Source organism: Vanrija albida (assembly GCF_041260175.1).
Source record: "Vanrija albida strain AlHP1 chromosome Unknown contig_7, whole genome shotgun sequence".
Classification (NCBI taxonomy): domain Eukaryota; kingdom Fungi; phylum Basidiomycota; class Tremellomycetes; order Trichosporonales; family Trichosporonaceae; genus Vanrija; species Vanrija albida.
In genome coordinates, this window is record NW_027191426.1 from 1 (window position 1) to 960,949 (window position 960,949).

Below are 960,949 nucleotides of genomic sequence, written 5' to 3' on the forward strand. Positions count from 1 at the left end.
GTGCTGGCGAGGGCTTCGGTTCGTTACGTATTGCTCCGTGGGGGTACTTGGCCGGTGTGTTGTTGGGAACCTTGTTGCGCCAGTTGATGCTAGCTTCCGCCTTGCTGGCAGAGAGATGTGGGTACTGATGGCTGTAGGCTGCCTTTGACTCAATGGAGTTGATGTTGCTCGGGATTTGGACACTGTACACAGTCTTGGTGTTGGGGTCAACGAGCTGGAGAGGAGAGTAAGGGAACCCCGGGACGCCGAGCCCATCCTGGGGAAGCTGCCACATGGCACCGCTCGCCGAGTGGATGGCGTAGTCAGGTGACGGCATCACTGGGACCTGTTGGATGTAGTCATGAGCATAGGGATACCCGACTCCAAGGTGGGAGTGAAGGTCGAGGTGCTGCATAGTTTGCTGGTTGTGGGCCTGGGGGGGATACGTTAGAACGAAGGAGTAGAGACCGAGGTGACTCACGTCATGAGGAAGAAACGAGGACGGAATCTCGCCACTGTTGACCTGTGCCACAAGGCGAGGGGCACCTTCCTTCTTGATCCCAATGATTTGGTGATAGTCACGGATGATGAGCGGGCGCCTCGTGGCCCCGGCGGCGATGCTGCTGTCGCTCATCATGCCTGAGGAGACAGAGTGGTAGCTAGAAGACGACACGTTGCGCGAGCCAGAAGGGTTGGGTTCGCGCAGGTGCTTCGACAACTTCTTCTCGGGCTTCTCGTCGGCCGATTCCACCGCACGGACACCGAAGACGTTCGCCATGTAGGCATTCTGGTCTGACACAGTTGCATCGACGCCACTGGAGAAGATGTTAGCAAGGTGGCACGACTGGAGAGGTACTTACCTCGGGTTCCTCGCGTACGGGAGCGAAAGAGGCCCGTGAACCTAACCCCCTAACCCCCTAACCCCCTAACCCCCTAACCCCCTAACCCCCCTAACCCCCTAACCCCCTAACCCCCCTAACCCCCTAACCCCCTAACCCCCTAACCTGCATCTTGCCCAGCTGCCTAACGAGCAGCTTTTCAGCCCTGTATTTAGGTAGGGCGTCGCCCGCACACGTCTCTAGGAGAGAGAGCAGAGGGAGTCGTTGGATTGTTGGCATATGAGCGAAAGAGAAGTATGAACCAACCTATGTGGCTTATATACTGTGGTGCCGCCGGCATCGCCGTCGTCGTCCTCAGGGCTGTATGCGACAGCCCCATGGGCGACGGTGCCGCCCCGCTGAGCCATAGTGATCCGATGCAGAGCAACTCACCATGAAGATAGTACCCTCCGATTGCTTTGGGTCGTCGTGGATGACAGGTTGGGCGATGAGTTGGATGACATTGTGGTGGGTGGCGACCACGGTGTACAAGTACCCGAGACAGTTCTGAGGGAACCATTCGCTAGAGTGATGATGCAATGCGTTTCGATGATGATTCATGAGAGCGCGAGAGGGTAGAAACCCAACGGGCTGTCTAGCCCGGGGCGGGTGGCTCAGTCGGTAGTTGATGCTTCGATTGTTTCAATCAGGTCCGGGGCCATAGGTCGACTGTTCGAGTCGTCGCTATGGCCTGTCAGCCCACCGAGGGGGCTCAGGAGAGGCGAATTATCTATTTTATTCCTTTTGGCTGTCAATCATCCCAGTGGAGGTTGTCCACTCGATGTCACAGTAACGTCTGAGTCTGCGGCGTCAGTGTCACATCATGTTTCACTCGTCGCATGCAAGTGTGGAGAATACCAGCAGCAGATGTATGACTAACCGTCTCCGCAGCTCGACCGTCATCGCACGTTGAACAACAATTCGAACGACGCTCTGCAACGTTTTGTGAACTGGGCACAAACTTGTCATAAGAGCGCAGCAAGCAGTACGGTCACACGAGCCAGATCTATGGACACACAACAATGAACACGCAGTGACAGGTGACGGCAGCCCTGAGCGGATCAGTGTGACCTTCGCCGTCAGCACACTCTGGTCGTCTGTACTCACGATGTTGGGATGCGGGGGAAATTCACAATCGACGGGTGTCACAATAGAGGTTTCTGAAATGAGGGTCGAGCTGTACAGTCAGAATACGCTGGACTGGTGTACTCACAAATGATGAGGTACAGACAACGCAACTTTGGGAAACGGGACCTCTGCTCCTGCTATGCAACTGTTCACACGCAGTGCTCCTTCGGCGTGGCTTCGTTCTCCGCGACTTCTTGCTGACCGACTTCGGCCTCGTGACCATCCGTGATCGTGGGCAGGGCGTCGCTGGCCTGCCCCCCGATCGTCGTCTCGCCGTGATCGGCGTCGCCTTCCACGTCGACGGCTGCCGCAGCGTAAACGTCGGCCGGCCGCCTGTGGGAGGCACCTACCTGTGGGCTGGCTACTGGGGGCGACAAAGTTGAGGTACGGCGAGGACTCCCACGTCAAGGCTACCGTCAGCGACGATACCGCGCCATGACCTACCACCAGAGCGTGACTGCGTTCCGGCGCAAGAGGAGCCCACTGGGTCGAAGCCTGTCTCACAGTCGTTGCCGGCGAGAGTGCGAAACGGGTCGGCAAGCTGCCGCTTTGTCGGACCGAGGGTTGCATTGATACCCTGGTCATCAGTTGAACTCGCCCCCGGTCCTGGGGCAAAGCTGGCGGCCGGTGGTGGTGCCGAAGCGGGTTGCGGGGTAGCGGGGCCCGGGTGGTGTTGCGACGGGCCTAGTCGTCAAACATGATCGCAGCACCCACCACTCACCCGCCTCTTGCTGAGCCGCTTCACGAGCCGCTTTTTCAGCCCTGTACTTGAGCAAGGCCTCGGCGGCAGCCTCCCTCAGTTCTTCTTCGGTTGGCTCGAGGTGCGACGTGTCGACGAGCGCGTCCCAGTCGACGGCCGCTTCGAGTTCCTCGATGTCGGCCGTGTAATCGGGCGCGCCGAGAAGATGCTCAGTCCTCAAGTCTTCGAGGGTAAGGTACGCGAGCCGCACATACGCGTCGTAGTTGTCGTTCTGCTCCATCGTCGCTGTCGGTGGTGGTCGTGGTGGTAAGTGAATGGGGCGAGTTGAGGTAGGCTGAAAAACGCGGGACGTGAGATGTTACGAGAATCTGATGCCCCAAATGCATCACAACACACAGACATGAATGTACAACACTATGCCTACTCTAACCGCGATCTTCACGCCTGCTTCTCCGCCACCGTCTTCACCAGGTGCTCACTGCACTCCATGGCGAACGGCATGATGAGCGCCATCAGTTCGTCGTAATACCTCCTGATGAGCACTGGCGAGTTGGCCACCCGCCCAATCTTTCCGAACATCTCGAGAGCTGGAGCGTTGGGGTCCCGGGGTCGCTCTGGAGGCAGTTGCCAACCACGTAGCTTCCCCATGCGACTAAGCTTTGAGCCAAAGCGGCCGCCGCCCCCACCATGTTGGTCGCGATCGCGCCGGGCTCCGCACCCCAGCGCCCATCCCGCGCGTCCTTCAATGCGGCGTTTATACCTGCAGAGAACTCGTCGCTGAACTCGGGCATGGTCAGCGGACTGGCAACGCCCAACACCTGCAACTGCGCCCGCATCTCGTGCACCACGGCTGCCCGCTCCAGCTTTCCCATGTCCCCGTCACGGCCGCGCACCTCGTCCTCGAGCCACGCAACGCGGCGCCGAGAGGCTCCACGCTCCGCCTCGAGCTCCTGGTCTTGCTCCTCGAGGGCCGTCTTCTCGTCCTCGACATCCTTGAGTCTGATGTCAGCTGACAATAACGCGGCGCACTCACTTAGCCTGCAAAAGCGCGGTGGAGCGCTTGTGCCGCTCCTCGGCCAGCACGGCGTTGTTCTTGGCCGTGTCCCTCTCGAGGGTGAGCTCGCCCACCTCTGATGCTGACGCCCCTGAGGTTCCGGCCCTTGTTCTGGATCTCAAGGCGCAAACCGACAAGCTCCTTGGTGTGCTGTTTCTCTCTCGAGAGGCGAGCCTGCTCGAGTGCGGCCAAAAGGGTATAAATTAAGTGTCCAAAGCAATGGACTGACGATCACGCCCACGCCCAACGGGATCTTCCCTCCAACATGCTTCCACTCGGCATTTTCCTAGGCCTGTTTGCCAGCCTTGGTGGCTTTCTGTGAGACCTCGGTGTGACTTGCGCTGATGGAAGATTTGGGTACGACACCGGCTACATCTCCGGACTCAAGGAGATGCCCTACTTTACTTCAGTGTTCGGTACCGACTTCGCAGACGGCACTCGAAAGCTCTCAACCAGTACCGACTCGCTCATCACGTCCATTCTTTCGGCTGGCACGTTCTTTGGAGCCCTTCTGGGCTCTACTATTGGCGACCGCTTCGGGCGCCGAGGTGGAATCATGATCTATGTGCTCATTTTCTCGGTCGGGGCCGCTCTTCAAACCGGAACGAAAAACCTTGCTGGGTTCGCAGTCGGACGTGTCCTGGCCGGCCTCGGCGTCGGCGGAACATCCTGTCTTATCCCCGTCTACCAGAGCGAGTGTGCACCCCGCCACTTGCGAGGATCCATCGTTGCGGCATACCAGCTGTGCCTCAACATCGGCATGCTGATTGCCGCCGTTGCCGTCAACGCGACCAAAGACCGGCCGGACGCATCATCCTACCAAATCCCAGTGGCCATGCAGTTTATTTGGGCCGCCATCATCATGGTCGGTCTCGTCTTCCTACCCGAGTCTCCACGATGGCTCCTCCTGAAGGGGCGCAAGGACGACTGCCGCACCTGTCTGTCAAAGCTCCTTTCAGAGCCTCTCGACGGCCCCAACGTGACCGAACTGTTCAACGAGATTCAAGCCAACCTCGAGCACGAGCTTGAACAGGGTGGCGCCTCTTGGGCCGATTGTTTCCGCAATGGAGACAACAAGACCTTCAAACGAGTCGTCACTGGATGCGTGCTCCTGATGTTGCAGCAACTTTCCGGCATCAACTTCATGTGGGTGGTGGCATAGATGGGTTAATGCTCATTACGCCAGCATGTACTTTGGGACAACCTTCTTTACAAACTCGGGCATCAAGAACCCATTCATCATTACGATCGCCACAAACTGTGTCAACGCCGGAATGACCGTACCAGGCATGTGGGCGGTTGAACGAATCGGCCGTCGCCCTCTCTTGATCTACGGCGCAGCAGGGATGGCCGTCTGTCAGCTTATTGTTGCCGCAGTTGGCGTCGCCACCCCTCTCACCAATGTCGTCAGCCAGAAAGTCCTCGTGGCCTTTGTCTGCATCTTCATTGGGCACTTCGCGAGCACCTGGGGTCTACTTGGCTGGGTGCTCGCCGCCGAACTCCCGCCATACGCCATCCGTACCAAGAGCATGAGTCTTTCTGTTGCCACCCAGTGGCTGTTCAACTTTGCGCTGGGGTTTGCGACACCCTATCTCGTGAACGATGGACCTGGCAACGCTGGTAAGGACAATGAGGGGGGACGCTGCTCACGGCATAGGCTTGAAGCACAACGTATTCTGGATCTGGGGCTCTTGCTGCGTTATCGGCAGCGTCTTTGCATACTATGTGAGCTTCACCCCCAAAAAGATACACACTTACGCCCCCCAGATGATCCCGGAAACCAAGGGCCTGTCGCTTGAACAGATTGACATCTTGTACCGCAACTCGAATGCGCGTCAATCGGCCGCCTACCGTCGTTACATCCTCGAGACGGACACTCGCGATGGCAGTTCCGAAACCGCAGTCGACGCTCAGAAGATGGAGGTGAAGCACACGGAGCAGGCGTAGAGCCCGTGATGATGGCCCAGGAGTGGTGGGGTTGGAACAGCCGGCCACGCGAAGCGGGGCACCCAATGTGCTTATCTTTTGTGGGCGTTGATCACATCTACCGCCACATGTTCGCTGGAAAATGAAATGTAGTTGAAGAGATGAAGAGGGTCAAGACGAAGGAAGGCCTGAATGCGTTGATGGAGGGATTAGCGCCACGCAGTGTCCAGCACCTTTGGTTCGTTGGCATGCCGTTACCCATCAATCGCTAGTCGACCGGCTCTCCTTGTCCTAGCCAAGGTCGGAGTCTCACCTGCTGCATACCGCCTCGCCGGCAGCACACCGCCAGCACAGAATGTCGATGCGGTGCAGCGCCAAGAGCCAAGCCGCGGCACATGACGCTGGCGTCGTACGCGGCGACCTCCTCGGCGCGGCACGCTGCTGGTTTCATCATCCCCGTGTCAACCAACTTTAACCGCCCCTTCTAGGCATCAACATTCGCTGTGGTCAAAGACAGCGAGAGCGACGAGATGATAGCCAAGTCCCACGAGCGAACGCGAGATGGGCACGGCGGGAGGTCAGCTACCCGAGTCTCCCATCGCGCCAAGACTCACATGCCCGCCTAACACTTGCCGCCCAACAACACACCGCGGACTATAAATGCATGCATGCAGAGTGCCTGGTATTTGCCACCCAAACAATGTCAAGCAACACAATCCCAAGGAAAGGCAGCCTCGCGCCACCGACAGCAGCCCGAGCGACCACCGCGCCGCGCCGAGCCTCGGCCCCAGTCGACCCAGTTAGCCTCGCAACGCACGCCAAAGCAGGCTGGTACCGGCGCACAGTACACAACGAGGCCGACGCCGACCTGGACCTCCTCGCGCTGCTCGTGGGCGAAGGTCACGACGCGTCCGACGCAGGGCGCATGCTCCGGCTCAACGACAACGACGAGCACCTCACGCGCCTGGCACTCGAGCACGTGGCACATGTCCGCAAGGGCGACAAGTTTAAGCCCCTGTACTGTGCCGTGTGTGACGGGCGCGAGGTCGAGGCTGCGGCGTGAGTGCCGTGATCAGGCAGCGCTGACGTCCAGGATGAGCCGGAAGACGTCACGGGTATTGGGCAACACGGCTGTGGGAGGGGTGGTAGTCGCTGGGGTCATGTAGAAGTAAGGATGCATAGAGAATGGTGCGGCGTCAGGTTGTTGAGCAGCACTGCCTGAAGCCGAAGGCGGAGATGGCACTCGATATCCGCTGGCCCCGATCAAAGCCCACTGCGGTGGTGATTTCGGCGACGGCGATGCACTTTGCATGCTGCCAGGCCGATCGGGACGGAGCGGAATGTCGCTGTCCACTCATTACGAACGTGATGCATTTGGTACGAAGACAAAGCATTTGGCATGAGCATTTGGCATGAGGGTGCACCATGACGTTGGGGACACGATCGACACCGCCACGGCCACCGCAATGATGCCAAGGCTGATCACAACACCACTCTCGAGCAAGCATAAATAGCGATCTGCAGCGCGTCCAAGTCGGCACCCACAACCACAATGACAACCAACACAACACCATCCGCGCCCTCGCGCGCACACGACCTCGCGACCATCGCCCAGCCCAGCTGGTGGCGCCACATCCGGGGCGAGCGCCCCGCCGACGTCGAGCACCTCGCCACACTGGTGACCGAGGGCGACGAACCCGTCAACGCCGCGCACATGCTCCGCCTCAACAACAACGACGTCAGGCTCGCGCGTCAGGCGCTCGAGCACCGCGCGCACGAGATCCGCGGCGACAAGTTCCGCCCTACGACGTGCCCTGTCTGCGCCGCGCGTGAGAAGGAGGCGGTGGTGTGAGTGGGGGGCTTTGGGGGAGCCTTGAGCTGACAGAACCGCAGCAGCACCTCTGGCATCGGTACCGTCCTTCGCGGGGGCGGCGTCGCTGCCGGCGTCTCGTCCCTCGTCATGTCCGTGTCCCACTACTAGTTTACAATGCTCCCGACCATAGATCATGTATGCAACGTCTCCTTAATCGCTGCAGATTATTCGCATTCATAGAGCGAGGATAATATCTAGTTGAACCACACTCCACGCTTACGCAACCTCCTTGGTACGCGCCTGCTTCTTCTTCTTGCCGCCGCCGCAGCAGCACTCGAAGAGGACGATGAACTGGGCGAGGAAGAGGAGGATGGTGGCGGCGAGGACGAGCCAGATGGAGGCGGCCCAGTTTGCGGAACCGCCCTGGACGTTGTTGTTGATGTGGCGGCGGACGTAGGCAAAAACGGCAAAGTCGACGGCCATGCAGATGAGCGAGAGGACGAACGCGACGAAAGTGATGAGGGACGAGAAGATGAGGCCGAAGCGGTCCGAGAAGAAGGCGATGAGAAAGCCGATGAACGAGACTCCGCACGCGACGGGGTGGAGCACGAACGCCCGGGTGGCATTGCTCATGCCGTTGGAGAAGTCAAAGTTGCCAATGACATAGTTGAGGTTGTAGCCGACGCTGCGGGCCGTGCACTGGTTGGAGATGCCCTCGCCGGTCCGGCAGGCGCCAAAGATACCGAGGCGGACGACGGTACCGGCGCTGTGGTAGTTGAGGAAGCCGAGCTTGGCGACCGTAGGTGGGGAGAGGGACGCCACCAGGAGGAGGATGGTCGCCGCGAAGAGGAAGAACGAGCCGATAGTGAAGCCGAGCATTGCGAGGGAGTTGGGTGTGGAGAGGTGGATGCATACCCCGCCACCTCTTATACCATGCACCGGCGTCGCTACCCAACCTCGCCTCGTCGTGAGCAAAGCGCTGCCAAGAACGCTGCGAGTGTTGGAGCCACTGTCGATGATGTCATTTGCCACCAACCCGCCGGTCGCGACTCCACCACCGCGCGCGGTCGGCGACCAACCCCTATGATGTATTGCCGTGCATCGCGCAGGCGCGCAGCGGCATGGGGTGCATTGGGGGTTGAGCGGCGGGGCGTGTGGTGGGTGGCGCGCGCGTGGCCGTGGCCGTGACCGTGGTCGGGTTTCGGGCCAGCTACCCCGCAGCCGTCAGCTCCACCGCTCCAGACCGCCGAGGCATGCTTGGCCATGTTTGGCCGCGCTGCGCGTCTGCGCGTCTTGCACCCCCCACAGCCGAGGCATTTGTTCGGCACACGCCGCAGCGGTATGACGACAGCGAGATCTGCGCTGCATGACGTCGAGCTTGGCCGCAGTGGTGGCGAGGGGAGGTGGGGTGGGTGGACCGTGTCACGGACGCGTCTTGGCCGGGATGTTGGCGTCGGCAGCAGTGGCCTGCATGCAAAGTCATCGACGGTGACTCACTCGACAAGTGTCGTCGACGCAGCGCGCTGAGATCGCTGCAGATCATACTCAGCGGTCCCGAGGGCCATCACAAACGCCTAACCTCGCCGCGACATGTACATACTCGACGTCGACTTCAAGCAAGCGCGTCTCCACGCTTAACCTCGCCTATTCGCGCAAGCATCCACATGCACCGGCCTCTAACATGCAAACATCGATGAAAACGTGGCCAACGTGGTCGCCACGATTCCAGATATGTTGCAGGGTGACCATGTGACCAGGGTAGTAGTGGTCGCCGGAGCTGTGCCGAGCCAGTCGCCGTTCTCTGCTCCCACGCCTCGTCGCTATATGTTGGGCCGTCCACGCTGTATCTTTACCACCCCGTGACCCCGACGACTGACCCCATTCGCCCGCCGCGCTGCCGCCGCGCTGCTGCGCCTGACTACCGACCCCGCGCATGACGTCAACGGGGTCACACTGCAGCTGCACTCCCTCTGCTGCAGTCCATCGCCGTGCCTCTGACCCTAGACTGACCTCTCACACTCGGTGTCCATCGTCGTGCAAGATGCTTTACGAGGCCCTACCCCCCTGGCCTAACCTCGCGACGAAACGCACGCGGCGTGGGTTCTCGTCGCTGCCGAGGTAACCGCGCGCCGCTGGGGCCACTGCTATTCGTGTCGTGCCGAGCCAGCCCCCAGCAATATCAACTCCCACACGCCAGCGCCATGTTGCATCCTCCTACTCACCATGACCGACAGCACAAGTTACAGCGACAAGGCGGCGCCGTCGCCCGACATTGCGTCGCCCGACCTCGCCAAGGTCGAGGCCGCCGACGCCGGGCCGCCGCACCTCGGCCCCGGCCCCCCGAGCATCCTGACCGACGACGAGGCGACGCTCTTTGCCTCGCCGCTGCCCATCACGGGCGAGCGCAAGACGACGACGAGGAAGGAGCTCTGGGTGGGTGCGGCGTGGTCACTATGCTAAGCCCCAGTCGTGGTACATCTACTACGTCGGCAACTCGGGTCTCGGTGAGTAGCAGCGTCCCTGAGCCAAGCCAACCAACCCCAGGCCCGTTCAACTTTGCCATCAGCGCGTGGCAGAACCTGCTGTACCAGGCTGGTTGGGATCCGGCGCTCGCACGCGGCGCGGCGCCGTGCGGGTCCGACACGGGCTGCGTGCTCGAGGCCTACGGGCACGTGCGCGACATCAACTCGATCGTGTACATCACCAACGGGCTGTCGTTTGCGTTCCAGGCCGTGCTCTTCCTCGTCATCGGCAGCTTTGCAGACTACGGCACCTGGCGCCCGCACATTACCACAGCGTTCACTGTGCTGGCATGGGGCGTGAGCTTTGGCTGGCTCGGGGTCACGACGCCGGACAAGTGGCGCATCGGCACCGCGCTCTACATCCTGGGGCTCATCGGGTACCAGGGCGCGCTGACGTTCTGGACCGCCGCGTTCCCTGGGCTGGCACGCGACCTGCCCGAGATGCAGGAGAGCGAGCACGAGCTGGCCGCGGGCCAGATTAGCCAGGACACGTTTGAGCAGCGCGACATGCTGCAGCGCAACCGCCTGGCCAACGTGTCGTTCTTCGTGTGCTCTGTCGGCGAGCTGTTCGTGCTCGCCATCCTGGCTGGCATCCTCGTGGCCGTCATCACCGACGCGCCGGACAGCAATACCAAGGCGCTGAGCTACGTGTGCGCGTACAGCGCGGGCGTGTGGAGTGAGTAGGCCGTATCGACGACGCTGACTCGCCAGTCCTCTGCGCCATCCCGTGGCTCTGCTTCGAGCAGTACCGCCCGGGCAACCGGCTGCCCCCCAACACGACGTACGTGACCGCTGGCATCAAGCAAATCTACCACGCGTTCCGCCTCTGCCTGCGCCTCAAGCAGACGTTCATCTACCTCGCCGCGTACTTTATGCTCGGTGACTGCCTCAACACGCTCGTGACTGTCATTGCGACGCTGCAGAACGAGGTCGTGTCGTACGACACGAAAATGCTCAACTAGTGCGTGTGTCGTGGTTGCAATCCTGACGCCAGCCTACTCATCGATGGCATCGGCGCCCAGGCCATCGGCATCGGACTCTTCTGGCTCATCCAGAAAAAGTTTGTCATCCGCACAAAGACCATGCTGCTGGTCAACGCCCTGTTCATCAACCTGCTCGCCGTGTGGGGCTGCATCGGCATCACGCAGAAGGGCTTTGGCTTCCACAACGTCTGGGAGTTTTGGTTCTACCAGGCGTACTACGGCGTGTTCGTGTGCCCGTGGTACGCCATCTCGCAGGCCATGATCAGTGAAGTGGTGCCGCGGGGTAAAGAGGTAAGCTTGACCTACGACCCCGCTAACCCCAGTTCCTCTTCTTCGCCCTCTTCAGCATCATCGGCAAGACGTCGTCGTTCATCGGCCCGTTCGTGTCCTCGGCCATCCAGGACCGTTCGGGCAACGGCAACATGCCCTTCACCTTCCTGCTCGCCCTCGGTGTCGTGTCCGCCGGCATCCTCGTCTGCGTCGACGTACAAAAGTCGCACAAGGAGTGCAGGCAGTACCTCGACGACGAGGCCGTGCGCATCTACAAGCTCGGCGGCAGTGCGAGCAGCTCGGGCGAGGTGGTGCCGGCCGAGGCCAAGGGCAAGCTGTAGTCGGTCGTAGGGGCCGATGCTATCCCGCGGCACTGGTTGCCGCGGCGTGTTGTCCGTCTCCACTGTGAGACTAACGCCGCACTCACGCCCGTTCACCGCCACTCCTGTCAGTGACGAGCGCTGGGCCATTGGTGTGATGCCTACTAGCGGCATGATTGTTGGCGTACAGGGCGTGATCATGGGCCGCCACAGCAGCATCGACGTCAAGAAGGTATCGAAGCCAGCAGCTGGACGATCAACTACCACATCCTCGATGAGGCCGCCTGCGAACACGGAAGGCCGCCGTAGTTGTCGAACCTGATGAGGCTGAGGTATCGGCCATGGCCCTACAAGCCGCACACCAAGGCGGGCCGTCCACTACTGCAGCCACCCGGCTGGCCCCGAGAAACCAGTCAAAGCACCCGTGAATGCGACACTTGTGACACGAGGAACAACACAAAGCAGCCCAGTCCAGTGATGAATCCAACTACTAATGGCACTCCTCGGTCACCGCCTTACCCTCATAGTAGTCCACTGCCTGGTCAGTCGACTGCAGCGAGCAGTGCTCCATGCCGACGTGGCAATGCGAAAGGTTTGGTGTGCATCCAACCCTCACAGCGCACATGATTGCACCCGACTGCAGCAAGCCGCCGGTCTAGCCGACAGGGGGGCGACCGTGCCGACGCCAGACTGCTGCCGCGGTTCTGTCAGCTCACTCTATTCATCTCGTGCTTCTACAGCCTCGACCAGTGCCCGCGGCCGCGGCGCTCGAGCCACCACGCCACGCGCGGCTCGACGCTCTCGAGACACCGCTCGAGCCAGTCGCGCGTCTCGGCGGGGTCGATGACCGTGTCGATCTCCGTCTTCTGCGCCATGTTGATGGCCCGGCCGCGCGTGTACAGGTCGTCGACAAACTTCTTCTCGAGGGCCGCGCGCGCCTTGGGGTCAGCCACCGCCGCGAGCTCCTTGCTCATGCCGAGCTTGACGGCGCCCTCGATGCCCATGCCGCCAAACTCGCCAGTGGGCCATGCGGCCGAGTGGAATGGGACGAGCGTCGAGCCGCCCAGCAGCGCCTGCACGCCCAGGCCGTACGCCTTGCGCACCGTCAGGCCGAAGAAGCGCCCGCCCGAGTCTGTGAACGCGGCACACGCCGCAAAGAAGGCCGGGAAATCGCGCAGCCCGCCCTCCTTCTCTGCCGCGGTGCCGACCATGAAGCCGGGCGTGTCGCACAGGGTGATGACGTGCGCCGCCCGCGTCTTGGTCAGGATGTTGAGGAAGCGCGAGCCCTTGCGGGCGCTCGGCGCGTCGACGGCGCCGCCGAGCGGCGACAGCACATTCGAAGCCAGCACGCCCACGGCCACGCCCTTGACCCGCACAAAGCCCGTGATCAGCGACTGGCCCCAGTGCTTGCCGACTTCCAGGAACGGCGTGCCGTCGTCGCTGAGCAGGTCGAGCGCGGCGTGGATGTCGTACGCGCGCTTGCGGTCGATCGGGACGACGTGTCGGAACAGGCGCGTGTCGCGCGAGTACCACGCCGTGCGGCCCTGGCCCGGGGCACGAAGCGGCGGCTGGAAGATGGCCACGAGGGTTTTGGCGAGGTCGGTGGCTTCCGCCTCGTCCTTGACGAGAATGTCGACGTTGCCGTTGGCCAGGTGCGTCGTGCGCACCGGGCCGACCTCCTCGGGCTTGAGGACGCCGAGGCCGCCACCCTCGATCATGGCCGGGCCGCCCATGCCGATGGACGTCCCCGGGTCGTCGGTGGCCACGATGAAGTCCGCACAGCCAAGCAGCGCGGCATTGCCCGCAAACAAGTTGCCGTTGGCAATGCCGACGATGGGGATGCCGCGCGCGTTGACATGCGCCAGCAGCGTAAAGCTCGGCGTGTTGAGCCCGGCAACGTGATTGTGCACGACGTCGACGTCGCCGGGGCGGCCGCCGCCGCCCTCGGCATACAGCACGAGCGGGGCGGGGTTGTCCAGCACGCTCTTGAAGATGCGGTCGAGTTTGAGGTGGTGGAAGTGGCCCTGGGTGCCGGCGAGGACCGCGTAGTCGTAGATGCACGCGGCCGTGCGCCAGCCGTTGACCTTGCCCCAGCCGACGATGACGCCGTCGTTGCGCGTGGCGGCAAGGTTGGCGGGCGAGAGGCGCGTCGCCTGCGCAGCTTGCGCCAGGTCGCCGTACTCTGTAAACGAGCCAAAGTCGACGAGGTGGTCTAGGTTCTCCCGCGCGGTGCGGTAACCCCGCGCGCGGCGCCGTCCCGTACCCTTCTGCCGCACGGCGTGATCGTCGTCGTACTCTGCCCGCACGGCCTCGAGCTCGAGCAGCGTCGGGGGCTTGAAGTCGAGGTCGACGGCTTCCTCCTTGCCCGCGCCGTCGTCGTCGTCGCTCGCGTTCTCGTCAACCGTGATGAGCGCCAGCGCCGCGCCATCGTCCAGGCTGTCGCCCTCGGACACGACGGCCTTGACAACCGTGCCGGACACCTCTGACCGCACGGTGTGCTCCATCTTCATGCTCTCGAGGATGGCCACGGCATCGCCCTTGCGCACCGCGGCCCCCTCCTTCAGCGTGAGGCTGACGAGCCGGCCCGGGAGGTGCGTCTTGATGTACGCCTGGCCCGCAGCCGCTGGGGGCAGGTCCGCCTCGCTCCATCCCGGCTCGACCGCGTCCTTGCCTGCACCCTCGGCCGCGGCCTGCGCGGCCCACTGCTTCTCGAGCTCGACCATGCGCCTGTGCAGGGCGTCAAAGTTCTGCTCGACGAACCGCGTCGACACCCCGTTGTTCCTGATCACACTGTCCGACTCGGTGAGCGCGACCAGCAGCGCGCGGTTCGTCCCGACGCCGCCGATGCGCACGTGCTCGAGCACGCGGCGGGCTTTGGCGACCGTCGCGGGGTAGTCGGCGGCGACGACCGTGATCTTGGCGAGGAGCGAGTCGAACGCCAGGCCCTGTTTGTACGCGCCAATCTCGCCGCCGAGTGGGGGGTGCGCGGCTGTGTCGAGTCTGACGCCCGGGCCAGACGGGATGACGAACGACGTGAGCGTGCCGGTGGTGCCCACGGCGTTGGCGTCGGGAAGGAAGCGTTCCGCGTTGACGCGGAGCTGGAGGGCGGCATGCGGGGGTGTGGGTGGGATGGGAGGGAGCACCGCGTCGAGCGGCTCGCCCAGCGCCGTCCGGATCTGCGCTGCCGCGAGGTCGATCCCGCCGTACGCCTCCTCGGTCACCGTGTGCTCCACCTGGATGCGCGGGTTGCACTCGAGAAAGTAGAAATGGCCCGGGGAGTCTGGGTTCGGGGCAAGGACGAGGAATTCGAACGTCGCGAGAGACAGGAACTTGCCCTTTGCGGCGAGCCTGCGGGCGGCGTTGATGATGGCGGCGCGGAACGCCGGCTGGCTCACCAGCGTGGGCGACGGGCACAGCTCAATGACCTTTTGGTGTCGGCGTTGCAGGCTGCGTTGTAAGCCCTGGCCATCCCATCGGCCTCTACCCACCTGCACTCGCGCTCGCCGACGTCGCGCACGCCGCCCTTGCCGTCGCCGACAATCTGCACCTCGATGTGCCGTGCGCCGACCAAGAACGGCTCGGCAAACACCTTGTCGCTGCCGAAACTCGCCATGGCCTCGCGCTTGCAGCTGTCGTACGCCTCGGGGATGTCGGCGTGGGTCTGGGCGATGCGGATGCCGCGGCCGCCGCCGCCTTCGAGCGCCTTGAGCAGGACCTTTGTACCGGCAGGCAAGCCGCTGGCAAACGCCCGGATCTCGGCGAGCGACGCGTCCGAGCTCGTGCTGGGGAGCACGGGCACGCCGGCGTCCTCTGCAAACTTCTTACTCGCGTACTTGTCGCCGTAGAGCGCGAGCGTGTCGGGCCGCGGGCCGATCCACACCATGCCGGCGGCCTCGACGGCGCGCGCAAACTCGGGCGACTCGGACAGGAAGCCGTAGCCGGGCATGACGGCGTCGGCCTTGGCCTCTGTCGCGACGGCGATGAGCGCGGCGATGTCGAGATAGGCGCGTGCGCCGTCACCTGGGATCAGGAGCCGCTGCGCGCGGTCGAGGTGCAGCAGGTGCGGCGCGTGGGCCGTCTCATGGGCCGTGTAGATGCCGAGCGGGACGTGGCCGAGCGCGAGGATCGAGGCCTGGAGCCGCAGCGAAATCTCGCCGCGGTTCGCGACGAGGATGCGGAGGGGGCGCGGGGGCGACGGTATTGTCCTCGCCATGGCCGTGTTGTGGTTGACAAGACGCGAAGGCGCGGTGGAGAGTGGGATTATATGTGGGGCATGTGGGGAGGTGGAGTTGCCGCTTAGCCGGCTAACAGGCGGGGGCCGAGGGCGGGGCCGGCGGGAGACAGTTATCAGCAACCACCCACCAGCCTGCGTCGTTGGTCTCTATTGCATTCCTTGTCACCCCAGCGCTCGACCACGGCTACTAGATGATTACAACAGCATTGGATGCATTGGAGAGGTTTCACGCAGGCGTTGAGAGAGCAGCTACTCGGCGTTGGCTGACGTGTCGGCCAAATCCGACTCCACCAAACGCACCCCAGCACCCCAGCGATCGCCAGCGACAAACACCCGTCTTTGTCAACGTGCTGACCTTGCAACGGCGTCGACGACGACCTCGATGCTCGTTGCCGCCTCGGCGCCAGCCATAACCCTCGGAATCGCACTCTGCCCCGTGGAATCTTCGGCGGCGCAGCACTTCCACGGAATCACGGGGGCCCAATCTCGGCGCCACCGATGCGGGGCCCGTCGATAATGACGAGGCCACGCCGAGGCCGTCGACAATCGCGAGACGCGTACCTGCTATCGTGCTATCGATAAGTGACTGCTGCATCCACCACTCTACTATGTATTTGTACAACGCGAGCAAGCAAGCGATACTTTTCTCCTGCCTCTGCTGTCGGGGATGGCTTCGGCACCACACCATCATACCCTCCGCCGTCGTGTCATTGCCCGGCTGCGGCGACGACTGGTCGTACTCGTCTCCCGCACTGTCCGTCGAGCCTTGCCCCGCCTAGTCGTCCTTGGGCGACAGGTCGATGGGCGAGATACGCACCCACGGGTACGTCGTGTCTGGTGTCCAGAAGCCGGCCATGGCCGCCCACACGCCCATTGTCGCTGCAATCATGCAGAAGGCGTACCCAGCCTTGCCGACGGCCACGTTGCCGGTCATGGAGCCGACGCCAACAAGCAGGAAGGCCATGAACGCCCCGACGAGCACGGCGAGGATGGCGACGGACGCGCGGAGCGAGGCGAGGATGAACAAGAAGACAATGCTGCCGGCGTCAGCTGACACTCCTCACCGCCACACGCCGACTTACCCTGCCCAGACGACCAGGTACATGCCAAGGGCCTGGGCGAACTGGTCGGTGAACTGGCCGTTGGCGTCCGAGTAGCCTGCGATGACGCCAAACGACGGGATGAACATGCACGCGAGGCCGAAGCAGAAGCCGCCAAACGAGATGAACTGGGCGTGAGTGTGGCTCGGACAAGGCCGACTCACCATGGTGCCAGAGTACGTGTTGCCGATGAACATTTCAAACCAGCCGACCATGGACTGGCCGACGCCGCCGAAGAGGGTTAGGAGGGGCACGAGGCCGTTGACGCCGCCGACGCCGCGCAGGCCGAGGCCGTAGCAGCCAAAGAGGTAAAAGTTTGCGGCAAAGGCCAGCAGGCCAACGGGCACGGGGTTGCCGTACTTGCGGTGCTGGGCGGGGATACCGGGCTGCGAGTAGTCGATGGGGTGGCCGCCGGGCGTGATCATGCGCTCGATCTGGCGGTCGACGCCCTTCTCGAGGTCGTTGCCGTAGTAGCCCGTCGGCTGGGGGCTCGAGTCGTTGGTGGTGGACATGGTGGGGTGGGAGTGGAGCGGGGCGGGGGTAGTGGCAGGTGACAGCTCCGTTTGCTTGGACGACTTTGCGCCCTCTTGGCTGCCCATGCCCTCTTATATCTCTCGACACGGCCACAAGGTGTCCACTTGTTTGCTACCCCCGTTCGTGGCCCGCGAGGCGCGCCCGCCGGTCAGTATCCGCAACACGCACCTTCCGAGCGACACGGCAACCAACAACCCCACGAGCTCGCCCAGCCCCGTTCGGCTAACCGCATAACCAGAGTAGTGAGCTTGCTATCGCGGCGGCAGGTGGGTACTGCCCGCCCGCCAGCCGCCGCGCAGCAGACCCACCCGACCCGACGATATCGATCACTCCACCTCGTCGTCCCCGCACCGATTTCCTGAGCCCCCGCGCGAACGCGGCCGCCCCACCCCGCACCCGACTGTTCTAATTCCTGACACGCATCGGCCAGCTGCAAGTAACCGGTGGCAGTTGGCAAGGTCGAGGAGCAGCTGACGCCGTGGGGAGGCAGGGGCAGTCGCCGCGCCGCGCCACGCTTGCGTCACGTCTTTGCCCTTGCGCCAGCTCGTGTTGCCTCTCTGGCTCTTCCCCGCCTCCATTCTCACGTGTTTCCCCGACTCTTTGTGTGCGCCGGGGGTGCCGAGTGATTGACCCAGAGTTAATTCCCCATCCGCGTGTGCCGCGAGCGTGCCGCGCTCCCTGGCCGGCACACGCCGGCACGGTTGCAAGCCTGCCTACACCACGCCGCCCGCCCGCCCGCCGCTCGTGCTGCGAGCGCACCGAGTACCTCTCTTGCGCCGAGGTACAGGCCCTCCCATCTCCTCGGCTGTCCAAGTGTGACAGGCGCGCGGCCTCCCACAAGCACATCGGGGCCACGGCCGTATCGTCCTCGCCCCGCTTGCACTCGACACATACCCCGCCACACATACCTGCTGGGAAGAGCTAGAGCTACGAGCATCACCTGACACCGCAGCCGACCCCACAGAACGACAAGACCGACTCTGCGACCTGCTGAAGATCATGCCGTGGCTGGCTTGGCGCAGTCATCGGGAGGGTGCAGGCCCAGCCGAGCCCAAGCCGCACTCGGAGACGCCGCACGGCCCAGTGTTGCCGGCGGGGTCTCGGGTCGCGCAGCTGCGCTGATTGGCGGGGTGTCGGTTCTGACCGGCTTGGCTGGCGCCACCACTCGGCTAGGATGCCGTCACATTCGGCAGGTTGCACGGTTGGGCGTGATAACCGGGTGGTGGGGAGAGTTTGTGGGGAGGTGTGCCTGGGGCCAGTTAGCACAGGCACGTATTGCAACTTGCTCCGAGCAATACAATGTACGGAAGTTGGACGGCTCGCTGGAATTGCTGGCATCGGGGGGGGGGTCGGTGATGGGTGCGGGGGTGCCGAGGGGGGGCGGGGGCGAGATAGGGGCAAGGTTGGTCCATCCTGGTCGTGGTTTATCCGGGTGGAGGGGGTGGGGGGAGGTCGGGGGTGTGGCGGCGTCGGCGACGGTGCGGCGAGTGTGCGCCAGGCGTGGGCGTGAGTGCGTGCTGCTGCCAGAGGTGTGCAGGTAGCGACTGGCGGCCTCGACAGCGTGCGACCGCGTGGAGCCACCCCTTGCGCCTGGCCTTGACCCGGGGCAGCTTGGCGCCCGTCTTGTGCCACGTTGCGTGCTCGTTTGCGAGCCCACCTGCCACCCACATGCCCAGCATGTGCACGGCGTGGACAGCATGTGCCAGCTGCCCCAGAGAGGAATGCAAACTTTGCCCAGCCCGAGATGCTGGATCCGGCACGGTGGTTAGTCGCGCGTGACGGCGCGTTTTGTTGACATTTGCTCTCTTTGCTCGCCAGTGTCTGCCTCGAGGGGGGCTACGGGGCTCAAGTATGCACTATTCGCAGCACAAAATGCTTCTGTGCGTTCGCAACTACGTTCTGCAAGGAAACAGTGCCACGACTAGCAGCCCACCTCCCGTAGCGAAGGCCAGCGATGTGGGGAACAAGAGCGCCAGCACGACCCCATTGGGGGAGCCTAGGAGGCCACCGAGCGACGACATGCGCGTATCTTCGGTGGAGAGGCGCCGCGGCGAATCAGGACGACGAGGACGAGGACGGGAGTGTGAATACTGAGCTCGAACGCGCCCTCGTGGTGGGAGGAGGTGATTCCGATATCCGGCGGCCGAGACGGCCCTCCGCCGCGCGTTCTCCGCCCTCCGCGCTCCTCTTCACGCTCCGCACTCGGGATAAAGTAGCGGGCGCGACGACTAGGCGGTAGCGTTGGGCGTGACGGTCGAGCTGAGGTCGGGGCGCTGTGTTCGGTCGGGAGCGGGTGCGGAGGCGCATTGAGCAGAGCGGGGCTGAAGTATCTGCGACTCGGCAGCGCCGACGACCTGCAGAAGGGTGTTCACCCTCCCGGCTTGTTCTCAACAGCCTGGGTCGCGCGAGGTGCGGGCTAACCCCCGACACCGACTCGTTGAGCCCCAGGCCGCCACTCACAGTCGCACAGGACGGACACGGAGCCTCGGGAGGCCAGCGCGACGTCGAGGCTTGCACGAGCCAGTACGGGCCGCGATACCCGAGTGCCCCAGGATGAGCCCCGCACTGTCGTCGGTCGGCTTGGCGCCACGAGTCTGTCGGCGGACTGGGGGGCGGTTCGGGGCCGGTTCGTCCCCCCTCGGCCACTCGCAGAAGCTCGATGCCTCGATCGGGTGCTCCGATGCCGACGTCCGCGCCGAGCGCCGAGCCGCCGCCGGCCACAACGTGGTTCTCGCGCGACTTTACTCCCGCACCTCGCGTGGCGATTTACTCCCGCTCAACCGGCCCGTTGTTCGGCCTAACGGCGACCCCGTTTCGCCCAAGTCGCCGTCGTTTGTGCCGACTTGCCTTTTACAGCCTCGTTACTCGCCGACAACCCCGCCAGCCACCTCTGGCTACCGCCATTTGGATCTACAGGGTCCCGATCAGGGGGAGGGGGGCCTGCTCATGTACGATGAAGCTTGCAGCGATGCATGTATCCAAGTCAGCTGGACGATGTTATCGTCGCTGGCACGCTGGATGCGCTGCGCTGCGCTGCGCTGCGCGTTGTTTTCGCCGTGGAGCTTGCTGGAAACATGAAACAGCGCAGGCATACCCGCGCTCGTGTTGACGGCAGCGCTGTTTTTAAACACGGCGGGTGCGGCGGGTACGGCTGCACGCGGGTCGAGGGCAGCAGGCAGGAGGAGCGGACCCCGCTAGCTCCATTGTTGTGAGCCGAGCCGCGGCCAGGCAGGTGGCGCGGCCCCTCTTTTGTCGACCAAAACAGCTCGTCTAGTCTTAGACAAGAGCTCGTGGCCAGGCTTTACAGCGGCGCTGTTAGCGCTGTAGCAGTGCGGCTCTCCTGCTCATGTCCCCCCTCCCGCACCCATTGCGTCACTCCATGTCGCCGCACTGCTTGTGCTTAGGAACCGTTGTGCAGTTAATTGGTCGCCGTGCCAGCCTCACCCCCTTGAGCCCGTCCAATGGGTCATGTTTGGTGCGTGCGTGGATGCAGCAAAGGTTATTTGCTATTTGACGTCAGCGTGAATGTAGAGGGCAAAAGTCATTAGGACGAAGCGGGCAACCGAGCCAGTCAGGCAATAGACACCGACCCACCCCGTGGCGTGGAGGGCGCAGCGCTGGCGCAGGGCGACACACACGGCCCATGCGTCGCGACTGGCGCCGAAGTGTCACGCCGCGTCGCGACAGCTTGGCCACGAGCAGACTGCCACGCGCGATGCATGCCGCAGACCACCTTGTCGTGTGCACCACGCCGTAACCTCGCCGCCAAGTCGCCCGCCCCGCACCCCGTTTATTCTCGACTGCCCAAGCCCGCCCGATTCGAGGGTTGTTGTCGCGCGATGCCCGCCCAGCCCGCTGCTGCCAAAAAAAAAGCGGCCTGCCCAAACAAGCAACCGCGCTAACGAGCCAAGGGGGTCTGTGCGTGTGGTAGTGCCCTGAATGGCCTCAGGGACCGGTTGGGTGTTTCAGGGCAAACGAGACGCGGCGCGCGCAGTATTGGCGCGTCAACAACAACAGGGCGGGCGGGGGGCGCAGAAGGGCGCAGAGGGCGCAGCGGGGCGTAACAACGAGTCAAGGGGGCGCAGCGCATGGGCCTCCTTGCTGGGCTGGCTCCCTCGTCCCCCCCTGCTCCGTTCCCCCCGGCACCACCCCCGTTCCACTTGCACCTTTTGCCAGTCTTGTGCTCGACCCCAACAACACCTTTGTCACTCTTTCCTGTCCTTTTCGACGCTCAGACGCTCTCTCTCTCTCACCCCCACGCTCATTCTCTCGCCTGGCTCGCGACGACGACACGACGACAACGCAGACCGCTGCACCGACACTCACTCGCTAGGCCACTCGCTCGTCAAAACACCCCGTCGCCTGTCCCCCGACCTCGCTCGCCTCCCCCCCCCCACACCCATCACCATCACAACTACACTCGCCCTACACCCTCGTTTCTCTCCATCACCCTCACCCTCACCCCCCTCCCCGTCCTTTCGACAAGCACTCGACTCAAAGTTGACAGCCCGCCGACTGGACACTCGCCACTAAACACCAAACCCCACGTCTAGACTACACACCCACGCCCACACCAACCCCCCCACAATGCTCATCGCTCCTCTCCTCTCGGCCGCTACCCTGGCCTCTGTCGTGGCCGCTGGCAGCCACCTCGCCGGCCGCGGCAAGCACATTCGCCGCAACGAGGTCGCCCTCGCCGGTCAGAAGCGTGGCTCGGGTCTCCCCGCGTCCGTCTCAAACTCCAAGGCCACCTGGTACTCGCTCACCCCCGAAGAGGGAGGCACCATTGTCGCCTGCGACGGCCACTCTCCGTAAGTCGGCCTTGTTAGCCAGCCCTAATGCCCCAGCGACATGAACACGTTCTTTGTCGCCATGAACACGCAAATGTTCAACATGGACCAGTGCTACCAGTGGATCACCATCACGGCCAACGGCAAGACGGCCTCGGCCCAGATTCTCGACTCGTGCCCCACCTGCCCCACCTACGGCCAGCTCGACATGTCGCCCGGCCTCATGGAGTTCTTTGACCCCGGAAAGCACTCTGGTGTCATTTCCATCTCGTGGACGTCGGGCGGCGGCGGCGGGGGCCAGCAGCCCGAGCCCGAGACGACGACCAAGAAGCCCGAGCCCACGCCCGAGTCGACCTGGTCGCCCCCTCCTCCCCCTCCCACGTCGACCTGGTCGCCCGAGCCGACGACGACGACGTCGACCGAGTCGTCGACCACCACGACCTCGTCGTCCACCACGACCACCTCGACCGTCACCTCGTCGTCCTTCTCGTCGAGCGCGAGCGCCAACTCGACCACCATCTCGTCGACCGTCTCGCTCAACGCGACGTCGACGCTGCTCAACGCGACCACCATTGCCAACGTTACCGGCACAACGTTCCAGCTCGCCAACGCCACGGCCACGCTCGGCCACGACGCAGTCGTCACTGACATTCCCTCGGCCCCTGCCAACGGCAACCTGGCCCAGGTCGGCAACCTCGTTGCCAACATTGGCCGCATCATTGTCCTCGGCGCTTCGGTCTAAGCGTGCGACGCGACTCGCTGAATACATCTCTACACCGCATTCACGACACCTTGACGGACTCTGATGGGCGGTTGGGCCAATGCCGGCTCGACCAATTCGCACCTCTTTTGCTTTTCTTCTTTTCGCTCTGCACTTTTGTCCCGGTCCGCGAGCTCCAGGAGGGCTCGTCGGCCGGGACGTGGCGTCGACGGCGGCTTCGGCGTCACACACAACCTATTCCCCCCCCTCCACACACCCGACACCCTACAACCAGTTCTATTGTACCTGTCACTGACCTAGTACCCGGCTTGGTCTGGCGGGGCGTGCTTGCGCGCTCTCCAGGCGAGTAATGATGCTCGTGCATTATGCATTGGGTAGATAAACGAGGCGCAGAGGGCTTGGCGGTGCATGGGCCGTGTATAGATCGGGCCAAGAGCCAAGGAGAGGGCCATAGAGCGAGCCAAGAGCCAGCCAAGACGACAAAGGCCCGAGCAGTAATGACAGGGCTTAATGACTCGTGCCAGATTCATCCACCCTGCAGCAATGTCGTCGCACTCGATGTCGCGAGGCACTGCGACGCGACAGGCTGCGGGCGGCGTGAGATGCGGCGTCGTTGACGACGGGGCGACGGCTGGAACGCTGGCCCCTTGGAGTAGGCACGACGGGGCGGGGGATGAACAGGCACAGCGCCCGTGACGTGCAGTTATGCGGTCACAGTCGCAGTCATGGATGAGAGAACAGCGTCCTCGCTGTACGATGCAGCGACGTCGACGCACCGAGCGTCAGCATGGATCTGTTGTTGACACCTGGAAGTTTTGGCGTTCGGGATGCAGGCTGTTTGGGCGATGGAGCGGAGATCGACAAGTGTCCGCTCGTGGCGAACAGCAGGTTGAGCGACGCCTCGGCGCACGCGCGGCACGTTGTCCACCCTCTTCCTGGCATCAAACCGCGTCAGGCGAGATGAGAGACGGTGGGGCTTCGCCCGGGTGATGCGCTGCGGCGATGTGGCGTGATGCAAGGCCGTGGGGGGTGTGCATTGTGCTTAAGAGTCCCGGGGTCGGGCGGTCGTCCGAGCTGTGAGGATGGGCGAGCGGCCGAGGCGCTGGTGAGGCCCCGGTCTTGGTCTGGGGGGCCTGGTATCGACATGGGAGGTGCAGTGGGATCGTCTGGGCTTCTGGGAGCTGGGAGCGGGACGCTCGCGGGTCCGTGTCGCACAGTATTGCCACCCTCCGCCGCCATCCATCCCGATAGCATCAACTCACTTTCCGCACACATGTTCTTACCGTCCTTGCTATCACTGTCGGTCGTGACTCTCGTCATCGCTCATACCGCTTGCCAAGCTCATCCCCGCTCTTCTTTGTCCTCCACCATGTTCCACTGGGGCCCATTGCGCCCCACGCGATCGACGCAGAGCCCGAGCGCAAGTGCAATGTCAGTCGCGAGTGTCATCTACCACACCATCTTCTCGCTACCTTCGTTGAAAGCGGTTCTCAGCTGCTGCTGTCCCCGCAAAGACATCCTGTCAGGCCTTTTCCTGCGTGGCTCGAGTGCCCGACGCTCCTCAACGCCCCTTAACGTTTGTGAGGCTGGAGTTGTTTGTCAGGCTGGAGATGGGGCTCGATAACTCCAGGCTCTTACCCTCGAACTCCTACTCCTACGTCTCCTGCGTCATCTGTATGTCGGCGCCGTCCCCTCGCTGACACCAGACTCTGCTACGGGCTCACGGCGCTCCAAGCCAGCTGCAGAGCAACCCGCTGCAGCGCAACCTGCAACCAGCGACCCCGAGCGCAGCGGCCACCGACCTCCGGCAGGTCGCCATGAACCCCTGCCGCGTCCCCAACTCGCTGCAGGCGACATCGCCGCGACCCAACTCACTCCCCGGGGCCCGGGGTACACTTCAACTGCGGCGCGGTCGCGCGCATCCTCGTGAGTGCGGCGTACTAACCTGCACCAGGGCATCGGGCAGCGCGGGCTCTCCCCGCGGCGACCTCGGCTCGCGTCGTCCGCTTGTCATCGCCCCGGCCCCACGACAGACCCCGACGTCTGGATGATGACCGTCGGCGGCGAGTGGAGCGGCGCGGACGACGCCTGCCCTACCGGCGACGCGAGTGAGCGGCTTCTACCTCGCCCTCGACGCGTCGTGTAGCGCCGTGCCTCGACGCACGCTTGCCTACGCCAGCGGAGCGCTGTCGGCCGCGCAAGCTCGAGCGGGTCGCATGTGGTGCACGCCGCCAATGACGACGGATGCGGCATGCGGCGCGTGGGCCGGGGCTAGTGCACGCTCGCTCGATCTCTTATCGGTCTGTCCCGCGCATTAGCCCTGCCAAAGTGCGACATTGAAACTCTAATGCGCGTCGCGTGCTATTCCAGTCCGGCGTCGCGTGCCTCGATCCAAACAACTCTCTCCAGCGACAAGCTTGTCCGCGTTTGTCTTGTTCCAAACACGCTGGCAATCCTCGCTTGCGTGGGTGGAGCGCCCTGATCCAACGCAGCTTGCTTGCGCGATCTGCTACGCCCTGGCCATGGCTCGGTGCTATCTGCGGCTCGACGCGCGTGCCCAGCGTCGTCTTCGACCTACTCCCCCGCCTAGGTTGAGTTCGATGGCACTATTGCCTGCACCATGCGGTTCACCATCGGCGAGCACGGCGGGGTCGCGGCGGCCGTGTTGACACCGGGTCACTGGCCCCCGTCTGGCTATCTCGCGCACCTCGCCGCGTATAAGATGGAGCCCGGCGACCTATCCACCCCCCCACGGCCACCATGATCAAGTCCCTCCTCCTATCCGCGCTCCTCGGCGCCATCGGCGCCCACGCCCTCGTCGACCCCGACATCTCGCGCCAGCTCATCGGCTCGAGCGCCGGCGGCTCGCGCGGCGCCAACATCAAGATCTGGCAGGGCGTCAACGACGGCGAGTTGTAGGTGCAGCGCGGGGCGAGCACTCACGCCCAGAAAGTACAACGCGACCGTGCCGCTGGGCTTTGGCGGCGGCCTCCAGATCCCCAAACGCGACGCCGAGCACCAGCTCGAGCGCCGCGCCAAGCTCGAGTGGAACACGACGCTCGCGCCCGGCACGCTGACCGACCACCCGCCGTCGCTCAACGAGGACTACCCCAACGTCCACTGCTTCCCGCAGCCTGTCTCGCACCTCGACCCGTCGGCGCCCAAGCGCCAGTTCTGCCAGCGATACTGGGTCAACGCAGACTACTACAAGCCCGGCGGGCCCATCTACCTCTTTGACCCGGGAGAGCAGGCCGCCGACTTCCTGTGAGCGACATCCCCGAGCGTGCGCTGACCCCAGCGTCGGCTACGGCTACTTCCAGAACCCCGGTCTCTGGGCGCAGCAGTACAACGGCATTGCCATCGTGCTCGAGCACCGCTACTACGGCTGGTCGGTCCCCGTGCCCGACTTTACGACCGACAACATGCGCTGGCTCACGGTCAAGGAGTCGCTCGAGGACACGGCAAACTTTATCCGCACCTGGGTCCCTCCCGCGGGCATCTTCAACACCCCCGTCGACCGCAGCATCCTCGACCCAAAGGCCTCGCCGTGGATCCTCACAGGCTGCTCGTACCCCGGCGGCCGCGTCGCGTGGCAGCGCACGCAGTACCCCGAGCTCGTGTACGCCGCCATCTCGAGCTCTGGCGTAACCGTCGCCAAGGACCACTTTTCCGAGTACTTCCACGCCATCCAGGCGTACGGGCCCCAGCCGTGCATCCAGTATGTGCAGAACGCCATGGAGTGGGTCGACGGGCTGCTGGACCAGGGCGGCGAGGCGGCGCAGGCCATCAAGGACTACTTTGGCGCCGGGGTGCTCACCGACCTCGGCGACTTTGGCAGCGTCCTCGCTAGCCCCGTGTGTGAGTGCGCTTGTTGGGCCCGTCTGACGCGACAGGGAAGTGGCAGGGCCAGTCGTGGAGGGACAAGCTGCAGTCGGTCCGCGACATCTTCTGCCCTGCCATCATCAAGCCCCGCGACCCGACCTCGCCCACCACGCTCACGTTTGGCGGCAAGAACATCACTCTGTGAGCCGGAGCGCCCGGCGGCAACGCTGACCGCAGCCCCGACAACGTCGTCAACTATGCCGACTACATCAAGAAGGTGTCGATCCCCGCCTGCAACGGCACCGTCACGCGGTGCTACGACTCGACCGACAAGGCGAGCTACCTCCGCTCCGACCTGTCTCAAGACTGGCGTATCTGGACGTGGCAGAGTGAGTGCGCCGTCCCCAGCCCCGCTGACCCCCAGCCTGCCTCGAGTTTGGCTACGTGCAGTACTCGTCCGAGACGGGCCCGCGCATCACGTCAAAGTACATTTCGTACGAGTACCAGTCGTCCGTCTGCAAGTACGCCTTCCCCCCGGGCAAGCACTTCCAGCTGCCGCCGTCGCCCAACGTCGACTCGATCAACGCGTGGGGCGGGTACGACATTGCGTACGACCGGCTCGCCATTGTCAACGGCCAGGCCGACCCGTGGCGCTACGTGACGCCGTCTGCCGACTTTTTGCCCCAGCGCGCCAACACGGTCGACCGCCCGTTCTGGGTCATTCCCAACGCGACGCACTGCTGGAACTCGGTCCAGCGCGACGGCGAGCCGCAGATCATCTGGGACGTCAACGACTTCCAGAACAAGACGATGGCGCGGTGGTTGACGGCTTGGAATGAGGCCAAGGCGGCGGGCGCTGCGGCGGGTGCTGGCGGCGACGGAGGCGCGGGCGGCGCGGGCGGTGACGGTGTGAATGGCGGCAAGGGCGGGGCTGGCGGCGACGGGGGCAAGGGCGGGAGCGGCACCGGTGGGGGCAAGGGCGGAGATGGGGGAGATGGCGGCGCCGGCGGCACGGCCGGTACCGCTGGCACGGCCGGTACTGCCGGAACGGCTGGCACAGCTGGTGCGGGCGGCGCTGGAGGCCCCGGAGGCGCGGGCGGTGCTGGCGGTGACGGTGGTGCTGCCGGCCCCGGCGGCATCGGCGGCATCGGCGGGGCTGGCGGTGCCGGTGGCGCTGGAGGCAACGGCACGGTCGGCGGCGCTGGTGGAGCCGGTGGCCACGGCGGTGCTGGTGGCAACGGCACGACCGCCGGAGCTGGGGGCGCTGGCGGCAAGGGCGGCGCCGGCGGCCACGGCAAGTAAGCTCCGCTCGGACGCCTCGGACATTGATAGCTCGCCCCGTGATACCAAAGCCCATGCATACCCACGAGTACCCTTCTACAACTTGGAATCCCCGTCGAGCCGCGTAAACTCCGAGTACTCGAACCGCCCGTCGACGCGGTCCGGGCGGCTCTTGTACCCAAAGATGTCGCGGTACTGCTGCGGCATCGTGCCCTGGATGCCCTGCTCGATGAGGCCGCCGATGACGGGGAGGAATTCTGCGGTCAGCGAAGCTGGTGTGTACACTCACTGAAGGCGTGGCCCGACCCGCCAGCACCAATAAACAGCGTGCCGTTGTACTCCGGGTGGTAGTCGAGCAGGAAGTCGCCGCTCTGGCGGTCAGAGTACCAGCAGAGCCTGGACGCCGAGAACGGCTTCTTCGCGAGCTCGGGGTAGACCGCCGCGAGGTTGCGCAGCAGCTTGGCGTGCCCGTGCGCCGGGATGCTCTGCATCTCGTACCCACGCGACAGGTGGGTGCGCGGCAGCGAGGGGTAGCCCGCCTGGGGGTTGAGGTACCCGAGTTCGTGGATGGCAAACTTGACGAGGCCGGTGGCGGTTGGCTGGAGTCAGCGGTGCAAAGGCAGCGGACGTACTGGGAAGATGTAGAACCCGTTCAGCGCCGTCATGGTGACGGGCACGTCCTTGTACCGCTCGTGCTCCTCGGGTGTGAGCTGCACGAACCCGACGACCTGGCCCGTGGGCAGCAGGTTCTCCTTGAGATCCGGCACCAGCGTCGGCGTCCACGACCCGCAGCAGAGGACGACGAGGTCGGCAGTGTACGCGTCGGCGTTCTCCTCGGTCACGACGCCGGTGACGCGCCCGCCGTTGACGACGAGCTTCTTCGCCGTGCCGCAGCGGAACGTGACGCCGGCGGCGCGGGCCTTGGCGACCGCCGCCTCGGTGGCCCGCGCAGCCTCGGCCCAGCCGCCGCACTCGTTGTGGTACGCGTAGCAGTCTGCAAAGTCGCCGAGCGGCACCCCGGCGCCGTACTGCGCCTGGACGTCGGCCTTGCCGCTGAGCTTGCGCGCGCACTTGCCCGGCGTCTCCATCCCAGGCAGGAAGTTGACGGCGTAGCTCTTCTCGGCGGTGGCCACGCCCGCCGGCCGCGCAGTCATGATGACGCCGGTTTCGTGGAAGAACTCCTTCCACTCGCCGCGCCACCCGATCATGGCCTCGCGCGCGAGGTTGGCATACAGCGGGTCGGTGTACTCCTGCCGCACGATCTTGTTGTAGTCGTACGACGCCGCGTCGGTCGCCGGAGGGGTAGGCGAGCGGTCGAGGACGGTGATGAGGTGCTCGTGGCCCTTGTACGCGCCGCGGGCGAGCGCGAGCGCCGTCGTCGAGCCAAACTCGCCGGCGCCGACGATGAGAACGCGCTGGGGGGGTGCGAAGCGGGGCATGGTGATGGATGCAAAGGAGGAGGGGGGCAGCGCTGGGCCTAAATAGCCAGAGCAGTCATGTGGGCTTCCAACCGCGCGGCATCCCTCGGCCTTTTGCCGACGCAGCCCGCGAGCAGCCGACAGGGGCCGACTCGGCGTCGGAGGGCTCGGCATCGGCGCGAAGTCTTCCAGCGGGCGGGGCGGGCTATGCTTGCTGCGCTGCTGCGCTCCTTATCGCCCGGCCGTTGCGACAGGCGATAGTCGAGAGCGAGGGGGGCTGGGAGAGGGGGGCTGGGCAGGGGTCATGACGCCGACGCCGGCGCCGTCGCTCGGCTCCACTCCGATAATTGCCGCCGACAACAACTCGCCCTTCGCCGTCCTCCATCTCACCCATCTCGCCAACCATGCCGCCGTCCCCTCTCGCCGCCGACGCAGACGCTGCCCAGCCCGACTCCAAGCGCCAGAAACGCACCTACCGAGCATGCTACCCATGCCGAGCGGTGCGTGCCCCCCCTCGCCCACGCTCTAACCGCAGCGCAAACTAAAATGCAACTTTGGCGACCCCGACAACCCGTCGAGCGGGCCCTGCGCGCGGTGCATCCGCGAGTCGCGCGAGTGCGTGCGGTCGATGCCCGCGGTCGTGCGGTACGCCGTCCCGAGCAACGCGGTCGAGTTGGAGCCCGCCGCGCCGTCGTACCGCCGCGCCGCGCACCACAGCCCGCCGCCGGCGTCGCCGTACCGCCCGTCCGACATTGAGCGCGGCTACTCGCGCGCCGCGTCCCCCACCTCGCTGTACTTTCGCCCCAGGGAAGCCCCACCGTCACCGGCGCCGGCAGCGCCCGACGACGACGACTTTCACGCGGATACCGATACGGCGCTGGTCTCGTCGCACCTCCAGAACCCCAACGACGCGCTGCGGCTGCTCGCCAGCGCCTCCTCGCTGCGGTATACTGCCCCTGCGGTCGTCGAGCCGTCGCCGAACCCCAGCCCCGACGCATGGGCCCCGGCTGCGTCCTCCGCGGCGTCCCCGTGGATGCAGTGGGAGCCGGTGCTCGACGGCGCGTTGACAGAGCACGAGGCGAGGGCCCTGCTCAACTTGTGAGTGCTGCCGCGGCCCCGCTGACCCCAGCTTCGTCCTCCGCATGTCGCCGCTGTACCCGCTGGTCCACCCGCACGTGTTCGGCTCGTCGTACCTCGACACGCTCGTCCAGGACGAGGGCCTGCTGCTCGGCTCGATCATCGCCATCGCGTCGCGGTACTCGGACGTGCTGACAAAGGGCCGGGCCCACCGCATCCACGCCGACGTGTCGCAGTGGGTCCGGAGCGAGATTTCGCGCTTGATGGACGGGGATCTGTCGCTCAGGACAGTCAGCACGGTGGAGGCCCTGCTGCTGCTGTCCGAGTGGCCCATGTTGACCGACTTTTCGCGCCGGCGCAAGGCGGCGGCCGAGCCGGATTCCGAGGAGGCGCGGCTGCTCCAACCTAGCCAGCAGTATGACGCGTACTGCTGGACGAGCATCGGTGCGTGTGGGGGCTTGGGTGCGGCTGACTCTAGGCTCTGCGGTGAGACTGGCGCAGGAGCTCGATCTCAAAGCCGCCGTGTTCACGTCGGACAAGCGGGGTGCCGAGGACTGGCGGCAGGACCGGGTCATCAAGACGTGGATCTGTGAGTGGGCTGCTAGGCTGCGCTGACGCCAGACTGCCTCAACGCCGAGCAGCACATTGCGAGCAGACTGGGCCGCAGCGCCGTGATGCAGCCGAGTGAGTGGGGATTCGGGACGCGCTGACCCCAGGCATGACGTCGCGCTGGTGGGAATCCCTCGCCGTGCGTTTCGAGTCGGTCGTTCCGACCGACCGCTGGGGATCCGAGGTGTTTGCGTTCGGCAACAACGCACATGTGGGTGGGCGTGACGCCGCGGCGCTGACTCCAGATCATGGGCGCGATCCAGCAGCACTTGTGTACGTCCTTCTGGTGATGCCGCTGACACACAGACTGGAGCAAGGAGATCACCAACACACTGCTACAGACGGGCGACTGGGAGGCGTTCCTGCGCAGTCTGCACCTTGACATGCGCTACATCCGGGACCGCTGCACCCATATCCTCAGTGCGTAGGGCTGTGTGCCGCGCTGACGCCCAGAAATGCAGACGATCGCGTCCGACGTCCTCAGCCTCGAGTTCCACTACATTGTGCTGTACTCGAACTCGCTCGCGCTGCGGTCGTACCAGCAGCGTCGGCGGCGAGCGCTTGCGGTGAGTATGCTGCACACCGCCGTGCTGATGGCCAGCGCAAAGACCCTGCCTGGGAAACGCCGTTCCTCCTCAACGCCGTCGAGGGCCCGTGGGTGTACGAAGCCGTCTCCGCCGCGCGCCAGATCCTCGACATCACGCTCGACGTGCTGGAAAAGGAGGGCAAGCTGCGCACCTGCCCGTCGCGCATCTTCCAGCACATCCTGTTCGCCACGACGTTTCTGTACAAGGCGCTCGCCGTTGGCGTGGTGCAGCACGGCATGTCGACGGTGATTAGCCTGCTCGGGCGGACCGTGTCGGCGCTGCAGCGCGCCGCGATCGACGACCAGCACTTTATCAGAGGCTTTGCGGTGCTGCTGAGCCGGCTCGGCAAGCGGTGGAAGCTGCCCCGGACGGACTTGGACACGGAGCGCGGCTCGGGCGGCAGCGACGCCGTCGAGGAACCGGCCGCCCCGCCTCCTCCGCCACCGGTGCCAGATCCCGAGCCCGCACCCTTCGCCAACCCCGGCTTCAGCCCGAGCGACTTCGCCCCGCGACAGCCGTGGGACCTGCCGGCCGCGGACCACCTGTTTGTCGACGCCGAGCAGCAGGACGTGCTGTTCCAGCCGATCTGGGACGCCCAGGCGGCGACGACTGTGTCGACGACTTCGGGCCTGTACGCCACCCTCCTCGGCGATATTCTCAACCTCGAGGGGCCGTAGCGCCTGCATCGGCTACAAGCCCACACCTATGTCTTGACACACGCCAGCTGCCCGTTGAAATTGCCGACGCAGTTGTCTGGGGTCAGCGCGCCGAGTCGCGCACTCACTGAGGTTGACGATCGACTGTGGGCCGCGCGGGGGGCCTGCCGGAGCCCCCTGGCTGAAGTAGCAGCTGAGCTGGATGATGGCGGTGTTGACAAAGAGGAAGCAGAACACGGCGTTGCCTGCGAACGGGAAGGAAACGGCGGGGTTGCTGCGCCCCGGGCACTGCATGCTCAACGTGACGCGGTCGAACGAGCTGGTGTCAGCGGCGCGGCACAGCACTCACAGGCACGCGCCGAGGTTGATGCTCGCGGCCAGCGGAGCGCTGAGCTGGTTGTTGCACGTGGCAGAGAGGACGTGGTTGCTCTGGTCGGGCGGCGTGGTCAACTGTATGCTGGGGAGGAGACACGACGCGGCGAAGAGCGTCGGCGCGTTGGGGTTGGGTCTGGGTCAGCGGTGCGCGTCGGGCAGCTTACATGACCGTGTTGCTCGGCCCTGGGCCCTGGCGTGCGAGCCTCTGACGCTCCCACTCGGCGCGGGGGTCGCAGCCGTCGTCGATGCCTTGTATCAGCTTGGCCCGGGAGCTGGCGCACAGCGAGGGGGGATGGCACGCGGCCGGGGGAGGGGCACGCCGCGCCGCAGCGCCTCGGCGTTGGTGAGGTTGGCCGGGTCTGGCAGGTGCGCCGCGGCGAGGGGAATCAGCACAACTGCGAGGTGGATGCGCATGGCAATGGTCAGGATGGTCAGTCGGAGTCGACACAAGCTCGAGGTGAGCTCGATGAGCCTGGTGTCCTCGTCCATCGTGTCTCAGATATGAATGGGATCTGAGACACATCGGTGCGGTTCGCCGCCACTCGACGTTGCCAGAGGTCTGCACAACGACGAGCACTGGAGTCGACGCGCTCGCCGATGCAACGAGTGGCGAGGGGATGTTGACACGCGTTGGAGACAGACTCAACTCACAACACCGGCGTCATCTTCCGCGGGGACCCCAACGGCCGCCGCCCCTATTGCCGATTTCGCAACCACTCGCGCACGCCCGCCGCACGCCATCCGCCGAGACGACCGGCGTCTTGTGAACCGCACCGCATGGTCGCGGTATCATGTGGTGTAGTGTGCTAATCTCGGACCAGACGGCCGCGGGGAGGTCGCCTGGGGCTAGTGGTGGAGCTGCGGGGACACAGGGCGGGGGGAGCGTGGGGGGAGCACGTGCTGGCACCGACGTACGCGCGACGGGCTGAATGGACGACGTTAGGCACCACACTACGGTGCTAGGCCGATTCAAGGTGTCACCAGTGTCGCTGTCACCATCGGCGCTGTTTACGCGTGAGTATTCCGATGCGCCGGACATTCCGAAAGTTTGGACGCGCAGGTCGGTGACAGCAGCGTCGACGCCACGGATCGTCGTCAGCTGGGGCGGCGATGGCGGGGGCAATGGTGATGCGCCGGCGGCAATGACGTGCTGGCGGGGGAGGGCGTCGGTCGTCGGCACCAGTTGCGCTGACTTGAGCCAGCGAGCGAGCACGCCTCTATCGGATCACCGAGGCTGGCCTCGTCGGCTCTGTCGCCAGGAATGTGCCCTGACTACTTTGTGGGGCCGGCGGCGAGCAGCATCAGCACGACGAAAAAAAGTGGCAATTCGCGTCGTCAAAATCATCTGAAAAGATAAGAAATGGCGTGATAACTCGCCTGGATGACATTGGATGGTGACAATGACGACATGGGACGCGCGCGGCGCGTGCCACGCCTCCTTGGTCACGGCCAGCACCATTTGTCGCGCAGAGCACGGCATCGGAGCGACAAGGCTCGGCGGGGGACGAGCCGCGGCAGACGCCCCGCCCCGCCCTTGGGTGCTGCGGCGGCACCGGCCAGCGGCCCCCGGCGTCGTCGTCGCGCTTGTCCGAGCACTCTGCGCTATTCCAAACCCAATCGTCCGCGGCCAGCACCGACGCCGCCGCATGGCTCTGGCTCGAGCTCGACCACCACGCCGCCCGCCGCGAGTATTCCTCAACGCGTCGAGCCGTGCTTGTTCAGTGTTCTTCTTCTCCATTGTTGTTGTACCCACCACGTCCCCTCGGCTGGGCGAGCGCGACGACGACGACGCGACCACACGCCATTGCGACTCCCGCGCCCATCGGTGCCACCGAACAGTTTGCAAGCACACCATGAGTGCAACGACAACGACATCTACGGCCGCCGTGGCGGCAGCTGCTCCCCCTCCCCCCGCTCCCGTTTCCGACGCCGACGCCACTGGCGCTGCCGCCGGCGCAGCACCCAGCTCCCCGACAAAGTCGCTTCCTGCATCCATTCCATCCGTCTCCCCTCCTCTCCCAGCGATGCTCGCGCCGCCCTCACCCGACGCGGGCAGCAGCAGGTCGAGTAACAGCCTCACTCCCGTCGCAGTCACGCCCGCGACACCAGTTCCAGCCTCAGCCTCTGCCTCGAGCTCATCCACATCCCCTCCCCCTCCCGCCGCTCCCACCCCCGCCGACCTCAACCCCGCCGACGTGCGCTGGAAGATGGCCGTCGCGTGCGACGTGTGCCGCCGGCGCAAGGTGCGCTGTGACGGCGAGCGGCCGTGTTCCCGATGCGCGCGGGCCGACATCACCTGTTCTTTTTCGCTGCCAAAACACATGGCGCGGAGGGTCGAGGCGGCCGCGGGGAGTGCAGGACTCACACCAGCGCCGACACCGCCCGCCCCGCCGCCTGCGGTCGAGGACGCCCGCCCAGCGTCGAGCGGGAGCAGCCGCAGCGCCGCGAGCAAGGACGGCGACCTCGAAGTCGCGCGGCCGCGCAAACGCTCCCTCTCGCCCACCGGCCGCTCGCCAGCGCGCGAGGTCAAGCCCAAGATTGCGAGCGTCGAGTCGCTGCTCACCGTGCCCGCGCCATCGCCGCGCCCGCGCGCCCTGTCAGCATCCGACCTGCCCGCACGGGCGACCAAGCCACTGCCCGCGCCGTCTGCGCCGCCAGCCCGTCGGCCGTCGACCGAGGCCGCGCCCGCCGGCCCAGCCCACCTCTTGCTCGTTGACGCCGACGACCAGCTCGTGCACGCCGGCCCGTCGTCCTCCCTGCCGCTGTTTGCGCGCCTCGGCCTCGTGTCCACCATCCAGGTGTCGGAGCACGGCGAGGACGGCGCGGCCGAGGCCGACGGCGACTTTTTCACCTGGCACGCCAACAGGAGTGTCCCGCTGGTCGCGCCGCTGGACGACAAGGTCGACTACCTCGACCTGCTTCTCGATGTGTGCGACAGCGAGCGCATGTACGCGTTGATTGCGCTGCACCTCAACTCCCGTGCGTCGCTGCCCCAATGGATGGTTACTCACGTCCCCAGCAATCTTCTTCCCCCTGCTCCATGGCCCGTCGTTCCTCGCCGAGTTCGCAGCCGTCACCCGCCGCCGCCTGCTATGCACGCCGCAGTACGGCGCGTTCCTCATGTCCATCCTCGCCGCGACGGCCCGCCTGGTGCCAGCAGCAAAAGACCTGCTGCCGGCCGAGGAGCGCGGCGACCCCGGACGCCAGTACTACGAGTTTGCCCTCTACCTCATGCGGATAAGCGGGTCCAAGCTGGACATTCGGTACATCCTGGCGCTGTATCGTAAGTGAGCTGTTGCCCACGGCGCTGATACCAGACCTCGCACTCTATACCCAAGGCCGCGAGCTGTCAGCCGGCGTCGCGTCGAGCTACGTCGGCGAGGCCATCAGCCTCGCCTACGCCGCCGGCCTGCACAAGTCGTACGAGGGCTTCGACCTCGACTCGATCACGACCCAGATCCGCATCAGACTCTTCTGGGGTCTGTACATCCTCGACACGTCGCTGGCGTACGCGCACGGCCGCCCGAGCCTGATCAAGCTGTCAGACTGCACCATCGACCTGCCGGCCGTCGAGGCGGTGAAGCGCACCGAGGTCGTCGACCAGCAGGAGCGCGAGCGCGCTGTCTCGCTCGCCGCCAACATCAAAATGCTCGACGTCGTCATCGTCCTCGGCCAGGTCCTCCCCATGATCAACAGCGTCAAGCAGCCCAAGCGGAGCTACCACGACGACGGGTCGGCGCCACTCTCGCGCTCCGAGCTATTCGGGCGCACCGCCCACCGACTCGACAAGATCGAGGCCGGCCTCCCCGCTTTCCTCAAGATCGAAAAGGACAAGGAGCCGATCGGGCCAAAGTTTCTCGTGCTCCAGGGCCTGCGGGTCAACGCGGCAATCACGTTTGCGCGCGTGCTTATCGCCCGCGAGGCGCTCGTAGCCGAGCTCGACGCGCCGGCCCCGCCGACACCAGATGTGCAGGTGCACCTCGAGCCGCCGCCCGTCATCTCGCCGACGCATGCGCAGCCCCGCACACCCGGCAAGTCGCTTGCCACGCGCGCGGCCGTGAGACTGTCCCTGTCGCTGCTGCAGATCTACACGCACTACCGGCGGCAGGGGCTGCTCCAGCACGCAGACTACACGGCGGTGACGCACCTCACGGCCGCGGCCCACACGCTGCTTAGCGGCATGGTGCGGTCCGCCGACGTGCTGCACGACCACCGCGCGGACCTCGTGTCGATTGTCGAGCTGCTCGGCGCGCTGAGTGCGCGTTTCCCCGTCGCGGAAGCCGAGGCGCGGCTCATCGCCGAGGTCGGGCGGCGGCTCGACTCGGGCGGCAAGGAGGTGCGCGGGCTCGCGTTGAGAATGCTCGCGCGCACCGACACGGCCAAGGTGGCACCCCCCGCCGTCACCGTGTCCAAGCCGCCCGGCGCGACGGTGCCGCTCCCGCCGCTCGAGGCGCACCCCGAGTTTACACGGCGCGAGAGCGGCGAGAGCAACGCGAGCAACGAGAGCGTGCTGAGTTTTGCGAGTGCCACGAGCGACGGCAGGCGCGACGAGCGGGGCCGGCGCGACTCGCACAGCGCGCCACGGCGCGAATTCCCGCGCGCACACTCGCACGAACGCACGCCGTCGCACGAGTACCGCGACGAGCGGGGCCACGCGCGTACCGCGTCTCGCGACGACCACGGCCACGGGCACACCCGCCACACATCCCGCGAAGCCTTATTCATCGGCGGGCTCCCAGTCCCCCGCGTGCAGGTCTCGCCCACAAAACAGACACACGAGTACTACGACGACGAGCGGCGCGACGCCGCGTACCAGGAGAGCCATGAGCGCGGCGGGGCGCACTGGCCGCGCCGGCCGCCGCAGCCGCTCGAGCAGCGCGCACTGTAGATTGGTTGTACAATAGCTATGCAGGGTTTGCGCAGCGGCGCACAGACAAGCGACCGGGGGCTGCGGCGGCGTTGCGTGAGTCGCCTCAGTCGCGCGAGTCACCCGCCAGCCTGAATCAGATTGCCACTTTGGAAACGCTCGGTGCGGCGTCGGAACTGGCCGACAATGTCGGGGTCGTCTCGGTCGCCGCGGACATGGCCGGCGGCGTCGGTGCGCCACCGGGCATCATGCACCCTCCGACTCTTGGCACGCGAGTCGGTCACCCGCGTTCGGTTATTCCAGGCGGCGACCGCACGCCCTGATGCCGTGCTCGTGGCTTGAGATGGGCAGGTGTCGGTATCAGTCATAGGCCCTCGGTCATCAAAAGCACATCATACAAGGATACAAGGAATACAGATGCCGGCGGTTGGCGATTGCGGCTACGACCTCGAGTCGCCGCGGTCCGTCGCCTGTGAGAGGCCCAGCAGCGCCTGGATCTCTGGCGCGTGCTCTGATAGGCCGTACTCGCCCGTGTGCTCGCCGTCGACGCCGCTCGAGCTCGCACCGACGCCGTCATCCTGCTGACTCCCCTCGCGCCCAAAGTCGGCGTACGGGCCAAAGATGTTTGACCCGTCGGCATCGGTCGCGAGGCCGACAAAGTCAAACGACGAGGTGAGGAGCGGCATGGCGAGGGGGTTGGAGAGCGGCAGGTGGTTCATCCCTGGGGTGTGAGTTGGACACGACATGATCAACTCACATCGGTCAGACTGGGAGCGTGGGGGACGGCGGACGTGGCCCGGGAGCCGCACCTCGCCTTCTAGCGTAATATCCACGTCGAGGCGGCGCGCGGCGGCGTCGATAATGTCCATGCTGCGGGCGGAAGCGGGGAACCGCATGCCGAGGTCGCCGAGGAGCTTGACGGCGAGGCTCAGTGCCGTGCGGAACGCCTCGGGGTGCTGCCCCAGCGGCTCCTGCTGCTCCGGCGTCATGTGCTTGGAGAGGTAGAGCACGGGGATGAGGCCGCGGCCGACCTGCGAGATCTGGTACGAGCAAATGGCGCCGCAGTCTGGGGTTAGCAATGTCCTCGACCGCACCCACCAGTGAGACTCCCGCGCTGGAGAATCTTGCGCTGCGATGCGAGCAGATCCTGCGACCAGTGCAGCAGCTCCTTGGCGTACTTGCGGCTCGGGTACTCGATTCCGACGTCCGTGTTGTGCACGGCGAACAGGTGGCGGTAGATGAAGACCTTGACCCAGGCGGCGAGTGTACGCAGGCGCTCGATGTGGCAGTGGAAGATGTTGTCGTCTTCCATGTCCTGTGAGGAGGGCGGGAGGTCCTGCGAGCGGTACGTGTTGATCACTGGGGTCAGCGTGGTCGACGGCGTGGCTCACTCTTCAGCTCGTCGTCAAAGTCGAGCGCTTGGTGGTTGCACGCGCAGCCCTCGGGGTGGACGGCCGTTTCGCGTATCCTCCGCGATCCCTGAGAGATCTGGTTGATCACGCTGGAGGCCGTGCACGCCGGGATGTTGATTTTCTCAATGACACGCTCGAGGACCATGTACAGGCGGACGCAGGCGCGCTGGTACGGCAGGTAGGTCGGGCCGCCGAGGGTGAGCCGCTCGGTCGTCGAGTTGACGTCGAGCGGGATCTCGTCAATGTCGATTTCTGTGGTCAGCGGGGGTGCGGGGAGCCACTCACCACACAGCCGGAGCATCGGCGGGCGACCATACGCCATCTGGATTCTGACGTCAGCTCAACTGGACGAACCCGAGCTCACTTGTCGACACAGAAGACGGCCCACAGCGTCCGCGCGCGGACAGCGACTTCGTGGCGGGCAAAGGTTTGGCTGTACACCTCGACGCTGGTGGGTTAGACGGACAGCGGTAAACCACCCACCTTCGATGCAGGCCAATGTCCAGAGCCCGCGACACGGCCTCGTTGGCCAGTGTGTGGCCCATGACCACGCCGTTGGGGCCCGAGCCGCCGTAGCAGTACATGGCGAGGTAGAACACCGACTGGATGGACGTGAGGGTCGACCAGTCGGCGGTCGGGTAGCGGCGTCGGACCTGCCAGTCTGGGTGTGAGCGGGGGCCTCGGTGCCAACTTACACAAGTCGAACAGCGCCTCGCTCGGGTCCTCCTTTGTTGTCCGCCCCGCGCCGCTCTCGCGACACGCCAGCGCGCAGATACTCAGCAAGAGACAAATGAAATCCGGCTTGCAGCGCTCCCTTGGGTCCTGTGACAGCTCGACAAACTCGCGAAGCAGGAACGTCGGCCAGAACAGGTACGACGTTTCGAGGAACTGGCGGACGAGGGTCCAGATCTGGGGTCAGCTGCATGAAGCCCTGCTACTCACAATCGTCAAGCCGACCTGCTCGCTGAGCTGCGTCCAGAGGGCCTCATCTACCACGTCCTGTCCCTTGCTGCCCCCCGCGTCGCGCTCCTCGGGGGGAACGGTGAGGAGTGGCGGCAGGAGCGGGTTCGCGGGCATGTCGAGGAGGAAGCTCAGCGGGTCCTCCATCCCGGCGCCAGGCTCGGGGTTGACGAGCTTGTGGTGTTCGTGGAGGTACTGCAAGAGTCCCAGACCCGAGCTGAACGAGAAACACGTGTGACTGCCCCGCTCCGTGCGATAGATGGTGTCGTAGGGGAACGCGAGGCGGAGGAAGCGGCCGTCGCGGGGCACAAGCGGCCAGTCGTTTGTAACGGCGTGTCGTTGGCGCGGCGGTGCTGTCGCCGGCGCCGACGGGACGTACACGCCGTCCGACTCATGCTTTATCGGCGTCGATCCACCTGGCCGCCAGTCCTCGCACGTCACGCCGGCCGAGATGCACGGCTCGCAGGGTCGCAGGTCTCCGCACTGTGGAGTGTGAGTGGGCGGCTTCCTCCGACGTCTCCGGGATGGCCGGGGGGTGGACTCCGGCGCAGAAAAGCACCGTCTCCCATGCCGAATCCCCCCCCCCTACTCACCTTGGACTTGCGTGCACGACACCGGTCGCACGCCTGGCGGATGCGGGAGCGCTTGAACGGGCGGTGGGAGTCTGGGTCTGTGCCCGACGTGACGGCGGCGACTGCCGCCGCGGTCGTCGACGGCGACGCTTCCTGGTGGCTGTCGTGGTCCATGGGCGGGGTAGTGTGTGGAGGTGTTCGGGGCCGCGCTGGGGCCGTCGTTGTCGACGTCGAGAGGCAGTCAGACGAGTGGATGGACGAGTTGATGCGGAAGAGGAGATGTGCGATGTCGACGCGGATGTTTCCTGCTCCAGGCGGGTTGATTCAAACGGCACATGGTTGGATCGGAGATGTCCGGTGACGCCGTGGTCATAAGCCCGGCGCGGGGGTGGGGGGCGGCTCTTGACGGCCTCATCCCCCCCATCCTCGACAACAGCAGCGCGACTCGCACGAGATGGGCGAGACGACGACGACCGAAGAGCCTACGGGCCTCCGAGCAGGTGAGTTGAGCGAGGCAGGCGCCCCGCTCACCCCCAGGCCTCACAAACTATGGCGACAACGACTTTGCCCTGTTCCTCCGCAAGGCGTTCATCAAGGGCGCGGGGTACAGCGACGACGCGCTGGACCGCAAGATCATCGGCGTGATAGACACGGGGGTGGGGACTGCCGCGTGTATCCGCGCTGACCCCAGTCGGGCTACAACCCATGCCACGCCAACATGCCGCAGCTCATCGAGGCCGTCAAGCGCGGCGTCATGCTGCAGGGCGCGCTCCCCGTCACCTTCCCGACCATCTCGCTGCACGAGTCGTTCGCGTACCCGACGTCCATGTTCCTGCGCAACCTCATGTCGATGGACACGGAGGAGATGATCCGCGCGGCGCCGATGGACGCCGTGGTCCTCATCGGCGGGTGCGACAAGACGGTGCCGGCGCAGCTCATGGGCGCGATCAGTGCCAACGTGCCTGCCATCCAGCTGGTAGTCGGGCCGATGGTGACGGGGTCACACCGCGGCGTGCGCGTCGGCGCGTGCACCGACTGCCGCGGGTACTGGGCCAAGTACCGCGCCGGCGAGATTGACATTGAGGAGATTGCGCAGGTCGGGAATGAGCTCGTGCCGAGCGCGGGCACCTGCGGGGTCATGGGCACGGCGTCGACCATGGCCATCATCTCCGAGGCGCTGGGGATTGCGCCGCTGGGTAGCGCCTGTCCACCGGCGAACGGTGGCCAGAGGCTGCGCGTCGCCGAGCTCACGGGCAAGCTGGCCACGGGGTGCTTGAGGCCGCCTAGCGAGGTGCTGACGCGCAAGAGGTGGGTCCTGGCTCGCGTACACCGCTGACAGCAGCTTTGAAAACGCCATCACCATCCTCCAAGCAATCGGCGGCAGCACCAACGCCGTCGTGCACCTCCTCGCCATCGCCGGGCGCGTCGAGGGCCTCGACCTGACGCTGGATGGTAGGTGCGGCAGGAGACGAACCTGACCCCAGACTTTGACCGCATCGGCCGCCGTGTCCCGCTGCTCGTCGACCTCAAGCCCAGCGGCAACAACTACATGGAGGACTTCTACAAGGCCGGCGGCGTGCCGACGCTGCTGCGCGAGCTCGGCGACCTGCTCCACCTCGACGCCATGACCATCACGGGCAAGACGCTCGGCGCCGAGCTGGAAGCGTACCCCTCCTCCTTCCCGCAGGACATTGTGCGCCCGCGGTCCAACCCGCTCGCGCCGTCGGCGTCGCTCGTGGTCCTTCGCGGCAACCTCGCGCCCCTCGGCGCCGTGCTGAAGCAGAGCGCCATGTCCCCCGCACTCAAGAAGCACCGCGGCCGCGCCGTCGTCTTCAGAGACGCCGACGACCTCATGGCGCGCATCGACGACCCGGACCTCGATGTGGCCGCCGACTCGGTGCTTGTTCTGCAGAACATTGGGCCGGTTGGGCACCCTGGCATGCCAGAGGCGGGCTACATCCCCATCCCCAAGAAGCTCGCGCGCACAGGCGTCAAGGACATGGTGCGGATCTCGGACGGCAGGATGAGCGGTACGGCGAGCGGCGCCGTCGTGCTGCATGTTGCGCCCGAGGCGGCGGTCGGCGGGCCACTCGCTGTGGTCGCCGACGGCGACTGGATCGAGCTCGACGTCGAGGCGCGGAGCATCACACTCGACCTGCCCGAGGACGAGCTCCACGCTAGGCTGGACAAGTGGAAGGTCGAGGGGAGGGGGAAGAAGCGCCCGGCGCGGGGCTACGCCCGGCTGTACCACGACAAGGTCGTGCAGGCGGACCAGGGCGCGGATTTCGACTTTCTGCGCGCCGATGCGGCGTGAGTGGCACGTACCCAATGTCCATGCATGGTTGTATCTACACTGCGGGGCACTCGGCCTCCGGCTCAAAGCTCCAGGCCCGGATGGCAAAGTACGGGCGCTTCGTGGCGTCGGCGTCCCACTCGGGCAGCCACCGCATGCCGCCGTTGGTGGCGCCGCGGAGTCCACGCAGCGGCACGGTCTGATATATCCCGCGGCCGTCGAGCGTCGCGCGCGCCTGGACAGGCAGGGGGCGGTGGTCGTTCTGGTTTGGCGTCGCGAGGAGGATGAGCGGGAGCGCGGGCGCGCCGAGGTCCCGCGTGTCGACGCACGCGGTGGCGTGTGGCGCGACGACCAGGACGCGGGGCCCGTAGATGTGCACCGCGACGCGGTCGAGCTCGTCGCCGTACCCCGGCCTGAGGAGGGTGGTGCGGGCGGCGAGGAGCGCGTCGTCGCCGCAGGCTGCCGCGTGGAAAGCCTCCTTGTACCCGCGGATCAGTATAATGTCGCCCTGCGTCCCGCGGAGGAGCAGCACGCCGCCGTCCATGACGAGCACCTCGGCGATACCCCCGAGCCTAGGGCGGGGGGCGTGCGCGAACGCGTGCTCGTCGGCGCGGGCGGCGCGGGCAGGGACAGAGGCTCGCACGGGCGCGCAGCCCCCCGTGACAGCACGCAGGCCGAGGTCATACACCGCGGCGAAGGGCGCAGCGTCAAAGTCGACGGACGTGAGGAAAGCCGCCGAGGCCCGGTCGAAGACCGCGAGGCTCGTGCCGGCGTACAGGAGCAGCAGCTCGGCGTCGGGGCACAGGCGCTGGCGTCAGCCCGGCCTCGGGGGGCACTCACCGCATGGGGCATGGGGAACGGGAGCTCGAGCGCGATCTTAGCCGTGCCGCCCACCCCGCTCTCAACTACGCGGAACACGCGATCGCGGTTCGACCCAACGACGTACCGGAAGACGCTGTAGCCTTCTCCCGCGCAGTGCGCGTCGTTGGTCGCCTCGCTACGCGGGTCGAAGGGCAGGTCGAGGGCCGGCCTGAACAGCGCGCGCGGGCGGCCGCTGCCCCGGGTGACCCAGACCTCGCCCTCGCGCAGGAAGCCCACGCCGGCGCCGCGCACGTCCTGCGCGTCCTCCGTGTCGAGGGGGATGGGGAACGGCGCGGTCGCGAGCGAGGTCGTGTCGAGCGCAAAGCTCGTGAACCCGGCGTCCGCCGCCCCGCCCGCGACGTAGATGATCGAGCCGTTGTACACGTCGTGAAAGGTCGGCGATAGGTAGTCGACGCAGTGGGACGGCGCGGTGACCCACGCCTCGCGCGCACGGCACGCGGCCCAGCGCGCGTCGGTGACGGCGGAGAGGATGGCTAGGGGTCAGCGGGCACGGGATAGGACCTACCCAGCTTGCGCCAGTCGACGGCGCCGCCGCCCGCCTCGAGGTCGAGGTAGAACGCCTTTCGGTCCACTGCAACGGGCTGGCGCAGGAACTCGCGCTTCCACCCGCTGGCCAGCGAGCGCCGCCACGCGCAGCTCACGTTCGTATCGCGGACCCCATCGACATGCTCTTCTTCCCCTACGACACTAGCCCGCCTCCTCCCCCGCCAGTTACTGGTACTGAGGCGCCTCGCTACGTGCCAACTTGGCAGCGCGGGCCGCCTGTTGGCCCCAACGAGCCGCTTCCTCCTCCGCACCATTTTCACTTGATCAATGCCATGCCGGTGTACAAGGGAGCCAGCTTTGAAGAGCTTCGCTGGTTAGACTACCAGAGAAACCTCTACGGCATTCGTCCACCTCCGCCTCCTCCATCGACGGGCACGCGGGCGTCTCCTTACAAGCCAACCTGGCAGCGCGACGGGCCTCTTGGCCGGAACTCGCCCCTTCCTCCCCCGCACCATTTTCACTTGATCAGCGCCATGGGAGAGTACAAAGGCGCCAGCTTTGATGAGCTTCGCTGGATGGACTACCAGAACGATTTGAAGAAGCCGCCGTCACGGCCAGAGGCGCCTGCCGCGGAAGGGGATGGCGAGGCACCTGCCAGGGACACCAAGTTCACCTTCGGTGCGCCTGCCAGCAACGCAACATCCAGCCTTGACGCCCCTTCCACTACGGCCAGTACCGCCACGTTCAGCTTCGGCGCGTCCGGCAACGACGCCGGGTTCAGCCTCGGCGCGTCATCCCCCCCACCCAAGGCGACAGCCGCTCATCGCTCCCCAAAGGCCCGCCGGCCGCTCAAACCCGCGTACTCTCCCAAGCCCCAGTCCTCACCCAAGCCCCAGTCCTCACCCAAGCCCGAGTCCCCACCCAAGCCCGAGTCCTCACCCACGGCTGCGCTCTCCCCCAAGTCCACCGCGGACCGCTCACCCACGCCCGAGGCCGCCATCGACTACACCATCCCGCCCGTGACATTCGAAGATGTCGCCGAGCTAGCCGACGGCGCGCCGGTCTACACTTTCCAACCGGCCTCGGGGAAGCCGCTGTTCTTTTACAGGATGGCCGATTATTACACCGCCCGCCAGGGAAAGAGTAGCGGGGGCGAGGGCAGGTCTTCTCGGTCAGAGCAAGACCCTGGGCCAGACATGGAGCGCACCCCCGAACCCGCTCCCAAGCCCGCCCACAACGTGCCCGCCCTGTCGAGCGACACTACGTTCAGCTTTGAGTCGCCGCGACCTGCGCCGGTCCAGGGGTACGTCGTCCCCGACACGGCTGGGGGAGCCTCGCCCAGCCCGAACGCACCGCCGGGCCCAGCCAACGAGTCGACACCCGCGCCGGCGGTCTCCTCGGCCACGGCAAGCGCGGTGCCAAGGGCGGGCGTGAGCAGGTTCACAAAGAGGGCGCCAGACGGGTCTCTCCTTTTTGAACAGATCATTGACCACGCGACTGGGAAAAGAACCACGACCACGACGAGCTCGGCGACGGTCGCCCCGACCACCGTCCCGCCCACTAGCCAGCCTGTATCGATGCCTGCGGCAGCTGCAACGGCGTCAACGTCTGGAGCCACGCCAGCCGCCACACCGGAGCCCGCGGATGTGCAGAGCAGGACCCGCGGGGGAAACGGCGGCGACGGCAGCGACGGCGGCGACGGTGAGAACAAGCACCACGAGGGATTGCTCAACCATCGTCTCCTTTCCGACTCGATCTCCAAGCTGTCCTTGGACCAGCTACTGCAGGCAGGCTCCACGCCCGTCATGGACGAAATCTTGTCCAAGTCTGGGGCGTACAAGAATGCGTACTGGAACGCGCCTGGTGTCGGTACGCAGGACAAACTGGCGCACTGGTGGTACGAACATTCCAATGCGTGGCGCGCCAAGCCGCCAAATGAATCGCGCAGGCTGTGTACGTAGCGCTGTGGAATGAGCTGACATGCAGGTGAGGAGCACCTCGCGTTGCTCCAGGCGTGGGCCAAGGGCCAGCCGAAGGCCCGCTGGCTGCGACACGTATTCGAGTTCGACTACCGCTTCGAATCGGTCGACGGGAACACGGTGACCATGAGGACCAATGGTATTGGCGCACCCGGGCCAGTCGTGTCGTTTGACCGCCGCACACTGCGCGTCGGCACACCCGTCCGATACCCTCACAACCTCATGTGGCGGAAAAAGTGGGACACACCAATTGGGCCCGTCATCCTGGTCAGCAATCGCTCCGGCCGCCCCTCAACCAACGCGGACAAGTGGTGGGAGATCTGGGTCTCCAACAGCGCATGGAGCACATTTGGGCAACATGCTCCCGTGACCTTTGGTGACTACGAAATTGAGGGTGGCCCAGGCTCCAGCTCCAATGTCGTTCTCGCCGAGGCCCCTGATGGCTACAAGCCTTACCGCCCGCCAAACACTGGACCACCTGGCTTCACGCGGCTCGTTGAAATGCGCCGCCCGAACGGCTGGGGAACGTATGATGTCCACGTCACTGGCGATCTAGACGGCAGCTTGGAAAATCAGCAGGTGGAAATCCATGTGGTTGAAGCGTTTAACCAAGGGGCTTCGACGGTGGCGCGCACCCGACGGGTCGCCACAAACGTTGCAAGCAGGACGGGCGAAACCGACGAGAAGATTATCGAGTACGGGAGGAATAGTTTGAGCCTGTATGACGGGGTGAGTGGTGGTGTAGGGATGTGCTGACAACCCAGAGCTTGAGGCTTGGAGACGAGCTGTTCATTCGCGCATTCCAAGACGAGATCGACGTGTACGAGCGGGCTTCGGGCACACGTGTGATGAGGACGAGCTCGTTAGAGATGCTCCAGGGCTTGGCGTCGGGGGTCTATCAGGTTGATCTGGGCCATGGCGATGTGTCGATCCGCAATGACAACATTACTTTCCAGTTGGCTGCCAAGGCGAGGGCGGTCGGGGGAGTCGTCGATTTTGAAGCCAGAGGCTGGACGCTAGATGGGACAAGACACGAGCATGTTAGGGCGTCGCTGATCGAGAGAGAGAGGTTCACCAGGCACAACGTTCACGACAACCTGTGAGTCGGTCGATGGCCTCGCTGACGCCAGGTGCCAAATCGTCGGCGACTGCCTAGTCATGTTCCGCCCGTCGGGCGTGCTCCTCGTCGTACTCGGCTACAAGTCGACGTTCTTGGGCCACGTGGGCCGCTGGGGCAAGACGGACGCGGACAAGCGGCGCGCATTGGGTCAGCGGACCATCATTCTTGGCCTGGCGACGGCGAAAGACCCACCGTCCCCCGCGTTCAGGTTTGCGTCGTTCCGGCATCGCTTTGCCGTTGCATCTGTGAGCCGGGGGTGTGGACATTGCTGACAGCAGCGCGACCGCATCTTGGTGTTCGACACGACGCGGTTTCCAAAGCCTGACGCCGACATTACGCGGATCCCGTTCCGCGCGATCATCGACATGCCGTTCAGCGGGCCCCGACGCCCCGCACCCGACATTCTCATGGACGACGCGGCCGTCTACGTCCGCTGCGTGCTGTCGGCCGAGCACCGCGCGCCGTACGAGAGCGCGCGGGCCAACGACCCGGAGATGGTCCCGTGGAAGGACCAGTGGGCGTGGAGGCCCGAAGATCAGAGGGTCGTTGGCGTGAAGGTGTATCAGTTTGGGCCGGATGAGTAGAGCCGACGTGTCGTGGCCCATGGCGAGGTCGATGTATGGCATGAACAGCGAGATTGGATCCGGGGCCCCGCCTCCACCACGAGACCCATGTTCCGAGCACGCGACGCGTTTTCACGCGTCGACCGCATCTCTCACATCATCTCCAACGCTCTCCATCCCCATCCCACACACCATGCCCTCGACCGACCCCGTCGCCGCGTTCGACGACTACCTCCTGCTCGAGATCTTTGGGCAGCTCGCGCCGCAAGACGTCGTGCGCGCGGGCTACAACGTGTCGCGCGCCTGGCGACACGCCATCACGCGGCTCAAGCTCTGCAAGCGCATCTTCTTCGCGCTGCCGAATGTCGGCACGGCGGATCCGTACGTGCTCGAGCGGCGCGCTCTCGGCGACAAGCGATTCGGCGACGACGACATTGACTGGCGCGCGCACTGCGTCGCGAACATCATCCAGGAGGACGCGTGGGCCGACGGCAGGGGCGTCCTCCGCTGGTCGCCCGACATCATCGACACGGGCATCTGGTATGGCCGCACCTACAGCGTCGAACTCGTCTCGCTCGACCGACAGCGCAACACGCTCCTGTTCATCATGCAAACCTCCAGTCGAATCCCCGTTTCCCAGCCAGGCTACATCCACGAAGACACGAAGCAGCTTCACCTCATCGATGCCAAGACCCTCACACCTGTCTGGGACCCCCGAGTCCTGCCATCTGGCGAGTACAAGCGCGCATTTGTTCTCGACGTCCTTGGCCACGTGCTGTGCCGCCACCTGACCGGCGAACACGGCCAAGACGGCGAGGACGGCCAACCCGACGAGGTCCAAGTCTGGGTCACCCGTGAGGCGATGGCCTACTTTGGCACCGTCCCAGAGGTCACAGATGAAGACGAGGAGTGTGAGATTCCCGGATTCCGGCACCTCGTCTCGTTCTCTCTCCCGTATGCCACCGACACGCTCGTCACCTACGAACTGAGTGTCGAGTCGGACGCGGGGGCCGTTGACCTGCTGCTCCTCAAGGACAGTGACGACGGCGAGCGCATGGTGGTCAGCCGCATCGCCTCGACTGTTGTCGACGAGTCTAGGCTCCAGGAGAAACTGCAGGAGATCGACCTTGCACCGATGCCCGGCCTCGCGGTGGGAGAGGAAGTAGACTTTGTGAGTGCGAGGTTTGACATGGCTGACGTCCAGGGCGTGGGCATGGGCATGGACAAGCACTTTGTCATGCGCACGGCCGATGCCGTCCAGGTGTACTCGCGGGCGACGAACCGCTTCGTCATGTCCATCCCAGCTGGTCTGCCCGGCGAGCGGACAATGTTCCCTGCCGCCGTCGCGTATGACCTCGCCGAGGCAGTCCGCAGTGCCAGTGTGTCTGTCAGACGTGCGAGGACGTACGCGCTCCCTCCCACCGGCAAACCGCTCATCGTTCAAGGCAGCATGCGCGGCTTGCTGCCCGGTAGCGTGTTCGAATCCCCGCGGATGTATCACAAAGTGACCTCTCCGATCATTGACGAGGGAGAGGACGACAATCAGGTCGACCCCAGCCCGTGAGTCGTGTTGCTACCTCGCTGACAACCAGACCGTACATTGCCGGCAATGACATGGTCATCGTGTACGACTGGTTTGGTGTTCAAGTCATCAAGGAGTACCAGGCCGTGTTCCTCCGCGCCGAGGCCATGGAGGCGGACGAGCGGGAGGCGTTTGTTGCCCGCAACTCGATCTTTATCGGGTACTGCGCTCCCGCGGCGCTCGAGTGCTTCGACGTTGCTTGCAGCGGCACGCGGGTGGTCATTTCGAGGGTGGGTGTGGTGTCTCGCGGGGGCTGACACGGTGCAGGAGCGAGAAACTGTCGTGCTCGACACGGCGACCATGACCCTCGCCGCCGCCCCGATCACCGCGACCTTCATCTACGACCTCGCGCGTGAAGAACTCGGGCCAACCTCCAACCCGTGTTGCACGGCGCTGTCCCCTACCGCATTCTACGAAATCGTCCCCCTCAACCAGGTGCAGGAGCGCCAGTACCGCGCCGCGGCCAGACGCGACACGACCATGACCATGACCCCTTGGCATACCTCGTGGACCGCGACGCACTGTCCAAACTTTGTCCAGGTCAACAAGCCGGAGCAGCCGTCCTGTGAGTGCGCGTAAGGATGATGCTGACGCTGGAGACGGGCTGCGAGTCGTCGAGTTTGGCGCACAGAGACACGTCGTGACCGCGGAGGAGAGGAGGGCGTGGCTGTATCGGCGGGCGAGCAGGGTGCTGGAGGTGCCGTCGTTCCTCAGGCCGTTTATTGAAGGGACCGCGGACGATTCGGCCGTGCCCCCGCTCCTCAGGCCGTTGGTCGAAAGGGCAAAGGCGGTGTCGGTTGTTGTCTAGTGGTTGGCGAGGAGTGTGCGCTATGTATTCGCACGTAATGTATACCATGTGCGAAGGGGTGGAGGGCGCGGGAGACTGAAGTGTCGGGCAAGGGTGTGGGCAATGGGACGACGCACCGAATCATGGGGTCGGGTGTACACTGGCTTGGCCAATGGACTCGGCGAAGCTCGTGGTGGGTGAAGTGGTGGTTGAAGCAGGAGAAGACAAAGTTGGGGACGAGGAAAAGGGAAGGTTGGCAGTACAGTACGGGGTTGGGTGGCGATTTGGCGTGCAGACTCGCATCACTCAACGCGTGCCACACTCACTTGTGACTCTGCCTTCCTCGCCTTCCTCGCCCAGTCTTCTCTCTCTCTCGTTCAACCGCCGCATGTCCCTTCCCCATTCATCCGTCTGCGCACTCTCCCTTGTGCCTCGGCAGCATCACACCTCGCGTCGCCTATTGATCCCCCGCCATTGACTCGCCCCGCTCGCTCCGCCGCCCCCTCGCCCCGCTCCCACACCCCACCCCACCCCTTCCCTCGATGCCGCCGAAAAAGCCCAAGCAGCCCCCCGCCCGTACCGCATCCGCCCGTGCCACCCGCGAGCGCAGCGCCAGTTTCGCCCCCGCATCCGACGACGACTCCGGCGACGACTCTGCCGGCACCGCCGAGTACAGGAAGCCGAATCTGAGGCCGAGGAAGGGCAACCGCGTCTACAATGACGAGGAGCGCTTCCACATGATGGAGGTGAAAGCCCAGGCCAGCGGCCACGCGGAGGATCAAGCTCGTGACGACAAGCGCCGTGGCAAAGTCGGCAAACGCCAGGCCCGCGCCGTTTCGCGTATGGTCGATGCCACCACCCAGACCGAGGCGCCGAGGTGTTGCCTCCACGGGGATGTCGCGGCGGTGAGCACGCTGGCCAACGCGCTCCCCAACGCCGCGCCCCCCGACGCGCCCCCCGACGCGCAGTCTTCTGTGCGTCCTCCAGACAGCCTTCCTCCGCTCGCCGGGTCGAGCGACACTGCCCCCGAGGTCAGCAACGCGCAATCGACCGGCGGCGGCCCCGATTGCCCCCATGACGACGGCGGCTGGTTCCAGCTCGTCCCAGACGAGGACGCCTCGACCCGGCAGCTCCAGATCAACGAACGTGACCAAGTGAGCGTCTGTTCGACCTCAGGGCTCGAGTCTGCGACCACCACAGACAAGGCGCGCATCGCCGAGCTCGATGCCGCTGACACCAAGCACGGCCAACGCATCGCCGAGCTCGAGGCAGCTGTCAAGGCTGCCGAGATGCGCGACGCCGAGCACCTGGCCGCTCTCGACAAGGCCAAGGAGCGTTTCGCCGAGCTCGAGGGGGATGTCATCAGGGAAAAGAAGCGCATCGCCCAGCTCGAAGCCGAGTTTGCCCAAGCTCGAGACGAGACGATTGTCAAGGGAGTCGACACGAACGAGCTGGTCAAACAGGAGGTCCTGGTTGGGCTGGGCAATGGACCCGAGGTTGAGGTGCTCGAGACGGACGTGCTTGACAAGCAGGAAACGGAGGGGCTACAGGACGAGGCAGAGGTAGACGATCTCGTGGCTGAAGAGTTTGACGTTGCCCAGGAGCTCAACCCTGCCGAGGGCGTCAACACAGTGCCCAACGGCGACGAGGTGGCCAACGGCGGCATCGAGGGGCTGGACGACATCTCCGACGACTCGGATGACGAGGTGTTTTACGACGCCCTCGAGGAGCTCCCCGACGAGGAAGTCGACAACACAACGCCTTCGATCTCCCCTGCGTCTCCCGGGGTGGCCAAGCGTCGCGCTTCATCTGCCCCTCCCGGCCTCCGCGCAGCCAAGGCCATGTTTCGCGCGGCCAAGTAGTTGTGGGTGTCGTCGTGTTGCTTGTGTTGACGCCAGCGCCAGGTGTGGCCGGCAGTGTCGAGATCGCCGAGCACTTGTGCATAGTAGTCGGGCGGGAAGTGGACGCCGGGGGTTGTGCGTAGAGTTGACTCTGTACATTATGTCCTGCTGTATGCAGAGAGTGCAGTACTGGCGCGTGTCAGATGTTGTGAGAGTGTAGCAGACGCGCAGTTTGGCCGGGGTGGACTGGGTCGCCGTTGCCACGAGGCAATCGCGTCGGTCGAGGCGCGAGCATCGGCGTGCCTTGCCTCCCGCTCACCGGGCTGAGCCTGCTGCTGGGGCCGTGGCTTGTGTGTGGTAAAGGGCCGTGTTATGATCGCTGCAGCGTGTGGACAACGACATCCGCCTCACTCATGCATTCGTAAGCTACAGTCGATATACACAGTGCGCCGCCGTGCGCGGATTAGTCGGGGCGTGTATCGCGCAAGAGTTCACAGCAGTCTACTTGACCTCGGGCAAGAGCTCGGGCTTGAGCTCGGCGTCGCCCGCACGCGACTCGTCGTCTGTCCGCGTCGCGTGCAGGACGTGGCCGTCCTCCGTGTCCTTTACGCCGTGCTCCTTGAGCGGGGCCTCGGTGATGGTCGTGCGCCACGAGATGTTGAGCGCGAGCGCGCTGGGGTGAGCTGGGCCTGCGGCTTGGACCTACGCAGTGAACTCGGGCAGCACGGCGAGGCAGTACTCGAGGGCCGTGAAGCGGCCGGTCATGCCGTGCGAGTTGTAGTTCTCGGGGTTGTAGTACGATAGCTGGGGTGAGCGTGCACCAGCGCCGCACTCACGCTGTAGATGCCGGCCTGGAGCACGCCGAACAGCCCGCGCACGAGCATCATGAGGGCGACGAAGACGAAGATGAGGATGGTCCACGTGATGCCGCCGTGGCGCTGGCCCCGGCGCAGCGTGTGCAGGATGAAGACGCCGAAGACGACGGTGAGCGCGAGGAAGACGGCCTGCCCGGTGGTCCGTAGGGCCTTGGAGATGAACAGCGTGTCGTCCATCTTCTTCTGGATCTCCTCGGGCGACATGCCGTCGTACCGGCTGCTCTTGGGGTCCATGCCGCCGGCCATGATCGAGCCTCCGGCGATGATGATTGCGCTGGCGAGCGTGAGCGGGGCAGTGGCTGGTGAGGCAAGCGCGACTCACTTGGCGGGAATGAGCCACGAGTCGACAATCGCCATGAGGTCGTTGTGCCAAAACTTCCACGGCATGACGACCGGCACCATGCCGATGAGCATGAGGACGCGCGTGCGCCGCTGGGCCTTGGGCATCGTCTCGAGGTCGAACGGGATGAGCCGCGACGAGCCAAAGTGCTTGAGCAGGTAGTGGTGCAGGAAGTAGTAGGACGCGATGGTGAGCGAGAAGTAGCCCTCGGCGCCGAGGATGAGGTAGGCGACAAAGACGTCGACGTTGGACCACGCGAGGATGCCGAAGGCGACGCCGCAGGCCTGGGGTGGGGGTGAGCGGGTGTCCTGGTGTGTTGCGAGGGCGGGGTAGATGGCCGCGGTCGCGGTGGGCGTGTCTGTCCGCGCTCGCTGCACCAAAGATAGGGCCAACACTCCCCTCTCACATCGCCCACCGACCTACGCCCACTCACCTGAGAAGCCACGCGCAACGTCGCGTGGAAGAACAGCACCGACCAGCGCGAGTTCCACCTGTACTGCTTGGTGGCGTACATGTAGGCCATGTAGAGCCACATGATGAGGTATACGATGCCGAAGACGAGGGCGGCCGCGGCCTCGTTTGTGAACTTTGCCATGGCGGGGGCGTGGGGTGGGGGTTGTGCGTGTCAAGAGGTGCCCTCTGCGTCTTTATACGTGGCCGGGGGAGTAGCTCGAGGCGAGAAGAGAAGTGAGACGTCAAGAAAGTCGTAGCGGCGAGATTGTGACGAGAACTGCGAGCTGCGAGATAGTCACGGGACGCCAAGCGTTTGTTTATGTACCCTCCCCGCCCTGGCGCGCCGGGGCCGAGCGCCAAGTCGAGTCGCGCCGCAGCTCCTCCGCGGCATGCGGCATGCATGCATGACGCTCAGCACTCCGCGCCGGACTGTATGCATGCGGCCTGCCCCTGTGTCCGCGTGACAAGTCCGAACAAGCCCCACCCGCGCCGGGGAGGGGCAGTGCCGAGGCGATGAAATCTAGCCGACTGATCCGAGCAGGTCAGATCTGCCCACCAGCGCCGACGGCGGCAGCGGCGGCGGCGACGGGCAGCGCGGCGGCGCGTGGAGGGTCCTCGGCACCACGTGACCCACGGCCACGGCGCGCGGCGTGCCAAGCCGCGCCGCGGCGCTCACCAGAAGCGAGCTCGCACGTTGCATCGCCCTCGCTCGGCGCCAGAGCGCCAGCGCCGCCGTGTCGTCATACTCAGGGCTCGGCGCCGGCTCTCCTCGCTTCCGCCGTCGGTCGCGAGCCCAGTAGCGCGGTACAGTGCCGCCGCGACCGCCGCGCCGACTCCGAGCGGCCTTGGCGGCGAGCGCGGCACGTGGTGCATGGTGTGCACCGCTGCCCGCTCAGAATAGATAAGACCGGCGTTGCGCGCCGCACTACCTCGGCTCTTCGCGGCCACGATGAGATCAAGTCGCCTGTCGCGCGTTGTCCGATGGGGCGAGCCATTAGGCCACGCCGACTCCGAGGCAGCAGCTATACCTGGAGAGGCGGCTTCGGCGACGACGACGAGCCCGGTGTCGGCGGTTCGGCCGCGGCGAGCGCGTTGCAGAGCATGCAGAAAGAGTCGAAGAAAATAGCGGCGGCCATTGTTGATCCGACCACGCGAGTGGTTTCGGCGCTGCACCCTGGGCGCCTGGGCCGGGCAAGGCCGAACACACCATGTTTACCTCTGTCTCGTCTGACCATTCAGTTAATCGCACGCAATGGCATTGGAGCAGGCGACAATAGGTGGGTCGCCGAGCCTTCCGTACCTCGCTGACCCGCAGGATCAGGCCCCGAGGCCGCGCTCGACGCGCCCGCCCCGCCCGCCCCGCCCGCCCCGCCCGCCCCGCTCGACGCCGACGCCTTCCCGCACATCCTCGAAGCTGTCCTCGCGTACGCGCCGTACGAGTCCCTCGTCGCCCTCCGGGGAACCTGCCGCGCGCTCCGAGACGCCGCCGACACCCTCCTCGCGGCGCACGTGCTCCTCTCCGACGCCGACGACGAGGCCGACGTCGCCCCGCGCGGGATCTACACCGTGCTCACGCCGTACGGCGCGTCGGCTTCCCTCGGCGGCGGCGCCTCGGCCCCCTTCACGCCCCGCTGGCACCGTCCTATCGCGCTCGACCCCGCCGACTCGCTCCTGCGCCACACGCGCGTGCTCGACGTCTCGGCGCCCGTCGCGCTCCCAGACGAGGAGGTGCTCGCCCTCCACCTCGCCCACGCCCACACCGCGCGCCTCCACGCCAGCGTGTTCGAGCACCGGCTCCCTCTCGACCTGCTGTACGCGGCCAAGATCCCGACCGTCGTCCAGTTCGCGCGTCTCGAGCAGCTGTCCGACGTGGCGCGCGCGTGGGTGTCCGACCTCAGCGACCACGTCCGCACGCTCGTCCTCAACCTCGAGTTCGACCTCGGCGCACTCGACAGCGCCAGGCTCGAGGCGAGCTTCGCCAGCGACCGGCTCCACCTCTTCCGCCTGCCCGCTACGCTCGGCGAGTTTGTGCTCGTCTGCCGCGTGACCAGCGCGGGTAGCTTCGCGCCGGCGCAGCTCCAGCGGCTGAGCGTCCAGCTCGCCCGCGCCGTCGGCTTCGAAATCGCCGTGAGCTTGGACCAGCGGAGCGACCGCCACGGGCCGCGGTACACGCTCGTCGGGCTCGACGCCGTCGACGCACTCGCTGGCCACCCGGAGGGCTACGTGCGCGAGCGCGTCGACGAGATTGTGCGCGGGCAGGTAGACTCGCTCCTGGGGCGCGGGGACCACGACGCGTTTGCGCGCCGAGTCATGGGCCGCATGTCGTTTCCGAGTGTTGCGGAGTACGAGGCGTCGCTTGGCGCCGAGGCGTTTGCATTGCGCACGAGGGTATAGGGCGGGGGCGTGGGGGGTGGCGCAGCGGCTGTTGGGCCGGCGGTACGGAGCGTGCCCGGGCGTGCACCGCGGGGCGAGGCGACGACGTCGATGGTCACTGCATGGCCACTGCATACACTGCAGGCGCATGCTACACTGAACACACTGCACACACTGCACATGCATCGCAGGCACGGCGACGACGCGCGCGATGCGTCGTGCCAGTAATGTCGCTGTGGTGCCTCGAGAGCCGTCGCAGTCTCTTTCTCAGGGGCTCTTTGTTTATAGCCGAGGGAGGGAGCAGGCAGCATGTGGGTCACGGGGAGAGTCGAGTCGCGGGTCGCCAGAACCGGCATTTGCAAGCATGCATATGTACAGCACATGCGCAGCAGCGCCGCGGCAAGCCGAGCGAGCGAGCGACGAGCAGAGCAGAGCAGAGCGGCAGCGCATGCAGCGCATAGCAGAACGTGCAGAGCAAAGCAGAGCAGAAGCCGGCCGGCGCCCACCACGGCCAACACCGCAACCGCAACCGCGCGGCGCCCCCCTCGTCCCCAAACAAGATATTTAACGACCTCTCCCCTCTCCATCCTCTTGCTCCATCACACCCTCACCACAATGCACCCCGCCCCTCTCTTCGGCCTGCTCGCGGCCCTCGCGACCCCCGCCCTCGCCATCAGCAGGGAGCAAGCCCAGGCCGAGTGGCTCGAGAATGTCCAGGCTGCCCACCAGCCCGCGCGCCGCGACCTCGTCGAGCGCCAGGATGCGCCGGCGCCCGCCCCCCAGTCGGCCGGCACGGGCCAGTACGCGCCGTATGTGGTCGCCTGTCCTGAGAACGTGACGTGGGTGCGGCCTGCAAAGGTGAGTCTGGTCGCAGCGCAGCGAGAGGCTGGGCGGGGGAGCGTTGGGGACGCCTTGGCGCTCGGCGCCGAGGAAAACGGAGATGGCGGCGGGGGCCGGCGACGAGCAGCAACGCCGCGGCGACAGAGTCGTCTCTCCGCGCTGCACACAGCACACGGCCAACCCCAGCCGCGCGCTCGTCTGACCGCGCCGCGACCCACCCCGCCGCATTCCCCGGCCCGCCCACCTGGCGTCGCTAGCCCCGTTCCAGCGACCCAGCCTCTACCACTGTCCCAACGTACTCACCCCCCCAGGGCATCAGCGACGGCGAAAAGGCCTACCTTGCCGCGCGCGGCGACAGGATCGACGCCGCGGTCAAGGCGCTCACGACCTCGCACAACATCACGACGCCGGCCAGGCGGCCCGTCATCGGCCTCGCCATCTCGGGCGGCGGCCTGCGTGCGATGCAGTGAGTCGGGCCGTGGCCTGCTCGAGCCCGCTGACGCTCGCGCTTAGGAACGGCCTCGGCGTCACCCAGGCCCTCATCAACGACACGTCCAACAAGCACGGCACCGCCGGCGTCCTCGACGCCGTGTCCTACTTCACCGGCCTCTCTGGCGGCGCGTGGGGCGTGTCGACGTTCTACGCCAACGGCGGCCAGCTCCCCACCGAGCTCGCCAAGAACGTGTGGAACCTGAGCGACAGCTACATCTCCCCCTCGGCCAACACGGCCCAGTTCTTCGCCAACGTGTCGGCCGAGACGCAGGCAAAGCACGACGCCGGCTTCCCCACCGCCCTCGTCGACCCCTGGGGCCTGGCGCTCGCGAACCACCTCAACCCGAAGGAGTACCGCCTCGACACGAGCCCCAACCTCACGGTCTCGGGCCTGCTGACGGCCGTGCCGGCGCTCGCCAACTCGAGCCTGCCGTTCCCGATCTTGGTCGCTGTTGGGTGAGTGAGCGCATGGGAAGGCGTGTGTTGTCCTTGTCAACACGTGTGTCGGCGCCGTGCGACGGCGCCGTGCGAAGACGGCGCCGCGTGCCGCGGGCTTCGCACGCCGCCCACACTGCTCGCAGTACTCGCAGTGCTAACACCCCCAGCCTCACCGACAGCAACCACTCCAACGTCCCCACCGACGCCGACGTCTGGGAGTTCAACCCCTACGAGTTCGGCTCGTGGTCGCTGTCCCAGGGCAAGAACACGGGCGTCTTCACTCCCATCGAGTACCTCGGCTCGCCCGTCAACGGCGGCCAGTCCAACGGCACCTGCTACAAGGGCTACGACCAGCTTGCCTTTGCGTTCGGCACGTCGTCCAACCTGTTCAACACGCTCGGCTCGATTGGCCAGCCAACGACCCTGTTCCCCGCCATCGGCAACTCGTCGGCGCTCCAGGGCCCCGACAACATTGTCGTCAGCGTGCGCAACACGTTCCAGGGCTCTGACGCGATCGCTTCGGACCCGATTGCTGGCCAGGACAACCTGATCCTCGTCGACGGCGGCCTCAACGACCAGAACGTGCCGTTCGCTCCCCTCGTCACCCCCGAGCGCCATGTCGACGCCATCATTGCCGTCGACTCCTCGGCCGACACGGACAACCACTGGCCCGACGGCACGGCCCTCTACACCACCTACAACGTGCTCAAGAACGAGTCGGTGGCCAACAACTCGACGCTCCGCTTCCCCGCCGTGCCCTCGGTCAACGGCTTTGTCAACGGCGGCCTCAACACGCGCCCCGTCTTCTTTGGCTGCAACGACACGGACGCGCCGCTCGTCGTCTACATCCCCAACTACCCGTACTCGGCCAACTCGAACTCGTCGTCGTTCACGTTTGCGTACAAGGACGACGTGGTCGCGGCCAACCTGGCGAGCTCGGAGCAGATGATCACGCTCAACGGGACCATCGCCGCGTGGCCCACCTGCCTGACGTGTGCGCTGACTGACCGCGCCAACGGCTACACTGCCGCCAACCGCTCCAGCGCCTGCGCCGCGTGCTTCAGCGCGTTCTGCTGGGACGGCAAGGACAACGCGACCAAGCCCGAGACGTACGCCCCGGCTATCGGCGTGCCCGCGTTCGTCAAGGCGCACGCCAACCTGAGCACGGCGGGCGCGACCAGCCCCGAGAAGCCCAAGAGCGCGGCGGTGGGTGTGCAAGCCGGCCACGCCGTGCTCGCGGCCGCTGTCCTCGCCGGCGCTGCCGCCACCCTCTTCTAATCTGTAGCTGCATGTGAATAATACAAGTGGGAGCGGCGCGGGGCAGAGCTAGAAGGACAGCACGACGATGCCGAGGGTCTGGGGGTCGGTCAGCGCGGCCAGCGCCAGCGGGCCAGGGCAGCACTCACCGTGCCGAGATACACGGCGGCATCGTCGAGCTCGACCCAGTCGACGTCGACGTCGTCGGCGCCCCAGTCGATGTGGGCGCGGACCCACGCCGACCGGCACGAGTATCGGCTCGCGTAAGCGCGCAGCGGGTCGCCATTGTCGGGGAGGGGCACGAGGCCTTGGGCCGAGGGGCCGACCTTGAACCCCGGCAGCGCGCCGAGCACGAGGGGCACGGGCGGGGGCGGCGCGGCATCGGCGCCCGCCCCTGGCCCATAGTCGCCGACGTAGAGCGTGTGCCCGGCCTCGTCGGAGCAGCACACTGCGACGCGGGGCGCGCTCACGCCCGCGGCGCCAGCGCAGCCGGGGAGCGAGACCCACTCCACGCCAGGGACGTCGTCGAGCGTCGCTGGCTCGTGTTGGCTCGGGATCGAGGCGAGGGGGAGCACGCCGACGTGGTGCGTGACCCCCATGTTTCCCTCGAGCACGAGCATGCCGCCCGAGACGTGGGGCGCGAGGCGGAAGTCCGGCTGGTCGTCGAAGAGCGTCACGCGGAGCTGCTGCTGCGCGTTGAGGTCGGGGTAGGATAGCCAGCCGGGCCGCTCGGGGACGTGGAGAGAGAGCACGGCGACGGCGTCGATCACGAGTTCCAGCTCGTCGGCGCACGCGGCCGCGTACCCTTCGCCGGTGCCGTCGTGCGCGGGCTGGAAGGTCGCGACGAAGGACGTGGCGGAGAGCGGGCGCACGGCTGCAGGGGTGGGGCGGTACACTCCGGCGGCGTCGAAGCCCCCCGCGGCGAGGCCGGGGGTGCTGAGCAAGCCGGGCCGCCAAGCCCACAGCGGGGACGCGAGGCCGGTCTCGGAGGCGGAGATGTGCGCCTGTACGGCGCCCTGGGCGTGGTGAAGCGTGTACTCTAGGCCCTCGGCGTCGGGCACGCGCACCCGCGCCTCCAGCACCGGTGCCGCCGCGGCGGGGTGCGCCGCGCCCGCCAAGTCGAGGAGGTGCACGCGCACCGCCACCTCGCTCCCCCCCACAGCCTCGAGCACGGCGAGCAGCCCGTCGGCGCGGGACGCGGCGAGCGCGCGCACCCCCGCGGCTGGGATACTTGTGCGCACGTCGCGATGTGTGCCGGCGCCGGCGCCCACGTCGTACACGCGCACCGTGAGCGTCGGGGCCGTGAGGGGGAGAGGGGTGAACACCAGCCCGGAGGTGATGGCGCTCCGGGGCGCGGTCGGCGTCGCGAGCAGGTCGGCGCGCTGTGGGCGGAGGTGGGCCCAGCGCGCTGCCGTGTCGGCCGGCATTGGGCGTGTTGGAGAGTAAGTTTGCGAGCTGGCGATGGGCGCGATGGATCGACGCGCGACGCGACGAAGGTGGCAGGCATCACGTGGCGAACGCTCGAGTCGGCCAGAGCCGGCAGAGCCGAGGCAGTTGGTCGACGCTGCAAGCGTGCAGGTCTCGGTGCCCTCCTCGTGTCCTCGACGGCTTCCCGGCACAACGTTGTGGTCTGGCTGGCCACCCGGGTCGGCGGCCACCGCAGAGTCAACGCCGCAACCCCAGCTCCCCTCCAGACTCCAAGCGACGCTGTGTCCGTCCACTCGTTCGGCCCGTACAGCTGTCCCCGGTGCCTACGGCGTTCAGTGCCCGTCAACCTAGTCACAAGACACGCCCGACGACACCCCCGCAATGACGTCGCGCCCATGTGCCCGCTGTTAATAAACAACCGCCCTGAGGCCAAGGTTGCCGCTTGTTGCCGTTCTAAACACGGCACATGTGACCTTGTGCTCGAGCTTGTGTCCTCGCGTCTTGGATACGAGACCGATGCTCCAGCCCTTGTGCTGGAGCTATACCCAATCACTGAGGGGAGAAAGTGCGGGTCCTGCTAGCTAGCTCGCTGCTCACCGCTCGGCCGAGCGCGTCGGGAGGCGCTCTCCACATGATCGTGTCAACAAACCTAGCCGTCGCGGGTGTGCCGATCGTGCGGCGACTAACACGCCCGGCTGACTCGAGCTGGCCTTAAGAGCCGGGCTGGGCCTATGCCAACCCCAGCGACCCCCCCACCCCCCCCCCGCCCCTCGCAATGCTCAAAGGCCGCCCCCTGCTCTACACCATGACGGCGCTCAACGCGCTGTCGTTCCTGCTCTTTGGCTACGACCAAGGCGTCATCGGCGGCGTGGACAACAGCCGCGGCTTCCTCTCCACCTTCGGCCTCGACCTCAGCAAGGCCGGCGACAACACGCGCCTGGGCACCATCGTGTCCATGTACAACATTGGCGCGTTTGTCGGCTCGGTGCTGTGTTCACTCGTCGGCGAGCGCATTGGGCGCCGCTACTCGCTGCTCGTGGGCACGGTCATCATGCTCATCGGGACGGCGTGGCAGGCGGCCTCGTCCAGCGCGGGCGTCATGATCGGCGCGCGTATCTGGTCGGGCATTGGCATTGTGAGTCCCGCCCCGGCCCAGCTGACACGCAGGGCTTTATCGCGTCCACCGCGCCCGTGCTGCAGGCCGAGATCTCGCCGGCGAAGCAGCGCGGGCGGTTCATCTGCGTCCAGCTCACGGTGCTCAACCTCGGCATCATGGTGGCGTATTGGGCCGGCTACGGCGCGAGCAAGAACACGGCCCAGCACACCTGGCGCATCCCTGTCGCGTGCCAGGCGTGCTTCCAGGTCCCTATCCTCGTGCTCATCTTCATCGTGCCCGAGTCGCCCCGCTGGCTCGCGAGCCACGGCCGGGTCGACGACGCGCTCAAGGTGGGTTCGGGGGTGTACACGCCTGACGCTAGGTCGTCGCCCGCCTCAAGGGCCTCGCGCTGGATTCACCCGAGGTCAAGGCGATGCACGACGAGATCGTAGCCACCGTCGAGTACGACCGGCAGCAGGGCGGCGGCGGGTGGAAGGACCTGTTGAGGAACGACAAGATCAAGTCACGCCGCAGGTTCCTCATCGCGTGCAGCATCCAGTTCTTCCAACAGCTCGGCGGGCAGAACGCGCTGACGTACTACGTGGGTGCTCCTGCAGGTTCCACTGACCCCCCAGTCGACGACCATCATGGGCGCCGCCGGTCTCAGCCCGGACATGACGAGCCTCATCTCCGGCGTCCTCTTCACGTGGTTTTTCGTCGCCTCCTTCATCCCCTGGTTCCTCATCGACCGCGTCGGGCGCCGCAAGCTCCTGCTCAGCTGCATCTTCGGCATGGTCGTCATGTTTGCGTGTGAGGCCGGGGTCGTCTCCCTCGTCGAGAAGAACGGCAACAAGGCCGCCGGGAGCGCGGCCATCGCCTTTTTGTTCATCTACATGGGCCTATTTACCATCGGCTTCCAGGCGGTCGTGTGGGCGTACCCCTCGGAAATCCTCCCGCTCGCCCTCCGCCAGAAGGGGTCCGCCATATCGACCGCGTGCAACGTGAGTAGCGACATCGCCTCCCCCGCTGACCCCGCAGTGGATATTCAACTACATGGTCGTGCAAATCACCCCCATCGGCATCAAGAACATCAGGTACAAGTTCTACATCGTCTTCGCCGTCATCAACGCGTGCTTCCTCCCGCCAATCTACTTTTTCTACCCCGAGACGGCGGGGCTGTCGCTCGAGAGCGTCGACAAGCTGTTCACGAGCGGGAACGGGCACGGGCGTGGGCGGCTGGTGGACGAGCCGAGTGATGAGGCGAGGCCAGAGCTCAAGCAGACCGATAGCGACGTCAAGGGCGAGGAGGTGACCAAGGAGCACGCGTCGGTGTAGGCAGCGGCATTGGACCTGGAGTGTAGTGCATGTGATAGATGCATTGTGTCCGCAGCATGCTGTCGGCGGCACGTACTGTGTCGGCGCAGACGCGTCGTACCACGGCGTCGTAAGTCGAGCGTCGCACGGCGTTGGAGTCGAGTGCCACTTCCGTTGTTGTGCCATTGTACCACACGTCTCGCCCAGGCGCCCAGTGTTCATCATTCCACTCTCACCATGCGATGCAGACGGCCCGTGCAAAGCCTGCCCCGCCGCAACTGATCAATTCCACTCCTCGCATCAACTCCTCTTCAATCCCCCACATTCACTCGCCACTCGCCACTCTTCCACACATCTCCCCACCCCGATCGAGCCTGCCCCGCACTCGCTGCACACAGCCCACCTCATTGCCCAAGCACAGACCGACCCATGAATCACCATGGACAACCGGTTTTGCAATGAGGGATGATACAGCCGCTCAACACCATGATCGACCACCTAACCACATGGACGTCTGCTGTTACGCTCTTAAGGAAGTCAACTTTGAAATTTCCACAAGCTCAGCGAAAGCCCACACCAATAGTCTAGTGGTTAGGATGCTTCTCTTCCATTCCTGGTAGTCAAGAAGCGGCCGGTGTTCGAATCACCGTTGGTGTAAAATTATTCTCTTTTGCTGGCTCCCCTTCCCTGTTCCCTCACGTGACCTGACAATCGACACGTGGAAATACCCCCGCCACCTACGTCATTAATCCCGCAATCCGCTCCGGAAAGCTCGGCGACCCACTTTGTCGCACCCACTTTTTGCTTTTGCTCTTCACTCCATCGACCAACTGGATGTCCTCCGCACACCCCTTAGACGGCTTGGACGCGCCGATGGCATAAGCAGGCCGACAGCTGACACTGACGGAATGCTAACCTCAAGCTCAGCACCGATCTACCACCCCACACGCCTGCCGCTCACGGTTCCAGTCCAAGGCGCATTCCCCAGACTTGGCCAGGGCGTCGTCGACTCTGGGAATCTGGCATCTGGATCGGGCCCGTCCCGCTGATTGGGGGCCAGGCAGGCAATCAACAATCTTCGCCACCAGGCGGGCCACTGGCCACCAGGCGCGACCACCCCGGGCCACACCAGTTACACACCGGCCCGTGTCAATGCTCTCTACTCACCCACTGCACCGCCGGGCACAAGCCCAAGCCCCAAGCCCAGGCCGTGCTCTGCGCGCCCAGCCACTGCTGATTATCGAACCGGCTGCTCGCGCCACTGCTATTGCCAGACTTTTCACGCTTGGGTTACCCGACGTCATGGTCGGTGCTGGGCCGCCAGTGGACTGATAACCCCACTAACACCCCCGTCCACCTCACGCCCATCACCTCTGCTCATTCTCTTGACGCCCTTCGACCGCCTGCTTCGTCATCCGAGGACGGTCGCCGTGCTCGCTACCACACGCTACTCCGCTCGCCACCTCTTGACCGTGCGGACCAGTTCCACCTCGCCGCCGCCATCATGTATTTAACGCGACGACCTGTCGACACAGACATGGCCAACCCAACCTCCCTTCGCTACTCAACCCACTCGCACTACCACCCGCGCTCTGCCGTTCATCGACGAGACTACTTTGGTTTCACAGACTGCACTCCACCAGAACCCTTCAAGCCTAAACTAGCCTTCAACCCTCCGCCCAAGAAAGCTTTTCCTCCGCCACCGCAGAAGAAAGCAGCCAAGCCACCCCTCACCCAATCTTTCAAGCCCCCGCCCAAGCCCTCTAGCCCTCGCCCCAACCGGGACCCAGCCACCCTGTTATCTCGACGCAGCGTCCTCGCGCGTCTTTCGAACCGAGCCCAGTCCTCGCGCCCTATCCCCAAGCTCCCCGAGCCGCTTAGACACCCCATCCGCAGCTTCCAAGCCACGGCCAACTCGTCCCTTCCCAACCACTACCTCCCCAACCACCTCCACAGAATGTCTTCCATCACCAACACCAAGGCCGTTGTCCTCGACCACCTCGTCGACGGTGAGGTCTCGACCCGCCACTTCCGCCTCGAGAACAAGCCCATCAGCGACATCAAGGACGGCCAGGTCCTTGTCCAGATTGTGGCGTTCTCGCATGAGCCCGCCCAGCGCCAGTGGATCGACGCTAACACCGACGAGCGCCGCCTGTACACGACCCTCATCAAGCCCGGAGAGACTGTCCGCGCGCCGATCGTCGGCCGCGTGATCGCGTCCAAGCTCCCCAAGTACCCCGTCGGCACCACCCTCGCCGGCTTCCACGGTTGGGCCGAGTACGCCGTGCTGAACGAGGGCGAGATCTTCGCCGCTGTGCCTCCTACCGCCGACGGCAAGGTCGACCTCCACGCCCTCGACGTCTTTGGCCTCGCCGGCAACACGGCTTACGTCGCGTCGGCCAAGTACGGCAAGATTGAGCCGGGTAGCACCGTCGTCGTGTCTGGTGCCGCTGGAGCTATCGGCTCGCTCCTCGTCCAGCTCGCCAAGAAGGTCTACGGCGCCGGCCGCGTTGTCGGTATCGCCGGCGGCAAGGCCAAGTGCGACTGGGTCAAGACCCTCGGCGCCGACGAGTGCGTCGACTACAAGTCGCCCGACTGGGAGGAGCAGCTCCGCGCCGCCGTCCCCGACTACGCCGATGTCTACTTTGACAACGTTGGTGGCCCGATGCTCGACGTCATGCTCCAGCTCGTCCGCCCCAACGGCACCATCGTTGTTGTCGGCGCCATCTCGACGTACAACGGCGAGGCGCTCAAGCTCGCCAACTGGCCCCAGGTCATCTACAACCGCCTCACGATCCGCGGCTTTATCAACCTCGACCACCCCGAGCTCATCACCAAGGGCCAGGCCGAGTTTGCCAAGTGGATCGCCGAGGGCAAGATCGACGTGAGCGACATCCAGACGGTCGTGCAGGACAAGATCGAGGATGTGCCCAAGACCTGGCTCCGTCTCTTTGACGGCTCGGGCAAGGGCAAGATTATTTCGCAGATCGCGGCCTAAGCAGCGTGACCTAGATGTTTTTAGACTTTGACGCGGATTGTGCGTCACAAAAGCGGCAGCGGCATGCAGCCGGGTTTGATCAAGGTGCTTGGGCAGCGTCACTGACTTGGAGGTCGATGTTCGAAGGATCGGCCGTTGCGGCCCACTGTGGCCTCCGCACAGTGAGACTTACATTGACTTGATGCAGAAGCGCTAGCGGATGCGCCTGTAGGAGGTGGACAGTGTCTGCTGAAGATGAAATCGTCGTGAGGAATGAGAACGAAGGGGAAATGGAAATTGTGTTGCACCGTGTCATATCCTCTCGCAACGGAGGCCGCGCTATCCACCTCGCAGACCTCCCCACCGAGCCGAGTGCCGCGATATGGCCGATTACGCCACAGTGGGTTGTGCGAGCGGCTCGCCGGTGGTCCGAGGCAAGAAACAGTATCGCGAGGCGCGTGCGTATCGGGCTTATCGGCCAATGCGCGCCTCGTCGCGCGATAGCTGTCGCCGGCATGACTGGCTCCGAGGCCGCACGAAGCACGAATACAGCGATAGCTCGAGGGAGGAATGCGGACTCGCGACAAGATACACTTCCCGGCTCCGCAATGCGCCGACGGACTTGGCACGACGCCGAGCGACCCACCCGCCCATGCGGCGACGGACTTGCCACGACACTGACCGAGGTGCAGGACCGACCCACCCCACCGAGAGTGGGTCGGGGGCGCTGGCAATCAGGACGCCGCCGGCGACGCAGGGCCAGAGTGGGACGAGCAGCTCGTTCGGGTGGGCCTTGCAGCTCGCTCGGGTGGGCCTTCGGCGTACCACAATCGCGATGGCCGCAGCACCGACCCACCCCTAGTGGGTCCAAGTGCGGGCCGATGCCGGGTTGATCACGGCCAGCGTATTCTGGGGCGGCGGTGCGACGTGCCGACGAGCGCTGCCGCGTGCCAAGTAGCGAGTGGCCCAAAACAGCACGGCCGTGGCCTGCTGCCTGCTGGCATTGGGGTGTGCGGTATGCGGATACAGGGCGCGCAACCCCGATAGCCGCGTTTCCGAAGTGCAACTCGCGCGGCCGGCCCCAGCTGGATATCGTGCGTGCATCAAGCTTTCTACCAGTGCCTTGCATGCCTTGCCACGCACCACGCGCTCGTCGCTTGCCGCTCAAGCGCGCACTCGCCCAACCGATGCCAGGGGAAATCGCGGGTCACCTGATAGTGACATTTTCCAACCATGCCCATTGGCTATGGGGCTGAATGTCCAATGCACGGCGGCAGCGAGCCCACTCTTGCTGCAGAGCAGGCCGCTCGCTATCGGCGCGACAGCCGTGATTGCGGCGAGCGGGGGGATTCAGGCATCGTACCGGCCTCCGTCTAGGCACTCGACCCACTCCCCCGCATGCTCACCTGATGCATGCCCCAAACAGCACCTGAGCAAACGAGCCAGGCGACGGCCAGCAGGCGGGGGGAAGTGCAGCCGAGCACCAGGCGCTAAACAGGTATCGCAGTCTATCATGGGGTGCTTGGCGACGGCGTGCCCGTTCCATTCTCAGCCTCTTGGCGAGCTCCCCAAGGTCCCCGCCTACTTAACCAGCACGCTGAGACGCTCTTCCCCCCCAAGCACACCTCGCGACCAGTCCCACCGCAGCAATGTCGCACACCACCCCCCCAGAGGACAGCCCGTATCTGTACGATGACAAGAAGAACCACGAGGGCGGCGTCGCCATCGTCGAGATCGGCCACCCCGACGACGACCTCGCCACGACCCATTTCGGCGAGCACGGCATCAGGCGTGACCTGGTGAGTAGCGGGGAGCGGTGGTAGCGACGGCGACGGCGCCGGTCGTCCGCGACAAACGTTGCCGGATGTTTGCCTAGCGCCGGATTGCCGGATGGCCGAGTGGCTGCGCGCGGCTGCGCACCCGCGCACGATCGGCGCTGACCGACACCCACCCAGCCCCCCCGCGTCGTGTCCATGATTGCCATCGCCGGCACCATCGGCACGGGTCTCTTCCTCGGCTCGGGCGGCGCGCTCGTCAAGGGCGGGCCCGTCGGCATGTGGCTCGGATACACGATGATGGGCGCCGCCGTCGGCATGATGATGACCACGCTGGGCGAGATGTGAGTGGCGCCGCGCGCGTGGCGACTGACCCCAGGTCGTGCTTCAACCCCAACGTCGGTGGCTTTATCGAGATGACGACAAAGTACTTTGACCCGGCGCTCGGCTTCATGTGCGGCGTGAACTACATCCTCCAGGCCGGCTTTGGCATCCCGACCGAGCTCGCGGCCATCGCCATCCTCTTCTCGTACTGGGACACGAACAGCAAGCACGCTGCCATCTACATCATCGTCTTCCTCATCCTCACCGTCGCCGTCAACATCATCGGCGTAAAGTGGTACGGCGAGATCGAGTTTGTCTTTGCGTGCCTCAAGGTGGCCATGCTCGTGGGGCTCATGCTCTTCGGTCTGATTGCCGACCTTGGCGGCATCCCGCCCAAGCACGAGTTCATCGGAGGGAGGTACTGGCGCGAGGAGCCGTTCAACGACAACTTCCGCGGCGTCAAGCCCGTCGAGCTCAGCCGCTTCCTCGGCTTCTGGGGCGTCTTCACCCAGGCCGCGTTCTCGTACTCTGCCATCGAGTCGGTCGCGTCGCGTGAGTAGTGGTTGCATGTGATCAGTCCTGACCCCCAGTCGCCGGAGAAGCCCACAACCCCCGCAAGACCCTCCGCATGGCCATCCGCACCGTCTTCTACCGCATCGCCGGCATCTACGTCCTCGCCACGCTCATCATTGGCCTCGTCGTCTCGCAGAACTCGCCCGACCTCAAGTCGGCCATGGCCAACGGCCACGGCACGGCCGGCGCGTCCCCCTTCGTCGTCGTCGCCAAGCAGATGCAGGTCAAGGTCCTCCCGCACATTGTCAACGCCGTCGTCATCACCTCGGCCCTGTCCTCGGGCAACGAGCAGACCTACGCCTTTGCCCGCTCCCTCATGGCCATGGCGCGTAACGGCCAGGCGCCAAAGATCTTCCTCTCCACTTCCAAGCTCGGCATCCCGTGGGCCGGCGTCGCCCTCTCAGCCGTGTTTGCCTGCCTCGGCTTCCTCTCGGCCGGCTCGAGCGGCGCCGCCCAGGCCTTTACCTGGCTCCAGAACCTCTCGGCTCTTTCCTGCCTCGTCTCGTGGGCGTCCATCTGCCTCGCCTACACGCGCTTCATGAAGGCGTGCAAGCTCCAGGGCGTCGACCGCAAGAAGTTTGTCTTCCGCGGCTACGGCCAGCCGTACATGGCCTGGTTCTGCTTCGTCTTCTTCACAATCGTTCTCGTCTTCAACGGCTTTGCCGCCTTCATCCCCACGTTCAACGTGTCCGACTTCTTCGCCTCGTACGTCACCGTCCCCGTCGTCCTCATCTCGTTTGTCGGCTGGAAGATTGCCAAGAAGACAAAGATGCCCCGCCTCGAGGACATTGACCTGTCTGCCGGCCCCAAGGAGGCCCTCGTCGGCACCCGCTACGACCCCAACTCGCCCGAGTACGACGGCCGGTACGCCTGAGCGGTTTATAATTGTAGTATACGAGCAGTCGCAAAAGTTGTGATGTAAACGTTAGCTGATGCTGATTGGGCTGCCGGAGGCTTTCGGGGGCTGTCGTCTCCATGGGGCGCCGCTGCTCGGGCCTGCCGGCCTCTGAAGAGATCGGCCACACACCACGATGATCGCGGCAGGCGATCGAGTCAACCCCGACGCCGTTCGGCGCCGACGAGCTGTGCACGTGATCCCTCTCCATCCCCCGTTTCATCCCCCGTTTCAGTGCCTTGCTTCTCCCCACTTTGGATGACGATCGCTGTCGCATCCGCATCACTCATGCCAACGCCAACCGCAGTGTCTACAGTCCTCCAGGACGGCGGGTACGACCACATCACCGAGTACATCCTCTTGCATCTTGGTGATGACTGGCGGAGCGTCCTCGCCGCCAGCGCGGTATGTACCAGCCGCTGGTATCACACTGACGCCAGACCTGCCGGCACCTCAACGCCCTCGTCGTCGGGAGCGCTGCGCTGCAGCTGATTCTCCGGTGCGCTTACTACGGCAGGCTCGGGCAGGTCCCGGCCCAGGCCGCGGGTGGGCGCGCTCGCCTGATCGACGTGGAGCGCCGGTGGGCAGCGTTGGCGCCGAGGCGCATCGATACAGTCGACCTCGATCAACGCTTCGCACTGCACGATGGGACGAGTATGGCGGTGAGCGACGGGCTCGTCGTGATCGGAACACTACCGGATACAGCATCCTACGATGGGTCACCATTCAGTTCCCCGGAGGTCGGCATGGACAGCTGGACAGTGCACGACTTTACCAATCACCGGGACGGCGGCCACGTCCCCAAGGTCCGCGTCCATTGTGGGCTGCCCTTCGCGGGGGTTGCGATATCCCGATCGGACGGTCTCATCGCCGTGTTCAGCATTCACAAGGCAGTCTCGGAACCAGTCCTCTCACCGACTGGCCGCCCTTCCTATCGCAATTCTGTGGACGCAGCGGTGCATCTGTTCCAGCTCAGTGAGCCGGGAGAGGCGACCCGGCCTCTGGATACCGATTTCCTCGACGCGACGCCGCACCCCGACTCCCCGGGCCTCATCCACCTGCACGCTGAGACCGTAAAGTACTTCAGCTTCAACCAGCGCCCGCCATACTCCTTGTCCACAAATCTGTCCATTGTCGGAGATACCATTTTGGTGTCGTCGATGGCATTGGACTCTCGGGACCGCCTGTTCAACTGGCGAACTGGACAAGAGATCAATGTGAGTGGGGTGTGTGGCTCAATCCTGACCCGTCAACACAGAGGGGCAAGGGTGACTGGCAGGGATCATCGTGCAAAATCGTCGCAGGGAGACATGTTGACTTGGACTCACTCGAAGGTGTGATCGACTGGCGACGATACAAGAGCAAAAACAGCGACCGGAGTGACGGAGACCTGTTGTTGGCCGGAACCCGTGAAGATTTCATCTCTGGCCGCCGCATCATAGACGTGTTCGAGTTCGATTCTGAGCCGTCGCAGAGTCATGCGGCCACGATTCGCCTCGCCAACTATGGTCCCGACATCCACCTGTCACCCTTCGGCGCGGCACGCGTTGCCGATGCCAACGACGGCGCCGAGCTCCCGGAACTGCACGAAATCGCATGGCCCGCTATGCAATGGCGACAGGCAGCGCGGCCCGAGATCGGCGAGCACGGCGAGGACACTTTCAGCGAGGACTCTTCCAGCGAAGATTCTTTCAGCGAGACGCATCGCCACTCGCCTCCGTTCACCCTCCCGCCTCAAGTGTGCGAGCGAGATCTGACGATGTACGGACGGGTCCAGACCCTCCACGCCGATGCTGAGCACCTGTACTTGACTGTGTATGATGACAGCGGCAGCGAGCCAGGTGTGAAGCAGCTGGTCATCCTGTCGTTCTAGAGCGTTTCCGAGACCGCCCGGCGCCGCCACACGAGCTGTAGCAAGCATCCACGTCGTATCATTTCCTCCATGTCACTCTCGCCATGTCTCCTACAGCAGATGGATCGAGTCGATGCCGTTCGGCACCGACACATGCACCGCCCCGGCTCCCGGCGTTTCGGTTCAGTGCCTGGAACTGTCGGTCTCGACATAAAAACGACCTCCACAACGACTCTCCAGTTGCCGCGCCCACATCACCCATGCCAACCGCAGTGGCTTGGGTTCTCCAGCACAGCGGGCAGGATGCCGTCGCCGTGTGCATCCTCTTGCATCTTGGCAACGACTCGCGAAGCATCCTCGCTGCCAGCGCGGTACGTCCACACGGGCGGGCCACCCCACTAACGCCAGACGTGCCGACACCTCAATGACGTCGTCGTCGAGAGCGCCGCCCTGCAGCTCGTCCTCCGGTCCGCGTACTACCGCCGGCTGAGTCCACCGTCGGCGTGCAACTCCTCGGACGGGCACGCTCGCCTGATCGACGTCGAGCGCCGGTGGGCGGCCATAGCGCCGAAGCGCATCGACACGCTCACCTTTGGAGTCCACTTCTTCCCCGCATATCGCGTCAGCGACGGGCTCGTCGCTATCGGCGAGGCCTCGGCTAGAGTAGCCCGACTGGGTACGCGAATGGACGGTTGGACTCTCTACGACTTCTCCAATAGCCGGGACAAGGACGGTACTATGTCCAAGGTCCGTTTCCGTTGCAGTGTGGACTTTTTGCAGTTTGCCATCTCGCGACCGGGCAACGTCCTCGCCGCGCTCAACGTTGGCGAGGTTGTCACCACCCCGGTCTTGGACAGAGACAACGCCCCCGACCGCGGGTCGACGGCGAGTTCTCGGTGTCGCCATTCCATGGACGCAACGATACATCTGTTCGAGCTCGTTGTCTCGTCGAAAGGGATGCGGGAGAGGGTCGCTCGGCCGCACCCCGACTCGCCCAGTGCCATCACCTTCCATACGGAAGTAATCAACGGCTACCGTATTAACGACGATGGGGGGGATAGCATAGAAATGTCAATCGCCCAGGACAACATACTGATAGACAGGCACTTGAACTATTGTGCCCCACGCCTGTTCAACTGGCGCACCGGAAAAGAGATCACTGTGGGTGTCTCGGATGTAGCTGTACTCATGCTCGCAGATCGCCGATGGGTTTGGCATGGACGACTGGAATGAAGGCAGACCGTCTCTTATCCCTGTGGGCAACGACAGCGTCCTTACATGTGACGATGGGTATCTTGTCCCCAAAGCGAACGATGGGGATCCGGACGACAGCAGCTCAACACAATCGTGTTTGGGAACCGCCGTCGTGACCTTTGGCGGTTATCCCAAAGGCAAGGACAGTCTGCCCACTGACCGGTTCGAGGTGTTCGACGTCGACGCTCTCGCCCTCGAACAGTACATTGCCAGGCCAAGCGACTGTGAAGAGGACGAGGACGAGGACGAGGACGCGCCTGAAAACCAAAAGATCATTGAGTCTGTCGCGGCGTACGACGACGCCAAACGCAACGGCCCTTGGCACCTCGGCCCACTCTATTCGCTGTACGGGCTACACGCCAACGAAGACGCCACCTTTGTGACCATCAACGTTTTCCTTCGCGCAGTATCCCATAACCGTGATTTGTTTTACGGCCGGCTCGCTATAAAGCCAGGGCCCATTACCCATCGGCTCCCCGCCGGAGGCGGAGGCGGCACTAGTTTGGCGTCACTCGAGGGCCTCGTCGACTGGCGGCGATCCCGCAGCATACCGAGGTGGCATAGAGGTGCGTCTGGAAGCCGGGTGGGCGACTGTGTGTCTGGATTCCGAATTGTTGAGGTGTGGCAGTACTATCTCGTGAGCCAGGACGAGAATTTGGCCACAATCCGCGTCACCAACTACGTCCCGGACATTCACCTGTCACCCTTTGGTGCCCGCGTTGCCCGGGTGGACGATGACTCTGAGCTCTCCGACCTTTCCGAGGGCTCATGGCACGTTATAGAGTGGCGACAGGCGGCACGGCAGGAGGTCGACGACCCCGACGCGCAGTGGCCATTCAGCGCCACACATGTGCACCGCCATTCTCCCCCGCTCACTCTCCCCTGCCAAGTGTGCGAGCGCGACCTGCTCATTCACAGGCGCATTGCCAAAACCTTCGCCGATGCTGAGCACTTGTACCTCAGCACGATGGGTTGGTGCAGCGATGGCAAGGTGCAGGATGTGCAGCTCGTCATCCTCTCGTTCTAGACCAATGCATTGCCGTCAAACTAGAAGGACAGCACGATGAACCGGCTCAAACCGTGGTTGGGAAGAGACTGCTCATCTTTCAGGCGGACGTACATGTGTTCCGAGTCCGACTTGACGTCCTTGACGGGCAGTGCAAAGTCGACATCGCGTACGCTCTCGGAGCGATGGCGACCAGCGGCTGCGCCGATCTGATCGGCGCGGACATCGAGCACATTTACCTTGACCTGGTGGGTAGCACTCGTCACGAAGGCTGTCGTTGACCATGTGCAGGGCGAAACGACGGTTGCCGTCATGACCTTCTAGTTGAAAATGCGTCAGCAGCGCATGCTGGACGACGCCACGGGGTTGCCGTTGCCTTTGCGCGACCGGATGTCAAGCAAACGCGCTTTACACTCCGAAGGGTGCATTCTGATACAGAGATGATATGACTATGTAATGAGAGCCGTGGTCCTCTTTTACTCTTACTCTGCGTTCAACAACCTAGTTTTATTCACATACTGACGAGCCCACTACACAGTCCTCTTGCCGCGACTCTCGAACGGCAGGGCGAGACTGGTGAAGATAAGGGCGCCATAGAGGCCGGCGCAGACCCAGAGCGGGGTGACCGTGGTGACGTTGGCGTACGAGCCCACGATGACGCCGATGATACCGCCGATGCGGTTGACAATGACACAGAGGGCGTAGCCGGTTCCGCGGTTGGCAGCGGGGAGAATCTCGGGGGTGTAGGCGTACAACACGCCGTAGTAAATGTTGGACACGATTGAGATGGCGCACGAGATGCCGAGGTTTTGGGACGGGGTCGTAATCTGGGTGTAGCCGATCTGCAAGGCGGTGGTGGCGGCAGCGCTGACAGCGAGGGTGCCACGACGACCAAGCCACTTGTACTCGACGAGGAAAGCGGCCAAGCACGGGCCGATAAAGCCCATGACCTGGTTAATGGCGTAGTCGCGCCAGGTGTAGTAGTTGTTGTTGCCGCCGAGGTCTGCGTTGCGTGAGGAGAGGTAGTAGGGCAGGAAGACGCCGTACAGCGGCGAGACGGTGCCGATGAAGAACCAGTTGAGCATGATCATGACGGTCGAGTAGGCGAGCTTGAGGGTGCGGAAGAGGTCGACAAAGTGGTGCTTGATCCTGGTGAGCGACCAGCGCGACTTTTGGGCATTCTTGATCTCTCCGAGGCCGCGAAGCTGCTCGAGCGTGAGGGTGAAGGGACGGTTGTACTTGAGCGCCTGGGCCTGGAGATCCTCAAACACCTCCTCGTCGCGGTTGTTGCTGATGAGGTACTTGGGCGTGTGGGGCATCTTGATGGCAAAGACGCGGATGAGGGCGAGGACGGTGCAGATGGCGCCGGCGGTGAAGTGGAGATAGCGCCAGCCCATGTTGTCCTTCCTGTGGCACTCTGCGGCCTTGGGCTGGCAGCTGTAGTCGCTCATGTACCACCAGGCGAAGAAGCCGGTGATGATGTAGCCTATGCCCCACCACGCGGCGAGGAGGGTGACGAGGAACGAATGGGACACGGGGAGGAACTCGATAAAGTTTGTCGCGTCGAGGATGTAGTTGCCACCCGCGCCGGCCGAGTAGATGGCGATGAAGGCGCAGAACGAGATGTAGTTTGGCATGGCACCGGTGAGGAGGACAAAGATGGCGCAGACGAACAGGGACGAGTTGAAGGCGAGGCGGCGGCCGATAATGTCGGCGGAGAAGCCCCAGAGGGCGGCTCCAGCGAGCAGGCCGATCTGCGACGCGAGCGACACGCCCTGGAGCGGGGGGTTGGGGTTGCCAAACTCCTGGATAACGCTGCGCTGCGTGATGTACTGGCAACTGACGAGGAGCTGGGGGTGAGCGGGTGCCAAGGGGCACAACCTACCGAGTCGGCTGCATAGCCAAAGCCGTTAAGGCTGGAACAGAGTCAGCACCAGGATACTCGTCGACGCGACGGCCCAACTCACGCAAACAACTTCCAGTGGAGCGGGGTCATTCCAATCTCGTCGATCGTCTTGTTAATCAGAGCCATCTTCTTGGTGAGGACAATGTCGATCTTGGACGTGTCGATGAGCTCCTGGCCGAGGTCGATACTGCTGCCGGTGTCGGGCGCTGCGACGTCTACAGCCGACTTTTCCGACCCATCGCGAGCGCCAGTGCCCTGTATGTTCTTCTCGTCGGCGCGCCACGCATCGTCGTGTCCCAGAGTCGCTGTAGCCATCGTGTCGTGTGGGGTGTGCTCCTCGCCATGACTTGGCCGGCTCATGATATACCCCGCGGCGCGGCACTCGCGTCCACCACAGCCGTAGCGACGCCGACATTCCTCGCCGCAGATGGCGACATGGTGACATGTGTCGAGTTTGAAAGGCGCCATATGGTCCGCGGCATGCTGTAGCGCCGAGGGAGGGAGGCTACCCCGCCGGCCAGCGGAGGCAGCGAGCAACGCCAACGCCCCGCACCGGCCCAACGACGAGCAGCCTGTAAAAAGAGGCCCAAAACCACGTCGCATCACGACATGATGGCAAAAGCCTGATAACGACGTGCCTCGCGTGCGCAGGCCGCTCCTGGCTGCGGCAGCCAATTTTAGTCTACCTCGTTAGACCATCCGCAACGCAAATGGTGCAATCTGCACCAGCAGCACCCCGGGTACCTACCTCGTGTGCTGGAGATGCCGAGGGCTAGCATCGGGAACTCGGATCCAGCCGTGGTCGTGGTCGGCAATGAACGTCGACGGCGACACGTCAGTCGTTGTCGATGACGGGTGATTGATATCCTTGCCAACTGGCCAGAAATCCGAAGACCCGCGGCGCGATAGGCTCGACGAATGGCGACGACGAGCGTGGATCCGGCCTGGCTGGGTCAGCGACCGACGGCTACGTGGATTCGCCGGGCGGGCGGTCGTCGGCGCCGCAAGATCGAGGCAGCGAGGACCCGGCGCCCAAGTTGCCGCCGAGGGCAGGCTCGCACGGGGTTGCGCTGCGGGGGCGCCGTGCGCTGGCATCGAGCACGCATCAAGCACACGCATGTGCCTCGGCCGCCGTGCACCGCAGCCCACACGTGCCGGCTGTCGAGTCCCGTATCTCGTCGCGCTCGTCGCATCGTCTCGACGATGGGGACGCTGAATGGTGGGGCGCAAGCCACTGATCACGACGGCCTCGATCATCGCTCCGCAGAAAGCGGCGTCGGAAACGCAGCGGCCGCCGCCGCGACCCAGACCCCCACAGCACCGTCGTGACTGACTTTGCGTGCGCCATGCCGCAAAGCATTATCATATGCGCTTGACGAAGAGTTGACTGTGCCAGTGTTGTGACATGACGATACCGGGGTAGGCCGAAGGCCACCTGTCATCATTGGCCGGCTTGCCGTCGTGTCGTTGACGCCGCTGACGTCCGGAGGGGCCCCAGCGTCTCCGCCCTGAGGGCCGCGCCGGCCGCGCCGGCGACGGCGGCCAGGCAAGCGACGAGGCGGCGGCTGGAGCGACAAACCAAACCCAATACATGTGCGGAACCCTAATACCAAGAACATGATGCGGCGCTGATGACAGCACCTCCGTGTATGCTATGTCTCACAATCTACTAGTCACCCCGTCCCCACTCGCCCCTCTCGGCCCGGTCCACAGCGAGATGCACGGCCTTGATGAGCCGCGGGAGCCGGTACGGCTTGACGATAACCTCGTCCATGCCGGCCGCGAGCGCGGCGTCGATCTGCGCCTGCCGCCCGCTGTTGGTGAGCGCCAGGACCAGCTGGCGGTCGCAGCCCATGCCGTCCTCGTGCGCGCGCAGGTGGCGCACGGCCGTGATGCCGTCCATGATGGGCATCTCGAGGTCCATGAGCACGACGTCGTACCGGCGCACGCTATGCTCTGACGCCGCGGCGCTCGGGAGCGACGGCGTGTTCTCCGAGCTGCTGCCCGTGTCGAAGCTCGGCGGCGGGCTCGGGACCAGGCTGCTGGCCGACGTAAGCCCCGGCGACGACTGGCCCGACTTGCGCCGCCGGTACAGGCTCGAGTGGGGCCACGACAGGCGGCGGTGGCTGCGCAGCGGGAAGCGGATCGACCCCGCCGACGACGACGGCGGCGATGGGCTCGAATCCGCGCTCACGTTGATGCCGAGCGCGTCGAGCGCCTCGACACCGTTGTTGGCAATGTCGCACACGAAGCCCGCCTTGGCCATCTGCCGCTTGAGAATCGTCTGGCTGATCAGGCTGTCCTCGACGATGAGGACGTGCAGCGGCGTCGCGGCGGTCGCCACGGCTGGCGAGGCCGAGCGCGACGTCGCGGGACTGGAAGGGTGCGTGCCGAAGGGGTTTGTCGGGTCGGCCGCGCGCGCCTCGATGAAGAAGCGCGTCTCCGACCCCACCGACGTCGTCTCGACCTCCATCCGCCCTCCAAGAAGCTCTGTAACCTCTACGCTGTCAGCGACGCCGCGGCTCCCGACTCACTCTTGGAAATGTACAGGCTCATCCCGGTCTCTGCGCGCACCGTCGCCGTCGCCTCTGCTTATCAGCCACGCCACGCCCGACGCCGCGACTCACCGCTCGACCTCCGCGCCATCGGATCCACCCCGTCCACTCCGACTTCAAAGCTGTCTCGAAGGCTAAAGTAGATGTACACGCCCGTGTCCTCGATCATGGGCGTGATCAGCGGCACAACCGCCTGGCCCTCGACCCGTTCGTCGTAGTTGCTCACCGCGGCGAGTGCTGCCCGTGGCAGCGCGCACGACTCGGGCGTCTCGGGCGGGTCGAGCGCCGCGTCCACCATGAGCGTGACGACCTTGGTCTGCGTCTCGGGGCCGCGGAGCACATTCGCGATGATGTTGCTCACCACCTGCGACACGCGCACGGGGTCTGTCTTGACGACGGCGAGCGCCATCGCGTCGAGCGTCGGCCCAAACACCACCTGGATGTCGATGTTCTTGGCCTGTGCCTCGGCCGAGAAGACGTTGACCGCGCGCTGCACGACGTCGCGCACGCTGACCGGGACAAACTGCAGGGCAAGGTCGTCAAGGCGGGTTTGCGCGAGCGACTGCACGTCCCCAGCGACACGCTCCTGCACCAACCCGCACTGGTAGATGCTCTCTATCGCCGCGACGTTGTTGTTGAGCTGCTGGACAATGTGCGGTGGGATCCCTTGCGCCTCGAGGTCCTGCCTCAGCGACACCAGGTTGTCCTTGATCAGCGAAGAGTGCTGTAGGATCGCGTTGATGGGTGTGCGAATCTCGTGGCTGATGCACCCGGCGAGCATCTCGTGCTGCCGCCTCGCCTCGTCGAGCGCCAGGCTCATCGACGTGTCGAGCGTGCTCTCGGCCATGCGGCGCTCCAAGCCGGGCCGCTTGCTCGGCGGCGCCCGCTGCTGCGACTGCGACCGCCGCGAGTGGCTCGACGCGCGCGACGCAATGCTCGACGACTCGTCCGTCAGGCTCACAGTCTCCGAGCCGCGCGCGGCCTCGACCACCTCGGCAGCCGCCTGGCGCGTGTAGGCTCCAAACGGCGCTGGACTGCCCTGCGGCGTGATGTCGCTGTCGTCCTCTGCTCCACCGAGCGGTAGGCGGATGTTGTAGCTCGCACTATCGAGGCTCTGCTTGGTGCCCGACTTGGCAGTAATAGCGCCGCCGTGGAGCCCGATAATCTCCTTGGCGAGGCTGAGCGCCAGGCCCGTGTGGGTACTCGGCCCCGTGTTGCCGTGGCCTGCGGCGCCATCAATCGCGTCGATCGGGATGCCGACCTCGGGGTCGATGATGGCGACGTGGGCCCAGCCCTCGCCGGGGTCCCGAACCTCGTAGTCGACGCTGATGGCGAGGAAGCGGCTGTTGCTCTGCTTGAGCGTGCTGGCGATGAGGTTAGAGACGACGACTTCGAGCAGCACGGGGTCGAACACGACCGCCGAGGACGGCTCCTCGGTGCGCACAGTAAGCTTGATGCCCATCTGGTCCACGGCTGGCACGAAGAGGTCGACAATGTCGGTGACAAACTGGCCGAGGTCGCCCGGGATAAACTCGCCAGTCATGCGACCGGTCTCGATATGGTTGTAGTCGAGCAGCATGGCGACAATGTTTTCCAGCCGCTGGACATTGCCCTGCACGATCTGCAGCGACCTGCGCTGGTGTTTGGAGATGCTGGCGCTGTTGAGCACGCGCTCGAGTGGCGGGGTGATGATGGTCAGCGGCTCGAGCAGCTCGGCGGCAGCGCCGCGGATCCAGGTCGACTTTGCGCGCTCGCGCTCCATCTGCTCGCTCTCGAGACGCTGGAGAACCGCGGCCTCAAACGTGTTGATCGATGTCAGCGCGCTTGCAAGGTACCCGCGCATCGTGTGCACCCAGTTGAGATATGTGTCGTCCAGCTGGCTGTGGCGGTTCAGCCCGAGGATGAGCACGGCCGGCGGGACGGCGTTGGACGTGTCGCCGATGATGGGGATGACGATGGCCTGGTCGGGGAGCTCGTCCCACTGTCGCACCGGCAGGCCCTTCACCAGCTCGGCGCAGTTGTCGACAATCACGCACTGGCGGCTGGAGAGCGCTCGGGCGATCGGCCACTCGCGCCGCTCGTAGCTGACGGCAATCTCCGCCGCGGTGCTATGCCGAGGCGGCTCGACGGTCGGCGACGACTGGCCAGAGTGCGGATCGTTGGCGTACTGGTCGGCGGATGGACGCCGGCGCCAACGGGGCAGCTCGACGGTCATCTGCTCGGGTGCACAGCGGTGCGCGTGCGGGACGCCGACAGTCGACTTGAGCGACAAGCCGACAAGGTGCGCGCGGTCAGTCTGCCCCTGCTCGTCGACCTGGTAGCAGATGGCGAAGGGCGCGTCGAGCGGGTTGGCGCCCAGCACGTCGGCCACAGCGTCGTAGTAGATGCCCTTTGCGCGCGCAAACGCCAGCTCGTCGGTCAGCGTCCGGATGGTGAGTGACCGGCGTTCGGCCAGCACCTCGTGCGTCGTGTCGAGGCACATCGAGTAGCCGCCGACAATCGTGTCCCTGTCCACGATGGGGATCATGGACCAGGTGTGGTACTGCTCGATGAAGCGCCCGCGGTCGTTGAGGCGGTAGAAGATGAGGTCGTTCTTGTGGTACGTCGGCTTGCCGTCGCGCATGCACTGCTGGACCATGGGCTCGAGCTCCTTCCAGAGCGTCGCCCACACCTTGTTGGCTGGCTTGCCAAAGTCGGTCGGGTGGTTGACGAGGGCACGGTACGCCGCGTTGCTGTCGTCAGTGGTGGACACACTGCTACTCACTAGAAGATGTGGATGTTGTCAATCGGACCCCACCATATTGAGTCGAGCGTCGGGCTCGACAGCATGATGCGCAGCGCCGTCTTGATGCCCTGCGGCCAGCTGTCGTGTGGGCCGAGCGGCGTGTCGTCCCATGCACTCGACTGCAACAGCGCGAGGAGCTTCTCTGCCTCGGCCGTCATCAGGCCGGCGAGATCACCCTCGGCAGGGACGTCGTGGTTGGTAAAGTTTGTACTAAGGCTGTGGTGCTTCGGGAGGGTGCGCTCGAGAGGGCCACGGATGTAGGCCGAGGCGGGGATGTTGCCCTGGCCGTTTGCCGGTGTCATCACATCCCGGAGCGGTGATGGCGGCGAGCCCTGGTGTCGTTCCGGCGGCGAGGTGCTCGAGACACGCGAACTCGAGGTGCGGGAGGAGGAGAGTTGCGGGGGGGATGGGAAGCGGCGCTGGGCGGGCGAGATGGTGCCGTCCGGCAGGAGAATGGACACGGGCGAGGGGAGGGGCAGCGACGACGACGACGAGGCCGAGTCGCCGCTGATCTCCCACTCGCTCGAGTGGCTGAGCGACGGCACTGGCTGGCCGTGTGTCGACGACTGGTCGGCCGACGACGACAAGTGGTCGTTTGACGACTGGATCGACGCCTGGTCCGACACGGGGGTCGTCGAGCGGCTCAGGCGCGGACACACCTGCTCGTGGTCCCACCCGGGCTGGCAGGTCACTATTGTCGCGACGGCCGTTGTCGTTTTGACGAGGTTGAGCACGAACGAGGCCGCGCCCTGCCGCATCGGGAGGGGGTATATCCCCTCGCCCGAGCGCATCCACGCCGCGAGCGCCGCATACTCGGCCGCGGTGGTGCACTCGTCGAGGGGTGCCGAGCCGCTCACGTCGAGCCAGCGCTCATTCCCCCACAGCAGCTCGATTCCCAGCTCCTTGCCGCTGTCGTTGAGGCCCTCGTCGACGACAAAGGCCGGGAACGGGTACGCCTGGGGGTCAGCTTGCCCACTGCTACACTTACCTCGAGAAAGTGCAGGGGAATGTGGTCGAGGACATAGAGGTCGTCGTCGTCGTCGCCGTCGTGACCGTACGCCCGGTCGTCGCCGTCAGTCGCCCTGCTCATGGGTCGTGCAAGTCATCCAGAATGACTCGAACCTTTGGGGAAAGAGTCAAGAGTTGCATCGAGTTGGTGAGCGGCGCAGTGATAACTGGGTGGCCAGAGTGAATAGTGAGCGGCAAAGCGGCAACTGCCGCTGCAGGGGGGCGGCGAGGCCATGCTAGAAGAGAGGAGGCCAGCGACGCACGCTCGCTCCTCGCTCCCCCAAGAGGGCGGGTGAGGGTCAGTTTGAGTGCGGCGGAGGCGGAGGTGGCGGCGGCGGCGGCGTGATGGCTGGGCAGGGTTCGGCGACATGCGTCGCCTCGTCGCTCCGGCCGGCTGCTATTAGCATCCTGGGCGCGCAGCGTTCAAGGTCAGCGCGTGAGTTTTACCAGATGAATGGGCAACGAGTGGATGAACTGCGGAGTGTAGATGAGTGCCGAGCGGGGTTCGGCGAGCGAGGCGACGGCGATCGCCATCCCGTGCCACCGCCGTCATGCCTCTGTCTCCGTGCCTGCTCGCTTCTCCGTGCATGCTCGCTTGCTCGCCTCGCTTCCCTCTGTCGCCATTGCCATTCTGCACAGACTGTCTCACTCGCATCCCACTTCAAGGCCACTATCGGGTGCGGAGATCGACTGTGCGCGGCGCACGCCCACGTCTAAGGATCAATCTTTAGACTTGGCGCAGCTTGGCCCGGAGCAGATGGTCGGGTGCAGATGCATCCGGGGTGAGCGCCTATCTCGCCCCAGCACATGTGGGGGGTCGTGCTCTCGCAGCGTGCTCCCAGCGTGCTTTCGCAGCCCCAATCCGTCCGCTGCAGCTGGTCGTCGTGTCTGCCACAAGGCGCTGTCGATTGCTGCAGACCCCTGTGGAATGTCCAATGTCGATTCCCTCGAGGCGCCACGGCGCCGCTGGCTGGGGCCAGAACATGCGAGCAAGCATAAACCCGCAGAGGCCAGAGCCCAGGGCCCAGTGGCTGACACAAAGCCGTCGCTGGTGGCTGGCTGAGCGCATCACGGTGGCGTCCGAGGCGTCGGAGCCAGGGCGAGGACAAAATGTATTCTGGATGAATCTGATGATGTGGAAGAACGTTGCACGGTGGGGTGGAGCGGGGCGGGGCGGAGGCGGGGCTGCAGGCAGCCAGGTGCACGTCTACGAGTGCACGTCTACTGCGAGACGTGCGCAGAGCGCGGTGCGTCGAGGTCAGTGAGCGAGCCGGCAGGCAGGCAGGCAACGAGGCCCTCCACCCAGACGTAGCACAACGCCAATGGTACACGCCATACATCAAACTTGCTCAAACTTGCCACAGTCACAGCCGTCGCCACTCCCACCGCCTGACTCAGGTCGGGGGGAATAGCAAACTCGACGCACCCTTGGCCGACGCCGCCGAGCCGCGGGAGTCGTGCCGCCTTTAGAACGCGGGGCGCACCTCGACGACCTTTCCAGGAGCGAGGCCCAGGGCGTGGCGGCGGCTGGCGCCCACGCCGGGCGCGACGGGAACCGGCCGCTCGGCGAGGGACGACACGCGCGTGCCGTGCCGCGGCGCGGCGTGCGTGTCATCGCCGTAGTCGTGCACCGCCGAGTGGATGGCTGCGGGAGGACGTCAGATTGTGGCGTCCATGCCGCCGGGCACGCTGGCGGCAAGCTGGCGCACTCACTAACGCGGTTGTCCCACAGCGCGGAAGTTCCCGGCGTCCACCGGAAGCGGATCTGCGCGTCGCGCGACGTCTCGTACACGTCAAACAGCTGTGTGTGAGCGCGCACGCAACCAGTTTGATGTACGAGGCGGCGCCGGGGGCTGAGACCGCCAAGGATCGGGCGGAGCCAAGGATGCTCCGGGGGCGATAGAACGGTGGCGCGGCGAAATGCGCGCCGGCCGGGGTATCGTCGTATCGCATGCCCCACTACACGGGGCGGGGGATGGGGGGTGGGGCTCGGAAACTGGGCAAGCGGCAGTGGTCTGCGATGCGATCCGGACTATCTCGCTATCTCGGCACGCGAGCTGCCCCACGAGAAGGGTCCAGGTGGGGCTACGACCCACCCCTCCGTCTATCATCATCCCCTCGAGCCCGGTCCGAGCCCAGCCGGCCACGCCCCACTCACATGGTTCAAAAGTGCCTGGCCGTCCTGGTGCTTGAACCCCTTGATCCCGATGGTGAACCGCCGGTCGATGAACAGGGCTTTCCACCCGGTGGCCGGGTGCACGCGCACGAGCGGGTGCGCCGTGATGACTGGGACCTTGGGGCCCGTGGGGCTGGCCGGGTCCTCGTACTCGTGCAGGCTGCGGTGGAGCGCCTCGAGCCCATCGATGAACGCCTGGAGTGGGGGCGAGAGTTTGTCGTAGGCCGTGTAGCCTGATGCCCACTGGGGTCAGCTGGCACGCTACTCGCACGCACGTAGGTGTCCCCTCCCGTCTCCGGCACCGCGTCGAGGTGCAGGTGCGTGATGCCCGGCGGCTGCTCCTCGTACCCGATGCTTGCTGTCAGCCTCGCCAACCTGCGACCCACTCAATGTGCCAGTGATACGATCCGAGGGGGGTGCGGAAGTCTGTCTCGCCCGGGTTGGTGCGCGCAAACTCGTCCGTGATGACCGACACGCCCTTGAGCCCCGGGACGTACGAGCCCACGGGGTGGATGTCGGGTTTGCCAAAGTACGCGCCGAGGGCGAGCTGGGCCTGCGGAGACAGCTGTTGGTCGCGGAAGAAGACGACGCCGCGCTCGGCGACGAGGAGCGCGAGCTCGTCCTTCTGCGTGTCGGTGAGCGCGGCGAGCTGGAGCCCGACGATCCTGGCGGTGAGCGTCAGCCAGCTGTGCCACAGCAACCCCTCCAACCCACTCTGTCCCGATATTCGGGCTCAGTGTGATGACCTCGGCCGCGGCACCGAGCAACGCGCGCTTCTCCTTGTCCGCATGAGCGCCGCGCTCGTCGTGCTCCCACCCCGGGCCGTTCCACGCCCGCGCGGCCTCGAGGCCCTCGACCCGCCCGTGGTCGTTGGCGGGGTATCCGCCCGAGAGGTCGATCCCGGCCGCGAGGAGGCGGGCTGGCGTGAGCGTGGCGGTGGGGCACACGTACCCTTCGTGCTGGCCGCGATGCGGAACGGCTTGCCCCACGACGTCTTGTTCGTCGTGTCGGTTTGAATGTCAGAGAGTGTCATTGTGTGTGCGTGAGTACCCCGTAGCATCGCCCTCAGTCGCGTTATGTACAGCGTCGACACGGCGTTGGCCGTGATGAATCATCGGCACGACGCGTCGAGCCATTATGGATGTTGCCATCGTGCTTGCTGAAGGCGTCTGCTGGTCTGCGAGCAACCACAGATCCAAGGAATGCCAAGATGCCCGAGACAGAGCGGGCAGAGGCCCGCTTCGTCAGCTGGATATCGTGCTTTGGTCGATCTAAGAGTGGATGCGTATCTGGTCTCCGTGCTGGGATCCGGAGGCGGCTCCTAGCAGGGTGCTTACAACATGGGGTTCCCCGCTCCCCCGGACCCCCTACCCCCGCACCATGGCGTAAAACTCGCTGCCCACGCGCCCGACGTAATCCTCCAGACGCGGATACTCGATGGTGCGCGTCCTCGCCGCCGCCTCAGCCGGCGTGAGCCCGTAGTTCCTCGTCAACTCGGTCTGGATTGTCGTGGCGAGCTTGAACACGCGTGGGCGGGTCACGAACGGCGGGGAAGCCATCGCGCCGTGAACATACCACGTCGGCTCCCAGGCCTCGACGTCGACGAGGCTCACGCGTGGCAGGCTCTCGGGCCGCGAGCGGGCGAGGAAGCTCGCGATGAGCCAGCACACCTGGTCGATGAGCAGCGCGCCGCCGCCGCGCCACGCCGGTCGGCCCTTGCGCGGGTCGGGCTGCGGCGCCGCGCCCGGTCGCGGCGTAAAGAGCACGTTCAACACGCGCACGCTAGGCGCGAACCGCACGTTCAGCCGCGAGAACTTGACGAGGTTGGCGTACACCGGGTCCCAGCCGAGGTTGAGCGTCACCTCGCGCGCGTGCACGGTCGGGAGGTAGGCCTCTGGCGGGGTCGCCTGCATCGGCGTCTCGGGGAGCATGTCGACGCGCGCGACGGCGTGCGGGAAGATACGCAGCGCCTCGAGCGTCACCATGTCGGCGCACTGGTAGTTGACGAAGCGGACCGTCTCGGGGTGCAGCGAGCGGAGGAGGCGCTTGAGCGCGGCGACGTCGTGCATCGCGCGCTCGCAGCCCGCGTCGCCGTCGTCGAACCCGTCGTCGCCGCACGTCGTGGCCCGGGACGTCGTCGTGCTCGGGTTGTGGATCGAGAGCGTGGAGATCCGCGCCGCGAGCTCGGGCGTCGTGGTCCAGTCCTGCTTGGGGATACGGGCCGCGACGCCGTCCCGGATCGCGACGGTGTGCCCGTCCACGATGGCGATGTGCGGCGTGATGAGCAGGTCGTCGACCTGGTCGCGCACGGCCCGCGCGGTGCACCGGAAGGTGAGGAGCACGGGCACGGCCGCGGCGGCGAGGACGGCCTCGAAGACGTGCGGGAGGGCGAGGTAGTCGAGCTGGGTGTGGTCGTCGTCGCTCTGTGCTGGCGGCGACATGCTGGCGCGGGCTATGCACGCTGCATGGCCTGTGGATGAGTGAGCAAGAGTGAGATGGAGATGTCGAGACGCGGCGGTCCGTCGCCCCCGAAGGTTGTCGGTCGCATGACGTCGTCGCTTCCGAACTTCGGCAATGTGGCGATCCGACACCCGGCGGGCGACCCGACAGCGACTCGACCTCTTGGCACATACGATCCATACAACGAGCTACTCTGGCTAATACAACGACTCTCTCTCCCTACACCTCGCAGCGGCCGTACTTGTCGATAATCGGGGCGAGCAGCTGCGCCGCGCGCGCCCCGTTGATCACGACGCTCGGGTCGACCTGCTCAATCTTCTTGGTGATCGGGTCCTCGTAGACGTGCTCGCCGATGAGCCGCCCGTCGTCCTCGTAGTGCCAGACGAACGCGAGCGTCCGGCGCACGAGGTACCAGCCCTCGGGGTCAAACTTGCTCGACGCGGCCGGCGCGGCGGTCGGGTCGTTGCCGATGCTGCCGAACACGTCGTCGCCCAGCATCTTGCCGGGGACGAACTGGGAGAACTCGGCCTCGCCCGCAAAGCCCCAGTCGTGCACCGCCATCTTCTGGCGCCCGGTCCACATGACGAGCATGTCGAGCGCGGCGAGCGTCTCGTAGAATCCCCGCACGGCCTTCATCCCGTCGAGAACGACCGTCTTGCCGCCCTCGATGACACGGTACCGCGGCTCCTCGATCGTCATGTTGGGCTTGAGCAGCTCGTCGTAGAGCCCGGACACCTCGAGCAGCCCGTGCCGCCGGTAATTTACGAGGATCTTGCGGTGCTTGTCGCTGAGCTCGCCGTCGATCAGCACGTCGACGTCGTCCATCATGGCGACGAACTCGCGCTCGTACGAGTTGAGCGGCTTGGAGGCGGCGGGGGCGGGTGTGTGTGTTCCGTCAGGCATTGTGGTGCTGGGTTGTTTGTTGTGCTGTTGTTGCCTGTCGACGCGGTATAAGTACTCCGACAGGAGGAGACGACGAGACTCGAACGTGGGCAGCGCCAAGGCCTGGGTAAACCAAGCTCGCGACGTCGCGAGGACTATCTAACCGGTGCGGGCAGCGATAGACGCGCGCAGAAGGGTACAACCCCGAGGCCACAACCCCGATCCGAACGCACAATCGCTGCGGAGAACGCTGTGGGGATCGTGGAGGCCCCCGGGCCGAACAAACGTGAAGGATGCCATTGGTCAGCGATTGCGGGTGTGCCATTGTCCACGAGCGCGGCCAAGTCGCCCGCGGGCATCACCTGACCGTGTCGCCGTGGTATCGGTTTACACGACGACGCGCGGTTTAACCGCATGCATGGGACTGCTGCGCAAGGCTCGATGCGTCGTGATGAGCCAGAGTCTGGTCGTTGCGGAGGAGTGGAACGGGGAGATGGTTGGGGGGACGCGTCGCGGCGTTGGTCGCTTATCGGCGACCGGCTAGCCGTGGGTCTTGCCACTTGCCCCGCTCTTACGCCGGCGACACCCATCGGGGCCCATCAGGGCGGCGTCGTTCCGCCAGCTGCCCGCCGGCTTGTCCTAGGCAGGCAAGAGGCGGGGCAGTGACCGGCAACGCGCCGATTCTGCGGCTCGAGCAAGGCCCGTCGCCACGTGGCGCCTGTGGCGGGAGCTCGTCAAGGCACTGCCAGACCTCTTCCATTGCATGCGAGCAGACTCCACAAGCGGCAGACTGGAGCGCCGGCTATTTTTGGCCCAAGCAAGACGGCAACGAGCACACCGACCTCTTGGTGGATGGGATGTGCTCTTGCATATGGCCGCCCCGACGCGCTCCGTCAAGCCTGCGGCCCGCTCGAAGCAGCAGCCCCGCCCGCCCCCTCAGCAGGCGGCACCGCGAGCCCATATTCCCCATGCAGCTCGCTCCAATCCGTGCGCCCCCGCTCGTTCAACATCCGCAGGACGAGCGCCTCCCTCTGCTCCGGGGTGAGCGCGTCGACCGTCGCCCTCTGGTGCGCCTCGATGCCCGCGAGGTCGGGGCGGGCGGCGAGCTGTGCCTCCCGCTCTGCGGCCCATCGCCCTGCCAAGGCCGGTTCGAGAGCCCATTACTCGCCCGAGCTGCCGTCCACGAGCACGCGGGTGCCGTCCTCCCGCGTGAACGTCGCCCAGTTGCGCCGCCGCTCGGCTTGGAGCGCGTCGAACTGCGCCGTGGTGAGACTGCCCCGGTCTGTGATGAGGTAGTCTTGCGCTCTGGTGCTGCGGATGCCGTGGTTCATGGTGGTGGGAGAGTGGTGGATAGGAGGGGAGGTTGGGCGCGCCTGACGTCACGGTTTTGACGAGCTGTGGAGGACTTTGCAGGTGCGCGCTCGACTTGCTCCAGGAGCGGACGGGTCTGAAACCGGCGCCTGCTGCCGAGGCTGTTAGCGGTGTCCATCCCGAACTCAATCCTCCGCGATCATCCGCCTCCAGGAGCTCGAGCATCTTCGTCGTGCGCACTCCCGAGGACTTGTCGCACTCTCCGCGGCGCACATCTGATTCCAGTGGTCGCCTGCCTGCTCCGACCTCTGTTTTGGAACCGTCCACTGCCCACCTCCATGCCACGGGGCGCGCGTGCGTGGCAAACGCGTGGTCACTCGGCCTCCCGAGCACGACTGCCGCTCGAATCGTCGCCCGTCTGACCGGCGGAGGTGCCGCGGCTTCGCTGCCATAGCCCCCCCCCCCCCCGAGCCGTAGCCCTCCGCGTCCGTTGGGACGCGCTGTGGCTCGATGACACGCCGGGATATTCTTGGACCGGCGCGGACCCACCGCGTATTCGGGGAGCAGCGACGTCGCCGGTGTCAGAAGGGCTGGCAGCGGCATGGCACGGGGGCTTGGCTTGGGGTGACAATGTCCCGGAGCCGATTCAGATCCACAATGCACGAGGCATACTCGCCTGCCTCGGCTGGCCGAAGGTTTGTCCTCCGGCCTCCTCTTGGTCTTGGCACGGCCGCCGGGCGGCGTGCAGGCCGCGGGAGATCGAGTCGACGCTCCTCGCCGCCGGGCACCTCCTCGCCCGACATTGTCCGTCGCGATCGCTGGCCCCCTCGTGGCGACAGGCCTGGATGCGATCGCCACCGCTCCTGATGACGCCGGCCAGCTATTCCTGCATTCCTCGCCCGCCCCGTCGTCTATCACACCGCCTCCCCCACGCTCCCGATGACGCTCATGCTCATCCGCAGGCCTGCATGCACGTGGTGGACGCGCGCGTGTGCGGCTCCGCCTGTCCACGATGCGGCAGTGGACGCGCGGCCGAGAGCGTCGGCGCATACGTAGGCCGTAGGGTGGCGATTGTGGCCACCCTGCGGCTCGCTGCCCACCCTGTGCCTGCTTGATAAGACGACGTGGGCTAGTTGCCGCATCAACAACAACAAATTTACTGCGGCGGCGGCGGCGGCGACTCTAGCTCGACTCGATCGGCTCGCTATGCTCGGTGTGAGATGATACATGTGGTAGTGATGGATTAGGTACTATAGGAAACAGTAGTGTAGTCTATGGGGCGCGGGTGGTCGTGTCGTCACTGTCGATGCACACTCAGTGACGCTGACGTGCCCACTCCTTTTCGACGTCGGCCTTGCGGCGCTCGCTCAGGTCCCAGCGTGTGCCGAGCAGCGTGTCGCAGATGCCGGGGGAACCAAAGCCGTCCGAGAAGGAGACGTAGCCGCGGCGGTGGTGCTCGAGGTGCGAGCGGTTGTCGAGAAAGTCGGCGAGGAAGTTGGTAACCGCCTTGAGCACCATGCCCTTCTCCTCCTCGTGCTCGGTCGGTTCGGTGACCGCGGGCTTGTCCTCTGGCGCGGGGTCGGCCTTGCGGAAGTAGAGAGAAAAGTCGAAGCCAGAGTGCTCGTACAGCCCGCCGATGGCGCCGGTGCCGGCGACGAGGAAGTGGAAGAAGGTGCCAGAGCCGCCGCCGCCGACGAGGGCCAGTGGCAACAGGTAGGGGCAGACAATCTCGATGAAGAAGTCGATCGACGACATGTAGCACGCGCTGATGGCCGAGTTTGCCTTGGTCGAGTGGTGGACCGAGTGGCGGAACGTCTTCATCATCCAGACCGAGGGGAAGTGGAGGATGTACCGGTGGCCAATGTACTGGATGATGTCGTGTCCGATGGCCATGGCGGGGAGCGACGCGATGAAGCGGAAGAGCGAGAGCTGCTTGGGGCCGGTGAAGCACAAGCCGAGGTACTCAGACAGGTACATCATGGGGAGGAGCACCAGGATCTGGTTGCGGAGGACGTTTGGCAGGAGCTTGAGGTAGCCCGACTGCTTGAGCTTGCGGACCTTGACGTGCTCGAGCTGCTTGTGCTGGTCGGCGTACTCGAATATCAGGCCGACGACGTGGAAGACGACCTCTTGCACGAGCCATGCCTGCACCGACACGGGCCAGTTGGTAAAGTTGAGGCTGGAGGCGTCGAGGTGCTCCCATGGTCTTGTTGCCATCAGTGGCGTCAGACCTTGCGGCAAGGAGAAGAGGGGTTGTGATGATGACGATGCCATGGCGAGTGAGCTTGCTGTGGCAAAAGTGTGGATAAGAGTATATGACTGACGGGGTCTCGTCGGTTCAGCAACTCATGTAGCTGTATAAATCGTAGGGGGGACACTCGGGGGGGCACGGGCGGTCCCGGGCCAGCACGTCGCTGCGATGGCGCAGACGGCCGGCCGGCCGGTGGGTTGGCATGGTTTGCAGTGGCTGACTGATTGAGTAGGTCGCCAGTGGAAATTTACCGCAACATGGCCACTCATCTCTGTCCTCGTGCCTCGTGCCGCTGCCGTCCCTGCGCTGGGCTGCGCTCCCCTCCCCTCGTCATCGGCAAGGATACGTCACCAGTTGGGCCGTTCCTCCGTCTGCCGTCCGGCTGGGCTGCTGGGCTGGCGCTGGCGCGCTGGGCGGAACCGCCAGCGAGCGGAGATGAAAGCATGCACCCTAGGGTCCGTCTGGTGCTCTGGTGCTCGTTGGATGCATCCAGAATGTCCGGACGGACGAGAGGTCGGCAGATGACAAATTACGGAAACTGTGGCTATGGGCAGGCAAGGGCGAGGGCGACAGGCGCAGCAGCATGCATAGAGCTACCTGCAAGCTACCTGCAGGTAGCCTGCACGCTGCAGACCTCCCCTCTGCCGCTGCCTCAACCCACGGCAGCGTGGCGAGCAGATTTTCTTATCTGGGTCGAGCAAGACAAGGACGGCCGGGGAGGTGCCTGCAGTTTGCCACCCACAACCGGCTCTGCGTTCCTGCAACCAACCTTGATGCTGCCGCTGCTGCTTGAATCGTCGCGGAACAGAGCTGAGCCGCAGTGGACATTGTCCGCGGGCCTACTTCTTGGCCACATGCATGCTCGTGCTTGCCGACTGGCGCCAAGAATCGGCGCTACAGTGCAAATGTCCACGTCGCTCCCCATCGGCCACCTTCCGCCGTGCCGTTCCGATCACTCGGCCCGCTCGCGTTCCATCGGCGGCCGAGGGGGTGGACGGGGGTGAGCGCTGGCCATCTCGAGTCGACTGGCGCGAGCGGGCTCTACACAACCAAACAATGCTACTAACCGCCTCTGTCAGGACCAAAAGCCCCACAGCGACCCGCTCATATCCCAACCTCCCCGCCCCCCAACTACTCTCCGACCAGTTCACAGCATGAAACGAGAAACCCATCGAGCGTGCGGAATGGCCAAGTGCCTAGACTCGAGATCGCTGCTTGAGGCATGCTGCGAGGCATTGGACAGGTGCGCATCGCTTCGCCCGGGATCGCGAAACATTTCCCATGGTATCCCAGTTCTACTGGAGAATGCGGAAGCGCGGGTGTAGTGAGCCTGCTCAGCATGGGTTGGGCGCGAGGATACCGAGATTGTAAACAGAACACAAACGGCCGAGAGGCGGGCAGTGGCGAGCGGGCGGGACAGTGGCCGCCTTCTACCGCCATGTGGAATGCCGGCATCGGCTTTGCCCATTCTGCTCGCCCCTGTCGCCGCCATGTTGAGCTTCTAGACGTAAGCAGGTGCTTGAGCAATATTCGGGGGCTGAGGTCGCCAAGGAGCCCTCGGGGCGCACACGACGATGTGCATCCATCCTTCCTGTCGGCCGATCAGATCAGCATCCCATCCCATCGCTACCTCGCTCGTCGCCATTACCGACGCCGTCGACACCAGCGGCGTTGCTGGCTGCAGCCTCGGAGCTGTCCGGCGAGTCGGCCGACCGGCCGGCCGGCCGGCCGTTGGGTGTCGCCACCGCCGGATGGCGTATTTCCGTGTGCTCTCTGACTAACTAAACAAAGTGCGACAGCGTTAACCTTTGCTTACTCTGCATTGACACGGCGAGCGCGACGCTTCCAACAGCAGCAAAAGGACGCATCGGGGTGGATCGGACTGCGCGCAGGCCTGCTCGTGCGATAAGACATCCATCTGCCATCCGCCATCCGCCAGATGGCATCACCAGCCCCCACCACAATGGACGCCGGCTCGCTCTCCACCGCCGCCGAGTCACCCGCCGACGAGCCCAAGGCCGCCCCACCCCCTCCCCCGCCATCGTTCTGGAACGCAGAGCTGACGTTCGAGCGGCGCACCTACATCCCCGTGCTCCTCTCCCTCTCCATCGCGGCAGGCAGTGAGTGCCCCCCTCCACGCACGCTCACACCAGGCATCGACGTCTTCTCGGTCCCCGCGCTCGGCGTCTTCGTCGCAAACAACACCGGCAACCTCGTCTTCCTCGCCCTCGCTGCGTCCCAGATGAAAAAGTACGACCCGGAAGTGTACCCCGTCGCGGCGGTCGTCGCGCTCGTCGGCTCGTGGTTCGGCAGCTTCTACTCTGGCCACCTGGGCCGCTACTTTGGCAAGCGGCGCCGCGGCTACGTCGTCGCGGATATGACGGTGCAGGCTGCGCTCATCTTCCTCGTCGCGGGCCTGTACTACGGGCGCAAGATCCACATCCGCGACGGCCGGACAGAGTACGCCTCGATCTTCCTCATGGTGAGTGCAGCCCCCGGGCAGAGCTGACGCCAGGCCGTTTCCATGGGCAGCCAGAACGTCACCGTCAAGGGGCTCGGCGGGCCGCCGACCATGCCGACGCAGGTGGCCACCGGCGCCATGTCCGACTTCTTCGCCGACCCCAACCTGTTTGTCGGGCTCACAAAAAACCCGCAGCGCAACGAGCGCTTCGTGTTCGTGTGTGTGTTTGTGCTGGGCGGTATTATTGGCGGGTTCGCCTACCGCTACTCGTCTCCACAGCTCGCCCTCATCATCACGGGGGTAACCAAGCTCCTCGCGACGGTGTTCCTCCTCGTCTTGTCCAAGCCTGCACCGCCAAAGGCCGCTCCGCCAAAGGCATAGCGCGCGGCGTCGCGTCCCCATCTGTTGTTACCATAGCATCTGCATTCGCATTGCATCTGTCGTTGATACTGACTGCCTAACGCTTGCCGTTGCGCGTTGCCTTGAGGCATTGACAGCCCGAGCTCCCGGTCCAGCCCCACGCCTAGGCATCTAGCAACAACGGGGCAGCGGCCCGACGGCCCTCCTGCTGGAGAGGATGCGCCGCGCCAAGGCCGTCGCCGCGTGCCCCGCGAGGTCCTCAGCATCCGTATGCGCGGCGACTTGGTCGAGAGCGATACGGGCCAAGACGGCCGACGGCCACTGCCGACGCAGACTGCCTGGGCTGAAGGAGGCGTGCTCAGCCTCCTCAAGGAGCAACTCTGCCAAGGTGTGCGCTACGCCTTGGAGGCGGAAGCACCCGTGTCGAGCTCAATCGTCGGACATTTGAGATCAAGCCGCTGCGCGTTTACCTCGTAGCAGAGTAGTAGTCGCCGCATCGTTTATTACATGCACTAGACGGACAAGACACATGCCGTCAGTGGCGAGAGCTTGCGGAGGTGGCTTGTGTCTGCCCCTTCGGTCGGCGCGGAGCTCCGGTGGGACGAGCCGGCGGGACGGGACGGCGGTGAGCTCGATCCAAGTGCCCGCGGAGACGGTGACACCCCCAGACCCAACCTGGCTCGAACCAAACTCGCCAAGATGGGTTGGGCGGTGCCTCGAGCGGCGCTGGTACTGATTGGTCTCGGTGAGTGAGTCGCCTGTCGCGTCGGATGCGGCTCTCCCGTGAGGCACGCGCACGAGGCACACCCGCCGACATGATCGAAGGCGGGCTCGACATGTTGTGCTATCTGAGACAGCCCCGGGGGGGGGGGGGGCGCCGGAGGGGGGGATTGGTGAGGGGCCCGCCACTAGCGTTGTGCGCGAGTTTGTCTGTCCCGAGCGTCTCGTCGGTCCAAGGAGGCGACGGTGGCTGCGCTGCGCTGCTCGGAGCAAAGGCAAAGCCCATCCCGAGAGTAGAGACGAGCCACAGCCACGACGCATCCATTCTGGGGAGCCCGAGTGGTAGACGCCGCACCGAGTCTGACGCACGGTCGAGGCCAGCCCGCCCAAACATAAGACACGAGGGGGCGACCATTCCACGAGAAGGAATGGGCGTGTCGAATCTCGTGGCGCTCGTGGCATGGGCAGCGCGCGGCTTATGCCACGGGATCGACCGCGTGCCGGGTTCCTGGCACGCAGAGGAGATCCAGGAGGTATTAAGCTCGAGGCAGCTCTTGATGAGCGCGGCTGTCGCTGCCCAGACAAGTAGCTCTGTGGTTCCAGTGGCTGAGTGCGTGATCCGAAACACGCACCTCTTGTCCTTGTTTATCTCTTCACCACGATTAGAGTTTACGCTCGAGCTTGTTGCCGTCGTGCCGCGTCTCGCCCGCGCGCTCGCCCACCACGTCGTCGTCAAGCAGGCAGACGATATGCCGCGTCCATCATGGACTGGCCTTGGCGAGACGCGTCCTTGGCAGCCTCGACGAGGCAAAATGCCTCGCTACACCCCGCAGAACACCTCGACCGTGCCGTCACCTCGTCTGCCGACTGGAACACCCAGCATCCAGCACGGCGCACACCCACCCTTGCCTCGACGAGCGCGCCGGGGCTGGTCAGGACAGCGTGCAGCGTGCAGCGTGCAGCGCCGCGCTGAAACGGCGCCTCCCTGAGGGTTGATTGTGCGACAGGCAGGCGGCGGTCGCGGTCTTCTCCTTCTCGAGCACGAACGCGAACCGGACAGCATTCCTCTCGTAATGACATGCTCGTCCCAAACTATCACACTGCACGCCCCAGCCGATGGAGTTGGTGACCCCCATGAGGCCTGTCCACCTCGTCAACATATAAGCTGGCCCCCCGGCCCCCCCTTGACCCCCTGACAGACAACTACTAACCCCCCCACACTCGTTACCCCCCCCCCCCCCCTCCTTGGGCTCTCCGTCACGATGAAGCTCCAGCACGCCCTCACCGTGCTCTTCGCCCTCTCCTCGCCGGCCTTTGCCGCCGTCATCAACCCACGGCAGCAGGGCTCGGCAGGGTACGCCCCGGACAACATCGGCGGCGGCTCGGCCAGCGGCAGCGATAGCAACAACCAGGGTGCCGGTGCCGGCGACGGCGCCGGCGCCGGCGGCAGCGCGCCCGATGGCGGCCCTGCCTCTGGCCCCGACTCGGCCTCGTCCGTGACCGGTGCCCCAGGCGCCGCCGGCACCGCCGACGCCTCGCCCTCGCCCTCCTCCGAGCAGCAGGGCGGCAGCGACCCGGGCCAGGCCGCGGCTGCCCCCAACCCCGGCCCCAACCCCAACGCCATCGGCCCCGCCGGCACTGCTGCCGCGCCGGGCAAGGGATCCCCTCCCCCCGCGTCGCTCATCCCCTCGCCGGCGGTCACCCAGCCGTTCCCAACCACGGCCGGCCCGCTGCCCAACCCCGAGCACCTGCCCGTGCCGGGCAAGGCGCAGAACCCGATCCCGAGCGCGCCCCCTCCTCCCGAGCCTACCGTGTCGCAGAACCCCGCGCCGGCCGACGTCGTGGCCAGCGCCGGCGCCAATGGCCCGGCTGTCGCCGCCTCGCTCGCTTCCTCGGCCAACGCCGTCCTCGAGACTGGTGGCAGCCCGGGCATTGTCGGAGGTGGCCCGGCCGCCGCGCCGCCCGTCGGAGGCACCTCGTCCCAGTACCTCTATGTCTGGGCCGGCGCCGAGGGCCGCGTCAACGCCGACCGCATCGTCACGCTCGACTTTGACCCCGCCTCGCCCAACTATGGCCGCGCGATCTCGCAGACGCTCGTGACGTCCGGCAACGAGCCGCACCACTGTGGCCTGAGCGCCAACGGCCGCACCATGGTCTGCGGCGGCTTCCTGTCCCAGTTCAGGGGGCAGAACGAGCTCTTCATCTTCGACGTCGCCGAGAACCCGGCCCAGCCCCGCTTCGTCGCCAACAACCGCGGAGGCTTCGGCAACGTCCCCGACGAGGTCTTCCCCCTCTCGGACGGCACCTTCTTCCTCACCGAGATGGGCAACAACTGGGGCGGCGGATACCCCGGCCGCCTCGCCCACCTCGACCAGAACGGCAACCTCATCGCAGAGTACCCGCCCAACCCGCCGCCCGACTTCCTCCCGCACGGCATCGACGTGCGCCAGGACCTCAACCTGCTCGTCACGTCGGATTTCCTCAACCTCGCGTCGGCCTTCAACTCGGTCCCGGGCGACCCGGTGACCCAGGCCTCGGTCCGCGTCTGGAACCTCGCCACCATGCAGATGTCGCCGTGGAAGATCCCTCTGCCGAAGGGTACTGCCTCGATGGAGCTCCGCCTGCTCAAGCACGACCCCCGCGGCCGCGGTTACGTCGGCGGCACCGGCACCGGCAAGGTCTACATCTTTGACCCCTTCTATCGCACCGCGCGCCAGGTCATCGACGTCAACGACCAGCTGTCGTGGCTCCAGAAGGTCCTCTCGCCCAAGATTACCGCCCAGATGAAGCAGGTGTCCGAGGACGACCGCTTCCTGTACCTGCTCTACGCGTCCGACTATGACAAGTGGACCAAGCGTTCGGGCTTCTACTCTGGTGTCGCCGTCTTCGACATCCAGAACCCCGAGGTGCCCGTCCTCATCCAGGACTTCAAGCTGCCCGCGTATGCCGGCCCGCATCTCATCAAGATCTACGGCAACCGCCTCGCCATCACCGACTACTTCCTCAACCTCGACAACTTTGGCAAGATCCACGCTGATGGTGACCGCCACGTCCGCGTCTTCATCATCGGCCCCGACGGCCGCATCACCCCCGACCCCCGCTTCCAGGTGCCCTTCTCCAACCTCATCCCCGGCGTGCCCCTCCGCCCCCACGGCCTCGCCGCCAAGGTCATCCGCTAGTGTAGACACAAGTGTAGACAGACATTTTGATATGAACGCTTTCGGTTGTGCCGGCTGTGCGGCTGTTCCAGGTGCAGAGTGAGGTACAGCTCAACAGTGCTCTGCAGGAGAGCATTGCAGGCTCCTTTGCAGCCTGCCATATGTACAGGTCGTGGCAGCGGGGTGGCCACTCGGCGCCGTCGGCGTCGGTCTCGGCGCCGGTTTCGGCGTGAATCACGTGACCCCAACAACAACAGTGATCGACCATCTGCGTCGACCTCGACATTGCACTCCAACCCATCTTCAGCACGATGCGCGCAGCGTGCGACGCGTGCCGGCTACGCAAGGTCAAGTGCGTCGAGCTCGACGCGCGGTGTGCGTTCTGCACGTCGATCGACATTGCGTGCACGACGACGGCGCGCCCGCGCAAGCGAAGAGCCGCGGCGTCGCCTGGTCCCAGTGCCTCCTCGGCCGGCGTGCCCCCCGCTGCGCCTACACGACCTTCTCCAGTCGGCGCAGCAGCCCCGGCCTCCCTCCCAGCCTCCGCCGCCTCCGCACCCCACGCGCGCCTCCTCGGCGTCCCGGGCCTCACGCGCGCCGCGCTCGACGCCTGCCTCGAGTCCTTCTTCGCGACCGTCGGGCGCGTGTTCCGCCTCTCGCTCCCGCGCGACGAGTTCCTCGCGCGCGCCCGCGTCGCGCTGTACCACGCCGCTGGGCTCCCCGTCCCCGCCGAGCTCGACACGCCGCCCGCGAGCAAGCTGCTCGTGCTCGCCGTGGCGTGCTGCGGCGCGCCCTTCTCCCACACCCACACGGCGCTCGCGGACCCGCTGTACGCCCACTGCCGGCACATCTTGGCCCAGCCCGACCTCCTCTCGGATGCCGGCGCGCTCGACGCCATCGACGCCGTCCTCCTCCTCTCTGAGCTGTACGTGCGCTCGCGGCACGCTGCGGGCCGTACCCGCGCGAGCCCGACCACCCTCGACCCGCTCGGCAAGGGAACCGTCGTCGACCTCATGTTCTACCACAAACTGCATATCCCGATGCCTGAGTCGCCCGACCATGCGCGCCGGCAGACCCTCTTCTGGACAGTGTTCATCCACGACGCGATCCGCTCGGCGAGCGCGAACACGTGTTATCGGATAGCCGACGACGACTACGGCTGGCCCAAGGCCTCCGCGGTGGAAGGATCCCCGTACGCCGTGCTGACGGTCGCGACGCGGCGTATCTGCGAGGCGCATCTGAGCCCAAAGGCCAAGTGCGCTGGATTTGGCGACGACGAGGTCCAGGCGACGCTCGCTGTCCTCGCCGACCTCGGCCCAAAGCTCCGCCTCGACGTCGCGACACTGGAGGAAGCGTGCGCCTCCAACAACCCGTCGCCTGGACTCCCCGGCAAACCTCACACCAGGCTCACGCCCGTCGAGCAGCTCTTCATGCTCAGCATGAGCCAGTGGCTCCACGTCGTGCTGTGGGTCGCTGTGCAGGAGAATGAGGAGCGGCTGCCTGGCCAGACATCCGCCGCCGCCGTCGCATCCGTCGAGGCGGCGACCATGGCCGCGTGTGAGGTCATGGCCCGGCTCGCCGAGCTCTGCACCCAGCACAGCCTGCACGTACACGCGCCGAAGAGTATCCGCAACCACATGGCTGCGTTCACCCTGTTCCTTGTGCGCGCCTTCAAGGCGATCGACAAGCCGAGCGTCGCCCAGTCGTCGCAGTACTTTGCGCTTGCCGAGACGCTCAACCGCGGGATCCGCGGCGCCAGCCTGTACCCCGACTCTGTCGCACTGGCCGACACGCTTCGCATGGCACTGTACCACGCGTCCCGGGTACAGACGACCGACGCGGCGCGGGTCGCAGAGCGCGGGCTGCTGGCGCTCAAGGGCGTGAGCCACCCGGCGGAGATTGCGCCGACGCCGGCGCCCGCTGTCGTCGTCGCGGATGCGCCGCCAGACATGTTCCCACACCTTGCGCTGCCAGAGCAACCGGCCGCAGTGCTCGGCGCGGCGATCGCATCAGCCCCGCTCAGTGCCTTGTTCTCGACCACGTCCCCCGCGTCCATCAGCCCGGCCGCGTGGGCGGCCTTCTCAGACGTGCCTTATGACTCTTCGGTGGGGCTTGGCGGCGATCAACTCGACTGGCCCGACCTCGTCTCTACGCTCAAGGAGTGCGGGTTCGGGCTGCCATTTGCGCTGGCCTAGCTGCTGTATTGAGTCTGCTCTGGGCTGTTTCAACAGACTTGGAAGGACAGCGATGTCTTGGACGATTGCGGCACGAGTGTTTGGGGCTGCTCGCTTGTGTCGGCAACTATTTGCGGCAACGCCGTTTCGCGCGTTCCATCGCGCTCTCCATCGCATCACACTCACTCTGACCATCAACAACACGCTCCTCCCCCATCCCTGCTCGCCGACATCAACCCGGAGACATGCCGAGATAGCCCATGCCTGTGCGCCTCCGCCATGCCGCCAAAGCGCAAGGATGCGGCCGCTGAGGGCCTCCCCCGCCCGCCCGGCGCGCACAAGCGCGGCAAGCGCATCATGACGCTGCTGCAGCAGCACCACGCGACCGAGGACGAGCCTCTCTCCACACCGGAGCGTACGCCTCCGCCACCCCCGCATCGGCCGCAGCTGGCGGGTCCAGCACTCACCGCGTCCACCGCGCTCTTCGCCGCCGCCTTTGCGTCCCCCGCGCCAGCGCCGCCCTCGCCCCACGCCTGCCTCCTCTCCGTGCCCGGCCTGACCCGCCCCGCACTCGACGACGCCATCGGCACATTCTTCGCCTCCATCGGCCAGACATACCAGCTCTCCCAGAGCGAGCGTGTCTTTAGCCAGCGCGTCAGCGCGCTCCTGTACGACGTCGCCGGTCTCCCGCCCCCGCCAGAGCTCGCCGGCGTGCCCGCCGTGTCCGAGCTGCTCGCGCTCGCCGTCGCAGCACTCGGCGCGCCGCTGTCCGCGAACCCCCACCTCGCCCCAAGCCTCTACGCACGCTGCCTCGAGCTCACGGCAGACGAGGATGCGCTCGCGCGCGGCGGCATCGACGCCGTCGAGGCCGTCAACCTGCTCGCAGAGCGCGTCACCAAACCGCGACACGCCGCCCACCCCCTCCGCCTCGACCCGCTCGGCAAGGGGTTCGCCGTCGACCTCGCGCTCTACCACAACCTCCACATACCGCCGGCGCCCACCCACCCAGAATACACCCGCCGGCAGACACTGTTCTGGACGGTGTGGAAGTTTGACGCGATCCGCTCGTCGTCGGCGAGCACGTCGTTCCGCCTCGCCGAAGCCAACGTCGGCTGGCCGCTGCCGCCCGGCGCGGACAGTGACGTCCAGTTCGGCATCGCCCGCGTCGCGCGGAAGATTTGCGCCAAGCTACTCTCGGCGCGCGCAAAGACCGAGGGGCTCCAGGCCGCCGACGTGGACACGGCGCTAGCCGACCTCGAAGACCTCGGCCTCGGCGTGGGCGTGGGACTTGACATTAGCGCGATCCTCGACGCAGCAGCCCACGGTACGCCTCAGCACGCGGCATACCTCGTGTCGACGTACAACTGGATGTACCTCGTCGTCTGGATCGCTGTGAGGGACGGCGCGGGCGCGCTTCCGTCGGCGACGGTCGCCGCCGTCAACGACGCGGCGATGCGCGCGACCGAACGCATGGCCGAGCTCGCACGCACCGTCGCCGCACGCCAGCTGCTCATGCTCGCTCCCCGCGCGGTGCGCGACCAGCTCGCGGCGTTTGTCCTCTCCCTCGTCCGGCTCATGGTCGAAGGCGCTGTGTCGTCGGCCAGTGTCGCGGCGCAGTACATGGCGCTCGCCGAGACGATGATCGCGGCGGTGCGCAGCGCGTCGGCGTATCCCGAGACGGCGATGCTGGCCAACGTGCTCAACGACGCCGTGCACCGCGCGGTCGCCACGTTGCGACTGGACGCGTCGCCGGGGCCCGCTCCCGCTCCGCACGCTCCCTCCGGCCCCAGCTACGAGCAAGGCTGGAGCACGGTTGCAGTGCCATCGCCCACTGCCCACCGCGACGCGTTAGTGCCTCTGCCCCCTCTGCCGCCGGTCGAGCAGGCCCCGGAGGCCCAGGCCGACGACCCGGCAGCTGACGCGGACGCGTTCACGCTGGATCAGGAGCTGCTCGACTTTCTTTCCGGGTGCGGCATTGAGATTCCCTTCTTCACGTAGATCGCCATGCATAGAGCGTAGAGTGGCATCATATACCGCGCGGATGATGCACGGCGCTACCCGAGAGTGGGTCACGGGCCCCAGAGAGGCCTTGTCGCCTGCGCGTGTGGGCCTGGGAACGAGTTCGCGTCGGTCGGCGGGAAGAGCGGGTGGGACGAGTGTGGGTGGGACAATTGTGAGGGTGCAACCTTGACCCGCTGCACGTGCGGCGGCGAGCGACGCGAGCGACGTGGTGAGCTAGGGGATGCATGGGGTCGATGGGAGCTGCGGCCGCCGAAGCAGCTGAGCTGACGGCGTGCATGCAATGCCAGCGCTGCCTCGAGCTCGAGGCCGCGGCATATCCGCCGGCCCAAGTCCGCCATCGCCGAGCGCCTCGAGCGCGACTTTATGGCGGCCGTAGCTGGCAGCGACAGATGCACATACCCAGCCACTGAGTGATGAGCACGCCGCGGCCACGCACGAGGCGTGAATGCTCCGGGCTCCGGGCTCCGCTCGGCCGCTGCCCCGCAGCCGTGCCGCAAATGACGCGTAGAGTCGTCGCCTCGTCGCCCAAACCCACCGACAGGTGCGGCGACGCAGGCCAGGACCAGGTCGGATCACTCAGGTCAAGCCGGCCGGCGCCGCTTCCGCCACCTGCACGTCCTGCCTGCTGTGCTGGGCATAGTGGTCCCATGGTCCCCCTCGAGCTGCCTCCCGCACCATGGCTGTGAGAGACAGCATCGTCGTCTTCATTGCGCGTGCTCGCATTGGCTGGGCGACGCGACATGGTTGGGGAAGTGGCCCGCTGCGCTGTGTGCATGCCGCAGTCGGAGATGCTTGTATGCCTGGCCAGGCCTTGCTCGACGCTGCGCTTCTCGGCGCCCGGCGAGCTCAAAGTCGCGCGGCCGTGGATGGCGACGAGCGTGGCGTGGCGAGGGGAGCCGGGCGTCGGCGCGCCCTCGCTCGATATTCTGCCCACTACCTCGCGATAAGACATCCATCCTACGGCATGCAGGCCGAGTGACGGCCCGGCTCGTCACTCCTGCCTTGCTTGCTCGTTGCCAAGACGCACGCGCGCCGCGTCATGAGCGCTGACAGACTGACCGACACAAGGTTCCATTCCAGCAGCACCCTGCCGGGACCTCATTCCAGCGACTCACTCGCCTCCACTCAGTGCCGGGTTGCCCTTCTCACGCGCCGCGCCGTCGTCATTGACTCGGTCTCCCCCTGTTCTTTCTTGGTCACACCGACCACTCAATCCCCTGGTACTGACCGACGTGTCCGCGCCGACCCCGTCACCGGTTCACACAAACAAGGCCATGGCGCGCGGGTGGGCGGGGGCAGCAAACCCCCGCGGCGATCACTGTGGCTTGCACAAGGGCGACGTGCTGCGACCTGCTGCCCCTCCAGCCGCCAGCTAACCCCCCGACGCGCCCGCCGGCCAGGCAAGCCAAGGCATGTAAGCAGCGTGCTCTAACCTGCGACCCGCCGAGGCTGCGACGGCTCCACAGCGACGTGGGCTGGCTGCCTGCTCTGGCAGCACCGAGCCCTCTCTTAAGACCGCCGTGTCGTGCCCATCCCCCCTTCTCCGCATAACCCATTGCCCACCGCAGCAACACTCCACCACCATGTCTGCTGCCGAGTATGAGGCGGACGCCTTGGCGGTACGAGAGGAGGACATCCAGGCCGACGAGTCGGCCAACCTCGCGGCCGGTCAGGAGGCCTCGATCCACACCCAAGACACTGAGAACGAAGAGGACGAGTTCAACCTTGAGAGGATTATTCTGGTGCGTGGGGGTGTGGGGAGGCAAGGCGAGACACCCCAGCTTACTGGTACCAGGAGGGCGTCGCTGGACAGCGCGAGCGTGGCCTGCCAGCAGGCCAGGGCATCTCGCTCAACTGGAAGAACCTGTCTGTTCGTGGCGCCGGAGGACCGGGCGACATCCACTTCAAGGTCGACTGCGGCACGCTCCTGTTCCCATGGACCTACTTCCTCGCCAAGCGACGAGTGCACAAGATGGCGCGTGAGCTCATCGCAAACGAGCCCCAGCGCCAAAAGGAGATGCACTGGAGCCCCGGAGACCCCAACCCCAAGATGGGCCAGCCCGGCCTGCGCAAGGGGCAGCGCTACCTCATCCACGACTTTACCGGCTCTCTCAACCCCGGCGAGATGATGCTCGTCGTCGGCCGCCCCGGCTCGGGATGTACGACCTTCCTGAGGGCCCTGGCCGGCCAGTTTGGCGCCTACGCCGGCGTCGACGGCGAGGTGCACTACGGTGCGCTCAAGGCCGGCACGCGCCAGTTCAGGCCCTGGGCATCCGACGTCATGTTCAACAGCGAGGAGGACACGCACGACGCACACCTGTCGGTCGGGCGCACCATGGACTTTGCGCTGCGCATGGAGGTCCCCGCCGCGCGCGCTCGCCGCCTCGACCCCTCGACCGGCAAGCCCATCACCAAGCAGCAGTGGATCACGGGCATGAAGGACCGTATCCTCAAGGCGCTCGGCATTTCCCACACGGTCAAGACCCGCGTCGGCAACCAGTACGTGCGCGGTGTCTCGGGCGGTGAACGCAAGCGCGTGTCCATCGGCGAGGCAATGACGACCAACGCGTCCATCTGCATGTGGGACAATGCCACCCGCGGTCTCGACGCGTCCTCGGCCCTCAACTTCAACCGCGTCCTCCGCCAGCTCAGCGACCACGCAAAGAAGATCAACATCCTCACCCTGTACCAGGCCGGTAACGGCATCTACGACCTGTTCGACAAGGTCACGGTCATTGCAGAGGGCCACGTCATCTACTACGGCCCCCGCGCGCTCGCCCGCCCCTACTTTGAGGACATGGGCTTCGAGTACATGGAGGGCGCCAACACGGCCGACTACCTCACCGCTGTGACTGCGCTCTCCGAGCGTACCGTCAAGAAGGGCTTCGAGGGCCGCGTGCCCAACGTCGCGTCAGAGTTTGCCATCCGCTACCGCCAGTCGCAGATCTACGCCGACATGTGCGCCGAGGCCGACGCCCACATTTCCGACACGGCCGCGCGCCAGGCCGAGACAGACGCGCAGAAGGAGCTCATCCACGCCGAGAAGTCGCCGTCTGCCTTCCGCATGTTCGCGCCCCGCGCCTCGCTCTGGACCCAGCTCTGGGCCCTCATGATCAAGGAGGTGCAGGCCCGCTGGGGCGACAAGCCCCATCTCTGGGCTCGCCAGGGTACCACGTTCATCTTTGCCTTCATTTGCGGTTCCGTCTTCTACAACATGCCCGACACGACTTCCGGCCTCTTCCTCCGCGGTGGTGCCGTCTTCCTGATCATCTTCTGTGAGTCGTGCTGGCTGTGAGCCCGCTGACCCCAGTCCCGTCCATTCTGTCCTTCTCCGATGTCCAGGGTGCCTTCGTCGGCCGTGGCATCATCGCAAAGCAACAACAATATTCAATGTATTTCCCCGGTATGATCATCCTCGCCCAGACAATCGTCGACATTCCCATGTACGTGTTCCAGATCGTCATCTGGACCATCGTCATGTACTTCCTGTCGGAGAGGCACTACAGCGCGACAAACTACTTTGTCCTGTTCTGCTTCTCGTTCCTCGTCACAGCCACCAACGGTGCCCTCTTCCGCACCATTGGTTTCTGCTTCAAGAACTACAACGACGCGTCAAAGGTTGCTGGTACCATTTTCATGATCTTCGTTCTCTACTGTGGTTACATTATCGTGAGTGCCACTGTCGTGGGACAGCCCGCTCACCCGCCCAGTACGAGCCCGCCATGAAGCCGTGGTTCGGCTGGACGCGTTTCGTCAACCCGACCTACTACGGTATCGAGGCTGGCTGCGCGTACATGTTCCGCGGCCGCGAGTTCCTCTGTGTCGCCCCCGACCTTGCCCCCTACGGCCCCGGCTACGAGGACGGCCCCAAGGGCTGCTCGGTCACCGGATCTACCCCCGGCTCGATCTATGTCAGCGGCGAGAAGTACATTCGCGATGCGCTCGGCTTCAAGATGAGCGTGAGTGGCATGTCCCCGGGCTTGACTGACAACCCCAGCACTCGTGGCGTAACCTCGGTATCATCATCGGCTTCTGGATCCACTCGGCTTGGCTCGGCATGCTCGCCCTCACGTACCTTACCGGCGGCGGCAGCCAGCAGCAGATTACTCTCTTCAAGAACGGTGGTGGCCAGCAGTACCTGCGCCGCCAGATCGAGGGCTCGGCCGGTTCGGCCCCCCGAGACGAGGAGGACGGCGGCATTGTCACCGAGCAGATGACTCGCTACCCCACTGGCTCGCCGCAGGGCCAGGGTGAGGGTCTCCGCCGCTGGGGCACGACCCACAGCGAGGTCGCACCCCGCCAGTGGCCTCCCCTCGAGCGTCTCAGCACCACCCTGTCCGCCCACAGCGGCACGGCCATCGAGTACAGCAACCGCCTGCAGCGCCGCGCGACCGAGCACAGCGAGCTCAGCCGCGAGCGCAGCCGTCTGCACGAGAAGAACGCACGCATCGAGGAGGGCGACGAGAACTCGCAGCACAGTGGCGAGGCGACGCTCGCCGACCACTCGAACGAGAAGGGCATCCGCGGCTCCATGGCTGAGAAGGACGCGCGTGGCGAGAAGGGCATCCGCACTGCCTCGCCCGCTCGCATCGAGGTCCAGGGCACAACGTTTACCTGGGAGAACCTCGACTACACTGTCAAGGAGGCCGGCAAGGACAAGCAGCTCCTGCGCAAGGTCTCGGGCTACTGCAAGGCTGGAACTGTTACCGCTCTCATGGGCTCCTCGGGTGCCGGCAAGACGACGCTCATGGACGTGCTCGCCGCGCGCAAGGACGAGGGCGAGATCTCGGGCCACGTCCTGCTCAACGGCCGCAAGCTCCCCATGTCGTTCCAGCGTACCACCGGCTACTGTGAGCAGGTCGACGTCCACCTTCCCGAGTCGACTGTCCGCGAGGCGCTCGAGTTCTCTGCCCTCCTCCGCCAGCCCCGTCGCTTCTCGCGTGCCGAGAAGCTTGCTTACGTCGACGAGATTATCGACCTGCTCGAGCTCTCGGACATTGAGGACGCCATCATCGGTGTGCCCGGTGAGGGTCTTGGTGTCGAGCAGCGCAAGCGTGTCACGATCGGTGTCGAGCTCGTCTCGCGTCCCACTCTTCTCTTCCTCGACGAGCCTACCTCGGGTCTCGACGGCCAGAGCTCGTACATGATTGTCGGATTCCTCCAGAAGCTCGCGGCCTCGGGCCAGTCGATCATGTGCACGATCCACCAGCCCTCGGCTGCCCTCTTCGCCGGCTTCGACATGCTTCTCCTCCTCCAGGCCGGTGGCCGCACCGTCTACATGGGCCCCGTCGAGGACGTCCCCAACTACTTTATCGACAAGGGCATCGACTGGCCCAAGGCCTGCAACCCGGCCGAGTACATGATTGACATTGTCTCGGGCGTCGTCAAGACGGACAAGGACTGGCACGAGACTTGGAACAACTCGGAGCAGCGCCAGGAGATGCTGCGCGAGCTCGAGAACCTCAAGCCCCACGGAGACGCGCACCAGGCCCCCGAGGCCGAGCACGACCCCGAGGACGAGCACGAGTTTGCCGCGCCCCTCTACGACCAGCTGTGGCTCGTCTACGTTCGCGCCAACGTCCAGCTGTGGCGCAACGTCATGTACGTCGCCAACAAGCTCATGCTCCACATCATCACGGCTCTCATCCTCGGCTTCTCGTTCTGGAAGATCAAGCACGGCCTCGGCGACCTCAAGAACAGAGTCTTCACCCTCTTCCAGTTCGCCTTTGTCGCCCCGTCCGTCATTGTCCAGACCCAGCCCAAGGTGAGCTGCCCATGCGCGACCACACTAACGTTTTAGTTTATCGCCAACCGCGACGTGTTCGAGGCACGCGAGAAGAAGGCCAAGTTCTACTCGTGGCAGGTCTTCTGCTTCGGCGAGATCACGGCAGAGTTCCCCTACCTCGTTGTCTGCGCCGCCCTCTTCTGGTGCTGCTGGTACCCCGCTACTGGTCTCCAGCGCCACCCCAACGTGGCTGGCCCCGTCTTCCTCTGCATGGTCTTCTACGAGTTCATGTACACCGGTCTCGGCCAGTTCATTGGTGAGCACACCCCCCACAGCAGCCCCGCTGACCCCCGCAGCCGCGTACGCGCCCAACGCCGTCTTCGCCGCGCTCGTCGTTCCGCTCATCCTCATGATCCTCACCATCTTCTGCGGCATCATCGTGCCATACTACCAGCTCAACGTCTTCTGGCGCTACTGGAGTGAGTGTCACACGATCTGGCACGGATCTGGCGTGCCTGGTTAGAATGAATACTAACGCACCCAGTGTACTGGCTCGACCCCTTCACGTACCTCATGAAGGGCCTCATCACGTTCCCGCTCTGGCGAGTGCCTGTCATCTGCAAGGAGAACGAGCTCGGCTACTTCAACCCGCCCGCAGGCCAGACTTGCGGCCAGTACATGGCCGACTTCCTCAGCCGCGGCCACCCGGGCTACCTTGCCAACCCCGACGCGACCGAGAACTGCGGCTACTGCGCGTACCGCTGGGGCCGCGAGTACCTGTACGGCCTCAACATCAAGCACCATGTCGTCGGCTGGGAGGGCATCTTCCTCACTGCGTGAGTTGGGCTTGGGGTGGTGTGCCTGGTGTAAGTTTGCTGACAACCGTGCCAGCCTCTTTGCCGTTTCGTCGTACGCGCTCGTCTTTGTCCTCCTCAAGCTCCGCTCCAAGGCGTCCAAGACTGCGTCGTAAAGCGTCGAGCACAATCATTATTCAGAGCAGCCTTTGCTTGCTGTGATGAACACTTAGATACCATTAATGACCCGTTTCTGAATGCATCGTGTCTGGATACAAACAAAGGCCCGATGGAACAACGGGACTCGGACCTCGGAGGATTACATACTTAGGGTTTGAGGGCTTGGGAGCCTGCCGGCCGGGCGGCGCGGCCAGCCAGGGCAAGGGCAAGGGCCATCCTTGGCCGGCTACCAGTTTCAGGTGGTTGGTTGTTGGGGTGGGATCGGTCGGGAGGATCTGGTCGGGGTGGACAAGCAAGGCAAGTGGCACGAAGGCTGGCTGGATGGTGCGACCGGCGATCCCCTTGGTGTGGCCGGGGGTCCGGGAGAGACTTGTGGGCCACGCTACAGCACCCCATCCGCAAGCTACAGCGCCGCCTAAAGCCAACAAGCTGCTCCCGAACTGGCCCGGACTCTGGCCTGACCCACCCGGAGGAGTGGACGCCGCTGATGTACAGGGCATGCCCCTTGTGTGCCTTTTGACTCCAGGGACCGACTCCCGTGACGACACTGGTGTCCATCCCTAGAGCTGCCTCGACGACGCCTCTGCTCACATCTCTGCCCGTATGCCGCCACATGCTCATTCAGCCCCTGCGCCAGTGCCAACCGTGCCAGGTAGTCACTCGGATGCTCGAGGCGTAGCGTCGAGATGAGGCACCGCCGATGACGGTAGCAAGCCGTTGGCGGGAGGGGGTGGGCGTCAAATGGCACCCATAGTGTGTGCGTGAGGCTTATCCCTGGCCGTCTCCGTCTCCTCTCAAACCACAAGCTCGATCTGGCAAGCAAGCAACACACAATGGGCTCTTAAAAGCGAGCGAGGGGGGCAGCAGATGCCAGCAGCCCCATCCCCAACCGACGATGCGTGCGACCACCCACCGCAGCTTTGGCGCGAGCGCCACGCTCGTGCTCCTCACGCTCGTGCTCTCGGCCAACGCGCTCGTCGTAAACCTCCTGCCCGGCTTCCCCGCGGGCCAGTCTGCCCAGCCGCAGCAGTTTGAGAACTGGTCGACCGAGATCAACACGAATGTGTTCCAGACGACGCCCAAGACGGTCGACGAGCTCGTCGCCGCTGTCAACTGGGCCGCTGCAAAGGGCTGGCGCGTCCGGCCCCGCGGACACACGCACGGCTGGGCGCCGACGGCGCTCGACAACTCGGTCAACATGCTGTCCAGGGTGCTCGTGGTCGACATGAAGAGCTTGAACAAGGTGTGCGCCCACCCCGAGGACCGCAGCATCGAGCTCGATGCCGGCGCCAGCGTCGACAGCATGCACGACGCGCTCAAGGCTGCCGGGCTCGCGCTTGGCTCGGCCCCCGCCCTCGGTGACATCACAATTGGTGGCGCCCTCGCCATCGGCGCCCACGGAACCGGTGTGCTCGCTTCGGGCGAGGAGAGGGCGCCGGGAACGACGCTCGCCTCGCTGTCCAACCTGGTTATCGAGCTCGACGCGGTCGTCTGGGACGGCAAGTGCTACGCCGTCAAGACGTTCAAGCGCACCGACCCCGAAATCGGCCCCTTCCTGTGCCACCTTGGCCGTGCGCTCATCACGCGCGTCGTGCTGCGCGCCGGCGAGAGCTACGACATGCGCGTCGAGAGCATCACCAACATCTCCATGGACGAGCTCTCGGCCGCGCCCGGGACCCAGGGCAAGACGGTCGAGAGCCTGCTCAACTCTGCCGGCCGGATGGAGATCATCCAGTTCCCCCTCACGCCTAACCCGTGGCTCAAGGTCTGGAGCCTCGCGCCGACCAAGCCCGAGTCGTCGCGCGCCGTCGACGGGCCGTACAACTACCCGTTCTCGGACAGCATCAACAAGTCCATGTCGGCGACCATCAACCTCGGCAACACGCTCGCGCCTGGCGGCATTGTCGTCTCGGCCCCGATTGTGTGGGACTCGGTCATCAAGGGGCTCGCGGCGACGCACTCGGCCGACATCTGGGGCCAGGCGGGCGACGTCCTGCGCTACGTGCGTGAGAGCACCCTCCGCGTCACGGCCAACGGCATTGTCGTGCACTGCAAGCGTGCCGACGTCCAGAAGGTCATCCACGAGTTCCACGTCAAGCACCAGAAGCTCACAAAGGAGTACGCTGCCAAGCTCCTCTTCCCCATCAACGGCCCGCTCGAGATCCGCGTCACCGACGTCGACTGCCCCGGAGACGTCGGCATCGAGGGCGCCGTCATGCCAAACCTCACGCCGTCGCGCCCGTACGACGACCACCCAGAGTGGGACGCCGTCGTGTGGTTCGACGTGCTCACCACGCCCACCACCCCCTTCGCACCGTGGTACATGAAGGACATTGAGCAGTGGGCCCTCAAGAACTACGCGCCCTACGCCGGCGTCCGCTCAGAGTGGTCAAAGGGCTGGGCGTACACCGTCTGGGGCGGATGGAAGGACACCGAGATCATCAAGAACGTCATCCCCAAGTCGTACGGCCCGCACTGGAAGGCCGCCGTCGAGACGTTCAAGAAGTACGACCCCAAGCGCCTGTACACATCGGCGCTGCTCGACGCCATGGGCCTGTAAGAAGAGTTAGTCTGGGGTTAGAGGACAATGAGGACAATTGGACAATGGTAGGGATGCAGATACATCCACGCGGCCTCGACTCGAGCCGCGGTTAGCATGTCACATGCATGTATGTCTGAGACATGTCGCGTGCAGCGACGGTGTAACTGAGACATGCCACTGAGTCGGCGGCCAACCGCTGGTAGTAGACCTTGTCTGCATCTCACCTCGTCACTCTTCTCCACTCAGCTCACAATGTTTATCATCCTCGCCCTCCTCTTCAAACTCATATGGACCTCGTGTGCGTTCCTCTTCCAGCCAGTCAAGGTCCTCGTCGTCGTGCTCTGTCAGCCGTTCTGGGCTATGGCTATACAGGTCGGTCGTCAACATCGGCTCGGCAGCGCGTCTTCAGCTCAACTCCCTCCTAGGCAATCCTGTTCTGCGTGCCAAGCGCCCGCCGGCAGCCCGTCAAGCTGCTCATCCATGACCACACCGACGGGCTCCTGAAGGAGATTCAGCCAGGCGATGCAGACTGGGTGGGGCCCGCTGTCAACCTGATTGAGCGCGTTCGACGTCACCTCGTGAGGGAGGGCTCGGAAACCACATGCGTCATGGCCGAGATCGCGTACGACATCTTCCAGAATGCCAAGTCTGCCACTCGCATCTATCGCGAGCCACCAACCGAGGACGAGATTCGGCTCCATGTCTTGCACAAGTTCCCTCGACTCATCATGCGGGGGCAAGTGAGTCGACATTGGCGCAAACATGTTGACCAGAGTAGCCGCCGGCATCGACGTGGGCTTGCGTCAGTATCCAAGGCACGACCCATGTTGAGATCTGGGCGCAGCCCTTCTCTCGTCTGGTATGTGCAGCAGTCTGGTCATCTTCTGACGAGTCCAGTACTCGTCTGGCCTGACTGGCCTGAACGGCGAGCCAGTGCGCCAAGAACACATCGCGGCGCTCTGTGCGGCCCTGATCATCCACGAGCTGATGCGCGCGATCGTGCACACCTTCGTAACGTCCGCGACGGCGCCTTCCTGTCGCCCATTCCCCGGCCAAGACGCCGAGTTAGGATTCATACTCGAGCGTCGCGTCTTCGGCGGCATCTTGGAAGTGTATTGGCAGCAGCCGTGGAACATGGGCGCCATCGAGGCGATGGCGGTGCGGACCGAGCCGAGCAAGCGCTACCTTGCCAGTGAGTAGTGCCCCAAGTGGCCCAGCTAACCTCGAAGCGGGTATCGAGTCGACATGGTGCAGTGACCTCGTTGCCAGCCTCGATCGTCGCAGGCTGGCCCGCTTCACGCCGGGCGACCAGAAGCCATTCGTCGCCGACCAACGCCTTGTGCGCTCTCGCTGTGAGCCATCGGGGGAGCCGCTCACCCCCTTCTACCACGTGCCGCTCCCCGCCGACAGTACCGACTTCATCGCCATCGGTGAGAGATGCGGTACCCGCAAGAAGGCGCAGCAGTAGTACTTGCACCTCTCGATGCGATCCTTGATAAGGCTTGCCTTGTCGAGTCGTCTCGCTCCCTGAGCTACGTGATCGATGCCACCACAATGGCGCGTTGGCCTCCACTGGCTCGGTGTTCTCGTCCTGTCCGTAGATTAGATGGGTTTGAGCAAATCAATGAGGTACTCATCAGTCCACTTGCAGGAGATGCATTCCGTTGAGGGAGGACCTGGTTCCTACGCGCCAGGGCCCGGTCCGTACCTACTTGCCGAGGGCCCGGTACCAGTCCAACAGGCGCTCGGCACCCTCCTCCCACTGCACGTCGTTTTGGAGGTGGTGACCGGCGCCCGAGACGAACTCTGTTGTCACCTCGGCGCCCGCCAGAGCGTAGTAGGCCGCCGTCTCACGCGTGATCTCGGGGGTCATGAGCGCGTCCTCGTCTCCCGCGAGCACGAGGATGCGCCTGCGTTGGACATGCTTGACAACGTCCTGCGCGCGCGCGAACGGCCCGACCATGCTGAACGGCCACCGCAGCGACTCGTACCGCGCCAGCTTCGCCTGGAACGGGTAGACCGTTTGCAACGGGAACTGGCGGCCGAAGAAGGCGCGCAGCGTGAGCAACGGGTGCGAGAGCGCCGAGTTGGGGTGGCCAAAGTGGCAGAAGAGGAGGCGGAAGACGAACCACCTGTCGAGGGCCATCCAGTTTTCGTTGATCTTTTTGCTCGTCGTCAGCCAGAGGCAGTGCGGCGGCCAACTCACGACCCGTAGCCCGGGATGGCGTCGACGAGTGCCAGAGCCGTAACGTCGACCCGACCCTGCGCGAGCACGGCCTGCGAGAGGCCGCCGCCGGCAGAGTGCCCGACGAGCACAGGCACCACCCCCGCCTCGGCCCGCACGTAATCGACCCCGGCGGCAAGGTCGTCCTCGAAGGCGGAGGGAGGGGTGAGGTACACCATGCGGAGGTAGCCCGGATACCAGGAATCGCCGTGGCCGCGCAGGCTGAGGGCGTAGCTGCGCACGCCGCGCGCAGCGAGGAAGAGCATAAACTCGGTCCAGACCCATGCCCCTCCCATCCCCCCGTGGATGAACAAGACCGGTGGGGCGGAACTTGGGGGAGAGGGGGAGGGGGAGGTAAACAGGAGCTCGAGGTCACCAGAGGGGGTTGGTAGCCAGTGCCTGTGGATCCCTTCAGGGAGGGGGTGCGGCGCCGCCGCCGTGGCTGGCCGTGTCCAGAAAAGATACTTGTAGCTGAGGCAGAGACCGGCCATTGTGAGGGGGAGGAGGGGAAGGGGGAGGGGTATGGGGATGGTGGGATGGGAAAAGTCCAGTCTGCGTACGAGAGGTCGACGTAGGACTCGGTAGGCCTCTGGCTCTCGAATGCTGCCAGATCTCCTGAGCCGAGGCTTGGCGGCGGAAAAGCCGTGCCGTTGTTATCGACGGCGTCGGAAGAGGCACAATGCCAGTTCGTTCTCCAAACGACCCGCCTAGGACCTTGTGCCTGCACATACGTATCGTCTGGAACGTATTGAGCGTAGCTGCGAGCGAGCCGCCCTGGCCGGCGAGCCCTTCAGGTCACTAATTCTCGGTCTGGGTTACGAGGGATCTGCCATGGCTGCGATATACAGCCCGGGGGTGGTTGTACGCATTCACACGTGAGGTCCCGCCCATCACGACATGGCCAGTTGAAACACGCCTTGCCGTAATCGCTCGTGGCTGTTTTCCTCTGTCTGTCCGCGCTCGCCGCACCCCTCAGCCAGCCTCTCGGGCAGTCGTTTTACGACAGAACTGCTACCGAGGTGAGTTTAAAACCAGGAATGTCGTAAGGGCGAGTCCGCACCTCACGACGTCGGCGGCGGCGCCATGCGGGTAGCACGGGTGGCGCCGCTGACCACTGGTGGGTATGCTTGTTGGCACATGTGGGAGATGCTACGCGACTAGCTGCAAAGTGTACGAGAACGTCGACAACAGACAAACACCCGTATAAGAACCTGGGAAGGGCCATGCATGCCACCCCCTTCTCTCCCCCGTGCACCCCCCGACCACCCAATGTCCCTCCTCGCAGCGCAGCTGACGCTGCCGACCAACGTCTCGTCGACGTTTTCGACGTACGAGCCGCTGTTCTCGGCTTCCTACGACGTGCTCAACAGCCGCGTGGGAGTTGTGGCACTCTGCCTGCTAGCCGTCTTCCTCTCGGCCTGGCTCCTCGTCCCAAAATCGCACTACGCCTCGTTTGACAACCTGCCCGGCCCCAAGCCGGCCCACATCCTCTGGGGCAACAGCCTCGAGGTCATCAAGGGCGTCATTGGCGGCAAGCCGACCGAGTGGTTTGAAAAGTACGGCAAGAATGTCCGCTACACGGCGTTCGGGACGACGCAGGCGCTTCTCACGAGCGATCTCACGACGATAAACTACATCCTCAAGAACGGCTACGACTTTGCAAAGCCGCCCATCCCGGCGCGCGTCTTCAAGAACATGCTCGGCGCAGGCCTCATCACGGCCGAGGGCATGGTCCACCGCCGCCAGCGCAAGGTGCTCAACCCGGCCTTCGGGACGGCCCAGGTGCGCAACCTCATGCCCGAGTTCTGGAATAAGGCGTACCTCCTCTCCGACCTGTGGGGGGGCCTCATCGCGTCGGGCGGCGACCCCGTCGCGGCCGGGCTCGCAGCGACCGACGGCGCGGGCGCGACGCCGCCCAACGCGGTCGACAAGCTCGCGCAGGGCACGGACGGGCTCAAGATCGAGACGCTGGGCTGGCTCAACCGCTTCGCGCTCGACGTCCTCGGCCTGGCGGGGATGAACGTCGAGATCAACAGCCTGAGGGACGTCCACAACGAGCTGAGCACGGCGTACAAGTCGATCTCGGGGCAGGACTCGCAGATCACGCCGTGGATCATGATGGAGATGATCTTCCCCATCCTGCGGTGGATCCCGAGCAAGCGCCAGAAGATTATGCGCGCCAGCATGGACGCGGCCAAGGCCAACAGCGCGCGGCTGCTGCGCGAGAAGAAGGCCGCGATTGCAAAGGAGGCGGAGAGCGGCCTCGTCGACCCCGAGCGCGAGCGCGACGTCCTCTCCCTCCTCGTCCGCGCCAACATGTCCCCCGACGTCCCGGCCGACCAGCGCCTCAGCGACGCCGAGGTGCTCGCGCAGGTCGGCACCTTCCTGGCCGCAGGACACGAGACAACGTCGACAACGCTGGCGTTCCTCCTCGAGCGGCTAGCGCAGAACCCCGACGTGCAGGAGAAGCTGCACGCCGAGCTCGCGGCCGTGCCCGACGACCGGCCAACGTACGACCAGATCTCAGCGCTGCCATACCTCGAAAACTGTATCCGCGAGGTGCTCCGCCTCGACCCACCAGCCATCGTCATCTCGCGGGTGAGCGTCGACGACACGACGCTGCCGGTCGGCACGCCGATGCCCGGGCGCGACGGCAGCCTCGTCGACAGCATCCAGCTGCGGAAGGGCTCGCAGATCTTCATGGCCATCTCGCACGTCAACACGAGCGCCGAGCTGTGGGGCGAGGACGCGCACGAGTTCCGGCCAGAACGCCACGACGCCGGCCCGACAGACAAGGTGCCGGGCGTGTACGGCAACATCCTGTCCTTCTACGGCGGCGTGCGCAACTGTATCGGATACCGCTTCGCCGTCATGGAGATGAAGACGGCCATGTTCGTCCTCCTGCGGCACTACCGCTTCGAGACGCTGCCCAGCCAGCCCAAGATCAGCCGCAGGTGGCTGTTTGTGCAGCGCCCCGCCGTCGAGGGCGAGGAGAACCTCGGGCCGCAGATGCCGCTGATGGTGCGGCAGCGCCACGACTAGACAGGTGCCAGGAGGCACAAAGGACACTCACTTCCCCGGTGTTACCCCATAGAGTATATTCACGGCTGGTGCCACCCCTAGAGTACATGAATCCTGTATCTATAGAACCCAAGTGGCCTCGGACAGGAGGCTCATCGACGCCGTCTTGCGCACCTGGTTGAGGCAGATGCAGACGGCGGCGATGCACGCGAGGTCGACACCAGGCGCCACGGTGACCGTGTAGCTCGCCTCGCGGCTCGTCTGGAACTTGTTCGCCTCGTCGACGAGCCGCTTCGCCCCGCTCCCCGGTGAATCGGTAGGGTTCCAGCGACTCCAGCGGCACCGCCCTGGCCTGGCCACCGCCGTCGGCGCCGAGCTCGTCAACTGCCGCGGCTGTGCATGTCTTGCTCATGTATGTCGCGCAGCGCAGGCCGAAAATAGGCCCACCCCGCGGGCTCCGAGAATGGCATGGGGCGATTCTCGGCGGTTCCTTGGCCACTCTGCGATTCTCGGCGCTTGCGTTTGTAATTAGCAGCCAGGAACAGTATACGTCGAGCGCGACGGCCGCCGTAATCCTAATGCAGCCGTTGGAACTGTGGATCCATTCTCGGCGATGGCCTGATAGCGACGGTAGCGGCGGTAGCGGCCATGTCTTTGCTGCTGCATGCATGGCGTGCATCTGTGGACCCAGGTATAAAGCGCCGAAGGATGGGCTGCAGATCAGATCATCCCCCGCACCTTTGATGGACGAGTCGTGTGCACAGGTGAGTAACCCGTCCGAGCTCGGCTGACGGCAGACCAACAACCATGACCACCACGTACTACGACAGCAAGGACGAGCTCCGCCGGCACCACCATGACCAGTACAACCCCCCCAGGCAGTCGTACGCACCCGACCTGCCGCCGGCTTACGCCCCGCCCCGCCCTGCCTCGTCGTACGCCCCGCCCCAACCCCCACGACCAGTACCCGACGCAGGCTCTGCCCACGCGCAAGCCAAGGCGGCGTACGACAACCCGCTGGCTTCCAACGACGCCTGGGCCCCCACAGCCGCCGACTACGCCCTGCGCGCGCTGCCCAAGCTCGACTTTATGCTGCGTGTCAAGTCGCGCCTCAGCCGCACAGCAGGGCAGCCGTTCGCGACCGAGCCGCGCAGCTGGCGGCGCGCCCCGCCGCAGCACAGCAACCCGCCGTTCGACCCGCTCATCCTCCACCCAGAAGGGAGGGACGGGCTCATCGGCGCCGGCTTCGAGCCGGCCTACTTTGGCCCCGTGCTCGCCGCGCACGACGTCAGCGCCGCCGACATGTCGCGCTTCCTCGAGGACATCTTCACCGCGGGCAAAGTGTCGGCCGGGGGGCAGGTGCTCGCCAACGTCGCGCCCGTGACCATGCACATGGGGATCACGGGCTACTTTGTCACGAAAGCGATCGTGCGCGGCATGGCGCGGCGCAACGAGCCGCTCGTGGTCGAGACGATCGAGGCGTGGCAGGCGCGCTTCTTCGGCCCGCGCGGGCTGGATGTGTTCGTCGTGCAGGGGGGTGAGAGGGCGACGGCGCGGGACGTGGGACTGCCTCCGGGGCCTGTGGGGCCCGAGGTTGCGCGGCTGACTGGGGAGCGGGGCGAGGACCGGCGCCGCTCGCGCTCCAACTCGTCGAGCTCGAGCTCGTCCGACTCGGAGCCCGAGCGCCGCGGCAACATGTCCAAGAAGGAGGCTAGGCTGCAGCGCGAGATCGACAAGGAGCGGCGCAAGCGCGAGAAGAAGGAGCGCAAGGAGGAGAAGAAGCGGCGGCACGACGAGGAGAAGCGGGATAGGAAGGGGCGGGACAAGGGCAAGAAGGCCAAGGGGCCGTGGTTGGTCATTGCGCCGTTGGCGGCTGGGCCGGGGTACGGCGCGCAGGGGTATGGCGGGGTGTACGGGCGTGTATAGAGTTCAGCTGTAGCATATGGATCGGTCTGGATCGCATGAGCGTGGCGGCGGGGCAGGCGTCCTGGATGCGTCGCGTCGCTGCCAAGACTCGCCCCTTCTATCGATAATGAAGAAGCTGGGGACCCCGAAGCACAGGGCGAGGCGCGTCGATGGCGGCGTGGCGGCGTGGTGCGCATGCACGACGCACGCTCGACGCACTGCTCGCAGACGAGCATGCACAATAACAGGCGACAGCAGCAGCGCGCGCCGCACCCGCCGTTCCGCACACCCGCGGCAAAGGTTTCACCACGGCGGGCGAAACAGCCCGCCGATGCCAAGACATGCCCGCGGTCAACTCAATATCGATATCTGCGACGCGAACCGTCGTCCTCTCCATCTCATCGCCAGGACAATGAGCTACGACTACGAGCAGCACTACGGGCAGCAGTACGCTCAGCAGCACCCCCAGCACTACGGCCACCCTCCAGCCGAGGCCTACACCCCCGCGCCATACCCGCTCGGCCCAGCCCCTCCCCCGCGCCCAGAGGACGCGCTGGCGACCCAGCTCTCGGCGCTGACCGTGTCCCCCCCACCGCGGCACCACGCCGCGCAGGCCCGCGCCGCGGCACACCAGCAGGCGCTTGTGCGCCCGCCGCCCCCGCCCCCGCCGCGGCACCACGCCGCGCTGCAGCCCCCGGCGCCCGCGCAGCAACAGCAGTGGCAGCAGCCCCAGTCGGCGTACGCTCCCCCCGCGTCGCAGTTCACCGCGACCCCGCCGGCGGGCTACGCTCAGCTGGGGAGTGGTACACCTGTGGCGTATGCGCCCGCGGTGAGCCCGCCGGCGCAGTACGTCGCCCCGGTGCAGCCGTTCGCGGCCTCGCCGCCCGCTCAACAGTTCACGGCCCCGCCTCAGCAGTTCGCTGCCGCGTCACCGGCCCCGCAGGCGCAGTTCGGCGCGGCGCCCCCCGCGCAGCAGCAGTTCGTGTCGTCGGCAGCACAAGTCCCGCCACAGCCTGCGGCGTACCCCCCGGCCCCGGCTCAGCAGCTCGCGACCCCCTCACCGGCGCAGCAGTTCGCCGCGGCGCCTCCGGCTCAGTTCACGGCGTCGCCGCCAGCACAAGCACCGGCCCAGAGCGCATACGCACCAGCACCGCAGTTCGTGGCCCCACCCACCGCCCAGCAGTTCAGCGCCAGTCCCCCGCCCGTCGCGGCTCGCGCTGCTGCCTCGCCTCCGTTGCCGCCTGGGCGGCCGTACACCGCAACACCGGCGCCGTACGTGGCAGCACCGGTATCGTACACCGCGTCTCCATCGCCCCACAGAGCGGCCACATCGGCTCCCTACGCGACCTCACCACCTCCAGCAGCCGGCGCCGCCCCTGCGCCGTACGCCGCGGCACCAGCAGCAGCAGCACCACCGCCAGCGCCCTACCCCGCCCATTCGGCCCCGCCGCCCGCGGCTTACACGCCAGCACCGGCCCCAGCACCCTCCTACATCCCCACGCCAGCCCCTGGGCCTCCTGCCGCTCCCCACGCCGCTCCCCACGCCGCTCCCCACGCCGCTCCCCACGCCGCCCACCGAGCCCCAACCCACACCCGCTCCGGGCGCCCGAGCCTCGTCTCCCCGCCGGCGGGCTGCCCCGGCCCGGTGGCGGACGCCGGGTCGCCGCCCGCCGTTCTCCCCTACTGCCCGGCGCTGCGCGAGGTCGAGCCCGAGACGACGTGGTGGCACCTCCCCTCTGCGCCCGACGCGGTGCTGTGTACCCGCTGTCACCTGCAGCACGTGGCCGGCAAGCCTCTGGTCGCGGCGTTCGTCGCCACGCGCAGGGCGGGCGGGAGCTGTGTGTTCAACACGACGCGACTGCAGCAGGTCCTCCTGCCCTCTGGCGACGCTGCGGCGATCGCGGCGCACGTCGCGCTGCGCGCCACGCTGCCCGACTGCTCTGGCACCACCGTACGCACCGGTGGCCGCGCGTACACCACGCCCGAGCTGCCCGACTGGGCCGTGTGCGAGGCCTGCATGGAGGACGAGATGGGCGCGACGCAGTGGCGTGACCGGTTTGTCTGTGCCGAGGTGCAGGGCGGGTGGACGTGCGACATGTGCTTCATCCCGTCCATGCGTGCCATGTGCAAGTTTGCCGACGACGACGACTGGGCTGGGTTCGTCGGCGCCGTCAAGCGCCTGCTCGCGCTCGACAAGTGCGAGGGCAAGCCTGTGCCGGCTGGCTCGACGCGCTGGTACACCCCGCGCCGGTCGATTGACGGGCTGCTCATCTGCGAGACGTGCTTGATCATGCACGTCGCCAACGGACGGTTCGAGGGCGAGTTTGTCCCGCAGCAGGTCCCCCCCGACGCTGTGGCCACGCAGTGGGCGTGCGATTTGGAGAAGACGCCGCTGAGGCTCGCGCTCGGTATGGCGACCAGCACGACGGGTGATTTCGCGACGTTCTGGGACGCGGCGCGCGCGTACGCGACCGACAATGAGAAGAAGGCGCGCGGCGAGCACCCAACGTTCCACACGCTTGCTGGGGCACCGGCCAACTTTGACGTCTGCGGCGCGTGCTACACCGGCTGGTTTGCCGCGCTCGGCCTCGGCGGCCGCTTCGTCGTGCAGCCGCGCAACTCGTCCTGTGACATGTGTCCCGAGCAGCCGCGCGCGCTGTGGTACCGCATCCGCGTGCTCGAGATGCTAGACCGTGGCTCGTGGGCGTGGTTCGACGGCTTTGCGCGCGAGGTCTCGAACGAGGAGCTGTGTCCCGGCCGCACGCGGCGCAAGGGCAAGTGGTGGAGCGTCGGGCCCATGGCCAACGTGTGTGGCCAGTGTTGGGTCACGTTTGGTCGCGACACGCCGCTCGGGAGGACGGCCGGCTTCCAGCTCGTCGACGTGGGCGACAACGAGCGGATCTGCTGTCTCACGTCGAAGCGCATGCGCGACCTCTGGAACAAGGGCGACCTCAAGGCGTTTACCGACTTTGCAGCGCACCGCGAGGGCATCTACGCCACCACCATCATGCGGATCGAGACGGAGAACACGATCCAGATCATCAACGGCATGTCGGCCATGACGACGCAGCTGTCCGGCTCGATCATGAAGCTCGCAGGGGGCGACCCGTGGTCCGCCACCAAGCACGGGAACAGCAGCCTCGGCTGGTATGACAACGCGACGCAGGCGCATGGCGCAAAGATGGTCGAGAACAGCACAACGATGTGGGCAAACGTGACCGCGGACATTACCCGGACCTCCTTGCAGCATCCGCAGCTGTACGCCATGTGGGATATGGTCGAGTAGGCGGGGGGCGGGGGAGGTGGCGTGTGGTGCGGGAAGACCTCAAGTGTTCACGGTAGGACGTAGTCGATGTATTCAGTGTATGTGTCGCGGGCTGGCGTTCGGCCGACGAGCACTCGCCGAGACGACGTAGCGAGGAATGGCGCTGGCTCGGCGAGCTCACTCCGGCGCTACGGGCCCAAGATACACCTCGCTCCGAGCGCGGGACATCCTCAGGCGCCGCCGCGCTCCCTTCCGGCGCGCCCTGGCCTCCGACGAGACGACGGCTGGGCGGCGAAAAGGGTGGAAAAAAGACGCTCGGGCCGGGGTTTGGGCCACGCGTCGGAGCGAGCGGACATCGGCCCAACTCCACGGTACCGGCCGAAGCGTGCGCGATATTGGCGGTGTAGGCGTGATGAGATGTGAGTGGTCAGGTGGGTCAGTCGGGCATGCTTTGGAAATGAAAGGGGAGCGCGCATGGGCCGAGAGAGGGCAGGGAGAGGTAGAATGAGCGAGTGGAAGGTACCAAAGTCGCCGGACGCGCGCGACTACTTAAGTAGGACGAGCCGTGACCGTTCGGGTCCTCGTCCAAAGTCGCCACCCAGCCTGCCACCGGCCACGCGACAATGACGCCAAACGAGCACGCGGCGGCGGCGACTGAACATGCTGCTCATCGACACGGCGACAGCGAGCACGGCGAGCACAAAGACGGCCAAGGACATCACCACCACCACAACCACCACGGCGACCCACACGGTCACCACGAGCACGAGCACGGCCACGACCACGCGCACCCCCACCCCCACCCCCATCCCCATCCCCACCCCCACGACCACGTCCTCCCAGGCGAGAACCCGACCGACGCACACTGCCTAGACCACACGTGCGCCGCGTCCCCGGAAGAAATTGAGAGCGACTGCGAGACCATGGTGGACGAGTGTTGCGGCTCCACTGCGGGCAAGAAGGAGGACGCCTGCTGCGGTATGTGCGGTTGCTGGGGGCATATCTGATAAGATTAGCGACCTCGCCTCCCGGCGGCGGGTGCGGTGCGAACAAGGGCACCAAGGCGGGCGACTCGTGCGCTGCCAACAAGAAGGATAGCTGCTGCGGGCCCGCTGAGGTGACTCTGCCCAAGGACACGCCCAAGGACGACTGCGGTGACTTGTGCTGCGACGACAAGGATGCCTCGGACAAGGACAGCTGCTGCGACGAGGCTGGCGCTTGCACCAAGTCTGCCGACGCCGCCTCCGAGGCCGGCACCTGCTGCGACGACTGCGGCGACGACAAGGAGGAGGAGACCTCTGACGAGGACGATTGCTGCGACGACTCTGGCAACTGTACCAAGGATGCTCAGGTCGATGCCGTCACGAAGGTGGACGACTGCTGCGACGCGACTGGCAAGTGCACGCTTCCAGTCGTCACCAAGACCGACGTCAAGGACGACAGCTGCGACGAGTCGGGCAAGTGCACCAAGCCCGCCGTGCCCACCCCGCCCAAGTCCTGCGGCGCCACCTCCGACAGCGACTCGGAAGCGGACACGATCGACGACCCGCTGCGCGAGCGCCCGTCCGCGTCCTCGTGCCGCCGCCGCCGGCCGCGCCGCGCCTCGCCCGACCCGATCAAGACCCACAAGCACACACCCTGCCGCGTCGCCGACTGCAGCACGCGCAAGAAGCGGCGGTCCGACCGCACGATGTGCGGGTGCTGCGTGCAGACGATGATGCGGCAGCCGAGCGCGCAGGTCGCGCGCTCCCTGCTCGAGGCCGCCGCTCAGGTACAGTCGGCGGCGCGGCGCTGCTGTATCGCCTTTGCCAACTACTGCTGCCCCGCGCTCGACGCGTGCGCCGCCGCGCCCTGCTGCGACGAGGACGAGGTCGAGGCGCTGCTCGCCGCGGCGGCCCTCCCCTCCCCCAAGGTCGAGATCGCGGCCGGCGCCCAGACCGAGGCCTTCGCCCTCGAAGTCGGCGGCATGGACTGCCCCGACTGCCTGAGCAAGGTGCGCCGCGTGTTCGACGCTCTGCCTGGCACCAAGATCACGCGCATGGACTATGTGCGCGCGCTGGTCGAGGCCGAGCGCGAGGTGAGCGCCGCTGAGCCCGAAGTCATCGGGCGCTTCGTCACCCGCGCCACTGGGTTCCCCATCCGCGTGGTCTACGGGTCCGCAAAGGGTGGTGGCACGGTCGTGCCGCTCCGCTTTGAGGCTCTCCCGCCGGCCTCCGTGCTCGCGGCCTACGAGACGGCGGATGTGCGCCCGCACAAGGCCGGGGGCGAGGTCGATTTCGTGTTCGCCGAGGGCGGCGTGCCGCCGCGCGAGGTGCTCTCCCGGCTCGAGGACTACGGCGCGGTGCTGGCCCCGCCCTCGCTCTCGCGGCAGGAGGCGCGGATCAACGCCGACGTGCGGGCCCTCGCGGCGCGTACAGCCCTCTGCGTGCTCCTCACCATCCCGATCCTGGTCCTCGTCTGGGCGCCGATACGCGACAAGGGCTCGCTGGCGCACCGCGCCGCGGAATTCGCGCTCGCCACGGGCGTCCTGGCCGCCGGATACCCCATCTACGCGGGGTCCCTCCGCACGCTGTGGTACCTCCGCCGCGCGGACCTCGGCGTGCTGACGAGCGTGAGCACGCTCACGACGTACGCCTTCTCGGTCGTGGCCTTCGGGTTCCAGGCGGCCGGGCACCCGATCGCCGAGCCGTTCTTCGAGACGCTCGGCCTGCTCGTGTCCCTCATCTACCTCGGGCGCACGATCCAAGCGTCGACGCGCAAGGCGGCGCTGGGCGCGATCTCCTCGCTCGCAAAGCTGCAGCCGACGACGGCCGACGTCGTGACCCCCGACGGTGTGGACACCGTCGACGTCCGCCTGCTGTTCTACAACGACGTGATCCGCGTCAGCGCGCCCGCCGTCGTCCCGACCGACGGCGTCATCTTCGCCGGGCAGGCCGACATCGACGAGAGCGCCATCACGGGCGAGTCGGTGCCCGTCCTCCGCGGGCACGGGCAGGCCGTGCACGCCGGCACGACGCTGATTGAAGGCAGCGTCGACGTGGCCGTCGCGCGCCTCGTCGGCGAGAACTCGCTCGCGAGTGTCATCCAAGCGGTGATGGACGCGCAGAGCTCGGCGAGCCGCTTCGGCGACTTTGCGGACCGCATGGCGGCGTGGCTACTCCCCCTCGCCTCTGCGGCGGCCGTCATCTCCTTCCTCACCTGGGTTTTTGTGGGCCACTACGTCCGCCGCCACCCCTGGGGCCGCAGCGTCATCGACGCCGTCACCTACGCCATCGCCATCATGGCCGTCTCGTGCCCGTGCGCGCTGACCCTCGCCGTGCCGACCATCTCGGCGACGTGCATGGCCATGAGTGTCAGGGACGGCGTCGTCTTCCGCAGCTCGGACGCGCTCCTGTCCCTCAGCACGATCCGCCGCATCGCCTTCGACAAGACAGGCACGCTGTCGCTCGGCACGCTCTCCGTCGTGCAAGCGTACACGGGCGACGCGCTCGCCGCCGAGCTCGTGTCCTCCATGACCGCCGCGAGCAGGCACCCCGTCTCCGTCGCAGTCAACCAGTACCTCGCCTCCAACGCCACCCCGGGCGCCGACTTTGTCGACCGGGCCGACCCCGGCCTCGCGATCGAGTACACTGTCGTTCCCGGCGGCGGCGTCGCCGGCGCCTTCTACGACTACCCCGTGCTCGGGGGCAGCGCCGTGTTCACCGGCACGGCGTCGCACCCGACCGTCAAGGGCTACCTCGACGCCGGGCTCACCGTGTTCGTCGTCACGGTCGGCGGGCACGTGGTCGCGGCCTACGGGCTGGCGGACAAGGCGCGCGGCGGCGCGTCCGAGCTCGTGGCTGAGCTGAGCGCCGCCAACGTCGCCGTCTCCGTCCTTTCGGGCGACCACCAGGCGGCCGTCGCCGCCTTCGCCGCGCGGATCGGCCTCGACGGCGGCGATGCGCACGGCGGCCTCAGCCCCGAGGGCAAGGCGGACGCGATCGCCGCGCTGCAGACCTCGGGCCCCGTCGCGTTCGTAGGCGACGGCGTCAACGACTCGATCGCCCTCTCCCTCGCCGACGTCGGGATCGGCATGGGCAGCGGCACGGACGCGGCCGTGCTCGCGTCCGACGTCGTCCTCCTCGGCACTGACATCAGGCGCATGCTCGCGGCCGCGCGCGGCGTCGCGCACATCGGCCGCGTGGTGGCGCTCGCCGCGATCGCGTGGTGCGGCGTGTACTTCACCGCGGCTATCGTGCTGGCGTCGGGCGCCGCGGTTGACTTTCGCATCCCGCCGCAGTACGCTGGGCTGGGCGAGCTCGTCAGCGTGCTGCCTGTGTTGCTGCTGGCTGTGGTGGCCAAGGGCTGGGGCTGGGTTGCCGCGCGCCGCCGTGTCGGGCGTGCCTAGACTGGGTTGACTGAGAGCATCGGCTGTTCAACCAGCCGCGTGGCGTGCGCATGGTGCTGCAAGCAGCGCCAGCGCGACTCCGCATACATGCATCTCCCGCTACATAGACGCATGCAGCTGTCTAGCACGTAGCACTGGCGCCATTCTAACCTCGGGACAGGGAGTGCTATTCGCGGAGCGGGCCAGCGGCGGATAGTGGCACCACGCGGTACCCCACCCTCCGCTCGTGATGTCCGCGGGGTCGCGGCGTAGCGGCGTAGATCAGTTCCTGTGCCTCGGACTAGTGCAGCTAATGCAGCCCAATCGTCTAGTCCGCGATGGCGAGCACGAGGCCGCGGGGTTTAAGTAGCTCGTCGCTCGTGAGCCCCACCTCGCCACCAGACGTGAGCCCACCTCCCCCCACCACACCATGCCCCTCATCGAGTCTACGTGAGTACGCGCCGGAGCGCCACTGACAGCAGCGTCGAGACCCTCCGCGCCGACATCGCGGCCGGCCCGAGCCCCCTCTTCGTCGTCTTCAGCTCCAAGCCGGGCGCGGACGGCAAGCCGTGGTGCGGGTACTGTGTCAAGGCTGAGCCGGACATTGAGCGCGTCTTCGCGGGGGAGCCGTATGGTTTGATTGTGCGGTACGGGCCAGAGGAGTGAGTGGCGTCGCCTCCTCTTCCCCCCTCCCCATTCCACCTCCCCACCTCCTCCACCCGACTCCCCCCTTCCCCGATGACGGACGGCTGACGCCGTGCCCAGCATCACAACCGACGCCAACTGGGTGTTCGACGCCTGGCGCCTGCCCGGCGTGCCGGCCATCTACCGCGTCGTGGACGGCGAGCCGGCGCTGCACACGACCTACGAGGAGCCGTTCGGCCCCGAGCTCGACGCGTACGTCGACAGCCCGGACGCGTGGGAGGCGTACCTCCGCAGCAAGGAGGGGGACAAGTACCAGCCCGCCGAGGCCAGGGCCGCCGCGCACGCCGCCGAGTTTGAGAAGATCAAGGTGCTGATCGCGGAGTACAAGGCCAAGGAGGCGGCTAGGAAGACGGCCGAGGAGGGCAAGGCGCCAGCCGCGGCGGCAGTTTGTACCGGCGACGTGTGTGTCGTGCCGTCGTAGCCTGATGTACAGTGCCCAGCAGTAGCAGCCATGCTCCGGCCGGGCTGAGCGCCGCACCTAGACCCGGGACTCGCCGCCGGTCCGATGAGATAGGGCGAGGATGACGGGGATGACGAGGTTGACGGCGGATACTTATGCATACTTGGCTGGGCTGGCCGGCGGTGGCGGTGGAGCCAGCCAGCCTGCACTGCCGCACTGCACTGCAGCGGGCTCGGCGGGGTGCCTGCTCCGCTCTAAGTCGAAGTCCGTCTTGACGGATGCGCCTCTGCTCCGGGCGAGTCGGGGATGCGTGGGCGTGCATGGCTCGTTCGTGAGCATGCATGGCCAGCTTGTGGTGCTTGCACGTCGATGTCGTGCTGGTGGTGTCTCGGCGCTCTCCGACCATGCCACTGCCCCGCCGCTCAACTCCGTGTGCATCCCCGCTGCGGATCGACCGCCCCGACGGCACAGCGACGAGCTGGATCGACGAAGAGTGCGTCCGAGTCGAGCAGGATCGACGCCGGTGCTGCATTGCGCAACCTCTCGTCACGCCGTTGCTCACCTCGCCCGACTGTCTCGGCGCGGGCATTGAATACTCACTTCTAATGCTTGGCTGACGCTCTCCGTGCTTATCGTCTAGTCGCGATTGGTGAGTCGAGCGCAGCACCGCATATACTCAACTCCCAGCCCTCGTCCCCGCGGCGACCCGGTAATCCCCCCGGTATTCCCCCAAACCCGGGCCATCCGCCCTCCTGCCCTCCCTCCCCCTCCCCACCCACCACAGCCCACTCTTGCTGGCCGTTCCTTACGGCTGCTGCCGCTGCCGCACTCCCTGCCTCGCCGCGGCTTGGCTTGGCGCAACTCTATACTGACCGCCCAAGCCGGGGCCGGCACTGACACTGACACTGGCATGCCTCCCCCTCCCTCCCCCTCCAGACTCATGTGACCGCTCTCGGCCGTCCGTTGGCGTCTCGCTCCTCACGGCCCGCCCAACCCAGTCACTCACCTCACCTCTGTGCGTGCGAGCTCCAGCGCACGCTCACGCTCAAGCCCACCCACACCTACTTACAGTTTCTGCATTGGCCACTACTCGTCCATTATCCACACCTCAACACACTCCCATGGCCGCACCAGGGGTGCCTCCTACCCCAGCGGGCGGCGGCGGCCTCTTCTCCTCGCTCAGAGGCAAGCGGCAGAACAGCGTCGCCGAAGAGCAGCCCATGCCGCCCGTCTTCATCACCCCCTTCCCCAACGGCGGCCCCGACAGCACCCTCTCGCCGCCCATCAAGCCCATCCGCACAAACAGCAGCCTCATCACCAACACGTCCGACACGCCGTCCCAGTTCCGGCAGACGCCGCTCGAGCGCCTCGTCGCCATGGGGTTTGTCAAGTCGGATGCAGCGTTCAACCTGCGCGCCGCCAACGGCAACTTCCAGGAGGCCTACGACCTCCTTTACCACGATGCGCACCAGCCAAAGATGTTCCGCAAGGACAAGACGGGCACAAAGGCGTGGTTCAAGGACGATTGCGCCATATGCATTCGCAACAAGGTCGGTGGCCACAAGCTCGAGCGGACAGACAGCCGGCGTACAGACGACCGCGCTAGCATCCGTAGCAGGAGAGACAGCATGGCCGAGCCCCAGCGGCGCTTCCAGAGCGGCGGCGCGGCGTCGCCCGCGTCCGAGACGAGACCACCACCACAGCACGGGCATGATCTCCCCCTCCCGGACGCCTTCGCCTCGCGGCAGCAGGTGGCCGACAACATGTCGTTCCGGCAGCCGTCGTTCGACATGTCCGCCGTCCGCCAGGTGCCTTCGTCCGACACGGCGTCCGTGCGACAGGCGTCGGTCGGCACGTCGTCGCCCGCGCCGACGTCCAACCCGGCAATGAGCACGTTCTCTGGCGAGTACGCCACTGCGCCCGCGCCCAGCCAGCCCCAGGCGAGTGGGTACACCAAGGGGAGCCCGTACGTCGAGGAGCGGGCGCCGAGCCCTCCGCCGCAGTACCAGCTGTCGCCGGCGGCCACCTCGTCGTCCGACGCCCGCCAGGAGTACAACTTCCCCTCGCCACCGAGCCAGGTTCCCGCACTTGGCCCCAGCATGCCCACAAAGGCAGCGTCGCCCCCACCCGAGCAGCAGCAGCCACCGGCGCCGATCGCGACCCGCCAACCTTCCCACCCCAGCCCTGTTCCCCCACTCGTCGCCTACACCAAGGCGCAGCCACCAGCAGTGCCTCCCGGAGCGGAGGCGCCGCATACCTCCAGCCACGCACGGCAGACGTCGCAGGCGCCATCGCCCCGCCCGGACCCTCGCATTGCGGAGCTGACGGAAAAGCTGCGAAGCAAGGAGCGCGAGCTGGACGTGACGACGGGCCAGCGCGACGCCCTCCACTCGCTCCTGTCGGCCCAGATGCGCGGCGAGGACCTCCCAGACATTGTCACGGCCATTGCGCAGATGCGCGCGTCGCAGCGTTCGACCGACACGCTGCGCACCGAGCTGCAACAGGCGATCCGGGATCTCGAGACGGCGCAGCTGCGGCACAGCGACATGGAGCGCAACCTCGCTGAGGCGCGCGACGCCAACAACGTCGACCGCGAGTCGCGGCAATCCCTCACCCGCGAACGGCAGGAGCTCCTCGAGCAGCGCGACCGCGCCGTGTCCGACCTGCGCAAGTCGCAGGGCAAGCACAAGGCCGAGAAGCAGAGGGTCTCAGACCTCGAGGAGCAGCTCTCGCGCATCCGCGGCGAGCTCGACTCGCGGCACTCGCAAACCTCCGAGCTGACGTCCCGGCTCATGGCCAACGCCGAGACCGTGACGCGCGTGCTCGGCGAGCTCGACAACGCGATCGCCCGCGAGACGCGGTACAAGCACGAGCTGGCGAGCGAGAAGGAGGCGCGCGGGCGCGTCGAGACGGAGCGCGACGGCATGGTGCAGCAATTCGTGAGCACCGAGCAGAAGCTGGCGCGCGAGACCGAGCTGCGCCGCGAGGCCGACATCAGCCGCGATATCTGGGGGCGCGAGGTCGATACACTCCACAAGCGCGTGCACGAGCTCGAGGCGGCGGCCAGGCGCGGCGGGACCAGCGTCATCGGCCCAGAGTGCATCGTGTGTAATGAGGAGACGGCGTCCCACGCCATTGTCAAGTGCGGCCACCTGTGCCTCTGCCAAGGTGGGTTTCGGTGCCGGGATGAGCTGACGCCCAGGCTGCTCGACAAAGGTGCTCGCCCAGGGCAAGCGCTGCCCCATGTGCCGCGAGCCAGTGAACCAGCAGTGAGTGTGGTCGTGGGGGCCGAGCTGACGCGCCAGGTCGGACCTGCTGCGTATCTACGTGACGTGAGCGCGGCGACGGCGACGGCGACATGGGCTTGGCCAGGGTGGGTCAGCGGCGACGACGCGACGACTATAATCCTCAAGATGGGGCTAGAGGCTACGGCTACGTTGACGGCATAGACGACGACAGACGACATCTTGTGTGTGTACAGAAGCTTGTGGGTTATGCAGATTGTTGTATCTTCAGAAGCAGTGGTCGGGGTGGGGCTACCTCCGAACGGGAGACCGGGACATCCTTGCTTCCTCGCAGCACATCGAGTCGCCAACGCAGAGCCACTCTCATTCCGAGCTCGCACAGGTGGCGAGCCCGCATTCTACCAAGATAACCCCCCTTACCAAGATCGATTCTACCAAACCCAGCCAGAACTTTGACGGCTCGGCCACCTCCCCCACATCCCCCCTAGATGCGCTTCTTGACGCCAGTCTTCTCGGCCTGGGTGACATACGCCTTCATCCTGCGAGGCGGGATGCCCTTCTCGTACATCTCGTCGAGCTCGGCGTACGTGCGGCCCTTGAGCTGGGGGTCAGCGGGGCCTTTCGGACAAACTCACCTCGGGCAGCATAAAGTAGTTGATGACGAGGCCGATGGCGCCGAGGCACGCAAACAGGTACATTGTCTTGACGCCCCAGTTGCGGCTCGCCTTGCCCTTGTTGGAGAGCATGAGGGGGACCGTGTACCCGAACAGGAGGGAGAAGAGCGTGCTCATATTCACGACGACGGCGGTGGTGCGCGCGCGGAGGCGGGGCGTCGCGATCTCGCTCGACAGGCCCCAGCACACGCCGCCGAGGCAGGACGCGTAGATGACGACCCAGACGCAGATGACGCCGAGCGTGGCGTTGAGCACGGCCGGCGTGTGCTTGACGACGCCGAGCGTGCCGAGGATGATGTTGCAGATGAAGCAGCCGATGCCGCCGGTGAAGAGGAGCGTGCGGCGCCCGAAGCGGTCGGTGCAGTAGAAGGACACGGAGAGGGTCGCCACGAGGAGGGTGAAGACGATGCAGCTGCCCTGGAACGGGTCGGCGATGCCGACCTGCTGGAGGAAGTAGGTCGCGTAGCTGAACACGACGGATGCGCCGCTCCACTGGATCATGATGAGCCCGAAGAAGCTGGGGAGCGTGCGGAGCAGGTTGGTGCCCATAAAGATCTCCTTGTAGACCGAGTCGTTCTCGTTCTGCCTGAGCGAGCGCTCGTGCTCGATCTCGGCGCGGATCACGGCGTACTCGTGCTCGATGTCGTAGCCATCAATCTTGCCGTACAGGCGCTTGAGCGCCTTCTTGGCGTCTTCGTGCCGCTCGAGCCGGGCGTAGAAGACTGGCGACTCGCCGATGAACGGGAGCAGGAGGAGGAAGATGCCGACGAGCACGTAGCCAGAGTAGATGGCCCGCTGCCAGTGGTGCGGGGTCGTGCGGTTCACAACCAGGAGCGCGATGGCCGACGCGAGCTGGCCAAGGGCCACGAAGAGCGCGTAGCAGCAGAGCAGCGCGCCGCGCAGCTGCACCGGCGCCACCTCGGGGATGTAGGTGAGCGCGACGACCTGGCCCATGCCCCAGCCCAGGCCAGTGACCATCTTGCCGCCGAGCCAGCCAGCCATGGTGGTGACGAACTGCTCGGTCAAAATACCGGCGATGGCGGTGAGCGCGGCGAGGAGGAAGGCGATGCGGCGGCCCCACCGGTCGGCGATAAACGAGTTGAGCTGGTGCCCGAAGATGGCGAACACGCTCCCGGTCCCGCCCCAGGCCGAGACGTAGCTCGCATCGAGCGCCTTCTTGCCGGTCACCGGGTCGGCCGTGCCAAACTGCTCGATGAAGCCGATGTTGCTCACGATCGAGCCGGCCGTGCTCGACTGGTAGCCCTCCATGAGGACGCAGACGCCGGCGAAGAAGCAGCACATGGTCGCGTACCAGAACGTGCGGACCGCCTGCCCGCGGGTCAGGTTGACGAACGCGCTCTGGATCGGCGGGGCCGAGGGCGTGTCGATGTCCTCGGGGTCGCTGAGGGACTTGAGGTCGAGGTCGCGCGGCGAGGCGGGGGACGCGGGCGCCTCGGCGGTGAGGTGGGGCGCGGTGCTGGCCATTGTGTCGCTGTCGTGTCGTGGTTGCTGGGACTTGCTCGTGACGAGGCAGCTGCTTATATCCTCGGCGCGACGTTCACGAGCTGAGCGGGACACACACACGTTCGGCCAGTCCCGAGATCATGATCGTGCGTCGAGGAGGAGGAGGTGGTGTCGGGAATTTCGCGCTCTATCTGCTGGGTTGTGGTGTGGAGAATGGCGGGGCCTTGGCGAGGAATGGGGGGGCCATTATAGCTGCTGACACGCGCAAGCGATGGCCAGGCGGAGAAGAGCACAAAACCTGAGCTGCTGCCTGAAGATCTCGGCTGCTTTGGCTGTTTTGCTCGGTGTCTGATCCGAGCTGCATGGTGCAGCGAGTGGCGGAGATTGGCGGGCGATTGGCGCACAATTTACTTGGCACGTTCATTTGGCGGAGGAACGGCGGGGAAATGGCGCTTACACGACTCTGGCCACGCAGCCGGCATCTCTGCACTCAGCTCGGCGAGTCCGACGCGCACGAGGAGCCCGGCGGGGTATGCGTGCACTCCTTGTCTGTACATAAACAAATGTGGCCGCACCTTGACGGCCCAGCAACGCAGCAACGTCGCCCCAGCAAACACGTGCAATGTCCGCCTACCCCGCCTACGACGTCCGCAAGATCATCCACGCGGCGCGCAACCCGACGCATGACCTGGTCATGGTGTACGCGCACCGCGGGGCGCGCGCGCTGGGCCGGAGCACGGAAAACAGCTTTGCGTCGGTCGCGGCCGCCGCGCGCGCCGGCTACGAGGGCATCGAGATCGACCTCCGGCTCACGCGCGACAAGCAGGTCGTCGTGTGGCACGACCAGGGGCTCGGGCGCAACTCTGACGTCGCGGTGCCGGCCGGCGAGAAGCAGTACAACCCGTTCACGGGGGAGGGGTGGTCCCCGCTCGTCAAGGACACGACGTGGGCCGAGATGGAAAAGCTGCACCTGCGCGACGAGAGCGGCTTTGTGACGTGGGTGCCAGGGCTGAGGGCTCGCTGACGCCAGCGACGAGCGCCCGATCCTCCTCGGCGAGCTGCTCGACTTCATGCGCGACGAGGGCATCACGATGCTCGTCCACCTCGACGTCAAGGAGGCCGAGCTCATGCCCTACGCGTATGACGTCATCTCCAAGGCGACCAACAAGGCCGGCGTGCCGGCGATGGGTGAGTCGCGCTGCTGCTCTTTCGCTCACACCCAGAGTGGTGCGTCTGGGTGCCAAAGGGAAAGCTGTACCCGACCCCCGAGGTGTGGGAGGCGCAGGAGTGGGTCCAGAGGGCCCTGGCCGCGGGCGACGGCATGGCGTTCACGCTGCTCCTCGAGGAGCCGGCCGCCAACACGATGGACAGCGTCAAGGCGTGGGCCGAGTGCCCGTACCTCATCACGTTTGAGATCCATGTGCCCACCCCAGGGGGCGACTTCCAGCCCGAGCTCGACTACGTGCTCGGGAAGGGCTTCGGCGTCGGAAGCTGGTACAAGGGCGGCGACGTCGCGCGGCAGTACTACGGCGAAGAGTGGGCGATGGGCTACGACGACTCGGCGTTCCGCAACGGCATCCGCAAGTCGGGGCCCGAGGTCAAGGTCATGCTGTACGAGTGGTCTGGGATCCAGATGCACGGCGGGGTTCTGGGTGAGCCGCCGGCCGGAGTTGTCGACTCGCGCACCGACCTCGACACGCTGCTCGACACGCTGCGCTTCACGTATGTCGTGGCTGACCCGTTCACCGACCTCGGGGACCGGCTCGCGGCGATTGGCCGGCGCAATGTGTCGCGGATGCTGGCGTAGGGCTTTTACATAGACGTATGCATTGGGATTCCTAGTGCCATCCCTTGAGAGATGTCTGGCTGCCATCAGCAGAACAGGACGTCCTCATTGCCGTTTCCCTCTTGCTACTCGCCTACACACTCACACTGAGCCAGTAGCTCCAGCTGCATTTGCAGCCTCAACTCGCCTCTGAACTGCTTCAGCCAAATATGTACGCTGCTCGGAGACCAAGTCACAAATCCGAAACGTTGCATCGCTAGTACACTACAGCTCAATGTGCTCGGTCGTGTCGTAAAACTCCCTGGCCAGCCTCCGCTGAGTCTGGAGCGCGTCCTCGCCCTCAACAAGCGCAACGGCGCGCACGAAGAGGAACCTGCGCCCGACGAGCAGCGCGGCGTCCTCCACGCCGCTGAGGTCCGAGCCCTTCCCGCCAAAAGTAACCCCGCCCGCCTCAGAGATGATGCACATCCCGGCCTGGCGTCAGCTCGTCCCTACGCAGGACCCACGCAGACGTCCCACGGCCAGCCGCCAATCTCCCAGTGCATGTCCTGCCCCCCGCTCGCCACGAGGCAGAGGTTGACCGACGTGCACCCGACGCTGCGGAGCGAGTGGACCATCTTGCCGCCGTCCCCCGGCCGGCCCGAGAGGGTCTTGAACGTGTCCAAGCGCGAGATGAGCTCGGGCTCGGCGCGCGAGTTTCCGATGTCGACGGAGATGAGCGCGCTCGCGAGGTCGAGGGCGCGCGGCTTGCCGCTGATGGGGAGGCGGGTCGTGCCGTTCAAGAACGCCCCGCGGCCTCGCGCGGCCGAGTACATCTGGTCCAGGAAGGGGTTGTAGATTACGCCCAGGACCGGGACCCCGTTCACCGCGAGCCCGATGGACGTGGCCACGAGCGGGTACCCGTGGATCTGGGTCAGCGGCACCCCCGGAGCCAGCTCACAAAGTTGGTAGTCCCGTCGATGGGGTCGACTGCCGTCAGCCAAGCCCAGCACTGCACGCACCGATCCAGGTCGGCTCGTTGGTGATCGCCTCTCCTTCGTACGTCTCCTCCCCCACGAACCGGTGGGACGGGTACGCGGCGGTGATTCGCGCGAGGATGAACGCCTCGACGGCCTTGTCGACCTCGGTGACGAGCTGGCGTCAGCCAGCGACACGGGACGGGGCACTCACGTCGACCTCGTTCGCCTTGGTCGCGGCGACGGCGGACGTCGCGAAGCGCTTCGCCTGCCCCTTGAGGATCATGTCCCCCGCCTCGCGGGCGAGGGCGACCGCAAACGCGAGGATCTCGTCGAGGTCAAACTGCGGGGCTACCATTGTGCTATGGTGCGTGGAGAGCGCGCAGGTCGCGTGAGCTTTATCACTCCTGGCCCGTTCGCCACCGAGCACGTTCGTCTGCCACTTTTCCGCTATAAGCGCCAGTTGCCGCCATTTGCCCGCCGTATCCCCGCCGTCATTTCCGCGACTCGCCCGCCATCCATCCTCGACTTGTCCACATCTCAATCTTCTCCACACGACTCTGCGCATCCCCACATGCACCCAGTAGCATGGATACGGCGACCCGCCCCCGCTCGCGCCAGGCGTCGGTGAACCGCCAGCTTCGCCCTCCGAAACAGTCCTGCGACCAGTGCCAGGCGCGCCGGAAGAAGGTGTGTATCCCGCCGCACGCCTCGCTGACTCCAGTGCGACCGCGGCCTGCCGTGCAGCCTATGTGTCCGCTCCGAGCTGCGCTGCACGTACGCCAACAAGCTCAAGAAGCGCGGGCCCAAGGGCAAGGTCGTGGAGCGGCTCAAGCGGCAGCAGGAGGCGGCCGAGGCCGCTGCAGAGGCCGAGACTGAAGCCGAGACGACGGAGACGGCGGTGAGGTGGCCCCGGGAGGAAGTTGACTGACGCCAGATCGTTCCCCACAGCTCGCCTGGGATGCTTGCCGCTCTTCAGGCCTTCCGTCTGCCGCACCTGGCCGCAGGGTACCCCCTCGGGCCGTCCTCCTCCTCGTCCTTCGCCTCGTCGTCGTCCTTCGCCTCATCCTCGTCCTCGGCCCTCCCCCTCGGGCCCGTCTCACCCCTCGCCCTCTCCCCCGCGACGGCAACCTGGACCTTCTCTGCCGTGCTGTCCCAGGACGACGTCTATGCCCTCGTCGCGACCTACTTCGCCCACATCCACCCCTGCTACCCCTTCATGGACAAGGCGTGGTTCCTCGCGCGGGTGCGCTCCGGCGAACCGTTCCGCGAGCCGAGCGGCGTCTTCGGCATCATGCTCCTCGCGCTGTGTGCCCTCACCATGGCGTTCATCTCCGACGTCATCTGCAGCGACAAGAGTGAGCGCTTCCGCGCGCGCCGCGACAAGGTCGTGGCCGAGGTCATTGCACGGCACTACACCCGCCCGCTGGGCAAGAACTCGGCCCTTGAGCAGGTCATCACGACGTACTGCCTCGCCCTGTTCTTCTCGATACTCTACGGCGAGGAGGCCGGCCACTTTCGCATCGCCGAGGCGGCGCAGCTCGCGCGCTCGATGGGGCTGCATCGCAAGAGCACGTACGTCGACATGGGAGGCGAGGAGCGCACGCGCACCATCGCAATCTACTGCTTCATCCTCGTGCGCAATATGTAAGTGAGGTGTGCCGGGGTCGTACTAACCCCCAGCGTCTGTGAACTCCGCCTAGGCCACAGTGAGGTGGTGTACTGGGGCCAGGCGCCGCTGCTCCCCAGCATCGCCGACCTAGTCGAGTCGCCCGAGCGCGTGTCGATCGGCGACCCGCGCACCGACGAGCTCTGGCACCTCGCCGTCCTGACCAACATCTACCACATTGTGACGCCGGATTTCTGTCGGTGCGCGCGCGACGAGTGCGTCGCGACCGACTGCCACCTCTCGCCGTCTGACATTGTGCGGTACGCGCACAAGCTCGAGGGGGCGACGGCGGCCGTCTGCCCCAAGACGTTTGCCGAGATCCGGCCGGCGCTGAGCCTGTTCGACGAGTCGCGCTGGATCGAGATCCTCGTCGCGCACCAGTGGGTCGCGGCACACATCTGTCACATGGCGGCCCGGCACGGCATCGACGTGACCAAGCTCGATGGGGGCAGGTTGCGGCGCTGGCCGCTCGAGATCCTCGACAACGCGGCCCAGGTGGTCGCGACGGCGACGGTGCGCGCGCTGCACATACAGGGCACGGGGCTGGCCCACCGGCTGAGCTACATCAACTCGTGCGGCTCGGCCTACCTCCAGACGACGAGCGTCGACGCCGCGGACCTCGAGCAGGCGCTGGCCAACCTGCAGAGGATATCGGACACGGTGGTGGCGTGGGATCCGCGGTGCTGGACGCGGTGTGTGTTGTAGTTGTGTATGTATAGTGGTCGGTGAGGGAGGATGCCGAGTGAACGCCGTGGAGAGGCGGGCAAGAGCGTCGGTCGAGCGAGCTCGGGGCTGTTCCGCGCGCGGGAGCCCGGCAAGCATCGACCACGCCGACGATGCAAGACGCTGTGTACGACGGCATCCTCATGCATGCCCCGTCCCGTGCATACCGCTGTTGGTCAGCAAGTCGAGTTCCTGCAGCCACAATCCGCGGTTGACGGTGTTGTTGCTCGGCTCGGCAATGACGTCGCGTTGCTTTCAAACTGACCCGGATCGCTTCGGCTCATATATCACTCCAGCCGCATCCTCTTCTCCATCCCACACCACAATGCCCATTCCCACCGCCGCCGCCATCGCCGCCCGCCGCGCGACCTTCCGCGAGCTGCACGCCTCGGGCTGCTTCCTCCTCCCGAACGCGTGGGACGCCGGCTCGGCGCGGTACCTCGAGTCGCAGGGCTTCGCGGCCGTCGCGTCGACTTCGTCGGGGTACGCGTGGACCCAGGCGACGGAGGACAGCGCGCTGTCCCTCGACGAGACGCTCGCGCACCTCCGCTCCCTCGTCGCCGCCACTAGCCTCCCGGTCAACGCGGACTTTGTCGACGGCTTCGGCTCCACGCCTGGCGAGGTGCACTCTGCCGTCACGCGCTGCCTCGACACGGGCGTGGCGGGCATCTCGATCGAGGACGCGTATTCGTCGCCTTCAGACGCGGCGGCGCACACCGAGCCCCTCCGTAGTATCGAGGAGGCGGCGCAGCGCGTCGCAGCGGCGCGCGCGGCGATCGACGCGGCCGGCGCCGACGTGCTCCTCGTCGGGCGGGCCGAGAACTTCATCGTCGGCCGCCCTGACATCGACGACGCGATCGCCCGTCTGAGGGCGTACAGCGCGGCCGGCGCAGACTGCCTCTACGCGCCGGGCATCTCGAACCCCGAGCACATCCGCGCCGTCGTGGCCGCGGTCGCGCCAAAGCCCGTCAACCTGCTCATTGGGGGCGCGTCCGCCCTCTCCCTTAAAGACGTCGAGGCGCTCGGCGTGCGCCGCGTCAGCGTGGGCGGCGCGCTGGCCCGTGTGGCGTGGGGTGCGACGATGCGCGCGGCCCAGCTGCTGAAGGAGGGCAACTTTGCCGCGTTGGCCGAGGCCGCAAGCGGCAACGAGCTGAACAAGATCATGCGGGGTTAGGGGGTGTAGTAAAGTTGTACGTATGCAAGCTTATGATCAACGTGCATGCCTCGTCTACCTGCGGCCCTCGCCTACTTCATGCGGTCCTCGCCCTGGGGCATGCGCCAGCCGTCGCCGACGCGCACCGGCCCCGAGCCGAACACCCAGCGCCCGTCGGCGCCCTTGCCGCGGTCGTGCGCGAGCGTCCACGCGACGTCCGTGTCAATCTCGGCGAGGAAGTCGGCCAGCCCATGTGTCGGCTTCCAGCCGATCGCGCGCGAGCGCACGCCCCGGGCGCGTGAGTTGCCGCCGAGGTACTTGCTCCCGCCGGCGTACTTGTCGAGCTCGGCGTCGGAGAGCGTCTTGGCCCCAGGCGCGTCGGCCAGGCCGCGCTTGTACAGCGCGGCGCCGATCGCGTCGCCCACCTGCTTGAGGCTGTGCTCGCCGCTCTCGGCGAAGAAGTAGCCCCCGGCGCCATGCTCGCCGCCGGCCACGGCGTGCCCGTAAACCAGCGCAAAGAGGTCGCCCACGTCGTCGACGTGCACATTCGGCCAGAGGTTGTCCCCGCGCCCGACGACGGCGCCGGCGCGCCGGTCGATGCTCCATCGCGTGAGGTGGGGCACCTGCTGGCTCTGGGGGTTGGAGAGGCCGGCCTGCGCGAACTGGTGGTCCGCGATGCCGTAGATGGTCGACGGGAGGACGATGTACGTGCGCGCGTGGCCCACGGCGTCGGCCGCCTCGATCTCGAGGTCGACGTCGCGGTGCAGCGCCTCGTGGGGGAGGCTCGCGATCGGGAGCCAGGGCGGGAGCTTGGCGCTGTCCGCCGAGGCATCGGTGTAGATCTTGTCGCCGGCGTACTCGCCCTGCGCGTCGTCGCTGAGCACCCCGGTGCCGGAGGTATGAATGAAGACGGGCGCCGTGCCGGAGGCAGCGCGGCGCTCGAGGCCGCGGAGGAGCGCGCGGATCGCGTTGATGCTGTCGGCGTCGGCGGCGTTGATGACCACGTCGTGTGTGGCCGCGAGGGCCGTCAGCTTGTCGTGCTCCTCCAGGCTGCCCTGCACGCCCTTGAAGCGGGGGGATAGGGCTTCAAAACCCGCGAGCACCTTGGCGTTGCGCGCGTAGATTGTGAACGTGGCGCTGGGGTCGGCTTTGGCGATGCGGTCGAGCGCCGTGCTGCCAATGTAGCCCGTCGCGCCGAGGAAGAGGATGGAGCGGACTTGGGTCATGGTGGGGGGTGGGGGTGAGGAGGTGGGAGAGGTGGTGGAATGGGGAGCCGTGTTCGAGCCCCCCTCGTCTCTTATACGCGCTGATGGGTCGCGATGGGCGGCGAACGACGAGGTCAGCCGCCACTTCTTGTCGACCGAGGCCGAGCTGCGCCGGCGATAAAGGCCAAGTTCGGTGTTATGTCCGGTCGTGCTTGTCAGCAGCGGCTGTAGTGGGGATAATGGTCAGCAACTGCATCAGCAACAGCATCAGCAGCCCGCGACATGTCAGTCAGCATGCTGTCAGTCAGTTGGAGTTTGCGGAAGAGACCGTGTTGCGCGTCGATGCAGAGTACAGCGTGTTGATCGACGATCAACAGCCGAGATAACAAGCCTGGGGCCCCGACCGATATGCCGAGCACCCCGCACCTCTGCTCACAGCCACGAATGCATGCACTACCGCACAACTACAGACTGCCCCCCACCCTACCCCAGCGCCGAGCCCACCACTACCAGCTTCTTAACCACATACTCGTCCGTCCCGTCCCGCCCGCCCTCCTTACCATACCCGCTCTCCTTGACCCCGCCGAACGGCACCATGGCGTTCGATATCGCGCCGGTATTCGCGCCGACCATGCCGACCTCCAGCGCCTCCGCGACGCGCCAGATGCGATCAGCGTCGCACGAAAAGAAGTACCCCGCGAGCCCGACCTCGCTCCTGTTCGCGAGGGCGACGACCTCCTCCTCGGTCGAGAAGCGGATCAGGGCCGCGAGCGGGCCGAACGTCTCCTCCGTGCTCAGGAGGCAGTCGGGCTCGACGTCGACGAGCACGGTCGGCTGGATGAGCGTGTCGCTCAGCCTCTTGCCCCCTGCGACCACCCTTGCGCCGTGCGCCACAGCATCGGCGAGGTGCTGCATCACCTTGTCGGCGGCCGCCTTGTGGATCAGCGGGCCGTGCGTCACGCCGTCTTCGAAGCCCGCGCCGGGGACAAACTTGGCCACTTCGGCGGCGAGGGCGGCCGAGAACTGCTCATACACGTCGTCGTGGACGTAGATCCTGTTCGCGCACACACACGTCTGGCCCGAGCCACGGAACTTGCTCGCCAGCGTGCCCGCCACCGCGGTGGGGAGGTGTGCGTCGGCAAAGACGATGAGCGGGGCGTTTCCCCCCAGCTCGAGGGAGAGCTTCTTGAGCGTGCTGGCGGCTTGCGCGGCGAGGATCTTCCCGACGCGTGTCGAGCCGGTGAAGGACACCTTCGCGATCTTGGGGTTGGTCGTGAGCTCAGCGCCAACAGCCACGAGGTGCGCGTGCGTCGTGACAACGTTCACCACGCCCGGCGGCACGCCGGCGCGGTGCACGAGCTCCACGAACGCGAGGTTCGTGTACGGCGTCTCGGCCGGCACCTTGACCACGGCGGTGCACCCGGTCGCGAGCACGGGTGCGACCTTGCGCGCGATCATGCCAATGGGAAAGTTCCACGGTAGGAGGAGCGCGCAGACCCCCACCGGGGCCCTGAGGACAAAGTTGCGGTTCACCCCAGAGGGGGGCAGCACCTCGCCGTTCTGGCGCACGGCCTCGCCCGCAAACCAGAGGACGTAGCTCGCGGCGTAGGCGACCTCCGCGACTGCGTCTCCCCAGGCCTTGCCGTTCTCCCAAACGATGAGGCGCGCGAGGTCGTCCGCGTGCGTGAGGAGGAGGGCGTGCAGCTTGAGGAGGTGGGCCTGCCGCTCGAGGGCGGGGGTGTGCTTGAAGCTCTGGAACGCGGCGTGCGCGGCGTCGATTGCGCCCCGGGCTTCGTCGATGCCGAGGTCGGGGCAGGTGCCGATCTGCTCGCCGGTCGCGGGGTTGTCGACGGCGAACGTGGTCTCCGAGGCCACGTGCGCCCCGTTCACGATGGCGCACTGGATGAAGAGCGACGGGTCGTCGAGGCCGAGCTAGGGTGAGTGGTGGGCTGGGGGCGCGACGTACTGGGTTCTCTGGCGTGAGGGTCTGGAGTCGCATTGTGGGTGTGTGAGGCGAGCGAGGGGGCCGGTTGTGCAAGACATGTATATCACCCCGTCTGCGGCTTCGCCGTCTTTGGAGAGCCACCGCCACAGTCGCCGCATCGGGTAGACACTCCGCCCAGGTTTATGTCCGATCTTATGTCCGCTCGGTGTGGAAGCACCTTGACATCAACATAAACCCGCCTGAAACGAGTCTGGGATGGTCGTGTGAGCGACTCCTAACCCCTATCAATCCCCGGGAGCTAGGCAGCACGACGCTACCAGTGTTATCTTCAGCCCATCAATCTCCGACCGCTCTCGTCGGCCTCGGTATGAGGCATCATTGGTTGCGTTGGTGCCACTCCGTGTACAGCGTAGCGCAAACGAGAGCACCAGCGTCTACAATCAGGTCACTGGGGGCCCGCTCATGACGGTTGCGAGCCATTAATCCTGTTCACGACCCTCTGAGCAGTACGTGAAGACGCGAGTGACGCGCCAGAATCCGTCGCGCCCATCCCAGCAACACCACGATCGTGCCACTAACACTTCATCCTCCGATCATTGATTCATTCACTCGCTCTTTGCTTCAACTGCTTCACTCCGCAACCCCTACACACTCCCCTTCTTCAGATCCACCTCCTCGGTATGCACCACACCCCCGCCCTTCTCCTCCTCGCTCCCCACGCTGCGCGGGTGCGGCCCCTCGAGGAGCGCGCCCCAGCCGTGCTTAGCCACCTGGATCGACGTCTTGACCACGTCGGGCTTGAGGAAGAGCCAGTCGATCTCCTCGAGGCTGAGGCGCGTCGTCTCGGGGTAGTACACGTAGATGATGGGGATGAAGCAGATGGACGTGAGGCCGAAGAGGATGAACGCCTTCCAGGTCAGCGCCTCGAGGATGGTCGGGGACACCATGACGACGAAAAAGTTCCACAGGAAGTTGCCCGAGATGCAGAGCGCCGTGCCCTTTGCGCGGATGTGCAGGGGCAGGATTTCGGGGATGTACGCGAACGCGACGCCGTTCCACGTCGCGCCGTGCGAGAACATGAACTGGGGCGTGAGTGGTGGGAATGGGGTGGGGGCGACTCACGGTGAAGAAGAAGGCGATGCTCGCCGTGCTGGTCACCTTCTTGCCAAAGCTGAGGAGGACGGCGATGAGCAGCATGGAGACGCCGCAGCCTGCACTGCCGACGAGCATCGGCTTGCGGCGGCCCATCTGGTCGAGGAAGAGGGTGGGGATGAGGCATCCGACGGTGAAAACGATGTTGACGGCGCCGCCGAGGATGAGCGAGAGGTTGCGGTCGAGCCCGACACTCGTCTCGAGCACCGTGGTGAGGTAGACGCTGGCATAAGCTTCGCCCGTTGTACTTCCTCCACTCCACACTCACACGCAGTTGTTGACCCACGTGAGCTGCTGGAAGAACATGCTAAAGTACGCGAGAACGAGCCGGCGGCTCGTCTGCACGTCGTCTCGCTTGAACAGCTGCGACCACTGGTACTCGCCGTGCTCGCGCTCGAGCGCGATCGCGTCGAGGATCTCACCCTGCTCCTTGACGATGGCCGGGTCATCGGGGCGGGCGTCGTTGATATCACACAGTACCTGGAGCGCCTCGTCGTTCCGGCCATGCACGTACAGGTAGCGCGGGGACTCGGGCAGGCCGAAGACGAGGAACACGACGATGACGGCCCACACCATCTGGAAGCCGATGGGCAGGCGCCACGACAGCCCGCCGGGGACGTGGGCCATGCCGTAGTCGAACCAGAAGGCGATGACGATGCCGATACCGATGAAGAGCGGCGCGCTGGAGACGAGCCGGCCGCGCTTGTGCGGCGGGCAAATTTCCGACAGGTACGGCGGGACGGTGCTCGCCTCGATGCCCGTCCCGATGCCGGTGATGAAGCGGCCGACCATCATGAGGGGCACGTTGGAGGCCACCGTCTGCATGGTGGCGCCGACGACGATGAAGACCATGGCGAACCACATACACTTGCGCCGGCCCAACAGCTCGCAGATGAAGAAGGTGAGGATGCAGCCGAAGAAGCAGCCCAGGTTGAAGATGGACACGATGATGCCCGTGAGCCCGGCGTTCGGGTGGTTGAAGGTGCGCAGGTAGTCCTCGTTGCCGATGATGCCGCTGAAGACGCCTGGGGTCAGCTCTGAGTACACACTCGCACCCACCCTGGTCGTAGCCGAAGAGCACAAAGGCCATCTGGCACGCAAAGGTGACTGCCGCGCGCAGCGGCCGGCCGCGCCGGAAGATGTTGAACTGGGTCTTCATGGTTGTTGCGGGGGGTCAGGCGGAGCACACGCGTCGTTTTATGCCTCTCGGCCCCGCGGTTCCCCAGGCGCCACGAAGCCCATGGGGTTGGGCGATGCAACGAGTTGCGGAGATGTGGCAAAGGACATTGAGGTTGCAGATGTTGAGCAGAGGTCAGACGACAGTCGTCGTAGCCGATGCCAAGGCCGCGTGTCGGAGATTGGGCGCGGGGCACATTCCGCGAACCCGAGTCAAGTCTTTATCGCCGTGATCCGTGTAATGTCCGGCGTGTCGAGGAGGCTCATGTCCGGTCGTGGCACTTATCTCCGAGGGAGACATCGAGCCCCACATGCCGCTTCACTGCTCGTCAGTACACGACAGACTAAATACCTCGATGCGCACGCAGCGCCGTATCCCACCCTCCCATACACCATGTCCCCCATCGCCCTCGAGAAGCCCACCACCCCGGCGCCAGTGAAGCCTACGCGCGAGCCGCTGCCCGTCCACCCGGACCCCATCGCGCCCGACTTCAACTACAAGTTCAAGTACAACCACGCACTGCCGACACACGGCGGCGAGGCGCTCGAGATCCCCGCGGATGCCGACGCGGCCGCGGTCGCGGGCGACGTCGTGGCGGCGCTCGGCGGCGCGCTCGTCGCGCAGGACGCCGTCGCGTTCGCCAACCTCTTCCTCGAGCATGGTGAGCTGAACAAGAGGTCCCGCTGACGGCCAGGCGCGTGGCGCGACCGCGCTGCCTTCACGTGGGACTACCGCACGTTCAACTTCCGGCCGCAGATCCTCAAGGCGGCGTCCGACCTGCTCCCTGCCACGCGCGTGCGCTCTGTCTCGCTCGCCGCGCCCGCCCCCCTCATCAAGCGCCCGTACCCCGACCTGTCGTACGTCCAGGCCCATGTCGACATCGCGACAGACGATATCGGCGCCTCGGCCCTCCTCACCCTCGTGCTCACCCCCGAGGGGTACAAGATCTGGACGCTCAACACCGTGATCGAGCGGCTGAACGCCTTCCCCGAGCTGCCCGACCGAGACGGGCACATGACTGGGCCTAACTCGTGGGCGGTGCAGCGCGCGCTCGACACCGACCTCACCGACACCGAGCCAGACGTGCTCATCGTCGGCGGTGGGCAGAACGGCCTTATGACCGCCGCGAGGCTCAAAGCACTTGGGGTGTCGAGCCTCGTCGTTGAGCGCAACCCCCGCCTCGGGGACAACTGGCGCGGCCGGTACGAGGCCCTCTCGCTCCACTTCCCCTACTGGGCCGACCACTTCCCGTACATGCCGTTCCCGAAGCACTGGCCGACGTACACGCCATCGGCCAAGCTCGCCGACTGGTTCGAGTGGTATGCTTCCGCGCTCGAGCTCACCGTGTGGACTGGCGCGCGGGTGAGCGGCTGTAGCCAGTCGGCGGACGGCGCGTGGACGGTCGAGGTCGAACGAGGGGGCAAGGGCACGCGCATCTTCCACCCGAAGCACGTCGTCATGGCCACCTCGTTGGCGGGCGTCGCCAAGATGCCTACCGTCCCTGGCGCCGAGCAGTTCAAGGGCACGATCAAGCACTCGACCGAGCACGACACCAGCCGCGGGTGGGAGGGCAGGCGCGTGCTTGTAGTCGGCACGTCGTCGTCAGGTTTCGACACAGCATACGACTTTGCCCGACGTGGCATCGACGTTACACTCCTCCAGCGCTCGGCGACGTACGTCATGTCGCTGCCCAACGCCGTGTCGCGCATGCTCGCGGACTACGCCCCGCTCGAGGATGGCACACAGCCAGACCACGAGGTTGCGGACCGCGTGTTCTTTGGCCTGCCTGCAGGACAGACGGAGGAGGTCATGCGTCGCGTCGTGTCCGAACTCACCGAGCTCGATCACGACCTCATCCTCGGGATCGAAAAGAGGGGATTCAAGACATGGCGTGGCCAGCGCGGCACGGGCAAGGTCACGCTTAACGACACACGCCACGGCGGGTTCTACTTCGAAGCCGGGGCGTGCGAGGAGATCATCAAGGGCAACATCCGGGTCGAGCAGGGGTCGATTGAGTGTTTCACTGAGGACGGCGTCGTGCTGGACGGACACAGGGCACAGCAGTACGACCTCGTCATCTTCGCCACGGGCTTCTCGAACGCCGTCGACAGCATCCGCCTCGCGCTTGGTGACGACGTGGCAAACCGCACCAAGCAGATCTGGGGGGTGGACGAGGAAGGCGAGATCAATGCCGCGTGGCGCGATTGTGGCGTGCCCAACATGTGGATCATGGTCGGTGCGCTGCAGCAGGCGAGATACCACTCGCACAAGGTCGCTCTCCGCATCAAGGCGAGGTTGGAGGGTGTCAGGGGTGCCGACACGCCGTACCTCGCAGCTGTGTGAGGAGCGTCAATCATGAGTATTAGCACAACGTGTTCGCGCGGTAGAAGGATGCAAGGGTTCGATACCAGATACTATTCGACCACTTGAGCTTCACTCGGTTGCTCCGCCGCGCCTGCTTCCTCTTGGGCGCCTTCGCCTTCCGGTTCGTCATCATGATCGATGTAGACCATAGGTCGGTGATTGGTGTGGTGAAACCTAATGGCGCGGAGTGCAGCTACACCGAACGTGTCAGCACTGCTCGAGCGGATCCGGAAGCAACTCACTCCACGTCCGTGGGTCAGTCTTCTGGATCTGCACAGCCCAACTTCGGTGCCACGGAGAGTTGAGGACACTGCGTTTCTCTTCCTCTCTCCACTCGTGGCTGGTGGTTCCAGTGAGGCGAGCCATTTCGTAGATCCCGCTTGGGCCCATGGCTAGGCGCCTGATGCTCCTGTCGTCAAACCGGTTCGCAAAATCGTGTCTCGGGTAATGGATCGCAAGGTACTCCACCCTGGGGTCGGCGTCGTCAGCCGACGGTATAGTCATGCGTGACACGTCGAAGACGAGCATGAAGTGTTCCTGCATGTGAGCCTTTGAGCTCAGAACGCACGAAGGCAATCATGAGATTGCGACCAGAAGTTTGGACCGCTTGGGAAATACCAAGGTAGTCATACTCATCATGTTCGTAGCCCAGCATGATTGTGTTTGCCGCAACCAGGTTGGCACGCTCGGCCGGAGGTCGTGCTGCTGCCGCGGCGAAGACTGCGCGGTAGTCTTTGATGATTTGGATATGGGTCGCGTCGGACACGAGAACTAGGTCTTTACCGGCGAGTAGAGTCCTGTTGGACCATCAGCATGATACCAGGTTCCAGTTACTCACTTTTCCATGTCAACGCACCACCTATCGAGCGTGGTGAAATCCTGGCAAAACCACTCATGTCGTGCCGTCTCCTCTGGGTCTCTGCCATAGCGAAGGCCTCTCCTCGTCTTAAAGCGCTTGATACCGTGACCAGTGGGAAAGGAGCCACAGTTGGACAAGGCGCTCTCATCGGGCCGGCGGAAAGCCTGTGCGACGACGTCTACCAGGCGACCGATGTCATAGCCGATTGCGATCGGCTGTGGCGCGATACTCGGGACCGTCAGGACCCACTCAGAGCTAGCTCTAGAGTATACCTGCACTCGGGGACCATCATGCCGGAGGACAAAATCTGAATCAACCAATAGGCCCTGTTGGGTTAGCCTGGTACAGCGAAAGTCCAAACGGGGCTTACGGCGGGACCGTGCTCCCCCTCCATCAGCCCGTCCTCGGAAGTAGGGATGGCCTGTGTAGGCTGAAGTGCAGGCACCACCGCGGTGCCCACAGCCTCACTGACATCCGAAGACTTCATGGTAGCCAGACGCGACACCGAGATGCTGCCGACACCCTTCAGCTGCAAATCGTCGACCGCGACGATAAGCGCGTGGATGCGCGGGGAAACTTCCTCGACACCCAGTGTCCACCCATTCTGAAAGATGGAAAAATTTGCCAGAGTGAATGTTGCCAGATACTGGAAGCCAGTCATGTCGGGAGGGCGAGGTGACCATGCCGCAGCAAGCTCATCGGGGAGGAGCTTCCGCGCTCTTTCGGTGACCCATAGATGGACCAGAATCTCGCCAGTCGGGGTTTCTTGTCGGCCATATAGCACGGCGCCAAAGATGTCGACACAGCGAGCCATGTAATCTTCAGCCCCCAGCCATAGCTCGACTTTGCTGTGGATCGGCATAAGACTCTTCTCGTCGATGATGTCCATGTAAGCATCATCGCTAAAGCGCAGGATGGTCCCCTCTCCTGGATCAACGTCGCTGATGTAGCAGAGCCGGCGGAATCTCCCGGTCAACACCTCTGGTGACCATTGAACTGATATGTCGCCGTTCTTCCATGCGAGGTGGTCCTTGTAGCTTCCCAGGCCTGGGTTGTCAGCGGGGCTCTGCCTTCGCGTCTCACAGTGCGCCCTCCAGTCGGCAAAGTCGTCTGCATTCTTGCCATCGATCGTGATGCGGTGCTTGATTACCTGCTCGTCTACTGCGTACACCGATGCTTCGAGACTTCGTTTGCAGACCTTAATACGCTCGCACCATGATCGCCAGCGCTTCGAGACGTTGCAGGCCGACAGGATGATGTCATGGAAGTCGAGGTGGGAGAAGATCTCGAGGAGGGCATAGTCGTCAAACACGGCCAGTGGGTCTCTGAGCGTGGAGAGGTCAAGTCCTGGGGGCATCCTCGAGGCCTCGAGGCCGTCTTGTCGTGACGACGAGGAAGATAATGACAAGGCAAAGAAAGACAGGCAGGTCAAAGCTGGGGCGAGAACGTCATATCGAGTGCATCGAGTATCGAGCTATCGAGTGCATCACATGATGAAAACACGTGCATCGCACGCGAGTTCCACGTTCAAGAACCAAACAGCACCCAATATGACGTCATTGTCTGATGCACCACGACGTGCACTTGACACCGAGCCGACCTTACGATTGCTACATCGCTCGAGGCTACGTGAGTCCTAAACTAGTGTCCTGGAACAAGGTAGACGGGTCACCCCACGCCTGCTGAGACCACCAGTTGTTCTGACAATGTCAGCACGCACCAGCTCTGTACTTACTTCCAAGTCGCTGGACTCGACAGTACTCCCAAGCGATCCCCACAGCTGCTCGAGCCAGCCGTCATCGGGGAGGTTGACGGGCGGTGGTAGCTCCGCGCACACCCCAGTCTGTGGTATTGTCGCCCCCGCTGCTCCAATGGCTCCTGGTAGAGTCTGGAGGGAAGTTGCGCGCAGCCGGGCAGACTGGAGGTTGTGCCCTTGCCGTTCGATGAGCCGCGTTGTCCAGCCCAAGAGCTCAACGTCGTCGTCCTGGCCGTCGCTGTCGCGGCCAGCGGCGTCGGTTGAAGTGCCATTAGCCGTGATCTGAGCCACCTTGACCCCCATCCTCTTGCGCAACGTTTGCAAGAACGCGAGATTCTTGACCATCATCGGGGAGTTGCGGTGTGCAACTACTGCAGTGTACAGGTAAATCACCGTGTCCACGAGGTTGCGGGCGAAGGGAACAAGCGGGTTCCGGGGGCTCTTGATGACAAGGGTCACCATGCACACTGCCGCACTGAAGGCATGGTACTGGTTGTCAGCTGCACATACGTCTGTGCACTCACCCAGAACCACCAGTGGCGTGCAGCGGGTTGCGGGAATAGGTCGTAGATGGACGCGGCGATGACCACGATGGCCTGGGGTCAGCGTCCTTGCACTGCAGCACTCACATTGCACCGCTCAACCACGGTGAGGTACGATGGAGCAAACTTTGACCGTGTGGGGTCTGACGGGTTCTCGGAGAGGGCCTTCCAGTAGTAGGGCCGGTGCAGGTCGATCAAGCACTCGCTCAGCTTGATTCCGACAGTAAACACCTAAGAAGTCAGCCACATCACCAAGGGTGCGCTCATACCTGAAATGACTTTTGAAGATTGCGCCTGTCTATTGGGGGCGAGGCAAGTGCTGCAGAATCTGGGTCTGGAAAGAGTGACGGGAGGGCGGCCATGTATGGGCGGCAGCGCATCTCGAAGGGCAGGTTGCTTTCGTACTCGGAACTGAGATCAGATATGAGACTGTGTGCGGTACTCACATGCGCCTGCTGATCTCCTGCACACTGCTGTAGGGCGGTGTGCGGACCCGCATCGAATGGTCCATCACGCTGTAGTGTCAGCGTGGACACAGCGCCCCCACTCACGCCCAGAACAGTGGTGTCAGCTCGTACTTGATGCGGTAGAAGGCGTTATCATCTTGGACTGGAGATGGGTATGCAGTGTCGGTGTAATCGGGGTTGAATGCGCCGCTGGGGCGTCAGGCCAGGACGTTCTCGTTGCACTCACGGTCGGGCATACTTGTTGGAGAAAATGGTGTCGAGTGAGTAGCCCTCCCAGAATACACGTCTGGGGTCAGTTGATGAAGTGCAGAGGGTGCTTACCTGCGCTCGTCTGCGCTCTCCTCCTCCAGACCAAACCGCGTCCCGTCGCGATGCAGACCCATTGCTTGAACGATCCGCAGCATGAGTCCGTACATTGGCCAAGCGTTGTCGCCGTTCCGCCCGGTATCCAGGCCACTGGACGTCAGTGGGTGGACATCAACGAGTGACTTACAGCATGAGACTGGCCATGATGTGCTGGGGAGTCAGCTTACTCGAGTCGTCGGGGACTCACAAGGGTTTGGACACCAGCAAGCGTGTGCTTCGTGATGAAGTCTGCCTTTGCAAGGCAGCATTGTGAGAGCTTGAGGTAGTCGTCCACACCGGGATCGTCGGGGGGCAACTCGAGGTTAAAATATGTCCCCATGGCGAAGACAATGTAGAGGAGGGCCAGCTGGTCGGCGGGCACCCACACCCGGTCTTGATCTCGGCGGAGGCCATACGCACGGTCCAGGATACCCCACAGTCGTGCTTCAGACACGATGTGATAGCTGTGGTGTTGGTGGAGCTCCCCCTCTTCACTCACTGCCACGCAAAGTGCCGCAGGTACGCGTTGACGAGTGTGCGTCCATCGCTGAGAGGCGGGAGCTGGGACAGCAGAGCGGACGTCGACAAGGTCCTGGTCGCCGTGTTGAAGGGGAACGCGGTCCGAACAGTGTCAAGAGGACTAGCTCCTGTAGTCGATGGCCACCCAGCTGATCCCGGATCGGGTGCTGGTGATGGTGCACGGCTATCTGATGGTGGAGACTCGGCCTCATCGACGTCGTGCTGGCGTCAGCGGAGGAATGCCGTCCCGACATACCTGTTGCAGCCATTCGCTCGCTGCTGTGCGGCCGAGAAACTTGGACCGGCCGGACGGGAACATGACCAGCGTGCCGATGTCCTGCGTCTCACCAGGCCCTGGTGACTGGCGCTGATGGGTAGACGGGCCGGGCTCGTCTCCCCCCATGTCCGCGACATCGAACCCAGTGTCGGCGGCATCGAACCCTGAATCGGCTTCGATGGCTGGCTCCACCAGCGCCATCGGCTGCCTATCGACGAGATCGGTAGCCGCCGCCAGTGCCGTGATGCCGTGCAAGCCGGAACTGTGGGTGTAGTCCGCGAACACGTCCTGGTCGGCGGAGGAGGGGACGACCAGCGGCGAGGAGTGCTGCAAGTCCGCCTGCCTGGTCGTGGCTGGCGTCACGAGGAGACCCGCCGTGGGCGGGGCCGGGCTGCCTCCGAGCTGTTGTTGCTGAACGAGACTCTCAAGGTGGGCCAGTCGGTCAGCGAGGCTCAAACTGGTGTCCGGGTCGGCCGGGGTGCTACAGTCAGCGCAGCATTGCTGTATCACATACCCCACAGAAGGTCGGGCCCCCGGACCACCACGATGGCAGTCTGCCGCACAATCGCGGCGGATACAGTTGGCGCACGGGACTGGGGACGTCAGGAGGGACCACACGACCGTGCATACATTGCCTGTCGCACTTCATCTTGAGACGCCGACATTCTGAGGTCAGCAGATACAACAGCCAACGGACTTACCTGTGCAGCTGAGGTGGGGCCGCTGTCGGCGACGCTTTGCCGGGCGTGGACCGTCGCGATCCGGTGTATCGCTCATGTCGGACATGGGATGGGAGGTGACAGGAGATGGATATGGCGTGAGGTGGACTTGAGGAGCGACAAGAGATGCGATGGAGCGACGTGTTGGGTGGACCGGATTTAAGCCGGATCTCACTTTGTCATCCACGGGCTTATGTCCGGTCCCACCCCACAACCCCGCCTCGACCTCGACTTCGAGCCGTCTATTGCCATCATCAACTCGAACAACCTTGCATATAAGTCGGCACACCAGCGCACAATGGATAGCTCAAGCATAATCCCCCACCATGGCCCCCATCGCAACGACCCAGATCATCCCCGTGGATGACAAGCCCGTCAAGCCCGCTTCGGCCGGGTACTCCCCCGATGAGCGTGAGCAGACCGTGCTCAACACGATGCGCCTTCTCGCGGCCGACCTCTGCCAGCAGTACGGCAGCGGACACCCCGGTACGGCAATGGGCGCCGCGTCCATCGCCATCGCGCTGTACCGGTACCAGTTGCGGTACAACCCGGCCAACACCGAGTGGTTTGCTCGTGACCGTACGTCGTGGAGCCGTGACTACGCTGACATCAGGCTTCGTGCTGTCGGCGGGACATGCCTCACTCCTGCAGTACATCATCCTCCATCTCACTGGACACGCGTTCTGGTCCCTCGACGTCATCAAGAACTACCACGGGCCGGTGCTCCACGGCCCGGCCGCGGGCCACCCCGAGATCGAGTTCCCCGGCATCGAGGTGACCACGGGCCCGCTGGGTCAGGGCATCGCGAATGCCGTCGGCCTCGCCATGGCTGGAAAGCAGCTTGGCGCGCTGTACAACCGCGAAGGGTTCCCCATCGTCGACGGCAAGGTGTGGTGCTTCACCGGTGACGGCTGCATCCAGGAGGGCGTGGGCATGGAGGGTGAGTCGGCGGTGGACGGCAGTGGCTGTTTGTCGTCACCTATGCGTCGTAATGTCGGTGACTAACGTTGCAGCCATCTCTCTTGCCGGCCACTGGGGCCTCGACAACCTCATCATGATCTACGACCAGAACAACGTCACGGTCGACGGCACCATCGACGCGTGCTTCACCGACGACACACCCGCCAAGCTCGCCGCGCAGGGGTGGCACGTCATCTCCGTTGGCGAGGTGACCAACGACGTGGGCAAGATTGTCGCTGCGCTCGACGAGGCCCGGACCGTCCGGGGCAAGCCGATCCTCGTCCACGTCCAGACAAGCATCGGGTACGGGTCGTCCAAGGCCAACACCCACCTCGTCCACGGTTCTCCCCTCGGCGCGGACAACCTCGCCGAGACAAAGCAGAACCTGGGGTTTGACCCCTCCGCCAAGTTTGTCGTCCCACCAGAGGTGTACGAGTACTTTGCGCCAGTTGGACCGCGCGGCGCCAAGGCGGAGGCCGAGTGGACCGCCTTGTTCGATCGCTACGCCGCGGCTCACCCCACAGCGTACGCCGAGCTCACCCGCCGCCTGGAAGGCAAGCTGCGCGAGGGGTGGGAGGCCGACCTACCCTCGAAGGAGTCACTCCCCGCCGACATCGCGACCCGAACGGCGTCGAGTCTCGCAATTCAGGCCCTCGCGCCGAAAGACGTCAGCTGGATCACGGGCTCTGGCGACCTCGCGTCGTCGTGCCTCGTCAACTACCCCGGCCAGGTCGAGTTCCAGAACCCGACCACGGCGCTGGGCGACTACACCGGCCGCAGCGTGCGCTGGGGTGTGCGTGAGCACGCCATGGCGGCAGTCGGGAACGGCCTCGCGGCGTACCACAGGGGCGCGTTCCTCCCCGTTATCTCGACGTTCCTCATGTTCTTCCTCTACTCGTCGCCAGCGAACCGCATGGCCGCGCTCCAACGCCTGCGGGTCATCGGCGTCGCGACGCACGACGGGATCGGCGTCGGCGCCCTCGGCCCCACGCACCAGCCCATTGCCGTCGCTGCCCTCTTCCGCGCCATCCCGGGCATGACGTTCCTCCGCCCCGCCGACGCCGAGGAGGTGATGGGCGCGTACCTCGTCGCCGCGGGCGAGACGCACGCCAACCGCCCGTCGATCATCTCGCTATCGCGCCAGAACCTGCCACTGCTCCCGGGTACCGACCGCAACAAGGTCAAGCTCGGCGCGTACGTCGTCCACGGCGACGACAAGGCGGCAATCACGCTCGTCGCGACCGGCTCCGAGGTCTCGCTCGCCGTCCAGGTCGCCGACAAGCTCGCAGCGCAAGGCCTCGCGGCCCGCGTCGTGTCCATGCCCTCGCAGGTCCACTTCGACGCCCAGCCCGAGGCGTACCGACGGGCCATGCTCCCGACGCGCGAGTCCCTCGTCGTCTCGATCGAGGCGTACGTCTCCACGGGGTGGGCCAAGTACGCGCACGCTGGCGCACACATGGTCGGCTTTGGTCATGCCGCACCAGCTGACATGCTGTACGAGTACTACGGCTTCGGGGTCGACAACCTCACGCGGAGGATCGGGGAGTTTTACCACGAGCATGCGGGGAACCTGCCCGCCGCGGGCGAGTATGTCGAGTTGCTCGAGGGCCGGGTGCCGAACGAGTGGGCACTGGAAGTGTAGGCGGGTCTGTACTGTGATATGCAACTGTTGGACGCGGTGCGGGCATGGCATGGCGAGGAGAGACTGGGTGTAGGAGTGACTGGATATGCAGGATGTATCTCGTTGAACTGTGGACGCTGCTGCAGGCGACCGAGCATACCAGGCTCGCGCGATGGCCTCCCTGGCGAGGCATGTGGGTGTGAGCTCCCTCCTCGACGGGGCACACTCCCTCCCCCCGCATCTACAAGTCCCAGCCACTCCAGCGCAGCCGGCTATCGGCTACGACCCCCTCACCCTAGCACCGGACATAAGCCGCCCCACGGAGTCCCCCGGAGATAACGCAGGCAACACTCTTCACAATCTCCACCGCGACGCAGCCTCATAACCCGCCTCCCCCGGCGCAATGGGTCCCCAAGCACCATGCCAGAACCCAAAGTAGCCATCGTCACCGGCGCCGCGCAGGGCATCGGGCGGGCGATCGCGCTCCGGCTCGCGCGCGAAGGCTTCGTACTCGCGCTCGCCGACGTCCCGGGCGCGCGGGACAAGCTGGACGGCGCCGTGGCCGAGGTGGGGGGGCGCGCCATCGCGGTGGAGTGCGACGTGCGGCACAAGGCCGAGGTCGACGCGCTCGTCGCTGCCGCCGTCGACGCTTTTGGCCGGCTCGACGGTGGGTCGGAAGTATGGGGGAGGCTGACGCTAGTCATGGTCGCCAACGCGGGCATCGCGCCGACCGACACGTTCCTCGACCTCACTGTTGACGCTTATGACACGCTGTACGCCATCAACCAGCGCGGCGTGCTGCTCTGCTACCAGGCTGCGGCGCGGCAGTTCATCGCGCAGGGGGGAGGGGGCAAGCTCATCGGTGAGGTCGCCGCAAGGCTACGCTGACGGCAGCCGCGTGCTCCGTGTCGGGCTTCGACACGCAGCTCCACCAGACGGGCTACTGCAGCACCAAGTTTGCGGTGCGCTCGCTCAACCAGGGCGCGGCGCGGGAGCTGGGCAGGTACGGGATCACGGCGAACGTGTATTGCCCTGGCACGGTGAACACGCCCATGTGGCAGAAGATGGACGAGGCGTTCGTCGGGGAGGACGGCGCGCGCGCGCCCGGCGTTCTCACGCAGCGCAAGATCGACGCCACGCCGCTCGGGCGCATCGCTGAGACCGAGGACGTGGCGGACCTCGTGGCCTTCCTCGCTGGGCCGGGGAGCAACTTCGTGTCTGGGCAGGCGATCCAAGTCTGCGTGAGTGTGTGTACGGACCTAGCTGACTCCAGGGCGGCGAGTATGTCACATAGTCGGGGTCACAGGTAGCCTCGATGCAGCCACTTCGGCGGGATGGGTGCCATGACGGTTGGTGAGCAGAGGAGTGGCACTTTGGAAACTGGCCGATGTTGTGGCGGAGCCCATTCATCCAGCATCTGTGTGCACACGACTATGATGTTTCAAACCTCTACAACTGATGGGTCCATGTCTGGCGCGATTGGCCTAAGCCGCGGTCCCTGACGTCCCGGAACCACCCTGGTCGTCTCCGTCCCCGTCGGCGCCGTTCTGACCGTCGTCGTTGTCGCGGTCCCCGGAGCCACTCCCACCGTCGTTGTCCTCGAGCTCACGAGACATCTGACAGGTCAGTGGATGGCAGGATGCTAACCACGAATGGACTCACCTTTTTTGTGATACCGCGAAGAACCTCGACAGATTTGCAGAGCTCGTCTTCGACTTCGACGGTGCAGTATTTGACCTTGGCGTCGTTGGCATCGTCGGGCTTCTTCGGAGTCAGGCGGTCGGCTATAGGCTCGAGTTCTGCGATGATTGCTGGAAGAAGCGAATCCTTGACGTGCTTGAAGTGCTGGTCTTCGGTTGCGCGGACAGTCTGCTCGAACAGGAGGTCCAACTTCTGGCCGATCGCGTCTATAACCATTCCGACGATCCACTTCCCCCGTCGGTGCCCGGCCCGGTCGATGATATCTTCCAACTGCCACAAAGTCAGAGTTGGCCTTGTGGCGGGAAGGGACAATCGTAAGCCGAGGCCCTCAGAAAGTGAACGCAGGAAACCCCGCGAGGGGAGCCACTTGGATCTGCTTCCCGTTGCAGGGTTGTTCTTGCTGGTTCGGTCCATCAGGATGACGAGGAGGCCCAGGATATCCAGACCGGCCTCGCCCTCAATCTCGGGGCCAAAGATGGCACCGGCTGGCTCCTCCCCGGGGGCTGCGGCGTGAGAGGGAGTGGTGGCGCCGTGTTCTGGAGCGACGTCGGGGTGAACTGGGGCGACAGGATGAACAACGGACGGGTCGGTACCACCAGTGGCGGCAGAGTGCTCCGCCTTGTCGTCGGTGAGGCTGGACATGTTCTGGGGATATCAGCACTATTCCCTCAATCAGCATAAATACAGGTGCTGAACTTGGGAGGTCGGTCAGCGGAAGGCGTGGAGGCCAAGAGGACGGGTGGCGAGACGAGTTTCGGGGGCTCGGTTGTGTGGAGGCGTGTGTCGACGGTGCTGAGAGTCGACGGGGCGGGTGGTCACTAGACCAGAGGTTTAGTTCAGTGGGAGTCGTGCAGTGGAAACGGCTTGTACTGATTGTAAAGTGGAATGGAGAATGGAGACAAGAATGTCGAGTGAAAACAAAGTGGGAAGCCCTCGCGCTTTGGATTGGGGGGCCAAAGCGGCATCCATGTCCATCAGTCTCGACCTACAAACAACATTCAAGCGCGCGGCCGTCGATCAATCTGCTCCACCGGCGACTGCAGTCCCAAACATGCTCGCCCAGTCGTCATCGCCGCCGCCGTCGCCCGTCGTCGTCGTTGCCCTCGTCCTCGCTCCCTCAAAATGTGAATGACCGGATACCACCTAAAAGACGTGGTAAGCACCGTCCCCGCGTCCCGCACACACAACCCACGAATATGCTCGTACTCCCCCTTGATCCGACGCGGCTTGCTTGCACCGACACCAACTGCCCCCCCGCCGTCCGTGCCCTTCTCCGCCGCTTTCGTCCGCCTGCGGACCTCGTCTGAGCTAGTAGGGTTGGTGAACATGATCAGCCCGTTAGGCAGGAGCTGCACCGGCGTTTGGCGGTGGGTGAAGACGAAGTGAACGACCGGAATGTCGTGTGCCGGGCCGTCTTGCGTTGGGAGAAACATGTCCGCCGTGTCGAACACGCTCATGACCTCGATAAAGGCCTTGCTCCCTTTCTGCCACAACTCAGCGCGGGTACACCGCCCAACTTACGGTGGTGACGGGCACTTTGGTGCCCTCTGCGTCCCCAAGGCTGGCGTACTTGACACGACCCTGGGCGCAGGAAAACAAAATAGTGTTTTCGGACACTATGCGCTGTTGGTCGTCCTCGGGCAGTCCCTCGACTTTGCGGAACACTGAGGCGTACCCCTTGATCACCGCAAAGGTGCTGTTGGAGAACATGACGACGAGATCACGACCAGCGAGGCGAAGCCTTGCGACGAGGCAACTTACGGCCATCAGCTCGGCCTGTCTCATTAAGATTGCGCTCACCTGGACACGGGACTCCCCGAAAGCCGAGTCGCAATGGCGTCGTATCTCGCGTTCTCCCTCTTGTTCGTCGCATCACATCGGATACCGACTGCAGTGGATCTGTCAGGCTTGAATCGTCCCGTTGGCAGGTCGTCTTGGTCCCCCCTGCCTTGCATGGCTCGTCTGAGAGAGGGTTTCCAGTCGTAGGCGATTATAGGACGGCTAAACGTGGTTGCCGACAGTGTCATCACATATGCAGACGAGTGGCGAGAGTAGATTTCGACTCCAGCCCTCTGCAGGAAGATGTAGTTGCTGTCCATGTGCTGCGGCTGGAACATCAGCTGGAGCCGGCAGCCGAACACTCACAGCCGACGCATACTCCGCTTCTTCCAGTGTCGGGATGGTCTGTACTACTGGTCCGGGCGTCGCCGGAGCCGAGCTGGACCCACGCCGCCACGGCCAGCTGACCGTCTGGACCGCGATGTCCCCGGTCGGTAGTGTGTCGGCAGCCGAAAGAGAACAGACGCCCGCCGCACCATCATACTCTGCGTGGAAGCAGGGAAATCTCATATAGCGCATCTCATGGTCTTGCGGAATCGAGAATGTCGCCAGGAGTCGAAACGTGTCCGACTCGACCGTCTGCTTTGCCGCCTCGAGTTTGCGGCCGAGCCGCCGGGCGACCGTCGCGCTACCCAGACCTCCAAGTCCCCGGTTGGAAGATTGTCTGGGCCAGTCGCGTAGCAGCATAGCGCCAGACCAAATATGCCAACAGTTCGCACGTCGATGAAGGTACCAGCTGCTATGGGGACGGTTTGACGGACCTCGAGTTCGGCGGCGCCCAAGACAGTCACTTTATGTACTCTCGGTCCGCGGTTGGGCGCCTCTTCGATGAGCAGAATCGTTCCATCATTCCTGTCGTACATCGCAGGGTAGGTCCTCAGGTAAGAACTGTAAAGCGACATGACGGTGTGGGACACCGACTTGACGGTCGTTGAACCGCACTCCCAGGCCCGTCGCAGCCGGACACTCTCGAAGCCTGTCGCGTTAGCACGTCGCCCAGCGAGGATTCGTACATAGTGCTCGCCAGTCTACGTTCTCAGGGGTATCGGTATGAGCCATCTCGACCTTGTCAATCTCGTTGACGTCCGGGAGCGCGAGGTAGACGGGGCGGCACACGCGCGCGCGTTGGTAGAACGCGCGCCATCGCTTCGAGACATTGTACCCCGCCAATACGACGTCCTCGGCGGGTACAAAGGACAAGATGTGGCCGAGGATGAAGTCGTCGAACAGGACCACCGGGTCTGAGGATGGCATTGTTGCTGGGCGGTGGGTCGTGCGCGGATGGAGGTCATGACAAGTGCACGTTTAGACGCGTCGGGATGCCAAGCAAGGCTCGGCAATCGACATCGTCAACTGGCCGTCATCCACTCCGGGAACAAACTGAAACGCGCACCTCCCGCGTTTGCAAACCTTCGTCCCCAGCGCCAATGGCCTCCTCATGTACATGACGCCGCTTGTCCATCACAATGCAGGCGAGGGAGCTACGGCGTGACCAGCCTGGCCATCGCCAGTCTCACTCGAGCTCAAACGTGGTTCTGGCGAGCACGGCTGCAGGTGTCAGCGACGCCAACGGCGCGGCACCCACACGCCGGAAGCTCGTCGACCAGGTAGCCTGCGCTGTCTGTTTCATACCACCACTGGTCCCATTCGGGCATGGCTCGGCCACTCTCCCGGGCATGCTTTTGTGCGTTGCAGTACAGCTGCTCGTTGCGGAGGTCGAGCTGAATTATTTCGACCATACCGTGTGGAGTAATGCACGACTGGTACTGATTATGTCTTCCGTGGTACCAGAAGGCCACGGGCATCTTCGGAGGGCTGTCAGGCGGCTTGTCTGGTGACGGCAAGGCCATGGTGGATGTGTCGAAGATGAACGAGTGCTGATTCTGGTGGCCCGGTTAACGACTGCGTTCCGATGTATGTGTCATACCCTACGCAACACGAATCGTTCTCCCAGGCTGCAAGTGATGTGGTTGTGAATGGTAAGGGGAAGAGACGAGGAGGCGACCAAAATCGAGTTCTTCTCGACCAGGGAGAGCCTCTCGCCAGCTGGAAGGTCGGCCGCCATCCGCAGGACCGCATCATAGTTCTTGACAATAACCACCATGGCCCCACCACAGTCCAAGACCAAGTCATTGCCAGCTACTCGGTGGCTTAAAAAGTATTCAGCCGAGCCGATGAGTATGTAGACCGTGAGTCACTCACCTCGAAGAGGGACGGTTGTCATCGTCGTCCAAGTCTTCCATGAATGCAGCATAGGCATCAGCATCACCGGTGTGCGTCGAGCTGCGAAGAATTCCTCGCAGCTTATGGCGACGCATTGCAGGTGGTACGGTTGGGACAGGAGGCGGCATTTCTGATGTGGTGTCCAGTTCATCCTGGAGTGCCTCGTCGAGATCGTAGACGACGGCGGGGCGGAAAGGCTCACCCTCCTCGAGCGACACGACCACCTCAGATGTGGCCCGCGAGTATACCCTCAGGCGTACTGTACGTATGTAGACTCTGCAAGGATGAAGTTGCAGCTTATCGTCAAGCCCTAGAAGAAAGTATCAGCGAGGGTCGTACACCCCGGGTACAAACAGTGACAAGGCTCAAGTACCGCGGTTCTGGCCCTTGCTCCGGATGCTTAAATTGGACGGTCTGAACGTGTTGGGGTTGGAGCCGGGCAGGATCCGACTCGAACTCAACTTGCAAGGGGCCGATAACACCGTCTTGCGTCGTCGCGATGCGTTCAACGTCCAGAAGGGTGTCCTGGCGTGATTTTACCACCACGAGGGAGATGGCGTCCGCCACTGTCCGCTCCGAAATCAAGGTCATGGGCCCCTCGCGAAAGCGTTGGGATCGCGGGGCATTGAACTGGGTGAGGCAGTGAAACCCGTCGACGGCAGGGTCGGCGGTGGCCTGCATCTGCTGTTCAGCAACACCAAACATCAGTGCTGCTTTGGTCGGGACCCAGACCTCGACCAGTTCGGAATCATCGTCGTGCGGCGGGTTCGACAGACACAGCACATGCCCAATGAAGTCGAGGGTGAACATGCGAATGAGCGGAATGCGGCGAGCGAAGCGGATGCTCTTCAGCGGCTGAAGCTCCCGGTCGAAGAGAGTGAGATCCCACCTCTCGTCGCAAGACATGGCAGCGATGGCTCCCCCCTCCGGGCCAGCTGGACTCAGCCTGGCGTCAAGTCGTACGTCCCGAAGTTTCTTGGTAGTGTCGTACTGGAGGATATGGGTCGACCAGATGACGCTGCAAGTGCCCGACGCCCACGCTTTGTCTGTCTTGACGTGGTCGAGGCCTGCTGTGAGGTTAGTGTCGTTATCCCAAGACAGGCTGCTTACAGGCGCTCCTCCAGTCTACATCCTTTGGGCCAACCCCGATCATCTCCGTCTCGTTGAGAGATGGATGCTGCCGCTCCATCGCATCGTAGATTGGCCGACAGATCCGCGACCGTTGGTAGAACTGCCTCCAGCCCTTGGAGACATTGTAAAGGGAGGTTACGACCTGCCGGGGAGGGAGGTTGGCAAAGATCCCGACGAGGACAAAGTCGTCGAACACTGCTGCTGGGTCTCTGGCGGCCATGGTTGGGCTGGGGGCCGACAAGGAAGTATTGAATGATGCAGAGTGGAGTCGAGTGACGACTGGGAAGAAGGAAGTCAGGCACGTCAGATGTCGCCGGCCGGCGGCCCCCTCGACGCCAACCCAACACGTCTCCGTCTCGGTCAACCTCTCCTACATATGTAGGTAGCTGCATCTCTTCTCCTATCATATCTATCATATCTAGTCGGCACAAGTCAAGTCGGTACATACCGGCGAGCGTCTGCTGATCTCCTACAGAGCAATAAATCAATCCCAGTTGGGCCGGCGGCGGTCGATGATGACCGCTGCCCGCGCGTGATGTCACGAGTCGGCACACCCGAATACATAACGACTCGTCGCGGGGATAAGTCGCCGGTGACCGCTTCCCCACGCCACCCACTTCTCCCCATCGCGACCCCTATAACAGCATACACAACTGCCGCAAATGCTCGGAGACCCCAGCATCCCCCACACTTACCATGACCAGAGACCCAGTTGACGTCTTTGACGACTTTGTCCTCCATGACATCCTGTCGCGCCTCACGACGGAGGATGTCATGTCGGCCTGGAACGTCTCGAGCCGCTGGCGCGCTTTTCTAGCCACGACAGACTGGTACACCCGCCTGGCCGGTACCATCCCGAACCTGGACACGGGGCTGCTGCACGACATCGAGTCGCGGGGGCCCAAGGACCGGGCCTACAACGCGCGGGACATTTGTGGGTCGCTGCCCGAGCGCGCTGACAGCAGGCTACCGCGCCATGCGTGCCGAGGCCTGCTGGGCCCGCGGCGTGCGCGTGCGTTTCAGCCCCGCCGTGTTCTCCGACCCGGTCATCCCGCGCAGGGACCCGTCGCTCGACGTCATTGTCGTGCTCGACAACGACCCGGACGAGTGGGACCTGTGGACCATGGTGCTGTTTGACGCGAACCTCGACGCGCCGGACCCCCACCCGCTCCCCCCGGCCGACGACTACAAGACCGAGTACGTCGACGTGCTCGGGCTGGTACTGTACCAGGTCACCGAGCTGGACGGCAGGCCGGGGTACGAGGTGCGCGTGTGGGTCACGAAGCGGGCGCGCGCCCTCTTTCCGCGTGCCGACGGTGACGGTGTCGACCATGGCGGGGATGGCGAGGGCGACAAGCCGAGATCCAGTATCCCTCATTTCGAGTACCTCGCGAGCTTTGAGACCGCCGAGCCCACCGTCTGGGAAGAGGCCTACTCGTTCACCGTTTGCGTCGACAAGGATGCTGAGACAGGTGTGCTGTCGCTAATCGCAGTTCACGATACGACCAAGGGGCAACTGCGCGTCCAGCACCTGGCGAGCAGCGGCCCCGAAGAGCCTCTCCGGGAGGACCAGGTATTTGACGTCGAGCACCCTGGCTCCAACGATACGACAGTAAGGCTCGGCGCGTCCACGCCGCTGACGCCAGATCCTGCTCGCCGATGAGGACTACATCTTCCGCTACGTGTACCTCTACTCGACCGTCGTTGAGGTCTACTCGCGCCGCTCGGGCAAGCACCTGCTCACCTTGCCGAGCGGCATGCCGGCGGCAGTCTACCGCTTTGCAAGCGTCACAGACCTCCTCGCCCACGAAGACGAGATCGACGACTGGGGCGATCGCTATCACCCGCCTCGCGCAAGAGATCCTGTGGCGTTCCGCCTATCCGTCCCTGGTACACGCGGGGGTTGTGGACAGTTCGAGATAGACAAGTACTTCGCCAGACGGTATCACTTCAAGCAGGTGTAAGTCGCCCCCGCGTCCCTCGCTCACGAGCAGCCTTGCCATCTGTGGCGCCGACCTCATCGTCACCTTCCGCGACGACACATTCCTCATCGTGAAGGACTACGCTGCGGTCCTGGCGCATGCCGAGGGGCTCCCTGAGGCCGAGCGCGCCCAGCACGTAGCCCGCAACTCGATCCTCTTGGCTCAACGGGCCCCCAGCGAAGCCTGGGATCCCACCGCGGCCTTTGCTTCAGCGGGAACGCGCTTCGCCGTCGTACATGTAAGTCTGGTGGCGATAGCCACTCACACGTTACAGACCCACGACACCCTCATCTTCGATGCCCGCGACCTTGCACTTCCCGCGAGCGGCGAAACGCCGGCCCCTGTCCCCGTCACTGTCATTGCCGGCCCTCGGCGCTCGAAGAGACATGCCATGATCACCATGTCGGATGACGCAATCTTCGAGATTGTCCTTCTCACCAGCGGCCAGAGGCCCGACTACACCGCAGCTTTGGCGAATGATTCTAGGATGAGGCCCTGGGAGCCGGACTGGAGCAAGTTTAACGAGCGACCACCCAGTGAGTTGTCGGCGCAAGCGGGACTGATGACCAGGTGTCGTCAGGGTGTACGACTGGAACGGCGACCCCAGTACCAACAAGTATAACTACAGAAGCAGCGACAGCGAGGATAGCGATAATAGCGAAGACGATACAGGCAGTGCCGAGGACGACGACGACGAGAGCAGTGATGGTGACGGAAGCGGGAACGATGATGACAGCAGCGACGGGAGCAGGAGAGACGTCTGACGTCGCGGTAGATACACGTCGGCTCCATGAACCGTGGTCACCGTAACTCTAGTGCAATGCAGACCGAGAGAAACACAGGCGGTGTAGGTGTACCGCCGCAGAAACCCAGACGCCAGGGCTGCATCCGACGTCGGGGGCCGTTGCCGGCCGTCTGCCGGCCGTCCTCCGGCTTACTGGCTATTCCACTCCTCGTCGCTACCCACCGTCACCTTTGTCGTAACAAGGGACTGCATTCATTCTAGTCATCGTCGTCACCACCATCCTCATCGCAATCTACGTCTGAGCCGTCGCGGTGTCGGCATCGTCCTCCTCTTCGTCGGCACCATCGTCCTCACAGCCCTCCTCACCATGTTCCTTCCGGCCACATTTGCACATACCCATCCGGTGTCACCTGGCCCTCTTCCTCCTTCTTGCAATGGTAGGCTTCTCCGGCCTCTCCCGCTCACACTCGGCTTCGGTCATCGGGTCCTTCAGGAGACCCGCCGCGCGGAGGAACACATTCCCGCCGTCGTTCTCCACTCCAACGTCGATCTGAAAGTCATCGCCGCTGGGCAGGAGTGTAGGTTCGGGCAACATCACGGCGCCGGGGTCGGCCCTCACAGTGGCGCACAGGGCACCAAGCGTTTCGCCGCATTCAAAGTGGACGTGAAACACCTCGTCGTATTCGTTGAAGCTGTGGAGCTCCAGGAGGTTGGAGAGCCCAAGCTCGCGGGTAGTCACCGGACCGGCATCAGAGACCGAGCGGAGTACACTATCCCACAGCGGCTTGAGAGGTTTTGGGCCTGGGTTGTCGTCACGCTCAGTGGTCGTCCCGTCATAGAGAGCGATGGAGCCGAGGTAGACCTCCTCTGGCACCTGCCATTGCGAAAGGAGCTTGGCGAGGAGAATTGGCGAGAAGGCGAAGTCGTGCATTCGGAGCACTGCGAGGTCAGGCAATGGTCGTGCTGGTGTCTCCAATAGCCTCAAGACCGCGTCTGAGTACTTGATCTGTCTTCGGAACCCGCCGATGGACCCTTGTTCACTGTGCAAGGTGGACATACAGCTTAGCCCGAGCTCGACGAGGCCGGTGCATAGACGGATGAAGACGTTGAACGCTTGATAGTCCTCGACTCCGTTTTCCATGAACGACCCGAGCTCGACGTGGAGGGTCTTGAGTTGGCCGAGAAGTGGGGCCACGAGTTGGTATTCAGCTGTGCTGAGTGAGAACGCCAAGTCGTTGACCCCCGTCCCGTCGCGGGAGCCACCACGGACTTTGAGCGTTGTCACAGGGATGCCTTTGGCATGCGCGCGTGCCAGGGCGAAGAGGACCGCGCGGAATTTTGCCGTTGCCGTGCGTACATCGAGCCCATTGCCGTGCCGATATGATCCCCCCCGCCAGCTGTGCGGATTCGATGTCTCCGGCCAGGTTCCGACAGAGTCCCTCCACGTCGATTCTCGGGAATCGAATTGGTTGTAAGGAAGGGGGACGAAGCCGTCTCCAGACGCGATGCTTGCCCCCTCAAGCGCAGGCAGCCTGCAGAAGGCCACAGCGAGCTGGCGCGCAAGCGGCGTGTCGAGGCCAGCCGGTGCGTCGTCCTCACCGGCCGAGGTGGGGTACAGCCCCAGGAGGTCCATCGCTTCCGGAAGCGGGGGGTCACCTTCAGTCTGGGAGAAGATATCGAGGGTGACGTGCCGGACGTGCCGAGCGCCCGAGGACGCAGCCAGGCCGGAGAGGAACGCAAGACCGGCGGGGTTGGCACGGATCGACACGCTGTGGAAGGCGCTGCGCCTCGTGTCGACCAAGGCGTCGTTGAACGACTTGCAGCACAGGCGGAGGTGGCCGATCGAGGACCGGGGCAGCTGCTGGCTGATCTCCACGAGGAGCTCGGCTGGGAGGCTCCAGAGGCCGACCCGCGTGGGCGGCGTCGGTGGCGGGGAAACGGGGGCCATGGCGAGGGTACTGTATGGAGGTTCCGTATGTTGATCAGTGGGGAAAACACAAGTGGGATGTGAAGGTGAGATGGACTGTAGTACCCGCTCGACAGCGGGCACTGTGACCCGCCATGAAACCGCACCCGAGATTGTGCACCGCAAAGTGCCTTGGGATGGGGAAACAGCTACAAACAGTAAACAACCCGCGCATCCACTCAAACAGGCACGACGTCATGTCGCGGGGCTCCAAAACCCCGTCTCCAGTACTGCTTGGGGTTAAGGCTAACCCGGCTGCTTGCGGTGATTGCTGTGCGTGTCTGTGGCATCAGGATGTCGGTAGAGGTCTTGGGCCCGCAGGACGGCTTCGCGGCTCGTGGCACTGCCAGATGGGGCGAGGATGTGCAGCGACGCCACGTCACTTGCCACACCCGAGGTGTTGAGGCGACCAGGGTTGATGGCGATGCATGAACAAGTAGGCAAAGTATCTGAGCGGCGGCGGAGGGGATACAGAGCCTGAAGCACTCATGGTCACCTAGATGTTGGACCACGGGATGCCGAGCAGTACGCTCCCACCCACATCCCCCTCGTGCCACCACTGGCCTCCTCTCAGGCGTCGCCGTCGTCACCGCCGCCGCCGTCGGCACTCGGGTCGTCCAGGTCGTCATCGCCATCCCACTCATCACCATCATCGTCGTCCCATCCATCCTCGGCATCCATGTCGTCCCACACCTCCGAATCGGAGTCCCCCGCGTCGAACACTGAAAACGCGGGATCCTTGAGGACGCTGACGGCGCGGAGGAATACGTCCCCCTCGCCCCCTTCGGTTGACAAGTCTTTCCCAAAGCCTACTACACGAGGGTAGGTTACGGTGCGGCTGGCAGCGGTGATTATGCCCGCTGACACCTCGCCGACATTCCCGCACTCGAAGTAGACGAAGGCGTACCTCGGGCCCGGCTCGTCGATACCTTCGTCATCGGCATTGTTGTGGTCGTCATGAAGCTGCACGAGGCCATCGAGTTGAAGCCTTTGGGCAGTCGTCTTGCCCCCCTGCGACGCAGCACGCAGCACCGCATCCCACAGCATCGGGAGGCCGGTCGAGGTCTTGCCGCAAACCAGTGTCGCGTCCTCGCCAAGCTCGATGCCGGCCAAGTTGACCTCGCGCAGTCGCCACTGAGTAAGGACCTTGATCAACACGGCCGGAGACAACATGTAGCCTGAAATCTTGAGTACCTCGAGCTGTGGGAGCGGGGGTGGGTTGGCGACGAGCCTTACGATGGCGTTTTCGGCGCCGCGGAACATCTGCACACCCTCCACGCTGAGGTCGACGAGGCTCGTGCACAGGCGCAAAAACGCGTGGAGTGCATCGTATCGCTCGATCCACAGCACCTCGTGGGTGTACGGCATGAGGCGAAGGAGCAGCGTCTTGAGGCTGCCGAGGAATGGCACTGCAAGCCCCTGCTCATCCGGAGTGAGCGAGAATGCCTTGTCGTCAAGCCCGACAGGATTGCTCCTAGGCAGGGACATCCCGTGCTTGTACTCGTCGATGGTGAGCGCCGTCGCCGTGGCACCTCGTTCGGCATAGGCGTGCGCGAGGGCGAAGAGCAAGCCGCGGAAGATGCCGTTGATGACGTGCTCCTTGCCATCATGCTCGACGTCGCCGCCCTCATTGAGGTCGATCGGATCCTCTGGCCGATCCCCCTCCACATCGGCCCGCAGCTGTCGGAATCCATACGGCATTCTGTACGTCATCATGGGCTCCACGGTACGGTGGCGCGAAACCCAGTGGTCGGCCAGCCGCGGTTTCGGGACGTCTCCCGGCCCGACGCTGGCCCTCTCGAGCGCCGGCAGCGCAGCGAGCACTGCGCCCAGATGGCGGGCGAAGGGCGTGTCCGCTCCAGGCGGGGGGATGTCGCCGCGCTCAAAGGGCGCGTGGAATCCGAGGGTACCGAAGCGCGCGAGCGACGACGCGGCCGAGGGGTCCATGCCGAGGAGGACGAACTGCGCCGCGCGGGCGGGGCGGACCACGCCGCGCCTGCCGAGCTGGACGATGTGACACGCCACCACGACGTGGCGCACGTACGGCGCGACGGGGGAGCGCGCGATGGCGGCGAGCGTGTCTAGCCCCGTCTGGCTGACGACAAGAGAGACGGCCCTGAACGCGCTGCGCCGCGCCGCGTCCGCCAGCGCTGCATCAATTGCTTTGCAGGTTAGGCGGAGGTACCCAATCTCATATGAGCGCAGCTCGTCTGAGACGAGGATGAGGAGCTCGGCCGGGAGGCTGGTGAGTGTCGCTGGCTGCCGTGTTGACATTGTGGGTGATGGAGGAACGAGACGTGTGTGAGAACGCGTTTGTGTTTTTGACGCGACGCGTGCGCCGACTTGGCACATACCGGCATTCCGGCATTCCACGGCGGCATGCCTCAGCTCGTGCATCACATTCGTGGCGCTTGCTATGGATTTGGTTGCCCGGTCAAGGCTGTGGACCAGCGGGGTGGGCTCAATCGTTGCATGAGCCTAAACGGTGCACCCCTCATACGTTCTCGCCCATCTGTGCTTGCGCCACTGTGGCGGCCATCGCCGTCACCATCCTTGACCTACTCCCTCCTGACATGGTCGTCCTCGTCGTCCTCGTCGTCCTCGTCGTCCTCGTCGTCCTCGTCGTCCTCGTCGTCATCGTCGTCATCGTCGTCCTCGTTGCCACGAGGCTTCATCAAGCTCATGAAGCCCGCGGCGCGGAGGAACACGTCCCCCTCATCACCTTCAGCCGAGACTTCGTCCTCGACGCCGTGAACGTCGTCGAACACGACGGTGCGCGTGTCCGCTTTAATGGTGGCGGACAAGGCTTCCCAAGCCATGTCTTCGCCCTCGAACTCGATGACCCACAGCTTTGCGTCTTCGTCGAAGGGTTCGTCGAAGGTTACGTTGAAGGATCCCCCACCGCCGCCGCTGTTGTCGCTGTCGCTGTCGCTGTCGCTGTCGTTGGCGTTGTCGTCGCCGTATTCATGGCCCAAGCCTTCGGCGGCGTGAAACTCTCCAATGCCCTTGAGGCGAAGCAGCTGGACTGTCCCTGGCCCTTGCGTTGAGGCAGCACGCATCACCGCGTCCCACGTCATTGGCATACCGGTCGCGCTCTTGTTACATTGGATCCCCTTGGGCGGATCGAGGACCAAGCTGTTGAGGAAAACCTCGCGGAGGGGCCATTGCGTGAGGAGCCGGATAAGCACCGACGGCGGGAGCTCACCGCCTTTGAGATGGATCCGCTCGAGGTTGGGGAACGGAGGCAAGTGGTCGGCGAGCCTCGCGACTGAATTCGTGTCTCCGGGATAGTTTCGGCGCACGATGGTAAGGTCAACGAGGCCGGTGCACCGGCGGGCAAAGGCGTGGAAGGCGTCGAAACGCTCCACCCTCGGCGCCCAGTGGGCGTGTGGTCTGTACGGCGTGAAAGAGACGATGAGGTTCTTGAGGGAACGGAGGAACGGGCCGACCAGCATCTCCTCGTCAAAATCAAGTGCAAAAGCCGCGTCGTCCACCCCGTTGTCCTCCAACGCGGATTCGAGTTCGAGCGCTGTTACCTTGCATCCTCGAGCATGGGCGTCACTGAGAGCGAAGATGACGCCGCGGAAGATCGAGTTCATGACTTGATCGTCGTGGGCGTCACTGACATAGTAGCCGAGTAATCGGTTGCTGTCCTCTGGGAGTCCCGGCAGATAGGGGTGCAGGTCGCGAAACCCAAAGGGCACGTACAGCGGGAAGTGTACCCAATCCCCGAAGAGGAAGCGTGGCTTGTACTCGGCCTTGTCGGCACTCCTCGTCAAGGGGATGAACCCGAACCCGACGCTCACCTTCTCGAGGGCCGGCAGGGACGAGAGCGCCATGCCGAGAAGCCGCGTAAACCTCGTGTCCCTGCCCGTGGGGGGCGGCACGTTCTCGCGTTCACTCGGGACGGCGCCAAGCAACATATTTCCCTCTAATCGGAGGCCATAGGGGTACTGCGACGTGCCGGAAGGGTTGAGGCCGAGGAGGGTGAACTGATCGGCGCGCTCGCGTCTCACTTCGGCCCTCGGGCCCAGCTCGGCAAACTGCCGGCCGATGATCACCTCGTGGACGTACGCGCCGGCCGGGGACTTGGCAAGGGCGCGGAGAGTGTCGAGGGCCTTGGTGCTGGCGACGATGGACACGGTGCGAAACGTGCGCCGCGCGGTATCCGCCAGCGCCGTGTCGATTGCCTTGCACGACAGTCGGAGCCGCCCAACGTCGCGCGTGGACAGCAGGTCCGAGATGGCGATGACGAGTTCGGCCGGGGCGCCGGCGAGTGTCGCCTCTGGGCGGGGCATTGTGAGTGAGCTTGTGGTAGGGCGGTGGGGAGTCGGGGGGGTGGGTGGGGGGGGGGAGTGCGAGTGAGTCGGCGGAGACGGTTAGTTATGAAACGAGTGAGCGAGTCGGACAAAGCGGTCAGCGGGGTTGTTTATGTACGACGCGGGCGGTGTACTTGTGAGCGGCCTCGATGGCCGCTGCCTGCCGTCAAGTCTTGGCACACTTGACGTCATGCTCGGATGCATTCGATGCATGCCGTTACAACTCCGCCCGCCCGACCCACTTCTGGCGCCGATGTTACTGCTCTACTCATCCTCGTCATCCTCGTCGTGGAAGTCAAGGTGCTCGTGGTAGACGACAAGATCCTCGTCGCCAAGATCACTGTCGTCGAAGTCTAAATATTCTTCGTCGTCCCAGTCAGAGCTGCTGTCGGAGTTACTGGACACCAGGACAGCTGGCTCTTTGAGGAGGCTCGCGGCGCGGAGGAACACGTCTCCCTTGACGCCGTCGGCGACCACCACGTCCTCCCAGTCGTCTCCAGAACCGGGGAACACTACGGTGCGCGTGCTGGCGAAGACAATGGCCGTGGGAGCGCCGTCGGGCATATCTGCGCACTCAAACTTGACGGTGTACCGGGTTGGGCCGTCACTGTCGCTGTCGCCGTTGTTCCCGATGCTGTGAACCTGGGCCAGTTTATCGAGTCGCAGCCACTCCATCGTACCCGCGGCGCCGTGCTGTGAGACCGCACGCAGCACGGCGTCCCAAGCCATCGGGATGCCTGTCGAGCTCTTGTCGCACGCGAGCGATGTCTCTTGACGGAGGGTGATCCCCCTGAGGTCGACCTCGTGAAGGTTCCATTGTGAGAGGAGCTTGATGAGTACCTCGGGAGAGACGTTGGAGTAGTTGCCAAGCAGGAGCACCTTGAGGTGGGGGAGCGGGGGCGGGTCGGCGGTGAGTCTTTGCAACGGGTTTGTGCCCGAAGAATCCCCACAGTGCCACAGACTGAGCTCAACGAGAGATCCGCACAGCTCCAGGAAAGAGTCGAGAGAGGGAGAGTCCCAAGGACCCTCCGGCTCGTACCAGAAGTTCCCCCTCAGAGAGAGGTACATATGCTTAAGCGTTGTCAGGAACGGGGCCACGAGCTCCTTCTCGGCCACGGTTAACGCGAACGTCGTGTCATCGAGCCCGGCGTGCTCGTAAAGGATCGTCGCGGTGGTAGTTCCCGCAGCATGTGCGTGTGCTAGGGCGAATACAAGGTCCCGGAACACAGCGTTGACTATCTGGGGGTCGTACACGTCGCTTACGTACCCGCCCCCGCGGGCCTGGCGCTCCCGGTTGGACAGCAGCTCCCGGAGACCAAAGGGAAACCACACCGGCGCCGTTCGGTTGAGGAGTGGCCTGAAGTGCATTCTGTCGGCAAACCGAGTCATTTGCAGGTATCCCAAGCCGACACTCGCCTCCTGGAGACAAGGCAGCGCCGTGAGTGCCGCGCCTAGCTGCCGCGCAAACGGGGTGTCAGCCCCCGGCAAGGGGAACACCTCGGAGATGCTGCTCTTAGGGTGCCGGTGTGGACCTCGGGGGTCACGGAGCCCGAGGAGGTTGAACTGCTCGGCGCGTGCTGGCGAAACTCCACGGGTGCCTACAAAGATCAACTGACGCCCCACGACAACCTGCTTGACGTATGGGGCGACGGGCGACGCAGCGATGGCGGCGAGCGTGTCGAGTCCCGCTTGGGTCGCCACGAGGGACACGGTGCCAAAGGTGAGGCGCGTGGTGTGCGCGAGTGCCGTGTCGACGGCTGTGCAGGTGAGCCGAAGGCGGCCGACGTCGCGGGAGGGGAGTGAATCGGAGATGTGGATGAGGAGCTCGGCGGGGAGGTCGAGCAGGCGTGGCATCCTGGGCGTGGGGGCGTGTGCGATTTTGTACTAGAGAGGGGAGGGGTGGAAAGAGAGGTTGAGTGAAAGAGGCCGAGTGTTGCCGCTCGCTTTATGTACTCGGTGGAACTGGCGTTTGACGGGGCGAGTGCGAATCCACACAGGTCCATCGACGCTGCGGATGATGTGGATGGCCGCACACTCTGCGCGCCCGTGCACATTGTCATTCTTGGTCTGGGATGTGTGGCTGTGCGCTCGCTTCCTGTGAACTTTGTGTTGCGGTCTGGTGTGGCGCAGCGCTAGCCATCTGCCACGATGGACGGCCTACCTCGCCACCTCGCCCCTCTGTCCCACAATGCATCCCACAAAACCACCACAATGCATACACGAGACAATGCGTACCCGCGCCAAAACTCAGACACAACACGCATTGGGGGCAGACAATACATGCCTGTGCTGTTGGGTCGAATTGCTGACGATGCCAGGACTGCTGGAAGGGTGCGCTGCTCCGGGGCGCTCGACGGCGGCGACGGCGCGGTGCCACACCGCCACTCGAGTATACAAGGTGTCGCCGTCGTTGTTTGATCTCCATGTTACTCTATTCACGTCTTAAACAGCAAGCACTTCCTGATCTCAGCCGTAATCACTGAGTGCTATGAACTTCGGCTCCTCGAGGACGCTCGCAGCACGCAGGAACACGTCGCCCTCGGCCCCTTCAACGGTGAATCCGCGATGCCAGCTCGCGACGGAGCGAGAATCGGCCGTGACGATCACCTCGGTCATAGTTCGGCCATCCCCGCGGATGGAGACGTGCCATGCATCGCCCGGCCTGTGGTCGTAGTCGTCGTCGTCGTCGTCGTCGTCGTGAATCTCACATAGGTGCGCGAGTACCAGCCTCTGCGTCGTCCCCGCGCCATGCTTCGACGCGGCACGGAGAACCGCATCCCACAACATCGGCGCCCCGGCCGAGCTCATGCGACAGGCGAGTTCCGGGTCCTCAGTGAGACAGACCTCCCACAGCACGACCTTGCGCAGGGGCCACTGGGTGAGGAGCTTGACCAGCACCGTTGGAGGGAGCTTGAAGCACTGGATGTCGAGCACTTCGAGGTCGGGGAACGGCGGCGGATCGTCCGCGAGGCGGATTACCGCGCTGGCGTCGTAGTCAAACGTCGTCGAACGTGGAAGACGCAGGCGTAGATTCACGAGGCTGGGGCACAAGTGCAGAAAGGCGTGCAGGGCGTTGTGGTGCTCATCCAGCTCTCGTGAGGGGCGACACGGCCGCAGGCAGAGCTCCAGCGCCGTCAGCGTCGCGAGCAGGGGCGCCGTGAACTCGGTCTCGGCGGGGGTAAGCGAAAACGCAGCGTCGCAGAGGGCCATGCCTTTCCCCTTGGCGCTGAGCGTCGTTGCCAAGACGTTACCGACGCCACGGGCGTGCGCGAGGGCGAAGAGTGCCCCGCGGAAGATGGCGTCGACCATCCGCTCATCGCGGTCCTCTTGGACACGGCAGCCGACCTTGGCCTCTCCGACTTGGCGGTAACCACCTGCGTCCGAGGCCTGGACGACCTCAGCGCACAGCTTACGAAGCCCAAAGGGCAACCATTGGCCCACAGCCGGGTCTTCCCACCCGGCCCGCTCTTCCCAATAGTCATAATCAAAGTGCACCGGGCGGTATCCCTCCCCCACGTACGCGGCCCGCTCCGCCTCCTTCGCCCGCCACTGATCAGCAACGCGAGGCGGGCGGACGAATCCCTCCCCCACGCCAACGCTAGTGAGGTTGGGCAAGGACGCGATCGCCTCGCACAGCTGGCGCGCGAGGGGAGTGTCCGGCCCAGCCGAGGTAGGCAGGGGGAAATGGCCACGCGCGTGCAGGGGGAGGGTGCCATACAGTCCGAGCGAGGCAGCCGGCGCTGGGTCCACGCCGAGGAGGGCGAACTGCGCCGCACGCGCGGGGTGAACCGCACCGCGAGAGCCGAGTTGCACAATGTGCCGTGAGAGAACAATGTCCTTGACGTATGCGCCGACCGGGGAAGCGGCGATGGCTCGCACGGTGTCCAGGCCGGCCTGGCTGACGACAAGCGACAAGGTGGCGAAAGTATGTCGCACCGTGTCGGCGAGCGCCGCGTCGACGGCCTTGCAGGTCAGGCGGAGGCGTCCAAGGTCACGCAGGGGTAGGTGGTACGAGGTGAAGATGAGGAGCTCGGGCGGGAGGTCGGCAAGTGTAACGCGTGGAGGCGGCAGTGCGGCAAGACGGACCTCTTCCATCCTGATGAGAGCATCGAAGAAGTCATCCATCCTGGAGAGAGAAAGGAGAGGCGAGGAGTTCGAGTGTGATGAGTGAGACGAGGAAGGAGACAAGGTGAGTGAGAGAGTTAAGTGGCGAGCGAGACAAGTGATCAAGTGACCTCGTTGAATTACATAACTTCCAACAGAGTGCAAGTGCACTGTATCGCCCGTCGCCACCATCCCAAAGCACATCGACATGCGTCGCTGACGGCAAGAAAGATGCGAACGTGGCAAAACTACATTTGGTCAACAGATTGTTACAAGTGTTGCAGTGGCAGCGCCTCGACTGAGTGAGCGAGGTCCGTGCGAGGTCTCGATCCGACAGCGGCGCGCCGACTCGCCGTCGGCCGAGGGCTCGAGCGAGTGCATGAGTCTCTCGATTTGTTTACATAACGACTCGTTGCCTCGATCGAGGCGACGTTCTTCATGCAACGAGTCTTTCAACAACAAGATTGTTAGGTGTGGACTAGTGGACGTACTCACCCAACGTGGCGGAGCAACAAGTCGTCGCCCACCACACCATGGCACATTGTACACGACTATGCATCCCAATACCCCGACGAAGCTACTCACTCAACCCAACGCCGCCCCACACCCTAGTGCTCGCAAAAGTTCCACGACAGGAGCTCAAAGTTCTCCTTGATATCGCTGTCGATGGCCTTGCGCTCACCCATGAGCTCTGCGCGAATCTGCTTGGCCTCGTCGAGCGAGTAGGGGCACCCGAGGTCGGCGTAGATCTGGTGCTGGAGCTCGGCGGGGAGCCTGGAGTCGAGCTCGCGGATGCTGCCCCAGCTCGCCTGCTGCGGCGGGACGTGGGCGGTCGACACGACGGGCGTCTGCGGGTCCACCAGGAAGAGGGCGACAATCTTGCGGTGGCCGGGCTTGGTCTTGTCGACGAGCTCGAAGCTGCTGACGCAGTGCTGGAGGACGTTGGGGAAGGCGAGGAGGCGGCCCTGGGGCGTGGCCACGTCGCCGACGGGCACGACCGTGCTGTCGCCGTCCATGTCGGCGTTGACGCCGTAGTATGCCTCGAAGGGCGAGTGGTCGCCCTGCTCGTACTCGAACCCGCCCTCGGTGAAGCCCTCGGCGTCGGCCGGCGTGCGGAACGCAAGGCGCGACGGCGTAATGTTCTCGTTGTCGTAGTAGTAGAGCGCAGTGCCGCAGATCCGCTCGTTGAGCTGGCCCTCAATGTGCCAGCTGCCGCCGTTGTACTTGGGCTTCTCGGGCGTGAGCTCGATGTTGGCGAGCTTGACAATGACCTGCAGGCGCCTGGCGCCGAGCTTGACGCCCGTGACGCCGGGGAGCGCGAACAGCGGCTCGCCGCCCTTGTTGAACGACGTCGGGCCGACGAACTTGTACTCGGCCGGCTCGGGCTGCTGGGGCGGGTGCGTGTGCTCGTGCCACTTGGTGTTCTTCTCGTACTCGTCGTCGCCCGTGTCGTACCCAAAATCGTAGCCGGCGGGGAAGAGGACCTCGTAGGGTGGTGCGGCCGCAGCGTCACGCTCGTACTTGGCCTTGCGCTCTTCCTGCTTGCGCTCATACTCTGCCTGGCGAGCGTCGTTGGCGGCGATACGCTCGGCCTTCTCCTCGGCCGTAAGGCCCGCGTAGGGGTCGTACTCGGACGATTCTGCGTCAGAATCATCGTCGTCGTCGTCGTCATCGTCGTCGCCGTCATCGTCCCCGTCGTTATCCTCGTCCACAGCGATCGCCTCTACGACCGTGTCGAGCTCGTCTGCCGGCGCGGGGGCCTCGGCAGCAGGGTTGGCACCGCTGCCCCCAACGGCCTCGTCCACTGCGATCTCCTCGGCAGTTGTCTCGACTGGACCGCCGTCGGCGTCGGCGCCCTGGGTGTTGTCATCGTCGGCCTCATCCTCGTCGTCATCGTCATCGTCGTTGTCTTGTTCGTCGCCCGACGACTCGCGGTCAGGGCGGTTGTACTCGGAGCACCATCCGTCCTTGACGCAGATGGCAGGTGTCAGACACTTGCGGTTACTGTCGGTGCACACGATACGCGACGCGTACACCGAGGGGTCGAACGGCGGCGTCGTCTTTGCTCCCGCGGCGTGGTTGGTCAACGCGTTCCAGTTCATGACACGACCGTATGCCGCGTCGAGGAGCGGCAGCGAGGCCGTCACCAGGTCCTCGAGCACGCCGTACAGCTCCTTGTGCTCGACGGGGTGCAGGTTGTTGATGTAGCTCGCGAACGTCGCCTTGCCGTCGGCGCTCACGTCGACCTCGGACGGAAGCCACTGGAAGCGGCTGCTCCACAGGCGCGCGCGCTTGGCCTTCTCCTCTTCGGCGCGGCGCGCCTGCCAGCGCTCGTAGTTGAAGCTCCCGGTGGACGCGGCGTCCGAGTCAGCGTCGGCGTCGGCGTTGGCCTCGGCCTCGGCCTCAGCCGCGGCCGGCGCCCCCTCGCCCGCCTCGGCAGCCTTGGCCTTGTTGTCCTTTGCCGTAAACTGCTTGAACCACTTCTCGCGGCGCTTGACGTCGGCGTCCGTCTCGAGCGCAGGCACGACCTCGCCCGAGCCCCACGCCTGGAGCGCGTCGGCGGCCTTGATCTCCCGGTCGGCGAGGTACCGCGTCTTGCCGTAGACGAGGGGGAAGAGGCTTGGGTGGACAATGTCGCGCACCAGCCCGTTCGAGCCAGGGTGCCAGTCGACCTCGTCGTTGGGCACGTTCTCGAGCGGGCGGACCGCGTCGATCAGGCGCGTGCGCAGGGCCTCGGGCACGCCGGCCTCGCCGTCGGCCTTGATGACGCTCGCGGCCAGGTCGAGCACCGAGACGTACCCGCTCTCCTTGTAGATCTTTGCCTTGTCCCGCAGCTCGTTGAGCGCAAAGTCGAACATGTCGCCGCTAAAGCCCTTGTGGTAGGGCTCGGCCTTGGCCTCGACGGCGGCGTTGATCTCGGCGCGCCATTTGGCCGTGATGTCGTCGTTGTCAATCTTGGTCCACCACTCTGGCTTGTCGGTGATCGAGTCGACAAAGGCGAGGATGGCGCGCTCGCGCACCGTCGGCGTGTTGCTCTTCCAGCTCTCCTCGAGCACGGCCGACGGGAAGCCGTTGTTCTTGTTGTCGCGCCCGCTGTGCGCGAGGTGCGTGTTGTGGTCGAGCGGGAGGCCGAGACCTGGGCGCTGGAGTGTCATGGTGGAAAGGATGGGTGGATGAGAGGGGGGGGGGATGCGGGCGGGGCGGGTATTTATCGTCGCGGCTGAGTGTCGTGTCGCCCACTTGGGCGTGTCTTGCAAGTCTGGCCCACCCACGGCGCTTGCGGGTTAGTCGAGATGAGTGTGTGCGGTGCGTGCGCGGTGCGCGGATGGTGACGAGGAGCGTGCATGCATCGCGGGCAGGCGGGCGGCTCGTCGGCTCGTCGCGTCCTGCGTCTCCCGCGGTTGCGCGTCTGCCAAGCGAACTTTGGCGGAACGCCACTTGAAATGACGGCAGGGACGACTCAAATCAACGGAAAGTGGGCGGCTCGGCTCGTGCTCCCTCGACTCCTCCCGCCCTCTTCGGGCTCGATGCCCGCCCTCTGCCAGCTCCTGGAGCAGGCAGTGCAACTCCTATGCATACACGAAACCCGATCAGAGCACAGCACCGCAGCGACGCGTCGCGCGTGTCGGATGCGATGACTGCTGCTCCTACTCTGCCTTTTCCAGCACCCATACCCTGTACTCGGACGTCGGCGCCTTCCACGACTGCACGACCCGCAGCCCGGCGCGCGTGAAGAGCTCGACGGCCTCGTCGTGGGCCCACTGCGCGGGTCAGCCTCAGCCTCGTGTCACTGGTGCGAGCGAGTTCTGCGCATGAAACGCTCAGGGAGGGCAAGGCGGCGCGAGGAGGCGCTGCAGGCGCTGCACTGCGGCGCCGGGGCGATGCGGCGCAGCGCGGCGTCGGCTTCGGCTTCCGCCCAGGGTGAGAGCGCCGGAAGCAGCGCCGGGAGCAGCGCCGAGCATGACGCCGCGGCTCCGTGGTCCGACCTCGTCCAGTCACCCGCACCCGGGCGCCGTCTCCCCCGTCACCCACATCACCACCCACCTTGATGCTCCACTCGACGTGCAGCAGCTCGCCCTTGGCGAGATGCACGTCCACGCCGCGGTTGGGCAGGTGCAGCGTCTGCTCCTCCTTGACGCGGTAGTAGCACTCGTGCCGGCCTGGCCCATCAGCTCTGCCCGCGCGCACCACCCACCCAGCGGCTCGTTGTACCGGTTCGCCCACTCGATCGACGTGTCGGGCGCGAGGCCGAGCTCGCGGCGGACCACGACCCAGCCGTGCTCCTCGAACGCGCGGCCCTTGCCCGCGGGGTCGTTGTACGCCGTCTCGACCTTGCGCCGGCCCGCCTCTCCGGGCTCGGGGCGGCCGTCGAGCCCGAGCACAAGCTTGTCGACACCAGCGCGGAGGGGGATGCTCGCGAGGAACTTGCCGGCGTCTTCCCGCGAGAAGTTGCCCAACGACGTGCCGATAAACGCAAAGTGGTGGGGCCGCGCCGCGTCCCCACCGCTCAGAGCGGCCAGCTTGCCTTCAGCAGCGAGCTTGAGCCCGGCGTCATAGTCGGCGTGCAGGCCCACGCGCGAGACCCGCGCCAGCGCCGCGCCGTACCCTGCGTCCAGGTCGCCCAGGACGCGCTCAAGCTCAGGCTTGGACAGGTCGAGCGCGTAGTAGCTTAGCGGGGTGGGGTTGGGGGACGGGGGCAGCGCGTCGGCGAACGCTTGGAGGAGGTACGCCGTCTTGCGGAGCGCGCCGGCGCCGAGCTCGACGACGTCGAAGCCCCGCGCGACGGCGTCGGGCGAGGCAGAGCTGAAGCCGACGGCCGCGGCGATCTCGGCGCCGTGCGCCTTGAAGATACCGAGCTCGTCGTGGAACGGGTAGTAGGACGGGTTGTCGACCGTGATCTGGTCGAAGAGCCTGGCGTCAGCTTGGGGAGCGGGGGTAGCCTACTTGAGCCCATCCGCGTCGTAGTGGATCAGAGGGGAGACTGTGCGCGTGTACGCCCACGCCTCGTCCTCGTCGCGCTCGCCCGGTACGGTGCGCGGCCCGCCGACGAGGCCAGCCTCGATGATGTCGCGCAGCGACTCGCCCGCGCCATCCGTGTCGGTCGAGCCGGGGAGCGTGTGGATCGTCACTGTGTTGGTCATGCTGTGTGTGTGATGGTGAGCTGGTGCATGCGCCGCGGCCGTCTTAAGCGATCCGACGCGGTGATAGGAAATGGAAGTGCTGGTGCTGGTGATTGCCCGACATGTCGTGCTCGTCGCCGCTGTCGTCATGGCGCCCGGCCCGGCTCCCTCCCGACGGCACGGCTTGGCATCCGGCGGGGCCCATCACGACCGCCGTCTCAAGCATACATCACGCTCCGTACGCGATGCCTACGCTACACGCTACGCGGGGTTCATGCATCCCGGGCAAACACCTGCCCGACGGCCTCGGCCACCCGGAGCAGCTGCGCGTCCTCGTACCTCCGCCCGACGAGTGAGATACCCACCGGCAGCCCGTCCTCCGTCAGGCCCGGCACGTTGACGACAGGCACGTGCAGCACGGTCCAGAGGGTACAGAACACCGAGTTGCCCGTGTGACGCGTCTCGTCGAGCAGGGGGGCATACCCCGTCGTGCTGGGCGTGATGACGGCGTCGTACCCCGCCGTGAGGGCGCCAAAGCGCGCCCGGAGGCGCGCGTACGTGTCGAGCGCGGCGAGGTGCGCCTCATCACCACGGCGTAGCCCGTCCTCGATCTGCTCCACCACGTCGCTCTCTAGCCTCTGCCCTCGCTCCGCCGCCCGCTCACCCTCCGGGAACGTATAGTAGTCTGGCCAGAAGGCGCGCGCCCCCTCCGGGTGGATGACGGCGCGGTACCGCTCCGTATCGTGCCACTGCGTGTTCTCGTCCCCCGCGGCCTCGGCCAGCGCCTCGAGCTCCACCTCCTCGACCGTCACGCCAGCCTTGGTAAGCAGCGCGATGGCGCGCGAGAGCGCGGCCTCCGTCGCGGGCGTGGCGTGCTCCCACGCCGCCGTGCGCACCGCCGCGAGCCGGAGTGTGCTGGGCGCCGGCGGCTCCCCGGGCTCGGACAGCCCAAAGACACCAGCAGCGAGCGCGACGTCCGCGGCGCTGCGGGCAAACACGCCGACCGTGTCGCACGTGAGCGAGTCTGGCGTCAGTTCGGAGATGGCCGATGAGCTTACAGATCTTGACGCCGTCGCGCGAGATGGCGTTCCACGTCGGTTTGAGCCCCCACACGCCGTTGAACGACGCCGGGCGGATGATGCTCCCGCCCGTCTGGGTGCCGAGCGCGAGGGGGACATGCAGCGCAGCGACGGCGGCGGCAGAGCCCGACGAGCTGCCGCCCGGCGTGCGGGCGCTGTCCGCCGCGTTGACGGTAGCCGGGCCATGCGTCGAGCTGGGGTCAGCGTCCTCCCGCCCCAAGGACTCACGCAGCAAACTGCGTGCTCGTTGTCTTGCCGACGATGAGCGCGCCGGCGCCCCGCAGCACCGCAACGGCTGTCGCATCAATCCCCGGCGGCGCCGTGTGCCCGGGGAAGGCGGACCCGTAGGCGGTGGGATAGTCGCGCGTGAGGAAGATGTCCTTGACTGCGACGGCGACGCCGTGCAGAGGACCTCGGCGCGCGGGTGGGAGCTGGTCGAGCGCACGCGCCTCGGCGAGGACGCGCTGCGGGTCGTACACTACCCACGCGCGGAGTGCTGGCTCGGTCGCGTCGATGTGGGCGAGGAGGGCGCGGGCACTGCCTGTCAGCGGCATCCCAGGCCCACGCACTAGTCCTCGACACGGAGCGTGCCGGCCTTTGTGCGCGCCACGATCTCTGTCGCTGTGAGCTCGTGCAGGTTGTTGTTGTTGTCGCGCATGGTGGTTTGGGCAATGTTGAAGCAACATGACGTCGTTGCCAAGAGCTGGTCCAGTTTCGGGGCAGCCGTCGTCAAGCTCGATCCTCATCATTGCCATCTCCTTCTTGCTCGATGTTGCCTCTGCTCTCTCTCTACACCAAACCAGCAGCAGCAATGCCCGAGTCCGCGCACCCACCCCCCCAGGCCACCCTCGCCCGTCTTCCCCCCGAGATCCTCTTCCTCATCACCGCCGAGCTGCGCCGCACAGGCGCGACGCGCTCCGTCTCCGCCCTCCGGGCGTGCAGCAAGGCCCTATACGCCGTGCTCGCCACCGCGCCCGAGGCTCGCTTCGCCTTCCATACCGTATCGATCACGCTCAACGCCGCCGGTCTGGGCTTCCTGGCCGGCCTCACCGCCCCGGCCGCAGCGCACGTCCGCGAGGTCGTCGTCTCGCGCACGCTGCCTGGGCCGAGACCCCCGGTGGGGGAGGTAGACGCGCATGAGGTGGAGCAGCTGGCACTCCTGGGGCTGCAGACCTCTGGCATGCCCCCCTTGCCCGATATAGCCCCCGGGCCCGGCGCGGACGCAGCCCTGCCGGGCCTCGAGTCGCCGTTCGCCCGCCAGCTCGCCACGGCACTGTGCGCGCTGCCCGCGCTCGAGGGGGTCACGATTGGGCGGGGACACTTGCAGCGGTGGGCTAACTGCCCCGTCACTGGGTACCTGTCCCGCAAGACGTGTGAGCCTTTCGGACTCAAGGCCAGGCCGCAAGTGGCCAAGCCACAAGGACATGGCGTGCGAGAGAAGCCACAGAGGCATACCGCCGACAAGGACGCAATGGTGCGCGTCCAGCGCTTCCGCGGCGTCCTCTTCGCCCTCGCGCATGCACATGCTGCAGGAGTAGCCGTTGCGACGCTCAAGCTAGAGTTTGACTGGCGGAGGGGCGGGCCGCTGATTGACGCGGCCTTCTCGTTCACCGTGGCTGAGCGCCAGGTCGTTGCCCCATTCCTCGCCCAGCTCAAGACCCTTCATGTTGACCTCAGGCGTGAACCGGAGCACGGCATGGAGAACTATGCCGAGTTCAACGACTTCATCCGTCTCTGCACCGGCCTCATCGAGCTCCGCCTCCAGTGCCACACACAGGCCGCCCTCAGGCTCGTCGAAGCGCCGCTGCCACTCCCACGCCTCGAAGTGCTCAGCTTGTCAGGGTATGACCTCACTCTCGACCCAGGCATGTTGATCAAGCTCCTTTGCCAATGGGGCCTGCGGGACGTCTGCCTAACCAGGGTGGGCCTCCACAGCGACACGTCCCTTCCGGAAGAAGAGCACCGGTTCGTCTACCCCAAACTGTGGGACACGGTGCTGCGGGCCGTTGCGGCCCACAGCTCGGGGGCGACGCGCCGATTGGACCTGGACGCCCTCACCGAGTCCTACGGTCCGGGCACGTGCGACGGAGGGCATGGCAGGCGATTCAGCAGCGTCACATTTGAGACTGGTACCAGATGGGATGCGGCAAAGATCACTGTGACCGCTGGCATGCCTTGCATCGAATTCCGCTGTGGTGGCCGCAAGGCTGACATCGAATCCGAGCCCGACCAAGACGTGTTCCTCCGAGCGGCGGGGGTTCTATGCGATCCTGCTTTTCACTGGCACGAGTATTTCGGCCAGTATAGGCGGGACTGGGAGGATGGGTCTCCCGTTGGCGGTATCCCCCCCGGAGAACCTTGGCGGCAAGAGTATGAGGATTGGGAGTTGGAGTACCTTGTATGACCCCTACGGCCAGCTTCAAGCTTCAATAGTGAACCAACTTGGGCGGTGATAAGATATAGAGATAAGATGGCTTGCTGACACCGTATTCATGTCCCTGCTCACAACGAAGGCCTGCAATAGGGAACGAACCCTAGGGCAAGCCGCACCTGACGTCGCTGCCAAGAGTTGGGTGCAGCTTCGGGGCAGCGGCCATGAAAGGTGACTCGACTTGCATCTCACCATCACTGCTGCTTGTTCGTCGACGTTTGACACTACCACGTCCACACCCTCACCATGCACACCCGGACGCCGCCGCCACGGGCCACGCTGGCGGCCCTGGCGGTCGAGCTCGTCGAGCGCATCTCCTACTCTCTCCAAATGCCAGCCATATCGTTGGGGGCGACGCTTCACAGAGTTGTAGCGGCGTCGAGCGTCTCGGGTGCCCCGACAAGTGACTGGTCCCAAAATGACGTCGTACCAAGATGCTGTGTTTCGGGCAGCGGTCATGAAGCCCGCCGTCCCGTCGTTGCTGCTGACTGGACTGGCATCGTGTTTCATCCCTCTTTCTCTACATGTACCACTGCTTGGTCAACTCTTGACAATCCATCATCTCAACCACATTGCCATGGGTGCTGGTGCCGCGCTCAATGCGCCGCCCACACTCGCCAGCCTCCCGGCCAACGTCCTGGTCGGCATCTCTCAGCACCTCAGGCTGCCGACGATCTTTGCGCTCCGCCTGTGCTGCAAAGCCCTCGACACAGCGCTCGCCGACACCACGCACAGGTACTTGAGCGCCATCGCCGTCGTCTGCTCTCCCCAGGGGGTCGCAGCGCTCGCCGATCTCGCCGCGTCCCCCGCCGGCCAATACGTCGAGCACGTCGTCATCTCGCGCCAGGTCATCGGGCTAGAGCCAGACCGCAGCGTCTCCGCCGAGCGCGCCGCGCAGTTTGCATTCATCGGGCTCGACCCCGCCCACAAGGCCATGATAACACCCAACATCGCGAAACGCAGGGGGGTGCGGCCCGAATCCTTGCCCACCCCGGGGCCGGACACGCCGCTCGCACGCCACCTCGGCGCCGCGCTCGCCCTCCTCCCTGCGCTCGAGGCAGTGACCGTGCGCCGGCACGGATACCTGACCAACTCGCGGCATCCTTTGTCTGACCCAAAAGGCTCCGACAAGGTCAGGCTTCCTCTCGGACTGAGGCAGATGCACCTAGACCTAGGCCGGGAGGGAACCGAGGTCGGAGTGAGCACGGACATGCGCATCATCAACGCCGTCTTCCGCGGTGTGTTGTTCGCCCTCGTGCACGCACATGCTGTCGGAGTAACTGTCGCGACCCTCAAGGTCGTCGATTGGGACGATTCCTGGATCGGGGCGCGCAAAGGTTTCCAGACCGCGGGCCTCGACGAGACTGCCTTTTATCTCAGCGCTTCGGAGAGGCAAGGCGCGACCAAGTTTCTCCGCGCACTCGGCACCCTACACCTGCATTTGAAGCAGTACTACAATGACATGGTGCGCTCCGACCCTTTCCAATCCTTCATTCATCTGTGCACCGGCGTGGTGGATCTCAGCCTGACGGACTTCGGCCTTGACCATCACCCCGTCAATGGCTTCAGGTTGGAGCAGGCGCTCCTACCGCTTCGCCGTCTTTCCTCGCTCGAGCTGTCCCTCTTCGGCCTCGACCCCGCAGTGCTGATCAGGCTCCTCTCACAACGGCGCGTGCGCCAAGTGCGTCTGTCAGCCGTTTCCCTTCGCGCCGACACAAAGATGGCGTGGGATCGGGTGCTGCGCGCAGTCTCGGATCGCGAGACGCGCACAGCTCGGCTGGAGATCGACGATGCCGTGACAATTTACCGTGGCAAGTGGTACAGCGCCTACTTCAGATCCGGGGCACTGCGCGGGATAAAACGTGCCATCGTGACACCTCGCCGGGTCGTGTTCGGGTTAGCCCAAGGAGCCGAAGGCAACCGGCAAGACACTGTGTGTCTCTACGACGATGATGAGGACGTGTTCCTCCGCGCGGCAGGCCTCTTGCAACGGCCACCTCCGCTCTGGCTACCAGCCGAGGAAAAACACCAAGGTGTCAAAAGTGGCGATGGAGGCAAGGCCCCATCTGGGCCGGCTCGACCCCTACAGGCCCCACACGTACCGGCCCAGCCCCCACTCGCCTCGCAATCACAGTCGCAAGACCAGCCCCGACTCCCCCAGTCCCGAGCGCCGCCAGCCCCACCCCAACAGACCCGATACCCACAGGCCCGACCACCGCAACCCTCGCAGGCATGGTCGGACGCGCGAACCGGCCCATGGAGCCTCCCGGCCGAGCTCCTTTCCATCATCTGCGACGATCTGTCCGTCCGGGACATCGGACGTCTCCGACTCTCTTGCCGGGCAGTCAACGCCGCGCTGGCGGATACCGCGCGGCGCATCAGCTTCTACACCGTGTTCATTGCAGTCAGCAAAGCCGGACTGGACACACTCTCCGCGATCGCCTCCTCGCCCGCCGCCCCGCATGTTAGGAAAGTCATTGTCTCCAAGGCGATTGTGAAGCTCTGCCATGACCCCGCCCTACCTGTGCCGCCCGAACGCGTAGCTCAGTTCCGCCTTATGGACATGGACCCCTCCCCCGATGCATCCATGGATCGGTACTTCGGGCCACGCGCCCCGGCACCGCCAGCGCGCCACGAACTGCCGTCCTTACCTGGCCCATTCGCAGAGCTTGCCCTCATGCTGGGCATCACTTTCTCAAAGCTGCCGGGCCTCGAGACTGTGAGCCTTGGGGAGGGATGCATTCCGTTGGAACGACCGGCCGACGTTGCAGAATGGCGGGTAATCCACGATGCGACCGGTTCCAGCGTCAACAGCACGTCCGCCAACCCGTCAAGACGACCACTAGGGCATCTGCGCCCAAGGGTCGGTTGGGTAGGCACTGGCGGCAATGAAGGCATGGTCAACGCCATCTTCCGCTGCGTGCTGTTCGCCCTCGCGTTGGCCCATAATGCTGGCACAACCGTGACGAGAGTCTACTTCGATGGCTGCATTACCGGCCTCGACGACACGGCCTTCTCGCTCACGGCAAGCGAAGAGGAGCTTGTCAAGCCATTCCTCGGAAACCTGAATGTTTTCAAAGTTCGCCTGAGAGCGTACCCCAACAAGACCGAGTGGGTCGAGCACTACGAGAGCCTCCACACCTTCCTCGGCCTGTGTCCGGCTCTCACGAACCTCGGCCTAAAGGGTTGGTGGCAGGGCTTCAACGGGGACGCGAACGCCGTTCTCAGGCTTGCCGGGGACGACGGGCCCCAGCTTCCCCGTCTCAAGGTGCTCCAGCTCGAGCGCTACATCCTCTCACCTGGACAGCTGCTCAAGATCCTCACGCGCAGGCGCCCTCGCAAGGTGTTCCTGCACTACATCACGCTGGATGAGGACACGGCACTCGTGCTTGACATCAGCCCGAGAGGGGAACGGATGGTATGGGATGCGGTTCTGCGTGCGGCCTCCCAGCACGGCGGGGGGAGGCCCGACATGCTCTTCCTCCTGCAGCTGCGTGAGGTCGACGATCGCCACCATGCGAACCAACAGCCGCGCATCATCAAGTTCAAATCCGATCATGGGGCTCGCGAGGTGTCTACGGGTATCTTCGTCACCAAGAGGGACAGTGGAGGTGACAGTCGCGACGTGTACCTCCGCGCCGCTAGCAGCATCTTTGTGGAGCCTCCTTAGCCAGTGCCATCCGACACGAGTGACGAGGATGAGGACGAGGATGAGGACGAGGATGGGGAAGAAGACGAGGACGATAATGAGGATGGGGATGGGGACGGGGACGGGGACGGGGACGGGGACGGGGACGAGGGTGGGGACGAGGTCGAGGCTGGGAACGAAGATGGGGACGTGGATGGGGACGAAGATGGCGACGAGGATGGGGATGAGGACGAGGATGAGGACGAAGAAATACCACTACGATTGCGACGAGGATGGGGACGAGGACTCTAGCATAGTAGACATTCATACACTATCGGCCAAAGATGTCATTAGCTGCCAGTTGCCCTGAGGAGAAGAGGAACTGAAAGCCTGCCGGGACATGGTGGGAGACGCGCGGGGGGACAAAGTTGAACAAGAGGGCAGCTCGCTCGAAAATATTGTCCGAGTTGTGCAGGTACCGCCGCCCGTCGTATGGCAACCTCCCGCGCCAGTCGAAGTGGACGTGGTCGTCGGCAGCGTACACTGTGACCTTGTCGGTTCTTTCGCCCGTCGTCAAGCTGTCGACGAACCACACGGCGTCCTTCCGATTCGCGCCCAAGGTCAGTTCATCGAGATACTCGACAAGCAGTTCGGCGAGGGGGAGTGGTGACTTCTTGTGCTCTTCCGACAGGTAAGCCAAGAGCGAGTACCACACGGCGCCGAGCCATTTGTCGTCGTCGTCGTCTGTCGCGATCGAATCGTCTTCCATGAGACAAAACTGGGTGAAGGCCATCTTCTCCAAGCGGCGGCACTTGGTGAGGAGACGAAAGACCACGTCGATGTGCACCATCGTGTCCGTGAGGTGGAGGCTGACGAGGTTCGGGAAGACCGCTGGCGTTTCGCTGTCGGACATCCAGTTCAGCGGGCACGTCAGGCCGCTCGGGAAGCAGTGCGGTACGCTCGAGAGCACGAGCGTCGTGACGTTTCCGCACAGCTTGAGGAACTCGACGGCATCGTTGTTCGGCTCGGCGGCGGGGGCGAGCACGAGGTGGAGGCGTTCGATGCGGGCGAGCGCCGGTTCGAGCCGCGCGCGCAGATCCGCGCCGAGCTCGAACACGCCGTTGCCGAGCCCCGTCAGCGAGCAGTAGTGCAGCTCGCGGATGGGGGCGTATCCGGCCTCCGCGCGGGCGGCGTGCGCGTCCCCCAGCGCGAAGAGGAGGGCCCGAAACGCGCCCGTCACGATGTGCTCGGCCTGGGGGCCGCGCTGCAGCGCAAAGCACTGCTCCAAGCCTAGCGGCGCGCTGCTCGCGGACGGGCGGATGGCGTCCGCGTCTCGCGGCTGGGTCCAATGTACGCCGTGCACGACGAGTCGCTCGACGCGCGGCAGTCGGGCCAGCACGGCGCCGAGGGCTGGGCCGAGGCCCGCGTCGGCCGTGCCGAGGGGGTCGTCCTGCGCCGGCTGTTGCCCGGGGTCGTGGGCGAGGTGGGCGGTGAGCCCGATCTCGCGCACGTACTTTGCGAGCTCGGGCCGCGCGGCGATCTCCGCGAGCGCCGCGACGCCTGCTTCCGTGGCCGTGGCGTCGAGGTAGGCGTAGTGCACGGAGCGATACCAGTCAGTCAGGGCCGCGTTGGTGGCCTTGCATGCCAGCCGGAGGTCGCCGGCGTCGGCGGTGTCGAGGTGCTTTGCGATTGGGACGAGGAGCTCGGCCGGGAGACGGGCTAGCGACGACATGGGGCTTGTCGGTAGAGGGGGAGTGGGTGGAGGTGGGGAGGGGAGAGCAAGCGAGATGCTATGTACGTCAGCCGGACGGCGGGCAGCGGCGACATCAAGCCGCGAACTGAAACGCAGAGGAGCGTCATCGCCACTGCTCGTCTTGGCACCTCGGGCCACCGCCTTTCACGTTCCGGAGCCCCGATGTGCCTGTCGCCAGGTGCGCTGCGGTCATGTTGATCACAATCCCGGGTTAGAGGCGCCGTGGTGCCCCTTACGACACGCCCATTGTTGATCCCTCCACACAATGATCTACATTCTGTGTAGCCGACCGCATGGTGATGGGCCGCCACCACAGCTCCCACCTTACGTGCCAGCCACCTGCCGGCCTCTGGGCGGGGCAGCAGCGGCACACACCGCCTCCTCCTCACCCATCCACATCCTTCCCCGGATCACAATACGCTGCGCGGTGCCCCTCTTCAGTCTGACGGCTGCGAGCGCACGGACGACAGGGGATGGCGGGAGCCGCTTGCCCTCGCTGCCGGCGCTACTCTCGGGGTCGCTGTCGTCCACGGAGGCAGCCTCGCGGCGAGTCGGGGTTAATGGGATGAACGTCTCGGGTCGCGTTATGCGACCGCTTCAGAAAAGAGGCCCGGTGCCGGTGCTTCCAAAGGCCGCAGCCTCGAAAGGACAGCAATAAATGCAGCCCTGGGGGCCATGCAAGCTGCCCGTCCGCCTCAGCGGCATGCATGCTCTGTGCCAGATCACTACCAATCATCATCACTCTCACTGCCGTCCACCTCACTATCAGTGCCCTCCACCCTCCTGCGATACTCGTCCGCCTCCCTGAGATACTCGTAGAGGGATTACTCGTCCTCCACCAACTCTGGGTCGCATCCTGGGTGCTTTATGGCCTCGGATAACCAATCGAGCTCTTCCTGGAGACGCTGGCGAAGCGGGTCCAGCACGTATGAAGGTTCGGGCACGTAGGACGGGTCCTTGATGGCCTTGGACAAGCGGTCGAACATGTCATCAGCCTCGATTTCTCGATGGTCCTGAACCAAGGGCACCTGCTCAACGTTGGGGAAGCGGACGCACTCGTCAACATCCGACACGATCGCGACGTTCTGATGCACCAGGCCGTCGTTGACGAATGGGATGTATAGGTCACGCACCTCGAGCGCCAGCGGCTCATGGACGTGAGACAGGCACAGCGCGCGGATTGGCAACGGTGCCTCCTGGTGATGGCGCGAGAGGGTGCGCAGAAGGTGGCGCACAAGGTAACCGGGCCACCGGCAAGACTCATCGATCATCAACTCGCCCGGCACAAGGTCGATGCAGATGAGCTCGGCACGCCATAGTTTGGGAAACTGCACGAGAATCTTGGACAGCAGAGTCACCGGCACCTGAGGGCCACCGAAGATCACGAGGTGCTCGAGCTTTGGGAACGGAGGCCCGTCGTTGTTCCCAGCCAACCAGTTCAGAATGTGGAGCGGCCCCTGTTCGTTCGCGGATGGTCGCACAAGACTGTAACCGCCGGACCCCAGAGAGAATGTCTGGACATTGTGGCAGAGCCGCATGAAGTTGATGGTGGCGGAGTAATCGTCGCGGTTGACGAGGTTGAGATGCAGATCGGAGAGGTCCGCGAGTGCAGGCGCAAGTAGGGGGCCGATGGCATCGCCCAGATCGAACACCTCATCGTCGACTCGAGATGACTGGCGTATTTCTAGGTTCTTGACCCCACGGTACCCTGCCTTGGCACGATCAGTGTGCGAGAGCGCGAGGGCGAGCAGAAGAGCACGGAACATGGAGTTGATGGTCCGGGTGTCCCGCCTGACTTCGGTGCCCGGGCTAAGCGCGCTGCAGCCTAGGGGCTTGAGCACAGCGCCCCCCTCGCGGTGGGCTGCGCGGAACACGTCGATGTCCGCGGGTCGTCCAATCGAATGGGAATAAAAGGCGCCAACGATCAGGCAGTCGATGCTCGGCAGCGTGCGGAGAACGTCGGCGAGTTCGTAGGCGAGGGACAGAGTAGCGGGGCATGGCCAGGGCGGCGGCGGGCTCGAGTTGGTCTCTTTACGGCCATCCCTCCGGACGTGGTCGAGCAGTCCGAGCAGCGCGTACTGCTCCTCGCCTGCAGCGCCATCCGCGATGTCCGGCGTGAGCGCGATTTCCTTGACGTTGCACGCGAGCTCCGGACGCGCCGCAATGCCTGCCAGAGCAGCGAGGCCCGCAAGCGAGACTAATGCCTGGAGTCGAGTGAAGTGATCCTTGCGGTACGTTTGGGCCAGCGCAGCGTCGGTGGCGCGGCAGGCGAGGCGGAGCGCGCCGACCGAGGGGGTGGGTAGCTCATGGGAGATGGCGAGGAGCAACTCGGCGGGCAGTGTTTGGAGGTATGCGCGGGGGTCCCGGGTCGTGCGGGGCGTCGTTGGCGGTTCCATTAAGCAAGAGGTGGGTGGGTGGGGGCGATGCGAGTGCGGGAGAGAGAGAGAGTGGGAGGAGAGACGAGTCGATGCTCAATGTCAGCTGTGGTTGCTTGCCGTCACCATCGGGGCCCCCCCACCAGACTCACCTCGGGCCCCTCCCCGCCCCCTCGTCCCTTCCCGGACGCACGCCTGTTCCATTCTCCCCTCTCTCTCGTTCTCCCTCTTCCCCATGGTCGTCATGTCACAATCCAACCCACACACCGGTCCCACTACTTCCCGAGCGTCTCTCGGTCGCCTCCCCGCCGAGCTCATCAGCGCTATCGCCGCTGAGCTCACCACCTCGGACGTCGGCGCGCTCCGGCGGACGTGCAAACATGTGGACGCGGTTCTGGCGGACACATTCACGCGGGATACCTTCACCGACGTCTTCATCCTCTCCACCCCTGCCGGTCTAGCTGCGCTGCACGGTATCAGTACCGGGAGACTCGGTCCCGCCGTCCGCACTCTGGCAGTGAGCACACGCACTGTCGCCCTCGAGGACGGCACGTCCGAGGACACGACGGGGGCGTGCTGGGCGGAGCGCGCGGCACAGTTTGCCTTGCTGTCCCTTGACCCACGGGAGAGGCTGGCACGGAGCAAGATGGACCGGTCCGCGCCGTGGGCTGATACCCGCTGCACCGGCCCGACCGAGGACGCTCCGCTCACTACTGCGCTCGCCGACGCCATCGCCGCGCTACCCCACCTCGAGAGCGTCAACATCTCCAACCAGCTTGGGCTCACCCGTGAAGCTGATCGAGCGGCGTGGCGCAGAATCCCTGGCAACATGTACAAGACCCCTATTGCCGCGCCGACTGGCACGGCGGCGCTGAAGCGGCTCAATATCCACACGGATGACGATCCGGACGACGATGTAATTGACACATTGTTCCGTGCCGTCTTGTTCGCCCTCGGGCGGGCACACGCCCACCGCCTGGGGGCAGGCTATGGACCGGTCAAGGGGATCAAAGTCAACTCGCGGCGCAGCGACGATCGCTGGTTCTTCGGAGTGGACGATGGAGCCTTCACCCTCACGCACGATCAAAAAGCCTTTGTCGCTCCGGCCCTTGATGTGCTGGAAACGCTACACCTCGAACTCGGATCACACATGGCATACACTGATCGCGTAGAGACTATAAACATGCTGGCGTTGGCTGGCATGTGTCCAAGTATCCGCCATCTCCGCCTACGCGCGTCCAACGAAATCGGCATGGAGGACGCACTCAGCCTCCTCGTCCCGAATCGCAACCTCGACGGGCAGTCTGGCGGCGACAAGAACGTGGCGTCGGCACTTCCAGCCCTGGAAACACTCGACCTCGAGGGGTTCATGCGGCTCACGGCGTCAGACGTGTTCGAGCTTATAGTCCAGCAAGCGAAGCTCCGCCATCTCCAACTCGACAACATCACCTTGGCGGGGCCGGGCAAGATCAAGTGCGAGTTCACAGTCGCGGCCGTCCCCGCGGTCCTAAAGCTGTGGGAGGGGCTATTCGCAGCGCTGTCGGCGCACTATGAGGCCCGGGGCGGAGCGCCTACGTCCCTTCAAATCGGGTCGTTGGTGGAACTGCATGACGACGTCTGGCACATGGTGCCCATCAAGGGCCGAGACAAGTTTGCTACATTCGTCGCCCGGTACAACTTTTCCAAGGGCTCGGCGAGGGCAGTCATCTGGCCCATGGGCAAGCCCGACATGGACATGGAGCAGTCGATGCCAGTCGAGGGCGACGATGTCTTCCTCCAAGCAGCGGGCTGTCTCGATGAGCCTTGCCGCGAAGGCAGCACGGATGACGAGGACGACGAGGACGATGAGGATGATGAGGACGACGATGACGACGAGGACGACAATGACGACGAGGACGACGAGGATGGGCCAGGCAACAGCTAGCGACGAGCAATGCATGACATGCACCCTGCGGTCGATGCAGAGCGCGGGTTGTTTGTAGACTCGACTCGAATGCGGCCATTCGGAAACGCCATGGCCGGCCGGTGCCATGACGGCCGTATGACTTGGCGCAGCCGACATCGATCACATCCTCGCCATCGTCCTGTCGTCTCTGCAGCTCTATACCAATACCCAAGGCCATAGCACCTCGCGTCCACGCGCAGGCATGCCGACGCCCAGCGCGTCCCCCGCCCGTCTCCCGCCCGACCTCCACCTCACCATCGCCGACGAGCTCGACTGGGATAACCTCTGGTCCCTCCGCCTCACCTGCAAGCACCTCAACGCCGCCAGCCTCGAACGCCTCCGATCCGTCTACTTCAGCACCGTCTCGCTGCTGTGCACGCTGCCCGGCCTGGCCGCCGCGCGGAGGGTCATCGCCGACCCGGCACTCGCGCCGTACGTCCACCTCGAGCTCGGGACGAACAGTGCTGGGGCGCTGAGGCGGCCGTGGAGCTATTTGATTCGGTACGACTGCTCGGACGCCGAATGGCCGTCGGAAAGCGAGTGGGGATCTGCCGACGAGGCTGAAGATGCAGACGGGGACGGAGCTGGCGAGGATGGTGCGTCGGGGGACGAAGGCGAGGTTCGGCTTTCCTGCCCACTCCCGACCAATGTAGCCGCGTGGAGCGGGGGCTGAATATGAGGGAGGGATGGAAAGTTGTGCAGTGGGACACGTTATGCAGTGCAGTCGAGAGCCGCGGTTGATGAGGTGATGCGCGACGCGTCGTGTTGCCGCTGACGATGCCGAACCCCGGCCATGTTCGGCGACGGGTCTACTGCCAGCCGACATTTTGAAGCCGCGGCCATCAACGCCGGATAACAAGACAAACAAATATCCGGCAAGGCAATCGCGTCGTTGTCGACTCCGCTCCACTTCTCGTCCGTCTCACCTCCCGCCTCGACCAGCATGACAGAGCAGCGCAAGTACAAGGACATCCGCGTGCCCGTGCACCCGACCGTCTTCCAGACCATCGGCGGGGTGTCGTCGTACCCCCGACCATCGGAGGTCGACCTCGACCAGCTCCTCGAGATCCGGCCGCTGCTTGGGCTCCTCCCGCCGCCCGACGAGCCTGCGCCCCGAGAACCGACGCGCCTGCCCCTCCGTCCCCCGCCCACAGGCTGGGTCAGCAGCTACCACGCCGCGCCGGCGGCGTACCCGCGCCTGATGCGCGAGCAGCACGGCACGCTCACGCGCGAGTCGTTCACCCCGCCCGCGGATGAGAGCGCCGAGGCGAGAGCCCTCCGGATCGAGCAGGAGGCGATCGCATCCGTGAGGGACCGTTACGACGCCAAGCTGTGGGACTTGGAGGAGGCGGCCGCGGTCGCGCCGCCAAAGCAGTGGCTTAGCGTCGAGCGCTGGCGCCGGATAAAGCCGGTGGGCGGGTACACGCTTGTGTGCGCCCACGCTGGCGGGCTGCAGAAAGAGGTGAGTGGGGGTGTGGGCCAAGCTGACAGTAGCACTGGCACGAGGTTGTTCGTGGAGCGATTGAGGGCGCCGGCCCGTCGCGCGCGGCGTTCGGCGGCGGCTCGCTCACCCGCCCGGCCAACGCCCAGATCGACGAGGTCTGGCTCCTCGACGACCTGGTGCACAACGAGTCGAACACGCTCAACGCTGGGCGGATGGCGCACCTCCAGTCATGGGAGGACACGGGGCGCGACGTGCTCAACCTGATCCAGCACGTCATCGCCGGGGTTCCGGTCGGCGCCGACGCGCCGTGGGACCTGCCGTGGGTCGCGGCCGCCGAGCCGCGGCGGCACCTCGTCGGCGTGGGCCATTCGTTTGGCGGGTGCGCCGTCGTGCATGCCGCGCATGAGCGACCAGACCTCTTCGACGGGCTCTTCCTCGTCGACCCGGTCCCCATCCCGCACTTCCTCGCCCGGGAAGCGGGGTACGAAGACCCACTCACCATGCACCCCCTCACGGCGCTCATAATGTCCCGGCGCTACCTTTGGCCGTCGCTCGCCGAGGCGCGCGGGATAATGCGCAAGTCGGCGTTCTTTGCGCGCTTCTCCGACGCCCAGCTCGAGGTGTACCTCCGGCGCGGACTCGTGCCCGTCGACCCGGCGCGGCCTGACGGGCCCGTGACGCTCGCGACGCCGGTGTGGGCCGAGGCCGCAACGTTCACCGAGATTGACGCCGGCGCGAGAGGATACGACAAGCTACCGCACCTCGCCGTCCCCGTCGGCTGGGTCATGGCCGGCAACTCGGGCACGACGCGCGGCGACGAGATGACGCAGCACATGGTGTGGAGACCGCCCCGTGCGCGCAACGAGCGGCACTTGAAGTCGGGCCATCTGGTGGGTCAGCAAAGAAGGAAGATGTACTAACGCCGCAGTTGACGCAGGAAGACCCTCACCTGGTTGCGCAGAGCCTCGCCCGCTACCTCACCACCCTGGCGTCGGGAGAGTGGGATACGCCGGCGGCGACGGCGAGGTTGTAGACCATCAAGGGGATAGACGAACGAGAGTGGTAGATGCCGTGAGTGATGGATCGTTGCAGGCATCGGGTGGTTGCTGGGCGTGTGCGGTATCTGGGCTATCAGTGCTGCCATGCACTACCGCCTCGTACTTACGATGGTCGACTCCTCTGACCCCAGGCTGGCTCCTGGCAATGTGCCGTGGCGATGTCGATGGCGGTATTGATGGCGGCCGAGGCATTTTTGGTCGTGACGGCGAATTCGGTGGTCGTGACGGCGGCGGCGGCGGCGGCGGCGGCGGCGGCGGCGGCGGCATGGAGGAAGGTGGAGGTGGAGGTGGGTGAATCAACCGGCCGGCGCCCAGCCAGTCGCGCCCTCCACAGCCACCCACACCGTCGCACCGTCCCGCGTCGCGCCCATTCTACTCATCTTCCTTTTGCACTCAACTCATCCACTTTCCACTTCACCCACTCACTCTCACTCTCTCTCTCTCTCTCTCACTCTTTCCCCCCTCCTCACCTCCCACAATGCGCCAGTCGCGGCTCACCGACTACTGGGCGCTCCGTCGGGTTGTCAGACGCCCGACCAAGTGGGAGCCGCCGACCATACATTTACTCCCCGCCGAAGTCCTCGCGGCCTGCTTCTCCTTCGTCCCCATCTCCGACCTCGTCGCCGCACACAATGTCTGCCACGCCTGGCGCTACCGCATCAATGGCCTCCAGCTGTGGAGGTCTGCCTTCCTCCGCGAAGCCGATTACGAGCATGCCGATCTCCGCCGCGTGCGTCACCTCGAGACCATGGCCGATGACTTCGAGGAGGCGCTGGAGAGGGCGCGTGAGAGAGGCTATGAGCAGCGTCGGGAGGAACATGACCAGTGCGATCTTCATGAGGACGACTCGGACAGCATCTGCTCTGGCTGGTTCGAGTCACCTCCTTCGCCGGAATGGTCGGATTACTACCCAGAGGTCGACGGCGATGAAGTAACCACCGAATGGCGTCGTCTGTGTGAGTAAGGGACACTGGCAACGGGGCTTGACCACAGGGCTGACCCCCTCCCAGGCCTCATTCATCTAAAGCGTAGCGTCGTCCGCTCTGAGGGACATATCAACGTCCGCTGGGCATTCGAAACTCTCGATCCCGACATGGTTCTGTGCGGCATCGACTCGGTTGAGAACAAGATCTACGTGGTTCAGGCCCCGAACGGAACTCTTCCGCCAGCAGAACGCGAACTGTTACTGGTGATCTTGGATCGCCAAACCCTAAAAACCGTCACCATGGCGGATCTTCCCCCAGCCGTTTGCTACCGGATGGAGAAAGACATGAACGTCGACAGTATCCTCCATCGATTCCGTCGCACAGAGGCCACTGCGCAGTCGCCAGCTATCGAATGGGTGGAGGTGTGGGTGCCTTATCATTATTGCTCCAAGATGAAGGCGCTACCGAAGGAGGTCGGTGCCATTCCACCCGGAACACTTCGCACGTCGGAGCTTGTCGACTATGTTCCCGGCTTCGCTCCCATCGCGGCAATCAACATTGACGAGGCTCGTGGAGGCACTTCCACCGTCCATGCCTTCTCGACCAGGCCCAGTCCCACGGAAGACACCCTGAAGTTGTGGATTCGCATCGGTGCCAAGACTCTTCTTCTGTGCGGAGAGCCGCAGGAAGTGTCGCCAAGGACGGTAACCGTAAGTTGCTGTGCACAGGTGTTTGTCGGCTCTGCTCATGCAATTCAGATCTGCAGGTTCGCTCAACGGGGTTCCAAAATCGAGATAACACCTCAGGGAGGCGGCCGTCTCCTCTTCACTTTCCCCCAAGATGCGACAGCTGGCCCTCCAGTCGCAGTGCTTTATCGGTTCGAGCTTTCCAGCGTGGTAAACGCTGGGTACCAAGAGCTGGATCTGGACTCCGGAACTCTCAAGATGATGGGGAAGTCTGTCAACCCGTTAAGATACTATCAATCCACGGCCTATCAATACCTGGCGAAGGCCTTCGTTTCTGGCGATAAGGATTTCGACAAAACCATTAACACCACTACTGGAATCAAATCCTGGGATGTTCAGAGGTTGGTTGAACCCTTCGTTCCTTCACCACTGCAGCTGACATTCCTACCAGTTTCAAGTATCTTGAGGAGGCCGATTGTTTGATCGTGTTCTTGGCCGACGATCATCTTCTTCTGATTCCCGCTTGGACCAACGTCTACACACAACAGCAGCAACTGGATCCTAGCCAGCGCGATCGATACTTCCGAGATCAGTCGGTTCTGCTCCAGCTAGAACTTGGGCTGAAGTCGAGAGCCGGCCACGACCGCCGCCGCATTGGATTCCGTGGGGCCTTTTTGCACATCTACTCTGTAAGAACAAACCTGATTGATGACTTGGCTTACTGACAGGGGCGTTCAGTGGTACGCTACCCTCATTATCAATTGCAGTACCATCGTCACAAGTCCTCAGACGACTGGTCCTGGTGTGGAAACCGCCTCGCAGACTTAAAACCATCCTCATTTCAAACACACCACGGCGCCTGACCTTCGGCAACGACATTCTTGAAGATGTTGATTCCATCTACGACCTGGTTCCAATTGACCATCTCGACGTGGAAGAGTCGTACAAGGAGGCCCAAGCTCGTAACTTCGAAATGTTGCCGACTTATGCGTTCTACGGAGACACCGGGCCTGGTCGTGAGTTCCTCGAGGTGGTGTCGCTAATCCATCTTAGGTGCCCTTCGTGTGATAACGTTTGCCAAGGAGGATTTCACGACGTCGCTCGAGGCACATTCCGTTTGAGCATGCCCCCGCCGACTGAGGTGACCTTGTGGATACCCAAAGGAGTCGGAAGTCATTACTGGATGCAAACATGGTCGTCCACGTTAGCTTTGCAAAGAGGACTGCAAGAGCACAATGCAGTTTTCATGGCATATCCTGTGTTCTCTTCGGCCATGCCCGCCAAGATCTTAAGCCCAGCACAGGTCGGATGGCCCGGGCCAGATTGAGTGCTTCTGCCAGATTGAGTGCTTCTGCGAGGTCAATGCGACACCGCGATGCAGTGTTGGGCTGCTATGAACTCGGTCTACCTTGGGTTTCCGTTGCACCTCTTGATGGCCCAGCTACTGATTCAGTGAGTGACGACTGACTGCCGTCGTCGTCGCTGTCGCCCCGCTGGTCATCGTCGTCGTGGTCGTGGTGGAGGTGGAATGCGCCAAATAAATGTGGTGGACCACCTCCACTTTTCAGGCACCACCACCCAGGCAGGCTGGCCAGTGCAGTGGGTGCGAGCTGGTCGAAGCAGGTCGCAGGCCTCATCGACCGCCATCGTCGTCCCATCCACTTTCAACGTTGCTCAACTCACCTTTATACAACTCACAAGACACACCCACACACGCACGCTCTCTCTCTCTCTCTCTCTTTCTCATACACCACCGTCACATCCATCCGACACCAGTATGCCCGATCCAGTCGCGGTGTTGGACACCTATGTCCTCGACATCATACTCTCCCAGCTCCCGCTCGACACACTGCGCTTGGGCGTGCACAAAGTGTCATCCGAGTGGCGAGCCGCCCTCAACACAGGAACGACTATGCGGGATGTGTACCTCCCTACTGCTCACGTTGACTACCACAAACATGAGAGGATTCGGCGCAAGGCTCTCAAGTTCAATGCAGATGAGCCCCCGGTTGACTGGAACAAAAGGGGTGAGCGTGGCCATACAGCCAGTAAGCTGACCACTCAGCCTTGAGCTACCTTGCTCTTCAGCGCTCGTGGAGTCAAGGTCGTGTCGTCACCCGCACCCAGACGCTTCCTCTAGATACACGCCACCATCCCACAGAGTTCCAGTTGGACAACGCTGGCTCCATTCTGCTTCTTGTTGGTCGGCAGATCCCGGAGGACGAGATGTCGGCCGACCAGGTGCCGGAGGACCTGATGCTTCTTGCCTCTTGGACACTCGTCACCTTCGACCCCAAGACTCTGCTGCCCGTTAGGGAAGCTCCCCTTCCCCCTGCACTCTACTACTCCTTCGAGGGCGATGACAGTTCTGGCCTTCTGCTCATTCAAATCACATTAGACCCACTGCAACGTCCGCACCAGCATACCGACACACTCATTGGTCAAGTCTGGGCGCAAGTGGACAATGAGGACTCGCTCGCTTGGACACCTCGAAGTGGGCAGGAGCTGGTCAAAGTGGACCGGATCGAGGGGTTCATTCCTGTCGCCGCTGTTGGCCTCGGTGCGGAATTCGTCCTTCCGCGATACGAGGTCGGGAAGGGTAGCAACGGTTGGCCACGCTTGCGGTCAATCGTCGAGGTAAATGCACCACACGGCAACGCAAGGATGAATGCGCTGGCAGACAAGGTAGTGAAAGGAACTCCGGCACTCGAAGCTGAAATTGAATTCTGGACACTTCCGGTCGCCGAAGGGTGTGAGATGGCGAGTAAACATACAAACAAAAAGTCACAATCTAATATTCTAGTCGTTGCGGACTATCGATGACTTCGTGTTTAGCATCGGCTCTTCAGTGGACATTATCAGCCAACAAGGACAACGCTTGGCCACCTTTCCTGGCCCAGACTTCAGGCCAGCTGTGGCGTACGTCTTCACTGGGAGCAAAGAAACTGGGACGCCAACTAGGCATGGCGGCTGTCCCTGTCATTCAGCTCGCGGAGTATCGGGGGTGCCTGTGGCCAACAAGTTCAAGTTAGAACCTCGGCGAAAGGGCCTCGAGTACGAGGCAATGATTGAGCGATCTAAGAGTCGTTATCACAACCCTTGGAAGGCTGTACGGTGAGTTCGCTTCCAAACCGGACAGTTTTTGACGGCAAGGCTGGATTACAGTGATCGCTGGTTCTGGATCATCTGCCGCAACGGCACCGTGATCGTCATCCAAAACCCACGGCGTGTGTTCGAAGAGGCACGTACACTAGAAGTGTCTCAACGGTCAAACTACCTTGCCCAGCATTCCCTGCTGCTTGACATCGGAGTTGGCATAAGGGACGCAGACGACAAGGACGGGAGGCTGGTGATGCTGGCGGTGAGTCGAAGTATACCATTCGCCAAGCTAACGGCAGCCCGATGTCATGATCGTTTTAGACTTGAACCGACTTCCTTCTCTTCCTGCCGAGTCGACTTCAGCCTTTCCGATACTCGTCATTGCCGCTCCTTGGTGGCGGCACAATTGGAAGCGGGCAAGCGGGCGAACTGGCGCCATTCTGAGCCCTTATGGGTTGTTGGTGCTGATTCATGAGTGCGACCTGAAGGTCACCGAACAGGTGAGTCACCGGGATTGCATTCAGATTGCGGGCGATGGAAAATTGCACAGTAACTGACAATGCAATGCAGCCTGACAGTGCCCGCCAAGAGGATTCGGCGGAGGATGATGACGACGATGCAGAGGAGGACTCCGACATTGACGACGACGACGAATTGGGAAGGGGTGCGTCCTATTCGTATCCTCAGCGCTGACACGCAGTGGTGCTTGTCTCCTACGATTTCACTCCACCACCGATGCACGAGGACTGAGAGAACAAGGTGTCGCGAGCGACCGACAATGAACAAACGCCAATGGATGAAGGACCGACCATGAACATAACCGACCACAAATATGACGACTCTGTTGAAACTTTGGAATTCTCAAGGCACATATGGAGGAGATAGGATGCGCGTTCCATGTCTGTATGCATCCTAGCTTTGCTTTTGTGACTGGCATCCGGCGCTGAAGCACTCGCTGATGGCCCCTCAGTCAGAATGCTCCACCGGGGCCCCACACCTCCACCACGCGAACTGCCCTGCTCCCAAGTCTCACTTGGGCGGCCGAAGACAAGTCCCCCCCACCCATCCTCTTCTCGCCTTGCATCTGCTCACCTCGCACTCCTCATCACGGCATGCTGGACCCCTGTACGACGTTTGACGAATACGTCCTGGGGCAGATCTTCACCCGTCTCCCGCTCGATACGCTCCGCCTGAGCGCGTACAACGTCTCGCGCGGCTGGCGGGCGGCGCTCGACGCGTCCAAGGCCGTGCGCGCCGCGCTCCTCGCCGAACCCAATCTCAACCGGCACGTCCAGGACCACCTGCGTGCGCTAGACAGGGATAGTGGCGCGACCGTAGACTGGAACGAGCGAGGTACGTTGGATACCGAGGCCGGAGCTCGGCGGAACACCGTGCGAGCCCCGCGCACCTACCTGAGCAGTCTCGACAAAGCTGACCGCCAGCGCTATCGTTCCTCGCGCAAGAGTCTGCCTGGCGCGGGGGCCGCGGCAAGCTGCGGTACGGCCGCAGCGTGCTAAGCTGCCGCGACCCGTCACTCTCGTCGTACGACTGTATCGGGCGCAGGCTGCTCGTTCTCGAGACCCCTTGGCCGGAAGAGAGCGGCGACCCCAGCCCGGATTGGGCGCTGCAGATTGTCGACTTGGACACGCTCGACATCACGGCGAGGGTCGTGCTCCCGCCGGCAAACGACTACATGCTTTTCTGCGAAGATCACCTCGGGCACATCCTCGGGCAGACTCTCACGAGCCCCGGCGAGCCGGGGAAACCAGACCTCGTCACGGTCAATGTCTGGGTCCAGGATCGGGACGAGGGCGGCTACGAGTGGATCACGCGGACTGGATGCGAGGCCGACTGCGACGACACGCTCGAGGGGTTCAAGCTCCTGGCTGCGTTTCCTGTTGGCAACATCTCGTCCTTCCCTGGTGTCGACTACCATGTCGACGAGAAGGCGGGGGGCATGACCCTCACAGCGGTCACTGAGACGCAGATGGGCCGCGTTCGAATCCACCACTTGGCCGACAGGCTGCCCATCGGCTCGGCTGGCCTGCCTGGCCACATTGACCGCGTCAGGCTGCCAGGCCCAGATAGGATGACTGGGTATCAAGAGCCACCTGTAAGTTCTCTCGGCTGGCCGAGCTGACTCTCAAAGGCGACAACCGTAGACGACAACTGGATATTCCATATGGACCAGCGGCTCCGAATCTACTCGCGCAGCGGCAACCATCTTCTCACTATCCAAGCTACAAAAGCTCCAGTTGCTGCAGCTGGTGCCGACTTTGTCCCCGCTGTTGGGTTCGCTCTTCATCCCATCACAGACTACATTGATTACATACCAGAGGAGGATGGAAGCGGGGACCCCTCCTCGCGCGAACCGACGAAGCTGCGCAGGTGGCGACCACAGCCTGGTGTTCATCCTCGCGGGTTGTCGGTGCATCGCCTGAGCCTACCCCCCCAGCGCGAAGGTGACAAATATGAAGCCTGCCTCGGTGCTGTTCGTTCTCCCAGCTGGCATTACGATCCGGACAGCAACGAGGTTCAACCCTTCCCAGGGGCAATCACGGAGTGAGCTCGTTGCGGCTGCCCAACACTGACGCTCCAGGTACCAGTTTGTGGACAAGGCTCTCATCCTGACGTACGTCAGTGGTGGCATCGTTGTGATTCCACACTACGACGACGTGTTCAAGGCTGCGGCTAGCCTCGAGGCAACACAGCGAGAGCCGTACGTGGCGAGCAAGAGCTTCATGATCGACACGGGATTCTACATGTCAGGCTCCACCGCGCTGGGCTGGCAGGGCCACTTCCAGTATGACGCGTATGGCACGCGCATGATGGTGGCTGTTGTGAGTTGGACGGTGTCGCGCCGCTGACGGGCAGGACGACGTTATCCTCATCATCGATACTGCCGGCTTGTCTCACGACACACTTGGTGCCCCACTGCCCGTGCTCGCGCTCACGGGCCAGACATCTACCTACGAGGGCGGAATCCAAGAGGAGCGCTTGTACCTGACCTCGTGGGGACTGTATCACTGCCTGAACCTGCAGTCTGTGGGAGACGATGAGATGGAGGCGGTCAGGGAGGCGCAGGGGTTGGGTGAGGGCGAGCATCCATTCGACAAGGAGCTGGAAGACTGGCAGGACGGGGAGAAGTGTAAGCCGCCCGCTCCGATGCACGCTGACACCCAGTCGTGTTCAAGGTGTTCGACTTTACCCCGCCGCCGCTCGTGCCATAACGCCTACATGCGATAATATACAATGCCACAGTCTACTCGGGCTTGGGCACCGAGTTGGAGTTGTCGGCGCACGTCCACGGGCCTGCGCCCGCCGCGGTCGAAGCCATGATGTCCATGACGGCCGAGTACGTGCCCGCGCCGGTGATGAAGATGCCGACGGCGACGATGATGAGGTTGACGACGAACGCGAGCTGGCGCTTGGGCTCGCGGCGCTCGTCGCTCGTCCTGAAGCGCCAGTTGTCGTGCCACCACATGAGGGGGTACGGGATGATAGCGGCGGACGGCACGATAAGCGCGCCGATAAGCGAGATGATGCTGCCGAAATTGGGGACGGCCGAGGCGATAACGTACGCGATGAGCGACGAGCCGACGAGCGTCGCGCACCACGTCAGCCAGTGGGTCCACGAGTTGGACACGAGGTGGCGCTGGCGGCTGGGCGACGAGAGGATGCGCACAAAGACGTGCTTGGATTGGATCTGCCCGTCAGCTGGGCCAACGGGCGGCACTTACGTGGGTGACAATCGTGAGCGAGGCGAAGAGCGCCGGGAGCGCGATGCCATAGCACACCTTCTTCATGAGGGGCCCAGCGGACCCAAGCGACGGCGACGAGACGTACTGCCCCGTGAAGTGGTAGACGACGTTGCCGATGACGAGGTACACGACAGTCATGAGGCCGATCGACGACGCCATGGCCGTGGTGTACCCGCGGGGGTCGCGCATCTCGGAGATGATGTTGAAGTAGGTCGGCGTCGCGCCGTACGAGAACATGACGGCGTTGACGGCGCCCATCGCGGCCGCAAAGTTGGGCTTGGCGACGACCTTGATGTCCTTGTCCCACGCGCCGGTGGGCGGCGCGGCCGCCGGCCGGTCCTGCACGCCCACCGCGACGGTGAGCGTCAAGACGGACGCGATGAGGAACGCGAGGCCGACCCAGCCGAACCACGTGATCTTGTTGAGCGTGCGGAAGGAGCCCATGAAGCACCCGGCCACGGCGGCGACGGCGACGAAGATGGCCGTGCAGGCGCCGTGGACTGAGATGGCGTTGAGCGCGACGCTGATGGACACGATGGCGGAGGAGATGATCATGATGAGGTCTGGGGGTCAGCGCGGGGGCTCGGGCCTTGGCCTCGCTTGCGGGCGGGTCTTGCGACGGCCAACGAGGCGGACCAGGCGGCAGAGGCACTCGCGACTCACTGACGCTGAACACGCCGTACAGGTACTCCTTTGCCCAGACCCCGCCGAACACGTAGCCCGCGTCGGCGAGGCCGTACACCTCTGGGTGGTTGCGCTTGAACGGCCCGATCGCGGCCGCGCAGTACCCGATCATGGTTTGCACGACGAGGATGACGATCACGCCGGGCACGATGCCGAGCGTCATGAAGACGAAGGGGATGGAGAGGACGCCGAGGCCGAGGTTGGCCTTGGTGATGAGCACGAAGGCGCCGAGGGTTCCGACCTGGCGCGGGTCAGCAAGCGCCGGGGAGGTTGAAGCGCGGGCTGCGAGCTGCAGCCCCTCACCACTCACGGCACGATAGTTGGGCCCCTTGTCCGAGATCTCGCCGAACACGGCGTCGAAGAGGGGCTCGTCGTCCTGCCCGCCCTCGCCCCGCCCGACGCCTTTCGCGGGCCCGACCTCGGCGTCGTCGTACGGCGCATTCTTCGCGCTGCTCGCCTTGTGCGACACGGCGTGGTGCGACGAGCGCGCAGAGGGCGGGTACTCGTCGAGCCTGATGCCGCGGGCCGACGTCGAGGTCGTGTAGATCGGCGGTGTGGTCATGGTGAGTTGGGAGACGACGAGAGATGCGGCCGCGGCGCTTTACCGGTGTCCCGGAGTGAGCAGTGAGTCAGTCAGGCCACGACCTGCTCGCCCCCGCACGCGCTTGGCATGCTAAGCGAGTCTGTCAGCCCGCCTCCCCAGAGTCAGTCATCCCTTGTCGAGAAAAGTTGCAGGCACGCTGCCGCCTTACCGCCGGCCCTTGGACTGCGGGCGAGGGCCGGTTCGGCAAATTTCGGTCAGGTCGCTCACGTGAGAAACGCCATGTTCCGGCCGCGCGGGGGTCCGCCGAGTGCGGGGTGGGGGTTGTGCATCGAGCAGCTGGACGTTGCACTTGTCATCTTATCAGGTTGGTTGCGTCCATAAGATGAGTGCAGAGTGAGTGCATCCAAGAGGGGTGAGTGCATCAGAGGCGGGTGAACAAGCGAAAGCTCCACTGCCGGCTTGGGCATGATAAAACCTGCGACTGCCCCCTATTGCCCGACCCACTCCACCCCCACCTCACCATGCATGCCGCGCCTGAAACGCGCCGCCCAAAGGCATACGCAAACGCGTCGCCTATTGTCGGACGCGCCATGGCCCGATCGCGCGTCGGTTTTCTCCGAGCCATGGATGGCAGATCTCGGCGGCGTGGGTGGGTCGGGCGAGTGGAGTGGGTACGTCCAGCGCGCCGCAGGCAACATGCACGCCGGCGATGCTTCTGCCGCTGGCTCGTGTCGTCGAGTGCAGGGGGTAGACAGTGACGGTGCAGTCGGCGTCGAAACCGACGAAAAGGACGAAATCAAAGTCGAGCTGCACGAAACAAGCCACCATCACCCCCTCAACCCACACAATGACTCTACGGCCGAGAGCACATCGCCGCCAGCGCGCGCCCGCGTCTCACGCCGCCGCCACGCGCAATTGTCGCAAACGGTGATCGCGTGGGCGGGCCCAGGACGCGGGCGGGCGCTGTGGCGCGCAGAGGCGCCGCCACACTGTTGATCCGTGCTCTGCGCCGCGCGCCGCACGCCACTGCAATACGGATCGGGTTGTTTGCTCCTCTCACCAGCGGCCGTGTTGAAAACTCACTTCTACTGATGTCTGCCTACGCGTCCATGGGCGACAGTCTCGGAGACAGAGTGGTACGACGGGCACGCATCTAGCCCTCCTCGAGCGCGAGGCAGACGGCCTCGCGCGGCCAGAACACACTTGTGACCTCGACTTGAGCCACCGCACAGTCTCCACCCAAGGGACAGGGAAAGGTAACTACGCACTGATCGCCAACAGCATCTCCCTCACGCGTCGCCTGCTCCCTCCCACCTCGCGCTCCGCTGCTCTCCTCTGCAGACGACCGGCTCGTGCACGCAGGCCCAGGGCCGCCGGCCGTCCCACCAGTCTCTTAAAAGACTCTCCAGGAGGGGGAAGAGAACGTGCCATCCCACCCCCGTACGCTCTCTCATAACCCCACCTCACTGTAACAACCACGCTGCACCCGAAACTACCGTCTCAATGTTGAGAGACATTATCGAAGCCATCGACGAGAAGGGCGACTTTGTGCACGATGCCGAGCACCGCGCCGCCGCCCGTCACCAGGTCCGCACGCGCGAGCGTGTGCCCGACTTTATCATCGACCCGGAGCGCGAAAAGGCGCTGGTGCGCAAGATGGACTTGCACATGATGCCCATGTTGTGGATCATGCTGCTGTGAGTGTGGTGTGGGGGCGTGGTGGGGCCATGGCTGACTCTGCAGAATGAACTACATCGCTCGGTGAGCACGAGAACGGGGTGCTCCAGCTCCCTCCCTTCGACCACACCCCGCTGACCCACCTCCCCCCAGTACCAACATCGGTAATGCCAAGATCGGTGGTATGTACGCCGACCTCAACATGTCCTCCAACGGTTATTCCCTCGTTTTGTCCATTTTCTACGCGGGCTACCTCATTTTCGAGGTGCCCTCCAACATGCTCCTGTCCCGATCTCAGCCCCGTGTCTATCTCCCGCTCCTCATGGTCATCTGGGTGGGTGGCGTTGTTTGTTCTTTGCTCACACGCAGGGTGGCTTCCAGTGGTGCGCAAAGGGCATCACCTCGGTCGCGGGCATGGCCGTGTTCCGTTTCGTCCTCGGCCTCGCCGAGGCAGGCTTCTACCCTGGTGTCATGTTCCTCATGTCGTGTTGGTACAAGGTGGGTTGGTGCGGTGGCGGCGGCGCCAACGCCAGCGCCAGCCAGCGCCTGCGCCACGAAACCCTGCTGACCTCCTCAGCCCCACGAGGGCGCCGTCCGCATGTCCATCTTCTACTCGGCCACCCTCGTCGCCGGTGCGTTCGGTAGTCTGCTCGCTGGTGGTATCATCGACAGCATGGACGGCCTGGCCGGCACGCACGGCTGGCAGTGGCTCTTCATCATCGAGGGCTGTGTGTCGGTCGTGCTCGGTGGCGTCGCCTACTTTGTCCTTCCCAGTAAGCTTGCGCTCGCGGGCCCCGCTGACACCAGACTACCCCGCCACGACGCCGTGGCTCACCGAGCACGAGAAGCAGCTGGCCACCCGTCGTATCCTGTACGCGCAGGCGCAGGAGGAGGGTCCCTCGATGGCTCTGTCCCAGGCGTTCAAGGAGGCCCTCAAGGACCCCAAGACCTGGTGCTTCCTCCTCGCCTACAACTTCATCAACCCCCCCTGCACCATCACCTACTTCATCCCGACGCTCGTCGAGTCGATGGGCTACTCGGACCAGATGGCCCAGTTCATGGCCGTGCCCGTCTACCTCGTCTCGCTCGTCTTCTCCATCCTCGGCGGTATCGTCGCCGACCGGACACGCCAGAAGGCGGCCGTCATCGCCGCGGCCGGCATCCTCTCCACGTTCATGTTCGTCTTCTGCGCCATTGTGCAGAACGCAAAGATCAAGTACGTCTTCCTGTGTTTCGGCGGCGCCGGCATCTGGACGGCCCTGCCCGTCTTCCTGTCCTGGGTCGTCATCATGTTCGACGGCCGTGAGAAGCGCGCCATTGCTATTGCGTGGATCAACGGTTTCGGCCAGCTCTCGTCCATCTACGGTGCCTTCTTCTGGCCCGAGAAGGACGCACCGCGTTACGCCACGGGCTTCACCATCACCTGTTCCTTCACCGGCTTCATGGTCGTCATGATCATCTTCACCCGCTGGGCCTTTGGCGACAAGGGTGTGTGGCGCACGTCGTAGGCGTGTGGCCGTGGCGAGAGCAAGGAGGACGACGGCGGCGACGAGAGTAGTGCAACGATCACAGACACGATCACTTCTTCCCTTGATATTACTTCTTGGTTTTGGTTTTGGATTTTGGAGGACACGTTATACCCCCCCGACCTGTGCATATTCGAGACTGCGATAGGGCCTCCGTACCATTACTCAGACTACAGGAAGATGCTACTACTATGTCACTTGGCCGAGGTGTGGAGGGGCGAGGAGGCTTGGAGGAGCGCGTCCTCAGGTCATTCGTGTCAGTTCATCACCTTGCAATTTGACAACATGACAATGCATCGAGAACGAGCACAGAAACAGGACAACACGGACCTCGCCCACACCGGCGCAGTTCGCTTACACCCAACCACCACCACATGCACGGGATACTCACCTCGCCGCGTACGGCGTCCTCTCTCTCTCCCAACCATTGACACCGCAACTGAACCCAGCCACAACCGTCAGTACCAGCCGCGCCCAAGCTTACTATCCAGCCCTAACCATATCACTAGTCTCAAGCCCGAACCGACGCAAACCTTGGCACGCGCGAACAGACTGCCTTAGCAGATACCACGACGCACCTATCCCGAGAAGCCAGACACACCGAGACGAGAACGGAAGACGCGCAGGGTCAAGTGAGCAGCAACACAGGCCGCGGGAGACAGGTTTGTTACAATACCGACAGGATCCAGCCAAGAAGCCCACACGAACTGGGTGAGCACTCAGCGGGATACATCACGTTGCACTCGGCGCGCGGCGGAAGCGCAATTACAAAGCGGTCTTGCCGCGGGTTTCGACGGGAAGGAGGAGCATGATCAGGCCGGTCCTGTGGGGGTCAGTGGGGCTCTGTGCAAGGCGACTCACGCGACGAAGATGCCGGCCGACGCGTAGACGGGGCCGTTGGGCGTCTTGCCAGCGTCCGACCACATGTGGATCACGGGGGCAAAGATACCCGTGATACGCATGGCGGCGGCGCAGAGGGCATCGCCGGTACCGCGCGAGGGCGTGGGGAAGAGCTCGGGCGCGTAGCCGAAGATGACACCGTCTGGGCGTGTAAGCGACGCACGGAATTGTGTACGCAGGACGACTTACAGAAGGCATTGTTGAAAAACGAAGCGATGGAAGTGAGAGCGTCGATCTGCATCTGGTTCTTGGCTTGTGTGAGGGCGAAGAGGAAGATACCAGCGCCGACGGTGAAGACGGACATGGCGACCTTGCGACCAGCGCGGGGGACCTGGACGAACAGGCAGGCAACGATCGAGCCGGGGATACCACATGCGGCCTGGTAGGTGTAGGACGCGTAGGTCGAGTTGATGGTGGTCGCACCCATCTCGGCGCCACGCGCCTCGAGGTAGAGACCGAGGAACTGCATGTAGAGCGGGTAGGCGAGACCGAGGGCGGCGTAACAGAAGATGATGAGTGACGACGAGTAGGCGAGGCGGCGGTTGCAGAAGAGGGTCGAGACCTTCTCCCATCCAACCTCGTGCATCGAGTTCTTGAGCAGCTCCATGGTGGTGAAGGGCTTCTCCTGGACGGTGGCGGCCTCCTTCTCCTCGGCGGTGAGGTAGGGCTCGGCGGCCTGCTTGAGGTCCTCGACGGTGAGGTGGACCTCGACCTTGTTACGCTTGGCAATCTTGTGGATGACCTCGACGGCGGCCTCGTCCTTGCCGATCGAGGCGAGGAACTTGGGCGACTCGTAGACGGGGAGGACGAGGAAGCGGACGAGCCAGAAGAAGATCATCATGCAGCCGAGCGTGATGTACGTGTAGCGCCAGCCCATGTTGTCCTCCTTGCGGCACCACTGTCCGGGCTCGGGCTTGTCGCATCCCCAGCGGGCGATGAAGCCCCAGGCGATGAGCGAGGCGACGACCTGACCGATGGCCCACCAGATGGACAGGAGGGTGAGGAGGTACTGGTGCGAGCCGGGGAGGAACTCGAGGAACATTGTGCCGTCGACGGGCAGGTTGCCGCCGACGCCGAAGCCGGTGAGCGCGATCATGGCGCAGAAGGTCGTAAAGTTGTTTGCGCCACCCGCGGCCGCACCAAACACGCCGCCGATCAGGAGCGTCGAGTTCCACGCGATACGACGTCTGTGTACGTCAGCCGGGCATTCGAGTGGCGCCAGTGCCGGCGGTGGAGCGCGCTACGCAATCTCGAGAGAGAGTACGAGGAGAGTGCGAGGAGAGTGCGCCGTCATCGCTTGCTGCACGTGGCCTGGTATGCACGTCTTGGACGTCTAGTGGCCGCGGCGCGCAGAGTGACGACGAGGACAGCCCAAGTGGGCATGTCACCCGAAGTCCTCCCACCCCCTCCAGGCACAATGTGTGGGCCGGACAAGTTGGCCGTAACCTTGGTTACCATGTGACTGGGCATGCCGCGCTTGCCCAATGGCCTCTCTCGCTGTCTCTCTCCCGCGTCCCCGCGTCTCTCACACAACGCGATTGGTACTCACCCAACAATGTCGCACGAGCATCCCCAGAAGGCGGCGCCAAGAATGAGGCCGACGTAGAGGGACAGACTGGCCAGGGCGACCATGGGTTGCCCGCGCCACTCGTACGAAACGGATGGCATGATAATTGAGATACCCTGGAGCCCTAGGCATGTCAGCGATGAAACTCGCCCATCGATCTCAGGGGGGGGTGGGTGGGAGCAGAGGCAGAGCTGGCGGAGGGCAGGGTAGGCCGGGTGCGATGCGAGCCATGTGGTTGGCTGGTGGTGGCACCTGACTGACACCTTGCCTTGGCTCTCTTGCTCGCTCGCTCGGCCGGCCAGCCAGCAGCCAGCCTGATTAACCTGAATGCACAGCAGCAATCACGGTCACCATTTTCGGCCACCCTGCATAGTGCCCGCTGCTCGGCACCACCTCGGCAGCCACACGACCCAAGTGACGTCTGCGGCGTCGGCGGCCAGCGCAAGCAAGCATGCAAGCAAGCAAGCAAGCGCTCGCAGCAGCAGGATGCACCAACACCACCCCCCACTCCACAACTACTCACAAATGTTGTCGGCAAACCAGCCAAAACCGCCCGAGAAGAAGAGCTCGTACTGGTAGCGGCCCATGCCAATCTCGGCGAGAGCATTGTTGAGGACCTGCACCTTTGCGAGGAAGGCGGGCTTGATGCCCTCCTGCTGGGCGATGAGGGTCGTGTCGCTGATGAGCGAGGCGTTGTCGGCGGCGGTACGGCCCTCAGTGATGGCCTTGTCCTCGGCGGCGAGGTGCTGGGCCTTTTCCGGCGTGTGGGCCGACGCCGTGTCGTGGTCGGACGCGGCGGGCGTGTCGAGGCGGGGAGGGGCAGACATGGTCAACCAGTGACTATGGGATACTAGAGCTACAGTGGGATGTTGACTTGCACAGGCTAGCTTGCAAGAGTGGGGGGGATGGGAAAGAGGCCAAGAGCGCGCGCTGCTGCGCCTTTTATTCACGGCCGCGCCGCTCTGCTTGGCGGTAAAGTCGCCTCTGGAGCCGGCTGGCCGACTGCCCGTGTGAGAGGAGCTGCAGGGCAAGGTGTGGGAGAGAGCAGCGAGCGAGCCAACGAACGAGGAGCAAAACACCCAACTCCCCCTGCCCTAGGTGTAACACGCAGGAACAGGAACAATCGTTAGTGCCCAGGACACTGATTCAGTACACTCCCTGTACTCGGTTTCTTGGCTCATGCACGGTAGTGGCCGATAAACGGTGGCTGACCTGAGGGAGACCCGAGGGAGCCGTCGGCCGCCAGCGCAGCGCCCGCATCAAGCATCTCAACCTACCTAGTTTCCTGCGCTGCGGTGCGCTCATCCCCCCTGTCGTCACCGAGTTTTTCCTGCTCCTGGCGTCTCAGCACCGCGAGGACGTGCCGTAATTTTCTGCTCTGTGACGCAGGCGGCTGTTTGAGGGTGCCGTACCCCGTCCATCAAGCATTTCACCCGAGCCTGCCGAAAGTGAACCCTACTGCCCGGCTTTCCGTCGTGTGGACAGATCGGTGCCCACCCCCCCGGGGTTTACCTCTGGGCCTCCTCGGGCGGGCGGAGGTGCTTTCCCCTGCCGTTTAGCAACGGGCCTGTTGCGCGTTGTGACTGTCGTGGTTGTCACGGTCGGCGCGCGCCGCGGTGCGGGCGGCGACGCGCACAGCTTTCGGGGCTGACGGTTCCGGGCGGGCTGTTCCCCAACGGCCCCCTCGGCTCCCCAAGGCTCCCGGAGCACGTCGAGCCCGTCCGCCGTTTGCCACCGTCCGTCCGAGGGCAAGGCGGAATCCCGGCGCCGTGCCGAGCCCGCGCCGCTGCGCTGGGCCGCCCGGACCGAGGAGCGAGCGGCAGACGGCAGACGTCGCGCTCCCATGCCGCGTAGGCCAGCGCGTGGCGCAGCCGCAGCACCACTGATCTGGAATCACTTCTCACACGATATACGCGCTCTCCCATCACTATGAAATCTCTTCCCCTGACCCCCGACGTCGATCCTTCCCTGGGCCATAAGGCCGCACCTGTCTCGCATTTATCTCCACCTTGGCCTAGTGCCTCGGACCGGCTCGGATCCACGGAGCCACACCCTACTTGCCGACGACGCCGTTGTCCAGCCACTGCTTCAAAAAGGCCGCAGCGTTGGCAGGCTGGTCCATCGGCACCATGTGGCCGGCGTCGAGGATCTTGAGGAACTGGGGGGTTAGCTCTTGCTCGGTAGCGGGCTGGACAGACGACTCACAGTGAGCCCGCCATGCGACTTGACGTAGCCTGCCTTCTTGCCGTCGACGCTCCAGTCGGCCAGCTTCTCGGCGTTGAACGCCGCCTTGCCCGTCCAGTCAAACTTGTCGATCCAGATCTCCTGCCCGACGTGGTTGCAAACCCAGTCGACCATGCCGGCGTACTGGCGTCAGCTGGGCCCGCGCGCACACTCACGTTGAGGACGCGCACGCCGCGCTCGAGCAGCTCGGCGACGTACTCCCATGTCTTGCCGGTCCAGTCGAGCGCACCGCGGAAGCGCTCGCCGACATCGATGGCAGTCATCTCGTACTTGTACCCCTTGGGGATGCCGAGCTTGTGCTGGACGTCCGGGAGGTTGAGGTACGCCTCGATATCGTCGCTGGGTGTGTCAGCGGGATCGGGCTCGGCCACCTACAAGACGCTGTAGCACCCAGGCTCCCCGGGGAAGCAGTGCAGGCGCGCGTCGTAGGGGTTGACATGGGCCCATCTCGAGGCCGAGAAGACCTCGATCATGCAATAGTCGAACCCGATAGCGCAGTCGACGGGCTCGAACCTGTCGAGGCAGTGCTTTGTGGTGATCTCAAGGCACTTGGCCGTGTTGGCGCGGAGCGCGATACACTGGTCAATGTTGAGGATGGTGCCGTTGATGCCCTCCTGCTGCTGGCACCCCATGAGGCGGAACGACTCGAGCATAGAGTAGAGGTCGGGCAGGCCGTTGCCAATGAGCACCGACTGGAGGTTGATGGGCGTCTTGCCGGCGTCGACGAGGGCGGCATTGGCGTCGTACACCGCGCTGGCAAACACGGGGAGGTATCGCCCGCCGTAGCTCTCACCCGAGAGGTGCAGCTCGCGCCCCTCGAGCTCCTTGAACGTGTCGAAGAACTGCTGTCAGCGCCGTCCTCGGCCCCCACTCACAATCTGGATGAACGCGACGACGTCCTTCGCCGCGTCATGAACGTTGCCCACAACCTGGCCGTTGTGCGCGTGGCTGAAGCCGACGTCGATCGGCTGGTCAAGGAAGAAGATGTTCGCCTCATTGTTCCAGCTGTGCGGGTTGGGCGTGGTATCGTTGACCGTCTTGGGCCCAGGGTTAATCCTACACGGGCCCAGCTCGCCATACAGCCCCATCGCGGAGCTGCTGCCCGGCCCGCCGTTGATCCACATCATGACCGGGTCCTTGGAGGGCGCGCGCCGGCTCTCAAAGTACGCAAAGTACAGCTCCTTGCCGCCCCCGACGTCGAGGTAGCCGCTGTACGAGCGCGCGCTCGGGTCGCACCACCCCGTCGTGCTCTTGACGCGCACCTTGTGCCGCGGGTGCGCAGCGCTCACGAGGACGTGGTACTCGTCGGTAACGGACGCGAGGGTGATATCGCTCGCCGGGGCGAGGACCGTGTCAGCGGCGCCGCGATCGTCGACGAGCAGGCTCGCAAAGTCGACCGCATCCCCCACGGTCGGGAGGCGGAACGCGCTGGCGAGGGGGAGGAGGAGCGCGAGGAGCGCGAGCTGGGCGCGCATCGTGAGTTGTCACTGGGGGGATGGACACGACACGAGCCGCGAGACATGTTTATGCTGTTTGTTGCGCCAAGCTGGCCAACGTTGGGCAGCTTACAACACCGCATGGTACCAAGGTCGAGCAGCGCGGCATGACGTCACGTGTGGGGGAAGCCGATGAGGCCGGAGGCCGGGGGGTGCGGGGGCGGGGTCTCGCTCTGCGGCTCGCAGGGTGCCGACGGTCGGCGTGGTCAGTGGCCACGAGAGACGAGCAGAGAGAGAGAGAGGGGCGGCGGGGGGGGAGGGGGAGGGGATAGATTGAGGAGGTTATGCAAGGCAGGAGCGAGGTGAATTCCTCGGCCATTCCTCGCCCAACGCCACGCCACGCGCCGTCGGCCCCGCCCGCCGTTATCTCAGTCACGCCCATCTGGCGGTCGCACCGGCCATGTGGAGCACGTCCACCGCGATATCTGATGCGGAAGTCGTCCACTGCTATTCTCGTCGCTGCTGGCCACTGCTGGCTACTGTCTTAACAAAGCTCGCTGCGAGGTCAATCCACCTCCACCGGCGTCGGGGACCCCCGCCCTCGGTGGATGTCATCGTGCCCTCGGTGTGTGTGGCAGTCTGACCAAGCGGGCGTGTCGATGGCATGTACTTAACCCTGCTTGCAGCTGAGCTACAGACATCCACAGCAAGCTCCACAAGCGCACCCCCCACAGTAGCCACCACACCAGCACCATGTCCCCCACGACGCACTACCACACTGTCACCCTCGCAGCCCGCGGCGGCATCGACCTCGCGTACGCCGAGGCCGGCGACCCCACCGCGCCCACCCTCATCCTGCTGCACGGCTTCCCCTCCAGCTCGAACCAGTACCGCCACCTCATCCCGGCCCTAGCCGACAAGTATCGCGTGCTCGCGCCCGACCTCCCCGGCTTCGGCAGCACCGTGGTGCACAGCGACCCGACCAACCTGACCTTTTCCGACCTCACCGACGCGCTCGAGGGCTTCGTCGACACGCTTGGCGTGTCCCACTTCGGCGTGTACATCTTCGACTATGGCGCGCCGACGGCGCTGCGCTTTGCCCTCCGCCGGCCGGCGGCGATCACGGCGCTCATTACGCAAAACGGCAACGCGTACGAGGAGGGACTCGGCGCCGCGCTCTGGGCGCCGGTCCGTACGCTCTGGGCCACGGAGAGGGGCACGCCCGCGTTCGACGAGGCCCTCGCGCCCCTCGCGGGCCTGCTCACGTTCGAGGCCACGAAGCGGCAGTACACGCTCGGCACGCCCGCGCCCCTGCTGGACCGCATCGACCCGGCGGCGTACGCGCTCGACCAGGCCAACAACGCTAGGAGCCCCGAGACGCAGGTGGGCCTGCTGTACGACTACCGCTCCAACGTGGCCCTGTACCCCCAGTTCCAGGCGTGGCTGAGGGAGTCCCGCGTGCCCGTGCTCGCGGTGTGGGGGAGGGGCGACGAGATCTTCGTGCCGGCCGGCGCGGAGGCGTACGCCCGTGATGCCGTCGATGCCGAGGTGCATCTCCTCGACGGGGGCCACTTCCTCCTCGAGACGCATGTCGAGGCGGTGGCGGCGCTGATTCGCACCTTCCTCGAGCGCGTCAGGTTTGGCCAGGCTGCGTGAGGGCGTGGGCACCTCGACCCCGTGGCCACGCGAATAAACCAGTCGTAAACATAAGTTCTAAGTAGCCTAAGTTAGTAAGCGTACCATACAACGTTCCCTCCGTCAAGCTCGCATCGAGCGCCGCGACTCGTCGCGTACAACACAACAGCCACCCCAACCAACCCTATCCAATCGAGGCCGGGAGCTGAATCGCGCCCTCCCTGCGGCGCCTGAGCGCCAGCAGCAGCACATACACGATGCCCGTGACGGCGATGATGACGACCGTGCCGATGGCGATGAGCACGTCGTAGTTGCGCGGCGGGGGCGGCGCCGGCGCGGGGTGCGGCTTCTTGAGCGCGGCCGTGACGACGGCTACGTGGGCTGGAGTCAGCCCGGCGCGGATGCACACCTACCCGTCGCGTCTGAGAGGGTGGATGCTAGCTCGGCGATCATGGTGAGCGAGTGTACAGAGGCGAGCGAGGTGTGGGAGTTGTTTGAGCTCAACTACAGCACCAGGCACTGGGCACGATCTTGTACGTCATCGATCTGGCTCGTCCACCTGCATGATGAGGCTGGATCTCTAAAGCCACGGGTGTGCTGCAGACATCCTCTGATTGCATAGGGTGCTGCTCAACTCAAACGCGGGCACTCCAGCCTAAATCTCGATGGCTCTCCGGTTCTCCCTCATCGCCCCGCGCAAAGCGCCAAAGAGCAGCATGAGGAAGAGCCCCACGCCCACCAGCACGGCGAGAAGCATATCACCGTCATGCACTGGCCTGGGGGTGCCGATGGGGAACGTCGCCGACTCGTAGTACGAGACTGGGGTCAGCTCCGTCGCGCGACGACGCACTGCTCGGGTCGGAGACGTTTGCGAGCTTGAAGAAGTAGCCGTCGTTGGCGTTCTTGACCTCGCTGCGGGGTCAGCACGACCAGGCGCAGATACCAACGGTACTCTGAACCAGATTTCTTGATTGGGCGCGTCGCAGTCGGGATACATCCAGCCACTGAAGCGGACTCGACGTCAGTCGCGATCCCCTTGGGCACACCTACTGAAGTTGCGGTTGGGCTGCGAGCACGTGAGCCTGGTACGGTACTGGTACAGGTCGATATCTTCGGGGAGTATTCGCTTGTCCTTGTGCGAGAGGATGAAGCGTGCGTAGAGATGCGGCCAGTTAATCTCATCGCTCCAGCCGCCATCGTTGAGACGGATTATCCATTGAAACTGTCGCTCAGTCCCCTGCTGCCCTGCGCTTGCGTCAGAGGGGCCTGCTGCGCCACGTACACTTGAATGGCTCGTCAGCCGGGGGGTATGGAGGCTCGGGCAAGTCGGGGAAGTGTATGCCCAGCGAATTCAGAGGGATCCGGGCTGGGTTGGGGTGAATGACCTCGTACGTCGGGTGGCTTGGGTCGTTCGGGTCGGTCCAGTGCCCCTTTGTCGAGTCGTTGATGCCCCCGTTTGGGAGCTTGGTAGGTGGTGTCACTTCGGGGGGTGGTGGTACGGGGAGGGATGGGAGGATCATGGTGGTGTGGTGGAATGGATAATGGAGAGATGGATGGGATGCAACTTGGCGTGCTGGTTATGTAGTGGCGAGGCGGACAGGAACAGGGGGACACCCCACCCCGCTCCAGTGGTGCGTCCGCCCGTCTGGGTCGGTCCAGTTGCCGCACGTCGAGTCGCCGAGATGGCCTGGGCATGTCGGCGGTGGCGATCCTCCTTGAACTATGTCCGCGGCGGTGGGTGAGAGTTTCGCCATTGTGAGTTGGATGAGCGATGGTGAGGTGGGAGGGGAGGTGGCCTTGGTGGGTTGTCTCTCAGTGGCGACCAGCCTCGGCGCCGTTTGTCTCGCCGCGCCGTAGCGCCAACCAGCGCGTGCGCTGCAGCGCTGAGCAGCCCGCCGAGCTGCTCAACGACAATGCAGTCGAGCAGACCACAGGTAGCCCAAGCAAGCAACGACACTCTCTACATGCATGCACGCACCCACTCGTCTCCATCAGCACGACCGCACGACCGGCGTCAACAAACCCAATCTGAGCCATGACGTAACCCCACGTGGCCCCCTCACCCGGAGCAAAGTCGCCCCGCCCCGCACTGGCCATTGCCAACACCGTCTCGGCGCCGCTCCAACCACCACTCAATCTCCCTCCTCCGACCGCGACGCCGCACCCCCATTGGCACGAGCAGGGAATTCCAGACGCGAGCGCGGATGTAGAGGCGCGCTGTGGGGCAAGCGAGCCGGCCGAGGCGATATCAGCTCCGGGCGAGATCAAACGCGTTTCGGCGTCAGCCCACCGGCTCCACCCTCCAGCGGCGTGGGCTCGCGAAGACGACGGCGTCGACGACGGCGTGTTACTCATCTCTTGCGACGCGTTAATCAGCACGCTCGGTGACGGTGGCGGCGTTGTGCTCGAGGCGAGGCATAAAAGGCGGGCTTGCGAGAGACTAACGACCATCACACCCACCTTCCAAGATCACTGATCTGAGTATCCCTCCCAACCAGCCCCTCCAGCAAGCCCTCCACACCCCAACAATGTCCGTCCCCACCACGACCCGCGCCATCACCCTCACCGCCCCCGTCCGCGGCGAGGTCACGGCCTCGACCTTCGCCCTCAAGACGCTCCCCCTCGCCCCCCTGGCCGAGGGCCAGGTCCTCCTCCGCCTCGAGGCCTTCTCGCACGAGCCGGCGATGCGCCACTGGATCGACGCCGACACGGACCCGGCGCGACTCTACGTCCCGCCCGTGCTCGCGGGCGAGGTAATCCGCTCGCCGGCCATCGGCGAGGTGGTCGCGTCCAAGAGCGCCAAGTGGGCCGTCGGGGCCAAGGTCGCCGCGCTCGCCGGGTGGGCAGAGTACGCTGTCGTCGATGAGGCGCTCGTCTCGGGCGACGCAGTGTGAGTTGTCGTGTTGAATTATGCAGCGGGCTGACGCCCGCTTCCAGAACCCTCCCCGACTCGCCCCTCCACTCGCTCGACGTCCTCGGCTGGGTCGGCCTCACGGCCTACTTTGGCCTCTTCAAGGCCGCGCGCCCCATCAAGCCGGGGATGACCGTCGTCGTGTCTGGCGCAGCGGGCGGCGTGGGCTCGGTCGCGGTCCAGATCGCCAAGCACGTGCTCGGCGCGCGCGTCGTCGGCATCGCGGGCGGCGCGGACAAGTGCGCGTGGGTGCGTTCCCTCGGCGCCGACGAGGCCGTCGACTACAAGAGCGCGACCTTCACCGCGGACCTGGCCTCGGCGCTGCCGGACTACGCTGACGTGTTCTTCGACAACGTCGGCGGCGCGGTCCTCGACGCCATGCTCGCCTCGTCAAGCGCCACGGCCAGATCCTCATGTGCGGCGCGATGGACCAGTACAACGGCGGCGAGCTGCGCCTGCGCAACTGGAGCCAGGTGCTCTACAACCGTATCGACATCCAGGGCTTCCTCTTCCTCGACTACGCCGACGCCAATGCCGAGGCGGTCGAGAATCTCGCCAAGTGGGTCGCAGAGGGCAAGATCGACGGGCCAAAGGCGCACACCGTGGTACCTGGCTCGCTCGAGGACCTGCCTCAGACGTGGATGAGGCTGTACTCGGGCGAATCGCGCGGCAAGCTCATCTCGACGCTCGTGTAACGACGCCACTGGTACACTCGCAGGCCCTGGCATCCACGTAGATCTGTAGCGGATGCATAGCAAAGTTTGCGACCCGACCATGGCCGGGCTCGGCGAGGTGGTTACCTCGAACAGCGGCCATGAATAGATTGAAGATCAAACTGTGTGCATGTCCCAACCAGATCGTCTTCTACTGGGCGACGTCAAAGTGATATGAAGCCTTGTATTCCCCTCGCTCATATCTTGCGATACAAGGGTACGTCTTAGAATCAAGCAGGTCACCCGCCGCACCCTCGAAGACATCCACGCCCTTGTCAAGCACTTTCTCTTCTCCAAGGGTAGCGCGAGGCCCAGAGTCATGAGTGATAAAAGCGCAGAGCTGGGTGGCGGTGATGCTGCTGCCATCGTTGGTGTGCTTGAGGACGTTGATGATGCGATTGCACAAGTCGTCGGGCCGCGGACAGGTGATGTAAAACCTGGTCGTCATATGCCCATGAACCCCTTCTGTGAGGTCCACCACCTCGAAGATTCTAACCGAGGTCTTTGTACCGGCCTGCTTGTGGTGCTCAGACACTGCCGTGAACAGCGACTTCCAGGCCGTACCGATGAGGGGAACGACACCTTCCACCCAGGTCAAATGGATTTTCCATAGCCGGACGTACACTACATGTGTGTTGGTGAGGATGTGGAAGAGGACCTCGGTCGTGGTGCTGTGGTCGCAGAGCTCGAGCTCGACAAGGTGGGCAAGTGCTGGTGCCGTCGGCCCAACGAGGCAGAGGAGCTGGCGCTCCCACATGTGATTATCACAGCGTAATGACAGCAAATGGAGGCGTGGTGCCAGCCTGAGGAACTCGGCGAACGCGTCCACCTCTGCCGCGTCCACACCCGACGGCTCGAGACAGATGGAGAGGCTCGATAAGTCGGCAATCACAGGTGCCAGAACATCCTTGTGCTTCATCGCGACCGCAAACGACCGGAGGCTAACCGACCAGGACGGGAACACGAAGTCGGTGACCGGAACATATCCCGCTTCTGTTCTGGCCTGGTGGGCGTGCACAAGGCCAAACACGACCGCCCAGAACATGGCACCAGTGTACGACGACGTCTGAACCCCGGCGATCGCGCCCTTCTGAGCGTACAGCCTGCGGGCTCCAAGCGAGAAGTCGGGCTTCCACTCGTTGATTACACCTTCCGGTGGCCTCGGATTCCACCCAACCGCCTGCAGCCTGCAGAGCTTTGGGAGGCGTGCGAACACCTCGCCCAGCACACGGGCCAGCGGCAGGTCTGGCCGGGGGTTCGACTCTTCGGGGTACCGGCGCGCGGGGCGGTGCCGCTGATTCTGGAAGTCCTGATGCACCGCAGGGATGAGGGCGTAGTCGGATGTTTCGTGAGCGAAGAACCCAGCATCGAGGGGGTCGACCTCGAGCATGCCGAGCTGCTCGTAGAAGACCGGATTGCGCTGCGTGCTATCGCCGACGACAGCGGTGTTGATGTGGAGCGTGACGACGTAGGGCGCGACGCACGGGTCGGACGCGAGGTCCCAGAGCGACGTGAAGCCGCCAGGCGTGCACAGGACGTAGATGTGCGAGAAGCACCGTCGTCGCACGTGGCGGGCGACTACATTGTTCATGGTCGAGCAGGTGTCGCGGAGGGCCCGCGCCTCCATGGTCGTGAGCGCGTCGATGATGATGTCGAGGACGTCCTCTGGGAGTTGGCGAAACCGCGAAGCTGGGGCTCATTAGCTAGGCCGTGGAGGAGCCACGCACTGTCGGGCTCGCCTGTCAGGCCCTGCGCCCTGCCTGCTCGGTCTTGAGACTGCAGAAGGACAGGCGCAGGCTCTTTCCTGCCTCTTCGAGACAGGAACTGGGCGACTCGGCCCGATGTTCGATTGCGCAGTGTCGACTGAGGGAGGGTTTGCGTGGTATGGTCCACGGTGTGATGGGTGATGTTGAGCGGCAACTGGACTTAAGTAGGCGGTGGCATTGTTGACAACTCGTGATATGCGGGCATCGCTCCCCGTTGCCGTCACCGTGTCAACTGACCCAGGTGGGCAACACACCAACAACATGTACAGCGCTGCACCGCCTGCAACAACTGCTAACACCTGCCGGCCCTCCGACGTTGCAGTGGACGACCTCCACCGGCTGGTTCCCCCACCCTGGGCCAACAGCAGACCCCACCGAGCCGTTCGACCACAGTACCCAGGAGACCTTCTGATGCTGAATCCCATATCTTCATAGGCGGGTGGGCAGACGCACCTCCCCTCCAATAACTCCCGAAGAGAGTGCATATCGGCGAGGTCGAGATGTGGCTGTTTCCGAAGACCTATCTGCCTACCAGACCTTCCAGGTCCTCCATGGTACGCAAGTCATCCAACGCGCAGCGGAAGGTATCCTCGCCCTCGTGTAGCCTGCGCACCTGTCCGAAGTGACCGGATTCTTCCACGCCCTCAATGGCAAAGCAACAGTGTTTGGCGAGGGCGATAGTGTTGCCACTCTTGTCCTCTATGTTGAAGAAGGCATCATCCAAAAAGCTCTTCGGAGCCCGATCGGTGATCGAAATGAGCACCTCCTCAGACCTCTCATTGCCCCATTCCCCGATGCAGCTCAACTCGAGGGACATGACAGTGCTTGTTGTGCCGGCCGCCTTGTGGTGCTCCGATACGGCCGCCAAAAGCGATCTCCAGGGATCTCTTTGGAAGGGAACAGCGCCCTCCTCCCAGAGTAAATTGATCTGATGGAGCCGGACATATGTTGCACGGGTGGTCGTGAGGATGTGGAACAGGTCGTCCGTCGTGGTCTCCTGTTTGTGCACCTCCAGACCCCTGAGGCGGGGGAATACAGGGGGGTTCGTCAACGTGAGGCTGCACAGGCGGCCCTTCTGGTGCCAGTCGGGTGGGCCGCGATAATACAGCTCGGTGATGTTTGGGACCATACGGAGGAAGGCAGCGAGTGCGTTTATCGCGTCCGCCGAGTGTGTGTCCGCATTGATCACAATGTTGAGCATCTCCAACTCTGCGAGTGCGGGCGCCATAAGCTCGAAGTGCGGCATCCGAGTGAGGAACGAGCTGATGCCTACGCCAAAACCCGCGCAGGTGAGTCCTCTGACTGGCGGGTAGCCCGCCTCTGTCCTCGCGCTGTGGGCGTGCGCCAGGCCGAGTACGAGGTTCCAGAATACCTCGTCGCTCTGCACCGGGTCCTCGTCGTCGGTGATTTCGCCGTGCTGCTCGTGCAGGGCGCGCAGTCCGAGCGAGGACGTCGGGAGGTCGGGGAGGTCGTAGTCGTTCTTGGAGATTGGGCTCGGGCGCCAGAACATCGAGCCGACGGTCTTGAGCTTCGGCAGGCGGGCAATAGCCGTGGTGAGCAAGCACACCAGTGGGGGCTTGCCCTGCTCCGGGGTCGGCAGGTCGGGACACCGCCGCGCCACCGCGTCTCTCATTTGCATGCAAGTGCCTTTGGACGGGAGCTCGAGGAAGGCGATCTGCTCATCCAGCTGCGGGCCAGCGTAGCCACGCTCATGGATACTCATCATGACGGCTGTGTTGATGTTGAGCGTCTGTACACATGGTGCGAGTTTTGAGTGGCGAGCAATGTCGTACAGGGATGCAGCACCTTCAAGCGTGCTCAGGATTGACACGAATCGGAAATGCTCCTGCCGGAGCCTGTCGGCGATCGCTCCGTTCACGGCCGCGCAGGTCAGTCGGAGGGCAAGTTGTGCACTGAGGCCAAGGTGGTCGACGAGGGCGACGAGGATGTCGGCCGGGAGGTCGGCAAACGGCGAAGCTGGTCTGGTTAATGTACGCAGTGAAGAGGCCGGGGGGCACATACGGGCGAGCTCAGCCTCAGGCTCAGACGCGCCGGCCTCTCTGGGTATCAGAGGCGCAGCCTCAATGTCCTTGTTCGCTATCAAGGATTCAGCCGCGCGGTCTTCGTGTGCCATCGCAGTCTTGATCGTGCCGACCTTGGCCTCAGTCGTCCCACCCTCGCTGGCTGTAAGATCATCTGCCTTCCCTCCTCTCACAGCAGCTTGGGGCTGGAGAGCGGTTTGTGACGGGCGAGCATCTTGGGACTGGGGAACATCTCGAGCCTGGGGAGCGCCTTGATACGCCGGAGAATCTTGAGACCGAGGAGCGCCTTGAGGTTGCGGCCGCGACTGGCCAGCATCCGACGGCTGGAATGCCTGGGGCTCGTTCCCTTGTTTCCGTCCGAATAGTTTGGCGACTCGGCCAAGCATCCGACCGCGCGGTGGGGGTTGACCCGAGGCATCCGTAGTTTGGCCCATGGCGCGTTCTGGGGGTTATTGAGAGTGGAGTGGATGAAACTGCAAGCGTGACTTGATAGGGCATCCGATGACGTTGTTGACAACCCCACGAAGAGCGGGCTTGGCGGCCCGAGTCACCGCGTCAGCTGATCAGCTGGCGGTACAGACTGCCTCCCGCACTACTACACGAAACAGCTCTACTCCGAGACTCGTGATGCTCGTGCTTGAAGCCACTCCCATACAACATATTCCTGTGCTGCTCACCTATGGATCACCCACCCACACCACGCAGCTCCTCCGACGCACAGCGGAAGATATCCTCCCCCTCGTCAAGCCTGCGCACCCTTCCAAAGTTTGTGCGATCACCCGTGCCGATGATAAAGCAATGGTGCGCTCGGTGGTGCTTCTTTGACCGCCCGCGGTGAAAGGGAACCCGCTCAAACTGCCCATTGCGCCACTGATGGACGTCGTTGAGCTCGAGGGTCTTAACAGCGCTCGTTGTGCCGGCGGCCTTGTGGTACTCTGACACGGCGGTCAGGAGCGACGACCAGGCAGACTCCCTCTCCCCGTACGATGGGAACCGCACATTCCCCTCCCCCGTCACCCAGCGGAGGTGAACCTGGCTGAGTCGGACCCACGGCACGCGGGTCGTCGAGAGAAGGCGGAACATGACTTCGGTCGTCGTCTCGTGGGTGAACAGTTCCAGTCTCTCGAGGCAGGGAAGCACCGCCGCCTTGGGGCCCGCAAGGCAGCCCAGCACCCCCGTGTGCGACGTCGTCCACATCCCGTGCAAAGATAGTTCTCGGAGGTTTGATGCCAGGTTGAGGAAAGCAGTGAACGCGACTCGCTCCGCCGCGGGGTCTGTGCCCGGCAGAACCATGACGTTGAGCCCCTCCAACCCCGCGAGCGCCGGGGCCAGCAGAGCCTGGTGCACCATGGCCTTGGGGAACGACGCGAGGGTCACACCCCCGCTTCGGCACTGAAGCGCCCGGATTGGGGGGTATCCCATCTTCGTCCTCGGGGTGTGGGCGTGCGCGAGGGCGAGCACGATGCCCCAGAACAGCGCGGCAGCGTACGGCCGGTTGCCCTGTCCGCCGCAGATGAAGCCGCCCTTCCCGCGCAGGGCGCAGAGGCCGACCGAGGACGACGGCGGGGCCGTCGCGTTCTCTCCCACAGGCCGCGGGTTCCAGTAGTGCGTGGACACGCGGGCGAGATTGGGCAGGCGTGCGAGCGCCTCGCCAAGGAGGAGGGCGAGCGGCTGGGACGGGCGCGGGTTCGGCGCGACGGGATACACGCGCGGGCCGACCTTTTTGACCTTGATGCCTGTGTCGAGGGCGTCGAGCTCGAGTAGCGCGAGCTGGTCGTGGAAGGTGGGGTTGGCCGACGTCATGTCGCCCACGATGGCGGTGTTGATACGCACTTCGACGACATGACGCGAAACAAACCGGTTCGACGCAATGGCCCGGAGGGCGCTGACGCCTGCCCGTGTGCCCATGATGGAGATCTGTCGGAAGTGCTTGCGTCGCAGGTCGGTGGCGAGGGAGGTGTTCATGGCGGTGCAGGTGAGCCGCAGGGCGCATGCGGCCTCGACGGGGAGGCGGTCGACAATGCCGAAGAGGATGTCCTCTGGGACCTCGAGGAGCCGCGGCGGTACGCAGGGGGTGGAGGACGGTCCGCCGTCGCGGTGAAGGGTGCAGCACGAACAACCTGGCTGATTTTGGGAGACAGCCTTGCAGCCGGTACCATCTCCGGTGTGCCCGCGACCCACGGCCTCATTGTAAGAAGGGGGCGCGGGCTCGCCTGGGACGGGCTGCGGCGGGAGTTCAGCGACTCGGCGATTGGTGAGACGGTGGGATGGGGGCTTGTGAGCAGGGGTACTCGCTGTAAGGCCCATGATATGGGTGGGTGGGTTGAAGGTTGTCGAAAGATCGAGTAGTAGGTGTTGTTGAAGTAGTGGGTGGCAAACTGGCTGGCGCACTGGACGTCGCCCGCTTGGCGGCGGGCGGACACATGCCCACCTCGGCTGATAACAGTGGCGACTCGACTCGCACAGCCGTCCGATCTCATCGGCCTGGCCTTGATGGTGATGTAGTGCACCCTCCTACATCCATGTGTTCAGCGTGTCGTCGCCATGCACGCTACGTTGGGCGATGGTAGCGAGGTGGACCACCTCCACCAGCACTCGCACCGCACCGCCCGCTCAAAATCCGCACCACGGTGCCAGGAACTCATCTGCCCTATGGCTCAGTTGGCTAGCGCGTGGAGCTGTTATCATCAGACGACAACTCCGAGGTCCACGGTTCGAGCCCGTGTGGGGCAGGTATCTCTCTCTTTTGTCATGCACGCCGCAAGCGACGCCGACGCCGAGAAGCGCCGGCGCCGAAGGTTGGTTGGCTCGCACCGCTGAGTTTTTCTTGGCGCCTTCCCCACGGGGAAGTGGAGGCGCGGCGCGGCACGGCCCGGTGACCTCCGTCGACGCGCCTCGCGTCCACTCTGCATCGCTTGTGCACCCCCAGCCGGCAGCACGATGCCGTTCGGCGGCCGATCAAGCCACGGCGTCTAGGACGGCGGTGGGGGTGGGGGCCTTCAGGTACAGTCACCTTGCCGAGCCGGCACGAGGACCACAGCGGCCACGGTCGGCCAACCAGACCGCCGAGAAAACAACGCGGCATTTGGATCTCGCCTGCGCAGCCCGCCGGTCTCCCTATCACCACCGCCTCGCGCGCGAATTTGACGTCGCGCTCGTTATTCTGGGATCTTGCCACTATCAGATCCATCGGGGATCCCGCCGGGCTCGGCATGCCCGTGTGTGTGGCAGCCTGCCTCTCTGGAATAATCGCATTCCCCTGCCGTCCACCATGACGCCGAGGCGGATCTCGGATGGAAATACATGCCAGTGGAGGTGCTGGTAGACACCGAGTGGCGGTGGCGGTGCGCTTGCTAAGAGGGATCTGGCGCGCCTCAGCTCGTGTCCTCGTGTCCTGTCTTTGTTCTGCCAGAAGCATATCGTACGAGGGGGGGTAGCACCGCCAACCGCAGCACGGCGGTTGGAAACAGATGTTCGGAGGCCGTCCGGGGTAGTCGAAGGACGTCGGGAGTGGCGGTATACAAGAGCGAGCGCACCGCCCAGTTGTGGCTCGCCACACGCAATGAAACTCAGCACCATCACAAGCATCACCCTCTTCGCCGCCGCCGCGGTGGTCGGCGCGACCAACGGTTCGTTGCGTGCCCCTCGACACCGGCTGACCCCAGCGCCCCGGCAATACGGCTACGGCTACGGCGACCCCACGACCAACGCGCCGACCGCGACCGGCACCGCCGCGTCCCAAGCGACCGGGGCAGCGGGCGGAGCGTACGGCGGCGGGGCGAGCGTCCCCCAGGGCGGGGCCGCTGCCTTCGTCCTCTCCCCCCACTCTGCGGTGCTCGCGCACGCCGTGTGCGGCGCGCTCGCGACCATGCTCTTCCTCCCCTCGGGCGTCCTCGCCGCGCGCGTGATGCGCGGCCTGTCCCCCTCGCGCACGTGGTTCGCGATTCACGCCGTCGTGCAAGGTGTCGTCGGGCTGGGCCTCGTCCTCGCCGCCGCGGCGATCGGGTGGGCCAAGTTCAGCAGCAAGAAGATCGACACGCCGCACCGCAAGGCGGCGGTGGCGCTCTTCGCGCTCGTATGGCTCCAGGCGCTCCTCGGCGCCGCGACGCACGCGCTCGGAGCGCGGCGCGGCGGCCGGGGCGTGGCCAACGTCGTGCACTGGACCCTGGGGCTCGCGACCATCGGGCTCGGGTGGGCCGTCGCCTGGCTCGGGTTCACGAGCGAGTGGAGTTACCGCGGCCACGGGGCCGTCAGCGGCAAGTGGAAGATTGGGTGGGGGGTGGTTGTGGGCCTGTGGGTGCTCGCGTATGTCGCTGGCCTCGGCTTGCTGCCCCGCCAGCTGAAGCGCGAGCGCGCGACCGACGAGGTGGCGCGGGTTGCGAGGCTCGACTCGGACAAGGACATGCGCGAGGCGCCGTTGATGGGGTAGGCTGCCACTGCCAGCTCGCACACGAGTCAGCGGCCGTCCAAGATCAGTCCCGTATCAAGTTGTTGATGCATGCCCAGAAGTAGTACAATGTCGTTTGTTGCTGCCGCCCTACGTGCTCGGGAAGATAAGCGCCGTCAGCCCCCCGGCGAAGGTCACGATGCCAGTGTACAGCATCATGCTGCCGTAGTTGGTGGCATACGCGCCCTTCGCGCCGTCGACCGCGCCGGACTTGAGCAGCGCGGTCGAGATGGGGCCCGAGGCGAAGTTGCCGGCGCCGCGGAGCATGGTCAGAATCGAGAACAGCAGCCCAGGCAGCGTCATGTCGTCCTCTGCCGGCGTCAGCGGCACACCCCAGCCGCACGCCCACTCACTGCTGATGTAGATGATCATCTGGGACCAGGCCGACGCGCTCGCGAGCGCCGTGAGCCCCCACACGACGGCGAAAGCCACGAGCAGCGCGTCCTTCGTCCCCATCCCCCAGAGCGCGCAGGCCGAGACGGCCGCAAACGCGCACGAGCCGAGTACCACCCAGCGCACCTGGAACCGGTCGGAGAGGTGCCCCGTGAGCAGGTTGCCCGCGATGCTGGCGCCGTACATCAGCGCGACGAGGGACGTGCCGCTGGGGTGTGTGGGCCCTACGACCTCGGCGAATGCTGCGGCCGTCAGCTCCGCCCTCCGCCTCAAACACGCCACTCACTGGGGATCCACAGCGTCGGGAGGAAGTTGGCCATGGCAGTCACCAGCACCCACCCGCACATGGCCCACACTGCGCGCCTGCGCAGGAACCCATAGTCGAGTTTGGGGAAGACGCGCGCCCTCACCCCCGGCGCGCGCTTCGGCAGCGGAACGCGCCGGCGCACAAAGATGATGGCGACGCCGTTGGCCACGCCGAAGATGGCGCCGAGCGTGATCATCGTCGCCTTGTACCCCACGCCCTTGAGGAGCGCGTGCCCGAGCAAAGGGAAGAAGGTGCCGCCCGCCGCGGCGCCAGAGTACATGATGCCCGTGGCGAGGCCGCGGCGCGCGTGGAACCACTCGTAGAGGATGGTCGCGCAGGGGAGGTAGAGCGCTGGGCGGGTTAGCGGGGTGCGAGGGGACGAGAGACGCACCACCGCAGAGGGGGTACAGGAGGCCGAGGGTGATGATCAGGTGCCAGGCCTGCGTGACGAAGGCGGTGGAGACGAGCCCGAGCGTGCCGCACACGAGGCCAAAGATCTGGATGTACTTGGTGTACGGGGCGAAGGCCGCGAGGATGCTGCGGGCGGCGTGAGCACTCTGCGCCGGGTGGGGGGGCGAGCGGTGAGGAGCCAGACTTACGGGCCCAAGAACCCAGCGCCGACCATCAACAGCCCGTTCATCAGCGTCGCAGCGAGCGTCACCGTGCTCTCCTCTCCCGGGAACATCTCGGCCACCCAGAAAGCGTGCAGCACCCCGACAGAGTAAGGAAGGCCCCACACGATCATCTCGCACGTCGTCGCGCCAGCGAGGAAGAGCCACGCCTGGCGGCCCCCGTCGACGGGCGGGAGGGCGAAGGTCGTCACCTCGGGCGCGGGGGACTCGGGGTCGGTGCCGTCTGGTGCGAGCGAGGCCGGGTCGTACGGCGCGATGGCGAGCGCCGCGAGGTCGGCCTCTGGCGTGTCGAGTTTGGCAGTGTCGAGCGGGGCGAGGGCCGTTGGGGTGCTGGCGAGCGAGCCGCCCGCCGTCGCCTCGGGCGCGGTCACCCGCGGCGTCAGTACTTGCAGCTGCAGGCTCGTTGCCATTGAAGTGTGAGTGGGCGATGCATGCGCCGCGTTGGTTTATGAGCTGGGTGTCGTGAGTCGTGAGACTCGACCTCGCTTCGACTCGGCGGCTCGGCGGCTAGCACCGGCATCCCGACTTTTGACTCGGAACGTGCGGCAACGCGGCATCGCGGAGATGCCCCACATCCCGCGCCGGCACCTCGTTTGTCCAGTCTATGCATGTGCGAGTGCGGTTCACTCTGTACAACTAGCAGCTGCCGTACCTACGTGGATACACGCCGCGACGTGACGGGGAACATGGCGGCGATGAGGCCGCCGACGAACGTCACCGCCCCAGTGTAGAGTAGCAGCACGCCGTAGTTTGTCGAGCCGTACACGCCCGCCGCACCCTGGAGCACGCTCGTCTTGAGGAGCGCGGTCGAGAGCGGGCCCGAGGCAAAGTTGCCGCCGCCGCGCAGGCCCGTCTGCAGCGCGAACAGGAGCCCGGGGAGGGTGAGGTCGTCCTCTGGCCCGTCAGCTCGTCCCTTCGGCGCACCCACTCGAGATGTAGCTGATCATCCGGCTCCACGCCGACGCCGTGCTCAGCGCCGTGAGCCCCCACACCAGGCAGAACATGATCAGCAGCGCGTCGCTCGCGCCCCAGCCCCACAGCGTCCACGTCGCGACTGACGCGAGCACGCACGAGCCGAACACCACCCAGCCGGCGGGGTACCGGTCCGACAGCCACCCCGTGGCCAGGTTGCCCGCCACCGATGCGGCGTACATGAGCGCGACGAGGTCTGTCCCCGCGATCTTCTTGGTTCCCACGACCTGGGCAAAGGCTGCGGCGTGAGCACGATCGGCGGCCGGGAGCCCTGCGTCCCACTCACTCGGCATCCACAGCGACGGGATAAAGTTGCCCATGGCCGTGAGGACGACGAACCCGCTCATCGCCCAGATGCTGCGGTGCTTGAAGAAGCTGTAGTCGATGCGCGGGCGGTGAGCGCCGCGCGCCACGCGTGCGACGGGGATGCGGCGCTTGACGAAGAGCAGCGCGACGCCATTGCCCACGCCGAAGATGGCCCCGAGGGTCAGCATCGTGCCCTTGTGCCCGAAGCGGTGGAGGAGCGCGCCGCCCAGCAGCGGGAAGAAGGTGCCGCCCGCTGCGGCGCCGGAGAACATGATGCCGTTGGCTAGCCCGCGCCGCGCCTGGAACCACTCGTAGATGATGGACACACAGGGGAGGTAGAGCGCCCCGGCGCACGGGTAGAGGATGCCGAGCGTGATGACGAGGTGCCAGGCCTTGGGTCAGCGGCGCCGCGCTACCTCCTCACCTTGGTCACGAAGGCGGATGTGATAAGGCCCAGCATGCTGACGAGCAGCCCGGCGACCTGGATCATCTTGACGTGGTGCGGGAACGCGGCGAGGATTCTGCGGTCAGCGCGACCGGGGGAGCGACTCACGGCCCGAAGAGGAGAGACCCTGAGAAGAGCATGCCGTTCTGTAGCGTCGCGGCGAGCGTGATAGTGCCCTCGTCGCCTGGGAACATCTCGTGCGCCCAGTACGCGTGCAGCACGCCGACAGAGTACGGCAAGCCCCAGGTGATGGTCTCGACGACCGTGCCGGCCACGAGGAACGACCAGGCGCCGACACCCCGGTCGACGGGTGGGAGTGGGGGCAGCTCGCGTGCTGTGATGGGTAGTGCATCGGTGCTGTCGCCTGCTGGCGTCGGCGGCGCTGTCGTCGGTGCTGGCGATTCGGCTGGCAGCGGCCGCAGCTCGAACGACGATGATCTTGCTTCGACCTGCGTCTTTGTCATGGTGGGTGAGTGGGTAGAGTGAAACGAGATGCGTTCATCACGGTGGTATCTGGGTCAGTCCGAGCACAAAGTGGAGTAGATCTCTTGGCTCGGTTTTGCAGCTCGAGCAATTCGACTCAGTCGGTTACATAAATAACGCGGTTCTAAACGATCGGCCGGACCTCGGTGGTCGGCTTGTCAGGCACGGTTCGGCTACTTATCTATTCACAGGCGGCGGACCTTGGACGACGACGATTCGGGACGCCCGTCGTCTTCGCGGCCGCGCTTGTACGCGGTGGATGGGAAGGACCGCGGGGATTCGCAGAATGTGCACGAGGTCACGGAGTTTGGGTTTGGCAGCATGCACGTCTGGCAATCCCAGGTGGGAGCGGGTGGCGCAGCAGGAGCAGTGCCAGCAGGTGTGTGACGATGGCCGTCGCCCGAGCCGCCATTGCCAAAGCGAAGAGCTCGGGTGCTACTGCCGCTGGATGAGCCCGGCTCCGCAGTGTCTGCGACGTGAGACTTCGAATTCGATGAAGAGGATGAAGGGAGAGTGCTTGCGATGGTCGGTTGAAGAACCTGGGCGATCGTGTACTGCGCGAGATCCTCGAAGATCTCGTTCTTGAGGCAGTCGAACACGAACTGCTGATCCATGACCTTGGCGAGCGGATGGAGTCTGCGGATACCGAAAGAGCCCGCGCTCGGAAGGCTACCATTGTCCTTGCGCTTGACGAGGATGATTAGAGCTCGAGTCGACTCCTCCAGAGTTCCGCCCATGTTCTGGGATGTCAGTGGCACCTTGCCTATGTTCTCACCTTCACTAGGCCGGTAACCGCCTTGGAGCAGCCGTCCGTCACAAAGAAAGAACAGGGCCCGATGTTGGCGAAGACCTGGGGAAGGTGGAGGTCGGAGTGAACAACCTTGGGCGTCGTGGGCGTCGTGTTTTTCTGCTTTTCGAGCTCGACCGGCTTAGCACTGCACGCATGAGGACCGGTCTGGCCGACTGTCTTGTTGCTTGGTGCCGGTGAAGTAACCTCACGCTGAGGGGCCGCGGTACGGACACTGTTTAGTCAGGACAGAGTGGAGGAAGGCATCGATAGGCTTGCCACTCACCTCACCGTCCACCTGGCCGCCTCGGTCTCGTCAAGGTCGCCGAGCAAGATCCAGCTCTCGATGAACTTGAACTGAACAATTTTTCGGAGGTCGCTCTCGCCAAGAAAACCGAAGCGCGCTGCGCCTGCAAGGAAGTCGAAATCCCCGTCTCGGACTTGGACGTCTTGGGGAGGAAGATAGTCGGGCGCAACTGTAATGCTTGCGTACTCCTCGGGATTGTCGAGCTCGACGATGGTGTAGTCCGCATAAGTTGGGCAGCCTATTACAACACCCCCGTTCAGCTACAGATGGAATCAGTGGAAGGGGGGGGGGGAAGACAAGTGAAGCAACTTACAACGAGTATCGCTTCGGTCTCGCGCACCGACTCAACGGTACGGTTGTGCTTGAAGACGTGGAAGGCGACGCCGCTCAGGATGTTAGAAGGGGGAGCGCGAGAAGCCGCGTCAGTCATGGTGAAGTGAGGCGAGAGTTGAGTGAGAGGGATGAAGAGTGAAGAGTGAGGAGTTAAAGGAGAACTACAAAGAGAAGTGGGAGAGTGGCGGCGGGTGGCGAGAGGGAAGACACAACTGGGATCGTCGCGTCCGCGTGCGACGTGTTTCACGGCACACACGGCGGCGCACACAGTGCGACTCATCCGCCCCAAAGTGCAGCAGGATGCAGTAGTGCTCCAAACTATCAACATGTGCGCTCATCTCATGCATGGCTTCAGCTACTCCCCTCAAAGGTGACAGGAGTGGAGCCTTCATCTGCGGCGTCAAGCCACTTCTCGGCGGCCCTACATACTCCCACCGGAGAAGGCAGACTCGAGGTCGAGGCCGGTCATCATCGTCTCGTCACTCGCCTTCGTATCGGTGAGACCGAGGTCCTCGGTGAGATTGTTGTCGCACGACGGGCCTGAAGCAGTGGTCAGCGGGGACGACGGATCTCGAGAGTGGCTCTCACCAGCGACCACTCCACCAGCGTCGAGCGTGCCGATGAGACCGAGGTGCTTGAGCTTCTGTTCGGCCTTGTTCACCTCGTTGCCGAGATTGGTGCGGAAGGCCTGGGACTGCTCGACGGCCATGCGCACGGTGTCGTCCAGGATGACCTTGAACTCCGAGTGGGAGGCGTCGGTGGCATTGTCGAGATGAGACTTGAGGCAACAGTAGATGAAACGGTAGGCAATAGAGCGGAGCTCGTCGAGACCGTCGATGTAGGCGACGATTGCAGATGCCGTAGAGATGGCATACTCGACGAACCCAGCACCATGCTTACCCCTGTAGCGGTCGAGAGCACCCAGGTGCGGGGAAGAGTTGGCATGAGTGTTGGCCTGAATAGTGAACACCGAACGAATGGCTGCTATCCCGCCGTCGACGCCACAGGTGCGAATGAGGACATTCCCTTCACCGCCGTCGCCGGCCACAGCAGAGTGGACGGTATCGACAACCTTGAGAGCTGCCAAGAGCCAATCGGGGGTGTTCTATTGCACGCATCAGCTCATCTCTGTGGTAAAGCGAGCGCTGAAAGAGATAGTGCAAGCTGTTCGAGTTGCAAGTGACTCGAGTGGTGGATCTTGACGGGTCCACCAGTGTAGCGTGGGTGCAAGGGAAGTGATAGACCTTGCAACATGACACTCGCCGCTTACCTCGTCTTCGTCAGAGCCACCGTTGTCATCGTGAGGGCCAGGGTGATCGGGAGCGGCGAGGGTGTGGCCGGTGCGTGGACGGGGTGGTCGTGCGGGTGCGACATGATGATTGATGATGTGACTTGAGATGGTGAGAGAGGTGGTGAAAGGAAGATTGTAATTGAGGAGTGAGGGTGTAAAAGGAAGACGAGGAAGACAAGCCGGCGAGCATGTCCACTCAGCTCCATCGCCGCCTCGCGCCGACGCGCCGACACGCGTCCATCCCGCTGCACGCCTTCCTTCTCGGCGTGAGTGCTCGTGTGTCAGCGTATCGGCACGTCTTCTGTTCTCAATGCTCAACTCTGCCTCTCCGTTTGCGTGTCCGCGCTGCTTGACGCGCGCGCGCCATCGGTGGCGACCTCGATGGACCGCCGACGAGAACGCGAGGATGGGGCCCCGCCTCATCTGTGGGTTATCTCTCCATGGCGCACAAGCAGCTCCATCGTCGACGCCAAGAAGCAGACCTACGCACCGAGGAGGCCAATGACCTCGCCGGGATGGCATGCACGCCGAGTGTCGACCCGAGAAAGGACGGACGCGTCGCGGGGCGTTGAGCGGCGTGCCAAGAGCGTGCCGGCCGCGGGCGGCGTCGGGCCAAGTCCGCAACAACAACGTGCCTCCACTCCGACCAACCTCCACTTGCGCATCCCCACCACCTTGTCATCGCCCACATCACCACCATGCCGTTCGATCTCAAGACGTACATCGCAAAGGCCTCGTCGACCTCCGGCCCCGACGCACCGCACGACAAGGGCGGCGCCATCACCCCGCAGCAGTGGCACGTGTACGACGGCGCGGCGTGGGTGCCCGCCCCGCCTTCCCCCGCCGCCGCCGCCGCCCCAGAGCAGCTCACCCTCGTCACCTGGAACATTGACGGCTTCGGCGCGCAGGCCGAGGCGCGCGCCGCGTGCCTCCTCGCGCGGGTCGCAGAGCTCCCCACTGCTCCGGACGTCATCCTCTTCCAGGAGGTTAACGCGGCCGGGGCGGCGACGATCCTCGCCAACCCCTTCGTGCGCGCGGGCTACGTCTCGTCCGAGGCTCCTGGCGGCAGCGGCGCCCACTGGGACTGGGAGGGCGTACCCCAGCCGTTCGTGACGCTCACGCTGGTCTCGCGCGCGCTCCGCGTAGGGGACGTGTTCCGCACCTCCCTGCCGTCGCGGTACGCGCGCGACCTGCTCACGGCCGACGTGCTCCTCCCGACCGGGACGCTGCGCATCGTCAACGTCCACCTCGACTCGCTCGCGCACGACCCGTCGTTCCGTCCCCCGCAGGTCGCCCTCGCCACGGCCAGCATCAAGGCGGCCGGCGCTGGCGTGATCGCGGGCGACTGGAACCCCGTCCTTCCTCTCGACGACAGCCTGTGTGCGGACAACGGGATCACGGACGAGTGGGTAGCACTCAAGGGCGCGGACGATGGCTTCACGTGGAACTGGGACGGGCGCAGCAAGGAGCCGTTCCCGCCCAACAGGCTCGACAAGGTGGCCACGTTCGGCGTCCGCGCCACCGAGATCGAGATCATCGAGCCGGGCACGCTGGCGGAGGGTGAGTGCAGGGTTGGGGGTACGCTGACGCCAGGTATCGACTGGAGCGACCACTGCGGGCTGCGCTTCGTGCTGGCCCCGGTTAGCGCGAGCAAGCTGTAGGGCGGTGCTCGCGCTGTGGGGCGGGCGGGGGCCGAGGTTGTAGAACGAGATGAAGTGTCTTGGGCCGGGCGTCAGCCACGCGCATGGTGCATACCCGCCCAATGGTCGGGCTGCGTCCAACGCCACCCCCCACGCATCGTCAGACGTGCACCGGCTCGCTCGACGCCGCGCTCGGCGATGTCGTTGCCGCGGCACTCGTTGGGGCCCCTTGTGCGATTGTTGGGCGCCGGTGACACATACCGGCTTCGGAAATAGCCGACGCGGGGTCGGCGACAACTTGGCTGAAACGTGAGGCCCGAAGCTAACAACACTCTCAACTCGTCCCATCCTCTCCATCTAGCCCAACACTCGCCCACCATGTCGCCCCCCTCGCTCCCGGCCTCCTACGCGGCCCTGCCCACGCAGCACATCAAGCTGTCCAACCACCCGGCGACGGCGGCCGGCGTCACGCCCGTCCAGGTCATCACGCTGTACCGCCCCGACGCGAACAACGCCTTCACGGCCATCATGATGCAGGAGCTGGTGGACACGATCGAGGCGTACGAGGCCGACGATCGGGTCAAGGTCATCGTGATTACGGGGCACGGCAAGATGTTCTGCGCCGGCGCAGACCTGAGCGGGAACAAGGCGTTCAAGAAGACGGACAATGACACGAACGGACACCGCGATGGGTGGGTACAAGGCTGATTATCCACGCTAACGCACCAGCGGCGGCCGCGTCTCGCTCGCCATCCACCGCTGCTCCAAGCCGACGATCGCCGCGATCCAGGGCTCGGCCGTCGGCGTCGGCATCACCATGACGCTGCCGGCGACGATCCGCATCGCGGCCGCGCCGGCCAAGATCGGCTTCGTGTTCGCGCGCCGCGGGCTCGTGATGGAGGCCGCGAGCAGCTTCTTCCTCCCCAAGCTCATCGGATACAGCCGCGTGCTGCACATCGTCACCACGGGCTCGGTCTACCCCGCCAACCACAAGCTGCTGGACGGCCTCTTCTCCGAGGTGCTCGAGCAGCCCTCGGCCGTCCTGCCCCGCGCGCTCGAGCTCGCAGACGACATCGCGGCCAACTGCTCGGGCCTCAGCATCGCGCTCAACAAGAACCTCATGTACCGCGCCCTCCCGAGCGCCGAGGAGCAGCACCTGCTCGACTCGCGCGTCATGTACGGGCTCTACGGGACCAAGGACATCAACGAGGGCGTCGCCTCGTTCCTCGAGAAGCGCAAGGTCGACTTCAAGGGCACGATCAAGGACGCGCCCACGGCCTACCCCTGGTGGTTTGCCGTCGACACGCGCCTGCCCGAGGGCGCTGACAAGGCAAAGTTGTAGTGTGGGATGTTCAGAAGCATGTAGGGTCGCGTCTCACGTCATTGCTGCATCACTACGGAGCCTAGGTCGTGTCGGCAAGAGCGCGCACGAGGCGGGGGTACACGGTGTCGCGCCACGTCCCGCGGCACATGTGCGCCGAGCGCGGCGGCGCCGCGAGCTCCCACTTGACGAGGCCGCGCGCGACGACGTGGTCGAGCAGCGCCTTGCGCTCGGCGGCCGTCCACGGCGTGTTGCGCGCCGTCCGCTTGGCCTGAACCTTGCCCTGGGTGAGCGCGGCACAGAGGCACGGGTAGATCTTGTCCCTGCCGTCAGCTAGTTCGCGGCGCGCACCCACGTCCACTGGTTCTTGGCCTGCGACGTGTTGCGCCCGGCGACGGCCTGGTCCCACTTGCGCGCGTCGGGCGGCGTGGTCGCGATGTACTCGAGCAGCTGGCAGCGCTCTTCGGCCGTCCACGCCGTGCCGCGTGCGACGGCGCGCGGGGCCTTGGAGGGCGACTGGTCGGAGGGGGTGAGATCCGTGTCGTGGCTCGAGGCCTGCTCCGCGTCGGGCTTGGGCTTCTTGCCTGGCTCGGACTTGGCGGCCAGCCTGCGCTTGCGCGGGGCCTTGGGCTCGGGCTTGACTTCCGCCGCGGGCTTAACCTTGGCCTCGGGCTTGACCTTGGCCTCGGACTTGACCTTGGCGTCGGACTTGACCTTGGCCGGCTTGGGCTTGGGCTCGACAGCCTCGGGGTCGGCGCTGGCCACCCCACCGCGCGCGTCCTCCACGCCGACGACCTTGTCCTTCTCCGCCGGCTTGACCCTCTCGGCGCGCTGCAGGTCGTCGCGCGTCGGCTTGACGTCGAACGCCGCCTCTCCCGCCACCGTCTCCTTGGCCTTCTCCGCGCCGCTGCCCTTGGTCCCGTCCTTGGCCTTCTCCACCGCACTGTCGCCCTTCTCCTTGTCCTTGGCCTTCTCCGCGCCGTCGCCCTGGTTCTTCCCCTTGGCCCTCTCCATGGCATCGAAGGCCGTATCGATGTCGTCGTGCAGCTCCCACAGCTGGGCCATGTCGAGCAAGTCGAGGAAGTGGGTGGTCGTGAGAGCGGGCGCTTCTCGTCATCTAGACGTCTTCGCGCCCTAGACAGTGACCTCAGCCACGAGGGGCACGCCGCTCTCATCCCTCCTCGTCAGCCAGACCCTACACGCGACTCACTCCGCCGGCCCCTGCCGCCCCATCCACGCCCGCACGCGCGGCACGTAGTCCTCCCATGCGATCTTGCCTGCCGCCGGGGTTAGGCACGCGCACGCGATGCCGGGGAAGAGGACCTTGGGCACGTCGCCTGTCCCGAGGCGTGGGAGGCTCGCCGCGGTTGCCAACAGGCCGAAGAGGGACGCGAGGACGACGAGGTGCCGAACCAGTTGCTTCTGCCGCGAGCGGATAACTGGGGCTGGCATAGTGTGCGCCGCGTTGCGAGCAATACGAGTTGCGCAGGGTAGTAGTCGAGATAGCTGGGCTGTAATCGTGCCCTACGACGCTGCAGAGGATATGCACCAAAAGTAGAGCGAGTAGCAAACCGTTAACCCCTACCAGTGCTAATCTGGTAGAGGTTAGAGCGGCCCCCAATCTCTAGTCCAGCTGGAGATTAGGAAATTGGTGGACACGAATTGCTTCGTCAGGGATTCGAACCCACACCGTCACATATTGTAAACGATGGACGACCTTCCAATCAAATGATCTAACCAGTCAACTGGCAGATCATTGTGATGCTTTTTTCAGGCGCTAGGTGCTTATGATGTGGCGCCGCCAACGGTTAGTGTTACCCATCCGTTGCCGACCGTGATGACGACTGTCAACGACGTCGCGGACTGAGAGACATCAACGCCGTCGACCATCATCCATCATCACTTCTGCAATCCCATCACAATGGCCCTCCCCGACCCAATACCTGCAGCAGCTCCAGCCGAGTCGGCAGCTCCAGCAGAGTCGGCAGCTGCCGCGGGAACTGGTGCCCCCGTCGCCCCGCCGGTTGTCAAGCACCCGCTCCTCCGCACCATCACCGGCGTGCGGGATAACGCGCGGGTCGAGTCGTTCTACGGCGTCCCGTACGGCGAGGTGCGAAAGCGTTGGACGCAGGCGCAGTTCGTTACCATGCTGGAGGGATTCCAGGCGGTGAAGCCAGGGTGAGTGGAGCGACGGCGCGAGGTAGCAAGCGGAGCAGCGACCGGGTCGCTGCCGGCCTCACCATGAGTGATGGCGACACTGCCGCCGTGCGTCCGCCCATGTAGCAGCCACCCCCACGTCATGCGCCGGCAGCGCGTATGAACAACGGCGGGGTACCATTCACCGTTCAGTGCTTGTTCTTGCGCTCCTGCATCCGCTTCTCGAAGTGCTCGATGACAAGGAAGCTGACCACCCAGCCCGCGCTGCCCGCAACCCCCGTCACGCGGCGAGGCCGGCTGCGGACCTCCCCTGCCCCACCTCGAGACCGAGCTCGAGGAGGACGAGTTCCGGTGCTTGAACCTCAACATCACCCGGCCGGTGGGGTACGACGACGTCTTCTTGCCCGTGATGGTTTGGATCCACGGGTAGGTGGTGCCGTGCCAGCCCAGGTGCCGTCGCTGACACTCGCAGCGGCGGGTTCAACGTCGGCTCGGCGTCCGAGCCGATCCACAACCCCGTGGCGTTTGTCGAGTGGTCCGCGGCGCAGGGGTTGCCCGTCATCGCCATCGGTATCAACTACCGCCTGGGGCCGTTCGGCTTCCTATACTCGTCCGACCTGGACAGCGCGCGCTCCGCGGCGTTCCGGGGCAACTTTGGCCTGCGGGACCAGCGCATGGCACTCGACTGGATCCAACGCAACATCGAGGGCTTCGGCGGCGATGTGAGTGACTGAGGTGGTAGAGCTGACGGGCAGGCCAAGCGTATCACGATTGTCGGGCAAAGCGCGGGTGGATGTGAGTGGGGCGACGAGCCGCGCTGACGCCAGACGCGATCCACGCCCAGCTCAACGCGCAGACGCACTACAAGATCCCGCCCCTGTTCTCGCGCGCGATCGTGCAGTCTGGCCCCCTCGCAGACCGACACGTGTGGTCGATCCACCGGCTCGACCTCATCTGGGCCAAGATGGTCAAGGAGGCGGCAGCACAGGCCGAGGCCGCGCTGCCCGATACCGCAGAGGAGCGCATCGACTCACTCCGCGCCGTCTCGGCAGCCAAGCTCATCGAGCTCGGCATCGTCCACTGCAAGGTGTCGACCTGGGGCGTGTTCCACGACGGCGCGTTCGTGCCCCCCGAGATCTACCACCACGACGGGACGTTCCGCGTCGCCAAGCCCAAGGTCGAGGCGCTGATCCTCGGTGACGTTGCCGACGAGCGGAGCGTGTTCCTCCCCCGGGCGAAGCGGCGCGGCAAGGCGCCCTTGATCAAGGCGTTGAACTCGCTACTGACGCCCGAGCAGGCGCGCGGCGTCGAGTCCGCGTACAAGCTCGACCAGGACCTCACCGTCGACGAGCTCACGGTCCAGATGTCGTACGCAGCCCAGGACATGCGCTACCTCTACCCCGGGGACGCGCTGGCCAAGGCCTGGCCCAGCGCGATCCGGTACCACATCTCGCTTCCCAACACGTTCGACGAGGCCGGGCGGAGCTACAAGGGCATGGCGCACCACTCGATCGACGTCATGTACCTCTTCCGCAACTACAACAAGTTCTTCGTCGAGCGCGGTATGGCAACGCACGAAGCCGTCTCGGACGCGATGGGCCGCGCGTGGCTGCTGTTCATGCACGGCGGCGAGCCGTGGGAGCACAGCTCGCGACAGGCCGCGCACTTTGGCCCCCGCGGCATGGAGATTGTTCCGCGCGACAAGGTCAAGGAGGACGAGGAGGAGGACCGCCGCCTCGCCCTGTGGGAGGGCCTCGGGCTGGTGAAGACCGGCCGGGTGGCCAACGTGTGGATCTCGGAGGAGAACGACCGCGTTGATGCGGGCGAGGCCTTTGTGCCATAGTAGAGTACGAGTCGAGCATGCAGTAGAGGCGGCGTGCATGGTCTCGGCGCCAAGCATGACAGAGCGGCAGCCGGAGCCGCTCACATGCACAGGCACTGCGATATCGGAGAGTGGGGTGCGGAAGTGCTCCGCAGTGCCCGTTGATATCGCGAGGTGCGATCTGGCTCGACCCGGCGCTTACGACGGACCCAGTCCGACAACACCCACTTTTCGGCGGTGGTGTGGAGTGGGTCGCCGTCGTCGTCGTAGACGAGGTGGTGGACTCGCTGCATACGATCTCCCTCTGTCGGTCTCGCGCGCCGCGAGATGAGTAAGATTCCTCGCGCGCCCAGACAATCGTAGTGGGCGGGATGCCGTGAAGCAGATCTGGCCCGAGACGCTTCGCGAGATAACGCCAAACCGACCGAGGCGGGGTTTGTTGACACCGAGGTTGACACCGAGGAAACGGCGGCCACCCGTCCTGCATGACTCTGGCCACCGAGCAGCACGCCACCTCGGCATGCCTTCGTATGCAGCTCTTGGCAGGTTCACGTAGCTGCAAGGGCTCGCTGTTGTGTCTTGACACTGCTCAATCGCTCACCATGACCACCCTCGCCCCCGGCCAGCGCCCCGTCGGCCGATCGTCCATCGCCTGCCTCTACTGCCGCCGTCACAAGGTCCGCTGCAACGGCGAGTTTCCGTGCAAGCGGTGTACGCGCAAGAACCTCGACTGCGAGTTTGCGAGCTCGGCGCGCTGGAAGCGGAGTTCGGAGCGCACATCCACCCCGCCGTCGGCTTCGCCACCAACACCCGTCCCGACGCCGCCGTCGTCGTCTAGCTCGCCGTGGCCGCGCCTTGCCGACCTCCTCTCCCCCGCGCTCGACCCTTCCAGCGCTGGTATCCTCGCCGAGAGCGACGCCCGCGCCCTCTTTGACTTGTGAGTCCGCCACCGGCGCCGGCGCTGAGTAAAGTTTTGTGACTCATTGTGGCCCGCACCTCGGCCCACTGGCCCTTCACTTTGACGAGCTGCGTGACACCTCGCCACTCCTCCTCTGCTCCGCCGTGGCTGCAGCGTACGTCAATGTCCCGCCCGAGGCGGGAATAGCATGTGCCGAGCCAGACATCGCCGATGCGCTCGCGGCCCTCGCCTACGCCCACATCGCGGCGAGCCTCCTCGCGCCAAGGGCGAGCGGGCTAGACGCGCTCGGCGTGCTCGTTGCTGCTCTTTGGGGTATCAGTCGGGTGGACGAACCCAGCGCGTTCACCCTGGTCCGGCACGCCGGCGCGCTGCTGGCCCGCGTGCCGCTCGGCGACGTCGGGTCGCCGGCCTGGGCCGCCGCCCACATCTGCGAGCTGTACGACGGACTGTGAGTGTGCTATTTGTGGACAACGCTGACTTTAGCCTCTGCCTGGGCTATGGGCTGCCCTTTGGCACGTACCCACGCGCTCCTGAGCCTGCGGGGCTCGGTGAGATGGTCGCGCAGCCATCCCTCTCCCCAATCGCGGCGCAGGCCGAGCTCGTGTCGCTCATCCGGCTTGTCACGGACTGGGCCTCGACAGGGAGCTTGGAGACCCTCGCCGACCTCGTCCTCCGAGCGAACGACGGGCTCGAGGACTGGTTCTTCAAGTGGACGTCCGGGCCGAGCGAGTACGCGCGCGTGCTGGGCGGCCACACGCACACGCTCGTCCTCGCGCACCACGTCCGCCTGAGCATCAACATGCTGCCGCTACAGGCTGGAGTCATTGGCCAGGCCCGCGCCCACCGGCACGCGCTGGCGGCTGCCGCAGGCATCATCGACGCGTACGCCGACCTCGATACGGCCAAGCGCACCGCACCGAGTGTCGGCGGCACGATCCTCGCCCATGCCACCATGTGCCTCCTCCCGCCGGCCGACGCGGGCCGGCTGCCCGAATCCGACGCGACAAGACGATACTATGAGACGGGGCTGGCCGTGCTGCAGACGGACGCGCTCAACCAGGGGCACTTTACGCCGCGCTTCGCCCGTACGATGGAGCGTGTCCTCGCCCGCCGCCGCACGGGCGAGGAGGGATGGCCCGAGGGCATCGTCCTCCCGCCGCTTGGCGCGCCGTTCGCCCTCATCGACACGGTGTGCAACGCGTGCAAGTGACGGAGGGGGCTGTACGGTATGCATGTTGTACTCTTCGCCTAGGTGGGCAGCACGAGGGCGGCAATGGCCGCGGCGCGGGACACGCCGCCCATCGGCATGTCTCGGTGCCTGCGCTAGTTGAGATCCGTTGGACTGTGACCACCAAAGAGAAACCTTTTAACCAGAAATCGGCCAACCTTATAAGAGCGGGGCTGCTCTTGATTTTGTCCACATCCCAACACTCCCCCCATGACACGTCTGCAGGGCAAGATTGCTATTGTGGGTGGTCGTCTCGTTTGTGCTGACCCCAGATCACCGGCGGCAGCTCGGGCATGTGAGTGGCCACCGAGATGGACGCCACCGCCGCGGGCTGACGTCACACAGCGGCAAGGCGGCCGTTGACTTGTTTGTCGCCAACGGCGCGAGTGTCGTCGCCGTCGACCTCACCGAGCCCTCTGCACCAGAGGAGCCGTATCCAAAGGGCGTCGAGTTTGTCAAGGGCAGCGTGGTGTGAGTGGGTGGTGCGGACGGGGGGCCGAGTGATGCAGCGCGCGGCCAGGAACTCGTCGTCACCCGACCCGACCCAAACCGACACTGACGGCATAGCCTGCCCGAGACGTGGACGCGCGCGTTCGAGGCCGCCAAGAAAGTGTTCGGAGCCAACCCCAACGTGCTCGTCAACAACGCCGGCGTCGCGCACCACGCGCCGTTGGTCGAGGTCTCGGGCGAGGATTGGGAGCGCGTGTATGACGTCAACCTGCGCGCGCCTCTGCACGGCATGCAGGTGTTCATCCGCACCTTGCTTGCCGAAGAGCGCAAGGGCTCAATCGTCAACATCTCATCCGTGAGTCGAGAGTGTGACCTGCCCTGCGTGGAAGGCGGCGCTCTGTCCTCGTCCTCACGACGACAGACGCGCCTCTCGGAAGCGAGACGCATGCGGACTTGGTTGGGGTGTTCTCCGACGATGGGCTTGAGCTCAACACTGGCCCGTCCCGGCTCGAGCGTAGTAAGGGTGCGAGCGACGAACTCGGCCCGCGGCCTCGCGATTAGTTGGGTGGACGACGTGCAGGGCACTGGGGTGTACTGGCTCTGCTCGTCAGTCCCCCAAGAGTTGCACGGCGCACCTGCTGCGACATCTAGTTGAGCTAGGGTAATCCGTCCCACCGCGTCAGCGTGGCGCGAATTGCAGCACTCATCCTGGGTGGGCGGTGCACCGATACGTCGTGATGCTCGAGTGCGATACCGGCCACTGTGGGCGAGCAGTGATCACCCTGCTTACACTGCCCAGATCGCAGGCATCAACGGCTTTCCGTACTGCGCGGCGTACGGCTCGTCCAAGGCCGCGCTGGCCAACCTCACCAAGGTGGCCGCGGCAGAGTACGGCGCCAAGGGCATCCGGGTCAACGCGATCGCCCCGGGCTCAACGAACACGGGTGAGCAAGCCCGCGTATGCGCCGAGCTCACTCTCAGCCCTCACGCGCAACCTCCCCCCAGCCGAGCACGCCGGCATGCAGCAGATGATTGCCGTCACGCCGCTCGGGCGCATCGGCGAGCCGGTCGACGTCGCCAACGCGATCGTCTATCTTTCGGTAAGCACTAGTTGGTCGAGGCCCCGCTGATTCTCTAGTCAGACGAGGCAGACTACATGACGGGTCATGTACTCGTACTCGATGGCGGGTTCACTGTGCTGTAGCTGTTGATGACGCCGAGATGGATCGACTGAGCCGCAGCGCTGCGTGCTGCGCGTTGCGAGGCCTTGTGCCATGTGCCATGTGCCACTGGTGTGTTGCACTCGCCACTCGCCACCTCGCCACTTCCGCCGTCGCCGCTGTCGCCGCCGGCCTGCACGCCCGTCACTCACCCCACTCACCACTCAGTCTAGTCACCCAACTCGCAACTCGTCTTCCCTCATTCTCCCATTGTCCCATCGTCTCACTCTCTTTTACTCTCTTCCTCTTCCCTCTCCCACTCCCCCACTCCATTCTAGCTCCCTCTCTCCCTCTCATCCTCCATCCCTTCCACCTCCTTCCGTCCGTCTACATGATGCGTGGCGTTGGTTTTCTGCAGGGGACCAGCTTCCTTCTTGCTAAGGATAATAGATCCGGAGCCGATCTCAAGGCCCAGGAGTCGTATATCAAGGTGAGTAGACTGCTCGAGACAGGCGCTGATGCGCGTAGAGAGCTGGCGGCGCGGTTACCACGGGCCGTGCAGAGGCGAACTTCATTGTCGTCTGCCTGCCGGTGGGAGCCACCAGTATTGTCTGGCAGTGCTTGCCCATGCACAAGCCAGCGAGGGGTGCTCTTGGCCACAGCCTCACTCTGCCCGAGCTACTCTACCTGGTGATTCATATGGCTCGCCCTCGACCTCAAATCGTGCTTCCTGAGTACGTAAACCACTGGCTTGACCATGGACGCGAGCCGACCGGCCCTGATCGCGTCGCCTGGACCGTCATGTGAGTGCCCAACCGTGCTTCGCTGACATAGAAGCCTCAAGAGCCCGGCTGTGGCCAACGCTTCAAGCGCAGCGGCCCAGCCCGAGACTGGTCCCAGCGCCGCCATCTCGGCACCGCCGCCGCCGCAGGTGTTTGCGGCCTTCAGCCCGTGCACGTTCTATCTCGCCAGAGGCTGCACCCAGGGCCTAGGTTGGCTCATCGAGGTAAGCGCATCTAGTGACCGCTGTAGCTGACCCTCAGAACATGGGCGGTGTCATCGAGGACGCCGTGCAGAGCGGTCTCTACGTCCTTGTTCCCGGCCCCGAGATCACCGGTGGTCCCGAGACGCAGCGCATTATCGACAGCCTTGGTCCGCTTCATCCCTCTGGCCGCATCCTTGACCAGAGGTTTGTCCTGGATTGCTTCGTCCACAGCTCGTTCCAAGACTTCACCGACTACACCCTTGAGCCCAGCACGCCCGCCTCGCCCAAGCCCACGATCCGCGCTCTGGACACCGATGCTCCCACCGTCGCCGAGTCTCGTGGCCACTCTCCTCACCTCACCGCTCACAGCCCTCCCTACCGCTCGGAATGGGCCACCGACGTCGCCCCCTTGAACCCGTCGGTCCACTACGGTGATACCGTCCAGGCTGTTGGCGGCTACTGCCCTGAGGCCAACATCGGCAGCCCTCCGTACCGCCCGTCGCGCTCGCCGAGCCCCATCTCAGGCCTCTCGGGCCCTGGACCCAGTACCATGGTGCAGCGCAAGCGCCGCCGCAACGAGGACGAGCACGGCGGCGACGACGGCGACGACGGCGGCCAGCCTATGCGTGTCTCCATGGGCGCGCCCGCGCATTGGTAGACGCGACCTTTGATGGGACATTGCAGTAGATAAGAAGAGAGTGTAGACGGCTGTGACCTGACGACGGAGATGGCAGTGCCTTGTAGAGCACATACCTTGTAGAAGATGCACAAGTTCTTTGTTACGAGCGGTGATTACGTCGAGGTGTACTACGACGTTGACTGGTACTGTACCTCACGGTCGCGGAGAGTCTGGTGAGTGCTCTTCCTCTTCGCTCCGAGGTACAGCTGACAGCTGCAGAGCAGGTCGAACGCCGGGTGGGAATTGGACACTGGCGCACCGCCGACGAGGAAAGCCACCGCCGCCTGCATCTCGAGCTCACTCTTTGCACCATGGCTCCCACATCAGAATCCAGCTGATAGAACATGTCCAGACGATGTATTCTAATCAGCCACAGCATAGGAGTGGTTGCCGCCCGCAGTGTCATCACTGGAAGACCTGCAACCCAGTCGCACAGTTTTCCTCACCCGGGTGTCGAGGTGGCTTCTCCCAGGATGGGGCCAGTCTCGGTACTCAACCAGCCACGCCGAGCTCGTCGAGAATCCCACGGCGACGTCCGCCCCCGACGTGCAGTGACGACAGACCCCAGCCCTCCCCCCGCCCGATCCGCTCGGCGTCACGGCCGACGCCGGGCCCGACCCTCCCCCGCCCACCCGTCGGGCCCTCGCCGGCGCGTATGCACTCCGCGCCGAGGTCGGTGCTGTTGGGCTCGTCTGCGCCTCATGCATGAGGCGTTGTGGTCGCATGGAAAGGGGGGTGCTGTGGTGAGTGCACGTGATTGCCCGTGCCCGGCGCGCGCGTGTGTGCTCGGACTCGGTGGCTGGCCGTGCCGCCGGCGCCGCGGTGAGTACCAGGCTGCATCTCACCATCGCCGACGCGAGGTGCCCATCTCATCTCTCTCCACAGTCGCTCCTCGCTGTCTCAAGTTACCACGTCGCATGCCCTCCGCGGCGCAGAGTGTCAAGGCCGCTGTGCCCCGTCCGTCGCCGCCCGCGGCTCACCGCCACACAACGACCGACGCCCGAAATTCGTCACCTCTCACTCCTCCTTCGTCCACTTCACTTCCCCCACCTCCCACTTGCGCGACACCCAACCATCACCATGGGCCGCAACCGCCGCAACACGGCGACGGCCACAAGCTCAAACAGCACGCCACTGGGCAAGCCGCGGCGTGACGACCACGACGACGACCGTGGGCCGACAGACCCCCCAGCGCAGCGCGCGTGGGGAAGCCAGAGTCCGCAGCAGGTGAGCGCGCGCGCCGGGCACGCTGACCCCAGCCGCCGCCCCGCAGCGTCCAGCAGGCTCCTCGTCCGCCGGCGCTGCTCGCGCGCATGGGCCCGCAGCAGCAGCAGCGGCCAGCCCAGCAGCAGCCGCGTCGGCCCCCACCCCCGCGCCGCCAGCAAACGCACCCGCAGCAGGGATCGCCGCGCCCCGAACTGACGCGCGGCGGGTCGCTCCTCGAACAGCTCAACCGCGAGCTCGCGCAGCAGCAGCCGACACTGCGCCCACCCCCACCAACCCACCACCACCATGCCCCGCGTCCCATCCAGCCCGCGCCGCCGCCGACTCCGCCCGCACCCCCCGCGCGTAACGGCGCCCACACCGTCCACCCGGGGCGCGCGGCGCTCGTCGCGCAGGCCAACGCCGAGGCGACCATGGCCCCCCCGCCGTACACCCCGACCGCCGACGTCAACTACTCGACGGCCACGAGCTCGGGTGGATACTTCAAAAACCACTCGCTGCGCGTCGAGAAGAAGAAGGAGCGCGACGACGACGCCATGGACGTGGATGAGTGGTGATGTGAGGGAGATGGTGAGTGGCATTGGCTGGGCGGTGCTGACCGCAGACGGCGTGTCTTTAGCATGTACCATGTGGCTTGTATGAAGACCTCGGCTCATTGACCAAGAGGCGGAGCAGCGCAACGAGGAAGGCGGCCGAGGATGGAACGGCGGGGACGACTGCAGCTGGCGTCGACGAAACGGGTGTGCCTTCCCCCGTCTTCCTCGGCTGACGACTCTCTTCGTCGACTGACCCACAGGTGAAAGAAAGACACAAAGAGCTCATGGCAATGGGCAAAAGGGCGGGCAGCCTTCGGACGGCACCTGGGTGACGAGCTGACAGCCCAGGCTGGCGAATTCGGCCCGCATTGCAACCGAGCGCACCCCGAACTTGGATGTTGACTGTTGTCTTGTTGTCTTGGCCTGCACTGACGGAACAGGTGACAATGCCCCGATGTCGATGTCAAAACCCAAGCAGACAAAGAAGATGGAGTGGCAGGAGAACAACGAAAATGTGGTTCCGTGGTGGGAGGAACCACAGCTGTACATATGTATCGAGCAGCCATCACATCACTGCGCTGTGCGTATAAAGGCTTCGCTTCCCCCCAACCACACCCACTCTTCCTCATCCGTGTTTCCCATTCACTCCAAGCAACATGCCCTCCGACGGCACTCACTCTCCACCAGAGGAACCCACCAATGACGATTGGTATCTGGGCGAGGTAGGCGCACATCGCTGTGCTCTTGCATGCCGAGCTAACACCCTGCACAACAGGCCGAAGCGAAAGCACGCCTGCATGAGACCATCAGCAATGCCAGGTGGCGCATCATCACTGGGTCTTTCGACGACACCCACAATACCAACCTCTACATGTCTGCCGTGGAGGCTGCCGACGACACCTACGGTGAAGCCATAATGGCCGAGAGGATGACTCAGAAAGAGATGGCCCATGAGGTCACGATGGTCGAAAAGGCTCTTGTGGAGGCCGCCGCCGTTGACCCCAAGAACTACAAGCTCGCTGGAATGGAAGAGCACAAGGCCTCCCTCTATGGTCGCTACAACCGTTCACCCTCCGGCAACTCGGAAGGGAGCTTCAGCGGGTATTTGCTCTACCGCTCGCACCTTGACAGGGTTTACAGTGGCTTCTACGACGACATCCACACTAAGCTGGAAGAGTTTGTGAAGGAGCCTCCGACAGCCGAGTCACTTGCTGTCTTCCAAACCCAAGTCTCAGACGCTGTGGCTCCGCTGCAGCGCCAGATTGACCTCGTCACGAGCTCCTTCGACGCCTTCCTCGACGGCAAGGACCAAGAGTTCCGCCGACGCCTTGCGGCCGTCTCCCCCACCTCAGTGGCGACTAGTATGTTGAGTCATTGTGGTAGTCGCGCTGACAAAGCAGGTGACTTCGTCCCAATGTCGCCGTGAGGCGGACGAGGCGCCAAGAAGTTGATCCATCCGAAAAGGGCGACCGGGTGGTCCTGATGCAGTGTGTGTGTGGCGTTCAACGTCCGTCTGTGCTGTGGGTCGCATGGCGCCGCCCGCGAGGTGTCAGCCTCGCACCTCGTCCCTCCTATTTAGACGTCACTCACTGACACACCCGACTCAACCCACCATTCACTCACTCACTTCACTCACTCGACTGTCTCACTCCTTCCACACACCCACTCTCCAACGTCCACGAGTCCCAATGCCCACCCTCTACAGCCGCATGGAAGGCCTCGTCGGCCCTCCCAACTCTACGTCCAAGAACGAGGCAGTGAGTCCACCCGTCCCCCAACCCCCGACACACCCACTGACTCGGTAGTGGATGGCTGCGCGCGACCGTCTCGTCATGGAGATTCGCACCACGCGCAATCGTGCCACGACCGCCGCCGACGCGACAACTGCGGCACTCTACAAGTCCGCCTCCGCCGTCGCCCGCGAGCACAAGACGGCGCTCATCCACGCCACCAAAGCCGCCCAGCTGGAAATGGACGCGGTCTTCCACCAGTCCGCCGAGAACCGCCAGCACATCTGGAACGAGAAGGCCACCATGTGGCATGTCAGCTGCCCGCCTCCCGGACTCAACCCGTACACCGAGCACCGGGTACACAATGACACGGCGCACCTCGCGTTCTGGGACGGCGTTTGCGACCACCTCCTGAACCGGCTGAACCACATGCGGTTCAAGCTCTGGAGTGCCACGCGCCAGATCAGCGACACCTCGGTCGCCGACCTCGACCTCCAGCACGGCGACGTGGTGGACGCGCACAAGGACTGCTTGGTCCTTCTGATCGACAAGGCCAAGCACCTTGTGTCGCTCGGGGAGTGGACGTACCGCGGCCACTTCTTCGACGCGGAGATCCGGGGCCCGAAGCTCAAGCCCATGACGGCGAAGAGTACGTCCTGTCCCGTGGGTCCTTGCTGACGGCTAGTTCTCGGCGACGACAGCGATCCTTCGGTGGAGTCACCGGACGTGGAGCTGCACTGCCCTCAGCAGTGATCTGGAGGTGGGCGACGGGGATGGGAGCTATGTGCACAACATCTTTTTCGAGGACAGCTGCCATCCATGCGCCACTCCACGTCATGGACCAGCCTCGCACTGCTCCCTGAGGTGGGGGGCTTGCGCACCGCGCGGAGACAACATGGTAGCATTTGTACCTTCGCATGCAGGTCGTGCTGCTGTCGTCAGTCGCTCCTATCAGTCCGCAAACTGGCTGAGGAGGATGAAGAGGCCGAGGGGGGAGAGGACGAGAACAAGGACACCGACGGGGACGGAGAGACGGTCAGTTGTGCGGGGGACTGGGTGAAATTGATCGAAGGAGATGGCTTGGAGTGCGCTCAGCGAGCTTTGTTGATGTGGAGGTGAGTAGGAGGATTGGGCCGAGTGTACGGGCTGTGTCGAGCTCGGCTCTGAACCAGGCCGAGACAATGCGTGAGTCTGTGCAAGAATGGATGGACATCTCGCTCGCGGTAGCCACAACCAACGCGGTTTATTTGGCTTGTTTAGACAAAGGCTAATGAACTACACGCTGTGTCAGCCCAAGTCGTGTTTGTTTGGGGGCTCATTGTGGGGTGATGGAGTGCCTCACAATGTTTGTGCCGCACCGCGGTGATGGCATCCAAAGCCAGAGAGGTGAAGGCGAGCCATCACCTGGCCACGCCCACGACGTATGTATAAAGTTCTGGACCCACACCCCCTTTCGCCCACACACCTCCCATCCACAAACCTTCACCCACAACTCCCACAAACACACAACTTTTACTTCCACCAACAGCACACAAACATGTGTACCCACCACAGCAGCCCCAGCCGCCGCGAGAGCGACGAGGAGACGGTGAGAGGGCCCTCCATGCCGCTGGAGCCAGCTAACCACGCAGGAGCGCGACCCATGGGACTACGCCACTGACTCTCTCCTCACCCTGCTCGAGAGCCACAGGCTCGACCCCGACACGCACATCCCCGAATCCCTTCTGCAGCCCGCAGCCGAGCGCGCCATGGCCCACTTCAACAAGGTGACGGAGGTTCGCGCCGAGTCGCGCGCCAAGGTCCGCACCGTCGCCATGGTCGCCCTCGGCAACGCCCAGGTGAAGTACGGCGTGCGCTCCGGGAGCGGCCCCCCGAACCTGCTGCAGAGCATGCGCAACTTCGAGGCCTCGCTGCGCCACTTTCGCGACTGGTACTTCCAGGAAGTCGAGTGCTACGTCACGTGGCAGGTCAACACGCTCCGGGAGACGCTGGCCACGTACCTCGCCACGCCCAACGTAGACTCGCTGCACATGTTCGACAACTCGGTGAACTACTTCAAGACGGAGTGCGACAGGCACATTGAGCTCACGCTTGGGGCCTATGCCAGGGCCGTTTCGGACCTGGAGGCCAGGCTCAAGATCGAGTTCCGTTGATGGATGGGGGCAGGGGGCGATTTCACAACGGCGAGTAGACGAAATTGGTAGACTAGATTAGCAGGCGAGAGAGGGGATTGACAATGGTGAAGACAGATGGTGTGACTGGGTAGCGATGAATACACAATGAGCTCGATGCCAAGGCGGGCATTGTTCTGCTTGGCCGTCGCTCCTTGGCCAGATGGAAGACTCCTGTGTAGATGGAAGTTGCTGCTGCTATTTGTCAGTCCTGGCGGCTCCAGCACTTCTAGACCTGCCTGTATACCTGGCGGTGAGCTGCGCGGTGGTGCGGGCAGAGGAGAGGGTGGGAGAGGGAGAAGGCGACTGGGGCCCCGAAATGCACTAGGTGGAGGCGGTCCACTTGGTTGTTTGGTTCCAACTCTCGGTTTTCGCCACTCAATCTGGCGCAGGGCGTGAGTCCAGTCCCACCGTCTCACCCGTCATTCTCAGTCTCGCACATCCGGCGGCGCTCATCTTCCCACTCGAAGCGTTTCGCCCTGGCGGCGTCTTCGCACTCGAACCATCTTTGCCATCTTTGAACTCGAGGCAGGTCGCCGGAGTGACGAGAGCGACAGGCGTTACTCAGAAGCCGCCATCCCGCGCTCAGAGCGAGCGACACACACGCGGCTGTGCAGTCGAGCGTGTTGCGTGCGCATGGCCCTGAGGCGCGAGGCCATCCACACCCCAGCCGCTCGTCGGCTGGGAGGTATAAGACCCCACGTCTCCCGTGTCGCCCACTCCGACCCCCCCCCTCTTCTCATCCCCCCTCTTCCCTCCCCCCCTCTCACCACTTACCCACTCACCACCCTCACAGTCCCAGCAATGGACCTAACCACGCCCCAGGTCTGCCAGCATTGCGTGTGGACGCCGCACATGGTGGGCCCAGGGGAGCCGGTACGTTCGTCCACCCCGCACCGCTCACAGCCAGGTCAACGAGCGCTGTCTCGCTCCGAAGCCTCCGCGCACCCCCGCCCCTCCGCCCCGCCCTCTAACCGCCGCCGAGCTGATCGACGACACAATAACGCGCTACCTCGACAACATCGCCGAGCACTTCGACTTCTGGGGGCCCAACCCCCAGGCGCTGGCCGCGTCCATCGCCCGACTGAAGGCGTTCGGAGCGCGCCTACACGCCAGCGCCGAGGCTTTCGACGGCGTGCTCCGCCGTCGCGAGGGTGCAGATGTGCCCGAGGCGCGGGTGCAGACCTTCCGCACCTGCATCCGCCGCGTGGCCCGCGAGCACACGTACGCCCTGTGCGCTACCGTCGTCGGCTACGTGCGCGACGTGCACGCCGTCCTGCATGTCGCCGTCGGCGACTACTACTACGACATTGCGCCGCTCGTGCCCGGCCTCGAGAGGGTCGACGCAAAGTATACCACTGACCTCCAGGCTACTCACGAGATCTATGCCCGCCGCATGGGGCAGCGCGCCGCCCGCTTCACGGCGCGTGCCAAGTCGACCAAGCCCCGCCGTACCAAGCCCGCTCAGACTCAGCCGCCGCCCGACCTCGGACGCCGTATTGGCGAGCGAGTGGCCCCCGCGGCTGCACGGTCAGCGCACTCGCTTCCCGCCAAGCCCTACGACCGCCCACCACCGAAGCCGCGCACTGGAACCCTCGATCTCGCGACCAGGATGCAACACAAGGTTAGTGCCCCGCGGCCCAAGCCTGGTGCCGGGCTCTCCAGCCGCATCGCTGGTGCAGTGGTGTGATCAGAGGAGCGGAGGAGAGGAAATGTGGGCTTGGGTGGGCTGGAGTGGGCAATGAGCAGTGATACATAGCTAGCATCTTATGCATGGCTATTCCGCTATGTCCTGGGCGTGGTGAAACCTGCTGTCTCTGTTGTTTGAGATGTGAAGAGAGTACGGTGTAGCGTGGCACCGCGCCACGACGGCAAAGTCGGCGCCGTCGAGCGTCCTAGGACAGCGCATGTTCCAGCAGTGTCACTATCAGAATTTGTACGTGATGGCCTCGGGAATCTTGTCTTCGACCCAATCACCCTCCACCTCCCACCGTCCACTACCAACCGTCTTCTGCGTGCTGCCCACCTTGATCTGCGCGGTCGTGTTAGGCGGGATGACCACCGTCGCGGTGAGCTTCGAGCGGTCCGAGCTGAGCTTCCACTGGCAGGACACCAGGCCGGAGGGCGACAAGAAAGACGTCGACGCGTGGGTGATGTCTCCACCAGGGCGGGGGTTGACCGAGATGACCTTCCATCCGGGCTCGAGCGCTTCCAGGCCACCAATGACACGGTGCATGAATGCGGCGACCGAGCCGAAGGCGTAGTGGTTGAACGAGGTCATCTCGCCGGGGTTGATGTCCCCGTTGGGGAGCATGCTGTCCCACCTCTCCCACATCGTCGTCGCGCCCATGCTGCTGTCAGCTGTGCTCATGTTGGCGTACTCACTTGACCTGGTACAACCACGAGGGGCATTCCTCCTCCTGGAGCATGCGATAGGCGACTTGGGGTCGATGCTTGGCGAGAACAAGGAGGATGAACGGCGTCGACGCGAAACCGGTGCCGACGCGGAAGCGCTCCTTGCGGACAAGGTAGACAAGCTGGTCCACCCAACGATCCCGTTGCTGTTCCGTCTTGTGGAGGTCGAACCAGAGGGAGCAAACGTACACACACTGCGAGTCCGACGTGATGCGGCCGTTCGGGGAGACATACTCATCGTGGAAGGCATCGAGGAGCTCAGCCGCTTCGCGAGTGTACTTGTTCGCATCATCCGACTTGCCGAGGAGCGTCGCTACCTTGGCGGCCAGGCGGACGGTGTTGACCAGGTAAATGTTGGCGATGAGCGTTGGGTCCGTCATGCCGTCCGCCGGGGCATCAGGTGGAGCGCGAGGGTCTAGCCAGTCGCCAAACTGGAACACGCGCTCCCAGAGACCCGAGTCGATGCGGGGGATGGCGGCAATCCAGGACACCATACTCTCGTACTGCTTGCTGAGGAGGCCCAAATCGCCGTTCAGGTTGTAGAGATCCACTGGCGTGATGGTGGTCACATCGCTCCAGATGGCGGCCGGCATAGGACGGTCGCGGAAGCCGAACACGGGGGTGGGTACGTTGGGCACGACAACTGGGGGACGGCCTTTGCCGTAGTCGAGTTGCTCGGAGGCGACGTCACCCAGCCATTCGGTCAGGAGACCGCTCGTGTTGTACAGGTACGATGCCGTTGGCGCGAATGCCATCAGGTCGGCGGTCCACCCGAGGCGCTCGTCGCGCTGTGGGCAATCGGTGGGGACGGACACGAAGTTCTGAACTCGTCAGCACGGCACGAAGGTGGGACTCACTCCTCGCAGGCCCCACACGACGTTCGAGTGGAGCTGGTTGATGCCCTTGTGCGAGCACTCGAAGTCGCCGGTGTGCTCCATGTCAGAGTGAATGACGATGGCGGTGAAGTCGTCAAGCTGAACGTTGCGCGGGAGGCCATCAACCTGGGCATAGCTGCACGATCAGCGTTGCGCAGGAGTCTCACGTACCGGAAGCCATGGAAGGTGAACTTCGGCTCATATCCCAGTGTCACACCTCCGAGCTTGACGTGATCGGTCGCCTTGGCGTATCGCAGAGGACGGGTGCCGAGTTCACCATGCTCCAGGACCTCGGCGTGTGAGATGGCCACCGTCCCCGTGCCGTCGACCTGCTTGTTCCACCTGACCCATCCGACCAGGTTCTGGCCAAAGTCGATGACCGTCTTGCCGGATGGGGTCGTGATGATCTCGACTGCCTTGAGCTCATGGGTACGGCGGACTGGTGGGGCTTGCGGAGCTGCGAGGGGAACCTCTGGTCGGCTAATGACGGTGACGGGCTTCCAGGCCGAGAGAGGCTCAGTCGTGTCGATCGACTGGCCATCGTATATCTCCGCCAGGAGGAGCGGCCCCGTCGCCCATTCCCATGACTCGTCGGTCTCGACAGCAAGCTTGCCGTTCACCTCGAGCTGCGCGATCAGAGCAGGCTGTGAGCCCCAAATGTTGCGCGAGCCCTTGAGGAACCCGAGTCGCCCGGCAAACCAGCCTTCAGCGACCCAAGCCGTGATGACATTCTCTCCCTGCTGAAGCAGGTCGGTGACGTCGAGGGTCTGGTAGGCATGGCGATACGAGTATGACTGCCATCCAGGGGCGAGGACGTGGTCGGAAACCGCCTTGCCATTGATCTCGGCGTCGTAGATGCCGAGCGCGGTGATGTACAGACGAGCCGGCCCAACTGAGTCGACGGAGAAGTGCTTGCGAACGAGGAACGGGCGCTTGGGAGCATCGAGCTCCTGCGGCGAGGAGGAGACGGCATTGGCGGTCCAATCCCCCTCGCCGAAGAGCGCGGCCTCGACCTTGAGCTCGGCCCACGCGGTGATCGAGCGGTCGCTTCCGCGAGCGCGAACCTCAACGGTCGTCTGCTCACGGCTGGTGAGGGGCGCGTCCGGCCAGGGCACGAGGATCGAGTCCGACGACTCAACGCTGAACTCCTTGGTGCCGCTTGTTCGAGTGACGCGGATGTCGTATCCCTCCTGCTTCCAGTTGGCAGCGGTGCCGCTGAAGCGCCATGAAAGGCGAGGGGATGCGATGCCCACGGCCGCGCCCGGCTCGTAGTGCTCGGCGGTGACCTTGGTGATGGAGATGTCGACAGTCATGGTGGGAGTCGTGCTTGGTGATGGTCAGTCAGCTATCCGAGGAGGTTCATATTTAGATACTCGCCTGTCTACCAGTCGGTTATGCTGTGCACAGAGCGGCATGATCATGAGCCGAGCGTTCTTGTCACGGGGTCAAGCGAGATGCCGCCGGCTGTTGGCCTCGGTCCGATTCGACTCCACCCCGGAAAGTCTGATTCCATCGCTAACGGAGATGTGTGTTCCTTTCTGACTGTCCTACGACGCTGAGAGCGCAGTCTGGGCCACAGGGCTGGGGTGGGGGAGCTGTGTCGACGCGGGGAGACATGGTGGGGGGAGATGTCGAACGGGGGAAAGGCTGCGAGATCCGGTGAGTCGAGGCATTCGGCCCGGGGCGGGACGGAATCAAATTTCCCCACCTTTCCGCACGCTGGGCGGCGCCGACGAGCCGAGATTGGGGGGGGGGGGCTTTTCATCTCGCTCCTCACTGTCTCTCTCGCCTCGCTTGACGATTGTTCTATACATGGCTACACAATGACGACTTCGGCAATCAGGCGAACGCGCACGGTCGGTGTTGCATAGCACCGAGGCGTGAATGAAGCGGCGGGGGCTCCGGATAATCTCCGTAGGAATGCCGGACGGAACCTCGCCCTCCCTCAGGTCGCCGCGTTCCACAGCGGGACATCATTGCACCGAGTCTCAACAACACCTGACCTCGGCGGTAGGGACGTCGGTCTATTCCCTGTCCCATACGGGGCACCGCTGAGGGATTACGCCAAGACGATCGAGATGCGGTGTCTCTTCACTATGCTCCTCAAACTCCATAAAGAGTCTGATGTTGCACACGACTCTCGGCCACCAAGTCGACCTCGAACAGAATGACCACCGAACCCGAGAAGCAGCCAGTCGAGTCTCAGATCAAGGAGGTCGTCGAAGAAAACAACACTCTCCTCAAGTCCCGCTATGACGACCTCAGCATTCCCCGCACCCTATGGGTGTTCAAGCGCTCGGTGTTCTTCGTCCTCATGCTGTACACTGGCTACATGTGCGAGGGATTCGAGGTAAGCGCTGCCAACACTGCCACTCTAACGCTTCAGCTTGGTGCCGGAGGCAGTATCGTCGCCAACGCTGGCTTCATCAAGCAGTTTGGCTCTCGCGGCGAGGAGGCAGGTGTCCGTGCCCTGGACCCGACATGGCGTGCGTCCCCCGATTAGATCGGTTACTCACCCCAGTCTCCACCTGGTCGGCTTTGCTAAATGTCGGTCAAATCCTAGTGTTCACTCATATCGGTTGGGTCGCCGACCGGTTCGGCCGCAAGATCGCGTTCTACATCGCCTGGGTTTGGCTCGTGGTTGGCTGCACGTTCCTGAACACGGCCAAGTCGCCCCAAGTCTGGGCCCTCGCAAAGCTCTGCAATGGTGCTGGCATCGGCGTGCTCCAGTGAGTAATCGTAGGAAAGCAGTCGGCTAACCTCAGAATCTGTTGCCAGGTCTACGTGATGGAGATCGTCCCGAATAGGATCCGAGGTGGAATGATCACCTTCCAGGCGGTGTGGTGAGCAAGAACCACCTCGACGCACGCTGACTTCAGGTCCAACATAGGCGGAATCATCGTTGCAGTGATGATGCAGCAACTGAACCAGCGGCACCCCGAGAACTACCTCCTCGCCATGCGTATCCTCTGGGCTCCGATCGGACTCATCATTGTTTGCTGGGCTATCTTGCCCGAATCGCCGTGGTACCACGCCCGCCGGGGAAACAAGGAGGGAGCACTCAAGGCGATGAAGCAGCTCTATGGTGGTATCGAGGGGTTCGACTATGAGGAGGAATACGGCATCATCGAGCACACAATCGCCCATGAGCGGGAGATCAACAAGGGTGCTCCAAAGTACAGGGATGTGTTCAAGGGCCTCAACCTTGTGAGTGTGAACTGCACAACCTCTGCTGACATTGGAGAAACGTACCCTGTCCGTGGCAATGCTGTCGGCTTGTCAACAACTCGCTGGTCTTGCCATCATCAGCACGTACTCGACATGTGAGTCACCATGCCACAGCTTTCAGCTGACCGCAGACTTCTTCTCCCTTGCTGGCCTTGAAGACCCATTTCTCGGCACACTTATCTTGTCGTACGTCGAGATCCAACAGCACGGCTGACAAGAAGATGCTGCAACCTGCTCGCCGTCACACTCTGGTCGTTGTCGACCGACAAGCTCGGCCGCCGCATGATTGTCAACTGCGGACAGACGCTGTGCTGCATTATTCTCTTTGTGGTCGGCGCACTGTACTACACCGGAGCCACGACGGGCCACGCGAAGGCCGGGACCGCCTTGGTATGTTTGCTCTGGAAGACTACCCATTGACGCCAGCTCGCAATCTGCTGCCTGTGGACGTTCACCTTCCAGGTTATCGGCATGTCCTACTACCTCTACTCTGCCGAGCTTCCCACTGCGTTGCTCCGCGTCAAGACTGGACCTTTCACTTTCCTTGTAAACTCGATTCTCGGCATTGCTACATGGTAGGTGCCTGTCTCTGACAATGCTGACCCACGAGCTACGCGACTCCCCCTATGCTCCTCCAGATGAGCCTCCGCGCCGGCTTTGTCTTCGGAGCCTTCTCTGTTCCCATCTGCGTTTTGATGTGGCTCTATCTCCCCGAGACCAAAGGGTGAGCAATTTCTCTTCGCAAAGAGCGACAAAGAGCATCACTGACATGATGCAGGCGCTCTGCTGCTGAGATTGATGAGCTGTACGAGAGGAAGGTCCCCGCTTGGCGATGGTCGAAGACGGTGACTGAAGTCGAGACCCACCTCCGTGAGCTCGTCCAAGGTCAGCAGGGGCCCACCAAGCATGAAGCGTGAGCACTGGGCCAGTTGATGGGGATCGATTTGGCTGCGAAGGAGCAGGTATCTACGCGACCTCAGTTCACAATTGGACGCCGTTCACAAGCACACAATAGGGATAACTGCACGCCACTGCAACGATGAATTGTTGAACACTGCACCCCATTGCCCTGTCGATGATAATGGAGCATGAGTAAACGTCGAGAGCAGTGCGGTCGAGTTTGATGGCTGCCGGCCACGTTCTCGGGGGATGTTGTGCAGCCGCAATCTACTTTACCATTCAAATAACTCCACCATCATTCCGCACACTCTCATTCACCCATCCTCTCTCACACTGACCATCAACCCGACACGCCGTCGTGCAACTCGCTTCTTCACCACACACATGGACGTCAACCCCAAGCGGGCGGTACGTTGCCACCCCCGCTCGAACTAACACCTCAGCCCGCGCGCCTCAACCAAGTCATTCTCGGCGCTTGCGACTTTCATATCGTTCCTCTCCAGATGCACTCGGAGGATTGGACCGACACCGCACTCCGTGATTTCGCCGAGTCCACGGCCAAGGCCGATACCGACATGTTTACCGCACGCGCGGTTGCGTTTGAGATGTTTGTCGACTCCCGCACCGACACCGCCACGAAGTTTGTGTCTTCGGAAAGCGACGGGGAGTCCTCTTTGCACACAGATACCCGAATCGCCGCCTTCCTCGACCAGGTGCCAATCCTATTCCGCGTACACTCTGAAGAGTACAGAAATTGCATGAAGGAGCACTCCAGGACAATATGGACTGAGCTGTCCCCTTGTGCCGTGAGGGCCGACCACGCAGTCCCGGCACTGGAGACCGTTATCACTGGCTTCCGCACCGCCTTCGAACTCAAGCTGACGGCGATCGACGAGCACTTCAAGAAGCGCCTTGAGACCATGGAGGCACGGCTCCACAGCAGCTTTAAGAGACCCGAGAGCGCGGCTGTGGACGACCCTGCATCCGCCGGCGACACACATGCTGGCTCGAACGCAAGTGCCACTACGCACGCCGCACCAGCCTCTCCCGAGGGATGCCCCATTTCGCCACTGTCGTCTGTGAGCGACCTCGCCCCGGAGCACGACGTTTCGGACAGGGGCATCCTCGAGGAGAAGTTCCACGAGGAAATCGCAGCCGCTGTCCCCGACCTGTCCAGCCACCTCTCCGACCCGTCAACCTCCGCGTACGCGTCGCAGCTTAAGGCAAGGCTCGATGAGGCCGTCGCTCACGCCATGAAACTCTTCCGCATGTTCAGTGAAATTGCCGAGTATCGTATCACAGCGCTACACAAGTTCGACCTCTCGGACGGCCCGGTGAGTAACATCCTCAGAGGATACCTGGAGAATCTGTTCGTGGTGCGCCGTAGCCACCTCGACAATCTGTCTGGCATGTTCAAGTACCACATCGAACCCCTAGAGGACGCAATGTTCATTGCAGTGAACCCTCCAATGGGCGAGACACCCATCACGATCTCTGATTTTGAAGTCCAACTCTCCGAGGCCATGTTCCTCTTCGAGTGTAGGGCTGCAATTTACCACAAGGATAGCATATGGTCCCTTTTTAGTCTCGACAAGGAGTTCCAGAGGCGTATCCAAGCGCACCCGGCCAAGTCTGTTCATAACACGGGAGAGGTCTTCGCGCAGGATCTCAGTTCGCTCTCCGAGACGAAAGAGATGCGAGAGTTCCCACCTACTCGGCTCTTGACCTTCTTACCCCCCCTGCAGTGGAACAACCCCTTCACAACTTGGGGTGATGAGGAAGAGGAGGACCCAGCAACGTTGTGGTCACCCTACTAGAACCGATGTTCCCCTCTTGAACCCGAGACTTCAGCCAAGCGGGTCTCGTATCTTACATTGTGACTAGATTATACCTACTCTATGGATCTCTATGGTGGCAACAAGTTCACCTTCACCGGCAGAGACTGTCATTCACCACCAGGATTCGCACCTGCACTGCGTCGCTTCTCAGGCCACAGCGACTCGATGAACCGTGCTGGTGGGCCAGGAAACCGCCTTTTGTCTGGCAACGGAAGCCTGAGCGGGGGAAGGGTACGGTGAATAGGCTGTAGTGGGATGTTGACCTGGGGGTGGCCCAGTGCCGGCAGCGTGAGCGGGTGGTGTGGCGATGAGGGATGGCGCAAGACAGGAGGGCCCGGCGAGCTGGGAGAATGGGGCGCGCGGTACGATGCCTCGTGGTACCCATAGGCGTAGTGGCGTCGACGGTCTGCGGGCTCGGGGCTTGCGTCCCGTCGCGGGTGGAAGCTGTCGGTGGGAGACCTGGACGGTGCGTTGGTGTGCTCTGCCCGCCGCCAGGGGTCGCTCCTCCACTCGACACGGCGTGCTGGTGGGGCTTCGTAGCCTGAATAGTCGCGGCGGGCGAGCGGGGTCGGCGCGGAAGGGGTGATGGGGTATGATACCCGGGCACTGTGCCCCAGTCGGAGGTTGGGCAGGGGCGGCCGAGCGCGTGGGGGAGAGTACCCTGCGGAATGGCGATGATCCGAAGTACCGCCAGCTTCCCCCCTGCGACCCTGAGAGCTTCCGAACAACGTCCCTCCCCGCTCGAGCTCGTCGTCAAACGCCGACACGCACGCCGGCCGCACCGGCTTGGGCGCGACAAGCGGGGACGTGCTGGGCGAGCGCACGCCGTTGTCAGGCGGGGTCGTGACCTCGGTGTACGCAGTGCTCAGCGTCGACGGGGACGGGGTGACGCTCCTCGACGCGTGCCGGCTTGGCGTGCCCCTAAATCCAGTGGGGGGAAGCATGCCGGGTGGCGGAATGGTCGCGACGATCATCGCGCGCGCCACGCGCGCCTCCTCGGTCGCGCTGCGCGGGGGCAGATCGCGCGGCGGGCCACCTGAGCGGGTGAAGCTGCACGCCGTGTTGCCGCACGAGAAGCAGCGCGAGTGGTTCGTGTGCTGCACGCTCTCGCGGTCCAGCACGAAGCAGGGGATCTTGGCGCGCTCGCACGTCGCACACCCGCGGCCGGGCGGCACCATGCGGAGTGTGCTATTACCGATGAACGAGAGCTGGTGTCAGCTTCTGGCTTGGGGTACGACGCACATATCTCGCGTTCTTGGAGCGCTGACGCTGGGGAAAGCGCATGACGATGGCGAGGTCGGCGGGGTCGAGGCCGGGATAGTCCTTCCTCCCTGCTGCGTTGGCTCGTGTCGGGTCCGGCGGGTGCGGCGATTTCGAGCGCGTCGACGTGCGCCGCCGCCTTGCGGGCGAGGCGGTGCGAGATTCGGGGGTGAGGAAGTCGCGCGAGAACGAGCGGCGCACGTCTCGCATCGGCGTGGAGGCGGCGCGGGTGCGGTCTGCGTCGGGGCGGTGCGTGCTGGGCGGCGCGACGAGCATTGCTGGCCGCTTCGCTTGGGCGACGGGGGTCACCTCTGTGTCCGCCGGTGCTTCAGACGGTCCCCGCCCCGGGTGGAGGTGGAGCAAAGCCTCGGCGGCGAGCACGTCGTGGGCTGGCGGGTCGCTCGTGTTGTGCTGCGAGAGTCGGGCCATGGCCGGGTGCGAGTGGGCTGGCGAAGTGTCGCTTGTCGAGGGCGTCGGGGAGCAGGTGACGTGGGTTTAAGTAACAGCGCCGCCAAACGAACGGGGCCTGGGACTACCGTGGCGCTGGTTCGGCGGCCGTCACGGCACGGAGGGGCCAGGTGCAGGGGGAGGGGTAGGTGCAGGGGGTGAGGTGGGGGGAGAGAGGAGGGGTGAAGCTGGAGAGAGACGTGCAGGGGCAGAGAGAGGCAACCCATGTCTGGTGTTGTAGCGGCGACCCGGACAATGCAGCGGTCGACAAAAGTCGACGACAACAATGGGCGGCTGAAACAGCAGGAACAAGGTTGTGTGGCGCTTCCTCAGGTGCCACAAAGCCACATTCCGCCACGTTCGCCGCCGGCGCCCGGCACGTCGCTCGGCACGGCGGCGTGCCGGCACCGACCAAGTCTGTGCATTGCGCTTTTGTTGTCAGCACTTCGGAGCTTCCTGCCAGCCATGCAAGTGTGATACACTGCCGAAACGGGCTCCTTCTGATTTACTGGATTTAGCAGCACCACTCACTGCACTCTCGGCGAGGGTGCCCAACCACCACCATTCACCGTTTGAGCCTCCGCCAATCCGCAAGCGCGAGGCTGCGATATGCTGAAACGCACCTGGGTGGAGAGCGCGTGAGCACACCTGGGTGGAGCGTACATGGCGTGCTTCGATCCCCAGGACTTGACCGGATCTCGAGTGAAACGGCCCTCGTGCTCCTCGATGCGGTGGACAAATGACGGCTGCGAGCGAGTAGGTATGAGCGGCGACCCGTTTGAGCACCATTCTGAGATCGGCCGGCGGTATCAGGTTAGAGAGTAGGATGTTCCCTGGAAGGTCAGCTGAATCCGCCCGGCAGCATGCTGCCAGGCAACCACATCCTCCGTGGCTGCCCACTCTCATTCTCGTTGGTGGACTGCTGACCAGGTGTCAGACTCTCGCCATTATCCACGCCGGAGTTCAACGACAGCCCATTTCCACCCCAGTCCGCCTCTTCCCCCCCTTAAAGGTTTGGGATCGGCGGTATGAGTGGCGTCCGGGAACCGACCACGAGGCGGACGGCGCCACGCCACATACTTCTCGGAGTATTGCACAGACCTGTTTGAGCCCTTGGCGCGGTAGGTCACTCACTGATGTTGCTGCGCCTTTTGTGGGTGGGGTACATCAAAGGTAGACCACTGTGCAGTGCGTTGAGGTGGTATGGTGAGGAGGGGGTAGCTGTGGTATCGGGACGAGGAGACATTGTGCTGGACGAGTGAGACAGCACGGCCATCACCTCCTGCCTGTACGAAGACCCATTGTCTCCATGTGTGACGACGGCTGCCATTGTCCCAGTCAAATGGGAGTGCACCACCTTGTGTATCCCGCATGCTCTATTGTTGGAAGGACGCGCCGCTGCGGCTCGGTCACGAGGTCACTTCATATATGAGGGGCGCGGAAGTGACCAATCTCCTCATGTTTGTCATCTCACCGCAGCTACACCACATCTACCTCACCGCCATGACAATCCGGGTCAAGAATGAATTCGGGGAGGTCATTCCGCCCAACAAGATGCGCATGAGGCTCACCCACATCGTCCTCCCCTTCAAGCAGGTGTACGGACGGTCCAACATGCGCCGGACGGGGTACCGCCCCACGAAGGGCTACGCCCTCGAGCGCGGGTACTACGGGCGAGCAAACGTGTGGTACAGTGGCGGCCGCGACCTTGCCAGGAGCGTCGCCGCGAGGAATGCGTGGGCGAGGTGATTGGATGCCAGGTGAGCCGCGGTGAGTGTCCAGCGGCTGACTGGCGACAGAGCACTCGTCCCGACCTCCCCCCTCTTTCGTAGTCAACCAGACGTGTGACAGTGTCGCCGGGCGCGGTGCCGGCTGGTCTACAGTATTCATTGGTCATGAATCGCTTGTGGCGCAGGTCCGGCCCAAACACTGTGGACAGCTTGTGTCTGCAGGTCATCCGATCCCCAGCCGCCGCCCCACTCCTCCGTGTGAGAGGCCCAGTTGCGAGCAAGCTACACACCGCGTGCATCGGTGACGCGGCGAGGACACTGGCATCATGTCATTCGTGTGGCCAGCATCCCCGGAGAAGGGGGTCGCACTCACACAGCCCGTCCCCCGGTGACCAGGAGATCCAGCACCGCGACTACCAGTGCTGGAACGCCCTCGAGCTCAACGAGGAGGTCGAGGCTGCGCCGTTCCCGGGCAGTGACGCGGACGTGGAGGGGCTATGACAGGAAAAGAGGATCAGGTTCCTGCTCGTGACGGCCCATGTTCCGGTCGGCATGAGCACGGCGCCCTGTGGTGACACGGCGACCCAGTCCGGGACCTCGGACTAGTCGACCACCCACCGGGCGCGGCCTTTCAGTGGCGAGTTTTCCCCGCTATCGGTCATGCATCGAATGTAGGAGATGGTGGAACCAGTGTCGGAGATGATGCACCGAGTGTGGGAGAGGTTAGGTGTTGTAACATGTTGTGTTCGCCGCCAGCTGCGGGATTTTGTTGCAGCGGGGGCATGGATGGCATGCAGATGCAGACCGTCTGATGATGACTGATGGTGCGGAACAGTTATGAGGGTGCGAGCGAGCCGTATCCAACGCGCTTCACTAGCGCGGGGCGGGTGGCTCAGTCGGCAGTTAAAAGCTACGACTGTTTCACCAGGTCCGGGGTCACGACAAGGACGGCGGTTCGAGCCCGACTGTGACCTGACATCCAAGCGGGGATAAAAGTGAAGGTGAATTATTTATTTTGGTGCTTTTGGATGCCAATGATCCCAGTGGACGCCGTGCTGAGGTCCAAACATCCCCGGCCATCATTCTTGAACCTGATCCCCACTCTTCCATCCTCTCCTCCGTCCACTCTCCTATCCCTCCCACTACTGTCCCCCACCACTCCCCTCACCCGCAGCACCATGCCTTGTCTCCCCGTCATCGTCGCCGTGGCACAGAGTATCGTCCATGACTACATCATGGGCCGGTCGAACGCAAACGCCATGACCATCATGATCGTGAACGTCCCCCGCTGGCACGACTGACTCCAGGCTCTGAGCGTTGTCGAGGCGCATGTGGGAGTTGCACGCTACGCGCCCATTCGCCAGATGGTCACGGGCTTGCTCGTTACCAACCCCCCGGAGCCGTCCGTCGACTTCGACAGTACCAGGGATGAGCCGTATCAGCACCCCAGCTATCCTTGCTGTCACTTCTGCACCGTCGGTAGTTGGGACAACATCTAGGGGAACGACCTGGAGGGTGGTGATGAGGGCAGGCCCTTTGGAAATACCAAGCCCGCGGCTCGTGCCACCGGGCCCGCTGTCGCTGGCAGCTAGATGATCTCGTCCCAGCTTGCTATGTATGTACGCCCGGCGTGTTGTTGTAAAAGTGATGCAGTTGGTATCTCCTGGAGACGATAGACGCGTCGGCAGCATGTTGACTGACGACCGACTGCGTCGCACCCACGGTGCGAGGTTGCTCCCAAACTGCACCTCTCGCCACCCATAAATTCCCCCAACTCTGCATTTCTCTGTTTCTCCATCCACTCGATTCTTCCTTCTCACACAACTCAACCAGTGACACCCACCATGCCTTGCCAGCCCCCCGCAGTGTTCATCGCGCGCCGCGCGGTTCTCCACTATCTTCTTGGTCACTCCAACAGGACCGCAAAGGCTATCACCACCGTGAGTCAACTGAGCGGGCACCACTGACTGCAGGCTCTGAACGTGCTGCAGGCGCATGTCGGAGCGGAGCCGCACATCTTCACTCGCCAGACGATCGTGGACATGACGGAGAGGAACCGAGCCGCAACATCGGCGCAGGTTGAGGCCTGTGTTGACGAGGAGCTCAAGCATCCCCTCGGCGCTTGCTGCCCGGGCTGCGATATCTACCCCCACGACGCCGACTACGACATCTGTTCGTGCATCGATGAGAGCGACATGGAGGGCACCGATGAGGCCGAGGCCGACGGGAACCCCGAGCAGATGCCCGCTATCAAGAAGCGTACCAGCACGAAGGCTTATCCTTCAGCTCCGGTGCTCGAGTCGCCATTCAACAAGACGGCGGTCGGGGCCGACGGCGCCAACGCAAACACCCGCGCTGGCAAGAACAAGAAGAAGCGCAAGAGTAAGGGCAAGGGCAAGGTTGGCGATGGTGACAGCTGGCCCACCGTGGTCATCACCGGCAATGTCACCGTCAACGTGAACACCACCGCGCCCACTACTGGTGGGTGGTGATACTACGTCCGTCCGAGCGTGAGCCCGCAGTGTAGTTGACCAGGGGTACCCTCCGCTGTCTGGCTGTCCGCAACAGCTTCCTACGTACACTCGATGCATCGATTGTAGTGTCAGTTCGGTGTGCAAATGGCTTGTACTCGCCATGTGCTTCGGCAAGCGCGGTGTAGTTGATGCTTCGGCGCCATGTTGACTGACCACGGCGGGGTGCGCCGCCACTCGCCCCCGCCACCCGCCACGTTTGTTCGCTCCGATCAACCCGCCGCCGCCCGTCACCTCGTTTTCCGTCTTCCTTCATCCCACCAACTCTCACCGTCGTCTCCACTCTCCCTCTCACCACCATGCCCCCAACTTCCCCGCACGTCCCCGTCACCGACACGCTGCGAGCGCTCGCCGTCGACCTCCTGCGCACCGACTCGGGCAAGCAAATGATGGCTATCGTCCACGTGAGCTCGCCCAGATGACACCGCTGACGCCAGGATCTGGACACCGCCGAGGAGAAGGAGCGCGCTATGGCATTCGTCACCGACACCATTGTGGCCGAGATGTAGGCCTACCCCCTCTCGATGGCTGCCCGAGACGCCGACACGAACCCCCTCCCTCCCGTCATCGTTGTTCCGGAGCGCGCCCCTGCGGAGAAGGAGACAGGCTCTTCGACGGCCACGCACGAGGGCAACATCGAGCCCAAGCGCAAGGCCCGGCACTGGTCAACGCATTCACCGACCCCCTCCGGCACCAACAGCTGGGGCGACGGGCTAGACAACCCCAGTGGTCGGATGCAGACCGAGCCGCGGGGCAAGCTCGGTGTTGGAGGGAGCAGTAGCCCTGCTCCGATGTACGGCATGTCGCCGACCGCAGGCTACGAGGGTTTCATGGGCGAGATGGATGACGACGCGCACGATGAATTCGACTACGACCAGTGGTCCTCGGATTTTGCCCCGGCCGACGGCGCACTGTTCGAGTACGACTCGGACGACAAGTACACCTACGGACACCAGGGTTGGGCGGAGCGCCTCATGGCCGGAGCGGAGATCATGGGTCGCCGTTCCGTCGCCTCGAAGGAGCAGGAGGCGGCGAAAATGGAGGCTGCCACGGTCAAGATGAGCAAGCACCAGAAGAGGAAGATGAAGCGCAAGGAGGCTAACATGGCGTCGGCGTCAGAGGCACCGGCCAACGACGGACTGCCTGGCACGCACGACACCCGCGCGCGCGGCAGGACCGCCGAGCCGTCGACCAGCTCGAGCACTGGCACCCGCAACGACAACCGCAAGCGCATGCGCAAGTGAACGCAGCATGCCCGCGCCTTCGACGATCACCAGCACTGCACGCCAACATTAAGAGCACCACCCTCCCCATTGTTGAATATGAGAGATTGAGCGGTGCATGAATCGAGTTACGGGGTCAAAGCTACTTATAGGCGGCGGCGGCTGGGCGCGCCCGCGGCGCCGGTGTGGCGGCTAGGGACTCGAGCCTTCTTCTTCTTCTTCAACACCCATTGCGAGCAGCACCAGGGCTCTCCAGACCAAACCCCCAGCCAAGTCTACCGCCGAGACGTCTACATAATCACCCGTAGTACGTCGTCTGCCAACCTGAGCGTGATGCATCGATTGTAGTCCCAGCTTGGGTTGCAGTGACTTGTTGACTGTGCGAGTTACCAGGTGCATTGACGCGCCAGGCACATGTTGACTGACGATTGTGCTTGGCGTGTCGTGCTGCACACACGGCGCGACGTGACCCACGGCCAAACACGACGCTCGACGCCTCGTCAACTCTGTTCACTCTTCACTCCTCTCATCACCTCATCCCCTCACTCTTACTACTTTCCAATCAACGCAGCATGCCCTTCTCCGCCCCACCCCTCTCCGACCCCGACGGCGCCGCCGCGCAGCGCATGGTCAATGACTTCCTCAACAATCACAGCCCCAGCTCCGACGTCGCGACCATCAGGCAGGTGAGTCAACCACCTAACGCAACTAACACCAGGCCATGGCCGTGCTCGAGGAGCACATGTTCCCGCCCGCGTTCGACTTCCTCGAGGAGGCGGTCCTGGGCAAGTTCATGCGCCAGATGCTGTCGATGCCCCCCGCTGTCGAGGAGCAAGACCACGTCCCCCACCCCCCGTTTGCTTGCTGTGCCGATTGCGGCCTCTACCCCCAGGACACGGCCAGCCTCGAGGCGATCAACGGGGATGGTGACGACGAGGTTGAGTCGGGCGGAGGCCCCGAGGTGGCGGCTTCGGTTGGGGGCGCCGAGCTCGGCGTGCGCTTCGATGACTGGGCCCGCGGGGACGCGAGCGTCTCGGAGGCGGACCATGCGTCGTGCACCGACAAGGGCAAGGCTGACGGCGAGTCGCTTGCCGCCGACCGTCCCACCCAGTCCACGGCGGGAGCTACAGACACGAACCCCGGCGCCACCTCGTCCACCCCTTCTGCCAGTGCCCCCCATGGCAACAATGATCCAGCGCGCATCGAGCGCGCGAAGGTTTATGCCGAAGCCTCCGCCATCGTCTACGAGCAGCTGCACGACCTGTCGCCCGAGGCCGCCTACACCGCCGCCTACGAGGCTGCCATGGACGCGATGGACGACGAGACGGACGTCGAGGAATCCACCGGCTTCGAGTACAACAACGAGTTCGACTACGCCCTGTTCGAGTACGACTCGGACGACAAGTATGTCTACGGGTACGAGGAGTGGATGGACCGCCTGGCCGTCGGCGCGGAGATCAAGGAGCGCGTGTACTGGGAGGAGCAGGCGGCTGCGCCCAAGAAGCGCAAGAACAAGAACAAGAAGAACACCAAGAAGGCCAAGAAGGCGGCCCCGGCGGCCACGATCGAGGCGCCATCTGGTGCGCACACCCTCCATCGCCAGCACCGGCGCTCGTATGAAGACCAACCGCAAGCGCAAGGGCAAGGGCGGTGGAGCCGCGCTTACTCTCAGCGACAACGTTACTGGCCCCACGACCGCTACGGGACCCACGGCCGGCGGTGGCAAGACCGTCAAGCCCACGCCCACGGTCAACAAGAATCCCGCCGTGCCCACCGCCGCCGCCACCTGGGACAGCAACACCGCGGGGCCGTCCAACTACGCGTCCCGCCCCAAGGCGGGGACCCAGCACTAGGGTGATCACGCCCCCTGGGACCGGCAGCATCGTTGGTATCCATGAGGTTAGCGGTGGTGGAGGGTGATGCTGGTCTTCGTACTCGTGATGAATCTGATCGACAGTCGTGTCAGCTCACGTTACAGTGACTTCATGGGCATGTAGGTAACTACCTGACCAGTGTTGACCGCACGCAGGGACGATTGTCATGTCGCGTCGCGCACCAAGCAGGGCGACAACCAAAACAAATCAGTCGCCACCCGGCTGGTCATAAGCAAGCGCGCCTCACCAAATCAGGATGGGATTGTGCTACTGTGATAGCTTAAGCGGTAGCAGCCCAGTATTAGCGTTCGTCGTTCTAGTAACGGCGTGGGTTCGAATCCCTGTCGGATAGTGCACTGTCCGAGGCGCTTGACCATGGCCAGGGTCAAGGCGGAATGAAGCTCGTGCCGGATTGCCGGCGTGGGCGGACCGTTTTGCCACTCAAAACAATTTTGGATGTCCAAAGTGGCACGGCCACAACAACCGCGGTCAACGCGGCCAAATCCGGCCGGCCAAGTCAACCACCCCTCCCACCATGATGAACAGCCGCACCACCGGCCCGGTGGGTGGTCCACACCGGACGTAGCACGCGCGCTGCGCTGTATCGCGACGTCCCCTCCCCCTCTGAACTGGCCATGCTCACCATGCATGCTTTAAGCAGGGTGAGGCTTTGTGCAGATTTGACAGCGGCGTTGACGTCATTGCGCTGCGGCTCAGGGTGAGCGACACCTCTGACTTTAATTCTTCGACCTCGCCATCGCTCTTCCACTCTCTCTCGCGGACCTCGCGACCTCTCGACCTCGCCTCAACAGCGACAGCGACGCGACAAGCACCATGCCCACGCTCCTCGCCACGCCGCATCCCTACCCGCACCGGCTATAGCCCCCCCTCCGCCCGGCTGGCCCGAGCGACGAAGCTCGAAACAGCAAGGTGCAGCCGCGTGCCTCTCGCGTGCGTCGGCGCGCCGGCGCGCGTCGGTCAGCCCTCAGGCCGGGGTGCACCCCCGCGCAAAGGTTCGAGGGTCGTCGGCTTCTCGACAGGGAACACGACCCCGACCCCCGATCCGACGGCGGCAGCACATGCATCTAGACGTGATGCTTTACGCGATCGACCGAGCGCCGCTTGGGCCCGAGGTCGGCCGCGGCGCGTGGACTGGGCCGATAGTCTGCTTGTTGTTGTACTGACTACAAGTGCCGAGCGCCCATCTCTCCGCCACTCGCCACCCAAGATGCTTGCCCCCTCGCCGCCGGCGCTGACCGAGTCGTCGGCCATGCGCTCGACCTACCGCCCGCCGTCGGGCTACCCCGTGGTCCCGGGCCTGCCTCCGACGCCCTTCTACCCCCGATGGGGGGTGCCGACGATGACGACCGCGCGATCGCCAGCTGCGGCACCAGACGCCTGGACGCCGCGCTCGGCTGGGCGGTCAGCCCCCGCCCCCACCTGCCCCGTCGCGAAGCCCATCCCCACACCACCTCCCACGGGCAGCGCCGTTCCACTCCCTCCCCCGCCCCTCACGCAGACCATCGACCCAGCAGCTGAGACCCCACACCCCGCGATCAGCTCCACCCCCGCCGACACGCCGCGACGGCGCCCAAGCCACCGCCGCCGCTCGTCGGCCTCAAGCCTTCCCCCCTTGCCCACCTCCACCCCGCTCTTCGTACACGCCAACGGCAGCCCGATGCGCCTGCACGTCGACGCCAGCCTACCGCGCAAGATCGGCCGCGCGATCGAGGTGAGCTTCCCACCTCTTCACAGGCCGAGCTCACACCCAGCGGTACGGCGGCGCCGTCGTGCCCCGCGAAGACGCCCTCGTGCACGTCGTGCCCCACCCGCCCGGCTCGCAGGCCGCCGACATCGACCCCGACGCCCTCGTAGTCTCAGTCCGGTGGGTGTACGGCGTCGTCAAGAAGCGCGCCATGGTCGACTTGAGGGGCTTTGCGGTCGAGTACGTGCCCGACTGGGCGGTGTGGGCCGGGCACGAGGCGTGCACGGCCGAGGTGGGGGCGTAGGGGACATGGACTGCATGGCTAGCAGGGCACCGCTACGCTGTAACTCAACATGACTGTCCGTCCCATCATGCACGTCTTGAACAGCACCTCAGGCATACCTCATCAAGTCCCTCACGCTCGCGGTCATCGTGTCGTAGTCGCCAGGCGGGGCGCGTTTCTTGACGAGGCCCAGGACGGTCTCGACACTGTTGCCAATAATGTCCACATGGGCATCGACGACGAGGTCGAGGGCACGCCTAAACTCGGCAGTGAGGAAGGCGACGCGCTCGCCGAACGCGGCGACCCCGTGATCGGTCACCGCCATCGTGTTGAACGCATTCTCCAACTGCCCGAGGTACTTGCGCACGCGGCCGCACAGTGCCTTCCAACAATGGTCGGGCTGGCACCTCGCCGCGCGCCTGTACTTGTTCAGCTCGGTCGCCCCTGGCCCAACAGTGCGCGCAGCGAACGCCTCGATCGCGGCAGACGTGAGGCGGACCGTATCATCGAACCATACCCAGCGCTGGAAGAGCGCCTGGAACGCGGGCCCGATACGGGAGCGAACGAGCGCCGTGTAGCCGTTGTCTCCGTGGCTGGCGAGCCGTGCGACGAGGCGGGTCAGGCGCTCGTCGAGGAGGTTGCTCGCCGCGTTGGTGTGGTGCGTGTCGTTGTCAAGGGGCGAGGCGGGAATGGTGGGCAGCTGGTAGTTGGCGGTGAGCGCCACTCCGCTGGGGGCAGTGCGAGACGGGGGGATGCCCTCGGCGTCGCGGGGCTGCGTCTCGGCGGTGCGGCGGCGGGCACTCTTGGAGAGGCGGGCGCGCTTCGCCGGGCGGTTGGGCGGGGCGTGGTCGTCGTCGCGGTCCATGCTATCGTCGGCTGGGTGGTAGTCAGCAGCGTTGTCGGCGTACGCGTACCGGTGTTGAGCGGGTGCTGGGTGGTGCTCGATTGGCGACTGCTGCGAGAGGTGCGATTCGTCGAGTCGAGGGAAGACAGAGTGAGTGAATGAACAAACACAACATGCTGCGCGATTCGCACGCAACTTGACGTGCCATCAGCGAACCCACTTCCCAGGAACAACACGCGCGCCAGTTGACCCGCTGCATAACCCGATCCTGGCGCTCTCGCTCCTTCTGGGCGCCCTACGCATCTCCAGCGGGAAGCCACTTCAAACACCTGGCAACCGTGTCAACGACACCATCACCCGATCGATTTCTCGAGCTGGTGACTGAACGCCTCGGTCGTCGTGCGGAGATTGCGCAGCTGACCGACGAGCGTGCGGTCGATGTCCTCGACGAAACGTTCGTGGGTAGTGGTGAGGCGTGCCTCCAGCTCGGCGACACCCTCCTGCGCCTCGATGGTGCGCACAAACTCGTGCTCCACGTCGAGGAGGTACGTCCGCATTGCCCTACACAAGCGCACACAGCACCCCTCGGCCCAGCGGCGGGTGTTGTGCGCATACCGGCGCAGCTTGTCCGCCGCCACCGCGGGAGGAGGCGACGTCTCAGCCACGTACGCTCGCACAGCCACCTCACTCGCCCCGAACGCCGAGTCGAACTCGCGCGCGCGAGCCATCAAAGCGCCGAGCGCGGCGCTCGCTGCCGCGCGCACGAGCGAGGTGTACCCGTCCTCGCCGTGCTCTGCCGCCGCGACCTCCAGGCGCAGTTGTGCGCGGGTGAGCCGTTTCGGAACGCGCACCGCGACCGCGTCGGGCGGGGTGAAGCCGGCGCAGCGGACGCCGCAGGGCACGCCGGTGATGCTCGGGATGGTGCACTCGTGCGCTGGCGGCCCGTCGTCCAGCCCGAGGTGCTTGCTCCGCTCGGCGCGGGAGGTCGTGTAGGCCTGGGGGTGTGAGCTGGTTCGGGATGTGGGCATACCTTTGCATAGGGCAAGGCCGAGCTGAGAGTCTTGCGGAGGCGGGTGCGTGTGCGTGTCGCCGGGCCGCCGCCCGCCTCGCCTTCGCCGTCGTGGTCCATGGCTGGTGCCGCGTTGTCGGGGCCCTGGTTGTTACAGTAGCGGGTCCTTCGGCGCATGCACACCTCTTGGTCTTGCTGCAGAGTCTGCTGGGTCGCGACAGGCGCTTCCATTGTCGCCGCCTTGCCTGCTGTGGGGCGGGTACAAGCGGTCGGGTGTGGGAGGAAAGAATGAGAGTGAAGGTGCAAACGCAACATTTCTCGCCCTGGCGTCCATATGCACTTTGTTGGCGAGAACGATTCTGACCTGCTGCCAGAAAAAACAAAATAAATAATTCACCTTCACTTTTATCCCCTCTTGGATGTCAGGTCACAGTCGGGCTCGAACCGCCGTCCTATTTGTGACCCCGGACCTGGTGAAACAGTCGTAGCTTTCAACTACCGACTGAGCCACCCGCCCCGCGCTAGAGAAGCGCGTTGGGATACGCCTCTCCGTCCTCCCTTTTGTACCACGCCTGTCCGCCATACACACAACATGAACTGCAATGACCGGTCCACAAGTCTACGGAATGCAACTCGGCGCGCTACATGTACAAGCAACAGTGTCCATCCCACAACTACCTCGGGGCGACGACGCCTCATGCGTATATCACCAGGTCCTACACGGTCGTGTCAGCCGTGATATCGCCCTCGGGCAGCCGCTCGGGTTCGGGCGCTCCCAAGGCCAATCGGTCACATCTCTCCAGTGGGCGCTGGAAGGCCTCGGAACTGATGCGGATGTTGGACATCTGCACCACGAGCGCGCGGCCGAGGTCCTCGGTGAACTTGTCGGCATGGGTGCCGAGGCGCGCCTCGAGCTCCGCGGCGCCCTCCCGCTTGCTGAGCGCTGTCGAGAAGGCGTTGCCCAGGACGTTGAGATATGTGCGCATCTTGCCGGACAGGGAGCGACAGCACGTATCCGGCCAGTTCCTCGTGTTGCGCAAGTACCTGCTGGGGTACATGTGCCCAGAGGCATCACACAACTGGGGTGACCTGAGAGATGCATACAGTACACCCGACGAGGATCAAGGTCTATCTACTTGCCCCGAGCAACGGGCTGCCATGCCGGGATCGTCAAGCGCGGCACGCCCCGGCCGAGTGTACCATCGCCGGGGGACGGGATGAACTCCTTGAGGGCGCGGCCGAACTCTCGGAGGACGGTGCGCAGACTGCTCACCTGGCCGTCGCCCGCGTCGTCGATGGTGCGCTTGAAGTCCGCAGTCGTGGCGGCCAAGCGCGCCTCAAACTCCGCCACGCCCTCCTGGCAATTAATCGCAGTCGAGAACGCATTCCCCAGGGCGGCAAGGTGCTTGGCCATCTCGGACGACAAGGAGAGATAACACTTGTCGGTCCAGCGCCTCGCGTTGTGCGAGTACTGGAGATACGCGGTGGCCGTGATGCCAACCGGGGCCGACATCTGTGCGGCAAAGGCTTCGGCAGCTGCCGCGCCGAAGCGACCAGTACTCTCGATTCGGTCGGAACAGACGACGAGGGTTTCAAAGCCGGCAGACACCGCGGCGCGCACGAGCGCAGTGTACTCGTCTTCGCCGTGGTCAATGAGCGCGCGCTCCAAGTGGTCGCGCTGCTTCTCGACTGATCCCGGGGCCCCTGGCTCGCTCCTGTCGTCGTATTGGCCGCACGTCGTGGGAGAAGGCGCGCCAGTGCTCTTGGAAACCTCGCACTCTTGCGAACTGCTGGCCGCGTGGAAGAGGAGAGGCTCCTCGCTGACCGCGCGCGAGGCCGTGTCGGTCGGGGCTGGCTCGGCGGCACGAGGGGTGGCTGGCGAGGACTGAGCCCTCGCGTAGGGATGGGACTTGGTACGAGCGAGTGCCTTCTTCGCGCGACGGCGCGCGCTCTTCGACAGATGCCGCGACTGCGCGGGGTCGTCGTCGCGGTCCATGGCTGGTGTAGAGCTGCTGGGTGGTTGGTCGTCAGCGGCTGGGTGTTGGATGATGAGAGGTTGAGCGGTGCTCGAGTCGAGTTACGGACTCGGTGTTTATAGGCGGCGGCGTGGGGCGACCGCGGCGGCGGCGTGGCTTCTTCAACACTGCGCACCTCCACACACATACCTCTTGTTCGTCGGCGTGCTGGGCAGCGAGAATCTCTCCCATCGCTGGGGGGTTTTGTGTGAACGCCTGCGGCGCGAGTTTGAAGTGTGTGCGAGCTGACAGAGAGCGCAAACACAAGTTCAACCTCCACTTTTGCTCGCCCACTTGCACCATCGTTGGATTACGACATGAACTGCATGGATGGCTACAATGACACGCGCCGCGACATCGGGGTACATGAACTACTCTGTAACCGCAAGCACAGTGCTTGCTCTACTCCTGCGCTTCAAGAGCCGTCATGCGCAGAGCACCAAATCCGGCAATCATGTCCGGCACAGTGGTGTCAACAGTCGTATTGCCGGCGGGCTGTTCGAACTTCTTGAGGTGGGCCTCGAGGCCCTCGACACTGGTGCGGAGATCGCCCAGCCTCTTGTTGAGCGTGGAGTCGATGGCCTTGGTGAACTTGTTGGTCGCTGCCGCCAGGCGCACCTGGCGCTCCTTGAACTTGACTGTGCCCGACAAGTCGCCTCCTAGATCCTTGAGATACTTGCGCAATAAGCGACGCAGGGAACCATAGCAGATGTCGGACCAAAGGTTTGTGGCGCGCAGGTACTTGTGCAGCTGGGACGAAATGACCTTCGGGGGGGCGGGCGAGTTGACGGCAAGGACTTCCGCCGCCGCGGCACAGCTGCGGAACTTGCCGTCGAACTGGCGCGAGCGGTCGGTGATAGCATCGACAGCAGAAGACATGTGGGTGCGGACGAGCTCAATGTAGTCGTCATCGCCGCCAGGGGAGGTGAACTCGTCCTCGAGATGGTGCAGGCGGTCGTGTGCGCAGCTGGTCAGGCGAACCTCGAGAGGTAACTTGGCGACTGCTCCAGAGCAGAGCTTAGGACAAGGAATGCCGGTGATCTTGAAAATTCTGCAGTTACGATTGCCCGAGGGTTTCGTGTTGTGGCCGGGCTGGGTGTTGCGGGCGGGCTTGGTGTTGGGGGCGGATTTGGTGGTAGGGGCGGGGCCTTGAATGCGGAGCTCTGGGTCCGCGGGGTGCGCCACTGCGCCGGGCGTGGGCTTGGGTTTGGCGTACGGAAGCGCGGCGATGCGGACCTTCTTGGTGGGGCGGGCACGCTTGGTCTTCTTCTGCACGTCGGAGGGCGCGTACGCGTCGTCGAGTTCCATGGCGTCGGCGGCGGGAGGCGCGCGAGCGGCCGGCCTGCGATCAGCGGCGGGCTGGGGATCAGCAGCGGCCCAGCGGCGCATGCATACCTCTTGCGGGGCGCTGTCCTGGTCGGCGAGAGTGTCGTACGGGGGCAAGAGGAGACGCATTGACGTGACCATGGTGTGGGGAGAGTGGAATGGTGAGTGTTGAGAGTTGAGAGAAGAGAGAATGAGGGTGACGGTGTAAAGTCAACTTTGGCGTCGCCCCAGTTTCGACTGTGTTGTGGCATACTTCCATCATTCGGTGGCTGGCACAAACCGCACTGGCGCCAGCCAAAGCCTGCTCCCACAGACGTGGTGCAGGAGTGTGCATGGAATCAACACAGCCTGCTGTTCTATGCAGAGTACTCGGAGCAGCTGGACGCCATGCATCGCAAATCAAGCCGCGGTACTCGCCTTGTCTGCTCGGGATGCCATCAATCGTGTTGACAACAACAGCGCCGAGATGCGACACCCCTACACAGAGCACATAGCAGCATTGTTTCCGGGCGAGCCACTTATCCACAGTCACGGTGTTGATGCGCATCTCGACTGGGGAGCATACGCCGGAGAAGGGCCAATGTGGCATGTGGCACGATGATGGTGGAAAGGGCCGACGTCTTCCTACGCAACTCTGATGGGTTCTCCTGTAGTCCGATTGTTGCTGGCTAGTTCCCTAGCATCAAAGTCATCTCACCGATGCCGCAGACCAGCTTCCAATGATGATGTCCTGGCTCGTAGCCATCTATAAGCGGGCGACATCGGCCCCACCCCATCCAGACTTTCACAACCAACATTCACCCCCAGCCACACCCCCAGCCAACATGCAGTGGGTGCGCGCAGACCAGATCCCTCAAGCCTTCAACGACGACTCGGGGAGCGATGCCGACTACGAGTCGGGCCCCGAAGCTGGCCCCAGCAGCCTCCGCTTAGTCCGGCCCGACGAGGTAAGTGGGACGACAGGCCACGCTGACAAGCCAGGAGGACCTCGCCCCCAGGCAGGTCTGCCCCACCTGCGGTGCCTCCACCTTTGGCCAGTGCCAGGACTGCAACGGCAGGACCACTCCGCCTGCGATTACCGAGGCCGCCGCCGCCGCCACGGCACAGGAGCTCGTCGCGGCCGAGGAGGAGCAGCGCAAGAAGAACGAGCGGGAGCCCAAGGCCGAGGAGAGAGGGCAGCGTCGAGCCACGGAACGGGCGGAGCGGGAGAGGAAGGTCGCGGAGCAGGAGGCGAAGAGGAAGAAGGAGAAGGAGGAGCAGGAGAAGCTCAGGCGAGAGGAGCTGAGGAAGAAGCAGAAGGAGAAGGAGGAGCAGAGGCGGAAGGAGAAGGAGGAGAAAGAGAAGAAGAAGCAGGAGGAGCTCGAGGAGAGGCGCAAGAAGGCGAGGGAGGAGATGGAGAAGAAGGAGCTCGAGGCGAAGAGGCTGCGGGGGCTGCAGGTCCAGAAGGCCATGGGCAGTATCTCCCGGCTCGCCCCCGGAGAGTTGATCTGGGACCTCCCCGCCGACTTTGGGAAGGACGAGTCCGAGCCCAGCTCCAGCACCGCGGTCCCCCAAGCAACTCCACTGCCCATACTCAACGACCCCAACAAGTCCTGTGCGTGTGAGGAGTGCGCGGAGAAGAAGCCGCACAGCAGTTACAAGCGCCTCGACGACAGCGACCAGGAGGAGTGAGGGGGGGCTTGAGCGCGACACGAGGGAGTGAGACGGGGTGTGGTTCAGCGTAGGTTCAGTATTGTGAGATGTGAATGCAGAGATGTGTAGTGATCCTCGCCCGTCTCGCGGGCGCACTTCCCAGCGAGAGCAGCGTGGCCAGTCGACAAGGCATCCGCCCTTCCAGCGTGCGACACGCGTCTCACTCTTGACTCCTCTTTCTCCACCATCGACCTCGACAAGATGCCCCGCCGCCCACGGCCCCCTCCCAAACCCAAGTATCCTCTACCCCCCGAAGCCCGCGTCCAGGCGGTACACCAATCTTCTCCCGGGACAGACCTCTACACCTTCCCCCTCACTGTGCGGGCCGACGAGCCGATCCACGAGGTATATCACCGGTGCGACTGCGCGCTGACAACGAGCTCGCGAAATGGTTCGAGCCTGAAGCCGAGTTCTACGGCTACGTCGCGCAGGTGACCATGTACGGCATGCCCCCGATCGGGGAGTGCACCGCCGCCTGTGGTGCCGGGCAGCCGCACCTCTACGCTGGGATGGCGTACCACGCTGCGGCGGCCGAGCGCGCCGCCGCCGAGCTCCTGGCCGCCGAGGGGGGCGAGAAGGGGAAGAAGCGACGCCGGGTGCGGACCAAGAACAAGCGCAAGAGTGGCGACGGTGGAGGAGGTGAGGGCGGCGACGGCGGCGACGGCGGAAGGACGAGCCCAACGATTCTCGACTCTGATCATGCCGCCGCACTCGATGCCCGGCCAGCCAATCACAGCAACAACAACGGCAACGCCAACACCGACGCCGAAGATGACACCGCAGTCGCCGTGACGAGCAAAACGACGCCGCCCACCGCCCCCCTCCTCAGGACGTGCTTCTGTGCGACGTGTCTCAACCCACCGACACGCCTCGCTCGCCTCGACGACACTGATCAGGAGGACAACTGAGGCGCCGGCGCCGTAGTGTCGGCTTGAGGGAGTGAGTAGTGAGGCCTGGTCTTGTACGCGTCGTGTTGGATGAGTATGCAGAGAGTGGGTCGTCATCTCCACGCGGCTCGCTAGCGGGCGCAGCTCAAAGTGGGATCAGCGGGTCCAGTCAACCGCACACATCTCATCTTCCTCTTGCACTCTTCTCCATTCCCCCATCCACAAGTCTCGACACAATGCCCCGCCCCAAGCCCGACGAGCACGAGTTCCCCCTCCCCAACGCCGCCGCGATTCAAGCGGTCCACCTCACCTCCTCAGAGCAAGACTACTACACCTTCCCCCTCGCTATCCACCCCGACCGAACGGTCGAAGAGGTGTGTGGTCCCTCTCCTCCTAGCTGACATGAAGCTCGGCCATTGGTTCGATGCGACTGCCCCGATCCTCATCCAAATCACGCACTGCATGGCGCATGGCCTGCGTCCGGCCGAGGTGTGCACCGACTCGTGCGATGCCGACCGCGCGCGCTACCTGTACTGCGGGATCGCGTACCACACAGCCGCGGCGGAGCGCAAGGGCGCCGAGCTTGTCGAGCTGGTCAACGCCGAGGGAGCGAAGAAGGGCAAGAAGCGCAACCGGCCGAACAAGAAGAAGCGCAAGAGCGATGACCACGATGGCGGTGACGGCAGTGTTGATGCCACGTCGACGGACGCGGCCATGCTCGACGCCGATGGCACGGCCGCTGTTAGCGAGGCGATGACGACAAGCGACGGCGACAACGACAACACCACCGGAGATTTGAGCAGTATTACCCCGCGCACCACCACCATCGTCGGCAAGACTTGCTTCTGTGCCACCTGCCTCAACCCTCCGACGCGCCTCGCGCGCCTGGACGACAGTGACCTCGAGGACTGGAGGGGAGACGAGGAGTGAGCGGTAGTTGGGCTACTGGACGGCGTGAGGGTGCGGCCTGAGCGGCCGAGGGCGACCAACAAGCGCATGATGCAGCTTAGCGATACATTTTAGAGGCGTCGGAGCAAGGAGAGATTCGGACTCTCGCGCCGCGAGGAAGCACCGTGGGAGGGTGCGTGTCGGGTTTGTGTGGTGTGTGCCGCTCGGGCCCAGGACGAGACGCCGGCGCATGGCGGGTGTTGGCCAGGCGTGTGGGTCGAGTTTCTCGCCCCCGTCGCCCCTCGTCTAGTCTTCATCTAACCTCGCTGGCAACACAGCTCTTCCTTCTCATCACTCTCACATTCTGACAAATCCACCCACCACTATGCAGTCCCGACCCCGACAGCTCCCCCCTCGGACCATGATGTCCTCCCCCTCCTCCAGGTCGCGCTGTGCGCTGCCTCATCGTCGCCAGAAGCGTTCTCCTCCCTCGCCCGCTCCGTGAGTCAACGTTCACTCCAGAGCTCGCTCATCCCTTAGCCTTCTCTCTTCCCCGACCTCGGCGTCGTCTTCGACCCGCAGCTTCGACAGTTCATCCTCGACATCCTCGAGGCGCCAGAGAAAGCCACGGAGCCGACCCCGACGAGGTGGTGCGCCCCGGACTGCTGCATCCTGCTCCACGGCCATCCTGCGCCGCGAAACTACCTCGCCGTCTGGAACTCTGCCCAGGGTCTCTTGACGGCCGCCAAGGCGTTCCACGCAGCCGCCGTCCGGCAGTACGGGGTCGCCAGCTTCCTGCGGGGACCGGTCGTCATCGGGGGGATGTTCGCCGCCGTGGCTGCCCTGGCGGCGGTGCGAGCCGGGTTGAGAGACCGGTTCACAAACCTCATCCGGCTGACCGCTCCCCATCTTCTTGCGCGCGCAAGCGACACCCGGGGGGCTGGCAGCCCGACCGACCAGGAGGCCAGCTCGGATGATGGCGGCCGGGGCGGACGCGTGAAGATTGCCGGAGATGGCGGCGGCATCCAGGAGGATGGGAACGACGTGCCGAACGATGGCGGCACCGTGGAGGCTCGCGACCCCGCCGTTCAGGACAGGAGGGCGAAGAGGGAAAAGGTCCGCCACCGCCTGAAGCACAAGCCTGCGACTGTTGGAGACCCAGACGGAGTCAACGCCATCCTCTGACCGCGCCACCGTCCAGGACGCGACTCCAACCCCGCAAGTACTCCGACACCCATCCGGCGTTGGGACTCGGTACATCAGCCAACGGCAGCGACGAGGGGTAAACACTCCAATTGGTGTGCTGTGCGAGGTGGTCGCCCAACAGACCCCCACGACCCCGGGTACGACGCCGGAGTAGACGAGTGGCCGCCAACGTGGGGTCCCCGCCTTTTGAGTCGAACACCAGCAGTTTTGGACTGGGGGCGAGGACGTGGGCGGCGGCGCACAACTAGCAGAGCAACGCGAGGGGGTGAATACACAGGATGTATACATGCAATCCAGACTGCGGGCGGTGTCGAGGGTTTCGCCAGTGTGTGAGCATGTGTGCGCTTCGATTGAGCAATGGGCACGCGGGCGTTCGTCGGGCAGCCGTCGCCCCCCTCCCCTTTGCGCCACCGCTCTCATTTCTCACTCTCTCAACTCTCTCAACCACCCACTCAACCACCAACACATCATGGTGCTCAGCGCCAGCATTCAGAGCGCACTCTTCGCCTCCCCCATTGGCATTAGCCCCGAGACGTGTCAAATCATGTGGTCTTGGGACCCTAAGCACTTCAGCATCAGCGTAAGTCGCCCTGCGTTCCCGCTGACTCGCAGAAACTGAAGGAGACCCTTGCTGTGTGGTTCACCATCGACGTTCGCGATGTCATCAGTGGGCCGCACATGCTCAACAACGACCACCATGTGCCCCCTACTGGTGTCCCTGCGCTATGCTCGCCAGCGTGTTTGGAGCAGGAGGGCCTGCCCTGGTCGTACCTCTGCGGAACTGCGGAGGCCGATTGGGCTGCAGTCGGGCGACGGCTCGCGGTGTCCCCCGGCGCGGACGAGACAACGACCGGTGACTCCAAGAAGAAGAAGCAGAAGAAGAAGAAGGGCAAGCCAAAGGGCAAGGCTGACGCCGCGCGCGGCAATCCGTCACCCCAGGCCACCGGGGGCCCAGTCGACCCGATCCGGGGTCCATACTTACGGGCAAGGGAGCCGTCCCCCTCGAACCCGACAGCACGCGGAGCGCTCCCCCCCGGCAACATCACTCTCTATGGCGATGGGCTGCTGAATCTCGAAGGGGACCGCCTCCACGATACGTTTCGCCGCGCGCTGCTGTGGAGTAGGGAGCGGATGACGATGGCCCGGACCGACATCGACCCCGAAGAGGAGGACGAACACGTTCTAAGAGTGTTCGGAACCAGTCAGGCGACAGTGCGCACATTTCGCGCTCGTGTGACTCGGGGACTGCCCAGCCCGGTGGTCCCAGCGGTCACCGCGCCCGCTGCCGAGCCGCCCACCGGAGGCGACCTCTCCGACTCGTGGATGGACGACACTGGAGTTCCCGGGCCTGCCACGCCGAAGAAGAAGCAGAAAGGGAAGGGGAAGAGGAAGCAGGTGAAGAAGGTTTTGGAGCACGACGGCTCGGCGCACGCCCACGACGACGCCGAGGCGAGCGTACTTCGCCCCACGCCGTGGTCGACCGTTCCGCCGCCAGCCACCTCGAAGCCGCAGACCTGCTTTTGCGACGCGTGCGAGAACCCGCCGGCACGGTTCAAGCGCATCGACGACACGGACCAGGAGGACTCGGAGTAGGCGGCTCCTTTGAATGGACATTGCGACTGGAGGAGAAATGGGACACTCTAGGTGCGCTGTTGGAAAACGTCCCCCTTCGAATGCGGTAGACTAAATGAATCACGTTGTGTGTGCCAGCTTGGTCGAGGTGTCCGTCGATTGGCCAATGGAGGCGCTGCGGACGCGAGTGCGTTGGGTTCGACCCGCTCGCCCCTGTCACGCCACCGTCGCGCACACTGCCTCACTTCGACCGCCGATCGAGTACTATGTGTTTCCCCTCGCTCAGATCAAACACCCCCGGGCCGCCAGGACGAAGCGCAAGTACGGTGGCTCCAGCAATGGAAACAGCAGTTCATCCTGCCGGGGAGGACAGAGGAGACGACGACGTCACAATCTCCACACTCTCCCGGGAGGTGGCGGTAAGCTCCAGGTTCGAACCATGGCTCCGCTCTAGGGGTATCCCCCTGATCTCAGAGCAGCCAACGGACGGCCTCTGGCCCGCAAATGGCTCAGAGCAGCCTGCCGAGGGTGACCTCTCCGATTCCTGGATGGACCCGGAGGCGACGGAGGAGCCGACCCCTTCTGGCAAGCGAAAGAGGAGGAATGGAAAGAGGAAACTCGTGGAGAAGTCACACCATGACGATAACCTTTCATCGACCGAAGCCGAAGACGAGCTGGAGTTAGCGGGCTCGTTCGGACCGGGCACACCCTCGGCCAGCGCAGCCGGGGGAGAGTGGCCGGTGACACACCCTGCCGTGCCACCAGTCAAGTCACAGACTTGCTTTTGCGCCATCTGTATGGACCCACCGGCGAGGTATGCCCGCCTCGACGACACCGATCTCGAGGACGATTGAGGAGCGGCGGGTCGCAGGTGGAGTACCCCGGGTGGAGCGTGTTCGGGGCTCGGTGTGTTCGTGGTGGTGGCCAGATTGGGGCGGGTGGGAACGGGGAGTGGATCATTCGTGAGGCTACTGGTACGAGATAGTGCTCACCAGAGAATACACTGGGTGTGTTGATTCTGGCCAGGTCACTGGATGAGACCCGATGTTGAATTGAACGGTGGAAGAGAGGTTGAGAGCGACGACGGGGGAAGGGTGGGCGCGCTTGATTTCATTTTCACGCCCTCATCTTCGAGTTTGTTGCCACCCACCTCATTCTCACCAAAACACTTGCCATTCACCCAGCCCACATCTCACTTCACAACACCCCCACCATGGCCTCATGGGCCCCATCCACCCATGACGACCCCACCCAGCCGATGGGCAACGCCAAGCTGATGGTCGACTTCTCCACCCTCGCGACGAGCATCAAGCCCAAGGACCACATCGCGCGCGCGACCGAGGTGGGTTTTGTCTTCCCTCCCCATCTGACGCCAGCTCCATGTCGGACCTACGCCCCTGTTCGGTAGGGAGGGTCGCGATGTCTTCGCGCTCATCGTCGCCAAGTACCTCCAGTACCACGCCAACTGCCCAGAGCCTGATACCTGGGTGCCTGGGTGCCATGACGTTCCGACCATGTACTGCGCCCCAGTGTGTAGCGGCAGCGACTCTGGCACCCCTGCGGACCCAGCATTCCCTACGCCGACAACACCAGCCCCAGGCGATACCAAAAAGCGCAGACGCAACAACCGTGGGAAGAAGAAGAAGAAGCGAGGTGCCAACGCCGCCGCCGCCGTCCCGATTTCGCAGGACGCCCCAGACCCCTGTGCAAGCAAGGAGAAGACTGCAACCCCGGCCAGCGAGACGGTCTCGACCAACAGCAATGCTCACGTAACCACAATCGACGCCAGCTCAGATGGCGCCGAGGAGCCCGAACCCCGTGACAATGGCGACCCGGCACCATCCACAACGCCGACTGCCGCCCATTCCGCCGCCGACACCGTCGCCTCGACCCCCTCTCCTCGGCCGCCGCCGCCCAACACCCCCGGCTGGTTCGATCTCTTCGATACCCTCATCAGTGCAGTGCCCTGTGGGAGGTTGGTGGCCAGATCGCTGTTTGGTAGGTTCACACCCAGTGACGAGCCCCCAGTACCTTCGACCCAACCGACCGGCGCGGAGACGATCTCAATGCAACCGCTTGCTGCCGCGCGGCCGTCCACCAGCAACGAGGTATTTCGCCCGATCTCGCTGTCATCCGACCCGAGAATGTCTTCAGCAACCAAATCTACACCATCCGCCCCTCCTCCGCCAAAAGCTTCAAAACCTTGTTCCAGTTCTGGTCTGTCGACCGGCGAGGCGGATCGTCCCGCAGAAGCGCACACCGATCTTCCCCGCGCCCCCGACGCATCGAGCACCGCTACGCCCGACATCACACCGGATCAAAGCCAAGATGAAATCGTGTATTCTCCCCCCACCGACGAGGACATGACCGAACAGAAAGTCTCTGCCCCCTCCTCGGACGAGAACCCTATTGGGGCCCAAGCCGTGCCCGCGGACGCTACCAACGACTCCTCTCGTCCAGCCAGCGACGGCACCGAGTCGCCCCCAGTTTCCACCCCGCACAGAGTATCCAGCTTCGACAGCCTCGACGAGGTTATCGTCTTCCCGCTCACCATCCGCCCCAAGCCCAAGCCAGAGCAGACTTGCTTCTGCGACACGTGCTGTAACCCGCCGGCGAGGTACGCCCGCTTGGACGATAGCGACCTCGATGATGAGGACGAAGATGCGGAGGACGATGACCCGCGGCCGTGGCAGCGTGTGTGAGGGACGAAGACGTCCATTTTATCCCTGCGGCACGACGCCACCGCATGTGCCAATATGCCCAGGTGAAGGAGAGGGCAGAGTACTGTAGAAATACTTGTCGGTCAATGTAAACCGAGTTTCCTGTGCTGTTGCAGGTCCTCCGCGGCCACAAGTCTTGCTCACCATTGACTACTGCACAACACTTCCACCTGCCGTGCCCAAACCCAAGTGCTCCAGGTGGCTGTCATTGATACGCATCGCGCGCCGGCGAGTCGAAGCAAGGGTCGCAGAACAGGCTCGGAGCGACCGAGGAGCAGGCTACGGCCAAATGGAGTGGCGACGTCAATGACTCCGGTCGACGGTTCGGGAGTCAGACCGGCGGTGGGAACGGAACTCGGGGTGGGAAGGAGAATGGCCTGCACCACCGACTCCGACTCCCCCCAATCCCCACTTTCACACGCTGCTCCTCCGGGACATCTGCAAGCAGGATCCCCAATTAGGAGCCAGTCGACAATCGACCAACTCGACCCGGGCTCCCAGAAGGACGACGGCTCGGACGACGAAGACCAGGGTACGAAGAGGAGGACGGCGAAGGCTGCCTCCTGGGCAGGGTCGTTGCGGTCAGTGAAGCTGAAATGTGGGTATGGACCCCCATTTCGAAGAGTCCCTGGAGTGCGAGCAGGGACGAGGAGGCCGAGGAACCAGGGGCCCTAGCCGGTGAACAACCAGGAGGAGGAGGACACCGGGACCGAGGCGAACGAGGCCTTCCGGCTCATCACCCCGGCTCTCGGCACTGACGGCGCGTAGAGCTACCGTGAAAATTGTCCCACCCCGTCTCTATCACTGGCCTGCGCACGACCTCGACTCGCTTTTCCGATCCCCAACACCAGAACCACATACATACCCCCCCTAACCTCCCTCAGCCTACAACTCCTCCTACTCGTCCTCGAGATCGCTGTCGTCGATCCGGGCGTAGCGCGCCGGCGGGGTCCCGGTGCAGAAGTCGCAGAAGCAGGTCTGCTCACGGTGCGGGTCCGGGAGGTTCGTTGAGGGAGGCGTGGGCGCGTTGTTGCTGCTGGACGGTCCCGGAGTCGCATTGGAGGTGGAATTGAGAGCGGCGGCGGTGGCAGCAGCAGCAGCAGCAGCAGCGGCAGCTTCGGAGGCAGCTTTGGAGGCAGCCTCGGCCTCTGCTTGGGCTGCCCTCTGCGCCGTGAGGCACACGGAGCACAGGCTAGGGCTCATCAAAAACATCTTGCCCACATCCGATGTCGCCTTCTTCTTGTGCGTACCGGCCGCCCTCTCCCGCTGCCACTTCTGGTACTGGTACTTCCTCTCCAGGCCCTCGAGGCACTTGCACGGCGGCTGAGGGCTGTAGAAGGTGGGGAAGCCGTGGGTCAGCACCTCGCACTTTTCGTCGCAGTTCTCCTTCGGTTCGCGGTTGAGGGGGTTGAAAAAGGAGTACAGGTAGTCCCGGGCATGCTTTGAGAACCAGTAGTCCATGTGGAACTTGAACTGCGCGCGTCAGCGGCAGAAGGGATCGTCGGCTGACCTCCGGGTCGTCGAAGGGCACCGCGTCGAGGCACATCGCGACCTTGTAGCCCCCGCTGAAGTGCATGCCGAGGGTGTACCTCCCGCCGATGCCGTAGGCGACCATCCTGCAGTCGGTAGCGCAGCCGCATTGCTTGTGGGCCTTGGTGAACATCTCGAGTGAATCTGTGCGTTGGTTTGCGTGTGTCGGGAGGCCGTCGGGATACGTGTGGTGGGTGGTGAGTGGCGTGGACGAGTGAAAGATTCAGGTTAGGTGGAATGGAGAGCGAGGTGGAAATGCAAGTAGGTGTTTGTATATGTATGTTGCGGAAGAATGAGGAGAGCGCAAACACGAGTTGGTGATGGGTAGAGGTGGAGAGGTGATGGCTGGAGATGGATGGAACTGGGGCAAAGAATAAAAGCCACTCTCGCACCGTCCATTTCGATCACTCACCTGCCACAAACGCAGGAACCCCGTCTGCGGTGCCGAGCACTCATCCCAGCACAAGCACAATGAGCCACAATCACACGCTGCCCAGGCGCGCCTCTCGCCCCCATTGTCCCGGGGCGGCATTGTCCCACTCAACCCACATGTCCGGCGCCCCACACCTGCCCCTGCGACGTGGACCTTGAGGCATCAACGCCGGTTTTTCAAGGGGATGAAAAGGGAACCTGGCATACACACACTGCAATCAAATGGGCCGCCTCCTCGAATCCACAAGCACTAGTCGCCATCAAGATCGGTGTCGTCCAGACGTGCGTAGCGCGCGTCCGGGGGTTCCCCATGCAGATGTCGCAGAAGCACGTCCGTGAGCGTCCGGGAAGCGGGGAACGCGTCGACGGAGTGGCGTCTGCAGTGTCGTCGACGGCAGCGGCCCCTTCGGTCTGGCTGGTCGAGGGCCGGGGCTGCCCGTGCGGCGGCGGGGCGCGACACCAGCGGACTCTGCCTGCGTGGTGGCAGCGCTGGCCACCTCCTGGAGATCCTCCACGTAGCACGTGGGGCATATGCCGTGCACGAATAGCGGCATGTCCAGCTCCTTTTCCTTGCCCTTGTTCTTCCTCCTCTGGTGGTACGCACGCTGGCGCTGGAGAATTCGGCCCACGCCCTCCAGGGGCGGGTCGTCTCCCTCCCACCTGTCGTTGAACATGGCGATTGCGAGGGACGGCCCCTCGCACGCGGCACTGCACTTGGGCGTCCCGGACGTTGGTCAGGGCTGGAAAACGGAGTCCAGGAAGTCCCTGTCGTGCTTGGTGAACCACCTGCCGAGGTGGAAGTGGGGCTGCGAGTGACGGTGCTGGAGGCGTCGGCTCCCCACCGCCGTGTCATCGGTAGGCGCTTCCAGGCATAGCGTTGGTGAAGTGCTCTTGTGTGCCGTGTAGACCTATCGTGTAGTTACCCTTCGTCCCGTAGCAAACTGATTACCTTGCAGTCCGGGGAGCAGCTACCCCTCGTGAGGGCTTTCATGCACATGTTGAGTGATGATTCGGTGTTGGGGGTGAGTGTGAGATGAAAGGGATGTAATGAAAGAGAGATTGAGTGGAAGAGAGGAGGCGACGGGAAAGGAGAAGCAGAGTCCAAGCTCGAGCAGGGCTGGGGCAAGTTGTGCGTGGTTGTGCGTGGTATCGGTGCGATACATAGTGCGGCGCGCGCACGCTACACACGCGTCACACCAGACACTTGATACATGATTGTTCCAATACCACCACTACGCCCTAGTCGTCCTCCAGGTCGCTGTCGTCGATGCGGGCGTAGCGGGCCGGCGGGTTGAGCAGATTTCGCAGAAGCAGGTCTGGGGGCGACCGGCGAGTGGGGTGCGGTCCTGGGAAGTGGCGGTTGTGTTGTCTTTGGGGCGGTCGGTGGCTTCGGCGTCGTCGATCATCGAGGGGCCAGGAGTGGCGTTGGCATCGGCGGTGGCGGTGGCGGCAGCTGCAGCGGCAGCCGCCGCCTCGTGCTCGACAAGGGCGGTTTTGACGTCGTCGATGAAGCACGACTCGCAAGTGCCGACAATAAACAGCTCCTGATTGCCCACAGCCGGCTTGCCCTTGCTCTTTTTTCCCCGCTTCTTGACTCGCTTCTGAGGCTTATCGACAACCACAACCTCCATTGGCTCGCGCTTGTTTGGTACCTGGGTGCCGTACACGATGCGGGGGAGGAGGGACCGCGTGCCGCACTTGGTGCCGCACTGCGCGGCGGGGCGGTCGTTCATGTGGGCCAGGATACCATCGATTACGACCGTTGCGTGCTGGGAAAACCACAGCCCGAGGTGGAAGCTAAGCTGTGCGTGTCAGCAGAGACGAGAAGGACATCTAGCCTATGTACTCACCTCCGGGTCGTCCACCGGCGCGCTAGGTAACAGAACGGGCTCGAGGTTGCAGTGGTGCAGGCCGATCATGAACTTGCTGTCCATGCCGAAGGAGAAGAGCGAGCAGCCGGTATGGGAGCCGTCGTCGCAGTCGAAGACCTTTTGGGCGAGCATGGCGAGGGGTGTTGGGTGGGGGGTGACCGCGAGGGAGGTGGGAGGTGTGACGGAGAAAGCAAGCGAGGTTGGGGAGAAGAAGAGAGTCCAAACAACCAGTCGAGTGGGGCGAAGAGAGTGAAGAACGTGCATGCGGCATGGCATGGGGGCGACGCGACGTCGAAGCGTGTTGAGTGCGCGCCCCCGACCGCGCCGCCGCCGCCGCCGATCACTCAACATCCCCCCACGTACAAATAGCCGTCGTCGTCTTGCTCGTCCTCGTCATTCCCAACGTCTTCCTGTTCACTGTCACCCACCACCACCCGCCACCATGTTCCCGTCGTCGTCACAGTACAAGTGGTACGGCCCCACGCACCTCGCCTACGCCGCGCGCGAGATCAACGCCTGGCCTGTCGCGGCTTTCATCGCGCCCGTCAACGAGGTGAGCGCCACCTCTCCTCGCCCACTAACCGCGCAGGTCAAGGCGTACCTCAACAAGCACTTCCAGCCCGACTCGTACGCCCGCCACCTCAAGATCACCATGGACCCCTACTGCTCGATCATGACGATGAAGGGGCACCTCCCCCTCGACCGCGCCATACCTTGCAAGGACACGTGCCCGCTCCTCCGCCACCTCACGGCCCTGTACACGGGACCGGGGTTCACCCCGTCGCAGCACGCCGCGTGGAAGGAGATGATGGCGTGTCGCATTGCCGCACAACAGGCCAAGGCTGCCAAGGCGGCCGCGAGGAACAAGGCCAAGCGCAAGGCTCACAAGGAACGCAAGAAGGCCGCCGCCGGCGCTGACGGCGAGAGCGAATGGGCCAGCACCTGCGCGGAGAGCGAGAGCACCTGCGCGGATGAGCGTGCGGTCGACGGCTGGGCCGGCGCCCCGCTCCCCGTCCCCAACCCCACGGCCACCCACGTCTCCGCCATCCCCAAGTTCAATCTCAAGCCGCACCCCAAGCCCAAGGCCAAGCCCACCAAGGAGTCGTGGGAGGCGGCGTACCGCGCCACGGTGGGCGACTCGCGCCAGCCCGTCCCCACCGCCCCCAACCTCTTCTGCCCGCTGTGCAGTCCCGCCACGGCGCTCATCTGCTCGCACAAGCACTTTGGCACGGACGGGGAGCCGGGCCACAACCACAGCCACGGGCACTAGGTTGCCCGCAACAATGCGACGATGCAAGGTGTCAAACTATGTGTACGGCGGCAATGGCCGCCTCTGACTCGCTGATTGTTTGCTCGTACTCACCTCCCGTCGGAGCGGGGCGCCGCCAGCACGCACGGCAGGATCACATGCCACCCTCGTGCACGCGACCTCGTCCTCGACCCACTTAACCCACCGCGCCGGACGTAGTCACGCCGATATCTCCTGTCGATCGCAGACAAGCGAGAGATAGGCTCATCTCGAGCCTAAGCGGTGTCTACCGTGGCAAGACTGTTGTGGATCAACTTGGATTAACTGGTCGTCGGGAAATCGCGGTATCAGCAAGCGAGCGAGAGAGCCACCAAGCCATCATCCATCACACCAGCGCGGAATGAAACCTTGTTCGACTTAGATTGGCCGGATATCGAGGCCTGCTCACACGAGCAGCTCGGAAGCCCGAGCGATGCGCAGTACGCGACGTGCTCGAAGCTGCAGCGCCGGGGCCGAAAGCCGACAGGGCGTCGACCTGACGCCGACTTGTCGGCTGCGCAGTCGCCCGCGCCGACATATCGCGCCGACTCTGTGGGTGCCGCAGAGTCGACTGCAAGTTGCAGCTGACATCCTTAGGCGGCTGTTGCTGCTGCTGCTCATCCTGAGGCCGATGCTGCTGACGGTACTGGTGATCATGATGACGATGGGGATGATGATGACGGTGCCTGTTGACAGCGACAACTCCTAAACGACTCGGAACATCGCGTGCTATGTAGTGCGACGCTCGCGGTCGCGCCCAGCCCTCGTGCATGCCAGCGCGTGCTTCTCCGACGCGTTAGCGACAAGGTTGACACGGGGTGACGACCGAGTAAGTACCGAAACGGCGGACTCGACGGTTTGTGGACACGCCGTCAAATGCCCGTGCTTGCGTGCTTGCATGTTGTGTGCGCACTCTAACTGCGGATGGCCGCGGCCAATGCCAGCGCGACTCCGCGCCGCGCCGAGACTCGCCTCAGGCCGCCCCAGCCCCGCCGCCGCCGCGCTGCCGCCACGACCGTGAGAAGGTTCAGGTCCGATTCCCGTGGGTTTAGCCAGGGCGATCGGGGCAAAGCCCGTCGGGTTTGGCCTTGCCGGTCGGACCGGGGGTCGGCGGCGGCGGCCTGTCGGGGGGCGGAGGGGTCGGGGTCGTTGGCGGCGTGCGTGGCTTGGCACTGGTATCGACCAACAATCTCTGCGGCACGCCTCGTACGTCTTCTGGTCTGGCCGATGCATAACTCTGCATTACACTTCCCACCTCGCGACGACCATGTCCTCGGTGGCCTCTACGACCGCGCCGCCAGCGCGCAAGCGCAAGAGACGGACCCGCACGAAAACGGGCTGCCGCGAGTGCCGGCGCCAGCACGTAAAGTGCAACGAGGGGGCCATCCTCGCCTCGGGGCGCAAGGTCGCGTGCCGGCGCTGCTGGGAGACGGACCAGGCGTGCTTCTACCCCTTCCCGGCGAACGGGTACCCCGCGAGCTCGAACGGCAAGCGGCGAACAGGCGCGGCCGCGGGCGGGGAGAAGGAGCCGATCCCAGACATTACGTGGGAGCAGGCGCAGGACGTGGCCGAGTGGGTCGGCAAGGACGACGACGAGGCGAGCGCGAGCCCGCCCGTCGTCCCGCCAGCAGCGAGCATGGCCCTGCCGCTTTCCATGGCACTCTTCGCGCCGTCCTCCGAGCTCTTCGACCCGGCCGTGCACCTCCCGCCAGCGCGGCCGCGGAGCAATCGGGCCGTGTCCCCGCTGACCCCGCTCGCGGCGCTCGAGCCCCTACCGCAGTGGAACAACCCGCAGTGGACGAACGTGCGGCCAGCGTCCATCGCGCCCCCGCGCGCAGTGCACCCGCTGCTGCCCCCCAAATCGATTGCGAACTACACGCTCGCGTCGCTCTCCACGACCGAGGCCGACCGCGCCACCGTCGCATACTTTGAGCTGCAGGGCTGCAACGAGGTGACGTGCGTCGCGAGCCACCGCGAGAACTGGATCTTCACGCAGCTCTTCCCGCGCCTCTTCCAGACGCTCGCGAGCCCGGCCCCGTCTCCGGCAGGGACGCCCACGACCCCGGGCGACACGGCGGCCGCCTCGCCCCTCCGCGCGTGGCTCCACCACTCGCTCCTGCACCTCGCCTACGTGCACCGCGGCAACGTCGAGCGCGACGCAGTGCAGGGCGCGTACCTCCGCTCCGAGGGCCGCGCGCACCGGGACAAGGCGACGTGCGCGCTCTTCAAGGCCAAGGTGCTAGGCGCGGAATTCAGGTCCGACGAGTACCTGTAAGCGCTCTCCCCCCTCCCCGGCTGACCCAAGCATCGGCGTGTTCCTGCGCTGCGTCGCCGAGATCCTCGACAGCGGCCGCGTGTCGGTCGACGCGACGGCCATCCTCGCGCTCAAGAGCGCCGCGTCCAGCCCGTTCCACGACACGCTGCGCGACCTGATAAACGTGTACGCCAGCATCCAGGCGGCGTGCGCGCCCTCCCCGGCGGCCGACGCGCTCCCCGTCCTCGAGGTGGGCGACAGCGCACCGGCAGAGTGGACCGAGCGCACGTTCGGGTGCTCGCGCGCGACGGTGCGCCTCATGGCCCGGGTGAGTGGCATGGTCGCGCGCCGCTCCGTCCTCCTCCAGTCCGCCGCCGACTCCAGCGCGCCCGCGCTCCTGCTCAAGGCCGAGGCTGAGGCGCTGGCAAACGAGCTAGGCGACGCGTGGGACTGGGACGAGCGCAACGTGTCGCCGGGCTCGAGCGACCGGGTGCAGAGGGGAAATCTCGTAAGCCCCCCTTCCTAGCCAGATACTCACGCCCAGATCATGCGCTACGCCCTCCGCACAATGCTCCTCACCGAGATCCTCGACACGCCCCTCTCCGACCCGCGGCTGAGTGCCGCCCGGCAACGCGCGTGCGAGCTCGTGGCCGACTGCGACCCCAGCCTGATGGCAGGGTTCCAGTGGGAGATGACCGTGCTGGCGGTGTACACTGCCGACGCGGCGGCGCGCGTGCGCATCCGCGCGCTGATCCGCCTCGCGCTGGATAGCAGCTTTGGGCCGCAGTACACCGGCGCGCTGGATGTCCTCGACGTGTGTTGGGACGTGCTGGACGCAAGGGGCGCGTACGAGCACGGCGTGGCGCCGTGGCGCGAGGCCATGGCTGCGCTGGGGCGAAATCTGTGGTTCTGAGTAATGTGGGAGAAGGGGGGAGGGACTCTGTCTGCTCTTGTTGTAGCTTTTGGGATGTATGGGCTTCTCTGGGTCGGGGACGTCGTCGGGGGCCTCGCCGACCGCTTACCGCGTCGCGCGGTGCGGCCTGCGCTGCGGCTCGGGCAACCCGAGCTTGGCCACCAGTCGCCAGTCGTCATCGACCTCGTCGGTCGCGTGCAGCAGTGCCAACCACGCCAGCCCATACAACAGTGCTACTACTACAACCGCCGCGTACAACATCCGAACCCGCCTCGCCCCGCCCGCCGCCCGCCTAGAACCACAAATTCCGCCCAATCGCGCTCATCGCCTCGCGCCACGGCGCAATCCCATTCTCGTACCCCTCGTCGCTGTTGTCCAGCACCTCCCAGCACAGCGCCAGGATCTCCTCGGACGAGCGGTAGTTGTTGCCAAACGACATGGCAAGGGCCAACCGGAGCAATCGCACCAGCTCGGCGCGCGGCGCCTCATCCCGCGTGTAGATCGCGACGACCGTCAGCGGCCACTGGAACCCGCCCATCGCGACGGGCTCGGCATCCGCCACAAGCTCGATGATGCGCGCGCGGGCGTCGGCGATGCGAGTGTCGTCCAGGCCGACGTCCAGCACCTCGGTGAGCAGCATGACACGCAGCGCCGAGCGCATGACCTCGCTCCCCCGCTGGATGCGGTTGCTCTTGCCCATCTCTTGCGACGCCTCGTCCCACGCCCACATGTCGCCCAGGTCCGTGACGAGCTTCTCAGCCTGCGCGCGCAGCAGGATGCCCATGCGCTGCAGCTCGGTGCCGGCGCGGATGAGGGCCGCACGCTGCGCCACCATGCCGTTTACTTTGCCGACGAGCCGGATGATGCGCCGTGAGTAGCCGAAGAACGTCTCGACCCACTCTGGCCCGTCGGGGAGGATCTCGAACAACGGCGCGGCCGTCGGTATCGACCCGAGCGGCGAGCATGAGAACTGGTGGATCGAGTAGGTCGCGATCATGTCCCATAGGCTCTGGTAGAACGGCGAGGGCATGTCCTTTGGCGGGTCGAACAGCGTGCTGCTGTCGATGTGGAGCTGGCCGCCGTCGAGCATGTCGGCCATGCAGCGAACAAAAAAGCCCATCCTGCCGGCGTCAGCGAGTGCACGGCGTGCCATCTCAGCCGCACTCACAGATACTCTTCCGTCTTCCACGCGTTCTCTGGAAACCGCACCTTTGCTCTCAGAATCGCGTAGCTCGCCTTCTGGCGGTACTTTTGCGCCTCGCTCTTCCAGTACCAGCTCTTTGCCTGGTCCGTCTCAACGTTGCCGCGGTGCACGTAGCTGAGGTGCAGGAGGCAGTTGAACAGCCACGCGCGTACGGCGGCGGCGAGCGCGTCCTCTGGCGGCGGGGAGAAGAGGATGGTGAGCAGGCGGGGGAAGAGCTGCGCAAAGATCCAGTTGGATCTCGACGTCGTCGCCGAGCAGATCTCGTTGCACCCCTGCGACTCGAAGTAGGACACGATGCTGCGGTCCGTCTCCGAGTTGGACAGGCTGGCGAGCGTGAAGCTGGACAGCACCGACGCCGGGGCAGGGTTGAGCAGCTGGTTGATGAGCTCGTTTGAGATCCACGTCGCGATGCCGCCCGGCGTGGTCTGCGTCGTAGGGTTGGACGTGACGGTGACGAGGGCCGAGGAGGAGGCCGAGATCATGGCCGGCGGGGCGGGGAGCACGGCGTCGTCTGCAGCGGCGGCCGAGTCAGGCGAGGTCTTGCGCGCCGTCACCGTCGACGCCGGCGGGGCGGAGCTCTCCTCCCCCGCGCCGTCCTCGTCCTCGCCGTCAAAGTTCCACTGTGCCCCAGCCTCGATCGCGCGCTCCCACCGCTCCTCCTTCATCTTGCCGCGCTTGACCGTCCCCTCGACGGGGTAGAGGCAGGGCCGGTCGACCTCCCAGCAGCGGCGGCACGCGATCTTGCCGCGCGCCGTAACGGGCCCCTCGGGGCACTTTACCCGCTGGACGCGGCACGACTGGCAGCCCGTCGTGGTGCGCGTGTGCCGCTTGCGCTTGCGCGGGGGGTGGGCTTCGGAGGTGGGCTGCTCGGCGGGAGGTTGGAGCGGCTCCTCGACCGCCGGGGGCGAGAAGAGGACGGGCACGGGCACGGGCACGGGCACGGGCACTGGCACTGGCACGGCCATGGGCGCCGAGTAGCCCCCGTGCACCCCCGCGTACGCCTGCAGCACGTGCGGCGGGGGCTGGGGCGGCGGCGGGTGCGGGTGCTGGCCTGGCAGCGGGGGCGCGTAGAGGTGTGCGTGGGGGTGCGGGTGGGGGTGGTACATGTCGCCGCTGTTGTTGTTGTTGTTGTGGAGAGAAAAGTCGAGGCGAGATGGGTGGGGGTGGGGTCATGACAAAGGCGGGCGAGATTGCGCGTGTGTGGCTGCGCTCTGCCTTCTCGCTCCGACATTGCTCATCTCTGATTGCGCCTTGCCCTCACACTGCATCGTCTCTCCCCTCTCCTCTCTCCTCTCTCCCCTCTCCCCCCTCTCCCTCGCAGCGCTGCACAAATCCCCCCGCGCACGACTCGACTCGTCAGGGCCCTCAAGCCACCGACTGGCCCGATACCCCGATCACTCGGGCAAGACGCCCACGGGCCCCGTCAGACCGAGCCCGAGGGCCGACGGCGTGAGAGCCTGCCTGCCTGCTGGCCTGCTCCGTCGCTCCTCTCCTCTCCAGCTCGCACGTTATCAGCTCCAAGACCGCGCCGCTATCCGCGCGCATAGTAGCGAGATGAGATCTGGGCCGCCGACAAGATTATTACTCCGCCCTGCGCTAGCATTCCCCATTCCGCCTGCCCCAGTTCCCATGCGGGCCGTGTGCGGCGACTGACCTGACTGACTGACTGCTGACACTGCTGACATCAGCGACGTGCCAACCCAATCTCGGATGATGCCTCGTATCGCGAGCCAGCGCGGCGCCTTCGGGACGAGCCGGACCACCCCAGCCCCAGCTCGACGAATCGCGCAGTCGCCGTGGCGTCGAGGCGGGCTGAGATGCCCACCTGCTCTGCTCCCCCGCCGCCGTGCGCTGCTGTGGAGCTGCTCGTCGTCGCCTCGCTGCATCCACCCCCATGGCAATGGCACGACGCTTTATCCATGGCGCTGGACTGGCACTGGCGCTGGCGCTTTATCCATCCCGTGTCGCACAAAGACACTACTACAAGCGCTCTTGCGGGCGGCGCACATCCGGCCCGCCGCCGCCCTACACAACCCGCGGGCGACTGCACCCCGATATCCTTGCAAGATGCATCCCTTATATCCCTCTACAACAGGCCAAGGCGCCCGACTTGTACACTGCTAACCCAGCTCCCCGCCCTCACCTCCCCCCAACCGCGCCTAGTGACTCGGCATGACGCTCGACTCGACCATGCGCCAGTAGCTCTCCCTGCTCGCCTTGCGCCATCCCTTGCCAAACTTGATGACGATGAAGAAGGACCCGTAGATGAGCATGCCGACCATGGCCGCCGTGATGAACGTGTTCTGCAGGCCCATGTTGAGCCACGGCGTGATGCCGTACCCGATGGCAAAGGACAGCGAGTTGCGGATCAGGATGATGGACAGGATCACCTCGCCGCCGAGGTCCTTGTAGCTGTCGAGCACATAGTTGATCGCAAAGGCACCAGCCGACGCCGAGGTGAAGGCCACGAGGCCGCCGCCGAACACGAGCCCGAACCAGTGGATATGGTTGGCGGCGCCGACGCCCCAAAGGATGAGACCTGCGGGGAGGAGGATGGCGTTGAGAGCCAGCAGCCACAGCCTGTCCTCTGGTTCGCGGATGCCGCCCTTGCGGCGCGCGTCCCACAGCAGAAACTTGTCGGCAGCCCAGCCCGACCACACGGCGGCGACGCACGCGCCGATCGTGGGGCCGAGGTACGACAGGCCGACCATGCTGGCGCGGAAGTTGTAGTTTTCCGTCAGGACCATGGACGCCGTGGCGTTGAAGACGTTGTACCAGACGAGCGAGGAGCCGTAGAGGAATCCCGACCTGGGGTGTGAGCTCGGCCCAGCGGGGGGCGACTTACCACACGACCACGGGGTAGCGCCAGAGCAGGATGGGGCGGTAGGCCTGGGCGACGAGCGTCGACAGGGTCGTGTACGTCTCGCGGTAGAGGCGCAGCTTGTAGGTGAAGGTGTAGGGCGTGCCCTCGAGCGGGGGGCGGCCGGCCGCGACCGACACGGTGCGCTCGACCTTGTCGCCCTTCTCGTCGTCGCCGGCGTCGGCCTCCGAGTCGGAGCGGCGCCCGCCGTGCTGCTCGCCGAGCTCGGTCGTGCCGCGGTTGTAGTTTGTCTCCTCCTGGAAGAGGAAGAGGATGAAGGTGCCGACGCCGAGCTGGATGGCCGACAGCCAGAAGACCCACTTCCAGCCGAGGCCGTCGTTTGCAAACTGGGCGTGTGAGTGGGGGTATGGAGAGCCTCGCCGTGGCGACTTACCCCTGCCCAGACCGGCGCGAGGAAGTTGCCGCCGTACAGCGCGGTGGCGTACAGCCCCATGTAGAAGCCACGCTCGTGGGCAAAGAACTGGGCGTGAGTTGGCATTGCGGCACGCACAACTCACCATGTCAGCAATCGACACCTCGATGAGCATCTCGATCGGGGCCGTGAACAGCCCCTGCAGAACCTTGTTGGCGAGCCACTGCGCCTCCGAGTTGATGTACACCATCCAGATGACGCAGCCGAGGTGGCCGATCTGCGAAGCCATGTACATGGGGCGCTTGCCAAACGTCAGGGCGAGGGGCTGGGTGATGATACCACCCCATCCGAGGAGGAGGAACACTAGGGAGCGCGTCAGCGAGTGGCTGACGTGAGCGAGCCGCCCGACTCACTGTAGCCTGTGCCTGCGTTGAGCGTCGAGAGGGGGATGCCCTTCTCCTCGCTGAGGGGCGTGAGGACCGAGTAGAGCGAGCAGGCGGCAAAGCCCGACGTGACCGTGTCTGGGGGCGTGAGCTGGGCGCAGGCGACATGGGGCAAACTCACAAACAACAAGCATGGCGAACGCGATCTGCTTCCTCATGGGGCTCCAGTTGAGCGGGTCGTTGACATCGCGCGAGGGCGTGGGGTGGAGGATGATCTCGCCGTCGCCGCCGGCGGCGTGCTCGTCGACGAGGAGGAGCGACCCGGGAATCGGGAGGTCGCGAGGGGATGACATTGTGCGTGCGTTGCTTGGCAGGCTGGGGACTTGTTGTCGCGCGCTCGCTGCGTCCTTCTTGTACTCGGGCGAGGCGGTGGAGTCGTCAACAACAGGCAGTGGAGAGCGAGCTGCAAAGCAAGCAAAGCAGCTCCAACTGCCCGGCAACCCGTGCCAGATACAGTATCAGCAACACGGCTACGACCTCGCCGCTCGGCTGTATCGATGAGATAGGTGCCCCGCGGCCGGGCGTGCGCGCGGGCCCAGAGCCAGAGCCGTACAAGCGTACAACCGGCAAGCGAGATATCGCTGGGGCAGGTGACCGGGATGCATCAGGACCCAGGGGGGTAGGGGGGAGGGATCTGTGGCTGGAGTGATCGTGAGTGCGTGAGTGGGCGAGCAGGCCGTCGCCAGAGAGAGAAAACAATGCGTGCCAAGGGTCAGGTCAGGAGGAGTAGAGTGAGGAGGCAGGCGGGCAGCAAAGCCACCAGGGACAAGGAGGTTCTGGAAGAGGAGCGTCGGCGAGTCGGGCCGGAGGGGGACATCAGAGGTGGAGCAGAGCCGCGGGTGCTGGAGCTGGAGTGGGGCCCTGATGCAGACGCCGCGACGCCGTCCTGGGCTCCGTCTTCATGCTCGCCTGGAGCAAGCGGTGTTGCTCGCCTGGAGCCGTGTCGCTCTTCCTCCCTCGGTCGGGACCCAGGCAAGAGGACGACGAGGAGAGCGGCTTTCGGTCAATCAGTCAGCACAGCGACCGGGGTAGTACTCCAGGTGGGCCTCGCCGAAACGTATAAACGACAGCCGGTACCCGCCCGTTCCTTACGGCACGCCGCCGGTGCCCCAGAGGAGATACACGAGCCGCAGCAGCACAAGCGATATCTTGGCCCCACCCGCTGCTGGTAGACTATACGCGGTTTGACGACAGCCGAGTGGCCGCGGGGGGGCGGGGTATCGTCTATCTCTGTCGTGTGAGCGTGAGCCGTTAGTCGTCGTGCCGCGGCATGCCGGCCGGTCGTGATGGGCCTGCGCTCGGCTATCCCTCGGCGTGTGGTTGGCCGTTGGGCGGCGAGGCAGCTGACTCGGATGGATGGAGCGACGCCGAGCGAGGGGTGGAGCAAGTACTTATCCCAGTGACAGCAGTTGTGATCGCCAACCCACACGCCCCACCGCACCATGTCCCCAGCCAAGATCCCCCGCCCCGCCGCCGAGCTGGCCGCCGAAGCCATCGCAGTGCGCGACAGCACCATTCCGGCGGCCTACCGCCTGCCGAAGGGCACCGTCCTCCCGAAGAACGTCACCACCGTGCTGGCGACGTGCGGGCTCCTCTCGGCCGCCGAGCTCGCCATCGTCGACCTCGACGCGACGCGCCTGGCCGAGGCGGTCGCCGCGCGCACGTACACAGCTGTGGAAGTCGCCACGGCGTACGTCAAGGCCGCGGCCGTCGCGCAGCAGACGACAAACTGCCTCGTCGAGCTGTTTGCCGCTGAGGCGCTCGAGCGCGCCGCCTTCCTCGACGCCGAGTTGGAGCGTACTGGCTCCGTGGTCGGGCCTTTCCACGGCGTGCCGGTGTCTATCAAGGACCACCTCGACGTCAAGGGCCACGACTCGCCCTCTGGCTTCCTCGACATGGTCGGCAATGTGGCCACCGAGGACGCGCACATGGTGCAGATCCTGCGCGAGGCCGGCGCCGTGTTCTACTGCAGTGAGTGGGCGTGGGTTGAGGTGGTGCGGGCAGGGCCGCGGCTGACGAGCAGAAACAACCAACCCCCAGAGCCTGATGCACCTCGAGACCGAGTGCTACCTCGGCGTGACGGCGTCGCCCTGGAACACGGACCTCACGGCCGGCGGGAGCAGCGGCGGTGAGGGCGCCTTGATCGGGATGAAGGGCTCGCCGATTGGCATCGGCACTGATATCGGCGGCAGCGTGCGGAGTGTGAGTGGTGGCGGCGAGCCCGACTGACGCCCAGCCCGCGGCCGCCTGCGGCATCTACAGCTTCAAGCCGTCTGTCCGGCGCCTGCCGTACGGCGGGGCCAACATCCCCGTCGGGCCAGCGGGGTACGAGGGCATCCTGGGCACGCACGGGCCGATGGCGCGGAGCGTCGACGACTTGGAGAAGTACATGCGGCTCGTGGCGGCGTCCGAGCCGTGGCGGAAGGACCCGACGTGAGTCGGGCTTGGGATAACGCCCGCCGAGATGCTGACGGCTTCAGGCTCGACGTCAAGCCGTGGCGCGAGGTGCAGCCCAAGCGCCTGCGGGTCGGCGTGCTCCGTGACGACGGGGTCGTCCGGCCCACTGCGCCAATCCGGCGCGCGCTCGATGCCGCGGTCGAGAAGCTGCGCGCGAGCGGCGAGTTCGACGTGGTTGACTACGCGCCGTTCCGGTCCGCAGAAAACTGGGAGATCATCAGCGCGCTCTACTGGCCGGATAACGGCAAGGCGGTGTACGACCACATCGCGGGGACGGGCGAGCGCGTCGTCCCGCTCACGCAGTGGATCATCTCCCAGGCCGGGGGGAGGCAGCGCTCGACCGAGGAGCTGTGGGCCCTCGTCGCGCGCAGAGACGCGTTCCGAGCCGCGTTCGCCGCGCACTGGGCCGCGGCGGGCATCGACATCCTCCTGACGCCGGTCGGGCCCTCGCCCGCGCCCCAGCACGGGACCGCAAAGTACTGGAACTACACGAGTTTCTGGAACCTGGTCAACTACCCCGCCGTCGTGTTCCCCACCGGCGCACACGTCGAGCCCGCGCTGGACGCCGAGGAGCAGGGCTACGCGCCGCGCAACGACGCCGAGGCGTACGTCTACGACACGTACGACGCCGCCGTGGCGGCAGACGCGCCGCTCTGCCTCCAGACGGTCGGGTACATCGGGTACGAGGAGGAGACGCTGTGGGCGACCAAGAAGATTGTCGGCGTGATTCAGAAGTAGTATGCATTGATTATAGGGCTAGAGTAACTACAGCCAGATGTTGCGGCCCAGCGCGGCCATGCTCTCGCGCCACGGCGCGATCCCGTGCGCGTACCCCGTGCTGTCGAGCACGTCCCAGCACAGCACGAGCACCTCGTCCGAGCCGCGGTAGTTTGCGCCGTAGCTCGTCCCGAGGGACAGGTGCATGAGGTGCGCAATGGTCGCGCGGTCGGCCTTGTCGGCGCAGTATATCCCCAGTACCTGGGGTCAGCGGCGCAGTGCACACAACGCACAGTCATGGGCCAGAGGAAGCCGGAGAGGTTGGACGGGTCGCAGTCTGCGACGAGCTCGATCGCGTGCGCGCGGATACGCGCTATCCGCTCGTCCGAGAGCTCGGCGCCGAGCACCTCGCACAGGAGCATGACGCGGAGCGCGAGCTGCAGGACCTGGCCGTCAGCCCCTTCACCCCGCATACTCACAATAGTGCCCCGCTGGATACGCTCAGAGACCCCAGCGTCAAAGTGCGCCTCGCCCGGGTCCGCGATCTCGGCCTCGAGCAGGCCAGCCTCAGCGCGCAGCTGCACGCCCCACGACGCGGCGTCCTGCCCGGCCAGGATGAGCGCCCAGCGGCGCGCGACGAGCCGGCTCGCGCGCGCCATCTGGTCGATGACGCGCCGCGTGAACCCGTAGAACTTGACCACCCACTCGTCCGCGGTCGTAGTGTACCCCTCTAGCGTGGGGACGGGCTGCATGCACGTCTGCTGGAGCGGCGTGCAGGCGTACTGCACCACCGCGTACGTGTGCAGCAGGTCGCGCAGCATCGGGTAGAGCGTCGGCGCGCCGGTGAGCGAGGGGACCGAGGGGGCGGCCGCGAGCGTGCGCTCGGGGCTCAGGTCGAGCGGGGCCGAGTCGAGCATGTCGGCCATGCAGCGGACAAAGAAGCCGGTCCTGGCGAGCGTCAGCGGGCGGGCAGGGGCGGTGGTGGACGGTGGTGGACTCACAGATACTCCTCCGACGTGATGTCCTCCTGCCTCACGCGCGCGCGGAGGAGCACGAACTCTGCTTTGCGCCGCGCCGCGGCGGCCTCGGCGCGCCAGAAGCCCCCGCGCTCGGGGTCGGCCTCGACGTTCCCCCGGTGGACGTAGCACAGCTGGAGGAGCGAGAGCTGGAGCCAGTCGCGGAGCCAGCTCTTCTCGAGCGCGGGGGTGAGCAGCAGCGCCGAGAGGCGGGGGAAGAGCTGCGTGAAGATCCAGTTTGAGCGCGACGTGCTCACGGCCACAATCTCGTTGTGGCCCCTGGTCTCGAAGTAGGACACTGCGGCGCGCGTCGACGCACTCGTCGAGAGCGAGGACAGCGTCGTGAAGCCCACGTCGGTGCTCGGCTGGAGGAGGTGCGCGAGGAGCGCCGACGCCGGCGCGCTGGTCAGCCAGCTCGCGACCGTGTCGGACGCCTGTGAGGCCGACATCGGCGAGCGGCGCGGGCTGATCGCCCTCGAGCCCGAGCCCGAGCCCTCGTCCGGGGCAGCAGCGGCGTCGGCCCAGCGCCGGAGCACGACCTCGCGCGCCTTGACGGGCCGCTCGCCCTCCCACACCTCTGCGGCGACCGCGTCGACCCAGATATCCTCGCGGTCGAGCTTGCCGCGCGTGGCGACGCCTCTGAGGGGATACTGGCAGCCGACCTCGCCCTCCCAGCAGCGGCGGCAGGCGACACGTTCCCCTCCCGCGAGCGTCGCGCCCTCGATGCACTTGACCCGCTGGGCCCGGCACTGCCGGCACCCCGTCGTCGTGCGCGTGTGCCGCTTGCGCTTGGCCTGGGCGGGGTACGGCGCTGCGCTGGTGCTGGGCAGGCTCGTTATCTGCGGCATGGTTGTAGGGGGGGTATCGAGGCGATAAACGCGGTTAAGAGGAGCCGGGGGGGTTAAAGTGTGGAGCTGGGTGCCTCGCCGGCGGATCTCTCCGGCGAGTGGTCGTCGTCGACGGAGAACTTGGCATCGTCGCGCGCTGCGCGCTGAGTCACATGCATCGCTACCGGGATGCGGGATGCACGACGACGCTGCAGTCTCGCTTCGGCGTCGACGCAGATGTCCAACGCGTAGTCGTAGCGACTTGCAGCCAGCGGTGCTTACTCGTCTCGATTGCGCCACGGATTGCCGAGGTAGCCGAACGGTGCGGAGCTACGACGTGAGGAGGAGCGAGCTGCCCCGCGTGCCAAGGTGCATGCTCGCATCCTCACATGTGCATGATCAGTCAGATTGTAAAGCCACCTACGTGGACAATGCACAACGACGTGGCGTGAGCGAGTGCGAGGTGGGCGGAATCCGCGCGGGACCGCCGCTGCAGGCAGGAGTAAGCGACAAGCGAGCTTATCATCGGCTAGGACGGGTCGGCATCCCGCTGGCTGACACAAGCAACGATCAGTGTGAGACATCTGCATGGGCCACCTGCATACATGCACCGTGGTGTCCGAGATTCCGGCTGCCAAGACAAGGCGCGAGGTGGACGGAGTTGGATATGCATTGTCTTGGTGCCAGGCGTCCACCTCGGCCCCGGGACGCCGGGGGCTCGGCGTGGGCTGCCTGCCGCCGCCTCCCTCCTCCCCCGAGTACCTCCGCCTCGCCTTCATCTCCCACATCGCATGCATGCTACTCGCCTAGAGCTGGTCGTAGTCGATTCAATTCCGACAACGGCGCATGGTCGGCCGCACGCGCAGACCGCGTGCTCACTGCGCGGCCGTTGACGGACATGGCGCCAGCCAGGCCCGGCGAGCTGTAGTTCTCGTGCACTCGTGGAGATACTACGACCACTACCTCAGTCGCATCACTCATCCCCCTTCCTCCAGCTGCCTCCAGCTGCACCCCCCCTCCCTCCGACCTCATCCCCCCTCCGCTCCCAGCGCAGCTGCGGCCCTCTGACGCCGTGATCGCCTTCGCTCGGCGACGGATCAACGATCTACCGCAGCACCTCCGGATGGACATCATCCGCGGCGCCGAGACGAACCCGAGATCCCGGCGCATAGGCAGCGAGTTCAAACCCCGGGCCGCAATTGTCAACGAGGTGGAATCGCTGCTGCCAGGGCTCGCAGCGTGGCGCCGGCGTTGTGGCGTGGCGGCGGTGGCGGTCGGCGTCGAGCCAGTCCGCCCAGCGTACCAAACTGATCCCACCAGCTCTTGGCAGCGTGCTGCGGGCAAGCATGCACTTGCACGTCCGCTGCTAGCAAAGCTGCATGACTATAATCCTGAACCCAACCTGAACCCAAAGTCGCCCCGGCCCGATGTTTGTCTGGCCGACGCCTCCTCCGCCCTACGCCTCCCAGCAGCGCCCGTCCACGAGCGTCCAGCCAGGCAAGCACGCGAACGCGACGCACTCGCCCCCGCGGCATGTCGAAGCGCCGCGCACGGCCCCAGGAGTGAGGGTACAGTCCTCTCCCACGGCGGTAGAGTTGACGCCGACCGCGCCGAACCGGCACCCGCCACACGACTCGAGCTCGGCCCGCGTGTCGAGGCACTCGAAGCCCGCCTGCCCCGGCGCAACGGCGCACGCTTCCTTGGAGCCCGGGCACAGGCCGAGCACGTTGCCGCGCCGGCGCTTGTCCTCGCGCCGCACGACCCAGGACGCGCTAGCCACCCGCTCCAGGTTGTAATTGTACGCCGTGGTGCCGGAGCACGTTACCCTCGTGTACTGCGTCGACGTGCTGCACTGGCACCAGGGGCCGGTGTTGGGCCCTCCCGGCCGCCCGCCGGGGTAGTAGATTGCAAAGAGCCAGAACTGCTTCTTGCTGTTGTCGTTGCAGAAGTTGAAGCACTGCAGCACGTCGGAGACGGGGGACGTGATCGGCGGGTCGAAGTACGTGACCGTGTTGGCGCAATCCTGGAAGATGTACGACGTGAGGAGTTTCTCGGCCTGGTATCAGCAGCGTCGAGGGGCGGGTACCCACGCGGAAGTAGCTCGACAAGCACGACCCCGAGCTACTGAGAGCCGGCCGGAGGGTCGCCGGGCCAGAGTTGTGGCACCAGCACTCGTCGCGCGCCGCCGCGCCGTCCTTGCGATAGTAGCTGAACTTGTAGTCGCGGCACACGTTCTGCGGTCAGCCCAGCCTGGCGCAGAACTCACATTGCACATGGCGCGCCCGATGACGCCGCCGAACTCGCGCGCGCCGGCAGGAATCGCGGCGGCGTCAACACAGCCGGCGTACACGGGCCCGATGGCAGCCGCGGCGGGCGCAGCGAGGGCCGCGAGCGCGAGGAGGGGGAGGAGGAGCATGGCGGTGGGTGGGGCGGGCGAGAGCCGACTGCTACCACTGGGTTATGTACCGGTCGGCTTTGACATCTCCCCACGACGTCGACGCTCGCACCGCTGGATCTGGACGGGCGGCGGCGCGGTGCTCTTGGCAAGCCGAGGCACGGCGTGTCTCGCATAAACTCGCTCCGAATGCTCGTGGCGCCGACGAGGCAAGTGGTGTCGTGCGGGGGCTCGGTGTTGACCCTGGGATTCGGCAGGGTATCGTCACCACCCGCGCTGCATTCGCCGCGGTCGGCGCCGGCGCTCGGCGGCACGGTCAGGGCGGGCTTGCCGGAGCCTGGAGCCGGGCGAGATCTGGGCGGCAGGGAGGGTCGTTGGCATCATGGGGCGAGGAGCTTACTTAGATCTGGTGCAAAATCAGTCGCGTGGTGGTCGCGGTGGTTTCCAGTCTCTCGGCCTCAGCGCCGCCCATGTCCCAATGCATCGGATACCCCTACCGCGCCTCACACCCACACGTTCCTTCCGAGCGCGTGCATGGCCTCGCGCCACGGCGCAATCCCGTGCTCGTACCGCCCCCTTGCGTCCAACACGTCCCAACACACGTCGAGCACGTCGCGCGTGCCGCGGTAGTTTGGCCCAAAGCCCATGCCGAGGGCGAGGGCGAGGAGGCGCGCTAGCCTCTCGCGGTCCTCCGGCCCCGGAGTGTAGATGGCCAGTACCTGCCGTCAGCGCCTTCCCCCTCCCCACCCACCGCCAGCTGCCACTGGAAGCCCGTCATCGACGCCGCGTCGCAGTCGGCCACGAGCTCGGCCGCGGCGTCGCGGTCCGCCGCGAGGCGCGCGTCGTCGAGCGGCACGTCGAGCACCTCGCAGAGAAGGAGCGTGTGTAGGGCGTGCCGCATCACCTTTGGTCAATAAGCGGCACGTGGAGAGGCACTCACCATCGAGCCGCGCTGTACCCGGCTCGGGCCGGCTTCGTCGAGCGGGCTGGCGAGCTGCGCGGCGAGCGCGGCTGCCTCGGCGGCGAGGAGCGGCTCCCCGCCCCCGCCGGCACGGAGGAGCGCGGACCGCCTCCGCACCAGCCCGCTGACCCGCGCCAGGAGGCGCAAGCCCGCGCGCGAGCACCCGAACGCGGCTGCCGTCCAGTCCGTCCCCAGCGCCACCGGCTCGCCGAGCTCTGGGGCGGAGCACACGGCGTCGAGGGGCGCGCAGGCGTACTGCACGATGCCGTACGTCGCCATCAGGTCGGGCAGCGAGCTTGCCAGGGGCGAGCTGGCCGGCGGGGGCAGGGACCCCAACTCGAGGCGCGCGCAGGAGAGCACGTCGGCGATGCACCGCACGAACGAGCCCACGCTTTTGTCAGCGCGTCTCATGCAAAACGCTTACAGGTACTCCTCGTCCCCTGCCTCGCCCCTTGCCCTCGCCCGTAAGAGCGCACACGTCCCGCGCTCCCTCGCGGCGCAAGCCTTGGCCCGGAGCACGGCGGCGCGCTCGCCCTCGGCCTCGGTGTTGGCGCGGTGCGCGTAGCTGAGCTGCAGGAGCGCCGCGTGCGCGTACTCTCTCATCATGCCGCCACCTGCCAGCAGCTCGAGGAGACGCGGGAGGAGGCACGCGTGGATCCAGTTGTCGGCTGGGCGGGCGGCCGCGGTTATGTCGTTGCAGCCGCGGAGCTCAAAGTACGCGACGGCCGCGCGGTCGTCGGCGCAGCTCGAGAGCGCGGCGAGGGTGAAGGTCGCGAGCGGAGGCTGCGGGGCGTACCACGGCGCCGAGTCGAAGACGTGCTGTGGCACGCCAGTGGTGCTAGCTATGGCCCAGGGCGTGGGCGGGGCCTTGGAGCGGCGTGCTTCCGGGGCAGGCGAGACCACCTCCGGCGTCTCCGCGTCATCGTAGGGCGTCTCCCCATCCCCCGGGGACGCGCTCGAGCCCGAGCTGGCACCGACCCACGCCCCAACGTCCACCGCGCGCTCCCAGCTCCGCTCCCCCAGCTCGACGTTGCGCGCGGCCCTCGTGCCGCCAGCCCGGCGCGTCCGGGAGCTGGGGTAACCGCCCGCCGGGGACGGATACCAGCACGCCTGGTCGGTCGCCCAGCAGCGCTTGCAGGCTGCTTTGCCGGCCGCGAGCAGCGCGCCCTCGGCGCACTTCACATGCAGGCGGCGGCACTCGCGGCACCCTGTGCGGGCGCGTGTTAGGCGCTTACGCTTGGCTGGGGGTGGTGCGATCATCGTGAGTTGGTGAGTTGGAGGGGATCGTGACGCGGCTGGGTGGGGCTGGGATCACGGTGTGGGGAGAGGGTGCACGCCGCTGGGTTTATCACCTGGGGCAGGCGCTATCACCCCACACGGCCGGAGCGACTCTGCTCCCTTGGATGAATGTCTGCTGTCAGTACGGTGAGCTGATGGACGAGTTTAGCCATGGATGTCAAGTGCCGGCTCGGTTCGCGGTTGTTGCAGGGTCGATTGAGTGGCCACGGGACCGTTATCTGGCGAGGTGGGCGAGGCGGGATGTGGGGTGTTGCGCGGGGTGATGATGTGCCGAGGTGCGGCCTCGCTGCTCTGCTGCTCTTCCCCTCCGCATGCATTGGGAGCGACGCGGGCGGCGACAGCCTGCACAACCTTCTGACTGCATACGCCACACTACACCACACCACACCACGCCACACGACACTACACCTGCACAACCTCCGCGATTGCCTTCATCGCCGCGAGCGTCTCCTCCTCGTGCCCGACGTACCCGATTACCTGGAGCGCGATCGGCGCGTCGACCGCCTTGGCCGCATCGTACGTCGCATACACGTGCCGCTCGTCGTCGTTGCGCGGGGTGTATGCTCCCTCGGTGTCGAGCGCCGGGTCGACGTGCAAGCCAGTCGGGAAGACGCCGGCGGGGTAGTCGACCAGGTTCCAGTAGCACGTGTACCCCCAGTACTTGCCGTTGCCGTGGGTCGATGCCGGCCCAGGCAGCGCGGGTGACAGCACCACGTCGATGCCCTGCGCACGCCAGTACTGGGCCAGCTTGTGCCGGAAGGTGTCGCGCCGTCCGGCGAGCTGGCGTCAGAATGCGGCGAGGCGCACAACCCACCTTGAAGTACTCGGCCGACGTGAGCGGCTCGGTGCCAGTGTTGCGCAGCGCCCACTCTGTCAGCGGCTTGATCGGCTCGTTGCCGCGCGCGAGCTGCGCGCGCACACTGTCGCCGTTGTCGATGAAGTAGAGCTTGCTCTGGGCGTGAGCGGAGCCCGCCGGCCGGGGCAACTCACCACAATGTCCCAGTGTTCGGCGTACTCGAACTGCTTGTACGGCACCACCTCGTGCCCGGCAGCCTTGAGCTTCTCGATCGCGAGGGCGACGGCGCGGCGCACGGGCGCGACGGGCCGGATGACCCCGTCGTCCTCGAGCACGCCGATGCGCAGCCTCTTCGGTGCGGCGACCTCGCGCCACGGCTTGAAGTCGACGCTCGGCTCGGAGAGCCACGGCTGGGCGGCGGCCATGACCTGCATGTACAGCTCGAGGTCGCGCATGCTGCGTGCCATCGGGCCCTGCGTGCCGTGGATGCCGTCGTAGCCCTGGGGCCCAATCGGGATGATGAGCCCGACGTTCGGGAGCCGGTGCACGCCCGGCTTGAACGAGTAAATGCCCGTCGAGGCTGCCGGCGCGCGCACGCTCCCGCCAATGTCGGAGCCGACACCGAGCGCGCTGGCCTTGAACGCGAGGATCGCACCCTCGCCCCCGGACGAACCGCCGCACGTCGTGTCCGTGTTCCACGGCGAGGACGTCACCCCGAGGTAGCTGTCGGTCTCGATCGCCATGAGACTCTGCGGGTTGGTGGTTTCTGGGGTCAGCTTGGAAGCTCGGAGTACACTCACTGACGAAGAACACTGCGCCGGCATCGCGGAGGATCTTGACGAGGTGCGCGTCCTTCTCGGCGACCATCTTGCCCACGAGCCCGATGAAGCCGGACGGCGTGTCGTGCCCCTTGACCTCGATGTGATCCTTGATACTAACGGGAACGCCGTGCAGTGGGCCGACAGGCTTGCCGGTGCGCTCAAGCTCGGCATCGAGCCAGGCGGCACGCTCGAGCGCCTCGTCCTCGAACAGCTCGACGACGCAGTTGGTCACCTGCTGCGCGACTGCCGCGGCCTTGACGTACGCCTGCGTCGCGGCCGTGGCGGTGACCTTGCGTGCGGCGATGTCGGCGGTCAGGGTAGTCGCGTCGAGGTTGACGATCGCGAGCTCGTCGGGCGAGAGGATGCCCGAGGAGGCCAGGACGCCCGTCACGTTCTTGGGGAGGGGGTAGGCCGACTTGGGGAGCGCGTAGGCCGCGGGGATGGTCGCGTCGCGCGCCGCGCGGGCAGCTGCCTCGGCCTCTAGGTATGGGAGGGGGACTTGGACTGGCGACATGTTGCTTGGGGACTGGGTGGGAGCGGCCTCGTTTCCCACCACTTATACGGTGGTCGGGCGTCATGTCTTAGCTTCCCCACAGATAGCCCGTGGGGCCACGAGACGATAAGCGGGGCGTAAACGATGCGCAAGCTCGATACGCCTTCCGCCTGGGAGACGACGCGCAGACGATGATAGCTTGGTTTAGCCAGACGAAGAGGAGGAGGAGGGGGACGAGAGGACGAGGTGGACGCCGATGTTGTTGTCCTCGGCGACATCCGAAAAGTCAGTCACGTGGACCCAACTCAAGTCGTCTGCGCGTCGTCTATTCTTCGTCAACGATTACTTATCCCCAACGCGATACAAAGATCTATCCTGGGAACAGGCGGTCCAGTTCCGAAAGCGCAGCGGCGCCGGTACGCCGGGTACTCATGGCGGCATGGCGACGAGCCGCCACATGACCCAGACTGACCTGGGACGTCGCCCGTTCGGTATCGCAGCGCGCTTAACCACGTCGAGGAGTGGCAGCGAGATCTGTGGCTGGCATCTCCAGTTCTGCAAACGACGAAGAGACGAGGAGTAATGGGATATATGAACCTCGGTCCCTGCAGCCCCAGCAGCAACCCATCACGCACCATGGCCTCCCTTCCCATCCCCGGCTCGGTTGTGCTCGTCGACCTCGACGGGCACGTCGGCGGCCCTCACTCGGCCTCGCACAACGACATCATCCTGCACCCCACGCCGTCGCGTGACATCAACGACCCGCTCAACTGGGGCAAGTGGCGCAAGCAGGTGCACTTTGCAATGCTCATGCTCTGTGCGTCGGTGTGGGTCCTCGACTGACGCTAGACACCCTGACGGCCGGTATCGCCGGCACGGCGTTCAACTCGGTACTACTCCCCTTCTCGGCCGAGAGCGGCGTGCCCCTCGGCGACTTGATCGCTGGGATCGGGTACAGTGCGTTACTTATCTTTGAGGCTGGGCTGACGGCAGTGTTCCTCTTGCTTGGATGGGGCGGGCTCGTGACCCAGCCTCTGGCCATGACGTTCGGCAAGCGCCCGATGTATCTCATCTCGCAGATTGGGCACCTGGTACGTTGTGGCATTGAGCCTCGCTCACACATAGGGCATGGTATGCTGGATGCCGTTCATCCACTCGTCAGGCATATGGTTTGCAAACCGCATCCTTGTGGGCATCTTCGTCTCCCCGATCGAGATGCTCGTGGAGATCTCCATCGCCGATATCGTGAGGGCCGTTCGTCGACGCCCACTGACCTTCCAGTTCTTCGCCCATGAGCGCGGTTTCTACATGGGTCTCTATGTCATCTTCCTCGTTGGCGGCAACTACATCGCGCCGGTGTGGGCGGGCTTTGCCAACGACGCTTTCGGGTACAAGTGGGTTTTCTGGATCTCTGCTATCCAGCTGGCGGCTGGGACCATCATCATGGCGCTCTTCATGGAGGAGACCAACTACATCCGCGGAACGAGCGAGCTGCAGGAGCAGCACGACGCTGCGGCCCCGAGTGATGCCGAGAAGAACAGCGATGCCAAGGATGACGTGGTTGTGCACACCGTCACTGCTGAGCGCGGCCTCGAGGGGACCGAGTACAGCTTTGTGCAGAAGCTTGCACTCTACCGCCAGATGTACACCGACATTCCGACGCTCTACGCGCAGATCTATCGTCCGCTCATCTTCCTACGCTACCCCGTCGTCGTGTGGTGAGCTATTGTTTGCTTCACCCGACTCACGCCCAGGTCCGGCTTTCTGTACGGCGCCAGCGTGATGTGGTACAACGTGCTCAACGCGACCGCCTCCGTCCTCTTCACCGAGGTGTATGGCTTCAGTCCATCCGGCGTCGGGTTGACATACCTCGGGCCGACGATCGGCGCGACACTGGCCGGTCTGCTCTCCGGCTGGGCGGCGGATGTGTGGCTGCTGCGCCAGGCGCGCCGGAAGGGCGGCGTCCGCGAGCCCGAGGACAGGCTGTGGCTCGTCGCCTTCATCACGGTCCTCTTCCCCGCCGGTCTCATTCTCTGGGGTGTTGGCGCGGCCAAGCAGATCCACTGGATCGGACTGGTTATCGGCGGCGGCATCGTCGCGGCGACCGGCGCGTCGGCGGCCACCTTCTCCATCAACTACGTGCTCGACAGCTACAAGGACTTGGGCGGCGAGGTGGTGCTGACTGTGATTCTGGTCCGGGTACGTCACGATCTAGGACTCAGCTGACGGCAGAACACCATGTCGTTCGCCATGAACTACGCCATAACGCCGTGGCTCACGATGGGGTACCAGAACACGTTCATCATGGCCGCGCTGCTGGGCATGGCGCTGTACGCGACATTCTACCCTGTCATCCTGTTCGGGAAGCGCTGGCGCAAGGCCTCGGCGAAGAGCTACTGGGGCTACGTCGAGTCGAGCGTCATGGCTGGGCACTAGGAGGTGGGGCGGCGTGGCGATAGGCGTTCGGGGTTGTAAAGCCGGTAGGAACAAAGAATGGATGAGATTGCGAGACTGCGCCACGGCGTCCGCAAACGGATACGGCGTGGGTTATCTGATGCGTAAGCAGAGATGGCTATCATGACCTGCTCGTCTGATAGCGACCCGCTTGATGCGAGTCGTTGAAGGCGATAAGCATCGAGGAGGTGGATATCGTCGAGGTGGACGAGTTTGCCCGTGTTAAGCCGTTGTTGGCGAGAGTGGCGCCAACTGGCGAGCTGCCACCGCGGCTATTCCAGCCTAGCCACGGTCGTCCAGCCGCTCTTCGTCCCTCTCTCGTCCTCCTCGACGAGGGTGATGTGCAACAACGCAGGGGGACTGCGGAGCTCGCTGATGCCTGGTACTTCAGGATAGCAAGGTCCGCGCGAGGAGCCCCGAGGCCTGACCTGTGGGGCAGCCTCGCGAATCGTTCCCACCTCGCCATCGCGATAAGGTTGACAAACCACACAATCTCTCTCACCATGAGCACCATGAGGCTGACCGACGCCGACACCACGATGCTCGCCGACGCCGACACCACGATATCCATGCCCACCGACCAGCCACCGCGCAAGCGCCGGCGCCACACGCGCAAGACGACGGGGTGCCGCGCCTGCCGCCGGCTGCACGTCGCGTGCGCCGAGGGCTGGCTCCTCCCGTGCGGCGGCAAGGCGCAGTGCAAGCGCTGCTGGCAGACGGACGGCGAGTGCTGGTACCCTGTTGTCTCTGGGGTCATGAAGCGGCGCGCGGGGCGCGAGGAGGAGTGGGTGCGCGGCGTGAGCGTGCGGGTGTGGGCCGCGCCGGCGGCCTCTGTGCCGACGCCGGCCGAGTCGACCGCCGACACGCCGTCAGCGAGCGGCGTCGAGCTGAGGAGCGACTGGCTGCTCGACCTCGCCCCCGCCCCCCTCACCCAGTCCTCGGCCCTCACCCCCTCGTCCGCCCTCACCCCGTCCTCGGCCCTCGCGCCCCTGCCCGCCGTCCTCCGCTCGCTCCTCAAGCCCGACCCGCCGCGCCTCCTCATGACCTTCACGCTCGCGTCGTACGCCCTCGCGCCGGGCGACCGCAGCGTCGTGTCCTACTTTGAGACGCAGGGGTGCAACGAGGTCGTGGCCGTGAGCAACTTCCGCGCAAACTGGATGTACCGCGAGGTCTTTCCGCGCATCCAAGCCTTGCTCTGTGGCGCGGCCACGGGCGTCGGCGCCATGATGCGCGAGTACGTCCGCCTCAACTTTCTCCACCTGGCCCACTCGCACCGCGCCAACATTGAGCCCGACACCGTGCGCCACTGGTACTGGAAGAACGAGGCCGCGCGGCACCGGGACGCGGCGAACGCCGCGCTCCTGCGCGCGCAGTGCGCCTCGCCCAACGACGAGTGGAAGACGGAAGAGTACTTGTGCGTGGTACGAGGAGGGGAGGGGCTGACGAGCAGGATAGGTTACTTCATCCGGTGTGGCGCGCACATCATCTCCAACAACTGGCAGGCGGTCGACGCGACGAACGCGTTCGAGCTCCCGGCCGCCGAGGGGGCCATTACCTCGCCCTTCTACCTCGCTCTCCGCGAAATCTTCACCATCTACGCGATCATACAGTTCGCATGCACACGGGACGGGGGCGGCCGCCTGCCGCCGACAGAGCGCCCGCAGCCAGCGTTCGCCCTCGACCCCACCGGCGCGGAGTGGACCGAGCCGTGGTTCGGCATCTCGCGCCGCTCGTTCATCCTGCTGGCTGATGTGAGCGGGCTAGTGTACCAGCGCCAGGCGGTGCGCCGGGCCGGGCTCGCAGGGGGTGCGCTCGACCTCATCCTCCGGGCAGAGGGGGAGCGGCTCGCCGCCGAGCTAGGCGAAGCGGTAGTGTGGAGCGAGGCGGCGATCGAGCCGGGACTCAGCGACCGCGTACAGCGCGGCAGTGCGGTGAGTCGCGACATGGTCCTAGCTGACGCGCAGCTTCTGCGCCTCGCGCTGCGCACCGTGCTCCTGTGCGAGGTGCTCGAGACGGACCTCTCCGACGCGCGGCTGACCAGCGCGCGCGCCCGCGCCATCGAGCTCGCGGCAGACTGCGAGCCGAGCAACCTCGTAGGCCTGCAGTGGGGCCTCACTGTAAGCTGGCGACCCGGCACGAGCTGACACCAGATCGTCGCAATATACACGCGCGACGAGGCCGACCGCGAGCGCCTGCGCGCGCTCAACAAGATGTGCCTCGCCATGAGCTTTGGCCCGCACTACCCCGGCACAGACGACATCCTCGAGCTGTGTTGGGAGGTGCTGGACCGGGACGGGGGGTACGCGCACGGCGTGGCGCCGTGGCGCGAGGCGATGAACGCGTTGGGGCGGAATCTCTGGTTGTAGTGTTGTAACTTGTCATGTACCAGCTGCTGTTGTGCCACTCGCTGTGCTCGCCAAGGACCACAAACACCCCCACACCATTACACGGCAGGTACGCGACTGTCGCGTGGCGTCACTCGCCGCCACGCTCCGCTCAAGATCCTCTCGAGGATCACGCGTATCGCCGGCCGCTGGGTATACTGTGCCGGGTGCCAGAGTCCCGGGTGGCAGACTATACGCGGTGGATGATATCTCACGTGCCGCACTGTGGCTTGGGTTCGAAGTGGCTTGGTATCGAAGCGACCGCTGCGGCAGACGGGAATAGGAAGTAGGCTGTCGTTGCCGGAGATATCATGGGCCAACGACCACAGATAGGCAGGTAGGCGAGGCGATGCTGCAGGTGTACAAATACGAGATGGCAGAGTGGCAGCTCGACAAGGATACCAACCACCTCGCCATGCCCACCCACGCAGACCTCACCGCCGACGGGCTCCCGATCCCGGGCTCGATCGTGCTCCTCGAAGACGCAGACAGCACCGAGATCATCCTGCACCCAACGCCGAGCGACGACGTCAACGACCCGCTCAACTGGAGCTGGCGGAGGAAGCAGGTACACAATGCCATGCTCGTGCTGTGTGCGTGGCGGCTCTCGACTCCCCGCTAACGACACCAGACTGCATCTCGATCGGGTTCGTCGGCTGCGCGCTCAACTCGGTGCTCGTGCCCATTTCAGAGCAGAACGGCATCAAGCTCGGCGACCTGGTCGCGGGCACTGGCTACATGTTCCTCCTCCTCGGGTGGGGCGGCCTCATCACGCAGCCCCTCGCCCTGACATTCGGCAAGCGCCTCATGTACATGGTCTCCAACGTCGTCAACGTCGTCATGGTCATCTGGCTCATCTACATCAAGGACAGCGGGACGTGGTTCGCCAACCGGTGCATCATGGGGCTGTTTGCCGCGCCGATCGAGATGCTCGTCGAGGTGTCGATTGCGGATATTGTGCGTGTGCGTGTCGGGCGTGCTGACACCAGTTCTACGCACACGAGCGCGGGTTCTACATGGGCGTGTACTCTATGGCCTTGTTCGGCGGCAACTTTCTCGCGCCGGTGTGGGCTGGTGTGAGTGGGAGTCGGCTCACGCACGCAAGCTTGTGCTCACGTCGTGCAGTTCGCAAACGACCGCTGGGGCTACAAGTGGGTGTTCTGGATCTGCGCGATCCAGATGGGGCTCGCCAGCATCATCATGTTCTTCTTCATGGAGGAGACAAACTACAACCGCGGCACGACCGAGATCACCGAGCACGACGTGCCCGCCACGCCCGACTCGGAGCAGGAGCCCGGCGAGAAGGACAAGGGCGGCGCGGCGACGCACACCGTCGTGAGCGTGCACACTGAGCGGCAGCTCGTCGGTACCGAGGCTACCTTCTTGCAGAAGCTACGCATCTGGTACGGCCCCTTCAACAGCATCAGCACCATGTGGGCGCAGGTGTACCGCCCGCTCCTGTTCCTGCGCTACCCCGTCGTCTTCTGGTCGGGCTTCCTCTACGGCTCCAGCCTGATCTGGTACAACGTGCTCAACGCGACCGCGTCGCTCATCTTCACCGACGTGTACGGCTTCAAGGCGAGCGCCGTCGGGCTCACGTACCTCGGCCCGACGATCGGCGCGTGTCTCGCCACCGCGTGGGGGGGCTGGGCGGCCGATAGGTGGCTGCTGCGCGAGGCGCGGCGCAAGAACGGCCTGAGGGAGCCAGAGGACAGGCTGTGGCTCTTGCTGCTTAACGCGCTCGTGCTCCCCGTCGGCTTGATCCTCTGGGGGGTGGGCGCTGCCAAGCAGATCCACTGGATCGGCCTCGTCATCGGCGGCAGCATGGTCGCCTTCACCAGCGCAAACGGGTGCACCATCGCGCTCAACTACGTGCTCGACAGCTACAAGGACCTCGGGGGCGAGGTGATTCTCAGCGTCATCCTCGTGAGGGTGAGTGCTGAGGCAGACTCCGTGAGGGTTGGCTGACGCCCCAGAACACCATGTCGTTTGGCATCGGCTACGCCATCACGCCGTGGCTCAACATGGGCTACCAGAACACGTTTATCACGGCCGCGCTCGTCGGCATGGCCGTGTACGCGTCCTTCCTCCCCGTCGTGTTCTACGGCAAGCGCTGGCGCACGAGCTCGGCCAAGAGCTACTGGGCGTACGTCAAGACGAGTGTCGTGTCGCACTAGGCGTGGGGGGTGGGGTGGGGGAGTGGGGGAATAGGAACGCGCGGTCGTCAGGTTGTAAAGTCAAAGGTGGTCGTGTGACCGCAAATGGATGCATCGTTGTTGGCTGGGCATGGTGCTGCTGCGGCGTGGGAGGCGACGAGGCGACGACCAAGACAGCGCTGTTGTCGGGCAGCTCATGTCCAAGCAGAGACTGTGGCCCGTTGTGTGGTGCTGCCACGGTCCCACCCGCACGGTCTGATCGTCGTCGTGTGTACCGCGATCGCCTGGCGACAGAGTCCGAGACATGACGTGAGCATGTGCAAGCTCATTCACAACCATATCGTCGCGAGGAGGCAGGCGGAACGCCGCAGCAGGGCTGGGTACATGCGTATCAAGTCCGGCCTGAACTCGGATAACACTCGCGCGCCTCTGATGATAAGCGCCTCGCCCAAGTCAGTCAGTCACAAGCATTACTCACCACGCTGGTGCCTGCCGCTTCCCAGTAACCAGGTGCCGTGCCGACCGCAACGACCGCGGCGATACCGAAGTCCGCACACGACGCAGAGCCGTTAACCGATAGCCTGTGCCCTTCGGCGTGCGCAGCAGTCAGCTGACCTCTCTCCGCCGCCCGACTCGCTCGTCGCCGCCAAGGAGCCGTGTACAGTTGCGCTGCAATTCGGGCCCCGCCCCACCTCGAACATTTCTCCGCGCCGCCGGCGTTGCTGCCAAGTCTCTCGCTCGCCCATCCTCGCCCAGCGCAGCCGTGGCTGCGCCGCCGCCACGCCTCTGCAGACGCCGCCCGGTGCAAACATTGGGGACTCCGGACCGCAGGCATACCCGGGCCGTGGCTGATACGGACGCTCTTATCCGCGAATAGCAGGCGGCGGGCGATAGCAACGAGCGCAGACGACAGCGACAGCGACAGACCTCAACCTCAACGTTAGCGACGACAGCCTCAACGCTGGCCACCACCATGCTCAAGCGCGCGTCCCTCTCCGTCTCGCCGACGGCGCCGCTCCTCGCCATGCCCGACACGTCGCCGCCGCGCAAGCGCAAGCGGCACACGCGCAAGACGTCGGGCTGCCGCGAGTGCCGGCGCCAGCACATCCGCTGCGCCGAGGGCGCGACCCTGCCGTCTGGGCGCCGGGCTGCGTGCCGCCGCTGCTGGCAGACGGACCAGCCGTGCTTCTACCCCGCGAATGGGCGAGTGCGCAAGGGCGAGCTCAAGGACGAGACGTGGGAGCGGGCCGAGGACGTCGAGACCTGGGTCCCGGAGGGGGAACGGTCGAGCCCCGAGGCCGCGTTTGAGTTCACACCCATGCTCGCCGCTGGCCGCCTCCCAGCCCGACCCCGCGGCTCGGTCGAGAGCCTCGACGTGCCCCTCGTTCCGCTGCCGCTCATCCCGGTCGACGGAGACCCCGGCTCGGGGAGCAGCTACCTCTCCGAGTCGTCGGGCCTCTCGAGCGACGCGACACTCCTCTCCCTCTCGACGGGGGACACCACCCTCCCCCTCCCCCTCGCCACGGTCCCCGAGTCTCCGCTGTCCAACGCGCTGACGCTGCACGGCCTCTCGCCGTGGTCCGTCTCCGCGTCCAACATGCTCTGTCTCCTCGGCGGGGAGGACGACGACGCCGCCGACGAGAACAAGGACAGCAAGGACACGACGGTGCGCGTCATCGACGCGGTGGCCGACGCCAACCAGGACATGGCGGCGTGGCTGCCCAAAGACGTGTGGAGCACGCTGCTCTCGCCAGCGCCGAGCAAGTCGCTCTCCCTCTTCTCGCTTGCGAGCCTGTCCACCAGCCCGGTGGACCGCACCGTCGTCTCCTACTTCGAGCTGCAGGGGCACAACGACATTGTCGCCGTCGCGTCGTCGCGCCAGAACTGGATCTTCACCCAGCTCTTCCCCCGCCTCTTCGCCATCCTCTTCGCGCCCGAGGACCGCTCAGCCCCGCCCATCACCGGCGTCATCCGCGACTGGCTCCAGGGCTGCCTCCTCCACCTCGCCTACGTGCACCGCGGCAACGTTGAGAAGGACCCCCCGCGCAGCTGGTACTGGCGCTCCGAGGCCGCCAAGTGCCGGCAGGCCGCGAGCTACGCCCTGCTGCGCGCAAAGGTGACGTCGACCAACGGCGAATGGAAGACCGAGGAGTATCTGTAAGCACCGGCCGGGTGGCACGCCATGCGCTGGCTGACGCTCGCAGAATGGGCTTCTTCGTGCGCTGCATGGCCGACATGCTCGACTCGGGCCAGCTGCAGGTCGACCGCACGACGGCGTTCGAGCTGCCCGACGACACGGGCTCGCCAATGTATCCGTCCCTGCGCGACCTGATCACCGTCTACTCGACGCTGCAGTACGCGTGCACGGCGTTCGACACGCGCGCGGGCTTCACGTCGGCCCCGCCCTTCCAGCTGCGCGACAACGGCCCGCAGTGGGTCGAAAAGTTCTTCGGCTGCTCGCGCACCATGATCCGCCTGCTCGGCCGCGCGAGCGGCATGGTCGCGCAGCGCACCGCCCTCCTCCACACGGGGAGCGACGGGACCGCGCCCGGCCTGCTACTGCGCGCCGAGGCAGAGAAGCTCGTCGGCGAGCTCGGCGACAGCTGGGACTGGGACGAGAGCACGCTCGACGTCGGGCGCAGCGACCGCGTCCAGCGCGGCAGCGAGGTCATGCGCTACGCGCTCCGCACCATGCTCCTGTGCGAGGTGCTCAACGTCGACCTGGCCGACCGGCGCATCGTCTCGGGCTGCTCCAAGGCCATTGAGATCGTCGCCGACTGCGAGCCGTCCAACATGCCGGGGTTTCAGTGGGCCCTTACTGTGAGCTGAGCTTGAAGGACAGGGCTGACATCAGATAATCGCCGTGTATACCCGCGACCCCGAGGTACGCGAGCGCCTCGCGTCGCTCATGGCCCTCACGCTCGCCATCTCGTTTGGGCCAAACTACCGCGGCACCAAGGAGATCCTCGCCCTGTGCTGGGAGGTGCTCGACACGCAGGGCGCGTACGAGAATGGCATTGCACCGTGGCGCGAGGCCATGAACGCGCTGGGGCGGAACCTGTGGATCTAGTTGTAGAGTTGTACCGAACGTTGCGTTGTATTGTTCTGGGCTTTGGGCAGTAGCGTTGGAGCAGATGTGCCACAGACTGATCGTCTGAGACAGCACACATCCCGTCTCACTGACTCACTCTGCAGCCGATTCATGCCAAACGACTCACCAGCATCCCGCATGACACAGTGATAAGCATGAAGACGAAGCCAGCGCGTTATCGGCTCGAAGGACAGCGCAGGGCTAACCGCGGCTGCCGATAACAGTCATCCCTGCTGCGTGCCCACCTCGTCGGGGAATCTCGACTGGGGACTGTTTACCCGCAGCCTGGTGGGAATCCACCCGCCGACGACTGGCGAGATCCAGCATTCCGATCACTCCTGACATTCCAGGCATTCCTGACGTACTCCAGGATCCACCTGACCTCTGCGCCACAGGCAGCTCATTCGCCCCAGCCCCACTGGCTCCTCCTGCTCCAGTCGCAGGAGACGGGGGGAGGTGACTACTCCACCCTCGCCAGTGGGGGAGATAGGCCAGATAAGCCAGCAGGCATCCCCCTCAACGACACACCACCCCCATGCTCACCCCCGATCCAACACCAGCACGTAAGCGCCGCAAGCACACGCGCAAGGCGACAGGGTGCCGCGAGTGCCGGCGCCAGCACGTACGCTGCGCCGAGGGCGCCGTCCTCGCGAGCGGCCGCCGCGCCGCCTGCAAGCGCTGCTGGCAGCTCGACCAGGCGTGCGCGTACCCCGCCAACGGGCGCGTGCGCAAGGGCCAGCTGGCGGCCGCGACTTGGGAGGCGGCGCAGGCCGTGGATGTGTGGGTCGGGGCTGGGGCGGAGGGCTCGCCTGGCGCGGGGACTGGCGCGGGGAGGACGGAGCTGGCCCCCGAGGCCGTTATCGAGCTCCCGCTCCCCGAAGGCGCCGTCGCCGTCACCGCGCCCATCGCCCCGACCCTCGACGCATGGCTCTCGACCGAGCTCTGGCGCAGCGTGCTCACCCCGTCGCCGGCCAAGCCGCTCAGCACTTTCACGCTCGCGGCGCTGCACACCGCCCCGCTCGACCGGCAGGTCGTGTCCTACTTCGAGACGCAGGGGTGTAACGAGATCGTCGCGGTCTCGACGTACAAGCACAACTGGATCTTCAGCCAGCTCTTCCCCCGGCTGTTTGGCATCTTGCTCGCGGCCCCGGTCGAGGACAGCGTCGACAGCAGCATCCGCGACTGGCTGCGCAACTCGCTCCTCCACCTCGCGTACATCCACCGCGGGAACGTGGAGCACGACGAGCCAAAGAGCTGGTACTGGCGCTCCGAGGGAACAAAGCACCGCCAGCTCGCGAGCTACGCGCTCCTCAAGGCCAAGGTCCACTCGCCCGCCGACGAGTGGAAGACCGAGGAGTATCTGTGAGCTCGCGGCGGCGGGGAGTTTGCTGACCCCAGCATCGGCTTCTTCGTGCGCTGCATGGCCGACATGCTCTCCTCAGGCCGGCTCGAGCTCGACGAAGAAAACGTGTTCGAGCTGCCGCCCGGCCGCGGGTCGCCCATCTACCCCACGCTGCACAACCTTCTCGCGTACTACTCTATCGCGCAGTTTGCGTGCTCGCCCCTCCCGCGCGACGCGTTCGCCATGCCGGCGCCAGTGCTGGCCTTCCGCGCCGCGGGGTCAGAGTGGGCCGAGCGCTTCCTCGGCGCGTCGCAGGGCACTGTCAACGTCGCGGCGCGCGCGGCCACCCTCGTCGCGCGGCGCCGGCTCCTCCTCCGGCGCGGGGAGGACACCGCGGCGGCAGGCCTCATCCTCCGCGCTGAGATTGAGCAGCTGGCCAACTCGCTCGGTGGAGCGCGCGACTGGGACGAGGGTGCGCTCGACCTCGGGCGCTCGGACCGCGTGCAGCGCGGCAGCGAGGTGGGTTGACGGACGCGGCTGCCGACGGACGGAGCGCCGACTGACCTCGCAGGTCCTCCGGCAGGGCGTTCGGACCATGCTACTGTGCGAAGGGCTCGACGTGGATCTCGACGACCCGCGCCTTGTGGCGTGCCGCGACAAGGGCGTCGAGCTAGTGGCAGACTGCGACCCGTCCTCGACGCCAGGCTTCCAGCTCGCCTTGACGGTAAGTGCGACAGTCGGGCTCTAGCTCAACGCCCAGATCATGGCGGTCTACTGCATCGACCTTGGCGCGCGCCAGCGCATTCGAGATCTCATCAAGGTCATGCTGTGCATGTCGTTCGGGCCCAACTACCGGGGTACCGACGAGATGCTCGCGCTCTGCTGGGAGATTGTGGACAAGAGCCCGACGAGGAGGTACAAGGACGGGATCGCGCCGTGGCGCGAGGCGATGAACGCGCTGGGCAGGAATCTCTGGTTGTAAGCTGTAAGCTGTTGTTGTATGAGGCCACGGCGGCCGTTGCTCCGGCCGGCACTGCTACAAGAGGTCGCTCGCGATAGCCCGATGGCGGGGAAAATGTCGGGTTGAAGAGACAAGTCGTAAAGCGAGGTGGAACATTGTCTCGCGGCCCCTGAGTCGACCATCAAGACAAGGGTTCCTCGATGACGAGCCCCCCACGCCGCATTCCTTCCTCATCCTCCTGGCGGCTTGTTCCCGAGGCCTGCGGAACAGATGCGAGTGAGGTGAGCGGGGAACGGCTCGCAGCCGCAACCGCAACCGCGACCGCCTCGGAACTTTCCATGGCCGTTGTTATGGCATCATGTTGATGTCTCTCCCTCCCGCTCCGTCGGGCGCCGCTGATAAGTCGCCGCGCAAGGTGTGCTTGATGGCCGAGCCGACCAGCATCCGGCGCGACGAAGCCTATATACGGCGCCAACAGCACTACGGCAGCCTCGCACAAGCTCAATGACGACGATGACCATGTGGACTCGGTCGGTCATGCATCGTCAAAACTCAGATCTCGCCGTGCAGCGGCCGCCCAAAAGCAAAAAACAAGGCTAAGCATCACTGGGCCCCACCCACCCACTCCACCGGAACTCGACTGTATGCCGCCGCCTGTCGGATGGGATGGCCTCTCTGGCGGTGTTTTAGACTGGGCCCTGTAGGCCGTGGGACGGGAGCGCTGGCAGTCACCGCCAAGTCGTTCGCGGGCCCCCAGGTATTTGTACGAGGACGAGACGAGACGGAGAAGAAACAGCGTAGACAGCGTGCAGGTGCGTCGTCTCGCTTGCTACTGCAGTTTCCGCCGGCAACCAGCTGTTCTATAGCCCGGCGTCACGGCCATCGGTATTGTCGACCCACCGAGTGCTCGGTTCGGCGTCCACGATGGGCTCATGCCGCTGCTCGCTGGCATCGGGCCGAGTAGAGCGTGGAGCATGCTTCAACCGAGGGCCCAACGTGCTCGAGCTGATCGACCTGATCCAAGGCGAGCCACGGCAAGCCACGGCAAGCCAAGAGGGACCACAAGAATGGCGGCGGGCCTAGTGGTGCCGGCACTAATGTAAACTTTGGCGCGCAAATTACTGATTCTGGGAGCCGCGAGCCGCGAGTGGCAGGGAACACAACCCCCACATGACCCGTTCAAGGCAGCCAGCGGCAGCGCAAGCACCAGAGGCACCAGGGTCGGTTAAGCTCTTGTCTGCGCGTGCGTGCGCGATGCAAACCAAACACGCGTCGAGCTACACCCTACACCTTGCTCGGGGACAGGCACCTCCTCCTCTGCCGACCTCCTCGGTGTTGGGCTAAGCGGCGTCATACGACGAGCCAGCCAAACAAGGCGAGGAGCCGCTCGTGATCATGGACCCACCACGCTCGATATAAAGCGGCTCATCGTAGGCCCAGCCCCTCCAGCGACCCCCCCGCCCCCCCTCGACAATGGTGTACCTCGCCTCCGTACTCCTCGCCCTCGCCGGCTCGGCGCTCGCCGCCCCGGCCCTCGCCCCCGAAGCCGAGCTGCAGAACATCACGGCCCGCCTCGTCGACATGGACCACATCCAGTACCAGCACCTTGCGTCGCGCGGCATCTTCCCCGGCGTGAGCGTCTCCTCGCCGGCCGGCACCTTCAACGGCGCGGCGCGCCCCGACGTCGAGGCCTTCACTGGCATTCCGTTCGCGCAGGCCCCTCGCCTCGCCCCGCCCGTCAAGTACACGACCCCGTTCAACAACTTTGACGCGACCATCTACTCGCCCTCGTGCCCCCAGTTCATTGGCACGACCAAGCCCGGAGGCGACTTCTTCGGCCAGATTGTAAACGCGCTCACCAACACGCCCTTCCTCCAGGTCGCCCTCAACCAGCAGGAGGACTGCCTCAACCTCGCCATCTACCGCCCCAAGGGGACCAAGCCCGACGCCAAGCTGCCCGTCCTCTTCTGGATCTACGGCGGCGCCTTCGCCCTCGGCTGGAACTCGATGTACGACGGCGGACCGCTTGTCAAGGCCTCGATCGAGGCCGGCAAGCCCTACATCTTCGTCGCCATCAACTACCGTGTCGGCGCGTGGGGCTTCCTGCACGGCAAGGAGGTGACGGGCGCCGGTGCGTCCAACCTCGGCCTGCAGGACCAGCGTGTCGCCCTCGAGTGGGTCGCCGACAACATTGCGTCGTTTGGCGGCGACCCGTCCAAGGTCACCATCTGGGGCGAGTCGGCCGGCGCCATCTCGGTCTGGCACCAGATCACCCTCCTCGACGGCAACCACCTGTACAACGGCAAGCCCCTGTTCCGCGGCGGCATCATGAACTCGGGCTCGATCGTGCCCGCCCAGAGCTCGACGTCCAACAAGGCCCAGTCAATCTACGACAAGGTCGTCTCGGCCACGTCGTGCGCCGGCAAGCCCGACACGCTCAACTGTCTCCGCCAGCTCCCGTACAAGGAGTTCTTTGACGCGGCCAACTCGGTCCCCACCGCCGTCGGCTTCGACTCGATCGCACTCTCGTACCTCCCCCGCCCTGATGGCAAGTGGATCACGGGCTCGACCGACGACCTGCTGTTCGCCCAGAAGTTTGCCGACGTCCCCTTCATCATCGGCGACCAGGAGGACGAGGGCACCATCTTCTCCCTCATGCAGGCCAAGATTGCCGGCTCGACCGACGGCATCGTCGGCTACCTGAGCAGCCTCTTCTTCGACCAGGCCACAAAGGAGCAGATCAAGGGCCACGTCCTCACCTACCCCACCGACATCACCGCCGGCTCGCCCTTCGGCTCGTGGATCTTCAACGAGGTCTACCCCGGGTACAAGCGTCTCGCCGCCATCCTCGGCGACATGACCTTCACCATCACGCGCCGCGTCTTCCTCAAGGCCGTCTTCTCGGTCCGCCCCAACACGCGCGCCTGGTCGTACCTTGCCTCGTACAACGCTGGCACGCCCATCCTCGGCACCTTCCACGCGTCCGACATTGTCCAGGTCTTCTTTGGCATCCTCCCCAACTACGCGTCCAAGAACATCCGCAACTACTACGCAAACTTCGTCTACAACCTCGACCCCAACGATGCCTCGGGCGGCACGAGCCAGAACTCCAAGGTCCGCGACAACTGGCCCAAGTGGGACCCGGTCAACAAGAACATCATCCAGTTCTTCGCCTACTGGTTCCAGCCGCTCAAGGACACGTTCCGCCAGGCATCGGCCGACTCGCTCGAGAAGAACCGCCAAGTCTTCCGTATCTAATTGCGGGGAAGCGGCCTTCTGGGACATGACTGATGCTGTAACAAGAAACACTAGAATATGCATACGTGTAGGTACATGACCCCGGGCATACTGTGGGTTGTGCACTCCAGTTTACTGGGTGCAACTCTGCTTTGCTAGCGCCCTTGGCAGTGGGGGTGTCCCAAACTCTGGGCCGTGTCTGATCTCCATCCCATGGTGCGGCCTCTTACTGTGGCAGTCACCATCCTTACTCGGGCATGGGCATCCCAGGACAGCATATGCTTCTCGGACACCTGCCTATGCTTCACGGGACAGGGGGAGGGTGCTTGTGCCGTACCACTGTCCCACGCTGGCGACACAAAGGCGATTGTCTGAAACGCACACATTCAGTCGATCTGGTGATCACACCGGCGGGGTGGTTATCGGGGCCATTGTTCCACCCACCCACACGAGCCGCAGCGTCGACACGTGAAGCAGCGACAATACCCAGCACCGGGAACGACTCACCATGATCATCCTCGGCGACGTAGGGGCCGTTTCACGCCCGTGTCATCGTCGCCTGGCCCCTGCCAATCTCCGCGGTGTCCATTGTGCCCGAGGGGAGAGGTGCACCAGGTGCGTTTTACCACACCTCTGTGGCTTTCCGAAGCAGTCACCATGCCTTGTCTTGGGTCGTGGCGTTGGGACCATGGCCCGCCGGTCAGCATACTTAAGCCGTCGACTGACCCCCTCATCTCCCTTACACCGCTCTCGACAAGCACGACACCAGCCCAACGATCCCACCCATCCTCCCACAGCCATCGCTATCAATCATTACGGATCGCCGGAGGTCGATGCGGATTCTCAGCCGTGCCCCAGTTTCCCCAGCGCCCCCACGCGTGGCGGTTGCCCCGTCCATGCCCGTTGCCCCGCCCGTGCCGGCTGCCCCGACTCCGGCGAGCGCCCCATCCCACAAGGACCACGAGTCAGTGGACTGGGCTGCACTCCGTGATGAGGGCGCGGACGAGTTCGTGCGCCAGTTTGTGCGTCAGCGGCAGCCGCTCGTCGCACGAGTGGTGAGTGCCCATTACATGTGGGTCCACTGACGCCAGCTCCTCGCCCTGCGCAAGCCGACGGCGATCGTGGTGCCCACAGACCAGAGGTGTAAGGTCTGTGAGGGTGACGACGTGCCGTGCGTGCTCGATGGCGACCTGTTCGGCGATGACGCCCGCCACGCGTGCGCGGGCTGCACGATGAAGACCAACGGCCGGCGGGACAGGTGCGAGTTCTTCACTGAAGGATCTAGGACGGTTCCGCCTGTCGTCGGGGCATGGTCTGCTTACGAGGAGAGGGTGCGCAACAACTACCGCCGCGGTGCGCTGCTTGATCTCAAGGCCGCCAGCGAGGAGAGGACGGCATGGGTCCAGACCTCCAAGCGGGAGGGGGTCAGCTATCTGTGGACGGAGGTTGATGAGACCGACTCGGAGAATCGAGCGGGATCGGAGCGCCGCGGCCATCATGGCGACGACGAGGTGGTGGTGAAACAGGAGGAGGAGGAGGAGGTGCAGGTGCAGGTTGTGGCGCGAGACGCCGGAGCCGAGCAAGCGGAGGAGGAGGATGAGCTGCACAGTGACGGGGAGGATGAGCAAGAGCCAGTGGTGCAGGTGAAGCTCGAGCGAGCCGACACGGAGGAGCAGGCGTCGAGCAGCTCGGTCCGCTCGAGCCACTCCAACAGCGACCACCAGACACCCCCGACATCGCTGGACGACACCAGCAGCAAGGCTCGCACGCCCGGCTCGGAGGGCGACGGTGCTAGCAACAACGCTGGTACACCCGCCGCCGGTACCTCTTGGTCTGTCGAGCCCAGCGCCGCCACCTCCGACGCCGACGCCGACGCCGAGACTGACGCCGACACCGATGCCGACTCCTCTGACGCCAACACGTCCCGCGCCGACAACAGCCCCCCGTCCAACGCCAGCACCTACGACGATTGCGACTCGGGCAGCAACACGATGCTAGTCGTCCACGCCGTTCCTCTGGGCAACTGGTCCTCAGCTCGCCACCTCAACAGGCCTCGGTACTACGTCCAAGTCTCGGCCAAGCACGTGGACTCGGTGTTTGACCTCGAGCCTGAAGATGACTCGGGGACCCTTCTCGGGCCGTCGCGAGCCACCGCGTTCCTCGAGCGCGTCGAGGTCGTCACGGCGCCGATGGTCGAATTCATTATCCACGCCCGGGATAAACACAAAGAGGCCACCCCGGTCGAGAGCGAGGTCGATAGCGAGAGCGGCAATGGGGACGACAGTGATGAGGAGAAGGAGGTGGCCGCGGATGAGAGCGGAAAGGAAGAAACACCCATCATGATCCCTCCGTTCCTGTACCACCCTCGACTTCCGTGCAGCGCCTGCTCCAGCTTGAGGCGTACCTGCTTCGTGACGCCTCCTCTAGTGGTACCAGCTTCGGGGCCCTCCAATCTGCCCGTCGAAATGCCCGAGTGCGTCCCATGCGCGGCACAGTTCCCCAACAAATGCAAATGGAGGACCGAGACAATCGACGAGTACTGCCCCGCCTTGCGCGATGTCATCGATGTGGGCCCCGTTCAGGCGGCGCTTGCTGATTAGTGAGGGCGCTATCGCATTCAGCAGGCTTCGTTGTTCAAGTCTACCCAGTAGCTATGCCTATATCTAGTTGACTTGTGGCATGCAGGACATGCTTCGTGAGCTTGGTGGCGACATCGGGTGCCGAGTCGTGCAGCGCATCCATGGACAAGGGCAACTGCAACCCCCATGGACAATAGGGCTGCAAATGCCTTTGTACTCCTGCCTGTGATGAACTTGGGGCATGCAAAGACGTGGATTGTGAGCCTGCCATGTTGTGCGGATGCCACAATGCCACTCGACGAAACCACGTGGTGGTGGCAACAACAGCAACAATCGCTGATGTGCTGTTATTCCATCACTCGCCGCCGTCAACATCTGCTGCCAGCGGCCATGGACTCGCAAGCACACCCATTTATGAGCACGCGCATGAGCCCCAATCGATTTCACCCCCGCACCACCACTCTCCCCATCCACCAACCAACTTCGCCCGCAACACCATGCCGCCAAGGAAGATCGCGACCGCCCCGAAGAGGCCCCGCGCCGAGTCCACTCCCGAGCCCGGCCCGTCCAAGAAACGCGCGACAGCAGCAGCTCCAGAGCCGGAGGAAACGCTCGAGCAGTGGGAGAAGCGGCCAGCCCCGCACAGGAGCAAGAAGGTCGACTGGGGCGCGCTCAACGCCGAGCAAGTCGCCTTCGTGGACGCCTTCAAGCCAAACTACCAGCTCCGCATAAGCCGACTAGTACGTCTCCCCAATGGCCCCCACTAAACCCAGCTCCTCGCCCTCGTGAGCCCGACGGCGCTGGTCGTGCGCGACGAGGACCGGTGTCTCATCTGCGCGCGGGCCGACATCGACCTCCCGTGCGTGGTCGACACGGACGAGTTCAAGTGCCTCGGCTGCGCGGGCGACGAGGGCGGGTGCAACTTCCCCCTGTTTATGCAGGACGAGCGCGACATCTTCCTAGAGGACCTGGCCGACATGGGCCCGCAGCTGCAGGGCGCGCTGCGTGTCGCTGCGCGCGCCAAGATGGAGGACGCGGTCAAGCGGCACGGGAGGGGGCGGCGCGCGCGGGCGCGCCACGAGGCGTTCGGCAAGCGCCGCGCTGGGGATTCTGCGGTCGCTCCCCACGAAGTGACGTACTACTACACGTATGACTCGAGCAACGTGCAGGGCCCGCCGTTCGCGGCGTCGTCGAAGAGGTACTGGGTTGCGAGGGCGGCCGAAGGGCAGGAGCACGGTGCGAGCGAGCTCGCCGAGGGCTCGCACGCTACCCGTGGCGGAGGGTGCACGCAGCAGTAGATACCAACAGCACGCTCGCATGCAGGTACAATGATAGTGTAATGCGCCGATTGTGCGTTAGAAGTGTGGCGTGGCGCGGCGCGACGACCGTGGCAGTTTCATTGTGTGCCGCCATTCGGCACGCACCTCGCCCTCTACCCAAGAGCCAACTACTGTCACCACGCTTCGGTCGCACCAGGCGTCGGTCCTGCCACAATGACGAGGGCACACGGGTGAGCGTAGCGGTGCCCGTCGGCGGTGGTTTGTTTGGACACGCTCGTCGCACCGATGACCCCTCTGAAGGTATATAACACCCACCCACCCCTCCCCAGCCCCCATCAGCAATGTGGCAAGCAAACCCAACCCACCCAAGCAGGCAGCCCGCGCCGCCCACGCGGCCCCTCTTCGTCCCCCTCCAGCTGCCGGACCCGACGCGCGGCCCCACGCGCGAAGAGCACGCCCGCGACCGGCAGCGCTTCCTCGAGCGCATCCCCCCGGCCCAGCTCGCGCCGATAGTCTGGCTGCCTAGGCGGTCCTCCGAGCTGCCCAGCTTCGGGCAGGTGCTCGCGTATGCGAGGCTCGCGCCCGGCCCGGGCCCCTCCCCGCCCGTGGCGATGCTCGAGCCGCAGCAGATCTACGAGAACACGCGCGCCCGCAGCCCCGCGACGTACCGCCGCTTCGCGGCCGGCGACGGGTGGGACCAGCCGTGGTACTTTGTCGAGGACGCCTCCTCCCGCCAGCCCCCGCTCCGCCCCGTCCTCCGCACCATGGGCCCGGAGGGGGCGCTGCGGCCGCCGGGCGCGAGCCACCTCCTCGAGCGGGTCACGAGCGTCCCCTCCGGCCTGTTGGTGCTTCTGGCTGAGTCGCAGGGCCTCGCGGACGGCCAGAGCACCGTCGTCCTCCCGCCATACCTCTACCGTCTTCGCGTGGCGTGCGAGCAGTGCCGCGCCTTCGGGGCCGAGGACTGCTTCGTGCACGATGTGCTGGTTGAGCGCGGGCGCGTCGCCCGCCTCAGACGCGCGCGCTGCCTCCGCTGCATGGCGGAGGGGGACGAGTGCTCCCTGCCGGACGCGCTGTGCGATAACGGCCAGGGCGAGCACCAGCTCCGGCCGGGCGCGTACGACGTCGTTGAGGTGCGGCGCACGTGGCACGGCGGCGAGTAAGCATGGCAATACTATGCAGCCCGTGTCATGTCCACTTGCATCTGTTACTTCTGATCTACTCCTGAACCACGGCCGCGATCGTCCCCATCGCAGACAACGTCTCCTCCTCGAGCCCGAGGTACCCGACGACCTGGAGGCATATCGGCGCGTCGACCGACACCTCGGCGTCGTAGTGCGCGTAGACGAACGCCTCGGACTCGTTGCGGGCCGAGTATGTCCCGTCCTCAGCATCGAGGGCCGGGTCAACCGCTAGGCCGGTGGGGAAGACGCCGGCGGGGTAGTTTGTCAGGTTCCAGTACGACGTGTACTGTCTGTCAGCGCGCGGCCACACAGCCACTCACGTTCCAGTACTTGGCCGTCCCGTGCTCGGGCGCCGGCGTCGGGCCAACAGGCGAGAGCACGACGTCGACCCCCGCGTTGCGCCAGTACACGCTGAAGTCGTACCGGAAGTAGTCGCGCTGCCCGGCCAGCCCAATGATCTCGGAAACCGAGCGCTCTTTGTCCCCGGCCTGCGAGATGATCCACTCGGTGAGCGGGCGCATCGGCTCGCCCGAGTTGGCGAGGTGCCGGCGGACGAGGGCGCCGTTGTCGGGCCAGTAGAGCTTGCTCTGGTTCGTGTCAGTGGGTGTGCATACAGAGTCGCGACACCCACAATGATATCCCAGTTCTCTGCCGACTTGAACGGCGCAAACTCGACCACCTCGTGCCCGGCCGCCTTGAGCTTGGCAACGGCGGCGTCGAGTGCGCGGCGCACAGGAGCGACGGGGCGCACGACCCCGTCGTCGTACAGTACACCGATGCGCAGCTTGGCCTTGCGCTCGACCTCGCGCCAGGGCTTGACCTCGACGCTGTTGGGTCAGAGGTGTTCCGTGTGGAACCGGCCAACTCACCCAGGCTCGCGGAACCACGGCTCCGCGGCGGCAAAGACACGCATGTACAGCTCCATATCGCGCACGCTGCGGCCCATGGGTGCCTGCGTGCCGAGGATGCCCTCGTAGCCCTTCTGCCCGATGGGATACACCATGCCCATGTTGGGCAGGCGGCCGACGCTGGGCTTGAACGAGTAGATGCCGCAGTTGGCGGCGGGCTGGGGTGCGTCAGTAAGGCTCAGTCGTCGCCGCACGTACCGAGCGCACGCTGCCGCCGATATCCGCGCCGACGCCGAGCGCGCTGGCCTTGAACCCGAGGATCGCGCCCTCGCCCCCGCTGCTCCCGCCCGACGTCAGGTCCGTGTTGAACGGGCAGCTCGTCTCGCCGAGGTAGCTGTCCGTCTCGAGGTGCATCAGGCTCTGGGGGTTGGTCGTCTTGCAGTAGAAGACGGCGCCAGCGTCGCGCAGGATGCGGACGAGGTGTGCGTCCTCCTCGGCGACCATCTTGCCGACAAAGCTGAGGAAGCCGGACGGCGAGTCGTGCCCCTTGACGTCGATGTGGTCCTTGATGCTGACGGGCACGCCGTGGAACGCGCCGTGGTTGCGCCCGGCGGCGAGCTCGGCGTCGAGGAAGGCCGCGCGCTCGAGCGCCTCGGCAGGGAACAGCTCGACTAGGCAATTGGTCGCCTGGTGCGCCAGCGCCGCGGCCTTGACGTACGCCGTGGTGGCGTCCACGGAAGTGACCTTGCGCGCGCGGATCTCCTCGGCCAGCGCAGTGGCATCGAGGTTGACGATGGCCAGCTCAGCCGGCGTGAGTAGGCCCGACGTCTCGAGCACGCTGCTCGGGTTCTTGGGCAGGGGGAAGGCAGACTTGGGGAGCCGGTACTCGGCCGGAATTGTCGCGTCGCGCGCGGCACGGGCCGCGGCGGTTGCCTCGGAGGCAGGGCGGGGGACTTGGACTGGCGACATGGTGGGTGGGTGGTCGTCAAGAGCGGCATTCTGCTCCTTATGAAGGCGGCGAGCCGGTCGCGCGCCGTCGATGGGAGGCTAGACCGCCGCCGCCCGCATGACTGTCGTGTCGGGGACCCACCGACCCACGATGCCGGCGAGCCATCGTGTACCTGACGGCTATCTCTTGAGGCAGATACGACATCCGACGATGGTCGCCGAGCGGACAACAAGCGGGTGGGGGAGTCTCGGCAAGCCCGCCAAACGTCTCGGAGCGGGGGCTGGGTCGCGGTCGATACTGGGGCCTACTGAGAGGAGGGAGGGGTCAGCTGTGCTCGGGCTGCAGTTGAGCCCCACAAACCTCGTGTTATCAGGCCGGGTGACGGGCGGCAGTGGGGGGTGTCGGCTAACGTATGGTCATGTCGTCCGCAGGTCGCGCAGGGCGGGGTGCAGCACCGAGGCCTGCTCCGCGGGCAGCTCGAACGGCCTGCTGTGGTCCAGTTTGAGTCGGCCCGAGTCGAGCATGCCGGCCATGCAGCAGATGACGAAGCGGTTCCCTCGTTCCGCATATCGCTGGATCTGGGAAGAACGGGTCAGTGGTGAGGTGTGAGACCAGTCAGCCAGCCCACTTGACGATAAGCCCCACGCGACCCTTGCCAAGCGGTCCACCTCGTCGCCGGTCAGCTGGCCGCCGTCTAGTCGTCTAGTCGTCGTCTATCGTGTAGTCTGGGGCAACAGCTCCCACCGCACAGCGACCACGGTCCGATGGCGGAAAGACGTGTGCGGCGTGGTGTAGAGAGCAAACAAACAATGGAACGGGCATTGGACGATCGACATCTGGCGACCACTCGCGCCCCGCGCATTGACTCGTCGGCACGAGCGGCTCGACGCGTCGCCGCGTCGCCGCGCGCTGCAGGCCGCACCGACGCGTCGGACATGACGCGGTGCCGCGCCGCATGCCGCGGAGCAGCGGCCGCGATCACACGTCTCAACCGACTGCTGCGTACCGTAACCCCCCTGCTCGTGAGTTGGAAGGACGAATGCCCCGTCGCTGTTTTTGGCCGCGTCTCATCCAGCGGGCTGCATGCAATCGTCACGCGGCTGCCTATGCATGTTGTGAGACATGCACTAGTGTATCTGAGTCATGACATGCGATCCGGCTCGGCGGGGGTGACTGCCGCGGCGTCTGGCATCGGGGCGGCGTCCGGTCCGAAACGACGCCGACGGCCACACCCGACAACACTTGTCGTCATCGATCCGACTCCTCACCACCGCACACCGCACACACAATGTCCGCCGCCGTCGCCCCCGGCAGCGTGAGCGCGCACAACCCCATCACGACCACGACAGTGCGCGACACGCTCGCGCCGCTCGGGCTGGCGCTCGACCCGGCCGAGGAGGCAGACTACACGGGTTTCCTCGTCGGCGGGTGGGAGGAGTGGAACCGCGTGCTCGAGATGGACGACTACGTCACGCCCGTCGACGAGGACCGCTTCCCCCGCACCGAGGTGCACCGGCCCGGCGGGGACGATAACCCCGCCAACGCGTGGGCGTGGAGGGCGCGCATCGAGGACAAGGAGCGGCGCGGCGGAATCTTGGCGGGCAAGACGGTCGCGCTCAAGGTGAGCTCGTCGCCGGTTTGGGGTGGGCCCTCGTCGAGCGGACCCAAACACTACCCGGGACCTCGCCGAGCCCGCTCCACCTGGTCTAAACCTACTAACGTGCCAGGACAACATCGCCGTCAAGGGCGTGCCGTGCCTCCTGGGGACAGACTACATCCGGGACTGGGTGCCGGCGGTGGACGCGACGCTCGTCACGCGCATCCTCGAGGCCGGCGGCGTTGTGCTCGGCAAGGCCGTGTGCGAGAACCTCTCGCTGTGGGCGACGAGCGGCTCGGCAGCTACGGGCCCGCTGGATAACGTCTACGCCAAGGGCTACTCGGCCGGCGGGAGCAGCAGCGGCACGGCGGTGCTCGTCGCGCGCGGGGACGTCGACCTCGGCGTCGGCGGCGACCAGGGCGGGTCGATCCGCATGCCCGCGAGCAAGAACGGCATCGTGGGCCTGAAGCCCACCACTGGGCTGGTCCCTTACACCGGCGTCGCGAGCCTCGAGGCGACACTCGACACCGTCGGGCCCATGACTAGGGTGCGTTGGGGGCAAGCAGGGCAGGCTGACCCCAGACCGTGCTTGACAACGCGCTCCTCCTCCAGGCGATCGCGGGCGCAGATGGGATCGACGACCGACAGCAGGCCGGGTGCCCATTCCCAGCCGACGTGCCCGACTACCCCGCGCTTGCGCAGACAGGCATCCGCGGCCTGCGCATCGGGCTCCTTACCGAGGGCTTCAACCATCGGGGGGCCGACCCCCGCGTGAGCGCGCTGGTGCGGCGCGCGGCCGAGCGCCTGCTCGACCTCGGCGCGGCGAGCGTGGCCGAAGTCTCGGTGCCGATGCACCTCGACGCCAACATCCTCTGGGGGACCATCGGCCGGCTGGGCGGGGCGTCGACGTTCCTCGGGCGCGCGTCAGGCCGGCGCGGCCTCGCGCTCAACGACCTCGCGGACAAGCTCGCCCCGGTGCGGCAGGAGGCGTTCGGCGACCTCTTCCCCTCGACGAAGAACACGTTCATCAACGGCGTGTGGGCGACACAGCACATGCCCGCCAGCCTGATCGGCAAGGCGACCAACCTCGTGCGCAAGCTCAAGGACGAGTACGAGCGCGTGCTGGGCGAGGTCGACGTGCTCATCATGCCGACGCTGCCGTTCCTGCCCAAGCCGCTCGTGCCGGCCACGTCGACGCCCGCCGAGCTCATGGCCAACAGTGGGGGCTACGCGCGCAACACGTCGCCGTTTGTGAGTTGCATCTGGGGGCCTCACTGACGCCAGAACCTCACCGGCCTACCGGCACTCTCGCTCCCAGTCGGCTTCGTCCCGTCCGACGACGAGGCGCGCATCCCCCTGCCGGTCGGGATGCAGATCGTGGGCAAGTTGTACAACGAGCCACTGCTGTATCGCGTCGGGTATGCGTGGGAGCAGGCGAACGACTGGAAGTCATTCGCATGACATGACGTGGGGAGCTGGTAGCTGATCGGCCTGCCAGCCGCGGTAGTCGGTTGGTCGGGACTGGCTCCAATGTCCCATACGACTCGTTACGCAGACTCCACTGTCCCGAGCATGTATGCCCACCGGCACCACCAACCTGGTCCCACCATGCATAGCACCACATGACTGGATCGCCATGCCAAGCACTGTCGCTTATGCTGGGCCTCCCGTCATTACCACGACTAAACTCTACTCGAAGCATACTGCGAGGTCGGAGTGCCAGTTACCACTATTCACCGCCGCCGTCATCGCTAACGTTGACGGGACAGTCTGCGACCTTAAACAAATGCGTCCCATACTTCTCTGGACCCCGTCACCAAAGTGTTCCGTAACCGAATCGGGAGGTTGTGAGTGGGTCGGCAGTTCGGTCCGCGCCGCCATGTCATGATCGCGAGTGTAACTGGTCATGGCATCCGTCGGTCGGTGGGTTCCAATGGCTCTGCCTCAGTTCTGGGGTGCAGCCCGCCTCAACCTTGGTCGTCACAAATGGCTGGACGGTGAAACGAGGCGAAGCGACATGTGCGCACATGACATGCATGGTTGGCTGGCCGGGGGATTAGCGGGACGCATGAAACTCGCAGCAGGCGGCGCCACCACCGACGGAGGTGCGTGAGGGAGACGCGGCGCGTCGCCCGACTCATGTCCGACGTCGTCGCCGTCGCGCCCACCAACTCGGTGCAGGCAGGCACAGCAGTGGTGACAAGGTTGGGTCTACCAGTCCCGGTACCGAGCAATGGGCCCAGCAAGCAGGCTGGGGTGCGTGTGGACCTGTCCCGGCGTCCTGGAGAGCGTTTCCGTTGTTTGCGCCTTCACTACAACCGCCTCGTGGGCGGCCAGCCCGTCGGATGAGAGGCTGTCGTAGTTGCCGCCGCGATGGCTGGACGCACTCTCCGGCGATTCGAGGCGGTCATGACCTCACGAGTGAGTGCCTCTCCCAGAGCTCAGGCTGCTCGGCGCCCGCATGACCGCTTGGGGCAACATGATGCATGCAGCTGCTGGCTGCTGCCTGCCCCAGCCTACACAACACGGGACGAAGGCACTCACCCGGGCTCGGCTTGGCACCATTCCCGCATCGCGTTCATTCAAGGAAAGTGGCCTGTGCCTGGGGGACATTACGAGATACACTGACTGGCCAGGTCCGTCTCGTCTCGGTCGCGTGCTGGCTGCTGTTCTCGAGCCCACAACTCGGCCATGCATGGCTAACAGCCATTCTCTAATCCCTTGTTGTAAAGGTGCATGTGGGGGAGGCGTGCGTGACGCCTGACGCCTGACACCTGCCCGCCGTCGCACTCCCCTGATAACACTTCTCGTCAGCGCGTCTCCCGAAGGGCTACGACTCCCGAGGCACAATCATCTCAGGCAGCCTTGCGCGTCGAGATCAAACAGAACAAGCCGCTCGAGCCAGCCGCTCTCATGATGGAGCCCGCAACATCCCCCACCCTGGCATCCTTGGCTCCTTGGAACAAGCGGGTTGTGGGGAACAAATCGCCCCGTTCGCCTCAGTGACGAGGGTCGGACCGCGTCGCCCCCGCTCCCCTGCCGAACATGTCACGGACAATGCATGCCTGAGCCTCCCCAACTGACTGGGCGACATTGAACATGCCCAAGCATGCTCGCGTGGTAGCGATTAACCCACGGCTTGCCCGACGGAATAACGGTGCCCCCAGATCCTAAAGGGTAATTGTTAATTGACCACCGCAGCCGCGCGACCAAACATCCAATGGCCCAATGGACAGCTCAACCCGCTACAGCAGTGACTGACCCTCTTACAGTCCCTGGGTGGACATCACTCGACGCTAATGGCACTCGAAACGACGCTCGAGCCGAAGGCGGGTCGAGCCGTCTTCGTCTCCTCTCCCTGTGCACCACCTCGGCGGCTGTAGAACGCCGCCATAGGTCTGAGAAGAGAACATGGCCCGCCAGTGCCAGCGCGAGATCACACGCGCACGCTCACACCACAGCGGGATGTTCTGTGCCTTCCCGAATGGCCGAACAAGTGTGGAGCACATTTGGAACGCTCAGCCTTGGCAGCAAGCACCACTTTGGGCCGTGGAACGCGGCGCAAACAGAGCAGAGCAGACAACGCGCCATTTCTCGAGACACCAACAGCCCTCCACAAAGCGGTTCCTGGGTCGGTTGTCTCATGATCCAAACTTTGGAACCCTTAACGTCAGATCACGCTCACCCGCCGCGTGCTGGATCCTCTGCATCAGTTTCGGGCAACTAGCCTGCCGGCATAAGCAGGGTGAGACATGCCCAGCGGAATTGGTCTGGGCAGGTGGGGGGGGAGGAACCCGCCGTGAAAACAACGTTATCGAGCGGCTCCCGTTATCGGCATTCCGTCGACCCAGGGTCGGCCCGGGCTGGTAACGGTGATCCTCAAGTGGTCCATCGGACGGGTTCGACAAAGCCCGAGTATGCGAGTGGGTGGGTATGCTGGGGCGATTGCACCTGCCCACTGGCCGTAATGATCCGCACTGTGGGCTCCAACACACCTCCCACTCCCGTTTTACGACACCGGGGACGTGGGCACCGGGCCGCTGCCACTGTACATGCCCAAACAGTAACACTGAGGCACGTCGCCAGAGTGGTGCGGTTGGGTTTAGCGTTTCATGCTACCGCTGCCCAGGGTTGACGGTCGTTGTGGCACCCACAACTGCCGACTGGTTCGGGTTGTCCGCGCCGACATGACCGTACAGCCCCCAACTTTGCCAGACCAACGTCGGCTGATCAGACCCGCCTCGAAAGGTATAAGAAGGGCAGGTCTGGACGCCTTTTCATCCTCATCAGCTCGACAGGTTTCTACTCAGTGAGCTCCTCCCCTCCCCTCCTACCAGCGACCAGCCACTACTCGAGCTTGGACACTCCTCGCTCTTGTCTTTGACTGGCCTGCCACCCCTCCCCTCTCTTGTCCTCCCTCCCACACCCAACTAACCCCACCCCAGCCATGCTTTTCACCAAGCTCTTCATCGCTGCGACCTCGCTCCTGGCCTTCTCGGCCGCGGCCGCCCCCGCCAACCAGCCCCTCTTCTCGGCTGACAACAAGGAGCTCGCCAGCTGGCTCCAGCTCTCCAAGGACGGCAAGGCCGTCGTCGCCAAGGACGGCTCGGGCTGGGCCGACGGCCAGGGCTGGCACCCGGGAAACTACGCCGAGGCCAACGACGTCCCCTACATCCCCAGCCAGAACGGCTCGATCGCCCTCAACGTCATCCAGCAGCGTGACGACTGGTCCGACGTCGAGGCCCGCGACGCCCTCGTCGCCGCCGAGACCACCGCCGTCGAGGCCCGTGACGGTGAGGAGAAGCGCTTCTTCCTCTTCTCGCTCCTCGCTATCAAGGTTTCCTTCTGGCACGACCTCCTCTGGTGTGGCAAGACCCGCGTCTACCGCTTCCACAACTGTGGCTGCCAGGCCGGCCCCGTCCTTCAGTACCACTGGCACGTTCGTTGGCACCCCTCCCGCGGACGCGGCATCTGCGACTGGCGCGGATGCTGGTTCCGCGCTGGCTACCAGGTCTGCCCCTACGGCGGCTGCGGCTGGTAAGCGGTTGAGGTCTCCTCTCGCTCGCTATCTGCCCGCCCGTGCCCTCCCCCGGCGGTCTCGCTCAGAGCTGCCTTTGAATAGTCTGCAGTACTATTCGACACGGATAATGGTCTTTTAGGAACAATTCTTCATACAGTCATCTTCCGTACGGACAATGCAATCATTGCGTACACACAAACCGGGGCAGCGTTGTCGAGCAGCATGGTTGTGGATCTCCAGTGTGGTGCTTAGCATCCCGTGGCGATGGCCGCGGCTGTCATCCCGATCAAAGCCAAGCTGGGGGCCGTGAACGCGTCTCCCCACCGCCTACATCTCCTGCAAGATCTACTCTCCGGGAGACTGCACTAATCTGTAGCAAGGTAAAACAACCGACGGCCGACGAAAAAGTCGTCGGGAGTGCCAAGTCTGCCCGCGGCGCCACAAGTGGAAAGTCAAAGCAGCCGCGTCGTTTCCTTTTTTTTTTAGCGCGGTGTAATACTGGCTGTCACGCATCGCCCGTCAGTAGACACTGGCCACGAGTAGCGCCGGGGTATTCATGCGCAGCAGAGACGCGTCGGGGCTGCAGAACACCCACTACGTGTGGAACGGTGTATCGAACAGTGTATGCGACGGCGCATGCAAACCCGCTCCCGCCCCACTCAGCGGAAGCCTCCTCGGCGAGGGTCAGCGCCACCGCTCCCGCCGCGGGTTGGCCTAGACCAGTGAGATCTGCACCCCGTGGAGAGTGGGGTTGGGCTACCCGAGACTCGTTAGGCGGGCGGGGTATGACCTGCATCCCCACTATACTAGACATATACGAAGCGAATCACGCATCTACTATGGATCGGAACGGGCAGCGCATCTACTGTGGAAGGAAGCAATGAATCGAGCCGCAGAACACCCAGGCCGCGCTGTACACGGCACCGTGGCAGCCATCACAGCATCGCCATGGCCCAAGGCCAGCTCTCGCGGCCAGTCCGGCGCGGGCCGGCGGCATTGTCGGGCGCGGGGGTTGCTGGCTCGGCGGGGTCGGCGGGGGCCGGGGTCTCGACGGCGGCAGGTGTCGCCTCGGGCGAGGCTGCCGCCCCCGCCGCGGTGGGCACCTCGGAGGGGGGACGCGCCGGCTCGGCTGCCCCGGTGGTAGAGCTGGGCGACGGCGGCTGGACGGTGAACGTAAACGTCGGCGGCGCGTCCCCGAGGTCCAAGCCTCGCCTCACGACGAAGCCGTCGCTCGTGAGCGACTGCACCCCAGGCTCTGGCTCCGCTGTGCTCGGCTTCCGCCGCAAGCCCGAGAACGAGCGCCGCACGCGGGACAGCTTGGCGCTCAACCACGACTCCTGCCGGCCCGGCCCGCCACTGAGCGTCGACGACGCGTCGCGCTGCGGCCCATCCCCCCAGGTGACGCGCTTCTCCTGCTCGCCCCGCTCCCCGAGCTGGAAAGCGGACGCGACGCGCCGGATCTGCTGCCGCTGCGGCGGGGGCGAGGGGGACGCCGAGCGCGTCGAGTGCCGGCGCTGCACGACGACGTACTCACCCAGCGGCTCGGTCTCGCGGTACCGCACCTCGCGCCGCGAGCGCTGGTCACAGAACGGGTGGTACGGGTGAGGGGCTTCGACCCCCGTCGGGGCGCCTCGCGGGCGCCGGGGCGCGGGGTACGCTGACCGCTGCGACGTGGCGCCGAGCGCGGGGTCCTCTAACCGCTCCGCTGGGGGTTCCGCGAAGATGCTGTTCAGGTCGGTCTCGGCGGACTGGAAGCGTTGCGCGGGCGCCGACCGTGCGGACGTGGCGCCGGCGTGCGCGGGGTCCGCTGGGGCGCCGCCGTGCGCGGGGTCCGCTGCCCGCCCCGCGGGCTCGTCGGCGTGCGCGAAGATGCGGTTCAGGTCCGCCTCGACGGACTGGAAGCGCCCGTCGACGGGGACGGGGGGGAGCGTCGGCGCGCCGCTCGGCGTGGGCGGCGGGGGCGTGGTGCCCACCGTAACGGGGACCACGAGGGGCGCCGCCGCGGCCATGGGGCGCGAGACGAGGTGGTGCACGCGCCGGATCACGCGCGCGGCGGGGGACTGCGGGCGCGCGGCGGGGGTCGGCTCGGGCTCGGGCTCGGACTCGGGCCGCTCGGGGTCAGGCTCGGTGCTGGCTAACGACGTGTCCCCCTCCAACTGGACCGTCTGCACCCCGCGCGGCGGGCTCTCCGGCGCGGGCTCGCCCGCCTCGATCCCACACCGCCTATAGGCCCGCGCCAGCGCGCCCTCGTTCTCGGCCTGCGTCGTGCCCTCGAGCAGCTGCTCGAACGCGTCGCGCCTGCCCCCGACCAGCGCCCAGAGGCTGCAGTCCCCCGGCTGGCCGTCGCAGCCGGTACAGCTGAGCGGCCCGCCGGCGTGCTTGCGCGCCCAGGGCTTGGCCGAGCTGAGCGCCTTGGAGCGGATGATGCAGCTCGTGTTGAGCGCACGGCAGGCCGCGCACGCGTGCTCGCGCGGGACGTAGCGATACTTGTCTGCGTTGGAGACGAAGGCCGCGATCTGGTGTTAGTGGGCACCGGGGAGGGGCTCACAATGCCGTTCACGCGCGCCTGGGCGGCGGGGTCGAGCAGCCGGATCGCGGCGCTGCTTATCTCCCGCGTGATGCGCTCCGCAGCTGCGGGGTCGGGCGGGCTCGTGCGTGGCGCGCGGGGTGTGGCGGCGCCAGAGTGCGGAGGTAGAGGCAGACCAGGAGCCGGGTGAGCCACTGCGCCGCTGCGCGCGGGGTCCACCACCTCATGCTCGTGTGCTGGTGTCATTAGTCGAGAGGTTGGGTCAGTTGAGGTCGGTCGTGGTGGGCCAGGTTAGGACGGTCAGTCGCGCTTAAGTAGCCTTCGCTGGGCCAGCGTCGCGCCTCTGACAAAAGACAGCACGCGTGGGGTGACACGCACACGGAGCACGAGGACGACACACGGAGCACGAGGAGCACGCACGAAACGCTCTCAAAACGACGTCGAGACGTCCCCTTGAGGTAGCTGTGGCAGCCGGGTGGGCTGACGAACAATGCCACAGACGCCAGGATTGGCTTGAACAAGGTCGGTGCCACGGGCAGGGGAGGTGGCACATGACGACTGCCGCCAGCCAGATCGGCGGCACGTTGAGCGTGTCGGTGCGAGTGGCCAGGGGTGAGAGGCTGCGTGAGCCGCTTGGAGCGTCCGTTGTCATGGAGACTTTGTCCCGAGGCAGTCTGCGTTTCGTGTCTGTTGCAAGGTGGATTGAGGAGGTTGCCTCCTCGAGAACTGGCACCTCCGCGCGGCAACTGGCCGCAGATGCTGGCCATCACTTCCCCGGTCAGTACCCGGCGCCCCTCGGCTTTAGCAACCCCACCCGCGCGCCCCGCGCGCCACCACCCCCGCCCCACCCCAGCGCCACCACCCGCCACCACCCCGCCACCCCGCGCCCCACAAACTTGAGCTTCTTTCATGCGCCAGCCTACAAGTCGACCTTGGTCGCCACGACGTTCTTGGACGAGAAGCCCGAGAGGAAGAGCCAGCCCTGCTTCTTGCCGGCGTTCGTCTTGGGGTCAATGGCAAGCAGCACGGCGGCCGACGCCGAGCGGAGCGAGCTGCCGTCGTCGGCGAACAGCTGCTGGATGGTCCAGTTCTTGGCGCCCGGCTTGCCGACGGCGAGCCACGCCGCGTTGGCCATGGCGCTCTCGTCGTCGGTGATCTCGTGCGCGAGGAGGTGGGCGCGCTGCAGGCCGGCGTTGACGATGCCCGACTTGTCGCCCCCGACCTCGGGGTACGGGTCCTGGAACCAGAACGGGTTGTCGATCGTCGTCGCAAACTTGATCTCGTCGACGAGCTTGAGGGTGCGGTCCGGCTGGATGTTGGCGACGTACGTAACTCCGCCGGCGGCGTCGCAGATGACAACCTCGTCGGGGTTGGGCGTGTGTCCGAGTCCGTTGTTATTGTGCATCTTGTCGAGCACGACCTGCGACTTGATGCCTTCCGTGCCCGTCTTGGACGCGTCGGCCTCGATGTGCACCGTCTCAGTCCAGGGCGTTACGGCCTTGCTGCCCAGGTCCTCGACAGTGCGCAAGTGGCCCTCACGGTAGAAGTGGTCGTTGGTGACGTAGAACGACGTGGGGCCCGTCGCGAAGATGTCGTTGGGCGTGCGGATCGACTCGTGCTTGACCGTGCGGACGTGCTGCGCGCTGTCTGACCCAATGATGTGGTGGAAGATCTCGATCACAGAGTGGCCCTTGTCCTCGATGAAGAGGTCGCGCGTGTCGAGGTAGAACTGGTTGGGGAGGTGGTTGACAGCCTGGATGTAGAGCGCGTCGGCGCGCTTCGGGTCGCGAATGATGTCGATGCCGTGCGTCACGAAGGCGCCAGAGAAGCCCTCGAGCGCCAGGTCCCTCGACGTGAACGTCTGCAGTGTGAGTGCGTGCGCGCGGTGCGAAGCCCACCTTGGGGTCGATGACGACGAGTTTGCCGCCGCCCGTTACCGCATCCTGGGGCTTGTCAAAGCGCCCGAGGGGCGGGAACCAGCCGTTGCGCACATCCTTGGCCTGGGCAGCGGCGTAGATGAGCCCGCTCTCGGGGTCGTAGTGCAGGTCCTCTGCGTTGGCCGTGTCGGGGATGTGGATGATGCCGACAGCGCCGTGGATGTTGACGAGGTCGCCGGTGCGGAAGACGCCAAACGTGCTGAGCCGGTCGTAGACGAAGCGCCCGACGAGCGCGAAGAGGGCGACGGCGAGGACGATGATGCGGCTTCTGGCGCTGGGCATGGTGAATGGGAGGATGCAAGACGTCGTGAGAGCGAAGCATAAAGGAGATGGCCGCCGGTCGTCATCCCCCCCTCCCCCAGGTCCCCGTCTCCCCCCTCCCCCACTTCCCCACGTCGTCGGCCGGCAATGTTAACCGTGGCGCGCCCTGTCATCATTTGTGAATCAGCCATTGTGTGGGGAACTGGGAGAAACCCACGGAACGGGAGGCGCGGTATTTCCAAGGCTACTTACTCTTCACGACGCGACTGGCAGTAGCGTGCATTCCACGTCGCGTGCGAGCCGGCGGTTATGCAGAGCATGCGTGGTCGATGTGCGAGAGAGGGGATACTACAACCCCGGCAGCCGCCCGGCTCGCCGTTATCTACCCGAGGACGTCGTCTGTCTGTCAGTGCTTGGTGCTCTCCGCTGAGCCATGTCCTCGGCCCCGTCGACGCCGATGCCAAGCAAAGTCGTGACTATTTCGGCGTCGAGGTAGGCTCCGACTCCAGTGACCCTACGATTCATTGCCCGTGCCCCAGCTACAGCTCGCCCTCGACCACTGCATCGCTACACCCAGTCATACGCCGCCGTGTAGTCGGTGTACGTCTGCTCGCCTACCACGTCGCGGTACGCCTCGTGTGTCATGAACGTGAACACGGACCGGACAATATCCGCCTTTTCGCTATCCAAGAGCTGTTCAAAGTCGTCGCCCACGCCGAGGTCGGGTTCCGGCATGCAAAACTGGTCCACCACCATGTCCATCAGCGCGGCGTAGTATGCCTCGACGTCGGTCGTCCGCAGCACCTCGTACTCGTCCTCGAGGCGGAGAAGCCGCGCCGGGATGGCTTCCACACCGACAAGGATGTGAGGTTGCCGGTTGGGCGGCGTATGCGAGTCGACATGCGCCTGATGGAAGCAGGCGTGCAGGAGCCCGAGCCATCGATTGAATCGCCCCGTGTCTTGAAGCATCATGAGCTCGACGTCGAGCCACTCCCCCGTGAAGATGTAGACAATCTCCTGGGTAGGGCACTCGCTGTCGCCGTGTTTCCAGAGGGCGTACATCCCGTCGTAGTTGGGAGGTTGAAACGGAGCGTTGTTGTCGTTGGGAGGTTGAAACACATCGTATCGCGGCCCAGTGAACGCCGGTACGGCATACCCGTTGGGCGTGAGCACGGCACGAATGGGTGGCACGACGGCGACGATCCGGCGGACACCCATCTTGGACACGAGTACTCGTTCTCCCCGGTCGCCGTCGGGCATGGGACGCATGAAGAGCACCACCGTGTTCGCCTGCAGAACCTGGGCCTTGCCCGCCACGATGGAGGCTGCGCCGTCCCGCCTCCTACCGACCGCTGGCCTGCGGAGGAGGTCGTCGTCCAAGTCGGGGTGGGGGATGAAGCGGACGATATCGAGGTGAGGTAGCAGGTCGGCGATGTGGGCGAGGGGTGGGCAGCCCAGGATGTCGAGCACGCGCGTGTCGCCGAGCACCGCGTCGGCTGGGGTGTGGTAGAAGGGCACCAGGGCATTCTTGGACGCGTGCACCAGCTCGTTCGACCGCACGTATCGGTGGTGCTGGGCGCCGAGCTTCGCCCCCCGCGCGCCGCGTGCATGTCCCTCGCCCGGCGGCGCCGGCAGCACAGTGTACAACTGGACCTGGTGGGCGCGGTACGCCTCGGTCACGGCGCGCTGGTACTTTGCGTACCCGTAGCGTGCGAGCTCCGAGCCTGGGGCGACGGTAGAGCGGGTCGGGCGGGGCATATCAGCCTCGCCCTCACCCTCGCCCTCGGTCGAGTCCGAGTCGCTGCTTGACTCTTCAGCAGTCGGCGCTCCCACAGTGCGCGTGGCCTGTGCCTGCGCCATCCTCTTGATCGCGCGTCTCTCCCGGCGCCCCTTGTAGCTAGAGCGCGCCTCGTCCAGCTTGCCGGTGGCGATGCGCGCCTCGACGCGCGCCTTGGCCCGCGCGGCCGCCTCCAGCATGTCGTCTAGCTGGCCATCGACGACGCCGGTGTTGTGCGCCTCGAAAGCGATGACATGGCGCGCGAGGGAAGTGTCGACCTGCGCTCGGAGGGCACGCGAGACGCCCCGGAGGTGGTGGACGTCGCCGGGCGCGTTGGCCGCCAGCACCGCCGCCCAGATGTGAGGGAAGGCCTCGGTGTCGATCGGCTCGGGGTCGCGCGCTGGAGATGGGGACCGAGAGGTTGAGGGGGTGGAGGGGAGGCTTTCGGGCGGGGGCTGGCGTCGTCGCGGCATAAGGACGTCGTGGTGGTGGCCGTGTTCGCTCTGGAGAAGTTTTGTTGTTGGAGAAGAGATTGACGTCAGGGGGGACTGGGTCGTCTATCCTTATCTCTTGTACTCCCTCTTACTCGCCCTTCAACTCTGGCACCCTCGGCCGCGACAAACACGCGGCCATCAGCAGCAGCTTCCCCTCTGACTACTCCGCTTTCCGCTGCATCGCTTCAGACTTGCCATACCGCACACCACGCACAGCCACCCCGTCGTCGCGACAGGCACGCGCGTCGACGCGCCGACAAGTTCGGACACCCTCCCTTCACCTTCCCCCACCTCCCTCCCCCTCCCTCTCCCGCCAGGTCGGTCGCCATACCGCGGTACACCTAACGCGCACGGTAACCAGCCCCGTCGTGGACGCCAGAGCCGCACGCGCGACAATGGGATTACCATCTAACTGTTGGGGGCGCAAATCCATTTAAGCATGCCGAGACTCGGGGACTTTGTGTACCTCGAAAATAGTCTCGTGTCGTACAACGGTTAGTATACCCGCCTTTCACGCGGGCGATCGGGGTTCGATTCCCCGCACGAGAATTTATTGCTTTTGGGGGTGGTTTTTGTGGCAAGCCCTGTGGAATGTCCCAACAAGCCAACCCCTCGATGCTGGAGCGAGCGAGTTGTGAACCGGGTGAAGGAGATGTGCGTGTGTGCGCGTCCCGCGGGCCCTTTGAACCTGATCTGCATGATGCTTGCATGGGGGCGCTGTGACTGTCTCCTTTGGTGACGGGGGAGATGGCGACAGTCGTCAAGCACATCTCCCCAGGACACCCCCTTACCCCTCCCCTCCCAACTGGGCGTGCAGCGACAGGTCTGCGCGCTCCTTGCGCGTGTGTGTAGCCAGACGCGTGTGTAGCCAGACGCATGCTTACATCCTCTGACAGTTTCACTGTGTATACAGTACCGGACTAGCCGCCGAGCTGAGCGCCGAGTGTCATGTTCCAGTCGGCTTGGGCCGACGATGGCTGTTCAACGGGATCTCGGCTGACGGGTGAGATTCCCGATCTGCCTGAACAGACGAGGGCAGAGGGGGCGACGGGAGAGGGGAGAGGTGGAGAGGGGAGAGGGGGAAGGACGCTGCCCGCGGGCATGCACGAGCCTGGCCGGCCAGCCTCTATCTGCGGCGGCGACTTGTCCGCCGGGCTGTCGGCCTCCTCGCCTGCCGCTTGTTGTTGCAGTCATCCCTGAGGCGTTTTGACCAAAGTCCATCCTGCTTGCTGACTCGGTCCACTCACCGACAGCGACCCCGACCTCGACCCCACAACGCCACTATCTGCTCTCTCCCTCTCTCTCTCACTCAGACCTCCTACTCACCCCCCTCCGGCACACTCGCCTCGATCCCCCATCGCCTCTCGCGTCTCGTCTCTCATGACCACATAACCCCCCATGTCGACCGTCTTCACGCCCAGCTATAACCCCACCCCTCTCCCGTCCGCCGACGACCTCACGCTCCAGCTCCCGCGCAAGAAGCTGCGACACACGCGCACCTCGACGGGATGCAAGCAGTGCCGCGTCCACCGCGTCAAGTGCCCCGAGGGGCCCGTGACAAAGTCGGGCAAGAAGGTCACCTGCCGCCGCTGCTGGGAGACGGACAAGACGTGCTTCTACCCCGTCAACGGGCGAGTGCAGCGCGGCAAGCTGTCCCAGGAGCCGTGGGAGCTCGCGCTCGTCGTCGACCAGTGGCCTGGTGACCCCGACAACATTGCCCCGAACCAGACCGACAATGTCGTCAAGGCCATGGAGGAGATGCGCGCGCGCAAGAGCAGCGTCGGCAGTGGAGAGAGCCCAGACGAGGGGCCAGAGCGCAAGCGGCGCAAGTCGGGCTCGAAGCGCGACACTGGAGATAACGCGCCGGTAGCTGTGGGGCCCGTGCCCTCGACAACGACGACCAGCCTGCTCGACGCAACAACCTTCAGCGACGACGTGATCGAACTCACGCGCGACGCCGCGCCGGCACCCGCGCCGTCGGCCCTCGCGATCGACTTCTCGGCCGATTCCAGCGCGTCCAGCATCGCCGCAGCGTTGGCGGGTCTCACCTCGGGCGGCGGTGGGGCAGTGACTATCGCGCCGAGAGACCTCCAGCTCGGCCCCGCCCGCCCGGCGCCAGCAGCAGCAGCAGTGACAGCAGCGGCACCCTCCTCGACGACCGACCTCGCGTCGTGGCTCTCGAGCTCGCAGGTGCAGAGCATTATCAACCCGCCCGCGCCGACGTCGGCCCTCGCGCAGTTTACGCTCGCGTCGCTCTCCGAGTGCCCCGTTGACCGCTCGGTAGTCTCGTACTTTGAGGACAAGGGGCACAACGAGATTGTCGCGGTGAGCAGGAGCACGCACAACTGGATTTTTGCCGAGCTCTTCCCGCGCCTCTTCACGACCCTCTTCTCGACCCCCGACGGCGACTTTGGCGCCGCAGTCCGCGAGTACCTCCACTCGTGCCTCCTCCACCTCGCCTACGTCCACAAGGGCAACGTGGAGAAGGACGAGCCCAAGAGCTGGTTCTGGAAGAGCGAGGCGACAAAGTACCGCCAGAAGGCGAGCTATGCGAGTCTCAAGGCGCGGGTCATGTTCGAGGGGCCGCAGTGGAAGACGGAGGAGTATTTGTGAGTGGCGAGGAGCGCGAGTGTTACAGCGGCTAACCCTCGCTCGCAGGATGGGCTTCTTCGTGAGATGTATCGCCGACATGCTCGCGGCCGGCAGCCTCCAAATCGACCAGAACACGGCCTTCACCCTCCCCCCAGGCGCGACGTCGACCTTCTACCCGGGCCTGCACGACCTGCTCGCCATCTACAGCATCTTCCAGTACGCGTGCTCGCCGCTCGAGGTGATGAAGGCGTCCAAGCCCGTCCTCGCGCTCGAGGCTACGGGCCACCACCTCGTCGATAAGTTTTTCGGGTTCACGCGCCGCATCGCCAACATGGTGGGCGATATCAGCGCCATGGCCGTCCAGCGCTGGGTCATGGCGCGGACGGGGGTCGAGGGGACGAACGCGCCGCCCGAGATGCTCCTCAAGGCGCAGGCGAGCCGGCTGGCGACAGACCTCTGCGACACGTGGGACTGGGACGAGACGCATATCGACCACGGGCTGTCTGACCGCATTCAGCGGGGCAACGAGGTGAGTTGTACTGACGTGGAAGGCGCGCAACTGACACGCCCAGGTCATGCGCGCGGCCCTTACCTTCCTCCTCTTGGTTGAAGTCCTCGCCGTCGACCTGGCCGACGCGCGCCTCGCCCGCGCGCGGAAACGCGCCCTCGAGCTTGTGGCCGACTGCGAGCCGTCGACCATGCCCGGCTTCCAGTGGGCACTGACGGTGATCGCGGTGTACACTGTGGGCGCGGACGAGCGGGCCGAGCTGCAGAACCTGATCCGGCTGGCGCTGCACACGTCGTTTGGCGCGCACTATAATGGCTCGGACGAGGTGCTCGCGCTCAGCTGGGGTGTGTACGACAAGAACGGGCACTACGAGGACAGCATCGCGCCGTGGCGCGAGGTCATGGCGGCGTGCGGGCGCAACCTGTGGATTTGAGCGGGCGAGCTGGCGAGATGATCGAGGCACAACCCCCTGTACTCTAGCTATTAACTGTTGCATGAATAAGAGGCTAGGAAACAACGACTCTACCACTCTACAGCCGCAGGCCCTCGCCAACTACAGCAGCAGGCTCTTGCCAAACATCTTTGTCGCCTCGCGCCAGGGCGCAATGCCGTTCTCGTACTCGCCGCGCGAGTCGAGAATGTCCCAGCAGAGCTCGAACACGTCGTCCGGGGACGGGAAGCCGGCGCCGTACGACACGGTGATGGCGAGCTTGATGAGGTCGTGGAGGCTGGTGCGCTCGTCCTTGTCGTGCGTGTAGATTGCGAGGATCTGGGGTCAGCTGTGGCGGCGTGCCAACTCACGCTCAGGGGCCACACGAGGCCGGGCAGCGTGTCGGCCTCGGAGTCGGCGACGAGCTCGAGGCCGCGCTTGCGGAAGTCGGCGATGCGCGGGTCCTCGAGGCCGCGGTTGAGCACCTCGCAGTGGAGGAGGGCGACGAGGGCGCAGCGCATAACCTGGGCGCGTTAGCCACTTCCCGCCCAGTTCCCGCCGCCACTCCCTGCAGGCGCCACCCCCTGCCGGCCCCCCTCCCCCACCCACCTCATTGCCCCGCTGCACGCGCGGCGGCCGGCCCGCGTCCCAGCGCTCCTCGTCCCACTCCCACGCGTCGACGAGCTGCGTCATGACGCCCTCTGCCTCGCTCGCGAGCAGCAGGCTGGCCACCTCGCCGCTGTTGCCCATGGCGAGGAGGACGCCGCGCTGCGCCACGAGCGTGCTGATGCGCAGCAGGAGGCCGGCGGCGCGCGCCGTCAGGCCAAAGTAGTCCTCGACCGTGCGGAGGCCTGGCCGGTCGGGCAGCAGCTCGACCTGCGGGAGCGCGGCCGGCATCTTCTCGACGGGGGTACACGCAAACTTTTGGATGGCGTAGATCGTCACGAGCTGGCGCACGATAGCGTGGAAGTCCGAGTCGGCGCCGCTAGGCAGGTCGGCGTACGTGCTCGCGTCGATGTTGAACTCGCCGTCGGTGAGCAGCTCGGACACGCAGCGGATGTAGAAGCCCATCCTGGTGTGAGCGTGTACCCCTCGGCCCACAAACTCACAAGTACTCGTCCGTCTTCCACTGGCCCGGGTAGAGGACCTTGGCGCGGAACATTGCGCCGTCTGCGATGTTGCGGAACCGCGCGGCCTCGGCGCGCCAGATGGCGGCCTTGTGCGCGTCCCCCTCGATGTGGCTGCGCTGGATGCAGCTCAGCTCGAGCAGGTTGTTGTGCAGCCAGCGGCGGAGGAGCGCCGGCGCGTCGCCCCCGCCGGCGGGCGTGAGCGCGCCGCCGTTTGGCGCCGCGCCGTTCGGCGTGAGCAGGCTCACGAATGCGCGGGGCAGGAGCTGGGTGAAGATCCAATTCCTCGACGGCGTCGCGACCGACACAATGTCTGTGCAGCCGCGCGTCTCGAAGAAGGTCACGGCGCTCCGCTCGAGCGGCGACGTGCTGAGCGAGGCGATGGTGAATGTCGAGAGCGGGGCCGCGGGGGACGGGGAGAGGAGCTCGAACAGCGTCGAGATGGGGAGGCTCGGCGTATTCGCGCCCGACGACGATGCCGTGATGGACGTCTGGCGGCGCGCGACGCTCGACCCCGCGCTGGAGGGCGGATCCCGCTCAATCTCGATCACGTCGTCCCCTGGGTCCTCGGCGCGCACCCACGGCTCCTTGGCCAGCTCGCCGCGCCGCACGCTCCCCCCGACCGGGTAGAAGCACTCGCGCCGCGTCTCGAGACAGCGGCGGCAAGAAGTCTTGCGGCCCGACGCGGCGACGACCCCCTCGACGCACTTGACATGGTGCAGCCGGCACGCGCGGCATCCCGTCGACTTGCGCTGGTACCGCCGCCTTCTTTGGACCGACTCGGCGTCGGCGGCGGCAGCGGAGGCGGAGCGCGCCACCTCGGACAGGCTGCGGGGCATGGATGGTGGTGAGTAATGTCAACAGGCTAGTGTGTTCGCATCAGCGGATTTAGAGGGTGCGGAGGTGAGAGGTTGCGGGAACGGTGGCGCCTAGCTAGCTCGCTCGCTCGCTCGGCAATCCAATCTCGACGCGCAAGACGACGTACGTAGTGCAGCGGGTCGGGGGGGATGGCTGGTCGCGACGGCGGGGCAGCTCTGACGTCGGCCCCTGTCCCGTCCCGCGAGCGGAACGGCGCGCTGCCCTACACCCGCGCCGTGTCGTCGTCGTCGTGGATGCACGCCGCCGAGTGTCGTGTGCATGCAACCGGGCGGGATGGCGCGTGCGGCGGGTCGACGACTGCGACGTAGTGGTACAGGCGCCACTCGTCATTGGCAGGCAGTAAGCACTGGAGGCACCACCACCCACGCCAGAGCCGACGAAAGCGGCCCGGGAAACACGGGTCGTCCGGCGTGTCCGCCGACCAGGCAGGTCGCGACGCTGCCTTTGCGCAGAGGACGCGACCATGCCGCGGCAGGTGAGCGAGGCGGGTGCGGATGCGCGATGCGGGCGACTGGTCGGTCGTCGATGTGTCGTCGGGTGGGTCCGTCGAGCCTCCGAGCCTGCCGGCTGGCGGACAGCAGCTGAGTCCGGTGTGCTCGGCATACTGCCTGCGGTGACTTGGAGGGAGGCCTACGGGTCAGCACGGCGCCTGAGCCCAGCGGCGCCTATTGGGCAGTTGCGTGGGGTCTGTCGAGCACTTGCGGCGAGGACGTCCTGTTCGTGATGCAGCAAGGCGACTGGGGTGTTAAGACGACGGGGTGGACCCCGGCCGATCCGTGGCAGAGTGCCCCCTCGCAGGCGATAAACTACTCGAGACGACAGCATCCACCCACCTACCTATATATGCAACGAGCCCACCCCCGCTCGCACGATCGCGCTCGCCCCATGCACAGATTACCGCGGCAATCGGTGCCGCCGTACCTACAGACGATCGCTCCGTGGACCGTTAATCCGGCGGCGCAGCGCGCAGCGCACATGACGTCAAGAAGCGCCGCGTGAGAACAGTCTTCACGGCCACCCACTCGCCTCTGCCGTCGCATCACATGCGACGCGATAACGGATATGCAACGCGATCGAGATCACACAGCAATCAAAGTCGGCGGGTGTGCGCCGCCGACAGGGGGTTCACATGCGCGAGGCACTCGCGCCGCGTCGTAAGAGCCAGGCCGCGCGGGCGAGACGAGACGTGATCGCCGGCCTAGGAACTCATTGGTGGCAGGTTGCGTCGCCGCGCAGGCGGCGCGTCGGCGTGCTGCGACGAGGGGGTGGTGCGGGCCCGCCGCGGCTCCGCCCGTCGCCCGCGTCGCGGCCAAGCTTGAGGACGAGCCGAGGCGCGCGAGTACGGCCCGTTCCGACGCCGAGGCGCGGGACGTTCTCCGCCGTCTCTATTCTCCGAGGGGGGCGCGGCGCGCGCGCTCGGATGAGCCCCTCGCCCGAGCAGGGAGGTACCGGGACGGAGCTCGACGACTCCTGGACGTACACGGCCTACTGGGACCTAGCCGACTACGCCGCGTGTTCCCCACCGAGCTGGCGGTTGGGGCCGCCGGCGCGCCGCGCCCCAGGTGTAGTGCCTACACGGGGTTGTACAGCTGTCAGTAAACAGACGGATGCAGCGCTATGCAAAGTGATAGATACATGAATCGGACCAGTACAATGTTTTGGTTTTGAATGTATGCTCATGGGTCTCCTACTCTACTCGTCATAACCGGCTGCTCCGGCTGCTCTGAAGTCTAGCGCACGCCTCAGCACGCCGTCGCACTCTAGGTACGCTTACGCGTCCATCTCGAAGAGGACCACCTCGGCGCGCTTCTCGCCGACGTTGTCGACAACAAGCTTGTCGCCCGTGTTGGCGCCGCGGATGAAGACGCCGTCGCCCTCGCCGAGCGTCGCCTCCTGGCCGCCAAGCGAGACCTTGACGAGCGCGCCGCCCTTGCCGTCCTTGGGCGCCTTGCCGGGGTTGTAGCCCGAGGTCTGGACGAGCTGGACGTACACCAGCTTGCCAGCGCCCGCGGGGCTGGGCTTGAGGCGGGGGAGGAGCGTGTGGTCGAGGCTCTTGCCCGAGCCGAGGAGCGAGCCGAAGAAGTTGAGCGCGGCGTGGATGGGCGTCGGGCCGGTCGCGTCACGCTCGTCAATGACGCCCTCAGCCGTCGCCGGCGCGACAATGTGGGCCCACTTGTCCGTCTTGTCCTCGTCGGTAAAGTGGCGCGCGTAGTACCTAGGCTTGAGGCCGCGCTCGTTGGGCAGCGCCCAGATCTGGAGGAAGTGCACCTCCTTCTCCTTGTTGTCGTTGTACTCGGAGTGGCGGATGCCCGTGCCGCCCGACGTCATCTGGATGTCGCCGCGCACCATGGTCTCGACGTTTCCCATGCTGTCCTTGTGCGCGAGCTCGCCCGAGATGATGTAGCTGAAGATTTCGGCCTCGCGGTGGGGGTGCGTCGGGAAGCCGGTCGAGGGCGCGACACGGTCCTCGTTGATGACGCGGAGCGAGCCAAAGTTCTCAAACGCAGGGTCGTAGTAGTCGGCAAACGAGAACGTGTGGAACGTCTTGAGCCAGCCGTGGTTGGACCCGCCGCGGTCCTCGGACGGGCGGTACTGGAACGTGGGCTTGGAGGTGGACGACGACATTGCGCGGGTGATGGCTGTGGTGGTGGGCTTTGCTGATCGGAGCGCGGTGCGCGCGAGGAGGGACGGGCGGAGAATGGTTGCGACGAGGGCGAAGAGGGCTGCGATGAGTGCTGCGCCAAAGAGGCGGGATGTGCGCGGTATGGTTGTTGTGGACAGAGTCCAGAGAGGAGGTTGTGGTTGAGATGCGGATGTGTTTTTGGAATGAGGAAGAGATGCAGAGTCGAGCAATCGGCCTGTATTTATACCCCTGTCAGCTGGCGAGTACGATGCGACCAATCAGTCAGACGTCCGACAACGACGAGCGCGTAGATGCATGCTTTGAGCACAACGCCGCGGGCAGCAGCGGCCATGGTCAAACGTCATGTGCGTCAGTTGTCAGCAAGCGCGTGCAGTCAAAAGTCGGAAATTGCCCAAAGCGGTGGTCATGTTCCCACAACTTGGTCACTCTGGATGCCCATTGTTTTTCCGATTCCACCGCCCACAACCGCATGCAGCGATGCCAGACGATGCTAGACGGGGCGAGAGATGGGTACATGCCCGAGCAGAGGGGAGAGACGCGCACGGTGCATGCATGCGCTTATTATATACTGGGAGCGATTGCCAAGCCGGCGCTGAGAGGGGCCGTCAGCCTGCCCAGGGCTTGATAACCGCACGTGGAGGGGCGAGGTTGTTGACATTGCCCAGTCCCCCCTCGTCGAGTGCTCGCCTGGCTTCTCTGCACACGACACGCGAAGCCTGCACACGCACACCAGCCTGCCTCGAGCATGCCAGAACGTGCCCCGCGCCCCGGCCCCAGCTCCAGCTCCAGCTCGAGGCATTCGCCGCGCTGTGCCCATTGGCCGATAGTGGGGCCGATATGGCTGAACGCCTACCGCCTGTGCTGATACCGACGTTTCTTATCCAGCCCGCGCCTCACCACCGCACGCCGCAGCTCATCGGCCTCTGACTCCACACTGCTAACGGTTAACGACTGACGCGTACCAGCGCGATATCGGCCCGCGTATCACGGCAAAGTAACCCCCGGCGAGCCAGATCCGTGGCCATGTGCCGCGAGCAACAACATTGCAGTCGCGGTATGCGTCGCCACCTCGTCCTCCGCCCCAGCCCCTCTCCGCCGCCCCGTGTGCAACTGCCTGGGCGAGGTGGTCTCGGCTGTCGTGTATGTGTGTACTGGTCTGCTGATATCCGCGGCGCTGTGCAGCGGGCGGAGCGTACATAAGGCGAGTCGCCGCCCAGCCTGGCGACAACCCCACGCAACATGTCCTCGCCCGACCCAGCCTCCCTCCCGATCCCCGGCACGCTCGTCCTCGTCGACACGGACGGGCGCGCGGCCGGCCCGCACGCGGGGAGATCCGACGTGATCCTGCACCCTACGCCGTCTGCCGACGCGAACGACCCGCTCAACTGGAGCACGGCGAGGAAGCAGATCGCGTTCGCGATGCTCATGGTTTGTGGGTTGACTTGGCACGGCGAGGCACGAGCTGACCCCCAGACTGCATCACGGCCGGGTTCGCGGCGTGCTCGATCTACTCGGTCCTCGTGCCGCTCTCCGACGCGACGGGCATCTCGCTGGGCGACCTGAACGCCGGCACGGGATACAGTGAGTCGTGCCTCCGGCCCCGCTCACGCCAGTGTTCCTCCTCCTCGGCTGGGGCGGCATCCTCACGCAGCCCTTTGCGCAGACGTTTGGCAAGCGCCCGACCTTCATCATCTCGCAGCTGGGCCACCTCGCCATCATCGTGTGGCAGGGCTACATCCACGGCCCGGGCGACTGGTATGCCAACAAGATTATCCAGGGCCTCTTGACGAGCCCGATCGAGATGCTCGTAGAGATCAGCATCAGTGACTTGGTAGGTGGCGCCTCTGCGCCTCGCTGACACCAGTTCTTCGCACACGAGCGCGGCTTGTACATGGGCCTGTACTCGATGGCGCTGTTCGGCGGCAACTTTCTCGCGCCGGTGTGGGCGGGCGTAAGTCGCCGTCTCGGGGCCCAGCTCACGCCAGTTTGTCAACGACGCGCTCGGATACCGCTGGGTCTTCTGGATCTCGGCGATCCAGCTGGCCGCAGGCACGCTCGTGCTCATCCTGTTCATGGAGGAGACCAACTACAACCGCGGGACGACCGAGATCAGCGAGAACCACGGCGACTCGGGCAGCACGAGCGAGGAGAAGAGCGACAAGGACGCGCATGCCGCGTCGCACGATGTGGTCGCGTCCGACGACCGCCAGCTCGTCGGCACGCCGTACGGGTTCGTCCGCCGCATGGCCATGTTCAACGACCGGTGGACGACGATGAGGGTGTTCTTCATCCAGATGTACCGCCCGCTCTTGTTCCTCCGCTACCCCGTCGTCTTCTGGTCGGGCTTCCTCTACGGCTCGAGCCTGATCTGGTACAACGTGCTCAACGCGACCGCCTCGCTCATCTTCACCGACGTGTACAACTTCCGCGCGTCGGCCGTCGGGCTTACGTACCTCGGCCCGACGCTCGGCGCGGTCCTGGCAGCGGGGTACGCCGGCTACGCGGCCGACAAGTTCCTGCTCTGGGACGCGCGGCGCAAGAACGGCCTCCGCGAGCCCGAGGACAGGCTGTGGCTGCTCGGGCTCAACGCGCTCATCCTGCCCGTCGGCCTCATCCTCTGGGGCGTCGGCGCCGCCAAGCACATCCACTGGTTTGGCCTCGTCGTCGGCGGCTGCTTGGTGGCGTTTACGAGTGCCTCTGGCGGCGCGTTCGCGCTGAACTACGTGCTCGACAGCTACAAGGACCTCGGCGGCGAGGTGGTGCTCAGTGTGATCCTCGTCAGGGTGGGTAGTCGTGTCCCCGCGCTCGCTCACGCCCCAGAACACAATGTCCTTCGCGGTCAGCTACGGCATCACGCCGTGGGTCGTCAACATGGGCTACCAGAACGCATTCATCGTCGCCGCGCTCGTCGGCATGGCCGTGTACCTGTCCTTCCTTCCCGTCATCAAGTGGGGCAAGGGGTGGCGCAAGGCGAGCCGCGTGAGCTACTGGGCGTACGTGAGATCGAGTGTGATGGGGCATTAGTGGAGCGGGGGGAGGGGCGGGGCGGAGGCATGCGCAGAGCAGCGGCGCGAGCCTGGCCCACGAGCCAATCCCGAAGCTGGTGGAGCAAGATCTCAGCTGCGGCGGGATCTGGGCGCGGGGCAGTAGAAGCCGGAGAACTCGAGTGGAGTAGGGCGGCGTGGAGCAGTTGTAAATAGTAGATGGAGTCTTGTGCAGCCGCAGTCTTGTGCAGCGCGTTCGCGTGACCGCGACGCCGGTCGGAAGTCGGCCCGTCGTCGGGTCTACGGCTGCCTCAGCGACCTGCGCAGCTGACCATCGCGCTGCCGGCCTTGGGTCGCGGACCAGAGTCGAGCGGACCAGAGTCGACCCGATAGACGAGCCGGTTGTCGCCGCGCCACCGGAAAGGCAGTGGCACATTCCGCTGGCGACATTGGCGAGGGTCGCGGCGGCGCCACCTCGTCGCCCGTATCGCCCGCCCTGCCCTCGACTCGCTCGACTCCATCTCACTCTTCACGACGGCTAGCCGGCCGCAGCCGGCTGATAAGCCCTGGAGAGGGTATGGGGCGGGGGGTGGGGGGTGGGGCCGGGGGGAGGGGCGCCGCGGTATTTCCCAGGCAGGGGGGAGACGACCCAACCACCCCGGCGACGAGAGACGAGAGACGAGGTACTTGTCGGCACTCGTCTATAGCGTGCTTCTGCCTCCTCTCTCACCACGACCACAACCCACTCACTCAACTTATCAATGACGACGCACGCCGCGCCGCGCGCAGCGCACTTCCCCCCACCGTACGACTCGCCACACTCGGCCCCGTCGCCCGCAGCACCGCGCAAGCGGCGGCCGCACACGCGCACCTCGACCGGGTGTCGCGAGTGCCGGCGCCAGCGCATCAAGTGCGCCGAGGGCCCGGTCTCCACCACAGGCCGCAAAGTCGTCTGCCGGCGCTGCTGGGAGACCGACAGGCCGTGCCACTACCCCGTCGGCGGGCGCCTGCAGCGCGGCAAGGGCGCGAGGGAGGACATGTGGGAGGCGGCCGAGGACGTCGCGCAGTGGCCTGGCGCGGCGGCGCTCGAGGCCGCGCGCGACGAGTGGACACGCCTCGCGGAGAGCTGGCTCCAGCAGCAGGTGACGAACCGCGCGCTCGTTGAGGGGCGGATGAAGGTCGACCCTACGCCCAAGGGGTTCGGGGTGGCCGCGGCGAGGAGGCGGCGCTCGGCCAAGGCCGTCGACGTGGGGTCTATACTCGACCCGCCGGCTCCGGTGCCGGCCCCCGCGCCCGCCCCAGCGCTCAGCCCCGAGTCGGAGTGCGGGTGGGTGCCGTTCGAGCTCGGCGCGCTCGCGCCGCTCAGCGCGTCGCCGGGGAGCGAGGCGGTGTTTGGGGAAGCCGCGGTCGTGCCGCCCAGCGATGGCGGCGACGCTGCCGACGCGCTCGACGACGCTCTCGCCAACGTCCTCGCGCCGGCTTCGGACCTCGACCCCCCTGCGCCCCCCGCCTCCGCCCCCGCGGCCGACGCCGACGCCTCCGACATTATCGACCTCACCGCCCTCGCCTCGCTCCCCTCCGAGTCGCTCCAGCTCGCGGTGCGCAACGACATCGAAGCCGCCTCGGCCGCCGCCGACCTCAAGTCGCTCCTCCAGTCCCTCGCCAACCCTGCCCCCGCGTCCGCGCTCTCCACCTTCACGATCGCCGGGCTCTCCGACTGCCCGCTGAACCGCAGCGCGGTGAGCTACTTCGAGACGCAGGGCTGTATCGAGATCGTCGCCACAAGCAAGATGAGCCACAACTGGATCTACACGCAGCTCTTCCCCCGTGCCCTCGCCTCCCTCTGCGCGCCGCGCCCCCTCAGCCCGGCAGGCAAACCAACAGTCCACACCTACATCCGCGAGTACCTGCACGCGTCGCTGCGGCACCTGTCGTTCGTGCACCGCGGCAACCTCGAGGCCGAGGGCGACAAGAGCTGGTTCTGGCGCTGTGAAGCCGCACGCAGCAAGCAGGAGGCCGACAGCGCCATCCTCAAGGCCAAGGTCCTCTTCGCCGGCCCGCAGTGGAAGACGCAGGAGTATCTGTACGTCGTCGCTCGCCTCCCCGCTGACCCCCAGCATGGCCTTCTTCGTGCGCAGCATGGCGCAGATGCTCGACGGGGGCACGCTCGAGATCAACCCGACGACGGCGTTCGAGCTGGCCCCGGACTCGGACTCGGAATTTGCCACCTCCCTGCGCGACTTCATCGCGGTGTACAGCGTCGTGCAGTTCACGTGCACGCCCGTCCTGGCGATGCCGCACGCGCCCGCGCCGTTCACCGTCGCGCCGAGCGGGCCAGAGCTCGTCGAAGATTTCTTCGGGTTCACGCGCCGCATCGTGCGCATAATGTACCGCATCGCGCTGCTCGTCTCCCGGCGGTACATGCTCATCCGGGCCGCCGCCGCCACGCCGGCCCACGCCCTGCTCCGGGACGAGGGCGAGGCGCTGCTAGCGGAAATCACGGCCCAGTGGGACTGGGACGAGGCCAGCTTTGACCCGGGGCGCTCGGACCGCACGCAGCGCGGCAACGAGGTCATGCGCGCCGCGTGTATCGTGCTCTTGTTGACTGAGGTGCTCGAGACGGACTTGGCGGATGAGCGGATCACGAGGGAGAGGGAGCGCGCGATTGAGCTGGTCGGGGACGCCGAGCCGGCCACGATGCCGGGGTTCTTGTGGGCCTTGACTGTGAGTGGCTTTCCCCGTCCCCCCTTGCCCTCCCCCTCCCCTACCCCTCCCCCTCCCCTCCCCCCTCCCATAGTCGACCCCACCCCCCTCCCCCCCACGGCTCGCGCTAACGCGCTCGCGCCCAGATAATCGGCGTCTACACCCGCGACAAGGCCGCCCGCACCGCGCTCCAACACACGTCCCGCCTCGCCCTCGCCATGTCGTACGGCGCGTCCTTCCGCGGCTCAGACGACATCATGGCCCTCTGCTGGGAGGTGCTGGACACGTGCGGCGCGTACGAGGACGGCATGGCGCCGTGGCGTGAGGCCATGCACACTTTCGGGAGGAACATGTGGCTCTGAGGGCGTAGCGGCGTAGCCGCGGAGCGAGGCGAGAGTGATACGAGACGAGCCACGCACGGCCATGTTGTATATTGTAGGCCGCGATACTATGCATCTAGCACACACGCACGCCACGCGCCGGGCAGCTTCTCCCGCCTGCCTCGCTGCTCTACCACAGGCAGGTTGGAAGTAGGCCGACACGGCACAGAACACGCCGCCCAAGGCTTGTGGTGGGCTTGAGTGTAACAAGTTGAGTGTTCCCCACTGCCAGCCCTTCTATCCCCGCATGCAGAATGCCCAACGTCAGTGCTATGTATGTCAGTGCCATGTCAGTGCTATGTCAGTGCTACATCACCACGCAACGCTGGCAACTCGCCCCCCCGGGCCCCCCGCAATCTAATCCGTTGCATCGCTAAAACCGCGTGCACGTGGGTATATGATCATTCCGCGCGGGTGATTGTTCAGAGCACTGCTCGTCGAGTATCTTGAAGCACAAAGGGTCGGTCAAGGGCGCAGAGACGGTCACAAGCGCAGTGTCCATGTTGAGTGTCGTTTCTATGCAAGGGGGAGGGAGGCGGGCAGGAGACGAGCCGCAGGATGGAAGAATGGGTCGTGGAAGTGGTTGCAGAGGGGCAAGGCCATGTGGTCATGTCTCGTAAAACTCGTCTCGTTTGATGTGGTGATGTAGGGTCGTGATGGGGGGAGTGAGGTAGAGTCGCCTAAATGACGCCGCCGAGAGGAGGAGTCTTGGGCTGGAGACCGGCGGCCGTCTTGAGGACGACGGGCACGACGATGAGCGCAACAAACACGGCCTGGATGAGGAAGTACACGACCGAGTACTTGGCAACAATCTTGCGGCGCTGGCTGCGCTGGCGGAGCGAGTAGATCGGAGGGCGGATCTGCTGGCTGGGGGAGAGCCAGAACAGCATGGTCGCATGCAGGCGGTCGAAGAAGGGGATGAGCATCGGGAACGTGAGCAGCAGGAGGAGCAGGTGACACGTGATGAAGTCGGCCGAGTAGAGACCCATCTCAATCGTCTTGACGATGAACTCGCGAGCGGGCTGGCTGAGAACGTGGGCACCGAGGCCACGGTTGAACCAGACACCAGTCCACCAGGCACGGTTGGTCTCGTCGTGCTTGAACTCGCGCGACAGGAAGATGGCGATGAGGATCTTGAAGACGGCACGCTGGACGGCGATAACCGCAATCACACCGAGGACAGTGTGCGAAGCGTTCCACATCTCGAGGTACCACAGGAACTCGAAGAAGGCGACCATGCCAACAACGGCGCCAAGGTGGGCAATGGCAGCCATCGTGGCACCAAACTGGGTCGTGTGGGCGTTGAGGCAGGGGCCGAGGAAGAGCGAGATCAGGAAGAGGACCAAGAGGAAGGCCATGTTCCAGACGATCGGGCCGAGGGCAATGATGGCGATGCGAAGAAGACCGGGGATGGTGACACCGCCCTGGGGGAAGGCCTTGACGAACAGGTAGCAGATGACCATGAGGATGGCAAGGCAGACGGGGCCAAGGATCTCGGACACGATGATCGCGCGCCAGCCAGCACGGGGAACGTCGCTCGAGAGCTTCTCAGAGGGCAATCCGAGGCGCTTGCGCTTGAAACCAGTGATACGCGTACGAGACAGGCGGCAGTAGCCGACCCACGAGTTGGCGTGCGTGCGCGAGTTACCACGCGACATCCAGCGAAGGAACTCGCGGTAGTCGATGATGAAGTCGGCGTACGAGAACTGGTGGGGGTTGAAGAGGAACGGCGCGACGCAAAGACCAACAACAGTGATCCAGAAGTAGATCAGGTGGGGGATCCACACGGCAAGCGAGACGTAGAGGAGCACGATCAGGGTACGGATACCGAGGTAGATCGAGGGGCCAGCGAAACGCGAGTAGAGGATGCTGAACGAGATGCGAGTGGTGGCGAAACCACGGCCAGTGGCAATGTAACGAGCGCCGCCGAACGTCAAGTTGTTGATGATCGAGTGCATGTAGATCTGCGTCGAGAACACTTCGAACACTGGCGAGAGCGAAACGAAGTGCTTGGCGAGACGGATGATCGCACGGCCGGTTCCACGCTCGGTCAGCTCCTGGACGAACAGGGGGACGAAGGCGATCCAGAACACGATGAAGATCGAGATGATACAGCGCTTGATCCACTTGAACACGGGCTGGAGGTTGTAGCAGCCGCTCTGACCCTGGCGGATACCACCGTTCGAGTCGTACTGGCAGATGGCCAGCGACGAGTTGAGCGTGCCGATAAACGTCAAGGTTAACATGAAGATCTGGACCGACATCATGACCAAGATGTTGTTGACGTGGAAACCGGGGTGACCGTAGTAGAAGGTAAGGAAGCGGTCCATGGGCAGCTGGGTGCCGAGGTAGTAGTACTCGCGCGAGAGCATCTGTTCACCCATACCGGTACCAATCTTGGTCTGGAAGTTGAGAATGGTGCCGAAACCAAGGTCACGACCCTTTCCGCACTGGTAGTACTCCGAGTGCTTGATCCTGCCGCCACGGCCAAAGGCGTTCATACCGGCGTAAATGTCTTCGTTGAGGTGGAGACCCTTCTGCGCCTTGGAGACACCACCGCGAGTGTTCATGTAGATGGCGTTGAGGAAATCGGGGTGACCGTAGTGGAGCTTGCCGCCAATGAACGAGAGCGAACGAGCCGCAAGAGTACCGAATGTCTGCTCCTTGCCGGCGGCAATGTCACCGAGGATACCAATGTTCTCCGAGAAGATGTACTCGCGGGCACCGACAATGGCGACAGGGAACTTCTTGAAGTCCTTGTGGCCGTTGGGGGCGTAGGGCGACTGCGACGAGACCTGGAACTCCTCAAACTCGCCGAGGACGTTGCGAATCTTGAGACACTCCTCGAGGTAGTTGTCCTGGTTGGCGTCGATAAGCTGGAGGTATTCACCGCGGTAGAAGACGATGGCGTGGTTCTGGTTGTCCGACTTGCCGTCACCGAGAATGGGGTTACCAGGGAGCTCGATGCGGAACTTGGGCCTGCGGCGACCGTTGGGCATGATCTCCGAGTGACCGTCGATAAGAGCCGAGAAGATGCGCGACTCGCCACCCTCCTTGCGGGCAGGCTCCTCGTCGAGGTAGGCAATCTGGAGGTCGGGGTAGGCGCGGAGAAGGAACTCGGCATTCTCGTGCTCCTCCTTGTTGAACTTGGAGTAGCGCTGCATCGAGACGACAAACTTGAACTTGCGACGAGCCATGCGCTCGAGCTCACGCTCAAGCTGGTCCGTGTTGCCGCCAAAGAGCTGGACAACCTCGGGGTTCTCGACACGGTAGAGGAGCTTGATGGCCTTGGAGTAGTTCATGAAACCAGAGACGGTGCGGTAAAGGGTCTGGGCACGGAGCGACGCCCAGATACGCGTACGCAGAGTGTACTCGGGGGCAGCCGACTTGAAACCGACAGTGTAGAACGGAATGTCGTCGGCGCGCTTGTCCTCCTTCTCGTCACCGAAGGGGTTGCTGCCACCGCCAAAGAGGTTGGACTCCTCGGCGAGAATCTTGGTGTCCTTGACGAAGTTGTCCCACTCGACGGGGTGGAGCTGCTTGAGGTACTCGAGCAGAGTGACACGCGTGTTCTGGTCCTCCTCACGAATAATCTCACGAAGCGAGAGCAGAATCTTCTCCGAGTAGTGGGGCACGAGGACGGTGAAAGTGGGCATGGCCTCGACGGGGATGGGCTCGGGGAGGGTCGTGGTGAGCGACTGGGCGAAGAACGAGATACGGCGCTCGGCCTCGGAGCCCTTGGGGAAGAACTCGACCTTGGAGTTCTTGTCACCCTGCGAGATGAAGAAGGCGGGGGCACGGAGGGTACGCTTGCCGGGCTGGTCCGAGGCGATCTGGTGGTAGAGAAGGCGCTGGACGTGGTCGATCGAGAGTAAGTGCTCGCGGTACATGGAGATGATGACGGCGTTCCAGACCTGGGACACGAGGACCTTGGGCTTGTACTTGACCTCCATCTCGGCCGTCGCGAGGATCTTGGCGTAGATGCGCTTGGGCAGACGCGAGAAGATGTCGCGCCAGGGGGTCCAGATGCTCATGCCAATGGCGAACGAACGAGCGATCGAGAAGATCGTGTTCCAGATGACATACCAGAGGAAAGTGTCGAGGAAGAAGAGGGTCAGGTCCATGACGAACATGACGGCGAGGGTGAACGCGACCTGGTTCTCGCAGAGCGCCTTTCCAAAGTACTTGTCGTTGCAGTTCTGCACCTTCATGCCGCGCATGACGGTCATGGGGTCACGGAACGAGACGGCCAAGAAGAAGTACGACTCGGTAAACTTGCACCCGAAGATGAGGAACCAGAGGAGGATCGACGACGCACGGGCGGGGCGAGACAGGGTAGGGTACGAGGCCGTAAAGGTCTGGTTGGCGAGGTACTTGCGGTTCTTGCCAGCGACACGATCACCGAACATGCGTCCCGAGGGCATGACGCCAAAGAGGAGCGTGAAGATGATCGCGAAGATGAACTGACCGACACCGAGCCACTTTGTCAACTCGCTCTCGCCGCTGTTGAAGAAGGCAATGTAGATCGTAGGACCGACGGTGATGCCCAGGGCGACGAGCAGGAATAGCAGACGGCGGGTAAGGTGCGACGTGTTGTTCCAGGTGGTGGGGATGTAGCTGAACTCGGCGAGCGTGGCGAGCATCTGGATCAGAGTGGCAACACCGCCACCGAGGGCGACGACCGACCACTGCATTCCGGTAGACGGGTTGAGCTGGTTCTTGGGGGCGTAGAGGGGCTTGGCGTTGTAGGCAGTGTAGAACCAGAAGAGCGAGATGTGGAGAACCCAGATACGGTTGAAGTTGACGAGCAGGTGGACAAACGAACGCTTCTCGAGGTACGTCTTGAAGAAGACATTGGGCCAGTCGATGCGGTCAAACTTCATGAAACGCTGCGAGGGAGGAATGTCGACGAGGCGGGTCTTGTCGGCGAGCACAATGCGAGCAATGCCCTCGGGGTACCAGAAGAGCTGGTTGACATCGTCGTAACCGATAATCTTGTCGTGATCCCTCTCGCGACGCAGGAACTTGCCGTCGACAACCTCGTAACCCTGGTCACGGAGGAACTTGTAGAGCGGCTTGACGACGGCACGGAGGTAGAGACCCTCGGGGACGGCGTCCATGCGGTTCTGGCACTCGGGCGAGCGGTAGTAGTCGTCGGCACACTTGAAGATGAAGCACAAGCACTCGGGAACGAAGCGGACCTGAGCGGCCTCACCCCAACAGAGGAGGTAGAGCGCGACCTGGCGAAGACGGTCGTACTGGGACATGTTGTTCATGGCAGTACGCCAGCGCTGGGTGGCCGAGTCGAGCGACTTCTCCTGGGCAGACTGAGGGGCGGCGTTCTTGCCACCACGACGGGCGACGGAACGGACGCGCGAAAGACCGGGGTTGTTGACGGCACCGATGGCATCGTCAAGGTCGAGCTGGGCGGCAAAGTACCACTTGCGGTAGTTGGCGTGCTCGCCACCAATGTAGTCGGCGTGGAGGGTCAGGAGAGCCTGGTTGGGCGACATGCGCGAAGCACGCGAGTCCAACTGGATCATGAGGAAGTCGTAAATGTTACGGCACGAGTCCTTCTGGAAACCAAACTTGTTGGCCAGGTCGATCAGGACATCCTCAATCTCCTCCTTTGACAAGGGGATGTTGGCCTCCTGCGTCCAAGCCGGCTGCGGGGGTTAGTATGCTTGTTTACGTCGCTCAACGGCGCCACTCTACTCACGTAAGGCTCGCGCGGGCGGTGGCCCTCCTTGCTGCCCTCGGTGAAGGTGGGAGTAGAGGCGCGCGATGGGTAGCCCTGCTGGAACGAGTGCTCGGAGGCGGGGTACTGGTTGGGTTCTAATGCGCTGTTAGCACGACTGCGGATACAACTGCTGCGGGCGCAACAACCTACCATAACCACTGCCAGCGCTCTCGCTGACCCAGGTCTCGCGGCCCATTCCGCCGCCCTCGTAGCGGGCATCCATCTCCGAGTTGTTGTCATAGTATTGCTGGTAGTTTGTTGGTGCGCCACCAGGTCCTTGTGGGGGAGGAGCGTCGTAAGGCGTCTGCTGGCCAGGCGGCTGCTGGGCACCAGTGAATGGGTCCGTGGACGACGCCTGCGAATAGTTCGCCTGCGGGTTGTTGTACGACATGGCCGTGTTGTACTACTGCAAGTGTTAGTCGAGTTGGTATGAAGGACGGGGCGGTGTTGAGAGGAGGGGGGGGAGATGGAGATGGAGATGCGAATATGTAGAGAGCGACAGTGGGTGGGTGCGCGGGAAGCTGGGCAGCTAACCCAGCCCAATGATGGGAAGCGCGAAGCCTTGGTTGCGTCCTTGGCAAACAATTGACTCGTCTGTTGACGAGGATGCCGACGCCGACGCGATAGTCGTCTGACAAGACAGACACGCACACATGGACGAGTGTATTACGCACCTAGAGTAACGTTGCGCGTGTTCGTCTCTGACGGGTCACACTTGCAGGAATAGACCCCTGGGGGTTGTTTAGGCAGTCGCGGTTACAGAGAGATGCGACGACGAGGGCCGTGAGTCGCGACCAAAAGGGCTAATGCACAGGTGGGGAGGAGGAATGGGGGGTAAGTTGTGATGGGTTGTGCTTGTTGTGTGTGTGTGTGTGTGGTCTGTGGTGGGTGGGTGGGTGGGTGGGGTGTGTCGCACTGGTCGCTGGGGAGTGTGTTTAGAGAGAAAAGCCCCGGAGCGTGGCTGGGTGGGCACAGCACTGCACGCGACGCGATTGCCGATGGCGACGGCGACGACGAGAGGGAAGAGGGGGGAGAGAGAGAGGAGGAGGAGGGAGGAAAAAGAGTCGGAAGGAGGGAGAAAAGAGAGTGGTCGAGGGAAGGTGTGGTTGACAACGAGGTGGATCGCAAAGTGTGTGTGGTGGTGCCGTACAGTGGTGCAGTGGTGCAGTGCAGTGCAGTGTGGGTGGTGTGTGGTGCTGGCTGGGCTGGGCTGGGCTGGGCTGGGTGGTGTGTCGGGTGGGTGGTCGTCGTGGGGTGGTGGTCGCCTGGCTGGGCTGGCTAGCTGGATTGCACTGCTGGCTGGACTCACACACTGCGCGCTTGTTGCCCTACACTTTCCCTGTTGCTTGCAGTGCAAAAGGGCTTTCAAGCCGCCGCCGCCTTCCCTCCCTCTCCCACACGACGGCCCTCTACGTCGCGACGGTCTGCAGGGCCCGCCGCCGCGCCCCCCCTCTGGCCCAAATGGTTACCCTGAGTCAATCCAGGATGCGGTGCGGTGCGCGCAACCTCCTGGCTTGTTGTCCCCGCCCGCCCGTCGCCCGCCCGCCCGTGCCCGCGCGTCGTTGCCCCCGCCGCCCGCCGCCCTTGTGCCCGTCCACCAACTGGAAACTTGAAACCCTGAGTAATACCCTCCCATACAAATATTTTGGCCGCCGCGCCGCCCCCGCCCCGCCCCAGCCGCCTTTTTTCTCTGCCACCCCATTAGAAGCGCCCCCAAACTGACTGCAAACTGGACTGCTTACTGCCAACGCGCCATCACTCCCGGTGGCACATGTCGCATTAGTCGCCCCTGACGCGCATCACCCTACAAGCATCCTCCCCCCCCCCTCCCCTGGCACAACAGACGTACTACCAAATAGCGCAAATCCCCCATGTTTCGCGTAGACAAAGTCAAAGACGCGACGTGCTCCTCGACTAAGGACTTTTGCCAGCGCGTCGTGAAAAAGGTGTACACCCCCGTCTTGCCAAGTCTCTTGCGCCTCAGGATACAAGACCTAAACGTCACACATTCTCAGATGCTGCCGCAGCTCCATACTGCTCCCACAGCGACGACGCGGTCATACCCACGAAACACAAGCCCTGCCCCCTTTCACATACATGGTCTTGGTATTATCCTCCTACGCCCACCGCCCACCGCCCAGACTTTTGTCAGCTGCCGTGGCCGTGTCGTGTAGCAGATCATCATCAGTGCGGGATAACGACATGGCGTTGGATAGTGGCAGTGGAGGCAGTGGCGGCGGCAATGAGGCAAGCAGTGTCGACTACGGGCAACTGTGATTGAAATTCCTTCGTTTGCCCTGTGCTGGCTGATCAAGACGTAGGCAGTGCGGCAGCGTTGTGGCTGTGGCTGCTAGTAGAGTTTGCGCGCCGCTGCCACCTGCACCTGTAAGGGAGGAAGCAATGTAGCGGCGAGGTTCCCGGCGGGCAGCGGCAACGGCGGCGGCGTCGGCGGCGTCGGCGGCGGACCGAGCCAGCGGGCGCATCAATGCTGTGCAGCGATGGATGGCCTCAATCTGCGCCGCGTCTGCCTGCGCGTCTGCGGCGGTTGCTACCGCAGCCAGGAGCAGCGCGGCGAGTGAAACAAAGGGCGGGTGACATAAGTTCTGCATGAATGGGGTCACGTGATCAAGTCTCTCACGGTGGACCCAGATCGTGTGGGCGGCGGTTCGACGTCAGTGTGCGAGTGGGACAACAACATTGCTTCGAGGAACCCGATCACTGTCTCCACCAGCTCGCGCAGCTCGCGACCACACGACAATGGCCCTTGCCCTCGCCCTGCAAGCATGGGACACGCCGACGACATCGGCAGAAGGTGCTCGGCGGTACGATGAGATTGCACGGGTGAGTAACTGGAGGAGCAACTTGAACTGACATCCCAGGCGACCGAGATCGCCCAGGCGCATCTCTTCCCCCGCGACATTGCCACCTCGCACCGTTCTCGTAGGTGCCAACTTCTTTCACGATTCACCTATCTGACATATGCAGATGAGAACCGCAACGTCGCCGCGGCATTCGCTGTGCTCCGCTCGGCTGGCAAGCTGCCCGAGCTGCATCAGGACTTTACAGGTGAGCTATGAGGAGGAAAGCAAGCTGACAGCAGACGCGGTCGAGTCGAGATTCTTCCTCGTCAGGCAGGATATTGGGCGGTACTTTGCAGCTCTGCAGGTGGGTGCAAAAGCCGCAAAACCCGATTGAGTACCCACTGACTCTCCAGGAAACCACCGCCGTCTCGGCACACCCCCAAACCTCCACCATCATGGTCGAGCTCCTCGAGCGCCTGTCGGGCTGGCAGAGAGTCTGGGGTCTCCCCCTGCGCGCATTTGAAGAGTGAGCCCATCCGGCGTTCCAGCTAACCCCAGCGCGAAAATCATGAACTCGTTCACGACGCTGTTCCAGCACCTGGTGTACGCTGCCCTCCCCGCCTCCTTCCCCGATCACCTGCGCTTCTTCCTCCAAGAGTCGTTGGCCGGCCTCCCTCGCCAGGACGACGACGATCCCAAGCCGTCACGCAAGAAGCAGAAGGTCGCCGCGCCGTCGCCCCACCTCCACCGCTTGAGCGTGTTTCCGAGATACGCGACGACCCTCATGCGCGTGGCGTACGACGAGATTGAGAAGATTGCCAAGGAGGAGACGGGGATGGGGTGGGAGGAGCGCAGGCTGGCACGCGCACGCCAGCGCGTATCCGACACCGTCGTCAGCTGGATCTCTGGCGTCTTTGAGAGTAGGTGGAGGTTCTGGGATTGAACAATAAGACCTAACCACCGCCGCAGCAAACAGCAACCCCCAGGACATGCTCAGATCCATGTACTCGCGCTTCGACTACTACCTGTGCAAGTCGTTCTTTGAGATCAGGTGAGGGAAGGCCTGGGAGGGTGGAGGCCAGCGCTGACGTACGCAGAACCGACGAACTCTTCGACATCATTGTCGACTTTCCCGACTCGCTGGCGGCGCTCGAGGATCTCCGGGTGGGTACCTAGCGCGCCAGAGTCGTACCCACACTGACGCCACCAGGACTGCTTGATAAAGGTTGATCAGCGAGACCAGCTGGTGGACAAGCTCCGCGCTGCGTAAGTCGGACCCACACCCCGCGCTCACGCCCAGCAACCTCAAGCGCCTCCTCCACCCCGGCGCAGAGACCAAAGACGTCATCACTCAGTACATCTCGACGATTCGCTGCCTTCGCATCATCGACCCGCTCGGCGTCCTTCTGCACAAGGTGGCAGAGCCGCTCCGCCGCCACCTGCGCGATCGGCCCGACACCATCCGGTGCATCGTCGCCACGCTCGTTGAGGGAGAGGAGCTGCAGGACGAGAACGACCCAGCGTCGGCCGAGCCACTCGCTCAGACCAACGACCCGACGGTCGAAAAGTTCTGGGACCCGAAGTGGGAGCCCGAGCCCAACGACGCTGCCCCTGGTGAGTCACAGAGTTGGTGCCCGGCTAACGGCGCAGAGTTCCGCACAGGCAAGACTGCCGACATTGTTGGCACGCTCGTCAGCATTTACGAGACGCGCGAGGTTATTGTCAAGGAGCTGCAGGCGTACCTCGCCACACGACTGCTTGCGATCGACGACTATGACGCCGTCAAGGAGGTGCGCACGATTGAGCTGCTCAAGATCCGGTTCGGCGAGGAGGCGCTGCATGTGTGCGACGTCATGCTTAAGGACATGGCGGATTCCAAGCGCATTGACGACCATGTGCATGGGGACATTGAGTCAATCATCCACCCGCTCATCATCTCACGCATGTTCTGGCCGAACCTGCACGCGTCGTCGCTGCACCTCACGCCAAAGCTCGAGCAGGTGCAGGCCGAGTACGAAGCCGCGTTCCACCACTTCAAGCCAGACAAGCGGCTGCGCTGGCTGCAGGAGATGGGCAAGGTTACGATTACGCTCGAGCTGGAGGATCGCGAGGTGACGGCCGAGGCGACGCCGCTGCAGGCAGCAGTGGCCGAGCTGTTCGAGGGACAGGCGAGGTGGTCAGAGGAGGGCATGGGCGACAAGCTTGGTGTGGACGGCGTGCCGCTGCGCAATGCGCTGGCACACTGGGTCGGGCACGGCGTGCTCAAGGAGGACGACGACGGGATGTGGCGGCTGCTCGAGGTGGTCGAGGAGGCGGGCGAGAACCGATGTAAGTGGGGGTGTTTGTGCGACGCTGACGGCTAGCATATGTGCAGGAGGCGGCGGCGCCACTGTTCAAGACGGTCGACGAGCGGCGTGCGCAGCGTGTGCAGATCTACTGGAGCTACATCAAGGGCATGCTGAGCAACCTCGGTCCGCAGAACATTGACACGCTGCAAAAGATGCTGTCGATGATGAAGGACTATGACGGGACGAGGGACGAGCTGGCCATGTTCATGGCTGCGGCCAAGCGGGAGGGGCAGGTTGAGCAGAAGGGGAATGGGACGTGGGTGTTGATGTGACGGGTGTGTATGCATTGTTTAGCGCGCGCTTGTGGTGCGGAGAGGCTGTCCGTGGCCGTGGCCTGGCCGTTGAAGGTGGGCCGTGGTGGGCGTGATCGGCATGCCGCGCGACGATGCGAGGCTGAATGATGCGGGGTATGGAGGCTATCTGGAACGCGGAGGAGAGTAAAGGCTGAATTGTGTCTGTTATCTGGAGTAGCAGGCAGCCGGAGAGGGGCTTTACCCGCGACCGGGGCCAACCAGCGCTTGCGGGTGACGGCGGCGGGTGATGGCGGCGCTGGCGGCGCTGGCGGCGGCGGGCTGCGGCGTTGGGCGGCTAAGGGCGACTCGGGCCTCTACATATGTCGTCGCATTCCTAATGACGCGCGTCAGGTGCAGCTTTGGTCGGGACGGCCAGTAAGGACGCAGGAGCAGCAAATTGAGCCCCACTGCACCACAGCACACAGCACACATACATCTACACTGTCCATCTCGCCATCCGGCGTCACTCCTCCCTCCCTCCTTGTCCTGTGCATAAGCCCGAAGCGACAACGACGACATGCCGCAGCTCTCCCCCTCGGTGCTCAACGCGCCCAACCTCGACCTCCCGGCCCGGCGCCCAGTCCCGACCATGGCCCCGCTCCCAGAGCACAGGAGGGTCAGCTACACCGAAGCGACGCCGCTGCTCTCCGAAGCGCCGCCGAGCGCCGCCGCTGCGGCCCACGCTGCGGCCGCGGCCGGGCAGAGCGGCATCAGCCTCAGCGACGCGGGGCACAAGCACCACGGCGTGGTCGGCCTTAACCGCCCGGCCTCGACACTCAACGAGCTCAAGGTCCTCGTGCGCAACTCGATCCCGCTGACCATGGGCCTCATGCTCGAGAACGCGCTGAATACCATCAACGTGTTGATTGTGGGCCGGCTGGGGCCGGGCGAGCTGGCGGTTGTGGGTAACTCGAGTCTGTTGATCCTCGTCACTGGTGAGTTGCCCTCGGCGGGTCTGGTGCCGGCATGTCGCCTGGCACCCTCCTGCCTCGCTCGCCGCTGCGCGGCTCGCTGACCCCGCAGGCTTCCCCCTCCCCCTCGCAATGGCAGCCGCCTTCACCACCCTCTCAGCCCCCCTCTACACCCAGGTCGACCACCGCTACGTGATCGGCCAGGTGCTCCAGCGCACCATCCTCCTCTCGGTCGTCCTCTCCTTCCTCATCGCCCTGCTGTGGTGGAACGTCGGCCCCATCCTCCTCGCCCTCAAGCAGCCCGAGGAGCTCGTCCACGGCATGAAGATGTAAGCCCACGCCCCTGGCCCAGCTCACACCCAGCTACATGCGCTACGCGTCGCTCCTCCTCCCCGCCCTCGGCCTGTTCGAGAACATGAAGAGCTTCCTCCAGGTCCAGGGCATCATGGCCGCCCCGCCGCTGGTCCTGCTGGCCATCCTCCCCTTCCACACCCTCTTCGCCATCTACCTCGTCCACTACACCGACTTTGGCGCGGCGGGCGCGGCTCTCGCGACCGCCGCGACCATGTGGACGGCTGGCCTCGGCCTCGTGCTCTACGTCTCGCGCACGCGCGCCAAGGAGTGCTGGGACGGCTGGACCCGCAAGGCTTGGGAGGACTGGGGCAGCATTCTGTGGATTGCCGTGCCGGGTGCTTTGGTGAGTGCGCGCGCGAGGTGGCGCCACCCTCAACCCCACGTCCGCCCTCCCTAACCCTCGCGCAGATGTTCGGCTCAGAGTTATGGGCATTCGAAATCATCGCCCTCCTCGCCGGCCGCCTCGGAGCCCACGCCGTCGCGGCCCAGGCCATCATCTCGACCCTCGACAACATTGTCGCCATGGTCCCGTACGCCATCTCGATCGGCATCGCCAACCGAGTGAGTCACCCGCGCACCTCGCCCTCCTAACCCACAGGTCGGCAACCTCCTCGGATTCGGCGCACGGGCAATCAAGCGTGCCAAGATGACGGTCCGCGCGGGTTTCTTCCTCGAGATCCTCGTGTCGGGCACCTGCGGCGCGCTCGTCCTCATCTACCGCCATCAGCTGCCCTACATCTTCACCGACGACAAGGCCGTCGCCGACGTCGCGGCCGCCGCGGCTGTGTTCGTCGCCTCGTATCAGGTGTTTGACGGCCTGCAGAACGTGGGCGCGGCGTGCCTGCGCGCGTTTGGCCGCCAGAACGTCGGCAGCATCATCCACTTTGTCGGCTACTACCTTGTCGGCTTGCCGCTCGGCGCGTGGCTCGGCCTCGGCTCGCCCCACTGGGGCCTGAGCGGCCTGTGGGCCGGCGCGGCGATTGCGCTGGGCTGCACGGCGGCGTCGGAGCTGCTGTTTGCGGCCACGATCAAGTGGGAGGACGAGGTGGAGCGGGTGCAGCAGCGCGAGATTGGCAGTGATTCTGACGAGGAGGAGGAGGAGGCGTAAGGCAGTCGCGAAGCGACTGCCGCGACTCGGTGCCTGCTGGAGAAAAGAGCGAGCCATCGAGGCCATGTAACATAAGCATAGTCGTATTACTGGTGCACATGGTGCATGTTGGCGGGGTGGGCAGGTCGTCTGGCCCAGACTGAGTGCGGTGCCCCTGAAGTCATTAAGACAGCAAATGGCCTAGGGCGAGCGCCACTGACGCCAGCGACGCCAGCGACGCCAGCATTGAGCATGAATAGGCGTGTTTGTTCTGCAGAGAGAACAGTCACGCGGGCAGGAGGCGACTGACGGGGGTCTCGGCGACGACGGCGACGGTGACAGCCGTGGCGAGGGCCAGGCGGCGTCTGAGCTTATACGATGCGCAGCTTAGCGTCGATGGCCGGCGTAGATACCGGCCCGCGGAACGTGCAGTCACCTCCCTCCCATCACTCGTCACATCCACCTTGCTCACCTCGCAAGCAGGCTACCAATCACGACGGCGTCACCACCCCGGCCCTCCCACGCTCCCCGCCAGCGCCGCCCTTGACGACCTCGACCTCCACCCGCCCCCCAGAGCCCAAGGCACGCCGTTTCGGCGGCGCAACCTGTCAACAAGGGTTAGTGACGACACGGTTCCAGGTTCCCAGACATTGCGCGGACGAGCGACACGATTACGCCGGCTGGCTCTGCCTCGCTCTTGCCATCGCATCATCGACGACTGACACGCCTTGAACAGGCGCGAGGCTGAGTACCCAACCACGACCCCCACCCCCGACGACGGCCATGCGCCTCACCCTCGGCACCCACACGCTCGACCTCGCCTCGCTCCGCGCGCCGCTGCACCTCCTCACCGGCCGCCGCGCGGGGTTCCGCGTCCTCCTCGTTGTCCTGCTCCTCTTGCTGCTGTTCGTCGCGCACCCCTCGCCGCCGCTCCCGCCGAGCTATGTGGCCGAGTACCGCGTCGAGGCGGGCCTGCCGCAGCATGACTATCGGTTGAGCTTTCCCGAGGGGCGGTATGGGCGGTTTGTAAAGTAAGTCGAGCGAGCGGCATAGGATTGGAGCGAGCGCAGCGAGCACGCTCTCGCCTTCGAGCGAGCGTAGCGAGCGAGCGACAGATTCTCTGCGAGCGCCAGCGAGCCAGTGTCCACCCTCGAGCGAGCGCAGCGAGCGAGAGCCGGATCTTCGGCGGGAACCGAGGACCGTGCTCGCGAGCGCTTGGTCGTGCTCGTGAGCGCGCGGGTACCAGCGGTGAGGATGGTCGATGGCGGTGCGATGCCCGCTCCCCGACCGCCGCGAGCTCTGCTCCTGCGTGGGAGGCGAGGGACGGGGCGTTCGCCTCGAACCACGGCCGTGCGGCTGTCGTCGAGGTGCCCAGCACTGGCGTCTGCCGCTTGCGACCGCTAGACACCCCACAGAGGCCCCGCTCACACCCCAGGTTCGACGTGCCCAAAGGAACAGGCTTCAACCACCAGCTGCAGCGGGTATTGTAAGTCGTCGGCCCACCTGACACCCCCGCTCACGCCACGCCCAGCCTCCAGCACCACGTCGCCTTCACCGCAAACCGCTCCCTAGCCTTCGAGCCCTACGTCGAGGCCGACACCCTCCTCCCCGTCCTCTTCGACAAGTGGCCGTGGCGGAGCGCGCGCGTCCCGCTCTCGGCGTACGTCGCCAACGTGATCAGCGGCTTCGAGCGCCACTACCACGCACCACGAGCCGTCACGGCGTCCTTCTACGACTCGGTGTGCCCCCGCTCCCGGCAACGGGTCATCACGCTCAAGACGGACGCCAACCCGAACGGCGAAGTCACCCTGTCGGCCGACGGCAAGACGCGCCTCCACGAGCTGAATAGCTTGCTCGATGACAGCGCCAACTGTATCCGCATCAAGGGCGAGGTGTTTGACGACGAGTAGGTTGAGGCCCGGACCCCGCTGACGCCAGATTCTTCGACTCGAAAGCCGCCGTCGACATTGCCGACACGCTGGCCAAGTCACCCGTCATGCAACACTTCAGCTTCTCCCCGCGCGTGCTCGGTATCCTAAACCGCATGATGCCCGCAATCGCGCCCCACAGCGCGAGCTACGACGTCGACCGCATCGTCAACTCGCGCATCAAGTACATCATGCCCAAGAACCCGTGGTCGCACATCCTCGCCCTCCACCTACGCCGCGGCGACGGGTGGGAGGAGGCGTGCGAGGAGAAGGGAGAGCGGAGCGCGTACGTGACCCCGCCGTTCGTCGCTCACACCCCCAGCCCCTTTGTATCGTGGAACAAGCTACCCAAGCTGCCAGGCAACGAGAACGTGCCCCCGCCAGCAGATATGGTCGAGGATACCCGCCTGGGGCTGTACAAGGCCAAGTGCCTGCCCGACGTCAAGGCGATCATTGCGCGCGCCCGCCGCATGCGCAAGAACCACCGGCTCCTGAGGACAATCTACCTGCTCACCGACGCGCCAGACGACTGGACAGAAGACGTCCGCCGCTGGCTCGCGAGCGACGCGTGGGACCAGGTGTTTGTCGGCCGCACAGACGTCTACCCCGACTTCCAGGACCGCGAGGTGGGGCCCGCGGTCGACATGGAGGTCGCACGGCGGGCCGGCGTGTTTGTCGGCAACGGGGTGAGTGGCCGCCCCGAGTGCTTGTGTCTGACCCCCCAGTTCTCCACCACATCCGCGAACATTGTCCTGCTGCGGACACGCGACAACATCCACCCAGACCTCACCCAGTTCTGGTAATAGACGGACACTTGGGCCGGACAGCGCATATGTACACGTACACATACTTCATGGATCATTGTGAGGGTGCGGGTGGCGGGTGGCGGGTGGGTGGGTGTGGCACTGGGCTGTGATTCGGGATGTGCCACCACGCGCTTCACTCGGCGAGGTCCACCTTGCCAACTAGCCAGCGGTTCGGCACTCAGTACTCAGTGGCTGCATGACATGTGGCTCGACCCCCGGCCTCCTCTTTGACCAAATTCCCGCCAGCCCACACGACCATGCGGCTCGCCTCGCCTCGCCCACGCCCCGTCCAGTGGATCTCTCCTCCAGCCTGGCCACGAGTCGCCGTCTCAGTTTCGTCTCAGTTTCGTCGCTCGCTCACTGCTGATCCGCTCTTCGCTCTCGCCATCCTCTCACCAGCCTCGCAACAACTCGTCGACTCTCGTCCACTTCGTACCCCCCCTCCCCCCATAAACCTGCTCCTCTTCTCATCCCATCAACCCACTCTCCTCGTCGCGACGTGAGCCCCACACCTCCAGCCTCCCAGGAGTTGTCAGTCGGGCATGCTGTTGAACGGATCTGCGCGCTACCCCCCGTGAACACACAGCGCCTGCGGGCTGGGCGGCTGGTGTTACATACGCCCGACGCCCGACGCCCGCGCTCTCCCCTCATCTCTGCGCCCGCACACTGCGCATTGTCCCGTTCCCACTTGTCGACGTGGCCTGCTCGCCACCCTGTCACTGGACTGGGATATAAGGCTATCAGCCCCGCGAAAACTCTTTCTTCCTCTCCCTCTCTCATCCCACACTCGCTTTCCAACTCGGCGTCGACGACCACCCACCCGCCACGACACTAGACACTCACTCGTCCTAGATGTCCACTCACTTGCGTATTCACACCCTCTATCACACCTTACCCGACATTGCACCCGTACGTCTCCGCCCACACCTTTGCAGCCACCGAGCTCACCAGGCAATCTCTGTTGAGACCGAGTGGCTGCTCTGCCTTGCCTCTACGCCCTCTCGCCTTCGGCTGCCTGTGTCCTCCCGCCGCCATACTCTACGATCCATCAAGGCTCCCCTCACCTCACACCAGCCTTCCCTCCTCAACCCAACTGCGACGTCTGCGCCCGCTATCATCGGTAAGAAGGCAAGGACGAGCCCTGACTGTCACACGCCAAACACATTCTGCCACCACACGGGGCGTGGCGTACGCCCAAAGGACGGGCGCCGATCAATTTGACAGAAGAGGCCCCTATAGCTCAGTGGTAGAGCGCGTCACTCGTATAACATCTTCGATATGATGAGGTCGGTTGTTCAATCCAGCCTGGGGGCATCTCCTTTTGCCATTTTGCCTTTACCCTACTGCTTCCCCTGGCTGTTGCGGTTTTCCAACGGCATTGGGCCGGCTTTGCGACGTAACCGGGGAAATTGCTTCCGCTCCGAGAGCGGTGAACCCGAGCATGCCCGTGTGGTGGGACGTGAGCCAGGCGCCGGTGGGTGCAGGCGGCCAGGCGGCGCTTGGCGCTGCCAGCTACTCGTCACTCGCCGGAAATGTCAGGCAGGACGGTGTGTTGTTTACAGCTAGACGCTTATGCATGGGCTCGGCGCGCGCGTGGGGTGGCATCGTGGGGCAAAACTCGGAGCCACACGCGCCGTAGTCCAGCGTCGTGCGACACGCGAGGAGACAGACGCGCGACGCCAGCCGCAATAACTTACCGGAAAGGTGGAATCTGCGGAGTGTGACTGTTGGCGCGCGCCGTTCTCTCGGAACTTGTCAACGCCTGGCTTGCTGGGTGGGACCGTGTGCATCAGACACAGCAACGTACGCTCGCAGCAGCAACGACACTCGTCTGCATCTCGCCATCACCCCATTACTCATTGTCCATCACCCCTCTCGCCTATCCCAGTTCCGACGCCGTCGTCAGGCAGCCCAGGCCCACCAAAGTCGCCGCCGCCCACCCAAACAGTCACCCGTCGATCACCCTCCCCCGCGGGCACAAAATCCTCCAACCACATTGCACGCCGTCGTCTCCACCACCCATCCCACCACCACGCCCAACCCCCTCTCACACCACCTACCCCGCGCGGCGAGGCACACTGTCGGCCCCATTTCGACTGCCGGGAGGGCGAGGAAGCGGGTGGGACGCCGAGGACGACTACCACGACCTCGACTGGGCGCAGGACAGCCGCGTGTCGCTCTACATCAACGCGACGTCCGAGCCCGTCAGCCTCGCGCCCAGCTCGCAGGCGACTGCCGCTGCTACGCCTGACGCTCCCCCGAAGCCGCCCCCAGAGTACTTTGACGGCGTGTGGAGCAGCACGTGCCACATGCCGTACGTGAGCCCGCAGGACCTGCTGGCGCACGTCAAGGCGGCCAAGGACGCCGGCAAGGCTGCGTCGGCGGCGCGCGCCCCGACCTTTGCGCCGCCCGCCGTCGGCCTCCTGGCGCCGGTGTCCCTCGCGCCGGTCACGTCCAAGCCCAAGCCGAGCACGCCGCGCCCGATCGACGAGCTGGCCCGCGCCCTGTCCAACACGCACTTTGAGCTCTCGCCCGCCCCGTCCACCCGGAGGCCAGCCCGCCTCGCGTCGGACCGCTCGGTCCCCGGCCTGACGTACGCTGCGAGCGCTGGATCCGACGACTCGGTCCAGACGGTGCCCGACGAGCTCGACGCCGCCGCCGCCGACCTCGAGATTGAGATTGTGCCGGCGAGCGCCGCCCCGCCAACCATCGACCCATTGTTGCTCAAGGCGTACCGCAAGGGCGTGTACACGTTCACCAAGGGCAGATACGACGCCGTCAAGGCGCGCGAGGCGTGGGTCGCGGGCACGCCGGCGTAGAGCAGCGGGCGGGCCACGCCAGGCCATCATGATTCATTGATTCGTCGCATGTTGTAGCACCACGATGCGTTATGCAGTTTTGTTGATACGGGTGGGTGTGCGCACGTTTGACTCGACTCGGCGCCGCGCCGCGGCGCGGCGTCTGCCCGCGGCGAGGCCGAGGCCGCCGGCAGTGGTGCGGGTGTGCTGCTCCCCTGAATGGAACTCCGTGTGGGGTGGGGAGGGGTGGGAAGTCGGAGTGGGCACGGTGTATCGCGAGCTCCACTCGGGCGGTGTACGTCGAGTGTCAGCTGGATCGGTTCCAGCATGCTTCGGATCGAGCATCGGCGCTATACCCCGAGACGAGCCTCGCAACGCCGAGGGTGGAGCGTTCAGATCGCCACGGGCGAGTGGCTGCTCCGTCCAGCTTCTCCCCCTCCTCCTCATACCGCACCCCTCCCCCCTCCCGTGCAACCCGATACATGCCTACGCCCCAACGACAAGCCGCAGCGCATCGTCCCCCTCAGCCCCGATAATCTCGCGCACCACCACCCGGTCCCGGTCCCACACCCCCTGGAGCCAGTACGCGTCGCCCCGAATCCGCGCCCAGCACTCCTCGATCGTGGGATACCGGTAGATCATGACGCTGCCCGCCATGCCGTCGTGCTGCGCCTGCGGCGTGAGGCGCTCGGCCGCGTGGTGGCTGTGTGCGTCGTCGACGAAGGCGCGGCCGAAGACTGGGGGGCGTGAGCGCCACCACGACAAGCACCACCCCGAAGTACAACCCCGACAAGGCTGCCCCATCCCTCCCCCTCCCCCCCGCGCCCCGCCACTCACCCGTCGTCCCGGCCTTCTTGCCAGCCGCACTGGCGCTCACGTGCGCCTGCCGCTCTTGCATGCGGCCTGCGAAGTTGCCCTCTTTGTCGGGGCAGTAGGCGAGGTAGAGGGGCATTGTGGGGGCGGGTCTGTCGGGGTTGAGGATTCGGTCGGGCTTGGGCGGTCTGCGGTATTGCACTCGGGTTGCTTCTCGTCGCGTACAGCTAGCGTGTCCTCGTCGCGGCCAGTCAATACAGTGACCCCCATCACCCCCCCGCACCTTTATACCCCCCGGACCCCACCACCGGGCAGAGTGGCACCGGCCCTCCGGAGATGAGTGCGCCGGCGCCGGGCCTTCCGACCCGAGCGCCCCGACCCCGCTGCGTATCGGATTAGATTGTGGTGGGGCCAGCACGCATGCTTGCTCGTACGGTCCTGACCAGTGCGCGCTGGGATCGGAGCGTCCGGTGGCTCGTTGGGTTGGGCAGGTGCCACTGCACTCTGGCCTGGCGGACAGGGCACAGATCTGCAGAAATGCAGAGGGTGATCTGTCCGCGGAGGCAGTGGCACTCGCGGTGATCACGTCACACGATCATCTGCATCCTTCGTGCGCCCCGCCCCTCGGCCATGGCGCTACTCGTGACGAACACTGCGGGGAAGCACTCGGGCTACGGTCGCGCTGACGACATGTTATGGGCGCGTGAACTTGGGAACTGGGAGTCACTTGACCAGCAGCGCGGTGAGAGGCCCCGCGGGGGATAACGCGCACTGCCGAGGTTGGGGGAGACGAAGCGGCATGCCTTTAGTGCAGACACGTAGCCAGGCCACGGCGCCGACTACCCTCGGCGTGGCTCGGCTTCGACTGCCACGAGGGGCGCTCGGCTTCCTTAGCAGCCGTCCTTAGCCACTAGGGCCGCCAGGCGCATGCCACCGACTGGAAGCCATGGCATGAGTTACCAGTACTCGTTGCCAACGAAGCTTTGTGTTCAAGGAGTTGCATAGGCGAGAACGATGATAGTAGAGGTCAAAGATCGAGGTGGGGCAGACCGTGTGGTCGACTCGGCGTCGAGAGCTCAAACACAAGCCAACTCTGCTAGAAACGCACAAGGCGATGCACAAGCGACATCAGGCGGGCGCACGAGGGCGAGCGACGCGGGGGCAGAGGGTGGGACCAGGGTGAGGTGGTAAAGGCAGAGGGTGATCAGTATCGTGGATCGTGATTTGCGTTTCCCGACGCCAGTCGAAGACGTCAAGTATGTTGCGCCCCATCCACAATCATCAAAGGCATTGTGGCGGAGTGGTTAACGCGGTTGACTCGAAATCAACTTCCTTCGGGAGCGCATGTTCGAATCATGTCAATGTCGTACAAATTCACCTTTTGCATTTGGCAGAGGTGACGAGGTTGGAATCTCACCTCTTGGTCACCTCTTTTGCTGCCGCCTGTCCTATTGCCAACCCTGTGTGGCGACCAAGCCAAGGTCACCGCTGTCTTTCATCCCTCGTCTCTCCTTCACCCCCCGCCCTCCGTATGCATCCCAGACCACGATTCAAGTGCACCTTTTCTCCTTCATGCATATGTTCTTGTACACTGTATGCGAGGAAACGGCTTGAAAAGTGCCACAGTCCAAACATCCGGCGACTCCAGGGTATTTGATCCCGCTTAAATTTGCTTCCGTCGTCGTGTTGGTTTCCCATTGTCCGTCCCTCTCACTCGTCGCTCGCTCGTTGCACCCACCTACCTACCCACCCACTGACCCCCACCCCACCACCGCGCCGCGACTTCGGACTCGCATCCACGCGTTGCAACCCCTCATCCATCACGCGGCAGTAGACTCGGCACGCGCGGCCATAATACCCACAATCATCGTCAACAACAACTCCACCCCCACGCCGCAGCAATGACCGACGCCGCGCCTTCCCCCGCAGCGGCAGCGGCTGCAGCAGCGGCGCCCTCTCCTTCCACCGCATCCACACCAGGTGCAAGTGGACCAGGTGCAGCTGCCTTCCCTGGTGCTTTCCGCCCGCCGAATCCAGCAGCACCAGGACAAACAATGCCCGCCACGCCCGTCATTCTCGACGACGAGAAGAAGCGCGAGCTCATCGCCAGCATGGACCAGACTCGCGTAAACGCCCTCAGGAAGGTAGGTGGATGCATGCTCGCCACCCTCGCACACACACCACACCGCCCACTCACACACTTCCACAGCGCGCCGCAGAGCTCCAGGCAGCGGGCCACACCAAGGAAAACTCGACCGAGTATGCGCGCACCGTCATGATCCTCCAGATGCACGCCAGGGCCGTCGCCATCGGCGAGCAAAAGAAGCGCGCCGCCGCTGCTGCTTCCGGCACGCCGACCGACGAGAACGCGCCTGCCGCCGGCCCAAGTACTGGTGCTCGTAAGTGCCGCATCCATCCATCGCGCCGTCGCTGACACTTTGCAGCTGCCACGCCGGCCCAGCACGTCGCCCTCACTCCGGCCCAGATTGCCCAGGTCCGCTCGCAGGCCCAGTCGTACCACCTGCTCAGCCGCAACCAGCCTGTGCCGTCCTACCTCCAGCAGGCTGCGCAGGGCACCCCACCACCACAGCAGGCGTCCACGCCCGAGGCCAAGGTCATTGACAAGACGGTCGAGGCCGTCGTCGAGGCTGGCGCCCCGCGCGAGGCGCCGTACGAGCTCGAGTTTGACCAGTCGAGCATCATCTACCCGTACAACGCGTACACCCACCCCAGCGTTTACGCCAACCGCAAGTTTGCCGATGAGATCACCAACCCCGTGAACAAGCAGCAGCGTCTGCTTGTTCCGTCGATTACGCCGCGCGGCCTTGACCCCTACCTCTTGATGGAGGAGCGCAACCGCTTTGTTGAGACGCGTATGGGCTGGCGCATGAAGGAGCTCGAGGAGATGGACGCGACTGCCGGCCTCGGTCAGCCTGGCGCTGCTGAGATCTCGGGCATCACCGACGACGCGGCCAACGGCGCCAAGGACCAGAGCAAGCTCGGTATCCAGGCGCGTATCGAGTTGCTCAGTCTCCGCCTGCTCGGCAAGCAGAGGATGCTGCGCGAGGACCTCATCCGCGGCCTGCACGGCGCCACCCAGGTCCCCGCCGATCGCTCCCAGTTCCGCCGCTTCCGCACCCACACCCTCCGCGATGCTCGTGCCACCGAGACGGCTGAGCGCAGGCAGCGTACGGAGCGCGAGCAGCGTGGCAAGCAGCGCCACGTTGCCTACATCCAGTCGATTGTCGACCACGGCCAGACCATCATCAACCTCGGCGACACCAACCCCCGTGGCGCGGGAACCGACAAGATGCGCCGCCTCGGCAAGTACATCCTCCGCATGCACAGCGAGACGGAGAAGGAGGAGCAGCGCCGAGTCGAGCGCCTCGCCAAGGAGCGTCTCAAGGCGCTCAAGAACGACGACGAAGAGTCGTACCTCAAGCTCCTCGGCGAGGCCAAGGACTCGCGTATCGGTCACCTGCTCAAGCAGACCGACCAGTACCTCGAGACTTTGGCTGCCGCCGTCGTCGACCAGCAGAACGACCCCGTCCACAAGGACGTCGACCAGTTTGCTCTGCCGTTCGAGACCGAAGACGGCCCAGCTTCTGAGGCCATGTTCGGTGCCCGCCGCCAGGACGGCGAGGAGGACGGCGCCGAGCGCAACGAGGGCAAGGTTGACTACTACGCCGTCGCCCACCGCATCCAAGAAAAGGTCACCAAGCAGGCGTCTATCCTTACGGGTGGTACCCTCAAGGACTACCAGGTCAAGGGTCTGCAGTGGATGATCTCGCTCTACAACAACAGGTTGAACGGTATCCTTGCCGACGAAATGGGTCTCGGCAAGACCATCCAGACCATTTCGCTCATCACCTATCTGATTGAGAGGAAGGCGCAGTCCGGGCCTTTCCTGGTCATTGTGCCACTGTCAACCCTCACCAACTGGACGCTCGAGTTTGAGCGCTGGGCTCCGGCGGTGCGCACCCTCATCCTCAAGGGCTCGCCATCGGTCCGTCGCGAGTTCTACCCCCGCCTCAGAGCCGTCGACTTCCAGGTGTGTCTCACAACCTACGAGTACATTATCAAGGAGCGACCGCTGCTCGCCAAGATCAAATGGGTCCACATGATCATCGACGAAGGCCACCGTCTCAAGAACATCAAGTCCAAGCTGTCGCAGACGCTCAACGAGTACTACTCTACCCGCCACCGTCTCATTTTGACCGGTACCCCGCTCCAGAACAACCTTCCCGAGCTGTGGGCACTGCTCAACTTCGTCCTCCCCAAGATCTTCAACTCGGTCAAGTCGTTCGACGAATGGTTCAACGCGCCTTTCGCCAACACGGGTGGCCAGGAGAAGATGGAGATGAACGAAGAAGAGGCCCTCCTTGTCGTCAAGCGTCTCCACAAGGTGCTCCGTCCTTTCCTCCTCCGTCGTCTCAAGAAGGACGTCGAGTCCGAGCTTCCCGACAAGGTCGAGAAGGTCATCTACACCAAGATGTCGGCACTCCAGTGGAAGCTGTACGAGAGCGTCAAGAAGTACAAGACGCTTCCCACCGACCTGTCGGCGGGCAAGCCTCGTCGCCAGGCAAACCTCCAGAACGCCATCATGCAGCTGCGAAAGATCTGCAACCACCCCTTCGTTTTCCGCGAAGTCGACGAGGACTTCTCCGTCGGCAATCACATCGACGAGCAGATTGTCCGTACCTCGGGCAAGTTTGAGCTCTTAGACCGTCTTCTGCCCAAGCTCTTCGCCACTGGCCACAAGGTCCTCATCTTCTTCCAGATGACGGAAATCATGTCCATCATTGCCGACTACTTTGACTACCGTGGCTGGAAGTACTGCCGTCTTGACGGTTCGACCAAGGCCGACGAGCGCCAGCAGCTGCTGTCGACCTTCAACGACCCCGACTCGCCGTACCAGGTCTTCATCCTGTCCACTCGTGCTGGTGGTCTCGGTCTCAACCTCCAGTCTGCCGACACTGTCATCATCTACGACACCGACTGGAACCCCCACGCAGACTTGCAGGCTCAGGACCGTGCGCATCGTATCGGTCAGAAGAAGGAAGTCCGTGTCCTTCGTCTCATCTCGAGCGGCACTGTCGAAGAGCTCGTGCTGCAGCGTGCACAGGCCAAGCTCGAAATCGACGGCAAGGTTATTCAGGCCGGTAAATTCGACGAAGTCACCACCGGTGCCGAGTACGAGGCTTACCTCGCCAAGGCCTTCGAGGCCCCTGGAGACGAGGACGAGGAAGAGACCAACGAGCTGGACGACGAAGAGCTGAACGAGCTCCTCGCCCGCGGTGACCACGAGCTTGAGATCTTCGCGCGCATGGACAGGGAGCGTGCCGAGAAGAAGCTTGCCGACTGGAAGGAGGCCGGCAACAAGCCGCCCATCCCCCCTCCTCTCATGCAGGAATCCGAGCTGCCACCCTTCTACCGCCGCGACATTGGCCAGGAGATGGCCGAGCAGATTGCCGCCGAGGAGGAGCAGGGCCGTGGCCGCCGTGCCAAGGCCGACGTGCGCTACACCGACGGCCTGACCGACGATCAGTTTATCAATGCGCTCGAGAACAGCGACGACGACGTTGACCAGGCTGCCGAGCGTAAACGCGCACGTGCAGAGCGCAAGGCCGAGCGCAAGCGCGCCAACGAGATTCTCGTCCAGGCCGAGTCGGAGGGTAAGCCTCTGTCGTCGGTTGTGGAGGCCCTCAAGGCCGAGGCGGTCGCGACCGAGGCGGCGGTGACGCCCAAGAAGAAGCGTGGAAGGCCAAGCAAGAGCGCCACCCCTAGCTTCCAGCCGGAGGAGACTCCTGTTGTCGTGAGTGCAGCTGGCTTTGGGTTGCGACACAACATGCTGACTTTCCAGAAACGCCGCAAGACCACTGGCGGTTTGTCCAACGAGGAGCGCGACGTCGTCAAGAAGCTCTTTGACGAGGTCAACGGCCTCAAGGACGAGCTTACCGGGGAGCACTGGAACATCTACTTCCGCAACCCGGTCGACAGGAAGCAGTACCCCGACTACTACGCCATCATTGTGCAGCCGATCGCCATGTCGCAGATCAAGCGCAAGTTTGTTCAGCCCGGGTACGGCCTGCAGTCGCTGTCCCGCGAGCTCAAGCTGCTCTGGACCAACGCGAGGACGTACAACACCGAGGGTTCGTGGGTGTACAACGCTGCCGACACGATGGAGGCGTACTTTGACAAGCGCTACGCCGAGGAGATTGTCAACTTCCCCGCTGCCCCGGCCGAGACCAACGGCAATGGCCGCAACACTGCGCCGCCAGACGACAGCACCGAGGGAACGACGCCTGCCCAGAGCGGTCAGAGCACTCCCATGTACAAGGGCCCGTCTGTCACTGCGCCCAAGATCAAGATCAACGTCGGCGCTGCGAGCCGCCGCAACGAGGTTGTCGAGAGCGAGGAGAGTGCGCAGGAGGAGGAGGAGGATGATGACGACGACGATGACTACTAGAGAGAGAAGATAAAATGAGCGTGTCGTGTGAACCGCTCTGTACAGCATACACTAGGATTCTATTCATGTATTTGTCGAGAAGAGCGGGGGACGCACTGGCGGCGCGGCAGCTGTGCAAGTGGGCCCGGTCGACGGGTTCACCATGGGTTGGAGCTCCGCGGCCGTGCCACCAGGTGCGTCATTGCGGTGGCGGCGGTGCGAACCAACCCCGTCGCGACGTGCAAAAGGTTGCTCGCGATCTCTCGCTGCTCGCTGTACACCGTAAGGGAGTCGAACCCCTGCCGCGTCGATGGCAACGACGCATGATACCGTTTCACCAACGGTGTTGGGTGTTTGGGGGGTTGCCACCCTCGTTGTGAGCTGGCCATGCGGAGGGAGGCAGGAGGCAAGTGGGGGTGGGGGTTCGGGGAGGAGGGAGCAGAGCCCGTAGCTGGTAGGCCAGCTGCACCGGGAGTTAACACCCTGGAGCTAGCATCACAGAAGACTCGGGCGGCGTACGATGCATGTGGCAGTCGTGGCCTAAAGCTTCCGAGTAAGATCAGCAGCGCCAGAGGACAAGAGAGCGGCCTGTGCGCCAAAGCGCCTGCTCAGGCCGCCTCGATCCGTCCACCACTGGGGGGTACCATGCACCCGCGCCAGGACCGGAAGAACGGGTCGGCAAGCAATGTACGGCCGGCCTGGTGGGCGGGGAGCAGCAACCCGGCCTCGGCCTGGATCCCCTGGCCCCTCGGTGCGCTTGCTGCAAGGAGGCAGACAGCGCACGGCGCACAGCATCGACAGGGCGCCGCTCCCTCGCCCCTCGCCCCTCGCCCCTCGCCCCTCGCCCCTCGCCCCTCGCCCCTCGCCCCTCTTCTGCGCCCCAGCCCCCCCGCTCACGTAATCAATCGGCGAGATGGCCGAGCGGTCTAAGGCGCTGTGTTAAGGTGTGCATTGCATATCCGCAGTCTTCGGACGTGGGTTCGAATCCCACTCTCGTCAAGCGAGGATTCACTTCCTCCAACCGATTCGTTTTTGACGTGCAGAAGGGCGCGAGGACGATGTCGGGGGCGAGTGGGACAGGGGGAGCTGTGCAGCGGGGGCTTTGGTGAAAATCTTCAGTTTTGTGGCGGAGGCGGGTGTGGCACCTGCCTGCTGACATGACATTTCGACACGACTACGATGTGACTACACGACTACGCTGTGACTACACGACTACGCTACTACTACACGGCAACGCTAATACTACATGACACAATGTCTGCGCTGAACCCACCCTAGCGTCCGTATCTCCCGCGGAACGTGCCCGCGCGCCGCTGCCTCTTCCTCCCGGCCTGTGTGGCGAGCGGCTCGTCCGAGCTGCTGCTGCTGTTGCTGCTGCTGCTGCTACCGCTGCCACTGGGCGCGGAGGTACGCTTCCGCGCCAGCGCAAGCTTTGGCTGCCGCACGGCGAGGGAAAGCGGAATGGCCTCGTCATCGCTGGTGCTGACGACATCAATCACGGCGGTAGAGGGGGCCGGTTTCTTGCCGCTGCTGCTGCCACTCGGGCCGAGGTTGAGCGTTGGGCGCTGAAGCCTGATCGAGGACGGCTTCTTGCCCCTGCCGCGGCTGCTTTCGACCTCACCAAAGGTCTTCCGCGTCGTGTCTTGGCGGGCAAGTGCGAGCGGCCTTTCGTCACTGCTGCTGCTGTCAGCAGCCTCGAGCCGCTGCCTCTTGGCATATGCCACCGCTCGCGGCTCGTCGTCGCTCATGCTGAGGTGCCCTTGAAAGGCGCGTGCTAGAGCGAGTGGTTCGTCTTCACTAGTGTCGCTGCCGCGGTTCCTCTTGGCATTCCGGCTGCTGCTGCTCCCATTGCCCATCGGGTCTGCGCAGGCGGGCAAGTCGTCGCTGTTATCGGTGGCAGCGGTGCGGCACCCGCGCACAGCGGCAAGCGGGACGTCCTCACTGCTGCTGCTTCCGGCGACATCGTTGTTGGGGACCGCGTCCGGATCGCTCAATGACTCGTAACCATACGTAGTCGGACTGGAGGTGGTCGAGCTGAGCACCGAGCTTGTTGTCGAATGATATGACTCTGCAGCAATTTCGACATCACTGCAGAGGTCAGCGGGCTCACTCTGCTGCCCTGTATGCTCGAGCGTAGCGATGGAGGCCAGCCGGCGACTCTGGGCCAGCGGGTGTTCCGAGCTCGAGGTTGAGCTCTGTCGGGCGCGGGAGGCCCCTTTGACTGGTGTCGCCGGCGATGAGCCCAGGCGGCGCATGAGTGCAAGTGGGCGAGTGGTGGGCGGTTCGTAGCTTGAACCCTCGCTGTCGGTCGAAGTAGGCGAAAGGGGTCTACGGGAGCCAGCGTGGCTGTGGGCAGCGTCGTCGATATCTGCGGTGTAGGCGTTGCGGCTGGATTGCGACCGTCCCGCGGGCTGGTTGTTGCTGCTGACTCCCTGCACGATGTCCCGGTCTTGGTCTTCCCCCAACCCGACCAGGGATCGGTTGTCGACTTGGTCGTCCTCATCATCGGCGTCGTTATCCTCGTCCTCATGCTCGGCCAGCTTGGGAATGTCGGCTACGACGGCTTGGCTTTCATCGCCGCCTGTGTGCGCCTCGGTGGTGCCCTCCGTCGGTTGGTTCTTCTCGACCGCCTGCTTCGCGGAGGCACGGGCCCGTGACGGCTTTGATCTGCGGTTCGATGGCCCAGGTACCCTTAGCTGGACCAGAGTGGTGGGTTCCGCAGGCTTTGGCGGCGGCGCATGGCGCCGGGCCGTGTCCCCCGGCACGCGGCGGCCGCGCAGGCTCTCGAGCCCAGGCAACAGGGTAACGAACCACTGGCTCTCGTCGCGGGCCCAAGCTACGCGGGTACACAGGCCCGCCACACCGAGGGCGATGTGGACGAACGCATCGGTGAGTTTCTGCGCGCTGTCGTCGAGCACGCGCCTGGTGTCAGCTCTGCCGCGCCCGCCACGCACCACACAGCCGAGCGCAGGTCGCCGCCCACGTCCCATACGAGCACCCAGTGCGCGCCGTCCGCACCATCCGCGAATGCCCACCTGGCGTCAGCTAGAACGAGGGGTGAACGCACCCGATGATAAGCTGTTTGATCTTTGTCGTCGCGACCCAGTCGAGCCAAGCCTTCCGCTCGCCCTCTTCAACCTTTGCCGAGGGGACACACGCCGCGAGCGTGTCCTGCAGGATGTGGAGGGCGTCCTGCGGCGGGTCGAGCGGACTGTCGGATGTACGCAGGCGCTCGAGGTAGCCTAGCACGCGGCAGAGCTGCTTGCTCGACGGGCTTTCGACTCTGATCAAATCCGGGCTCAGGCCCTTGATGTTGGTGCGCTCCGCGAGACGAAAGTTGTCGTTGATGTCCGCCTCGCGCCCGGAAGCGAAGTACTCGTACAGCACGAGCTTCTCCACCGCGTCGTCCCAGTCTCCGCGGAGCGCCTCCAGACCAGCCAGCAGGGCCATTGCATGGGCCGACGGCGGCGGACCCAGCGGGCGCACGCTCACGCCGTGCGCCATGGCGAGGTGGAGGAACACGTGGGAGAGGCTGCTGCTCGCGTCGTCGCGCACCCATTTCGCCACCTTTGCGATGCTGCTCGCGCTCGGTACGGGCATGCGGCGGCGCGACGGGGGTGGGAGGACGAGGCAGAAGACTGCAAACTGTTCCAGGGGCCCGGGAATCCTCGCCACCGCGCGTCTAGCGTCAGCGGCGGACAGCACACAACTCACCCTAGGACGACTGGCCCGTCGGCCGCCACGCAGGGGGGCACGCGTACGCCGACGAAGCGCGCCCGCTGGCGCCCGCCGTCGAGGAAGCACCCGAGGTCCGCGATGCCCGCGGCAACATCGCCCGCGGCACCGGGGAGCTGTGCGCGCTGCAGGGCGACGCGGAGCTCGGCGAACTCGGCGGCGGCGAGGACGGCGAGCGGGGGCGCGGGGCGCGCCCGCGCCTTGCCCTTTGGGCTGGGGTCGGGGGGCGGGTTGGGCTCGGTCGGCGGGGTGAGTTTGGTGTCATCTGCAGGTGCGGCCACCCAGAAGCGGTTGGTGGTGCTCGTGCGCGCGGGGCTCGCGTCTAGGTTGTAGCGGGCGGGCGGGGCGACTTCGAACATTGCGAGTGTGCGGACTGGCCCGCGCAGCCGGCCGATGCTCAGCTGCTCGAGCGAGGCGGCGATGGTGCCGACGACCGGCGGAGTTGAAGGGCCCGCGGTGGGCTCGACAGTCTGGTTTTCGTGAGCCATGCTGCGAGGCGCTGAGGGTGCAGGTAGCGGTAGTGAAAGAGACATGGAGAGTAAGAATGGAGAATGGGAGAATGTTGGTGCGCACACTCAAGACGTCGAGCCGTCGACATCGCCACCCAGTCCAGCGGGGGGCGTGTTCGACGGCAGGCAGCCACCATCTCTTCGCTCGTGGCAGGCTTCTCGCACCCACTCGACGACAGCACACACACACGACGCAGCACGCACACACACACAACACACACACACACACACACCCTCTCTCGCTCGCACCCACCCACGTCTTCACCGCCGCGCATCGCCTCACCCCGCTTGCCCGCCCGCCGCCCCAGCCGCCGCATGCGAATGAAATGCCATTGAATATATTGCTACTGGTGGGGTGTTTCTATCTATTCAGAGATAATGTCCTCGCGCTTGGGCTTGAGCTCCTTGACCTCCTTGACATCGGTCGAGTGACGAATGTCCTTGCCCTTGTTGACGAGGTCGGACGCCGTGTCGTCAAGGACGATACCTAATCCGTCGTCCTGGGTAAGCTCGAGAACGTGCTCGAGCTCGACAAAGCCGTCCTGGTCCACGTCGAGCTTCTTGCCCAGGCCCTCAATCACGTCCTCGGGTGGTGCGTGCTTGATCACACGGAGAGCAGACATGAGGTCGGCGAGAGAGATCTGGCCCTTGTTGTTGGTGTGGATCAGGTTGAGCGAGGCACCGACGCGCTCGTCATACTTCTCCAGCTGGGCATCGACCTTCTTGATCATAGAGCGGACGCGCTTGGAGAGAGCAACAGACTTGGAGTCGTGCTCCTCGGGGCGCTCCTTGGACTCGGCCTCGGACAACAGGTTGTCCTCGAAGAGCGCCTGGAGCTCGTCGCGTTCCTTGATAATCGAAGACTTGGCAGTGAGAATCGACAGGGCCTCGGCAAGCTCGTCCAGCTGCTCCTTGGTCATCCTGGCGTCATCCTCCTCGGCGGCAGCGGGCTCGGCAGCAGCAGGCTCAGCGGCAGCCTCAGTCGCGGGCGCGGCGGCGGTAGCGGTAGCCTCGGGGGTAGCAGACGGAGACGCGGTGGTGGTGGCGGTAGCCTCGGCGGGGGTAGCAGGCTCGGCAGCAGCGGCAGCGGCAGCGGCGGCGGCGGCAGCCGCCTCCTCCTCCTCGGCCTCCTTAGCCTCCCTAGCCTCCTTCTCCTTCTTCCTAGCCTCGAGCTCTTCCTGTGGTATGTCAGCGGTTGCACAGGGCCGCCAGTGCGTTCCAACTCACCTGCTCCTGCTCGGCCTCGTCCTCAATGAGCTCCTGCTGTTGCTGGAGAACCTCGAGACGCTCCTTGTAGGAAGCCTTGTCACCCGAAACGTGCAGTTCGGCCTCGCTGACGAGCGACTCGGGCAAGCTCGACAGAGTGGTAACGAGACTGCTCATGACGTCGTCACCCTTGTTGTCGAAGTTGAAGGCGCGAGACAGAATGAGGAGGACACCGGAAATCTTGTTCGTGTAGTGCAAGTTGATCCACTGCTCGAGCTCCTCACGGAGACGAGAAGGCGACATGCCCTGGAAGCGAATACCGCGCGACTGGCAAGCGTGCTGGAGCTCCTTGGTCGTGAGCGAGTCGACACCCTCTGCGTGAATCATCATGTCGTCGACACGAATCTTCTCGAGACGGCTGCGGATCTGGTGCTTGAGGAAGTTGTCGGTACCAAAGGCGTTGATGTTCATGTACTTGCACATGGAGACGAGTTGAGGACGGGACAGGTTGTCGAGAGTGATGTCCGAGTTGAAGAGCTTGGCGACCATGATGACGTCCTCGTCCGAGGGAGTCTCGCCGGTGGAACGGACCTGGCGGGTCAGGCTTCAAACGTGAATCGAACCCACCTTGCGGAAGAACTCCTTGAACTCGTCGCTGTGCACCACACCGTCGGCCTTGAGGCCAGTGTCGCGGACAGTTTCCTGCAAGAACTTTGCCATCTCAAGACGAACACGGAGAAGCTTGCGCTCCTTCTCATCCTGCGGGGGTCAGTCACGCCAACAAATCCAACAACACTACTCACCTTGGCGAGCTGGCCCTCGAACGTGCTCGGGAGCATGTTGGGGAAGAGCTTGAGGGCGACGGGCAGAAGGAACTCCATGAAGGGGATAATAACGAAGGGGAGGAACGGGACGAGGCGCATGATGTCGATGGTAGTACGGCGGAGCTACCAGTCAGCTAGCAGCCATCACACCAGACCCACCTGACGGCGCTCACGGCGGGTGAGCGAGCCACCCTGGAGCACCTTGTACTGGAGCTTGGCCGAGATCTTGATTTCCTGTCCGAGGAGCTTTGTGCCAGCCCAGTAATGGGCGAGCTCATGCTTGACGACTGCCCAGGCGCGCTTGTACAGCGGGCCAGTGGGCTTCTTGTCCTTCTTTGCGACCTCCTTCTCCTTCTCAGTGGCGGCGGCGACCTCGGTCGGCTTCTCAGACGGCACGGGGGCGGGCGGCGCGGGAGCACCCGGAGGCGGGACGGGGACGGCGGCGGCGTCCTTCTCGGACGTGGCAGGCTTAGAGGAAGGCAGGGGCGGGGTCGTGGTCGTTGTCGTGGTGGTCGTTGTGCGCGTCTCGGTGGCATACAAGCGGCGCAGGGGGAGCAGGGAAGGAACGTGCCGGAGACCGACAGCGACGGCGGCCGGCGCTCCGATTGCGCGGAGTGCGAGCTGGGTCGGCGTAGCGGGGGTTGCGAGCGTGCTGCGCTTGGACCTGGTGGCGAGCGCTCTGGCGTTGCTGCGGCGTGCGATGCGCGCTCCGCCGGCGGCGGCGGCGGTCGACGTGGCCCTCGTCGTTGTGAACATTTCGGCTTGCTAGCCTGGTATCGGGTGGGGGTTGGCGCTTGGGCCGTGTTGATGGCCTCGGGCCTTTTGTCGTTGAGCTAGGCCGGGTAACTGGAGGATGCGGGGTGGGAGAGGGTGTGTGATGGCAGACGGGAGGAAGAGAGAGTGACAAGAGATGCGATGTGCGTCAATGTCACTTGTTACTCGCAGCAAGCAAGCAGTGTGCAGTTGTCGCGCGTCAAAAGTCGGTGACAGAAACGTCACCGCGCGTCTCGCGCCGGCCGGCAGTTGAGTGGGGATGCGTGTTAGGCGCGGGGAAAGGGCCACTAGGCGCGCAAAACCCGACGCGCCTAGTAGAAAAAGGGGCTTTCACATGGCCGAGGTTACGCGTGTCGCTGGCTGGCTGGAGGCACGGAACGGAGAGAGGGAAGGGAAGGGAGGGCGGAGAGCATTTGGGTGAGCGGTGAGTAGTTGTGCCGACGGCCCGACGTCAGCGCCGACACCTCGACCGTGGTCAACAATCACCGCAGCGAGTCGAGCGACAGCAAGACGAAGTGGCAAGCAAACGCGACGAGAAGAGGCGGCACCCAGCAGCAGAGCAGCAGCAGCAACAGCCCAGCGTCAACAAGCACGCACCAACCCGCCCGCGGAACAACGACGAGAGCACGACACTAGCCCGTCCCATCGCACCTCACCGAGCAGTTCTCAGCCCAACGCACTCGTCATCATCTCCCTCCCCCATCACACACACACACCACACACCATGTCCCTCGCCAACCCCGTCAACCTGCTCCTCCTGCCGCCCATCCTCTGGCTGCTGTACCGCGCCGTCTGGCCAAGCTACCCCAGCACACCAAAGACCCAGCCGACAAAGTACGACGGCGACGCGTACAACTGGGCGCCGGGGAGCCACCCCGAGGTGGTCACGTCCAAGGCGTACAGCACGGCCGAGCTGTCCCAGTTCGACGGGCGCAAGAGCAAGCGCATCCTGCTCGCCATTGCCAAGATCGACGGTGGGCGCGTGCTCGAGCGCACCGTGTTCGACGTGAGCGCCGGCTCCAACTTTTACGGGCCTGGTGAGTGGGGGTGCAGCATCTGGGAACAGCTGGCGTACAAGTCGACGCTCACACCCCAGACGGCATGTACGGCAACTTTGCGGGGCGCGACGCCTCGCGCGGCATGGCCAAGCAGAGCTTTGACGAGGGTAAGCCGTCGAGCCGGACAGCCTGCTGACGCGCAGAAATGCTCACCGACATTGACAAGCCGCTCGACACGCTGGCCGACCTGACAGCGTCAGAGATGTGAGTTTTGCTGCCAGTGGCCCCGCTGACGCCAGCGACAACATGCACGGGTGGCACGGACACTTTACCAACAAGTACACGGTCGTCGGGGTGCTCGAGTAGCGTTGTAGCGATGCACGGTTCAGAAGTCTGCGGCATGGGGGGAGGGGCACCGCTGGCTGGAGGAGGAGCGTGATGGTGGAGGTGTTGTTGTGGCAGTGAGAGGGAAGGCAGGGGCGTGTGGCAAGGATTGGCAGTCCGGCGCCACCTCGAGCTTGCACCGGCTCTGCTCCGTCTCTCGCTGTATTCCAGCCCTGCGGCTCGACCTCACGCGCCGCGAGCATACACATCCCGGCAGCCGGCAACCCACACGCGCCACGCTCGCCCACGCGCACGCCGACGCCCACGCGCACGCGCACGCGACACCCCTCAGTTATCCAGGGACACCACGCCGTTTCCTCAGGTAGCCTCTCGCACCCCCGCCCACCAACCAGCGCGTCCAAAACGCCTGCACAGAGCAAAAGATACAGCTGCTCGCAGCTGCTCATCCGACAATGACATGATTCGAACATGCGCTCCCGAAGGAAGTTGATTTCGAGTCAACCGCGTTAACCACTCCGCCACATTGCCTTGGGTGTTTTCCCAGGGGCTGGGTAGGCTTTGAGTCTGCGCACCAGCCCCACTTCACAAGAGTTGCGGCGCTCCCCCACCCCCTCCCACACCCTCCGCCATGCAAGGATACATCATGCTAGTACGCGGCGGCTGGGGCCGCCCGCATCTACAGGGATAGTCGTGTCCGCCTGCTACACCGCCACGGCGGCCACGCCCTCGGCGACCACCTCGACCTCGTCGCCGTCGTCGTCGCCCCGCGCTCCCTGCGACGGGCCGTCCTCGTCGTCCTGGCGTGTCTCGTCCTCGCGGTACCGCGCCAGCATGCGCGAGATGTCCCACTCCTCCTCGTCCTCCTCCTCGTCGCCGTACATCTCGCTACCAAACTCGAACATGTCCTTGCCCGACATGCCGGTGACCTTGCCGGCGGCACGCTGCGCAGCCTTGGCCTTCTCGAGAGCCTCGGCCTCGGCAGCCTTCTTCTCTAACCTGTTCTTCTTCCACGCGGCGAACGTCTCGGGCGTGACGGGCGTGAGAGGGGGCTTGAGCTTGTGGCGCTGGCGGGTCAGCGAGGGCGGCAAATAACGAACCCACCTCGACCTCGACAAACTCCTCCAATGAGATGACCTCCTTCTTCTCGTCCTTCTTGTCCTTCTTGAGGACGAATCCTGGGGGAAGAGCGTGACGGTACATGCACGAGTCGCCGCCGTTGGGGCAGATCCAGCTGTTGCCGTCAGCCGAGCTCCACACCGGGCCAAGGTACTCACAACCATCCGTACTTCCGATCTTCGATAGCCTGGATAAAGTACTTGCACACAATCTGATGGTCAGCTGGAGTCTCCACACGTTGTGCAGCTACCCACATCCGTAGTCGTCCTCTGCTTCTTGCCGTTCTGGTTGACGACGTCCTTGAGCTTGTCGTCGTCCCAGGTGTCCATGGTGTCGGCCTTCTTGTCGTCCTTTGCACGGGCGTCCTCGTAGACATTGAGCTTCTCAATCTTGCGCTCCACGTTGCGGTCGTGCGAGAACTTGCACTTGTTGCCTGGAGGCGTCAGCTGGACCGAAGGGATGGTGGGAGCTGCGCACCCTTCTCGCAGTTGCCGCTCTTGAAGAAGACACACAAGACCTGGGGCGTTAGACTGGGGTGACGACACGCAAGCATACCGTCTTGGGGTCTGCGTATCGTTAGCTCGTGTACCACAGACAGCGCAGCCGTACTCACCAGTACCGAAGGGCACCTTCTGAATCTGGGCCGGCTTGAAGAGTTGCGCCTCCATCTTCTTGCGGTTCTCCTCAGCCTCCTTGGCCCTCTTGCGCTCCTCGGCCTGCTTCTGCTTGGCAACCTGAATGCTCATCAGCAAGCCGCCGTTTTCCACACGTAGCAAACCCACAGTCTCCTTGTTCTTGCCCGCCTGGGCCTCCTGCTGCGCGACCTGGGCAACAAACTTCTGGACCTTGGACGACTTGTTCTTGTTCTTCATACCGAAGGTCTGGAAGCGTCAGTAGCGTCCCACACAGCGGCGAGAGCCTGTAGGCATCTCCCGCCCCCAAAAGGCACAAGCGCGCGCACCTTGTCCTCCTTGACCTTGCCCTTGGGCGGCATGGTGGGCAGATGTCGATGTGGGGTGGAGCTGGGTGGTGTAGGGGGTGCGCGTGGCGCGTCGGGCTCGTCGACTCTTAAGCCGTCTTTTCCGTGTCGGCTAGATTGTTGCTCTCGTCCAGACTTGATGTGTCTGGTGCCGTGAGAGCTTTTGACGCGAGCGTTGTGGGGTATTGAATGTCCAACAAGTGGTCGCTCGACCGTTTCTTGGTGGACGAGATGGCAGTTGGAACACTTTACCCCAGTGTCAGGCTGACTTTTGGTTTCGTGTCAGGCTCACCCACAGGCGAGTGGAGGTCGTCCGGCTTGCTTGGCACAGTGGCGACGGCAACGACAACGACAGAGGGAAGACGAGGAAGGCGAGGAAGACAGAAATGCGTGCATGCACGCGTGCTACAAGTTGAGCAACGCTGGCTCACAGTGGATCCCCCTCTTCTCTTCTCTCCTCTCCTCTTCACCCACTACCTCATCCTCTCCCTTCTTCCCTCACCACCACTCACCCACTCACCACTCACGACTCACCACTCCACAATGCCGCCAAAGAAGGACAAGGAGGCAAAGGAGAAGCCCATCAAGGGCGATCAAGGTGAGCTCCTCAATGAATGTTTATGAGCTCGTTGACAATCCCCAGCCGAAGAGGTAGAGCACCGCGACCCATCGATGATTGAGCCTAACTAAACCTCCTCCAGATGGTGCTCCAGTACCTCCGCTCGGTGCGTATCTCCCACCTGCGTTTTACTGACAACCAGGTCAACCGGCCGTACGCCAGCAGTGAGCCCTTGCCGTCGCCTTGTCATCGCCTTCCTCACACCAGCAGCCGACGTCTCGACCAACCTCAAGAACAAGGTCACCAAGCCCGAGGCGCAGAAGGCGCTCCTGGCGCTTGCTGGTGGGTGTCTCCACCTCGAACCACCCACTCACCAACAGACAAGGGCCAGCTCACGATGAAACTCTACGGCAAGCAGAGCATCTTTGTGTACAACCAGGTGAGTGTCTTCCTTCAGCGAGTATGTAGTGCTGATCCCACAGTCCCGGCTCCCGGTTCTTGACCCCGACGCGTTCGCCAGCCTCGATGCCCAGACCAAGGAGGTGCAAGGCACTCTCGACGAGCGGCGCAAGGAGCTCAAGACGGTGTCTGGAGGTGGGTCACTTACACCCGCTAACGCTGACACCAGAACTCGCCAGCATGGAGGCGCTCCCCAAGACCAAGGAGCTCGGCAGAGCGATTGAGCGTATCGGCGCCGAGGTGGGTGGGCTCCGCCCCGTGAGACTGACCCACCAGAACACGATAACCCTCGCTGCCCTGGCGCCGTTCCGGGGTGACGGCGAGGCCAAGGTCGACCCCATGTCGGCAGCCGACCGCGACGTCATCGATAAGGGCTGGGTTCGTTGGCGCAAGGAGTGGACCGACAGGAAGAAGATGTACAAGAGGTGAGCTGCCGGTGCCTAGGGCTTTGGCCTCGGCGGCCCTCGCACCACCCACGCACCAGGCACTGACTCTGCAGCATCATGGGGATGCTCTCCGACGCGGGGCTCGTTGCGAACCAAGCCGAGTTTGAGGACAACCAAGGCGTCGAGGTGGACGACGACGAGGCGGCCGAGGTCGACCGCGGCGAGTTTGGCTCAGGTGCTGCGGTGATCCGAAAGGTCGCCGCAGGAGGCGTCAAGCCCTTGCCGAAGTCGGCGCCGGCGTCGACAAAGGCCAAGCCGGCAGCTGCACCAGTGAACAAGGTTCTTGGAAAGAGGACGCGCAGTGAGAGCGCGAGCCAGGAGGAGGAGGAGAGTGGCGAGGATGACGAGTAGTGTGTCATGCAACGGCTGGCGCAGTTGGGTAAGGCGCTACTGCGCTATGTAATCTTTCACTCCCGAAGGTGTCCATTGTGAAGATTGTGGCCGAGGTCTTGGGCCTCCAGCCAGGTGTTTCAGCGTCACAGCGAATCGTAATCGACCCTTGCTTACCGCCTGTGCGTGATATTGCTGACAGGCGGCCTCCACCGTGCTGGAGATCAGAGCTCCACTGATGCACATGCTGACCGCAGCGCAAATCAACCCGAGCTAGCTCGGCCTGGCCCATCCGGCACCTTGGCAGACCAAGTATAAAGCTCCAACATGCCGCACCTTTTTTCTAAAGCATCCAACACCAAAGCATCCAGCAAGCATCGAGCACCCCCTCGCCCCACTCGCCTCACTTAGAACCTAGACACCATGGCCTCCACTATCCGCTCGCTCGTCTCCCGCGCTCTCCCCAAGGCGACCAAGGCGGCCCCCAAGGCCGCGCCCGCCGCCGCGCCGGCCCGCAGCCTCGCGACCGCCGTCGAGACGCCCGCCGGCTTCTGGGACGCCGTCAAGGTGAGCCCCCCCCCCTCCTTCTCCGCTAACGCCAGGCCCGCCGCACATACTACAACCTGCAGAACAAGTCAAGCGTGTCGGACGCGCGCCTCGAGGAGATTGTCTCCGAGGCGCTCAAGTACGGCCCCTCGGCGTTCAACATCCAGAGCACGCGCGCCGTCCTCGTCCTGGGCGACAAGCACCGCGAGGTCTGGGACGTCATCTACGACTCGCACAAGCCCAACATGGGCGACGCTGCGGCGCAGGCGGCGCAGAAGGCAAAGTTTGACGCCGTCTACCGCGGCGGCTACGCGACCATCTGCTTCTTCGAGGACACCAAGACGACCGAGTCGTTCCTCGAGACGATGCCCTTCCTGCGCGAAAAGTTCCCGCTCTGGACCGCCAACACGGCCGGCATCGCCCAGTACATTGTCTGGGCGGGCCTCGCGGCCGAGGGCATGGGCGCCAACCTGCAGCACTACAGCCAGTTCCACGACGACAACCAGGCGGCGATCAACAAGTTCCTCGGCGTGCCCGACTCGTGGGTCGGCACCGCGCAGATGGTCGTCGGCGTGCCTGCCGACGCGGGCGCGCCCGGCTCGCCAGAGTTCCCCAAGACGTGGAACCCGCTCAGCGACAAGTTCAAGGTCGTGCAGTGAGCACTGGCGGCGGGATCGGCCTTGTACATACCTATAGCATAATGCATCGTGTAGAATAGAGATGGCGTGGGGAGCTGGCGTGGGCAGTGGCCGTGGGCAGTGGCTGTGAGCCGAGCGCCGTGAGCAGTGGCCGCGAGCAGAGGCCGTGGGCAGAGGCCGTGAGCAAAGGCCGCGAGCAGAGCGCCGTGAGCAGAGCACCTCGGCAAGCCGAACCATCAGGGCTATCAGTGGTTTGCCCCAGAGCAGAGTCGGCCGACGAGAGGCGGTGGACGAGAGGGGCGACGTGGTCGCGAGCCACGCCGTGTTATCACGGTTCCGTGAGAGGTACATCCGGGGCGATGGAGCTAGCGTAGCTGCGTACGATGAGTTTGCCTAGATCAACTCGTCGAGGGAGCAGCGAGTTCGATCGCCTGCCCAGCCTTGCAGGTGGCGAGCGCGCAGGTGGCGACAGCGAGGGGGGAGGGGGTGCGGGGCCGTCGCCCCCCGCCACCCCACACGCCCGCAAGCTGCGCCCCGTCCGAGTCTCCGGGGTCCATAGGAACGATGTGTCAGGCGGCACTGAGCGCCAGGCTCTAAAGCCGCAAGCTGACTGACGCGTTGGCGACGTGGGGTGGGGCGCGGCGCGTCGTCGCCTGCATCGCCTGCGTCGTGCGTGCTCTGCGCGGGCTGGCGCGTGCTGCGGCGCCGAGAAGCGAGCTTACAGCGCTGCTAGACATGCTTGCTCAGTCGTGTGTTGGATGCAGACGCCGAGCTGGGCCACATCGCCTGGTGTTACGCTCGCTTCCGTCGGAAGTTTGGCAAAGAGCGACACAAAGCGACGGGAAAGATTACTCAGGCCTCAGGGAAAGCCACGTGGCGAGGAATAATCAATGGGCAGATTGCGCCATTGCAGCAACGCGACTTTTGTTGCAAAGTCGTGGGACGGCTTGGGTGACTGACGCGCGCGACACTTTGGTCAGGTCGGTCGCGACGAGAGCGTAAGCATGACGCCTTGTGTGGGCACTGTGCGGAGACGAGACGCGGAGGCGAGGCGACAGAGCAACGCGGTGCCACCCAGCACTAGGCATGACGCCATGCGACGCCGGCGACGAGTGCGACGAGTGCCACCCCGCGACCACTGGCTCGAGTATAAAGGCCACCTCTCGACCACCCACCCACTCCCCCATCAACCACCATTCGCCTCCTCCTCCTCCCACTCGTCGCATTCGCACTCGTCTACTACCTCTACACGCCCACGCCCAAGATGACCAACACGCTCTTCAACGCCCCCATTGAGAACGCTCTCACCGTGAGTCGCCGCGACCACCTTCCCCCGCCTTCCCTTCCCCCCACTAACACCGCCAGACCCGCCGCACCTACTACGGCCTCACCAACGCGCCCCTCCCCATCTCGGACGCCGACGTCCAGACCATCGTCGAGGAGGCCATCAAGCACACGCCCTCGTCGTTCAACACGCAGACGTCGCGCGCCGTCGTCGTCCTCGGCGACAAGAACAAGCAGCTCTGGGACGCCATCTGGGCCGCGCAGAAGGAGCTCCTCCCCGAGGCTGCCCAGGCCGGCTTCAAGGAGAAGTTTGACAACGCCTACTCGTCGGGCCACGGCACCGTCGTCTTCTTCGAGGACGCCGAGGGCATCAAGAAGTTCATCGACGGCTCGGCCGCCTTCGCCGCCAGCATCCCCACCTGGAGCGCCAACACCAACGGCATCGCCCAGTACATTGTGTGGTCGACGCTCGCGACGCACGGCATCGGCGCCAACCTGCAGCACTATGGCCAGAACGTGCCCCCCGTCCAGGCCGCCATCCAGAAGTTCCTTGGCGTCCCCGAGTCGTGGACCCTCGTCGCCGAGCTCCCCTTCGGCGTCGCCCAGGGCGAGCCCGGCTACCCCGGCGTCCCCAAGGCCTTTGCCCCCATCGAGGACCGCGTCAAGGTCGTCGCTTAAGTGTGCTTGAGCACTAGTTTGCCCCGGCTGCCTGGCAGGAGCCGCGCTGCCACAGAGGCCCGTTTGTAGAGTTGCCTCGATGCAGCATTAGACATTACGCTGTGGTGGGGCGCTGGGGTGGGGGCGCTGGGGTGGGTGCGCTGGTGTGGGAGAACTGACGCAGGTGCACCAGGCTAACGGTGGCAGCGAGACTGATTGCAGAGCTAACTACACAGGGTGTGTGCGGGGTGACGCCGCAGCGGTTCGGCTGCGTGTCGGCCGAGATCAAGCAAGCCGAGAAGCAAGCCGAGGTGCGAGCACTGGGTGGGAAGCGAGGGGGGTGCGCATGCACTAACAACTTGAGGCGGGCAAGGCTGTCGAGAAGGCCAGCACTCGAACGCCCGCCATGCGACCTCGCGCGACTGATTTGTTTCAGTTGGCCCGACGGCGTAATGTCGGCGTCTGCGCGACGACGGCCGCGCCAGGCAGACCCACCACGCCCACGCGCATACTGCAAAGCCATTCATATCCAGCTGTCCGTTGTCCCTTCTCGGAGCCTCCACTGAGCCACCACTACAAGTACACTACACCCCAAGCCACGCGCCCACCCCCACGCCCCCGCCTACGGGAAGTGCTGGGGCTCGACACCAAAGTACGTCCCGTTCGCGACGTGCATGAGCGAGCCTCCGGGCTTGTCCTGGTACGACAGCCAGTTGATGGTGTTTGAGCTGGCGCTGTTGCCCCACCACTTGACCGACTTGCCCCTGCCCGCGCCAAAGCTGAAGGCGAGGGTCGAGATGAGGCCCGAGATTGTGATGCCGACAGAGAGACCGGCAAAGATGAGGTACGCGTACTTTGACCACCAGGCCGTGTACTTGCGCTTGAGGTAGTACTGGAAGAACCAGGCCAGGTAGATGCCTGTCGTGGCCATGGAGAGGTTGTTCTGGTTTGACCACTGCATCATGCCCGAGAGCGCGATGGCGGGGTTGATGTAGCCGATGCCGTTTGCGACGGGGTTGAAGAGCCACCTGTCGAGCCTCGCGTACGTCTTTGCCGAACAGTTCTTGAGCGCGCGCGCCCGGATCTTGGGGGACACGATCTCGCCCAGCGCCCAGACGAGCCCGATGACGGCGCCAATGAGGAAGCAGTACGGGAGGATGGGGTAGAGCTTGAACATGCGGCGGGTGCCGAAGACGCCGTAGAAGATGGTGTTGGACCACGTCTGGCGGGGCCACGCGCACACCATCTTCTGCGGGTCGTCGAGGTCGCAGAACGTGCCCGTGTTGTAGCCCGTCACGAGCCAGTCGGTGATGATGATGTAGAAGAAGGTGCTGATCACGACCGAGGAGATGTGCCCGCGGAAGATGGAGCGCGGCGGGAGGTGCGCGTACTGCACGTACTTGAGGTCCTGCATGAATGCGCCTGCCTGAATGTCGAACGCGGACCCGAGCATGACGATCATGAGCTGCGGGATGAGCTTGCCGGGCCACCAGAGGCCCGGGAGCAGGTGCCACAGCGTGTCGAAGCCGATGCCGGTCGCGGCGATCGACTCGGTGATGCACCACGGAATGAGGAGGACGTAGCCGATGCCGACGAACGCGAGGATCGACCACCACGGCGTGTCGGTGGGGAAGTACTCGCACGCGATTACCGAGACCATGAAGCCGAGGAGGAGGACGATGAGGAACCACCACTCGGGCACCTCCTTGTACTTGCGGATCATGCGCGTGTGCGGGTCGTCAAAGCCGTCGTACGTCGACTTGCCGCGGCCGAGCGTCTTGATGGCGCCCTTGACGGCGCGCGAGATGACGCCGTAGTACCGGATGAAGACGTAGACGATCGTGATGGTGTACCAGGCGAATTCTGCGCCGGTCTTGAAGAGCGCCGCGGACGAGTAGTACGGGGGCGAGTACGCCCTGTAGGCCGTCTCGTTGAGCGAGTTGTCGGGGTTGAGCACGATTGACGAGTTGTACGACTGCTGCGTGTTGGTGAAGGTGCCGCCCGAGTTGATGGGCATGTAGGCGCCCCACGCGTAGTTGGAGTAGTAGAGCGCCATGATGACAATGCCGCCGACGACGCGCATAATGTACTGCTGGAACTGGCTGCGGGGTCAGTGTAGCTCCAACAGCGGCACGCACGCAAAGAACGGCGACATCATGGTCGCGTTGCCAGAGTAGTTGGGGTCAAACGTCGAGATGGGGTTGAAGCCCATGCCGCCCCAGGCGCCCGTGACAATGTTGAGGTTGAAGTTGCTGGGCTTTATCCACACCATCCAGTCGAAGCGCTGCAGCGCCTGGAAGAGGTTGTTGGGGAGCCAGTACCAGACCAAGAAGACGAGCGACGAGACCATGAACATGAGCCAGCGCGACATCTTCCACCCGTTGATGACCTCGCGCTTGTTGTCCGAGTGCACGAGGGTGCGGTTGAGCGCGAGCAGCGGCAGCGACTGGGGCCACACCGCCTGGACGGGGTACATTGTGAGGCGGCGGAGCAGGCCTGCGCTGCCCAGGCCCATGCACTGGTTGGCGAGGCCGAGGCAGATCTCGAACCCGAAGCCGACCCACTTCTGGTCAAAGAACTGGGGCATGCGCATGGCGAGCAGGCCGCCCTGGTTGCCCTGCGTGGCGGCGCTCATGACGATCGTGGCGAACAGCTGCTCCTTGGCCGTCCATGGGCCCGGGTTGAGCGTGTACCGCGTCCCGCGGAAGCGGAAGCCCCAGTCGGGCAGCGACCACGCCATGAACTGGCCCATGGGGACGAGCACGAGCTGCACGAGCGAGAGCGGGATCGAGATGCCTGGCTGGCGGGGGCCGAAGACTGGGGAAGTGGGGGGTCAGCTATCGGTGTTCGGCAATCTCCGGCAACTGCCTATCGCGCTAACACCTGTACCACATGTACCCAGCCGCAGCCCCCACTCACAAGTGTTGACAATCGTGCACCCAATGCACCAGAACATGCCGAGCGCGTACGCGCGCAGCGTCTCGCACGGCTCCTCGACGTCGTCGTACGGCAGCGTCACGGCCCGCACCTCGGGGTACGGCGACCAGTTGAAGATGAGCCCGGCCTGCTTGCAGACGAGGTACTCCCACTCGTCGTAGGACAGCTCGGCCGCCTCGGGCCCGCGCGCGAGGAGCGTAATGCGCTCCATCGCCGTGTCCATGAACGACAGGTCGCGGCGGTGGATCTCGATGGCCTCCTCGAGCTTGGCGAGCGCCTCCTTCGGGCTGAAGGTCATGACGGCGGCGATGACCCGGTCGACGTCCGAGCCGGCAGGGAGCGACTCGCCCTCGTGGTTGCCGCTGTACTCGAGGCGCATGCGCTCGGCCCACTCGGGCGGGCAGGCCCACGCGCCCTCGGCGTGGATCCCCTTCTCGTCGGTCGGCGTGTGGACGTCGGACGAGCTCTTCTCGTGCTCGGACGACGCCTCTAGCTGGTCCTTGTCCTCGATGTGTGTCGGCATGGCGGTGGCGTGGGGCCTCTGAGAGGGGCGAGCAGCTCCATCTTATGGACGCGACGAGCGCCAGCCCGCGGGGTCTCCAGTGGGCCCGGCGCTGTCTCGTCCGTCGCTCGGTGCGTTCGCCGCATGCGCGTAGAGCATCGTGTGGACTGGACGTGCCTGCAAACTCAGCCGCGCTAGGTCAGGTCGGCGTTCCTTGGGCCCCAAGAGCACCATGAACCGCATGGTGCAACAACAGCATTCTAAAATGAGCCGGCCGGCCCGAGGCGCTAGTCGTGGTGCACGCGCGCTGCAGCATGCACACATCCTGCCGGATGACTGCGCTCCGGGGTCTCCGGGGGATGCGCTACCAGCCCCAACCTTGGCAGATGCCGCCCTGTGGCTCGGTGCCTCGGAGTCGGCGCCACTCCTGCCCCGCAGTCCGGTCCGCAGGGTGCGCCGCGCGCGCGCCGGCGCGCTCCAACGCTCCTAAGGCTCCCCCGGGGCCAGTTCCGCCCCGGCCGGGACGATGCACACGCTGCACGCTCATGCTTGGCGGCCTCGGCGCACTCCCCATTGGCGGCGCGTGCGCAGCGGCTCGGCGTCGACGGAGGACGGGCCGCGTGCCGAAGACGCCGAGGTGGGGTCGCCACCGGGGGGATTCACCACCGGCCGCCGCTCGACCTCGGCAGATGTCCATCCTTCACGATGGTCTCGATTGCGGGGTCTGGCAGCTCCCCACTCGCAATGCATCAGGACACGGCAATCCATTCTTGCTATCCCAGTACATCGGCGTCCGTGTTGACGGCCAAGTTTCGTTCCCGCGGGCCGGCGAGCCAATGGGGCCGTTTAGCGGGGAACGCGCCGACGTCGGGCCGTTCGCAAGTCACAAGTCACATGTCTGCTATCGAACAGGTCATGGAGTCGCCCCCTCCCGCGGAGCGCCGTCGACCGCTGCACACCGAGTCGCCGAGTCTACGTCGCCGGATCCAAAGCCCGCGGCCCCACTCCCCGTCCCAGCCTCGTCCCGTGATCCGCGATAAGGTATGTGCTGGTGGCCAGGCTGGTGGCCGCGCTGGTGGCACCACGGTCCTCCAAACGAGGAGGTCATCGCCAGCGGTGACTGCGGCTACGGCCGCGGAAGAGTGTCTTCCGCTCGTGCTGCTCGAGACGAAGAGCTATGCGGTGTGACGTGCAGCAGTGAGCGTCCCACTCTGCCAAGGCAGCGGCGCACAGCTCGGCGGACAACCCGGCGTGGACGCCGCCTGGCCATATAGATACAGTTCATACGGTCAGTATACACAACGATACCCTATCGATCGGACTCTGCCCCCATGCCGGCGGCCCCGCCCTACATCACGAGCCACAGCCCGGCCGCGAGGAACGGCACCACCGTCCACTGCCCGTCAGCTCGGCGCGCGCTGTAGAACTCACCGGTACGCTCGCGTCGAGGTACACTGGCTTGCCGGCCGTGTTCTGCTTGCCCGTCCCGTTGGACTTTTCGGGGCTGCCGCCCGGCCCGACATGGTAGATCGAGCTGCCCATCAGTCCCGCTCCCCCAACAGCACTCACGAAGCATACGCCCCGACCGAGCTGAAGCTGAACTTGTCCGTCCCGTTACCGGCGTACGCCACGCGCACAGTGTACTCGACGTCCGGGTCCAGCTGGACGGCGTACACGAGCACATCCATCTGCGCGATGGCGAACTGGACCTCGGCGCTGCGCAGGGTCGGGCTGAATGCCTCGCTCGCCGGACCGAACGGTGGCGGCGGGCTGATCGTCACGTTGAACGCGCCGAACGGCGTGTCCGGCACGTCCTGGTTCAGCTCGAGCACCGCCGTCCCCTTGCGCGGCTTGATCACGAGCTCGGACCCAGGCGTCTGCGTGGTTCGCCGGTGGTCGTTGGTCCAGGTACCCGACGTCTGGATGTCGAGGCCGAGGGCTGCGATCCCCGTCGCGTTGTCCACCCGGGCGCGGTCCGCGTTGAGCGCCGGCAACCTGCGTTGTCAGCCCCGCCGAGCCGGCACACCTACCACTGCGAGCCGTTCGTGACCCCCGACGCGCCGGTGAACGACAGGGTCGCCTGAGCCGCCCCGCTCTCGAACGACGACACAGCCCCGCTCCCGACGAGCGTAAAGTTCCACCACCCGTACGCGAGGCCGCTGACTTCGGCCGAGCGCTCGGTGATGTTGGTCGTGCCGTTCCAGTGCTCTGCCGAGCTTCCGTTGACGAGGAGCGTGCCCAGCTGTGAGCCGGAGAAGACGGCGCCGCTGCCGGCGAGCTCGACGCTGACCGACACGTTGCCCGTCGTGTTGGCAAACGTAGCGTGCTGGTTGGTGACCCAGCCGCCTGGGGGGTAGAAGACGACGTTGGGCGACAAGAACGAGTAGCGCGTCGTGTGGTACGGGCTCGGCGTCCATGGGCCCGCTGGAGCCGAGGACGAGGACGTGGACGAGTTCTTCCAAGCCGAGGCCGCGGCGGCCGGGGTGGTCGGGTCCGCCCCGGCCGCGCTCTGTGCAGCGGCGGCGGAGGCAGCGAGCAAGGCTAGAAGCGCTGCGAGCATGGTGAGATGTGGGTGAGTGGGTGAGTGGCGTTGAGCCTTGTCCCCGTTGTACTTTTGAAGTAGCTCGTGAATGCACCGCCATGCGGCCAAGTTTGTCGGTCGGTGGAATGCCAAGCCAAATATCGGCAGCTCATGTGATTGACGCGGCGGCTCTTGCTGCTGCGCAAGGACCAAACAATCGTCGTCATCCGCACCCAAGGAACCGGAACCCTCTGCGGTTGTCGGCAACATGCATGCTGCGCGCGTCGTGACTGGTCAGACTGTGCTACACCGACCCCTGGCGGAAGTTGGGAACACCATGCACACCCAACGGGTCGCGGAGCGATGCAGCGCGGCTCGTGGCATCCACCCGCACGGGCCATATTGGCCGCGGGGCGGGGGGGGGGGCAGTCTCTGGCCTGTGTGTCTATCCCGCGCCGCCGTTGAACTCGGAGTCTCTCACAACCCCTCAGCTTCTGAAGGCAGACGCGCCAACTCGTCGCTGTCGCCGCTGCCAGGGCGGCCGCTCAAAGTGCCTACGAATTGCTGACCGTGAACAAGGTACGGGCACCGAACCTTGAGGCAAACGAAGCACCGGGAAGCTTGAGTGCTCAGTGTTGTAGTAACAGCGGAAGTGCCGCGCAGCAACGGAAACTCCTGACGCTGTGCACTTGTAGCTGCCCACTTTACTAGCGCAGTGAGTCGAGGTGGAGCATGCTGCATGCTGAGGTGCCTCTCACGTAGCCGGCGACCAAACTGTTCTACCCTTGCCCTTGCGCAGTGTTTGGAGCCGAGGTTACAATGAAAGAATGGCACTAGTTCTGAAGCCATTCATTAGCAGACTTCGATAACGCAGCGTCGAGGCTGTCGAAAGGGGCATGGCCGCATCGATTGTCTCGGTTTGCCTGCGTTTGGCCTGTGTTGTCCTGGCATAGTGGCATTTAGCCAAGTTTCATCGTCAATGTGTTTATCGGGCAACTCGTTTTCCATTCCAGTGACTGTGTCGCAAAGACGGCCACAGTGGTGACTCCTTGGCCGGCGCACCCTCGCCTCAACGATGTAAACAACACGAGGCTCGTCTCTTCAGCATTACAGCAGCGCCGGTCTCAACCTCTGACCGAAGGAGCTGCCCAGCAATTAAGATAATGTTTGTGCTGCCATGATCGGTCATTTACTACGTCTCTAGTGGCTGGACTAGGCAACTCAGGCCACAAACCATTTCGAGACACTGGATGCCACGACCGTTTAGTTGCAACTAAGTCGCCATACTATGCCCTGCACGGCGGCCACCAGCCTGCAACGCAGTAAGCAGCGTTTGGCTCGGTGCAGCCCTCGAACTGGGCAGGCGTAGGTGAGTATAAGAGAGGACGGCCTGCCTGTGCAGTCTATCACAACCGCCACCATGAGAATAGCAACACTCCTCGCCACCGTCACCCTCGCCAGCTCCGTCCTCGGCGCTCCAACCCCCGCCACCTCGCCCAACCGCCGCGGAAAAATCGACGACTACCTCGAGTGCAGCGCGTCCTGGGACCTGGCGCGGATCAGCGCCTGCGCCGACGAGTGCACCAAATGGGCGGGAGAAGCGCCTGCGGCCACCGACGCGTGGAGCTGGCTCGGCTGGGTCAGCTTCTGGAAGCGCGGAAGCCCCTCGCCACGTGCAGCGCTCAGGCTCAGCGTGTGCCGCCGCCTCCGGGCCCAGGCGCTCCAGCTCGAGCAGCTTGACGACAGTGCGTATCCGGCCTTGTGACCCAGCTGACGGCCCAGTGGCGTATATCGACTAGGCCCACGCTGCCGTCATGGCGATAGTCCCCCGACGGCCGGCGGAGGGCAAGAGGTACATACTGTAGACACCCCCGAAGTGGGCGCCGCCCCCTGTTGTAAGAGACGATGTATGTGGGCGGTTGAGAGGACGAGCATCCGGGCCCCTGTTCCCTGCCAAGGGACATACGCACTCAGCGTAGGTCGTGTCTGTTCCCGCCCCGACGGCCAGCTGCCACTCCACAATCATTGGGCGGGACTGGCAAGGTCCCACTACACACGGCACCCGCGGTTGTGCCTGTAACCATGGTAAAGCGAAACAAGGATAATCCAGACATACTTACATCGTCTAGGCGGTAACCCTGCCACCGACTGCACAGCAGAGGTCCCACCCAGACACCTGCGTGTGCTCATGCACGGTACGACGCGCACACGTCCCGGCTCGGTCCATGTTCGTCTCCTACAGCTTCTCAAGCCACACTCTGAGCGTGTTCTTAGGTGACGACCTGACGCTACATACCTGCTGCATTTCCCAGGCGCGAGCATTTACACGCTCCACATAGCTTCGAGGCTCGGACGAAGATATAAGGAGGTTACTTGCCACTGCGTCTCCTTCCCATCAGCTCACCACTTCGTAACTCCAACAGCACCCACAGAGCAGCAATATGCGCCTCGCCACTATTGTCACCGCCATTACCCTTGTCCTGCCTGCCCTCGCAGCTCCGGCAGCCCAACCGGATGTCGCCGAGACCCTTGAAACTAGGTGGTGGGACGACGCGTACTTCCAGCAATGTCTCTGGCGCACGGACGCGGAATCGGTCGCGCGCTGTGCTGCCGAATGCTGGGCCGCTCTCCGCCAATTCGAAGAGGTTAATGTGGGAGGCGGTGGGAGGGTAGGAGTTAGGGGTGAAGGTTGGCCGCCGGCCTCAAGCAGGAAGCTGTGTCGTCAGATTGCGCAGAGGGCTGACCGTATTCGCCGACGTAGGTGAGCCGATGTTGCTCCAGCTAATCACACAGCCGGCAAGTAGCCACATCCCAGAACTTCCCAGAGTCTCAATTCAGCGAGAGTATCCTTGGTTTCTGTAGAAAGAAGACATGCAGTTTGTTCGTTCGGCGGTCCCCCCACCCCCCCCACCCCCCACCGACCCTGCGATACTGGTCATTACACGGGTACATCACTTGGGGTGACGTGGTGTGGGACGCGACCGACAATAGTTGGGCACCGGCCAAGGGCTGCTTGCACACCGCGGAGAGCACAACCTATGCCAACCCCTTGCTTGCGCGTTTCCACTCCCTGTCTGCCCACCTGGGCCGAGTCCTAGTACAGTACGTGTGTCCATTATGCACAAGGGTAGCGGAGTTTTACTTGATTCCTTTACGCGCCGCGTACCTGGAGGTGGTTTCACCAACCTCTCAAGCTGCACTGGGGAGGTGCACGTCGCCCGGATTCTAGGTGTATGCTGGGTATCTGCAGGCACGAGCATACGCTCCACTCAGCCTGGGTGCATATAAGCAGGACATGTGTGGCTCTTTTCCCCTTCCCACTTGCCAGCTCCAGCCGCACGCCAATGACGACGACATGCGCCTCCTCGCCACCATTATCACCGCCCTCGCCCTCTTCCTGCCCGCCCTCGCGGCAGTCATAGCTGAGAGGGATGGCCCCGAAGCCCTCGAACCCAGGCGGCGCGATAAAAGAACGTATCTGGACAGAACGTACTTCATGGACTGTCTCAACCGCGACAGCACCGGAGCGGTCGAGCGCTGCTACTTTGAATGCCAGGCCATGGCCCGCCATTACCCAGAGGGCGGGTGGTTCGAGGGCTTGAACGTCGTCCTCGGACCCGACCAGTTCATGTGTAATCGGATTGCCGAGAAGGCGCGCCGTATGCGGAAACGTACGTTGCTTGATACTGCAGTACTGGATCCAACCTAACATTTCTACAGCAGGCGAGCCATTAAGGATCCCGGACGAGCTGCCCGTGGTCCACATTCGGCCAGAGCAGCGCCGTCTTCTGTAGGAAGCGAGGACGGCGTCGATCGTCGATCGTTTTTGTAGACCCACCCTCCACCTTGCCGGGCATTTAGTTCACGGCACTTGCGTGGAGCAGGGATGTGGGACGCCGCGGCTAATAAGTTGGGTACTCCGACTGTCACCTAGCCGACCTGTCTCAAAGCCCGCAGAGGAGGTTAGACACTGCGCTCTTGTGACCGGTAAGGCTGCACGCCGAAGGCGCGTGCGAGCCAGCGCGTCGAGACAATCGCCCAGCCGCCACCCCACATCGAGCAGCCTGGCCGGGGAGCCGAGGACATGTACCATATGTACTGGAACACAAGTGTAATAGAGTAGACATATGTGCTTCGCCTGGGAGAAGCTTCGTCACGGCTTTCGACGCGTTCCGGAGTCTCTTGAACAGTAGACAGGCGCCAACGAGAAGCTCAGTCTTGGTCAGGAGAGCGACGCTGTTGTTGTCCACCCAGGCCTCAGAGCAGGCCTCAGAGCGCAGATCACGAGCCATTGACGTGTGGTGGCGGACCTTTGTAGGGGCGTGGCAGCCTCGATGACGGGTCTGAGTGTTCTAGGGGGGACTGCAGAAGGAATGAACCTCGCAGCCGGTGATCCGGTGAAGCGCCAACTTGGAGACCATCCTCCGGGGCACGATGGGGCACCAGTGCGTTTGGCCTCCTCGGCCAGACATGGTCGGGGACACTCGACCAAGCCTCACGCATTCCAGTCAGAACAAAGCAGGGGGCCCAGGAGCACCGCGCATGGTGCACCCATCACACGCGACCTCGGCCCACGCCCATCCGGCGGGCAGCCACTTCTTCCACCCCGGACCCCGCCCCCGAGATTGACACCGCGACTCGGTCCACCCATCCGAGGCCGACAGCAGCATGCACTGCCCGGATCAGAGCGTACCGAGTCGGTGTGCAGTGCGGCACTTGATCTTATCGACCGGCGCGGGCGACCGACGAATCGGCGGCGGACCGACGGATCGGGGGTCGCGGGGGCGGGGCCGAGGTTGCGGCGTTGGGCACCGCACTGGGTACCGGGGCCGGCGGGCATGGTTTGGGCTGGGGTATAAGATCAGCGGGGCTGCTGGTACTCTCAGTCCCCTCTTGCTTGTGCGTTCGGCGAGGATTCTCGCGGCGGTACGCTGCGTCAGTATCGTCAGTTGACCACTTTCGCTATATGTGGTCACCATCGCCTGCGCCCGCCCGACTGACTCCAATACCTCACTTCCTTCTTACCTCTACCCACAGGATGATTCAGCGAGTCCGAACACGCAAGATGGACGCAATAGTCTTTGCGAGCATCCTCCCACAGTTCCAGTTGTAAGTATGTACGTTCCCCGCGACCAAGTTCTCCATGCTGTCCCTCCTCCACTCCCCCCCCACCCGCCTCCTCGACCCGCACTGACATGCCCAGCCCCGCCCCCACTCAACCCGCCGACTATGGCCCGACCACCCCGGCCTTCTACAAGTCGGCGAGCATGACACCCCCACCCACACCCTGTCCTCTACCCCGCCCATCCTGCCATGCACGACGGGCCTCCCCTCCCGACATCACGGCCTGCCCGCGCCATCAGCAACATCACCCTCCACCTCCCACCCCCTTGTCTTGGCCTGACCCGCGTCAACCGCTCCTCAGCGCGATATCTCGGGCGGCCCGGCGCCGCACTGGCATGGAGAAGCAGGCGGATTCGGGCCCACCGGAATGTCGATTCCGCCCGTCATCGTCGTCGCCGTCACCAACCCGGCGTCCCCGCCGCTTCCCCTCGTCGCGCTGCTCAGCCCACAGCCGCCGGGTCACGAGCACACGCCCAACCCACACCGATACATCGGCGCGGTTGCTGTTGGCACGCCCAGCCGACGCTTGTTGGCGATGTTCCCCACAGATATGCCCAGTTCGGGTGTGCGAGAGTGACGTGCGGAATGCTGCCGATTTATCGGCGCTTGGCCTTGCTCTATTGGCGCGCGCCGAGCCCGCGTTGCCGAGCGGGGCCGCCCGCCCCCCCCCCGCGCTCCCCCGCCCCCCACGCTCCCCCGCGTACTTGGGAACGCTCGCCAGCTGACCTGCACGCGCACGCAAGCCACCCCCTTGTGTGCCGGCCGCGCAGGACACCGGCGGCGCGCGGCAGGCTCGGTTGTCGGCGGGGTCGTGGTGATTGGGCGGCTTGTGGCCCGCTAGCTAGCCGAACTGATGCCGCCGTCGTTCCTCGCTTGCCTTGCTATTCTCTGCGCAGTGCCTCGGCGCAAACGAAACACGGCTACTCAGACCACCATGGTCGTCAGTGGCGCAGGGCCAAGGCCCACCACGACGCATGCCGGCACAAGTGTGCGCTGCTACCACCCGGAGCTCGCATTGACACGCCGTTCCTAGCCCCCCCCCCCCACCCCGCGTCGTTGGCAACCGCTCCCGAACAGGGCACGAGCGAGCCTCGACACACCAGTTTATCGGCATTCTCCATGGGGCAAACAACGTCTGCACGAGGTATTTAAGGTCGAGGAGGTGGGGCAGCTATCTCGCCATCAAGTCGCGCAGCTGCAGCACCCCCCACCTCGCCCCCGCACCACTCCCCAGCTCAACCCCGCACACACGCTCACGATGCCAGGCGGCGCAGCGGCTCCCATGTCGGGCAACGTGTTCAAGGAGGGCCTGTTCCCCCGGCACTACCGTGAGTGCGATGCCGGCGGCACCGCGCCAGATCCCCACTGACGCACCCAGTCGTCGCGTTCGTCCTCGTCACATCCCTCTTCTTCCTCTGGGGATTCGCGTACGGCCTACTCGACGTTCTCAACAGCCACTTCCGCGACACGCTGCACATCACCACCCTCCAGTCGACCGGCCTCCAGGTCGCCTACTTTGGTTGGGGCTACTTTGCCTTCTCCCCCGTCGCGGGCGAGGTGATGCGTCGCAAGGGCTACAAGTTCACCATCCTCATGGGCCTGTTCTTCTACTCGCTCGGAGCGGTCATGTTCTGGCCATGCGCAAAGTTTGCCGACTCTTCGCCAAACAAGCATGCCGTGTTCGGCGGCTTCGTCATCTGCACTGGCGTCACGGCCATGGGGCTGGCGTCGCTCGAGGTCGCGGCCAACTCGTACATTGCCGTCATGCCGCCCGTGAGCGTGTCGTCTCTGCGCCTCCAGTTGTCGCAGGCGTTTAACGGTGTCGCATCCTTCGCCGGCCCGCTCATCGCCTCCAAGTACTTCTTCTCTGGAAAGAACGCAGGCACCAACACCAACGTGCAGTGGGTATACCTCGCGGTGGCCGGCATGGGCGCCCTCATTGCCGTCTTGTTTGTGTTTGTCAAGCTCCCCGAGGTCTCCGAGGCCGATCTCTTCGAGCAACAGGAGGACACGGGCGTGCGCAAGCCGCTGTGGAAGGAGCACCGCGCTACCACCGGCGCCATCGCCCAGTTCCTCTACGTCGGCGCACAGGTGACGATCGGCGCCTTCTTCCTGTTCTACGTCAAGGCGAACGCCGGCATCGACCATGCGCGCGGCGCCCAGCTTCTGTCCTACGCCCTCATCATGTTCACGGTCGCACGCTTCATCTCGGCCGCGCTGCTGTCGGTCGTCGCCGCGCCCGTCCTGCTCGGCATCTACGCCATCCTCGCGACGATCTGCACGATCCTCATCGCCACGCTGCACGGCAACGGCGGCGTGGCCATGATCATGCTCGTCATGTTCTTCGAGTCGATCATGTACCCCGTCATCTTTACGCTCGCGACCAAAGACCTCGGCTTCAACACGCGCCGTGCCGCGGCAATGGTCGTCATGGGTGTGTCGGGCGGCGCCGTCTTCCCGCCTATCCAAGGCGCCATCAACGACAGATACGGCACGCGCGTATCGTTCTGGCTCGTCGTCCCGTGCTTCGTCTACATTGCCATCTGGGCGCTGTACATCTGGAACGAGGACGGGCGGTACTTCTCGCCGCTGCAGCAGCGCAAGGACGAGCGCGCGTGGGACGAGAACAGTGTGACGAACGAGGACGAGAAGGGGCAGGTTGTCGCGGTCGAGGACGCGGGGAAGGCGGGCAAGTGGTAGTAGGGACGCGGGGAGGGCAGGCAATGGTAGTAGAGGTGTATAGTTGTTCATGCTAGGTGGGCTAAGCCCTTGGTCTTTTGTCACGACTTCGGTCTTGGTCTTTCACTATCACACTGAGCCCCAGATTCTCGTTGTCAAGCCTACGCGCCAGTGGGCTTGGCCTCGGCCGGCGCCGTCGGGCCAGTGACTGGCTGAGTGAGGCACCCGGTGACCGGGAAGCTGGTGATGACGCTCGGGGCGGCCGTGCAAGCGGGGTACCACGTCGGCGCGACGGTGACAGTGGCCGGCGCCTTGACCTTGGTCGTCGGGTCGGCCGTGCAGATGGGCGCGGTGTAGGACGCGCCGCCGGTGATGTGGCTGAACGTGGCGGTGGGGTAGGACACGGCCTTGATCACGACCGGCACGAAGCCGCCGACCTGGATCTGGAGCGGGCGGTGTCCGACGGCCTTGAAAAACGCATTAATGACGCCCGAGTGCGCCGTGACGCTGACAAACGTGCTGGCGTCGTTGGCAAACAGCTCGCCCACGGCCAGGCGGATCCGGCGCGCCTGCTGCGCGTGGCTCTCCTGGAACACGTCGTCCCAGAGCGGGTCGTGCTCGGTGAAGCTGTTCTCGAACGTGAACTGGGCTGGGGGGTTAGCGCCGCAGGCAGCGCTCACGCACGGTACGTCTGCGCCAGGACGGTGCGGTTGGAGCGCTCGTCGCAGGTGTGCAGGCCGATCATCTCGCGCCAGGCCTCTTTGAACTGGGTGTGGCGTCAGCTGGCTCCCCTTGCTGCCCACTCACGATGGGCTTGACACCCTTGCTGAGCAGGATGTCGTCCCACGTCAGCTGGAGCGTGCTCGCCGCGCGCCGGAACGGGCTGGAGTACAGCACCTGGGGGAGCGGGATGCCGTCGCGAATCTGCGCCTTCCACCCCGCGTTGGCGGCGCGCGCCTGGTCCTCGCCCAGGGGCGTGAGCACAGCGTCCCCCCACGTCATGTTGCCGTCGCCGTACTGCAGGGACCAGTAGCAGTTCCACGCGTCCGAGCCGTAGATGTGCTCGGCGACGTTGTGGTACCCCTCGCCGTGGCGCGCGACGTAGAACACCTTGTAGGTGGTGTGCGCGTCGGCTTTTTTGTTGAGGTCGGTGATGTGCTTCGTGAACTTCTTCCACCTATCCTTGCTCTTGTCAAGCAGGCCAAAGCTGTCCTGCATAAGGTCGTAGCCCGTCGCGTTGAACGCCGGGTCGTCCTGCACGAACAGCCCGTCCACGACCGTGTAGTTGCTCGGGGCTAGCGTCATGCCGTGGTACTTGTCCTTTTGGGCGCCGCGCGCAAACAGGTCGGCGTACGGCGACGCCGCGGCGAGGGGGAGGAGGAGGAGCGCGGTGGAGGCGAGCATTGTGGGTTGTGGCTGCGGCTGCGTCTGCCTCGTCCATCCCCGCGCCTTAAGAGCTCGTCGGGGCCACCTTCCTCCTGGCCCCCTCATCGTCCAGTCGGAGAGCCGGGCCGAATCCGGCTCCCCACGGCTCCCCTCCCCACTTCATCCTCCATCCTCCAAGACCACTGCGCAGCTCACTTCTCGTCAACCAACTCCTCGCCGAGTCACCGGCTCATCGGCCCCCACCCCGCTTCCTGATCTAACCAAACCTACCCCACCGGCCCTACCCCACCGCGCCCCGCCAACTCCGCGATCGGTCCGCGCGGGGGTGGCAGCGCGCCCCGCCTCGCCCCGCCTCGGAAGGGTGGCTGGTCCGCCTTCGCCTCGCCAAGCTGGATCCGAGCCAAATCCAGCCAGTGGCCGACTGCTCGCAACACACCCGCCCGCGGCAATCAGCATTAGACGGCTCGCGCGAGCAGCTTATTTTCCAGGGCCGGCCTATCGGCCCTGCCAAGGCGCGATTGGTCATTTCACAGCGTTGGCAGCGTTGCGAACGGCAATACTGCTGCGCGAGAACGGGAATACCGGTGTCAGTGGTTCGTGAGACGCATGGGCTGCGGCGCAGCGCTCTTGAAACGGAAAGGGTGGGAGGGAGGGAGTTGCTGAGGGAGAGGCGACGGTCACCCAGCGCGACTTGTGGCGCCACCAACGGAGGCAGATCCGACAAACTTTCGCCCTCAACCTCGCCCCCGCCGTCGTCCTCGCCCTCGCCCTCCTCTGCAGGTCAAAAACGAATCGGTTGGAGGAAGTGAATCCTCGCTTGACGAGAGTGGGATTCGAACCCACGTCCGAAGACTGCGGATATGCAATGCACACCTTAACACAGCGCCTTAGACCGCTCGGCCATCTCGCCGATCACGTGATGGGGCGGCGGTGTATGGTGATCGGCGTGCGCGCCGTGTGTGGATCGGCGCGATGTGTGGTGGGGCGGGCTGCGTGACGAAGAGGGCCGGTGGGAGCTGCAGCGGTTTGGCGGAGATGAGACCGGAGTTAACGAGTCAGCGCCGTGCCCCTTGCCCCCCGCCATGCCATATTGTACATTCGCCCCTGCCGCCTACTCGTCGCCCTCGGCATCGTAGTCCTCGACCTTGCTGACCAGCCCCTTGGCCTCGGCCTGGTCCAGCACGAGGCTCGCAATCGCCACGTCCTGCACACCAAGGCCGACGCTCTTGAACACGGAGATATCGGACTTGTCAAAGCGGCTCAGCTCGGCCTTGGCCGCGTCCGAGCCCGTGACGACCGCACCAATCTCGATGAGCTTGTCCGCCGGCACATTCTGCAGCTCGCCCGCCTCGTGGCCGCACGCCTCCTGCGAGTCGACGAGGATGACGCCCGCGCGCTGGATGAGCGCGTCCTCGACCTCGCGCATCTCGGGCTTGTACGAGCCCACGAGCACAATGTGCGCGCCCGCCTTGACGTCCTTGGCCGCGAAGAGCGCCTTGGTCGACGACGTCATGGTCACGATGATGTCTGCGCCCGCGATCGCGGCCGAGAGATCAAACTCCTCGTCGGGGTAGCTCGCGATGCCCTCGGACACGGCAACGGCGGGGAAGAGCTTTGTGAGCTTGGCCACGAGGGCCGTGGAGCGCGGCGTCGACCTGCGCGACACGACGACGAGCTCCTTGATGGAAGGGTACGTCTTTGCGAAGAAGAGGGCGTGGGCGTCGGCCTGGCCCCCCGCACCGAAGAGCACGAGGCGCTTCGGCTGCTGGTTCTTCCCGATCGCGCGGTACGAGAGCACCGAGCCTGATGTCAGCGCGGCCTCGGCCCCAACCCACCAGCAGCGTTGCGGAAGGCCGTCAGGCGGCGCGCGTTGATAATGGCCCTGACGCGGCCCGTCACCTCGTCGAGGATTACGGTCGAGCCCGGGAGGCCGTCGCCGCCCTTCTTGGGCACGCTGACAATCTTGATGGACGTCTTGTCGACGGCGCGGGCGGGCATGAAGAGCATGTTCATCTCGGGGCTGCCGAGGACGTGGCGCATGGGTGTCTGGATCGGCGCGACGCCGTCCGGGCCGGGCTTTGTCCCACCCGCAGAGTAGGCGGCAAAGACGTCGGCCTGGCCCTTGATGGCGGCCTCGAGGTCGAGGTCGGCGAGCACAGCGTCGGCCTGCGACCGCGTCATGATGGTGAGGCTCTCTGACATTTTGGCGGGTGTGGGTGTGGGTGTTGGGGGATGCTGGGGGCGCGCTGCCCCACACTGCTGGCCTTTATGACGCTCGGCTCGGCGTCATTGCGGTTATCGCGCGTAGTTGAGTGTCGAGTCGTGTGCTAAGCGCTCGGGCCAAGCCAAGCGCAACCGAGTCAACCGCCAGGCCAGCGAGTTGGCCGCAGGCTGCGTCGCGGAAAAGTGTGGATGGATAGGTCCCGATGTAGGCGTGCGAGGGTAGTCTGAGTCAAAGGCCTGGGATCCTTATCTCAAGCCTACGGCCCCCACGCCTAACTCCGTTACACTCGCTCCGTGCGTTGCGGGAATTCCCGCCGTTACCCTTAAGTGTAACATTGTCTTGTCAGGTTTGAGTAAACGCCATTGTCCCTGTAACGATTCACTGGAGCCAGCCAGAGCCAGCCAGAGCCAGCCAGAGCCAGGCAGAGCCACGTCTAGCCACGTCGAGCCAAGCAGAGCCGACGCCACGACATGACTAGGTGGCACAACAGGTTGTCACTCGCAATGTAGATAGACGGGTACGCACAATGTGGGGGTGAGGTGCATGCTTCAGCACCCGACGGCGACGGCGACTGGCGGATCAACACTACCCGCTAGTAGTAGTGCTCGCGACGCGACCCGCCAGCCAGCCAGCCAGCCCACCCACCCACCGACTGCTTCAGGACACGACTACGACTCTAATTGAATTGCGGCCTGCCTCCTAGTCTGCTTTGAGTGGCTTTCAAGTGGCTCGTACTAGAAAAATACAACAAGGTCGTACACTTGCGCTTGTTGGTAATAGTCGTTTCGGCCGCCCTGAGAAAAACGCGCCTGCCTCTCACGTTTTAAAAGAAGCGCCGACTGCCTGCGTGCCGGCCGTGGCCATTCCTCCCCTGGCCCAGCGAGGCGCCCACACGCGCTACTGGCCGTCAAAGGGGTGGCGTACTACACTTTACGTCAAGGCGACTCGGATGGGCTCAAACCTGTCTCACACGCACGCGTGTGGGCAGGCAGTGGCAGCGCAGCGGGGGCAGAGCTCGAGGGCGTCGCATGGGCGTGGAGACGCGCTGCTTCCGCCGCCAGCCGCCAGCCGCCACCCAATACAGTGGCGGCGCACGTCGAGGTATGCGCGCCGGAGTTGACGACGACGACACGACGACGACCACCACGGGTCTGCCGACGGACGGCGGCGGCAGAGGCACACACGCACGCACGCACGCACGCACGCCTGCCTGTGACGCCAGTGTTGGAGCTGTCGCCGGTGTCTGCTAACGAGGTGCACTGATAGTAGTCGAGTGACTGGAGGCGGTTGCCTGATTATCACGACACCCCGGGATGAAGCGTAAAATACAGGGAAGCGTTCCCATGCAACGACGTGCAGCGGCATAACGAGGGGCCAGGTCGCCGTCCGTTGTAATAGCAAGACAAGGAAAGGCCGGCCAGCGGGCTATAGCTAGGAAGGTCGCGGCGGCGGCGGCGGCGTCAGGGTTGCAAGGCCGACTCGACGACCTAGACCCTGAATATCAAAGGGGCACACGGTGGCGGCGCGTCACAAGAGGGAGCCACGGGGCGTCACGTCACACGTCGACCTCTGCTCTCGCACCGTCACTCGCCACCCACCCACCCTCGCTTCCCTGAGCGCCCGTCGCACTGACCGCCTGACCCACCTCTGCCCGTGCCCCCGTCCACCTTCCCTCTGGCCGTCTCCCCTCTTGCTTCCCTTTTATTACGACCCGTTCTTGCACTCTATCCTCGTCTGCCGTCTCGCATCGCATCCCCTGTCCACCGTAGCGTAGCCGGGCCAGCCAGGCCCTCCCCCCCACCCCTCGCGCTATCGCAGCCAAGGAACCCCCTCGTACAGCTTACTTTGTTGCCCACTTGCCTTCCCTCTGGTCACCCACCCCCCCTTCATCCCTCCCCCCCCTCACAGCTCACAGCCCGCCGTTTCATTACATCGACATTGACACCCACCCACCCTCGCCCCGTCGTCGTCTTCTGCGTCTTCCTCGTTCATCCATTTCCATCTGGCATCGACTCGTCGACGACGGCATACAAGCAAAAACCGGACAAGGACGGCGACGACGACATCCACTCGTCCCTTCCCTGGCTTCGCCGGAATCACCGTGGCCCCACGCTCGCCTCGCCTCGCCTCGCCTTCGCACCGTCCCGCGCGACCACCTTCCTCACTGCTTCCGTCGTCCTCCCTGCGGCCGTTGCCTTGTCCGCCTCCAACGCCGCCGCCGCCAGCCAGCCAGCCAGCGCCAGCCGTTCGCACCTGCCTAACCTTTGACAACTACATTGCGACTGAAGCAGAGCAAGCAAGAATAGTCTTCATAGACGACACACTCTCACACCGACAAGCCGCCTGAAAGCGATCCCCCGTTTCACCGTCTTACTCGGCCTTGCTCGATCACATTGTCCCGCTCGCAACCGACTTTGCATCGTCACCACCTCGACAGTGTACGCTCGAGCACACGGAGCATAGGCGCCGCGCGCCGCTCCTCCTTCACCTGCCCATCGCTGGACGATCCGCACTTGTAAAACGGCAGACGGCAGTGTCGACTAGCCCCTCTCGCCTTGGTTGGACCGATCCCCGAAAGTCAGTCGCCGTTGCGCTGGCATCCGTTCAGCTCGACCTCGATCGCAACCACACTCTGCATCAGCCCCGGGGGCGTTCACACAGCAGCAGATCCAACGCAGGACCGTTGACTTGCTACATCGCTTTTCTTTCACTCGAGACTTTGGCCTAGGTGAGTCTTCGCATCTTCGCATCCCCTCCACCCTTGTGGTCCCTGTTATCCCTATGTCTCCGCCCCCAATTTCTTCCATGCCCAGCGGTCTGTGGGCTCGACGAGTTTGTCACCACTCTCGAGCCGCCTTGAGCGTGGATCAGCTGCGGGCGGGCCTGGAGCCGCGCGCACGCATGGATCTAGATGCACCGTCGGGCGGGTGTAACGATGGCCGCGTCCCGCCTGCCCACTTTCATCCGCGTGCCCATCTGACCGCTGACAAGACAACAGCGCGATATCGTTTCTATCGTGCACCGCGGAACCATGAACGGCGGTGTCATCTTTGAATCAAACGCGCATACCCAGCTCCACCCAGCTCCAGTGCTCAAGCAAGAGCTCATCACCGAGCACTACGCCATCACCGCCAAGCGGCCTTCCAACAAGGACAGGATGAGCCGCCCCGCAAAGGTCAGCACAACCTACGCGGCGGACCCCCAGCAACAGCAGCCGCTCTCATCCCCTTACATGTCCGCTCCCACACACGCTCAGTTCCCTCCGGGCTACCCGGGTGGACTAGCTCCCGGCCCAGGCCCCTTCTACCAGCAACCTCCCCCCGACCAGTTCTACGCCTACCAGCAACAACAACCACCCGTCCCTGGTCCTTCTCGGAGATTGAGTAATCCGGCAGAGTTTCAGCCGGCCCAACCTTCCATGTACCAGGGCGAGCCGGCGGCATCGGCCTACAACCCAACAGCACCCACGTGGGAAACAGCATCGTCATCTTCTCACAAGCGCAAGCGCAGCAACTCGTCGCAAAGAGAAGAGATTAGAACACCGCGCAAGGATTCTCAGTCCTCGTTACCGGATGTCAATGACGGCAGACCGGCGGCCCAAAGATCAGGTAACGCTCCAGGCCAGTCCCAGCTCCCCACGCCACCATCCACCGGAGGCAACTTGTCAACACCTGTCATGGCGACGCGTGCCTTGTTAGACGAGCGGCCGTTAGCGAGGATCGACGAGCGTGAGGCCGCCCACGGTGTCTTCGTCACTGCAACAGAGGACGAAGGGCGCAAGCTGGGTTTAGTGCAGAACTCGAACGGCACCGAAGCTGTCGAGGCTGCGCCCGCCCGCGGTCCACCACGCACGACGACGACAACGGTGCTATCAGTAAACTCGGCCACCGGTGCCGCCTCGGTCGGACGCGACAACGTGCTCCAGTCAGAGTTGGCATGGGTCCACACAACCCCTGCGGCGCCAGGTCGCAAGCCTCCTCCCCCTCCTCGCACCCCAGAACCTCGCACACCCAACTCTGAGACTCGCGCCCTGCCCAACGAGGATGCGGACACGCCTGGCACAAAGGAGACCAAGATCAAGAAGCGCTTATCAGCGTTCAAGTCGACCGTCTCTCCAGGCGCAGAGCCCATGTTCTCCATCCGTCTCGACATGGGCCAAGGGCACCTAAGCCGTGTGGCCCTTCGCAAGGATATGGCCCTTGCGTTCATTGGGTACGACAAGACGACCCAAGTCGTCGAGGAGAGCAGAAGCAAGGACGATGATGGTTGGGCCGCACTTGCCAAGGCCCCCTCGGGATCTCGACCAGTGCGGCCGGAGTGGCCCGACGACGAGGCCCCCTGGAAGATTGGCAGCGGAAACAAGCGTGCTCGCCAGCTCCGGGACGAGAAGGAGCGTACCACACTTCTTCGCCGATACTTCGAGTCGTCCAGTGATGACGAAGAGGAGGAGAAGGCAGAGGCGTCTCCAGCCCACCGCGCCAATGGGGACTCGAAGAGCATCATCCGCGTGAGGCGGCTGCCTGTCCCTGTTGTCCCAGGGCCCGCATCTGGCCCAGACGAGTGGGAAATTAACCCCTCGGACGCCCGCACCGCCCTCGTCAATACCCTCCGCCGTGGTCGCAGGTCGGCAGCTGTTCAGGCCGCTGCTCATGCAGCCCAGAACGCGACCATGCCCACCATCCCCGGTGGGGTGGTCGCCTGTGTTTGCAAGCAGACGACGCCGGCGAACGGGAGCATGATCTCTTGCGCGTCTTGCAAGACCTGGCACCACCTTGCGTGCGTCGGTCTTGAGGAAGTGCAGATTGCCCCCAACTGGGTGTGCGAGCCTTGCGTGATTCAGGCCCGGCGTGCGACCTTCTCGACTCCCAGAGGCAGCGCCAACCGCTTCACTTCAACCGAACGCTCCGCCTCTGCCTTCCGTGGTGACCAGGCACTAGCTCTTGCGCCTTCGCCAATGTTCGCTGGCGAGGCTGTTCGAGCTGCGACGAGCACGGCAGGGTCTGTGCCGGGCACCAGAACACCATTCTCGCCCACTCGCAGCCACCAGCGCGCGCGTGTTCTGTCGTATGGCAACGACCTCTGGGGAGTGTCGAACGAGGAGGGTCCCAGCACACCAGTACCCGCCGCTCGACTCCCCGATAGGTTCTCGACGCCTCGGGCGGATGAGCCGGCGTTTGACGTCAACTCGACGCCATCGCGCCATCTCAGCACCGACCCGCGCATGGCTGGCCAGTTCAACAGCCTGTTCTCCATGACGCCATTGATGGGCCGCTCGAGAAATACAACGAGCATGCTCGTTGGAGGGGACACGCCGACGCCGATGCCAATGGGAGGCCGAGGCCGCAACGCCTCGGGCTTACCACCCTTCTCCGAGGGTGTCAAGGGCCGCCACGAGTTCCTGCAGGGCCTGACGGCCGACAGACGACCTCCGCACACTGATGGGCCGGCGTCACCATTACGCCGGCCTGGTGGCGGCCTCTTAAACCCTCCGCCAGTGTCTCCGTCTCCGTATGGCGGGATTGGGCACGGCCACCGGCGCACATTGAGCGGCACGCTCAGTGGCCCCAAGTTTGGCCAAAGTCAAATGAGGTCGAGCTCGAGAAGTGGTCTGGGCCTGGGCATGGTCACGGACCGGGACGAGGAGGAGGACGACGAGTCGCGGCCGCGTGCGAGGAGCAACGAGTAGGCGGCAGCTGGTGTGAACTGTGAGTGGTCGATGCGGGCAGATTGTGAGCGAGTGTGCGGGGCTGACACGTACTCAGGTAGTTGTAGACCTCGTCATGCTGAAGGTTTCGGCTGTCATTAGTTGTGCTTTGCAACGCGGTCTTGGTATCTTGGTGTGGTTGATGTAGTAGGCGCCGTGCACCGGCAATGTAGTGATTGATTTGGAGACATGCAGTAGCGTATCAGACGGCCGAAGGGGGGAGGGGAGGGAGGGAGGTCGTCAGCTGTGCTGCGAGGTTAGCAGGGGCAGGAGCGTGAACTCACTGAGTGTATGGGTTAGGGTATGGGGGTGGGTGAGGTTGAGTCATGGCGATGGGGAGGGGAACTGTGTGGGTCGTGCGCTGTCAGACGTAGTGGTGGTGGGTGATGGTGGCTGATTGTGAGGGAGGGATGGAAAGAAGCAAGAGACGAGGAGGACACGAGGCGAGGTGCAATGAGTGTGTAAGAGAGAATGGACAAGAAGCCAAGACGATTGAGAGAGTGCTTTTGCGTGAGGGGGGTAGACCAAGTGTGACTGTGAGGAAGAGGATACGACGCGGTCGCGTTCAGACTTGCCCGAGAGGGAGAAGTGTGCGGCGTGCGGGGCGAGAGCGAGTAGGGACGACGCGCGACGCGACGCGACGAGGCGTCATTCAACTGCGGGGCACCGGGTGTTCCGAGGTCGAATACGTGTCATTAGCGGGGGCAATTTTGTCAATTGGAAAATGGGATGCCCAGAATCCCGAAGTGTATGAGTGGGGTCGGCTCTGTCCGCCCGCGGCGGCTGCGTGCGCGCGTCGCCAGTCGTGCCACTGAGCACGCCACAAGCGAACACGCAGGGGAGTTGTATGGGCAATTGGGCGGACGGCGACGTGACTCTTGACTCGACAACAGCGACTCTCGGAGCAGCGACAGCGACAGGCCGACGGACAAGGCAGCATCGACAACTACACCATAGACGGCTTTGTAATATCCACCTCTTTGTTTCCTTCCACTCTAGAGCGAGGACAGACGAGTGACGCCGACGCCGACGCCCACACCCACCCACACCCACGACGACCCACGGCCCAATCGAAAAACCCAGCCCCATCGCATCTCCCCTCACCCCATCGTTCCATCCAACTACAATGTCGACAGTAGACGGCAGCAGCGCGCCGCACTCGCCCGCCGAGTCGTCCCTCGCGACCTCGATCTTCAGCGCAAAGTCGCCGGCCGACTCGGACGGGCACGCGGCCCGCGCCGCAAAGTGGCGCTTCGCGACCCAGGTCGTCGCCGTCGACGGCTCGGACAACGCCCACGGCGCCAGCTCGGTCCCCATCTTCCAGACGGCGACCTTCAAGGGCATGGACGGCCAGTACGACTACACGCGCTCGGGCAACCCGACGCGCGGCGGCCTCGAGAGCCACCTCGCCCGCATCTACTCTGCCCACCAGGCGTTCGCGCTCAGCACCGGCATGACCTGCCTCGACGTCATCCTCCGCCTCGTCAAGCCCGGCGAGACGGTGCTCGCCGGTGACGACCTGTACGGCGGCACGAACCGCCTGCTCACGTACGCCAAGAGCCATGGCGGCGTCGACGTGAGGCACGCCGACACGACCGACGTCGCCGCGCTCCTCCCCCACCTTGGCGAGGGCAACAAGTGAGTCGTGTTCGGGCTGGGGAGGGGGCGGCTGGCGGCTGGCATCTCACGGCTCTGGAGGCTTGTCCTGAGGCAAAATCCAAATCCAATGCCGCCGCAGCCGCCGCTTGGGCCCACTCGTCCCCCCCTCGCGCCACTCGTGCGATGAAGCACCACTGACAACCTCCCAGGGTCAAGATGGTCCTCCTCGAGTCGCCCACCAACCCGCTGCTCAAGGTCGCCGACATTGCCGAGATCTCGGCCGCTGTCAAGAAGGCCGCGCCCGACGCCATCGTCGTCGTCGACAACACCATGCTCTCGCCGTACCTCCAGCGCCCGCTCGAGCTCGGCGCCGACATTGTGTACGACTCGGCGACAAAGTACCTCTCGGGCCACCACGACGTCATGGCCGGCATCATCGCCACGGGCAACCCCCAGGCGTCAAAGGACATTGCCTGGCTCATCAACGCCATGGGCTCGGGTCTCGCCCCCTTCGACTCGTTCCTCCTCCTCCGCGGCGTCAAGACGCTCGCCCTCCGCATGGACAAGCAGCAGGCCAACGCCCAGATCGTCGCAAACTACCTCGACGCCCTCGGATTCAAGGTCCACTACCCCGGCCTCAAGAGCCACCCCAAGCGCGACGTCCACTTCAAGCAGGCCAGCGGCGCCGGCGCCGTCCTGTCCGTCCTTACCGACGACACGCAGCTCTCTGAGCGCGTCGTCTCGGCCGCCCGTCTGTGGGGCGTGTCCGTGTCGTTTGGTGCTGTCAACTCGCTCATCTCGATGCCTTGTCTCATGTCGTGAGTAGATCACAGAGTTCGGGAGCCGAGCCAAAGCTGACCACCCAGGCACGCGTCGATCCCGGCCCACATCCGTGCCGAGCGCGGCCTGCGAGAGGACCTGATCCGTCTCTGTGTCGGTATCGAGGACCCCCGCGACCTGCTCGACGACCTCGAGCACGCCCTCATCGCCTCGGGCGCCATTGTCCCCAACGTCGACCCCACCCTCCTGTCTTCCGACAAGCTCGCCGAGGTCTTCCGCGAGAACCCCAGCCAGTGGGGCATTGAGCGCGCGCGCTACTTTCGTCGCCCAAACGTCGAGGCGCTGATTGACGGCGTCTCGCGCGGCCTCGCCCTCGACGGCGTCAAGACGATCGACTCGGACATTGTCGTCTCGGCCCCCGGAAAGGTCATCCTGTTTGGAGAGCACGCAGTCGTGCACGGCGTGGTGGGTGAACAATCGGACTAGATACAGAAGAAGCAAATTCTCACATAAACTCATACATTGTTGTCTTACCTGCTACATTTATGCAGACTGCTATCGCCACGTCTCTCAACCTCCGCTGCTACGGTGTGCTCGCCCCCCGCACCGACGGCAAGGTTGCCATCACGGCCCCCGATCTCGAGGCCGAGCACGTGTGGGACATTTCCTCGCTCCCCTGGGACCTTGTGCCCCCGCGCGAGGGCTCTGCTGCCGACGAGAAGCTCGACCCCGTGCTCCTCGTCGCGCTTGAGAAGCTCGTCGCCGAGGACAAGCCCACCAAGACGGGCGCGAGCGCGTCCATCGCCTTCCTGTACCTCTTCATGGCCATTGCCCGCGAGAGCACCGAGGCGTGAGTGCGGCGTCTGCTTCTTCGCTGACCCCCCCAGCCCGGCCACCACGCTGACTGTCTCGGCCAACCTGCCCATCGGCGCGGGCCTCGGCTCGTCAGCCGCGTTCAGCACGTGCGTCGCGTCGGCCCTGCTCATCGCGCACGAGCGCGTGCACGTCCCGGACGCGGGCTCGATCGACCCCTCGCACGTCGACGACGTCGACAGCTGGGCCTTCCTCGCCGAGAAGGTGCTGCACGGCAACCCGTCGGGCATCGACAACGCCGTCGCGGTCCGCGGCGGCGCCGTGGCCTTTACGCGCGCCATCGAGGGCAAGGAGGGCGGCATGGACTCTATCCGCGGGTTTGACTCGATCCGCCTCCTGCTCACCAACACGCGCGTGCCGCGCGACACCAAGTCGCTCGTCGCCGGCGTGGCGGCCAAGCGCGCGGCCGAGCCGCACGTCGTCGACCCAGTCCTCGGCCAGATCCAGGACATTTCCGACGAGGCGCGCGGCCTGCTCGACGGCTCGACAAAGACGAGCCGCAACGGCTTCGTGTCCCGCCTCGAGACGCTCATGCGCGACAACCACGGCCACCTGCGCACCCTCGGCGTGAGCCACCCCTCGCTCGAGGCGGTGGTGGCCGCGACCGCCGCCGCGCCGTTCAACCTCACCACCAAGCTCACGGGCGCCGGCGGCGGCGGGTGCGCCGTCACCCTCGTGCCCGACACGTTTGACGACGCCAACCTCGACCAGCTGCTGGCCAACCTGCGCGGCCTTGGCGCCGAGCCGTACCTCACCACGCTCGGCGGCCCCGGGCTGGGCGTGCACACGCGCACGCCGTCCGACCTGAGCTCGACGCTTGTCGCCGCCGGCCCGGCCGGCCTCGCGTCGTGGGCCGACAGCCTCAATGCCCAGTGGGTTCACTCGTAAAGAGTTGATATCTGTTTCTGCTTCGCTTTGGCGGGCAGATTGCTGTTCCAACACAGCCTGGGCCGCGTTTTGTTTCTCCATCGTCTCCATTCTGTCAGCATAGTGCATCCAACTGTACAACATTGCATTGAACATATGAAAATATAGTCTGTATACCCGATGAACGTTTCCGAGTGCGAGGCCGAGTGCGAGCGCGCAGCGCGAGCGCGAGGCAGTGGGGTGGGATGGAGTGTTGCGCAGCTTGGAGCTGGGTTGACTTGAAGCCCGAAGACACGCGCTGCTGGTAACTCCCTCTGGGGCAGCCGCCAGCCCAGCAGCAGCATACGCCCACGGCCAGCCCTTGAACCGACCCGGAAAACGTGCCCAAAGTCGGCCGGAAAACGAGCTGGAAACCGCCACCATACGGAATCAGGGCGCACGTTTTCGTTATCTTCTGCGATCGCACGCACCCACGCCAACTTTAAAATAGCCAGGCCACCCCCATCTCGCCATCGCAACTCACCATGTCCGCCTCGTCCAGCCGCTCGGCGAGCCGCGCGCGCCCGGGAACGCCCCAGCGCTCCGAGTCGGCGCCGCTGCTCACGCCCTCGCGCGCGTCGTCGCGCTCGAGCCGGCCAGGTACCCCCGGCGCGCGCAAGCCGCGGCGCGCCCCGCCCGTCCAGTTCCTCCCCGCCGTCGTTACGCTCGTGCTGTTTGCCGCCATCGCGCTCGCGGCGTGGAACCTCAGCGGCGGGTGCTCCCTCCCGTGGCTGTGTGACGCGCTCGGCGGCCCGCGCGAGAGCTTCGAGGCCGTGTGGTGGCGCAACACTGGCCCCTATGCCGCGTACCGCGCGCTCGGGCACGGCGGCGGCGCGCGCGGCCTGCCCGAGGGCTGTGTGGTCGACCAGGTCTCGGTGGTAAGTGGGCTCATGGGGAAGGAGCTGAGCCCCAGCTGCACAGGCACACGGGGCGCTACCCCACGCCGCACGCGGCGGCGCATCTCAAGGCGACGCTGGCCAAGCTCGCGGACCGCGCGGTCCGCGTTCCCACCAACCACCAGGAGCTGCACTTCCTCCACAGTGCCGACTTTGAGCTCGCCGACTGGGTCGCGGGCGAGCTGACGGACCAGGGCCGGCGGGCGTGAGTTTGACGATGGGGCAGGGCTGACCCCAGCGCGTGGGACTCGGGCAAGGTCTACGCCGGGCGATATAGCCTCGAGCCGTTCGTGCGCAGCAGCGGCGGGGGGCGCGTCGTCGAGACGGCGCGCTTCTTCCTCGACGGGTTTTACGGGCGTGACTTCAACCTCTCCGGGGCTGTGTTGGCGCCCGACGTCGTCATCCCAGAGGGCGAGGTGCGTGGCGTGTGGAATCTCGCTGATGGCCAGCGCGTCAACAGCACGCTCAGCGTGCACTCGTGCGCGGCGTTCGAGGCGCTCGACCCGCCGGCAGGGAGCCGCGAGCGCGCGGCGGTAGCAAAGCTGCTCCAGCCCACGGCGGACCGCCTCAACCGCCTGCTTGGCCCCCGGCCCCCTCTGGACCCCGACGACGTGCGCCGCATCGCCGACATGTGCGGGTACGACACGACGGCGCGCGAGACGTGGTCGGGCTGGAGCAGGTGGTGCAAGGTGCTCTCGAGGGACGAGTGGGAGATTGTCGGGTACGGCGCCGACGTGGAGCGGTGGTACCGCGTCGGCGAGGGCGGGGTGAGTGGCTCCTTGTGGGCTGGGTTGCTGACTCCAGCGCTTTGGCAAGACCATGGGGGTGAGAGCTGGTTTCACGTTGAAGAAGCTCACACACAGGCCGGATACGTAAACGAGCTGCTCGCCCGCCTGCAGGACACGCACCCGACCGACCACACGACGACGAACCGCACCCTCGACGCCGACCCCGCCACCTTCCCGCCTGGCGGGAAGCGCGTCTTCGTCGACTTCACCCACGACAACGAGATGATCGAGATCCTCACGGCGCTTGGCATTCGCAAGATGCGCCGCAAGCTCCCGACGTCCGAGCTGCCAGACGACCCCACCACGCGCCGCTGGGTCCTCTCCGAGCTCATCCCCTTCGGCGCCCGTTGGGCCTTTGAGCGCGTCACTTGCGACCCCTATGTCGACGTCGGCACGGGTCGCCTCGGGACACCGGCCGCGCGCGCACTGCGCGCCGGCGACGACGGCCGCCGCTCGACCTTTGTCCGCGCGCTGATAAATGATCGACCGGCACGCATCGACCACATGGCGTGCCGCTCCTCCCCGCTCGCCCAGTACCACCTCTGCGACCTCGACTCGTTCATCGAGTCGCAGGAGTGGTCGGTCGCCCACGCCGACTGGCACGAGTGCAGCCGCGTCAAGAAAGTGTAATGCAGGTGGTGTGTATCTATAGCTAGTAATGTATTTGGGTATCATTGTGCTGGGTGTTGTTTGTGCTGCAGCTGGCCGAGCGTGGCGAGCGTGGCCTCGGCCGTGGCCAGAAAGCTCGCGGGCATGCCGGCGAGTTGCGCTGCTTTCTGAAGGTCAGCTGGGCGTTGGGCGACAGCTTACAATCGCGTGAGAGTCGTAGTTCACGCCTGGTCGCAGGCGGTACGAGTAGCTGAACGCGCCATCCTGACTGTCAGCTCTCGCCCCAGCTCCCACCCACCATCTCGTCCACGTCGGTGCAGAAGAACCGCACGCCGTCGCGCACCCGCCCGTCAGCCTCGGCCTCGGACGTGTCCACGTGCGTGCTGGTCGGGCTGGCCGCCGGGGCGCCCAGCATGGTCGCGAGCTCGTGATAGTGTGTGGCGAATAGTGTGCGGCAGCCGATATGCTGGAGAATGTAGTCAAGCGTAGCGTAGGCAATGCTCATGCCCGCGTCGAGGGTCGTGCCACGGCCAATCCTGACGGTCAGCTCCGCCCTCCCAGCCCACTCACTCGTCCATGAGGATCAGCGACCTCGGCGTCGCCTGCTTTAGAATCGCCGCCGTCTCGACCATCTCGAGCATGAACGTCGAGCGGTCCCGGAACAGGTCATCACGCGCGCCAATGCGACTGAACACTCTGTCCACGACCCCGATCTCGGCGTGGTCCGCGGGTACGAAAGAGCCTGCCTGGGCGAGGATCGCAATGACGGCTGTTTGACGCAGCAGCGTGCTCTTGCCACCTTGGTTCGGGCCGGTGATAATGTGCATGTGGCTCGTTGAGTTCATGATTGTCGAGTTAGGCGTGAACATGCGTGCTGAAGCGCGTAGTCCAGCCTCGACCGACGGGTGCCGTCCGTTGGTGATCGCAATGCTGGTTCTGTCTAGTCAGCGCATGGCCCACAGCCGTGGACTCACCCCTCATGAAGCACCGGTCGCTTGTAGTTGAGATCCACAGCCGCCTGCGCAAATCCCGCGGTCAGGTCGATCTCGTCCACAAGCTCGGCGTTGTGCTGGATCGCGCTCGCTTGCTCAACAACCAGAGCGCGGAGCTGAGCAAGCGCCCGTGCCTTCTCCATCTCCAGCTCCTGCCGCGCCTTGTCGATCTTGTGCCCAAGCTTCGACCACTCGGTGTACGCGTACTTCTTACCACCGGATCGCGTTTCGCCCACGGTGTGCACCAGTCCTGACCGCTCCAAGAGCCCATACTCGGTCTTCTTGCGCACGTTGACCACGAACCCGTGGACAATGTTGCGGACGAGCATGAGGGTCGGGGCGTTGTATGTCTCGCTCATCTCGAGCTCCATCTTCTGGTGCGCAGCAGAGTACCGCGTCAGGCGGCGATGAAGGTCATCAAGTTCGGGCGAGAATCTGAAATGAGTATGAGCTGACCGCTACAGAAAAAGACAGCCCACTCACTTTGGCCGAATCCACCAGAGCGCCCGCATCTCTTCCTCACGCTTGCGCACCTCCTCTTCACGGCTGAATCTTGACCTCGAAGGTTTCGGAGGCGTGTCTCCCCCGTTCTCTGCTGCACTTGAGGCATCATCGCTCCCGTCGTCTGGCATCTGCGCGGAAGGGATGCACGTCTGGTCGATAGCCTTCTCGATGGTCGTTGCTAGCTCAGTGAGTGGTGCAAGGTCGTCGATGAGCTCGATGAGCCGATCTCGGCCCTCGACCTGCCCTCCGTCCTTGCGCTTCTTCCTGCTCTTCGGCTCAAGATCTACCGCGAGCTGGACGCGCCCAACGAGGCTCTGCACGCTGCGGATCCAGAGCGCGACATCCCACACATCGCTTGCGTCTCCGCGGTTCGCGCGGAACCGTTGAATGATGCGCATGATGTCTCCCATGCTTCGCAGCGCGTCACGCAAGTCGGTCCGCAGCGGCTCACGCTCAACAAAGGCGGCCACCAGGGAGAGGCGCGAGTTGATGAGAGGCAGGGAAGTTGACGGAGCGCTCAGTGTACGCTTGAGGAGACGGTGTCCCGAGTCAGTCACAGTCCTTGAGATGACGGAGAGGAGAGTGCCGCGGACACTCAGTGGTGATGCCGACAATCCCATCGGGGCGGTGGAGGTGCCTGTCGCGACTAGGCCTCCAGGCCGCAGCGCATGTCGGATCTCCAGAGCATGCAGTGTTGCGGCGTCAATCTGCATTTGCGCCGAAGACGACTCGCGGTTGAATTCGTCGGCATTCTCAGGCATGGCCGGCATTGAGTCGCGCAGTGCGTACTGCAAGTGGTGTCGGAGAATTGCGATGACCTCGCGCTCAAGGTTGGTAATCGATGGTGCTGGTGATTGTTCCTCACGCGTCGGGCTCGCAAACGAGACATGGACGCCGAGGACCCGCAACAAGCTCATCAAGCTGTTCACTGCCGAGGAGCCACTCTTCGCGGAGGAGAGCCACACCTCGCGTAGCCTAGCATCGAGGACAACCTCACGCGGAGCGATACGGGTCAACTCGTCCTCGATCTGCGCAACGGTAGTCTCCTTGATGAAGAAGTCGCCCGTTGAAACGTCGGCGTATGCGAGGTGGAGAGGGATGAGGCTGTTGGGATCCGCGTCGGCGTCGGTGTCGGCGCCGGCGCTCGCCGTATCCTCCCCATCGACTGCTGAGGACTGGTCCATAGTGATGGCCAAGAGATACCGGCTCTCATTCCCCCCGAGCCAGCTCTCATCGACCAATGTGCCAGGAGTGACGATGCGTGCGACCTTCCTCGGGATATCTTTGTCCACCTTGCTCGGCAACGCCCGCGGGTCCTTGTCCTCCTCGACGAGCACGACGGTGTACCCCAAGTCCTGGACGAGGAGCTTGAGGTACTTGTCACGCTGGTGAGTTGGGAACCCGGCGAAGGGGAACGACCGGCGGTCCTTGTACGTCTTGGACGTGAGCTTGATACCCAGCACGCGAGAGAGTTGAACAGCTGGCTCAAAGTACGACTGCGGTCAGCTCCATGGGCTTGAGCCAAGCTCACCTCGTAGAACTGGCCGACTTGGGTCAGGAGGATACAGTCGGGAAAGCGCTTCCAGTTGGTCCAGACCACACGAGCTAGGCGGGTATCGGGCACAGTTCCGGCTTCCACAGCGGCGAGGAACTCGGCCTCGTCGTATTGGTACGTTGACTGGCCCGATGGCGAAGGTTCTGCGGGTTCGGGTGGCTCCTTGCCTGGAGCGTGAGCTTTAAGGTAGCGCTGATGAAAAACACACTCTTGTCCTTCTTCGTCCGACTCGGCCGAGTGTCGATGAACGCTTCCAACGGCCCGACAGTGTTCCCCTCGTCGTCCAACTTGCTCGTGGGAAGGTCGGCAAGCATGACTTTGGACTTTGAGCGCGAGCGTGCGCCGACGCGCGGTGATGTCGCAGCATTGCGGACAACGTTCACACCAGTCGCCCATGCTGGCGGCCGCCATAGTTCCAGGAATCGCCGCGCTGTTCGAAAGTCATGCCGCCTGGACGATGTCGCCAGGCGGATGATCATCGCCGCGAGTCGTGCACGGGTACTATGCCTGTGCATGATTCGGTGCCAGGCTGTGAGGAGGCCTCCTGACTGTCATGTCAGCTAGGCTTTCCAAGACAAGCTCACCTCACTCGTGCAGAGACGGTACAGCAATGAAGGAAGGAAGATGTAACAGCGAGATGTAAGGCGACGCGTGATGTCCTCCCTCCACTTTTGTTTCCCCCCGAGCCAAACTCAGGCACGGCCCATTCCCCCCTTCCCTCTTTCGATAACTGACGACCAAGCAAGACAACGCGCCGCCCGTCGCCTTTCAACCTCGACCTCCCGGCCTTTTCTCCCTCTTCCTCTCTCACCCAAACCACCATCAACATCCATCACACAACAAAGGCAGTCAACTCACCTCCACGATGGCCGCCAAGACCGAGCCTCGAGCGAGCTCGTCGTCTCCCCCGACACCCGACAACGTCATCTACCTCCCGGAAAATCACTTCACTGGAGAGCCCCAGCCCGTGTTCGACTACCACTCGCTCGACGGCAAGGACCCAGCGATCTGCATCGACAATGGTGAGTGATGCTGTGTGCTTTGGCGGCTTCAGCCAGCTGACAGAGCCAGGATCACACTCTTGGCGGGCGGGTTTCTCGACCATGGACACGCCGTACATTGACAGGCCCAACGTTGTCTCACGCTACCGCGACCGCAAGCTGCTGAGGAACACGCTGCTGTTCGGCAACGACGTGGAGGTGGACGCCAACTCGCGTTCGAACGGCAGGTCCATGTTCGATGGGGACATGCTCATCCACGGTGACTTGATGGTCAGTTGGAGCTGCCTTGTCGCTGAACGGAACTGACATTCAACCAGGAGTCTGCACTGGACTACACGTTCCTTACGCTCGGTATCGACACCGGCAACATCGAGCACCCCATCGTCATGACTGAGCGGCTAGCAAACCCGATCTTCACGCGAGCGAGTGGGTGCTGCCATGTTTGGCCGGGGCAGCCAGACTGACCGTCTCAGTGACCTCAGAGATCCTGTTCGAGCTGTACGGCGCACCTGAGGTCTCGTATGGAATCGATTCGCTCTTCGCCTTCTCGCGACACAAGAAGCAAGATGGATTGGCGGTCAACCTCGGCCACAACGCGAGCACCATTATTCCCGTGGTTGACGGAAAGGGCATCCTCTCACGAGCAAAGAGGTAGGTCGCTGTCTCTGTCGACTTAGCGCCCGCTGACGGTGCCAGGATACCTTGGGGTGGTGCACAGGCGGCTGACCTGATGCTTAAGCTCACGCAGCTCAAGTACCCTAGCTTCCCCGTCAAGGTCACCAACTCGCAAGCGACGGTTGGTTTCTTGCGTGCGCTAGGCGCTAACCCATGCAGTTCATGTACCGAGAAACCTGCTACTTCTCCTCCGACTACGACGACGAACTGCGCTCGTTGGCAGACCCTGTGAAGATGATGGAGCAGACCAAGGTCATCCAGTTCCCGTTCAACCAGCCGGTATGTTAGCTACGACGAGTGGGTTCATAAGCGGCTGACACATATCAGGAAGTCATTGAGAAGACCGAAGAGGAGATTGCGGCTGCGTTGGAACGGAGGCGAGAGCAGGGCAAGAGGTTGCAGGACATGCAGGCCAAGCAACGAGCTGAGAAGGTAAGCCCCCAGGGCTGAGCCCAATGCTGACTGCCCAGCTTGCGGCTCAAGTCGCCGAGCTTGAGGAGTACAAGACTATCCTGGCCGAGCGCTCAAAGCTGAAGAAGGCCGACTTCCTGAAGCGGGTCAGCGAGGTCACACCGTTCGACACTGAGCAAGAGCTAGAGGCGTGGGTCACCAAGACCGATGCTGAAGTTCGACGAAAGCAACGCCGCGCGGCGGGCGAGGAGCCTGAGCCGGAGGAGGAGCCGTCGTTCCCACTTGTGGATCGCCCCGACGAGGAGCTCACGGAAGAGGAGATCAAAGACAAGCGCCGCCAGAAGCTTATGAAGGCTGGATGGGAGGCGCGCGTCAAGATCCGTGAGGAGAAGCAGCGGGAGAAGGAGCGATTGGTGAGCAGCCCGAAGAGGCGGCGTTACTGACAAACGCAGGAGGAGGAGCAGCGCAAGGAGGACGAAGAGAGGACCAATAACCTCGAAGGGTGGTCTTCCAGGCTCAAGGAGGAGCAGGACGAGGTCATTGAGCGCATCCGCGAACGCAAGAAGCGCAGGGCACAGCTTGGCGACCGCAAGTCGGCAGCCGCTCAGAACAGGATGAAGTCCATCGCGTCGCTGGCCGCGGACACGAATGGCGGCAAGAAGCGGAAAAAGGGCGATGAGGGTAGGTTGGCGTGAACGACGTGGTGCTGATTGTGGCAGAAAAGGACGATGGCTTCGGTCGCGACGACTCGGACTGGGCTGTGTACCGCGAAATTGGCGGGGAGGACGACTCCGAGGCCGAGGAGGACGACCTCGCCCAGCTGGAAAGCATCGAGAGCCGTCTCCTGCAGTACGACCCTACCTTCACCGACGACGACACGCTCGAGGGCAAGGTCCGTGTGAAGAATGCCCTGCTCAACGCCTTTGTTCGCGGCGGCACCGATGGCAGGTACGACTCGGACTCGATGGAGCAGAGCTACCAGATCCACCTCAACGTCGAGCGCATCCGCGTGCCCGAGACGTGGTTCCAGCCGTCTATGTTTGGCATTGATTCCGCGGGCCTGGGTGAAGTCGCCGGCTGGCTCATGAACGGCTTTGAGGACGACGTGCGCAAGAGGATCATGCAGGTGGGTGGCCGCTGGAAGGTCTGAGCAGCTGCTGACACTCGCACCAGAGCGTTGTCCTCACGGGAGGCTCCACCAAGCTTCCCAACCTTCTTCCTCGGATGCGCAACACACTCACGCCCGTGCTTCCATTCCGAGAACCGCTCAAGATTCTCGGAACTGTTGATGGGGGTGACCCTCGCCTCGAGGCTTGGCGGGGCATGGCCGAGTGGGCGTCAAGCGCCGAGGCCAAAGCGTCCCGGGTCACACGAGCCGAGTATGACGAGCATGGTGGGGAGTGGCTCAAGGAGCATGCCTGGGGCAATGTTGCCATCTAGACACGATCGTATGCATCACCTGTATCATGTTGCAAACCTTTGGGGAGGGATCGTCACTCGAAAGGCTTCCGGGGTGGTGTTACGTAAACCGGGGCCCCGGAGCAGTGATGACATGTCTCTCACCCGAGTTCGCCGCTCAACTCGCAGTCTCATCAACAATCTATAAAGACCTCATTCAAACAACGACAGCTTGCACACCTATACCTACTCGGCGATACCAGGGTTCAAGAGACAGGAGCTAGACAGAAGGCCCCACCGACACACCCAGAGCAAACGCTACCCGAGCTCCAAGCGAGCACCGGCCAACGATGGGCAACATCTCCTCGATGGCTCGCGCGTGAGTCGCCTGAGCCTCTGCAGCAGCCCGCACGTCATGGCGAGGGCACCCTATGGACGCACAGGGCCAACAGCTAGCGGATGTGATCCCAGACCCGAAATCTGACGCCCCGTAGCTCGACCGCGCTCGACTCGTACGTCTCCGACCTGGGGACCGACATCTCCTACGAGAAGAGGTGAGTGTCTTGGCGGACCTGCCAAGTGCTGCTGCGCCGATTCCCACTCCACTCGGGACTATCACCGGACATGCCTGTGACGCTGCTCGCGTGAGATGAGCCCCGTGGCCAGAGGACACCCGCCGATGATGGGCGGGGATGGTGCTCCTTCTCCGTCCCCGGCGTGGACGACTGTGCGCGCCGGCTCCATGCTCGCTCGCGCATCGGCGCCAAGTGCTAAGAGAAGCTTCTACGTTCAATGAACGTGGCGCGATGACGACGAGGCGGAGATCTACTCGGCGCCTGGTTCGGATGCCGCACCGGCTCTCGTCGCTCGGCTCCCTCCTCGTTGTCTTCCCTCTACCGTCTTCCTCCGCGGCGCGGATGGTCTGACCTCTCACTGCGCCTGACTTGGAGCTACGACGCCATGCCGCGGCCTGTTGCTTGTGACACCACGCTACGCGTTCAGATGCTGACCTCACAGCCTGTCGTCATCGCGATTCATGAAGACTATCCTGTTGCGGCACAAGAACGGCCCCCTCGTGCTCAAGATCTTCATTAAACCCGACGCCAACATGACGCTGAGAGTCATTCAACGGCGTTTGAAGGGTGAGTTCTGCGCACTCTCGGGCGTGAGGGCAGGTGGAACAGATCTTAGGGTGGTGTATCTCCCCGAGATCTAGGAGTCGGATCCACTTGGCCCGCGCAGTTCTCAGGTTCCGGTGTTTTTGATCAGGAAGAGGGGCTCGTGTGCTGGATTGAGAAGAGGTCCTGGAACCCACGTCGTGGACGAAGACTCCCTCTCTCGTCACCCTCGGCACCCTTGGTGGCGCTTAAGGTGGAGCGATTGCGGGGGGCATGGCGATTGCTGGAGCATGGCGCATTCCGCATCCACCTGACCGCCACTGCCGCCAGTAGAACCGGGGTGGGAGACCTTCATCTCGAGCGTGAACACGACCTGGAGTTTCCGCAAGTTCACGCCCAAAATCGGCGAGAACGGCCAAGTGCGGGCAGCCGGGAATCGCCGTGGCACGGTATGGGGCCGGCGGCTCTTGTACGCAGCTCTTTTGTCAGAGTCTCCCCACGAGTCTCCCCGCCTGTCTTCATCGACAGCTTCATTATCACTAATTAGGACTCAACTAACCTCACAGCTGAGAGAGACGCGCTCGCGCATCTCCCAAATGTCAACACATACGCAAACTTCATCGAGTCGGACAAGGCCGGCTACCTCATCCGCCAATGGGTCGGATCAAGTCTCTACGATCGTCTGAGGTTAGTGCGCCGCTCGGTTCGACCCAGAACCATGACTCCTTCGTACGACCCCCGGCAAGGGGATGACGATGTTGGGTGGCAACACAAATCTTGACCCGAGATTGTTATCCACGATGACGCAGCCTGCGCCGCCGTCGTGCCACCGTCGTCATCCTTGACCGCCGTGTCCTTGCGTCGTACATCTGGCCAGGCTGTGACTCGCACCTGGGCATCCGTCTTCATCTGCGTGTTTCGGCCGCATTCCATTCGAGATGTTTCGGCCGCCGCTGCATCCCATTTGAGACGTCATTTGAGACGTTTCGACTGTTGCCACCATCATTTGAGATGTTTGAGGAATGTCCCTGACCCAAACTCAGCACCCAGCCTTACCTCACCGAGATTGAGAAGAAGTGGATAGCATTTCAGCTCTTGACCTGCCTGCGAGATGCGAGAACAAACAAGGTGAGCACGGCACAATTTTTCCCCGATGTGATGCTTAGAAACGTTAGGTTCCACATGGAGACATCAAGACCGACAACGTGCTCATCACCTCGGACCTAACGGTCTTGGTGACCGACTTCTCGTCGTCATTCAAGCCAACGTACCTGCCACTGGATGATCCGTCCGATTTCGCGTTCTTCTTTGACACATCGGCCCGTCGAACATGCTACATTGCGCCAGAGAGGTTTTACGAAGCCAATTCGAAGATTGCGCAGGACAAGGCAGCGGCCGCAGTGGCTGCAGCCACCTCTGAACCTGGAACAAGCGGCGGAGCCGATTCCTGGGAAAAGCGCGATGGAAAAGTCACCGAAGAAATGGACGTCTTCTCGGCTGGCTGCGTCCTCGCCGAAACCTGGACCGATGGTCGGACAGTCTTCAACCTTTCCGAGCTCTTCGCGTATCGGAATGGCTCCCTTGGCCTGGGAGGAATTCTGGACAACCTGGAGGGCGAGGACGTCAAGGTGAGTAGATCTGCTGTTCTGCCTCATTGCTCGGCTCAACACTGACCCCGAAACAGTCGATGATTGCGTCTATGCTCTCGAGGGAGCCCAGTGAGCGCCCCACGTTCGATCGCATCCTCTCGACGTACCGGGGTACCATCTTCCCTGAGTACTTCTACACCTTCTTGAAGGACTACGCAACAGAACTTGCAGAGCTGCCGGACTCCTCCGAACCGGAGTACCTGCAGAGGGTGTCGACTCTTCCAGGTAGCAAGATTGACCGGATGCTGGAGCAATGGGATTCGATCAGTGTTCACTTGGAAGGAAAAGGGGTGAACGAAAGTGAGTAGTTGAACATGTCAATCAGGCTGACGAAAGACGGCCCAGCCCTCCTTCTCCTCAACATTGTTACGTCGTCAATTCGCAATGCCCTGTCGCCGAGCTCGAGGCTGCATGGCCTCAAGCTGTTCCTCAATCTGTGCCCCTTTTTGATGGACGAGGACAAGGTTGATCGGGTGGTCCCCTTTGTCGTCGAACTCCTGTCAGATGAGGTCCCTATCGTTCGCGCTGAGGCATGTAGGACCCTCGTTATTGTTGTGAGTAGACGGCGCTCACTTCCGTTCCCGACCCACCGACAGAGTGCTGACGCTTCTTTCCAGGTCGAATCGGTGCAGTCGATTTCTCAGCACAACGCGACATTTATTCCAGAGTACCTGCTGCCGCAAACCGGGAACTTGGCAAATGACCCAGACATTTTTGTTCGAGCGACATATGCCCGGGCGTTGGTTCACTTCGCGGACGAAGCTGTCCGCATGTTGGAACTCTGCCAGGCTGCCCAACCGGGTGACGGCGCCGACGGTGTTCAGCCCTTGGGGGATGCAGACTACGACGCGTTGCTCGCAGAAATACAAACCGTCATCGAGAACCAGGCGTCTGTCCTTTTGGTCGACAGCGCTCCTTTCGTCAAGCGGGGCATGCTCTCGACTATTTCGGATTTATGCCTCTTCTTCGGCCGCCAGAAGTCGAGCGAGGTTGTTCTGTCGCACATAATGACCTACCTCAACGACCGCGACTGGCAGCTGCGACTGGCATTTTTTGATGGCATTGTCGCTGTCGGCGCCTTCATTGGCATCCGTGCCATCGACGAGTATGTGCTGCCTCTCATGATGCAGGCGCTCGCCGACCCGGAGGAGGCGGTTGTGGCGCGTGTCATTGGCTCGCTGTCCAGTCTCGCCTCACTGGGACTACTGCCACGGATGCGCCTGTGGGACGTCTTCTTCGTCATCCAAGGGTTCCTCTACCACCCCAACACTTGGATACGACAGGGAGCCGCTGGATTCGTGGCGGCCGCTGCTCGAAACCTTCCCCAATCAGATGTTTGGTGCATTCTGTACCCATCAGTAAGGACGGCCCTGCGGGCGGATGTCCTGACCCTGGACGAAGAGTCTATCCTGAGCGCACTCGTCCCTCCTGTGAGTTTTACGTCACGGCAAACGTTATTTGCAACCCTGCGTTGCCACAAACTTACAGCATTCAGCTATCACGCGCCACATTGCAGCTGGCTAAATCCGCGGCACTTCAGAATTCACCACCGGGATTCTGGTCGGCCCCACCCTCCGGTTCGACTGCGAAGGCGTCGTTGACCAAGTCTGCCACCAGCAAAGGGGGGAATGAGTTGTACGTGGCAATCGGAGACTAGACTAGCTCACGCGCCACTAGTCCACAGCTCAAGGACAAGGGCATCAGCCCTAAGGATGAGAAGAAAATCGTGGCCCTTCGCGACCTCATTTCCAAGCAGGCTCATGCCAGTCGAGCGTACGTGTACCCGTGTGACTACATCACCACTTGCCCACCTCGCTGTTTTGCTCCCACCGATGAAACCACCGGCGGCGACTTTCTGCCACTTGCCGAATTTGACTGACGTCGCAGTCGCGAAGGATCTGATGTCCCTGTTCTCCCGGAATCGAAGTTGACGACGGGGAAATCAATATCGCTCATCGAGCTCGGTGTAACACCACAAACGGTGTTCATCTCGCCTCGCACGGTTGGCGTCGTCGATGCGAGGCTCGACTTGAAGCGCTTGCGACCAGACCTAGCGGGCGACACACCATCACGTCGCACCTCGTTCGCTTCTCGGAGCGCGCGCGGTGCTGCCGGGGACGGAGCCAACCCCTTGGAGGAAGTGAGAAAGCGGCTGGCGTCACTGGAACCGCCAAGCCGCGCCTCGACCGAACGTGGCGAACGCCCCGATGTGGCGCTCACAGGAAGCCCTTCCGAGTCAGCCATTTCATCCACCGTGGACCCCGCACCCCCACCTGGTGGCAGACACCGGCTTGGTTCAAAGGCCGCCCCAGCCGTCGCAGCAGTAACGACGACCGCAGTAGGCACAACGACCATTCACGACGAGCCTGCCCAGACTGTGGCTGTACCTGCTGCGATTTCTGGGCGAAGCACCCCCATCTCTTCGACACCGGTGCGAGGACCTCTGGCTCCGTATGCGAGTACCTACGAAGGCGCCGACCCTGGCGTTCGCGCCTTCCTCGAGCAGGTCGACTTGGAAAATTATCGCGAGCCACTCCTCGACTTTGGGCCACGAGTTGTGGCCTCGCACCGCAAGCGCGGTGCGCGGGCTGCGTCGTCGTCCCCGAAGCAGGTCACTATGATCGCGCATCTGCCCCAGCACACTGGTGCAGTGACGGCGATCGTGACTTCGCCCGACGAGGTGTTCTTTGCGACTGCCAGTGAGGACAGCAGCATTTTGATCTGGGATATTGCTCGCCTCGAACGGACCGTCGCGGCAAGACCGCGACTCACGTATCGGATGGACGCACCAGTCCGGAGCATGTGCCGAATTGACGAGACGCATTGTCTGGCTGCTGCCGCCGAGGATGGCAGCCTGTCTATTCTCCGCGTCCATGTCGCTGCCACTGGCTCATCTGCAAAATACAAGAGCGTCGAAGTTATTCGCACGTGGAGGACGAGCGAGACCGATGGCTATGTGATGCACGTGTCGCATCTTCACGGTGAGTTATGTTTGGGTAATGAACGCTGACCCACTCAGAATCATCCCTTCTCATTGTGACGTCAACCGGTATGGTCGGTGTTCTGGATATGCGCACGATGGAGCTGCGCACCAAGCTGTATCAGCCTCAAGAACTTGGCCCTGTCAGCGCCGTGTATCCGTCCCAGCATTGGCTGGTTGTCGGCACCGTCACGGGTGCGCTGAGTCTCTGGGACCTTCGATTCGGCCTGCTCCTTAAATCCTGGTCGGCGTCTGGCGGCGTCACCTCACTTGCGCTGCACCCCAACCAAGGTCGAGGGCGATGGGTCATGGCCTCGATCGACCGAACCGGCAACGCCAGTCATGACACGACAGCCATTGGAGGTGCAAGCAGCTCTGACGGGAGCGGTGGCGGGCCCCTGGTTGAGACGTATGACATTGAAACTGGCCGCCTTGTCGAGTCGTACGAAGTCCGAACAACACGGCCCAGCTCTCGCGCTCCTGCCCGCGAGCAGGCTGATGTTTTGAGCACCAAGTCGGAGCTCATTGCAGAACTTGCCGGGGGCCGTGGGGGAGTCCCGACCATCACGTTCGACAGCAACGACATCACCTCGGTCCAGTCCGTTCTGGTCGGACAAGGATTTGCCTCGTTGACGGGGCCAAGCGCGCACCGCGAGTCTGCCGAGAGCGGCGTTAGTGGCGGAGGTGCCTCTGGCAGTGCCTCTGGCAGTGCCTCTGAACGCTCTGGCCCGTCTGGTGGCCAGCGACCGGGCTGGATGGTGACGGCGGGAGACGACCGTGTGATCCGTTACTGGGACCTCTCGCGGCCCAGCGACGGGTTTGTCATTTGTGGCTCTCAGCGTGAGAAGGACGTCGGCTTCAAGGCTAGTCCGACGCCGGCAGGTTCTAGCACACCGCAGCTGTTCTACACACTTGCCAACTCGAAGACGACGCCTAGTGGGCTAGCATCATCGCCAGATGTTCCTGGCCCTGGTGTTCCTCGGAGCGCCCACGCTGCCAACCAACAACGACAGCCACTGCGACCTCATTACGACTCGGTGTGCGCGCTCGGTGTTGTCGAAACTCCGTTCTCGAGCTGCATTGTGAGCGCCGACCGGAGCGGCGTAATCAAGGTTTGGCGAATGGAAGGCGGCCAGGCCCGTTAGCAGGCCGCCACTGTGTAGTGTATGTGGCCAAGGCTATTATGCCGGCAAGTTGTGCGGCCAAGTAGAGGCGGGGGCGTTCTATGAAATGCATACGGGCGTGCTAGAGGATTGCCGAAGAGTGTGCCGAGGTCGGCGCGGCGGCGCGTGGAGCGCGACGAGCAGTTAGTCGAGCTGGGCTGGCGTCTGGTAGCCTGGTGGCCTGGTGGTAACTGGTAACCCGTCACGCTACTGCCATTTTTCATTTTGGTCGCTGGTGCCATGTCTCACAAGTGGATTAAAGAGGTATTAAGGCCCGGAACGTGGACTAAGCGACGGCGGGGAGGGGAGGGGAGCAGGCGAGGGGAGCAGGCTAGCAGGCAGAGCAGTCAGCGGGCGCCGCTACTGCAGTCGTCGTCGTCGTGGTCGTGGGCCTCCTCGTCGGGGGGACACAGGGCCGCCTCGGAGCCAGGAAAGTGGAGATTGGTGCTTGCTGCAGCTTGACGACCCGACGTTGATCGGACAATCAACCAGGGGTAGGTGGTCGCTCGGCTCGGCTCGGTCACCTGACGCGGGGGGGCAGCATTCCGCCGCACAATGTGGCCGATGCGACCAAGGTGAGGGGTAGGCGAGGGGGTGCGTACTCGTGTCAGGAGGCGACGAGGACACGGGGCCAGGCGGTGCGTCCTGCCAAGCCCACCCGTGCCAGCGGTGTCGGCCTCGAGGGCGGGCGGAGGGGGATGGTAGGCGGCCAAGTCGGCGTTCGGCGCGGCGCGTTCGGCACGCCCCGGCCAGCTGGCGAGCTCGTCGGCGTCGGCGGCATCGACCTCGGGGGCTGTTCGGCTTGGGCACCCCAACTTGGGCACGTAGGCTTGGCAGGCCGTCCCGCAAAAGGGGGAGGTGGTCGTTCGAGGGGGTGGTGTTGCGGGCGGGGGGAGGGGACAGCGGCAGGCAGCAGCATCAGGCGTTAGAGTTTCCGGCGTGATCTCACTCTTGCGAATGCACCGTGCCCATGCGGGGCCGCTCGCGGAATGCATGCAGCCAGCCAGCAGACAGAGTAAGCGAGCCGAGCCGTAGATCTCGTCTCGAGCGGCGCTGGTTCCATTGGAAGATGGGTGCGGCATGTCGCTGGCAGCGCGACAGGAGGGATCAGGCAAAAATCAACGACTTGAGTAGGCGAGCGGGGTGAGGTGTCACACACACACCCACACGCGCGAGTACGACTCGGGGCGCTTGTTTCAGCTGTCGCGCTGTCGCGCTGTCCCAGTCCGCCGGAAACGTGGAAATGCCGGGCGGGCGGTTGCGTGTCGTCCGACTCTGTAGACAGGCGGCGTGCTCTCCTCCGGTAAGATCGGAGCTGAGCCTGGGTGAGCCAGCCAGCCCGATCGCACCGCGCCGCTGCACCATGCTGCGCCGCCCACGTGTTGTTGCATGCCTGCTGGGCACTGACGATGCCAAGGTCTGCATGTCCTTGCTGCGCGCTGCGCGCTGCGTGTCCTCTTCTCCTGTCGCCCCGCTCCTCGCCCGCGGGTAGCAGCAGCACGACACGCATCGCCGGCCCAGAACGACGCAGGGTCGCAAAGGCCCCTATCTTGTTCGGTGGACGCCGCCTGATGCCGTTGCCCTTCGGCACGACAGCCACGGCTCTACCAAGACCAAAATGTTGTATACACCGCCGTCTGCCGGTCGTGCCATGATGCCATGCTACACCACTCGTGGATCCCGCGATTCTGCCCACCAGCAAACGTCAGTCTGGCCAAGCCCCTGCTGCGCCGCCGTGAGACATGCACGTTGCGTTGCTCCCCTCGCCCTCGCCCTCGCCCTCGCCACTGCCGCTGCCGCTGCCGCTCCCCTGATTCACTACTGCCCGTCGCGTTGCGACGCAAGGGGGCCGACCGACCCGCTGTTGCCGTCGGCCCGCCAGCCGCCACAGCTCGGCTCGAGAAAAGTACACAAGACTTGCATGCAGTGAGGGAGGTGGTTGTGCCGTCAGTCGATGCCGCGTGGGTTCGCAAATTTGGTCCCATCTGGCGGCCTGGCGGCGGGGTCCCCGTGCCTTGGGCCCACGGTTACTGTTGGTACGCGTACCTATTACGACACCGAGATGCCTGATTGGGAGGCGGCGACGTGGGACGGGCGGACGGGCGAGCGACGTCTAATAGCACATGGTAGCGATCTACAGTAGGCGGGGTATAGAATCTGATTGATGCAGGTTGTCGACTTCATCTCGGCAGCCGACAACAAAGAGTCCAGATTGTTTTTTGTTGCAGTGTTGGTACAGGCGAACAGCGAGAACGAGACATTGGATTCCTCGCCACCATGCTATCACGAGGGCACAACGACGTAACCAGGTCCTAGAGCGGCCCTGCACCGTGTGACAATGACGCCGGCAGACGGACGACGACACGCACGCGTCGTCCTTCGACCAAGTCCGTCGTCCGTGCGGCGCACTCGCATGCTATTCCGGTTCCTGTCTTGACCAAAAAAGAGAGCGAAAAGTTTAAGTGACCTTGCCACCTCGATTAATTAAGCAGCCTTGCGAGGCTGGGCAGCGTGGGCGACGGAGACGAGCGGCCAGCGCCCGCTCCTGTAGATGCACCATGTGGTGGTCCTTGGCGACCGCTGCCGACAAGTCCGGGTGATGACGACGACCGTATCGGCGCCCGTGCGTCGTCCTGCTGCAAGGTGCGCGGTGGCAACAGATCGGGGGGCGAGAGCGGCGGCGGTGCTTCACCCGTATGGTTCAGAGGTCGATCGATCATGTGGATGCTCAGAGAACGTGGTAGACTCGACATGCGAGGCGGTGCGACGCCCGCCGAGCCCCCCGCGGTCCGCGAAGACGACGACGACCCCGATGGACCGACTGGTGTCAAGGGCGGTGGCGACAGTGTGGTCACTCGGGCAGGGCTTGAACCCGGAGGCACAGCGTTGCTCCGTCCCATTTGCCACAGGTGACGGGACCCGCGTGCCTCGTCGTATGCGTACCTCTGTCCATACTCAAAGTCTGGAGCCTCCGATCTCGGACCGTGGACACGCGGTGGCGAATGTTGTCTTGGACGCGGCGCCGTAGGAGCAGAGGAAGACGACGGCTGACCTCCGCCGCCACCGCCACCAAACCGCGACTGTCGTAACAGCGGAGACGGAGATCGAGAGGACCGTAAAGCCGGCGGATTATTGACCATGCGGCCAGAAGGTGCGAGGCCACCATGCCCACCGGTCGTGTACGGACCAGCTGGGTACGGGCGGCTCTGCACGTTGGCCGAGTGAGATCGGGGCCGCGCCTGGCCAAGGCCAAGCATTGGACGATGCGCACCCCAGTCGGCCGGCGCCGTAGCCCTCCGGTCGGGCTGCTGCTGAGGGTGGCGAGAAGACTGCGAAAAGTGAGGGTCACTGCTGGGACTTTGCCCAGGATGCTGAGAGTATGGGTCGTAGAGCGGCTCGACAGGAGAGCGATGCTGTTGGGTATGGCTTGGTCGGGTAGCGTCTAGGCGAGAATACTGGGGAGCCAAGGGTGGTGGACCGCTCGTGAACGGCGAGGGAGACGTGCGTTCAGACCGCACTGTTGCCAGAGGTTGAAGCGTAGGGTATGAAGATGATGAAGGATGCGAGGAAGGATGCCCAAGATGATGAGACCGTGGAGGATATGGGTATGATGGACCTTGTTGACGGGGGTCGAACGGCGACGTCTCGGCGCGATGCCTGGCCGAGGACGCAGAGGGGCCCGTCTCGTTGTACACGCTCCAGCCTGACGAAGAGACGGAGGCTTGACCGCCACCTCCCCAGGAGGACAGACCGTCTGAGGCGGCCGGCGGGCTGCGGCTGGAAGGGCCAGTCGACTCGTCGCCGGGCCCATCCTCTCCTCCAGCATCCTCGCCCGTCTCCCTCTCTCGCCGCCTCTTTTGTCGTTGATTCTGTCCATACTGTCAGTGAAACGATCAGAGGATACCACACTAGCATACCTGAAACCAAACCTGAACTTGACGAGGGGTCAACCCAATTTCGGCCGCGAGGCCTTCGCGTTCAGCGGTCGCTGGAAAGATGGTCTGACCCGAGTCAACACGGGCAAACAGCACGGTAACCTACTTGGTCCCAAAGCCTGTTGAGAGCTGTCCACTGCATTCGAGTCATCAAAACTCGAGTGCGGCGTGCACGAGGGGGCGACTGACTCTGACCAGCAGGTTCAGACGCGGCTTGCTGCGAGGAGCGGTCGTCGGGCGCGTTGCGCCGGCCAGCGGGTTCATCACCCGCTGGGCGGTCGCGCGTGTGTTGTGAGCCCGACATGCCTTCCAAGGCAAACTCTCCCGAGTTGCTCGTCGACTGCGATGCGTTGGATGTTCGTGAAGGTTGAGAGTCGGTTGAATCTTTCCGATGCATTGTTTGATCGTCTGTGGCTGAAGTTTCATGAGTGGCGAGCTGGCGGTGGGTCGGCGGCACCGAGTCTGGCATGTCGGTCGTTTTGGCGAAGGGGACCCTAGGTGCTTCTGCTTGATGGTGCCGGACAGGAATCGCCATTACTTTAGGAAGAGACCTTGGATCAGGTCCTTGCCAGGTTTTGGGTTTTGTCACCTGGCCTCCTTCATTCGTCTTTACATAAGGCTCCAGAGGCGGCGGGCGAAGAGGAGGAAGGGTGGCACGCGGCGGCACACGAGGGGGCGGTTGGCAGTCGTACCGGCTAGGGCCAGCGTGGCCAGGAATGATGTCGGTACGTAGGGTTGGAGGGAGAGTACGTGTGTGAGGTGGGTGGTGCAATGGCAGCGGCGGCGGTGGTGGTAGGTGTTGAGGGGAGTGTTGAAGTATGTGCGACAGATGACCAGAGGGGGGCTGACGAGGAGGAGGGTTGTCCATGTTGGGCGTGATGCGCGCGGGGGGGTCGGGGTAGGGGCTCCTGGGCTCTTGCTCCCTGAAGCGCCGAGATCGGGGAGCCACCGCCTGGTGGCCTGGTGGTCTGCTGGCAGATGCAAGTGTGGTTGGCCGTGGGTGGGACCTTGGCCGACTTTAGCCCAAGCTAGACTCTTGGAGCTGCCGATCAGCCGTAGCCGGCCGTGTTGTCGCCGGCGGCTCGGGCCGCGCACCTAGGAGATCCTTGTTCAGGATAAGGTCTCAAACCCCTACCCTTGGGTGGGGAGCACGCAAGTGCTGGGCACGCGTGTAGTTGCGGGTATGCGTGGGTGTGTGTCCACGAGCGCGGAGGTTGTATGTATCCAAAGTTGACGACGTGACTGATCGGCAACGTTGGGCTACTGTGTCCGTTAGCGGAGGGGGCGGAGGGCGGCGTCGGCCACATGCGCAACCCACCAACAACCGAAGCGGAGAAGGTTCAAGTTTGAGGCGTCGATGCTCCAATGTCTAGCCGCCGGGTGCCGTGGCTTGAATGTAGTCTGTTTGTAGGGTTAGGGATAGGGATCGTATACAAACGGTGACTCTCGCGTGAGGTAGTGGGCGTGCAGCAAGGTCCAGACACTTGGAAGCATGTGGGCAACAGCGAGGGGTACATTTGCCAAGGCATGTGCACCCATGTCGCTCTTGTCCTCGGGCCCTGCAGCCCCTCGTCCCAGGGCCCAAAACATGCGCGTGAGTTTGTGGTTTGCGATGTGGGGTCGCGCGGGAGCGCCACATCAGGCTCTACCACAACATGGCAAAATCTGGGCACCGGCGTTCGGCAGACGGCAGGCGGCGAGCTTTGACTTTGGCTCGCACCACACCGCCGCCGCCGCCGCGATACGTTGTTGCGATTAAGCCGCGGGCATGAAACCCGTGCGGCATCCAACAGATTGTGTTACCACACCTGGCACATTTTTTAAACGATTCGGTTCCCGGTTTCCCTCCCTCGCGCCCCGCGCACTCTCGTTTCACCCTCGTCGGAAGAGCCAAAAGGCTTACTCACTCAAACTTTTTTACCCACACTGTTGGTGTTGGTCGCAGGCGCAGGCGGCCCACGTCGTACGCGGTGAATGGAGTACGAGCCCCTATGGCTGAGGGCGTACGAGCCGAGAGTGTAAAGGATTCGTGCGTCTGGGCCTTCAAGTCAGCGGTCTGAACGTACAGATGAGGGAGGGGAGTCGGATGCATGCCGTAAAGCCAGGGGGACTACCAAAGCGGAACGTTAGGGACCAGCGTCTCGGCCCAAACGTTTGGCCGACGCCACTCACCCTTCGAGAACAGCAAAACTGCAACAAGGCTTGCCCTGAGCAGAGAGCGCAGGCAGGGGTGGGCGGGCGCTGACCAAGGGCGACTCGGAATGACGTCGCGCGTCGTAGCGCCAGCCGTACCTGGCCTGGTCGGGGCAAGTGGTTTTTGGCCTTTTGGGCAGACCTCGTTGGGCCAGCGCGAAACTGAGGAATGCTAGATGCCGCCAGGAGCGCACCCGTTGACGTGGAAACTGAGGGCTCGATAGACCCAGAAACGACGTAAACTTGAGCACGGCACGACAGCGGCGGCCTGGTAGGTTGACGGGAACCCGGCTTTTTATGAACCCAGGGGTAGAGTATGTGCTGCTGCTGTTGTGACAGCCACCGTGTTTGTGTTTGCCAGTGCCGACGGACTTGTGAGAGCACGTAGCAGTTGCGTGGATGTCGAGAGGAGGCGGATCGACTGTTTGGATCAGTTTGCTGCGTGCTCTCCGCTGAAGCCCGAGAAACCTCCTGCGGGCCACGCGCGCCCCTAAGGTCAACGGCAGCAGGATGCAGGAAGCTGGCTCACCTGAAAAAGGTGGCCCGGGTGCCTAGCGTGGCAACCTACCCAAGGAGAGAAACTGAATCTGCTGGGCCATGGTTGCATCAGCTCCGAAACGATTCCCCCTTGCAAGGTTGACGGTAATCTGCGGCAGACAAGCGAATGTTACAGCATGGCTTGTCGTCATTGCCTTGCAGGGTTGGGCAACACCCGACAAACCGACGAGCACAACATCCTGCGACGACTGGTGCCGCAGAGCCGATTGACTCGGGCACCTGCAGCGGCTGCATGTGGGTGGCTTGGCCGCGTGCCTGCCTGCATTCGCCAGACCAGGTAGAATCCAGCAGTACGCACTTACCAGGGTTGCGCGTTGTTGCAGGGAACCACCAGTCCTGTGACGGAAGACACCAACCTTGCTTTGGATTGTTCGTCGCACGCTATTGTACCAGGCGTATACCTATGGGCGGGCCGCGGGTCAGCTTGTTCTGCAACATTTTGTGTCTCCTCGATACAGTCCGACGCCTGGCCTCGACAACGGTGCCGCATCAACGCCGGCGTAGAGTACTCACCAGGAACGCCGGCGACGGGATGGGCGTCTGTCTCGAATCCGCGCCTGCGCGACTTGGTCGGAGCACGGCGTGACTACCTGGGTTGGTGCATTGGTGAGCGATGGGGTCTTTGCGACACGACAGCCTCCCAGCCTCCCAGCCACCGCCACGCCGCGTGCGCGGGCGTTACTCGAGGCGCCTCCGACAGCCCAGCCCCAGGCGGGTTCTCGCCCCCGGCCGGGCGGTGGCCCCGGTGGCTCGCTGCCGGACCGATAGACTGGGGACACTTTGGCGTGGTTCCACCATTCCTCCGGCGCTACGCGCTACGCCCGAGCACTCGCGTGCACACCCACACGCACTCGTGCAGTCTTTTGGCGCGCCGAAGCCACCGGGCAAGGTCATCGGGCAGATTAATAACCTCCACCACTGACTGGCACGGCCGGCGGAGGCCTTTGGGCACGCACGGACCAGGCGGCTGAAGGGTTCGTCGCCGCGGCGCCGCCTTCCCCCGCCTCCGCCGCCTATGGTTACACCAGTGCCCGGGGCCGCTGGTATCCGCTCACCTCGTGTCAACCTGAGACGTCCTGAGACGGGGTCCTGATCCAACGGGACTTGGACCCCGTTCCAGCAGAAAATGACGAGAAGACGCGACTCACGGTTCTTGAGATCTGACCACCGAATAAGGCCAGCGCGGAGGCGCGGAGGCGTGCGGAATACGCGCGATAGCCCAGAAAGGCAAGAGATACGAATCCGAGTTGGAGAGGAGGTCGGTCGACGTGGAGAGCGAGGAGGTGTTTGTGGGATGCGTGCAAGTGCAAGTTGAGTGAAGCGTCAAAGGGGAGGTCGTGGACGAAAGGAGGTTGAGCGGAGTCTGTGGAAGCGGGGCGGGGAGGAGGAAGGCGAGACCAGCGGCGACGCTGAGCGCAAGGGAGGGCGACAGAAGAGGAGCGAGGAGCAAGAGCAGCGAGGCAAGAGGCACAGCAAGAGGAAGGACGCCGCGGATCGGCGGTCGGTCGTGTGTCGCTGTTGTCGTCGCTGTCGTCGTCGTCGCCGTCGTCGTTGTGTCTCGCGTGCAGCCTTAATGAAGAGAGGAGTAACAGCGAAGAACACTGATGCCCATCCGTCGAGTCGCTACTCGCCGCTCCGCCCCTCCCAGCCGCCCGTCCCCCGCCCATCGGCCGCCGCCGATGCTCGCTCGCTCACTCCTCGCCTCGTCCTCGCCGCCCCCCGTCAGTCCCTCCCCCTGATCCGCGCCGGCGTCCCTTGCTCCCCCTCTCCTCGGCGCCAACCCAACTGCGTCAATTTCAAAGTCGAGCCGCCCAGCATGCCCAGCAACAGCACATTCCCCGGCGCCGCGCCGACGCCAGGCCGACGCCAGGCCGACGCCAGCGCCAACGCGTCACGCCGGCGCCGCGCGGCGCCGAGCCGCTCCTAGCTCAACCTACAATATCAAAGGACGCAGCAGCTCGGCGCCGTATCATTGCGCGCCCGCGGCCCCCCTCCCCTCCCCTGCCCCCCTGGATCAGCGAAACGGCGATGCACAGGGTCTCAAGTAGTTCCAAGTACCTGGAATCGGCGTGCTCGGCGTGCTCCGTGCCCTCCGTGCTCGCCATGACCGGCGGCGACACACTCATCGCCAGCTGTCAGAGCAGCCGGCACCGCGCACCCCGGGCACCCCTCGCCCGTCGCGATCGTCGCCACGGGCGCCGTCTTAATGAACGATAGGGGCTGAGCGTGGCGCGTGGCGCGTGGCGTCCTGGGCCGCCGGAAGCATCAGCCGGCCGGCATCTGCCAGTTGCCAGCCAGTGGGCGCGGCGGGGATAGACGGCACCTGTTTCGGGGTGCAGTGGGGTGCAAGGTAGTCGACGGGTAACGGCTATCGCGGGCGGCTCATTGATGGGCCGCAGCAGGCCAAGACACGCCACCGTTGTCATTCGCCGTGCAGCGTGCAGTGGATAACCATGAGGCTTTCTGCCCCGACCCGACTCATTTCGGACGACGGCGACGAGGGTTTCGGACACGCCACGGGCAACGACGCCACAGGGAGGCCGTGCTGCAGCACCTCTACTGCTCCCAATACCTGCCCAGCCGAGACAGCGGAATGGGATCTCGAAAGTGACTCACAACGCCTGATACCGACGAATCATACGCACCCGCGGCCAAGCGCGCGCTTGCTCACGTTGACGTTGTTGCCCACCGTCTGGGGGGATAGGGCCGCGCCGAGCCCCGGGAGGGGAGGCGGTGGGCCGGCGACTTTGGTCAGCGGCTGGCTCAAGTTCCAAAGGAAGCCGCCGCGTGCTGCGCGCAACTGCATGGTGCGACAGTCTCGCACCAACTGTCGCGCGCCCTTGTCCACAGCCACTGGACCACACCTGCAGGCCCCACCGGCACCACCCCGTTCCAGTCGCCGTCGCTCCTCGCCCACTCGTCGCTCAGCCCGCAGCATCCCGTCGACGCTAGGACCAACCGATTAATAAAAAAATATTACTCGTAAACAGTCTGGTTTTACCAGCCTCTGCCGCGGCTCTTGGCAAACCCAAGCCCCGTCCCTTGCTTGTGCCGCGGCAGTCCCCGCCATCTAATCGCCCACCAGCGGGCCCACCTTCCTAAACTTTAACAGTGACAAACGTGCATGGGTTGATGTATGTGTGGTCACTACAGACATGTGGTAGTGCATGGGTGGTGTGGTGTCAACCCGCGTGGCGGACACAGTGTGGCGGTTTGGGTGGGTCGATATGCAACAGAGAACAGAAAAGAAGAGACAAGGTTCTCACCTGGCTCGGATTCGCCGAGCAGCCACCTGAAGAAGGGACACTAGGCCCTCTCTATCCGCCAAGGATGACGGGGTCGATGCCTTGCGCTTAGTGGTCTTTTTCACCTTGCCTTTGCGCTGCTGCACCTCGGCCTTGGCGTCAACGATGGCCTTGCTGATCGCTTCTCGATTAACGGCGGAACCTTGTGCGGCGTCCTCAAGCTCAAGGATGGCCGCAAGATAGGCCGACAGGTCCTCGTCTAGCTGATCAGTGCGTCGGAAGGGACCAAGCAGGGGAGGTAAGGACGCACCAGTGGATTCAGCCCGAGACACGTGGACATCGCCACACGACTTGTCGGCGCATAGACCTCCCGAGGCTTCCGAACGGCATAGCGCCGCAGAAGGGTCGTGCTGGAGTCGGTGGGTTAGTACCACTGATGTAATCAGGTTCAGGTCGATGGGGCGTTCAGTATTGTTGTCGGGAATTGAGGTGCCGTCGGAGCGCGCGGTCGACGTCAACTGAGGGTAATGAGACAGCAGTGGCTGGTATGAGCGGAAAGCCTAGTCGTTAGCATTGTCGGGGCGCAGTCACCTACCGTAGTCGTCGGTACGGCAGGTGCTGTAACTGAGGCTGCTGAAATGTGAGTGTGATCATGCGAGCAAGGGGCGCGATATTCACCTCCGCGGGGTTCGGGCGTGGGGTTGTCTGCTAAGTGTCAGGGTTGCGATGGTCGAGGCGCAACCGAAGGCTGGCGCCGCCTACCTGGAGCATCCACCACTTCCATGTCAACGTCCTCTGCAGGGTCAGCGAATAGTGGAGAGTGTGATGCCCACCGTTGGGGTTCTGGGCCTTGCTCGTGTTGGCATCGGCTGTCGCGCCACGAGCGGCCTTCGCCGCCGCGCCTGCATCTGCCTCGACAACAGTCTTGCCCTTGCTGGTACTCGCTCGAGTGCGGCGAGTTGACTTGTTGGCAGCAGCCGCATCAGTGTCGACAGCTTTCTGCTCCTCAGCCACAGCCTCGACAGCGGCTTCCACAACATCCGCCTTCATGCCGGCGGCGCCGACGCTGACGGCGGCCGCAACAGCAGCCGCAACTCTCGACGCGTCTGTCGGTGTCGAGCTCCCGTTCGGAGTCGAGCTCGACGGCGTACCGGACTGCTTGAGCCGGAGCCTTTCTTGAATCTGCTCCTTCAAGCGGCGGATTTCCGCTTCCTTCATGGCCAACTTGAGCGACACGCTGTCGTAGGGCTGGGGAATGACAATCACAGGTGGGACGGTGAAAGTTGGAGGCTCGTACTCTTCATCTTCAGACTCGTCGCTGTCGTCATCAAGCGAGAGTTGCAGGCGCTCGACATCTTGGGGGATGGGGCAGAATTGTCGCTTCTTGGTGTAGTTGAACCGCATCGACGTGAGCGGCCGCGACCGGTTGTCCATGAGGTCCTCGGCGGCCGGACGCTTCCTACCGCGTGCAGGCGGTGGCGGTGGCGGAGGAGCCACAGGCTGCTCCTCAATCTCGCCTTCCTCGGCTGAACTGTCAAGGTCCATGGCCTCCTCGGTGGCCGAGGCACGCTCCAGGGCTGTGCTCGCGTCCGCAGCCGCCTTGGAGATCTGCGCAGCCAGTGACTGTGTGGTATCCGCGTTCGGCAGTGTGGTCGGCGTTGTGACGCCGGAGGCAGGGGTCGCCGTCTTGCGCTTCCGCATGCTCTCCAAGACGCGGCGGCGGGTCTCAGCCAGGTCGACGGCTGGTGGTGGTGGCGGTGGAGGGGGTGGAGCTGTGGTCGGTGGAGGGGGCGGAGGGGGCGGGGCCGCCGTGGGCGGCAATGGTTGAGGCGACAGGCGACGTGCCGCTGGCACTGAACTTGCGACTGGGCGATCGTCATCTGTAGCCGCTAGGGGACGCGGAGGAGGCGGTGGCAGCACGACCGGCGCGCTCTCCTCACCTTCGTCCCCATAGTTTAACGTCTCGCCCGCGACATCAGCGCGGTCGAGGTCGCGTCTTCCGCGTCTGCGGCCGTGCTGCGCGTTGGTGTTGGGCAGGCGGGCGGCAGGGCGATAACTCTCCAGGTGAATGGGAGCAGGGGCCGATGCCGATGCCGATGCCGAAGCTGACACGCGCGCCGACGCTGAGACTGACGGCCTCGAGGACGAGCTCGCCGCATTGTTGCCGGGAGTCCAAGAGCTCGAGGGCACAATCTTGGATGGAGGCGGACTGGGTGGGATCATTCTTTCGATCATCGCCTCGCTCTCGCTATCCGAGTCGGCGCGCGCGGCCTTGATCGCGACTTCTACCTCGGAATTGACGCTGCCGGGCGACGGCACGGCACTGGCGCCGAAACGCTCCAACTCGGGACTTTGACTGGTGAGGTCCACGGGTTCGCGGGGCTCGCTGAACTGCGGGCCCGACAATGACGACGCCCCAGCCACGAGCTCCTGACACACGCGCGTGACAATGTGCTCGGGCGCACCTTGGCGGATCAGCGCGTCGGGCTTGAAACCTTCGCGGATGTAGCTCCGGATGAGGTCGAGGTATTGGCCTTCGTCTTGACGCGACACGTCTGCAGTCAGCAAGAGTGTGGTTGCTGGCGACTTACTCTTGCCGCCGGGGGAAGGTGGGAGGATGGGAGTGTTATCAGTTATCGTCACGACAGTCGAGCGCTTGATGCCCGCGGGGAGAGGATGCTGGCCCGGGCCGGCCTGCGGCGTGGATCTGCGGCTTGAACTGCCCGGCGTTGGGGCTGCCTGGCGCGGCCGCGAGCCCGAAGCTTGGGCGTTTGGGGGTCTTCCGGAGCGCGTGTCGCGAATCGCGTTTCTCACGGGCGCCTTGCCCTTTGACTGGCGCGAGTCGGCCTCTACGACCTGGCCTTCTTCGTCGTCGCTGATCTCGCCTTCTTCGCGGTCACTCTGCTTTGGGGCAACAGCGCGACGAGCAGCAGAGTCCTTGGCGGGCGCCTTCTTGGCCAGGGCTGATAGTCTGGCGGCCTCTCTCAGGGCTGTGACGCTAGAAGTTGGGGTAGCAGAGCGCATCGGAGCGGCTTGGGAGGATCGCCCCGGGACGAGTGGGGGTGCGACAACTGGCTTTGGTGGAAGGGAATGAGGGAGTTGAGTGGTGGAGGAAGATGATTGTTGTGGTGGGTGGGTCGAGTCGACGTCTGGATCCGCGCTCGTCGACATTTTTGAGCGCACCCACTGCCATGGATTTGAGATCATGAACAGGCGGGGTTGAGAGGTGGGGGTGGGGGCGGGGAAGGAGAATGGGCGAGGCGGAGAGGGGGGGGGGGGGGGCGGCGAGCTGAAGGGGTGTGTCGCCCAAAGTGGTCAGTGTGTGTGAAGTGAACAATGGACAATGCGACAAACAGCGATGAATGGCTCGACGAGATTGTCTGCCCACACAAAACACGTTGGGTGGCGTCACGGGTGGCGGCCGCCCAGACGACGGAGGCAAAATGACGACATTTGGTCAGTCGTGGTGTGGTCGCCTGACCTGTAAACATGATGACAAAAACCATACATTTGAGTGGAGACACAAAGCCCATATGAGAGAGAAAACAGAAGGAGTGCTAATGCTAGTGATGCAGTGGATATGAAGTGGTGTAGTGCAAGTGGTACGTGAGTGGTGGTGGAGCAGTGTCATGCCGCAGCCATGGCAGCCTGCGTTTGGAGTGGATCGACGACAACCTTGAGCGTATCGAGCAGCACTTCTGCGCCGCGCTGGATGCCCCAGAAGCTGACCTGCTTGAGGCGCTTCGAGTTGGCAGCTTCCGATGAGACGTGGTACGCCAACGCGGCATAGATCTGCTCCGAGATGCTCGACATGAGACCAGTCTCAAACAGGGTCCACGATCCGTCAAAGTCGGTCAGGTCGGCGTGGACCTGCGCATGGATGGGCATGAGCGTCCGGTTGGCGTTGATAAAGGCCACGATCGGACGGATGAGTGCGTTGTTGGTGACGCTCAGATCGGACGTGAACACTGGCACTGCGGCCTTGAGGTCACGGAAGCGCAGATCGATGTCTATTGTGAGCTGTCGTCGGTCCTCCTGAGTTCTCGACGGTTCTGGCGCTCTCAGTGCAGGCTGGGATAATCTGTGCTGGCCTGGGAGCAACGACGATGGACTGCTGGCCTCGGCAGCGGCGATAGTGTCCGCAATGTGCGCAGCAGCGCGCTCGTGCACTTCGTCGTCGCCTGTCGCGTCGTCTGGGTACTGGCCAGACATTGCAATGGCCGTGACATTCTTGCCGATCTGGTCGATAAGTGCCTTGACGTCCATAGCATCGTCGTCTGGGTGTGAAGGGAACTTGATGTCCAGAACCGCGTCGAGCTTGCCAGACAGGATCCACGACATTGGCCCTTCGTTGCCAGAAGCATACTGTGCGTGCTCGATCGGCAGGCCGTCGATGCGGAAACGAGCCATGCGCTTGACTGCGTCGTTGACATCAGGGACCTTGGTCCGGCCGAGCTTTTGCGGCATGTGGAGCGAGAAAAGACAGTTATCATACTGCCCGGTCATTGCTTCGGCGCTGAGCATGTCATAGAACAGCCAGCGCTTCCGGAACGGACCAAACCTGGCGTTGAAGATCGACACGTTGTATGGTCGCTGGCCACCGGGCTGGTACACCGTCACGAGGAAGTCCTCGACCTGGAATGACTCGAGTTCAAAGTCTCCTGGATGCGTAGCGTGCCGGAAGTCTGCAGGCTCGAGCTTCTTGGTCGTGTCCCACCAAACGCAGCGCCGGTCAATCACGCCGCGAACACCCTTGCACTTTGCGTCCTTGACGAGCCCCTTGCCGTCGAGCCAGCGCCTCAGGTCGAGCGTCACCTCGATCTCGTCAAAGTTGATGTCGAACATGGTGAAGTTGTCTGCTGGTGCCGCCGGTGGCTGGTCGACATATGTGTCCACGGGTACGGATGATGAAGGGAACGCGATCGCAGCAGGCGGTTTGGCCGTCGCCGTCTTCGTCGTCTCTGCGTCGGTGTCCTGTGGCCGACGCGACACGTACACGTTCTTAAACGAGATCGTGGACGCGCCCCAGCGGGGCACAATCGCGGACTCGAATCTAAATGATGTCAGCACCAGGGACAGGTAATGATGGATCATGGAGCCTCAACACCACGTGTTGGCGCCACCACACGTGCACGTACATGACGGTGACTCCAGCCTGCGACGTGAGGTAGTCGGAGATCCAGCGTGCGACGTATTCCTGCATCGACAACGAGTTGAGCGTCGCAAAGACTGCCGAGATAAACGTTGTTGTGCCGAGGAGAATCCACAGGGCTGCATGTCAGCTTGGTGAGGCCTTTCTGAGCTCACTATTGCCGACCAAGAACCACGAAAAGAACGCGCTCAAGTCATCCGTGTTGAACCTGCGCCATCCGCGGATAGTGAACCACTTGACCCGAATCCAGAACCTCTGCCACCAATGGGATGTGGCAGCGAGGAGGTCTTCTTTAGTGGGTCTGTGGTGCGCCTTCTGCTGGAGCGTGTCGGAGCGATGGATCAGGTTCCGGATGAATGGGATGTAGTCCTGGACGTGTCCCGGGGGTGCACGAGGTGCCGGCGGCATAGCTGGGGTCGCTGGTGCGTCGCAGTTTGGGCATGGTTGTTTCCCTGCCGCTGACGTTGGTGGCTCGTCCTTGGGCGGAAGGGTGGAGTTGGGCCGCCGATGACGAGGGAAGGCGCGGGGAATGGCCGGTCGCGATGGCGATGTTCTTGTGGATGCCAGTGACCAGTATGCTAACGTGCCCAGGTGTCGCTCAGCCTGGGGTCTCGCCACTAGACGGGACGCTATCCGAGGCCGCGCGGCCGCTGCCGCGCCTGCGATGGCCGAGCTCGCGCGCAGAGGAGGGAGGAGCCCACGGGCGAGAACGTGGGCAGCCGGCCGCACGGCCTGCATGGTGAGACGTTGAGCCAGCTCGGGGCTCGCGTGCGGGCTGTTGCGGGTGCGTCGAGGGAGCGTCGGATGTGGCGTGAGGGCGAGACTCTGTTGAAGAGCTCTTTTGTGAGATGGAGAGGGGAGAGGAAATGGCCGTCGGGTGTCAGTGAGTGGGTGGGAACGGCCCAGAGGCAAAACCGAGCCGGCCGGCTCAAGTGGGTGGCGGCGGCAGCCAGATAATTTTGCTCCCGTGTGACGATCCGTGTGTGGTGCGTCATCCTCCCGATATCTGCCACGTGGTAAATTAATGACGTGTTAAGCAAATCAGTGCGTCGGACCGTTGCCACCTGATTACCAGCAAGATTTCTGAAATCTCGACGACCACCCCAAGTGGAGTTGGCGGGTCCATCCTACATCTCGACACTTGACCATCGCTGTACAACACCTAGACAACTTACAAAAATGGAGTACGAACCAGATGCCGCCGGCCTCGAGAGCTACATCCTCTGCGCAGACTGTGGCACGGTTATCTCCTCTGCCAACGGCGCCGGTTTGTGTAAGTGTCACTGTCCATCGCGCTCAAAAGAGCTCGGACTCGCCGCTTTGTCAGCAGACCGCTGACCCCCCCAGGTGTTGGATGTCTTCGCAACTCGGTCGACATCACTGAGGGTATCCCCAAGGAGGCTGTCATCAACTTCTGCCGTGGCTGCGAGCGCTTCCTCTCGCCACCCAGCACCTGGGTTGGCTGCCAGCCCGAGTCGCGTGAACTGATGGGTGAGTGCCCGGATCCGAGAAACAGAGACTGACTCCCCAAAGCCATTTGCTTGAAGAAGATTGCCAAGCCTCTGCTCAAGGTCCGCCTCATCGATGCCTCGTTTATCTGGACCGAGCCCCACTCTCGCCGTATCAAGCTCAAGGTCACGATCCAGAAGGAGGTGCTCGCGCACACGGTCCTGCAGCAGACTTTCGTCCTCACCCTTACTGTCCAGACCGGACAATGCCCCCAGTGTACTCGTCTCGCGGCGAAGAACACATGGAAGGCGAGTGTGCAGGTCCGCCAGAAGGTGACGCACAAGAGGACCTTCCTGTTCCTCGAGCAGCTGATTCTCAAGCACAACGCGCACAAGTGAGTTGACACGTTCTCGGCATGTTTGAGCGTCAACTCACCAAACGCAGGGACACAACATCGATTAACGAGAAGCGCGACGGCCTCGACTTCTTCTACACGGAGCGCAACATGGCCATCAAGATGTGCGAGTTCCTGGCTGGCGTCGTTCCCGTCCGAATCAAGGGCTCGGAGCAGCTCATCTCGCAGGACACGCACTCGGGAACAGCAAACTACAAGTTCACCTACTCGGTTGAAATTGTGCCTGTCTGTAAGGACGACCTTGTCGCCATTCCCAAGTCGCTTGCCCGCTCGTGGGGCAACATCTCGCCATTGACCATCTGCTCGCGCGTCGGCAACTCGATGCACCTGCTCGACCCCGTGACGCTGCAGCAGACCGACGTCACGGCTTCGGTGTACTGGCGCCAGCCATTCGACCCCCTCGCCTCGGTTTCCGACCTGACCGAGTTCATTGTCCTCGACATTGAGCCCGTCGGTGTCGTGCGTGGCAAGTACGTCCTCGCCGATGCGCAGATCACCCGTGCGCACGGCTCGGGCCGCCAGGCCGACGACGACGGCATGGGCGATGACGGCATCTACACTGTGCGCACGCACCTCGGTGCGATTCTTCAGCCCGGCGACACGGTGCTCGGCTACGACCTGACCCACACCAACTTCAACAGCACGGCGTTTGAGGCGATCGAGCCCGAGAGGATACCGCATGTGATCCTGGTCAAGAAGACGTACCCCAACCGCCGCAAGAAGGCCAGGGCAAGGAACTGGAAGCTGCGCTCGATTGCCAAGGAGGCCGAGGAGGGTATCGAGTCGGCTGGTGCCGGTCGTGGAGCCCTCGGCCGCCGCGGTGGTCTGGACCAGAAGAATGTCGAGCGCGACTACGAGCTGTTCCTCCGCGACCTCGAGGAGGACAAGGAGATGCGTGCGGCCGTCAACCTGTACAAGGCGGACGCCGAGGAGGAGGTCGAGGAGGACGACGGAGACGTCGCTATGGGTGGCGCCGCGGCCCCTGGATCCGGCATGCGCGGCGGCAAGCGGAGGGCAGGCGCCGCCAAGGCTGCTGCGGCTGTCATGGACGTCGAGGAGGACGCCGACGGGGAGGACGAGGAGGAGGAGGAGGACTTCCCGGAGATTGAGCTCGACGAGCTGCTCGACGGCTTTGAGGAGATGGGCATTGAGGATGACGGTGCGGGTCTTGGGTCCGAGGTGGCCTAAACTCTGCATCAAATCTAGTGTACACCATAGCGCATCGGCCAATTCTTTAGACAAAAGACACTTGTTGTCACATGCATGTGTAGACTATGCCCGGGTGGGGGAGTGGTTGGGTGTGGGTGCGTGGAAACTGGTCCGCGGGGCGTAGGCTGGGGCGGGGCAGACTCCGCCGGGCCGATGTCGGGCAAGATGCCGAGGGCTGGTTCTGGCTGCTCGTCATAAAGCAGCTCCAACAACCAACATTTCCGCATCGCGCGACACCCCCCCATCCCCCTCACCATGCCCTCGTCGCTGTACGCCGCCCCGCCGGGACACCTGACGCTGCTCATGGCCGCGCGGCGCACGGCGTCCTTCATCGCGCCGGCGCACCCACCCTCAAGCTTTTACCTGTACGTGCCGCGCGCGCACCCGGTGACCCGGAGAGCGCGGGGCGAGGACGTGGGGCCGGGCGACGTGCTCTCGCCGCCTGGCGACGCGCGGCCGGTCTCGCCGACGGCGGGCGGCGGGGCGGGCGTGAGCCCGACCATCGCTACCGTGCCCCTCGCGGCGTCGCCCTCGGCCGCGCCTGCCCCGCCGCCGCGGTCAAAGGGGAAGGGGCCTGGCCCCAACGGCTTCCCGCTCCTCGTCGTGATCCACGACTCGAGCCGCGACGCCGAGAGCCTGCGCGACCACTGGGCCGCGCTGGCGGAGGAGGAGGGCTGCGTCGTGCTCTCTCCCCACTTTCCCTGCGACATCAAGGTGGGCCCCGTGGCTTCTTCCGCTGACGGGCAGTTTCCGGACGGGCCGGACAACTACAAGCGCCTGGCGTGGACCAACGCAGCCGGAGAGAGCGTGCGGTACGACGAGGTGCTCCTCTCCATGATTGACACGGTGGAGCAGGAGTGGGGCTGCGTCGACACGCGGACCTTCTCCCTCGTGGGCTTTAGCGGCGGCGGGCAGTTCGTGCTCCGCTTCTTCTACCTGTACCCCGAGCGCCTGCACGCTGTCTCGGTTGGGGCGCCGGGGCGCGCGACTCCGCTCGTGGCCAAGCCTTGGCCCGAGGGGATAGAGGAGGCGCCGGTACGTTCTGACGGGAGGAGGGTGGATGTGGAGGCGCTGCGCGCGCGCACGGAGAGCGGGGAGACAAAGGTCCACCTGCTTATCGGGGACGAGGATACCTGGCGCCCGGTGCAGCCTGACGGCAGCCGCGCGGCCCACTCGCGCTTCGACGTCATGCAGGCCGTTAGGGGGAGCTTTGACGCCGCCGGCGTGGTGTACGAGTACGACGTGGTGCGCGGGGCCAAGCATGAGGCGGGCAAGATTAGGGAGGTGGCCATGCCGTGGGTACGGAGGCATGTCCGCAGGCCTGATCAGGCAGAGGTTCGGGCCAGTATTTAGATGGTGATAGATTGCATGGGTATGGAGTCTGCCCAAGAGGTCTGCTACGCCTCCTCCTCGTCGCTGTCTGGCGCTTTCGCCACGCCCCCCATGGGCACCTCGCGCATGAAGCACGTCGCGAGCACGCCGACAAAGCTGAACGCGATGCCCGAGAAGAGGACCGCGTGCAGCGCGTTGAGGTACGACGTCCGCGCGGCGAGCTGCAGCGTCGGAGGGAGCGTCTTGATGTGCTCCGAGCTCTGGCGGATCGCGCTGATGACCTTGTCGGCCCCGGGGCCAGTGATGCGCGCGACCAGCTCGCGCTGGAGCACGGCTTGGGTCAGCGCGCCGCTCAGCGCGACGCCGAGGACCTGGCCCGTCGTGCGGAACACGTATGACACTGGTGTGAGCTGCTAGCCGAGAGCAAGACAACTCACAGCTCGTGGCCACTGCCACATGCTCCCTGCCCACGTCGGCGATGAGCCCCACGATCGTGAGCGTCGTGACCGAGCCCATCGAGAACGCCTGCGGGCCGAAACTCGTCCACATGAGCGCCTCGCTCGTGTCCAGGTTCCACGAGGACAGCAACAGCGTCGCGACGATCGAGCACGACCCGCAGAAGAACGTGAGCCAGTAGTACCGCCCCGTCGCGCGCACGATGAAGCCCGTGCTCAGGGACCCGACTGAGCCGAGCACGCTGTTGGGGATGAGGTGCTTGCCGGCGTCTTCTGCCGACATGAGGCGGACAGCAGTAAAGTACAGCGGGATCGAGTACATCTGGGGGTTAGCCCGGCGCGTGGGCACGACTCGACTCACCAGTGCGTATGTCAGGAACGAGATGACAAAGTTGTTGATCGCGATGGCGACGGGCGTGCGGCGCGTCAGCAGCTCGATGGGCAGGACCGGCTCCTTGGCGACGCGCAGCTCGACCCAGAGGAAGGCGACGAGCAGGACGGCGCTCGCGGCAAAGAGCGAGAGGATGAGCGGGTCAGACCACGAGTAGAGGTCGGCCCCGTCCTCGCTCGTCGAGCTCGTGCGCAACGACACGGCGATCAGGCTCGAGCCGATGAACCCGGCGAGCAGGAAGCAGCCGAGAAAGTCGATACGCCCGAGTTTCTGCAGTGCCGTCTCGCGGCGCACGGGCGTCGACGTGCCCGACGATGCGGGGCTCGCAACCGTGTACGTGACCTTGAGGTAGACCATGCTGGCGGCGAGGACGAGCAGCGGGATCTGGAAGTAGAATGCCCAGCGCCAGCCGAGCCGGTCCGAGATGATGCCGCCGAGGGGTGCGCCGAGGCTTTGCGTCAGCTCAGCCAGCCCAGCAGTCAACTCACCCGCTCCCCAGGCCGAACATGATGTTGCCGTAGCCCTGGAAGATGCCGCGGTGTGTGATCGGCACGAGGTCGCTCATGATCGTCGAGCCGACCGACGTGAGCCCGCCACCGCCGATACCGGCGATCGCGCGCGCGGCGATGAGGAACTGCATCGACGGCGCGACGGCACACATGATGTTGCCGAGGGAGAAGAAGAAGAGGGACACGAGCATGCTCGCCTGCCGCCCGATAATGTTGCACAGGCGGCCGTAGATGGGCGTGAAGCAGCAGACGGAGAGCAGGCTGGGTCGGGGTCAGCAGTGTCTTGCAGCCTACACACTAGGACGTGCCGAGCCAGCTGGCGTTGTTGGACGCGAGGAACGACGACGAGATGGGCCCGAGGAGCGTCGCGACTGCTGTCAGCGGACATTGACTGGCCTACACACCGATCGTGCCGTCGAACGCGCTGAGGAAAGAGCACCACCACATCGAGATACACTGCTGTCAGCGGCGCCGACACCGGCACGCACGAGGATCCAGAAATCCGTCTGGCTCAGCCCGGCGAGGTTGTAGTGCTTGCTGCCGCTGTTCTCGACCACGGGCGTCTCAGCCGTGTCGGGCAGGTGCGTCGCGTACTGCGCGATGCTCTCGCGGCGCGGCTTGGGCCCCGACCCCGCGAGGAGCGGCGTGCGCTCGCCCGCGGGGCCGGGGTACGGCGGCGGCGGCGCGCGGTGTGGTGAGGCCGAGGGGGGCATCGAGGGGAGTGGGGGAGAAGTCGAGTTGCTCGACACGACCGGGGTTTATCTCGGACTAGTGGCCGACCGCGGCGCGAAACCAGGCGCGATGGCGTGATAGCGAGCAACGAGGGTTGGGGGGGACTTCGGCGCGGCGTCAGTGCGCTTGCTGCTGCTGTCGGCGGCGCCGGCCGTCGGGCGATTAGCAAGGGGTGGGAGGGCCGGCGGTGTTGAGCACGCGGCGCTGCAGAGATATGTTGAATGCAAGGTCTTGGAGGCAGCACTTGGCCTGCCCCACATTGTCGTCGGGCCGTCAGTCGGCCTTCTCCGCCCGCCGTCGCCGCGGTTAACAATCCACAACCGTGCGGCAATTACCCGCCAGCCGCTCGTTCGCTCTTTTCACGGCCGCCGAGCCGCATCCCCTCTATCGCATACATTCCATCGCACTGCAGACCCAAAAAAACGACCCCCATACCCTACTCGTCCTTCTTGGCCACGCCCGCGGCGTAGATGTCGCTCAGGCGCATGTGCACGTAGTCGCCGGCGGTCATGACCTCGTACTTGTTCGGCCTGTCCTCCGAGACGCAGGTGGGGATGGGGTCCATGACAACGTCGTGGTCGCACCCGAAGAAGAAGGGGATCGAGTAGCGGTCGCGCGCGCGCGCCGGCAGGACGCGGTGGCGCGTCGACACGAAGATGTCGTTGGTCCAGCGCGCAAACTGGTCGCCAATGTTGATGACGAACGTGTTGGGGATGCACTTTGCGTCGATCCACTTGCCCTCGCGGTTGGACACCTGGAGCGCCTGCACGTCGTCCTGGCGCAGGATGGTGAAGCACTCAAAGTCGGTGTGGGCCTGGAGGCGTGAGCGGGGTGAGAGGGGGGACTGGGGCGGCTACTCACGCCAATGCCGGGCATCAGCTCGTCGGCGTCGTCCTCCGAGAGCGCGGGGTAGAAGAGCAGGCGCATGATGGCTGCCGAGTTGCGGATCTTGTCGTCGAAGAAGGTCTCGGGCAAGTCGAGCGCCAGCGCGAAGAGCGGGAACAGCCTCTCGCCGAGCGCGAGCACCTCCTTGTAGTAGTCGAGCGTGGTCGCCTTGAACTCGCCCGCGTCGGACCAGTCCTCGGCCGCAGGCCACAGGTTGCCGCCGTGGCGGAGCTTTGCGTCGTCCGAGTCGGTCTGGGCCGCGTCGGGGCGGATAGAGGGGTCGAGGCCGAGGTTGAACGCCTCGTGGTAGTCGCCCTTGTTTGCGCTTGCGGTCAGCGGCGACCCGGGTGCCAACTCACGGGTCGTTGTTCTCGGTCAGGAGGCCCATGTAGCCGCGGAAGTTGTCCGACTTGGAGATGTCGATCTGGCGTCAGCGTCCCCAGCGCGGGTCACTCACGCTCTTCTTGACCTCGGCCGGGAGCTTGAAGAAGGCCTTGGACTGGGCGTACGTCGCGTCGACGACCTGCTCATCGACACCTGAGTTCTTGACTGCGCGCGTCAATGGCGTCGCGTCGCGCGGCCGTGCACCCCGCATCCCCCGACGCACCATAGAAGAAGCCCTCGTTCAAGCACGCGTCCCGGACCTGGTGGGCGAGCGCCAGGCGCTTCTCGAAGTCGGGGTGACGCGCGTCGGTCATGTCGCTGGGGTGTCAGCCCACCGAGCTCGGCTTATCTCCCTCCCCTGCCCCCGACTCACATCACGGGGATCGAGTCAAAGTCGGACGACTTGAGCTTGGCAGACAGCTCGGCGAGGGCGGACATGGTGTGCTGGTGTGCTGGTGGGTAAGAGTGCAACGGAACGAGCTAATGCGCAGAGATAGTGGAGCCTTGTCGCTGGAAAAGTCGCGGACGGCCCAAACTTTTCGGCAACACGGACGAGCCGACCGATTCCAACTTGCCAAGGACGATAACCGGCGCAACATGACTGGCTGGACGTGAGCAGGGAACGGGACACTGCCCGGCGCCACCCTTCCACTCGGGCGTATGCATGCAGGGAGGGCGAGCAGATGCCGGGGGGAGGCCAGAGGTCGTGTGACTGCCCGGGTCATGCACGGAGGGAAGCAGAGGTTGAACGTCGGTCCGGCCAAATCCGCGCCGGCACGCCGAGAAATCAACGCCCAACGACTGGCTGGGGGCGTCGGCGCATCGGCGCATCGGCTTGCTCTGCGCTGGCTGCTAGACTTGACTACACATGCATGCGGGCCATAAACTGAACTGCTGGACCTCACTCCAGGCGAGTTGGTGGCGAGGTCGCATGCCGCGTTATCGATAACACGCACGGTCGTCGTGTGTGGTCCGGTCTGATCGGATCAGAGTGCGAGCGGTGAAAAAGTCGTAATCTCAAGTCGCACTGTTCGTGGCGCCGGTCCCACCAACGCTCGTCAACGACGGCAATTATGTACATCGCCTGCAGTTGAGGAGCGCCGAGAGTGCACGTCCTCGGCGAGCAAGTCGCTTGAGCATCGCCGCAGCCGTGTCGAGCAGACAGCAGCAGCGTCTCGCACTGGCAGAAATGTCACCTCCCACCTACCACCAATGAGAGAGGCCATGTTGCACACGCACCGCGACCCCCACCTCCAGTTGACCACCCCGCCAACACCAGACAGACGACACCTCTAAAACATCGCGCCCGCCCTCGCTTGTAAAAGCTGGAAGTTGAACCCACTGGCAAAAGCTGGACGAGTTAGGAATCGAACCAAAGACCTTGTCAAGTAGGTAGTAGTACCGCAGTACTCGTGCTAATGACACGCTCTACCAACTGAGCTACACGCCCGGGGGTTGCACATCGTGCTAGGCCACGACGGGGATCGAACCCGCAATCTCATGATTTACTTCTGCTATGAGTCGTAGTCATACGCCTTGCCATTGGGCCACGCGACCTGATGGGAGTGGGGGGGAGGGGGAGGGACTTGAGCTGCGCGGCGCGCGTGAGTGGGTGCGAGGGGTGCGAGGCCGCCTTGGGAGCGTGCGTACGGGGTCTGGAGGGACGGGGTTTCGCCGACCGAGGAGGGGTGCGACAGTCGAGCCGGAGGGGAGAGGGAGGTGCGAGCGGCGCAAATTTGTCCGAGCAGGCGCGTGTGGCGGCCACGAGGTGGCGCTTGGTCCACTCTGCACACTTCACTCGCTCATGCGAATGCACACCGGCACGCACACACACCTCGCATGCATAGTGCAGCGCACACGGCGCCGTTGACGACACGGGAGAGCTTGCCTGTGCGGGGACGAGAGGTCGTTGTCCTCGCCCCGACCGTGGCGGCGGCGCAAATTTTCGCCAGCCGTGGCGCCGCCGCACGCCGCCACCCGGGCCGTCGCAGCCAGGCTGTGTGCTTTCGGGGTCGATCAAGTGCGCGTGCGTGGCACAGGGTGTGTATGCGTGTCTGCGGCCGGAGGTCGGTCGGTGAGCAGGCACGCCGTCCATCATCGTGGTGTCCCTCTCGCCGCCAAGACGTCGTTCATCGTGTCGTCCCTCGCCGCCAAGCCGAAGCCAGCGCAGTCGCCTCGATCCCTCGCTGCCAAGCCGACGCCAGCACCGCTCGATCGTCAGTGAAGAGCACACGGCAGCAGTAGCTCCAGAAAACACGGCCCACTTTCAGGGCCCAGCGTGAGGATCGCACCCGTAGACGAACCAGACACCGGACCGACGATCACACCCAGCCACGCGCCACAAGAACATGTGGCGCCGTCGGCTTCTGGACGCTGGCTCCCGAAACATCATTCACCGACACTTGCACCTCGTGTGTGGTCGGCGCTCCTCCCACGGAAGGGGGTGATGTGGCGCCCGCGGCCGGCGCCACACCTAGAACTGGGGGCCGGCACGTCTCGGGCGAGCGACGGGCGGGTGTGGCGTTCACTTGCAGTGCACAGCGTCGTGGTGATGTGACTTGAGCGAGGGGTGGGCCGCATTCTAGGCTACGTGTCGCCTTCTGGGCGGTTCCTCGTCGACGGCCGATCTCCCGTGTTCGACGATCAGCGACACGGCTTGCAAGAGGCCACCTCCCGTCAGAGAGCCATCTCCCGTCAGAGAACCTCCACCTCCCATCAGAGAACCACCTCCCGTCAAAGAGCCACCTCCCGTTAGAGACACTGGGCGGAGTGGCTCCTCCCAACGGCGCGCCCCATGATGCGGGTACGGCTGGCGTCAGCGGGCAGATGGTAGGTTACTGGCGTCGGAGCAGGTGAGAGGAATGCGCATCGACAAGTCGCAGGCGGTATAAGACGCGCAGCGAGCTCGAGACGGCACCCCACCAAGTGCAAGCCCCCCGCACCATCAGCACCCATGCTCCGCCTCCTCCTCATCACCACCGTCCTCCTCTGCTGCGCGCTGCGTGCGCTAGCCGCTCCTTCTCTCCCCCCGCCCCCGTTCCTCAAGGTATGCCCTCCCCCCATAGCCCGACTGACCCACAGCGCGGTCTCGAGCCTGCCGACCAGCCCCAACCCCGCCTGGGCTCAGCAAAAGACGCGTCCCGCTGCCCCGCGCCCCTCCTGGCCTGCCCCAGCGCCCCGACGCACCCCTCCGAGCTGAGCGAGGCCACGGCGTGGGAGTGCGTCGCGGCGATGGACTCGCTGTCTAGCTGTGGCGGGTGTGCTACCCTCGGGACGGGGCTCGACTGCGCCACGCTGCCGGGGGTGCGGGGCGTGGCGTGTGTCGCTGGGTGGTGTGAGGTGCGGAGCTGTCGGTGGGGGTGGTGGCGGGCTGGGAATGCGTGCTTGCCGCTGTTTGGGGCTTAGGGCGCCGACTGGCGCGATGATCGGGGCTGTGCCCGCTGGGCCGGTATAGAATAGAGCTCGGTCATGCAGTTGTACATCAGTCACGAGAGGGCGGGAGATAGCGCGTGGCGCCCCCACTCCTAATGCAAGGGCCTAGCGGCGACGACACGAGCCGCTCGACGACGTGGCAGCGCCACTTCTGCATCCCATATGTACAACCTACAACTCGTCGTGCACGCGCGCCGCGCAGTCGCCGTACGTCCACTCGACGACGTACGCGATCGCGCCGGTGCGGTGCGCCTCCTCTATACCAGACAGGTCGACCGTCAGCACGTCCCCCTCGTACCCCCACGCCACGGGGACGTCGCCGCCCGGCGTAACCAGCACGGCCTTGTCGCACGGCAGGAGGGGCAGCGGCACGGGGACGGCGAGCCGCTCGCCGAGGTCGCGCACCGAGATGAGATACAGCGCCCCGTCGTTGCGCGTGACGAATACGTGCGCGTCGTCGTCCTCGTGCTCGGGCGCCAGGGGGAACGGGTACGTGTCGTAGATTGCCCTGCCATTGAGCTTGAGCCACGCGCCGGCCTCGCGCAGCGGGCGCTGGATCGCATCCACAATCACGCCCTCGGCGTCAGGCCCGACGTTGAGCAGGAAATTCCCGCCCTTGGCCGTGATGTCGATGAGGTAGTGCACAATGTCCGTCGCGTTGCGGTACTCGTCGTCGCGCGTCGCGCGGTTGTACCCGAAGCTGTGGGGGTCTACGCTCGCGCAGCTCTCCCACTTGTCCGGCTGGACCGTGTCGAACTTTGTCATTTCCGGGGTGACAAAGTCGCCGGCGATCCCACACCTATTATCGATGGCCACGGGCCGGTCCTCGCGCGCGCTCTGCGCGTACCACTCTGCCACGAAACTACTGCTGTGGTTGGCGAGGCCGATATCGCACCATATCAAGTCGGTCGCGTACTCCTGCGCGAGGATGCGCATCTGTGGCACCTGGATCCCCTCGATGAAGTCGCCCGTGTCGACGAAGCCGGTGTAGGCCTCCTGCTCGCCAGTGTACGGGTTGTGCGCGAGCCCTCCCGGGAAGGAGACGCGCCCGTGCGGCGCATACAGCGGGTTGTACCACTCCGGCATGGAGAAGTATGTCCCGCGCTTGAGGTGCGGCTGCTCCTCCTTAGCCGCGTCCATGAGCTCGCGGAGGAAGTCGCGCTTCGGCCCGAGCAGGAGCGAGTTGCGGTCGCTCGTAGCCCCCGTGTCGAAGAGCGCGTACCCATCGTGGTGCTTGGTCGTGAAGACAAAGTACTTTGCGCCCGCGTCGGCAAACAGCTCGACCCACGCGCTGGCGTTGAAGCGCGCGGCCGTGAACAGGGGGATGAAGTCGTCGTACACAAACTCCTCGCCCCACACCTCACGGTGGTGCTTGTGCGTCGTGCCGTTGCCGTCCTCGTCGTGCAGCCAGAAGTCGTACCACTCGGCGTATTTGCCGCCATCAGCCCACGCAGGGACAGAGTACAGGCCCCAGTGGATGAAGATGCCGAATTTCGCGCCGTTAAACCACGAAGGCGAGGAGTGCTGCTCGATGTCGGCCGTCTCCTCTGTCCACTCTGCAAAGTCGTGCACGATCCCCGAGCCCTCAACGCGCACCGGCACGCTCCACTCCCTCCCGCTGGCGTTGAGCCGCACCTCCGCGCCGTCGAATGCACTGGCGGCCCCAGTCGGCCTAATCAACACCTCGACAGTGACGGCGTCGCCCGGCATCAGGCGCGCCACGCGGCCCGGGCCGACCGTCACGAAGCCATCGCCCGCCAGCCTGACGTCGATCGGCGCGTCGACCCAGGCCGCGGGGTCGCCCCTCCGCGCCGCGGACAGCGGGTTGGCGAGCCTCACCTCGACGACCTGCGCCTTCTTGCCGTGCACATGCCCCCACCGACGCGTGGCCTTTACGCTCGCCGCGCGCACCCTGTCCTCGAGCCGCGCCCCCTCCACGACCGGGATGTAGCTCAGCGCGAAGACGCGCAGCGTGTTGGCATCCCGCTTGGGGGGGAGGATCAGAGCGCTGACCCTCTTCCCCGCGGCCGAGGGCGGAAGCCCGATCGGGATGTGGTACAGGTTCGTGGCGTTGTAGTTGCGCGTGCTGTCATTGAGGAAGTGGTACGGCGCGGCCAGGGGCGACTTGTTGTTCCAGTGGTGGATCCAGCTGCCCTCAGCCCTGCACTTCCACCCAACTCACAAGTTCTTGACCTCGAAGCTCACTTCGCCAGTGCTCCCGTCCTCGAAGCGCAGCCCGAGCACGTCCTTGGTCTCCTGGAACAGGAACCCTGCCGTCAGCGGCGACCAAGGGTTCACCCACCGCCGGGGTCCTCGCCCGTCCCGATGAGGTGCACGGCGCTGATCTCGACCGGGCCCACGGCGACCTCCTGCGCGTCGACGCGGATGTTGTCATGTTCCACCGCGTCCCAGTCCGGAAAGGTGAAGAGCACGCCCGCGTCGCGCCACTCGCCCACTGGCAAAAAGGAGGAGGGGAAGCTCGAGCCGTTGCGGATGCCGACGCCCTCCTTGAGGCCGGAGCGCGAGGTCCCCTTGTTGTTCAGGTATGGCCCGAGGTCGACGGGCACCGAGGGCCCCAAGGGCGCGGAGAAGGCGGCTTGCTCTGCGCCCACGGCGGCCGCGAGCGCGAGAGCGAGCGCGAGCAGGGCTGTCTTCATCTTAGGGGGTTGGTGGGCGATTGCATGGCGCAGACAGGCGCGACTTATACCCCACGTCTGTGCAGCCGGCGTCTGGCCCGGCGCTAGCTATGGCTAGAGATGAGGTCATGCGGTCGAATGTCGGGCGGTTTCGCCCATCTCCGAGCCGTTTTATCGGCACCGCGACTGCGCACTGTGAGCCGCGATTGCATCGCCGAGGACGCCTCGGTGCATAACACTGTGGCCTTGGCGGTCGGTGGTCGGTGGGTGTCGGTGGGTGTCGGTTGGTGTCGGTGGGTGTCGGTGCAGGGAGTGCAGACGCGTCGCGAGGCAAAGGCTGCTCGGCGCTTTGGTTTGGGTGAGACTCAGGTCCGAGACCCAACAATATAATCCGGACCCGAGGGAGTATAATGGGTGTTACACCCCTACCTCGGACTTGGATTAGTAAAAGCGATTACAAAACCGATTACAAAAGATTAAGCCTAGTATGGGGCTCGAACCCATGACATTTTGATGTCTTAGTAGTAAGAGTCAAACTATCTACCGACTGATATAACCAGGCTTATTTGATTTCTCCGCCAGGGAGTCGAACCCTGCTCTACCGCGATTAGAAACTCTCTAATGAGAGGCGGTTATACTAACCGATATACTAGCGAAGATGTGACCTCTGGCGGGATCGAACCGCCGACCTCATGCGTAACGCTTCAAGTGTTAAGCATGCGCTCTAACCAGCTGAGCTAAGTGGCCTTGGATGTTTTGTGCATCGGCTCCTTTGTGTTGAGCGTGCCGGAATGTCGTGCGGAGGACATAGCCTCGTTCTCCTCCGTCTTCTCCTCAAGTCCCAGCTCTTTCGATACAAAAAACAACCATGCATTAGGAGAACCGACAGGAGGCAAGCGGGGTCAGGGAAGAAGGAAACCACGAGACGAGAACGGCCCGAGAACAACCTTGAGCGGTTAGACGCCGGTGGCGGCATTCTGCGCGACCGCCGTCGGGTGGCGCGGCGGCGCGATCGGGGACTGCGCCGAGGCCTCAGCGGCAGCGGCAGTGGGCGACGAGATCGGGGCCTCGGTCACAGGCTGGCCGATGTGGAGGTGGCCGGTGTACTCGTCGACGGGCGCGGCCGGCGAGGGGATGGAGCCAGTCGAACCGTCCTTGCGCGCGGGGAGCGCCGGGCGCTCAGCAGCAGGGGGCGACACAGGGCCGGCCGAGGTGAGCGACGCGGCCTTGTTCGTCGCGTACTCCGGCACGGGCTCCTCGCCAGCGGTAGCCTCGGCAGCCGCCTCGGCGTGCTTGGCCTGCGCCGCCTCGGTGGCCGCAGCACCGCCGGCCGCGGCACCGGCAGCCGCGCCACCAGCGGCCGCGCTCGGGCCGGTCGGCGAGAGGGGCGAGCCGGTGCGGCCGGCCGAAAGCTCTGCGAGGCGCGCGTCGCGCGTCGCGTTGTTGGCCGCGTGCTAACGGGTTAGCGTTCCCAACAGAAGTCTAACCCACCTTCGCCTGCAGGTCCTCGACGACGCCGCGCGCCTTCACCGTCTCCTCCTGGAGACGGAGGAGCTCGGCATGCTTCGACTCGACATCCTGGGCCAGCTGCTCCTGCTTCGTGATGGCCTGCTCGTGCTCTGCGCGTGTCAGCAAGCGAGCAAGGGACGGTTACAGGAGCGCGGGAAGCCTAGCGTGCCTCGCGGCGGTGCCCAGACTCCTCGACTCCTGCATACAACACACGCCGCTTGCGCACACCGACTTACGGGTTTGGAGCTTGGCGAGTTCAGTCGCGAGCTTGTCAATGTAGCGCTTCTGCTTCTCGTTGTCCTGGCGGGTGTGAGAATCTAGCAGACGCATATGTACCCACCTGCACGGCATCGCGCTCCGCATGCGCCGTCTTGGCCTCCTGCTTCTGAGCGACGTTGAGGTCCTTGAGAGCCTGGTGAAGGAGCTTCTCCTCGGCCTTGGCCTCTGGTGTGTGTGAGCCGAGTCGCGTGGCTCGTCAGCCAGCCCTACGCACCGTTCTTGATGAGCTTCTGCTCCTTCTCGATTGGGTCGCGCGAGAACAGGCCCATGGTGGATGAGTGCAAGTGGTGACGAAGTATGAGTCGGTGGCGAGAGTGAGAATGAAGAGGAGTGAAGACTTGCGACGGATGGCGTGTTTCCACCAGATCGAGGATGCCAGGAGTGCGGGATGAGAGCTGCTTTCCTTCCCCAAACCAAACCCACCCAGCGGGACAAACGCGCGACGTTCGCACGCAGCTGGCTGGTTGGTCGGCTCTGACGTCACAAAAAGTGGCGCAGGCGGGGGCGACACAAACAAGACGCAGATCCTGCAACGCCAGCTCAGTCTTGGCGCAGCATGCAACGCGGGCGGGGCATCGGGCGACGGGGCGACATTCCAAGCACAACTCCAACATTCAAAAGGTCAGGCGCGCGGCGGCTCTCGGCGCTCGGCTCCACCTGTAGCCTCGGGTGCACGCACCACGCACCGACTCGACTGTGGGGTCCTCGGTACGCAGCACAGCCGCCGGCAACGGCCACAGTTGGCTTTTCCCCCCGTGGGCCCATGCCTGCGCTGCCGTATGTCTCCAACATTGCTTCTGGCCAAGTCACATGCAGGCAGTGGGTTGTGGCTCGACTTGGCGGCGCCTCTATGCGATTATCGGCCGCGGCCGTTGGTGTAGTTCTTGGCCGGGTAGTGTTATATCCCATTGTCGTGTTCGAAATCATTGCTGTCCCGTCGTCTGGCCTGCCTGCCTGTCATCCTGAATACCAGATATGCGAATGGGATAATGCTGAGTGTGGTTTGTTCCGACCGGTTGGCTACAGTGGGCTGCGTGGAGGAGTTACCGCTCGCTTGCCTGCCCTCCCGCATCTTCAGGGCTCTGAACTCGGGGTCGGCGCGAGATACGAGCAGCCAAGAAAGAGCCGAAAGCGTTGGTTTGACATCCCCCTCGGCGTCGCCGCGCGTGCAGAGAGAGGCGAGGAGAGGTCCGACATTCATTCAAGTCCGACTTGCTTACTAATCAGCGGTGTAATTTGTCGTGTGAAATTTGATCCCGCTAATGAACCTAGCCAACCAAATGACCGACTCGATCTGCGCCGAACATCTCGTCCGAATCGTTGTCGATATCTCGACATCTCGGCCCTTCTGCCATCCACCGCGCTCAGCGACAACAACAACAACAAACCCAGCTCGAGTCACAGCGGCACGGCCAAGCATTCCAAAAGATCATCTCGGAGCACATGCTCACACCTGCCCTAAGCCCTCGACAGCCGGCCAAACGTCGAACCCACTCTTAAACCCCATTCCATTCACTCCACCCCAACCTCCCCTTCCCCCGTCAACAATAATGGACACGGACTCGGGCGGCTCATCGTCCAACACGCCCCGCGGATCGGGCGGCACTATCGAGTCACCGCGTGTATCGCAGCGTGCATCAAACTCATGCGCGTTCTGCACAAAACGCAAGTGAGTAAATTTGACATTCGCCGAGCCTGCTGTTCGCCGGAGGGTGGAGGTGGAGCTGGGTGGGGGTGTACGTCTGGCTCGCTGGCGAGCGTAGGAGTGAGTGGCGAGCGGGGTATCACTCGCTCGGCCGAGTCGGTGTGTGCATGAGCGTGGGTGTTATCACACGCACAGCGTCGCTTGCGGACCATGCTCGCGAGTGACTCTCGCCGCCGCCGACTCGACTCATTCCCAGATGCCGCGTTACCGAGGCGGCTCGGCGGCCGACGGCAGGCCATCTAACCGGCACCAAGCAGCACTGACACGCGCAGAATCAAGTGTAACAAGGCGATCCCATGCGATAACTGCATCAGACGCGGACATCCAGAGTCATGCACGCGCCTGCCCGCGATCGTGCGGGGCCGGCTCATCAACGCTCCGAGTGCGGCACAGCGCGCGCCGCTCACGCCCGACCAGGTTCGCCTCCTCCGCGAAGGGCAGCTGCAGCGCGAGAACGTCGGGCTCCGTCGCAGAGTGGGCGACCTCGAGAGTCGTATCCGCGAGCTCGAGGCTGGTGGGAGTGGCAGTACCCCATCAGGACGCTCTGGAAGCCGGTCATTAGATATCGGTCCGAATGCGCCTGCCTCCGGGCCCACGCCGTCGTCGAGCGCCGACTCACCACTCGGCACCAACGCATTCGCGCACCTCCTCTCAGCGGCCAACGGACACGCAGCGTCAGGCCAAACAGCCCACAGAGAGGGGCCCGAGAAGAGCCGCCAGGACGACCCCGACGTCCTCGAGCCCTTCGTCCATGTCATGGGTATTCCCCAGCAGCCGGAGCGCGCGGGCAGTCCCCACCCTGGCGGCGGAAAGGGGAGGGGTCGGGGGGCATCCGACGCGAGCGGCCTGCCCGACTTGCCAAGCCGCAAGTCGACAGATCTTGGCCAGACGGACCTCCTGACCCTCCTGCCCACACCGCCGCAGAGTAGTCTCATCATCCGCGCATCGTTCAAGTACCTCTGCTTCTTTCACCCCAGCGTGCATGTGCCCACGTTTATCAAGGAGCATGACGAGTGGATCGCTGCGACGGCCGAGGGAGAGGACGTGGAGAAGGGCGACGCGTGGCTGAGTTATTGTGAGTCTGGCGCCGGGATGCCGCTGACACGCCAGACTTTGGTCTCCTCTCCATCGGCATGTACATGTGCGGCGACCTCCTCGCGCCCGAGCTCAACCTCACGGCGGACGAGACGCTTTCGCTGTCGTCGTTCTGGTTTGACGTGACGCTCGAGGCGCTCAATCGCTCCAAGTTTATGTCGACCAACCCGACCATGGAGGCGCTTATGACCATCTGCATCCTGCCGATCGTGTCATACCACTTTGGAGCGTCGGCTTACTGCGAGATGCTTCTCCATGTCGGGTTGCGCGTGGCCCAGCTGCTCAGGCTGCACCTCCTCACGCCGGAGCCCGAGGACAAGACGGACCTGACGCCGGGGCTGATCTACCGCGAGACGGGACGGCGGATCTGGCTGCACTTGAGGCTCGGCGAAGGGTGGGTTATCATCGATGAGCGCTGCTAACCCACCAGTCGCCCAGACTTTGCCAACATTGGAGGGTTACGCCTGCCACAGGGTGCTACGGCGGAGCCGCTCAACGTCGACGACGAGGACCTTACGGACACGACGGCGGACCCAAGACCACTGTCCGAGTTCACGCGTATTACGCAGTGGGTGCACGTGTAGTAGCGGTCGCTTACCCCAGCCTTCTGTGCGCCGGCCGACGGTATAGAATCTTCAGGCAGTTCGCCGAGGCGTTCGCTGAAGCCACGTCGCTCAAGGACCAATATGTCATTGCCATGGCGGCGGACCAGGCGCTTGCGACCAACTTTGCAACCTTCCCTGCGCTCAACGGCACCGACAACGACACGTTTGAGGAGCAGTTTGACCTGAACGGCCCGCACGACTTTAGGCCGCACTCGCGGTACATCTGGTCATTGCTGCAGGCATCGGGCAAGGTGCTGGTGTACCGAAGCTTCCTTGGCCGCTCGTACATCGACGAGAGATTCTCCGAAGTCAGGCAGGTGAGTAGCTGCGAAGGACTGGTAGGAGCAGCTGGCTGACGCACCAGACTTGCCTTTCCGCCGCACGAGAGATTCTGCGCCAACGCAGACGGCACGTTCCTCCCATGTTCCTCCGCGCATGGCCCGTCGCCTCGTACACTGTGCTCGCGGGAGTCGTGCTCGCGACGGAGCTGCTGCATGGCAACCCGACAGAGGCGGAGCGAGCGCAACTTGTGGCCGACGTGCAATTCGCGATCGACTCGCTGTGGCTCTGCGGTGCCTCGTCTCTTGTGGTGCAGCGCGGGGTGCTCCTGCTGAGAAGATTCATCGAAGCGCCCGTGAAGCCGCCAGCGACGCTCCCCGAGAACATCGCGGCGTCTGTGGGCGGTGTGGCACCCGCGATCGTGGCGGGTGCGCCGCTCCCAGCCGCGCAGGAGTTGTGGCCGACGATGCCGATCGAGCACCCGCCGCCCGGGCAGGGCGATGTGTGGATGGGCGAGGACGTGTGGTCGTCTGCGCTTGTGGCGCTCGAGAACGAGGAGAGCAGCGGGTGGTGGACGACGCTGTTGTAGTGGTCCCTGCGAGATGTACCTTGCAGCGGCCTACCAGAGTGAAGTCGCAGCAATGTGGCCATGACGTTGAGAGCCGTCGCCGAGTCATTTGGCGCGGGCGTGGCCGCGGCGTCTTAAGAAGTCGAGATTCCTCGGGTTTCGGATTGTGTCGCGGCCCCACCTCTGCCGACATTGCTCTGCCGACCTCAGCATACGACCAAGACAGGCGAGCCGGGTTAACCCAGCAGTGACAAGCATAGCCCAGGCTCACCACGCTCCCCCACGCTCACCAGTGCCTGCACACCGGCCCGCCGGAGTGCCGCGACTCGCCGCGCTGCGAGCAGGGATTATCGCGTGGCGGATAGGGAAACGAGGAATATCAGTACTCCGGACCGGTGTTAACCCCTCGCTCGGGTCGAGCACTCCCGAGACAGCAGCAGCAGCAAAGAGTCATGTGCCTGCTGCGAGCTGCTCGGTCGACATTGCATTCCTCTCGCCTCTCGACGCCGAACGCCAGCCACTGCCTCGCAGCCTGCCCCGCCGCCGCCCCCAGAAACAATCACGCCGGAAATCACACGCCCAGCTGTTGCTGATAACGAACAGCCCCGCTCACCCCACCTCCGCCCCGGCTGCCATGGAGCCCGAGCCAGCCAAGAAGAAGCGCCGGCGCATCCACCTCAACTGCGAGGAGTGCCGCCGCACCAAGTCGAAATGTAACCGCTCGTGGCCGTGCAGCGAGTGCGTCAAGAAGGGTGAGTCGGGCGTGGGCCCTCTCCCCCCCAGCGCGGCTAACGCCTCAGGCCTCTCACACATCTGCCCGAACCAAGTGTCCAAGATCAGCCAGCCGAAATCGCAGACGATCGCCGAGCTGAGCGCGCGGGTGAAGCACCTGGAATCCGTGATCGCGCGGCATGGGCTCGACGCGAGCGGCGGGCCTGGGTCAGACGACGAGGCCGAGCCAGCTCCCCCACTGCCGGGGCCCGGTGCGCCCCAGTCGGCAGTGGACATGGCCGCGATGCTGGGCCACCTGACGCTCGGCAACCCGCGCGGCAAGCGCTTCGCAGGTATGGAGACGACGGCCTTCTTCCTTGCCAGCTCGCCTGGCGAGTCAGACGGGAGCGGGGACGAGGAGGCGTACGGGCGCGATGGACGCGGGGGCGGCGAGGAGCTGCTCGCGCCCCCTTGGGGCCGGAGCCGGGGCGTGAGCCTCACCGGCAGGGGGCATCTGCCGGGCGTGCTGCTGGACAGGTGTCGCGCGATGCTGCCTGGCCGCCGGGCGGCGAAGGACATGTTCGACCGGTTCTTTGAGGCGACGTCCTGGCGGTGGGTTGGCCCGGCGCACTCGCTGCCGCTCGCTGACGCTCGCTCCCAGGATCCAGCCCATGACGCCGGCCTTCTTCGACACGGTCCTCGCGTCCGTGTACGACTCGCCCGAGGGCGCGCACGCGCACGACCTCGCCGTCCTCTTCGGCATGCAGGCCATGGCGCTCCTCTTCGACCCCGCCCTCGCCGGCACGTTCCAGGCGGTAGACTACCACCAGACGGCGTACGCCTGCCTCGTCGCCGGCAACTTTTACACCGAGACGACGCTGAGCAGCCTGGTCTGCCTGCACTTGCTCGGCTCGTTCCTCATCAACTCGGACGACAAGCGCCTGCCGGACGGCATCTTTGCGATTGTTGGGCTCGGGGTGAGGCTCGCCACGATAGCCGGGTACCACCGCGAGCCGGCGCCGTGGAGCATCCCGCAGGACGAGCTGGACTGGCGGAGGAGGGTGTGGCATGAGTTGTTGGCGCTGGAACGAGTCCATGTAAGTGGCTGTGGCCCGCTCGCTGCTCGCTTCGCTCGCTCGCGCGCTCGCTCACGCCGCAGTGCCTCACCGCCCTCCTCCCCGGCACCATCGCGCCGCGCCACTACGACACGGCGTTCCCGTCCGACGCGCACAAGGACGGCTACTTCTTCTGGAAGTGGAAGCTCGGGCTCCACATGCAGCGCGTGTTCGACTACTGGTCCGGCGTTGAGATTGCAGACTACCAAGAGGTGCAGGACATTGACGCCGGCCTCCGCCGCTTCCTGCACGACCTGCCGCCCCACCTCCGCTGCTCGACCTTTCCCGTCGAGGCGTTCCCGCTCGCGCGGCCCGGCGCGCCCGCCGTCGTCGTGTCCCCAGCCGCGGTCGCGCCGAGCCCGGCGGCACACACGTCCGACTACCCTTCCACCATTACGCCAGAGCGGCTCACGCACCAGCAGTACCGCATGGCGACGCACATCTGCATGGTGTTCTGTGGGTGATGAGCACCAAGAAACCGCTGACCCCAGTCTACCTCCACCGCCCATGCTTCATGCGCGCGCTCAGCACCGGCGGCCACGCCGGCGAGCTCAGCGTCCGCACCGTCATCGAGGTGTGCGAGCGCATGCTCGACCTCGTGCGCGGCATCCTCTCGTCCGACCACTCAATGTCGCGCTGGTTCTCCTTCGCGGCCGACCTCTTCTCCGTCCTCCTGTGCCAGTCTCTGCTGGTCGCCAAGACAAACGACCCGGCCCTCGCCCAGACCCGCATGGGCGTGCTCGCCCAAGGACTGGCCGTGCTCGAGTGGACGGCGACCGCGTCGCCCAACAGCAAGAACCGCGCGCTCGTGGGCCGCACGCGCCGCCTCGTCGCAAAGGCAAAGGAGAGCCTCAAGCGCTTTCCCAGCGTCGTTGCGGCCGCCACGCCGCCCACTGGCGCGGGCGAGGCCGGCATCGCGCCAGTCAAGACCGAGTTTGTCGACGCCGACGCCGAGCTGCTCGCCCTGCCCGACGCCCCGACCCTCATCTACCCCGACCTCCCGACGCTGGCTGGGGCGCCCGAAGCCCCGCCGTTCACAGACTTTGGGCTGCCCGAGCCGTCGCTCGGCTTCGCAATGCCCACGGGCAACGAGGAGCAGTTTGACGCCTGGCTCGCCATGCTCTTCCCGCCGAGCGGCGACGCGCCGTGCCACCACGCCACCGCGGCAGAGAGCACGGGCGAAGAGTTCTTCCTCGACCCGCAGGCGTGGGCGCCGTGAGCGCGCGCGATGGTATCTGGGAAGTAGCGTTGCCGACGCGTTCGTTTGCGGCTACCGCCCTCTCCGACTCGGCTCGGGCCCTTGCCGGCGGCTGGCGCGACTTTTTTCACCACCCAGAAAAAGAGCTCCAGAGTCGCGGCGCTGTACTTGTACTATCCTCATGCATGTATCGCGAGTGAGCGTGCCGCTCCGCTCGACCGGACATTGCGCGATGCGCACGAGTACATAGGCGCCAGCGAGCCGATGCAGCACCTAGTAGTAGACGCGCTCCTCGCGCGCGCTGATTGGGCGCGTCGCGAGTTCCGGCACGTCGGAACGGGGCCTGGGAGGGAGTTGGGCGAGCGACCTGGGGAGTTCAGGCAGCAATCGGGTCGCCCACCCCCGCGGCTGTGGGCCCCTGGCTGCGAGGACAGTGAGCGCAGCGCTGGCGTGCGGGGTGCTGGCCGCTGGCTGGGCTTTGCACTTTCCGAGCCGCCGAGTCGTCGCTGGTTCGAAATCACGCCAGCCAGGGACGACAGCCGCCGAGTCGTCTTGATTATTTCCCCAACCCAACGTCGCTCCATCACATCTCCATCACCACTCAAAATGTCGGACAAGGTTGTCGCTACCACGGCCAAGCCGCTGCGTGAGTGCTGTGGCTGTGCGCCGTCGTGATGCCGTGCATCGCTCGGCGCGGGCGAAGCGACAAACCGCTATCAATCCGCCCTGCTCGCTGCCCCCGACCACCGCCGCGCGCACGCGACACCCAGCCCCGACCCCCCGACCTCCCGCTGACCCCACAGCCCTGCCCTTCGGGTACACCTTCGCCGCGGGCGCCATTGCCGGTGAGTTTGTAGCGAGGCGAATGGGGTGGGCGAGATGCCGAATCCCGCCCGCCTCCCCCCGCCTCGGCGAGACGAGACGAGACGCCGCTGACACGCGCGGATAGGCGTCACTGAGCTCCTGGTGAGTACGATGTTGGCTGCTACGTTCTGTCGCGGCTAGCCGCGCCCGCCGCATCGATCTGGTCGCGTGAGCGCCGCTCGTGTCGCCGACCGGCGGTGAGCTGCGCTGCCTCGGGGTAGCCCGCTGGGCAGGGCGAATGCTACGGCGAATGCTACGGCGACGGCGACGGCGACGGCGACGGCGACGGACCCGCCTGCCCAGCGAGCGCAACCGCCCCCTCCCAACCCAACTAACCCCCGCAGCTCCTCTACCCCCTCGATGTCGTCAAGACGCGCCAGCAGCTCGACACGAGCAAGAACCCCGCTGGCATGATCCAGACGTTCAAGAACATCGTCACGCAGGAGGGGTGAGTTGTGCTGTGCTGCTGCTCTGGTCTTTCTGCTCTGGTCCTGCTGCGCCGGTCCTGTTGCACCGACTCCTGCTCCGGCGGGCCGCGTTCCGACGACCTCGGCTAGCTCTTCCGAGCGCGCAGCTGCGCCCCCGAGCTCTCGCTTGCACTTCCGAGGTCGTGCTCGCGACCGAGCTCGCGGCGCTGGACACTACGCATCGCACCGGCGCTCGTCTGGGTGCTCCGTGGCGAGGCCTGAGCCGCCCATCACCCGCTCGCCCACCCGAGCCTGGTGCTCGCGAAATATCGCGGTGGACGGCGGGCCGGCGATAAGCGTCCGGCGTCCCCCGCACACAGCCGGGACTCTGCAAACTTCGCTAAGCACGTTGGGACGCGCGCTGGTGCGCACAGTGCGATGCACGGACCGTGCTGGACGCGTTGGGCGTAGTGCACGCGGTGGCTCGGGGGACACCCGCGAGTTGCCGGAGCGCGGCGGGGTAGCAGACCGGAGCACCAGAGCATCTCCTCACCCCCGACCCCAGCTGACCCCCCAGCCCGTCCCGTCTCTACCGCGGCATCCTCTCGCCCCTCCTCATGGAGGCGCCCAAGCGTGCCGTCAAGTTCGGCGCCAACGGCTGGTGGGGTGCCCTCTTCACCGACAACGGCAAGAGGAAGACGACGCAGTCGATCGCCATCCTGACCGGCTGCTTCGCCGGTGCCACCGAGTCGTTTGTCGTTACGCCCTTCGAGCTCGTCAAGATCCGTCTCCAGGACAAGTCGTCGACCTACACTGGTCCCCTTGACGTCGTCAAGAAGGTCGTCGCCAAGTCTGGTCCTCTTGGCCTCTACCAGGGCATGGAGTCGACCTTCTGGCGCCACTGGTGGTGGAACGGTGGTTACTTTGGCTCGATCCACCAGATCAAGTCGCTCCTCCCCAAGGCCGAGACCAAGCAGGCCGAGATGGTCAACAACCTCGCTGCTGGTACTGTTGGTGGCTTCGTCGGTACCGTCATGAACACGCCTTGTGGGTAGCGACGGGCGAGCGTTGTGGCGCATTGCTTACAATCCCAGTCGACGTCGTCAAGTCTCGTCTCCAGCTCCACGCTACTGGCGAGTGGTGAGTGCGGTGTGGCCAGCGTCGTTGCCGCCTCGTACCCCGCTTACACCTCCAGGACCTACCCCGCGCTCATCCGCATTGCGCGTGAGGAGGGCTTCGGCGCGCTCTACAAGGGCTTCGCGCCCAAGGTCCTCCGTCTCGCCCCCGGCGGTGGTGTGCTTTTGCTCGTCGTCGAGGCGCTCTCGGCTGTCTTCCGCAAGCAGCTTGGCCCTCCCTACATCTAGATGTTGGTCTAATCCAGTGCTATCGAGTGTCTTTGGTATTGCCGCGGGTCATCGCGGTGTGTATGGGGCCAGTGTTAGATCGGGATGTGGTATGCAGTTGTCACCGGGCGCGGGCGAGCGAGCGCAGCGAGCGAGCGAGCAGGTGTTGGGTAGATGCCGGCGTGACGGGCGTGTGGGCCGCGCCGCGTTGCCGGAGACGCCGAGGCGGGCGACTGCGGGGTGTGCCCGGAGACGAGGCTCGGTCAATCGCGCCGAGAGTGGCATCCCGAGCCGCCCATAGCCGGGGCGTCGAGTGGTGACACGGCGACGGCGAATGCCAATCAGGCCGGGATGATATGGCATGGGTGACAGCGTAGCGCCTCTAGTATCCGCCGCCAAGATCTCGTATCCAGCGCGCGCATCTCGCATCTGCCAGCGTGCATCTCGCATATGTCCTGCACATCTCGTAAACGACGGGCGTGATATGGCATCCTGGGCCGGCATCTCGCATTCTGCGCGCGATTGGAAACGCCACGCGAGGTATATGGCAGAGGGAGGTGTCAGCGGCGTGGCGGGCCGAGCAACCCGAGCGGGCCGGATATAGCGTCGGCGTCACGTCGGGGCTGGGCGATGGTCGTGGTGCAGGCGTAGAGGAAGAGCAGCAGCATGCATGCTCCGGGCCAGCTAATCTGCGCGTACAGGCTGCGTTTACCCGTTCTGCCTCCCGGCCAGCGCCGGCATCTAGCGGGGCGCGCGGGGGTCATGTGGCTGTTGTTGTCGTCTCTCTCGAGCATATATACCGCGCTGTTGGGAGCAACCGGCCCACCACACACAATGACAGTCGCAGCCCCAGAGTTGACCATCACGCCCCAGCACCCCACCTTCGTCGCCGAGGTGTCGGGCGCCGACCTGACCCAGCCAACGCCGGCGCTCGTCGCGGCGCTCAAAGCAGCGCTCGCAACGCACGGCGTGCTCGTCTTCCGCGGCACTGGCCTAACGGACGACACGCACGTCGCCCTCTCGCGCGCGTTCGGCGAGCTCGACGACGTGACGCCCTACAACAAGCTCGGGCGCATCAACCGCCTGGCCTACGACGAGCTATTTGACGTGTCCAACGTCGACGCGGAGGGCGAGATCATCCAGCCCGGCTCGCAGCGCGGCGTGCTGGGCAAGGGGAATACCCTCTTCCACGTTGACAGCGCGTTCAACCCCCGCCGCGCGGGGTACAGCCTGCTCCTCGCGCACCAGCTGCCCCCGCCCGGAAGTGGGGGCGAGACCGAGTTCTGCGATACGCGCACGGCTTGGGACGATCTCTCCCCCGAGGTCAAGGAGCGCGTGGCCGACTACGTCCTCTGGCACAGCCAGCACCACTCGCGCCGGCGCGCGAGCCCGGGCCACCCGCTGCTCGAGGAGGAGAGGGTGAGTGGGCCGGCCGGGCGGCTGGCGCTGGCGCTAACGCTGCACAGTTCCTGCCCGAGTCTCACGAGTTTGGCAAGCACAAGCTCGTGCAGGTGCACGAGCCGAGCGGGCGCACGAACATGTACATTGCCAACCACGCGTACCGCGTCGAGCAGCTGCCCATCCCCGAGGGCCAGGCAGAGATCGACCTGCTTCTCGACCACGCGACCCAGGACAAGTACATCACCTCGGTTGAGTGGAAGGGCGTGGGCGACCTCGTTATCTGGGACAACACGTGTGTCATGTGAGTTGGGTGGGGTGGTGGTGCGCTGGTGGCTCGCTCACGCTCTAGGCACCGCGCCGTCCCCGGCGCGTTTGAGGGCAAATTCAAACGCGACATGCGCCGCACCACTGTGCACGACGCGAGCAGCTACGCCTGGGGCATGAACGAGGTCGGCGCGACGTGGCGATCGGGGCTGCCGTAGGTGTCGAGTGTATGAGCAGTGTTAGCAATGCAGTGTTGTTGTCAGTCGTCGGCAGGCAGCCGGTGCCATCAGTCTCATGTCGTGGCCCACTCTACACGATACATCTACGCCGGCCCGCACTCACGCCGACGATCTCGCCGCGAACAGGTCGTCGAGCTCTGCAGCGTGTCAGCGCAACCCCACGACGCTACCCCCACCCCACTTACCCCGATCCAAGTCGTCCTGCCTTGCCCTGGGCCGCCGCTCCGGCCTAGGCCCACGCTCGCCGCGCTCCTCACGCTCGCGCCCCCCACCACGGCGCTCGCGCTCATCGCGCCGCTCGTACGCGTCCTCGCCGGCCGCGCGGCTCGCGGCCATGCGCTCCAGCTCGGCGTCCAGGTCGTCCTCGCGCGCGCGCCCGCGCCGCGCCGGCCTGTCGTACGGCCGTTCACGCTCGCGCTCGCGCCCGATCCGCCGCGCAAAGTCGCGCCCCTCGCCCGCCGTCCCGATCCGGTCGCTCAGCCGCCCGCCGCGCTCGTACTCGTCCCTGCCGTATCCCCGCCGGCTGCTCGCCACCTCCTTGCCCGCGCCGCGCCCGTGCCGCTTGTACCACTCCGACTGGCCGGCCTCCTTGCGCTGCTTGGCGTCGGCCGTCGTCGCGTACCGCACCGTCACGCGCGCGTGAGGGTCCACGCCCTCGGCAAACTCGACCGCCGCGGGCTTGGCGAGCGGCGCCAGGTCGAAACGCCCGTGGGCGGTACCTGCTGGCTCGCGACCGGCGGAGAAGCCGCCGCGGCCGCGCTTGACTGGCGCGTCGGGGTCCGTCTCCGCCGCAGGCTCTTTCGGCGCGTCGTCGTCGTCGCCGTAGTTGAGCGTCTCGCCGCCCTCGTAGTCGAGCTCCTTGGGCTTGGGCGCCTCTGCGCGCGGTAGCAAGCTTGTGGGGAACTGGAAAGCAGCGCGCTCAAGCAACGGGTCGTCGCCCTCGGTCGGGTCGAAGCCAGCCTTGGAAAGTGCCGAGAGCCCGAGGAGGGCGGCCGCGGGCGTGTGGAACAGCAGGACCAGCGTCGAGTCGTTCAGCCACTCGATGCCTGCCGTCAGCAGGGCTACAGTCGCGACGTACCCATTGGAGCCGCGCCGTACTCGGACGCCCAGGTGAACACCTTTGCCGTGGACAGGTGCTTGATGAGCTCAGACGAGACATACAGCGCGTTGTGGCGGATCGGCGAGACGGCCGTCTCGGAAATGGCATCGAGCCACGGGGTGGGGTCTTGTCTGTCGAGCTCGTCGACTAGGCGGGCTAGGCGCTGCGGTGGGGGTTAGAACAGATCAAAGGTAATTTCCGAGACGGTAGTGGCAGCATGGCTCATGATGCAAGCAAGTCGCTCCAGCATGCCTGCCGCGAGACACCACTGTCGGGCGAGCCGTCATTCCCCCGCCCCCCCCCCCCCTTCCCGGCCGCGCTCGGAGATGGACTCGTCTGCCCACCAATATCGCTGCTGGTTGAGCAGTCCTCTGCCTGCCCACCCACCCCGATGCTCGCTGCGCGAGCCCAAAGAGTGATGCCACCACCCTCCCTCATACACCCGCCTCCGCCTCCCCACCCTTCCACGCTCCTTCCCCGCTGCACACTCACCGGATCCCTCCTCAATCTCTCCTGCCCGTCGTGGTGAATAATCGCCGGACTCTCCTCGGCCAGATAGATCTTGTTCTTGGCCATGCGGCCCATGAGCTGCGTGACGTGCTCTGGGACAGGCTCGTCGGGCCCTCGGCGCGCGGGGATGTCGTCGAGCGCGCGGTCGAGCAGCGGGTGGTCGACGTCCATCCCGTCGGCTTCGGGGACGAGCTCGGCGGACATTGTGTGTGTGTCGGGGGAAGGTGTTTGCGTCGAGAGTTTGGAGTTGTGACGCGCCATAAAGCCAGACGAGCGAGACATTGTTGAATGGCGGAGGGGGCGGGAGTATAATGTCGCGTGGTCTCTGCGTGCGTTCCGCGTGGAAACCACGCTTGCACGTGACTTTTGTCAGTGGCGATGCACCCACCCAGTCGATCGATCCAGTGGCCCCTCCCGCCGCCCGCGCCGCCAGGCGCCAGGCGGGCTGGCCGGCGTCGTTGACGACCGACGACGCACCACACGAGCGACGACTCTTTAGACCCAACCTCTCTTCCTCTCTCTCGTCTTATTCGTCCTCCTCCTCGCATCAACGACTCCACTCACCTCGACCATCCCTGCAAGCACCACACGCACGACGACATCCAAGACCCCCCTAATTTGTACTCCCATTCCACTCCACGACTTGTAGCGTTTCACCTTCCCTCGTCCGCCCTCTGCCCGCCGCATCGCACCCCCACCACTACCCGTGCCCAGCCCACGCCCGCCCACCCGCCCGCCCGCACGCTTTGTCCACCTCGCCTCGACTTGACTTCCACCGCATCTCGCACTAGACACCACTACCTCGCCACCTCTTAATCTCTCATACATACAATCTACGCACCATGGGTTTCTTCAAAAAGAAGTCGGGCCTCACCATTCCCCCCGTCGCCCCGACCGAGGGGCAGCAGCAGCGCGCTGCCGCCGCCGCGAACGACCCGTACGCCGCACGTGCGCCTCAGCAGCGCCGCGACCCGTACGCGGCCTCGGGCGGTGACCCGTACGCTACTGCTGGCGGCGGTGACCCCTACGGCTCTGCACCCGCTCCTCGCGCCGCGCAGTCTGGCCCCGCTGTCGGCGACGACGACGACGAGAACCGCAATGCCCTGTTCGCCGGCTACAACCCTGGTGCTACCCAGGTCCAAGCCACGCGCAAGTGGGGCTATGACGGCCGTGAGGAGGAGGAAGACTTCAACGAGGACGAGGAGATTGAGGGTATCAAGCAGGAGATGAGGCAGACCAAGCAGGACTCGCTGGCGAGCACTCGGTAGGTTGAGGTACGACGCTCGTGCTGACGCCCAGCAACACGCTTCGCCTCGCCCGAGAGGCCGAGGAGAACGCTCGTGGCACCATTGGCCGCCTCGCCGACCAGTCTGAGCGTCTCGCCAACTCGGAGCGCCACCTCGACATGGCAAAGGCGGGCTCACAGCGCGCAGAGGACCAGGCGGCGCACCTCAAGCAGCTCAACCGGAGTATCTTTGTGCCAGTCATCACCTGGAACAAGGTGGGTTGTCGTAGTGATTGGGCTAGAAGGCAACGCTAACCCTGCCGCAGGACCAGAAGCGTGCTCAGCAGGAGCAGAAGATCCTCGACCGTCACAACATGGAGCGCGAGGACCGCGCCAAGGCGCTCCACGACGTTCAGGACACTCGTCGTCGCCTGAACGCTGCTGCCAACGAGGGCACGACGGCGCGCGGGCCTGTAGCCGGCCAGCAGGCGGCACGCCGCGAGGCCCGCCAGCGCTTCCAGTTTGACGCCACGGCTTCGGACGACGAGCTCGAGAACGAGCTCGACGAAAACCTCGACGAGACGTACGACATCTCGAAGCGTCTCAAGACGCTCGCGATGGCCATGGGCACCGAGGTCGAGAAGCAGAATGGCCGTATCGGCCAGATCACCGACAAGACCGACTCGCTCGAGTACAAGGTCAAGCTCAACACTACTCGCCTCGCCGCCATCAAGTAGTTGGCTCGTGGCGCCAGCCCCGGGGTTGTTTCAAGCACCTGCGCATGCATCCTGCGCGGTATGATGCTGACGACTGTTCCGTAGACCATTTTAACCTGTATACACATGTGATGTGATGTTTGTTCTTTTGTCGAGTGGAAAGTGGGTGCGAGACGAGTTGGAGGGTTTGTACGCAGTGGTCAGGAACCGGTGTGCCGTTTACGGCGAGGGGTCGACGACGACGTCGCGACGCGGCTCGCTCTGCGGCGGCGGCGGCGGCGGCGGCTGTGTCATCATTGTCACCAAGCGTGTTTGATCATTCCGCCGTCCACATTCGATTCTCTCATCTCGACGACTCTTTCTCTCACTCGTTCACTCTCTCACTCGCCGACAGCAATGATATCGTGCAACTGCTACTAGGCGCATCACCACACTCCGGCCTACACTGCCCGCTTCCCCGCCCCGCCTCGCCCTCGCCCGTCGGTCACCCCGGCTATCCCGTCGTCGCCGCGCGGCGCGTCTATTGTCCGCTCTGCATCGCCTTTGCTTTGCGCGCACACTCTCACCCATCGTCGCACAGTTTCCTTCGACTTAACCCATCTCGCATTCTTGCCACCTCCTGTACATCGACCACCACGCCCGCCCGCGGCACCACCCACCACTGGCCATGTCTTCCTCGGCCCCACCAACAACCAGCGGTCATCCGCCAGCAGCCGCGGCCCCGCCGCCGACATACGCACCGACCCAGCCCCAGATCCTCGTCGTGCCCCTCCCCGACGCCTCGAGCTTCTTCTGGGGACGCACCATACAGGGCGAGGTCTTCATCAAGGGGCTCGGCGAGCACCGCACAAGAACAGTGCAGTCTTTGTAAGTCGCTGCTGCTGGCAGCGCTGACAAATTCCAGGTCCGTGTCGGCGCGCTTGACGGACCGGCTGCCCGGCCACCCAGTCGACGACCTGCTCGACATCCCCGCGCAGACGCTGTACCCCGTCGCTGAGCCGCAGGCGAGCACGTCGGCGACGACTGAGACGGCTTTTCCGACCTCGCTGCGCTTCGCACTCCCGCTCCCACCGATGCTAGAGTCCGGCTCGGCGCTGCCGGGCACGCTGAATCTCGGCGCTGGCGGCGAGGTGCGCTGGGAGGTGCAGGTGCGGCTCGCGCTGCTCTCTGGCGAGGTGATTACCGAGCGCGTCACGGTCGAGGGAACCCCGCCCGACGTGTGCACCGACCAGACGGAGGAGGAGCCGCTCGAAGCCGAGTCGGTGCTGGAGCGCGACGGCGTGCGCATGCGCCTCGTGCTGGCGTGCTCGCGCCCGCGGCTGGGCGCGCCGGTGCGCGTCGGTGTCGAGGTCCGGCCCAAGAGCAGGGGGGAGAAGCGCACGGGTGTCGCGGGGCTCGTGGCCCAGCCCAACGCTGCGGAGACTCTCCGCGCGCTCCGCCGCATGCGCCTCGAGCTGATCCGCTCGGTTGATATCATTCCCGGACCAGAGGACTCGGCGGCCGGCACGACGCACTCGCCCTCAAAAACGCACACCCACACGACGGTACTCCACGCATCTGGCAAGTCTCTACGATTCCCCGGCGCGACGGCACCGCCGCTGAGGCTGCTGTTCACGCTGCCTACGGCGCAGCTCCACCCCGGAGCGATTGCGACGGGTGGCGAGACGACGTCGCGCACGCCGTACCACTCTGTCCGGTTCAAGGTCCGCGCGACACTCGGCTTTGGAGTGCACGAGCAGCCCCCGGGCCCGTCGCGGGCTCAGGACGAGCGCGGTGACTGGTCGGTCGAGCAAGAGATCACCATCCGCCCAGCGACGTGGCACGAGCCCCGTGCTGTGGTGATTGAGCGCGGGCTCCAGCCCGAGCTCGGTACGGGCGACGCGGTGCAACTCGACTTCGACGACGAAGACGAGCGCGAGGCGTATCGCCGCAAGGGGCGCGACGTCGTCGGTGCGGCTGGAACGACGCGCGTCGACGGGCCCAGCGGTGTCGTTGACGAGCCACCGTCGTTTGGCGAGGCGACAGAGGCGCCAGGGCCGTCGGGCACGCAGTCGCACGCAGGCGACGAGGACAACGCGCTGCCTTCGTTCAACGAGAGCGAGGCGCAGATGCGCGCTGGCGCGGTCCCGCTGCTCAATCATGCTGTGCCGAGCGAGCGGCTGGTGCCCGTGAGCTTTACACCCGACGACGGGATCGCCGAGGTGCGTGCCGCCCAGCGGCGCTCGTCCTTCTCTGGCGAGCTTGGCACGTGGATCGAGGTGAGTTGGTGCCTTGCGCCGAGCTAACGCGCTAGTATGATGGCTACGAGACGTTCTCTCTGGCGCCACCACCGGCTGCCGCGTCGTACGGGCTCGTTGGCAGCATGGACCCTCCAAGAGACGGCGACGACGAGGCGCACGTTGTCGGCGATATGGCTGCGCGACTCGGCATCGAGGCGGGTCATGCGCCGGCGCACCCCGCCGAGCTGCTCGAGCAGCTGGGCCTCAACACGCGCGTCGTCGACATGCAGGACGATATGCCGCCGGGCATCGACGAGCCGAGCCTGCCCGCGTTACCTGGGTTTGGCGCGCCGCCTCCCGCTGCAGATGCGCACAGCTACGCCGACCAGCCTCCGGCGTTCCGCTCGCCGTTCGCGCCGGTGCGGGATACCGATTCGGAGGCCGAGGACCACCCTCCGAGCTTTGCTGCGTCCGAGGCTGCCGAGGCGGCTGGCGGGGTCGCGCGCAGCCGGGTCCTGTCGCGATCGGGCAGCATGGCCGTGCCGGCCGAGACGGACGCGCCGCCGCCGGGGTACTTTGGCCGGGTGGCGCCGCACACCCCGCACAGCCCGCACGGCGGGCCGCCAGCGTACAGCTAGTGACGGGGCCTTGTCTAGAGTAGCGAGTGTAGAGTATGTGTCTATAGCCCGACTGTATGCTAGAGCTGTCGTGGGTGATGGGACGGGCTGGGTCGGCCGGGGTGGAGGCAGTGGAGGCGGCCGGTGGAGGTCTCGGCGGCCGCGCGCGCGTGCGCGATCGGTTCCCGATGACGGCGCGTTGAGTCGCTCGCTGGCGAGTTGCGGCCCTCAACTCGATTGTTCATCATCCACACTGCAGCATAGCACACCAGCTCACGCCAGAGCTCCACCGGTACCTTCTCGCCGCTCGCCGTCCCGCCGCCGCGACTCGCCCACCGCAATGCCCGACGCCCCACCCGACCCAGACGACGCGCCAGCGCTGCCAACCCTGCTAGACGCCGGCGCCTACCCGCACCTCGTGGACCAGATCCTAACCCACACCGACTGGGACACGCTGCTAGCCTTCCGGCGCTCGTCGCGCGCGCTGCGGGGGCAGGTCGACGCGCTGCTCTCGCACCTCGTGCTCAGCGTCGACGAGGGCGAGGGTGACGGCGCGGCGCTGGTCCTGGCCTCGCGGAGCGGGTGGCGCGCCGAGCGGGTGCTGCTCCCGTTCCAGCGGGGCGGGTTCGTCGCGCCCGCCAACGTCGAGGAGGGGGACGAGGGGCTCGAGCCGCAGGGCCGGCGGCGCAGCTCGGGCACGCGGCATATCCCGCTCCCCCGGCTCGCGCCGCCGACGACCACGCCGCCCGGCCTCGTCAGCCTCGGCGCCAGCGCCGACTTCTTCGAGCCGCGCCGGCCCATCCCTTCCCCCGCGCAGGCGGGCGAGGTCGCGCGCCTCCGCCTGCTCCTATCCCCCGCGGCCGTTGTCGACCTCCATGGGCCCGTCAACGACCCCCTGCTCGGCGCGTTCAACCCGCTCGCGAGCACGCCCATCGCGGCGGGGACGGTGCGCCTCTTCCCCTCCGCCTCGGGGCAGCACGGGAGCGTGAGCCTGTGCCACGCGCACACGGTGATTCTGTTCGGTGGCGCCGTACTCGCGCGCAACATCTTCCTCTCGGGCGCGCAGCGCGCCCGCGCGGCAGGCACGTACCTCCCCCCGACGGTGCTCGACCTCGCCGCGCCGACGCGGCGGCTCGTGCTCAACTTCCCCTTCTACAGGGGGTACGACCACATCCACCGCGGCGTCAAGCTGCAGCTCGGGGGTGTGGAGCGCGTCGTCGTGGTGTTTAGCGAGGCGCCGACACTGGACGAGGAGAACGACACCGCGCCCCACGTCCCGCCCATGCGCTGGGTCGTCCTCGTGCTCCTGATCGTGCAGGTGCTCGAGGGGGCCAGCGCGACGGTGGTTAACATGGCGCCGCTCGCGCACGCGTGGCCGGATTCGGACCGCTTCGCGCCTGCCCCAGGAGAGATTGAGGCCGCGCTCCGCGCCGCGGTCGCGAGCTACCTCCGCCCGCAGGCGGCGAGAGGGCTCGACGTTGATGCGGCGCTTGGGAGGCTCGAGATCCTCAGTCTGGAGGAGTACGCTGGGCGGACGGACAAGAGGGAGCTCGCGCTCGAGATGGAGGGTGGGGGAGAGGTCGGCAGTGTCTGGTGGCGATAGACTGTTGCTGTAGCATATCATGTACGCATTTACAAGCGGGAGGGTAGCAGACGGGGAGGGGGGGGCTGACGGGCACTGAGGTGTTGGCGGCGGGCGAGTCGGCTGGAGCGAGCGAGGAGCGTGGCAGAGGACGCGCGCACGTCAAGGCCGCGCTGGTCCAGCAACTGACCTGCACCAGGCGCCTGTCAGTCTCGTCTTCACCATGAAGCGCGTCGCAGTAGTCGTAAGTTGTTCATACAAGGTCCTATGTCTACACTATGTATCTACAAGCTCGCTCAAGGTCCTATGTACATACAACCCCGACTCAGTAGTCGTCGGGGTACTCGCCGTCCTCTCCCTCGTCACCAAACTCCCACTGCACCGCCGTCTCCTCCTCCTCCCACACCTCAACCTCGGTCTCGCCCTCGGTCTCGTCATCGTCATCGCCATCGCCATAGTCGACCTCCTCCTCAGACGAGTAGTCGAACCACGCGCTGCGCGACGCGCGCGCCTGGCTCTGCGCCTGCCCGGCGCGCACGGCCGGAGCCGGCACATCCGCCATCTCGAGCAGGAACTCGTCAAGGTGGCGGGTAGCCTTGGGCTTGGGCGGGTCGACGATCGGCGACGTGTCCGCCAGCGACGCCTTGAGCTCGATCATGGTCTGCGCGATCGTGTACCTGTCGAGCTCTTCCTGCGCCTCCTCGATCTGGTCGTCTGCCGTCTTCGCATCGGCCGGGATGACGATGATGTGCGGCTCGCTCTCGGACACGCTGCGCAGCCCGCGCTTCCGGATCGTCTTGAGCGGCCGGTCCGAGGGCGCGGGCTCGAACACGTCGGGGTTGACCTCGTCGTCGAAGAGCGAGTCGCGCTCGTGGCGCTCGTCGCCCTCGTCGACCGTCTCGAGCTTGCGCTGCTTGGCCGTGTTCTTGGTCGGCACCGTGCGGCCCGCCTTCTCGAGCTCGAGCCGCGCGTCGACGACGAGCGCCGCCGCGTCGCGCTTCAGGTCGCCCATGTCGGTGGGCAGCTTCTCGTTGAAGGCGTGCAGCTCTTCCTTGGGGGTGGGCTCTGCGCAGACCTTCTTCCACTCCTCCCACGTGGATCGGTATATCTTCCGGACATCATCGTTCTCGAAGACGAGCTCCTCGGGGTCGGGGAACACGAGCACCTCGTCCTCACCCTCGGCGTCGGCGTCGGACAGGCCGTCATCGTCGGCGGCTGCGGTCGAGCGCTCGCCGAGCTCAGGGAAGCGGGAAGGTGAGGGCGGGGGCTGGGCGGCGCGGGGAGCGGGCGCTGGGGCCGGGGCCGGAGGTGCAGTCTGGGCCGGAGTGCTGGTCGCGAGCGGAGGCGGCGCGGGAGCTGGCGCCTGTGGGCCCGTCGGCAAGCTCAAGCCGGGCGCGGGGGTGGTCGGCTGCGGCAGTGTGGCTGCTGGGACTGGCACCGCCGGCTGTACGTTGAACGGGCCGATCGTCGAAGCGCTGGTCGCCAGCGGTGCCGGCTGAGGCGGGGGAGCTGGCGCCGGCGGCACGGGCTGGAAGTTGAAGGGCACCAGTGTCGACAGGTTTGGCGGCGCCGGTGCGGCGCTCGGAGCTGGGGCAGGCGGCGCGGGCTTGAAGCCGAAGTCGAGCGTCGGTGCCGGGCGGTCGGGCACCACGCGCGTCCTGGGCGACAGGCCGGGCCCCGCTGGCTTGAAGCTGAACGGCGTGAGCGTCGAGGCGGCTGCCGGTGCTGGCGCGGGCGCTGGGGCCGGCATTGGCGCTGGCACTGGGGCCGGCGCTGGCGCTGGCACTGGCATCGGCGCTGGTGCTGCCATGGGCATCGGCGCTGGCGCCGACACGCCGCCAGGAGCCGTCGGGGCGGAGAACGTGACCGGGCGGCGGAGTGGCACAATGTTCCGTGGCGCCTCTGCCGCCGGGGGCGCAATGTGGCCCACGAACTCGGGCGGCATTCCCCCTGCCCCCATAGTGAGCGGCATGAATGGTTGCGCGTTGCCCTGCGGCACGAACGGCGGCGCGATGCCCGGCGGGATGAACGGTGGCATGATGCCCGGCGGCGGCACGAACGGCGGCGCGATGCCCGGCGGGATGAACGGTGGCATGATGCCCGGCGGCAGCCAGAGCGGCGAGCCGTTGGGCGGAGCCGCGGTCGCGGCGACCGCGGCCTCGACGAGCGCGTCGAACGGAGATTGTTGTGGGGCCGGTGCCGGCTGCTGCGGGGGCGGGAGCCACGTCGAGATGGTCGTGCCGTTCGTCGGCTGTGGCACTGGCGGGGCGGGCTGTGGGGGCCCCTGCGGTGCTGGGAGCCAGGTCGAGATGGTCGAGCCGTTGGTGGCCGGCTGGGCCGCCGTCGCGGCCTCGACGAGCGCGTCGAACGGACTCTGTGGGGTAGGTGGCGGCTGAGGTGCCGCGAGCCACGTCGAGATGGTCGAGCCGTTCGTGGGCGCGGGCTGTGGCGCGGTCGCCATGATAGTGAACTGGCCCTGTGGCAGACCCGGCTGTGGCGCGGGCTGTGGCGCGAACTGGGGCTGCGGCGCGGGCTGTGGCGCGCTGAAGGTTGTGAACGGAGCGTGTGGCGGAGCAGGCGCCGGCTCCGGCGCGGGCGCGGCCTGGCGCCACCCGGCGACGGGCGTCCAGTAGTCGGTCGTCTGCTGCGGAGGCGGAGGGGGAGTCGCCGGCCTGGCGCCACTCGGTCCAGCCGAAGTGGCGCCGTCCTCGACCTTGTCGACCTCGATGTCTTGCGTCTGGTCCATCTCGTCGTCGTCGTCTTCGTCGCCCTCGAGCTCCTGCGACTGCTCCGCCATGCTAAAGTCCTCGAGGCATGGCGCGCGCTCGAGCGGCGCGTCGTCGAAGAGTGGGGCGGGCGGCGCGTCGTCGGCGCGTGGGGCGGGCGGCACGTCGTCGGCGCGTGGGGCGGGCGGCACGTTGTCGGCGCGTGGGTCGGGCTGCGGGGCGGACGGCGCGGGGTTGCTCGAGCCGCCCATTGGCAGGTACCATTCGGCCGGGTACTCGAACTCCTCGGCGTCGTCGTCGTCGGGGTAGTCTGCCCATGACATGGACTGGTTGGCCGCGCTCGTGTCCGCTGCGGGGGTGGGTTCTGGCGCCGGGGCAGGGGCGCTGGTCGCAGTCGGTGCCGGTGCTGGCGCAGGCTGGACCTGGGGCGCAAGGAAGAGCGTCGCAGCCGGCGCCTCGGCTGGCTGGGGCTGCGGTGGGCCAACGGGCGTCGGGACAGGCGCCTGGTCAGACTGGGACTGGGGCTGACCGAAGAGCGTCGGGGCAGGCGCCGGAGCGGACTGAGGCGCCGAGAAGAGCGTCGCATCAGGCGCCGACTGGACGATCGCCTCCGTCGGGCTGGGGGTAGGCTGAGGTTGAGGCTCAGGTGGCGACTCCGGCTGAGGCTCAGGTGCCGACTGCGGCTGCTGAACCGCGTAGTAGAGCTCGAGCTCCGTCAAGGCGTGCTGGAGCTGTGCTTCGTCGACCTCAGATGCCGGCTGCTCTGGTGCTGGGTCGAGCGCCGGCTGCGCCTGAGCCTCCGCCAAGAAGTGGTTGAGCTCCTCCAGGCTGCCTTCAAGCGGGAGGAGGTCGAGTCCAAGGGACGCCAAGTCGAAGGGGTCGAGGTCAGGCTGGGGCTCAGCGTCGACGATGGCAGGCTGAGCGTCGACGATAGCAGGCGGAGCGTCGACGACAGCAGGCTGAGCGTCGACGATAGTAGGCTGAGCGTCGACGATAACTGGCTGAGCGTCGACGACGGCAGGCTGAGAGTCGACGACAGCAGGCTGTTCGAGCTCGAGCGAGGCGGCAGGGGGCAGGGCCTCTGGAGCTGGAGGCGGCACCTCGGTCGGTGGCGCGCCGCTGGCCACCTCGACCTGCTCGCTGCTGGCCGTCGCGTCGACCGTGTCGACCTCCTCGACCTCGTCGGGAAGCTCTGGCTGAGCCCCGTACATCCACTCCTCGAAGGCTGCCAGGCTGAGATTAAACGAGACAAACCCGAGCTGCGCTACATCCAGCGCCGGTGGTTGCGGGGTGGCGACGGGTGACGGCGCGGGTTCGGGCGACGGAGCTGGGGGCAGAGGTGCAGTTGCTGAAGGAGCCACGTCCGTCGGCGGAGCCAGGTCGGTCGCCTCGACCTGCTCGCTGATGGCAGTCGTGTAAACATTGTCCACGTCCTCAGCGTCGTCGCCAGGATACTCTGGCATCGGCTCATAGAGCCACGCGTCGTCGTCAGCCGGGCCGAGCTGAAGCGCCGCCAAGTCGAGCTCAACCTGCGTGTCGTCGAAAGTCACGCCCAGCTGAAGTGCGGCCCAGTCGCGCACAATCTCCTCTAGAGGCGGCAAGGAGGGAGACTCGGGTGTGGCGATGGGCGACGAGGCGGGGTCGAGCGGTACGGGGTCGAGCGGCTCGGGATCGACTGGCTCGGGGTCGAGCGGCTCAGAGTCGACCGGCGCGGGGTCGAGCGGTGGTCCAGTGGCGGGAAGAGTCGCGTCCGTCGGCGGAGCACGGTTGGCCACCTCGGCTTGCTCGATGCCGGCGGTCGCGTCGACCTCGTCCAGGTCCTCGTCATCGTCGAACGGAAAGTCTGGCTGAGGCCCGTAAAGCCACGCCTCGTAGGCGGCCGAATCCTCATCCTCCCAGTCGAACTCAACCGGGGGCGGGGTGGCAGGTGGCGATGGCGCTGTGATGATGAGAGCCGGTGGTGCAAGCATGGGAGCTGGAGGAGGCGCGTGGATGGGTGGCGCGGGCTTCACCAACTCCGCCTCTTCGCCACTGCCGGGCGTCGTGTCGACCTTGGCGAGGTTCTCGACAGGCTCGCTCTGGACGCGCTGCTTCGCCTTCACTTTGACCTTCTTGTTGATCTGGAACGTCGCAGTCACATAGGTGAGGATGAGGCTGCCCAAGACGGCGAGGGTGTCGGGCGCGATGTGGAGCCACTTGGCCATGGCATCGGCCACCGCACGCTCGAGGTGCTGCGTCTCTGGGCGACACTCGGACAAGAACGTCTGCTCGTACTTGTCGCACTCGTCGATGTAGCCCTTCTCCTGCGTTGTCAGTGGCGGTTTGCTTCAGTTACTCACCCCAAGCAGAATCCAAGCCATTGGGAGCAGGTCGTCCTCGAAGTTCTCCATGCGCTGATGGATCTTCTCGGCGATGAACTGGTCCTCGGCCCAGTGCTGGTCGGTGACCCCCGCGGGCTTCGGCACACCTCCCGCTGGATGCTCCTCAGCTGGCGCAGGATACCACAACTTTTCGCGGGCGGCCTGAGGGGGTGTCTGTCAGCGTACTGAGTCTCGTACATATGGGTTGCAACTCACCTCGGCAGCGAGGATAGCGAATGCCGTGATCTGGCCAGCGGTCCAGTCACTGAACTGGAGATCGCACCACTGGCGAGCCCGCGTAAGTTCATCCTCTCCAGGCTCTGTTGCCGAGGGCGATGCCTCATCGTCAGACTGTGTGGTCAGTTTGGCACAAGCCGGGGGAGGTGTGTGACTTACGAAGCGGACGACATACGCAACGGCGTCGAACACTTCCGGCTCCAGTTCCATCCCCAGCATCTGAACGAAGACACTCTGGGCGTCCTCCCACTCCTGCTCGGTCGGGCGGGAGTCAATGTCGGCCAAGAGGGGACGGTGCAGCTCGACAGATGCCGCGTCGTCGCCGAGAGGGGTCCATGGAATGTCGGACGCCTTCGCCTTGCCCATCTCCTTGCGGCGCGCCTCGGCGGCGGCGGGGTCAGCCTCGGAAACGTCGTCCTCGTCATCGACAACTTCCGGCACGGGGTCGGTGGACTGGGGCTCGGGCTCGACCACCTGAACGGCCTGGGCCGGCGCCGGCTCCTCGGCCGCGACGGGCTCTGCGGGCGGCAACTCGGCAGTGACGGGCTCCGCGGGCGGCAGCTCGAGCACCACGGGGTCGGTCACCATCGGCAAGGTCACGACGGGCTCGGACGGCGGGGACTCGGCCAAGGTGGCCTCGGTCTGTGCAGGCTCGATCACCACGGGCTCAATCGCCACAGCCTCGGACGCCGCGGACTCGGGCGTCTTGGTGGGTGCCGACTCGGTCTGGGCATCACCGAACATTGGCCAGGTGGTGACGACAGAGCTGAGAGAAGCGAGCGACTTGCTCAGCGTAACAGGGTTGTCGCGGTGCCGGTTGCTGCGGCCTGACGCGGTGTTGCGGCCACAGACCGGCGAGGTGCGGTGGCGCGCCTTGTCGGGATCGGTTGCCACAGGCTCGATCGCCACGGGCGCAGTCGCCACAGGCGCGGAGGGTGCCAACTCGGGCGTCTCGGTGGGCGCGGACTCGGCCTTGGCATCGCCAATCGTTGGCTGGGTGGCGGCGCCAGACTCGAGAGCAGCGATGGCCTCTGCCAGCGTAGGACCGTTGGCGTGGCGTCGGTTGCTGCGGGGAGACGCGGTGTTCGGGCCACGCGCCGGCTTCGACGGGGTGCGGTGGCGGGCCCTGTCCTCCTTCTTGCGCTGCACATTCTTGCCGCCCTTGGTTAGGCGTGGGATCCTCGAGGCGGGCTTGGTGGTGGCGGTCGAGCTGCTGGCGGCCGCGGTGCCGGCTGGGTTGACGGTGGGCTTCGGCGCCGAGGGCGTGGCTGGTGGCTCGGGTACTGAGCCGTTGGCTGGACGACACTCGTCGCGCGAGTCTGCTCGGTGGCCCTCGTTGCTGCGCGACTCGTGTGACCTCGCACGCTGGGTGGATGGCAGAATGGGCGAGGGGAGTGAGAGACGCGCGCTTGCGTCGCGGCGCCCCTCGGCTCGCTTGGCCTCCTGGCGCTTGATGCCCGAACCACGCTGGCCTCGAGGGCGGTCGCCGCCGGGGCCATCCTCGCTATCGTCGGAGTCCGAGTCCGAGTCCGGCTTGTCTGGCGCCTTGCCATCCTCGACGGGGTGAGGTGGCGCCTCGTCGTCCTCGACTGGCTGGTCTGGCTGGTCTGGGATCTTGTTGCCCTCGACCGGCTGGTCTGGCACCGTGCTGTCCTCGACCAACTCGTCAACAGACTTGCCGACCTCGACCGGCTGGTCTGGCACCTTGATGTCCTCGACTGGCTCGTCCGCAGGCTTGCCGACCTCGACCGGCTCGTCCACAGGCTTGCCGACCTCGACCCGCTCGTCTGGCACCTTGCTGTCCTCGACAAGCTCATCCAGAGACTTGCTGACCTCGGCCGGCTGAGGCACCTTGACCTCCTCGGCCGGCGAGGCCGGCGAGGCCCCGTCCTCCTTCTTGGGCCGGCCCCCACGGCCACGGAAGCGACGACGGGCCGCGGGGCACGGCTCGGAAGATCCGTCCCCGGGACCGTCGCAATCGGCGACGACGGTGCCGTGCCCCTCAGTGTCGGGTGCCGGAGGGGCGGGGGGAGGAGAGGACTCGCGCGGGGCCGGTGGCGGCGAGCGCGGCGAGTCGTCCTTCAGGGTCCGCCCAGGTGTGGGCGGGGTGTCCTGTACCGAGAGAGGCGCGACCGGTGGTCGGACCTCGGGCTCGGTCTTGGTCGAGGGCGGGGACTGGGGCGAGCCAGTCTCCGCGGCGGCCGATGGGGCATCGGGCGCGATCTCGACGGCGGGCGCGTGACGCTGCTCCGCGGGGGTGGGCGCTTTGAGCTGCTCCACGGGGGTTGAGGTGGGCGCGTGGCGCTGCTCCAGCGGCGAGGACGGAGCCTCGCAGGATGCCGACGGGATGTCGACATGGGCCTCAATAGAGGCCAGAGACACTCCAGGGGAGGTCTCGAGGGCGAGCGCTTGGAGCTGCATCGCCAGGGCCTCGACCTCCGGCGCTGGAAGCGGCACTGGGAGGGTCTCGGCGGCGGGCGCTGGGAGCTGCACCGCGGGGGTCTTGATGGCAGGCGCTTGGAGCTGCACTGCACGGGTCTCGACGGGCTTGGAAACCTTGCCCGGAGAGGAAGTCTTGGCCAGGAGCGCGCGAGGCAGCTCGACTGGGGAAACCTTGTTGGAAGCCTGGTTGGCAGGCTTCCTGGGACCGGTGGTCGGGGCACGGCGAACAAGTCGGCGGCGGATGCCCAGGCGCACAGAGTCCGACGTCGGAGGGAGCAAGAGCTCAACCATCCCGACGATGACCTTGATGGGGTCGGTTGCGACCCCAAACTTGATGCCACTGTCGACAGAGTCGACTGTGGCGGTAGCCGTTGGCGGAGGGACGAGGGCAGGGGCGGGGAGGAGAGCGGCACAACCAGGAGCGACAGAGTCAGCATCCATGGGGCGCTCGTCCTCCGTTCCCGCGGCCGAGACAGGAGCCGGGACAGGAGGCGCTTCAGCTGCCGAGACGGGGGCCACTTGAACAGCCTTGGTGACAACCGGTTCGGGCACGGGAGCCGTGTCCACCTTGTGGTTGCACCCAGGGGCCTGGACCGTCACGTGGACGGTGACGGGGGCGGCGGGCAGCGAAGCGGAAGCCGAAATCTCGACAGCAGGAGCCAGAGTCGTGGAGCCGTGAGACGAGACCGTGGTGCCCTCCGAAGGCGCCGAGTCGCCGTCGCCCAACATCGAGCGGATACCGAGATACGCGCGACCCTCTAGCGACATCTGTCGAAGGGCGAAGGCAATCATGTCCATGAAGGACTGGTCACCCGGCGACAGAGTTGCGGCAGCCCTGAGAGGAGCGGGGGGCGGCGAAGGAGTGGGCGTCGGCAGAGGAGGAACAGGACAAACCGAAGTACCAGGGACGGGCTGTGGACGGTGGTCGGCCGGCTCGATCGTGGGCGTGGCACCAGGGAGCTCTGGCGAGTTGATGCCCGTCGATGAGCTCGAGGGCGTGTCCGTAGCAGGGGCCGAATCACCGAATGTCGTCTCCAGGAGGGTCCGGTTCTCCAGATCGAGGAGCGCCTTCTCCAGCACTCGCAAGTTCTTCTCCATTACGGAGTTGTACTTGCGGAGAGAGCCGACCGTCTTGATTCGACCGAGGTACTTGGCCGGTCCGGCTTCACGATGACGGCTGAGCTCCAACACCTTGAACTCCGACAGAGCTGTGGCCCAGTCGACCGCGGCCGCCCAGGTGGGCCAGGTGATGATGGCCAGCCAAGTCATGTTGACCCCCGCAGCAGCTGCGACCTTCGCGTAGGCGACAACAGCCTGGCAAAGGAGCTCCTGGTTCTGCCTCAGGATCTCGCTGTACAGCCAGAGGTTGGTGACGGTCCTGGTCCGACTGCGAAGGAAGCCGTCCTCGGCGTGTCCCAACTCCAGCACATCGACCCCTCCCGCGCTCATCCTGTGGACGCTGGCGTTGGTCCTGTCGATCGTCGGCCAGGTGGTCTCGGTCGAAGGCAGAGTGGGCTCAGGGACATCCGTGGGGTCGACAGGGTTGTCACCAGGATCGTCGGCGCCGTCCGCTTTGTCCGCGTTGTCGGCATTACCCGCGTCGTCCGTTTGGTGAGGAGAACCGAAAGCACACCGAGATATGCCCACACATAGGTGGCAGAGTCCAAACTGAGAGTGTGAGTGACCAAGCCGCTAGGTGGATGCTTACCAGAAGAGAGAAGCCCAGAAGATTGAAGACGTAGATCGTGACCATCAAGCTGTAGTCGTCCCAGTAGTAGATGTCCATATTGAAGACCACCATGAAGAACCACTTGGGGAACTTCATAAGGACATCGACCTGACGAAAGGGCTGCAGCATCGAGGTGATGCTCTGGAAGGTGTGAGCGGCAACCGGTGGCGACATGACTTACCAGAGCATAGAGGACCGAGAGGATGCAGAAAACCAGGTTGAGCATCGAGGAGAGGGGCGGCGCATCGAGTGCCGCGTCCTGCAGCGGCATGGCTGGTGTAGTGTAAGGCATAAACTGTGCCAATGGATAGAGGATAGATGATGAGTTGTGGTGAATGGTATGAAGAGAAGAGAGAGAGTGGGTGGTGGGAGGTTAATATCGGCGGCGTGGGGGAGTGGGCGAGTGGACGCAGACGGGCGGATGGGGGATGGGATGGGAGGTGCGGTGTTGGGATCAGGGCCAAGGTGTGACGAGTTGAGAGAAGCACACACTCGACACACACGCCAGACGACAGCCACACACACGCCAGTGCGAGTGAGACGCACGCCGGGGCGAAGGGGTCGCACCGTCCGAAGCTGTTGTTTGTTGTCTCCGCCGTCGTGACGGTGGAGTCCAAGGTGTTGTGTTGGTCAATGGTCAAATGCATCATTCTCGTTCTGTTTTGGATGCATCACTTGTGCATCCTCGCATGCGGGTGGATGGGTGCAGCAGTGATGCGTGTCGAGAGTGTGCGTGTTTTGCGCAAAATGATGGCGTTGTGCCACACACACCGCCACGGACCCACTTTCGCCACAAACCACACACGAAAAGCTCGGACCCGCCTGCCCGTCGCTGATCACACAACGCGACACGCAGCCCATTGTCGGCATGCAGCAGTCGTCCAACCCACTCTCACCCGCTCAAGCTCATCCGGTATGCTGCATGGCTGAGAAGCGCGGGACCAAAGGTGCTGGGTCATGGAGATTGGAAGGGCATGCATGGCCGTCTCGGCCGACAACTCACGTGCTCGGCACAATCGGCCTGTGCGCTCGCCGCGCCGCCTCGGCGACGGCACCAGGCGCCCCGCCGATAGCCGAGCCGTCTCAATGAGCCGTTGGCGGCTTTGCAGAGCTGGTCCACTCCGCTCGCTTGTTGCCTCGGCGCCGCGGTCAGCTTCTCCGCCGCGTCCCGCCGCCCGCGTCTGGAGTTGCCTTGGCTCCTAGTGCCTCAGTGCTCAGTCAGTGTGGTAGACGGGTATGCGTGGTCGACGTGGGCCAGATGTGGGCGGCCAAAGCCGCTGCAGCGTGAGGTGACCCCCTCAACCACGCACCATACATCGCCTTGCTCCTTCGAACGACGCAGTGTCTCCGCTCGAGCAACGCAGGATCGCTCACCCGTCAGCTGGCACGCCAACTCACGCTCAAAGTCCTGCAATTGAACTGATACATCCCGAGCTTACCTCCAGCGCAGGGGGAAGAGGCGACGAGCTACAGCGCGGACCTCTCAACCCGGGCTGCTGGAGGGTCTCGCTGACGGGGCAACCTCGAGATCGCCAAACTAGCGTTCGTCGGCCACGGCTTTCGCCATCTTGCGGCACCTGCTGTCCACGACGGCGTCACGGTCTGAGGTTAGATGGATGAAGCGGCTGAGATCGAACGAGGCCTCTCTGAAGCAGCTTGGTTTATGGGGTTTCATGAATGCTTATCTGCATATCTACAATTGTCCGAGTCCATCTATGTATGTACAAGCAGTGTCCTTTTCACTCCTCGGCGGTCACCTCACCGCATCCGACACCCCACTCACGCCTCCATGTCCTCCGCCCCGACTCCGACCCCTCTCCCGTCCACGTCCCTCCTTAGCCCTCACCCGTCACCTCATGCTCTTGCTCTGGGGGCGCGATTGCTGCCCCGCGTGGTTGTTGTGGGGGCGCGTATTGCTGCCCCGCGCGGTTGTTGTGGGGGCGCGATTGCTGCCCCGCGTGGTTGACCCTTCGGATCCACCTCGTTGTCTTCTCTGCAGGGGGCGCATAGTGCTGCCATGCAAGGGAGAGGACGAGGAGGGAATGACCGAGGTGCGCGAGCGCTCAAAGCTGCTTCGCGACGTGGGTCGAGCAAGATGGTGAGGTGCGGAGAGGTCGGGTGGAGGTGGCGGTGGGCGGTCAGGCAGGCGCACCCTACTGGGGACCGGGAAGGTCGCCGCGGAACTCGTGCTCCAGAGTGTCCGGAGACTTGCGAGCTCCCGTCGCCTTCTTCCGCGCCGTGCCGGCGCCATCCTCGTTCTCCTCTTCCGCGTCCGGGTCAGGAGCTGACCGGACTCGGAGCGCCTTCTGGGCCGGGTCGTACGGGTACGACTCGGCGGCGGACTGGGCCGTGGGCGTCTCGGTGCTGGAGACGACCGAGGCGGGAGGGGACGGGGGGAGAACGGGCTGGGGGGCAGCTGGCTCGGTGCTGCCGGCGGGGGTGGCGGGCGCCGTCGACTGCAGGGCCAGAGGTACTTGCTGACCTTGGCCCCGTCCGCCGATGCGCGTCTTGGAGGGGCGCGGGTGGGAGCTCGAGGGGCCATACGGGTCGGAGACCTGCTGCCACGCGAGCGTGGGACTGGCGGGAGGCGTGATGTCCCCCCGGTCCCGCTTGCGCTGCTCCACGATTGGAGCAGCGCCCTCCACCACCGCCGCCGCAGCGGCCGCCCTGATGGTCTCCGGGGTGGTGGAGCTGGCCCCCAGAGGTGAGCGGCGCGAGGGGCCAGCCGCTCCCGAAGCTTGCGGAGGCGGGCCAGTGCTGGACGACCCGACGCCGCCGAACCGGATCGTCTGCCCCTCGGAGGCCTCGACCATCCGACCTCCCTTCATCCCCAGGCCCGCCACAGCCTTCTGGAACAGGGCGTTGGGCACGCCCTTGGGAGGAGCCGACGCGGGGGTCGGCGAGGTGCCCAGCGGAGCTGACGGCGGGGCGGGGGAAGAGCTGGAGGCCCCAGCTGGTGGCGCTGGAGACCTTCCAGGGAACGCACCGTTCCACTGAGGAGGGGGAGGCGGGGTCCAGCCGGCCGGAGCGGTGAGAGGCCGCCGAGGTACCGGTGGCGACGGTGGACCAATCCGGGCCGCGAAGGGTTGGGGCTTGTTGGCGGCGATCGCCGGCGACGCCGCCGTCGCCTGCCCTGCCTGGGACGTCGAGGCGGTCGTGCCGCCCCCAAAACCGCTACCGAACGGTGAGTTCGGGTTGGTGGCGCGCGAGGTGCTGCTGCCGGTGGGCGGGGTCCAGGTGGGCTTCGAGGCCGTTGGCGGCGTCCAAGCTGGCTTCGAGGCTGGAGGCGGGGCGGCCGGCGTCGCAGCCGGCGTGTAGGGTGGCGGCGCTGGCGTGTAGGCCGGTGCACGCGCGGGGAAGTTGGCAAAGGCCGACACGATTGGTGTGGCCGTTGCTGGTGCCGTTGGGGCTGGCGGCTGTGGCGGCTGTGGCGGCGGCGGCGTGTATGTCGGCGGTTTCGCCGGGAAGGCAGCAAAGGCCGACACGGTTGCTGCTGCCGTTGTTGGTGCCGTCGGGACTGGCTGGGGCGGGGGCGGGGGCGCGTAGGTTGGGGCACGCGCGGGGAAGCTGGCAAATGCGGAAACGACTGGGGTTGCCGCTGTTGGTGCCGTCGGAGCTGGCGGTGGGGTCGGCGGCGTGTAGGTCGGGGGGCGCGCCGGGAAGTTTGCAAAGGCCGACACAATTGGTGTGGCCGTAGTTGTTGCCGTTGGGCCTGGCTGCGCGGTTGATGCTGAGGGCGCGAATGGGGTTGACGGTGGTGTCGGTAGGGCGTGCACCTGTTGGGAGAGGCCACCACTGGATGTCGCAGGCGGGGCGCTCTGGGTGCCTGCGCTGCTGCTTTGGACATCGTCCATATCTTGGTCGGCCTGGTCGGCCTGCTTCTCACCGCCCTTGCCGTCCATGTCATCGTCACCCTCGCCATTCTGCTCCTCCTGCCCCTTGCCGTCCATGTTGTCGTCGGGCTGGTCGGCGCCAGAGCTGCTCGCCGACAAGGAGAAGTCGTTCTCGATTCGAGTCGGGGCGCTCCTGGCGTTCGTGCCTCTGGAGGAAGCCCAGCCGTTGGTGGCGGTCGAAGTGGACGGGCCAGCCTGGGAAGATCCCCAGGTCTGGTTGGTAGCAGCGGCGGGTGGCTGAGCCGGCGTAGGAGGAAGGTTGAAGTACGCGGAACTGCCTGCAACCGTGGAGAAAATCTTAGCCAGGATGGCGGTGCGGGCGGGGACGGGGGTCTTGCCAATCTTCGCGAGTGTGGCGAGAGCTTCCGGTGACAAACCCGTGGTCTGCTGCACTTGCGCTGGCGCGGTTGACGAAGAGGCCTCGGGGTTCACTTGGCGGGAGCTGCTCGCGTGGGCGTTGGGGACGGCGCCAAACGACGGTTGACCGAAGGTGCCAGCAGGTGCTGCGGGCTGGGTAGCAGCGAGAGGGAAGAAGTTGGTTGGCGGGCCGGCTTGAGGGGGGTTGCTCGCCGAGGGTTGGACTTGAGTGAAGGAGCCCGACGAGGGCTGGGCTTGAGGGAGGGTGGCAGTCGACGATGAGGCGACGCGGCGATCGGGTTTCATAGCCCCCGACTCGCCCATGTCGTCGTCCTCGTCACTGGCCTTATTCTTGTCTCCACCGTCGGCCATGTCGACCTCGACGGTGAAGACCCTTGAGCCCGTGGAGGATGTCGTCCCTCCACGGGCGGAGCTGCTCACATTGTGAGCGCTCAGTTGAGCTTGGGATGACCCGGAGGGGCCATCTGGGCTCGTTGAGCCGCCAGCCGCCGGGCATACTCCGCGTGAACTGGGGGCTTGCGCAGCCAGTTCGGCTTGTCCCACGACGGGGGCGCCTTGCCGAGTGGGGCTGCCTGGCCGCCCCGGGGAAAAGGCTGGGCCGGGGCTCCCTGGCGCGAGCTCGAGGGCGTCGGCGTCGGCGGGGTTGAGGGAGGCGACGTGGAGCCCGAAGCCGTCGCGCCGTACCCAGTAAGGGGTTTGCGGCCAGTAGGCCGGGGGGTGAGCGGGCCAAGCGGCTGGTTGCTGTTGTGCATGGCGCGAGAGGCCAAATCCTGGCGGGGGCGGGTGGGCGCTGGGCGGTTGGGTGCAGCTGGCGCACCGTTGGCAGCTGGGGTGTCGTTGGCAGCTGGCGCGCCGTTGGCAGCTGGGGTGTCGTTGGCAGCTACGGCGTTGTTGGCAGCTGCGGCCTTTTCGGCGCGCTTCCTGGCAGCTCCCTCGACGGCGGCCTGCTTCTTCTCTTCCTGGTCAAGGGTCGCTGGAGTGGCACTAAGAATGGTAATGCCCAGAGCGTAGAACTTGACCGGGTCATGGTCGGGGTAGTTGTTCTGCAGCTCACCCTTCGCCCACGCGTTCTCCTCCTCGGTGGGCTCAGGGAGCTTACGAGCAAGGGGGTTGGCCATGGCGGCGTTGTAGTCGCCAGGCTGGGGTGTCAGTCTTGCATTTTCAGGTTCAGTGTCATCAACTCACCATGAGGAGAAGACGGGCCAAGGCATGCTGCTCGCCCTGACCGAGGTTGTCGTCGTTCAGCCCCTGCTCGTTGTAGTGCCTGAGGGCCAACTGCCAAATTTCGGTGCTGACATAGGTGCCGGCTGCCTTCTGGGCTGCCACCGAAGCCTCGGCGTCGGCATCGGCTTTGCGCTTGGCGAGGTCGGCAAAGCTCATCGTCAGCGAGCTCGCATCGAGCCTGGCTGGAGCTCCGACGACCAGGGCCGAGGGGCCCGACTGGGAGGCCGGCTGAATGCCATGCTGGACAGCAGGCTGGGAGATGCGCTGAGCCAAAGGCAGTGGGCTCGATGTGGCGGCGGGGGCTGCCGCGCCAGCAGTGAATGGCGTCGCGGGAGCCAAGTGTTGGACGGCAGGGCTGACGGAGAACGGAGTGAAGCCCTTGGGGGTGGACTCGACGGGCGCCGGAGCTTGGGCGTTGATGCTGCCGAAGAACGAGGGGATAGCTGGGGTCTGCGCGGCAGGAGACTCAGCAGCCGTGGTCTGCGCGACAGGAGACGACCCGAGGCCGCTCATGCGAGCCAAAAGGTTGCTACTAGCCTCCGTGTGCGGGGCGAGAGTCGACTGTGGGGTCGTCGGAACGGGAGCTGGAACTTGAGCACTAGTGTTGCCGAAGAACGAAGGGATGGCGGCCGTGGTCTGGGCGACAGTAGACGGCCCGGTGGGCGCGGTACCGACCGCCGTGTGCGGCGCGAGACCAGGCTGTGGCGTCGACGCGAGAGGAGCCGGAGATTGAGCACTGTTGTTGCCGAAGAACGCGGGGATAGCCTTCGTGGTCTGCGCGACCGGAGGCTGCCCGACATTCATGTGAGCCATCGGCGCGGTAGTCGCCGCCGTGGGCGGCGCGAGAGCAGGCTGTTCCTTGGTTCCACCTTGCGCGCTCGCGGCGTTCACGCGGGCAGCCTTTCATTGGACACTATCGCCCCGAGACGCAAGGCCAGGGGAAGTTTGGCCTCGGCTGGGGGAGTGGCTGCGGTGTTTGTGCTAGCCATGGGCGCGGGCGCAGACTGTGGCGGCGTCGAGGCCAGAGGAGCGGGAGCGTGAGCACTGTTGTTGCCGAAGAACGCGGGGATAGTCTTTGTGGCCTGCACGACAGCAGGCGGCGCGAGGTTCATCGGCGCGGGAGCAGCCACGGTGGGCGGCGCGAGAGAAGACTGTTCCTTAGTTTCGCCTTGGGAGCTTGCGCGGTTCACGCGGGCAGCCTCTTCGTTGGACACTTGCGGTCCCATACGCAGAAGAAGAGCAGGCTTCTTCTCGGTGGGGGGCGTGGGTGTCGATGCCTCGGCGACAGAGTCGTCAACGTCCTCCCACTCGCCATCCTCAAGGGACTCAGTCGCCTTAGCGGCGACTTCCGGCTTCGGAGCGGGGGCGTGAGCAGGCTGCGAGGGACCGGCGGCGGTAGCAGGCACCTGGATAGGCTGCTGCTCCTTCGGCGTGGCGGCAGCTGAGGCAGAGGCGCTCGGGGTCTTGTTGGTGGCGGTCTTGACGGTGTGCGAGAGCGCAGCCTGGGTGGCGGTAGAAGGCGACTGGTTGCTGCTGGTGGCCTTGATGGGCCCAGCGACTGCCGCAACCTCCGCCGACTTGGTGGAGGCTCCAGGCGAAGCAGTGTCGGTGGTCTGGTTGGCAGCGACGACGTTGGTCTTGGGGACAGTGGCCGACACAGTGTCGGTTTTGGCGGGGTCATCGGCCGAGGGACTGCCAGTGGGGGTAGTCGGCGGCGACAACTGGTCAGGAGGGCTTGCATTCTTGCCTGGCTTGAACGGCACGGCCTTGCTCTTCTTCTTGGTGCGACCCGAACGCTGAGGCCCGAAGCCGCTGGACCTGCCAGCGTCCTCCGCCTCCTTCTCGAACCAGAATGGCTTCATGGGCTCGGCACTGTTGGTCTTGGGAATATCGACGCTGGCATCGTTCTGGGCGACCTGAAGCTCGGCCATGACGCCGAGCTCTGCCACGGTGACGGGGTCAGTGTGGGTGGTCGAGACATCGGCCGGGGCGGGCACACCCAGCGTGGCCACAACTTGGGCGGTGGCAACTGAGTCGTTGACCGGGTCGGAGGGGACCAGCGAAGCGCCGGCCGAAACGTCGTGCGAGTTGTCGGCGACTTCGGCGGTTGCAGCCGGCGAGTTGCAGACAGCATGAGCCGACTTCCAGCCGACGTTGGCCTTCACAGTTGCAGCCAAAGCATCCGCAGCGGCCGGGTCGTTCTGAGCCTCGTGCAGCTTGAACATCACCAAATTACGGACCGCGGCGGGCACCTTGCGAAGACGATGAGCTGTCTCGAGGGCATAATTCTCCTGCGCGGACGTCATCTGGCAAGCCACAGGGTCGGTGGCCACCTGCTCGATGCCGAGGGCGCCGGTATCACCAGTCTGGCTGGCATAGGTCATCTTGGCCATCCAGCAGATCTGCTGGAAATCGGTCTGGTGGATGGTTAGCCAAACTTGACGCCGCCAGACTGCCCAAGTCACTCACCGATGACATGACCTCGACGAGGTCCTTCTGGTGGTGTGTCAGCCAACCACACACAGAGCCATGTTACACCAGCACTCACGGTGTAAAGGCGCACGGCGTGCTCCGCGGCCTTTTCGCAGTGCTCCTCGAAAGTGAGCTTGTGGCCGAGGTAGTACATGTCGAGCTCGTCGTTGCCCATCATCTTGCCGACGATGGAGGCGAGGACGACCTGCGGATGTTAGCGGAAGCAAAGACTTGTCGCCCGTCACTCACCTTGGACGCCTGGGCGTATTCCTTGTTGAGAGCGTGAAGGGCAGAGAAGCTGACAGAGCCAGCCGCAGCACCCAACATGCTGGTTAAGTTGGTAGGTGGTTAGGTTTGAGAGTATCGATGTGAGGGGGTGGTTGAAGAATATGGTTGTGAGAAGGGATGAGTGGAGAGTAGTCGCAAGAACGAAAGTTGGGGGGTGTCGCGACACCGCAGTCTGTCTGGGGGCCGGTCGTGCGCACCGTGGGACAATGGGAGCGAGGGGATGGCGACACATGAGGGGCAGTGAGGGGATGGCGGCGCACAAGAGTGTGTGTTGTGTGTTCGACATCCTCGTGCGCAGGGACGAGTGGATCCGTGACGTCAATGCAGAATGCCCCGGTGCACAGGCTATCTTGGCGGCCCGTTCGCCCCTCTCCGCACCGGCGTCGGCGACCGTGCGCTCGTCGGCGTTGCTTCTGACGGCGGCCGAGAAGCAGCGTGCAAGCCATGGCGTGGCCGGGGCGGGAGCAGACCAGCGACAGCGATTTCTGGTGGCGGCGCCACACTCCCACAGTGGCCGTCAGAGAAGCGGACGGCGGTGGCTCCGCGCCGGTTTGGCAGTTGTGGGGAGGGCATGCGACTGCCCGACACCGTCGACAGTGAACCAGTCTGGTGTCTCTTGGTGACGCCCCCTTCCCACTGCCATCAGGCGCCCGCTCTGTCTTCCGAGGAAGGGCATGTCGGTCAGGTCCTCGCCTCGGGGTTGTTGTTCTCGTATCACATAATCAAACCTTGGACTTGCACCTCGCCACAGTGTCGTCCTAGACCGCATCCCAGCGTGCATGCATGTGGCAGAGACATGAAAAACATGATTACTAACTCTTGTTCACTGCTTCCATTGTTGGAAGTCAGTGGTAGGGGGGGAGCGACGGAAAAGAGGGAAACTTCAACCCGTACAAAAAGCCCACAGGCCGATAACAGCCGAGTTGTTGCAGCATGGTGCCATCAATAGGAGGTCTGTCCAGTCGTGGAGTTCTTGACGGAGAGTCTCCACCTCATTGTCTCTATGAGACGTTATCGGGACCTCCAGAAGTGTATCCATGGCCCGCCCATCGGCGGCTCTCGAGCTTCTGGTGTCAGCCGAAGTGAGAGGTGACGGCCGGCCGAGTTGTCTCATGTCCCGAAGTACTGCAGCGTTGGTGACTCACGGTCGTCTCGTTTTGGAACCGACAGTTGTAAGCGATCCTATATACATCGATAGCCATTGTCCGTTATGTGCATATCTACATTGTTGCCCATTCGAGCATCCTTGCCCCTCGTGCGCGCTGCCCCTTCGCTCCTACTACCCCTCTGTCCCACTTCCCCCTCTGACCCGAGGACTCTGGTGGGGGCGCTGACGATAGGTTGACGTGGCGCTAAGGTAAGACACTCTCACGGAACGACTGCTGTCGAGGCTGTTGGACCAGTCGCGGACGTGTGGACGTTGCTCAGCCCCAGAGCTGTAACCCTGGGGCCTGCGTGTTCCGCACGGCCTGCCTGGTGGAAGAGGGCCAAAATGGCATGAACTCAAGGGAGCGCTGAAACTGATAGAGAGAATGCTCGATCCAACTCAGGTGCTGCTTCAACCAAGAGGAGCCATAGCCGCGCTAAAGCTGCAGGCTGCCGGCTTCAACTCTTCCAACCAGCTGACCCGTGAACAGCGTCCACCAGCGGGTACCGAGGTGACACCGCCAGCTACTTGCCCCACGTAGTCAACGACAGTGAGCCTGATCGTCAAAAGTCACTGCCTAGGGCGTAGCCCGTCATCGGCAAGTGGCCGCTCGATCCAGTGTGAGGCGTGGATGGTGTCCACCGATGAACTAGTCACCGGCTTCATACCACACGCAGTCACAGACTCACAGACCTCCATAACACCAGAACCGTTAAGAGTGCACACCTCAGGTTTCACTCATCGAATTGAGTGAGACCATCATCGGGGGCTTGACCTTGGCGATCGCTGTCACTGCAAGTCAGCTTCTCTGCTCACGTCCCCGTCTCCTCCCCACTCACCTCTATCCTCACTGCTCCCCTAGCCCTCCTCCCACCTTCCCGCGTTCTCCCCACCTACACCACCCGGCATGAGTGTCTTACTCCTCCCGGGCTCGCTTGCCGATCGACTCGACGTATGGCCGACGAACTTTGAAAGGGATCGTCAGCATTGGTGGACAGCAGCGGTTATGAATGGACAGACTCACGGTCCTCAGGCCTGACTTCCAGTAGGCCGCCCTTTCGGATCTCTTCGAGAGCCTCCGGCGTGGCCTCTGAACTGGCAAGGACACGCGAGTTGATGACCTTGGGACGATCAAGATCAGGTCGAGCCCGCCCACTTTCGTCGTACGGTACCACGGTAGGGTCATACCCGTTCGGGCCGAAGAACTTGTCGTCGAGCAGGGCCATGTCAAACGTTCCCTCCTCGAGGAGGGAGTGGTCCTCGTCGGCGACCTCTCTCCCTAGCGTCCGGTCAGACGTGCCAGCTTCACCAGACCTCGCGGCGCTCGCGAGCCAGTCGGGATGGCGAGTGATCGAGGATCCCGACTCGCTGGTGGCTGAGGATGACGGCTGACCGTTGGTGGCGGATAGCGACTGGCTAGTGATGGAGGAACCGCCAACGTCGCCCATCAACACTGGAGCCGACTGGGGTTCTTGGGACGAGCTGTCTTCCATTTGTTCTGACTCTGCGTCCGAATCGTCCCAGTAGTCAGGGTCGTCGCCGTTGAGGGAGTCGGGCTGATTGTCGACGACGCGCTGGTGAGGGTCAATCTCGATGTCGTCGTCGTCCTCCGTGTCGTCGGCGCGTGCGTCGTGGTCGTCTCCACCAGCGTCCGAGTAGGCAGCGCCCTCGGCGCTGTCGTGCTCGTACTCAGTGTCATCCGCGCTGTCGTACCCGTACTCAGTACCCTCCGCACTGTCGTACTCGTACTCGTCACCCTCCAAGTCGTCGAGGAACTCGAGATCGGCGTACGCGTCGTTGCCCGCGTTCAGGGTAGCGTCGTCTACCGTAGCATTGATGCTGGACGACGCATTCTGAGCGCGAAGGTTGACGCCGCCATGGATGTCGGCGGTGCTCGGGAGCCTCACGCCGTTGTCAATGGAGCCGAGGTGGCTGGTCGAGCTGCCGCTGGAGCCAGCGGTGGGGAAGCCAGCATAAGCTGGGGCGACGTGGCCAGGGACGGCAGAGCCGGCGTAGTGGCTCGACTGGTTGTTGCCGCCTGCCTCAGAGTTGGCGGCGTCAACGGCGCTTGTGGAGGGTCCAGCAGCAGTGTTGTTGCTCAACGCCGCACCACTGCCACTCGCGTAGGCGTTGTCAGAGGTGGAGCCGGTGGAGAAGGTGCTTCCCGAGTTTCCAGCTCCGACAGTGGTAGCGGGGGTGGCAACGGACTGACCGCTGTTGCCACTGTCGCTGTTGGCGCTGTCGCTCAAGGAGGGCCCGCCGAGACCAGAGTGAGGGTCGTCGTCGCCGCCACTACTCCTCTTGCGTCGGGGTTCAGCGGCGTCGTCGTCGCTGTCACTGCACCTCCTGCGTCGGCGTCGGCAGGGAGAGTAGGTGTGGTACTCGACGCCCATCCCGATGTCGCTTCCGCTGTCATCGACCGTCCCTTCGTTGCCGCTGGAGAAGTCGGAGGTCGTGGGTTGTGTGAACAGGGAGGTCGAAGCGCTGACAGTCTGGTGGTCGACGGGCACGTTTGGCTGCTCGAGATACGGGCCAAGAGCGGAGGACAAAGTCAAACTCGACGCCCCTGGTGACGTTCCCGTTGGCGGTGCGACCACGGCCGACGGTGGCAAACGGTGCTGGGGGTCGAGGGCAGCGATGAATCCGCCCAGCTGACCTGGGGCGAACATGGGACCGGGCGCGGTGGTGACCTCGCTGGACGACGAGCCCGATGCCTGCGATAAAATCTGCGAAGGCGTTGGGCTGGGCGTGAGCATGGGACTGGGCGTGGTGGCGACCTGGCTTGACGACGAGCCCGAGGCCTGCGATAAAATCTGCGGAGGCGTTGGGCTGGGCGCAAGTGGCGGCACGAAGCTGGTCGACGAGTTGGTCTCGATGGTCGTTGCCATGGGAGGGTCCGTGGCCCCAAGTTCCTGCGAGGTCGGCCGCAAAGAGTGGACCGACCGACGGAGCTGCTGGGAGACAAGGAAGCGCCGCAGAGGTGAGTTGGCGCTGCTGCGGACGGGCGGTGTCGAGATTGAGAGCGACGATGGCCTCGTGTTGTGGTGCGCGGGCATTGACGAATGTGGCGCGGGCGAGGGCTGGACCTGCTGGTTGTCGACGATCTGTGGAGGCATTGCCCAAACCTGGCCGTTCTCAACGCTCAGCTGAGTCGGGAGAGCTGTCTGGTCGTGATCAAAGCTCTGCTGGGGTGGGCGCGAGTCGAACTTGGGGAGCGGAGCAAACTGCCTCCCCTCCGTCATGAGCGCGGGGTCGATGACCATCTCGCTGCGAACCTGACTGCCGAAACCGCCAGCGCTGGGCGCTGCAGCCTCATGGGTTGGCACTTGGGGTGCAAACTGAGAATCTCCCACAGGTGTGTTGACCTGTTGGCCGGGCTGAAGGAGCAACCCGGCGCCCGCGACGTCTGTCGTGGGTGGAGGGGGTGTCGCCGCCGTAACGATGGTCACCGGTGCGGGAGAAGAGAAAACGGGGGCTTGAGTTGCCACCTGGTACGCAGGACTCGGGTGGACCGCGACGACAGCTTGGGGCATGAAGTTGATGCCACTGCTTGCTGGAGCGAAAGGATCGGCCTGTGGGTTGAACGGGCCAGTCACAGTTTGGTGAGTGGCGGTGGCAGGTTGGGTGACACCGGTGGCGACAGGGAAGAAGCTAGTCGTCGCCAGGGGCTGAGCATTTACCGCATGAGCTCCGATTAAGCTCGCTCCGCTCTGCTGGGTGCCGACGGAGGACTGGAAGGGGACCAGCCCCGAAGGCAGACTTGGAACTTGAGCTGTAGGCTGGGCACCTCCATATGCGGAAGAGAAGTTCGCTGTGGACGGTTCAGGCTCGGCCATGTCGGCGTCGTCATGGTGGACCTGCGCAGCAGGCAAATGGCTTGGCACCTGCTGAATGAACTGGGTGAATCCGCTCTGCTGGCCGATGCGCTGCGGAGCAGTGGGAGCTGGCTCGCTCATGACCTCGTCACGGTGGTAGACGACAGGCGGCGCGGCGCGAAGGTTGTGGGGCTGATGGTTGAGCTGCGGCGCTACAGGCTGTGGGGTAGCCGTGAGCGGCTCAGCCATGGCGACATCGCAGTGGAAGACTGGGGCCGAGGCGGAGGGTGACGGTAAACTTGACGATTGGGCAGTCGCCGCGTAGAGTGACGGTACACTTGCCGATTGGGCTGTGAACTGTTCCCCAGCAGGCTGTGGAGCGGTGGTGACCGACTCAGCCTTGGTTCCCCCACAGTGGAAGCCGGGTGCCGACGCTGAGGGCGAGGGCTGGCTTGGGACTTGGGTGAGCTGGCCAGCTTCACTCGGCGGAGTGGCGCTGGGTGGCTCGATCTTGTTGACGTCGTGGTGGGCGACGCTGGCGAGGGTGGCAGGGTCGCTGCCTGGAACTTGGGTGAGCTGGCCACCTCCACATGGCTGAGTGGGGGCGGGCTGCTCGATCTTGGTGACGTCGGCGTGGTCAATGCCGGCGAGGGGCGCAGGCTCGGTGTTGGGAACTTGAGTCGGGGCGGCGAGCTGGTTGGCATCGGGGCCAGTCGCCTGGGCGTCAGTCGCACTGCTGCCCACCTGGGCGCCGAGTGCGGCGGGCGAGCTTGTGGTGCTCAGACCGTCGACGTGAACTCCGGCTCTCTCTCCGTCTGCGGCGGGCTGCGCCTCGCCCACGTCGGGAACGACCAGCTCGGGAACCACGACTTTGACGTCGACTTGGGAGCTGTCATCGGCGGGAAGGGTAGGTGGACCTCCAGGTCCAGCTCCGGAATCCGGTACGGGCGCCCGAATGGACCCCAGCTCACCACTCGCTGGAGCGGGCGGTGAAGCCGGTGGCGCTGCGGGTCTGGGGGTAGCCGCTCGGTGCTCTCTTGACCCCTGATCTCCCGCCATGAGCGCTCCTTCAGCGGTGACCGCATTGCCGAGTGGGGCTGACTGGCCGCCCCGGGCAAAAACCTCGGTCGACTTCTTCTTGAGGCGATCCTTGCCGAAGACATCGCTGAAGTAGTAAGGAGAGTTGCGGTCCTCCTTCCAGCTGGCTGACTTTGGCGAGGTCTTACGAAGGCGACCGGTGGATCGCACACCTCCCTTGAGAGCCAACTCCTTGGACTCGGCCACTGAGGTTGACTTGAGGGGGTGGATCTCAAGAGTGGCAGCAGGGGCCGGGTGGTCGGCAACGATGGCGGCGGACGAAGTGGCGACAGGAGTGGTAGCGTCTGGCGGCGAGAGGGCAACGGCAGCGGGCGAACCGGCGACTTGAAGGACAGCCTGGGGCTCCGAGGGCCCTGACGCCACGAGGAGCGTTGCCTCGAGGAGCGTAGCGCCGGTGAGCGTGGCGTCGTGGAGCGAGGCGTCGGGGAGCGAGGCGTCGGGGAGCGGGGCGTCGGGGAGCGTGGCCTCCGGAAGCGTGGCCTCCGGAAGCGCGGCCTCGGGGGGCGTGGCCTCGGCGGGCGTGGCCTCGGCGATCGTGGCCTCGGCGGGCGTGGCCTGCTCAGGCTGGATGGTGGGCTGTGATGAGCCCTCAGCGTACACAGCACTGTACTCTGGGACGACGTCGTTGGAGACATCGGGAGGATCGTAGCGCATATTCTTCGGGAACTCAGCGCCGCTTTTGAAAGACGAGCAGGTGTAACTCACAACAAGAAGGGAAGACATCGCGATTTCCATGTCCACACTCATGGCACGGTCGAGACTGAGGTAAAGCTCGCAGGCGCGGTTCATCTCGTCGGTCGGCGGGGAAATGGGCACAAATTCAGACTCTGTGGCCAACTGGGACATCAGCACACCCGTCAAAGGACGAGGGGTAACTTACCTTCATGTAAAAGATGTACCAGAGAGCGTAAAGAGGCTCCTTGTTAATCCACCAGTTGAAGACAGTTACCGAAATCCAAGTAGTCTCTTCCTCCGTCAGAGGACCTTGGCCGGACGCCCCAACGGTGTTCTCGAGCTGACCCGAGGCCGCGTCCAACACCTGCCCACTTGATCCGGCAACCTGGTCGACTGGGTCAACTGGCGCCGAAGAGTTGGCCTCGCCAAGGTTGGCATCAACGATGTCGGAGACGAGGGTGTCGGAGGCAAGGACAGTGGTGAAGGCGCCAGGCATGGAAAGTTCTGGCTCGACGGTAGTCTCGTGGCTAGGGGGCGCAGTGTCGTTCGGAGTCGAGGTGGCAACATCACCATGATCGTTCTCAGTAGTGGCGACCGAGGCGTCAACCTGCTGCTCCTCCTGGTTGCTCGCCTTCTCCCGCTCAAGAGATAGCTCAAGATCCTTCAGAAGGTCGGCACCAAGTGTGCCCCACTTGGAGGAAACCTTCGGTGGGGTTCCCTGGGTCGGAACAGATGGTGACGGTGAAGCAGGAGGGGTGACTGGAGCAGAATCGCCGAAATCGATCTTGCCGATGGCCTCGGACAGCAGCTTGCGGGGGAGAATGCTAAGCTCCAGGGCCAGTTCCAGACTCGACATGCCGCCATGAACCGTCACAGCCGTGACAACGGGGGCCGGATCGTTCTTGACAGGAGGCTGAGACTCGACCTTCGCGGAGGACTTGGCAAAGACGGTGCGCAGCTGCAGGATGAAGGCTTCGATGTCCAAGCCACCAATGGCGAAGAGCTTGAACTTGGGCGGACCCTGCACGCTGGTCAGTCTCAACTCAACACACCCGCCGCTCAGGCTATGCTCACCTCATACTTGGCAACCTTCACAAGCTCGTTCTGCCATGTGTCAGCCGAGTCCCACTAAGCAAAAGCGCAAACCACTGACCCGGATGTCCTCCACGACGTAGTCAACGACGTGGGCCTGCTTCTCGAGGGCGTTGAGGGGGCGGAGGCCCAGGAATTTGGCGGTGAAAGTGTTGTCCGATTGTGGGTGGTTGTCTGCAAGGTCCTTAAGAAGGGGCTGGGGCGTGTCAGCGGCAACCCACAGGTTCACGATATGTAGGTATAGGTACCTACCAGAATGAAGACGGTGAAAGCTTGGATGATGCCCGAGAGCATCACCAGCTTGGCTTCGTAGACCATGTCGGATATGAAACCAGACATGGTGGTGTACTCGATGTTGGAAAACAGCAATGGTGAGACGGCGAGAGAAAGAGATAGTTTGTGAGAGGGGATGCGGTGTGGGTGGCGGCGGGTGAGTGAGGGCTGGGCGTGCTGCCAGGGCGGTTTGGATGGAGGGGACTCGTGCGGAGACAATTGATAGCGAGGAGCGTGGGACGAGTGAGTTCAGCACACACTCGCCGCCGCCATCTGTCCTGAAAGGCGGTGACGCACACGAGGCACCGTTCGCCCCGCGCACGGGCTATCAGACAATCCCAGATTGACGCCTTCGCACTGGCCGCTCCCTGGAAGAAGCAAGCCGGCGGGCCTCGAGGCTTCCAGCTAGTGCACGCACGCCTGCATGATCAGTTTATTTCGGTGTGAGCAGCAACAGTATCAGTGCTGCGTTAACGAGCACAATGAGCTCGGTTGTAGCAATGGAGCGCAGCGCCGTGCCCGCGCTGAGCACACAGGCCGCCACTAATCCTCGTGGACTGGGGCATGGCGTGTTGTGTGGATTGGCACATCACAATTTGGGTCCGCACACAATGGGTGGAGGTGAGCCTGACATGGAGGCCACTTGCGTTTCGCGCCCCGGGGCGGGGTATCAGTCTGTGCATCATGCAAGTGGCGTCGTCTGAGGTTTGTGGTAGACTTATCTACGTCTCGGCATCTTGGCTTGGCGTCCACGGGCGTAGGGAGAGTCGTGGGACACCTGACTAAAGGTGCGTGCGGCCGGGCTGAGGCTGCAGAGTTGCGGCGTGTTGTTGGGTGGCAGTGCGCGGCCAGTCTGACCCTGGGCAGCGATAGTGGGGCCGAACACGTCTGCCATCGGCGAGGTGATGACACCCATGCTTGGGGCAACTGAGCGCGCACGTTGGGAGGCGAGCACGAGAGGCGGAGGTTGGGCTGCGCGCAGGGGCACGGGCGCCCAAAAGGTGGTTGTGGTCGGGGGCGCCGACCACGAGGGCTGCCCGAGTGTGGCGTTGGGCAAGGTCACTTGCTGAGACAGGGGACGGGGTGGGGCTGGAGCGCCCAGCGGGTTCCACACGCTCCTCGTGCCCGAGGGTGAGCGGTTAGCTGCAGCCATTGCGGCCACGACTCTGTCAGTAGGTGCCAAGGCGAGGTGGGGAGGGGCGCCGGCGGTGACACCTGGGTGAAGGTGGTACACCTGAGGAGGCATGAGGTCAGGAAACGTCGGTGACACTCATCCTCCGCCCCTTTACTTACCGAAGCTGCGCTACCGGCGGTCACCAAGGAGTGGCCGCCAGCACCGTGGTTGGGTGTAAGGTACCTGCTTTGGTCCTCGACTGGGATGAAGTCCTCCTCTTCGCTTTCCTCCGCATCGCCGGTCTCCCCAGACTGACTACCTTTGCCTTCCTCCGCAGGCACGATGACGCTGGGAGGACCTTGAAGATCCACCATGCGGTAGGCCGCTGAGCCGGTGCCAACCATTTGGGTTGGTCCGCTTGCGCACTCGTGGCCCAGCCGGAGGGCGTAGCCTCCTTGTAGCGAATGCGAGGGACCTGGGGGTTGCGCCGGGTGCTGGACTGGGGCGAAGTTGGCAAACGGAGGGAAGCTGGTCTGTGGTCTGGGCATTGGCTGGGGGCAGCTGGACTGGACGCCGTTCACCCTCGGCGGGTACGGGCAACCTTGGGAGCGATAGTTACCTTGGTGGGGTTGCGGGGCGGTGTTGATCGTCGGTGGCTGAAACATTGGTGTTGGCTGGTACATGTACGCTGTCTGGGCGCTGAGCCCTGGGGCCTGCAGAGGTAGGGCCGCTGGCACCGGCTGAATCCGAGCTGTCGTCTCGGTTGACTGGTTAACCTGGGTCGGAGGTGGGAGAAGAGCCAGAGGCACACGGCCTTGGTGCTGGCGATCCCCGGGTCCGAGGTGGTAGGTTGCCCAGTTCTGAAAGTTGGGCATCGACTGGGACGGCGCCGCCCGAGTCGGGCTAAAGATGGTCTGGCGCAGGTCCTGGGAGTGTGCTTGGACGAGTTGGTGGGCGAGCTGGTCCAGCTCATCCTTCCGTCAGCCTTGCTGTGGGCCAGACTCACCGAGACAACACGCTCGACGTAGGTCCGAACCGCAGCCACTCGCTGTGCGGCCGTTGGAACTCCTTGCAGGGCGGCGCGCATCTCCAGCTCGGGGAACTCCGTGGCGAGAAGCTGTTCGATAAGAGGCTGGGAGGTGGTCAGGGTCGCACGGCAAGGCGTCTTACCCTCGCCGAGGCGACAAAGTCCCTTACGAGGCGGTCGAGAGGGTTGTCGTTGCGGTGTGGTCTGGTGTTAGCCATTGTGGTGGACTGATGAGAGAGCGAGAGGCCGGGTTAGGCGTCTACAGCGTGGTAGATAAACCATCCCCGGTGGTCCTTGGATGTGCCTTCATCGCGTCCTCATCCCCTTATCCTCGCACTCGTTTCGTCTTATCCTCGCACACGCGACCACCGAGCAGGCTCGGCGTTCCAAACCACAATGATCCGGAGGAGCGCACGTCGAGGGAGACAATGCCACATGGTAGTGGCACTTCGACCTTGGTTCTGTGCCAGGGGCAGCAGGCGATGCCACTATTGTCAGCACCTCAGCCCCCTCGGGTGCGCGATTGAACTGCGATTGTAAAGTCAGTCAAAGCAGTTTCAGGTCGGGTTCCCGCCAGGTGGTGGTGGAGGTGGCGTCGAGGTGGCGCTGCTGGTGCGACCAGGCTTGCCCGTGACCGCCCACTTGACGTCCTGGAACGCCAAGGGTATCAGGAGGGCTGGCGACGGAGGTTGAAGCGTTGGCACTGGGGAGCCGGCAGGTGGAGGGGTTCTCGAGCGCACGGGCTGCAAATGTGGTGCTTGTGAGCGCCCAAATCTGTCATGACTGCTTTCGCGCTTTCCTCACAGCTCGATGAAAGGCAGCATCGACGTTTTGAGGATACCTCAGGGCCCTTGAGAGCGGATACCGAGGTTTGTGGACGCGCAAAGTTGGTCGGTCAACAATGGGGGTGTGCGCTGATCGGCGGAGCACGGGATCAAATCTCCACCCAGGCCTTCCATCACTCCCTCAACTCTCGAAGGTCCATACGTCGTTCCAACGTTCCATGCATACGAGGCGACAATTTCTACAGATGTACATGGCTATGATCAGAAGTATACAGTATGTGCAGGCTCGAGCAGTCAATGGGGTATACTATGGAAAATCGTAGACCGCGCGGCTGTCTGTGGCCGGAAAATCGTCGATCGTGTGGCTACATGAATCGGTGACCTGGGCAGCGGCGGATGTCCAAATTAGGGCGAGGAGCAGGCGGAGGCGGCGGGTCCCCCCGGGTAGCCTTCCATCAGCTTAGTCGAGACTCACACTCACGATTGTGCCGGCGAATAGCCCCTCGAGCATGTTGGAGTACGCGTGCGAGTCGTACCCGCGCGCCATGTCCTTCTCACCCAGCATCCGCTCGCCTTGACGGTGGCGCCCCTGCCCGTCAGTGCTGGCTCAGGAGTTGACTCACGATAAGCCGGCTCATGAACTCGTTCTCGAGGCGGGTTGCCGCCTCTTCACTCATCGCCCTCCACTCGGCGTCGGCAGCAATTGCCGCGGCGCGGCTGGCGCGAGTGTCCCGCACCACTGGCTCGGGGTGCTTCGCTGGGCTGTTAGTACTGTTCGGCTCACTGCTCACCTGTCATCGTCGTCGCCGGGGACTTGCCCTTCTTCTTCGAGGACGGCTTGGGGGCAGCTGCGGGGGCGGTGGGCCGGCTCGGTGGTCGGGCGGTGGACTTGGGTGGCGGCATCAGCTTGGCGTCCTCAGCCGCTCGCGACTTGGACGTGGGCTTCGAGGGGCCGGCTGTAGCACTGCCCGAGGCCTCATTGGGAGCTGTCTTGGAAGGGGCCTCCTTTGGTGGCTCGGCCTCGGCGACAGCGGCGGGTCTGGGCGGGGCCGTCTCTGGTGATGGTGCAGGGGACCTGTCCACCTGCTTTCCCTTTCCCTTGACCACGGACGGTCCGGAGGCGCTGGTGTTGACACCCGGGGTCGCCTGGGGCTCCGGGGCGGGGCTCCTCTGAGCGGGGGGCGGAATAGCGGGGATGCCAGCGGGGCGGGGGCCGAAGTACCGGATCCCCTTCGGCTTCTTGGCGGGGATTGGTGGGGGCGAGGACGACTCGTCGTCATCGTCGTCGTCAGACGCCTCCGAGTCACGCGTCTTGCTGCGCGTAGAACCCGTTGACGTGCTGCCACTCCGACCGCGGGCACCATTGCCAGCAGCGGTGCTCGGGCCGGGCGCGGAGGAAGTGGGGGCGGTGGGGGTGGCTGCCCTAGCCGCCGAGCGCGTGAAGCGCCCGGGAGCGCTCGGCAGCGCGGCTGTGGGACGAGTGGGGGAGAGGTGGGGGCGCTTGGCCCGCGACGGCGAGCCGTTCGCCTCATCCGCCTCCCCTCCGGCATCCTCGCGCTCACCGCTGGAGGGTGAGCGCGACCGCTTCCTAGTGGGAGCGGGCGCCTTGGAGGGACCGGCGGTCACCTCCACGCCCTTGACGCTCGGGGTGGACGCCTCCCCCGCTGGTGCAGGGGGGGTGGCGCCCTCCTCCGATTCGGGCGAGGAGGCGAGCTGCTCGTCCTCCTCGTCGACGGGCGCGGTCTTCCTCTTGGTCTTCTTGGGTGCCCAGTTGTTCTTTTTACGGGGCATGGTGGAACTGGTGGTAGGAAGAGAGGTGAGTGGAGAGTTAGGAGCGAGTTGGGCTTTTAATGATGGGGTTGCTTGGGCGCGCGGGCCTCGTGTTTGGTGCACACACAGCGGGGTCCGACGGCGCTGGGAGGCGGTGTCAATCTCACTCCCCCAGGCTCCCATACACTGTGTGGGGGGCGCAGTACACTCGACTGTTCGTTCCATCCTGCATCATGCTTCTGACGTCGCTGGCTTGTTGTCGGCCTCGCGCTACACGGGGCATGTCATTGTGCGTTGGTGCGGTACGCGGATCATTTGCAGGGTATCAACAACAACCGTGTCCTTCTCAACCGCTTCATTGTACCTCATGCTATCACGAAGTCGCAGGACACGGTTGCTTTCCCACCCTTGGCATCAAGGAGTGCTTATGAAGGGGTGTAGGCTGGGCCGTCAAAGCACCACTGATGAGTTTGCTGGTGGCGTGTGTTTCGTTGGCCCCGCCTCATTTGCATCAAAAGCGACAAAAGGGTAGCATAAACAAGCAAAGGAAGATTCTGTATTACTGGAAAGCAAAGTATTAACTCGAATAGGAAGCAAAGTATTAACTTGAATAGGAATAGGGGGCAAACAGGAGAACTTGGAAGCTCATGGCCGGGTATTGATGGGCGGCCACCTCGCTCGGAAGGGTGGTGGCCGCCTTGGGAGGCGGAAAAGTGGGTGACAGATTCGAAGGCAGGTGGCTCGGCTTGGACTTGAAGGAGTGGAGCTGGAGGTGGCGGGACAGAAGATCTTGCTAGGCGGGGAGCTTACACATATCGGTTGCATTGGCGTATTCCTCTGGGCCGACGAGGCTGGCGTACTCTGACGGGGAGTAGACCTGCCCGTGAATTGGACGATTCTCTGTGAGGTGGATGGGTGCGTTTGCACAGATGGCGGTCACAACATTAGAGAAGTAGTCGGGAACAGGAGGGCCCACCAGCAGGGCCGCTGGAAGCTCCCTGCATACCAGCGTGAACTTGTTGAAAGCGACAGGGGAGAGAAAGAGGGGCTCGAGGAGGAGCGAGAGGTTGGGGCCATTGTAGAGGCAGGCGATCTTGCCAGTCACGACCAGCACGACTTCGTTGAGACGGTTGGTCGTCTGGCGGAAGTGAGAGATCTGAAAGTGCTTCATCGGGGACAGGGACGGCTCCCAGCCTTTCGGGTAGGGCGTGGACATGCTCTTCAGCCACAGGGTAGGGATGTAGACATCCCCAGAGCGGGTCTCCTGGAAATGGACACAAATGGTGACCTTGTCGGTAACAGGGGAGACTCCGATCTTGAGGGAGGGCTCCGAGTCGCCTCGGCCGTGCTCCCAGAGATCGGTGTAGACAAACGTGGCGAGGTTGCGGAAGTTGACGTGGTCGGGCCACGCATAGTCGGCGCCACGGCCTTCGTACTCGTTCATGGCGTCCGGAAACATGCGAAGCCAGTCGAGCGTCGGCTTGCGCGCAGCGGGGTGCGGGAGGATGAATGACGGCCCGCGGAGGGTGAGGCGGGACACGAGGAAGTAGAGGAGCGAGAGGGCGCCAGGCGTGGCCGAGTGCGTGTAGATCACCTTGCCGGACTTTGAGATCAGACGGTCGTGGGTGAGGGTGGCGCCTTGGATGAGCTTGTCGACCATGTTGCGGGTCTGGCGGTTCGCGGTGCGGAGGGCGAAGAGCCCCCCGAGGTCGCTGAACTGGAATACATCGTCGAAGATGTGGGGAACTCCTTCGTGGTCGAGCTGGGCGGTCATGGTGATGGCTAGGAGGACTGGGGAACAGATTGTGATGGTGAGGAGGAGTGGAGAACGGATGGCCATCGAGCGAAAGTTGAGAAACTATATACCCCGAGGCTGGGGAGTGTTTGGAGTAGGGGGCGACACCAACCCCGCGAACACCACGCCGTCCTTGTCCTCAGGTGGACCAAGCGTCTGTGAGCCGAACAGAGGCCCAATGACCGAGGCGCGCGCCCGTCTCAGATCGGAGTCGTAGGTGGAGATAAGGGCCACAGGCCAGGCCGGCCCCACCAGCCACTCGATGTGCGACGCGTCCTTTGAGCGGCTGGCTGTGGCGCCCCCCCCCGAATGGTGGCGACGAGCCATGTGGTCCAGCTGGAATGCTATGTATTGCCCACCTCGACGGCGCCGCCCCTCCAGATCCGCAGCGGCATTGCCAGCACGGATCGCTGCGATTGTGCTGGAGCTAGGTGGGTGGTGCGGAACTATTCTGTACTGGGGGCTGTTGGGGTCGCCGCTCTCATCACTTGCAGAGGGGGGCGGCAGTTGAACCCGGCAACGAAATGGCGGCCGGAGTGAGGCCTGGCAGTGATGGCACACTAATGTACGTACATGTTACAATCTAACTACATACAGCCCCGAACAGGTCTCCGCCTCCTCAGCTACGGTCGTGGTCGAGCAACGAGTGGGGGACGCTTCGGGCTCCTCTTCGGTGACAAGGACGACGACGTCCGTGGCCGGCTCTTGGGCGTGATCTCCAACCCCGAGCGCCGGGTGGCGACAGCGCTCTGTATAGTCTCGAGCAGTGCTGGAAGGCGGTAGGGCTTGATCACGACGTCGTCCATACCCGCCTCGAGCGCGAGGTCGATCTGGCCCTGGCGTGCGTTTCCGGTGAGCGCGATGACAAGCTGCCGCTCCTCTACTGCGCGCCCTGCCTGCGCCACGCGGATGTGCCGCACCGCCGTGAGGCCGTCCATGATGGGCATCTCGAGATCCATGAGGACGACGTCGTAAGGCTTAGTGCTCGGCTCCAAAGTCTTGCACCCGCCCCGTGGCGAGAGGCTTGGCGACGAGTTACCAGCCGCCGTCGTCAGTCCCAAAGCGTCTCCCGACCCATCTGTAATGCCGAGCAGGTCGAGCGCCTCCTGCCCGTTGTTGGCCGTGTCGCAGGTCAAGCCTGACTTTACAATTTGGCGTTTGAGAATAGTCTGGTTCATGATGTTGTCTTCAACGACCTGGAACTGTCAGCGGGGATTCGCCGGGCGCATCTCACCAGAATGTGTAGAGGCCCAGCCATTGGCGCAGGGGGAAGGATGGCTGTCCAAGCAGCGCTCTGCGCACGCGCATCTGAGGCGGCGGCAGTCGTTGCGCGGATGAAGAATCGGAACTCGCTGCCTTTTCCAACCTCAGAGACCACGTCGATGCGCCCCCCAAGGAGCTCGGTCACCTTCTTGCAAATGAACAAGCCCAGCCCCGAGCCGCCGTACCGGGTGTGAATCATCTTGTTGCCTTGATGGAAGCGCTGGAACAGGGCGTCCTTCTCTTCTGCAGGCATGCCTGGTCCCGTGTCGCGCACGCTGACAAACAGGTACACGGGCGTATGGGGCTCGGGTGGTGCCATCTTCGGTGGGTTGGCCAGAGTCGAGGGAATGGCCGCGCCCTGCAGGGGTGGCGAGAACGCGACGTCAAACGCAACCGTTATGCGTCGCTCGTCGACGAACGAGATGAAACGGAGGGCGTTGGCCACAAGGTTGCCAATCACCTGGCCCAGGCGCACGGGATCGGTGTTGATCGCTGGCACGCCGAGCGCATCCAGCGTCGGTCCAAACACGATGTCGATATCCGCATTCTTCATCCGTGCCTCCGATGCAAACACGGAGAGAGCCTTTGTGCCCTCCTCTCGGATGTCCATGGGCACGTCGTGCATCGTGAGCATGTCGAGTTGGATTCTTGCTAGCGAGAGGACATCGCCGGCAATACGCTCCTGTACGAGCCCACATTGGTAGATACCTGCCATCAGCATGTGTCCAACCCGATGCTCTCACTTTCCAAGGCTTGCAGATCCTCCTCCATATCCACGAGGAGTTTCTTCGTTGGCAAGTACCCCCTCTGCGACGTCACCGCTTCTTGCAGCTCCTGCATGAGCACGGTCAAGTTCTCCTTGACCACCGAGGAGCACTGTAGAATCGCAGAAACCGGTGTGCGGATCTCGTGACTTGTAAAGTCGACAAGCAGCTCTTGTTGGTGCTTTGATTCTTCTGCTAGGACGCGCAGGCGCTCGGCCTCGAGTAGTCGCTCCTCTTGGTATGTGATGTCGGTGATACAGCCGACGATGCCAGATCGCTCATCATCGAGCCGGATGAATACCGCAGACATTGTCCGGCCGGTTAGCCACTTCCACTGCACGGTGGTTGTGGTCTCGTCGCTCGACAGCATGCGGTTAAACACGCACTCGAGCCGTGCGGCGGTATCCGGGTCGCAGTAGTTTCTGCCAAGACTCCAGAGGCTGTCGGAGAGTTCGTTCGTCGCTGGACCCATCCCTGCACTCTTCCTGAAGGCAGCGTTGGCGTAGGTGAGTTGTCCAGCAGGGCTGATGCGAATGATACCCGAGGGGCAGTAGTCGGACAGCACGGCAATCTCCTTTTCGCGTTCGGCAAACAATGCCTCGAGCTTGGCCCGCTTCTTGCCCATTTGCATGTGCAAGTGAACCCTAACGATGAGCTCGCCGCGTTTGAACGGCTTGGTAATGTAGTCCTCCGCGCCAGCCACGAGCGTTTCGAGACGTGTTTCGTCGTCGATGATGGCTGAGAGGAGCACCATGGGTGTGTACCGAAGTGCCGGGTCGTCATCACTGCGCACCGTGTTGAGCAGCTCGGTCCCGCTCATGCCTGGCATGAGCAGATCACTGATGACGACATGGGGTTTGAATATCCGCATGATCTCGAGGGCGTCCTTGCCGTTGGCCGCTTCGAGAACAGTGCAGAAGGGTGTGAAGATACTCTTGATGTAGTCGCGCAGCTCGCGGTTGTCGTCGACCACCAGGACTCGGTCGTTCGGCTCGAACATGAGCGCCTCGGTAAGCATCCCACTGCCACTTCCAGAAGCGCTCCTGATACCATCCGACGACGAACTGCCGCGGTTCGAGGCTACGTCCAGAGACATTGGTGAGGTGACGTTCGACATGACCGACGTTGGGGTATCGCCGTCCCCATCGAATGGATACGCATCGCTCTCTCTTGCCGACATGAGGGCCTCCTTGGCAGCTTGGCGTCCGTAGGCGCCGAATGGAATCGCCGATATCTCCTCATCCGTTGCAGTGATACCCCTGCCTTGATGCAAAGGGATGATGACTGTGAAGGTCGAGCCATGGGATTCGTCGCTGGTCGTGCTCTCGATCTGTAGCTCGCCGTTGTGGAGTCGCAAGATCTCCTTGGCGAGGGCAAGGCCGATCCCAGTTCCTGAGACACCCGACTGCACCGCGGCCGAGGAGCGGTGGTACAGTTCCGTCACCTTCTCCATCTCGGGAGAGGCAATGCCTTGCCCCGTATCCGACACGGCGATGCTGGCACTGTCATCACTGAAAGTGACCGTGACAGCAACAGTGCCGTTCTGCGTATACTTGAGCGCGTTCGAAAGCAATCCCGAAACGGCCATTTCAAGAAGGACCGGGTCATAGTCCACACGTTCGTCGCGTGGCTGAACGTCGAGCGTGAACTCCAACTTCAGCCTTTCGATGGCGGGTCGGAACAGATTGGCAATGTTGATGATGAACAAGCCGAGATCACCGGGGACAAATCGAGCTGTGAGTCGACCAGTTTCAATGCGTGTGAAGTCGAGTAGCATGGTCACGAGGCGCTGCAGTCGCTGGACATTTCTCTGGGCGAGGCCGAGGGTGTGTCGTTGGCTGGGCCGTAGATCTGTGAGCATCACGTCGTCGAGCGGGCCCATGATGAGCGTTAACGGCGTCCTGAACTCGTGTGCCGCCCCGCGGAACCACGCATTCTGGGCCCTCGCCAGCCTCTCGCGCTCCAGCCTGTGGGTCACCTCTGATTCAAACGTGTTGATCGAGCTGAGCGAGGACACCAGATACCCGCGGATGGTGTTGATCCAGCGCGCGTAGTGGTCGTCGAATGAGGAGTGGAAGTTCAGACCCAGGATCACGACCGCTTGAGGGATGCCGCTCGCCGAGTCGGAGATGACAGGAATGACAACAGCCTGGTCGGGCAGCGTGTCCCATTGTCGAATAGGCATGCCCTTGACGAGCTCGGAGCAGTCGTCCACCAGGACACACTGCCGCGTGGTGAGGGCTTGAGCAATAGGCCACGCCCCGCGCTCGTGACTGGTCTGGAACCCATCAGGGCCATCCTGGCGCAACATGGGGGTATCTGCATTGTTGAGGCCGGGTGACAAGCTCAGCCTCGAGTGTGCCAACACGGTGGCATCCCGGTTTGGGAGTGGCACGTGGAGGCGGGCAGGGGCGCCGCTATGCCCGGCGGGTACGCCAACAGTCGACTGGAGCGTGAGATCGACGGCGTTTAGCTGCGGGGCGGGGGTACCCCCTAACGCGTCGACGCTGTAGCAGATTGCAAAGGGGGCGTCGATCGGATTTGCGTCCAGAGCGTCCGTGATGGCCTCGAAGAACCGGGTTTTCGAATGCGCGAATGCCAGCTCATCGACCAGTTCGCGGGCCGTGTCGAAGCGTCGATCGAACAGGACGTGTGCGGTCGTGTCTAGGCTCATGTTGTACAGCCCCACAATCTTGTCGCCGTCCCGGATGGGCACGTATGACCATGTGTGATACCGTTCAATAAAGTTACCGCGCTCGTTCTTCGCGTACAGTAGGAGATCATTGTGGTGGTACACACTGTCGCCTAGCATGCACTTGCGAGCCAGAGCCTTGAGGCCGCCCTCCCACAGCATGCCCCACACTTCACTTGCTGGCTTGCCGAACATTTTTGGATGGTCCAGGAGCGTCGCGTAATTCTTATTACTGCAGTGGTTAGGTATCGCAAGCCCAGTCAGCTTACTATATCAAGTGGATGTCGTCTATCGGACCAAACCATATTGAGTCTTGGGTGGCCGATGCGAACGCGATGGACATCATCGTCCGGATGGCATGCGACCAGTTTTCAAGCGGGCCCATCGGTGTCTTGGACCAGTCGATGTCCAACACGAGCTGCTCGTACTCGGCCGAGGCTTCATGCATCTGCACGTTGTACTCGTGCTGCGTGAAGTTGTCCTGTGGCCGGTGTCGCTTCGGTGTTCTTCTCAGATGGCGACTTGTATCGCCAGCGTCGTCTTCACTTTGCCGCCGGTCTTCCGGACGGTACGCATTGTCCGGTTCTGCAGGTTGGTCGTCTGGGCGGGACGCATGGCCCTGTTTTGGATTGAGCTCTCCGCCTGCATCCTCTGGATTGGCCTGTACTCCTGCCCCCGGCTCGATGTCCAACTTGGCCAAGGCGGCGGCTGCCTCCTTGGTGTCGTCCAGCTCGTCGTCGACCGCCACCTCCCATTGCAATGGACTTTTTCCAGGTTCTGGATCGTCCGAAATGCGCGGGACCGTTCCAGATGCTGTCGAGGCGCCCGACGACTCGAGAAAGGACACAGTCGACCCATTGGAGAACTGCGAAAACGTTGATGGTGGGACGGCGAGCGATGTCACGACAATGTCGTCGCCGAGTGGTGTCCGCGCCAGGTGGAGCGTGTCACCCAGACTCAACACAAACACGCCGTCGCCGCCGACGACCCACTGAGCAAGGCCAGCGTCAACGCGCCGCCCAGGGGCGCTGCCATTGACTTCTCTCCACTTGTTGTTGGTGTAGACAATGTCCAGTTGTGGGCTGGATGACGTGCTGGCTTTTGCTCGCCGGGCGATGAACGCGGGGTAGGGGTACGCCTATCGGTCAGCATGGCAGTGGGGAGCACACTCACGTCGAGGTAGAGGCTGAGGCTCCCCAACGGGCCCGAGCTGCTCTCTCTGCTGTCGAGAGTCATGCTGGGCAGCCGATGTTGGTGGGAATGCAGTCTCAGAATCGGCGACCCATAGAGTCTGAGCGCGAAGTTGAGGGTAGGTTGCCAGGCAGGCAGGTTGTCAACTGTCCCGTTGCTGCTGCTGATCGAGGTATTTGGTGGCGATGCTAGCTGACCTGGCCGATGGAGCCTGCAGTAGGACGTGGCTGCGGACTCTCTGCATCCGACCAGAGTCACGACGGGCGCTCCGAGAGGAGCCCGCAAGTGCAGAGAAAAAGGGCATAAAGGAACAGGTTGTGACGTCAACGCGGCCATGTGATGTGTTGTTTGCCTCCTCCCCCGCCTCTCCGGCGCTCCTCCCATCGTCGCCCATTCTGGAACGAATGTGCAAACTTAGCTCAGGTCTGCCTCTTTTGCCTTGTGGTGCGCTCCCCTGACTGGTGCGGTATCCCTCCTGCTCCTGCCTAACCACGCGACTGACAGCCGGCAATAACCAAGGAATGAATGGCTGCAGCTCGACCACCGGCGGAAGATGAGGTGGAGTCGGGTGGAGCTACCAAGCATCCGTAGCATCCGAGACACGCCACCCACCGCCTCGATCTGGAGCCGTAGCCCGCTCCAGCGAGCCCCGAAACCCGACAGCACAAGCAAGGATAGAACAAACCCGAATGCACAACCGAGGTGTCCACCTTACTGGAAGGTGACATGCAAGCACTTGGCCAGCTGGCTCTGCTGCCGTTGCGATCCACTTCACATACCGCCGACGCACTCACATGACCCGTGGTTGACTTTACATCCGTGAGCTAGGTACAACTAAGCTAGCCAGAGGCCGTTGCATAGCTGCAGATGATCGCAGCACTACTGGGGAAAGCGTGAACTTCTACAGCCCCAACTCAATATCAAACGTCTCCGGGGTTACAGTCGCAGCCCAGTTCTTCAAACTGGACACCGCAAAGGCACTCAGAGCAGACTCGAGGTCCATCCCTTGAGCAACCTCCCAAGTCCCGGTGCCGTAGCTCAATGGAAGGTCGTAGAGCTGCCTCAGCTCGCGCTTGACGCTATCCCGCACACTCTGCTCGACGTTGGCTTCTGCAGACAGCCCGATCCAAGTCGGCAATACCGTCTCGAGGCCGACGACTGTGAACTTGACGTTGTGGTTGACGGCGTAGACGGCCATGTTGACGAGGATGGTGAATCGGTCCAGATACGAAAGGTAAGTCTTGGCTGGCAGGTCGGTACCAGTGTTGTCCGACGATGCGACGTATACAACCTCTTCTGGTCGGCTCGCCTCCGGTGACAGCCGGATGAGCCGCTCCACAAAGAGCGCCGGGTCGTGGAAAGAGCCTGGAGCGTATCGCGCGTTGACGACTATCCGCTTGACTCCTCCGTCGAGACCGACAACCCGCATGGGCTGCGTCGCAATGGAAAGCCCACCAGCGCCGGCACCGAGTGCCAAGTGTCGATAGTAGTAGCGTTCGTGTCCCTTCTCTTTCCCGTTGGGCAAGCCGGGGAGCGGACTACTGGGTTCTTCTCGAGGAAGGATGACGCCAGCCGTGAGGACGAGTCGTTCAGTGCGGCGCACCACCATCGTTGAAGCATACTCCCCGTGCCGATCCGGCAGGATGCGCACCGTGTGTGGCTGCCTGAACGACATTACCGCCGCATTGAGGTTGCAAACAGGGAGGGGGCCCACAAGGTCGACGATGCGGGCAAGCGACAACAGGCGCTTGCATCGCTTTCGGTCCGGCGTGTCGGTTGGCCGGAGGTTGGGAATCGGGCCCTCGTCCTCGAGGGTGAGGCCATTGGCGAGAGCTGCCAGGCCGTCCCATGGCGATGCGGCCGGTAGGGATGGGGGCAGCACTGGCTTTGCGCCAGGCAGGGGGTGGTGCAAGTCCTCGTCGATGCCGAGGAACGAGGGGAGCCGTGGGCCGCGCTTTGCGGTGATGATCAGGTCGGTCGTCTCGAGCTCAACGGGTGCCGAGATGACGATATGGCGCGCGAGGATACCATCGACCTTGGCAAGGTATTGGTGGGATGTGGAACGGAAGGATATGAGGACCGATCTGTCAGCGTTGGTCAGGATGGCGTCGATGAGATGGGGGTACGCGGCTGCGCTGATGGTGACGGTCGGTGGTGAGACAACCGCACCGGCGCCGGCTGTCATCGTGGAGTGCTGGGGAGAGAGGTAGGGGAAGAGATTGCATCCTGGCCAGCTGCCGTCGCTTTTATGAGCGAGCGGAGTGAGCGTGCGGAGGAGTGTGTCATGCTAGTCGTAATGAAGAGGGAGGATGCGACAGATGGCACTGCATGAGACAAATGTGAGCCGAGACTGCGGGTCAAGCAGCCGCGCGGCCGGCTGCATGCGGCGGCTGTGCCTAGCTCGACTGCGGGGTGGAGATCGAGAAGGGCGGGTTCCCAGCGACAGCGTAAGGTGGGCAGACGCTGATTGAGTTCCCTGCTGGAGAGGCTCTTACTGCTCCAGCAGCGCTTGTGCTCCCCCTCCCGCTCCCCCGACGGCGTTCCCTCCGCAATCAGTCAGCCAGCGCACCAAGTCTCGACCTCGAACGGCCATTCGCTAGCGTTCTGTGCCTGAAAGTGCCAAGCCGAACAACCCCCCGTTCACAATACCGATGACGGCGGTCCACAAATGCTCTCTTGCTCTCTCTTCACTCTCTTGTCTTCATCCAGCCCCTACATGTCTCCTGGATGGATCAGATGCTCTGCCTGAGAGCGGTATCGCGACAAGACTGTGGACCTAGAAGGAGGCGGCGTCGTGGCCGACCTTGGTACTCGTCGACCTCTATTGTTCGGCCCTGAGCGTCGGCGGCCGGCGCCGCCGGCTACATGCAGCGCTCAAGGGCGACTTGCTCGGGGTCGCGACCGCGTTCGTATTCTTCACGAGACACAAACGACAGCTTTCGCAGGCAGGTCTCGATGTACTCTTGTGGTACGTCGACGTTCCCTCCGACCAAGCTTTGGAGATGCCGACAGATTCGGTTCGTCACGAGCTCCTCGAACCGCGTCTCGAGGTCCTCGCCCCGACTAAACTCGAACCAGCACGGGTCGGCTTCGCTCAGCCCTACAACAGTGCACTCTACATTGTTGATGCACGCGTCGGCTGCGTTCTCGGCGAGAGTACGGGTCTGGAAGCTCTGCCACCCGTGCTCAGCGGCGGCGGTGAGGCGAGGTGCCGCGGCCTTCGGCAGCGCCGTGAAGAGGAGCACGAGCTCCTCGAGGCCAGCGGTGGCATGGTTGAGGGACGGGGAGATGATTGGACGCTGAGCGCTCACCCCACCCAGCTCGTAGAAGGTGTGGATGACCACCCGCGAGACCTGTCTGTCGGACCAAAACGCGGTTGGGTACAGCTTGTATCGGTTGCGGGGGGTCGGCTCGGCCGCGCCCGCCCTGAACACCAGTGTCGTGGCCTTGAACGGTATCCGGTAAGGCATGAAGGGGACGACGGCCACTCGCCTGGGGAGCATGCGGACAACGTCGATGCGCGTCAGCCCCGCGCCAAGCGGCTCGAGGCATTCCTGGGGGAGGCCGCTGTGGAAGTCGATGATCCTGGCGAGGCCGAGGACAGCGAGCAGGCGACGCCAACTGGCGGGGTGCCGGGCCAAGCCTTCTGGCGGGGGCACGGGCAAGACCGGCAGTCGCGTGCCATGCACCGAGGAGATGGTGTAGCCTGCGCGCCGGGAGGCTACGTCGTCGAGCTCGGGCAGCGCAAGCACGAGGTGCCGGAACAGGACGCGGTCGATTCGGTCGAGGAACGCCTTGGAGGTGCCTCTCAAGGCGAGGAGCGCCGAGTACGGGGCCGCACCGAGGATGGCGTCCATCAGGTGTGGGTAGGCTGAGGCGTCGAGGGCCATATCAAGACGGAACAAGAGGGACAAGGTTGGTGAGTAGAAGAAGAATGAATGAGGAGTGAAGCGTCTTACACCTTCTTACCCCTCGTGATAACTGGGCATTCTCCTCGCCTCGTTCGCGCCACTGCACTCTGGCTCCCGCGTCCCCGATGCAACTGATCGCTGATGCCCCGTGTCGTCGGCCTTATGGAAGCACGCTCTTGGCTCGAAGGCTGGGAGTCCAACCGCTGACATTGCCACCTGCCACCGACGACAGCATGCTGACAAGTGCGGTTCCCCCGCCGACTGTATGCTGTGAGAATGTCGAACTGAGGGGTGGGGCGGCGCTTAACCCAGAGCCCACACCGGCCGACATGTCCTCGGCATCACAAGTCACAAACTAACATCTATGTACATGCTGTCTAAGCTATGGTGGCCGGTGATCACTATGAACATCTCCACGCCAACGACCGACTCCCTCTCCAAACTCCGAGAGTCCAAACTCCGAGAGCGCTCTCCCTCCCTCTCTCCGCGACTCCGGGTCTCAATTGTGGTTAGCGCCCTCGCCCGGCTTGAAGACAGAAGATGACGGTGAGCTGCCGCAAGTTCGCCGACCCGCCCTTCAGCGCACCGTACTCCCAGTCAAGCGGGACCGTATGCGATGTCGTCGAGCATCCCGGAGGGGTTGTACGTGACGATTGGGAGCGTGAGAAGACCCTTTGCGTTGTATGCTGGGTGGAAATCGATGGTAAAGGCGAGTCGTTCCACATTGGGGAGGCGGACATGCTGTACGACACTGCACCCGTAGCACACCCCAGCCTAACATGGCCTCCAAAGACGACCACGTCCGTGACGGGCAGGAACGAGCTGGGGAGGAGCCATGTGCGTTGGGGACCAGGCGGACGACCTTGACTGAACAGGTGTGGAGGTCATGCAAGGTGGCGTGTAAATGGGGGTTGTGTGTCTCCATTCGCTGGATAGGCCCCACGATGTCGAAAATGATGGCTTTGTCGATGATCTCCTTCCAGCAATGCGATTTATGGCTCTGGCGCCCCACGCCACGGCAGGGATTGTGGACGCGTGCCTCCGAGCGAGGGCGGCCGATGGGTGTGTGTTGCCAGCAGCAAACCCGCATGGCACACAACCGTGCAGAAGCAGGCGTGCACCGGCAGTCCTCGCTGATAAGGGGGTCCGAGGAATGACCTAACAGGAGCGGATTGGAGTGGAATGGCTTGGACTGGGCGGGATGCATGTTTGGATGGACAGTGTGGCGGAGGGACTGGTGGCGGGACGGCCGGCTTTCCAATCCGCTTTCTGCAAGCTTACAAACTTGCTCTCAGTCCAGCTGAATGGACATCGGCATCACTCCATGCAATGGTAGGTAATAACCAGTAAAATGGTGACGAAGGCATGGGGATCAGTGGCGGCGAGTCCATAGATGTGAACCGCATCAACGAGCAGTCCATCACTATGGATAGTCATTCGCGTCGTTTGGATGAGGAGAGATTGGACTGCTTGTCTGGGATTGTCCTGAGATCAAAGCACTCCCTCGCCATCCACCAGCAGGAAGGACCTGGGCCGTCCATTAAAGTGATTGTGAGGCCTGCACTTATATTCGCGCACGACAAGCCGCCTGCCATGTATCTATCCCCAACCTCCCATTCACTTCCCTTCACGCTCAGCTATCCGACCACGCCCACGCCCACTCAGACGACAGCTCCTCTCCGCCGCCAACATGCCCTTCACCACCCACTCCCAGGACTCGTCGCCGAACGTCGCGACAACCTCCGAGCCCTCGACTTTCGACTACGAGCATGCGCTCCGTGAGGTCTTCCACGTCCTCGTGCGCTACCTCGAGCCCAAGGACAAGCATGACATGCGCCTGGTCAGCAGCTCACTCCGTGACGCGGTGGACAGCCGCCCAATCACCGGCGCCTGGCTCGAACGCTGCCCCCGCTCGGCCAAGCGCACGCCCATCCTCACTCCCTTTGACGGCGCTCGCTCTATCCTCATGCCGAGCTCCGATCGCGCCGACCACGTGAGGAAGTACGTTTGCCACATGCGCGGCCTTCGCACGCTCTGCATCACTGGCACCCCCATCGGCCCCAACGGCCTCAAGGCCCTCCTCGTTCCCGACAGGCTCCGCCTCCTGCAAGAGGTCATGCTCTGGCCCGAGGCCGACAGCGAGGGAGCAGGCGACGGGTACCTCCCTGACCTCTCCCCTCTCTTCCCAAAGGACCCAGAGCAGGCCCCGCCGACGCTCACCATCTCCTGTGGAGCGGGCGCACTCCAGGGAACCATCTCCCCCACGCCGCGCACGTCGTTGAAAAACACGACAATCCTCATCCCGAACTCGGCACAGCACATCAACCTGAACTACCTTGTTGAGCCCGAGGACAGCTACGTGGGCGCCGTGCACCCTATCCTGGAGTACGCTTGGGGAGTGAAGAACAAGCGCATCGTGATTACCTTCGTGCCGACGGGGTGCACTTCGCAGCAGCTGGCCACCATCGCCTCCAATGTGCTCCCTGAGGGGGAGAACAACCTCCGACGCCGCGACTGGCTCATCAGCACCCTCTTCAAGGTGTATGAAGAATTCGGATTCGGCGTTCTTCTCAACGTCAAGGGACTCCGCCACCTCTTCTTCCCCCCGCTCACGGTTAATGCGGCTACTGCCGCAGGGGCCGACATCGCCCGCCGAATCGCAGCAAGGCTGTCTCCTCTGCCCACGATCTCGGACGACTGGGAGTACAGCATCAGGAAGAGGAATGCCTTGACCTTTGATATGATTGTCGACATCTTCCCTAACCCGATCGATCACTATGCATTTGCCGACGACGTGTAGGGCGTCCGTGCCTGTAAGGCGTCTGGATTGTTGCAACCGCAACAACTAGTAGGCCATCATAGCACCCTACTGTATGTACCCATTGTTTGTGCGGCGAGAGAGATTGAACTTGGTTGTTTGGTAGTGGAATCAAACCACACCCTCGCCCCCCTTTGTTTGCTGTGCTGGACATTTGATCCACCGGTGATGGCAGGATCAGTGTTGTCCCTCAATGAGCACCCTCGCCATGCAGTACTTAACTGCCCCTCCCGCGCCTTCCCCCCGCCCCACCACCATTCTACTGACCACACCACTGTCAGTCCCTTTCCTCTCTCCTCCTCACAACCAACTCCGCCACGGCTGTTGCCCCATTCACCTTTCGCCATCTTTCTCCAGCCGCGACCATGCCCTCTACCATTACCTACAAGGGAGTGCTCGACGCTATCTTCCACGAACTTGCACCGCACCTCGAGCACAAGGACAAGCTTGCTCTGCGCCTGACATGCCGCGCGCTTTGTACCGCCGTCGACACGCGCGACTGCGGCTTTACTGGGGCGTGGCTCAAGCTCAACACGCCGCGCCCAGACCCCCTCGCTCCGCGAGTTCCCGTCCTCGTCCCGTTCGACGGGGCGCGCCCAAGCCTGATGCCACACTCCGAGCTACCCGCTCACATCGAGATGACCTCGCACCACATGCGCAACCTCCGCAAGCTGTACATCTCCGGCCAGCCTGCCAGTCTCGCGGACCTGGCGACTCTCCTCGACCCCGCCAAGCTCCCCCACCTCGAGGAGGTTGAGCTCTGGCCCATCAAGTGCCCCGACGGAGACCACGACGGGTACCTCACCGACATTTCCGCCCTCTTCCCCGAGGACGCTGGTCACGCGACGCCGGCTCTCTCCATCCGCTGCGGCGCGGGTGCACTCCTCGGCACCAGCATCACTACCCACAAGTGCACCACTCGCAAGCGCATTCGCATCCCCGCCGCAGTCCAGTCCATCACCTTCAAGTACATGGCGTTCCCAGACATTATGCACGTCGACTTTGTGCACCCTGTCATCCGGCCCTCTTCAAGAACGTGTTCAAGCACGTGAAGATCGTTTTCGAGGAGCCGAACGAGGAGGAGGTCACACGCCGGCAGCTGTACGACCACTACGTAAACATTCACAGTCATGGCCTTATCAGCGAAGGGATGGAGTCCATCTGCTTCCACTGGCTCCTCCGCACGCTCACCAAAGTATTCAAGGCCTGCGCCGATGGCGACGTTCCCGTCCAGGTTATCGGGGTAGGAAACGCCTTCTACCCCCCCGACGACAGGTGGGAACACATTGACATTGCGTTCGCGTTTGCCTGGATGGTGGTACCCCAGTATATCGACCTCGAAGTAATCGGTCCTCAGGCCTATATGGACGCTCTTCTCCCTCGCCCGGTGGCCGGTATCCTCTCCGACCCGGATGAGGACACGGACGCTGCCTTTGGGGATGGCGCGGAAGCGGCCGCGGACGCTGCCCCCAGCGACGACGTGTAAGCCCCCATGCATGGCATGTCATACCTACATGTAGATACATTGTTTTAGAGCTACCGAGAGGCGGTCAGGCGAGGTGCAATGGTGTTGAAAGAGATATGTAGTGCAGCCGATGTCACACCGTAAAAACAACTTTGGGTGCCACTGTCGTGGCCTGTGAGGGCGCGGATGGATCTGAGATCGACCTCTGACGGCTCAAACTGTGCCTCCACGGCGAGAGACGTAGAGAATTCAAGGCGATACATTCGATGGAGAACTAGAAGGAACTAACTATTTATGAATCTTGTGGCTAGTTGTACCGAACGTAGAGGAGGAGATGATGTTGTACACGTTTGTGCCAATTGGCGTGGTGCGACACTTGGTTGTTTGGTACTGTACATGCATCAAAGCACTGCCTCACCCTTCTTGTTTGTTGTGCTGGATGTTTGATCAACTGGCGGAATGGCCGGACTGGTACTGTATTGTCCATCAATGTGACCGCTGCCCATACAGTATGTACATACTTAACTGCCTTCCCTACAACTTTCCCCCGCCGCTTCTTCATCATCCTACCATCCACCGACAGCACCATTATCAGTCCTTTTCTCCTCTCATCCCCCTCTTCCTCATTCCCAAACTCCACCACCATGCTCTCCGCCGTCACCTACAAGGGGGTGCTCGACGTCATCTTCGACGACCTTTCACCGCACCTCGAGCACAAGGACAAGCTCTCCCTGCGCCTCACATGCCGCCTGCTCCGTGACGCCGTCGACACGCGCGACTGCCGCATCACCGGCGCCTGGCTCAGGTGGCGCGGTAAATACCGTATTCCGCGTCACCTTCCCCCACCCATCCCCCTCCTCGTGCCGTTTGACGGGGCGCGCCCGATCCTCAAGTCGCGTGACGTGGAGCTGTATGTCCGGCACATGCGCCACCTCCGCGCGCTGTACATCTCGGGCATGCCCCCCGCCCCTGCACACCCGGCCGTGCTCCTTAACCCCAGCAACCTCCCCCATCTTGAGGAGGTCGGGCTCTGGCCCACGTCCCAGCAGAGAGACGGTGACGGGGGGTACCCCTTCGATATCTCCTCCCTGTTCCCCGAGAACCCCGAGCACCCCGTCCCGGTGCTCTCTATCTTCTGTGGCATGGGAGCCCTCAAATACAACAACATGAGGGCGAGCCGAAAGGTCAAACCCAAACCCATCAGCATCCCCGTCACCGTGCAACGCCTCGTCGTCAGGTCCATGGCCCATCACAAGCCAGAGTTCGTCAACTTTGCGTACCCCGCCCTGAGGTTCGCCCCCGCAACACGGTGCAAGCACGTGAAGATCGTCTTGGAGCCACCGATGCAGAGCCTCACCCCCGCGCAGGTCAAACGTGACGAATACAAGTGTGACCGTTACAACTGGTTCATCGAAACGCTCTTTCAGGTGTACTGCCACTGTGGCGAAGATGTTCGCGTCGAGGTGATCGGGCTCCAAAACCTCTTTGTGCCGCCGCTGCAGCCGTATGAGATTCCGGAATGGCAGGGCTGGGTCGTCGAAATGCTTTCGTTGGAGTTGGAAGAGCGTCTATACAGCCACCCTCACCTACCTCTCCATCCGTTTCCCGATGCCCTCTCCGCTGCCTCATTGCTCCGAATCTTCCCCGACGCAGTCGAGGACACTGCCCCTAGCGACGATGGGTAAGCCGCCATGCGACCCAGTCGAGGACGCCGCCCGTACCGACGACGCGTAGGCCGCCATGCATGGCACACGATGCATGTAGATACATGGCGTTAGAGCTGTCGAGCAGCGGGCAGGCGAGGCGTAGCGGTGTTGAGAGATATGTAGCGCAGCCGATGTCATACCGTAAAAACCACCTTGAGTGCCACAGACCCGAACACGCGACTGCCACTGACCTGCCGCCATCTTGGCGCACACGCGCTCGGCCGCAGCATCCAACCACTCCAGGGCCGGGAGTGCGTGCATGCGGCGTGTAGAAGCATCGGAGCGGCGCGAGGGCGTGACGCCGCGTGTCCGCTCGCACCGGCGCGTGCACTGCCTCTCTTCTCGTCCCCAGCACTCCCTTGTCCCCAGCACTCTCCGCCCCGGTCCCCTCGCGCCCCTTCCACTCAAAAGGTGGACACCGTCAACTCTACTTTGTCACTCTCCTTCTTACCTCCTCCTCCAACAACAGCGATGGAGGCTCAGCTCGTGCCGGAGGACCGCCAGCGCCGCGTCGAGGAGCGCGACGGAGGTGAGCGTCCACGCACCGCAAGCGCTGACTGCCCAGCCACCTCCTGGATGGACATACTCCTCTTCGTCATGGGCTTTACCTACCCGGGGTCCTCTGTATGGCCTGTAAGTCTCTCCCCGGGGACGCCGCTAACTCCCAGACGTCTACATCGGCTGCGTGGTGTGGATCGCGTTCGGAGACGCCATCAAGGCGGCCGCCTGGACGCTCCTCAAGAAATCACTCCTCGGCTACCTGTACACGATCGTCGCGCTGTCGGACCTGGCCTTCCTAGTCACCACCGGCATCATCCGAGTCATCATGTTCGGAGTCATGGTGCTTCGCTGGCTGGACGACCCGACGTTCGTGTGGGGCGACACGGGAGCGAGCATGGGAGCGAGGATGTGCATGGTCCCGGAGGTGGCGTTCCTGCTTGCCGTGGCCGACGTGCACGGGCAGTGCTCTGTGTATCCATAGACAATGACAGTGCACCACTCCCAGTTGTATCCACATGTACATATAGTACATGACTACACCGGTTTCGCTGCGGTGGGGTGCGACACGGGAGCGCCGATGTGCATGGTCCCGAAGGTGACGTTCCTACTTGAAGTTACCGACGTGCACGGGCAGTGCTCTGCGTATCCATAGACAATGTCAGTACACCACTCCTAGTTGTATCCCATGTATAATATCCGCTCTGAACAATAGCATGTCCCACTACTGCTAGATTTTTGACCGAAAGAACTAGAGACCCATTGACAAAAGACAAAGTTGGACCAGATTACAAGGCGGCCTTGCCGCGCGACTCGAAGGGGAGGATGATGACGAGGAGGCCGGCCGCGAAGAAGAGGGCTCCGGCGACGTACACGGGCACGGGGGTGTTGAGGTTTGCGTACATTGCGATGACGGGAGAGAAGATGGAGAAGAGACGGTTGGCCGAGGCCGTGAGGGCGTTTCCGGTACCGCGGTGCGAGGTGGGGAAGAGCTCGGGCGTGTAGCTGTAGAGGATCGAGTACATCATTGTGGAGAAGACGGACCAGCCACAGTTGAATCCGAGGTAGGCGTTGAGCGTCTTGGCCGTGGTGGTGAGGAAGAGGAAGACGCCCGATGCGAGGATGGCGAACGCGAGCGCACCCTTGCGGCCGATACGGGGCTGCTCGGTGAGGAAGGCACCAATCAGCGCGCCGGGGACACCCATGGCGGCGATGATGGTCGAGTTGCGGTACGTGATGCTGGGGGACGACTTGCCAAAGTTTGCGCCCTTCTGCGCGAGCAGGTAGGTGACGAAGCCGTTGTAGAGGGGGTAAGCGAGGCCGATGAAGCCCCAGATGAGGATCAGGAGCGAGGTGGACCAGGCGAGCTTGCGGCCGCGGAAGAGGTCGCGGACGCGGGTGAACTTGACGACCTCGAGGCGGCGCTTGGCGATGGCGGCGGCGTCGTTCTGGGCGACATAACCCTCGGGCTCGCACGCCTTGAGGTCGGCGAGGGTGAGGGTCGAGGTCTTGCCGTTACGCCTTGCGACCTCGTGGACGACGCGGACGGCCTCCTCGTCCTTGCCCTTGCCCATGAGGAACTTGGGCGACTCGAAGATGGTGAAGAAGAAGAAGCGGATGGTGAACATGAGGAAGGTGATGCCGCCCATCGCGATGAGGAAGTAGCGCCAGCCCATGTTGTCCTTGCGGACACAGGTCGCCTTCTGGGGGCACGTGTGGTTGCCGAGGATGGGCCAGGCGATGAGGTTTGCCAGGAGCGACGCGAGCGACCAGTCGACCGAGAGGACGGTGAGGAGGTACTGGTGCGACTTGGGGAGGAACTCGATGAACAGGGCCGAGTCGATGGGCAGGTTGCCTCCGACGCCAAAGTACCACAGCGCCTTGAACGTGCACACCATGACCCAGTTTGTCGACGAGGCGGCGACCATGCCAAACACGCCGGTGATGGCGAGCGTGATGTTGAAGCCCCAGCGGCGGCCGATAATGTCCGACGAGAAGCCCCAGAAGAGGGCACCGAACAGGATACCCATGTTACCGGCGAGCTGCCAGGTCGGGCCCTGCTTGGGGCGGAACTCGTTGACGAGCGAGGGGTAGGTCAGGCCACCGGCCGTGGGCCACAGCTGGTCTGCGGCCCATCCAAAGCCGACGACGAAGAAGAGCTGCCACTGGTACCATCCCATGCCGATCTCCTGGATCTGGAAGGTGTCAGGGCCCAAGGCTTTCAACGCCAAAGACTCTGCCACTCACAGCTGCGTTGAGCACGCGCGCCTTGGCCTCGTACACGGGGTCGAACGTGCCCTTGGGGAGCGAGGTGAGGCCGTCGTCCGAGACGGAGCGCGCGTCGTCGTAGTAGTTGACCTTGTTGACGGCGTCGGCCTCGACGCTGCTACGGCCGGCGACGACGACCTTCTTCTCCACGTCGTCCTCGAGGTGCTGCTGCGTGGCGGCCATGGTGTGGGATGCGATGCTGCTGGGTGGATGATACGGCCCTAGTCGTCCCCCGGCCTGCCCTCTTAAATGATATCGCTCTCGTCGTTTCCGACGGACGACGCGCCGCCGGCCCTCCACCTTGGACCCATCGTGCACATGTTAATCTTTGCGCGTGCTTGCGAGCTCGCGAATCGGTAAACTAGGGCCCATGGCGTGCGGGGTGGGTGATATCCAGTGATGAGCACGGCATGGCGTCATGTCATTGCCATGTGAGCTGCCCTGGGGGGCAGATTTTGAAGGCTATCTTTATGCACGACTCGGCTCGGGCCTCGGGGGCCAGCTCCAGGCGCCAGCCCAAGTGCCAGAGTTGCTGCCTACCCCGCACCTCGACCCCGCAAGAGCGTCGGCACGAGCTCCCGGCTTGGCGCGCGTCCCGATTGGGTTCTCGGAACGTTCCATCAATCAGTAGCGAGCACGGCATCGATAGTATTCCGGATTTTGGCCAGCGCCGCCAGCCCAGCTACCAGCCCATGTCGCCATACACGCAGTGCACATTGCGCTGCCCCGAGATCAGCTGCCAGCAGGAGGCAGGGCCTGTCCCGAGCCCTGTGGGGTTGCGCGTCGCCGTGGAAATCAGCGCCGCGAACGCAGGCGCCGAGTGCAGGCGTCGTCGTCGTCGTCGCTCGTCGCCATCGCTGCCCATCCCGACGACGCCGGGGAACGCTCCGGCGTGCGTGCTGTGCGCGACCGTCGACGGCGCCGTAGCTCATCGCGAGCGCCGAGCACGCGCGCCGACTCCGAATCTTTGAGGCGTGCGCGCGTCGTGCTCGGCGCGCAGAGTGGCGAGAGGGGGGTCGAGCGCCCAGAGCAAGATCTCAACAGGCCCGGCCAACACAACACGCACAGTCACCCTGGCTGTGCGCTTCACATCGCACAGTCAGCCCTAGTCCCAGTGCCGCCCGCCGTCCTACTGGGCAGTCACTAGCGGGTTTGGCACGGAATCTGCGCGCAACGCACAAGTCGTGCTCAGGGCGAGGGGGCCGGATACACCGCCGACCGATCCGGCGGCATCGGCACGCCGATTTCCCCTCTTCCCCTCGCCCATGTCATGTTTCCCAGTGTCCAGGCCCCGCACTACGAGCACTCGAGGTCGGTGGTCGGCGCGCCTGCCGGGGGGTGAGATCGGCGCGGGCTGGTTGGCTGACATGTCGATGGCGATCGCTGAGGTTGGCAAACGCTGCCGAGGCTCGCCCCAGTTGGCAAAGCCTAACTCCAGCGCGTGCAGACCTCGGCCTCGGGACTCTGGTGCGCCCCCGAACGCCGGGCCGGGCGGGGGACTGGCCGTTGCCCAGTGGCATAAACTATGAGGCACGCGGCGGCTGGGGGAAGATGTCGCCCCGCGACTGCTCGTCGCCCAACTAGCCGCCAACACCACCGTCGAGGATGAAGCAACTAACGCGCACGCTGGCCACGCTCGGTGGTCCTCTGGTGCTTCCCGTGACCGTCTCATGCTCGTCCCCTCCTGTCCTTCCCAGAGCTCCTCAAACCCCAGCGGTGCTCGCGCCGCTACCTCGTCCCCCACCGCTCCGTGGCTCCCATCGTGGCTCCAACCGTCGAGCGTGTCCGCCTGCTCAGTCTTGGCTTCCACCTCCCCGCCGCCGCTGGACAGCGGCTACCACTCCGGGTCGGGCGCTCCCGAGTTGCTGTGCGCCGCCTCGCGTCCGCCGAGTCAGTCGACGAGCCTCAGAACGAGCGAGCCCGCACGTGCGCGGGCCAAGTCGCGCTGCGCTCCGAGCACGCCCCGCACGTACGCCGGCATCGTTGCTGGTCCCAAGCACACGCTGGCTGCCCAATGCACGATGCGGGACGAGTCGCACCGCGGGTCCGCGGCGGTCCCGCACCGGCCCCCCTCCGAGTCGGAGCGTCGCCGGTCGCTTGGCGGCCTCGCCGCTCGCTTCGCTGGTCGACTCGGCGCCGGACTGCCGGCGCACCGTTGTGCATTGCGCACTGGGGGCGCCGCTCGCCTCCCTCCTCTCCGCAGCTGGCCGTGCGCGGGGCCGCCAAGAGCCGCGAGTGCTTGGCTGGCCGCGATGTCGGCGGGCAGCGGCCCCCGCCGCTGCCTATCCCCGCTTGCCGGACTTGTGCATTCTTCTTGACCTCGCCTTTGCTTCTAACCTTGGCCTTGTCTTTGCTTCTTGCCTTGTCTTTGCTTCTTGCCTTGCCTTTGCTCTCGTTCACGCAACCAGTGCCACCTCCCACGGCCCGTCGGCGTCGAGGCGCGCCTCGAGCGCCGCGTCAGCCGTGGAGAGCACCTGGCCCTCCGCGGTGCGGCCCTCGCTGCCGACGAGGAGGACCGGCCCAGCGGCGGTCCGCACGCGGACGTCGAGCGCTCCTGGGTTGCCCTGCGCGTCAGCACCCCTCCACCTAGCGCACCCACCTCCGCGGCGAGCACCACGGCGCTCCCGTCCCCGAAGATGTCTTCCTCCGTCACCTCCTTCACGACGCGCGCCTTGACCGGCAGATCGAGGTGGAGCACCTCGGCGCCCTCGTTGATCGGGTAGCCTGGCAAGCGGGCCAGCGTGCCCGCGCCCACGAGGAGCGGGCACGAGGGGAGCAGGTGCATCGGCGCGCCGACGTGCGTCCAGTGCGTGGAGGGCAGGACGGCAGCCGCAAACGTGTCGCGCTCGCGCTCGGCCTCCTCCAGCCGCCACGCGAGGTCCGTGTTGGGCGGGACCGCGGCCTGCTCCTTGATCGCAGGCTGTACGGCGGGCGGGTAGGCCGCGAGGTCCGACTTGAGGCCGAGGCCGTAGAGTGCGTTCTTGCCGCTTGGGTGCTGGCGTCAGCTGGGAGCACGCGGCGGCCCACCTCGAGCAGGTAGCTCAGCACCGGCCCGGCCTGGAGCTGGCCCGTCTTGAGCACCGAGACGCGCACGACGGCGACGGGGTCGGACATGGTGTGTGTTGTTGCAGTGGTCTAGCGAGCGATGCCAAGAGGGAGCGCGGGCAAGTGACGCCGGGCGCGTGATGTCTCGGCGCCGTGCCGATCGCTTGCCCCGCCAAAAGTGCCGTCATGGCCTCATGCCCCCCTGACCGAGCGGCGTCGGCGCAATGTCCGTCGCGTCGGCGGCGGTGATGACGACGCGATGCAGCGTCGCGGGAGCACGTACATACAGTGCATGTGCGCGCCGCACTGCACAGATGCGCGCCGACGGCTGAGTGTTGCCCGACAGACGCGCCGGCGTGCTCGCTCTCCTCGCCCCCTCGGCCACCCTGCGCGCCGGTGGCTGCGGGCGTTTTGGCGCCAGCCGCGGCTCGTCGCCACCGGCGTCTGCGCGCCCGACGTGCTCGTTTGCTCGCAGCGGCGTCGAGCCTGAGACTGGGCTGGCTGGCTGGCTGGCTGGGCGAGGCTGAGACTGACAATGGGGTGCATGTATGCGGGCGCTGGCCATCACCAGTGCTCGTGTGAGTACAACACAACAACACAACGACGACTCGTGTCTTGCCCGCGCGCGTGCATTGTCTCTCTGCGTCGCTGCGGCTTATCTGGGTCGAGGCCAGCAGCCGTGGATACCACTGACCTCTGCTCGCTCGCAGTCTCGCACCCAGACCCAGACCTAGAGCTGGGTCTGGGTCACTTCTTTCCTGACTCGCAGTCCACCCTGTCAGCCATACAGGGTGCAGCTCGGTGTGCAGCTCGGCCCAGCTCGGCTGGCGCTGCCCACTGGTTGCTGGCGCCAAGACACGCCGCCTCGGATGTTATTTTTGTCGACTCGCTGGCTTGCTGGAACCGCTTGCTGCTGACTGACTCGGGTCATGCATCGCCCGCGACCCCCCCCCCCCCACCTCGGCAGTGTCTCAGTGTCCCGTCCCCTCGGCCGGGGATTGTTGTCGTCGATCTTATGGCAGGCGGGAGCGGGTGGGTGCACAGTGGAGCTGTCTGTGCATGAAACGCTCCCGCATGCAACAGAGGGGGGTGGGTTGACGGGGTGGACGGGGGCTGCGGATTGCGCCATTGTTCATGACCGACCGTGCGGCTTTTGAACGCGTCGTGGCTTGGTCTCGCGCACTTTGTCAACACCCCGACTGGACGCGGCCTCTGCTTTGTTGTGTTCTGCTGGGTGACGGCGCTGTGGCTTGGATAGAGTTATGGTTTGGCGACGACTGGCTGGACCCAGATAATGCTCGCAGCTCGCAGTTCGCGGTTCGTGTGGGCAGAACAAAGAACAAGAGAACAACAGCAGAGGCACGACAGGTGGCTTGTTTGCCCTTGCTTGTCCTCGTCCCCGTCTCCCGTCATCCATGCCCGTTGCTCCTTGTCGGTTCCCCAGATTCGGTCTCTTTTTCCTGAGCAGTGGGCAGCAAGCAGCGGCGAGTCCAAGGGTTCCAAGAGTCGACACGACGACACGGGTACCAGGGACTGGGCAGCATGCATCTAGGGATTGCGCGAGCAAGCATCCAACGAGTTCCCCAGTGGCCCAGTGGCGGCGTCCGGCCGACAGGCCAGTCCAGGTCTGCCATCGACCTGTTACCATTGTCCCGGCTCAGTCCCAGTCTCACTCTCCGACGTGACGGGCAACCCACCCAGCCCGCCATGCATCTTGTGCTCCTGCTGGCTGGCTGGCAGCCTGGCAGCCTGGCTGCCTGTCCAACGCTGGTCTAATCTCTACACCAACACCGGCCTTTGCATCTGTACACTTGTCTCCTCGTCTTGTAACGGCAGCTGGCTACGACCATGCGCGCCGTCCACCACCTGCGCTATGCGCGCCCCGCCCTCTTCTTCGCCCTCGTCCTCGGCGCCGTCTGGCTCTCGGGCTTCGCCCTCCTCCTCGTCACGACCGACACGCTCCGCAGCCCCGTCGACGCCGGCCGCGCCTGGATAGACAGGTTCCGCACCCCGCCCGCCAGCCAGGAAGCGTTGAAGGCCGACAAGCGCCCGCGCTACGCCGAGCTGTGCGAGGCGCTCCCCGGCGCCGCGGGCGACCTACGCGCCATTGATGACAAGTGGGGCCGCGTCGCGCTCGAGATGAGCGTCGCGCACGCTGGCAGTGGAATCCGCATGCGCCGCGCCCTCCGCCGCTTGGTCAACCACGAGCCGTTTGTAAGTCGCCTCTTTGGGGATGGCACCGCTCACACCCAGACCATCGCGGCGATTGGCGGCTCGATCACGGGCGGCCACGGCGTCAACAAGACCAACGGAGGGGAAAAGTACACCGACTACTTGCAGACGCAGCTGCGTAAGACGTACCCCAACGTGACGGTGCTCAACGTCGGAATTCCGTGAGTGAGCAGGGGGGAAGGGGCGGGGGAGAGGAGAAGCGGGGAGGGAAGGTGGCAATCATCTTGTTGGGGGCGACGTCTGGCTCGCGAAGCCAGCAGCGTGGTGCGCGAGATATCTGCGAGTGGCAGCGCGTCGTGGCCAGTGGCGAGGGGGAAGACAACACGCCAGACACACCCAACTAACGTCCCAGGGGCCACGGCACAGACTACTTCTCAAACTGCTACCAGCTGCACGCGCCGACCAACGCCGACATGTACATCATCGAGTCGGCCGTCAACGACGTGGAGAAGTGAGCCTGGAGACGCGACACGCGCTGACGCACAGCGCCAACCACGCAAAGGAAGCCGGCGAGCAGGGTGACACGATCGGCTACACCGAGCTCTTTGTGCGCCAGCTCCTCTCAAACAGACCCGACAACGCCGTCCTCATGATGTCGTCGTTTGGCTCGGGGGCAGAGTTTGCAAACGCCGCGCACCTGCACAACGTCGTGTCCGAGTACTATGTGAGTGACGCGTGAGGGGTGGGCAGGATGCCAAGAGTGCGGGGTCCCAGCGGGTCGAGGTTGCGGAAAGTGTTCGTGAGAGCACGCACATGCGCATCGACCACTTCGGTTATCAGCTGGCCCGTGGCATGTCGCAATGTCCCACTCGTTGCCGATTGAGATCTCGATCTCGGGCTCCAGCCAAGCCACACCGCTCACACCCCCAGGACATTCCCCGCCTGTCCATGCGCATCTTCATGTACCCCTACATGCTGCAGTACCCCGACGAGCGCGTCTTCCGCTTCGACAAGCCCGACATCCGCCACCCGAACGAGTACGGCCACATGTACATGGCCGACATTCTCCAGCGGTATCTTATGCGCGAAGGGTGCCGGGCGGCCGAGGAGGCCGCGGAGGGAATCGTGCCGCACGCGATCGAGGAGTACAAGCCTGAGGCCGCGCAGATCAAGGACGCCAACGGCAAGGAACTCCCAGGCTTCAACCCCGAACGCGTCAAGGAGGCCGACAAGCACTGGCTCCCGTACCCCGAAGTCTCTGGCAGCTCGCTCAGCCACAGCTGGGACCCGTTCACGCTGCCGTCGCTGCGCATCAAGCAGAACTGGGTTTACGGCGCGCACCCGCGCCCCGAGGGCTCGGCGTTCTGCCAGACGACCGACGTGCTCGCCGACGACGGGCTGCCGGTAATGCGGCCGAGCAAGAGCGACGGGTGGGAGCATGTGGTGACAAAGGACAAGCACTACTGGCGCTCGGACAGAGTCGGGGCCCAGATCACGTTTGACAACATTGACGTGAGCGCCGGTATCGTGTCGCTGTTCCACCTGCGCTGCGACCAGAACTACGGCAACGCAAAGTGCTGGATCGACGACAAGAAGGACGAGGCGGTCGAGATTGTGTCGACCTGGAAGTTTATCTGCATCTCGACGCTGGCGGTGGTGACGGAGAAGGCCAGCCCGGGCAAGCACAGTCTGACGTGCGAGATTAGCGAGAACACGGCGGACAAGAACGGCAAGCACGACTTTGCGATTGCCGCGATTATCTCGCACTAGACGCCGCCGAGGGCCGCCGAGCGAAGCGAGGCGGGCGAGGCGGAGCGAGTGAGGCGGAGAGGCACGCGGGTCGGGTGTCCGACGAGCGCGCAGGGAGGACCTTGGGTACCTTGGACAGTTGCATGGCGCGAATATAGGGCGCACATAGAGGCTGCTGCGTGTTCTGTACGCGCAGCGGTGTGCATGGGATGTACACTACGGTTTTTTTGCGCGAGGTGGAGAGGTGCAGGGTTGGCCCGGTCGATGTCGCGCCACGAGGCTGCCGTCGCCTGCCTCATTGCGTCATTCGCAAGATCGCAATCTTGGGTTGTTGTTGTCGACGCGCCCGCGGCGCCCTCTGCGCAACTTTTCCTCCTCCCACTCGTCCTCGCCACCCACGACAACGACACGACATGGGACGCAAGACGAAGCGCAAGTTCGGGTACATCAAGCCCGCCCCGCCCCAGCCCAAGGCGCTCGACCACTCGGCCTACCCGCACGTCCTGGACCTCGTGATCGGTTTCGCGCCCCCAGCCGCCCTACTAGCCCTCTCGCAGACGTGCCGCGCCCTGCGCGCGCGCCTCACCGACGCGCTGTACGCGCACGTCGTCGTCTCCGAGCCCTCCGGCGTGACGCTCGACCCAGACGACGACGACCCCCTCGAGCCAGAGGGGCACAACGTGCTCGTGACCCTCCCCTCGGGCCGGCGCGTGCTCGCGCTCGACCTGCCCTGCGTGCCGAACCCCGACATCCCGCTCGACCACGCGCTTTCCCGCCTCCTCTCCAGGGCCACAGTGGCCAGCTTCACCGCGCCGATCGCGCCGGCGCTCGTCGACGCGCCGTACGCCCCTGGCCGGGCGAAGGTCGTCCGCCTGCTCGGGGGGAGCGAGTACCCGCGCGTCATGGCCCCGCCCGGGTCGCTCGTGGCGTTCCACAGCGTCGCGCTGGCCTCCGTCGCGAAGGCCGCGCCGCCGGCCCCGCTCACTGTGCCCCGCGGGGTGGGGCGCGTCGTGGCAAACTACGCGTTCGACGGCGCTTGGCGCGGGGGCGCGCCGGGCGGCGTGCTCGCCCTGCCTGACATCCCCGAGACGGTGCAGAAGGTAGTCCTCATCTTCTCGGGGCGTGCCAGCACCCGCCCCGAGCCGACGGGCGCCGACGCCCTGTGGAAGAGCTACCTCCTCAACGCGGCCACCGGCGCCATGTTCCCCGCGCTCGCGCGGACGCGCTACCTCTTCGTCGAGGCGGAGTCGCTCGGCTCGTGGGTGGTGGATACGGTCAAGGAGGCGCTGGCGGCGTACGTGAGTGGCGTGGGCTGGGGATTGGGGGGAGCTGACGCGCAGTACGACGCGGTCGCGGAGCAGGAGATCGCGACTGCCCCCCTTTACAACGACACGGGCCCCGACGCCGCGTGGAAGCGCGATATCCGCGCCCGCTGCGCCGCGCCGCTGGCCAACGCGCGCTTCCTCACCCGCGAGGAGTATCGCGCGTATGTCGGCGCCGAGCAGTACGCGCTCGAGACGGAGGCGTAGGGGCGACGCCGCGGTTGAACAGGAACGACGCGGCTGCCAAGAGTAGCGACGCGGCACGAGGGCGCGGCGCGGACGAGGAACACGCGGCATTCCGCGGCAAGATGCGTACAAGCCCATGACGGGGCGGATTGGAGCGGAGGATACGACGCGACGAGGACTGGCTCGGGGCACGCCACGGCACACGGATCGACCACCAAAATCGACCACCAAAATGTAACTACACCACACAGCAAAATGCACACACCCGCCACGCCGGCCACGGCCACCAAAATGTAACCACACGACGCACCACAACACACACACCCATCACTGTATCCATCGTACCCACCCCCATGCAGTCATCTGTGCCCAGCGGGCCTACAACGCCCAGCGGGCCCTACATCTCTACAACGCGTCGCATCTCGTCCCAGTCGTAACTCCTAACCTGTAGCCTACTCGTTCTTGGCAAGCGGGATCGGGCTGACGCGCACCCAGTCGAGCGTGGTGTCGGGCGTCCAGTATCCCGCCATGGCGGCCCAGAAGCCCGAGGCCGAGGCGACAAAGCAGAAGCCGTAGCCCGCCTTGTGGGTGTGGTGCGAGTCTGTGAGGTCGCCGATGCCGATGAGGAGGAAGGAGAAGAAGGCCGAGATCTGGCGAAGAGCGAGCGTCAGCGAGCGGACCCGGAGCGCGCGTCAGCGCGCGACGACGCTGGCGGGGGCGAGCGCGAGCCCACCGGCGTGATGGAGGCATGTAGCGGCGAGGAACACCAGAGGCTGCCCGGCAACGGCGCACTCACAAGACAGCTCAGAATCGCCACGCTCGAGCGCAGACTAGCCAGGATGAAGAGCACCATGATGCCCGCCCATACAATCAGAAAGATGCCCAGCGCGTGCTCGAGCTCGTCGGTCGGGCGGCCGGTCGCGGGGTCGACAAACGCCGCGACGACGCCGAACGCGGGGATCAGGCAGCACGCGTAGGCTAGGGCGAAGGAGCCGAAGGTTAGGAACTGCGAGCGTCAGCGAGCCGGCGAGTGAGCGCAGCGAGCGAGCCGGCGCCGGGGAGCAAGCTGGGGTAGCCTACACCGCCAGTCGCGAGCCCAAAGCCGGTCGCAGCCTCCTCGCGTCCACGCGCAGCGTGGACACTCGGACTCACAATAGTCGCCGAGTAGGTGTTCCCAATAAACATCTCAAACCACCCAATCAAGTTCTGGCACACGCCCCCATAAAACACAAGCAGCGGGACCACGACGTTCGGGTGCCGCACATGCGAAGCGCCGAGGCCGTACAGCCCGAACAGCATGAACAAGGACGCGAACGACAGCAGGCCAGCCGGCATCGGGTTCCCGACCTTGCGATGCTGCTTCGGGATGCCGGGCTGCGAAAAGTCGGCGGGGTTGCCCCCCGGCGTGATGGCGCGCGAGAGGCGCTGCGCTTTCTCGGCGTCGCCGGCCGCGTAGTAGGTTGGCGGGGTGCGCTCGCCTGCGCTGCTTGGGTCGGTCATGTTGCGTTGGTGGGGGCGGGGCTCGGGGCCTTGCGTTGGCGGGGGTGGGAGAGCCTGTCTTACGCTTTATACCCCGCCTGCGACGACGAACACGTCGGCTGGTTAGTGTCCCCCCGCGGGTGGGGGTGGCACACGTCCGCCACGCCCACGCCCGCCCACCACACCACCCCCCGGCACCCAACGTCCACCTCCGGGCCTAGTATGCCGAAAATAGTCTCCCCCTGTTCGACGCGCCAGCCCCACCAGGCCCCCACATCCAGCCCCACAGTCGTCTTTGAGCGCGTCGGGTGCCCCGATGCACTTCCGAGCGCAGCGCAGAATAGCACCGGGTCGGGCGGCGCGCGGCAGCGGCTGCTGCGCCGCCGGCGCCGACGCTCATGTGGCCCATGTGCTCGCTGCCCTCGGCACCCCCGGCACAGGCCCCGATCGCGACATTCAACGCCGTTTCCATCGCTCCATCGCTACAACGCTACATCGCTACGGCCACCCTCTAGGCATATCGTGCCGCCGCCGGGCCGCTGCCCAGCCGAGCCTTGCCCACGCCCGCCGGCCTCACCCGCCGGCGACATCCACCTGCCCGGCCCACCTCCCACACACCCCGGCCACCTCGGCCAGCTCGCTTCGCTCGCTGCCTCGCCGCCCTCGCCGCCTACAACTTCGCCTCCGCCACCTCGCCCTCAAACTCCTGCGCGGCCCGCGCCCTCAAGTCCTTGCGCAGAATCTTGCCGCTCGGCGACTTGGGGATCACATCAACCACCACGATCCCCCCACGGAGTCGCTTGTGCGGCGCGACGCGCGCATTCACCCACGCATCCACCTCGCGCCGGAGGGCATGCTGCGCATCCCCGCTCGTCGCGTTCGCCGACGGCGCGGGCACAATGTAGCCCCTGAAAGTCAGTAATGTCGCGCACGCCCCACCCACCGTGGCAGCTCGGTCGCCTGCGACTCGTCCCACACGCCGACGACCCCCGCGTCGACGATCTTGGGGTGCTGTAGCAGAAGGGCTTCCAGCTCGGCCGGCGGCACTTGGAAGCCCTTGTACTTGATGAGCTCTTTCAGGCGGTCGACGACCCTGGGGCGGGGGTCAGCTCTCGCCCGCTGGTATCGTGACAGCTCCGGTCAACCCCGCGGGCGCCGCCCTCTCGCTGCGCTCGAGGGCGACACTACCACTCACATGTAGAACCCCTGGTCATCCACAATCAACACATCCCCCGTCCTGTACCACCCGCCCGGCGCCATCGTCTTCTCCGTCGCCTCGGGATTCTTGTGATACCCCTTCATGACGCTCGGCCCGCGGACCCACAGCTCGCCGCGCTCGCCCTTCTCGGCGTCCTCGCCGTCCTCCTTGACCAGCCGCGCCTGGAACGTCGGGATCAACCTCCCAGTCCACGCGCCACGCCCCTCGGACTGGTCCCACGGCGTCGTGTGCGTCACCGGCGTGCACTCGGTCATGCCGTACCCCTGCGTGAGCTTGATGCTCGGCATGCGCGCGGTAAACATGGCGTGCAGCTCGCCGCTGAGCGGGGCCGCGCCGCACATGAGCGTCTTGAGCGACGACACGTCGTACTTTGCCACATTCGCCGAGTGGAGTAGCAGGATGATGACGGGCGGCACGACGAGCACGTGGGTCACTTTGTACTGGGCGTCAGCGGGGAAGAGCCGCGGGCATACCTTCTGGATCGCGCTGAGCGCGGCGATCTCCTCGAAGCGCGGGAGGATGACAACCGGGATGCCCGCGGTCCACGGCTGAAGCAGCACAATCGTCAGGCCGTAGATGTGGCTCATCGGCAGGAAGCCGAGCACGACATCCCTCTTGCCCGTCGCAAACTGGCCGTAGCTCGCGTTGACGGCCTCCAACTGGCTCGTCATGTTGTTGTGGGTCGTCATGACGCCCTTGGGGAAGCCCGTCGTGCCAGAGGAGTAGCACAACCACTGCGTGTCGTACACCTGCTCGCCGTCGAAGCGCTCGGGCTTGCCCGGCGCGCTGAACAGCTCATGCACAGTCTTGTACGCCTTGTGCTCGGGCTTGCGGCGGGCCGTCGGCGTGAGCAACACCACGCGGTCGGCCTCGAACGGCAGCTCGAGCTCCTCCCGCGCCTTGTCAAACACGGGCAGTAGGTCGGGGTGCAGGAAGATGATCTGCGAGTCCGAGTTGTTGACCTGGTACGCGATCTCGTGGGGCGCGCTGGGTGTGAGCCACCCGCCGACCCATGCACTCACTATGCAGCGTTCGCGGGCGAGATGGTCACGCCCGCCGCCATGAGCCCGTACGCCGCCTGCACCCACTCGAGGCTGTTCGGGCCCCAGAGGCACGCGGCGTCGCCGCGCTTGATGCCGAGCGCGCGCAGGCCGGTGGCGAGGCGCAACGCGCTGCCGACCACGTCGGCGCGGGACAGCACGCGCCCGTCCAGGCCGTCAATGTACGCCGGGAGCGACGGGTCGTGGTCGGGCACGGCGCGCGGCCGGCCAGGCTGCGGGACGAGGTACTCGAACAGCCCGATCTTGGGCAGCTTGAGCGGCTGATGCGGGTACGTAGACTCGTAGATTGTCTGGTGTCCCATTGTGGTGTGTGGGTGGTTGTGTGTGGGGGTTGTGGATGGGCGCGATGCTTTATGCGGCCTTGTTGTTGCTCGGAGATTGTCGACGGCTAACGACTTAGGCGTGGGGTTGAGGGGTCCGCAGATTAGTGCGGCATGCGAGGTGTCTCGCGGCGTAAGCCTGCTCACGTAGTCACCCCGCGCAGGTCGTTTGCACACCCGAGCAGACGCGACAAGGCGAGACGCCGCGTTGCCGAGGTCGGTGGTCACGAGATCACGAGAACAACATCCAACCCCACAGTGGGCAACATCCGGTCCGAAGGCGCTCGTCGTTCCCGGTGGGGTCAAGGCCCCATCCCCATGCGGGCATCTAATCTACGCTTTGGCCATGTTTCCGAGCACCTTGCCGCTGCGGGTGCGGCACACGCGAGGATGGATGCACTCGCTTGTGCGTCGGGTACTTGATTTCTCGCTTTTGGCGAGGTTGTGAGCACGACGATGACGGAGACGACGAGCACGACGCGGGGGTGGCTGCCCGGACCGGAGATCGGCGCTGCCGCCGCAGCCGCCGCAGCCGCGGGGTATGCTGACAAAAGCAGACTTGGCAACAACTACCCTCTGTCCATCGACGACAGCATGGCTCTGAACCCCCTCGGCGCTGCCTTCATCGACGCGCTCTCCATCGCCCGCGCCGCCGGCGCCGTAGTCGCCGCCCCGCCGCCGGAGCCGACCGTCTTGTGCCTGACGCGAATATCAGTCGGCTTGCCGCATCGCACGGCTTGACTGACTCGACTCAAACTCGCTCCTCACTCACTCACTCACTCACTCACTCACTTCCTCCTCGTCCAGCCCACAATGGCAGCCCCGGCCGTGCACATCGACCACAGCGCGTACCCGCACATCTTCGCGGCGATCCTCGCGCACGCCGACCTCGAGACGCAGAACGCCGTTGCTCGGACCTGCAAGGCCTACTATGACGCGTTCGGCGTGGTAGACAGCAAGCACATTGTCATTCGGACGCGCGGAGACACGATCACCAGGGGCACAAAGATAGGCGGCCGCAACCGTCGCTCGTTCACGACCCCCTCCAAGCGGCCGAAGCAGTACACAGCCGACGAGAAGGACAACGTCTACGCCTTCCTCGCCAAGGCGGTCGCCGGCGCAGAAGTCGCCGACGTCGAGTACCCCGCACACAATATTCTCACCTGGGGCAAGTTCCGAAGCCCCGGCGTCGCGCGCATCCCCACCATCCGCGTGGTCGCTACGCCGCGCATCACCCCGCACAGGGCCGACGTCGCCTGGACGATGTGGTACCCCAGCCCGTTCTTCACCCGAGACTCGCTCATCATCTTCTCGGCCATCAACCACCCAAAGCAAGAAGGCCAGCGGCTGGAGCGCGAGCCTGGGTGCTACTACCTCCTGGGACTCGAGTATATCGAGAACGTGTTCGGCCAGCGCCACCGGCTCGTTATCAACCTCGACATCCCGGCGGACATGACATGCCCCGAAGAATCCAAGCTCGTCCACGAGGTGCCGCCCCAACCCGCATTTGGGCCACACGACCACCCTTCGGAAGTGGTGATTGTGTTCCGGCCCCCCGCGACGCAGCCACGGCAGGCGCCAGTCCGCGACCCGTGGTGGGAGCGCATCGCGATCAGGCTCGCGAAGGACATCCGCAAGGGGTGGAGGTACACGTTTGTCGGCACCGACGCGTTCCAGCCGCCCATGGCGCTCGGTCCCAGCGGCGACATCGCGGCAAGCTTTGAGGAGATTGTGCTCGGCGAGCACCACAAGCGGGTAGGTGTCGCAGCGGGTGTGTAGCGCCTGACCCCCCAGCACACGACCGACGACGACCCGTTTACATTGGAGACGCCCGAGTCGGGCACCTTCGAGTTCCTGACGCGCGACGCGTATCGCGCCAAGGTTGGCGAGGAGCAGTTTGCACTCGAGACAAGGGTGTAATGGGTGGAGAGGACGTGGATAGAGTCATAGAGGCGTAGAGCAGCTACTTTGCATCGAGGTGGGAGCAATGTCCTCGGCCGAAGCGGCCAGCAGCGCCACGTCGCCCAGCAGGCGAGTCTGCTCGCCCCATGGCGACCCAGCTCGATTCGGCACTCGCTAACGATGCGAAGGTGTGCTCCACCGTGTCTCAGAGCTTGATTAATTGCCCGCGTCTGTGCCTCGGGCCAGATGTGCCAAGTTGGGTTGGGCGGGTGGCCCGTTCCCGCGACAGCCGTTATCGGAGGCCGTGAGGGACGTGATTCCAGCGCCGCTGCCTCCCCGTAGCACTCTCGCCGTGCCAATACGTCACGGTGCCTCCAGACCAACCCCACTCCGAACACCTGCAGCTCGTGACCTGAAACACGATTCCGAATCTCTTGTGAACCAACTCAACTTGGCCGTCACCATGACGTCGGTCGTCAACCACTCGCCACCTGCCGGCATGCCTCGGCGCTCTTCCATTCCATCTCTGCACGCCAATTAATATAGTTTGAGTTCTGTTCCGGCTAGGCCGTTCTCCCGAGACCGCTGATCTGCGTCACTGAGAGCAAGCTCGCCTCGACACCAAGGCGGGGACTTGGCACGAGTCACCGTCACGCCGTGTCTACATCGTCCCGTGTCTTGTTTACGTCGTAGCTCACATGACACCGCTGTCACAACCTTGTTAACATAAGTGTTGCCACTGGCGGCACCCCATGCCAACATACTCTCACCCACATCCTCACCCAGGTCCTCAGCCCCGATAACACCAACAGACCTGCCCAGCATGTCGCCGACGCCCAAGGCAGGCGCGTCAGCCTACCCCACCCCGCCGCAATCGACCCACGCCTCCCCCTCCCCGTCGCACCAGCCCCTCCCAGCCACAGCGCTCGACCACGCCGCGTTCCCGCACCTGCTCGACGCGGTGATCGCCTTCGCGCCACCCGCGGCCCTCCGCGCCCTCCGCGCCACCTCGCGCGCTTGCCACCAGGCCGCCACGCGCCGGCTTTACGCACACCTCGTGGTGTCGGGCCACACGCCGCTCTCGTCCATCACGCTCGCCACGCCCGGCACGCTTGGCGTCACCCTCGGCGGGGTCGGCTGGGGCCCGCAGCAGCTCGAGCCAGCCATCAAGCCCCACGTCGGGGCCTACACGCGCGTGCTCACCCTCGCCTCGCAGGTCGACGAGCGCATCCTCGACTCGCTGGCGCTGCTGTTCGACCGGCGGCCGGTAGTCCGCGTGCTCGAGGCCGCGTTCGGCGCGCGGCTCGGCATGCTCGCTGTGTCGGCGCCCGCCATCGTCATGTTCGCACCCCTCCTCGAGCTCTGCCACCTCCCCATTCCCCTCGCGCTCCCCCGCTTCACGGAGCGCATGGTGCTGAATATCTCGTTTGGCGCCGACGCCGCCGCGCGCGCGAGGAAGCCGGCCACGGGGTGGGTGATGGCCCGGCTGGCGGAGGCGCACGGGGTCAAGGAGCTCGTGGTAGTCTTCACGCGGAGGGCCGCGCCGCGCCGGCACGCAAGCCCGCTCTCGGCGTGGGCGAGCGACTCGGCACTCCGGCTCGGCCTGCTCGACCACTTGATAGGGTCCATCGCGGGGCAGGTGCAGTGGACTCGCTGCACATTTGTCGGCCTGGCCGAGGTGTACCCCGAGATTGTTGGGCTCCCGCCCGACGTCCCGGGAAAAGAGGTGGTCGCGGCCGTCCGGCGCGTCGTTGATGGGGCGATTGGGGACGCCGTAGCTGAGAGCATTGCGCTCGCGGCCCCGCAGGACTCGGGGCTTGTCCCTTTGGATCCTGTGGAGATGCGGGGGAGGGTTCGGTACTTGACCCGGGAGGAGTACCGCGCCGATGTCGGCGCGGAGCGGTACGCGCTCGAGGTGGACGAGGAGGTGGGCTTGTTGTAGCATGGGGGGCGAGCTTGTTGTGGCATGCGCGGAGGTAGGCGTGTTGTACCTGCTATGCATTGGGATTTGTGGTACTGTCTGTGTCCCATTGTTGTGGAGACTCGGCGACTTCAGCATCGCCCCAAACCACCAAGAACTGAACCCACCAACAATGTGGCAACTCGCAGTGGCAAAATGCGGTGGCGACCACATTCGCACCCTCATCACCCAACAATGATGGCGAGGCTGGGTCACTTCTTCGCCCCATGGTCAATGTTTGGCGACAGTACTCATCACTCCATCAACAATGTTTCGCCATCATCCTGTGCGTGTTTGGGCAGCTTCGCGACCTCGTCAGATACAGGCGTCCATCACCAGCAGCCCCTCCATCAGAGCCCAATAAAACCCCTCCTCGAGCCGCATCTTGTCTTCAAACCACAACCTCTCCCACACAGCAACAACAACTACCCAACCCAACTACCCAACCCAACTACCCAACCCAACTACCCAACCCAACCTCCACCTACCACAGCACCTCCCCACCTCTGGCCTCGTTTCCGTAGCACCCCGCCATGGACCCCGGCTCGAAGCGCGCGAAGCGCAAGCCCGTCCGCCCCGGCGCCATCCCTGCGATGTGGGTCGTCAACTCGAACGCCCACCACCCGGCCATCAGTGGGCTCCAGGACATCGCCACTGGTGAGTACAGCCTACCCACGTACCCCACCACCCACTAACTCCCCACAGGCGCAACCCCTGCCCCCTTCAAGGACGACGAGACCTGGCTCGACCCCGCGCAGCAGCGTAAGCCCCCACACATGCCCCGCTAACCCACAGACGTGACGGCAGTCACCCTGCTCCTCCAGTACCCCGCCCTGGACATCATTGACCCCAAGGCCCCCTTCCCCCCGATCCAGCTCCGTAACCCCCAGATCGACCTCCCCAAGCCCCCGACGACGGCGCACGACGCCAAGACGCGCCGCGTCCAGGTCGTCGTCCACGCGCACAAGGTGAGCCCCACGCCCCTAATGCCCCGCTAACCCCAGGCCGAGACGCTTGCGCAGTACTTCCGCCTCGTGGACGAGACCTCGCCCACTAGCCTCACCATCAGTGTCGACCTCGAGCCCGAGGACGACGCCGCGCCCCTCCCTCCCAACGAGGAGAAGGGGGCGTGGGTCCTCGCGCGCGTCATCCGCGGGCTGTCGGCCAAGCACACGCCCTACATTTATTTCGACGCACGCTCGTCGTACCGCCCCGAGATCCTGTACCCCGCCGTGGCGAACTGGATCGCCAGCCCCGCCGCGCACGGCCTCCGCCACCTCTTCCTCCCCGTCGCGTCGGCGCACGCGCTGCACTCGACCGCGATCGCCAAGCAGCTCGACCAGATCCTCCTCGCCGCGCTCGAGAAGAACACGAGCATCGAGGTGCTCTGCATGCACAGCGGCGCCAAGGACCGCCCGGTGCACGAGTGCGCAGAGTGCTTCGGCGAGCGCTTGGCGTGGCACACCGCCCCCCCTACGGAGCGCGACTGGAACGGCAAGCAAGGCATCCTCTCGCGCAACGGCGACCTCCGCCGCCTTGTGGAGAAGCGCACCATGTTTCGTTTTACCACCCTGTTGCAGATGATTCAGAAGGATGAGGACGCTGGCACGCTCGCTGGGTCCGAGGACGCGGCTTGCGGCTCGCCTGCGGTGCGCCGTGTGAGCGCCGTTGTCACCAGCTCCGACCCCGCCACTCCCCGCCCCGTTACTCCGAGCTCCGCCACTTCCTGCGCCGCCACCCCCTGCCCCGCCACTCCCTGCCCTGCCACACCCACCCGCTTCACTCCCAACCCCGCCACTCCCTGCCCGGCCACGCCCACTCCCCACCCCGCCACTCCGAACAACCCGGCCTCGAGCGACGACGACGACGACGACTCCACCCCGCGCCCCGTCCGAGCTGGGACCCCCATCCCCGACACCCGCTTTGTGCCGCAGCGCCGCGCCCCGCCCGTCCCCGCCACCCGCCCTTTCTCCATGACCCGCCCCGACACACCACTCTTCAACAGCCCCGCCTTCCATCGCCTCGGCCTCCCGCCCACTCCCAGCCCGAGCGTCAGCGGCAGCGACGTGTCGACCATCATGCTTGGCGCCGGGACCCCTCCGGCGGTCGCTTGCCTCGCCCCGACCCCGGGGCCGGCCGAGCACGACAGCGACGTGTCGACCATTGCGCTCGACTCTTCCCCCGAGGCCACCAACGACATCCGCAGCAGCAAGGGCTCGACCGTTGACAAGACGTACGGCTCGCTCTTCACCCAGACCACCGACTGCAGCTCGCCCATCGCGGTTGACTTCTCGGTGCCGCGCATTGGGGACGAGGCGCAGCCGGTCCCGTGGAGCGAGACGCCCGAGCCTGAGGTCTCTTTCTCGTCGCTCTACATCGACGGCGACGAGATCCGCAACTCGAAGGGTGAGGCCATCCAGCTGTCAGAGTACCGCCGTCCCTCCACTGGTCCGATTGTCGAGGCTGCTGCCATCGGCTCCTCGCCCCCCGCGTCCTCCTTCGACTCTTTCGCATCCCTCGTCTCTCCTGCCCCCGTCATCACGGTTCAGCCCGCCCGCGTCCACCGCCAGCCTAAGACCAACGTCTATGTCTACACTGTCACCGTCCCCAACCCGCCGAACCCGGGTGCCGAAATCAACCCCATTGTGGACGACGACAGCATCGCCGACCACGCCGCTGTCGACCTCGACACTGCTCACTCGCTCCTCGCTCTCGCCCAGGCTGCCGAAGGCGCCCCCCGTGCCACGACCACCCCCGTCCCGCAGGGCGATGACGGCCCCACCTCGACTGTGGCAGCCGAGGGCGTCCCCGCCTTGATTGTGGCGGCCGAGGACGCTCCCGCATCGAGTGTGGCGGCCGAGGACGCCCCCGCCACCAACGACACCAACCGCACCACCGCTCTTAGCCCCACCCCAGCTCCCATCACCTTCTACACCGAGGGCCAGGAGATTCTCGCTGACGACCCCGACGTTTCGGGCACCCATACCGCCAACGACTCGGCCTTCAACTCGATCCCGCCGTCCATCAACGGCGCCCTCGACGACGCGATGCACCACTTCCGTGCCAGCATCAGCGTGTCTGCCCTCAACGCGGAGCACCAGGTCCCAGCCCCCGTCGCCGCCGCCGCCGCGGACGAGCAGCCCGCCCCTGTCAGTGACCGCGCGTCCAGCATTGCGCCCTCCACGTGCACTCTTCCAGCCGACCCCTACCTGAGCGAGGCGCAGAGCCTGCGCGTCCACGCCCTCGCCGCCTCGGACACCGCCAGCCAGTTCCTCATCAGCGACTGCGCAGAGTCGATCTACAGCGAACACAGATCCAACGCCCCCCTCTTCGGCGAGGACCCGGCCGAAGCTGAGGCGCGCCGCAGGTTTAAGGCGTGGCTCCTTAACAGCGGCTTTTCGTGGGACCGCAGCCTCAACGAGGCCCGTGCCATCTGGGTGGATGGAGAGCGCTTCGCCATTGGTAACCAGCCCAAGACTGGGCTGTACAGCAAGGCGGTGGACAAGGTGATTGGCTCGATGCGCAGCCTCAAGATCGGCGGTTGGCGCAAGGACGAGTAGACTCTTTAAGTCGGCGAGTAGAGAGAAGTGAGAGTGGCGAGTTCAGTGTCGAAGTGTAGACCACGGCCTCAGCAGTATTGCTCCCGCGCTGCGGTCAATGTCCTTCGACCTCACCTCGCAAACATATACCCAGATTCCTTTTTCTCATATCGTGCGCATCATGATATCTCCATAACGAAAAACCACATCATAGATACCCCCTAACCGAAAACCCATAAAACACCCCGATGCAACTCCCTATACCCTGTGCGTATTGCGAACGCCCTTCTGCAGATGGACCAAACAACACGCCACGAGCACGTGTTGGTGGAATATGCGCCGAGTGTTGCGTGGTTGAAGGAGCGGCCGCGGATGTCGAGGTTTTTTTGCTCACCCCAGTATCGCTTTCCAAGGAGTAATCCAATTCAATGGCTCTAGACCACTCTGATGGCCGGGTCAAAAATGCAGACCAGACGAGGTCGAGGATGACAATGCAAGCTGGCGAGTGTGGCACATCTTGGTTCCAGCTCATTGTTTCTCGGCCAGCAAGCAATTGTGCATTTTCCCCACTCCCAGACCAAAAGAAATGACGACAGCGGCCAACCACCCAGTGCTGAAAATGCACAAGAGTACGTGGCCCACGCGTCAGCCTGATGGCGTGTGGGCGAGTCGGTGGCGTTGATTGATCGTCGCCGTACAATCCCGTCGTCCATGCATCGCCTGCGCGGATGGAGCCAGACGAGACGCAACAGCCTCGTGTGTGCATCACCCCAGCCCTCCAACACGCATTGTGTGCGCGTGCAGTGCCGAGGGGCTTCTCCCCAGCCCTGGGAGGAAGCTGGATTGCGCCGGACGTCACGCCGCCGCCTCGTGTGTGCATCAACGCCGCGCCGCTGGCACGCGCTTTGTGCCCCTGCTACCAGCCGCTTCCTTCTCGCCCCAGAGCCCGTCTGGGCTATAAAATATGCCGAGTGGGACATTCTCTGCTCGTTCAACACTCCCCTCCCACTCGACCATACCGCCACCCCGAGCACCACCCACCGTTTCGTTCACGACTCGCAATGCTCTCCACCGACCCGTCGCTCAACCCATCCCTCCCAGAGCCCAACATGCCACTCCCCTCTCCCTCGAGGTCACCCAGCATCGGCCAGGATACGCCTCCCGTAGTCGAAGACACGGCTCGCGCCTTCTACACCATCCCGGCCAACAGAAGTACGAGCGCCCCAAACACGCGCAACCACGGCCTTCTATCGCTCCCGGGCATGGTGCTACTCCCGTTCGAACCAATGACAGGAAGAATTGACCCGGACGACGGGAACCACACGGCCACTCCCAGAGACCACACGGGCAGCTGCACTGTCCACGAGCGCGACCTCGACGGGACGATGCCTCGGAGTTCGTCTCCCACCCCGAGCGGTCTGTCGCCTTTCCCGTCCTCAACTGGCCCTTCCCGGCCGACCGCGACGATCAGCCTCGCCGCCTTCCTGGCCGAGGACGACGAGGACACATGGACTGCGATCCATGCTGATTGTCCGTCCTCTCCTACCCACGACCTCCCAGAAGTCGTCGGGGAGCTGAGCCCACTTGAGCGGCCAGTGTCGGTCATCCCAGACGTGGGATCAGACGCTGAGGAGTACATGTGGACCGGGAGCGCGGTCCATGGCTTCCGGGACCGTCTGCGCAGGTTGCTCCGACGTCGTCCCGCCGCGCGCCAGTTCACTTCCCGGGCGCCGCCGTCCCAGGACTCGCTCGTCGCGCGGTACGGCTCCGAGATCGCCCTCACGGAGGATGGGCTGGAGGGGGACGTGTCGTCTGAGGTGGCTCACTATGGCTCGAACGGGTCTGTGGACAGGCTGGACGGCGATGTGGCGGGCGCTGGCGACGCCACAAACGCTGTGGCTGGGCCATCGGGGACGAGCGGGAGCAGTGGTACGGACCTGCCGGTCTTCGACAGGACTGCGCAGTTTCGCGTGTCCCCGAACGAGGACCCGCGGACCGAGCTGTCGTTCGAGAACAGGACGTTCGACCACAGTGAGTGGCTCCCACGTGTGCCCAAAACTGACAATTCAGACGTTGTGGCGGTGACCATCTTCGGGCCCACCGAGCTGCAGGAGCACTGGAACCTCGGCAAGAAGGTCGACGTCGAGCTCATGGCGCTCCAGCTGCGGGAGGCGCTCAACCACAAGGGGCTCCACACGTACGCCGAGTCGTCGCATGTGTGGGAGGCGACGATCCTCGTCAAGTGGGAAACTGTGAGTGGGCCAAGCCACCCTAGCCCCTACTAACTCTCAGCCCACCGACATTGAGCTCATCACCGCCTGCGTCAACGCCTTCTCCATCCCGGGCCTGCGAATCGCCTTCCACGCGACGCGGATCGAGGAGCGCGAGGCACAGGGCCTGCAGGCTGTCTTCCGCACCCTTGACCTCCAGGCCACTCTGCGGCTCCAGATCCAGAGCCACTTCGACACCAGCCCAGCTCTCCACGCCATGGTCTTCGACGACTTCTGGGCATTCCTCGCCAGCACGCGCTCCAGGACGATCCGGCACGTCGTCGTGCCCCCCTTCCCCGAGATGGCGGTCCTGCCCGACACGGTCGCCGACCTGATCGAGGCGCTGTCGAACACGAACACCACCCTCGAGAGCGTGTGCTTCCACGGCAAGGAGTGGTGCGGCGACGTGCAGGTCACCTCGGACTGGCGGTACGAGGGGCGCTGTCCCGGCTGCGTGCTCGACCACGCCTGGGACAGCCCCGCTGGCCCGTGGGGCAACCAGATCGAGCACTGGGACAGGAACCGCATGCTCCGCATCTACGCGGCCGAGCTGCCCGTCCTCCGCGCGCACTGCCTCGGGCAAGTGCTCCTCCGCAACGCGCGCGTCAACACTCCACCTCCTCCGAGCTTGGCCTCCAAGCTGAAGATGAGCCGCAAGGGCAAGGAGCGCGCGGCGGGGGAGCGGCCCGAGCCCAGGCGTCAGACGACCATCCTCGACCTGCCCGCCGAGATTCGGGGGTACATCGTCGCGCTCGCTGCCGACCCCGAGGGGCAGGTGTCGCCCCAGACCATGTCCACGGTCCTCAGCCTCGCCGCCAACAGGGCCGCCATCCCGCCCCGCGTCCTGCTAGAGGACAAGAGGCGCGGCCTCGCTATCGGTCGCCAGCGGAGGTGGCCCGACACCCACCCACTATGGTGTTTGACAAGATGGCCGTGGGCATGTGGCTCGACGCTAGCTCGGTGCGGTGGCTTGGGACGGCGCTCGAGGGGACCGCGTGGCTGCTTGACTATGAGAGGCGCTTTTGGAGTCCGAAGAAGTGGTGGCAGAAGTGGAAGAAGGGCTAGTGGGGTCACGGAAGAGAGGGAGATGGCAGGGTGTGGAGCTGTGTGAGGGTGTGGGAGGGGTATCTAGATACTTTAGATTGTGTTGTATACATACGATGAACCAGATCACAAAATGGAAGGGGCACCCCGGGAGTCGGTGTGGCGTGCCGCACAACCCCCCGTGTTGGGATCCTTGATAGCGTCGAGGCTTGAGTTTGCTCTAGTGGCGAGGGGCGTGTTCGGCCTTTCCGGGAGATCAGGAGGGCTGGGGGTGTGAGCAACGCCGGAAACTCGCGGGCCTTGGGTTTGGGTTGAGCTGGACGAGCCGTCGCCGCCTCGCCGCACATAGCACGTAGATTATACATCGAATACGCTTGCTCGCCGAGCCAACTAAAGTCCAAATCAATCTAAACACACTGCGCCTCCAGGAACCGCGGGCTGGCCATCCCCTCGGCCGCCGCCGAGCGATAGCTGCGCTGGCTCTGCATGCTCTGTACCCTGCGCCGGCGGACATCGCGTGCATGAAACGCGGCGAGCGCGAACGACGCGCCCTCCACCCCCGAGAACGGCACGGCAGGGTGCACCCCGTCGGCGGGCCACGCCTCCTCCCCCCCGATGCCCACGTCGGCGGGGTGCACGTCGGTCGTGATGGCGTACCCGTGGCTCGTGTCGGAGCCGTAGCCGTCCTCGGGCGTGCCCTCGCTCTCCTTGGACCAGTCGGGCGCGCGCTCCTCTGCCCTCCACCAGGGGGTGAGCGCCTCGCGCCCGGCCTCGCGCTCGTCCCACCACTCGAGGGCGTGGTCCACCCCCCAGTCCCACCACATGCGCCCGCACGCCATCCACGTCTCGCGCGCGCGCTCGACGACGACCTCCGCCTCGTTGTCTAGCACGCCCAGCGTCCCTCTTTGCGCGACGACCGCCGGCCCCTCACTCCACGCGCGGGACGAGCGCGCCTCGGACAGCCAGGCCGTGAACACCGTCCGCTGCTTGTCTGTGCACGTGCTCACGAGAGACACGACGTCGCCGACCTGGAACGGGCTGAGCCACGCAAAGTCGGGGCACTGCGACTCCAACTTGGCGACGTGTACCATCCTCTTGATGCTGCGCGCGCGCGACAGGGTGCGCTGCGACACGCCCTCGGCGTCCAAGTCGGCCGGGTGGATGAGGATGAAGGCGGCGAGCAGGACCTGGGCCGCGGCGGCGCGGATACGCGCCGTCAGCGCCGTGTTGCGGGCCACCAGCGCGCGGAGCGGCGGGTCGAACGACTCGAGCCCCCGTGCTCCCGGCGTGCAGGGGCACACGGGCAACCTCACGCCGTGTATTGTCCTGTCGTCCTCGTCCGGGGAGCGGCTCACCGCGCCGTGCGGGCACACGAACGTCAGCGTGAGGTTGTGGCCGATGGCATTCGCGAAGGGCGCGACGAACTCGCGCCCCGGCAGCGGGACGACGAGCGTTTCCAGCCCGTGGCCCCTCGGGCTGGCGAGGTACAGCGCGAGCGCGGGCAGCGACTGCGCGGGCAGCGGGGTGCAGCCCATGTCCAGTATCGCCAGCCCGGGGACGTTGAGCGTGCGGAGGAGGAGCGACACCGCCGCGTGGCCCGGGTTCTTGATCTCGACCGCGAGCGAGAAGATGCGGCACTGGTTGAGCCGCGCCACGAGCTCGGCTAGCCCGTCGAGCTGCGAGTCAGCCTGCCCCCCGCCGCGACCCACGCTGTCCCACTGCGCGCGCACGTGCAGGTGTCCGCTGGGCGAGATGACGCACCGCGCCGTGATGTGCCCGCTGCCCCACCCGGAGAACATGGGCGCGAAGGGGTCGGCCGCGCGCCACGAGTCGTCGTCGTCGCCCTCGGCGCGGTGGTGGTCTATCGGCCAGGAGAGCGCTGCGGGTGGCGGCTCGGCCTTGAGCTTGAGGAACGAGGCTGGGGGATTAGCGCGTTCTGAGGAGCCGGACGCACACTGAAACGGGTCCCACTCGCGCCCGCTCTTCGCCGAGGGGGGGTGGACCGGCGCCGTGATCCCCGTCTTTGTGCTCTCGGCCGCGCCCTTCCTGCGGCGGAACTGGGGGAACGAGTGCGGGCGTATTGGGAGCGAGGATTTCTGGCCCATCGGTGTGGGGGGTGGGGGGAGGGGAGGGTGGGGTTAGATGGTGGTCAAGTAGCGAGCGTGTTGGTCCAAGTCTGTCGGATCAGTAGCTAGCGAGCGAGCGAGCGAGCGATGTAACGCGTCTGGTGTCTGGTGCGTCAATGAAACAGCTTGGCGGCGCGTGCGCGGTGCGCTCACGACGCCACGTTTGCCCGACTCGCTCGGCGGCGCCAGCCAGCCCCAGCCACCGCACGGTCCACGAGCTGTTGCAGCCGACTGCGAGATTCGGTGTCGTGTCAAGGTTGTTGGGTACGCGTTGCGATGCGCGGCTGGGAGAGCTTTGGGGACCGAGGGCCAAAGTGCCACAGCCACACGAAACAAACAAGGCGCAGATCGGCGCCATGAAATGCGCCGCCGGCCGCGAATCCGCGCAACATGACCAGTCGCCGGGGATCCACTGCCCTTAGTGAGCCGGGGCTGGCCAGCGGTCCATACCATGCACCCCTACCCCTCAGCGAGAGACGATTTAGTCTCGTCGACGATACCCAAGTCCAGCTCTGGCACGCAGCCCTCCCTCTGCTCCACCGCCCCCGCCCCCGCCCCCGCCCACCCCGCTCAAACCCATAATGTACATAATATGCTTGCAAGCTTGTGGGCACTCGGTATCTAGTATGTATTCGTTATCTAGTCGTCGTCGTCGTAAATGCTACACGTCGGGCTCAGCCGACATGCCCTTGCGCGCGCGGATGGTGCCGAACATGCCCGCCAGCTCGCTCATGACTTCGCCGTGCGCAGCCTTCAGCACCTGCGACTCGCGCTTCGGCTTGATCGTCTCGCCAGCCTGTGCAGCAGTGAGCTGCGATAGCGTCATACCAAGCGCGCGCGCCTGCTTCTGGAGGTTGATGCGCTCTTCGCGCGAGAGGGTCGAGCGCGTGCGCGGCGGCTCTGGAGGCACATCCGCTTCGTACACCTCGTCGACGCCAGGAGGCGGCAGTGCTTCCACATGGGGCTCGGCCTCAAGCTTGGGCTCGGGTGTCACCGTCCGCTCCCATGTGCGCACAAACTCTGGCAGAGGAATCGCAATGTCGGCGTTCGGCGTCGGACTGCCGGTACGGTCGTGGTCGTCATACGACTCGTCAAGAGAGTCGTCCAGCACCTCCACCTCTTCCTCCTCGCGCGGGGCAACCGCTTCGCGACCGCGCTCGATGATGCGGAGCATGTTGCCGACGTCGGACCGAATGTCGGACCACGTGGCGTCGGGATTGGAGAAAGCGCCGGCAGCTGTCGCCGTGCGCATCTCGTCACAACGAGCCCAGACGTGTGCGAGGGTTCGTTGCAGGTCGTCGATAGACACCATGAGTGCCTGCTCGGTGCTGTCACGTGGGGCAAAGTCGCCTCCGGCGCGGGAGATGTATGTGGGGCCAGTGTTCCTTGGGGGTGTGAGCACACTGGTGTCGGGCGCGATAATCGCGGCAATTGTCGCTGCCGCAGCGAGATCGTTGCTCGCGCTGGCAAGCAAGGATTCGAGCGTTGCTCGCCCCTCCGCCATCGTGTTTGACAGCGTGTGGAGCGTGCTGCAGACGTCATCCCAATACTGCGTGCTGCCGTCGTGCGGTGTTGCAAACTTGAGACCGAGCAGACAGCACGCGACTCGACGCCGCTTGAGGTGGACACCCAGGCACGATGCCTTGAGGCCTTGCAGTGTCAGAGGGGAAACCGACGGAACGCGGAGAGGCGGCTGCTGTATCCGCCCAAGAGACGCGGCATGGCCAAAGCCAAGTGACATCATGTCCGCGCGTTCACGCTGGCTGCCGCTGGGCCGCGGTGAGTCGAAGGACAGGGGTATTAACCGCTTGTTCGGCGTCGAGGTAGCCGTCGGCGGTTCAAAGCGGAACCCGGGGTGAGGCAGATTGACGATGTCGGTGTCAACACCGACACGAGAGCCTGTTCGGCTATGCCCTGGCGTCCCTCGGCGGCCGGTTTCGAACAGCAGAGATGCGCGCTGGCCGGGGGTTGACGGTGTGATAGGGGCAATTGCAGTCCTGAGAGGCCGCAAGCGGGCCAGGTCGGATTGCGGGAGTGATTTGGCGCGCTGCAAGCTGGCACCAGCAGCCATGATGGCTTGGTCGCGTGCCGTTATTTCGCTCGGTGGTGGGCTGAACGGCGCCTGCAGAGATCGCCGCTTGGCACTCGACATGTTGGCCGAGGCTCGAGCCTTGGCAAGATCCGCTGCAGCCTCATGGGTCGATGCTGGGGGGGATGGGATGTAGGGGATGTCCTGGAGCGATCGGCGGAACGGAGACTGGCTGGGCCGTGTGGAGAGCACGGGGAAGGGCGGTGTCGGTGCACGAGGGAGGCTGGGCGACTCCAATCTCTCAAGCGCTTGGGCGAGAGGGGATGCACGTTTGGGGGTGAACGGCAGTGCGAGAGGGCGAATAAGAGGTGGAGGGGACAGCAGCTCGTTTGGCAGGTCGGGGAAGGATGGCCCGTCGTTTGACGACTCGGAGGAGAACAGAATGTCGCTAGTGTTAGCCTCGTCGTCCTCGGTAATGGGTATCCGGTCGTCTGTCGAGCGCGAAATCGACGACGTTGGCGATGACCCGCTCCAGTCCGTGCTCCAGCTCTGGCGCTTGTGTCGCAGGATGCGCTCCGGCAGCTTTGTGAACTTGTCATTGGGGTCGAAGGGAGTCGCCAGTGCGCGAACAGGCGACTTTGCCCGTGCGCGCTCATTCGGTGACAACAGGGCGTAGCGGAGCACCTCTGGGGGTGGGGTGGCGGCTGATGAAGAGTGTGACCGCCTGGAGCGCGTCGCACCGTGCGGGTGGGCCCACTCGACGTCCGAGTCGTCGCTAGTGGATGGCCGTCTTCGGCGTGGGGGAATGACCGGAATGTCATAGAATGTGCTCAACACAGTAAGCTCGGAGCGGTCCGCAAGCGGGATCAGGTTGGAAGTCGCCGACGCGAGATGATCGGTCATGTCGTCGAGCAGGCGGTGGAGTGCGATTCTCATATCGTGCCCGCGCTCCGTGTCGTCTGGTCTGGGTGCCAGGAGCTTGAGGACACTCGTGATCGCGTGGTCCAGGCTGCGCGACTCGGATAGCAGGCGGTCGAGCGCCGCCATGACGCGGGCAGCCGAAGTAGGCTTGGGCACCGTAACCGGCTCATCGTCGGTTGTAGAACCTGCCGGTGAGGCCGGTCGCGATGGGCTAGCCCGACCGGGAAGCAAGAAGGCAGCACCCGTCGCGATCGCTGCTGATGTGACGACGACCTTGGTCGGCCCAATCATGTAGGCGAGTGAGGCCATGAGAACGGCGATCGCGGCAATGATGTCCCATCGCATGCTTCCGTCTTCGGCCGTCATGGCATCGAGTGGCCCGCGGGACGACGGCGGTGCCGGGGCGTCGGCTCGCACTGCAACCATCTCCTTCAAGCTGTCGTCGGGTGTTGCTGAGGAGGGCGACAGCAACGCCGTCAACATGGCTCCATCCGGGCTGGTGGCGGTGCTGTACAGCTGTGTCTTCTCCAGCAGACCGCTCGACGCGACGAGGTACTTGAAGCGCTCGGCAAACTCATCGTTGGTTGCGCGAGTCGTGCGGATGGGCGATGGCAAGCGCAGCGGAGTGCCTAGTGCGCGAGGGCCGATACTGTTGGCCGCCACGACGCCGGCCCGTGCTGAGGTGGCAGATGAGGAGGCGCCGACGAGCGGCGCCGGCTTGGCTGATGGGCCTGATGACCCTGATACCGAGGCCGCATTACTGGATCGCGTTGAGCCCTCTGCACTCGTGCGTGTCGAGCTCCGTCTCCTCTTGAGGCTGTTTGGTATGGAGGCAGCCAAGGCAGACGACACTGGTGGGGCAAGTGTCTCAAAGGATCGTTCGGCGTCTGTTGGGGGTAGTGATGGTTAGCTCGCCTTGTTCCATGAGCATGGGCATAGGCACGAACCTGCCAAGTAGTCGCCAAGAGGAGACGTCTCGTCGTCGTCTTCTTCTTCTTCGTCGTGGACTAGCGGCGGGATGTTGACGTCAATATCGCCGTCGGTTGGTATAGAGTGAGACATTATACTGTCATGTTGCGCGGGGTGGGAGCTGCGCGTGCTGCTGGCTGTTTGGCGAGGAAGGGACTGTTGGATGATCGTTAATGCTTGATTGAATGTTGTTGTTGTTGTCGTTGTTGATGTCGTTGTTGTCGCGATGTGTATAAAGTCAAAGTGGATGTTGGTGTGTCTCTGCTGTCTTGATCAAGCTAGTCGATGCACGCGCGCAGTCTGACTTGTCTTGGCCTTCCCTCGTTCTGCGGCGGCGGCGCGTCGTCGCCCGCCCAGCCCCAAGCAAGCCAGCCAAGCCCGTTTTGACCGTTTTGGCCGGGCATTGTCTGCGTGCGCTACAGTGGTCTCACTTTTGCCGCCAGCGCCAGCCAGCCAGCCAGCCAGCCAGCCAGCCGCCCAGCCGCCCTTTGATGGATCTGACACGACCGAAACACTCAGGCACGGGTCAAAAGGAAAGACTCACCTGATTATGTAACTTGACGTTTCATTACAAAATTGGCCTAATAGGCATTACTAATTGTCGATAACATTTGATGGCTGGTGCCGTGGCTCAGCGCTCGCCCGCCCGCCCACGCTTGTTCCCCGAGCAAGCCACGGCTGGCTGGCTGGCTGGCTGGCTGGCTGGCTGGGCGCTGGCTGGCTGGGCGCTGGCTGGTGCCGACGCGCTGACAACATCAGCGGCACGCACGACAACCGGCCGACAAAGATTGCTCATGCCCGACCCGACCGACGCGCGCCGTCTCGACTTTTGACAGCAAGTCATTCGACACGACCATCCTCACTCACGACTACTCCCAACAGACACTCGACAGGCCAAACAGGGAATGGTGGTCCCCAGTAGTCTGGCAGTTGGGTTGAGGCTGGGCGCGTGCCCAAAGTGGGGGGTGCGTGGGCCACAAGGTGAGTTGCGCGAGGGGCATCGCACAGGTCGAGGAGGGCGAGTGGGACGACTGGCGAGGGGTGGAGCGATGCAGAGGTGGTATGATGAGGATGGCCTTGTTGGGCATACCAATGGCAGTGCGCAGCAGCCCATCGGCCCACAGCAAGGCGGCGCTCTTGCTTGGCTGGGTGACTCACTCGAGTCGCGTCGACATGACGAGGCCGAGGGAAGGCGGGGGAAGGCGAGCAAGATGCCGAGGCCACACACAAGAGCTCACACTGCAGCCCTGCGCCACCTGCCCAGTCTCCACAGAGTCCAAGTGGCGCGATACAGCTCAACGCCGACCCCCGACAAGGGCAGCGCGGCGCCGTCGACCGCCCCGACCTCGGTCCCATCCCCCGCTCCCGTCGCCGCGCCGCCTTCGACCGCCGAGCCAGCAGCCCGACGTGGCTTGCTCGCCCGACTCACCTCGTCTCTCGCGCTCCCCAAGCCCAAGGCGTCTGCCAAGGAAGGCGAGTCCTCGTCGTCCCTCCGCAAGCTCGCGGCCCTCGCCATCCCCGAGCGCAAGACGCTCGGCGTCGCCGTCGGCCTGCTCCTCGTGTCCTCGTCCGTGTCCATGTTGGTCCCATTGACCATCGGCAAGATTATCGACTTCTTCTCGTCCAACGCCACCACATTCCTCGGCATGTCGTTCCCCGTCGCTGCGAGCCTGTTGACGGCGGCCTTCTTTGTCGGCGCCACTGCCAACGCCGGACGCGTCATCCTCATGCGCACGGCCGGGCAGCGCATCATTGCAAGGATAAGGAACCAGGCGTATCTGTCTACTCTGCGCCAGGAGCCCGAGTTTGCGGACCGCTCAGCGGGCGACATTGTGTCACGACTGAATGCCGACTCCAACATCCTCGGCGACTCGGTCACGTCCAACCTGTCTGACGGCCTGCGCGCGATCATTTCGGCTAGCGTCGGTGTCGTGGCCATGTTCTGGATCTCGAGCAAGCTCACGCTGGTTATGCTGTGTGTCGTCCCGCCCATCTCTCTTGGAGCCGTGTTCTACGGAAGGTACCTACGCAAGCTGTCAAACCAGACGCAGGAGGCCCTCGGAGACATGTCCAAGACTGCCGAGGAGAAGCTCAACGCGTTCAAGACGGTCACGGCGTACAATGCTCAGGCGCTGGAAGGCAAGGAGTTCTCGACTAAGGTCGGCGAGGTGTTCAGTCTCGCCAAACGCGAGGCGCTCGCCTCTGGTATCTTCTTCGGCGCCACGGGCTTGACCGGTAACCTTGCCATGCTGTGCCTGCTCAGCTACGGTGAGTCAGCTCCTCAGGTAGTGGATTGTAGCTGACGCTCCAGGTGGTCATCTCGTTGCGAGTGGTGCAATCACGGTCGGCGACCTCACCTCGCTGCTCATCTACAGCGGCTACGTGGGCGGTTCGGTGTCCGGCCTGACGTCCTTCTTCAGCGGCATCATGAAGGGTGGGTTCCTTGTAACCGCGTGTACTAACCCGTTCAGGTGTTGGCGCTGGTGGCCGTGTGTTCTACCTCCTTGATCGCCAGTCCTCCATCCCGCTTGGCGTTGGCAAGGAGCTCTCTGCTACTCGCAACGGCCCTATCAAGTTCGACAACGTCCGCTTCACGTACCCCTCCCGCCCCGAGGTCGAGGTGCTCAAGGGCATCAACCTTGAGATCCGGCCTGGCCAGTCCGTTGCTCTCGTTGGCACGTCTGGAAGCGGCAAGTCGTCGATTCTCGCCCTCCTCGACCGCTTCTACGACCCCCAGCACGGCGCAATCAGCTTTGACGGCTCTGACATCAAGTCGTTCACGCCCGAGTCGTGGCGCGACCGTATCGGTGTCGTGTTCCAGGACCCTATTCTGTTCGAGGGCACAGTGCACGACAACATCGCGTATGGCAGTCCACACGTCACACGCGTCGAAGTCGAGGAGGCCGCGAGGCAGGCGAACTGTGACTTTATCTGGGACCTGCCGCAGGGCTTCGACACGATGAGTGAGTCGGCAGGGCTTGGCAGCGCTAACGTCCAGTCGGCAAGGCGAGCCTCTCTGGCGGACAGCGACAGCGTGTCTCGATCGCCCGTGCACTGGTGCGCAACCCGTCTATCCTGCTGCTTGACGAGGCGACGTCGGCGCTCGACTCGGGCTCGGAGAACGCCGTCAACCGCGCCATTGACGACATTATCCACAAGCAGAACATCACGGTCGTGCTCGCCGCGCACCGCCTCAGCTCGATTGCGCGTGCCGAGCGCGTCGTCGTGCTGGAGAACGGCGTCATCTCCGAGGAGGGCCCGTACGAGGTGCTCTCCAAGGCCGAGGGCAGCCGTTTCCGCGCGCTCATGGCCGCCCAACTGCTGCTCGAGCAGAGCGGCAAGAGCGAGGGAGCGGCAGCAGCAGTCGAGGACAAGAAGGACACGTCCGCCTAGACATAGACACATAATCATTCGCACCACTATCTTGCATCAAACTCAACCGCATGTGCTGGAATATATATTGCAGTGCACGACAAGGGAACTAACTACTGCTGGGCCCGCTTACTTGACGGCGAGGAGCTTGACGTCAAACTTGAGGGTCGAGTTGGGGGGGATGCCGCCGAGGCGCTGCTTGCCGTAGGCAAGCGAGGCGGGGATGGTGAGGCGGCGCTCGCCACCGACGGCGAGGCCGACGAGACCCTGGTCCCAGCCCTTGATGACCTCGCCGCGGCCGAGGACAAAGGAGAAGGGCGAGCCGGCAGTGTTGGCGTCAAACTGCTTGCCGCTCTCGAGCTTGCCGATGTAGCGCATGCTGAGGCGCTTGCCGGGCTTGGCGACGGGGCCGGTGCCGACGGTGACGTCCTCGATGATCAGGCCGCCGGGGAGGGTCTTCTGGAAAGTGTTAGCTGGGTGGAACGGGGCCAGTGCGACGACAACGACGACGGCAGCAACAACAACAAGACCAGTCAAGACGGACAATAAGCCCCACCCAACCCAACCCCACCCCAACCCACACCATGCGGCGGAAAGAAGCAGTTATGCAGTGCATCCTTCCTACACACGATGTTGTCAAGGTGTAGTCTTGCTTTCGGGTTCGTTCGGGTTAGGCTTAGGTCGGTCTATAAAGTATGTTTTGTTGTCTAGTCGTCGTCGTCGCCGTTCAGTTCCTCCTCACCTTCTTCTCAGTCTTGGCGGGGGCGGGGGCAGCGGCGGCAGGGGCGGCGGCGCCGGCCTCCTCGAGCTTGGCCTTCTTGGCGAGCTTCTTCTTCTGGGCCTTGGTGAGGGTCTCGACCTCGGGCTTGTCCTCGACCTCCTCAGCCTTGCGCTTGTTGGAAGCGGCGGCGGGCTTGGCGGCCTTGATGGCCTTGATCTCCTCAACGGCGGTGATCTTGCTGCGGGGTGTCAGTTACTGCGCAGCCCAGACAAAGGGTAAACTAACCCAGTGGGGGCAACCTCGACCTCCTCGTCAAACTCCTCGACGTCAAACTCGTCCTCGTCGTCGAGGTCGATGTCGTCGTAGTCGTCCGAGTCGTAGTCCGAGTCCTCCTCGTCGGGCCACTGGTTGATGTAGTTGCCGAGGAGGTGGACGGCGTTCTCGCCAGTCACCTCGAAGATGACGACCTCGCCCTTGACAAAGGTGAGGTTGACCTGGGCCTGCTCGACGCGGCCGGCGGTGAGCGAGGCAATGACCGAGGTCTCCTCGATGCCGTCGTCCGAGAAGTCGTCCTCGTCCTCGTCGTCCTCGTCATCCTCCTCGTCGTCGTCCTCCTCCTCGGCGTCGATCTCGTCCTCATCCTCGTCGTCCTCGTCCTCGTCGAGCTCGCCGTCAAAGTCCTCGTCGTCAGAGTCGAACTCGTCGTCAGAGTCCGAGGCGAGGAGGGCGGGGTCGATGGGGTTGTGGGTGACCTTGACGACCGAGCGGCCAGTCTCATTGCGGAGCTCCTCGCCGAGGGCAACGTTGGTGATCTCAAAGTCGGCAGGGACGTAGATGGGGACCGGCTCTCCGGGGAGGAGGGTCAGAGACTGGAATACGCGTGAGCAAGCCACCCCAACGATCTAGTGCATCATCACTCACCCAGAGGTTCATCTTGACAGTCATTTTGGGCAGAGTATTGGTGTGTGGGGGGGTGTTGGAGTGTTTGGAGAACAACGAACGTTTACGGGCACCTGGTATTGATGTACCTTGTGCGTCTCGACGTCAGTGGGCGGAGGCAGCTCAGGGCAACCAGAAATATTTCTGGGTCACGTGATGGACAGACGATTCCAGAGCCAACGCGTCGGCCTCAGGGTAATCTCGCGTGGATGGCAATAGCGGCATTAGGGTTGTATGGGACCTTCTCCACGTGGTCGTGGCACCGAGCCGACGTCAGGCACCCCTGAAGCTGTGACGCAGTTGCGTCGTCGGACACGGCGGCTGCAGCGGTGTCACTGCTCGTTGCTCACACGTCGTCCACATCGTCGTCCTCTTCCATCGCATCGACAGCACCATCACCTAGACTGCTCGTGGCGTGGCTCATAGACAAGCAGAGTCACGATGGTGAGTTGGCTAGCCAGGTAGCATCGGAGCCAATGTGCTCACACCCGCCCAGTCCAACACGCTCCGCCCCTACCTCAACGCCGTGCGCTCGACGCTCACGGCCGCTCTCACGCTCGAGAACTTCTCGTCGCAGGTGGTCGAGAGGCATAACAAGCCTGAAATTGAGGCTGGGTGAGTGTTGGCAGTGGATCAGCGGCCCGCAGGGGCGCTGCTCGAGCCGTAGCTCGGTTGGCTCGGCGCATCGCATGCTGCCGGCGAGATGCTGTCGGTGCCGGCTCGGAGCACTCGCTGACGCTCGCGCTCTAGCACAACACCCGAGGTCCTCCTCAACCCCGTCGTCGTCAGCCGTAACGAGCACGAGCGCGTGCTCATCGAGCCCTCCATCAACTCTATCCGCGTCAGCATCAGTATCAAGCAGGCCGACGAGACGGAGAAGATCCTGTGTCACAAGTTTACGCGGTTCATGACCATGCGCGCCGAGAACTTTATCATCCTGCGCCGGAAGCCTATTGCTGTAAGTTGGGTGTGGCCGGGGACTGGTGGGCAGAGTGATGCTGGGTAGGATGGGGCGGCATGCCAGTGGCTCAGTCTCGACTCGCGCAAGGTCCATCGAACTGGCGGGCTCTAGTAGGCTGGTTGCCCTCCTGTCGTGGATATCCCACGCAACAGTGGCTGCCTCCCATCAGCCTCAGCACACGATCCCCCCTGCGCGAGCTACCGCTGACCTCCGACCCAGGGCTACGACATCTCCTTCCTCATTACCAACTTCCACTCCGAGACAATGCTCAAGCACAAGCTCGTCGACTTCATCATCCAGTTCATGGAGGACGTGGACAAGGAGATTTCAGAGATGAAGCTCAGCCTCAATGCGCGTGCGCGTATTGTGGCTGAGAGCTACCTTTCGACTGTGAGTGGGAGTCGACCGCGCGAAGCGGCCGACATCCGTCGGCGCGCAAGCGTTACCAGCTCCACCACTCCCCTGGCCACCGCTAACCCGCCCAGTTCACGTAAGGTGTAGATGTCTGACGGAGATTTACGTTTGGCAGGAGGCGTCACTGGTGAAGGCTCAAGGGCAAGCTATTGGCCAAGATGACGAGTCACCTGCACCAGCGCAGCTCCAAGAGAAGATTGTATTGTATCAGGGATGTCACGATACCCCGCATGGTGGGCGAGGGCGTGGAGGGTGCGAGCTGCGATGAGGTCTGTCGGCGTTGGGGAGACTGCGGCGGAAGAGTAGTCTAGGGGAGGCATGGTCGGGCTTGCGCAGTGTCCGGCACATAACCTTTATCTCATTAACGCATGTGCGACACCACTACTAATGCGTCTAACCAAGCGGCTCGGTTCACAAGCACCCTGTCCCCATCTCTCCTCTCTGCCTGTCCGCCATCTGGGCACAGATCAAGGCCACAAGGCCGCTCGGGGCAAGCCGATGCAGACACTCCTCGCCCACCGCAGCCACACCCGACCCCTCCTTCCCTCCTCTCACTGAACAGGCGCAACTCGCCGAGGCGCTGTGTCTAGCTGTCGTCTTGTGTACCGTACGACCAGGCCTCGCCCCCGCTCGACCGCCTCGCCGCCATCCCCAGCCTCGCCGAATCAACCCAGGGTGGCAGCCACTATACGGTGGTGGTGGTGGACTCGGAGTGCCTACAATCTCTCGCGGCCAAGCGTAGGCCCTGTACGCATGCATATGCACGCTGTCCATGCCCAGCAGTCTCAGGCCCTATCCATATCATATGCATGCATCTCCCCCACCACAGCTCGCATGACAGCCATACCGCCACCGCCCCTTCGGAGTTTCGACCACGTGGCACCCGTGGCAGTCTGTCGCTGACGCGCGTCGTCCGCCCAGCCAGCGACGCCAGCCAGCGTCCATGACGTTCTTCAGACCATCAGTCAGTCAGTCGTCCGTCTCATCAACCACTCGACGACAATGCCCGGCCTCACGACTGCCCAGGTGCGCTGACTCTCCCGACGACGCTGACGTCCAGGTCAACGAGCTCTCCGCGACGAATGTGTGAGTGTGCTTGGGGAGTGCGCTCGGCTTGGGAGCGACAGCGAGGGCGGGCGACGCGGGTGATGGGCTGGCGAGGGGGTGCGCCGTCGACGGCGGTGGTGGGCTCAGCGCCCTCGAGCCCGCCGCCGAGCCCATCACCCAGCCGCACGCCGCCCACCCTCGCAGCTGCTCGTGCGAGCCCGCCCTCGCCGCCCCCGCTGCTTGCTCCGCGGCAGCCTGCTGACCCCACCCAGCGTCATCCACCCCCTCGTCCTCCTCTCGGTCGTGGACCATGCCTCGCGCGTCCAGCTGAGCTCGAAGAAGCGCGTGCTCGGCGTCCTGCTGGGCCAGGATGACGGGTCGACCATCAACGTCGCCAACTCGTGAGTGCGGAGTGCGGTGCTGGGATGCAGGCTGGATGCTGACGCTGTTGCTTCGCCTCGGCTCCTACCCCTCGTCCTTGCCAATCGCGCTGCTCTACCGTGCTCTGTTCGACTGGGTTCTGCGACCCCCTTGTCGTGCTGATCGCTCGCCCGATGACTCGCCCATCGGATGACTCACTATCTGGCACTCGCTCGATTTCTCTGCGACATCCCCGCGACACCTGCACCCTCTCACCTCTGACAACGACCGCCCACCGCACCCCGCACCCCGCCTCCCTCCCCCAGCTTCGCCGTCCCCTTCGAGGAGGACGAGAAGGACCCAAAAACCTTCTTCCTCGACCTCGACTACGTAGAGGAGATGTGGCGCATGTTCCGCAAGGTCAACGGTGCGTGCTGTCTAAATCTCGAAGGTAACCAGCCCCACTAACCCCCGCAGCCAAGGAGCGCCCAATAGGCTTCTACCACACCGGCCCGCGCCTGCGCTCGTCCGACCTCGAGATCACCGAGCTGTTCAAGCGCTTCTGCCCCAGGCCAGTCATGGTCATTGTCGACGTGCGCACCCACGGCGGCCGCGGCGACACGGGTATCCCGACCGACGCATACTTTGCCGTCGAGGAGATCCGGGACGACGGCACGGCGACGCAGCGGACGTTTACCCACGTCCCGACCACGATTGAGGCCGAGGAGGCCGAGGAGATTGGCGTCGAGCACTTGTTGCGCGACATCTCGTCAACCAACGCGGCGGCCTCGAGCTCGCTCCTCACGACCCAGTCGCTGTCGAACCGCGTGTCGTCGCAGCTCGAGTCGCTGCGCGGCCTGCACGCGCGTCTGGTTGAGATCTCCGAGTACCTGAACGACGTGCGCAAGAACAAGATGCCCGTCAACCACCAGATTGTGTACCAGGTGCAGGAGATTGTCGGCCTGCTGCCCCAGCTCGCCGGCGACGTCGAGCTCGGCAAGGCGTTCCGCGTGCAGGTCAATGACCAGAACGTGCTTGTGTACCTTGGCCTCATCATCCGCACTGTGCTGGCCCTCCACAACCTGAGTAAGTCGGCGCAAACCCGCCATGATGTCCCCCCGCTGACCCTCCCCCAGTCGACAACCGCATCGCCAATGTCCAGCAGGAGATTGACGACTCCAAGTCGCCAGAGCAGAAGAAGGCGGAGGCTGCTGCCGAGGCTGCTGGCATCAAGGCCGAGGACGTCAAGCGTGCCGAGAAGGAGAATGCCGAGGAGAAGAAGAAGTAGAGTGCCATCCTCATACCATACGGGGGGGCTCATGTACACTATGCACGACCTACAACCTTTATCTTGCTTATCAAGGGCGCCAGAGAGTTATTTCGAAGAGGATGAGCGCGAGCCAGTCATATGCTAGGAGTCGTTGGTCATTGGGGCCGTGATGTCGTGGTCATGTGGCCAGGCGTAGGATGTGGGTGGGGGGTGAGTGGCGAAGAGTAGTCGGTGGGCCATGACGTACATTGCTGGCAGAGTGGAAAATGAGCGAACGAGGTGCCAAGTGCAAGCGCCAATTGTGCATTCCGGCCGGTGTCGACGACGGCGCAGCCCACCATGCACGCCATGCGCTGCTCCGCGCTGCTCGGTAGACAGACTAAGCGGCAGCTGCAGCGACTCTGCAATCAGATACCCGACCCAAGCGGCGAGTAGTTGCGTGGGGCAGCGAGCGAGCATAAAGGGCGGGGCTGGCAGACCGACTCGCAACAACCTCGCCCCGCCCATCGCCCTCGTCGCTCGCCGCTGTCCAGACCAGACCGACCACACCCACACCGACCAGACCGCACCCAGCCAGCACTGCCATACCGTATCAGCACCCGACGTCACACCTGCGTCACCGTCACCAGCAGCAACTTTCTCTCTCCCCCGCGCGTATAACTAGCCGGCCGATAGCCCACTCCACCCGCACACACAATGCTCCGCCTCGCCCTGTCCCGCGCCGCCTGCGCCGCACCCCGCGCTGCTGTCCTGCCCGCCGCCCGCGCCATCAGCGCCGACGCGCTCGCGCACACGGCGCCAAAGGAGACCGAGGGCCCGCTCTTTACTGGCAAGAAGAAGGCTGCGGGCTCGGCGGCGGCCAAGCCCAACGATACCGGCGACTACAAGCCCCAGGGGAAGAAGGGGGTGCGGAGCAAGATGACGGCTGGCAAGGGGTTCGACGAGCTCAAGAAGCGGCACGATGTGAGTGGCGCCGTGCGCCAGGCTGGATGGGACCCGGCTGACACACCACAGGAGGGCAAGGACTAGCTAGGCGAGGCGACTAGGTGCGCGCGATGCCGGCGCCGCGGTCCACACCCACTACCGCCGCACGCCAACGACGTCGGAGAACGAGGAAGCAGCGCAGGCGAAGGCGCAGGGAAGCAGTAGCAAGTAGCACGCAGCCAAGTATAGTGAAAAGGCTGCGCCTCGCCCCCGCGGCGGAGGCCAGGCCGCACCGACAACGCGGCCGAGCCAGGTTGTATGCCATGCAGATGTTCTATGTTGTGCTGTTGTTGCCACGGCCACCGCGCCGCGCCGCTTCTACTCGTCGATGCCCTCGCCCAGACTCACGACCCACTCACGCAGCCGCTCCTCGTCGAGCTCGCCGTGCTGGTCGATCACGCTCGGCCCCGCCACGCTCTTGTCGGCCTCTGGGTCGACGCGGCGTACGCTGCTCACGAAATCGGGGTACGTCGTCTCGACGTTTGAGCGCATCTTGGCCGAGAACTCGTCCATCTGGCTGGGTCAGCGACTGCCGTCCGACGCCTACTCACGCTCCCCACGCCGAGGTACTTTGCCGCGCCCCACGCGCCGAGGCCAGCAGTCCCAAACACGAGCCCCGTGGCGACCGCGAGCGCCTGCAGCCCGAACCAGGGCGAGACGGGCTCGACGACCTTGCCCCACTCCTCGTCGTGCTCCTTTGCCTTGTCGTCGCGCGCGGCGGCCAGCGCCTCGCGGAAGCCGAGGGAGGCGCCCTGCGCCGCCGGCGTCGGGGGAAGCGCCGCGCGCGCAGCGCTCGCCTTGGCAGCCTGCGCGACCTGCTCGGCCTGCAGCTTGGCCGCCTGCCGCACGAACGGGATGATCATCGCCGTCAGCCCGAGCGTGAGCGCGAACTGGCGTCAGTAAAGCCCACACGTGCGACGTACCGCCGCCCCCGAGACGTAGACGGCGACCTTGGCGTTCGGGCGGTGCGGCGTCGGCGCTGGCGTCGACGCGCCGGCCTCGTCGGGGGGCGCGGGCGCTGCTGGTGGGGCCGACATTGTGAGATGAGTGGTTGTAAAAGTCGGAAGACGGGTGTCGCGGTTGTGATGGTTTCAGGAAAAATGCGGGGCCTCTTTGAAATTTCAGTAACATCGACTGCCGGAGCAACAAGTCAACTGTCGCGTCCACAACATCTCCTTCAACCATCGCATCAAGCACCATGGCTATCAAGCGCAAGAGCTTGGGGCAGGATGCCAAGGCAAAGAAGGTGGGTGGCATTTGCTGTAGGTATCACCCGCTCACGTCACAGCCCAAGACCGCGCCAGCCGAGCTCGACACCGACGACGAGATCGAGCAGTTCGCCGCGCAGAGCACGCTCGTGGACCCGATGATCGACGTGCAGGCCAGTGGCGACAGCGATGACGACGACGAGGATGATGCGGAGATGCCCTCTGACAACGACGACGAGGACGACGGCGTGGAGGAGTTCACCGGGTTCGAGGACGAAGAACCAGCACCCGCCGCCGGGCCATCGCGCACCAAGAGCCTGTACAAGGCGCCGACGCTCGCCGAGCTCGACGAGCTGCGCGCCGCCGAAGCATCAGGCGGCAACACCTTCTCGTTGCAGCTCGACGCGCTCCTCGCCTCCACGCTCCTCCCGACCACGCCGAGCCCGCAGCTCAAGAGGCTCCTCGGCGCCGTCCACGACCTCGTTCACGCGCTGCCCGCGCTCTCGCCCCTCTCCCCGCCCAAGGCCGTCGCGCGCCTCGCGAAGGGAAGCGCCAAGGGCAAGGCCGAGGCCGTGCCCTTCCCCGAGGGCGTCGAGCTCGACCTCGCAGAGGTGCAGTGGAAGCTCGGGTTCGAGCCCCCCGCTGAGGTGTTTGTCGGCGGCAGCTGGGCCGTGTGCGGCGGGTACAAGAAGGCCAAGGGCGAGGCTGGGGGCATCGATGTCGTGGTTGTCATGCCGGAGGTGGGTGATTGTTCTGGGAGTAGCTAACCCGCCAGGCCATGTTCTCCGCAAAGGACCGCACAGCGTACCGCTACTTCCATAAGCGGGCCCACTACCTCGCCGTCATCTACGCCGCGCTGCGCAAGGCCGCGGCCGACCCCAAGTCGCCGCTGCACGGCGCCGAGCTCAGCTGGGAGCACGCCGACGCACGCCGGCCCATTATCGCCATTGCCGCGGGCAAGGCGCAGGGCCTCAAGCACAAGACGACGGTCCGCGTCCACGCCGCCGTCCCGGCCGACACCTTTCCCCTCGCCCAGCTGTACCCGTCCAAGAGCCTGATCCGGTCCGGCGAAGGTGACGACGAGGCGTCCCCGCAGACCGCAGCGTCCATTGTCCGGGATACGCTGCACAAGCAGCACCTCATCCACCTGCACCGCCTGGCGACGGCGCTCGGCGTCGAGGATCGCGTGGCCGACAAGTTCCTCGCGCTCTGGCGCATCTGGGCGGCACGTCGTGGTCTCCCCGCCGCGGCCGCCAGCGGCTCGTTTGCCGCCCTGCTCCTCGGTTGGGTCGTTGACGGCGCCGAGGTTGGCGGCAAGGGCGGCGATCGCGCGGCGACCAAGCGTACCCGCGGGCTCGGCAGGGGGCTGGGCGCTTGGGGCGCCCTCCGCGCCGCTTGGGAGCTTCTCGCGCACACCGACTTTGAGAAGACCCCCGTGTTCATCACGGGCGAGAGCGACGCGCGCGTGCCCAAGGCTGAGTGGGTCGCGGCGTACAAGGACGTCCTGGTCGACCCTACCGGCACGCTCAACCTCTTCGGCGCGTGGGAGAAGGGCGACGTCGAGCTGGTGAGTGGACCCGCTGTGGCAATGCTGACGTTCAGCTCCGGTACTTCGCCCGCGAGACGCTTGCCATGCTCGAGGACTCGAGCGTCGACCACTTTGCCGACGTCTTCCTCGCTGACCACACCCTCGGCCCGGCCACGTTTGACGAGTACTTGATGTGAGTGTGGCCTCGGGATGTCGCTGACCCTTAGTGTCGATGCCTCTGCTGTCGATGATGACGCCGACGCCGTTGCCACGGCCGAGTTCCCCTCTGCGATCGACCGCCACGCCCGCCTCGCTGCCGACGTTGTCAGGCGCGGCTTGACCGACCGCGCAAAGCTCGTCCACACGCAGGTGCTTTCCGACTCGACTTTTGCCGTCGGCCTGCTGCTTAACGGCGCGGCCGCCACGCGCGTGCTCGACATGGGGCCGGCATCGTCCGACGAGACCGCCGGCGCTGCCTTCCGTGAGCTCTGGGGAGAGAAGGCCGAGCTCCGCCGCTTTAAGGATGGCTCGATCGCCGAGTCGGTAGTCTGGACGCCCTCGCGACCCGAGGAGGCTGCCCTCATCCCTGCTCACGCGGCGACCTGGCTCATCAAGCGCCACCTCGGCGACGTCGCTGTCAACTCTATCTCCAGCGGAGCCGACTGGCTTTCGATTCTTCAGACGCCTCCATCCGCCCGCGACGCCGTCAACACGGCCGGCGCTGAGAAGCTCGGCTTCAGGCCCGTGATGGACGGCTACGACTCGCTGTACAAGGTGCTCAAGGACGTCGACTCGGAGCTCCCTCTGGCGGTTCTCCACGTCGCGCCCGCGTCCGAGATGCTGCGCTACTCCGCTACATTCATCCCTCACCCCGTGGACGCTGCGCGTGCGGCTTCGGCCGCGTCGTCGATCAGCTACCTCCCAGTTGCTGAGGTCACGTTGCAGTTTGAGTCGTCGCCCCGCTGGCCTGATGACCTTGCCGCGGTGCAGAAACTCAAGCTCGCTCTGCTGGAGAAGCTCGCCCGCGTTGTGCAGACCCGTGTCCGCGGTGTCAAGGTCAACATTGCGCTCGACGCCAACGCTAGCGACATCGAGGACGCCGCGTCGCTCGAGGTCCTCCTCCCCGAAGGCGTTGCGTACCGCATCCGCGTCCATCACGAGCGGGAGAAGAAGCTGCTCGAGCAGGCACTCGAGCCGCCACTCCCTAGTGTGCCCCGCCAGCTGCCACCTCCGCCGCGCAAGCTCGTTGTGCCGGCGCTCGCCAAGCTCGTCCGGCGATTCCAGCACCTGCCGACACACCACGCCGCCCTGGCGCCCCTGCACCACCGCTTCCCGACCTTCTCGACCGCCGCGCGACTGCTCAAGCGCTGGGCCGCAGCGCACATGCTGTCGTCACATCTCCAGGCCGAGGCCCTCGAGCTGCTTGTCGCGCACACCTTCCTGGAGCCGGGCGCGCTTGCGCCGCCGTCGTCAGCCACCGCGGCGTTCCTCCGCACATTGCGCTTCATCGCAACATGGGACTGGCGCCAGCAGCCAGTGTTCATCCCGCTTGCCGCCGTCACGCGCGACGCGGCGAGCGCGTCTGGTCGCCCGCGGTTCGCGTCTGATCTCCGGGCCGCTGCCCTCGCGGCGTTCGAGAAGCGCCGTAGCGGCGAGGCCGAGGTGGTCTCGGACGCGTGGGCGCTCGTCACTGAGGCCGACGAGGCCGGCACACGCTGGACTGCAGGTATCGGCCCTGTGATCGCCGGCCGTGTGGCCGCGCTCGCGTCGGCGAGCTTGGGCCTCGTGTCGAGCGGAACCGCTGCCGGCGAGCTCAACGTCGAGGGCCTGTTCCACACCCCGCTGCAGCACTACGACGCCGTGTTCCACCTGTACCCCGGCACGCGCGCGGCTGAGGCCGTGCAGCCCGACGAGTCGCTCTGGGCCGGGCGTGGCGCGTTCCGCAACCTCGGGCTCGAGGAGACGCCATTGCGGCTGTCGTTTGACCCCGTGTCGCTGCTCGTGCGCCAGATCAAGGACTCGTACGGCGACGCGCTCCTCATCTTCCACGACGTGCACGGCGGGCGCGCCCTCGGCTTGCTGTGGAACCCTACCAAGAGCCAGCCGCGCGCGTTCAAGCCGTTCCTGGGGTACAACTCTGCGCCGACCAAGGGGCAGGCTGCGCTGGTCGAGCTGAACCGCGACGCGGTGGTTGCCGAGATTGCGCGACTGGGGCAGGGGATCATTGAGCGGATTGAGCGGAGGTAGTAGCGAGACACTTTCTATTAGACATGCAATGCATTATTAGGCCTACTGCCCGGGTGCTGGTTGAATAGTGTACACACAATGTTGAATGCCGACTGCCACTGCTCTCCGCTGCTTACACCCACGGTGTGCCCAGTTGCCTGCGGCGCCAGATGGTACACAGCATGATGCTGACACCTCCGAGGGCGCAGACTGTGCCGCCGAACAGGCTGGCGCCGAGGTACGTGGGGTTCTTGTCGATGAGCGCGGCGGAAATGGGCGTGCCAACGAGCCAGAAGAAGCTCGACATGAAGAAACACATGCCGAGGTAAAGCCCCGACTGGTTGGTCTGCGGCGCAAAGCTCGCAGCGCCGGGGTTGATGGCGGCGGCGTATCCGCCCGCGATGATCCCGTAGACTGCGTCGTAGGCCATGATGCCTGCCGTGGTCTTGGCCAGCGTCCAGAGCAGCTGGAGCACGCCGGTGCCGATGGCGAACACGCCGAGGATGTTGATCGGGCCGACCTTTTGCGCGGCGATGAGCGGGATGATGCGCCCGATGATGCTGACGCCGTTGTTGATGGCCGGCGCGTAGGACGCCACCTCGAACGGCACGCCCATGTACACTGCGTACGTGACGCCAAAGGTGAGCGGGTTGAAGAGGGACAGCGAGACGAGGCACACGCCGGCGACGTAGAGGCAGTAGGCGCGGTTCTGGACTGGGGCAGCGTCAGTGGTGCGCTCACAATGGGCCGAGGCATACTCACACACGGAGAAGCTGAGCACGGCAATCTTCTTGCGCGGCGGCACGGTGGTCGACAGGGTGAAGAAGATGACGATGAAGAAGCCGAGCACGGTGAAGCCGACTGGCGCGTGAGCTTCCCCTCAAGCGGCGACTTACGAATGCGCATGGCCCACGCAAAGCCGTACCGCGGCAGGAGGTGGTTGAGCATGGCGGGGAAGAAGATGCCGGCCACGGCGCTGCCGCTCGCCTGGGTCCCGTACGCGAGGATGCGGAAGCGCGTGCCCGCAAAGTGGTGGGAGAGGGTCGCGACGCTCGGCGCGAAGACGAGCCCCATGGCGAGCCCGACGCCAAAGCCGTGGCTCAGGAGCAGCTGGTAGTACTGCGTGCTGAGGGACGCCATCATCAGGCAGAAGACGTAGAGGAAGCCCGAGATGAGGACCAGGTGGCGGAGGTAGCCGGCGTCGAAGAGCGGGCCCGAGACGCAGCCGAACATGGGGCAGAAGGCGAACTGGATCGCGCCGATCCACGAGATTGTGCTCCCCGAGACGTGCGAGAGCTCGTGCTTCGAGTAGTACTGCTGGAATGTGGCGAACTGGGGTTAGTGCCACGGGCGTTGACGGCCACTCACAGACTGGGTCATGCCGACTGTCGCCTCGTCAGTGCTCTACTCTAGCAGTACCCCCACGCCACTCACAGCACAGCATGTTCGCAAGAATCGCGCCGACGAGGTTGAGCCACCCCTTGAGCTTGACCTTCTCGTAGACGACCTTGGCCGGCGGCTCGTCCACCGCCGTGCGCGCAGAGTCCGACTCCTTGAGCTCTGCCGCGGCCTCTGGGTCTGCTCGCCGGCTCCTGTCGGCCCTGTCGGCCCCCGCGTCCTCCTCCTCGACCTCGTCGAGGTCGCCGCCGGGGTACGGCGCGAGCGGGTCCTGGCCGTCAAACTCGCCGGTCGTGCTCGCGCGGGATTTGGAGCGCTGGAGCGCCTTCTCGTCGGGGTAGAGCGGGCGCGATGGCGCGCGGGTGAGGGCGGCGTCGGTTGGTTTCGACATGGCGGGGGGGGGAGGTGGGGGGGGAGCCAGTTGGTGGCTCAGCTTGTGGCTCGTCTTGCCTTCAATCTCTGTCGTCTAGCTGCCCGGCACTCAATCAGATAAGTACATCACCAACCTACTGCACCGTCACCCGTTCTCATGTCTCACGACGCCGGCGCATCACCTTTGAAAACATTGCAGATTGACCAGGGCGGCCACTGTCCGACCGACCAGCCGACCCACTCAACCGACTCGGATAGATCGCTTGGCGCGGTGGGTCGGACGGTCGGAGCCCAGTCCGGAGTCGGGAACAGAGTGGAGGCGAGAGGAAGCAGGGGTTAACCGGCGGGGGAGGCGGGCAAGTGCGACGCGCGCCAGGCGGCCATGTGCGGCTGGCGGTGCCTCGACAAAAGGCGGATCAGTCGAGCTGGCGAGTGCGCGCCTCGTGCGGTGGCGCCGCGACGCGGGTCAACCCCCCCCCCTCTCACTAGTCGCCGACCACGGCGACATGGCGTGCTCGGCTGGTGCGGCACCATGCGGCCCCGTGCGGCAACGTTGCTGCCCGCCCACGCACGGCGCGTTGCGATCAATGCCCAGTCGGTCAACTTGGCCTGCGGAACTGGTCCGCTCGGTATCTTTAGCAGCTTTAGTGGGTCGGCTCGTGTCGGGTGGGGCCGAGGGGTGGGGCGCGGCGACTCCGGGCCTCGAGGCGGCGCGTGGCGGCTCTGCGCGGCTGTCTTTAGGATCAGGAAGCGACGCGTAGGATCAGTCGAGTCACTCCTGCCGCACTTCGGGATCTGGCCACATGCACCCACTCCACCTCGGTCCGAGGAGCAATGTTGCCATGTTGCCAGACCTTGTCATCCCTGGAGATCATGCGTGTCCAAGGGATGAGAGGGCGCGTCTGGCGGAAGCAGTTGCATCAACGCGTCGCGTCACACATTCATCAGCCGCGGATGTCTAGTCGCAAAAAGGAGCTCGCCTCCAGCCTCCCAAACCCCCTCGGTGGGTTGTCATGCCACAGCGACGACTCGAACAGTCGACCTATGGCCCCGGACCTGGTTGAAACAATCGTAGCTTTCAACTACCGACTGAGCCACCCGCCCCGCGCTAGACAGCGCGTTGGGATTCGGGTCGCGCGCTGCCTCATGAACGGGAAGACACCACCCAGGCCACCCAACTGCATCGTCACGCGTGGCGTGCACGACGGCAAGCAGCCGCATCCACCCATCCGCATACACGGCGATATCCCGCTGATCACCAACCCCGACCCTTTGGCTCGCCACTCTGTCGACGGAAAGTCAAGCCCACGCCATCGCCCAAGGTGCAGGCATGGCATGCGGTGCTCGTCTGTCCCGTTCGTCGCGGCGGCCGCCACCGAGCTGTCTTGGCCGACGCGACGTCTGGGACGAGGGCGCCGACGCGTAGTATGTACGTGAGCTCAGAGTCGCTCAAGCAGCACCACCGTCCTCAGTATCGCTGCTTGAACGATTCACAGCCCCATACTACGCGTGGGCGGGGATAACTGCCTCGCTGATGATGTCTGGCCACATCCGCATTAAACCTATACCATGGCAACTCTATATGATACAACATCTCCTCTCTCCCTCGCCCCACTCACACCGCCTCGACCTCGTCCTGCCCCCGCAGCAGGTCCTGGATCCAGTCGTCGACCATGTCCCGGCCGTCGCTCTCGAGCTCAAGATCCGCCGGCAGCGTGTCGGGGTGCAGCAGCTGCTGCGTGTCCGCCGCGCCAGCCAGTATGCTGTCGTCGTAGCCCGCGTGCATCGCGTCGTCCGAGTGGTGGCTGCTGCCGGCGCTCCGCCCGCGGCCGCCGCGCCGCCGCTGCGCCTCCTTGGCCGCCTTCCAGAACACCTTGACGATATCCGCCACCTTCGTGCGGAAGGGCAGCTGCGCCTTGCCGTGCGGGCCGTGGCTCCACCGGTGCATGAGGTGCATCGCGCCCTCGAGGCTGCGCAGGCTCTCGCCGTCGCTGTCGGCCAGGAAGTGGTAGTACTGGCTCAGGGCGCAGTACACGACGCTGATCTTGATGGGCATCCAGCAGTCGAGCAGCACGTCGCCGTGCAGGTCGATCCACGACAGCGCCGTGCGCGCGCGCTGCACCGTCGCGTACCACCGCGGCGCCTTGGGCCGGAACGTGATGTGCTCGGGAATCTTGGGGTTGAGCTTTACGAACGGGCGGAAGAAGAGCACCTGGGGCGGTGGTCAGTTGGATCCCGTCCCAAAGTGGCAGTGGCACTCACCTCGACCATCGACTGCAGGAGGTTGAGCAGCCCGCCCTGCATGCTCGTCGCCTGCCCGTGGAAGGCGTACTCCTCCGGCACGTTGGCGGCGTACTCGTCAATGTCGGCCAGGAGGCTGTACAGCGTCTCGTCGGTCCAGCGCGCCGGCGCATTGTACCGGAACATGGTCTCGCACACGCGGCCGACGAGCGTGAACATCTTGTACAGCTCCTTGTGGAAACGGTGTGACCCGTCGGGCGTGGCGAGCAACTCCTCGTCTGCGAACGGGTCCTCGCAGTCGTCGAGGTTGATCGTGATGGGCTTGCCGTAGCAGAGGCCGAACCTGGGGCGTGAGTCGGGTTCCACACTGAAGTCTTCGCAACTCACCACCTGTCCTGGATAACCGCGGAAATCCACGCACGCATCCGGTCGGCATACATATCCTGCCTCCAGTGTCTTGGCGTAAGCCTCTGGAGCCCGATGTCCTGAGCCTGGCGGATCGCCAAGCCCGCGCGGTTCCAGACTGCGCTCCCGGCCTCCATGTTTGTCTGGCCGTGCAGCTCGTGGCTCATCGACGCGATGAGCAGCGTCTGCAGCGTCCCGAGCGTGCTTCCGCCCAGCACACACTCGGGAATCACCGCCTGGAAGCGCATCCGCACGCCGTGGTAGATCTCGAATGGCACGGAGCGGTGCAGCGCCGCCACGCCGAGCATGGCGAACAGGAGTGGCGGGGCGATCCGGTCTGGCGGCGGGATGCGGTGGGCCGCGATGACGGGGAACAGCGGCGCGATCTCCCGCACGTAAAACCCGTACAGCTTGTCCACGACGTCGATCTCAAGCTGCCGGCGGGACACACCGTCGTCGACGTTGTCGACCGTCTCGGGCAAGTTGCCGTTGTACACGAACCCTTCTTCGAGGCGGAACAGGCCGAAGCGCCGGTCGTGCGCGTCGACAACGTGCGGCTCAAACCCCTCACCAAGAAGCGAGATCGCGCTCGTCGGGCCCATGAGCAGCGGCTCGACCGTCGACGTCTTGAGCGGTGGCGGCGTCGACGAGCGGGAGGGAGCCGGCGAGTGCTCGGGGTACCACTCGTCGCGTGGCTTGCTCGCGCTGCGCTCCGCCTCCTCGTCCACTTCAGGCAGGCGCGACGTCGACGCGCCCGGCGTCTGCAGGTGGAACTGCTTGTCGGGGTCGTCCGGGCTCGCGGTGAGCGCGGGCGTCGGCGTCGGATCCCACAGCGTGAACGTGCGCGCCGAGGAGCTCGCGCCGGACAGCGAGCCGCGGTGCGACGGCGGCGCCGACGAGCTGCCATTCGTGGTGGTCGCAGACGTCGACGGCGCGACGTCCGACTTGGCGCGCCGGATGGCGGGCACGTCGACGTCGGCGCCCACCAGCGAGCCGATGCTGATGCTCATGGGCGCCGGGCCGGGGAGCGACGTCTTGCGCGCGCGCTTCCTCTGGCGCTCGGGCGAGGGCGCGGCGCTAGCACGGCGCGAGCTCGACGGCTTGGCGGCCGAGGGCGGTGGCGACGTCGCGGCGACGACAGCGACCTCCTCTCCCAGTGGGAGCTGGGCGAGCAGTGCCGCCGTCGACCCGACGGCCGAGGGCCGCGCCTTGCGCTGCGCGCCGAGATCAGTGCTCGCAGTGTAGATGCCCCTTGAGGCGACCTGCTCTGCGATCCACTTGCGGTCCGAGTCGGTCTCGGCGCGCTCGACGAGCGTCCGCAGACGCCGCTTGTCTATCCTCGCGGGCTTGAGCGACTCGCAGTTGGCCTGTGCCCGCACGCACTGCACGCACGTCGTCGCTCCATCCTCGTACACGCATCTGGTCGTCAGCCACGCTTGATGCAGAGTACCCACTTTAGCTTGCGCATGCGGCACGGGTCGCACGCGCGCGCCGTCTTGCGCCGCTTGATCGTCATCGTGATGTTGCTCACAAGGGCCTCGGCACGCCGCTCCAGGCTGGCCTTGTCACTCGGGCTAGTGGGGGCAGTAGTGGGCGGACGCGGGTTAGTCGCCGCAGCGCTGGTGCCAGCACTCGCCGCACCCGAGCTGGTCGGGCGCGGCGGCGACGGTGACTCGGACAGCACGGCCGACACGGACATGATGGATGCCTGTTCCCTCGGGGACGTGGCCCAGCTGGGCTTGCCAGCCGCGGGGGGAGAGGACGCGCCGGCGGCGCGCTTGAGTGTTTGGGACGATATCGTGGTGGGTGGCCGGGCGGTCGTCTGCGCCGAGGCTTAGGTTGCCAGTGTGTCAATACCGCCCACTCGTTGAGGAGCGACGGCGGGGCAGCGTCGTCGACGAGCTCCGGGATGGGGATCCCGCTAGGCAGTGATCCCGGGGTGTGAATGCACTAAGGGGGCGACGCCGTCGGACACGGCTGTGGTGTGCGGGTGGGGGCGGGTGGACGCGCTCGTTATCTACGGTCGGTCCCGAGAGCGGCCGCGGTGGTGGTGGCCGAGGTCGGGGTGTCGTGGGCCGTGGGGTCGTGGGGGTCGTGCGTCGAGGCGGCGGAGGGTGGTGATGTACTCGACTGCACTGGTCGTGAACAAGAGAGCAGAGGTAAACTACAAGCTACAAGGCTGTCGCAAGACGACGGCTTTGCATACTTGTCGTCGCCGCTGAGGTCGTGACAGCCCAGTCAAGTTGCTACTCAGCACGTCAACTTGGTCGCCTTGCCAGCCAGCCAGCGACCGACGCGCGGGATGCACAAACCCTGGGCCGGCTCGGTCTCGTCTGCCCTCTCCCGATCCTGCGGCGCCGCACTGTCGCCTGGGTCGCCATATCGAGCGCCATCACTGCAAAAACGCATGGCATCTATCGTGACTTGCGGGCCAGTTGTTATTGATGGCGTGATGCAAAGATATGATGACACCATCAAAGACCCTGGGGATATTTTTCCCCCTGCCGCCTCGCTGCCTCGCTGCCCTGTGCCGGCGCCGGCATCGACCGGTGGCGACGATCTTCTGTACGAAACTCCAACATGCATGCTGCAGCTGCTCGCAGAGATGAGCTGCGACGCATGAGTCAAGGCCGCCGGGAAGCGCGCACGAGCAGTGTAGAGAGCGAGTGCAGCGTCCACACGACCCCCGTGGCATGGCAACGACAACGCGGCCCAAAAAGTCCAGAGCTCGCCATCCCCCCACATCATCTCCCGAAATGGCGCCTCATTCCTCGCCGTATAACCAACATGCCACGCGCTAGCCTGCAGCATGCGCAAGCAAGTCGCCGCCGGAACAAAGGCGACCTTGCATCCCGAGTGCAGGCCACACTAGCCCAGGCACCCGCGACCCCAGTTTTTTCCGGCGGCACCTGGGCCGCGAGCTCTGTCCGCGGCTGCAAGGCGGGCGGATGGGACGCAGCGACGACGGCGAGGATATCCGTGCTGCCGTCCGGTCGCTGGGCGGTACGTGCATCTGGATCGATCGTACACGGTTCGTATTGAGGATTGGGAAGAGCGGAGGCGCCACCCGCTTGCGCTCGCAGCACAAAGCCACAAGGGCAAAGCCATATTCGTCAACGGCGAGCGAGGATGCGTGACGGCGAATGGGGCTCCGGGATTGGGCGGCGGCGGGCCCACAGAGCAGCCAGCTCGTCCTCGAGAGATCTCGACACCTCCCGACGAGGAGGGGGGGTCAGCTGCCTGTCCCGGTGGCCTGGGGCGCGCGGGCGAGGTAGCCGCTCCCTTTGGGACGCTGGCTCGGGTGGTGATCTCATCAGCCCGGCAGTCACATGGATCTGATCTCGGCGGCGCCCCGTAGGCCCTCCGCAGACAAGCCCGCAGACAAACCATAGCCACGCCACATTGGCCAAACTGCGCCAGTGGCACTCTCGCACCTCGGTTCAGCCTGTGGGAATGGTGACGACGACCGACGCCCTTCGTGGCGGACGTTGGCCAATGACAGACGTATTTGTTCGGGCCCAGAGTGACCCCTGCAACTCTAAGCGCCACATTTCCTCTCCCCTCCTCTCTCACCTCTCTCCTCTCCTCTTTCCTCTCTGCTCCCCGCCTACCTCTGTTCTCCGGGTAATTATTAGCCACGGATAAGCTGAAGTGGGGATGGCAGCGGGGATGGCAACGACCACCGGCCTTTGTCGGCCTTCGGCCCGCGCTCCGCCCGCTGTCCGCCCGCTTCCCTTCCACCCCACACTCAGTATCCTCTCCTCCTGCGTCTCTCTCACCCTCGTCCTCGACCTGCCAGGACCAACATCGCCAATACTGTGCGTGTCCTCGCACCTACTTACAACCTCGCTTAAGCCCACCCACCACGGAAGTGGCACATCCCGAAGTGTTTGCTCCCGAACGTGGCGTCCCGAAAGGAGCTCCGCGGCACAACACGCGCACGACGTGCTATGCATGCGCCCGGTGCATGCCTGCATAAATGCGCTACGGAATGATGAAGAGCGCAGAGACGACGCGACGACGCGACGCGCGTGTGCCGACGCGTTGGCGCTGATGGCGACCCATGGCGCGATGGGCGACGAATCGGAGGTCGGCGGTGTGCTGCTTTCCAGCTCTTGTCTGTTTGACGCGTGCTCGAGTTGGTTTATGCACTGACACTTGATTAATAATTATTCGCATGTGCGAGGGGACTCGCGTCTCGTGATGGCCCGTTGTTCGTAGACAGAGCTTCAGCTCAAGCCAACTGAGCCGCCCGGCTCCTCACTCGCCCAGGCGAATGTGGCGAGCGCGATTCACGGTTCACCTCTGGTAACCAATCTCCAGATTGCATCAGTCATGCTTGTTTCACCATCGTAACGCGGCATCACTCCGTACAATCGGTTGGCCAGACGTGAGTTACGTGAGCCAGAGACTTGCTGTCGGGCGCCGCTGATACGCCAGCCCGCTCCCCGTTGACCACGATTTCCTGCCGCACATGAGCCACTGAGCCACGTTACTTCTCAACGACATGCGCGTCAGCATTTAACCTTGATACGCCTGGCCGAGCAATGGGGGGAGTTCAGTTCGACATCGCGGGAGCGGCACGCCCGCCGTCCGGAGTGGCCGTCGCCTTCCGCCGACAAGCTACGGCCGTGCCGCGTGACTCGGAATACGGGCCATGCGGGCCAGCAGACCATCAAGTACCACAACGATCCGCGCCGTCACCGGACCACAACGGACGGCGATCGGAGCGCACGTCGCAGTGATGGTCCTGTGACGGCCGTTGTGCCCTTCATTCCAGCGTCCGCCACGCCACACGCAGCCGCCACCACTTGATCATCCGCAATATCGGCACACACGCCGTCATCCACTCACTCTGACGCGGCTCGTTTTCCCGTCTGGCGCAACTCGCCCGTTCCCTGCCTGGTGTGTGCATGTTGACTGGGCGCAGCCACGCCCCGCACACTGGAGGCTGGGGCCAGTCCGAAGCCGGGAATCCCATGCCATCCCGCCCAGTCCAGATAACCACGAGGCGCTGTCCGACGCCCATGCCGCCACCCGCCGCCTCAGATGCATCGCTCTCCTCGCCCCACAGAACTGGAAATTTAAGCTCTGAGCGACGCACGTACGCGCACGGGGCGGCCGGCAGCTTCCTGCGCGTGGACAGAGGCGTGTGGCGCCCGGCCGAGCGGCCGCGTGGGGTGGCGCCTGCTGCAGATCTGGGTCAGCGCTGAGCTCTGCATGCATTGTGCTGTCGTCGGCGTTGACAAGAACGATGACAACGAGTCGCAGCCGCAGTGCTCTCTCCCGAGTCGATGGGAGGTGTGAATGAGTCGGCGCTGAGCCGCAGCGGTTCCGACGCCCCGTCCTCTTGCGCACACGCCCCGCCACTGCTCGACTGTGATTAACGACGGTGCCGCTCGCGCCTCACCCTCTTTCGGTGCGGATCGCTCTGCTCGCCCCGCCGCCGCCTTCCCGCAAGCCTTTGACGACTCTCGGGCCCGTCAATTTAACAGACGCGACGGCGACTTCTCTCTCGCTCTCTCTCTCTCTCTCTTCGCCAACTCGCCCGACGACAACGACGACGACGACACCCGACGCCGACAATAGCCCCACCCCACCCCGTCGGTGAGGACAACAGCACACCACACGGCACCGCCCTGCGCCATCGACGCCACCGAGGCAGACTGACACGGACACGATCCAACCCAGTCAGCCCGCCAGCCCCGCCGCGCGTCATCGTCGCCGCCGTTTACCCGTTTGCCACCCCCCCTCCCCCGCCCGACCCAGCCAGCTGCTCGAGTAAAGTCGAGTAACCCTCTCAGCAGCGTGTACAAAACCGCCCGCGCCTTCCCTCGGTGAGTCTCGCCCCCCATCTCATCGTTGCTCTCCTATTCTCATAGAGCTACCTCTTACAACTCTCACGCTCTCCCTCCCTCCCCCCCTTCATGCCCTCTCCCATCTACGTCCTCCACAACCGCTGGCTCCCCAACATCTACCTTTCCTTCGACGCCCTGACGACTGACATGGGCTCGACCCCATCGCGCAACACCGTCCATTGCCACTGTGTCCACGTCTGCAGCTGCAACATGTCCTACGACCAGTACGGCTACACGCACAGCACCTCGCCCCACCTCGGCGCTGCGCTCACCAACGCCATGTACTCTGAGAGGTAAGTGGCGCTCCTGCTCCTGTGGGCCACCTTCCTCCCAGCTTATGTCTTCCTCGCGCTGACACCTGTAGCAAATCCGTGCAGCACGCCGCGATCAAAGACGCGACTTACTTCGCGACCGATGGATCGACCGTCTCGCTAGTCGGCGCGCGTATCCTCGACCGCTTCAAGGAGTGGGGCGCGGTCGAGGAGTACCGCAAGATCATCACGGCCGCACTCACCGAGCGCCTCAAGCTCGGCTGGCCCTACAACTACAAGGCGGTCGACGTGCTCGCTGTCATGCCTGACGCCGCGCTCATCCCCTTCATTGACAAGCTCGAGAAGCTCTCCGGCCTGCCCGCGGATACGCGCGGCTCGGGCGATCTCAAGAAGATCGTCAAGCCCATCCTCGAGCGCGCCAAGAAGGCCAAGGACGCAAAGGTGGAAGAGGAGGCCAAGAAGAAGCTGCTCGCCATCGAGGCCGCCATGGGCGGCTACATGAACATGTACCACCAGGGCCTCATGGCGTCGCCATACAGCAGCCGCTACCTCGAGGGATTTGGCGACTCGTGCAGCCCCTGTGGATCCTGCGCCGGGTGCATCCAGCCCCCATCGTGGCCGTACAACCAGATGCCCGCCTCGCCGAGCATGTACGCAGTCGGGTGGGCTGGCAAGCCCCCCGACGGCTGGGTTTCGTGCGTCAATCCACACCGCGTCTCCATGCTCCTGTACTACCCGCCGGCAGACGAGGACGAGTGAGGAGGCGGGCGGTGAAGTGCGGTCTGCCGGCGGGTGGTCGAGCGTGGTAGCCCGCGTGTCGTGTCGCCCCCCGACGAGCCGCTGACGACCCCCTGCAGTGCCAGTGTAGCTCCTATTGAGCAGATTTGTCCGTTTTCCCGTACGCTGTATTACTCGCTAGTCCAAGAGTAGGTTAGAGACGTGTTGTCGTGGTTATAGTATCTGTGAATGGTGTATACAATGTGTATGTAGCATGTGGGTGTAACGCCTGTCTCGAGTTGCAACAGCACCGTGTCAAGATAAAACCTTTTGGATGACGTCGCGTGACCTCGCTGGCACATGAAAGTGTGTGAAGTCTGACCCGGCTCCCGCGTCGTCTAACCGAGCCGTCGGCCGTCGACCTCGCCGTCGCTCTCTCTCCCTCGTCTCGCCCCATCAATCCCTCTTCCGCGCTCGCTCGCGACTACAAAGCCGTCCTGTGTCTATGCCCACGACCCCATCGTACCAACCCATCCGCTCCTCGTCCCCCGAGCCCTCCACCTCCCCCGCCCCACGCTCGCACCACCACCCCCGCCGCCTCATCCGCCGCCCGGCACGCTATCTCTGCATCCTCGCCTTCCTCGCCCTCCCCCTCCTTCTCATCGTCATCCTCGCAACCGCCCTCATCCCGGGCCAGTATATGCGCCTCTGCCTTCCCCTCCAGCTACACCGCATCTCGCCGTCGCTCCACCGCGCCCTTGCCTGCTCGTCCCTCAACGCAACGATTGCGCGGCCAAACTTTGCGACCGTGTCAACAACTGCAGCAACAGCAGCAACCACACCACTCCCACCAAACATCACCACCACAATGACCAACACCAACGTCACCCAGGGCGGCCGCCTCGCCGACTTCCTCAAGAGCCAGAACGCTGCCTTCCTCGCCGACCTCAAGGCCGGCAAGGGTAAGGGCTGGCTCGTCGTCAACGGCAACGAGGCCGGAGGTGAGTAACTCCCAGGCGGATTCTCTTGGCACCGCCGGCTCACACTGACGCCGCCCCCCCAGACCTCGACACGATTGCCTCATCGGTCGCCTACGCCTTCCTCGCGTCGGCGCTGCTCGGCGAGCGCGCCGTCCCGCTCCTCCTGACGCCCAAGGACCTCATGGGTCTCCGCCCCGAGAACCTGTACGCGCTGCAGCAGTCCAACCTCCCCCTCGAGGACCTGCTGCACACGCCCGACCTGCCCATCACGACGCAGGAGCTCGCGCCCGCCGGTGTGCGCTTCGTGCTCGTCGACCACAACCGCCTCCTGCCCCGCTTCGGGAGCGACGAGTCGACCGTCACCGCCATCATCGACCACCACGAGGATGAGCACGCGAGCCCCGACGCCCCGCTCCGCGACATCCAGTTCGGCGCTGGCTCGTGCTCGTCCCTCGTGACCGAGCACTTCCGCCCCCAGTGGCAGGCTAGCCTTGCTGGCCCAGCCGGCGCGGCTGGCTCTCCCGTCCCGCCCGAGCTCGCGACGCTCCTCCTCTCCGCCAACCTGATCGACACTCACGGCCTCAAGCACGGCGGCAAGGCCAAGGACGTCGACTACGCGGCCGCGTCGTTCCTCTACCCCCTCTCGACGCTGGCTGCCGGCTCGTCCGACATCTCGACGGCTGCGCTCACGTCGAGCTCGACGGCGCCGATCCCCGGGCCGCTCGAGGCCTACTCGACCAAGATTGCCGACATCAAGTTTGACGTGTCGGGCATGAGCACGTACGACCTCCTGCAGCGCGACTACAAGCAGTACGCGTGGGCGACTGGCTCTGGCAAGACGCTCAACGTCGGCCTGTCGACTGTGCCCAAGGGCCTCAAGGACCAGGTCAAGGCCGAGGAGAAGGGCTGGGCGTCGTGGCTCGCGACGTCGGACAAGTTTATGGTCGAGCGCGGCGTCGACGTTGAGGGCGTGCTCACAACGTTCAAGACGGACAAGGGCAAGTCGAAGCGTGAGATCCTGCTGCTCGTCCGCACGGGCGGCACGCTTGAGACGATTGAAGACGCGGCCAAGGTGCTCGAGACGCTCGAGGGTGGCCTCCGGGTCGACGCCGACGACTTTGCGCTCGAGGACTGGGGCGCGGGCAAGAAGGGCGAGAAGGGCACGCTGGCCGAGGAGGTCAAGCCGCTCATCAACTCGACTTCGCGCGTCGCCAAGGTGTGGGACCAGACCAACCACCGCTCGACGAGGAAGCAGGTTGCGCCCGCGCTTCAGCACGTCGTGTCGAAGCTGTAGAATGTAAGACAAGAAAAAACTACAGGCGCCGTATAGGACACGTTGGGCAGCTGTGATACGAGATATTATGCAACAGAGAGGCAGATCTACACACGCTATTTTCCACACTCTGCCTGGTGGCCGCGGCGCCAGAGCCAGTCTGCGCGCTGGCACTCGCGCGAGCAGTACTTTGCCCAGCCACAGTGCTCACACACAAACCTGGGCTGGCCGAGGCGAAAGTCGCAGCACCAGCGGCATGCCTCCTTTCCGCCCCACGCGTCGCTCGTGCTCCCGCCCTTGTTCTTGAGGAACCACTCCTCGCGCGTGATGCGGTGGAAGAGCTGCGCCTTGCCGAACGCGTTGTCGCTGCTCTCGTGGGTGAAGCTCATGCCGTTTTTCGTGCACAGGCGCACGCTCGCCTCGTTGCCCGCCGTCGGGTCAGCCACGACGGCGACGCAGCCGACCTCCTCGATCGCGAAGCGCAGCACCTCGGCAAAGGCCTCGCTCACAATGCCCTGGCCCCACAGCTGCGGGTGGATCTCGTAGAACATCTTGCCGACGAGGCCCGCCGCGGCGCGGGTCGCGGCGGGCGGGTGGGTCCACGCCACGCCGGGCGCAGGGCGCATCCCATCCACGGGCTCGCACTCGAGCGAGAGGGCAAAGTTGCCTATCCGTCAGCGCACGCCTGCGGCCCCGACCCACCCAGGTACCCCTCTGCCGAGGCGATGCGGTTGCCGATCTTGACCTGCCCCGCTGGCCCAGGCGCGATCCCGGACGCCGCCTTGGCGGTAATGGCAAAGATGTACTCGTCGCGCCAGGCGTGCGCGTCCTCGAGGCGCGGGACACTCGACGCGACATACCGGCGCTGGAAGCTGTCCTTGATGTCCGACGCCGACGGGGATCCGTACCTCGAAGCCGTCAGCACGCGTCCCGCCTGCCTCGACCCGGCACTCACAGCTGAGTCCGCTGCACAACCGGCTCCATCTTGATGCGCCTAATCGCCGTCGTGTCGCCCACCTCGACCTGGCGCAGCACGAGGCGCGGGGTCCTCAGCGCCACGCCCGCGCACCCCGGCGTGCGGAACAGCGCGAGGTTGGCCCGCTCCTGCGACGTCAGCTCACTCCCCCGGCCCGACCCACCCGCTCCTGCAGGATGAACCAGCCGTCCAAGCGGCGCGTTGGCGCCCCCTGCTTCAGCTCGGCGGCCCAGCGCACCCCGTCGGCCTCGCTCTCGGCCACTGCCTCACGCGGCGCGGGCACGCCGCCCCCGTTCTCCCAGTAGTCTTTCTGCCGTCAGCTCTGAAGGCGGGGGGCATGCCTTTTTCTTCTTGGGCTTCTTCTTCTTCTTCTTCGCGCCGCCGGGCGCGGGGGTGCCGGCCTCGTCGTCCGACGACTGGGGCTCGAGCTGGGTCGCGTCGAGCGTCGCGGCGAGGGCCTCGACGCCGTTCGGTTCTGTCGCCATGGTGTGGGGTGATGCAAAGTCGATCGTCACGAGCCGTTTGCAAGCCAACATTTCGTTGGTGGGGTCCCCGCGCCAACCACGACCACTCGTCCTGAAATTTCACCCGACTCACCTCGACCTCGACAACAACAACCAGCCCATGAAGGCAGCCCACATCGCCGCCCGCATCGCCAGCCTCCTCCCCCGCACCATGTCCACGTCCTCCCCCTCGCCGTCCCTCCGCGCCCTCCAGCCGCCCCAGCACAAGGGCATGACGGCGCTCGACCGGTCCAAGTTTGCGCTCACCATCCCCGTGCTCGCCGCGCGCGTGCGCGCCGGCGACATGGGCGCGGTGCGCAAGCACGACTTGTTGAGGGGGTACGTCCTCCCAACACAAGCCACATAGCAGATGCTGACGCGCCCAGCCACATCGTCGACATCCCAAAGATCCGCAGCATCACGCCCGACGCCGACCCCGCCCTCCGCCGCCTGCTCCTCCGCGTCGCTGACCCCGCCGAGCTGCCAGAGCCGACTCGCGCGTTCCTCGCCGACAGCGGGATCGCGCTCGAGCCCGACTCGGTCACGCTGGGCTATGAGCACTGGACTGCGAGTGCGTCGCTGAGGCTGTGGCTACCGAGCTGACCCCAGGCGAGATCCTCAACGCGGTCATCGAGACAAAGGAGGACGAGGACACGCCGTCGAGCTTTACGCAGACGGGGCACATTGGTGGGTGCGGTGTGGTGCGGAGCGCGCAGCGCGGAGCGGTGCCCGAGTCGCTCGCGGTGTTGTTGGCCGCTGCCCCCCCACGCACTCGCTGACGGTCGTGCTCCCAGCCCACGTCAACCTCCGCGAAGAGTGGCTCCCCTACAAGGCCATGATAGGCCAGGTCATCCTCGACAAGATCCCCTCGATCCGCACCGTCGTCAACAAGCTGAGCGAGATCCACGCAGAGTACCGCTACTTTGACATGGAGGTGATTGCCGGCGACGAGGACTTTGTGGCAACGACCGTAAGCTCTACTCCTGGCCGAGCTCACCCCAGTCCGAATCCGGCTGCACATTCACCTTCGACTTTGCGCACGTGTACTGGAACTCGCGCCTGCACACCGAGCACGAGCGGCTCATCTCGCAGTTTGCGCCGGGCTCAGTCGTGGCCGACGCCATGGCCGGCGTAGGCCCGTTCGCCGTCCCGGCCGCCAAGCGCGGCGCCTACGTGCTCGGCAACGACCTGAACCCCGAGAGCGTGCGGTGGATGCGCGAGAACCGGGTGCGGAACAAGGTCGAGGAGAGGCTGCGCGTCACCGAGGCCGACGCGCGCGCCTTCATCCGCGGCGCGCCGGCCGAGGCGTGGCGCAACCCCTTCCCCCGGTCAGAGCCGCTCACGACGCGCCAGAGGGAGCGCGAGGCCCGCCGGCGGAGAGAGGCGGCCAAGGAGGCCGGCGTGGTGCTTCCCCGCGAGGAGAAGGCCGAGGAGGAGACACCCAAGCCCCAGACTGTCGACCACTACGTCATGAACCTCCCCGACTCGGCGCTCGAGTTCCTCGACGCGTACGCTGGCAGCTTTACCCCCTTGCTCGACGAGCCCGGCTTCGACGCAGCGGCCACCACCCTCCCCCTCATCCACTGCCACTGCTTTACCCGCTTCCTCGACCTCGACGCCGCCACGCGCGACATTAACGAGCGCGCAACTGCCGCCCTCGGTCACCCAGTCACCACAGACATGGACGGATACCTCCTCCACCTCGTCCGCCGCGTCGCCCCAAACAAGGACATGTACTGCCTCACGTTCCGCCTCCCGCACGACGTCGCGTACAAGAAGATTGTTTAAATGCTACGTCTTGCTACAACGTACATGAAATCTATAGTGATGCCGGCGAGGCGAGGCGAGCCAAGGCAGACCTGACCAACTAATCCGTTCTAGCGTGGCGCCGAGCAGAGCAGGGCCACAGTCGCGCGCGACGCGTGCGCGCTCGTGCCCGACACCGCCGCCCTACGACCCTCCCTCTCGCCCCCGCCCAGCCCTCTCCTCCCTCACACACTCGCGCTCGTGTGCCCGCCCTACTTCCCCGTCGGAGTCTGTGCACGGCTCGCCGCACGGGAGGCCGCACGGGACGCGGCCGGACTCCGTCCAAGAGGCGTGCTGTACACGTTAGCAGCGCCCTGACCTACCCACAACACAGCATACTCACATGATCCCGCTACCAAACTGAGAGTGAAGCAAACCACCGGCGAGCGTCATCTGGCCACGACCAAAGCCGGGCAATAACATGGACCCGTCCCAGCCGTCAAACGCGTCGGCAGACATGAACGTGGGCAGGTACTCTGCCCATCCAGATGAGTTTTGCGGCGTCCCAGTCGACGGGTAGGCCGCGTTTAGGGTAGCAGAGGGTGAGCTCTGCACAGACTCCGAGGGGCCAGCGGCAGACGGCAGGATCCTGGGCAGGTCAGCTTTACCACGCTCCCCTTGCATCGTCGCAGCCGCTTACATCATGTCGCCCCCTTGAGGGATAAACGCAAACTGAGTCTCGTGCGACAGCATATCCCCTGATGGCCAGTTGCCCTCGTTAAGCAGCGCCGGGTCAAACACATGCTCCTGCGCAGGAGCCGCGTTTGCAGCGCCTTTCGGCGTTGGCGAGCCAGCTCGGGACACGGCACGCGAGGGGTGCGTCGACCCATGGCGACGAGCCTCCTTGGTCTTGCGAACAATCTCCCGGATAAACGCAGCATAGATTGCCGGCTGGTGTGACGGGTCCATCGCACAGTCCTCAAGGATGTCTGCCACCTCTGTGACGATCTTGAAGATGGATTCCTCGAGTTCGTGGAAGGGGCGGAGCTCGGGCTTGAGCAGCTTGAGGAGAGAAAGAAGCGCATAGCTGCACATGACAAAATTGGTGTCCGGGAGGTAGGGCAGGTAGCCCTTGGGCAGGAAGTGGTCCTTGACCACGTTGCACACTCTTGTCGCCGCCTCGTAGACGTTGGTGAGGAAAAATGAAATGTCAAGTTTTGAGCGCTCGAGGGCATTCTCGAGGCCAAACGAGTAGAGAACCAGGGAAGAGTAGGCGTAGTAGAAGTGGGCACGCGAGGCGTACTCGAACTCGTCGCCGTCTTCGCTGGAAGGGAATGGCCTGTTCCACTCGTTGAGCCACCTCCGCAGCTCCTCGTGAGCCGAGCGGACAATGAGCATGTCTGAATGGTCAGCGAGGGCACGCCAACCAAGCTGCCGCCACTCACAGTCACAGTCCTCGCGCAGGCCCGACACCGTCGTCGTTGACGAGTAGATCGAGTCGATGGCACGGCTCATGATCTGCTGTAGGACAACATACGCAGCCAGCGCGCGGTCGGTGGCGAGCGAGAAGCGCTGCTGGTGCCAGTCGCTGGCGTTGCGGATGATGTAGTCCTCGCGGAGCGTGTACGGCTTGCCCATCTGCGCCGAGATGGACCGGTCAAGCACAAAGCAGTGGAGCCAGCATCGCTCGCGGTTGATGATCTCGAGGTCACGCTCCTTGCCTTCCCTCGTATCCAAGCCCGACACGATCGACTTGCGGTGCAGGTTGAGATCGGTCGCCATGCGAATGGCCATGCCGAGCATGAGCCAGGTGCGGTCCTGCTCAAACGTCTTCTCCGGCCCAAGAGTCCAGAGCGACAACAACAGGTAAGCCTGACACACCTCGACGCTCTTGTAGCCTCTCGATGGCACCTCAAATGACAGCCGCTTGGCGTACACCGAGAGGTTCTGGTGCAGATCTGGCCGCTTGGTGTAGTATCGTGCCGCAAGTGCACAGATGCTGTTGTGTCAGCGGCGGCGGCTACATGACGTCAACCTACACAGTGCACAGAAACTGGCTTCGCTGCAGAACCAGCTCAGCCGAGTGGAAGTCCTTGTAGATGAGCGGGCAGTGAGGTGCCACTTGAACGTCAGCGCTAGCCTTAGGCGCCGCACTCACTGTACTTGAAGAAGATGCCAAACAGCTCCTCAATCTCCTCACGCGACAAAATTGTCAGGAGCTCGGGTACACGGTCATCGGCACCGGAACCGGGAGTGAACGCCACCGCACCCGGTTTAAAGTAGTTTGTCGCGGCGACACCAAAGTCTGGGAGCGTGTCGTCACTGCCGCGGACGTCGCTGGTCGCTGCGCGCTGATTGACAGCTCCGTTCCGACCGCCTAGGCTCAGGGGCGAAGGCCGGATCGGCGCGCTGGTGCCATTCCGGAACGAGCTATGCTTCTTGGACGGGTCGGTATTCTGCAAACTTGCCTCGGCAAGCAGACCTAATGGCGACAAGACGTTGTCGGGCAGCGAGTGGAGACGTGGGGAAAGAGGAGGGAGGTGTCCCATGTTGGTCGCCGAGTCTTCACCGCCGCGGACGCTTGACTCGTGGTACGTTCCGCGGTTCAGCCCTATAGACAGGGTCGGCGCAGCCGAAGGCGAAGCGTGCGATGTGATGAGCTGAAGGACATCGGGATCCGACGTTGTGCCGTGCAAAGCGTTGGAGAAGGAGCTGAGCGACCCCTGGTCGAGGTTGCTGAGCGCCTGTGGTCGTCAGCGTCGCCGAGAACAACGTGAAACACTGCGCAACGCACCCCTCCGATCCCCTTCAGCGCGGCTTCCATTTTGGAGATCTTGGCTGCAAGAGCCTCGTTCTTTCGTGTGCTCCTCTTGCCTCGGTTTGATTCCTCAAAGATGCACTCGTGGCCGCCAGAGCGACATCTCTGCGGGGTGTTAGTGGTTGTAGAGATAGCGGCGGGAACGCCTCGCGCCGAGGAGGCGCCGACGCCGAGCCGTCGTCCAACCCACCTTGCACGGCCCGTTGGGCCCGCTCGACTCGTCTGGGATACACCTCATCTTGATCTTTCGGCACCTAGGCTGTCAGCTTGCCGCCGCGCAGTGGTGACACGTACGCAATACAGGCCCTCGAGCCACGGGTCAACTTGACCTTTGGCTTTCCATCGGGGCCCTTGACAATCTTGCGATTGGGCTTGTTGGCGGCGGCCTTTGTCGCCGCCGGCACCTCATCCTCGCTGTCGTCATCATCGTCATCTTCGTCGTCACTATCGCCGCCCTTGTCGTTGGATGTGCTCGTGCGAGGGCGCTTGTTGTCGCCCGCCTGTGATCCGCCGCCGCCGCCAAACGAGGCAGAGCCCGAGAATGAACCCCGGTGGTCCTGTAACGACGAGGAAGGAAAGGAAGATGCCATTGTAGAGTAGGCCGAGGAGTATTGGTGTGTATTCATTGCGTGGTGGTCGCCAACACTGCCGTGGGCTGCTGCGTTGTCGGCAGATGGATGCGGCGGGGGTGGCACAGCTCGAGCCGGAGCTGGAGCTCTGTGCTAGGCGAAGGTTTGGGAGGGGGGGTATCGGGTTGTGCTGCCTTTTGATGGGATGTGCGTGTGGTGTGATGCCGGCAGCTGCTTTTTGCGTGCGTAGGGTCTTTTGTGAGGAGAAGCGGGGGAGGGGAGAGTGGGGTATGGAGAAAGGTCGAAGAGGAGGATGGAGGGGGGAGGAGCAAACACGCGGGATGGAGTTGAGCGAGGACGAGTTGGATGGTCGAGCGATGCCTTGCCTGGGTGGGTGGGTCGGCAAAGTGAGCCGGGTGGGGTGAGGGGGGTGGGTGGTTGCGGGTGGCACAGTGTTGGTTCCGCGGGTTGCACAATAGCCTATGCGACCAGCTCGCTTTTCCGACAAAGGCGGCAGCGGCGGGTCTCTGCCAGCAGCAGCAGCAGTATCCATCCCTCTCCTCTTGCATGGCATTTCTCTTTCGCATTCTCCCCCTCTCCCTCCCTCCCTCTCGCTTGCGTTCCCTCTTGCACGCTTTCACTTTGCACACCCCGACGCCGCCCACCGAACCGACGGCGGCCAATGTGTGAGCAGCTCGCTCCCTCTTGGTGGCTGCGCTGCGGCAGTTCAATGTGGGGCTTCCTCGTCCTTTGCCGCATTTCGCGCGGCTCTAATTCATTCCCCCCACTTTGTACATCCGCGGGATTGCCTTTTTTTACCCGATCTCGCCCACGTGGCACCCGGCGGCATCGGATATTTACGGCTCGAACTCTGCCTCGATTAGCTTGCCGCTAATCCCTTGGAGTCCATGGTGGTGCACCATAACAATGCCTACAACAAAATCCGGCCGATGCCACGCTCCTTTGCGATCTGGGCCTCTGCTCGCCAGTCGTGCAGCGCAATGTCCTGCAACCGACGATCGTAGACGTCGCGCGCCATGCGTGCGAACCGTGCCGGCGGCGTCTCGGTCGACAACGCCTTTCGGAGGGCGCCCACAAAGTCGTCGTACACTGCCCTCTCCGCCTGGTACACCCACGGTGTGGGGACACCCTTCATCGTGACGTGCTGGCTGTCGTCCCAGCGCGACTTGTTCTGCCTCTGCGCTGTATCTGTGTAGTCCCAGTTCAGGACGGCGTGCTGACGGTCAGTGGCACACCCACTAACAATCTGCTCACGGGGTTGATGAACGCCACACCCATCGCAAGGGCGCGGTATGGGGTTGGCGAGTTGCCTGGCCACCCAACACCCAGCAGTCCTTTGCAGTTCTTGAGCTCCTGGTCAAACTCGTCCGGCGTCTTGCGGCCAACGTTGCGAATCACGCTGGGGACGGCGCTCATGTTGTCCTGCTTGTCGTCCTCGACACGGACCGAGCCGACAAACTCGAACCCGTCAAACTCCTTGCTCAGCTCTTCATGTGCTTTGATGTAAAACTCTGGCGGCCAGGCCGGGTAGGCAGAAAAGTAGCGAGGGAACTTGGCCAGGACCCAGATGCGGTTGCGCCGCTCAGCCCACGGCACGACGCCAAAGTCGTCAGGCAGGTCGAGGTCGAACCCGACATATGTCGACGCTTCCTCTGCGGACCATCCAGTGGTCGGGGGCTGATCTTCATGTCAGCGCCATCTCAAGTGCTCTACTCACTTGGCAAGTCACCCTCGCGGGACCACACGCGGAGCGTGTCAAACTCGGTGTGCAGCACCGCCCGGTCTCCTTTCCACTCGACCCGCAGATCCTTCGCCAGGTCCGGCTCGGCGGTCGCGCGCCACGTCGCGGGTCCGACAAGCGTGCTGAACTCGTTCGGCGAGTAGTCAAATTGGAACCACTGGGGGTGAGCGGCGCCATGCGGGAGCCCACCTTCCATGCTGGTACGCCGTCCGGCCGTTGCTCAGACTGGACAATGTCGCCGATCACGCCACGTCCGTCTCTTGGCTCCCCGCCAGACCCGAGGATCCAGACGATGTGCTCCCCTATCTCGTGGTAGAGCTCCAACAGAAAGTCTGCTGTCAACGTGCCCAGGCCTCCACTCACGGTGATCCTGCGGGCCAGCGTTGATGAGCGTGAAGCCCGATCGCTCGAACGAGTCCCTCTGCCGTCAGGACTGCCCGGCCAGAAGACAACGCACCATGGCCTTGCACCACACCTGTTCACCGCCGGGGATAGCGTCGCGATCTGCCAGCGCCCAGTGACAAAAGTTGCTCGCGAAGACGATGATCTGCGTAAGCGTGAGCCGCAGCACGCCTCACCTTGTCCGCGTTGGGGTGGCAGTCGCCGCGCGCCAAGCACGCTGTGAGCTTGCGCAGCTGGGCATGCGCGATCCACTTGTACCGCCCCTCGTTGTCGTTCCACACCTGGTTCGGGGCGCTCGTGAGGTGCTGCAGGGCGAGGGCTTGGGCGTGCTGGCTGGGCGCATGTGCGGGGGAAGGCGAGTCAGACCAGCCAGGCAACCCATGCGCCGCCCTTCCAATGGCATACACCACTGCCGCGAGGAGCAGGATGTAGACCAGGCGGCGATAGCCCCCCGGCATGTCTGTGGATGGAGAGTGTACGGAGATAACGCTGTTGTTGATGTTAGCGTGGGTCAAGCTCGCGTTGAGGCCGAATACTCTGCCCGCAGTGAATTAGTTCTAGATTGCCACAACCGTCAATTCAACCTCATCACGGCCAATTAGTTCTCGGCCAGCCGAGTAGGTCAGTTCGTTGATAGCTAACGATCATCCACCACCTGCCTGTAGTCTTGACGGCTCTCCTCTTTGACCTCCGCGCCGGCATGCCGACACCGACGCCGACGCCGACTCCGTCACCGATAACTGCACCAGATAACCGCTTTAATCAAATTGTGCTTATGTAACCGCGATTGAATTTGTTTATTCAGTGCCTCTCGGCTTTGTGCGCCCGAAATCGTCTGGGTCAAAAGTGACGACGTCTGGTGCGATGGCGTCAGTCAGTCAGTCAGTCGCCTCTCTCTTCAAACAGCGCGCCCAACGTCGCCTGCCTTTTGACTCTTGACTCCTCCCACTCGACGACAACAACATCGCCAACACCGACTCCCTTGATCATACGCTGTCAGGTCGACGCCGTGACGAGCAGACCACCGCCACCGCAGCCCCACCCCATTCTCCAACTCCGGCCGATCGGACAACAACGCCTCGATGCTGAGTGCGACCTTGCGGACGGTCGCAGCTCGGCGAGCCGTCGCGACCGCGAGCGTGTCGCGCGCTGGGCCCTCTCGCCTCCCCCTCCGCTCCCTCAACACGCGCCCGCGATGGCCATCACAGCGGGTACCCCCCTCCGCAGCGCAGCCTCTACCCACGCGACCACTGGCACCACAGCACGCCATCGCCCGTGCGTTCGTGTCATCGGCGCCGCGGAGCACTAGCACGCCAGCGTCGGACCCGGCCAAGTCGTCGAAGGCAGATGCCAAGGCAGCGACCACTGCTACTGCTGCTGGCAGCAGCAGCAGCAGCGCCGCTCCCACGCCCGCCAAGACGCTCAATGTCGACGTCGCGACTCCCGCCGTGTCCGAGAAGGCGCAGACCAAGACCGACTGGACGATCCTGAAAAAGCTTGCGAGCAACGTCTGGCCCAAGGGCAACACGGGCGTCAAGATCCGCGTCGTGACCGCGCTGTCGCTGCTCGTGGCCGGCAAGGTCCTCAATGTGCAGGTGCCGTTCTTCTTCAAGGCGATTGTCGACGGGCTGAATGTGCCCATTACGGAGAACACGACGGTGTGGGTGCTGGCGGGAACGGCGATCGCCGGCTGTGAGTTGCGTGGGAGGAGGGTTGCGAGCAATGCTGATAGTTGCAGACGGCCTCGCACGTATCGGCGCAACAGCGTTCGGCGAGCTCCGCAACGCCATCTTCGCAACAGTGGCACAAGGCACGATCCGCAAGGTCGCGCGCGAGACGTTCGGCCACCTCCTCAACATGGACATGAAGTTCCATCTCGAGCGCCAGACGGGCGGCCTCACTCGCGCGATCGACCGCGGCACGAAGTGAGTTGCACGGGCAGGCGGTAACTAACGGCCAGGGGTATCTCATTCATCCTCTCGTCGATTGTTTTCCACGTTTTCCCCACGGTGCTTGAGATCTCCATGGTGTGCGGTATTCTTGTGAGTTTGCGACATGTGGGTAGCTCTGACCTCGCAGTCGTACAAGTTCGGATGGGACTTTGCGGGTGTCGCCGCTGCCACGATGGTCCTCTACACCTGGTTCACTGTGCAGACGACTGCTTGGAGGTGAGTTGGCATATAGTTGATGACCCAACTGACCGTGCAGGACAAAATTCCGCAAGCAGGCCAACGCGGCGGATAACAAGGGCGCGACGGTCGCTGTCGACTCGCTGATCAACTACGAGGCTGTCAAGGTAGGTGACATGACACGCCGACCGTTCACCTGCTCACCCAAATCAGACGTTCAACAACGAAAAGTACGAGCTCAAGCAGTATGATGCCACGCTCAAGACGTACGAATCGGCGTCGATCAAGATTGCGACCTCGCTCGCGTTCCTCAACTCTGGCCAGAACATGATCTTCTCAACCGCGCTCACGACGATGATGCTGCTCGGTGCCCAGGGCATCATCAACGGTGGGTTACAAAACGGGATGCCGATGCTAACCCCGCAGGCTCGATGACGGTTGGCGACCTCGTCCTCATCAACCAGCTCGTGTTCCAGCTGTCGCTCCCGCTCAACTTCCTCGGCTCGGTCTACCGCGAGCTGCGCCAGAGCCTGATCGACCTCGAGGTCATGTTCAACCTCCAGTCGATCAACCCGGTCATTGCTGAGAAGCCTACCGCCAAGCCACTGCAGCTCAAGGGCGGTGAGATCAGGTTCGACAACGTCAACTTTGCCTACCACCCCGACCGGCCGATTCTGCAGAACCTCAGCCTGACGATCCCCGCTGGCAAGAAGGTCGCGCTTGTTGGACCATCAGGCTGCGGCAAGTCGACCGTCTTCAGACTTCTCTTCCGCTTCTACGACTCGCAGAGCGGCCACATCTACGTCGATGGGCAGGACATCAAGGACGTGCAGCTTGAGTCGCTGCGCAAGGCCATTGGTGTCGTGCCCCAGGACACGCCGTTGTTCCACGCCGACATCATGCACAACATCCGGTACGGAAACCTGGCGGCGACCGACGACGAGGTGTATGAGGTGGCGCGCAAGGCGCAGCTGGACAAGACGATTGCCAAGCTCCCCGACGGCTACCACACCAAGGTCGGCGAGCGTGGCCTGATGATCTCTGGTGGCGAGAAGCAGCGTATCGCTGTGGCGCGTCTGCTGCTCAAGGACCCTCCCATCAACTTCTTTGACGAGGCGACGTCTGCGCTGGACGTGTACACCGAGACGGAGCTTATGCGGAATATCAACGCGACGCTTGTCGACGGCACCAAGACGAGTGTGTTCATTGCGCACCGCCTGCGCACGATCTCGGACGCGGACCTCATCATTGTGCTCCAGGACGGCCGCCTGGCCGAGCAGGGCACGCACGACGAGCTGCTGCAGAACGTTGGCGGCGTGTACTGGAACCTGTGGCAGGCGCAGCTGACCGAAACGGTCAAGGAGGCGGTGGACGAGCGGCTGGCGGAGGAGATTGACGTTTTCGAGGCGAAGGGCGAGTCGTCAGGCAAGAAGTAATGGGAGGCGGCAGCAGTGTATTGGCATTATGCATAGAGCATGGGGAGTGGAGTCGAGAGCAGGCGCGTGGCGGGTGATGCCGGCGCAAGTCGTCACTGCTTGTGCCACCAACCTATCAAAAGTGGAGGTCCAGCCATTTTCCCAGTCGTCATCGACGAAACACCAGCGACGACGTCGACAACACCCACACCACAATGTCGCGCCTGCTGCGACCCGTCTCGACGCCACTCTCCCGGCGCGCGCTGCACGCCTCTGCTCGGCGGCTAGCGCCGCAGCGGCCGCCCGCGCCGGCCCCGCTCGAGCCGCTGCGCATGCCGGCCGACATGCCGCGCGAGGACTACGCCGCGCCGGCGGCGTACACGCTGTCCATCTTCGGCCGGGTGGTCAAGTACCTCGTCCTCGGCGGGCTCACGCTGTCCGCCGTCGCGCTGGCGAGCTACGAAGGCGCGCACCTCTACGTCGAGCACGTTGCGCTCGCTGCGCCGTCGCGCTCGCCCGACGACGAGGCGTACGGCTGGGCCGACGAGAACCAGGCCTGGACGGGCGGGCTGCGCGGCGGCACTGACCCGGCGCTCGGCTTTCGCGCGCGGCACGCACTCCGCGCCGCTTGGATCACGTGGGAGTGGGGCGCGGGCGACGCGGCGAGCACCATCGCCAACGCGGCCGGCCACTACGCCGGCAACCACTCGATCCACCCCGAGATTCGGCGGCGGGGCGCGCCCGGCAGTGGCGCCGTGAACACCGTTGATAGGGGGTACGCCCTTGCCGACGAGTACATTGACGCTGCGATCGCGGCCGCGCGCCGGCGCGGCTTCGCGTTCCCGCCCGAGCTGGACGCGGCGCGCGCGCCCGGCCCGCCGGCGGACACGCCGTTCGCCGTGCCCGCCGCCCACGCCGCCCACCCGACCGCGCTCGACCTCCTCATGCTCAAGGCCGGCATCCTCGAGCGCATCGGCACGCGCGACGCCGTGTCCCACGCGCGCGAGGTGTACGAGACGGTGCTGGCCGCGCGGCTGGGCGAGGCGCACGCCGCGCCGGTGCCAAAGGCGCGCATCATGCGCCTCGCGCACAAGCTCGGCGACCTCGCCCAGCGGGGCGGCGACGCGGCCGAGGCCGAGGCCTGGTGGGCCTGGGGGCTGGAGCGCGCCGGGCTGCACCTCCCCGACATTAAGGCGGGCGTCGGCGCGCCGGCGGCCAGCGGTGGCCGCTCGTGGTGGTGGCCGTTTGGCTCGGCCCCGGCACCCGCACCCGCGACCCCCTCGACCCCGGCGACCCCGGCGCACACCACGCTCCCCCCGCCCGTGCTCCGCGCCGCGACCAACCTCCTCATCTCGGCCTCGGCGGCCGACGCGCAGACCGCCACGCCGGCCGGGCTGGCCGCCGCGGCCTCGGTGCAGGCGCTCGCCCTCTCGCTCCTCCCGCACCCGAAGAGCGTGGCGATCCCCGCGACGTCGACCGGGCCGACGGTGCTCCAAGAGACGTGGGAGCAGCAGCGGGCCGCCCTCGTGACGCTGCACAAGGCGAGCGTGGCGCACGCGCGCGCCGACCGCGCCGCCGACCCGCTCGAGCTGGCGTCGAGCGCGGCCGACGCGGCAGAGGCCGTGCTCTCCACGCTCACGCCGACCCTGCCGGCCGCGTACACTGCCCCGAACTCGAACCCGCTCTCGCAGCCCGCGCGCCGGCTGCTGCGCGACACGCTGAGCACGGCCGCCGAGGCGAGCTACACGCGCGCGGCGCTGCTCGAGCGCCGCGCCAACGCCGTCGCCAGCACCGACGACAAGATCCACTGCCTCGAGCACGCGGGCGAGGCGTACGAGCGGGCCATGAGCCTCGCTGCTGCCGAGAGTGGCACGACCGACGCGAAGAGCAAGAAGGAGGAGGACGCGGTCGGGCGCGGCGAGGACTGGACACGGTTCTGGACGGGCTACGTCCGCACCAACGAGAAGATCATGAAGCTGGTGTCGGCGCAGGGGGGGAAGGGGGAGGAGAAGAAGTAGTGTAGCACTAGGAGGCACATGCACGTCTTATCTGCGGCTGCGGCGGGATTCTGACAGGATATGGCGAGGGGGACGCGGGCTGGGAGAAGCCGGCCAGCTTGTGACCTTCAGCCATGGGCGTTGGCCTTGTATCTAGTAGCTTGCAGGTGGCCACTGTCGCGCCGTCGGCCGCGTCCATCTGCGACGAGTCCCAGTTCAATATTCCACGCTGGCCACCAGCAGCCAACAGCGCGCTGCAGCGCGGCGCCAGCCCCACGCGCAATGTAGTAAGTCGGAGGTCAGTCACCCCACGCCGTACGGCACCTCGGCGCACACACCACACGCCACACCACACGCACACCACCGACGCCGTCCCGCACCCCATCCCAACACACAGCGCACGCCATCCGGGCACCCCCACCCCGCTGCCAATGCTCATCCTGCATGTGAATGATGGTACACCTCGCCTACAGTCGCATCTTATGCCGAGGCCTTGGCCTTGCGGGCGGCGGCGACGGCCTTCTGCGAGCCCTGGGCGGCGAACTTGGCGTTGCGGCGGAACTGTTGGGCGTAACCGAGCGAGCGAGCGGAGCGAGCGAGCAGGCGTAGAGTCGACGAGGCGACGATGGAAAAAGTCAAGAGGGGGAGGGGGGATTCGAGGTTTTGCGATTGCCGGTGCGAGGCGAGAAAAGACGAACGAGCAGGGGCAGGAGCAAAGACACGACGAGCGAGAGGAGGAGAACACGGTCAGCGCCATCACGACCAGGCTACGCCGCCACGCCAACCCACCTTGGGGTCGACACCCTTGAGCGACTTGTACTTCTGGGTCTGGACCTTGGTGATACCGTTACGGTGGGCTGTGGGGTCAGTCGTGTCGGCGGCGGTGTCGGTGTCGGTGTCGGCGTCGGCGTCGCTGGGCTGGCGTCCTCGTCTCCCCCCTCTCCTGTGCGATCCCCCTCGTCCTCGCCCTCACACTCCCAGCCCAGCGACGAAACGTCCACCTAAACGGCTCGGCTCACCCTTCCTGGTCTGGTTGTGGCTGGTCTCGTCAGCACGGCCTCACGCACGCCCGCTCGCTACTCACGCGGTGTGGTTCTTGGACTTGGCCATTTTGTCTGATTTTTACGCGTTGATGGCTAGGTGCGTCGATGTGCGTTTGGCGTTGAGTTGAGCAGCAGCGGCAGCGAGCGAGCAGGCAGCGGCGGTGGGCGGGCGGGGCGTGTGCCACTGCCAGTGCTCGCTCAGTCGCTGGTGCACGACCTCGCAGGCTGGGTCCGCCTGCACTCTGCGCCCAGCCAGCGGTTGACGGGATCAATCCATTTTCGAGTTACCACGTGCTCCGGGATTATGGCTGGGTCGGAGTTATAGTGCGTGGCGCCTACACGTGGCTATTTTGTCCGAGCACCCACTTAAGGCCCTCAATGCGAGCTCGAGTGGCAGTTGCTCATGCACTACCATTCAGCGCCGAGCGCAGCACCATTGTGCTCGCGGAGCTCGCTGCGCTCGCTCCACCCGCCCTCGCTATCATCACATCCATGCTGCTATGCAAGTACATATACCTCGCTTCTTCTGTCTGACACGTCCCCGCCCACACTAGTTGTACTGGGCATACAGCGCAGTACTCGAGAACTTTGTGCCCTGGCGGATGACCTTCTCCACAGCGTCGAGGAAGTCGCGCTCCGTGGCAACCTTTCGGCGCGCACGGATGGCAAACATGCCCGCCTCGGTGGCAACCGACTTGAGCTCGGCACCCGTGGCGTTGGGGCACAGGCGGGCAATGAGGTCGTAACGGATGTCGCGCTCGACCGACATGCTGCAAAGCGTTAGCACCAGGTCACGTTGCTTCGCCTCCCTGCTCACCTCTTGCCGTGGATGCGCAGAATGTGGGCACGGCCCTCGACATCGGGCAGGCTGAACTCGACCTTACGGTCAAGTCGTCCTGGACGGAGCAGAGCAGGGTCAAGCGTGTCGGGGCGGTTGGTAGCCATGATGACCTTGATGTTACCACGCGCGTCGAAACCGTCGAGCTGGTTGATGAGCTCGAGCATGGTACGCTGCACTTCGTTGTCGCCACCAGCGCCGTCGTCGAAACGCGCTCCTCCGATAGCGTCGACTTCGTCAAAGAAGATGATGCACGCCTTCTTGGAGCGGGCCATCTCGAACAGCTCGCGGACCATGCGTGCGCCTTCACCAATGTACTTCTGCACAAGCTCGGATCCAATGACTAGGGGGTCAGCTCATGCTGAGATTTGGGCCATCTGACTCACCTCGGATGAAGGTCGAGTCCGTTCGGTTGGCAACGGCACGGGCACAGAGAGTCTTGCCGGTTCCAGGAGGACCGTAGAGGAGGACACCCTTGGGTGGCTCGATACCGAGGTTGGCAAAGCGCTCAGGCTAGGTGCGCGTTTAGCACGTGGACCGCGTATCGTGGCTGTACTCACTTCCAAGAGGGGGAGCTCCACGACCTCACGCAGCTTCTCGATCTGCTCCTTGCAGCCACCGACGTCGGCGTACGTGACCGATGGCCTCTCCTCGACCTGCATCATCGTGACCGAAGGGTCAATCTTAGGGGGAAGGGGGATGAGGATCTTGTAGTTTGTTCGGTCGACACTGGTCGGTCAGCTTGGTTGAGGACCGTGAGACCTACCCGACACGCATTCCCTCTTCGATATCAGTGGGCGAGACGTGCTCGCCCAGGCCGACGACAAACTTGGCGACCTGCTTGATGGAGATGACATAGCGGTCACCGTCGGGGTTGCCCGCTCCCGCGCCGTCCTGGGGGTTGAGGGGCTGGTCCGCGGCGGGAGGGTTGGCTGCGGCGTCAGCACCACTACCGTCGCTTCTTCACGCCACAACACTCACCAGCACGGATGATGGTCTGGCAACGGGCGACCTGCAGAGGGTGCTCTCCCTGCCTCGCGCTGTCGGCGGGAATGTCCCACAGGTTGGCAGACGCGAGACCAGTGTCCGACTCCTTGACACCCATCTTCTCGTCCACGCGCTTCTGGATCTCCTTGAGCTCGCCCTCGATCTTCTTGAGCGCGAGGGAGTAGGGTCCTTGTCCCTGTGCGGGTCAGATACAACGCTGGGTTGAGAGGTGCTCTAGCTTACATAGGTCTTCAGGATCTGGATGTCGGACTCGTCGAGGGCTGCCAGTGTGAGCTCCATCACTCCACCACAGACCTCCGCGCGCTCTACTCACCGACAATCTTCTCCTCCTTCTCGTCAACCTTGCGCTCATCTAGCCAGTGTCAGTATGATCGTTGCCTGTGACATCGACGCTGCTTACACTTCTCCCAGTCCCTGTGTCGTCAGTGTCTGTCATTCGTCATCGTGGCTTCCCACTCAACTCACTCCTTGGGCGGCATGTTGGCTGTATTGGTGTTCTAGTAGTTGTGCTTGTACCGTCTGTCGTAGTCTAGAGTCGTCGTTTGTGAATCTAACGTGTAGAATGAACAGAAGAGTAGACGAGGAAGGTGATGACGGGTTGATGACCACTGCTCGTTCTAGCAGCGCCGACGACGATTACAAGTCGCAAGTGAGAGAGTGACGCCGTATGTCGCGTCACCCACGTGGCGATTTGATTCCGCTTGTCAGTGGCCAGTGGCGCGAAAGGCACTGTGCCCACGCGCCTGGCCTCGCCCTGGGCGTGTCTGTCTTCATTTGGCGCACAATGTCAGAGGTGGAGGTCGAAGAGAGCATAACGCACACAGACGGCGGCGACATTCACGACTACCTATAACCCATCACCCTGTTGTACATAGCATCTCCCACCGCCCACCCCATCGCCACGACTCTCACCCGGGGTAATGGCACACAAAGTACCCGTTCAGACATCCTACCCTCGTGGTGGGGTGTCCGAGGGGTCAGTGTTCGTCGACCGCACCTCGGGGCGCCCACTCAGGATACACCTAGACTCGACATTGCCAGACCACCATGAGCTGTGCAAGATCTTGACCGTGGGTGGAGACGATTCGGTGTCGGGCACAAGCTGACTATCCAAGGCGCATGGAGGCGAACTCGCAACTCCTGGTGACCAGGACGCACACCTATTCATCCTACGGCCGTCGAATCATCAACTGATCGACTCGTTCTGTCACCCCGCGTGGCTTCCTACGCGTGCCAAGGACCGGCTGATAGCGGCAATTGAGCGTGGGGAGGACTGTTCGCGCGAGTGCTGGAAGCAGAAGGTTATCCTGTCGTCCGCTTGGATACGGCAGTGCCATGAAGAATGCCGATTCATCGTAGGTACCGCTTCTTGCCGGTGCACTGACCGCAAGGGCGAGGAACAGCTCTGGGGAGGCATGCGGCAGGCCGGTCCACCGGTCGACGCCCAACTGTTCAATCTGTGGGAGTTTGGTCCGAACGATACCCACTACGCGCCGACCGCTTGGACCTGTGCCGACTGCGACCGCCAATGTCTCGACCGATGGGACCTCGAGTTCCACTTGTCAAGGAGCAATTGCGAGCCGAAAGCCGTTCCTGTCGCCGTGCAGCGCCCAGTCGCACCCCGCTGGCGCGTAATGCCCGAATACTCGCAGGAGCCAGATACACCGCCGGCGCCCGCGGCCATCGTACTCCAGCCGCCAACGAGCCCCGTTGCGCCCGAGGAAGACGAGTTAATGGATGATGGCGACCAGCCCGTTGTCAAGCCCGAGCAGGGGACGATTACTCTGTCGCAGCAATCCGAAGGCATGGATATCGACACGCCATCATCGTCGCAAGTTCAGCAGCAGGCAGGGCTCCCAGCCACTAGGCCCTCTCAATTGGAAGCGGATATGGATATTGAGACGCCGACACCGACGCAAACGCCCCAGCAAGGTGCCACGCCAGCGGCACGATCAGTGACAAGATCACCCTCGCCAGCAAGCACTAATGACCCTAGGTACGATGCCAAGATCGACTTGTCTCTGCTGCCGACTGGCCCAGAGCTTTCCTCGATGTTTCCAATCTTCCTTGGAGTTAACGTCTGGTACTTCGATGTGTTCTCGAACGACACCAAACTGGCCGTTACCGCTGCGGTTGAGGCGGTGAGTGGCATTGTCACCGCGGGCGATGATTGGGGACCCGCGACGCACGTCCTCTACCCCGCCAACTACACGTCTTTGATGGACGACGTACACATGGACGACCTGGTCCAGTTGCTTGCAGCCGAGGGCAAGTGGTGTATCAGCATCGACTGGGTCATCCAATGCTTGAGGACTAGGAGTCGCTTGCCAGAGGCCGACTTCGCGATTGCCGACCACCCGCGCGAGTTTGGCCGTACGCCTCCTGCATCGCCTGGCCCAGAAGTGCCGAAGGACAAGCCCCGGCTCGCAGATAGACTCAGTCAGCCGACATCGACTGTGATTCCCTTCGCCACCGGGGCCAACTCAACTCCATCTGGAACGAAAAGCGCGACTGGCGCTAACTCGGTGCCGGTATCACAGAATAGACGACAGAGCGCTACCGGCGCCAACCTCACGCCAGTTTCACGGAAGGGAAAGGAAAAAGCCACCAGCACAAAGTCGACGCCCACCCAACAACAAGGAACGAAGAGAGCCACCGGCATCAACAAAGCATCCACTTCCAAGAAAGGGAAGCAAATTACCGGGGCGAACACAACGCCGCTGGCACAGATTGGAACGAGGTGTGCCACTGGCAGCAACTCGCAGTTGGCCAACCAGACAGCCGCCACAGATGCTCTCCTTGCAGGCGCTCATAAGGCGAAGAAGGAACGACACCGGTCAAGGATGCTTCCAAGCGACTATTCTCCGTATGGACCATGGTCAGCCTTTCACCTTTGCGAGATCATCGGATCGGAGAGGGGGAGGCTCGCCTCCCTGGAGGATCCGTCACAATTTCTTGCGACAAGGGTGCGTTCTGATGGGCGTCACAGGTCTCGCCGCCCGCTGATTCAAGCTTGACAGTACGGGCTCTCTGCCGATGAGTGGAAGAGTCTTCTCGAGGATTGGGATAAGAAAGCGGGCCTCTTCTCAGGATTCACTTATTCCCCTGCGAAGTTGATTAAACGAAACTCTACTCGTATTCCACCAGTCGTTATCGCACTTGTGGCGTCTCACCACCACTACAAGAGCGGTCGGACGCTACAGAACGATGCCACCCAACAACTGGCGCAGGCTGTAAGTGGCCGCGTCTGACCCGGGCGTGAGGCTCGCTGACGTACCGCAGCACCCAGAGTACACGCAGGCCAAATGGAAGAGAGCGATGGATCATTGGAGACTCAGGACCGGCATGTTTGCCAAGACGTGGCTATCACCTAAAATGACGCCAAGCGATGAGAAAGAACTATTCTCGCCCAGGTTGTCGCGAAGACCCGAACCTGCTCCGAATATGAGCGACCAAGTCGAGCCCGTTGAAGAGGTTGACGGCGGCGGTCCGTCTGCCATTGGTGGTGGCAACGCGTCGCCGAGTGGAAGCAACTGTGACAGCAGCTCGGATTTTTCCTGGGTCCCCAACACAGGCGCGAGTCCGTCCGACATTACCAGCAACGACAACTCGGCAGGATCGTCCAGCCGGTCGCGAGCGAGGGCCGCCATTGTACCATCTAAGCGTCCTCGTTCGAATGACGGGGAAAATGTAACCGCCCCCAAGCGGCAGAGCGTCTATTCCACGTTCAACGCCAGCGAGCGTCAGCTGATGGCGGCCTACATGCTGAGTCGCCTCCCCGCGCCCACGAGTTATTCCCCAGACGACTGGGCGGACTTTGCGAAAACCAACCATCACCGCCCCGCGCAATCTTGGGCCCAGCACTTTCGAGCAGCGGAAGCCGTTATTCGAAGCTATCTTAAGAAAATGATGGAAGACAAGGCGGTTACAGATGCTGTCACAGCACGCGCTGCTGCAGCACGAGCAGCAGTGCCTGTGCCCGCACCGGCACCGACAGCGCCCGCTTCAGAAGCCTTACCGGCACCTGCACGGGTGACTCGTGCACAGGTCGCATCAGCCACCCCGCCTGCTGTGGCCAGTGCACCGCCTAGGCGCTCGACTCGGTCAACTCCGCAACCTCCTGCATCGACCGCCTTGGCGGTTACCACGACTTCTGCGGTGCCTCCACCACCGACCCCTGTTTCCAAGCCATCAGGCAGCGCGCGCTCAGAGCCAAAGGAAAGGCTGAAGGACAAGCGTGCGAAGAGAAACGACTCTGCTGCACTTGACGACATTGTTGGCGCCGAGGTTGACGCCATGGACCAGGACGAGGCCGTGGTTACCATCGATGACCTGTTGGACGATTCGCCACCCAAGCCCGCTGTGGCGCCCAAGCCTCGTGCAACGTCATCCCAGCCCTCTTCCTCGCAGCCGCCCACTCCACGCCGGGGTCGAAGCGCAGCCGAGCCCATTGTCATTGATGACGATGACGGTGCGCCGCGCCGCCGTCGGACCCGAGCCACCATCAACAATCCAGAGGTGATTGTGATTGATTAGGTGTGGCGTGGACGCCATGACCCAGTGTGTCCGAGTCCTACACTCTTTCTACCCATATGTACCATAGCATCACTAGCCCGACTAGTCACTTGTTCTACACTTTCTGTGTGTATGCATAGCATTTGTGCGTGTCTGTGTGTAAAGTACTTTGTAATGGCCTGGCCCTTCGCCTCGTGGTCGGAAACTGGTCGGGACTGCGCGGACTGCTGATGATTGTTGCCACCCGGTCCGAGCCTTTACCAGGCACGACGACTGTTTTTCCCTTTGCCGGCGACCAATCGATGGATTATACCCGGCAAGCCAGACGCTTGCGGCGGCGCGGCGCTCCCCCCTCCCCCGTTTTCCCCCTTCCCCGCGCCTGGCCGGTGTGAGCCGCGTCGTCGCCGCTCGTGCCGCTCGCCGCTGCCGTTGCCGCACACGCACCCGCCGCCCACAATCGCCATTGACGGCTCTCCCAGCCAACTAGAGTTGGCGCTCAAACCCGACCCCAGACTTTGAACCCGACCCAGCCAAAGCCGCTGCCCCTAACACATCTTCCTCCTCCCTCCTACATCCTCCTTCCTCCATCACACTCGCCTTCTCTCCATCACTCTTCCTTGCTCGCCGCCGGGCCATCACCCACACCGACACGCGCACAACGCACAGCGCACACGCCACCGAGCACAGCCTACACATCAACGCCCACTACCCCGCAGCATCCATCCGTGAGTAGAGCACACAGGCCTCTAGCCCACTGGGGCTCCGAGCACAAACGTTGGAGTCCCCTCGTGTAGCACACCAAGCGCAAACAACAACACGAGCCCACCCGACTAGCCCAACACTTGCTAACACTCACCCCCAGGATGCTGCAGGGCGCCCAGTCATCCCAGTCGCCATCGCCTAGTCCAGCGGCTGCATTCCTCCGATCTCTCGGCGGCGGCGGAGCAGGAGCAGGTGCCCCCAACCCGCACCCGCGCTCCTTCAGTGTCTCGTCAGCGCCTGATGCCGAGCACGATGCGCCGCCCGCGACCGACCTCCGCCGGGCGCGCAGCATGAAGACACCCGTGACGCGCGCCTTGGACGGCATGGCCGGCATCTCGAGCTTCACCGCCGCCGGGTCGGGCCTCGCGTCGTCGCAGTCGTCAGAGACGGGAGATGCGGTCCCCGCGCTGCCAGCGATCGCGCGCCACCCCCTTTTTGCCCACTACGCCCAGATACAGACGCCGCCGTCTGCTGCGTCGCTGGACAACCCGTTCTCGCCGGTTTCGTCGGACGGCCAGGACGACGAGCCGCCGAGCCCGAGCGAGAGCGCGCTGTCCTCGGGCGCGTTCTCGCCCGCGTCCGCGTTTCTCTCTCACTTTTCGAGCAGGAGCAGTGTGATCGGCGTGGAGAAGCTTGCGCCGGATGGGCAGGGCGCACGCGTGCTCAACTACACGCTGGGCAAGATCATCGGCCGCGGCGGGTTCTCGACCGTGCGCCAGGCGATCCACGTCGAGAGCGGGGAAATCTTTGCGTGCAAGATTGTCAAGCGTGACGATCTGAGCGACGAGTCGGGGTCGGTCGAGCGCTTCGAGGATGAGATTCGCATCTGGAAGAGCATGCCCGGACACGCTGCCCTGCTCCCGCTGCTCGAGATGCACAGGACGAGCTTTGCGACCTTCTTGGTCATGCCGTACCTGTCGGGCGGAAGCCTGCTCGATGTGCTCAGGCTCGAGGGCGGTGGCGAGAACACGGCGCGCAAGTGGTTCCCTGGGGTGGTCGCTGGCGTCGCCGCCATGCACGAGGGGTTTGAGGGGTTCGAAGGCAGCATGCTGCACGGCGACCTCAAGCTCGACAACTTCATCGTCGACCAGAACGGCGCGGTCAAGCTTGGCGACTTTGGCATGGCGCAGAAGATCGTTCCCGGTGGCCAGACCGTCCCGACCATCCCCCCGTCACTCAGCCCACAAGCACATCTCCCCGGCCACTTGCAGCATCAGCAGAGGCCAAGGATGAGCTCGGCGCCGACGCCAGTGCCGGTACCCGGCTCGCTCGGCTACCACCAACAGCACAACCAGCACCACCATCATCACCACCACCATCATCATCACCATCACCATCAGGAGGAGGAGGATCTTGTCCCGCATCCTTCACAGCCCTTCCCGTCGGCATCACTCCCGTACGCCCCTCCCGAGCTCCTGCGAGCACCACCTGCACAGCCGACCTTGGCACAGGATATCTGGTCGACAGGCATCATCCTTCATGCGCTGCTCGTTGGCAGACTGCCGTTCGTTGACTCGTTTGACCCTCGCCTGCAGATGAAGATCCTCAGGGGGCAGTATGACGAGCCGACATTCGTCGGCCAGGAGTGGCTCGACGTCCTCCACGGCACCATGGACCGGAACCCCGCCACACGGTGGGACATTAAGCGTGTGCGCGAGTCGGACGCAGTTGTCGGCTGGCGTGAGGTCAAAACGAGGCTCAAGAGCCGTAGCAGGTCACGGGCTCGACACAGGCTCAGCGGGCACGAGTCGCCACTCGACCTCGGTATTAGGGAGAGGTCCAACGAGCGACACCAGCACCCAGATGGTATCCCTATTCCCCTGGGACGGCGGGGCAGGTCCCGCTCACGCCTCACGACGACAGAAGGAATGGGCCACCACCGCGGCAACTCGTTCCCGCGCGTCGCCTCGGCAGACTTCTACCAATACCAAACGCCAGCGGAGCACGAACGCGCAAGCAGCCTTCTCGAGCGCCCTTCGAGCCTACACATCAATACGGGCGCAGACCATGCGCGGTCGCGATCGGCGAGCCGGAACAGGGCGCCGGGCACCCCAGGGGCGGCGAGACCAGTGCTGTCTCTCAACACTGACAACCTGTTGACTCCGCACCTGGCCAAGAATGGCAACTCGCCGGACGACAAGCTCGCGTCCGGCCTCGAGGGCGTGCAGATTACGCGCGGTCGCTCGACTCAGCGCGGCAGTGGCGGCAACGGTGGTCGGTCACCGTCGGCCTCGTCGCTTTTCGTCCCCGACTTATCGGCCGTGACGGGCCGCCCAACAAACCGTTCGCCGAGCGTAGGGCGGCAGCCGGGGATGGAGGACGTGCGGCCGTCGCGCTCGCGCACGCGGTGGTCGGATGTCGCGGCTGGCAGCGGGCCACCCTCGGCATCGCTCCCGCCGTCGAGAAGCGGCTCGAACCAGCGTGGCTCGCCAGGCTTCCAAAATAGCACAAACGAGTCTACGCCGACGAGTCGGCCGCCGACGCTCGGATTCGAGCTCGAGGCTGTCGACGAGGAGGAGCGCGGACGCCGCGGCCGCTCGCCGGCGACGCGAGGACGACCAATGTTCGCGCGCAGCAAGAGCCGTGGGCCAATCCAACCCGAGTAGAGTGGCGGAGGGGCGTCGCTGGGCGAGGCTGTTCTTCTCGGAAATAGGGGCGCATTGTGCGCCCATCAAACAAATCGTAGCTAACGTCTCATCAGACATCAAATGTAGCAGCAGCATATCATGCAGTATTTCTCCTTTCATGTGCGCATGCCTGACTGACTTTGCTACTACTGATTAGGTTGCATCTACAACTTGCTACGGTCTAGACGGTGCTGCTGGCTACTCTCCTGTTCCGGACCCAAGCGTGTCTTCGTTGTTGAGAAGGCTGGGGTCAGTCCTGTTACGCACCACGCGACTCACTTGAACTCCTTCATCAGGGCGCATTCGCCGCCATTCTCAAGATCAATGTTGTACGCCTGGAACACGCCGTCGGCGCTGATGACCATGACCTGGGGCAGGGTCGAGCTCATGGCGACGACGGTCCGCACGCCCGTCTGCTGCGGCCGGAGCTTGATGTGGGCAAAGTCGCGCTGGGGCTCCCACATCTCGGTGACGCCTTTGGGGAGGTATGTGCCGGCGCCGCCGAGCAGGCTCTTGCCAAAGTGGTATGAGCGGCGGCGGAGGGACGACGCCGCCGTGTTGGTCGAGGGTAGTCCGAGGTGCGGGGCTGACGACGGAGGCGAAGACGGCGTCTCTGACGGCGTCGGCGAGTCGAACCCGCCCGAGCTCGCGCTCGGCGGTGGCGAGTCGTCGCCGCCCGTGCTCGACCCGTTCCCGCTCTTCCGGTTAGTCAGTTTGTAGATGTGGATCGTGGACGTGTCGGACGACACGGCGAGGAGCGTCGACGCGAGGTTGAAGTTCATGCTGAAGATGTGGGCCGACGACGTGCCGCGGCGGAACTGCCACAGCTTCTTGGCGTCGGGCACGGAGAAGACCCGCACGACCGTCCCCTTGTCGCTGGCCGTAGCGAGCATTGTGCCGGTCGAGTTGAGGCTCAGCGCGGCGATGGGCGTCTTGTGCGCCTGGATCACGTTGACCGCTGACAGGTTGAGCGTGTCGAAGATGAGCACGTCGCCCGTCGTCGGTGCCGGCGCCGCTGGGGGCACGCCAGATGCCACGGATGCGGACGATGTCGACGGCGCGGGGGACGGGTAGGCGAGGTACGAGTGCTCGCTCGACGAGGAGAGGGCGCACACTGCGTTCGGGTTGGGCCCCGTCTCGATCGTGTGTAGCAGCTTCATTGTCGAGATGTCGTAGATGTAGATCTCGTTCTCGAGCACCACGATCAGGCGCTTGCGGTTCATCTTGACCGCCAGCACTGACGAAGGGAAGATGAGCTCGCAGATGGTTGATTGGCGCTGGCCCGTTAGCTCGCTCAACACCCCACCCTCACCTTGGTGTTGACAATCTGGAGCTTCTTGGGCGAGTTGCTGGCCTGCTGGTCGGGCGCGCCGACGAGCGCGACGAGCGACGTGCAAAACAGCATCTCGACGACGCCAGTCGCGCCCTGGTCATCTGCAAAGTCAGCTCGGCACCACCATCACCACTGCTTCCCCCTGCCGCACCCCACCACGCTGGCGGCGCCGCGGCCGGGCCCGCCCACCCTGCCGACGAGCGACACCCACTCTTGGAATGGACCTTGCCAAATGGGTCGCAGTTGAGGATCGTGTACCCCTTCTTGTGCCCTACGGCGATGCACGAGAAGTCCTGGTTGAAGTTGCAGCACTGGGGGTGGGTCAGCTGGGCGCTACGCTGGGCGCGCGGCTCACCAGGAGGTCGGGGTGCCGCTTGCCGCTTGGCGCCATGGTTGCGAGAGCTCGGCGGCGGGGGTCGGCGTGGGGGGGATGCGGTGGTCGATGGGGCCGGCGGCGTGCGGCTTGTTCGCGGCGACGCGGGCTCCGGGACGATGAGGGTAACGATGGGTAACGATGACGCGGTGACGACCGGCCGTGGGCTCGGGCTTGGCGGCGGCGTGGGGCGCGGCGGCGACGACTCGGGGTTACTGATACCGGCCTGTATGTGCTGATGGGGACTTGCTCGCGGCTGATGGAGAGGCCGGAGCTGTAGAGATGTTGTGCAAAAGGATGAGAACGAGTTGGAGTGAGATTAGTGTCAAGTCGCTCTCTCGCTCTCATCCGTTTCGTCACGGCGTCATTGATGCCGCTCGCTGGCTGCCAACTCAGATTGGCTTCAAGTGGCAAACCCGAAACACTCTGCCTACAAATCACTCTCTCTTCCATCACAGGCCATGCAATGCATATATGAATAACACGTCACTACTTCTTCCCAAACCATCCGAGTGCCTTGCCCACGCCGCTGGGCTCGGGCGCAGTTGGTGGCGGCTGGAGGTGCGGGGCCAGCGGGTGGTGCAGAGGCACCCCACTGCCGCCATGTGGCGCCTGCCCGCCGTGGAGGGGCATGTAGCCAGGCGGGTACACCATGCCCGGGAGGTGCGGGGGCGGGTGCACCTGCGACGACGGCGGCACCTGGTGCTTTGCGCGCAGGTTGAAGAGCGCGCTGTTGGTGAGCACGATGAGGAGCGACAGCGTGGTCACGGTAAACAGCATCGTCTTCCAGCTGATGGCGTCCACAAACGAGTTGATGACCCCGGCAAACGTCTCGGCGCCGACGCGCGCACGGCCCACGACCGCTGGGTCGCGGTTCATGCACGTCTCCCATGCGTAGCATGCGTTCTCCCTGCCGACTGTCAGCTCATCCAGATGCACCTCCCTGCCACGTACATTGCCGGTACACGAAGTTCGGGCTCGCACCGGTTCTTGATGTACAGTTTCGAGCAATCCCCAATCTCCTGCAGGATCTCTGTGCACGTTAGGTCCGGCCTGCACGCCCACGCTGCGCAACGCACCGACAGCCACCTCGTCGATCCGCTCCTGCACGTCGCGGCGCACAGCGAGGATGAACTGCACCGCGACATACAGGAAGCCAGCGACAAGCGAAAAGTTGAACACGAGCTGGACGTAGCTGATGTGAGCTGGTCCCCCTCTCCGCCACTCACCCAAGCAGGATGGCCGGGATCTCGGAATGCCGCACAGCCGGCGCGGGAATGTTGAAGTTGTAGTGGTGCTCCTGGCGCCCGCGGGCGAGCGACGTGACGGGTGCGTCTGCGTCCTGTGTGTCTGAGTCAGCGTTGCCTGATCGCCGCCACCGCCCCGCCCCGCCACCGACGCCCGCCACGCACGCACCTCGTCCTCCGAGTCCGAGTCGTACCTCCGCCTGCGGGCCCACTCCTGGCGCCTGCGGCGCACGCGCGTGAGGGCACCAGACGCAATCTTGCGTTCTGGCGTATCGGCCGCCTCGGCCTCGACCTTCTCCTTCTCGGTCTTGGGCGCGGCCTTGGCTGGGGTCGAGGCTGCCGGTGCCGCCGACGCCGCCGCTGGCGCTGGCCGCGCCGGACTGTCCTGCCCGCCACCCATGGTGAAGCTCATGTCCACGTCCTCTTCCGTCGCGACGGCCGCCGCGCGCGTCCCGAACCCAAAGTCGGTCCTGGCCCAGCGGTTGGGGTCGTACGGTTCAAACTTTGGTGCGGGGGGCAGCGGCGGTGCGTGGAACAAGAACGGCGTGTTGGGCCCGAAGCGGAACCCGGGGGTATGGGACGGCGTCGCGAACGGGTTGGCACCAGGCCCGTCAACGTGCATGCCTGGGGTGGTGAGCTACTCGTCGGTCAAGCGCTGGGCTGTGTGTTGGAAGCCAACACACCGCACCGCCCACTCACGCTTGCGCGCCGGCCCGTCGTCGGGCAGCGCATAGTCTGCGAGCCGGCCCATGGGGTCGCTTGCGTCGACGTCCATCGGGCCCGAGCGATCGCGGAAGGCCATGGTGGTGGGTTGTGAGATGGAGTGTAGAGTCTGCGTCGTTGTCGTCGTCGTTGTTGACGATTGTTGCGCGGAAACTAAACGGTGACTGTGGTGGCCGGAAAAATCAAACACGCGACAGAACAACAAGTGGAATCAACACTTGCGGCTTGCTCGTCTTGCTTGTCCATTCGACTCTCCACCCAACAATCATGTCATCTGGTACGTCTAGCATCGCAACCCAAGCTCACACGCAGGAGACCGCTCCCTCCAGCCGCCAGCAGACGGTATCGCCGCCGTCGCGTGGTCGGCCGACAGCAGCGCGCTCCTCGTCGCCTCGTGGGACTCGGTGCGCAACCTCTCCCGCCGGCATTGCTGACGGCAGACAATCCAACTGCACAGGGTATCTGTCGCGCCGTCGCCCCCGCAGATGTAAGCTGCGTCCGCAGGCCGAGCTCACACGCAGCTTCTCACACCCCCGCCCGGTGCTCGCGGCGACGTTTGACTCTACCCCCAACACGGCCTTCTCGGGCGGCCTCGACCGGCGCGTGCGGCAGTGAGTTGTACGCGGGCGCGCAACGCTGACTCCAGATGGGACTTTGGCACGGGAGACAACCGCGTGCTCGGCAAGCACGACGACAGCGTGTCTGCGCTTGTGTGGATCCCCGAGCAGAGTGAGCACGCGCGAGCGCCGACGAAGCCAAGCCCTAACCCCCCCAGACATCCTCGTCTCCGGCTCGTGGGACAAGACGCTCAAGGTGTGGGACCCTTCGGCCGACGAGCCGCTGCGCGCGACCGCGAGCCTCCCGGAGCGCGTGTACAACCTGTCGTACGCGCCTGCGACGGGCCGGCTCCTCGTGTCGATGGCGCACCGCCATGTGTCGGTGTACACTGCTGCCGAGCTCGGCGCGGCCGCGCGCGAGGGGCGCGAGCCCAAGCCCGAGAGCACGCGCGAGAGCGCGCTCAAGATGCTCACGCGGACGGTGGCGTGCATGGCCGACGGGAAGGGTGGGTGGCTGAGCTCAGCTAGCCAAGCTGACCGCCGCAGGCTGGGCGTCGGGCTCGATCGAGGGCCGCATCGCCGTAGAGTACTTTGACCCCGACCCAGCGGCCCAGGCGGCAAAGTACGCCTTCCGCGCGCACCGCGCCGCCGTCGACGGCGTCGAGCAGGTGTACCCGATCAACGCGCTGGCGTACCACCCTATGTGAGTGGGCGTGGCCGAGCCGAGTCGTGTCGCGCTGACACTCCCAGCCACAACACGTTCGCGTCGGGCGGCTCGGACGGCGTCCTGTCCATCTGGGACCACAACGCAAAGAAGCGCATGCGCCTGTACCCCAAGTACCCGACGGCCATCTCGGCGCTGGCCTTCTCGCCCGACGGCTCCAAGCTCGCCATCGGCGTCAGCTACGAGCACGATAACGCCGTCGCCAGCCCAGAAGAGCAGGCGCGCGTGTTGCTGCTCCTCAAGGAGACGGTGCAGGAGGACTGCAAGGTGGGTTCTGGGCCCGATTCTGATACTGACACCCTGCAGCCCAAGGCGCGCGCATGAGCACATCTCGCCGCCCCGATCTATGTATGAGTGAAGATGTCGCATGCAAACAGACTAGACTTGACTCTACGAACCCCAGTCTCCCCAGTCCCCCCAGCTCGAGCCGCCGTCGCTGTCGCCGCCGCCGCCAAAGAGACCCTCGTTCTGCTGCTCGGCCCACGGGTCCTCCATGGGCTGGTCATACTCGCCGGGCTGGTAGTCTCCGTACTGGCCGTACTGGCCTCCAGCGTCGGACGGGGGGCCCTGCGGCGGCGCCTGCTGACCCTGCTGGCTCTGCTGCGCGCCAGTGCCCGCGCCCCGGCCGTAGATGTACTCGTCCTCGCTCATGCCCGCGGGGATCTCTGACGCGGCGCCGGCCGCCGCTCCCGCCGCGGCGCCGGTTGCGGCCCCGCCGTCCGCGGGCGCGGGGGTACCGCCGCCACTCCTAGCGTCCGACGAGTCGCCGCCGCCGAACAGGATGAATGGGAAACCGAGGCCGCCGCTGCCCGAATGCCGCGAGAAGTAGTCAAAGTCGATACTCACGGCCGTCGCGAGCGCCATGGCGCGCTGGTCGAGCGTGAGCCCGCCGTCCGAGCGCTCGGGCAGGATGAGCGTCTGGCCCTGCACGTTGACCTCTGAGCCTGGGGGCAGGTCGAGCTCGGTGCCGGCCGCGTCGAAGCGGATCACATACTGCCCGGTGTCGGTGAAGAGCTCGCGCCCGAGCCCGCGGAAGTTGCGGTTGATGGTAGCCGCCAGCCCTGGCATCAGCGTCGCCCCACCCCGCACGCACGGTCGTCCTTGTCCTTGAGCCAAAAGTCCCAGGCGAGGAAGCCGCCGTCGATGCGCGCAAACTGGCGCAGCACGTCGCCCGGCCGCTCCTGGAACAGGTTGTACTTCCTGCGCCAGAGGTGCCAGCTCCTTGCGGGTCAGCCACGCCCAGCGCCGCGACCCACTGCTGCGTCTCGCCGACGATGCGGCTGTCCTTCTCCTCGGCGGCGTGGACGTAGATGCGCGAGTTGATGAAGGTGAACGGGCGGCGGATCCACAGGATCGGGTTGCCGTGCACGTCGAGCACGGTGGACTTGAGCGGGCGGTGCGTGTGCAGGATGTTGCGCGACATTGTGGACAGGATGCTGTCTTCTTCCGCCATGCTGCCGTCAGCTCAGCCCAGTCCGGCCGCTCCGCTCACAATCCGACGATTTGCCCCTGGGCTGTCAGCTCTATCAACGTCCTAGCAACCCACGTCCGGCGAGTAAATCGCATAGCGGTTTGCCTGCTCGTACCCCATGAACACGTTGAGCATCTCGAGCTGCCTGGGCGCGTCAGCTAGCCAGCCACGCCACGACGCACCTAACCACCACCAGACTCTCGTGCGCGAGCAGCTCGTGCGCCGCGTGCGATTGGGACAGGACGCCGCCAGGGTCGTCGGGCACGCTCACGCGGACGGGCTGCACGAAGCCGCCGTACGGGTCGGGCGTGTACGGGTCGGCGCCGAACGGGCCGAAGGGGTTGCCGGCCGGGCCGCGGCGGGCTCGCGGGCGCACGACGCGGCGCGGGCCTGCCGTCAGCGTGGTCAGCGCCTCGACGCACCTCGGTCGTCTTGCCGCTGGAGTGTGGAGGAGCTGGCGAACCCGCGCTGGGCGAGGAGGGCGAGCGCGGGGGTCGCGGTCGGCGCGAGGCGCACGCCCGCGGCTGGGAGGACGGCCGCGCTCCGTCTGAGCATTGTGTCGTAGCTGTGAGTCAGAGAGCAATGGACAGTGCAGAGTCAAGAGCCAGCTGCCCGTCGCTTGGGTGTTGGTTGCCGTTGCCGTCGGTCTGGCTTGCCGAAACGCGGGAAATGACGCAGCGGATCGACGACACGACAGATCCCGTGTGGCGCGCTCGTGGCATCCTCGTGGCGGCGTGCGTGCGCGTCGCAGCTGCACAACGGCGACGGCCAGCGGCGACGCGCACGCCAGCGCAGCCAGGAATAGGCGGGGCGACTCGCCGCCAGCCGGTATGCTACGCCCGCACCGCTCGCCACTAGGCGAGGCTTGCGAGATGAACGACGGTGGAGCCTGCGGGGCACGCACGCAGACGCACGCCGACGCATAGTATCTGGCGATGGAAGCGTAGTGCGTTTTGCCATGCGGCAGGCGGGCGGCTTGCATCTACTGACTCTGGCCGGACTGGCTTGCTGACTGCAGCTGACTGGTAGGCGCTGGGACGCTGGCTGGGACGCTCACCGAGCACGAGATGCGCCACTCGAGCAGTGGCGCCAGCGGCTGACATGTGACTGGCGGTGACTCTCGCTCTCGACGACTGACCCCTCCACCACCCATGCACTGACCGCGGCCGGCTTATCTGCTCGATGCATGCCCAGCACCCACACGACACGACCACGACGACACGACCGGCCACGCAATGGCGTCAGCTTCTGCACTGCGACCTGACAAAATTTCGGCATGACGCCGCCTGGCCGGCCTCGCCGCCGAGCTCGTCGAAACCTTGTACGACGGCACATGACCACATCACGAGACTCTGGTCGACCGACACCATCGGCGCGCGCTCGCACGCCATGTGCTGACTCGACTTCGCCCCTTCACTCCGCCGCTACTCCGTCGCGCCTGACGGAGTCGACTCACGTCAGTACTGGTCAGCGTCATGCACAACCTCTGCTCTCCCCTCTCTCCCTCCTCCACGCCGTCACGTGCGCGGGCTCACGACACCCACACACGCCCTCGCCATATGTGTCAATGAGTACATGTGGATCATGCTAGAACCAGGGGAACCGACGAGCCGCAAGAAACAATCTAGTTCTTCCTGCGGAACGAGCAGCCTGGGTGTGTTAGTTTGCTGTGCCAAAAACGAGTCACACGCCTCGGATCCGCCTGGAGGCAGATCCTCGACCCAACACGCACCCTCAGTAAGCTTGGCCTTGCCGCCCGAAGGCTGGCAGAGGACGGTAGCGCACGAGCCGCACTGGACGACGGTCGAGGCGTGCGAGAAGACGGTGGTGATCTGGAAGCAGCCGGGGCACTTGACGTCCATGAAGAACGAGTTGGGGGTGGGCACAATCTTCTTGAGCTTGTGGGTGCGGGCCTGAGCCTCAGCGGAGGGGTTGAGAAGGTCGACGGCGAGGGTCTGGGTGGGTTAGTGGGGGCGCAACGGGAGATTGCAGGCGGGATGGACTGGACATTGGACGGCGCGGTGCTGGCGGCTGGCTGGCTGGCGGATCCGGTGCGAGTCGAAGTAGTCCGCGGCGTGCGGTGTGCCGAAATGTCCAAGTTTGTCGCAGTGTCGCAGGCGGCAAAGTCGGCGAGCGCGTCGAGCAGCAGCGAGCAGGGCGGGCCGGCGGCGCGAGGGGGCAAAGCGAGCGCGAGGACAGGTGCTGCGCTGCACCTCGTCCTCTAAACTCGCACGCAGCACGCGACAACTCTGCGAGCAGGTCTCCGCCCAGCGTCTCGCTGCCGCTCTCCCGCTCCCAACGCCCACGCCATGCTATCGCACGGCAGCTACGCTCGCCGCTGTCGAACCCGTCGAGACCATTTGCAGCCTTGCCGTCGCCATTTGCTTTGCCATTTGCCAGCCGTTTTGCCTCGCGAGCCCGTCCAGTCCAGTCCTCGCCCCTCCGGGCTCACCATTTTGGATGGCTAGTCGTGTGGTGTTCGCAAAAGCGCGGGCGTGCGGTCTTGCGGTTTTAAGTGTGTGGTGGGGGGGTGAAAGGGCCGGTTGGAGGAGGTTCTAGAGTCGGCGAGGACGTTTGTCGAGTGCGCGAGTGCGTGAGCGAGCGGGCTGCAGCGAGCGAGGGCGGGCGCGGCGAGCGAGCACGACTGGGCCACCTGCTGGGCGGGGAGGCGACGCGGGCGGGAGCATTTGGCAGTCAAAATCCTGCGCCGGGGATACGTGCCTGGGACATATTGCCGCGAGTGGCGGCTGAGGGGGCTGGGGTAAACGGGTAAACTCGACTTCGGGAATAGCGTTGTATGGGAGCTTCTGATATCGCCGATAGCTGCGGCTCGCCTGACGAGTCCAGACCGCCGAGCCCACCGCCGAGCCCACCCAACCCACTCCTGCTCGAACCATCTCTCACCATCGACCACCGTCGAGTCAATGCACATGCATTCTACTGTTACAGCAATCGGGTCCCAAAATGAACATGCCATGGTCCGGCCGGATGCGAGAGTCGATGATGAGGTGTGGGCCGTGTGGGCGATGGCCGAGTTGGCGAGTCGAGAATGATCTACTCCGACGTGATCGGTGCCGGAGCGAGATGGAGTCGTCGGGTGGCGACACGGCGCTCACTTGAGCGACACGACGCCCCGCGCGCCGACGGCCACATCCGCAGCACGCCCCCCGCCCACCATCTTCTGGTGGCTCGCAATCTGGCGCTTGCGCTCGGCGCCAAATGTCTCGGTGTGCTTCTTCTTCTCCTGCCGGCGGTTGGCACGCTGCTCCTTGACGGCGTTCTTGCGCGCCTTGCGCTCCTCGGCAGACTCGCCCTTGGGTCGCGCGACCGTCACCTTGGGGGCGTACTCGCGCTCCGTCTCGGATCCAGAACCTTCGTCGTCCTCCTCGACGGGGAGCGCCTTGGCGGCCGCGCGCGCCGCGGCCTTCTCGGCCTCCTCGGCCCGGCGCAGCAGACGTGCCTTCTGCTCCTCGGACGAGCGGATGCGGATGGTGCCGGGGTGGTTCTCCGTGTTGGTGTACGTGGCTGGGTGTGTCAGTGGGGGGTGGGGTGGGGGTTTAGGTTTAGGAGGGGGGTGGGGTGGGGGCTTAGGAGGGGGGAGGGGCTGGCTGCTGATAAGGCCCAGCCGTGACGACAGCCTAGCGTGCAGCGTACGTAGAGCACCAGGCGATAACCCAGCCATTCACTTGCACGGCGTGGCCATAGACTACGCTTGGCACCATCGGAACCCAGCGCCGTGCCATCTGCCCACGCCGCAGTAAACGCCACACCGCCACAGTGGCACAACCACACCACCATATCCCACACACCACACTCACAAAGAATCGTCTCGACATCCCACTTGGGCTCGGCCTTCTCGTCGATATCCCTCAGGGCCACCTTCTCCTTCTTCTCCTTGACGTAGCCGCGGTTGAGCTGCTCGAGCTCGAGGATCCGCCGCCGGTTCTCCTCGCGGCCGATGCCGTCGCCGTCCTCGCCCTGCTCAAGCGCGGCACGGAGCACGCTGAGCTTCTCGGCGCCGCTGAGGGCCGTGCCGCCCAGACTCTCGCGCATGCGCGAGCCAACCACCTCGTAGTTGTCCAAAAAGTCGTCCATGATGCTGTCGAAATCCTCGCGGCTCAGCTCGACGGGTCCGTGGTCCTCGGCCGCCTTGGACGCCATGCTCGCGCGCGACATCGAGCTCATGAACGACGGCGCGAGCGACACGTTGTCGTCGTCGTCGTAGTCGATGTACTCGTCGTCGTCGTCCTCGAGCTCGTACTCGCGCTCAATGACGTCGAACCGGTCGTCAAGCGACCGCAGCCCGGCGTTGCGGTACACGCTCGCGCTCGACATGGACATGCCCGACGCGTCCGAGGGCCCGCGCTTCCCGTGCCGCTTCTTGCCGCCGCGCACGACCATGTCGCCAAAGCCAGACACCAACGAGCCGATGGTATCCGCCATCTCGGACCGCTCCTCCGGGTCGGCCTCGTCGTCGTCCCACCCGCCGTTCGACGTCGCCTTCTGCTCCGGATGCCTTCCTCCAGCCGCCTTGAACGCGCGGAAGCGGTCCTCCCACGTCTCGCCGTCCTCGGTCTTGCTGTCGTCGTCGTCGTCATCGTCCCGGCGGGGGGGCGCCAACTCGCGGCCCTGCTCGTCCACGCCCCACTCTGCGAACTCGAAGTCCGGCGCCTCGTCCCCGTCCTCCAGCTCTCCACCACCCAGCAGGTCGTCGAACAGGTCCCCGTCGTCATCCACAAACTCGTCGTCGTCGAGCGCCTCGAGCACTTGCCGGAGATGCGGGTCCATGTCAGGCTGGAAGCCCTGCAGCTCGGCCGGGATGGCCTGGTGCGCGTCCTGCGCCTCCTGCCACGAGATCTCGTTGCGCGACGCCAGCGCATCGGGCGGCAGGAACATGTCGTCCTCGCGGCCCTTGCCCTTGCTGCGGTTGCCCTGCCGCTTCATGCCCGTCGCCGCGGCAGACCCCTTCGGCGCCTCGAGGAGCACCGACTCGAAGCCGGCCTCGCCAACGGGGCGCAGGTGCGCCATGTAGTCGTAGGCCGAGTCGTCAAACGTGATGCCGTACTGCGCCGCCTCGCCCTCGTTGGCGCGCATTTTGGTCTTGTCGAGGGTGGCGTCGAGCTCGGCGAGCGTCACGCCGCTCTGCGAATGTGTCAGCCACGCGCCGACGAGCTGCCTCCCGCCCTGCCCACCTTCTGCGCGTCATTGTACCGCTCGACCGGCTTGAACACCTGCTGGCTCGCGTCGGGGTCGTTGATGAGCGGGTCACGGACGGAGCGGTGCACGAGCTGGAAGTGCTGCGCCCCGGGCTGGCGGTAGATCGACTTTTTCGTGGGTGCCATGGCGGCGATGTGTGCTGCTTCTGATGCTCTCTATGCCTGTCCTGTTGTTGTCGTTGCCGTTGAGTCGAGTGCTGCGTTGTACGTATCTAGAGTGTGATGTGGTGCTGCTATCGTAGACAGTTGCGACTTGTGGACAGACCTCCACCCACAAAATTCTTTGGCCATTTGCCGCCGTCGCCGTCGCCGCTCGCTCGCTGGTGCTCCTCCAGGCCGACTCCGCCACTCACAAAGTCACTCACCTCGACTTTGACTCGGCATCGACACCCTCGACCAACAAGACACAATGGCTTCTCTCTTTGGCGGCTCCACCGGCGCGACTCCTGGTAAGTAGCATGGCTTGGGCACTGCCATCGCCCGTGGCGGTCGTGGCGCGCGGCTCGTCCCGGCCTCGAGTTTGCGCCTGCCTCGCGTCGCCGCGGCGAACCGAACCCCGCTGACTCTCCCAGACCAGAGGCAGCAGGCCGAGCAGATCAAGCTCCAGGTGCAGCAGGAGGTGAGTCGAGGCCCCACACGCCGCGCTGACGCCCCAGCTCGCCGTCGCCGGCGCGCAGCAGCTCATCAACAAGATCACGGACAACGTGAGTGCGGCGGTGCTGGCTTGAGTCGCGCTGGCTCGAGTCGCGACGCTGGCTCGAGTCGCTCGCTGCCCCCCCCCCCCCTCCGCGCTCACACCCACCCCAGTGCTTCACCAAGTGTGTCACCCGCCCCGGCACGTCGCTCGGCTCGTCCGAGGAGCGCTGCCTGTCGCAGTGCATGACCCTGTACATGGCCGCGTTCGACCAGACTTCCAAGTCGTACGTTGCGCGCGTGAGCCGCGAGCGTGCCGGCAACGGTGCCGGTGCCGGCGTGTCGCTCTAAGCGCTGTACGCTGTATCAGCGGCGAGCCGGCGCCGCGCCGGCTCGGCCACGAGGAAGGACATATCAAACACATCATCACACGCGGCCGGGCCCCCGGCTGCCATGTAGCACCGCCTCTCAAAACGCATGCATTGCATGATAAAGTACAAACAGAGCCTACTCGTCGTCCTCGTCGTCGTTCTCGCGGACGATGGCGTAGATCTTGCGGCGGTTGGACTCGACCGCCGACTCGACCGCCGCCTGCTGGAACAGGGCCTTGACCAGTGCCAGGCGGACAGCGGCGGGCTCGGCCGCCTCTTGGCCGGCAGCGAGGGCGCTGCGGCGCGCAATGTTGGGGAACTCCGAGTCCGACGACGGCGCGGCCTCCTTCTTTGCGCGCTTGGCCGGCCGCTCCTCGTCCTCCTTGAGCGAGTTGAGCAGCGGGTCAAACACGGCGCTCTGGAGGCGCTTGTGCACGGCTGGTGTCGTCGTGCGCGCGAGCAGCGCAATGTGCGGCGCGAGGACGGCCACGAGCGGTGCAGGCGGCACGTCGTCGTCGGCGAGCACCTTGTCCAGCTCGTCGAGGTACACGTCGGCCAAGTGGGTCGCAAGGGACGTCGGCACCGAGCGGTCCTGCCAGCTGCGGGTCAGCCCCCTGCTCACAGCATACAACCCACCTCATGGGACCCGACTTTGCGCTCAGAATCTCGTTGACGGCAGCCACGGCCTCCTCGCTCCACCCCGCGCGCGCGAGCAGCCGGAACGTGGCCGCGACGTAGCGACGGATAAGCATGTAGTACTTGTCGATCCTTGCTGTCAGCGCTGCCCCCCGACGCCGCGACCCACCTCAACCGGTCGATGCCGTTCCACTCGCGCACGAGCGCGGCCCAGAAGCCCTCGAGGAAGGCGACGGCAGCGTCAAACTTGGCCGCCTCCTTGTCCTTCTTGCTCCCCTTGACGGACGGGCTGATCTCGAGCAGCAGGTTGGACAGCTCGCTCGCGAGCCCCTGCTGCACCAGCGGCTTGTCCGACATCCAGAAGCAGTAGAACAGCCCCTTCCACAGCTTGGCCATCTCGGCGTCCTCGAGGCGCGTGTAGGTCGACGTCGTGCCGTCGTCGCCGCCGCGCGAGAGGAACGCGCGCAGGTTGGCAATGGCCGCGTCGCGCACCTTCTTGTCCGTGTGCGCGAGCTGCTTGCCGAACGGGACCACGGCGTCCACCTTTGCCTCGGGGACTGGCGCTCTTCCCTTGCCCTTTCTTGCTGCTGTCGACATTGTGCGTGCTGTGGGTTGTAGGTTGTGTCTGTCTCAATCTCTGGCCTCATGTTGCTTGCTTGTCCAGCCGGCCACCTTCAACTTTTGGACAGAGTCACGTGATAGGCCCATTGGTCTCATACGTAATCTGCCACCCACACGTTTCAGGGCGGCGTGCGTCGTGCGTCGGCGGTGTGCGCCGTCGAGTTTGATGCGCCTGGGTCAACAAACAAAAGGCCAAAGTTACTACCCTCGCCCTCATCGCCGTCGCACCCGTCGCTCCGCCTCGCCCTTTGACAACAACAGCATCGACGCGCACACCGGCCTCATCTCTGCGGGGTAATACGGCTACAGACGCGCACTTCCTCCTGGCAGCCTCAACCCCACAACCCCCGGCACCATGTCAAACAACAACCTCATCCTGCAAATCTGCCAGGCGGTGCTCAACATCTTCTGCAGCGGCAACAACAACAACCAGCAGCAGGGACAGCACAACCAGCAGCAGGGGCAGGGCCAGCAGCAGTGGAACCAGTACCCGGCGCAGCAGCAGCCGCAGTGGAACCAGGCGCCGGGCCAGCAGCAGAACACCTACCCGCCGGGTGGGGCTTGGAACAACAACAACCAGCAGCAGCATGGCCAGCAGCACGGCGGCCAGCAGCATGGTGGCCAGCAGAAGCCGCACGGCGGAATGGTGCGTTGCGCGCGTTGTGGCGCAAGCTGACGCGCAGAACCAGGACCAGGCGAATGCCACAAACGCGCAGTACACGCAGTGGCGGAATGAGGCGCGTCACGAGGGCGATCTGGCGCACAAGTGAGTGGCGCCGCGGAAAGGGGGGGAGGGCAAGACTGACGCGCACAGGTCGTTTGCCGACTCGCAGAACGCGTACAAGTGAGCCACTGTGCGGCGAGCCAGCCAGCTGACCCCAGATCCGGCGACGGAGCACGCGCAAAGACGCTCAGCGAGCAGGGCAAGCAGCACCAGGCCAACCAGCAGAGACTAGACGGCCAGGCGTCGGACTGGATCTTTAGAGGTGAGCGAGGTGTGACGGGTGGACGTGAGGTGCGGTGCGGTGCGGCGCGACGCTGGGCCCCGCGGGACCGGGCGGGCAGCGGTGCGCAGCCCTCGCTCCTGCCGCACCGACCTCGCCGCCACCTGTCCCCGTCCCCAGCCCTCAGCCCACTGACGCGCCGCAGAGAACAACAAGACGCAGCCGCACGGCACGATCGACCTCCACGGCCTGTACGTCAAGGAGGCGATTGAGCGCGTCGAGACGGCCATCTCGGACGGACAGCGCTCTGGCGCGCAGGAGATCCGCGTCATCACCGGCAAGGGCATCCACTCGCAGAACCACCAGGCCAAGATCAAGCCTGCGGTCGAGCAGCTGATGCAGAAGTGGGTGGTGCAGCTGCGGGGCCAAGCTAACGGACAGGTACCAGCTGGCGGCCGAGATCGACCCGCGCAACACCGGCGTGCTGATCGTCTACCTGCAAGGCGGGTCAGGCGGTGGGCGTACGCGCGACGCTGGCGGCCTGGTCGACTCGCTCCAGAAGGGCAACCAGGACTGTGTGATTATGTAGGAGGCGAGGGGGCGAGTAGACGAGGCTGCCGGCGGCATATCTGTACACGAGCTGCCCGGGCGCCAGCGCATGCACCTTGTATAATGCTGCGGAGGGTGCGGGAGAATGGGGTCTTTGGGCAGGGGGCAGGCGGCGATGGATGCGGCAGTGGCAGCGGCGGCAGAGAGCAGGAAGGCACAGGGAGAATGCTGTCACCGACCCACCCCCCTCCCCCTTCCTTGCAGATGAGTTGGCCTGCCAACCCTGGAGCGCTGCTCGCATCTATCGCCGCCCACGCCCTCATCGCCTCGAGAGCCGCTGATAAACCGCCGACCCTCGCCCTGCAGCTGCTGCGCGAGCCAACTTTGCCGACCACGAAAGACGCGATAAAGCCGTCTATAGCCAGCTGCGGCGGCAGCCTTGCGGCAACGGCAGCGGCAGTGGCCTTGTCGACGAGATACGCTCCCTGCCACTCATTTGATGGCGGTGGTCAGGCCGCCCCTGCCCACGCCCTGACCACTGCCGTGTGGCCGAGTGCAAATTGCGGCAAGACAATCACGTTTTCCTGGGGCACCAGGTCGTACGGAGGTCCGGTGGCTCGGGAGAAATCGCGCGGGGCGGGCAGCAGCCAGTAGCAGCGGGCCGGGGCGAGGGGCCGAGCCAGTGCCGCGGGACATGTCGGCGCGCGATATCAGCGGGGTGGGGGAGGGTGTGGGCTGGTGGTGGACGTTGTCGAGGTGTCGTGTGCTGCTGACATCTGAGAGGGGGCACAGAGCAGCAGCTCCCCTGTGCGACGCGCGGCGCGACCACGCTGTACGATGCTTGGCAGCGCGCAGGCGCAGGTTTTCAAGCCATGGTGACTGTACACCTTGTGCCAAGCTGCGTGCCAGCTGCCACCTGCTTGCGCTTTATCGGACCGGATTGTAGGGTCTTTGTAGGAAGATGTTCAGGTGACATCGGCAGTCGCGCCGGCCGGCGGAGAAACGTGTCCGCTTTGGCTGGATGAGTGGAATTGCCATTAGTAGAAACGAGTCCGTTGTCGGTGCATTGTCGGTGGGAGGGCGAGTTGTCAGCCAGGCAGCGTAAGTGGCCCACCCATGAAGCTGCTGATGCTTGATGCTTGTGCCCCTTGTAGCCCTGTCTGTCGCCGCGCCGCCTGCGCCTTTCCCCCTTCCCCCTTCGCCTCCGGCCGGCCGTTTCCCCCGCCGCCCCCTCCTGGGTCGTCTCGTCTTGCCTGGCCCGCCCTACAGCCATCATCCATCCGCCCAGCAGCCGGCCGCCAGACCGCTCACTCAACCACTCCCCCTCACTTACCCAGAGCAAATCCCCCCGTCAGTCCCCCCCGTACGCAACTCGATTCCACCCATCCACCATCACCACCACCACTGCTCATTGCTGCAATCCATTCCACCTTTGCATCAGTCCAAAGACGCAACACAGGTCATCTCCCAGGCCATCCTCCCCTTACTCCTCCCCCTCTTCCTCCCCCTCCTCCTCGTCTCGCACCGCCTCCATCCATCCACACACACACACATCCTTTCATCCCACCGTCCCACCCCGCCCCCTTTGTGTTTCCCCACTCGAGCCACCCCCGCCCAGCCGCCTCCGCCAGCCAGCCAACGCCGCCATCCAACCGCCCGCCCGCCCGCCCGCCCGCCCGCCCGCCAGCCCCCGCCCGCCGGCCTGATTCCTCTTAAACCCCCAACCGCGCTCATTCAATCACCTCGCATCATCCCCCACCTCACCTCGCCTTCCTCCCCCTCACCCTCGACGGATCAACAGCAGTAGGCCTTGCCAAAGGCTACTACTACTCTACCCGGTTTCACTTTCAATCATGGCGCAGATCATACCCCCGATCGTAAGTGTCCGGTGCCAAGGTCCACGGCGACGACCACCCACCCACCCACCCAACACACCGCTTATTCATCACCACTAACAACGTCACCAGACGTCGCTCCCAGTCGACTCGAATGCCGCACCATCGGTAGAGGACATTCAGGACAAGCTCCCATCCATCTGTGTCGACTACCTGTCGCACAACTGGACAGAGGAGGACGTCTGGGCCTCTTGGCGCAATATGACCAGGCACAAGCACGAGATTGCCAACGGCGTCCGTCTTGAGAATGCAAGCTGGAGAACGTGGAACAAGCAGCGCAACAAGCTGAGAACCATCAGCCCAGAGACGCTCAACTGGTGAGTTTGGCTGGCTCGGTGGGATGCGGGGTGGGTGTTGTCGGGATGGTGGTGGATGCCCACCCCCGCGCGGGGTGGTTGTAGGCTCCACTCGGAAACGTGCGCGGGCGGCGGCGGCGTAGTACCGCCACCCGGGTGTTGACACCGACCGTCCTTTCCGTCCACTGCGCCGTATTTGCATTCGCCCTCGCTAACAATGCACACAGGCTCAAGGATTCAGACGTCACATGGCTGTATGGGCCTTTGCACACTGCCAGTGTAGAGCCAGTGCGGCCCCTCAAGATTTCGTCAACAGACGACCGCCTCGGCATTGACCGCCCTACTGGTGCAAAGGGCATCCTCAAGCACCGCACGTTATCAGAGTTGCTCAGCATCCCCGGTCCCTCGTCGCCCGTTCTCGAGGCAACCGAGGACGATGACTCGTCGAGCGAGGAGACGACAACTCCGCGTCGCCCCGGAATCCCAAAGGCAAAGTCGGACGTTAATGTCCGCCGCTCGGTGTCACTTCGCGAGACGCGTCGCCGCTCGCCCTCGGCATTGCGCAAGTCTGGTTCGCCCACCACCGAGGCTCCATACAAGGACTCTGGCAAGCGTCACATCTCGTTCAACACTTTTGTCGAGCAGGTCATTGCACTTGACGAACCGCTGGTCAGCACACGCGGCAGTGTCGATTCGGATGACGACGACATGCTCGAGATGCGTTCCAGCTCGTCCAGGCACTCGGGACGCAGCCGCGCTTCGTCAATCACCTCCACAACGTCTGTCACCATTGCAAAGATTGCTCCCGCAATGCTCAAGACGACTGGCACATTTACGCAGAACCCAAACCTGCCCAAGATGGTCTATCAGCCCCCGCCCGAGTATCTGCCCTCGCCCCAGGAGCAGCAGCCCGCGGCCGCCTCGCCATATGACATCCCTTCGCCCATCGTCCTGGTCCCTGGCAACCGCTGGAACGCAACCGACGACGAAGACGAGTACAGCCACGGCAGAGACTACTTTGGCGGCCCCGACCTCTCGGGCACCAGTCCCGCTCGTGCTGGCAGCTATGGAAGAGCACCTGCAGTGCAGCCTCCTCCTGCGCAGCCCAAGTGGCGCCTGCCTAACCCATCGCTCGACCCCTCGTCGTCTTCGTCGTCGTCGTCGTCGCTGAACGCCAACGGTATCCCCTCACCCCAGCCTGGCAGGAGTATCCTCAAGGTCAGGCCACCGACCGTCAACGCCTCGACCCCCGAGCCAGTCTCGCCCCCTGCCCATTTCAACTACAACCCCTCGGTTGCTACGGGTATCGGCGGCATGTTCGGCGGATACGAGGGCTTGCCAGTCGGCTCGCCGCCCAACGAGGAGCGCGGCCGTTCGACGGCGACGACCGAGGGCCGCGGTCGTTCGACCTCGCGTGGCGCTGGCTCATCCCAGTATGACCGCTCGGCGTCTTCGCGCGGCACGTCGACCAGCTCGTCGAGCTCGGTCTCGCGCTCCCCAGTGGACAACACGCCTGTCAAGACGGCCTCGCCCACGGTGGCTGCCACCCAGCCAAAGACTGCGCCGACCGACGCCATGGACGTCGACTACTCACCCGAGCGATCCTCGACCCCCACCCCCCACTCCTCCCCCCAAGTAAGTAGCTAGCTACAAAGTAACCGAGGTGGGGGATTCATCTGACTGACTCAGCAATAGATTGTCTTCCGTCCGCTGAAAGACACATCGCCCGCCTCTCTTCCCCACCCCTCCAACCGCCCTGTCGCCCCCGGCCTCGAGCCCGAGCTTCCCGTCACCCCCACGTCTGATGTCGGCGCGGCTTCGGTTGCGTACACGACTGCGCAGCCAACACTATCGCAGCCAGTCGACGACGATGACGGGTCGACACTTATCGGCCGGGCAACCAACATTGCCAACACGGCCAAGGACCTGCTCGGAGCTTTGTGGTACGGAGCGCAGGACGACAACAACCGACCACGGGGTGGTCAGCAGACAACGGGCCGTCGTCATGCTCGCGGATCATCGCTTGGCTAAACACACTGGCACCACAATCAAAACAAACAATCACACTCGGCCTCGCTTGCAAGATCCTAATCCACTCGAACACAGCTGTCATTCTCACGCCCTCAATGCCCCTTGTAACAACCCAACGCACATCCACACTCCACAATCAAGCACCACGTGTAACCTGTTTCTCTCTGCACTCCAAACTTGCATCCTCGCTCTCGAGAGTTCCGTTTCCTCACCCTGTACCAGCAGCGGTAGCATTGGGACTCTGGTTGGCGGTTGGGCGTCACCCTTTTCCATCACTCGGCTAGCCTCATGCCGCAGACTCAGGTCGGATAGACACTAGGTCCCGCCGCATGCATTGTACGTTGTCGGCAAGTGGGGGGAGGGATGAGGTGCGCGATGGGGTGTGATGGGCAGCGAGGGGGTGGGCAGTGTGGTCGTGGGAGACACGGGGAGGATCTAGGAACGAACATGACTTGTGGCGTGGCTGGCTTGAGCGCCACTGTGGCGGCACTGACACGACACCGAGGAGAGGGGAGGCAGCGTCGGCAGCAGGCGTCAGTCGGCGCCAGTCGGCGCCAGCCACGACGCGAAGAAGCGTAACATGCACACGCGCGAGGGGAGCGCCACGGCGTGGCGGGTGTGTAAAAGTTGAACTTGTGCGCGGAGCAGGGCATGGGCGATGTCGCAATGTCGTCAGGCGGCGTCGTGCCAGCGTGCATGCACGGTTCGGCTCTCACGTGTGCCGCTGCGCGGGGCGCGACGGCGTGCGGGCGCCCAGCTTGCCCAGGCCGATATCCGTACCCGACGGCCGCTGGCTGGAGGCCGAATCTCAGGCGGGGACCAGGGCGCGTCGAGCTGCCCCGGCGACCTCGGCATGCCGGCGACCCCGGAGCAAGCCAAGCCAGGCGTGGCGGCGTTCATTTCCCGGATGGGGCAGGCCGCGGCGTGCTTCTCGCGGCTGCTCGGCTCCACCTGCGCGGCATGCGGAGTGGTGCGCGGTGCGTGGTGGTCTGGGCAGGCAGGTACAAGCGACAAGCGGTGTGCAGTGTGTGCTGTACATACACGCTCCACGCTGTGTGTGTCACGCGTCGGACGAGGTGAGCAGGTGCAGTGGAGCCAGCCGGGGCCAGCTCGAGCTGTGGGGCAGCCGCGTGCCGTGTGCCGCGCGCCGCGTCATGCGTGACGGCGCGACGGCGTACCCAGGCCGTCGAGGGCGCGTCCACGAGGCGGCGCGGCGGCGCGGCGTGGCCTCCGCCTCGTGTCGGTCGGCGGGGCGTGGGCGGGTACTTTCGTGCTTGGATACTGCGTCGGCGCGGCGCGGCGAGACTCTGCGTGCGACGTGCCGCTGCGTGCTGGGTGTTGCGTGCGCTTCGCTGCGCCCGCCTGCGTCGCGATGCGTCGTGTATGTGCACGGGCAGTCACGGCGCGCGTGCGGGCGGGCGGTGGCGCCGCGGCGTGTGGCGCGGCATGTGTGTGTCGTGTCGTGTCGCTTCTTCCTTCTTGTTCGGCGGGCGCAGCGACAAAAGTCTGCCCACCCACACCCACACACATGGCGATGCACACACTGCACACTGCACACTGCACACATGAAAGCACACTCGCACCTCTTGTTCTTTTCTCCCCTCGCACCTCGCGGCTGGACAAAGGAAGACTCGACGGGCGTCAGCCAGACTAGCTCGTGGCACAACAACGTCGTCGACGACACGCCCCACCGCCCCTCGCTTCTTGGATCGCCGCTGCAGTCGTCGCACCACCCAGCCCGCGCAGCACAGTCACGAACACCACCACCCATCTCTCTCTCGCCATTATCACCATACGCCCCAGCGATCACCAAGACGAGCGAAGACGACGCTGGCCTTGGACAGACGCGCGTGCTTCGCTTCCCCCGCCCGCCCGGCCCAACCCGCCGGCCATCAGTGAGTTTGTCGTGCTGAGTCGTCTCCATTGCTCACTATGGCAGGTGCCGCCGTCGTCCTTGTCGTCTGCCTGCGTCACTCTGCGCCCTCGGCCCGCCTCGACGACTGCGCCCCGGCCCGCCTACCTTGCCCCTTCGCGTGTCCCCGTCCACTCGCCCAGCGGCCCAGCCTCGCTCTCGCTCTCGCTCTGCTCCCCCGCCGCCGCGCTGCTGCGATCCAGTCACCAGTGCCACCCAGCGTTCCAGTGCTCCTTTTCAACCTGCGCCCTCTGCTACCTCCTGCCTCCTCCCTCCTGCCTTCCCCCTTGTTGTTGGGCTCGCGCCGTGTTGCTTCGCCCACACTAGCCAGCCGCCTAGTACCACACGACGCACGCTTTGTTTCCTCCCCCTCCCCCTCCCCCCTCTTGGGTCCTTTCTTCCTCGCTCGCCTTCTCCATCCTTCTTGTCGACAGCATTGTTCTTGAGCCCCCTCCTCCCTCTTCCAAGGGTTATAAGTCGCAGAAAGACACACCCCGAGTCACCCGTAGCATCGTCGCCCCCCTCTTCTTGACACCGAGTGCGAGTTGAACCCCCCCACCATACACGACTTCTTGATTTTCCCCGTTTCCAAGCCTCAGCCTCAGTGGCAACAAGCACCATGGGTTCCATTCCCTCACCCGTCGCCCCACACGTCGACCTCTCCCGCATCCCCATCCCCTCGGCGTACCAAGGCCAGCTTCACGCCGAGTCGCACGATCGCAGCAACCCCTTCCGCCAGCACCCGCAGCAGCAGCAGCAGTATCAGTATCAGCAGCAGCAGCAAGAGGTCCAGCAGCAGACGGCAGCGACACACCAGATTCACCACACCCCCACTCGCCCGTCCCCAAGCCCCACCAGCGCTAGTGACGCACTCGACTCAAAGTCCATGCACCCCCTCCCCCCTGGCACGGCGCCCACCGTTTTGAGCCAGAGCCACTACACCACGCCCAGCTTCTCGTCGTCGGCCTCGACGTTTTCTCAGACCGCTTTTACTCCCCCGGCAGGACCGGTCTTCCCCGCCTCACCCGACAGCGCCCTCAGGAGCACAAGCCCCCACGATTCACCGTCACACCACCGTGTCACCCCGCACGACCAGTACTGGCAGGCCCAGGTACAGCCGCAGCAACAGCAACAGCAGCAGCAGCAGCTCCAGCAGCAGCAGCACCAGCATCAGCACCAGCACCAGCAGACACAGCAACAGCACCAGCAGCACCATGGCCAGCAGACCTACACCCCCTCGCCACTCTACCACTACGAGGTCGCCCGAGGCGTAGAAGACCACTACCAGCCGCAGCAGTACTACTACCCGAGTCAATTTTATCAGCAGCACCCGACGTCGCCGATCCCCATTACGCCTCCAGCCCCGCAGCAGATGACGGCGCAGGAGAGACGCAGAGCAAAGGAGATTCTCAAGGCGCGGCGCCATGTCTGGTGAGTGAATTTGATTTTTCACAATTTTTGTGGACTTTGCCACTAACGCACCAGCCCCGTCTGCGACAAGCGCTTCAACCGTCCGTCGTCGCTCGCGACGCACATGTCGGTACACACGGGCGCCAAGCGTGGGTTGCTAACTAAATATGACAACTCACACCGCAGCGTACCAGTGCAACCGCGAGGGCTGTGGCCGGCGGTTCTCGGTCAGCTCCAACCTGCGCCGCCACGAACGCGTAAGTGTAACACCCGTGCCCTGCGCTGACGCCAGACCCACGACATGCGCGGCGGCGGACGCAGCACCAAGACCGACCAGAGCTCTGTGCCGAGAACTCCAGTGCGGCAGACCGCGGCCCAGTTCCAGGTCCAGCAGCAGCCCGTGCAGACGCCCCAGCTACACCCGACCTCGCCGCTCCCGTCCACGACCACCGTGTTCACCCCCGCGCAGGGTTACCAGTACATCTACCAGCCGACGTACCCGCAGGTCGAGTACGGCGGCATGTGGCATGGTGGTGCAGCCGGGCACACGCTGCGCCAGTACGCCATCACGCGCCGCGACTCGGCGGCCGCGCCCCAGGTGGTGCAGCCCACCACGCCGCCCACCCCGCCGCAGCCCATCCTCATGCCGCAGCCCACAAAATCCAACAGCCTGATGCTGAGCTGAGCTAGGGGCCGCGCCGCCGTGCCACAACGCCTATGCCCCACGACTTCTTGCACATACCTTGAAGAACACTTTGATGCCAATATCTTGCGCCCATGAACATCACGATACGCGACGAACGCCACGCATCGCAACGTAACGCAACGCGCGCGTCCGCCGAGCGGAGCGCCCCGGTACAGCCCCTGCCCGTGTATAATACAAAACCATCGAGAGCCGCCGAGGCATAGAAGAGATGCATGTGATCTGTGTGCATGGCGGGATTGTGGGGCCGCAGCGATCCGTGAGTCGCGGCGCGAGGTGCCACCGAGGCGCCATGGCGCGTTGCCTCTGCGGTGCCATACGCCGAGCTCGTCCTCGTAAAACGCTGCACAGTCGCGTCGCCAGGGCTCATTGTCAGCCGCCCCCTGTAGTTCAGGCCGCGCCACCACCGAGGCTCGCTGGGGCACGCGCGTGCCGGCACCGCGGCGCGACTAGGAGCTGCCGCCGAAGCAGCGTCCGTTCGTGGCCGCCCGCCTCGTCGCGTATCCATCCCCTCACAGTGGCCTGCCGGTCTGTTCATGCTTGGAGGCAAGCCGAGTCGGCAGACCACCAGCCCGCCGGGCCCGTGTGCGCCACGTCCTCCTCAGTGTCATTTCAGTCCATCAGTAACGCCATGCGGCATGCCACGTGCCCCGCGCACAACACACGCCCCCACCCCACCCGACACCCATCCTTCTACTATGCCATACATTGTGCTCTCTACCTGCCGCTTACGTGCTCACGGCAATGTTGCCCGAGCCGCCGCCGCCAGTGCCCTCGCCAGCGCCAATCTGCTCGTCCTTTGTTCCGCCGAGCTCGAGCTTCTGCAGCAACGTGTCGAGCTCGGACGGGCGGTAGATCTTGGCCAGGGGCTGCTTGTCGCCCTTGAGCGTCATGGTCGCGAATTCGACTGGGCGGGTTAGTGCTGTCTCGGGCTGGTGGGGTCAAGTGGGCCAGACGAGGGCGCCGTCGCAGTGATCTCGGACGGCTCCACTCCTCACCATGTCCCATCCCGGTCCCTCGCACTCACGCTTCTCGCTGTTCAGCTTGGTCGAGTCCATCGTCTTGGCCATCGTCTTGAGGCAGAGCGCCTTGGCCTCCTCGAGCGTAATGTCGTCCTTGTACTCCTGCTTGAGCAGCGACGCCGCCGACGAGTGGTTGGCGCCAATGCACGTCGCCTTCCAGCCAGAGTAGTTGCCCGACGGATCAGACTGGTACAGCTGGAAGCCGTACAGCGGGTCCCAGCCGACGTACAAGAGCGCGACACCGAACGGGCGCAGACCACCGTACTGCGTGTAGCCCTGCTTCATGTCGCACAGGCGCTGGACGAGCATCTCGACGGGGATGTCCTCGTCGTACGTGAACAGGTGGCGCTGGGCGCTGTTGCGCGCAAAGTTGACGAGCGAGTTGGCGTCGGACGTGATACCGGCGAGACCGGCCAGGATGTTGCTGGTCTGTCAGTGCTGCCGACGGCGCAAAACTCACTTGTTCAGGAGGAAGATCTTCTCGCCACCGCCGCCCATCCACGCCTCGACGCCCTCGCCTCCGGCCTCGTTTCCTCCGGGGAGCGACAGGTCGAGGAGCTTGCCCGTGACTTTCTGTGGTGGGTCAGCTGGTGTCCAAGAAGATTGCGGCAGCAGACACACCTTCTCCGCGGCGATAGCGATGCCCTCCTTCGAGAGGACGGCGAGGACGGTTCCGGCGTGCGAGATGGCCTCCATGGCGTACTCGACTGGTGGGGTTAGTTGTGACGTTCCTCCTTCGGGGCAGGCTTCGCGGCATACACACCTTGGAACAACCGTCCTGGGAGGGTCAGCACGAGTCACGCAGCACCAACCCAAGCCGACTTACCCTCGGGGGAGAAGATGGTGGTGCGGCCTGTAAGCAGTCAGTAGCCATCACGCCGGCACCAGCGCCCCATCCAACGCACTGTCGTATCGCCTTGCCTGGACTTGGTCAGCGCGAGCTCCCACCAGCGGTCGCAAAGGGACATACCATTGTTGCCAAGCTCTAGGATGTGTGATGTAGAGGGGTCTAGAGGTGCTGGCTCTTGTGTTGAGCGCGAGTGCAATGCGGTTGTTGCGAGTGAGTTGCGTCGACTTGCAGCGCTGATGATGCCAGTGTTCCACCGACTGACTGACGCTGCTGCGTTCGATGATGCAGCGTGCCAGGCCGCGCGTTCGAGAAACAATGACGTGGAAACGTTATCACTTTGCCACGTGAAAACCATGCGCATACGGCATGCCAGCCACTGCGTCACTGATCGCTCAGGTACCGATACGGGGACATGATGCCGGCCATCTACCCGACAGCGACACGTCCAGCGGGCATGTCAATCGCATGTTGACTCGACTCCTTTACCTGCTCACGCCGTGAGCACAGTCCAACATGCCGGTCCGACCAGAAGACGCAGAAGAGTACGAGCTGCCCGAGCGCCGCGGGAGCGACGCCGAGTCGGACAACGGGTGGGACGACGACGGGTTCGTCACCAAGCCGTCGGCGGCCGACGACGGGGGCGAGACGAGCGAGCGCGACCGCCTGCTCGAGGGCGACGACGAGCGCAAGCCGGCCTCGGCAGACGGCGAGGAGGACGGCCTCGTCTTCCGCCGCTCAGCAGACTACGAGGAGGAAGAGATTGTCGGGCGCGGCACAAAGGTCGACAAGCTGATCGCGGCCGTAGGTGCCAGCCACCGAGCTCGCTGACCGACCCCAGTCGGTGCCGTCGACCGACGACGTGACGCTCCCGACGCTCACGTTCCGCGTGATCGTCATCGGGTCCTTCTTCTGCATCCTCGGCGCGGCGGCGTCCATGGTCTTCTACTTCAAGTCGAACGCGCCCGGCTTCTCGAGCTACTTTGTCATCCTGGCAACGTACCCCCTCGGCCATATCATGGCGAGCGAGCGGCTGATCCCGCGCAACAAGCTGCTGTTTGGCGTCAACTTGAACCCCGGGCGCTTCAGCGTCAAGGAGGCGATTCTCGTCAGGTGGGTCGCGCGTGTGGCGGCCGGCGCTGACAGGCAGCGTACTCTCGTCGTCGGGCGCCATGGCGGCGTACGCGGCAGACATCCTCGCCATCCTCGACCTGTACTACAAGCGCCCGCTCGCGACTATCCCGTCGCTGGTGCTGCTGTTGACGACGCAGTGCATCGGCTTTGGCCTCGCAGGTGGGTAGTGGCGCGAGATCGAGCTCACTCAAGGCATGCTCTACAACCTCCTCGTCGCCCGCCCGTCCATGTACTGGCCCTCGACGCTCGTCATCGTACAGCTCTTCACGACGCTATACGACTCGGGATCGTCGACGCTCTCGGTCCAGGCGCGCCAGCTCACCCGCCGCAGGCTGCACGTCTTCCTCGTCATCTTCCTGTGTACATTCGTGTACCAGTTCCTCCCCTTCCTCCTCTTCCCGACGCTCACGACCGTGTCGGTCCTGTGCCTCATCGACAACAGCAACTGGTGGATGCGAACTCTCGGCGGCGCGTACCACGGCCTCGGCATGTTGAACTTCAGCTTCGACTGGAGCAGTATCGGCACAGCCGGCCCGCTGTACACGCCGTACTGGGCCCTCGGCAACTGGTTTGGTGGGCTCATGGGTATGATGTGGGTGGTAAGTGAAGCCGGCCCCTGTGCGCATGCTCACCCACCAGATCGTCCCCATCATGCTCCTCACAAACTTCTGGAGCGCCCGCGAGTTCCCGAACCCGACGTCCGCCTCGTTGTACAACGCCACGTACCAAAAGTTGGTCCTATCCCGTATGCTGCTAACGCGATCCCAGGTTTGACGTCACCACGGTGCTCAAGCCGGACCTGTCCCTCGACGAGGAGACATGGGAGGGTGCCAAGCCGCTCGTCCTCACACCGTACTTGTGCGTTGTTCGCCCGGAACCCTCTAATGCCTAGCGCCATCTCGTACGGCCTCGCCTTTTCAGCCTTGTCCAGCATCCTTGTCCATGTGTGGCTGTGGCACCGTGACGAGATCAAGGAGGGTGGGTGCTGGTCTCGTGCGCTGTTGCTGACCCACCAGCGTTGACCAACAAGGCGCCGATGAACGACACGCACAAGTATGGATCTGGGTTTCATGATCCTCGCGAAGATGACCCTGCTAACTGCCACCAGCACGCTTATGCGCTCTTACAAGTCGGTGCCTCAATGGTGGTATCTCGCCCTTCTTGGCGGCAACTTTGCTGCCGCGGGTACGTTAATTGCCACAATGAGCGACAGGTCCGCTGACCATCCCAGTCGTTATGGTCTGGACCGCCCCTCTTCAATTGCCCGTCTGGGCACTTGTATTGTCCCTGGCAATCGCAGCGGTAAGCAATGCTGTAATCGGGGTCTTGCTGACATGCGCAGGTGTTCCTCATCCCGTAAGACGGTACCCAGAAGGTGTGTGGCAGACTGACCTTTTAGAATCGGCGTTGTCATGGCGGTCTCCAACACGCAGATTGGCCTCGTGAGTGGCGGTCATGTGCATAGCTGACAGTCAGAATGTGATGACTGAATTGTGAGGCGGATGCCTGGAGGCCCGACTAACCACATAGCATCATCGGCCTTCTCATGCCTGGGAAGCCCATAGGAAAGTGAGTGCTCGCGGTGTGGCGCCACTAACCACTCCCAGCGTCACCTTCAAGTGCTTTGGTTGTGAGTAGTTTTCTCGACCTGGGTGCACAACTGACCTACAGACATGGCCATGTCCCAGGCGCTGCAGCTTACCTCCGACCTCAAGCTGGGGTGGTACACATCCATTCCGCCTCGCGAGATGTTTGCGTGCCAGATCATTGGCACAGTTATTGGGGCGATCACTAACTGTGCGTTTGTACTTGCGCTCCGCTGACATTACAGACATCACCCTACAGTCGGTGCTTGTATCAAAGCGCGAGTACCTCGACGGCACCACGGTCGACCCGACGGGGCAGTGGACCGGGCGCCGTCCCAATATCTTCTACTCGGCTAGTATCATCTGGGGCGCCGTCTCGCCCCGGCGGTTCTTTGACGGCAAGTACAGGGTGCTGTACCTCGGCTTCCCATTTGGAGCAGCGATCCCAGTCATCTTCTGGCTTGCGCACAAGCGCTGGCCAAACAAGAAGTTGAACAAGGTAGGCATATGGCTCGTAGGACGCATGGCTGACGGCCACAGGTTGTGTTCCCCATCATCTGCCAGGGTGCCATCATCATCCCAGAATAGTGAGCCACCTCGTAGGCGTCAGTCAGCTCACACCTAGCCCCACCAACATCATCCTCATGGGCGCGGCTGCCGCCGTCTTTGCCAACAGCTATGTCGCCAAGCGCCACCCCAACCTGCACTCCAAGTTTATCTTTGTGATCAGCTCTGCGCTCGATGCGGGTACGTCGATCACGGCCTTGACAATCTACCTGCTCTTCAGTGTCATGACGACGTGGACGGGCCCGCGGTGGTGGGGCAACCCTGCCACGGATGCCGAGCACTGTGTGGCAGGAAGCTAGTAGAGCTGGCGCGTGCGTTCCAGCGGTGCACCTGGGTTTAGCTTGGGGACTATTGATAGAGGTACTAGTGTGAGGTATACGTATGGGTTGCGACGCGTCGTGTGCAGCTAGGAGGAGCAAGGGGTGGGTGTGTGGTAGTGCCAACTTGATGCCTGCCCTTTAAATGGGCGACGTGATTAAATTGTTCCGAGTGTCGTGAGTGGTTCAGGGTCAAACTCAGGGTCCGTGTCATCCCTATTCCCTTTGGCCCCGCGTCACGGCTCACACGCGTCGGACGGAATCAAATTTGACAACCCACACCCAGGGCGAGGTTGCGAAACGGGGGGGAAGACCGACGGGCGGGCGGCGGCGGCGGCGGCGGGGGCAACGGGGCAAAGGCCAAGAGGTTGCTGACAGCGACGACTGCCCAGGACAACGAGACGACAATCTGCCTGGCTGCAGTCCTGGCAGTGCTTACTGGGCAGGGGCAGGCCCACTTGGCCAGGGACGACAAAGGCTCCCAGCATCAGGCATCATCAAAGTCACCAGTTCAGAGCCAGGCAGGAGCAGCAGCCAGCGCCAGCGCCGCCGCCGTCCGCCCGCCGCCAACCGTGCCAGCCAGCCAACAACGACCCAGCGTACCAGCGGCCAGTCTTTCCAGGCGTCTGCTGCGGCTCGCTCGCTCACTCGCGCAGCCAGGCAGGCCGACCAGCTCGCAATCGTCAAACAGGCCAGGTCGTACATCTGACATTGTGCTGGCGGCTGCTCGAGTACAAAACGACCGACACTCGACACATTGTCAACTGCACTGGACGCGGGGCGACGCGCGCAACCACACCACCAACAAGGAAAAGGCGAACGGGCCTAATTCCTCGTTGCACCGTCACCCACGACGACCAACGCCCAGCCAGCCAGCCAGCCCAGCCAGCCAGCCAGCCAGCCAGGACGCACGCCCGCCAGGACCGACACACCCACCCACCCATTGCTCCTCCCCCTCTCGCTCCCCTTCGACGCACTTGCACGCTCGCTCGCGCTTGCACTCACTCGCGCACTCTGCATCAACGACCGACCACGACTCACACATTGTCCTTGTCATCGCCGTCGCCCCTCTCTCGCCCCCCACTCCCCGCCCCACCCCTCCCCTTCCTCCCCCCTTCCCTCCCCCCAAATCGCCATTTCATCACTCTCCCCCCCAATCGCGACGCATCGGCCTTTGGTCTTGTGACGACGCGTCGGCCACGACGACGACGACTAGAACTGCTACGCGCTTTGGCCCTGCCTTGCTCTTGCTCTGAATCGACGCGCACAACGTACGACAAAGGCGCAGCCCATCAACGATCCGTACGCGACACGACGGCTGCCGAGCGGCGACGAGCCGACTGCTGTGACCCGACTACGAGCAACACTGCACACCAGCAGCGGCCAACCGCAGCAGCTTGATCACCACCATGTCGTCGTCCATCTCGGAAGAGGAGATTGAGAGAGAGGTCCGCACCCTCAAGTGAGTTTGCCTCCCCCCTCGCCCCCCATCGCACATCACACTCGACTGACCCGCTCGCGCACAGGAATCTTCGAAGAAGGTCGGTATCTGCCCCAGGACCAGGCGACCTCGCGCTCGACCCCGATCTCCCCCCTCCAGACGCGTTCTCCACTGGCCCATCGTACTCGTCCAACGATGATGTGACGCTCGCAACACCCGACGGGCTCGATGGCGACGCGGGCCTGTTCTGGGTACCGGCCCATCTCCATCCCGAGCTCGCACCCGGCGAGTTTCGCGCCTTCCTTAAGCAGCACACCCAGGTCGACCCGGGCGCTGTCGAATCGGGCGAGACGGGCGAGGCAGCATTAGCACGCAGCCCGTCATGGCTCGCACGCAACAACTCGCTCTCTGGCGCGCTGGGGCGCAAAAAGTCGATGCTGTCCAGGCAATACACGCCGCGGGCGGGCGACAAGGTCGAGGACGAAGCACCACCTGTCCCCGTACGCCGCCCATCCATGTACGCCGGGAGGAATGCCGACAAGGGCCTCACGCTGCACGACCTCCAGAAACTAGAGGAGCTCGTCGAGGACGCTGATCTGAGCGATGACCCCGAGAAAATGCGCAAGATGCTTCGCCGAAGCTTGAGCATGAATGTGGCCCCAGGATGTAAGTCGCGCCGCCCGTCGATGCTAACCAACCCAGTCCTCGAGGAAACGCCCCAAGGAGAACGGAGCGAAGCAGACGCGCCAATAGTCGTCCCTAGACCTGGATCGATTATCCGGCGTACGGCTCGAACCAAGATCCGCAAGGGTGGCCCCGGCGAGGGCGGGAGCCGCAGATTCTCGTCGACGAGAAGAGGACGGCTCACTTCCCCAAGCAGTGGAGCCGTCGATCAGGTCGAGGAGGGAGACAGCATGCGCAGCGAGGACCGACGCAGCGACGAGACGGAGAGCGAGGAGCAAAGCTCCGAGTCGCCCCACGCCTCGCTCACGAGCAGTGATTCGGTCGTGGCGGACAGTGCTAGGCCTCCCGCCCCTGCACTGGCCTCGACCAAGCTTCCGGTTCCTCCCCACCCACAGGTCGTGCATCAGCCTCCATCACCCGACCTCGGCAGAGCTTCCGAGGATGAGGCGCTTATCTACGACGCGTACGCTGGCGACCGGACCTCGACGTCTACCTCGAGCTCGTTGTCTCTCGATGATCCCAGCCGGTCACCAAGCCCCGACAGCAGAACGACGGCTCCGTCGTCAGAAAGAGTCCACACCCCACCAAACCTCCCCCCGATCGTCACGCCAAAGCCTGGTGAAGCAGGCTGGTTTGAAGATGACGAGCTCACGCCGACCCAAGAGTCGTCGATGAGTGCGGCATTGCACGCCATGAGCTTGTTACCATCTTCGGGCCCGTCCGAGGACATCTTCCAGCAGCAGCAGCAGCCTCACAAGCAGCCCGCGGCTCCCGCTCGCAAACTCGATGCAGAGGTCGAGCCCAAGACGCCTACGGCTGCGCGGCCCTACGCTGAGCTTCCTCCAGGTATGGCCCCGCCATCACAAAGGGTTGCCCCGCCGCCGTCGATTGTCGTGCCCCAGCGCAACGGCCAGCTGCAGGTGCCCACACTGGAGCGCCCCTCTCTCACCCGCACCGACTCTGCCGCGTCCTCGAGCTCCAACGCATCCTCCGTTGCCTCGGCTGGCAAAGAAAAGCTCAAGGAGAAGGAGAAGAAGGGCGGCCTGTTCTCCAAAAAGAGCCACAGCCACGACAAGGACAAGGGCGAGAAGAAGAAGAAGGAGAAGGACCGCTTCCTCGGATCTCTCTTTGGCAACAAGAAGAAGCACGAGGAGGCGTCGTCGGTTTCCAACTTTGCGACAGCTGGACCAGCAGCGGCTGCCGCTCTGCTGGGCACCTCCAAGTCTGCCAAGTCCCTGCACGCTGCCGGCTCTGGCACGTCGTCGCCGACGTCGCCAGGCTTCTCCAACTTTGCCCGATACCCTATCCACGTCGAGCGAGCCGTGTACCGTCTCAGCCACATCAAGCTGGCAAATGCGCGCCGACCGCTCATTGAACAGGTCCTCATCTCCAACCTCATGTTCTGGTACCTTGGCGTTATCGGCCGCACAGCTGGCCCCACCGAGGACAAGAAGCCCGGATCCGTCAATGGAATCGATAGAGAGCGCGACGAGCAGCTTCGCACGCCGCCCCTCAAGGGAACGCCGTCCAAGCCGGCCGACTCTGGCTCGGCTGGTGTCAAGCAGCCCGACCAGCCTCTGGCTCCCGGACCCTTGTCCCCCAGGAAGGCAGGCCTTAGTAAGCCCGAACGCAGCCGCGGCAACAACAACGAAGCGGCCTACCGGGCCCCGCAGTACGGCATGCAGACGGCGCAGATGGACAAGGAGATGCGGGGACCACCTCACACCAAGCAGCAATCCCAACATTCACAACAACAGCATTCGCCCACTCACCAACACCAGCAACCACCCCAGCAGTACCAGCCCCAGTCTGCTGCCCCTCCGCCTCGCACCGCGTCCATGACGGCGTCTCCGGGCCGTGTTCGCTCTCCTCCACCCAACGGCCAGCCCCAGCAGTACCCTCCCGGCGTAGCTCCGCCCGCTCGCCCCGCCATGCCGCAGTCATCAAGCAGCTATGGCATGCAGGGTGGAGGACACCAGCGACCTGTGGCTGTTCCCGAGGGACGAGACCCACGTCGGCCTCAGCCCCCGCCTGGAGGACAGCACGGCCCTCACCCAGCGCAGCCCGGTGTCCGACCCGGCCAGCAGTACCCTCCCAACGGGGCCGACCCACGTCGCTCAGGCGAAGGCCGACCCTACCCGCAGCAGCACTCTAGCAGCGGCAGCGGTGGCGGTAGCGCCGGAGGACCCCAGCCCGGACAACTCTTCCAGTACCCCGGCAGCGGCGGTGGCGGCGGCGGTCAGTATGGCCGCCCCGGTGGACCTGCGGCTGGTCAGCACTACTCGGCGCAGCCTGGCCAAATCTTCCACCACCCGCAGTTCCAGCAGCGACCGCCAGGCAGTGGTGTGCCTCCAAACTGGGAGCCGCCTCAGCGCTTACCACCTGGCCAGCAGCAACGCGCACCTGGCCCCGCCCTTGCGCAGGGCCCTCCTCGACGAACGTCGTCCAACACACAGGACCCGTACGGACGGCAGGGAGGCCCCGCGTACGGCGGCGGCGGCGGCGGTTCGCGGGATGGCCAGACGTCGCCTACCAACCAAGGCTTCTACTCTCAGCGAAACCCGGGCCAGCCAGCGTACCCGTACCCGCCATCGGGAGGCGGGCAGGCGCGGCCTCAGCCTGTACCATCTGGACAGTACCCCCACCATCGCTAAGCACTGTGTCAGCTCGGCGACAGTACGGTCGTGTATACAGTGTATGCCTCTTGCACACGCATAGACTCATGGCAATGACTTGAACATTGGTAGTTAGAGTCGCTGTCTGTACGATGTAGGCGGCGTTAGTCTCGAGTCTCTCCCGTCTTCCTCCTCCTCGGTCCCTACTCGTCTCTCCCTCAGTATCCCTCTCTCTCTCTGTATTGCACTATCACCTCAAGATGCAGCATCTGTTCAATCGGCGGGCGGGGGCGGGCGCGCGGCGACGTGCCGACGGTTGTGATGAGTCGCGATGGTGTGCGGGGGTGTGGCGTGGCAATGGCACGCACGCCATTGCGGTGCAGTGCCGATGGCGGAGGTCGAGGCGGAGGTCGAGGCGGAGGTACAGCGGTGTGCACGCGATCGATGATGCCGGGGTGCACGCGAGCGATGACGCCGGCGGCGGTGGGCACGGTGAGTTGAGCAGGTGATCAGGACGACAGAGTGCGCACGTCAGATGTGGCGGCGCAACGACGAATGCAGCTGCAGCGCCAGCCAGCACGCCATGAGATCGACGCGGCGGCGCGGCGCTGGAATGAACGATCGGCGAGTATTTCGGACAGATGACGATTCATACGAGACGAGATTACGAAGCAAGGGATGGGATGTCGGCCGGGCCCAGGAGCGAGCCAACCCGCGAGCGCACGTATTGATTGCCCGCAGCGCGTGTTGCTGCCTCGCGAGCACTGGGCCCGGCCGCGACAGAGCCGCCGCTGTGCGCGCCTTCAGTTGACCCTCCCGCGTGTTTGCCACTAGGGGAGCAGGAGGGGCTTGAGTGGCGCCGGTGATAACGAAGGGGAGGGGTGGGAGATATGGGCGATAGAGGGGGATTGGGATTGGGGCGATCACGCAAGCCGGACAAGCCGGAGCTGGTGCGGATCTGGCGGTGGAGGGGGGGGGGGGGAGGGGTGGGGGATTGTAGGAGGATCTGCAAGTTTGTCGACGAGATCGAGCCGTCACGTCTACGCCGCCGCCACGCGCACGACGACGCCGCCGCCACGACCAGAGCCACACGGCCCGCACTGAGAAGTAAATGCATAGTGTAGTACTGACCTAAAGCATAGCGCCAACGTTCCGTCTGTAAGCACCAGATGAGACCCCGCTCCGGAGTAGGACAGACCCGGAGCGGGTCAATTTGTAGCGCCTAGCCCGCGTCACAAGCCCAGAGCGAGCCCCGGGCCCGTCGGCGGGCCGTTCTTCTTGGCCCATTCAGGAATCTGCGTACGCACGGAGCAGCGAGACAGAGCAGATGGAGCCGGGTGTGTGTGGGGAAAGGAGAGCGCCGACACTGCTGTGTCGCCCGCGCGGGCCGGCAGTGAGCGCGGAGGACACAGCGGTGCGGCGCGTCGTGCTCATCCTGCGTGGGGTGCGGCGCGGCGCACGCCATGCGGATGAGACCACGACGTTCGTGATTAGAGCAATGCCGAAAGAGTGGAGCGAGGTCTGGAAACAAGAGTGAATCGCGTGCTGGGTTGAATTTTGACAAGAGCTGGCGGTGCGAGCGGTGTTTGCGATTCGCCGCGGAGGGCGAGCCACGCGACGGCGGCCTGGGCTGAGCACGTCGCGACCCACGCGACCCGGCGCGCCGGCCGGCCGGATAGCAAGGCCCTCGGGACTGGCTCAGCTCCGCCTGAGCTCCGTGGCCGGCGGGACGGGGCCGGTGGACACCTCTCTCCGTCCACGTTCCGTCGCATGTAGCCGTGTTGGCAAGGGTGGCAGCCAGCCGTCGTCGTCGCATCCCGAACCGAGCGACGGGGGCAAACGTGGCAGGTGAAAATCCCGAATTGTCAGGCCTGGAAAACGAATAGTAATGGTGCCCAGAGTGCCAGAGTGAGACGATTGGCTCTCGGTGACTTCGGCTGTGTGGCCTCGTGCTGCGTAGCTCGCCTGCGATGGCGAGCTTGGTTGCGTGCGCGGAGATGCATGGGCGATGTGTACGGAGCGGAGGGGGAGGAGGGGCAGCAGGAGCAGAGTCGCGCCGCACGTTGACCTGGTTGCCCAGTCAGTGGCCAGTCGCCGTGTGGGTGGCCACCCCCCGGCCCCCTTCCAGCTGGCACGGCTTCCACCGACAACCCCCATTGCGCCATCATTTCGCCATCCCGGAGCTGCATCGCCGTCGTCATCACGCAACTCGCTGGCGACCCTGCCTGCCGCGTACTGCATGCACCAGCGGCACCAGCACCAGCCCAGGAGGGGTTAGACAGGGAAAGGAAATAATACGGTACGACGCATGCATGACTCGTGACGACTAGCCGCAGTTGCCATCGCCCCCCCCCCCGCGCCTAGCCTTGCTTGGCAGAATTGTTACAACCCTCGCCGCTTGGCCGCCCACTAGCACGTAATCAACTCAAACTCCCCCCTTCTTGTCTTTTCTAATCCTCCATTCCACTTTTGACATCGACATCTCCCTTTCATCTCTCTCTCTCCTCATCGCTGGCGTGATTCAACAAACACTGCCCGCCCCGCGCGCTCCACACCTGCACCCCTCCTGCAAACAACAAAACGCGTAGACTTCCAACAAGTCCTCGCTCCTTTCCTTCTTTTCTCTTCTCGCTGTCCAACACCAGCGAGAAACGGAGAGGCCTGGCCGACGATCCAACTCTCGGAAATCCAAGTCTCATCCCACTTCCACCTCCCACTCCCACCCCCCATCTCAATTCACGTCCCGCGCCCGTCACCCACCGGCGTCGTACCTTTAATCACCCGCAACCCCACCAACAAGTCTTGTGACTTGGCCCGCCCCGCCGACGCACTGGCACCACACACTGGGCTCACGCCGCCCCTTCCCTACACCAACTCTCCCCCCCACCAGCCCCACCACAATGGCCCACATCGACACCCACGCCAGCATCCTCTCAGAGGACCACTCGCACGCGCCAGAGTCCATCACGGCCGCAAAGGACGGTCGCAAGCTCTGCGTGAGGCACCAGCAGACGGCTAACCAGAATGTCAACGCCAAGCTGCAAAAGGTAAGGTGGCAAGGCACCTCTGAGCGCGACAAACCATGCTGACCAGCGCTAGTCACTCGACTCGCTCCCGGTTCCCGAGCGCGCCGCAATTACAAACCTCTGGTCGACCTTTTCCGCGGCGCCCCACAACAAGAGGAAGCTGATCCTCGAGGGCATCCTGACAATGTGCTGCTTGTAAGTGGTGCCACACAGAGCACGAATGGCGTGGCGGTTCTTGGCAGTTCGCTTACACCTCTGGTAGCTCTCAGCTCTCCCACCTCTCCGACACGCTCAACCAAATCATCCGCATCGACCCCTTCTCGCTTCTTCCTCGTGAAGTCTCGCTCAGAATCCTGGGCTACCTCGACGCCATCAGTCTTGGTCGCGCCGCTCAGGTCTCTGCCTCTTGGAAGGCCCTGGCCGATGACGATCTTCTCTGGCGTCGCATGTGCGGTCAGCACATTGACCGCAAGTGTGAAAAGTGCGGATGGGGTCTCCCCCTCCTCGAGCGCCGCCGTCTCAAGGTCGAGCTCAAGGACCGTAGCCCCGCAACGGCCCTGGGCATTGGTGGCCACGGCCCACACGACCACCACGACCACGACCACTTTGGAGTCAAGCCCGTCCTCACGCGCTCAGAGGTTCTACGTGTTGACCGGGCGGAACATGGCTCGCACTCGCACCAGACCGCCATTACCTGCGACGCACCGACACTTATCACCTCGCTTAAGCGCTCGGCGCCCAGTTCGCCCATGACCTGGCCCAGGGAGAAGAAGCAGCGCGTCGACAGCGATTCCGAGGCCGAGCCTGAAGAGCTGCAAGTCGGCCCGTCAAAGCTCGCCAACGGCAGCCTTTCGCGCGAGGTTCGTCTCACCCGTCCCTGGAAGTCGGTCTACTGCGAGCGTCTGGTCGTCGAGCGCAACTGGCGCAAGGGCCGGTGCGTCACCAAGACCCTCAAGGGTCACACCGATGGTGTCATGTGCCTCCAGTACCACACCACTCTTACCTCGCCTTCCTACCCCGTGCTCATCACCGGTGGTTACGACCGCACCGTCCGCGTTTGGAACCTCGACTCGGGCGAGCAGGTCAACGTTCTCCGGGGCCACACTCGCGCTGTCCGTGCCCTCTGGTTTGACCAGATGCTGCTTTTCACTGGATCCATGGACGGCACCGTGCGCATGTGGAACTGGCGCAAGGGCGAGTGCCTGCGCGTGTTCGAGGGCCACTCGGACGGCGTCGTCTCGCTCCACTACAACGGCTACCTCCTCGCTACCGGCAGCGCCGACAGCACCATCCTCGTCCGTAACTTCCGCACCGGCGAAAAGTTCTTCCTTCGCGGCCACGAAGAGTGGGTCAACTCTGTCCTTCTCTGGGACGGCAAGACGTCGCCCCACGACTACGACCCGACTCTCCCCCCTCAGTTCACCGGCCGCCCCCGCTCTCCCGGCCCTGATGCCGGCGACAGCGACCGCCCTGACATTGACGCTGGTACCATGCTCTTCTCTGGCTCGGACGATGGCACCGTCAAGCTCTGGGACCTCAACACGCAGACGTGCATCCGCACGTTCAACGGCCACAAGGGTCAGATCCAGAGCATTCGCATCCTCATGGTCGACAAGCCCGACCAGGATGACGTGGAGGAGGAGCGCGAGGAGCGCGAGGCGACACCGACTCCTTCGGGCTTTGTCCCTGCGACCGTCACTTCGCCGCACGCCACCATCAACCCAAGCCTTGCCTCGGCCTCGCCACCCTCAGGCTTCGACCCTCTTGCACACAGCACTGGCTCGCGGGACGAACCGATCCAGCCTCGCGTCTATGTGCACGACGAGCCCGAGTCGCGCCGCCGCAAGACTCGCGAGAAGACGAGCGAGGGCGACGGTGCCAAGATGGCCATCCTGGCCACCGGCTCGCTCGACGGCACTGTCAAGCTCTGGAACGTTGACACGGGCCGCGAGCTCAACACGCTCTTTGGCCACATTGAGGGCGTATGGGGCGTCGACTTTGACGCGCTTCGCCTCGCCTCGGCTTCTCACGACCGCACCATCAAGGTGTGGGACCGCGAGTCTGGCAACTGCGTCCAGACGCTTGTTGGCCACCGCGGTGCCGTCACGAGCCTCCAGCTCTCGGATGACATGATTGTCTCTGGGTCTGACGACGGCGACGTGATGTGCTGGAGCTTTGCGCCTGCCAATTCGTCTTCTACTACTACCACCACCACCACTACGACATCATAACCACCACTATTCCCGCGACTAGCGTCGCTCTTGGGTTCTCCTGCACTATCCGTTGTACTGCATTCCAAGTTGTCTCTTTTACATTGGACCCCACCACCGCGCCCGCGCCCGCGCCCGATATTCATTGTGTACTTGAACCATAATCCATCCATCTGTACATGACAGGGACGCCATTGGGGCTCTTTCGTAACCATGCATTGTTTCGAACACGAACTACTGATGGGAGTGTGTGGAGCTGTGCAAGGTGTGTTGTGGTATTCCTCAGTTGTGGCTCTGTTGTATGCCAATATGGCGTTTGAATGGGATGATTTGCAAGTGGTGTTTGCGGCTTTGGCTCGACCGTGACGTTTTTGCCACTTGCCTGTTTAGTGATGGTCAAACGCGGCTTGCGGCGGCTGAGGCGTCCTCGTGCTCGGGCTGTGGGTGGCGATCGATCGCTTGCGGCAGAGTGCCTGCGACCGTGTGAATGACGCGGTGTGGGGCTGCGGTAGGTTGACGTTACCACGTTGCTGGGGAGGCAAGGCGTCATTGTGGGGCAGGCGTTCCGAAGAGCTGGGTGAGGCACACTGGCTGTTGTGTGTTGTGTCGTGCTCGATAAATCTGGAAGAGGGGGTATCCCGAAGACGGCGATGGCGCGAGCTAGCACCCGCGTCGCCAGCTTATCGGGGGCACGGGCGCGCGCGCGCGGGGACGCCCTAGTGCGTGCGGCGTGCGTTATCGAGCGTCGCGTCGCATCTAGGCTGGCTGGCTAGCAGGTCGCCGTGCCGCGATTTACGAAGGACGACGAGGTGAGTGAGTGGCATGCCCACCATCGATGGCGACATGTTCGGAATGCCACTGCCACCTGCCGCGGCGGGAGCAAATCGGCTCGGGCAGTTCCACGAATCGGCGGGGGCCCCGGGCTGCCGTGCCTGGAATGGCGTGCTCATCGTATTTCTGAAGAGTGAAGTAAGCGGCGAGGCGAGGAGGCGACGACGGCGGCGAGCGGCGACGAGGAGCAGCGACGAGGAGCAAGACAAACTCACTCCTCGCGACGACGACCGACGACCGCAGCATCAGCTGAGCGCGACATCAGCTGAGCGACCACCCAGTACCACGGTAACCACCATCTTTGACTTTGTCGTCCGTCCCTCGCCAGTGGCGACATTGCAGACTCGAGCCCCGAACGACCGACCTAGCCCCACCCACCCTCCCCCTCCCCACCATGCCGCCCCGCGCGCCCCTCCCGCGCAGCCTGCACCTCCCGACCGGCCCCAAGCCAAAGGTGCAGCCGCGCAAGCCCCACCTCTCCAAGCTGCACCTCGACAGCGCGCTGCTCGCGCCCGCGGCGGAAGCTCTGCCATTCAGCTCCGCGCCGCCGTTCGTGCCCCCCGCCGCGCCGCAGATCCCCAGCCGGCGCCGGCCGGCCTTCTCCCCGGGCGGGTTTGGGCTCACGAGCCGCGAGGCGCCGAGGGCGACTGACATTCTCGGCCTGGGGCGGCGGAAGCCTGAGAGCTCGGGCGAGTCCAAGACGACGGCTGAGATTGAGAGGCGGAGGGCGGAGATTGCGAAAGACGAGGCCGCGCAGGAGGGGAGCAAGCCCGAGGGCGAGGCCGAGGCGTGCTACGTCGTGAGTTGCGCGGAGCGCGTGCGAGTGGCGGCTTCCACCGACTGCATCTTGCTGACCCCCCCCCCCCAGCCCCCACCCACAACACTCCACTACCACTCCCCCGGCCCCCTCCCACTCGTCTACTCGGACACCCCGCTCCCCCCGCACCAGCTAGCCTACGAGACCTGGGGCACGCTCAACGAGGCGCGCGACAACGCCATCATCCTGCACACTGGCCTGTCGGCGTCGTCGCACGTCGCGTCGGGCGGCAACGACGTCGCGCACGCGACTTCGTCCAAGCCCGGCTGGTGGGAGGACTTTGTTGGGCCCGGCAAGCCGATCGACACGAACCGCTTCTTCGTCATCTGCACCAACGTCCTCGGGGGCTGCTTCGGCAGCACCGGCCCCAGCTCGCCCTACCCGCCCGGCGACGGCCAGGTGCGCTGGGCGACCCGCTTCCCCATGCTCTCGATCCACGACATGACGCGCGCCCAGCTCGGCCTGCTAGACTACCTCGGCATCGACAAGCTCTACGCCTGCATCGGGTCCAGCATGGGCGGCATGTCGTCCCTCTCCATGACGTACCTCGCGCCCGAGCGCGTCGGCCGCGTCGCCTCCATCTCGGCCACTGGCCGCTCGGGCCTCAACGGCGTCGGCATGCGCTACGCCCAGCGCTCGGTGCTCATGGCCGATCCCAACTGGAACCGCGGCTTCTACTACGACGGCATCCCGCCGCACGAGGGCATGAAACTCGCCAGGCAGATTGCCACCATCACGTACCGCTCCGGCCCAGAGTGGGAGCAGCGCTTCGGCCGCCGCATGCTGTCCGAGGAGCAGGACGGCGGGCCGGGCACGCCGCGCCTGTCGCCCGACTTTTTGATCGAGACATACCTCGACCACCAGGGCGAGCGCTTCTGCCTCACGTACGACGCAAACTCGCTCATCTACCTGTCCAAGGCCATGGACCTGTTCGACATGACGGCGCCGGCGTTGGAGCAGCTCGCGGCCCAGTACAACGAGCGGTATCCCGACGCCGCGCCGTTCCCCCTGCCGTCTGACCCGCCGGCGGTCAGCGCGGCAGCCGACTCGCCGCGGCCAGGCAGCGTCGCCGTGCCCGAGGACTCGACGGCGACAAAGAAGGCAAAGGAGCGCTTCATCCCGACCTCCAAGAGCCCGCACCTCCCCGAGCTGGCAGCCGGCCTCAAGCGCCTCAAGGACATCCCCGCGCTCATCCTCGGCGTGCAGAGCGACGTGCTCTTCAACGTTGAGCAGCAGCGCGAGCTCGCCGACGCGCTCAAGCTCGCGGGCAACCGCAAGGTGTCGTACTATGAGCTCGGCGGTGTGTGGGGCCACGACACGTTCCTGCTCGACGTGCAGTCGGTCGGCGGCGCGATCCGCGGCTTCTTGATGTAGCGGGGGGAGGGACCAAAACGCCCGAGGGCGACGTTGTATTGTAGGCTAGCTGCCGTGCATGTATGATCAGAGTAGAGCCAACTTGGGGGTGTGTAGCGTGGCGAGGGGGCACAGCTACACAACTGTCGCCTCAAAGCTACCCCGCCGCTCGCGACCCTGCGCCGCGAGAACTCGCAGGCTCGTCAGTCACACGCTGCCCCTCCGCCACTCCCTTGCAGACACAGCAGACCGCGCACCGCACCAACCCCTCGCCGCCGACCACGCCAGCGGCAGGCGCACACTGGTGCAAGTCTGCCTCCCCCAGACGCCGGTAGATCGCCAAGCTGGATAGCACGCGGCGTCCGCTACTCGCGCGCCCCTCGGTCGCGGCGCCTCGCCTCACCTGGAGCTGCGCTCGCGCCCCACCGCGGCCGCGGCCGCTCGTGGCGAGGGGTGCGTTACGTCGGCCAAGCGCGCGGCGTCCTCGCTACGTCGAGGTCGTCTGCCGAGCGCCGTCGCCCGTCGCCGACGGGGCCGGCCCCCCTCACGCGGCACCACCAGCCTCCCCGCTCCAGACCCGCGCGCCCCGCGGTCATGAGTCCCGCCGTTGCTGCAGTGCGTCCACCCGCCGAAAGTATGCAATACATGCCAATGCAACGAAACAACTAGACGATCTGGGGTCGAGTCAGCAATGCCCACCCACACCCTCCCACAACTCACCTTTGGTGCCAGGGACAGCACCTTGCTCCAGCGGCCGTTGGGGTCGGCGCCGCCGTCAATCTTGCGCAGCTCGGCCGACACGACGCCCGTGATGCGTGTGCCGAGGACATCGCCCTTGTTGTTGAGGAGGACGCAGGCGTTGTCGTCAAAGCTGGCCGAGTCAGCGCCGTCGGTCCCGCCCACGCGGGTCCGAGTCCCCTCCAACGCCCCACTCACCGCACAACACGCCCGTCGGAGCGCATGATTGGCTTCTTGGTGCGCACAATCACCGCGCGGCGCACGTCGCCGCGGCGCACCTTCTGCACGTTGGTCGCCGGGCCGCCGAGCGTGATGGGGCGCGCCTTGTTGATCACGCAGGTGACCTCGTCGCCTGGGCGCGTGTTAGCTCTGCGCGAGGGTCCAGCCCACACAGCTACCCACCGACAGTCGCGTGGCCCGTCGACTTGGCCCTCGTCTTGACCTTGATCACGTTGATCACCTCGGCGATGACGGCGCCCGAGTTGTCAATGACCTGGGCGTTAGCGCTGCCCCGCGACGCCGCGGCTCACGTTCATGCGTCCCTTGAGGCCGATCATGGTGTGATGGGGTGTGGGTGGGACGTTGTGGACGGTGTTGTCGGCTTCGAGGTTGTGTCGGGTCAGATTGCTCGACTTTTCGGAGGTGGTTGAAGAGAGGGCGGAAGCAAATTTGGCTGCTTTCGGTGTGGTGGTGGACAGGCGAAGGTGGACGACAAGCCGCGATCGGGGGCACGGCAGGTCAGGCTGGGTACATGCATGCGTAGTGGTATGATGTGGTGCGCTCCTACAGTGCAAGTCAGTAGTGGGGAAGGGTGTAAATAAGCAGGTATTAGTAGAACGCGACCGACGACCAAGCTACTCCCCATTGCCTGCGCTGTGGCGGCCTCGCCGACGCGACTTGGGCGCGGGGGGAAGCAGCAAGCAGCGCAATTCAACCCACCGGCTGACTGTCTGACCCCCCTGGTGAGCGGAATTTACGGTGGCCAGCCCTTCTGAATGAACGCGGGAGGAACCTCTTTCTACAAACACGGCATATGTCACAAACGCTGGGCTCCGATCGTACCCCCTCCCCCACAGGACCCAGGAGGCCTGGTAAGCCGCTGTAAAAGCCATTAGTAGCCCCTCCGCTCCCCGTATGTTCAGTTTATGCAAACCACAAGCTAACAGTGTTGGATACACCTATGTCCATGTTGTGATCACCGAAACGCTCCACGGTGGGGTCCTCAACAGACTGCCGTTAGGTTTGGTGCTCCTCTTTCAACACAGTAGTCCTGCGTTCTCTCTTCACAGCTGTCATTTCCCTCCAGTTCGGTGACCAGAACCAAGGCTTTCATGCCCTACTACAGTATCTGCAGACGATCATTGTCCCCTCATGATGTGCTGAAGATGCCCGTCTTCGGGCAAAGCGGTATTCTCTCACCTGCTCTTCAATTCCTACCCACCGACAGACAGTACGAACTCCTGTATGAGTCTATGTATCAATCCACTTATGACCGAAATAGCTCTGGCGGGTTCATGCAACGCTGACAGGAGAAGACGTCTTTCGAGGGTACGATTCTGCATTCCTGGGACGGCTGGCATGGCCAGACCGCGTTCCCCCCTCTGCGCGCTTGCCAACTTCTATGTCTCCGTCACACTTGAACACTGATTCTCGTCTTCAGGAGGCTATGCCCATGGGCATCGGGCCCACCGGACGCATCGGGTTGTGTGCCAGCGAATCCTGCTAGTCAGCAGCAGTACTCCAGCGGCCATCTCTCAGGCAGTCAAACTTCTTGCCGAGCGGGCCAGTGTCTGCGAAGCGAGATCTTCTGACGGTGTCTTCATCAAAGCACTCAAACCTACATAGAATCGCTCAGACGCAGTTGAAGGACGATCTTTTGTCGGGGTGACGATGCAAGACAGGTGACCCCGATGCCACAAGCGCCCTGCCCGGCCACGCTGCCGCCACTCTGAATCCCGGCCATTAGACTTGGCGTCATAGCCGGCATTCATCGTTGGTGCCCTTTTGACCCGTCACAAACCAACAACACGCACCACTCCATCTCACCTCTTCTCTTCCACACCACTCTCCTTGCACTCACGGCGCCACACAATCCACCACCATGACCTCCGCCGCGGTCGGCAAGCGCACAGCGGCCACCACGGCCGCGCTGCGCGAAAAGCTCCACTCGGCCCTCAACCTCTATCTGCAGCACCGATCCAGCGTGCAGCGCTTCCTCACCGCAGGCTTTGTGCTCTACTGCGTCGGCACCGCAGTCGTCAACCTCGGCGGCAAGGGTAATGTCAACCCCGACAAGCTCGGCAGCGGAGGTGGCAAGAAGAAGGGCGGAAAGGACAAGCGCGGCGGCAAGAAGAAGTTGTCGGTGTCCGACCCCCTCTTCCGCGCGCGGCTCAAGAAGCTCCTCCGTATCGTCATCCCCGGCATTCGGAGCCGCGAGGCGGCCATGCTCGCACTGCACTCGGTGTTCCTGGTTGGACGTACCGGACTGTCGCTCTACGTCGCAGACTTGGATGGGAGGTGAGTGCGATGGCGGCGAGCTCGCCTCCTGGATAACAGATCTGCTGCTGACGTCTCAGAATCGTCTCCTCGCTCGTCACTGCGCAGCCGCGCCTCTTCCTCATGAACCTCGCGCGCTGGCTCGTGGTTGCCGTCCCGGCAACGTACACCAACTCGATGCTCGAGTTCCTGCAGAGCGAACTGGCCCTGGCGTACCGCAGCAGGTGGGTGGCAAAGCGTGACTCCTGCTGACAGCCCAGGTTGACACGTTACGCGTTGACAAACTACCTTGACCCCGAGGCGGCAGGCCCGGAGCCCGGTGTGGACGAACACGACGAGGAGAAGCTCTATTACAAGCTCGCGAACCTGGATGACCGGATCAAGAATGCCGATCAGTACATGACCGTCGATATCCAGCAGTTCAGCAACAAGCTGGCTGAGATCTACTCGAACATTGCCAAGCCAATCCTCGATGTGATGTGAGTGGGAGATGGTGGACTCTGCTGAATCCAGTCTGTACAACTACCAGCTGTCGAGGAATGTCGGTGCCGAGGGCCTCGTCGTCCTCACCATCCTCGTGCAGGCGAGCGCCAAGTTGTGTAAGTCGCCAAGTGTGCGATATCCCCGCTCACCTATTCAGTGCGCGCAATCACCCCACCATTCGGCGAGTACGCTGCGCACGAGGCGACACTCGAGGGCGAGCTGCGCTTCACACACTCGCGCCTGCTGGAGAATGCCGAGGAGATTGCCTTCTACCACGGCGAGGACTACGAAAAGAACGTCATCGAGCGAGGATACTTTGCCCTTGTCAAGCACGCCAACCGTGTCCTCCACACGCGCGTATGGCACGGTATCGCCGAGGAGGGTGTCATCAAATGGGCATGGGGAAGCTTCGGTCTCGTCATCTGCGCCATCCCGACATTCTTCGGCGAGGCGCTCGGCTTGGGAAGCGGCGACCTGGGAAGCCGAACGGAAGGCTTTGTCACCAACCGCCGCCTGCTCCTTTCTTCCAGCGATGCCTTTGGACGTGTCATGTACAGCTACAAGGTGGGTGGGAGTCATACCAAGTGCTGACCTTTCAGGAACTCGCAGAGCTCGCCGGCTACACGGCGCGTGTGTCCGACTTGTTTGACACGATGGACGATGTCAAGCACGGCAAGTACCAGAAGAAGCTTGTCAGCAGCGCCAATGTCGAGGACAACAAGAAGAGTGGGTCAACATATGCCATCTCCATACTGACGCATTCAGTGCTGCAAAGCCGCGGCAAGATCATCGAATCCGAGTACATCCGTTTCGACGAGGTGCCGCTCATCTCCCCCAATGGCGACGTGCTTATCAAGTCGATGTCGTTCCGCGTCGAGCCCGGACAGCACCTTCTTGTCATCGGACCCAACGGCTGTGGCAAGAGCTCCATGTTCCGCATCCTTGGCGGCCTGTGGCCTGTGTACGGCGGAACTGTGTACAAGCCGCCTGAGCACGACTTCTGCTACATTCCCCAGAGGCCTTACCTCTGCACTGGCACGCTCCGAGACCAGATCATCTACCCAGACGACCACAAGGCCATGAAGGCCAAGGGCGTGACCGACGAAGAGCTGAAGGCCATGCTGGACATTGTCGAGATGGGCCACATTGTCGAGCGCGAGGGCGGCTGGGACGCTGTTCGCGAGTGGCGCGATGCCCTCTCTGGCGGCGACAAGCAGCGTATCGCCATGGCCCGTCTCTTCTACCACAAGCCAAAGTACGCCATCCTCGACGAGTGTACCAGCGCCGTCGGCCTCGACGTGGAGCGGGCAATGTACACGCACGCCATGGGTGAGTCTACCAAATCTGGCGACAGCTTACCCCCTCAGACCTGGGCATCACCGTCATGACCGTCTCGCACCGCCCATCTCTGTGGAAATACCACAAAATGGTGCTCCAGTACGATGGACAAGGCGGCTACGTCTTGTGAGTGCATGGTTGGAGGGCTATGCTAACGCCCACAGCACGACACTTGACGCTGAGAAGCGCCTGGCTCTCCAGGAGGAGAAGCAGGAGCTCGAGCACCGTCTGCTTGAAGTGCCACGCCTCAAGGCGCGTCTCGAGGAGCTGCGCGGCATCAAGGCGCACCGAGAGGCTGCACTCATTGCTGGGCACAACGGGCCCATCGTAATTGCACAGGCATGATTGCCTGCCTGCCTTGTCGACTTGTAGCCTAGATTATGTATACTTGGTGCGATTTACGGAAGCAATTTTCCAGGAGTGTAATGTTGTGATTAGACGGACGCGCGCGTGTGAGTGAAGGGAAAGTGTTCCTGGAATCTGAGCGACGACCAACTCGCGCGTCCGTCATCTTTCGACGACTTGCACTCAACACTTTCCTACTTCACACTGTAATTGTCATTCAAACTCACGCGCATCCTCCCCTTCCGCTCTCGATTATACCACACAGAACGTGATCATGGCCAAGCCAGTTCACGCAAAGCTCGTCTGGGCGCGCTCCGACGGCAGCAAGTCGACCTGGCCAGAAGCCCGGCCAGTCGGTCATCCCGACGGCTGGTATGAGAAGATCGGCCCGTGAGTCGCATCGGCGCGCGTCGTATGCAGGCGCTGACATTTTGCTAGTGAGAGTATCCGCTACAAGACGTACATGGAACGCGTGGGCCTACACCTGGCCAAGAAGTATGACCTCGGCGGAATCAGTGAGTCGAACTCCTCTCGTGTCATCCTGACAATCCCCAGAGGACCCAAAGATGGCCGACTTCCCAGAAGGCTACGCGTTATTCGTTCACCACAAAATCAAAGAGGACAGCACTATGCGCGACGACTACTACCTTTACGGCTCAAAGTATATCGGCAGTGCCAGGTTCCGGTCGGTACCCGAGTTTCTGCCCCATGTCGAATGGCTACAGAACACCAACTTGAGTTTCGACACCCACAAGGATACCTGCAATTGCAAGTATGGCAATGGCAGGTCTACTGCAGACTCGTCGGCGCCCGGTGCCCAGAAGCGTTCGGCCACCAGCAAAGGCCACGACGCGAACAAGAGGTCGAAGCCAGAGGAGCCGGATGAGCTATACGACTCTATCACAGTGGAGCGCGCGATAGACCATCGCTCGGGAAGGCGGTTCCGTGAGTACACTGTTTACAGCAAAGCTGATTTCGAAGGCCGTGGCGAGCTCGTCTTCTTCAAGTTGGACAACCCCGTCCAGCCTCCGCCCAACAGCGGCAACTTTCCCCTCACTCATTGGCCCGGTCTGATCGCTTCGATCAAGGAGACGACTATCAACAACAGCAGCGCCGACCAGTCGAGTGCCGCTGCGTCGGCAGGAGCCGCATGGTCGATGTATGGTGGTACACCACCCAAGTCTCTGCAACAACCTGCCAAGAAGAAGGAGTTCATCCACACCATTCGCCCTCTTGGCTGGTTCAAGAGAGGATCGGAAGTCAAGCGTCGGACACGCGACGTGCTTCCGTGGGCAGCTGGCTCTGAACTCTTTGGCGGGGCCGAGGGGTGGAAGGCTCGGGCTGAAGAGTACAAGCGCGTTCTCGGGGAAGCCGTCAAAGCTGAGGCTGCTGCGGACCCTCCCAAACCTCAAGATCTCCAGGGTTCCGCTCTGACGGCCAGGTGGCAGAGCCGCTTCGGAGAGCGGATTCCTTTCAGCGACATGCCCGCGACGTGGGATGGCGTGGTAATTCGCGCGTCGCCAGCGATCGAGATGGCCGAGGTGAGTGAGCCGAGCGGTGGGCTGTTGGACTCTGCACCACAATCCCGTCAAACTCCCCTTACTGATACCAACAGACCATTGCTGGCTACTGGGCTCAGACGGACAAGATCGAGGTTGTCCCAGGAGATGGGAGACTCAATGCTGAGGATCACTCTGCGATTGTGAGCGGACAAAAGACGTTGTTCCAAGGCGTTTGGTATCAGGGCGAGCGAATCTGGCTCGAGGACATGGTCAGGCTCCGCCTGCACCGATCCGAGATTCCCACAGACAACTTTGCATTGCCAAGGCAAGGGGCACTGGAGAATGCTGTGTTCATGCAGATTCGGTGAGTCGTCATCTTGAGGGCGCTGTCGCGCCCCCAATCCGCTTCGCTCACCTTCCCCAGTGTTATCACATTAGAGCCCTGGGACGACCCCAACAACGAAGAAGGCCCGGGTCATGACAGATGGCGCTGCCTTGTCTACGGCGACCTGTTTGAGTTGATCCCCAAGACCTCTTTGGCCGAAGGGGAAGCGGCCGACGCGCCACACGTTCCAGCACCACCTGGCCACTGCTACCGCCGCATCAATACCGCCGAGGCTGAGATCAGCGTCGATCTCTTTGACGTCGCAGGACGGTGCTACCCGGATCTGCTGGATAACGAGCCTGGTTGGTTCTGCTCCCCCAAGCGGTCTGCAGACCAGCGTGGTGCTCTTATCCCGGCTGGCAGTGCTGTCCAGGCTATCGTTGGGCTTCACCCTAACCCACAAGCAATGCCTCTGTGCGAGTGGCGAGGTGGGTGCCGAGATACGGGTGGACCGCTGACGCGTGCAGAGGATCTTTACACGATTGTGAAAGCTGCGACGACGTCGGTTGACAAGAAGAAGGCGACTCAGTACGCCGATCTTCTCCACAACGAGCTTGGATTGCCGCGTCCGGCAGAAGCCCCCTCGACCCCACGCAATGGTGCTAACGGGGGCGCCTAGGCGAATGTTATGGGGAGGACGAGAGTCGGGAGCACCGCGCTGTGGTGAGCTCCCTTAGCATAAGTTAGAAGACGAGAGCATAGGCAAGACACTGCAGTCACTGTCGCCAGAGAGATGAGCAGGGCACTGGCCCTATACAATGTATACGAGCGATGTGAGATGATGACTGGTGCAGATAGGGGGGATAGGCCTGCGCAGTGACGGCGACACTGGAAGTCGAGTAGAGTTCGCAGGAGGGTTCGCAACGCTTGCTGATGCGGGTAATGGGCCGCCGGATCAAAGCCAGGCCAGACTCGACCCATCTGCAGAGAGAGGGTGGCACTGCTCGCACCAGTTGGACAATCCCACTGTGACAACGGCGCGATGGCACGAGGCTGAGTGGCAACAGCCACATCGACGCGGTCAAGGTCGGCAGGGTCAATGCTGCCAGTGTTGCCACATTGGAGGTGAAGCGTGGCAGTCTGCGCAAGACCACAGTCAGAGTTCCCTGGCGATCAGCAGTGAGTATCATGGCGACCAGTGTGTGCCCAGTTAGTCCGCCACACCAGACGAGGCCTCGAGTCCGCTGTCCCACGCGCCAGGTAGAGGGCAGCTGGGCGCCACACTGGTCTGCACGTCGTGGCCAGAGTCCAGAAACCCCCCTCGCACGCTGGAGCTGACCCCCAGAGCATGTCGATACGCGCAGCAATCATCGGCCAACAGACATCACGTGCGGCGTGGCTGCTCGCTATCAGCTCCGCGAGCCGCCTCGGAGGGGGACCGACATCGGCTGATCGCGGGCACGCCGATTGCGCCGCCAAGACGCGCCGAGACGGCCGCCACGAGCGTACTTCCTCTTGAGGGTATCGATGGCGGGAGCGTGAGGGTGATAACGCCGCCAAGCATCTCGACGGGAGTCAATCGCTGGGTACTTCCACCTCGTGGATATCGACTGGGCGAGGTCGGATCGCGGCGACGCGCTTTGGTCAAGATTTTGCTCACGAGTTTGCTCTCTCGAGCTCGTTCTTTCAGCAAGGACTGGGGAAAAAGTCAGAAAGCGCTGCCACGCCAACTTTGCACACCTGCACTCGACACCCCGGCCTCCCCACCGAGCGAGGACCGAGCAAGCGCCAGCCAGCAGCGGCCCCAGCCGACGGGCTTCGCTCGCTCGCTCCCGCCGCCGCCGCCGCGCTCGCCGCACGTCGCCTCCCCCACCTCCCCCCCTCCGCTCGCAGACAGCGCTCGCTCCGCAAAACCAAATTCCACGTCTTGGTTCCCGAGGTGCAAGTGCGGACGAGGCGACCCGGACAGCGGGTGAGCGCCACGTGCAGGCCCTTATCAGCTCCGCACAGTTGCGCCGGCGCAGCCTTCGCGCGTCTATACCACTGCTGCAACCCAGGCAAAGTCCGATGCATCTCGAATCTTAAGTGAGGGGACGGCGCGTGCGGCGCTCAAGTGCGGACCGAGCACGCATCAGCAGCCGCGGCGCCAGGTGACCGGCCAACACGGCCGGCGCGGCGGCTCGTGTTTACGGCCCAGCCCGCTGTGCCGACCGACCGTGGCTGCCGATCGACCGACTGTGCGTGCGGAACGCGAGGTCGTCACGTCAGAGGCAGCTGCTGCCTGTTAGCGTACCCGCACCGCAGCGGTGGCGGGCGACCGCGACGACGAAGGCCACTGCCACTGTGTCTGAGCGGTGGGGGCCAGCAGGTGCCCCAGCCCTCTCTGGCGCTAGTGCCTAATCTTAGCCTGCGGCTGGCCAGCGGGCAAAGAGCTGTGTGCTGGTCGTCGTGTTGGTTGGACTGCTCATCGCGGCCGTGCTCGTGACATGCCGAGTGGCGCTGCCCACGCGCATATGCACATGGGTGCCATTGCCGCCTGAGCCTGACGCACGCAGCATGTAGCACTGCCGAGCGAAGCCGCCGATGCCGCGGAAAACCGGACATGCATCGGAGTAGGGCTAAAGAGTCAGTCCGACTGCAAGCCATCTGCGTCCAACCACGAGTCTAGATGCGACAGTAGCAGCAGTAGCTACCTAGCACGCCGCCCGACCCCCGCCCGACGCGCTCATGCCAGAAGCAAAAGACCAAGGCCCGGTGCGAGCGTGCGGGCGGGCGAGCGGTGCCTCGCTACTTTTGGCCCGAAGCCGGTGTGGGGAACCCATTTGACGCATTCATTTTTGGCATACTGCACCGGATGCGGCTGCGGCAGCATGCATGCATGCAGCGAGCTTTGGCGAGTTTTGCTCAGCAGACTGTACAATGCGGAACATGAGAGCGGGCCGACCAGGGCCCACGGGCAGCGGCAGTATGGTCGAGTCTGTCGAGATGCGGCCGCGTGCGGACAACTGTGCGGGTGAGTCCCAGGTCGTGGGTTGCTGGCGGCGGTCTTCTTGCTGCTGCTGCCTGCCTGCATGCACTCAGGGGCTGGCCTGTGAGCGCGTCCGGCGCCGCCGCAGATTTCCCGAGAGACAGCCACCGTGTGCATGCGTCTCTGCGGCGCTGATGCATGGACTGGTGGCCAGCGGACGCACCGGTCGGGCGCGGCGGCGCGGGTCTGGCCTAGGCGGGGTCACCGGCGCTCGCCTCTGGAGCGCCACCGTTTGTCCGGGGCCATCTCACATCTCACATGCCTGCTCCCTCCCACCCTCCCCTACCTAGAGCGCGCCAAACGCGCCGTTTTCCTTCCTTTGCCCATCCACCTCGCTCCTTGGCCAGACAAGTACAAGTACCATGCCCCGATCGGTCATGTAGAGCAGCCCCCCACGCTCCCAGAAAGGACCAACAACTCGAGAGCAGCTGCTTTACGCTCAAAGCTCCTTACCCCTTCCCCCGCCACCGAGCTCTACTGTATCTCCCCACCCAACACACCACATACCATGGGCGCCGGTCCAGCCGTCAGCGGCCCCCAGGGCAACACCAGCGCGCTCACTGCCGTCCTCGGCGGGCGCGACACGCGCTTCTACAAGGGGCACTACAAGAAGCTCACTGCGTGCATTGTGAGTAGGGGTTGGGAGCCAGGGCGATAACGGCCAACGCTGACGACCTACAGGTGCTCCTCCTCATCACTTCCATGACCAACGGTTACGATGGCTCCATGATGAACGGTCTGCAGGCCCTCGACACCTGGAAGACCTACTTTGACAACCCCCAGGACAAGACGACGCTGTTCGGTGTCTTCAACGCGATCCAGAACATTGGTGGTCTCGCAGGTCTCCCCTTCGCCCCCTACGTCTCGGACATGTTTGGCCGTCGCTTCTGCATCTTCCTCGGCTGTGTCATCATGCTCGGCGCCACGGCCCTCCAGTCGGCGGCTACCAACACTGGCATGTTCATTGCCGCGCGTGGTCTTATCGGTTTCGGTCTCTCGTTCGCCTCGGTCGCCGCCCCCGTGCTGATCACCGAGATCGCCTTCCCGACGCACCGCGGCCCAGCAACATCACTCTACAACTCGATGTGGTACCTCGGATCGATCGTCGCTGCCTGGACGACGTACGGCACGTTCCGCATGAACAACAACTGGGGCTGGCGCATCCCCTCGATCCTCCAGGGCCTCCCGTCGATCTTCCAGGTCTTCCTCATCTGGTTTGTCCCAGAGTCGCCCCGCTGGCTCATCGACCACGGCAAGGAGGAGCAGGCCCGCGACGTGATCGCAAAGTACCACTGCGACGGCAACCACGACGACCCGCTCCTCGCCTTTGAGATCGACGAGATCAAGGAGCGTATCCGCGAGGACCGCGAGAACAAGTCGTCGTCGGGATGGAAGGCCATGTTCACCGACAAGGGCAACCTCCGTCGTCTGCGCATCATCATTGCCCTCGCCTTCTTCTGCCAGTGGGCCGGTAACGGTCTCGTCTCCTACTACCTGACCCTCATCCTCAACGGTATCGGCATCACGTCGGCTGGCCACCAGACGCTCATCAACGGTATTCTCCAGATCTACAACTGGATCCTTGCTCTCCTTGGTGCCTCGTTTGTCGACCGCGTTGGCCGTCGCTTCCTCTTCCTCACTTCGACTGCGGGCATGTGCGTCAGCTTCATCTGCTGGACCATTTGCTCTGCCACCTACTCCAAGTCGTCGACCATCTTTGCGCCCGACTGCATTGCCGCGAACCCCAACAACTACGCCACTAAGTGTGTCGCTCTCAACGGCAACAAGGCCGCTGGAAACGCCGTCATTGCCTTCATCTTCCTCTTCTACGGATTCTACGACATTGCCATGACGCCTCTGGTCGTCAGCTACACGGTCGAGATCACGCCCTACCGTTTCCGTTCCAAGGCTCTCATGCTCTTCCAGTTTGCCGTCTCGGCCTCGCTCACCTTCAACCAATACGTCAACCCGATCGCGCTCGACGCCATCCACTGGCGCTACTACATTGTCTTCTGCGTCTTCCTCGCCTTCCAGGTCGTCTACTGCTACTTCTTCGTCATCGAGACTCGTGGCAAGAACGGACCTCTTCCCCTCGAGGAGATTGCCGCTCTGTTCGATGGTCCTGGACGCTACGGCTTCCAGAGGAACCCGTACGAGAGCGACCGTGTCGACTCGGAGTCGTTCCACGAGAGCGGATCGGAGAAGAAGCGCGACCACGTTGAGAACTCGTCGCAGTAGGGCTGGGGGTCGTAGGAGGGTGGGGGTTAAGTAGTCATAAGGGTCAAGCCGCCAGCGGCTTTAGTCAGTAGTTGTTATCATATCAGTCTGTCGATGGGCATATGTCAGTCTACATTTCTGGAATGGCGGGTGGGCGGGCGCTGTGGCAGGGGCCCGGGGCCGCCACGGGGCGTCGACCACGACTCATCTGGCGCGATACGCTGCGAGGTGAACGTGGAGTGTCGACGATGGTCGAGGTCAGGAGGTCAAGAGCTCAGTCAGTGTCGAACCGGCCAGGAGGGAGCGGTGGCAGGTGCTTGGGGTGGCCACGGGGCGTCGACGATGACTCATCTGGAACCGCACGCTGCCGAGGTGAGCCTGGAGTGTCAACGAACCCTCGCTGCCGGAACGTGGCCAAGGTGAGGTCAAGAGGTCAAGAGGTCGAGAGGTCAAGAGCAAGTCAGTGTCGAACTGGACACGCCCAGCCAGCCGCTGTCCGACCCCTCGATCGGTCCCAACCATGCCGGCCAGCCTCCAGCAGTCAGGCCAGCCGCCAGCGGCGGGCCCATCCCCAGCCTACTCCCAGTGCATTGCACGCCCACCCTACTCGCTCTTCTTCTCGCCGGCCTTCTTGACGGGCTTGGCGCCGCCAAAGACGGCAGCCTTGAGCTTGGCCAGCGCGGCCTTGCGGCCGTCCTTGAACGGGCGCGCGAGGTCGCCGACGGGCTTCTCGCCCCAGAGGTGGATGCGCGCCTGCTTGCTCTGGAGGAGCATGTACGCGACGGCCTTGATCGTCTGGGTGAAGAGCTGGGCGAGGCGTCAGCGGGGCAAGGGCCGCGGGGGCCAGGGGGCGCCGGGGTTGTTGGTGGACTCACGGGCCGGGTGAAGCCGAGGGCGAGGTACAGCACGCCGAGGTAGAGGGCGGCGCTGAGCACCGTGCTGCGGATCTCGCCCTTGACTGCCTGCAGGTCGTAGTCGCGCGCCGTGGTCGTCGTGACCTCTACGCCGGGGTCTGCGGCGGTGTCGGCGTCGGCGTCGGCCGCGTCCTTGAGCACGTCCTTCTCGCTGACCTCGGTCTTCTCAGCCGCAGCGGCAGCGGGCTTGGCCTGGCATGTCAGCGCGCACCACACCCCGACCCACGGGCTTGGGCTTGACAATCTTGACAATCGTCCGGTCGTTCTGCTTCTTGATCTGCGGCGTGTTAGTGTCGCGTCGCCTCGGAGGCAGTGACGACGCGCCCGCGCTGCGCCCGGCACGCGACCCCGGCGACACCCACCTTGAGCACGATGATGCCGTACAGCGCAAGCGAGGCAACCTGCGACGCGAGGTACCCGATCTTGATGTAGTAGTCGGTCTTTGGGTCGCCCTTGGGGAGCGTGCGGCCGACTGCCGGGCGTCAGCTCGCGTGTTGTGGTGGTACGCGGGGTGTGCCAACGCGCCCAGCCCCAGCCCCGGCACCGGCACCCCGCCCCCCCACGCAGCACCTCCCACGCAGACTCACCGGCCATGGCGCCGACGGTCGCGGCCGCAGTGACGAACAGGTCGTTGACCATTGTGTATTGCTGGTGAAGGGAAGAGTAACGACAGGAACAACGCGCCGCGTCGAATACTTCGGCCACGTCTCGTCTCGTCGGTTGAGAGGCCCCGCCATTCCCGGCGGCGACGGTGCGGCCGCCGGTGCAAGCCCCGGCGTCTTGTCATCATGCACAGTACTCTTGAGCAATCACCGTAGCTACCACTGCACAATACCTCGACTCCCCACACCCCTCGCCCAGCATACATGCATCCGGCAGCTGCATGCAGCCCTGCGCCTGCCTGCCTCATAGTCTAGGTCGGACCCAAGTACACACTAACATCACAACCGGCCCGCGCTGCACCGCAACGCTGCGGCGACTGCATCGGGCAGATGGCGCTGCTCCCATGCTTACTCGCTCTTGCCGCCGGCCTTCTCCACCGCCTTGATCGAGGCGGCGTCGGTCTGGGGGCCCGAGGCGTTGCCAGTGAGCTGCTCAAGGAAGCCGGGGGCAGACTTGAAGGGACGCGAGAGCTCGCCCTCGGGCTTGGAGCCCCAGATGTGGAGCTTGACCTCGTTCGACTCGAGGGTGCCCTTGAGGGTGGTAAGGGCCTGGACGAAGAGCTGCGGGGGTTAGTGGGGGGTAGAAGAGCGGGGGAAGTTGTCGAGGGACAAGGAAGGAAGCAGGTCGTGCTCGCGATCACCGCCGTAGCCAGCTCGCCAGCTGGCACGGCGACACGACGATCACGACTGGACTACTGCCCCTGCCTCATCTCCCTGCGACCACACTCCCGCCCTCAGGTCACACTTACAGGAGGAATGTAGCCCATGTACAGGTGGAGGAAGGCCATGAAGGCGATACCGGTGAAGAGGCCCTTCATGGCCTTGGACGTCTCCTCGAGGTCGTAGTCACGGACCGTGGTGGTGACGAGCTCGTCCTTGGAGTCGGGGTTCTGAGGGGTCAGCAGGTGCTCGACAGCAGCTCTTGCGGCGGTGGGGGAGCGGAGCTGGGTCACACGAGGGCGGGGAGGAGGTACGGCGATGCCGCCGGCCTTCCCCCCCACCTCCCTCGGCGCCGAGTGGCTCCCCACGCCGCACACAACACTCACCATGGGCGACTTGGGCTGGACATACTTGATGACAGTCAGGTCGTTCTTGGCACGGATCTAAGGCTGTCAGCCGAGGTCCCCGGAATACGGGCGGGGCCGAGCAGCGAGCGAGCTGCCCGGCCCGCACCCAACGACACGCACCTTAGTCGTCACGTAGTAGTAGATGAGGAGCGAGATGGCCTGGGCACCAATGTAGCCGGCGCGGAGGTACTGAACCGTCTGCTCGTCCTTGGGCAGACGGTTGGCGACTGGGGGGCACGTCAGCGTGGGGTTGGGGGGATGTGGGGCTGGCTGTGGGCGCTGCGCTACTCACTCTGCATGGCGCCGAGCGAGACGGCGAGGTTGGTGAAGGCGGGGTTCATTGTGGGCTAGGGGTGTGCAGGTATCCGATGCTGGGCGAGAAGATGAAGACTGAGACGGCTTTATGCGTGGGACGTGGAACAAGGTCGAACGAGCACTGGCCGCGTAGATATCGACGAGGAGCAGGGACGGTCGCTCGGCGTTGGCGGCGGCTGGCTGGCTGTCGTGTCTCGCTGTGACTTTTCTGGGGAAACCCTTGCTGGCGTGCTGGCGCCTGGGCGGCGCCGCGCGCGGCGCAAGCGTCTACGGTGAGAGACACCCACGCGGGCCCTGCGGACTTTGCGCGACCTCCGCCCCAGGCAAAGTGCCACACCCCGCCTGGGTGATAGTTCCGAAATCATCTTTTGCTCCCGCGCCTGACCTCCGGCTCGGTTGTGGTCGGACCATCGGACACAGACTGGCAGCGGAGGCAGCCAGGCATCAGCGACGACGACCGGCAGCAGCGAGCAGCAGCAGCACGGCACCAGCCACAGCCAACTTCTCACTCGTCCATCGGCACCCCATCTCTCCCCTCTCTCCTCCACCCCGTCTCGTCTCGTCCCCTCCCCTCCTCCGTCGCCATGCTCCGCCCCCAGATCACCAACGCCGCCCGTGTCGCCGGCCGCCGCGCAAACTCGACCCAGGCCAACCCCCAGGTGCAGAAGGCCGTCCAGCAGGCCTCGCAGCTCTACAACCAGGGCGCCCAGACCGTCAAGCGCGTCGCCGGCCCCGTCGGTGACCGCGTCGGCTCGCTCCTCGGTGGTGAGTAGGCGCTACGGCCTGTGCGAAGCGTGCGGAGCAAGCCCGGCAGCGGCAGCAAGGAGCAGCAGCAAACCGCAATCTCGAGATCGACAGCGGCTTCGGAAGTCTCGTCGGGGCCAAGCCGCACTCCGTTACCTCGCCTAGCGCTGTTTGCCATGTCCGATACGGTGTGCGCAAGCCCGGCGAGGGCTGGCAGGCGGACGGCGGCAGCGATGCCGGCCTGGTGTCGACGGCTGTGAGCCGAGAGATCCGTGATCGGCAACCCCCGATTCCGTCTTCTCCCTTCTCGTCCCTGTGACTGTCGACGCTGCTCTCCTGCCGCTGCTGCTACTGCTGCTGCTGCTGCTGCTGCTGCTGCTGCTGCTGCAGCAGCATCCGCCGCTGTCACGGCCACCAATCCCTCACCCCTCCCCACTAACCCACCCAGCCTACCGCGCGCCCTTGACGTACAACTGGAACGTCTTCACCTCGCTCGTCCGCCAGGTCTACAAGGCCGAGAAGCTCGCTCCCCCCACCCACCTCTCGCAGTGGGCCACCGCCTACGCCAACATCTGGGCCCGCGCCTCGTCGCCCGCGTGGTGGCGCAGCGCTCTCGAGTCGGGCGAGTGGGCCAAGGTCGCCATTGCCGTGAGTTGACTGCCTCGTCCCGGGACACAACTCACCCCCCCCAGGCGGTCGAGGCCTACGGCATCTTCAAGATCGGCGAGATCATTGGCCGCCGTCACCTTGTCGGCTACAAGATCAAGGAGCCCGCCGCGGCGGCTCACTAGGCGTTTAAAAGGCCAACCTAGGCCCTAAGCATGCACATTTTCACGGAGGCCAGCAACGAGCCGCGTCGTCTCAGTCCGCAGAAGTGCGGCTCATGGTGGCATCGCATGGCTCAAAACTACGGCAATATCACAAACTAACAAAATACTCGCAGTGAAGCGCAGTCCTCAACCCAATAGTATCGAGACTCCCAACATGGGGCTCCTAGGTATCGTCTCCCTCCTGTCCCTTGCGACTCCTTAATCGCTCTCGTCGTCGCTGACAGCAGCGATCTTGCGACGGGCGGCCGGTCTCGCAGCGGGCTTGGACTTGCTGTCGGGCTTGTTACTGCCCTTGGACGCGGGCTTGTTGCTGCCCTTGGACGCAGGCTTGCCCTTGCTTGCTGGCTTCTTCTTGGGCTAGACATCAGCGTGCGGAGGGAGACAAGAACTCACAGACTCGTCAGCCGCCTTGCTGCCACGCTTGCGCTTCTTGGGCACGGCCTCCTCCTCCGAGTCGCTAAAGTCGCCCTCGGACTCGGAGGGCGACAGCTGCGCCTCGGGCTCGGCGTCCGAGAAGCCGCTGTCGTCGGCCTCGCTCTCCTCGTCAGATTCGTACTTGTTCTTCTTGGCCTGGGGCGGTCAGAGTGGGAGGGGCGCGCGGCGCGCTCACCTTCTTGCCATTCTTCGCCGGCGCCTTCTTCGCAGCCGCCTTCTTCGGCGCCGCCTTGGCCTTTGCGGCGGGCTTAGCAGCGGCTTTCTTGGGAGCGGCCTTCTTCTTCTTGGGGCTGCCGTCCTCGTCGTCCTCGTCTTCCTCCTCAGACTTCACCTTGGCGCTCTCTGGAATGTCTGACGGGTCGACTGTACGTCAGCCCGGCTGTGTGCTTGCGAACCCACCATGCCCCTCGGTCCAGGCCACACGGAACTGTGCGAGGTCAGTAACTGGCCACAGACGTCATCACACCGCTCGTGACTCGCCTTGTCCTGGTAGTCGGCACTGCAATAGTCAGCCTTGCTTTCAATGTCGGGAGGTAATCCATCACCTACGGGATCTCGTCGAAGCCGTCGACCTCGTCGGGCTCGTCAAACTGCTCCTTGAGGTTGCTGATAATCTTTGGTGTAGTGCCTGTGGCACGTCAGACTCTTGATATGCACGCCAACGCCCAACCAACTCACATCCCCAATGACGCCACTTGAAACTGCCGTGGTCCTTGATCTCAACCCAGGTGCCAAGACGGTACTCGTCCTTGGCAATCTTTGTCTTGTTGCACGGCTTTGGGCCGTTGCACTGGGCACGGGCGGTGGGGGCCACGTCCAACCTGTATCCGGTGGGCATATTGTGTGCGTAGGTTGTTGGATGGGTAGAGGTATGGTTAGAGGAAGGATGAGGATGCCTTGGTGCGTTACGTGTCCGGCGAGGCGGATGCAGCTGGTGGAGGTGAGTGAGGTGGGCGCGTCGTAGTCGGATCGGTCACAGCATTCCGCTGCCCGCTGGCGGCCTGGCGGCTGTCACGGTCGCATGACTGGACTAGGCGGATGTAAATTGTCACTCGACTGGCGGGCCGAGTGAATTGTGAACCGAGTGAGTCACGTGCCGAAGAGTGAGACTGCTGCGGAATGGCCGGCCTGGAATGTACAAAGCTCGTAGCTGGTTGCATCATCGCTCGAGCGAGTGAGGATCAACAAGACGCAGCCAGGGTGGCGGTCGGTCGGTGGGCGGCCTCGCCTCGGTACAACGCGCGCAACGCGCCACGCGCCGAGCAGCGTCCGTCTGCAGGCGACTGGCTATGCGAGCTTTGCAGGGAAAGGGCAAGGATGGGCGTCAGGGCTTGTACAAATGCCCTGCCATAACTATAACCCGACGTGGTAATCACTTGTCTGCACAACGATTAGCCTCGTCGTTTGTTATTCCCCCAGTCGTTACATCGTCACACACACACACTCCTCGTCGTCAGTCGTCAGTCGTCGTCGTTTGTGCCTTTCTCTCCCCCCTTCTCAAATCACAACACACTCAACACACCCCCATGACAACAAGACTGCACCACACGACCTAGCTCGTCGGCATTTGTCCCTTGTCCATTCGCCTCTCTGTGCTTTAAACGCGACAACGTACATATCGCCACCTACACACGTGTGCTTCCTCTGGTATTCATAGGCAACCGCCGGACCCCCCCTCCCCTTCCCCCCACCCATCCCTTTCCGCCACCGAGACCGACCCTCCCCAAGCCAGCAAACCAAAGCATATCCTGCCTGTCCTGGCCCGTGTCTTTGTAACCGGCGCCTTCCTCTGTCGCCTTTTCTCTCATTCTCCAACTCCTTCACACTCGTTTTATCCAACAGCGCTTTGCGCATCTCTCAGTCGTCGGGTGTGACCGAAACACACCATGGCCGACCCTACCTCGCCCACTTCCTCGAGGCCGCTCGCGCCGCCGGCAGTGTCCCCGGCAGCGACCATTCGACCTCGCAACCTCGGCGACCCGGAGCAGCAGGCTGCTTCGACTTCTGCTCCGGCGTCGTCGTCTAGCAACGAGCCGCCCACGCCGACGTTACAACAACAGCACCGTGGTTCGACCGGCAGCGCCGTGAGTGACGGCTCCTCTCTAGGTTACCGACACCCCCCCTACTCGCCGGTGGCCACGTCCGTCGGCTTGCTGACTCGAGGATTACAGTGGAGCCCAGGAGCCGGGAGCCTACCTACAACTCCGCTCTCGCCATACTCCGCCGGCGTCGGCATCCCTGGTCGGTCTGGATCGATCGCGTCTACCGATGACGACTCTTACGCTACTCCGCGCAACACAAGCTACTTCCCGCCGTCCGAGACCCGTCGTGTGAGCGAGGTGCGGGGAACGACTACTCCCCGCGGACAAGCCAGTACAAGCCGCGTTCCTTCGCCTGGCATGACTGCGCAAGCCGGCGGGTCAAGCACTTTCGGTCGATCGTCTCGTCCTCGCGCCCTCGGCTCAATCGACGCTGGTGACCGTGGTGACCGACCCTCGATCTCTCGCTCGGCTTCGCGCGTTCGCCTCCCCATTCCTCACAAAAAGGAGGCAAAGGATGGATATGCCGAGGACGACGAGGACGACGAGGCGCACATTGTCGACCGTGGAGAGGACCTCATTCGTCGTCGTCTCAAGGAGCGCAAGCGTGCAAAGAAGGAGCGCGAGCGCGAGCGCCGCCTCGCCGAGGAGCTAGAAGCTCCAGAGGGCGAAGAGGAGCCGCCTAGTCAGCCTACTTCCGCGGCTACCGACTCATTCCACACGGCGCCCATCCGTGCTGCGGCGTTGAGCCCTGCCCGCGACCCTCGGCAGCGTACCGTCTCGAGATCCCGGTACCCGAGCGGCCGCCACTACTCGGCACCGGGTCGCGCCCGCTCAGAGAGTGTTGACGAGTATTCTCAGCGTGACCGCGCAGAGTCTGTCTCCCAGTCGGTCGCGGACGACGACGAGATTGACGAGCAGGTCCCGCCCCCGATTGAGGAGGATGAGGACGAGATTCACGAGGACGGCACCGTCGACGAGGATGAAGGTGACGAGCCGGACGAGGAAGACGAGGACAGCCCTGGTGATGAGGAGGGCGTCACTCTCAAGGATCGTCAGGACGTACGTCGTTACTCACCACCACCGTGCTGACACTCAGGCCATCAATATCGAGCACCCCTTCGGTCTTCCAATTTGGAAGCCCGCTCTTTACCGCAAGTCACGTTCAGTCACGCGCAACGCGGAGTCGGCGCTCCACTCGATTCCATCTGCTGCGGCTGAGCGCCACCTCCTGATCGGCAACCTTCTCTGGACCGTTCTGTTTGGTTGGTGGCTCGGCCTCACCTTCGCCGTCGTCGCATTTATCGTCAGCATTGCCGAGTTCCTCGCTGGCGGCCGCGGCGGCTACGCCGAGACGCTCCGCGGTCTGGCCTGGTACATCACCTGGCCCTTTGGCAAGTACGTCGAAGGCGAGGGTGCCCCTCCAGAGCTTGTCGACGATGACAAGGACGACACGACTCATCACGATGAGGAGAGCAGACCTGGCTACGGCACAGTCTCTCCTGCACCCCAGCGCGGACTCTCGGCCTCGACATCGTCGTCTGCCACTGTTAGACCTCTTAGCGTCACCGGGCTTACCAACCTTCCCGACGAGCCAGCCGGATCGTCTCGCCGCGAACCCCGAGCGGCCGTTTCGTTTGCGCCAGGTGTCAAGTCACCTACGCCTTCCCCGCCGCCTGAGGAGACGCCGCTGCTCAAGGGCCAAAGCTGTTTCCGCAAGCACTTGAACCGCAAGGCCAAGTTTATCGGCTCGCTGCTCTACTGGCCTCTGTTCCTCTTCGTTGTCGGCCCGCTCATGCTCACCGTGTGCTTGATCTGCTGGTGCCTGGTTGTTACGATTCCGATGGCCAAGCTCACTTGGGAGCTGCTCAACCTCCTCTGGAGCCGTCCACTCGAGATCAACTTCCGTTCTGCTCCAAAGGTCGCCGTTCCCACCCAAGTTGCAGCCGACGAGAACGGCAGCCGTTCCTCGAGCACGTCCACCGACTCGCCTAGCGTCGTCCTCAAGCGCCAGCGTCTCCACGCTGGTCAAGTCGCGCCAACCTCTGGACCCACGTCCACTGTTCTCCTCTGCACCTACCGCGCTGTCGGCCTCCAGTACTACAAGTACACGGTCGGCGGAGTCAACATCATGTTCATCAACCTTCTCCCACTCGTCTTCTTCACGATTATTGACGGCATCTTCATTCTCCCCGCAGTGGAGAAACGGCATGAAAAGGGCCTTCCAGTCTCGCCCTTTTTCAACCTCATTGCATCGCAAGCTCTCATCTTTGTCCTCGGCCTCGCAAGTGTCATTCCCCTGTCCTACTTTATCGGCATGGCTGTTGCGTCTATTTCAGCGCAGAGTTCCATTGGCATGGGTGCTGTTATCAACGCCACTTTCGGTTCCATCATTGAAATCGTGCTCTACGGCATTGCCCTTACGCAAGGCAAGGGCAGACTTGTTGAAGGCTCGATCGTCGGTTCCATCCTCGCCGGCGTGCTGTTGATGCCCGGAGCAAGTATGTGCTCTGGCGCATTCAAGCGCAAGGAGCAAAAGTTCAACGCCAAGAGTGCTGGTGTGACGTCGACTATGCTCATCATGGCGATCATCGGCACGCTCACCCCGACAATGTTCTACCAGACCTACGGGTCATTCCAGCTCCACTGCGAGGGCTGTCCTGCGCCAGGCGACGGAGGGCCCATCACCCCGGAGGAGGTCTGGAACTGCAACCACTGCTACTATGAGCACCCGGAGCCAACAACCGACCCGTTCTACCAGGACCAGGTCAAGCAGCTCATGTACGCCTGCGCAGCCATTCTCCTTCTTGTGAGTACTCGGTCAATTTATGTACTGACGCCTTAGTCGTACCTGATCGGTCTCTGGTTCTCGCTCCGCACGCACGCGTCGCAGATCTGGCAGAACCCACAGAAGGTCATGGTCAAGGAGGACCTGCCAGTGGCTCAACGTGCTGCTCTCGCCCGGGTTACCCCTGCGGCGCTGAACAACCCGATCCTACCGGTGCACAACCACGCCGGCTCTGTCAAGGACGGCCACACGCCTCGTCGGGGTCAGTCTCCTAGAGTGACGGGCGGATCGCCGGTGAACACGAGACGCGAGCTGGCCACGACTCATCCGGAGACCACTGTCCCGCCTCACACCGGCTACACTCCGTTCCTCGAGTCGCTGGACCGCGGCATCAAGACCCCAGCCATGGAAAATCTCCCGCCGACGCTCACGAGCGAAGAGTTCCGCCGGGCCGTCCACACGTTAGCGACTGTCAGTGCTCTGCACCAGCAGCAGCGCAAGGAGCAGCACCAGCAGGTTGCGGTCGAGGAGGAGGAGGAGCACGGCGGCCACGAGGCGCCGAGCTGGACTCGTGGCGTGAGTGCGACCGTCCTGCTCAGCTGCACGGTCCTCTACGCCATCATTGCCGAAGTCCTTGTCGATGTTGTCGATGTCGTCCTCAAGGGCAGCGGCATCGACGAAAAGTTCCTCGGCCTGACGCTCTTCGCTCTCGTCCCGAACACGACCGAGTTCATGAACGCCATGTCGTTTGCCATGAACGGCAACATTGCTCTCAGTATGGAGATTGGTTCAGCGTACGCCCTCCAGGTGTGCCTGCTCCAGATCCCCGCCATGGTTGCGTTCAGCGCGCTCTACAACCCCTCCAAACTTGGCGACCAGATTGACACCTTCACGTGAGTTGGCTTGCGAGGTCCAGTGCTGACGGCAGCCTCATCTTCCCCCGCTGGGACGTCATTGCCATTATCCTCTCCATCTTCCTCCTTACCTACACATACATTGAAGCACGCAGCAACTATCACCGCGGCTCGATTCTGATCCTGGCGTGAGTAACTTTATCGGGCCCGACGACGGCTTGGCTGACGCAAGCAGGTACATTGTTCTGGTTCTTGGCTTTTACTATGCGCCAAACCCGACTGAAACCCACTCGGAGACGGGTGTGGTAGTTGGCCCCGACATGATGTCGAACGTCGTGTCGTCGTTCTCTCTGAGCATGACCAAGTTGTGGACGTAAGAAACAACCGACCTATTCCATTCCTGTTTAATCGTGTCACTTGCATATGAATGTTCATTGAATGTCAAGCCGTGTTGAAACGTGTGGGTGCGTGCGTGGCGAGCCGCGCGAGCCAAGACTTGCGATAACGACGAGGCGGTGCACGGAGCGCACGGTTATCGTCGAGCCAAGAGTTGCCGCGTGGGTCGTCGAGGGGTTTGGCGGGTTGTCGGGCTTGGCCTGTGCGTTCCGACGCGACTGACACGTCTGACGTGATGGTCGAGTTCGCCGAGGGACAAGGGGTCGGGTGATGCACCAATAACGAGGATATACGTGCAAACGTTTGCCGTGTGGCTGGCACCGGAGGGAGCAGGCAGTCGCCGTGGCGGCGCCGGGGCTTGGCGCACCTCGGTGTGTGTCAGCGGCTGGCTCGGGCTGCCAGGCAGTGATGCACGCGGCGGCGTGGCGGGCTCGGGCTCGACAGGTAGCGATACACACGGCGGCGTAGCGCTCGCGGGTCGTGGGACGGGGCCGCCCGGTACACCGCTGGCGTCTGCGCACACTGGCCAGCCACGCCATCATCAGCCATCAGCCTCGGGTGCTCGGGCCCGCTCGCACGGGATCGGCAGGGCCGGGTGATTCGTGGCAGCGGCAGCGGCAGCGGCGTAACCTCTAGCCACTTTTCCCGCTCCGCGAGCTAGCTATGCGGACGGGTCCGAAGCCAGCGGCGGCGGCGGCGCCAAGAAGTCCGCAGCCAGCGCGGTTGTGTCTCTCGCCGCCGCCGGAACGGGGGGCGGTCCGAGGCTCGCCGCGATCCCCGTGCTGTGCGCAGCATCGCGCCATCTAGCCTCTGCGTGCATGCAGGGATATCAGCCCTGAGCAAGTGAGCGATATACGCAGCTCGCGCCGCGGGGATGCGTGGCTGCGGATGGGGGATGGAACGTGTGTCGGTCGCGGTCGCGGGAATGGCGGTGTTGGGTGGCCGTTGGCCTGGCCGGCCCCTGGCACCCCGTTCTGGATATCACGGTCGCTGGCCGCTGGCCACTCGCTCGCTCGGCGACGCGCCGGCCCTAGTCTCCCGCTGCACCGTAGGGCCCGTAGCTCGCTCGCGTAAGCAGGCGTTGAAACAGCGTACGTGTACGTGAGCGTGTATCGTCTTGGTGAGCCCGACGGGACAGGTGCAGGTGGTGTACGCTGCGTCGTCGCTTGAAATGTCTGCAGTGCCCGTGGCCGCCGCCGCCTAGTTCTAGACTTGGGCCCCGGCTCCGTGCCCCCTCGCTCCGAGTTTTTTTTCAGGGCACCGCGGCCAGGGTGCGCTCGCTGCTGGCGCTGCCGGCGCTGTCATTGGGCGCGATTACCAAGCCGAGGGTGCAGTGCCAAGCATTTCGTGGCGGCTGCAGTGGCGGCAGTGGCATCAGCTGTGGGAACCGCGGGCAGCGTGCAAGCGCGCCCAAAGGGGGGTGCCCGGTTAGTGTGCGCCCGTGGTGGACGACTTGGCAGGTGACCTTGTGCGGCGGCGACTGGCACCTGTGCAGGCGTGCGGGCGTGCATGCTGCAGTGATCGCCCGGGAGGGGGAGCAGGGGGCAGGGAAAACTCTGAGACAGGGAAAAATCACGCAAACGGGCGGCGGCCAGGCAGCGACGAGTCACGACCGTCACCTTGGCATGGTTAATTGGAGGCACAATGGTGACGACGGCGAGCAGCTGGCAGCTGGGTGAGTGAGCGACGAGCGAGGCGGTGCACTAGGCGTCCTTGCTGCCCAGAGATTATTACCATCTGCACAGTTCATCAGCTATCTATCTCGACTTTTGTCCTTTTGTCTTTTGGGCGACTGTGCACTGTGACAGCGACGACAGCCACGTAGAAGATTGCTACAAACGCAGCGACAACAGCGACAACACAGCCAGGACACCCCCCACCCCCCCGGCTATCCCACACTACGGCCCTCGCCCAAACCTTCCTTCCTCATCCAGCCCACCCCGCCTCGCTACAGACAAGTCCACCTGACCACCACCACCACCACTTTCAATCGAACGCCGCACCTAACCACTTTCAACAAACCACCACACTACTTGCATCAACCACTCTACTCTCAGTGTGCATCACCACATCACCACTCGGTACAACTCACCCCCAACAACCATTGCTACCTACCCCCCTCCACACCCTCCCCCGCCCCCCGCTTACACCACCCCGCTCCCCACCCCTGCGATCGACAGCCGAAGGCCCAGGAACCGTTTGTCAAGCGAGGTCAACCGCCGCCAGCTTCCGCAAGCCCAGTCCAGCCCCAGCCCGCCGGCACACCCCCCACCCCCGCATCGCACCTTTTCCTTCAGCTCTCAACTCCATCTCTCCATCACCATCCACACACACACACCATGACCTCGCTCTCGAGACCAGCGCCAACCCTCCAGATCCCCCAGAGCCCCGGCTTCCAGGGTGTGCCCACTGGTGGTATCCTCATCAACAGGGCCGAGGACGAGCGCGTACTCCCCCGCCGCTCTCCAACCGACCCCCCCTCCCCAGTCCGCATCGTCGCTCCAGCGAGCGGCATCACCCGGGGCCGCCCAAAGTCGGTCAGCCTGCCGCCGGCCAACACGCCCGGCGCACCAGCCGACACGCCGGGGCAGTCGTCGTCCCCGCGTATCCGGTTCGCCCCCCTCCCTGACCCCGCCGTCCATGGCCGCACCCTCTCCACCTCGCGCCCTGACCAGGACCACGTGTCCGAGGTCCGCAACCTCGGCCCCGGCGGCGCCGACAACGACGAGGCCGTCGACGATGACGACGACGACGACCAGGACACGGACGAGGACTACTCGTGGGACCAGGACAATGGCCGCCGCCGCTCGTGGGCCGTGACCATGGGCATGGGCTCGTGGAAGTCGTCGTCCAAGAAGCTGCTCGGCGGCAGCACCGGCAGCAAGTCCAAGACGCTTAGCAGCAGCTTTGGCGCTCCACTCACCAAGAGCGTGTCGCAACCCAATAGTGTGAACAGGTGCGTAGTCTGGTGGCGCGTTTGACTGCGCATGTGGTCGCCAAGCCCTTGTGCCTCGATCGTCGTCTGCCGATGTGGTTGCCACGTCACTTCCTTTTTTTGTGATCATCGCTGACGCATACTTCAGCTCGCCATTCAGATGGACTGGCCCAGAACCAAAGCGTGCTGCGACGGCCGAGTCGGGATCGTCGAGCGGCCGACGAGGCAGCTCTGTCGGTGCCCACCGTCGTGGCGCGAGTGGCGACAGCACGTTTGGCACGTCACCCAACCCCTCGGTCGGCGCCCGCATGCTCAACGGCCGCGTGTACGGTGCCCGCCGTGCGTCCGAGGCTGCCCTGCAGGAGAAGATCAACCGCGAGAAGCTCGAGCCTGCATTCATCGAGTGGGGCCCTGGTGGACACGGCAGCACACCGTCCAAGCCTGCCGAGACAACAGGCAAGGGCATCGACGATGACGATGGAGGTGGAATGGCGTGGGTCCGCAGGCGTCGCGAGGAGCGCGAGCGCCGGGAGAGAGAGGAGAAGGAGGCTGCGGAGCGTGCCGCAGCTGCCGGCGAGAGCAATGGAGACTCCAAGGACGACGTCGGCCCCATGGGTGAGACGCTCGACGCCGAGCAGCTGGGCGACCAGCGACCGGCGAGCTTGTCGTCGTCTGCGAGCTCAGTATCCTCGCCTCGTCCCGCCGTCGGACCTCTGACACCCCGCGACGGCCCTGTCGAGTTTGCCCTCCCTGCCATCCACATCAGCGAAGCACCGTCCAAGGGCCCTGCCGGTGGCATCGACATCCCCCGAGGCCGCAGGCAGTACTCTGAGGACGACGACAATGATGACGACGAGGATGACGGCGAGGACGACGAGGACGAGGACTTCCCGGCCGACGAGGAGGAGGAGGACGACCTACCTGATATTCGGTGAGTGTTGCCGCTGGCAGCCGGTGGCAAACGGGTGGCCCGTGCTGACGCCCATCAAGGAGGACTTGCGACGCTGCCGGTGTCGAAGTTCTTAGCCGGCACAAGTAGGCGTAGCGTAGGCGGATTGCGAACGACGAGCATGATACCACTGGTGTCGACCATAACAACAAGAAGAACAAGGGCCACGCCTTTTTAACACCCCTCCATCATCCCCGCCCCCCAGCGCTTGCTCGGCAAAAGCGAAGCGACAGGCGGGACGTGCATAGATCTCTGCTCGTCTCGCTCGCCTCGGTCGCGAGAGCAAGCGACGATATGTGCGGATCTCTCTCCACTCATCAGTGCCAGCGCCACACGGCCGCGAGCCGTCGTTGTATCCGAAGTACCTGTTCCGTTGTACTGTTTCTGGCTGTGACTTTGTTATCTGAAGGCGACTATGCATTGGTTGGATGTGCCGGACTCGGGCATGGGGGGAGTGGGTAGTGATCGGCATGTCTATTCTGGGCGCGGAAGTGTGGGAGCAGCATGAGCACTGCCGGGCACCGGGTAACGGATAGATAGTGGCGGGGAAGTTGGTGATGAGCTTGGCGTGGCGGGGTGTGGGAGTGGCGAGGCAGCTTGGGTCAGTGAGGAGTGTCGGCGGTGTGTCCAAGTGGCACGCCTCGGCGGTGCTCGTCGCGTCGACGGCTGTCGTCTTCCGAGCGTCACACGAGCACTCACGAGCATCACACGAGCTGCATGGGGGCTGCGGCTGCCGGCTGGACCAAGTGGAACGTGACGATCGACACATACGAGACAGCCGTGGCGACTCGCGGAGACCCCAGATCACGTGATGTTCCCACCCCCTCGACCCAGAATTTCCGTCCCCAACGCCCTCGACAACACAACAAAACACTCGCGTCAGCCCACCACCAGACAACAATGGTCACGACGCGCGCCGGATCCCGCCAGGCGTCAGAAGCGCTCGCTACGCCGACCAAGCCCGCCGCGGGCGCCACCTCGGCCGCGGCGTCGCCCTCGGCCCGCGCCCGCGCGCGCAAGGCGTCCCCGCCCGGCGCCGCCCCCCTCGCAACGGGCAAGACGTACAAGCCCCTCGCCGACGGCGCTGGGCCGAGTGCACGCCGGCGCGCGCGCCAGAAGGACCGCGTGCGCGCGCTCAAGGCGAGCGCGGGTGTCGCCGCCGCAACAGAGGCAAAGGTCGACTCGATCGTGCTCGCGGCGGCGCTGTACACGGCCCTCATGGACCAGGACGACGCGAGCGTGTGCATCTCGCGCGTGGCGCGCTCTGCTGCGGCTGGCACGGGGATGGACTGGGAGGATCTGCTGGGCGCTACGCGCGCCGCGGTGCTCGACGCCGCTAGGGACGGGAGGGTCGAGCTCCTGTCGCATCGCGGTGAGCCGGTGGACGCTGGGGACGAGGCGGCGGTGCCCGGCGCGCTGAGGGTGCGCAAGGGGCCCAAGTTTTGTGCGTTGGGCGTGGGGTGGCTGGGGGGCTGCGCTGACTTTACAGAGCGGCGTCGACGCCGACACGTATCTACCACGCCACTTCTGACACCACCACCACCTCGACCCCACGACACCATCTCGACACCATCTCGACATCATCTCCCGCACCATCTGCCACTCCCACGCTCCCGCCCCCGCCCCCGCCCCAGCACACACCACCACACTGCACCACCCACCCCACCCACCCCACCCACACCCTATTCATCATGTACAACCGAGATGGACTTTGGCTTTCGCGACGGGATGGCAATCGCCGGCGGGCGCGGGCGCCCGGCGCGCCGCCCGATCGCCGAGAACCGGCGCGTCGAGCGGATGTAGTGGGGGGTGGGGTGGGCAGGGGGTGGGGCGGGGGTTGGGACAGTGGCGGGGGAAGGAAGCGCCGCGGCGACTTGGGAATCAGACAGAGTATTATTACGCGACAGGGGCAGCGGCGCAGCAGACAAGGAGTGTGGTACAGTGGGTGGCTCGGCGTCGGCCTCGCCCCCCTCGGCCCCCTCGCCAGCCTCGGGGATCGGCGAGTTCTGGGGCCAGCGCTGGGGGTTGTCGATGGAAAAATGAGGCTGGCGCGGCGGATGGCGGTGCGCTACGCGGTGCGCGCGGGGTATCGGGGCGGGGAGCTTGAAGTGGACGTGTTGGAGGGGATGGGGAGGGGGCGGGGGAGGGGGCGGGTGGGGCTCGGGGAGGGGCAGCACGGCCGGCAGGAGGGCCAGCTCGTCGGGGTCGGGGAGCGGCGGCGCGGCGGGCCGGAGGATCGGCGTGACGGACACGGGGGCGGCGGCAGCAGCGGCGGCGACCACAGCCTTGTCCGACTCGCGCCGGGCCACCGCACACCCCTACTCTGGCCCGAGGTAGTGCACGCGCGGCGCGACGCCGCCGGAGCGGAGGAAGCCGATGCCGATCCACGCGATGAGCGCCGTGAGCGCGGCGCGGAGGACGAAGCTGAGCAGGCGGCCTCCTGGGGTCGAGGGCTGGGGGAGCGCGGCGAGCGCGCGGGCGGCGGGCGCGAGGTCGGGCATGGGCAAGGAGCGGAGCTGGCGTGAGCGGCGGTCAGGCCGGGGCCAGGCTTACGAATATGTGGGCGAGAAAGTTGGATGTGGGAGGTGTAGAGGCCACCTGCGATGCTGGCTCGCGCCTGGCCGGCAGCAGCACCAGCACCAGCACCGGCCTCGCACAGCCCGGGTGTCTGTGCGGCTGGTTCCGGGTGCGAGGTGCGTGAGGGGCAGCTCTGTGCCGGCAGTCGTGTGCATGTTGCGATGCGCCCCGGGCTGTTGCGGCGCCGTGGCGCTTGGCGCTGGCTGGCGTCGGATCGGCGCGCGTCGGCGCCGGCGTCGCGATTCCGCCACATGCGACGCCCGACGCGTCGTCGTGTCGGTTGTCGACGCGTGTGGCGGCGTGGTGTGTGGCAGCGGGACTGGGCTGCACGACTGCCACACTGCGACACACACCTGCTCGCAGATCATGGACGCAGCTCGCAGATCACCCACCATCACCACCACCTGCCACAGCCACAGAGCCACAGTCTGCCCCGCGGCATGCGTATGCCGATCGCCGTGCCACCCCCCCCCCCTCCCCTCGGGCACTTGCTCGGCGTCCTCATGATCGGCACGAGGCAGAGGGGCCCAGCGGCCGCCGAGATGACGTCTGGCTCGCGCTGGTGCTGGCGCCGGTGCGTCCCATTGTGCATGCCAAGCGCGGCTCCCCACCCACCCAGTGGTGCCATGAAGTCATGCTGGTGGAGTCAAAGAGTTGGGTGGCTGCGCCCATGACGTCAGTGTCATCATTCAGGAATGGGTAGGCGGGAGTAAATCTGCAGCTGCAGGCAGGCTGCGAGCGCCGAGCAAGACGGAGGCAAAAATGTCACTGCGCAGCAACAGCACGAGGTGCAGCCCGCGCGATGACGCCGTCTGTCGGCCTTCCCTTCCCTTTGCTCGTTCACCGCCGCTGCCGCCGCCGCCGACTCCACCAGCCTGCACCACCACCACCACTTGCATCTTCCTCCTCGCCGCCGCCGACAAAACAAAAAACCCCATCCCTCCCATCTCTCTTTACTCTTCTCTCCACCCACAAGACAAGCTCATCACACTACACTACACATCAACAACAACAACAGCCCACAATGTCCCACTTTGACACGTTGTCGCGCACAACGTCCAACGGCGGCCGCTCGACCGTCTCGCGCAGCCAGTCGCTGGTAAGCCGCCCGGCCTCGAGCCCCACTCACCCCGTAGATCAAGAAGAACACGGCCAGCCATGAGCTCAAGCCCTCGGACATTCTCATCGAGCGCTTCACCGCCTGGAAGCAGATTGTCAAGATGCTGATTTGTGAGTGGAGTCGCACGAGTCGCACGATGGCGTCGCAAACTCGCTGCCGACTGGCAATGCAACCCGCGACCGCGACTAACCTCCTCCCCCAGCCTACTTTGAAGGCGTCGCAGACATCGAGGGCAACACGTCCAAGGAGCTCACCAAGCTCGCGGCCGTCATCCAGGTGCCGTTCCGCCCCGGAAACCAGTTCCTCGGCGAAGGTGGCATGCAGGACGTCTTCTACACGATCCGCGACAAGACCCGCGTCATTGCCGACTCTCACGCGTCGCTTGCCCGTACCATCGAGTCGTCGATTGTCCAGCATCTCCAGAAGCTCCGCACCGAGATCAAGGCGCACATCAAGAATGTGCAGAACGACACTGGCAAGCTCGCTGCCTCGGTCGCCCGTGAGCGCGAGCTGTCCAACAAGGCGCTCGCCGACCTCGCCCGTGCCGTGTCGGCCGTCAACAACACGCCGATGCAGATCAGCGCCAAGGAGGACCCGTACGCCGTCAACATTGCCGTCCTCAAGCAGCTCCAGAGGCAGGTCCACGAGGAGAATGCCCTCCAGAAGTCGATCGTCATCATGCAGCAGAACTCTGCCCACTTTGAGGAGGGCATTGTCCGCTCGATCCAGTCGGCCTGGTCGACCTTTGACGAGTGGCAGAGCCGCATGTCGGTCTCGGTCCAGGAGACGTGGCGCCAGCTCGGCATCAACATGGCCCAGCTCATGCCCGACCGCGAGTGGATCTCGTTCGCTGCCCGCTCGGACCACCTCCTCGACCCCGAGACTCCTCTCCGCAACCCCGACGCCATCGACTACCCCGGCCGCAACGACCCCTCGGTCATTCCCGTCCACTGTGGCCTGCTCGAGCGCAAGAAGCGCTTCACCAAGACGTACCGCGAGGGCTACTATGTCCTCACCCCTGCCGGCTTCCTCCACGAGTACGCCTCGTCCGACCCCACCACGGCCACGCACCCCATCTGGTCCCTGTTCCTGCCGTCGTGCACCCTCGGCCCCCCTTCGTCGGCTACCACTGCCAAGTCGCACAAGTTCCACATTGAGACGCGCAAGGACGGCACGAGCGCCTTTGGCAAGACACCAGGCAAGGGTCTGTTTGGCAGCGGCGGCGAGGCCTTCACCTTCCGCGCCCGCTCGCACGAGGAGATGATGGAGGTGTGGAACGACCTGCGCATGCTTGTCGCCCGCTACCTCGTTGCGTCGGAGCAGATGGAGCGTGATGGTCCTATTGCCCAGGCCGTCCGCTCGGTCGGCTACCACTCGGACGAGGAGGAGGAGGAGGACGAGGAGGACGGGTCGTCGATCGAGGCCGAGGAGGAGGATGAGGAAGAGGAGGACGAGCATGAGCACGAGCACGCGCACGCGCACGCCCATGCCCACGCCGAGGAGGTGCCCGCCTACACTGCCAGCGGCGCGCAGATCGAGGTTGGCCCCAACGGCTACGCAGTGAGTGGCCATGCCCCGACTCTAGCTCACGCTCAGCTCGAGAAGAAGCAGAAGCCAACATCGCCCACGCCAAACGACGCGGGCAACGCTTCAGCCAGCCGCCGCGAAGAAAAGGCGCCCGCTCGCGAGGAGCCTACTACTGGTGAGGCACTTGGTGGTGGTTCTGGTGGTGGTGGTGCCGGTCGCGCCTCTTCGACTGCCGACGACGCCGAGCCCGACCAGGCGTCCTCCTCTGTGCCCGCGCCGGCGCGTCCGCCGCGGGCGGCGCGTCCTCCCCAGGGCGACGAGCCGGACACTGTCGAGACGGACAAGGACGACGAGGATGGGCAGGAGCAGGAGCAGGCGCAGGCGCAGCCGAGCATGCTCCAGCGCCTGGGCCTTACGTCGTAGGGGCGTGGCGTGCGACACAAACACCAACACCAACCGCCACCAACACATTAGAGCACGCTGACGTGAGTTGTAGCCGACGACTAAGCCACCATCATTTATACACACGAGGGCTGGGCTAGGGCGCTGAGCCTACCCAGCGGAGCGGGGCGAAGGGAAGGAGCCGATATACGTTATGCCAGATTATTATAAATGCACAAGGTGCGAGCTGCGCCAGTACTGTAGGGCGGGGGGTGTGGCAGGGGCAAAGGTTTAAGGCGGGCAGGGAACGGGAGCGCGAACGTAATTGAGTGACTAGTTGCGTAATTGAGTGTGGAGTCTGAGTCCTGGGCAGACCTGGCCTAGCGGCGATTGTGGCACATTTGCCGTCTACAGTGGACCTGGAACCCGGCGAGTTTTGTCTTTTTCCCTACCCGCGGGGCGCAGAAGCAGAAACAGAAACGACGTGCGGTGCGGGTATGTCGTGGGTTGTGGATCGGCATGCACGGTGCGCCCCGGCCCCAAGCACGGACCAGCGCGGAGCGCGTCGTGTGCAGGCAGTGGAATGGAATGCATACGAGATACGAGCGACCGAGAAACAGACGATCACTCATTCCACCAAGCCAACAATGACAGCGACCCCGACGCGCGCGCACGCCGCGCGCCTGCTGGCCGTCTGCGCGGCGGTTGTACTCGCCAGCGTGCTCCTGCTCGACACGCAGCGCGTCTTCTCTGAGCGGTAGGCGTCCCCCGCGAGCGAGCTAACGCTAGGCCATACACGCACAAGCTGTTCGCGGCGTGCCCTGCCCAGTGCCCCTCGGACCCGTTCACCCGCCCCGGCATGCTGCACTGGAGTCCGGCGGGGCTCGCGAACGAGACGCGCTGGGTGCCCTTTCCCTCTGCGCGCGAGGCCTGGGACGTGGCTGGCGGGCCGAACGCGTACGACCTGCCCAAGGCCGACAGCGTGCCCTCGCAGGCTTGGGACGGCGCCGCGCCACAGCTCGCGGCGCGGCTGGAGCAGGGCGGCGAGGTGGGTTGGCTGAGGGGGCGGACGGTGCTGCTCATTGGTGAGTTGTGCGTTGATGGCCCCGCTGACGCCAGGTTCGAGGTGGGTGGTGGCGGCTTGAGTGACGGCGACGAGCTAACCTCGGCCAGCCACGACCGCAATAATGTGAGTTCGCGCCGCCCCGGCCCCGCTAACGCGCCCAGGTCCAGCAGCTCTGCGACGTACTCAAGGGCAAGTACTACTCGTGGGGCGGGCATACCGGCGGGTACTGCCACGCTGCCGAGCACGACCTCGTGCTGGTGAACTGGTTCCTGTGAGCTGCCTGCTGCTCCGTGGCCCCCGTCCCCGCCACTGACGCCGCAGCTACGGCATGGTCGACGTCGAGGGGCGCTACCCCCCGGGCGAGTCCCCGCCCAACACGTTTGAGCGGCGCTTTGCCGAGGTCCTCGTGCCCAAGATGGCCGAGACGGGGCTTTCGCACCGCTCCATCGACCTGGTCGTCGCGACGAGCCTGTTCTGGGACGACAAGGTGGGCCGCGAGCGGCGAGCGGCGAGTCGCGAGTCGCGCTCGCTCCCCCAGCCCCGCGTGCGCTGACGCCGGCGCTCCCAGTTCCTTAGCGAGGCCAAAACCTTCGGCGTCGACCGCGCAAAGGCCCACGGCCTGCTGTGGCACGAGGCCGCGTGGTTCCGGCACCGGCTGCGCGCCCTCTTCGCCGCCGTGCGCGCCCTCTACCCCCACGCGCCGCTCATGTTCCGCACGCGCCAGCTGCGCGAGGTGCACTCCAACGACGCCATGCTCCGCATCTTCCAGCTCGACCAGGCCGCGCGCGCCGTCGCCGCGCAGGAGGGCGTCGCTCTCTTCACTTGGGGCAGCAAGCTCGAGGGCTACACTGTGTGAGTGGCGGCTTTGGCCCGGCGCCGAGGGCTCGGCCCGCTGACACCCCAGCTACTACGACCACGACCAGCACTTTGCCCTCGGGCCAAACACCTACGTCTTTGGAGAGTGAGTCGCGCCGCCGCCCACCCCACTCACACCCCCAGCATGCTCTTCTTCTACCTCCACCGCGCCATCACACCCGGCTGCTGGGAGTGCCACGAGCGCACCGGGGATTAGGCAGTCACTTGCGTTAGAACACACGCCCGTGTTAAGAGCTCGGTGCCACCGCGCCACCGAGCCACCTGTATACCATGCATTAACAGTACTCTGTGTCCCCTTACACCCGCTACACCCTGAACCTTGTCGCCACCTCGGGCAGCGGCACTGACCCCAGCCCGCCCCCCGCGTCCCGGTTCGCAGCCAGGCTCTGCACAGTCTTCTGCAGCTCGACCCACTCGCTCTCACGCGGCTGCGCAAGCTTCTCGGCCACCTCGTACACGTACACCTTGCCGTCGCTGCCGCCGAGCCCGACCTTGCGCGCGAGCGGCGTCCGGTCCCACGCAAGCTTGTTGAGCGCCCGGTTCGACACCGGCGTCGACACAATAGGCACCTCGACATCCGCGTTCAGGTTCCACAGGTCAAACTTGCCCGTACCGTCGACCGTGCCGAACATTGCGGGGTGCGACCGGTGCCACTTGACGTCGAACACGTAGTCGTCGGCCTCTTCGAAAGAGTGGATCGGCGGGATGCCCGCCGGCTGCGATGGCGACGTGGTGGCCGCAGCTGCCGCCTTGCTGCCACCCGCCTTGGTTCGCCACAGCTTGACGGTCCAGTCGACCGACGACGTAAGGAACAGGTCGGAAAAGTCGATCGGGCCAGCAGACGGGTGGAAGTGAATGCCGGTGACGGGGCCCGCGTGCCCACGATAGATGTCCTCGCTGTTGAGACCCGCCTTGGCCGCCGCGCGGTCAAACCGGTTCACCTGGTACACCGAGCCCTCCTCGGTGCCGACCCAGAACGTCGCCGTCTCGTTCTCGGCAAAGTCGAGGCACGTGATCGACACCTCGTCCATCTTGTTCTGCGCAGGAGCGACGAGTCGCAGCGCCTCCTGAGGCTGGGACAGCATGTCCACCTGCCACGAGCACACGAGGCCGTCGGTACTGCTCGTAATCAGGCTGTTGGCGTTCTGCGTGCCGACAATGCTCATCGCGTAGATCGGGTACGTGTGGCCCGACGCCGACAATGGCGTCTTGAGCACAGGCAGGTGCTTTGTGCGTGTGTCCCACAGCAGCACCTGGCCCGAGTAGCTGCCGCCAAAGATGAGGTTCGGGTGGAACGGCGAGAACGTCACCGACAGGATGTCGGACGGCGAGTGGAACACAAACTCGGGCCGCTCGAGCAGGTGCAGGTTCCAAACCGCAACAATGCCGTCGGGGTCATTTGGCGCTGATGGGTTCCGGTTGTAGGACGCGACCGAGAGTTCTGGGAACTGCGGTCAGGTGCGCACTGAAGGACAACCCACCTTTGGCGACCAGTCCAGGCCGGTGACCGAGCGGTTCGCCGTCCATCGCTCGTCGCTGAAGGCGCACAGCAGTTTAACTTTCTGCCCCTCGCTTTCGTCGCTGTGCGGGTCAGCTCGGCCTCACCACCAACACCCACTATGACCCGTCGACGCCGATGGTGTAGTCCTTGATGTAGTCGTACCCGTCACTCAGCGCGCGCTGGACAATGCGCGCCGAGCCCTCGATGAAATTCGCGAAATCAGGCGACGAAAAGATGGTTCGCCTCTGGTCGTCAGGAAGATCTAGCCGTCAGCACTGGCCCTCCTCCCGAACTCACGCTGCAGCTGCAGATTATCCGTCTTCTCCTTGAGCTCCTTGAGCTCCTTCTCGATTTGCCGCCGCTCCTCATCAATCTCGGCAATAATGCGCGTGCGCATCTCGTCTTCCGTCTCGTGACCCGAGCCGCCGTCTCTTCGTCTGCGGTTCGTCTCGGCGCTCTCGCTCAGATCCGCCGTCGACGTCGACTGCGTCACCATGGCCGTCTGAACCGCCTTGGAGTACGTCTCGGGCTTGATGACCTTGGACGGGAGGTCGTACATCTCGGTATAGGTGTCGACATACTCGACCTTGACGACGGCGGGCGGCGCGATCGGGCTGAACGCTTCTCTGAGGGGTCAGCCGAGGTTTCGGTCGTCGACTCACTCCAGCCCCTGCCCAATGCTCACGGACGCCTGTCCGCGCCGCTCGTTACCAAGGCTGCCGTCGCTGAGCCGGCTCGTCGGCCGCCCAGGTGTGCCGGGCACGGACGCGCTCGGTGGCGTCGACCTGCCCGACGCAGCGGGGTGTGCGCTCGGTGCCGCCGAAGCGCCGAGGGACGACACGCGCGAAGGCCCCCCGGGGGTGTACGGCGAGTTGGGGCGCCCGGTGGACAGCAGCGAGTCGACAAATTCGTTGACATCCTTGCGCGAGGTTAATGGCTGCTGCTGCTGTTGCTGCGAGGTCAGTGGAAGCCTTCGGGGCCAGCCTACTTCTGACGATGATGCGCCGCTCCCTCTATCGACGGCCTGCTGGAGCAGCTTTTGCCGCTCCTCGCGCGCGCGCCGCAGCTCGGCGAGCTTGGCGCGCTTGTCCTCCATTTCTTTCCTTCGTAGCTCGGACATTGTGCTGTGCGTGAGGGTCAAGTGAGGAAGTAGTCAACAGGACGTAGCCTTCAGTCTTCTCGACGTGTTTGAACGTAACGCGACGGCCACGTGACGCGACAATCGCGAGGTGAAACGCATTACAATGGCTTATAATGGGCCTTGTAATTCCACCCTCGACTATTTCAATGTGTTGAAATCACCACCTCCCGACGTCACCTCCACCGCAAAAGTTGGCCATCACGGTTGTTGACCTCGCCATCACCGAGACCATCATGGCGGCGCCGGTCACCCCGCGCGCCCTATACCGGTCCTACCTCTTCCACCTGCGCTGGCTGCCCGACCCGCACGTATGGGCACAGCTCGCCCCGCACTTCAAGGACAACCTGCGGGCGGCGGCGGCGGCGGAGAAGCTCATCGAGGAGCCGGTCGACGGCGGCGCCGAGTCGTCGGCGTCGGGGGCCGCGCGCAAGCGTGTGCTGCATCTTCAGAAGCGCGTCAAGAAGGTGGGCCGGAGTGACCTGCAGCCGCTGACGCCACAGGATCACGTCGCCCTGCGCGCGGCGGTCGCGTACCACCCCAAGGCGCTCGAGCGCCTGCTCCAGAAGTGCTATGCGCAGAGGGGTCGCGTGAGGTGGGAGCTGATCAAGGTGGGTGTGGTTGGGCGATTGGGTGGGCGCCATCGGACCTCCTACGCTGTCCCACGGTGGGGTGATGAGGCCGGCACCAGCTGTAGACCATTCCCCCCCCCCGCTGACACCACAGAACGTGACCCTCACCTCCCCCCTCGCTCCGTCCGACTGGCCAGAAGAGGCACAGAGGAACAGCAAATACGCCCTCGAACGTCGGTTTCCACCATCAACGCACCAGCCACTCCCAGGGGCGCTAAAGCCATTGACCTACATCCCACCATTGCGTATCATCCCCGACCGCGCACGCATCGCGGTCCCGCGATCAGAGGTACGGCGAGAGCAGCGCCGGCAATGGGAGGAGGGATGGAAACGCGCGCGCGTGCCGCTCGCGATCCCGCCCAACGACCTCGGCGTCAGCACGGGATGGGAAAATCTCGGCGTCGTCGAGGCGCTGCGCCAGCTCGCAGGCGTAGGTCAGACGCCGCGAGTGCCGCCGCCACCAAGCCGGGGAGACAGCGCAGCGAGCCCTCCCCCGCCACCGGAGGTCGTGCCGACCCGCCTCCCGACATTTACAGCGCTCCCCCGCTCGCTGCAGGCTGCCTTCCCCCGACGGCCGGTGACGGGCCGAGTGCCGGACCCGTACCCCCGGCCGCCGAAGCGCCACACGCGCGACCAGCCGAAGAAGTGGGCCGACCCGATGCCGCTCACGCCGCGCGTCCTGCGGCGCGCGTACGGTCGAATCTGGGACTCGTCGTGCTGGATCCAGCCGCCCAAGACAGAAGGCGAGGCGTGGAAGGTGTCTGACTATCATGGCGCGTTCGGCGGTCGGAAGCCACACAAGGCGACGCTGACCTGGTCGCGGGCGTCGAGCGCCGACCTGGAGTGGCTCTGAGGGGTAGACTGGCGGCGATGGCGCCGACGGCGCCGACACACACTTGGCATTGTACTTGCATCTGCATGGGGTCGTGAACGTGCGCTGCGTGGTCTGGGCGGCCGCCACGGCCGCCACATTGCACGCGGCCATGGCTAGTGGCAGCCTAGTGGGCGCAGTCGCGACGACTGAAATGCCTCTGTCGGTGTCGAGAATGCCGCTGTGGCTCGAGACAATAAAGGTCGCCGCAGGTGGTGACTTTACTAAGGGTCGGCCACGCATCGGGTCAAGCTTTCGGGCGACAACTGCCTGGAGTTTGTAATCAAAAGAGAGGCCCATTAGCACTCGATTAGAAATCGGCTACAATGCCTTGCCCCCTCGGCCCCTCGGCCGCAACCAATCAATCCGCCGCATGACGCAATTCGGACTTGAATGGTCCATCTCCGGCGGGGCAGTCAGCATCGCACCAACTCGTCCGGCACCACCCTCCCCCCTCCGCTCCCCCTCCCACGCGCCATTAACACCTCGACGGTCAGCCAACCCGGTCGTGTCGTTTGCCATTCTCACAAGTCGTGCTCACCCACAACACTCGTAGCCCAGCTAGCCCCATAATACCACAGACTGCAGCACTGCCCACCATGATGCTCACTCGTCTCACCACCGTCACCCGCGTCTCCGCCATGGCCTCGACCCGCGCCTTTGCTGCCTCTGCCGCCCGCGGCAAGCACACGCTCCCTCCTCTCCCCTACGCCTACGACGTGAGTGGCGAGCTGTGCGTTTGATGGGCTGCGCGCTGACGCCGTGCGACCTCGCTGCTGCGTGACGCTTCTGCCCACTGCCTCTCCCCCACCGTGTCACTTTGCTCCGACCCATGACCTCATCTCACCTCGCAGGCCCTCGAGCCGTCCATCTCCAAGGAGATCATGACCCTCCACCACGACAAGCACCACCAGGCGTACGTGACCGGCCTCAACGCCGCCGAGGAGAAGCTCGCCGGCCTCCAGAAGGCCGAGGACGTCAAGGGCCAGATCTCGCTCCAGGCCGCGCTCAAGTTCAACGGCGGTGGCCACCTGAACCACTCGGTGAGTTGCGCTGGCTGCTCGGCGCTAGACGACGACTGACGGCCCAGCTCTTCTGGGTCAACCTCGCCCCCACCGGCTCGGCCCAGACCAAGCCTCCGACCTCGGGCGCGTTCGCCGAGCAGATCAAGAAGGACTTTGGCTCGGTCGACAACCTCATTGCCGACGTCAACGCCGCCACGCTCGGCATCCAGGGCTCGGGCTGGGGCTGGCTCGGCTACAACAAGAAGAGCAAGGTGCTCGAGGTTGTCACGACGGCCAACCAGGACCCCCTGCTGAGTGAGTGGGGTCGTCGGAGACGAGTCACCGGCAACACGAGGCACTAGTACTGACCAGACTCCCAGCGCACGCCCCCATCATCGGCATCGACATCTGGGAGCACGCCTTCTACATTGACTACAAGAACGTCAAGGCTGACGTGAGTGGAGGGGGTTGAGTGCCGCTGACGCCGCAGTACCTCAAGAACATCTGGGCCGTCATCAACTGGGAGGAGGCTGCCAAGCGCTTCGACGCGGCCGTCTAAGCTGCTAGCTGCCAGCTATGCCTGTAGCTCCTAGCTGCTGCCTGTCCGCTGCCCGCGGCTCGCTCTGGGTTGAAGGACGTAGACAAAATGCCATAGCCGAAGAATGAATGAGTGCGGAAGTATTTTGTGTTGCCACTGACGACAATGTTGGAAGACGGACGGCTTGTTGTTGCGGCCGGCGTCGGTGTTGCACTTTGTTCATTCCATCTTTGCCTTGGGCACAACTAGCATCCGTCGCCGGTCGCAGTCGAACACGTCGCCGCCATGTCGTACTTTATGACCCAGTAAGTGCGGTGTGTGGTCGCCGTGCCCGCGCCGCTCGCTCCTCGCTCCGCTCAGAGCTCGCTGACGCCGACCGCAGCCTCCACTCTGGCTGGCACGTCGACCAGGCCATCCTCGTCGAGGAAGACCGCGTCGTGTGCATCCGCTTCGGGCACGACCACGACCCCGAGTGCATGGCGATGGACGAGGCGCTGTTCGGCGTGTCGGAAAAGGTGTCCAACTTTGCCATCCTCTACCTCGTCGACATTACAGAGGTGCCGGATTTCACAAAGATGTACGAGCTGTACGACCAGTGCACGCTCATGTTCTTCTACCGCAACAAGCACATCATGATCGACCTGGGCACGGGAAACAACAACAAGATGTGGGTTGGGGGTGAGGGGTAGCGCTGACGATAAGTAACTGGGCTATTACCGACAAGCAGGAGCTCATCGACATTATCGAGACGGTCTACCGCGGCGCATCGAAGGGCCGCGGTCTCGTCGTCGCGCCCAAGGGTGGGTTGCCGGCTGGGACGCGCGCTGACAGCAGACTACTCGACCCGGCACAAGTACTAGGCTGGGTGCGGCTGCGGCTCACTCAACACGACACGCGCGAGTGTCGCGACGACACTGCCGACGGCGGGATAGGGCCCGCGCGATGGCTACGAGATACACTGGCGACACTGGCACACGCCCAGCGCCCACACGTTGTGATGCATTGCATATGATGGTATGATGTTGGTTGCTGCTGTCGGCGGCAGCGTCTATCTGTGCTGCTGCCGACCTCTATCTGCGATCCTTGCCGGCCTTGCCGCTGCCCGCCTCACTGCGCACACCCCGGGCACGTGTGCAGCGTCTCGTGGACGTACAAGTCACAGTCCATGCAAAAGTCGTTGGAGCACTTGGCGCACCGGTACCGGCCAGTCGGGCTGATGCCGTCGTCGACATGCGCGGCCGCGTCGGGTCCAAGGCTCGAGAGCAGTGGGAACGCAGTGTCACACCCGCAGCACGCCGACGCCAACTCAGCCTGCACTGCGCCAGTGTCGCTGACCGTGTCATAGTTGGCCACGGGGAAGAGGAGCCAGAAGCTGCATCGTCAGCACCGTACACACCACACGACTCACCTTCGCGCAAGATGCGGGCTGCTCACAACCATCAGGGAGCACACGTCGCAGTCGGTCGGCACGTCGCACAGCTTGGACCCGCATCGCGGGCACATGTAGCCTCCGCGTTTGATGAGACCGTGGCATGCGCAGAAGCCCTCGCCCGCAGGCGGTAGACGTGTAGGGAAGCCCATGACCATGAGGTCGCCCGCAGGCGGAGGCCGGCTGGTACCTCCTGCCGGACCTTTACCGCCGCGGTGGAGCGCATCGCGGACGCTGAGTGTCACGGGGGTAGCAATGGTCTCGGCTGGTGGAGGGATCGTCTCCCACAGCAGATCGCGGTAATGATCCTCGTCAATGGCAACGCCGAACCGACCGCCCGTTCGCTCTGCAATCTGACGGCAGATCTTGATCTCGGCCGAGAGCGAAATGATGGTCGTGCGAACGCGCGCCTGCACCAGCTCGGCCAACACCTGCTGAATGTTCTTCGGCCCGTCGGGATCGGCCGTCGAGATGGCGCTGAAGAGCACAAGAATCTCCAGACTCGACGTCGACGGCAGGTGGCTCATTCCGCCCCGTGCCACTGTCAGGCCATTCTGCAAGCTTGGCTCGCCCGAGGGCGCCAGTGCACGCTTGTCCTCGAGTGCGGCCACCACGTCTTGCGGACTGCCTGGACTTGTGAGCTGTGGTCAAAGCCAGCACCCACCTCCCATGGGCACGAGGATATGTGCCTTTCGGTCCCTCAAGTAGATGACGCCGACTTGCCCGAGCGGGTTCTGGTCAAACCACTCGACGACAAACGCGCGCAAGTATTGCAGCGTGAGTTCAAAGCTGCCCAGTCAGATGGGCGTCAGACGTCGGTAACATACCGGGTGGGACGAAAGTCCTTGTCCATCATCGACTCGGTGAGGTCCACAATGATAAACATGTGCCGCACGAGGGAGCGGCGCAGAGGTGCCTCGGACTGGCGCGCTCTGTGGGTGGGGTCAGCGTTGTTCTCGGCGCCGCTTCCGGCACAGCGATCCGGCTTCGCCATGCCTCGGCACCACCCTCCCCTCTGCCCAACCTACCTCTTCCGCATCCGCTGGGCAACATAATTGTCGACTGCCGCCTGCAGGCCGCCCTCCTGGTCCTCTTGAACGACATCCCAGCTGCGCTTGTACGTCTCCTCCCAGGCATTCATGGATTCCTTTCCCTTTCCATTCTTCTTTGAGCTCGAAGCCTGCTTGCCGCTGCCGCGCCTGCCGCGGGACGGGCCGGGCCGGTCGAGGTCGTCGTCCGAGTCGAGCTCTGACCTTGGCGAGTCTACGCCTGGGTCGTAGAGGAGGTCCTCTGGCGCCATGTTGGGTGGAAAGGGGGGATGTTTTGGACAAAAGGGAGATGCTGCGGCGAGGGAAGATGACTTGTGACTTGTGATGTCACGGTGACTGGACTGGGCGGGAGTACAATAATCGGATAGGCGCGGGGATTAGGATTTATTGTTATTCCAGCAAACGCCGGATTGTATATTCAGGACTATTGACATGGCGATCGGGGGGAAGTAGTGCGCTCGACGTCGAGCCACGAGCCTCGAGCCAGCCGCGAGCCAGCAGCTTGCCATTGCCGTCATGACTCGTCACATGAACACTTGCCTGGATACCATGATCGAAATTCCTCGTGACGCAGATGGTCAACGGCGCGTACAAAGCCAGACGCCGAGACTCCGAGACCGAGAGAGTACAAGCGAGATCGAGCGAGAGCAGCCTGTCTGCGTGGCCCCGGCCCCGGCGACGGCGACGGCGACTGGTTACTGGCATCTCGGGCTTGGCCTAGCACAGCACCGACGCGCAATGTGCCTGCCTGATCCCTGCCGCGCCCACTGTCGACATTGACAAGTTCCTGAGACGCTCTCTCTCTCTGTCTTTGGGTCGCCGCCTGACGCACGCGCGCACGCATGCATAGACGCTGCAACAGCTCACAATCTCTTTGACGCGCGCACACGCCCTGGCAAAGCCAAGCTGCGACAATGCGATCGCAGGTACCTTGTGCGGCGCGCACCGCGTGTTGCCGGCCTCGCTGCCGTACACTAATGGTGCAGAAGCACATGGCTCACTCACTCGATAGCTAGCTTAGCAGGCAGCAGCAGTCTATGTTTGGCCGACAACTTCGGATTGTGGGACCTCGATCTCCCATGGAGCCTTGCATGCATGCCCCTTTGCCTCGCCTCGCCTCGCCTCGGCCTGACCTGACTTGACCCGGCAACAGACGACGACACTTGGTCGTGTTGCTGCCTGCCTGCCTCCTGCCTGCCTGCCTTGGCCTTCCTGGGCCGGCCGGTTCCCCTGTCATCGTTGCCCTCGCCTCCCGCTCCTCCCTCCTCCTCCCCCTTCTGCCCCTCCTCCCTCTTCCCTTGCCTCCCCTCCCCTTGCCCCCCCCCTCCCATCCATATCTCGTCCTCACGACGGCGACCACTGCTGCATCTCGGTCCCCGCAATCAAGCTCATCACCCTCGTCGCACCGTGTGACGAGGTTGCACACGACAACCTTGTCTCCAGCCTCTTGCCCCGCTCGACTGCAAAAGGCTAGCTAGCACAAGCTAGGTCTCGTCTAGGCCAGGCCCTCGCTCCCTCGCTCTTGACCCCGTCCGTCGTCTACCGAGCGACGACCGAGCGGCAGTGGTTCAAACCGGCCCAGTTCTATCCGCGCGTTGGTCTGAAACGCCAAGGTGGAATAGCAGCAACGACGGGTTTGAATCAACCCCTTATTGTTCTCAAGCACCAAAAGTCGAGACCGCACAGTGAGAAAGAGAAAGAGACAGAGGCAGAGAGAGAGACAAGCGCCTCCGTCCCTGCCTGCCTGCTTGCCGGTGAGTGGTCCAGTCGTGGTCTCCGGTCGTCTGTCATCCGTCCCCGCCGGCCTCGCCCCGTCTTTCCCTCATTGCTCCCATCTCTCCACTCTTGTCTCTCCTCATTGCTATTCAAGCCAGCCCTCCCCGCGCTCTCCCCCGCAGTCGTCTGTGGATATTACCGACGCGCGACCCCCCCACCCCGCCCAACGGCTACACGGCACGGGGCAAGCACGCACGGCGCGAAAACGGTGTCATTGGCCTCTATCGCATCCATCGCATCCATCGCACCCTCGCTCGCTTCGGCATCCCCCCCCCCACGCGTACTCGGCCTTGTTCTCACATTATTCTCCAGCCTTGCATATCGTCTAGACAGCCAACGCATCGACTACGACATCATCTACGATCACGAGCCATTACATTTGGCACGCCATTTGACTCGAGCATGCTCTAGTTTGGCGGGCACCCCCGCCTTCACTACAGCCGCGACACGTCTTCGACCGGCCCTATCACCCATCGCTCTCTGGCATCTGCGGCTCCCCCAATCACCTTGAACCATATGGCCAGTGGTGGTGCCGTCGCCCCACCACACCCGCCGACGGGCGGGGGTTCATCCTCTCCGCCAGGAGCAGCAGGCAGCAAGGATCGCAAGAAGTCTGCGCACTGGACCGATTCAGACACAGAGGTGCTCATCAACGTCTTGTTACGGCATCGTGAAACGGGGAGAACGACCGACAATGGCTTCAAGCCCGGCGTCTGGGACGAAGCATCTGGCCTCTTGGAGCGTACCATGTACATGGGAGGCCCCAAGACGCCGGATGCATGTAAGAGCAGATGGCAGCGACTTCAACGCGACTACAAGGTCGTCCGCGAACTCGAGGCACTGCGTGGCTTCTCTTGGGACCGCAGCCAACACCGGTTACACGCCAGCGAGGAAGCCTGGGAAGCAGCGGAAAAGGTGAGATTGCCCCATGCCCCATGGTCGTCCCGCGTTGTCGTCTTGTCGCGGCGGCCGGCTGGAGGGCGAATGGCTTACTCTGTGACTGCGCACGCGCTCGCTAACACGGCAAACGCCATGCAGATCACTGAAGCGAAGAAGTACAAGAAGATCCATTTGCCGTGTTTTGATCAGCTGGCCATTCTCTGTCCAGCAGAGAGCCTACGGACCCGTCCACGACTATCACGACCAAGAGTATCATCGACGTCGCTGGCATCGGACGGGTCTGCAGTCGTGTCTATGAACCTTACGCCAACGACGGCCACGAACCCCTCGGCTCCCACGATTGTCGGCACCCTTTCAGTGGCCGAGTCTGTGCACCAACACGACCAAGCAAAGATCCTGAACGCGACCCACGGACATCATGATCAGCATCAGCAACATCCACTACACCAGTCGGGAAACCCAAACCTTATGTGGCCACCAGAGGCCGATGATAGCATTGAGCGTATTGATGCCTCATTTACGCTCCCTGATAATGTGAGTAGTGCCTGTCCTGGCCGAGCGTGGCCGAGCGCGGACGCGTGTGGCGTGGGCGTGGTGACAACCTCGCGCTGACCATGGCGCCCAGTCACAGCATGCCTTTTCGATGCACCAGCAGCACAAGCGCCTTCCGCCTCCATACGACTCGGCGCTCCTCTCAGGCCCCGCGGCTGCCCAGCTCTCGCCCAAGCGTCAGCGCACAAACTCTGGCAACGCCCGCCGCACCGGCCTCCAACATCAGCCGACCCAAGCGTCGGCACTGTCATCACAACATCCGCAGCAGCAACAGCAGCAGCAGCAGCATCAGCAGCAACAGCAACAACAACAGCAGCAGCAACAGCAACAGCAGCAACAGCTCTACCAGATGCCGATCGACACGCAACGGGCAAACCCGTTGTCCCAGACGCACGCCCCGCAGCACCAGCTGCCGCCTCATCACCAACCGCCACCACCACACACATCACATCCCCCTCCCCAGCCCCAAGCGCATCAGCACGCGCAGCCTCTCTCTGGATTACCACCAGGCTCCCAGGGTGCACCGCAGCACTCGTATACCCACCCGCACGCGCAGCCGCATACTACCCCCAACACGACACATCTACCGCCATTCGGTCGCACATCGCCTCCCTTTACCCCAACCGTCATGGACCCCTCTCTGCCCTCACCAACAGTGTACCAGACCCCCATCCCACCTGACGCCTCGCAGCTGTTTTCTGATTCGGCGACCATCAACGGCGGCCACAATGGCAACGCCAATGGCCACAATCATGCCCGTGCCGCCTCGATTGGAGGTAACAGGCATAACCGCATGAACAGCTACAGTCAAGCACCGGCCAACGGCACGCGCCATGTTCGAGCGGCGTCGACAAAAGCTGGCGACAATCGGCGACAGACGATGCCCGCAAGCAACCACAACCGCACAATGTCGACAATAACCATTGGCGACCGCATGCAGTCGGGCGATCGAGGACGTGGGATGAACGGGGGAGGAGTGCCTCACCACGAAGCATCCCTCTCGCCTTTGGCACCTGGCCCAGCGACCATTGGCACGGTTCAGGCGCCGCTGATACCCGTCGCTGGCGGCATGGGCCTTGGGCAGGATGCCGGAGGTGTTGCATCTAGCGGCAATCTCTCTGGTCGCGTGCACGCGGCGCCCGAGGTCGTTGCCGGGTGGTCGGACGCGCAGCGCCTCACCGAGGCTGTTCTCCGCCTGCAGGAGCAGGAAAACCTTGCCGACGACGAGATGCTGGCCGTGCTGCAAGAGTTTGAGGAGAGCAGTCGGGCCGTGACGACCTACCTGGCGCTCAAGCTCGAGCACGTGCGGCTCAACTATCTCGGCAGCATCATTACAAAACGGCGACACTCGCATGCTCAGTAGAGTAGACTAAAAAAACAGGGAAAGCGGGGATTCTGTAGCAGTCGTGATCTTGGTCAGTAGGACGGAGCATTAGTTGTCACTTGACAAAACCCATGCCACATCATCTTGCAGTGGGAGTGTGTAGTGGGAGTGTGCAGTGTAGGGAGCCTGCAGTGTAGGGGAGCATGGTGCATATCCTGGTGGTGTGCATGCGGGAGCGGGTGGTGCTCTACTTGGAGTCGCCGTTGGCGCCCTCGCCGAGGGCGGCGGCGATGTCGTCAAGGACAAGGATCCACGCTGCGCGGGGGTCCATTTTCGAGTAGTACGTCTCGTTGCTGCGTGCGTTAGCGCGGCGTACGACCCCAACGAGCCACTCACACACCGGCCTCCTTGAAGCCGAGGCGCTCGTAGAAGCGCCTGGCGGCGTCGTTGCCGACCTGGACGTGGACGAGGGCGCGGTTAACGGGCTTGCGTGGGGGCGCGGGCTGGAGCGCGGCGCGGGTCGCGGGGCCGGACGCGGGCGGCGTGGGGGGTGGGGGCGCGGTGGGGTGGAGCGCGGCGCGGAGGGCCTGGGTGACGAGCGCGGCGCCGAGGCCTTGGGAGCGGTAGGGCGCGAGCACGCTGCGGCGTGAGCGAGCGCAGCGAGCGCGGGGGGAGGTGGGGCCGGCAGCCCGACTCACGCCAGCGTCAGGATCGTCAGCGTCGGCGCCTCCTTGCCGGACAGGTTGTCGAGGCGCGAGCAGCACGCGCCGACGGGGATGTCGGCGTAGTAGACTGGCGTTAGCGGTGCTGGGGGGGCGCCGTACCGAGCTTGTTGATCTCGTCGAGCTCGGGGTCGAGCACATCCTTGTAGAACTTTTCAGAGTAGACGATGGGGAGGACGACGGCGTTGATCTTGCGGAGGGTGCCGGCCTGAGTGAGCGCGCGTCAGCGCGCGAGCTCGATCGGCGCGGCGACGTGTTGGCGGGGGAAGGGGGGAGAAGCTCCGGCACGGCATCACGCGCGCTGCCACGACGGCGGCCTCGCCCCGCACATGCCGAGCCCATCTCCGCCGCACCACGCCCCGCCTCGCGGCCGGCGGCCGCTCGGCTTACTCACATTGTTCACCGTCAAACTCGTGAGCGTCGCCTTGGGCTTGGGCGACACCCTGCGCCCAGTGGCGCCATTAAGCCGGACGCTCTCGTGCTCGCCGCGGGCGGCGAGCGCGTCGAGGTCGAGCGGCGAGGAGACCGTCCCGGCCGTGCTGTAGCTCGTCGTCACTGCTGCTGGGGCCATGGTGTTGGGCTGGTGGGGGAGAAGCGACGTCGAGGAAAGTCGAGGTGGATCGCGGTGCCGATTGAGATTGTCAGGCCGCGGAGTACGCGCCATCTCCGGCCTGAAAGAAGTTGAGTTCGGCGCGGGGGTGGGGTCGACGTTCATCAACACACCATGAGCCAGGTTAGAGACAACGTCCAGGGTGGGTGACGCCGCTGCCTGCTTACCGCGCGCTCGCTGACGCTCGCGCCAGCCGCCCTCGCGCCGCTCCCCATCGCGCTCACGGTCCTCGCCTTCGTGCTGGGCTACCAAGCGCGGAGCGTCCTCTCCCCCGTGGTGGTCAACGCGCCGGCCGGGACCCGCGCCGCCTCGTCCAAGGCCAAGCGCTCGACCTCGCCCGTCCCAGCGCCAGAGGTGGCCGGCGCGACCGATTCCGACTCGGACGCAGAGGACGAGGCCGCGGCCACCGCCGCAGACCTCAAGGCCGTCCGGCCGGGCGGGGACGAGATCAAGCTCGTGCTCGTCGTCAACGACTCGCTGAAGATGACCAAGGGGAAGATCGGCGCGCAGTGCGGGCACGCCACGCTCGCGTGCTACGAGACGCTGGCGCGCTCGAACCCGGCGGTAAGGAGAGGAGCTGGCGCCGCTGACACCACAGCTTATCTCAAAGTGGAAGATGTATGGCCAGCCCAAGATCGCGCTGCGCTGCGCCGACACCGAGGAGCTCGAGGCGCTTGCGCGCCAGGCCCGCGCGCTCAACCTCTGCGCGCGGACGATCCAGGACGCGGGCAGGACCCAGGTCGCGCCTGGCTCCAAGACTGTGCTGGGTGTTGGACCGGGCCCGGCGCGTCTCATCAACCAGGTCACTGGCAAGCTCAAGCTGTTGTAGCGCAGCGTAGAGGGCATGCAGTGTGCTGGTGGAGGGTGGGGAGGGGAGAGAGACAGGGGACTTCTTGGGCTGCTGCTGATGGCCCTCGACGTACTATGTGCTACGTTGCTCTGACTGGCGCCTGTCTCGCTCCAAGACCGACGCGTACGCTCTGCCTGGGCAGTGACCAAGACGCACCTACGCACCCACCGGGTAGCGCTTCGGGTGGCCCGCTGGCCGCTGGCAAGCCCACGCCCACACCAATGGCACCATGCTACATCTGTTGCTGCTGATCTATGAGTTCACCGCGGCGGCCATACCCGCCGCACTCCTTCCACTCCACATGCTCATCTCGCCCCAGGCCCGCCCTAGTACCGCCGGTCGCGGTCAGGGCCCCAGCCGCCGTCGTCGCGTCCGCCGCCGCCGCGACCGCGCGCCGCTCCTGGTGTCCAGCCGAGCTCGGCCGCCTCCGGCCCGTCGCCACCGCCGTTGCTCAGCTTTGACCGCCGTGAAATGCGCTGGCTCGCGTGCACCGACGACACAAGCGACTTGGTCGGGTGGCACAGGTGCATAAAGTTGCAGAAGCTGCGTTGTCAGTGACGTCCTCCCACACCCCTCTCCCACGCCCACTTACCCCTCGCGCTTGCACTCGCCCAGCTCATTCTGGCGGCAGCACGCCTCGCGGAAGTCGCTCACCGGCGACAGCTCGGCATGCAGCGGCCGCATGCCGTACCACCGGTTGTTGAGCATGTCGACCGCCTTGCCGGCCTCGGCCTCCCACTCGTACCGCACGTAGACGTTGCCCTCGAGGTGGTCGCCGACATTGTCGCAGACGTGCATCTCCTGGACGTTGCCGTACTTGCAGAGCTCGCTGCAGGGTCAGCTAAGCACAGGCTACACCCACTCACATAAAGAAGTCCTCGTAGAAGCGGTCAAAGTCGGCCTGCAGCTCCTCCTTGCTTAAGGCAGCGCCTTCTGGCGTGTGCGCAGGGTTGTTGTAGACGTTGGGAAGGAGAACAGTCTGGGAGAAGTTGGGCTTGATGTGTTTTCTGTACAGTCAGTTGCTGAAGCTTGGGTGCCCTTCAACTTACCTGGAGCAGCGGTCACCATGCCTGCAGGCGCCGATCTTGAGGTAGAAGGAGCAGTTGACACGGTCCTGCTCGGTGCCGCTGTGGGTTAGCAGACCGACGGAAGGAAGGGACTCACTAGATGTGGGCGAGATGGGACGCCATGTTGGTGGGTCGAGGTCAAGGTGTGTGTGGGGCTGCTTTTACGCGTTGTGTGATGTCGAGTGATGAATCTGGCCGCAGTGACGTCGCTTTGAGCCTTTTGAGAGAGATTGTTGATAAGATCAAGAAAGTTGAAAGGCGATTGTTGTTTCTGCTCGCTCGCTCGATCACGTCTGTCGAGAACGTCACTTGAGACTGACTGACCGCCAGCACCTTCCGCCACACGCTGACTAATCCCGCTTCCGGCTGTCTGGCTTTCCCACGGTGGTCTCCTACCCTTGGCTCTGCGCCACCCGGCAACGTCACTCCACCTACGCAGCGTGCATGATGCCACTTGGACAAATAACGAGCAGCCAACCTCACTCTCATCACACCCACCGCACACAACCATGGCATCACGCGGCGACGACCTCTTCTCCAAGGCCGAGAAGAAGGCAAAGTCCTCAACAGGATGGTTCAGCTCGTCGAGCTCAAAATGGGAGGACGCCGGTGACCTCTTCCAGCAGGTAGGTGGAGGGACGACGCGGCGGCGGCAGCGCCTGCCCGAGCCAGCACAGCACGGCCCCAACTCGTCTAACGCTGCAGGCCGGAAACGCCTACAAGGTCGACGGGCGCTGGACCGAGTCGGGCAAGGCGTTTGAGCGCGAGGCCGACTGCCGCCTGCAGGCCGGCGAGAAGAACGATGCGATGAACGCGTTCCACAACGCCGCCAAGAGCTTCAAGAAGACGGACCCTGCGGGTGAGTTGATGGTGTCGCGAGAAAGACCTAGCTCACCTCGCCAGCCGCTGTCAACGCCCTCCACGCCACGATCAAGCTCATCATCGAGGCCGGCAACTTTAGGCAGGCGGCCGACCGCGAGAAGGAGATCGCCACCATCTACGCCCAGGACGGCTACGACATTGCCAAGGCGCGCGACAGCTTCCAGCGCGCCGGCGACTGGTACAAGCAGGAGGATGCCAATGCGTGAGTGGGCTACACTACGGCCAAGCTAACCGTCAGCACCGCCAACCAGTGCTACCAGCAGGCTGCCGAGCTCTCGGCCGACCTCGGCGACTACAACCGCTCGGTCGAGCTGTACACGACCGTCGCCGACTGGTCGCTCACATCGCCCCTGACAAAGTACTCTGTCAAGGAGTACTGGCTGCGGGCGGTGCTGGCGGCCATGGCCACGGGCGACCTCGTGCTCGCCCAGCGCCTGCTCGACACGTTTGCTCAGAAGGACGTGACGTTCCCGTCCACACGCGAGGCCAAGTTTGCCAAGGAGATTGTCGACTCGTGCGAGGAGGCCGACATTGAGCGCTACACGGCCGCCGTGTACCAGTACGACCAGGTGACCAAGCTCGACAACTGGAAGACGAGCGTGCTCCTGCGCATCAAGAAGGCGCTCGAGGAGGACGACAGCGGCCTTACTTAGACGATGTGTGCCTGGTGTATTTGTAGAGGGCATGCAGTGTTCGGATTAGAGGGGGGGTCAAGGTGCCGAGGTCGTGGGGTCAGTAGCAGCGCCAGCACGGTAGCTATGAGATGCTGCATGTGCTGTGTGTCTGCTCTATGATGACTTGGGAGCTTCGGCCGCTGGCTCGGCAGCAGCCTCGGCCTCGGCGGCCTCCTCCTGGACCCTCTCCAACTTGTCCTCCTTCTCGGCCTCCTTCTCAGCCTCAACCTTCTCGAGCTTCTCCTCCCTCTTGGCCTCGGGCGCATCGACCGCCTTGGGCTCGTCGTCAAACTCGAGGCCCTGGCTCAAGGCCTTGACAATCTCTGCCGTCGCCTTCTCGAGCTCTGCCGCGTCCTTGCCCTTGACCTGGCCCTCGAGCTCGGCAATCTCGCCGCGGGCAAAGCCGTACTCGACATACTCGTGGACGTAGGCCTTGATGCCTACGCCGGCAATGCCGTTGCGCCGCAGGTAGCGGAGGTAGAGGTCGAGGACCTCGCGCTCCGTGTCAAACACCTTGATGGTGCGGCGGTGCGTCTTGCGCTCAAAGTTTTGCTGGGCCTTCTTGTGTACGAACGGCGACTTGAGCACCGTGTTGAGCTCCTTGGTCGTGGGGAGGCGCACGATGCCCGACGTCGGGATGCGGAGCGAGCGCGCAGTGTGCGCCGCAAACTCCGAGTACAGGTCGAGGTTGGTCGGGTGGTACGCGCGCAGGTGGACGGTCGCGACGTGCACGCCCTCGGGGGCGGGGAGCGGCTGGAGCTTGGGGAAGACAAGGAGGCCGTCCTCGTTGAGCTCCACCTCCTTGGTGGGTGTGGCGGCGACCGAGGCGACCGAGGAGCTGACGGGGTCAGTGATGCGAGGGCGGGCGCGGGAGCTAGCTCACGAAGCGCGCGAGGCAGCGCGGGATGTTGACGCGACGGCCGAGGGGCGGGCGGTGCGCGCCAGGGCGCCGATGCTGCCCATGACGCGGTTTGAGGCCATGGTGCGTTGTGGTGTCGGAGCTGGTTGTAGATAGCGATGGACGCTGTAGATGGGTTGCACGCAAAGAAAGTCGACCACCGGCCGGACGACTTTCGGCGATCGGGGGGCATGCCGTAATATTTCCCCCCAGTTAAGCACGCCAATGTCACGTGCGGTGCACATGGCCGCCGCCTTGCGGGCCTTGCGTCCAATTGCGCCGACTTGCCCCACCCGGCTCGGTCGGTCCGTTTCGTCTGGCGACTAGGCGGAATGTGCCTAGTACGCGGATGATATCTTTGTACTGCTTTTACTCCTTGCGGCGCCAGCAGCGGTTAGATCCAAATCGAACACCGCGGTACGGCAACGGCAAGGCAGGCAAGCGAGCCGCCATCGGGCGGGCCGCCCTTCAGCCAGCCAGCTTGGTCGGCGGGTTTGATGCGGCCATCGGTCAACGGGCCATCTCGAGCGAAAGACAAAGCCCACCAACGGCGGCGGGCTTTGGGCCTGCCATTGTGTCCTGCCTTTGTCCTGGCTGCCTGCCCGCGTCGTGCGACGACACAGTGACACTTTCCGCTTTTATAGCCCAATCTCGTTACACTACCTACCCGCCTACTCGCTCGACCTCCCCACAACAAACACTCACTCATTGCATACACTGCACACTCTACCACCATGAGCAACGATACACCAGCGCCCATCCCGGTGCCCCCGCCAGTACCACCACCACCAGAGAAGGGCCGCAAGCCGCTATCACCACTCAAGCGTGTCGGCAACCGACTCACAAAGAAGCCGCCCAAGGTGCCACCCAAACCGCCCCCAAAGGATGGTGCTGCTGCTGGACCAGGCGCACCGCCGGCCCTCTCACCGACGACACCAGTGTCAGAGGTGTCCACTCCCAGATCACCACTCTCACCCCTCTCGCCACTCTTCACCCCGCCGCCCCACATCGCAGAGCAGATTGCTGCGGCTCAAGCCACCGCCGCCGTCCAAGTCGAGAAGATTGACACTTCCATGGCCATGGTGGCCGATACGCTGGGGGGCGTGAGTACGAAACCTGCGCTATTACTCGTTTGGGGGCGCTAACGTACTCGGCCGGCCAGTATGACAAACTCAACGGAATGGTATGTCGCTCTCTGCTCTGCTCTGCTCTGCTTTGCTCTCCTCTACCTCGGCTGCGCTGCATGACATGCACTGACATGACCCCAGATTGCGCTATACAACCCCTCGCTCTATGTGTTCGCCACGCAGAGCTACCTGAGCATTACGCCGCTGCTCAACCAGCCGGCAAAGCTCATGTTCGTGCTCTTCTTCTTCACCGTCGTCGCCATGTATGTCTCAGGTCGTGTGCGCCGCTGACAGCAGTATCGTGCCCGTCGCCGCCATCCCCATATCGTTTGTCGCACGCAACCTGGGGCACTACTACCTGATATTCACCGCCCGCACAATCATGCGGACAGGCCTGTCGGCCGCGCCGCCCTACGTCAAGGGCACGCTCGTCGTCATGGTGCTGTCGGCGTCCTTCCAGCTCATCCCCCCGGCTCTGCTCGACCTGCGCTACCACTTTGGCGCGCTCTGGGCGTTTGTCATCCCCGCCGTGCTCTTCATCACGCCGACGCCCGTCAGCCCGCTCGCCGGGCTGATCTCCGACTTGATCGAGACGCACATCCACGCCGCGCTCAAGGGCATCGACCTCCCATTCAAGATCATCGCAGAGAGATCGACTCAGGTGGGTTGGCTTGTCGTGCATGCCGCCACCTACCGCACGCATGAGCTGACTGACCTCCAGGCAATCATCGCCGCCGCAGCCATTGGCGGTCTATTGTGAGTTGCGAAGACCGACGCCACTGACGTACCCCAGCTATATTGGATACCTGGGCCACCTCGCAGCCTACGTCCTCACCTTCCTCCTCTTAATGGCGCAGACGCTCCAGGTGTACGGCACGCCCATCCCCGTCGACGAAGAGGGCAAGCCCACCGTCGAGGGCGTCCACGCCCAGTTAATCGGCTGCCATGGCCTCATCGCCATGTGGGCCATCCGCGTCCTCGTCACGGCGTTCGAGGAGTTTGAGGTCCCCGGCATCTTCTCACTCAGGGGACTCGTTGTGCACTACATCCCAACCTACTACCTCTGGATCACCCTCCTCTTTGTTGCAATGGTCGCGACCACCCCGACCCATAACGAAACTGTACGTGCTTCCGACGGGACACATCTGACACGCGCAGCACCTTACGACCTGGTATGCCCAAATCCTCACAAAGTTTTAATTGTACCCCACATGCCACCCACCCAACCATATAACCTTTACCCCATATAAGATTTATTTATACAACGTGTGCCTTGTAGCCGCCCCCCTTAAATGTCATGTCTATGCATAGTGCACGCCTACTACACGCCTACTACATGCGCTCGATAGGAGTGAGCGACAGGATCCGCATGGCCGAGTTGAGCACGGAGCGGATCTGGATGAAGATGAAGAGACGAGCCTGCGCCTCGGCCTCGGACGCGCCAGAGACCTTGATCGTCTCCCAGGCCGAGCCGACCAGGTGGGACAAACGGAAGCACCAGCCGACAATCGTCGAGGGCTCACGGAACTTGAGCGCGTTCTTGACGGCCTCGGGGTAGAGGGCAAGGTGGTAGATGATCTCGTGGATCTTGGGGTCGTCGAGGATCGAAACGTCGATCTCGTCGGCCGAGTCGACGACGTGGACGTTGGGGTTCTTGCGCTGAACCGAGCACAGACGAACGTGCGAGTACTGGATGAAAGGTCCAAAGTCGCCCTCGAATGACGTGCAGCGCTTGATGTCGAAGGTGTAGTCGCCGCCACGCTTGCCAGTCATGTCCTGGATCTTGACAGCCGTCGAGCCAATGATGGCCGACGTTCCCTCGGGGTCCTCGACCTGGGCGTACTTCTGCTCGTTGCTCTTCATCTGCTCGTGCATGGCGTCCTTGGCGTCGGACAGGATGTCGGACAGGAAGACGACGGTGCCCTTGCGGGTGGACATGCCGTGGACCATTCCAAAGGTGATGTGCTCAATCTTGCCCGCAGTCTCCTCGCCCATGAGCTCAAGCGTCTTGTTGAGCTGCTTGAAGTGGAACTCCTGCTGCTTGGCAGTGATAATAATGTGGTGGTCAAACTTGTAGTCGCGGTACTTGTCGTACGCGCCTCCAAGATCACGGGTGAGGTAGATGGTCGTGCCGTCGGCCTTGCGGATGATAGCCTTGTCCATCTTGAACTTTGTCAAGTCGACAAGGAGCGCACCGCGGTCCTCGCACGTGAGGCCCTTGTCCTCGCAGATCTTGATGGCACGCTGCATCGACTCGGGCGAAACCATCGACTCGCCCCAGTAGACGTCAAAGTGGACGTTGAGCGTGGCGTACGTCTCCTTGAGCTTGTCAATCGACAGCTCACGGAAACGGCTCCACTGGGCGAGAGCCTTGGCGTCGCCGTCCTCCATGGCCTTGAAGACGCGCTTGGCCTGGGCGTGGATGGTGTTGTCGGCGTCGACGGCCTCGCCGGCGTTGAAACGGGCCTTCTCGGCGTCATTGTCCTTGTTGATGGCGACGTAGACCTCGAACAGGTGGTGGATGGGGTCGGCAAGGAGCTTGGCCTCGTCTCCGTACTTGTCAAAGCCGATAGAGAGGAGACCGTACTGGGTTCCCCAGTCGCCGAGGTAGTTGAGGCGGGTCACCTTCCAGCCCTGCGTCTCGTGCAGGTTGCAGATAACAGCGCCGATGATGGTCGAGCGGAGGTGGCCAGCGTGGAAGGGCTTGGCAATGTTGGGCGACGAGAAGTCGACGAGGAGGTGCTTGCCAGCGGCCTCGTCGGTGGTGCCGTAGGCCTCGGTCGTGGACTCGGGCTTGGCGGCAGCGGCCTTGGACATGCGGTTGACGGCCTGGAGGATGTGGTAGGTGAACGACTCCTGGCTGCGGTGTCAGCGGGGAAACTCGATTCCTCCTTACTTGAACTGGAACATCAAGAAGGCACCCATCTGCTTGACGCTCGAGAGGTAGTTGTCGGGCTTGAACTGCAAAGAGTCAGTGGCACATTCCCGCGCGGGCCAGCACGCGCCAGCATGCGCTATGACAGTTTACCCACCACATCAAGGACCTTCTTGGCCCACTCGTCCGGCTTTCCCTTCTTAAAACGGGGGATGGCCACGGCGAGGTCGGCGCCCTTCTTGCCCGTGTCGACGCCGGCGAAGATCTTTTCCGGCGTCTCGTCCCATGCCTCGGCGACGAGCTTTGCGACGGCGGCCTTGAACTGCTCAATGGGGACGCGGGTGTAGTCGACCCCTGGGATCTGGGGGACCGGGGGAAGTTCGTAGGATTTTCCTGGCGCCATGGTGGTGGAGAATCGGGTGGCGATGGGGGGGAAGGAGGAAGGGAAGGCGATTGGCGTCGGGATGCGGGGGAGGGGCGACGCGAGTAGTGGACGACGAGCGATACGGCCGAGCGTCTGGCGAGCGATCGACAGGCGCTGTATGGTGATAGCTGCTGTGTGTTTTTTAATCAAGCGCGAGGGGGTGCGCTCGAGATGGGAAAGCGATGGAGATGGAGAAACACGACGAGTTGGACGAGGTCGAGGTCGAGGCCAGTCGTCTCGATTTCAGGATTTCGATTCAAAGTGTCGGTGGGTCAGTCACGTGACTGTACCTTGCCTGCCCGAGTCGGGAGTCGGATAAGGATCAAGCGCGATGAGCAATCGACTTGAGCAACGACAACAACGGCCATGACAAGGACGCGGGTGATTCTCGTCGGCGTGGGGTGAGTAGAGCGTGGTTCTGCGGCGCTGACATGGCCAGCGGCGCAAGTTGTGCCGGCAAGACGTCGCTCGCAAAGCACCTGCGGCGGCTGCTGCCCAACGCGCTCCTGCTCCACATGGACGACTTTGCGCCGGCGAGCGACGACGTGCCCATCTCTGCCGAGCACGGCATCCAGGACTGGGACGACCCCGAGACGTGCATCCTGTGGCCCAAGGCGCGGGCCGCCATCGCGCAGATCAAGAAGAGCGGCGCCCTGCCGGCGGGGCACACGAGCAACGACCACCTCAACCAGCTGAGCGCGGTCGGGATTGACGCGGGCGTCGAGGCGCACTGGACGGCCGAGCTGAGGCGCGTCGCGGACGACAGCACGGCGCGCGGCGAGGAGATTGTGTGGGTGCTGGTCGACGGCTTTGTGCTGTACTACGACGAGGTGGTGGCGGGCCTGCTCGACGTCAAGCTGTTTGTGCAGGTGCCGTATGGGGTGCTTAAGGCTAGGCGGGAGAAGCGGTCGACGTATGCGCTGCAGAGTGGGTAGCGTGCGAGCGGCGAGTGCGAGCGGTGCCAGCCGCGAGCACTCGACGTGAGCCACAACACTGGCCGTCGTCCCAGCTGACTCCCCAGACCCCGACTCCATCGGCGAGGTGTGGACCGACCCGCCCAACTACTTTGACAACATCGTGTACCCGGGCTACCTCAAGGCGCACGCGCACCTGTTCGCCAGCGGCGACGTGGAGCGCGGCGCGCTGCTGCCCGGCAACGGGCTCACGGTGCTGCGCCCGGGCGAGGGCGAGGCGGGGATGAGCGCGGCCGTGGGCGAGGCGTGCGGCGTGCTCGTCGCCGATGTAGAGCGCGGACCCAGGGTGTTTGTCGAGGCGTAGAGCGGCTATACTAGGCGCTACGGCGCAGATAAGTACATAGATGAGATGGATCTTGCAGGCTGGCTACGGCGCGTCGTCGCCGCCCGCGACGACAAACACGGCCGACATCCGGCCCGCGTGCATGCCGACCACGCGCCCAGGAGGCAGCGGCATGCGCGTCCACTCCGGCACGGCGGCGCCGGGGAGCCCGAGCTGCCCGAACGCGTCTGGCGTCAGCGCGCCCAACGTGGGACTCACTATCGCCGCGCGCCCACACGCCGGAGGGGGTGAGCGCGAGCTCGAACCCCGCGCCGAGGGCCAGCGCGGCCACCTCCTCCTCGTCCTCTTCCTCCGCCCCCTCCCCGCCACCCCGCGGCACCCGCACCCCCTCCACGCCCCCCAGCGCGTCGAGCACGAACCCCTCGCCCGCAGCCGTGACCGCGCCGAACCGGTTCCCCGGGCCGCCTGTTACCGCCACCACGCCGAGCCCCTCGAACGGCTCGAGCACGCTCAGCTCGGGCCCACCCCGCGCGCTAAACGCGAGCTGCAGGACGTGGGACGCGGCGCCGCGCCGCGCGACGAGCAGCACGCGCGCCTCGGCCGCGGTCAGGGCTATGCTGTCTGCGCCGGCGAGGTAGGGGTGGGTGAGGGGCTGGGCGCCGGTCCCGGCTACGAGGTCGGCGAGCGAGGCGAAGTGGTACACGCCGCCGCCTGCTTGTCAGCCGCGCCAGGAAGCCAGAGCCAGGAAGCCAGAGCCAGGAAGCCAGAGCCAGGGGAACTCACGCGCAACGCCGACCGCCGGGCCCAGCGCCGTCGCCGCCGCGTCGTCCCACTCGCCCGCGGACGCGCGCCACGCCCGCGCGAGGAACACCCTACGCTGTGAGAGCAGGCCCGCGGGCCGGTCGTGCGCCGTCAGCACGCGGGCTATTGGCCCCGGAAAGGCGGTGATCGACGCCGCGAGCGGGTCCTCGCCCCACGCTTGGCCGGGCGTCACCGTGCACGTCCAGTCGTGATGCTGCACGCTGGGCGCGGCGCCGAGGTCTGTCGGCGCCCGCAGCGTCGCGGCCGCGCCTGGCGCTGGGTCCAGCGCGCCGGCGATGTTGTTGCCCTGTCCTATGAGCCGGGGCATGGTGTGTGGGGTTGGACGTTGTTGTCGTGGCTTGTTGTGGTGGCCCTCGAAAGTGGAGGTTGGGTCGGGTCACGAGTGGCTCCGCGGCGTCGATGTCCGGCCCGACCTTCGCCACGCCGCCCACGCCGCGCCCAAGATACATTCAATACATGACTACACCGCAGCATAGTACAATCTACACGTGCTCTACACAACGATAGTACAAGATCGTCCACGTGTGTACACCCCCTACGCCGTCTCCATCGCGTTGGGCTTCTCCTCGAACGGACTCCGCAGCTCCCCGCTCGCCTCGGCAGCCGCCGCAGGCAGCGCCGTCATCGCCAGCGCGCCCAGTCGCCCCTTGCGCGTCTGCCGCGGCCGCTTGATCACAACGTGCCCGTCCCGGTCACTGTCGCTGTCCCAGCTCGAGCTCGAGTGGCCGCCGTTCTGCCGTGGCGCCGCGGGCTCGAACGCCGACCCCAGGCCGAGATGATTGAATGCCGCGGCTGGCGGCGCCAGCAACTCGGTTGCCTCGCCGCGCCGCGCGCGCTCGTCACCCCGCGTCCGCCCAGACTTGGGCTCGTAGGAGTGCGAGCGGAGGAGCCGCGGGACCGACGTGTCGGGTGCCGACGCTCGCCGCTTGGCTGGCGAGTGGGCTGGGGACGGCGACGACACCGTCACCATGCCGCCAAACGACGAGATGGTCGGTGTGCGCGGCGAGGCGTCATCGCCACCAATCGTGGGCACGGGCTGGGTCTCCAGCTCGGCCTCGAGGTCGCTGGCGGTAAAGCTGCGGCCGCGCTGCAGGAGCGACGGCCGGCGGCTGCCATGGTCGCTTCGTGACGAGCTGCGGGACAGTGACCGCCCACCCATCCCGAGCCCTAGACCCAAGGCCAACGGCTCAGCCGTCACCGGCGACAGCGTAAACGACCCTCCTCCTCCACTCAACGGTGGTGTCTCGGCGCCACCCAGTGGCGGGCTACCCGACTCGGGGCCCAGCGACGCGGTCCTGGCCAGCCCGACCGCCTCCTTTGCCGACCGTTGCAACGTCGTCGACAGCCGCAACACCCTGCCCGTCTTCTCACTTGGCGTGTCCGAGTCCTCGTTGTCGAGAAAGTCCATGCTGCTGACGCGCTTGACGCCGGGTCGCGCGAGACGTTCCTTGCGCGTAAGCTTGCGCTCGGCAACCTCGGCCCCCAGACGCGTATCGGCCAAAGCCAGGGTAGCAAGCTTTGCACGCGTCTCGGTAAACGAATGATGCCACGTCTTTAGTGAGAACGTGCGAACGGCTTCGTCGCAGGGCGCGGCGCCGTTGTCAACGGTCGAAGCCGAAGAATTGGACGTGGCGGGCGACGGCAACAAGGGCGCCGGCGCCGCCACGGCCAGAACGGGTCGCGAGTCGGCGCTCCCGATAGACTCCGAGTCTGTCGAGCCGGCAGCAGACTCATCAGCGTCCATGCTGCTGTCCGAGGGTGAGAGAGATGCCGAGGTACGACTCCGACGGGTTGGACGTGAGCTAATTACTGGCGCGTCGACAAGGACAGGAACACCCTGAGACTGAGTTGTGCGGGTTCTTGGAATAGTCCCACGCGAAAAGGAACGCAAGACGAGGCGCGCAAGTTCGTCGAGAACTTCGGGTGTCGGCATGGCGCCCGGGGGAAAGTGGAGTGCGTCTGGGGGTCGTGCAAGGATCTGTATGCAGCAAGCCACGGGTCAGCGCGGCGACTTGATGCGGTCTGGCGCCGGCTGTCGATCGTGGTGCACGCCTCGCGCCTCACACAGGCGCACTCGGTCGGTGACTACCGCCACCACGATTAGCCGCGGCAAGTACTCACCGTCTCGAGCACCTCTACCTCGTCCTGTGTCCAGGTGTCGCGAATGACAATGTCGTCCGGGCTGGGGGTGAGGAGTGCGAGGCCCGACACGTCTGGCGTGAGTGGTTCCGGGGTCGCTGCAGAGAATGGAAGCGAACGGGGAATGCCGCGTGCCTGTGGTCGTCAGCGGCTGTGTGGTGGAGCGGGCTTGTTGCCACCGCTACTTACCAGCTCGTACGGCAGCGGGGTGCAGGGGCCCGACGCGGCGTCGGTCGCGGGCGGCATGGCCAGCCGCAGGCTGGCAGCGCCTGCGCGAGTCATGACGGCTGCGGGGGGCGGGGCGAGTAGTGGCTGGCTGGCGTCGGCGAATGCGCGACGAGATTGAGTTGTTGTTGGCCGAGATTGAGTAGTGACGGCGTGACTGATCGTCGCTGGTGGTTTGGGTCGTTTGGGTCCGGGAGTGGAGGGGCGGCGGTGAACAGAAGGGGGGGGCAGCGACGTCGAGTCGAGTAGGAGGGAGGGCAAGCACTGCGCGCACTGCGTCAAGCAGCGTGTGGGGCCGTCAAGGCGGGGGTTATGCGTATAGGCGGCGAGGGGGGGTAAGAGGGCAAAGGGGAGATGGATGCAACGAAGAAGAAGGATGCGAGTGGTGGGGCTGTTGTATGCATCACCTGCGCAGAAGGCGGAAGGGGGGAGGAGGAGGGAAGGCGTGGGGCGGCGGCGGCGGCGCTTCTTGGTACAGGTCGAGATACACGCTGTCCATTCCTGGCAGTCTGGCGCCGGTCGACTCATCGCTCGGGAACCACGAGCCACGAGCCGCCCAGCCGCGAGCCGCCCGCCTGCCCCTCCGCTGCCACCGCCGCCGCCCAAGCCTAGCCTAGCCTACTTTGCCCACCCTGTCGAGCCCATGATGCATGACAGCATGAGCCGGCCCGCAGCCCGCGCGTCCGTCAGCTTAAGCTCCCATTCCAGTACCTCTTGGATGCTGCCCTGGCCGTCCGTCTAGGGCTCCACACTCGCGCGTCTTTGCGCGTCATGTCTCCGTCCTCGCCTCGCCTCCCCCTCCCCCAGCCCCTCCCCCCTCCCCCCAATAGTCAATGTCCCCCCCATGAGTATTACGGCAATATCGTGCCTGTGGCGCAGAGTGCCTGACTCCACCGCACCGCTGGCCACGCAACGACGCGGCGCAGCCTGCACACAACTGCGACTGCTTTTATCCTCGACCCAGCTCACATGATGGACGCATATGTACCAATGACGTGGGATGCCCGCTGCGTCGCTCCCTTGGCAGCCAACAGCAGTGCTAGCTCGGCGCGTGCGTTGCATGATGACGACTTGCTCGTACCCACGCTCATCCCCAACGCGTCAGTCGCGTCCAATCCAGCCCACCCACCCCAGATTCTCGCTGCCCTCCCGTCCCATCTAGCCTAGCTAGCCTAGCCCAGCCAGCTTCCCATCGCCTCAGCCACCATACCCACAGCACAGGTGGTACTGCAGCCAAAGCCTCGCCACCAACGTGCCCGTCCCGACATCCACATCCATCCCCCATACCTCCTCCCTCACGTCACTTGGACCGCGGTCGAGATGTCGAGATCGACGATTGGATCTAACCCAAAGAACAACCTTGCGCGCCCAAAGTTACTCCCGTTAATATAGCAAATGCATATCGGTGTGGGGCGGCGCCAGGCCTCCTTCACAGGCGCGCGCGGGAGTGGAATGGTGAAACAACTGCGACGACTATAGTCCAGTGTGTGTGTGTGTGTGTACCAGGATACGGAGTGCGAGGTGCTCGTAACGCCGAGGTAATGTATAGGCCAAGAGCGCTGATGGGGGGAGGGGGAGGTGTATGATGCTCTCGCAAAGCGAGGATTATGCAGGTGATCGAGTCCAATTATGTTACAGGTCGTCGAAATCAGGCCATACTGACCTTTTGAGCGTTAGGCTGGACGTCAGCACACAATCATAATCCCACACTCACGACGTAGCTGTTCCGTGCGTGAAGTCGCGCCGTGGTGGCCGAGACGCCGACACGAGACGCGGAGGATGGAGCCTGCGAGGCTCTCGCCACAAGAGGCGTAGGAGGCGAAATGACAAGGGCCTTCTTCTCGCCGTTCGTCAACGTCGCGCGCCTTGCGCTGGGAGTGCCAAGAAATGACGATCGCGTGTCACGCTCGGGTGGAGGAGGAGGCTGTCTACGCCGTCCGGCGAGGATCCACGGGTGCCTCATCGCAGACTGCGGTTTGAGGCGCTTGTCGGGGTCCCAAGTGAGACACTTTGCGATGAAATCGACAAAGAGCTCGTCGTTGCACTTGAGAACCGAAGCCAGCGAACGAGTGCCAGGTCGACGTCGCTTGCCCTTGGCATTCACAAACGGACGAGGCGCGCCGGCTGTGTCAAAGAAGAGCTTGCGCCGCGACGCCTTGTTGATCAAGGACGACTCAGGGATGCCGAGGACTTCCATGATGCACGCGAGTTGCTCGTGCTCGTTCTCTCCAGGGAAGATAGGGTAGCCAGTATACAACTCGGCGAGGATGCACCTGACGTTAGCGGTAGTGACACAACGACAAACTCACCCGAGGGACCACATGTCAATTGCCATGGCGTAGTTCATGCCCAGGATGACCTCAGGGCTGCGGTAGAAGCGGGATTGGATGTAGGTGTAGACCTTTTCAGACTCGTGGCACGACGATCCAAAGTCAATGACCTTGATCCCACTCTTTGCCGGATGGCGTAGGAGAATGTTCTCAGGTTTGAGATCACAGTGCACGATGCGGTGCTGGCGCATGAGCATCAGCGACGACAGCATCTGAGTCGTGAATCGGCGGATAACTGCCGTCGAGAAGCCGCAGAACTGGTTGGCCTTGATAAGCTCGTAGAGGTTGATGCTGAGGAGCTCGGTGACAATGCACAGGTGACCGCGGAAGTAGAAGTGGTCGGTCATCTTGACCATGAAGTGCTTGTCCTCGGGGTCCCACTCGACAATCTGCTGGAGGATCTTGACCTCGACCAACGCCTGGGCGTGGAAGCGCTTCTTGTTGCGGATGATCTTGACCGCGACTGAGCCGCCAGTCTTGTGATCACGACAATGGACAACCTGACCGAACGACCCCTTGCCAAGCACACTGATGACTTCGTACCTGTAGCACAGGTGGTCGCCTTCGACGACAATGTAGTCGCCCCTCTCGTCGTCATAGCCGTGGTTGTAGATCTTGCCGTCGGGCTGAGGCGCACGCTTGACGTTTCGCGCGACGTAGTAGATGAAGTCGAAGTCGAGCACCTCTTTGCGCTCATAGTCGGAGAGCGAGTTCAGGTGGCGTGAGATAAATGATCGTTGGCTAACAGCCTCGGCGGGGTCGACGTCCTCGGGGAAGCCAATCAGATCGCTGAGGTCGTCCTTCTTGGAGCTTGTACCAGCTGCAGCACGAGCCTTGCGTCGAGCGACGTACGCCGCCATCTCGGCGTCGGCAGCAGCCTCTTCATCGTCTGTGGGGCTCTCCGACGTCTCTGGGGCCATTGAGATGCGTCTGTTGGTTCCAGTGGAGGACGAGAGGGATAACCGCGAGTGGGCGCCATGAGACATCTTCGAGTGGAGCGACTTGGACGACTTGATGGGCTGCGGCGCAGGAGGCTCGTTCTCAGCATCTTGACTGACCGAGTTTCGACGACTCAAGCTGGGTCGCGCCTTGGCAGAAGCCGAGATGGTCATGGCTGTAGCGGACGACGGCAGTTGAGGGAGCGTGCGTCTTGACTGCGGGACACCAGACACTGGAGGGGCGCCCATGGTTTCGCGACGCGAGGCAACCGGCACAGCAGCTAACGGCGGCTGGGGAATACCAGACCCGCTGAGCTTGCGGGAAGACATCGGTGCCAGGAGGTGCGTCCGGTGGACAGCAGACGACGGCTGGAGCGACTGGCGCACGTTGGTGTTGAAGTCGCTGAACTCGTTGACACTGGTGCTTGAAGGAATGTTGTTTGATGGAGTCGCAAGGACGTTGGCGCTTTGACTCGTGGCCAGTGTCAATGTTGACGGCAAGGCCGGCGGGGGCATCGACGAGTGCGCAGCCTGGGTGTTAGGGGTGACGACCGAAGGGCGCGATGCCATGCGCGGAATCTTGGTGGGTGTTGCCATGGGCGGTGCGCGCGCCGCGTCCGACTTGCGCAGTGATGTCAAAGACGTCGCGTTGTGCAGCGTGCCAACGGGCAGTTTCTTGACCGGGGGGGTTGCACCACTGATGGTCGACTCCCTCGAGACCGACGTGTAGTGCGTGTCAACAGATGGCTTGCGGGTGAGTGACGATCCCATGTTCGGAGGGTCGCCTCCGGAGGATAAAGTCTGCGGGTCAGCATAGCGGCTAGACGGAGTGCTCACCATTCCACGAGCGCGCCCGCCAGCCCGTCCCACCGAGCCCGATGTCGTGGCCTGCGCAGCCGTCGTCGCCGTCGCCGTCGGTGACGGCTTCACCTCGGGCCTTTCCACCACGGTCGGTGCGACTTGCTGCGCCAAGCCCCGTTTCGACGCGCTTCCTCGCAGCATGTTTGGAATGTGCATTCCGAGCACCGACTTGCGGGTGCTCGACGGCGTGCGCTGCGTCGACGCCGCCGAGCTCGGAGTAGGCGGCGGTGGAGCCTGGGTAGAGAAACGCGGTGTTTGAACTTCTGGTGGCGATGCAAGCTTGTGCGCAAGGGAAACCGACGATGCGGAAGCACGACGGAAAAAGGGGATGGATGAAGGGGCGAGGCGCTTGGATCCCGACTTTGCCGGCTGATGGGCGGCAGATGCACCAGATGCGACAGGCGTAGCGCTGTGGTTCGAGCGCGCATCGGCGGTAATGGACGTGTTGGCCAGATCGACAGAGTCGCGTGAACGGACCTGTTGCAGAGGTGCAACCATACCGACTCGGTGGTCGACGTCGGACCAAGGCGTCTGGGGTGTCGACGGAGAGTCAATCGTGTCGGGAATAGGGAGGGACGGCGAGAGTGTCGGGGGCGAAATGGTCATCTCCTTCTCCTTGTGAAGCTTGTTGAGGTTAAGCGCCGACGAGAACGACCACTTCTTGCTCATCGTCCGCGAGCGTGGAGTATCATGCGATGTGGTGCTCTCGGGCGAGTACTTTTGTGGCGACGGGAAGGCGACCTTGGGGATAGCGTCGGGTGATTCCCTCTGCGCCTCTGCGTGCAGTGGCACGAACTGCATTGGAGCAGGGGCTTGACCACCAACGGCAATGCTCGACAAGCCTTGGCGCATCGATTGGTAGCCTCGGGGCAGAGGAGGCACCGGGGGGACAAAGCCCTCCCCAAGACGGTCGTCGGAACCACCGCCTTCAGCAGAGGACATGTCACTGGCGAGGCTTGACCGCCGTGGTGCCTTGTCAAGGCGGCTATCCCGGTTACCAGACGGTGGCGTCGAGGACGACTGAGTGTAGGAATCGCGCGGCGTTCCAACAACACTCGGCGACGATTCGCGCTTCTCGAATGTTAATGGAGGGAGGTCCTGGGTGCTGGCGACGCTGTCATGGCCCACTCGGCGGACGGGAGGGAGATCCTGGCCGACGTCGTACCAATTGTTGAGCGGCGAATCCTTGCCCTTCTGGGCATTGCTGTGGACACTAGAAAGGCTGTTCTTTCTGTTCAGTCGTCTTGCGGTGTCGGGAGGTGTGACAGGTCTGCCCGGCTTGGGCGTCGAAGAAGAGGCTGTTGAGCCGTTGCTCTTCTTGTTCGGTGTGCCCAAGCCATCCAGCTTACGAAGCGCCTCTGCCGCTGAAATGGCGTCGGTGACCTTCAATGACTGTGCTCGCGAGCGCATCGACTCGGAGCGGCCGAGTTTCGAGCCATGACCAGAGACAGACCCAGGCGGGGTACGTGACGAAAGGTTGGGGCCAGACGTCAGGTTGGAGCCCGAGGTCGAACCCTTGAGAATCTGGTTGATGCTCGCTCCAGATGGGCTCGGAGGTAGGTGAGAGAAGTCTTTCGGCGTCATGAGCTTCAAAATGTCATGATGCGTTGCACTCGGGCTGGATGGCGTGCGTCGCTTCGATGCAGACGTTTCACGCGAGCCGGGAGGCGTTCTGCGCTGGTCACGACGGTGCTCGAACGTCTGAGAGTCCGCCGAGTTTGGAGGTGACATCTTGCTCGGTGGAAGCGGGTCCATTAACTGCGCAGGGGAAAGGTGTGGGGCGCCGCCCGAAGCCGCCCGCGACGCCCGGCGTGCGTAGATACGCTCGCGAGCGCTGCCTGGCACCGGAGCAGCACCGAGCTGCTCCGCGGGGAGGGGCGAACTTGGCAGCCCGTGGCCAGTAGACAGGAGCTGGGCATATGCCGCGTAGTCTTTGGCCGAAGGCGGGGCCGATGCTCTGAGGTTTTTGTTGCGCACAGGTGACTTGGGCTCGGGCATGGCGAGAGATGCGGCCAAAGCTCCATTGTCGATGGACGACTCAAAGCTGAAGTCGGAGATGGAGAGCAGCGAGTCGAGAGCCTTTACACCAGACTGGCTTGACTCGTTCAATGGGCGCTTTGGAGTCTCGTGAGAGACGGAGCGGTGCCGCATGCGCTGCTGCCGTGGGCTCTCCTCGGTCACACGTTCCATAACGCCCACGCCCGTGTGGTCGGCCGCTCCCCAGACGGCGCCCCCTTTTGGTAAGGACCCAGCGTGTAACGCGGAAGGGGGCAGGGAGGGCATTGGCGGGCTGAGAGAGAAGTCGTGCGGCATGCTCGGGGTGCGGAGGTGGTGCCGACTGGCAGAGGTTGCTCCCCATCGCGGTGTTGCCAGCTCGCCAACACCAACGAGTCCACGACGATCAATATTAGAGGGGTCGGTGTAGTCGGGCGTCGTAGGGTGGAATGACGAAGGGGGAGGCGATAGGCCGCCGCCTGTTCCCAAGTAGTCGTTGGGTACAGCGCCGAGGTAGTACGAGTCGATGCTGGAGGTTAGCCAGGACATCATCCACCACTCACGATACCCGGTCGCCGTTTGCGCCAGAGCTGGCGATGGAGGTTCTCTGGTCGGCCGTCGACATTTGGCTCTCGTCGATGCCAAATGCCGAGAGCGGGGCGTGAAGAGCACGATTTGACGAGGATCCAATCAGTGGGGAACTGTTCGAGGGGAAGGGGACAGCTTCGGCGTGGCGGGCCGACGATTGAACCTGATGAGCAAATTCCTCTGCTCGCGTGGGAGCAGTGGGCAACGGGCGAGACAAGCGCTGCAGTTGTTAGCAAGAGCAGCCTCTCTGGCACGTACGCGAGCCGAACGAGCTGGGATATGTGGTTGGGGCCAGCTCGGTGCCTCCTCTGGCATCTCTTGCGCCTCCTCGATTGCCTGTCGCGATCGCGGGCTCAGATCCAGAGCCGCTGGTGCCGGCGCTCGCCGTCCTCGCATGCTAGAGTTGAGCGCCGACGTCGACTGGGAGCTTGCGAGAACATGCTCCCGGTGATACGCTGACGGTGGTGTGTACGCCTCGATCCGATCATTCCGTGGTTGCGATCTGGGGCTGCTCGTCCAGTGCGGTGGCTGCTGCTGATAGGTGCTGCCGTTATTAAACGACGACGCGGCCGCGGCAGCACCCCCGTCGTCGCTGGCGGCATCCTCGAAACGATCTGCGTCGTTGAGGGAACGTGGTGATGCTCCTGGTGACCAGCCGAGTCCCATTGGGGCTGGAGCGAGGCCTGTGACTGAGGAAGAGGCTGCTGTAGAGCCCGGACCTGCAGTCGACCAGACAGAAGAACCGCTAGCCTGGCGATAGGGCACCGAGGGTTGGCCGGGCGCATGCAATGGAACGCCTGCGCTGGGCGGAGAGCCTCGCGCGGCGGAGTAGGTCATAGCGCTGGGCGGGGCGGGGCGAGGGGGGATAATTTACTGCGACGAGGTCGACATGAGAAGGCCGAGCTATGATGGAGTGTCAGCAGTGTGATGAAGGTCAAGCGGGCGGGCGAGCGGGCGTGATGTTGCACCTAGGGCGAGCGAGTGACGGCGGGCGGAGATGTGAGAGGTGATGGGAACGTAGGTGTGTTTGACACACGAGCCGAGGGGCGGGCGGGCGGACGGACGTACTTCTAGATGGAGATGGGTGCCAGGCGGCGCGGACAAGAAGAGTCGGGCGTTTGAGCCAAACTGCGATGCGTGTATGAGGTTGTCGGCGCGCGTCGGCAGAAGAGGGGTGTGTGAAGAGGTCGCCAAGGTTGGAGGTGGGAAGGCGGCCAGTGTGGGGAGGGAATTAGGTGAGGACGTGTCTATCGCTTTTGTGTCGCGTTGTCGTTGATGCGAGGGAGGGAGAGGAAGGGAGAGAGGAGAGAGAGAGGGGAACGAGTTGGTGGTTGAGGTGGACAGTGCGTTGTCGCTCGCCGATTAGGTCGATGGCGGCGGTGGTGACGGGGGAAGGAAAGAGGGGAGGGAGGGAGAGTGAGCGAGCGAGAGCGAGCAAAGGGATGCGGTAAGGGATGGGACGGGGGCGGCGGCGGCGGCGGAGGGGGGATGGGTGGGTGTGGTAAAGAGCTAGCACCAGTTGTTTGGGCGGGTGATGGTAGTTCCCTAGTAAGGGGGAGAGGGGAGGGGAGCGAGGGACAGAGGGCACGACGCACACAACTGTTGTTGTAGAATGTGTACCGAGTGACCAGAACGATGGATAGTGGTGGTGTATGCCCGTGGTAACAATGTCGGTTGCAATGGGGGGGGGTGGGTGTGTGATTGTGATGGGTATTGGTAGCGGTGGTTTGTGGGATCCGTCGTCGTCGTACCTTCGTAGTCTGACCGTCGTCGTCGTCGTAGTCGCAGTCTGGCGGGTCCGGCTAGGTAGGTAGGTAGGTTATGCGCGGCCGCGTTTTGGCCCAGTCAGAGTCAAATGGCCACCACGTCAAGTCGCAGGCGCTATACAAGCCGAGTAATACCCAAAGTAAAGGCAATTACACGTTGGCAGGGCGGCGTCGCGCGCGGGTGGCAGGGGGCGGAGGCGGCGGAGGCGGAGGCGGCGACGCGGGAACCTGAAGAGCGGCGGCGTGCTGGCTGGCGTTGGCGCGCTTGATGGCTTTGTATTACCCACACGCGCGTCACTGCTCGTCGCCTACAAAATGACCACCACTCTATTGCGACCTGACCGCCGCGGCAAGGCAAATAGCCTAATGCTTAGGGCAGAGGCAGGCGTGGGGTAAGGAGAAGGGCGGCAGACAGTGTCTGAGTGGGTGAGAGCCAGGGACAGACGGCTTCAGGCTTCAGGGCAGAGGCAACGGCGGCAAGACGACCCATCCTAGGTCAAGAGTTGAATGCAGTCCTTCTCTTGAACCGAACGCAGCGAGCGAGCGAGCGAGCGTGGCATCAGGTCTTGCTTTGTTCAAATGCATTGCCCAGCTGATGGTAACACTGGCGCAAGAGAAGGGAGGAAGGTTGCCAAACAAACCTCGATAAACCCTCCCCGCAGTGAGTGCGTATCCCCAAGCAAGCTGCTGCCAACCCCAACCCAACCCAAAGCGCTCTGACAAGCAAGCTCGAGCAGCAATGCTGTGGATAAAATGATAGCGTAAACCTGATGCACACAACAAACCTTGACAGTTGTCGAGTTCGTGCTTGTTGCTGCTCCCCCTCCCCCGCATCTCTCGTTGCCCCTTTCCACCGGCTTGCAACAATGCACAGTGTGTGCGCACAAGTGGGTGGTGTGCAGCGCCTCATGCACGCGCCTGGTGCTTGCTCCCTATTGTTGTCTCACCTTGTCTCGTCGCGTCGGCTGCGCGCGCGTCAGTGCCAAGGTCTGTCTGGCGCCTCTCCTGTTGAAGCAATCCCATCACGTTTTAGGCCCAACGCCACCCCCCTTGCGCTCCCCTCCTCTCCCCACCCTACGCGGCCCGCAGCCAAAAGGAAGCAATTTGATAACATTTTATACGTGTACATGCCGTCATACCGTCAGTGCCCCTGGAGGCTGCCATGCACAAGCCACGTGTTTCTTTGTTTACGTAACCCTGACAACCCACCCAACAAGTCAACCTGAACCCAACAACAACAAACCGACTGGGCTCACCCCGCCAGCTCACTCCATCAAACAACTCTTCCCTCCCAGACTCCGCATCCATTCCTCGGGCCGTCTCTTGTAGTGTAAGCGCTGCTCTTGGTAATACCCCACTGGCCTGGCGACTCCACATCTCGACAGCACCATGTCGCCCTCGACGCCAACACGAAGAGGCCAACACGGACCTTCCCCCGGGCCATCCAAGCCGTTGATGGCAGAATCACCATCACTCGGTGATGATACACTGTTGACAGATACCGATGTGCTCGACTTTTCGTCGTCGGATGACGAGGCCGGTGTCTTCTTTGGCGCACATCGCCCCGTCGAGCGCAAGATCATCGCGGCGCTCTCGCGCTCGACGCCAGGCTTACCAGCCACTCCGGAACCTGCGGCTGCACCTGCAAGGCGGCCCTCGCTAGCCAACCGCGTCAAGAAACGAGACTCGCGCGAGTTTGTCCGCCGCAAGACATTGTTGCCTGGTACCGAGCCACCAACAGGCGAGAAGGTGTGGGAGGGCGGTTTCTTCGAGAAGCCCTCTGAAGATGAGGACGAGAGCAACTCGGCTGGTCCAAGCAAATCGACACCTCGAGACGAGGCCGAGGTCACCACCGTGCTCGAGTCCATGCGCATCGACGAACACTCGCCCGAACCCGAGGTATTTATCGAACACGACGAGGAGATGGACAAGGAGAACACGGTTATCCCAGAGCAAGAATACTCTTCAGAAGAGGACGACTTGAGTGAAGGCCAGCCTGTGGACGACGTTACTGTCACTCTTGGCTTTATCAAGGGGAATGACTCTGACGGTGAGTTTTACACCAGACCCCGCTGACGCGACAGATTTCTCCATGAACCTGGATATGGGCGGGTTGAGCGTGCTCGACATTGACGACCCCGAAGTTGGCCACCTCGAGAGGGCAAACGATGCCGACTGCGATATCTTCTTCGGGAGCAGCGGCGAAACCGATGGCAGTAGCAGCTTGAACTCGAGCCTGACGACAGACTCTGAAGGGGCCAAGGACGAATCCACGCCGTCTCCTGCCGACCCGTTCGTCGAGGACTCCGCGCCACTGGCTCAGCTGCCAACCGCGGTCGAAAGCACCGACGAGTCTGACGCAGACGCTGCAGACATCTCGTACGCGTCTGACATGAACTCTCCTGTCGGTCGCGGACCCGTTGTTATCCCCGTCTTTGCTGTTCCATCGCCAACAAAGTCGACCTCAACACCGCTCCGTGGTCTAGAGCCACGGGGCTTTCAAGATGAAGTCACGCAGGCGCCAACGTCTGCCGGAAAGGCCGAGGGCGTCTCACTCCCGGCTCTGGACAGTCCCCCGGCGCCATTCACCCACGCAACCCCTTCTCGACTAGCCCCGCTCCCCACTCCGACATCTGTGCGCTTGAGCGAGAGCACTCCAGCGTCGCAACGGCCAATGTCGAGCTCTGTGCAAAGTCAAAAGCTTAATCGCGTCCTCAAATCGTCGTCTGTTCTCGGCTCCACCACCGAGAATGTCAAGAAAACGGCCAAGGAGGAAGCCGAGGCTGCTGAGAGAGGCAAGGCTCTCCGTAACCAACTCGAAGCGGCATTCACCCCCAAGGTTTCCAGTCTCGGTGCCTCGTCCAAGGCAATGTCCAGCTCAGCGGCCGCCCCTCGGCCTCCCTCTCGCGCCGCTGATATGACTCGGAGCTTGCCGTCGAGACCGAAGAGCTGCGAGACCCGTGACGAGTCGAAGCCTGCCCGCCCAGCCTTGAGCGCGCCGAAACGGCTTGTCGATGGTCGCCCAGCGCCTCGCCCAGTGCCCGCTACGAAACCTGCTCCCTCCAGGCCCGTGACATCGGCCATTCCCTCCTACCGCGCTTCCACGCTGTCTTCGGTGTCATCGGCCAAGCCTGGGATCCCTCGCCCCATTCTGAAAAGGTCGATGGCTCCTCCAGCTCAACCGACTCGCCCCCTGGGTGCCGCAAAGTTGACACGGACCGCTGTTGAGAGGACCAAGCTCCCCGACGCAGAGGCTGCCACTGTGGTGCCACTGAAACGCCCAGTGCCCATGCATGCGCCGCTCTCTCGCTCTCTTGTGGCAGTTGGTGGCGGAGGGCCGTCAAGACCAATGCCATCGCGACTCGCAAGGGAGTCACCAGCAGCAGCACGTCTGGTTCGCGAGTCGCCTGTGTCCCGTCCGATGCTCGGTGGTCTCTCGGGCTACACGGGTGGCCCAGCTGCCCCAAGTGCGCCGGCCCCTGTCTTCCAATCAGCCCTGTCGCAGCCGGCCTTCCGTTCACCGATTCGCCCTATGACGCAGGCAAAGAGAGCGTTTGGTGATGGCCCATCGCGCGTCGCAGCGACGCCGACCCCGCAGCGGATGCTCGGCGTGAGTTTCTGGCCTTCGACGTTGACTGACAATCAGATGGGAACTCCCTCTCGTGGACTGGGGACTCCGTTAAGAGCCCATCTAGCTGGGCCTGTTCGACGGGCGCCGATGAGCGACTCGAAGCGGACCATCGCGTCGATGCCTTCCGCGGTCACTATGGTGTCGTCAGTACCAGAGGAGCCCAAACCCGTGGATAACGACGGCTCTGAGGGTCCGGAGGCTGGGTCCGAGCCAGGGGACCGAGCCCAGGGTGACGACAGCGAGGCCGACAAGGCGGAGGACAATGCAGCGTCACAAGTTTCAGAGTCGACTCAGGTGGGCACAGCCGAGAGCGAGTCGGTGTCAACCGCGACGTCATCTGAAGCGGTGTCGGCTGAGCTGCCCTCGGAGTCCACCGAGTCGACTGCCACGCCCGCCACGATGGATGAGGCTAAGCCGGAGACGGAGACGACCGCGACTCCTCAGGCCAACCAGACCCCCGTGCCGCAGCCGGAACCCGAAGAGCCAGGCCGGCGCTCCCGCCGCGTCCCACGCCCCCGCACCGTTCCTGTCGTCCAGATCGCCGCCCCGAAACCACGCGCGCCGCCTGCGGTGGTGCCCTCGATCGCCCCGGGCATGTCCGAGAAGGAACTGAAAGCGGCCACGACGCGCAACACGATGCGTAATCAAGTCTACTACTGCTCAATCGACCGGCAGATTGTGCGTATCCCCGGCCCTCGTCCGCCGTCTCCCGGGGCCAAGATCCGCACGGCTGCTGAGCGGGAGGAAGCCGAGCGCAAGGTCCGGAGAGAACAGCGCGCGCGTCGGCGGAACCGTGGAGATGACGAGTCGAGCGACGAGGAGAGTACGCCACTTGTGGAGCGTGTTCCCCACCAGGCGCGTGCTCCCGGCGACGAGGAAGACTACATGACGCCTGCTCGGCCACGAAAGCGGCTACGCGTGGACGACGACGAGGAGAACGACGACTCGAGCGCGTCGTCGGGCGACAGCCGCCAGGTACGCTGGGACAAGGGCCTGACGGTGATCCGCGGCGGGTTAGGCGAGTACGGGAGACCGAGCAAGGAGGCGGCGGCGACGCCCACGGCGAGCAGCCTGAAGCAGGCGGCGCAGATCCCGCTTGACCCGCATGGCAATTGGGCCGAGCGGCACCGGCACGTGGACCGGACCAAGCCTGCCAAGGTTGTGGTGACGGCGGTGTTTTACGATGGGGAGGAGCCGGTGCCGGTGCCGTCTGCGGGGACGCGGTCGAAGAAGAAGTAGACGGGGCCGTACGTTTGTAGAGTGTAATGTAGGCAGGCATGGCTGGCCAAGGGAGAAGGGTAGCGGGGAGGGTTCACTCACGGTTGCCACAATAACGTCACCCACCGCCCGCCGCCACCTCCACCTCCACCTCGACTGGCCAAGCCAACTTGCTTACCCATCTCCCATCTCCCACCTCCTCCCACAAGCCACCATGTCCACGCCGAGCCTGCACAGCCTGATAGCGCACTACCTGGCGCAGAACTACCCGCTGGCCCTCCCGCCGTTCCTAGGGGCGACGGGCACGCCTCCGCCCGACCCCGCGAACCCGCCCATCCCCGACCTGCCAACGCTCGTCGCCGACGCGGCGAGCGCGGCGCTCGCCGCCCAGCTGGCGGCCACCACCCTCTCCGCCGGCATCGAGGGCGCGGCCTCGCTCGCGGCCCTCGCCTCCGCCCCCCTCCCCCCCACCGCTGGCCTCGGCGCCGTCATCCGCACCGTCGACGACGTCGCGGCCGCCAACCTGCTGGCCGTGCGCGTCGCCACGCTGCCGCGGCGCACGTTTGACACCGCCTCCGCGGCGTACGTCGCGCGCTGGGCCAAGTCGATCGTGGCCGCGAGCGCGGACCGCGCGATCCGCATCATCGACTACGACACCGGCGAGGTCGAGCGCATCCTCGAACTGCACAAGGCCCCGGCCCTCGCCCTAGCAGTGCACCCCACCAACGGGCGCTACCTCGCCAGCGGGAGCATGGACGGGAGCACGGTGCTGAGCGACGTGCTCTCCGGCGCCGTGCTCCAGCGGTTCCAGGCCGGCAAGTTTGTCGTGCGCGTGGCCTTTAGCCACGACGGGCGCTGGCTCGCGGCCGCGAGCTACGACAAGAGCGTGGCTGTCTTCGAGGCGGTTACGTCCGCGCACGCGCCCGCCCCTACGGAGGACGACGTGACCCTCGACGACGGCGACGACGCGGATCTCGCGGCCGAGCCGACGCTGCGGTACGAGGAAAGGTTCAGGGCAAAGACCGAGGGCAACCCCGAGGCCATGGTCTTCCACCCCCGCGGCGAGTGGCTGCTGTTCACTGTGCGCGGGAGCCACGAGCTGCAGTACCTGCGCCTGCCTGGCGCCGGCCCCGACGCCGCCGGCATGGATGTGGACGGCGCGGCGGAAGGGTCCGTCGCGGCCCGCACCCCCCCCTGGACGATCGCGACAAAGTCGTTCAACCCGCACCCGCTCGACACGCACGTCTCCTTCGCCGTGCTCGACCTCGCCCTGCACCCGAGCGGCAGGCTGCTCGCCTGCCTCACGGGCGACCATGCCGGCCCGGCAAAGGAGCGCGTGCTGCTGTACGGCGTCGAGCCGGAGGAGGTGAGGAGCTGGGGAGAGAGTCGCTGACGCGCCTAGACTGAGCGCCTCGGCTGCCTCTGGACAGGGTCAGAGGGAGACGACTACGTCCTCCCCCGCCTCGCGTGGCTGCCGGACGGGACGGGCATCGTGACGACTACGCCGACGGGCCACCTCCACCTCCTGTCGCTGAGCGGCGAGAAACGCGCCACGCTCAAGGCCCACGGCAGCCGCGGCGCCGGCACCGGCACGACCGACGTCGTGCGCGACGTCGCCGTCACGCCCACCGACGACGGGTACGAGGTCGTCAGCGTCGGCTACGACCGCCGCGTCCAGATCTCGCGCTAGGGGTGTGAGAGAAGAGTGTTACTGGCTAGATGCATTATGCGGGTATGGTACAGACAGGGGCCCCCGCGGCCCGGCTTTACAGTGAGAATGAGAATGCAGTGCGGCGTGCCGCTATGTGTACAGTGCAGCGGCTCTGGCCGCTCAGCGGCGCCGGCGCGGCTGAAGCTTGACGGGCGGCGGGAGCGCGAGCTCGGGCACAGGCGCCAGGTCCTCGTCGTCCTCTTCGACCTCGTCGTCGCCGCTCCCGCCGCCCTCGTACCACCCCTCCTCGCCCTCGCCAAAGTCCCACTCGCCCTTCTCCATCTGGCTCGTGAACGGCGTAAAGATCTCGGCTGCCGACTGGGGCAGGTGCAGCGCGTCGAGGTCGAGCGGCGGAATGTCGATCAGGTGCAGACCCTCGGCCTGCATGTCGCCGTACATGAGTCTCGGCGTGTCGCGGTACGGGCGCAGGCGCGGGCTCTTGCCGACGAGGAGGGACGCGCGCGCGGCGCGGCTCGCGCGGTGGCTCTCGCGCCGTGCGAGCGCGGCCTGCAGCTTTGGCGACGTGGCGAACAGCTCTGGGCTCTTGGCAGCCACCTCCTCGGCCGCGGCGCCGGCGGCCTCGGCCTCGCCGTCCGACTCGGAATCCGTAAGCAGCAGCTGGCGCAGCCAGTCGTCCATGTGCTCAAAGACGACGGCCGCCTCGTCGGCAAAGTGCGGGAAGATCATAAAGTCGTGCACGGCGTCGGGGCGCACCACGAGCTCGTCGCCCACGCCGCCCTTGAGCGGCTTGTCGCGCGCCAGCAGGATGCGGTGGAAGAGCTCGTGGATCTCCGACTCGAGTCGTTCGGCCCCGCCGCACACGACGAAGACGGGAGGGAAGTTCTCAAAGCTGTCCGGGCCCGTCGCCGCCGCCGGGATTAGCTGCGACGACGGCGACAGGTACGTGCTCGTGTGCATCAGGCTGGCGGGGAGAGCGCGGAGGAGCAGCGAGACGGCAAAGGGGCCCAGGCTGTTGTCGATCGTGTCGCTCTCGGCGTTGCGGCTGAACGCGTCCGTGCCCCACGAGTGCGTGAAGCCCACGTCGGACCACGGGCTGAGCAGGATGATGCCCCGCGGGCCGTTGAGCCCGAGCGCCCGCCCCTCGTCGCGGAGGTATCGCGCGAGTGCGAGCGCCAGGTGCGCGCCAGCACTGTCCCCGCCCAGAAGGAGATCGCACTCGTCGACCCCCTCGACCTTGACAATGTGGTGGTACGCGCTGATGGCGTCGAGCAGCGGCAGAGGCCATGGCGCGTTCCCGGCCAGCCGGTAGTCGACAGACAGGATGTGGCGCACGGGCGTGTGCTGCACCGCCGCCTTGGAGATCGAGCTCGTCAAGTCGCTCTCGGCCGCAGTGCCAAGAACGTACCCGCCGCCGTGGAACATGAGGAGCACTGGGTCCCCCGGGTGCCGTGCCCGTGGGCGTGACGTGGGCGAAGCCTTGCGGCCCGTGTACCAGAACGCGGGCACCGGTGCGAACCCGTACGGCGTGGCCGGGGGTGCGTGAGCCGGCGGGTTCCACTTGCCCCAGATGCTGGCGCGGTACCGGTGGACAAAGTGCGGCACCCAGTTGCCGCGCGACTTGTGCAGCTTGTCGAGCATGGCGGCTGCGTGCCCGCGCAGCCAGTGCGCCGGCGCCGGCTGCAGAGTCACCGGGTGCGACCACTCGAGCGTGAGTGGGTCCTGAGCGTCAGCAAACATACAACACGTCATCCGTACCAGGTTCACAGACAGGTCCCTGCCGAGGTAGTCGATCTCGCACCGCGCGACGACGGCGCAAAGCCGCCGGCTCCAGCGCACACGGAGGCATCTCTTGAGCGTCCACGACCTCCGCGGCCGGTTGGCGCGCGGGAGGTAGAGCAGCGTCCACAGCGGGACGAGGACGAGCAGCGTGCACACCACGAACAGGAGCAGGTACGCGCGTCTGAAGAGCGGGCTCCGGACGAACGCGTTGCGGGGGGCTCCGGCCGTCTGCGTGTGAGCGGGCTGCCTCCTGGCGGGTACTCACGCAGCGCGCCATGATGGCCTCCGAGGTCATCTCTCCCCAGTCTTCGTCGATGACGGGGCTGTGGTTGGCCTCGCCGTGGGAGGGTGCACCCGCCTTCTTCTCCACGAACGTGCCATCTGGCATTTTGGTGATGTCCAGTGTGGACGTTTTGGTGCGCGCTGCAGAAACAGTGGGAGGAGGAAAAAGTTCGACACGTCGACGACGCGGTGTGCACTAGACTTGTTTTTGCAACTCCTACTTGAAGCGGTGTGGTCGTCGTCAGTCGGCTGCCGGCGGCCGTTGACGAACGTGGGTGGGCCGAGCGTGGCGGTCACTCGAAACTGTGATGTGGTCACACGAGCGTGTGCGGGCTGCAGCCGGCGTGTGTGGATGCCGGGGGGTGATGCAATCGATGCAGTCCGGGATAGTATAGGTGTGTGCGCGCGAGGGGGTGTTGGCTCGAGCGTTGTTACCGGTTAGTTGGGTCCAAGTGGACTGGAAAGAGGAGAGAGAGTGGTCGCGTGAGCACTGAGTATTTTGTACAATACCTGCCTGGGCTCCACTGTCGCAAGTGCCACCCACCCACCGCCGCCTGCCGCCACTGCCAGCCAAAGCCGCATTAAGGCACCAGAGCCAAGGGAGACAAAAGGTCCAAAACATCAATGACGTTGTTGTGAAGGACCCTGTTTGACCCATGCACCAGTCGCCCTGGAATGCAAGTGGTAAACGTGGTGGGAAGACCGAAGAGGGAGGGTGAATGGATGCATGAGAAGTGCTTGAGGTGATGATGAAACTCGCGCAATGTGGACTAGGACACTTGAAGCAGCTTGTGATGGGAACGTTGTAGTCGTAGTGGTGTGCAGCTCGCCGCCTGCCAAGATGTCAACAGCGGGTTGCCGTGCCGCTCATCCCATCCCGCCGGAGGTTCTCATACTGCTTCGAGTACTCCCTCCCTGGTGCGTCGCAAGTGTTACATGAGCCCGCTCGTCCTTGCTTGGTGACGAATGCCCACGCACGCGGTTCCTGTCCTGGGTGGTGTTGCTAATGAGCGTCGTCGAGGCAGTGTCACAGACACGACTAGGCGCCTGCTTGCCTTGCCGCTTCACTCGCAATGAGGCATAAAGCTGTTAATCACGCATGGCTAGCTCAGTGTCATGTTGAGACCTCGCGTCGGGCCAACAACAGTCGAGCAGCGTGTCAAATGAATGCAGGCGGCTCAAAGTTAGGCGCGGGTTACAGAGTGGTTAGTAGAGAATGAGTTTCCTGCAGGAGTTGGTGCTGCGGCGTCGCGCTTTCCGTCCTCGTCCTGTCCTCCCCTTTTGGGCCGCCGCCGCGCGCCAACACGTCGTCGTCGTGAATTGACTCGGCTCAACCCGACGACGGCAACAACCACAACACTCACCCCACCCACACCCCCCCCGTCGCACTCTCCACTCGACCCCCATCGCACATCACACTTCCTCTGTATCAACAACAACAACCCCACACCCCGCCACCATGGCATCGTCCCCGCCGCCCGAGCGGCTGCCTCTCCCTCCCCTCCCAGAAAGCCAAGGCAGCTCGTTCCTCGGCCTGGGTACAGCAGACAGCACGCCCGGCACGCCGGGGTCATTCACCGCGGCCCATCTCGCGCGCAACGGCCAGCGCTCCATGCTCGGCGTCACGTCGGGCACGGGCCGGTCAGATGATCCGCTCGCGACCCCCGTCGCCGCCGCGCCGTCCGCTGCATCGCGCCGCGTGAGCAACGTCCGCCCGTCTTTCTCCACCACGCGCGGCTCGATCCGAACCTCGCGCCGCGTGTCACGCCTCAACCACCACCACGGCCTCGACGACGACGATGACGAGCAACCAAAGCTCCCAACCTTGGTCCCCGGCATCCGCCCGGCATACTCTACCCCCCTGCCCACTCTCCCGCTCGTCGTCCTCTGCATTGTACGTCCATGACCTGTCGCCACCAGGCGCGCGCGACGCTCTCGTGTTCTGACACGCCCAGGGCATGCTCTCAGAGCTCCTTGCCGCCAACCTATCGCAGCCGTTCATGATCAAGATGGTCAAGAGTGCGTACGTGTCACGGCGCCGCTAACGCTGCACAGACTTCTTGACGAGTTCGGGGCACGAGGACGACATTGAAGAGTCGGCGGGCAGATGGACAGGTGAGTCGGCCCAGAAGCATGAGCTCACGCCCCAGGCAACCTCGTGTCCGTGTTTTACATCACCCAGTTCTTCACCTCGTTGCTGTGGAGCGGCATCGCGGACCGTCATGGCCGTCGTGCTGTCCTCGTCGCAAGCATGGCAGTGAGTGGCGCTGGTGGCTTATGAGACCCAGACTGACACGCCCAGGGCAGCGCCATTGGTGCGTCCTACTCACAATAACAATGCTGACCTGTAGCTCTCGTCATGTTCGGAACGTCGTCTTCGGTGAGTCACCGGGCTCGTCTGTGCTGACACGCCTAGCTTCCTGAAGCGATCTGTGTCCGCCTTATCCAAGGTATCTTTGGCGGCTCCATCGGTGTGGTGAGAATGACGGCAGCGTGCACATCTAACATTTCCAGTTCCGAGGATCGATCCGCGACATTACAGATGAGACCAACGCCGGCCGCGCGTACAGCATCCTCGGATACATGTGGGGCATGGGTGGTGTGATCGGACCGGTATGTGTCGGTCCTTGAGCTCCACTGACCTTAGATCCTCGGCGGTGTGTTCGAGAGCCCCGCCACAAACTTCCCGGGCACCTTCCTTGGACGGATCGAGCTCTTCGAGCGCAGCCCCTACCTCCTCCCAACGCTGATGGGCTCGTCCGTGCTCTTCATCGGCGCGATAATGGCGTGCTTCCTGTCATGGGACGGTGGTGTCCGTGGCGGATCCCGTATCCAGCTCGAGGTCGAGAAGGACGAGCCGCTGGTCCCCTCGCGGACTGACACCCAGTCGCCGACGCGTGACGGTGGTCGTGTGGCGTCGCTTCGCATCAAGCCCAGCCGCGTCTTCTCCTCTCACGAGGACGAGGCTGGCCCCACAGGCCAGTCCCTTATCAGCACCTCGATGAAGCTGCGCCGCGAGAGTCTGGCCAGCCTGGGTACGGCCTACGGCTACGGTGGTATCCGCTCCAAGCACCCCACGCTCGCGGCTCGCCGCGCCATGCAGCAGGCTCGTCGCGCGTCGCAGTCATCTGCTCGCGACGACGACGAGGGCGAAGCCGACCCGCGTCGCGTCAGCCTTGCGACAAAGTTCCTCCTTGGTGAGTGACTCTGTCGTACACCCGCTGACCCCCAGCCGCCGACGAAAACACGTTCAACATCAACGACCTCTGGCTCTCCGCCGCCGTTGCCCAGGAGACCAACGTGTTTGACGATGACGACGACGAGTACTCCGAGGACGAGGACGCCAGCCCCAATGCCATTGATGACGACGAGATCTCACTCGCCCAGACTGACAACGGCGAGAACGCCACGCCAATGCAGTCGTCGCCGTCCTCCCCTGGCTACCACAACCGCCACATCTCGTCATCGGTCCGCCATGGTCGCTCCAGGGTGGCGTCCGGAGGCAGCGAGCTCCAGCGCGCTCTCCGCAGACCCTCGTCGGCATCCCGCAGATACTCTGGCTCTGGACCCGTGCCGGCCATCTTTGCCAACACTGGTCTGAGCCTCAACTCAACGCCCGGCCTCGCCGCGTTTGAGAACGCGGACAACGACTCGACGTTCGACCCGTTCTCTCCTCCCGGTACTATTCGCCGCGCTGGCGCTCCCGCCCCTCTCGCGCCTCTCACAGCCATCCAAGAGACGCGCGTCGCGACTCCGGCCTCGAGCACTGGCACCGTGGTGGCCGAGAAGTCCGAGTCTCGTTGGAAGCTCCTCCCGCTCCTCGTCATCTGCCAGTACGGCATGCTGTCGTGCCACGAGTCGATCCACAGCCAGATCTTCCTGTCCTTCATCCTGACGTAGGTGTGCGTGTGGTTCAACGCTGACTCCAGTGACTACAAGTCTGGTGGAGTGGGTATCAACCCCGCGCACTACTCGATCCTGGTCGCGCTCATGTGTGTTGGGCAGCTTGTCTGGCAGTTCTACCTGTTCCCCAGACTTGGCCCTCCGCTCGGCCGGTTCAACCACCTGCAAATGTTCCGCCTGGGCAGTGCGCTCTACATCCCGGGCTACCTGCTCGTTCCGCTGCTGCACAGCGTGGCGTCGCCCGACTCTGAGGGCGGCTTCATTGTCATGACGCTCATGTCGCTCATCTCTGCGCTGCGTTACTGCGGCAGCACGTTTGCGTACACGTCGATCATGATTCTGATCAACGCCATGACGCCGCCGCATCTGATCGGTGTCGCCAACGGCCTGGCCCAGTCGGTCGTGTCGTGTGCGCGTTTCATCGGCCCGGCCATTGGCGGCACGCTGTGGGGCGCGAGCATCAAGGACAACCCGGGGGGCTACCCCAAGGGGTTCTACACTGTGGCCGTGTTAGCGGCGGTGCAGCTGTTCGGCTCGCTCTTCATCCACTAGGCGGGGCGCCAGCCACCCCCGCCGCCACTCGAGGCGCATCCACGCGCCGCTATAATACTGTCCCTCGCATAACCTTGACCTGTACTTTCATAGCCCGGCGGCTTCTACACTAGCTGCCTGCCTTCATCACGCCTGTTCCTCCATATCCTCTTCACGCATGAGTCTGTGATGCATGAGTCGCGCGGCGGGGCGGGGCGTGTGGGTGGACGGGCGCCACGCGCCACGAAATTGCGACGACCTCCACTTGTCGAGAACAACACGTAACTCGCGCCGCGTCCAACTCGCATCCTTCCTTTGTCCACATCACACAAAATGGTACGCGCGCCCCGCGCCGCCAGCTAACGCGCAGCCCAAGCGCTCCGACACGCACCACATCACGGCGCACCTGCACAAGTGTGCCGTGTTCCTGAGCGTGCCCGAGGCGACGTGAGTGGGCGTGTGGGCAAGCTGACAACAGCACGCTGCAGCAGCTCAAGGCGCAGCTGGTCCCCGCGCTGCGCCAGCTACAGGGCCGCGTGCCCGTCGTCCCCGAGGCGGCGGGCGACATCGAGCTGTGGGAGGACCGCGAGATTGACGGCGCTGAGGGCGCCCAGGGCGTGCGCGCCGTCGAGGGCGAGGGCAGCCTGCTGCGTCTGGGCTGGGCGCGCTGGAAGCGCGTGTATGTGAGGTGAGTCCGAACGCCGCGCAGCGGCGTGAGGCTGCCTGGAGCGGGACGGCGTCGTGGGCGAGGCTGACGCCCCAGCGTGCGCGCGCCCGGAGGGCAGTTCGAGCCCCCCGTCTACACTGTGCCAGATCCGATGGACGGGGATGGCGAGGAGGGCGACGAGTAGGCGGCGTGCGGTGCACGGCGCAACGCCGATCGACAACACGACAGGCCGCTAGGACCCCCCGCCCACCCGCCCGCCTCGCGCCTGCGCGCCCGGCGCTCGGCGCTCGCCGTAGGCTACATAGTTCATCCTCTATGGCATTGTACAACTCAGTCGCGCTTCTTGTCGGTCGGCCGGCGCGTTGGCTTGATGTGCCCCCCACTCGCGGCCATGCGCACCAGGTCTTCTGGGCGCACGTCAGTCCGGCGGGGCACGGCGCGCGCGTCCATCTCGAGCTCGACGGCCGGCGCCGGCGCGGGGTACGCCGGCGTGCTCGCGCCCGACGTGGGCACCGAGCCCGGCCCCGGCCCGCGCGGCGAACCCTGCCGTAGCTGCGGCGGCAGTGGTGGCGGGTGCGCTGGGGGCGGCGCGACGCTGAAGAGCATGCTCAGCCGGCGCGCGAGGCTCGGCTCTGCGATCTCAGGCGTGAGCTCGCGCGGCGGCCGCAGCCGCACCACGCGCTTGCTGCCCCGCGCTGGCGGGAGCGGGTCGTCGGGCACAAAGTGGCCGGTGTGCGTGCGCGCGCGCTGCCGCCGCGCCGCCCGCTCGCTCGCCGACATGGCCCGCACGCTGTCGGCGCTCCGGCCCACCTCGCTGTCGAGCGAGCGGTGCGAGCGGCTCGCCTCGCCCCGCTGCTGGTGCGGGAAGAAGCGCAGCTGCGATGCTGGGAGCCGCACAATGTCGAGCACTACGGCGGCGGTGGCGGCGGCGTCGCCGCTGCTGCTGCCCTCGCCGTTCGTGCTGCTCTCGCCGTTGGCGCCGCTCGCCCGCCTCGGCACCAGCCGCACCTGCCCTCCTTCCCGCACAATCGCGTCGCCCTTGGCCGTCGGCCGGCACGCGTCGAGCGGGACGTACAGGTGCGTGCGGAGGTGCAGCGGGTCGGACGGCCACATCTTGTTTGCTTTGCGCAGGGTCGCGAGCTAGGGTCAGCGCGGTACGTCGACTTGCTCACCTCGATACCGTAGCGCAGCGCAATGCCAGGTAGTGACTCGCCGTGCTTGATCTGCGAGCAAACGTCAGCGCCCTCCTCCCCCTCCCAGGGTGACACCCACCTGATGCACAATCACTTCCACCTCCTTCGCGACGCGGAGCACATCCACGCTCCCCCTCTCGCTGGCGCTCGCGCTGCTCCCCTGGCTCTCGGCCACCGCGCGGTCCATCTCGCTTGTCAACCGGCGCAAATTCGGGCGCGACACATCCGACACGTCGTCGCTGTCGTCGCCGCCCTCCTCGAGGCGCAGCGACGCAATCTTGCCGTCGAGCGTGCCGTTGCGAAGCCCGAGCGCGAGCTCGTCCAGCGCGAGAGGGTGCGACGTCGCGCGCGGCACGCCCTTGCCCAGCGCGCCCGGCGCCGACGCCGCCGGGCTCGCGGGCGTGCGCAGCGCGCTCGAGATGCGAGGCGAGAAGGCCGCGGCTGACGCCTGCCGCGGGCTGCCCCGCAGCTTGATGTTGCTCGGCACCCTCCTCGGCGCGGGCTCAGGCGCCGGCGCCGGCGCGGGATCTGGCGGGTCGAGTGCCGGGTCGAGATCCAGCGCCGCCGGCACACCCCGCGCAACCACCGTCTCGGGCTCGGACCCCTCGGACCCGCTATCCTGATCGGCCCACGGGTCCAGCTCGCTATGCTCGAGCGAACTCCGCGCGCTCGGCGGCGCTGGCGGTCGTCGCGTCGAAGTGGAGAGCATGGCTGCTGCGGCTGCTGCTTCTGCTTCTGCTTGTCGCGCCGCTCTTCATTCGATGGTGGGCTGTCTTGCGGTGCGGCGTGTTGTGTGAGTGAGACGGGACAATGGGCGGTTGAGAGGTGGAGGCTGGACACGGAGGTGGTCATCGGGACGTGGCTGTCACGCTGGGCCCTGAGAAATGAGGCAATGGTCCGAGGTCATCTCCGTGTGCCGTGTCCTCGTGCAACATCGACGTCGCATCGCCCTCGTCGACTCTACCCATGCATATGTTGATACAATGTAACGATTCTCACCAACTCCCCTCTACACCCACATCAGCAGGTGGTGCCGCGTATAGTCCTGCCCAGACGCCAGGTCCGCTGCCGACCCCAATGCAGGGTAGAAGGGCACCATGGCGTCAACGGCGCCCAAGATGAGCGTGTTGTACAGTCGCCAGTACACCTCGCGGATTCGCCGCGCCGGGTGGAACAGTCCCTGCAGGACATAGCTCAACACCACACCAGGTCCAATGCCGATACGCATCGCCTCAATCGCGTCCATGACACCGCCAATGACGTGTGGACTTGTCTCAAAGATGTTGGGCCACACGAGGTTGAGCAGGTGTGTCAATGCCTCCTCGTAGCCCAGGCCGGCGACACCAATCGTCAGGTGCTTGACGATAGCACATGCCGTTTGCCGGTGGACGTGGTCGCGGTCCGTGAGCGAGTCCTCGAGCAGGCCGACGACCGAGTGGATGTAGTCCTTGGACATTTCTCCGACATACTCGAACACGTATGCCAACGCCTTGAGACAACCATTGCGGACGTTGAGCTCGGGCGTCCGGTACTCGTTGAGAATGGCCGGGATACACGTGAACGGACCACAGGTCTCGGCGACAATGGCAATGGCGACAGTCGACAGGACACGGCTCTGACGCTCCTGCACCTTGAGGTTGGTGAGGAGCACACTGAGCACGTCCTGGGGACCAATAGCCTTTGCAATGTAACCAAACGAATTGACAGCCGCACGACGAATTGCCTTCTTGTGCGCCTTGAGCAGGTCGAGCAGCTCAAAACAGATGCGCATCCACTCCTTGGCGGCGACAAACTCTGCACCACGGTCGGCTGGGATAGGGGTCAGCACATGCTCCTCACTCATGAAACACGCCACCACTCACCAATACGACCAATCAAGTTGATGGTCGCCTCCTGCACCTTTTCGTGTCGGTTACGCAGAATCGGCGTCATGCGCGGGAGCAGGTCCTTGACGGGCGGGTTCATCTGCGTCATGCCGACAACGTTGGCGATGGCAGCCTCGGCGGCAATGATACTGCCCAGCGCGTCGGGGTACTCTTCTCCAAGCTGCTCAAACAGCACGACACCGAGCTTGCTCAGCAGCGCGTCCTCGTCGTTCTGCTTGATGATAGGGGCGAGTTTTGTCGTCAAGTCGGCAGCCAGCATACGAACCTTGGCCGACTTGTTCGTCAAGCGCCACAGAATCATCGAAACAATCTGCGGCAGGTACGGCTTGACACGCGAGCCGAGCGCCGCGACAACAGCACCGAAGCCATCAAGCATAACGTTGTCCTCGAGCGTCTGCTCCTGGAACGCAAAGATGATGCCGTCGATGAGTTGCACCTCGAGGCGCTCGTCAATGTCGGCGGCGCCATTGTTCTGGACCACCTTGGTGATCGTCTCCATGACCATCTTGCGGTACGGCTCGCTCTCGTCCTTGAGGTCGTTGGAGATGCGGCCGACAATGTCGGAGACACCAGCCTTGCTAGCCAGCTCGACAGTCGTCTCGACCAGCTGCTTGTAGTTGCGGCGGTCGAGCGCCATGCGGCGGACCCAGAATGCCTTGAAGAACTCTGGGAGAATGTCCTGGCGAACAAACGTGGGCGTGACACCCTCGGTGCCAGCACACTGCTTGATGACCTGCAGCACGATGCGGCGCATCTCCTCGTCCGAAGTCTGGAACTCGCGGATGAGGATAGGCATACACTCGCGCACGTAGTAACCCGCGTACTCGGGGTCCATCAGCGGGACAATGTAACCAATGGCCTTGAGGAACGCGGCGAGCGTCTTGCCACGGTGCTGACGCAGGCCGATCCAGAGAGGCTTGAGGACGTTGTCAAACGACTCGATACCGTACGGCGCAGCGGCCTCGGCGAGCGCGGCGAGCGCCAGCGCAGTCATCGTGCGGACCTTTTGCTGGTCGTCCTGCAGTCCGTCGGCAACCGCATCAACGAGGTTGCGCAGGTGCGGAAGCACCGCGCAGCCCATCATGACGGCGATCTGCTGGATGATACGGATACCAGTGTGGCGGGCCTGCCAGCTCTTCTTGGAGCGACACACGGCCTTGAGGAAGGGCAGAAGCGCGGGGATGCCGAGCGCAGACGCGACAACCGCGAACGCACGGGCAGTCGTGTTTCGCACGTACTCGTCCACGTGGTCGATATCGGGACGCATGGTCGAGATCATGTGGGCGAGACCGGCCGCCTTGGCGAGATTGCTGATGATCTCACGACCTTCGACACGCGCATAGTAGTCCTCGTCAATGAGGAGAGGCTCAATGACAACCAAAATCTTGTGCACATAGGGGCGCACAAGATCGTCGAGCTTGTACAGCACACGGTCGATAACCTTGACAAGCAAGTGTCGCTCCTGGTCTTCCAGTGTGCGCTCCATCAGCAACGGGAGGATCTTGTCGAACAATGGGCCGGCACCAAACTCGCGCGCCTTGTCCGTGATCTGTCGCAGCGCCGTCTTTCGCACAGGCGGGGTACCGTTCTTGATCTTGAGCAGCAGGCGCATAATCTTGCGCTCCTTGAGCTCGTCGAGCGAGTACATGACGTCGTCGGCCTCGCCACCGCCCTCGCCGAGCACCTTGGCAAAGTACTGCGCGTCCTCGGGCTTGAGAAACTGGAGGGTTCCGATGCCGTCGATCTCCGTCTGCTCTCCCGCACCCTGGAAACCACCGGCCGCGGCGACGGCCCGGGCCGCAGCGTTCTCGTCCTGCATCATGAACCCGCTGCTCTCAGCGTGCTGCGACGACGCCGAGACCATCTTGCGGACTGGCGCGCTGGGCATGTAGTCCTCGGGCACTGGAACAATCGAGTAACCCTCGGCCGAGCCAGGAAGCAGCGAGTTGAGCTCGTCGTCGGTGATCGCGCGGTATCGCCTGTCCTCGACCATGGACTGGGCGGGCTTGCTGTCGCCGTTGCTCGACGACGCGACGGCGCTCGAATCCTCGGCATCAGGCTTCTGGTCCCAGCGCGATCGCTTCGGCGCGGCGGCCACCTCGCCCTTGTCCTCGGGCGTCTGGTCCCATCGCGAGCGGCGCTTCTTCGGTGCAGGCTCGTCGGTGTCCGGCTTCTCCTCCTTCACCTCGGCCTCGGGCTCGTCCCACCTCCTCCTGCGCGTAGTCGGTGGCGATCCAGCGTCGCCAATGGCGGCACGGGGCGGGGTCGCGTCGTCCTCGATCTGGGACCGTGGTGGCGTCTTGTCGTCGGCGACAGGCTCGCGCTTGTCAATCGCCGCCTTCTCGGCCTCCTCCTGCGCCAGCTTCTCCTTGTGCCGTCTCACACGCTCCTCCTCGCGCTCGAGCTCGACACGGCGCATGCGCAGCTCGTAGCTCTCGTCCTCGCCCTCGCCCTGCCCATCGCGGCGGTTGAACCTCCGCAGCTGGTAGTCGCTCTGGCGGGCCGAGATCTGCTTGGACTTTGCGCGGTCCTGGATCTCATCCGGCGCGTCGTCCTCCTCGGCCATCTGCGCATGCTCGTCGAGAATCTCCTGCGGCGCCGTGTACGACGTGAGGCGGGGGTAGGACCCGTCTTCTTCGGACATGGTGGCGGTTGGTTGGTGGCGACGGTGGGGAAGGGGTGCCGGACTTTTCGCCGTTTTATCAATCGTCGGGGTCGCTCTGCCGTCTCCGTGTCTGCCGGTGTGATGTCGTGCAAGAGCAGCCCGCAAACGTCGACGGGATGGTGTTTTGTGATGGAAGTGGTTGATGTCACACACAACTCGAGACTTCGCCGCTGAAGTCTCGAGGCCTCCACCGTACGGTGGCGGCATTTTCGGTAATCCCGCCAGTGGCGTCTCGAACTCGCTCTACTATGACGCAGCACGCATCTCTCCTTCTGCATTGCTACAACTCCCATCTGCACGACGACGAGCACGACGAGCACAGCACAATGGTGCTCATCTCCCCCGCGCGCATAAACGATCTCCTGACAAGTCTGCTCGACAATGACTCGGGCGCAGGCCCGCACACGGCGCTGCTCATCACGCCGCAGGGCCAGCTGTTGAGTCACGTCACGCTGTCGTACGACGACGAGGCCGACGAGGACGCCGACGACGAGGGACAGGACGCCGACGGCGAGCCGAACGGGGAGGCCGGCGACCTCGACGCCGAGGACGACGCCGAGGAGGAGCCGTGGCTCGAGGGACCGGAGCGCCTGCGCCTCCTCCTCGGCCTGGCGTCCCAGTGGGAGGAGGACGAGTCGCCCCGTGTCGAGTGCGAGGTGGGTGTGCCGCGGCCATCGCGAGGTAAAGCTGACAATGACCGCAGCTCGGACGTCTGTTCCTGCGCCCAATCCCGCTGCCGGACGCCGAGCGCGTACCCGAGACGGGCATGCCCGTTGTCCGCCCACCACACGTCTCGTCGTTCGTGCTCGTGCTGAACGGCACTTCGTCGACGCCGTGGACGGCCCTTGCGCAAAAGGTGTGTCCACGATTTCGGTGCAGTACTGACCCCAGGCCGACACCTTTGTGACCGACTGGTAATCCGAGTGGTAACCCATGCCACATCCTGTACCCATACCCAGCAAGCAATCACAACCATCTTGTTGATACCCGCACGCCCCCGCCGTTGTATTCATCATGCATCGTGACCACTACCGCCTAGCTCGAAAAGTCGCTCACGCACTCCCAACCCTTGCCAACACCCTCCTTCCACAAGCTGACCTTGCCGTCGCCGCACGACACGGCCAAGATGTTGCCGGCAATGGACCAGGAGACGCGCCACACGGCGTCGGGGAAGTGTGGGTCGTCGGACTGGGGAGCCTGGGGCTTGAGCGGCGTCGACTGCCAGGGCGACGTGGGTGAGGAGCGGGTGTGGATGAGAACGGTGCGGTCCTGAGTCATGTCAGCGCGGTTCTCGCACATCATCCTGCCACCACTCACCTGCGATGCCGACGCAATGTACATGCCGGGAAGGCCGATGTTTGGTGCCCACGACACGTCGCGGACCCAGTTCTCGTGGCCCTTGATCTCCTCCTCCTCGGTCCACTTCTTGGCCGTCTCGTCGTAGCCCCAGACGCGGATGGCGTTGTCCGAGCCGCCCGACACGATGCGCTTCTGCGACGTGACCTGTCCAGACGCGCCGGCGCCCTTCTGGCCTCCGGGCGCGCTCAGGACTGATGGTGCCCACGAGACGGCGTTGGCGCCCGAGCCGTGGGCGGGGAAGATGACAGCGTCGGTGGATCCGTCGTCTGCGGCGTCAGGGGTGCTCACAAGGCCCAAGTCTCCACTCACTCTGGAAGCTGAGAACCGAGATCTTGCCGTCGCTCGAGGCGCAGGCGAGGATCGGTCCGAGGTCGTAGGGCGCCCACGCGATCGAGTTGACTGCGGTGTGAGTGCTGCCTCCCAGTTCCACTGCTCTACTCACCACTCGCCGAGTGCAGCGTGTGCTCCTTGATCCGCTCCCAGCCGTCCTGGATCTCGCCGCCAGAGCCCTTGCCGTGCCCGGGGCCGACCTCCTTCCAGATGAAGACGCGGCCGTCGTACGAGCACGAGGCGAGGATGGATCCGAACGAGGGGTGCGCCCACGACACCTGCCAGACGGGCGCCGTGTGGCTAGCGGGTTAGCACCTGCTGCTAGCTGGTGGAGCTCACCCCTTGAGCACGATCGGGTCGCCCTTGGCTTCGCCCTTGACCACGTTGAAGATGCGGACCGTCTTGTCCGACGACGCCGTGGCCAGGCGCTTGCCGTAGTAGTCGAGCTGGGCGTCGTGCTGGCGGTTAGTGGTGCCCCTCACGCCGTCACTCACGATCATATCCTCATGCTGCGTCTCGACCGGCACGGCCTTGGAGGCTTGTGTCGCCGACTGGGGCGTGAGCGGGGGCTGCGGGGGTTGTTGTGCGGCCGTCAACACGTACCATGGTGAGAAGATTGCGGATGGGTGGGTGGGTGGAAGGGTGACGATTGTTCGTCGTGTCGGCTGCCTCGTCGATGATGATGCTGCCTGGCTGGCTCGTTGATGCTTGGGCTGCCTGTTGGCGTTTGCGTGCGCTGACGATGAGCGCACTGCTGGAGACGGGATCAATTCCACGTGGAGCCATAGGCGGAATCAAAATGTCTCAGCGCGGCGCGTCGATCGAGCAGACACGCGACGGCGCAATGTTCGAGCGCGTCTCGACATTGGCGACCCCGACAACAACGTCTCTCTGGCTCACAAACACACTCATCACACCACACGCACCATGTTGTCAGTCGAGCAGATTACCAGGATAGCCTTGAGGGAGAACGACGGGCAGGGTAAGCTATTACGCACCCGAAACCAGCTCACACCAGCCCCGTCCGATGTCGAGGCGTACATCACTGCCGTCCAGGCCGCGCTGAGCAAGCCCAACGAGGTGGGTAGCTGCCTCTGCCTGCACCCCAGCTCACCCGCCAGATCCCAGCATTCTCGCCCTCCTCCCGCCCCCTCTCGGTGGTCCGATTCCGCTGCCTCCTCCAGGACACGGGCTACCCCGCCGAGGTGTACCTGCCCGACGAGGCGCCGGCGGGGGAGCAGGTCGACTGGAGCAAGCTGCGCGAGCGCTGGGTCGGGTGGGCCGTCGAGTGAGTTGAGCCCACTGTGTTTCCGCAACTCCTAACACCGCAGGGTGCCCGGCGAACAGGCGTGGTCCAGGCTCGGGAGCAGCGACATCGCATCGCACCTCGCCTCGCTCGACCTGGCCGACGCACCCCTCCCTGCGGCAATCAAGGGCAAGTACCCGCTCGCGCAGGACAGATACACCGGCGCCCTGCTCAAGGTGTACGACGACGTGTCGTTCCGCCCCGCCTCGGCCTACGACGTCGTCGGCATCGTGTCCGCCGCGCCCGTGCCCACCCCGTACTCGGGCGACGAGGACGCCGAGGCGCCGCTCGCGCCGGCGATCCACGTCCTCTCGACCCCGGTGCAGGCGTACCCACCGCCACCCGGTCCCACGCCAGTCGCAGACGACAGCGTACGCTCCCGCCTCGTGGCGTACCTCGCCTCGGCCTTCTCTCCGCCCGACGAGACGGCCGGCGAGCTGCTCCTCCTGACGCTCATCGCGTCGCCCGCGTCCCGGCCCGTCGGGCTCGCGCCGCTCGGCACGCTCGCCGTCAACCTGCTCCGGCAGCCCGTGCCCTCGGCGGCGCTGCACACCATCCTCGCGTCGCTCGCGCCCACGTTCATCGCACTCAAGCTCACGCTCGAGCTGCTGCACGCGCGCGCGTTCCGCCCCGCGTCGAGCGACGGCACGTCGCTCGCCCCCGGCCTGCTCCAGCTCGCGCCCGGCACCGTGCTCGCCGTCGACGAGAGCGGGCTCGGCGAGGGCGGGCAGCTGCGCGAGCTGGCCGTCAAGAACGTCCAGGCGCTCGGCGAGGCCATCGAGCAGCAGGTCGTGCGGTACGAGTACCCGTTCATGGACGGGCTCAAGATGGAGACGGCGGTGCGTGCCGTCATCGAGAGCGAGGGCAAGAGCCTGCTGCCCGCCGACGTGCATGTGCCCGTGGTGCTGAGCAGCGCGGCCCCGGCCGCGAGCGACGCCGAGCTCGCAGCGTTCCGCGCATACCTCGCGTACCACGGCTCCACGGGGCAGGCGGGCAAGATGGACATCCCGGACGCGGTCGGCACGGCCATCCAGGACGGGTTTGTCGACGAGCGCAAGGCCGCGGGTACGGGCAGCGTCGAGGCCGCTGAGGCGCGCCTCCGCCGCCGCATGAAGCTTGCGAGGTGAGCAGCTGTCGAGAGCGCGGAACGTTACTAGAGCTGACTCCCCAGACTCGTCGCACTCAGCTACCCCGACGCCACGCTCACGACCGAGCGCTGGGAGCAGACGGTGCGCCTCGACAACGACGTCGAGGGCCGCCTCGCCAGGCGCGAGGAGGAGCGGAGAAATACCAAGCTCGGCGCGCCGACGGCAAACGGTACGCCAGCAACTAGCACATAGATGTCGGCGACGGGATGCATAGGCCACAATACGTATACGCGACTGGATGCATCATCACCGCAGCTAGGCTTATACATTTACGAGACAACTAAACTCCTAAGCATCTATCAGGTTCTCCTCGGGCTTCTTGGCGGCCGACTTGTCGGACACCTCCTTTGCCTTGCGCGAGTAGAACTCTGCGAGAATCTTGGGGCTGATACGGTTAAGAGACTCCTTGGGGAAGATGCGGAGCAGGTCCCAGGCAATGTCGAGCGACTCGAAGATGGTGCGCGACTCGTAGGCGCCCTGGCCGACAAACTCCTTCTCGAAGCGGTCGAGGAACTCGAGCGCGAGCTTGTCGTCGGCCGACAGGGCCTCCTCACCGACGACGGCCTTCATGGACGCGGCGTCCTTGCCGACGGCGTACTTGGCGTAGAGCTGGTTAGACACGTCGCCGTGGTCCTTGCGGGTGAGCTTCTCGCCAATGGCGCTCTTCATGAGACGCGAGAGCGAGGGGAGGACGTTGATGGGGGGGTAGATCTGACGGTTGGAAAGCTGACGGTCGACGAAGATCTGGCCCTCTGTGGGGGTGTCAGCGACACGTGCAGTCTGAGTCACCACCACACCACTACGCACCAGTAATGTAGCCCGTAAGGTCGGGAATAGGGTGGGTGATGTCGTCGTTGGGCATGGTAAGAATGGGGATCTGGGTGATGGAACCGTTGCGGCCCTCGACACGGCCGGCACGCTCGTACAGGGTCGACAAGTCTGTGTAGAGGTAACCGGGGTAACCACGACGACCGGGGACCTCCTCTCGTGCGGCCGAGACCTCACGAAGAGCGTCGGCGTACGACGACATGTCGGTCATGACGACGAGGACGTGCTTCTCGAGCTGGTAGGCAAAGTACTCGGCCGTGGTGAGGGCAAGACGAGGAGTAATGATACGCTCGATGCTGCCTGTCAGCGCTGCAGCTGGACTGGCTACTCACGTGGGGTCCGAGGCCAGGTTGATGAACAGGGTCGAGTTGGAGATGGCGCCCGACTCTGCAAAGTCCTGCATGAAGAAGCGGGCCGTCTCCATGTTGACACCCATGGCGGCGAAGACGATGGAGAAGTTGTCCTCGTGGCCGTCGTGGACGCCCTTTGTCGCGCCGGGCTGCTTGACGAGGCCGGCCTGACGACAGATCTGCGCGGCAATCTCGTTGTGCGGGAGACCTGGTGGTAAGCGAGGCGCACGGGCATGGTTACTCACCGGCGGCGGAGAAGATGGGGATCTTCTGGCCACGCGCAATCGAGTTCATCGTGTCGATGGTCGAGATGCCCGTCTGGATCATCTCCTCGGGGTAGATGCGCGAGTAGGGGTTGATGGGGGAGCCTGGGAGCGGGGGCCGGGGCGTCAGCTCGCGGTCGGCTGGGGCGGGGGGGGGGACTCGGCCCGCCGTCTCGCTATCGCCGCCCGACTCACCGTTGATGTCGAGGTAGTCCTCGGCCCAGACACGCGGGCCCTTGTCAATGGGGTTACCCGAGCCGTTGAAGACGCGGCCGAGCATGTCCTCGCTAACGGCGAGCTTCATCGAGCTGCCCGAGAACGAGATGCGGGTCGCGCTCGTGTCGACGCCCGACGTGCCCTCAAACACCTGGACAATGGCCTTCTTGCCGCTGACCTCGAGGACCTGGCCGCCGCGCACGCTGCCGTCGGGGAGGGTGAGCTGCACAATCTCATTGTACGACGGGAACGAGACGTTGTCGAGGACGACGAGGGGGCTGGGCGGGTTAGCAGGGGCACGCCTTATCGCCGGCCGGCGCTGCGCTCACCCGTTCACGGCGGAAACAGTGCGGTAGTCTGGCGTCAGCGAGCCCCTCACAAATACCCACCAAGACGCGGCTTGACCTCGTACGACTTGACGGCGGCGGCCTGGCGTCGGCGTCAGCGCTATCGCACGTTGTCGGCGGGGCCGGCGTGGCCTTGACCCAGCCGCCCCCCGGCCCCGCCCAAAGGCAAAGCAGCAACACCCACCGCATTGATCGCCGCGAGCTCGGCGTCGGAGATCTGGGGTCCGGGCATGGTGCTTGCCTGATGATGGGTGGTGGGGGATGCTCGTCGCGGAGTCGAGGTGAGCGAGAGCGACGGGTGGGTGGGTGAGCGGTGAGCGGCAGCGTCAGGGAGGGCGACGGGGATGAGATCACGCTGCGTGCTGGCTCGGTACGGGTGATACGCTGCCACGCCAGGGGAAGTACACGTCATTGTGGGCACGTGGTTGTGGCGGCTCGACCTCGAAAGGCTAGAGGAGGCAGGCAGCGAGGTCCACGCCGCATGCATCAGCGGGCTGTGGTGGGTGCGAGAGCTCCGTGGTGAGTGGGAATACTACGTGGCTATGGTCTGCGAGAAAGACAGGTCGCCGGGGGTGAGAGCGTCCCGGCGCGCACGTTAACACCCCGCTGCCGCTCGTCGGCGACAGATATGGGCCACGGTGCCCGTGTGCGCGGGGCGGGGCGCCTGGCGCCTGGCGCCATGTGCATGCGAGGTGTTACTTCAGCCGCTGGGAAGAGTTGGAGAAGAGGGAGGGGATCAGGCGGAGCCAGCCTCGGACGCTTGCATCATCTTCGTCATTGACCAACGAGTCCTGACACAACCTTTTCCCGCAACGTTCATGTCAGTGCCGGCCACTAGAGCACCCGAGTTGTGCAAGCCGAGAAGGCAACGTCCCCCGGCACCCTACCGCCTGCCAGCCCCCAAGCCGAGAGCCGTATCTAATGCATCGCCGTAACTTATCCCGTAACTCGCCCCGCCTCGCCGCCTCGTGTGCCACCGTGCCCTTCAGCCTCCGCACCGCACCGCCAACGGGCCACCCGCGACCGGGGCTGGATACCTGACTCGCCGTGGCGAGTCCGTGCTCGTCGTGGCCGCGGGCGTAGCCTGGTCATGGGTGGCTTACGCTTCCTGCCTGCCACGATCCATCCACTATGACGGCTCTGCCATCCATATCGGCCACACCACCTGGTCCTCACCCCACAACACGAGTCAGAGGCAGCAGCTGCACATGCAAAGCCGCAAAGCCGCACTCGCCGCACTCAACTCGCAGCCACAGCTCAGTCAGTTCGGGCGCCTCTTGCAACATGCAACCCCGCCTGAGACGACTAGCCCCACTGAAGGCTCACTGAATCACTCCGACTGCTCAAACTGACGCAACCCCCCGTCCCCCCGCATAGAACATCTCGTTGCATGCCGTGGCCGTGTCGTCACCGGTCAGACACATCCAGTGTACGCCCGGAGATCTCTAATGTTAGTAGGGGAGTTTCGGAAGGATGGATAACGGTCCCGGCTAGAGCATGGCTAGAAGGGGGCCCAGTCTAGAGACGTTTATCGGCGGTTGGCGCGCTCGAGGACTGGCGGGGTTAGCCTGGTACGCAGCGCAGGTCACTCGTCACGCGCGCTACTCACTCGACTCCTTGGTGATCTCCGAGTAGTCGGTGGCCTGGACGTCGATGTGGATGCCCTCGAGACGGCGGTGGAGGGCGTCCTTGGACGAGGCGTAGATCATCTTGTTGCGGACGTTGGCATCGTCGGGCGACCTGGCGGCGTTAGCAAAGGGCGCGCGGGGGGGGGGGGGGGGCATTGGACAAAGGACACGCAAGCGGCGTCAGAGAGCCGCTGCACCGCCTCGGCGCAGCAGGCCCGACACAACCACCGATACACCCCGCATCCCACTCACCACTGGACAAAGACGAGCTTGTTGCGGGTGCCCTCGCCGCCGGGGAGCTCGTACTGGAAGTCGTACACGGCCCACCTGCACTCCTTCTCGGGCAGGTCGGCGACAAAGTCCTCAAAGTTGCGCGACTCGGACGTCTTGAGCACGACAATCGACTTCTTGTCGTCCGACACGCCGTAGATGACGTACGCGAGCTTCTTGCCGGTCTTGAGCTCCTGGTACCGCTCAAGGGTCTCGGGGACCTGTGGGAGGGCAAGCGAGGGGCGCGGGGTTGCGTAGGCGGATGACGTTGGGCGCCGTGGGATGTTTTCGTTTCCGTGAGCAAAGCACGGCCAAGCACACATGGCCCCGCACGCCAGCACGCATGATGGCACCGCAGTAGAGTAGCCGCAGCAGAGCAAGTCACGCAAGGAGGGCGGACGGTGCGGCGCGCACGGCAGGATGAAGCGAGGAGCGAGCGAGGGGCAGGGGTCGCACGATGCGTATGCGTGTTTGTTCCGTTCGGCGGGCACGGGGCGGGGCGGGGGTTAGACGGCGCCGGGCGGCACGCAGGCGGGCACAAGCAGCGGGGGGGGGGGGTCATGAGCGTTCGGCGGCGGCGGCGGGCGACGACGACAACAACAATAGGAGGAGAGCAGAGAGCAACAACAAGCAATCCGTGTCAGCTTGCTTCGCTCTGGTCCGAGACAAGGACTCGACGCACGGGCTGGACACCAGACGACTGCAGGATGTTAGCGCGGCTCTCTGCATCTTCTCGGTGTGCTCACCATGTTTGTGGGGTTTTGTAGGTGGTGCTGGTGGTGGGTAGAGGGGACGATCGATGGATGGATGGAGAAGGGAGAAGGGGGGGGGAGGATGTTGGTGGGTGCGGTGCGGTGCGCGGCGTCGAGGACGTCGACACTGTTGGCGTGGCGCACAGTTCCACAATCTCAGGGATTCAACCGCATGCACCCACCTTGATAGCGCCCCCCGGTTAAGGCCAAAAGTGGCACCATCGACCCGCGACTGATTTCCACAAGGCTATTGCGACTCCTCCATGCAATGTACAACTGCATCCCAATGCTCACTACACACACGTCTATGCCCTCGCCCCTCGTGCAAACGCCTGTTCCAAGAACGTATGGTCTGGGGGAGAGTCAGTTGGGCAAAGAGGTTCACAACTCACAGTCGAAACCGGAAGAGATTGTGCTCCCCTCGCTCGCGTCGACAGCCGGCATGGCTTCGGACAGGAAGCGCACAGCGTCGGGCGACAAGTTTGCAAACTTGAGGTCCTGCTGCGTGACATACCCCTGGGATGGTCAGAGGGTGGACTAGGCCTAAATCCACTCACCTTGTCGCCACCGACATCTCGGAACGCCTCTCGTAGCTGGTCTCCAGACGAGACGTCGTCCTTTGTGATCTCGACCTGGGATGGTCAGCTCTAGCACCAAACGCAGACACAGCCTCCTCACCAGAAGAGCCAGCCACGCCTCGTATGTGAGAGCGCCGAACTGCGACTCAAGCTGGCTGTAGATCGCCTCGACCTCCTCGTCCTGCAAATGTCAGTCCTTGCACCCACTCCCCACTCACAGGATACACAATGCCCAAGCTTGCGAGTGCAGAGTGCATTTCGTACACGCTCAGTGTCTGGCATGTCAGCGCACATGACACACAGCCCACTCACGTTCGTGCCATCCTTGTCAAAGTGCTTGAACGTTGACTCAAACTCCTCGAGCTTGGCAGGCGTGATGTTGGTATGGGCAGCGGACACCATCTGACCGTCAGCGGCGCTTGACCACCTGTCACCCACCTGGTTGTCCACAAATGCAATCTTCTTCCGCATGCCCTCCTCTGCAATCTCCAGCTCAAACTCCAAGTCATCGTACGTGAGCACCGTGTAGTCGTTCTCGTCGACCTTGGCCTCTACACACGCCCGGTTCGCAGCCGCAATGTCGTGTGTTAAGACGGTCCGCAGCTCGGGTAACTCGGCCGACAGCTTGACAAGGGCCTGCTTCTGGTCTTGCAGAGACCCGCTCAGGCTTCCAATCGCCTGCTCGACACGCTGAAGGCGTTCGATGAAGCTCTGGGCGAGCGCCGCAAGCTTCTTCCGCAGCTCCTCCTTGATCCTGAGAGAGTCAGTTAGGCTTGGGACCTTGGCACTCACTCTCGAATGCGCGCGTTAATGACCCGGCTACGCGCCACCTCAGCCGTCATAAGCTCGGCCCACGACGCCTCGAGGTCCTCGAGCCTCAAGCCCTCCTGTGGCTCCCACGATCGCAAAGAGTACGTGCGCAGCTTGGTCTGGATGTTGCTGTACAGCTGGGCGAGCTCCTGCCGTTCGCGGACCCAAGTGCGTTTGCTCGTCTTCTTGTAATCGGCAAACTGCGACAACTGGCTAATGGCGTCGGGGTAGGACGTGGGCTGCTCGGCCGCCTCCCACCCTTGGCGCTGTGTTGCCAGTGCCTCAAGGAGCACCGCCATGCGCTTCTCAAAGTCGTTGCGCGTCACCATGATGCTCTGCATGACCTCGGCAAACTTCTCCACACGGCGAGCGCCAGTCTCGGCCTTGTCTGCGGGTGTAAGCTCACTGGGAACGGCTCGTCTGCTCACCCTCGGACGAGAACTTGTGGAAGAACTCGGCGACATAGGTCATGACCGAGCGCTCGTCAGGGACCTCTACGTCGCAGATGTCCGACACTTCGAGCAGACGCTGGGGGTCAGCGGCGTCCAGCGTCCCACACCCACCGGGATATCAAGGCTCTCCTCTGCGACCTTGAACGCAAGCGCCGTGTTGCCTCTGTTGTCCGACTTGTCGAGTGCGTCAAAGTCGATGAGCTCGGGGCGATGGCGGTGAATGAGTGCGCAGCTGTCCGTCAGCTCGGGGGCTCGGTATCCACTCACAAGGCCAGGCCGTCCGAGAAGCTGCTCTTGAAGTTCTGCACATCGACCTCGGGGTACGGCACCGTCTTGCGCTGGCACCAGAGCAGGAGGCCGTCCTTGGCCGACAGCCCCTCCTCACTGTCACGTCAGCGCTGCTGCGTGCCCGGCCCTCTTCGTATACTGACGTGATGCCAGCGATGGTGAAGCGGAGGATGAGGGTCCAGATCTGCCGTCAGCGCCGCCTTCTGCGCCACACACCATGCCGAGGATGAGCTTCAAGTTGCCGTCGACAATGTCTTCGGGGCCTGGCGCGGGCGTCAGTGCTGTGCTCAGAGGCTCGAAACAAACAACCCACCAATGTTGGTCAGCTTGACGCCGCGGTCGCGAATGAACTGGAGCGCCTTGGAAGCGTTCTGGGGGGTTAGCATGGCCAGCCGTAGAGCTCGCAGCGCCAACAGGCAGCGGCACCCACCTCGGCCTTCTGGACGCGGAGGAAGGGCTTCTTGTTGTACCTCCCCAAGCTCGTCTCGGACATGATTTCCAGCAGCTGCAGCGTCAGCGTCTGCTCTACCCCGCCCCCCACCCACCTGGATCAGCTTGACGCCGTCGGAGAAGTCCTTGCCCAACGAGGTCATGGGCTCGAGGCCGTGGCTCTCGAGCTTGGTGTTGAGCCTGCGCTGCGTGAGCCTCCCTCCCACCTCCCCCCTCCCCCTCTCCCCTGCCTCCCCCGAGCCCCACACGTACCATTTACAAAACGTCCTGTGTTCGCGCATGTCAGCGACCATTGTGAGATGGGGCAAAGCTACTCGGCCCAACGCACCGGCTCTGAATTTCCGTCCACTCGAGCTCGGACCGCGCGCCGACGCCAGCGCCCATGCTCACGCTATTGCGCTGGCTGCCGCCGGGCGTGGGCGGCGCGCTGGCGCCCGCGGCGCGCAGGTTCTCGCGTGACTTGGCCGCGCCGAGGCTGCGCGTCCGCTCGAGCGCAAAGCTGCCCCGCGATGGCGAGTGCGGGAACCCGGCGTGCAGCGGCGTCGCGGGCGTGCTGAGGGTCGTCGCGCTGGGCGGCATCGTGGAGGGGGGAGTAGGGCCCAGTGGGCTGTGCGCTACGGTTCTGTCGGCGTGGAGCTGGAGAAGAGAACGGACAAGACGGAGACTGTGTGTGATTGTTTCGGTCGGTCGGGCGGCGAGAAGAGCAAGATCGGCGCTGCTGCCGCCGCCGTTGTGTCTTGCTTGTCGTTGTTTCTCTCGCCCGCGACAAACAAATAAATCAGGGACGCTTTAGCTCCCGCCACCCACCAAGGCAGGCATGTATGCTGTACTATTCATGCAGCTGCAGCTCCAGTGCAGCGACGGCCATGCTCTACCAAGCTATGCATGTACACCGTCGACGCCAAGAGCGCCCTACACCCCCTCCTCGTCGTCGTCAATCAAAAACTGCGCCACCTCATCACGCAGCTCTTGCGGCGTAACGTGGCGCCGCTCCTGGACCCTCGCCCCGACCCACAGTGGCAGTGGCACCGGCTCGGCCGTGGGCCGGTCCTTCTGCGCCGCCGTGAGCGGCGTGAACATTGTCAGGCAGGCGTAGCAGAGGAGCGGCGCAAGGGGGTCGGGTGAAGGGGCAGCGGCGACGCCGTCGCCCTTGCCCGGCAGCGAGGTGAGCGCCGAGCGCGCCTTCCAGTCGGTGGCCGAGGCGTCGACCGGCCTGCGGCGTCAGCGGCCGCCAAGCGTCACACTCACAGCTGGCACACGGGGCAAAGTGGCGCCGAGTTGGCGTCTCCCACAAAGCACAGCTTGTCGCCCGTCTTGTTGATGGTCGTCACGGTCGACGGGTGCGAGACGTTGAGCCCGGCAATGAAGCCTGGAGTTAGCGAGCCCACAGCCGCCACTCACGCTCAGTCAGCGCCTCGATGCTGGCCGTGGCGCCCTTGCCGCGCGCGTCTCGGCGTGCGCCCCCGCCGGTCCCGTCCCACCGGCGCTCGTTGTACGTCTGCACCCCGCGGCCATGGCACCAGATCGCCGCTTCCTTGAGCGAGACGTTCTTCATGGCCTTGATCCGCATGATGGTGCGGCCAGCGCGGGGCAGCGGCGCGGCGGCAGCCAGTTCGACGGGCAGCGCCCACCCGCGCCCGGTCGCCGTGCCAGCGATAACCCGCTGCGCCTCGCGCGTCGACGTCTCCCCGATGAGCAGGTGCGTGATATTCGGCAGCGCCTGGGCGACGACGCCGAGGAGCCCGTCGAGAATATGCGAGAGGAGCGCGGGGCGCGAGGGCGGGGGCAGCGACGCAAGGAGCGCCTGCAGCGACTCGAGCGGCGTTGCCGTCGACGACGAGGGGGCCTCGAGAAGCGGCAGGTCTGCGCGAGAGTCAGCCTCGCCCAACGCCTCCCACGCACCAGGCTCGTCGAGCCGCACCACCACCCCTTCCCCTTCCGCGCCGTCAACCCCGCCCACGCCAGCCAGTGCCGCCACGCGGCGCCGGAGCAGCGGGTCGAACGCGTCCTCGGCGCGCACGCACACGAAGCGCAGCCCGCGCTCCTCGGCCAGCTTGTCCAACAGCGGCGCGCGGCTCTCCAGGCCCGTCACGCCAGAAAAGTCGACGTGCACGGCCCACCCGCGCGCCCACACCGGCTCGCGCTGCCCGCGCGCCAGTTCGCGCCCCTCGCGGCCGATGTACCGCTCGCTCACGAGGTCTGCGAGCGCCGACGAGCCGGCGCCGGCCGAGAGCGCGACGAGCACGTCGCCCCCGCTCGGGCGGGGGAAGGGCTGCGCCGAGCGCGCGTCGGCCGGCAGCAGCGGCGGGTGCAGCGCCTTGACGACCGAGGCGCGCACCGCCGTCTCGAAGCACGCCCTGCGGGTCAGACTGGACGTACTGGTCGCCGGCTGGACCTACCGGCACATGGTGACCGAGCGCACGATGTACAGACACTTGCTGGCGCGGCAGCGCTGGCACACGCCCTTCTCGCGCGCAAAGACGCGCTTGCGGCCTGGCGTTAGTGGAGAAGCAGGGGGGCACGTACGCGGCATGACGACTGCCTCGTCGCCCTGTCCGTCTGGCTGGTCTGCGCACGACATGTTGTGATGGAGAGGAAGAGTCGGCGGCGGCGGCGAGATATTTTGTCGAGAACAGTCATCATGGTCGTCACGGAAAAATCCGTCAACAAGCGTGCCTGAGCGCGCGCTGGACGGACGCCATCGTGCAACGATTTCGGCGTCGCGTCTTGACTTTGCCCTCTTGCCTTGCCTCTGCCTTTGCCTTACTGCAACCACTGCCTGCCAACAATGAGCTCGTGTAAGTCGTGCTGTAGCGACCGCGCTCATGCCCAGACCTGCCCCCGACCCCCGCCACCGGCGGCGTCCTGCCCTACTGGCTGCTCATCACGTCGGTCGCGTCGGCCTACAACGTCGTCCAGAACTACTTTACCCTCAAGCAGAGCAAGGAGGTGTACGGCGGCAAGCCAGAGCTGAGTGCGTGCCCGGTTCATGATGCCCGACCCCGTGTTGCCCGCAGTGGCCGCTGACACGCGCAGTGAACCCCCTCGCGGGCCGCCTCTTCTCGGCCTGGACGGCCATGGCGGCCGCGGTGCGTTTCCTCGCCGCGTACGACATTGGCAACAAGGGGTGCGTGCACCGATGCCATGTGTGTGCTGACGTCAAGCCTCTATGACCTTGCCATCGTCGCGTTTGGCGTCGCCACGTTCCACTTCACCACCGAGCTCCTCGTCTTTGGCACGGTTAAGATCAACCGCGCCAGCATCGGCCCCCTCGTCATTGGCTGTGAGTGCAACATGGGACGACGCTGACACTGCAGCCAGCGGAGTCGCATGGATGCTCACCCAGCGCTCGTACTACCTTGGCCTGTAATCACTCAAATGCACCTTCTTGCTCACCGCGGGTACCCCTTCCTCGCCATCGGTGCTTCCATCAGACGACGCCACGGGCACTTGCTTCAGACGACAGACACATCAACTACGGCTACAGGATTACAACTTGGCCGACGACAGCTTGGCCGCCGTCAGCTTCTGGAGCTCACGGCGCTTCTCAAAGCCGATGGCGGCGTGCGCGGGCATGAGCACCTTGCGGTTGGAGCGCGACTGGTCGATGAAGGCGTGGTACAGGCCCTCCTTGATGGCGCCCCACGAGCCCGAGCCAATAGTCTGGCTGGCCTTGAGGCCGAGCTCGACGGCGCGCTTGAGAACCGCTCCCTCCTTGCCCGCGCCCTGGTCGTCGACAATCTCGTCGAGGACGCCCTCCTTGAGGAGCTCGGGCTGGGTCCAGCGCTTGCCGAGCATCGTGTCGCGCGCGGCGCGGGGCGTGAGGCGCGACGAGATGATCTGGTTGAACGAGTTGGGGAGCGGGAGGCCGAGGAAGATTTCGTTCATCGACACCATGCCCTTGCCCGAGGTCATGACGCGGAAGTCGCAGCTGAGGGCGAGGACCATGCCGCCGGCGAAGGCTGAGGGGTGTAAGTTGGGGACAGCATCCTTGGGACACTCCCTACTCACCGTGACCGTTGATCGCCGCGACAGTGACGAGGGGGAAGGTCATGAGGCGGTACATGACGGGGTCGTAGTCGGCTGTGCGGTGTCAGTCTGCGCCACCACTTGGCCTGCCCTCAACGTACACTCGAAAAAGTTGGGGTCAATGAGGCACGTGGGGTCGAGGCCGTTGCTGAAGAACTTTGGCAGCGCCGAGGTGATGACGAGGGTGCCTGCGCCGTTGTACTTGCCGCGCTCCTTGGGGTCCTCGTTGCCGGCACCGGTGGCGCGCCACTCTGCCTCGACAATGTCGAGCATTGCGCCGAGCTCGTGGAGGAGCTCTGGTGTGAGGCGGTTGTCGGGGGGCGAGGCGAGGGAGATGACCCAGGCGACGGGGTGGGGGCGGGTGAGGGTCATGAGCGGGGTGGCGGACATGATGGTGTGGGTGTGTGTGGGTGTGGGTGTGGTGTGTGTGGTGTGTGTGTGTTGTTGTTGTTGTTGTTGTTGAGAAGAAGAGCAAGAATATTATATACATGGTGGTTGTGAGTGTGATGCGCTGGCGGCTAACTTGGCGCTCGTGGTTGCCGGCTTGCTCGGCCATGGAAAAACGGCACGACACAAGCATGCCACTCATAACCGGACGCCATCGAGTGGAAAAGGGGGAGGATGAAATAACGCGGTATGCTGGGTGTGGATCGCGTGGTTCGTGTGGAGCCATGGGGCCATGTGGAGGTCGAGTGTTTGTGACGGATGATGCCGCCGGCGGCGGGAGAGGGAGGGAAGGCGAGGTAGGCCGGTCAGAGGACGACAACATGCACATGCAAACGACATTGCAAGCATCATCATATCATCCTACCTACCCTCGGCCGCGGCAATCGCGACGCGACTCCCCACGCACAAACCACTCTGCGCATCATGGGCTCGTCCGAGAGCGGCGGCGGCGGGCCACACACAGAGCCGCTCAAGCGACGCAGGATCACTGTACGTCAGCTCCATGACGTTGCTGACCACCTTCCCCGCACTCAGCGCGCATGCGACAGATGTCACCGAAGCGGCGTCAAGGTATGCCATGGCCGAGGTGACACTTGACTAGCTAACCGCCCAACCCAGTGCTCAAACAGCCCAAACCCCGCAGTATGCGGACCGTGTGCTGCGTTCGGCTCGGAATGCACCTACAACCGCCCGGTCAAGCGGCGCGGCGTGAGTTTTGCTGCCCGCTCAAGCGAGGTTAAACGTACTGATCGTGTGCTCAGCCCGTGCCCCGCACGCTGGGCGGCCGTGCCCCCTCGCTCTCGGCCGATGCGCAGGCCAGCAATGGCCCGGACCAGCCCAGCCCGGGTAGCTGGACGCCAGACCTCGTCGCCGAGCCGCAGGTGGTCGACGCCCTCGTCAACATTTACCACCGGATCGTGTACCCCATGTAAGTGGGACTCGGCAATCGATCGCCCCGGGAAAGGCGGGGGAAGGTGGAGGTTTGGCTGAGGAAGGAGTCATCCGTGCACCTGGGGTGGCTGGGGGAAGCCAAGTTCGAGGGCTTGGGGTTGGGGAAGCCGAGATACCGGCTACTCCTCGCTCTGAGGGCGTTGAGCTAAGCGCGTCTCGGCGGTGGACTGACCACGACGCACCCACACACGCGCTGACCGCCCAGAATGGTCTTCTTCCACTGGCCGACGTTCTCCCAGGACGTACGGGACAGGCGGTACCTCCACGACCGGGCGTTCTACGCGACGACGATGGCTGTGTGCGCCATCGCATCGGCGAGGGTGCGCGACGGCGCCGACGCCATGGGGGACACGGACGGCCAGTTGAGCCTCATGTCGACGCTGCCTTCTTCCACGCCACCGTCTGAAGTGTTCTATGAGGCGACGATGCGCGCATTCCCGCGCGACCTGAGCCAGGCGCCTGAATTCGACTACAAGCGCTCAAAAGTTCTCCTCGCCATGCTGTGTATTCAGTACGGCCAGGTCAGGCAGCTCATGACTCACTTGCACGACTACATCACGCTATGTGCAGCCGACGCCTTCCATCTCGAAAGCAGGTGGCCGCCAAACCTGGCCGAGACGGAGCTGCAGGAGAGGAGAAGGCTGGTGAGTTGCGGGGCGTAATGGCACAGACTGACAGTCAAGTTCTGGGCTGCATACACTATTGACGTCTACTCTGCCACTACCTGGGGAGGTATCGTTTCACATCGGGAGGCGCAGAGCACGGTCTTGTACCCCGCCGAGGTGTACGACGACGACGAGATTACACGAGACGGTATTGTCCGGCTGCCAGGCCCCAATGGCAGGGAGTCGCGAGGCATGTCGTTCTTGACCGGGTGGAACTTTACGACCGACCTTTACCGCATCCTGGAGCACGCTCTCGATGATCTCCGCAAGCGTCGTCAAACGCTGGAGATCACCGGTCGCGTCTCGGCCCTCTATGCCGACAGAAACGGACCCTCTGCATCAGAGGTCCTCGACGTCGTCAACAAGCTGTATGCCGACTTGCCGTCCGAGTTCAAGGGCGCCAAGGCCATGACTGGAAATCTTGAAGATGACCGCTATGGGTATCAGGGTGAGCATTGTGAGGTGTACCGAGACTGACCCCCCAGCCGCTGACATCATCGTGTGCATGCAGACCGTCAAGATGGTCATGACTGGTCTTGAAGATGCAAGTGTCGAGAAGCGGTGCGCCATTGCTGGAGAACTGCTAGACGCGCTGGCCACTGTGCCGACGGCCTATATTCAGGCGATCAGCTCCCCAATGGTGAGTTCCGAGTCGACGGCCACGGCGCTGACGACAGCTACATCACCTGGCTGGTGTAGGACATTTGCTCGGCAGTGTCATTCAGTCGCCGCTGTCACACTGGTCGTACCTCCAAGTACGCAACGTCCTGCTCGCCTTGGCAGATCTGCTCTCCACTCTCGAGTCGACTCTATCGTTTGTCCCCGGTATCGCCGAGAAGCTTCGTGATCACGTCTCCCGAATCGATCAGTACATGACGACGGCGGCGATGGACAGATCACGGCGAGCGCAAGTGTACCACAATGCGCTGCCACCGTCAGCTTGGACATCGGCGCAAGGCCAAGGGGCGAATACAGTTTCACCGTCTGCCGTCTCGGGGGTCGCAGACAGCAGCGCACGAACGAGCGGTCCGCCACCTGTGTCATCTTCGACCCAGTCCACCATCTCGCCCGGCACGGAAAAGGGTAGCAGCGCGTGGCAGACACCGTCTGGTGGACCAGCGCCCGAACCCGACACAAATGCCGAGGAGGAGTACGCATCGGTCGCGGGGATTGTCGACGACCTGTTCAAGCCGCGGAGTGGGTCGACCGGGGACGCGCAGTTCACACTCCCGATGGACTTGCTTGTCGACTGGCCGTTTGACATGGGAGAGGCGTTCGACTTTTTGGGTGGCACTGTATGAGTATTCCGCTGGGGGTTGTAGCACCTTCAATGCATTGGTTTGTGAGTGGTCGTTGCGTGCGATCGCATTGATTGACTGACTGCAGGATCTGCGCGTGCAGTGGAACAATTGGCGTCGATAAGTGGCCGTCAGACCATCCGACTGGCAGGCCCTCCGAGTGCCGCCACACCTGTGCCTTTGAGTATCATTCTCGCCGTCTTGCCCGACAACGAGCTCGCATACGGCCTCCATCTATCGCGGCCATCGTGAGTCCGTCAAGTACATCGAGGGCGTGCATCCCCTGAGGGTGGTAAGAAGCTCTGGTGCTCCTCCGCGGCCACCGAGTTCGGCGCCAGGCGCCCAGACTGTGGGTGCGCGCTCACTCCGCCTACGTCCAACGCCAGCCGCCAGGCTCCACGACATAGCATGACATGGCTCCAGCTCAGCTCGAGTCTGTCGGTATGGCCCTAGCACGCAGGAGCCTGAGCACTTACATGCGCTCATAGTCACTTAGCCATGCGCCAGAGTGCTCACAGTGCACAGTGACGATCTCGACCTCACTGGCTTTCAGAGCTCACTAACGCCGGGGACGTCAGTTACGAGACACCCGGTGGCTGAAACAGAGGATGACAGAAAATGGGTTTGTGGAGCGGGGGGCGGCGGCGGCCGGCTGAGTGGATACCTGGAAAGGCAGTGGGAACTGGGTGCATGGGTGTATGTGAACGGCCAAGCTCGACACTGCCGGAAATCCAGGGGTGGGGCGTGCCAAGGTACGGACCAGAAACGGAGAACTGGGAAGCTACTTGTACGGAATGACGAGGCAGGCTGCGTCTCTTGCAGACAGGGTGAACCCAAAGTTTGTTTCCCATTGCGACTGACGGCGCCAAGCAATACTGGGTCGATGCTTGCTTGATTACCTTTGTGTGCCTTGTGCCAGAGGGCACGAGAGGGGGGTGTGGATGGGGGGAGGGGTTACGATCGGGGCCTGGCCCGTGGCCCGCGGTGGCAGTCCATGCAGCAATCTCGGTTGCTTGGTCCAGCATAATCGGTTCCTGGTGCACGCTGTATCTGCAAAGTCCACTAGGTATGTGGATCTGATCAACAAACACCTAGGAGGGACCCTCACGTCGCGAGGAGAGCTAGCGTGGCAGACTGCGACGACGAGGGGGATGTCATGTTGTGGGCGCTGCCAACGATAGATGGCTTGGGTGAGGCCACCTGACATGTGTACCCATTGGGGGCTTGGCAAGACTTCGACGTGGGGGGACAGGGCGAAGCCGGCTGTGGTGGGGGGGGGGGGGGGAGCAAAGGGCTGCGCGGGTAGGCCCAAGCGCCTGAGGGGGAGGGGCACCAGGGGCAGCGGTACCAGGGGGAGCGACGTGCGAGGGGGGTCATCACCATCATCTGTGGCACAATCCGCGACATGGTTGCAAGCGCACACTCATGCCCATTTCTGATCTCGCTCAACATGGTACACACATGTCTCTCTCTCTCTCTCTCTGTGTGTGTGTGTGTGCGCGTGTACGTGTGCGTGTGCGTGTGCGTGAGGTTTGCATTGTGCGATAGCATGTCCAGTACCTCCGGCCAACGCATGCCTCGCGTGTCGTTTGTCGTCGTGGTCGCTGTCGTGCCACATTGGACGACTGCGACCGATGAGCTGCGACACCGCTGTTCCCCACTCGTCCCGCTCCCGCTCACCCGATCCCCAACCCCAGTTGCACGATTAAGCGCAGGCCGATCTTAGTACCGCGCGGACATGACGAATGCACACACGCGGACGGATCATGGGGCGGTATTCATTGGAGCCTGCCAAGGGATAAGGAACGCAGCCAGGTCTCTGGGCAGCCGGCCGCGGCGATGTTGTTGGCCCCGTCCGACCGACGGTCGACCCAGGCCTGCCCAGCTAAAGCTTATGGCCAGTTCCGCGTGTCTCAGCAGAGAGCAACGACTCCCGCGACGACGACGGCCGCGACCGACCCCGCACTGAATCGTCGCGCTAAACTCTCTTTGGTCGCCCGACGAGGGTGGGCGGGAATGGTCCGTATTTCAGCACGGACAGGGAAGGGTATGTAGGGGCGACGAGCAGCCGCTATCGCTGCTGCCGCCGCCGCCGCCGCTGCCGCTGCCGCCATCGTCGTCGTCCTCGGCCCGTCGTCGCCAGGATTCCGCGGGTGCACCAAGGATGAATGGGGAGGAACAGCTACGCGACGGCCGGTCCTTGGCGAGTCAGCCACCAAAGCTAGCGCGCCGAGGTATTCGCCTAGTCGTCATCATCGTCCGCGGCGGTGGCATGGGTTTCAGCTCAGTCGGTTAGTGAAGTGCATGTGGTTGATCACGCGGACGGTCGTGATGGGTGCTGTTGCGCGAAGAGGACGAAGAGGGCGAGGAGCTCATTGCGAGCACGAGGAGCGCGACGAGCACGACGGGCCAGATGAGCACATGGCGCGAGCACGAGGTAGAGGACGACGTGGCAAGTGGTGACAAGGTTCGACGTCCAGGATCCAAGTACAAGTTGCTGCTGCGCGCGACATGCGGGTGCATGTGAGTACGCGAACCAAGCCCGGGACAAGTTCCAGCCTCTCGGGCGTGCCGTGCCGCAAGGTACATGACATTTTCAGGCACAGGCGGAGGTTGACCAAACGTTGCCGACCGCTTCAAAGAGAGGTCCTTCTGCACAGCAAACGGGGCTGGTCAGTCACCGGCACCGACACTCAGCTTGACGGCGGCGGCAGTGGTGACAAAGTTCAGCCTAGTGGGCAGTGTCGCATGGCTCGGGCGGAAGCCTATTGTGAGGATACTATACTTACCACACGGCCGATCTCCTGGCGGGACACCCCGTGCGTTACCGGTGCGTTTTGAATGAGCAGAGAACGACGCCTTCGAACAGCCCGTCCCCCAGGACCCCGGCCCCAGCCCCCCCCCCCCCCCCACCGCGTGCCATGCTTCCACACCTCTGACATCACGAATTGATTGCGACGACGGCATGAGCGACCGAGGATTCTAGAATTACGTGCTCTCCGCCGCAGAGCGTAGTCGCCCAGATCCAGATTCCGGAGGCGATTAACTCGCGAGTGTAGGTAGCGGCCCTGGACCCAGTGTCATCCTGGAGACGAGCAGGCGACGTGGCCAGCGGCAGTGCTCGCGCTCTCCTCTTGGTCAAACCGCAGCCGCCTACTCCAGCGATACATGCGCTCTTGCCCTGGTGACAATAGGTGCCGTCAGGGAGGACGCGTGTGGAAGAGAAAAAAAAAGAAAAAAACCCAATGTCTCAAACCTTGAACACTGCGCCGACAAACCCTTGCCCTGCAGCAGTAATTTCGAGTATCAGCCAACAACCAGTCCTTGCTATTGCTGTCTGGCGCACACGCCGGGACGGAGATGGCAAAGCGCCTTGATTTGACTTGCGGTATTTGCCGTTGAACACGCGCATTCTGCTGCGGCCCGCTGCGCGTAACTGAATATCTGACCGAGGGCCGACAGGCACGCACCACCACCGCCGCCGTCTCAGCCACAATGCGTCTGGGGCCTGGGCGCCAGTCGGCGTGCAGGAAACTAGGAAACGACCCCAGAGTGCACATCCGGCACACACCGGCGCGGCCAAGGCGGGAATGATAGGGGACGCGTCGTGAGTACGAAACGCGTCTCGTCTTACGCACGCACACGCGCGACTCCGCCGCCGCCGCCGCCGCCGCCGCCGCCGCCTAAGCCACAGTGGCATCACGCGTTTGCGCCTCGGCCCTCGTCTCGCCTCGCGTCCCTCCCTACATTACATGGCGAAACGCGTCGGTCAGTCGGTTGGCAACTGCAATATAGGCTTCGCGTGCCTTAAAACCGACCTCCCTGGCGGATCTCTCTATGTCACCCGCGCGGCTTCCATGCATAGTTCCACTCTGGACTCCGTTCCGTCTGCTCCCCGTTGTCTCCAAGCATGCGTGCATGAGACCACCTGACGGTCGTGGCGTTCCTTGTATCAGGCTATCACGGACGGGGATGCCCCAGTGGGACGCCTAGCATCGGAGCATTCTCTCGTCCGATCGCTAGTCTGTGCTTTGATGAGCGGTTGGCTACGTCGGTGTCTGAGCGTCAGTATCCCTGCGGAGTCTGTCGGCCCACCCGCCCCCTCTCAGGCCGAAGCCCCAGGAGCAAGCCATGTCCGAGGCACGCGTGCATCAAGGGATAGGAAACAAGAGTGAGCGGCTGCCGTCAGCCAAAGATGCGCGGCTTGACACCCCACCCCTGTGAAACCCAGTTGAGCACCACCGCACGTCAGCCAAGGCAATCCGCCGTTAGCCTCGAATGGTGTCAAAGCTAGTCCCACACCAGGCTGACTGACCCACTCCCCGGCTGACGCCACGCCCTGTTTGAGACGGGTCTAGCAAGGCATCTGTCAATTTAGAGTTTGTCCTTTGAGTAAGGCGACCAGGAACCATCCATGTGGTGACCTCGTCGAGGGTGCTACTCGCGCTCCTCCTCCTTGTCTGCGGAGCATCGGTGGCAAGTAGCACCCTCCCTGGAGCCCGCAAAACAGGCTCGTGGTGCATTGGTCGAGGCCAGGCGAGCGCCTTGGCTGGCATGCGTAGTGCACTCCCACGACAGCTGTGCTCGATGCCTCGTGTACGCAGACAGCAACGACGGAATCGCGCGTTGCAGCTTGTAATCCCCGGACATGCCAAAGCGTGCGAAAGCTCGCGTCGAACATTTCAGCATGAGCAGGGACACATACCGGGGCTAGCGAATGCATTTAGGACGCCATCAACGGACTGACCATTGAGGTAGACCCACTTTCGCGACCAGTGGAGCACAGGTCGCGTCGGTGGCCTTGGCTTGCGGCATCATGTCAGGAGACTCACACGGCACCGCCCAAGTTCAGCCCACCCTTGTCTGTCCTGGCCTCCCTTGGCCTTGGACCGTCAACCCCCCACCTTACCTCCCTACCCCCGGCCCCCGACCTACTGGCTCGCGAGGTCCTAAGAACAATCTCGGACACAATGGACATTTGGGCATCCATCGATTCCCCGCAGGTTCATGAATCCACCACAGGCACGTGGCGCTAACTCTACCGGACCTGGCTGGACCTGACGACGTTAGCTAAGGTTCAGCGCGAACTATGTACACTGTACTTACTGGTACCGGTCATCCTGGCGCGCTCTGGCCTTACATCTCAGGTGGTGGGTCTACTCGTCCTCAGGACACGCATACACGCGCCCAACCCTCGCCGCGCGCCGTGATGGCCCAAAAAAAGCGCACCAAAATGACCAAACCGCGCTCCCTCTTGACCCAGCCCGCATGCTTGAGAGCCCGTTTTCGGGCCAGACAGCACGACATCAGCAGCAGCAGTAGCATTTACTTGTCTGGACCCAAGCTTGGACGGACCGAACATAGTGCAAAGAGTTCAAGCCTTGCCCCTCTCGCGTCATCCGCATCAACAACCAACGTTGGCCATCTTGCACCGCGCGCTACACGCCCACGCCCTTGCCGCCCACGCCCTTGCCGCCCCGACCTCGCCACGGCACGAAACGCACCCGATCCACAAGCCGCCTGTGCCGCGCAGTTGGGTTCGTTCATCTCCCTGGCTGCCAAGCTCGGTTGACGGCCAGACTCCAGCTGCCCTTCATCTCTCGGCGTCCTCTAAGGCACTCGAACTACGCCGTGACGTTGCCTCACAGAAACACGTCTTGGGTCACCGTGCTCGCCCAGTTTCCCTTCGTCCAAACTTTCTTTCTTCCTTCGCTCTTACTCTCTCCGCGTACGCCGGGTGCCCATCGGTCCCCCCCCCCCCCCCTTGTACCCATCCATCTCTCACGTATCCCCTCGCAATCCCCACTGGTAGTGCCTTGTGCCTACGCCCTCATCCAGATATATAAAGCTAGCGTACCGACGTTGTCCATCCCAATCTCCGTCCGACCTTGTCTTACCACCCAACACAACAACTCGTCTTCGGGCAATCAGTTTTCCCTCCCCTCCTCCTGGACCCTCAACTTGAACCCCAACCCACCATGAAGACCGGTGCTCTCTTCATCGCCGTCGCCGCCACAGTCGCTATCGCTGCCCCCATTGCCGAGGCCGACGCGCAGGGCGGCTGGCTGGGCGGCGGCTCCCCTGGCGGCGCCGTTCGTTGGAAGAAGGACGCCGAGGCCGACGCGCAGGGCGGCTGGCTGGGCGGCGGCTCTCCTGGCGGCGCTGTTCGTTGGAAGAAGGACGCCGAGGCCGACGCGCAGGGCGGCTGGCTCGGCGGCGGCTCTCCTGGCGGCGCTGTTCGTTGGAAGAAGGACGCCGAGGCCGACGCGCAGGGCGGCTGGCTCGGCGGCGGCTCCCCTGGCGGCGCCGTTCGTTGGAAGAAGGACGCCGAGGCCGACGCGCAGGGCGGCTGGCTGGGCGGCGGCTCCCCTGGCGGCGCTGTTCCTTGGAAGAAGGACGCCGAGGCCGACGCGCAGGGCGGCTGGCTCGGCGGCGGCTCCCCTGGCGGCGCTGTTCGTTGGAAGAAGGACGCCGAGGCCGAGGCCGAGGCTGCTCAGTAGAGTGCTACTCGTTCTAGTCACTTCGCGCAACCTCGCCTCGGCAGTGCCTCGGACGTGACTTGTGGTTCATTTTCAGAACCCTTGCTTTACACGCAATCGACCTGTGAGTACGTGAACAGGCCCTGTTCTGTGCCGGCACCCGCGAAGCTAATACTCGAAACGCAGGATTCGGCCACGATTATCGTCTTGGACCCGCCGTACATACGCGCTCAGTCTTCGACGCCAAACCTTGTTCTGGAGACATGGCTCCTTCCGCTCTCCTTCCGTGTCACCTTTATTACACCCCACCTCTTTTCGTTCTCTGTGTATCAACTCTCTTCTTGGGCCTGTCGTCGACGACCTGACCGACAAGCCTGCCTGCCTTTTTTTGTGCACTCGGTGCTCTTTGCGATCGACAACGACGGCTGGACGTGTTCTTTGCTCGATACACCACCAAACGCTTGCCGATCAATGTTACGACATCCGCGAGTCTCCTCCCCCACCATCGTGACTTGGTTCCGGCGGTGCAGACCTAGGCACCCTCCCACCCCATGTCTCAGTACGTGTCACGGTTGTCGGACACGTTTAAGCAGTTATGTTTCCGTTTTTCTTTCCCTTTGTAGATGTGGGTTGTCAGTAGTAACTGGTAGTGCACACCATCGAACCGTCATTCCCACTAGTAGTGGTCATGGGCCGTCTCTCTCGCATGATGAAAGGATTAGACCTGCCTATGAAGGACCTTCGCCTTGTGAATGAAGTGTGGGCGCCAGCCGAGCAGCAGCAGTAGGCTTCAGCAACCAATGGATGGTGGGGTGGGGTGTTGGATGTTAGGCAGTACGCTAACACTTTGCGGGAGTGGTAATGCGAATGACGCCCTATGCCAATGCACGCTACCTTGTGCCATGGGGCCATCTTAGTGCGGTAACGGGAGCGTGAGATGAGATCATCAGATTGGGCCAAGGGCCGTCAGTGGGCTATAGCGGGACCTTTGGACATGGTGGTGGAGAGGATGGACAAGAAAGATGAAGCGAGAATAGTTTGACGCGTCACCGCTATTGCTGCAGCGGGCCGGCGGGGAGCGTGGCGTGTTGGCAATGAATGATGTTGCGCACAGACCTCGATGTGGCGCTGAATCGAGTGGCACAGTCAAGTTGGTGGGTCATCCTTTATCCATGTGTACTGGGGGCGACAAGTTACTGCTACCCCATCAATGGCGCTGACAGACAGACAGACGGACAGACGTTGAGCTTCAGCCACCAGGCCCACACGTCGTTCGTTTTAAGGTAGCCCGCCCCTGCTCCCACCCTCGCCGCGGGCTTGGAGGTACTCGCTTCCGCAAGCGTTACTGTCGCCAGCTAAACCGCTGGCTGATCCAACGTCCGTCCTCGCTGCTGGCGTCCACTTCGCCCTCTGCCACAAAGTCCAAAGCTCGCATCTTGACGCATTGAATCTAACCACCCGTACATACATCTACTTGGGTCCTAGCGCCCAATTCATCCTTCACACTCACGTCTCTGCTCACCTCATCTAGGTACGCTCGAAACGGTCTCAATAAAACAAAACAGTCGAAGAATCACGCCCGCATCGCTTAAACAGGCCCTACAGCCTTGTCAGCAACCAGAACGCACGCAGCAGCAAGTAGGCAGCTTACACTTATCAGGCCCAAAGCCCCCCGGCGGCGCCTTGATGGATACCGCTCCACCATAGTCGCTTGCTGACAGTCAGCACAATAGTGCTGATCTCTACTCACTTTTCTTGTACACGGTGTTGCCCCACCAATTGAATTTTACACCAGGCAAAGCCAACGTGAAGAAAATGAAGATCGAACAGGCGATGGTCCCGACGTCGAGACCAGCGCCCATCAGGTAATTGTACTGGGCGAAGTCAGGTCAAGCTCGCGACAAACGACATACCTTGGCCCACCATGTGAAGTGGGTGCGACGGACCCAGTACTGGAAAATGAAGCCGATGACAAGGAAACAGGCCACGTTCATTCCAGTTGCCGGGGGTATCGCCATGCAGACACTGAAGATCAGGACGAAGTTGAAGTTTCGCAGCCAAGATTCTGGGTACCTGCGACACCAGAGCCACAGAGGGACCGGCAAGACTGCCCCAACCAGCATCATCCACAGCTGTGGCTGGTAGATTCCGCCTTTATCGAACAGTCGGCCCGGGCCGATCAGACCCCAAATGATAGAGGCCGTGAACAAGGTGCGCTGGTTGGAGCAGGTGAGGAGGTACTTTTGATTCGGTGTGCAAATGTCCTCGATGTGTGTGAACATAAGGTACTTGACGCCGACCTGTGTAAAACAGGAAACCGTGCACGCCAACATCTGAGCGATGAACATGGACCGTGGAGGGATCTTCATGTAGTGTCCGAGCTTCATGTCCTTTGTGAAGTACATGGCCTCCGCCAGGGTCTGCACAGCATACGTCTTGAACATCTGGGAGTCAGCTTGCGAGCAAAGTAGCAACATACCATTCCAGGGATCGGCTGGCCGGGGAACGCGTAGCCCGGAATAAGCTCGGCAATCAGATTGATGGACGGTTCCAGATTTGTCATGGCGAAGATGATGGCGACCGGGATGATGTAGACTCCAGCCAGTAGCACTGCGACAAGATAGCCCCACACTGGCAGCCCCGTGGCGAAGACCTCGACGGTCACGACACCTAAAACCAAGCAACAAGCGAACGAAACCATATACCACCAATCGGGAACCTCAGGGTAGAAGCCCATCAGCTTCATGTGGATATCGATGAGCTCCGTCTGGCGGTTCCGAGCGGTCAAATAGATTCGTTTGCCATGGTAGAGACCCGTGTAGACGAGTATCGAAGTCGTGAGGGCGAACGCCAGCATGTACGTGACGGTGAACGTGGCAGTCAGGTAAACTGGCGAATACTGGGAGTACGCTGTGAGATCGAGTGTGTACTCTTTCGTCAAGATGCGAGAGACGTCGTACGGCAGCTGGAAGCGATCGGCAGGTGCGATGGCAGAGATGGGAAGGTATCTGGTGTACCACACCTGTTGACTCAGAACAGCACTTAAGAGTAAGGTGCTTACGTTGTTATAGTAAAGCGTCGGTGCGATGAACCAGTAAAACAGAAGGAAGCCGATGCCAACGTTGGCCTGAGCCCACCACGGAGCAGTCAGGGGGTTGCCGACCCAGATGATCTGGGACCAGTCGAATGTGAGGATACCCATTCCGAGGCCGTAGGACACGCCGAAGAGTTGATTCACCACAGTGTTGTCCGGCTTGATCCAGCACATCCAGGAGAACCAAGACAGTCCGGTGAAGATGAATCCTGGGGCATGAGTTGGGACTTCTTCAAACACGACTCACCAGGTACCCAGAAGTAAACGAAAGCGCCGAGACCCACCAAGCCGAAGAACTTGAGGCGTGTCATCTTTTGTCCGACGGTGCCACCAGACTCGGCGTGAAGAACGTTGAGGGTGGTGCTGACGACCAGAACACCTGGCCAGACCATTGAGGCCGGGAAGACAACGTATCGACGGACAATGCCAGCCATTGACAAGCCAGTCAACTGACTCGAGAGGATGTACAAGATGGTGAAGGCGTAACTGAAGTCGCGCTTGTACCACATGTTGGCAGCAGTAACGCTGTGAAGGCCATAGGCGGGGATAATCGAGACGTTGCACATCATGACAATGATCGTGTGCTCCTTGATGTTAAATGGCGACTTGTTAAAGCTGAACTCGAAGCCGCCGAGCCAACTTGGAAACGTCCAGACGGTGTAAGGAAGATACTTGCTCATCATCCTGGCAACAGGATAGATGGTCACCAGAATCACGACAGTCGGGATCCCTGGTGCCGGGGTGCGGAAAGTGAAGAACGTGTTGATGGCAGCCGTCATGCTTGAGCAGAGCAAGCCAAGCGTGATCGAGCGGAAGGTCATCACGTCCATGTACGGGTCGTCAATGTTGGAGACTGAGGCACGGACCTCGATGTAGGGGCTGTCCTCATCATAGTCGATGTAGGCCGCGTGGTTGGCGGGGTTGAGGTGGGTCGAGAAGTCGGGGTGCTGGCCGGGGGCGAGTTCCGGTGGTTGCCCCGTTTGCTCTGTTTCTGAGGGGTCGGCGGTGCTGGCGGTGCCCGCGGTGTTGGCGGGGCCGGCGGCGTTGGCAGGCCCGGGGGCGTTGGCGGGGCCGGCGGCGTTGGCTGGGCCGGCGTTGTTGGCGGGGCCGTCGGTGTTGGCGGGGCCGGCGATGTTGGTGGGACCGGCGTTGTTACCCGGGGGGGCGGCGTCGTTGGCGGGGCCGGTGTCGTTGGCGTGACCTGCGGCGTGAGGGCCGGCGTTGCTGGCGCGAGCTGTGTAGTTAGAGGGGCCGGCGTTGCGGGCGCGAGCTCTGTAGTTGGAGGGGCCGGCGTTGCGGGCGCGAGCTCTGTAGTTGGAGGGGCCGGCGTTGCTGGCGCGAGCTGTGTAGTTGGAGGGGCCGGCGTCATTGGCAGGTGGGCCAACCTGCAGTTGGCCACCCAACCCATCACCGGTCGTCCACTCGCCAGCGGGAATTGTATCGGCGCCGCTGAGCTCGCTCATGTTGCCACGTGATTGTAGGCGTCGCCCATCGTGGGGCTCACTGCGAGACGAGTGTGGACGCATGTCGTACGCGGTAACAAGGGAAGATCGCCGGAAACTGCTGCCAGAGTGGCGTTCAGGTTCCTGTTCTTGGCGTTCAGGTTCCTGTTCTTGAAGTTCGTGTTCTTCAACGCCGTCTTCGGCATGGAGAGGTGTCGCGGGTGGAGTTTGTTGCGCAGTTTGTTGCGCGTTCGGAGTCCGACCCCACACAAGCGACGTAATCGCATTGAGTGCGCGCATTGCGGTCGACGGGGCCTCATCATCCCGACCGAAGTTGTTGCGACGGCGCTCCATGTACCCCGAGTAAACACTGTTGTTCATGTTGTCGCGGCCGCTTAGGGGCCCGGGATTCTCGGGGTCGAACGTGCGTGGCTCATCGTAATCCATGTTTCCCGGAACTAAGTCTGCGGGGTCGATCTTCTTGTCTTCCTCCCCCACGTCCGATGTCGCCTGCGCCGATGACGCCTGCGCCGATGACGCCTGCGCCGATGACGCCTGCGCCGATGACGCCTGCGCCGATGACGCCTGCGCCGATGTCTCCTGCGCCGATGTCTCCTGTGCCGATGTCTCCTGCGCCGGTTCGTCCAGAGGTGGCACCACAAATGCCCAGAGATGGGAATAGTCCGTGTCGTCGTCGTCTCGCCGCACCTCGGAGTCTGTCGCCTGAGCGTAGAACGGCCGAAGTGGGACAGAGCTCTCCGGCAAGTCAGACAAGGTGGACTCCACGCTATCGGGTCGACGTTGGGTGGGGTGGGCCCATCCAACAGTCCGGCGGGCCGCGGGCGTAGGGATGGCGCCTTCCCTCTGAGAGCCATTCAAGATGGGCACAATCGGCGAGTGTCGGTCTGCCGACTCTCCATGCGAGAGCTGCGTCTCGAGGCGTGAAGTTGGTGCGATGCCAAGCGGGAGGGCATGACTGGCCAAAGATGCTTGGGTGAGCTGACCTGTCGTTGGTGCAATGTTGGCAGGGGCGCTTGGTGCAGGCGGAGGGGTACCCCGCCTTGCTGATGAGGACTGAGGCTGCGATGGCAACTGCTCCGGTTGTGGTGCAGCGGACTCCAGCGAGTAGGGAAAAGGGGACGAGTCTGCAGTCGAGCTGGAATCTGCCGTCGTGTTGCGCTCATAGGATCGGGGTTGAGCGGCAGTGGGTTGGGACTGAGTGGCAGGGGTGTGTGGCTGAGCGGCAGAGGGCGGCGGTACGCGATGCGCAAAAGGGTATCCGTCCGAGTCTGCTGACGCCGGGCGCTCGGGGGATCGGTACTGAGCAGCAGGTGCCCTTTGCGACAGGTCTTGCTGTGACGGGGTGATGACGACAAAACCAGATGAGGGTCGCTCGGACCTGCCGTGGATCGTCCCAGGCGCGTCGCTGTCGGCCACGGAACCCGATCTGGGTTGCGAGAAATCGACGGCAGGAGTGCTCTTATTGGCATCTTGGAGGTGACGGCCCAGTACGGGAAGTGCGCGCGGCGACGGATCTGATGCCCCGGCCTGAGCAGTTGTAAAGGAACCAATCGTTGTCGTCACGCTGCCCGCCGAGCTCGCTACTCCAGTGCGGTCACGCTCCTCGCCAGCCTGCCCCGACACTGGTGGTCGGGATGACCCATCCTCTCGCTGCGATGTTTTCGACATGCCGAACTCGAACGACGGTTATCTGCGATATCAGCTGTCTGAGATCTAGGATCTCGCCTTGCCAGCGGCCCTTGCGCGCGGCTGTTGGTGCATGTGACCTTGGCGTAACGCGGCGCGTTCCAAACATGGCCGCTGCAAGCGAAAGGTACTCACCACGTGTTGACGACGAGAAGGAATTGAAGGAACGGGGGAAAGGGGTTATTGCCGTGGCTAGGTACCGAGTTGCGGGGACGGCGGGGCCTGGTCAAGAGACGTCGAGTCGGTCGACGAAGGGGATGTCAAAGATGACCAACCGTGCGATGATCGCGTCGACTGCACGCAGCACAGCAGGGCGGGGAGGTTGAAACGGGGTGTCGGGGTATGGCAGCAGCTGGCGTTGTAGATTGCGTATCTTCGCGTACAACCGTACAATCGCCACGATGTTCAACCACGTGATGTATGTCAACAGCGCACACAGAGCGTACACAGCCAGCTTCCAGAACACGACCAGGAGAGATATGATGGAGGAAGGGGGGGGGGGGTCGCCGTTCGAGTTGGAGTGCGTGTCGTGTTGGTCGTTGGCGCGTTGGACGCTGGCAACGAGCGACAGAGACAGGGGGAAAGGAGCTGGGGCGCGTCTTGGCGTCGGCGAGCCAGCGAACGATGGTGGGTGTGGAAAAAGCCGAGTTGGAGGGGGTGGTGGTGCTGGGGAAACTGAAGGGCTACGAGTGAGGGGGAAGAGTGAAGAAGCCTCGTCGTGCTGCTTGGAGAATGGAGCACGAGCTCGAGGTAGGTTTTGTAGAACTGGCTAGGAGGGTTACAGTGGGGGGGGAGAGCACGGCAGGCGAGGTGGAGGACAAGGAAGGAGAGCAGAGGAAACGACATGGTCAATCTGGCGCAAGGGGGGGGGGGTCATGAGCCAAGTGCGGCTAAACAACGCCACGCAATGGAGGGGGGGGGGGGAGGATCCAAGCGCAAACCTTGCAACGACGCCACACAACCATTCGGCCAAAGGACGGCAGAGGGAGGGGAAAGGGAAGCCAGGCAGACAAGCCAAGGCAGCAAAGGATCGAAGGGCAGCCAGGTTGTCAGTCTGTCTGCTATGCAAACAAGGACCCAGCCAGACATTACAGCAGAGGGGCGCAGAGCAGAAGAATTCCACCCTGAATCCTTTCCGGGGACAAGTAGAGTTTCAGTAGACCAGGGGGTCCAGCCCCGCTCTTGTGCCTTCCCCCTCGTCGTTTCTAGTTACTATGCCAAACCACCCTGAATCACTATCCTTGGCTCTTGTGCTTCGTTCCATTCAAAGCTGACGGGTGACCTAGGGAACTGACAGGGAGACCCTGATCCTGATTCCTGTCCAAGTGGGGTGGACGCACGGGAGGGAAGAGGTTCGGCTGGGGTGCATCTCTGCATTACCCTGAAACGTGACCCGAGCCGGCTGACAGTGTTTGAGCTCGTTGCCCCAGTTTCCCACGACTTTGCTGCTAGTGCCGCTGTTTGTGTCGCTGCCCCCCTACCCCCCCCCCCCCTGCACGTATGGCTCTCTCTGGCCAGATGGCCCAGACGTTGAAACAAGTTACGTACCCGTCAAGATAGTCCGCCCATCCCTCCCGCTCTGCAGTAAGCTGAAGTGCACGGCCGCCGTCGTCAAGACGAGTAGACCCGTGCCGTTTGGGTGGTATCCGCTCTGCCCCTGCCTTAGACAAAGGCCCAGACGTCAGGCGGCAGCGGCAGCGGCCGCTGTGGCCTTTTGTGGGCTTGGCAGCGGAGGGGGCATCAACCCCTCGTCTGCCAGTTCCTCGCCTGCATGATCGATGGAGCGGCAAGCGCGGACCTGGCCCGCTGAACAAAGGACCAAACGACGCCAAGGTGAACTTTGTTACGCTGCATGCCCGAGTCAGAGCGCCAGTAACAGCAGCATGGCGCCGCAAGTTTAGTAGCACGTACGCACGACACATGCACGCACGCAGGAACGCACGCACGCACGACGGGGCTCACACACTCAGGATCGAGGCCCGAGGGCGGGCCAATCAAGTGCCTGTGGCGGCCATATCACATCCTCGGAGCAGCGTAGCGCCGTTACGAGCTCGACATGAAATGCATCTACCGCACGAGCGCGCTGCCTTGAGATTGAGAGCGGAGGTAAGAAGAACAAGCAGCAAGCATGAGTGGGATCCACCAATCCTCCGATCCTCGATCATAGGCACCCCCCACTGATCCTTGACTCGATCCCCCGATCCGCGCGATACGCGATACACAACGCACCCGAGATACACGGGCCTGTGGAGCCCGCGCGCGCCGGAGCCGGAGGGCGGCGAGCGATACGATGCGATCGGTCGGGCCTCGCTCGCTCGGGCGGGCGTTCGCTTGCCTGCCTGTCTGCCTGGTTTGGCTCTCGGGGCCCGCAGTTTACGGGTCTTCGGGCCTTGGGGCCTGGGGCACGGCACACCCGCGTTTTGCGGCTGGCAGGACAGGCAGGACCAGAACAGGAGAGGCACGCGCGGGGAGCGGACCATGTGCCTCCGTTTTACTAGGCCCCACCTCCGACACCTCACACCTCCTGTTGATACCGCCGCCGCTCCCGCACTTCCCCTTCTGCCGCCGCTAGGCCGCTGGGCCGCTGAGCCTCGACGGCAACGCCGCAACCAGAGTGCGTAGCGCCCGATGAAACGCACCCGCTGGTGGTCCATGCCGCCCCCCCGGTCGCCGCCGCTTTCGGCGGCGGTAATCACGAATAGACAGTGTGCCAAAGGTACGCGAAGCAGCCCGCAAACATGATCGTGTCGCGGCGCGTGTAGCTGTTGATTATCTGTTGGCGGCGCAGCGCACATCGGGTGACTCGCCAGCCGGACCCCATGACTTGCCAACCAGACCCCATGACTCGTCAGCCAGACGCCCAGGCCCAGTCCGTCGTCGCCTGGCCCGCCATCCCCGGAACCCGGCGGTCGACACTACGCCATAAGCGGTTGGCTGCAAACCTTGAACTCGCCTCAATTGCACTGGCAAGTGTGCAGCATGTGCACATAAAGCATCGATGACAGTGACCGACAGCGATTAGCTTTCGGCGCTCGTGTGGCGGTCATTGTTCCTGCCTCTACCATTAGCTGCGGGACGGGCCACTGGCGTCGTTCCTGTGGTATTCATCGGGCTGCTGGTCCATCCACACATAGGCGCACATTCCCGACGCGCAACAAAAGCACATAGTCATACATGCAAGGCGCCTCAGCACACTCAACACCCATATCTAGTGTCGCCGCCACCGACCACATCAGTGGCCCTCAAACTCGTAGTCAATGCCCGCGGCCTTGATCTTTTTCCTCCTCTCCTCCTGGCGCTTGAGCACGTTGGCGTTGGCCTTGTCCTGCTGCTCTGCTGTCCTGGGCTGCGGCGTGTCAGATACTGTGGCTGGCTGCGGCTATCTAGCGATCGTGCTACGATCATCGGCAGGTGACTACCCAGCGCCACATCGAGCCCGCTCTACTCACCTTGTCCTGGCGGACCTTCTCGAGGCGCGCACGCGGAACCTTGCGGAACTTCTTGTTGGCGCCGACCCACAGCTCGGCGTGAACCTCGTCAGATGGGATAACCTGCGTTTTTTAGCGCCTGCCACACCCCAGCCAACCCTGCCACAGCGCCACTCACGTTGCAGCGCAGGATGTGGCCCAGGAGCAAGTAGTTGTTCATCGTGTCGGCGACAATCTCAGCCACGGGAAGCGACGAGAACTCGATGTACGCGTAGTGTCGTGATGCGCCCGTCTTGGGGTTGCGCGCCAGGCGGAGGCGCGTCACGTCGCCAAACTGCGAGAAGTACTCCTTCATCTGCTCCTCGTAGAAGCCGTGGGGGATACGACCAAGGAAGATGACACCGGTCTCGGACGTCTTGGCGCCGTCAGCAGCCGCAACCATACCACACCAACCTTCTTCTTGTTGGCGCGCTTGAGACGGGCCTGCACAGTCTTGTCGTCCTTGGCGTGGGGGATCTTGCCGGCCTGGACCTCCTTGCCGGCCTTGCGAACGGCCTCGTCCTCGGCGTCGCTCTCGTCGTCCGAGCTGTCGGCGCCGCCCTCCTCATCGTCCGTCTCGAACGCGCCGATAAACGACTCGGACTCGGACTCCTCCTCGGGCTCGGCAGCCTTGGCAGCCTTCTTCGCAGGGGCCTTCTTGGTCGCAGCGGCAGCGGCGGCCTTCTTGCCCTTGGTGTCCTTTGTCTTCTCCATGAGCCCACTCGCCTCGCCAAACTCCCTAACCACGCCCTCCAGCGCCGCTCCCACCTTGTCAACAATCGCAGTCGCGGCCTTCTCAGCCGTGCCCATAAAGTCGTCGGCCGTCTTGCGCTTCTTCGAGTCGGCAACCGCCTTGGTGCCGGCAGCCTTCTTGCCCTTGACCTCGGCGGGCGGGGGGGTCGGCGCGACGTCGTCCATGATGATGTCGCCGGCGTGGTCAATGACCTCGCTGATGTCGGCCGCGACCTTCTTGCCAATCTTCTTGACCGTCTCGACGACAGTCTCGGGAGCAGCGGCCTTGGCCTTGGTCGCGCCAGCCCGCTTGGGACGAGTCGAAGCCGCGCTGGCCGGGGCGGCCGCCTTGGTCTTCTTCGCCGTGGGGGCCGAAGCCGTCGTCGTGGCAGCGCGCTTCGCCATTGTGCAAGTGGCGAGGAGAGTGAGTGGGGTAAGGAATGTAGCGCGAGAGATGTGGTACTGTCGCAGCTCACTTGCGCATCCCAGCGACCACGACCAGCCGAACGTCATGTAGACTGCTCAAACAAAAATCTCTCAGGCACGGCTCGTGTGGCGAGGATGATGGTTTACGTAACAGAGTAGCTTTGGGTTTCTCCAATTTGAATACTGGTTATATTTCGGGATGACGGTGAATACCATTGCCTGTTAGTCGTCCAAAGTCTTTTTGCGACGCCTGCAACAACTACTCTTGTAGAGCCGTAACTTATCCCCAGCATTCAGCAGGATCATGTCGAGTCATGGCCATTGTACTTCGGGATGCCGGGATATCGGGGGGCCAATTACACTGGAGCTACCCCAGCCTCGGTGTTGTTTGTAAGCACGATAGAAGTTTTTGTATTCAAAGGTCGGCTAGATCCGTCATCCGTCATAGACCTCCACCTGCCTCCACCTAAAATTCAAAATGCCAGTCAGGAGTTGGGTGAGACGGCGGCTCGAGGCGGCGGCGGTTCAACGGCCCGGAGGGGAAGGAAGGTTGACGACAGACACCGACTGACCCCGCCCAGCCCCACCCACCCCCACCAAGCCTCCTGCACGTCACATCGCACTCCCCATCACTCCTTCTGTCCTTGTCCAAAAGGTTTCGTATCAGAGCGCGCGTCTCGGCTTCCCGCTCTCCTACACCCCCTCGTCACCGCTCACTCGTGGAGGCGGCCACAGGTTGAGAGATCTCGTAAAATACCCATCGGCCGACGGCGTCTTGCCCTTCCTCCGCCATCACCTCCGCCATGTCCGCTGCCCAGTGGTTCGCGACCACCGCCGTCGCGCACGGCGGCGGCCACAAGAAGCACGCACCCGGCGCACCCAAGTGCTCGTGGCCGATCGAGGTCGTGTCCCGCACCCGCGACTTTGACCTGAGCGAGTGCTTCGAGCTCGCCATTCTCCAGCCCGCGCCCCTCGTCCTCTCCATCCTCGTCGGCCTCGCGCAGATCTTCTACCGCACTCGCAAGCTGAGGCGTACGGGCTCTGGAAGCCTTGACTGGGTCACCCGCTCGGCCCGCAACGAGAAGGTGGCAAAGACCAAGGTGGTGAGTAATACTGTGGCGTGGGCCAGGGCACGGGCCGCGTCATGATGTGCTACTGACTAACCCACCAGGCTCTGCTCGGCTTCTCTTCCATTCTTGCGGCCGCAGCGGCCGGGTTGGCGGTTCCACAGATCCGCTCCTCGCCGTGGGCTTTCATTCACTATGCGCTGTTGGCAGTCACCTATGTCGTCTTCGCCTATGTCGTGTGGCTCAACCACCACACGTCAAGAACTTCCTCCGCTCTTGTCCTGCTGTTCTTCCCCCTGTACGCTCTGATCTCAGCTGTGACGGTCCGCACAGCCATCCTTACTGGCCGCCTCAACCCCGATCTCGGCCACTCTCTCCCCGGGAGGCTCACGCTTGCGCGCGAGGGTCTGTGGTTTAGCAGCCTCGGCATCGGATTCATCGCCTTCGCCCTCGAGCTCTACTGCCCCGAGACTCAGTGGAAGGCATGGCGTGCACCCTGGTCGGGCGGCAAGATTCGCCTCGAGGATGATGAGGAGAGCGACACGGTGGCCGAGCCCAAGCTCGACGACGAGATTGAGAGCCCCGTGGCCACGGCCAACATCTACGAGAGGCTCACCTTCTCGTGGCTTACCCGTGAGTTTCATATGCTGGACCATGCTGACTGACCCCAGCTCTGCTTTCCCTCGGTACCAAGAAGTACCTCGGAGAGGAGGACATGTGGATGCTCCCTCCGGCCGACTCGGCCGAGGCGCTGTCGGAACGCCTGGCAAAGGCTTGGCGCGAGCAGCTTGACCTGGTCAAGCAGGGCAAGAAGAAGCGTCCATCGCTCAAGATTGCCATTGCCAAGGCATACGGCCTTCCCTACTTTGTTGCGGGCATGATGAAGGCTCTCTACGACACTCTGAGCTTCTCGCAGCCTCAGCTCCTCCGTTGGCTGCTGCTTTTTGTGCAGAGCTATCACACCTCGGGCCAGGAACCCATGCCGGCTGCTGCCGGCTTTGGCATTGCCATCCTCATGTTTGTCACTGCCAACGTCGCCACAGCCCTCCTCCACCAGTACTTTGACCGCTGTTTCTCCACCACTATGCGGATCAAGACAGGCCTCATCACCCTCATCTACCGCAAGTCGCTCCGTCTGAGCAGCGGCGAGAAATCCGGACGCACCTCTGGCGACATTGTCAACCTCCAGAGCGTCGACGCCGTCCGCATTGGTGACATTGCCCAGTACGGCCACATCGCCTGGTCTGGCCCCTTCCAGATCATCATCGCCTTCGTGTCGCTCTATCAGCTCGTCGGCTGGCAGTCCTTCGTCGGTGTCGCTGTGATGCTCATCTCTATCCCCATCAACACCTACATCAGCCGTCTCCAGAAGCGCCTCCAGCGCAAGCTCATGGCTGCCAAGGATGTTCGCACGCGTCTGATGAGCGAGATTCTCAACAACATCAAGTCGATCAAGCTGTACGGCTGGGAGAAGGCCTTCGTCGACAAGGTCCTCGACGCTCGCCACAACAAGGAACTCAAGATGCTCCGCAAGATCGGTATCGTTACTGCCTGCAGCAACTTCCTCTGGACGACTGTTCCCTTCCTCGTGGCGTTTGCTACCTTCAGCTCGTTTGTCTTCACGGCCGACCGTCCTCTCACCAGTGAGATCATCTTCCCTGCCATCTCACTCTTCACCCTGCTGTCCTTCCCGCTCGCCGTCTTCAGCAACATCATCAACAGCATCATCGAGGCCCTCGTGTCTGTCCAGCGTCTCGAGGACTTCCTTGCCGCTGATGAGCTTGACCCTGATGCGCGCACGGTCATCCACCCTGAGGACGACCCCAACGGCGAGGCCCAGATCGGCGACACGGTCGTCGCGATCAAGGACGGCGAGTTCAGGTGGGCCCGTGACTCTGTCGAGCCCATTCTCCAAGACATCAATCTGCAGGTCAGGAAGGGAGAACTCCTCTCCGTCATCGGCCGTGTGGGTGATGGCAAATCGTCGCTCCTCGGCGCCATTCTGGGCGAAATGCATCGCGGGGACGGCTCTGTCAAGGTTCGTGGTGATATCGCCTACTTCAGCCAGACCTCGTGGATTCTTTCGGCCACTGTCAAGGACAACATTCTCTTTGGTCACCGATTCGACCCCGTCTTCTACGACAAGGTCCTCGATGCCTGTGCCCTTCGTGCCGACCTCGCAGTGCTGCCTGATGGCCACATGACTGAAGTCGGAGAGAAGGGTGTGTCACTTTCGGGAGGCCAGAAGGCGCGTATCTGTCTTGCTCGTGCGTGCTACGCCCGTGCGGACATCTACCTCCTGGACGACCCCCTCAGCGCCGTCGACGCCCATGTCGGCCGCCACATCTTCGACCACGTTATTGGCCCCAACGGTATCCTCAAGAACAAGGCCCGTATCCTCTGCACCAACGCCGTCAATGTCCTTCCTCAGGCCAGCACCATCATCATGCTTCGCCGTGGTATCATCATTGAGCGCAACACGTACGACGGAGCCATGGCCGACACGTCTTCCGAGCTGTTCAAGCTCATCACTGGCCTCGGCAAGCAGTCTGCCAAGAAGAACGGCGAGGAGTCTGGATCGGTGACCCCGACCGTCATTGGCTCGTCCACGCCTTCAGAAGACGAGGCAAACAGCATTGATGAGCCCGATGAGCTTCGCAAGCGCCGTGCGGACCGTCGCTCCAGCACAGCCACCCGCCGTGCCTCGATTCTGTCTCTGCGCCAGGCTAAACGCGACGCTCTGCACGACTTGCGTGAGTCAGCCAAGCCAAAGGAACACATCGAGAAGGGTAGCGTCAAGATGGACATCTACAAGCAATACCTGACCGCGGCTGGTCTTGGCGGCGTCGTCATCTTCATTCTCGGCCTTGCTCTTGGCCAAGGCTCAAGCATCTTCTCCAACGTCATTCTTAAGTACTGGGGCACCCTCAACCAGCAGATGGGTCGCAATGTTGAGGTCGCAAAGTACCTCACCGCGTACGGAATCATGGGCTTTTCGTCTGGTCTACTCAATGTCCTCGCGATGGTTACCCTTCGACTCTACTGTGGTCTTCGCGCTGCCAGCTACATGCACGACAAGGCCTTCATCTCGCTCATGCGCTCGCCCCTGAGCTTCTTCGAACTCACCCCGACTGGACGTATCCTCAACCTCTTCTCTCGCGACATCTTCGTCATTGATGAGGTGCTCCCCATGGCCCTAGGGCAATTCTGCCGCACTTTTATTCAGGTTGTTGGAGTGATCGTCGTCCTCGCCTGGGGTGCGCCGATTGTCCTGTTCGCCCTCATCCCGCTCACGTTCATCTACCGCATCATCATGCGCTACTACTTGTCGACGTCTCGTGAGCTCAAGCGCCTGGACGCCGTGTCTCGTTCGCCCATCTTCACCTTCTTTGGCGAGACTCTGGCGGGCCTGCCCGTCATCCGCGCATACAACCAGACCCGCCGCTTCCAGGCCAACAACGAGACGCGCGTTGACCGCAACCAGGCGTGCTACCAGCCCGCCATGGCCATCAACCGTTGGCTCGCGGTGCGCCTCGAGTTCCTCGGATCGTGCCTCATGTTCTCAACGGCCCTCGCGTCCGTCACCGCCCTCGTCCTCTACGGCAACATTGACGCCGGTCTCGTCGGTATCCTCATGTCGTACACGATCTCGGTCACGGGCTCACTCAACTGGTTTGTTCGTACGGCTTCCGAGGTTGAGCAGAACATTGTCTCTGTCGAGCGCGTCACGGCCTACGCCGATCTTCCCAGCGAGGCGCCCGAGTACATTGCCGCCACCCAGCCTCCTTCTACCTGGCCTCCCACCGGTGCCATCGACTTTGACGACTACTCGATGCGCTACCGGCCTGAACTCCCTCTTGTCCTCAAGGACGTCAGGGTCAACATCCAGGGCGGCCACCGCGTTGGTGTTGTTGGCCGTACCGGTGCGGGCAAGTCGTCCCTCACTCTGGCCCTCTTCCGCATTCTGGAAGGCAGCGGCGGCAAGATTGTGATCGACGGCGTCGACATTTCGACCATTGGTCTGCATGCGCTCCGCAGCGTCATCAGCATCATCCCCCAGGACCCTCAGCTCTTCGAGGGCACTCTGAGAAATAACATTGACCCCACTGGCGCAGCATCGGACGCCGACATGTGGACGGCGCTGGAGCACTCGCATCTCAAGGACCACGTTATGAGGAACATGGGCGGTACGCTGGACGCCGAGATCTCCGAAGGCGGCTCGAACCTGTCTTCGGGTCAGCGCCAGCTTCTGTGCTTTGCGCGTGCGCTCCTGCGCAAGACCAAGATCCTCGTGCTCGACGAGGCGACGTCGAGCATTGACCTCGAGACGGACGCGGCCGTGCAGCAGATCCTGCGTGGCCCTGACTTCAATGGTGTCACAACACTCACGATTGCGCACCGTATCAACACAATCATGGACTCGGACCGGGTTCTCGTCATGTCGCAAGGCGAGGTGGCCGAGTTTGACTCGCCCGAGAACCTGCTCAAAAATCCCGAGTCGATCTTCACCAGCCTGGTCGTCGAGGCTGGGCTTCACAACAACGAGGTCGAGTAGACCTTGTTCATCTTTGGTAGAAATCATACAATGCATGTGGTTTGCACGGGCATAGGTGCATTATCTCTAGATCTATTGCTGCGCCTACCTCTGGTTCCTACTCCATGGGCCCCTCCCACCACCCACCGCCGCCGTCCTCGTCGTCTGTAAGCTCGTCCTGTCCGCCCATGACATATCTTCCGCCGGGGCCGTCTCCAAGGCCCATCTCGTTGGACGATGAGGGCGCGAACAGGCCGTCAGCAAGCTCTGGCGTGTGGAGCTTTGTGCCAGGCGCAGCGAGGGCCGCCTCGGTGGGCATGGGGCGGTGGGGCCACTCCCACCCGTTCGAGTATGGGGGCACGAGGAGGGGAAACAGAAGCGTGATAAACGGGCTGGGATCAGCGCTACTCGCCAACACTCCTCACTATCCGCCAGGACCGACGTTGAAAAAGTTCTGCAGGTTGCGCCGGCGGCCGAGGTCATAGGGGTTGAGGTAGACCTGGTGTCAGCGAGCACGCGACTCGACACGCACCAAGCCCTCAGACTTGGCCTTGCGGCTCAGGTAGTCGTTGTCGTGCGTCTCGATCGACGTCTCGCCAGCCGCCACCATGACGAGATGCCACCCGCCGAGGATGGGGACGGCGATGCCAATGGCCAGCGAGAGGACGTAGGCGAGGGTGAAGCCGATTTTGGGCGTGTACGCGTCCCACTCTGTGACAAAGTCAAACGTCTCCCAGAAGCGCGCAAAGCCGACGAGCAGCACGGTCCAGCACCCGAGCGTGATCCAGAACCTGGATGTCAGCTGGCGCGCAAAACCCCAGCCAGCTTACATGAAGAGGACAAAGTGCCGCTGATTGTGCAGCCCGACGCAGGCGTTGATCCACGGGCAGTGGTGGTCCATGAGCAGGACGCAGCGCTTGCACACCGAGCAGTGGTGGGTGCGCTGGGTGGTCAGCGGTGCGCAGGCAGGCATGGGCACGCACGGCAGGTTTCGGCCCGTTGCACTTGCGGCAGCGGCGGACGCGGACGCGCTGCAGCGCCGTCGCGGCGGGGAGGGGCGGCGGGCCGTCGCGCGTCCAGCCGTAGCGCTCTGGCGCGAGGCGCGAGGCCGGCGCGTACGTCGGCGGCTGGTCGCGCGCGCTGCGCGCCGTCGGGAACCCGCTCGTGACGTGGGTGACGAGCCAGTACTGCCCGTACAGGTTGAGCGGGACCAAGAGGTAGACTGGGAGCAGGAGGAGCGTGGGCCAGAACGACAGGTTGCGCGCCACGACGTCGACTGGGCGTGGCCGTGAGCGGTGCACAAGCAGACGGGCTTACAGAAGGCGAGGCCGCAGAACACGGTCAGCACCCACGCGAGCGCGACAAAGACGGGGCCGGCGGCGCCCGTCGCGGCGTCGGCGCACTTCTCCAGCCGGCGGAAGCAGCGGATCACGACGGCGGACGCGCCGCGCATGAGGGGCATGGTGCGGGGGGGTGGGGTTGCGATGCCGAGTGCGGCGTGTATGCGTTGGGGTGCGAGGTGTCGATGAAATGTTGCACCGCGTTGTTGTCGTCGGTCGGTCTGTCCGCCACGGGGGGCTGGGCTGGCTGGGCCGGGCAGCCAGCCAGCCAGCCGCCCTCCGCCGCCGCCGCCGCAGCCGGCCACTTGACTTCCAGCAAGTCCAAGTTACCTCCGTTCAACCCAACCTGCCAGCCAGCGCAGCGCAGCGGCCATCACCCCACAACACGGCCAACAACCGCATCGCCGACCAACTCAGCACACCACACCCCTCGGCACATACACCGGCATGGCGAGCGGCGCAGCAGAGCACACCACGAACGGTGGGCGCGCGGGCGCGGGCGCGAACAGCGCGGGCTCGGGCAACGACGCCGCCGGCCCGTCGTCGATGAGCGGCTCGGGCATCCTCTCGCCCACATCCCCGCGCGCATCGTCCGACCTCGCCGGCGCCGACGGCGAGCTCGAGCGCGTAAAGGCAGAGAACGAGCGCCTCAACCACCAGTACCGCTCGCTGCTGGGCAAGCTGACGTCGATGCGGAGCACGCTGGGCGAGAAGCTCAAGGAGGATGCCGTGGGTCATGGGCTGCGGCAGCACGAGGGCTGACCTTGCAGGAAGAGCTCGACCGGCGCGAGGAGCAGATCAACGAGCTCAACGCCGACAACGCGGCGCTGCAGGAGCAGCTGGGCACACTACGGGGCGAGCTCGAGAGCTCGAGCGCAGAGTGCGCGGCGCTCTCGGGCCAGCTGCAACAGCTGCGGAGCCAGAGCGATAACAGCTCGAGCGACGTGCTGTCGCTCACGCGCGAGATGCGCGAGCTGCGCGGCGAGATGGAGAGGCTGCGTGCCGAGCGCGAGGACTGGGAGACCGAGGCCGAGCGAGAGAGACGGCGCCGCGAGGAGATTGAGGACGAGGCACGCGCGAGGGAACGGAGAGAGGCAGAGTACCGGCGCGAGGCCGAGCGCGCCGTCGACGAGAGCCGGCTGGAAAAGGAGCGCGCAGACAACCTGCAAGAGGTGCTGAGCGAGTTCCAGGCGGGTGAGTCGGCCGTGGTGGGGTGCGCAACCCCGCTGACACGCGCAGCAAAAGACCTCGAGCTGCACCAGGCGACGGCAGAGCTCGAGGGCCAGCTCAAGCTTGCCGTGGCCCAGCTTTCCGAGTTCAAGCTGCGCGCCGCCAACGCCGAGAGCTCGCTGTCGAGCGTCGAGACCAACGCCAGCCGCGCGACCGTGCTCGAGAAGGAGCTGCGGGAAAAGCACACTGTGATTGCAAAGTTGCGGCACGATGGTGGGTGCGGGGTGGGGGTGCCGAGCTGACCCACAGCGGTGGTAACAAATGAGCACCTGACCGAGGCCATGAGACGCTTGCGCAAGATCAACCCGGACAACAATGTGGACCGGTGAGTGCGTAGTGGGGTGTCGCTGACGCCGCAGCCGACTAGTGACCAACATCCTGTTGTCGTTCCTCACAACCTCGCGCGCCGACTCGAAGCGCTTCGAGATGCTCTCGCTCCTGTCGACCATTCTAAGCTGGGACGACGGCGAGCGGGAGCGCGCCGGCCTGCAGAGGTCACAAAAGGGCAAGGGGCGGCCACAGCAGCAACGGCGCAAGTCGGGGCCCGCGCCGCCGGGCGGCACCGAGCGGACGGCCGAGGAGGAGGCGGCGATGAACGAGTCGTTCTCCAACTTGTTTGTCGAGTTCCTGCTCAAGGAAGCGTCGCAGGGCCAGCCCGAGGGCGCGACGTCGCCGCCATTCGAGTCGCCGTCGGCCCTGCGCTCGCCCGGGCCCTTACCCGCGTCCTCGCCGCCTACGTCGGGCGCAACGACACCAAACATGCGCATGTCGCGCACGCTGTCGACGAGCTCGGCGACGTCGGCGGCGGCGAGTACGGCGAGCCTGGACGCTGTCGTGCTCGGCACGACGGGGCGCGGGACAATGGCCGGGTCGCGCAAGCCGAGCTTTGGGCTGCAGGAGGCCATGGGGCGGTAGCCGGGGGCGGGAGCAGGAGCAGGGGGCGGCGGGTGAGCAGGACGGGGCATTTTGTTTTGGTGGTCGCAGACCTAGATGCATGTCATGTGCAGTGCCGTGCGTGGGCTTGACTCGCTGCGGCGGCTGGCGCGGCCGGCGTCGTTACTCGCGCCGTTGCCTCGGTGGGCCGCCGTCGCCGTCTCAGCCACGTCACGTCGCCCACGCCGTGCGGATACAATGCTGATACATGCTATGCAGTCTACAGTGGGTGGTGATTCTATGTAATGCTGGGGGCCGCTACGCTGCCTGGGTCGCCTTGTCCTCGCCGCTTGCCGGCGCCGGCGCACGCAGAGCCGCACGCAGAGGCGTCTTCTCGTCGCCGCCGTACTCTGCAGCCGCGAGGCGGCGCACGCAGGCGAGGTACAGCTCGGGCCTCGGCTGGCGGCGCGAGCCCAGCAGCGGCAGCCATCCGGGCGCGGGGGCAGTAGCGGCGCGGGCGACCTCGAGCGCGTGGGCGAGGCGGGCCGCCGGCGCGGCGTGCCCTGCGCCGCTGGCGAGGGCGTGCGCCGTGGCCGCGAGGGCGCGCTCGGCGTCGGCGAGCGCCGAGCCGACGTAGCCGCCTCCCTCGGCGTCGGTGTGGGCCGCGGCAGCACGCTGGCCCAGTGCCGCGAGCTCGGCGCGCACCTGCTCGAGCGCGAGCGCGAGCATGGCGGCCTGGTCGACGCCGTCGGCGTGCGAGGGCGCAAAGCCCGCGAGCCCGCTGGGCGGGGCGTCGGCCGGCGCCGACTCGAACACGCCGAGCGCGGAGAACCAGGGGGCCGGGTTGCGCGGGTTGGGGGGCACGGCGCCGCGGGGGAAGGGGCGGGGCGCGGCTCCACCGGCGAGCAGGTGTGCGCGCACGACGGCGTGCGTCGCCACGTGCTTGAAGAGGAAGAACGAGGCCAGGAGGGGCAGGAGCACGAGCCCGGCGCCGAGGTGCGCGCCGACGCCGACGAGGAAGTGGGCGATCCACACGCGGTGCAGGTGGTCGAGCTGGCCGAAATCGTAGTCGCGGACAGAGCCGACGACGTAGTCGTCGAGCAGGGTGTGCGAGGTCTGCGTGTGTGAGTGGGGCGGCGGGGGCGCGCGAGATGCGCCGCGGGGCGGGGCGGGCGCGCACTCACGTCGGGCTTGCGGACGGGCGAGTCGACGGCGAGCAGGGTACAGTCGTTGAGCCACCACACCTGGCGGGGGGTCAGCGCGAGTGCCGGGCGGTGGCCAGCCGGCTTACCTTGAACACGAGGAAGGCGAGGAGGAGCAGCTCGATGCCGCGCATCGCGACCCACGTCGCGCGCAGCGTGTGGACGGGCGTGAAGCTCGCGACTGGGCCATTAGCGCGGGCTAGCTACGGCCGGCGTGGAGGCGCGACTCACCAGTGCCGAGGAGCACGCCGGTCACGACGTCGGCGAGGAGCGAGGAGAGCGTGCGGAGCGAGGGGAGGGACGAGCGCATCGTGGCAGGCAGTTGGGATGGGCAGCAGAAGCGTCCCCTCTGTGCATTATATAGCCTGCGTGTTTGTGACATGCACCCCCGTGAGCGTGCAAAGTACGTCACTTGTCGGTGACACACAATCTGGGCCGAGGGGAGGGAGGGCGGGTCGCGGGAACGGCGCCACATTGGGACGTCAGGCGCAGCGGCCCGGCCAGCAGCAGCCCAAGCAGTGGGCGACTGGCACACGGGGAGGCGAAATCACTGGGTAAGCCGACCGCCCACAACGGGTCTCGGGCTGCGCGGGCGACCAAGTACACCCCGCCGAATGCAGCGCGCACTACCGCTGTCCCGGAACGACGCCTCGTCTCGCCCGTCGCAGCCCCGAGCACCGTCGGCGCCGGCGCCGCAGCGTCATGGCTGCCCTAGCCGCAACTGCAGGGGCCGGCTTTTAGCGGTCGCCGCTGCAGCCAAGCCGACTCGAGCGCGGCGCAGGCTCGAGGCGCAGAGCACCTCGAGCGGGTCACTCGCGTGCTTTTCGTCGCGTGCCGGAGGCCGACACGAGCGCTCGCGTGCGCGCGGGCGAGGCGCCGGCCACCCGGCGTGGCGTGGCCCAGGCCGCGCTGTACGATGACGAGCATGTCGGCGGCAGCACGCGCACCGTCGGCAAACATTGCGCGCGCGCGGGGTGGGCGACGGCAGCGCCCCACGCGCGAGGAGCATCGCGGAGGGTGCGGGGTGCGGCGCAGCGCCGTCGCTTTCGGCGGCGGTGGCAGAGGCATGGCCGAAGTACGCCGGCTCGTGTCTGCCCGTGAGCTGCACGGCGAGGGCGAGGCCGGAGGGGCGGCGCAGCGCGGCGCACGTTGCCGGCCCAGGGAGGGCGGCGGCCTGCGCGAGCTGCGCACGCCTAGCAGCCTGCAGCATGCGTACCGGTACGGCTGCGGTCAGCGTCGGGGGAAGAGCGACACGTCCCCAGCAAGCAGGCCCGCGGTCGACGCGACGCACACGGCGATCGAGCACGCTGCTGGTCATGGCGATGAGCAAGAGTACAGCCCGCCGCGGCGACATGGCCGCGGCAGAGATAACCTTCCTGGCCACGTCGTGCCGCATCTCTCTTGGCATCGCCACTGCCACTCCATATCCAGATCCACTGCCAATCAGTCGCACCAGCAGTCAACAACAGCATACATGCTCACAATGTCACAACAAATCTACACCTTCTCGTCGATACACACGAGGCGCTCGTCGCGCGCCTGGGCTTCGAGGAGCTCGACCTGGCGCACGGCGTCGGCCAACAGCGCGCCCGCGGCGCCGGTCTCGCCGTCCCTCTCGAACGCGTCCGACGCCGCCTGGACCGCGGCGCGCACCGCGTCGGCCTGCGCACCCGCGCCCGCCGCCCCAACCGTCTCCCACAGCTGCTGCAGCACGCAGCCCGGGAGCTGGGCGAGCACGGCGCGGCGCTTGGCCACGGCGCAGTCGGACAGCGGGCCGGCGAACATTGCGCCCGTGTTGAGCGGGTTGGGCGGGCACTCGCCCAGCGCGACGGCGTCGGCGCGCATGCGGTCGAGCGCACGGCCAAAGTCACGCCCGTAGACGTAGACGTGGACCAGGGGCTCGATGAAGACGACGAGGGCGAGGCGCGAGGCGGACAGGAGGACCGGCTGGGCAGTCAGTAGGCGGGCTGGGGTGCTACTGGCTGCGCTACTCACCACACTCGGGTACGTGGCCAGGTGGTGGGCCAGCATGATGAGGTTCCACTTGACGAGCGCCGCGAGCCGCGACCACACGATGAACCGCTCAAACTCATGCGCGGGCATGTCGACGTAGTCGTCCTCGAGGGCGTGGTCGGGAGACTGGGAGCGAGTGAGTACGAGCGTCAGTCTGGCTTGCCCACACCCACCCGCTTGTCGTCGTCGACGGGCGAGTACACGACAATGCTCGAGCCGTCGTCGGTGCGTACCACCTCGGCGTACAGCCAGAGCAGGAGCAGCAGCTCGAACGCGAACACGAGCCCCCAGATGCAGCGGATCCAGCGCAGACTCGCCGCGTCGCTGAAGCTGCTCGTCCAGCCCGGATGCTCGGGGGGAATCAAGCATCGCGCTGGGAGAGTTAGCGACCGACACTACTCTGCGACGCACCGGCGCCGACGACGAGCAGCCACGGCCCGACGCACGCCGCGAACAGTGGGAGCGCCGCCGACTCGGAGTGCAGCGTTCTGTGAGTCATGGCGTGGTTGGTGATGATGACAGTGGCCCCCGGGCCATGTTGTATGTACCGCTCACATACTCGCTCGCACAGTCGCACAGCCACACACAGATATGGGAGCGCTGTCGCTCAGAGGTATGAGAACGGCCTCGTCGCTTTGATATGGGTGGGTGGTGGCTGGGCGGCTGGATGCGTGGGTGAGCTGTGAGCTGTGAGCGCCGTGAGGCACATGAGCTTGATCGCTTGAGCGCTTGAGCGCTTGAGCTGTATGATGTAGCCGTCACGTGTGGCGCGCGTGGTTACCAGGGGAGTATTGCGTTCCGCGCGTTCCGCGTTCCGGGTTGAATCTAGAAATTATTATGAGCATCGTCGACGACGACGGTGGGGTTATTACGGCAAAGGCAACATTGCTTGACGACCACAAAACTGAATACTCGCCGCCCTATGTATGTATCAGTCAATTCCCGGGTCGACCTGGGCAAAACTGAGTCGATCGCTTACCCGATATGTACACCAGCGAGCGGTGTGCGGGACCTGCGTGTAACTGAACCTGCGGCCCCAACTCAACTCACCCCGCAACAGTAACGACGACGACAACAACGGATGGCGGCAAGGCTGTCGAGGGCAGTCGAGGCACGGACGGTTACTGATCGTGCAGTGATACCGACTGGCTCGATTACCGACTCGTCCTTGACGGCCGGACACGCCCCGGTGGGCCGATGTCAGACAGCAGTGCCGTAGCCGCCGTCAAACCACACTTGACCGATGTATCGACCATGGCCTCGGGGAGGAGCTCGTCGGCGTCCGCCCTCGTACGCGCCGAGAATCCCCATCACCGAATCACGCGCCGTGACGCCACCGAGTGGCACCGTCTGCGCACCTGCGCGACGACGCTGAGGAGCACCTAGCGCCGATACTGCGCCTATCTACGCCGAGACGTGGGGCCACCTGGCGTAACCTACCACTGATGCACTGACGAGCTGCACAGACACCTGAATGATTAGATAGCCCGTGCGTCTCCTTAGCAGCGCGGTACTCTGCGGGCGTGGCGCGGGCCGGAGCCTGAGGGGGGCCCTCGAGTGCTGACATTGTCGGGCGATAACGGCGCGGTGCGGTACGGCCTGCGCGGCTCGAGCCGGCGCCCACCACCCATCGCTGACACCGCTCGGAGGTATACCGGGCGCCCAGGAAGCCCGCCGACGTCGGCCCCGTCGAGGACCCCAAATCGCGGGCCGCCGCGAGCGCCACAACGCCACTGGCCGCCACACCACCGCGGCCACGTCCAGGCCGCCGCGAGCATTGGTCGTCCGCCCTGCCAAGCGGCGCCGGTCGGCGTCTTGCCCTCCATACGATCTGCGTTCTCGCCAGCTGGGATAAACTGAGGATGATCTGCACACGCCACGTCTTGCAAACGTTTGCTCGCGCCATTTTTTGCACGTTGCTGTGTCGGCCGGCCATGTCGGCGGCGTGCCGCCAAGCGTCCTCTCTCTCCCACTTTCTCGAGACTCAAGCGAGCGAGCGGGCCAGGCCGCCTGGAGATCCGCCGCTCACCAGGGCCGCTGGGCCGCCACGGGGCAGCCGGGGGCGACGTTGGCCGCAGCGAGCGCCGCCGGCGAGCCCCTGGCGGCGGCGTGAGTGCCGGCGGGACTCGCGACGATTTGCACCTCTGCGGCGGGCTGATAAAAGCGAGGCGGGGCGGGGGCCACGGGGGTCAGTATATCCCCCGCCATGTCTGCGTTTACAGAGGACCCAAACCCGCTTCAGAGTGCTGATGCCAGTGCCGGAAGCTCAGGCTCCGACACGGATGTTGGGGCGGCCCCGCGCGACGTCGAGAAGGCGTCCGAGCCAGAGGCCGAGGACGCAGTCTTTGGCAAGCTCGAGGGCGGGCAGGCGCTCGACTACCGGGCTGTAAGTGATGTGCAGCAATCGCTAGTCCCAGCTAACGCGGGTGCCAGGTCGGCGCAAAGGGCGCGTTCGTCCTCCTCGTAAAGGTCAACCTCGGCCTCGGTGTCCTCGGCCTCCCGCACGCGTTCGGCGTCCTCGGCCTGATCCCGGGCATCATCAGCATTGTCGTGATCCAGACCATCTTCTGCTGTGCGTGTTCAACGAGTTCGAGTGGCAGGCAGTGCTGACGCCGCCCAGACTGCGCGCTCATGATCGGCCGCTTCAAGGTCGCCCACCCGCAGGTGTATACCGTCTCGGACGCGGCCGCCGTCTTTGGCGGGCGCTGGGCGCGCGAGTTCTGGTTCTTTGCGCTCAACCTGCGTGAGTCGCCCCGCCGGCCCGGCTGACCCCAGAAATGATCTTCTTCGTGGCTGCCGCGTGCGTCGGCGTCTCGACGGCGCTCAACGCCGTGTCCGCCCACGGCGCCTGCACGGCCATCTTCATCGCCGTCGCCGGCGTGCTCGCCTTCCTCTTCGGCTCGATCCCCACTCTCGGCGCCATCACGTGGATCGGCTGGGTCGGCCTCGCGTCCATCCTCGCCGCCGTCTTCACCGTCACCGTCGCCGTCGGCGTGCAGTCGCGCCCCTCGCTCGCGCCCTCCACCGGCCCGTTCGACAAGGACGTCAAGCTGTTTGGCGACACGACCTTCCCCCAGGCCATGGCGGCCATCAACCAGATCCTGTTCGCGTACGGCTCGACGCCCATGTTCTTTGGCATCGCGTCAGAGATGCGCGAGCCGCGCAAGTTTACCCGCGCGATGGTCGCGTCCATCGGTTTCCTCACCACCGTGTATCTCGTCGTCGGCGTCGTCGTGTACGAGTACTGCGGGCAGTATGTCGCGAGCCCGTCCCTCGGGTCCGCCGGCCCCCTCCTCAAGAAGATCTGCTATGGCATCGCCATCCCCGGCCTGCTGGCGTCCATGACCCTGTTCACCCACGTACGTGTCCCCGCCACTCGCCCACCGCCACTAACACCCAGCAGATGGCAGCAAAGAACATCTTTGTCCGCGCCCTCACCGGCTCCCGCCACCTCGCCGCCAACACGCCGACGCACTGGGCCGCGTGGCTCGGCATCACCCTCGCGTGTGCCGTCATCGGCTACATCATCGCCTCGGCCATCCCCATCTTCGACAGCCTCATCTCCATCATCGGCGCGCTCGTCGTCCCGACCCTCAGCGTCATCCCGTACACGTTCATGTGGTGGCACGACAACTATCGCTTCGTGCCGCCACCCCAGCGCACACTCCGAAAGCGCCTGCACCTGTACCTCAACATCGTCATCCTCGCCGTCGCACTCTTCCTCACCGCCGCAGGCACGTACGGCGCCGTCGACGACCTCAGACGCACGACCAACAACTCCAAGCCGTGGACGTGCCACGACAACTCGGGCACCGTCAAAAACTAGATGCCGCAGGGCATAGACCAGAACGTGTGTGTAGGATAAATGTAACCTTTCATGGATGTGGCGGTGAGGCGGCGGGGTTGTGGCTTTACAATGTTGACTTGGCACGCTGCACGTTCTTACCCGGCGTTGACCCCCCTGCGCCACCAACGATCGCCAAGCACACACGGCGACCCATGTCACTTCATCCTCAATGTACAAACAACAACAATCATGACACTAGCCCCTGGCTCAGCTCGACGGCGCCGTGTCAACAGACATGCCCGGGGGCGGTGAGTTGGCCCGGCTATCCATCGTCGCGTCGGCCGGCGGCGGCATCTGGATGAACGTAATGGCCGAAAACATGTCGCACCAGTCGCGCACGAGGTCCGTGTCGGTGCCCGGAGAGCCAGCCTGACCGCACAGCGCGCAGGCAATGTGGAACACCTTGCCGCGGACAGACTCGCCGTTCGACGCCAGGTCCTCGACGGGAATACTCATCAGCATCGAGTGGATCTCGCGCGCGATGGCTTTGCGATCGCGGATCAGGCGCTCGTCGTCGATGTGCAGAGCCGAGCGCAGGTCGTACTGCTGGGTTAGGGAATGCGTGGAATTCAGAAACTCACCAACGCAAACTTGACAATCGCGGCTGTGATGAGAATGTTGGCTCGCTGTGTCGCAAACACTTGCCGGTTCGCCTCGTTCAGCACCGTTGTCGGGTCCTGGATCGCACCGGGAAGCTCGGCCAGCACGACGTGTACTCTCTCCTCTGCGGCCACAGTCCACTCCACTCCGATCGTCTGCAAGTCGGACAGGATGCAGCGATGGTGAAAGAAGCACTCGGAGAGGATGCGGAAGAGCTTGGACACTGACACAAAGCCCTCGAGCAGCGACGTGCGCTGTGGTGGCTGCGGGAACATGCCCTGCGAGGTGATGTACTCGTCGTCGATGGCCTCGGGAAACGAACACACGCCCTGGAAATCGTTGATGAGCATCGGGTTGCCTGGAATCGCTCTCGTCTTGTCGCTCGCGTACAGCTGCCAGAAGACACGCCGCCTGAGCTGCACCTCGATCGAGTCGAGGCCCAGGGCGGCCGTCTTGGCGTCGCTGTGTAACCCGAGGGTGAAGGCCAGCTGTACGGCCTGCCCTAGTCGTGCCGCTGCTGTGTGCGCGAGTCCGATAGACAGCAGGTAGAAGTTGTCGCTTGTATGTAAGCGTCGCACAACGCGGTCCACTCACAAAATAATTATACAAATCTGTGTCAGCGACACGCTCCCATGGTATGTCCGCTGAAGGGCCTGGCTCGTCCTGTGGCATCGTCGTTGCAGCCGCTTCAGGCCCTCGACGTCAAACTGGTCGGTCACGAGCCTCGACGTCGGCAGCTGCGAGATGCTAAAGGCCACCAAACTCAGGAGTAGGGCGCGGAAGTCGGTGTCCCGTAGGTCCTGCCTCGTCGCCAGCCCCTCGGCAAACGTTTGCCGGTGGACCAGTGGCAGAAGCGGCCAGAGGTACTGTAAATACAGCGAGATGTAGTGCGAGATGTTGGCCCATGACGTGACGTCCTCGAGCTGCGGCTCGCGCGACGAGCCGTGATTGTTTGACGCCGATGCCGCCGGGTTGGAGAGCATGTTCTCCGGTGATTCGAGCGATAGCAGCTGGGCCTGCTCTGACGGGAACTGGTTGATCCCGTCGATGAGATTGAAGCCAAAGTCGAGGCCGTTACCAAAGTTGTCGAGCGTGATCGAGTCGAGCCAGCTCAAGCCTCCGTTCTCGGGGTGCGCGCGCAGGGGTGGGCCGCCGTTCAGGACGCTGCCGCCGCCGAACGCGCTGAACGGGCTGCGCGGCGTCGTGCCCTGGTTCTGCGACGAGGCTGACGGCGTCCGGTGGGAGTCGTATGCGTCGGCCGCGTCCAGCAGCCCCTGCAGCCCCGAGGGCGTTGTGCCCAGCCCGTTGGCTGAGAATGAACGCGCGGTCGATTGTCGGTGCTGGTCGGGGTACGGGGCATGCAGCTGCCGCTGGCTTGACAGCAGCGAGCTGCGGACCGGCCCTACGCTGTCACGACTGCCGTTGTGGCTATCACGTTCCTGCGCCTGCTGCGCTTTCACGGCCAAGGCAAAGCTGTTGTCAGTAGCGGCACCGCCGACCCCACACCCACGAGTTTTTTCTCCCAGGCTTCTTCTTGACATAGTCGTACGTGCAGTCGATCTGCAGGTTTCTGCAGCCGACGCACGGCAGGGTGGCGTCGCGGTCGTCGTCGACGCACTTTATCTGTAGCGGGTGAGTGTCAGCCGACGAGCAAGCTCGAGCGCCGAGACCTCGGACCGAACCCACCTTGCGCTTGCGGCAGTTGTCGCAAGTCTTGCTGGCCTTCGGGGGCGCCGTGGCTTTGGACGGCGAGGGGGCCGAAGCGGAGCCGGCGCGAGACGGCCCAGCTGGCGGGGCGGGGGCGGGGGCGCTGTCGGCGCCAGTGGCCCCGGGCATGCCGGTTGCCGCTGGTGGTGACAAGACTGGGCTGGTAATGGCTGTATGTAGAGTGTGTGGCGAGGTCGACTACTCGAGCTGCAAGCTCTGCGGTGGATTGTACGAGGCTGCGGTGGATTCACGGGGCAATCCGAGTTGGGGGACGGGGGGGAGTGGAGTTGAAATGGCCCGAGTCAGCCGGGTTCGGATCGACAACGGACCGGCGCGGGAGTAGACGGCGGCAAACCATAAGCCGGCCTTTTGGCGCCGCCAAAAACAAAACAAATCATACGCCAAGGGGGAATCGAACCCCCGTCCTAAGTAATCATTGCGGTTCAATGCCACAGAAGTGGGAAACTCAGAGGATAGCCACTACCACATTGGCGTGATTGTGTGCGGGGGCCCTGCGCCCTCGGCGTCCTTAAAAGCGCCGGGTCCACAGCTGGGCGTACACTTCAATATACAACGCACTGCTCTTCCCCATCAGCGTCCATTGCATACGCGACGTTTGATACAAGCTGTGTGACGCCCTGCTTGCGTGTGTCACCCGCCGGTGGGCGGATTAGGCGCGGTCGGCGGCTTGGGCTGGGCGAGAAGGGCATGGTTTCGGGCGCCAGCATCCCCAAAGTCGACGGGGCGGGGCGTTCTGGTGCGGGTTGAGCGGGGCGCGGAACCCGGATAGTAGGATATGGAGGTGTTGAGTGGGGTGGTGGGAGAGGAGAGGATGTTGATTGCGGTGGGGAAGAAGGAGGTGGTGATGGGGTATGTAGTCAGGATCCTTGTTGGGGCATCTTGGGGGTGGACGCGGCCTCGACGTCGAGTTCTGCCCGCCAACGGACGCCTCGTGTTCGCCCCTTCCAGGGGGCAGGCCGTACGCTGAGGATGTGTATGTGTGTGTGTGTGTGTGTGTGTGTGTGTGTGTGTGTGTGTGTGTGTGTGTGTGTGTGTGTGTGTGTGTGTGTGTGTGATCTGCCTGCGGCGCAGCGAAGGGGGCCGGGTGGCCGTGTGGCGGACGTGCCAAGCTCGCAGCTTCCATCTCACACTTGTTTCACATCACTTGGAATACTACAATGGTACACGGCACTCAGGCAGACGGGGCCACCCTTCGCAACTCATCCGCCTCGACGTCTCGCCACGTACGGTCCGCGATAGCCTTGTCCTCGCTGGAAGTCTTGGCCCCAAACACCGCGTCCATCTCCTCGAGTGTCTTGAGGCGTGTCTCAGGGAGGAAGAAGTAGGTCGTGATGAACCCTAGTGCAGCAAACGCTGCAAAGAAGAAGTAGGTTCCCCCGTGGGCGATGTTCTCGAGCATGAGGGGGGAGACAACACCGATGATGAAGTTGGCCATCCAGGTGGTTGAGGTCGTGATCGACACACCAGTGGACCGCGTGGCGAGGTTGAAGATCTCGGACGGGAGGACCCAGCCGATCGGGGCCCACGAGTACGAAAAGTGCACGTCGTAGAAGTAGACAAAGAAGATGGCCGCGTTGCCCGCCGCGCGGTGGTGGGGCCAGTCGTGTCCGAAGGCCGCGATCAGGCTGCCGACCATGATGAGGCTGAGGCCGCACCCGACGGCGCCGCACATGAGCAGGCTACGGCGTCCGACGCGGTCGAGCAGAAACACGGCAGGGAGCGTGAAGAGGGTGTTGGTGATGCCGTAGACGCCGGTCGCGAGGAGCGAGGTGGTGTTGGGGTCGAGACCGAGCTGGGCGAAGATGGTGGGTGCGTACTGGAAATTCAGTGGGTGAACAAGCCCTATCCAACTCTGAGACTCACGTAGATGATGGCGTTGCACCCAATGAACTGCTGGTAGAACATAGTCAGGCATCCTGACCGTCAGCAAGCGGACGACATGCACCACATACCAATAGCGAGGCGGTGGAAGTTGGCCTTGGACGAGAACAGCTCGACGTACGGCTGGGCGAAAGCCGACAGGCCAGTCTTGCCGCTGTTGTGCGCTGCGCGGATCTCGCGCACGGTCAAGACCTCGGCCTTGATCTCGACAAACTCGCGCATGACGGACGGCGCAGTGGGCGGGAGGGAGCGGAGCCACGCGAGCGTGTCGCGAGCCTCGTCGTCGCGGCCGACCTCGACGAGCCAGCGCGGCGAGTAGGGCATGAAGAACATGCCGATGCCGAGCACGACGGCCGGGAGCATCTGGATGCCGACGGGGATGCGCCATGCCATGGCCTTCTGGCCGGTGCAGCCGCCGGGGGGCACATCGCGGTACGCGTCAAACGTCGGCTGCCCGTTGGACAGGGGGCCGGTGTACGGGAGCTCGGAGCAGCGGACGCCGCCGATGTGAGACGTGCCGTAGGCGATCCAGTCTGGGGCGTCAGCGTGTGGCCAAGGCGACGCACCACTCACATGAGAAGAGGATGCCGAGGGTGATGCTCAACTGCTGGAGCGCGACGAGACCGCCGCGGAGGTTGGCCGGGGCCAGCTCAGCGAGGTACATTGGCACGACGTGGGTGAGGGAGCCGCTGGGGGGTGTCAGCTCTCAGGCATCGCTGCCGCAGCCACTTACACAGAGAGGCCGGCGACGAAGCGCCCGCCGAACAGGTACGCCTCGCTTACCGCGCCAGTCTGCAGCGCCGACCCGAGGAGGAACAGCACCGTGTTGTACATGATGAGGCGCTTGCGCCCGAGGCGGTCGCACAGGGGGCCGGAGATGAGGGCGCCGAGCCACGCGCCGAGGAGCAGCGTCGACACAAACCACCCCTTGATGCTCGCGCTCATATACACGCGGGGAAAGTCGGCGCCAAACACCTGCAGGGCGAGCACGTTGCCGACGACGCCCTGGTCGTACCCGAACAGGAAGCCGCCGAGCGTCGCGAGCGCCGTGATGCCGAGGCTGGGGTTAGCGCGGCCTCGAGCTGCACCCACATCTTGGGGTTGCGGAGCAGGCCACCCGTGCCCACCGCATCGGGCGACACGTCGCCGAGGCTCCCGCCGTACTCGAGCTCATGGGTCTCCTTCTTCGTCTCGAGCGAGTGGTTGGACATGGTGTGGGGTCCAAGGTGGTCGTGTCGTGTCGTGTCAAAGCTGTCAGTCCTCGTGTCAACCCCGGCTTGGTGGCGTCGGCGTGGTAATGGGGCACCTCTTGGGACCCCAGACGGTCTTTAAGCAGCTGACCACGTCCCAGAGCGGAGGGGAGGCCCCGGTCCTTGCCAGCGCGACTGGCCACGCTAGAGTGTCAGACACCGGCGAGGGCACGGCGACTTTCTCCAGGTCCCCCCGGTCGGCGACTCCCGGCGGAGGGGGGGTCCGCTCTGCCGGCGCGGGCCAAGGTCCGAGGCCGGCCTGGCGTCTCGGCGGGCTAGTCTGCGGCTGCTCGCAGAGTTGGGACGGACGGAAGGTCGGCGACTAAGCGCGGGGTGGGGACGTGGGGGGCGGACGGCCATGTGGGGTGTGTTTCAGGGCCACTGCCGGCGGCTGTCGGCGGCTGACCGCTGCCCCGCGACGGCCGGCGTCAGTGGCGACGTTGGCGACGCTGCTGCGGCGGCATGCTATTCAAGCGCTGTCCCCTGCCCCTGTGCATGGCCGTGAGAAGGGCGGATAATGGGCTCCGCCTCGCGAGAGGTGGGGGCGGGCGGGCGTGCTCGGCGGGCGGGTGATGCGACTCGAAGCGTGCTCGCGTTCCGCCGACGATACCCCGCCCGGCGATGTCCAGCCTGGGTGAGCAAGTTCGAGCGGAGCGGCGGGCCGGAGCAGCAGGCCCCGTGAACACGATGCACGGAGATAGGAGACGCGAGGTCCGCTCGCTGCCCCAGCGCGACGGACGTGGCGCGGCATGCACCGTGATGTCATGGGCTTGTCTTTGCAGAGACTTCTTCATGTCACGGGTCACTGCATGTTGCCGAGATAGGACGGGGCGGTGCGCCTGGTCCGCCCGCCCGCTGCCTAATCGTCTCGCCTTGCCCCCGTTCGGCACGGCGGGCGTGGCAGGCCGCTCTGCGCGGCGCAGAACAGAGTGGCACCTGCTTGGCGTACGGTAGCTTCGAGCGGCCACAAGTCCCCACCTCTGCGAGAGCGCACGGGGACCCCGCCGAGGCCGTGGGGCATTAGCAACAATGTAGGAGCTCGTGACCTCCCCCAAGTGGCCCCAGGCGGACACTTCCTCTCCGCTCTGCTAATCGCTGATGCCTTCCAGGCGGGGACGAGAGCAGAGGTAGCCGAGCGGCGCTGCATCTCGCGCCGGGCGAGTGAGAGAGTGGAATTGGCCGAGCGCGAGCCGACAACAAGCGCGTGGCGTCGCGGTCAGCTCGTCAGTCGTAAGCTGCGTCTGCGCCGTCAGTCGTAAGCTGCGGCAGCGCCGTTAGCCGCCCGTTCGTCCGCCACCGGTCATTCCAGCAATGATAACATGCAGCACACCCCTACGCCAGCCCGTCCGCCATCTTCTCATACTTTTCCGCGAGCACGGGGTCGCGCGGTGCGCCCTCACCCGTGCGGTACATGACGGACAGCACATGCGCGGCGCGGGCGAGCCCAGCGTCCGCGGCCTTCTTGTACCACTCGAGGCTGAGCGCCTCGTCCTTCGGCACGCCGGCGCCGGTGGCGTACGCGCCGCCGAGGTTGGCCATGGAGCGCGCGTGGCCGCCTTTCGCCGCCGCCACGAGGTGGCGGTGGCTCTCAGCCGCGTCGGCGGGCCCGCCGATGCCCTGCGCCCAGTAGATGTACAGCTCGAACTCTGCGTCGACGCTGCCGGCGTCGGCGGCGAGCTGCGCCCACTGCCGCGCGGCTGCCTCGTCCCGCAGGTACCCGTTGCCATTTTGCAGCATGTACGCCTTGAGCAGGGGCAGCTGGGGGTCCTTGTCGCCCGAGGCCAGGAGCCCGTCGAGCACCTTGGCCGCCTGGGCCTTTGTCATGACCTCGTCGTAGGGCTCGAGCAGGCCCGGCTGGAGGTACTGGGCGTCCTGGATAAACTTGACGGCGCAGGCCCTGTCGCCGGCCGAGACGCCTGCCTCGAGCGCGCGGAAGCCAAAGCTCACGTCGTCGGGGTGCAGGGTGCCAAAGTAGTTTCCGCTGTTGTTTACGCGCGCGATGAGGACGTTGGCCTCGTGCTGGCCGGCGAGCGAGGCGCGCAGCGCCAGCTTCTCGGCGAGGAGCGGCCCGCCGTTGCCCGGCGTGATCCCAATCTCGATGTCGCCGCGCGCGAACCCGTCGACGAGCTCCTTGGCCGCGAGGTAGTTGAGCTCGGGGGACGCGTTGGGGTCGGCCTCGACCGCGAGCCCGTTGAGCCACGGGCTCGGGTGCTGCTCGTTTGCGAGCGCGCGCCGGCCGTCCTCGAGCGTGTGCGGCTGCAGGGTGGGCTTGGGCTGGGCCGTCTCGCCGGTGGCAGAGGCAAAGGACGCGCCGAGGATGGCGGCCATCTTGGCGCTCGCGTCGTCGCCCGTCTTCTCGTTGTCGTCGAGCATCGCTGCGTTCTTGGAGGAGCAGCAACCCATTGTGGCGTGGGCGGGCGGAAGTGGCGGTCCTGCGCCACCTTTTATGCATGGTGAGCGCGAGCGCGAGCCCTCGCCCTCGCCGACGCGTCGAGCAGCGCGAAACGGGCACTCTGCGACGCGGGCTGCCAGCCCGCACTTGTGAAACAAGTGTGGCGCGGGCTGGTCAAGCCGTGCCCTATCTGCCACCCCAGATAGCATAGAACACACGGACATTCGGGCCCTGACAAATTACGTTCTGCTGCGCAGGCGCGAGGCGGAGACGCGGGGTCACGCGGAAACTCGGGTCGCGTCTCCCTTCGAAGCAGGACAGTAGCACCAGGCATCTCCCCCAACGGCCACGGCTACACGGCGAGCCCAGAACGGCCAAGCAGGGGACGGGGAGTCACCTCGACCTGCTTCTTCCTTCGGCCGGGCTAGGGGCTAGGCATTACGTAGCGTAATAAAGCAGAGAAGGGCCGGCGCGAGAGTGGCGATAAGTCAGACGCTGGCCGTGGCGAGGTAGAAGCGTCCGTGGCGCGTCGAGTTCACGCCGCGCCTCGACGTCCTAGTATCCACCCCCCGTCGTTCTATGCACCACTGGCAACTCTTCGTCTGTGGCGACTCGTAGCCTCCCCCCCGAGGCCAGATACACCAGCCACTCGGGGGCACGGGCCACCCGCTTCCCCGCTTCCCCGCGCGCCTCGCACCACCCCGCACCCTCGCCCTTCCCCCCTCGCACCGCGCTGCAAACATCGAATTCTTGTTCGTATAACGGTCAGTATGCTCGCTTGTCACGCGGGAGATCGGGGTTCGATTCCCCGACAGGAAGCTTGAGGCGTTGTCTCCTCTTTTGTTGGGGCCGGAAGGCGAGGAGGACAGGTATCGAGACGCTGGGGCGGGTCAAGGCGTGTGGTGCGAGCTTTTGTCGGGCGTCGCTGGTGGTAGAAATGATAAATGATAAATGATCGGCGGTTGCTCTCGCTATCAGTGCCTCCCTTGCACTTGGTCCGCTTGGGTGCGGGGCGAGGGACACTGACGAGCATCGGACAGCGGCCAAGTTTTGCAACCGGAGGACGAGGAGCGGGGATGGTCTTGCGCATTCCACCGAGAGCTCGTGTTGGCCCTCACGTCGCCCTCACGGCAGCGGCTACGTACAGAGGCGGCACGACCGAGGTGCGGCCCAATCGGACGCCCCACGCCCATTCATGATACCATTTACAGCCCCCACAGCCGCCCCCACCCGGCGCCGGTTCTCGCGACGCACGGCGATGTACACGGTCGTGCATGGGTTGGTGCAATCTTGTATTCCATGCCCTCGGCTAGGAAGGGGCGCTTTGTCGAGCGAGCATTTCGCGAGGGAGCACTACGCTGACCGCAGTGAGCGGCCACGCTCGCCATCTACGGCGCTGCGGCCCACCACAACCGCGTGCGCGTGTGCCGTTTCTCGCCGACACACAAAGCCCTGCGCCTTGCACGATTCAACTGGCTCCAGCGTCTCCAGGCCCATGCCCTTCTTACAGAGCTGGCGCGTCCACTGCCCCTGCGCCGCGCTCCCGGCGCGGCAGAGGTCACCTGACATGACAACGCGTGCCACTGCACCCCATGTCCAAGGCCGACCGACGTTGCTCACCTTGCATACCCTTCCCCACGGCGGGCAATGTTAACTCCTCCCAAGCACTACCGCCTGTGCTGAAGGAAAGAAAACACCACCCATACCAGCGATTCACGAACGATGTCGGGATAGCTGTTGCCCCACCTCCACGCCGCAGCACCCCTTAACCCCGCCCCCCCACCCCCCCCTTTCGCCCCGCCCAGAGTCTAAGTTGTTCATCCTACAATTCAGTGCTCGTTCTACAAGCTGCCCGCCCCGAGCGCGGCGGGCACTTGGCCACAAGGGCAACCACTAACGCGCTAAGCCTCGACCTTGGTGAGGTTCTGGTGGAGCTTGGGCTCGACGAGGAGGACGCGCTCGACAATCTTCTTGATGGCCGCGTCGGCGTTCTTCTCAATCTGCGTGTCGACGGTCGAGAGCTGCTCCTTGGTCGTCGAGTCGATCGACGACTGCGAGTTGGAGGTCTGCGAAGTGTGCTGGGCGTTAGCGGTGCCCAGCGGGGCGGCTTCCTTACGTCGGCCTCAAACTTCTTGAACTCGGCCTCCTTCTGGGCCTTGTACGATTCAATCTCCTTGGCCGCCTCTGTGCGGGCGTCCTTGAGCTTCTGGACGCGGTCTGCGGGTGTGAGCGGTTGCGTGGGGGGAAACATCGGGGCGAGGGCGGCGTTCTTCGTGCTGCTTGACGTCGCTGCCGCCGATGCCAGCGGCGCGGTCCCCCTGCCACGCAGGCAATCCAACTGAATGGCAGCCAACGCACGCAAGCTTCGTATCGCGAAGCGAGGCCAGCATGGTCGGTCGACTGATGCGATACGCGGGCGCTGTAACACAGCGTATAGGGCCAGGCGCTCGACAACCTCACGCAGCAGCCAGCACCGACAGCTGCCGCGGCGCACAGCACCTCGCTCCCTCACCGTTATCTCACTCACACTGGCGGGCCTTTGCGACGACCTTGGACGCCTCCTTCTCGGCCTCGAGGAGGGTCTGGATGCCTTGTGAGTTGGCCGCCTTTGAATAGCCTGTCAGTTGCGGAGTCTGGTTTGGACTGGATCTTGCTGCACTTGAACGCACCATGTTGCCGATGTATCAATGTCAGAAGCGGTCGAAGCGCGGGTTGAGGGTGGAGAGTGGGGGGTGGACGAGGACGATGAGTACGAGGAGGACTGTGCACCGGTGACAACAGGCGGGCGGCAACACGCCCAACAGCGTAGTCGTCGTGATGCGATGCGACCAGGCAAGCGGCAGGCCATGATGATGCACGTTTTGATAAGCCACTTGAAACAATGACGTGTAAACACCTTCCTCCACCCAGCACAACCCCCTCAGACGCCACCAGAGCCATTCACTTTGGCACTCCAGAGTCTACATACAAGACACAACGGGCCAGAAAGCACAACCAACTCGACACCTCGTCGAGACAACAACAACCACCCCGGCACAATGTCCCTCTACGCCGACGAGGACATTGACCTCTACGCCGCCTCGGGCGCGCCGCCCTCGGCCCCGGCCGACCCGCTCCAGGCGCTCGCGCAGGCCCTGTCATCAGAGGCAGAGTCGCGCGCTCAGGCCGACGCTCTCGTCGCCGCTGGCAGCCGCTTCGAGGAGCACCCAGACAAGCTCCCCGACCTGTGCACCAAGATTTTGCCCATGGTTGTCGACGGCAACGACACGCTCCTCCGCGCATGGACGCTCGAGATGCTCGCGTTGACCGTGGGCCGCGCTTCACTCCGCGGAGAAGTCAAGCTCGACGGTGGGTAAACGATACCGAGCATCTTACTGACTTGCCAGTTGCTCAATCATCATTGAGGTCGCTTAACCATCTGCTGCATGGCGGCTCGGTCGCAACGATCCGCGCGGTCATCCCGATTATCAGCACCGTCTACCCCATGCTCTTCCGCTACCTGTGAGGACAGACTGAACAATAGAAGGCTGACGATGCAGCGCGACTGCCAACATGTCGGCTTCTCAGCTGAACGACGAGTTTCAGAGTGCCAAGAGCAGGATCCTCTCCTTTGTTCTCGACCCCCACGCATTGCCGCAGAGTGTCGGAATCAAGGCCGCTGCCTGGAAGTTTGTCCAGAAAGTATTGATGGTCGGAGTCCGAGCCTCGGTCGACCCCAGGGTGGGTGGTGACCTGTGACGCTCTGCTAATAGTCAAGCTGGCGGCTCGCTCAACAGATGTCAGCGTTGCCCTCATCCAGCCGGGCTCGCCTTTGAACGCGGCCAAGGTCGAGGAGGAGGCCACACAACTCCGAAACGAGCTCGTGACGCAGCTCTACACCCAGAGCGACCCGGCAGTCCTGCATCCCATCATGAACACCTTCCCGCAACTTGTCAAGACTCGCCCCGCACTCGCCCCCCTCATTGTCTCATCAGTGGCATCTTGGACTCCGGCGGCCATGGAGGAGGCCCGGCGACCACCAATGCAGGTTCACGCCGTGGAGAAGACGCTTCGCTCGGTCATGGGCCACATTGCAAAGTACCAGCCGCTGGTTGGTTTCTCGGCTCAGCTGCACGAGGCACTCAGCAAGCAGAAGCACCGCATGGAACTGGCATGGCAGTCGGATGCCGAGGCTCGTCGTGCCCGTCGAGCAAGGATCGCTTCAGGCGCGGCCAAGCACCCTCTCGAGCCCGAGGCGGGGTCGAGTGCGGGGCCATCAAAACGTGCCCGCATCGAGGTCATGCCTGGGACAGGCGATGGTCGCGGTGCCATTCTCGTGGATGTTTCAAAGTTGCCGCTGGCGCCGGTCGTCGACGCCGTCATGGCAGGTCTTGCTGCGGTTACAGACGAGTTCCTCAACCGGGCATTCGAAAATGCCAGGCAGGCTATCATCAACGAGGACCCGGAGGCTATCACTGTTCTGTCGTCATCCTTGTTCAAGGAGGGAGAATTGAAGGCGGAAGAAGACGAGGTCATCAACCCGCTCGACGTGGACTTGGAAGATGACGACGACTTTGTGGTACGTGTTGTGACTGCGACGCAGCTGACCATGACAGCCTGATCTGGAACCCGAGGCGGAAGAGAATGTCACCATCGCCGACTTCCGCTTGCCTGCACCGGAGCCACTGCCAGAGGACGAGAAGAATGGCATTGTCGATATTGCCGTGAGGAGGATATGGGACAGTGGATCAGAACTCTCCCACTTGGCCGACCTTAAGGTGTCGGATGGTCCGCGCTCAGCAGTGCAGCCCAAGGAGATGTGGATGCTCCTGTTGGCACGATTGTCATCTCGCGGCCGTGAGGACAAGCGACAGCTCATCGGCGAGTTTGTCGCCAAGGATTTTGGCATCCGTTCAAAGTTTGCGACTGTTTGGCTCAACGAGGAGTGGCTTGCCAAGCGACGAGGAGACGAGAACCAGTACGAGGCTGGCCTCATGGCCATTCTCTCGGCCTACATCCCGACATTGGAAGCCAAGGACCTGTCGCTCACGCAGTTCCTCCTCGGCCTGCCTGAGCTGCCCCCAGCAGCCATCGACGCTCTCGAGCCTCTTTGCGAGGACCATGATCGCATGATTGTCGGATACCGTTCGCTCCGTGAGCTGGCTGAGGCTCGACCTCCTCTCCGCGACCGCACGTCGGCGACACTCCTGCAACTCTGCACCCACACCGACCCCAAGATCCGTATCACTGCGATCACAACGGTGCGACGATGGGTCCCGAACTCTGCCATGTCCGAGCGGGTTGTAGCCTATGCTCTGGGAGTACTTCGTCGCTTAACAGAGTACAAGGAGGTGAAGGAAGAGGTGAAGGAGGAGGGGGAAGGCGAGGCGAAGGAGGGCGGCGAGGCAAAGGAGGATGGCGAGGCTCCCGCAATGGAGCCAGAGACGGGCGACGTCAAGATGGAGGAGGCTGCGGCAGTTGTCCCCACCGAGGAGACCGACCAGCCAGTCGTCGAGTCCAAGTTCCTCACGACGGTCACAACGGAGAACATTTCGCAGTACGTCGAGCTGGCCTTTGCTCTCGCACGCAGAGAGCAGGGCATCCTCGACGACATCTTCCAGCTGTATCCCAAGCTGCCGTCGACTATCCAGGACATTGTCGAGGAGAAGCTCACGCCACTTATCCGTTCGCTGGGCCCGACGCCAAAGCTGCTCGACATCCTGCGCAACTTTCCCGAGGGCGCCGACAAGCTTGCCCTTCGCGTGGTCACGACGCTGTCGGCGGAGGGATCCGGCCCGCTGCTGGTGCACGTCATCCGTACCCTCATGTCGGAGCGTGAGCTGGACGCGAGGTTTATCATCCCGGTCATTGGCGAGCTGGACAAGGGCGAGATCGAGAGCCAGATCCCGCGCATCGTGTCGCTGTTAGAGCAGCCTGACACGCGCGACGTTGTGCGCACTGCGTTTGCTTCGGCGCTGCAAAAGATGACGCCGGCGGACCTGCTGGTGTGTCTGCACCAGGAGGAGGCTGCGTTGAAGCCAACCATGGATGGTGAGTCCACGCTGCGAGCAGTAACTGACCCCCCAACAGCCATCGGCTTCTGCTTCTCGATGACGACCGTCTTCCGCTCGGACGTGCTTGCCAATGCGATGCAGCGTATTGTCGACCAGCCGACGCCGATTCCTGTCATCTTTGTGCGCACCATTATCCAGGCGGTGACGACGTACAAGTCGCTCATTCCATTCGTGGCCAACAATGTGGTGCCCAAGCTCGTGGCCAAGCGCGTGTGGGAGCAGCCCAAGCTTTGGGATGGCTTTGTGCGGCTGCTGCGGCCGCTGGGCCAGGCGACGTTCAACGCGTTGCTGCAGATGCCCGTGGAGCGGATCCACGAGGTTGTGGAGAAGCAGCCTACGCTGCGTGCGCCGCTCAAGACGTTCCTGTCCAACAAGCCGGCGGCTCGGGCGCAGCTTGCCCAGATCTTTGGGGAGGCGTAGGGGGGGGGGGGGGGAGTAGGGTCACAGGGTCATAGGGATTGAGTACATGGCATGAATGTTGACATAGTAGTGGGCTGGGCGGGGCTGGGCGGGGCTTGAGCGGGGCGGGGCGTGAGCGGGTCGTGAGCGGAGTTGGAGGCCGCAGTGTCGGCGCCACGACTATGTTTGGACCTCGCTACGGTCTCGCGTGTCGCGGTCTCGCGGTCTCGCGGTGTCGCTACGGCGTCGCTACGGTGCCGCGGGGGTGCCGCCACGGTGTCGCTACGGTGTCGCTACGGCGTCGCTACTGGGACGGGAGGGACCGCCACGGACGCCACGCCCCGCGTCCCTCACCTCGCTACGGCACGGCCGCCAAAGGTCGCTACGGGGCCGCTCCGTCGCTACTGACAATCCAGCAATTTTCGATTGCTCGTGCCCGGCTGCAAAACGGCCCAACGGCGGCGCGGCGTCATGCACCGCAGGCGCAGTCGAGTCGGCCGTTCCGAGGTTCTCGCGGCGGCACGGTGTGGGCCGAGCGAATGTTGAGGGCACCCACGCTGCCGGCGGAGCGCAGGCGCCCTATCGGGCGAGACGGCAGCGAGCGCGCCGCCATGCTAGCCGCCCGGCCGTTCGGACCGGAGCGTCGGGCAGGGCGTCGGGCAGGCCGGCGACGATCGCTGGCGGGGCTTGCGCGGGCCAGTGGGGCTGACGCTGCGTCGGTGGAGCGGGCCTGCGTGAGGGGGGGGGGGGGAAGCGAGCAGACGAGGTGTTCCGGCGCGCCCGCCTGCCTGCCTGCGGCCGGGCGGACGGCGGACAATACAGCGAGCTCAGCGCGTATGCACGACCCGCGACCGCCTCCTGCCGCTCGCCTGCCGCCTCCGCCCGCCTGCTGGATCTGTTGGAGCTGTGCTCGCACACACGAATTGCACACCGGGCCACACCCGCCCGCCCGCCTGCCGCCAGGTGCCGCCGGCATCTGAATGTCCCCGCCGGCACTGGGCCAGGGGGCCAGGGACGCGGGTCGCCTGACCTGGTGTCGCTTACGAGGCTGGCTGGGGTGGGGTGCGGCGGCGGGTGCGGCGCGCGGGGGCACGTGCAGGTTGTGGAGCGGGCGACGAGCGACGCTGGTGCTGCTGCATGCTGCTGCGTGCTGCGCTGTACGCGCTGTACGCGCTGTGGGCCGACGACAGTGACGCTGGTGCTGCGTGCCGCTGCGTGCCGCACTTTGCTGAGGAAGCGCCGACCCGCCCTGACTCGCCCCGACACTACCGCCGGCCGCCTGGCGCGCCACGCAGGGCCACCGAACGCAGGACAGCAGGCGCACCCTGCGTCGCCGTGGGGCCTCGTCGCCTCGTCGGCGGTTCGGCCGCACCGGCGTCGGAACGGCGCGCATCGTTGGTACCCGGTGCGTGCAGCGGCCACGGGCGCCGAGTGGCAGCTCTGCCCAGCCACTAGCTGACACGGTGTTACATGACGCCGGGCATGGGGAGGGTGTGGGTGGGCCGTGGTGGCGCGCGGGCACATGCATCTAGCGCGGTGCGATCGTGCTCATGCTCGCTCACGCCGGCGCGATGGAATGCGGCAGTGTAACCCGGCGTTTTGGTCGTGCGTGTGCCGCGCCGTGCCGTGCCAGCCAGCGTCCCAGCGTGCCCGTGCCAGACGTGCCGCCGGCGTCCCTCAGTCGCAATAGGCAAACTGAATCTCGAATGCGGCGGCGAGTTGAGCGCCACGATGCGACGTGGGTATGGTGCACGCCTGCGACGTGGGCATGGTGCATGCCTGCTGCCCATGGCCGACCGAGTGTGCTGGTGCCAGCTGGTGCTTGCCGCGGCCGGCGCCAATGCCGCAGAGCCTGTGCCGCCGCCTGCCGCGCCTGCCCCACACCCCCCGGTGCCCAAGGAACCGTGTCGGCAGTTGCCAGCGGCATGTCGCCAGCGGGGAGATTAAGGGGGCCATGGGAGGGTGGGAGGGAAAGAGGCGGGTGGGCACCGTCGTGCTGCCTGCCGCTGCCTGCCGCCGCAGCACGCATTCAGGGCTGCCTTGGCCCTTTGTCGCTGCCCACGCCTCGTCCAAAAAAAAAAGGAGTGGTTGGTCACTCGGCCAGCAGCCAGCCAGCCAACGATCCAGCCAATGCAAAACCCCGCAACGAGAAATGTGGTTGGCCCTGTCGCCTGCCCGGCCGGGTTTTGGCGGCTTTGGCGTCTGCGGGGGCCGAGTATGTACAAGAGGCTTGCTGGCTGCAGCTAGGCTGCATGCGGAGGGTGTGGATGCAGGCAGGGAGGAGAGGGAGGCGGCTGCATGCCTGCATTACTCGTCGGCAGGCCCCGACAGGGAACAGCGACCTGGGAGAACTGGCAAAGCTGTTGCCGCTGCCCTCGTCAGTCGCTCCCTCTCCCGCCCGCCCAGCCCAGTCGAGTCGTAGCCGCAGAGCCGCCGGCATTAGATGAACCGCGGCGGGGATCCGGCCGCTTAGCGTGGGGGCAGAGGGAAGGAAGGGGGGAGGGAAGGCAAGGAGCCAGCAACGGCGCACGACTCTTGCCGGGGGGACACCACCACCTGCATGCATGCACCACTTCCCCCCTCGCCTCCCCCCCCCTCGTGAGCGCTCTAGCCGCAACGAATCTGCACCACTACCGCAAACCCCCAACTCGCCCTTTCCCTTCTTCCAACGAGCATCTCGTCGTTTTCTCTTCTCTTGCAACCACTTGGGCTTTCTTATCGACAGACGACTTTGCTCTCTCCCCCGGCGCCTTTTCCACTCGACGAGGTCATTGCGCGCACGAGCCACCAACGCCGACAAAGTCGCCTTCGCCTCCCCCTCCCCCCCCCTCACCTTCCCTCACCCGGCCACCACACACCCACCCCGGCCCATCTCGCGCAGAGCTCGTCTCGCTCGTCGTTTCCCCGGCTCGCACCGACGACACTCCCCTCCCTCCTCCCCCCGCTCGCCAGTCGCAGCCTGTAGCCAGCCCGCCCGCCCGCCAGCCCACTCACCGCCGCCGCCGGCTATTGTCCCAACTGTCCGTGCCGCCAAGCCATCACGCGACAATAACCCCACGATTGCCCCTTGTTCTTCTCCAAGGTCAGTACAAGTCCAAGACGCCGCAGCGCAGCCTCCAGCTGGCGTAAAACGCCTTGGCGCAGTCTCCCAGCCCAGCTGGGCTTTTTGATTATTCGACCGACGCGAGACTTGAGAATAATAGGCGCTGACGTGCATGTGCCCGCCCTCCCGACCTTGGCATTTCTCCCAATCACACACGCCGTCACATCCCGCTTGCACTTGCCGCCTCTGCCGCCCCCTGCCGCCGCCGCCTCGCCGCCGCCGCCGCCATCATTTCTCCTTCATCATCATCATCTGGTCACTGCCGCCTGGCCCAAATCTGTTGTTTGACCCACCACGCCTCGGTCACTGCCCATCCGGCCCATCCGGCCCATCCCACTATTTGCCACCTTGTGCAACGCATACATATACCGATCTCGACAACAGGCCGCGTGTGTATAGAGCCGAGTGACTGTTTGCTCGCCTTGCCTTCCCTCTCCCGCCCCGTTTGTATTTACCCCGCGTTTTCGAGGGACCGTGCGCCGGCGGCTGTTGAAAATCGACGACACTAGACTGGCTCGCGCTCTCTCGCTCGCTCGCTCGTCTCGACCACGACTTGTTATTCGGCCATTGTCGGTGGACCAAGCCGACAACGACAAACTACCACTCGCGCACAACCCTCCCCCGCAACTCACTCGACCTATCTCTCATCTCGCCGCCAACTCCCTCAATCCCATCATCGTCTGCCGGCCCCATCTCACCACGCCGCCGCCGCTCCCGCAGTGAGCATCCCCCATCGCGCCGCAGTCTCCTCCCAACCCACACCAACCGCCGGTCCTGATCGACTCGGCCCACTCCTTTGCGGCTGATCCAATCGCAACAACCACCTCTGTCACACCGATGGCTGGGGACGACACCGTCCAAGCCCACCCCTTGAGGCCAGCGGCCGACGCGGGCTCGCGCTCGCGTTCGCCGCCTGCCATTTCAGCCGCCTCAACATCCGCGGCACCCACCTCCAAGCCTAGCTTGCCGCCGCTGCAACCGCGGACCCGCACCCCCAAGCCACTTGAAGCGCCGCCGTCCAAGTCGCAGCCGCCACCAGAGCCTAGACAGCCGGCTCCTCTGGCCGCTCCTTCGGCCCGCCCAGCCGGCCTCCTTCGCACGTCGTTCAACACGTCCAGCTCGTACTCGACTCCCCCCATGTACCGCGGCGCGTCGTCCAACCTCGAGCGTGAGGTTCGCGAGGCGCCACGGCCAAGTCCGTCCAAGCCAGAACTGGACAAGGAGGAGCTCACGACCAAGGGACGCAAGAGGAAACGTCTTGCCAAAGCCTGCAGCGCATGCCATGTGAGTTGACCGTCTCGGTTCATGCCGCAGAACACTTGTTGACATTTCTCCCCAAGAAAAACAAGCGCCGATGCGACGGCTTTGCACCGTGCAGCAACTGCGAGTTCTCTGCTCGTCCCTGTGTCTATCTCAATGCCCAGGGAGAAGAGATCCCGCCGCCTCGGACGCGTGATTCTTCTGCCGCACCAATGAACAAGCGCGGCTCAAACGACGACGGAAAACCATCCTACATTCCCGCCGGCCCAGATCGACGCCCGAGCGGCGGCAACTCGAGTGGCGCCCCTGGCGGTCCCGGCGGCGAAGACTGGGGTCGCCGTGACTACCGCGATGGCGACCGCTCGGGCAATGACCCACGCGACTGGCGCAACGGCGAGCGTCCCGGTTCCTTTGGCCCGCTTGACGTGGTCGACCGTGACATTACGCTCCAGGCCGAGCTGATCGAGGGTGAGTTTGGCCCAACTCTAAAACATGCATGGCACTGACAATGTTACAAAGGATTCCTCAAGAGGACGCACCCTTACGCTTCCATGCTCCACGTGCCGACGTTCCTTCACCGGCATTACCTCAACCGCGTGTCGCCTATCCTCCTCGACGCCATCTACACAATGGCCTCTCGCCTAATCGAGACAGAGTCGTTTGTGTCTGCCTTTCCAGCATCCGTCCCCGTCCACCTGCGGGGCCAGACTTTTGCCGATCGATGCCGCGCCAACATTGATCGGATCGTTGAAATGCGTCAGCATTGGTCCGAGGAGGACCATCGGCTCGACTCGGGTACCTGGGACGAGACTGAGTTTGTGCAGTCGTGCGTCCTCATGTCGTGTTACTTCAACTCGACCCGGCAGCCTCGGTTGGGCCTCTACTATCTCGACGTTGCCCTGTCTGTGCTCCGTCCGAGTAACGCCGGTCTATTGCCTCCACCCTCGGCTCGCCTAAACTTGTCGACGCCCGAGTTCCATACCCTGGCAGAGGTCCGCAACCGCACCTTCTGGGTGGCCATGATCGGAGATGTGTGTTCGTCTGCGGGCGGCCGCCCGCGCCGGATGATGGACCACGAGCTCGCCAACGTGCCGCTTCCGGGCTACGAGATTTACTGGTACCGCTACGGTGGAATGGCCTCGGGTGGCCGCGAGCCTGGACGCCGCGACTCTGTCACTCCCGGTACGGGCAACTGGCATGCCGAGGAAGGTGCCGTCGGCGAACTCGGCCACATTATTCGCATCATGTTGATCTACTCCAACATTATGGCCATTGCCAACAACAGCGGCGGCGGATCGACAGAGGCCCGCCACATGTCGCCGAGCCACTACGAGCAGGCTCTCAAGTCGTGGGCAATCGAGCTCCCTCGCCAGTTCCGCTTTGACGAGATCAACCTCTCTGCTGCCATGGTCAAGATTCCAAACGTGCTGCCAGAAGTTGCGTTCAGCGGCTGGGCCTTTGCCTACATGCACGTTGTGGCAGAGTGCGGCATGTTCTACCTCCAGTCCAAGCACTCTGGAGCTCCGTTTGCCGTCCAGCGCCAGGGCCAGGCGGTTGACAACCTGACCGTCATCATCGACTCTCTGGGCGAGCGTGGCCGTGAGGGACCATTGAGTAAGTCGATCGCAGAGCTGTCCTCGACCGGTACTAACCCTAAATCGTAGTGTTCTTTGCGGTCGTTATCATCACTTGTTGGACCGACCACATCAGGCAGACTGCCCCGTCGGGAAATTATCAGGCCCTCGATGAGCGCCTCGGCTTGTGGTGGGGTGAGACATACCATGAGTGGGGCTGGGAGCGCCGAGAGACGCTCGAGCGCGGCGTGTTCCCGTTCCTTGATGCTGCTACCCCTGGGCGCGAGCAGCCTCGTGACCTTCGCCCCTTCCCCGGCGCGCCCACGGTTAGCAGTAACACTCGTCCACAATTCGAGCCGGCACCGTCATCGCTCGGTTTGTATCAGACTTCGCCGCGTGCGAATGGTGGGGGCGAGTCGACCGTGTCTCCTGCGTCACACGCAGTGGTGACTCCTTCCGAGTCGACCTACAGTGGCGGCAGCAGCTCGCGGTACCCCGTCCTTCCTCCTCTGCGGCCCCGTGCGTCGTCTGGTTCGTTTGGTCGTCGCTCGCCTTCGCCTGGTCGTATCCAACGCAAGGCTGGCTCGCTGAGCGGACCAACGGTGGACCGCGAGCGTGGCGAGCGCAGCTCGGACCTGCACCTGCCCCCTCTCGGCTACCGCAAGGGTCCGAGCACCAACGGACCTCTGGTCGACCGCGAATACGAGCGCGAGCGGGAGCGGGAGCGCGAACGCGAACGCGAGCACGGCGAGCATGGTCCGGCCGACAAGGATGTCCGCAGCCGCGAGAGCACCAACGAGCCTCGTCCCCTGCACCCGCCCCCAAAACGCGAGCGGCCATGGCCCACCAACGGCTCTGGGGGCCCTCTTCTCGGCATTGACGCGCTGGTGTCGGCTGCCGAAGAGCACCGCCGCGAGAGCCTGGCCGAGACGAGCGCGTCGGCGTGAGCTGCGCCGGCGCCACGCCACGCCGCCAGGCCACATGGACTCTGTAGTTTCCTAATACCAGCCGCGGGAGGAACCGCGGCTCTGTAGCACCACGTATCTTGTTGGGTTGAATCTATAGCTTGGTAGGCAAGTAATGGTTCTTGGAGCAAGCACATGCACGTTGCTGTAATGACGGAGGGGATTGCGACGCGCGAGTGGTGCGACGACGAGGTGCCACACGAGGGCTGCGAAGTCGTTGACGTTGGGAGCGCGCACGACGTCCGCGGCCGAGGAACGGGGCGGTGGTGCAGGTTTGGGTACAGGCTGCAGGCTGCAGATTTGTGCTGCGACTGGCATGCGGACACGGACCTCGGTGCATGAACAGGGGGAGAGATACAGGGGGGTGGGTGCGAGGCGCCAGACGGACTCGCGCATGGTACAACTATGGGGGGGCTACTGGGGGACAACTTGACGCCGCCACCGACTACTTTGTCGCGGCCTTTCCGACGGCCCAGATGCCCTTGGCAGTGTACTTGACCGCGCCGCCCGCGACCTTTGCCGCGCCGGTGCCGATGCCGCCGAGGACCTGGGGGGGTGTCAGCCCGCCACTCTCTCTCTCTCGCAGGCGGCGCGGCTCGCTACGCTCGCCGGGCCTCGCCCCAACCCACCTTGTCCCGGTTCTGCGCGTTAAACGTATTGCTATACGTCTCGGACACGCTCTCGCTCGCCCACTGTGCGTTCTCGTTTGCCCACTCGCCCCAGCTCTGCTGGCGCTTTGCCTCGGCCTCGCGCTCGGCGCGCGTCGGCTCGACGCGCTCAAACATCGGCGCGCCCGCCGCGCGCTGCGACGGCGGGATGTAGCGGGATTTCGCTGCCGGCCCGGGGATGCTCGAGGACGACGAGGGGGCGTACGATTCGGGCTCGGCGACGGGGGTCGGCGGCGCGGACGACTTCTTCCCGCCCCACCACTTGCGCCCCGTGCTCTGGTCGGCCGCGTGCCCGTGCCCGTGCTTGAGGTCCTTGAGCGAGCTGTACGTCGTCGGGTTGCCGCTCATTGTTGCGTGGTCGAGTGCGCCAAGGCGGAGGTGAGAAGGAGAGTGGAGACGTCGTCGACCGAGTTCGCCGCTCACTAAGGCAAGTAGCGGGGTCAAATCGCGGCGCCCCGCGTTCCGCACGTGGCTGACCCCATCAGCAAGGCCGCCGGGCCGGCGAGCGAGACGGTGGTGTCGTCGCTCGTCGCTCCCACAACTCTGCGACTCGGACACGCACACACCCACGCCGCAGCGACGCCGGCCCACAGCTGTACCGACAATGAGCACGCACGACCCGCAGCACGGCGTGGGCGACGACGTGGGACGAGCCGCGGCGCCGGTGGCGAGCCAAGACGCGGCCGGCGCGCCCGACGTGCCCGTGCCAGTAGACGACCGGGCCGACGCGAGCGACGAGCAGGACGAGCAGGACGCGCACGCCGTCGAGGACTCGCTGGGCGGCGTGCTGGGCCGCGGCGTGCTGGGCGGCGGCAGCACCGACGCCGAGGGCGAGGGCGCGCCGGCGGCTGTGGAGAGCGCCAAGCCTGCGCTGGCCGAGGCTGAGCCCGAGGCGACTGCGGCGGCGGCGCCCGACGACGAGGGCGACGCTGGCGCGCGCGCCGGCGCCGACGCCAGCACCACCGCCCCCGACCCCGACCCATCAGACAAGAGCGCCGACGCCAGCGCCGACGCCCACGCCCCCGCCCCCGCCCCCACCGACACCCCCGACACCCCCGACGACCGCCAGTGCCGCATCTGCCTCGGCGGCCCAGAGGACGAGGACGACCTCGGCCGCCTCATCAGCCCGTGCTTGTGCACCGGGAGCATGCGGGTGGGTTGGGCGCGCGGCCGCAGCTGACACCCCAGCACGTCCACGTCAAGTGCATCAACCAGTGGCGCGGTACGGGGCCGAACGCAAAGAACTTTCTCCGTGCGTGCGCCGCAGTCCCCTCCCCTAACTCCCTCCAGAATGCCCACAATGCGGACACCAGTACCGCATCCAGCGCACGCTCATCTTCGGCCTGGCCACGTCCAAGAAGATCCTCGCGCTCGTCACCCTCGTGCTGTTTACAGCCCTCACCCTCGCCGCCGGCCAGATCCTCCTGCGCCTGCTCCTCGCGTCGCTCGCCGAGGCCAAGGCCGAGAAGAAGGCGGCGGCCGAGGCCGCGGCGCGCGGCGAGCCCGCACCCGAGCGCGAGTGGGACAGCGACGCCGGCGGCACGGCCATCTACGTGTTTGGCGCGGGGCTCATGTACGACGTCATCATGGAGGCCGTCCTGACGTTCCTCGACATCCTGTGGAAGCACAAGACGTGGGACCACGACGGCTGGCTCGCAAACCTGGTGCTCTGGTTCCTCCTCCGCTTCACGCTCGGCATCGCGGCCCTCGGCTCGCTCAGCTTCCTGTCCCTGCTCATCTCGCTGTCGCTCTTTGCCCCGCTGCAGCTCGTGCACACGTTCCGCGGCACGGGCATCTTTGACGGCCTGCGCAACCGGCTCCGCGGGCGCGGCTACCTGCTCGTGGTCGCCATGGTCGCCATCGGCGTGTTCAACAGCATCGTGCAGGTGTACGACGTGGTGCAGGCGGTTTCTATGAGCGGGCTTCAGTGGGTCGTCGTGGGCGTTACGTGAGCTAACTATCGCGCAGGTACGTCGAGACGCAGATCCTCGAGGTGAATGCCGACACGCCGGCCGAGCGCACCGCGCCCCCGACGTGGCGCCAGCGCTGGTGGCAGGAGCGCAGGTGGCGCACCATGCGGGGGTGGTACGAGATGGTGGTGCGCGCGTGGGTGTGGGCAAAGGAGAAGGTGCGCGTGTGGCGCGCGGCGACGCAGGCGCGCATGCGGGTGGGGCTGGAGCAGGCCGGGGGTGTGGCGGCGGCGGGGTGAGGGGGGCGGTCGAGAGGGCATCGATGGCATTGGTAGAGATTGTGCTTGTAGTGACGTGCCGAGAGCATTGGTATGATATGGGTGACGGTAGGCTGCAGCGGCGGCGGCGGCAGCGGCGGCAGCGGCGTGGGTGTGACAGCGCTACAGTTGCCAACTGGCGCGAGATCATCTGTGCTCCACAAAACCTGCTCGCCACAACAAGGCGAGCGTTCGCCCATCCACCCACCCCACTCGATACAAAACTGCATTCCTACAACGGTATGGGTGTCGTCGGCGAGGCTGCGGCGGGACCTCGTCTCGCCGCCGCTCGCCGCCGCACAACCGTACCCACCCGTCCACCCACGCCCGCTCCTACACCACCGTCGTCCCGCTCCCGCCGCCCGCCCCGTTCGCATGCCACACGCCCTGCTTGTCCCAGTGGCCGTGGCGCCCGCGGCGCGCGACGTCGTGGATCGTGCTGCCGGTAATCGAGCTGGGGTCAGCGGCCTCCAGCACAAAACGCACGCAAGCACGAGGTAGATGACAAAGGCCCAGCACAGGGCGCCGAAGAAGCGCCGGCGCGCGCGCGCGAGCGCAATCTCGCGCTCGGGGATGAAGAGGACGACGCCGGCCTCGACGTCGCGGTGCCGCCCGAGCCCGGCGTGTCGCGCGTCATGGCCGCGGTGCGGCGCATGGTGCGGGTGGTGCGCCCGCGGCGCGGGGTGCGTGAATGCCGCTGGGGAGGGCGCGGGCGCGGACGTCGTGTGCACCTGCGTCGACGGGCCCGCTGCCGGCGCGCCCGCAGCCGCCCCGTCCCCCTTGCCGCTCGAGATCCCCGTCACCGAGATACTCGTGTCCGTCTGCCCGTCTGCGCGTCAGCGGCTGCCCCAGGGCGCAACGTACATGGCGGCGGGTGGTCGCCGCCCTCTGTCGTGGCCGAGGCGGCGGCTTCGGCGTACGTCGCCGGCTTGGATGGCTCGTCGGGCATGGTGTGTGGGGAGTGGGAATGAGTTGGCCGCTGGGGTCGAGAGGTCAGGTGGGGTGGCCGGGGTGGCGGCGGCGGGCTGGCGCCATGTGGACTGGACGGCCGGCATGACGTTTGGTGCGCCGTTTACCGTTTGCCACTGAATGCTTCCGCAACTCGGAGCGAGCTGCCGCTGCCACCTCGAGTCCCACCACACGACGCGCGTCGCCACGACAACAACAAGATGCATACGCCGGGCTACCTCACGCCGCCAGCGCCTCCGTCTCGCCCTCGGCCTCGGCCTCGCGCTCGCGCCCCGGCCGGAGAAAGTACCTGACCCACACGATCACGCCGACGACCAGCGCGACGACCAGCACGAGGGCGCCGACGGTCCCGGCCGCGCTGGCGCACTCGAGCGCCGCGAGCGTGCCGGCGCTCGCGAGGCGGGCCGGGTCGCGGCGCTGGGACGGCTCGCACGCGCGCGCGCAGCAGCAGCAGCTGCAGGCGTCGGGCGCGGCGGGGGGCACGGCGGCGGGGCCTGCGTGGCGCTGCTTGCGGGGCCTGCGTGGCGCTGCTTGCGGGGCTCGTACGGGGGGCGGTACGGCGCGCTGTGCGGCGCGGCGGCCGCGTCTGGCGTGTCAGTGGGCTAAGTGCCCTGCGGCAGTACGCGTACTTACATGGAGGAGGCGGCGCACTCGGCGCACTCGGGCCCGCGGTCACTGGCGCAGGCAGGCCGCCGCCGTCGTCGTCGTGGTACGAGCCTGGGCACCGGCCGTGCTCGTGGCCGCCACGCTGGTGGTCCCCGTGGTCGCCTTCGCCGTGGCAGTACCCGTCGAGGCCGTGGCCGGCGCCGTGGTCATGCCCGGCAGCGCGGTACACGCCTCGTCTCGTCAGCCCCAACTCGCCACGCCGCCACTCACCCGCCCCTGGGCTCGCGTTCGGGCCGCCGTCGTGCGCCGCCGCGTCGGGCGCCGCGACGTGTGCTTGGTCTCCGCTGTGCATCCTGGACAGTGAAACGAATGCAAGCAGCACTCGGCGCCGGCTTGAGATGGACGTGGGCTCGCTCTGCGCTGGTGGTCCCGCTCAACAGGCACGCACAGCCCCGTCTGCAACTTGACACAACAGTCAACATCTCGGAGCCACCTGCCCGTCCTACAAAACAACCGCTATGCACGCCACACCAAACCAGGTCACCGCCGGCGCGGCCGACGCGCCGGACGTGCAAAGTGCTGGCTCTCGGGCGTCGGGCTGCACGGGTTGTCGCCCGAGTCGCCGGCACTGAACGCGGCGTACAAAAACAGCACGAACACGCCGGCGACGACAAAGATGACGGCAACGTCGTTGTCGGGGCTCATGCACCCCGCCAGGAGGAAGCACACGAACGTGACGCTCACGAAGACGCCGACAAAGTCGGGCCCGTCGCGCGCGCGCCTCTCGGCCTCGCACTCGCACTCGCACTCCTGGCCGGACACGGCGCCGTAGCGCGGCTCGTCGCCCTGCTTGTGCCTCTTTGGCGGCGGGGCAACGGCCGTGTCTGCCGCCAGCGCCGAACCCACGGGCACTCACACGGCGGCGGCGCGCTCGGGCCCGCCATGGCCTGCTGTACGGGGTAGTAGTAGACCCCCGGGTCGCGGCTGCCGTGGCCGTGGCCGTGGCAGTGGTGGCCGTGCCCATGGTCGTCTGTCATCAGCGCGGGACCAAGTCGCGCTCACCACCGGGGCAGAGGCAGCCGTCGTGTCCGTGGTGGTGCCCGTAGTCGTGTCCGTGGTGGTCGCAGTCGCCGCAGTGCATGTTGGGGGTGCAACGAGGTGCAGGCTAGCAGCGGAGCCGCTTTAATGCGGGCGGGTCGAGTGAAACCGGCTCGTGGCGGTTGGCAATCTTTGCCACCCTCAGGAGCGGAGCGACACTCCCGCCGCGGCACTCGGAGCGAGTGGCCACTGCCGAACAGCTGCATACACGGCGCCCGCCAGAGTACATCATACAATGCGGGCTAAGCAGACTCTTCGAGGATACGAAGAACAGGACAAAGAGTCACCGCCCAGTCGCCACCTGCCACCCGGCGATTCCCCGCCAGCGTCGAGGCACCCCCGCCCCAGCACGCAGCCGGCGTATTCCCCGGCGCGCTTCTGCCCCGCGCATGCACGATTCCGTGCGACGCGATGCCTGGCCTTGCAGTGCTGGCGGACACATCGCCCCGCGATAACCGCGGGTGGGCGATCCCCATGACGCAGGCACGGCTTGGCGTGCGTGTGCATCACGCCGCCACACCCGCAGGGTGTCCCTCGCCACGGGTCGGAGCGAGTCGACTGTGTGCCATACACGCGTGCATCTGCGAGCTGTACTCTGTACAACTAGGCCCAGTTGCCGCTCGTCCGGGGCCGGTTCAGCGGGGTGCGCACTCGCCGCCGTCATGGCTGTGGCCCCCGTCGCGCTCGTGCCGGTCGCCGTGGTGGTGGCCATCGCCGGCGTGGGCACCGTGCCCGGCGAACGGCGACTCGCGCGTCGCCCTATCCGGCGCGGGCGTGCGTAGTCGTCGTGTCCGAGCTCATTCAGTGTGCAGCAGTCAACAGGCGAAGGGTGCGACCTGTATCGCCGGTGCTAGGCGCGACTCGCGGCCACCCTCCCGCCCGAGTCCCCGGCCCGTCCCTCGGCAGCGGACGACTGACCGTCATCTCTAGCGGACCGCTGGGCCCGCCTCAAGTCGAAGCACGGCGAGCCACGCCTGCGCGGATCTCGGCTCGGAGAAGCCTGCCATACAACCTGCATCGGGCCTTTCAGTACAACTGCCGCCACTCCCCGCGCCTAGGCGTACTCCCCCCGCCGCGCAGCGCTCGCAACCGCCGCGCTCGCCCGCGCGCCCGTGAAGAGGACGCCGAGCGCCAGGAAGACGACGGCCGCGTCCGCGCCGCCTGCGAGCGCGAGGAAGGCGAGCGCGATACACCCGGCGAGCACGAGGGCGACCGCGGCGGCGACGGGCGCGCGCGCAGCTGGCTCGCTGGCGCTGGCTGCCGAGACCGCGCCGTAGGCCGGCACGCGGTGGGAGGGGTGCGCGCGCTGCTTCTTCTTGCTTTCTCGGTTGAGCGCGGGCGCGAGCGCGTTCGCGGCGTCGATCGCGCCGCCGTGCTCCGAGGCCCCGCTGCGGCTGGAGTGTTTGCCGCCATCGTGCTCGCTGTCGCCCCCGGGCCGGTGCTCGCCGTCATCGTGGTGGGTCGCGTCGCCTGTCGTCACTGCGCCTGGCGCGCCGTGGCCCTCCTCGTGTACGCCGATCGCGAGGTACAGCCCCAGCGCGTTCGGCGCGGCCTTCATGCGGGGTTGTGTGTCCACTGGTGGCGGGTGAGCCCCGCGTCCAACACACGCAGCTTACTGGCAGCGGCGCGCCCGGCGTGTTCGGGCATGAGGGAGGGGGTCTTGGGTGCGCTCGAAGTGGTGCTTGTTGCGACGGGTAGATTGTCGAGCTGACTGAGCTCGTCGCCCGGCTGCGTCGTCGTCGCCGCTCGTCGTGAGTGCGCCGCCGATCTCGTGGCACGATAGCGATATGGCTGGAGTACGACGGCAGCGCGCTTCGGGATGATCGCGCCTACTTGTACTCGCACAACACCCCTCGCTTGCTCAACGCCGCGCCCCCGCCCCCGCCGGCGCCGACGGCCCACGCACCTGGCCTGTGCGCCGGGGTCGACCACCGCCCGTGGCGCTGTCGCCACCCACGCCGCCGCCACCGGCTATTCTTCGCCGCCGCGAGCCTGGCAGATGTCAGCCAGCACATGAGACGACTGCGCTAACATGCCACAAAAGGCGTCACAACACGATCGGCTATGCCGCATCGTGTCGTCTCATGTACTGCACACTGTCAGTGACGACTGACAGCAGATCTGCCTCAGGTTGACCAAGCTGCCCGCCTGCGCCACAGAAACGTATTAAGGCTGCATACAGCGGCGGTATAGAATAAGCGGGGTAGGCCGGGGTCACCGGCCGCCCCGGGCTGCGGCCGCCTAGGGCTTGGTCGCGATAATGTAGATGGCGTGGATCTGGCGTCAGCGTCGTGGCTCGGGGCAGCTAGGCGCACCACACCGGGGATCCAGCCGAGGAACCAGAGCTGGGTGTGTGAGCAGACGCGTAGGTGCACCGGGGCCGCGACGTACGAGGATGTTGAGGAGGAGGTGGGGGGTGCAGCTGGTGTTGGAGCGTCGTCGGGGGCAGATTAGCGCGTCGGGCAAACGGGCAGCAGAAGCAGCGGAGCAGGTCGGCAAGTCGCGCGTCAGTGCCATTCGAGAAGCATCACGGTGCCAGCGCGCCCGCACTCACCCGACCTTGAGGTACCTGTGCCTCTGTCAGCAATGCCCCGGCACGCACCCACACACGCCCACTCACACCGGGATGGGGGGGATGAAGAGGGCGATGATGACGAGGAGGAAGTTGCGGAACGACGAGTCTGGTCGGTCAGTGGTGCGGCCTCGGGCGCCGACGCACCAGATCCAGCGGCCATGGTGACTTGTTTGCTAGGCAAGCAACGAGTGTGAGTGGGTGGGTGGGTGGCGAGCAAGCGGTAAGAGGGAGCAGTGAGTGGGAGTGGGCGGCTGGCCACCCACGCAGGTCGGGCCAGTATTTATGGGTTGGGCAGCAGTCGCCGTGGTGACATGAGCCGCCTTGCTCGCTGCCTGCTGCCCTCGTCCATACAAACAGGTGGCGTCAGTGGCGCCGAGCAAAAGTCGGCAACCAGGCTCAGGGCGAGTGGCGAGTGGCGCACAAAGCACGCTACGTAATGGGCCCGACCGGCTCCGCTGCAGCTCCAGCGCCAAGCACGCAACAGGCCAGACGCGTCCCCGTCGGGAGATAGAGTCACAGGCGCTGGCGAGGTAGACCGTAAAACTCGGTAGGCAGCGCGGCGGCGCGGCGCAAAGTCCGTCTGCCCACGCGCAATCTTGCTCGCTAGCTCGCTACCTCCCCTCTTTTTCTGCCACCTGGAGGCTGTACACTGCCGTCGCCGTCGGCATCCGCAGCGTCTAGCCGCGGCCCTCCCCCTCCTGCGCCTGATCCGCTGGCGCGGCGGAGAACACCTCGCTTGCAACGAGTTGCCCGCTCATTCAGCATGCATCGCATCGCACCGCACAAAGCATGCCCTGGCCACAGCTATCGGTTATCGCGCCAGATAGACGGAGTCGGCGGCGGACGCTCCGAGATCTCCGTCGTGGCTGGGGCGGAGGCTTCGACATCTCCGCCGTGATCAGGCCGTGATCAGGGCGGGCCGTATCTGCGCGACGAGGGGTGTGGCAGCAAGCCTGATGAGAGCCAGACGACCGAGCCGACCTTGTCGAGTCGCTTGTCGAGTCGGCAACCAGCCCTGCGCCCGCTCCACTACGTCACCGCCATGGCCCATCGCGACAACTCACAACCACCCACCCCACTCCCATGCCAGTCACCGTCGAGCGCGTTACCGACACGGACCCAGCCACAGTCGACACGTACGCCACGGTCATCGCGCGCGCGTTCCGCCCGATCCCCTTCACGATCCTGCCAGCGGGCATCGAGGGCGATGGCGACGACGACCCGGGCTGGACGCGGCTGCTCACGCGGCTCAGGTCCGAGGTGTTTGCCGGCGTGCGCGACCTCGAGGTGTGGGGCGCGCGCGTGGGCGACACGCCCGGGGCCGCGATGATCGTCGCGCCGCCCGGCGTCGCGTGGGGCTCGACGTGAGGCGGGCTTGGGTAGCGCTCCGGCTAGCTAGCTGATCCACCCAGGCCACACGCCGAGAATGAGTACTCGCGCGCGCTGCGCACACTAGAGACCGACGAGATCAGGGCGACGCGGGCAAGGGTGCGTGCATGGCCGGCCGCGCTGACCGCAGATGATGGGGTTCAAGAAGGAGGTCGGCGAGGCGTTCGGGCCCGAGGGCGAAGTACCCACGTACAGCGTGTGCTGGCTCGGCACGGCGCCAGCAGCCCAGCGGCAGGGGCTCGCCGCCGCGCTCCTGCGGCACGTGCTGGACCGCGCGCACGCCGAGGGCAACGCCGTCACGCTCGTCACCCAGACCCCGGAGAACGTGAGCGGGTGTGGAAGCAGGGCTGACCCCAGGCGGCGTGGTACCAGCGCTTTGGGCTCAGAGTACTCGCACACGTCGAGTTTAAGGAGAGGGGCGTGCGGGGCGGATACTGGTCCATGACCTCGGCGCCGGGGGGGTGAGTGGGGGTGTGGCGGAGGACGTGGGTGGTGAGGGGAGGCGGCCACAGGCGACACGAAGGCCGAGCCTTCCTAGAGGACATGGCCTGCGGGGGCATGTCGGGCATCAAGGCGCCACAGCGGCCTGGGTGGCAGCATACAGTCGTGAGATTCGAGCATCGATGCCATGGTTGTACCACAGCATGCACGTAGCAATACAGAGCACTCGACCTCGCCAGGCACGGAATGCGGGGTCTCCGTATTCACAAATTTGCCACGCCTCGGCATTATGTTTTCGGCGAAAATATGAATTTGGCGGGTGCGAGCTTTTGGTGTTGGCAGGGCGTCGCTGGGCGGGAACGCTGCTGGCTGGGTCACTGGCTGGCGCCCGCGCGGAGGGTCGCAAAGAGTTTCAACTTTGAGGCAGTTGAGGCTCTCTCGTCCATCAATCAAAAAACGGTCCAAGGTGAGTACAGCACGCAGCAGCATCAAGCAGCGAGCGAGCGAGCGGGCGACGGCAAGGCGACGGACAGGAGGAAGAGGATGGCAAGGAAGGGATGCGGGGACGGACGACGCTGGCGAGATGCGCACTGCTCGACTTTGCGGTCGTGTGCAGAGGTGCTGCGAGGGGACGACGATGGCGAGCAACGGCTGGGACACGGCAGGCTCGCCTTCTCGCGCCGAGGATATCACTCGACAACCCGCCCTACCCCGCTCGCTGCATGCTGCATCACACCCGCAACACCCCCTAACACACCCAGATGCCTTTCGTCAAGACTGTCAAGAACAGCGCCTACCACTCGCGCTTCCAGGTCAAGCCCCGCCGTCGTCGTGAGGGCCGCACCGACTACTACCAGCGCAAGGTGCGTCTTTGCGGCATCACCTGCTCGAGCTGCTGCTAACCTCCCCCGCAGCGCCTCGTCGCCCAGGCCAAGAACAAGTACGCGTCGCCCAAGTACCGTCTTGTCGTCCGCTTCACCAACCGCCAGGTGATCTGCCAGATCGTCTACGCCAAGCTCCAGGGTGACGTTGTTCTTACCCACGCCTCGTCCAAGGAGCTCCCCCGCTACGGCATCAAGCACGGTCTCACCAACTGGACCGCTGCCTACGCCACTGGTCTCCTTGTCGCCCGCCGCGCCCTCACCAAGCTCGGCCTCGCCGACAAGTACGAGGGCTTCACCGAGCCCTCGGGTGAGCTCGAGCTCGTCGAGCCCCTCGGCGACGACGAGCCCCGCCCCTTCAAGGCCTACCTCGACGTTGGTCTCCGCCGCACCTCGACCGGCAACCGTGTCTTCGGTGCCCTGAAGGGTGCCTCGGACGGTGGCATCTTCATCCCCCACAACACCAAGCGTTTCCCCGGCTACGACCCCGAGACCAAGACCATTGACGCCGAGGTCCTCCAGAAGTACATTGTCGGTGGCCACGTTGCCGAGTACATGGAGTCGCTCGAGGAGGAGGACGACGAGCGCTTCAAGAAGCAGTTCGCTACCTACCTCGCCGACGACATTGGATCGGAGGACATTGAGGAGCTCTACTCGGCTGCCTACGAGGCCATCCGTGAGGACCCCTCGTTCACCCCCACCGAGAAGGACACTGCCAAGTGGGCCTCGGAGTCGAAGAAGCTCCGCCAGGTCCGCCTCACCAAGGAGCAGCGTCGCGAGCGTATCGAGGAGAAGATCGCCGCCTGGAAGGCCGACAACGAGTAATCGTTGGTCTCTTGGGTCCATCTTTGTTCTCTGTACTAGCCTGGGCATTGAGACATGCATCATCGTGTCCGGACAGCGTGAACGCAGCAGGGTCGTTGTGATTGATTGCGGAGATTTGATTGTAATGGGGCGGCTGGGCGAGGCTGATTGTGAAATTTGGTGCAGTTGGGCGTGGCATTGGCTGCGGGGTAGAGTGGCACACTACGCCCCTCATGACTGAAACAACGTCGTGAATCGTCAATCAACGAGGTCGACAACGGCGAGCATGGCGGCGAGTACTGACACGGGCGGGCGGTAGAGGCCAAGCACTGTGCGCTCGAGCACGACGCCCTGCCCCCGCCGTCCATGCGCCGCGAACGGGGCACGACGAGACGTGAGGAGAGGCAACGGGGCGCCGGCCCGTCCCCCCCCTCAGCGAGCCAGCCAGCCAGGCCTGTTCTTCGCCGTGCCGGATCGCGTCATGCGCAGCAACACGCTCACGCTCACGCCGGCCCCTCCCCCCGCCCACATGCACGCGGGTGCCGCACATGCCGCACGCGCACGGCTGCCCCGTCTCCACTCCACGCCGCAGCACCTGCCGATGCCTTGGCGACGGGCGCGCCTTGCCTTCCCCCGTATTTAACCTGCGCGCCCCACACTCCACTCACTCAACTCTCTCTCTCTCACTCTCTCCAAACACACTCGAACCCACCTCCTCTCACTGTCTCGCGCCACGTCTCACCACACTCGTTCACCGCACACTCGTTACACAATGAAGACCCTCCTCGCCGTCCTCGTCTACGTCGCCGCCAGCGTCATCGCCGCCCCCGTCCCCGCCGAGCGTGGGTCTTCCTTCCCGGCCAGCCTGACACCAGCCACCCACGAGCTCGACGACCGCCAGATCTGGGGCGGGTGTAGGTCGCTGTACGAGGCAAGCTGACGCCAGGGCCGCCGAGGTGGAAGCGCGCCGACGAGCCCCAGCCCGTCGACATGGGTGCGTGCGGCTCTGCCTTCCCCCACCCTGTCGCCTTCCCCCACCCTGTCGCCTTCCCCCACCCTGTCGCCCTCCCCCTCGACCACACAACTCGATGTCCGGGGCTGGCAGCTCGCGGTGTTGGCTGGGGGAAGCCCGGCTCCCGGTGGCCAGTGCCCCTCCACTAGGCGTCGCCCGAGCCATGATCGGCATCGGCGCCTAGCACCGCTTCAGACTTGGCTGACGACCCAGGCGACGATAAGCTCCCGGAGCGCCAGACCTGGGGTGAGGGTGAGCTCCACCACGGACCTCGCCACTGAACCCCCAGGCTGGAACTACTGGAAGCAGAGCGGTAACAGCCCGGCGGGCGGAATCTGGATCGACGGTGAGCTCGTGCTGTATCGGGCCGCGGTCACTGACGGACGAACAGGCCCCATCCTCAAGAAGCGCGACGGCGACGATGCTCCCACCTCCGACACCCCCATCTCTGACACCCCTACCTCCGACGCCGCCACGCACGATGCTCCCGCGCCTGACGCTCAGCGCTATGGCTGGGGATGGTGGGGATGTGAGTTAAGCACACTGACATCACACGAGTTGACACAGACAGGGTACCCTTGGTGGAAGCGCGACACCGACGCCTCGGCCACTCCCGACGCTCAGAGCGGCAGCATCTGGGGCGGTGGTAAGCTGAATGGTTACTGGATCAAGCTGACACCCCAGTGGCTCCGCACTGGAAGCGTATTCCCGCTCCCGAGGCCGACGCGACCGCTGAACTCGACTCTCGTCAGATCTGGGGTGGTTGTGAGTTGTGTGTCGCTCTCAACCACCACTGACCTCGCAGGGACTCCCCGCTGGAAGCGCGAGCCCGAGGGTCTCGTCGCCCCGGCCAGTTCGTAGGTTAACCAAGTTCATTGTGGACAGTCTCTGTCGTCCACTGCCCACGCAGAGGGGGCACCGCCAAGGCTCGCTCCACTGTACTCCAATAAAAGACTCCCATACCATCATTCCCCCGTTGTTCCTCACAATACACGTTCCCAGGATCGGCCTCCAGATAGCTTCGTCTTTCTCTTTGTTCCTTGTTCTGTAGCCCTCGGACCTTTTCTTCCCTCCTCCCTTTCGTGGGCTACTACCCAACCACGGCTGGCCCACCCAGAGCTGGCCTCGCACCCTTATACACGTTCAATGGTGCACCTCGAGCAGGCCTCCATCACATCCCCCTCGCCATAGTATCCTCGTGGTAGACAGTCAATGTCAATCCAGTCCCGTACAAAAGTGGAGCGAGCGAGCTGGTTGCGGCAGAAGCCACATTGTGTGGTGTGGGATTCAGGAACGGTCCGCCACTGGCCAGCCGACTGACCGACGACACACCCCTGAACCATACAACTCTTGCGACACCCACCTCGCCTCGCTCCTCCCACTCTCTCTGCCTTTTGCACATTCGTCCATCGACATCAGCCCCGCACACGATGGACGCGCCGAAAAACGGAGAGAGCAGCCGCTCAGCAATGGACACGGATGCTGCAGAGCCGTCGCTGGGCAGCGCGGGGCGCGCGCCGCGGCCAGCTCTCATCCTGCCCGAGTGGGACCGTGAGTGTCTGCTCGTCCATCCGGCATTGTCCTGGCCGCGCTCTGCGCCTGACCCACCCCGCACAAGAGCCCCGTCTACCACCTTATCCCCTGCCCCCCTCGCCGCATACTCACACCCCCAGCACTCCCGCCAAAACACCTCCACTCCTCGCTCGACCTCATCTCCCTGCTCCACCTCGACGGCCTGTACAACTCGTACGTGCGCCCGTACTTTGACCCGGTGCCCGAGACGGACGACGAGGGCGCCGCGGCGGCCGCCAAGCCGGCGCGCCCGCGCAAGAAGCAGGGCCTGAGCAAGGGCTACGTCGGGCTGCTGGAGGACTGCATCGGTGCGTGCTCCCCCCCACTCCCCCCGCTCACCTCACCCAGACCCCGTGCCGCTAAGCAACGCGGGCGAGCCGTCGCTCCTCCCGCTCGTGGGCGACTGGCTCGACCCCGCGCGCCCGCTGGCGCCAGACGAGCTCCCAGACGGGCCGATCACGCTCCTCTCGGGCCAGGTCCTCGCGTCCGCGCGCCTCGAAGTAGGCCACAAGCAGGAGGGCTACGCGGCGGGCGAGAAGCTCGGCGTGCGCGAGGCAGAGGAGAAGCGGCGGCGCAAGAAGCAGGCGCGCCTGAGCCAGTCGGTCGCGCCCGACCTGCCCGACCTCGCGCTGCCGTCGCCCACGGGCCAGCCGCCGACGCCCATCGCCCCGCCCAACCGGGGCCGCGGGACCCCCTTCACCGCGCCGCGCCGCGGCGGCCCGCCCGGCTCTGGCCGCCCGCCCTGGCCGCGCGCGAGCGCGCCCCCGGGGCCGGGGTACCGCCCCAGCGCGGTCGGCGGGCGGCCGGGCACGCCGGGCACGCCGACGCCGCGCAGCGGCGCGACGCCCGGCACGCCGCTCAAGAGACCGGCCGACGGCGCGGCATACCCCGCCGCCGTGAAGCGCATGCGGCCCCACGGCGGCGGGAGCCGCTCGGCGAGCCCCGCCGACGTCGGCGTAAAGGGCATCTTCAAGGGCGCGATGCGCCGCACCGAGGAGCCATAGGCCGTGTGTGGGCGGCGACGACAGCGCATAGCGAGCACTATAGACTGGGCAGACTCTGCCCCGTGTTGATGTAACAGTACATTCGACTCAGCCCCAGCCACGCCATCATTGCATACAGCTTACACAGGCCTGCGCCGGGGCCGCCCCGCGCAGACAGACTAGGCAACAAGACATGGCGTACGACAGAGTGCACCGCTCCGCTAAATGAATCAAAATCTACCTGTGATTACGCAACAAGTACAGACTCGAGTGTTGTTGGGGGTATGGTATGAGAGCAAAAAAGAAAATGCAGAAAGCGGCAGGGTTGCGCGCGCCAAGAATTATTGTTGATTAGCAGAGACAAGCGCAAGGACCCGAGAAAACCAAAACCAGCTTGGGCGTCTAGTCCTTGTTCTTCTTGAAGGCCGCCTTGATCTTGCCAAAGAAGCCAGACTTGCGTTTCTTGATCTTGGCCGCGTGCTCGGCAGCCGCGTCAGACGTGTGCGTCGCCGCCTGCGAGACAGACTGGTGGGCAGACGCGGCGGCGCTGCCAGCAGCCGCAGACGCACCGTTGACGGCGCCAGTGGCAGTCTCACCAACAGCCGCTGGTGTGGAGGTAACAACGTCCGTGGCCGAGCCAAAGGCGTCGTTGACAGTCTTCTCAGCAAACGAGGTCACGTTGCCCTCGGCGTCGGTGGTCACGCCAACAGCCTTGGTAGTAATGTTGCCCGCCGCGTCGGTGCTCGAGGTGACACCCTGGGCGGCAGCACCAGTAACGTTGCCGGCAGCGTCCTGGGTCACTGTGACGGCCTCGCCAGCAATGCCAGTGACGTTGCCAGAGGCGTCCGTGGCAACGGCAGCAGCCGAGTCGACAACGCCGCCAGCGCCGGCGGCGGCACTGGGAGCAGCAATCTTCTGGGCACCACCAGTGACACCAGAAGCACCGTCCTTTGCAAGGCTGGCAGCGTCACCAACAGTCGAGCGAAGAGCGCCCGAAGTGACATCGACAGCACCCTTGGCCGAGTCGGTAGCAACCTGGGCAGTGTTGCTGACCACGCTGGTCTCACCGCCGATAGCGTTGGGGGTGGTTTCCGAGACGACGTTGGTGACCTTGCCGAAGGCACCCTTGGCACCGTCGGCAACCTTGTTGACGCGAGCAGTGGCACCAGCACCGGCACCCTTGACAGCGTCGGTAGCACCAGAGGTAGCGCCACCGAAAGCACCAGAGGCGCCAGAGCCAAGGCCGCTGGCAGCACCAGTGGCCTTGTCGGTGACGTCCTTGCCGGCGGCAGTGGCACCGTTGACAGCGCCGGTCGCGGTGTCCTTGCCCTTGTTGGCAAAGGCAGCGGCGCCGGCGATACCAGCCGCACCGAGGCCGGCGACGCCAGCAGTGGCACCAGCGATGGCACCCTTGTTGGAGCTGGGCTCGTCGACAGCCTTCTCGGTCGCGGTGGGAGCAGCAGGGAAGTCAGTGGCGTCAACAACGGCAGGCGCCGAAACGGCCTGAGCAGCAGCGTCCTTGGCATTGTCGACAGCAGGGGCAGCGGCGAGGACCTCGGGCGCCTTGGCGGGGGTCTCGGCAACCTTGGCCGAGACGTCCGCGGGAGCGTCCGCAAAAGCGGGGGGCGCGGTGGCAGTCTCGGTGGTAGGGACGACAGGGGCGACGACGGGGGCGGTGAGGGCAGCAGCGGTGGCCGAGCTGATCTCCTCAGGCGCAGGAGCCGACGCGGTAGGAGGGACGACGGCGGCCTCAACGGGTGCGTTCACGGGGACGACGGGGACGTCTGGGGCAATCAGCACCGGGCGCGGTCAGACACGCGTCGGTTACTCACCGACATCAGGGGCGGCAACCTTCTCCGAGACCTGAGCGGCAGGGGCGGCGACCTTGGGCTTGTCGAGGCCCTCGACAACATTCTGGAGCTGGTTGACGGCGTCAACAGGAGGAGCCGAGCCAGCAGGCGAGATGGCGTCGCTAGGGCCGTCAACCTTGGGGAGCGAGCCGACGTCGATGCCACGGTTCTTGGCCTCGTCGACCGAGATCTGCCCTCCGAGTCAGACTTGCAATCAAAAGCTCGCATGCTCTACTCACGGGGGCGGGCTTGGCGAGGTCAATGCCAGTGGCCTTGGTGGCAGCGATGGCAGCACCACCGAGAGCAGCCGCACCAGCAGCAGCGATGCCGCCAATGGCGCCAGCGTGCGAGGAAACCGAGTCACCGAGCGACTTCTGGGTCGCGACGGGCGACTCGGCAGCAGGGACATCGGCCGCAGGGACCTCACCCGCAGACGTAGGAACGGTCGCGTTGAGAGGAGAGGGCTCGGGAACCGTCTGCTGGGCACCACCCAGCGAGGGCTCGGTCGACTGCTCTGGGGCGGGGACCACCTCGGCGGTACCCGAGGTGGCAGCGGCGGCCTTTGGCTCGGCAGCGGTGAGGGAAGGCTCCTCGCTCTGGGCAGGGGCCTCGGTGACCTCGGCCGCAGGCTTTGCGGGGGACGTGTAGACCTGCACGGTCGCAGTTAGTACCAGAGCGCGCACAGTGCCTCGGCATGAGGGTCACTCACGTTGTTCACGTTTCCGTGCTCATCTGTCGTCGGTGTCAGCGACCAACCCACAACATGCACGGCAGCACGCACCCGTCTCGGTCGACTCGGTGTCGTGGATCTTCCACTCGCCGTCGACGATAAACTTGAAGGTGATCTTCTCACCCCAAGGCAGAGGGACCTTGCCCGAGAACGAGCCGTCCTCCTGCTTGGTCAGGACGTTGTCGGTCTCTGACCAGTTGTTAAAGTTGCCCGCGACGTGGACCTGTAGAGTCGCGTGCCGGCGTTCATATCGGTCGTTCCGAGCCAAGGGGATGGAATGTAACGTGTTATCACGTTTCGAAAAAAAAAATCAAGTCGCGCCAGTCGGGTGTAACCAGGTGGAGGTGGTGGACGAGGAAGTCGGTGGAATCACATGGTCAGCACGGCGATTCCAAAGGAAGGCAGCGAAGGGAGTGAGCAAGCGAGCCGCAGTGATGGGCGCGTCAGAAGAGTACATGATGCACAAGGTTGTGTGCAGTGTATTTCCGGCGCGCCCACCCTCGGTTGTGTTGTGTTTGTGAGGGTGAGAGTGGGGGGGCGTGTGGTGTTTGCAGGTCATGCAAAGCCAGGTTGGGCTTCACTCACCGTGCTGGGGCCAGCGACCCAGGTAAAGGTCGCAATGTGCTTGTCGGACATGTCGTTGAAGATGTCACGCAGTCCTAGTCTGATTATGCAAGATGATGCTGCCGAGGTGCAAGGCTAAGAGAGGATTGCACGAGTAGTTGGATGGGGGACAAGCAATGCAGGTGTGGGGCAAAAGAAACGACTAAGGAGGGTAGGTGGGTGGGGGCAGGCAGTGGGTGGAAAACCACCCGCACTCGGGGCTGACGACTGCCTCCTGCCTGCGGCCCACAACACAGCGCCATCCAAAATTGCCAAGAGTGGCAGTCGTCATGTCATGTCGGGTGGCGGGTCAAGGTCAACACGACACCACATGCAGCATGCAGACCCGCACTGCATGCAGTCGTCCCCCCTCGCAGCTCCCTGGATTCCGGCCCTGGCCCGAATAACCTCTGCTAATGATACCAGTGCCTGCAACTTGTAATTGTGACTGCCCCTCGACCTCGACCTCGCGCGCGGTCTACCACTCGTCAGGGCGGAGGCGTACCCATGAATCCTAATCCACCAATACCCTTTCAAATACGCGTCGTGTCGTAAGGCCTACGTCCTCGCCTTCTTTACTGCTCCGCGACCTTCTATCCATGCAAGATTGATGTATAGCAGAGACACACTTCGTCGCAGTGCCATCAACTGTCACCATGCTCAGATGCTGCTCTCGACTGCGTGTCCTTTTACTCGTTCCAAGCAATGACCGCCTAAGGGTGACGTCAGTGGTGATCATCAGGGGGTTGCCAGATAACGCGTCTGGTTCGCGACTCACCATGCAAAACACGCCGAACGCCATGGCAGCGTACTGGGAGGCTTAGCAAAACACCCAGAGCTAAGTACCAGCATCACACTCACCTCCTTGAGCGCCTGCTTGGCGCTGCGCGACTCGTCGAGGAGCTCGGGGATGACACTGACGCTGGCAATGTAGAGGAAGCCTGAAAGTAAAACGCGTAAACGCCATGGCACAAGCCTCGCAGGGACATTCAACTCACCACCCGCAGTCATGGGAATCACAAGCTCGCCACCGCCAACAGACGTGCCAAAGAATCCCTCGCCGACCTTGAGAGCCGAGTCGGCATTGCCAGAGCCAGTGGTCTCTGCGATCCAGATGCCGAGGAAAGTGCCAACAAAAGCGCCAACAGCCGTGAAGAACTGCGAGCCCATGGCCTGCCACTTTGTGAAGCCAGACTTGATCAGGATGGAGTAGTCTGCGACCTATCACACGTGTCAGCGATAGCATTGGAAGCCAGTTCGTGGCGTTGGCTTACCTCGTGAGGGATCTCGTGGCAGAACGTGGCGATAGTGGTAACGGCACCAAGCTGGGGGCTCGAATAGAAGCTGGCGGCCATGGCCAGACCGTCGGTGATGTTGTGCGTAAAGTCACCGAAGAGGTTGAGGTAAGCCGAGAGCTTGAGCGAGGCGTTGGCCTCCTTGGGCTTCTCCGCCTCGACGACCTCGGTCTTGTCATCGCTGCCATTCTTGCGCTTCTTGAGCTCGCCCTCCGACTTCTTGACGGCCGACGACTCGCCGTGCGAGTGACCGTGGTGGTGGCCGTGACCGTGGCTGTGGCTGTGACCGTGGCCACCGTCCTCGTTACCGGCCGAGTAGTTGAGCACTCGCATGGTCTTGTCGAGCACGAAGAAGGCGGCAAAACCGAGGAAGATAGCGCCACTTGGGCGAGTTAGCCGCACTCCACGTCCCCAGCCGATAAACCACAACAACCCACCCAATGACAATGTTGCGCTTCTCCTCGACGACAACAGTACGGCCCTCCTCGTGGTCACCCTCGCCGAAGAATGCATGGGGGACCAGGTGGAGGAAGACGTCGCCGAGGAGGCCACCGGTCGCAAAGGCGATCATGGTATTCAACGACAAGGGCTCGAGGTCGGCGGGGACGGCCGCGAGGATGAAGTTGGGGATCGACGAGATGTAGAATGTGCCAAGGACTGGGGTGTGAGCGGGACGGCGATAGAGCACGACGCGACGTACTAGAGTTGTAGGCCGGGCTCTTGAAGGGGAAGAGGAACTCGAACACGGCGCGCATGGTGGTCGAGTGCTCGTTGGTGCTGCCGTGGGGGGCTTCGAAGACGGTCTGGGGCTGGGTTTGTCGTTAGCGGCTACAACACAAGCTCGAGCATGCAGCGCCGCCTTCCCCCCGTCCACCCCGCGGGCTTCTGCGCTCGGAGATGGGATCGGAGATGGGATCGTCCACCCAACCTGCGCTGCGCGAGCAAGACGTCGTCCGCTCGCCTACCCTGCCGCGCGAGTGATACTCTCCCCACCAACAACCCCCACCCCCCCATGCTCGCCGCTCGCAACAAGTCTGCCACTCCACCCCTCCACCCCCCTCCCCCGCTCCAGCCCAAACTCACCTTCGAGTCGGCCGACACGCGACCAGCAAAGAAGAGCGCAGCGGCAACAGCGACGGCGAGGAGGCGCACGCGCGATGCTCGTAGTCCGAGGGCGGGCATGGTGGTGGTGGTGTGCGAGATTGATGGCACAAAAGTGAGTGGTACGTGTCAGTTGTTGGTCGGTTGCGTCGCGGCAATTGTCATTGACTTGTTCAGTCGCGTGGCGGCCGGGCGGGTCTGATTGTTCCCGATCGGCGCGAGGACGGAGGGGTTGCGGCGCGAATTTGTTCCCGTGCGGCGAAGGGCTGCCCTCCCCGTCCAAAGTGCGAGACGGTAACCTTGAGTCAACCTGAGTTGATGCGACGAGAGCGGCCAGATGCAGAGGCTCGGGGTAGGCGAGCAGGTCGAGCAGGTCACGAGGACGGCGTCGGCTGCGACCAGCGGGCCCGGCGCCCAGGTCGCTGCAAGCAGGGCTGCTCGCGGCCGCTGCAGGCTGACCGAGCATGACGTCAGGCCAGGCGGATGCACCACATCTCGCTGCTGCCAGCCAGCGCGTGCCGGCAAAGCCCAAACCAAACAAGGCCGCCGTCCGCTCCTTGCCGTTCCTGGCACTCGACCAAAAGGATTTGCGACACCCCACTTGGCAGTTGTTGCCAGGCCGGCCGAGCGACCCTTGGCACTCCTCGGCAACATCTCCACTCTACTCTGCTCATCTCATCTCATCGCCGACGCCGCGGCCAGCTTGCTTATAATATCCCACTCGCGCCCACCCCACCCCCCACAATGTCCGCCCCAGCCCCCAGCCTCGTGTGGCGCGCAAAAGAGACGATCTGGTTCCTCCTCACCACGCCCATGGTCCCCCCAGCCCCCGGCCCCACGGGCGTCGAAATGTCGCCCATCGACGACGAGATGGCCACGCCGCGCCCGCTCGCGTCCCCCGCGTCCTCACGCTCGAGCCAGAGCGACGCGAGCGTCGTCGAGCTTGCGCCGCATGAGCTCGGCAACGTCCGCGCCCTCGTACGTCTGCCTTGCGACGCCGCTGACCCCCAGATCTTGGACGCGACAGAGACCAAGGCGTGGTAGCTCCGCTGCCCAGCCCACTCCTGTACACCATCACCGTGTTGTCCACTACGGCCCTACAGCCACACCCACACGCGCATACACGCCCGCCATACACGCTCGCGCCATACACACGCGCCCCACCCACGCGCCATATAATACACTCCCATCCAGCATGGCCCTAATGTAATATGCAAAATAATGATTGACCCTACAACCCCTAGACCTCGAGACCGTCGTTCTCGTCCACATCGCCCTTGCCCGTGAGGTCGAGCTTGCGCTTGCGCCCACCGACGTCGCCGAGGCGCGCGTCCCGGCCGACCTTTTCGCGCAGCGCGTCGACATCGACAGAGTCGGCGTCGTTGGCCCACTGGCACACAAGGTGGCGACCAAGCAAATGCGTGTGCTTGAGCGCGTCCATTGCGCGCTGCGCCTCGGCGTGCGTCGTGAACTCGAGGAAGGCGAAACCACGCGAAGACGACGAGCCAGTGGCAGACAGAGTCGCCTTCTTGGGCAGACGGAGCGACTTGAGCGTACCGTACACGCTGAACAGAGCGCGCACGTCCTTCTTGGTCGCCTCGAATGGCAAGTTCTTGACGAGCACCTTGGTGCCCTTGGTCTTGCCTGCCATCTCGCTGCTGCCAGACGTCTTGGACTCGCGCTCCACCTCGTCGGCGCCGCGCTGAGCAAACTTGACGTCGAGTGCGTGCCCGTCGATCTCGAAGCCCTGCAGACCGCCGAGAGCCTTCTTGGCGTCCTTCTTGGTCTGGAAGCCGACGAAGCCGTAACCCATCGAGAGACGAGCGCCAGGCTTCTTGGGGTCGGGCTTGGTCTGAACTCGGGCAAACGAGAAGCCAGCAAGAGAGGAGAGCACCGACGACAGGCGCTCCGTGGTCGTAGCCCAGGCGAGGTTCTTGAGGAAGAGCGTCGCACCAGCCTCGTCCGACTCGGCAGGCTGGTCTCGGAGAGCCTCCTCGGCCTCGGCAACCTTCTCCGCCAGGCGGGCACGCTCCTGCGCCTCCTTCTCGGCCGGAGTCGAGATCGTGTCAGGGTCCTTGAACATGCCGACGGGTCCCTTCTCCAGGTAGATGACGGCGTTGCCAAGGCGGCGGTATGCGAGCGCGCGGAAGGCGCGACCGGCGTCCATGGCGTTGGCAAACTCGATCACACCAAGGGTGCCAGCAGGTGGCAGGAGGACACGACGAAGGTCACCGTGGGGAGCGAAGAGGTCCTGGAGCGCCTGGATAGTCGTGCCGTAGGGAATGTTCTTGACCAGGATTGTGGTCTGCGATCGTGGCGCCTTGGGCTGCAGCGACTCGACGACAATTCCCTCCTTCTCAAAGTACTCCTTGGTCTCGGCGATGACCTGGGTCTCGGCAAGAGCCAGCTTGACAGCGGGGCTGACGTCGTCGGCGTCGTTGCCACTCAACAAGTCGGCCTTGGACACGCCCATGCGGTCGGCAACTGATGCCGCAACGGCATCGCTCTAGGCAGCTGTCAGCGCTAGTCCCTCTCACAAGCCACCGCAACTCACGTTCATGTACATGCTTGCCCAGTTGACACCCTTGGCGCTCTCCGATTTCCGCTTCTCATCGACAGTGTTCTTGACCTCTCCACGGGCCAGAGCAGCCTTGCCCAGGACCTTGCCGTTGGTGACGGCGTCGGCGTTGGCAGCAGCAGCGGCCTGCTGGCCCGGTCGAGCACGGCCAGGGAGAACGTGGAGCAGTCGGCCCTGGAACGTCGTCTTGTCGAGGGTGCGGCGAGCCGAGAGCGCATCTGGTGCTTCCCGGAAGAGGATGAACGCGGTGCCGAGGGGCTCGCCGGTCTGCTGGGACACTGGCATGTGGACGTCGACAACTGGGCCGAATCGCTCAAAGTGGGCCTTGAGGTCCTCGGGAGTTGCGATGAAGGCAAGGTTTCGGACGAACAGGCGGCCGGTGGAGAGGATAAGAGCGTCCTCGGGCTCGACCTTTGGTGCTGCTGGCTCGTCGTCGTCACCGGCGATGGCCTTCTGGCGACGAGCAAGCCACGCCGCGTCGTCGTCATCGTCGTCACCCTCGGCCTCGTCTTCAGAAGCAGCCTCGGGGGTGGCCCTCTCCTTGCCCTTGCTGCTGGCCTTGGCCTTGGCAGCCTTGGTTCCCTCAGCGACCCATCCCGCCTCACCCGGGACCGCCGCCACTGAGTGGTCGACCTTTGTCGGGTCGACGCCCTTGAACACGTCCATGAACTCCTTGAACTGCTTTGATGGGCCAGCCTTGGGCTGCGAACTCTCCTGCTCGTCATCCTCCTCTGCCTCCTTCACAATCTTCGCCCGCTTGGCAGGCTTGGGCGCCAGAGGCTAGGTCGTCAGCCACAGGTCACACGTTCGCAACGCACCTCATCGCGCACAAAGTCGACCTTGACCTTGCCACCGCCAAACACAAAGCTGCCGTCGAACCACTCCTTTGCCTTCTTCGCCTCGTCCTCTGTGCTGTAGCCGACGAACGCGAAGCGGCGCTTGGGTACGAGCTTGGTGTCGGTGACGAGGGCCGACTTGAGCGACTTGGGCTCGGTGAGCTTGGCCTTGAAGCCGTCGGGCGTGAGCGACGGCGGTAGGTTGAGGAAGATTAGGCGGGACCTAGAGGTGTGAGCGTCAGGCCGCCGTCCTCCGACCTACATTGTATCGCTGCCTGTTGTTGTTGTTGTTGCGATTGTGATGCTGGACGCGAATCTCGACGTCGTCTCTGAAATCTTGAAGTGGAGGTGGAGAGTGGTTGCTTACATAATCGCAAGTATTACCTAAGAGATAGCCACGTGCCACAGTGCCACACCAAATTGCCGAATCTCCGAGCCAAGTTTCGCGAGTTTGAAGTTGGCTCCTGGGTGGTGTCGTGCGCGCTGGGCGGAGGGAGGTGGCAGACAGCCTGGGTTGCAGTCGCTGGCCCGGTGTGTGCTCGCTCGCCCGCTCGCTCGCTCGCTCTGCTACTCCTCGTCAACCTCACCTTGGACACCTCTCAACCATCAAAAAAACACATCGCCCATCATGCCCGGTGTTCGCGACGTCTCGTACGTGTCAAGCAGGACCGCATCAACGACCACGACGCCGACGATCCCGGCCCCGTTCCAAGCGTGAACAACGCGGACAGAAGACAAAAAGATTGCTGCTGGGGGACAAAATGTTCAGACGGCTCTGGCGACCTCGAGCTACGCGCTCAGAGGGCCTGCTGGAGACGGCGAGAGCGTGTACACACTAGGGGGATACCAGTCTCTGCCCGTTGGAACGGGGAAGGAATCCGGATCGTCGCATGTTGGATGCGGTCTGCGAGTATCCAAAGAGATCAGAGTGCTGACTGTCGTGCGCCTGCTGCGTATCACTTGACCTCGCTCTACTCTCGCCCATTGCCACCACGCCGCCCTGCTCTCGCCCAACAGTGCCGAGGAGTTCATCAAGGCCTACTCCAGCCACCTCAAGCGCTCGGGCAAGCTCGAGATCCCCACCTGGGTTGACATTGTCAAGACCGGTGCCCAGAAGGAGCTTGCTCCTTACGACCCCGACTGGTACTACGTCCGTGCCGGTAAGTCGCGCAGAGGATTGGGGGGACGAGGAGAGCGGAGGGCCTGGACGATTTGTCTAGTGCCCAGGTTGGAAAACCTGCCGTTCTTCTCCTCACTACCCACCCACTCGGCCCGCATCCCCGCTAACCAGCCCAGCCTCGGTCGCCCGCCACATCTACCTCCGCAAGCACGTCGGTGTCGGTGCCCTCGCCAAGCTCCACGGCACCAAGCACCGCCGCGGTGTCCGCCCCGGCCACCACCGTGACTCGGCCACCGGTGTCGAGCGCTCGGTTGTCCAGGCCCTTGAGAAGATCGGTGTCCTTGAGGCCCACCCCGACGGTGGCCGCAAGATCTCGCAGGACGGCATGCGTGACCTTGACCGTATCGCCACCGCCGTCCTCGAGGCCCAGCGCGAGGAGGAGGAGGAGGAGTCCGAGGAGGAGTCCGAGGAGGAGGAGGACGAGGAGGAGGCTGAGGACGACGAGTAAGCCCCTCTCCACATGATAGCGGGTCTTGGTCATGCGATTCATCCACATTCATTGAGGCGGGCGGGGGGGTGGGCGAGGGGCATGCCGAGGGCGACTGGCGACTTGCTACGGCCTGCCGAGCACACCTCGGGGGGGCAGTACGGAGCAATGTCACGCGAGGCTGAAGTCTGCTGCATGAGCTGATCTACTGATGGCGGATATGACGCTTTAAGGTCGCCGAGGAAAGATTTTGCAGCGACGCGCAGGGCCGCATGCGGCAGACGGCGCGCGTCTCGCGCCCCAAGATCTACACGTTGCAGCTGTGGCAGTGCCAAAGAATGGCAGTGAGATGGGGCTACAATAGCGCCTGCGCGGAAAGACGAGGCAGCAGTACCTTGGAAGCATGCAGCGCGAGCTTCGCCTGCAAGTTTTGCGCGGCGCGTAGACGAGGCCAGCGCCACGAGCGTTGGCCGGTGCCAGCCAAGCCCCTCTGGCACCTAGGTTGAGCACGCGCGGCCTGTTACGCTATCAGATAGAGATATGCAGGCAGACCCAGCTAGGCAGTGCACCATGCACCATCATGCATTCATTTCTGGACGTCTGGGCCGAGCTGCGACGGGCGAGCAGAAGCACAATTTCCACCACGCGCCGCGGGGCCCCAGCACCTCACAGACCATAACGACAACACCTAACACGCGCATCGTCACATCCCCACTCCCCCCCTCGCAATGCGCTTCCTCTCGTGCTTTGGGCGACAGAAGCGCCCCCCAGAAGACGAGGAGTACGCCCCCCTCCCGGGCTCGGCGTCCTGCGTGTTCTGCGACGTGCGCCCCGAGACGGGCTTCAAGGTCGCGTACGAGGACGACGAGCTCGTCGTGTTCCATGACCGCTCGCCCGCGGCCGCTGAGCACCTCCTCGTCATTCCGCGCCGCCACGTCGCGACTGTGCGTGACTTGCGGCCCGCCGACGCTGGGCTGGGTGAGTGTTGCGCTGGGCGAGCTGACACCGCAGTATCCCGCATGGAGGCGCGCGCGCGCTCGCTCCGCCCCGGCCCAGACGTCCGCTTGGGCTTCCACATCCCCCCGTTCTCTAGCGTCCACCACATCCACCTCCACGTCCTCGTCCCCCCGCTCAAGACAAAGGGCGTGCTCAAGTACCCTGTTGCATCGCGCACGGACGGCGGCAAGGGCTGGTCCTGGTTCGTCACACCCGCCCAAGTCGTCGCCATCCTCGAGGCAAATGGCCGCATCGGCCTCGGCCCGGCCGCGGGACGCAAGAGCTAGAGGTACCGGCGCGAGACAGCTAGACGCGAGGAACAGCCACGCACAGACACCAGCACCCAGCACCTGCACAACACGGTGACTCCCACACGCAACCCAATAATACATACATGCCCGTCAATAGAAGTGTCTCGCGGTGAGGAACGGGTATCACACTTGCCGCTAGCCCAGCACATTCATGTTCTTTTTGGCCTTCTTGGCCTTCTTGACCTCGGTCACCGAGCGGAAGTTGCGCCAGTTGCCCACGCGCTCCTCGCGGTTCTCTGAAGGGAGCAAGTCATGTAAGCAGCACGGCAGGAGCAGCAGGGAAGAAGAGCGTCAGCACTGTTTCTTACGCGATAATGTGGGAGGAATGGGGTTTTGGGGTAGAGGGGCACCGACGACACGGTGATGACCGAGCTTGTCCTGTGGAGCAGAATGGTAAGAGTACGTCCTCGTCCCGAAGGACAGACAGCGGTGGACATAGACAGGGGAATGAGGATTGCTACTCACCTTCCCACTTTGCCTGGTCCTCCTTCTTGCGCTTGCGGTTGGCAACCTCGGCTTCCTGGCGCGCGCGCTCCTCGCCTTCGTTGGCGTGAGCAAGCTTTGTTCTCCTAGATGCGGGATCAGCATACTGTGCGCTTGGCCGTAGTCCACTCACCTTCGCTTCGACAGCTCGTCCTCGACAAACAACTCCTTGGCCTGGGTGCGAATCTGGGCCTCAAACGGCGGCTTGAGGTTGACAAGGCGGATGTCGTCGTTGGTCACGCCAAGTGAGTAGCCGGTGCCGAGGACACTGCGGTTGTCAGCATTGGGTTCCACCCAGCCCAGGCTCCACTCACCTCTTTAGTACCAGAGTGCGAGCATAAGTCATGATGCCGTCAATCTCTTCACGCTTCGACTTGTCCAACAACTGGCCCTCAGCCTGCGAAGTCAGTTGGTGCCCCCATCTGTCGTTCCCAATGCCTTACCTTTTTAAGCAAATCAAACGCCTGGGATTGGAGTCAGCGCGTGTTCATACAGGCCTCGCAGGACGCACCTCGTCACCACGCTCATGCTTGAACTTGTCGGGGTGGATCAGCAACGACTTCTTACGGTACGTTTTCTTGACCACCGAGTCCTCCGCAAAGATTGGAAGGTCGAGGATATCGTACGGGCTGTGAGGTGTCAGCGATCATGGCAGGAAGAGGGTGGGAGATGCGACTCACTTGAGCTTGAACGCCCTGACGATACGTTCAACCTGGGTGTGTCAACATCTTGGCTCGCCATGTCAAGACGTACCTCTGCCTCTCGGGCTACATCGCCAGAGGTCTGCTTAAGCACACTATCGACAGTAGACATTGCTGCTGCTCTTGCCTTGTTGGGGGAGAAGGGGCAAAGGCGCAACAGGGAGAGTGCTTTGAGTGCAAGACGGTGTGTGTTGGGCGACAATGAACAAGATGGTTGCTGGTGGCGAAACGAAACGAAACAGGCAAATACCGAGCAACAACGAGTTCAACGGCAGCGGAATCAAATTAGACAATGGATTGGCCAGATTCATATTGCCACCCAACCCGTCGCCAACTCGTAACACTCATCCAACGACCCACTCTCCCGTGTCGTGTCACAACACTTCTCCTCGGACAGCCAGGAGTTCCAGACATGGTCGACCCAGCCTTCTTCCTCAAGAAGAAGACCAGGCCCGGTGCACCCCGCGCGCCCAAGCCTGCTGCGACCGCTGGACCTTCAGGCGCCCGTCGTCCACCACCACCCCGTCCAGCCGGCCCACGTCCTGGCGGTCCACCTGGCGGCCCATCCAAGACTGAGGCTGCTGTCAAGGCAGAGGTCAAGGATGAGAGCCAGTTGACCGCCATCCAGATTTACTCTGCCGAGCCCGGCTCTGGCTTGCGCTACAACTTTATGCGGCTCAACTCGAATCGAGACATTGACCCGTCCACGATTCCGGCTCCCATTCTCATGAACCGCAAACAGCCTGGTCCCAAGCAGCCTCCTCAGTTCGCTACGGATGAAGATGGCAAGATCATTGGGCGCTATGTGTACGACGACCAGGGCAAGCCCGTTCTCGACGAGGATGGCAAACCGGTCGTTGAGAAGAGGAACGAAATGGACATGTCGCTTGTCGGCACAGCCCCTGGCCAGTCCAACAAGCGCCGCGGCAAGCGCAACATCAAGGAGGTGTTCCATCAAGACGTCGAGGTTATCAAGCTCCGTCGTGAGGAGGCGCAACCTTGGGTCTTGGAGGCAAAGAACCCGTCGTCCGACAAGCCCGCCGTGCCCGAGCACTGGGTGGGACGTATGCGCGACGGCCTGACTTTGCCCACTGTCCTTCTCGTCAACGATGGCCAGAATGCCAGCTTTACTATGGTTCCACTCGGAAGGGAGTACCAGTTTGAGCCGGAGCGACCTTTCAAGATCATGGATGCGGACCAGGCCAACAAATACGTGAGTCTCCTCGGCTATCGCCCAGCTAACAGGCCAGTATGAGATGCAGACCAAGTACAAGGCCCACAACCGATGGGGTCTGCGACAGGAGGGCTCCAGTACGTCGGGTCCCTCAACTCCAGCTCCAGTCAAGGACGAGGACATGCGCCGGCTCGAGAATCGTGCTCAGCGTCTCGAGTGGAACATTATGAACAAGAAGGGCACCCTTCCTAGTGCTCCAGTCAAGCGCGAGCGCTTCGACGACGATTACGTCCGCGAGCGCCGCAACATTGGCCGTGGACTCGAAGGGACTGCCGATGAGGAGCTCGACTTTGATGTCAACGAGGAGTTCCAGGATGACGAGGACAGCAACACCTTCTACCACAACAAGGAGGAGGATGATGAGAAGAAGCTGCAGGAGGTGTGTGGTGTCCCACGCAGCGTCACAGGCAGTGCTGACACTGGGAATAGGAGCGGCAAAAGCAGGAGTACCGCTGGGCGAATGCCAATGTTGGTGACCGCCCTCAGATTGATGGAGACGACGACGCCGACGACGACTTGTTTGACGACAAGTTGACATCCGAGGGCAAGCGCCTGAGGAAGATGATGCGCAAGCGTGCCCATGGCGAGGAGGAGGACCTGTATGAGAGCACGGACGAATCGGTTAGTGACGGGCTTGACGAGCAGTGGCTTACTGTCAGGACGACGATAGCGACAGCGACGCCGAAAAGGACAAGGAGAAGGAGAAGGAGAAGGACAAGTCTGAGCGCCCTGGTTCCCGGTCGGGCTCTCGTCCTCCTGGCGAACGTGAGCGTTCGACCGGCTCGCCCAGCCGTCGTCTTCAGCCTCCTACGCCCGACCGTTCTGGTTCTGTCCCCTCTGGCTCAGGAGCTGCCTACCTTGCCAAGCGCGCAGCGTCTCGCGGCGTCAGCCCTCGCCGCAGCAGAGCCGGGTCTCCGCTCGCTCGTGGCTCGTCTCCAGACGGCGGCCGCAGCGGCAGCCCGTTACCGAACGGCCGTGCCAATTCCCCAGGCGTGTCATCATCGCTTGCCCGCGGCGGCTCGCCTGCTCCACCGCAGGCTGCTCGCGAGGGCACTCCCAGCGCGTCGGGGTTACCCCGACCCAAGTCCAAGTCTGCCAAGCGCAAGGCTACGTCCGAGTCGCCACTTCGCGATACGCCGACTGGCACGCCTGGCTCTTCTGCGCCGTCGAAGCGCAAGTCGTCAGAGGACGGTCCTTCGCCAGGCACACCTGGAGAACGTGCGGGAAGCTCGGAGCCCAAGAAGAAGAAGAACCGCGGCGGGTCGTCGACTCCAGTGCCCGAGATGGTGCCGTTCCCTGGTATGATTCTTGGTGAGGCGGTTCTCCAGTGGCTCCTGGCCCAGGAGGACCAGTCCAACATCCCAATGGGCAAGGCCATCTCGGCGTTTGCCAAGCAGATCCAGTCTTCTGGTGATAAGGCGAAGGACAACCAGCGGCTGTTCTTAAGGCATATCAAGCAATACACGGAGAACACGGGCTCCAAGACGCTTCGCATCAAGCCCGAGTTCCTCCCATGAACATGTACCACAAGTAGAGAGAATGTGCACGAGCTTGGCAGCAAAGGTGGAGCTGCGGACACATAGAACGAGGCGGTGGGGTCGTAGAAAAGGTCTGACAACACCCGACTGCAGCACAAACGCTATTATGCGATGAATGATACATCAATCTGCATGACCCGCAGCCCCTATCACATGACAACGAGCTTAAGCCGAGGTGGCGGCAGCCTTGGGCTTGGCCGAGGTGCCCTCACGGAAACCGTTCTTGAAGCGACGGTTGACCGACTTGAGGTGGGCGGCACGGCCAGTGCCGGTGGTCTTTCTGCGCTTGGCCTTCTGGCCCCACTCGAACGAGCGGAGCTTGGCGGCGGGGTAACCACACTGAGCACAGGCTGGGGGTAGGGGTTAGTGGGCTCGGGGGTGTGGTTTGGTCGACAGGAGTTGGTGCTGGGAGGTGGCGTGGTTGAAGGGGGACAGGGTCGAGCGCGAAAACCTGCGACCAAGGTCGAGGAGCAGGTCGCAGAGTTGTCGAGCTGCAAGCACCAGGCCTCAGCAGAGGCCAGGTTCTCCAGTGCTCTCGCGTTGCCCTCGCGCTCATCGTCGCTGTCGCCCCGCCGCACGACCATGTCCCACCACGTCCTCCAGCACCGACCCTCCCGTCGACTGGCTCCCGACTTACTGTGCTTCTGCTTGTGGAACGAGCGGTTGCCGCAGCGGCGGCAGAGGGTGTGCGACTTGGAGTGACGCTTACCGCTGTTGCGGGTGTGAGCTGTTGCCTCTCCATCTGGCCCGAGCCACTCACAAAGAGGGAGTACCCTGTTAACGACGAGAGCGACCAGGTCAGAGGACCTTCCGTCAGCTACTGCTCCTCATGTGTGCGCGCCGGCACCGTCGTCCATAATACTTGCCTTACCCCTGCGATGGTCAGCGCTGCTCGTGCGGGGTTATGGGCGGGACGTTACCACCTGCCGGCCGACCTGACGCGGCGCGCGCTCCCTGCTCCAACCATTGCTAGTTCTCATCGCTCGGGGGGCGGCGTCGCGTCGTGCTCGTCGTCGTCGCCGGTGGTGGTGTCGCCGCGTCGTCGCTGTACACACATTTTTGATGATTTTCTTGAGGTTGGAGGATGCTGGATGCGACAAGAGCAGAGTAAGGGCTGGCGGCGGGCAGCAGGCGGAGGGCTGCGAGCGAGAGCCAGAGGGCAGGCGAGCAGGCGTCGAAATCTCGACGGGAGCAAAAGAAGTTTCCAAGGTCGGGGATATGGCCGGGGTTATGGGCTGGCGCGAGCGTGGGAGAGTGGCGGGGGAGGCAGGGGGAATCAGGCGCCGCGTTTAGACGCAGCCCTGAGTTGCGTCCATATTTAGATTTGACCAATGACTGGCAACCGGCGCGCAATTGTGCACCTCTGTTCTCCCGACTTTTGCTGACCGCGCGCGACGGGCACGGGTGACTGACGGCAGAAGGGATGCCGCAAGGGGGTCAGCTCGGTGCAAGCGACGCGGCTGTCGGCACAGTGCAAGCGACGTCGCGCAGCTCGCAGACGGCAGGCGAGGGCCGGAGAAGCGGATAAGCACGAGGCGCCCTCCTCGTCAGCCGTCGCCGTCGATCGCGCCTCAGACTGACCGACGCACTGAATTAGCTACTGATGAGATCGACGCGCTGCAGCCGACACTACGCCGCTGTGTCACATTCTGCGGCACGCCCATCTCGCTGCGCGCTGCTAAAACGGGAGCGCGTGACGACAGTGGCAGTGCGCGACGTGAGGCGACGTGCTCGACTGGCGCCTCATACTCATTCCGGCCACCAGCCCGTCTATCGCCTCACGGCTGCGCGCCGGGCACGCCATGCCACGGCAGCATCGGTGCTAGCCAGCAGCTAGCCCCCCGAGCGTGCATAAAGGCGAGCGGTGGCCGCTTGCCCCCTTCTCATCCCTCTCTCCCAACCCCAACCCCAACACGACACAATGGGCAAGTCGCACCCCCCGCACCGCTGACCCCAGGCCTGCTCGACTTCTTCAACGAGAACCAGGTCAGCCAGACCCTCGCCGCGACCCCGCCAACCCCGAGCACCGCGGCCACCTGTCCCACGAGCTCATCGGCGGCGCGGCGGCGTTCGCCGCGGCCCGCGCGTACGAGCAGCGCCAGGCGCGCGACGGCGCGCCCCCCAACCACCAGCTCGCCAAGGAGCTCCTCGCGGCGTTTGCCGGCGCCGAGGTCGACAAGCTCGTCGAGACGCGCGGGCTCGACTTTGTCGACCGCGAGCAGGCCAAGCGTGAGGCCCAGCGCCAGGCTGAGGCGGCGCTTGCGCAGTCTGGCCAGTTTAACTAGGGTGTAGCAGCAGCAGTTATGAACGAGTGAAGTGTTACGGCTGCGCTCGAGCAGCTGCGGCAGTTCAGCTAGGCGGTGTAGTGTGGTAGCAACGAGATGAATGAGTGACGACAAGTTTGCTTTGCTGCAGTCGCTCCCATTACGATGCATATCTACGCCGCATATCCACGCCGCCGCCTACCACCTTACAATAACGGCTCGACGTTGAGCTCGAGCACCGACGCAGGGCGCGTCAGCTCAAACTTGCCCAGCACCGACGGGTGCAGGATGCCGAGCGAACCCAGCTTGATGTCGCGCGACGCACCAGGCAGCGCCGCCTTGAGCGCGCCCGCAACGCTGTCGAGCACGCCCTCGCCCTGCGCAGCCTCGGGCTTGGGGCGGTAGAAGACGTTGGCCGCACGGCCGGGCAGGTACGTCTCGTCCTTGGCCTCGGCGATGTAGTAGCCGTACGCCGCCTCGCTCTCTGCCCGCTCAATGAACGGCACGGCGAGGATCTGCATGATGCGGTCCAGCAGACCGTGCACGACCTCGAAGCCAGCCTTGCGGTCGACGTACACGGCGCCCAGGTTGCGCAGGTTTTCAGTCGCACGCTCCAGCTTGGGGTTCTGGATGGCAATGTCCGACACCTCGAACACCTTGAGAGGCAGGGGCAGGGCCTTGTTCTCGCGGACCGTCTTGAGCAGACCGGGGATGAGCGACGTTCGCACAACCTGGAACTCGATCGACTTGGGGTTGGCAAGCGAGATTGCGAGGTTGCCAGGGTCCTTGCGGTTGAGCCAGCCAAAGTTCTCGTCGTGCGAGCAGAGAATGTAGGGCAATGCCTCGGTCCAGCCAGCCTGGGCACACTCCTTGCGGAGAATGTCGCTGAGCTTGTTGATGGGGAGCGGCTTGCCGACCGTCGACGTCCGGGGCAGCGCAGTGGGGAGGTTGTTGTAGCCGTAGGCAATGGCCAGGTCCTCCATGATGTCACACTCGTGAAGAATGTCGGGGCGGGTGCAGGGAACGTCGACGTCGAGCAGGTCGGCGTCGGTGGGCGAGGGGCGGGCCGAGAGCGACATGAGGGTGAGCAGCTTGGACTGCTCCTCGCGCGAGAGGCTCAGGCCGGTCGCGGCGTTGATGTACGAGTACGAGGCAGTCGTCTTGCGGGGTGCGACGCTGGGGGTGATGATCGTCTTGCCGTCGGGGAGGTGGAGCTTGACGGGCTCGATCTCGAACGGCACCTTGCAGTACTCGGAGAACATGGTGGCGACCATCATGATGACAATGTCGAGCTTTGTCTGGTCCGTGGCCGTCGTGTCGATGAAGATGTTCTTGGTCTTTCCGGGGATGATTTTAGAGTCTACCATCAGCGTAACCCCACCAACCCCACCTACGCTGCGAGTTGATGATTGGAGGCATGGACAGCACGCGGTCGTGCTTGTCGTAGATGATGGGGTAGCCCGGCGCGTCGCGGATAATGTGCAGGAACTTGCTCAGATGCCTGTCCTGGTCGTAGACGTCCATGAGCTCGGCGGCCGTGTACTCGGTGTCCTTGTTGAGGGGGGCAAACTTGATCTGGTGGGGGTCCTTGCACTGGTATCTGGGCGAGTGAGCAATGTCTCCAAGCCCTCAAACTCACCGGAACGGGCCCTCGATCGTGTCGAGGTCGTGCGTGCCGATCGCGACCAGGCGGCGCTGGCGACACAGGTTCTGGTGGAGCTTGTCCTGGAGGTCGATGAACGACTCGTACTCGAGCTGGTTGAGGGGGCGGGCGAGGCGGAGGACGGCGGCCGCGAAGAGGGGGCGGAGCGGCGCGGTCGACGGCTCGACGTACGCCTCGAGCAGCTGCGCCGGCTGCGCGAGCGTGTACGTCGGCGGCGCCTGCTTCTCGAGGAAGACGCGCAGCGAGCGCGCCAGGCCCTCGATACATAGCAGGTCGTAGCGGTTGGCCGGGATCTCAATCTTGAGCTGAGGGGGAGCAGTCTCCTGCCCGGCCTTGCGCGCGGCCTCGACGTCCTCGGTCGTCTGCGTGGGTCAGTGGTGCACATAACGGACGAACTCACGTCCTCGTCCAGCTCGATGCCAAAGTCGAAGCAGAGCTCGTCAAACTCCTTGGTCGCTGGGGGTGAGCATGCCGTCAGGGGAAGTCGACGCACTGTACTCGCGCTCCAGGCGGCGGTAGAGGTCCGCCTTGTCGACGCTGATAGTCGGCTGTGCGGGTTAGCATGTATCGGGGGCTAGGCACCCACCATTGTGCTGTATCACGCTTTGTCTAGGTGGTGTAGTGTCTATGGAAACAGTGTTCAGCCCGGTCGAGGTCAAAGCCGCAGACATTTCAGTTGGACTCGAATCGTCCAAGGTGAGGTGCGCGGTGCGTGGTCCGTGTCACGTGGTTGTGGCACCGAGTCGTGATTCAGCACCACCCAACGACTCATCCTCGGACCCGCTATCCGCAACGCACGCCATGCATATGGTGTGAAAGAAAGAAATGGTTCGGTGCTAGTAGAAACATGCGCCGACGTTGGATTGCTACAAGAGTATGAGTGGGACGGCCTTAGAGCTCGTCGTGGACCGAGCGCTCCTCGTCCTCGGCGTCCTCCTCGGGCTCAGGAGCCGCCGCGTCGTCAACGGGCGTGCCCGCAACCTCCTCGGTGGGAGCAGTCTTCTTGCTGGCAGTCTCGGGCTCCTCAACAGGGACAACAAGCTGCTCCTCCTCCTTCTCGGTGACATCCTCCGGCTCGGCGGCAGGCGCGTCCTCAACCGGAGTGCCCTCGTCCGAAGCCGCAGCCTGCTCCGCTGCCTTCTTCGCAGCCAGCTTCTCCCGGCGGGCCTTGTCGCGGCGCTCGGCCTCATCCATCTTGGCCTGGAGCTTGGCGCGGCGCTCCTTCTCCTTCTCGGCGTCGGCAGCCGAGGGCTTGGCGGGCTCGCTCTCCTCAGCCTTGGCCTCAGACTCGGACTGGTTGGACTCGTCGGCCTTGGCAGCCTTCTTGCTCTCCTTGACCTTCTCCTGGGGGGGAGGGGCCTTGCCGTCGAGGACAGCCTCCAGCCATTCCAGGAGCGCGTTGAACTTCAAGGCACCTGCTGGGTCAGCCTCCAACCATCTGGCGACCCACCATTGTACTCGACGACCTTGGTCTTGGCCTTCTCTCCAGCCTCCCAGACGACGACACGGGCAGTGTCGCCAGAGTCGTTGGCGTCATACACATCAACGGCCGACAGCACGCTGTGCTTGGGGGTGTCACGGATGTAGCCGAGGAAAGCCTTGTCGTCGTCAGCCCAGGTGCGACACGCCACACCGCCTTTATCTCACCTTGCTCTGGAGGCGCGCACCGAGTACCTTCCACAGGAATGGGATCGACGGCGCCGAGGGGTGAATGAGGAGCGCGTGGGGCTGGGTCGGCTTCTGCAATCTATCAGCAAGAGGCCGTGGAATGCATGTGCCCGGCCAAAGTCACCTCTGCCAGGAACTTGTCCAGAACCTGATCGACGTCGTCGGCGCTCGCCCGGAGTTTGCGGACGCGATCCGGAATCAGAAGCTTTGCGTACTCGATCAGGTCACCCCGCTGACGTTGGCCGTTGTAGTCGCGCGGGGCACTCTTGCCGGCGCGGGGGAAGGCCTTGATGCTCGGGAAGCCCTGGATGCCGAGCTCGCCGCAGAGCCCCTTGTTCTGAGCCTGGTCGCAGTCGACGTAGTAGAAGGGGATGAGGGGAGAGAGCGATGCGGCCGCGGCGGTGTACTCGGGAGCCAGGCTCTTGCAGTGTCCACACCTGGCAGCCTGTCAGCGCGTCGCGTTTACGGGGACGTGCGCGGCAGCCTGCAACGTACCAAGGGGCAACGAAAGCCACGAGCTGATCGGATTAGCCATTAGCATCGCTTGAATGAGCGTGGCGCGGCGTTGCCTTGACCACACTTACCGACGCGTGCTCCTTTGCCATGACCTGCTTGTAGGTCTTTGCGTTGAGCTCGATAGCTGGCTCGCGGTACATGCCGGCTGCCGCCAGCAGCGGTGCGACTGCCAGTGCCACTAGAGTGGGGAGGTGCATTTTGGGTTGCCAGAGGGGACGATGATTGTGTTGGTGTTGATGAGCGCGTCGCGTCAGTCAGCAAGAGCAGTCAGTTGCCCCAACTCGCGTGGACCTTGAACGTGGAGGTGGATGATTGCCGGGATCGCATTGGGAGAGGTCCGTGCCTGGGTAGTTTACGTAAGAGGTAAGAGGAGCGATCGAGCCAGAAGGATCCGACGAGGATCAGGTCCCGCTTTGCTGGAATTGGAAAGGCAGGCGGGGGCTGTGGGTGGTGGCACGCGGGTGGATCGCATCCGTCAGCGTCGAGGATGAGTGGGCCAGTCGTCGTCGTGTGGTGCCGTCGGTGCGTCATGTACTGCTGACTGCATTGCATTGCGTCGCTTGAGAGTCCAAGTGGGCGACCCCACAAGGTGCCGATTTAGGCGCAGCTCGACTTGTAGATCGATCGGGCAACGGCGACGGCGACGACCCGCACGGCACGGCACAGCGCGGCAGCCACAGCCACAGCATGCATGCACCCTCGGCACGGCACGCACCAAGAGCATGGAAGCAGCAACGGCCTGTTCCCACTCGCCGCATCGCAACGGCGGCCGCAAGCGTGGTGCGGCGGCGCGGCGTGCGTAAACCTACCACTGCGCCAGTGCCCAGCCCCGCAGCCAGGCCGCAGCCGGCTCTGTGGCCCGCCCGACCCGAACATTCCCAAGAGCGAACCGAACTAGCATCGTCTACCGAATGCAGCTCTGACCCAATCATGCACCGTCTAACCCGATAGTAGTAGTAGATGCAGATGCACAGTCTGTCAGTGGCGGCAATGCGGGAGCGAGTGTGCGTGCTCGTTGCTCGTTTGGGGTGCGGTGGAGTGAGTGAGGCGTTTGTCTTGTCCTGGCTGGGTCAGTCACGCAAGGCTTCGTATGTTTGGGTGGACGCGCGCACGCAGCTCGCCTTTGCCTTCCCCGGCCGCCTGCCGTGAGGCGCCGCGGGCGCGGGCGGTGGCTCCACTGTACCCACCGACCCACCCTCCCAGTGACCCATCACGCACATACTACACCACTTGTGTTGATGCATGCATCGTCGTCGTAGTCGTCGTCAGTCGTCAGACATTCCGATTTGGTCCAACACCGAACAAGCCGACCGACTCGTACTCGCACTGTGTGGGCCCTGTAAATCTGCAAAGCAAAGCAAAGGGCAGTGCAACAAGGTGACCCACGACGTCGTCCAAAGTCTGCCCTGTAATCCCTCCCCTCGCTCGCCTCCTCGCCTCGCCTCTTTCCTTGACTACTCGCCCGTCCGCGCGATTGTAATTGACCGCCCCGACGGCCGCCTTATCACCCTTTAGTAAATCGCTCTCGCTCGGCCGCGCCGCTTAAGACCGTAAGGGGTTCTCTGCCTCGCCCCGCCCAGCCGAGCCCGCCAGTCAGTCAGCCAGCCAGGCAGCCCGCCAGCCAAGCGACCACCACTATACTGTACCACTGTCCCTATCATCACTCACCGCCCGCCGTCGCCCGCCCCCGCCCACCCCTGCCCCTGCCCCGCCCGCACCGGCCACCCACCGGCGTCACCCACCGACCGACCCATCCACCCACCCACCCACCTGTCCCCCCTAGAACCGTCTGCCTCCTTCGACTCGTAGTCGTCTGCTTGGTGACTTGAGTCAGCACCCACCACCACCACACCACACCACATCTACTTATCTCGCCTTCCTTCATCAACTCTTCACAACTCTACTCTTCACCACCCACCTACATCAACTCTTCTCGTCACCACCACCACACACACACACCCAACACATCCACACACAATGTAAGTCGCAAGACACACTCCCTCCCCTCCACACTGGTGGCAAACACACTCCCAACCAACCGACCCAACGGGACCGCCGATTGCATCCCCACCACCACCCCTCGTGTGACCAACCCACCAAATCACCCCCATGCTTGCCAACGCATGGTGGCGACAGAGCCCTCGCTAGCGAGCAGGACGCTGTCGTCAGCGTGCTCGCTACTCCTTCCCCCCTGCATGCGCCTACACCAATGAGAAACCTGTGCTGACGCCGCTCCCCTCCCCCGTCGCCTCCCCGCTCGAAACACCTCGCATACACATCCCCATCACTTCCGCACCCCGCCCACGCACTTGCTACTGCCCTTTCGCCCCGTCTGCCCAAACACCATTGTGGTCCCCGCGTTCACAGGCCTGCCAAGAAGCGTTGCCAGTTCCGTGTCATCTACAACATCCCGGTGTCACCCACCGCGGACGCTGCTCCCGCCGCCGACGGAGCAGAGGCCAAGCCGGCCATGACGGCCAACCCCACGCAGTGCCCATCGGCCGCGCTCAAGATTGCCGGCGACTGCCCCCACTGCAGCAAGGTCTACTGCAGCGCCCACCGCACCCCCGAGACACATAACTGGTGAGTTGCGATAGGCTTTCGGCCGCCGGGCGCACAAAGATTTGATGAGCTGACGATGCGTTCAGCTCCGGCATGCAGGCCTGCCGCGATGCCGCGTTCCAGGCGAACAAGGAACGTCTCGAGCGGGAGCGTACCGTTGCCAGCAAGATTGCCAGCAGCTGAGCTGAGCGTACGTAGTCGCTCGTCGCAAGAGGCTGTTCACAGGGACAATTAGAGGGCCCGTCAAGGCCTATACCCTCCCACATCATTCCACCTCACCGACCACGACACTGTGTAGTTCGTTGTAACCCGTATACCATTCCTTTAATGTAGAATGAAAGTGTTTGTACGATGAGGACGACGAGGACGACGACGGACCCGAGAGGCTCGGTGGGGCATCGGGCCGACATGCGTGGATAGGACGGCATGGTTGTTGTGGGGGAGTGGGGCCATTAGGCGGTGGGAGGCGGTGAGCTGCTGACGTAAGGGAGAGAGCAGAGGCCTGTGCTCGAGCTCGATACGGATTCGGCCGTGGTAGGATGTGCATCGACTGCGTCGGGTCGCGGTCGCAATGGGGGAAGTCTTTGGCTGCACCGCGTCGCTGTGGCGAGATCCGACTGCGTGCAGCCGGCGGACGGCTGCGCGATCCTGCAGCTCATGGTGCCACGGCGGCACCGTGCGGCTTGCCTTCCGCCACGTCAACTGCCGCGTGGCGCGACACGGCGCCTACGAGCCAAATGCGGTCCGCTGTCCCAGCTAGTGGATGCAAGGCTGGGTGCATCCTGTTCTCCCACCTTGCGACGCGTTGCACTGGGCCGCGCCTTGTCGGCGACGGGGGCGAGGGGATGGCTGTGGCGCGAGCTGCCGCCACAAGCCCCCCACCGGGCCGCTCTCGCTCCGTTGGGGAGGGGGTCGTCTACCCCTCGTGTTCCACCCTTCCTGTCTCTGTACGGCACGGGGTCGCAGACATTGATAGAGGTCGACTGGAGGACGGTGATGGTGAAGGCCACGGCGCAGTGGCCGCCACATGGGTCACTAGTTACGTAACTGGGCATCCTTGCTCCTCCCAAGCCAGTCTCCATCTGCGGTACATGCACAGTGTACGGCTGCTGATACCTGGGAGAAGTGCACGACGGTGGTAGGTCGATGGGTCACCTCTGCCATCGTTGCTCAGAGCTCGATGAGGATGAACCAGGGGCAGGGGGGCACACGGTGCCGCCGAGGGTCTCGCTGTGGGCTAGGCTAGGCATGCATGGCCAAGCCTTTTCTCCCGACTCTGGCCCGCATTGTCCTTGCAGTTTGCATGCATGGTCCCCGTAGTCAGAAGGTCAGAAGATCAAAGCTGCGGTGGCCTGAGTGCAGAGTGGTCCAATGTGGTGGCCACCGGCCGGCCCGGAAAATGACGTCGTCGGCGGGCGGCAAACGACTTGACCGCGTCTTCCCCACCCTGCGCCGCACTGCACTGCTTGGCTCGCGGTGACGCCAGTGGTCCCACCACACACCCCGCCGGCCTCGGTCTCCATCTCCACTCGATCTGTCGCATCCCATCAGCGTCAGTCAATCAGCACCCCATCTCTACTCTCTACTCTACTCGACGACACCGGCGACACTGGACACGGTCGACAGCGCTTTGCGGCAGCACCATCTCCCACATACCCGCCGGCCAGCACTGCAATCCCATCCCACGGCCAGCCCGTCAGTCTCAAACTTCCGGCCTTTGTATTTCAAGTTTCGAATCAGACATCACCATCGATTCAACATCATCCTCGACACGGCCTGCAATGGCGACTCCCAACGCAGCGTACGACGCGCGCCAACCACGGCATCGTCCAGAGCGAGCTCTGCCCCCTCCCCCAAAAGAGGAGGCAGATGTGCGCTTGATCGACGCGTTCGATAAAGCACAAGAGTACACTTCCCCGCCCTCCCCGCCCAGAGCCCCTGCCGCGGCGGCCCTCCCGCCACCGCCTGCCGACGACGAGGCCGAGCAACTCGACGACGACAGCAACGGTGTCGAGGGCACGGGCGAGCATGGTAGCAAGGACGCGTCGGCTGCGCCCAAGCGGAAACGGCCCCCGGTCCCAAAGACAACGGCTGCGCATCTCAACCCATTCCACACGACCCTCCCAAGCGCTGACCTCACCCCGCCAACAATCCTCACGCCCCTCCGCGCCCACTACCTCAAGAAGACGCTCGTCAATCAGCAGATTGCCCACGAGCTCAACTTGATCACCGACCCGACTCTGGGCGCCAACGCCCTCGGCCTGCTGGGATCGCCGTTCGTCATTCCCGAGGCGGCCAAGGAGGATGTGGTGGCACGTGTGGGCCTGGCAGGCGGCACTGGGCTTCAAGGTGGAATCGACCTGCCATTCCTGCGGTACATGTTTCACCAGTTCTTGCTCCCCTTCCCGTTCCTCGCCACCGCGCCTCCGACATTCTGGTCACAAAAGGTCCAGCCCTTCCTGTCGAGCTTTCTCGCCACGACTGGTGTCGCGGCACACAGCACGCTCACCCAGGCGGACCAGGAGGTCGCCGAGAGCCTCATGACCAAGGACGAGAAGAAGGAGGCAGAGGACAGGCGCAAGCTGTGGAACAAGGTCGAGAAGCACCTCGGCCTCATGATTGGCGTCGGCGTCAAGCTCGCCTCGGGCGAGGAGGTCGTGCGTATCGGCCAGAGCGAGCTTCGGCGCATCGAAGAGGCACAAGCTACACGACGGCGCAAGTGGGCCGATAAGCACGCGCACCAGGAGACATTCACGTTCGACGTCAATGTTGTTGGCGTCCGCGTCGTCTCTGAGAAGGGCAGAGTGCGCAGCAAGACCCACGAGGTGAGTACAAGCAGCCTTGATACATCTGACACCCCCTAGGAGTTTATCATCCGCACGCAGAGGACAGGTTACAACGACGTATTCGTGTCCCGCCGATATGGCGACTTCCGTCGCCTCGCAGAGGAGCTCCGCGTCCTCTTCCCCGACGCGCTTCTGCCCAATCCGCCACCCAAGGACAAGTCGTCCGCGGCTCCTCCGCCACCCCAGGCTGTGCCAGCTGGGTATTCCGCCTACAACCCTCTGCGTATGATCTACGGGAGCAGCCCCGCGCCGTCGGGCACCAGCACACCTAGCAGAGCAGACGCCGACAAGACGCAAGCCCTGCCAGATGCCCCGATCCCTCCAGCCCCACTGTCAAGAGAGAAGAATCGTCTCACCCTTCGCGCCTACATCCAATCTATCCTCTCAATTCCTGAAATCGCCAACGCGCCCATCATGCGATCGTTCCTCCTGTCCAGCCCAACACCGCTGACACCGCCGGAGGCGGCCGACATTCAACGGCGTCTCGAGGCGGACGCTGTGCGCGAGGAGGGTCGTAGGCGCTTCCGCGAAGAAGCAGAGCGCCGCGTCGAAGCACTGCGCGAGGGCCTTGCGCAGTTCAAGGGAGATGTCCTCACCAAGGAGGGAGGCTTGAAGAGTGTGTTCGAGGTCGTCAGACGCGTCGAGCTCGTGGAGGATCTCCCCCCAGCAGAGAAGAGCGTGCTCGAGTGGGGCCGAATCTCGTAAGTCGCCAACTGTGTACCGACCTGACGCCAGTCTCGCGGCAACCATCTTCCAGATCTACGTGGCGTCGGACACGGCGTCAGAGTCATTGACCTCCCTCAAACGCCTCCATGGCATCATGCCATACTTTGTCCTCAAGGGTATTCTCAGGATCTCCAACCCAATGGCCATGATCCGTGGTGTGCTCGACCTCTTCCTGGCACGGCCGTTCGGCGGTCAGAGCCTGCTTCAAAGGTATGTCCTCTCACTCTGCAACTGCTGACGCCGCCCCAGGATGTTCTCACAGTCCTTGACAGAGGATGTGCGGTATCTCGCAGAGGACATCCAAGCAGTTGCCGACAAGATTGACGATCCCGTTCTGGTTGAGAAGATCGAGCAGTATGTTTCGGCGCCATTCGATATCCAGGAGATCTATCGCCGGGACGCGGTCTCGGAGAACACCGACCTCTTAACTGTGATCCTGCGATCAGCGGAGACGCCTATTCTGTCGAGACCGCAGATCCAACGCGTTGCCCGAGCCTCGCGCGCGTACAAGGAGTACAAGTCGTGGCAGACGGATCTTAGCGACTCGGACGACGATGAGGGCCCAGACAACGACGACGCTTGGCTCTTTGAGGATCTGAACATTCTCATGAAGCTGATGATGAGAAAGAAGGAGAAGGAGGCGCTCGTTGCTCTGATCTTCGAGGTGGGTCGCGGGCGAAGAAGTAGTGCTAACGCGCGCAGGGCGTCACCGCCGAGCTGCTCAAGGACATCATCACCATCTTCTACTCCCCCCTCGCCACCGTCTACAAGGCAGCGAGCATTGCGGATTCGTTGGGCGACCTGCAGGCGTTCATTAACGACATGATCAAGACTGTGGACCAGGTCGAGGAGCGTGAGTGTCGCACCAAAGGCTAGGAGCTGACTCTGTAGTATCTCAGGAAGACCCTGCGCGTACTGTCCAGACCTTCATCGACTTGGTGCAGCGCCACGAGCAGTCGTTCTACTCGTTTGTCCACAACGTCCACTCCAAGGGTCAAGGCCTGTTCGACGCGCTGATGAGCTGGATCGAGCTGTTCCTGTCGTACGCTCAGAAGGGCCTCCCACACCAGCTGGATCTCGAGATTCTCCTGCCCCACAGTGGCCCCGAGCGCGTGGCCATCCTGAAGGAGGTGGACGAGGTCGCCCAGTACCACTACAAGCTCAAGGTGGCACACGAGGAGAAGATTCGCCGTCGGTTCCAAGCCGGCAACACTGCCGACCAGCAGTCACTCGAGGAGGCCGCTTTCGTCAACTCGGTGTTGCAGAGTCTCAGCCTTACCGAGACGACTGTGGGATCGGCAGGGGAGATTGCCATGGAGGAGGAAGAGGAGAACTGGGACGAGGAGGACGACGACACGATTGACGACTCGGCAAGCGAAGCGGGCTCTATTCAGTCGGCGTCTGTCATCAAGCGTCCGCCGCGTGGACCGTCCTCTCTTGGTGCTGTCGATGACAGTCTTAGCCAGAAGCTCGGGCGCGTTACGTTGTCGCCCCCAGGCGACCCCAACAGCCGAAGAGGTTCGGGAGCATCGGGCTCGACACTGGCACCTCCAGACGACCAGAGCGTCGGCAAGAGGCGAAGCTCAAGCTCTCTTCGCACATCGCTCGACCTGATCCGCGGCTCTGGCAAGGCTCGCACGGGAAGCGGCAGCAGTGACACGCCACCACCGCCACCACCAAAGGACCCCAAGCATCTGCCTCGGCCACAGCAGGTCAAGGTCAAGCGCCACCGCAAGCCCAAGAGACTGAACGCGATCCTGCCGCCTCCAGAGACGCCGAACATTGCTGCGCTGCGGCCCCTCTTTGTTGAAGTGGTGAGTGGGGTGTGAGGTGTCAAAGGGCCATTTGCTAACGCCGCGTCAGGTCGAGCCCCTGCTCGTTGTCAAGCCGCTGAGCCAGTAGAGTTATACTATGCCATATGTCTAATACACCATGCTAGTCACGCCTGCGTGCTGGTCCAAAGCGGGTCTGGGGCCTGTCAGCGGGGGGCAGCAGGGACAACTCACCAGAGACACCTCGCGGACGGTATACCTGCTCATGAGCGACTTGATGTCGAGCTTGCGGGGGTCGAGGCCGCCTGATGGCAAGCGCATGCTGGCGGGGAACGACTCGATGGACGGGATGGTGATGTAGGTGATGATGACAGTCTGGGGTCAGCTGGGCTTCCTTCCACACACACCTTCATAACGAGCGAGTTTACGCGCATGATCGTGTTCATCCACTTCCAGCTCATGCGCTCGGCGTACCAGTCTGTGGCGCCGTACGGGCTTGCCTGCTGGTCCGCGGCGTCGGTATACACCGGGATCATGAGGAGCGAGAAGGCCGAATGGGAGAAGACTGGTCCGCGGCGGTACAGGAGCCAGTCTACGCAGAACTTGATGCCCGAGCGGACGACCCACCCGAGGGCGCGGTAGTGGTGGTAAGCTGCGTAGGATACGAGCAGCGGGTCGTCTGGGAACAGGGCTGCCGGGGGTGCGAGGTCTTGCGCAGGCTCCGGCGGCGAGAGGAGGGCGGGGAGCACTGCCGTAGGGGGGAGGTACGTCCCGGTCCTGGGGTCGAGGATCTTGAGCACGCCCAGCGCCGAGGAGAGGAACCACGCCTCCTCGAGGCTGAGCTGGAGGTGTTCTGCGTGCTCGACGGCGAGCGCGGCCTCGTCGTCTGACGGTTCCGAGTCGGACGACTCAGCCGGCGGGGGCGGGGGTGGGGGTGGGCGAGGCGCCGCGCCCGGGGCAGGCGGGGGACGCCGCTTGAACCCCCGCTTGCCGCGGTTGCGGTTTGCGTCTGGCCGCGCCGGGCGCACGAGGAAGGTCTGGGCGTTGAGCGCGGCGCCCGGGGGGAGCGCGGCGGAGTAGTCTGTCGCGAGGGAGAGGGTCGACGGGGTGGGCGAGGGGGGCGAGGTGGCGGCGGCGGCACTGCCCTCGGCGTCGCCGTCCTCCTTGGCCTCAGCATCCACCGCAGCCTCCCCCGGCAGCTGCCCCGTCGTGAGCACCGCCTCGGCCTTGCGCGCCGCCTCGAGCATGGCCGCCGCGCGGTCAATCTTGAACTGCTTGCGCTCGAGGCGGCGCTTCTCGCGCACCTGCTCGGCCGCGAGCGTGCCGCCGCCGCGCAGGATGTCGAGGCGGCGCTGGCGCCAGCTCGGCTCTGAGCGCGAGAGGGAGCCCTTGCCAAAGAAGCCGCGGTTGAAGAGGGTCGTCATGGCGCGCGGGTCGGTCACCCAGACGCTCGCGCTGGCGGGGTCGAGCACCCCGACGCAGGTGGGCACCTCGATCGCGCGGGCCGCGCTGTGCGAGCTGCTGAAGGAGGAGAGGAGCGAGGGCGACGGCGCTGTGCCCCCCGCCGCGGCCTTGGATGCCGGGTGCAGCGGCGAGCTTGGGAGCAGGATCGGCAGCGGCGTCCCGTACTTTCTCAGGTTGGACGCGTGCTTGCTCCGCCCGCCTTTGGACTGGAACCCTCCTGGCGGGGGCGGCGCTGGCACGGCGGTCGGGATCGGGCCGCTCATGGTGGGGTGGGTTGTGAAGTGATGGACCAAGTCGAGTTGGACTTTCAACTTTGGGCGGCGAATCGTTGCCCAAAATATTGGTGGAGCCCCAGCCAGTGCTGCAACGAGCCCCCCGCCATGTGTCTGCTGCACCTCCCAACTCCATCCACACCGCTCCCATCGCCCTCCCCTTCCCCCGCACCTATGCATAGAATACGCAGTACTACACGCACCCACCCACACTACCTACGCCGCTTCGACGTCGCCAGCGTCCTCATCATCCGCCGCGCCTCGCGGTTTCTCTCCACCTCGCGCCGCTCCATCTCTTCCGTCGTGAGCTCGACCAGCACCGGGCTAAACTCGTCCCGCTCCCACCAGTCGCGCCACACCCCAACCAGGCCCTTGGGCCCGTGGCGGTGCGTCGTGCGCGGGATGCCGCTCGGCCCAGACTTCTCCCACTTGGCCTGCTCCTGCGGATGCGTGCGCGCAAACAGGTCGAGCTCGAGCGCGTCGCGCTTGTGCTTGATGAGCTCCTCGTGGATGGCGTGCGCGATAAGCGGCACAGCCTCGCCCGTCATGCCCAGCTCGGCACAGTAGTGACGCGCAAACTCTGCGGGCGGCAGCGTGGATGACAGGTCCCACTCGATGCGGTCACGCAGGACGTGCGTGTTGATCTGCACGTCGAGCTGGGACGTTAGCCCCTCTCCCACACCACCCCACTCACGTTGATCACAATGCGGCAGTCAGGCTCGGCATACGACGCCTCGCCGTTCTCATCCACTTCCATGCCGTTGTCGCCCTCGTCGTCAGACCACACAACCTCCTCGGGCGTAGCGTCTTCTGTCCCAAGGTCGATGATGACAGTGCCCTGCGCCTCTTCCAACTGGGCATTGATGAGCTCGGCGAGCGTCTCGGCGTGATGAACGGGGATACCAAGATCCTCGCAGAACACGGTGGCGAACTCGAGAGGCTTGTAGAACGGCTCGTTTGCGTTCCACAAGAACCGGTCCTTGATCTTGATGCCCGTCGCATCGCCAGTTGGCGACGGCACATCGTAGTCGACCGTGATGGGTACCAGCCTCTCGGGTCGCTCGGCCTCCAAGGCGAGCAGCTCCTCGGGTCTGGGTAATGTCAGCGTCCGTATCCCTCCTCGCAAACCTACACAATCTTGTGCTTGGTCACCCGTGCAATCTCCGACTTTACGCGCTCGGCGGGCACGCGATCTCCGAGCCATGTCCATCCGCGCTCCAGCTCCGAGTGCTTCTTCTTGATACGTCCGATGCGCATGCTCGCCAAGTGGTCTGCGCTCAGCCCCGTGTCGCGACGGCGCCGCCGTTCTCCATAGTTGTCGTCCTCTGGATCGCTGGCGGCCTCGCCAATCTCCTCCTCGCTGCTCTCCTCCTCCTCCTCCGACTCCTCCTTCTCGGCGTAGTTTACGCGCCCTGCGCGGCGGCCAGACATTGTCGTCGTCGTGTTCTTGCGCGACAGGTGCGGCGCTGGGCTCTCGATCCGTGGTGTGGATTGCCCCGAGCTGCGCGCGCCAGCCAGCTCGCGGTCGAGCTCGGCAAGAAAGTACTCGCGCTCCTTGGGCCCGCCCGTGACCGTCTCGGGCTGCACGAGGGTCGTGACGCCGGTGCGCATACGCGACGGGTACGTCGTGAAGAAACCCTGGGTCACCGGCGTGGTCTGGAGCGTGTGGTCAAAGGTCCTCTGGCCTGGCGGGGCGAGGAAGAAGCCTAGCGGGCCGGGCGGATACGTCTCGGGGTAGTAGACGGCCTGGGCGCGCTGCTGGACCGGGGCAGGCTGCTGCTGCTGCTGGACGGGGCGCTGCTGCTGCTGCTGCATCAAGACCTGCTGGGGCTGCTGGTAGCCGGCGGGGGGCATGCCGGGCTGGCGTGTTGGCGTCGCATACTGGGGGTAGGCCGCGCCTGGGGCTACTGGTCGGTAGTAGGCCGCCATGTCGAGGGAAAAAGTGCAAAGCAAGTGCAAGCAGGAAGAAGGACAATGTGTGAATCGAGCGAGTATGGGTGGTTAGCAAAAGGTCGCTGGTGTTATTGTGCGTGCGCGCCGGCGCCAGTGGGAACGAGGAATGGCGGATGCGGACGCGGATGCACAAGGTTGACAGGCCAAGTCGGCCTGTGGCGTCTGTCCATCCGCGTCGGCGCGTGCATCCGCCCGCCGGCGCAGCAGCACCGGCACGTCCGAGGCCGCGACGCGTGCACGACGTTGCGACCTCGCGCCGAAGCACGACCGACTCACCCTTGTGCCCCAAAGGGAGGGCATTGCCGCGCGGCGTCGAGCTCGAGGTCGGGGTGCGCGTCCGCGTGCCGTACGACATTGTGGCGGGCTGGGCTGGCGGGTGGCGTGGGCGTTTACTCTGGCGGCGGCCGTGCTCTGTCCTGCTGCTGGCTGCTGCCTGTGCGTGGATGCGTGATGCGCGATGCGTGGTGCTGTCGCTGTTGTCGCTCGCGTCTCGCTCGCCGCGCTGTTGATGCTTACGGCGGGCGTGCAGCGACATTGGTGCGTGTTGACTTGCACGTGTATAATGGGGGGCTCGGATAGTGCTGCCACGTGGGTGTCCCTGGCGCCCCTGCCGCCTTATGTCATCGGTCGCAGCCGACCAAAGTCGAGTGGAATGGAATGGCGAAATGTAGCCGGGCCGACGAGCTGACTCTTGACTCTTGCTTGCAACTACTCTCTGTTCACCACACCCCCACCCCCACCCCCCCACACCATGTTCACCGGCCTTGTGAGTCCTCCCTCAACCACCACCCCCCGCCCCCCGCTCACCCCGCAGGTCGAGCACGTCGCGACCATCTCGCACGTCGAGCCGTCGACCGGCACGACCGAGCACATCATCACGCTGTCCAACGCGGCCCCGATCCTCGGCGACTGCCACATCGGCGACTCGATCTGCGTCAACGGCGCGTGCCTCACCGTGCTCGAGTTTGACGCCGACACCTTCAAGGTCGGCCTCGCGCCCGAGACGCTCACGCGCACCTACCTCGGCAACCTGGTCGCGGGCGACAAGGTCAACTGCGAGCGCGCAATGGCCGCGCACACGCGCTTTGGCGGGCACGTCGTCCAGGGCCACGTCGACGCTGTCGCGACCATCAGGGCCGCGGTGCCGGACGGCGCGTCGATCCGGTACACGTTTGCGTTTCCAGAGGACGCGGCCCACCTCATGCCGTTCGTCGTGGAGAAGGGCTTCATCACCGTCGACGGCGCGAGCCTCACCCTCACCCAGATCGACGACGCCACCCTCTCGTTCGGCATCATGCTCATCGCCCACTCCCAGTCAAAGCTCACCCTCACCGACAAGAAGGTCGGCGACCCGGTCAACATTGAGACCGACTGCGTTGGAAAGTACATCCTCGGCAGCGAGAGCCGTATCGCTGGCCTCGTTGAGCGCGTCGTCGACCGCCGCCTCGCAGAGCTCGGCGTCCTGACCCAAAAGTCGGCCTAGGCATGGCCAAGGCAGTAGCAGCGAGCGTTCTGGGCTTTATTTGTAGGCATGGCAGCAGTGGACCCAGCATGGAGGATGCGATATGCATGTTGTGACAGGTGGACGTCGCTGGACATCGGCGCTACTACGGAAGGAACGGCTGGAGAGCCTTCTTAAACTTCACCGCGTCGTCCTTCTCCTCGGTCTCGGACAGCACCGTGTCCTTCCAGTTGATACGGTGGTGCAGGCCCAGCAGGCCGCTGAGCACCAACCTGCATGTGTGAGCTGACAAAGCACTCATTCATGCCCAACTTACCGTCCGAACTGAAGGTCAAAGTTGCCCTTGAGCAGGTGAACGAGCTTGCGGCCGTCGGGGCACTCGACCTTGAAGTAATTGCCTGTGGGTCCCACACGGGCCAGAGCACGCTCAGGCTCCGGTTCCCAGTCCAGCCCGCTGGCCTCACCAGCCTTGATGAACCCGTCGGCGACCTTGTCGGCCAGCTCCTTGGGGACGGGGACAACCTGAATGTGGGCATGGCCACCCTTGCCGGCCAGTCGGCCAACCTCGAAAACGACAGGGACGGCGCCATACTTGGCATAGCAGTCGCGGAGAGCAGACTTGTATGACTCGAGCTCGCTCACAATGTTCATCGCATCGGCGGCGGGGATCGACAGGAGGGTTGGATGATGCGCGATGGGAATGATCTGACAGTTGTTAGTCCGTGCCAGGTTCACTCGACCCACCAGAACATGTCCACCACCCGGGACCAGGGGCTTCTCTCCCGCGGTCGGGATCAGCTGCCCCTTGGGCAGAGTGACATATGTCTCGGAGCCGATAGCAACGATAAGGTGCTTCGTCACCTTGGGGTTGCTCAGGCAGAACCAACCTGGTGCGTCAGTCTAGAGTTGTACGCTCGTCAACTTACATTCCTCTGGGCCCAGCTCCTTTCTCTTTGACCTCTCCTGATCACGCTCCTTGACAACTGGGCAATCGCGAATGAAGTGCTGTGCTTCGGCGCCACAGGCGCGGCACACATACCCAGCAGGAGGAGGCTTCGAACCGCGCTGTCGTTCAGCCTCGCGCTGGGGACATTCGCGGATGAAGTGGTCGGGCTGGAGTTGGGGTCAGCAAGGTCACACTAAACCCAGCGTGCGTACAGATTTGCAGATGTTGCAGACATAGCCGGCAGGAGGCTTGGAAGGGTCATGGGCCGCCTTCTGGGGGCAGTCCTTGATCCAGTGCTGTATCGTTAGCTCACACGCACGCAGTTACACTCACTCCAGGCACCTGACAGATCTTACAGACATAGTCGTCTGGGGGAGGGCCATCCGCCCTGGCCTTCTTGGCCTGGCCAGCTTCCTCGTGGTCAGGAGCAGCACGCTTGGAGCCGCTGTTGGAGGGCATCGTGAGGGGGTTCGGCGTAGCATTGGCTGGGCGAGTTGGAAGGGGGGTCGACGGCGTTTGTGGTGGCAAAGTCGTAGCATAGAACCACTGAAGCGGGTTAGCGACGAGGATCTCGTTCCCAACCCACCCTGGCCGGCTTGCCACCTGCGGACGTAGTGCCACCCAAGGCGCCGAGCTTGATCGCCCTCGTCCAACGCTCCTCCTTGCCGTTGGCACCAGTCCATCCCCACGGCTCTCTCTCCCAGAAACCGGGTCCATCAGCCCACAAAAGGTAACGGGGGCGAGTGCGCTTTACAACCTCGGCGAGAGGTGTGGCCGGCGCTGCCAGCTGGAACCCGAGGCCAGGGAAGGAAGGCGAGAGAAGACCAAGGGACGGGGGCGGCGAAGTGGTAAGAAGAACATCGACGCCGTGGAATGCTGAGGGTAGGGCAGACGCCTGCTCCTTGGCCGCTTCGAGGCTTGAAGTCTGCTCTTCCGGCGAGATGATGGGATTGGAGAGGAGAGTGGCGATCGAGGTCTTGGTGATGAAGGGAGAGTTGGGGTCCTACACGCTCAGCAATCCGCACAGAGCTGTCCAACTCACGGTGTTGTCATCTGCTTCAAAGGCCGCCTCGTCGAAGGCTCCTCCAACAACAGCGACCTTGAGGCCCTGTGCCGTCGTGAAGACTCCGGTCTTCCCTGGGCGATGTGAGCGCTGCTCACGCCAGTATGTCCAATAGCGCTCACCGATGAAGACAAGGTTAGGCGCGAGCTCGGGAGTAGTAGCAAGCTTGTCCTCAACGCTCTTGGGGAAGGCGTTCTTGCCTACGGTAAAGTAAGTCGGCACGGGCACTGAGGGGTTAGCACGTCGAGCCACAGCGCGCATGCTCACAGCTGATGCCGTCAAGCTCGGAGCCATCGCTGTCCTCCTTGAGAAGATCACCAGCGACGATGCAGGCATCGAATGGGCCGTGCTTGCTGTTAATAGCCGTGACCTTTTGGACAAGGGTGCTGAGGGCGGACAGCGGCGCGCCGATCGCAAGGCTAGAGAGAGTGAGGGAAGGCGCCAATAGAAGTCGCGAGGCGAGTTGAGCGTCAGCATTGCCGCGTCGCGGCTGAGGTCGTTCACTCACAACTTCAGTGGCTCCGGCTGGAGGAGCGAGGGCATCGTGACGATGTTGTTGTTGAGGAGGGAGGAAGGAACTGACGAACCGAGAAATGACGAAAGGCTTGTTGGTTTCGGCTTCCTTCAACAATCTGACGGAGTTGTCCTACAGTCCGCAAAGTCATGCACCTCTGAAGACGATGCTTGCATTTGAGCATAAAACGTATCTCGCCTCTACCTGCGCTACCAAAACCCTACATGCACAAGACGGCGCTCAGTCAAGCGTTGGCTACAATGCCTTCGTCTAGCGGCGGGGGCTCGGACTACGAGGAGAGAGGCTCTTGCCCCTGGGCGGACTCCTGCTGCGACTGCGGCTGCCCATGCTCACGCTGCGATCGCGTCCCCGCTTCGGGGCGCCCAGATTATCACGGCGAGGTGAGAGTGAGACCGAACGACGAGGGCTGGGGCTGCGGCTTCTTGTGCCCGAGCGTGAGCGACGGCGGCGGATGGGGCTGCGGCTGCGGCTCCGAGAGATGTTGCGGCGTGGTGGGGGGCTGCGACTCCTGTTACGTCCATAGTCGGGGCTGCGGCGGGGAGGGCCGCGAGGTCCACCAGGCCCACCGGGTCCGCCACGGAAACGAGGGGGAGACCGAGAGCGCGAGCGGAAGCGACCGCCGGGGCCACCTGGGCCACCGCGCGGTCCAGGACCGTAGCCACCACCACCACGCGCACCGGGACCATACGCTGGTGGAGGGCGGTCGCGGAACCCACCGCCGCGCGGCGAAGGGGCCCTACGGCGAGGAGAGGGCGAGCGAGGCGGGCGGTATGATGAGTAGCCGCCTCCACCACCGCGGCGACGAGGTGATGGCGAGCGGCGACGGCGAGGAGACGGTGATCGCCTGCGAGGAGATGGCGATCGCGAAAAGGATCGCGAACGACGACGGGGTGGCGAGCGAGCACGAGGAGGCGGCGTTGGGGGGCGAGCAGCCGGGAGGGGATGCTCCGAGATCTGGTCTGTCAACACTGGACATAGGCTTGTACTTACTTGGACCTTGAGGGCAGAGCCGTCCAAGATGCCGCCATCCATGCAGCGCACGGCTTCCTCGGCGGATGAAGCGCGTTCAAACTCGATTGCCGCCTTGCCACGGTTCAGGCCGGCTGTGGAGGGCAGACGAGGCGAGTGAGTGGAGGGTGAGGCGTTGGAAAAGCATGGGTCAGCGTGCTGTGGCATTGGAAGCAAGTCGAGTTGGGCGTTGCCCAAGAAGGCGGTCGCGTCTCGAGTGACAACCACGGTGCGCGCACTAGGCACCATCCAGAATCGTACTCACAGACTTTGAAAACGGGCAGGTCCAGACCTGTCACCTTTCCGTACTCGCCAAAAATCTCCTCCAGGTGGCCGTTATGAACGTTTTTGCTGAGGCCCGACACGACAATGACACGAAAGTTGGGAGCGCCATTGCCACTGGCGGCACCGCGTCCGGGGCCGTTGCTGTTGCGGGGAGGAGACATGGACACGTCGCCATCCTCGCGACGTGGGCTCGGAGTGAGCGGCTTTGGCGATGTTGAGCGACCGCGTTGTGCCATGGTTGCTGTTGTGATGACTTGTGGGGTGGTAGTGGTGGTGGTACAAGTCGAACAACAAGCAAGTTGGATGATGTCAAGTTGAAAGATGGGACGCGTGACCCATGCGGGGATTTTGAATTGGCAGTCACTTGTGGCACCCCAAATCATTACTCGCACCGAAATGTCTGGCTACTCCAAAAGCTAATCAACTACTCTTGTTTGCAACGACTGCATATTCCATGATCTGCTGCTACACATTCCCAACCTTGCGCAGTACAATGTACATTTACGAGTTGAAGGTGAACGAGGCACCCTAGAAGGCGAACATCAGCAATGGCGCAGAGTGCAGAGAGGCAACAGTTACTCACGACCTTGTGGGCGGCGGTCGAGGCAGTCGAGTCGTTGAGCTTGGTGGTGTCGAGGGCAAGGCCGAAGGCAGCCTTGACACCGGGGCGGAGAGCCTGGGTGTAGCCGAGGACAAGGACACCGGCGTTGTTGATCTTGGCCTTGACGAAGGCGGCGTTGTCAAGGTAAGCCTTGGCACCGACCTCGAGGGCGACGCCGCGGGTGGTCGACTTGGTGTCGTAGATGGCCTTGGCACCGGCCTCGACGTCCTTCGAGACCTTGTGGTAGTACGAGGCCGAGAAGGTCGAGAGGTTGAGGCCGTGGAGCGAGACGGCGTACTCGGGGGCCGAGAAGCCGACGGCACCGGCGTAGCGGGTGATCGAGCCGGCCTGGACGTCGTACGAAGCCTCGGCACCGACAAGGAAGCCGTCGTGGCCGACAACGGCGTCAGCGGTGAAGGTGGGGCCCTGGGAAAGGTATCAGTGTGATTCCCGGGTTCGCGCAGCTTGTACCCACCTTGAAGAGGTCGACGGTGGCACGGGTGTGGACCGAGGGCTGCTTGTAGATGGCAGTGAGGATGGCCGACTTGGTCGACTTCTCGGGGTTGAGGGTGGTGGCAAGGTCAAGCTTGAGGCCCTTGGCGATCTGGTTCTCGAGCTCGACCTGGGTGCGGAGGAGGTTGGTGGTGGTCCAGGCCTGTGAACGTGGGTCAGCAATCCGCTCCAAACAAAGCATCCACATCCACAGCCGGGCTGGCGCCCTCCCGGCCACTGCAGCTGCTGCGCTGGCCATCCACCGACAGACACGTTCGCAACAGCGCTCAACTCCCGACGGACGCAGCTCGGGCCTCGGACTTCCGTTCCGGTCCGACGCCAGCCAATGGAAACCCTAACTATGGTGGAGCGAGAGTACTGACCTGGGTGACGGTCAAGCCGTTCTTGAAGTCGACGTACTTGCCCTCAATGTCACCGGCAATGACGTTCGACTTGGAGTCGCGGGTGCCGGCAACCTTGAAGGTGACGTTGGAGGGGGTGAGGGTCTTGACCTCGAGCGAGGTGCCGTGGATGGGGTAGTCCTTCTGGAGGAGGTCCGAGGCGGACTTGCCAAAGTCCTGTTCAGTGTGTCAGTGTCGTCTCACTAGCTGGGTTGAGTGCGAGGTCTTGCCCGCCCTCTGCCCAAGCCGATTACAGCTGCATGTGCAGGTAGCAGGGGTGCAGGTCGAACGTGGGTGTGTGGGGCAGAGGGGGGGCTTGAGAGTGACGCGTACCTTGAACGAAGGGGGGACGGGCTGGGGCATGGTGGCTAGAGGCTCAGTGTCAGTGACGGGATGACGTAGAGTAGAGAGTGGGATGTGAACAATGCTCACTTATATGCAAAGGGTTGTTGGGTAGGTAGGAGAAAGTAAACAAGAAGATGGATGGGGAGGAGCTGAGCGGCAAAACCGAGGTGGTTGGTTATAAAAGGGCAGACGCCAACACGATGCATTGGGGGAGAGGGAGGGGGGAGGGGGGGGATGGCACGGAGGGGCGGGGATGATGGAGCCATCCACCCACCCACCGACGGTTCCATCCAACCAACCATCCACCCACGACAGGGCAAATGGCCAACCTGTTCGTGTAGTGGTGTGCGCGAGGCACCTGCCTGGCTGCCTGCCTGCCTGGCTGGCAGACTCCTGGCTCCTGGCCCTTCCTCGCCCTTAGCATTTGCAGCGGCGGCTTGAGGGCTCGTGCTGTTGCGTGCGTGGTAGTTGCTACATACTGACGACACTGGGTGGCAGCCAGTCGGCCAGGCAGCCAGACAGCCAAGCGCCGCCCGTCGCCCCGGGCCGCGCGCCAAAAGCCGGAGCCCAGCCAGCCAAACATGTATTGACTTTTGTTGTCGCGCTCCAATGACCCTGGCAGCGACACAGAGCCCCTTGCCTGCCTACCTGCCTGCCTGCCTGCAGCCAGACTCCCCCCTGGGTGGAATGCAAAGGAACATGTCGGCTCGGCCAACCGCGTCATCACACCGGCGGCTCCCCACTCTGGCCAGTGACCCGACCAGCCAATGCCATTGTCGCCACCCATGACCATTCCGGGATTATCCGGCCGGCCACTGGTGCAAGCAACCCGCGTCAAGGCGGAATGGCTGCAAATCCAGCAAAACCCCACAGACACGATCAGACGCCAGACGCCAGCCATGCAGACACTGTCGCCGCGTGCGCCTCGCTCGCCATGTTGACCACTTCGGGTCTCCCTGTCCCCACTGTACCCTTGCCCCGATGACCTCGGCGTCGCGATTCATTGTCAGGTGACAGACTCCAACAAACGGACATGGGATCTCGACCTCCACGGCCTCCACTTTGACGTCAATATCGTCGCGTGGTTTCTGTTTACGTAACTACAGTAGCAACGGAATCAGATTGAGAATTCAGGCAGCACCTTCACCCACCCACCCCTGGCTGGGGAGTGCTGCGAATAGAGCCTAGTCGGTATAGAACCCGAGATGAGCGAGGCGACGGGATATCGTTTGAGATTGGGATTGGAGCGCCAGAGAGAGCGAGAGAGCGAGCGAGGGTAGCGAGGGACGAGGGTGTAAATGAAGGGAAAGGCGGTACAAAGGCGATGTCACTGGCGTCGGCCGGAGGTCGTGTCGTGGTCGAGGCGTGCCGCGACGCCGCGAAGCCGAAGCCGCGCGTTGCCTGTTTCTTTATTTCCAGCCCGCGCCGCCCGCCCCCCCGCCGCGCACAAGGCGAGCGACGAGCCGACCTCCGAGACGACAGGATACGACGACGACCAACAAACGTGACAACGTGCACAGGCGTCTGTTCGATTCCGAAAGTCGCGCTTCAAGCAGCAGCGACTTTTTTACGCGACGACCCCAGCTGCTCTGGCACCCCTCCTCCCCCCTCCCCCCTCCCCTGTATCGCCTCGGCAACTACTTCCCTCGTCGTCAACTGCTGCGTTGAGGGTCAAACGCCGACGACGACGGCACGAGCACGAGGATCGATCTGGTCGCGGTTTCGGTCACACGGCATATAAGGTTGCCTTCCCGTGACAATCTCCGTCCCCTCCCCACTCCAGTCGGCATCACCTTCACACACTCTGCCAGCCTTGCTCCATTCTTGACACGCATCACCACTACCCCACCCTCCACCCAGTCAACGTCGCTCCACGCCGCCTTCCTCGACCCCTCGCCAGTGCCGACTCGCCGGCGTGTCCATCGGTCAATACACTCGCCAGCCGACAACCAAGCCGGCTCTTGTCATGTCGCCCCAACCCAGATGGCACATTGATACAAACCTCGGCTCTGGCTCTCCGTGAGTTGGCAAGCCGCCCCCCGCTGTGTTGCCGCCGCTCACACTCCCAGATCTGATGATCGCGCTCATTCCCCCAACTTTGCCGGTCGCCCTAGCTCAACGCAGCCGGCTTCCCCCACCAGCCCGTCATCGTCAGTGTCGATGCAGGGGGACCACCTACACATCCCGCTGAGACGCAAGGTGTCCAACTCGTTTCAATCGTTCCCTGCCTACAGCGACAGGGCAGGCAGGCAGAATGGCGGCAGCGGCAGTAACAGCGGGACTAGCAGCGCCGAGAGGGTCTCATTCCTGCCAGTTCACGAACGAGGGAGGTTGGAACCCTCGCCCGAGCCTCTGTGGTCGACGAGTGGTGTCAACCTCCGCATGTTCTTCCGCAGGAAGGTTCTGCTCCGGCTCGGCATGGTCCTAGGCGCCATTCTGCTGGGTATCTGGTGGCTCATCGCCACATTCGAGTTCCAGATCGAGGCGTGGTCGTATCGCAAGAGTTGGATCAAGGCCGAGCTTGCCAGCGTACGCCCCCTCAAGGGCTGTTGGAAGCCGGAAAACATCTCGCCAGAGTACAACATGACGAAGCATATGGCAGGTCGCAAGCACATGCTTGCCACTGCCCTCGGTCTGAAGCGCGGCCTGGCCTGTTACGACTATGCCAGCACGATCCAACAGCGATCTGACGAACCCCTAAACGATCTCATCTACCACAGCTACTGGCGATCTGATCTCATTCCTTGGGGCGACAGGCAGACGGCCAACATCATCGCCTGGTTGGCCACCCAGCCCCTTGATTACTCCAAACTCATCATCTGGTCAAACGGCGCCGAGCATCTCCGAGCAAACGACCAGATCAACACGCTCATTCAAGACTTCCCGGACAACGTTGAGGTCCGCCAAGCCGATGTCCTCAAGATGGCCGAGGGCACCGAGATTCTGGGTATGCTCAAGCAGATTATGCTTGAGGTTGGCGGCCTTTACGACAAGCGGGCCTGGGTCGACGGCGACGCTGTGCGGCTTCTCGCGCTGTGGCACTACGGTGGCCTGTGGCTCGACATGGACATGATCCTCACCCGGGACCTGCACCCGTTGACCGAGAGCGAGTTCCTTATCCAGTGGGACTGTTTCGGTGAGTATAAGGGTCTTTCTTGCTCGACTGACCCCGCAGACAAGCCCGACCTTCAAATGAACGGTGCCATCATGCACTTTGAAAAGCACTCGCCATACCTCTGCGAGACGTTCCACATCATGGCAACGGGCGAGGCTCCTACGCCCAACTCGTTTAGCTGGGGCTCGCTTCTCTACTCGAGACTGCACCAGCGCCACATTGCCGAGGGCCGCGAGCCGTTTGCTGTTCTTCCGTGGTGCTTCACCGATCCTCGCAACTGCCGCAACGACAATCGCTTCCCCGACCCCTTCTACCCCGACCCTTCGCGCTTGTGGGGCGTGTCCTATGCTACTCGGGACAGCAGCGCCCCTTCAGGCCGTGAGCTGCACGAGAAGGCCTTAAAGGACATCTTTGCCATCCACCTGCACAACCAGTGGTTGAAGGACTTCCCAAAAGGCAACTACGTCGACCGCTTGATTTCTGGCTTCCGCGCGGACGTCGAACGCTTGAAGCGCAAGCCGGCCAGGCGGGCGGTCAGGTACTAGGCCCACTAGCCACAAACATACTGCATCGAGGACGAGCCTACAATGTACAAACAAAATGCATAGAACTGTCGCGTGAGTGATTAGTGCAGGCGGGTGACGTCAGGGGTGCCGGCGTGCCGAGGAGCGTATGGAGCGTAAGTCGCGCGGCCGGGCGGGCCGGCAATGCGGGTTTGCACCAACCGAATTGACAAGTTTAGTTTGTAGGAGATGGCAGATGACCGATGGGATGCTCCCTGCGGCCCCTGTCCTGCCCGACGTGCCCCGCGGGCACGGCGGAGATGGACCGCATGGTCGCGGGCGAGGGCGGCTAAGGCGGAGTATAAGCAAGTAGTTGATGTTGCCGTCTGTCGTATCTTGTCACTGCTGCTCAGCTTGCCACTGCCACTTGCGCACCACCAAGTCGTCATCAACAGCCCAACATGGTACGTCGTGTGCCGCGTCGCACGCCCGTGGCAGGCATCGCTCACCCGCCCAGAAGGAGAACGAGCCCATCACATATGTGAGTGGCGCCGTGCTTGCCCAGCGCGGCACTCAGCAGCCCCCCACCCCTCGCGACTAACCACCAGCTCGGCATCGCGTCCATGGCCGGCGGCATCGCGGGGTTCACGCTCGCGCGGTCCGTCCCGTCGCTCCTCGGCGGCCTGGGCATCGGGTGCGCCATGCTCGGCGCGGGCCTGCGCGTGCGCGACAACATGGCGGGCGGGAACGAGCTGGCCTCGGTGTCGAGCGCGGCCCTCGCCGTGCCCATGTTCCGCCGGGCGCTGCGCACGCGCGGGCCCATCCCGGCCACTATGGCGGCTGCGGCGGCGGCGAGCGCGGGGTACTACGCGTACCTGGCGGCCGAGCGATACCAGGAGGCCAGCGCGCGCAAGGCGGCGGCGTAGCCCGCGGCCGTCCGCATGTGAGCCAGATTGTATGGAGATGCATGATATGTACAGTATGAGTTGTGAGTGTGGTGTCGTCGCGCCGCCGCCGCCGCCGCCGCTACATTGGCTGCTCGGGCGTGTCCTGCGACGTCAGCACCCACCCAAGTCCACGCCGGACCCACCCGAACCATGAGGCTGATGCGGTGGCCGGGCTGCAGCGCAGCCCCGTCCCACACGCTCCCCGCGTCGTCGTACGGCAGGATCGAGTGCTTGTACTGGTACCGCACGCTGCCCCTTGCTGTCAGCGCTGCGCCGCGCCTCGCGGCACCCACTTTTGCATGTAAACCGAGCCCGAGGGCACGAGCACGTCCCAGCCCGAGCCGTCGCCGCTGTCCGCCTCTAGCCGGAGGACGCGCGCCGCGCCGAGCGACGCGCCGACAATCGTCTCGCCCATGGCCTGCAGGTTGTCGACGTGCGGGAGGATGGCGCCCTCCGGCGCGAGGTGGAGCACGTGCATCGAGCTGCGGGGGGGCGGGAGGTCCGCGGGCTCTGGCGCGCCCGGCACGCAGAGGCCCGGCACGAGGTTGTACAGGCGCGCGAGGAGCGCGAGCGTCGCCCCGGGCAGCGGCGGGAGGTTGGTCACCAGCGACTCGCGGTACGTGTGGATCACGCTGTCAAAGTGGCCCTGGGGTCAGCGTGGGCAGCGGGGCTGGCGCGGCGCACCTCCTCAAAGCCGTACGGCGGGGCGAAGAGGTCCTGCATCGCGGCGGCGAGGGGCGAGTCGGCGTCATCCGGTGACGGGGCGGGGGGGTCAGCAGCGGCAGGGGCACCGCGCCGCCGCCGCCGCCGCCGGGACGAGTCCATGCGGTCGAGCTTCCACAGCGCGAGCACGGCGAGCGCGCGCGCCTCGGCGGGGCTGAGGAAGGCGGGGTAGAGGGCAAAGTCGTCGGCGAGCGACGGCGGGGCGGGGCCCGCGCCGCCGCGCGCGCGGACGAGCGGCGACGCGCTGGTGAGCCGGTGCGCTGTGCGCTGTGCGTGCCGCAGAGCGAGCGACGCGCGCATCGGTGTTGTTTGTGGTGGTGTTGCGACGCCGAACACCTCCACTTGCAGTGCCCTTTGCTTCGCATTAGGCCGGCTATTGCAACCGCCGTCGTGATTACAAAACTTGTCGGAGCCGGCGGCGAGCGGCGAGCAGCGTGACGTGACACAAACTGACCGAGCCAGGCGCTGACAGTAACCGAACAGACTCGGCTCCATCTTGCACTATCGTCTTCCAACCAGTCGACCTACACTGCTCGACGCTACAGTCCACCCCGACGGCAAACGACAACACACCGCCAGATGACCCAAGGAGACAGCGCGCCCGAGGCGCCAGGCGCCTCGGCCTCCGCCGCCGCCCCCACCGCGCCCATGGCCCCACTGTCGCGCGACAACCGCCCAGAGATTGTAGGCGGCGACGCGCCAGAGCCGCCGTACCCCATCGAGCTGTTCGGCACCGTCACAAAGGGCTTTGGGCGCGGCGCGCGCTTCCTCGGCATCCCCACGGGTGCGTTTCCCCCTCGCTGACACAGCTAACCCCAGCCAACCTGCCCGACTCGTCGCTCGGCCCGCTCAACGACCTCGGCCTCACGGGCATCTACTACGGCTTTGCGCGCGTGCACCCGACCTTTTCTACCCCTCTGCCGACCGCCGCGCCGACGCCGGCGCTGACCCCGAGCCCGTCGAGCGCCCGCCTCGCAGAGCAGGCCGCGGCCGGCGCCGCGGCTGCCCACGGCCACGCGCACCCCTCCGTGCCGAAATCCGTCTTCAAGGCCCCCCTCACGTCCGAGCAGATCGCACAGCTCCCACCACAGACGGCGCCGTACCCCCCCGACAGCGTGCCCGACGCGCCGGCCGCCCCAAAGCGCCTCGCAGACGAGGACGGCAAGGTCTGGCCCATGGTCATGAGCGTCGGCTGGAACCCGTACTTTAAAAACGAGAAGATCACGGCCGTGAGTGCAGCAGCAAGGCGGCCAGCTGACCCCCACAGGAGGTCCACATCATGCACCCCTTCGCCCACGACTTTTACGGCCACGAGATGAGCGTCCTCATCCTCGGCTACATCCGCCCAGAGCTCGACTACGTGTCAAAAGGTAGGCACCGGGCTTGTGCTCGCAGCAGCAGCCGCTGACACCCCCCCCCAGAGGCCCTCATCCAGGACATCCAGACCGACGTCAAGGTCGCACTCAACTCGCTCTCCCGCCCCGCATACGCTACCCAGGCCACCGCCGCCTTCCTCACCCAGGGCCCTAGCCGCAACTAGACTGCCTCTAGATCGACCCCATGGGATAGATTGTGCCGATGTACCACATTCCTTCCGTCTCAGCAGCCCGCTTACAAACTGAAATACATCAATGGGTTGGTTGGGATAATGCCTACAATGGTATGGTCTGTCTTGTGCGCATCGTGGCAAAGCCACACGGCGCCAAATGGCTACACATCTGCTTCACCGTCTTCCCCGTCCTCCGCCTCGCTGTCATCATCGCCCTGGCCACCGATATCGTCGCCCAGAGCTCCCAAAAGCGTGTCTCCAACTGCTTGCTGAAGAGCGACGTTGATGTCCTGCTCAACCTCACCCCCCTCACCCCCTTCCGAGCCCTCGTCGTCGGAACGGAACACGAGGTTCCGAATCGCGTTGAAGTTGATCCTCTTGCTGAAATTGCCTCGCGGTTGGGCCTCAGGTCGACCCTCTGCATCGACCTCGTCATCACTGGCGTCCGTGCCCCCATTGGGCGTGTCAAGGGTTGGGGTCGCTAGCTCCACAGCACCTGCCGCGCTCTCCTGCACGCCGCGGGGGAAAGACCACACGTTCGTGTCGAGCAGTTGTTGTTCCTTCTCCTTGGCTTCTGCAGGCGTCGCCAGAATGCTTGAGAGTTTCTCCGGTCCGTACTTGAACAGAACAGCCAGCTCGGCGTCGAGTTCTTCAGCGTTCAAGGATCTGCCCTCTGGAGCAAGCTGGTGTTCAAGGCGATACCGGCCAAGTTGTTGGTGGAGATCGATCAACGAGTGCACCACAAGGTGGGCAGGGAATTCCAAGGGACTGATGCCGAGCCTCAGGAGACATTCAGTTGCCGACCACTTGTGGCTGTTCCGTTGAATGAACGGACCCAGGTCTTGGCGACGCGGGTCCCCATGGAAGCCCAATGATCCCAGGTATGCCTTGGTGACCTGTGCTGGTATCGTTCCACTGGCCTTGGCACGGCGAACCCATTCCTTCATCGCCTGCTCCACCTCGACCGGTGCCGTGCGACCCTTGCGGCGCTCCTCGTTTGCGCTGAAGCGAATGTATTGTTCACGCTCACGCAGGAGCATTCCGGCGTGTTGAATGCCAAACGAATCGTCCGGGATGGACCTGGCGGTAAGGGAAGGGGACCTGCTCGCGTCTCGCAGCGACGACGCAGACAAAGAAGGCGAAGGCATGCCAGGGGCCCTTGCGTCTGGGCGTTCCGTCGTCCGTGGTGAGTGCGGCGTGTCCACTGAGACGGGCGTGAGGATGGGTTTCGGGCTGTTTGTAGTGGCCTTGCGACCGATGGCTTCCGCGGTGGTCGACAAGGGCAGTGGCCTAGACGCGGGGCGTGTCGACACGACTTGGTGGGCCTGACCGGGAGAGCTAGTCGCCGCCTCGGACATCAAAAGACCACCAGGCCCAATACTAAAGCCCTCCGCAACGGACCGCTTGGAAGCCGGTCCGCTCTGCTGCGGCGAACGAACACCGATCGATCGCGAACCAGGGCTGTGGACCGTCGATTCATTGGCGTTTGGCCCCCAAGCTGGCCCATCCTCGTCGTCCGTGTCGCCATCAGCATCCTCGTCGGAAGAGCACTCAGGAACTGCCAGCAGTGCCTCGATGGTCGGAGACTTTGGGGGTGGCCGCGCCTGCGAAGGCCCGCCCATCATTCGCCGAATCATGTCCTCGCGGGACATACCTTGACGCTTTGACGGGGGGGCCGGGGCAGCTTCTTGATTAACTCGAACAAAGTGAGGGCCGGGGGTGACCGTCACGCGGCGTCGTTTCCGAGAGCGGGATTGTGTTGGATCGTGTGAGCTGTCGTCCGAATCCGACAGGGCAGATGACGGGGCCACGGAGACGGCTCGCGACGACGGTGTCATTGAAGGGGCTCGTGGCGGTGCGACCGAGGGAGCTCGGGATGACGTTGATACAACGGATCGTGACCGCGACCGCCTCCTCCCCGTAACATCCTGCTCTCGATTCAGAGCATTGGCGAAAAGCCGCGCTGCCGTGGTGTACTCTTCGTCAAGTGGTAGAGCTTCAGTGCGATTTTGAAGCCGGAGTTCCATGATGCGGTGCCAGTGGCGTGCCACGAAAGGTGCAGCAGCGATAGCCATGGTTGTCTCTGGAATCGAGCGCCTCTTGTCACTGCCCCATCCCGACAGGCCGTTGCCGACAGACCCCCTTAACGGCGGAGCAACAAGAGGCATGTCGAGGCCAGTCTCGGGTATTGACGTTGACCAGGCGACGAGCATGTCCCTCATTTCGGCACGGCGACGTGCCACTGCACTCTCGTTACCGCGATGGGGATGGACGAGCTCGCCAACCCAGGCAAGCACCTGGGGCACTGGCTTCCCCTGTTGAGCTTGTATTGCCCAAATCAGGAGGGCGCACGAGACGTCCACGGAACATTGGTTGCCCCATAGTGACACGACTTGCTGAGCATTGTAGAGGCCCAGGGCCATCTCGAGAGCATCATCCCAGATAACCCCCGACATGTAGTCCCAACATTCAGTGTCGAGAACGAAGTCGTCCGGCTCAGCCGTTTCGGTAGTCTTGCCGGTGCGAACGGCCTCGGCCTTGATTGCGTTGACAGACAGGAGCCTCTTCCTCGTTGCCACAGGAAGGCCTATCAACAGCTTTAGGTGGTTTGAAAGGACCAGAACCTGTGATAGAACCACGTCTATTGTGGTAGGGAGGTTGACAAAGAGTCGTTCGACTCGTTTGCTGCCCAGCTTGAGCGTGGACAATCGGTCGAGGTAGCCCGGATGGTCACTGCCCAAGGCCTGTGCTCGAGCCTGAAAGTTAGAATAGCACGCAGGACCACAAACTCACGAAAATGGCACGCAGTGACGGGGCCATGACTGAGCCGTCTCCACGTGAAAGTGGCGCTCCAGACGGCGGCATCGACGCGCGATGGTGCGCAAAATGGCTGTGAACCAGCGCGACGTTGCTCTGCTGGATCACTAGTCGAATCGCTGATACCAAGTGGTACTTGACTTGCTGCGTAGTGTTCTTGGTCTGCACTCGGACGTATCCCTTCGTTCGAGCCTGTTCAGTTCGAATGCGATTATACAGGTTTCGAACACCGGGGATGAAGTGGCCGGCTGGGCGCTCGACGAAGCGCGACCGTGGGTCCACGAGGTAAATGTGGAGTAGCTCGTTGATATACGCCTGTGGCAGAGTCAGGTCTTCCCTCACAATGTCGCACTCACCTCATGTCTCCGCTCCCGTGGGTCGCCAAACTGGATCTCGGACGAGCCGTCGGGGTCGTGGATGGTCCCGAAGATGTGCGAGGTGTGCGCCGTGTTGCGGATATACGTCGCGCGCTCGTCAATGGCGCCGCATACCGAGCACGCGACGACAGCATGGCTCGAGCCTGCTGCCGCAGTGGACGAGCCATCGAAGCCGAGCCTCTGGCAGTTGGTACAGACGTAGTCGGCGTACGAGGCGGCGACGGCGGCGGCCATGGTGCTTGAACAGCGAGGCCACGGGTTGCTGTTCACTTGGCGGCACCTGGAGGGGAGTTACGCGGTCATTGCGGTGTGGTCGGGGTCATGCGCTGAGAGACAAGTGGATGGAAGAAGAGCACAAGTGGAGGCCGTGGACGACTGTTGTTGAATGTTTTGGGTGGCAACGAGGAAGTGGTAAGCTTGGATTACGATCGGATGCTAATGGTCACGTGAGTTGATCATTTGAAGTGACGTGTGTGGTTTCTAAATCGGGTGCGAGGGCGCTCATTGCAAAGTGACATCAGCCAGTCGCGTCTGTCGCCTCGTTCTCTCTCCCACTCATCCTCGCCATGTTCTCCGCGCTCAAGTCTGTGCCCACAAAGCAGGCTGTTAGGGTGGGTTGATTGTGTTCGCGCCAGGCCACCCTTCGACTGGCCCAGCTAACCCACCGGCAGTCGTTCTCGACCTCGCGCGCCGTCGCCGACCTGTCCCGCGTCACGCTTATCGGGCGCCTCGGCGGCGACCCTGTGCAGCGCACGGTGAGGGGGTTGTCGGGTTCCTTGCGGCTACTAACGGCATGTCCAGACGCAGAGCGGCAAGCCGTACTACACGTGAGTGGCTTCGTCGAGTCTCGCAAGCCAGCTTCGACATACTCACACCGCAGCTACACCGTCGCGACCCGCGGACCCGGCGGCAGCGTCGTCGACGAGCACGGCAGTGGGTTGTGTGGTAAGGAGACACGCTGACCCCAGACCGCCAGGAGCCCCCGACGTCATGGCACACGGTGTTTGCGTTCGGCGACGGCGCGCAGAAGACGCTGGGCCGCATCGGCAAGGGGTGGGTATGAAGCTCTGCTCGACAGCTCACCCACCAGATCCACCGTGTTCGTCGAGGCCGACCTCGAGATGCGCCCCGGCGGCCACGCGACGGACGGGACGGCGATGCCTGACCGCCCGCTGCTGAGGCATCGTGAGTGGGCGGGCCCGGGCTGAGCTGACCCACGCCAGAGCGCATCAACGTCATCAACTGGATCAAGCCGGAGAACGAGGCTGCGGGGGCTGAGGAGCCCGAGGCGGACTAGGCGGTGTCCCCCTCGTACACCATCATGGGCTGTAGTCTACACAATGCATTGTCACTGCTCACAGAGGCGTGGTGGGTGTTGTGCGTCGGGCTGGCGGGGAGGGCGAGCCTCGGCGTTGGGCGTCGCCCTCGACGGGGTGCGCCGCCGAACTCGCTGGCAGCGAGTGCCTCGACGGCGGGCTCGGACGCCGACGCATAGTCTCCACGGCGGGCGGCGCCGACGCCGACGCCCGGCTTGACACCGGCATCGCCCAGCGCCATACAGTACAACATGCATGCTGCGATCGCCCATACTGCCATCGCCCAGTCTACCCCTCGACCTCGCGCGCGGGTGTGGGCCCATTCTCGGCGATCGCGCCCCGCCCCGCCTCAGCGTCGACGGCCGGCGTCGGCGAGTCGGCAAAAGCGCGGAGCACGGCGCTGCAGCGTCAGCGTCAGCGACAACATGCCCCAACGGGCCAGCCCACGCACCGCCTCCGCGCGGCCTGCTCCTCGAGCACGCGCGTGAGCTCGTCGACGGCCCCGGCGCCGAGGTGCCCGCCCGGCAGCGCGGCGGCGGCGCGCTTCATCGCGGCCAGCTGTGCGGCGAGCTCCTTGGCCTGGGGTTAGCGCTGCGCGGCGAGGGCGCCCACCTTGCCCGCCACGTCCTCGGTCTTGATGTCGGCCCCCTCGGCGATGCCGAACACGAGCTCGAGAACGTCCTCGAGCGCCGGGAGGATCGAGGAGAACGTCCCCGGCGCGAGGGCCGGCACCGCGTCGACCTGCTGCGCTGACGACGGGCCGCTGGCTGGTGGTGGTAGTTGTGTTCCGGCCATGTCGTGGATCGAGGTGGGAAGCACAAAGGACAACGGCAGACAATCGGCCCTCACTTTAGTTGTTGTCGTCGGCGACCAGTTTCACAAACGGCGACTTCCTTATCCCATTTAGCCATTTAGCATCCGCTCCCGGTCGTATTAGATATGCATATTAGAGTAATGGTACAACATGTCGTCGCCGGCGCTCAATGCATACTGCATACGAGCCGCCCGGCTGATGCCTTGTTATTGCTCGGGCCTGCGCTTCGCTGGCGACCACCGCGGCCACACGACCCGCTTCAGTGTGTGCATCCAGACGGCGCGAATGTCTGGCGTGTCGGCAACAAACAAAAAGGTCTGCGTTGCCTGAAAGTCGATCAGCACTGCACTTCTGCCCCCCTGCATGCAGCCACTCACAGTTTGAAGGACAAACTCCTTGCGACCCTTCTCCTGCAGGTCCAGAATCACGTTCGAGGTCATGGGATCCTCGGCAGGAGCAAGAGTTGGCCCGCTGGTGCCGCTGGCGAGGCTGGCACCGCTGGTGCTGCCGCCGGCAGGCGTTCTGGATGGCGACGGCGGGTGCGTCACAGCACCCGTGGGCGTCCCCAAAAACGTAAAGATGTGCTTGGTTCTGGCTCCACCATTGTCCGGGCTGTCATCCTTGGCCACAAGAAGACGCGGGAAGTCGGTGAGAATAAGCTGACGCCGCTTGGACGCGGGCATCAAGAAAGTCGGGAGTGGGACACTGCTCGAGGAGCGGACGAGGATCGGAGTGGACAAGACCACCCGCTCGGCCGGAAACAAGATCGGCAGCCTGTCTGTCAGCATTTCGCACGCAATCTTGTTGCTCACCATTGGCTGTTGTCTGCCAAGGCAACACCGTACGTGACAGAGGCGTCAGGGGACGCGGTGCGTGACATGCCGTCGTCGTATCGGGACTGGTCCTCGCTCCTGTCGCTCATTCGGCTGTGGTGGCCCGAACCCGCGCGTCTGCCAGTCGGAGTGAACGGCGGGTTGATGCCCATCGACTCCAGTAGGCCACTAAGTCTACCTCCACTCGAACTCGAGCTCGTCGACCAACCGCGAGTCTTGGGCTTGCGACGAGGGGGCGTGGTGGCGGCTTCCTCATCCAGCCAAGCACGGCGCGGAGGGTTGAGGTCCTCTGATGGACCAGGTGTTTGGTTCCGGGAAGGCAGGTGGAGACCTGGATGATCCACCGCCTCGACCGCATTTGCCGCAGCAAGCCGATCGAATCTTGGCTCCTTGTCGTAAGGCCGCTCCTCGTCATCAAACTCTCCATCCGAGGCGTCCGACTCAAAGGCGGCCCACACGTCCGAGTCAATGGTGACCTGGGCAAGAGTCTGAACAGGTGGTGACAGTCCAGTGTGAATCGGAGGCGCGGGAATGGTCCAAATGGTGTTCCAGTCGACGTCTTCAAAGAAGGGGTGGGCTTTGATGAGCTGAGGCGTTGGGCGGCCAGTTGGACTGAGGTTGAGCAAAAGCTCGATCAGAGATCGAGCCTTTGGGTCAAAGCCGTCGGGGAAGTAAAGGTCCCTGCTGAGCACCTTCTGGAAGGTGAGGTACTCGGTGGCACTGCGGAAAGGCGACTTGCCGACAATGAAGTCGTACAGGACCACGCCGAATGCCCAAATGTCCGACCTGTTAACAGTCAGCCAAGGTCCTCGGCCATCCACCTACGCTTTGCTGGCAGGCTCATTGCGCAAAACCTCGGGACTGACATAGTCGGCCGAGCCGACAAAGGATCGCTTCGAGGATTCCTGGCTGTCGTCCTTGCGGTTGAGGATCTTGGCACTACCAAAGTCTGTGACCTTGATACGCATATCATCGTCAAGGAGGATGTTTTCCGGCTTGAGGTCTCGGTGGATGATGTCGCGATCGTGCATGAACTCGATCGTGTCAATCAGCAGCGCGGCATAGTACTTTGTCGCTGAGATATCAAGAGAGCCAAACTTTCGGATCTGCGCGGCCAGTTCGCCGTGCGATGCCAGCTCAAGGACGTAGTCTGCAAGGGTAAGTGTACGCTCACGCAGATGCCGCAGAGATAACTCACAAACACTAGTCTTGTCTGCAAAGGTGCAGTACAGCCGAATGATCCCTGGGTGGCCACCCATATTGGTCCCAGCGCTCGATCTGACACTGCGGTCGGAGGGCGCGCCCGACTGTCTCCGCTTCCTTGGGGTACGGTTGCGCTGCGATTCGGCATTGGGCGCGTCCTGCGCAGACTCGCGGCGCGTCATCGGGGGAGTCTGAATCTGACCCGGTTCGGCAGTGTGCGCCTTGTTGGTGATGGTCGGCAGCTCCCCTTCCTTTCCAGGCTCCTCCTTGACCGGGGAAGGAGGGTTGCTGGAGCGACCAGAAGCCTTCATTTCCGGACTGCGCTCCTCCAAGAATTCCTGCTGATCCCCGTTGTTCTTGACAAGAATCGATGTTGTTGCCAGGGGGGATAGCGAAGTCGTCGGCGAGATCGGAGAGCCGTCGCTGCTATGACCATGACGATCCTTGGTTGTGTACTGCGGACCGGTCGTGTTGGAGCTGTTTCGGCGCTTCTGCGTCTGGGCACTGCCGACGCTGCTGATGCTTGGGGCCGACTTCTTGTGCGTCACGACGGCAGTCTGCCCACCAGACGACGAGTTGGACATTCCGCGACGGTGGGCTGTCCTTGGCGAGCTCGCGTGACGAGGCATCGAGAGTCGGATGAGCGCATCGCGCTCAATATGAGCGTACTTGATCTTGTTCTCCTGAACAAGGTGCGCCTGGTTCATAATCTTGATGGCAAACCGCCTGGGTCCACGAGAGGACGCCGAGAGGGCCGAGTTTGGTGCAAGAGTCGCCTCAACAACCTAAGCGAGGTCAGTGTCACCCCCTCTCCCAGCACCCAAGCTCCCGGCTCACAGTACTGTAGCTGCCTCTTCCCAGCTCTTCGCCGAGAATGTAGTCTCGGAGCGACGGCTTCTTCTGCGCCGATCCGTTCGAGTGTGTTGACACGCCACTCGCCCTGCGCTCGCGGTCGCGGTCTGCAATCGGGGTTGCCATGTCGTCGGCGCTGAGCGCGCGGGCCTTGCCATGGCGGAAGGCCGTCGGTGACGAGGGGCTCGAATTGGACGAGTCCTTGCGGAATGGAGGGGCTGGTCCAACGAGGTCGTCATCGTCATTGTCCATGGTCACGCGGAGCTGGTTTGGCGACGTCGAGGGGACATGGTCGTAGGGAAGCGGCAGTCTGCTTGCTCTCGGCGTTGTCGGACTGTATCCGGCTTGGTGTGAAGGAAGCGACGACGACCTCTCTGCTTCTGGGGAACCCGTCGTCGTCACGATTGACGGTGGGGAAGCCGACTGCGACTGCCCGGCTTGGCGTGCCATGCGTGGGCCGTTGTGCATGAAGCCCCTGCCGCCATAGACAGGGAGACTTTCTGGCTCGCTTGATGCATAGTCTGTCGAGTTGTCTGCTGTCGGGAGCTGGACATCGGACGTGGCCGCTGTTCTTGTCTGAATGGGCGGCGGCCGCATGGGAACGGCCACGAGACTTGATGTTGACTCTGTGGTCGTTGTCGACCTCGACGAGGAAGTGGAAGCATTGCGCTGTAAGAGGGTGGCCGATGCGAGCCTCGAGAATGCTGGGAGCGAGGTGGGTGGCGTGGGGGGTGTTGATGCTGCTGATACTGGTGCAAAGGCTGCCGTTGCCGTCGTTGCCGTCATTGCAGAGAGTTGAGCGCGAAGAAGGAGCTGCTGGTGCTGCTGCTACTTCTGCTGCTTCTGCAATGCGATGGGGGCGAAGGGGGTAGGGTGGTGGGGGAAGGAGGGGGAGGTGGAGTAGTGCTGACTGTGCTCGTGATGAATGCGATGAATGCGCGTGATGATGATGATGAGTGTGCTGCTGTGCAAGGTGTTGGAGTGTTGTGCGTGTCGTGTCGTTTGCAGCAGTCGTGTGTGCGTTGAACTGACTGACTGAGTGTCGGCGGCGGCGGAGGCGGAGAAGGCGGAGAAGGCGGCAGCGGCGGCGGCGGTAGTAGGGCGAAGGTGTGTGGTGTGTGTGCAGCTGCCTGCCTGCCTGGCTGCTCGTTTAGGGTTTGGACCTGGGCAGGCCGTCGGGGTGCGGTGTGCGTCGCAGCAGCAAATGTGCCAACAGTGAGGCCAGGCCCAATCTGGACCCGCCGCCACCCCCTGACAAACCCCCCCGCCCGACACTATGTTTCCACCTGCCGGCCCGCCCCCCCGGCACACCTGAAAGCACACTCACTTGTATTGTCCTCGCGCCGTGCTCGCACCTGCAAGCACATTCCCTTGATGAGTCCTCGCTCCTGCTCCCCCTTTCCCTCTCTGCGCCACGCCACGCGCTGCAGCCTGGAGCGCCTGGATGCATGTGGCCAGCTCGTCTGTCACCGCCACGCGGTATTTCAATTCCGCGATCCTCGATCCGCCAGAGGATCGACGCTGCGGTGGCGGGCGGCGACCACTACGACGACGACTCACCACTCTCTGTGCCACCCCACCTCACTGCGCACAACAAACCCAAAAACGGTGCCAGTGCCTTGAATCCCATGAGTCACCTCCTACAGGAAGCAATTCAAATTACACCCCACGTGCATTCAAATAAAATCTGGAATCATACTCGACCTCTTGGTCGACTCCATCTCGTGCTCGCTCGCTCGGACTGCCACGGCAGCAGCGACACGCCACGCAGCAACTGACTGCGCATAGGATCGAGATCGACATCATACGCACCGCACCGCCTCAACAGCACTGCCCCACACTAAAGGTGGTAGTCGTCGAGGCTGTTGACGCGCACGCCGCGGCGCGCCCACACTCCCTCAATGTTCATGTCCTCGACGCCACTACGGGTCAGCCTCGCGAGCACCCAACCCCACACTCACTCGTCACGCCAGTGCGACGTCGGCTCACCGCCCTCGGTCTCGGGGTTCCTAAAGATGATGTTCTTTTGCTGGCCGAGTCAGCCTCGCCCTCGCCACACGAACTCACAATACCCAGCGTCAGGTGGATGCCGCCCGGGGACACGGTGAGCGTCTCGGTCGGCGGCCTGCCCTGGATCAGAGACGCAATGTTGGCCGCCGCCGCCGCGGCCTGCACCGCGCCCGGCCTGGCCGCCTTGTGCGCGCCCGTGTCCGCCACGTCGCCGACGGCAAAGAAGTTGGGGTAGGCCGCGTCCTTGAACTGCAGCGTCGGCAGCACGCGGATGAACCCGTTGGCCGGGTTGATGATGGGCTCTGGCGTCGATGCGGGCAGGTCGCGCACGAGGTCGTTGTTGGGCGTCTGCCCCGTAGCGGGGATGACTAATTGCGCGTCGACGCTCGACCCATCGGCCAGCTGCACGGCGAACGTCGACCCGTCCTGCGGAAACCCGCCCTTGGGGATGACCACGCGCGAGTTGGTCACGAGCCGCACGCCGAGCTCGTCGAACCGCTCCTTTACGAGATCGTGAAACTGCGCGTGAAACTTGGGCATGACCCTCTCGCGGGAATGCACGAGGGTTACCTTCTTGTCGGGAAACGTCTCCTTGAGGTCTGCGGCCATCTGGATGCCGACGGCCCCGCCGCCGACGAGCACGACCGAGTCGGCAGAGCGCACCCTGGCCTGGTAGTCCCGGAAGTATGCGACGGCGGGCCCCTTGTCGTCGGACGGCATCGAGCCGGGCGGGGTAAGCCGCGTGCCGGTCGCGACGACGACGTAGTCGAACGGGATTTCGGCGGCGCCCGCCCACTCGCGGTCGAGGAGCGCGCGGCCGGGCGCGAGGGACACGACGCGCGCGCGCACGACGGCGTGCAGCTCGGGGTTGGGCGAGGACGCGAACACGCCAGAGAAGGGCACGAACGCCTTGTGCTCGTGCGCTGGGACGATGGCGAAGCGCGGCTGGGGTTAGGGAGGGAGGTAGGAGGGGGGGACGTACAAAGGCGAAGAGGTGGTGGAAGTGCGAGTGCGGCTCGACGAGGAGCACGCGGTGGGTTGTGGGGAGGGCGGCGGCGAGCTGCTGCGCTGCGTTCTGCGGCGTCAGAGCCGGCGAGGGCAAGAGGACAACAGGACAAGAGGGCAAGCAGCACTCACGATGCCGACATACGACGCGCCGACGACGACAACGTTCTTGAGCGCGGTGACCATGGCGGGGTGGGGTGGCGCGGTAGGCTAGACGAAAGGATAGGGGGGGACGACCCCAAGCCCAGCCCAGCAGCAGCTTTGTACTCGCCAGAAACCATGCACACGGCTGTAGCCGATGCGTCACCTCGGCCCCGACCTCCGACGCGCGCGCGCGCTTCCGCCAGTCCAGTCAGCAGCGCAGCGCGGGGCAGCTGCGCACCGGCGGTTGCGTCTTGGATCGGCCGGTCGTTGTTTGCCCCTGCTCGCTCGCTCGCGCTTTATCAGATAACCTCGGTCCCCGCTTTGTCCGCCCGGCCGACCCTGAAATCTGGCTGGCGCGCGGCGCCTCGCTCCTACCTCATCCATGCCCAAACTGACACCATCGCAGCGTGCTCACAGCGCCGCAGCACCATTGCGTCAGGGCAGCCGAGGCGCATCGGCTAGAAGCACGCGCACCGTCCACCACCCACGCACGTCGGTGCCGGCCATCGCCGTGCGACACAGTCCAGCCGAGTCAGCAAGCTAGAAACCCAACAAAACATCGGCTGGCTCAGACCTCCCTTGTCACGCGCCACACACCCACCTGGACCTTCTGACATGTTCATCTCGACTACACACGCAGCTACATCTACCGTAGTCTAGCGCCTTTCGTAAGCCCGTCGAGAAGCTCATCCAGGACTGCTTGCCGCCGCGCCGCGTCCTCGGCGCTGTCGGATGGCGCCTTGTTCATGACGCCGTTCTGCTGCATCAAGTACGTCGCAAAGCTGCGCTGGCCCGGATCCAGTTCGGGGAACAGGGCGAGCGTGCGGACGTCATCCCCCAGCATGCACTGAACTGCAAGAATGACACGGTGCGCCGCCTGTCGAGCCAGCACGCCTTGCGCCGTCGTGAGGGCCAACGCCTGTCCGATATCAGCATTCGTTCTCAACACGACCGCCCACACTCACAGCCATGACCTGGCGCTCCAGTCGCCTGGCCTCGGCCTCCACGGCTTCCTTTGGAAGGTGCAAGATGCACATGCCCATGGCGTTGAGGGCAAAGTTGTAGCCTGACACCTTGGCGCGTTCGCCACGGAGCTGAGCAGGCTCGTGTTGCAGTGAGGTCAAATTGGACTGCGACGACGATTGCGCGGCAACAAAGCGGTCAAGAGCCGAGTGAAGCAGCAGCAGCAGGAACGGAGGGCTGCACACCTCTGTCAACAGAGAGACGAGGGAGTTGGTCGACTCGAGGATCTGTCCGTGGTCAGCCGGGAACGCGAGCTACGCACTCACGATGGGGTTGGTCGATGAGCGTAAGACGAACAGTGAATCCAGCAAATCATCCTCCCTCGATTCGCACAGGACCCATTGGTTCTGCACAAGCTCCCACAAGAGCACAAGGCCCTGTTCCAAGATGGCCGTGGGCTGCCTCATCAGCGATGCAACAGAATGACAACCTACCCGCTTCGGGTCGAGGAACGCGATCAGGCCGTCGAACACTCGGTCGAAGAGCCGCTGCTCTTCCCACACCAGCTTTTGTTCCGCAATCTCCTCACGGTCAACATCGTCATCATGCACGTCTTCCAGGGTGATGGGGTGCGCCTGGGAAAATTGCACCAGCCGCTGCAGGTTTTCCAATGCCGGTGAGCCAGACGCCAGTGCCGTCAAGTCCGCCTCAATGGTCGCATTGCTCAGTTCATGGTCGGCAGGCGCCTGATCCAGCACTGGGACGTCAGCTACACGCACCAACACCTCTTCTCACAATTCTGACGCTCCTTCCACCAACTGCGCTCATGAGCACGGCTCTTAAGATCGTGGAGTAGCTTCGGCGTCATGACCCGTGGCGAGTCCTCCCAGATTTGCCGTTGACGAGCGACCGGCGTCCGGAAAGGCTGTGCGATATGGACGCTTGTGCTACCTGGGCGAGCGGGGGTGATCGGGGCTGTTGCCAAGTCCATTTGGTCGTCGTCAAAGTCCAGGAGCTGCTGGGCGGCCGACAACCCCTGGGCAACCTGTGCTCGCCTCGCCTCATCAGCCGGGTCGATGGGCCCGTCTGGGACGAAGCTCCGACGGCGAGCAAAGGGCGTGGTGTTGACCGAGTCCGACACGCTTCTGGAAGCGGCACCGCGGTGGGGCGGCAAGGGCGATTCCGCTTGAAAGTGAGCTCCAATGGGCTCCGGATGAGGTCTGGGTAGATGGAACCGCGGCAGTGTTGGCGTGCGCAGGTGTGATCCCCCGGCTGAAGTGTCACTAGACGCCGCGTCCCGCATGTCCGAATGGCGCAGCGAGCGAGGCATGGAATCGAGGAGCGATGGTGGGCTGTGCGAAAGAGTCCTGGCAAGACTAGACGACCGCGATCGGGAGGAAGCCTGCGATGACGCTGCGTTGGTCTTCACGACTGGAGTAGGGATGCCAGCTGTGCGCTGCCCCACCCGCGTCTGATGCGCCAATGTAGCACTTGATCGAGACTTGTCGCTTTTCAGAGAGTGAGTGGAGAGTCGCTTTTCGCTCTGAGCAGACACCCGTCTCCTCGTTTGCGACGCTCTCTCAGATGCCGGTGCAGAGTCCTGACCATCACCTCGTCGTTCTTCGTGGGTGGTCTGTAGATGCCGCGTGGATACACGAGGCTCGGCGGAACCCTTGAAAAGAGCAGATGAGCTTGGCGGCACCGACCCTTCCTGCGCGGCCGCAACAGGCTGGGAGGTGGTGGCAGGAAGAGCCGCTTCCTTCAGTGGGACGGCGGCTTCACTGTCCGGGTCAAGGCGCAATGTCCCCACACCAAGGGCAAGGGCGTCCACCGTCGACGGGGGAGGCGGCGGCAACGGCGAAGATGAGGCATTGTCCGCGCCTTGCGGACCTCCCTCCTCTTCGGCAGAGGTGCGAGCCTTCGCTTTGACATCTCCTGGAAGCTCAACGCCATTACTCGGCGATGCCGGCTGTGCAACCTCGGCTGTTCGGGGAGCAGATGATGGTGATCCGTTGGGCGAGGCCGCTCGTGAGCTCCCGTTTGCAGACGCGGTCTTCTCAGCAACAGCCTTGGCTCTCTTTGCAGCGATCATGGCCGCCATCGCCGAACTCTGCCGAGGTCGATTCGGAGTCGATCGCGCGGAGCCAGACGGTGCGCCGGCGGACAACACGCTAGGGTTTGCCTTTTCGAGCTGCTTCCTGGCGGTGGCGTCGAGGCTATCGATAATTGCAGTAGCCTGTCGAGGCCAAACTTTGTCGAAAGCCCAGAACGCTCCACGCGCCTGCTCGCGAACACCAGTACTGGTATCTGCGAGACAGCGGCGCAGTAACTGCTCAATTTCGGACACCAGCCCAGGGTGCGCCTCGATAGCACCGAGGTGCTGCCGCGCTTGGCTTTCCAAGAATGTCCTGAGGTGAGCGGCACCGAACTGTCGCGATGCGATACTCTTGTCATTGATGCCTGCGGCAATGTGGGAAATGATGGGTCGAGGATGTAATGTGGAGTGAACGATGATTGCTGTCACAGCCTTTTGAGCCTTGTCGGCGATGATCTTCTTCGTGAAGCCTCTGTAATGGCCTGTTAGTTGATAGCCCAGTGCAAGCCAAGCAAGTACGTACGCCATCTTGCCCAACACTGGTAGCAAGGGCTCGAGGCAGGAGTCGAACAAGGTGCCCAGGTGCTCTGCAAGCTCCTGAACCAGGGCACATGCCTGCTGAGCTACTGTTGTTCGCAAGCTCAGCAGCTAGGAGGTTAGAGGGGATCGCGCTTTTTTGCCAGCTCACCGTCTTTGCAATCCCATCAATCACGTCCCCTTTCAAGGAAGCCAAGAACGCGTCAGAGTACTTGCTCGATGCACCTCCGCGAAGCATCCCCCGAATTCGCACAAGAGACCGTTCACGAGGACCCCAGTTGTGCTCCGTTTCTTTGCCCTGCGGGTGTGAGCTTGGCCACGGTAGCTGCAAACAGGGCATACCTGAAAGTGGGGGACCATAGCCTTGAACTCGCTCTGCAGATCGGCAGCGCTCGCAACCTGACAAGCATTAATACTATGCACACCAAGTGTCACTCACAAGAACGATCTCCACGTCCTCATTCGCGCTCTGTTGGGCAGGCTTCGCTGACCCTGCCGGGGCGACCGAATCTGTCTCCGTGGACACAGGCAGTGCCGGAGCAGGGCCTCCTCCAAGGACGCGGGAGATAACCGCGTCGGCGATGGACTTGCGGACATTGCGTGCCAGCATGAGCTTCTTCAGTTCCGAACGAGCCGCTGCAGGGACAGTTGGAGGAGACAATAGGGCCACTACAGTCTAAGGCACGATCAGCTTGTGGATTCTGGCGAAGCCCCAGAGAATCAAAGACGTACTTCTCTTGCTTGGTCCCGTACACTGCCATCCCCATCTTCCAAGAGATTGACGAGACTGGGTAGCCAGGGCTTGAGGGGGAGTTTGGTGTTCTTGCCACTCCTCATTGATAACAGGAGCTTCAAGATGCCAATCTTGGCCCGCGAGTTCTTGCCTGCAAGGGTATCTTTGACGGCCTTCTCCCATATTCCAGCGACTCCATCCTTTTCTTTGCCCTTTTGCGACGGCGCGGGTGGGTCGGCTTCGTACGCCTTGTTCCCGAGCAGGGCAAGACACTGGCTTGCTGGCTCATTAACCTTGTCCTTTGGGTCGTTTAGTCGCTCAATAAGACCGGGGAGGAGCTGTACCAGTGCCAACTGAAGGTGGTGAAGCTGGGGCGCTGTGGACGGGATGAGGGGAATGTAGGCCGGAAGAAAGGCAGCTAGAGTCGAAGTCACCAAGAGGTGCGACGGCGAACGCAAGAATGGTGCGACCAGGAGCGTGATGGCGTCGACCGTCTTGTCTGGTAGCTGGTCCATTGAATCGAGCTTTATCGCCCACAGCTGGACCAGGTTTATCTTCTTGTCGACGTCTGAGGTAATGGCGTGTTAGCAAGGAGCATTGACGGGCTGGGCTCGGGATCGCCCTCGGAAGAGAGAGCTCATGTGGACTCACCGCCTGCCCGCAGCGCGACGAGGAATGACTCCACCTCGTCCTCTGACACCATGGCGTCTACCATGGCGAAGTGCAATGCTCAGAGGGTTGTTGAGATGGAGTTTGGGGCAGCCCTGGTTTGTGAGTTGCGAGACGGAGTGGAACCATGAACGACCAAACACGCCTAAAGTGAGTGGTCGTGACGCGCGCGACGACCACACGCACTGAAATGCTTCCGCCTGGAACTCGACCCCTGTGGCAACAGGTTCATTCTCATCATCATGAGCGGAGGCGGCGACATGCATCAAGCAGTTGCCTTCTCTATCATTGCTTGTACAAAATAACGCCTACTACACCTCCATTAGAATCCTCCTGACGCCCTGGCGCAAGAACGTCAGGTTATACTCGATCATTCCTCGCCTCGAGTGCCAGGTGTCCGTTCGCAGGAGTACAACTAATGCCAGCTGGCTGTCGGCAAATGTCAGCGTTCTGTCCAAGCCGTGTCCACATGCAGACGTACGGAGTGAATTGCCACAGTGCAATAGTCGTGTTGGGCAGCAACCTCGTGGCCTGGGTCATCCACGGTGCCTCGGTGTCCTCGTCGTCCCACCACGCTTTTGGCAGGCCTGTGTCTGCTCCATCCGACGCCTCGCCCTCGGGTTTTGGGTCCGACTTGGCTGCTGAAGGTGACAGATGCCTGAAATATGAGTATGTAACGACCACTTGTGTTGCAACTCTCACCTGTAGATCTCTCGGAACTGAAGGAACCGAGAGAGGTACTCGGTCACCTGTTCCATGGTGGCGTCATTGCGGTGGCGATTGTCCGTCGCAAGGACAACACCAGATGCAATATCAAACAGATAAGAGTTGTCCATGCCCGACGTCTGCATCATGTTAGGCCGAGTGCAATGAAGGACTGCTTACCTCTGTAAAGTTGAGAAGAAGGGCCTCAACGGCAGGGAGCATCTCCATGATACCTTGGAGCACCTTGCCCCAAGCGTCTCTCAGCGAGACATCATGTACGCTAGTCATGTCGAACTTGATTTCAGCGACCATGTGGTTGAAAATGTTGTTGTATACCCCAGGATCGGAAAGGTCGAGGTGCGGAGCATAGGACTGAAGGCTGGAATAGTGGAAGTCTTCCAGTTCCTCCGTCATGGCTCTCTGGATTTCACTGTAGTTCTCTGCGAGTGGGGTCAGTAGCGGCCAGCAGGGAGTGGTCTAGCCGACGAACCTCCACGATAGTCCTCTGATAACGCCTCAGCTTTGTGAATGAAGACTGAGAAGTTCATGGCAGGGTTGGCAAGATATCCGCGCATGATGGTATGAACAGCCTGCCGGACGGCGTCATGATAAGAGTCGTCTTGCTGACGCGGTCAGTGCATGCACTTGAGCCCTTCTCCTACCTGCATGTCCATGACATATACCAGTGTCGAGAAAGATCCTAGCGGGGCATCCAGCTGGTCAAGGTCGAAGTTGGCGGGAGTGTCCCAAAGTTGAATTGGGACAATGGTGCTTATCGTCGTCAGAAGGGGTGTACGCAGCGTACCATAGATGCGACCAAGCTCACTCATAGTTGATCTTCTCAACCTTCTGGGTGATGCCAATGTAGGGGACATCCTTGACCGGGACATGCTGGAAGACGGTTTTGATGCAAGAAGATTTGCCAGCCCTGCGAAGGAGGCGTCAGCTGGGTCGCTTGGTACGAGGGCAAGGCGGGCATGCTCACTTGCGCCAGCCCGTGACGAGGATCTTTTGCCTCTGGCTGTCGTCGGCCGTTGATGCTTGCCGTGGTCTTGATGACTCTGCTTGAGCCATGGCGCCAGAGTTGAATAAGACGTGGGCCGTGGGCCGAACGAAGGTGTGAAGGGATGTGTGAAGTAGGTTGTCGTCGTTAAGACTGACTGACGGATTGACGTCAAAGACGGAGCACAGGATCTCAGATGGACACGAGACGGAGGCAAATCGTTCGGATCATAGCGGCCACGTGGCGCCACGTGCCTCCACCACGCGCGAATCCACGCGCGACTGATCTTCATTTGGATCCGCGCGCGTCCACGCTCCTGCGCCACGCGTTTTGTTGCCGCCTGCTCAGGACAAAAGGAGTCATCCTGGTCAGACGCGTCGCAGACAGACATCAACCACAACCAACTCGGCATCATCATCAACAAACAGCAACCATTCTGGACAACAAGGACTACCCCCTCAACTCACCTCGCTCTGCAACCCACCATACCATTCAGTTCTTGCTCGCCCCTTTTCCTTTGCACATCAACAGCACGGTCCTCAGCCATGACCGTGTCGAACGGCGACACCGACGCGTCCCCGACGCCTTCGCCGCCGCGACGACAGCGCACGTACGGCCGTGCTCGCAACGCTGCGCCCATCGATGAGGATGCGGACGGCACTGCAAGCGTGTCCATCGTGTTTGGAGCACCCACCGCTGAGGCCTCACCATCCAAGTCGCTCCTAAACCGCTTCTCCAAGACAGCCAAAGACTGGCGCCAGTCTTTGGCCACCCTTGATACGGACGACGAGCCCCCAGAGACAGAAAACGATGTCATGGCCGCCATGGCGAGCCTGCGAAAGGAGCTCGCTCCGGCTTCCAACAATGCGCAAGATGGTTCCAGGAACCGCTCATTGCAACCAACAACGAGCTTATCGTCATTAACTGAGCTGCCGTCATCTCCACCTCCGCGTCAAGCCGATTCGGACGTTCCCTCTGCAAGCCAGCGTCCTTCCCTAGCCTCTCGCACTGTAAACATCGGGACTTCGTCCCTCACGCTCGCCCCGCCTACTTCGTCTCCGGACAAGGTTTCGCACGAGTCGCCTCGGCACTCCAGCGTGACACCGCCCGCGCCTTCACCTCTTCCGATCGATAATGAGCCGCTCAGCACCGTCAAGGCTGGCCCTCGGCCCCGAACCAAACGTGTTGTTACATCAGATGATGACGGATCCTCGGACGACTTGGACGTAGAAGATGCTCCGCGTCAGCAATCTTCACCAACCAAGGCGCCCGCGGCGGCCGACCCCCTGCAAGCTCTTGGTGGCCAATTGCATCTGTTCAGCGATGATGAGGATGAAGGCCTTGGTGAGAGGTCTCTTGCATCGCGAAGCAGTATGAAGGTGAGTGTGACACGAACCACACACGCTGACTGTTAGCCGCTTAAGAAGGCCGATCAAGAGCAGCTGCGTCGTGATGTGTCGAAAGCAAAGCGAGGTGGGTTATGCTGCATGGCGTGAGAAGGGGATCTGTTACTGACCTGATTCGCAGAGCGCCCAGTTACATTGTCTCGTACCCAGACGGAACGCCGACCCGTATCCGAATGGTTGCAGCGAGCAGATGGGGCGGTCCGGTGAGTTTCTCGGATGCACATGTGTTCGACCTCTATCTGACTTCCGAATAGGACTCAGGCACTGCCCCCAGCAGCCTCCACACCGGAAGACATTCAGCAGTTTCCTCCAAGCTCGTTACCTGCACAGCGGAGTAGCGATCCAGCTGGTCCTGGCCGAACTGTCAACTTCCAAAAGCCAACATCATCTCCAACCCCTCTCGCCAGGCGTCCCACTGGCATTCCCGCAACTTCAGCCGCGTCCGACAGTGACTCAGAGCCCGAAGACATCCTGCAGGCGCTGGAGAAGGCGGAGCGGAAGTCAGAGAGGAAGAAGAACTTGGATGGCATTAAACGCAAAGCGATGGAAGCCAAAGCCCTCCGACGAGCGGAGCCCAACGGCTCTGATGATGAGCTGTCAGTTCTCCCCGTCACGACCACTTCAAAGGTCGGCACCAAGGCCTCGACTCCTCAGTCCATCATCAGTGGCAGGATTGCGGCCGCCGCCCCGAACAAGCAGAAGCAAAACCTCATGCGAATCAGTGGCGCGAGAGTCGGAGCCGGACGGCGAGTCGTCACAGAAACCCATCTCCAGTTTGCCGGCAAGGATTTCGACCACGCCAACCAAAAGATGGCGAACGCCGGGTCACGGCCGGCCGGTCAGAAGCAAGGCAGGGACAACATCATTTCACAGCTTCAAATGCAAGCTCAAATGCAGGCCAACCACAAGAAACAGGTACTCGACTTGAAAACAGCCAAAGAGCGGCAGTTTGGCAAAGGTCGTCAACTTCCCGCGAAGCAAGCAATCGACCTCGCTGCCATGACCAATGGTTTGGCTCAGCATGGCTCTGACCAGGACGACATGGCTAGCGATGAAGGCGACAGCGATTATGATCCTGAACCCCACTCGGGTGATGAGGGCGACCTGATCATCGGGGATGATGTGGACGATGCTGCGAGTAACGGTAGCGTCGTGGGCGACAGTGTCGTGCAGCCGACATCCAGAGAAGAGACACCGCAGGCCGACACCAACCCTGGCCGGAATCGACAAGTCGCGTTTGTTGATCCTGAAGACGATGAGCCCGATCTTGTAACTCAACCAAGGCGGCATCCTTCCCGTCGGGCTCGCCGCGTCGCCGCGGATTCCGAGTCTGAGACCGAGGACGCAGAGCCGCCGGCTCCCCAAACGGCAACAGAGATCGGGACGGCAGCCAGTAATGTCACGGTCGGATTTGGTGACTTCGGAGATGGCTTTGGCGCGGATGGGTTCTCACAGCTGTTCGAAACAACCCAAGCAGCGGTGGGAAGTGAGGTGCGTTTGGGAGTAATACCAACAGGAGACGTCCTGCTGACCACTTTCAGAATGATGGTCTTGCTGGCTTGCGAAACGACAACGGCGGCCTTCTTCCAGAGCATGCCGCTCTTCCTGGGGTTCAGATGTCAGAGTCTCAAGCTCGTCGCGACAACGCCCTAGTAGCCGGCGAGCTGGAGAATCCTGCCTCTCAGGCTGTTCAGCAGCAGCAAGCTGGCAACCAGTACCTCAATTCCCAGGGGTGAGTTGAGAGGAGCGTACGCCGCTAATCGTCAGGTTCTTCACTCAATCGCGACCGCGACAGGACGACACACAGCCAACAGCATCGAGGAGTGGGACCGAGGTGGATCCCAGCAGCACCCTCATTCTTTCGACAAGCAATGTCGGCCAGTCCTCTCCAGCTTCCAACGCTTTGAGTCCCACTCAAGGCTCACATCATTTGAGGCGTCTCCGCCGTCGACACTCCGAGGCGGACGAGGAGGTGGCCGAGTCCCAAGCACAGCCTGCTGCTCGACGAGACGCCTTCCAGGCCCTCGCAGACGGTGCCCGAAGGGCTCTTGTCCACGAAACAACACGAAGCAAACCCAGGGACGCTGCATTCGTCGATGAGCAGGCAGAAGAAAGCGACGAGGACAACGCATGGGGGTTCGGAAAGGCAGACGATGATGAGGATGACGGCATGGACGAAGGCTACATTCCCGACCTCCTCGACGATGCGGTGGTTGACGCGGAGGAGCGAGAGAAGCAGAAGGCCCTGGCAGATGCGAAGCTCCGGTGAGTAGGACGTTCACTCTGTGATTGGTACTAATTTGCGCCACAGGGAGATTGCTCAAGAGGATGATGCGCGGCGTGAAGCCGAGGCAAAGAAGATTACCGATGGCCACTACCGTCACAAGCGACGCGGTAATGACTTCCTGTCGGACGAGGAAGACGACGAGTCTCGCTCGAGGCGACTCACCAAGAAGCAACGTCGTCAGCGCAAACTCGAGCGCGAAGATGGCTTGTACAAGCTCGGTATGTTGCTTTTTGGCGATTCTTACCCTTCGAACACCTGGCTCACCTGTTCAGATGGCGAAAGCAACGCGTTCCTCAAAGAGTATGAGCGGGACCTCGAGTCAGACAACGAGTTTGAAGAGAGCGTGGAGGAGCCGGCGGCACTTCATTCACCATCTCGTGATGCCCTCTCAAGTCGCGAGGTGCACGAGTTGATCAGGTTGAACCGGGAGGTGAGTGTCGCGGGACAGCGCTTCAATGTACCAGTAACTGACCAACAATAGGAGATCGAGATTGAGCACCACTCGGACGAGGAGAGTGAATCACTCGTCACGATTGCCCGCAGGACGCGAGTGACCACCCTTGCTACCACAGATGCTGAGGTGCGTTCTTGACAACGCTTGCCGTTCCTGGGCTGACCACTTTGCAGGTCGACACGCTTGTCACGTCTCGGGTTTCGAAGCAGACCACCCGATCCACCGAGAGCTACATGATGTTCCTCAAGGATCAATCAAGCAACGCCGGTCGCGGGGGCTCAGGCCGCGGTGGTGTATCTGTTGTGCAGAAGGCCAACCCTGGCGCGGGTCATGCTCCGCTCCATCGCTCGAAGACTTCCTCAACCCACGATCTTGGGCAGCGGACTGGACGTGTGCTCATCGACAAGACCACACGTTTCAACTAATCAATTGTAGACCGACATTCAATATGGTCCTCATTATGCGTAACAGTTGCACATATGTCGCTACTTGTACAAACATTGGAGTCACCAAACGAAGCAAGTGATGGGGTGGGGGCCGGATGGGGTGGTTGTGTAATGATGGAGATAGGAGCCGCAAGGAGAAGGGAATGGAAGAGACATGCTGGGTAACAATGCTCAGCGAGTTTGGTGCTAGGGAACAGTGGCGGCCGTGTCGTTGGGAGCATCCGCTGTACCTCCGGTCGAGGAGGTTAGGACGAAGCCGACTTTGGCGAGACAGCGGCTGAGATCTGACTTGGAGAACGGCTTGGCGAGAACGGCAGAAAAGAGCGTGCCCTCTTCTGTGATGGACTGGTCGTAGGAAGTGGCCGCAATAACTGGTAGGGGTGTCAGTTGGGCCACAGCTGGCGGCCGGGTGAACGTACTGGGTGTGTTTTGGTTGTGATTGTTGGTTGACCGGATCATTCTCGCAACCTGTTCACCACTGATGTAGGGCATGTGAATGTCACACAAGATGAGATCGAACTCTGGAAACGGCATCAGCCTCCAATCTCGAGGGCACAGTTTGAAACGTACTGATACTGCCCATTGTCTGGGCTAGGGCATCAGATCCATCGTGGGCGCACACACATCGACACCCCATGCGAGTGAGTAACGTCTCCAAGATCTGGGAGCCGTTAGCATGGCCTGCCGATTGGGTCTCACCTTCTGGGAGATGGGGTTATCTTCAGCAATGAGGACATCAAGTCCCCTAGCCGGGCGCTCCAAGTTCGGGGAGGCGACCAGCTGCATGCTTTCAGCAGACGAGTGGTTGACTCTCGGGGGCTGGCCACGGTTTGAACTGCGGTCCGAGGCACTGCCACTAGAGCCGGAGCGGAATCGACTGTGGAGATTGTACCGGAGCTTGTCGTCCTCAGTAGAACGCACGCGCTCTAAGGCACTCATTTCGGCTGGCCTACGTCCTCGTTGAGACGGAACCAAAGCAGTTGCTGTTGGCGACAATCCTGTCCGAGAAGGAGTCGAGGCTGCCGAGGAGGTTGACGGTGATGGTGATGACGGTGGGCCGAAGGCACTTGAAATCGATCTGGCGTGCTTCCGGCGAGGGACCTCGGACGTCGGTGAAACAACGGCATTCGAGCTTGATCTCATGCGCCGAATGACATCATCATTGGCCTGTTTAAGAACTGGGAGGTTCTTGAAGTTGAAGGCACCGAAGTCGTCCGGAGCGGTGGAGTCATCGGCGGAGTTTTGCACCTCCGAGGTACCAGAACCAAGAGGTACATTGCGTCGCGTCTTCGGGGACATATCTTCGTCTTGGAAAGCTGGGTTGACGGCACCACGTGGGTCAAAGTAGTCGGTTGATTCGGGGTCGGTACCATCGGGCACGAAGAGAGCCGGGCCAGTCGTGAGAGCATCCCAGTTGACACCAGCGAAGAAGGCGTGTTGCTTAACCTCGTCGGCTCCGCGTGCACCCAGGCGCAGTGCCGGGTTGGTGCAAATCAGGCGGTCCATGAGGTCCCGAGCCTCCATTGGGAGCTCAATCTCGTCGTCGTGCCAGTTGATTCGGCGTGAGATGATGTTGTCGAACACCTTCTCTGGGGTTTCCGCGTGGAACGGCGGGATGCCGTACAGGAACTCGTACAGCACCACGCCCACTGCCCACCAGTCAACCATGCGATCATCGGTTCCTCCTCCGAGAATGCTCTCTGGTGACAAGTAGTCGGGGGTTCCAACAAAGCGAGGTGGCTCCGCGCCCGAGTTGGATCCTGTCCCAGCATCAGAAGAGCCTTTGGTCATGCCCGAAAGCTGGCGCATGTGCTTGGGGACGATGCCGGCTGACTCTGATCCACTTGATTCGTCAGCTGAGGCGGGCTCAGCCAACATTGGGAAGTAAGACTGGCTGCGAAGAGATGATGCCGTTAGGGTTGGCAGGAGATCCGGCGACATGACTGGGGAGTCTGTGGACGAAATAGATGAAGCCCGGCGAGTCGTGGCGGCAGTCCTAAGGGATGTCCCTCGCAAATACGGTGGCCTTGGACCACCGATCTGACGATTCAGAAGACCGATTTTGGAGAGTCCAAAGTCTGTGAGTTTCACGTGTCCTTGTGAGTCGATGAGGAGATTGTCCGGTTTGATGTCACTGGTCATTAGCGCCAGAATATGAACGGGAAACCTACCGGTGTGCGACATTGCGGGCATGCAGGTACTCCAAGCCTAAGACCAACTCGGCAATGTAGTTTCGAGCCCACTCGAGTGGTAGCTCTCCGAGGGTCTTAACCAGCGTGGCGCAATCTCCGCCGTTGAGATACTCCATGACCAAGTAGAGATACTCTTTGCTCTGGAACGAGAAGAACAGCTTCACGACGTAGGGGGAGCTTGCTTGGTTCATGAGGATCGTTCGCTCCGCCTTGACATTGGTAATCTGGTTCTTGGCGATCATGTCCGACTTTTTGAGGGCTTTGATGGCGTAGTAGTCGCCTGTTGCAACCTTTTTGGCCAGGTAAACTGATCCGAAGGCACCACGACTAATGGGCTTGATGATCTCAAAGTCCTTGATCGAGGGTTGAGCTGGTCGAGGTGCGGTCGCGCCCGACGGGATGCGCGGCGACATTGGTGGATCCCGGACGGCAATTGAGAAGCGACGGCCGTGGTGGCTCTTGCGTTCGGTCGGCTTCAACAGAGGGGACAGGAGGGGTTGTTCGCCCTGTTTGGCAGCCGGGATCTCCAAGGTTGAGAGCGGCTGGAGGGGTGCGGCTGGCGACAGGATTGAGACAGCGGCAGGCGGCGCTGTTGGTGGCGATGGTGGTGCTGCTGCCCCAATATCCCGCTGCCACTGCCGTTGAGGATGGCCCTGGGTGATCGGCAAACGAGCGAGAGGGGCAATCTTGCGCAAACCTGGGGTGTCCGATGCGTCTTGGGCGAGGATGGGGACAGTCGTCTCCGAGCCACTTTCGGAAGCACTACCATCCTCGCTCTCCTCCAACATTTGATTCACCTTGTCTTCCCACTCATGACGCGTCTTCTCCGAGTATCGAATCGTGCTCTGCATCCGCGCGATGGCCTTCTGCTTTCGCCGCAGTTGATCCTCCACGCGGGTGTAGAGCAGCTGCAGGGCCCGGTCGGTTGTTTGCGGTTTTTGCCAACGAGTGACGCGTAGTAGCTTGTCCTCAGATTGGGGCGAGAGGTAGCGTTGGATGGTAAAGGGAAGGTCGGCTTCGTCGTCCAAGACCGATGGAGTTTCGATCTGCCTGGCCACAGCAAGAATGGCAGCCACGTCTTGGAGTTGTTCTGGGGATACTTTGCGAACCTCGACGCCGAGCGACCCGTCCGGCATGTCCTGACTGTTGGAGACAGATTCCGGAAGTGAGAAGAACACAACGCCGAGTAAGGGTTGGGTGGCGTCTTGGGCGATGCCATCGTTGAGGTCGGCGATGAGCAGATTGACCGCCTTCTGCAGATCGAGGAGACATTCGTCACATGATGTGACCTCTGCCTCGCCCCGATGAACAGCATCGCAGGTCTCGTTGTGCTTCTCGAAGAACCAGACGACAATTTCACGCTCACAGATGCGACAGAGCACGCCTTCGGTTGATATGACGCCGTCTCGAGGGAAGGCGGCCTCCGTGATGTTCTCGACTTGGGTGGCCGTTACTGGCCTCATGACCCACATGGTGTGCGATGGTTCGTTGTTCTCTCGCATGAGCATGCCGACACCTTCGAGCTCGATGTAGACCGGGCCAGGAGGTCGATCTTCGACATTTTCATCATCGACATCGTGGACCTCGAAGCGGAACCTCAGCTGAACGGTGTTGCCGTCGTCTTGCAATAGATTCTCTGTCGCCTCTGTGAAATGCGAAGTGTCTGCGGGGGCCAGGAGATCCGCGATAGGTCTGTCGAGGACCTCTTCTGGATCGCGACTTCTTGTAAGCTTGCGAGTGGCATCAAAGGACTCACCCAATGACTTCCAGGATGGCGTCGTTGACATAGATGATCTCCTCGCCTTGCAGACTGAGCTCCATTACGATGTTGACAGATTTAGCTTGCTCTGCAAGAACTCGCAAATCCTCCGTGGTTTGGGTTTGGGTGGCGGCTTCTCCCTCAGAATTGACCGAGTCTGATGGCTCTGGCATCGGCGCCGGCTGGGTGAGCGTCGCGGTGGACTGCGACGGGTCCTTGGGCGCAAGGGCTAGTGGCGACATGCCGACCGACGCGGCCTTGGATGGTTCAAGCTCAAAGTGCGGGGCCTCCTTGGCAGGGCGAAGAACGAATGTAAGGGGCTCATTGTCGTCCTTGTCATCGTCAAAGTTCCAGAAGCCCTTTTCCGCCTCCCACCATTCCAGAACCCGTCCGAGACTGGCAACAGCCATGAGGATGTCGACGTACCAGTCTCGCCCAGGCCAATCCTCATGCTCATCCCAGTATTGGCCGGTTTTCTGCAGTTTTCGGATGATCTCAACACAGGCGGTCGGGCGCGAGATCAAGCTGTCGACAGAAAGGTCCAGAACGTCCGTTGCGAGGACAATCAACTCTTGAAGAGCGCCGAGGAATTGGCGGTCTGCTTCAAGAGCCTCTTCCATCCCAGGATGACTGGATAGAAGAGGCCGAGAATGAGGCATGGGCGACCGGGAGCGAGAGGTAGAACGTGAGCTTGAGGCTGATCGAGACACTTCAGCGCTGAGGTTTCGTGCGACTTGTTGATGGAAATCACGCGGGAGCTGGATGTCACGGGGCACGACCCGCGGCACGATGCTGGGACGCCTTCGGCTCATTGAGCGACGGGGGCTGGCAGGGACGCTCGATAGTAGAGTCAGGCGGCGATTTGGGCTCGAAGTGATGCCATTCGAGGACAAGGACATGGAACCACGTCGACTTGGTCCCCTGGAGGACGTGACTGGGGTGTGAGTGGTAACATGTGGAGCAAACTCACGGGCACTGAGTGGCGGGATGGCCTCGTCCTCGATGTCGGTGGCATCTAACAAGGGTGAATCGCTAAAAGTGTCGAAGTAGTCTCGGCGGGACTCTTCGGCGACTTCGGCAGCCGCAATGCGCTGATCCTCGTACATCGTGATGACCGCGACTATGCGCCGCAAGGTGTTGTCGCACTGCTCCTTTGCCGCATTGACTCTTTGCTTGACGTGCTGTCGGACGGATGCCTCGGTCAAGTCGGCACCTGGTGCAACGGGCTTGTCGCTTCCTGCCGCTGCGTTTAAGGCCACAACTGGAGATGGCGTCTGATCCCACCTCGGCATGCCAGGTGTCAGTCCGGCACCAAGGCCGTATGTTGCTGGGCGGACAGGGCCAGCACCCCGCAGGTCGTATGACATGAAGTTGCCCGAAGAGCTGGTTGATGCGGTACCTTGGGAACTGCTTGTGGCGACCGGTCGTTGGGCAGCCAGGAGGCTTGGTTCGAGGTCCAATCGCAAAGAAGGTTGGTTGCGGCGAGCTTCTAGTCGCGTTCCAGCGGTGCCAACCCTTGCGTCGTGCCGCAGGAGCGCGGCTTCCATGGCCCTGGCTTTTGGTGGTGGCGGAGGAAGCATCAATCCGCTGGGTGGCGGTGCGAGCGGAGTCAAGGCTGGTACCTGATCCTGCACTAGCCCTCTCAACTCGACATGAGAGGCTGCAGGTCTGACAGAACGTGTTGATGCAGACGATGCTTGACGGGCCGGCTCAGGCCTCGAGGGCATTAAAGCGCCGCCCGCTTTGTCACTGCTGCGTCTACTTTGAGGTGCAGATGGGACTCTCGGTTGCGGATAGAGTCCGGTAAGTCGCGGTGCCAGTTCGGGAGTCGCTTCGGGGCTAAAGTTGCTCTTGACGGCGTTCCACCACCCTTCCATCTTGGTGACCAGGTTCTTCTTTCTCCGTACCGCCGCCAACTGAGAGTCCCCGCCGATTGACGATTTCGTTGATCCTCCTGACGATTGGCGGGGCTTCTCAGTGTTGGTGTTGCCAGGGCGACGACCACTGAGGGGAAGCTTGTCCATGCCAGACATACTCGAACGAACAGACAAGCTCCGGCGCCTGAGATTGGGCGGCGCTCCGTACGCTGGTACATCGTTTGTGACTGGCGTGATGGAAGCGGGTTCAGTCGTTGTTCCTTTGCCGAGGATTTCGGCCTTTTTGGTATCACGTTCGGCCACGGGAGATGGAAGCTTGCTGGTAGGGCGAGACTGCTTCCCACTCGCGTTTTCGGCTTCGGCCCTAATCTTCTCGGCTTTGTATGACTTGTAACAGTCGTACCAGTCGACCCACTCGATGCCGGCTACTGACCCGCTGGCAGAGCCTTGCTTTTCCATCCCGACACCGCCAAACGCTGGTTTGGGTGGGTGCGGGAGGGTATCCGTGGAGTCGTTCAGCGGGTAGCTGGTCTGCCGAGGGCTCGGATCGTACAACGTGGTGGATGCCGTTGCTCTCAGTGACCTCTGCCAAAGTGGTGTGGCCTCGGGAGGACCTTGATCGATGAATGAAGAGCTGAGCCTGGAGGGTACGTGGGTCGTGGTCAGGAGGGGCGGCGCGAATGTCCGTGTCTGGTCGTTAGCGTGATCGTGGTGTCGTTCTTACCTGGTTGGTGGTACTGCGAGCTCCCCATCTTTGAATTTTCGCCTGCCGGCTTTGAATGATCATATTGGCGTGGCTGGCGGCATCCCCGATGGAGGACGAGACACCTGGAAGTTCCATACCCAAGCCGCCCTTTGAAGAGACGGAGCGCATACGGGACTGCAAAGCCCCTGGAGGTTCGCCGACCTCTGATGACCGCGCAGACGGCGGCGATAGCGCCGGCGAGCTCTCCAACCTTAGAGCAGCCATGTCGTCTGCGATAGAGCGCGACGGTCCCGAACTCAACGGCGACGGCGACTTCGGGAGAGACATGGACGCGGAAAATGCGTCCTGGATTGCGGACCGCAATAGCCCCTGCGGAACGGCCTCGGAGCCGGCTGGACTGTGGATATCAGGCGATGCCGAGAGGGCTGCAGAGGCAGGCGGCGATGCCGAAGAGGGTTGACCCGGTCGCATAGCGGCCAATGGCGATGGGGCTTTGGGGGGAGACACGCTGGATGTGTATGCAGCGTCAAGCGAGTCGCGGCGTGCGGTTGAAGGTGAAGCCAGGGAGGTGAGGGTGTCTGGGGGCAGTGATTCGGCGATAGACAATTTCTGGAAAGAAGCCCGAGGGTGCTCGGCCTCGACTGGCGATGGGTTCGGAGTCGGTACCGAACCAGTCGATGTATTGCTCGGCGGTGTTTCAAGCTGATGCAGTGGAGGTGTCTGGGTCTTGATTAGGTCCGCGGCTAGACGGACACTGGTGGGGACACGATTAAGACGCATGGCACCGGAGGAGCCGAGGGAGGGCGATTGATCGCTGCTGAGGCTGCTCAGCTGAGGGAAAGCCGATTCCGACCAAGGGGACGGGAGGGGGTTTAGAGGAGATATCATCGATGCTGACGTCGAAAGGCTGGGAACAGGAATCTGCCCTGTGCCGGGCCGGCCCACGAGAGATGGCGGCGGGAGCTTTCGAAGGTCGATGGATGACGGTCGGAGGAACTCTGATGCTCGGCGTTGGCGGATGGGGCTCACGCTCGCAGGACTAGCAGTGTTAGGACGAGCATGACGCAAGCACGCACCTGGAAGGATGCTCCTTGTCCTTTGTTGGACTAGAGTCACGAATAGGATCTTTTCCTTTCCCCTTGTCCCGACCTTTACCTGACGCAGGCTCCCAATTGCTGTCCCAGCCTAGGCCCAGCAGATTGGCATGCGGGTCCCGTGAAGAGGACTGGCTTACAGCCGAGATGGGGCGAGGAGCCACGATCGTGTCCATCGTCGGCTCCAGTTCGGGGCTGCCAAACGCCAAAGGGCTCGACCCTGCGGGGTTTTCCATGTAGCTGCCACCACTCGAGCCACTAAGAGTGTCAATACGAGATGGCCCGGCAGGGGGTTCTTTCCAAGACTCGGCTCGTTTGATGGACGCCTGCCGTGGAGGCGAGTCTCGTGATCCTTGTGCGGAATGCGATGAGCCGCTGTTGGAGCGTGTGCCTCGCGACATCAACAGAGTCCCGGGCGACACTGTAGATCCTTTTGGAGCCGATGGACTGGGAGGCCGTGATGACGAGCGCCGTCTCGAAGGCGTCGGACTGGCGGATCCACTGGTCGATCCGTGGGATCTCGGCTTCGACGCGGCAGAGCCTGGCCGGCGCCGTGGTGTGTCCTCGATTGCAGATGGAGGAAGTTGCTCATCGTCAGACTGTCGAGGAGATGAGTGAGGAGATGAAGACGATGAGTCTGAATGCGATGGAACGGTAATCGCCTGCGCCAGAGGTGACGGGAATGATGGTGTCGCTCCAAACACACCAGACTTGCGCCCAAACGGCTGGGTCTGGGACGTGAAGACGAGCGACGGTGACGGAACTGGCGGCACTTGAAGCGTCGAAGAGGGTACGCCAACGGGCGAAGAAGACGAGGCTGATTGAGGACTTGGGGTGTGACGCGGAGATGGTGATTGCGATTGCGACGAGCTGGCTTCCTTATCCCGATCCTCATCGAGATAGAAGACGCCCCCGCTGGATAGGCTAGACATTGTGCTGGCCACTCGTGATCCCAAATGTCGGCATGAATAGTGACGGGTGTGCAGATGACTTGTTGGTTTGCGTAGGCAGGTTCTGGAACCAAGGCGCTGATGTGTGAGGTTGTGTACGAACGCAGACACACATACCTAGAATACGAGAGGGAAGGGAGTCCCAGGGCCTCGTACGCTCCACGCTCAGTGGGCCAGCTGCATCTGTGTATCCAAATGCGCGATGAGTGGGTAAGAAGGAGGTATGTGACCAAGTCGGAGTCAAGGTATGAGAAGACGAGAGTTGAACGCGAGAATCGAGGTCGCAGGAGGAGACCGACTGGGTTATCGGGGGCGGCCTTGGAGCGCACTTGGTGTGTTGCCTGATAGGGTGCGATAGGTGGCGAGGCGCGTGGATGGTGGCCTGATTTGATGCCTGAGGGCTATCGATGTCGAGGTGGGTGGGTACTGGCTTGTGATGGGTGTGTGTGAGTGATCTGTTGTCGGTGGTGGGTGGGTGGGTAGGTGGGTGTGGGTGTGGGTGTGGGTGTGGGTGCGGGTGCGGGTGTGGGTGTGGGTGTGGGTAAGCGCCGTGGTCGAGTGCGCGCGCCAACGACTACTACGTCTATTACAGTCACTCCCACTCTACAACTACAACCTAATTTCAAGTTGGTTAGGCTGGCTTGCTCTGTCGGGGGCGGCGGCTTGGGCAGCCAGGATTAGGCATCGTTCCGTGGGAGGGTGGAGGTTGGTGGTCACGGGGCTCATGAGCGAGTGGACTCGGGGCCACCCACAGCACAGGGCAGTGGACGTCAGCGGTGACGACTGACTGCTGACTGCTGCGTCCGCCCGCCTGACTGCCTGCCCCGCCATTGGGCCACCCCACCCCACCTCACCCACCCACTATGCATCTGCCCTGGCCACCGCCGCCCCTTTGCTTCTATTCTCCCCGCCCTCCAGGGCATTCAGAATTCAGAACCGACAACACCCGGTTTACTTAGGAAGTGGATTACAAGCGCACAACAAGCAAGCAAATGCCCCCGATTACGCGCCATTTAGGTTCAATAAAACTAAACAAGTTGAACGAGTCACCCATTTTTTTTTTGATTCCGCTTTGTAATTTTGATTTGAACTGGCGCTGGCCCTGCTTTGGTCGAATGAGAATACGGCGGGTTGAGTCATGTCAATGGCCCATTACAAACCAAAAATCAAAGTCAAAGACTCACACACTCCACCCACCCACCCCACAGCTCCCCGGCCTTCAATCACAAACACAACCACAACATTCAACACAACAATCACCCTTTTGCCACCACCCGTCACAAAGGTTCCCTTGCATCCCCTTTCTCTACGGCTCCCGCTCACGGTCGATTGGCATCTCCAAAATGCCCAAGACTCGGCCATATACACGCGAAGAGCTCCAAGGCCTTCGACGAGCAGATCTCCAACGGCTGTGCAAGGTAGGTCACCTTCCCTCATCATCAGCCTCCTCGCCCACCCACGTGTACTGGCTGACAACCTTCAGACGTATGATATCAAAGGCGCCAACGCGAAGACTGCCGTTCTCGTCGAGGAGCTGGCAAACTACTTTGTCTCTCCTGCCTACCTCAACTCACCTCGGCCTCGATCTCGGAACCCGACAACGAGGATAAACATTCACCCAAGGCCACTGCACTCCCTTCCCGGCAGAATCCCCAAGCTTGCCAGACCTGTTGCTGTTGCCCCTTCGTCACCACCAGCTCCAAGAGCTGTTGCTCTCCAGCGTTCCGAGGCCGATGAGCCCCTTGCTCAACCTCCGGCCTCCTCACAAGTCGGTCCCGCACCGACACCCCTCGCACGGCCAAATGCACAAGCCTCGGCTGGTGCTGGTAGAGAAGTCTCTTCGACGACATTGTCTGCGGATGGACCTCCCTCGACGCTGAACAAGCCGTCCGAGCTCGCACTTCTAAGGCAGCAAGTCGCGACGTTGCAGGACGGAGTCGCCAAGCTTGGACAGCAAGAGCAAGTCATCGACAAGCTTCTCGAGGAGAAGATCAATGAAAAGGCAAACGTCCTCATTCAGCGACACATCGCTTCGCTTGAGCAACGAGAGACAGCGCTTCAGCAACGCGAGGCTCAGCTAGCAGAGGCATGGTCCTCCATTCAGACCTACTTGAGCCAGTTGCTCGCCAGTAGGCACGCCGAGGGGTCAGTCGATGTCCAAGTCCATGCTGACTGGCGCAGAACACCAACCCTCCCAGTTCTGCCTTCTATCCCCTCCAGGAATTCTGATGAAGAGGGGGCTCTTGGCAAGAGGAAGTCTTCGTCGATCCCCGACCGCGATTCGAAACGCAGCAGAGCGGACGCTGAGCCTCGGCAGGCGTCCCCACGCACACCAGGCACAGCCGCACCTTCTCTTCAATCTGCCCCGTCGCTCCCCCGTACGCCATCGCCCAGTCGAGGATCCGCCGCGAGCTCGAGGACCCCTGCTGGCGAGGCCACAGGTACCGAGACTGTGTCGTCTGCACCTCCCAACCCCCATGCTTCACTTTCTCGTCGGTTGGAGTCGACCTCTACTGCGAGCCCCAGCCAAGGCAGCTGGCGTTCACGTATAGACAGCGGCCGCCGCAAGATCTCCCAAGCGCATATCGACTTAACCACCATCACCGAGGGAGAGCTTGGTCCCCAGGACCACCACGAGTCTCCAAACTACGAATCCCCTGGCAGTTCGTCCCACTTCCTAGGCCCCATCCTGGTTCATGACCGCAGAACGGTGACGCCGCCGGCCCTCAGCCCATCGCCTTCAATCGGCGGAGACAACTTTGCGTACAGCGCGCTGCCGATGCCGCCCCGCGGTCGCTCTTCGCTTGGGGGTTCGTCACGCGGTTTTTCTTCTTCTGGACGCCCGTTTGTTTCTCCTGGACGAGAGTACATGGACGTCGCCCTCAATGGACTGTCAAACCCCAACGACTCGCCCAGCGCACTGGCCACGCCCACTTCACGGACCATGCTCGGCACAGAGCGGTATCGCGATACGAGGTTTGGAGACGAACCTGTGGTACCCTGGGACACACCCACTGTTGATTTCGGGCGAGCAACCCCCAACTTGTAGATTGTTGTATCCATAGCCGTAGAGGCAACCTGTGCATATTACAAACATACTGTCGACATCCAACAGGACTCTACAAACGACCATGATGTGAAGGGTTGTGATTCGCATCGACCGTGGGAAAGGACGGAAAAGAGCCTTTTATCTCTCTCTAGTCTTGTTGGTCGCATTTGGCCGGAGGATGATCTCGCTCGCCCTCGCCCTGCCCTCGTCTCGTCGCTCGGTCAGTCAGGTCCACAATCCATCACTCGCCGCCCGCCCCGCCCCGCCCCGCCCGCGCCCTAAAGGACATAGGAAAGCCGCCGCTGCAGCCGCTGCCGCCACTGCCGCCGCCTTCGCCATCGCTGCCTGCGCCGAATCTCGGTCCGCGTTTTGACGTGCGTCGCTTACCAAATCGCGCGACTCTTTGTGGTCCGCCTTGATTCCTCGACTCCGACGCATCTCTGTGCGACAATACAACACCCCCATACCTCACTCGCCGTAGTAAAGCCCAACACGCAACACAACGGGCATCAGCGCCGTCCCCATCGCTCCCGACACTCGCCCTCCGACATCTCGGCAAGGCTGCAATGGTGCACCTCTTGCTGTTCAGCGGCGTCCAGGCGCCCCTCCAGGTGCGGTACTCAAGGCCAGCCAAGCCAAAGGCCGACCTCCCGCCGCTCGTCCACCGCGCTCTGCACACTGCGCTCGACTCCAAGCCGGCGTCGGCGTCGTACGAGGCCTCTTCGGACTTGCTCATCATCCCCCGGCCAGGCACCCTCCACAAGCACTCGTGGGACGAGTGCTCGCTCGCCGACTACGATGTGACTGTCAAGGTCCAGATTGTCAACAAGGGAACGGCGGCCTCGTACGCCGCGTTCGTTGGCAAGGCGCTTGAGACGCTCGCAGAGCACAAGGGCCTCGAGCAGCTCGACACGGTGCTCGTCGGCCTGCCCGAGGATGAGGACGGTACGCTGCCCGGTGAACGACGGCGCTGACCGCAGCTTCCACTTGGGCCGAGTTCTGGAAGACGATCACGAGCGGAGGGACCAAGAACATCAAGAGCTGGGGCACGCTCAACCTGCTCGAGCCGATCCTCGCCGAGCTCGTCGCTGTCAAGGCCCCGGTCGCCAACGAGCTCAACACAACAGACTGCTACACCCTGCCAAAGGAGTACACGGCCTTTGCGTCATCACACGGCATTCAGCTCTGGGCCTCTGGCGGTGGTGCAGGCGCGAGTGAGTGGCGCCAGGACGACAGCTGCTGATGACTCTAGACCCCCTGCCCGCTGCCGACCTCCACAACCTCTTGCACGAGTTCAAGTCAGTGCTCGGAGGCCTCGTCCCCGCCTCCTCGGCCCCCACGCTGTCGTCGATTATCCCCTTGGCCGCAGACGGCAGCTCGTTTGTCGAGCAGCCCAAGCCAGCTGTTGCAGTGGACTGGGTTGTGACGGTGCGTTTGGCTCTAGAGCATGACTAACAGCCACAGTACACGCTACTCTCTAGAACCCGAAACATTGTCAAGGACAAGGGATACATTGTGTCTGCCGAGTCTGCCTAGGCCGATGATTGGCGCCGGTAGCGGATGCCTACGGATGCCCCTGCTCATCTAATTCATGTCTATGCCTATCTAGAAATGAGATATAAATGCGAACATGGGCAGATCCCGCGAGGGGAGTCATGAGCATGTGCCACGGGCTTCATTGACGATAAATCAATGGGCGTGTGGACAGCCAGGGCGCTGATGATAACAAATGCCAGTGTTGACATCAAGAGGCAGTGTTGACATCAAGAGGCAGTGTTGACACCAGTGGGAGTGTTGACCATGCTGCGCCAACCACGCAACGTTGGTCAGAGGGCCGTTGACCACACTTGGCACGGGGCGCATGCCCCGTGCCAGCGCTTCACTTGTACCACAGGTTCCTTTCTTGGTTGAGGGCATCCAAGAAGCTCACCATCTGGGCAGTTTATCAGAACGCGCACTGAGACAATGTCAAACAGGTGACTCACCGTGGCGTGGCGCTGCTCAGCCTCCTGTCGGCCCGCATCCGTCTGTCGCTCAATCAGCACTGTGGCGAGCCAGGCGGGCGTCTCCCTCCTGATAGCTCCATTACTCCTCGGCCCGACAGATCACTGAGAGGTACCACCTCTTAGCACCACCTCTTAGCACCACCTCTCAGTAGCAGTACCACCTCTCGGTACCACTATCTCTCCTCCCAGCAGATCAGACACCCGCGACCACGTCTCGGTACCATTCTCTCTCCTCCCAACAGATGCGATACCTTGACAACAGCAGCTACCCACCTTCATCAGGTCCTTGATCTTGAGCAACTTGTCGTAGAAGTGTCCTTCGCAACTGACGCCAGCGACATTCGGCTCACGTTCCAGCAGGACTCGATTCTTAGCGCCGGAAAATGCGGCACAGCGCATCACGCCAATGGCCCCGATCGCATCCAGCCGGTCGGCATCCTGGACAGCATGGAGCTCGGCACACGTGTCGTGCCACTCCCCCCAGGCGCCAGCGGCCCGGAGCTTCTTCTCGGTCGAGTAGGATACGGCCGGGACGATCCGCAGTATCGTGTCGATCTGATGACGCGAGAGACCCGGCTCCTCGTCCAACAGACGCGTCACGTTGTCTGGAAGCGAGGTCGATTGCGAGTACTTTGCTGTCGCGACCGTCAGCCCGAGCACAGCCACACGCACACGCAGCGTCGCTCACCATCTGCGAGGTCGTGCATCAGAGCAGCGAGCTCTATGACGACAATGTCGGCGCCCGGCAGGGTCTTGCCAAGGCCCAGCGCGACGTTCCGCACGCGGTCCACTGTTGCGCCGTGTCAGCGTGGGCCCGTGACACGTTCAGCACAACCCCAGCGGCACTCACCGTGAGCCCAATCATGCGAGGGGTCGTATCTGTGATGTCATCAACACATGCGCGTCGCGGAGGCGGCTAGGTCGGCAGATCTCCGGCCACTCACTGCTGCATGTGGTGCTTGACCAGAGCCTCGACGCGGCTGACCACGTTCGGGAGGGGTGTCTCGGGCAGTGTCGTCATCGAGGCTGAGGCTGAGGGAGGGCTCGGGTCCGTGAGGGGAGAGGTCGTGACACTCAACTCGGTCGGCCGACAGTGGAGCGAGCGGAGTACGTTGATGTTGAATCTCTAGAATTGGAGCCCGCAGCCAAGGATTGTGCCAACAGACAGGTTCAGGATGGAATTTTCGGGACTGCGCCGACACCACGCGTCCGCATTCTCTCTGACGTCACTCGGCGGCAGCCTTCCCTGCCACACGCGCACCACCCCACCAGCCATCCCCCTCTGACGTCAATGGCCGACAACCTCTCCCGGAGCATTCAGCTGGCTCTCGTCCCATCGTGCGCGGCCTTTCCGGCTGTCCCGTCCAAGGAGCGCAATATAAAAAGGTGGGGACTGCCCCGCCTTTCATCTCCAGCACCCAACCTTCCCACACACACCAACAAATCCACCTTTAATCACAACAATGGCTGAGCCTTCCAAGATCAACGCCCAGGTCAACACCGCCCTTGGCTCCGCCAAGGAGATGCTCGGCTCGACCATCGAGGCCGGCTACCAGGCCGTCGGTGGCTCGTCGGAGCCCTCTTCGTTCTCGACCGCTGGGTGAGTACGGTGTTGCGCGCCTTCTCGTACCGGTCCCCAGCTGACGCATGTACAGCAAGGAGCAGCGCCTGAAGGGCGAGGCTGAGCTCAAGGCCGCTGAGGGCAAGGCCTACGCTGAGGGGTGAGTTTGGACGGGAAAAGCACACTGTGAAGGTCGCTGACCGTCCCCAGCCTCGGCGACCGCGTTGAGGGCAAGAAGGACGCCATCGTCGGCGCCGTGACGGGCGACAAGGCCCAGCAGCTCGCCGGAAACGCACAAAACGAGAAGGGAGCTGCTCAGATGAAGCTGAACAGCTAGAGAGAGGACGATAATAGCAGCAGATGTCGATGGGGACGATGAATTGTTGTCGAGGACCACCTTCCTTCGACCGCCACAAACGGCCTCGCCTGCCACAAATGTGCCACAACTAAGCATCCTAACCATGCAGCGAGGTTGCGGGGAGTCGAATGTAGCTTTTGAACTGCCCGGGGAGAGCTAACGGCAGCAGACGGCGGTGGAAGACGATAAATCGTTGTCGAGCACCTTCCCTGCCACAAACGATCTTCCCTGCCACCAACGACCTTCCCTCCATAAATGTGCCGCAACTAACATCCTAACCATGCAGCTAGGTCGTGGCGAGTTTAATGATGATTATCAGCTACCTAGGCAAGACCAACGACAGCAGAGGGCGGTGGGAGACGATAAATCGTTGTCGAGCGACACCACCTTCCCTGCCACAGATGTGCCACACGACACTGGCACACGGCTCACACTCCTTTCATTCTCACGGCAGCGTTCCACGGACAGCACGACGCTCTACATAAGTACATCAAGCCAACTTACAACCATGGACAATGTGCGTGCTCTGGAAGAGTCGGGTGCTACCCGGCGAGCCGAACGTCCCCGCAACAAGCGTCGCCACGCCGCTTACGCCCCCGCCCGGCAATCGGCCTCCGCCTCGACTAGCCGTTGACTCCACACCAAATCCTGTAGCCGACAGAAAGCTTCGGGATGAGGCCGCTGTGCGCGCTTCGGGCGCGTCGCGCGTCGGGCTTCTCCGGCCTTACCGCCGCAAGTACGCCGAGGGGACGCTGCTGCCCCGCGCCCCCTCGCTTCCAAACTGTCGGTATCCCGACAAACTCGGCATTGGGCCCGGGTTTAGATTGCGAAGAGGAGCTGCGACGATTGGGAGATAGCGATCAGAAGGCGAGAAACATGGTTCACGTTGGCAACAAACCTCGGCCTGTAGTCACCTTCCCTGGCCGGGCCGCTGTCGATTGACCCGGGCCGGCGGCGGCGCGGAAGTGGGCCGGTGGTGGGGAAATTACCGCAAGGGGGAATTGTTGCTACATACTCCAAACTCGTTCAGCACTCGTTTTCTTCTCAATGTTGTCGAGACGTATGCCATTGTTGGTGCAGAGTAAAATGGTATAGGTGCTGAAGATGCATACCTCGTCCTCGCTCTGGACACTCTGAGGCTGAATCACGACGCTGGGCGCTGTCGGAAGTGTCCACCTTCCCCCACTTGCCTCTGAAATGGCGCTGTTTGCCCTAGTGTGCCTCGAAGCCCCTCCGCCCGCCCTGACGCCCGCCCACCCACCCCACCCCACCCCGCGCTTGCTCGCCCGGCACGGCCCGGCACTCCGCCGCCCCCGCGCTCATCTCGCTCGCCTTCGGCACACAGTCTTGCTCAACAGTCAACCCCCACCCAAGCCCCCCGCGTCCGTCAACATCGACCGACACGGATCCCAGACGATACACACACGCGCGGCTGACAGGTGCGCCGCGTACTCCACTCCCGGTCTTTTGCTTGGGGCGTTGTGGTCGAACTTTGGTGTTATCATTCATCTCATCTCACCCGGTCTTTCATCCACCGCGCCAGCCAGCACTTCCAGCTTACCCGACCAACAAGACACCAACCATCCTCGCCACCATCTGCACATCCGCCTCCTCCTCCAGCCTCAGCCCGACCCTTGATCGGAAATAGTACACAGGGCAAGACCAGGCCTGTGCTCTGCGCGTGCGATAGCCATCCATCCAAGCCATGAACCCACACTCCTTTTCGCGCAACTACTCGACTGGCCTTGCCGGTTACAACCGGCCAGCGATTCCGAGTATGGACAACTACGGCTACGGCAACAATGGCAGCCTCTCTACAAAGGACGAGAACCATGGACGAGGCGGCGACCGGGATGGTTCACGACACGAGGGCTCATCAAGAGCCGCTGTACCGCAAGCCTTCCCTGCTTCCGGTCCCACTGGCAAACGCGGCAGCCGCGCCTGCGTAGCATGTGAGCACCTCTGGTCTTGATCAGCTTCCTAACGCGTCAGGCCGCAAAGGAAAGAACCGCTGCGAATGGGATCCAGCGAGTTCGAAACAGACATGTCGGCGGTGCATGCTCAATGGCATCCAATGTGTCTTTGAGAAGGCGTCCGACAGACGGGAAGGACGGGGCAGGAGTGAAAACGCCGCAGGAGGAAGCTGGAACGGGGATGCTGAGGGCCGAGTCACCAACTTGGAGAAGAGCGTCCAAGAACTTGCCAACGGCCAGAACCAGATCCAGACTGCTGTATGTGCAGCCTAGAAGATCACCCACACGCGTCGCTGACGTCCCGCCAGCTTCAGCAAATTCTGTCCATGCTCCCGCAGTCGGCTCCAGCAGCGACCCCGTCGTCTCTGCAGACATTTGTGCCGCCAAGTGACAGCTCGTCAATCACCCCGATCGCACACATCTTCAATTCGTCCACAACCCCGCCCTCCGTCTTCTCGAACACATCCCCTGCTGTGGCACAGCACCACGCCGGGATGATGTTTGCGGGCTCGTCAAGTGACGTACCTCGATCTCCACAGAACACCGCCAGCGGCCGTCGGACAGGCGATGCCAGTCACCTCAACGACGAAGCCCAGGCGTGGCCCAAACTGCCAGGTTTTGCGCCGCCAGTAAGTACAACACAATGTTGCGTATGTGGCTGACTGAACACTCAGAACCATCGCTTCGGCACCTATGGTATCATCCCACTATCCTCGGCGCCACCATCACCAAACCACTCGCGTTCGTCTCGCGCGTCCAGTGTCAACTCGACTTCGTCGGATGCCGCTGTTCCTCCGTCCTCCATGGTCGCTCCGATTCAAGCACTCCAGACCCTCGCCAATGCCGCCGACCAAGCCGCGGCGCTTGCCAACGGCGGTGGGAGTGAAAACCCCACAGACGAGCCACCCTCAGACACATCTGCTTCCCATCGAGCTTCCGACGAGGGCACCGGCGTGAGCAGCTTCGCAGACCGTCCTCGCAATCGCAAGCGCAAGCGCGTTACCATTGGTGGCGGCCGGACGATTCACCTGCGGGTCAAGAAGCAGACCAAACCGGACCCCACTCCCCGAAACCCATTCCCCGATGTGGTTACAAAAGGGCTGGTATCCGAGACCGAGGCTCGTGAATTGTGGGACATGTAAGTTGCCGCGCCGTGGTCAATGTGCTGACCTCGACAGTTTCTTTTCCGGCTGTCACTACTTTGTTCCTTTGTGGGACAAGAAGTATGATACCTACGAGACATTCATCGAGCGCACTCCGTTTTCTACCAATGGTATGCCCCTGTCAACCATGACATTCTGACGTCTCCCAGGTTTGCTGGCCGTGGCAGCAAAGATTCGTGCGGGCAATGGACCCCTCGGCCAAACGTTCCACAGATGCCTTGAAGAGGCCCAGGGAATTGCACGATCAACACTGTTCGGCCCTATCGTCCGCAAGGAAGCTGTACTTGCAATGCTCATTCTGAGCGTTTGGAGCCAGTACAGCTGGCTCCCGTGTGGGCACGCGCTGAGGATGGGTCTCGATATGAACCTGCACCGGGCACTCGACAAGTTGGTCGACTCGGATGAGCAGCGAACGGAGAGCGAGGAGCGTGACCTCGGTAAGCACTACGGTTGCCGATAACTGGATGATTCTGATCAGACTGCAGTTGTCTCTGCACGCATATGGCTGAACTGCTACCTTCATGAACAACTGTAAGACCCATTTCCTGTGGTGGTATCCTTTCCTGACAATATTCAGCTCCAGCCTGGGTACTGGCAAGCCAATCCTCCTTCGAGACGACTCCTCCGTTCGCGCTGCCCGTGTCCTGCTGTGAGTTTAGACATGTCGGGACGGGACACTGGCTAATTGTGCTCAGGTCCCACCCAATGGTGTCTGAAACGGATGCCAGCCTTGTTGCGAGGGTTGAACTTGTGGGCCTTCGAGGTGAGTTGGTGGCGCATAACAGTCCCCCCAAAGCCCCGCTCACACACTACAGTCCGCATTCTCGACCACTTGACACCTCTCCATGGCAAGGCCGACTCCGATACGATTAATTTTGTGCGAACAGTGTTCGGGCAAATGCAAGACTGGTATCAAGAGTGGTACGACATCCACAGGACCAGATACGACGAGGACAGCGTCCTTGTTCGTCTCTTGGAGGCCGATTTGGTGTATGCTCAGCTGTGGACAGTGTGCGTCGCCCTCCGCGGCTGCCAGTGGGACAAGGTTCGTTGGAGTCTGCAAAGTTTGAGCTCACACGCAGCTCTCGGACGATCAGAGGGAGCTTGCCTTCGAGGCAAAGGACGCAGCTCTGCGATGCGTCCAAGTCTTCCTTCACTCGAAAAATTTCCGGAGCCATCTGAAATGTGAGCACCAGCGCCTTGCCGGTCTAACATCCCGCAGACGCAACACACGACCAGCTCGCCACTGTCGCTTTCGCCGCTGTCTTCCTCCTCAAGATTGCCATGCTGTACCCAAGCGCAATTTCTCTGCCAACACTCAACAACAAGGTGTCTGAAATCGCGCACGTCCTTTCCGCAGAATGCTTCGCCGAGCGCTATGCTTTGACCCTCAAGTTGATGCTGTCCAACTTCAGACGCAAGACTGGAGCGATATCAACGGTTCCAGGAACGCCGCGCGGCGGGCACTACCTCTCTGACACCTTGCCCACAAACCCTTCAACTAGTTCAGAAGCTGTTGGCGACCTTGCAGGTGGACTACAGAGCCTGTTGAGCCTACCTGCAATGGGTGACGGGTTGGGCGATGGCATGGGAGGAGATACTTGGCCTGTGTTTAGCGACACCACCGACGGCTTTGCTTGGCCAAATGAGTTCAGCCCGAGCAACCTCCCTGATTGGTTGCAGGACAATGTGAGTTGATTGTGATCTAGGAGGAGGTGAACAATCTGACGCAGGACAGAACTTTGCCGATCTCGGCTTGCCCGTCGATGGCTCGGATTCTCTCTTCCTCCCGCTCGAGTGAGTAACCCTCGGAGACATTGCCATGTGTTCGTGTTGCTGATTGCCTTCAGGCTGGCAAACATGTTCTTGCCTTCTGGGACGACGTCCAATGCGAATTATCAGTTCACGTTGCCAGACTCGATCGACGTTGGTGCGGAAGCCTGGTAGGGTCGGTTTATGCAAGCTCTACGAATCGGAGCAGGTGGAGTGAGATTGTGGACGACTGTGTATGCACTATTGTATTCGTTTGCGGAACAGTCGATCACTGGGCGAGGACCTGGTTTCGACAGGCAGCAATGATTTGGGAATGAAGAGAAAGGCGTGTGTGACTGAGTCAAGTTTAGTGGAAACATGTATGGTTGTCGTCTTGCTTCTAGAATACGTCATGGGGCGTTGCATACAATGTGGTGATGTACAATACTGGAGAGTGTTCGTCGTGAGGGGTGATATTCTGGACAGGGTTGTTAGCAAGCAGGAGAGGGTTATCACCACCAGGAGTCTCGAGAACTCACCGTGAGTAGCCACAGGCTGGGACGTGAAAGGCATGCGAGACAAAGCTTGTATGTATGTTGTGGGGTGGTACAGGTCGTGGGCGGTCGCGACGAGGGAGCGAGTGTCCGTCGAAGGTTTGGACGGAGGGTTGCAGGTCTACACGATCGCGGTGATCCACGTTTCGTTGGTGACACGGTGACGCCAAATCTCAACCATGCGGGCGGACGACAGGAAAATAATAACTTCGTCTATCATGGCAGATCGTATGTCAATGCCCCGTAATTCATCGATCAGGTCGCCGAGGCTCATGGTCTTGAAGCTGGTTAGTGAGGGGCAACAACCCCACAGCGCAAGGAGGTGGAACACGTACATATCCTGGATGCTGAAGTATTAAAGCATGTGCAGAGTGTCCCAGGGGAACGATGCCGTCCCTCTCAGCTGCAGTAAGAGTGTCGGAAAAGTTGTCGGCCGACATATTGCTCGTTCGGACGGGTGGTGTTCTAGATTGATCGGGTGGGGTGGAGGAGGGCCCCGGGGAAATGCGAGTTCCGAAGGGGTGCTGATAGTTGTCGGGACGGGGCAGGCTGATGGCTGCTAGGAGTGAGTCGGTGTGGTGAAGACGAAGGTGGTGGGAGTTAAAGAGTGAAGATGAAAGAATGTCGAGTGAAGGGGTGCTGTTGTTTCTGGTCTTGATGTATGTGCAACGAGGCAAAGCCGAGAGGCGAGCGCGAGCAGGGAGGGAGGGAGGCAGGCAGCGGGCAGCGTGCCGGTCGGCAGGCAGGCATCTTTGTTGTTTTTTGGGGGGTAGTCGCCGTGTCTGTTTGTGCGGGCACGGTGTGCCTCGTGTTCAAGGTGAGGCTGCCAGGCCGGTGCGCGATGCGCCGCGCGTCGATTCGTGCGAGCGAGCGATACCACGTCGGCGTCGTGGTCTGGACTAGACTCTAGCAGGTAGGCAGGCAGGCAGGCAGCAAGGCACAGGGGGACGTGCGACCTGGAGGGCGTAGGTGGGGAGGGCGAGGGCGCCCAAGTTGCTGTCGGCGGCGCGGGGCGGGGCGAGCAGCGAGCTGCTAGCTGCGGCCAAGCGCACGCGGCTGGACCCAGGGGTTGGGGGACCGAGGCCGTGCTGCGTGGGGCGACTGGTGGCGAGCCGTCGGTTGGCGGCGCGCGGCGCGCGGCCTACTGCGGGGTCGGGGGGAATGCGAGCTGGCTGATGTTCTCGGTGTGTGTGCGTGTGCGTGCGTGTGCGCGAGTCTGCGCGCGTGCGCTTCCCCCGTCGCGTGGGAGCACCGCCCTCGGGCGCCTCGCGCCTCACATCGCGCCACTCGCGCCTTCTCGCGCCTCACCCGCAGCTGCTAGTTGCTGTGCATCCGTGTGGTTGCCATGAGGCTCAGGGCCGATCCGAATGGTGGCATGGTCGAGCATGGTAGCAGGGGCCAGACAGAGAACAAAGGACGACGCCGGGATGCATGCCATGCCATCGGGGGGCGCGCCACCGCGCTGTGACCGCCAGGCGCCACGGTTGGCGTCCCAGCAAGTGTGTTCGATCGGGTCGGTGGAGGCCTGGCCGCCTTTAACTGTCTGCCCTTGGATTCCGGACCTTGCCGGGCATGCAAAAGTGCGAGGTCTGTAGAACATCGGAACTCAACATGGTGTGATTGTGCGTGTGCGCGTGAGCGTGTCTGTGAGCAGTGCCAGCCAGTGGATCAGTCTGCAGTCTGCCTGCCTGCTGGTCGTCTTTTGGCGGTCTGACGCGACTTGTGCCACACAAGGAGCCATGTCACGTGCATGAGCGGAGCCCCGATTTGCCACCAACCAATGTTGAACTTGGGCTGGCTTGAACATGTTGCCGACGACAACAACAACACCATCCCCCGCAAACCATGAGCAGAATACCCTCAAAGACGTCAGAATGGGACGTCCTCAAGAAACACCACAAGTGAGCACGCATTCGCGCTCTCCCCCACGCTTTTGGGGCTAACCACCTCGCGTTGCACAGATTCCAGCGCCCAGATGACGAACCAGGCGACTCGACCTGGGAAGACCGGCTTGCCAAGGGGTACGAAAGCAAGCTTTTTCGAGAGCTTGCGCTTGTAAGTTGTCAACCGGGCCGTGCTGGAAGTCGCTGACATTCTCCCCGACAGATTGATCTAAAACACTACAAGTCGAAGCGTTTCGCATTGCGATGGAGGACGGCGACCGAAGTGGTCGACGGCAAGGGAGATGAGACGTGCGGCTCGTTGCGCTGTCGACATCACAGCCCAGCCACATCTGGCGATGCGAGTCGACGCTCACGGTCGCCGCCCCGTTCTGCCCCATCTCTGCGAACGTTCGAGCTGCCGTTCGTCTATGAGGAAGACGGTCAACGGAACGAGACTTTGGTCAAGGTCCGGCTCTGTCGACGGTGCGAGGCAAAGCTCAAATGGCGACCGGATGCTCGAGACAGTGCTTCACCACCTGCTCGCCAAGACCGAAGAGCAGAGAAGAGGTCTGCGGACCGTCCGAGAGCCGACGACGACGGGGACTCGAAGCGGCGACGATGAGGAGGGGAGGGTGCAGGCTTCCGTGGCGTTTACACTCTAATAGCACGAGCTCCTTCCCTATCACAGCACTGTGGAGGTATCGGCCTTTGCGTGATATGCATGTGCATGTGAGCTTCAGAGGCCACAGCGTCCTTGAGGCTCGATAGAGATGCTACTATTGTGAAGTTGCAGAGTGGGGGGCTCAAACAAGGCCCGTTTCCTAATGGCCTCGCTGTTCATTCCTAATCATCCTGATCCAATTAGCTCGACGCGTCTCTTTACTAGTCGTGTCACGTCACGTCGTCATCCGACTGATCCAAATAACGGTAGGTCGTCCACCTTACTGCAACCGACAACTTGCTCACAACACACCAAGTCGACATTGTTGGCTCCCCTCAACCTGCAAGCATGTCTGGCAAATACTCTGGGATGCCCGACATTGTAAGCTCCCATCATCTCTGGACATCGTCGTGCTAATGCGCCTCCAGGATTCAGCACCAGACGTGTTCGAAACCACGGATGAAGCAGACGTTGCGCTCCAGGACGTGAGTGCTACCCGTCGTGCTCAGTCTCCTGACCCAAAGGACGGCGACGGAGTGGACGACGCTCGCGTAGCTGCCCCTGCTAGTGACCCAAGTGACATCGACGTGTCTGGGCTTCCTTCGCGCAAGACGGCAGGTCAGACGTATACCTTCGAGACCCCAGGTTCGTTGGCCCAAGCGTCGCACTCACAGTCATGGGCTTCTTACTAACGTTGGTCACAGACGCAGAGCTCACCTTGGATCGGCCCCCTCGTAAGGAGTCTCACCTTGCTCGCCTCCGACGTCTGCAGTCCGAGATTGCCGAGCTCGAACGCGACCTCCAATCTAGTTCGGGCACAACCGCCGAGTCAACTTCGAGTGCCCCTGCACGCAAGTCCGTTTTGCCTCCAAGAGAACCAGTCGACGTGGTCGCCGAGCTCGCCACTGTGAGGGAGAGGCTCAGCGTCGTGACCCAAGGCAAGGACGACGTTTCTCGCGTGTCGACCACCAGGTCGAAGGACTGGGAAGGCCGGATACGCAACTTGGATCGCGGTATCCCTGAGCCAAAGCAAGACGACGAGAAGGCCTCCGAACCCTCCGCACCTAGTACCAGCTCGCACAGGGCCGGTGATATTGAGGCTCGAATTGCCACGCTAGAGAAGGTCGTTGGGAGCGATCAGAACGACGAAACGGTGCGTATTTGTCGTCCTGAGACCTCAGTGTTATGGCTAACGCTCGTCAGCTCCCGATATCTATTGCCGACAGCTTAGCCCGGCTGGACCACCTTTTGGCCATTCTCACTCAGCCCCGGCACCTCGATTCCATCTCTCGCCGCGTCAAGCTCTTGCTGGTGGATCTGGACCGTGCCAGCGCATCGTCGCGTAGGGTCGGACTTGCGGCAGGATCGGAGCGGCCAGCAACAGCAACTACCGGATTGTCACCGACGGATCAAGAGGCGCTGCAACGTCTCTTCACGCTTCTCCCTCGACTCGACCCCCTCATCCCATCCATCCCCCCGCTCCTCAATCGTCTTAGAAGCCTGTCGAGCCTTCACGCAGAGTCATTCGGCATCGCAGCAGACCTCCGACAGCTCCAAGCCTCTGACAAGTCTGTGTCGGAGGAAGAGCGCTCTCTTCAGTCCATCGTATCCGGTGTGCAGAAGGGACTCTCTGAGGCATCAGGCAGCATCGCGAAGAACTGGGAGTCGCTCAACAGCCGCCTTCAAGCTCTGGAGGATCGGCTCCAGGCCATTGTGTAATCACTCTAACATGTATATTGTCTATGACGTGGCCTTGCTCGGCGCGTCGCCCACCGAAATGAATGGGTAGACATCTCCCTCCCCTGCAGGGCCGTTGGCAAAGGCCATGACTTGATACTGACTTCCCATGCCCATCTCGTCAATCAGGCGTTGGGCTCCTCGCCGAATGCGCTGCTGCTTCTCCGGGTCACCCGCTGCTGAAGACATGAGTGCTGTGAGCCGTGGTTCAAGGCCCAAGCCCAACAGGAAGCTCGCTTGGGAGATGGGACCGTAGCAATTGGCTAGAAAGGCCTCAGCGCACGTCGTACAATGCAGGACTCACCGACGCCTTCCAGCGACTCTCGAAGGTAGGCAAAGTCCACGTTGGCAGTTAGGTCGGAGGAGCCGGGTTCATCGAAGACGTCAACAATGGTGTGCTTTCGGAATGCCTAACGGGTGTGTCAGCCCTCGTGCACCGACATGCCACAGCAGGTTGCTCACTCGGAAACTGGACGCGTATGCTTTGTCGCCACCATAGTCCACAACGAGGCCAGCACCGCCATTGCTCATCAGGCTGCCGACGCTTCGGATGATACGCGAAGAGTCAGGCGAAACTTCGAGTTGGCTGCCAATGGGCAAGCTGGAGAAGCGCGTCGAAGAGGCAGGGAGGAGAGAAGACATGAAGCTTTGTTCTCGGTCAAGTCCCAACGAAAAGCGGGGGGACGAGGTGGAAGGTTCACTGAGAGTCAATATCACGGAAGACCCGGGCCAGAGATATCTTACTAAGAGGCATTCTTGCCAACCTTGACTTCTCTAAACCCTTCATCCGTACGCTGAGACGGTTAGTAAGGCTTCAGCCTCAGCGTACGGATAGTAAGGCTTCAGCTTAAGTACTCACCTGGAGAATGTGGATAGGCATGGCGTCAAAGAACTCGTGGGCAATGACGAAAGTAAAGTCATCAGCTGAGGATCAGTGAGATGCCCGATCACATCACACCTACACTGAGGTATCATGTCCACCTGCTCGTTCCAGACCAGATCCGCCCCGAGGTCCTTTGCTCGAGGAGAGAGTTTCTGTCTCTGCACACTTTGGAGGTTTTCACTGTTCTCGACCAGATGAATGGTGTTGATCGTAGGCTTGCCAAACCGCTGGAACGTCTGCGCACAGTCAGCTGATAGTGTCTCATTCTACCCACTCGGAGAACGTCGTCCATGAGAGTGCCTCGCCCAGGCCCCAACTCGACGATCCTGCAACTTGACGGACTGCCTGCCGCAAGCCATCTTGTCATCAACCAGACGGCAACAAGCTGTGATGCAGTCAGCGCTGTTTGAATGGAGCTACCCTCTACTGACTTCGCCAAAGATTTGGCTGATTTCTGGCGAAGTGACAAAGTCACCCTTCTCTCCGAAGACATCGCCTTGCGAGTAGTAGCCGAGAGTCGGATGTGTCAAGCAAAGCTGCATGTAACGAGCAACTGACAATGGGCCTGTCGCCTTGGGAGGTTTAGCTGTCTGATCCACTCAGGACACTCTACTGACTGTAATCGTGTCCTCGATGATCTGCGCAAGTGACTGGGGAGTGGCATTTGGCCTGCTCGGCGTGGTCGGCGTGCTGTACTTGCGGCTGAGAGATCGGAGGGTGGGAGCACATCGAGGAGCAGCGGAGGAAGGCAAACGAGCTGATGCTCGAACTGCCTGTGTCCTCAGCACAAACATTGCTTCCCAGATCGATGCCAGATGTGACTTCCGAGGGAGAGGGCGAGGGAACAAGGAAATAGGGAAACAAGAGAGCGACAAGACTGAGCATCAGAGTGCCCATCGAAATCTCGAGACAAGCCGAGATAGCGCGGCCGCTTTACATAATCTCGTGAGAGTGGAGGGCATCCACTCGATGAGTCCATCAATCTGCCCTTTGATTTTGACATTCCTTCTTCCCCCATCACCTCATCATGTTCCCAAATCTGGGACTATTCAGCAGCTATAGCTGCCCAGAGGTGACATGCACCCGCCCGGGTTGCGTGTTCTCTCATCCAGGCTCCTCTTCTACCACCCGTGCCGCCCCCCCAGCGACAAAACCAACGGCATCGCGATCCGTCCCGGCCGTCCCCGTCACCTCGAAGACTGGCGGACTGCCCACACAAGCTCGCAAAGAAATCGTAACCGCCAAGATATCACCTACGCCCCCTTCAAAGCCGCAGCCGCCGAGCCGACCTGCGCCAGCTGCATCAGCTGCACTACAGTCATCGTCCAGGGTGGCAACCCAACCCCAATCTGGGCCACCAATGCTTCGCATCGGCAAATCAACCCCTCAACCGATTTCTGACCGCCAGAAAGGCTGTACGTTGAAGAAGACAAGTGTGTACAGTAAACTCATGGCTCTCACCAGTGCGAACGTTGTACGAGCAGTTTGTTAAGCTCGTGAGTATCAACCTCCCACGCGTTTGTTGCTGACGGCCAGTACGGCGGTCTGCTTCGAGACCATCCTGACCTCGCACGAGAATCGGCCTTGGCGCAAGAGCAAGAGATTTCTGCTTCAACCGGGCAGCTGAAAGCTTACAAGACGGCCATCCACCATGCGGCGGTCTCAGTGTCGCGGCGACCACCACCCGACTCCATCTCTCACCCGTCTGTGGGGACGGTAAAGCAGTCACGAGCAGCAACAGAAGCAGCAAAGTTAAAGTCAGCAAGCCGTCTCACACGAGATCGCATAGAGCGATACTATCACTCTCAAGACGCCCTTATCCAATGGGGCTACCCTGACACAACGGATGAGGAACTTCAGCACCCCAGCGTCCACCAAGTGAACGCAGAGGGCGAGCTTCATCACTGTGGCCGCTGTAAAACCGAGTTCATCGTATCCACAACTCAAAAATTGGGAGATTGCAACTATCACTACGGAAAACTAGCACCTGAACGTGCCGAAGGTCGACGAGTCTGGGTCTACTCTTGCTGTCGGAAAGAGCGGGGATCAGCAGGTTGTGAGGACGGCGTTCACGTGATCTCGTACAAGGAGGACGACAAGAAGCTAGCGGAAACTGAGGCATTCAAGACCACTGTGGCGGTTCGCGATGAGCTCGCGAAGACAAAGGAACTGCCAAAACCGATGGATGTCGTCGGAATGGATTGCGAGATGATCTGTGAGTCAGTGGCCCGTCTGTGGCTAACAGACAAGACACCACAGGCGGTTCCTCTCTGGCTCGAGTCACAATTGTGGACGAAGATGGAGCCGCTCTGTTGGACGAACTAGTTCGCCCACGGAATGCCATCCTGTACGTTGCAGTGACGAAGGGTCGGTCATTCTGGTTCTGATCAAACAGGGACCTCAACTCGCGATTCTCAGGTATCTCCGCCGAGGATATGCAAGCAGCTGTCATGGGCCTAGACGAAGTACGCGCAGCAAGCTGTTCGTTCATTGGTCCGGACACTGTGATTGTCGGCCATGGGTGAGGCAGTAGTGCTAGCAGAGCTGACAATCCAGGCTGGAAAATGATCTACGGGCCTTGAGGCTCCTCCATTCGAAGGTTATCGACACAGCCATCGTATGTAGCATCGGCAGCCGGGCTTCCGCGCAGATTCTGACTCGCGTGCAGCTCTTCCCACATGATAAAGGACCCCCCTATCGTCGGGCTCTCCGGGACCTGTAGGTCTTCTCGTACCGTTATCCACTGGAGATGGCTGACACACTCCGCAGCGTGAAGGAGAAACTGGGGTTCTTTATTCAGGATCGGACAAACGAGTCGGGACACAGCTCTCTCGAGGACGCCAAGGCGGCTCTGGACGTCCTCAAATGGCAGGTGCGCGAGGATGGAGAGCCGTGAGAGACTCGAAGTGGAAAAGGGTCTGTTCGGGGGTCTGTGTACTATGTTTTGTGGCTCGAGGCGGGCTGATCAGCTGAGTGAAGTCCTGGGTGCAACTTGGGTGTGGTGTTGGGCTGTGCTCGTCGAGCTCCTGTAGGAATCGATGAATGGAGTCGTGATTGCTTTTGAGCCTGAACGTGTGAAGGCCTACCTCTTGCCGATGGTCACAGCCGGCTGATAGAACTCGAAGACCCAACCACTCGAAGACCCAACCACCATCTTGCACCCAGTTTGGCTCATTGCACAAATGCAGCATCAGCCCTGCTTCGCCCACGCTTGTGCCCTTGAGAGCAGCCCACCTCAAGTACAGGCTCACTCGGGCTGATATCAAGACGCCCGCTCCATTACTTTTCGACGGATACTGTTACATAGTCTCTGCACAACCCACTACCGTCGGGTTATCGGGTTACAAGTTGACGTGTTTGCGCCTACAGGTTTTGAACTACAGCTCTTCGATGTCAATATGGACCAGCACCGACGTCTTTGTCAAGTGCCCGCCAAGGTCCCACATGCGGATGAAGCTCCACCCGGGAACGACGTAGAGGAGGCGAATGGTCGTTGCGGCGATAACTGGGTTGCGTGCCATCTTCTCGTCGCTCTTGAGGAGGATGCGAAGGAACACCAGGTCGCTCGCATCGTACTCCCACTCGAGGGTCTCATCCCACACCGGATCAACGTTTTCGTCACGGTCCTTGCCCGTCTTGCGCTTGGGGGGGTCGTCGTTGAGGTCATTGGGGTGGATCAACACACATGAGACGTAGGGGGCGGTGAAGGGCGGAGCATCAGACGCGCCTACCACGCGAAGGCGGAGCCGACGACGGCCGGTGGGTGGTGCAGCCGTGGGTGTCCCGCGGAGGTAGGCCGGCTTCAGGACATATCCCTCGGTCCCGACGAACAATGCGTGGTTGAGCTGCATGCTCGCGCCGAAGCGCTGCCAGTTGAGGGCACAGACTTGCGCGCCAATGCCCCAGAACGGCACCGGGCGGAGGTTGGACGAGCGGATTCGGGTGCCACGGGGGTAAACACGCATCAGGTGCTGCGCATTGTGGCTGGCGATCTTGCGCGCCTGTGCAGGGAGATGGGCGCCCAGGGCAGACTCGGAGACGTTGATGAGGTGGTGGTGAGGCGCATTGTCAAGCGAGCTTTCGAACCAGGAGTTGTTCGGAGGTTTGACACTTTGCGCGTAGACACCGATAGATGCGAGTTCGGGGACGATGGCCTTGGCCTTCTCAGCCGCAGCCTTCTTCTCCGCATCATATGCCTTGGCCTGTTTGGCGTCGTCGTCGTTGCCGTCGTCGCCTCCATCGTTCTCATCGCTGTCTTCCGGTTCGTCGTCAAAGTGATACTCGACCATGACGCAGATCTTGGACCCGAGCTCATCCAGACGCACATGGACGCTGTCGTCGATTTCCTCCTGGTGTCCTTTGGCCCTCACTGCAGCACCCAGCAGTCGGTCGCCCCAGACCTCGTTCATAATGTCAACCATTCGCCGCTGTCCGTGCGGGCCGCAATGGTTCTCCAGGGACAGGAACACCGGTGCAGGGGAACGGCGGCCGTGCGGATTTTGTTCGTAGGCGGCTTGCTCGGCGTCCACGACGTCTCGAATCGTCTCGCACACGGTTCGGAACGAAATGTTGGACACAAGGGTGAACCCATGAGTCACCTTTGGCTCGTCCTTGTCGGCGGAATTGTCCCACGCGTCAACTTCAACGCAGCGGGCCCCGGTCTTGAGAGCCATCTCGTATCCAGTAGGGCACGACGTGCCGTAGAGTTGGTGTGCGAGGAGATACGTGTTGTGACTGGAAGACATGAAGTAGTCGGTAAGGGGGTGCGAGCGGTCGACGACCTCAGGAGGGACGCGGAAGTGGGGGCGGCGGACCAGATCTCGGAGAGCTGGTGTAGAGTCCTCGACACCTACCCCGGCGTGCTCAGCGTCGAGGATGCCGTTGTCGGCGAGAAACTTGCGCAGGCGTTGGCTCACGCGCAGGTCGGCGTCCGACTCTTGACCGTGGCCGAGGCCACCGCCGGCGACGGAGCTCGGGTCAAAGGCATCGCCCTCATCGTCACCGTGCTCCTTGTTTCCGAACGGAGATAGCGCGGCGAGCTTGGATGTGATGCCCATATTGTAAAGGATGGATGGGTGAATGCAGGAAGGGATGGGTGGCGGACACTCATAAAAACAAAACATCGTGGCAGTCTGGGCTGACGTCATCTCGCTGTCACCGACCTTGTCCAGGCTGCTCTCGCCGTCAAGTACGTACTCGACGATGTAACAATCGAGGATGCTCGACGGCGGGTTCAAGCTCGCACAGCTCAAGATCTCAAGATTTGTGGTCCATGTTCGCAGCCGCACTCCCTATCCGTCCTACGAGGGGTTGATGTGAGCTTGAGGTAGTCCCCACGACCACCTCCCAGATAGCACCGAGTATCGAGTCGACTTGAACTGTGGTCACGTGGTCGGTCAATGATCAAAACAACAGTGCTCATCTTATCTTGACCATCTTCATCTTCAGGTGACTTCAACGGCTCTTACGACCCCAGATACCTCTTCAAACGCTATTGGCCCAGACGACTCAAAGCTGCTTAGCCAGCGTCTCTGTACCATCTTCGCCTCCTCAAACCACGTCAATCGATCAATCATGACCATCGAGCTGTTGCAAGGCAATGCCAATTATGACCTTTGGTCCCTCACGCTTCGGGTCCATCTCAATGCCCAAGGGCTTCTAGACTACACCCAACTCGATTTTGGGCTCGACACCACGAAGGATGCCTTGCAACGCAACTTGGCTTACTCGACCATCGTCCTTTCCCTCAGTTCAAACGTAAAAGGTCTTCTTTCAGCAGAAGCACGCGATTTCATCAATCCCCAGCCTAAACTTCTCTGGGACGAGCTCAAGAGAAGCTACTCCGACGAGTTCCGCGTTGAGAAGGAGAGTGCGAGGAAGGAGAGGCTCCTCTCCCTACTCTGGGGTACTCGGATACCAGCCGGAGAGGACCCCAACCCCGCAATGACGACTATACAACAGACTGCGGAAGCTCTCCGCAACTCCGGAACTGCAGTGCTTCCAGATGAGTGGCTCACCTACACGCTCCTGCATGCACTGCCAGCGTCGTATCGCAACATGAAAGCCCATCTGTTGACAATCGAACCTCTCGGCTCAGAGCAAGTCATCTCCAGCATTGACGAAGAATGGAGACGCCAGCGAACTCGTTGAGTCGCCGATTTCCCCTTGATAGCAGTTTCGTGTGGTGCATTCAACGTCGAAGAAGCAGTCGCCCCCCTGCCATGGTGGACACCCGGATTCAAGCCACAAGCCCCATCGCCGGACCATCACGACAAGGCGAGGTGTGCTCGATGACTACCCTCTACACCCAGCCGGTCCCAATATTGCATTGCCTTTCGCCTGTCGATGGCAGCTCTGTATCTATTCTACTATGCTATCATTGACAAGTACCCGATGCGCCATGTATGCACTGATCACGGCTCATATCGTCTGTAACCGCCCATCCCCTTTTTAGCTGCCTGGATTTCGCTCACTCATCGGCTCCTGCCAGGCCCTGCCTGTCGAAATGAAGTCTGTTTCTGGTAGCGGATTTGCGCCCCTGTCCAAAACTGTTTTCAGTACCGTCTTTTTAACCACTTTTGGCGATCAACCATTCATTAGCTATTGCGAATAGGATTCAGAAGGTTTATCACAAAGTAATCAAACAGAAGTGACGATCTGATTCGCCCAAATTTCAAAGGTAATCAAGACGAGACGCGCCCTTATTACATTCCAACATTTGAGGACCAAATGCTATCACGCCTGCATAACATGTGACAAAAAGCATTAACATTCATTCATCAAACGAAGGGCTTGGCGAATGGTTACCCAGGTCACTCACTACCCAGGCCAGAAATGCAGTCCATGCATGTATGCTTAGGTTGGAATGGAAGGGCAATGCAAACGTCACTGGTAAAATGACAGCCTTATTGCATTACAATAATGGATGCTCTAATACCGCCTGAAGACTGCGTGCATGCGGTGACATGCATGGGTGGCAAAATACACACCAGATCGTCATTGTGGTGTGCGCACGCATTTGCTCTCGTCAACACCGAAAATCCAACGCTCAAATCAACAATTGCTTGGCCACCCGCCATTAGTTAGTACTGCTCTCGGATTATCAAGTGCCTCACATTTGGGTCTTGCCCATCTCATGGCCATTCTGAAGAGCAATGACTGCGCCAGCATGGCAGGCCCAACGGTAAGAATCAGCTGTGAAGTAGGTGTTATTCGGGATTTTGCGATATTTGAGTGCTGAGGAGGTCAATTGCGAGCACCTGCATCCATGCACATGTGTGTGTAAAATGGCCAGACAACCCTCACCCTCGATTACTGTTTTCACAAGGTTAAGTGGTGGTACTCTGGCAGAATATGAGCCTGGAAACTCTTCGCTAAGCTTACCTTTGTGGCGAAAAGAGTTAGTCCCTGTCATTTCCGGCAAATTGCTACTCAATATACCGACGTATCTTTCTTTCATCGATGTTTGTCTAACTGCTGTTATCTTCGGTGCCGAGTGCGACTCATCGGCCCCTGCCATCGACTCAGCCATATCTAACACCTGTGTTGACGAATCTCATGATTGCCTATTATGGCTGGAAAGGACGTTTTCGCCCATAATGGTGACGGAGCTCACACTTGGTGCGCATCAAAATGGCCCTGGCCATTGGAGGACACACACCTCTTGTATTTCGTACGTAAATGTGTCCTTTACATCGGGACGAGAGCGTCGTGAGGACATCCAATACCCTGTTCAGATCAACCAAGATGTGTCACTGCCTCTGCCTCAGGTGGCTGCACCTCAGCTTTTGGGGGTAGATGTTGGGGACCATGAGGGGGCTCGCTTTATGGGTCGATAGTTTTGCATTTATGCGGCTATCAAGACGAACACGACTACAATGTTGTGTGGGAGCCATGTCGGGATGGCAACTTGTTCAAATGTATGTCCATTCCACAATGCATAAATGCATACACCTATCCCCAGATGGGACGATGCCTGAATTGCCTGTGCGCGTCAAACTTCGTTGCACGCACAAGTCGTGTTATTTGCGCGCCTTTGTCCCCGCTGCCGCCACCCAAAAGCACCAAAATGTTGCAATCCGTCGCCTATAGAATCAATAGGGGATATGAGATGTCCGAACCATTGACCGCAATGTTAGCAAATGCCAGCGAAGCTGATATCGCTCCTGTCACGCCTTAAACACACCATACCTACGATCTTGACAGTGAGCGCTCCCACCCTATGGTTAGCAAGTCCTCTACTCCAAAAGGACTGGCAAATGCGGTTCCGGAGGTTGCGTATTGGGTGGGACTGGCTGCATGCTCCGTTCCTCGTTCAATTTTGGCCATCGTTCAAAGGACTGAGTTTGCGATTCGGACGGTGACATTGTCATGTTCTTGACATTCCGGGCCCAAGGTCATTTGTGAGAACCTCCACGATCCAGGCCTTTGAGTCTGGCGAATGCTCTCCAAAGGGAGGTTTTGTCCGCCAGAGAGTGACAAGACTCTACTGACAAGAACTGCCGACTTCCATTAGGAACCCAAAACCATTAAGGTTTTGCAGTCCGGATTGGCCAATTGTTGAAGGCGATGTCGACCGCTCCAAGCTTCTGCCCACCATCCGGCCCTCTATCTAGCAGTCTGAATGGAAGCATGCAGCACTCTAAAATATCCACTCTGCGTGACTTCTTCAGTATCGGACATGCCCGGGGAACCCCCCACACGAAGAGCGTAATTGATGCGGAGGATGCCTTGAGACTTGCACTTCTCTCCCGAATAATGGGTGGGTGGAGTGTTGCGCCATACGTCGAAAGTGGGGCACAAAGGGGCGGCCACGCTCCAGCCAGTACCAAGGCTCACTAGACTCTGTCTATCTTCTCTCAGAGAATATCAATGCTACTGCGAGTGAACGGCCAGTTACCGCCGACTTGTGCAAGTTCATCAGGCGGCTCACAGTGCAATTTGCAATTTTCCACTTCCGTCATTGTCGAAAAAAGACCAGCAGTAGCCACTACACGATATCTGTCGGTACCCAGTGAGCCCGAAGACCAAGCTCTGCATGCTCCCGAAGTTTGGTCCTTCTATGACCACGATCCTTAGACTTCTATTAGGACGGAAATTTCATTAGGAATTGCTAATGAAAACTCGACAATTGTTGATACTTGCCCAAGACATGTGACACAGGTCGGAATGGCCGCGATGCATCCCAGATCACCCCACATGTTAGTTCGTCAGAAAGATGGATGGATGTTTATTCTCTGAGGAGCTTGTCGCGGCTAGTTTTGCTTGGTGGACAGAACAAAGTTGCTAGAAGCATTGTTTGTTCACGGCATACCACTGCCCAACGTTGTTAAAACACCAACTGGCCACAGCAGGGTTGTGGAAGGTGGCTGGATTATTATCCAACAACTGAGCCCTTACTGTTGAGGCATGAGTCGGTTCGTTCACTGTTCTGAGAGCAATGTCTCCGACCGTTGTAGAATGTGGTGTGTATTTATTTGCCTCCCTGAGAGGTCAAACTTCGCTGCACGCACGCATCGTGGCATTTGCACGTGTTTGCCCCCGCGTGCATAACCAAAAGACGCGGCCATGCTGTGGTGTCGCATCAAAAGAACCTCCAGCACCCAGCAATGTCCTCCAACCACACACCATAGCGCCCTTGTGCTTCAGGCCGACGATTTGGGACGCAACGACCCTCGTACACACCATTCAGCACTGCGCATAGTCTCAGGAAGAGCCAGAGGCGTACTGGTCCCCATGTTCCATATTCCAATCAAGGAACATCCGAGTTGATACACCCATTTACACAGCGCAACGGAATCAAACGCGTGCCAATAACACGATGCGTGCGTGCAGCGAAGTTTGATGACCTCACACCCAAGACCCAAGAGGAACATCGCGAAGTGTCACCAGAAGTGGCAGAGACGGTTCACACTAGACCCTCCTCCAGCAGATGTTGCCCCAAAGTCTAGCTAGGCATTGTATGAGGCAGTGGAACCGCGTGGTTCAGTGATCTCTGCTCCACGCCAGGAAGAAGAATGTCGACAGTAGGGATGTGACTGCCATCCACTCTCAATTAGCGACTTGTTACATGTACAACGACTGAACATATGTGGGGTTAGATGTCTGAAGGTTCCAAGCATACTTGAAGGTTCGCCCTTCATTTTCATAAGCAATATTGATGACCGGGTGAAGGAGCCGATACCGCTTTCATACACTACTGTTGAATCAACTGCGAGCCATCCTTAGCCGGCTGTGTCGTGGGGTACTGGAGTTGTATGCCATCCATGCAAGGTGCCCTGATGATTATCAATGAGGGAGGATTGGCTCGTAGGTCAGTGAGAGGTACATTATGGGGAAAGCATGAGGGGAAGACCAATGATGTGGGCAAGTTACATGTAACACGACTTGCGAGTTGCTCATTGTACGAGGCGACGCGACGCGTTTTGGCAGTGCGACGGAGTAAATGCGTGCACATTGCATGACGCGTGAGTGTACCGATATTCACCGAAGGATATGTCAGTGGGCAATCCAGAACCTTGAGATGAAAACAGCACGTGCTCTGGAAGGAATGAATTTGTTCCAGCCATGAATGAATCCTTCACGTGTATCACAATGATCCGACTAGTGTCTTTGCGTGTTAGGCCACTGCAGAAGGCGGTTTGGCCTTGGCTGCAGGAACGAAACTAAACCCACGCCAACATCAGGTGAAGCTACACATTGTGAAACACACAAACCTGCGCCCAAGGTAACACTGGAGCAGGAAGCAATCACAGTGAGAACAAACAGGGACATGACGGTTAGGCTGCACCAGCTCTGATTCCGACAGCTCGAAGTGCTGATGGTTCTGTTTTAAACTATTAAGATTTGTACCACATAATTGAACATCGGTTTCGAGTCATACACTTCAGTTGCTACGGGGTTTACGTTGCAGGAGGTCTGACAGAACTCTGGTACTGTGAACATAATTCACCGAGCGACAACCAGAGTTGGGAGGTCCTTTGTGCATCACTGTCGCAACGAAAGAATTAGAACAATCACATGCTCGCTGCGGCACAAGCTTTATTCACACCAGAATGTCAATTGGGAATGATGCTCGCTACCGGTATGTAACCATGTTGGTGCCATTCATCTTCAGCTCCATCGCATTCCAATGCATTGTTGTGCACCGTATAATACAGGTATCCACACGCGCCCATTAAGCCACCATTAGAAACTCTTTGCTCATCGTAATGCAACGAACGGCCCACTATGAGATGGTGATAATTGGAAGGCATTCCAAAGGAAACACAGAAGAAATCCGGTGATATGGGTTCCCAATTGCGATGGGTGGTTTTACCACCACTCCGATCCCACCAGACAAATGTCCACCGAAACCACGTCGTGGTCTGCGGTCCTAACGTCCTAACGTTGCTGAGCCTTGAACATATGCTCCAAGATGGACAACACGAGAATTGAGATGGTGCACTGTATACACGAGGCATGAGGTGCACCGTGTATGATCCAACTCGTACTTTTGTCCGACACGAATGAATCGGAATGGCAGCTGTCAGCGTCAACATCACACATCCGTATTCACATTGCAAAGGTTGCCTGGAATGAATGAGCCCAAACGAAACGACTACACCCCGCTCTCTCCCCGTGATCTTCACAGGCTTGACACTCTTCGTCAACCTACACTGGTGCATCTCGATATCACGGTGCGCGGTTACCTCCTCCTGGACCGACACTTCTGGCGGTCGGTCATCGAAATCCGACTATAAAACTTTGGCTGCCGTTCTCGCTGGTTGACAGCCCCATGCTTGCATGTGAGTGACGTTTGGTGAAGTGCCTGTGGTGCTTCCCTCGTCGCTTTCTTACCGCCATGAAGTAAAAACACGATTGTGCAGCTTCTACTCTTCTGGACCTCATGTCGCTCAGCTGAGATCTTTCTGGAGGGCGTCCAGCTAGCTACTGTGAAGGCAGGGTTGCCCATCCGTTGGGGGATAAACATTGGCAAGCAGTCGACAGTAAACCGCGTTTGCTGCGCTGACGATCGTTGTTTCCGTTCAGCGCGTTGAGAGCCTGTCGATGGAGTCCTACGCCTTGATAGCCGAGTGCAAAAGCGTGGCGCCGGTGAAACTGCCACAATGACCGCAGGTTCATGGCGTTGGGGTTGCTCAAGTAAGGCCGACAGCGGGTCGCATTCACAGTTCCATCCTCCTGTGCTCTTATTAAGGACGAGGGTTTGAATCCGGCGTAGGGGAAAGCGGTGAAGGTGAAAGACGATTCGAGGTCCTCATGAAGTGAGTATTGAGCTTACAAGGGGGAGGGGGGGGGATTGGAGTGTGAAATGGTTCACACATCCCAGACGCAGTGACCAGGACGTGTGTAGCAGATGTCTCGGGAACTGTTGCCTCCTGGGTTGGCGAAAACCACGAGCCTATCTAATCAACGAGGTAGGTGAATCATCGGCGCCCGAGACGGACAGGCTATTTCAAGGGGGTGTGAGCGCTCGATCCAACAAGAGGAATGGTTGCGAAGGTTAGTTGGACGATGAGAGATGTACGTGGCACAGTGCAGGGTAAGTTCCTTTGGTGGTTTCGTGTCAGTGGGGGGAGAGCCACGATCAAAGTGAGGGGTGC

General features: G+C 64.0%; 383 protein-coding genes and 15 non-coding genes across 398 annotated transcripts; 207 read left to right on the plus strand and 191 right to left on the minus strand.

The window, feature by feature from the left end:
* Window positions 1-125: 125 nt before the first annotated feature.
* On the minus strand, window positions 126-757 carry Q8F55_008425 (uncharacterized protein; the record flags this gene model as incomplete). The annotated part of the gene is made up of 2 exons (XM_069356822.1): window positions 126-412; window positions 461-757. Coding segments are annotated over 2 exons (584 nt in total), but the record flags the coding sequence as incomplete, so codon positions are not given.
* Window positions 758-2,134: 1,377 nt separating this feature from the next.
* Window positions 2,135-2,965, minus strand: Q8F55_008426 (uncharacterized protein; the record flags this gene model as incomplete). The annotated part of the gene is made up of 3 exons (XM_069356823.1): window positions 2,135-2,289; window positions 2,336-2,395; window positions 2,707-2,965. The coding sequence occupies 3 exons, from the start codon at window positions 2,963-2,965 to the stop codon at window positions 2,135-2,137; spliced, it is 474 nt and encodes a 157-aa protein (XP_069204760.1).
* Window positions 2,966-3,555: 590 nt separating this feature from the next.
* SNF3_3 (Plasma membrane low glucose sensor) lies at window positions 3,556-5,686 on the plus strand (the record flags this gene model as incomplete). The annotated part of the gene is made up of 5 exons (XM_069356824.1): window positions 3,556-3,563; window positions 4,091-4,885; window positions 4,926-5,359; window positions 5,397-5,464; window positions 5,507-5,686. 5 exons carry the CDS (start codon window positions 3,556-3,558, stop codon window positions 5,684-5,686), a joined length of 1,485 nt encoding a protein of 494 aa, XP_069204761.1.
* Window positions 5,687-6,365: 679 nt separating this feature from the next.
* On the plus strand, window positions 6,366-6,831 carry Q8F55_008428 (uncharacterized protein; the record flags this gene model as incomplete). Its single annotated transcript, XM_069356825.1, has 2 exons — window positions 6,366-6,724; window positions 6,759-6,831. The coding sequence occupies 2 exons, from the start codon at window positions 6,366-6,368 to the stop codon at window positions 6,829-6,831; spliced, it is 432 nt and encodes a 143-aa protein (XP_069204762.1).
* Window positions 6,832-7,217: 386 nt separating this feature from the next.
* Window positions 7,218-7,646, plus strand: Q8F55_008429 (uncharacterized protein; the record flags this gene model as incomplete). The annotated part of the gene is made up of 2 exons (XM_069356826.1): window positions 7,218-7,513; window positions 7,559-7,646. The coding sequence occupies 2 exons, from the start codon at window positions 7,218-7,220 to the stop codon at window positions 7,644-7,646; spliced, it is 384 nt and encodes a 127-aa protein (XP_069204763.1).
* Window positions 7,647-7,754: 108 nt separating this feature from the next.
* On the minus strand, window positions 7,755-8,357 carry Q8F55_008430 (uncharacterized protein; the record flags this gene model as incomplete). The annotated part of the gene is made up of 1 exon (XM_069356827.1): window positions 7,755-8,357. One exon carries the CDS (start codon window positions 8,355-8,357, stop codon window positions 7,755-7,757), a length of 603 nt encoding a protein of 200 aa, XP_069204764.1.
* A 1,344-nt stretch (window positions 8,358-9,701) lies between these two features.
* On the plus strand, window positions 9,702-11,594 carry Q8F55_008431 (uncharacterized protein; the record flags this gene model as incomplete). The annotated part of the gene is made up of 6 exons (XM_069356828.1): window positions 9,702-9,911; window positions 9,946-9,982; window positions 10,023-10,676; window positions 10,712-10,961; window positions 10,995-11,274; window positions 11,307-11,594. The coding sequence occupies 6 exons, from the start codon at window positions 9,702-9,704 to the stop codon at window positions 11,592-11,594; spliced, it is 1,719 nt and encodes a 572-aa protein (XP_069204765.1).
* A 713-nt stretch (window positions 11,595-12,307) lies between these two features.
* On the minus strand, window positions 12,308-15,786 carry Q8F55_008432 (uncharacterized protein; the record flags this gene model as incomplete). Its single annotated transcript, XM_069356829.1, has 2 exons — window positions 12,308-15,020; window positions 15,062-15,786. The coding sequence occupies 2 exons, from the start codon at window positions 15,784-15,786 to the stop codon at window positions 12,308-12,310; spliced, it is 3,438 nt and encodes a 1,145-aa protein (XP_069204766.1).
* Window positions 15,787-16,582: 796 nt separating this feature from the next.
* Window positions 16,583-17,419, minus strand: Q8F55_008433 (uncharacterized protein; the record flags this gene model as incomplete). The annotated part of the gene is made up of 3 exons (XM_069356830.1): window positions 16,583-16,844; window positions 16,890-17,035; window positions 17,072-17,419. 3 exons carry the CDS (start codon window positions 17,417-17,419, stop codon window positions 16,583-16,585), a joined length of 756 nt encoding a protein of 251 aa, XP_069204767.1.
* A 4,609-nt stretch (window positions 17,420-22,028) lies between these two features.
* Q8F55_008434 (uncharacterized protein) lies at window positions 22,029-22,973 on the plus strand (the record flags this gene model as incomplete). The annotated part of the gene is made up of 2 exons (XM_069356831.1): window positions 22,029-22,252; window positions 22,289-22,973. 2 exons carry the CDS (start codon window positions 22,029-22,031, stop codon window positions 22,971-22,973), a joined length of 909 nt encoding a protein of 302 aa, XP_069204768.1.
* A 2,739-nt stretch (window positions 22,974-25,712) lies between these two features.
* prss16 (Thymus-specific serine protease) lies at window positions 25,713-26,220 on the plus strand (the record flags this gene model as incomplete). The annotated part of the gene is made up of 2 exons (XM_069356832.1): window positions 25,713-25,867; window positions 25,902-26,220. 2 exons carry the CDS (start codon window positions 25,713-25,715, stop codon window positions 26,218-26,220), a joined length of 474 nt encoding a protein of 157 aa, XP_069204769.1.
* Window positions 26,221-26,374: 154 nt separating this feature from the next.
* On the plus strand, window positions 26,375-28,076 carry MgSCP1_2 (Serine carboxypeptidase S28; the record flags this gene model as incomplete). Its single annotated transcript, XM_069356833.1, has 4 exons — window positions 26,375-26,810; window positions 26,846-26,975; window positions 27,012-27,163; window positions 27,199-28,076. 4 exons carry the CDS (start codon window positions 26,375-26,377, stop codon window positions 28,074-28,076), a joined length of 1,596 nt encoding a protein of 531 aa, XP_069204770.1.
* Window positions 28,077-28,151: 75 nt separating this feature from the next.
* On the minus strand, window positions 28,152-29,494 carry Q8F55_008437 (uncharacterized protein; the record flags this gene model as incomplete). The annotated part of the gene is made up of 3 exons (XM_069356834.1): window positions 28,152-28,312; window positions 28,345-28,654; window positions 28,688-29,494. 3 exons carry the CDS (start codon window positions 29,492-29,494, stop codon window positions 28,152-28,154), a joined length of 1,278 nt encoding a protein of 425 aa, XP_069204771.1.
* A 383-nt stretch (window positions 29,495-29,877) lies between these two features.
* On the plus strand, window positions 29,878-32,423 carry Q8F55_008438 (uncharacterized protein; the record flags this gene model as incomplete). Its single annotated transcript, XM_069356835.1, has 10 exons — window positions 29,878-29,973; window positions 30,009-30,571; window positions 30,603-30,994; window positions 31,029-31,139; window positions 31,172-31,234; window positions 31,267-31,370; window positions 31,405-31,432; window positions 31,466-31,579; window positions 31,613-31,725; window positions 31,761-32,423. The coding sequence occupies 10 exons, from the start codon at window positions 29,878-29,880 to the stop codon at window positions 32,421-32,423; spliced, it is 2,247 nt and encodes a 748-aa protein (XP_069204772.1).
* Window positions 32,424-32,449: 26 nt separating this feature from the next.
* On the minus strand, window positions 32,450-33,266 carry Q8F55_008439 (uncharacterized protein; the record flags this gene model as incomplete). Its single annotated transcript, XM_069356836.1, has 5 exons — window positions 32,450-32,499; window positions 32,531-32,721; window positions 32,752-32,910; window positions 32,942-33,026; window positions 33,059-33,266. The coding sequence occupies 5 exons, from the start codon at window positions 33,264-33,266 to the stop codon at window positions 32,450-32,452; spliced, it is 693 nt and encodes a 230-aa protein (XP_069204773.1).
* A 1,832-nt stretch (window positions 33,267-35,098) lies between these two features.
* Window positions 35,099-37,665, plus strand: Q8F55_008440 (uncharacterized protein; the record flags this gene model as incomplete). Its single annotated transcript, XM_069356837.1, has 3 exons — window positions 35,099-35,756; window positions 35,797-36,060; window positions 36,116-37,665. The coding sequence occupies 3 exons, from the start codon at window positions 35,099-35,101 to the stop codon at window positions 37,663-37,665; spliced, it is 2,472 nt and encodes an 823-aa protein (XP_069204774.1).
* Window positions 37,666-38,084: 419 nt separating this feature from the next.
* Q8F55_008441 (uncharacterized protein) lies at window positions 38,085-40,762 on the minus strand (the record flags this gene model as incomplete). The annotated part of the gene is made up of 10 exons (XM_069356838.1): window positions 38,085-38,365; window positions 38,402-38,710; window positions 38,743-39,003; window positions 39,036-39,308; window positions 39,342-39,385; window positions 39,421-39,504; window positions 39,540-39,717; window positions 39,752-39,965; window positions 39,999-40,499; window positions 40,610-40,762. The coding sequence occupies 10 exons, from the start codon at window positions 40,760-40,762 to the stop codon at window positions 38,085-38,087; spliced, it is 2,298 nt and encodes a 765-aa protein (XP_069204775.1).
* Window positions 40,763-41,042: 280 nt separating this feature from the next.
* On the plus strand, window positions 41,043-42,902 carry Q8F55_008442 (uncharacterized protein; the record flags this gene model as incomplete). Its single annotated transcript, XM_069356839.1, has 5 exons — window positions 41,043-41,088; window positions 41,126-41,244; window positions 41,280-41,896; window positions 41,931-42,040; window positions 42,073-42,902. The coding sequence occupies 5 exons, from the start codon at window positions 41,043-41,045 to the stop codon at window positions 42,900-42,902; spliced, it is 1,722 nt and encodes a 573-aa protein (XP_069204776.1).
* A 34-nt stretch (window positions 42,903-42,936) lies between these two features.
* Q8F55_008443 (uncharacterized protein) lies at window positions 42,937-44,424 on the minus strand (the record flags this gene model as incomplete). The annotated part of the gene is made up of 4 exons (XM_069356840.1): window positions 42,937-43,689; window positions 43,722-44,236; window positions 44,269-44,372; window positions 44,405-44,424. The coding sequence occupies 4 exons, from the start codon at window positions 44,422-44,424 to the stop codon at window positions 42,937-42,939; spliced, it is 1,392 nt and encodes a 463-aa protein (XP_069204777.1).
* A 4-nt stretch (window positions 44,425-44,428) lies between these two features.
* On the plus strand, window positions 44,429-47,932 carry Q8F55_008444 (uncharacterized protein; the record flags this gene model as incomplete). Its single annotated transcript, XM_069356841.1, has 5 exons — window positions 44,429-46,202; window positions 46,236-46,957; window positions 46,993-47,327; window positions 47,359-47,593; window positions 47,627-47,932. The coding sequence occupies 5 exons, from the start codon at window positions 44,429-44,431 to the stop codon at window positions 47,930-47,932; spliced, it is 3,372 nt and encodes a 1,123-aa protein (XP_069204778.1).
* A 172-nt stretch (window positions 47,933-48,104) lies between these two features.
* On the plus strand, window positions 48,105-50,301 carry Q8F55_008445 (uncharacterized protein; the record flags this gene model as incomplete). The annotated part of the gene is made up of 5 exons (XM_069356842.1): window positions 48,105-49,082; window positions 49,116-49,471; window positions 49,504-49,723; window positions 49,761-50,058; window positions 50,093-50,301. The coding sequence occupies 5 exons, from the start codon at window positions 48,105-48,107 to the stop codon at window positions 50,299-50,301; spliced, it is 2,061 nt and encodes a 686-aa protein (XP_069204779.1).
* A 521-nt stretch (window positions 50,302-50,822) lies between these two features.
* Window positions 50,823-52,142, plus strand: Q8F55_008446 (uncharacterized protein; the record flags this gene model as incomplete). The annotated part of the gene is made up of 1 exon (XM_069356843.1): window positions 50,823-52,142. One exon carries the CDS (start codon window positions 50,823-50,825, stop codon window positions 52,140-52,142), a length of 1,320 nt encoding a protein of 439 aa, XP_069204780.1.
* A 480-nt stretch (window positions 52,143-52,622) lies between these two features.
* Window positions 52,623-53,931, minus strand: Q8F55_008447 (uncharacterized protein; the record flags this gene model as incomplete). Its single annotated transcript, XM_069356844.1, has 5 exons — window positions 52,623-52,794; window positions 52,828-52,925; window positions 52,958-53,270; window positions 53,319-53,620; window positions 53,770-53,931. 5 exons carry the CDS (start codon window positions 53,929-53,931, stop codon window positions 52,623-52,625), a joined length of 1,047 nt encoding a protein of 348 aa, XP_069204781.1.
* Window positions 53,932-55,041: 1,110 nt separating this feature from the next.
* Q8F55_008448 (uncharacterized protein) lies at window positions 55,042-56,183 on the plus strand (the record flags this gene model as incomplete). The annotated part of the gene is made up of 2 exons (XM_069356845.1): window positions 55,042-55,066; window positions 55,111-56,183. The coding sequence occupies 2 exons, from the start codon at window positions 55,042-55,044 to the stop codon at window positions 56,181-56,183; spliced, it is 1,098 nt and encodes a 365-aa protein (XP_069204782.1).
* Window positions 56,184-56,777: 594 nt separating this feature from the next.
* Q8F55_008449 (uncharacterized protein) lies at window positions 56,778-59,210 on the plus strand (the record flags this gene model as incomplete). The annotated part of the gene is made up of 4 exons (XM_069356846.1): window positions 56,778-57,020; window positions 57,314-57,468; window positions 57,516-57,950; window positions 58,100-59,210. The coding sequence occupies 4 exons, from the start codon at window positions 56,778-56,780 to the stop codon at window positions 59,208-59,210; spliced, it is 1,944 nt and encodes a 647-aa protein (XP_069204783.1).
* Window positions 59,211-59,258: 48 nt separating this feature from the next.
* On the minus strand, window positions 59,259-60,616 carry Q8F55_008450 (uncharacterized protein; the record flags this gene model as incomplete). Its single annotated transcript, XM_069356847.1, has 2 exons — window positions 59,259-59,288; window positions 59,339-60,616. The coding sequence occupies 2 exons, from the start codon at window positions 60,614-60,616 to the stop codon at window positions 59,259-59,261; spliced, it is 1,308 nt and encodes a 435-aa protein (XP_069204784.1).
* A 776-nt stretch (window positions 60,617-61,392) lies between these two features.
* Q8F55_008451 (uncharacterized protein) lies at window positions 61,393-63,048 on the plus strand (the record flags this gene model as incomplete). The annotated part of the gene is made up of 5 exons (XM_069356848.1): window positions 61,393-61,752; window positions 61,785-62,063; window positions 62,096-62,314; window positions 62,349-62,714; window positions 62,752-63,048. The coding sequence occupies 5 exons, from the start codon at window positions 61,393-61,395 to the stop codon at window positions 63,046-63,048; spliced, it is 1,521 nt and encodes a 506-aa protein (XP_069204785.1).
* Window positions 63,049-63,600: 552 nt separating this feature from the next.
* On the plus strand, window positions 63,601-63,684 carry Q8F55_008452. Its single transcript has one exon. It is a non-coding gene; the product is annotated as a tRNA-Gly (tRNA).
* Window positions 63,685-64,329: 645 nt separating this feature from the next.
* QOR1_3 (quinone oxidoreductase) lies at window positions 64,330-66,025 on the plus strand (the record flags this gene model as incomplete). The annotated part of the gene is made up of 2 exons (XM_069356849.1): window positions 64,330-64,336; window positions 64,563-66,025. The coding sequence occupies 2 exons, from the start codon at window positions 64,330-64,332 to the stop codon at window positions 66,023-66,025; spliced, it is 1,470 nt and encodes a 489-aa protein (XP_069204786.1).
* Window positions 66,026-67,653: 1,628 nt separating this feature from the next.
* Window positions 67,654-69,550, plus strand: Q8F55_008454 (uncharacterized protein; the record flags this gene model as incomplete). The annotated part of the gene is made up of 4 exons (XM_069356850.1): window positions 67,654-67,803; window positions 67,960-68,123; window positions 68,159-68,655; window positions 68,694-69,550. The coding sequence occupies 4 exons, from the start codon at window positions 67,654-67,656 to the stop codon at window positions 69,548-69,550; spliced, it is 1,668 nt and encodes a 555-aa protein (XP_069204787.1).
* Window positions 69,551-69,859: 309 nt separating this feature from the next.
* Window positions 69,860-71,444, plus strand: Q8F55_008455 (uncharacterized protein; the record flags this gene model as incomplete). Its single annotated transcript, XM_069356851.1, has 3 exons — window positions 69,860-69,976; window positions 70,012-70,788; window positions 70,830-71,444. 3 exons carry the CDS (start codon window positions 69,860-69,862, stop codon window positions 71,442-71,444), a joined length of 1,509 nt encoding a protein of 502 aa, XP_069204788.1.
* Window positions 71,445-71,683: 239 nt separating this feature from the next.
* Window positions 71,684-73,704, plus strand: Q8F55_008456 (uncharacterized protein; the record flags this gene model as incomplete). Its single annotated transcript, XM_069356852.1, has 4 exons — window positions 71,684-71,794; window positions 71,832-72,319; window positions 72,527-72,584; window positions 72,622-73,704. The coding sequence occupies 4 exons, from the start codon at window positions 71,684-71,686 to the stop codon at window positions 73,702-73,704; spliced, it is 1,740 nt and encodes a 579-aa protein (XP_069204789.1).
* Window positions 73,705-73,724: 20 nt separating this feature from the next.
* Window positions 73,725-73,997, minus strand: Q8F55_008457 (uncharacterized protein; the record flags this gene model as incomplete). Its single annotated transcript, XM_069356853.1, has 1 exon — window positions 73,725-73,997. One exon carries the CDS (start codon window positions 73,995-73,997, stop codon window positions 73,725-73,727), a length of 273 nt encoding a protein of 90 aa, XP_069204790.1.
* Window positions 73,998-74,213: 216 nt separating this feature from the next.
* On the minus strand, window positions 74,214-75,904 carry Q8F55_008458 (uncharacterized protein; the record flags this gene model as incomplete). Its single annotated transcript, XM_069356854.1, has 3 exons — window positions 74,214-75,533; window positions 75,569-75,599; window positions 75,651-75,904. 3 exons carry the CDS (start codon window positions 75,902-75,904, stop codon window positions 74,214-74,216), a joined length of 1,605 nt encoding a protein of 534 aa, XP_069204791.1.
* Window positions 75,905-77,258: 1,354 nt separating this feature from the next.
* Window positions 77,259-82,019, minus strand: Q8F55_008459 (uncharacterized protein; the record flags this gene model as incomplete). The annotated part of the gene is made up of 5 exons (XM_069356855.1): window positions 77,259-78,088; window positions 78,124-78,177; window positions 78,217-80,876; window positions 80,909-81,885; window positions 81,918-82,019. 5 exons carry the CDS (start codon window positions 82,017-82,019, stop codon window positions 77,259-77,261), a joined length of 4,623 nt encoding a protein of 1,540 aa, XP_069204792.1.
* Window positions 82,020-83,403: 1,384 nt separating this feature from the next.
* On the minus strand, window positions 83,404-85,249 carry Q8F55_008460 (uncharacterized protein; the record flags this gene model as incomplete). Its single annotated transcript, XM_069356856.1, has 7 exons — window positions 83,404-83,582; window positions 83,651-83,738; window positions 84,096-84,356; window positions 84,389-84,467; window positions 84,500-84,778; window positions 84,828-85,072; window positions 85,196-85,249. 7 exons carry the CDS (start codon window positions 85,247-85,249, stop codon window positions 83,404-83,406), a joined length of 1,185 nt encoding a protein of 394 aa, XP_069204793.1.
* A 231-nt stretch (window positions 85,250-85,480) lies between these two features.
* Q8F55_008461 (uncharacterized protein) lies at window positions 85,481-86,554 on the minus strand (the record flags this gene model as incomplete). The annotated part of the gene is made up of 1 exon (XM_069356857.1): window positions 85,481-86,554. One exon carries the CDS (start codon window positions 86,552-86,554, stop codon window positions 85,481-85,483), a length of 1,074 nt encoding a protein of 357 aa, XP_069204794.1.
* Window positions 86,555-86,792: 238 nt separating this feature from the next.
* Q8F55_008462 (uncharacterized protein) lies at window positions 86,793-87,476 on the minus strand (the record flags this gene model as incomplete). The annotated part of the gene is made up of 1 exon (XM_069356858.1): window positions 86,793-87,476. One exon carries the CDS (start codon window positions 87,474-87,476, stop codon window positions 86,793-86,795), a length of 684 nt encoding a protein of 227 aa, XP_069204795.1.
* A 2,604-nt stretch (window positions 87,477-90,080) lies between these two features.
* Q8F55_008463 (uncharacterized protein) lies at window positions 90,081-91,040 on the minus strand (the record flags this gene model as incomplete). Its single annotated transcript, XM_069356859.1, has 1 exon — window positions 90,081-91,040. The coding sequence occupies one exon, from the start codon at window positions 91,038-91,040 to the stop codon at window positions 90,081-90,083; it is 960 nt and encodes a 319-aa protein (XP_069204796.1).
* Window positions 91,041-92,980: 1,940 nt separating this feature from the next.
* Window positions 92,981-93,859, plus strand: Q8F55_008464 (uncharacterized protein; the record flags this gene model as incomplete). Its single annotated transcript, XM_069356860.1, has 3 exons — window positions 92,981-93,137; window positions 93,171-93,499; window positions 93,533-93,859. 3 exons carry the CDS (start codon window positions 92,981-92,983, stop codon window positions 93,857-93,859), a joined length of 813 nt encoding a protein of 270 aa, XP_069204797.1.
* A 1,961-nt stretch (window positions 93,860-95,820) lies between these two features.
* Window positions 95,821-97,737, plus strand: Q8F55_008465 (uncharacterized protein; the record flags this gene model as incomplete). Its single annotated transcript, XM_069356861.1, has 1 exon — window positions 95,821-97,737. The coding sequence occupies one exon, from the start codon at window positions 95,821-95,823 to the stop codon at window positions 97,735-97,737; it is 1,917 nt and encodes a 638-aa protein (XP_069204798.1).
* Window positions 97,738-98,027: 290 nt separating this feature from the next.
* On the plus strand, window positions 98,028-99,911 carry Q8F55_008466 (uncharacterized protein; the record flags this gene model as incomplete). Its single annotated transcript, XM_069356862.1, has 1 exon — window positions 98,028-99,911. The coding sequence occupies one exon, from the start codon at window positions 98,028-98,030 to the stop codon at window positions 99,909-99,911; it is 1,884 nt and encodes a 627-aa protein (XP_069204799.1).
* Window positions 99,912-100,169: 258 nt separating this feature from the next.
* Window positions 100,170-101,888, plus strand: Q8F55_008467 (uncharacterized protein; the record flags this gene model as incomplete). The annotated part of the gene is made up of 1 exon (XM_069356863.1): window positions 100,170-101,888. The coding sequence occupies one exon, from the start codon at window positions 100,170-100,172 to the stop codon at window positions 101,886-101,888; it is 1,719 nt and encodes a 572-aa protein (XP_069204800.1).
* Window positions 101,889-103,495: 1,607 nt separating this feature from the next.
* Window positions 103,496-108,607, plus strand: Q8F55_008468 (uncharacterized protein; the record flags this gene model as incomplete). Its single annotated transcript, XM_069356864.1, has 9 exons — window positions 103,496-103,654; window positions 103,708-105,187; window positions 105,223-105,581; window positions 105,623-105,871; window positions 105,910-107,676; window positions 107,713-107,953; window positions 107,994-108,116; window positions 108,182-108,473; window positions 108,529-108,607. The coding sequence occupies 9 exons, from the start codon at window positions 103,496-103,498 to the stop codon at window positions 108,605-108,607; spliced, it is 4,749 nt and encodes a 1,582-aa protein (XP_069204801.1).
* Window positions 108,608-109,506: 899 nt separating this feature from the next.
* On the plus strand, window positions 109,507-111,171 carry Q8F55_008469 (uncharacterized protein; the record flags this gene model as incomplete). The annotated part of the gene is made up of 1 exon (XM_069356865.1): window positions 109,507-111,171. The coding sequence occupies one exon, from the start codon at window positions 109,507-109,509 to the stop codon at window positions 111,169-111,171; it is 1,665 nt and encodes a 554-aa protein (XP_069204802.1).
* Window positions 111,172-111,405: 234 nt separating this feature from the next.
* Q8F55_008470 (uncharacterized protein) lies at window positions 111,406-112,621 on the plus strand (the record flags this gene model as incomplete). Its single annotated transcript, XM_069356866.1, has 4 exons — window positions 111,406-111,525; window positions 111,579-111,893; window positions 112,051-112,345; window positions 112,383-112,621. The coding sequence occupies 4 exons, from the start codon at window positions 111,406-111,408 to the stop codon at window positions 112,619-112,621; spliced, it is 969 nt and encodes a 322-aa protein (XP_069204803.1).
* Window positions 112,622-112,861: 240 nt separating this feature from the next.
* On the minus strand, window positions 112,862-113,643 carry Q8F55_008471 (uncharacterized protein; the record flags this gene model as incomplete). The annotated part of the gene is made up of 2 exons (XM_069356867.1): window positions 112,862-113,321; window positions 113,360-113,643. 2 exons carry the CDS (start codon window positions 113,641-113,643, stop codon window positions 112,862-112,864), a joined length of 744 nt encoding a protein of 247 aa, XP_069204804.1.
* Window positions 113,644-114,646: 1,003 nt separating this feature from the next.
* Q8F55_008472 (uncharacterized protein) lies at window positions 114,647-116,419 on the plus strand (the record flags this gene model as incomplete). The annotated part of the gene is made up of 1 exon (XM_069356868.1): window positions 114,647-116,419. One exon carries the CDS (start codon window positions 114,647-114,649, stop codon window positions 116,417-116,419), a length of 1,773 nt encoding a protein of 590 aa, XP_069204805.1.
* A 99-nt stretch (window positions 116,420-116,518) lies between these two features.
* Window positions 116,519-116,810, minus strand: Q8F55_008473 (uncharacterized protein; the record flags this gene model as incomplete). Its single annotated transcript, XM_069356869.1, has 2 exons — window positions 116,519-116,689; window positions 116,742-116,810. 2 exons carry the CDS (start codon window positions 116,808-116,810, stop codon window positions 116,519-116,521), a joined length of 240 nt encoding a protein of 79 aa, XP_069204806.1.
* A 395-nt stretch (window positions 116,811-117,205) lies between these two features.
* Q8F55_008474 (uncharacterized protein) lies at window positions 117,206-118,324 on the plus strand (the record flags this gene model as incomplete). Its single annotated transcript, XM_069356870.1, has 1 exon — window positions 117,206-118,324. The coding sequence occupies one exon, from the start codon at window positions 117,206-117,208 to the stop codon at window positions 118,322-118,324; it is 1,119 nt and encodes a 372-aa protein (XP_069204807.1).
* Window positions 118,325-118,715: 391 nt separating this feature from the next.
* Q8F55_008475 (uncharacterized protein) lies at window positions 118,716-121,589 on the plus strand (the record flags this gene model as incomplete). The annotated part of the gene is made up of 1 exon (XM_069356871.1): window positions 118,716-121,589. One exon carries the CDS (start codon window positions 118,716-118,718, stop codon window positions 121,587-121,589), a length of 2,874 nt encoding a protein of 957 aa, XP_069204808.1.
* A 902-nt stretch (window positions 121,590-122,491) lies between these two features.
* Q8F55_008476 (uncharacterized protein) lies at window positions 122,492-125,955 on the plus strand (the record flags this gene model as incomplete). The annotated part of the gene is made up of 2 exons (XM_069356872.1): window positions 122,492-122,546; window positions 122,585-125,955. 2 exons carry the CDS (start codon window positions 122,492-122,494, stop codon window positions 125,953-125,955), a joined length of 3,426 nt encoding a protein of 1,141 aa, XP_069204809.1.
* A 409-nt stretch (window positions 125,956-126,364) lies between these two features.
* On the plus strand, window positions 126,365-127,060 carry Q8F55_008477 (uncharacterized protein; the record flags this gene model as incomplete). The annotated part of the gene is made up of 3 exons (XM_069356873.1): window positions 126,365-126,384; window positions 126,417-126,596; window positions 126,700-127,060. The coding sequence occupies 3 exons, from the start codon at window positions 126,365-126,367 to the stop codon at window positions 127,058-127,060; spliced, it is 561 nt and encodes a 186-aa protein (XP_069204810.1).
* Window positions 127,061-128,160: 1,100 nt separating this feature from the next.
* On the plus strand, window positions 128,161-130,375 carry NEURL1B (E3 ubiquitin-protein ligase neurl1b; the record flags this gene model as incomplete). The annotated part of the gene is made up of 3 exons (XM_069356874.1): window positions 128,161-130,207; window positions 130,242-130,308; window positions 130,345-130,375. The coding sequence occupies 3 exons, from the start codon at window positions 128,161-128,163 to the stop codon at window positions 130,373-130,375; spliced, it is 2,145 nt and encodes a 714-aa protein (XP_069204811.1).
* Window positions 130,376-130,768: 393 nt separating this feature from the next.
* Q8F55_008479 (uncharacterized protein) lies at window positions 130,769-132,443 on the minus strand (the record flags this gene model as incomplete). Its single annotated transcript, XM_069356875.1, has 2 exons — window positions 130,769-130,885; window positions 130,920-132,443. The coding sequence occupies 2 exons, from the start codon at window positions 132,441-132,443 to the stop codon at window positions 130,769-130,771; spliced, it is 1,641 nt and encodes a 546-aa protein (XP_069204812.1).
* Window positions 132,444-133,044: 601 nt separating this feature from the next.
* On the plus strand, window positions 133,045-134,229 carry Q8F55_008480 (uncharacterized protein; the record flags this gene model as incomplete). The annotated part of the gene is made up of 3 exons (XM_069356876.1): window positions 133,045-133,418; window positions 133,453-133,610; window positions 133,646-134,229. The coding sequence occupies 3 exons, from the start codon at window positions 133,045-133,047 to the stop codon at window positions 134,227-134,229; spliced, it is 1,116 nt and encodes a 371-aa protein (XP_069204813.1).
* Window positions 134,230-134,472: 243 nt separating this feature from the next.
* On the minus strand, window positions 134,473-135,522 carry Q8F55_008481 (uncharacterized protein; the record flags this gene model as incomplete). Its single annotated transcript, XM_069356877.1, has 5 exons — window positions 134,473-134,682; window positions 134,715-135,116; window positions 135,149-135,177; window positions 135,210-135,342; window positions 135,379-135,522. The coding sequence occupies 5 exons, from the start codon at window positions 135,520-135,522 to the stop codon at window positions 134,473-134,475; spliced, it is 918 nt and encodes a 305-aa protein (XP_069204814.1).
* A 230-nt stretch (window positions 135,523-135,752) lies between these two features.
* Q8F55_008482 (uncharacterized protein) lies at window positions 135,753-137,538 on the plus strand (the record flags this gene model as incomplete). Its single annotated transcript, XM_069356878.1, has 4 exons — window positions 135,753-135,854; window positions 135,889-136,065; window positions 136,102-136,811; window positions 136,848-137,538. 4 exons carry the CDS (start codon window positions 135,753-135,755, stop codon window positions 137,536-137,538), a joined length of 1,680 nt encoding a protein of 559 aa, XP_069204815.1.
* A 343-nt stretch (window positions 137,539-137,881) lies between these two features.
* Q8F55_008483 (uncharacterized protein) lies at window positions 137,882-138,730 on the plus strand (the record flags this gene model as incomplete). Its single annotated transcript, XM_069356879.1, has 1 exon — window positions 137,882-138,730. The coding sequence occupies one exon, from the start codon at window positions 137,882-137,884 to the stop codon at window positions 138,728-138,730; it is 849 nt and encodes a 282-aa protein (XP_069204816.1).
* Window positions 138,731-138,801: 71 nt separating this feature from the next.
* Window positions 138,802-139,935, minus strand: Q8F55_008484 (uncharacterized protein; the record flags this gene model as incomplete). Its single annotated transcript, XM_069356880.1, has 1 exon — window positions 138,802-139,935. One exon carries the CDS (start codon window positions 139,933-139,935, stop codon window positions 138,802-138,804), a length of 1,134 nt encoding a protein of 377 aa, XP_069204817.1.
* A 462-nt stretch (window positions 139,936-140,397) lies between these two features.
* Q8F55_008485 (uncharacterized protein) lies at window positions 140,398-141,913 on the minus strand (the record flags this gene model as incomplete). The annotated part of the gene is made up of 2 exons (XM_069356881.1): window positions 140,398-141,846; window positions 141,881-141,913. The coding sequence occupies 2 exons, from the start codon at window positions 141,911-141,913 to the stop codon at window positions 140,398-140,400; spliced, it is 1,482 nt and encodes a 493-aa protein (XP_069204818.1).
* A 590-nt stretch (window positions 141,914-142,503) lies between these two features.
* Window positions 142,504-144,170, minus strand: Q8F55_008486 (uncharacterized protein; the record flags this gene model as incomplete). The annotated part of the gene is made up of 4 exons (XM_069356882.1): window positions 142,504-142,941; window positions 142,982-143,234; window positions 143,280-144,036; window positions 144,071-144,170. 4 exons carry the CDS (start codon window positions 144,168-144,170, stop codon window positions 142,504-142,506), a joined length of 1,548 nt encoding a protein of 515 aa, XP_069204819.1.
* A 411-nt stretch (window positions 144,171-144,581) lies between these two features.
* Window positions 144,582-146,531, plus strand: Q8F55_008487 (uncharacterized protein; the record flags this gene model as incomplete). Its single annotated transcript, XM_069356883.1, has 2 exons — window positions 144,582-144,849; window positions 144,883-146,531. 2 exons carry the CDS (start codon window positions 144,582-144,584, stop codon window positions 146,529-146,531), a joined length of 1,917 nt encoding a protein of 638 aa, XP_069204820.1.
* A 71-nt stretch (window positions 146,532-146,602) lies between these two features.
* On the minus strand, window positions 146,603-148,768 carry Q8F55_008488 (uncharacterized protein; the record flags this gene model as incomplete). Its single annotated transcript, XM_069356884.1, has 6 exons — window positions 146,603-146,745; window positions 146,795-147,089; window positions 147,121-147,349; window positions 147,391-147,737; window positions 147,782-148,458; window positions 148,495-148,768. The coding sequence occupies 6 exons, from the start codon at window positions 148,766-148,768 to the stop codon at window positions 146,603-146,605; spliced, it is 1,965 nt and encodes a 654-aa protein (XP_069204821.1).
* Window positions 148,769-149,036: 268 nt separating this feature from the next.
* Q8F55_008489 (uncharacterized protein) lies at window positions 149,037-152,103 on the minus strand (the record flags this gene model as incomplete). Its single annotated transcript, XM_069356885.1, has 15 exons — window positions 149,037-149,111; window positions 149,147-149,656; window positions 149,692-149,763; window positions 149,797-149,940; window positions 149,979-150,120; window positions 150,156-150,224; window positions 150,261-150,365; window positions 150,403-150,462; window positions 150,498-150,632; window positions 150,670-150,692; window positions 150,730-150,985; window positions 151,021-151,262; window positions 151,297-151,798; window positions 151,832-151,910; window positions 152,019-152,103. The coding sequence occupies 15 exons, from the start codon at window positions 152,101-152,103 to the stop codon at window positions 149,037-149,039; spliced, it is 2,499 nt and encodes an 832-aa protein (XP_069204822.1).
* Window positions 152,104-152,362: 259 nt separating this feature from the next.
* On the plus strand, window positions 152,363-154,638 carry Q8F55_008490 (uncharacterized protein; the record flags this gene model as incomplete). The annotated part of the gene is made up of 3 exons (XM_069356886.1): window positions 152,363-152,615; window positions 152,650-152,976; window positions 153,050-154,638. 3 exons carry the CDS (start codon window positions 152,363-152,365, stop codon window positions 154,636-154,638), a joined length of 2,169 nt encoding a protein of 722 aa, XP_069204823.1.
* Window positions 154,639-155,037: 399 nt separating this feature from the next.
* On the plus strand, window positions 155,038-155,911 carry Q8F55_008491 (uncharacterized protein; the record flags this gene model as incomplete). The annotated part of the gene is made up of 4 exons (XM_069356887.1): window positions 155,038-155,284; window positions 155,318-155,479; window positions 155,512-155,858; window positions 155,891-155,911. The coding sequence occupies 4 exons, from the start codon at window positions 155,038-155,040 to the stop codon at window positions 155,909-155,911; spliced, it is 777 nt and encodes a 258-aa protein (XP_069204824.1).
* Window positions 155,912-156,101: 190 nt separating this feature from the next.
* On the minus strand, window positions 156,102-158,028 carry Q8F55_008492 (uncharacterized protein; the record flags this gene model as incomplete). Its single annotated transcript, XM_069356888.1, has 4 exons — window positions 156,102-156,233; window positions 156,280-156,963; window positions 157,560-157,802; window positions 157,840-158,028. The coding sequence occupies 4 exons, from the start codon at window positions 158,026-158,028 to the stop codon at window positions 156,102-156,104; spliced, it is 1,248 nt and encodes a 415-aa protein (XP_069204825.1).
* Window positions 158,029-159,141: 1,113 nt separating this feature from the next.
* Q8F55_008493 (uncharacterized protein) lies at window positions 159,142-159,411 on the minus strand (the record flags this gene model as incomplete). Its single annotated transcript, XM_069356889.1, has 1 exon — window positions 159,142-159,411. The coding sequence occupies one exon, from the start codon at window positions 159,409-159,411 to the stop codon at window positions 159,142-159,144; it is 270 nt and encodes an 89-aa protein (XP_069204826.1).
* A 259-nt stretch (window positions 159,412-159,670) lies between these two features.
* On the minus strand, window positions 159,671-160,007 carry Q8F55_008494 (uncharacterized protein; the record flags this gene model as incomplete). Its single annotated transcript, XM_069356890.1, has 2 exons — window positions 159,671-159,705; window positions 159,743-160,007. The coding sequence occupies 2 exons, from the start codon at window positions 160,005-160,007 to the stop codon at window positions 159,671-159,673; spliced, it is 300 nt and encodes a 99-aa protein (XP_069204827.1).
* A 2,200-nt stretch (window positions 160,008-162,207) lies between these two features.
* Window positions 162,208-164,257, plus strand: Q8F55_008495 (uncharacterized protein; the record flags this gene model as incomplete). Its single annotated transcript, XM_069356891.1, has 6 exons — window positions 162,208-162,445; window positions 162,477-163,123; window positions 163,176-163,401; window positions 163,451-163,731; window positions 163,768-164,029; window positions 164,064-164,257. The coding sequence occupies 6 exons, from the start codon at window positions 162,208-162,210 to the stop codon at window positions 164,255-164,257; spliced, it is 1,848 nt and encodes a 615-aa protein (XP_069204828.1).
* Window positions 164,258-164,644: 387 nt separating this feature from the next.
* Window positions 164,645-166,186, minus strand: Q8F55_008496 (uncharacterized protein; the record flags this gene model as incomplete). The annotated part of the gene is made up of 1 exon (XM_069356892.1): window positions 164,645-166,186. The coding sequence occupies one exon, from the start codon at window positions 166,184-166,186 to the stop codon at window positions 164,645-164,647; it is 1,542 nt and encodes a 513-aa protein (XP_069204829.1).
* Window positions 166,187-166,774: 588 nt separating this feature from the next.
* Window positions 166,775-168,478, minus strand: Q8F55_008497 (uncharacterized protein; the record flags this gene model as incomplete). The annotated part of the gene is made up of 1 exon (XM_069356893.1): window positions 166,775-168,478. The coding sequence occupies one exon, from the start codon at window positions 168,476-168,478 to the stop codon at window positions 166,775-166,777; it is 1,704 nt and encodes a 567-aa protein (XP_069204830.1).
* A 284-nt stretch (window positions 168,479-168,762) lies between these two features.
* Q8F55_008498 (uncharacterized protein) lies at window positions 168,763-170,502 on the minus strand (the record flags this gene model as incomplete). The annotated part of the gene is made up of 1 exon (XM_069356894.1): window positions 168,763-170,502. One exon carries the CDS (start codon window positions 170,500-170,502, stop codon window positions 168,763-168,765), a length of 1,740 nt encoding a protein of 579 aa, XP_069204831.1.
* Window positions 170,503-170,787: 285 nt separating this feature from the next.
* Q8F55_008499 (uncharacterized protein) lies at window positions 170,788-172,377 on the minus strand (the record flags this gene model as incomplete). Its single annotated transcript, XM_069356895.1, has 1 exon — window positions 170,788-172,377. One exon carries the CDS (start codon window positions 172,375-172,377, stop codon window positions 170,788-170,790), a length of 1,590 nt encoding a protein of 529 aa, XP_069204832.1.
* A 612-nt stretch (window positions 172,378-172,989) lies between these two features.
* Q8F55_008500 (uncharacterized protein) lies at window positions 172,990-174,648 on the minus strand (the record flags this gene model as incomplete). The annotated part of the gene is made up of 1 exon (XM_069356896.1): window positions 172,990-174,648. One exon carries the CDS (start codon window positions 174,646-174,648, stop codon window positions 172,990-172,992), a length of 1,659 nt encoding a protein of 552 aa, XP_069204833.1.
* A 587-nt stretch (window positions 174,649-175,235) lies between these two features.
* On the minus strand, window positions 175,236-177,782 carry Q8F55_008501 (uncharacterized protein; the record flags this gene model as incomplete). The annotated part of the gene is made up of 1 exon (XM_069356897.1): window positions 175,236-177,782. One exon carries the CDS (start codon window positions 177,780-177,782, stop codon window positions 175,236-175,238), a length of 2,547 nt encoding a protein of 848 aa, XP_069204834.1.
* A 492-nt stretch (window positions 177,783-178,274) lies between these two features.
* On the minus strand, window positions 178,275-179,768 carry Q8F55_008502 (uncharacterized protein; the record flags this gene model as incomplete). Its single annotated transcript, XM_069356898.1, has 4 exons — window positions 178,275-178,388; window positions 178,672-178,787; window positions 178,823-179,538; window positions 179,572-179,768. 4 exons carry the CDS (start codon window positions 179,766-179,768, stop codon window positions 178,275-178,277), a joined length of 1,143 nt encoding a protein of 380 aa, XP_069204835.1.
* A 251-nt stretch (window positions 179,769-180,019) lies between these two features.
* Q8F55_008503 (uncharacterized protein) lies at window positions 180,020-181,484 on the minus strand (the record flags this gene model as incomplete). Its single annotated transcript, XM_069356899.1, has 4 exons — window positions 180,020-180,771; window positions 180,806-181,020; window positions 181,055-181,363; window positions 181,396-181,484. The coding sequence occupies 4 exons, from the start codon at window positions 181,482-181,484 to the stop codon at window positions 180,020-180,022; spliced, it is 1,365 nt and encodes a 454-aa protein (XP_069204836.1).
* Window positions 181,485-181,637: 153 nt separating this feature from the next.
* On the plus strand, window positions 181,638-183,230 carry Q8F55_008504 (uncharacterized protein; the record flags this gene model as incomplete). The annotated part of the gene is made up of 1 exon (XM_069356900.1): window positions 181,638-183,230. The coding sequence occupies one exon, from the start codon at window positions 181,638-181,640 to the stop codon at window positions 183,228-183,230; it is 1,593 nt and encodes a 530-aa protein (XP_069204837.1).
* A 604-nt stretch (window positions 183,231-183,834) lies between these two features.
* Window positions 183,835-186,927, plus strand: Q8F55_008505 (uncharacterized protein; the record flags this gene model as incomplete). Its single annotated transcript, XM_069356901.1, has 1 exon — window positions 183,835-186,927. One exon carries the CDS (start codon window positions 183,835-183,837, stop codon window positions 186,925-186,927), a length of 3,093 nt encoding a protein of 1,030 aa, XP_069204838.1.
* Window positions 186,928-187,216: 289 nt separating this feature from the next.
* On the minus strand, window positions 187,217-188,617 carry Q8F55_008506 (uncharacterized protein; the record flags this gene model as incomplete). Its single annotated transcript, XM_069356902.1, has 1 exon — window positions 187,217-188,617. The coding sequence occupies one exon, from the start codon at window positions 188,615-188,617 to the stop codon at window positions 187,217-187,219; it is 1,401 nt and encodes a 466-aa protein (XP_069204839.1).
* An 845-nt stretch (window positions 188,618-189,462) lies between these two features.
* Window positions 189,463-191,034, minus strand: Q8F55_008507 (uncharacterized protein; the record flags this gene model as incomplete). The annotated part of the gene is made up of 1 exon (XM_069356903.1): window positions 189,463-191,034. One exon carries the CDS (start codon window positions 191,032-191,034, stop codon window positions 189,463-189,465), a length of 1,572 nt encoding a protein of 523 aa, XP_069204840.1.
* A 214-nt stretch (window positions 191,035-191,248) lies between these two features.
* On the plus strand, window positions 191,249-192,937 carry Q8F55_008508 (uncharacterized protein; the record flags this gene model as incomplete). Its single annotated transcript, XM_069356904.1, has 1 exon — window positions 191,249-192,937. The coding sequence occupies one exon, from the start codon at window positions 191,249-191,251 to the stop codon at window positions 192,935-192,937; it is 1,689 nt and encodes a 562-aa protein (XP_069204841.1).
* Window positions 192,938-193,160: 223 nt separating this feature from the next.
* On the plus strand, window positions 193,161-195,435 carry Q8F55_008509 (uncharacterized protein; the record flags this gene model as incomplete). The annotated part of the gene is made up of 4 exons (XM_069356905.1): window positions 193,161-193,554; window positions 193,909-194,420; window positions 194,453-195,292; window positions 195,331-195,435. The coding sequence occupies 4 exons, from the start codon at window positions 193,161-193,163 to the stop codon at window positions 195,433-195,435; spliced, it is 1,851 nt and encodes a 616-aa protein (XP_069204842.1).
* A 503-nt stretch (window positions 195,436-195,938) lies between these two features.
* Q8F55_008510 (uncharacterized protein) lies at window positions 195,939-197,900 on the plus strand (the record flags this gene model as incomplete). Its single annotated transcript, XM_069356906.1, has 5 exons — window positions 195,939-196,416; window positions 196,471-197,096; window positions 197,145-197,473; window positions 197,524-197,761; window positions 197,811-197,900. 5 exons carry the CDS (start codon window positions 195,939-195,941, stop codon window positions 197,898-197,900), a joined length of 1,761 nt encoding a protein of 586 aa, XP_069204843.1.
* Window positions 197,901-201,283: 3,383 nt separating this feature from the next.
* Q8F55_008511 (uncharacterized protein) lies at window positions 201,284-203,401 on the plus strand (the record flags this gene model as incomplete). Its single annotated transcript, XM_069356907.1, has 6 exons — window positions 201,284-201,524; window positions 201,614-202,284; window positions 202,321-202,463; window positions 202,771-203,011; window positions 203,046-203,319; window positions 203,355-203,401. The coding sequence occupies 6 exons, from the start codon at window positions 201,284-201,286 to the stop codon at window positions 203,399-203,401; spliced, it is 1,617 nt and encodes a 538-aa protein (XP_069204844.1).
* A 32-nt stretch (window positions 203,402-203,433) lies between these two features.
* On the minus strand, window positions 203,434-205,178 carry Q8F55_008512 (uncharacterized protein; the record flags this gene model as incomplete). The annotated part of the gene is made up of 4 exons (XM_069356908.1): window positions 203,434-203,877; window positions 203,912-204,495; window positions 204,596-204,857; window positions 204,927-205,178. The coding sequence occupies 4 exons, from the start codon at window positions 205,176-205,178 to the stop codon at window positions 203,434-203,436; spliced, it is 1,542 nt and encodes a 513-aa protein (XP_069204845.1).
* A 1,485-nt stretch (window positions 205,179-206,663) lies between these two features.
* Window positions 206,664-208,345, plus strand: Q8F55_008513 (uncharacterized protein; the record flags this gene model as incomplete). Its single annotated transcript, XM_069356909.1, has 6 exons — window positions 206,664-206,857; window positions 206,904-206,921; window positions 206,991-207,171; window positions 207,207-207,335; window positions 207,415-207,610; window positions 207,645-208,345. 6 exons carry the CDS (start codon window positions 206,664-206,666, stop codon window positions 208,343-208,345), a joined length of 1,419 nt encoding a protein of 472 aa, XP_069204846.1.
* Window positions 208,346-209,128: 783 nt separating this feature from the next.
* On the minus strand, window positions 209,129-211,657 carry Q8F55_008514 (uncharacterized protein; the record flags this gene model as incomplete). The annotated part of the gene is made up of 5 exons (XM_069356910.1): window positions 209,129-209,186; window positions 209,225-209,405; window positions 209,453-210,450; window positions 210,813-210,954; window positions 211,354-211,657. The coding sequence occupies 5 exons, from the start codon at window positions 211,655-211,657 to the stop codon at window positions 209,129-209,131; spliced, it is 1,683 nt and encodes a 560-aa protein (XP_069204847.1).
* Window positions 211,658-212,883: 1,226 nt separating this feature from the next.
* Q8F55_008515 (uncharacterized protein) lies at window positions 212,884-214,549 on the minus strand (the record flags this gene model as incomplete). The annotated part of the gene is made up of 5 exons (XM_069356911.1): window positions 212,884-212,988; window positions 213,036-213,197; window positions 213,230-213,413; window positions 213,450-213,916; window positions 213,950-214,549. 5 exons carry the CDS (start codon window positions 214,547-214,549, stop codon window positions 212,884-212,886), a joined length of 1,518 nt encoding a protein of 505 aa, XP_069204848.1.
* Window positions 214,550-215,263: 714 nt separating this feature from the next.
* Window positions 215,264-216,166, plus strand: Q8F55_008516 (uncharacterized protein; the record flags this gene model as incomplete). Its single annotated transcript, XM_069356912.1, has 1 exon — window positions 215,264-216,166. The coding sequence occupies one exon, from the start codon at window positions 215,264-215,266 to the stop codon at window positions 216,164-216,166; it is 903 nt and encodes a 300-aa protein (XP_069204849.1).
* A 163-nt stretch (window positions 216,167-216,329) lies between these two features.
* Q8F55_008517 (uncharacterized protein) lies at window positions 216,330-216,598 on the minus strand (the record flags this gene model as incomplete). Its single annotated transcript, XM_069356913.1, has 2 exons — window positions 216,330-216,517; window positions 216,559-216,598. The coding sequence occupies 2 exons, from the start codon at window positions 216,596-216,598 to the stop codon at window positions 216,330-216,332; spliced, it is 228 nt and encodes a 75-aa protein (XP_069204850.1).
* A 202-nt stretch (window positions 216,599-216,800) lies between these two features.
* On the minus strand, window positions 216,801-217,665 carry Q8F55_008518 (uncharacterized protein; the record flags this gene model as incomplete). The annotated part of the gene is made up of 4 exons (XM_069356914.1): window positions 216,801-216,964; window positions 216,996-217,057; window positions 217,192-217,390; window positions 217,428-217,665. 4 exons carry the CDS (start codon window positions 217,663-217,665, stop codon window positions 216,801-216,803), a joined length of 663 nt encoding a protein of 220 aa, XP_069204851.1.
* Window positions 217,666-218,673: 1,008 nt separating this feature from the next.
* QOR1_4 (quinone oxidoreductase) lies at window positions 218,674-219,751 on the plus strand (the record flags this gene model as incomplete). The annotated part of the gene is made up of 3 exons (XM_069356915.1): window positions 218,674-219,035; window positions 219,083-219,422; window positions 219,464-219,751. 3 exons carry the CDS (start codon window positions 218,674-218,676, stop codon window positions 219,749-219,751), a joined length of 990 nt encoding a protein of 329 aa, XP_069204852.1.
* Window positions 219,752-219,920: 169 nt separating this feature from the next.
* Q8F55_008520 (uncharacterized protein) lies at window positions 219,921-225,542 on the minus strand (the record flags this gene model as incomplete). The annotated part of the gene is made up of 6 exons (XM_069356916.1): window positions 219,921-221,434; window positions 221,497-221,632; window positions 222,068-223,512; window positions 223,558-223,715; window positions 223,751-224,019; window positions 224,334-225,542. The coding sequence occupies 6 exons, from the start codon at window positions 225,540-225,542 to the stop codon at window positions 219,921-219,923; spliced, it is 4,731 nt and encodes a 1,576-aa protein (XP_069204853.1).
* Window positions 225,543-226,223: 681 nt separating this feature from the next.
* Window positions 226,224-226,310, plus strand: Q8F55_008521. Its single transcript has one exon. It is a non-coding gene; the product is annotated as a tRNA-Asn (tRNA).
* Window positions 226,311-227,139: 829 nt separating this feature from the next.
* Q8F55_008522 (uncharacterized protein) lies at window positions 227,140-228,006 on the plus strand (the record flags this gene model as incomplete). The annotated part of the gene is made up of 2 exons (XM_069356917.1): window positions 227,140-227,206; window positions 227,243-228,006. The coding sequence occupies 2 exons, from the start codon at window positions 227,140-227,142 to the stop codon at window positions 228,004-228,006; spliced, it is 831 nt and encodes a 276-aa protein (XP_069204854.1).
* A 108-nt stretch (window positions 228,007-228,114) lies between these two features.
* On the minus strand, window positions 228,115-231,543 carry Q8F55_008523 (uncharacterized protein; the record flags this gene model as incomplete). Its single annotated transcript, XM_069356918.1, has 10 exons — window positions 228,115-228,335; window positions 228,378-228,659; window positions 228,704-229,075; window positions 229,116-229,261; window positions 229,324-229,686; window positions 230,013-230,250; window positions 230,285-230,566; window positions 230,615-231,026; window positions 231,059-231,155; window positions 231,188-231,543. The coding sequence occupies 10 exons, from the start codon at window positions 231,541-231,543 to the stop codon at window positions 228,115-228,117; spliced, it is 2,769 nt and encodes a 922-aa protein (XP_069204855.1).
* Window positions 231,544-231,747: 204 nt separating this feature from the next.
* Window positions 231,748-233,086, minus strand: Q8F55_008524 (uncharacterized protein; the record flags this gene model as incomplete). Its single annotated transcript, XM_069356919.1, has 4 exons — window positions 231,748-232,302; window positions 232,338-232,584; window positions 232,636-232,916; window positions 232,970-233,086. 4 exons carry the CDS (start codon window positions 233,084-233,086, stop codon window positions 231,748-231,750), a joined length of 1,200 nt encoding a protein of 399 aa, XP_069204856.1.
* Window positions 233,087-233,410: 324 nt separating this feature from the next.
* Q8F55_008525 (uncharacterized protein) lies at window positions 233,411-234,363 on the minus strand (the record flags this gene model as incomplete). Its single annotated transcript, XM_069356920.1, has 3 exons — window positions 233,411-233,529; window positions 233,578-234,094; window positions 234,280-234,363. The coding sequence occupies 3 exons, from the start codon at window positions 234,361-234,363 to the stop codon at window positions 233,411-233,413; spliced, it is 720 nt and encodes a 239-aa protein (XP_069204857.1).
* Window positions 234,364-234,978: 615 nt separating this feature from the next.
* Window positions 234,979-235,941, plus strand: Q8F55_008526 (uncharacterized protein; the record flags this gene model as incomplete). The annotated part of the gene is made up of 2 exons (XM_069356921.1): window positions 234,979-235,840; window positions 235,874-235,941. The coding sequence occupies 2 exons, from the start codon at window positions 234,979-234,981 to the stop codon at window positions 235,939-235,941; spliced, it is 930 nt and encodes a 309-aa protein (XP_069204858.1).
* A 357-nt stretch (window positions 235,942-236,298) lies between these two features.
* Q8F55_008527 (uncharacterized protein) lies at window positions 236,299-237,262 on the plus strand (the record flags this gene model as incomplete). Its single annotated transcript, XM_069356922.1, has 2 exons — window positions 236,299-236,612; window positions 236,650-237,262. 2 exons carry the CDS (start codon window positions 236,299-236,301, stop codon window positions 237,260-237,262), a joined length of 927 nt encoding a protein of 308 aa, XP_069204859.1.
* A 61-nt stretch (window positions 237,263-237,323) lies between these two features.
* On the minus strand, window positions 237,324-238,306 carry Q8F55_008528 (uncharacterized protein; the record flags this gene model as incomplete). Its single annotated transcript, XM_069356923.1, has 2 exons — window positions 237,324-237,564; window positions 237,597-238,306. The coding sequence occupies 2 exons, from the start codon at window positions 238,304-238,306 to the stop codon at window positions 237,324-237,326; spliced, it is 951 nt and encodes a 316-aa protein (XP_069204860.1).
* Window positions 238,307-239,162: 856 nt separating this feature from the next.
* Q8F55_008529 (uncharacterized protein) lies at window positions 239,163-241,241 on the plus strand (the record flags this gene model as incomplete). Its single annotated transcript, XM_069356924.1, has 5 exons — window positions 239,163-239,419; window positions 239,657-239,824; window positions 239,871-240,120; window positions 240,154-240,193; window positions 240,226-241,241. The coding sequence occupies 5 exons, from the start codon at window positions 239,163-239,165 to the stop codon at window positions 241,239-241,241; spliced, it is 1,731 nt and encodes a 576-aa protein (XP_069204861.1).
* Window positions 241,242-241,822: 581 nt separating this feature from the next.
* On the plus strand, window positions 241,823-243,349 carry Q8F55_008530 (uncharacterized protein; the record flags this gene model as incomplete). Its single annotated transcript, XM_069356925.1, has 3 exons — window positions 241,823-242,157; window positions 242,192-242,587; window positions 242,623-243,349. The coding sequence occupies 3 exons, from the start codon at window positions 241,823-241,825 to the stop codon at window positions 243,347-243,349; spliced, it is 1,458 nt and encodes a 485-aa protein (XP_069204862.1).
* A 228-nt stretch (window positions 243,350-243,577) lies between these two features.
* On the plus strand, window positions 243,578-245,021 carry Q8F55_008531 (uncharacterized protein; the record flags this gene model as incomplete). Its single annotated transcript, XM_069356926.1, has 7 exons — window positions 243,578-243,607; window positions 243,640-243,662; window positions 243,713-243,838; window positions 243,935-244,172; window positions 244,617-244,761; window positions 244,799-244,917; window positions 244,956-245,021. 7 exons carry the CDS (start codon window positions 243,578-243,580, stop codon window positions 245,019-245,021), a joined length of 747 nt encoding a protein of 248 aa, XP_069204863.1.
* A 655-nt stretch (window positions 245,022-245,676) lies between these two features.
* Q8F55_008532 (uncharacterized protein) lies at window positions 245,677-246,620 on the plus strand (the record flags this gene model as incomplete). Its single annotated transcript, XM_069356927.1, has 3 exons — window positions 245,677-245,780; window positions 245,815-245,983; window positions 246,021-246,620. 3 exons carry the CDS (start codon window positions 245,677-245,679, stop codon window positions 246,618-246,620), a joined length of 873 nt encoding a protein of 290 aa, XP_069204864.1.
* Window positions 246,621-247,721: 1,101 nt separating this feature from the next.
* Window positions 247,722-248,422, plus strand: Q8F55_008533 (uncharacterized protein; the record flags this gene model as incomplete). The annotated part of the gene is made up of 2 exons (XM_069356928.1): window positions 247,722-247,868; window positions 247,901-248,422. The coding sequence occupies 2 exons, from the start codon at window positions 247,722-247,724 to the stop codon at window positions 248,420-248,422; spliced, it is 669 nt and encodes a 222-aa protein (XP_069204865.1).
* A 635-nt stretch (window positions 248,423-249,057) lies between these two features.
* Window positions 249,058-249,827, plus strand: Q8F55_008534 (uncharacterized protein; the record flags this gene model as incomplete). Its single annotated transcript, XM_069356929.1, has 3 exons — window positions 249,058-249,123; window positions 249,177-249,762; window positions 249,802-249,827. The coding sequence occupies 3 exons, from the start codon at window positions 249,058-249,060 to the stop codon at window positions 249,825-249,827; spliced, it is 678 nt and encodes a 225-aa protein (XP_069204866.1).
* Window positions 249,828-250,089: 262 nt separating this feature from the next.
* On the plus strand, window positions 250,090-252,284 carry Q8F55_008535 (uncharacterized protein; the record flags this gene model as incomplete). The annotated part of the gene is made up of 5 exons (XM_069356930.1): window positions 250,090-250,158; window positions 250,207-250,780; window positions 251,304-251,316; window positions 251,695-251,719; window positions 251,763-252,284. 5 exons carry the CDS (start codon window positions 250,090-250,092, stop codon window positions 252,282-252,284), a joined length of 1,203 nt encoding a protein of 400 aa, XP_069204867.1.
* An 822-nt stretch (window positions 252,285-253,106) lies between these two features.
* Window positions 253,107-253,992, plus strand: Q8F55_008536 (uncharacterized protein; the record flags this gene model as incomplete). Its single annotated transcript, XM_069356931.1, has 2 exons — window positions 253,107-253,178; window positions 253,213-253,992. 2 exons carry the CDS (start codon window positions 253,107-253,109, stop codon window positions 253,990-253,992), a joined length of 852 nt encoding a protein of 283 aa, XP_069204868.1.
* Window positions 253,993-254,229: 237 nt separating this feature from the next.
* Window positions 254,230-256,905, minus strand: Q8F55_008537 (uncharacterized protein; the record flags this gene model as incomplete). The annotated part of the gene is made up of 4 exons (XM_069356932.1): window positions 254,230-254,653; window positions 254,688-255,538; window positions 255,575-255,728; window positions 255,764-256,905. 4 exons carry the CDS (start codon window positions 256,903-256,905, stop codon window positions 254,230-254,232), a joined length of 2,571 nt encoding a protein of 856 aa, XP_069204869.1.
* An 854-nt stretch (window positions 256,906-257,759) lies between these two features.
* On the plus strand, window positions 257,760-259,737 carry Q8F55_008538 (uncharacterized protein; the record flags this gene model as incomplete). The annotated part of the gene is made up of 11 exons (XM_069356933.1): window positions 257,760-257,942; window positions 257,979-258,078; window positions 258,156-258,321; window positions 258,358-258,435; window positions 258,472-258,799; window positions 258,837-258,915; window positions 258,952-259,006; window positions 259,042-259,210; window positions 259,247-259,395; window positions 259,431-259,544; window positions 259,599-259,737. 11 exons carry the CDS (start codon window positions 257,760-257,762, stop codon window positions 259,735-259,737), a joined length of 1,560 nt encoding a protein of 519 aa, XP_069204870.1.
* Window positions 259,738-260,104: 367 nt separating this feature from the next.
* On the plus strand, window positions 260,105-261,537 carry Q8F55_008539 (uncharacterized protein; the record flags this gene model as incomplete). Its single annotated transcript, XM_069356934.1, has 2 exons — window positions 260,105-260,128; window positions 260,164-261,537. The coding sequence occupies 2 exons, from the start codon at window positions 260,105-260,107 to the stop codon at window positions 261,535-261,537; spliced, it is 1,398 nt and encodes a 465-aa protein (XP_069204871.1).
* A 128-nt stretch (window positions 261,538-261,665) lies between these two features.
* Window positions 261,666-263,247, minus strand: Q8F55_008540 (uncharacterized protein; the record flags this gene model as incomplete). The annotated part of the gene is made up of 3 exons (XM_069356935.1): window positions 261,666-262,017; window positions 262,330-262,766; window positions 262,801-263,247. 3 exons carry the CDS (start codon window positions 263,245-263,247, stop codon window positions 261,666-261,668), a joined length of 1,236 nt encoding a protein of 411 aa, XP_069204872.1.
* Window positions 263,248-264,768: 1,521 nt separating this feature from the next.
* Window positions 264,769-265,496, plus strand: Q8F55_008541 (uncharacterized protein; the record flags this gene model as incomplete). The annotated part of the gene is made up of 2 exons (XM_069356936.1): window positions 264,769-265,010; window positions 265,373-265,496. The coding sequence occupies 2 exons, from the start codon at window positions 264,769-264,771 to the stop codon at window positions 265,494-265,496; spliced, it is 366 nt and encodes a 121-aa protein (XP_069204873.1).
* A 1,343-nt stretch (window positions 265,497-266,839) lies between these two features.
* On the plus strand, window positions 266,840-267,487 carry Q8F55_008542 (uncharacterized protein; the record flags this gene model as incomplete). Its single annotated transcript, XM_069356937.1, has 2 exons — window positions 266,840-266,935; window positions 266,987-267,487. The coding sequence occupies 2 exons, from the start codon at window positions 266,840-266,842 to the stop codon at window positions 267,485-267,487; spliced, it is 597 nt and encodes a 198-aa protein (XP_069204874.1).
* Window positions 267,488-267,825: 338 nt separating this feature from the next.
* Q8F55_008543 (uncharacterized protein) lies at window positions 267,826-268,035 on the plus strand (the record flags this gene model as incomplete). The annotated part of the gene is made up of 2 exons (XM_069356938.1): window positions 267,826-267,930; window positions 267,982-268,035. The coding sequence occupies 2 exons, from the start codon at window positions 267,826-267,828 to the stop codon at window positions 268,033-268,035; spliced, it is 159 nt and encodes a 52-aa protein (XP_069204875.1).
* Window positions 268,036-268,050: 15 nt separating this feature from the next.
* Q8F55_008544 (uncharacterized protein) lies at window positions 268,051-268,770 on the plus strand (the record flags this gene model as incomplete). Its single annotated transcript, XM_069356939.1, has 1 exon — window positions 268,051-268,770. The coding sequence occupies one exon, from the start codon at window positions 268,051-268,053 to the stop codon at window positions 268,768-268,770; it is 720 nt and encodes a 239-aa protein (XP_069204876.1).
* Window positions 268,771-269,321: 551 nt separating this feature from the next.
* On the plus strand, window positions 269,322-270,602 carry Q8F55_008545 (uncharacterized protein; the record flags this gene model as incomplete). Its single annotated transcript, XM_069356940.1, has 3 exons — window positions 269,322-269,435; window positions 269,468-270,363; window positions 270,422-270,602. 3 exons carry the CDS (start codon window positions 269,322-269,324, stop codon window positions 270,600-270,602), a joined length of 1,191 nt encoding a protein of 396 aa, XP_069204877.1.
* A 1,249-nt stretch (window positions 270,603-271,851) lies between these two features.
* Window positions 271,852-272,632, plus strand: Q8F55_008546 (uncharacterized protein; the record flags this gene model as incomplete). The annotated part of the gene is made up of 2 exons (XM_069356941.1): window positions 271,852-272,355; window positions 272,396-272,632. The coding sequence occupies 2 exons, from the start codon at window positions 271,852-271,854 to the stop codon at window positions 272,630-272,632; spliced, it is 741 nt and encodes a 246-aa protein (XP_069204878.1).
* Window positions 272,633-272,720: 88 nt separating this feature from the next.
* Q8F55_008547 (uncharacterized protein) lies at window positions 272,721-273,476 on the minus strand (the record flags this gene model as incomplete). Its single annotated transcript, XM_069356942.1, has 1 exon — window positions 272,721-273,476. One exon carries the CDS (start codon window positions 273,474-273,476, stop codon window positions 272,721-272,723), a length of 756 nt encoding a protein of 251 aa, XP_069204879.1.
* Window positions 273,477-273,808: 332 nt separating this feature from the next.
* Q8F55_008548 (uncharacterized protein) lies at window positions 273,809-274,695 on the minus strand (the record flags this gene model as incomplete). Its single annotated transcript, XM_069356943.1, has 2 exons — window positions 273,809-274,450; window positions 274,486-274,695. 2 exons carry the CDS (start codon window positions 274,693-274,695, stop codon window positions 273,809-273,811), a joined length of 852 nt encoding a protein of 283 aa, XP_069204880.1.
* A 485-nt stretch (window positions 274,696-275,180) lies between these two features.
* On the minus strand, window positions 275,181-275,450 carry Q8F55_008549 (uncharacterized protein; the record flags this gene model as incomplete). The annotated part of the gene is made up of 1 exon (XM_069356944.1): window positions 275,181-275,450. One exon carries the CDS (start codon window positions 275,448-275,450, stop codon window positions 275,181-275,183), a length of 270 nt encoding a protein of 89 aa, XP_069204881.1.
* A 146-nt stretch (window positions 275,451-275,596) lies between these two features.
* On the minus strand, window positions 275,597-276,460 carry Q8F55_008550 (uncharacterized protein; the record flags this gene model as incomplete). The annotated part of the gene is made up of 1 exon (XM_069356945.1): window positions 275,597-276,460. One exon carries the CDS (start codon window positions 276,458-276,460, stop codon window positions 275,597-275,599), a length of 864 nt encoding a protein of 287 aa, XP_069204882.1.
* Window positions 276,461-276,881: 421 nt separating this feature from the next.
* Window positions 276,882-277,946, minus strand: Q8F55_008551 (uncharacterized protein; the record flags this gene model as incomplete). Its single annotated transcript, XM_069356946.1, has 1 exon — window positions 276,882-277,946. One exon carries the CDS (start codon window positions 277,944-277,946, stop codon window positions 276,882-276,884), a length of 1,065 nt encoding a protein of 354 aa, XP_069204883.1.
* Window positions 277,947-278,629: 683 nt separating this feature from the next.
* Window positions 278,630-279,476, plus strand: Q8F55_008552 (uncharacterized protein; the record flags this gene model as incomplete). The annotated part of the gene is made up of 2 exons (XM_069356947.1): window positions 278,630-278,752; window positions 278,787-279,476. 2 exons carry the CDS (start codon window positions 278,630-278,632, stop codon window positions 279,474-279,476), a joined length of 813 nt encoding a protein of 270 aa, XP_069204884.1.
* A 458-nt stretch (window positions 279,477-279,934) lies between these two features.
* Window positions 279,935-280,405, plus strand: Q8F55_008553 (uncharacterized protein; the record flags this gene model as incomplete). Its single annotated transcript, XM_069356948.1, has 1 exon — window positions 279,935-280,405. One exon carries the CDS (start codon window positions 279,935-279,937, stop codon window positions 280,403-280,405), a length of 471 nt encoding a protein of 156 aa, XP_069204885.1.
* A 215-nt stretch (window positions 280,406-280,620) lies between these two features.
* On the plus strand, window positions 280,621-282,457 carry Q8F55_008554 (uncharacterized protein; the record flags this gene model as incomplete). The annotated part of the gene is made up of 5 exons (XM_069356949.1): window positions 280,621-280,758; window positions 280,793-281,310; window positions 281,507-281,544; window positions 281,679-281,773; window positions 281,813-282,457. The coding sequence occupies 5 exons, from the start codon at window positions 280,621-280,623 to the stop codon at window positions 282,455-282,457; spliced, it is 1,434 nt and encodes a 477-aa protein (XP_069204886.1).
* Window positions 282,458-282,947: 490 nt separating this feature from the next.
* On the plus strand, window positions 282,948-284,071 carry Q8F55_008555 (uncharacterized protein; the record flags this gene model as incomplete). Its single annotated transcript, XM_069356950.1, has 2 exons — window positions 282,948-283,058; window positions 283,091-284,071. 2 exons carry the CDS (start codon window positions 282,948-282,950, stop codon window positions 284,069-284,071), a joined length of 1,092 nt encoding a protein of 363 aa, XP_069204887.1.
* Window positions 284,072-285,263: 1,192 nt separating this feature from the next.
* On the plus strand, window positions 285,264-286,752 carry Q8F55_008556 (uncharacterized protein; the record flags this gene model as incomplete). The annotated part of the gene is made up of 3 exons (XM_069356951.1): window positions 285,264-285,392; window positions 285,427-286,025; window positions 286,065-286,752. 3 exons carry the CDS (start codon window positions 285,264-285,266, stop codon window positions 286,750-286,752), a joined length of 1,416 nt encoding a protein of 471 aa, XP_069204888.1.
* Window positions 286,753-287,667: 915 nt separating this feature from the next.
* On the minus strand, window positions 287,668-289,406 carry Q8F55_008557 (uncharacterized protein; the record flags this gene model as incomplete). The annotated part of the gene is made up of 3 exons (XM_069356952.1): window positions 287,668-288,243; window positions 288,281-288,444; window positions 289,193-289,406. 3 exons carry the CDS (start codon window positions 289,404-289,406, stop codon window positions 287,668-287,670), a joined length of 954 nt encoding a protein of 317 aa, XP_069204889.1.
* Window positions 289,407-289,964: 558 nt separating this feature from the next.
* On the minus strand, window positions 289,965-290,735 carry Q8F55_008558 (uncharacterized protein; the record flags this gene model as incomplete). The annotated part of the gene is made up of 2 exons (XM_069356953.1): window positions 289,965-290,534; window positions 290,583-290,735. The coding sequence occupies 2 exons, from the start codon at window positions 290,733-290,735 to the stop codon at window positions 289,965-289,967; spliced, it is 723 nt and encodes a 240-aa protein (XP_069204890.1).
* A 310-nt stretch (window positions 290,736-291,045) lies between these two features.
* On the plus strand, window positions 291,046-291,873 carry Q8F55_008559 (uncharacterized protein; the record flags this gene model as incomplete). The annotated part of the gene is made up of 2 exons (XM_069356954.1): window positions 291,046-291,156; window positions 291,193-291,873. 2 exons carry the CDS (start codon window positions 291,046-291,048, stop codon window positions 291,871-291,873), a joined length of 792 nt encoding a protein of 263 aa, XP_069204891.1.
* A 1,285-nt stretch (window positions 291,874-293,158) lies between these two features.
* Window positions 293,159-295,058, plus strand: Q8F55_008560 (uncharacterized protein; the record flags this gene model as incomplete). Its single annotated transcript, XM_069356955.1, has 3 exons — window positions 293,159-294,162; window positions 294,239-294,635; window positions 294,690-295,058. The coding sequence occupies 3 exons, from the start codon at window positions 293,159-293,161 to the stop codon at window positions 295,056-295,058; spliced, it is 1,770 nt and encodes a 589-aa protein (XP_069204892.1).
* Window positions 295,059-295,350: 292 nt separating this feature from the next.
* Q8F55_008561 (uncharacterized protein) lies at window positions 295,351-297,368 on the minus strand (the record flags this gene model as incomplete). The annotated part of the gene is made up of 2 exons (XM_069356956.1): window positions 295,351-296,179; window positions 296,227-297,368. 2 exons carry the CDS (start codon window positions 297,366-297,368, stop codon window positions 295,351-295,353), a joined length of 1,971 nt encoding a protein of 656 aa, XP_069204893.1.
* A 1,053-nt stretch (window positions 297,369-298,421) lies between these two features.
* Window positions 298,422-300,231, minus strand: Q8F55_008562 (uncharacterized protein; the record flags this gene model as incomplete). The annotated part of the gene is made up of 6 exons (XM_069356957.1): window positions 298,422-299,070; window positions 299,108-299,469; window positions 299,517-299,603; window positions 299,641-299,858; window positions 299,909-300,016; window positions 300,060-300,231. The coding sequence occupies 6 exons, from the start codon at window positions 300,229-300,231 to the stop codon at window positions 298,422-298,424; spliced, it is 1,596 nt and encodes a 531-aa protein (XP_069204894.1).
* A 1,149-nt stretch (window positions 300,232-301,380) lies between these two features.
* Window positions 301,381-303,133, plus strand: Q8F55_008563 (uncharacterized protein; the record flags this gene model as incomplete). Its single annotated transcript, XM_069356958.1, has 4 exons — window positions 301,381-301,909; window positions 301,962-302,140; window positions 302,175-302,371; window positions 302,419-303,133. 4 exons carry the CDS (start codon window positions 301,381-301,383, stop codon window positions 303,131-303,133), a joined length of 1,620 nt encoding a protein of 539 aa, XP_069204895.1.
* A 27-nt stretch (window positions 303,134-303,160) lies between these two features.
* Window positions 303,161-304,976, minus strand: Q8F55_008564 (uncharacterized protein; the record flags this gene model as incomplete). Its single annotated transcript, XM_069356959.1, has 4 exons — window positions 303,161-303,373; window positions 303,406-303,558; window positions 303,592-304,060; window positions 304,114-304,976. 4 exons carry the CDS (start codon window positions 304,974-304,976, stop codon window positions 303,161-303,163), a joined length of 1,698 nt encoding a protein of 565 aa, XP_069204896.1.
* Window positions 304,977-306,411: 1,435 nt separating this feature from the next.
* Window positions 306,412-307,371, minus strand: Q8F55_008565 (uncharacterized protein; the record flags this gene model as incomplete). The annotated part of the gene is made up of 2 exons (XM_069356960.1): window positions 306,412-307,011; window positions 307,222-307,371. The coding sequence occupies 2 exons, from the start codon at window positions 307,369-307,371 to the stop codon at window positions 306,412-306,414; spliced, it is 750 nt and encodes a 249-aa protein (XP_069204897.1).
* A 482-nt stretch (window positions 307,372-307,853) lies between these two features.
* Q8F55_008566 (uncharacterized protein) lies at window positions 307,854-309,571 on the minus strand (the record flags this gene model as incomplete). The annotated part of the gene is made up of 4 exons (XM_069356961.1): window positions 307,854-308,069; window positions 308,102-308,254; window positions 308,291-308,702; window positions 308,736-309,571. 4 exons carry the CDS (start codon window positions 309,569-309,571, stop codon window positions 307,854-307,856), a joined length of 1,617 nt encoding a protein of 538 aa, XP_069204898.1.
* A 441-nt stretch (window positions 309,572-310,012) lies between these two features.
* On the minus strand, window positions 310,013-311,741 carry Q8F55_008567 (uncharacterized protein; the record flags this gene model as incomplete). Its single annotated transcript, XM_069356962.1, has 4 exons — window positions 310,013-310,390; window positions 310,425-310,562; window positions 310,601-311,155; window positions 311,211-311,741. The coding sequence occupies 4 exons, from the start codon at window positions 311,739-311,741 to the stop codon at window positions 310,013-310,015; spliced, it is 1,602 nt and encodes a 533-aa protein (XP_069204899.1).
* A 615-nt stretch (window positions 311,742-312,356) lies between these two features.
* On the plus strand, window positions 312,357-314,156 carry Q8F55_008568 (uncharacterized protein; the record flags this gene model as incomplete). The annotated part of the gene is made up of 6 exons (XM_069356963.1): window positions 312,357-312,537; window positions 312,570-312,677; window positions 312,714-312,811; window positions 312,846-313,438; window positions 313,475-313,904; window positions 313,953-314,156. The coding sequence occupies 6 exons, from the start codon at window positions 312,357-312,359 to the stop codon at window positions 314,154-314,156; spliced, it is 1,614 nt and encodes a 537-aa protein (XP_069204900.1).
* Window positions 314,157-314,686: 530 nt separating this feature from the next.
* Q8F55_008569 (uncharacterized protein) lies at window positions 314,687-318,735 on the plus strand (the record flags this gene model as incomplete). The annotated part of the gene is made up of 7 exons (XM_069356964.1): window positions 314,687-316,267; window positions 316,325-316,473; window positions 316,892-317,151; window positions 317,190-317,515; window positions 317,563-317,634; window positions 317,684-318,490; window positions 318,535-318,735. The coding sequence occupies 7 exons, from the start codon at window positions 314,687-314,689 to the stop codon at window positions 318,733-318,735; spliced, it is 3,396 nt and encodes a 1,131-aa protein (XP_069204901.1).
* A 952-nt stretch (window positions 318,736-319,687) lies between these two features.
* On the plus strand, window positions 319,688-321,784 carry Q8F55_008570 (uncharacterized protein; the record flags this gene model as incomplete). The annotated part of the gene is made up of 3 exons (XM_069356965.1): window positions 319,688-320,871; window positions 320,919-321,534; window positions 321,599-321,784. The coding sequence occupies 3 exons, from the start codon at window positions 319,688-319,690 to the stop codon at window positions 321,782-321,784; spliced, it is 1,986 nt and encodes a 661-aa protein (XP_069204902.1).
* A 556-nt stretch (window positions 321,785-322,340) lies between these two features.
* Window positions 322,341-324,129, plus strand: Q8F55_008571 (uncharacterized protein; the record flags this gene model as incomplete). The annotated part of the gene is made up of 4 exons (XM_069356966.1): window positions 322,341-323,167; window positions 323,204-323,666; window positions 323,719-323,871; window positions 323,908-324,129. 4 exons carry the CDS (start codon window positions 322,341-322,343, stop codon window positions 324,127-324,129), a joined length of 1,665 nt encoding a protein of 554 aa, XP_069204903.1.
* A 1,452-nt stretch (window positions 324,130-325,581) lies between these two features.
* On the plus strand, window positions 325,582-327,366 carry Q8F55_008572 (uncharacterized protein; the record flags this gene model as incomplete). Its single annotated transcript, XM_069356967.1, has 1 exon — window positions 325,582-327,366. One exon carries the CDS (start codon window positions 325,582-325,584, stop codon window positions 327,364-327,366), a length of 1,785 nt encoding a protein of 594 aa, XP_069204904.1.
* Window positions 327,367-328,178: 812 nt separating this feature from the next.
* Window positions 328,179-329,945, plus strand: Q8F55_008573 (uncharacterized protein; the record flags this gene model as incomplete). The annotated part of the gene is made up of 2 exons (XM_069356968.1): window positions 328,179-328,400; window positions 328,437-329,945. The coding sequence occupies 2 exons, from the start codon at window positions 328,179-328,181 to the stop codon at window positions 329,943-329,945; spliced, it is 1,731 nt and encodes a 576-aa protein (XP_069204905.1).
* Window positions 329,946-330,421: 476 nt separating this feature from the next.
* On the plus strand, window positions 330,422-331,222 carry Q8F55_008574 (uncharacterized protein; the record flags this gene model as incomplete). Its single annotated transcript, XM_069356969.1, has 2 exons — window positions 330,422-330,664; window positions 330,698-331,222. 2 exons carry the CDS (start codon window positions 330,422-330,424, stop codon window positions 331,220-331,222), a joined length of 768 nt encoding a protein of 255 aa, XP_069204906.1.
* A 323-nt stretch (window positions 331,223-331,545) lies between these two features.
* Q8F55_008575 (uncharacterized protein) lies at window positions 331,546-332,364 on the plus strand (the record flags this gene model as incomplete). The annotated part of the gene is made up of 1 exon (XM_069356970.1): window positions 331,546-332,364. The coding sequence occupies one exon, from the start codon at window positions 331,546-331,548 to the stop codon at window positions 332,362-332,364; it is 819 nt and encodes a 272-aa protein (XP_069204907.1).
* Window positions 332,365-332,419: 55 nt separating this feature from the next.
* On the minus strand, window positions 332,420-334,202 carry Q8F55_008576 (uncharacterized protein; the record flags this gene model as incomplete). The annotated part of the gene is made up of 5 exons (XM_069356971.1): window positions 332,420-332,671; window positions 332,706-332,972; window positions 333,017-333,212; window positions 333,255-333,451; window positions 333,492-334,202. 5 exons carry the CDS (start codon window positions 334,200-334,202, stop codon window positions 332,420-332,422), a joined length of 1,623 nt encoding a protein of 540 aa, XP_069204908.1.
* Window positions 334,203-335,470: 1,268 nt separating this feature from the next.
* On the plus strand, window positions 335,471-337,240 carry Q8F55_008577 (uncharacterized protein; the record flags this gene model as incomplete). Its single annotated transcript, XM_069356972.1, has 4 exons — window positions 335,471-335,803; window positions 335,910-336,326; window positions 336,362-337,030; window positions 337,064-337,240. 4 exons carry the CDS (start codon window positions 335,471-335,473, stop codon window positions 337,238-337,240), a joined length of 1,596 nt encoding a protein of 531 aa, XP_069204909.1.
* Window positions 337,241-340,226: 2,986 nt separating this feature from the next.
* Window positions 340,227-340,820, plus strand: Q8F55_008578 (uncharacterized protein; the record flags this gene model as incomplete). Its single annotated transcript, XM_069356973.1, has 1 exon — window positions 340,227-340,820. One exon carries the CDS (start codon window positions 340,227-340,229, stop codon window positions 340,818-340,820), a length of 594 nt encoding a protein of 197 aa, XP_069204910.1.
* A 914-nt stretch (window positions 340,821-341,734) lies between these two features.
* Q8F55_008579 (uncharacterized protein) lies at window positions 341,735-343,572 on the minus strand (the record flags this gene model as incomplete). Its single annotated transcript, XM_069356974.1, has 2 exons — window positions 341,735-343,315; window positions 343,348-343,572. 2 exons carry the CDS (start codon window positions 343,570-343,572, stop codon window positions 341,735-341,737), a joined length of 1,806 nt encoding a protein of 601 aa, XP_069204911.1.
* Window positions 343,573-344,245: 673 nt separating this feature from the next.
* On the minus strand, window positions 344,246-345,545 carry Q8F55_008580 (uncharacterized protein; the record flags this gene model as incomplete). The annotated part of the gene is made up of 2 exons (XM_069356975.1): window positions 344,246-345,187; window positions 345,225-345,545. 2 exons carry the CDS (start codon window positions 345,543-345,545, stop codon window positions 344,246-344,248), a joined length of 1,263 nt encoding a protein of 420 aa, XP_069204912.1.
* A 546-nt stretch (window positions 345,546-346,091) lies between these two features.
* Window positions 346,092-347,774, minus strand: Q8F55_008581 (uncharacterized protein; the record flags this gene model as incomplete). Its single annotated transcript, XM_069356976.1, has 1 exon — window positions 346,092-347,774. The coding sequence occupies one exon, from the start codon at window positions 347,772-347,774 to the stop codon at window positions 346,092-346,094; it is 1,683 nt and encodes a 560-aa protein (XP_069204913.1).
* Window positions 347,775-348,272: 498 nt separating this feature from the next.
* Q8F55_008582 lies at window positions 348,273-348,344 on the plus strand. Its single transcript has one exon. It is a non-coding gene; the product is annotated as a tRNA-Glu (tRNA).
* An 849-nt stretch (window positions 348,345-349,193) lies between these two features.
* Q8F55_008583 (uncharacterized protein) lies at window positions 349,194-351,328 on the plus strand (the record flags this gene model as incomplete). Its single annotated transcript, XM_069356977.1, has 3 exons — window positions 349,194-350,404; window positions 350,454-350,916; window positions 350,960-351,328. 3 exons carry the CDS (start codon window positions 349,194-349,196, stop codon window positions 351,326-351,328), a joined length of 2,043 nt encoding a protein of 680 aa, XP_069204914.1.
* Window positions 351,329-351,448: 120 nt separating this feature from the next.
* Window positions 351,449-353,291, minus strand: Q8F55_008584 (uncharacterized protein; the record flags this gene model as incomplete). The annotated part of the gene is made up of 4 exons (XM_069356978.1): window positions 351,449-351,664; window positions 351,697-351,849; window positions 351,935-352,397; window positions 352,435-353,291. 4 exons carry the CDS (start codon window positions 353,289-353,291, stop codon window positions 351,449-351,451), a joined length of 1,689 nt encoding a protein of 562 aa, XP_069204915.1.
* A 1,810-nt stretch (window positions 353,292-355,101) lies between these two features.
* Window positions 355,102-355,956, minus strand: Q8F55_008585 (uncharacterized protein; the record flags this gene model as incomplete). Its single annotated transcript, XM_069356979.1, has 1 exon — window positions 355,102-355,956. The coding sequence occupies one exon, from the start codon at window positions 355,954-355,956 to the stop codon at window positions 355,102-355,104; it is 855 nt and encodes a 284-aa protein (XP_069204916.1).
* A 1,258-nt stretch (window positions 355,957-357,214) lies between these two features.
* Window positions 357,215-358,999, plus strand: Q8F55_008586 (uncharacterized protein; the record flags this gene model as incomplete). Its single annotated transcript, XM_069356980.1, has 6 exons — window positions 357,215-357,407; window positions 357,449-357,556; window positions 357,589-357,806; window positions 357,840-357,926; window positions 357,961-358,758; window positions 358,796-358,999. The coding sequence occupies 6 exons, from the start codon at window positions 357,215-357,217 to the stop codon at window positions 358,997-358,999; spliced, it is 1,608 nt and encodes a 535-aa protein (XP_069204917.1).
* Window positions 359,000-359,720: 721 nt separating this feature from the next.
* On the plus strand, window positions 359,721-362,024 carry Q8F55_008587 (uncharacterized protein; the record flags this gene model as incomplete). The annotated part of the gene is made up of 3 exons (XM_069356981.1): window positions 359,721-361,042; window positions 361,077-361,683; window positions 361,809-362,024. 3 exons carry the CDS (start codon window positions 359,721-359,723, stop codon window positions 362,022-362,024), a joined length of 2,145 nt encoding a protein of 714 aa, XP_069204918.1.
* Window positions 362,025-362,722: 698 nt separating this feature from the next.
* FKS1 (1,3-beta-D-glucan synthase) lies at window positions 362,723-368,173 on the minus strand (the record flags this gene model as incomplete). Its single annotated transcript, XM_069356982.1, has 3 exons — window positions 362,723-367,708; window positions 367,762-367,877; window positions 367,933-368,173. The coding sequence occupies 3 exons, from the start codon at window positions 368,171-368,173 to the stop codon at window positions 362,723-362,725; spliced, it is 5,343 nt and encodes a 1,780-aa protein (XP_069204919.1).
* Window positions 368,174-370,539: 2,366 nt separating this feature from the next.
* Q8F55_008589 (uncharacterized protein) lies at window positions 370,540-373,203 on the plus strand (the record flags this gene model as incomplete). The annotated part of the gene is made up of 12 exons (XM_069356983.1): window positions 370,540-370,623; window positions 370,662-370,722; window positions 370,768-370,848; window positions 370,883-370,947; window positions 370,997-371,109; window positions 371,142-371,503; window positions 371,553-371,634; window positions 371,681-371,747; window positions 371,794-371,849; window positions 371,884-372,197; window positions 372,234-372,911; window positions 372,947-373,203. The coding sequence occupies 12 exons, from the start codon at window positions 370,540-370,542 to the stop codon at window positions 373,201-373,203; spliced, it is 2,220 nt and encodes a 739-aa protein (XP_069204920.1).
* Window positions 373,204-373,741: 538 nt separating this feature from the next.
* Window positions 373,742-375,597, plus strand: ERC1_3 (ethionine resistance protein; the record flags this gene model as incomplete). Its single annotated transcript, XM_069356984.1, has 5 exons — window positions 373,742-374,159; window positions 374,248-374,464; window positions 374,499-374,832; window positions 374,898-375,050; window positions 375,088-375,597. 5 exons carry the CDS (start codon window positions 373,742-373,744, stop codon window positions 375,595-375,597), a joined length of 1,632 nt encoding a protein of 543 aa, XP_069204921.1.
* A 762-nt stretch (window positions 375,598-376,359) lies between these two features.
* On the plus strand, window positions 376,360-378,307 carry Q8F55_008591 (uncharacterized protein; the record flags this gene model as incomplete). Its single annotated transcript, XM_069356985.1, has 6 exons — window positions 376,360-376,607; window positions 377,012-377,062; window positions 377,108-377,482; window positions 377,515-377,790; window positions 377,827-378,190; window positions 378,230-378,307. 6 exons carry the CDS (start codon window positions 376,360-376,362, stop codon window positions 378,305-378,307), a joined length of 1,392 nt encoding a protein of 463 aa, XP_069204922.1.
* Window positions 378,308-379,588: 1,281 nt separating this feature from the next.
* Window positions 379,589-381,129, plus strand: Q8F55_008592 (uncharacterized protein; the record flags this gene model as incomplete). The annotated part of the gene is made up of 2 exons (XM_069356986.1): window positions 379,589-379,596; window positions 380,427-381,129. The coding sequence occupies 2 exons, from the start codon at window positions 379,589-379,591 to the stop codon at window positions 381,127-381,129; spliced, it is 711 nt and encodes a 236-aa protein (XP_069204923.1).
* Window positions 381,130-381,594: 465 nt separating this feature from the next.
* Window positions 381,595-382,060, minus strand: Q8F55_008593 (uncharacterized protein; the record flags this gene model as incomplete). The annotated part of the gene is made up of 2 exons (XM_069356987.1): window positions 381,595-381,845; window positions 381,946-382,060. The coding sequence occupies 2 exons, from the start codon at window positions 382,058-382,060 to the stop codon at window positions 381,595-381,597; spliced, it is 366 nt and encodes a 121-aa protein (XP_069204924.1).
* Window positions 382,061-383,207: 1,147 nt separating this feature from the next.
* Q8F55_008594 lies at window positions 383,208-383,288 on the plus strand. The gene has a single exon. It is a non-coding gene; the product is annotated as a tRNA-Ser (tRNA).
* Window positions 383,289-383,975: 687 nt separating this feature from the next.
* snf21 (ATP-dependent DNA helicase Snf21) lies at window positions 383,976-388,390 on the plus strand (the record flags this gene model as incomplete). The annotated part of the gene is made up of 4 exons (XM_069356988.1): window positions 383,976-384,065; window positions 384,131-384,320; window positions 384,366-387,736; window positions 387,785-388,390. The coding sequence occupies 4 exons, from the start codon at window positions 383,976-383,978 to the stop codon at window positions 388,388-388,390; spliced, it is 4,257 nt and encodes a 1,418-aa protein (XP_069204925.1).
* A 255-nt stretch (window positions 388,391-388,645) lies between these two features.
* Q8F55_008596 lies at window positions 388,646-388,716 on the minus strand. Its single transcript has one exon. It is a non-coding gene; the product is annotated as a tRNA-Gly (tRNA).
* A 560-nt stretch (window positions 388,717-389,276) lies between these two features.
* Window positions 389,277-389,368, plus strand: Q8F55_008597. The gene has a single exon. It is a non-coding gene; the product is annotated as a tRNA-Leu (tRNA).
* Window positions 389,369-391,061: 1,693 nt separating this feature from the next.
* On the minus strand, window positions 391,062-392,592 carry Q8F55_008598 (uncharacterized protein; the record flags this gene model as incomplete). Its single annotated transcript, XM_069356989.1, has 5 exons — window positions 391,062-391,065; window positions 391,181-391,291; window positions 391,324-391,404; window positions 391,437-392,051; window positions 392,084-392,592. The coding sequence occupies 5 exons, from the start codon at window positions 392,590-392,592 to the stop codon at window positions 391,062-391,064; spliced, it is 1,320 nt and encodes a 439-aa protein (XP_069204926.1).
* A 386-nt stretch (window positions 392,593-392,978) lies between these two features.
* On the minus strand, window positions 392,979-395,399 carry YLH47 (LETM1 domain-containing protein ylh47; the record flags this gene model as incomplete). Its single annotated transcript, XM_069356990.1, has 5 exons — window positions 392,979-393,791; window positions 393,841-394,410; window positions 394,447-394,578; window positions 394,623-394,766; window positions 394,803-395,399. The coding sequence occupies 5 exons, from the start codon at window positions 395,397-395,399 to the stop codon at window positions 392,979-392,981; spliced, it is 2,256 nt and encodes a 751-aa protein (XP_069204927.1).
* Window positions 395,400-396,141: 742 nt separating this feature from the next.
* On the plus strand, window positions 396,142-396,781 carry DAP1 (Dihydrodipicolinate synthase; the record flags this gene model as incomplete). Its single annotated transcript, XM_069356991.1, has 4 exons — window positions 396,142-396,454; window positions 396,514-396,582; window positions 396,619-396,679; window positions 396,715-396,781. 4 exons carry the CDS (start codon window positions 396,142-396,144, stop codon window positions 396,779-396,781), a joined length of 510 nt encoding a protein of 169 aa, XP_069204928.1.
* Window positions 396,782-397,207: 426 nt separating this feature from the next.
* Q8F55_008601 lies at window positions 397,208-397,288 on the minus strand. The gene has a single exon. It is a non-coding gene; the product is annotated as a tRNA-Ser (tRNA).
* Window positions 397,289-397,461: 173 nt separating this feature from the next.
* TMA46 (Translation machinery-associated protein 46) lies at window positions 397,462-398,870 on the minus strand (the record flags this gene model as incomplete). The annotated part of the gene is made up of 7 exons (XM_069356992.1): window positions 397,462-397,824; window positions 397,862-397,991; window positions 398,035-398,087; window positions 398,131-398,309; window positions 398,490-398,610; window positions 398,659-398,757; window positions 398,838-398,870. The coding sequence occupies 7 exons, from the start codon at window positions 398,868-398,870 to the stop codon at window positions 397,462-397,464; spliced, it is 978 nt and encodes a 325-aa protein (XP_069204929.1).
* A 528-nt stretch (window positions 398,871-399,398) lies between these two features.
* On the plus strand, window positions 399,399-400,670 carry Q8F55_008603 (uncharacterized protein; the record flags this gene model as incomplete). The annotated part of the gene is made up of 9 exons (XM_069356993.1): window positions 399,399-399,453; window positions 399,499-399,506; window positions 399,557-399,638; window positions 399,685-399,756; window positions 399,795-399,853; window positions 399,897-400,000; window positions 400,053-400,113; window positions 400,150-400,298; window positions 400,373-400,670. The coding sequence occupies 9 exons, from the start codon at window positions 399,399-399,401 to the stop codon at window positions 400,668-400,670; spliced, it is 888 nt and encodes a 295-aa protein (XP_069204930.1).
* A 402-nt stretch (window positions 400,671-401,072) lies between these two features.
* Window positions 401,073-401,854, plus strand: HBN1_1 (putative nitroreductase; the record flags this gene model as incomplete). The annotated part of the gene is made up of 2 exons (XM_069356994.1): window positions 401,073-401,216; window positions 401,252-401,854. The coding sequence occupies 2 exons, from the start codon at window positions 401,073-401,075 to the stop codon at window positions 401,852-401,854; spliced, it is 747 nt and encodes a 248-aa protein (XP_069204931.1).
* Window positions 401,855-403,097: 1,243 nt separating this feature from the next.
* Window positions 403,098-403,795, plus strand: HBN1_2 (putative nitroreductase; the record flags this gene model as incomplete). The annotated part of the gene is made up of 2 exons (XM_069356995.1): window positions 403,098-403,142; window positions 403,199-403,795. The coding sequence occupies 2 exons, from the start codon at window positions 403,098-403,100 to the stop codon at window positions 403,793-403,795; spliced, it is 642 nt and encodes a 213-aa protein (XP_069204932.1).
* A 601-nt stretch (window positions 403,796-404,396) lies between these two features.
* Q8F55_008606 (uncharacterized protein) lies at window positions 404,397-407,234 on the minus strand (the record flags this gene model as incomplete). Its single annotated transcript, XM_069356996.1, has 3 exons — window positions 404,397-405,876; window positions 405,913-406,591; window positions 406,694-407,234. 3 exons carry the CDS (start codon window positions 407,232-407,234, stop codon window positions 404,397-404,399), a joined length of 2,700 nt encoding a protein of 899 aa, XP_069204933.1.
* Window positions 407,235-408,561: 1,327 nt separating this feature from the next.
* MRD1_1 (Multiple RNA-binding domain-containing protein 1) lies at window positions 408,562-409,773 on the minus strand (the record flags this gene model as incomplete). The annotated part of the gene is made up of 4 exons (XM_069356997.1): window positions 408,562-408,609; window positions 408,645-408,747; window positions 408,783-409,208; window positions 409,244-409,773. 4 exons carry the CDS (start codon window positions 409,771-409,773, stop codon window positions 408,562-408,564), a joined length of 1,107 nt encoding a protein of 368 aa, XP_069204934.1.
* A 1,381-nt stretch (window positions 409,774-411,154) lies between these two features.
* Window positions 411,155-411,533, plus strand: Q8F55_008608 (uncharacterized protein; the record flags this gene model as incomplete). Its single annotated transcript, XM_069356998.1, has 2 exons — window positions 411,155-411,479; window positions 411,517-411,533. 2 exons carry the CDS (start codon window positions 411,155-411,157, stop codon window positions 411,531-411,533), a joined length of 342 nt encoding a protein of 113 aa, XP_069204935.1.
* A 1,556-nt stretch (window positions 411,534-413,089) lies between these two features.
* Window positions 413,090-413,528, plus strand: Q8F55_008609 (uncharacterized protein; the record flags this gene model as incomplete). Its single annotated transcript, XM_069356999.1, has 2 exons — window positions 413,090-413,405; window positions 413,455-413,528. 2 exons carry the CDS (start codon window positions 413,090-413,092, stop codon window positions 413,526-413,528), a joined length of 390 nt encoding a protein of 129 aa, XP_069204936.1.
* Window positions 413,529-416,116: 2,588 nt separating this feature from the next.
* Window positions 416,117-417,558, plus strand: Q8F55_008610 (uncharacterized protein; the record flags this gene model as incomplete). Its single annotated transcript, XM_069357000.1, has 2 exons — window positions 416,117-416,186; window positions 416,237-417,558. The coding sequence occupies 2 exons, from the start codon at window positions 416,117-416,119 to the stop codon at window positions 417,556-417,558; spliced, it is 1,392 nt and encodes a 463-aa protein (XP_069204937.1).
* Window positions 417,559-417,698: 140 nt separating this feature from the next.
* On the minus strand, window positions 417,699-418,941 carry PMU1_3 (putative phosphoglycerate mutase pmu1; the record flags this gene model as incomplete). The annotated part of the gene is made up of 3 exons (XM_069357001.1): window positions 417,699-418,186; window positions 418,222-418,303; window positions 418,345-418,941. 3 exons carry the CDS (start codon window positions 418,939-418,941, stop codon window positions 417,699-417,701), a joined length of 1,167 nt encoding a protein of 388 aa, XP_069204938.1.
* An 800-nt stretch (window positions 418,942-419,741) lies between these two features.
* On the minus strand, window positions 419,742-419,833 carry Q8F55_008612. The gene has a single exon. It is a non-coding gene; the product is annotated as a tRNA-Leu (tRNA).
* A 201-nt stretch (window positions 419,834-420,034) lies between these two features.
* On the minus strand, window positions 420,035-421,125 carry Q8F55_008613 (uncharacterized protein; the record flags this gene model as incomplete). Its single annotated transcript, XM_069357002.1, has 2 exons — window positions 420,035-420,726; window positions 420,759-421,125. The coding sequence occupies 2 exons, from the start codon at window positions 421,123-421,125 to the stop codon at window positions 420,035-420,037; spliced, it is 1,059 nt and encodes a 352-aa protein (XP_069204939.1).
* Window positions 421,126-424,178: 3,053 nt separating this feature from the next.
* On the plus strand, window positions 424,179-426,913 carry Q8F55_008614 (uncharacterized protein; the record flags this gene model as incomplete). Its single annotated transcript, XM_069357003.1, has 3 exons — window positions 424,179-426,802; window positions 426,841-426,852; window positions 426,910-426,913. 3 exons carry the CDS (start codon window positions 424,179-424,181, stop codon window positions 426,911-426,913), a joined length of 2,640 nt encoding a protein of 879 aa, XP_069204940.1.
* Window positions 426,914-427,977: 1,064 nt separating this feature from the next.
* On the plus strand, window positions 427,978-430,991 carry STR3 (cystathionine beta-lyase; the record flags this gene model as incomplete). The annotated part of the gene is made up of 5 exons (XM_069357004.1): window positions 427,978-428,489; window positions 428,660-429,268; window positions 429,317-429,695; window positions 429,782-430,080; window positions 430,118-430,991. 5 exons carry the CDS (start codon window positions 427,978-427,980, stop codon window positions 430,989-430,991), a joined length of 2,673 nt encoding a protein of 890 aa, XP_069204941.1.
* Window positions 430,992-431,494: 503 nt separating this feature from the next.
* Q8F55_008616 (uncharacterized protein) lies at window positions 431,495-433,323 on the plus strand (the record flags this gene model as incomplete). The annotated part of the gene is made up of 6 exons (XM_069357005.1): window positions 431,495-431,887; window positions 431,923-432,110; window positions 432,144-432,321; window positions 432,355-432,672; window positions 432,710-432,730; window positions 432,769-433,323. 6 exons carry the CDS (start codon window positions 431,495-431,497, stop codon window positions 433,321-433,323), a joined length of 1,653 nt encoding a protein of 550 aa, XP_069204942.1.
* Window positions 433,324-433,364: 41 nt separating this feature from the next.
* On the minus strand, window positions 433,365-436,667 carry Q8F55_008617 (uncharacterized protein; the record flags this gene model as incomplete). The annotated part of the gene is made up of 8 exons (XM_069357006.1): window positions 433,365-433,469; window positions 433,504-433,566; window positions 433,601-433,838; window positions 433,873-434,238; window positions 434,277-434,729; window positions 434,778-436,294; window positions 436,330-436,520; window positions 436,562-436,667. 8 exons carry the CDS (start codon window positions 436,665-436,667, stop codon window positions 433,365-433,367), a joined length of 3,039 nt encoding a protein of 1,012 aa, XP_069204943.1.
* Window positions 436,668-437,218: 551 nt separating this feature from the next.
* ARP5 (Actin-related protein 5) lies at window positions 437,219-439,880 on the plus strand (the record flags this gene model as incomplete). The annotated part of the gene is made up of 11 exons (XM_069357007.1): window positions 437,219-437,375; window positions 437,425-437,624; window positions 437,672-437,780; window positions 437,828-438,005; window positions 438,051-438,150; window positions 438,189-438,308; window positions 438,357-438,461; window positions 438,500-438,853; window positions 438,893-439,121; window positions 439,160-439,566; window positions 439,614-439,880. 11 exons carry the CDS (start codon window positions 437,219-437,221, stop codon window positions 439,878-439,880), a joined length of 2,226 nt encoding a protein of 741 aa, XP_069204944.1.
* A 308-nt stretch (window positions 439,881-440,188) lies between these two features.
* VPS15 (Serine/threonine-protein kinase) lies at window positions 440,189-446,730 on the plus strand (the record flags this gene model as incomplete). The annotated part of the gene is made up of 13 exons (XM_069357008.1): window positions 440,189-440,217; window positions 440,333-440,392; window positions 440,856-440,980; window positions 441,523-441,643; window positions 442,000-442,084; window positions 442,132-442,584; window positions 442,641-442,905; window positions 442,942-443,159; window positions 443,223-444,035; window positions 444,101-444,240; window positions 444,283-444,378; window positions 444,493-445,586; window positions 445,625-446,730. 13 exons carry the CDS (start codon window positions 440,189-440,191, stop codon window positions 446,728-446,730), a joined length of 4,605 nt encoding a protein of 1,534 aa, XP_069204945.1.
* Window positions 446,731-456,696: 9,966 nt separating this feature from the next.
* Window positions 456,697-459,703, minus strand: Q8F55_008620 (uncharacterized protein; the record flags this gene model as incomplete). Its single annotated transcript, XM_069357009.1, has 7 exons — window positions 456,697-456,938; window positions 456,990-457,239; window positions 457,275-457,312; window positions 457,358-457,384; window positions 457,442-457,474; window positions 457,513-459,234; window positions 459,271-459,703. 7 exons carry the CDS (start codon window positions 459,701-459,703, stop codon window positions 456,697-456,699), a joined length of 2,745 nt encoding a protein of 914 aa, XP_069204946.1.
* A 603-nt stretch (window positions 459,704-460,306) lies between these two features.
* MDM31 (Mitochondrial distribution and morphology protein 31, mitochondrial precursor) lies at window positions 460,307-462,239 on the minus strand (the record flags this gene model as incomplete). The annotated part of the gene is made up of 3 exons (XM_069357010.1): window positions 460,307-461,732; window positions 461,818-461,950; window positions 461,987-462,239. 3 exons carry the CDS (start codon window positions 462,237-462,239, stop codon window positions 460,307-460,309), a joined length of 1,812 nt encoding a protein of 603 aa, XP_069204947.1.
* Window positions 462,240-463,010: 771 nt separating this feature from the next.
* Window positions 463,011-464,883, plus strand: NMD3 (ribosome-binding protein; the record flags this gene model as incomplete). Its single annotated transcript, XM_069357011.1, has 4 exons — window positions 463,011-463,104; window positions 463,179-463,322; window positions 463,365-463,674; window positions 463,725-464,883. 4 exons carry the CDS (start codon window positions 463,011-463,013, stop codon window positions 464,881-464,883), a joined length of 1,707 nt encoding a protein of 568 aa, XP_069204948.1.
* Window positions 464,884-465,159: 276 nt separating this feature from the next.
* On the plus strand, window positions 465,160-466,257 carry Q8F55_008623 (uncharacterized protein; the record flags this gene model as incomplete). Its single annotated transcript, XM_069357012.1, has 1 exon — window positions 465,160-466,257. The coding sequence occupies one exon, from the start codon at window positions 465,160-465,162 to the stop codon at window positions 466,255-466,257; it is 1,098 nt and encodes a 365-aa protein (XP_069204949.1).
* Window positions 466,258-466,301: 44 nt separating this feature from the next.
* On the minus strand, window positions 466,302-468,304 carry Q8F55_008624 (uncharacterized protein; the record flags this gene model as incomplete). The annotated part of the gene is made up of 7 exons (XM_069357013.1): window positions 466,302-466,636; window positions 466,674-467,013; window positions 467,053-467,533; window positions 467,571-467,852; window positions 467,890-467,962; window positions 467,996-468,047; window positions 468,080-468,304. 7 exons carry the CDS (start codon window positions 468,302-468,304, stop codon window positions 466,302-466,304), a joined length of 1,788 nt encoding a protein of 595 aa, XP_069204950.1.
* A 455-nt stretch (window positions 468,305-468,759) lies between these two features.
* Window positions 468,760-470,030, minus strand: Q8F55_008625 (uncharacterized protein; the record flags this gene model as incomplete). Its single annotated transcript, XM_069357014.1, has 6 exons — window positions 468,760-469,137; window positions 469,185-469,533; window positions 469,568-469,632; window positions 469,666-469,757; window positions 469,816-469,910; window positions 469,966-470,030. 6 exons carry the CDS (start codon window positions 470,028-470,030, stop codon window positions 468,760-468,762), a joined length of 1,044 nt encoding a protein of 347 aa, XP_069204951.1.
* A 914-nt stretch (window positions 470,031-470,944) lies between these two features.
* On the minus strand, window positions 470,945-471,042 carry Q8F55_008626. The gene has a single exon. It is a non-coding gene; the product is annotated as a tRNA-Ala (tRNA).
* Window positions 471,043-471,061: 19 nt separating this feature from the next.
* Window positions 471,062-471,149, minus strand: Q8F55_008627. The gene has a single exon. It is a non-coding gene; the product is annotated as a tRNA-Arg (tRNA).
* Window positions 471,150-473,195: 2,046 nt separating this feature from the next.
* On the minus strand, window positions 473,196-475,681 carry Q8F55_008628 (uncharacterized protein; the record flags this gene model as incomplete). Its single annotated transcript, XM_069357015.1, has 3 exons — window positions 473,196-475,173; window positions 475,207-475,294; window positions 475,327-475,681. The coding sequence occupies 3 exons, from the start codon at window positions 475,679-475,681 to the stop codon at window positions 473,196-473,198; spliced, it is 2,421 nt and encodes an 806-aa protein (XP_069204952.1).
* Window positions 475,682-476,139: 458 nt separating this feature from the next.
* Window positions 476,140-476,222, minus strand: Q8F55_008629. Its single transcript has one exon. It is a non-coding gene; the product is annotated as a tRNA-Lys (tRNA).
* A 9-nt stretch (window positions 476,223-476,231) lies between these two features.
* On the minus strand, window positions 476,232-476,319 carry Q8F55_008630. The gene has a single exon. It is a non-coding gene; the product is annotated as a tRNA-Glu (tRNA).
* Window positions 476,320-476,321: 2 nt separating this feature from the next.
* Window positions 476,322-476,407, minus strand: Q8F55_008631. Its single transcript has one exon. It is a non-coding gene; the product is annotated as a tRNA-Val (tRNA).
* A 209-nt stretch (window positions 476,408-476,616) lies between these two features.
* On the minus strand, window positions 476,617-477,717 carry Q8F55_008632 (uncharacterized protein; the record flags this gene model as incomplete). Its single annotated transcript, XM_069357016.1, has 5 exons — window positions 476,617-477,114; window positions 477,152-477,279; window positions 477,406-477,469; window positions 477,510-477,613; window positions 477,663-477,717. The coding sequence occupies 5 exons, from the start codon at window positions 477,715-477,717 to the stop codon at window positions 476,617-476,619; spliced, it is 849 nt and encodes a 282-aa protein (XP_069204953.1).
* A 1,281-nt stretch (window positions 477,718-478,998) lies between these two features.
* On the plus strand, window positions 478,999-481,721 carry Q8F55_008633 (uncharacterized protein; the record flags this gene model as incomplete). The annotated part of the gene is made up of 6 exons (XM_069357017.1): window positions 478,999-479,117; window positions 479,426-480,228; window positions 480,264-480,642; window positions 480,679-480,816; window positions 480,852-481,170; window positions 481,218-481,721. 6 exons carry the CDS (start codon window positions 478,999-479,001, stop codon window positions 481,719-481,721), a joined length of 2,262 nt encoding a protein of 753 aa, XP_069204954.1.
* Window positions 481,722-482,334: 613 nt separating this feature from the next.
* Window positions 482,335-484,745, plus strand: Q8F55_008634 (uncharacterized protein; the record flags this gene model as incomplete). The annotated part of the gene is made up of 5 exons (XM_069357018.1): window positions 482,335-482,452; window positions 482,501-483,023; window positions 483,073-483,508; window positions 483,571-483,982; window positions 484,018-484,745. The coding sequence occupies 5 exons, from the start codon at window positions 482,335-482,337 to the stop codon at window positions 484,743-484,745; spliced, it is 2,217 nt and encodes a 738-aa protein (XP_069204955.1).
* Window positions 484,746-485,330: 585 nt separating this feature from the next.
* Q8F55_008635 (uncharacterized protein) lies at window positions 485,331-487,359 on the plus strand (the record flags this gene model as incomplete). Its single annotated transcript, XM_069357019.1, has 6 exons — window positions 485,331-485,370; window positions 485,528-485,577; window positions 485,933-486,036; window positions 486,573-487,042; window positions 487,090-487,135; window positions 487,191-487,359. 6 exons carry the CDS (start codon window positions 485,331-485,333, stop codon window positions 487,357-487,359), a joined length of 879 nt encoding a protein of 292 aa, XP_069204956.1.
* An 813-nt stretch (window positions 487,360-488,172) lies between these two features.
* On the plus strand, window positions 488,173-489,221 carry Q8F55_008636 (uncharacterized protein; the record flags this gene model as incomplete). Its single annotated transcript, XM_069357020.1, has 3 exons — window positions 488,173-488,757; window positions 488,805-489,040; window positions 489,089-489,221. The coding sequence occupies 3 exons, from the start codon at window positions 488,173-488,175 to the stop codon at window positions 489,219-489,221; spliced, it is 954 nt and encodes a 317-aa protein (XP_069204957.1).
* Window positions 489,222-489,341: 120 nt separating this feature from the next.
* On the minus strand, window positions 489,342-491,055 carry Q8F55_008637 (uncharacterized protein; the record flags this gene model as incomplete). The annotated part of the gene is made up of 4 exons (XM_069357021.1): window positions 489,342-489,379; window positions 489,428-490,288; window positions 490,321-490,504; window positions 490,834-491,055. The coding sequence occupies 4 exons, from the start codon at window positions 491,053-491,055 to the stop codon at window positions 489,342-489,344; spliced, it is 1,305 nt and encodes a 434-aa protein (XP_069204958.1).
* A 638-nt stretch (window positions 491,056-491,693) lies between these two features.
* Window positions 491,694-492,813, plus strand: SEC9 (Protein transport protein S9 plasma membrane t-SNARE; the record flags this gene model as incomplete). The annotated part of the gene is made up of 3 exons (XM_069357022.1): window positions 491,694-492,115; window positions 492,151-492,352; window positions 492,403-492,813. 3 exons carry the CDS (start codon window positions 491,694-491,696, stop codon window positions 492,811-492,813), a joined length of 1,035 nt encoding a protein of 344 aa, XP_069204959.1.
* A 646-nt stretch (window positions 492,814-493,459) lies between these two features.
* On the plus strand, window positions 493,460-495,649 carry Q8F55_008639 (uncharacterized protein; the record flags this gene model as incomplete). Its single annotated transcript, XM_069357023.1, has 3 exons — window positions 493,460-493,659; window positions 493,697-495,050; window positions 495,086-495,649. The coding sequence occupies 3 exons, from the start codon at window positions 493,460-493,462 to the stop codon at window positions 495,647-495,649; spliced, it is 2,118 nt and encodes a 705-aa protein (XP_069204960.1).
* Window positions 495,650-495,968: 319 nt separating this feature from the next.
* On the plus strand, window positions 495,969-497,231 carry Q8F55_008640 (uncharacterized protein; the record flags this gene model as incomplete). Its single annotated transcript, XM_069357024.1, has 1 exon — window positions 495,969-497,231. One exon carries the CDS (start codon window positions 495,969-495,971, stop codon window positions 497,229-497,231), a length of 1,263 nt encoding a protein of 420 aa, XP_069204961.1.
* A 304-nt stretch (window positions 497,232-497,535) lies between these two features.
* Q8F55_008641 (uncharacterized protein) lies at window positions 497,536-506,975 on the minus strand (the record flags this gene model as incomplete). Its single annotated transcript, XM_069357025.1, has 6 exons — window positions 497,536-502,239; window positions 502,276-502,458; window positions 502,513-502,647; window positions 502,693-506,643; window positions 506,684-506,845; window positions 506,886-506,975. 6 exons carry the CDS (start codon window positions 506,973-506,975, stop codon window positions 497,536-497,538), a joined length of 9,225 nt encoding a protein of 3,074 aa, XP_069204962.1.
* Window positions 506,976-508,857: 1,882 nt separating this feature from the next.
* On the minus strand, window positions 508,858-513,003 carry Q8F55_008642 (uncharacterized protein; the record flags this gene model as incomplete). Its single annotated transcript, XM_069357026.1, has 3 exons — window positions 508,858-511,387; window positions 511,474-512,114; window positions 512,161-513,003. 3 exons carry the CDS (start codon window positions 513,001-513,003, stop codon window positions 508,858-508,860), a joined length of 4,014 nt encoding a protein of 1,337 aa, XP_069204963.1.
* An 83-nt stretch (window positions 513,004-513,086) lies between these two features.
* Q8F55_008643 (uncharacterized protein) lies at window positions 513,087-514,998 on the minus strand (the record flags this gene model as incomplete). The annotated part of the gene is made up of 4 exons (XM_069357027.1): window positions 513,087-514,616; window positions 514,669-514,695; window positions 514,748-514,876; window positions 514,921-514,998. 4 exons carry the CDS (start codon window positions 514,996-514,998, stop codon window positions 513,087-513,089), a joined length of 1,764 nt encoding a protein of 587 aa, XP_069204964.1.
* A 1,835-nt stretch (window positions 514,999-516,833) lies between these two features.
* Q8F55_008644 (uncharacterized protein) lies at window positions 516,834-523,125 on the minus strand (the record flags this gene model as incomplete). The annotated part of the gene is made up of 7 exons (XM_069357028.1): window positions 516,834-516,898; window positions 517,131-521,676; window positions 521,725-521,856; window positions 521,900-522,715; window positions 522,769-522,798; window positions 522,848-522,982; window positions 523,039-523,125. The coding sequence occupies 7 exons, from the start codon at window positions 523,123-523,125 to the stop codon at window positions 516,834-516,836; spliced, it is 5,811 nt and encodes a 1,936-aa protein (XP_069204965.1).
* Window positions 523,126-524,118: 993 nt separating this feature from the next.
* Window positions 524,119-525,418, minus strand: Q8F55_008645 (uncharacterized protein; the record flags this gene model as incomplete). The annotated part of the gene is made up of 4 exons (XM_069357029.1): window positions 524,119-524,148; window positions 524,353-525,147; window positions 525,180-525,305; window positions 525,344-525,418. 4 exons carry the CDS (start codon window positions 525,416-525,418, stop codon window positions 524,119-524,121), a joined length of 1,026 nt encoding a protein of 341 aa, XP_069204966.1.
* A 1,027-nt stretch (window positions 525,419-526,445) lies between these two features.
* Q8F55_008646 (uncharacterized protein) lies at window positions 526,446-527,776 on the minus strand (the record flags this gene model as incomplete). The annotated part of the gene is made up of 3 exons (XM_069357030.1): window positions 526,446-526,574; window positions 526,609-526,742; window positions 526,777-527,776. 3 exons carry the CDS (start codon window positions 527,774-527,776, stop codon window positions 526,446-526,448), a joined length of 1,263 nt encoding a protein of 420 aa, XP_069204967.1.
* A 772-nt stretch (window positions 527,777-528,548) lies between these two features.
* Window positions 528,549-529,529, minus strand: Q8F55_008647 (uncharacterized protein; the record flags this gene model as incomplete). Its single annotated transcript, XM_069357031.1, has 1 exon — window positions 528,549-529,529. The coding sequence occupies one exon, from the start codon at window positions 529,527-529,529 to the stop codon at window positions 528,549-528,551; it is 981 nt and encodes a 326-aa protein (XP_069204968.1).
* Window positions 529,530-530,173: 644 nt separating this feature from the next.
* Q8F55_008648 (uncharacterized protein) lies at window positions 530,174-534,464 on the minus strand (the record flags this gene model as incomplete). Its single annotated transcript, XM_069357032.1, has 3 exons — window positions 530,174-530,746; window positions 530,785-531,521; window positions 531,557-534,464. The coding sequence occupies 3 exons, from the start codon at window positions 534,462-534,464 to the stop codon at window positions 530,174-530,176; spliced, it is 4,218 nt and encodes a 1,405-aa protein (XP_069204969.1).
* A 73-nt stretch (window positions 534,465-534,537) lies between these two features.
* Window positions 534,538-535,505, minus strand: Q8F55_008649 (uncharacterized protein; the record flags this gene model as incomplete). Its single annotated transcript, XM_069357033.1, has 2 exons — window positions 534,538-535,407; window positions 535,443-535,505. The coding sequence occupies 2 exons, from the start codon at window positions 535,503-535,505 to the stop codon at window positions 534,538-534,540; spliced, it is 933 nt and encodes a 310-aa protein (XP_069204970.1).
* An 856-nt stretch (window positions 535,506-536,361) lies between these two features.
* Window positions 536,362-537,645, minus strand: Q8F55_008650 (uncharacterized protein; the record flags this gene model as incomplete). Its single annotated transcript, XM_069357034.1, has 1 exon — window positions 536,362-537,645. The coding sequence occupies one exon, from the start codon at window positions 537,643-537,645 to the stop codon at window positions 536,362-536,364; it is 1,284 nt and encodes a 427-aa protein (XP_069204971.1).
* Window positions 537,646-538,321: 676 nt separating this feature from the next.
* Q8F55_008651 (uncharacterized protein) lies at window positions 538,322-539,350 on the minus strand (the record flags this gene model as incomplete). Its single annotated transcript, XM_069357035.1, has 1 exon — window positions 538,322-539,350. The coding sequence occupies one exon, from the start codon at window positions 539,348-539,350 to the stop codon at window positions 538,322-538,324; it is 1,029 nt and encodes a 342-aa protein (XP_069204972.1).
* Window positions 539,351-541,061: 1,711 nt separating this feature from the next.
* Window positions 541,062-542,171, plus strand: Q8F55_008652 (uncharacterized protein; the record flags this gene model as incomplete). The annotated part of the gene is made up of 1 exon (XM_069357036.1): window positions 541,062-542,171. The coding sequence occupies one exon, from the start codon at window positions 541,062-541,064 to the stop codon at window positions 542,169-542,171; it is 1,110 nt and encodes a 369-aa protein (XP_069204973.1).
* A 383-nt stretch (window positions 542,172-542,554) lies between these two features.
* On the plus strand, window positions 542,555-543,675 carry Q8F55_008653 (uncharacterized protein; the record flags this gene model as incomplete). Its single annotated transcript, XM_069357037.1, has 2 exons — window positions 542,555-543,202; window positions 543,235-543,675. 2 exons carry the CDS (start codon window positions 542,555-542,557, stop codon window positions 543,673-543,675), a joined length of 1,089 nt encoding a protein of 362 aa, XP_069204974.1.
* Window positions 543,676-544,298: 623 nt separating this feature from the next.
* Q8F55_008654 (uncharacterized protein) lies at window positions 544,299-545,339 on the plus strand (the record flags this gene model as incomplete). The annotated part of the gene is made up of 1 exon (XM_069357038.1): window positions 544,299-545,339. The coding sequence occupies one exon, from the start codon at window positions 544,299-544,301 to the stop codon at window positions 545,337-545,339; it is 1,041 nt and encodes a 346-aa protein (XP_069204975.1).
* A 492-nt stretch (window positions 545,340-545,831) lies between these two features.
* Q8F55_008655 (uncharacterized protein) lies at window positions 545,832-546,342 on the plus strand (the record flags this gene model as incomplete). The annotated part of the gene is made up of 2 exons (XM_069357039.1): window positions 545,832-545,889; window positions 546,029-546,342. The coding sequence occupies 2 exons, from the start codon at window positions 545,832-545,834 to the stop codon at window positions 546,340-546,342; spliced, it is 372 nt and encodes a 123-aa protein (XP_069204976.1).
* A 304-nt stretch (window positions 546,343-546,646) lies between these two features.
* On the minus strand, window positions 546,647-548,309 carry Q8F55_008656 (uncharacterized protein; the record flags this gene model as incomplete). Its single annotated transcript, XM_069357040.1, has 2 exons — window positions 546,647-548,053; window positions 548,106-548,309. 2 exons carry the CDS (start codon window positions 548,307-548,309, stop codon window positions 546,647-546,649), a joined length of 1,611 nt encoding a protein of 536 aa, XP_069204977.1.
* Window positions 548,310-550,522: 2,213 nt separating this feature from the next.
* On the minus strand, window positions 550,523-551,240 carry Q8F55_008657 (uncharacterized protein; the record flags this gene model as incomplete). The annotated part of the gene is made up of 3 exons (XM_069357041.1): window positions 550,523-550,690; window positions 550,726-551,121; window positions 551,154-551,240. 3 exons carry the CDS (start codon window positions 551,238-551,240, stop codon window positions 550,523-550,525), a joined length of 651 nt encoding a protein of 216 aa, XP_069204978.1.
* A 1,779-nt stretch (window positions 551,241-553,019) lies between these two features.
* On the plus strand, window positions 553,020-555,113 carry Q8F55_008658 (uncharacterized protein; the record flags this gene model as incomplete). Its single annotated transcript, XM_069357042.1, has 5 exons — window positions 553,020-553,385; window positions 553,425-553,564; window positions 553,756-553,854; window positions 553,890-554,067; window positions 554,274-555,113. 5 exons carry the CDS (start codon window positions 553,020-553,022, stop codon window positions 555,111-555,113), a joined length of 1,623 nt encoding a protein of 540 aa, XP_069204979.1.
* Window positions 555,114-555,505: 392 nt separating this feature from the next.
* On the plus strand, window positions 555,506-556,621 carry Q8F55_008659 (uncharacterized protein; the record flags this gene model as incomplete). Its single annotated transcript, XM_069357043.1, has 2 exons — window positions 555,506-556,390; window positions 556,433-556,621. The coding sequence occupies 2 exons, from the start codon at window positions 555,506-555,508 to the stop codon at window positions 556,619-556,621; spliced, it is 1,074 nt and encodes a 357-aa protein (XP_069204980.1).
* A 431-nt stretch (window positions 556,622-557,052) lies between these two features.
* Q8F55_008660 (uncharacterized protein) lies at window positions 557,053-558,100 on the minus strand (the record flags this gene model as incomplete). Its single annotated transcript, XM_069357044.1, has 3 exons — window positions 557,053-557,250; window positions 557,397-557,606; window positions 557,753-558,100. The coding sequence occupies 3 exons, from the start codon at window positions 558,098-558,100 to the stop codon at window positions 557,053-557,055; spliced, it is 756 nt and encodes a 251-aa protein (XP_069204981.1).
* A 649-nt stretch (window positions 558,101-558,749) lies between these two features.
* Window positions 558,750-560,661, minus strand: Q8F55_008661 (uncharacterized protein; the record flags this gene model as incomplete). The annotated part of the gene is made up of 4 exons (XM_069357045.1): window positions 558,750-558,987; window positions 559,023-559,172; window positions 559,275-560,272; window positions 560,350-560,661. The coding sequence occupies 4 exons, from the start codon at window positions 560,659-560,661 to the stop codon at window positions 558,750-558,752; spliced, it is 1,698 nt and encodes a 565-aa protein (XP_069204982.1).
* An 831-nt stretch (window positions 560,662-561,492) lies between these two features.
* Window positions 561,493-562,599, plus strand: Q8F55_008662 (uncharacterized protein; the record flags this gene model as incomplete). The annotated part of the gene is made up of 2 exons (XM_069357046.1): window positions 561,493-562,434; window positions 562,474-562,599. The coding sequence occupies 2 exons, from the start codon at window positions 561,493-561,495 to the stop codon at window positions 562,597-562,599; spliced, it is 1,068 nt and encodes a 355-aa protein (XP_069204983.1).
* An 805-nt stretch (window positions 562,600-563,404) lies between these two features.
* On the plus strand, window positions 563,405-564,523 carry Q8F55_008663 (uncharacterized protein; the record flags this gene model as incomplete). The annotated part of the gene is made up of 1 exon (XM_069357047.1): window positions 563,405-564,523. The coding sequence occupies one exon, from the start codon at window positions 563,405-563,407 to the stop codon at window positions 564,521-564,523; it is 1,119 nt and encodes a 372-aa protein (XP_069204984.1).
* Window positions 564,524-565,074: 551 nt separating this feature from the next.
* On the plus strand, window positions 565,075-568,101 carry Q8F55_008664 (uncharacterized protein; the record flags this gene model as incomplete). The annotated part of the gene is made up of 4 exons (XM_069357048.1): window positions 565,075-565,198; window positions 565,247-565,303; window positions 565,349-565,509; window positions 565,546-568,101. The coding sequence occupies 4 exons, from the start codon at window positions 565,075-565,077 to the stop codon at window positions 568,099-568,101; spliced, it is 2,898 nt and encodes a 965-aa protein (XP_069204985.1).
* Window positions 568,102-569,141: 1,040 nt separating this feature from the next.
* Window positions 569,142-571,415, plus strand: Q8F55_008665 (uncharacterized protein; the record flags this gene model as incomplete). Its single annotated transcript, XM_069357049.1, has 4 exons — window positions 569,142-570,111; window positions 570,151-570,332; window positions 570,373-571,241; window positions 571,307-571,415. The coding sequence occupies 4 exons, from the start codon at window positions 569,142-569,144 to the stop codon at window positions 571,413-571,415; spliced, it is 2,130 nt and encodes a 709-aa protein (XP_069204986.1).
* A 386-nt stretch (window positions 571,416-571,801) lies between these two features.
* Q8F55_008666 (uncharacterized protein) lies at window positions 571,802-573,499 on the minus strand (the record flags this gene model as incomplete). Its single annotated transcript, XM_069357050.1, has 2 exons — window positions 571,802-573,312; window positions 573,349-573,499. 2 exons carry the CDS (start codon window positions 573,497-573,499, stop codon window positions 571,802-571,804), a joined length of 1,662 nt encoding a protein of 553 aa, XP_069204987.1.
* Window positions 573,500-574,181: 682 nt separating this feature from the next.
* On the minus strand, window positions 574,182-577,532 carry Q8F55_008667 (uncharacterized protein; the record flags this gene model as incomplete). The annotated part of the gene is made up of 2 exons (XM_069357051.1): window positions 574,182-577,357; window positions 577,418-577,532. 2 exons carry the CDS (start codon window positions 577,530-577,532, stop codon window positions 574,182-574,184), a joined length of 3,291 nt encoding a protein of 1,096 aa, XP_069204988.1.
* Window positions 577,533-578,650: 1,118 nt separating this feature from the next.
* On the plus strand, window positions 578,651-580,832 carry MDL1_2 (ATP-binding cassette permease mdl1; the record flags this gene model as incomplete). Its single annotated transcript, XM_069357052.1, has 4 exons — window positions 578,651-579,707; window positions 579,751-579,873; window positions 579,911-580,402; window positions 580,438-580,832. 4 exons carry the CDS (start codon window positions 578,651-578,653, stop codon window positions 580,830-580,832), a joined length of 2,067 nt encoding a protein of 688 aa, XP_069204989.1.
* A 108-nt stretch (window positions 580,833-580,940) lies between these two features.
* Window positions 580,941-582,477, minus strand: FPR3 (peptidylprolyl isomerase fpr3; the record flags this gene model as incomplete). Its single annotated transcript, XM_069357053.1, has 4 exons — window positions 580,941-581,270; window positions 581,554-581,770; window positions 581,818-582,401; window positions 582,454-582,477. The coding sequence occupies 4 exons, from the start codon at window positions 582,475-582,477 to the stop codon at window positions 580,941-580,943; spliced, it is 1,155 nt and encodes a 384-aa protein (XP_069204990.1).
* Window positions 582,478-582,912: 435 nt separating this feature from the next.
* ARC19 (Arp complex subunit) lies at window positions 582,913-583,926 on the plus strand (the record flags this gene model as incomplete). The annotated part of the gene is made up of 5 exons (XM_069357054.1): window positions 582,913-582,915; window positions 582,968-583,086; window positions 583,222-583,429; window positions 583,652-583,822; window positions 583,918-583,926. The coding sequence occupies 5 exons, from the start codon at window positions 582,913-582,915 to the stop codon at window positions 583,924-583,926; spliced, it is 510 nt and encodes a 169-aa protein (XP_069204991.1).
* Window positions 583,927-584,848: 922 nt separating this feature from the next.
* On the plus strand, window positions 584,849-586,541 carry RPN8 (proteasome regulatory particle subunit; the record flags this gene model as incomplete). The annotated part of the gene is made up of 6 exons (XM_069357055.1): window positions 584,849-584,872; window positions 584,907-584,932; window positions 585,166-585,294; window positions 585,580-585,680; window positions 585,731-586,339; window positions 586,390-586,541. 6 exons carry the CDS (start codon window positions 584,849-584,851, stop codon window positions 586,539-586,541), a joined length of 1,041 nt encoding a protein of 346 aa, XP_069204992.1.
* A 678-nt stretch (window positions 586,542-587,219) lies between these two features.
* On the plus strand, window positions 587,220-587,552 carry Q8F55_008672 (uncharacterized protein; the record flags this gene model as incomplete). Its single annotated transcript, XM_069357056.1, has 2 exons — window positions 587,220-587,486; window positions 587,538-587,552. The coding sequence occupies 2 exons, from the start codon at window positions 587,220-587,222 to the stop codon at window positions 587,550-587,552; spliced, it is 282 nt and encodes a 93-aa protein (XP_069204993.1).
* Window positions 587,553-587,825: 273 nt separating this feature from the next.
* Q8F55_008673 (uncharacterized protein) lies at window positions 587,826-588,544 on the minus strand (the record flags this gene model as incomplete). Its single annotated transcript, XM_069357057.1, has 3 exons — window positions 587,826-588,020; window positions 588,059-588,397; window positions 588,431-588,544. The coding sequence occupies 3 exons, from the start codon at window positions 588,542-588,544 to the stop codon at window positions 587,826-587,828; spliced, it is 648 nt and encodes a 215-aa protein (XP_069204994.1).
* A 161-nt stretch (window positions 588,545-588,705) lies between these two features.
* On the plus strand, window positions 588,706-592,490 carry UTP22 (U3 snoRNP protein; the record flags this gene model as incomplete). Its single annotated transcript, XM_069357058.1, has 5 exons — window positions 588,706-588,753; window positions 588,796-589,455; window positions 589,491-590,282; window positions 590,318-590,436; window positions 590,471-592,490. The coding sequence occupies 5 exons, from the start codon at window positions 588,706-588,708 to the stop codon at window positions 592,488-592,490; spliced, it is 3,639 nt and encodes a 1,212-aa protein (XP_069204995.1).
* Window positions 592,491-592,602: 112 nt separating this feature from the next.
* Q8F55_008675 (uncharacterized protein) lies at window positions 592,603-594,258 on the minus strand (the record flags this gene model as incomplete). The annotated part of the gene is made up of 5 exons (XM_069357059.1): window positions 592,603-593,183; window positions 593,232-593,330; window positions 593,366-593,801; window positions 593,838-593,854; window positions 593,904-594,258. 5 exons carry the CDS (start codon window positions 594,256-594,258, stop codon window positions 592,603-592,605), a joined length of 1,488 nt encoding a protein of 495 aa, XP_069204996.1.
* Window positions 594,259-595,854: 1,596 nt separating this feature from the next.
* Q8F55_008676 (uncharacterized protein) lies at window positions 595,855-598,584 on the minus strand (the record flags this gene model as incomplete). The annotated part of the gene is made up of 4 exons (XM_069357060.1): window positions 595,855-596,451; window positions 596,502-596,823; window positions 596,868-598,304; window positions 598,340-598,584. The coding sequence occupies 4 exons, from the start codon at window positions 598,582-598,584 to the stop codon at window positions 595,855-595,857; spliced, it is 2,601 nt and encodes an 866-aa protein (XP_069204997.1).
* A 4,228-nt stretch (window positions 598,585-602,812) lies between these two features.
* On the plus strand, window positions 602,813-603,774 carry Q8F55_008677 (uncharacterized protein; the record flags this gene model as incomplete). Its single annotated transcript, XM_069357061.1, has 2 exons — window positions 602,813-603,036; window positions 603,108-603,774. The coding sequence occupies 2 exons, from the start codon at window positions 602,813-602,815 to the stop codon at window positions 603,772-603,774; spliced, it is 891 nt and encodes a 296-aa protein (XP_069204998.1).
* Window positions 603,775-604,600: 826 nt separating this feature from the next.
* PPX1 (Exopolyphosphatase) lies at window positions 604,601-606,006 on the plus strand (the record flags this gene model as incomplete). Its single annotated transcript, XM_069357062.1, has 2 exons — window positions 604,601-604,733; window positions 604,796-606,006. 2 exons carry the CDS (start codon window positions 604,601-604,603, stop codon window positions 606,004-606,006), a joined length of 1,344 nt encoding a protein of 447 aa, XP_069204999.1.
* A 95-nt stretch (window positions 606,007-606,101) lies between these two features.
* On the minus strand, window positions 606,102-607,446 carry Q8F55_008679 (uncharacterized protein; the record flags this gene model as incomplete). Its single annotated transcript, XM_069357063.1, has 5 exons — window positions 606,102-606,652; window positions 606,688-606,893; window positions 606,941-607,089; window positions 607,125-607,271; window positions 607,426-607,446. 5 exons carry the CDS (start codon window positions 607,444-607,446, stop codon window positions 606,102-606,104), a joined length of 1,074 nt encoding a protein of 357 aa, XP_069205000.1.
* A 139-nt stretch (window positions 607,447-607,585) lies between these two features.
* On the plus strand, window positions 607,586-609,252 carry TRM5 (tRNA(m(1)G37)methyltransferase; the record flags this gene model as incomplete). The annotated part of the gene is made up of 5 exons (XM_069357064.1): window positions 607,586-607,803; window positions 607,851-608,035; window positions 608,074-608,151; window positions 608,259-608,434; window positions 608,467-609,252. 5 exons carry the CDS (start codon window positions 607,586-607,588, stop codon window positions 609,250-609,252), a joined length of 1,443 nt encoding a protein of 480 aa, XP_069205001.1.
* Window positions 609,253-609,482: 230 nt separating this feature from the next.
* On the minus strand, window positions 609,483-612,618 carry Q8F55_008681 (uncharacterized protein; the record flags this gene model as incomplete). The annotated part of the gene is made up of 9 exons (XM_069357065.1): window positions 609,483-609,564; window positions 609,614-609,859; window positions 609,911-610,610; window positions 610,656-611,209; window positions 611,250-611,331; window positions 611,369-611,954; window positions 612,005-612,133; window positions 612,219-612,282; window positions 612,323-612,618. The coding sequence occupies 9 exons, from the start codon at window positions 612,616-612,618 to the stop codon at window positions 609,483-609,485; spliced, it is 2,739 nt and encodes a 912-aa protein (XP_069205002.1).
* A 910-nt stretch (window positions 612,619-613,528) lies between these two features.
* Window positions 613,529-615,219, minus strand: Q8F55_008682 (uncharacterized protein; the record flags this gene model as incomplete). The annotated part of the gene is made up of 7 exons (XM_069357066.1): window positions 613,529-613,795; window positions 613,873-614,270; window positions 614,336-614,516; window positions 614,549-614,691; window positions 614,723-614,780; window positions 614,817-614,906; window positions 614,938-615,219. The coding sequence occupies 7 exons, from the start codon at window positions 615,217-615,219 to the stop codon at window positions 613,529-613,531; spliced, it is 1,419 nt and encodes a 472-aa protein (XP_069205003.1).
* Window positions 615,220-615,843: 624 nt separating this feature from the next.
* ATM1 (Iron-sulfur clusters transporter atm1, mitochondrial) lies at window positions 615,844-618,326 on the plus strand (the record flags this gene model as incomplete). Its single annotated transcript, XM_069357067.1, has 7 exons — window positions 615,844-616,453; window positions 616,500-616,686; window positions 616,722-616,803; window positions 616,841-616,929; window positions 616,970-617,057; window positions 617,104-617,278; window positions 617,317-618,326. 7 exons carry the CDS (start codon window positions 615,844-615,846, stop codon window positions 618,324-618,326), a joined length of 2,241 nt encoding a protein of 746 aa, XP_069205004.1.
* A 194-nt stretch (window positions 618,327-618,520) lies between these two features.
* Q8F55_008684 (uncharacterized protein) lies at window positions 618,521-620,323 on the plus strand (the record flags this gene model as incomplete). Its single annotated transcript, XM_069357068.1, has 1 exon — window positions 618,521-620,323. One exon carries the CDS (start codon window positions 618,521-618,523, stop codon window positions 620,321-620,323), a length of 1,803 nt encoding a protein of 600 aa, XP_069205005.1.
* A 459-nt stretch (window positions 620,324-620,782) lies between these two features.
* RPT1_1 (60S ribosomal protein eL29) lies at window positions 620,783-621,412 on the minus strand (the record flags this gene model as incomplete). Its single annotated transcript, XM_069357069.1, has 4 exons — window positions 620,783-620,863; window positions 621,092-621,159; window positions 621,322-621,341; window positions 621,387-621,412. 4 exons carry the CDS (start codon window positions 621,410-621,412, stop codon window positions 620,783-620,785), a joined length of 195 nt encoding a protein of 64 aa, XP_069205006.1.
* A 483-nt stretch (window positions 621,413-621,895) lies between these two features.
* On the minus strand, window positions 621,896-623,670 carry RPT1_2 (26S proteasome regulatory subunit 7; the record flags this gene model as incomplete). The annotated part of the gene is made up of 10 exons (XM_069357070.1): window positions 621,896-622,115; window positions 622,163-622,526; window positions 622,570-622,696; window positions 622,744-622,912; window positions 622,950-623,115; window positions 623,165-623,366; window positions 623,414-623,451; window positions 623,505-623,543; window positions 623,592-623,605; window positions 623,657-623,670. 10 exons carry the CDS (start codon window positions 623,668-623,670, stop codon window positions 621,896-621,898), a joined length of 1,353 nt encoding a protein of 450 aa, XP_069205007.1.
* Window positions 623,671-624,111: 441 nt separating this feature from the next.
* On the plus strand, window positions 624,112-631,074 carry Q8F55_008687 (uncharacterized protein; the record flags this gene model as incomplete). Its single annotated transcript, XM_069357071.1, has 8 exons — window positions 624,112-624,261; window positions 624,307-624,546; window positions 624,589-625,564; window positions 626,075-626,157; window positions 626,212-626,424; window positions 626,474-626,550; window positions 628,423-628,431; window positions 628,569-631,074. 8 exons carry the CDS (start codon window positions 624,112-624,114, stop codon window positions 631,072-631,074), a joined length of 4,254 nt encoding a protein of 1,417 aa, XP_069205008.1.
* Window positions 631,075-631,370: 296 nt separating this feature from the next.
* Window positions 631,371-632,819, minus strand: ATG18 (autophagy protein; the record flags this gene model as incomplete). Its single annotated transcript, XM_069357072.1, has 4 exons — window positions 631,371-632,372; window positions 632,408-632,529; window positions 632,640-632,739; window positions 632,784-632,819. The coding sequence occupies 4 exons, from the start codon at window positions 632,817-632,819 to the stop codon at window positions 631,371-631,373; spliced, it is 1,260 nt and encodes a 419-aa protein (XP_069205009.1).
* Window positions 632,820-633,290: 471 nt separating this feature from the next.
* Q8F55_008689 (uncharacterized protein) lies at window positions 633,291-634,850 on the minus strand (the record flags this gene model as incomplete). Its single annotated transcript, XM_069357073.1, has 6 exons — window positions 633,291-633,711; window positions 633,756-633,834; window positions 633,881-633,996; window positions 634,031-634,143; window positions 634,218-634,672; window positions 634,748-634,850. The coding sequence occupies 6 exons, from the start codon at window positions 634,848-634,850 to the stop codon at window positions 633,291-633,293; spliced, it is 1,287 nt and encodes a 428-aa protein (XP_069205010.1).
* A 188-nt stretch (window positions 634,851-635,038) lies between these two features.
* Window positions 635,039-636,376, plus strand: BUB3 (mitotic spindle checkpoint protein Bub3; the record flags this gene model as incomplete). The annotated part of the gene is made up of 9 exons (XM_069357074.1): window positions 635,039-635,048; window positions 635,084-635,175; window positions 635,212-635,258; window positions 635,293-635,382; window positions 635,418-635,500; window positions 635,547-635,834; window positions 635,875-636,031; window positions 636,079-636,319; window positions 636,359-636,376. The coding sequence occupies 9 exons, from the start codon at window positions 635,039-635,041 to the stop codon at window positions 636,374-636,376; spliced, it is 1,026 nt and encodes a 341-aa protein (XP_069205011.1).
* A 66-nt stretch (window positions 636,377-636,442) lies between these two features.
* On the minus strand, window positions 636,443-638,078 carry Q8F55_008691 (uncharacterized protein; the record flags this gene model as incomplete). The annotated part of the gene is made up of 7 exons (XM_069357075.1): window positions 636,443-637,113; window positions 637,146-637,273; window positions 637,309-637,506; window positions 637,545-637,561; window positions 637,599-637,668; window positions 637,706-637,913; window positions 637,946-638,078. The coding sequence occupies 7 exons, from the start codon at window positions 638,076-638,078 to the stop codon at window positions 636,443-636,445; spliced, it is 1,425 nt and encodes a 474-aa protein (XP_069205012.1).
* Window positions 638,079-639,147: 1,069 nt separating this feature from the next.
* Window positions 639,148-639,978, minus strand: rps27 (40S ribosomal protein eS27; the record flags this gene model as incomplete). Its single annotated transcript, XM_069357076.1, has 3 exons — window positions 639,148-639,173; window positions 639,256-639,478; window positions 639,976-639,978. The coding sequence occupies 3 exons, from the start codon at window positions 639,976-639,978 to the stop codon at window positions 639,148-639,150; spliced, it is 252 nt and encodes an 83-aa protein (XP_069205013.1).
* A 657-nt stretch (window positions 639,979-640,635) lies between these two features.
* LTV1 lies at window positions 640,636-642,865 on the minus strand (the record flags this gene model as incomplete). The annotated part of the gene is made up of 3 exons (XM_069357077.1): window positions 640,636-641,048; window positions 641,342-642,665; window positions 642,716-642,865. 3 exons carry the CDS (start codon window positions 642,863-642,865, stop codon window positions 640,636-640,638), a joined length of 1,887 nt encoding a protein of 628 aa, XP_069205014.1.
* Window positions 642,866-643,148: 283 nt separating this feature from the next.
* TIM13 (protein translocase subunit) lies at window positions 643,149-643,723 on the plus strand (the record flags this gene model as incomplete). Its single annotated transcript, XM_069357078.1, has 4 exons — window positions 643,149-643,188; window positions 643,312-643,358; window positions 643,396-643,443; window positions 643,547-643,723. The coding sequence occupies 4 exons, from the start codon at window positions 643,149-643,151 to the stop codon at window positions 643,721-643,723; spliced, it is 312 nt and encodes a 103-aa protein (XP_069205015.1).
* A 156-nt stretch (window positions 643,724-643,879) lies between these two features.
* Window positions 643,880-644,976, minus strand: Q8F55_008695 (uncharacterized protein; the record flags this gene model as incomplete). Its single annotated transcript, XM_069357079.1, has 3 exons — window positions 643,880-644,342; window positions 644,380-644,511; window positions 644,549-644,976. 3 exons carry the CDS (start codon window positions 644,974-644,976, stop codon window positions 643,880-643,882), a joined length of 1,023 nt encoding a protein of 340 aa, XP_069205016.1.
* A 379-nt stretch (window positions 644,977-645,355) lies between these two features.
* Window positions 645,356-646,533, plus strand: Q8F55_008696 (uncharacterized protein; the record flags this gene model as incomplete). Its single annotated transcript, XM_069357080.1, has 6 exons — window positions 645,356-645,646; window positions 645,684-645,766; window positions 645,815-645,844; window positions 645,883-645,986; window positions 646,150-646,348; window positions 646,386-646,533. 6 exons carry the CDS (start codon window positions 645,356-645,358, stop codon window positions 646,531-646,533), a joined length of 855 nt encoding a protein of 284 aa, XP_069205017.1.
* A 1,813-nt stretch (window positions 646,534-648,346) lies between these two features.
* Window positions 648,347-650,715, plus strand: REG1 (protein phosphatase regulator; the record flags this gene model as incomplete). Its single annotated transcript, XM_069357081.1, has 4 exons — window positions 648,347-648,370; window positions 648,461-648,705; window positions 648,912-650,319; window positions 650,380-650,715. 4 exons carry the CDS (start codon window positions 648,347-648,349, stop codon window positions 650,713-650,715), a joined length of 2,013 nt encoding a protein of 670 aa, XP_069205018.1.
* Window positions 650,716-653,246: 2,531 nt separating this feature from the next.
* Q8F55_008698 (uncharacterized protein) lies at window positions 653,247-654,722 on the plus strand (the record flags this gene model as incomplete). Its single annotated transcript, XM_069357082.1, has 4 exons — window positions 653,247-654,058; window positions 654,113-654,186; window positions 654,224-654,294; window positions 654,330-654,722. The coding sequence occupies 4 exons, from the start codon at window positions 653,247-653,249 to the stop codon at window positions 654,720-654,722; spliced, it is 1,350 nt and encodes a 449-aa protein (XP_069205019.1).
* Window positions 654,723-655,468: 746 nt separating this feature from the next.
* Window positions 655,469-656,735, minus strand: PRE9 (Proteasome subunit alpha type-3; the record flags this gene model as incomplete). The annotated part of the gene is made up of 8 exons (XM_069357083.1): window positions 655,469-655,647; window positions 655,768-656,186; window positions 656,223-656,335; window positions 656,384-656,469; window positions 656,526-656,540; window positions 656,589-656,615; window positions 656,668-656,683; window positions 656,733-656,735. The coding sequence occupies 8 exons, from the start codon at window positions 656,733-656,735 to the stop codon at window positions 655,469-655,471; spliced, it is 858 nt and encodes a 285-aa protein (XP_069205020.1).
* Window positions 656,736-657,125: 390 nt separating this feature from the next.
* Window positions 657,126-657,910, plus strand: Q8F55_008700 (uncharacterized protein; the record flags this gene model as incomplete). Its single annotated transcript, XM_069357084.1, has 3 exons — window positions 657,126-657,413; window positions 657,451-657,722; window positions 657,760-657,910. The coding sequence occupies 3 exons, from the start codon at window positions 657,126-657,128 to the stop codon at window positions 657,908-657,910; spliced, it is 711 nt and encodes a 236-aa protein (XP_069205021.1).
* Window positions 657,911-657,937: 27 nt separating this feature from the next.
* Q8F55_008701 (uncharacterized protein) lies at window positions 657,938-660,195 on the plus strand (the record flags this gene model as incomplete). Its single annotated transcript, XM_069357085.1, has 16 exons — window positions 657,938-658,342; window positions 658,383-658,474; window positions 658,512-658,601; window positions 658,636-658,721; window positions 658,760-658,796; window positions 658,852-658,928; window positions 658,975-659,045; window positions 659,086-659,099; window positions 659,143-659,185; window positions 659,220-659,236; window positions 659,274-659,312; window positions 659,351-659,373; window positions 659,415-659,540; window positions 659,575-659,828; window positions 659,870-659,916; window positions 659,955-660,195. 16 exons carry the CDS (start codon window positions 657,938-657,940, stop codon window positions 660,193-660,195), a joined length of 1,662 nt encoding a protein of 553 aa, XP_069205022.1.
* Window positions 660,196-661,622: 1,427 nt separating this feature from the next.
* Q8F55_008702 (uncharacterized protein) lies at window positions 661,623-664,992 on the plus strand (the record flags this gene model as incomplete). The annotated part of the gene is made up of 3 exons (XM_069357086.1): window positions 661,623-661,675; window positions 661,740-662,320; window positions 662,357-664,992. The coding sequence occupies 3 exons, from the start codon at window positions 661,623-661,625 to the stop codon at window positions 664,990-664,992; spliced, it is 3,270 nt and encodes a 1,089-aa protein (XP_069205023.1).
* A 2,861-nt stretch (window positions 664,993-667,853) lies between these two features.
* Window positions 667,854-670,210, plus strand: Q8F55_008703 (uncharacterized protein; the record flags this gene model as incomplete). Its single annotated transcript, XM_069357087.1, has 3 exons — window positions 667,854-668,000; window positions 668,053-668,174; window positions 668,242-670,210. The coding sequence occupies 3 exons, from the start codon at window positions 667,854-667,856 to the stop codon at window positions 670,208-670,210; spliced, it is 2,238 nt and encodes a 745-aa protein (XP_069205024.1).
* A 1,204-nt stretch (window positions 670,211-671,414) lies between these two features.
* Window positions 671,415-673,211, plus strand: cys2 (Serine O-succinyltransferase; the record flags this gene model as incomplete). Its single annotated transcript, XM_069357088.1, has 2 exons — window positions 671,415-671,819; window positions 671,889-673,211. 2 exons carry the CDS (start codon window positions 671,415-671,417, stop codon window positions 673,209-673,211), a joined length of 1,728 nt encoding a protein of 575 aa, XP_069205025.1.
* A 644-nt stretch (window positions 673,212-673,855) lies between these two features.
* On the minus strand, window positions 673,856-674,485 carry mrpl38 (mitochondrial 54S ribosomal protein uL14m; the record flags this gene model as incomplete). Its single annotated transcript, XM_069357089.1, has 5 exons — window positions 673,856-673,864; window positions 673,911-674,061; window positions 674,127-674,280; window positions 674,331-674,421; window positions 674,459-674,485. The coding sequence occupies 5 exons, from the start codon at window positions 674,483-674,485 to the stop codon at window positions 673,856-673,858; spliced, it is 432 nt and encodes a 143-aa protein (XP_069205026.1).
* A 1,544-nt stretch (window positions 674,486-676,029) lies between these two features.
* PXA2 (ATP-binding cassette long-chain fatty acid transporter pxa2) lies at window positions 676,030-678,590 on the plus strand (the record flags this gene model as incomplete). Its single annotated transcript, XM_069357090.1, has 9 exons — window positions 676,030-676,445; window positions 676,505-676,648; window positions 676,685-676,903; window positions 676,938-677,023; window positions 677,065-677,471; window positions 677,507-677,633; window positions 677,673-678,236; window positions 678,275-678,371; window positions 678,410-678,590. The coding sequence occupies 9 exons, from the start codon at window positions 676,030-676,032 to the stop codon at window positions 678,588-678,590; spliced, it is 2,241 nt and encodes a 746-aa protein (XP_069205027.1).
* Window positions 678,591-678,864: 274 nt separating this feature from the next.
* Q8F55_008707 (uncharacterized protein) lies at window positions 678,865-681,096 on the plus strand (the record flags this gene model as incomplete). The annotated part of the gene is made up of 7 exons (XM_069357091.1): window positions 678,865-678,980; window positions 679,029-679,105; window positions 679,146-679,535; window positions 679,572-680,131; window positions 680,206-680,456; window positions 680,517-680,905; window positions 680,945-681,096. 7 exons carry the CDS (start codon window positions 678,865-678,867, stop codon window positions 681,094-681,096), a joined length of 1,935 nt encoding a protein of 644 aa, XP_069205028.1.
* Window positions 681,097-683,953: 2,857 nt separating this feature from the next.
* Q8F55_008708 (uncharacterized protein) lies at window positions 683,954-685,683 on the plus strand (the record flags this gene model as incomplete). Its single annotated transcript, XM_069357092.1, has 2 exons — window positions 683,954-684,073; window positions 684,127-685,683. 2 exons carry the CDS (start codon window positions 683,954-683,956, stop codon window positions 685,681-685,683), a joined length of 1,677 nt encoding a protein of 558 aa, XP_069205029.1.
* Window positions 685,684-686,265: 582 nt separating this feature from the next.
* Window positions 686,266-687,215, minus strand: PHO88_1 (phosphate transporter (Pho88); the record flags this gene model as incomplete). Its single annotated transcript, XM_069357093.1, has 5 exons — window positions 686,266-686,469; window positions 686,538-686,768; window positions 686,803-686,853; window positions 686,939-687,048; window positions 687,164-687,215. 5 exons carry the CDS (start codon window positions 687,213-687,215, stop codon window positions 686,266-686,268), a joined length of 648 nt encoding a protein of 215 aa, XP_069205030.1.
* A 371-nt stretch (window positions 687,216-687,586) lies between these two features.
* PHO88_2 (phosphate transporter (Pho88)) lies at window positions 687,587-688,646 on the minus strand (the record flags this gene model as incomplete). Its single annotated transcript, XM_069357094.1, has 5 exons — window positions 687,587-687,799; window positions 687,988-688,128; window positions 688,285-688,341; window positions 688,426-688,532; window positions 688,598-688,646. The coding sequence occupies 5 exons, from the start codon at window positions 688,644-688,646 to the stop codon at window positions 687,587-687,589; spliced, it is 567 nt and encodes a 188-aa protein (XP_069205031.1).
* A 558-nt stretch (window positions 688,647-689,204) lies between these two features.
* On the plus strand, window positions 689,205-690,155 carry Q8F55_008711 (uncharacterized protein; the record flags this gene model as incomplete). The annotated part of the gene is made up of 3 exons (XM_069357095.1): window positions 689,205-689,385; window positions 689,813-690,012; window positions 690,057-690,155. 3 exons carry the CDS (start codon window positions 689,205-689,207, stop codon window positions 690,153-690,155), a joined length of 480 nt encoding a protein of 159 aa, XP_069205032.1.
* A 237-nt stretch (window positions 690,156-690,392) lies between these two features.
* Window positions 690,393-691,467, minus strand: Q8F55_008712 (uncharacterized protein; the record flags this gene model as incomplete). The annotated part of the gene is made up of 7 exons (XM_069357096.1): window positions 690,393-690,551; window positions 690,588-690,764; window positions 690,805-690,992; window positions 691,029-691,073; window positions 691,106-691,128; window positions 691,179-691,257; window positions 691,308-691,467. 7 exons carry the CDS (start codon window positions 691,465-691,467, stop codon window positions 690,393-690,395), a joined length of 831 nt encoding a protein of 276 aa, XP_069205033.1.
* Window positions 691,468-692,515: 1,048 nt separating this feature from the next.
* On the plus strand, window positions 692,516-696,687 carry Q8F55_008713 (uncharacterized protein; the record flags this gene model as incomplete). The annotated part of the gene is made up of 6 exons (XM_069357097.1): window positions 692,516-692,713; window positions 693,176-693,730; window positions 693,768-695,477; window positions 695,514-696,349; window positions 696,385-696,498; window positions 696,546-696,687. The coding sequence occupies 6 exons, from the start codon at window positions 692,516-692,518 to the stop codon at window positions 696,685-696,687; spliced, it is 3,555 nt and encodes a 1,184-aa protein (XP_069205034.1).
* Window positions 696,688-699,045: 2,358 nt separating this feature from the next.
* Q8F55_008714 (uncharacterized protein) lies at window positions 699,046-700,680 on the plus strand (the record flags this gene model as incomplete). The annotated part of the gene is made up of 3 exons (XM_069357098.1): window positions 699,046-699,662; window positions 699,790-700,572; window positions 700,632-700,680. The coding sequence occupies 3 exons, from the start codon at window positions 699,046-699,048 to the stop codon at window positions 700,678-700,680; spliced, it is 1,449 nt and encodes a 482-aa protein (XP_069205035.1).
* Window positions 700,681-701,490: 810 nt separating this feature from the next.
* On the plus strand, window positions 701,491-702,121 carry Q8F55_008715 (uncharacterized protein; the record flags this gene model as incomplete). Its single annotated transcript, XM_069357099.1, has 3 exons — window positions 701,491-701,951; window positions 702,022-702,034; window positions 702,080-702,121. 3 exons carry the CDS (start codon window positions 701,491-701,493, stop codon window positions 702,119-702,121), a joined length of 516 nt encoding a protein of 171 aa, XP_069205036.1.
* Window positions 702,122-702,908: 787 nt separating this feature from the next.
* Q8F55_008716 (uncharacterized protein) lies at window positions 702,909-703,535 on the minus strand (the record flags this gene model as incomplete). The annotated part of the gene is made up of 2 exons (XM_069357100.1): window positions 702,909-703,106; window positions 703,521-703,535. 2 exons carry the CDS (start codon window positions 703,533-703,535, stop codon window positions 702,909-702,911), a joined length of 213 nt encoding a protein of 70 aa, XP_069205037.1.
* A 656-nt stretch (window positions 703,536-704,191) lies between these two features.
* Q8F55_008717 (uncharacterized protein) lies at window positions 704,192-706,237 on the plus strand (the record flags this gene model as incomplete). The annotated part of the gene is made up of 4 exons (XM_069357101.1): window positions 704,192-704,266; window positions 704,304-704,397; window positions 704,490-705,847; window positions 705,884-706,237. 4 exons carry the CDS (start codon window positions 704,192-704,194, stop codon window positions 706,235-706,237), a joined length of 1,881 nt encoding a protein of 626 aa, XP_069205038.1.
* Window positions 706,238-706,842: 605 nt separating this feature from the next.
* Window positions 706,843-708,333, plus strand: Q8F55_008718 (uncharacterized protein; the record flags this gene model as incomplete). The annotated part of the gene is made up of 9 exons (XM_069357102.1): window positions 706,843-706,952; window positions 706,985-707,280; window positions 707,315-707,321; window positions 707,369-707,384; window positions 707,423-707,532; window positions 707,583-707,748; window positions 707,830-708,113; window positions 708,166-708,222; window positions 708,261-708,333. 9 exons carry the CDS (start codon window positions 706,843-706,845, stop codon window positions 708,331-708,333), a joined length of 1,119 nt encoding a protein of 372 aa, XP_069205039.1.
* Window positions 708,334-708,442: 109 nt separating this feature from the next.
* Window positions 708,443-710,758, minus strand: Q8F55_008719 (uncharacterized protein; the record flags this gene model as incomplete). Its single annotated transcript, XM_069357103.1, has 6 exons — window positions 708,443-709,585; window positions 709,619-709,718; window positions 709,756-709,900; window positions 709,936-710,264; window positions 710,301-710,590; window positions 710,627-710,758. 6 exons carry the CDS (start codon window positions 710,756-710,758, stop codon window positions 708,443-708,445), a joined length of 2,139 nt encoding a protein of 712 aa, XP_069205040.1.
* Window positions 710,759-711,012: 254 nt separating this feature from the next.
* Q8F55_008720 (uncharacterized protein) lies at window positions 711,013-712,261 on the plus strand (the record flags this gene model as incomplete). Its single annotated transcript, XM_069357104.1, has 3 exons — window positions 711,013-711,243; window positions 711,280-711,387; window positions 711,503-712,261. 3 exons carry the CDS (start codon window positions 711,013-711,015, stop codon window positions 712,259-712,261), a joined length of 1,098 nt encoding a protein of 365 aa, XP_069205041.1.
* A 617-nt stretch (window positions 712,262-712,878) lies between these two features.
* SOD2 (Superoxide dismutase [Mn], mitochondrial) lies at window positions 712,879-713,842 on the plus strand (the record flags this gene model as incomplete). Its single annotated transcript, XM_069357105.1, has 5 exons — window positions 712,879-712,998; window positions 713,134-713,322; window positions 713,370-713,598; window positions 713,664-713,737; window positions 713,774-713,842. 5 exons carry the CDS (start codon window positions 712,879-712,881, stop codon window positions 713,840-713,842), a joined length of 681 nt encoding a protein of 226 aa, XP_069205042.1.
* A 264-nt stretch (window positions 713,843-714,106) lies between these two features.
* On the plus strand, window positions 714,107-714,681 carry DIB1_1 (U4/U6-U5 snRNP complex subunit dib1; the record flags this gene model as incomplete). Its single annotated transcript, XM_069357106.1, has 4 exons — window positions 714,107-714,126; window positions 714,204-714,488; window positions 714,524-714,621; window positions 714,656-714,681. The coding sequence occupies 4 exons, from the start codon at window positions 714,107-714,109 to the stop codon at window positions 714,679-714,681; spliced, it is 429 nt and encodes a 142-aa protein (XP_069205043.1).
* A 247-nt stretch (window positions 714,682-714,928) lies between these two features.
* Q8F55_008723 (uncharacterized protein) lies at window positions 714,929-716,550 on the minus strand (the record flags this gene model as incomplete). Its single annotated transcript, XM_069357107.1, has 5 exons — window positions 714,929-715,193; window positions 715,230-715,878; window positions 715,915-716,039; window positions 716,078-716,182; window positions 716,279-716,550. The coding sequence occupies 5 exons, from the start codon at window positions 716,548-716,550 to the stop codon at window positions 714,929-714,931; spliced, it is 1,416 nt and encodes a 471-aa protein (XP_069205044.1).
* Window positions 716,551-719,269: 2,719 nt separating this feature from the next.
* Q8F55_008724 (uncharacterized protein) lies at window positions 719,270-720,890 on the plus strand (the record flags this gene model as incomplete). Its single annotated transcript, XM_069357108.1, has 2 exons — window positions 719,270-719,509; window positions 719,601-720,890. The coding sequence occupies 2 exons, from the start codon at window positions 719,270-719,272 to the stop codon at window positions 720,888-720,890; spliced, it is 1,530 nt and encodes a 509-aa protein (XP_069205045.1).
* Window positions 720,891-721,098: 208 nt separating this feature from the next.
* NAT5 (N-acetyltransferase 5) lies at window positions 721,099-722,144 on the minus strand (the record flags this gene model as incomplete). Its single annotated transcript, XM_069357109.1, has 5 exons — window positions 721,099-721,204; window positions 721,248-721,490; window positions 721,550-721,643; window positions 721,676-721,781; window positions 721,968-722,144. 5 exons carry the CDS (start codon window positions 722,142-722,144, stop codon window positions 721,099-721,101), a joined length of 726 nt encoding a protein of 241 aa, XP_069205046.1.
* Window positions 722,145-722,297: 153 nt separating this feature from the next.
* On the plus strand, window positions 722,298-723,012 carry Q8F55_008726 (uncharacterized protein; the record flags this gene model as incomplete). The annotated part of the gene is made up of 3 exons (XM_069357110.1): window positions 722,298-722,325; window positions 722,377-722,747; window positions 722,782-723,012. The coding sequence occupies 3 exons, from the start codon at window positions 722,298-722,300 to the stop codon at window positions 723,010-723,012; spliced, it is 630 nt and encodes a 209-aa protein (XP_069205047.1).
* A 347-nt stretch (window positions 723,013-723,359) lies between these two features.
* Q8F55_008727 (uncharacterized protein) lies at window positions 723,360-724,546 on the minus strand (the record flags this gene model as incomplete). Its single annotated transcript, XM_069357111.1, has 5 exons — window positions 723,360-723,576; window positions 723,626-723,862; window positions 723,900-724,040; window positions 724,083-724,160; window positions 724,536-724,546. The coding sequence occupies 5 exons, from the start codon at window positions 724,544-724,546 to the stop codon at window positions 723,360-723,362; spliced, it is 684 nt and encodes a 227-aa protein (XP_069205048.1).
* A 63-nt stretch (window positions 724,547-724,609) lies between these two features.
* SEC17 (vesicular-fusion protein S17) lies at window positions 724,610-725,635 on the plus strand (the record flags this gene model as incomplete). The annotated part of the gene is made up of 4 exons (XM_069357112.1): window positions 724,610-724,726; window positions 724,806-724,959; window positions 725,004-725,184; window positions 725,221-725,635. 4 exons carry the CDS (start codon window positions 724,610-724,612, stop codon window positions 725,633-725,635), a joined length of 867 nt encoding a protein of 288 aa, XP_069205049.1.
* Window positions 725,636-725,770: 135 nt separating this feature from the next.
* On the minus strand, window positions 725,771-726,637 carry RSM10 (mitochondrial 37S ribosomal protein uS10m; the record flags this gene model as incomplete). The annotated part of the gene is made up of 2 exons (XM_069357113.1): window positions 725,771-726,494; window positions 726,540-726,637. 2 exons carry the CDS (start codon window positions 726,635-726,637, stop codon window positions 725,771-725,773), a joined length of 822 nt encoding a protein of 273 aa, XP_069205050.1.
* A 651-nt stretch (window positions 726,638-727,288) lies between these two features.
* Window positions 727,289-728,881, plus strand: Q8F55_008730 (uncharacterized protein; the record flags this gene model as incomplete). Its single annotated transcript, XM_069357114.1, has 7 exons — window positions 727,289-727,657; window positions 727,717-727,737; window positions 727,823-727,944; window positions 727,979-728,342; window positions 728,403-728,437; window positions 728,475-728,802; window positions 728,840-728,881. 7 exons carry the CDS (start codon window positions 727,289-727,291, stop codon window positions 728,879-728,881), a joined length of 1,281 nt encoding a protein of 426 aa, XP_069205051.1.
* Window positions 728,882-729,013: 132 nt separating this feature from the next.
* On the minus strand, window positions 729,014-730,959 carry SYR1 (arginyl-tRNA synthetase; the record flags this gene model as incomplete). Its single annotated transcript, XM_069357115.1, has 3 exons — window positions 729,014-730,541; window positions 730,578-730,642; window positions 730,714-730,959. The coding sequence occupies 3 exons, from the start codon at window positions 730,957-730,959 to the stop codon at window positions 729,014-729,016; spliced, it is 1,839 nt and encodes a 612-aa protein (XP_069205052.1).
* A 387-nt stretch (window positions 730,960-731,346) lies between these two features.
* Window positions 731,347-732,258, plus strand: NRK1 (ribosylnicotinamide kinase; the record flags this gene model as incomplete). Its single annotated transcript, XM_069357116.1, has 3 exons — window positions 731,347-731,381; window positions 731,420-731,907; window positions 732,002-732,258. 3 exons carry the CDS (start codon window positions 731,347-731,349, stop codon window positions 732,256-732,258), a joined length of 780 nt encoding a protein of 259 aa, XP_069205053.1.
* A 63-nt stretch (window positions 732,259-732,321) lies between these two features.
* Q8F55_008733 (uncharacterized protein) lies at window positions 732,322-733,366 on the minus strand (the record flags this gene model as incomplete). The annotated part of the gene is made up of 3 exons (XM_069357117.1): window positions 732,322-732,464; window positions 732,496-732,948; window positions 733,021-733,366. 3 exons carry the CDS (start codon window positions 733,364-733,366, stop codon window positions 732,322-732,324), a joined length of 942 nt encoding a protein of 313 aa, XP_069205054.1.
* Window positions 733,367-733,594: 228 nt separating this feature from the next.
* Q8F55_008734 (uncharacterized protein) lies at window positions 733,595-735,480 on the minus strand (the record flags this gene model as incomplete). Its single annotated transcript, XM_069357118.1, has 3 exons — window positions 733,595-735,037; window positions 735,181-735,333; window positions 735,388-735,480. The coding sequence occupies 3 exons, from the start codon at window positions 735,478-735,480 to the stop codon at window positions 733,595-733,597; spliced, it is 1,689 nt and encodes a 562-aa protein (XP_069205055.1).
* A 1,591-nt stretch (window positions 735,481-737,071) lies between these two features.
* On the minus strand, window positions 737,072-742,172 carry POM1 (serine/threonine protein kinase, CMGC, dual-specificity; the record flags this gene model as incomplete). Its single annotated transcript, XM_069357119.1, has 5 exons — window positions 737,072-737,101; window positions 737,138-737,696; window positions 737,733-739,492; window positions 739,529-742,076; window positions 742,111-742,172. The coding sequence occupies 5 exons, from the start codon at window positions 742,170-742,172 to the stop codon at window positions 737,072-737,074; spliced, it is 4,959 nt and encodes a 1,652-aa protein (XP_069205056.1).
* A 3,118-nt stretch (window positions 742,173-745,290) lies between these two features.
* Q8F55_008736 (uncharacterized protein) lies at window positions 745,291-748,771 on the plus strand (the record flags this gene model as incomplete). The annotated part of the gene is made up of 4 exons (XM_069357120.1): window positions 745,291-745,951; window positions 745,986-746,772; window positions 747,271-747,511; window positions 747,548-748,771. 4 exons carry the CDS (start codon window positions 745,291-745,293, stop codon window positions 748,769-748,771), a joined length of 2,913 nt encoding a protein of 970 aa, XP_069205057.1.
* Window positions 748,772-748,964: 193 nt separating this feature from the next.
* On the plus strand, window positions 748,965-750,440 carry Q8F55_008737 (uncharacterized protein; the record flags this gene model as incomplete). The annotated part of the gene is made up of 2 exons (XM_069357121.1): window positions 748,965-750,116; window positions 750,153-750,440. The coding sequence occupies 2 exons, from the start codon at window positions 748,965-748,967 to the stop codon at window positions 750,438-750,440; spliced, it is 1,440 nt and encodes a 479-aa protein (XP_069205058.1).
* Window positions 750,441-750,581: 141 nt separating this feature from the next.
* Window positions 750,582-752,589, minus strand: Q8F55_008738 (uncharacterized protein; the record flags this gene model as incomplete). Its single annotated transcript, XM_069357122.1, has 3 exons — window positions 750,582-752,141; window positions 752,178-752,429; window positions 752,467-752,589. The coding sequence occupies 3 exons, from the start codon at window positions 752,587-752,589 to the stop codon at window positions 750,582-750,584; spliced, it is 1,935 nt and encodes a 644-aa protein (XP_069205059.1).
* Window positions 752,590-753,942: 1,353 nt separating this feature from the next.
* On the plus strand, window positions 753,943-756,938 carry Q8F55_008739 (uncharacterized protein; the record flags this gene model as incomplete). The annotated part of the gene is made up of 11 exons (XM_069357123.1): window positions 753,943-754,377; window positions 754,439-754,502; window positions 754,539-754,598; window positions 754,634-754,740; window positions 754,786-754,798; window positions 754,835-754,863; window positions 754,900-754,959; window positions 754,998-755,096; window positions 755,131-755,680; window positions 755,716-756,379; window positions 756,413-756,938. 11 exons carry the CDS (start codon window positions 753,943-753,945, stop codon window positions 756,936-756,938), a joined length of 2,607 nt encoding a protein of 868 aa, XP_069205060.1.
* Window positions 756,939-757,250: 312 nt separating this feature from the next.
* Q8F55_008740 (uncharacterized protein) lies at window positions 757,251-757,768 on the plus strand (the record flags this gene model as incomplete). Its single annotated transcript, XM_069357124.1, has 4 exons — window positions 757,251-757,253; window positions 757,288-757,364; window positions 757,396-757,605; window positions 757,681-757,768. The coding sequence occupies 4 exons, from the start codon at window positions 757,251-757,253 to the stop codon at window positions 757,766-757,768; spliced, it is 378 nt and encodes a 125-aa protein (XP_069205061.1).
* Window positions 757,769-757,914: 146 nt separating this feature from the next.
* Q8F55_008741 (uncharacterized protein) lies at window positions 757,915-759,486 on the minus strand (the record flags this gene model as incomplete). The annotated part of the gene is made up of 2 exons (XM_069357125.1): window positions 757,915-758,724; window positions 758,857-759,486. 2 exons carry the CDS (start codon window positions 759,484-759,486, stop codon window positions 757,915-757,917), a joined length of 1,440 nt encoding a protein of 479 aa, XP_069205062.1.
* A 300-nt stretch (window positions 759,487-759,786) lies between these two features.
* Window positions 759,787-763,307, minus strand: prp10 (U2 snRNP component prp10; the record flags this gene model as incomplete). The annotated part of the gene is made up of 2 exons (XM_069357126.1): window positions 759,787-760,586; window positions 760,640-763,307. 2 exons carry the CDS (start codon window positions 763,305-763,307, stop codon window positions 759,787-759,789), a joined length of 3,468 nt encoding a protein of 1,155 aa, XP_069205063.1.
* A 347-nt stretch (window positions 763,308-763,654) lies between these two features.
* Window positions 763,655-764,246, plus strand: Q8F55_008743 (uncharacterized protein; the record flags this gene model as incomplete). The annotated part of the gene is made up of 3 exons (XM_069357127.1): window positions 763,655-763,984; window positions 764,032-764,184; window positions 764,220-764,246. The coding sequence occupies 3 exons, from the start codon at window positions 763,655-763,657 to the stop codon at window positions 764,244-764,246; spliced, it is 510 nt and encodes a 169-aa protein (XP_069205064.1).
* A 117-nt stretch (window positions 764,247-764,363) lies between these two features.
* On the minus strand, window positions 764,364-765,623 carry SEC13 (GTPase-activating protein S13; the record flags this gene model as incomplete). The annotated part of the gene is made up of 7 exons (XM_069357128.1): window positions 764,364-764,597; window positions 764,646-764,953; window positions 764,997-765,086; window positions 765,130-765,317; window positions 765,357-765,475; window positions 765,512-765,568; window positions 765,621-765,623. The coding sequence occupies 7 exons, from the start codon at window positions 765,621-765,623 to the stop codon at window positions 764,364-764,366; spliced, it is 999 nt and encodes a 332-aa protein (XP_069205065.1).
* Window positions 765,624-765,944: 321 nt separating this feature from the next.
* Q8F55_008745 (uncharacterized protein) lies at window positions 765,945-767,663 on the plus strand (the record flags this gene model as incomplete). Its single annotated transcript, XM_069357129.1, has 4 exons — window positions 765,945-766,097; window positions 766,139-766,305; window positions 766,349-767,446; window positions 767,495-767,663. 4 exons carry the CDS (start codon window positions 765,945-765,947, stop codon window positions 767,661-767,663), a joined length of 1,587 nt encoding a protein of 528 aa, XP_069205066.1.
* A 96-nt stretch (window positions 767,664-767,759) lies between these two features.
* Window positions 767,760-769,707, minus strand: VMA2 (Vacuolar ATP synthase subunit B; the record flags this gene model as incomplete). Its single annotated transcript, XM_069357130.1, has 8 exons — window positions 767,760-768,223; window positions 768,279-768,595; window positions 768,632-768,857; window positions 768,895-769,017; window positions 769,108-769,406; window positions 769,458-769,485; window positions 769,518-769,557; window positions 769,660-769,707. 8 exons carry the CDS (start codon window positions 769,705-769,707, stop codon window positions 767,760-767,762), a joined length of 1,545 nt encoding a protein of 514 aa, XP_069205067.1.
* A 1,296-nt stretch (window positions 769,708-771,003) lies between these two features.
* On the minus strand, window positions 771,004-772,122 carry COF1 (cofilin; the record flags this gene model as incomplete). Its single annotated transcript, XM_069357131.1, has 5 exons — window positions 771,004-771,029; window positions 771,085-771,215; window positions 771,356-771,594; window positions 772,056-772,073; window positions 772,120-772,122. 5 exons carry the CDS (start codon window positions 772,120-772,122, stop codon window positions 771,004-771,006), a joined length of 417 nt encoding a protein of 138 aa, XP_069205068.1.
* A 308-nt stretch (window positions 772,123-772,430) lies between these two features.
* ain1 (alpha-actinin) lies at window positions 772,431-775,282 on the minus strand (the record flags this gene model as incomplete). The annotated part of the gene is made up of 16 exons (XM_069357132.1): window positions 772,431-772,477; window positions 772,518-772,641; window positions 772,683-772,757; window positions 772,804-772,884; window positions 772,922-772,978; window positions 773,016-773,457; window positions 773,496-773,901; window positions 773,942-774,041; window positions 774,077-774,197; window positions 774,233-774,349; window positions 774,397-774,437; window positions 774,470-774,516; window positions 774,567-774,624; window positions 774,684-774,758; window positions 774,799-774,883; window positions 775,032-775,282. 16 exons carry the CDS (start codon window positions 775,280-775,282, stop codon window positions 772,431-772,433), a joined length of 2,127 nt encoding a protein of 708 aa, XP_069205069.1.
* Window positions 775,283-775,615: 333 nt separating this feature from the next.
* CTU2 (Cytoplasmic tRNA 2-thiolation protein 2) lies at window positions 775,616-777,284 on the minus strand (the record flags this gene model as incomplete). The annotated part of the gene is made up of 6 exons (XM_069357133.1): window positions 775,616-775,916; window positions 775,952-776,072; window positions 776,105-776,566; window positions 776,606-777,060; window positions 777,103-777,196; window positions 777,230-777,284. The coding sequence occupies 6 exons, from the start codon at window positions 777,282-777,284 to the stop codon at window positions 775,616-775,618; spliced, it is 1,488 nt and encodes a 495-aa protein (XP_069205070.1).
* A 60-nt stretch (window positions 777,285-777,344) lies between these two features.
* On the plus strand, window positions 777,345-778,073 carry ERG28 (ergosterol biosynthesis protein; the record flags this gene model as incomplete). The annotated part of the gene is made up of 5 exons (XM_069357134.1): window positions 777,345-777,375; window positions 777,537-777,677; window positions 777,740-777,830; window positions 777,868-777,986; window positions 778,021-778,073. The coding sequence occupies 5 exons, from the start codon at window positions 777,345-777,347 to the stop codon at window positions 778,071-778,073; spliced, it is 435 nt and encodes a 144-aa protein (XP_069205071.1).
* A 119-nt stretch (window positions 778,074-778,192) lies between these two features.
* On the minus strand, window positions 778,193-779,122 carry Q8F55_008751 (uncharacterized protein; the record flags this gene model as incomplete). Its single annotated transcript, XM_069357135.1, has 3 exons — window positions 778,193-778,665; window positions 778,715-778,786; window positions 778,834-779,122. The coding sequence occupies 3 exons, from the start codon at window positions 779,120-779,122 to the stop codon at window positions 778,193-778,195; spliced, it is 834 nt and encodes a 277-aa protein (XP_069205072.1).
* A 480-nt stretch (window positions 779,123-779,602) lies between these two features.
* Window positions 779,603-782,096, plus strand: Q8F55_008752 (uncharacterized protein; the record flags this gene model as incomplete). The annotated part of the gene is made up of 8 exons (XM_069357136.1): window positions 779,603-779,668; window positions 779,714-779,749; window positions 779,798-779,887; window positions 779,941-780,107; window positions 780,336-780,774; window positions 780,814-781,243; window positions 781,281-781,435; window positions 781,473-782,096. The coding sequence occupies 8 exons, from the start codon at window positions 779,603-779,605 to the stop codon at window positions 782,094-782,096; spliced, it is 2,007 nt and encodes a 668-aa protein (XP_069205073.1).
* Window positions 782,097-788,071: 5,975 nt separating this feature from the next.
* Q8F55_008753 (uncharacterized protein) lies at window positions 788,072-788,593 on the plus strand (the record flags this gene model as incomplete). The annotated part of the gene is made up of 1 exon (XM_069357137.1): window positions 788,072-788,593. The coding sequence occupies one exon, from the start codon at window positions 788,072-788,074 to the stop codon at window positions 788,591-788,593; it is 522 nt and encodes a 173-aa protein (XP_069205074.1).
* A 1,567-nt stretch (window positions 788,594-790,160) lies between these two features.
* On the minus strand, window positions 790,161-793,129 carry Q8F55_008754 (uncharacterized protein; the record flags this gene model as incomplete). The annotated part of the gene is made up of 7 exons (XM_069357138.1): window positions 790,161-790,171; window positions 790,224-790,286; window positions 790,323-790,446; window positions 790,486-791,016; window positions 791,052-791,594; window positions 791,634-791,875; window positions 791,914-793,129. 7 exons carry the CDS (start codon window positions 793,127-793,129, stop codon window positions 790,161-790,163), a joined length of 2,730 nt encoding a protein of 909 aa, XP_069205075.1.
* A 4,918-nt stretch (window positions 793,130-798,047) lies between these two features.
* NOP15 (nucleolar protein) lies at window positions 798,048-799,419 on the minus strand (the record flags this gene model as incomplete). The annotated part of the gene is made up of 4 exons (XM_069357139.1): window positions 798,048-798,161; window positions 798,265-798,366; window positions 798,422-798,658; window positions 798,697-799,419. The coding sequence occupies 4 exons, from the start codon at window positions 799,417-799,419 to the stop codon at window positions 798,048-798,050; spliced, it is 1,176 nt and encodes a 391-aa protein (XP_069205076.1).
* An 824-nt stretch (window positions 799,420-800,243) lies between these two features.
* On the plus strand, window positions 800,244-805,062 carry Q8F55_008756 (uncharacterized protein; the record flags this gene model as incomplete). The annotated part of the gene is made up of 3 exons (XM_069357140.1): window positions 800,244-800,543; window positions 800,612-801,140; window positions 801,179-805,062. The coding sequence occupies 3 exons, from the start codon at window positions 800,244-800,246 to the stop codon at window positions 805,060-805,062; spliced, it is 4,713 nt and encodes a 1,570-aa protein (XP_069205077.1).
* A 97-nt stretch (window positions 805,063-805,159) lies between these two features.
* Window positions 805,160-806,503, minus strand: Q8F55_008757 (uncharacterized protein; the record flags this gene model as incomplete). The annotated part of the gene is made up of 6 exons (XM_069357141.1): window positions 805,160-805,433; window positions 805,467-805,540; window positions 805,574-805,832; window positions 805,872-805,984; window positions 806,025-806,317; window positions 806,359-806,503. The coding sequence occupies 6 exons, from the start codon at window positions 806,501-806,503 to the stop codon at window positions 805,160-805,162; spliced, it is 1,158 nt and encodes a 385-aa protein (XP_069205078.1).
* Window positions 806,504-806,828: 325 nt separating this feature from the next.
* Window positions 806,829-808,526, plus strand: Q8F55_008758 (uncharacterized protein; the record flags this gene model as incomplete). The annotated part of the gene is made up of 5 exons (XM_069357142.1): window positions 806,829-807,110; window positions 807,152-807,575; window positions 807,621-807,824; window positions 807,861-807,936; window positions 807,971-808,526. The coding sequence occupies 5 exons, from the start codon at window positions 806,829-806,831 to the stop codon at window positions 808,524-808,526; spliced, it is 1,542 nt and encodes a 513-aa protein (XP_069205079.1).
* Window positions 808,527-808,802: 276 nt separating this feature from the next.
* On the minus strand, window positions 808,803-809,996 carry Q8F55_008759 (uncharacterized protein; the record flags this gene model as incomplete). The annotated part of the gene is made up of 4 exons (XM_069357143.1): window positions 808,803-809,600; window positions 809,669-809,728; window positions 809,776-809,867; window positions 809,918-809,996. 4 exons carry the CDS (start codon window positions 809,994-809,996, stop codon window positions 808,803-808,805), a joined length of 1,029 nt encoding a protein of 342 aa, XP_069205080.1.
* Window positions 809,997-811,183: 1,187 nt separating this feature from the next.
* Window positions 811,184-812,198, minus strand: Q8F55_008760 (uncharacterized protein; the record flags this gene model as incomplete). Its single annotated transcript, XM_069357144.1, has 4 exons — window positions 811,184-811,633; window positions 811,682-811,825; window positions 811,873-812,072; window positions 812,111-812,198. The coding sequence occupies 4 exons, from the start codon at window positions 812,196-812,198 to the stop codon at window positions 811,184-811,186; spliced, it is 882 nt and encodes a 293-aa protein (XP_069205081.1).
* Window positions 812,199-813,905: 1,707 nt separating this feature from the next.
* Q8F55_008761 (uncharacterized protein) lies at window positions 813,906-815,525 on the plus strand (the record flags this gene model as incomplete). Its single annotated transcript, XM_069357145.1, has 5 exons — window positions 813,906-814,085; window positions 814,133-814,271; window positions 814,320-814,442; window positions 814,475-815,058; window positions 815,103-815,525. The coding sequence occupies 5 exons, from the start codon at window positions 813,906-813,908 to the stop codon at window positions 815,523-815,525; spliced, it is 1,449 nt and encodes a 482-aa protein (XP_069205082.1).
* A 228-nt stretch (window positions 815,526-815,753) lies between these two features.
* Q8F55_008762 (uncharacterized protein) lies at window positions 815,754-817,982 on the minus strand (the record flags this gene model as incomplete). The annotated part of the gene is made up of 5 exons (XM_069357146.1): window positions 815,754-816,089; window positions 816,128-816,704; window positions 816,741-817,619; window positions 817,657-817,769; window positions 817,833-817,982. 5 exons carry the CDS (start codon window positions 817,980-817,982, stop codon window positions 815,754-815,756), a joined length of 2,055 nt encoding a protein of 684 aa, XP_069205083.1.
* Window positions 817,983-818,250: 268 nt separating this feature from the next.
* On the minus strand, window positions 818,251-818,348 carry Q8F55_008763. Its single transcript has one exon. It is a non-coding gene; the product is annotated as a tRNA-Gly (tRNA).
* Window positions 818,349-819,045: 697 nt separating this feature from the next.
* Q8F55_008764 (uncharacterized protein) lies at window positions 819,046-820,966 on the minus strand (the record flags this gene model as incomplete). Its single annotated transcript, XM_069357147.1, has 6 exons — window positions 819,046-819,690; window positions 819,738-819,790; window positions 819,827-820,288; window positions 820,329-820,444; window positions 820,489-820,815; window positions 820,848-820,966. 6 exons carry the CDS (start codon window positions 820,964-820,966, stop codon window positions 819,046-819,048), a joined length of 1,722 nt encoding a protein of 573 aa, XP_069205084.1.
* Window positions 820,967-822,337: 1,371 nt separating this feature from the next.
* Q8F55_008765 (uncharacterized protein) lies at window positions 822,338-823,408 on the minus strand (the record flags this gene model as incomplete). Its single annotated transcript, XM_069357148.1, has 1 exon — window positions 822,338-823,408. The coding sequence occupies one exon, from the start codon at window positions 823,406-823,408 to the stop codon at window positions 822,338-822,340; it is 1,071 nt and encodes a 356-aa protein (XP_069205085.1).
* A 736-nt stretch (window positions 823,409-824,144) lies between these two features.
* On the plus strand, window positions 824,145-824,216 carry Q8F55_008766. Its single transcript has one exon. It is a non-coding gene; the product is annotated as a tRNA-Asp (tRNA).
* A 1,082-nt stretch (window positions 824,217-825,298) lies between these two features.
* Q8F55_008767 (uncharacterized protein) lies at window positions 825,299-826,069 on the minus strand (the record flags this gene model as incomplete). The annotated part of the gene is made up of 4 exons (XM_069357149.1): window positions 825,299-825,475; window positions 825,514-825,614; window positions 825,925-826,003; window positions 826,067-826,069. The coding sequence occupies 4 exons, from the start codon at window positions 826,067-826,069 to the stop codon at window positions 825,299-825,301; spliced, it is 360 nt and encodes a 119-aa protein (XP_069205086.1).
* A 366-nt stretch (window positions 826,070-826,435) lies between these two features.
* Window positions 826,436-829,870, plus strand: Q8F55_008768 (uncharacterized protein; the record flags this gene model as incomplete). Its single annotated transcript, XM_069357150.1, has 6 exons — window positions 826,436-826,745; window positions 826,784-826,898; window positions 826,937-827,117; window positions 827,155-827,955; window positions 827,993-829,427; window positions 829,467-829,870. The coding sequence occupies 6 exons, from the start codon at window positions 826,436-826,438 to the stop codon at window positions 829,868-829,870; spliced, it is 3,246 nt and encodes a 1,081-aa protein (XP_069205087.1).
* Window positions 829,871-833,789: 3,919 nt separating this feature from the next.
* On the plus strand, window positions 833,790-836,733 carry Q8F55_008769 (uncharacterized protein; the record flags this gene model as incomplete). Its single annotated transcript, XM_069357151.1, has 4 exons — window positions 833,790-834,236; window positions 834,293-834,680; window positions 834,732-835,826; window positions 835,877-836,733. The coding sequence occupies 4 exons, from the start codon at window positions 833,790-833,792 to the stop codon at window positions 836,731-836,733; spliced, it is 2,787 nt and encodes a 928-aa protein (XP_069205088.1).
* A 463-nt stretch (window positions 836,734-837,196) lies between these two features.
* Q8F55_008770 (uncharacterized protein) lies at window positions 837,197-837,767 on the minus strand (the record flags this gene model as incomplete). Its single annotated transcript, XM_069357152.1, has 2 exons — window positions 837,197-837,298; window positions 837,381-837,767. 2 exons carry the CDS (start codon window positions 837,765-837,767, stop codon window positions 837,197-837,199), a joined length of 489 nt encoding a protein of 162 aa, XP_069205089.1.
* A 256-nt stretch (window positions 837,768-838,023) lies between these two features.
* On the plus strand, window positions 838,024-839,628 carry Q8F55_008771 (uncharacterized protein; the record flags this gene model as incomplete). The annotated part of the gene is made up of 4 exons (XM_069357153.1): window positions 838,024-838,572; window positions 838,608-838,671; window positions 838,710-839,346; window positions 839,388-839,628. The coding sequence occupies 4 exons, from the start codon at window positions 838,024-838,026 to the stop codon at window positions 839,626-839,628; spliced, it is 1,491 nt and encodes a 496-aa protein (XP_069205090.1).
* A 351-nt stretch (window positions 839,629-839,979) lies between these two features.
* Q8F55_008772 (uncharacterized protein) lies at window positions 839,980-840,595 on the minus strand (the record flags this gene model as incomplete). The annotated part of the gene is made up of 3 exons (XM_069357154.1): window positions 839,980-840,100; window positions 840,133-840,475; window positions 840,511-840,595. The coding sequence occupies 3 exons, from the start codon at window positions 840,593-840,595 to the stop codon at window positions 839,980-839,982; spliced, it is 549 nt and encodes a 182-aa protein (XP_069205091.1).
* A 239-nt stretch (window positions 840,596-840,834) lies between these two features.
* On the minus strand, window positions 840,835-841,573 carry Q8F55_008773 (uncharacterized protein; the record flags this gene model as incomplete). Its single annotated transcript, XM_069357155.1, has 4 exons — window positions 840,835-841,069; window positions 841,162-841,201; window positions 841,249-841,452; window positions 841,492-841,573. The coding sequence occupies 4 exons, from the start codon at window positions 841,571-841,573 to the stop codon at window positions 840,835-840,837; spliced, it is 561 nt and encodes a 186-aa protein (XP_069205092.1).
* A 188-nt stretch (window positions 841,574-841,761) lies between these two features.
* On the minus strand, window positions 841,762-842,245 carry Q8F55_008774 (uncharacterized protein; the record flags this gene model as incomplete). The annotated part of the gene is made up of 2 exons (XM_069357156.1): window positions 841,762-842,079; window positions 842,138-842,245. 2 exons carry the CDS (start codon window positions 842,243-842,245, stop codon window positions 841,762-841,764), a joined length of 426 nt encoding a protein of 141 aa, XP_069205093.1.
* A 1,128-nt stretch (window positions 842,246-843,373) lies between these two features.
* On the minus strand, window positions 843,374-843,966 carry Q8F55_008775 (uncharacterized protein; the record flags this gene model as incomplete). The annotated part of the gene is made up of 2 exons (XM_069357157.1): window positions 843,374-843,894; window positions 843,936-843,966. The coding sequence occupies 2 exons, from the start codon at window positions 843,964-843,966 to the stop codon at window positions 843,374-843,376; spliced, it is 552 nt and encodes a 183-aa protein (XP_069205094.1).
* Window positions 843,967-844,560: 594 nt separating this feature from the next.
* Window positions 844,561-845,054, minus strand: Q8F55_008776 (uncharacterized protein; the record flags this gene model as incomplete). Its single annotated transcript, XM_069357158.1, has 6 exons — window positions 844,561-844,596; window positions 844,635-844,664; window positions 844,711-844,741; window positions 844,874-844,888; window positions 844,940-845,000; window positions 845,039-845,054. The coding sequence occupies 6 exons, from the start codon at window positions 845,052-845,054 to the stop codon at window positions 844,561-844,563; spliced, it is 189 nt and encodes a 62-aa protein (XP_069205095.1).
* Window positions 845,055-845,977: 923 nt separating this feature from the next.
* On the plus strand, window positions 845,978-848,430 carry RPL5 (60S ribosomal uL18 domain-containing protein; the record flags this gene model as incomplete). Its single annotated transcript, XM_069357159.1, has 7 exons — window positions 845,978-846,258; window positions 846,307-846,382; window positions 846,414-846,608; window positions 846,641-846,744; window positions 847,067-847,190; window positions 847,486-847,587; window positions 847,639-848,430. 7 exons carry the CDS (start codon window positions 845,978-845,980, stop codon window positions 848,428-848,430), a joined length of 1,674 nt encoding a protein of 557 aa, XP_069205096.1.
* Window positions 848,431-849,181: 751 nt separating this feature from the next.
* On the plus strand, window positions 849,182-850,282 carry Q8F55_008778 (uncharacterized protein; the record flags this gene model as incomplete). Its single annotated transcript, XM_069357160.1, has 8 exons — window positions 849,182-849,323; window positions 849,356-849,403; window positions 849,635-849,673; window positions 849,711-849,767; window positions 849,813-849,950; window positions 849,993-850,067; window positions 850,106-850,186; window positions 850,227-850,282. The coding sequence occupies 8 exons, from the start codon at window positions 849,182-849,184 to the stop codon at window positions 850,280-850,282; spliced, it is 636 nt and encodes a 211-aa protein (XP_069205097.1).
* A 608-nt stretch (window positions 850,283-850,890) lies between these two features.
* Window positions 850,891-851,997, plus strand: Q8F55_008779 (uncharacterized protein; the record flags this gene model as incomplete). The annotated part of the gene is made up of 3 exons (XM_069357161.1): window positions 850,891-850,972; window positions 851,095-851,301; window positions 851,342-851,997. 3 exons carry the CDS (start codon window positions 850,891-850,893, stop codon window positions 851,995-851,997), a joined length of 945 nt encoding a protein of 314 aa, XP_069205098.1.
* Window positions 851,998-852,378: 381 nt separating this feature from the next.
* On the minus strand, window positions 852,379-855,192 carry CRP1 (Cruciform DNA binding protein; the record flags this gene model as incomplete). Its single annotated transcript, XM_069357162.1, has 6 exons — window positions 852,379-853,760; window positions 853,809-854,016; window positions 854,066-854,476; window positions 854,536-854,558; window positions 854,608-854,779; window positions 855,142-855,192. 6 exons carry the CDS (start codon window positions 855,190-855,192, stop codon window positions 852,379-852,381), a joined length of 2,247 nt encoding a protein of 748 aa, XP_069205099.1.
* A 656-nt stretch (window positions 855,193-855,848) lies between these two features.
* Window positions 855,849-857,636, minus strand: Q8F55_008781 (uncharacterized protein; the record flags this gene model as incomplete). The annotated part of the gene is made up of 8 exons (XM_069357163.1): window positions 855,849-855,872; window positions 855,938-855,970; window positions 856,021-856,100; window positions 856,158-856,380; window positions 856,434-856,836; window positions 856,892-857,111; window positions 857,155-857,263; window positions 857,538-857,636. The coding sequence occupies 8 exons, from the start codon at window positions 857,634-857,636 to the stop codon at window positions 855,849-855,851; spliced, it is 1,191 nt and encodes a 396-aa protein (XP_069205100.1).
* Window positions 857,637-858,299: 663 nt separating this feature from the next.
* On the plus strand, window positions 858,300-858,599 carry Q8F55_008782 (uncharacterized protein; the record flags this gene model as incomplete). The annotated part of the gene is made up of 2 exons (XM_069357164.1): window positions 858,300-858,521; window positions 858,567-858,599. 2 exons carry the CDS (start codon window positions 858,300-858,302, stop codon window positions 858,597-858,599), a joined length of 255 nt encoding a protein of 84 aa, XP_069205101.1.
* A 196-nt stretch (window positions 858,600-858,795) lies between these two features.
* Window positions 858,796-861,576, minus strand: MRD1_2 (Multiple RNA-binding domain-containing protein 1; the record flags this gene model as incomplete). The annotated part of the gene is made up of 5 exons (XM_069357165.1): window positions 858,796-860,061; window positions 860,110-860,913; window positions 860,952-861,227; window positions 861,280-861,298; window positions 861,557-861,576. The coding sequence occupies 5 exons, from the start codon at window positions 861,574-861,576 to the stop codon at window positions 858,796-858,798; spliced, it is 2,385 nt and encodes a 794-aa protein (XP_069205102.1).
* A 21-nt stretch (window positions 861,577-861,597) lies between these two features.
* On the plus strand, window positions 861,598-862,597 carry RPS19A (40S ribosomal protein eS19; the record flags this gene model as incomplete). The annotated part of the gene is made up of 3 exons (XM_069357166.1): window positions 861,598-861,620; window positions 861,987-862,129; window positions 862,266-862,597. The coding sequence occupies 3 exons, from the start codon at window positions 861,598-861,600 to the stop codon at window positions 862,595-862,597; spliced, it is 498 nt and encodes a 165-aa protein (XP_069205103.1).
* A 707-nt stretch (window positions 862,598-863,304) lies between these two features.
* Q8F55_008785 (uncharacterized protein) lies at window positions 863,305-863,859 on the plus strand (the record flags this gene model as incomplete). Its single annotated transcript, XM_069357167.1, has 2 exons — window positions 863,305-863,554; window positions 863,588-863,859. 2 exons carry the CDS (start codon window positions 863,305-863,307, stop codon window positions 863,857-863,859), a joined length of 522 nt encoding a protein of 173 aa, XP_069205104.1.
* Window positions 863,860-864,018: 159 nt separating this feature from the next.
* Window positions 864,019-865,179, minus strand: spf31 (DnaJ subfamily C member 8; the record flags this gene model as incomplete). The annotated part of the gene is made up of 8 exons (XM_069357168.1): window positions 864,019-864,119; window positions 864,349-864,452; window positions 864,500-864,634; window positions 864,681-864,763; window positions 864,810-864,830; window positions 864,878-864,995; window positions 865,047-865,078; window positions 865,120-865,179. The coding sequence occupies 8 exons, from the start codon at window positions 865,177-865,179 to the stop codon at window positions 864,019-864,021; spliced, it is 654 nt and encodes a 217-aa protein (XP_069205105.1).
* Window positions 865,180-865,479: 300 nt separating this feature from the next.
* On the plus strand, window positions 865,480-867,818 carry TFG1 (transcription factor IIF subunit tfg1; the record flags this gene model as incomplete). The annotated part of the gene is made up of 4 exons (XM_069357169.1): window positions 865,480-866,280; window positions 866,318-866,680; window positions 866,731-866,922; window positions 866,961-867,818. The coding sequence occupies 4 exons, from the start codon at window positions 865,480-865,482 to the stop codon at window positions 867,816-867,818; spliced, it is 2,214 nt and encodes a 737-aa protein (XP_069205106.1).
* Window positions 867,819-868,004: 186 nt separating this feature from the next.
* Window positions 868,005-868,806, minus strand: RPL37B (60S ribosomal protein eL37; the record flags this gene model as incomplete). The annotated part of the gene is made up of 4 exons (XM_069357170.1): window positions 868,005-868,189; window positions 868,477-868,550; window positions 868,600-868,613; window positions 868,804-868,806. 4 exons carry the CDS (start codon window positions 868,804-868,806, stop codon window positions 868,005-868,007), a joined length of 276 nt encoding a protein of 91 aa, XP_069205107.1.
* An 835-nt stretch (window positions 868,807-869,641) lies between these two features.
* Q8F55_008789 (uncharacterized protein) lies at window positions 869,642-870,124 on the plus strand (the record flags this gene model as incomplete). The annotated part of the gene is made up of 2 exons (XM_069357171.1): window positions 869,642-869,658; window positions 869,770-870,124. 2 exons carry the CDS (start codon window positions 869,642-869,644, stop codon window positions 870,122-870,124), a joined length of 372 nt encoding a protein of 123 aa, XP_069205108.1.
* Window positions 870,125-870,309: 185 nt separating this feature from the next.
* FRS1 (phenylalanine--tRNA ligase subunit beta) lies at window positions 870,310-872,355 on the minus strand (the record flags this gene model as incomplete). Its single annotated transcript, XM_069357172.1, has 6 exons — window positions 870,310-871,463; window positions 871,498-871,703; window positions 871,743-872,128; window positions 872,167-872,222; window positions 872,260-872,314; window positions 872,353-872,355. The coding sequence occupies 6 exons, from the start codon at window positions 872,353-872,355 to the stop codon at window positions 870,310-870,312; spliced, it is 1,860 nt and encodes a 619-aa protein (XP_069205109.1).
* Window positions 872,356-872,657: 302 nt separating this feature from the next.
* Q8F55_008791 (uncharacterized protein) lies at window positions 872,658-874,147 on the minus strand (the record flags this gene model as incomplete). The annotated part of the gene is made up of 6 exons (XM_069357173.1): window positions 872,658-873,181; window positions 873,217-873,364; window positions 873,414-873,506; window positions 873,559-873,871; window positions 873,930-873,952; window positions 874,019-874,147. The coding sequence occupies 6 exons, from the start codon at window positions 874,145-874,147 to the stop codon at window positions 872,658-872,660; spliced, it is 1,230 nt and encodes a 409-aa protein (XP_069205110.1).
* Window positions 874,148-876,059: 1,912 nt separating this feature from the next.
* Window positions 876,060-876,695, plus strand: Q8F55_008792 (uncharacterized protein; the record flags this gene model as incomplete). Its single annotated transcript, XM_069357174.1, has 3 exons — window positions 876,060-876,076; window positions 876,318-876,533; window positions 876,599-876,695. The coding sequence occupies 3 exons, from the start codon at window positions 876,060-876,062 to the stop codon at window positions 876,693-876,695; spliced, it is 330 nt and encodes a 109-aa protein (XP_069205111.1).
* Window positions 876,696-878,293: 1,598 nt separating this feature from the next.
* On the plus strand, window positions 878,294-881,986 carry Q8F55_008793 (uncharacterized protein; the record flags this gene model as incomplete). Its single annotated transcript, XM_069357175.1, has 7 exons — window positions 878,294-879,337; window positions 879,377-880,059; window positions 880,094-880,294; window positions 880,334-880,748; window positions 880,787-880,937; window positions 880,976-881,898; window positions 881,948-881,986. The coding sequence occupies 7 exons, from the start codon at window positions 878,294-878,296 to the stop codon at window positions 881,984-881,986; spliced, it is 3,456 nt and encodes a 1,151-aa protein (XP_069205112.1).
* Window positions 881,987-882,019: 33 nt separating this feature from the next.
* On the minus strand, window positions 882,020-883,583 carry SEN2 (tRNA splicing endonuclease subunit sen2; the record flags this gene model as incomplete). Its single annotated transcript, XM_069357176.1, has 3 exons — window positions 882,020-882,052; window positions 882,091-882,231; window positions 882,264-883,583. The coding sequence occupies 3 exons, from the start codon at window positions 883,581-883,583 to the stop codon at window positions 882,020-882,022; spliced, it is 1,494 nt and encodes a 497-aa protein (XP_069205113.1).
* Window positions 883,584-883,804: 221 nt separating this feature from the next.
* Window positions 883,805-885,900, minus strand: SFH1 (Chromatin structure remodeling complex protein sfh1; the record flags this gene model as incomplete). The annotated part of the gene is made up of 4 exons (XM_069357177.1): window positions 883,805-884,248; window positions 884,287-884,683; window positions 884,725-885,496; window positions 885,822-885,900. 4 exons carry the CDS (start codon window positions 885,898-885,900, stop codon window positions 883,805-883,807), a joined length of 1,692 nt encoding a protein of 563 aa, XP_069205114.1.
* A 396-nt stretch (window positions 885,901-886,296) lies between these two features.
* On the plus strand, window positions 886,297-887,028 carry RIB5 (Riboflavin synthase alpha chain; the record flags this gene model as incomplete). Its single annotated transcript, XM_069357178.1, has 2 exons — window positions 886,297-886,311; window positions 886,360-887,028. The coding sequence occupies 2 exons, from the start codon at window positions 886,297-886,299 to the stop codon at window positions 887,026-887,028; spliced, it is 684 nt and encodes a 227-aa protein (XP_069205115.1).
* Window positions 887,029-887,152: 124 nt separating this feature from the next.
* Window positions 887,153-889,559, minus strand: Q8F55_008797 (uncharacterized protein; the record flags this gene model as incomplete). The annotated part of the gene is made up of 11 exons (XM_069357179.1): window positions 887,153-887,279; window positions 887,324-887,712; window positions 887,752-887,894; window positions 887,934-888,120; window positions 888,166-888,249; window positions 888,287-888,499; window positions 888,540-888,956; window positions 888,996-889,090; window positions 889,139-889,243; window positions 889,284-889,435; window positions 889,525-889,559. The coding sequence occupies 11 exons, from the start codon at window positions 889,557-889,559 to the stop codon at window positions 887,153-887,155; spliced, it is 1,947 nt and encodes a 648-aa protein (XP_069205116.1).
* A 728-nt stretch (window positions 889,560-890,287) lies between these two features.
* Window positions 890,288-891,080, minus strand: Q8F55_008798 (uncharacterized protein; the record flags this gene model as incomplete). Its single annotated transcript, XM_069357180.1, has 3 exons — window positions 890,288-890,505; window positions 890,538-890,654; window positions 890,825-891,080. The coding sequence occupies 3 exons, from the start codon at window positions 891,078-891,080 to the stop codon at window positions 890,288-890,290; spliced, it is 591 nt and encodes a 196-aa protein (XP_069205117.1).
* Window positions 891,081-891,345: 265 nt separating this feature from the next.
* Window positions 891,346-892,701, minus strand: POR1 (Mitochondrial porin; the record flags this gene model as incomplete). Its single annotated transcript, XM_069357181.1, has 5 exons — window positions 891,346-891,372; window positions 891,428-891,871; window positions 891,921-892,100; window positions 892,321-892,515; window positions 892,672-892,701. 5 exons carry the CDS (start codon window positions 892,699-892,701, stop codon window positions 891,346-891,348), a joined length of 876 nt encoding a protein of 291 aa, XP_069205118.1.
* A 1,948-nt stretch (window positions 892,702-894,649) lies between these two features.
* Q8F55_008800 (uncharacterized protein) lies at window positions 894,650-896,343 on the plus strand (the record flags this gene model as incomplete). Its single annotated transcript, XM_069357182.1, has 3 exons — window positions 894,650-894,702; window positions 894,753-895,819; window positions 895,859-896,343. The coding sequence occupies 3 exons, from the start codon at window positions 894,650-894,652 to the stop codon at window positions 896,341-896,343; spliced, it is 1,605 nt and encodes a 534-aa protein (XP_069205119.1).
* A 419-nt stretch (window positions 896,344-896,762) lies between these two features.
* On the plus strand, window positions 896,763-897,227 carry Q8F55_008801 (uncharacterized protein; the record flags this gene model as incomplete). Its single annotated transcript, XM_069357183.1, has 3 exons — window positions 896,763-896,765; window positions 896,819-896,842; window positions 896,910-897,227. 3 exons carry the CDS (start codon window positions 896,763-896,765, stop codon window positions 897,225-897,227), a joined length of 345 nt encoding a protein of 114 aa, XP_069205120.1.
* Window positions 897,228-897,327: 100 nt separating this feature from the next.
* Window positions 897,328-898,271, minus strand: Q8F55_008802 (uncharacterized protein; the record flags this gene model as incomplete). The annotated part of the gene is made up of 4 exons (XM_069357184.1): window positions 897,328-897,351; window positions 897,392-897,503; window positions 897,542-897,894; window positions 897,933-898,271. 4 exons carry the CDS (start codon window positions 898,269-898,271, stop codon window positions 897,328-897,330), a joined length of 828 nt encoding a protein of 275 aa, XP_069205121.1.
* Window positions 898,272-898,517: 246 nt separating this feature from the next.
* FMN1 (riboflavin kinase) lies at window positions 898,518-899,511 on the plus strand (the record flags this gene model as incomplete). The annotated part of the gene is made up of 4 exons (XM_069357185.1): window positions 898,518-898,755; window positions 898,791-899,200; window positions 899,239-899,341; window positions 899,393-899,511. Exons 1-4 carry the CDS (start codon window positions 898,551-898,553, stop codon window positions 899,509-899,511), a joined length of 837 nt encoding a protein of 278 aa, XP_069205122.1. The 5' UTR covers window positions 898,518-898,550.
* Window positions 899,512-899,681: 170 nt separating this feature from the next.
* Q8F55_008804 (uncharacterized protein) lies at window positions 899,682-902,948 on the minus strand (the record flags this gene model as incomplete). Its single annotated transcript, XM_069357186.1, has 5 exons — window positions 899,682-900,193; window positions 900,356-900,600; window positions 901,909-902,276; window positions 902,314-902,652; window positions 902,694-902,948. 5 exons carry the CDS (start codon window positions 902,946-902,948, stop codon window positions 899,682-899,684), a joined length of 1,719 nt encoding a protein of 572 aa, XP_069205123.1.
* A 332-nt stretch (window positions 902,949-903,280) lies between these two features.
* Window positions 903,281-904,011, plus strand: RIM1 (ssDNA-binding protein, mitochondrial; the record flags this gene model as incomplete). The annotated part of the gene is made up of 7 exons (XM_069357187.1): window positions 903,281-903,325; window positions 903,386-903,469; window positions 903,516-903,541; window positions 903,595-903,647; window positions 903,683-903,767; window positions 903,805-903,899; window positions 903,938-904,011. 7 exons carry the CDS (start codon window positions 903,281-903,283, stop codon window positions 904,009-904,011), a joined length of 462 nt encoding a protein of 153 aa, XP_069205124.1.
* A 307-nt stretch (window positions 904,012-904,318) lies between these two features.
* Window positions 904,319-904,825, minus strand: Q8F55_008806 (uncharacterized protein; the record flags this gene model as incomplete). Its single annotated transcript, XM_069357188.1, has 3 exons — window positions 904,319-904,430; window positions 904,482-904,609; window positions 904,643-904,825. 3 exons carry the CDS (start codon window positions 904,823-904,825, stop codon window positions 904,319-904,321), a joined length of 423 nt encoding a protein of 140 aa, XP_069205125.1.
* Window positions 904,826-905,050: 225 nt separating this feature from the next.
* On the minus strand, window positions 905,051-907,984 carry PKH1 (serine/threonine protein kinase; the record flags this gene model as incomplete). Its single annotated transcript, XM_069357189.1, has 6 exons — window positions 905,051-905,170; window positions 905,222-905,618; window positions 905,657-906,463; window positions 906,503-906,827; window positions 906,876-907,665; window positions 907,718-907,984. 6 exons carry the CDS (start codon window positions 907,982-907,984, stop codon window positions 905,051-905,053), a joined length of 2,706 nt encoding a protein of 901 aa, XP_069205126.1.
* A 1,588-nt stretch (window positions 907,985-909,572) lies between these two features.
* Q8F55_008808 (uncharacterized protein) lies at window positions 909,573-910,933 on the minus strand (the record flags this gene model as incomplete). Its single annotated transcript, XM_069357190.1, has 5 exons — window positions 909,573-909,654; window positions 909,694-909,761; window positions 909,800-910,687; window positions 910,725-910,817; window positions 910,880-910,933. 5 exons carry the CDS (start codon window positions 910,931-910,933, stop codon window positions 909,573-909,575), a joined length of 1,185 nt encoding a protein of 394 aa, XP_069205127.1.
* Window positions 910,934-911,537: 604 nt separating this feature from the next.
* On the minus strand, window positions 911,538-915,934 carry STU1 (suppressor of tub2 mutation; the record flags this gene model as incomplete). The annotated part of the gene is made up of 11 exons (XM_069357191.1): window positions 911,538-911,810; window positions 911,857-912,141; window positions 912,181-912,312; window positions 912,349-912,611; window positions 912,650-914,421; window positions 914,473-914,597; window positions 914,638-914,784; window positions 914,829-914,885; window positions 914,926-915,162; window positions 915,219-915,787; window positions 915,871-915,934. The coding sequence occupies 11 exons, from the start codon at window positions 915,932-915,934 to the stop codon at window positions 911,538-911,540; spliced, it is 3,924 nt and encodes a 1,307-aa protein (XP_069205128.1).
* Window positions 915,935-916,199: 265 nt separating this feature from the next.
* On the minus strand, window positions 916,200-917,667 carry GTR2 (GTP-binding protein gtr2; the record flags this gene model as incomplete). Its single annotated transcript, XM_069357192.1, has 8 exons — window positions 916,200-916,317; window positions 916,370-916,546; window positions 916,591-916,733; window positions 916,774-917,033; window positions 917,084-917,216; window positions 917,256-917,364; window positions 917,420-917,521; window positions 917,579-917,667. 8 exons carry the CDS (start codon window positions 917,665-917,667, stop codon window positions 916,200-916,202), a joined length of 1,131 nt encoding a protein of 376 aa, XP_069205129.1.
* Window positions 917,668-918,969: 1,302 nt separating this feature from the next.
* Q8F55_008811 (uncharacterized protein) lies at window positions 918,970-922,168 on the plus strand (the record flags this gene model as incomplete). Its single annotated transcript, XM_069357193.1, has 10 exons — window positions 918,970-918,975; window positions 919,012-919,069; window positions 919,124-919,205; window positions 919,257-920,493; window positions 920,544-920,734; window positions 921,082-921,267; window positions 921,314-921,507; window positions 921,562-921,719; window positions 921,771-921,869; window positions 921,917-922,168. The coding sequence occupies 10 exons, from the start codon at window positions 918,970-918,972 to the stop codon at window positions 922,166-922,168; spliced, it is 2,463 nt and encodes an 820-aa protein (XP_069205130.1).
* Window positions 922,169-922,375: 207 nt separating this feature from the next.
* Window positions 922,376-926,760, minus strand: RIM15 (rim15, signal transduction response regulator; the record flags this gene model as incomplete). Its single annotated transcript, XM_069357194.1, has 8 exons — window positions 922,376-922,560; window positions 922,609-922,710; window positions 922,760-922,850; window positions 922,889-923,045; window positions 923,143-923,267; window positions 923,309-924,032; window positions 924,361-926,100; window positions 926,138-926,760. The coding sequence occupies 8 exons, from the start codon at window positions 926,758-926,760 to the stop codon at window positions 922,376-922,378; spliced, it is 3,747 nt and encodes a 1,248-aa protein (XP_069205131.1).
* Window positions 926,761-932,110: 5,350 nt separating this feature from the next.
* Window positions 932,111-933,816, plus strand: Q8F55_008813 (uncharacterized protein; the record flags this gene model as incomplete). The annotated part of the gene is made up of 4 exons (XM_069357195.1): window positions 932,111-932,185; window positions 932,251-932,316; window positions 932,680-932,896; window positions 933,347-933,816. 4 exons carry the CDS (start codon window positions 932,111-932,113, stop codon window positions 933,814-933,816), a joined length of 828 nt encoding a protein of 275 aa, XP_069205132.1.
* A 566-nt stretch (window positions 933,817-934,382) lies between these two features.
* Window positions 934,383-935,352, plus strand: Q8F55_008814 (uncharacterized protein; the record flags this gene model as incomplete). Its single annotated transcript, XM_069357196.1, has 4 exons — window positions 934,383-934,761; window positions 934,797-935,030; window positions 935,069-935,244; window positions 935,281-935,352. The coding sequence occupies 4 exons, from the start codon at window positions 934,383-934,385 to the stop codon at window positions 935,350-935,352; spliced, it is 861 nt and encodes a 286-aa protein (XP_069205133.1).
* A 343-nt stretch (window positions 935,353-935,695) lies between these two features.
* Window positions 935,696-936,843, minus strand: Q8F55_008815 (uncharacterized protein; the record flags this gene model as incomplete). Its single annotated transcript, XM_069357197.1, has 6 exons — window positions 935,696-935,749; window positions 935,802-935,843; window positions 936,096-936,457; window positions 936,511-936,612; window positions 936,673-936,701; window positions 936,767-936,843. The coding sequence occupies 6 exons, from the start codon at window positions 936,841-936,843 to the stop codon at window positions 935,696-935,698; spliced, it is 666 nt and encodes a 221-aa protein (XP_069205134.1).
* Window positions 936,844-937,285: 442 nt separating this feature from the next.
* Window positions 937,286-937,720, plus strand: Q8F55_008816 (uncharacterized protein; the record flags this gene model as incomplete). The annotated part of the gene is made up of 3 exons (XM_069357198.1): window positions 937,286-937,422; window positions 937,478-937,543; window positions 937,594-937,720. The coding sequence occupies 3 exons, from the start codon at window positions 937,286-937,288 to the stop codon at window positions 937,718-937,720; spliced, it is 330 nt and encodes a 109-aa protein (XP_069205135.1).
* A 1,726-nt stretch (window positions 937,721-939,446) lies between these two features.
* On the plus strand, window positions 939,447-942,824 carry Q8F55_008817 (uncharacterized protein; the record flags this gene model as incomplete). The annotated part of the gene is made up of 14 exons (XM_069357199.1): window positions 939,447-939,693; window positions 939,734-939,972; window positions 940,023-940,343; window positions 940,389-940,852; window positions 940,893-940,987; window positions 941,027-941,314; window positions 941,363-941,408; window positions 941,455-941,526; window positions 941,573-941,640; window positions 941,693-941,922; window positions 941,960-942,062; window positions 942,100-942,566; window positions 942,616-942,674; window positions 942,728-942,824. The coding sequence occupies 14 exons, from the start codon at window positions 939,447-939,449 to the stop codon at window positions 942,822-942,824; spliced, it is 2,796 nt and encodes a 931-aa protein (XP_069205136.1).
* A 2,204-nt stretch (window positions 942,825-945,028) lies between these two features.
* Window positions 945,029-945,498, plus strand: Q8F55_008818 (uncharacterized protein; the record flags this gene model as incomplete). Its single annotated transcript, XM_069357200.1, has 4 exons — window positions 945,029-945,084; window positions 945,145-945,238; window positions 945,290-945,375; window positions 945,411-945,498. The coding sequence occupies 4 exons, from the start codon at window positions 945,029-945,031 to the stop codon at window positions 945,496-945,498; spliced, it is 324 nt and encodes a 107-aa protein (XP_069205137.1).
* Window positions 945,499-946,075: 577 nt separating this feature from the next.
* Window positions 946,076-947,446, plus strand: Q8F55_008819 (uncharacterized protein; the record flags this gene model as incomplete). Its single annotated transcript, XM_069357201.1, has 5 exons — window positions 946,076-946,108; window positions 946,156-946,212; window positions 946,252-946,372; window positions 946,432-946,880; window positions 946,931-947,446. 5 exons carry the CDS (start codon window positions 946,076-946,078, stop codon window positions 947,444-947,446), a joined length of 1,176 nt encoding a protein of 391 aa, XP_069205138.1.
* A 21-nt stretch (window positions 947,447-947,467) lies between these two features.
* Window positions 947,468-949,141, minus strand: Q8F55_008820 (uncharacterized protein; the record flags this gene model as incomplete). The annotated part of the gene is made up of 9 exons (XM_069357202.1): window positions 947,468-947,727; window positions 947,769-947,874; window positions 947,927-948,164; window positions 948,209-948,258; window positions 948,324-948,388; window positions 948,427-948,583; window positions 948,622-948,732; window positions 948,779-948,919; window positions 948,965-949,141. The coding sequence occupies 9 exons, from the start codon at window positions 949,139-949,141 to the stop codon at window positions 947,468-947,470; spliced, it is 1,305 nt and encodes a 434-aa protein (XP_069205139.1).
* A 566-nt stretch (window positions 949,142-949,707) lies between these two features.
* Window positions 949,708-951,243, plus strand: REX3 (RNA exonuclease 3; the record flags this gene model as incomplete). The annotated part of the gene is made up of 9 exons (XM_069357203.1): window positions 949,708-949,762; window positions 949,812-949,843; window positions 949,884-950,012; window positions 950,436-950,562; window positions 950,607-950,694; window positions 950,743-950,868; window positions 950,904-950,964; window positions 951,016-951,065; window positions 951,117-951,243. The coding sequence occupies 9 exons, from the start codon at window positions 949,708-949,710 to the stop codon at window positions 951,241-951,243; spliced, it is 795 nt and encodes a 264-aa protein (XP_069205140.1).
* Window positions 951,244-951,724: 481 nt separating this feature from the next.
* On the minus strand, window positions 951,725-953,404 carry Q8F55_008822 (uncharacterized protein; the record flags this gene model as incomplete). The annotated part of the gene is made up of 1 exon (XM_069357204.1): window positions 951,725-953,404. One exon carries the CDS (start codon window positions 953,402-953,404, stop codon window positions 951,725-951,727), a length of 1,680 nt encoding a protein of 559 aa, XP_069205141.1.
* Between the last annotated feature and the right edge of the window lie 7,545 nt (window positions 953,405-960,949).